This window comes from Hemitrygon akajei, chromosome 11 (genome assembly GCF_048418815.1).
Source record: "Hemitrygon akajei chromosome 11, sHemAka1.3, whole genome shotgun sequence".
Classification (NCBI taxonomy): Eukaryota; Metazoa; Chordata; class Chondrichthyes; order Myliobatiformes; family Dasyatidae; genus Hemitrygon; species Hemitrygon akajei.
The window spans coordinates 25732071-26661648 of NC_133134.1; the positions used below are offsets into that span (position 1 = coordinate 25732071).

General features: G+C 40.0%; 3 protein-coding genes across 7 annotated transcripts; 1 reads left to right on the top strand and 2 right to left on the bottom strand.

Moving 5' to 3' along the window:
• The first annotated feature begins 87777 nt into the window (after positions 1–87777).
• On the top strand, positions 87778–299829 carry cpped1 (calcineurin-like phosphoesterase domain containing 1). 2 transcript variants are annotated; one of them, XM_073060486.1, is made up of 4 exons: positions 87778–87985; positions 130943–131161; positions 221887–222309; positions 299248–299829. In XM_073060486.1, the coding sequence occupies exons 1-4, from the start codon at positions 87916–87918 to the stop codon at positions 299496–299498; spliced, it is 963 nt and encodes a 320-aa protein (XP_072916587.1). In that variant the 5' UTR covers positions 87778–87915; the 3' UTR covers positions 299499–299829. The 2 variants fall into 2 exon arrangements, with proteins under 2 accessions (XP_072916587.1, XP_072916588.1); XM_073060487.1 differs by lacking the exon at positions 87778–87985 and adding an exon at positions 88129–88239.
• Positions 299830–340085: 40256 nt separating this feature from the next.
• Positions 340086–882942, bottom strand: snx29 (sorting nexin 29). Of its 3 annotated transcripts, XM_073060488.1 has the most exons (21): positions 882598–882927; positions 858598–858659; positions 851199–851251; positions 845945–846069; positions 827144–827324; positions 825005–825075; positions 811762–812001; positions 802779–803181; positions 793410–793534; positions 787951–788044; positions 787669–787748; positions 750393–750456; positions 738200–738328; positions 729454–729539; positions 676828–676934; positions 572923–573039; positions 539007–539062; positions 532460–532541; positions 445550–445690; positions 408887–409026; positions 340086–340441 (listed from the first exon to the last, which is right to left on the bottom strand). In XM_073060488.1, the coding sequence occupies exons 1-21, from the start codon at positions 882602–882604 to the stop codon at positions 340315–340317; spliced, it is 2490 nt and encodes an 829-aa protein (XP_072916589.1). In that variant the 5' UTR covers positions 882605–882927; the 3' UTR covers positions 340086–340314. The 3 variants fall into 3 exon arrangements, with proteins under 3 accessions (XP_072916589.1, XP_072916590.1, XP_072916591.1); XM_073060489.1 differs by lacking the exon at positions 408887–409026 and having other exon boundaries at positions 340315–340441; positions 882598–882936; XM_073060490.1 differs by lacking the exons at positions 340086–340441; positions 408887–409026; positions 445550–445690; ... (1 more) ...; positions 539007–539062; positions 572923–573039 and adding an exon at positions 592559–592778 and having other exon boundaries at positions 882598–882942.
• A 529-nt stretch (positions 882943–883471) lies between these two features.
• LOC140735427 (tumor necrosis factor receptor superfamily member 17) lies at positions 883472–927307 on the bottom strand. Of its 2 annotated transcripts, XM_073060493.1 has the most exons (4): positions 926548–927307; positions 910372–910528; positions 888146–888301; positions 883472–885326 (listed from the first exon to the last, which is right to left on the bottom strand). In XM_073060493.1, exons 2-4 carry the CDS (start codon positions 910412–910414, stop codon positions 885049–885051), a joined length of 477 nt encoding a protein of 158 aa, XP_072916594.1. In that variant the 5' UTR covers positions 910415–910528; positions 926548–927307; the 3' UTR covers positions 883472–885048. The 2 variants fall into 2 exon arrangements, with proteins under 2 accessions (XP_072916594.1, XP_072916592.1); XM_073060491.1 differs by lacking the exons at positions 910372–910528; positions 926548–927307 and adding an exon at positions 896080–896296.
• Between the last annotated feature and the right edge of the window lie 2271 nt (positions 927308–929578).

A 929578-nucleotide genomic window follows, 5' to 3' on the forward strand; every position in this document is an offset into this window, starting at 1 on the left:
AAGCGCTTAACTAAACACTTAATAAATGTTGTGAGAGTTTCTACCTTCACCTACCCTCAGGAGTTCCAAATCATCAACTAATTTCAGGGTTAAAAAAAATCTTCCTCAGATATGCCCTAAACCTATCCCTTTACCCAAAACCTAAAGCTCACTACTCTAAAAGACGAAGAACTATTAGTCCTATGAAGAACCTCATATACAGGGAGAACATTATTTGAATTTGAAAAACATCAGTATTTGAATGCTGATTTGAATTTTATATTGCAAAAATATCACGTTTGATTTTTCTTTGTCATAACTTCAAAGCAATCAGTAGGTGCAAATAGGAACCAGCAATTCCAGTGAATTTCTGTTTCAATAAGGTAAGCAGAAAAATGCAATGTCTGAAATTAGACACAAGACTTTCCTCACAGATCTATGTTTTAATTAAGTTATTCTGTAGTTTAACTTCTTTGCTGTTTAACTTTCCCCACTGTTCATTTGAGTTCTAAAAACAAACTTTATTTTTACTCCAAAGTATAACACAAAGGGTTCAATGGTTAGAGACAACATGCTTCATACTATTTTTCTATTGGATTTATCAGCAGATTAAAATGCTCTTCCCAATTGCATACTGTTAACAGAATCACTGTACACTAGTTTATACCTTATCTCATGAGAAGGGAAGATTTGTGCATTTGCATGAGAGAAAGGTCTAGAACATCCTGCCAGGAACTGAAATGGTGACAGTATCTTTCAGAAGATAATATCTATAGTTGTAAAGGTAAAATGGTCCCTTTCTGTATTGGAAGATTATACAACTCATCTGTAATTGTAACATTCTACACTTATTGTGAAAATTATGTAGCTTGCTGACAAAAACAAGTATCATTGCTATAATTTTGTATCTCTCTCTCTCTCTCAGTTCTATGCTCACTGAGTATTGATGTCAAAAGTTGATCAAAGTATAAACTGGCAACGTCTCAGTCATTTTGAGTCACTAGAATCAGAGCATTACTTCATTGTACGTGTGCTGGGCATGATAGATAGATAGATAGATACTTTATTCATCCCCATGGGGAAATTCAACTTTTTTTCCAATGTCCCATACACTTGTTGTAGCAAAACTAATTACATACAATACTTAACTCAGTAAAAAATATGATATGCATCTAAATCACTATCTCAAAAAGCATTAATAATAGCTTTTAAAAAGTTCTTAAGTCCTGGCGGTAGAATTGTAAAGCCTAATGGCATTGGGGAGTATTGACCTCTTCATCCTGTCTGAGGAGCATTGCATCGATAGTAACCTGTCGCTGAAACTGCTTCTCTGTCTCTGGATGGTGCTATGTAGAGGATGTTCAGAGTTATCCATAATTGACCGTAGCCTACTCAGCGCCCTTCGCTCAGCTACCGATGTTAAACTCTCCAGTACTTTGCCCACGACAGAGCCCGCCTTCCTTACCAGCTTATTAAGACGTGAGGCGTCCCTCTTCTTAATGCTTCCTCCCCAACACGCCATCACAAAGAAGAGGGCGCTCTCCACAACTGACCTATAGAACATCTTCAGCATCTCACTACAGACATTAAATGACGCCAACCTTCTTAGGAAGTACAGTCGACTCTGTGCCTTCCTGCACAAGGCATCTGTGTTGACAGTCCAGTCTAGCTTCTCGTCTAACTGTACTCCCAGATACTTGTAGGTCTTAACCTGCTCCACACATTCTCCATTAATGATCACTGGCTCCATATGAGGCCTAGATCTCCTAAAGTCCACCACCATCTCCTTGGTCTTGGTGTTATTGAGACGCAGGTAGTTTGAGTTGCACCATATCACAAAGTCCTGTATCAGTTTCCTATACTCCTCCTCCTGTCCATTCCTGACACACCCCACTATGGCCGTGTCATCAGCGAACTTCTGCACATGGCAGGACTCCAAGTTATATTGGAAGTCTGATGTGTACAGGGTGAACAGGACCGGAGAGAGTACAGTTCCCTGCGGCGCCCCTGTGCTGCTGACCACCGTGTCAGACCTACAGTCTCCCGACCGCACATACTGAGGTCTATCTGTCAAGTAGTCCACTATCCAATCCACCATGTGAGAGTCTACTCCCATCTCCGTTAGTTTGTGCCTTAAGATCTTGGGCTGGATGGTGTTAAAGGCACTAGAGAAGTCAAGGAATGTAATCCTCACAGCACAACTGACCCCCTCTAGGTGAGAGGTGAGAATGATATCCAGTTAACCCTTGTCCCTTCCCCACAGCCCTCCACTCACTTCTTTATCAAGTATCTGTCCACTTCCTCTTCAAAGGTTCACGTGAATCTGTTTCCACTAGTTTTGCAGACTTTGCAATCCATGTCACCATAGCTCAATGTTTTGTTTTGCCCGTTTTGATTCCCGCTCTTTTGCAAATTATCTTAAATCTGTATCTGCTGCTCACTGGTTCCCCTGTCGCTGGAAACAAGCCTAAGTGCTCAATTACTGTACTTTCCAGGGAATGCCTGTGGTTCTGCATGTAATTGATACAATAGAAAATAGACAATAGGTGCAGGAGTAGGCCATTCGGCCCTTCAAGCCAGCACCACCATTCACTGTGATCATGGCTGATCATCCACAATCAGTACCCCGTTCCTGCCTTCTCCCCATATCTCTCGACTCTGCTATCTTTAAGAGCTCTATCTAACTCTTTCTTGAAAACATCCAAAGAATTGGCCTCCACTGCCTTCTGAGGCAGAGCATTCCACAGATCCACAACTCTCTGGGTGAAAGTTTTTCCTGAATTCCATTCTAAATGGCCTACCCCTTATTCTTAAACTGTGGCCTCTGGTTCTGGACTCCCCCAACATCAGGAACGTGTTTCCTGCCTCTAGCATGTCCAATCCCTTAATAATCTTATATGTTTCAATCAGATCCGCTCTAAATTCCAGTGTATACAAGCCCAGTCACTCCAATCTTTCAACATATGACAGTCCCGCCATCCCGGGAATCAACCTCGTGAACCTACACTGCACTCTCTCAATAGCAAGAATGTCCTTCCTCAAATTTGGAGACCAAAACTGAACACAATACTCCAGATGTGGTCTCACCAGGGCCCTTTTGGGAGTTCTGTACATAGATTCTTGTATGCAGCAGTACCACACTTGCCAATAGCTGTTCACTGGCATTTCTTAGACTGGGAAACAATGTTACTCCAATATCGGAGTATAGATCCATGCCAATTCTCCAGCACATGTGAGGTATCTAGCTGAACAAATCTGCATTCTGCTGGACCTGGTGCTGAATTCTTTCATTTCATCGGAGGGGAATGACTGTGATGAACTAAGGGAAGCGTTGGTAAGTCAAAAGTAAGACATGGCATAATTTAAATACTCAGGTGTTTTAATTCTTTTAAAACTTTTTAAAGTCTTATTAATCTTTACTAGTTTTGTAATGTTTTTGGAAGCATTCAAGTATTTGGCATATGTGAAAGCCAGCTGAACCAAAAAAAAAATGGCTTTACCATCTGTTCTTTTATTCAGTTACTGTGTGGAGTGAGGTTTGTTCTGGTCAGACCCTCACCCCCGTCCCCCACCTCCCGAGACAACTATTCATATCATTAGCTATTATTTTGGGGTGGAGATAGCTTTGATCTTGATATTATTGAGGGTGTATTTTTATCCCTGAATGCCTGCTTTTAAGGTTTTACTCAAAATGGGACATGAGGTGCTTAGTACAGAAGGTTAATAGAGAGACTTTACCTAAACCAGGCTGAGATAACAAATCCGAGATGGACAATAAGGAGGTTTCTATTGATTGTGCCAAGATTATTCAACAACCTCAACCTCTTCTTAAGGAGGATCTTCTTCATAGGAAAATGTCTTTAGGTGCAGGAACATTAAAAACAGAACCTGGCACCAATCTCTATTCGGAAATGTCAGGAAGAATGTCCAAACCCTTTGTCAAAAATTGGGATCTAAGGAGCATTTTCAAGCAAGAAGAGCCAGACAGCTGGGAAGATCAATGGAGTGTTGATCTTTGATCAATGGGCAGACTAATACATTTGCCAATTAAGTGACATAGTGCTGGAGAAGACCAGATAACACAAAAGAGCAAAACAGTCTTGGAATGTGTAAACGAGGAGAATTTTAAAATTAATGTTTGAATGAGATGCTGTGTGAGATAAAAGGTAGCTCCTTTATTTACAACATTTAAAAGGTATTTGGACAGTCACATGGCTAATAAAGTTTAGGAGGGATATGGACCAAATGCAGGCAAATGCGACAAACTCAGTTGCAACTTGGTTGGCACGGATAAGATAGGCTGAAGAATTTGTTTCTATGCTTTATAACTCTTTGACTCCATTCTGGATTGTGTCAGGTTAGAGAAATTTGCAGAAGATATACTGTTTACATATTATTTTAAAATTCTGATTATAAAATTAGAGTTATAAAACTCAAAGTTACCTTGAGTTGTAAAAGGCAATACCTCGAAGTCTCAACGGAATGAAGCACAGAAATGAAGCCTCTAATCTTGTTATTTGTTCAATAGCTTCTGGTGGGATATCTAGATGAATTTTCAGGAGGATTAAGGCTCATCTTTCCCTGTATCAGATCTGCGCTAACAGCTGCAATTATTTTGGACTGTTTCGCCTAAATTAATGCTTTGAAAGTTCCTTCCATGGTTCAGAAATAAGTATTATCTGATGGGCAGATCTCTGAAGAATTGCATATTGCCTATAACTCTCTCCATTCTGAGATCCAGCCAAAAAAGTCAGGTGTTACCAGCTCTGAATTAACTGGCAACATAATGTAACCACAGTCTATCTAGCATGAGTCATTATTAGTAACTTATTAATAAAAGTTCTTATTCTACCCATTTTGAGGGGGTTTGCCTAATTTCAGCCTTATCCTGCCAAGGTGTAACCTAATGGTCACCCATATTTTCCAAAATTACACTTGTAACTATTTTGTAATTTTTTTGATTATGTTACAATTATTAAATCATAATAATTTATCGTCTGGCCTCATTAAAAGACAACAAACAATTTTCAAGGATTCCATTAGTCTGTTAGCAACTGACATTCCTTTGTTTTTATGGAACAGCACCTTGCATCATTTTAGTTCCTGTGATGACTTGTTAAATGTTAATGTCTGGAGAGTTGGTGATAGAAGAAACAACAAGTATTTATATTATTATTCACAATTCCAGTCTTAAATTGCTTCACAGTGTACACGGTACTGACAAAAAGCAGTCATCATTGCAGTGTAGATGAATGTAACAACCAATATGGGCATAATGAAGACAATCAGCTACAAGATGATGACTATGTGTCTTGTTCTAATTATGCAGATTGAGAAATAGATGTTGAACATGTACTGAGGGACTCCATTAATACCACATGAAATAACAAGAAGACTAGGACATAAGGCCTCTTGATCACAATCCACTAATCAATAAGAACTTAACTACTACAAAGCTACGTTCCTGCTTATTCCTTTACTTCTTTATTTAAATAGTATCCAAAAATCTAAACTACTCTGTCCTGAGGAAGTGCATCAGCAGACCTCCATGGTAGAGAGTGCTCAGTATTCATGTTATACAATAAAAAAAACAGATGTCTCATCATTTCAGTCCTACACTGCTGGTCCCTTACCTTGCGATTATGGCCTCTTGTCAGGAGGAGCATTCTTTCAGCATCAATGCATTCAAGTCCTCAAATAATTTCATGCATTTCAATGATAGCACGTTTCCAGCACTTTAACTCCAGATACAATAGACTCACTCTACTCAGTCTTTCACATCGGCTAGGCTTTTCTACCATGCTCTTCTTCGAGCAGTTGTCATGGAGCCTCTTGTATACACAAGGGAAAAAAATGGGCCCTCATATAATGCTTCATCTGAAATGCGCTATCTTTAAGTATTGTAAGATTGCTTTCATCAGCATCAGCCTAGATGACATGGAGTCTCTGGAATTAGTCTGTAGTCCCAGAACCTTAAGATGCACAGGCAAGACAATTAATTACCAATCTGTGGAATAACACTTGAGACACTTTTCCAGGCAGCTGCTGAGATGTATTTATTTTTCATAAGATAACAACATTGGGAAGATAATTAGGCGATTGCCCACTTCAAGCTTATCAGTCGATAAGTTTGCAGCCAGTCATCCACCTCTACTTCATCTCCCTTTACTATGGCTCATATCCCTCCAATGTGGACCCAAAGCTTGAATATACTGTACCACTGAATGCCCAATATCCTTTACAAACCTCTGAGCGAAGACATCACTCCTTATCTCACCTCTGCAAGGGCAGCCTTTTGTCCTGACTCATAGAGAGGGGAAACATATTCCCAACCTCTAAAAGAATCACTAACATTCCAGTGGAATTAGTTCATTTCCATCATAGATTGAAACAAAGAGCTGCTGAGGGTTGTGGACTCAACCATCTCCACCGCGGGCACTAGCCCTTCCACTACCGAGGGCATATTCAAAAGGTGGTGCCTCGAAAAGGTGTTATCCATCATTAAGGGCCCTCACCATCCAGAACGTACCTTTTTCTCATTACTACCACCAGGAATGAGGTATGGGAGCCTCAAGACACACACTCAACATTTCAGGGACAGCTTCTTCCCCTCTGAACAGTATCCAAACATTACCTTACTATTTTGGTCCCTAATTGCACTACTTATTTAATTCTTATAAATGTCTGATTATAAACTATAGTAATTTTTATGCATCGCACTGATGCAAAACAACAAATTGCGTGACATATGTCAGTGATAATAAACATGATCCTGATTTTCTAATCTCCAGGATGAATGCACTTGAACCTCAAAGGATCCATTCACTCAGCATTTAGTCTAACAAGCTTTTGTTGCATGCACTCTAACATTGTTCTCACTAGGATAAGAGATGAAAACTAAAACATTGTGTCCTTTGTGTGTTCTCACCAGAGCCTTATTAAACTGGAGCAATATTTCGTTATTCTTATACTCTAATCCCTTTCTAATAAAGGCTAACGTACTATTTGCTTTCCTACTCTTCTGCTGCAACTGCAAGTTAACTTTCATTCTTCGTACTGTACAAGGTCATCCTAATCCCTCAGCACATTAACATTTCCAAGTATATTCACTCTTTAAAATATTCTGATTTTCCGCTTTGCCTAAGAAAATAAAACCAGATTTCTTCAAGTTATATTTCATCTAATTGTGTTTGCCCACATCATTGACCTTTGCAACTCGTTCCATTTTCTTTGCAGTCTGCTCTGGTCATCTTATTTTTTTTTGATCAGCAGCACGTTTGGCTAGGTTACATTTGTTCCTCTCATTTAGGCCGTCGATATAAATTATAGATAGGTGAAGCTCACAGATTATCTCACCAATTGCAAAATTTATTCTAACCCCTGTAGCCTACCCACAGAATGAATTTATTCACAAACAATATATTAGAAAAGCAAAAAAAAAAATGGCACTCTAAAGACAGAGCTAGGCAATCTCACATTAAATGGATCAGGTCAAAGCTCCGCAGTCTTAATACATCTAGCTATGAATGGTGGTGACGATTAAATAATAAATGGTAAAAGGAGACTCCAAAAATTCCAGTGATGGGAAGTCCAGCATATGAATGCTAAACAAAAGGATGGAGCATTTATAAATATGTTCATTCAGAAGTGCTGAAGGAGCAGTCTCCTGATATTCCCAGCGTCTCAGAAACCACTCTGCAGCCAAGTCAATTCACTACATATGATATCGAGAAACAGATAACAGCACTGGATATAGCTAAGGCCAAGGGATCAGGCAACATCTCGGTTGTATCACCGTCTGCTGTGGGGCGGGGGGGGGGGGCACTGCACAAGATCAGAAAATATACTGCAGAGATTTGTAAACTCAGCCAACTCTATTATGGGCACTTGCCTCCCCACCATCCAGGACAACCACAACAGGCAATGCCTCAAAAAGGTGGCATCTATCATTAAGAACCACATCCGCCCATTATACTTTTTATTACTACCATCAGGGGGAAGTACAGCCTGAAGACACACACTCAACATTTTAGGAATAGCTTCTTCCCCTCCGCCGTTAGATTTCTGAATAGACAATGAACCCATGAACACTACCTCACTATGGCTTTTTTTTTTTTTGCACTACTTATTTATTTATTTACATGTATCATATTGTAATTTACTGTATATTTTATGTTTTGTACTGTACTGCTACCTCAAAACAACAAATTTCATGATCTATTTCAGTGATTATAAACCTGATTCTGATTCTGAGCACTGAAGATCTGACAAGCTGTGCCTCCGTCTAAGCGACTCCTGTTACATCTACCAACATTGTGGAAAGCTGCCTAGGTATGCCCTGTTCCTATAAAGCAGGACAAATACAGTCCAGGTGTGTCTGCTCTTGATAAGCAACAATGAGATGGATGCTGTTGTCAATGGAATGATTTCAAGCAACAGTTACTCACCAATAAGCTGCTCACTGATGCCTAGTTCGAATTTTGCCGGGGCTACTTGGCATCAGACCTTATCTCAGTGCTGCTCTAAAAATGGTACAAACTGAGAAAGACTACCTTTGACATTAAGGCATCATTTCACTGAGTCAAGGTGACCCAGTAAAACTTAAGGCAATGGCCATCACAGAGAGAACTCTTCAATAGTCAGAGTCATACCTCACAAAAAATAAGAACGTCTGGTCATTGGAGTTCAATCCATCCAGCTGTAGGATATTACTCAGAGCTTCCTCAGGGCAGTGTCACAGGTCAAACTATCTTCAGCTGCTTCTTCAATGACATTCCTTCAGACACTGTTTAATCCTATGTGTAACTCCTCAGCTCATGCTGCAAAACCTAAACCACATTTAAACAAGAGCTGACAAGTGATCATTAACATGTGCACCACAAGCGTGAGACAATGCACACCACCAGTCAGGGAGCCAAACCATTTACCATTGACATTAAATGTATTACCATCACCAAGTGTTCCACCAGGGTCATCACTGGCCAGTAAGTCATTTACCTTCTCATCCTGAAGTAGAAAGGTCGAGTGTTTACTTTTTTCCATAGATGCTGCCTGGCCTGCTGAGTTCCTCCAACATTTTGTGTGTGCTGCTTTGGATCTCCAACATCTGCACATTTTCTGGTGTCTGTACCTTCTTATTCTGTCTTCTGCCCACTTTCTTTCCAATCCTGATGAAGGATCTCTGCCCTTCAACTGTATATTCCCCTCCATAGGTACTGCCTGACTTCCTGAGTTCCTCAAGCGTTTTGTATGTGTTACTCAAGATTTCCAACATCTGCAGAATCTCTTATGTTAATCAAAGAACTGTCACAGTTCACCTACTCATAGATAGAAATGCAATACTTTCTCCTGCTACACAAACTCAAGGGCAAAACCCAATAGCTATGTGTTTGATTTTAATGAAACCATCTTTGATAAATCCCTTCTTAAAAGTATTTTCTAGGTTTTTTTTTGGAATTATACTATAAGAAACCAATCATCTGGCACTACCATGTCACCATAATCCATGTGAGACACTGTATCCCAGGTCTTAACAGCAAAGACTTCCACAATGAATGCACTCACCCCTAGCCTGAACCTTCCCAATCTATATGAAGAGGGTCTTTCTGCCGGGTTCAAGTCCAGTGGAGACCTTTGATAGGTGGGGCTTGGTCCACACAATGAGAAACTCTAATATGGAATGCTTTCTCAGCTGGTAAAGCCCTGGTTACATTTAACAATTGTCTATGCTTTCAATGGTTCCAAACATGTCCTAAATTCTTGAAATTATTAATGACATAAAAAGTAATAAAAATGAATTGTTTCTAAAAACAAGGTCTATTGATAAACATTAAAAAGAATTATTGGTATTGTTATTGTCACATGGGCCAAGATACAATGAAAAGCTTGTCTTGGAAACAGATCAAATTATTCCATAGTGCATTGAGATAGATCAATGTAAAACAATAACATTGCAGAATAAAGTGAAACAGCTACGGAGAAACCTCTCACTCCACACCAGTAAGACTAAGGAAATGACTGTAGACTTCAGGAAAGGAAAATCAGAGGTCCATAAGCCTGTACTCATCAGAGGATCAGAGGTGGAGAGGGTCACTGACTTTAAATTCCTGGGTGTCACTATCTTGGAGGACCTATCCTGGACCCAACATATAAATATAATTCCAAAGAAAATACAACAGTACCCCTACTTTCTCACAAGTCTGCGGAGATTTGGCATGTCATCAAAAACCTTAGCAAACTTCAATAGGAATGTGGTGTAAGGTGTGCTGACTGACTGCATTATAGCCTGGTATGGGAATACTAATGCCTTTAAGTGAAAAATCCTACAAAAGGTAATGGATTCGGCCCAATGCATCACAGGTAGAGCCCTCTTAACTACTGAGTACATCTACATGAATCGTTGTCGTAGAAAAGCAGCATCTATCAACAAAGACCCTCACAAACCAGGCCATGTACTTTTCTCACTACTGCCATCAGGTAGAAGGTTCAAGTGCCTCAGGACTCACACCACCAGGTTCAAGAACAGTTACTACCCCTCAACCATCAGGTTCTTAAACAAAAGAGGGTAACTACACTCATTCTATTTCAGGTGTTTCCATCTGAGCACTCCATATCTTGTTTTTCATACTCATTATTTATTGCTATTTATTTATATTTACTTTTGCACAGTTTGTTGTTTATTGATCTGTTTACAGTTACTGTTCTATAGATTTGCTAAGTATGCCCGCAGAAAAAGGGATCTCAGGGTTGCATGTGGTGACGTGTTTGTACTCTGATATTAAATTTTAATTTGAACTTTTTAAACTTTCAACAATAAAGTGCAAGATCATAATTAGGTTGATTGTATTAAATATTGAGAATCATTAGGCAAGACAGAAATATTTTCAAAAAAAGGAACATGCATTTCTATCCTTCTTCTTTGTAGCTCTACAACCCAATAAAATCAATAGGCTTGCAAAATAGAAGAATTTCAGTGAGATTGATGCAGTTCCACCATTGGACAGGGATTTATTGGCAGAAATAATTGAATATACATTACATTTAGGTAGGAATTCAGGTCTTAACATATAATTACACATGTGTGGATGTCCAGAATGGATGTCATTTAAATAAGCAGATTGTGGCTGTTCCAATTGGAAACAACAAGATCTGTGTAATTGTTTCTACTGGATGAGCGTAGGTTACGACAGGTTGCAGTGAACTGCTTGGTTCATGAGGTGGAAATGAACAAAAACCATGTGTGGGAGAGGATAGATGATCACAGGAACAATTGTAATGGGAAAGTGGGAGCAGGAAGAGTGACCTCTAGCCGGCCTCAATGACCCAGTGACTGTGCTCAGCGGTCCCAGCTCTGTTCACCCTGACCCAGCCCCCCCAGTTGTTCTGGCTCGAGGAGGATGACTGGGAGAGAAAACAAACTGAAATGCCCTGTTCCCAACTAGTAGAAGATGATCACTAGCAAATCTACCCCACTACCCTCCTAAACTCTCATACGTATGTACTGAGGTCTTCATAAGTCACCTGGGGAGGGCCTCTACTATGGGGAGAGAGCAGATAATAAAATTATAATATATTACTGAACCACACTGGAGAGTCAAAATTAAAAGTCTGAACAATCCTAACAAATTAATAACAAGTGTGAATGAATAATGCTGCAAGTAAGATATTTAATTACAAAGGTCCATTGACTTGAAAATATTTCACGATGGAAGTGAATTTTAGTAAGGGTATTACCTAGGTAAAAATTCAGAACAATATGGCAATAAATGGAAATGTGTCGTCAAAGCAACTAAGAGACTAATATGATCATTATATATATCCATAGGATGGGGTAGGCACATGGGTAAAAACAAAAATATAAAACTTGGCCAAAAAACTCCTGAGTTCAGATAGAATTTATCTCCTTCAGAAAATTTGAGTTCTGATGTCTTTGATAAACAGTGGTGTTTAAACACTCCCAGAAGAAATCCTCCCTGCTCCTGAAGTTTCAGTCCTACAGATATAAAGCCCCAGTCTTCAATTGTCAAATAGCTTTGGAGATATTTTAAAGCTCTATTTCTTTTTAATCATGCCTCCTTTTACCCACCATTGTTCTTTCCCTTTATTTATTTTGTTCTCTGTACCAATCTGACATTTAATTCATAAAATACACCTTTACATTTCCAGTGATCAATCCTCAGTTCTTAACTCTGATCTCTCACACCCTTCTTCACGTCGGTGACACAGCAGTGGAAACTGTGAGTAGTTTCAAACTCCTGGGAGTGCACATCTTGCACATGGTCCCAAAAACCTTCCTACACCTTCAGGAAAACTCACCAGTGCCTCTGCTTTCTGAGGAGGCGGAAGGGAGATAGACTATGCACATCAATACTCACGTGCACCTATAGATACACTGTTCAAAGCATCCTAACATGTTGCATCACTGTGTGGACAGTGGACAGGGTGGTCCTACAATGGTTATTTATTTATTTATTTATTGAGATGGAATCAGCCTTTCTGGCCCTTCGAGCCACGCTGCCCAGCAACTCACCAATTTAACCTCAGCCTAATCGCGGGACAATTAACCTACCAACCAGTACGTCTTTGGACTATGGGAGGAAACCGGAGCACCCGGAGGAAACCACGCGGTCACGGGGAAAATGTACCCACTCCTTACGAGCAGCGTCAGGAATTGAACCTGGTGAGCCCGTACTGTAAAGCGTCATGCTAACCCCAACGCTACCGTGCGGCCCCAGTTAAAACTGTTCAACGCAACACTGGAATCAGCCTGCCCATCATTAAAGACATATATACAGAATGGTGCCAGAAGAAGGCCAGCAATATCATGAAGGATACCACCCACCCTGCTAATGGACTTTTTGTCCCTTCCCATCAGGGAAGAGGCTATGCAGCATTCACACCAGGACTACCAGACACAAAAACATCCCAAACCATCAGGCTGATCAGCACCTCCACCCATGAGCCCACCCCACCACTACTTTATCATTTCCTGCCAGAGTCACCTTATGTACAGATACTTCTTTATGTATGTAAATCCAGTCTATGTATCTAAGCTAATCTTCTGTATTAATATTTATTGGGTTTTTTTATACTGCATCGTATCTGTAGCAACAATCATTTCATTCTCCATTATGTTTGTGTACTGACTAATGACAATAAAAATCCCAAATCTTGGTTTAAGTACAGTCACAGTTATTGTTCTATTCACCTAGTCCTAGGTGTCCTACAAATAGAGCCAGATTGTTTTCACGCGCAACTTATTGCCAAAAAGCTCCATGATATTATTTTAAAAGGGGAGCAAGCAGAAAGCAGGAAAATATGGGCCAATTAGGGTAATATCAGTCATCGAGAAAATATAAAAAACTGTTATTAATGATGTTATAGCAGTTCTGTTAAAGAAATCCATGGCAATCAGACAACGTCAACATGATTTTGTGACAGGGAAATTTTGTTTGATCAAGTCTCGGTGTTTCTTTTTAAAGAACCTGTGGAGATGCTATACATAGATTTAGAGAAAGCATTGGAGAAGATGCCACATCAGAAATTATGGCAGAAAGTAAAAGCCCATGGTATAGAAGGTAACATCAGTACAGACGGAACACAGAACACAGAGCAGTGCAGCACACGAACAGGTCCTCTGACCTACAATTCCCGTGCTAGCCATAATGCCAAATCAACACTAAACCTATCTGCCCGCACAATACATATCCCTCCATTCCCGGCACGTTCTTCTGTTTGTCTAAGTGCATCTTAACTGTAACTATCGTATTTGCTTCCACCACCCTTTCTGGTAGTGTGGTCCAGGCACCTACCACTTTCTGTGTAGTAAAATCTTGCTTTGCACATCTCTTTTAAACCATCCCACTTTCCTCTTAAAGCTATGCCCTCGGTATTTGCTATTTGGGAAATAGACTCTGAGAGTCCACTCTATTATTACCTGTCATAATTTTATTAACTTCTAACAGGTCTCCTCCTAGCCTTTGACACTCCAAGAAAGCAATACAAGTTTTTCCAACCTCTCCTGATAGCTAACACTCTCTAACATCCGGTGAGCTCCTTCTGCACCCTCTCCTAAAGCGTCCAAATCCTTCCTGCAGTAAAATGACCAGAACTGCTCACGATACTTAATCCAAGCTTAACCAAAGGCTTTTATACTGCCGCACTGACCAATGACGGTAAGCAGGCTATGCATTTTCTGTGCCACCCTATCTACGCATTGCCTCTGTGGGGGAGCTATATATCCCAAGATCCCTCTGCACAACAACGCTCCTAAAGACCCTGCCATTTACTGTATAACTTTTCCCTTCCATTTTGAATCCTCCAAAGCAGCACCTCACACTTGTACATATTAAATTCTATTTGCCATTTCCCCCCCCCCAACCCCCAGAATCTCCAACTGATTTATGACCTGCCTTACCCCAATAGGAACTAAGCTAAATACGAAACAGGACAGTTAAAATAGAGATTGCATGGCAGTGTGCACTGTCCACAGTGCTCCATATCAATCAGTTGAACTCTTTCAAAGTTCTGCATGAATCAAAACCAGGCACACTTCACTGAATATAGGCAAAAAAAATCAGAACTCAAAAATCTGCTGATGACAATGTTCTTTGCCTTAATACTGTGCCTGGATTACTAAATTAAGCACTACTTTTATTTAAAGGATTATTATCTGTTATAATCCAGTAACCAACCAGTTTCAGCATTACTGAGGATCATGCATATGGATCACTGCTTACAGGCAATGCTTACCATATACAATTAATCTGAGTTCAACCCAATATTTCTTAAATTGCATGTTCGTCTTAGTTGCTCTGAATTACGTAAGATATTAAAGCTGGTAAGTAAGTGATGTGAGCCATATTGATAGAAAGACACGATTTCCATCAACATTTTTGACAATTTTTCCATGAATATGACTATGATGGGCACATTAGCACAAGGTTGCTACCAGCATGTCTGTTATACTAATAGGCTTCAAACATTAGATCAAGCCTCCAAGGCAGCCTGCTATAAATAGATGCATCCAACACCTCAATGCTAATTGTTCTGCCAGTAAAAGATATAGGAAATATAGACTAAAGAACCAGGCAATGTAATTTGATCTAAAATTAATTTGCATATAGAATTATTTGGGAAAGTAATAACAGAATTAATAGAAACTACAAAATCATAGTGGTGCTTTAAAAATAACTTCATAGACAGCCATTCCAAAATTGATAGCCAATGAACGTCAGAAAAGCAACCCAGCACATTGAATTCAGAACAAAGAGAAACATTTTAATAGAAAGAGTAACTATACTGCAGAAATCCAAAACCAGTAATATCTCTTGAAAGAAATGGATGAATTGAGAAAAGCGTATTATGCAAGCATAATGAAATGTTCTCCCCCCCCCACCCCCACACACACAGTAGTTTTCAAAGCTCTTAAGGAAGGTGTGTTGACTTAATATTTTTACTCATTTAATGAAGTCCAATAATCCCACATAACAAACTACCCTTTGGGGATTGTAGATCCATCCCAGTATAGGGGGCCATGCTGATGGAACCTGGTTATCTAACAATTCTGCTCTAAATGCAAGGTGATTGACAACAATAAGCTGATGAGGTTAACAAAACAGAGCACCATGCTTGAAGGAGCACATCTGAGAAATCATAGCACAGGGAATACAATATCTGCCTAATCATTCAAGTAAGCCAGGTAAATACCCCAGTCAAAAGAAAGTTTAGAAAATAACATCTGCTCTACATTTTGTGAGAAGAAAATCAGCAAAGAGTATACTTGTGATGTGTGGATGTTGTGCTGTTACTCAGCAAGCTGTACTTCAACTGCAAAGTGTTCTCCAATATTGAGAGAAAGGACAATATCTAATGCTTTCAGTTTTCACCCAGAGGGCAAGGGTTTTGCACAAACCTGCAAACTGGTCAGGTAAAATCCATTCTTAAAATGGTATTAAAGATTTAATCATTGATGGGCATCAAACAATCCGGCGTAAGTGCTGAACTAATGAGGGCCTTTCTCCAAATATGTCTGATTCAGACATTTCATTATGATAACATTGGGATTCTTTTTAGTCTTTATTGCTGATTTTTATTAAAAACCAGAATAATAAACGTGTGGTAATTTTAACATTAATACATATAATAAGAAATGATAAAGTGTAGTCTAGATAAATATTTCCAAATCAAATATTAGGCATGGGATAGTCATAAAATCATGACAGGATATACAGAGAAGGATCAACAAAAACATAGCACAAGTATTGAATGATCACCTCACCTCAACCATGGTTGAAGGGTCTAATGAAATAGCCACTTCACTAGGAGATTAGTTTGAAGAATAAATTGATTCCTTTGTTCATCTACACTGTACCCTTTCTAATTTGATGCATGTTTCCCTTGCCACATTACATCTATTCATGTCAATGTTTATATGTCACATAGCTAGAATTATGTTGGTGTTGTAAGGCATTCCTGAATGATGCTGAATTTACCCTCAATGTTACCTATAATCTCAAATTTAGTGTCATCTACCTAAATGGCAACATCACAACAACTACCAGTGTCTGCAGATTTCCTCGTGTTAACTACCAGCGTATGCTAGCTGAAAAAGATTATGGTTTTTACAACTTTAAATTGTTTTACAAAAATTCCCTAGAGATGGAAATATGAAAAATTACAAGAGTAACATAACTGAGACACTAAACTAATATTTGACCTGTCTACATTGTAAAATATGTACAGTGGGAAGTCAAGAGTTTAATGAGGAACTTGATATTAGTAAGGAAAAAAAACTAGAAAATATGAATTAGTGCACATAATGTGGGCATGAGATTGAGAGTGGTATACAGCATTAACATGGATAGAGGCATGTCACTGAATAGAATCAAGTTATAGACATAAAAGGATCATCTTCAGTTTAGCAAGCTGTTATTATTAATGATTTTTTTAAATTTTCAGATACTGGAAATATGAAATAGATATGGAAAATGCTACAAAATCTCTGAAAATTGGGCAGCATCTCTCCCCTGAAATGACTGATATCTCACATCAGCAATTCAATCTACAAAGTTTAGCGGCCTGTTGTTTGCTACGTTATTTTACCTTATTTCAGATATTCTCTTTGTTCTATTGATTGCCCTCCCCCACCTTCTCTGACATCTAAACTATTTATCCTCTTTCTCAGTTCTGAGGTCTGTAACCTGAAATGTCGACTTATTTTCTTTCCAGCTTGAGCTGCTGAGTTTTTCCAGCATTTTCTGATTTTATGCCAATACAACAGTCTGCACTGAATCCTGAACTAACTGCATTCTTTGTTAACAATGTAGATAAAAGGACCAAGCGTGATACATTCCAGTCTTCACTGCAGACACATCTCATAGATGGATGCTTAGTCCACTGTTCTACTCTCTCTACACTCATGGTTAGGCACAGCTGAAATGTCAATGACACCACTGTTGTTGGCAGAATCTCTGATGGCAATGAGGAGGCGTACATGAGTCAAGTAGATTGGCTGGTTGAGTGGTGTCACAACAACAATCTCACACTCATTGTTGGTAAGACCTAGGAATTGATTATGGGTTTCAGGAAGAGGAAGTCGGGAGAATATATGCCAGTCACCATTGAGGGGTCAGAGGTGGGAAGGATAAGCAGCTTCTAGTTCCTGGGCATCAGCATTTCAGAGGATATATCTTGGTCCTAGCTCAATAAAGCAAGCACAAAGAAGTCATGCCAGTGGCTCTTCTACATATCACCAGAGACTGGGTGCATCTCTGCTTGGTATGGAGGCTCCAAGGTACAAGATCACAAGAGGCTGCAGAGAGTTATAGATTTGGTCAGTTCCATCATGGGCACAAGACTCCCCACCATCAAGTGCATCTTCAAAAGGTGGAGCCTCAAGAAGGTGGCATCCTTCATTAAGGACCCTCAACATCCAGAACATTCCCTTTTCATATTACTGCCATTGGGGAGGAGGTACAGGAGGCTGCAGACCCACACTCAACATTTTAAGAATTGCTTCTTCCACTCCATCATCAGATTTCTGAAGTGTCCATGAACCCATGAACACTACAGCTCATTACTCAGCTTTAGCACCATATTTTTTGACATAGTATTTTTTTATCTGTAGCACTGTACTGCTGCTTTGGAACAACAAATTTCATTACATATGTCAGTGATAGTACACCAAATAAATGAATAAAAATAAACAGACATTGGTATGGAAAGTAAACTGTCAGAAGGACTTAAAGATTAAGTGGGTTATACAGAAGGGTCAGTTATCTAGGCAATATAAAGAAAGTAACTCAGAGAAATGTGAAGTTACAGCATTTAGTTTGGTTGGAAGAAAAGTAAAACAGGAAAACTTAATGTGTATTTTTGCTGCTTTTGGCAATATTTGGTTAAAAAGGATTTTTTGGAGTTGAAACAACTCTGGATGAAATTACACTGTTTTAAAAATTTTAGCACAAACTTCCAAATTAATTTTTAAAAGCACCTATTTCCCCATCAGTGGAGTATATCAAATAATGCTCTTCCATTTGGTATGCCGTAGGGAGGGAAGGCTCTGCAAGAGAGAGTAAGTAATGGTAACTATTGCATATTATCTCAAGGATTGCTGTAACTGGACACTCCCCAAATAGCTTTTAATAACCTCTGGATTTGATTCCATTCAAGTAAATTCCATCTCCTTTGCACCTTTTAAATCATTATGTTTCTAGACACTAGACACTAGAATACTACAGCACAGTACAGGCCCTTCAGCCCTCAATGTTGTGCTGACCCATATATTCCTTTAAAAAAAGTACTAAACCCACACTACCCCGTAACCCTCTATTTTTCTTTCAGCCGTGTGCCTGTCCAAGAGGCTCTTAAATGCCCCTAATGTTTTAGCCTCCACCACCATCCCTGACAAGTCATTCCAGGCCTCTGTGTAAAAAAAAACTTACCCTGAAGTCTCCCCTAAACTTCCCTCCCTTAACTTGGTACATATGCCCTCCGGTGTTTGCTATTCGTGCCCTCAGAAACAGGGATTGGCTATCCTCCCTATCTATGCCTCTCATAATCTTGTAGACCTCTATCAAGTCCCCTCTCATCCTCCTACGCTCCAAAGAGAAAAGTCCCAGCTCTGCCAACCTTGCCTCATAAGACATTTCACATTCATAAGAATTGGAATATTTAATAAAAAGAAAATAAAACAGCACCATACAGGCCCTTCAACACACAATGTTGTGTCGACCTTTTAGCCTACTCTAAGATCAAGCTAACGCTTCCCTCCTACATAGCCCTTCATTTTTCTTTCATCCATGTGCTTATCTAAGAGCTTCTTAAATGCTCCTAATGTATCTGCCTCTAGCACCACCCCTGACAGGGCATTCATTGCACCCACCACTTTCTGTGTAAGAAACTTACCTCTGACATCTGCACAATACTTTTCTCCAACTACCTTAAAATTATGCTCCCTCGTATTAGCCATTTCTGCCCTGGGAATCCACTCGATCTATACCTTTTATCATCTTGCAACAAATGGCTACAAGAACTCAGTGAGTCAGGCGGCATCTGTGGTCTAGAGGGATGGCTGACAGTTCAAGATGATGAGAAGGTGATGGATGCTTTGCCTCCACAGATGCTGCCTGACCTGCTGAGATCCTCCAGCAGTTTGCTGCTTGCTCCGGATTTCAGCATCTGCTGTCTTTTGTCTCTCCAGGATTTGATCATTCTTGTACAGGTTGACACTCACTTGCAAGTATGACAAGTGATGAGGAAAACAAATGGTATGTTGGCTTTTAAGGCAAGGAGACTGGAGCAGCAGTTTAGGAAATCTCACTGCATTTGTACATGAATTTGCATAAATTATATTGTAAATACTGTTTTTAGTTTTGATCTTCAAGGAGGATATATTTTCCAGTGAGTGACTACAGCAAAGACTCACTTAATTTATTCCTTTGATGAGGGGTTGTCCTCAGAGCAGACTGGGAAATTGGAAGAAGAATGACTTCATCAAAGGATATAAGATCCAAGTGACAGTGACAGAAGGCTTCTTTCACAAAAAGCTCTAAAACAGACTAATGTTAGGGCGAGAAATTGTAGAGTTAGGGCTGATACTGAAATTAGGAGAAATTTCTTTATCCTAAGTCTATCAATATCTCAGATTCTCAAAACTTTGAATGTGTAATCACCGAGTTTATAGAGAACTGAAATTAACAGATTTAAGAACTTGGTGGATTATGGATGGATTTTGGGCAAATCAACCTGATGAATTGAATCAGTGATCAAGTTATGGAATAATGGAGTAGATTTAAGAATCCCAACCACCCTGCCATCTCTTCTGGACTGGAGAGTTGATGGAGGAGGACCAGTGTTGTCATTAATGGAGGCATTAATGACAGAGCTAAGATGAGGAAGGAGGTTCTGCAGAAAGATTGAGCAGCTCAGGACAAAACTAAAAAGCAGAGCCACAAAGGTGATCATTTTCAACTTGATACCTGAGTCACATCCAAATTAGAAAAATTAAACAGGGTTAGTGAGGCAAATGCATGGCTCAAATTTTGGAGAGGGAAACATTGTCTCCAATTCAGGGACACTGACGTGGGGATAAAGAAATTTATCCTGTTAGGATGGGTTCCAACTGAATTGTGCCAGGACTAGTGCCCTCACAAATCACATAACTATGGTTGTGTGTAGGCACTTGAACTAAGTGGTGACGCAGAGGATGGTGGGATGGTTTAATAAATCAGAAGGACATGCTAGATCATGGGCACAGGATAATGAGGGGAAATTTGCAGTTATAATATGGTTGCCCAGGGCAGCAGATACAAATGTAGAGAGCATTCTAACTTGTTGCTTCACAGCCTGATTTGAAGGATGCAAGGCACAGGATCACAAGAAGCTGCAGAGGGTTTCAATCTTAGCCAGCTCAATCACAAGCACAATCCTCTCCACCATCAAAGACATCTTCAAGAGGTGGTGTCTCTAGAAGGCAGCATCCATTGTTAAGAACCCTCTCCATCTGGGCCATGCTCTCTTTTTGATACTACCATGGGGAGGAGCCTGAAGACCCCACTCAACAATTTAGGAAAAGCTTCTACATCTCTGTTATCAGATTTCTGAATATCCCATGAATCCCTGAACAGTTTCTCATTATTCCTTATTTTTGCACTAATTTTGTAATTTATAGTAATTTTATGCCTTTGCACTGTCCTGCTGTTGCAAAACAACATGTCAGTGATAATAAATCTGGTTCTGAAAATATGCAAATCAGGGGATATCCTGAATTATAAATAACTGTAAAAAAACTCCAAACCCTTTGCAACTACTCGTTGGACCTGCCTACTAGTTTTTTTTTTGTGTGATTCATACTCCAAGATACCTCTAGATCTCACTATCCTTCACTCACTTGACTTGGAAATGCTATGAACATTCAAATAAAAAACATTAAACAGTATCTTGGGTGTTTGTGGCCTCACTTGGAACACTGTGTACAGTTTAATCTCCTTAAAGAAGATATAATAATATTGGAAACAATACAAAGAAGATTCATCAAGTTAATTCACTAGCGATTAGACTGTATCTTTTAGGCCTGTATTCCTTAGGGTTTAGAAGAATAAGGGATAAACTCATTCAAACTCATAAGACCTTAAAGGAGTTTGACAGGGTAGACTTTTGGTATGCTTTCACTATGTGAGTCTCAAACGTAGGGACACAACTACAAGATGAGGGACCAGTCAATTAAAACTGAGCTACAAAGAATTTTTTTCTTGCGACGGTGGTGAATTACTGGAATTCTCTGCCCCAATGGGTGGTGGACACTAGATCATTGGAAGCTTTTTAAAGTGGAGGTAGGTAAAACATTTGACAAATTAAGGAATAGAGGAGTGTGGAGAAATGGCACAGAACAGAGGTCAAGGAGCTGAGGCAAGCACAGATCAACCATGATCTTATTAAATGGTGGGGCAGGCTTCGAGGGCCTGATGATTTACAGTTGCTTCTATTTTCTTGTGTTTGTGTGTTCCATTTACTTCTTTTGTTCTTATTGTCAATGTCAAATCATGAAGCCTGAACTTACTCAAGGGATAACCTACTATTCGTGTTTCCTTTAAACTTTCTTGAAGTAGGGTAGAAGGGTGAGGCAAAGTGGTCACAGAGGAGTTGAACAGAGAGTTGAAGTGGCAAACCACCAGATGCTCAAGCTTATTTATACATGTGAACTGAATTGGTCACGTGCAACCCAATTGCTGCTCATTCTTCCCAGTGCAGAGGAGTCCACAATATGAACATTGGCCATTTGGGGTGAAAGACTTGTTTTGTTCCATATTAATCTATTCCTCAATATGTAAATCGTGGTCTTTGAAAGCCATTGCAGTTCATTGGTGTATTGAAATAAAAAAAGATTAAAAACTTGACAGCAACTATAAAGTTTTGATCGGATCACCGCCAGGAATTCTCCTAGTGCCTAACCACAGGCTTTTCACTCTGTTCTTTTATTCTAAAAGGAAACTTAAAAAGAATAAAGTTGGATATTTTATGCAATTCAAGATAAAATAAATTAGATACCGAGAAAAAGCTTTAAACAACACAGCCAGAGCTTTATTTGCAATTCTCTCCATATTTGCAATTCTTCGTTATTGTCAAACAAATGAAATATTAAAACTAAATGAAATTTTTTTTTAAAAACAATTGTTTAAATCTGAAATTGGAAACATCCAGCAGATCAGGCCACATCTCTGAAAAGTGAAATGGAGTGAGCATTTCAGTTCCAAGAACCTCCATTGCAACTGAAGAAGGCTTTTGGTCTTGAACTCGAAATGTTAACCCAGTTTGTTCTTCTACAGCTCGCTCTGTTTGTATGTTAACTAAATGTGTTGGGTTGAAGCAACATTCGGTGGATTAGATCACAGTCAGCTCAATTGATTGCCAGTGCTCACTTTCCAGGATAATTCACAACTACTCATTTTATGGGCACAAGGCCCCAGTTCCACTATTGTCCCATCGAGAGATTAGGCCACAGGTAACAACAAGGCCCCTAAGCAGCACATTCTGAGAAGCATTTGCTGAAATTGATTCAGATAACAAAATACACAGAAAACTTCTTTCAAAAATTATAAATGTATTTACATTTATTTTGAATGTAAATTAATCAATTACATCAAAGAAGCTGGTTGTGGTTTACAGGAGCAATGGAGAACAGGTTGACCACTATTGACATCTATGGATCTGGGGTTGAGAGGGTAAACAGTTTTAAGTTCCTCGGCATCCACATCACTGAGGAACTCGCATGATCTGGACACACCGGCTGTGTGCCAAAAAAGGCACAACAACAACAACTCTTTCACCTCAGATGGTTGAGGATGTTTGGTATGGACCCCCAAATCCCAAGAACTTTCTACAGGGGCACAATTGAGAGCATCCTGACTGGCTGCATCACTCCCTGGTATGGGAACTGTACCTCCCTTAATCGCAGGATTCTGCAGAGAGTGGTGCGGACAGCCTAGTGCATCTGTAGTTGTGAACTTCCCATGATTCAGGACATTACAAAGACGGGTGTGTAAAAAGGGCCCGTAGGATCACTGGGGACCCGAGTCACCCCAACCACAAACTGTTCCAGCTACTACCATCTGGGAAACGGTACCACAGCATGAAAACCAGGATCAACAGGCTCTGAGACAGCTTCTTCCATCAGGCCACCAGACTGATTAACTCACACTGATTTAAGTGTATTCTATGTTACATCAACTGTTCTCTTTATTATAAATTACTATGATTGCACTTTGCACGTTTAGACGGAGACATAATGTACAGATTTTTACTCCTCATGTATGTGAAAGATGTAAGAAATAAGTCAATTTATTCAATTCAGTTCAACTGGACAGGGAATTAAAGAAAGCTAAACAAAAATATTTAGCCAAACTTAATCAACTTTTCAAATAAGGTCTACAAAACCATATAGATGAATGGGCATACAACAGATACAAAGCTGAGGAGCTAGGTGAATAAGGTACCCATTCCCTTGACTAAGCTTGGAATGTCTCTGAAGTCATGTGATGTATCTACGAGAGAAGCTTGAAATTAGAACACACTGGCATCTGACCTCCAATATGTTACTAGTACAGAAGTTTAGAACACAAATGTTCTTGTAAAAAGCAGCCTGCCATTTTCTGCAAAACTGCTGACTAACTCAGCACAATCCAGCCCAATATTTTCACATCTAACCTCCTCAATAAAATAAATTAACCAAAGCCCGCAGATTTATTGGAGAAACTCTGCAGGTTGGGCAGCATCTGTGGAAACGAACAGTCAACGTTTCAAGCCGAGACCCTTCGTCAGGGTCTCAGCCCAAAACGTTGACTGTTCATTTCCACAGATACTGCCCGACCTGCTGAGTTCCTCCAGTGTGTTGTGCATGTTGTTTTGACCCTAGCATCTGCAGAGCATTTTGTGCCTGCAGATTCATTAATACTTTGATTATGGGAATGTACTGTTTGGGCAAAGAAACGGAATTGTACAAATAGAAGATGAGAAAGAAGACTATATTCCTAGACAGCCTACATGGTGAATTACTTGATTAACACATTCCAAGATATAGACTCGATTAATGCATTCCAAAGGAATTTAATATCTGAAGCTCTTGGTGCAGTAGATTAATTTAATTAAACAAAGCCCATAAATTTGCATGACTTGAGCATGATGGTTTATGGAAGCCCATATTGTTGTGTGGCTACTTCACATTACCGTCTCTACAATTACCACAAAGTCACCCTGACCAGAAGTCCCTCCATTATTAAAAGTCATTCACATTGTAGACTGTCTAGGAATATATTTTTCTTTCTCATCCTCTATTTGTGCAGGTCTGTTTCTTCGCCCAAGCTGCACATTCCTGTAATTTATTAAACAATTGCAAGCAATTATCTATTAAAATCCATCAGCATCTGAACTTCACATTCACATACAGTGCTTAAATTATAGTAAATAGTTTCTCAATGCAATCTGTTGGTGTGGTTTTATTGCACTCTTTTAGTGTTCTGTCATACCCGAGATACTGAGACTATTTACACTTAAGAAGACTAAAGGGAGGATTTAATTAATGTTTGTAAATTTTGAAGGGATTTGATAATGGGAATGTGGAAGATTATTTACTCCAGTTGTGGAGCTGATTACAAGAGGATATCAATTTAAATCTGTCACCAAGAGTAAGGAGCAAGGTCAGGACATTTTTCTATTGCAGATTTGTTGAAGCGGGAAATGCTTTCTCCACAGAGAATAGTCAAGACAGATGGCTGTATTTTTTTAAGAGGTTAGAGGATAAATATCCGAGGCTGGGGAAAGTATTGAGGCATCATAAAAAGCAGAAAAGTGGGAGTAATTTTAGATAGTTCCAGCAAAGAACCGGCTGAGTGACACTGGGCTGACTGGCCCCTTTCTATGCCATATATACAGCATATATGATGCTGTTCTTATGAAGAGAGGATTTCAAAAGGAGTACAGAATTGGTGGCCACAACTGAAAGTAGACTCAGGGAGGCTTGGCTTCATAAATTGGAGCATTAAGCCAATGTTTTTAAACAAAATAAAGGCTCAACTCCTGCAGACAGTACCAAAATGATGATTTTCCCCACTGACCACTAGGATATAATGAGCTTGTGGGTTGGACCATTCTCAGTGTTAGTGGTTGTAAGATGTTAGTTCAAAGAGACCCGACAACAGTGATGCCATCCAACTGGCTGAATATCCAATCACACTGAAGGATCCTCACAGTCTCCAAATCAAGAAAGTTAAAAGTACAGATATGAAAGTTATGCATTTTAAAATACCTTACAGAATGTGATTCATAAGCAGCAATGCCTCTTTTGTTTTTAAAGCTTTGTGTTTACAATGAGGATAGCCTTTCAATAGCTTAAATCTTTGTCAGTTTACTGTTTTCTGGAGATTATGCTGGCAAAACAGCAAACTTTGTGGAGCAGCAAAGAATATCTAAGGGTAGCTCCTGGACATCTAAGCTTAACTGCATTTTGATAACAAATAATGATATTATTATAAATAAACTCTTCTTGGGCTTCCAGCCAGGTACAGGTATCGATTTTAACGAATGTTTCAATGACAAACTCTGCCATCTTCATTAGGGATGATGCCTGGGCAGGCCTAGTCCAGTGGTCTTTATACCCCCCTCCCCCCCAGTGTGTGTCCCTCCTGATTGGTTAGTCCTCATCCAATCAGGTTTCCGCTCTCCCACCTTGTTTACGAACAAATTCTAGCTCTTTGTTAAAATTATTTTTCTCTGGTTTTATTTCAATGGTTTCCTTCACCAGGCAGTCCCAAAAGCCACTGGTGTGGCACAGTAGTTTTGTGCCGTCGAAGTCAATCCTATAACCATTGCAAATGCAGTGTTCTGCTATGAACAATTTCTCGAGGTAACCCAAATGGATACACCTCCTTATAATATTACCAGACATAAGGCTGGGTCTGAGATCAAGTTCAATTTCATTGAACTGCACACAGCTAAATGAAACAACGTTCTTCAGGGACTAAGGTGCAAAACACAGTATATTTTTCACATTGTATTAACACAATAATATTAACAGATAATAAAGTATTCTGTAGATGTACAAGTTGACCTAAAGTGTATATATGGCTCAGAGTTAAATGTACAACACTATTACTGCTGCTAGCACTGTCATAAATAATGTGTAATGAGTGGTACCAGGGTGTCCTTACAAGGTTTGTACTTAATTGATTTTGTTAAATTGATTTTTAACAGCAGTGGAATCAAGCCAAAGGGTTTATGATTCTTGGTGGATGGAAAAAAATTACAGATGCGAAGGTTTACATATGAGTGGATATACTTACTTAAGTCCATCAGCTCATCTGGGGCATAGGCCACCAAAAGCAACTCACTACAGTCCTCTACTCTAGGCCAGCCCTGCAAGTTGTCCCCAGGCGCAGCCCGTTGCGGATTGGTCCTCTCCCAGGAAAGAGGTCTTTGGAGCTTTTATTGATATTTCTGTAAGCACTAGGTTTTTATGGGATGGGTTTGCCAGCTCCATACCCAACCCTCCTTGCTCAGCTGGGCTTGGTGGAGTATATGCAAATATGTTTTCCTATATTTTCTATTATAAGCAATTGTGTTGCAGAAAATATCATTGCTGTGCAAATCACATTATGTTAATATATATAGTGATTACTATAATTTTATCCTTTGTCTGTTTAGGTTAAATATAATTACACCATGTTGCCAATTATTTATCTTTATGTAACTCTATTCAAGCTAACCTTAATCAATTCTTTGATTCAATCTAAATATGCATATTTATAACTTCCAAAAATATGATGGAGGGAAATGAATGTCAACTCATTTCAATTTTGAAAAGGAGCAAAGTCAAATGACGTGTTCTGCAGTTTGCATGGTAGTGGTATAACATGTCATGCAACAAAATGGTTGTAAGGATTCACACCTGAGATTCTCCTGCAGTGAGTTTTTGATTTTGCCCAAACCAGCAAGGGACGGGGACACACAGTGGCTCTGCTCTATCACAGTGAGGGAAGCTCAAGGGCAGCATTAATAGAAGTCTTTGTACAGCTTGTCTGCCATTCTTTGAGCTTTGAAAATCTGTGGGAATGGCAGACAGAGAGAGAGGGGTGGGGGGCAAACTGCATAAACCAAAATAGCTCAGAGCCTCAGATTTTTTAAAAAGCATGTTTTCCCTAATATTTAAGATTGTTCATTCATTTTGAGAACAGTTCCAGTCATTTTGAGAGATTGAAAATCCATGTTTGCTGAGATGAACTCAAATCAAAGTCCACCTTTTTTTTTTAGAAAAGTATTCAGCAAATGTATTGATCAAATGATCCTTTGGTCGTCACCTCTTCTGGTAACAGTTGAACAGCGTGATCTCAGGGTACCTGATAACATGGAGGACTCATGGTGCCACACCTGATACACTTGCCTCTTGGTCAGGAAGCTGTGGTTTCTGATGCTGCTCCAGAAAGCTAGGCTAGCACCCCATACTGAAGGAGTGCTGTAGTCATATCCTTGAACTGCAGCCTTATCTACATTCTCAGTTGGACGTAAAAGAATCCATGATGTATTTCAAAGATGATAGAGTTATCATTGAGGTTGGGTGGAAGGGAAGGTTGTGGGAGCAATAATTATCCCAAAGCTAACAACACTAAAAACAAATTCCTGGTCATTATTACATTTCTATTTACGTACTTACTCAGTACAAGCTGGCTGCTACATTTTCTGCATTACAGAAGTGACTATATTTCAAAAACATTACATTGACTGTAAAACACTTACAGGTTGTGAAAGGAACTGTGGAGACTGATCTTCATTTTCTCCCTTTTTGTCAACACTCGCTGCCAGATGACAATATTCCAGAAAACACCTGCTTTCAATGACAAGATTCTTTCTCTCTCTACTGCTTGGAACAGCCTGAGTCTTAAGAAGCATTAATGAAAAGTTGCTTTTTTGGGTAGTTTGATGAACCTCCAGAAGTGTCAGCACTGTCTCATTTAATTTACCACACTGTAAGAGACACTCAAAGAAAACCCTCCCGGCAGTTCTAGAATGGAGCAGTTGATTTGGCATTTTGTACAGTAGTTTACTTTTATTATAAACTCTTCTCAACTCCTTGCTTCTAACAAGGTAAAATAAATTGAAGGAGGTCAATTATGGGTATAGATTTCCTACTCCATTTAGAGAAAAGGGTTACAAATAAATTGCATCTTGTAAGCTCAGTTCAAGTGATTGCCCTTTTATTGTTTTCATCATCCTGGTGGTCACAATTGGCTGCTCATGCATTATTTAGAATATAGTTGCATCTGAATCTCAACATGAACTTGGAATCCTGTCTACAGAAAGTTTAAAATAACAAGCTAAATTGAAGTTAGAACAGGTTAGATTATGAGGACAAGATGGGCTGGTACTCTTTTGAGCACGTGGAATGGTGGAGCAGTCAAATTAAAGTGATTAGAGAGGGGAGAAGTGGGGTAATTGCTTTCACTGTTAGGGAGACCAGGACAATACTAAGCCATTCTGAAGGGATACAGTGCATGAAATTCTTTGAAAAGTGACAGTAGAAATATGGTGCTTTCTCTACTAAAAAGGGTGTGGATGCTGAGCAAAGCCAACATTACATACAGATTAATGGATTTTTCACGAGGCAAGGATATTAATGGAGTCCGTGAATATTTGGAATCCTTGCCCCCAGATGACAGTGGATACAAAGTCACTGGAAATACTCAAAGCCTAACATCAACAGATTTTTAAATTCAAAGGGAATCAAGAATATAAAGAAAGGCATGAAAGTGAAGTTAATGTAGGAGTTCAGCCATGGGGTGTCGGGGAGTCACAAGGACATATCTTTCTGGGTGTTAAAACTTTGGAGAGAAATATAAGATTAGGATAAATAGAATGAATGGTAGGGTGTGAGGAGCTATCGAAGAATAAAAGGATGATGATGTAAATCCAAATATTCAAAAATTCTGATAATATGGCTTGGTCTCTCTGGTAGAGAGGTGAGACCAAACGCATTCTTGGTGACCCACTTTGCTGAGCACCTGCACTCTGCCTACAATAGCCTTCTGGGGCTCCCAGATGCAAACTCTATTAATTTGCCCTCTCCCTGCACACTTACCTGTCTGGCTGTCCTTGGCCTCCTTCACTGCCACAGTGAGGCCAGGTACAAACTAGAACAGCACCTAATATTCTGACTGAGTAGCCTACAACCTGAAGGCATAAGCACTGAAGTTTACAATTGTAGGTGATTTTCACCCCTTACTGTCCCTTTCTCTTACCTTCCAATCTACCCACGTTCTTTCACACAACCTCCCTCCTTTCTAACCCTGCCTCCTTAAATCCCAGTTTCTTATCCCACTCCAACTACTTCCATTGAGTTCCCTCCACCCACTGCACCAACGTACCTCCTATATTTCACCCCCACAATCTGCAACCCTTTGTTGCCTCCGTCACCTCCCAGTCTCTACAGCGATCTGCACCTTCCCTCCCCTACCTAAATCCACCTGCCAAATAGCTCCTCCTCAACAGAATACTCATATCGCTTGCCGGCTCTTGCCTAATCCTTCCCCCTTCACTGGCCATCTCCCCTCTGCTCTTTCGATCCAGCTGAAGGGTCTTGAGCTAAAACGTTGACTGTCCATTTCACTTCACAGATGCTGTCAGACCTGCTAATTTCCCCCAGCAGTTTGTTTTAGATTGCTAAAGCATGATAACAGGTTATAGACCAAATGATGGTAAATGGGATTAGTACTCGATGATTAGTACCGATATTGTGAGCTGAAGGGCCTGTCTCTGAGCTGTAAGGCACTACGAGAGTTCAGCCTAATCGTGCAATTACTGATCTTATATGACCATTTTCGTACGGAGCATGTCTTGAAGGACACAGAAAATCAACTTCACTACCCCCACATCCCCCTCACCTGGTTTCACCAATTACCTGCCAGTTTGCATTTTTTACCCCCCCCCACCTTCTTATTCTGTTTTCTTCCCCCTTCAAGTTCAAGTTTAGTGTCATTCAAATGTATAATATGTACCACCAAATGAAACAACATTCCTCCAGAACAAGGTGCACAACACAGTACATATAACTCACACACAGAACAAAGGTAGTACTACCACAAATAAATTTTAAAGAATAAGGTACATTTACAGGAGAAATCAAGAAGTAAACAGTATACAGCACTGACACTTCATTCATGGTGACACTTGTCGATGGCGGGGAGTACAGTAGTCTCACAGGCTGGGGGAAGAAGCTGTTCCTCATTCTAACTCCTTGTCCTAATGATAAGATACCTCCCTGCATGATAAAGGTGTTAAAAGAGATTGTCGGATGGCTCGGAGGGATCATTTACAATGTTAAGGGCCCTGCGTACACAGCGATCCTGATAAATACCTCTGGTGAGTGGAAGAGAGATTCTGACGATCCTCTCAGCAGTCCTCGGAATCCTTTGTCATCCTGAAGAAAGCTCTCAGCCCAATACTTCGACAGCTTATTCTTCTCCATAGCTGCTGCTTGTACTGCTGAGTTCCTCCAGCATTTTGTTTGCGATGCACAGAAAATCAAAATTGACCACATTTGGAGGAGAATATTGAACGCTTACATATCTTTAATATTTATATGTTCTTACTTGCTCACCATTTATGGACATCACTAGCAATGTTTATCCCTAATTGCCCTTGAAGAATATAGACAGTTAACAGTCAACCACATTGGGCAGACTTCTTTCTCTGACCAACATTAGTGAATTAGATGGATTTTATAGGCAATCTATTAGATAGATAGATAGATAGATAGATAGATAGATAGATAGATAGATAGATAGATAGATAGATAGATAGATAGATAGATAGATAGATAGATAGATAGATACTTTATTCATCCCCATGGGGAAATTCAACTTTTTTTCCAATGTCCCATACACTTGTTGTAGCATAACTAATTACATACAATACTTAACTCAGTAAAAAAATATTATATGCATCTAAATCACTATCTCAAAAAGCATTAATAATAGCTTTTAAAAAGTTCTTAAGTCCTGGCGGTAGAATTGTAAAGCCTAATGGCATTGGGGAGTATTGACCTCTTCATCCTGTCTGAGGAGCATTGCATCGATAGTAACCTGTCGCTGAAACTGCTTCTCTGTCTCTGGATGGTGCTATGTAGAGGATGTTCAGAGTTATCCATAATTGACCGTAGCCTACTCAGCGCCCTTCGCTCAGCTACCGATGTTAAACTCTCCAGTACTTTGCCCACGACAGAGCCTGCCTTCCTTACCAGCTTATTAAGACGTGAGGCGTCCCTCTTCTTAATGCTTCCTCCCCAACACTCCACCACAAAGAAGAGGGCGCTCTCCACAACTGACCTATAGAACATCTTCAGCATCTCACTACAGACATTGAATGACGCCAACCTTCTAAGGAAGTACAGTCGACTCTGTGCCTTCCTGCACAAGGCATCTGTGTTGGCAGTCCAGTCTAGCTTCTCGTCTAACTGTACTCCCAGATACTTGTAGGTCTTAACCTGCTCCACACATTCTCCATTAATGATCACTGGCTCCATATGAGGCCTAGATCTCCTAAAGTCCACCACCATCTCCTTGGTCTTGGTGATATTGAGACGCAGGTAGTTTGAGTTGCACCATATCACAAAGTCCTGTATCAGTTCCCTATACTCCTCCTCCTGTCCATTCCTGACACACCCCACTATGGCCGTGTCATCAGCGAACTTCTGCACTTAGCTTAAGTGCTAAGGTTATTGCAAACATCCTTTCCACTCCAGCAACAACAACAATCCCACCAACCTCCGCCCTAAATCCCAGATTTAATTATTTAAATTCAAATTGCAGGGATGCCTTGTTTCAATTTAAACTGGATCATGGATTCAAAGTACATTTATTATCAAAGTACCTATTCAGTATACAACCCTGAGATTCGTCTTCTTCACGGACAGCCACGAAACAAAGAAAAACCATGGAACCTGTTCAAAGAAAGACACCAACCTCTGCCCTGACATGCAAAAAGCAAATCATGCAAATTGCAAGGAGAACATCAAACCCCCACCCCCTCCACCCCACGCAGTGGTGCAAAACCTAGCTGCTGATCATTAATTATGCTACAGTACCTCCATTAATAATACTGTGAAAGACTGTGCCAACCTTAGCCCCTGCATGCAAGTGCCCTGACACCTACAGATGTGGTTGAGAAGTTCTCAACCAACATGTCCCTGGCATGCACTTGTCATATTTTGATTTATTACAGTTGAGGAGTATATTTAGTGACAAACTGAATACAGAATTTAGCTGTTAAACCATCAATCAAATATTCAATTAATTAAACATGAATAAATCAAAAGCAATCAGTTCGGTTGACAACTGTCAACAAAAGTATAGGATGATGATTATGGTAACATAGAGGTAGGCGGGATTCTAATTTAGAGGCAATCAGCCATAATTCCACAGATGGTAGCTATTGAGGCTTGGGATATTTGTCGGTACTAGAATAGTATCTTTTCATGACAGGTAGGAGTTTAAATTTACTAGTCCAGTAACTTAAATACTACAGTATCCTCTTACTAAGATTAACAGCATAGTGGCTGCGAATAACAAAGTTAAAATTGTAGGATAAATTCATGCTCGAAGGGAGAGCAGGTTGGATAAATGGATAAATGTTTCTGAGGAAGTCATTTGGCAATTGGATGAAGTAAAATAAACAGGGGGATTTAGTGAACAGCTGCTAGAATTTCATTTCACACTTTAACAGCAAGGATGTAACGCTGAGGCTTTATAAGGCACTGGCCAGACCACACTGGAGTAATGCGAGCACATTTCATCCGCATATCTAAGGAAGGATGTGCTGGCATTGGAAAGGGTCAAGTTCAAGTTCAAGTGTTATTCAACCATACATGAATCCTATGAGAACAGCCAAAATAAATAGTATTATTCTGCAAAACGCAGTACCAACAGTCACACACAGTATGAGGCACATATAAGATATTGGTAAGATAGAGTCACACAAAAAATATATAGTCTAAGACCCTGAGCCCATGAATGTTGTGGCAGTCTGCATTCGAACGCAATGCAGCTTGTCTTCTGCTGAGTGAACCAATGCTGACGCCTCTCTCCTGGGCAGCTGTAAACAGGCGAGAGGCCCAGTCTTTGCCACGACCCAAGGCCGCACTGCTCCCCTACACCCCCCCCCCCCCCACCCCCGCCAATAGATCAGCCGATCGGACTTGCAGCATTCCACATTAACAATATCCAACAGGGTCTTGTGGTCACAAGTCCAGCTCCCTCAGTTTCTCTGCCAATGAGTAACATGCTGATGGGGGAGACCTACAGTACTTAAGGTCTTAATGTTCAGCAGGGTCTTGCAAGCAATAAAAATGCATCTTAGAAGGACAATAACACCTTTGGTTGACCCCATAGAGGCTGCTGAGATTGAACAGTCTGCCATCTTACTGGATGGTTTATGAGGAGGTTTATGAGAATTATCCTGGGATTAAAGAGTTAATGTATGAGGAGTGTTTGATGGTCTGAGCCTTTACTCACTAGAGTTTAGAAGAATGAGAGGGTGGCTTATTGAAACCTACCAAATATTGAAAGGCCTAGATAAAGTGAAGAGGATGTTTCTATTAGTGGGAGAGTCTAGGACCAGAGGACAGAACCACAGAATAAAAGGATATTCCTTCAGACAGAGACGAGGAGGAATTTCTTTAGCCAGAGAGTGGTGAATCTGTGGAATTCATTGCCACAGATAGCTGTGGAGGCCAAGACATTTGGTATATTTAAAGCAGAGATTGATAGGTTGTTGATTAATAAGGGTGTCAAAGGTTAATGGAAAAGGCAGAAGAATGGGGTTGAGTGGGAATAATAAATCAACCATGATAGATTAATGGAGCAGACTTGATGGGACAAATGACCTAATTCTGCTCCAATGTCTTATGGTCTTAAAGCAGAATCCAATCGGCACACCATTGAGGTGTGAATCCTTAGTGGGAAACAGGGTCAGGGAATTTACTTTATATAAACATCTTTATCCTCCTTTGTTCTAGTTTTACACCATTGGGCTATGTAACAGAACTCAGAATGTTCCCAATGAGTATGTCAGTGCATAATGCAATGTATAAACAAGAAAGAATAGGGAAAACATTAATTATAATTATATTCTGAAGGTTATTTTGATAGTGAGCTGTCTGCATGAACATTATTTAACAGTTAGTCAGTTCAAAAATTTATGCTTGAAATTTCTCAGCCATTTCTTCACTTATGCAATAATAAAAATAAACTGTGTGTGGTTGTGTAAATGAATGAAATTAATTAGTTTTCTTTAGGGATCTGATATGCATGGCATTAAAAGTGATTAGTAATGGAATACTTTCAAGTTGCATGGTAAGTGTCACATATTTCTCTTCAGCTGAGTGACAGAAGGGTTACTGTCGCATGTTAAGTTACTAATTTATTCCGAGTTCTTTTTATGGGTTTTTAGGTTTGTGAAGGGCAGCTGAGTATGTGTCATACAGATGAGTGAAATTGATCTTTGGTAATGGTTCTTTATGAATAACTTCTGCATTTGCACAGAAGGTTCACAGACAGCTAAGTCTTAATTCCTTACATCAACATGAGCAAGCTTCTGTGCAAACTTGCTGGAAAATTGCCATAGGGTGTTATTTACAGCTTGTTGCAGGCGGGCACTATTCACAGTACTTGTACTGGGTCCTTGAAACAAATATACATTAACTAAAATAAAATGCTACAGATTTTGAAGGATCTTGCCCCAGGTTCCCAGAATTTGTTTCAGATTTATCTTCCTGGTAAACCATAAGGCCTTATTGGAAGTCGTGCCAACACTGAAGTGTCTCCATCAGGTTAGGACCAGATACGAATCAGCCATGACGTTAACCCTCACATTAAAAGAGGTAGTCTCATTGCGTGCGAGTTTCACTTTGGAGTAGTGAAAACACGGGAACCATTGAAAAGAGCAAGTCTTGTTGTGTGTGATTTTCATTTAGGCCAACAAGAAGAAGTGAAGTTTAAACAGAGGGGCCATTGTGACAGTGGCCATTATCAAAATGGACAGAGTCAGAGTGGGGAACTGAGGCTTTGGATCAAAAGGCAGAGGCCAAGGTTCTGGAGGCCATTATGGTTCAGCCATTGTGTGAGTGGGGCAGTGTAGGAATCTGAGGTCTAAGGCTTTGGCTTTGGGGATATGGGGAGATATGAGAGAATTCAGAGGGGCAAAGGGATTAGGCGTCCTCGTGCAGGTATCCCTCAGGATAACTTGCAGGTTGAGTCGGTAGTAAGGAACATTTGTGTTCATTTCGAGAGAACTAGAATATAAAAGCAAGGATGTAATACTAAGGCATTGTAAGGCATTGATCACACCAAATTTGGAGCATTGTGAGCAGGTTTGGTACCATATCTAAGGCAGAATGTGCTGCCATTGGAGAGAGTCCAGAAGAGGTTTACCAGACGATACTGATAATTAAAGGGTTAATATGTGAGGAGCATTTGATAGACAATAGGTGCAGGAGTAGGCCATTCGGCCCTTCGAGCCAGCACCGCCATTCAATGTGATCATGGCTGATCATCCACAATCAGTACCCCGTTCCTGGGCCTGTACTCACTATACTGCAGTTTAGAAGGATGAGGGGGAATTTCATTGAAATGTACTGAATACTGAAAGGCCTAGACAGAGTGGACATGGAGAGGATGTGTCCAGTACTGGGGCATTTTAAGGACAAGATGCACAGCCTCAGAATAGTAGCATGTCCTTTTAGAACAGAAATGCAGAGGAATTTCTTTAGCTAGAAGATGGTGAATCGTAGGAATTCATTGCACTGATTCACCATCCTCTGGCTAAAGAATTCACACAGCTGTGGAGGCCAAGTTATCAGGTATAGTTAAAGCGAAAGTTGATAAGTTCTTGATTAGCAAGGGTGTCAAAGGTTACAGGAAGAAAGAATGGTGTGGAGAGGAAAGTGAACCAGCCATGATCAGATGGTGGAGCCAAATGTCCTAATTCTGCTCCAGTGTCTTACAGTCTTATGGTGTTATTATATCATATCAAATACTCTTGGATATTGGCAATGTGTATACTTGAGACCCTGCAACGACCCAGATTGTTCACCAATTCTCAGAACCTCTAAATCGACAAGATCGAGCTCCTTTCCTTTTAGATCTGAAAACCAGGGACATAAATTTGCAAGTTTTAGAAGCCCACTGTGGATTGGGAGGGAATTATTAGCAATGAGCAATTATACTGGGTTGGTGGAGTTTCTGCTACTCATAAAAGACTAAGAGCACTTAATCAATAAGAAGATATTGGCTACATGGGTAATTATTGTCTAAGAGCTCACCAGGCTTCCACAGAAGAAAACAATGTAAATGGTGTGCAAAAATATAACTACTCCTGAAGGCACTCAAAACCATGATTCCTGTCCATTTTGTTGGGAAGGACTTTTGATGACCAAAAGTTTTTACATAAAAATTTGTTAAATGTCTAGCAATTAGTATTCAATGCAAGAAATCAAATATTTTTTGGGTTTTTGTTGTCGAAAGGAGCAGTGATAAAAAGCACAGCTAACCAATTCTAAACTTACCCAGAATGACACCTCCACATCTGATCTGAATGGATGAGAACACCCATGGCAACATCACAAAGGTGACATTAATACAGAAGTAATGTTAGTTTGGAAGCTTGGGAAAGACTCAGATAATGTTTAACTGATCAAGAAAATTATGGCTCATCATTTATTTTAATCAGGTGCAGCAAATTTGCTATACAGGTAGGATATTTTAATGAAGTTGGTAGTAAAGACGCCTTAGGATCTTTAAGTAAAGTTGTAACGCTAGACGATGCTTCAAAGAAACTTAGCCCAGCTAGCAAAAGTTAAAGTAAATTCAAAAAGATCAAAGAAATCCAATTAGCATGCTTTATTCATATTATCCTTAATATCCTTTGAGTTTATAAAGATATGGTATTCAGTTTCTGCAATAGAGTCTATTTTCTAATTAATATAATCTGATGAAGAAAATGAGATGTAATTAGCATAACTCAATGATATATTAATTCTAATAGCGCACTGATTTCTGGATTGTCAGATGCTGACCCAAATTCACTCCGGAGTTTTCATCAACAATGGAATGGCAAGTAGTTTTTTTATATTGCAAATAGAAAGTCTTCACCTCATAAAAATGTATTTGTAATAGCCACGGGCTGTAGATCTGTGGTAGCTTTGAATGAAGTATTGGGTGAGCAATATTCTAACAAGCACAACAATCATCACAAGTCTTGTGCACATGCTTGCACATAAAATGTGATTTGGTTCCAGAATCATGTGAAGTAATTCCTACCACAAAGGGAGCTCTTAACGAGGTGGAATGATTAGGCTGACTTTGGAATAGATTTGTCCTTAAGTGGAATAACGGTATTGGTACAGGCATCGAGTTTTTTTGACATCTACTGGTGCTGGGCACAAAGAATAGGAATTTTGACTTTGGATCTCTCCACAAATAAGAGGAATAATTTGAATAAAGCCAATTTAGGTCTTCCCATTAAACACAAAGTGAACTTATTTTTTTACTGCCAGAGTCCTTGGTAGCATTCCATGTAGAGGCGGACTTGTAACAAGAACAAGCTTTCACCTTCCAGGGAAGATCTGCCATTACCTGGGGTCACGCTGTTCGTGAAAATCAGAGTAGTCACGTGTCGCATGCCTATTGATGCCATTGTGCTTCCCCAATAGCCACATTGTCTCATGCGTATGGGGGACCATGCTACAATTTCCAGAAATTAATTTTACATTAAATTTCATCCTGCTAAATTTTAAAAATTTTGAATTTTGCAATGCAATTTCTAAACAACATTCCCTTTTTGTTTGTTTAGAGAGACTGACTCCCATCAGGAATGTGAGAAGACCTTTGGTCATCAACCAGTCATCTCTGGAGACCGTAATTCACCTTATTTTTTCTCAAGGATAGTGTGGTGCATGGCCAGGTGGTTAAGGCGTTGGACTAGCGAACTGAAAGTTGTGAGTTCGAGCCCCCGCCGAGGCAACGTGTTGTGTCCTTGAGCAAGGCACAAACCACAAATTACTCCAGTCCACCCAGCTGAAAATGGGTACCGGCAAAACGCTGGAGGTTAACCTCGAGATAGACTGGTGTCCTATCCGGGGGAGGGGGAAGTCTCGTGCTTTCAGTCGCTTCATGCCATGGAAACCGACATAAACACTGGCCTGATGAGCCTATAAGGCTCGGGACAGACTTTAACTAACTTTTCTCAAGGGTGACTAATATTTACATACTGCCGCACTTCTCCCATACAAGATGTCCCAAAACACTTTCGAAGAAGATGATTAATTCCTATTCAGGAAAGTCGACGGTAAGTAAAACTGTCAAGGTGACATTTGGAGATATAGGATATGAACCAAGAAGAGCGTTCTGAAGACAGGAATATTAGGCAAGATTTTGCAGATAAACACCAGCAGGTTTACATGTTTTAATATTGATTGTATTTTAATGGTTTATGATTCTAAAAAAATCACTTTCTAATTCTCCAGCATTTTCTTCACAAGCATCGAAAATGATGGGCAATATCCTCAGTAATGAAGTCAGCTGGCAAAACATTTCTCCATATCCCTTGATGCTTCTCACCTCACGATTCTGCTGACAAGCTGAAGCTTCTGCAACGTGCAGAGCCCTGCTGACCAGGATGAAGAAGACTTTACTTAAGTTTCCGCTGCTGAAGGTTAATTCAAGTATGGATTTAATAGACATGAGACCAGTGAGTACAGTCGTCAAATCATGGTTGGATATTCAAGGGCTTTGAAAGATGGAAAGGCGCAGGGAAGAAGTTCAAGAGGCTGCTATTAATGTGAGAGGGTGAGTTGAGAAGGAGACAAGTGAGCCAAATGTTAAGGAAGAGGGTGTCTGCAGTATAGTGTAGCTACAATTATGGTAGGATGGAAGCAAGATCTGAGCATTGGTTGCCTGATCATGATGAGCCACTAGATCTAGGAAAAGACTCCATGTGTAATGGATCTAAGAGAAAATTCTGAATACTCTAATGAGACAAGTAGAGAAGGAACTCAGTAGACTTTTGAAAACCAACCAGAGAAACTGGATCATGCCAGTAATGGTTGTGCCTCAGGGTGATAAAACAGTACAGCTGCTTGGATATTACAAGTCACAGTAAATCAAGATACATGTGTTCACCAATAGCCACTATGCACTCCATAAAACCATAAGACACAGAAGCAGAAATGGGTCATTTGTCCCATCAGTTCTGTTCCATTATTCTATCACCACTGATTTATTATCCCTCATTTATTAACCCCTTTTTCTTGCCTTCTCCCCATAACCTTCGACACCCTTAATAATTAAGAACCTATCAACCTCTACTTTAAATATGTCCAATGACTTGACCTTTACAGCATCTGTTGCTGTGAGTTCCACAGACTCACTGCACTCTGACAAAAGAAATTCTTTCTCATCTCTGTTTAAAAGCGATACCCCTCTATTCTGAGGCTGTGCCTCTCTGCAAGGCATGTACAGAGAATTAGCTGGATGAATGGAATTCACAAAATACACCTCCTTCATTCCTAAGCACAACTGCATCTGTGTTAGTAGCAGCAAGTAATTTATAATGATTCAGTTTACTCTTTCTATGGGTACAGACTGGCTTGCTGGGCATGTGCATTGCACTGCTATTAAGCAGCATTTAAGAGACAATGAAGCATAATCTAACTCTGACTGCCCTATTAACTTGTTTGGTCTCAACGCATCAGAGATGTTCCCTTTGTTCCACCCTTCCCTTTTCCACCCTCCCTGCTGCTGAGAAATAAATTGTTTTTATTGTTTCTCAATTCTGATGAAGAATCTTAATGTTAACTCTGTTTCTCTTTCCACGTATGTATCTCACCAGCTGATCTTTCCAACATTTTGTTTTATTTGAGATTTCCAGCACCTGCAGTTTTATTTTTGATTTTCAAAGATGGTATTGATGAGTTGAGGTCTTTCTTTCTTTTTAAATCTTTTTATTAGTTTTCAAACAAGCATAATCATACAGTACAGAGAGTTTGAGAGTACATAATTAATAAGGCTAGGATACAAATACAAACAGTTAATAACCCAAATATAATAACCTCCCAAACTCATGGTATGGTACAAAAAATGGAAAAATTGAAAAAAAACTAACCTAACCGACATGGGCTATTGTATCATATCAAATGTACACAGTAGTGTCAATAACTCCACACCTCGATCCAAATAATTAAAAATGATAAGGAAAAGGTTTGGGAAAGGTCAGTTTAACTCATATGAAAATGTTGAATAAATGGTCTCCAGGTTTCTTCAAATTTGACTGAGGGGTCAAAAATGACACTTCTGATTTTTTCTAAACTCAAACAAGAAATAGTTGGGAAACCATTGAAATGTAGTTGGGGGATTAATTTCTTTCCAGTTCAATAGAATAAATCTTCTAGCCATTAATGTGACAAATGCAATCATCCGCTAAGCTGAGGTGGATAAACGACTGTTATCCACCATTGGCAAGCGGAAAATTGCAGTAATAGGATGAGGTTGCAATTTAATGTTCAAAACTGTTGAAATATTGCCAAAAATATCTTTCCAGTAATTTTGCAAACAAGGGCAAGACCAAAACATGTGAGTCAATGAGGCAACTTGAGAGTGACATCTGTCACAGATTGGATTAACATGAGAATAAAATCGAGCAAATTTGTCCTTGGACATATGAGCCCTATGTACCACCTTGAATTGTATTAGGACATGTTTGGCACAAATAGAAGAGGAGTTAACTAACTGTAAGATTTTCTCCCATTTCTCTGTAGGTAAAGGACAATGAAGTTCTTTTTCCCATTCCTTCTTAATTTTATCTGACGTCCCTGGTTGTATTTTCATGATCATATTATAAATGACGGCTACTAAACCCTTCTGATAGGGATTCAAACCTAGAATATTTTCCATAATATCAATTGGGCATAAATTCAGAAAGGACTGTAACATATTATTCAAAAAATCTCTAATTTGTAAGCATCTAAAAAAATGGGTTCTAGACAAATTATATTTATTGGACAACTGTTCAAAAGACATAAAGCAATTATCCAGAAATAAATCACGAAAACATGTTATACCTCTCATTTTCCATAGCACAAAGGCTTGGTCCATAAAAGAGGGCTGAAAAAGAAAGTTAAATATAATAGGGCTTGATAAGATGAACTTATTCAAACCAAAAAATTTACTAAATTGAAACCATATTCGTAATGTATATTTAACTATAGGGTTAGTTATTTGTTTATTCATTTTAGATAAAACAAAGGGAAGCGGAGATCCTAAAATAGAGAACAATGAAAAGCCTTGTACAGATTTACACTCCAAATTTACCCATTGTGGGCTTTGTAATGTCGCCGATTCCTGTGTCCAGAATATTAAATATCAGATGTTAACTGCCCAGTAGTAAAATCTTAGGTTTGGCAAAGCCAAACCACCTTCCTTTTAGGCTTCTATAAGTATTTTTTACTTAACCTAGGATTTTTATTCTGCCACACATACGAGGATATTTTGGAATCAATAATATCAAAAAAAGATTTAGGAATAAAAATTGGTAGTGCTTGAAATAAATATAAAAATTTAGGTAAAACTATCATCTTAATAGCATTGATTCGACCAACCAATGACAAAGACAATGGGGATCATCCAGTAACAAATTGCTTGATTTGGTCAATTAAAGGTAAGAAGTTAACTTTAAATAAATCCTTATGTTTCTTGGTGATTTTAATACCCAAATAAGTAAAGTTGAGGTCTTTTAAAGCATGCCAAGGCTTACCTGATTTGAACTACTTCGTTCATAACCTTCATGAAACTTAATGCTATGAAACATTTTCTCATTCCTTAACAGCATATGAGTTCAAATGAAGGCACTCAAAGGTCAGAATAGTTAAGAAAGCTCTCAAGGAGCATATATTTCAGGAATGTTTAAATGTCAGCATAAGACATTGTTTAGCCGAATTTTTGCTGAAGTACAGAATTCTGTAAACTACTGCTTGTAAAATTCATGACGGTCAAAAATATACTGCAAATAGTCTAGCTTTGACCTCCAGAAGGCCAGAAAAACATAAATAGGCATTTTTTTGGACTCAATTGAAATCACAGATGTGTGCTGGACTGCTGTGGTAGGGCTTGCACGATATTACTCCCTACAAGGCGAGATCGATTAACATAAGTGGCAATGACCCATCACTGCTGGATAAGCTCAATGCCTTTTATGCACGCTAAGATACACCCACAGATGACCCTGTAACCTTATTCCCTGAGGATGATGCTTGGACATTCTTCAAGCGTGTGACCCCCAAAACAGGTCTGATTCAGACAGCTGCAGTGAATAGTAGACTCAAGACAATACCTTATAGGCACATCCCTTCCACCACTGGTAGTACATTAGGTGCTGCCTCAAGAAGGCAATACCTATCAATATCCTTACCCTTCAAGCCATGCCATCTTCTTGCAGCTACCATTGGTCAGGATCCCAAAGTCCCACACCACCAGGTTCAAGGACAGCTAATCTGCTTCAACCATCCGGTTCATGAACCAACATGTACGGCTATCATTATTATCTCAGTGTAGCAACACTATGACCACATTGAACTCACTGGAATTTGTTTTCTCATGCTCTTGCTTGTCAAAATTGTGTATAGTTTATGTCTAATTCATGTTCTACATGTGAATGTTGCGTATTCGTTGCCTGTGTTGCTGCTGCAAGTAAGTTTTACATTGAACCTGTGCGTGCATGGACTTGGGCATATGACAAAAACTCAACTTCGAATTTTACTTGCATTTTGCATCCACAGCTGAATAGAAACAGTTGATCAAAAATGTTGCAAAAACAATGCAGCTTCAACGAAAGCAGGAATTTTCACATACCCTAGTAGAGGTTCGCAGAAAAAGAAAGAGTATTTGGTTGAAATAGGTGATAAAGTCTAAATATAAAATGTTCTCCATTTGAGATGGATCATATCCAAGTTTGACCAACTGGTTATGAAGCTGTGTTCAAGTCAGATCCTGTGCTGGGAGTGAAGTACCAAATGCAGAAGAGTTTGACAAAGCAGAAGCTTTGATGAGTTCAAATCTCAAATCAGACAGTCTGAAATATAATTCTAATTCAAAATTCAAGGAGACCAAAAGTCCATAAAGGGTAATTAGATCAGATTTGTATATTGATAGGTTGCACATCTCACTGCTGCTTTAGAAGAGAAGTGCTGTGGTGTATCTTTAACCATGTGGTTCCTGCTATATCCTAGTGTGTTTATATTTCAGTTCTACTGGACAAGAGAGTCATGTCATTGGGATGATTTTTTTAATAATGTAACATTTTTGTTGACAGTTCTGAAGATTTAGATTGTCATTTTAGAATGTCAACACAAAAGATTTAAGCCAACTTTACGTAAATAAACATTGCCTCCTTAGAATAGGTCTTTGCAGTGCCTTTATACGTTTGTGAATTCATAATGAAGGGAAGACTTTTGTTACATCATTGATAATGCTCATTTATTTTATGAGCAACTTACAAAATCTTTGGCACGGGAACATTAGAGGTGTCAAGTAGTGGATGGACACTGATTGAAAATAGATTAGTAACTTTTCTTCAGAAAAACTCAAGATGCTCAAAACAATTCTGATCCAAAATGTTGGGACTCATACCGTGGCAGGCACGGCTAGTTACCTATAAAACAGCAAGCTACAGGGGTAATCCAATGCCTGATTGTAAGTGAGTCTGCCTAAATGTATCCAGACTAAATATAGGAAGACAGTGGCATAGGGAAGCTGGGAGGAGGTCAGCTGGTGGTGGGCTTAGTGATCTCTTCAAGTACTGCACATGAACCCATTGATATCAAGCAAGATAGGGGAAAGGATGCTGAAACAGGACTTCGGACTCTGATTAGTGTCCTATTTATATTAGCATGTATGTCACTGCAGAAACTTTTGATCCTAAGCCACTCTGATATGACCGAGACAAATGTGAACCCTATTCCACTATTTTGAATGTATTTAGAACATAGAACAGTACAGCAGAGTACAATATAGGCCCATAATGCTCTACTGACCTTTTAACCTAGTTCAAGATCATTCTAACCCCTCCCTCAAGTTCAAGTTCAAGTTTATTCTCATCTGACTGTACATATATACAACCAAATGAAACAATATTCCACCAGACCACAGTGCGCTCACAAAACATACATCACACACAATACATAAAACAAAATATTAACCACAAATAGTTAATAAAATATAATACAGAGTACATGTCATGCACAGCACAAATAAACAGTAAACAGCTCGCTGTCCTTGTGATGAGACCCACATAGCCTTCGATTTTTCTTTCATCCATGTGCTTATCTAAGAGTCCCTTAAATGTCCCTAATGTATCTGCCTCAGTCATATGCTTACCACTCTCTATAGAAAAAACGTACCTCTAACATTGCCTTCATACCTTCCTCCAATCAAATTAATCTCATGTCCTCCTCTAGTAACCATTCCTACTGTGGGAGAAAGGCTCTGCCCACTGTCTATGCCTCTTATCATCTTATACATCTCTATCAAGTTGTCTGTTCCTCTCCTTCACTCCAAAGAGAAAAATCCTAGCTTACCCATCCTTTCCTCATGAGGAGTTCTCCAATCCAGGCAAAATCCTAGTATACCTCTCTAAATTTTCCACATGCTTCCCATAATGACACAACTAGATCTGAACACAATGCTCCAAGTGAGGTCTAACTAGAGTTTTATAGAGGTACAACGTTACCTTGAGGGTCTTAAACTCAGCTCCCCCAACTAATGAAGGCCACACACCATTTGCTTTCTTAACAACCTTACCAACTTGTGCAGCAACTTTGAAGTATCTATGGACATGAACCCCAAAATCTCTCTGTAACCCTACATTGTTAAGAATCCTGACATTAACCCTGTACTTTGCCTTCAAGTTCACCCTTCCAAAATGTACCACTATCACTTCCCCATTTTTCAGGTTGAACTCCATTTGCTACTTCTCAACGCAGATTTACATCCCATCAATATCACATTGTAACTTGGGACAACCTTCTACACTAACTATAACACCACCAATCTTAGTTTCATCTGAAAACTTACCAATCCTCCCTTTCACTTCCTCGTCCAAGTAATTTATAAAGAACACAAAGAGCAGGCATTCCTGCGGACTGGTCACCGACCTCCAAGCAGAATATGTTCCACATGTTACCATACTCTACCTTCTGTTGGCAAGCCAATTCCAAAATCACGCCACCAAGTTTCCCTGAATCCCATGCCTCCTGACTTCCTGACCGAGCTTCCCTTTGAGAACCTTGCCGAATGCCTTACTAAAATCCATAAATGTCTACTGCTCTACCTTCATCTATCTGTTCTGACTCTTCCTCGAAAAGGTCAGGTTCAAGATGTATGACTTGCCCCTCACAAAGCCTATTCCTAATCAGACTGTGCTTCTTCAAATGCTTGTAAATCCTGACTCCATGAATCCTCTCCAAAAGTTTATCCACCTCTGATGCAGGACTCACTGATCTATAATCGCCAGGATTATATCTATACCTTTCTTGAACAAAGGAATATTATTTGCCATCCTCCAATCTTCTGACACTGCTGCTGAGGCCAGTGAGGATGCAAAGATCTTCATCAATGGTACAGCAATTTCTTCTCTCACTTCCCTTAGTAACCTAGGATATATCCCAACTGGCCCTGGGGAATGATCTATTCTAGTGTTTTTCAAAAGCACCAACACATCGTCTTTCTTAACCTCAACATGTTTCAGCTCATTAGCCTGTTCTATGCTGACCTCACATTCATCAAGGTCTCTCTCGCTGGTGATTACTGAAGCGAAGTATTCATTAAGCACCTTTCCTATCTCTTCCAACTCCGGGCACCTGTTTCATCTTTTATTCCTTTATTGATCTTACCCTCACTCTAGTTATCCTCCTGTTCTTCACATACATGTAGGATGTCTTGGGATTTTCCTTAATCCTATCTTCTAATGTCCCTTTCTAGTTTTCCTAAGTCCATTCTTCCTTGCTACCTCATAGATCACTGTCTGATCTTTACTTCCTAAATCTTAAGCATAACCTTCCTTCTTCCTCTTGACAAAATGCTCCACCTCTGTTGTCAACCATGCCTCAATGGGACAAACCTATCCAGATTCCATTAGAGTGCTCCCTAAACAACCTCTACATTTCCATTTCACATTTCCTTGAGAACATCTCTTCCCAATTTACGTTCCTAAGTTCCTCCCTAGTTGTATAATAATTTCCCTCTCCCCAATTAAATATTTTCCTGTACCATCTGCTCCTATCCCTGTCCAAGGCAATGCAAAAGGTCAGGGAGTTGTGGTCATTGTTTCTGAAATGTTTACCGATCATCACCTTATCATGTTCATGTACTAGATCTGGTATGGTCTCTCCTCCAGTCAGCCTGGACACACCTAACAAATTCTGTCCCATCTATACCTCTTGCTCTGAGGAGGTGCCAATTAATATTAGGGAAGTTGAAGTCACCAATGACAACTAACCTGTTAGTTTTGCACCTTCCCAACATTTACCTATCATTCTACTCTGTGGTATCCCTGTTGCTTTTACATGGAGGGGTGGCTATAAAATAAAATATTACCAATAAAGTGATTGCTCCCTTCCTATTTCTGACTTCTACCCACACTGTGGATGATTCCTTTCTCCATCTCCGTGTCTTCCTTCCTTCCTTTCTGCAGGTGTGATTCTAACCCTGTTTAACATTGCCACTCCCATACTTCCTTTCCGTCCTCTTTGCCCTTTCAAGACATCGAATCCATGGAGTATTCAACAGCCATTCCTACCCTTGTGACAGCCAAGGCTCTGTAGTAGCTACAATGTCTTATCTCCATTTATGGACCCATGCTGTTAAGTGCATCACCCTTGTTCCTGATACTTCTTGCATTAAAATATAAACACTTCAACCCATCTCATTGACTGCAGTTATGCCCTATCCAGTGCCTATCGATCCTCACAGCCTCTCTACATGCTGCATTTACCTTTCCACCAACTGTTCCATCATCTCTGTGTTTCTATCTGCCTCCCAACCCTCCCAAAAGCTCTAGCAAATCTGCCCACAAGGATATTGGTCCCCCTCCAATATCATACCTACAAGTCATACCTTCCCCAAAAGAGATCCCAAAACCCTGCACCCTGCATTAATTCTTCAGCCACACATTCATCTGCCATATCATACTACTTGTACTCTCTAGTGTGTGACACACGCTACAATCCAGTGATTTCTGTCCTTGAGTTCCTACTTTTTAGCTTCCTTCCTTGCTCCTTATATCCATTCTTCAGGACCTCATCCCTTTTCCTAGCCACGTCGTTGGTACCAAAATGATTTATAGCTTCAGGTTACTCACCCTCCCCCTTAGGAATGCTATGGACTTGAACTGAGTTGTCTCTGATTCTGGCATTTTGGAGGCAATGTACTTTCCAGGAGTCTGCCACATTCACAAAATCTCATGCCGGTTCCCCTAAGTATTGAATCCCAGATCACCACCGCTCTCCTCTTCTCCGCACTTCCCTTCTGATCCACAGAAGCTCATTGCGGCTTTCCCATGGTAGGTCACTAAACCCTCCCCTCCCCCCAACAGTATCATCAGTGGCGTACTTGCTATTGAGAGGAACAGCCACAAGTGTATGCTCTTCCCTTTCCCTCTCCCGACAGCTCCAGTTCCAGTTCCTTCACATGGTCTCAAAGATACACTTCTTGCAGGTGTTGTCATCAGGGACACTGGCGTTCACCCTGACTTCCCGCATTATACTAGAGGAGCACACCACTACTGTGTGTTCCTTTCTTGCTGCTCTATCCGTGTAATAATAAAGAATGAAATTGAAACTTACCAGAATCTCACCTCGGCCTCCGCCTCTTCTTGCCAAAGCCTTCATTCCCAGCTCCAGTCCTGTCCATCTCACAATGGCTACTCCACATTAACCTAATTTCTTTCTCTTGGCCCCATCAAATCGTCTAATTACCTAGTCAGATGGAAACTGAACATTAAGTCCTGACAGCCACCGCTCTTTAAATCTCTCGCTTCTCACGCTAAGTAATGGCTCCTGCTACTTGAAGCTGAACAGAAAGCCTTGAATGGGATTGGAAACCACTGAATGGGATGTGATGAAGTAATATTTTAATGCTTGTTTTAATGAAAATGTCCTGAAGAAAACAACACAAGTTTCCTGGTCCAACCAACACTAATGTACAATTATTATTTAGATCAACAAACAATCTTCTGTTAATATTTAATAATTATCAGTGTTCCTGTCTGAAAGGAGCTTTATAATGGAGCTAGGCTCTATCATTGTTTACTTCCAATGTACAAACATGATTTTTGCCCACATAATTTAGAATGTTTTTTGTTTATTTGGACAAAAAGTACACAGTGATCATATAACTAAAATTATTTATTTATAACTGGTGAGCAGCTTATAACTTCTAATTGAAAATTGGGCAAGTCATAACAAAATGGATTAGCTGAAGTTCTAGTGGTGCATCTGAGGTAATGGTACACAGATCAATTGATGTTTTTCCAGCTGATTTAAGGCTCTCACTCTCTCACACTGCTGAATTCAGCTGCATACCTGAGAAGGAAAAACCTGCAGAAATGTGGGAATAAAATAGCAGAAAGCGAATAATTGGATAGATCTTTCAAGAGCTGTCACTGCCACAGTGGGATGAACAATGCCCTATGTTGTAGGATGCTACAGACCAGAAATTTTCCCCCCATTTTATAAAATAGTATTAAAGCAAGATGGTAGTGGAGTGTGGCAACTCATTGCAAGCTGCTCTCTGAATATCCACTCATTTCTTTTATTATAATCATGTCACAGAACTGTGTCTACAAGAGCAGGTCAGAGAATTGGAATGAGCAACCCAAAGACTTTTGGCCAGCCACAAGCCATAAATCAGATGTGCAATGGAATATTCTCTATTTCTCCAAAATGTGTACTACACCAGAAACACTCAAAAAGCTCAGCATCATCCAGGATAACAGAGCCTAACTGATTGTGACCCTACCTAGCAGCTTATATTTTCACTGGTGCTCAGTGACTGTAGTGTGCACCATTTGCACAATGCACTGCAGTTAGTTACCTGAACAAATTTATCTGCATCTTCCCAGCACATGGCCACCATCGCCAAGCTCAAAGGCTTCAGGAAATATATTGCAACTTCTTCATCATCAGTGGATCTAATTCCAGGATCTCTCTTCAATAACATGATAGGAGCATCTTCACCTGAGTGGCAGCAGTTCAAGAATCACTATGAAGACCAATTAGGTATGAAGGCTGGCTTTACCTAGATCTCATAAGATGAATGAATTAAGGACCACTGTCTGTATCACTTGATCAGTGCATAGAAGAAGGCTTCTCCCTTACCCCTTCTCTTCTCCTCACCTACCCATCAGCTCCCTTTGGTTTTCCTCCTCCTTCCCTTTCTCCCATGGACCTCTCCTATCAGATTTCTTCATCCATCCTTTACCTCTTCCACCTATCATCTCCCAGCTCCGCACTTAATGCCTAGCCCTTCCCCGCCCACCTACCTTCACTCTTACCTGGTTTCGCCTATCACTTGTCGGATTGTACTGTTTCCCCTCTCCCCACGTTCTTATTCTGTCTTCTCCCTCCTTCCTTTCCAGTACCAATGAAGAGTCTCAACCAAAATGTTGACTGTTTATTCCTCTCTATAGATGCCGCCTGACCTGCCGAGTTCCTCCAGCATTTTGTATGTGTTGCATAGAAGAATGTTCTCTCATCTTTCTGTTAGAAGTCAACAGCTGAGTTGTAGCCTGCAGATTGCAAAGAAACTATCGCAGCAAAAGTGTCAGCAAAGCTAAAATGCAATGGTATTTATTTCACAGACTGTAGAGTAGCTTTGTTTTATCAGCTAAAACAGATCTGTCAGTGAAAACTGGTCATTTTAATACATGGAATTGAGGGCTACATTAATTGATTGAAGAGCAAAAATATCCTACTCTTTAATGTTGACCCCAATGGACTGATGAAACCTATATAACCAATGTATAACTTACAGTATGTAACCAGATTTATAACAATTAACCTGGTTGAGGATATGGTCTGATCACATAAAAGAAACACAAGAGACTGCGGATGGTGGAATCTAGAGCATAAAAGAAACTGCTGGAGGGACTCAGCAGGTGAAGCAGCAGTTATGGAGGCAAAGGACGCAAACCTAAAATGTTGATCATCTCTTTATCATCTTAAACCTGTTCCTTCCAGTTCTCTCTCCCTAATTTCCAATAACAAATATGAGGAATTCATGAACATCTCTATCGCTACAACGAGCATCACATGATCAGATACCTCCCTTATACATCCCATCAGGACCACCTTCTTCCAAGATCTACTCCAGATTATCTTGGGTTCCTTTTCTGCTCTTAGGCTCCCTCCTGCCCTTGCTTTGAATTTGCATCTTTCTCCAATCTTCAAGCTCAAGTTGTCAACAAAACTCTTCCCTTGCTCCCTCATCTTTGTTCCCATTTCACTGGCTGAATGGTTCTCTCACCTCAGTACTATGGTTTTTTTCTTCAAATCTTACATCATCACAACTTTCCTTAAAAAATCTAACCCTTGACTCCTCAGGGTTTGCAAACCATCACCCCATTCCCCTCACTTCCTCTTGTCTTCAACGTTTTTGAAAACATTGTAGATCTCAAATTTATAATCACATTTCCGGAATCTTTTTTTAATCGAATTCCTAAAAGGATCTTGCCCTTGCCCACTTTTGTACCAAGCAAATTCACAAAATTATCCTTTGTGATTGTGATTCTGAGTACAAAAGAATTGACACATTTTGGAATGCATTTTAAAAATCCTAAAGGTAATTTAATACCACCTTGTGCAACTGGACACTCTATTCCCTCACTTGCAGACTCCAGTCAATTCAGACTGGCAAAATCATCTCCTCAATCACCATCAGCACAGGTGCCCCACAAGGCTGTGTGCTTAGCCCTCATCTCTACTCACATTATACTTAAGACTGAAAGACTTAATACAGCTCCAATGTCTTATTCGAGTTTGCTGATAATACCGCTGTTGTGGGCTTAATCAAAGCTGGTGCTGAATTAACATTTGGGGGGAGATCGAAAATCTGATTGAACGGTGCCACAACAAACTCAATGTCAACAAAACCAAAGAACTAATTATTGACTACAGGAGCAGGAAACCGGTGATTCACATTCCGTCTTCATCAGGGGATCAGAGATGAAGAGGGTTAGTAACTTTGAATTCCTTAGCAATATCATTTCAGGTGATCTGCCCTATGTCCATTGCAAAGTAGGCACAGCAGTGACTCTGCTTTCTTAAAGGTTTGCACAGATTCGGCTTGCCATCTAAAACTCTGGCAAACTTCTATAGGTACACAGTGGCGAGTATCCTGACTGATTTCATCATGGAAACACCACAGCCCCGGGAATGGAAATGTCTACAAAAAGTAGAGGATACAGCGAGTCCATCACAGGAAAAGTCCTGCCACCATTGAGCACATCTACAAGGACATTGCCACATGAAAGCAGCATCTATCTTCAAGGACGCCCACCATTCAGACCACATGCTCTTCTCACTGCTGAACGAATGTCCCAAATCACAAGTTTCAGGAAAAGCTATTATTCATCAGGCTCCTGAACTACTACAGATAACTTCACTCACCTCAGTACTGAACTGATTCCACAACTTATGGACTCATTTTCAAGAACTCTATAAGTCATGTTCTCAATATTATTTATTATGCATTAATTTATTATTATTGTTATTTGTATTTGCATTATTTGTCTTTTCTTGCACATTGGTTGCTTGTCTTTTTGTGTAGATTTTCATAGATTAGATTGTGTTCCTTTGTTCTATTGTGCATACACACAAGACACCAAATCTCAGGGTAGTATATAGTGACATAAATATACCTGGAATAAATTTACTTTGAACTTTGAACAGGTTAAATAAATTCAATCCATTACCTGTTCTTGGCTCCTGTGTAACATTACTTGCAGTGACCTATGTGGGGTGAACTCTGCTGGGATCTTCGTCTCCCTTGTCATTCCGGCAAGGAGGACTATGTGCCGCGAATAAGAGCTCGAAGTAATAGAACCTGAGAGCACCCGTAACACTTTTCCAATTAATGTTTTCAACAGCACTAATAATGCTTCAAATGTATCTGAAAAATACTCAGTTTCAAGTATTTAAATACATTTTAAACATTCCGATTAATTAAAATTTTAAAAATATATTAGTTAAAATACAGAAACCACTGTAAATTTAAAAAAAGCCAGTAACCTAATGTGAAATAAAGAAAACTGAACAAAAAATGTTGATCTGTATCTACCTGTTAAATTAAGACTGGCAGCCCCTGACTAGCACAGATCTGAGGACCCTGTCCCTCCATTCAACATGATGTTGAATTGTCCCCAGAACAGCAAAGGTCACTGGCATTTGAACTCCCGTGCATGTCCAACCGATGCCAGGCATGGAATTGCCACAAAAGTCAAAGATGGACAGCGTCCATTCTCTATGCAGGAACTTAATCTGGCCAATTGTTTTCAGTTGTATCCTCAGAAACATGCCCTAAATCATTCACCTTCTCCCTCTTAGCAACAGCCTGAGGTTAGTCATAATCTTGGCTTTAGGGTAATCCTGAAAACGTCAGATTGCATTTCTGTGGCATGACTGAGAATGTCATTTTTCATCCTCTTTCAGCACCAGGCTCAGCTCATTAACCTCTGAAGTCCAGCCTTGGCTCCCTGCAAATAGAATCAATCTAGTTCTCACCTCGGTGTCCTTGTTCATTCTAATTTCATCCAAAATCCACCCATCACTTACGTGCATGAAGATCCAGACCAGCCTACAGTTAAGCAAAGCCTCAATTTAAAAATTCTCACCTTTGTTTTCCCTCTTCATGAGCACTGGTGTACAGATAGTATGCAGATGACACTTTTGTTTACACACAGTTGGAGACCAAGCTCCCTGCAATGATCAATTCACCAGTAAAGCTTTTGTGGGCACTTGACAAAGTCCTGCACAATAGGCTCATCCAAAAATTTAACAAACATGGGATCCAAGATGAACTGGATAGTTGGATCCAAAATTGGTTTGGTGATAGGAGGCAGAGATAGTGGTGGAAAGTTAGTTGTCTGATTGGTAGTCTTTGACTACAGGTGTATTACAGGGGTTGGTACTGGGAACTTTGCTGTTGATATATAACAATGACCTGGATCTGAATATAGGACTTATGATGAATACATTTAAAGATGACATGAAAATTGGTGTTGTTGTGGATAGTGACGAAGAGTGATAAAGAATGTTGATGACTGGAGAGAACTTGTGGCCCAAGTCTATAGTTTTCTGAAATTGTTTACACAGAACACAGCATATGACATGCAGGCTCTTGTTGGTGGGAAAACAAAATATAATAGCTGGCTTGTTTTGCTGCAACTGTGTGCAATTTTGTTCACGGAACTATAGGAAGGAAGTCTTTGTGCTGGAGAGAATACAGAGAAGATTCACGAGACTGGTGCTTGGATTAGTTATGGAGAGAGATTGGCCTGATTGGTCTTCTTTCTGATGGACAATCATGTAGAGGTATTCAAGATTATGAGAGGCATGAAAAGGATAGATAGATTCTTTTTCCCATGATCAGTAAGAACAAGAGGATTTGGACCAAAGTTAAGGGTTTTGAAAGGTACCTTGATGGATTTTACTTTCTTGACATAGGAAATGGTTGATATCTGCCAGAGGTGGTGGGGTAGGATCAGATATAATTGCCAGATTTAAGGAGGGATTTAGACAATTACATATATAGGGAAAAAAGTAATGGTCCTTATGCAGTCAAATGGGATTAGTGTAGATGGCAAAAAGGTTGGCACAGCATGGTAGGCAAAAGGGCCCAATTCTATGCTATACAACTCAATAACTCACAGCTCCTGTAACCCGAGCTCAATCCTGACCACCAGGGCTCTCTGTGCTGAGTTTGTGATTGTGTGAGTTTCCTCCAGGTTCTCTGGTCTCCTCCCATGTCCCAAAAGCATGCAGGTTGGCCAGTAATTATCCACCATACATTGCTCTAGCTTGTAAGTGAGTAATAGAGTCTGGGAGAATTCGTGGGAATATGGAGAAAATAAAACAAACGAGGATAGGAATGGTGTAAAAATAGATGCTCATGACTGGCGTGGACCAGGTGGGATGAAAGCCTGTTTCTGTGCATTATGAGATCAAGATTTAAGATTCGAGTGTATTTATCACGTGTACATCAAAACATACAGTGAAAGGCGAAGGGGTGCTGGGACAGGCTGCTAGTGTCACCACACATTCCATCACCAACATAGCATATGCAAACCGCTCAGACCACGACAAGCAACAAAACAACAACGGCAAAATAAGCCCCATTCCTCCCACCCACCCATGCACACACACACAGTCCAGTGCATTGATTTCAGCTCAGTGTTTAATATGATCATCCCTCAGAAGCTGGTGGGTAAACTATCCTCATTGGGTCTCAGTAACTCCCTCTGTAACTGGATCCTGAACTTAACAGAAAGGCCACAGTCAGTCCGCGTTGGCAGAGACATCTCTAGCACCATCATGATGAGCACCAGTTCTATTACACTGCAATGACAATTTGCATATCCTTTCTTCATAAATGTTGTATCGGATGAAACATTCTCCTTCAGCCTTTTGTTTTCTGAAGGAGAAAAGTAATGATCAAGAACTAAGAGGAAAAGAAATTAAATTTAAAGTGTAGCTCTCACTGGTAGGATATGCTCTGACCATTTTTCTGCTTATTTTCTTCCTTCGAATCCTGAAGGGATTGATTTCATTCACACTCTTCAGTAGCGTGCCCTTCCTTTATGTGTGAAGTCAGATAATGAGCACCAGGTACATCTGACTTTGCAACTCAGTCTCATTCCTATTCTCACCTAAACAAATGTAAGTTACTGCCACCATTGGGAAAGTAACTTTAATTAAGTAACACTGTGCTTGGTTCACAGGCAGACTTAGAAACCAAATTTTAACTCTCACTGCACAGGGTGTGGATTTTTCAGGGTAGCCATGTCATCTTTCCTATTACGGCTGACTCTAAGGTCCAGGCTATTTTGTGCCCTTGCTCCTGTTAGGTACAACCCCTAATTTATGAGTGCCATGGTAGCATCTCATAGATTAAAACTCCATTGATGAAAAATGTGTGGAAAATTACAGGTGAGGTCTGACTTGAACAGAATGACAGCATTGCACAATTGTATGACTGTCAGGAAAATATGCATTTCCCAGATTGTTTTGCAAGAGGTCACTATTGATCCCTTATAGAGGCCTGGCGGCTAGATTGGTTCATGCCCCTTATAAATGAGTAGGTTGTACATTGTCCCTGAGAACTGCAAGCAGCAGGTCTAAATGGTGGGGACTCCATTCTTCATATTTAAACAACCTTCACATTATTTTTTGACACTACTTTACCCACTCTTATAAAGCCATTGGGTACACTTTGGTAGCAGTACATTGGCAGAGAAGGTCTTCCCTCAATTTTGATTTATGAGCTGCAAATATTTCAAGTTTTGAGTTGTAAATTGCTTCCTGGATGACCAAAGGACCTCTTCCTACATTATGAATGGGAGCCTCAAGCAACCGCACATAATTTTCAGAAGGATCAACAACACTGGCTGATTATTTTTCTGCCAATCCTTAGGCGTAGTGACCTTAAACCTCATGCTTTTACACTTAATTTCCCTCCATTTGAAAACATACTACTTTCAAACTGCTCTCATCGCGAGCATATATTGGCAATGTTGCATTCATTCAAAATCCTGAGTATCTGGACCCACAGAAAGGACTAAAGCCCTAGCTGTTGGTACTGTGACACACCACTAGCACTAGAAGTGGGAAGTGGGTGTTGCATGACAGCAATAAATAAAGCTGAATAAATCATTCTCCTTGTCACTCCTGCTAATGCATTAATAGCCAATGAGTAAGTGGGCTGTTTGACACCTCTTACTAATCGCACTAACTGCCACGGTAGTAATAATCAAGATAGGAGGTCTAAGAATCCTCACAGAAGGAAGATAAACAAGGAGAGCTTCATTGAGAGGTCAAAATTGTTTGATTCCAGGTGGATGCATTGCAGAATGAGCAACTGAGATGGTCAGCAGATTTTATTTACTGACTCGGTCATTTTATTCATTGGACAAGATCATTGAGAGAATCAAGACTGGCACCTGAAACGTGGTATGATTAAGTGATTGAAATGGAACACAAATGTGCTCTACATATGTTTCATAATATTTGTTTTAAGGGCAGTCACAAGAACTAGAGAGATACATACACTTAGTGGTCACTTTACTCGCTACAGGAGTGAAACCCGACATGGTCTTCTGCTGCTGTAGCCCATCCATTTAAAGGTTCAGTATCTTGTGCATTCAGAGATGCTTTTCTGTACACCATTGTAACGCAGGGTTATTTGAGTTACTGTTGGCTTCTTGTCATCTTGAACCAGCCTGGCCATTCTCCTCTGACACGATCGACGTGAGTGTCTGTCCTGATGAAGGGTCTCGACCCAAAATGTCAACTCTTCACTATTTTCCATAGGTTCTCCCTGGCCTGCTGAGTTCCTCCAGCATTTTGTGTGTGTTGCTTGGATTTCTCTCATCTGCAGAGTTCCTCTTGTTTGCACTCCTCTGACCTCTCTCATTAACCAGAGGCTTTTGCCCACAGAATTGCTACTCCCTGAATGTCTTTTTTTTTTGTATTTTGCACCATGCTCTGTAAAGTCTAGAGACTATTGTGCATGAAAATCCCAGGAGGTCATCGATTTCTGAGATACCCTGTCTGGCACCATTATTCATTCCACGGTCAAAGCCACTTAGACCACATTTCTTCTCCATTCTGATGTTTGGTCTGAGCAACAACTGAACCTCTTGACCGTGTCTGCATGCTCTTATACATTGAGTTCCTGCCACATGATTGGCTGATTAGATATTTGCATTAGTAAGCAGGTGAACAGGAGCACCTAATAAATTGGTTGCTGAGTCTATATTCTCAGTTAAGGAGAAAATAAGATAATAAGTATAAAGGAAAGGAGCAGAATTCAGAATAAGGAGTGGGGGGAGGGGACGGAGTACAAGTTGGCAGATGATAAGCTGAGACCAGGTGAGGGGGAAGGTGGGAGGGTGGAGCAGAGGAATTGAAGTAGAAAGCTACGAGGGAATAGGTGAAAGAGGTGGACTATGAAAGAAAGGGAAGGAAGAAAGGAACTAGGTGGAAGTAATGAAAGGAAGGGGGCAGGTCAGAATAAGAAAATGGGAGGGGAGGGGAGGAGCCCTGATGGAAGGTCTCAGCCTGAAACATTGACTGTTTATTTCCCATCACAGATGCTGCAAGATGCTGACTTCCTCCAGCATTGTCTGTGTTGCTCAAGGATTCCAGCATCTGCAGAATCTCCTATGTTTATAATAAGATAATGAAGTCTCTTTATTGCTGTTTGTGGAGGATGGTTCACAATTATTAATGGATGAGCATATTCACCAAGAAAACCATTAATGTAGACTAATGATTGCTTGAATACTTGAAAGATTATGTAATTAGAAAGTTAGGGAAGGACAGTTATTCTTGAACTGACTGCATGGCTAATGATTTCTAATACATAAAATTGAACTGTTTCAGTTGTGGGATTAGGTTATCTGAATAGAAAGTATGAAATAAAATGTATGCAAGGTATAATCTGTTATCATAGCATTGATAGAACTTGCTTGCATTTAAAGGGTGCTTACACCTACTATCATCATTTCATGCAATGCAGATAGATCAAATCTTACACAATTATGTTTGATAATTCTCCACCTCAGCAACATAAAGTGTTCTTGCTGTCTTTCTGTTTGCTGTAGGTCATAACAGTGAACAATGCTAAGGAACAAGCAAGAGTGGGTGGTGACTGCTATAATGAAGGCCTGCTTTCTGAATTGATGCCTACCTGGATGTTTGTACCGAAATTTGCTTACTCACTGAGAATTCCATGTTTACCCAAGAAGATTATCTGCAAATGCACAGGAAAAAGCTCATGCATTATGCTCATGCTGATAAAGATGAACTGATGCTTTCTCTTAACTCCTATTTTCATGTTATTCTCCTATCTCTTTGAATCCCAATGTTTAAAAATTCTGAAATGAGGAAACATGTTTCAGATCTTTATTGCTATCAAATGGAAAAACATTTCAGAGAGTCTGGAGCCGTGAGCCAGATTAAGATGCTTCTAGTAACTATCTGGAAATGGGCTTTGAAAAAAAAAGTAATCCTGTTCTCTCTAATATAAAATTGGAATTTGGTGGAAGTATTGACCCAGGTCAGGTCGCACCTGTGAGAAGAAAACAGAGCTAATGATTCAGGTCAAAGACCTTTCAGAAAGGTGAATGCTACAATTAAGGTCTGTCTTCTCCTGGACCAAAGAGCAACTCAACTTCATCAATATGCCAATGATTTGGACGATTCAATTGATGGCTTCGTAGCCAAGTTTGCAGATGGTGATAGGTGGAGGGGCAGGTAGTGGTGAGTCTGCAGAAGGATGTAATGGGCAAAGGCAAATAGGAAACTGTGTAGAGAAGACTATGCTCATGCACTTTGGCAGAAAGAATAAAGGCATAAACAATTTTCTAAATGGGGAGAAAATTCAAAAATCAGAGGTGCAAAGGCACTTGAGAACCCTATAGATGCTGCCTGGCCTGCTGTGTTAAACGTCGACAGCGCTTCTCCCTATAGATGCTGCCTGGCCTGCTGTGTTAAACGTCGACAGCACTTCTCCCTATAGATGCTGCCTGGCCTGCTGTGTTAAACGTCGACAGCGCTTCTCCCTATAGATGCTGCCTGGCCTGCTGTGTTAAACGTCGACAGCGCTTCTCCCTGTAGATGCTGCCTGGCCTGCTGTGTTAAACGTCGACAGCGCTTCTCCCTATAGATGCTGCCTGGCCTGCTGTGTTAAACGTCGACAGCGCTTCTCCCTATAGATGCTGCCTGGCCTGCTGTGTTCCACCAGCATTTTGTGTGTGTTGTTGAGAATCCTTGTGCAGGATTCCCTAAAGGTTGACATACAGGTTGAGTTGGTAGTAAGGAAGGCAAATGCAATGTTTGCATTCATTTCGAGAGGACTGAATATAAAAGTGAAGATATATTGCTGAAGCCTTATAAGAGATTGGTCAGTCCATACTTGGAATATCGTGAGCAGTCTTGGGCTTCTTATCCAAGAAAAGGTGCTCTGGCATTAGGGAGGTCCAGGGGAGGTTCACGAGAATGATTTTGGAAAAGAAAAAGTTTACTATCAGGAGCGTTTGATAGCTCTGGGCCCGTACTTGCTGGAGTTTAGAAGATTGGTGGCTGGGGCGGGGGGGGGTGGAATCTCATTGAAACCTCTTGAATATTGAAAGGACTAGAAAGAGTGGATGTGGGGAGGATATTTCCAAAAGTATGAGGAGTCTAGGACCAGAGGACACAGAGTCAGAATAGAGGGACATATATTTAGAACAGAGATGAGGAGGATTTTTTTTGGCACATACAGTATTGCTGTGGAGGCTGAGTAAATGGGTATATTTAAAGCGGAGATTGTGGAGATTAATCAGTCAGGGATTCAAAGTTTATGGAGAGAAGGCAGGAGAATGGAGTTGAGAGGGATAATAAAACAGCCATGATGGAATGGCAGAGCAGACTCGATGGGCTGAATGGCCTCATTCTGCTCCTGTGTCTTATGGTCGACTATTTTCTCTCACCTCCTTGTGAACTCCATGCTGATTCTTTCACCCACAGCAATAGTAATTTTATAATAGCGACCTGCACATCTTGGAAATGTGGGAGGAAACTGGAGCACTTGAAGGAAACCCACACGTACATAGGGTGAATATGTGAACTGCATACAGATGGTGCTGGAGGTCAGGATCGAACTCAGACCACAAGATCTATAAAATAAAAGTACATTACATTTTTGCTGTTGCATTAAGTGATTCAAAACTTTCGTTTGTATAGGGGATTGAATTAAGACCTTTTGTACGTGAGGCAAACAAAATAATTACAATGTAAGAATCCTCTAAATTCCAGTGTGGGAATTGAAAACATGTCTCTGGATTTATAATCCAACAAGATAACCACTGCGCACATTCCTCATATGAAGTCAAACTTGATCCTTTATCAGCAGATGGAAACAAAGAGAGAATCCGCACTGTCAACAAGAGAGACAAGCACCATCGTGGCCCATGGAACAACGACCCTAAAGAGAGTTCTGTACGGAAGACACAAAACAAAGAGCATCAGTGAGATACAGATCGATATGAACAACAGAGCAGGAAAAGAGGACTGAATGGACAATCTTTGTTCCAGCTTTTTTCTCTTTTCTTTAACTGCCGATCAATATTAAGTGCCTATTTCAATCTCTCATTCTTAATTCCCAATACCTTAGTCTTACAGCCTCAAAGTTATTCACACATCCTGCTGTCTTGGCCTACATCTGTATATCCACCGCCCACCAAAGGGAAAACAAAACTCCTCATCTCAATAGGGGTGACATCATAGAAGTTTATAAGATCATGAGGGTATGGATAAAATGGATGGTCATTGTCTTTTCTTCTGGGTTGGTGAGTCCAAACCTAAGGTCACAGACATGAGACAAGAGAACTTTAAAAGAGAAGTGAGAGGTAACTCACTGAGAAGGGAGTGAGTATCTGGAATGAGCTACCAGAAGAAGTGTTCAAGGAGGGTACAAGTGCAACATTTAAGAGGCATTTGGATAGTTAGGTACACTGAGGCGGAGGGGTGAGAGAGTTACAGGCTAAACATGGTCAACTGGGACAAGCAGGGAGGATGCCATGGTCAGCATGGATCAGTTGGGCTGAAGGGCCTGTTTCCATTCTATAAGACACTAACTCAATATTAAAACGCAACCTATACTCTATATTTTGAAACTGTGATCCTTTGTTCTAGACTCCTCAACCAGGACAAAATACTTTCTGCACCCAGTCGGAGCCCCCTAAGAATTTTATGAAATTCAGTAGGTCTCCTTTCATTCTTTAAACTCTGGGAAATTCAGGCTACTCAGTATCTCTTCATCCGGCACATCTGTCATCCCTTAAATCACTCTAGTGAATCTTCATAGCACTTTCTCCAGAGCTGCGCATTGAGAGCCTAGGTAATATCAAGAAGACATCTTTATTCCTGTGTGACAATCCTTTCACAATATAGGCAAGCAAACCATTTGGCTTCTTAATTACTCAAATAGCTTCCCAATAATAAAAAGGGTGGGCTGGGGAAGCTGGAGCTGTTCTCTAGGGCACAAAGAAGGTTAGGACATTCGATGGAGATGTACAAGATTATAATGAGTTTAGATAGAGTAAATAGATGGAAGCTGTTCCCATTAGTGATGATTCAAATAACGAGAAACACAGGTTTACAGCAAAGATTGGAGATGATTTGCAATTCACTGCCTGTGAGAGTGGTGAAAAGAGTCAACCTGCACTTTCAAAAGAAAGCATATCATCATTCTGTTTGGGTTTACATGATCGCCACTTCTTCAATTTTCACTTCTCCCACAGGCTCTCTGAAATATATTACTATGGTGTTGATTGAACAGCCAGAGCAGCATGAGCTCGTTCAATCACATAAATTTCAGGAATTCAGTGTATTACTTTTGCATACCTTTAAACCACAAAAGGTGTGAGGCATATGCAGTAGATTGGGAAAATGAAGAGCAAAATTACAGAATGTGTCTGCTTGTAAAATGAAAGCAGACTTTCAGCGAGCTTACTGATATTTAAACACTTGCGAGGGGAACCAGTGGAGGGTAGAAATCTACACGCAGGGGCATGGATTTTTCTCCCTACTAATCACTATACATATTACAGATGCACGCCTTGTGTTCTTCCCACAGAACTCAGCTCACAATTCCTTCCAGATTTTAGTTTGTATTAATTATTGATATACAAAGGAAGGGAGCATCATTAAAAAGTTTGCAGATGAAATAAAATTGGCTATGAGGTTGATAATGAGAAAGTAAGCTGTAGTATGTAGGCTCGGTTTGTTTGGCACAAAATTAGCAAATGATGTTAAGTCCAGAGAAAAGAGTACAATGTATTTGGGAAGGTACAAATAGACAATACACAATAAATGTAAAGATGCTGAGAAAAATGAAGAGCAGAAGAACCTTGAGGTGTCTATGCACAGATTCTCAAAGACATCCAACCAGTTTAGTGAGGTGGTCAAAAAGGCAAATGAAAGACTTTCTTTATTAGGTAAGGCACAGAAATTAAAAGCAAGGAACTATATAAAGTCAAACATATACAATTTTAAACCACAGCTTGAGTGCTGCCTACAACTTTTCTCATCACATTTGGAGAAAGATATTAATACATTAGGGTAAACAAAGGACATTGTTAAAAATATTGCCAGGTTTGGAAAAATTTAGCTATAAGGAAAGATTGGAAAGTCTGCTGTTGTAATGTCAGAAGAGAGGAGGCTGTGGAGAGACATAACTGAGGTTAATAAAATCGTGAAAGCCCAAAATGAAGTAAATAGGATTGTCTTAGTTTCCTTAGCATTAGGGCCATTAACCAGGTGGCATAGATTTAAAGTAAATGATACAGGGTTTGAGAAGAGATGGGGAAAAATATTTTCACTGATACAGAAGCAGAGGTTTGCAAGTACAGTAGAAATAGAAACACTGAATATACTTAAAATGTGCTTGGGTGTGCATGTGAATCTGCAGAGTGAAAGATCTAGTGCCGGAAGGAGGAATTAAGCTGGTTAGATCTCTCTTGATGGACATGGTTACATCAAGCCAAAAGGTTTCTTTCTATGTTTTATATTCTCTATGATGCCACATATCTAAAACATACTTGTTTATTGTGCAGTTAAAAGTTCAATTCCTGCACATCACTGGAAAAGAAACCTTTACTCTAGAAATATTAATATAGTTTAACATTACTGTGATTATTACCAGGCAAAATGGTTAAGAACGATGGACAAGAGATAGATTCAAATATTACTTTGAAACCAGGGATATTTAAATTCTATTAACTAAATAAAAAATATAATTTAAAGCTCAGTACTGGTAACTGTGATCTTGAAAGTGACAGGCTGTTATAAAAACCTATCATTTTCATATCTCAAATAAAGGAAGATAGTAGCAGTTCTCAAATGCCAATCAATCCCATCACCAGGACATCACTGGTGCATATCCTTGGGACAGTGTCCCAGGTTCAACCTTCCTCAGCTGCTTTATCAATGAACTTCCTCCTACTGTAACATCAGAAGTGAGAATGTCTGATGATTGCATAACTTGAACTCCATTCGCAGTTCCTCGGCAATTGAAATAGCTCATGCCTGCATGCAATAAAACCTAGGGAACATTCTGGCATTAGTGCTAATCAACATTTCCAGCTAAAGAGAGTCCAACCAACTACTATGACCTTTAATGCATTAACATCACCTGGTACAGCAGCATCAATATGCATGTTGTCTCCACTGACTAGAGGCACAACTGAACCACCTACATAAATACTGTGGCTCTCTTGCCATGGAATCACAGCTTCACAGAGTAGTTCATCTCTTGACACCCAAAGCCTTCCCACCATTTATAAGGCACAAGTCAGTGCTGTGATACTTAACTCAGTGCGTGCAGTGTTAACAATATCAAGCATAAAGCATTTTTTTTAATGAAGAGCCCTCACCCTCTTCTTCTCTCTATTTTTTAGTTTTTTTCTTTGTTGTCTTTTTCCTGGTGCAATTGAAAGATCATATTTAGTCCTTTCTCACTGATTTGTTGAAGTTGTGAAATGATCTTATGTTGGCTACAAAGAACTGATGTAGTGAAAGTAGTTATATAAATGCAAGCAGATTTTCATTATACGTTTTATATCTCAATTATATCTCTACATATTTTGATACTTTTTATTATGAAAATTCAACAGTTTCCTTTGAGAAGGCATACGCAGCCTTTAGGGCTTTTTACTACTCTTAAATAAGGTTAAAGTTTTGTCAAGCAGTGATAATGCAGTTAACTATTAGGAAGAAAGGACAGAATTACCAATGTCCTACACAATCTACCTTGTTAAAAGTTGTGTTTGTCAGAGGAGGACAGAATAATACTTGGCTGTGATCACCACAGCATGCTGTTCACAGTTACTGTTCATAAACAATTACCTGAGTGAGATGTCAGAGTGCTGATGACACTTACATAACCGTATCACAGCATGAGTCATTGTCTTCAGGAGAGGAGCAGTATGAAAATTAGGGGAAAGAAAGCATAATGCTTCTATCAGACTATTGCAAAACAAAAAGAGAGAAAAAAATCAGCTCTTTGGATGCATCTGAGGCTTTAATTCCTTGTCAGCAGGAGACAAAGCAGTATCCTGGTAACCGATAGTATTTTGGAGAAAGGTGCATCCAACAAGAAGCTTATCATTCAAAAACCTTCTTCCTTGACCAAAATGAACAGGTTTTATGGAATTTTTAAAAAACTAACAGTGTTAAGAAAAGGACACCAGAGAAATGTTACTAGCAACCCTCTTTGAAAAGGTTTTTTCAACTCCATCTGGGAGAACTTTATAAAAATTATGAGCTGCCTTCCCTTTTGCTCCCTCCTCTGAACAAGTCATGGTACCTGTGCTATAGTTATTTCCTTTCAATTTACAGTGTCAGGATATCTTCTTTTAAAGCAGTGCCCAGGGTCAAGGATGATTTGACCCATTGCTGTTTTGTGGGTTTGGAGGCAGCCAGTGAGACTAAAATGGTATCCACAGATTCTTTCCACAGTTGGGGCAAGAGATAGCTGACTGAAAAATGAATGGGGAGCTTGTGAGGAATTAAGTGACATGGTCTTAAGGTTTTTTAATACCATTTCAAACGTTGCTTCTTCACTTGGACCAGTCATTGGCCAGAAGTTCCCTGGTGCAGGTTGGTAAGTTATATGACTTCAAGGAAGCTCTAAGTACATTTTGTGAATCTTATTCTCTATCTGCCTGGTCTTTGTCTTCCACAGCAGAGTCCAGAATTGAGTGTCAAGTTTCAGGAGTCTGGTGACAGACGTGCAAGTGATGTGCTCTGCCCAATGTAGCAAGCTGAGTAACCGGGACCTCAGGCCAGGAATGTTGGCTGGGAGCTGACCCCGAGCCTGGTTCATTTACTCATCCATTGAACTAGAAGAGTTTTACAGAGACATTGTTGTTGGTTTTTTTCCAGTGTCTTGAGATGCCTACTGTACATCTGTATCTCAGACACAAAGGAGCATGCATCACTTCTGCCCAGTAGACCATGCCAGGTCTAATGTTTTGATTTTCAAACTGTCTTGTAACTAGATAAAAATATTTATTTTGTAATGCAGCCAATTTTATATTAAAAACATATTAACAAGCATTAATAATAGTATTATTTTAACATTGACAATACATCCTCAAAGAATTTGCAGAGGAGATTTACAAGGATGTTACCTGGATTGGGGAGCATGCCTCATGAGAATAGGTTGAGTGAACTTGCCCTTTTCTCCTTGGAGCGCCAGAGGATGAGAGGTGACCTGATAGAGGTGTATAAGATGTTGAGAGGCATTGATTATGTGGATAGTCAGAGGCTTTTTCCCAGGGCTGAAGTGACTAACACGAGAGGGCACAGTTTTAAAGTGCTTGGAAGTAGGTACAGAGGAGATGACAGGGGTAAGTTTTTTTACGCAGAGAGTGGTGAGTACATGGAATGGACTGCTGGCAATGGTGGGGGAGGTGTATACGAGAGAGTCTTTTAAGAGACTCCTAGGTAGGTATGTGGAACTTAAAAAAATAGAGGGCTATGGCTAACCCTAGGTAATTTCTAAAGTAAGAACAGTATATGTTCGGCACAGCATCATGGGCTGAAGGGCCTGTATTGTGCTGTAGGTTTTCCATGTTTCTATGTTTCTAATCTGGAGAACAGATATGAGTTATTTAAGTATGCTTCCTTACCAATGATATTATGTTGTAAAAATAAGACTTTCTCTCATCTAGAGTCAAAGAAATATACAGAACAGAAACAGGCCCTTCAGCCTATCTAATCCATACTGAAACCATTTAAACTGCCTACTCCCATTGACCTGCGCTGGTGATGACTGTTCATCAATGGGACAAGGTTAGGAAATTCACTATGCAACTCATAACTAATCAAAGCTCGCACTTTATTGCCTCTGCACAAACAACAATGTAACTATGTTGACCCCAGGCCAACAGTTTAGAACATGGATTCTACTGTTCCCTCTGTACCGATACTCACTCAGACAACGTGTCCAATTTATAACAGCGAAATAGGGGATCTCCATTGGCCAGATAATCAATCCTTTCCTCTCCCAGCCCCTCGCATGGGGGATCTTCCTCGCAATGGTGATTCCCCGGAATTGGTGCTGATAGTGCACTTGAAGTGTCCACTTTTACACTCATTCCTCACCAATTCAGATATTGCATTCCAGTGTCATTGGCTGTAGGTCATCTGATTGACCTTTAACACCTTTTTATCGGCTCTGCTCCAGGGTATTGCCCTCTTCCCAGGAAGTGACAGTTAGTAATTTATGGCTCTTTGTTCTCTTCGGTCACCAGCTCGAATCACTGCAGCAGACACCAACTCCAACGTTCACAAACTTCCATGTCATGTCCAAGCAAAGAACATCTCATAAATAATTTCTTATTTGGAAATGATCTCCAGTCCAGCAGATGACCCGAAGCATCAATGTCTCTTCTTTAAAACACTGAAAACCAAGCAACTTCATCTAAAAAAATGGAGGATGTAAAACAGTTCCACAAAAATGGCAGCCTCCATCTCCAGGCACATGGCAGGAACAAAGACAATTGTTCTGTTTGCTTCCACTGTCCTTGAATCATTCGAGCCCAAAGTTTTCTTCCATATTTTAAATCGGTAATGGCCAACACTGGGACCATAGCCCTCCATACTTTTACCATCCATGTAGCTACCCAAACTTCTCTTAAACGTTGAAATTGTGCTTGCATGCACTTCTTATGCTGGCAACTTGTTTCACACTCTCATAATGCTCTGAGTGAAGAAGTTTTCCCTCATGTTCCCTTAAACTTATCACCTTTCACCCTTAACCCATGGCCTCTGGTTGTAGTCCCACCCAACCTCAATGGAAAAAGCCTGCTTGCATTTATCCAATCTATACACCTCATAATTTTGTGTACCTAATTTTGTATATCTAATTTTCTTTCTCTATACAGCTAAAAAATAATGGGGTCCAGAAGAGTGTGAGTAGCAGGAGAGTTAAGAATGGGGAGGATTACCAAATTCTGCAGTCATAAAATAGTGTTTGATATAACTAAATCCACAAAAGGTCAGGAAATTTCTTGGGACAACAGCATAACAGAAATGAAAAAAAATATATATTCTAATTTTAAATGAAGTAAGTGATGACTGTGTCAACTTAGTACAGGACAATATATATTTTACGGAATTTTAGACAGATATTCATAGGGATGGAGGAGAATATTCATAGGGATAGAACACCATGCTTCTCAGAGCATTTTTGTATGACAGTGATGATAGAACTTGTAAAGATATTAAGAGCAATATGGCTGAAGTAGCAAGATAACAGAAATAGCTGGAGGACGTCCAGGACAGAACTTTGTCCTATGCTTTATATACAAATGACCTGGCTGAAAATGTAGGTGGGTGGGTTTGTAAGCTTGCAGATACCAAGGTTAGTGGAGTTGTGGATGGTGTAAAAGACTGGCAAAAAATACAGCACGATATTGATCAGTTGCAGATATGGTTAAAACCCAGATAAATGTGAGGTGTTGCACCTTGGGGGGGCAAGTGCAAGGAGACAGTACACTATTAAGGGCAAGATCCTTAAGAGTGTCTCTGAGCAGAGACCTTGGGATCTAAGTTTATTGCTTCTTGAAAGTGGCTACACAGATCAATAAGGTGATTAAGAAGGCTTATGGAATGCTTGCTTTTATTAGTTGAGCCATTGAGTTCAAAAGTCAGGAGGTTATGTTGCAACTTGAGAAAACTCTGGTTAGGCCACATCTGGAGTATTGCGTACAGTTCTGGTCGCCCTGCTGTAGGAAGGATGTTGAAGTTTTGGAGGTTTACCAGGATGTTGCCTGGTTTAGAGGGCATGTGCTATCACACAGGGCTGGATAAACTTGGGTTGTTTTCTCTGGAGTCTCTGAGGCTGAGGGGAGATCTGATAGAGGTTTATATGACCATGAGAGGCAGAGATAGGGTGGACAGAGAGTATCTGTTTCCCAAGATTGAAATGTCCAATACCGGAGGGCCTGCAATGAAGGTGAGAAGGGGTATGTTCAAGGGGTAGCAAAAAAGTAGTGAGATAGTTTACATAGGTTATTTGTTCATTCAGAAATGTGATGGTGGACAGGAAGAAGTTGTTCCTGAAACATTGACTATGTGTCTTCTGGTTTTTATACCACCTTCTTGATGGTAGCAATGATGAAGGCGTGCTTGATGCAGAGGATCCTATTGCCCATGATACAGCAGAGTTTATAATTTTTTGAAACTTTTTACAATCCTGTGTTGTGGCTCCTCCATACCAGAGGGTAATGCGACCAGTTAAAATGCTCTCCATGGTACATCGGTAGAAATTTCCCCTTCCTTAAGTCATCAATCAATTCTTTGATCTTACTGACATTGCATGCAAAGTTGTTGTTGCAACACTATTCAAACAAATGAACTGTCTTGCTCTTGTATGCTCCTTGATACCATCTGAAATTCTGCCAACAATAGTTGTGGGATCGGCAAACATATAGATGGTGTTTGAGCTGTGCCAAACTACACAGTCATGGGTGTAGAGAGTAGAGCAGCGGGCTGAGCACTGATCCTTGAGATGCACCAGTGTTGATTGCCAGTGAAGAGGAGATGTTACTTCCAATTCCTTTTCAATCATCATCTTTCAACATTCTTCAATAATGTTATGACTCTGTCCTATAGTCTCCAACCAATATTTTCCATCCATTGGTTGAATATTTGTCAGTTATCTAAAGGTTTGGCTTTCCCCTGCTGCTTTAGAGAAGGTTGTGCACTAGAGTTTCGAGGGGTAGGACAGATGTTGATTCCTTCTTTGGCTGAAGAACTGAAGGAAGAAAATTGAAGTACATCTCACACATAGATCTAACAGCTGATAACTTCACAGGAAGAATTGGAGGAAGTCAGCATTTTTGATTATCAGAATTGGAGACCTCCAATGTACATCACACAATTAAATATTATCATCCACATGTCATTCAATGTTCAATCATATTGGCTTGTTTTGAACAGTGAGTGGATGAGATGCTGTGGTATGGTCACTTTGCCCGTAATAATTAATAATTGCATACAATCAGATCATTGTGCTGCAGTTCTTTGTGGTAGATGAATGCTAAAAGGGCCTGTTTTGTACCTAGAGTGCACCACAGGGCTCATGGTTACCAGGTACCCATGTATCAGCAGCAGCACTTAGACAGAGGGCTGGGCTTTCACCTGCTGACTCACATTTTGCAAGTGAAAGAGAACAGATGGTGGTGGCAGAGAACGCAGTGGGAAATCTGTATCGGAGGTCACAGGACTCTCCTGGTTCTGATCAGTTGGATCACAGATGTCATACCCCAGGGAAGGAGAAGAATTAAGGAGCACCAGGGAATATGATATACTCCCTCACCACTTAAGCATTTTAAAAAGGATGCTGGCCTTCATAGACCGTCACGGATCTGCAGTAATCCGCTTTCCATCATTGGCTCATGAGGAAAATGATGCAAAATGCAGGCATGCAAAGGAACTTCCGACCAAAGTGCTTTCACTTCTTACAATATTCCTCCCCCCATTCTTCAGGAATTACCCAAAACAACTAATCTCCTGACTGCCTCTAGGCCAGTCAATACCACTGCCCCTTGATTAGTGGTATTGGTCCATGGTATAAAAAGACTGGGAACCCTTGCAATTTAAGGCAGAATCCACATTATAGGCCAGGAGCAAGCCAGCGGTCAGAACAGAGATCTGATGGGTGGTCATCAAGAGATCCCATTTTTTGTGTCAGTTGGAGCAAAGGTGAATGGCAAAGCAGTCTCCCAATCTACAACGAGTCTCACCAGGCCACACCGGGAGCACCAGATACAATAGATTATCCCAAATGACTTGGCGGTGAAGTGTCACCTTACCTGGAAAGACTGTTTGAGGCCCTGAATGGTAGTGAGGGAGAAGGTGTAGGGGCAAGTGTGGCACTTGTTCCGCTTGCAAGAATAAGTACCAGGAGGGAGATCAGTGGGGAAAGACGAGTGGACAAGGGAGTCGCATAGGGAGTGATCCCTGTGGAAAGCAAAAAGTGGCAGGAAGAGAAAGATGTACTTGGTGGTGGGATCCTGTTGGAGATGGCAGAAGTTACAGAGAATTATGTGCTGGATGCAGAGGCTAGTGAGGACAAGAGAAACCCTGTCTCTGATGGGGTGGCAGGAGGATGGAGTGTTGGATGATGTGTGTGAAATGGAAAAGATGCAGGTGAGGGCACTGTTGACAATGGAGGAAGGGAAGCACCTTTCTTTGAAGAGGAGGACATCTCAGTTGTTCTGGAGTGAAAAGCCTCATCCTGAGAGCAGATGTGGTGGAGACGAAGGAACTGAGAGAAGGGGATGGCATTTTTACATGTGGCAGGGAGGGAAGAGGTTTAATCCAGAAAGCTGTGAGAGTCAATAGGTTTATAAAATATATCTGCAGATAGACTGTCTCCAGAGATGGAGACAGAGAGCTCAAGAAAGGGTGGTGTCAGAAATGGACCAACTTAATTTGAGGACGGGGTGGAAGCTGGAAGCAAAATTGATGAAGTCAATGAGCTCAGCATCAGTGCAGGATCAGCACCAATGCAATCATGGATGCAGCGTAGGATAACATAATTGATAGTTACTGTAGTTGATAGCTCTGATAATATAACACATTAGGCACCTGTCCTACTTATTTTGGAGCTTTGAATAGGATACTGTAGTAGGTTCCTTAAAGGAACCAGAGGCAAAGATGTGAGGACAATCAGTTTGATAGCCAGTGTTAAGACAGTGGCAACCAGACCCATGATACTGTAGATCTTCTGGAAGTCTGTAGGATTCTGTCACAGCATCACACAACAACCTGAACCTCCTGAACGTGCTCTGACACGCGAAGAAAACTCAACATCTGCCTATGTACACCACGACAGTGATACTGACTCCTGCATCCTGCAGGATCCTCCCTTCAATGTTAGTTTTTCTCTCTACTGGACCTCTCTGATTTCCAGCAGGTGTTTGGCCAGCTCTTCGCTGTTGTTGGCAGTGTTCTCATATTGCTCCCGTCCGTGGCTTGAATCAAGGCAGCCAATTTGCCATCAATCCTGTTCTGTTACTGGAAACCTGAAAATATAGAAAGTAAATTCTCGGCTAAAGCTTTTCCTATTAGGAGGTGAGAAAGCACTAAACATTTCCTGCAGTACTTATATGAGTTTTAATCACTGCCGTCTTCTCACCTCGTTTTCACTGTCGAGTTTCAGGAAGCTCTGAAAACCCACGGTTAATCTTAAAACTGTTGAATTCTCATTCCAATTGAGCAATTAACACTATTAAAGGGGTTGCCGGAATTTGCCAAATGTTGCCGAGTTACATACAGAATTCAGTGCATTTTAACAAACTTCCTGAGCTACTTTTACTGGTTTTACCCCATTCCCTGTACCTTGATCTCACATACAAAGTGGCAATTCTGGACCAACCAAATAAATGTAGCAGAGCTTGAATGCTGATACCTCCTAACAAAGTGAAAACAAGCAACTTAGATGACAACAAGGCTTTGCTCTCACATGAACTCAAGGCCTTTTATACTCACTTTAACCATCAAAATCTGGAGGCACCTTCACACACTCCCACAGCCCCTGATGACCCTGTGATTTCAGTCTCTAAGGCCAATGTGAGGGGATCCTTCAGGATGATGAATGTACTGAAAGCATCTGGCCCAGATGGGGTACCTGGCTGAGTACTAAAGACCTGAGCAGATCAATTGGGCTGGAGTGTTCACTGATCTCTTTAACCTCTCACTTCCAGCAGGCATCAATTATACCGGTGCCTAAGAAGAACATGGTAACCTGCCTCAATGACTATTGTCCAATGTGATGAAGAGCATTGAGAGGTTGGTGATGAAACATATCAACTCCTGCCTCAGAAGTGACTCGGATCCACTCCAATTTGCCTACTGTCACAATCAGTCAACAGCAGATGCCATTTCAATGGTTCTTCACTCAATCCTGGAAAATCTGGACAGCAAAAATGCATGCATCAGGGTAGTCTTCATTGACTACAGCTCGGCATTCAATACTATTGTCCCCTCAAAACTAATCAATAAGCTTCAAGACCTTGACCTCAATATATCCTTGTGCAACTGGATCCTTGATTTCCTCATTTGCAGGCCCCAGTCAGCTTGGATTGGCAACAATATCTCCCCCATAATCTCAAGTTCAAATTCAACCATATGTGAATACCCATGAGCACAGTCAGATGAAACAGCGTTACTCCTGGGCCAAGGTACGAAGTGCAGTACCAACAGTCATACACAGCACAAGACACCTATAGCACATAAAAGACAGCAGTAAAATAAAGACACACAAGAAAAATATAGTCCAAGTCCCTGAGTCCATGAATACTGCAGTGGTCTAGTTGAACACAATACAACTTGTCTTCTGCCGAATGAACCCTGAGGGGCAGCATCAGCTACAGCATGGTCACCACGCCACACTGCCTTCCATTGGGCGGCTGCAAACACATGACACCATGGCTTGAGGCCTAGTCCTCGCTATGCAGCGCCCCCGCCTTTGGCCAATAAACCAATGGATTGGACTTGCAGCAATTCCACACCATCAATTCCAACAGGCTCTTGCGTTCACAAGAAAAACAACTAAGGTGATGACTTGCTGTTAGATGGTATATTCCCTTTGTGTACTGACACCTGTCGTAGGTAGCATCAAGAGTCTTTCTGTTTCTCCACCAAGGAGCAATTGGCTGACTGAGTAGACCTGCAGCATTTTAAGGTCTTAATGCTAGCATTACCGGCTGGGGGCGTAGTGGCATCAGCACCGGACTTCGGAGCGAAGGCTCCCGAGTTCGAATCCAGCCGGCTCCAAAAACCTGGAGAGGGATGGGCTCTGCCAGGTTTCAGATGCCCAAGACACACCGTACGATGAGCAATCACCAAAAAGATCGGTGCAAAAAAGCTTGTCATGACAGTGCCCCGATGACTCCACCAGGAGTTAAGGGCACACACACACACACACACGCACACAATGCTAGCAGGGTCTTGCAATTCTAAAAATTGCATTAAAAAAAAAGTCAGTAACATCTTTGGTTGACCCCGTAGATGTCGCTGCATAAGAGTGCACACCGTCTTACAGGAAGGATAGTTGCACCACCCTCTGCTCTACTCGCTTTACATTTCAGAAAGAGTAGCTAGGCACAGCTCCAGCGCCAAATATAAGTTTGCTGATGGTACCGCTGGCGTAGGTCAAATCAAAGGTGGTGATGAATCAGCACAAAGGAGGGTGATTGAAAATCCGGCTTTGTGGTGCCACAACAACAACCTCTCACTCAATGTCAGCAAGATCAAGGAACTGATTATTGACTTCAGGAGGATGAAACCAGAGGTCCATGAGCCAGTCCTCATCGGGGGATCAGAGTTAGAGAGGGTCGCAACTTTAAACTCCTCAGTGTTATCATTTCAGAGGATCTGGCCTGGGCCCAGCACATAAGTCAATTACAAAGAACGATGGTAGCACCTCTACTTCCTTAGAAGTTTGCCATGATTTGGCGTGAGATCTAAAACTTTTAACAAACTTCTATAGATGTGTGGTGGAGAGTATATTGACTAGTTGCATCGTGGCCTGGTATGGAAACACCAATGCCCTTGAATGGAAAATCGTAACCAAAAAGAGTGGATATGGCCTAGTCCTCCATGGGTAAAATCTTCCCCTTCATTGAGCACATCTACACAAAGCACAGTTGCAGGAAAGCAGCATCCATTATCAAGGACCTCATCATCCAGGCAATGCCCTTTTCTCACTGCAGCCATCAGGAAGAAAGTACAGGAGCATCAGGGCCTAAACCACCAGGTTCAGGAACAATTATTACCCCTCAACCATCAGGCTCTTGAACCAGTGGGAATAACATCACTCAGCTCCACTTGCTCCATCACTGAACTATTATCACAACCTGTGGACTGACTTTCAAGGCATTTTCATCTCACGTTCTTGATATTTATTGCTCACTTATTATGAATATTATCATTGTTATCATTATTTTCCTTTTATTAGCACAGTTTGTTGCCTTTTGCACGTTGGTTGTTTGTCCATTCTGTTGGGTATGGCCTTTCATAGATTCTAGTTCATCTCTTATATTTACTGTGATTGCCTGCAAGAAAATGAATCTTAGGGTTGTATATGGTAACTTGTATGGGTACTTTCATAATAAATTTACTTTGAATTTTGAACTTTGAATTCAAATCCATGTCCTCAGTTGGGTTAAAGTTGCTGATCATTCAGCCTAGCTGGTTACTGTCTGCACTTTCCTCCCTCAGCCCCATCACAAATACTCCCATTCCTTTCTCCCTATTTGATGTCTTTATGTAACAAGTACTGCCAACTGCTTATGTGATAATTTTTTCACCATGAGCAAAACACTGGGAAACTGAGGTAAGAATGGGCTCTAATGAAAGGGCTTCAACCTTATATTTATGGCCTCTATTTCTGAGCACTAGAGGAAATGTTTTCTCTGTGTTTATCTTTTCAAACCCTCTTGTAATTTTAAAGATCATCTGTTCACAGCCTTTTTACAGATAAAAGACTTCCAGTCTGTTCAAATTTCCTTGATGAATATAACATAAAAGTTCTGCTACCATCCTTGGGAATTATTCTGTACATGCACTCCAACGTCTCTATGTCCTTTTATAAATGACTGACACTATACTAAGTGCCCCTGCTGTGGTCTGACTGAAGCGCCATACATGTTTATTACTATAATTTCTTTCTTTTTCAATTTCTTTCCAACAAGATAAGAATGCCGGCACGGCTTGTAATTTTTAAGGGCTTTACTGACCTACGATACATATTTTTAGTACTTTTTGCTTCTCTTAAGTGCCTACATCTGTATATTTTTAGAGATGAAGGGAATCAAGTAATATGTCATCGATGCAAGACAGTGAAACTACTGAATGGCAGAGCAGGCATGGTAGCTGAATGGCTTAATCAACCTTTTAATCCTTAAATTCCTACATTCTTCCAGATTCCTGGCTACGTAGAATCTTTTGTATATAAGCACCATGTGATATGCTTACTTTTTTCTGCAACTATTCTCTGTTTTTCACATTCCAGACTGAGTTGACATGCTCTTCTTAATAGATTGGACTTTACTTTCAAACAGCAAGTCTCTTCATCAAATGCCAATTAAGTTTGCCATGTAATCAATGGTAGTTGTCCTTAATTACCCCACTTGCTTCCACAGAGACAGAAAGGATGAAGGGTTCAGGTGCACCATCTGTACCGGAGGCACCTTCATAAACATGTAAGAAATCAATAAATCAAATCCTAATGTTTCGAAAAGCGCTGCAGAGTACAGAAGCAGATTTCCCAACAGTCTGGATTTCTGCCCAGTGAAGTGATAGTACTTCTCGACCAAAGTCACTCAAAAAGATCCAATAATTTCTGTTATGTGGGGATTAAATTTACTGATAGCACTTGCTACAAGACATTGCTTCCAAGAGATCTCTGGTTGCTAACAGTAATAATAACATCAAGCTGGCTGAGAGGCCGACCACATTGAGGAATTCTCATTGGCACCAACCAAAGCATTAAATAGCTACATTTCGAAACATTTTATGAAATGCCAAACACTGGAACACATTCAGAATTGTTAATATTAATTGTGCCAAAGTAAAAAGTAAAATATTTCCTTTATTGTTTTAAAATATAATGTTTTCAAATGTTTATCTAAGAGAATTATTTTTCACAACTATTGAAAACTTCAGGGATTGAGAGTTTGCAAAGCAACAATTCTAACTTTGCACATCATTAACAACTAACTTACACCTCATGCAGTAAAGTGTAATATTTTCAAAATTTGTTAGGGCAAGAATCCTCTGCAAATAACTTGTATCTTTGTCAGATCACTGATTTTCCCCAGTTATTTCAGAAAACGTTGCTAAACACTGTATGCTGGGAAGGAGCAGAGAATCACAAAACAGCAGGATTGGCATTTCAGGAACTAACTGTGCATGAGATCATTCCAGAAACTGTTGACACTTCCGCTCTGTAACACCGATGGATTTTGATAGTTTCACCATCATTACAGCCGCAGAGGAACAACAAGGTAGTTTAGACACAGGCATAATACTACTGCATCACCAGGGACAAGGGTTCGATTTCAGCACTGTCTGTAAGGATTTTGTACATTCTGCCCATGACCACATGGGCTTCCTCTGGGAGCTCTGGTGTCCTGCCACATACCAAATACGTACGTGTTGGTAGGTTAATTGGTCACTGGGGTGTAAGTAGACAGCGCAGGCTTCTTGGGCCATAAGGGCCTGTTACCTTGCTGTATTCGTTAATAAAATAAATAAATAAATAAATAAATGTAAGTCTGTGCCAATGTAAAATCGGTAAGTTTAACTGGTAAATTAGCACATTATTGACACATGTACAGTGGCACGGTGAAAACGTTGTCTTCCATATGGTCCATACAGAGCAATTCAACACAACAGTGTATTGAGATAGTGCAGGGTTAAACAACAACAGAATGCAGAGTAAAGTGTTTTAGGAAAATGTAGTGCAGATAGAAAGCAAGGTGCAAGGTCATAAGAAAGCAGATTGTGAGGTCAAGAGTACATACTATTGTACTATGAAACTGCTTTATAGCAGGACAGAAACTGGTCATGAGCTTGGTTCTACATGCTTTTGAATCTTCTGCCCGATGGGGGCGGAAGAAGAAAGAATATCTGGGGTGAGTGGGATCTTTACATAGTCATTGTCGTATCAATCTTGCATTGTAGTTTTATGACAAGATTAATGGCTCACTTGCTCCCTTTTCTTAATCTGTGTCTTTAATCTAGTATGACCTACTTTCAATATGGTTTGTGGGTACTAAGATGCCTAATGAAGCCAACATGGGAATAGTAGATTTCTCTACTGATGAGTCAGACGGAGGTTGATGGGAGGAGGGGTGTAGTTTGTGAGGTGGGACACTCCTTCCATTCTCACATCTGCATGGAGTCAAAATCACTATTTCTTCAGAGAGTTAGTGGAATGCCAGACTACCTCATTCTTGATGGTAAAGCTCACTGCATGAAGATCGTGCCTCCACAAGAAGACGTACCCACTTGTTCTTCAAACGAACCAGCTCTTGCTTGTCCTGCCTTAATCTGAGAGGTGATGTTGATGCCAAAGCATCTGAGTTCCTAAACCTTGACAGCAGAGCAGCTTTCAACTGTCCACTCACTCTCTGCTGCTGTTGGGATTGTCTACAAGGGTCTTGAACTTCACATTGTGCAGTGGAAGTTGTCTGGGACGGTATGTTTTAATGTAGGGTAGCAATTACAGACAGGCTATCATTAAGGTCTTCCCGTAGTGGCAAAGCTGACTGCTGACCGGGTTCTGTGTATATTAATACTTACCTATGGGTGAGCACATAAGGAGCCCTATATAGACAACTAAGCATTTTTGAAATGTTGTTCTGATGGAATGCAGTGAGGAAGGATGGAGGATGGGATTAAAGGATTGAGATCCTTCATAAGAATTTTCGTAAGGCATTTTATAAAATATGAAGAACTTCCAATCATCCAACGCTTTTCAAGTTTTCAGAACATTGGGGGTATTGTCAGTAGTGTGGAGGGCTGTCAGAGGTTAAAATGGGACATTGATAGGATGTAAAACTGGGCTGAGAAGTGGCAGATGGAGTTCAACCCAGATAAGTGTGAAGTAGTTCATTTTGGTAGGTTAAATATGATGGCAGAATATAGTATTAATGGTCAAACTCTTGGCAGTGTGGAGGATCAGAGGGATCTTGGGGTCCGAGTCCATAGGACACTCAAAGCAGCTGTGCAGGTTGACTCTGTGGTTAAGAAGACATACAGTGCATTGGCCTTCATCAACCAAGGGATTGAGTTTAAGAGCTGAGAAGTAATGTTCCAGCTATATAGGACCCTAATCAGACCCCACTTGGAGTACTGTTCTCAGTTCTGGTTGCCTCACTACAGGAAGAATGTGGAAGCCATAGAAAGGGTGCAGAGATTTACAAGGATGTTGCCTGGATTGGGGAGCACACCTTATGAAAATAAGTTGAGTGAACTCGGCCTTTTCTCCTTGGAGCGACAGAGGATGAGAGGTGACCTGATAGAGGTGTACAAGATAATGCAAGGCATTGATCATGTGGATAGTCAGAGGCTTTTTCCCAGGGCTGAAATGGCTAGCACGAGAGGGCATAGTTTTAAGGTGCTTGGAAGTAGGTACAGAGGAGATGTCAGGGGTAAGTTTTTTATGCAGAGAGCGGTGAGTGCATGGAATGGGCTGCCGGCGGCAGTGGTGGAGGTGGAAACAATAGGGTCTTTTCAGAGACTTCTGGATGACTACATGGAGCTTGGAAAAATAGAGGGCTATGGGTAAAGCCTAAGTAGTTCTAAGGTAGGGACATGTTTGGCACAGCATTGTGGGCCGAAGGGCCTGTAATGTGCTGTAGGTTTTCTATGTTTCTATCTCAGAAAAATTACAACCAAAGACACACTTTTTAGGCTTAGTCATTTTTGCACTGTATAGATTCTGCACAGACAATTTGTTCACAACAAGTTCCCATAATGAGATAAATGATCAAATAGCTTGTCTTTCTGACAGCATCTCCTGCAGAGTGGTTTTCCTATAGCAAAGCACTCAGGTGACAGACCAGATTCTTTGGGAACAGCCTTGAATGAACAACCTTTTGATAGAGAGGTGCGAATACTCCTGTTCATTCAAGGCAATGAAGGGACTGCACAAGATGTTCAGACAATATCTGCCTATCAGATGAAATATCTTAACTGGTGTTAAAGTTATGAAAAGTTTCGGTAAGGAAAATAATGAAAAAAAAATTCTGTAGTTCATTTGTTTCTAAGCATTAGAACTAACCAGGACAGACAGGAGGAGGCCATTTTGCTCAATATGTCTTTGCCAGCTCTTTGAAGAACTATCCATTTATCTCTCTCTTCCCCATTAACACTGCAACCATTTTTTTCCTTTTCAAATGTTTGTCTAATTCCCCTTTGAAAATTACTATTGAATCAGCTTCCACCATCCTTTCATAACTAATGATGTGTAAACAACAATTATTTTCCTCTTTCCTCTCCTATATTTGTCAATTACACCACTCTGGTGTCACAGAGTTATTGATCTAGCTGCTCCTTATTTACTCAGCTAGAACACATCAAAGGAAGGTTTCTTTTGGTTAAGATATAAAGCACCTCAGCAGAAATAGCAGTGAAAGCAAACATCATGATTGCTTTTTAGTAGTGATTAATTAATTTAAAATTAAGACTGGCATTTATCGTGCTTTTAGACCCCCAGAACACTTTATGACCAATTGAATATTTTTCAAAAATTAGTCACAGAAACACACTGACAACAATCATAGCTGTTCTAGGACCCAAGTCTGTTTATTTAATTTACACCATATCTTGAAATCTCGTTCTGAACCAAAGTCCATCTATGAAAAATTAAAAACTTGCTTTAGACTAATTTGGTTTCAGTCTTTAGCAGCTCCAATGAAGAGAGTAGACCTGAAATGTATTTCTCTTATCACAGACTGACCTGGTACATTTGTGCAGCATTTTCTGCTTTTGTTTCAAAATTCTATGCACATTCAATTTAGAATTAGCAATACTATGTGATATATCAATAAAATAATCATTTGCCATTTGTAAAAGAGAGTCCACAATTTCTTTTAATGAAAGATTATTGACCCCAATTTCCTTTTGTTTCTCTCGTTAGACAGAATCTGACAAGCTTAATATTTCCAATATTTTCTATTTTTATGCAATTTTCAGTATCTGCAGGTTTTTTTCCCTTTCAGTTCTGGTGCCATTCTGGAATGTTCTGAGTAAAACCAATGCAAAATAGCCAAGTTCCCAAAATTCCGTTTGTTGAAGCTATATTGGAGTGGCATCTTTTGACGTGAATCTCTTTCCCAAATTGCTCAAAGCCTTGCACAGAAAAGATCTACCAATATATTTGTCATGGACCAGTTACTGTATGCCACTGTTTCAAAACTACATTTCCAGAATCAGTTTTCCTTCAAGGTCTTCTTTCTTCACTACAGTTCCCAAAAGTTATTACACATTTAAAAAATAACTTTTATAAGTACGTTCAGAATTCAATATACAGTATATGGCACTGCCCGAGTTCAGGTTTGCTCTTCATAGTGTAGCAATATCCTTCATTGGCCATAGATGGCAGTGGACTAATTGACACTGTTCTGTAAACCAAAACATTTTTCAAGCAGCAAATATAATAACATTGACCTGCTCCAACATCCAATCAGATCGTGGTGATCTTTTACATTTGCATCACTTTTCTGCACAATCCTTTAATGCTCAACATTTTAAAAGCTCTCGCTGTGGAATATATTCAACAGCAAATCCTTTACACTTCTTCTCATAGAGAATTTCAAAGATTCATAGAACAGTTCACAACAGAAACAGGCCTTACAGCTCAAATGCCTATGCCAATCTAAATAAATCCCGTCTGCCTGCACGTTCCTTATCCCTCCATTCTCCACCTGTTCATGTGCTTGAATAAATGCATCTGTAGTACTGCTATCAGAATAAAATGTCTCTTAAGTGTTGCTACTCACTACACTATGTTAAGCAATTTCTTTTTATTGCGGTCTCTAATGGGTCATTTCTTATTATGTGATTGTGACCTCCATTTCTGCTTTCAGCTACTTGCAGGAAGGGAGGGGGATGTGGTAGTGAGGGAACGTTCTCCCTGCTGTAGGGGGAGGGGAACATTATCTCTTTCAAACACCATGTTTCATAAGTACTTAATTGATATCACGAGTCATTCATGAAAATTCTAGAAAGTACAGCACCAGTTTACGTATCCTCTCCTCAGAGGATGTCGTGGTTTTTTGTTTCTCAGAAACGACCAGGAGACGCAGAAGATTCTTCAAGAAGCTTTAAGCTTTAATTTGCAAACCAAAGCTGAGACAATCACTGAGCTAGTCACTGATGGCCTGCCGATCATTGTACATAGCATTCTTTATAGCAATCTTATCTTAGTTGCATTAACATATCCAATCATTCTATAGCTGCATATCATCTATACATTAACTAATCAATCGCTCTTGCCTAGCTCTCGATTCGCCACCAGTATTTCTTTTCAGTTCACATCTTGGACCTCATTCCTGGCCACGGTTGTTTCTCAGTCAGCCTCCCTTAGCCTCCCTCAACATTCCATTGCCTGTTCATATCATCCTGTCTGCCACCGTTATCTCTTCATAAGCCATTCTATTGTATAATATATAGAGTACATGTCAGCTAAGCACATTTCTGCTAATGATACACAGGTGTTCTTAAATGCTAAGTGTATTTCTGCTAATAATACAGATATTCTTAAATGCCATAGTATATACCTAAGAATACAATGTATCTAGTAAATGAATAAATGCATAGTAAATACTCAGTAGTCGTGGTTATATAGTGAATGCTGCTAATGCATAATATATTTTCCAATAAGGACAACCCCATTTTACCATCGAAGAAATCAATCTGGTGGGCCTTTTTTTGCACCAATATATGTATATGCAAATATATCATCACTTGGGTAGGGTGACCATGACCTATACACAATATACCAAATGTCCCTTACATTGTAATAAGTCATCTTTCCTCTTGTAATGAAGGCCAGCTAACTATTTGTCTTCTGCACGCACATAGTTATATTCAATGTTTCATGCACAGATGCCTCTGAACACTATGACCACATAAATTTTGCTTTTCTAGTTTTTTTTTCCACCGAAGTGGTGGGCAGGTGGAATTTACATTCACCACGTTATATATCACTGTCATGTTCTTGACCATTCAAAACCCCGAGGACTCTCTGCATTCTCGTCACATACTGACACCCAGCTTTGTATCATCAACAAGCTCAGATATATTACAGAGCAAACACGAGGAAATCTACAGATGCTGGAAATTCAAAGGTCTTCTTCCTATCATTTTGCATTTCCCCCTCCCCCCACTACTTTCAAATCTCTTACTATCTTTCCTTTCAGTTAGTCCTGACGAAGGGTCTCGGCCCGAAACGTCGACAGCGCTTCTCCCTGTAGATGCTGCCTGGCCTGCTGTGTTCCACCAGCATTTTGTGTGTGCTGTTGTCAGATATATTACAATTGGTTCCCTCATCCAAATCATTAACACAAGTTGTGAACTACTGATCTCTGTGGCAGCCCAGTAATAATATCCTACCAAATCAAAATAACAAAATTACTCCTACAGCCTGTTTTATATTAGTTAACCAATCTTCAAATCATACAGCATATTGTATTTAACTGCAATACCATGTGTTCTTAGATAGTACATTTTCCTAAGAGGAGGGGCATCATTTGTTACCTGTGATATTTATTCTAGCGTCTATAGAAATCTTAAGATGCAAGCCAGTGCATCCATAATATACAGAGTAACTCTTTTAAAGCTTTGGAATACAGGTCACCATTTCCTGTACATTTATCAGGTTTCCAAACTATTAGTTTCTCTAATGCTATTTTCAGACTAACACCTGTTTTTCAGCTTCTCCTTTAGACCGTTACTCTCCACTTTTTGATAAGTTTGTTTTCTGTGTTTTTGTCTACGAAAGCTGGCAGAAAATATTTAATTTCTTTGCATTTCCTTGTTCCCCAATATAATTATTCCTACCTCAGTATGTAAGTTACTAATATGTTATTCTTTCCACTACAAATATTTATTGAAGCTTTTATAATCTGTTCTTACGTTTCTGTTTTCAGTCGAATTTCTGTTATTTTGTCAGAATCAGGTTTATTGTCACTAACATATGTCCTGAAATTTGTTGTTTTTTCGGCTGCATCTGCAGTGTAAGACATAAAAAGACTATAAATTACAAAAAAAAAACATGCTGAAGAGGAATAAAGAGGGTTATAGGTTAATGGAACCTTCAGAATTTTTCTGGGCTTCAGACTGATGAAGTGTTCATACCAGTGAATATCATAAATCAAGTTGTCTGCACAGTTTTCTGGACAGCTATTTATTTTTTAAAGCAGTATTCAGTGTTTCAATTTCCCGTGGCCCACATCTTTTTCCCTCCTCAGCGGAGGAGACTTACATCGATGGGGAACCTGCTCTATTGACCTACCTGGGAAATGACCCGATTTTTAAAGTAAGTTATTGTGACAGGGATTCTGAATGAACTTTGGGTGCAGAATCCCTTTCGCTTCTCTTGGGCGCGAAAACCCGTGAGGCAGTGGCGTGACCTGCAGGGAGTGCACGAGCGCCAAACCCATGAAAACAGATGTTAAAACAACTTTTTATTACAAAGTCCCTATATTCATTTGGAGTTTATCCTCATAAACAGTCCGAATTTGTTGAAGGGATGGGCTGGTGCACTTCATCATTCAATTAGATAGATAGATAGATAGATAGATAGATAGATAGATAGATAGATAGATAGATAGATAGATAGATAGATAGATAGATAGATAGATAGATAGATACTTTATTCATCCCCATGGGGAAATTCAACTTTTTTTCCAATGTCCCATACACTTGTTGTAGCAAAACTAATTACATACAATACTTAACTCAGTAAAAAATATGATATGCATCTAAATCACTATCTCAAAAAGCATTAATAATAGCTTTTAAAAAGTTCTTAAGTCCTGGCGGTAGAATTGTAAAGCCTAATGGCATTGGGGAGTATTGACCTCTTCATCCTGTTCGAGGAGCATTGCATCGATAGTAACCTGTCGCTGAAACTGCTTCTCTGTCTCTGGATGGTGCTATGTAGAGGATGTTCAGAGTTATCCATAATTGACCGTAGCCTACTCAGCGCCCTTCGCTCAGCTACCGATGTTAAACTCTCGAGTACTTTGCCCACGAGAGCCCGCCTTCCTTACCAGCTTATTAAGACGTGAGGCGTCCCTCTTCTTAATGCTTCCTCCCCAACACGCCACCACAAAGAAGAGGGCGCTCTCCACAACTGACCTATAGAACATCTTCAGCATCTCACTACAGACATTGAATGACGCCAACCTTCTAAGGAAGTACAGTCGACTCTGTGCCTTCCTGCACAAGGCAAATGTGTTGGCAGTCCAGTCTAGCTTCTCGTCTAACTGTACTCCCAGATACTTGTAGGTCTTAACCTGCTCCACACATTCTCCATTAATGATCACTGGCTCCATATGAGGCCTAGATCTCCTAAAGTCCACCACCATCTCCTTGGTCTTGGTGATATTGAGACGCAGGTAGTTTGAGTTGCACCATATCACAAAGTCCTGTATCAGTTTCCTATACTCCTCCTCCTGTCCATTCCTGACACACCCCACTATGGCCGTGTCATCAGCGAACTTCTGCACATGGCAGGACTCCGAGTTATATTGGAAGTCTGACCAGTTCGATGTATTTTAATTATAAAGAGGCATTTGGCAAATGTTAGAACGTGAAAGCTGTGGCCTACATGGTATCTGGATGTTATTTTAAGGGTAAGCCACTTGAAATGGATGGTAGTACCATTTACTGTTAATAAGAAACCAGACAATGCCCATCAGTCGTCATTCCTTGAGGCCCATAAACACTGGAGAGTAGTAATGGAAGGTAGTTCCATAAAATCTACTTGCTAAATCCAAAACCAACTCTTATTAAAGGAGTTTTCATTAATACTTGTTGTGGTGATATCACATGTCACGTGTAAGAACGTGATTGGACAGAGTTCGGAGCATGCGCAGAAACGACAGAATGATCCAGAAGCATAGCAGTGTAAAACGTGGTTGCTGTTTGCTGTTAAATAGTTCTAGTTTAAATTCTTCCAGAATATGGTTTGTTCTTAGCGACCCACGGTACATATAAAGAACACAACACTTGCTGCAGTTATTTTTCCAGCATTAAAATATAAAATTCATTGTCCGCAATAATTGCAGATAAGAAATGCCACATAACACATTATAATTGACTAACACACACAAAATGATGGAGGAACTCAGCAAGTCAGGCAGCATCAATGGAGGGAAATAAACAGTCTCCATTTTGGGCTGAGACCCTTCAGTGTCTATATTATCTACATCACGGTCTTGGCCTGAAATGTCAACTGTTTATTCCCCTCCGTAGATGCTGATTGATTTGCTGAGTTCCTCCTGCATTTTGTGTTTGCTGCTGAAGGTTTCCAGCATCTGCAGAATCTCGTGTGTTTACATTATAGTTGATCCTTTATTCCCATGTCATCCATAGTTTATTCACAGAAGATTCCACCCTGTGGTATATTGCATTTTGACACTAACTGTAAGGGTAACTGGATTTAAGATGCTGGTCACTATCACCTAGAAGAATAACATTGCATGGGTTTATCACTGTAATATTGTTGATCTGTGCTTGTGGTTTCAGTAAGAGGAAGGGTACCCCAGTTAGAGATGTTTCCCCGTCCTCTTCGGCTGAGGGACTCGTATGATACAATTAGATACTAGAGAAACAAAATACACAACACTGAAATGAACACAAAATTTTCAAATTTCAAGATTCACTGCCCATGTGGTTCTTTAACAATGCCACCATTTACCACGGGTCTCCCTCCCTTTAGAACATCAGAATGTTTTTGAGAAGAACAGGCCATTCAGCACAACAAAGCTCACCAACTTCCTATTCACACGATTGAATTTGGATTTGAGAGTCTCCAAGGTACTACTCTCAACTACACAACTAGGTAGTTTGTTCCATATGTCCACAACTTGCTGTGTAAAGAAATGCTTCCTGATGTTCGTCTGAAATCTCCCTTTAACCAGTCTCCACCTATGGCCTTATGTCTTTGATGATCGATTCATTTTGAAGTAACAGCTGGCATCCACTTATACCCTTAATGACTTTGAACATTTCTATCATGTCTCCTCCAATTGTACATCTACCTAGGCTAAAAGGATTTAATTTTTTCAACCTTTCTTCATAGCTCATACCCTGCAGACCTGGAATGAGTCCGGTTGCCCTTCTCTGGACTCGCTCCAGTGCCTTCACATCCCTCAGGCAATATGGAAACCAAAACCGTACACAGTATTTAAGGTGTGGCCTCTCAAGTGCATTATGCAACTTAAGAACATCTCTTGACTTCAACTCCACTGAGTGCATTATATAGTCCAACATTCTATCAGCCTTCCTAATTGCTCCTGTACACTGTCTAGACGTCGAAAGCGGTAAGTCTACCAGGACCCCCCAAATCCTTCTCATAGAGTGCACTTTCTAACTCAAGAACCCCACTGTATATTTATGTCTAATATTTCTACTATATTTAATATTTTACATTTACTTTCATTAAATTTCACCTGCCATTTATCTGCCCACTTCTGGATTTTGTTTAGATCTAACTGCATTGATTCAGCCTGTCCTCCTAATTTTGTGTCATCAGCACACTTTACTAGTTTACTTCTTATGTGTAAATTAGAACCAGCAGCAGCTCCAAAACCAGTCCCTGTGGAACTCCACTCTTAACATCTTCTAGGTGTGAAAATGATCTGCTCGTTGTTTTCAGTTAGTTTGTGAGGCAGATCTGCTCCCATTCCCACACCTTACCCAGAAACCCTACCTCCTGTAATTTCATTGTTAACCTCTTGTGGGGTATCTTGTCAAAAGCCTTCAGTTAGTAATTTTAAATCTCGAATCGTTCCATAGCAGCACTAGTTTAGTTTTATACACATATATAAATGTACCTTACATGCAACAGTTAGGGCCCAAGATCTGTTTGTAATATATTATAATATAAATATATTTGATTTTATTAAATAAAGCAGTCTCAGTATAAATATATAAAACGTGATAATTATGGAAAACGTACTTTTTAAAAATATAAAGATGCGGGAGGGGTCATTATTTACAATCACGAAGACGTTCATTTTATGAATTTACATTCAATTATAAATGCATTTGAAAATTTCTAACTAGGCGTTTATCAGTAACTTGAAGCGTGTGAAATGTTTACTTTAAGTGCGCGCAATTCAATGAGGAAGAGTCATCCTCTGCAGAAACCTCGCGGTAAAGCAAGACAACCGAAATACGGGCTGCGCCCTCGCCCGCCCTCCGTAGGACCAACCCCGGTCCACGATGAGTATCGAAACCAGTTTCGCGTCGGGATCAGTTGGAGAATAGGTGACATGGCTTCAGGTCCCGAGCTGTCCACATTTCTTAAAGCCCAGCGCAGAGGCTACGAGGGATTTAGCGAAGGTATGCTGCGAAACGGTCCGAAGCCGCATTCCGGAATCCTGTAACTCATTTCCCCGCCGTCTCCGGGGTCGTTCTCCAGAATCCCGTGACGTCTGAGCCGGCTGGGCATTCCCGGGGCCGCGTTCTAGAACGGCGTGACGCCTCTTCCGGGGATTTCTCTGCCGCCGGAGTCTTTCTGGGCCGTGCCTTTGCGCGATCTCTCCTGGGACGTGGCCTCCACACTCTCACGTTGTGCGCCCGAATCACATGAATGGGTGAGGGAAGTAAGGGTCACCCGAAACTCTGGCAGTGGCCTCGAGCGGAAATAATGCAAGCTTAAGCCGGGCAGGGAGGTCGTGTTTATTTTCGGTTACGGGAGTTGTCTGTTTGCCACTGTTTTACTTCGGCGATTTGCAGAAAACTGGAACAATTTATCCCGAGTTATTTTCAGATAATTCAGTGGCAATTCTGCATATCCTTCCCGTTACACTGCGCAAAGTACGACTTCACTTGAGAAGATGTGCTGCACTTTACTGGAATTATTAATGGGACAAGAGTGTTTTATTTTGTTTGTTTTTTTATTGCCAGCAAAGTGAAGGCTTAAGCTTGCTTACAGTGCTTGGAAGTAGGGATGGAGGAATCTTTGGAGAGGGTAACCTTATGACACTAGGGGCGTGGGCTCGATGCTTTTGGGCGCTGATTGCATGCAGTATGTGTTTGTAGTAGACGAGTTTGAATTTTGACTACTAGGTAACTCCCTAGAGGGGCAGTGAGAGGGGGCACGCTTAAGATGAAAGGATCTGTGACTCTTTCTAAAGTCAGGAGCTTGTCTGAACTTGTACAACTAACTATTGTTATTAAAAGTTCAGCGAAGAAATGGTAGAGTCAAAGCGCTGAGGCTCTTTAGCCCACTATGCTGACCCGTCAATGATAGCTGACGCCAGGTTTTGTCCTTCCACAACTTGGCTTCTGAGGTCCCTCCTGTTCAGATGCTTGTTAAATGTTTTGATTATATTGCCTCCAACACCTCCCCGACGGTAGATTCCAGATAATCAATCACTCTCACTATGTGAAGACTAACATTCCCCTCTGTTCCCATCTAAATGAGCTTCCTCTCACCGTAAACCTTTGGAAATGAGGACTTTTTTCAATGCAGGCAGTTGTAATGGGAAACGCTCCATGAAAGGGCAGGAGACGCAACTGTAATGTTCAACAAGTGAATTTGTAAAGGATGGGGGGGGGGGGGGACTGAGTGAACAGCGCTTACAAAGTGCTGGCTTGAAGTATCTGTGATCACCTGGACTGTTTGCTGCAGACTTGCTAAGTGGGAATATTTTCTATAAGGGACTAGACAATAAAAATTTCAGCAGCATTTCTGGAAAGAATATACAGGATCATTTTCATTTCACACTTTCTTCAAAGAACTCTAGGACTTGCGGAGATCTGTTAGTTTTTAGGGTTTGCAAGTTCTTGTTTTCATGTGAGGGATGATTGATATCTTTCAACTACATCTATGGTTTTCTGTATTTTATGGCTACAGGAGAAGACAAATCTGAGAGTTGTATTCTGCATACAGGCTTTGATAATAAAATAAGCCTTTGAACCTTTATAAAATTGAAAGCAATAGAAAATGTGAATCCTATGTTTGAAATCAAGGGATCCCTAGAAGGTAGAAATAAGGGTTGCCAACACCAGCTAGCATCTTTGAAGATTGGATCAAAATCTTTGCTCGTGTTACCTATTACTTTTGGGATTGAGAGTGAATAAAGTGAGAGATAGAGACCTTGCCGTTTGAGAGAGGAAAATAGCAAAGAGTGGAGTAATAACTGCTCAGGAAGTAGCTGTGGTTGCAAAATGTCCCCAGCATTGAGCATCCACTGTCCCTATTCTCAAATGGAGGTGGACCCATTTTCTACCTTAGGCCATGAACTTGTCGATCAGCCCTGATGAGTTATTAACTTCAGACTTTCTGCATAATCACTCAAAGAGTTGAACTGCATGTGCATGTAATGAGAGCTGTATAACTCATCTCCTTCTACCTTAGACCACTGACTTATCAATCACCCATGCTGTGCACACGTTCTGGAGGTCCAAGATCCGTATGCTCCACGACTGCTGGACTAAGTGTGTAAATGTAGGAGGGGAATATGTTGAAAAATAAATGTGCTAGGTTTTCTAAAATTGACTCCTTCTACCTTAGGCCAAGAACTTATCAATCACCCCTCGTATAAGGAATGAGAATCTGGAAACTTGGTGATCTGTTTTAGCAAACTTGAAGAGGGATTGCTTTCTTAACGTTTAAAATAGTGATATTTTTCCCCTCAATGATATTTTTTCACACAAAATGCTGGAGGAATTCAGCAGCATCTATGGAAAAGAGTACAGTTGGTGTTTCAGGCCGAGACCTTTCATCATAACTGGAGGGAAAAAAAGATGAGTCAGAGTAAAAGGGTGTGGGGAGGGGAGGAAGTAACACAAGGTGCTAGGTGAGACTGGGGGAGGGGTGAAATAAAGAGCTCAGAAGTTGATTGGTGAAAGAGATACAGGGCTGGAGATGGAGGAATCTGATAGAAGAGGACAGAAGGCCAGAGAAGAAAGAAAAGGTGGAGGTGATGAGGTAACGAGATAAGGTGAGGGCGAGAAATGGGAAATGCTGAAGGGGGGGGGGGGGGGGGCGGCGGCATTCCTGTAAGTTCAAGAAATTGATGTTCATGCCTTCAGGTTGGAGGCTACCCAGAGAGAATATAAAGCCTCCAAGCTGAGTGTGACTGACATATCAGTCCATGGCCTCCTCCACTGTCGCGATGAGGCCACGCTCGCCCCTGTGGTTCAGTAGTTCAATGTCCTGTTAACTTCAGTATACCATAAGATGCTGGGGATGGTCAGGAGCTTAGGTAGCATTTCTTGTGGGAACAGGAATTAGTTGATTTTGGCGGTTGAACTGGTAGGTGGGAAGCTTATAGATAAAATGGTTTTTTTTAAAAAAAGGACCAGATGCAAGGAGAAATGGGGAAGAGATAGAAAAAAGAAAAGCACACAGTACTCCTGCACAGCTTTAGTGGCAATGAGGGTGTAAATGGCAGGGATAATGAGAAAATTCAAATAAATAAAATATCAGAAGTTAAAAGTGTACAAGAACTATATGGGAAGCCTATAACCCTGGACTATGCAGTAATAACCACAGTAACAATTTGGGATTTCTGTGCATGTGTAGTTAAATATGGAACAGTTTCTGCACCACATCCCTTAAATGGTCTTTCCTACTCTCCTTGTTCTGTTGATAATTATTGAGTCTGTTCATATGTTCACATTTTTTAAGTTTGATTATTCATGTTTGCACACGTAACCATTCTGCTAATTGTTGACTGCTCATGGTTGTTTGCACTATTGTCTTGTAAATTGGTGGTTGCTATTGTGCTGTCTGTTACGGTATTGTCCTGTGTTTTATGCTTGGCATCGAACCACAATCAATTCTGGTATGTTTCATCTACTGGCAGTAAAGTGATTCTGAAAAGCTTCTGTGACTTTTATCAGTGCAGCAGCACAGGGTGCTCTGTTTGTAGTCCTTGGATTGGGGAGAACCACGATATTTACAAGCAACTGAAAAATGCGAGCCTCTTGCACGTTTTATGATCATGTAATAAGTCAATATTGCTGCTTAGAAAGCTTTTCCATTTGGATTGTGATTTCTGTGAATAACTATTCAAAATAAGTACAGCTGATTTTAAAGCTTCAGTCTATTAATGGTATTTCAGCTCCTATTTTGTGTTACTATAATTTTCTTTATGATCTAACATGTTTGCATGTTCCTTCACATCAACTCGTCTGCTTTGCTGATTTCTAAGAAGGCTGTCATGTATTTGCCATTGAGCTAGCTGTGCAGCCTGTAAACTTTTGACCGTGGATATCATTTTAAACAATACACGATGTCAAGCGGTGTCGTTAAAGGGGAGCCCATGCCGTAGGTCAGTGTATCTTTATGGTATATCATTATATCTCCAAGGTCAGCAGAGAGTGCCATTATTTCACTGCTGGCAGCATCTGAAACAATGAATCCATGTTCTGTTGTCAAGAAAATGAAGATGGAGTGTGTCTGACCATATTCCCACTGCAAGAACAAAACCAACAAGTCTGAATTTCAGCAAATTCAACCTCCTCATGTTGCTAGCATTCCCTTTGGAAGAGGATGTATGATCTGTACTTGAGGCCTTGAGTTGTTGTGCAGGATCATCCAATCTCAAGTATGTAACTGCAGCATCAGCATGGACTACCTTATACTCCATTTGGGTGACTCAACTAGAACCAGGGGACATTGCCTCAAGATTCAGGGAGAAGATTTAGGACAGAGATGAGGAGAAACTGTTTTTGTCAGAGGGTGGTGAATCTGTGGAATTCTCTGCCCAGGGAAGCAGTTGAGGCTTCTTCACTAAATATATTTAAGATACAGTTAGATAGATTTTTACATAGTAGGGGAATTAAGGGTTATGGGGAAAAGGCAGGTAGATGGAGCTGAATTTACAGTCAGATCAGCCATGATCTTATTGAATGGTGGGGAGGGTCGATGGGCTGGATGGCCTACTCCTCCATTTCTTATGTTAAATATCAATTTCTCCTTGCAGTGAAAAAAATTCCCTTCCCTCTCCCCTCTTTTATTCCCCACTCTGGCCTTTTACCAATCACCACCCCCCTGGGTCCCATTCTCCTTCCCTTTCATTTATGGTCCACACTCTCCTCTATTATCAGATTCCATCATCTCCAGTCCTTTGCCTTTTCTTATCACCTGTCACTTGGCTTTACCTATCACCTTCTAGCTATCCTCCTTCCCCACCCCCACCCCCACCCCCAGCTTATGATGCTGTCATCTATCTCCTTTCTTTCCAGTCCTGAAGAATGGTCTCGGCCCACAACATCCATTGTTTATTCATTTTCATAGACGCTGCCTGTACTGCTGACTTCCTTCCATTTTATGTGTGTGTAGCTCAGACCGCCTAACCATGTTCTGTGATTGCATTCAGCAGGCTGGACCTGTGCTGGATTCTGTATTTGGTAGTTTTAAATGGAGGAGGGAGCTCCCTCATAGATGCTGATCGTATCAGCAGTGTAGCTAAACATCCCATTGTTGGCACTTCTGTGGACGCTTTCTCATCACTTAAAAATTGTGAATTTGCTTCTGCCTTTATCATACGCTGACCATACAAAGCCAACATATGTAAGATATTTATTTCTTGCTCCCCTGGACCACAATCCTTCCAGTTAAAAAGTGATCAATATTGAAGAAAAGTAGCTTTGCATGTCTGCTATTTTCCTTAATATCCTGTACCTTTAGTGCAGGGGTTCCCAACCATTTTCTGTGCCATGGACTAATACCATTAAGCAAGGGGTCGGTGGACCTCAGGTTGGGAAGCCCTGCTAGTGTGATAGTCTTAAAAAGTTTAATGGCTCTGGGCCTGTACTTATATGTATTTAGAAAAATGAGGTTGGGGGATACCATTGAAAATTACCGGATTTTGAAATCCCTTGATAGCGTGGTGTGCCGAGGATGTTTTCTGTAGTGGGAGAGTTTAGTACCAGAAAGCATTGCCTCAGAATACAAAGACATCCTGTTAGGACAGGGATGAGAAGAAATTTGTTAAGCCAGAATATGGTAAATCTGTGGAATCCATTGCTACAGAGAGAGCAATTCATTGGGTATATTTAAAGTGGAGTTTGGTAAGTTCTTGATTGGTAAGGGTGTCAAAGGTTATGGGGAGAGGCCTGGAAAATGGGGTTGAAAGGGATAGAAAATCAGCCATTTTGGAGTGGTGGTGCAGACTTGATGGGCCAAATGGCTTAATCCAGCTTCTTTGTCTCATTGCACAGAAATAGGCCCTACAGCCTAACCTGTCCATGCCAACCAAGATGCTTGTCTTAAGCTAAAATTGTTTTCCTCCATTTGCCCATATCCCTTAAAGGCTTGTCTATCTACGTATCTGTGCCAGTGCTTTTTAAATCCTGTTAATGTACCTGTCTCAGCTGCTTCCTCTGGCAGTACATTCCTGTATGGATCATCTGGGCGAAAAGGTTGCCCCTTGGGTTCATATTAAATCTTTTCCTTCTCACCTTAAATCCATGTCCTCGAGTTCTTGATACCCCAACCTGAGGAAAAAATCTCTGCATGTTTACCCTACATGATGTTATACACCTCTATGAGATAACCCCTCATTGCATTTTCATCTATTCCTTTAAGTATTAACCAGTGACCATTTCAAGCTAAACTTGTCTAGGAGTTTAATTTCCATTACAAATATGTCATTGTAGTCTTTCTACACTTCCTGCTCAGTATATACAAAATCTCGCTCAAGCTGCAGTGAATTTTATTTCTGACAGTATTGCATTAAGAAGGAGAACTCTTGCATCAAAATACACTGTTGTCCCATCTGTGCCCAGGTTGGAAATATGAAGCAATGAAACTGGATTCTGTTGGCAGGAAGCCAAGGATGAAGTTTACTTTAATCAGTGGTTCCCATTGGAACCGCCTGTGCTTATCCCAAAAGGTACTCCCCTGATTTTCAGGAAATTCCAGCATGTTGCTGACATTCCCTGTAGAAGAGAATGTGTGGGTTCTATTTCCAACCCAGATTCTTCTGACCCTCACAGCTGAGCTGCAGCAACAGCGTGCCATTTGACTGTTGTAATTGGAATTCAATACCACCATCAAAATGTTTTTCCTCCCATGCAAGAGCACCAAAATCCTGAAATTATGCAAAATTACAGAATTGGCATTGATGACCATTTCTTTACTCTGTTGATTAACTTCTGGCTGGAATTGAGGATTGTAACTTTTCCCATTATGAAGGTGTGGATCCAACTTGTAAATTCATTTTTAATGATGACAAAACCAAGATGTGTTTTTTAGAACGCATTGACCTCCATGGGTTCTCTCGTTTCTGCACTTCTATTCCAACCTCATTTCCATTTTGTGCTTGTCCTTGGATGAAAGTCTTCTTGAATTAATTTAAAGTCGAGTTTAGAATTTTTGAATTCCCAGTTTCCCGAGCTTTATCCATCCATTGCTCAGCATCAATTTCTACTCAACTTTGATACTGATTGCGGAAAATCTTTTTTCCTTCTCTAGCCTTAGAGAATAGAACAGTACCGCACAGAAACGGGCCTCTCAGCCCCCAATATTGTGTCAAATTAATTAATCTGATCCTTCCTGCCTGCACATGGTCCATACCTCTCTACTCTCATCAATGCATCCATGTTCCTTTCTATGAGCCTTTTTAAACACCTCTGTTGTATCTGTGTCCACCACATTCCAGGCACCCACCACTTTTTTTTTAATAAACCTGCCCTGTGTGCATCTGCTTTGAACTTTTCCCCTCCCCTTAAATGCATGTCCTCTAGTATTACACATTTCAACACTGGGGTAAAAGAGACCAGCTTTGTGGTGTTTCTATGCTTCTTGCAATCTTTATGAACTTCTGTCAGATCTTCCTTTGGCCTTCTCCGCTCTGCTCCAGAGTAAACAATCAGTTGTCCAGCTTCTCCATACCCTTCAGGCAGCATCTGATAAATCTCTCGTATTGTAGGCGCTGTCCATGGCCTCTGTATCCTTCCTATTGTAACACCCTGGGAAAGGTTTCACTGCTAATGTAACGGTTTTTCTGTAGCAGCAGTGTTTGGTTTATGGCTAGAGATAACGGGCACTCTGGAATGTGCGCGGTCCAATGAAGGGAGTGTTTTTCTCCTGTTGTGTGCCTGAGAATGAGGTGATCTGGGTCTTTTGTTCGGCGGAAGACAAATTGCCAGAAAGGAGAGGTTGTAGACACCAGAAAGGAGTGGACTTGGAATGGGGCCGGGAGTCGACGAAGCCTGGGAAAATCGATGGAGGACCAGCGGAAGGGAAACCGTCAGCTCCAACTTGTGCACATTAGGCTGTTCCATTAAAATGGGCCCTTTTTGTTTTACTTTACTAACTCTTTAGTCAAATTAAGAATTATAAAGCTAAATTATTTAATGGCATATGGTGTATTGTCTCTTATTTCGTGGTACTGATTTGTAACGGAGGAACAGATCACACAGCATCCACACAAACAGGAGGTTTTCACCTCAGATTTCACTCATTTGGTGGGGACAGAGACTGTCTTCCATCGACTAACGTCGCCGGCCGAACCTGAGGGTTACACTATAATGGGGTAACTATAACTGAATACTGTACTCTAGATGCAGCTTAATCATGGTTTTGTAAAGCCACATCATAACTTCCTGACTCTTCAATTCAATGTTGTTGTTGTTGTTGTTCCTTTCCGTGTTTCGTGGCACATGAGGTGCCATCCTTGCTGTTTCTTTAGCATTTGTCTTTTTTACGAGGCCGAGTTGCTAGCTCGACACTCAACCCAGCACAGATGGAAAGCGTGCAAGGGTCCAGCTGGATTTGAACCCGGGACCACTCGTCTCAAATTCCTGTGTGGATACCACTACACTGTTGGCTGGCTGTCAACTCATTAGCTTGACTAATAAGAGCAAGCATTTTGTATATTGTCTTTACCACCCTTATCTACTTGTGTCAGCACTTTCAGGCAGCTATGAATTTGAACCCCAAGTTCCCTCTGTACATATATATTCTCAGGGTCCTGCTGTTACTGTGTACTTTCTCTTTCTATTCGAATCTCCCAGAGTGCAACACTTTGCACTTGTCTGTGTTAAACTCCATCTGCCATTTCTCTGCCCATGTCAATAGCTGATGTGTATCAAACTTACCTGTATGTACTATCCCCAAATCCACCAATCTTTGTGCCATCTGGAAACTTATCCATGCAAATTAAAAGAGTGGTTAAGAAGATATATGGTGTGTTGACCTTTGTTAGTCAGGGGATTGAGTTCAAGAGCCACGAGGTAATGTTCCAGCTCTATGAAGACCGTACTTGGGGTTGTGTTCCTTTCTGGTTGTCTCGAAGGATGTTGAAACTTTAGATAATGTAAAGAGGTACCAGGATGTTGTCAGGGTTAATGAACATGTTTAATGAGGAAAGTTTGAGCGAACTAGGCCTTTTAGCTTTGGAGTAAAGGAGTATGAGAGGAGACATGATAGAAGTGTAGGAGATGATGAGCATAAATGCAGTGGACAGCCAGCATCTTTTTTTCTGAGTGAAAATGACTTTTAAGGTGATAGGAGCAAAGTATTTGGGGGGGGGGGATGTCAGAGGTATGATTTTTTTTTACACAGAAGTAAGTGCATGGAACACACTTCCCGGTGTGATGATAGAGGCAGCTACATTAGAGATATTTAAGTCTCTTAGATAGGCACGTGGATGAAAGAAAAATGGAGGCCTATGTAGGAGGGAAGAGTTAGAATAATCTTGAAGTATCTTACAAGGTCAGCATAGCATCCATCATAGGCTGAGGGGCTTGTACTGTTCTATGTAACCCACCCATCCACCTGTCCAGGCAAGTCATGTGTGGTATATAAAACAGCAGAATTCCCTGTGTTACTGATGGAGCTAGAGATTCCCGGTTCTTCCGGTTCCCTACTCAGTGCCGTGCGACACTCCATGACCATTCAAAATTCTCTTCAAAACCTGGTTGACTGGGGGTCCAGGATGTCAGCGGGTCCGACATTGCCAGAGACTCTTGCCAATCTGCCTGCCTTGTGATGAAATGAGGGTTGATGCAGGCAGTACTTACGTGACAATCCCATCTATTAAACTTAGATGCAGAGGATTACAAATCTCATCCATTTCTAGCAAAGCTTTCTTTCCTGCTTCGACCTGATTTAACAAACCCACTTGAGGCAATCCCTTCTCAGCCTTTGCCATTCACTTCCCAGTCCTCTAATTTTGTCGCTAAATAGAATGTGTACAGGTGTTCATTCAGAGCCCTGATGTTCTGATGTCCTTGCTGTATCCTTATCAGCTTGCAATTCTGGAAATGTACAGCACAGAAGATTTTTGATGAAGTGTTACCGCTCTGCCTTTTAAAGGAATGTTATCTGAAGTTGAAGCCAGTGTTCTGGAAGGGCTTTAGATTTCTTATCAATTCTGTTTTTCACACACACACACACTACACGTCATCTTAGCCAAAAGGCCGAGAAGCGATTCACAAGGCAATATTATCAGCAATATACGTTTGCAACAGGTAACTACTTCTGTTGTTGCCAATTAACTAGACTCTAATTTTATACTCGTTCCTCAATCACACTTTGTTTACTTGTGCACAAGGAAAGCAACTACCCCCTGTCTCCAAACTGCTCTGAAGTGTTCATTTTTATAGTTATTGATCCTCTTGGAATTCCTAATTCCATCACTTATATATATAATTACCAATCATAATACATATTCTGGGTGATGATAACCATTTAAATCTCGGTATTGAAGGCCAATAATACTTCAGAATGAGTAAAATAACTTCAAAAATAAGTGTAAACCAGGTTTACGTTGGTATCGGTATTTTGTTTAGTGGCCTTGGTTTTCAGTCTTTCAGTGCAGAGGAACAGAAGATGCTGGAAATCCGGAGTGACACACGTAATCTACACAGAGGAGCTCACAAAGAGGAATACAGAGCCGATGCTTCAGAGGAAGGGTTCGGTGCGAAATGTTGGCTACTTACTGTGCAAAGAGGAGCTAGGTTCTCAAGGTTTGAGTTTCGCATGGTGGCCACCTTCAGCCAGAGTGACTGTGCAATGTGTGTACACTGTCTCTGTCAGCAAACAATTTTAACCTTTGCCTTGCTGCAGCTTTCACACATAGTAAAGATTTGGTGCAAAGCTCTCCGTTTTTTTCGCATTATAGAAACGTTGCAGTTTTTATTATTGCACAGTTGCTTAAATTTCATTATACTTGGGGAATAGAAATGGAAAGATGTCAGCACTTGTGCACCTGAAACTCCCTCTACCTCACTTCATCCAACCCTAGAAACACAGTCTATACCTTTCTGTCTTGTGATTAACTAGTTCCAGTTTAAATGTGTCAGTTGCTTCAGTTATTTCCAGTGTTAAGGAGTGCCACATTCTAATTAATCTTTGAGTAAAGTTCTCCTGAATTTTTGCTGAATTGTTCACTTCTGTTCCTGTCTACCTTTTCAGGTTCCATCATTATCTATTTGTCACTCTCAATCTTTTTTTTTTAATTCAGTGTTCGTTCTTTCTTGATGTGTATCATAGCCCCATAAGACTCTGGAGTAATTTTGAAGGAGAGTTTGAAGTTCAAAGTAAATCACAGAGAAAGGCTGAACAAGTTAGGTCTTTATTCTTTGGAGCGTAGATGGTTGAGGGGGGACTTGATAGAGGTATTTAAAATTATGAGGGGGATAGATAGAGTTGAAGTGGATAGGATTTTTCCATTGAGAGTAGGGGAGATTCAAACAAGAGGACATGAATTGAGAGTTAAGGGGCAAAAATTTAGGGGTAACAGGAGGGTGAGCTTCTTTACTCAGAGAGTGGTAGCTGTGTGGAACGAGCTTCCAGTAGAAGTGGTAGAGGCAGGTTCAATATTGTCATTTTTTAAAAAAATGGATAGGTATATGGACAGGAAAGGAATGGAGGGTTATGGGCTGAGTACAGGTCGGTGAGACTAGGTGAGAGTAAGCGTTCGGCACGGACTAGAAGGGCCAAGATGGCCAGTTTCCGTGCTGTAGTTGTTAGATGGTTATATAAAATTTATTATCAGAGTACATACATGTCACCACATACAACCTGATTCTTTTCCTGCTGGGAGGGAGCTTATCTATTTTACTGGATTGTGGATTCTTTTAGGATCTTTTGCACAGGATAATGAACATGTTTCTGTGGATCCCTTTTATATATTGGAGAAAAGTCCTGTATTTTCACATTCATTTATCTTGTTATTGGCTGCCTTGTTTTTATCTTAGAAAAGAGATATTGAAGTATTGTGAGTAATATTGTTATTTGGGCACGAAGTGTGAATTAGGCACAAGAATAATCATGCTTCAGCTTTGTACTTTAGTTCACTTGTTACTTTTTCTTGAAACAGGGTAAATACTAATAACATCAGTCCTGATGAAGGATCTCGGCCCAAAATGCCAACTATTTCCTCTTTTCCGTTGACGCTGCCTGGCCTGTTGAGTTCCTTTCGTGTGTGTTGCTCTGGATTTCCATCATTTTCTCATGTTCATGGTATCAATCCTTTGCAAGTGTCAGACACCCAAATTTCACATGAAATCACTTGTGCAGCAAATAGGAGGAAAGGATGTCTCATGTTCATCGTATCAATCCTTTCAATCATCTTGTGTGTGTTGCTTGAATTTCCAGCATCCGCAGATTTTCTCTTGTTCTGCAGAATAATTATTTACACTGTATTGTGCTGCTAATTTGTCTTTTTATGCATTTTTTTAAAAATTAGTTGATTTGAGTCGGTGGGTGGAGTGGGGTTAAGAGAAGTGTATTTCTTCCTTGAATATAGAGCCCTCAAACAATATATTGTAAATGCACTTACATTAACTACCCATGCAGCCTTTTGGCAACTCTTTTTGTCATGCTGCTCTTTGCTGTTCAATTATCCAGAAGTGGTAAGAATATTAAGTTTTGCTAGTAATATTATTAAGCTTTTTCAGTGGTCTTGGCTTGAAAGGACAATTCCATTGTTGGTAACAGTAGTGCTATTCCAGAGAGTTAACCTTTATCATGTTTCACTTAAACTAGGGATCTGGTTAAAATATGTGGAAAGGGGAAGAGAGCAGTTAATTGGCCCGATACCCAAGATGGCTACGTATTGAACACATTGGTTTTATCACTCAGTTGCTTTAATTCATAAGCAATTTAAAAGTGGAAATGAAATGACAATGCTAGTTTGCCATCATTAGATTAGGATATATGTGCTTGTTTTATGGAGTTAAAGCTGAAAGGTATTTTGTCCATCTGTTGTCCCCTAATAAAGGGAAATGTTCACAAACACATTATTCATTCTTTGTCAGCTGGGCTCATTTGCTACAACTATTGACGGAAAGAGATGATTGTGGTTTCAAGTCTCCCAGGGTTCTTAAGCAAGTCATTTATGCAATTACTGTGTGCTATACTGATGGCTTTTTTAAAATTGGGCATTATACCCCCTCCCCATTTAAATTCATCTGAGGAGTCAACAAGTTGGAGGTTGACATGACATACTGGCATCCTCAGCCAACAGCTCTGATAACAGGTTACAAAGTTATTCATACCCTACTGCTGGATTGTGGAGACGGCAGCTGGATTTTCTGATGCAATAGCTGCCAAGCAAGTGTCTGACTTTTCTGAAGTAAATTAAATAAAATTCAGTATTTAGCCCATGTGGTCAAGTTACTGAACTTCAATCCAAAGACTTTTACTGCTGAACTGGGCCACACCCTCTTCTAGCTGCTACTGTCGGGCAGGAAGTAGAGGCCTGAAGTCCCATGCCATCAGGTTCAGGAACAGCTACCCCTATGATCAATAGGGTCTTGATCTGACCTGCACAGCCCTAGCTGTACCTCAGCGGTGGAACACCACAGACCTCCTCTTGCCCTGCTATGGATTGTCTTTTTTCATTTGCATCAATGGCTCGTTTTTGCAGTTTTTCCTCCTCTTCACTGTTTTGCATTATTTATGTGTAATTTATATTCTTTGTGCGATGCTCCTACAAGCAGGTTTTTGCACTGTATTTGTATCTGGCCATATTTGTGCACGTGACAGTAAACTTAAGAAATGTGATTCCGAATATCACAAGGCAAGGAAATCCCTAATATGTGGTGGAATCTGGTTAATTGGGACATATTGGGACCAGTGCATATTGGCCAAATTAAACAGCTGCCCAATTAGCTGAAGTTTCATGGAAATAGTTACAAAGGTATAAATAAAGCCAAACTGAGTACAAGCTATGTATTTAAATGAAACACCGATCAAATCAGAGCACCCCCAATGCCACTGACATACTATAAAACTGTGCGTTATTTCCTAATACCGGTAATTATCGACGGAGGAATTCATCCAGTGTACGTGATGAACAAAATCAGCGCGGACACAGAGTGCAGATAGTGGACTTGCTTCATAAAATGCTATCGAGATTGCATCCTGGAAGCTTTCATTGTCATTGTAGCATTCATTGTAGTTCGTAACTTGTTGAAATAGTGAAATCATTTCACTTTCACTCTCTGCCTGTATCTGGCATCTCCAAGCCCGAATGCTTGAAAACGCGATGAGCAAAAACATTTCGGAATTATCTTGCCAACAATCAGTGGAAAAAGGTCACTGCTTTTTTTGAACACAAACACACACGACTGAGTCTATTTAAAAACTGTTCGCTCTAAGCACGATGTAGCATCTAATGGCCATACAACTGATGTCTCCTATCCCCATTGAGTAGCACAGTGTCCCAAATAAACAAAGGGAATCGAGGCAATTTTCTTGATTGGTTTTCATTCTTTAGGAGTTGTCCCAAATAAACAGCCCTAAATAACTGATTGCTTAATTAACCAGAATCCACTGCATTGATACATGAAATTATTTTTTTCTGTTTTAAAACTCTGTGGATTCGCTTACATTTTCTCATGAACAAAATTGTCCAGCTTGATCTCGTCTGGCCAATATATGACTTCAGACCTTCAACAGTGTGGCTGAGTGGAAATTGGTATGGCTGAGCAAAATGCTCAGTGCAGGAGCTACTGCGGATATTATTACATACCGAATTGATCGTGGCAGCCACAGTATGTAAAAGGGTTAGTACAAATCCATGGACAACCCCTCAGGCATTTCATATAAACATTCTTGTTCCCTGGTTTCTTGCAGTAGTTGTGTAATTTTTCATTTAAATTAACAAATTATGATACTACTTTGCGATTCTGCGTTTCACGTTGTCACAGAATTGCATATTATGTCAATAACCTTATGTAGATTGCATATTTTTAAAATTTTACATTTTAATTGGAGGAAAAATTATGACAGAAATACTGAATAGCAGAAACATGAAAGAAATGGAAACTAAAAGGCCTAAACTCAGTAGCAGGTAATCTTTCAAAAATAATAATATGAGATAAATTTAATACTCAACAAATTTTTAAAAACTATATTGATAAAAGTATCTAATTTATGGGATGACTGTGATTTTTTTTTGGGAGTAAGGGCTCCCAACCTTTTTTATGCCATGGACCCCATTAACCAAGGGGTCTGTGGACTGCAGGTTGGGAACCCCTGCTTTGGAGAATTATTGATGAATATGGTATTTCTAGGCCACAGACGGCTTTAATTCTTTAGCAGCTTCATCCTGCTTTACCACCAGTATAATGTAGGTGTGGCTTCTGCGAAGATAGGTGAATGGAAGTGTGTATTTTATAAGAACGCTAGGGTAGAGATGTGCAATATATAATGCATCACAATGAATCTCCATTTCTAATATTTTTCTACAAAAAGAACTGGGCAATTGACAGTAACTATTTCTCAGAGATGGTATAAAAATGGATGATGACAGGACACTCATCTGCTCAGTACCCTACACAGTTTCCTTATCTGTTGACTTTGATCAGGTTCAATGAACAAAGAAGCGCTGTAAGTCATCTTACCTGCCATTTTGTTTTTCCTGAGTTCAGTATGAATATGTCTGGGTGTAGAAAATTAAATAAAGCTCACAAAACAGCACAACTTGGAATTCTTTTAAACAGTTAATAAACACCTTATTAAACACCTCAAATACAATAATATAAGCACTACAAATGATATTACATCTGATGATACACAAAAATTTCAGAAGTTATGGTATAAAATATTGCAACTATTAGTCTCCAGTAGGGCCTCCATGGTGTATCTTGCTTGTTTTAAGTGGCATTCCATTTGGGGCTTGGTACCCTTGTTAGTTTTCCCTTCCATATCTTGACCGTTAAGTAAAGCAGTAATAATTTCACTGCAGCTGTTCTGAGGAAGATAGTTCCCTGGCTCTGGGGCTGTTATCTCCAATTCTGTTTCTAATCAATTTGTTTTCTCAGCACCATTGCTGCAGCAAAAGTAATTTGATAAGTTCAAAGCAAATTTATTATCAAAGTATATACATGTTGCCATATACGACCCTGAGATTCGTTTTCTTGCCAGCATACTCAATAAATCCAGTAATCATAGTGAAATCAATGAAAGTGTGCACCTGACAGGGCAGGCAACCAGTGTGCAAAAGATGACAAACTGTATAAATACGAAAGAAATGACAATACATTTTTAAAAAGCAGTAAGTATTGAGAACATGTAGAGTTCTTGAAGAGTCCATAAGTTGTGCGAACAGTTCAGTGATAGGGAGAGTGAAGTTATCCCTTCTGGTTTAAGAGCCTGATGATTGAGGGGTAATACCTGTTCCTGAAACTGGTGGTCTGGGTCCTAAAGCTCCTGTACCTCCTTCATGATGTCACTTCTGATGATATTGTTTCTCCTCTTTTAACAGTGATTTGTCTTTGGATTATATGTGACTGGAGAAGCAACTAAAGTTATTTTGGAGATGTTTGCTAAAAATTTGCGAGAACAGCAAAACAAAAAACCTAGAAATGCAGTTCAGACTTGATGAATGAGACATGTTTGTTTGTCTCTTTTGTATTTTATTTAACAGAAATTATCAGCTTTGCTTCCACATGAAGAACTAAAAGTCAACAACAATAAACAAACATTTTTTGATCGGTGATCTTAAATCTGGCTAAATATGCTGCTGCTTCAATCAATATTGAGTTATAGGAGAGCAATTATAATATGAAATAGAAAGTATTAGCAGATGAGCGTAAAGTTCTGTCTGTTTCCTTAATGTCTTCTACCACCTGACATCTTTAGCATTATCCATGTGTAGAGCTTCTGAAATGGCCTGTAATTTAATACAAGTCATACCCCTAGGAAATACAACAGTTTGATAAATCCCGGATGATTTTAGAGAATCCGTATCTGTAACCTTCAGGCTTTCGATCAGAATTTGAGATGAAATAATTAGTATTCCTTTTTTTCCCCATTTAGATTATCTAGCATTTAAAAATGGGACATCTAAGGTGACACTAATCCAAGTATTTTAAAAAAATCTACTACTGAATATTTTGCATCTGTTATAACTTTCTGGTTTATAGCAGTGCGAGTCCTGTGCATCACATTAAGGTTGCTGATTTAAAGAACTAAGTCAGATGTCATTTTCAATCACGGGCATTCTGTGCACCTTAACTGCATTTTCAGGATCAAACTCTTCTGTTTTATTTTTCTGTGAAGGCTGTAAATCAGTGCCCTTGACTATTTTTGTTAGTTTTGATCCTTTCAACTAGGCAACTCTATTTTTTAACTTAACAAATTGTCTCAGCTCAGGATGTAGAGCGAACGTTGTGCTTGGAATGGACAATTCTGTCTGGTTTATAGCCAGGTTAGAGTGAGGGAGTTGTGAGGTTTAGAAGTATTGCAATTCATATACTAAGCAAAGGTGTTTAGGACATAATAAAATATCTTGCTCATTGGAACTTTGACAAAGTTCCACATGGAAGGTTAGTTAAGAAGGTTCAGTCGTTAGGTATTAATGCTGGAGTAATAAAATGGATTCAACAGTGGCTAGATGGGAGATGCCAGAGAGTAGTGGTGGATAATTGTTTATCGGGATGGAGGCAGGTGACTAGCGGGGTGCCTCAGGGATCTGTTTTGGGCCCAATGTTGTTTGTAATATACATAAATGATCTGGATGATGGGGTGGTAAATTGGATTAGTAAGTATGCTGATGATACTAAGGTAGGAGGTGTTGTGGATAATGAGGTGGGTTTTCAAAGTTTGCAGGGAGATTTATGCCAGTTAGAAGAATGGGCTGAACGTTGGCAGATGGAGTTTAATGCTGAGAAGTGTGAGGTTCTACATTTTGGCAGGAATAATCCAAATAGAACATACAGGGTAAATGGTAGGGCATTTAGGAATGCAGTGGAACAGAGAGATCTAGGAATAGATAGATAGATAGATACTTTATTCATCCCCATGGGGAAATTCAACTTTTTTCCAATGTCCCATACACTTGTTGTAGCAAAACTAATTACATACAATACTTAACTCAGTAAAAAAAAATATGATATGCATCTAAATCACCATCTCAAAAAGCATTAATAATAGCTTTAAAAAGTTCTTAAGTCCTGGCGGTAGAATTGTAAAGCCTAATGGCATTGGGGAGTATTGACCTCTTCATCCTGTCTGAGGAGCATTGCATTGGTAGTAACCTGTCGCTGAAACTGCTTCTCTGTCTCTGGATGGTGCTATGTAGAGGATGTTCAGAGTTATCCATAATTGACCGTAGCCTACTCAGCGCCCTTCGCTCAGCTACCGATGTTAAACTCTCCAGTACTTTGCCCACGACAGAGCCCGCCTTCCTTACCAGCTTATTAAGACGTGAGGCGTCCCTCTTCTTAATGCTTCCTCCCCAACACGCCACCACAAACAGTGCATAGTTCCCTGAAGGTGGAGTCTCATGTAGATAGGGTGGTGAAGAAGGCTTTTGGAATGCTGGCCTTTATAAATCAGAGCATTGAGTACAGAAGTTGGGATGTAATGTTAAAATTGTACAAGGCATTGGTAAGGCCAAATTTGGAATATTGTGTAGAGTTCTGGTCACCGAATTATAGGAAAGATATCAATAAATTAGAGAGAGTGCAGAGACGATTTACTAGGATGTTACCTGGGTTTCAGCACTTAAGTTACAGAGAAAGGTTGAACAAGTTAGGTCTCTATTCATTGGAGCGTAGAAGGTTGAGGGGGGATTTGATCGAGGTATTTAAAATGTTGAGAGGGATAGATAGAGTTGACGTGAATAGGCTGTTTCCATTGAGAGTAGGGGAGATTCAAACGAGAGGACATGATTTGAGAGTTAGGGAGCAAAAGTTTAAGGGAAACACGAAGGGGTATTTCTTTACTCAGAGAGTGATAGCTGTGTGGAATGAGCTTCCTGTAGAAGTAGTAGAGGCCAGTTCAGTTGTGTCATTTAAGGTAAAATTGGATAGGTATATGGACAGGAAAGGAGTGGAGGGTTATGGGCTGAATGCGGGTAGGTGGGACTAGGTGAGATTAAGAGTTCGGCACGGACTAGGAGGGCCGGAATGGCCTGTTTCCATGCTGTGATTGTATATGTATAAGTACATATATATGTATTGTATTTTTGCTTTTTCAACAAAAATCCAGTTTCCTTTTACTTGTGTTGTGCTAAAGATTTGCATATTTTTGAACTGAGAATTAAACTAGTTACCAGCACTTGCTTTTGATGAAATTGTCCACAATCTGCTTCCAGTTAGCCTCTTGTTGGAAGGAGATGCTTGCAGCATGATTAAACGTTGCATTGATAATCCTTGATATTTTAATTTTAAATAAATATGAAGAAATATTGTTGAATCTGACTACAGCAGGGCAGGTTGTTTTAGTTTTTAGTTATGAGACAGTTTGTAAAGTGAAAGTCAGTGTGATCATCACCATTCCTGGAACTTTACCAAGATCATCCACTAACAATGTTGTTTGATGGAGTGCATCCGGCAACTGTTCCTGCAGAGTTTGATGCACCTGTCCGGGACCAACATGGGTATCTATCTTCCCAGACTTGGTGTCCACAGCCAAGTTATTACCACAGTGCTCTTGCAGTAGCTGTGAAATCATGTGTTGCCTGAAACTTGGCTTTGAGTATTTTGGTCATTTTTAGTATCTAGGAAAATAAGCTTTGTGCAGCTCCGAACCTAACAGAAAAGGTCTCAGTGTGCTGAAACTGCAACTTGCTCGGTGGTCACCGAGTGCATCTAGACCATAGGATATAGGAGCAGAATTATGCCATTCGATCCATCGAATCTGCTCCACCATTTCATCGTGGCTGATCCATTATTCCTCTCAGCCCCAGCCTCCTGCCTTCATAAGACTGTATGTTTGTGGTCCTCTGCTGCCGTGGTCCATCCACTGCGAGGTTTGATGTTGTTTGTTCAGAGATCTGATCACCACTGTAGTAATGCATGGTTATTTGAGTTTATGTTGCCTTCCTGTCGACTTGAACCAGTCTGGCCATTCTCCCCCGACTTCTCATATTCGCCCACCGAACTGCCACTGACTGGATTTTTTTTTTGTTTATCGCACCATTCTCTGTAAAACTCTAAAGACTGTTCTGCTTAAGAAACCACTCCATCTGGCACCAACAATCATTCCACTGTCAAAGTCACTTAGATCCCATTTTTTTTCCCCCCCGTTCTGATGTTTGGTCCGACCAAGAACTGAACCTCTTGACCATGTCTGCGTGCTTTAATGCATTCAGTTGCTGTCACATGATCGGCTGATCAGATATGTGCATTAATGAACAGGTGACTAAAATAAAGTGTGTGTCTCTGTATATTCCCACCATCACAAGAACTGGTCTTCAATACTCGTCTCAGAGAATTTGAGGCCAAGATTAATTGGCCAGAAGACATGCCAGCCACTGAACTGTAAACTGCAGCTTCAACACTGGTTACACCTCCAGACAACCTGTCCCAACACAGTATTTACCACTCAATCAGTCTAACTGAAATCATCACCCAAGTGACGGAAGCACTCATTTTCCAATAACCTGCTGACTAATTTCCATTGCTCTGTATTTTACAATGCTTTTCTATAAACCAGAGGGAATCCATAAGTACGTATTGTTGATGAAGTGCTTTGTGCTTATTAACAATTAATTTTTAATTCATTACATGGATCAGTGCTTCAGGAAAGGGATTATTTTAAAGTGAGTATTTACAACCAGGAATTTGGACATTGATGGATTTAGTACTTGCAGTTTATTGCAGTTGGAATAGTGAAGCCTTTTAAAGTGGGATACATTCATTAGAAACCAGGATTACATCTGGATACAACATGATTAAAGGATCTTGAGGAAGAGGCTAAGCTCAATTTAAGTGCATGCACTTAAGTGTTTGTAAGTGCAGTATATGCCTATGAATTTAAATCTGGTAATTAAGGATGAATCCTTACAATAAAGCATGCACTACTTATTGATTACCGATTTAAACTCCAGAGGGAGGTGTATATGTGAATGTAATCTATAATAATAAAGTAGATAAAAATATATAATTGTAGCACTAATGCAGAACTGTGAAAAAGTATTAAGCGCATGTAAAAATTCCTGTAATACGCTGCTTTCAAAGATAACGTAATTAAACATTTCTAATTATCAAAATTTTTTTACTATAAACAGCAGAAAACAGTAAAAGCTAAATCAGGTATGTATTTGGTGTGACTACCCTTTGCCTTTGAATCTGCATCAATTCTCTTAGGTTTTTGCTGTTGTGCAGTTTTACAAGAAAAATCAGCTGGTGGGTTGTTCTGAGCATCTTGGAGAACTTGGCACAGTTCTTCAGCAGAGGTTGGCTGCCTCGCTTGCTTCTGTCTGGACTGCCTCAATAACGTTGAGATCAGGGCTCTCTGGAGGCCATGCCATCTGAAACCATATACTGTATTTTAAAAAAATACCAGGGTACCTAAGACTTATGCGCAGTACTGTATAATTTAGAAACGGCCCTGATCATTTCAAGGCTAACATTTTCCTGGTCCCACTGGTTCAGTGTGCTTAATTAGGAAATATTTCTCCTATTTCCTTGTGTATTAAGATAATAAAGTGCATGAAGACATTTAGGGTGATGCTGTCAAATATAATTGCATGATTTATTTCATCATTATTCCATAGAGTATTTGAACAGCTTTCTTTATACTTCTAACCTTCAGATGATTTCTTAATACTTCACTTTATAGAAGCTGTTGGTCAACACAAGTGCACAACCCAGATAAGTTGCATCAATTGCCAATGCTTCACTTTTAAATTCCGTTGTAAACTTGGAATCTTCCTCTGGTTTTCAGGTAGGATTCCATTGCATATGGAACTATCTCACCATTCTGTACAGCTATGTCTTTTTTTTTATAAGCAGGAGTCTAAAGGACTGATTTATTGGACAAAACTACAGCTTAGGTAGAGACAACCTCTCAATAAAGAAGCTTAACCACCCAGGGCATAGATTTAAGATAATAATTGGAAGGATTTGGAGAACTGAAGGAAGAAAAAAAAAACCTGTGTCATAGTGATCATCTGGATATTCCCTGAAAGGACGGTAGAGACAAAAATCTTTGTTGATTCGGAACAGGGGCATTTGATGTGGTAGCATCACATGGAAAGTGGATTAGGATCTAGTAGTCTTTTTATGGCATGACTGAGCACAGTGGACTGAGTGCCTTCCTCTTGTGCTTTTTTTTTAAAAAGGTCTTTTGTGTTGTGGTCAGTCTGATTATTTGACTGTTTCCTCATAGCATATACAAAGAAGGGTGGGATGTACAAGTGACAGTAGCACTGAAATGTTTGATGTTTGTCATGAGAGGGGTGGAAACAAACATGAGCATTTAACTAGAATTTATTTACTTGTTCTTTCACTGTTATATTTTAAAACATAAAAGGTTTATGTATTCAGAAATGTTAAGAGCTCCTCCCCTCCATTTCTGCATTTATGTGCAATTGGGTGTTTTATGTGTTTAGCTTTGCGAAAAAAAATTTTTATCGAGCACCTTCCTCTAGGCCTGTGTAATGATATCAGTCTTTTGAGAATACACCAGTTTGTCTGTTCTCTGTTGGGCTAAACGCATAACAAGCTCCATAAAAATCCAAACAAAAAAATCCAATGACAACATTTTATGAGAGACCCACCGCGATAACCCAAAAGGTACCAGGATTGAACACAAGTCTGACAAAGCATTTTAAAAACACAAAACAAACTATAAATAACAAAGACCGACAAACATCCAATGGGCACAAAAGGACAAGTTGTGCCTACCATAAACAAAAAAATATCATAGTGAGAACATGTAGAACGCTTGAAAGTGATTTAATAGGTCATGGGGTCAATTCATCATTGAAGTGAGTGAAGTTATTTACACTGGTTAGGGTAATAACTGTTTCTGAACGTGGTGGTGTTGAAACTAATGTTCCTGTACCACCTCTATTTCCCTGCTTTCTTACTTTCCCACTATAATCTCAATGATCAGTTGAGCTGTTGATGCTAACTGGTTTCATACGCTGACAACTTACTAGCTTTTGCTACAAGTCTGCTACCAGTTCATTGTTACCTGTGACCCGGCCACCTTCCTATCTCCGTTGTTCAGGGTCAACCATGGATGCTGCATCCTAGCTGTCTAGATACATAATCCAGAGCATTACAGAATGCTGTTGCCCATGTAGCAAGTTCCTCTTCTCCACACATCTGATGAACCCTAAGGAACGGCATAGATTGATTTAGTTCGGCACCAGCAGCATCACAGGAGTTGCCAGTCAGCGTTGAACTTGATGTAGGACTGCCTTAGAGACTCCAGCTCTGGATTTTTCCCTCAGGATTTACTCCCGAGGCCTTCCCCGTGAGTGGGTATGGCTGCAAGGTGGCGGAGGTTTGAGATCCGAGTTTTCCTTCGCCTAGATGAGATGTCAACCGCAGCTGATGAGCCCCATCTATCCTATGTACCCTAGGCTCTCTTTTTCAAAAATGTAAAAGAGATGATAGCTGGTCATTCAAACACATAGTAAAGGCCACTTGTCTGAAAACGTAACTGCTGCTTCCGTGGTACGTTTCAGTATAATACAGTTGATCATACTCGGGCACCTTGAACTTGTGCTGATAAATTGATTTATGTGGAATACAACAGCTGATTTGGAGTAATTTTTTGAAATACAATGCATAAAATATATTAGGTCAAGTGTGTGGCCTCCGTTGGTCGTGGTCGACCATGGGTACTGTGCCTCTGGTAGTCACTGGTTTGTTGAGCAGCGCCGCCTGTGGCTATTGAGGCCGATCCTGGAATGGCAGGCTCTGCCACTGTTGCTGCATGTGTAGGGCATAGTGGAATTGTTGTCCGTTGGTCAAGAGCCAATGATATTTTAGTTAATTATCAAGTATAATACAGCAGTTTTTCTATTATCTGAATATTGGTCCAAAGCATCGACTGTTTATTCCTCTCCATAGATGCTGCCTGAACCGCTGAGTTTCTCTAGCATTTTGGGTCTGTGATGCCCAACTCACTGTGCATGGTTACTGGACTTCAACCGGACAGACTTGGAATAAACTTTTGGAACTGATTAATGGACACAAAGGAGTTGGATATTAGGTTAAATTCATTTTGTGTAGCACAATTTGGAGGCTTTACACCAGCATCTCTTGTACTGTGTTGGTATTAAAATCACTCAGCATAGAAACAGGTGCTTCAGTTCATTATGTCCCCCACCCATCAGATTCTCACCTACATACGTTACTGTGTTTTCCACGTCTCCATCAATTCTTCCTCACAATTCTGTTATCAGCCTGTTATATATTTTAATGGGTTTCAGTAGGTACATTTAATGTCAGAGAAATGTATACAATATACATCCTGATATTCTTTTTCTTTGCAAACATCCACAAAAACAGAAGAGCGCCTCAAAGAGTGAATGACAGTTAAATGTTAGAACCCCAAAGCCCCCCCCACTCCCCCTCCCACACATAAGCAGCAGCGAGGCAGCGACCCCCCCACCGAGCACTCAGGCGTTCAGCACAGCATCTCAATAAAGACACAAACTTGCAGTACCCCAAAGATTACTCGTTCACCACAGGCTCTCTCTCCCTAAAAAGGGAAAAAGAGGTGTCCCTGTTTCACAGCGAGAGGGGAGACATAGCAAAACAACTTGCTAATTTATGGTGTTAAAAGTCTGTTATGTCGCTTTTTCCGAGCTCTGTGCCTAAAGAACTCGGGTCTCTGGGCTCACAGCCAGCTCGCTGCTTCCGATCTTCCACGTGCATCCACAACGCATCAGGCGGCTGCACCAGCCTTGAATCCGACCGCATCCTTGGCATGTCGAAAAGCGTCCGGTCGTGAGACCCTGAGGGCAGGTTCCCATTTCTGCAGGTACTCCCCTCCCCCTGTGAAAATCCTGCACCATTAGCCAGTCACCTTTCTCAACAGCCATTTTTGGGATCTTGCTATGTGAACGTTTGGTGCCAAACATGCATAAGTGACGTTGCTCAACTAGCTTGCAAAAAATTATTGGGTGGATCTTGCCTCTCTTTCCTGAAGTGGATTCTTGGGTCTGTTTTCCACCAGCTGCCAACTAGTTGGCGCAGTGTGATGCGTATAGGGTTGCTTATACTGGCTCTTGTTGGAATACAAAACGTTGGGGCAGCCATTTGTCATGAGTGCCTTAAAAAAAAAAGAGATATTGTCACAAGCTCTAAGTTCCTAAGGCAGCACCTTCCAGACCCACGACTACTACCACTTAGAAAGACGAGAACAGCAGATACCTGGGAACACCACCACTTGGAAATCCACCTCCAAGTCACTCGCCATCTTGATTTGGAAACATATCGCTATTCTGTCGTTGTCGCTGGGTCAAAATCATGGAGTTCCCTCTCTAACAGCACTGTGGGTGTAACTACACCTCAGGGACTGCAGCGGTTCAAGAAGGCAGCTCATCACCACCTTCTCAAGGGCAACTAGGGATGGGCAATAAAATGCTGGCTTAGCTGGTGATGCCCACATCCTGTAAACGCATAAAAAAAGTGATGAGGTTGATGAAGGGTTCGGTGCGTCAGCAGTGGACCAATCGATTTGAAGAAAGAGAGTTTCACACAGGTCCCGGAGAAAACGAGCATTTTGTGGGGATCGGTGCATCAGTGGTGGACCATTCAATTCATGATTCATTAGCAGGGTCAAAACAGAGTGGACATCGTGTGAGTGGACCAGTGTAGGAGTGGGAACTTGAGGCTATGGTGGGGAGGCCAGGGGAAATAGCAGGTAAGGGTTTTGTAGTGGTTGAATAAAAAGGTCACTAAATTATAGCTAATTAAATAAAGTAGGGATGGATGATGCAGGATCAGGTGATGTGCTGTAGCTGCATGATGTGGGAGTTGGTGGACCCCATTGTGGTTCCTGGTGACCACATCAGCAGCAGTTGTTGGCTGCTGGAGGAACTCTGGTTCAAAGTTGATAACCTGGAATTTGAGCTTTAAACTGCGGCACATCAGGGAGTGGGAGAGTTACTTGGATTCTCTGTTTCAGGAGGGAGTCGCGCCCTGTAGATTAGCTGCCTCAAATTCGGCCTGTTCGCAGGGACAAGAGGATGCGGCTGTGAGTGAGGAGAGTAGTGGGGATCCAGGAGACGGTGCTGGAGGAGCCTCAGCCCTTGAACTTGTCCAACAGGTTCGAGGTTCTTGCTCCCTGTGTGGATGAGAGTGGGAGCTGTAGGAAAGATAAGAAACCTGTAGTTCAGGGAGCCATTTGAGAGGGGGGAATGAAGAGAAATGTCGTGGTAATTGGAGATAGTATAGACAGGGTTCTCTGTTACGGGGGTAGAGCATCCCGAAGGCTGTGTTTCCTACCTGGTGCCCGGAATCAGACCATCTTATCTGACCTGTAGAGGAATTTGCAGTGGGAGGGGAAAGATCCAATTGTTGTGGTCCATGTGGGTACCAACGACACGGGTAGAACAAGGAAATAGGTTCTGCTGAGGGAATTTGAGCAGATTAGAGACTAAATTAAAAAGCAGAACCAAAAAGGTGATAATCTCTGCATTACTACCTGAGCCATGTGGAAACTGGCATAAGGTCAAGAAGATTAGAGAGTTAAATGAGTGGCTCAAGGATTGGTGTGGGAGAAGTGGATTTAAATTCATGGGAAGTTGGCACCAGTATTGGGGAAGGAGGGACTGTACCAATGGGACGGGTTCCACCTGAACCGGATGGGACCTGGATCCTGGCAAATTGCATAACTAGGGCCATGGGTAGGGCTTTAAACTAAATAGTAGCGGGGTGGGTTCGACAGATTGGAGAAGTATGGATAAAGTAAAAAAAAGTCTGAATAAAGATAAAGAAAAAGCAAAAGATAAAAAAGAGAAAAGTAAGAGTGGAGTGAAGAAAAGTCAAGTGCAAAAGAGTAAAAGATTAGAAGATTTTAAAAGTACAATGAGTGTAAGGGCACTTTATTTGCATACTTGTATTCGAAACAAGGTCAGTGGCACAAGTCAGTACAAAGAGTTATGATTTAGTGGCCATTACAGAGACGTGGTTGCACGGTGGAGAGGATTGGGAATTAAATATCCAAGGATATCAGGTAATATGGAAGGATAGGCGAGAAGGTAAGGGAGGTGGGGTAACGCTCTTAATTAAGGCTGAGATCAGGGGATAGTGAGAGATGATATAAGATCAAAGGAGCAGAATGCTGAATCCATCTGGGTAGAGATTAGGAATAGTGACAGGTAAAATTAGTGATCTTGTAGTTTGGGATCCTCTTGGAAAGAGTAATGACAGTATGATTGAATTTCTCATATAAATGGAGGGTGCAGTAGTTAAATCTTAAACCAGTGTGTTATGCCTAAACGATGGAGACTACAGTGGGATGAGGGAAGATTTGGCTAGTGTAGACTAGGAACACAGGCTATATAGTGAGATGGTTAAGGGACAGTGGAAGACTTTCAATGAGATTTTTCATGGTGCTCAACAGAAGTATATTCCAGTTAAAAGCAAGGGCAGTAAGCGTGGGGAGAGCCAACCTTGGATAACTAAGGAAATAGGAGAAGTATTCAAACTAAAAGCTTGTGCATACAAAGTCGTCAAGAGTAGTGGGAAACTGGAAGATTGGGAAATCTTTAAAAAGCAACAAGGTACCACTAAGCGAGCAATAAAGAAAGGGAAGTTAGATTATGAAAATAAACTAGCACAAAATATAAAAGTGGACAGTAAAAGTTTTTAGAATTATATAAAGTGGAAAAGGTTGGTAAAGTGAATGTAGGATCCATGGAGGACAAGAAAGGGGAATTGATATTCACTAATGAGGAAATGGTCGAGGCTTTGACTATTTTGTGTTGGTCTTCATGGTGGAGGACACATCTAACACGCCAAAGAGAGATGTTAATGGATGTGTTGGGAGGTGAGGACCTCGATACAATAGGTATCACTAAAGAGGTAGTGCTGAGCAAACTTGTGGGCCTGAGGATAGATCAGTCCCTTGTCCTCGATGGAATGCATCCCAGAGTTCTGAAAGAAATGGTAGAAGTTATAGTAGAGGCTCTGGTAATGATTTACCAAAATTCTCTGGACTGTAGACAGGTCCCCATGGATTGGAAGATTGCAAATATCATGCCAATGTTCAAAAAAGGATGTAGGCAAAAGGCAGGTAACTATGGGGCAGTTAGTTTAATATCTGTAGTTGGGGAAATGCTCGAAACTATCATTAAAGAAGAAACAGCGAGGCATCTGAAAAGAAATGGATCCATCACGCAGACGCAGCTTGGATTCTGCAAAGGCAGGTTCTGTTTGACAAACTTACTGGAGTTCTTTGGGGATATCAGAAGTGCAGTGGATAGAGGGGATCAGCTGGATGCTATTTATTTGGATTTCCAGAAGGCATTCGATAAGGTGTGACTTAAAAGACTTATCTGTAAGGTTGCGCAGAGTTTGGGGTGATGCATTAACATAGCTAGAGGATTGGCTAACTAAGAGAAAGCAGAGAGTTGGGATACATGGGTGTTACTCTGGTTGGCAATCAGTGGTGAGTGGTGTGCTACAGGGGTCAGTGCTGGGCCCGCAAACATTCACGATATACATTAGCAATTTGGAAGAGGGGACTGAGTGTAGTGTACCTAAGTTTGCTGATGACACTAAATTGAGTGGAAGGGCAAATTGTGCAGAAGATGCAGAGAGTCTGCAGAGAGATATAGATAGATTAAATGAGTGGGGAAGGGTCTCTCTACCCCCTCCCCTCTTTCCCCCTCCCCCTCCTTTTCCACATGGCTGTCCAAGCTTACCTGAAATGAAGCTGTGCTGTTTGCTTCAACCATTTCTTCTAGTACAGACATCCAACCAGCCAGCAGTCTCTGTGTTGAGTGGGCGGAAGAATAAAAAAAAGTCTGCAGCTGCAAGAACTCCAGGACTCCTGGATCTTTCACTTTTTACTTTTCTCTCCCCATCCTTTCATATCTGATTAAGTTTTCAGTGTTGCTTCTGTTCTTCCCCTCTCTGACTTTGAACAAGTGGTACTCAGCAGAGATATCTCCGTTGTCTCCCGCCTACATGCCCCTCATGAACCAGTTATCTGAGTGAGCACTTGAATTGCCAAAGGCCCATGCTGGTAAATGGGATTGGTATAGGTGCAGTAAGTGCTTGACGGCAGGCAAGGGGATGATGGGCCGAATATGCTGTATGTGTCTGAATTGTATTCAAAAACATTAAAAAGCCCTTGAGCACTGTTTCAGAGCATTTTTAATGTTTAATAAAAATGGATTACTATTTAGATCAATGAATGAAATCAGATAACTAAATTAGGCGTCTGAACTTCATGCTGCATTGTATTCGAAGTGTCACTGCTTAATTTGTTCTGTACCCTACAATATTTAATTTGTGCACTTTTCTTTGTTTATGTGTAATTCGTTTGTAGAATTTACCCTTACTTTCTGAAGTTATTGTTATATGTACTACTGTGTTTTACACCCTGGTCCAGAGAAATGTTAGAACAAGGAACAGTACAGCACAAGAACAGGCCCTTTGGCCCATCATTTCTGTGCCAACCACAATGCCAATCCAAACTAATCCTGCCTGCAAATGGTCTGTTGTCCTGTTTGACGGTATACATGTATGTAGTTAAATGACTATAAACTTGACTGGACTCGTGCTCGTCTCCCCTTATCTATTTCCACCCACTGAAATCAATGCCACTCTTTACTTCCTCCGGTGAAAATGGTGCCGGTTTAGAGATAGCTTTCCCACTTAAAAATTTGAGAGAGTGTACTAGCGCAGTGCAGCATCTCACAGCATTGGGAGTACAAGAGTTTCACTTGTGGGCAAAAGTTTAACGTCGTCTGACCGCACATGTGTCAACCAAATGAAACAACGTTCTTCCGGACCACGGTGCACCTACAGAAAATATATCTCACACTGCAAGTGAAACAAAATATTACCCCAAATAGCTTAATGCAGTATAATTCAAAGCTACTTGTGTAGCATGCAGCACAAGTAAACAGTATAATATAGTAAATGCTATCCTTGAGGGCAAGATCAGGGCCTGTATTGGTGCAGAGTTTATCCCGAATACATAAAACTCCCCATTCAGTGCAAGCTTCATCTTTAAACTTGATGATGTCCCTCAAGTAACCAAAGTAGTAACACCGATGTCAAAAAATTTGTCTTATATCACGTTAGGAAAGAGCAAATCTTCCCATTGCTAATTTGCATTTGGAGAGAATTGTTTTCGGTAATCTGACGATGGCAGCTGCTCACACACACATAGAATTAAATGCAAACACATGGCAGATTTAGCCAACAGGATAGAAAGATTTCCTGCTTGTAATCAAAACCGACTCTTTCAAAACTGAAGGACAAAAATGAAATAATCATGAGAAAGTGGGAGCATAATGCTTGAGAGGTGCCAGTTTGAAGGTTAATTTTCTGCTAAGAGATGATTATGGAGTTGAAATGAATTACCACTATTTTGTTTGATGAGGATTTTATCTCTTAACACAGAAAGAAAAATTTGTCATAAAAGCTGGTAATATTTTCATAAATTATTATTTTCAATACACTTAACCCAGTTGCTATTAGCTACACATGAAATAGTATTTTGTTTTCTTTAATTTTGCTGCTTTTTGTTCTATTTGCCTAATTTTAATTACATACTCAACAGAAAAGGCTTTTTGGCTGCTCAAAAGCATGCAAACAATTTATTTGGTACTCTGTTGACTAAGCAATAGAATGAATCTGAGCTACATCTTTTCAGAGTAACAGCACCACCTGTGGCACAGACATTGAAAGACTGTCTGGACAGTTGAACTTATAATATAGATTTGTGTTGTTTCATTGCAAATTCACACACAAACTGCTGGAGGAATTCAGCGGGTCAGACGAAACGTGGAGAGGAATAAACAGTCGCTGCTTCGAACCAAGCCCCTTCATCAGGACTGAAACTTCGATTGTTACTACTTCTCCATAGATGGCTGGCTGACCTGCTGAGTTCCTCCACCATTTTGTCTGTGTTATCCTGTATTTCCAGCACCTGCAGAATCTCTTGTGTTTATCGTTATCTCGCACATCCTTTTTGCAGTGGTGGCTTTTTGTTACTCAAATCATTTGAACATTCTTTTTACCTAATGTATCTTTTCAAAACCTCTCAGACGACAGCAGATAGAAATACTGGCTTGTAGTTTTAGCAGCCTGGGTTCAGTCCTGCTCTCCGGTTCTACCCATGTGGAGCTTGCATGTTCTCGGCTCGAAGCGTCGACTGTTCATTCATCTCCATAGATGCTGCCTGGCCTGCTGAGCTCCTCCAGCATTTTGTGAATGTTGCTGGATTTCCAGCACCTGCAGAATATCTTGTGTGTATGCTCACCCTGTGACAGCAGGCGTTTACCCTTGGTGCTCTGGTTTCTTAATTTGGCTGATGGCCGGTGTATCTCAAGGCAAAGCCATGTTTTCATGCTGTATCTCTCTGGTTCAGCTTTCATTCTCCGTTATTTCTCATCACTGATGTTGTAGAGTGCTTGTGCCCTTCTCAAACTAGGGGGCTCAGGAATGAACGCACTTCTCCAACTGAGATGAAGCTGTCATAAACACTGTTCTAGACTTTTGGGCTGAATGTCTGCTTCTAGCTTGCTTTTAATATTCAGCCCATTGAATACTTGCTGGCTCCCTGTGGAGTAATCCCACCCCCCCCCCCATTTCCCTCTAACCCTACAATTTATTCTCTCCCTTGACTGCCAGCTTACCTTGTTTTATTTTTGTCATTCACCTCCATTTAAAGTGGCTAATTCCTTATTAGTGCATCTTTGGGATTTGAGCACCTGATGGAAACCAAAACGGTAGCAGGGAGAATGTACCCCAGAGAGCAAGGTTGACCCTGGGTCAGGGAACCGTAAGGCAGCAGTAGTAAGGTAAATGGACACAGAAATTCTGTTCTCTAATACAAATCGTTCATATGCAGTGCATTCAGATTTTATCAGAAAATTGAAAGCTGCACACTACCTGAACAACGTCACATTCCTTTATGGCCTTCATACACATTAACGCACAGGTGCAGAAGTACAGAGACACACACGTGGTGAGATGCTCACCCAGCTTTTTCCACTGCACCCACGGTGTGGTGGAAACGTCTTTGTGCACTAATATGCCAAGAAACCATCTGAGAAAAGTAGGTTGCAACCATTTCCGGTTAGTCATGCATATCGTACACTTCCTATTGTGATTTGCTCCTGCTTGTGTCTCATTTCTTCATTTGTCCACGTGATGCTCAGTGTTTTTCTTAAATTAAGAGTAGAAATGGAATCAGAAAGTTGTGACCTTCAGCCTGTAGTTTTACTCCAGTAAGCAGGAATCAAGCTTCAGGAAAGGAAAGGCGAAGGAACAAAACACCGATCCTGATTGAGGGGCAGCGGTGGAGGGCTGAGCAGTTTCAAGTTCCTGGGTGTCAGCATCTCTGAAGATCCATGCTGGATCCAATATATTGACACAATTAGAAAGAAGGCACACCACCATCTATATTTCATTCAGATTTTAAGGAGATTTGGCATGTCACTAAAGACTACATATTCACACAGGCATACTGTATGGGGAGTACTTGGTTGCGTCGCCAGTTGATGTGGAGGGGCCACTGCACAGAACTGGAAAAAGCTGTAGAGGGTTGCAAACTCAGCCAGCTCCATCATGGACACTAGCCTTCCCAGCATTGAGGACATCTTCAAAAGATGATTCCTCAAAAAGGTGGCATCCACCATTAAGGATCCCCGTCACCAGGACATGTTCTGTTCTGATTACTACCATCAGAGAGGAGGTACAGGGGTCAGAAGACACACACTCAATGTTTTACGAAAAGCTTCTTCTCCTCTGCCATCAGATTTCTAATCAGACAATGAACCAGCTCATTAACACTATCTCACTATATTTTGCTCTCTTTTTGCACTTCTCATTTAATTAAAGAAAAGAATATATTTTTTAATGTTATTTATGCACCGTATTACTGCCACAAAGCAAGACATTTTGTGATTAATAATTTGATTGGCTCAGCATAATATTGTGATTAATGATTTGATTAGTTCAGCACAATACTGTGGGCCAAAAGGCCTGTTCTTGTGCTGTACTGTTCTGTGTTCTAACTCTCATTCAGGAACTAGGAAGGAGTGAGAAGGGACGCAGGTTAAGACAGTGAATTTAACATCAAAATTGGGTTCAGACAAAAAGACAAAAGAGGGAAAGGTTTGCATCATAAGAGGAAGAGGGAAAAAAGTCAAGGAACTCTTTAAAGTTAGGCAAACATGAGGAAATCTGCAGATGCTGGAAATTCAAGCAACACACACAAAATGCTGGTAGAATGCAACAGGCCAGGCAGCATCTATAGGGAGAAGCACTGTCAACGTTTCGGGCCGAGACCCTTCGTCAGGACTAACTGAAAGGAAAGACAGTAAGAGATTTGAAAGTAGGAGGGGGAGGGGAAATGCGAAATGATAGGAGAAGACTGGAGGGGGTGGGGTGAAGCTGAGAGCCAGAAAGGTGATTGGCAAAAGGGATACAGAGCTGGAGAAAGGAAAGGATCATGGGACGGGAGGCCTAGGGAGAAAGGAAGTGGGAGGGGAGCACCAGAGGAAGATGGAGAACAGGCAGAGTGATGGGAAGAGAGAAAAAAAAGGGAGGGGAAAAAAAACTAAATATATCAGGGATGGGTAAGAAGGGGAGGAGGGGCATTAACGGAAGTTAGAGAAGTCAATGTTCATGCCATCAGTTTGGAGGCTACCCAGACGGTATATAAGGTGTTGTTCCTCCAACCTGAGTGTGGCTTCATCTTGACAGTAGAGGAGGCCATGGATAGACATATCAGAATGGGAATGGGACGTGGAATTAGAATGTGTGGCCACTGGGAGATCCTGCTTTCTCTGGTGGACTGAGCGTAGGTGTTCAGCAAAACGGTCTCCCAGTCTGTGTCGGGTCTCGCCAATATATAAAGGGCCACATCGGGAGCACCGGACGCAGTATACCACACCAGCCGACTCACAGGTGAAGTGTCGCCTTACCTGGAAGGACTGTCTGGGGCCCTGAATGGTAGCGAGGGAGGAAGTGTAAGGGCAGGTGTAGCACTTGTTCCGTTTACAAGGATAAGTGCCAGGAGGGAGATCGGTGGGAAGGGATGGGGGGAACGAGCGGACAAGGGAGTCGCGTAGGGAGTGATCCCTGCAGAAAGGGGGGGAGGGAATGATGTGCTTGGTAGCAGGATCCCGTTGGAGGTGGCGGAAGTTACGGAGAATTATACGTTGGATCCGGAGGCTGGTGGGGTGGTAGGCGAGGACAAGGGGAACACTATCCCGAGTGGGGCGGCGGGCGGATGGGGTGAGGGCAGATGTGCGGGAAATAGGAGAGATGCGTTTGAGAGCAGAGTTGATGGTGGACGAAGGGAAGCCCCTTTGTTTAAAAAAGGAAGACATCTCCTTCGTCCTGGAATGAAAAGCCTCATCCTGAGAGCAGATGCGGCGGAGATGGAGGAATTGTGAGAAGGGGATAGCATTTTTGCAAGAGATGGGGTAGGAAGAGGAATAGTCCAGGTAGCTGTGAGAGTCTATAGGCTTATAGTAGATATCAGTAGATAAGCCGTCTCCAGAGATGGAGACAGAAAGATCAAGAAAGAGGAGGGAGGTGTCAGAAATGGACCAGGTAAATTTGAGGGCAGGGTGAAAGTTGGAGGCAAAGTTAATGAAGTCAACGAGCTCAGCATGCATGCAGGAGGCAGCGCCAATGCAGTCGTCGATGTAGCGAAGGAAAAGAGGAGGACGGATACCCGTATAGGCTTGGAACATGGACTGTTCAACAAAGCCAACAAAAAGGCAGGCATAACTGGGACCCATGCGGGTGTCCATGGCTTTTTGGATTCCAAACCTAACCAATTCCCCTCTACCACCACTCTCCTCCGTCTAGTGGAATTAGTTCTTACTCTCAATAATTTCTCCTTTGGCTCCTCCCACTTCCTCCAAACCAAAAGTGTAGCCATGGGCACCTGTATGGGTCCCAGTCTCCCTCTTGGTGCTTATCCTGTAAACAGAACAAGTGCTACACCTGCCCTTACACTTCCTCCCTCACCACTATTCAGGGCCCCAGACAGTCCTTCCAGGTGAGGCGACACTTCACCTGTGAGTCGGCTGGTGTGGTATACTGCGTCCGGTGCTCCCGATGTGGCCTTTTATATATTGGTGAGACTCGCCGCAGACTGGGAGACCGTTTCGCTGAAAACCTACGCTCAGTCCGCCAGAAAAAGCAGGATCTCCCAGTGGCCACACATTTTAATTCCACGTCCCATTCCCATTCTGATACAGTATGTCTATCCATGGCCTCCTCTACTGCCAAGATGAAGCCACACTCAGGTTGGAGGAACAACACCTTATACCGTCTGGGTAGCCTCCAAACTGATGGCATGAACATTGACTTCTCTAACTTCCGTTAATGCCCCTCCTCCCCTTCTTACCCCATCCCTGATATATTTAGTTTTTTTTCCCCTCCCCTTTTTTTCTCTCTTCCCATCACTCTGCCTGTTCTCCATCTCCCTCTGGTGCTCCCCTCCCACTTTCTTTCTCCCTAGGCCTCCCATCCCATGATCCTTTCCTTTTTTCAGCTCTGTATCCCTTTTGCCAATCACCTTTCTGGCTCCCAGCTTCACCCCACCCCCTTCGGTCTTCTCCTATCATTTTGCATTTTCCCCTCCCCCTACTACTTCCAAATCTCTTACTATCTTTCCTTTCAGTTAGTCCTGACGAAGGGTCTTGGCCTGAAACGTCGACAGTGTTTCTCTTTAAAGTTAGACTTGTTTTGAAATTGGACATTTAAAAAAAACCTTTATCAAACACAGAAGATGAGATTTCACATCTGGAACAGTTAATGTTCAGTTTTAGACCAGCTGCTTAGTTAGAATGTCTTCCTTCTGTGCCTTAAATTTCTTTGATATTATGATGAATGAGTATCATGTTGTTAAAAAGACACAGCAGCTTGTAGTGACAACGTTCTGAAGCAAGGTTAATGGGTGAATATATTAAGTTCATAGGTAGTGGGCTCTACGTGTGGGATAGTTCCAGCAGAGCAGTTTGATTTAATTCACACAGCAAATTGTGGACATTTAAACAAAACCTCAGACCTGCTCCCTGTCTGGGGCTGTATCACTTACTGATATCAGCAGCAGTGCCTTAGCTTTATTGTGCCTTTGACAGTAAATAAGGATAAGCCAATTCCTAATGAATTTAATCTTTTCCCAATCTACCAAATCTGAATTAAAAACAGAAAATGCTGGAATTATTCAGTTAGTGTTGAAAGAGAAATGAAGTTAACAGTTCAGATTGAATACCCTTCTTAACCACATCTGGTCTATGATCTGGCCAATTCCTGTCATATTATCGAACGGTTTGTCTTCTGCACATCCGTTGCTTGTCAGTCTTTGTGTATAGTTTTTTAGCTCTACTGTGATCACCTGCAAGAAAATGAATCTCAGGGTAGTATATGGTGAAATATATGTCTTTTGATAATAAATTTACTTTGAATTTTGGACTTTATTACCTATGGTGTTCCCTATTCTGACGAAATCCAGTCTACAATCAATTCTGTTTCACCAAGTGCACCTTTCCCATTTCAAATTCACTTTCCGATGCAATCTGTAAAACTCAAACTTGCGAAATTATAGATTTCCCACCTCCAGTAAAGTACAAACACAAGAAAATCTACAGACGCTAGAAATCCAAGCAACTCACACAAATGCTGGAGGAACTCAGCAGGCCAGTCAGCATCTATGGAAACAAGTAAACAGTTGACGTTTCGGGGCAAGACCCTTCATTAGGAATGGAAAAAAAAGATGAGACGTTAGAGTAGGAATGTGGGGGGAGGGGCAGATGAAGTACAAAGTGGCAGGTGATAGGTGAAACTGTGAGGGGGGAGGGGAGAAGTAAACAGCTGGGAACTTGATTGGTGAAAGAGGTCAAGGGCTGGAGAAGGGGGAATCTGATAGGAGAGGGTAGGAGACCATCAAAGAAAGGAAGGGAGAGGAGTCCCAGAGGGAGATGATGGGCAGGTAAGGAGATGGGGAAATGGGAATGGGGAATGCTGAAAGGTGGGGGGGATTACCGGAAGTTTGGAGAAATCGACGTTTGCTGATGGCATGAAGACCGTTCCTCCAGCATTTTGTGTGTGTTGTCTCCAGGAAAGTAGCTGCTTTACTGCAAGAAACCTCAAATACAAAGTAGCCGCACAAGGTAGACGATCTCGCAAGGAGATTCATGGGTGTGCTGAAATCAGATATCTGAACGAGACCAGGAAGTTCATTATCCAATACCAAGACCAGCAGTACACACTGCTTCATTTATTCTGCCTTGCTGCAGCTTGGTTAGAATCCATTGGGACAAGCTGTATCGGGATGTTCACTCTGTGCAAGTAAGGACTCAGCTGACTTCAGTAGGGAGAGGCTGTGCTGACCTTTAGTTTGGCAAGATCTGCTATGATGCTCATTTTCAGGTCAGACTCAGTATCCAACACCAGATCCAGTATTGCCCTTTCCCTTGTTAGACTATCTGCGTATTGATTTAAGAATACATAGATATTCTTCTGGATGCACTTAACAAATTCCCTGTCTAAGCTTATTGCATGAGGGAGGTTATGATCTATATTAGGGAAGTTGAAGTTGCCCACGACAAATCCCCTGTTCTTTTTACCCCTTTACGTAATCTGCCTGCATACCTGTTTCTCAGTGGACCAGTGACTGTTGTGCGGTCTGTAGTATAATCCCATCAAAGTGATTGCACCTTTCTTATTTCTGAGTTCCTCCATGTAGACTAAGTGGATAAATCCTCCATTCTGCCCCCTCTGAGTGCAGTTGGTATATTATCCCTGATTAATAGCTCAACCACCGCTCCCCCAACACACACGCACTCACTCTTTATCATCCTCCTGCATCATTTCGAAAATATCAACACTGCAGAGCATTATGTATCCATTCCTGTTCCTCTTTCAACCAAGACTCTGTTATGCCACAGCTACATAATTCCATGTACTGATCCATGGTTTAAGTTCATCACCCTTACCGATGATCCTCCCAGCATTATAACACACGCACATCACCCCATCTGTCCCATGGTGTCTACTACCTTGTTCCTGGCTGTTCTTACTGTTCAAGACATCCACCTTCCTCTCAATCCCTCTATTTTCTGACCTGGTGCTCTGGTTCCATCTCTCAGTCAACATAGCTTGAACCCTCCTGAGTAACCCTAGTGAACCTCAATGCCAGGATGTTGGTTTCCCCCCAGGTAAGACGCAATCTGTCCTTCTTGTACAGGTCACCCTGCACCAGTTCCTCAGCCACTCATTCATCTATTCTGTCTTTCTCTTCCTGCCCTGACTTGCACATGGCACCAGCGATCTCTAACTTCAAGGTCTTAACATGTTCTGGCCTCTTGTGTAACTCGGTAAACTCACAGTGCAGAGCCTCTTCCTCCCCTCTGCCTGTGCCATTGGTACTAATGTGCTTGTCCTACCCTTCGAGAATGTTCTGCGGTCAAACTGAGACATCCTCAACCCTAGTATCCGGGAGGCAACACGCCATTCTGATGTATGATGTCTCTTTTGCTGCCATCAAATTTCCTATCTGTCCCCCTAGTGAGTCTCCTGTCACTACTGCTCTCCCTGACTTTACCCTTTCCTTGCCAAGGCTCAGAGAAGCCACAGTGCCACTGACAGTGGCAGCTGCCAAAATGTCCTGATAGGTCATGCCTGCTCTCTCTCCCCCAGCGGGTATCCAGAGGAGTTGTTGAGGGGAATAGCCACAGGGAACCTTGCACTGCTTGTACGTCTGAACGGATATCCTGACTAGTGTCCCAGTTTCCCTGGCCGTGTGTGAGCAGCTGGCATTTGGTGGGTAAATGATTTGAGCTAAAACACAAATCACATGGATTGTGGATACTTTTGGAAGCCCTGCCACAGCAATTCCTGGCTCTGTAAAGGGCAGCCTTGCACATTCATGTTTTAGGCATTAAGGAATGTAATTACTGTTGAAATGAAAGTATTATTTTAAGATTTGGGATTTTTTTTAACCTTGTATCATTATGTGTGGCCACATGTAAAAATGTTTCACTTAAGGCTTAAGTGATTCAAGCTGCCACTTTAGATCAGACTTCTTAATTTCACTGAACTCCGGAGAACCTCATTTATATACCAAAAGTTGGTTTCCCACTGCTGGTTGTTAATCTTCAGACTTGCATTGCCACAGCGACAGGGGCAATTGAACTGACAGATGTAGAGCACTGTGTCAGTTTCACTGAACTTAGATTCATAGCAGTGCTGCAGATAAAGAGGAAGGTTTACTTTTTTTTAAGGGCTTGGTGGATTTGAACATGGCCCCAGTCAGGATTAAACAGCCATCTGACATCTCGCTGTACAGATCTGGTGTAAAAAGTAATTTAAAATTACTAAATTCCATAATTAATTGTTGCAGGTGCTCTGCACAGTTTGCCCATAATTTGACTCTTGAGATATATTTGTGTTCATATTTTTGTTTAAAATAAATATTTACAAATAGAGGAAAACATGGGTTGGAGGGACTGTGGGATATTACAGTCCACATCCACCAAGGCTGCTTTTATTGAGACAGGTGTTATTTTAAGTGACCAATTTGTCTATTTCAAAGTTCAAAGTAAATTTATTATCTAAGTATGTATATGTCACTATATACAACCCTGAGATTCATTTTCTTGTTGAACAATGAAACAACAATAGAATCAATGAAAAACTACACACAAGGACTGACTAACAGCCAATATGCAAAAAGAGACAGTCTGTGCTAATATAATAATAATAAATAATTCTGAGAACATGAATTGCGGAGTCCTTGAAAGTGTTTTATATTTGTACTATAACCTAGAGTTCTAACAGTTAAATCTTCTCGCAGTGCAGTGTCAACTAAATTTCTGTGTATTAACCACATAGGAGGTTTTATTTGATTTGTGAAATGCCTTGTGTTTCAGCACTCAAAGTATATAGAAGGCTGGGGTCAATGGGAAGCATTTGATGCGATCAATGTAATTTGAATGTCCAGACATTCGTTGTGAATTCTCTGGGAGTTGTTTTGGGTAGTTTACGAGCCTCTGCCCTTTGTTTGCACTCCTTGCAGGCCAACTTGGGTTTTTTCTCACCCTGTTCACCCTTTCAAAGTTCAAAGTATGTTCATTATCAAGGAACGTATGTGACACCAAATACTACCCTGAGGTTCATTTTCTTGCAGGCATTCACAGTAGAACAAAGAAATACAATATACTCAATGAGAAACTACACACAAATACTGACAAGCAGCCTTCTCTTCCCCATCCCCAGCCTGGTTCCACCGGTCCGCCATTGCCCTCCTCTGCTGTCATCGTCACGGTGTACTGCAGTATAGAAACAGGCCCTTCTGTCCAACTAGACCGTGCTGATCACACCATTCTCCCTGCTAGTCACAGTTTCCATCTCCAGCCAGTGGTCCTCCAACCTGTTCCCCTCCATGTATTCTGCTTCCTTCGATTTCAGTGCCTTTGATTTTTAAAGTGGAGGACTCTCATTACACATCACAGAAACCTCATAAATAATTGCAAATCAGGATTCCATTATTCATGTGTATCAGTGTCATTTTAACTGGGCTATGAGGGTGGTGTCCAGCAGTGGTTCCGCCTATCACCTACGAGCACCAATCCGCCTCTCCACACTTATTACTCCCCCCCCCCCCCCCCCCCACACTGCAGTCCTGATGCAAGATCTCAACCAGACACATTAAGACGTTCCTTTTGCCTCCACGGAGGCTGCGTGACACAGTGATTTCTTCTGCTCATTTGCTGTTTGCTCTGTTGTCAGCCTAATCGGAGTTCAAAGTAAATTTAGTATACGTATATGTCACCAAATACTACCCCGAGATCTGTTGTCTTGCAGGGACTCACAATAGAACAAAGAAATACAATAGAATCAATGAAAAACAGCACGACTAAACGCTGATAAGTAACCAATGTGCAGAAGATGATCTGTGCAAATGCCAAATTAAACAAACACACAAACGAATGAAAAAGTAAATAAGTAAATTTATGAATGAATGAAACAATGCTGAGGACATGGATCGTAAAGTCCTTGAAAGTGAGTCCATTGGCTGTGGCACCAACTCTCTATGGAACTTTTGTCTCCAATGCAATCTTTCTCAGACCCCTGGTGCTAATCTCTCAGGATCAGTTAATGCCACTAGATTCAGAAGCAGGTGAAGCAGGAACACCTCTTTTTTTCCCTCATTAGTGAGAGAGGGAGAACCTGTGGCATATCTAATTATCGGGTGAACCAGTAGTTTTTGGGGTATTACAAGTCTGTGTCTTTATTGATGGTTGCTGCACGCTCGAGTGCTCGGTGGAGGGTGCTCATGCGTTTTTTGTTGGTGGGGTGGGGGTTTGTTGCTTTGCTGCTGCTTGTGTGTTGGGGGAGCTGGGGGGAGGCTTTGGGGTTCTAACATTTAACTGTCACTCACTCTTTGGGACGCTCCTCTGTTTTCATGGATGGTTGCGAAGAGGAAGAATTTCAGGATGTATATTGTATACATTTCTCTGACATTGAATGTACATATTGAAACCTAATATCACTGGCGTAAGTCGTGAAATTTGTAAACTTAACAGCAGTAGTACAATGCAATACATGATGAGCTGAAGAAAAATAAATAAATAATGTATAAGTAAATTAATTACATTAAGTATATACGTATATTAAACAGCTAAATTAAAAGTAGTGCAAAAATAGAAATAATATAAAAACTGAAAAACGTGAGGTTGTATTCATTGATTCATTTAGGAATCAGATGACAGAGGGGAAGATGCTGTTCCTGAATCACTGAGTGCGAGGCTTCTGTACCACTTTCTTGGTGGTAACAATAAGAGAGCATGCCCTGGATGATGGGGGTTCCTATTAATGGATGCTCACCGCTGCTCGAAGATGTCTTGGAAGCTAGTACCCAAGATGGAACTGACTAATTTTACAACTTCCTGCAGCTTCTTTCGGTCCTTTGCAGTAGCCCCCTCCCCCCACCCCATACCAGACAATGATGAAGCCTGTCAAAATTCTTTCCAAGGTACATCTATAGAAGTTTTCGAGTGTTTTAGGTGACGAACCAAATATTCTCAAACTCCTAATATAGCCACTGTCTTGCCTTCTTTATAGCTGCATTGATAGACTGTGACCAGGTTCGACCCCAGAGTTCTTAACACTCAGGAACTTCAAATTGTTCACTCTCTCCACTTCTGATCCCTCTATGAAGATTGGTTTGTGTTCCCTCACTTTACCTTTCCTGAAGTCCACATTCAGCTCTTTGATCTAATTCTGTTTAATTCTACTGACCCAATTTAAAATTCTCCTGTGGTTTCCTTTGCCAACCGAAGGAAAGACACGTCTGTCACAGGTCATTCCTATGTGATACAACCATTAACAAGCAAAACTCATGGGATTGCGAGCATTGTCATTTTAACGTGACTTTTCAGGCACCTTAACTGCTAGTTTTAAATCTTTTATTAAAAAGGGGTGCCAAGGTAGTGTAGCAGTTAGCGCAACATTATTACAGCTCGGGGCATCAGAGTTCAATTCCAGTGTTCTGTGTAAGGAGTTTATACATCCTCCCTGTGGAGTTTGTGGGATTCTCTGGGTGTTCTGGTTTCCTACCACAGTCCAAAGGTGTTCTGGTTAGTCAGTTAATTTGTCACTCTAAATTGTTGCGTAATTAGGCTAGGGCTAAAATTGGGGGTTGTTGGCTCGAAGGACTGGAGGGGCCTAGTCTGTGCTGTATCTCTAAATAAATAAAATAAAGTTTAGTGTTGATACCAGATGCTTTTAAACTATTTTTCATTTATTAGGTATTAATAATAGAGTGATCATAACTTTTCTCTTTTGCTTGTATTAGCTACTTTCCTTCCTTTGTGCTCATCACTACATTCTTCAAACTTCGTTTAGGTAGGTAACCTCTCATTCTGCTTATGTTGTGCTTAAATGCAAATATGTTATTGCCTGTTTCCCCAGAGGCAGAAAGCAGTTGGAAGGGGCCTTTCTACTTCATTCAAGGAGCCGATCCACAGCTTGGCTTAATGAAAGCTTGGAAGGTCGGAGACTGTGATAATGGAGGAGATGAATGGCAGGAGGAGGTCCAGCTAACAGAACAAGCAGTAAAGGCCATCAACGCGCTGAAACCTAAACCCAAGTTCTTTGTACTCTGTGGAGATCTGATTCATGCAATGCCAGGTAATCACTATTAACAGAACATACTAATGAGCCTGGTGGGAGAACTCTTCATGTCGAATTTATTTGTTTTCTAAAGAACACAAATATTTGTCCTAAATAAAAGCAGAGGATGCTGAAAATACTCAGCAGGCCAGGCAACATTTGCGGGGAGAGAAAATGAGAGTTAATACCACAGGTTGATGACCTTTCATCAGAACTGGCTGATATGAAGTGAAATTATGTAAAATCTGTTGAATTTTGCATTGGGCCTTGAGGGCTGTAACATGACTAGCCAGAGGGCCAGGAAATGCTCTTTCTCCAGATTCCGTTCAGCTTAATCGGAACTGTGGCAGAAGCTGAAGATCAGGAAGTGTGAGTGGAATAGAGAATTGGAAGAGCAGGTCATTGGAAACTCGGTTAGTCTTGTGGACTGAATGGAGATGTTCTTCAAAACAGTGTGTGCTTCATTTCTGCCATGTCGTAGAGAGCACATTGTGATTATCAACTATGAAACACTGGATTAGAGAGGTACATGGCTCCCTCCATTACATGTGATCTGAGTTCATAAATCTGACAAGTTGTCCTGGATATTTTTCATGCTAGTAACAATAATAATAAAGTTATTTTAATGACTGGATACAGTATACTGTATATTCATGGGCAGTGTTAGGATTTATCTGGACCTGACTTGTACTACCTTACTTACCCTTTTCTATTTTTCTAATTATAATTTATAATTTAAATTTTTATTACATTTACTTCGATTTGTACTTAAGGGAGCACGAAGCGCAGAAACAAATATCACTGTGATGATTGTACGCTCTAGTATCAATTGTTTGGTGACAATAAAGTATAATGATAATTCATTGAAATGGAAGAATTGTAGCAAATGTATGTTGAGCAATATCATCTTGGTTACTGTAGACATTTCTGACTTGTGTAAAATTGGCTTGTGTTTACTGACAGTTCGCAGGAGTTCAACCCTTGAGTAATCCAGGGAGGGACAAGTGAATTGCTAGTTCATCTGGAAAAAATGGTGGGTCACTGGATAGTGGAAGGGGACAACAGCTGAGGGAACAATTCTTTCGGAATGCTGAAAGGGGAGCAGGAAAGATTGTTTCTGGTGCTGACATGTTTAAGGCAATAGAGGGGGATTTCTCCTCTTGATGTTTGCAGAATTCAGAGCTAGTGAAAAAAATATGCAAGACGAGGAGGTGGAATTTCTTAGGACTTCAACAGCTCCCCTGGTGTAATTTGGGTGGATGAACAATGTACACTTCAGAAAAACAGCATTCAGCATTTCTTTCTGGGGAATTGGAGGCTCTTGAACACTGTGGTAAACAAGTCCAGTGCCTCTGCTGCGGTTCATCCTCAGAAGTGTGTATCTGCCTCAAGTGTCTCCGAGTTTAATTTAATGGAAGAAGAGAGCTTAGACAACGAATGCCTGTACTGGGAAAAATAAGAAAGAAATTATGTTTGTCAGGGTTGCAGATGCTGTGGAAAATTAAAGGGATGACTGAGGCTAAAAAGAAACTTTCTTTTATCTGAGAAGTAACATTTTAACTTTGCTCTAGTCCTGGAAGCCACATTGGATCAGTATGCAATAGAATAATAGATAATAGATCAGTGGTTCTGTGTGGAGTGGCATAAAGCCATAGAGCTCTACAGCACAGGAGCAGGCCCTTCAGCCCATCTTGTTCATGTCAGGCTTTTATTTCGCCTGGTCTCAATCCATACCTGGTCTTCCATGCCTCACCCATCATATACTTATTCAAATTTTACTTCAATGTTGCAGTTGAACCAGCATCTACCACTTCCACTAGCGGCTTGTTCCACCCTCACACCACCATCTGAAGAAATTCCCACTCAGGTTCCCCTTAAATATTTCACCTTTCACCCTTAACCTCTAGTTCTACTCTTGCCCAACCTCAGTGGAAGAGGCCTGCCTGCATTTACCCTATCTGTGTCCCTCATAATGTTGTATTGAAGTGTTGAGGTTTGACGAACTGGGTAATTGAGAAAAGATGGCCATCCAGAACTCGTGTAATAGCCTAAGATGGAGACGACAGGAGTTGTAATGGACAGTGTTACAGAACTGATGGCATTTTTGGTGGTGGTTAGGAGACAGCCTAGAACATAATGAGTGGGCCACCTGCCCCCCCGCCCCACCACAAGAACTGTAGGTCAGGCATTATAATCATGGCTAATCTGTCGCAAGCCTCCATCACCCGTCCACATACCAAAGAAAATGATCTTCAGGGTTGTATATGGTGGCATGTATGTACTTTGATAATACATTTTGAACGCTGAGCTGTGCCTGTAGCCCATATCCCTCAATTCCTCAGTCTTCCAACCTCCGCTGCTTTAGCTTCTAATGATCAAGCCTAAAAGAGACCAATCACAAACAAGAGAAAATCTACGGATGCTGGAGATCCAAGCAACACACACAAGGGTCTCGGCCCAAAGCGTCATCTGTATTCTTTTCCATGGATGCCACCTGGACTGCTGAGTTCCTCCAGCATTTTGTGCGTGTTGCTCTGTGATAGAGAATTCCAGAGAGTAATTACTCTCTGAAAGTAGCCAAAATCGAGGTGCTACAAAGTTAAGAAATCTGAGGGTACGTATCTACAGGTTTTAATAGTCAGGAAGGGCATTTGCAATTTAAAAAAATACCTATGATTTCCTTTTGCTGAGTGCATCTTGATATTTTGCTCTGTTCTGAGGCTAGTAAGATGATGTGAGGCTATGGCTGGATTGCCTTAACCTAGAACCATAATCTCATATAAAAGGTGGGATATTGTGGACTTGATAAGATGAAAATGCTTAACGTTAAAAGTAGTAAATCTGTGGAATTCAGGATTTAAGATTCAAGATGACTTATCAGGTGTACATGGAAACATACGGTGAAATGCGTTATTTGTGCGAACAGCCAGTGCACCCGAGGGTGTGCCAGGGACAGCCCACTGGTGTGCCCACTCATTCTGGCGCAAGCATAGTATGTGCACTGTGCTGAGCAGAACAACACAGAACGCAGCAAGCAAGAAAACAAAACCGCAAAACAACCCCAAATTCTTCTTCCTACCCAGACGTATACACAGTCCTTTAAGCCAAGACAGGGTGTCTTCTGCAGCCTCCACTGGGTTTTGACCTCCCCAGCAGACTCGCAGATGCTTGCAGACACGGCTCCAGCCAACAGGCCACGACTTCCAGACTTCCGATTCGACTCTCGATCGTTAATCCTCACCATTGATCTCAGGCCACGCCGTTCACCGAATACTAGGCCTGAAACCCCACTCTCAATAATTCATAAACCCAGGGAGCTGTCAGAATTCATTCATCCTGCCCGCACAGAGCTACAACTCCAGAACCCACCAACAACTTGCTGGCCTGAGAAGGCCCTCATCCACTTTCCGCCAAAACGACATCTGCTCTTGGGTGTCCCATGTCCACATGGCTAGCTAGCCTTCCAAAACAAGATGGAGACTTGGACTCAATCCTGATCTCTAATACCTCCATATTCCTGTTCTTTAAACCCTAACCTAACCACTAATTCCCCTCTCTGTTCCCAAAACCATTCTTGCAAACCTCAAAAAAAACTAAATCCTCACCACGACTCAATGTATTCACATCAGAGAGTTATGGGTATTCAGTTATTTGGTATAGGCAAGGCCAAACCAGAATCTTGAATACTAAAGGAATTAGAGAATATAAGAATCAGGCTGGGAAAGTGGAATTGAGGAAAAGAAGCAGCCATAATCTTATCTAACAGAGAAGACTCCAGGGAATGTATGCCCTTTTGTTTTCTCTTGTGTTCCCAATTGACGGGAAATAATTGGCCTTATTGTCTGCACATATCCTGTGTTAATAAAATCAATCAGATTTAAGGTCTGCGCTCCCAACTAATCTATCTGTCACTGTTCTCTTTCAGCTAGTTGCCACTGACAGCTGAAGTAATTATTTGTTAGGAAGGGAAAAAGTATCCTCCTGAAGAGGCATTGTGAGCGGAGTGTTTTGCCTTGATTCGGTAGGAAAGGCTGATGCCATTTGGGCTATTTTGCTGCAGCTGCTGCTACTGCATTGCAGCCATGACTGTCAGAAGGGAAGCTAAATTACCAGTCTGTTGGCTCTTTAGAGAGCTGGCCTATTATCTCTCAACCTATCTTGTCACATTCTACATGACATGTAAAAGATGGTGCTGGTGGTTATTATTACCTGGGCTTGGGACATTGTTATTTTTCACCTGACGCTGGTTTGTGTTGCTGGCTTATAAGAAATCTTTTCCCAGCTGTTGCACGGGGGAGAGCTGCCTGCGCTCGTACTTTAGCAGTACTGATTAATTCATCTCCAACGTTGTGAGTGAGGCACCGTGGTGCAAGTGACAGAGGATGTTAATCTTCTCAATATCCACGGTGAGGAACACTCGTGTATTCTGCTCACTTTCCTCCAGAATTGGTGGGATCTGAATCCTCTGTGTATTCCACTCTTGTCTAAAATGATATAACTTTGTCTCATTCCAAGCTAATTATAAGCAGATAAATGTTATCTTTTTTGCTTAGTTGTCCCTATGCTGAATGAGAAAGGTAGTCGCTGTGGGTGCAGTGTTCTTGTGAAAAGAGACTGTGTTGTATGTTTCTTGTGGTTCTTTGTTGATAACACAAGTAACACAGCAACGGTTTCCACATGGGCTGGAGGGGAGGTTTGATAGTGCTGTAGGGGGAGGGGGTGCAGTTTAAACTCGAGTTGCAGGGGACCAGAGTGCCAGAACAGATCATGGAGTGGTTATGGATAACAATGTTGTTAAACCTGCATACAAAGTCAAGAATCAAAAGGTTGAGCATGGTGGAAAGTGTTCTGAGCCGCATATCTTTCATTGCAAGGAGTATTGTAGGAAAGGCAGATGAGCTTAGGGCAGGGATCAGCACGTGGAATTATGACATTAGCGAAAATTGGTTGCAAGAGGGGCAGGGCTGATAGAGTTTCAGGGTTCCGTTGTTTTAGATGTGTAGGGTAGGAGGGATTAAAGGGGGAGGGGTGGTATTACTAGTCAGAGAAAATGTCACAGCAGTGCTCAGCCAGGACAGACTGGAGAGCTCCTCTTTTGAGGCTTTATGGGTAGAGTGGAGGAATAAGAAAGGGACGATATTGCAGACCACCCAACCGTGGGACTTAGAGGAGCAAATTTGTAGAGAGATCACAGACTGTTCTAAGAAATATTAGGTTGTGATAGGGATTTTAACTTCCATTATGGACTGCCATACTGTTAAAGGGCTGGATGGGAAAGAGTTTGTCAAATGTGTTCAGGAAAGTTTCCTTAATCAGTACATAGAAGTCTCAACTAGAGAGAGTGCGATATTAAATTTGTTGTTAAGAAATGAGTCGGGGCAGGTGACAGAGGTTTGTGTCAGAGAACACCTTGCATCTCATAATCATAATATCATTAGTTTTAAGGTAATTATGGAAAAGGATAGGTCTGGTCCTTGAGCTGAGATTCTAAATTGGAGAAAGGCCAATTTTTGTTGGTATCAGAAAGGATCTGGCATGTGTATATTGGGATGGGTTGTTTTCTGGCAAAGGTGGACTTGGTAAGTGGGAGGCTTTTAAAAGTGAAATTTTGAGAGTACAGAGTTTGTATGTTCCTGTCAGATTAAAAGGTAGGATTACAGGTTTAGGGAACCTTTGCTTTCTAGAGATATTGAGGCCCTGGTTAAGAAAAAGAAGATGCACGCCAGGTATAAGCAGGTAGGAACAAGTGAGGTACTTGAGTATAAGAAATGCAAGAATATACTTAAGGATATCAGGAGGGCTAAAAGGAAGCATGAGGTTGTTCTAGCTGACAAGGTGAAGGAGAATCCTAAGGACTTCTACAGATGTATTAAGATCAAAAGGATAACAAGGAACAAAGTTAGTCCTGTGGAAGAACAGACTGGTAATCTGTGCATGGAGCTGAAAGAGATGGGAGAGATCTTAAATGAATTTTTTGCCTCTGTAGTGGCATTAGCACTGGACTTTGAGGCCAGTGGTCATGGGTTCGAATCCAGCCTGCTTCTTGCATGCTTTCCATCTGCACTGGGTTGAGTATCAAGCTAGCAACTCGGCCTTGTTTGGAAAAAAAAAACAGACAAATGCTAAGGAACTGGCAAAAAGAATACTGTCTGATGCGCCACAAGGTCGAAAAGGAACAACAGCAACAATTTACTTGGCGGACAGACACCGAGTTTATAGATGTGGAGCAAAGCAGCATGGACCATATACAGATTACAGAGGAGAATGACATGATGACTTCAGACCCAGTGGAAGGCTTCTGCAGACATTGCAGAGGCCCTAGCAGAGATATTTAAAATATCTTTAGCCATGGATAAGATCCTGTAGGATTAGATGAAAGCTAATGTTGTTCTGTTGTTTAAGAAAGATTCTAAGAATAAAACAGCAAAGCATAGGCTAGTGAGCCTGACATCAGTAGTGGGAAATTTATTGGAAGGAATTGGATATATAAGTACTTGGATAGAGAGGGACTGATTAGGGATAGTCATCAGGTTTTGTGTGTGGTAGGTTGTGTCAAACCAATCTTATAGAGCTTTTCGAGAAAGTTATTAGGAAAGTTGATGAAGGCAAGGTAGTGGAAGTTGTCTACATGGACTTCAGTAAGGTCTTTGACAAGGTTGGTTAAGATGATTCAGTTGCTTGGCATTCAAGCTGAGGTAGTAAATTGGATTAAACATTGGTTTTGTAGGAGAAGCCAAAGAATGGTAGTAGATAGTGGCTCTCTGACTTGAGGCCTGCGACTAGTGGTATGCTGCAGGGATTGGTGTTGGGTCCATTATTGTTTGCCATGTACGTCAACGATCTGGATGATAACGTAGTAAACTGGATCAGCAAGCTTGTAGGTGACACCAAAATGGTGGTGTAGCGGACAGCGAGGAAAGCTATCAGAACTGGCAGCGGGTTCTGGACCAGCTGGAAAAATTGGGCTAAAAAATGGCAGATAGAATTTAATGCAGACAAGTGTGAGATATTGCACTTTGGAAGGACCAAGCAGGGTAGGTCTTGCATGTTGAGTGGTAGGGCACTGTGGTGGAAAAGGGGATCTGACAATACAAATCCATAATTCCTTGAATGAGCAGCCAGTAAAAGTGCTTAGATGCAGGTTTGATTTAAACACAAGCAAAATTTGGATAGGTACATGGATGGGAGGGGTATGGAGGGCTATAAATGGGCTATATATAAGGGAGATAAATGGTTCAGTACAGACTAGGTGGACCGAAGGGCCTGTTTCTGTGCTGTAGTGTTCTATGATTATAACTATGAAACTGTGTGTGTGTGTGTGTGTGTGTGTGTGTGTGTGTGTGTGTGTGTGTGTGTGTGTGTGTGTGTGTGTGTGTGTGTGTGTGTGTGTGTGTGTGTGTGTGTGTGTGTGTGTGTGTGTGTGTGTGTGTGTGTGTGTGTGTGTGTGTGTGTGTGTGTGTGTGTGTATGTGAGAGAACGAATGTTCAAATGAACTAAAATGACTGTGGGTGGTTTTAGACTCTATAGGTAACTAATTCAACAACTTAAAAAGTCCTGATCACCAAATCAATCACACTGATCTCCATTCAATGAACGTAAGCAATCGTCACAACACCAACTGTATTTCATGTTCCCTCCACATCGCAGAGGATGGGAGAGGGAACCCCATCAATCTGCTCCTTCAGTACCTGCGCCGTAAGCTGTGCTCCCCCAATCCCCATCTGCTTATCCAACTTCTGAACCCAGCTACGTGTACCTTGTGCTATCTATTCCAACCCTTCTAGCAACTGCATATATGGTATTCCCACTGCTGGTCCCGTTAAAGTTGCACCACTGCTTTCAAGTGGGGAGCTGCTGTCATAACCAAATGCCCTACCATGGCAGGGATTAGTTCAAGATCCTCAGGCGGGCTATCAGTATCACTACATAAACCTGTAATTAGAGGCAACTAGTGAAGGGCTCTGGTTGCTTCACTCTGGCCGGGGCTTTAAATCCCACTCAAGGAGGGAAGGGTACCTGACGCATAAGGATTTATTATCCCGTGGGGAGTGAATGGCATCCTCAGGGTATTATTGACCGCATGTTGGGATGATAACCCCTCCTAGGGTGCGCATCTCTCTATTAGATAGGTTCTCTCTAGTATCCCATATCCTCAATAACCATGTGGCCAGAAGTTCTCCCGGATTCTGCTTTCAAGTTTCTCATCCACCTGCTGTCATGTGAGGGTCAGAGGGGACAAGGGCTGAAACTGCCCATGCTGGATATGGGACTGCATGGTCACTGGTCAAGCCTGTACTGTCTCTGGTGCATAGCAAGGAAGGTGGTTATTTTGAGGGAGAATCACCGGATTCTGCTGTACTATCTCTTCCACATTCCTTACTCACTTGTTGGGATCATCTCCTTGCAGCATCAAAGCTCGCTCCTTAACAGGATCCAGTTGCCAGTTAGCCCACTAGGCAGCTTCTGATTGTCGCACTTTCACTAGCTGACAGGCTATCTTTGTACCCTTGTCTTCTTGCTCTTTGGCCCAGGTCTGTGCTGACTGGGCAGCTTCTTCCCCCATGGTGGTACAGCACCTCCACCTCGTTCTTCACACTTACCATCTCCACTCTCCTTGTGTGATCATCTCATGCTGGTGCTTTCACAATGGCTGCCAGAAGCCAAAGGGCACCCCTTTGGTTCCCCGTCTTGTCTGGGAACCCTATCTCATTTAACACAGACACAATGTTGTGTCCAATCTTCTTCCCACGGGAGTCCAATTTGTCTGACCAGTCCACCGGTGTGCCATGGCCTGCCAGTAGGTTGGAGAGACTGTTGAACCCAGCACTGTTGTTGGTCCATCCCGGAACTCAGCACTCCTTACCCGAGGAATTCACTTGTTTACTCTTCCCTTCCCTTTGAACATTTGAAACTCCTGTTACACTCACCAAATCCTGTTGACTACGGCAGATGTGTCATTGAAGCCGATTCATGGATTTGGTAGGTGGAACAGAAGACGCTGTGCTCTTCAATGTGGTCACCGGTGTTTATTTGCTTTTGCCAGTGAAAGGCAGACCAAATTGTGAGCACCAGATCCAAAGCCCCAAATTAGAAATAGTGCATCTTTGCTCACAGGGACTGTTTGGGTCCCCAGTGATAGGAAAGATGGAGCTTAAAAAGGCTGTTGTTGCATCATTGAGGAAAATGAACTGAAAAGGGAAATAGCTAGTGGAGAGGGGGTGATCCCTTTGAATGCTTAAAGGGAGGGGAGGAGTTTCAGGTGGTTGAACGTGGAGGGTGGTGATGAAAGGAGCCCTGCCCTTGCTTTGGGTGGGAAGTAGGAGTGAGAGCAGGAAATAGAGGAGATGCTTCTGACAGCCCCATCATCCTTTAGCAAGGGAAGGCTGAATAGGGTTGGCACAGGGATTGTTCTACACATCCCACAAAGGGTGAGACATAGGTTGGAGCCATGCTTGTTCTCATTTGATGTGGAGGAAGTGAGTGGAGTTGAGGAAAAAGTTGTTCAGTGTGAAGGAAAAATGGCAAAGAACCAACTTTGTAGAGCCTCCTCTCTGCCACAGTGTAATTTCTGTACCAAGAAGTGATACAGCTTGTTAGGATGTTCTTTACAACGCATCTATAGAATAGCATGAATGTAGATATGGAAAGTCCAGCTCTCCTCAGCCTCCTTAGAAAGTAGAGGTGTTGATGAGCTTTCCTGATTCTGTAGAATGAGATGTTGTGCAAACTGTGCACTCCCACGAGTTTGAAACTGCTCACAGTTTCCACTGCTGTGCCGCCAATGTAAATAGAGGTGTGAGTGTTGCGAGTTCTTCTGAAACCATCTCCTTCGGCTTGTTGACACTGAGGAAAAGGTTACTTGCCTGACACCAGGCTTCGAGTGCTCCTACCTCCTTGCTGTAGGCCATCTCATTGTTAGTATTGAGCACCACCTCTGTCACGTCGGGGAATTTGATGATGTGATTACTCAGGTGTTTGGCTGTGCAGTCATGTGTCAGCGGAGTGTACAGCGTAGGCACAGTACTCGAGTATGGCCAAGCACCTATGCTCAATCTGTCAGAAAAAGCGGGATCTCCCAGTGGCCACCCATTTTAATTCCACTTCCCATTCCCATTCTGATATGTCTATCCATGACTCCCCTGTACTGTTGCGATGAGGCCACACTCACGTTGGAGGACCCACACCCTATATTCCGTTTGGGTAGCCTCCAACCTGATTGTATGAACATCGATTTCTCGAACTTCTGGTAATGTCCTCTCCTCTCCTTTACCATTCCCCATTCCCTTTACCCTCTCTAACCTATCTCCTTGCCTGCCCATCACCTCCCTCTGGTGCCCCTCCCGCTTTTCTTTCTATCATAGCCTTCTGACCTCTTTTATCAGACTCTCCCTTCTCCAGCCCTGTATCTCTTTCACCAATCAACCTCCCAGCTCTTTACTTCACCCCTCCCCCTCCCAGTTTCACCTGTAACCTTGTGTTTCTCTTTCCCCTCCCCCCGCCTTTTAACTTTACTCCTTATCTTTTTTTTCCAGTCCTGCTGAAGGGTCTCGGTCTGAAACATCAATTGTATTCTTTTCCATAGATGCTGCCTGGCCTGCTGAGTTCCTCCAGCATTTTGTGTTTGTTGCCCCTCCACCTGTTTTTGTATCGTCAGCAAATTTGGCCACAAAGCCATCAATTCCATCATCCAAGTCGTTAACATATAACATAAAAAGAAGCGGTCCCAGCTCGGACCCCTGTGGAACACCACTAGTCACCAGCAGCCAATTGGAAAAGGATCACTTTATTCCCTCTCTTTGCCTCCTGCCAATTAGCTAATCTCTATCCATGCTAGTATCTTTCCTGCAATACCCTGGGCTTTTATCTTCTTTAGCAGATTCATGTGTGGGACCTTGTCAATGGCCTTATGATTATTCAAGTACAGAATACCAACTGATTCTCCTTTGTCTATCCTGCTTGTTATTTCTTCAAAAATTTCCCACAGATTTGTCAGGCAAGGTTTTCCCTTCAGGAACTTTGCTGACTTTGGCCTGTTCTGTCATGTGCCTCCAAGTGCTTTGAAACCACATCCTTAACAATTGATCCCAACCACTGAGGTCGGGCTAACTGGCCTATAATTTCCTGTCTTCTGCCTCCCTCCCTTGAAGAATGGAGTGACATTTGCAATTTTTCAGTTCTCCGAAACCATACCAGAATTTATTGATTCCTGAAAAATCATTACGAATGCTTCCACAATCTCTTCAGCTACCTTTTTCAGAGCCCTGGGGTGTAGTCCATCAGGTCCAGATGCAAAATACTTATTTAGTTCTTCCACCATTTCCTTGTCCCCCATTACTGTGTCCCCAGTGTCATTTTCCAGTGGTCCAATATTGACTCTAGCCTCTCTTTTACTATTTATATATCCTAAAAAAGCTTTCAGTATCATTTGATATTATTAGCAAGTTTACCTTCATATTTCAACTTTTCCCCCTTATAGTTTTTTTAATTGCCTTCTGTGGGTTTAAAAAGATCTCAATTCATTAACTTCCCACTAATGTTTGCTTAATTATATGCCCTCTCTTTTGCTTTTATGTTGCCTTTGACTTCCCCTGTCAACCACAGTTGCATCACCCTGCGTTTAGAATACCTCCTCTTCTTCAGAATGTATCCATCATTTACCTTCTGAGTTTTTCCCAGAAACTCCATCCGTTGATGCTCTGCCATCATCCCTGCAAGTGTTCGTTTCCAATTAACTTTGGCCAGCTCCTCTCTCAATGGAGCATAGAGAATTACAGAGGCATGAGAGAGGAGCTGGCCAAGGTTGTGCTTCTCCCTCTCAAATTGCAGGGTGAATTCTATCATATTATGATCACTGTTTCCTAAGGATCTGTTACCGAAGCTCCCTAATCATATCCAGTTCATTACACAACACACAATCCGGAATTACTGATCCCTTAATGGATTCAACCCACATGCTGCTCCAAAAAGCCATCTCAGAGTCATTCCACATTCTGTAATGGGGTCAGTATCAACTTGATGTTCTTAATCTATCTGTATATTGAAATCCCCCTTGACTAATGTAACATTACATTTATGACATGCTTTTTCTACCTCCCGCCATAATTTGTAGAATCATAGAACTTTACAGCACAGAAACAGGCCTTTTGGCCCTTCTTGGCTGTGAACCATTTTTCTGCCTAGTCCCACTGACCTGCACCTGGCCCATATCTCTCCATACACCTCTCATCCATGTACCTGTCCAAGTTTTTCTCAAATGTTGAAAGTGAGCCCGCATTTACCACTTCATCTGGCAGCTCCTTCCACACTCCTACCACTCTCTGCGTGAAGAAGCCCCCCCCCAAAGTTCCCTTTAAACTTTTCCCCCTTCACCCTTAACCCATGTCCTCTTTTTTTGTTCTCCCCTCGCCTCAGTGGAAAAAGCCTGCTTGCATTCACTCTATCTATACCCATCATAATTTTATATACCTCTATCAAATTTCCCCTCATTCTTCTACACTCCAGGGAATAAAGTCCTAACCTATTCAACCTTTCTCTGTAACTCAGTTTCTCAAGTCCTGGCAACATCCCTGTAAACCTTCTCTGCACTCTTTCAACCTTATTAATATCCTTCCTGTAAATTGGTGACCAAAACTGTACAGAATACTCCAAATTTGGCCTCACCACTGCCTTATACAACCTCACTATAACATTCTAGCTCTTATACTCAATACTTTGACTTATAAAGGCCAATGTACCAAAAGCTCTCTTTATGACCCTACCTACCTGTGACATCACTTTTAGGGAATTTTGTATCTGTATTCCCAGATCCCTCTGTTCTACTGCACTCCTCAGTGCCCTACCATTTATCTTGTATGTTCTACCTTGGTTTGTGCTTCCAAAATGCAATACCTCACACTTGTCTGTATTAAACTCCCATCTGCCATTTTTCAGCCCATTTTTCCAGCTGGTCCAGATCCCTCTGCAAGCTTTGAAAACCTTCCTCACTGTCCACTACACATCCAGACTTTGTATCATCAGCAAATTTGCTGATCCAATTTACCACATTATCATCCAGATCATTGATATAGATGACAAATAACAATGGACCCAGCACTCATCCCTGTGGCACACCACTAGTCACAGGCCTCCACTCAGAGAAGCAATCCTCCACTACCAATCTCTGACTTCTCCCATTGAGCCAATGTCTAATCCAATTTACTACCTCACCATGTATACCTAGTGACTGAATCTTCCTAACTAATCTCCCATGTGTGACCTCGTCAAAGGCCTTACTGAAGTCCGTGTAGACAACATCCACTGCCTTCCCTTCATCCACTTTCCTGGTAACCTCCTCAAAAAACTCTAATAGATTTGTTAAACATGACCTACCACGCACAAAGCCATGTTGACTCTCCCTAGTAAGTCCTTGTCTATCCAAATACTTGTAGATCCTATCTCTTAGTACTTCTTCCGATAATTTACCTACTACCAACGTCAAACTTACCGGCCTATAATTTCCCAGATTACTTTTAAAGCCTTTTTTAAACAACGGAACAACATGAGCTATCCTCCAGTCCTCCGGCACCTCACTCGTAGATACCGACATTTTAAATATATCTGCTAGGGCCTTTGCAATTTCAACACCAGTCTCCTTCAAGGTCCAAGGGAATACCCTGTCAGGTTCTGGGGATTTATCTACTCTAATTTGCCTCAAGATAGCAAGCACCTCCTCCTCTTCAATCTGTATGGGTTCCATGACCTCACAACCTGTTTGCCTTATTTCCATTGACTCCATGCCAGTTTCCTTAGTAAATACAGACGCAAAAAACCCATTTAAGATCTTCCCCCATTTCTTTTGGTTCCATACATAGCCGACCACTCTGATCTTCAAGAGGACCAATTTTATCCCTTACTATCCTTTTGCTCTTAATATACCCGTAAAAGCCCTTTGGATTATCCTTCACGTTGACTGCCAAAGCAATGTCTTTTAGTCCTCCTCGATTTCTTTCTTAAGTTTTTTTTGCACTTTTTATACTCCTCAAGCACCTTATTTGCTCCCTGTTTCCTATACATGTCATACACCTCTCTTCTTCTTTATCAGAGTTCCAATATCCCTAGAGAACCAAGGTTCCATATTTTTCTTCAGACCACATCCTGACTACTGTTCAGAGGTGCGTAAATAATTCCCATCAGAGACTTCTTACCCTTGCCTGAAACATGGACAATACTTTTTTCCATAGATGGTGCCTGGCCTGCTGAGTTCCTGCAGCATTTTGGGTGTGTTGCGTGGATTTCCAACATCTGCAGATTTCCTCTTGTTCTGCAGAATAATTGTTTACACTGTGTCGTGCTGCTAATTAATGTCGTCTTATGCACTTTTAGAGATTAGTTGCCTTTCCCTCTCCTGACTGTCACCCATTCACCTGCTTCCTGCAGCCTTGGGGTGACTTGCTCTCTGTAGCTCCTATCTATCATCTCTCCTCAATTTCCCCCATGAGCCAAAAGTCATCGAGTTGCAGCTCCAGTTTTTTAGCACTTTCTCTGAGGAGCTGCAGTTTGGTGCACTTGGTGCAGATGTGGTTATCAATTCCCACATCTCACACAATGAGCAAAACATATCCCCTGGAGCCATTCTTACTGCCCCAACCATACACTTACAGATGAAGAATGAACAAGAAAAAGCTTACCAAAAGCTGCCCAAACCTATTGAACCAAGACCAAAAGTCGCCCCACTCTTACACTGCACCACTCCAACAATGGCCACTCCACGTGCCTCAACCTGGGTGAAAACACTGTTACTTTTCACCTCTGAACTCAGATTGGCCACTGTTCAAGTTTCCACTTCATTTGCTAATTTAATGTAATGAATTGTAGCTAATAATTCCTGTACGCAGATGATGTCAAACTTATTCTGCAGAGGTTAAATTTTGTCTATTCAACTGCAGCAGAGTAGAGTATATGGAAGGATACTGAGCTATGAGCGGATACAACATCTGCTACTTACATTAGCATCAAACATTAGTATTGGCGAGACAAACTTAAATACAAATGGTATGCCCAACAATTAAGGTTATTAAGATGCATTTCTAGACCAATTACATCCAGTCATAAAGAAATTAATGGTATATATTATATTTGATGATAATTTCTAAATTGATTACATCTTTGGTAAAACAATTTCAAATACTGTATATTTCAAAAACTTTTATTTAAATAAGGAAATAGAAATGAACCAGAGTTCCTACTGATCTAAAAATTATCTTGGATGTTTTTATGACAGAATCTCAAACACCATTGAATTTCCATTTAAAACAAACACCAATCATATTATTGTGCTTGAACTTGATGTATTATAATCAAGCACAGTTTCTGCTCTGAGGAAGATATCTCATGTTCTTTCTTTTGAGGCATCGTTGAAACAAAACGTACTGAATTTGAGAACTTTGCTAACTTTTTTTGTACTTAATATGAAGAAATAACTTCTCTCCAATAAGCTGTGGATTAGCAGGAGTGGCACGGTAGCATTGCAGTTAGAACAATCACTTTACAGTGCCAGCTGGGAGATCAGGGTTTGATTCCTGCCACTATCTGTAAGGAATTTGTACGTTCTCCCCATGACTGGGTTTCTTCTTGAGTGTTCCGCACTCCTCCTATAGTACAAAGACATACAGTCCAAGGTTAGTGAGCTGTGGACATGTCATGTTGGTGCCAGATGCGTGTTGCCACTTGAGGACTGCTCAGCAAAATCCTTTGTGATTTGACACCAATAGCCCATTTCACTGTGTGTTTTGATGTATGTGAGAAAGAAAGATGATCTTTATTTTGAAGTCTGTCACCCAATGGATGACATGCCTAGAGCTGTAGGATTTGGATGACATCATAATTATGGATATGATTGCCACCATTTTTGATTTCATATGAGAGGGTGTAAATATGGAGAAGTAGTAGCCATCGATCCTGGGGGATCTTAAGTTTGCGCCTCTGGTGGACTGTGTCCTCTTCAGGGCACAGGCCTGGGCTGGAAGGTTTGGAGAATTGGCTGTTGCCCATGCAGTGAGTTCCCCCTCTCCACATCACTGATGCAGTCCAAAGGAAGGGCAAGAGCTGATGCAGTTTGGCACCAGTGTCTTTGAGGAGGTTGTAAACAACATCAAACTGCCTTAGGGACCCCGGCTATGGATTTCTTCCTCGGCATTTACTCCTGAAACTTTTTCCATGGGTGGGTATGGCTGCAAGGCAGCAGAGATTTAAAATCAGAGTTTTTCTTCTCCTAGGCAGGCTGCCATCCAAGGCTGACAAGCACTAACTGTCTGAAGCAACTGGTTTTGAGGAGCCAGTGGTCCGACTATGCCCCCTTCTCTTGTCAGTGAAAACAGTTCTGCCAGGCTTTGTAATGAAGCCGCACGTGAAGGCCAAGCGTTGGGCTTGGTTGTCAGAAACTGTTAGAGATGCATGCCATTTGGAGCACTTTCTAGGTAGTGGGAGCTTATCCCCACTACCACCCCCAGCAATGACAACCTTAGGAATGGAGAAGTATTGGTGATTTTTCATTAAAAAAATAATAATAACCCTATGAAAGGGAAAATAAATTAAATTCTTAAACTTCTATATGCTTTTTATCTATATTTGTGAGTGTCATAGCCTGTCATCCATTCCAAAATGCCTCCCAGAGACTTGCTAGGCAATGACAGAGCACAGTTAATAGTCAACTTCAGTGAGTCAGTTGCCACATTAAAGGCAGACCATATGAGAATTACAACCGACATTCGTGAATCAGATGTTTCTTTTGAAGTGGTTTCATGGTCACCATTGTTAATGTCAACTTATAATTGCAGATTTATTTATTCTCCTGAATTTAAATCCCATAGGTACTCTATGGAATTTAAGCTTGTGCCCAAGTCTTTAGATGTAGATACAAATTTTCTGGTGCCAACACATTCTCTGGCCACACATTCTGGTGCCAACATAACATGCCCACCATGTTCAACACAACATCATGCACAAGACAAACAGAACAAAATGACAACAACAGCAAAACAAGTCATTTCCCTCCCACCCACGCCTCAAACACGGAGGCCCTAAACCTCAGGATAGGCTGCCTCTGGGCGTCCAGTCCTAAACCCGGGACTTTCAAGCTCTCATTAGTTCAGGAACTTGCTAGTTTACCTTGAAATTATCGCAAGCAACTGTTATACCTGACCAGATTGAAAACAGAGTTAGAAGCTGTGGGGCTTGTAATTACAGGATCTAAATGTTATGGCATACTAATAGGTTGGGTGCATTAACAGAAAGCTGCACAAATAACATGGAAAGGAAGTGCTTATTTTGGTATAATAGTTTTGAGGAAAGTGACGGGATTAATGTCTTAGCTTTAAAGCTAAAAAGAAACATGAATTCACAATCCATCTTTCTAAAACTCTACAACCAACCAGAAGCCAATAACTGACAGATCCGAAAGTGAGTGAATCAGTATGCAGATCATCACTTCTGCTGGCTTTGTTATGAAACAGTCCATCGAACTCCAAGCTATTGTAGATTATGAAAAATGTTCATCACATTAAGCCTATGTTGCTGTGCTGCTGGATTTGCTTATGTTTATTTGCTTGATAAAACTGAGCTTACTTAAATACTTATACTGAAATGCATCTACTTCATATTCCCTGAAGAGATCTCAAGGGCAAGCTGCAGAAAATACTCCATTGTTTGTGTGCCTGCAGTTAGGAGATCATGGCCTAGAAATTATTTCACATTGCATTCCATGTTCCAACATGACATGATTGAAAATGTACTCAATGAGGAAGTGAAAAATGTCAATGACCATTTCCTGATCATTTTTAGATACTCTGCTCCTATGAATGTGACTTGAATTTGTGCAATAAAGAGTCCTGGTGAAAGATCTCAGCCCAAAATGTCAACTGTTATTTCTCTGCATAGATGCTTCCTGACTTGCTGAGTTCTTCCAGTATTTTGTGTAAATTGCCTAGATTTCCCTGCATCTTGTGTTTGTGCACAAAAAAAAAACCAGTTTAAGTGGAGCCAGGGATTGGACATCAGTTCCTATAACTTATGTTCTGGTTAAAGTGAGAAACTTGTTCATTTCCTTCCATTGGTGCTGCCTGATCTGAGTTCCTCCATTATTTTGTGTTTGATGCTCCAGATTTCCAGCATCTACAAAATTTCTAGTATTGCTAAATAAGTTCCATGCTTGTATTCCTCACAGATCACCCAATCTTATCACAAGCAAGAGGAAGTGTGCAGATGCTGGAAATCTAAGCAAAACACACAAAATGCTGGAGGAACTCAGCAGGCCAGGCATCGTTTGGGGAAAAAAGTACACTCAACATTTCGGGCCGAAACTCTTAACCAGGACACTTGCACCCAATCAAAGCCAGTTGAATCCCCAAATCTTCACCTCCGTCAGTATAGTCTGAGGTCTGGATTGGATGTGTACCCTCTGGCTCTTTCTCACTTCTGTCACGAGCTCCACATTTTCTCTCATGTGAAAGTCTAACCCCCACTTTAATGCTGTAGTTCACAACATCAGGCTTGTAGCCAAGAGCCTTATGGTCTTATGAATAAGCGCAACGCAGCTACCTCAGAGCACACCATTGTGTACAATAGAATTTAACCCTATGAGTCTGCCTCTTCAAACCACTCACTTACATTGGTGTTTTATATCAATTGTTAGCTTGGTAAAGCTGATAGAATAATGTGTGGCAGACTGTGTTCTTGAATGCAAGAGATTCTGCAGATGCTGGAAATATTGAGCAACACACAACATGCTGGAGGAACTGAAATCAGACCAACATCTATGGAGGAGTATTAACAGTTAAGGACCTCGGCTCAAAGAATTAACTCTTTATGCCCTCCATAGATGCAGACTGTGTTCACTCCGTGATCTATAGTCAGCCAACATTATAAAGGATTCAGTTATGATGGCACCCACGGCTCAGAAAGCAAAACAGTTTGTAGTCAGAGCATCTCTTTGGTGTTTAGTGGGGTGGGGTTTGGTGCTGGCAGGAATGCAGGAAAGAAAAATGCAGACAATAATAACAATAAGATGTCTTGCGATTTTTAAAAGGGTAATGGAGCCACAAAGTTATTATAGTAAATCTGTGGAGCAAAAAGGATTTAATCCTGATCCAGGCTGTTAGCTCTGTGTATTCAAGAATTTGCACAAATCAGTTTGCTTGTCAGTGTGTAGTTTTTCATTGCTTTTATTGTATACTGTTTTTGCTTTGATAATAAATTTACTTTGAACTTTAATTTCTCTTGTAATTACTACTCCATGTTGAAAAGAAGACGAAAGCCCTTAACTCTGAGTGGAGTCATCGGGACACTGTCGTGACGGCATTTTTTTTTTAGCAGGTTTTCTTGTTTTTACGTTGCTCGCTCGACGCTCAACCCAGCGCAGATGGAAAGCCTGCAAGGGAGCCAGCTGGATTTGAACTTGGGACTTCGCTCTGAAGTCCTGCACTGATGCCACTATGCCATCAGCCAACACATGTTGAAAAACAACACACACAAAATGCTTTCAACTTTCAAGCTGTTGGCTTCATCCCTCCCCCTCCAGTCTTCTCCCATCATTGTGTATCTCCCCCTCCCCCTCCCACTTTCAAATCTCTTACTATCTTTTCTTTCAGTTAGCCCTGACGAAGGGTCCCGGCCCGAAACATCGACTGTACTTCTTCTTATAGATGTTGCCTGGCCTGCTGCGTTCCACCAGCATTTTGTGTGTGTTGCTTGAATTTCCAGCATCTGCAGATTTCCTCGTGTTTGCACACAAAATCCTGGAGGAACTCAGCAGGCCAAACTGCATCTATGGAAAAGAGTCAACTGTCGACGTTTCGGGCCGAGACCCTTCATCAGGACCTGAGAAAAAGGATGAGAAGTTAGAGCAAGAAGGTTGGGAAGGGGAGGAAGAAGTACAAGATTTTCTCGTCTTTGTGTTGAAAACGATATCCAATATGCAGAAACAAGGATTATGTGATGCTAGAGCTGTATATCATTACATTACAATGTGAATGTCCTAAACAGCAACCACATTGCATGAGAAGTTAACAGGTCGATACAGATCTATTACAAAACACTGTTCACATTTGCATAAACTGGTTGAGTGGCCACTAGGTGTATGTTTGTGGTCGTCTGCTGTTGCAGCCCATCCATTTCAAGATTTGATTTCCCGTTTGTTCAGAGATGTTCTTCTGCACACCATTGTTATAGCAAATGATTATTTGAGTTACTCTCACCTTCCTGTTAGCTTGAACCAGTCTGGCCATTCTCCTCTGACCTCTCATTTACAAAGCACTTTGGCCACAGAACCACCACTCACTGGGAGTTTTTTGTTTAGCGCACTGTTCTCTGAGATTTCTCACGGTTTGAGATACTCAGGCCATCCTGTCTGGCACCAACAGTAATTTCATGTGTTTTGGCCATTCTGATCATTGGTCGAAGCAACCACTGAATCTCTTGACCACGTCTGCATGCCTTTATTATTGAGTTGTGCAACATGATTGGCTGATTAGGTAATTACATTAACAAGCTGGTGTACAGGTATATTTAAGAAATGGCCACTGGGTGTATACCAAGGTTGTTTTTCTTAAGTCAAAATCAGTGATATGTTTGAAAAAATTAGAACAACAAGAGATGGCAAAGATGATATTTTGACCTGGGAGGTGACAACATATTCTGGAACTTCAGAGAAGAAAGGGAGATTGGAAACAGTGCCATAGGTTTAGAGTGGGATTTAGATGGGGTGCTGTATTCCTTTAGGAAGTTTAAGGCTTGGCAGATGCCTGTAAATTTCCATCTTCTTGCATTCTTTATGCTATGATGTGACTGCACACTAACCCATACAGTGGCTGTATATGAGAGGCATATTCTTTATTCAACACTGCAGATCTCCGTTTTTCCTCTACTGACAAAATAGTAGCAATGCTTTATGCTTTTTAAATGCAGAGTTAACAAAAACTATAGTTCCAGTGGCTGTAGTTACTCACTTCAACAATTTGAATATGGCCAGATAACATTTGCAGATTAGCATCTTTCCAATATCCCAAAAGACAGAACTCATTTGAATATTCAAATATTAGTGGTTCATCTGGGGTTCTGAGCACAAAACTCTAGCTGCCCAAATATATCTCTTTTTATTACAGTATTGAGGGTTGGCTCCCTGATTATATAAATCCTCCAAAAAGTAGTTGATATGGCCCAGATCATCATGGGTAAAGCCCCTCCCAAGCATTGAGCACATCTACATGAAATGCTGTCCCAGGAAAGTTGCACCCACCATCAGGGACCTCCACCTCCCAGAACATGCTGTTTTCCTGCTGCTGCCATCAGGAAGTTGGTACAAGAGCCTCAGGGACTCACACTACCAGGTTCAGGAACAGTTATTACCCCTCAATCATCAGGCTCTTGAACCAAGGGGGATAACTTCACTTGCTCCATCATTGAAATGTTCTGATATTTATTGCTTATTTATTTAGCTTTTATTTATTTGATAATTATTGCTTATCTATTTATTATTATTATTATTATTTCTTCTCTTTGTATTTGCACAGTTTGTTGTCTCCTGCACTCTGGTCGAACACCCTAGTTAGGTGGTCTTTCATTGATTCTGTTATGGTTATAATACTATAACAGAGTATGACCACAAGGAAATGGTGACATATATGTGCTTTGATAATAAAATTTTACTTTGAATTTTCAAATAGCCAGAAAATTAGTTGACAAGACAGTCATGTCTTGAACTGTGCATTAAATGGCAGAGAAATGCCTTTAGCAATGTATTAATACAGGAGATGACCGCTTAATGGCTTCCTTGATCTGCTCATGAAGGTTTCAATAAGTGTAAGTTAATGTAAGCATTTATCTATTGTCTTTCCTGGCATATTTAAAATGATACAGAGTCAGAATATCACACACCTGATGAGTGGTTTTAATAGCCCTAAAGTATAAACATTTTACAATTTAACTTTGGAGAATAACTCTCATTTTACTTAATACTTCCTATCCATATAATTTCATAACTCCAGAATAATCCTTAACACTAGATAAAGTTAATAAATTCTTAACATTACCTAATCACTTTGAAGTGAATGTTATTTAGTAACTCCGCTATGTACTGTATGTAGCCCTCAGCAGTTAAAGATCATGCTGTTCATTTTAAGTAACTTACTCCCCTGGACCAAGCAATTGTGCTTTTTGTCATGATGATGGTGAAATGTTGGGATGATGCATTTTAAATGCAATGAAGTTTTTATTCACACATTTGTGAATAAATGAATAAAAAATGTTGAAGCCTGCACATTGTGTGAAGCAAAATGGTTCAATGTGTGAAAGACAAAAAAATTCACTTAATAAAGATGTAGAAAGATGTCAAATTAATTGTACTAATTAATGACTGTTCATACTTATACTGAACCATCTCTGTTAATCTTTAAACATTAATTTAACACGCTGCTACAGCCTTTCTCAATTGTGATGCTCACAGTGGCTTTGTATAAATTTAAATTGGCCAGGTTGTTGAATGGCATCAGATTGCTAGGTACAACATCATTAAAAAATCTCCCATACTAAACCTCTTATTATTCAAATAAAATCTTAAAATACTATGTTTTATTTTCATACTTTTAAGATATAGAGACAGCCAAAAATTCAAGCTAATACTTATCAACAGGCTTAACAATGTCTGAAATATAAAATGTACTTCAACATTTTTACATGTTTGTCTTCATTTCTTTTCTCTGCTGTGAAATGATGAACATTCCCAGTGGTTACACTAAAGCTATTCCATAATCTGTCAATCCCAAATATACAGATTTAAACACAGGCTGCTTTCTTTCTGTCTCCCAGTCGTCTTTCTTCTGATTTGTACAAGGTCTGATGAGACACTTGGCAGCTTTTAAACAAACAAAACATTAAACCTTAGTGTAAGGTTTAACTTGCTCATGAACCAAGACTGGAATAGTGCAGATTATTGTCTCACTGAGGCAACAGCTGCCCTAAGTATTCCATTCCAAATGCATAAAATAGATTTATGACCAACAACTTGTCTTTGTTGGATCAGTCAGGTGACCGGTGAGCACTAGAGCTGCTCAGAGTTGGCTGAACAGTAGTGATCTTATTGATCGTCATCTAAAGCTGGTCAAGATGTTTTACCAAGGTTAGCACTTGGTTCACCTAAAGGAGTTCCAAATTTTCTGCCACACTTGTTCCTCAAGCATCATTTTAAGTATCCTAATCTCAGCAGTTAGTGCACCCTCCTTGACCATCACTATTCTGATCACCTCACTTTGTGAGTGAAACAAACTCCAAACGATCCACCCTTTTATGTGATGTTCTCATTGCCGTGCTTGCTAATACACAGATGTCCTCCGACCATTCTAGGGCACTAACTTAACTTCGTATTTGTCTGTGCAGGCCTCCTTAATCCTTGTTGGTAGTATAATAATAACAGTTCCTCTCTGCCCATGGGTGTAAACTTTGCTGCTGCTTTAGGATTCATCTGGTTTTTTTTAATGAGTCTTAGTTGCTAGCTCGGCACTCAGCCCAGCGTGGATGGAAAGTAGGCAAGGAGCCGGCTGGATTTGAACCCGGCACCACTCACCTTAAGGTCCAGTACAGACACTGCTACGTCACTGGCCAGCTTTGTTTGTAGTAAACTCATAGATAAATGCCTGGTTAGAACTTTGCTGGACTCCAAGTTACTGATTTGGTATTATTATGTTTAATTATCTCGTAATCTAATTCTGTCATTAAATTGGAGTGTTATAATTCTAACAATAGTTGGGACTCAATCCCAGGCTCACCTGTCCCATGTACTTATGTGATAATTTGTAAGGAAATTGTAGCATTGTTAAGAATCTTAGAAATAGATTTATTTCCCAGCATTTCTTTTATTATTTTGGTAAACAGATGTAACTGTGCTTTAAATAATTTATTTTAATAGGTTTCATTTTTTAAAATATTGCGTAATTGTGCTCATCATGAGGCTTCACCAGCATTGCATTGTTGAAAAATAAAAACTAATGATACTAGAATTCTGGAAAAAAAAACACAGAAACTGCTGGTAAACCATCTGTTACTTCACCTGTGAGGTTTTACAGAAATGCTTTACCTTTATCATATAATCAGTTTTTAAAAAAATGTTAGCTGAACCTATAATGTTTTATTCCTCAAGATTCACGGATTCTTACCAGAATTTTAGGCAATAGCTTTGAAAATTTAATATTTTTTCCAGTGTTATGCTATTATTATTATTATTATTGTTGGTTAGAGGAATGAGGTTTTTTTTTGGAGGCTCCGGATATGCAGCAATTGTGTAAAAAATTTTTGCTGTTGTTAGTAAGGAGTTTGTGTTTTCTCCCGTGACTGCAAGATTTTCCTTTAACTGCTTCAGTTTCGTCCCACTTTTCAAAGACTTGTGGGTTAGTAGGTCAGATGGGTATAGTCGAGTGGCGCACGCTTGTTGTGCCAGAAGGGCCTGGTTCCATGCTGTATCTCTAAAATAAGTAAATAAGCAGACAATTCAATCATCTTGGCCACTGCAGATCAAGGTTTAGCAGCACAAAAACTAGGTAGCTTTGGAGATAATTTCTTGGTTATGACACCATCAAGCAGAGTATGGTTATTTTTAAACATCTTAAGATGTTTCACAGGATTATAATCAGGCCAAAACCTAAAACCAGACCAGACTAGGAGATATTAGGAGAGGTGGCCACAGGTGTGGTTAAATTGGGAGGTTTTAATGAGGAAAATAGGATAGGGAGGTATGGGGGGGGGGGTGGAATCCTCAAGTTCGTGGTCTGAAGGCAGAACCACTCGTGATGAGGCAGGAAAAGTAGGCCAGAGTGGAGGATTACGCAGAATTCAAGGGGGATGTGGGTTTAGATGGGGTTGCTGATGGGGAAGGTTCTGGAATACGAACGATGATTTTAAATTCTGAGTTAATGGTAGATGCTGAATACACAGGCAAGGGATGGAATTGGTGGCTAGGGAATGGTGCTTCTACGAGGTGCAGAAGACTAGCTCTGCAGCTTTCTTTAAAAAAAGAGGCTGTCTTACTTAGACTGTAATGATCAGAACTATAGAATAGTCTGCAGTGATATAATTTGGCATCCATCATTGTAAAGTTTAGAAATAAGCCATGATAGTGTCTTCAAAAGGTGCAACAATCAGTAATAGAGGACGGGGACTTGAGGAATTCTACCCAACCTTGACCAAAACTTCAGTTCATGGCCCTCAGTCACTTACGGCACTGCAGTACAACATTTTAGGACAAATATCACTTCAGTTATCACGTGTATTCAGCCATTACCCTGCTTCACCTCAGCAATACACCTGATTCACAAATAACTCTGCCTTCGAACTGTATTAGTTAACATTGCTGTACCTGGACACTGTCAATGGGTCTATTCAAAATCCAAATCCGGTTTAATATCACCGGCATATGTTGTGAAATTTGCTGTTATGCGGCAGTCATACATTGCACTGCAGAATAAAAACTGAATTATAGTAAGAAGAGTACGAGGGGTGATTGATAAGTTCATGGCCTAAGGTAGAAGGAGTCAATTTTAGAAAACCTAGCACATTTATTTTTCAACATAGTCCCCTCCTACATTTACACACTTAGTCCAGCGGTCGTGGAGCATATGGATCTTGGACCTTCAGAAAGCATCTACAGCAGGGGTGATTGATAAGTTTGTGGCCTAAGGTAGAAAGAGATGAGCTCTCGTTACATGCACATGCAGGTCAACTCAGAGTGATTATGCAGAAAGTTTGAAATTAATAACTCATCTCCTTCTACCTTACGCCACAAACTTATCAATCACCCCGATGAGTTATTAACTTCAAACTTTCTGCATAATCACCCAAAGAGTTGACCTGCAGGTGCATGTAACGAGAGCTGTATAACTCATCTCCTTCTACCCTGGGCCATGAACTTATTAATCACCCCTGCTGTGGACGCTTTCTGGAGGTCCAAGATCCGTATGCTCCACGACTGCTGGACTAAGTATGTAAATGTAGGAGGGGACTATGTTGAAAAATAAATGTGCTAGGTTTTCTAAAATAGACTCCTTCTACCTTAGGCCATGAACTTATCAATCACCCCTCGTATATAAGTAGGTAGTGCAAAAAAAGTAGTGAGGTAGCATTCATAGGTTCAATGTCCATTCATGCATCAGATGGCAGAGGGGAAGAAGCTGTTCCTGAATCAGTGAGTGTGTGACTTCAGGCTCCTTTGACACCTTAATGGTAGCAATGAAAAGAGGAATGTGTTGGATGATGGGGGGGTCCTTAATGATGGATGCTTCCTTTTTGAGGCAATACTCCTTGAAGATGTCCTGGATGCTGGGGAGGCTGGTGCCCACGATGGAGCTGACTTGAGTCACAATTTTCTGTAGCTTGTTTTGATCCTATCCTCCTGATACTAGACGGCGATGCAACTGGTGAGAGCACTCTCCACGGTACATTTGTCGAAATTTGCCAATGTCTTTAGCGACATACCAGATCTCCTCAAACCCCTAATGAAATACAGCTGCTGTTGTGCCTCCTTTGGAACTGCATCAATACGTTGGGCCCAGGGTAGATTCACAGAGATGTTGACACCGAGGAACTTGAAATTGCTCACTCTTTCCACTTCTGATCCCTCTATGAGGACTGGTGTGTGTTCCCTCGTCTTACAAGTCCACAAGGTTGTTGCTGTGACACCAGTCAACCAGCTGATATACATCTCCTCATCACTTTCTGAAATTCTGCCGATGATAGTAATGTTGTCAGTAAATTTATAGATGGCATTTGAGTTGTGCCTAGCCACACAGTCATGGGTGTAGAGAGTAGATCAGTGGGCTATACACACATCCTTGAGGTGTGCCAGTGTTGATTATCAGCGAGGTGGAGATGTTATTTTTGACCTGCACAGACTGGTCTCCTGGTGAGGAAGTCGAGGATCCATTTGCAGATAGGGGTACAGAAGCCCAGGTTTTAAAGCTTTTGATCAGACCTGTTGGAATAGTTTTATTAAATGCCGAGCTGTAGTCAATAAACAGCAGCCTGCCATATATTAGTATTGTCCTGGCGATCCAAGGCCTCATGAAGAGCCAATGAGATAGCATTTATGTAGACCTATTGTGGCAATATGCAAATTGTAGTGGTCCAGGTCCTTACTGAGGCAGGAGGTGGTTCTAACCATTAAAAGCCTCTCAAAGCAGTTCATCACCATAAATGTGAGTGCGATATTCATTACAATCATTCAATCAAGCTGAACCATGCCATGTGAATTCTGTATCCTCTTCAGCCTTGAGCTGTCTTTACTCCACTGATGCTAAATTTCCTAATCAACCCTTGGCACCTCTGAATTTGGTCACTGTAATCCCTCCAAATAGCTTTTGTACTTCATTAGTCTGTTTTCCCACTTTTTTTTTTGCCTTTATTTAGAGGTAACAGGCCCTTCCAGCCCAATGAACCTGTGCCGTCCATTATATCTGTGTGATGAATTAACCTACTACCCTGTGCGCCTTTCAAATGTAGGAGGAATCCCACGTGGTCACAGGGAGAACATAAAACTCCTTACAGACAGCGGTGGGATTATCTAGGCTGTGGTTATACATTGTTCCACACGATTCCATCTCTGTTTGCTCTTTGATAATGCTGAGTCCCTCATTCCATCTTTAACTTGATTCTCTGCTCCTGCCTTTTTAACCAGATATTTTGCTACTTCTATCTTTCAACACTCGCCACCTCCTCTGTTCTCTCCATATCCCCTCTATCACTTTAATAATTAGACTTTTAATCATACTCAATTCATGTGCCTTTATGGTGTCCTTGTTTCTTTTATCTGTACTTTTTTCAACTTTTCTGCAAATCCCTCAGAATTTTACAGAATCAAAGATAATATCTAAATGCAAGCTTTTTGTAAGATATTCTGGCATGTTTTCTTTGTTCGTGCTGATCTTTCTGCAAGGTAATTTTCCCCCCCCCCCAATAACTTTAATCTGAATTGAACAGCAACCTAAGCCTAAATGTGGAGAAGACAAAGGAAATCATTGTGGACTTCAGGAAAGTGCAGATGAACCATCCCCCTGTGTGAATATATGACTCCCCTTTAGAGAGCTTTAGATGCATCGAGTTCCTGAGAGCTCACGTTGCAGATGACCTCAACTGTCACTTAATATCCTCTCCCTGATCAAGAAGGCACAGCAGTGCCTCCATTTTCTCAGAAGATTGAGTCAAGTAAGGCTCCCAGCCCCGTCTTAACTTTGTTTTACAGGAGCACCATTGAGAGCATCCTGACAAGATGCATCTCTACCTGGTATGGGAACAAACACTGGGCCAGGATTCCCTACACAGGACTGTGAACACAGCTGAGAGGATCATAGAGGTTTCCCTTAACATCCATCAGGGACATTTATCAGGAGCGCTGCATATGCAGGGCCCTCAGTATTATTAAGGATCCCACCCATCCATCCAGCATCCTCTTTGACTCTCTATCATTGGACAGGAGACTATGATGCATAAAATGAAGAATGGTCAGGATGAGAAACAGTTTCTTCCCCCAGGCCATTAGGCTTCTGAACTCCTGGCCATATCATATTCAAAGTGTCACTGGTTAATCTGTTCCGTGCCTTGCAATATTTAATATTAATGCACTTTAGCTTGTTATTTATGTGTGATTTTATCCCTACCTTCATAAGTCATGTGTTAAGTGTATCACTGTGCTTTACACCCTGGTTCAAAGAAACATTGTCTCATTTCTATATACATTCTGTGATTACATACATTATATATATGTATATAGTTAAATGACAATAAACTTGACTTGGACTGTATGATTTACTGACATGATTGATTGGGACGATGTAGACATTCTATTTCTCTTGCAGTGAGAGCTAATGCAGTAAAAGGGTGAATATTTAATCCTATGGTATGCTAACCCATTCATTTCATGCAGGGTGACCATAAGTTGTTTTTTGTGGGATGAATGTTAAGAGCAGTTTTAAATTGTAATTGATGGTTTCATGTTCATATTTCAATATTTTGGTTCATTAGCAGCGGAGTGGGATATCAATATTAATGTGCCTTTAAAGAGAAACTTGTAGAAATTTCACTTAACAAGATATTGCTCAGTCGAAATTACAGTGGTGACTTATGAAGATGTAAAGCAGATGGAAATTAGGATGACCAGCTTTGCTTATTCACTCAGAAATCACCCATAGTTCCCCTGCAACAGCGTTGAGACTTTAATCATTAAACCTTTGTCCTTCCTGCCTGAACAATCCAAGTTTGGAATTTAAGGTATCTAACACTATCAACTTGTGTCTTTTGTATTCAGTGATAAATATTTACTACAAAGTCAAGGAAATTGCCTCCTTCCTTTCCAGTCCTGATGAAGGGTCCCGACTCGAAACTTTGACTGTTTATTCCATAGACGCTGCCTGCCTGGCTGAGTTCCTCCAGCATTTTGTGTGTTACTGAAGACTTACACGGTGCAAATTATGTAAGTTATGAAAACAGCCTCTTGTCTCTGAGAATATTTTGTCTCAGGTTATTCTGCCAGTGGTGTAAAGAAGAAAGGAAATTAACATCCAGTTTTTTTCCAGTTCTGCTCCGTTGAGCAAGATTAAGGTTGTCTCTCACTGTCCCAGCAGCTCATGGAAATATTCTTCAGTCTTTCTGCAGAAAGTTACTGCAAACCCGGCGGTACGGTGGGGTAGTATTTCCTGCATTGCTTTATAGCGCCAGTGATCACTGATATGCAGCTGATCACGAGTTGAATTGATTAGATGTCCTACCTACGGAGGACTCTATTTTGGATGCAGGTTTTTGAGTGTGCGTGTCTTTCGACTCAGTGGATCCAGTTCGTAGCTCTCACACTGTAAGCTGCCCAGCGTGTATCGTTACTAACATGACTCAGTAAAAACGTTTGATCATACTACTCCGTCATCGTTTCTGCTCTGCACATGCATAACATTTTGGTGACGAGGATCACAAGAATGGCTGCTCTACTACAAGCACCCGATCCATTTTGGGCCACAGCTGTGGCAAAACCAGCCATTGGAATCTGGCTGCTGTGGAAGGCAACTTTCCTGGGTTACTTCGAACTCCAACCGATTTTCAAACCAGCAGCAAAGCCCACAGGAAGTAATGAAACTCAAGCTGTTTTGTACGCACTTGGTAGAACTTGGCAGAAATACCTCGATGCTGTGGACCTGCTGAATGAATCTGAACTAACAGAAGCATTTGAAATGTTGGACCGTGTTTGAGGGATGCAGGACAATGTCTATATGGCACACCTCAGGTTCTCACAGCTGCAACAGACCCCTGAGGAGAACGTAGATGACTTCATCACAAACCTGACCCCAGTGGTGCAGGAATGCAAGTACAAAGATAATCCCCACCCCCCCCCGCCCCCGAGCGAATTCGTAGAAGTGACATTTATCCAAGTGTTGATTGTTGGAGGAGGACACAGGAGAGCCTCCTGTTCGAAAAGCAGAAAACTCCACAGCTTGCCACTGAGAGGTGCTTAAGAGAGGCCTTGCGCAGATTCAGTCCGCTCCCGGAAATAGCAGTGTCTTCCAACACGCAGCCTACGGTCTCCATGGAGATCACATAAGTGATATCATTGCTGCTTTGGTAAGTCATGACCAATGGTCCAAATGCAAGTATCAAAAGACAGTCTGCCAGTTTTGTCAGGAGGTAGGACATCACAAGAAGGTGTGCTTTGCTAAGCAACGTGCTATGAGTGAATGGCAAAATTCAGCAATCAACTCCATGCAAGGAGACAGCCGGAGCAAAGCACGATTTTCCAAACCTGTGACTTGGGCCACCAAAAGCAGGCTCCTCACTTTGTTACACTCATGGTAGACACCCAGCCTGTGAAATTTGACATGGATTATCCTGACAACCGATCCCAAAATTATGACCGCCAACTCTGTGTTCTGCAGCTACACTGGAGACAGCAAGGACGTGTTGGTGTCTTTACTGCAGATGTGGTTCATCAGGGTGACCTGTTTCAATTATCCGTACACATGGTCATGGGAGTCCAGTGGCCTAATTTGCTGGGTGGAAATTGGATTAAGGAGAGGGGCTGCCCTGCATCAACCATACTGGGGGGACCCTGCATTGAATTCTCTATTTCAAAAGCACTAATGGGTTTTCCAAGTTGACACTTCAGGTCAGTACAGTGGCCAGGCAGCTAAGCTCAGGTTCAAGTTACAGCTGCTGAATGTATGGTGTTTGTACAACCGAATGGGTGTCCCCCAACTGCTCCAGTTTTCTCCCACTTTACACTGACATGAGTTGTGGGCATGCTGTGTTGGTGCTGGAGGCTTCATCAGTTTTCCTGTCTGACTCCTGTGGGCTGGCCGCCAGCACAATCCTCTGACTGTATTGGCTGATGACAGAAAGCGATGCAGTTCTCTTCATATTCCAATGTGACAAGTAGAGCTAATCTTTATCTTTTCTGAATGGTGTAAGAGAGTCAAATCATAAGACGATAAGAGTTGGAAGGGGCTAAGTGAAGGAGGCAGTGTGAAGAATTAGTGCCTCAATGATGGCAGGGTGAGGCGGGTATTCACTGAAGAAGAAGATGCAGAATTTGCTGCCTTGATGGGCTTGAATTGCCCAGGTCCATCACATGAGATGACCCACTGTTGTAGAAGCCAGTTGTTAGCCAATTTAGTTAAGATACTGCTGAGATAACTGGATATAGGAAAGGCTGTAGAAAAAGACTACATCCTGGCTATGAAGAGACTTAGTCTTCAAGTAGCTACATCTGCAGGCTAGCTAGTTTCTGTAGACCTTTAGAGTTGGCGGAAGGGTGTATTTTGGCATCTGTTAAAGGGATTCAAAGGAAAATCAAAATATCGCAGATGCTAGAAACCTGAAGCATGAGAAGAAAATGCTGGAAACACTCAGCAGGTCAGGCAGCATCTGTGGGGCTGAAGAGTTTTACCTTTAACTTCAGGGTTTCTGTATAGGCTTTTTTGTTTCCAAAAGTGTGTACTTTAAAACTCAATTGGAATATAGAAGAATGAGCAAAGCACAGGAAAAATGGAAGGTGAAGTGGAAACATGTAGAAGAAGAACTCTGGGCTAGAGACCTTGTTTTAATGGGGTGTTTACTATCTAAAAACCCTGTAAGGACAGGTAACTGTAGTTTAGCAAGAGGGTTCAGAAAGGAGTCACAACGGTGTCCTGATGAAGGGTCTCGGCCCAAAACGTCAACTGTTTATTCTTTTCCATAGATGCTGCCTGGCCTGCTGAGTTCCTCCGGCATTTTGTGTGTGTCACAAGGGTGTTACCTGGATTGGAGAGCTGGAGATGCAAAGTGAGATTGGATGGGCTGTTTTCCATACAGCGAGAAAGGTTGAGCGGTGAACTGTTGTTTCGCGTGGCAGGTGCTTTTCTCTTCACAGTTCAAATTGCTTTTTATGAAGCCACCCCTCCAGCTTGTGGCCACATCGATGGATCGTGGTGAAGCCGTCCTGGATCTTGGTGAGAGGTCATGTTTGGACCAGGTGGAGGATGTCCTGGGTTGGGGCACCACATGGGCAAGCTGGGGTTTGTCAGGTGCCCCATCGGTGTAGTGTTTGGGCTGTTTTGGCATGTTAACTTCTGAGTCTATTTCTTCCATCAGGCCATTAAGCTTCTGAACTCCCCGTTGTGTCATATTCAAAGTGTCACAGGTTAATCTGTTCTGTACCTTACAATATTTAATTTATACACTTCAGTTTGCTATTTATCTATAGATTTTATCCTTACTTTCATAAGTTATTGTGTGTTATGTGTATTATCATGATTTACACTCTGGTAGGAGAAATGTTGTCTCGTTCGATGGTTTACATGTATATAGTTAATTGACAATAAACTTGACTCTACTTGACCAGTACCCAGTTTAGATCCTACCAGGACAACTCAGCTGCAGCTTTATCACAGTCTTGGTCCAAACATAGACAAAAGAGCAGTATTCCAGATAAGAAATGAGAGACATTCTTCTATTCTCTCACCCTGAGCAGAAGTTCACTCAAAACTTTGTGCAAGCAACCTTTTACTCTGTTTGCTTCATCTGTTTCTGCTGACTTTCCATCAAAATCACATTAGGAGACTTGAAGAGCCCCAGGAAAATCCCATGCTTGGTGGTTTTATCAAGAACTGCAGGAAGACGACTCTACAATTTCTTGACTCCATTTTAGCAAAAAGTTGTCGAATTTGCCACACTCCTGTGTTCTTGGGCAGACTTTCTTTTCAAAATCTTTTAAAAAGTTTTGGCCTGGCAGACTCCTCTATTTCCGAGCTCCGTACAGGATTCTCAGATATACACCATTAGGTTCCTATAATTTCTCTTGCATTTGCTTAATTAACTTCTTTAGAGCTGTCTCACTATGAATACTAATTTCCACTTTATGTTCTGTAGGCATCCTGATCATTATCCACCTCTCCTGTGGGTGCCGAGCCATGTACTTGTTATCCCTTATCCTTGCTCTTTTCATTCCATCTTAGTTGTGCCATATGTTACAAATGCTGCCCCTGACCTCAAAACACAAGTAGAAAGACTTCAACTGGATTTTTATAAATGTTACAATGACCGGCATGGACTGAGCTTCAGTGGTCTGTCCTCTGCCTTTTGTATGTGTCGTTGTAGGTAAATGAACCGAAAGAATGCAATGAGATGAGACTGGATCCTGGTGAGATAAAGAAGAGGTAAACCCAAGCTAGGACATTATAAGCAAAAATGTGTGTCTCGAATTATGGGTGATGATCAGAGTAGGGTCACAACATCAGCTGATGATGTTGCGTTCATCCGGGCACATCCAGCCCTTGTGTTGCCTCGATGTCAGACCCACTGCTGGAAATGATAGCTTTCTCCCTGCCTTTTCAGCCGTCTGAATTCCCCATTGCTGCCCGGTGCCCCCCCTGCACACTTACTGCCTTGATAGAGTCCGAATCAGAGTGAAGCACGGCCTGCTCTGAAGATACTCACTGACTGCAGCAGTCTGTGCTTGTTTCAGGTGCTTGAGGTTTTGGAAAGCAAAGATCCTTGAGTGGGGCTTAGAGGAGGAGAGCAAGAGACAGATGGAAGGAAAAGAGGGAGGGAGGGAGATTAATGAAGGAAGAGGTGACTTATTGACATCTTGTGACAGATTGGATACCCATTGCTGAAAATTGTAATGTGTAGGCCCACTGCAATTTCCATGCCAGCAAACTGTGAAGTCAGCTAGATCGTGTGTTTGGAGTGATGCCGTTTTGAACATTATGTTCGAAAGTAGTGGGTTCAAAACACACTTCAGCAACGCAAACACGTACACATACACAGTAGAGAGGGAGTGCTGCACAGTCAGAGATGCTGTTTTAAACCAAAAACACAAGCGATTCTGCAGATGCTGGAAATCTCAAGGATGCAAATGACCCCAAACACTATTGAAATAATACTCAGCAGTTCTTTTTGGTGACCTGCCTAATATTTATCAGTCAATCAACATACTATAATCAATTACCTGGTTATTCAGAACCTTACCATGCATCAGTTATTATGTTGCCTGATTTCTCTTTGATTTTGTTGGCTACTGGATTGTGGGAAACTTCCAAGGCATAAGATGAGCTTCTGTTGGAAGGTTGTTTGTCATACCCTGATCTTGATCATTGCTATAGTTGAATGGAAATGAGAGTCTAGATCATTGATGTAGTTGTTGTCATGGTAGAATGAAAATGATCCTTGTTTATGTCTATTATTCTCTGGCAAAGACTATCTGAAGAGATAACAGTGCACTCTTGGGATGTTTGAGGCTGGACATTGCATGGGCATTCTCTTGATCTGAATATTTTAATGATACTTTAGAAAAGGCTGAAGACAGCAGAGCTGAAGCACACACAGTGTCCCCCAAGCAGTCAGTTACCCTTGACGATTGTGGTGAAATGCAGTGTTTTCCACGAAGATGCTCAGCCATATGTTACATCTAAGCTTGGCTGTCAGTCAGGCCCGCTGTGGGATTGTCATTGCTCCTGCCACTACACACAGAATGGATTGATGACATTGTTATCTTGGGTGAACAGCTGGCTTTACTGCCTCACTGTAAACAAATGCTGCTTCTTAAAAGTCAGTAAAATGCTAAAACCGATTCTAATTTGAAAATATCATATGTGGATTGCTCCATCTGCACTTGCTATAATGCTAAATTTGTTCAGAAATTTGATTTTAAATATTTATTACTCTGCTTGTGCTGAGTAAAGCATTTTAACTGGCAGGGGCAAACACAGCTCTGCTGATAACTACAGGCCAGTCTGCCCATGTGTGCCAGGGTTTTTCTTGCCGACCTTCTGCATGGATTGGACGTCTGACAAGATATAGTAAGGTTCCAGCAGTGCGTGGTCCTCAGGCAAATCACTTAAGCCTGCCCTGGTACTTCCAACAGGGACGTAACACCATTATGTCTATGTGTTATATTTACGTGAAAAATGGCAGGGCAGATCACTAAGGTGGTTAAAAACATATGGCATGGTTTAATTTATTAGCTAAGGTATAGAATATGCAATCAGCAAAGTTATGCTAGACTTGAATATAATAGATCACAGAGCAAGATGGAAGGCTGAGAGTGGAATTTTGTCTCCTGGCAAAACTATGGGGAATTTTTATTTATATTAAATTCGCCAGAAATAAATATTTTATAGCATTTAAAGTCATTTAAAGTAGACTAGCATTTTTATAAATCAGTAAAATAACAGTAAATATTTCCCTTTTATCCAGTCTGAGAATTCCCATTAAAATGAATGGGATCTCTGATCTTATAGCAGGCCTGGCTGTTTTAGGATCAGAGAGAAGGACTGCCTTCTATAATAGCAGCATACTCCAGCAGGACTGGACTTCTTGTGGAGTCCGGTGATGGAGTGAAGTGACTGAGGCTCCAGAACCCATTGCACTTCATTAATGGATCTTATTAATCTATCCATGTATCCCTCCCTCCCTACTCTCCCCCCTTCCGGCCCTTCAAGCCATGCTGCCCAGCAGCTCCTGATTTAACGCTAGCCTAATCATGGGACAGTTTACAATGGCCAATTAATCTACCAACCAGTACATCTTTAGACTGTGGGGGGAAACGGCAGCACCCAGAGGGAACTCACACAGTCACGGGGAGAACGTACAAACTCCTTAAGGACAGCAGCAGGAAGTGCACGTTCCATTGGGATGTTTGGTTGTTTATCCTGGTGTAATTCGTACAGTAGAACGCACTACTGTCTGGGCTCCCCACGTCCATTCACTGCCTTGTCCTATATGAGTTTATAGGTGTCACTGTATTGTCTTTGTTGGTTAGGCTTTGGACTTTTCTATGATAATACTACGCCATCCTAATTTTCCCCACTTTAGCATTTAGAATTAAATTCTCAATATTCCTGGCTAGGCCAGACATTTGCATCTGCAGGATTTTAGTGATTAGAAGATTCTAACTATTAAGCTAGACACTCTACATTTTTATAATGTAGATAATTAACAATTTGAGGTGTTTTGGTGAAAAGTAACAGGGCAGGTTACTAAGATGGTTTAAAAACATAGGACGTGCTTTTGTTTATTAGAATATACAAGCAGTAAAGTTGTGCTAGAATTGAATATAACACTAGGTAGATTACGGCTTGCGAACTTTGTACACCTTTGCCTGCCTTATTGCAGGGAAGTTATGATTGCATGAGAGAAGGTGCTGGGTAGATTTACAAGGATGTTGTCAAAATGGAGAGTTGTATTTTTGAGGAGGAACTGGATCGGTTGGGGTTAGTTTCTTAGCAACAGAAAAGACTGAATGAAGGTTCACATGAGGTTAATAAAAGTGCGAAGGCTCGAAGTTGAATAGGATGTATTTCCCTTAACAGGTGGTTAAACAAGGAGAGATTTAATGTAATTCTTTAAGCGATAGGAAGGAAGGGAAAGATGTATTTTTAATCTGGGGGAGGAAGGGTTTGGAGGAACTCATTGCAAAAAGGGATGTTAGACACAGAAACCTTCGTCACATTTGAAAAGCACTTAATGTGCGTAAGGACGGCCATTACCCACTAAGCTGTTGGAAGTTGGGCTGGCTGCATGATCTGATTCACCCACTGCTTCATAAATTTTTTCTGATTTTTATGATCTGGATTGTGCAGCATTTCTCTTGTTGAACCATCATTTATGTTAGTAGTTCGATCTGACTGTAAAATTGTATATGTAATCAAAGTTGCTTTTCGCATGAGTGAGCTGTATACGATTCACCCAGATCACTCTGAAATTTGTGCCCCGGAGGGATAATAGACGTACTGAGAGAGTGTTGTTCAGCTCTCTCTTCCAGTTCTGGTTGGAAATTGGTGCTGGACAAATGCTTGCGGCATTGGCGAGCAAATTATTTTCAGCGCTTGAAATACAGAGTTTGTTTCTGCCTGGCTCAAACAGTTCTTTTAAAAAGACAAAGGATGAGTTCTAATGAACTAATCCTGTGTATAGTAATGTTTTCCATAGAGAATATACACTCAATGGCTACTCCTGTATCCAATAAAATGGCTACTGGGTGAATGCTTGTGACCTGCTTCTGCTGTAGTCCATTCAAGGTTCAATGTGTTGTGCATTCAGAGATGCTCTTCTGCAAACCACTGTTGTAATGCATGCTTATTCGAGTTACTGTCACCTTCCTGTCAATTTGAACCAATCTGGCCATTCCTATCTGATCTCTCTCACTAACAAGGTGCTTTCGCCCACAGAACTGCCGCTCACTGGATATTTTTTTTGTTTCTTAGTAAACTCTAGCAATTGTTTGTGCATGAAAATCCAAAGAGATCAGTAATTTCTGAGATACTCAAACCACCTGGTCTGATACCAACAATCATTCCACAGTCAAAGTCACTTAGATCACATGTCTTCACCATTCTGATGTTTGGTCTGAACAACAACTTAGCCTCTTGACCATGTCAGCATGCTTTTTTGCATTAATTTGCTGCCGTATGACTGGCTGATTAAATATTTGCATTAACGAGCAGGTGTACCTAATAAAGTGTATAATTATTCATCAACGCATATGGAAAAAATTGTGATGCACTCCACAAACCTGCCTCTGCTGTACAACACTGTCTACCAAAGTTAAAGGTCTACAACAAGATCTAGCAAATAGCTGATTTCAGCAACCATCTTTCAATGAAGATAAATCTGCTATCATCTTCAATGGGCCAGAAAAACATATGGCTCTCTTGGGAAATAAGTGTTTGAAGATTGAGAAGATCAAGCTGGCAAAGACTTCATGGTCTGTCTCCTCCTCTACACATTTTTGAGACGTAGGATACAGTGAGCACCTCAGGTCAGTGGAGCAATTATTGAGGCCTCTGTCGTCAGGGTCGACCATGGAAGTTGTATCCTAGTTGTCTAGTTACACAAGCCAGGGCAGTACAATATGGAGAGCAAGCTGTTGCCCATGTAGCAAGCTCCCCTCTCCACGCTTCTAATGAACCCAAAGGAATGGCAGAGACCGATACAGTTTGGCAGCAGCGTCGCAGGAGTTGCCAGTCAGCACTGAACTCAATGTAGGAGCTCCAACTGCAGATTTTTTCCTTGGTGTTTACCCCTGAAGCCTTCCCCTCGAGTGGGTATCGCCGCAAGGAGTTTTGAGACAAGAGTCTTCCTTCTCCTAGATGAGCTGACAACCACAATTGCTGAGAACCATCTGCCCAAAGCAACTGGTTTTAAGGCACCAGTAGCCTGCCATTGCCCCTTCTGTCAGTAGAAACAATTTCGCCAAGCTTAATAGGTAAGCCATTCATGAAGGCCAGGAGCTGGACTTGGTTGTCAGAGACTTTTTGAGTCGCACGCCAAAGGGAGTATTTAATAGGTAGAGGGAGCTTATTCCCACTGCCAGTCCTGGCTATAACAACCTGGAGCAATACCATAATAAAATCTTACAAATCCACTAACAGGGTAAAGTGGTCAAAGCCATGTCCTCTTCTGGGCCAACATCTCCAGATCTAAGGCCCTAATTATGCTCAGTTGTGACTTGATGCCAAATGACCGTTCTGAGCTCTGTAATGGGAAGAGTTTGCCAAAGTTCAAAGTAATTTTGCTATCATAGTGCATATTTGTCACCATATACAACCCTGAGATACATTTTCCTGCGGACATATTCAAATCCAATAGTCACAATAGACTCAATGTAAGATGGCAGCAACCAGTGTGCAAAAGGTAACAAGCTGCAAATACAAAAGGAAAGAAACAGTAATAAATAAATAAGCAGTAAATATCAAGAACATGAGATGAAGAGTGCTTGAAAGTGAGTCCAGAGGTTGTGGGAACAGTTCAGTGATGGGCAAGTGAAGCTGAGTGAAGTTATTTCCTCTGGTTCAGGAACCTGATGCATGAGAGATAATAGCTGTTCCTGAACCTACTAGTGAGTCTTGAGGCTCGTGTACCTTCTCCCTGATGGCAGCAGTGAAAAGAAAGCGTGACCTTGGAGGTGGTGGTGATCCCTGATCATGGATGCCGCTTTCCTGTGACGACGCTCTGTGTAGATGTGCTCAATGGTGAGGAGGGTTTTACCCGTGATGGACTGGGCTGCATCCACTCTTTTTTGTAGGATTTTCTGTTCAAGGACATTGTTGTTTCCATACCAAGCTGGGATGCAGCTAGTCAATATACTCTCTGCCACACATCTACAGAAGTTTGTCGAAGTTTTAGATGTCATGCCGAATCTTTGCAAACTCTTAAAAAAAAAGTAGAAGCGTTGCTGAGTTTTCTGTGTAATTGCATTTACGGGCTGGGCCTGGGACAGTTCCTCTGACGTGTTAACACTGAGGAATTTAATGTTTCTGACCCTGTCGACCTCTGATGAGGACTGGCTCGTGGACCTCTGGTTTCCTCTTCCTGAAGTCATTAATCAGCTCTTGCTAACATTGGGTAAGAGGTAGTTGTTGTGTTGGCACCATTCAGCCAGACTTTCAATCTCCTTCCAATATGATGATTTTTCGCCACTTCGGATTCGGCCTGCGACAGTGGTGTTGTCAACAAACTGAAATACGGCATTGGAACTGTACTTAGCCTCACGAGTGTAAAGCGAGTAAAGCAGGGCGCTAAGCACTCGGCTGACTGTGAACTGGAGCAAATATTCAAGGATTTACTCAAAACATCTTTGAAAGAAGTAGTGTACTCACTAACAAACTGGGTAAAGCATTTAGAATGGCGTAGAGAGGTTTTAATTCCTGCTTCAGGAGTACACTGAAGATTTGCATAAATGATAGATGAAGCACATAGCATGCCAAATTACCACCCCATCAGCATCTTCTCCCTCATCCACTGCTAATTCTGCAGATCCCAGTTGGATTGAATCGGCCTTCTTGAAACACGCACAACTGGAGTGGAAGCAAATCGTACTCAACCCAAGGGACTGCCCAAGAAGAAGAAATAATTTGAATGTGTCAATTTGCTTCGTGTTAGTAAAAGGAACATTACATGAAAGTGTTTCTAGTAATACACAGGCTTTGTGTAATTTAAAGTAGATTATTGCCTTCATAGAAATTGCTATTAGCATAACATTTTCATAATCATTTTCATGACCAACATGTTGTAACATTTCACCATATGTAAAAATAGCAATGTTATGTGCTTGAATTTCTAGGTTGTGAAATTCGCTCCATTGTATTGAAAAACATACAGTTGTACAACTGGAGAATGTCAGTGATTCCAGAGGTTGTTTTTGATGTAGCGTGTACCCAATTATATCTACAAAAAGTAGTGCTGAGTGTTCTACGGGTTACCAGACGAAGATAGACAGCATTACTGACAACAGTGCATCCCTTCCCTGTGAATTTAATGCATCCTATGCATGTTTTGAACAGAAGGGATCTGGAATATCACCTCCCACCCGGCAGCCTACTGCACTTGTACCTGCAGTCACAGTTGCGGATGTAAGATCAGCCTTCTGAAGAGTGAACTCACGAAAAGCTCCTAACCTGGAGCCCCTTAGGGTCTGTGCAGATTAGCGAGCGCGGATATTTGCAGATATTTGTAAGCTCTCCCTGCTGAAGTCTGAGGTTTCCATTTGCTTTAGGAAGACTACTACCATCCCAGTAGCCAAGAAAAAACAAGTAACTTGACTTACATTAACAAGTAACACCCTACATTGAGGTGCCTGTGACATCCACCGTCAGGAAGTGCTTCGAGAGGCTGCTCATGGCACACCTTAACCCAGTCACTCAACCCACTGCAACTCCCCTACTGCTGAAACGAATCCAGAACAAATGCCATCACCCCGTCCCTACACTCATCTCTGGAGTATCTGGACAGTAAAGACACCCACTTTACACTACTGTTTATTAACTTCCAGCTCAGCCTTCTTCAATAAAATTCTGGGGCAAACCCCTAAACCTGGAACTCAACACCTCCCTTTGTAACTGGATCCTTGACTTCCTGACCAGTGGACTGTAGTTAGTAAGGAAATCCAGGAACACCTCTGCCTCAATCATGCTCAACTCTGGTGCCCCACAAGGCTGCGTCCTCAGCCCTGTACATCCATGACTGAGTACATGACCAGATTCTGCTGTAAATCCATCATGTCTGCCGATGATCCCATTGTAGTAGGGCCATATCTCAAATAACAATGAGTTACCGTACCTCTAGAGTGCCTTTAGATCGGAAAAGTGATGCACCATCAATAACTCTCCGAGACGTGAGGTGAGATATTGGCTTTTGTTGACTGGAAGAAAGAACAAGCAGCAATTGACCACCATACTACATCCTGGAGTCTGAGGGCCGGGCTCAGGCCTCAATCGCCTTTATACCGGGGTCTGTGGGAGGAGCCACAGGAGCAGTCAGCCGGGGGGGGGGGGGGGGGGGGGGCGTGTCCAGACAGGTATATGTAGTTCACCACAAAAAGTATCCACATTTTTTTTAAAAAGGTAAGTAAGGGAAACCAGGGATCCATACACCAGTTAGCCTAACATCTGTTGTTGGGAAATTATTAGCGCCTTTAATTAAAGGTGGTGATTGAACACCTTAAGCGTTTTTAGTTGATGAGATATTGTTAGCATGGGTTTGTAAAAGCGAGGTCATGTCTGAATATTTTCCACGGTATGATTACAATAGTGAGGATGGGAAGATCTCTGAATGCTATGGACATATGCTTTGTGATATGGTGCAACTCAAACTACCTGCGTCTCAATATCACCAAGACCAAGGAGATGGTGGTGGACTTTAGGAGATCTAGGCCTCATATGGAGCCAGTGATCATTAATGGAGAATGTGTGGAGCAGGTTAAGACCTACAAGTATCTGGGAGTACAGTTAGACGAGAAGCTAGACTGGATTGCCAACACAGATGCCTTGTGCAGGAAGGCACAGAGTTGACTGTACTTCCTTAGAAGGTTGGCGTCATTCAATGTCTGCAGTGAGATGCTGAAGATGTTCTATAGGTCAGTTGTGGAGAGCGCCCTCTTCTTTGTGGTGGCGTGTTGGGGAGGAAGCATTAAGAAGAGGGACACCTCACGTCTTAATAAGCTGGTAAGGAAGGCGGGCTCTGTCGTGGGCAAAGTACTGGAGAGTTTAACATCGGTAGCTGAGCGAAGGGCGCTGAGTAGGCTACGGTCAATTATGGAAAACTCTGAACATCCTCTACATAGCACCATCCAGAGACAGAGAAGCAGTTTCAGCGACAGGTTACTATCGATGCAATGCTCCTCAGATAGGATGAAGAGGTCAATACCCCCCAATGCCATTAGGCTTTACAATTCAACCGCCAGGACTTAAGAACTTTTTAAAAGCTATTATTAATGCTTTTTGAGATAGTGATTTAGATGCATATCATATTTTTTTTACTGAGTTAAGTATTGTATGTAATTAGTTTTGCTACAACAAGTGTATGGGACATTGGAAAAAAAAGTTGAATTTCCCCATGGGGATGAATAAAGTATCTATCTATCTATCTATAACAGAGAGCAGTTGACAACCTTCCTCATAAGAGGCTATTAGCATAAGTTGTACTTAAAAGAGAAAATGCAAGCAGAAAATTCACTGAGTGGCAGGAAGTGGGGAAAAGAGCAGGTGCTCTCGGTGGCAGGATTTGACTGTGTTGACACTGAAATTGCAAGTGGGCACCATATTCAACAACAGGATCATCGGACGTCAAGCCAGTTTCTGATTTTGGCACAAAGGCAAACCTCTGTGTGATTCGTGCAGTTGGAAATACAAAATACGAGGTGTGATTGATAAGTCCGTGGCCTAAGGTAGAAGGAGTCTATTTTAGAAAACCTAGCACATTTATTTTTCAACATAGTCCCCTCCTACATTTACACACATAGTCCAGCGGTCGTGGAGCACATGGATCTTGGACCTCCAGAAGGTGTCCACAGCATGGGTGGTTGACAAGTTGGTGGCCTAAGGTGGAAAGAGATGAGTTATACAGCTCTCGTTACATGCACATGCAGGTCAACTCTGAGTGATTATGCAGAAAATTTGAAGTTAATAACCCATCTCCTTCTACCCTAGGCCACAAACTTATCAATCACCCCTCATACATTAATAAAGATAGATAGATAGATAGATAGATACTTTATTCATCCCCATGGGGAAATTCAACATTTTTTCCAATGTCCCATACACATGTTGTACATACAATACTTAACTCAGTAATAATATGATATGCATCTAAATCACTAACTCAAAAAGCATTAATAATAGCTTAATTAATAATTAAATGATTGGGCAAGCGTGGGTATCTGTGACAGCAAATGGAAAGTCTTTCACTTTGGAATGAAACAGTAGCGAACAGTATATTTTTAACTGATGAGAAGCTAGAAGTTGGATATCCAAGGAGATTTGGAGCTTCGTAAGACCATAATGAATAGGAGCAGAATTAGGTCATTTGGCCCAAAGAGTCTGCAACACCATTTCATTGTGGCTGATCCAATTTCCCTCTCAGCCCCAATTTCCTACTTTCTCCCCGTATCCTGACCAGTCAAGAATCAATAAACCTCTGCCTTAAATATACATAAAGGCTTGGCTTCCACAGCTGCCTGTGGCAAAGAATCCCACAGATTCATCACTATCTGGCTGAAGAACTTCCTCCTCAACTCTGTTCTAAAAGGACGCCCCTCTATTCTGAGGCTGTCTTCTGGTCTTAGACTGTCCCACCATAGGAAACATCATCTCCACATCCACTCTATCAAGGCCTTTCACCATTCGATAGGTTCATGTACATGAATCATTGATAGGAACAGAAAGGCTATTGGAATGTGGGCTTTCTTAAGGACCAATTGCACAGGTAGAATTTTTGCTTCAGCTTAAAGCAGCTCTGGCTAGAACACACTTAGAATATTGTGAGCAGTTTTGGTGCAGGCTTATCTACCCGTGACCAAGACTTCAAGCGTTAGGTTATGCAAAGTAGAGTTGGTATTTAATGGGTTAAGGTGTGATTATGATCTAAGTTTATGATGTCATACAGTGGAAATAGTGGAAATCTAATAGTAGAACATTGCAGAAAGCTTCCTTTCAAATGTGGTTAAACAAGCACCACAAGTAAATAATGCAGAAATTTAGATTGGTTGTTGGTGTTTTCAGTTAATTCAAGTCAAAAACCGAGATTTTTTTTGTCTGAGAAATGTAAATAGCACAGGTACATGGAAAGTAATCTGAGATCAGGCATGATCTGTGAGTGACAGAACGTAGCTAAAGGACCTGAATAGCCTGCTGTTGTTGTCATGTTCCGCGGAGGCACAACACCAGACCACTGAGCAGTAAGAAGCATGAAGGGATTGCTTAAAAATTCTTGATGACATGAACAACATTGGACTGATAAATATCAAATGAAACATTGCCAGGTGGTCATGTTTTGTGAAGCAAAACAAGCAGAGGAGATATTAATGTTTTAACAGGATAGTGATACACAGAGACATTGAATTCAGAAATGTAGGCGCGTGAAAGTGTGAGGACACATTTGGATACCTTAAAGTATGTTACCAGGCTTTAAAATTCAGGACAAGAGAATGCAAAAACTATAAAAACAATTTAAATATTGTATCCTTTATGAGATGCACTTTGTTAAGTAGGACAGAAGGCTTCAGCAATGAGAAACTGGGGTTCTTGGAGCAAGGGATGTGAGGGTGATGTGATGTTTGTAAAGTATGCAAAGAGCTTTCATAATACAAGTCAAGGAAAACAATTTCCATTTTCAGTAGCTGGAGGTGTTAAATTTAAACAACAGAGAAGTAATAGAATTTTTATTTGAGAGACATTATTGGATGCAGAGTTACTTCAAAAGTACATAGATCACAATTTGAAGAAAACAGAAAGAAAGGGAGTAAGATCACTACATTGGCTTTTGACTGGGTTGATGCACTGAGGTTACAACAGCTGTTGTGTATTTTTTCTGCATTTGTGTAGGTGATTGGTAGACTCTAGTGAAAAAGAGATTAGGATTGGTGTGAATTAGATGTTTGGGAAACCTTGTTGGGCTGAAGGCCCTGTTTCTGTGCTGTATGTCTCTATGTAACTCCAGGCAGAGAGTTTAGGAATTAGCTTCTTTTAGTGAAGCACAGATCTACATCACTGCCATGTGTAAATCCTCACATTAGTCCGAATACATTTGAGAACAGTTCTAAAGATCTGATTAATAGCAATCAAGCAGCACACACAAAATGCTGGAGGAACTCAGCAGGCCAGGCAACATCTATGGGGGAAAGAAGTACAGTCAGCCCTCCTTATCCGCAGGGGATTGGTTCCGGGACCCCTCGCGGATACCAAAATTCGTGAATACTCAAGTCCCTTATTTAGCCTGTCTCAATGCAGTGGATCTTAGGACCCAGCGGAACCCCAGACCTTATATAACCTGTCTCGGTGCGGTGGACATTAGGACCCGGCACCAGAGCTCTGAATGTGCAGTGTTTCTGTTCACGAAAATAATCACGATCACGATTGAAAATAAAGTGGAAATAATAAAGCGATCGGAAAGAGGTGAAACGCCATCGGTCATTGGAAAAGTGTTAGGCTACGTCAGTCAACGATCGGAAAAATTTTAAAGGATAATGTGAGAAAGGCTCTGCCCCGATGAAAGCTACAATTATTACTAAGCAACGCAGTGGTTTAATTATTGGGTTTTGGGGTTTTGGGTTTTTGATCTGCCACATCAACCCGGCACAGTGGAGAGTGTGTTCAAAAGTGGTCTGTCTCTGGATCAAACTCGGAAAATTCCGTTCCCGAGCCCGGTGCTGAAATATACGTTCTTAAGTGTTTTATATGCATAGAAAGGTAAAATATATACTATATACTAAGACAAATGTTTGACTAACTGACACTAAATAATACCGGTTGTACCTGTTCCGACTTACTTAGTTAGAAAACTTTCGATTTTTTTGATCCTAATGCATGATAACCCACGCACATCCTCCCGTATATTTTAAATCATCTCTAGATTACTTGTAATACCTAATACAATGTAAATGCTATGTAAAATGGTTGTTATACTGCATTGTTTAGGGAATAACGACAAGAAAAAAAAGTCTGTACATGCTTGAACAAGAAGTGCTGGAAGAGCACTTCCGGGTTTTCGCGAGTCGCGGTTGGTTGAATTCGTGCATGCAGAATCCATGTATAAGGAGAGCCGACTGTACAATCGACATTTTGGGCTGAGACCTGGCCTCCTTCATCTCTTACTATCTTTCCTTTCGGTTAGTCCTGATGAAGGGTCTCGGCCCGAAACGTCGACAGCGCTTCTCCCTATAGATGCTGCCTGGCCTGCTGTGTTCTATAAACACACCTGTGTTTATAGTAATTTTGTGTGTGTTGTTGTTTGAATTTCCAGTATCTGCAGATTTCCTCGTGTTTGTTCCTTCATCTCTGCTGCATCTGTTCCCCGGATGAGATTTTCCTTTCCAGGACATCAGAGATGCCCTTTCATCAGGAGTCCTGATGAAGGGTTTCGGCCCAAAATGCGGACTATGTTCTTTTCCTTAGATGCTGCCTGGCCTACTAAGTACCTCCAGCATTTTAAGTGTGTTGCTTGGATTTCCAGCATCTGAAGATTTTTCCTTGTTTGTAATAGCAATCAATCCAACGACATAGTCTTTACCCATCAACATGAAAGCAAATACTAGTGGTAACAAGTCAACCATCCACTTACACCACACTTGATGCTTTCATCCACTGAAGACTATGCTTTCTTTGTTATAATCAAATGCCAACTTATGCCCAGAATTAATCAATGCCATTTCAACGGTTGCCCTGTCTCACCAGAAGGTTGTGGGTTCTGAGTCCCAGTCCCATTCCAGGACAACGTTACAGTGCACTACTGAGGGAGTGCAGTTGAAGGTACTGTTTTTCAGCTGAGATGTTAGCCTGAGGCTAGGTCAGCTGTTTGAACTGAGAGATTTATATGTCAAAGAGGAATTAGGATTCACTGGCCTACAGCAGTTTACCCATGGGCGAAGTTGTATGAAAGCAGCTAAACTCTTCAGAACTGCTGGTCACATAGCATAGCTTAGCTCGGAGTATCAGGAGCTGCATTTGAAACTCCCAACTCACTTGGAAGTGCTAAGTTACAATTGTGTTGGAAATACTTAAAATCAAGGGAGCAAGAAACGTAAATGTCATTCACAATTTTTATTGGTAATTTGATTTTAAAAAGCAGCCTGGATTTTGAAAGTTAATCTTTTAAATATTTCACACTAAAGCAGCAGGAGGTGAAAATTAATATGCAGGTTGTATTTAAGAGGTAGTTTCAGGAAGTAATTTTGATTTTGAGTTTCACCTCTTATGTTAATTGTAAAGAGATGGTGGAGATAAGATTGTAGGGTTATGTAATGGCTGACAGATGACACATATTGTTCATAATAGAAACTGTTCTACATAATTCACAAACACCGTCATTGAGCTATTGTGTTCACTTTAAGAGACAGCGTCTGAAGTAATGACGTCAGTGCAAGGTGACTGCCTTTGGCTTTGTTCATAATGCAAATAAAAGGCTGCAGCTTTTGTTAAGCATATAAAACGGCTTTTGCATGTTTTATTCACAAAATCCTACAGGATCGCAGGGTAAAGAATTACTGACACTGAATGATGCTATGAGGACTACCGTGTGTTGAATTTCATTTCTTCAATGTGGAACGCCAGTATTGCATAACAAAAACATACCTCACAGTCTTAGTCTGCATTAAATTCAATTGAATGGCAAAAGTGACCTGGCAAAGGCTTGTTTACAAGCCTAAAGAAAGTATGAATGAAAGAGGTGATTGGATTGCTGCATTTGTAAGAATTGAATTGAAGTAAGTTTATTTCTTACATCCTTCACATACACAAGGAGTAAAAATATTTACGTTACATCTCCGTCTGAATGTGCAATGCACAGTTTATAGTGATTTGTGATAAATGGTATGTGCAACAGGACAGTCAGTATAAAATAGTACAGTTGTGTCAGTGTGAATTAATTAGTCTGGTGGAAGAAGTTGTCCCGGAGCCTAGTGATCTGGCTTAATGCTGCAGTACCGTTTCCCGAATGGTAGCAGCTAGAACAGTTTGTGGTTGGGGTGACTCGGGTCCCCAGTGATCCTCCGGGCCCTTTTTACACACCTGTCACTGTTAAATGTCCTGAATAGAGGGAAGTTCATATCTACAGATGCGCTGGGCTGTCTGAACCGTCCCCACCCCCTCCACATCCTACTCACCCATGAGTAGGTGTCCTATTTTACGAATCTTTATCTGTGTGCTGCTTATTTCATTTAATTAAAAAGCAACCCTGAGGCCCAGTTGCTCTGCCATCCACCTGTTTAAATAACTGCAGCACCTGCACCAGAATGGCATCCTGCTACAGGAGCCTCTCCTTTCCTAGTGTGTCTCTCCGGTGAGATCAGCTGGACTTGCTGCAGCTCCACTTACGTTACACTTTGAGCATGAACGTTATTCCATTGCTCCTGTCCACATCTGCATTCGGATTTATCTCCACAATCTCTCAATGTGTTTAGAATGTTAATGACTGAATACGCTTCCTGTGTAAATGTTTGCATTATACTTCTCTTGATGTACACTTAACTGCAGCTATCTATAAAGTTGGCATCCTCTAATTATCCCTGGGCACCACTGATGCTGCTGTAAAGGTCCCAGTTCTATGTTTTATTTTGTTCTCACTGCCAGTGTTTGACACTCCATTCATATAACACTCTGTATGTAGCAAAGACACGATGGAATGGTGGACCATACAGAGTGACCCAATTCTACTCCTGGTCTTGTAGCCTAAGAGATTGCTGGAGGTTTTGCAATATTATTAATCAAAACAAAGCAATCATAGCATGGACAGAGGATTAGAAAGCAGAGAGTTGGGATACCTGGGTGTTACTCTGGTTAGCAGTCAGTGATGAGCGGGGTGCTGCAGGGGTTGATGCTGGGTCCGCAACTGTTTACGATATACATTAATGATCTGGAAGAGGGGACTGAGTGTAGTGTATCTAAGTTTGCTAAATTGAGTGGAAAAGCAAATAGTGCAGAAGATATGGAGAGTCTGCAGAGAGATATTGATAGGCTAAGTGAGTGGGCAAGGGTCTGGCAGATGGAGTACAATGTTGCTAAAAGTGAGATCATCCACTTTGGAAGGAAAAATTGAAGAGCAGTTTATCATTTAAATGGTAAAAAATTTCAGCATGCTGTTGTACAGAGGGTCTTGGGAGTGCTTGCGCATGAATCACAAAAGGTTGGTTTGGAGGTGCAGCAGCAGTTTATCAAGAAGGCGAATGGAATATTGGCCTTCATTGTTGGAGAGGTTGAATTTAAGAGCAGAGAGGCTATGCTGCAACTGTACAGGGTACTGGTGAGACCGCACTTGGAGTACTGTGCGCAGTTCTGGTCTCCTTACTTGCAGAAGGATATACTGGCTTTGGAGGCTGTGCAGAGAAGGTTCACCAGGTTGACTCTAGAGATGAGGGGGGTTAGACAATGAGGAGAGATTGAATCACCTGGGACTCTACTCACTGGAATTCAGAAGAATGAAAGGAGATCTTACAAAAACATATAAAATTATGAAAGGGACAGATAAGATAGAGGCAGGAAAGTTGGTTTGCTCTGGTAGGTGAGTCAAGAACTAAGGGACATAGCCTCAAAATTCTGGGGAGTAGATTTAGGACAGAGATGAGGAGGAACTGCTTTTCCCAGAGGGTGGTGAATCTGTGGAATTCTCTGCCCAATGGAACAGTGGAGGCTACCTCAGTAAATATATTTAAGACAAGGTTGGATAGATTTTTGCATAGTAGGGGAATTAAATTTTATGGGCAAAAGGCAGATGAGTCAATGGCCAGCTCAGCCATGATCTTATTGAATGGTGGAGCAGGCTTGACGGGCCAGATGGCCTTCTCCTGCTCCTAGTTCTTCTGTAATCAATGTTAAATCAAGTAAGGAAATATCAGTGTAAATGGTTAAAGATGTGGATTTTAAATCACTTCCTGGAAGGATGGCAGAAGTAAGACAGAGGAGGGTTTGGAGAAGATTCCGGGTCTTGGAGCTTTGGAAACTGAAGCCATGACCACCAATAACGGTGCTATTGAATTCAGAGCATCCCAGTGCCTGGAAGTGGATATATCTCGGAAGGTTATAGGCCCAAAATGATAATGCAGCTTTCCTACTTACTCAAATGTCTACATTTCAATATGAACATACACTCAGTGGCTATTTTATTAGGTGCCAGAGGTACTTAATAAAGTGGCCACTGAATGTATTTCTGCACGTTCATGGTCTTCAGCTGCTGTCGCTCATCCACTTCAAGGCTTGACATGTTGGGCACTCAGAGGTGCTGTCCTGCTCATTACTGATGTAACACCTGGTTATTTGAGTTACAGTCGCCTTCCTGTCAACTTGAACCAGTCTGGCCATTCTCCTCTGACCTCTTTCATTAACAAGGCGTTTTGTCCCACAGAACTGATGCACACTGGAGGTTTTTCTTTAAACACAAAGTACACTGCAGATGCTGTGTTCAAATCAACAGGCACAAACAAGCTGGAGGAACTCAGCAGGTCGGGCAGCATCCGGTGAAGCGAGCAGTCAGCGTTTCTCCAGCTTGTTTGTACATGGAGGTTTTTTCTTTGTTTTTCGCACCATTTTCTGTAAACGCTGTGGACTCTTGTGTGTGAAAATATCAGCAGTTTCTGCAATGCTCACATCTTGTCTGGCACCACTACGGTCAGAGTCAGATAGATCACATTTCTTCCCCATTCTGTTGTCTGGTCTGAACCTCTTGACCATGTCTGCATTCTCTTATGCATTGAGTTGCTGCCATATGATTGGCTGATATTTTCATTAATGAGCAGGTGTATGTAATAAAATGGCCAATGAGTGTGTAGGCCCAAGAACATTGCATAATCAATACAAAATATGTGTCATTAAAGTTGAGAATAGATCTAGTCCCAATTTGAGCAAAATGCTTGAAATCCACTTCACATGACAGAGTGTTGCACTGGGGTGCGTTGATGTTGACAGTGAAGACATTTCCTGGTACTTTTGCCATTGAATTTCAACAGAAGGTGATTGAATATTGGTATTGAAGGTGGCCCATTCCCAGCAGTTGCACAATAAATACAGAACTTACCATTTCTCTTAATCCGCAGTGCCATTCAGGATGTGCTGCTTACACCATCTGAAAAGTTCCAAGAGGGGCTGAGGCCAATATGCACGAGTAGTTTAAGCACTTTGCTTTAAGAGGAGAAGGAATGAAATGTTCAGAGCTTTTTTTTGCATTTTGCCATTTGTATATAGAGCAGGTGCTTGGGCATGAGGCAGTAACTGGGTCCACGGCAGGAGATGTTATTTACTGCAGCAGAGGATTGTGAGCCATAATGAACATAAAGACTGACTAGAAACAGCATGTTGAGAGCTCTTAAAAGGCATAAAAAGTTATTTTGAATCTAGCGGTGGTCTTGATTCAGTGTTATTACACTTAAGCTTTCGAGTTAAAGTTTAATATCTCTGTAGTTAGGTACAGTAGATGCTTTTGGAGTTGCACACCTAGGTTTGTACCTAGTATCAATGATGTTTGTGGCATCCATACCAGACTTCAGAGCGGGAGGTCCCAGGTTCGAATCCGGCAGGCTCCTTGCTTGGGTTCTACTGGTGTTGGGTTGAGCATCGTGCTAGCAACTTGGCCTCATAAAAATAGACAAAAGCTAAAGAAACAGCAAGGTTGCTGCCAGGTGCACCAAATTGGAGCAGGGAGGAACGAGTGTTAATGATCCCTGGAGTTGTGATTGTGTGCTGTAGCAGTTTAACAGTGAATGGGCGAAAGTCTGGACTGATGAAGAAAGAGTTTTCACCTGATTTAAACTGTTCATGATCTCAAGTTGCAATAATGGGCTAGAAGTGAATGTCAACTCTAGTTGCCATAAATGTGCCATAATTTCTGAACTTCAGATGGGGGACGGTTATTAATAGAAAACAATTATAAAGTCTCTGGTGTCATCTAGTGATCGGCTATTCTGCAAGGAGGGACGCGGTTTCATTTCACTGAATTCATGTGTATGGCTGAATGACAATTGAACTTGAACTTGAAGGTTAGGGCCAGGCCAGGTGAGAAATCAGCTGTTAATCACTCGGCTTTTCCAGCGATCTCTGGCCACCATTTCACAGAATGCAGGCAGTGCCCATTATTAAATGCCATGCCTCGTATACTTCGGATGGATGGTGAAGGCTGTTACTGGTGGCAGAGTAATATAATCACTATCTCCCTTGTCAACAATACCTTCTACAAAGCCAAGTTCAGCAGGCCTGCATTGTCTTAGGTTAGAGGCAACCCTAATCAAGAAATGCTTCATTGAAGGTTATGAGATAAATATTTTGCACTTTAGTGTCTGTGCCCCTTGGTAATGTTCTAGAAATCAGTATTGGCAGGTGGGGACTGCAATATGGCAGAGCAAGGGGGGTGTGTGGGGGAATTCCCCACAGTTGCTCCCTTCCGTTTCCACAGAAACACAGCAAAGACCTCTTCTCATTGACATGTTTGCACGTGATAGCCACAGCAGCCTCTGAACAATCTAGGACTCCCCTTCCTGCAAGATTTTATAGAAGGTCTGTTGGAACACTTCATTGCATACTAAATGTGGTAGATCTCCTGCATGTTGAAGGCAAACCCATGGATTGGTTAAAAACCCTGTTGATTAGTTCAGTGGTGGGTCCATAATATTGTGGAATCGATAAGTGCAAAGTAAAGTTATGATCAAAGTATGTATGCAGTATGTCACCATATACTACTTTGAGATTCATTTTGTTACAGGCATTCACAGTAGAACCAAGACATACAATAGTGTCAAATAAAAGACTATAAACCAATGTGCAAAAGAAGACACCATAGTAGCTTAACGGTTAGCACGATGCTATTGCAGCTGAGGGCGCCAGGTTTTGGTGTTCAAGTGCAACATTGTCTGTAGGAGTTTGTATGTTCCTCCCCGTGATTGCATGGATTTCCTCCGGGTGCTCTGGTTTCCTCCCACATTCCAAAGACGTACAGGTTAGTAGGTTAATTGGTCATTGTGAATTGTCCCGTGAGTAGACTAGTGTTAAATCAGTGGGGTGCTGTACAGTGCGGCTCATCGGGCTAGAAGTGCCTATTCCGTGCTGAATCAGTCAATCAATAAAGAAAGAAAGACAGAGTTTGCAAAATGAGCTTTATGCCCAGCAAGATGACACCACATCTGAATTTCACTCACTTCCCATGAATTTTAAAGCACACTGGATAAACAATTCATTTTTCAAATATGTATCAAGCGCGATTTTATTTAAATTAAACATTTCTTTCCACGATAATTTAGCTTAAAGCATTTTCTTTGCTCCGTGCCTGCACTCCAACTCCAGTTCTTCCAACTGTTGCAGTGTGTCAAACTGGATCTGAGAGAAGTCCAATTTTGTGCTTTTTTTTTTCCCTTGGTCTCATTCTTTCCTCTTGCTTTTACTGTTTTACTGTGAGTTGACTGAAATAAAAGAGACAACACTCTGCAGAAAACTTTTGTTCTCTACATAAATTACTCAATAATCCGGCTTTTAAACAATCTTTTCATGTTGTAAGCAAAATTATCATTCATGCAGCAGACCTTATCTCCTTAGAATGTCCCATTGGGCTTCAAAGCTAATTTCAGATTTTCTTTTGAAGTACAGGGTATTACTATGTGGAGAAACCTGGCCACGGTAAGATTCCACATACAACCGGGGGGGGGGGGGGGGGGAGCAGCCATTTAATAGCTGTCATTTTCAATTGGCGAATGAAAACTAGTTGGGCACCCTGAGAAATAACAGAATTAAATTTAATTATCTGATCTTCTATGCCCATTTAAATAAGGAGAAAGCAGCTTGATTAAATATCTCATCTGGGAAAAATGCCGCACTTTCAGACAGATAAGTTGTGGGTCAGCCGCGCAGTCACCAGTATGTGAAGTTACAGGGAATGTGGGAAGAGACTGCGAGGAAGGAAAATGTCACAGAAGCAGGAAGCTCAAAATGAAAGTAGAAGAGAGGCAGAGGATCATATCTGAATGGAAGGAATCTAATTAAGTAATTACATTTAAAAATAATTGTTTATTTTCAATTCAAAGCCAAACTGTGCAAGCAATTTCAACCCAGTCTACATAGCAACTGTCCACTGAAGATTGTAATTTTTCATCTCCATTGTAAATTGACTATTGTTCTTCATCACCTTTTCCAGAACGCAGCAACTGAGCTTTTCACATTCATGACAAAACAATCGCAGAAAAGGGCAGCAGAGTGATGTATCTAGTAGAGTTGACGGCTCACAGTGCTAGAGACTCAGTTTCAGTCCTGAATCCTGTGTGAAGTTTGTGCTGCCGTTGACCATGAGGATTCCTTCAGGTGCTGCTGTTTCCCTGCTGTGTGTCGCTGCTATCTAACTCTAGATACCTGGATAAACAGAATGCACAAAATGTGTTTGAAACAAGCAGATCCATCAATTGCATCACGCTACATTGGCAGCTGTGTCTTTCACTGCCGAGGCTCGGGAATTATCTCCCTCGGATTCCATATCTTTGCTCCACTTTCTTTCCTTGTTTACTGAAACTGCTTGCAGCTTTTGATCATCTCTCATAGTAGTGCTGCGTCAGTTTTGGTTTGATAACAGTCCCATGAAGCTCATTGGTACATTTCTATGCTATGTTGGAGGCACTGTATTGCTTTGCGATAGCAGTGAAGTTTTGCTGGAACTGAGTTTTGAGCCACTCACTGCAGGGTATCTGCATGTATTCTGATCCTGGGGCTACAGTATTTATGTGGCTGGAATGGAAAAAAAATAAACAGCAAATACTAAATACTGCAGTTCCTGCACTGTTAGTCGAAAAGCACAGATTTAATCTTTTGGGTCTAGTATCCTTCATCCAAACTGAAAAAGAGATAGCAAGTTAGTAGTAGAGAAACATGAAAGCAGGATCTCCCAGTGGCCACACATTTTAATTCCACGTCCCATTCCCATTCTGATATGTCTATCCATGGCCTCCTCTACTGTCAAGATGAAGCCACACTCAGGTTGGAGGAACAACACCTTATATACCAGCTGGGTAGCCTCCAACCTGATGGCATGAACATTGACTTCTCTAACTTCCATTAATGCCCCGCCTCCCCTTCTTACCCCACTCCTTATTTATTTATTATTATTTTATATTTTTTCACTCTCTCTGTCCCTCTCACAATCACTCCTTGCCTGTTCTCCATCTCCCTCTGGTGCTCCCCTCCCCCTTTCTTTCTCCCTAAGCCTCCCGTCCCATGATCCTGTCTCTTCTCCAGCTCTGTATCCCTTTTGCCAATCAACTTTCCAGCTCTTAGCTTTATCCCTCCCCCTCCTGCCTTCTCCTATCATTTCAGATGTCCCCCTCCCCCTCCCACTTTCAAATCTCTTACTATCTCTTTTTCCAGTTAGTCCTGACAAAGAGTCTTGGCCTGAAACGTCGACTGTACTTCTCACCATAGATGCTGCCTGGCCTGCTGCGTTCCACCAGCATTTTGTGTGTGTTGCTCGGATTTCCAGCGTCTGCAGATTTCCTCGTGTTTGTGGAAAAAGAATGGTCAGGGCAAAGGGTAGGTAGGATGAGACCAAATAAATTAGAATCAGAACCAGGTTTACGATCACTGGCATATGCCGTGAAATTTGTTGGTTATGCGGCAGCGTATATTGTAATAATAGAAAGTGTAAATTACAGTAAGAAGTTTGTGTATGTGTATATGTAAGAGAAAAAAAAGGAGTGATGTAGTGTTCATGGGTTCAATGTCCATTCAGAAATCTGGTGACAGAGGGGAAGAAGCTCGTGGATGACTTCCTTCATCGTGGAGTCTTTGCCTTCAGGCTCCTGTACCTCCTCCCTGATAGTACCAATGAAAAGAGAGCATGTCCTGGGTGATGGGGGATCCTTAATGATGGATGTCACCTTTTTAAGGCATCTCTCCTTAAAGGCGTCCTGGATGCTGGGAAGGCTAGGGCCCATGATGTGGAACTAACTGAGTTTACAATTTTCTGCAGCTGATTTCAATCCTATGCAGTGCCCACGCCTGCGTACTAGATAGTGATGCAGCCAGTCAGAATGCTGTCCATGATACGCCTGTAGTAATTTGCTAGTGCCTCTGGTGATATACCAAATTTCCTCAAACTCCCAATGAAATACAGGCACTGCTGTGTCTTCTTCATAACTGCGTCGATATGTTGGGCCCAGGATAGATCCTCAGGGACGTTGACACCCAGGAATTGCCCACCCTTTCTACCTCTGATCCCTCTATGAGGACTGATACGTGCTGCCTCATCTTACCGTTTCTGAAGTCCACAATCAATTCTTTGGTTTTACTGACGTTGAGTGCAAGGCTGTTGCTGCGACCCTGCTCAACTAGCTGATATATGCTGGGATGCCCATCTTCTGGTGCTTCTATCACTGAATGTAACTTGCTGTTTACCAGTTTATATCCAAATGTGTCCATAATGTGGAAGATGAAGATGAAGAAATGCATTGTTGTTGGTCTGTAGCAGATTATAGACACAGGGAGTGCTGAAGCCGTGTGGGAAACTGAAAAGTTTTTCCAAAAAAAAGGCACATTTGGAATCGAGGATACAGTGAAGGTGGAAGTAGGTAGTCGTTTTGCTGGCAGGGTTATGTTTATCTCAGGGTCCAATGTGACAACCAGACTGCCAACAGTCTGTTTCAGACACCAGGAAGAGCAATGGAAGTGACGACCATAATGGAAATGCATGCTCAGATAATGTTGACTGGTTGTGAGGCAGCAATTTGGAATGGTGATGGGATAGTGGAATTTTTTCTCCTTAAGGAAAACAACATTTCTCTGTAGAGAGACTCGGGATTGGGATCCAAATTTAGGTGCTTGGCTAGCTTTGAGGATAATGGTTCAGGAAAAGAATCTATTTCAAGTGTTTCTCCATCTATGACAGGACTGTTAAGTGGAACCAGCTAAGTATGGGCCTGTACAGCTGGCTGTCAATGGAGTTGTAAGCAAAAGGGAGAGTTGCCATCTCTTTGCTCCCCTTCAAATTAAACACTGTCTTGATTTGGGGAGTTCCTTCACTGTAATGGGGTTTAAGTCCTGCAAATCCAAACCAAACAGTGCTTTGAGAGTATCTTTACCAAAAGTACTGCAGTATTGTAAGAGAGAGGCTCACGCCACCTTCTTGAGTATAATTACTGGATGGTAAATGATGGTCGTGCCATTGATGCCCACATCCCTTATTTAAATATACAAAAAAGATTTTCTTCATAAATCTTAAAAATTTTATATCAGACTAAATCTAAGTTTATCATGAATAAAATTTCAAATTACTCAATGATAGAATAGTTATGATTGGAGCTGTTTATTTCTAATAAGTTCTATCATATACTTAGCAGCAATGTTAATGTCATCTAGTGTGACAAATGGTCGGAATGCAAATTAAAAAATGAGTTTTTTTATTCTGTTTGCATAAAGTCTGAAACCTGTTGTTAAAAATAAATAACAGCAGCAGGAAGCACCTACACTCCTTTTTGTTCGAGAGCAAGAATGGTTAGTACTAACAACAGCTGTAGCATATCATCAAGATGGATGGGATTTTGTGAAGAAAAGGTTTATAAAGGAATGCCATTCTTTAGTTTCTGTGAATGAGAACCTGTAAAAAATTACAGATAAGGTACTTTGTCAGACTTGTAGTGATAACCAGCAATCAGGTGCTGGGGAACTGCAGCTGCAAATGTAGATTCATCCATTCAACCACTGTTATATCAGACAGGAAGCAATGTGCAGTGACATAAATCTGATTAATAGGCAATATTATGGCATATCTAGCTGAGCTGTCCTACGTTTGGCATTGAATTAGCTTACTCAATTCAGAGTGAGAGGGCACTCTTGCAGGGGCTCATCATAACAGTCATCAGTCCCAGATTTGCATCACGAACAGTCATTCTGAAGTGGAGTCACTGTCACAGAGAGGTAGACGTTGACTCCGACCTTCTTAGCATCAGATTAAGCAAAGGCAGGGCAAACCCCACCTGATTACCAACCTCCTTCAGCAAAGGAAATGCTGTTCCTGCACTTTCAGCAATGCCTGGAAGATGCTTTGAGGCTAGAAAGCAGAATATAAAGTCGGGAACTTCAGTGTCCTTCAGCAAGAGCGGCTTGGTAGCACTGCAACTGACCAAGCAGGCCAAGTACAGAAGGACAAAGGTTAGATTGGCAGAGAGTGAGTGAGGTAAACACGATTTGACTTTGTCCTTGCCGATCAGTCAGTAGCTGATGCACCTGCCCAGGTGAAGAAATAATTATGGCAAAAAGCCTTGGGGAGACAAGTTGCATCGTTACACCAAAGGTGTTGGTCATTGTGTGGTGTAGCAGACTGAGTGGGGTAGACACAAAACCTATCTGGCAGCTTAAAACTGAGCATAAACAAGCTGATGTTGGCCATGAGCAGCAGTGGAAATGTTACACCACTACAATCTGAAATCTCGTGGCATAAAATGTCCCTCACTTTGTCATTAACAATGAGTCAGGGTATCAACTGTATTTCAGTAATGAATGCGAGTGGACTGAACGTACACCAGAACATGAGGTGTCATCCTGGTAAAGCTGCGACACAGGACTACGCACTAACCAAACAGCATTCGGTATACTAAGCTGTGTCCTCAGAACCAGCAGGTCAGGTCAAAGGCCTGCAGCCCTGTCAGAGCCGGGTACACATGGGCTGGAACATTAGAAAACAAGGAGGATTCTCTTAAGGATGTTTATATTTTCTACGATGACAGAGCTGAGCACGTGAATGTCAAAGATAAGGAAGAAACATTTGTAATCATGTTCAGCCAGAGGTGCCAGTTGAACAATCCATCTCCCCGTTTCCTCTTGAGATTTCCAGTATGACGGAAGCCAGTCTTCACCCAGTTGAATTCACTGTACGTGATATCCAGAAACACCTGAGAGCACTGAATGCAGCCTAAGCTATGGGACCAGCCTGCATCCCAGCTGTGGTGATGTCGAAGCAGCCAAGCAGCTTCAGTGCACTTCCAATACTGGCACCCACCTGACAATATGGAAAGTTGCCCGGATTTGTTCCGCACACACAAGCTGGAGAAGTTCAGGCTGGCTGATTGTTGCTGAATCAGTTTATGCTCAATCAGCAGCCAAGAGGTGGAAGATTTTGTTGATGGTGCTGTGAAGTGGCACTTACCCACACCCACCTGCTCACCAACAGCTGAATAAAGGCCGAGAACTGAAAATGCGAAGTGAATCACTAACCTAGATATCAAACTCCCACCATCCAGGCCATGCTCTCTTCTTGCTGTTGCTATTGAGTTAGGGGGAACAATAACCATTGGTCCCACACCAGGTTTAGGATCAGTTATTACCCTTCACCCATCAGACTCCTTGACAAATTCACTCACCTCAACTCTGAACAGATTTCACAACCATGGACACTTTCAAAGACTCTACAACTCATGTCCTCTGTATTATTTACTTCTTTACTTTTTTATTTGCACAGTTTGTTTTTTGCACATTGGTTGTTCGTCAGTATTTGTGTGTAGTTTTCAATGATTTTATTGCACTTCTCTGTTTTACTGTGAATACCTGTAAGAAGACAAATCTCAATTTAGTAAATAGTGACATATAAGTACTTTGACAATAAAGTTACTTTAAACTTCCAAACTAGCATTTGACCAATCCAGGAGCTCTGGCTAAACTGAAGTCAGTGGCATTAAGAGGAAGATATTCTAATTGTTGGCGTCATACTTCCTGAAAATAAAATTGCTCTGGAGTTTTGGTAGTCAATCATCCCAATCTCAGGATGGAATTGCAAGAGCTCTTTGGTCTTTGGAGCAATGTCCTAGGCCCAGCCATCTTCAGTAGTTTCATAAATGGCCTTCTTTCTATCATAGGATTAGAAGTGGGAATGTTCTCTCATATAACAGCATAAATGTTCAATTTTGTTTGCAACTTTGCACAAATGAACCTGTTTGTGTGCATGTGGAATAGGCTGATAAATGGCAAATAACATTCATAATACGAGAGGCCGGCCAATAGCCTGTCAAACATGAGAGAATTTAAACATCTGCACTTGACATTCAATGACATTACTATTGCCATGTTTTTCTCTACCTATAGTCTGGTGAATCCTTATCTCACCAAAAACTCAATCAAACCAGTACCCAAATACCATAGTGACAGGACTATTCGAAGCCTGTGTTCCTGGAATGAATGAGCAACTTACTTCCTTTCACCACAAAGCTATTCTACCATTTAAAAGTATGAAGGAATTCTGTGCAATCACAAGGGTGAATGCAGTTCCAACAACACTAAAGAACCTCAACACCATCAAGAACGAAGCAGGTCACTTGATTGGTACCTCAGCCACACGTACACATACAGTGTGTGCCATCTACAAAATGCACTGCTACTAATCACATAGGCTATTCTGTCAGCAGTTCCCAACCCCATCATCATGTTTACCAGGAAGGACAAAGATTTTAGGTACATGAAAATACAACCATTTGTAGATACAACTGCAGTCCTTGATACATCCTCATGCATTATCTGTTGCTAGGTCTAAGTACTAAAACTTGCTACCAAGCATCATCGTGGGAGTAACTTCACCAGAACATTAGCAGTAATTTTAAAAAGGCAACCTTCAATTAGGGGTGTGCAGTAAATGTATACATTTCCAATGATGCAGAGACCCAATAAATAAATTTATTAACATTTTTAACAACATTAAAAGAATGACATTGAATGATTCATAGATCCTATTTGTCTCTTTACATTGGGTTAGGTTTGCAATAATTGAAGACAAATCTTATTTATCTGAACTTTCTCAAAATGTTCTTGTTCTGATTATTTTGTGTTTTGTTATAAAAACTTGATGTTTTATTTGCTTTATTCAATGAAAAGGATTGTAAAGCTTCGAACCAATTTCAAGGTACATGAAAACAGATTGCCAAGTAAATGTAGGAACTTCATGAAGTAGAAATTTCTGTCTGCAATTCTCAAAAAAAATGTTATGCGTCTGACTTAACCTGGGGCTGGGCAATCTTACAATATTTCTGAATGTCTTAGCACCAATTAGAAAATTCATCTCCTGACTTTTTAATGAGATTTCCATGTGAGTGGGTATCCTCTTTTGTGTGTAAAACTCTCTCAAAAGATTTCAGCTCTGCTGATGGTCTGGAAGATGACAGTTCTCACTTGCTCATACTGCAGTCAGTTTTGTCCTCTGGAATCATGCCACTTACAGGTCCAACGATGAAACTCCCATCTTATCTTCACAGAGATTGGTGCTCAAATACAGCCTCGTGGCTTGAATACTTTACCTGTGAAGGTCAAATCCACTGTTACTCCCTGCTTCTTAACATCAGGATTAGTCCATCATGCGGCAGCTCATCTTGTCACTGTTCTACAAAATGATGCTTACTGTCGCAGTAGGAAGTTTCTCCAAACGCTGTACTCAGGGCGGGACTTCATTCACTTTTCTCTTGGTCCAAAGAAATACCCATGCTTCCCCGAAGATCAAATGATCAGATTCTCCCAGGCAACTTTCTGATTTTCCTCCTGAAAGGTTATGACGGCTCCCACTCACAAAGAGTATACCTCAGGCTGGCACTCTCCCTTATTCTCTTCTGAAGCTTCTGGCCCCTGGGAGCACATTCCCACCCCCTTCCTTCATTGCAACACCCATTCATTCACCAGGAACAACACACAAACACACAAAATGCTGCAGGAACTCTGTAAGTCAGGCCACATCTATGGAAAGGTATAACGAGTCGACGGTTTGGGCCGAGGCCTTTCATTGGGACTACTAAGGAAGGGGGAAGATGCCCGAGTAAGAAGGTGGAGGAGGGGGAGGAGTACAAGCTATAAAGTGATAGATGAGGTCAGGCGTGGGGGGAAAGGTAGGTGGGTGGGGGTGACAAGATTAGTCTGTACTGTAGTAGGTCCATTTAAAACAAGGGCTCCCAACCTTTTTTTGCCATAAAACCTTACCTTTAATGAGGGAACCATTTGCCCAGGCTGGGAACCCCTGATTTAAGAGTGCCTCGGAAGTTGACAATATTGCAATAATATGCAGTGACTGAAAGAGACACATTACAGTATCCTGTTTTGCTATTTTAACATCACTAAAGATCTATAAAGCAGCTTCTAATCTAATTTGTATTAAAACAATGCTCTTCTCAAGTTTACATGTATATTAAGTGTCGCTCTCACTAATAGAGAACAAAGCTCAATGTTTGGTTACATTTAAAGCTCAGGCATTGCCTCCACAAACATGGTTATCATCCTCTAAAATTCTCAGAAGAATGCAACTCAGAGACTCTCAGCAAAATCTGTGCCTGTCGTGTAAATTAGGCTTCTTCATACTTGCAGCAATTGTGCTCCCACCTTCCTGTGGTTCCCAGATGTGTTGCAGCTGGCCCTCCCTTCCTTGCTTCAAACTGCGAGGGGCAGTATGAAGTGTCTTCACAAATGAGCAAAAGTTGTCAACAAGAGAGTGCGTTAAAAATGAGACGCTGCTGTGAGAGCAGAGCAGAGACGAGAGGGGCTGACAATTAGTAAGGGATGCAACTGAACATGTTCAGCCTGGGGTCTCTTGACACATATCAGCACACAATAGTAATTTGCAAGCTCTACAGAAAGTAATTCATTGGAAAACTTGCTGAATTAAAACTGAACATAATACATTTCCGTTTTTTGGTGTTTCTTTTTCTCAAATGTAATCTTCTTGGTGCAAATGGAAGTAATGGAAGTGCTCAGGGAAATATTTGTAATTGTTGCTTTTGACAAGAAATGATTATTAAGAGTAAAGACAACCTTTCCAATGATTTTCCAGCTAGGCAAATTATTTTGTAGCATTTCACATACATCTTAATAGTAACACTGGTGGCCAGAAGCCTGGTTGTCACGTTACTGCCTGATGGGTTGAGATGATGCATAGTTGGGTCAGTGGTTAAAAATGTGTGACATTTTAAATTAGATTGCCACTGTTGTAGGGTGAACTGGGTTCTTTGCCCACAAAGTGGATAGCGTAGTGGAGAGAGAGAGTCTTGTCACGTGGAAGACTGTCAGGTGAAGGGTCTCAGCTCGAAAAGTCATCTCTTTATTCCTCTCCATCGAAGCCTCCTGAGCTATTGAATTAGATAGATAGATAGATAGATAGATACTTTATTCATCCCCATGGGGAAATTCAACTTTTTTTCCAATGTCCCATACACTTTTTTTCCTCCAGCATTTTGTGTGTGTCAGACTGTTAGATTCCACGCCAATCCCTGCCCCTGGCACTCCTTCTCTGCCAGCTGTCCCACACTCCTCCCCACCCTCGCCATTCCCAACATCCTTTGCTCCCACCAGATTTACAAACTCACTTCCCGCTCCACATTGACACCCTACATATATGTGCCTAAGACTTTGGCACAGTACTGTAATAAAATTTGGGAAACAAATGAATGGCAACAAATCTCATGCACTTTGCCAAGTTAAAAGGCACGTTGACCTCAAGGTCTGAATCGGCTGTTAGTTTTGCATTCAGATTCTAGGACTTGTACTTTGGAGGGAAGTGGGATGCAGGGATTTAACTTTATGTCAGTGTGGTTCAGTGAACAGCACTGTCATTTCTGTAAGTCATGGGGTTTTGTGCTCCTTGGCTTGAGCACAGAAATAACAAGACTGATGCTCCAGAGTTCTGTTGAGGGAATGCTATATGTATGGACGGCCCGTTAATCCAAAGACCTGTATGCTCACAGACGTGAACGATCCCAAGCCATCATTCAGAGCTGCAGGGTAGCCATCCGTGTGTCCTGGTCAATGTTTATCGCTGTAACATTGCTGTCAAAAGCATATTATCTGATTGCTACCGGATTGTTTGCTAGAGTTGCCTGTTACTTTCACTGCATTCTAAACACGCCCTCGGTTCAGAAGCACTTCAGCTGCCAGCTGCTTTAGTACACATTTATACTGTTCAGCAGCTCTGCAGGACATTTGTTTAAAATACCAATCTGAAGCTTGAGCAGAATTCCGTACCCTGAGCCGCAGAGGGTCTTGGTACATCAGGAGCTGTACATGTGGTGATTTTCCCCACTCCCAGAAAATCTCCAGGTGCAGGTGCCACACTTGCATACCAACATTCAATCTGTTTACGCTTGTTTTGGTCAGGGGAACAAGTGTTGTCTAGGATACCAGAGGTCCTCGGCTGTGAGAAATTGTCTTTCTATCTTGATGCAGATGGGATGTTGTGAAACTGCTCAATAGTGCCTCAAACCTCTGAAGTGTCCATTTAGACTATAAAGTAATGCCCATTTTAAAAAAAAACTCCACAATTCATTTTCGATTTCCCATGCACTAGGTCATGTGGAAATAATTACCTGGTGAAATCATGTTAATTGTGAAATGTGAACTTCTGGTCAATATTGACTTCATTGTCCTTTTCTCTGCATCAGATGCATGTCACTGATCATATAGTTCCCTTTTCCGCCCAGGTTGATAGAAATTGGACAGAAATCTCCGCACTACGTTTTGTTAACAAATAGTCTCACTGAACAAGAAGCACATTGGGCTGGTTGTTCTTGCTTTCCTTGTTATTTATGGGACACTCTGTTGACATCAGGAGGCTCGACGGGCATTTTCAGAAGTCCATAGACTATGGAACAATTAACTGAGCAGTTTCTCCAGAATTCCATGGGCACCTTAATTGTGACATCCCAAGCGACACTTCCATTATTTTAGCCATGACAGGATGAGCCAGGAATCTTGGCGCAAGAGACAAAGACCCTGCCTTCAGTGAAGCATTTGCTCCTACAGTCATCAGAAACACCGCATCCCACCAGAACCTCCCAGTTAGCTGTATTCACAGGCTCAGATTTTCCAAACCGTCATCCATTCTGCGAGAACATCCTTTAGCCACTTTCTCATATCCAGAGTGTTCTCCCCACGGAGATCAATTATAAGGTGATTCAAAGCTTAAGATTTACAAGGTCTTTCCACGTAACCAAAGGAGATAGTTGTTGTAGTTCCTGATGTGCTGCTCACCACTTCATTAGGTCATCCAAACCCTGTATTCAGAGAGGATTGCTTTCATCTGAGCAACACACACAAAATGCTGGAGGAATTCAGCACGCCAGGCAGCATCTAAGGAAAAGAGTACAGTCGATATTTTGGGCCGAGACGCTTCAGCAGGACTCATCTGTTTTGATTTCAGTGAACCACAGCAGTCAGAAACTTCACTTCTGTGCCCACATGGCTTCTTCGTAATCTGGTCTTTTTGTCTGAGCAAGAAAATGTTCCATTCCTTCATGTCATCAGTCCTGATGAAGGGTCTTGGCCCAAAATGTCAACTGTTCACTCTTTTTAAAAGATGCTGCCTGACCTACTGAGTTCCTCCAGCATTTTGTGTGTTGCTTGGATTTGCAGCATCTGCAGATTTTCTCGTTCGTCATTCCTTGACTGTTTCAATCGTATATGTCATGGGAACCTCAAGCTTTTGGGAAGCACACATGGCTACTGCAGATGTTCTGCACCAGTGGGAGGCTTGCATTCTTTGAGCAAGGGTTTCTACCCTCTATTTCCCTGTCACACTGCTGGTTTGCCAGAAGCTGAATACAGACACAAGAGCCATTGCACAACTAGGGTCAGAATACAAACATCGAAGGTTCCCAAAGGTGCCATTTTATTGTCTGCATCATTCTGGGCACCACGCAGTACAGACCAAGGATATGATGAGACGTGATCATCTGCTGAATAGCGAAAACCTGTGACCCGAAGAGGTAGAGCATGATGGAACTTGAGGGCCATGAGATGGAGCCTTTGACACTGTCTGGCCACCAGGAACAGGAGAAACAAGATGTACATCAGGGAGCTGTGCAGGCATTAGCTGCATGGAATATAATGGATTCTGAAACAGAGAGACCATTTTCATAAGGAGCCTTCAAAGTAAAATCCCTCAATGGCAAACCAAATCAACAATCATTCTTCGTGCACCATTAAAAGTCAAGAGAACCTAGATGATGCATAATATGCCCTCTCATTGTGTTTTTCAAGTCCACCTAGACTGTATAACTCTTCCATGATAAATTCTCTGAACTAATAACGTCAATTCTTTGATACAAATCCTCTGCGTTTTCTTGATTTGGAAACTTTTTAAAATTCCTGCCTCCTTGGACCAGCCCTGCCCAAAGTTGGCTTCTCAACATTATAGCTACAGCATTCAAGTATAATGTACAGAACAGGAAATTGCTCATACTGGCAAACTATGGGGAGGGAGATACATTAAATTGTTAACATTACAAGTTAATAAAACCCACAGACATTTAGCCTTGAGAAATCTCCTGTGAGGCTTCAGTTGAGGTTTATTTCACCAGTTGGCTATTTCTAAATTAGTGGTGCCCAAGTAATGAAGAGTAATGCAACAATTTGATCTGATCAATGCAGTGTCACCCTGTCCTGTGCAAACCATCATTTCTCACCAATGTTCTTTCACTGGAGCAAAAAGCAAAAAGGGCCACTTTTCAACATAATTGTATAAGGGCTAAGAGTGTTGTAAAAACAAGCCTGAAGGCTTTGTGTGTCAATGCGAGGAGCATTCGTAACAAGGTGGATGAATTGAATGTGCAGATAGTTATGAATGAATATGATATAGTTGGGATCACAAAGACATGGCTCCAGGGTGACCAAGGATGGGAGCTCAACATCCAGGGATATTCAATATTCAGGAGGGATAGACAGGAAAGAAAAGGAGGTGGGGTAGCATTGCTGGTTAGAGAGGAGATTAACGCAATAGAAAGGAAGGACATTAGCCTCGAGGATGTGGAATCGATATGGGTAGAGCTGCATAACACTAAGGGGCAGAAAACGCTGGTGGGAGTTGTGTACAGGGAGTCCTGCCATGTGCAGAAGTTCGCTGACGACACGGCCATAGTGGGGTGTGTCAGGAATGGACAGGAGGAGCAGTATAGGAAACTGATACAGGACTTTGTGATATGGTGCAACTCAAACTACCTGCATCTCAATATCACCAAGACCAAGGAGATGGTGGTGGACTTTAGGAGATCTAGGCCTCATATGGAGCCAGTGATCATTAATGGAGAATGTGTGGAGCAGGTTAAGACCTACAAGTATCTGGGAGTACAGTTAGACGAGAAGCTAGACTGGACTGCCAACACAGATGCCTTGTGCAGGAAGGCACAGAGTCGACTGTACTTCCTAAGAAGGTTGGCGTCATTCAATGTCTGTAGTGAGATGCTGAAGATGTTCTATAGGTCAGTTGTGGAGAGCGCCCTCTTCTTTGTGGTGGCGTGTTGGGGAGGAAGCATTAAGAAGAGGGACGCCTCACGTCTTAATAAGCTGGTAAGGAAGGTGGGCTCTGTCGTGGGCAAAGTGCTGGAGAGTTTAATATCAGTAGCTGAGCGAAGGGCGCTAAGTAGGCTACGGTCAATTATGGAAAACTCTGAACATCCTCTACATAGCATCATCCAGAGACAGAGAAGCAGTTTCAGCGACAGGTTACTATCGATGCAATGCTCCTCAGACAGGATGAAGAGGTCAATACTCCCCAATGCCATTAGGCTTTACAATTCAACCGCCAGGACTTAAGAACTTTTAAAAAGCTATTATTAATGCTTTTTGAGATAGTGATTTAGATGCATATCATATTTTTTACTGAGTTAAGTATTGTATGTAATTAGTTTTGCTACAACAAGTGTATGGGACATTGGAAAAAAGTTGAATTTCCCCATGGAGATGAATAAAGTATCTATCTATCTATCTATCTATCTATCAATCTATCTACCTACCTACCTAACAGTAGTAGTGAGGTTGGGGATGGCATTAAACAGGAAATTAGAAATGTGTGCAATAAAGGAACAGTAGTTATAATGGGTGACTTCAATCTACATATAGATTGGGTGATCCAAATTGGTAAGGGTGCTGAGGAAGAGAATTTCTTGGAATGTATGCGGGATGGTTTTCTGAACCAACACGTCGAGGAACCAACTAGAGAGCAGGCCATTCTAGATTGGGTATTGAGCAATGAGGAAGGGTTAGTTAGCAATCTTGTCATGCGAGGCCCCTTGGGTAAGAGTGACCATAATTTGGTGGAATTCTTCATTAAGATGGAGAGTGACATAGTTAATTCAGAAACAAAGGTTCTGAACTTAAAGAAGGGTAACTTTGAAGGTATGAGACGTGAATTAGCTAAGATAGACTGGCAAATGATATTTCAAGGGTTGACAGTGGATATGCAATGGCAAGCATTTAAAGATCGCATGGATGAACTACAACAATTGTTCATCGCAGTTTGGCAAAAGAATAAACCAGGGAAGGTAGTGCACCCGTGGCTGACAAGGGAAATCAGGGATAGTATCAAGTCCAAAGAAGAAACATATAAGTTAGCAAAACAAAGCAGCACACCTGAGGACTGGGAGAAATTCAGAGTGCAGCAGAGGAGGACAGAGGGCTTAATTAGGAAAGGGAAAAAAGATTATGAGAGAAAGCTGGCAGGGAACATAAAAACTGACTGTAAAAGCTTTTATAGATATGTAAAAAGAAAAAGATTGGTCAAAACAAATGTAGGTCCCTTACAGTCAGAAACAGGTGATTTGATCATAGGGAACAAAGACATGGCAGACCAATTGAATAACTACTTTGGTTCTGTCTTCACTAAGGAGGACATAAATAATCTTCCGGAAATAGTAAGGTACCAAGGGTCTAGTGAGATGGAGGAACTGAGGGAAATGCATGTTAGTAGGGAAGTGATGTTAGGTAAATTGAAGGGATTAAAGGCAGATAAATCCCCAGGGCCAGATGGTCTGCATCCCAGAGTGCTTAAGGAAGTCGCCCAAGAAATAGTAGATGCATTAGTGATAATTTTTCAAAACTCCTTAGATTCTGGATTAGTTCCTGAAGATTGGAGGGTGGCTAATGTAACCTCACTTTTTAAAAAAGGAGGGAGAGAAAAACCGGGGAATTATAGTCCGGTGAGTCTGACATCGGTGGTGGGGAAAATGCTAGAGTCGGTTATCAAAGATGTGATAACAGCACATTTGGAAAGAGGTGAAATCATCGGACAAAGTCAGCATGGATTTGTGAAAGGAAAATCATGTATGACGAATCTTATAGAATTTTTTGAAAATGTAACTAGTAGAGTGGATAGGGGAGAGCCAGTGGATGTGGTATATTTAGATTTTCAAAAGGCTTTTGACAAGGTCCCACACAGGAGATTAGTGTGCAAACTTAAAGCACACGGTATTGGGGGTATGGTATTGATGTGGATAGAGAATTGGTTGGCAGACAGGAAGCAAAGAGTGAGAGTAAACAGGACCTTTTCAGAATGGCAGGCAGTGACTAGCGGGGTACCGCAAGGCTCAGTGCTGGGACCCCAGTTGTTTACAATATATATTAATGATTTAGACAAGGGAATTAAATGCAGCATCTCCAAGTTTGCGGATGACACGAAGCTGGGCGGCGGTGTTAGCTGTGAGGAGGATACTAAGAGGATGCAGGGTGACTTGGATAGGTTAGGTGAGTGGGCAAATTCATGGCAGATGCAATTTAACGTGGAGAAATGTGAAGTTATCCACTTTGGTTGCAAGAACAGGAAAACAGATTATTATCTGAACGGTGGCCAATTAGGAAAAGGGAAGGTGCAACGAGACCTGGGTGTCATTGTGCACCAGTCATTGAAGGTGGGCATGCAGGTACAGCAGGCGGTGAAAAAGGCAAATGGTATGTTGGCATTCATAGCAAAAGGATTTGAGTACAGGAGCAGGGAGGTTCTACTGCAGTTGTACAAGGCCTTGGTGAGACCGCACCTAGAGTATTGTGTGCAGTTTTGGTCCCCTAATCTGAGGAAAGATATTCTTGCCATAGAGGGAGTATAAAGAAGGTTCATCAGATTGATTCCTGGGATGGCAGGACTTTCATATGAAGAAAGACTGGATTGACTAGGCTTATACTCACTAGAATTTAGAAGATTGAGGGGGGATCTTATTGAAACGTATAAAATTCTAATGGGATTGGACAGGCTAAATGCAGGAAGATTGTTTCCGATGTTGGGGAAGTCCAAAACGAGGGGTCACAGTTTAAGGATAAAGGAGAAGCCTTTTAGGACCGAGATGAGGGAAAACTTCTTCACACAGAGTGGTGAATCTGTGGAATTCTCTGCCACAGGAAACAGTTGAGGCCAGTTCATTGGCTATATTTAAGAGGAAGTTAGATATGGCCCTTGTGGCTAAAGGGATCAGGGCGTATGGAGAGAAAGCAGGTACAGGGTTTTGAATTGGACGATCAGCCATGATCATACTGAATGGTGGTGCAAGCTCGAAGGGCCGAATGGCCTACTCCTGCACCTATTTTCTATGTTTCTATGAATCCTGTTACTTTCAATCTCCTGCAAAGGAGGGGGCTCCTGGAGAAATGGAAGTGAAATCATATATTTCATGCTAGCAGGCAACCACCGTAGTATCTCTCAGCATTTTATAGGAGGCTCATCACATAACAACAGTTGTAGAAGCAAAGCAAACAGCACAAGTGACATGAGGGGAATCAACAGCACAGTGCGGTCATTATCCTAAATTGGAGTCATGACCTACGGTATATATTGAGTGAACATAGTAGAAGATTAGTAGAAGTGTGATGTAGGAGAGAATGAGTTGTGTGGGTGGGGTAATGGGGGTAATAACAATTTGTGTAATTTGTGTGTGTTATTGTTTTTATTTATTATTGTGTTGTTTATCTTACTCTTTTTTTGTGCTGCATTGGATCTGAAGTAACAATTATTTTCTTCTCCTTTACACTTGTGTACTGGAAATGACATTAAACAATCTTGAATCTTTTGTGTTTGTATGTGTGTGTCTATGTCCAGACAGATTTATCCATGTAAGAACGCAGTGTTGGCGGTGGTGTGCCAATTTTGTGCACCTTAACATACCTTATAAGATTATGAAACTTTCTGCAGCATTGTTCCACACTTTGAGGGTTTCAGTCTTTAGAAATGACCAGTCAAATGCCTCTAACCATGGCCCTGATTGGTCTTCTCCCATCCCCCACTGATACACAAGGCCATCCTCTTGGCATTCTGTCTTGCAACATTCTTCTGCTCTGTGGCCACATGATATTTGATGTTGCTGTGGAGAATTTGCATTTAAGGGCAACTATTCTTCTGTGATTGATATATACTAAAATATCAATGGATGCATTCATTTCTCTGTCAAGAAGTCATTCCCATTTTAGCATTTTGGGTGTGATCCACACTTGTCCTACAACTGACTTTTTTCCACCATTTTCAAATGAAGATTAGCACTAAACACTATCCATAGCCTTCTGACTCTGAGACAAGTAAAGTTAAGAAGATGCTTCAGTAAATGATGATTCAAAACAAACCGCGGTGCTCACGAAATAAGACTGGCCCTTTTGTATGGAGAGAAAGAATAACCATGTACCACATCATCTAGATGTGTCCTGGGACAACGAGAAGGTTTACCCCGTTCTTTTCACAGAGACTTGGGAGATACCTAATAAAGTGGCCACTCGGTTTACTTTCCTGTGGGGAGCCTTTCTAAACCCATCAAGAACTTGTACACCTTTGTTGAATTTTGTCATCATTTTCACTCCAATATCAACCTAGCTTTTCCAGTCTAACTTTATAACTGATGTTTCTCATCTGTAGAAGATGTACTGAAGCTTTGTCAGTTCTTCTCTGTCAATTTCATAGAATTATAATCCTTTTGAAGCAGCTGATAATCAAATCAGTGGGAGATGCGCAAGCACCCAGGAGGAAAGTCTCTCCTCGCCATCATTTTCCTTTCTTTGTGGGAAGACATCGGGTTACCTCCTTAGCATCTGTCTGGGTAATCTGAAAGAAACCAGTTTCTAAAAGTACAGGTCCTTCAGTACCTGATCTTATCATAGTTCTGTAAAAAAATCATCCCATCTTTTTTTTTACATTAGGTTTTAAATTGATGCTGATTTATTTCATAAACAATAAGCCGGTGTGTAATCTAACCAACAAATGCCTCTTTAGCTTATTCCTTTAGAGCCCAATTCTATGAAATAACCTAACATTTTAAACTAATTTTTCAATATAGTTTTCTTTCATCATCTCTTAGAATTATTTGACTGTGTCTTAAGTTTTTCAAACAGTATATTTGGTTCCAAGACCTTGAGATAACTGTCTCCCTCATGGATGTCTCTGGCTGCCAATTGTAAATTGTGTGGGCTGACACTGAAGCCTGTTACCAAATGGTTTATAGCCACAAACTGTACATTGTTTTATCAGCATAAGCTTAGTACAGAATTTTGGCTATAAATGACTGTTAAATTCCCAATTCACAAAGCCAGACTTTTAGAGGAAGCAGTTATGTAGTTAAGACTATGTAATTGGCTTTTCTGATCATTGACTGTGCCCATTGTCACCAGAAATGATGGAAAGTGACCAAGACTGCAGTATCTGAGGAAAGAAAGTGGTTGCATCCTGTTTCAGGGGTTTATGGTTCTGAGATGAGGCCCCTCTACAGAAGTCACGTTGAACAACTCAACCAGTTTTGTATCTACCCCTCCATTCGTCCAGGAGCACTCTCTGGCAGAGCAGGTTAACCAGCTTTGAACCATTGAGGAATTGCTGCTCCAGACACAACATATTCCTTTGCACCAAGCATTGGAATGGAAGGTTGCTGTCTCTCAAAAGAAATCTCGAATGTTCTGTGATCCAGGATTAACGATACAAGGGCTTCAAAGACAGCCTAAAATGCAGTCTGATATCAGTGCAGTGGGTCTGGGAATCCTCGATGCTGGGATTAGAGGATTGTGTACGTGCATGGGTGGGAGGGAGGAATGAGGCTTGCTTCACTTCTGCTGTTTTGTTGCTTGTGTCCTGATTTGTTTTGTTCTGTTCTGTGTTGATCTTTCCAGAAGTGTGGGCATGCAATGTTGGCGGCAGAAAGTGTGGTGAGACTTGAGGGCTGCCCCCCCAGCACGCTCCTGGGTGTGCTGATTGTTAACGCAAACAATGCATTTCACTGTACGTACTGAAGCACATGGTAAATTTGAATCTTGAGATCAGCTCACAGTAGTTCCAAACATGATCGATGAAACTGCCATCAGTCTGCAGGTGAAGGGCACTACAGAGCTGCGTCATCAAAGGTTACACTTAGAACTTACTTTGTCGTTGAGTGCATGCGTGATAGAAGCCCAGACTTGTGCTTGTGACCACAGACGAGAATCAAAGTGACATCTTTGCCACCAGTGGGTTATCAGGTCTAGTTGCTATTCTCTCTTCAGCACGGTGTAATAAGTGGAAGAAGATGAGTGCTTTAAAATTTAGAATATAAATGAATCTCAAGTGCTTCTGAAAGTTAATTTTTATTTTACTTCTGGGATAACTTAATTCACCTGTATGTGCCTTAAGTAAAGATGTCCAAGTTGCAAACAATAGTTTTAATCACATCAGTTCTCATCAGCAAGGGAATGCATGTTGAGGTTTAATAATCCTCGCACAGAAGCAAAAAGATGTCACTGCAGGGTATTATTTAATTATTTTGTTGTATATTGTATTCTCACCACGGATGACAGGATGAGTATGCGCCAGCAGCTACGCCTGCTGTGACCTCCCGCAGGGTTCCTTCAGCCCGTGGTGTAATAGGATATAGCCATAACAATTTTCAAATGAGATCATTCTTATCCCATAATCTTGAGTAATTAGGGAATCTGAATCTTATAATGAGCTTGATTTGTTGCTAGCCTGATAGTAAAACAACGAACAAGTAAATGATAACTCTTGTGTGAAGCTTTTTAATTTGTATGATATACCAGCCTGTTGTTGCCAAGGAAGCTTGCCAGTAAGGTACTAACTGTCGCCATTTTGTGACTGGAAGCAGATCATCCCAGCACCAACACAGATGTTCATTTGAAAATATAATTCTGGAAATTAGCGGAACAGTTGTCAGCTTTCAGGGTGCTGCAGTGTAGTTTGACTGTGCAGCAGAGTAACTGATAATTTTGGCTGCCACTTCTCATTGCCTCACGGTGTAAACTTTGATTTGCGCAGCACTTCCTGCAAGCATAATAATTTCTTAAGTCATACGATCAGATTTAATCTTCACGTTTACTAAAGTTTCTCCAGGTTACATGAACACAGCTGAATGTTTCAAGAATAACGGGTCTGTTGTCCCAATAGGATGAGATTCCACCAAGGAGGGATATATTTGGATTTCAATTTACAATAATTCTGGGAGTTGTCAGCTTTGTAGCCACGTGCTTGTGCTGGTTTCCCATTATTTTTGCTTCTGTACATTTGTTCCCATTGATTTAAATTGATTGATGATACTTTCCTCTGCCCAGTGGCTAGTGTTCTTGCAGGGGTTTCGGTGCAAGTTATCCCCAAAACTCCTAAATTTGGGGACTGCATACTGAGCAAAGCCAGCTTATATTAAATACCTACAGCAGCACCTTAAATCAAACAGATTCATAGAGCACGTTAGAGTGGAAGCAGTAGCAAAGACTTGTACACAACCTGCAACAGCAGCAGGTTGCTGTAAATAAAAGGACATCCATCTCTCCTTTAAAATAGCTGATTCTTGACATGGTCTGTTGTATTTAGAGGGCAGGATCAGGAACTGGCAAGAGCCAAGAGAAAGAAATTAATTCCAAATACATTCCCATTTAAATTATTCTGTCAGCTTCAACTCCCACACAAGCCCCTGCACTTGATGGGAACTTTGTCACCTAATCCAGCTACTTATAAAATTTGGGATGGTGAACAACCAAAGGAGATTTGATGCAAAGAGGTATATGCACACAATAGCAACTTGGTAGTATTGGAAACAAAACTTCAGGAAGAAGTCAATATGGTCTCAGAAAAAGGGGTGTCTTTTTAGAACGGAGATGAGAAACAATTTCTTCAGCCAGTGAATCTGTGGAATTCTTTGCCACAGGCAGCTGTGGAGGCCAAGTCTTTTCGTATATTTAGGACAGAGGTTGATAGATTCTTGATTGGTCAGGGCATGAAGGGATACGGGGAGAAAGCAGGAGATTGGGGCTGAGAGGAAAATTGGATCAGCCATGATGAAATGGTGGAGCAGACTCGACGGGCCAAATGGCCTGATTCTGCTCCTATATCTTATGGCCCTATGGTCTTATTTTAAATTTTGACTCATCAAAGGATTTCTCATTTTTAGATGAAGCTTTGCTTTTTGAAATGACCACCTTTAGAGGTTCTGAGTTGCTTTGTGCTCAAATACCCAAGGTATTAGGGTATTTCAAACTGCTCACAAATTGCTAAATGTGCCTTGGATGATTTGCAATAGCTCCACATTTTCTTTTACTATTTTGCTTTTATTCCTTCTTTATATTTTGTTATTACTTTAATTGTGCCAGAGTTGAGGAAGGGAATTTCTTAATAGGGCAATAAATACAAGTGTACCAGCGGGTGAGGTACTTCTCTGAGTGTTTACGGAGATCCTTGTGCATAACTGAATCTTCATTTCTACAAGAATAGGTTTGTTGTATGTTTTAGATGTGGTCAATTTACTTTCACCAACTCAGTATCTTCACTGAGGGAATCTCCTACTGTCAGTGGCCAGGGGAGGAGGGTGATGGTTGAGAGATTTTCCTGACTGTAGAGTGGTAAGCAAAATTTGGAATATTCCTGCTTACATGGCTCCACATAAATACTGCTAAGATTCCACAACTTTAACTCATTAGTCCACAAAAATGGGCTTGTGGTTCCTAGCTTGCTTTATATTCTGTATATTTATATTTGTAGGGATTCTGTTTGAATTAAGCTATTCAATTAAAGCAGAGGTGGAAGGAAGGTGTTAGGACAGGAAATCATTGCCAAGACTCAGATTTTAATGTCCATGTTGTCAGGTATTTGCAACCTAAAGGAAGTTAAATTCCACTGAAATAGTTTAATTGTTTTGACAATTAAATTATGATAGAAATTGACATTTCATTTCACTTTTTAATGTTATTTAAGTTTGTTTTTTGCCTTGGATGTGATTCTAGAACTGTTGGTGCCTATGATTTGCTGTGTGGAGATCATTTGGGTGTTCTGGTACTCTGCAGTCTCCGAGAGGATTCTGGGAGTTGGAGGCAGTGTGCCAGAACCTCATGGTGGGCAGGCTGCAAGCTGATGTTCGGATTCATTTCGTCGATAAAATCTTCCATTGTTCACTTGTGAAAGTGATGAGGGAGATTGAAACATCGAGGTGGATGCCAAAGCTTGGAGGTGGTTTGAGTGCTTCAGCACTCTGCAATCTCCGAGAGAGTTCCAGGAGACAGAGACAGCGTGCAGGATCCTCGTGGCGAGAAGCCTACGGGATAAGCCGTTGTTCGAATCCATTTCTCTGATTAAAGCTAAGAGGGAGATTGAAGCATCGAGTCAAGTGCGGAGGGTGAATACCAGCTTGCTTGCCGTCATCGCTGAGGATCTCTCTGCTACGCTACCGGAGAGGGGAGACCCTGCTGCTGGGCTAGGAGAGTGTTCCCCAGGTTTTCCACGTTTGTGATGTGGACTTGGACAATAGAATAATTTTCAATCGTATATTTTTTTTATATTCAGTGTTTTTCACTGATCCAGTGTTTTGTGCAGGGAGAAGGATTTTGGGATTGATATGCTTGTTCCGTTGTTGTTCATTTTTTTGTGTGGGGAGGGAGGATTTTTGGGGGTAGATGATGGCGCTACCTTTCTCTTTTTTCTCAGTTTCGTGGCTACCCGGAGCAGCCAAATTTCAAGTTGTGTACTTTGATAACAATGAACCTTTAAACCTTTTTTTGTTTTGTTCGTTCTTCACTGAAGTGCAAGCCAGCCACTATCTACTGAAACACCAAAGAAAAAAAGGGGAAAAAAAGAAAAAAATTTTGTATAAAAAAAGAAAAATAGTTGCAAAAAGAAGAGAAGGGATTTGAAAGGTCTAAGAAGCCTATCCCTTTCTTTCTCTCCCGTGCTCTCTCCACGTTGTCCCGAGTCTTTGCTGAAAAAAAATTGAACTTTCAATCATTTGGTTGTTCGTTTAATTATATTCCTGTTTGACTCTTGCTATGTTTTCCTGTTACTGACCACAGTTGACCACAGTCTGTTATTTTTTTCACCCACAAAGACTTGTTTGTTCATCTTCTCCATCATGTCAGAAGAATCACTAATCCGATGACTCCAGTTTTAAGTAAGACCCTGCATCACATCATTACAATGGTGCTATCTGTAAATCTTGCTATTTCTTACCATCAGCTTGGTTTTCTACTTGCCTGGAAGCTCTTTTGCAATTGCAGTTCTTTGTTGAATTTTATTAACTCAGCCTTCTGACAATAATTTGACTAACTTGGTCAACAACTCGGCAATTGCTCAGTTCCGATGTTGTTAACATTTTGGCTAATACCAGACAGTCATTTTTAATTGCTGTCAACATCTTGTATTTTTCAAAGCCTTCACTATTAAGATGCTAAATGTTTACATGCTCATGCTATACAGTATTGAGCGAAACACTGCACAACTGTGCTCTACTTAAGTAGTTGTCTTCGGGGACTCTGGTCTTCAAGCCATTAGTTCTTTCAGGATAAGAGGCACTAGGCAGTAAATATGACACAAATCACTCTAGCTGACATTTAAACTGTTACCGGATGGAAGTAACAAGGCAGTAAAGGAAAAAGTCTACTAAATCTGTCATTCTTATGCACGACACCCAGTCTTGGGAGTGTTTAGTAAAAGCTTGTGACCTTCTAATGTCTGGTATTCATATACAAAGTAATATCCTGAACCAGTTTCAGAATGCACAAATTTTCTTAAATGTTAAATTTGATTTAAGGGTGCAAAATGTCATTGTTACCATCCTCAAATACCTGCTCTTTCAAATCACAACATAATAAGTAATATCAGCAGGGATCCCATGGAAAGAAAATGCTAGTTTGTCACCACTTTTTGAAGTAATGCATTGCTAATTACAGTTGATCAGTGCATGTGTATTCAAAATTATACAGGCACACAGAGGCAAACCATTAATTCACTCATTCCTTTCTGTGGGCTGCTCTATTTTACCTTGTGCTTCCACATTGACGCCACTCTTTTGTATTGTTTTCACATGAAGTACAGACCTTATTCCCAGCCCAGCATTTATTGCACGTCATTAATCATCATTGAGGGGATAACGGTAACTTTAACTCATGAATTGCTGCAATCTGTCCGGTGAAGGTGTTCCCATAGTTTTGTTTGGATTGGGATTGACAAGGTTTTCCCTGGGCCACCATGAGGTGCAGTACTGTGCAAATGTCTTAGGCACATCCACACACACAATATATCACCAGGGTGCCTAAGACTTTTGCATAGTACTGTACTTGTCACTGTGGAGCGGAGAGAGAGTTTATAAATCTGCCGGGAGCAAAGGATGTTAAAAATGGCGAGGATGGAGCACCACATGAGGGATGAGGGATAGGTGGTCGAGAAGGATTGCCGGGGTGGGGGATGGTCGTGGAGGTGCAGGCTCACCCAGACCTGAGACACTAGACAAGGCCATTTGATTCCAAACAATTAACTTATTGCTGGTGCTTCCCGCTCCCTTCCCCTTTTCCCAATCATGATTCCCCTCTCCCTGCACCCTTCCCACTCTCAGTCCACAGCAGAGACCCATATCAGAATCAGGTTTATCATATTCATGTGTCATGAAATTTATTTTTGCAGCAGTAGCAGTACAATGAAATACATAAAATTACTGCAGTGCTGTGCAAATGTCTTAGACACCATAGCTATATATATGAGACTAAGACTTTTGCACAGTACAGTCGGCCCTCCTTATCCGCGAGTCCCGCATGCGCGAATTCAACCAACCGTGAATCGAGAAAACCCAGAAGTACTTTTCCAGCACTCGTTCTTTGAGCATGTACAGACTTTTTTTCTTGTCATTATTCCCTAAACAGTGCAGTATAACAACTATTTACATAGCATTTACATTGTATTAGGTATTATAAGTAATGTAGAGATGATTTAAAGTATACGGGAGGATGTGCGTAAGTTATCGTGGATCGGGATCGAAAAAATCGGAAGTTCTCTTACTAAGTAAGTCGGAACAGCTACATCCAGTATTACTTAACGTCAGTTAGTCAAACATTTGTCTTAGTATAGAGTATATATTTTACCTTACTATGCATATAAAACACTTAAGAAACGTATATATTTCAATAATTAAACCACTGCGTTGCTTAGTGATAATTGTAGCTTTCATCGGGGCAGGGCCTTCACATGCTCCATTATTCTCACTTTATCCTTTAAAGTTGTTCCAATTGTTGACCGACTGTAGCCTAACATTTTTCCAATGACCAATGGCATTTCACCTCTTTCCGATCGCTTTGTTATTTCCACTTTATTTTCAATTGTGATTATTTTCATGAACAGAAATGCTGCGGATTCAGAGCTCCGCTGGGTCCTAAAGACCACCGCCCTGAGACAGGTTAAATAAGGTCCGGGGTTCCACTGGGTCCTAAAGTACACCGCACTGAAACAGGTTAAATAAGGGACTTGAGCATCCGTGTTTTTTTGTATCTGCGAGGGGTCCCAGAACCAGTCCCTCGCGGATAAGGAAAGCCGACTGTACTTTATGTGCGAGTCTGAATGAATGACAGTGATTTGGGGTTGTTCCCCTGAGCACTGAATCATTTATGCTGCTAAGATACCCCAAGAGAATAGAGATTAGTTTGTACCTGAATTAAGTGAAGGGATTTAAATGAAAAGTTAATGACGTGGTACTCTGGTCTAACAGCCCCTGTGGATGTGTTGCACATAATCACATGTCGTTAACTTTCCATTTAAACCAACACGAAAATTGGCGGAGTTGTAGATCGCAAAGAAGGTTGTCCCAGGATACAAAGGAATGTAGATCAGTTGGACAGTTGTGAGATGGAATCTAATCTGGACAAGTGTGAGAGAATGTATTTTGAGAAATCAAATTGTGATAAGACATACTGGGACAATGGCAGGGTCCTTGAGAGCACTGATGTATAGAGAGTTATCGAGGTGCAAGTTCGTAGCCTCTTGAAATTCCTACTTTGGTCGATAGGATACTGAAATAGGCATTTGGTATGCTTGCCTTCAAAGACCAATGAATTGAGTTGTCTAGTCTCATTAGTTTCTCAAAACATTGTTGAGACTGCATTAAGAATATTGCGTACTGTTCTAGTTGCCACGCTACATAAAGGATGGGGTGGCAGTAGAGAGAGTGCAGAAGAAGTTAATCAGGATGTTGCCTTGGGTGGGGGTGGGGGCTGTAGTTATAAAGAGGAATTGGATAAGCAGAGTTTATTCTCATTGGATTATAGAAGCATATAATTATGAGAGGCGTAGATAAGATACATAAATACCCAGAATCATTTTCCCAGGACAAGGGGAGTCTAGAACTAGAGGGCTGAAGTTTAATGTGAGAGATGAGAAATTCAGGCCAGAAGATAGAAGAGCAGAATTAGGCCATTTTGGCTAATCAAGTCTGCTTCGCCATTTGATCATGGCTGATCATTTTCCCTCTCATCCCCAATTTCCTGCCTCCTTCCTATATCCGTTCATGCCCTGACTAATCAAGAATCTATCAACCTCTGCCTTAAGTATACCCAATGACTTGGCCTCCACAGCCACCCTGTGGCAATGAATTCCACAGATTCACCACTCTCTGGCTCAAAAAATTTCCCCTCATCTCCATTCTAAATGGACATCCCCCTGTTCTGAGGCTATGTCCTCAGGTCTTAGACTCCCCCACAACAGGAAACATCCTCTCCACATCCACTCTATTGAGGCCTTCCAAAATTCAATGTCTCAATGAGATCCTCCTTCCCTCTTCTGAATTTAAAGAGATCTGAATTTAGAAGAGATCTAATGAATAAGTTTTTCCACACAGAGGGTGGTGAACATCTGGAATGAGCTTCCAGAGGAAGTAATGGAGGCAGATAGAATTCCAATGTTTAAAATACCTTTGGACAGATTTTGAATAGGAAAAGTGCAGGACAATATGGGGCTTCACATGGACAGATGGGATTAGCGTAGAAGGCTATCGTGATTGGCAAGGATGAGGTGGGTTGAAAGTGCCTTTCTCTGTGCTGTGTGATTCTAATGGGGATTAGCAGCCGCTCGGCATCCATTGGACAGGAGCCTCGCTCATTAAGCATGAAAAAGCTGGACTCGTGGAAACCTTTCCATACCACCAGTCAGTCAGGACCACAAGGAAGGACTGACAGACTTTGCACTAACATGTTGTCTTTATAAAGATCTGCAACACACTGCTAGAGAAGGTGGTGGAATGAGATGCAATCACTATGTTTTCGAGACATTGAAACAGACACCTTGAAAGGTCAGGCATTGTGTAAGCAAATTTAATTAGGGATATGTGGGAGAAATGGTCAGCAAGCACGTGCTGGCCCATTTCTGTGCTTTACGACACCAAGTAAAAAAGCATCAAAAGCTGGCAACTATTAACCTTGTGCCTTAGACAACGTTTATTTACTTCCCTCAATCAGTTACCTGGTTATTGTCAAACTGCTGTTTTTTGGGGAGCTTGCTGTGCTGAAATTGCCACATTTCCAATATGAAATTAATGACTATACCTCTAAGTGATTTGAAAAATTAGTTGGTGGAAGTGAACACAATTATTTCGTGCAATGAAGCCTATCCTGAATTCTTCCATTCATAGTTTATATAAAAGACTTATTTAATATCTGTATTTCCTTCCACAGAATAGGCCTCATTACAAATTGAGCACCAGATGTAGAAAAACAAATTCCTAAACCCAAGTGACATCATCAACAGTTACCGTAGAAATCGCAAATTCTTGCCAAATTAGCTAATATTCTCTCCTCCACAGTTAGTTAAGGTATAATGTAGGTGGGGTCTTTAATGAGGTGGTGATCTTAATGCCTTAATATAATACAGTTCTCATTGTTGAAGACTGAGAAGGAACATGTTAAGATGGATGGATAAATGAACACTGGTGCAGAAGATGGGAGGAAGTCACACAGCTAGGTGAATACACTGAAGTAATTGGAACTAGTGAATTGCGTAATGTTACTGTGTATATTCCCTGCTGGTGCACACATGGGGAAGGACTGGAGTGGTCTCGTGGTGCTTATCCTTCTGAAAACAACATAGTACCTGAAAGCATTCTGTGCTTTTGGGAGTGGAAATGAATCCTTCTCCGTTTAAGTAAAAAAAATACTTGAAGTTTGGGCTGCATTCTGCATGGTGCTGGAATTATGAAGTGGCTTAAAAATACGGGGACGTATTGATAGCATCTGAAAATGGACTTGGTGATCACAACACACGATTGACCTGCGTTGCTCAATTGTAGTATAGCCAGGGTGTCAACATTATGATCTCCCTTGGCAAGATTGGGTTTGCAACTAGCACTAGTGGAAAGTGATCAGCTGGGGTTGGGAGCAGTGTCGTTGGTTAGTGCCATTTAAAGGTGAATCCTAGCTGGCACCTTGTAAGGAACACTTGAGGCAGACGTGACCTCCTACAGAGAGCCCCTTTCTCCTCCTCCTCCTCCCTCTTCCAACAGTTATGCTGCCTGTTTGTTCTTTGCTTGTTCTCCAAGTTTTAATGCATAGAAATTCTTTTATCTCCCTCATTACTCCTTGTGTTCTTTTGCAATTAGCAAGTTCCAAAGACAAAAATTATGATAATAGCAACTTGACTGTAAGTAGTTAAAATCCCTTAAAAAGGGCACATTATGTAGTGCCATTGGAATTCTTCTTGTTACTTGTGCCTGGCCTCCAAAATATCAGCAGTGGCATTAGTGAAAGCGCATCCATCCAATTAATGTCAAGACTCTCTTGCCCTAATACTTCCACTGCTTGTACATTTACCTAATGCTATCTGAAATGATTTTCCACTATAGATATATGAGTGCATCCAGGTCCATTTTATTAATACTCAGATTCCTCATAATACCCTAAAGGACAACTTGAGTCCAACTTCTCAGCAGTTATTTTGATGGAAGCAGCAGTAATTTTTTGATTATTTTTCTAACCTGTGTTCACTTTACTTAAATGAATGCTCCTTATTTAGGCAATAACCCCAGTATAACATGGTGGGAGATTTGTACCCTTAAATAATCTAGTTGACAGTTTCATAATCTTCTGCTTTGTATTTGGATGAAAATAATGGGTTTCCCAAAACAAGAAATCGAATTTGCAGCTGAGGCCACTCTCATCCATCGTTGTCTGTAGATCTTGCCCACACTTTCTGCTGGACACTGGGAGCTGAGGTGAACAATGACGAGCAAAAGAGCCACAATGAAGGGGAAATTAACAGCAACTTGATTGTTGTTACTTTTTAAGTATCTATGATTTTCGAGGCAGCATTTCCAGAGGGAATATTGGACAAGACAGTTCAACAAGGCTAAACCTACACTGTGTTCAAGAAAATAGGAATAGACTACTCAACGCTTCAGGCCTATTGTACTATTTAATATGGGCATGGCTGATCTATGGTAACCTCAGTTCCAACTCTGTTATTTCTCCATAACACTCAACTCCTCAATTAAAAAAATCTATTTCTATCTAATATATATATAAAGTGATCTGGCTCCCACCACCAGAGGGGTAGAGAATTTTAGAGCTTCACTGGTGTCTGAGAGAAGAATTCAAAATTCTTGGAATGTAGAAGTGCAAGACTAGTTTCATCTTTTCGCAGAGTGATCCTTTGTAGTTAAATAGGTCAACAGCACAATATCATTCTTGGATTTAAACTGTCAAACTGCTGGCATTTACAGCAGGCTGCAAGTATCAAGCAATTGAATACAATCTCAGAGTAATCTACATTTCACTTTAAGGTGACTAAATCAACAAGATATTTGATAACATCATTGGGCTATACACCGGCAGCATAATTTTTTTAAGCCCTTTCAAAGTTGGTGAAGTTGAAGAATGAGTTCCTGTGAAATGCAACCATATTGTATTCTTCACAGATGGTCGGATGGTCTAGTCTTCAATTTTTAAATTGATTAGGTTCTTTGCAAATATTATGCAACTTAAAATGAAAGATGTTAAGCAGTCCAGGGAGATTAATGACCAAAGGAAAAGCAGAGAACTAGTGTTTCTTACCACAAGCTTGAACTGCTGAAATCTTGTGCTTTAATTTTAGCTTTTGATTGTAGGTCATGATTCTATTGCAAATTTCATTGGGTTAATTGCAGTTTTTAGGCCTCATATTTTTCCTGGGCAGTCATCAGCCCAATGGTATATGCACTAAATTCTCCAATTTCAAGTACCTTTGTCTCTGGTAGTTTCCTCCCTTACTTTCTGATCTTACCCCCAGTTCTCCCAGTTTTGTATCATTTCTCATATCCCTGCTCTCCTGTTCTCATTCATCCATTTCCAACTCAATTACTCCTCTGGCTCACTGCCCTACCATCTGCCCTCTTCCCTTTCTAGTTCTGGGTTCACCTGCCCTTTACTCTCCCCCATTGGTTCGTGTTATTACTTTCCTTATCAGATTCCAGCACCGGTAGCCTTTGAGTTCCTGCTTATCACCTTCCTAGCTATCTCTACCTTCACCCTTACTTCTCCTAACCCACCCCCACCCCCAGTTTCCACCAAGCTCCATTGGACTTTTATTTTTGTCTGCTTCTATCTACCATCCACCTGTTTCTCTGTCCCAACTTAACCCATCCCCTCTCTAGCTCAACACTCTAACACATGAGCCGTTAGAAATATTTCCACTTTAAAAAAAGGAAATCACAGAGACAGAAAACATCATAATTGAATAGCTGCGACAGGGTACTGCGGGGTCAAATAGGTTGCTGTCTTGGAACATCTAGAAATAATTAAAATGTGTGACAATACTTCATGTACTGGTATTTAAAAAAAAGGTGATGCCCAGTGGATGGACCTACTCAACTTTTGTGGCAAATAGACCAACAGAATTAAGGAAAGAGTAATACTAAAGGATTGTCTGCCCTTCTCAAATCTTTGGATGGAAATTAAGTCCTTACACTGGGAGGGGAATAAAGTGTGTCGCAGGAGCCCTGGTTCAGCCCATACTTCCAGTGCTGCCTGTTGGAGATTGCATGTTCCTCCCATGATGACGTTGATTCCATATGACCTATGAGTCTGTTGAGGTCCTCTGCCATATCTTGTACTCCCAGTGTGGTCTCCTGTATATTATATAACCATATAACAATTACAGCACGGAAACAGGCCATCTCGGCCCTTCTAGTCCGTGCCGAACGCTTACTCACCTAGTCACACTCAGCCCATAACCCTCCATTCCTTTCCTGTCCATATACCTATCCAATTTTACTTTAAATAACAATACCGAACCTGCCTCTACCACTTCTACTGGAAGCTCGTTCCACACAGCTACCACTCTCTGAGTAAAGAAATTCCCCCTCGTATTACCCTTAAACTTTTGCCCCCTAACTTTCAACTCATGTCCTCTTGTTTGAATCTCCCCTACTCTCAATGGAAAACGTCAACTCTGTCTATCCCCCTCATAATTTTAAATACTTCTATCAAGTCCCCCCTCAACCTTCTACGCTCCAAAGAATAAAGACCTAACTTGTTCAATCTTTCCCTGTAACTTAGGTGCTGAAACCCAGGTAACGTTCTAGTAAATCTTCTCTGTACTCTCTCTATTTTGTTGACATCTTTCCTATAATTAGGTGACCAGAACTGTACACAATACTCCAAATTCGGCCTTACCAATGCCTTGTACAATTTTAACATTACATCCCAACTCCTATACTCAATGCTCTGATTTATAAAGGCCAGCATACCAAAAGCTTTCTTCACCACCCTATCCACATGAGATTCCACCTTCAGGGAACTATGCACCATTATTCCTAGATCACCCTGTTCTACTGCATTCTTCAATGCCCTACCGTTTACCATGTATGTCCTATTTGGATTATTCCTACCAAAATGTAGCACCGCACACTTAATCAGCATTAAACTCCATTTGCCATTGTTCAGCCCACTCTTCTAACTGGCCTAAATCTCTCAGCAAGCTTTGAAAACCTACTTCATTATCCACAACACCTCCTATCTTAGTATCATCTGCATACTTACTAATCCAATTTATCACCCCATCATCCAGATCATTAATGTATATGACAAACAACATTGGACCCAATACAGATCCCTGAGGCACACCACTAGTCACCGGCCTCCAACCTGACAAACAGTTATCTACCACTACTCTCTGGCATCTCCCATCCAGCCACTGTTGAATCCATTTTACTACTTCAATATTAATATCTAAAGATTGAACCTTCCTAACTAACCTTCCGTGTGGAACCTTGTCAAAGGCCTTACTGAAGTCCATATAGACAACATCCACTGCTTTACCCTCGTCAACTTTCCTCGTAACCTCTTCAAAAAATTCAATAAGATTTGTTAAACGTGACCTTCCACGCACAAATCCATGTTGACTGTTAATAATCAGACCCTGTCTATCCAGATAATTATATATACCATCTCTAAGAATACTTTCCATTAATTTACCCATCACTGATGTCAAACTAACAGGCCTATAATTGCTAGGTTTACTCTTAGAACCCTTTTTAAACAATGGAACCACATGAGCAATACACCAGTCCTCCAGCACCATCCCCGTTTCTAATGACATTTGAAATATTTCTGTCAGAGCCCCTGCTATTTCTACACTAACCTCCCTCAAGGTCCTAGGGAATATCCCGTCAGGATCTGGAGATTTATCCACTTTTATATTCCTTAAAAGTGCCAGTACTTCCTCTTCTTTAATCGTCATAGTTTCCATAACTTCCCTACTTGTTTCCCTTACCTTACACAATTCAATATCGTTCTCCTTAGTGAATACCAAAGAAAAGAAATTGTTCAAGATCTCCCCCATCTCTTTCGGCTCCACACATAGCTGTCCAGTCTGATTCTCTAAGGGACCAATTTTATCCCTCACTATCCTTTTGCTATTAATATAACTGTAGAAACCTTTCGGATTTATTTTCACCTTACTGGCCAAAGCAACCTCATATCTTTTAGCTTTTCTAATTTCTTTCTTAAGATTCTTCTTACGTTGGTGGGACCCAACGTAGACTGGGAGATCGCTTCGCCGAGATCGTGTATGCCATGTCCGTCTGAAAAACAAATGGAATATCCCAGAGGTCACCCATTTCAATTCTACTTCCCATACCCATTCTGACATGTCAGTCCATGGCCTCCTTTACTGCCGTGATGGGACAACACTCGGGTTGGAGGAGTAACACTTTATACTCTGTCTTGGTAGCTTCTGACCTGATGGCATCAACATCCATTTCTTGAAATTCCGATAGTTGCCTCCCTCTTCACCATTCCCCGATTCCCGTTTCCCTCTCTCACCTTGTTTCCGTACCAGCCTGTCACCTCCCTCTGGTGCTCTTCCCCCTTCCCTTTCTTCCATGGTCTTCTGCTGTCTCCTATCAGACTTGTTGCCTCTTCTCTTTATTTCACCCCTCCCTCCTCTCCTGGTTTCATCTATCACCTGCCACCTTGTGCTTCTTCCTCCCCTCCCCTAACCCCCACACCTTCCTGCTCTAACTTCTCATCTTTTTTCCCCAGTCCCAATGAAGGGTCATGGCCCAAAGTGTTGACTGTTTAGTCTTTTCCATAGATGAATTGCTGAGTTCCTCCAGCACTTTGTGTGTGTTGCAAAAATGTGGGTTTAATGGTCTGCCTGCATCATGATTCTATGACCTCCAGTTAACTGTGGCTTGTCGAAGGATCCAAACAATTGTAAAATTACTTTACCAGAACAAAAAAAAAAATGACTTGTTGCTTTGCATTTCCAAAATAAATTAAATATCAATATTTTCTTGGATTTTCTTTTGTTTTTACTATGGCTAAAAATTACGAGTGTCATTCATTGAGATTTAGATGAAACATTCAGATGACATGACATAAGCATTATGGACGGTAGCTAGCAAGTGTAATCAAGGCGGGGTGATGAAGAAATGAGCACTGCTAAGTGAGGCATTCTGCCAACTTTTAAATTCCTGCCTGTCAAAATGGTAATGATTTTGGACAAAGTCCAGAACATTGCTGGAGACTGGCTGGTAAAGGTTCATATGTTTTAATCATTTATTGATCATCACCTCTATTCCCACCTCCCCACTACCTCCTAAAAATTGATCCCTTGATCTCTTGTCTCCAGCCATTCAATACCTTTTCACTGGTCACCTGAATTGTCTATTCCCACTTGCCTTGCCAATAGACTCCTTGTAACTTGATTCTTCCTGGAGTATTTTTATAAAGAACATACTGAAATTCAGAACCACCTGTTTGACTTTGGGCTAACAGCCATATGGACTAAGTTGCCTACCTGAGCTAGTCCCAATTGACTACATTTGACCCAATATGTCTCTAAACTTTTCCCATTCATTCTAACCCTGACCTGCCCATATGCTCGAAACATTCTAATTAAACCCGCTTTCTGGCAGCTAGTTCCATATACCTACCACCCTCTTTGTTGTAGAAGTGTACTAAAGAGGATGTTAGAGTAGAGTCATAGAACAAACACTACAGCCCCAAAACAGGCCCTTCAGCCCATCTAGTCCATGCCAAACTATTAATATGCTTGGATCATGGCCCTCCATACCCCTCTCATCCATGTACCTATCCAAATTTCTCCTAAGGGTGAAATCAAACCTGCTCGCTCCACTTTCTCACCATCCTCTGAGTGAAGAAATTACCTGAAGGAACATCCACTTAAACATTCCAGCTTTCACCCTTAACTCATGACCTCTAGTTGTGGCCTCGCCCAACTTCAGTGGGAAAAAGCCTGTTTGGATTTACCCTGTCTATACTCCTCATAGAGATTCCATCAAATAACCTCGCACAGTGCCAGCATAAATTTGATACCCTTATTTTTCAATCTGGCCATTCCAAACAAAGAACATTTTCATGGAGATACTGGGGGGTGACATTCAGCTTCAGTGTTGGCATTGAGGGAGCATTCCATGCCTTTGAAAATGGTGCAGTAGATACAGAAAGGGCAGCTGATTTGTGAGCATGTCTCGCCAAAGGAGCATTTCACCATTGTTATCTCCTTTTATGCTGGTGCATAATTTTGATATGTTTATAGTGATTGCGTTACTGGTCTAGTACTACAGAGGCCTGAAGTAGTGATTTCAATTCCCACCTTCCGAGCTGGGTCATTTAAATTCAGTTAAATAAATATACTAATTAAATTAATCTGGAATGCAATGCTAGTATCAGTGACCATGAAACCACAGAATTCACTTAAAGACCCATCTGTTTCATTAGTATCTTTAGGGAAGAAAATCTGTCGTCCTTACCAGTTTTGGCCTATATAGTTATTGCTCCATATCCATAACAATGTGATTAACTCTTAAATGTCCTCTAAAATTGCCTAACAAGTCACTCAGTTGTACCCACCATCTCCCTAAATAGAATTAGAGATGGAATAAATGCTGGTTTATCTAATGACACACACACGGAGAAAAATGTTCTGCTATATTGAAATTAAAAGGTTTATAATGAAAATCAGCTATTATGAATATTATTTTTGCATTAGAGGATGTGGATGATGTCATTCAAACTCGTCAGTAAATATAAATCAAGTTTATCCTTTTTTTATACTTTAGATTTCTTTTCATTTATAATTTTTAAATGATCTCCAGTGGGAACATAAAATAGACTAATGCGCTTTATATCATATGAAATTTTAATAAATTTAAAAGTAATTGTTCCTGATTAAATACATATACTATTTCTGAGAAAATTATTGCTGTTCATGTGTATTTTAAGACTGAATATGAGTGGTTGCATTTTAAAGTCATAAAATGTTTTCTGTGCTCTGCTCCATCTTCCTCTGTATGGTTTTTGTTAGCACAGCTTTGGTTACTCAGCACATACAGATTATAAAGACCATTAAACAGAAGATTCTGTAAAGCAGTGGAATACCAAAGCATGTTGGTGCACACGACACAAGCAAAATAGCACCATTCTGCTTCTCCACTGAACAATTAGGTCAGGATGTTATCACACCATCAGCAGAATTGATGCAGTATACGTTACGTGTAATGAGACAGATCCTGACTATAAGCTGACTGATACAGTTCTTTTTACGCCCCTCACAAACTTGAGTTTTCACCGAAGCCAACGGAAGTTAACAAACAGGAATGTGCAATGAGAGAGCCAGCTTTAGACAAATGCACTAAGCTAAGATGTTGTCTGGTTTAAATTGTTGCAAGTCCCCATCTCCTGCTGTGAGATGGGGATCTTGCAACAATACAAAAAGTCAACATTCCACAATTTATAGACTCATAATGTTTAAGTAAAAGGGAGAAATGAATTCACATCAGTCATGATATTTCCTTAATTTTTCAGGTACTCCTTGGAGTGAGAGGCAAAAGGATGACCTCAAGAATGTTCTGAAATGTACCGACCCCAACATTCCTTTGGTTTTTGTCAGCGGCAACCACGACATAGGCAATTCCCCAACTCCAGACACTGTTTCAGAATATTGCAAGAACTGGGGTGATGATTACTTCAGCTTCTGGGTCGGCGGGGTACTGTTTCTCGTGCTGAACTCTCAGTTTCTTTGTGACGCCTCCGGTTGCCCTGAGTTAAAGCGAGCCCATGATGAGTGGCTAAATGAACAGCTTGCTGCAGCTCAGACCAAGAAAAGCAAACATGTGATTGTGTTCCAGCACATCCCTCTGTTCCTCCAGAGCCCTGATGAAGAAAACGGATATTTCAACCTGGAAAAGTCATTGCGGCTGGATCTTTTGCAGAAATTTCAGGAAGCAGGTAGTGTGCTTTTCCTTCCTTCTTTATTCATTGATCCTGTAAGACAATAGAAGAGGGAGCACTGGGTTCCTTCTTCAATATACCACATGTCTCTGAGGTAGTCTGTGCCCTGAAGAAGAAGGCATTGCTCATATTTCTGGTACTTGTCTTTTATTTTTGTGCATGTGCAGGTCACGGGCTTTCTAACCCTCCTGAAATCATGGAAACATAGAAAACCTACAGCACAATGTGGGCCCTTCAGCTCACAATGCTGTGCTGAGCATGTACTTACTTTAGGAATTACCTAGGGTGACCCATTGCCCTCTATTTTTCTAAGCTCTATGTACCTATTCAAGAGTCTCTTAGAAGACCCTATAGTATCTCCCTCCACCAACGTAACCAACAGCCCATTCCACACACTCATCACTCTCTGCGTAAAAAATTCACCCCTGACATCTCCTCTGTACCTACTCCCAAGCACCTTAAACTTGTGCCCTCTTGTGGCAGCCAATTCAGCCCTGGGAAAAAAACCTCTGACTATCCACACGATCAATGCCTCTCATCACCTTATACACCTCTATCAGATCACCTCTCATCCTCCATTGCACCAAGGAGAAAAGGCTAAATTCACTCAACCTATTCTTATAAGGCATGTTCCCCAGTCCAGGCAACATCCTTGTAAATCTCCTCTGCACCCTTCCTGTAGTGAGGTGACCAGAATTGAGCACTGTACTCCAAGTGGAGTCTGACCAGGGTCCTATATAGCTATAACATTACCTCTCAGCTTTTGAACTCAGTCCCACGTTTGATGAAGGCCAATACACCGTATACCTTCTTAATCACATAGTCAACCACCACAGCAGCTTTGAGTGGACTTAGATGCCAAGATCCCTCTGACACTGCCAAGAGTCTTACCATTAATACTATATTCTGCCATCATATTTGACCTACCAAAATGAACCACCTCACACTTATTTGGGTTGAACTCCATCTGCCATTTCTCAGCTCAGTTTTGCATCCTACCAATGTCTCACTGTAACCTCTGACAGCCCTCCACACTATCCACAACACCCCAACCTTTGTGTCATCAGCAAACTTACTAACCCATCCCTCCACTTCCTCATCCAGGTCATTTATAAAAATCACAAAGAGTAGGAATCCCAGAACAGATCCCTGAGGTACACCACTGGTCACCGACCTCCATGCAGAATATGACCCATCTACAACCACTCTACCTTCTGTGAGCAAGCCAATTCTGAATCCACAAAGCAAGGTCCCCTCAGATCCATGCCTCCTTACTTTCTCAATAAGCCTTGCATGGGGTATCTTATCAAATGCCTTGCTGAAATCCATGTACACTACATCTACTGCTCTACCTTCATCAACGTGTTTAGTCACATCCTCAAAAAATTCAATCAGGCTCGTAAGGCACGACCTGCCTTTGACAAAGCCATACTGATTATTCTTAATCATATTATGCCTCTCCAAATGTTCATAAATTCTGCCTCTCAGGATCTTCTCCAACAACTTACCAACCACTGAAGTAAGACTCACTGGTTTATAATTTCCAGGGCTATCTCTACTCCCTTTCTGAATAAAGGAACAACATTTGCAACCATCCAAACCTTTGGAACCTCTCCATCCCCATTGATGATGCAAAGATCATTGTCAGAGGCTCAGCAATCTTCTCCCTTGCCTCCCACAGTAGCCTGGGGTATATCTCGTCTGGTCCTGGTGACTTATCGAAAAGCTCCAGCCCATCCTCTTTCTTAATATCTATGTGCTCAAGCTTCTCAGTCTGCTCTAAGTCACCCTACAATCGCCAAGATCCTTTTCTGTAGTGAATACTGAAGCAAAGTATTCATAAAGTACCTCTGCTACCTCCTCCAGTTCCATACACATTTTTTCCACTGGCACACTTGCTTGGTCCTATTCTCTCATGTCTTATCCTTCCCCCAGGTAGGTCGTCCCACCCAACAGTACTCAAACAGGAGTACTTATTGTTAAGAGGGACAGCCACAGGGGTACTCTCTGGTATCTGACTCTTGCCCTTCCCTCTCCTGACTTTTACCCATTTATCTGTCTCCCAAGGTCCCGGTGTAACTACTTGCCTATAGCTCCTCTCTATCACCTCCTCGCTTTCCCTGACCAGATGAAGGTCATCGAGCCGCACCTCCGGTTCCCTAACCCAGTCCCTAAGGAGCTGCAGCTCGACACACCTGCAGATGTGGCCATATAGGAGGCTGGGAGTTTCTCGGACATCCCATATCTGACGCCTAGTACAGAACACCGGCCTTGCAGACATACTTCCTATTCCTCTTCTTCACAAGTAACTTACCTCGCCTGACGCATTACTGCTGAAGCCCCGTTAAGCCAAATCCCTCCTACTCTGACTCCCTCTACTCCAATGCCCACTCCATGCTGTCTTCTTTTAAAATTCTTCTTAACTCGCTGATGTCCACACGCCTGCGCAGTTGTGTGTCGATCAAACCGCTGAAGAAAAAAATGATGTCCTTTTAAATTCTTCCCACCAGTCTGACTCGCTGAAGTCCATACGTTCTCAACCAACCTTTCAGAGATTTGGAGATGGAATTGGGGACGTCTGCTGCTGTCAGTTACAAAGAAAGGGGCATGTTGCTCAGACATCTTAGCAAACCTCATTCAGCTGCCAGTCACTGAAGCCCATCATTTTATGGTGATTAGAGGGAAGTATGGGGAAGGGGTGTCAGAGGTAAGCTGTTTTACACAGTGGTGGATATGTGGAATGCCCTAGTTGGGGTGGTGGTAGAGACAGATTAGCGCTTATAAAAAAAACTCTTACGTGTATGATAGAAAAATGGAGGGGTACAGTATGTAGGACGGAAGGGTTAGATTGCTCTTAGAATAGGTTAAAAGGTCAGCACAGCATCATGCGCTGAACTGCACTGTACTGTAATGTTCCTGTCCTATGCTATAATGTTCTACGTTCTCTTGTATTCACATGCATGCTTTAGCAATTTTGCTGGTACCAACTTGGCTCAATCCTGACACATGCCTCCTGAGGAAATCTAATACGAGAAGGGAGCTAATTGGTTCTTCTCACCTACTGATACTATTTTTCTTTTGGTTCTTTTAAACATCCACATCATATGGCCAGAAAATGTTACAGGGAGACGCTTCCTGCTTCATCAATCAAGTGCAGCTGAGTTACCCAATATCACACAGTACAGTGTATAACAGAGTGTGAGTAGTTCTCCAACATTGCAGTTTGGTGCGCAGGCACCATGGTGAGTTGAGACAAGACAAATGATAATTTGTGCAAACTGTTGGAATTGTCTTTAGTTAAACGGTAGTACATCATCTGCTGCAGTCTCATTCAGAATCTCAAATGGATTCCATTTTGTCATCAAAAATGAACTTTTATTTCAGCTATGACTTTATTTCCCTCTGTAATCTGATCATTGGAATTGTTTAAATTCCTACTTCTAGCTAAAAGCTTCTGAACTTTTTCTCAGGATGAAATATGTCTTATATATTTTAAATATATCTGAAAGATGAGATTCTAAGTGAATGAGCAGATAGAAATTATATACAAGTGTCACATCGTTGAAACAAAATTAATTTGAAGGTAAATGGTGGCCTTTTTTGTACAGGAAAGAGTACTTTTGTAAGGAAATCTTCCTACATCTGTACAGAGCTTTGGCAAGACCACACCCATGATATAGTCACCTTATTTAAAGAAAGACATGATTTTGTGGATGTGGAAATGAGTACATGCGGGTTCTACTCTAAGGTGTTTAGTAGCATAGATACAATATTCTGAGTTTGGGGGGGCAGGCAGTAACCGCAGAATATTTCCCCTGGTGATAATGCCTAAAAATAGGAGACAATCTCTCAGGGTGGAGGGTCATTGATATAGGAATTGCAGTGCCTAGAAAAAGTATTCTCCCCCCCCCCCCAGAAGTTTCGTGATTTATTGTTTTACAATAATGAATCACGGGATTTAGATTGGCTTTTTTGACACTGATCAACTGAAAAGGCTTTAGTGAAAACAAATTTCTACAAATTGGGCTAAATTTATTACATTTATTAAATGCAAAATAATTGATTACATTATTACTCACCCCTTTCAAGTCAGTGTTTAGTAGATGCACCTTTGGCAGCAATTACAGCCTTGAGTCTGTGTGGATAGGTCTCTTTCAGCTTTGCACCTCTGGATACTGCAATTTTTCCCCATTCTTCTTTACAAAACTGCTCAAGATCCGTCAGATTGCTTGGGGAACAGCCCTTTTCCAGTCCAGCCACAAATTCTCAATTGGATTGAGGTCTAGACTCTGACTTGGCTGCTCCTGGACATTAACTGTGTTGTTTTGAAGCCATTCCCGTGTAGCTTTGGCTTTATGCTTAGGATCATTGTCTTGCTGGAAAACAAAAAGCTTCTCCCAGATTGCAGTTTTCCTCCAAGATTTCCCTGTACTTTGCAGCATTTATTTTACCCTCTGCCTTCACAAGCCTTCCTGGGCCTGCTGCAGTGAGGCATCTCCACAGCATGATGCAGCCACCACCATGCTTCCTGGTAGTCTTTTGGTTTCATCAGACCATAGAACCTTCTTCCAGCTGACTTCAGAGTCTCCCACATACTTTCTGGCAAACTCTAGCCAAGATTTCATGTGAGTATTTTTTCAACAGTGGCTTTCTCTTTGCCATTTTCCCATAAAGCTGCGACAGGTGAAGCACCCGGGCAACAGTTGTTGTATGCACAATCTCTTCCATCTCAGCCACTGAAGCTCGTAACTCTTTCAGAGTTGTCATAGGTCTCTTGGTGGCCTCCCTCACTTGTCCCCTTCTTGCACGGTCACTCAGTTTTTGAAGATGGCCTGCTCTAGGCAGATTTGCAGCTGTGCCCTGTTCTTTCCATTAGTGTTGGCGCATGGCCAAGTGGTTAAAGCTGAAGGTCGCTAGTTCGAGCCTTGGCTGAGGCTGCGTGTGTGTCCTTGGGCAAGGCACTCAACCACACTCTGTGACAACACCGGTGCCAAGCTGTATGGGTCCTAATGCCCTTCCCTTGGAGCGGGGAGACCTGCAAGGGCAACTGCCGGTCTTCCATAGAAAAAAACCTTGTCCAGGCTTCCACCATGGAAACTTTCCAAGGCACAAATCCATGGTCTATCGAGATTAATGGAGGCCTACTACATTCTTTCCATTTTTTGATGATTGACTTAACTGTACATCCAAGGGATATTCAGTAACTTCGAAACTTTCTTGTATCCATCTCCTGAACTTGTACTTTTCAGTAACCTTTTCCCGGAGTTGCCTGGAGTGTTCTTTTGTCTTCATGGTGTAGTTTTTGCCAAGATACTGACTCACCAACATTTGGACCTTCCAGATACAGATGTATATTTACTACAATCAATAGAAACACCTTGACTACACACAGGTTTATATATAGCTAGGACACCTTAACTAATTATGTGACTTCTAAAACCAGTTGGCTGCACCAGTGATGATCTGGTGTATCATATTAAAGGGGGTGAATATTATCAATTATTTTGTGTTTTATATTTGTGGAGATCTATTTTCACTATGACACGAAAGAATATTTTTCTGTTGATCAGTGTCAAAAAAGCCAAATTAATTCAATGTAGTAAAACAATAAAACATGAAAACTTCTGAGAGGGGGTGAATACTTTTTATAGGCACTGTATCTACAGGAGTGAGGTTCTTCATCTCTGACAGCTGTAGTAGATGCTAAATCATTAAGTATATATCAAGGTAGAGGTAAGGAAACACAGAAATGTGAGGATATAAAAGGTGTAAGAGTATTATAAGATAGCGTATGGATACATGAATAGGCGAGGTTTAGAAATTTATGGTCTAAACACTGGCAAATGGGGCTACCTTGGGTGAGCATCTTGTTTGGCATGGACTATTTTGTCTGAAGGGCCCATTTCTGTGCAGTATGACTCTCTGTGTATTTCCTGTGCTTGTTGTAACAAGGAGAGGAAAACAAGTGAGGGAGAATCCTGAAGTTTTACTGTGCAAGAGTGGAACAAAGTGATAGAGCATTTGAGGAAAGTGTAAACCAAGTAAACGGCAACCTGGAAGGTCGGTGGTTGAGACATTTTACGGATTCTGAATCCTATGAAGCAATGCATGGCACAAGTAAGCTGTAACCTCAGCATAATATACCTTGGGTAAACTGAGACTGGAAGAAAGGTTGAGACTTTCCTTGGGGCTACTCTGACATTACACACGAGGTGTCCTTCATCAGATGAAGTTCCGTGTAAATTCCCATTATCTTCTTTATAATTCTTCACTCAAGAACAGTGAACATAAAAGTAGAGGTGATATTTCAGCTGTTCAACATCCAGTCGCATGAGAACCAGGGCAACAAACGGATTATCTGCGCTGGATTCTTTGAGTTCTCAGGTTGTGAATGCATTAAGTCGCAGGGCATAGACTGAAATGGGGAGAATTAATTCCTGAGGATTCTTGGGGATTTATAAAAAGGCGCAAGCTTCAGTGCATTCTAGGAATACTTTGCGCTCCCCACAGAAACCATTTGAACTGGATGCAAGCCAAAGAAGCAAAGATGTGTTGGCATTTCAACTTTGAGTATGGGGCTTGGGTAGTATGCAGAACTGGGAACTTATTTTTGCAGTAATTTATGGAATACTGATCAATGAAAACAGCACAGTGTCAGACTGGAAACAAAGGAGGACTTCTTGAAGAATCAATTAATTGTACGTCATTAAAATGCACTCAGAATGGCTTTAACAAGGCTTCTACGTGAGAACAAAGTAAAAGTGGGCTTGTGGCGACCCACTTTCTGCGCAGGCGAACCGGCTCACAAATAGCCAGTCCGCAGGGGGAGACTTTGGTAATGCACCTCTGATGTCATTTCTGCCCGGAGAGGGCGGGCACTAGGGATTAAATGCCAGCGCCGCGAAGTTTGAATAAACTAGTCTCGAGACGACTTACCGACTGTGTGTCATTATTTCAGCGCTGTGTGTAGCACATCGCTACAGGCTTTTGACACTCTTATAAATGTAAAATTAAAGAAGGGAAAGAATAATCAGAATGAAAAGTCATGAATTATGAGTTGGTTCAATGCAGTTGGTTCCACTGGGAGCAGATTTAAAGCTAATGTAAATTTAATAGTCAATACCAAAACAGCATAGCATACACTGTAAAATCCAGGTGGTATCAATGGATGATATCAATACCTTTTTCTTAAAGAACAGTGGGGGAGGTCTCAGCTTATTATTAGTAATAAAGATTGCCCTCAACTGCAAAGTACATTGATTTTTGTAAACCCAACTGTTTTTGCTCGAATGCATTTTACCTGCAGCTTGCAGAATTTATTGTAGGTAGTATTTGATTATTGTTCCCTAGGTGATACTTTAATCTTGTACAGCATCCAGTAGCCCTGCTATCTACATTGATATATTCAGTTGTAAATCGAGCTGGATTCCACTAACTCTGTGGACTTTTGCAAATTCAGTAGAATGAAAATAACCAAAAACAATGCACACAGAATGGCTTGTAAACAAAACCGACTTGTCCAGCCACGTGTCAGCTTCACGAATTAGCATCTAGATCACAATTACCCTTTACCACTTATTAATGTTTAATAAGATTCATTCTTATTAATTAACTATTATTAATAGTTTTATAATAGTTTCAGAAACGTTCGACATCTTTGAAAGCCAGCTGAGCCAGTGAACATGGCTTTACCATCTGCCCTTTATTTAAGCCACTTACCCTCACCTTCCCCAGCCCCCCACCCATGAGGCACCCGTTCCACACACTGGAGGTGAGAATGGATTTTAATATCAAATGATTGGAACCTGGGTGGTGGTTGTCAGTTTGGGCCATGTTGTGCTTACTCAGAAGAAGGCCACACCAGCGGAGCAACCCAATGAATCCCAGTCCCTATCGCTATTTCTAAGATAATACTTTGGATAAAAACTGCAATTAGAATTGTCCACGTCAGAAGCAATGTTGTGGGTGGGATTATTTTGAGACCCCCCCCCCACCCCGGAAGCATTTATCAGCTGATCTATCTCATTCCTCTACGCCTCCTCATCACCCTCTGAAATTCTGCCAATAATGTGTCGTTGGTTGCACTTGAGTTGTGCCTAGCCACAGAGTCGTGGGTGTAGAGAGAGTAGGGTAGTTGGTTCAGTACACTTCCTCGAGGTGCACCAGTGTTGATTGTCCATGAGGAGGAGATGCTATTTGCAATCGACACTGATTGTGATCGCCTGGTGAGGACGCCAAGGTTGCAGTTGCAGTGGGAGGTATGTAGGCCCAGGCTTTTGGGCTTGTTGATTAGAACTGAAAGTATGATTGTGTTGAACGCTGAGCTGTAATCACTAAACAGCAGCCTGACGTAGGTATTGCTATTAGTCCAGGTGATCCAAGGCCAAGTGGAGATTGCACCTGCTGTAGACCTATTGTGACGATAGCAAATTGCATTGGGTGCAGGTCCTTGTTTAGGTAGGAGTTAATTCTAGCCATGACCAATCTCTCAAAGCACTTCATCACAGTAGATGTGAGAGCCACTGGGTGGTAATCATTGAGGCAACTCACCCTGCTCTTCTTGGGCACTGGTATGATTGTTGCCCTTTTGAAGCAGGTGGGAACCTTTGACTGCAAGTTAATTGAGGTACTTAGAAGTCAAAATGTAATAAAAAATAAAATAGGTAATTGTTTGACTAAAAGTGTTTCAAGTTGACAGCACATTTTAAAGAATCAATAAATTATACACAACTGTCAGTAAAGGCTGCTTTCTTTAAAAAAAATCAAAACTGTTGTAAGAATTCCAAAACACCAAGTTGTTTGTAAAGCATTTTATCCTGTGGAAGGCATGTACTCCCAGCTGACTGTCCAGCTTAGGGGTTCGCAAGCTTTTTTATGCCAGTAATGGAGAGGTTCGCGGATCCCAGGTTGGGAACCCCTGGTCTAGCTAACTGTGGACTTGCACTTGTTTTCCGGATTCTACACAAGCCCCAGAGCGATCTCTTTGGCAGTAATGGCACGTGGTGCCAGGGTAAAAGATCTCACTGAGCAAGCAGTAGGTAGTATCCTGAGGACACACACTCAGCATTTCAGGAACAGCCTCTTCTCCTTCACCATCGGATTTCAATATAGTCAGTAGACAATAGGTGCAGGAGTAGGCCATTCGGCCCTTCTAGCCAGCATCGCCATTCACTGTGATCATGGCTGATCATACACAATCAGTACCCCGTTCCTGCCCTCTCCCCATATCCCTTGACCCCACTATCTATAAGAGCTCTATCCAACTCTCTCTTGAATGCATCCAGAGACTTGGCCTCCACTGCCTTCTGAGGCAGAGCATTCCACATATCCAACACTGCCTTAGTATTTATTTTCCTCTTTTTGCATTACTTATTAATTTAATCTGTTTTATAGAAACGGTACTTATTATTGTAATTTATAGTTTTTAATATTATGTATTGCAGTGTACTGCTGCCGCAAAACAACAAATATCGTGACATTTGGCAGTGATATTAAATCTGATTCTGAACTTGGAATTGCTCCTGAACTATTAGGGATTAATTACAACTTTAGAAACAAACATAATCAAATCATTGCAACAAAAGTTGTCCCTTAACGAGCAAATCTGCCTCCCCAACATCGTGAGTGAATGTTCCCTCATCTATTAACTCCTATTAAGCAAACATGTTTTTGATTTTTACAGGGAATTAACTAATCCCTAACCAAACAATCACTTTTATTCTAAATTCCCATTAAACAGATGGCCATTAATAAGTATGCACATTTATAAGCAAATTTAGACTTATGTAGCCCTGATTACATTTTATAATAATTTCTCTGAACATAAAAACTTCAACAATGTTGTGAATATTGTCAGACATTCAGAAACTTAATTTCTCACACAACAAATAAAATGTCAGTAATCCTGAAATAGTGTGCACCATTTTACTTATAAAATCTCCATCTTTTGGCATTGGCAGCGGACTAATCGATTCATAGAGAGAGAGCTTCGCACAGGTTGGGGAGAAAAGTTTAAAAAAAGGAGCTTTTAAAGGGGCTGAGCGCATTAGCGACCGACCAATCGATTCGAAGAGAGAGAGAGCTTCGCACAGGTCATGGAGCAGAGTTTAATAAAGGAGTGTCTCGTGGGGCTCAGCACATTAGACTAGTGGATATGACTGCGAGGCCTGTTTTCTGTTCTGAGTGTCAGATGTGGGATCTCCCAGAGATTTCCTGTCTCCCGGACGGCCACATCTGCGCCAGGTGCATCGAGCTGCAGCTCCTTAGATACCGAGTTTTGGAACTGGAGCTGCAGCTCGATGACCTTCGGCTTGTTGGGGAGAGTGAGGAGACGATAGACAGAAGCTATAAGTAAGTAGTCATCCCTGGGGCCACAGAGACAGATAAGTGAGTGACCGTCAGGTTGTGGAGAGCATCCCTGTGGCTGTCCCCCTTAACAATAAGTACTGCATTTTAAGTGTTGATGGGGGGGGGGGGGAGGAATGGGGGAAGCAACGGTGGCTGTGGCTCTGGCTCAGAAGGGTAGAGAACGGAAGAGGAGAGCAGCAGTAATAGGGGACTCTATAGTTAAGGGTACAGATAGGCGATTCTGTGGATGTGAAAAAGAAGCTAGGGTGGTAGTTTGCGTCCCAGGTGCCAGGGTTGGTGATGTTTCTGAGCACGTACACGATATCCGTAAATGGGAAGGTGAGCATCCAGAGGGCGTGGTACATATTGGTACCAATGACATAGGTAGAAAAAGGGTGGGAGTCCTGAAAGCAGAATACAGGGAATTAGGAAGGAAGTTGAGAAGCAGGACCTCAAAGGTAGTAATCTTGGGATTGCTGTCTGTGCCACGCGACAGTGAGTATAGGAATAGAATGAGGTGGAGGTTAAATGCGTGGCTGAAGGGGGCAGGGATTCAGATTTTTGGATCATTTGGACCTTTTCTGGGGCAGGTGTGACCTGTGCAAATAGGACGGGTTGCACTTGAAACTGAAGGGGATCAATATCCTGGCAGGGAGGTTTGCTATTGCTATTGCTAGTTTTTGCAGGGGGGTGGGTACCGGAGTGAAGAGGCAGAGGATGGGGAGGTTGGAGCACAAGTAGAGATTAGGGAATTTGTGAGGATGCAAGGAGTATCATAAACAAAGTGGATGAACTTAGAGCGTGGATCAATACGTGGAACTATGATGTTGTGGCCATTACAGAGACTTGGTTGTCTCATGAGCAGGAATGGCTGCTATGTGTACCAAGCTTTAGATGTTTCAAAAAGGATAGAGAGGAAGGCAAAATAGTGGGTGGCGTGGCATTGCTAATTAGGTATAGTATCATGGCTGCAGAAAAGGACCAAGTCATGGAGGAATTGTCTACTGACTCAGTGTGGATGGAAGTCACAAACAGGAAAGGGGCAATAACTCTACCGGGTGTTTTTTATAGACACCCCAATAATAACAGGAATATTGAGGAGCAGATAAGGAGGCAGATTCTGGAATGGTGCTGTTGTGATGGGAGATTTTAACTTTCCTAATATTGATTGGCATCTTCTTAGTGCAAGGGGTTTAGATGGGGTGGAGTTTGTCAGGTGTATTCAGGAAGGCTTCCTGATGCAATATGTAGATAAGCCAACTGGAGGAGAGGCTGTACTTGATCTAGTCTTGGGAAATGAACCTGATCAGGTGTCAGATCTCTCAGTGGGAGAGCATTTTGGAGGTAGCGACCACAAATCTTACCTCCTTCACCATAGCACTGGAGAGGGATAGGAGCAGACAATTTGGAAAAAAACATTTAATTGGGGTAGGGGGAAATATAACACTATTAGGCAGGAACTTGGAAGCAGATGTTCTCAGGGAAATGCACAGCAGAAACGTGGCAAATAATCAGGGAACATTTGCATAGAGTTCTGCATATGTTCCATTGAGGCAGGGAAATGATGGTAGAGTTAAAGAACCATGGTGTACAAAGTATGTAGAAAATCTAGTTAAGAAGAAAAGAAAGGCTTATGAAAGGTACAGGAAATGAAATACTGTTAGAGCTCCAGAAAATTACAAGGTTGCTAGGAAGGGGCTTAAGAATGGAATTAGGAGAGCCAGAAGGGGCCATGAGAAGGCCTTGGTGAGCAGGATTAAGGAAAACCCCAAGGCATTCTACAAGTATGTGAAGAGTAAGAGGATAGCCAGAGGCTTATTTCCAGGTCTGAAATGGCTAACACGAAGGGGCATAGTTTTAAGGTGCTTGGAAATAAGTACCGATGGAATGTCAGGGGTAAGTTTTTCACACAGACTGGTGGGTGCGTGGAATGCTCTGCCGGCAGCAGTGGTGGAAGTGAGTACAATAGGGTCTTTTAAGAGCCTCTTAGCTAGGTTCATCGAGCTTAGAAAAATAGAGGGCTATGTGGTAAGGTAATTCTAGGCAGTTTTTAGAGTAAGTTACATGGTCAGCACATTGTGGGCAGAAGGGCCTGTAATGTGCTGTAAGTTCCTATGTTCTATGTTCTTTACAGAGATGAAAATGATTTATGCCACGATGGTAGTATAGCGGTTAGCGCAACACTATTACAGTTTGGGGTTTTGGAATTCGGAGTTATATCCCAGCGTCGTCAGTAAGAGTTTGCACGTTCTTCCTGTGACCGTTTATGTTTCCTCTGGGTTCTCTGGTTTCCTCCTATGGTCCAAAGGTGTACTGGTTAGTTGGTTAATTGGTCATTGTAAATTGTCCTGTGATTAGGCCAGTGTTAAAGAAGTGGATTTGCTTGGCGGCACAGTGCATTGGGTCAGAAGGACTTGTTCTGTGTTGCATCTCTAAATTAAAGAAGAGTATAGATATGACATGGTGGAATAAAATGACAATCTAAATCCTACTGAATTGAAATTTTCCTTCAATTTCATCATTGCTGGCTTGTGTGTGTGGAACAGATGGCAGCCCGTACCAGCAACTACCTTGAAATGAGCTGGCAGTTCAGTCCCATGGAGATCTGAGCAAATTTTGGAATTACTTTCGAGTAAGAGAGTTCCTCGGTGGAAGAAAAGTGCAGGCAAAACACTACTGTCTGTCAGCACTTCAGCTTTCATATTTGTGCTGGCTGTACAGATAACTGTTTATGCTCAATGGACATCGAGCTAAAAGCAGTGACTTAAGACTCAAATACCAACTTAGATTTTCCTACAGATTATTCCAAGGAGTCTCAATATTTTAGGTTGGAAATAATGAAATAAAAAGATGAACCCTTTCAAAACCTCACCTAAGTCCTTATTATTCATTGAGATCCAACATTGAACAGGCCCTTCCAGCCCTGCGTGTCGCATTCCCAGCAATCCCCCAATTTTTCCTAGTCTAATCACGGGACGATTTATAAAATCAATTGACCTACCAGCTGGAATGTCTTTGGACTGTGGGAGCAAACAGGAACACCCGGAGGAAATCCACGTGGTCACAGGGAGAATGTACAAATTCCTTACAGACAGTGACAGGATTTGAACCAAGGTCACCTGCACTATAAACCTACTAATCACTATGCTGTCATGCCACCCCAAGTTTGTTGGGCTGGCTTAATTTTTAATTGGCCTTTTAACCACATATGCCGAAATTGGTTTCTAACTGATATAAACAAAATACATTCCATAGAACAAAATAAATTTATAACATATTTAATGTTTTTTTTCTTGATTTGGATTAGAGCAGTTATTGAAGATACAGGGTTATTAAGATATGCTATTTGTTAAATTAAGATTAAGATATTTAACTTTCAGATTTATTTATCGCAGGTACATCGAAACATCCAGTGATATTCGCTGTTGGCGTTAACAAACGATGCACCTGAGGTGTGCTGAGGGGTAGCCCACAGGTGTCGCCACATATGCTTGCCGTTCAATATGTTCTGTTTTGTCGTGCTTTGTGTTGTTCTGCCAAGCATTGTGGGCACGCTGTGTTGGCGCCGGAATGTGTGGCAACGCTTGTGACCTGCCCCCAGCACACCCTCGTGCGTGTTGCCTGCTAACACTAACAACGAAACGCTGAGTGTTTCAATGTACATGTGATAAATACATCTAAATCTGAACCTGAACCCTTCAGTCTCCTCACTGGCATAAGCGAAGAAACAAACACTGACCTTTTGCTTTGGCCATCTCCAGTGATCCCTGATTGGGTCCCTGTTGATCTGGAATGTTTGAGGGAAGCTTAATTTGATCCTTGGAGCTTGGAGAAAGTTTGAGGATCCTAATTAATTAATTCCCGCTCCTGTATAAGATAAGCTCGCTTGCTTTCTCCCCCTCCCAAGATACTTTCCTTTCAGGTGTATCAAACCTATGACATGTGTGTCCAAGATGACACCTGCATAAGTTTTGCTGGCAAGTGGTTGGCAGTGCCACCCCTCAGTTCTTCAAACCCCATCCATAATAAAAAGTTAAGTAATGATCATCTTTACTGACAAATGAGGTAGCAAGTGATTTTTTTAAAGAACGCAGTGAGATGTCGTCACAGGAAATGTCTCACACTGGCCTGGCTTGTAATAACGCGTGATATTGCATGGTACGTTTTTAAATCTTCGCAGACCAGGTGTACACAACAGCATTTGGATAGTATACAGTTACAGTAATACCACTACTATTGAGAAATAATGTTATTTTTCTTTTGTCTTTTTAACAGATTAATATTAATAACCTTTTAACAGGTTTTCTGAAACACTTCATTTGCTTCATTCTTTCTCTGTTACACTTTTGGTGGCTGTCGTCATGTCCGATGATGGTAACCCATGCAGGAGAGTTTCTAACATGGAAAAGCCGTTGCAGTTCCATTCCCTTGACTTCAGAAGCCCAAGCCCACTGGTACAAACAAGCATCACAAACTGGGTCTTCCTCGGTTGCATTGGATGACCATGATGTTTTCTGTGCCCTTCGCTCTCCACGGAGCGTTGCAGTACTGCCTTCCTGACCATTGGATCTCACTGTAGATCTCATCTGTTCCATCCGCCAGAGATGACTTCGCATGCGGGGACAGGCATGTCCCTAACTCACGAGGCCACCAGCAACCCTCACCTGGTTTAGCCTGCCTGTGAAAGGGTATGGCCTCTGTTGCATGCAAACAGCTGTTTGGAGCCACAGGTGAGAACTGAGTGTCTGGTGGGAACCAAAGGTGCCCCAGAATAGACATGACAAGCCCCTTCACCAGAGGTGCCACCCCTTCCCTGGACCTCCCCATACACTCTAGTAACAGTAAAACAATGAATACACATAAGCAAAAGAACTGATCTTATTTCCTTAAAAAGTCACTAATTATTGTCACTAATTAATTAATCAATAATTATCTCTGCTTACAATTACCATGGCGCACAAAATAATTTTCTAGATGAGTAACCCCAATTTGGGCACAACCCTCAAAAGGTTTGCCACCCCTGGCCTAAATGGTTCACGAACACAGCAGTTCTGCTTGCTTAATCAACATTTCCTTAATGAGGTCTCATAGCTGGATCTGGGATGCCAAATGTCCATCTCAAACTTTCAACGGTAGGCAGCGCAGTCCTAGAGAAGAAAAGGCTCAAAATATATTCCCTCAATGTTGATTTTGTGATCAGAAATGCAGGCACAAATATATCCTTTTTCTTCCTTTAATTGCTTCCAAAAAGAAGAAAACTGGATTCAATATAATATGGAGAAAAGATCATGAAGCATCTGCCAAAGTCAATCTTCTTTCATAGATGTGAAAATGATTATTGATCCATCTTTATCTGATTTTCTGAGCTTTTATTTAATTGTCTGAGAAAACAAGATGTCTTCTAATCATCATGTCGCAGTTCTGATTCCACTGATTTAGTGTTGTGTACTGGTTTAATAGCTAAAGTCTAGATCTTCCTATCATTAACCCCGCAAGACAGAAGAAGGAACCGTTAGTCCTGACGAAGGGTCTCGGCCCGAAACGTCGACAGTGCTTCTCCTTATAGATGCTGCCTGGCCTGCTGTGTTCCACCAGCATTTTGGTGAAGGAGGAACCTCTACCTTGTATCCAGCATAAATTGTGCATAACACAATTGGTTGTACTTACACCTGCACATTCAGTTCCAGTGAGTAACTATGGGCTGTAAATGTTGCATGCATTAAACACTATCAACAAGGTCATATAAGACCGTAGAAGCAGAGGAGAATTAGCCCATCCATTCCTCACTGACATTCCATCATAGCTGATTTATTATTCCTCTCTACCCAATTCTCTTGCCTTCTCCCCATAACCTTTGATGCCCTGATTAATTAAGAATCTATCAACCTCCACTTTAAATAGACCCAATGACTTGGCCTCCACTGCTGTCTGTGACAATGAATTCCACAGATTAACCTCCATATGGCTCCTCATCTCTGTTCTAAAGGGACATCCTTCTATTTTGAGTCTCTGCTCTCTGGTCGTAGATGCCTCCACTATAGGAAACATCCTGTCTACGTCCACTCTATTTAAACCTTTCAATCTTCAATAGGTTTCAATGAGATCCTCCCCACCCCCATTCTTCGAAACTCTAGCGAGTATAAGCTCAGAATCCCCATAATTTGTAATAGCATGGAACCCTTATCATTACAGCATAAACAGGGATGAGAACAACAAAAATCCTTTACAATGTTACTTTGTAAAGTAGCTATGTCACATCTTTCTATTATACTCCCAATATCTAGAGCAGGCATTCAAAGCAGCCAGCAGTAAATTTGCTGCTAATCGGAAGAGATCTCAAAGGACCTTCCTACTGCTAAACTAATAACGACGTGACAGGCTGTTCTTGTTCCAACCTACTGTCATTAGGGCACCCTGCTGGAACTGCGGAAGCTCTGGTATCTCAAGCAATTGGTAAAAAAAAAACATAAATAATAAATTGTTAAGTTTTAATTGAATTTTCAAAGATACAGTGCCTTTTTTTGTGCTGAATAGATTAGTATCTGTCAGAATTAATTTCATATTTGTACTATTCTTCTTTGCTACTTTTTACTAATAATAGAAAATTCTAACCAGTGTAAAACTGCAAGGTAGTTTTCTCTTGTATTTATTAAACATCTTCCTATCACTGGGAAAAATTCACATTTCTAATGCAAGTACACAGAAGAGAATGAAGGATTTTGCTTTTGAAATAAAGAGAGCTATGAGGTTTATCCAATATTTAGCTCTTTTAAAGTTAGCACATTAGCACTAGGAAGGAATTGGGGCTGGAATTATCAGCCAATTAACATCCCATCTTCCCTGCCAAGTTAATAGTAACACTTGATAGTGTTTGTGCCCAGAAGTTCATCCTGGTACCACTGAACATGTTATACTACAACAAGTGTTTTATTCTTATTTACTTGCAGGGTGATGTCTATCCTTATGACCATCCTACCATATTCCAACAAAAACGTACTTAGCCCTTATCCACGACTCTTCCAATCAAATTGGCATACTAATGATCTAGAAACCAGAGATCATATCCTGTGGAATTTAACTTTAAGAAATCTGATCACCAGGAATGATGAGCAAGACCATTAGATTATCCACTAATCCCCACTGGGGAGGAAATCTGCCAAACTTAACCCAACTGCCTTATATGCCTCTCAGACTCGCTGATTTGTCCCAACAAGCCTCTCAGTTGTATCATCATCACTGCATTGGAACCTAGAAGGAATAAACCTAGAGGCAAGAACTTGGTCACTGAATCGTGGCACAGCAGAAATTGCTGCTGCCCCAGCTGACCTTTCAGTCTTTCTCTCAAATATCTGGTGTCCAGGCTGTGAAGCTGTCTCAGAGACTGTGGATGCAGGTTTGATTTCAACATTTAAGAGAAATTTGGTTAAGTGCACGGATGGGAGGGGAGTATGGAGGGCTATGGGCTGTGTGCAGGTTGATGGGACTAGGCAGAATAATGGTTCTGCAGACTGGCGTGTTTCTGTGCTATAGTGGTTCTATGACTCTACAACCTGTTAAGTTACTGTCAAAGCTGTGTCACAGAACTGGACCTTCCAGACAATGTGCTACATTCCCCAGGTGTTCCTGGTTTCACCAGCAGCTGGGAGAGGCATCAACCTTTCTCATGCACATCAGTGCCAACCTGGAGAAGGACAGGTAGCGTGGACAATGGATAGCAATAGACAGAGCATAACAGGAGAAACAAGCAATAAATCAGATGAAAACACAAAAATACAACTGCAGATGCTGTGGATCAAAGAATACGTACACAACGCTGGAAGAACTCAGCAGGTCAGGCAGCATCCGTGAGAAAAGAGTAGCCAACGTTTCGGGCCAAGACCCTGATGAAGGGTCTCGGCCCAAAACGTTGGCTACTCTTTTCTCATGGATGCTGCCTAAATCAGATGAAATCTCTGTAGTTCTGCCATATCTATCTGTAAAACGTGGTGGGCAGACAGCAGGAGAAGGTTCCAAGAACATCCCTAACACAGCATGCGACTGCTAAAAAATATTCACCACATTCAGTCAGCAGCACATTTCTACTTCCTCTGAGAATTGCACCATCACAGAAACCAATCTTCAGCAAATTCAATTCACTCCACATGATAACAAGAAATAGTTAAAAGAGTGGGTAAGATTAGAGAATCAGAAAGCATTCTTGCTGTAGTACTGAAAACCTGCACTCCAGAACTGGTCGTACCGCTAGTCAGGTTGTTCCAGTATTTACAACTCTCATACATACCGAACACTTGCTCAGGAACACCCTGTTCAGAACTATCTGGCTAATTAATGCCCAATCAGTTTACTTTCAGTCCTCAGCGAAGTGGCAGAAGATGTTATTGATAATACTATCATAAGCACTTACTCAGTGATTTAGGTTTTACAAGCTCCACTAAACTCAGAATGAATCACAAATTGTGTCGAAACATGGAATTCTGAAGGTGAGACAAGAGTAATTCCCCTTCACATCAAGGCAGCATTCAGTTCTGAGTGGGACTAAAGAAATCTGGAGACACCAAAGTCAATGGGCATCACATGAAAACACAATACCTTTGCACAAGGGAAGACAATTGTGGTTGTTGGAAACACTCTTGCCTCAGCACATCACTGCACGAGATCCCAAAGGCAGTATCATCGGCACCTCCATTTTAACTCACTTCATCTTATGTTGGAACGGAGATGATCGAAGTGCTGATAGAACAATGAATTTTAATACCTCGCGAAGTAAAGCGGTCAATGTCTGCTTTCCCCTTCCTCTCCAGTCCTGATACGTTGACTGTTTATTCCTATCCTAGAAACTAGGATACCACCTGCCTTCCAGATTCCTTGTTGAACCTGCAAAATAACTTTCAGTGACTCATGTACAAAGACATCCAGTTCTCTCTCAGCTTCATCACTCTTCAACCTCTCACCGTTAAAAAAACTCTGCCTTTGTGAGTTCCTCCAGCATTTTGTGTGTGTTCCACATCTGGACACAGTATGATCCAGACAACATACAGGTATGGCTAATAAAGAGAAAGTAGCTTTCATGAAAGTGCCTAAGATCTAGATGTCAGTGTGGGCTGTAAGGAGGATGTAGAGAAGCTTCAAAGAGCAGGTTAAGTGAATGGGAAAATTCATGGAAGGCAGAATATAATATGGAAAAATGTGAAGTCATTCCCTTTGATGGACAATGACACAAAGGCAGAGTAACACACACAAAATGCTGGGAAGGAAGGAGGCAGAATAAGAAGTAGTGTGGGGGAGGGGGGTTATTTTTTGACCCAGAGGTGACCCAGTAGGGATAGTCCGGGTAATTATAGACCAGTGAGCCTTGCGTCTGTGTTGGGAAAGCTGTTGGAAAAGATTCTTAGAGATAGGATCTATGGGCATTTAGAGAATCATGGTCTGATCAGGGTTAGTCAGTATGGCTTTGTGAAGGGCAGATCGTGTCTTAACAAGCCTGATAGAGTTCTTTGAGGAGGTGACCAGGCATATAGATGAAGGTAGTGCAGTGGATGTGATCTACATGGATTTTAGTAAGGCACTTGACAAGGTTCCACACGGTAGGCTTATTCAGAAAGTCAGAAGGCATGGGATCCAGGAAAGCTTGGCCAGGAGGATTCAGAATTGGCTTGCCTGCAGAAGGCAGAGGGTTGTGGTGGAGGGAGTACATTCAGATTGGAGGGTTGTGACTAGTGGTGTCCCACAAGGATCTGTTCTGGGACCTCTACTTTTCGTGATTTTTATTAACGACCTGGATGTGGGGGTAGAAGGGTGGGTTGGTAGGTTTGCAGACGACACAAAGGTTGGTGGTGTTGTAGGTAGTGTAGAGGATTGTCGAAGATTGCAGAGAGACATTGATAGGATGCAGAAGTGGGCTGAGAAGTGGCAGATGGAGTTCAACCCGGAGAAGTGTGAGGTGGTACACTTTGGAAGGACAAACTTCAAGGCAGAGTACAAAGTAAATGGCAGGATACTTGGTAGTGTGGAGGAGCAGAGGGATCTGGGGTTACATGTCCACAGATCCCTGAAAGTTGCCTCACAGGTAGATAGGGTAGTTAAGAAAGCTTATGGGGTGTTAGCTTTCATAAGTCGAGGGATAGAGTTTAAGAGACGCGATGTAATGATGCAGCTCTATAACACTCTGGTTAGGCCACACTTGGAGTGCTGTGTCCAGTTCTGGTCGCCTCACTATAAAAAGGATGTGGAAGCGTTGGAAAGGGTACAGAGGAGATTTACCAGGATGTTGCCTGGTTTAGAGAGTATGCATTATGATCAGAGATTAAGGGAGCTAGGGCTTTACTCTTTTGGAGAGAAGGAGGATGAGAGGAGACATGATAGGGGTGTACAAGATATTAAGAGGAATAGATAGGGTGGATAGCCAGCACCTCTTCCCCAGGGCACCACTGCTCAGTACAAGAGGACATGGCTTTAAGGTAAGGGGAGGGAAGTTCAAGGGGGATATTAGAGGAAGGTTTTTCACTCAGAGAGTGGTTGGTGCGTGGAATGCACTGCTTGAGTCAGTGGTGGAGGCAGATACACTAGAAAAGTTTAAGAGACTACTAGACAGGTATATGGAGGAATTTAAGGTGGGTGGTTATATGGGAGGCAGGGTTTGAGGGTCGGCACAACATTGTGGGCCAAAGGGCCTGTAATGTGCTGTACTATTCTATGTTCTATGCCTATAATATGACAGGGAAAGACATGTTCTCTCTTTCTCGCAGGGTATCCCTCAATTCTAGATGCACTGATCAGAGCTCTGATGTTTGGAAAGCTGCATTAGAAACAGATTTATTATTATTGTTACAGCAATACAGTGCAAAGACATAAAAACCTACAAATTACACAAATAAAGAAGTACAAACAGTAATGGATCATTCAGAAATCTGATGGCACAGGGGAAGAAGCTGTTCCTGAATCATTGAGTGTGTGTCTTCAGAATCCTGTACCTCCTCCCTGATGGTAGCAACAAGAAGAGAGCATGTCCTAGATGATGAAGGTCCTTAATAAAGGATGTCGACTTCTTGAGGGCCTGTGTCTTGAAGACGTTATTGATGGAGGGGAGAGAGACAGCAGAGTCCATAACTCTCTAAGCCTCAGGCAATCCTGTGTATTGAAGGTGTGATACAACTAGTCAGAATGTCTATGAAGGTTCTCGGTTATCCAGGTCATTGTATACCAAGCAGTAGTAAATCTATCAGCTATCTACAATGCAGTCCTAACATCTCTACTCCAGTGTCTCCACAACAGTTCACACCTCCATTAATGCAAAGATAAGACTAATGACCCTTTCATGACCTCTACGACCCTCATGTGATTGCTATACTTTTGAACAATTCACAGAGTTTATAAACCGGTAAACTGCACATACCATGGATTAGAACTGAAGAAGCCTCTTGGATGTGTGGCAAAGTATCTCCTAGTCAACACAGCAAGTCCAGTTGCCTTGATTTACTCCTGCTTGATAAGCTAGTCAAAATGTTCTCCACAGTATATTTATAGACATTTTTAGAAGTCTTTGGTGAAATACCAACCCTCAAACTCTTAATGAAGTAAGAGTTGCTGGTCTGCCTTCTTTGCTGTTGCATCCATGTGTTGGGCCCAGGATGGATCATCTGCGAAGCTGATGCTCAGGAACTTGGAGCTACTCACACTTTCCACTGCCAAGCCCTCCATGAGAACTGTTATGTGTTCCCCCAACTTTCACTTCCTGAAGTCCACAATCACTTCCTTGGTATATTGACAGGAGATCTGATAGAGATGTACAAAATTTTGAGGGGTATAAATATGGTAAATGCAAGCAGCCTTCTTCCTGTGGGGCCGGGTGGAACTACAACTGGAGGTTAAGGGTGAAAGGTGAAAAGTTTAAGGGGAACATGAGGGGAAACGTCTTCACTCAGAGGGCCACGAGAGTGTTGAACGAGCTGCCAGTGCAAGTGGGAGTAGGCAGATTAAGTGGTTTCGGAATGGACTAGATGGGCCGAAGGGCCTGTTTCTGCGCTGAATTTCTCTTAAGACTCTGTGGTCTTGTTAATGTTGATTTATTTATTGGGATACAGTGCAGAATAATCCCCACTGGCCCTTTGAGCCACACCACCCAGCAACCCCCGATCACTGGTACTGTAAAGTGCTGTGCTAACCACTACGCTATCGTGCCCTTCCGAAAGCCTCCTAATTGCTGTCTGAGATTTTACCAGCAGTGGTTTCATCATCATTTATAGATGGCACTTGAGAATCGTAGTACTTTCTGCAGCAATTTAATTCTTCCCTACCACCTGACTTCCAGATACACCATTTTAAATACATGTTGTCATTTTACAAGACAGCCTCATATTTTTGAATCAAAATAAAAGAGTGACAGACCGTTCAAACTAACACTTAGCAATTGAAATTCAGCCAGGTTTAACCAGAATTATTTCAAAGGTGAGGATATCAATACTGAAAACTGTATCAATACAAAATGGTCCACAGGAATTTGGCCATTATTCCACCCTTTCACCGTACTCTTTTCTTAACGTACCAGCATGAGCAAGCATTCACATTAACAATCCTCCACATCGTCTATACTGTATAAGGACAAGGATTGCTCACTCAGGGTTCAAAGGTTAGAGTAATTTTAACTCTGACAGTTTTATCGCCTTCTACTTGGTGGGGCAGCATTTGGAATGATCAGAAAACAAAATCCTAGATAAATTCTGCGGATCAGAAAAGGGAAATGGAAAGTTGGCACTTTGATGGAGACCCTTCACTTGGATTTGGAATGAATACGTAGATCTGAATGTGTACTTCTCTAGTTTAAATGGGGATACAGCAGGCCACTCTCACGCCTCACAAAAGAGATTCAGCTCGGCAGTCCCGTTGGAGGTCATAGAGATGGGTGAAAGGGATACAAAGGTCATTGTAGGGATCAGAGACAGGGTAGGGAGTGGTGAAGGACAAGACTGATGGAGAAGAGGCCTTTGGGGACTGGGCATGAAATATTTTACCCAGAGAGCTACCATGCCGAGATCTCCACAGTGCAGAGCCATTTCAGGCGGGGCTTCTTTAGGTAATGCCGAATCAGTGTTCACGAGTGATATAAAAACCTCTTCCTGCATGGGATAAGTATGATTAATATCCTGTTAAGGCATTATCAGCACACAGGAAACAAGATGAAAGTAACAAACCTCAGCAAATACCCTATCTGTATTACTTTCTTAGAAGATCCAGGAGGTTTGACTTGTCATCAAACACTGTAACAAACTTCTATAGATGTAGCGTTGAAAGTATTCTGATTGGTTGTATCATGGTCTGATTGAAGACCATGTTCTTACAGGAATGTAAGAAGCTGCAGAGAGCAGTATACTCTGCACAATAAATCACCACCAGCACTAGTACCTACAGGAGGCAACCTCTAAAGATCACCACCACCCAGGCCTTTTCACAGCTACCATCAGGCAGGAGGTACAGAAGATCAAGTTCCCATCATGTTCAAGAGCAGCTACTTCCCTTCAACCATTTGGTTTTTGAACCAACTGTCAAAACCCCAGCCACTACGGTTTAGCAACACTATAACCACTTTGCACTATAATTGACTTTTTTGTTTTAATTCTGTTTTCCTGCAAAATTTATATATAATTTATGTTTTTTTCTTGTGACTGCTGTTTAGTTTGATGCTATGTGATGCTGCAGGTTCAGTTTTTCATTGCACCTGTACCTGTGCACGCACTACAAATTATTTACAAATTACATCCTGCAGTGCATGTCACAACTGAGCTGAAAGATCATTGAGGTATCTAGTGCATAATTTTTTTTTAGCAATTTGTCTGGAGTTTTGGAATGAAACATCCATCCTTTGGAACACCACCACCTCTGTTCTTCAGGTATGACGGCCGCTAGTTCTCTGGCTCTAATCTACACCCAGCTTACTGCCTGTTATACCACAGGCATTCAGGGTAGCAGTGAAGGTCTTTTATCTCTGGCTGTGTTCAGTACTTCCTTCATTGTGCCAGTAGCTTCATCTCGGATTTTATTGCTCCCAGGTGGAGTTTCAGGAATACGTTGCAAGCAGATGTAGAAAGACTCTTCAATGCTGTTTCAGTAACAGTTTTATTTGTTTTGTTGTTAGCTGTCAGCTGAACCCCCAAACTTGAAAGACTAGTGGACCACTTTTAGTCTGGCCTCTACCCTTTGACCCGTTTGGCATGAGTGACCCTACCAAGATCCAAAGCATAAAGCCCTGAGTCCAGCTGACATAGCTCTCTGGGTCATTTAGGCACACAAGCTTCGAAGATTTTGGTCCTCTATAAGGAGTCTTCACTGTCCCCTCCTAATAACTGTGCTGGGTGAGCAGATGCAAACCTTCATGTACTTCTAAGAAATGCGATAGTACTGGGTTTGTTGACCACAAAATCCTAAACTCAAGCAAAAACCTTAAGCTCAATTCAAAATAAATACCCACCAGTCCCCTCAGTGAAGGAAGGTAATACTGTAACTACCCAGTCCTCAAAGACTGGTTCACTTCTCTTTTTATTCTCCACACAAGTTTATCTGCTAATGCCTGCGATTTGAGTGGTGGGTCCTCCCTCCCTACCAAGGAGAAGGTACTTCTAGCTAAGAGAGTAGATTAAAACACAGTTCAGTTTTTTCCCCAATGATACTTGTTTAAATCCAAACAACTTTCTTAAAACACATTTACAACTCACAGAGGATTTCTATCTAATAAAACATTTCCAAATTACACACCATTTCTAAAACACAAAGGATTTCCAAAACACAAGTACAATTCCTATGAGTTAAAAAGATATACCCCAAGTTGCAGATGAACCAACCATCCATTGCAGAAATGAAAAATAATGGACTCTAGTTCAGTCCATGTTTCTTTCGTGCTTCTTTATGTTCCTTATCCCATTTCTAATAAGCCTGAACTGCCTCTACTTTCATACAGTTTCCTTGCCACTTAGGTGAGTTCACACACGTGATAATCCTTCATATACCTTTTTAACACAAATGTTCTTAAAGCTTCTTGGAGATACAGTTCTCAGCAACCTACAATTAATGCTGTGAAGCTAGCTTCCCTGGGTGTACAAACTTCCCAACTTACTAATATGCCTACAGGATAGCCCACCAGAGAAACAGGTCAGCAGCAGGTGCCATTTCATTGGCTGTTCAGAACAACCCCGGAACATCTGGACAGTAAAGATGCATACATCAGGATGTCCTTTGTGAGCTTCAAGACCTTGGCCTCAGTACATCCTTGTGCAATACAATCCTCGATTTCCTCATGTGCAGACCCCAGTCATCTTGGATTGGCAGCATCTCCTCCATGATCTCCATCAGCACAGGTGCACTACAAGGTTGTGTGCTCAGCCCATTGCTCTGCTCGCTTTACACTACTGACTGTGTGGCATAGCACAACTCCAGTGTCATATTCAAGTTTGCTAATGACACCACTGTCGTAGACCGAATGAAAAGTGGTGACGTATCAGCATATTGGAGGGAGACTGAAAATCTGGCTGAGCAGTGCCACAACAACAGTATCAGCAAGACCAAGGAGCTACTTATTGACCTCAGGAGGGGGAAACCAGAGGTTCATGAGCCAGTCCGCATCGGAGGATCAGAGGTGGAGAGGGTCAGCAACTGTAAATTCATTGGTGTTATCATTTCGGAGGACTGTTGTAGGCCCAGCATGTAAGTACAATTACCTAGAAAGCATGGCAGCACCTCTACTTTCTCAGGAGTTTGTGGAGATTTGGCCTGGCATTTAAAACTTTGACAAACTTCTATAGATGTGTAGTGGAGAGTACGTTGATTGGCTCCACCACAGCCTGGTATGGAAACGCGAATGCCATACAAAAAGTAGTGGATACAGCCCAATCCATTATGTTTACTATTCTATTATGGATGTATTGAGTAAGCCCACAAGAAAATGAACCTTAGGGTTGTATATGGTGACCTACATGTACCTTGACGATAAATTTACTTTGAACTTTGTGATTGTCTCCTTCTAGTCTGCAAGCTTCCTTGAACAAGGAAACTTAGCCAACATTGTCAATTTTAAAACAAGCCCAATTAAGTAACCCATAGTCTTATACTGCACCCCCTTAGCTGTAAGACAGGTTCAGTGACCCAACATACTGCTATCTACAGACAGAGCTTGTTTGCAAAGCATTGTTTTTAACTTCAAACTACTACTTTCCATTTGATTACTACTTTACATTTACATTAAGAACTGAAGGCTGCTTCCTGTTGATGACCAGAAGCTAAACAATGAACATTATTTGGAAGTTTAACTTACAACTCTGCTTTACAAGTGGCAGCTGCTGTGTTTAGAAAGCTAAGCTTTGCGAAAAACCAGAGGACTCCTGGCCCAGGAAGCAAATACCCATCACAAAATAACAGGCCTGTAGTAACCCACCACCTGCAGGTTCCCTTCCAAGTCACACCCTTTTCACGTAAAAATGAGTCACTGTGCCTTCATTGTAACTTGACTTAACGTCTGGAACTTTCTACTCAACATTGTTGAGGGAGTATGTACACTAGAATATCAGCAATGGTTTATGAAAGCTACCCACTACCACTTTCTGAATGGACAATGAAGCCACGTATACTGCCTCAATTTTTTTCTTTTTGCACTGCTTATTTAATTTAAATTTTTAAAAATATTATTGTTATTTATGGTTTTTATTATTTTGTATCGCAATATACTGCTACTGCAAAATAACAGATTTCACAACATACACCAGTGATATTAAACTTGATACTAATTTTGTAATTAGAGATAGGCAATAAATTGCACTGTCAGCAATCCCATATCGATAGAACATTTTGATTTGTCTTTCAGATTCTGTTTCCTGGTTTTATACATTCTTCATTAATTCCTTAGAATAAATATAGTTCAGGTATTGTAACCTTGCTGTATTTTGAATTATCTGCGGCATTAAATAATTTGTAAATTTTAGGATCAGCTTGCTGAATTTTAATTGAGGATTTATTTTACTTGTCAAAATATACCATTAAAACTTCCAATTAGATTTATTGCCAATTATGTTATGCTATTCATTTCTTAGAAAAGGCGCAGTAGGATAGATGTACACCATAACTGAAAGTCAAATTTTTTCAATTTCATGAAATGAGATTTGATCATCTTGTTGTTTATTACTTCATACATTTCATATATTATAATATTTAGAAGTTACATTGTAATCACATGATAAATGGGTTTGAATACAGCTCCAGTGAAGCCACTTACTCCTCCATGCGTTTTAATCAAAGAACATTTTTTGGCATTATTCTGCATCCTCAGTATGACATAATGTTCCATTAATCATTGAACAAAAATCGTAAAAACTCAGAACTAAAATTCAGACTTCAATTTAAATTCCTATATTAAAATTGCATCTTAGGTAAAAGGGTAAAAGGAGTCAGTATTTTTCCCTACCAAATTAATTTTCCCTAAATGTGTTCTTTATATTAACGTCATTGTTTGACCCTGGAAAGTCCCATTGTCTTTCACTTAAAGCACTAGGACGCAATTCTTCATTATGATTCAAGATTTCTAAGTTAAGACTCAGCAAGATTGAAAGGGCAGGCTGAAGGCTGAAACATTTATTATATGGAACCAAATAAGGGATGAAGGATGGTCAGATGGGAACGGTGAGGGGATGAGACCTAGTGGGAGGAGGGTGTAGGTGATCCCATGTTCCACCTAACTTTCCTATTCTACCATCTGCAGCCTTTTTTTTTACCTCTATCACCTTCCAGCTTCTATTTTCAACCTTCATTTGTCCACCTGCCAATTAACTAACCCCACCCTAACTCCTGGATCCACTTACCACAAGCCTCAGCCCTTCACTTCACCTCTTTACATTGACCATCTCCCCTCTTTCAGTCTTGACCCAAAACATTGACTGTCCATTTCCCTCAATAGATGAGAACTGACGTACTGAGTTCCTCTCGCAGCTCCCAATTCCAGCATCTGCATTCTCTTGTGTTTCTATTTCAGTGCAAGCAGGTTGGAAGTATTTGGGTAATTTAAATTATGTACATTATTATAGAGGCCTGTACTGTATGAGTAGTGGTACAACAGTGGAACTTATTTGTTAATATGTTTCAACACAACTTAGATCTTTCAAGCTTCCATGTGAAAGTCAGAATGGGGCCTGCAGTTATCCTGGTCTCAAAATACACAGAATTACATAGAATGAAGAGGACAGAATCAGGCAATTTTGTCAAACCAATCTATGCAAGAAATTACAGTTGAAGTCAGAAGTTTACATATACCTTAGCCAAATACATTTAAACTCAGTTTTTCACAATTCCTGACATTTGATCCTAGAAAACATTCCCTGTCTTAGGTCAGTTAGGATCACTACTTTATTTTAAGAATGTGAAATATCAGAATAATAGTAGAGAAAATGATTTATTTCAGCTTTTATTTCTTTCATCACTTTCCCAGTGGGTCAGAAGTTTACATACACTTTGTTAGTATTTAGTAGCATTGCCTTTAAATTGTTTAACTTGGGTCAAACAAGCTTTCCACAAGCTTCTCACAGTAAGTTGCTGGAATTTTGTTCCATTCCTCCAGACAGAACTGGTGTAACTGAGTCTGGTTTGTAGGCCTCCTTGTTCGCACACGCTTTTTCAGTTCTGCCCATCAAATTTTCAGAAAACAAATGTTTTCTAGGATTAAATGTCAGGAATTGTGGAAAAACTGAGTTTAAATGTATTTGGCTAAGGTGTATGTAAACTTCTGACTTCAACTGTATGCTCTAGTTAAGCCTTCTTCCACTTTTCCTTCAACAGCGATGTCCACTATTCTTTCTTCATAACGCATTTACTGATATCACCGTAAATGGGCCCAGGCTTTATATCTAAACTACATGCGTCCAACATTTTCAGTACACTCTAGATGGAAAAAAAGATTGACAATCATCGTGGATAAATGGCCTCCAACTTTATTCTTCACCACAGGAAGCAACACTCTGTTTCTCTGTCAAAAACTTTACATCATATAAAACTTCTACTGGATGTCTTCTCAGATCTCCCCTTCCAAAGACCCAGAATATATAGATCCTCCTCCTGATGGATATACAGTGGCATGCAGAAGTTTGGGCACCCCTGATCAAAATTGCTGTTACTGTGGATAGTTACGTGAGTAAAAGATGAACTGATCTCCAAAAGTCATAAAGTTAAAAGATGAAACATTCTTTTCAACATTTTAAACAAGAATAGTGTATTATTTTTGTTTTGTACAATTTTAGAGTGAAAAAAAGGAAAGGAGCACCATGCAAAAGTTTGGGCACCCCAAGAGATTTGAGCTCTCAGATAACTTTTACCAAGGTCTCAGACCTTAATTAGCTTGTTAGGGCTATGGCTTGTTCACAGTCATCGTTAGGAAAGGCCAGGTGATGCAAATTTCAAAGCTTTATAAATATCCTGACTCCTCAAACCTTGTCCCAACAATCAGCAGCCATGGGCTCCTCTAAGCAGCTGCCTAGCACTCTGAAAATTAAAATAAATGATGCCCACAAAGCAGGAAAAGGCCATAAGAAGATAGCAAAGCGTTTTCAGGTAGCCGTTTCCTCAGTAGGTAATATAATTAAGAAATGGCAGTTAACAACAGGAATGGTGGAGGTCAAGTTGATGTCTGGAAGACCAAGAAAACTTTCCGAAAGAACTGCTCGTAGGATTGCTAAAAAGGCAAATCAAAACCCCCGTTTGACTGCAAAAGACCTTCAGGAAGATTTAGCAGACTCTGGAGTGGTGGTGCACTGTTCTACTGTGCAGTGACACCTGCACAAATATGACCTTCATGGAAGAGTCATCAGAAGAAAACCTTACCTGTCTCCTCACCACAAAATTCAGCGTCAGAAGTTCGCAAGGGAACATCTAAACAAGCCTGATGCATTTTGGAAACAAGTCCTGTGGACTGATGAAGTTATAATAGAACTTTTTGGCCACAATGAGCAAAAGTATGTTTGGAGAAAAAAGGGTGCAGAATTTCATGAAAAGAACACCTCTCCAACTGTTAAGCACGGGGGTGGATCGATCATGCTTTAGGCTTGTGTTGTAGCCAGTGACCCGGGGAACGTTTCACTGGTAGAGGGAAGAATGAATTCAATGAAATACCAGCAAATTCTGGAAGCAAGCATCACACCGTCTGTAAAAAAAAAGCTGAAGGTGAAAAGAGGATGGCTTCTACAACAGGATAATGATCCTAAACACACCTCAAAATCCACAATGGACTACCTCAAGAGGCACAAGCTGAAGGTTTTTCCATGGTCCTCACAGACCCTGACCTAAACATCATCGAAAATCTGTGGTTAAACCTCAAAAGAGCAGTGCGTGCAAGATAGCCCAAGAATCTCACAGAACTAGAAGCCTTTTGCAAGGAAAGCCTTTTGCAAGAAAATCCCCCAAACAAGAATTGAAAGATTCCTAGCTGACTACAGTAAGCGTTTACAAGCTGTGATACTTGCCAAAGGGGGTGTTACTAAATACTGACCATACAGGCTGCCCAAACTTTTGCTTCGGGCCCTCCTCCTTTTTTGTTATTTTGAAACTGTAAAAGATGGAAATAAAAAAAACTAATCTTGCTCAAAATATTAAAGAAATATGTCATCTTTAACTTTATGCCTTTTGGAAATCAGGTAATCTTTTGCTCGCTTAGCTATTCACAGTAACAGAATTTTTGACCAGGGGTGCCCAGACTTTTGCATGCCACTGTAACCTATCACATTTCTCATATATCCTATTCCAGTAATTCAATTTAATAAGGCAATCAGAGTACACTAAGTGAGGTCCAATCAAGATTCATTGCAAGTTTAATATTAATTTGTGGCACCTTTTAGTTCTACCTCTTGTTTTGCTTTCATTATGACCTTCTTAACCAGTATAGCTACATTTTGTGGTGTGCATTTGTACTGCGAGATCTGGTTTTTGTGATATGCAATAAAAATACAGCAGTGGGATCATTATCTCTCATTGGTATAACAGAGGGAAACTGACAGTGACTCCCAAAGTAGATATGTGCATTGTCCAATCTGAACATCCAAAAAATATTGCTCCTCCACCAGATACGTTGCTTTGTTAATTTTCAAAAATCAGTAAAGCAACAATTTTTGGTATTTAGGAGCAATTCTCACTGTGAAGAAAACCCTAAAAGTTTTTCCCCGTGTCCCACGAAATGTAAATGGGTTTTCATGGTGGACCAAGCCATAATTATTGTTTAACTAACTGCCCTCAGCTCTGGGGAAAAATATCATGTGTATAGATTGTCAAACCCTCAAATAATTCTTTATTAAATTTAGTGTTTTAAAAATAATAAAACATTTGCAGCTTTTAGAATTCTAATTGGACTTTTCTTGTGGTTTCTGCTTTGTTAATCCTATTCTCACCTACCCACACCACCTTAGAGTTCAGTCAGGATTCCAGTCCACATTATAAGGCAAAGACATTAAAAGCCCTGGACCTAATGTTGGGACCAAGCTTGCCAATTACTCTGTCTAAATAAAAAAAAATAAATTGGGACTTTAGGTGGTTCCAGACAAGTAGAACTCAACCAAGCATGAATGGTTTTCATTGGCTGGAAGAGAATTGCAGCTATTAGCTTCAACTGTTAGCTGGATTGTACTTCTGAGAACCACGCAAATCTTAAGGCCTGAAATTAAAAACCTGAAGGACATAATTAAAAATGTTCTCCTGCTATGAGCTAAATCAGAGTCGTTCCTTGCACAGTCCACTCTATGTTATAGAAAATCAGACATCTTGTTTAATAGGAAGCCTATTTTCAATCATCCACTTCAAAACTACTTATTAATTATCCCAAGATGTAATATCCTGCTATGATACAAAAGCCAGTAGGACACACAGTACTCCAGACCGAATCTAGGCAGGAGCTGATTTATCGCACAAGTACATTTTAAGTATTAGAAAAGGTTATAATGTATTAATTAACCTAAACATAAATAGTGAAATGAGTCTTGAATATAAAATTTAATGATCATGGAATTCACAGTAGAGACACACAGTATTTTAAACAATATTTTGTATTCATATAATTTCATATTTTACAATGTGCAATTTAGTTCACATATTCAGAGGAAGGAGGGTAATAGATTGCTTCATCTATTTACATAAAAAATCTACATAACTTCAGTGTATCGTTTTCTGAAGGCTTTGAGCTGTCATAATGAAAGGAGCCTAGACAAAGCGTGTTGCTGATCAAGAAAATTGATCTTCTGCGGCTGTGCTGTCTTAGATTCCTACACTCTCAGCTGTATATAAACTATCCCTAATCATGACTGTGCTAAATTTTATTTCACCCCAGCCACCAAAACAGAAGCAAAAATAATTGGAGGTACTGTGTCTGTTTTTCTTTCCAACCACCATAATTCTTTATTTGTGTAATTCTGAAAAGGCATGTGCAGGAAGAACAAGACTACCGGGACTGCAGCTGAAAATGTAAAGGCTCTGTTTCTATGGAAACAATCAACCCTGATCAGCTGATGAGCCTTTATTGAGCTATCTCACCAAAAAACATGGTCTTGGTAAAATTGGTCATTGTATTCATGCAAAATACAGTTTCCACACTTGGCATAAAGCGCTGAAGCCTAAAGGGGAATGTGATCTTTTAAATGCCTGCACAAATCTTTGTAGATGCCTCTTGCAACATAGGATGAAAGCTGCAGAATGCATTCAAATTTACTTCAGTTTAAGACTGTTAGATAAAACTGACACAATCTTAATCTGTATGCTTTGACTTGCAAAAAGGAACTGAAAATCAATGTCAAAGTAAATTTATTATCGAAGTGTATATGCCATCATATACAACCCTGAGATTTATTTTCTTGTGGGCATACAGTAAATCATAGAATAGTAACAATGACAGGATCAATTAAAGATGAACCGGAGTGCAGAAGACAACAAACTGTGCAAATGCAAATAGAAATAAATAACGAGAACATGAGATAAAGAGTCCTTAAAGTGAGATCCCTGGTTGTAGGAAACATCTCAATAATGGGCAAGTTAGTGTAGTTATCCACTTTTATTCAAGCTTGATGGTTGAGGGGTGGTAACAGTTCTTGAACCTGGTGGTGTGAATCCTGAGGCTCTTGTATCTTCTACCCCTTGGCAGCAGTGAGAGGAGAGCATGACCTGGGTGGTGGGATCTCTGCTGATGGATGCTGCTTTCCTATGACAACATTTCATGTAAGTGTGCTTAATGATGGTTAGGAGGGCTTTACCCAGGATGCCCTGGGCCGAATCCAGTACCTTTTGTAGGATTTTCTGCTCAAAGGCATCGGTGTTTTCATACCAGGCCATGATGCAGCCAGTCCATACACTCTCCATTACAAATCTGTAGAGGTTTGTCAAAGTTTTAGAGGTCATGCTGAATCTCTGCAGACTCCTAAGGAAGTAGGGGTGGCTGCTGTGTTTTCTTTGCAATTTCACTTCATGCTGGAAGAACAATGGATTTTACTTAAGAATAAATTACACTTCATTGCTACATTTTACTTGTAGCTAAAGTAGCAACACGTCTTTTCTGTGTGAGAGTTACTCATTCTGGCTGAGCGTAGCCGTCCTTGTACGCAGCTACCTGAAACTCTGAAGATTCTTGTTTCTAATTTGAGAGAGTGAGCATGGGGCCAGCTTGCAAACTTAGCTCCTCAGTTTTACATCAATAATAATTTGCTACAGATGTGAAGCCACTGGTAACTGTTTACTAGGTGGGCTGCAACTCAATAGTTAACTTCGGAGGCTCAAATCCATCTACAGATACTTGCACACGAATCTAGCTTTATACCCCAGTACCGACCGTACTGAATAGGTGATGGATTTTTGGAGCTGCCATTTTTTGAGGCCCTCATTATTTCAACAAAGACAAAAGGAGTCATAAATATAGAAACTGCTGGAAATAATCTTCAGGTCAGGTCACGTCACTGAACATTTCAGGGAGATTCTCTTTCTGATGACATTGGCATTGATTATAAATGTTATTTCTATTTCGTTCTGCACAGGTGCTTCTTAACCTGAAGATCACTTCCACATTTTGTTCTTCTTTTTCTGGCTTTCTGTATTGGTACTATTTACATCTATTCCATGTTAAATGAGCTTCCCCAACCATATTTAGTTGTAGTAGACAATGTGGTATGACTGTACTATGGAAAAACGCTGCTCTGAATTTCCCCATAATTTGAACATGCACAGCTGATTTAGGATGTTGAACATACAGACTAAACAGTTAATGAAACGATATCTGCACCAACAAAGGACAACAGCAGCCTTAGGACTTCAAGGTAGTTGCCTACCTTGGAGTTTGTGAAAAAATATCTGCCACCTGTATACACTGGAATTTTTTTTCCCCCATTTCAGATTCCCTGAGACACAAGAAATTACCTTGATCTGAGCATTTTTTATAAATACCATATTTTGGGGAGTAAATTACAGTACTGTGCGAAAGTCTTAGGCACGTATATATAGCTAGGGTGCCAAAGACTTTTGCACAGTACTGTAGTAATTTTATGTATTGCACTGTACTGCTGCTGCTGTAAAAATAAATTTCATGACACACGTGAATATGATAAGCCTGATTCTGATATGGGTCTCTACTGTGGACTGAGAGTGGGAAAAGTGCAGGGAGAGGGGAATCATGGTTGAGAAAAAGGGAAGGGAGTGGGAAGCACCAGTAAAAGACCAATTATTTGGAATCAAATTACCTTGCCTGCTGTCTCAAGGCTTGTTCTGCCTGCATGAATGCCATTCCCTGCCCCTGGCACTCTCTCTGCCACCTGTCCCACACCCTTCCCACTGCGCTCCACCCTCATCATTCCCAGCATCCTTTGCTCCTGCCTGATTAACAAACTTGCTATCCACTTCACATTGACAAACACAGTACTGTGCAACTGATTAAAGAATAGTGAAGAACCAATTAAAAGCTACAGTTTAAAAGTCATATATCTAAAATTTGTGATCTTTACCTGAAGGGAATGTGTAACACATATCCGTGAGCATGTGAATGACTGGAAGATGTAATCAGTCATAACGTTACAGTAAATGAAAATTAACCAAAACAATAGATATTGGAAACCTAAATAAAGGTATTAATTTGCTGATTTTCTTGCAAATTAAGCTAGACAAGTTGTGCCATTTAACTGTAATAGGCTAAAAGAAAATCCCAAAGTATAATTTTGTAGTGGCGTATTGATGTTCTCCCCATTTGCCCTGAATAATTGGGTCCATGATCCAACCATTCAAATAGATGACACAGTCACCATTTCATTACTATTTCTGAGACTCTAGTAAGACCACTCAACAGAAACCTATTTGCAGAGAGAGAAATAGAATTAATCTTTCCAATAACCTTTCTTCATAACAATCCCAATTCTTTTGTACTTATGAAACTTCCAGACTGCCACGAAAACCCATGTCAAAAACAACTCATTTCCATCAAGGACAGAAATCTGCGTCCTTTACTGGGCCTGGCATAAATATAACTCCAGCATCATAGTTGACTTTGAGCTGCCCTCCAGAGTGGTTTGGCAAGCCAATTAGTTGTCACTGTCACCTCCTCAAGTGAAATTAAGAATTAATATTAATTTGTGACCTTGTCAGTGACACACAACTTAGATGAGCTGCTTAAAAAAGGAAAATTCATATATTATCAGTGAGTACTCTTATTAATTGATGCTGTCCTTTAAGTTGGTATTATTCTCCTATCAATTGACATCAAGAATACAGATTTATCCAGTTATAAACTTCTTAATTCATTTTCGAGATCTGGGTGTCACTGGGAAGCTCAGCATTTAGTTCTCATCTGCTTTTTATGAGGGTACAAAATGTGCTGTTGGTAGAGTTCCAGGATGTACACTCAGTGACAGTGATGATATATCTCCAAGTCAGGATGGAATCCAATTTATAGGCAAAACTGTACACAATGGTGCCCTTGTCTTTCTTCATAGCAGAGATCAAATGTTAAATGTTCGGGAGGTACTAACAGAACAGTCTGGGTCCATAACTGCAGAGCATTTTGTCGATAGTATACAATGCAGCCACTGTCCAGCCAGTGGTGGAGAATATGAATGCTTGACTGGATGCCAGGCATACAGGCAGCTTCGTTCTGCAAGATGGCAAGCTTCTTGAGAGTTACTGGTGCTCAGCTGGTCCAGACGTTAAAACTATGAAAATAGCAGACTGCCACAGACAAACTGGCCAAAACAGTGTTCAGTAGGGACATCTCAATTGTAATTCTGATGTCAAAAATCCCTGGATTTTAAGTATTGATATCAGCATTGGGTTTATTAAGTGCACAACTAATTATTCCTTATAAACTGATGTAGGCATAAGTCACTTGAAATGTAACTGAAGAGAATTGCTTTCAGTTAGTAGAATTTTACAGGTAAAGAAAATGCTGACTTTTAGGTATGAGTTATTATCAGCAATTTCCAAAGAAACTGAAGAGATAGTTTGGAACATTTTGAAAACCTCTGCTGAGTACAGACTGAGTACTAATTAAATTATTTGATGTGGTGATGTGGTGATATGGTTAGGTTGAGTTGATCTCTGATCTTGGCAATTCACTTGTAAATGTTTTGTCACCATACAAGGAATCATCATCAGTACACTGTTAATTAACAGCACTGATGATGTCTCCTCATATGGTGATGAAACGTTTGCAAGTAAGTTACCTAGATGGGAGAACAACTGAGCCCAACCATCAACCACCCGGGCTACACATTTTCTGAATTATTTCCAACAAACACTGTATGCAAAACCATGAGCTGTGGTAAAACAGCAAATCAGCGACACCGAAGTCTGTGGTTAATTTACCTAGGCACAGATTTAGATTATTTGATGTGGTGATTCAATCAACCTTCAACAACTCGCGAGCTTTAAGAGGACCCACCTGCTAGAGAATGAAGGGATCTTCTGATTGGTGTAATTGGGTGGTAAAGTGGGATCAAGAAAGCGCACTGCCCATAAAAGGAATTGAATGCTCAGCCTAAGAATGTTCTGCCAAGGTCTGCAGGAGATTCACCAAGTGCTGCAGGCTGCAGTTCAATTATTCTACTCAGTATCGGTTGCCCTTCTCTAGAGAGGGTTCCAAGACCCTCGGTAAATGTGAAAGAGCTTTATTTAATTGACACTGAGGAGCCACAGAAAAGAGCACAAATTTTATTAGGTTATAGAACACAGAACAGCATAGCACAGGGACAGACCCTTCGGCCCTTAATGTGGTGTTGAACTAATTAAATTAGTAATCGCATTCTCAACTAATCTCTGCCTAAAGAATGCCCATCATATCTTTGCCTGCACATTCATGTGATTAACTGAGATCATCGTGTTTTGTGACAGAGGAATCCCTGACTGTAATTTGCAAAACGTAAATGAAGGAAAAATAGTTTTTATTGTTCTTTTATGCGCTTCAAAGTGTAAATTTAGCCAAAGGGATAAAGAGTTTAGGATTCCTCTGTGCAAGGAGTTATGAGGTCTGTTTTAGACTCAGAACCAATCACATTCAATGAGGAGATGGGTATCTACTTGGAATAGAAATTTTAAAGCAACATGAAGAATATGCAAATCAGTACCTGATGAGGGGCTCTTTCAGCATTCTGGGTTAATTTACCCACACTCTTAAAAAAAATGTAATGACTTACAGAAGCTTAATGGAGCAGAAAGCAGCCAGTTAATTCAGGCTTCAAATTAATTTCTCTCGTGGCCATCCAATTTCTTCTGTAAAACCACCGTCTGTTTCCATCCCGTTGGACGACACTGTAGCGTGGCAAGATTGTTTTACAGCATCAGTGATCACCAGTCGGGGTCTGATTGCTGCCGCCTTTTCTCACCAGTCTCACATTTTCCCCTTGACCGCTTGGGTTTTCTCTGGGAGCTCCAGTTTTGCCCCATATTCCAAAGATGTCTGGTTAGGGTTAGTGAGCTGTGGGCACTGAAAGTGTGGTAACACAATCCCCAGCACAATCCTCACTGATTTCATTCGACGCAAATGACACATTTCACTATATGTTTTGATGTACATGAGATAAAGGTAGTCATGATCCTACAGCAAGGATTCCCAAACTGGGGTCCATGGGCCCCTCGGTTAATGGCAAGGGGTGCATGGCATAAAAAACGGTTGGGAACTGCTGGCCTGCAGGCAGCGAGCTGCCAACATCACCTTTTCCTGAATAACAAAAAGTTAAAGCTGAAGTCCACCCCCCAATCCGTCCATCCCTCCCTGCCATCTACTACCCACCAGTTTGAATCTGACTTCAAATCATCCACAGAAGGGAAAAGCTTCTATCTGTTTACTCCAGCACCACCCATCTGCTCTCAAGCTTGTTCTTCATCAAGGAGAATCTTAACATCCAGTCTAATACACCCCAAATAACCTCATCCTTGCAACTATTCCAGTAAATCCTTTTGTCACCCTCTCCTTCCCTAAATATTTTGACCTGAATTGAATGCACTACTCACACGATGACCTAAGCAACGTATTGAACAAGTTCAACATAACCTTGCTGCTTTTATACTTGCTGTTGTGTACAACAAGTGCAGGACCTCACATGTCAAATGAAGAGCGTTTAATGGCTCGGGGCCTGTACTCACTGGAATTCATTAGAATGAGGGTGACCTCTGAATCCTATCCAATGTTGAAAGGCCGTGATAGAGTGGATATGGAGAGGATGTTTCCCATGGTGGGAGAGTCTTAAGACCAGAGAACACAGCCTCAGAATTGAGGGGATCCTTTTAGAACGGAGATGAGGAGGGATTTCTTTCGCCAGAGAGTGGTGAATCTGTGGAATTCTCTATCACAGGTGGCTGTGGAGGCCAAGTTATTGGGTATATTTAAGATAGAGGTTGATCAATTCTTGATTACATAGGGCATGAAGAGATACGGGGAGAAGGCAGGAGTTTGGGGCTGAGAGGAGGGAAAATTGATCAGCCACTATGAAATGGCGGAGGAGACTCAATGGGCCAAATGGCCTATATCTGCTCCTATGTCTTATGGTCTTGTGTTCCTAAGCACGTCCTGCCATTTCCACAGATTGCTTCTGTACATCTCTTACAACACTGTCATTCAGCCTACCTTATTTTTCCATGTTCTTTGTGCCATCATGCATCACTTCACACTTCTCTGTTTTAAATCTCACACCCTGCTTATCTCCTCAAGTCATTAACACACATCAAAGAACGGACACAAAAGAATATGAAATAATTTGATGGACAAGGTTTAATGACTTCTCCATTTCCTTGTAGATGCCATATTAAACTTTTAACGAGCTTCATTGCTGAAGTAGTGGTGTTTATTTAAGTGTTACAGTGCAAGCTTAAAAGTAATTCAGTGCAATAAGACCAGAATGCCCTGAGAGCAACTGTCAGTCAAAAGTTTTGAAACTGGGTATTGGGCCATTGAGATTTCATGGCTGTGCACCAGACTGTCCCCAAAGTGTCACTTTTTGATCTAAGAATTGCCTCAAGGACATTCATTTTTTGACATTAACACATAAATTGCGATTAATTCATTGTCAATGCATTCTACAATTCACTAACTACATAAAGAAGGAATGAATTGGCCGCTTATTAACAGAAGAAATTCTGCAGATGCTGGAAGTCCAGAACAACACACTCAACATGCTGGAGGAACTCAGCAGGCCAGGCAGTATCTATGGAAATGAATGAACAGTTGATGTTTCAGCCTGAGTCCCTTCATCAGGACTGGAAAGGAAGAGGGAGGTTGCCAGATTTAAAAGATGGGGAAAGGGGAAGAAGGTGATTGGTGAAGCCAAGTGGATGGGAAAGGTAAGAGGCTGGAGAAGAAGGAATCTGATGGGATAAAGGGAATAGAAGAAGAGGAAAGGAGGAAGGAAGAAGTTACCTGAAGGAGAAACCGATTCTCATGCCTTCAGGTTAGAGGCTAAACAGACAGAAGTTGAGGTATTGTTCATCCACCCTAAGAGTGGCCTCCTCGTGGGAAAAGAAGAGACCATGGGTGACGTACAGGAACTAGGAGAGGAATTTAATAGATTGCGCCCTGTAAATCCCGCTTTTGGCAGACAGAGTGGAGGTGCTCGACAAAGCGATTCCCCAGTTTACATCAGGGATCCTTGACGTAGAGAAGGCTGCATCAGGAGCACCGGACACTTTGGACGACCCCAGCAGATTCACAGGTGAAGTGTTGCCTCACCTGGAACAACTGTTTGGAGCTGTGAGTGGAGGTGAGGAACAGGGTTAATGGACAGGTATAGCACTTCTGTTGCTTGCAGGGATATGTGCCAGGAGAGAGATTAGTGGGGAGGGACAAATGGACAAGGAGGTGTGATCTCTGCGGAAAGCAGAGAGTGGGGGCAAACGTGATTGGTAATAGGATCCTGTTGAAGATGGCAGAAGTTGTGGAGAATGAAGTGTTGGATGCTGTGGTTCATGGGGTGGTAGATGAGGACAAGAGGAACTCTGTCACTGTAGATAGGATGAGCGCGGATGTCCGGGAAATGGAGGAGATGTGGGTGAGGACAGCATCAGTGTTGGAGGAAGACTTGTTCTTTGAGGAAGGAGGACATCTCTGTTGACAAACAAGAGAAAATCGGCAGATGCTGGAAATCCAAGCAATGCGCACAAAATGCTGGAGGAAGTCAGCAGGCCAGGCAGCATCTGTGAAAAAAAGTACAGTCGACGTTTTGGGCCGAAATCCTTCAGCAGGACTCCTGATGAAAGGGCATCTCTGATGTCCTGGAGAGGAATATCTCATCCTGGGAACAGATGAAGCAGAGATAAAGGAACTGAGAAAAGGGAATAGCATTTTTTTACAGGAGACAGGGTGAGAAGAGCTATAGTCAAGATAGTCATGGGAATCGATAAGTTTGTAAAGGATGTTGGCAAACAGTTTGTCTGCAGAGATGGAGCCAGAGAGATTGAGAAAGGGGAGAGAGGTGTCAGCAATGGACCAGGTGAATTTAAGGGCAGGATGGAAGTTGTAGGCAAAGTTGATGAAACTGACAAGCTCAGCATGGATGCTTGAAGCAGCTTCAATGTAGCCGTCGATGTAGTGCAGAAAGTCTGAGGGAGCATTAACAGGGAAGGTTTGGAACATAGACTGTACTACATAACCAGTGAAAAGACAGGCATACCTGTGGCCTATGGGAGTGCCCATGGCTACCCCTTAAGTTTGAAGAAAGTGGGAGGAGAGGAAGAGGAAATTGGTAAGGGTGGGGACCAGTTCTGCCAGATGGATGAGGGTGGTGGTGGTAGGAAATTGGTTGGGTCTTTCATTGAGAAAGAAGCAGAGAGTTGGCCACTTACCAGTTTTCAATAAGCTGAGCATTTGTAACATGCTTAACACACTTTTTTCAGCAAACCAAACTATATCACCAGTTATTATATGAGTGTTCATATAACTTCCAATCTGGCTATTAATGTTTCAAGATACAAATTAATTTGCCCCTTCAAATAAAACACCTTTACTTATACATGGCCATGCACCAGTTCCTACTTGCCAATAATCCAGCTTTGAAACACCTAAAGATCTGTTCTGATGAAGTACCAACAATTTAGCACAACTTAATTTCCAAATTATGTTGTAAAAATCAATGTTCTGACACTTGATCATTAATGTAAGTGATTTCAGGTACACATTCATGCAAACACTGGACAAGCAGTGAATCAAACTTGGCAAATGAATAAGAGTGAATGATCTACATTGTGAATTTAATGCTTCAGTAATATTTGAGTAATACTGTAAACATATTGTTTGATTAAGCATTCTTGTTTGTCTAAATAATTTATTATGGGTTATATGTAAAAGCACATGAATGGCATACGACATCAAGCCACCATGTCATACACGCGTGCCTTGCTTAAAGTAAAAACGAAACTAAGACATGTCATTCCTGGCTCCGTGTTTGCTCACCAGGGCACCAGTGAGTAAAATTTTAAAAAGCGGAAATAGCTGGCTGCATTGGAATAATATACTCATTCGATCACCCAAGAGATAAAAGGATATTGTATACTGAACAATTTGACCAGTATTTTAAAGCAAATGAAATAGCCAGTGAAAAGGGAGTGCAAATTTTGCTGAGTGCTTTGGGTGGAATAGCATAGAGTTTGCTTATAAGTTTGATTGCTCCAACCAAACCAGCTGAAGTTAGCTTTGTCCATATCATAAAAGTAATGCAGGAACATTTAGAACCAAACCATTGTTGATTACAGAATGCTTTGGGTTTCATAAGCAAAATCAAAAGGAAGGAGAGTCCATTTCAGCATAAGTGGCTAAAATAAAGGGGTGTCTGAACATGGGCTAATGATGTACTGAGAGACAGCTTGTGCAATCTTACAAGAAACCATTCAAAAATGGCTCCTAAATGAAAAGAACAGTTGAAATCACTATATCAATGGAAACTGCAGACAGAGATGCAATTGAGCTGCAGTAAGACATGAACAAAATTGCAATGTCTAAACAGAAACCTGCCTGGCTGAACAAGTTGTGCTACAATTTTACACACACCAGGCCCAATGCAGGTTTAAAGGTGAAACTTGCAGAAAATGCAACCAAGTAGGACGCATTCAAAGAGTGTGTCAGCAGACAAAAATAAATGGACTGCACAGAGAAGAGAAAAAGTCAATTTGCAAGTTACAAAAAACATGAATCTGCATGCTGTTGGTGACAAATCTGAGCTTGATGAGAGTGACAGGGCTGCATAGCCATGAGATTTACAATGTGAAAATTAACAATAGACAAACAACGTGACTTACACCAAAATGAACGGCAAATTAATTAAAATGGAATTGGCACTGATTTGGCTGTTTCATTCATTCTACAAATTGAGTTTGAACGGCATTTCAAAGATACTGAACTGAAGCCTGCAGTTATCCGACAAAGAACTTATACTGGAGAAAAGGTAAATTCTGTGGGAATGACATTCCTGTCTCCATGTTTTTGCTTTCAGTTAGTTTTATCTTTTGGAGTTACAAAACATCGCAATACAAGGCCCCTTGGAGTAATTAGTATCATGCAGTTTTGAGGTAGCAGCAATTCCAGCCGGACATATATCTAGGACTGTATTTCATAATAGTATATTGCATCTTCTACAATATCTAGAGGATGCAATATTCCTTCCTGTACTATTAGAATTAAAAAAGCCATCAAGTAGAGTTCTCAGTTCTCATCCAACCACTCATTTGCAGAATCCCTTCAGGCGTGACATTCTCCAGGGTTCCAGTCTGAAAAGCAGAGTCCCCGATGGAGAGTAGAATTTAGGTCAAAACCTGGCTCCGTGTGTGAAACTTCAGTCACGCGAGCATGAATGTCTTCTATCCCCGTTCCTGTAGCTGGGGAGCAAGTCTGGTAGCATTCAGAGACCACTTTGGGATTCTTCCTAGATGACAGCTAGTTTGCTTCAACAGAAGGCTACACAATCTCCAAGGGCATCAAAAGCTCATAAAAAAATCATGGCTGCCAAAAACCAAAAGCATATGTTGAGTATTCAATCTGTAACTGTTCCCAGCCCTCATACTGTAGTTGAGCAGTAGAGTGTTTTTCTGGCCTCTGCTTAAGGTGAGAGGGGGTGGTAGGTGGAACAAGTTGCCAGAGGAAGTGGTAGAGATGGGGACAGTTGGGACATTTTAATGACATTTAGAGAAGTAGATAGATGGGAAAGGCTTAAGGGAATAAGGCCAGGTAGGATGATCCTTGCTCAGCGCGGGCGAGTTAGGCCAAGTGGCCGGTTTCTGTACTGCTTAACTCCAGAAAGGGCAGGAAGGCTCTGGAGGGCCAGTAGAGGTGCTGCACATCTGGGTGAATTGTGTTAATCACTCCAGCCCCAGGCAGCCTGGACTCGGGATAGATCAGAGTTCTGGTGGGCTTTGAGTGGAACTTCAATAGCTTAAGGGCCCTTAACACCAAATTCATTGATAGTTGCTGCCAATCTTGCTGAATGAGAGCTACAGTGGTAAAGTTGTTCTTAGACAGTCATATATTTGAACATTTTTGCTAACTCTTGGAGCAATACCAAGTAATCAGGATATATGGATACAGGTAACTCCTACCCCCCCCCCCCCCCCACCACCACCATTTATGGCAGTCTGGGCAACAAAATTTCTCTCTTACGGAATGACTATCAAAAAATCTGGAATATGGAATTAAAATTCACTTTAATGAAATTTACATGAAAATATCTGAAAGTTTTTTCCAATCTCAGATCTTTGATGCTCATGCATATAATATGGCTTTGCGTTACAGAAAATCATAATACAGATATTTTACGAGGAATCCAGATCTCACCTCTGCCACTGTCCTCTGTAACGTGGGGGTCACCTGTGCATCCTGCTTTTAGACTAATAGATTCTGGCACCAAGTATAATCTTTAATAAAATGCTCACAAACTCACTTATACTGTCGAATATAGTATGATCACCTAGACAGAAACCACAGCTTTGATTACTATTAAGTAGGGTGTATATTTTTAAGACACTGTTAAACAAGTTTTAACAAGCTGAAGACAGTAATGTAAGACTAGAGTGCAATGCCAAATGTGGCTATTTACTATATGTACCAAGTAATTAACTGTAACTAGAGTGGTCACAAATTGTTTCTCAGAGAAGAAAGAGGAAATTGGGTTTGCTATGTGGAGCTACTACCGTAGATTCCGGACTACAGAGCGCACCTGATTAAAAGCCGCTGGCTCTAATTTTAGAAATAAAATCAATTTTTTACTTGTACAGGCCGCACCGGATTTTAGGCCGCACCGGATTTTCGGCCGCAGGTGTCCCACGTTGTAATATGAGATATTTACACAGAAAGATATTACACGTGAGGATTTTTTAACTTTTAATTAAATCCATATGGTAACATAAACAAATACATATTGCAAATGCTTTTTTTCGAACCGTGCCTGTAACGCGGCTACTTTTAAATATACGTTGCGTATACTTCTTTACTGAACAACATTCCAATATCTCCTAACGACTGGTAAAAAATATATATACTGCAGCCTACCAGGAAAAGTTATTGATCGCCTTTAACTTAAAAGCAGCATTTTCGCTCCGCCGCTCGCCCCCCTCCTTCCCGTTTATCGCAAACCGGTATCCCACAAGACGCGGCGAAACCGGGTGTGACGTCATAGCATCCCGCAATGTAGTACAGAAAACAAATATAGTTAAAACAGTTCTAACTTTAACTAACAAATGAATTACTAAGCGAAAATATTATAAACTAAATAACTGCCATAAAGGCAGCACAAAGCTTTTCTTCGAGTGTTTTCCATGTTGATGAGGGTGAGTACAAATGACTGATTTACAATAATTTAATTGTGAAAGTGCGCTTGATTTATCGTACAATTTCATTGGACCTCTGTGAACTACTCATCAATTTTATTGGTCTACTGTTATGAGGCAAAATGTTTTTGGCGGCATGAAAAAAAACCATGCATTAGCCGCTCCGTATTAAAGGCCGCAGAGTTCAAAGCTGTTCAAAATGTGGGAAAAAAGTAGCGGCTTAAAATCCGGAATCTACGGTACTAAATCTTCAAATTAACTGGTCAGAACTTGAGAAAGTTTCCAATCTATCCTTCATAATTTACTTTTCATTTTGTTGCTGTTAGTTTTTTGTTAAATATGTGTCTCATTCCACTGAACTTCCACCAAGTAGAGTAAATAGATTCTGTCTCCATCATTCAAAGGGTTTACTTTTTCTGTGGTTTGACTTCAGAAGTGTAGCCTTGGGTTCTTAACAGCCCAGCTTGAGTGAGCTACTCACCAAGTTTAATGTCGTATGTTATGTTATACCGCCTTCCTTGAAATTCGTATTTGTATCTGAAGATTTCAAAATAAAATTTAAATATCAAAAAATAATAATTAATATAAAAAAATAAAAACAAGATAAATTAAAATTAAAGTCTTAAAATAGTGATGAAGAAGAGATATTATAGCAACCTAAGGATATCATCACTTCTTTATGAACATTCTTCAATTCACCTCCAGGAGGACCACAACCTCGTAGGGTTTGGAGACTTGTGTGCTTCATTGACTTGGAGGGCTACGTTGTCTGGAGTCCGGGCCTTGCGGTTTGACTCTTGGTAGGGTCACCCTTGCCAAACAGGTCAAAGGGTAGTGGCCAGACTAAGAGTCGTCCACTGGTCCTCCAGGTTTGGGGGTTCAGCTCAGAGCTAACAACCCTGACTGGTCAAAAAGAAATAGTTACGGAAACAGCAATGAAGAACCCTTCTATATGGAGGACGTACATTATGGCCCGAAACGTCAGCGGCGTAATGGGCAGTAACTATTCTTCAATTCAAATAAAAAGGGACAAACACTAGCAACAAGAAGCAAGTCATTTTAATCTCTGGAATTAGCAACATCTGATATTTAAAAACAAATGAGGAATTCAAACTCTATTTACAGCTAATGAAGACCATTAATTGTGCATCTATAACAATTCATCACACTCAGTATACCATGTTGCTTCACTATCTAGTATGGGGTGGCCCATACACAGGATTGGAAAAAGCTGGAAAAACTCAGCCAACTCCTGGGCATTAGCCTCCCTAGCATCAAGGACATTGTCAAAAGGCGTCCATCCTAAGTGCTGGGGAATTTAATCTCCTTTAATGGTGCAATTGTGATAACTAGTGTAAGAAATGTCAGCGAACAGCAGCTGTCAGCAAGTGTGGGACAAATGTACAGAAATGCCAAACTTGCCATCATGTTTGCTGGAGAAATGCCAACAATCGCGGAACCGTGGACACTTCCTGCGAAGTCCAGTCCATTGATCACTCAGACTTGTTTCAGAGGCGACGTTGATGAGCAGCTGCAGATTTAAGGTGATTTGCAAAAGGGCTGGAGGCAACATAAGCAAAACAAAATAATGTGTGAATTAGATTACTAAGATGTGGAATGCAAGGTCTGAAACAGATTCACATTGAACCTGTGAAGAGAACGTAGCCACATACTTGATAAGAAAGGGAGTGCAGGGTTGTGGAAGGAGTGAGGGTTATCACCCCCGACAGCCAGCATATGCACACTGAAACAACGCTACAATTCCAGTGACACTAATCAATTTGGAATTTGCAACAGGTTATACTTGGTCATCTTTTGCCATCAGTAAGCACAGTGAGCAAAGAATCAGAGAGAGGTAACAAATAGCAATGATAGGTGTTTTGTCAACTAGTTACATCTTTTTCACATCAAGGGGATCATGTTACAATTGTGCTTTGCACTGCTGAGTCAAATCTTCCAATACAGAAAGGGCCCATGTTACCTTTGATATTATCTTCAGAAAGATACTGTCACTATTTCAATCCCCGGCAGAATGTTCAAGATCTTTCTGTCATACCAAATGAGGGTCAGAGAGATTTACCATGATACTGCCTGGATTTGAAAACATTCCTTAAGTGAGCAAGTTAGGGGTTTTCTCTGTGAAACAAAAGAGGATGACAGATAACTTGACAGAGGTGTGCAATTTAGAGGCAGATACATTAGGTGCATTTAAGAAAATCTTAGATAGGCACATGGATGATAGAAAAATGGAAGGAAGGAATAGAAAGCAGGGCAGTGCCTCTACTTCCTGAGGAGTCAGCAGCGTGACATCTAAAATCTTCACAAACTTCTATAGATGTGCGGTGGAGATTATATTGACTGGCTGCATCACAGCTTGGTATGGAAACACCAATGGTCTTGAATGGAAAATCCTACAAAAAGTAGTGGATATGGCCCGGTCCATCATAAGTAAAACCCTCCCAACCATTGAGCATATCTACATGAAATACTATCGCAGAAAAGCAGCATCCATCTTCAGGGACTCCCACCACCCAGAACATGCTGCCATCAGGAAGAAGGTACAGGAACCTCAGGACTCGCACCACCAGGTTCAGGAATAACTAGTACCCCTGAACTATCAGGCTCTTAATCCAAAGTTGATAACTTCACTCAATTTCACTTGCCTCTTCAGAGAAATGTTCCCACACCCAATGGACTTACTTTCAAGGACTCTTCATCTCATGTTCTCAATATTTATTGCTTGCTTGCTTACTTATTGATTTATTTATTATTGTTTCTTTTTCGCACAGTTTGTTGTCTTCTGCACTCTGAACGCACCAGTTGGGTGGTCTTTCATTGGTTCTGCCATAGTTATTATTCCATAGGTTTGTTGAATATGCCCACAAGAAAATGAATCTCAGGGTTGTATATGGTGACATATATGTACTTCAATAATAAAATTACTTAAAACTTTGAAGAATATTCAAATGCTCAAAGCCAATTCACACTTCCACAATCGAAGCTTCCCTTCCCATGAACTGAGGTGTTAACAAGTGTGAGTGGTTCTGTTAACTGTGTACAGGACAGGGGAACAGGAACTAATTTGCTGATAAACAGTGGAAAAATCAGCAGGGAGCACCTTGTCTCTGTAACCAGTGAGTCCTTAGTGTGATGCTTTGGAGTGAAAATGGAGTCTGTTTTTAAAATTGGAAGATTAACTTGAGTTCTTGAAACAAACTTGATCTGCACTCCAAAGCTTAAGATTATAGGTTCATCGGTTACGGAGACAAGATGCTTCAGATATCCATTGTCTTTCAATAAATAGATCACCTGAAGCACTTTAAAACATCTCCAAGTTACAATTGACTCTAAATCAAAGGGTGATGTTTGCACTAACATGTTGCCTGAATAGAACTTGAAATAAATGTAGTGGCAGGATGTAAGCCCGGTCTTACAAACTGCCACTGTAAAACTTGCACCTGATATCGATAGGCCTTGGAATTTGTAAATTAATGTACCAACTTTACAGAAAACATCTGAATCTCAGTCTAAGAGTTCCATTATTATCATTCAAATGTTGCAGAGAAGTTAATTGTGAATCTATTTTGAGTTGTGATGCACCATCAATAACTCTGAGATGTGGGTTAAGGTAGGCTTTTATTGGCTGGAAGAAAGCACAAGCAGCAAGTGACCACCACACAAGATCCTGGAGACTGAGGAAGGGTCTGTGGCTCCAATCGCCTTTATACCAGGGTCTGTGGGAGGAGCCACAGGAGCAGTCAGCGGGGGGGCGTGACCAGACAGGTATATGTAGTTCACCACAAGTTGCAACTTCACAGAGTACAAAATGTCTCGGATAAGGGCCACGACGTTCTAAAGAGGGAGGGTGATCAGCTGGAAAACATACATATTGGTGCCAACGATATAGGTAGGAAAAGGTAGGAGGTCCTGAAGGAATAATACAGGAAGTTCCGCAGAAATCTGATAAACGGGTTAGTAATCTTTGGTTTGCTACCTGGGCCATGTGTCAGTGAGGGTAAGAATAGGATGATTTGACAGGTGAATGCTTGACTGAGGAATTGGTGCAGGGGACAGGGCTTCAGATTTCTGGATCATTGGAATCTCTTCTGGGGAAGGTATGACCTGTAGAAACCTGAACCTGAGGGGGATCGATATCCTTTCGGGCAGGTTTGGTGGAGCTGTTGGAGGAGGGGGTGTGAAACTAATTTGGCAGGGCGATGGGAACCGCACTGATGGGGCTGAGGATGAGGCAGCTGGGGTACAAGTTGATGCCTTGTGTAGTGAGCCTGTGAGGAAGAACAGGCAGATGATGGGACAAAATTGCAGTCAAAGTGTAACAGGGCAACAAAATCAAAAAGATTGTTGAATACAGGACTGAGTCATTATATTTGAATGCACGCAGTATACGGAATAAGGAGCTGATCTGGTGCCGCATTTAAAGATTGGCAAGTATAATGTTGTGGGTATCACAGAGTCATGACTGAAAGAAGATCGCAGTTGGGAGCTTAATATCCAAGGATACACATGGCACCAAAAGGATGGACAGGTAGGCAGAGGGGGTAGTGCGGTTCCATTGGTAAAAAAAAATGAAATCATATTCTTTCAAAGGATTGGAAAGTAGACAATCCTTGTGGGTAGAGTTAAGAAACTACAAGGGTAAAATGACCCTGATGGGAGTTACACACAGGCCTCCGAACAGTAGCTAGAAATTACAATGGGAGATAGAAAAGGCATGGAAAAAGGGCAATGCAGTGATAATTATAGGGTATTTCAATATGCAGTTAGATTGGGAAAATCTAGTTGGATCTCAAGAGAGGGAATTTGTAGAATGATTTGTGATAACCCACAGGGGGAAATGGCAAATCTGGACTGGATGTTATGTATTGACCCAGATTTGATTGAAGGTTGATAGGAAGGGGACACCAGCAGGGATGATGACAGAACATCAAAGACTACTTTTTATGGGGAACTTCAGAAGGCGCAGGAAAGATACTTCTCAAAGATGGAGAAGGGGAAGGTGAGTCAGCCATGGCTGACAAGGAAAGTCAAAGCAAAAGTGTGGGAATATAGCAAAAATTAGTGGGAATGTAGAGGATTGGAAAGCTATTTAAAACCAAAAGAAGGTAACTAAAAAGCCATAAAGAGAGAAAGGATGAAATATGAAGATTAGCTAACCAATAATATAAAACAGAATACAAGTTTTTTTCCAATATTTAAAGAGTAAAGGAGAGACAAGAGTAGATGTCGGATCTTTGGAAAATGATGCTATAGAGGTAGTAATGGAGGACAAAGAAATTGCGGAGAAACTTAATAAATATTTTGCATCAGTCTTCACTGTGGAAGACACTAGCAGAATACCAGGAATGTGATAGAGTGTCAGGGGCAGAAGAGAGTGTCATTGCTATCACTAAGTAGAAGGAACTTGAGAGGCTAAAAGATCTGAAGGTAGATTAGCCACCTGGACCAGATGGACTACACCCCAGGATTCTGGAATGGTTTCTGAGGATTGGAAAATTGCAAATGTCACTCCACTCTTTAAGAAGGGAGGGTGGCAGAAGAAATGAAATTATAGGCTAGTTAGCCTGACTTCAGTGGTTGGAAAGATCTTTGAGTTTATTATTAAGGATGAGATTTCATGGTACTTGGAGACACATAATAAAATAGGTCAAAGTCAGCACAATTTTTCTAAAGGGGAAATCTTGCCTGAAAAAAATCTTTTGGAAATCTTTCGAGGAAATAACAGGCAGTATAGATAAAGGAGAGTCAGTGAATATTGTTTATTTTAATTTTCTGTAGGCCTTTGACAAGGTGTGGCATGAGGTTGAAAAACAAGATAAGAGCCCGTGGTATTACAGGAAAGGTATTACAGGCAAGCATAGAAGATTGGCTGACTGATAGGGGGCAAAGAGTGGGAATAAAGGGGGCCTTTTCTTGTTGGCTGCCTGTTACTGGTGGTGTTTGATGGTGTTGGTGTTGGGATCACTTCCTTTCACATAGTATGTTGATGATTTTGATTAAAAAAATGTCGGATTTCTTGCCAAGTTTGGGGAAGATAGGTGGGTGGATGGGTAGAGTTGAGGAAGCAGGTGTCTGCAGAAGGACTTAGACTGGGGGAATGGGCAGATGCAATATAATGTAGGTAAGTGCATGGTCATGCACTTCGGCAGAAGGAATAAAGACGTGGACTATTTTCTAAATTGGGGTGAAAGTTCAAGAATCAGAAGTGCAATAGGACTTGGGAATCCTCGTGCAGGATTCCCTAACAGTTAATTTGCAGGTAGAGTCAGTGGTAAGGAAGGCAGATTCAATGTGAGTAATCAGTTTGAGAGGACTAGGATACAAAAACAAGGATGTAGTGCTGAGGCTTTATAAGAGACTGGTCAGAGGACACCAGGACTATTGTGAGTAGCTCTGAGCCCCTTATATAAGAAAATATATACTGGGATTGGAGAAGGTCCAGAGGAGACATGAGAATGATCCCATGAATGTAAGGGTTAACATATGAGGTGCATTTGATAGCTATAGTGGGTGTCTAGGACAAGATGGTACAAGCGCAGAATTGAGGGACGTCCATTGAAAACAGATGAGGAAAATTTCTTCAGCTAGAGGATGGTAAATATATAGAATTCTTTGCTACAGATGGCTGTGCAAGCCAACTGATTAGATATATTTAAGGTGTAGATTGATAGGCTCTTAGTTAATCAGGGCATCGAAGATAACGGGGAGAAGGCAGGAGAATGGGGTTGAGAGGGATAATAAATCAGCTGCTATGATAGAATGGGGAAGCAGACTCAATGGGCAGAATGGCCTACTTCTGCTCATATGTCTTATGGTCTAAGATAAAACACCTCATCCATCCAAACACAACTAATATTATTTAATCATGTGGGGAGAAAAACTCAATTCAACAGAATTGGTTATTTTGAAATGCTGAAATTGGTTTTGAAATTTTGAAATTGGTTATTTTGAAATGTAGTTTAATGGCTTTTCTGCATCAGGATTCAGCTTTCAGTGGTAATAGTGAGAATCCTACATGTTGCAAGTTATCTGGGCATGTTAGCATTTACTTTGCACATCAGCGCAGATTTTCTCACAAAGCTTTAAGTTTAGAAACGCGTGAAATCAAAGAGTTTAAAATCTATTGTTTTTCACAAAATTCCCTGACGTAGTCAGTTATAAAACAAAATTCGCTGTGGCTGAAAATAACTTGGATGAAGCGTGGCTTGTCAAGAAAATCTTTAATATAGAAAGGTTTACAAAACATATTGGCCACAACTTGCTTCGTATTTTGGACTAAATCAAACTTCCAAAGGGCAGAGATGAGAAAATCTGCAGATGCTGGAAATCCAAGCAACACACACAAAATGCTGGAGGAACTAGCAGGCCGGGCAGCATCTATTGGAAAAGAGTGAACAGTTGATCTTTCAGTCCAGATGTAGAAGGATTCTTCATTGCTGTTTCCGTAACAATTTTGTTTGACCAGTCAGGGTCGTTAACCCTGAGCTGAACCCCCAAACCTGGAGGACTAGTCTGGCCACTTTTAGTCTGGCCTTTACCTTTTGATGTGTTTGGCATGGGTGACCCTACCAAGAGCTAAAACATAAGACCTTGACTCCAGCCAAAATAGGTCTCTGGGTCGCTGATGCACGGAAACCTCCAAACCTTAACAAAGTTGTGGTTCTCTTGGAGGCTTTTGAAGGGATGATGGTATTAAAAGCCAAGCTGTAGTCAACAAAAAGCATCCTGACATATGGATCTTTGCTGTTTCAGCATTGAGTGGAGAGCCAATGAGATGGCATCTGCTGTGGATTTGTTGCTCCGGTAGGTAAATTGGAGCAGATCCAAGTCGAGTTCTCAGGCAGGAGTTGATATGTTTCATCACCAACCTCTCAAAACACTTCATCACTGTGGACGTAAGTGCTACTGGATGATAGTCATTGAGACAGTTTACCAGTATAATTGAAGCCTGCTTGAAGCAGGTGGGTACCTCAAACTGCTAGAGCAGAAGGTTAAAGATCTCAGTGAAATCTCCAGCCAGTTGATCAGCAAATGTCCTCAGTTTTTGGCCAGGTACCCTATCTGGGCCAGATACTTTTCATGGGTTCACCCTCCCACAGGCTGGCTTCATGTTAGCCTCAGAGACTGAAATCACAGGATTATTGGGGGCTGTGGGAGTTTGTGATGGTTCCTCTATGTTTTGACGTTCAAAGCGAACATAGAAGGCATTGAGCTCCTCTGGAAGCGAAGTCGTACTGTCGCTTATGTCGTTAGATTTAACTTTATAAGAGGTGATAGTATTCAAGTCCTGCAACACCTGTTGTGCATCCTTCGTTGATTCAAGTTTAGTTTGGAAAAGCAACTTCACCCATGACGTGGCTTTCCAGAGGTAATACCTGGACCTCTTGTAACTTTAAAAATGCTTTCATTCTTTGTGCTATTTTGTTACACTAGTGAACTGTTAGACATGCTTCATCAGTTGAGACCACCTTTGAATTTGAGCCGATGCTGTTTTTTTTATCAGCACATCAGGTCCCAGAATCTTCTTTTGTAGCCCTTTATTTTTCCTTAAGAACTTGTTCCTTTTTAATCGCACAACTGAACTGCACCCTTTCAGGGAGTAAATTCCAGATCATGTATATAATTGGATGGAAAAGGTTTTCCTTGTTGTGTGTGTTTTTCTTAGCAAAGATTGCATGATGCTAGACGAGACTCGGTGCTTCAAAGATCCTACCATGGTCAGGGTCATCATCCAGTTCCGGATGCTTTCCACAGCTTCACTCGCTGGAGGACTGATCTTGTGTCGATCCTGTGGGTTCAGGTTCATTGGAGGCTTTTAGGATAGGTGGTGGCACTGTAATCCCTTCTGTTCAAACTGTGCAAACCCTCTTCTTTGTGGTGGCGTGTTGGGGAGGAAGCATTAAGAAGAGGGACGCCTCACGTCTTAATAAGCTGGTAAGGAAGGCGGGCTCTGTCGTGGGCAAAGTACTGGAGAGTTTAACATCGGCAGCTGAGCGAAGGGCGCTGAGTAGGCTACGGTCAATTATGGATAACTCTGAACATCCTCTACATAGCACCATCCAGAGACAGAGAAGCAGTTTCAGTGACAGGTTACTATCGATGCAATGCTCCTCAGACAGGATGAAGAGGTCAATACTCCCCAATGCCATTAGGCTTTACAATTCTACCGCCAGGACTTAAGAACTTTTTAAAAGCTATTATTATTGCTTTTTGAGACGGTGATTTAGATGCATATCATATTTTTTTTTACTGAGTTAAGTATTGTATGTAATTAGTTTTGCTACAACAAGTGTATGGGACATTGGAAAAAAAGTTGAATTTCCCCATGGGGATGAATAAAGTATCTATCTATCTATCTATCTATCTATTTAGTTTATCAGGAAGCGATATGCTGCTGTTGGTGATGCAGCCTCACTTTACTTTATAGCCTGTACGCTCTTCCTCAACTGACATCTGGTCTGGGTCTCTAATTTGATGTGGTATTGTCTTCTAGCATCATTGATAGCTTTACAGAGTTGATATCTCAATTTCCTGTCTTGGTCAGTCATCTGATTTGATCACAGTAGTCCAGGACTTCAGTCAGTAGTGGATCTCCTGGTTCATCCAGGGCTTCCAATTTGGGAACACTTACATTGACCTCTTACATTGACTACACACTGATAATGTCCTTGACGATGGAGACATACTCATTTAGGTTGGCTGCTGAGCCAACTCAAAGCAGTCACATAGAAGCTCATCTGTTTCCTCAGGTCAGCACTGTACTAAATCCTCCCATTTGTACGCAGGGAGAAGGGGCACAGGTGGGAAGGGGGGAGGGTGGCTTTGATGGTTGTGTAGCATTAGTCAAATGTGCATGGGCCCTTGTTGCGACAAGGAGACATGTTGGTCTCCCGTCCCACCAGGGGCTCTTTCCTTAACTTATCTCCTACCCTTTGCCCAAGTCCAAGCCTGCCCCCAGGTTATACCGCAGTGAGTCCATTCATTTGAATGGAGAAGATTGAAAGCGGAGGGCCTGGTGAAGTGTAAAGTCATTTGCATCATTGTAAATTAATTGGGTTTGGTTTAAGATTTTAATTGTTTGTATGTGTTTTGAAGCATCTTAATTTTTAAAAATATTTTAGTAAGTTAATTGTTTCATTAATTTTTAATAGTTTTTTGATGTTTCTGAATGTCAAGGACATTTGGAAGCATTTCAAGTTTGTCAGTACTTTTGTGTCATTGTAGCCTGTTTTGGTCCAAGGACATGGCATACAAAGTTGCAGAAAACCCTCTCCATTGTGAACCTGGGCAAGTTAACAGCAGATCAAGGAAAATAAAGAGGGAAATCTGGAAACACTCAGCAAGTCAGAACAGCATCTACCAAAATCAGTTCTGATGAAGGGTCTTAGACCAAAAAAAATTAACTTCTGTTTCTATTTCTACAGGTGCACCCCCCCCCCCCCCCAAACCTGCTGAATGTTTCCAGGATTTTCTGTTTTTCTTTCAGATTTCCAGCATTTCTCGATTTTGGCTTTTAACCAAATATGCAAAGGATCTCTCAAGGCAGAGCTTGTTTACTTCTTGTTTGTGGACTTCTCCCCTAAAGCTTTGCTGTTTTAATTTTGTGTTCATTTCTTCCTCTGAGGTAATTTGAAGGATTACACCCCTGAGCCAAAACCCACCCAGGTTTTCTCTGCCTTTATCTCCCGTGATGCCCTCTGTGAAACTAGCACAGATGAAATTGATGTATTTACAGAAAGTTAATTTGAATGACTAAGGTTCAAAATTAGAACTCAGTTCACAACTGAACTACTGTGAGATCAATTCAGTTCAACATTCAAACTTCCAGAAAATACAGTCAACAAGAAATTGGGGCTTTCCTTTGGGTTTCAAGTGCTCTTCAAATGTAAATGATTCCCACTGTGGAGCAGTGGAATAGATTGTGATGTAGACCCCTGGAGCAGAGACACAGTGAGCAATCGAGCGGCAGAACATGACATCAGTCTAATTGGACTCCATATGCCATTGCCTAGAAAATATCTTCTTTTAACATCTGATGGTGTCAGAATTATGAAGCATTCTGCGTTGATGCTGTTTTAAAGTGATCATTGGTTACATAAAGGTTAGGTGCTGATTGGTTTCATCTGGTTGTTAACCAATTCCACTATTTTGTAGCTTGCCGTAGATGTTCTGTTTATACTTTCTGTGGGGAGAGCTGCCACGTGTGCTGAAGGTTGCAGCAGGATAGGCTGCCAATGGGAAGAGGCAGTATAGAGTGGGTGTTGGGAATTGGGACTGTATGGAGGGCTAGGTGGAAAATTATCTGTGCCCAAATTGATAGGGCAGCAACCTACTAAGTTTCAACTTGTTAGGTGTCTGTAAATCAGTATATTGCATCCTCAGAGAAATCTTTTACCCACATCACAAGTGGCTGTAAGGCTGAATGTTGCAAAACCCTTCCGTGTGTCTGATTTCATTTGGGTTGCTGCTGTTGATATTTGCAAAATCTCACAGCTTGCTGCTAATTATCAGGTTAGTGAGGTCACTGGTACATAATGTGAGCCAATCGCGTTCTGTATTGCTGAAGGCGGCGTGAGCACGAGGACTTGGTCAGGTTGGAGTCTTTCTCACTGGTTGGGGAGTCAGTGGCTGCTTGTACATTGCTTTGATTGGGCCACATGGCAGCAATGACGCGAGTTCAAAGTGAAAGCAATCCTGTTCTATTCGTATCCAGCTAGTATGCGATCATAGGCACCAATCCTGTACACAGTAGTGATGCTTTCAATTCTGTGGCAGTCTGCTGTGCCAGCAGTGCCTGAGACACCATGAAACTTACTTTCCCCCTTTCTTTCCAATCGTGATCAGGAATCTTGGCCTGAAACGTTGACTTAATTCCCCTCCATTGATGCTGTCTGACCTGACGAGTTCCCTCCAGCATTTTGTATTGTGTTGCTTTGGATTTCCAGCATCTGCTGAGAATGTGACCCCGGGCTGTGCAACCCACACACAACTAGACAGCAAACCTAGAAGGGGGACCAAGCTCCGTGGAGTGAAGAAATTGTGCACTAAAGAAACATTTTCACGGGAGCCTTGCAATCGCAGGGGAGCAGGTCTGGAAATCTGCGACCGATTGCTGCATACTGCACAGTCGGGTATCATGATGAGGTGGGGCCTGCGTGGCTGAGGAGCAGGTAGATGGTGTGTAAACAAAGGTGGCAGAAAGGGTAAGGAGGAACAGAGGTGGTAGAATAGCTGTCTCTTGAATGTCTGGGTTCTACAGGAAGAAGTGATGCAAGTATAATAGCACCAAACACAACCACAGCACCTTGGCCCTGTTCACTAGCTGTTCCACAAAATACCTTCACCTTGTTCTGTTTGGCCATCTAAACCAAATTTAGAAATACATAGAAAATTTAAGATTTCCTGTGGATTCTGTCGGTGTCTACCTTCTAAGTGACCATCTTCCATCATCCACCTACAGGAACAATATCAATAAGATTGAAAGAGTGCTGAGGAAATTTACAAGGATGATGACAGGATTTAAGGACCTGAGTTACAGGGAAATAGGTTAGGGCTTTATTCCCTGGAGCATTGTAGAATGAGTGGAGATTTGATAAAAGTGTACAAAATTATCAGGGGTAAATTATAGGGTAAATGCAAGCAGGCTTTTTCCGTTGAGGTTGTGTGAGACTAGGACTAGAGGACGTGGGTTAAGGGTGAAATGTTTATGGAACAAGCTAAAAGTGGAAGTGGTGGATATGGGTTTGATTTCAACAATAAAGGGAAATTTGAAGAGGTACACTGTCATACCACCATCAAGAATACTTACCATGCCATCCCATGTCCACAATTCGGAAAGTCTAGTCACCTGGCTGTACTTCTATTCCCAACGTATAGGTAGAGCCTAAAGACTGCAGTACCAGTAGTGAGGGCCAAGGTAAGGGAAGGGAGGAGGAGGAGCGATTACAGGACTGGATAACATTCAGGGATCTACCTTTGAGTCTGAGTTAATACGCCACAGTTGTCACTGGCTTCACTGACACCCGTGTGGATGAGTATGTGCCTTCAAGAACATACAGGACGTACCCAAACCAAGAGCCGTGGCTGAACCAGGAAATTCATAGTCTGCTTAGGGCTACATCTGTGGCATTCAAAGGCTAAAGGAAGAAATATCCTGTTTAGTTCATTCTAACCTCACTTTGTGGTCAGATTTCCTTCTCTGGTTTAGCAAGGTAGTGGCCAGTGCCTTAAAAGCTTGAAGATGTATTGAAGAGGCTGAGCGGCGGTGCTGGGAAAATGCTAATTACCCTGAGGGAGGCTGGGGCTCCTTGGAGCTACTGGACTGTCCTACGGTCAAAGCAGATGCAGTCAGTCAGAGAACATATTGCTTCACTTCACTGCTCTGTCACTGCAAGCCCTTTTCAAACACTGATGCCCCCAGTCACAATAACAGCGCCCGAGCTTTACCTGCAGTTCAGAATTTGAGTGGAGCCTATTTGTTCTACACTGGACACTGAGTTATCTGCCACTGCATCACAGTGCCATGGCACATCTTGACATAAACACAATGTTTCTGGCAGACTTCCCACAGTACTAGGTATTTTGTGCTTGTCCTTCAGTCGCCTTGTGTAGGTTATTTCACTGAAATCCTCATCTGTGTCCTCCCCAGCAAAACCGTCCTTGTTTCCTGCCCTGGCTGCATGCCAACAGCACCCAGAGTCTCACCACATGCAGGTCCCACACACACTGCGTTCCTCTGAATTACAAGTAGTGTCAGGTGCCTGAGAGATTGATGGCAGTAAGTATGAAATCAGATACCACAGCTTCATCATCACTGCCTTCCTGGTCTTCCTCTACTGCCTGACTTTGCAGGACTACATGGGTACGGAAAGGACAGATCTACAAAGCAACACACACAAAATGCTGGAGGAACTCAGCAGGCCAGGCAGCATCTACGGAAATGAATAAACAGCCGATGTTTTGGGCCAAGACCTTATTCAGGACTGAAAAGGAAGGGGGAAGACAACGGAATAAAATGGTGGCGGGGAGGGGAAGGAGGCTAGCTGGAAGGTGATAGGTGAAGCCTGGTTGGTGGGAAAGGTAAAGGACTAGAGAGGAAGGAATCTGATAGGAGTGAAAAATGGAACAGAAGAGAAAGGGAAGGAGGAGGGAACCTAGGGGAAGTGATAGGCAGGTTAGAAGAGTTATAAGCCCAGAGCTTATATAGGAAATAGGAGAGGGGAGGCGAGTGAATTTTTTAAATCAATATTCACGCCATTAGGTTGGAGGCTACCCAGACGGAATATAATGGTGTTGCTCCTCCATCCTGAGGGTGGCCTCATCTTGGCACAAGACCAACATGTCGGAAGGGGAAGGGAAATTGGAATTAAAATGTTTGGTCACTGGGAAGTCCTGCTCTTGGTGGACAGTGCGGAGGTGTTCAACGAAGCGGTCACCCGATTTACAATGGGTCTCACTGCAGGAGGCAGCATCGGGAGCACTGGGCACAGTAACTGACCCCAGCGGATTGGTAGGTGAAGTGTTGCCTCACTTGGAGGGACTGTTTGGGGCCCTGGATGGAGGTGAGGAAGGAGGTGAATGGGCAGGTGTAGGATGCATGTTATGAGGACAATGGTTGTCATGAAGGGAGAGGGAAGTCGTAAGAAGTACTTCTCCGTCTTCTACAACTTGTAGATCGTGGGGGAAGGAGGGGGAAATGGGGAATCAAAGGAAGTTTAGATATCTCAAAGCCATTGGCATGAATGCTTTTAGCTCTGCCTCTCAGACAGAAGCTGAGCAGTTACAGTGCCAATATTACCAGCATTGTCTGATCCTTGGGCAGAACTTGAAGGTGCGCATCTTGCCCATGTTAGCTCCTGATGCCTTTGATAGTGTGCTTCCTTCCCTAACAGGTCGAGGGAATTGCATTACTGATTGTTTGTGATATGTTGAGATGATGTGATACTCATAGCTGAGAATCCAAGCTGTGAAGTCCTAAGGGCTGTAACATCTTTAAGTGTGAGAGCTGGGCAGATTAGACCTGAGACCTGTTTGATAGAAGCTGAGAGTTGAGATGTGGAGTCCAAATCAGTGTGCGCGGTGAGCAGTTGATGACAGATGGAATTTGAAAATGCAGCTGATTTTTCGTTTTATAAATGGCTGAACATTTTATGAACTAGATCCAGGCTTGTCTCCAGTCTTCAATTTTTGTGCCCATCTACGGGCCGTTTCTCCCACTTTCCCCCTCTCTCCCAAGACTTCCAAGTGCAAGCTCCCTCCAAAATTCAGTGTTGCTGCTTTCTCTCTTGGCTCATAGTCGGTTCATGTAGGACTCCCAGCAGTGGCGTCAGCCACCGAGTCCCTCCCCTTTAAGAGATTCAAGCAAGCTTTAAGTCACATGAGCAAGTGTCAGTTTTGAGCCCCTATGGTGGTGTGAGCCTCTGAAGCTCGTGGTTATCACCACCTGCATATAGACGTTATGTAAATAAGCAGGCAAGTATGCACAAAGCATCATTCTCCCTCACAATCCACACATCTATTTTTGGGGATTCTAGAAACTATTTTGTTTTCCCTGCCCCCCAACACTGATTCAGAGGAGGTAATGTCTGTTTCTGAAAGACTGAACCAGTTTCGAATGAAGGAACAGATATATTCTGATGTAACCACACTGCCAAAGTATCCAAGATGTGAGACTGAAGTATTTGGCTGGCTGCTCTCATAAGATTTATGCATTGTCTGTGTTTCACTGAGTGAAAACGCTGGTTCTCCCCATTGATTCTCTGCGTGATGCCGTTGGTATCTCAGCTGAGTCTCCAGGACACAGTGCACGAGCGATGAAGACAGATTCTGAGGACTGACAATTTTTCAGCCATTTTTAAAGTCACATCTCTCTTAAGTGGCCAAGACAAATCATCAAGGAGAAATGGTGACTTAACTCTGCAGTCAATTGAGTGACATATACAGAAACAGAAGGACAGAAAGCAACTATAATATTGAGAAATATTAATATTCATGTACTCAAAGCCATATGTGTTAGCATAATGATAATATTGTTCACTTTATGGACTAAGAATATACCCTGCCACCTTGAATTGAGTTTCAGATAAATTTATTTTCTAAAGTGGAACAGAAATTATTCTAATTGAGTTTGATTAGAAAGCAGAGATCTTTTGGCTGTTTATTGATTTATTAATTTTAAACTTTGATTTATTGACACAAATAGAAATCCAATCTCTCGCCATGCAAGCATTTGAAAAATTGATACTTTAACATAGAAGTGATGCAGAGTTGAACCAACATCAATTTGCTTCAGTGAAGAGGTATTCTAGAGCGATTACAACACATCCTCTGCATTCCTTTAGAAAAGCAACCCTATCTGACTTATGGGTCACAATGAATACACGGTAAGATTAATGACTTTGTGATTTGGTTTAGTTAGAACTTGCTTGCACAAACCTAATTTTTGCTGACTATATGAGGCTAAAACAGGGTAATTAAGGAGCTTTTAAAAGGAATAACATTTCCATGCATTGTGTTTTACAATAATCATCCATTTAATAACTATGGTCTATAAATGGCACAATAAGAAGCTGTCAGAGTTGAACTAGCAGAGATAACACTGTGCAGAATGTCAGAATGAGAAAGCCCAGTGGCTGGCTTGAATTTATATCATCCATGCGTTTCGGTATTTTAAATACCATTGTGTTCTGCATTGAAATTTATTTGTTGAAGTCCTGAATCCCAAAATGATATTGAATGGCCAATAATCTCACATGCGTCTATTGCAAAAAGAGCCCCTTTGTTTTAACTTTTGCTTTGTGTATCATTATCGTTAGCACAACACTTTACAGGACAGGCAACCCGGGTTCAATTCCCGCTGCTTGCCTGTAAGGAGTTTGTGTGTTCTCCCATGAACTACTTCCAGGGCGCTTAGGTGCGACTCGAGTAGCGGCCGTACTCTCAGTAGATATGATTAAATATTCCCGTTTCAGCCTAATGCAGCTGAAAAGCACAAATGCTTCCAAGGTCAGTACAGTCAACTAAAATGTCTTAATGCGTTTAAACAAACTGTCGCTGCTTAAAACCGACAGAAACAACGCCGATTGTGGTCGGAAGTGCCCACAGAGGATACCTCAGAGGAAATGCAGGTGTAGATAAGAGTTACAAGTGTGTTTAAGGAAACAGGATTCTAAACTCCCTATAACGACTATCTCGCCGGCGAACGTGCAGTCTCTGGTGAATAAAATCGACGATCTCAGAGCCAGGGTGCTGAATCAGAGGAACATTAGGACCGCGTGTGTCCTTTGTTAAACGGAATCCTGGTTAACCCCTTCCATACTGGATGCAGCGATCCAGATCAACGGGTTTACTGTACACCATCAGGATAGATCTGTAGAGTCTCTCAAAAGCAGAGGTGGAGGAGTATGCCTCATGATCAACTCTTCTTGGTGCACAAATATATCAGTGCTTTCCCAATGCTGCTCACCAGACCTGGAATATCTAGCAGTAAAGTGCCGTCCTTTTTACCTACCATGGGAGTTCTCTGGGGTCATTCTGGTAGCAGTTTACATTCCACCTCAGGCCAATGTCAAGCAGGCTTTAGATGATCTCAGTAATGGGATCAACACGCACGAAACAGTGAACTCTAAGGCCTTCATTGTTTTGGGAGAATTTTAACCAGACCAGTTTGAAAAAATCACTGAGCAACTACCATCAACAGATCACTTGCAATACCAGAGGAAACAACACACTGGACCATTGCTACACCACCATCAAGAATGCCTACCTTGCTATTCCACACCCTCACTTCGGGAAGTCTGATCACCTGACTGTACTACTACCCCCTGAGTATAGGCAGGGACTGAAGACTATAGCACCAGTAGTGAGGACCAAGAAGGTATGGACAAGGGAGGCACAGGAGTGCTTACAGGACTGCTTTGAATTCAGGGATTCATCTTCAAACCTGGATGAGTAGGCTGCAGTTGTACCAACTTCATTAAAACCTGTGTGGATGAGCGTATGCCCACAAAGACTTACTGTACATTCCCAAACCAAAAGCCATGGATGAACCAGGAGGTACGTCGTTTGCTGAAGGCTAGATCTGTGGCATTCAAATCTGGCAACCCAGGCCTGTACCAGAAAACCAGGTATGATTTGCGGAGGGCTATTTCAAGAGCGAAGAGACAATTTCAAACGAGGTTGGAGGTGACACCGGATGCACAGCAACTCTGGCAGGGTCTGATGGAGTACCTGGTAAGGCTCTGAAAACCTGTGCCAACCAACTAGCAGAAGTATTCAAAAACATTTTCAACCTCTCACTGCTACGGGCATAAGTTCACACTTGCTTCAAAAAGACAACAATTATACCAGTGCTTGAGAAGAATAATGTCGGCTGCCTTTAATAACTATCACCTGGTAGCACTCACGTCAACAGAGATGAAATGCTTTGAGAGGTTGGTCATGACTAGATTGAACTCCTGCCTCAGCAAGGACCTGGACCCACTGCAATTCGCCTAGCGCCACAATAGATCAATGGCAGACGCAATCTCAATGGCTCTCCACATGGCTTTAGACCACCTGGACAACATAAACACCTATGTCAGGATGCTGTTCATCGGCTATAGCTCAGCATTTAATATCATCATTCCCACAATCCTGATTGAGAAGTTGCAGAACCTGGGCCTCTGTACCTCCCTCTGCAATTGGATTCTCGACTTCCTAACCGGAAGACTACAGTCTGTGCAGATTGGTGATAACATATCCTTCTCGCTGACGATCAACACTGGCACACCTCGGGTGTGTGCTTAGCCCACTACTCTACTCTATATACACTTGACTGTGTGGCTAGGCATAGTTCAAGTACCATCAATAAATTTGCTGACGATACAACCATTGTTGGTTGAGTCTCAGGTGGTGACGAGAGGGCGTACTGGAGTGAGATATGCCAACTAGTGGAGTGGTGCGTAAGACTAAAGAGCTGATTGTGGACTTCAGGAAGGGTAAGATGAAGGAACACATACCAATCCTCATAGAGGGATCAGAAGCAGAGAGACTGAGCAGTTTCAAGTTCCTAGGTGTCATGATCTCTGAGGATCTAACCTAATCCCAACATATCTATGTAATTATAAAGAAGGCAAGACAGTTTATTACTTTATTACAAGTTTGAAGAGATAGAAGCATAGAAACATAGAAAATAGGTGCAGGAGTAGGCCATTCGGCCCTTCGAGCCTGCACCGTCATTCAGTATGATCATGGCTGATCATCCAACTCAGAACCCTGTACCTGCTTTCTCTCCATACCCCCGATCCCTTTAGCCACAAGGGCCATATCTAACTTCCTCTTAAATATAGCCAATGAACCGGCCTCAACTGTTTCCTGTGGCAGAGAATTCCACAGATTCACCACTCTCTGTGTGAAGAAGTTTTTCCTCATCTCGGTCCTAAAAAGCTTCCCCTTTATCCTTAAACTGTGACCCCTCGTTCTGGACTTCCCCAACATCGGAAACAATCTTCCTGCATCTAGCCTGTCCAATCCCTTTAGAATTTTATATGTTTCAATAAGATCCCCCCTCAATCTTCTAAATTCCAGTGAGTATAAGCCTAGTCGATCCAGTCTTTCTTCATATGAAAGTCCTGCCATCCCAGGAATCAATCTAGTGAACCTTCTCTGTACTCCCTCTATGGGAAGAATATCTTTCCTCAGATTAGGGGACCAAAACTGCACACAATACTCTAGGTGTGGTCTCACCAAGGCCTTGTACAACTGCAGTAGAACCTCCCTGCTCCTGTACTCAAATCCTTTTGCTATGAATGCCAACATACCCTGCCTTTTTATTTGGCATGTCAACAAATACACTCAAAATCTTTTATAGTTGTACTGTGGAGAGCATTCTGACAGGCTGCTTCACTGTCTCATATGGAGGGGCTACTGCACAGGACCAAAAGAAGCTGCAGAAGGTTGTAAACTAGTCAGCTCCATCTTGGGTACTAGCCTACAAAGTACCCAGGACATCTTTGGGGAGCGGTGTCTCAGAAAGGCAGTGTCCATTATTAAGGGCCTCCAGCACCCAGGGCATGCCTTTTTCTCACTGTTACCATCAGGTAGGAGGTACAGAAGCCTGAAGGCACACACTCAGCGATTCTGGAACAGCTTCTTCCCCTCTGCCATCCGATTCATGAATGGACATTGAATCTTTGGACACTACCTCACTTTTTTTAAATATACAGTATTTCTGTTTTTGCACTTTTTAAAATCTATTCAATATATGTAATCGATTGACTTACTTGCCTATTTATTATTATTGTTTAATTTTATTTAATATTATTATTTTTATTCTCTCTGCTGGATTATGTATTGCATTGAACTGCTGCTGCCAAGTTAACAAACTTCACGTCACATGCCGGTGATAATAAACCTGATTCTGCTTCTCACCATGTGGGTTTCCTCCAGGTGCTCCGGTTTCCTCCCTCAGCTCAAAGACATATTGGTTGGAGGGTTAATTGGTCATTGTAAATTGTGCCATGATTTGGCAAGGGTTAAATTGGAGGGTTGCTAGGCAGTGCAGCTTGAAGGGCAGGAATAGCCTACTCCATGCTGTACAGTATCTCAAATAAATAAAATTATTATCTCCCTTCAAGAACTCTTGCAATTATTTCTTTTACCATCTCTTTCCTAAGCCGAAAAATCCCTGTCTTAATATTTGCACTTTAGGCAAGTGTTTTAAATCTAGAGGTCAGGTGATTCATGAAGTATGACCAAGCATTAAGTCTAATAATTATATGATTTCTGGTTTCTCTTTACACTTGTGGGTAAATAAGATACCTAGTAATCATCCTTTCCTAAAATTCACACCGCTTTGGCACCAGATCTCATTCTCGGGTGTACAGGTGGCTCTTGGTGCCAAGGCTTGTGGTCTTTGCATTACGAAATGGTAATGGGTTTCTAGTGGTTAGTTAAACAAGCACTTAGCTTTAAATATTTGCAGATTGATTGGCTCCTGGTGCCACTCTTGAAATTCCTTTGTACATTCTTGCACCATGGGAAAAATGTTTTGTTTTAAATTGTAAATTTATGACATAGGAGGGGACCATAATTTTAAGGTGAGTGGAGGAAATACAAAGGGGGATGTCAGAGGTAAGTTTTTGACTTAGAGCGATGAGTGTGAGGAATTCCCTGCCAGGGCTTGTGGTAGGGACGCATACAAAAGAGAAATGAATGAAATATAAATTATAATTTGTCTTGTTAGGTAAACAAGGACAGGAAGTTTTCTCTTAAAGGGGAATTAACAACAAGGGGTCATTTTAAAAATAAGAGATCACTTGTTTAAGACAGAGCTACGACAAAGTTTAGTCTCTCAGTTGGCTATGTGTCCTGGGAACTCTCTTTCTTAAAGATCATTGGAAGCTGTGTCTGAGTTTTTTTAAGGCAAAGCTACAGTGAAACTTCACTAATCAGGTCCACTTGGCATTTTGGTGGTGCTGGGCTTGCAAATTTTGTAAACTGTTAGAAGTCCTATTAGTACAACAATACACTTTTATTTGAACCTTTGTTTAGATGTCACAGAGTGGTGCAGTATTTTTACCAATGAACCTGATGCGTTTAAGAGGGTCATCAACAGCACTAAGCATATACATTTATCTGTATCCAGAGGAGCAATCTGGAAAATGATGTTTTTTTGTAACTGGCACAGATTGTCTCAAACTTGCCATTGGGCCACTGCAGGTGTTATATTTAAAAATCATTATTATAACCCTTGTACATACTTCTGATATTTAATAATAAAGCTGGTACAGCCCTCGTTCCCATCACCAGCTATGGAAAAGCTACCAAGCTCAGCAATGTTCCAAAAACTTAGCATGTACTACAAACAGTTTTTTTGCCATGGGCTGCCTTATTCACTTAAATAATTTATTTAATATTATATGAGAATAAACATGAGATGGACAATCCAAGATACAAGTAAATTCTGCAGTAACTTGTCTCCTGCCTCTCTGGTGCATCTCCCACAGTACTCAAGGTCAGTAACAGCTTCTAATCCTGCTCTGTGTGATTACTGACCAACTCCTGACAGCATTTCCTGAACAGGGAGTTTATAAATAAATTGTTGCCTTGGTATAAAATGGTAGACTGATTATATGTTTTGCTAAGGTGGTATACATCTTATGCAAATTAAACTGTAACAAATAACTGGCTATGGAGCAATTAACAGACAGTATTTTGTTTAACAAAACAGTAGAATTACAATCCACCCCTACTCTATTGATGGGTTTTGACAGTCCGCATCAGAGTATTTGGGAAAGCACGTATGTTTTAAACTTAGTAAAAGGATGTTTTTTTGTGAGAAAGTAAACTATTTGTATACATGCACAATGTCTCCTTAGCAAATGTCCCAGCCGTAAGCAGGTTGAAAAGCTGAAATATTAAATACCAGAATTTCTGCAGACACACACACCCACGAGCCGATTAAGAGGAATAAATAAATGCAGGACTGGGAATGGTGGGGTTGCCCTGAGAGATGGCATAGATTTGATGTGCCGAAAGGCCTGTGCCTTGAAGCCATGAAAAATTCTCCATACGGTCTATTACCCGGCAACTGGTTCAAGAAAGTTACTTGGCAAAAAATGCTAGTTTTGAAAATGAGTATTTCAGCTGCTCAACACAAAATGCGGGAAGAACTCATCAGGTGAGGTAGCACATGTTGAGGGGAATAAACAGTTGAAATTTTGAGCCAAGACCTTTCATCAGGACTGGAAAGAAAGAGGACTGAAACCAGCATAAGAAATGGGAGGGAGGGGAAGGGAAGGAACACCCTCCACCCCCTTCCTTTCCAGTCCTGATGAAGCACGGCGACCTGAAACCTTGAATTTTGTTCCCCTCCTTAGACGCTGTCTGACCAGCTAAGTTTCTCCAGCATTCTGTGTTGAGCAGCTGAAATATTCATTTTCAAAACCAGCATTTTTACCAATTAACTTTCTTAATTCAATTGTCAGGTGTTAGAACATATGGAACATGTTTCATGGTTTCAAGGCACAGGCCGTTAGGCATGTCAAATCAATACCAGCTCTCAGGGAAATCCCATCATTCCAATTCCTGCATTTATTCCTTATAACTGGCTCTCTCGTGTTGAACTCCACACAGATTTGCCTGCCAATCACCTACACCTGGAGTAACCTGAGGAAGGATTAAAATTAGTTAGCGGTAACCTGAAGTACTTAATGACAAACTGCGATCTTGTGATTCATTACAATTACTGAATGATTTCTGATGGATTAGAATAATTGATATGCTGAATATTCATTTCATTAGGATTTGGTAGGAAACTCCAGCACATAGGGGAAACCCACACTCCTCCACCCATGCAACCCTTGAGCTCAGGATTAAATCCAGGTTGCTAGAGTTGAGATTCATCAACATCTTCTGTTACAAAAGGTGACTTTTGTGAAAGGAACATACAGGCTTGATGCTGGAACGGGAAAGGCCAATAAAAAGTGTTTACACTACAAGATGGAGTCAGGTCTTTTATTCTAATCCAGGGTTTTCTAGCTGTAAGGAACTACCTGTTAAATAGAAAGGCACATGGAGCAAAGTGCATTGTAAACTTGTGTGGAAAATCTGTGCAGAAACAACTTACTGTAAGTGGGTTAAATGGAGGAAAGTGGCAAAGTACTTTTGGATAATTATCCATTAAAAAGTTTGATGTGTTGTGCATTCAGAGCTGCTCTTCTGCACACCACTGTTGTAATGCTTGATTATTTGAGTTACTGTTGTCTTCCTTCAGCTTAACCCAGCCTGGCCATTCTCCTGTGACCTCTCTCACTAGCAAGGCATTTTTGCCCACAGAACTCTTACTCACTGGATGCTTTTTGTCTCTCAAACCATCCTCTGCAAACACCAGAGACTGTTTTGTGTGAAAATCCCAGGAGATCAGCAGTTTTTGAAATACTCAAATCACCCCGCCTAAACAACAAATGACTCTCTTGACCATGCCTGCATGCTTTTACACACTGAGGCTCTGACACATGTTTGGCTGATTAAATCTTTGCATTAACAAGTTGAACAGCTGTGTCCAGTAAAGTGGCCACAGAGTGTAGATTCCTTTAGCACCACATGATGGATATTTTTTACCATGCGGTTAAGAATTTGGCCCTGATGTAGAGTCTTAACCCAAGATCTTTCACAATTCCTCTCTCCCCTACAGTTGTTGCTCATCCCTCTGAGTTCCTCCAGCAAACAAGAGACAATCGGCAAATGCTGGAAATTCTACCAACACACAAAAAATGCTGGAGGAACTCAGCAGGCCAGGAAGTATCTATAGAAAAGAGTACAATTGACATCTTGGGTTGAAGCCCTTCGGCAGGACTGGAGAGAAAAGGCTGAGGAGTAGATTTGAAAGGTGGGGGGAGGAGAGAGAGAAAAACAACAGGCAATAAATGAAACTTGCAAGGGGAGGGGTGAAGCAAAGAGCTAGGAAGTTGGTGAAAGAGACAGAAGGCCATAGAAGAAAGAAAAAAGGGGGTGGGGAGGATGGAGCACCAGAGGGTGAACAAGGAGATAACATGAGAGAGGGAAAAGTAGATGGGAAATGGTGAAGGCATGATGGGACGTTTGAGAAATCAATGTTCATGCCATCAGGTTGGAGGATACCCAAGCGTTGCCCCTCCAACTTAAGTGTGGCCTTATCAGGACAGTGGAGGAGGTCATGGATGGACATATCGGAATGGGAATGGAAAGTGGAATTAAAATTGGCGACCACTGGGAGATCCCACTTGTTCTGGCAGATAGAGCGTAGGTGAATTCCCTCCTGGCACTAATCCTTGCAAGCAGAACAAGTGCTACCCCGGCCCCTATACTATGCTGTGTTCGGTGCTCACGATGTGGCCTCCTGTATATCAGCGATACCCAACGTAGATTAGGAGACCACTTCACCGAGCATCTACTTGTTTACCGTAGATGCTGCCTGGCCTGCTGAGTTCCTCCAGCGGTTTCTTTGTTTACTCCAGATTCCAGCAACTGCAAGCTCTTGTGTCTCCTGTCTCAATTTATTAAAAATAACCTGGGGAAGGCTTAAAGTAAGTTGGAGGCACATAGTGCACTTAGAAATTATATTCCTGTGATTCATTACAAATGCTGAATGATTTCTTATTGACAGAATGGGAAAGAATATTGGTGCTTTGAATTTCGTTAGAAAAATAATCCCAGTAATTACAACATTAAGTCACCTACACTGGTGCACTTTCACTTTATAAAATACAATAACTAGTATTTTTCTTGGCATTTTTATATTAGGAGGTAATAGGTATTAAGGGAAGATAATTTTCTTCATTAGCTGGTTCTTTATTTTCCAGAGCAATTTGCCTGCTTGTCACAGAAACCCACAGGCCCCTAATATTGGTCCATGGCAGAAAAAGGTTGGGAATGTCTGTTGTAGAGCTTGGCCAATGTATATCATGTTGATTCCAGATTACCAATCAAACAATGAATATCTATCTTGGAGAGTTTCATAGAATTATGAAAATTTATGGTACAGTCCTTGGCTTACTATTCTCATGCTGGATGTTAGAGGAATATAGAACAATAGCAGCCAGAATTGACAAAAGCTCAGTTTTACTCCCCATAGGGAGACAGGGAGTGACGAAGCAGGCGTGTGACGTGCCAGCCGTCATCACTCAGGGCAGTGAGTATAGGAGTGGCCTGAGTTACAGGGAGAGTGGGGCAGGCTTGTTATTTATTCTTTTGAGTGCAGGAGGCTCAGGGGTGACCTTATGAACAGAAATGGTGAATGCACACAGTCTTTTTCCTGGAAAAAGAGGGCATAGGCTTAAGGTGAGAGGGGAAAGAATTTAAAAGGGACCTGAGGAACACCGTCACATGGAGAGTGATGTGATGTGGAATTAGCTACCAGAGGAAGCGTTTGAGGCAGGTACAGTGGAAGACCTTTGAACTGGTGGGAGGGAAGGTAAATCACAGGTGACATATATGTAGTTTGATAATAAATTTACTTTAAATTTGAGGGGAAATAAACATGGACAAATAGACATCATGGTTAGTATGGATGAGTAGAACCAAAGGGCCTGTTTCTATGCTGTATTATTCTATGACTTACTCAAACGATCATCAGTTCCATACTTGGCTTATTAACATTAATGTGTTTTATAATTTTTTTGGGTTTTTTTAGGTAATTAGGTTTTTCTTACGAACTTTAGGTGCTTAAATCTTTCACAATCAATTGTTTGAATTATTAGATAGATAGATACTTTATTCATCCCCATGGGGAAATTCAACATTTTTTCCAATGTCCCATACACTTGTTGTAGCAAAAACTCATTACATACAATACTTAACTCAGTAATAATATGATATGCATCTAAATCACTAACTCAAAAAGCATTAATAATAGCTTTAAAAAAAGTTCTTAAGTCCTGGCAGTTGAATTGTAAAGCCTAATGGCATTGGGGAGTATTGACCTCTTCATCCTGTCTGAGGAGCATTGCATCGACAGTAACCTGTCGCTGAAACTGCTTCTCTGTCTCTGGATGGTGCTATGTAGAGGATGTTCAGGGTTTTCCATAATTGACCGTAGCCTACTCAGCGCCCTTCGCTCAGCTACCGATGTTAAACTCTCCAGTACTTTGCCCTCGACAGAGCCCGCCTTCCTTATCAGCTTATTAAGACGTGAGGCGTCCTTCTTCTTAATGCTTCCTCCCCAACACGCCACCACAAAGAAGAGGGCGCTCTTAACAACTGACCTATAGAACATCTTCAGCATCTCACTGCAGACATTGAATGACGCCAACCTTCTAAGGAAGTACAGTCGACTCTGTGCCTTCCTGCACAAGGCATCTGTGTTGGCAGTCCAGTCTAGCTTCTCGTCCAACTGTACTCCCAGATACTTGTAGGTCTTAACCTGCTCCACACATTCTCCATTAATGATCACTGGCTCCATATGAGGCCTAGATCTCCTAAAGTCCACCACCATCTCCTTGGTCTTGGTGACATTGAGACGCAGGTAGTTTGAGTTGCACCATATCACAAAGTCCTGTATCAGTTTCCTATACTCCTCCTCCTGTCCATTCCTGACACACCCCACTATGGCCGTGTCATCAGCGAACTTCTGCACATGGCAGGACTCCGAGTTATATTGGAAGTCAGATGTGTACAGGGTGAACAGGACCGGAGAGAGTACGGTTCCCTGTGGCGCTCCTGTGCTGCTGACCACTGTGTCAGACCTACAGTCTCCCAACCGCACATACTGAGGTCTATCTGTCAAGTAGACATTTAAAAACATAGACATTTATTTCACTGTTAATTTTGACAAGGGTTATGTTGTGCCTGAGCTCTACCTTACATTACGGAAACTCCTGAGAGTGGTGAGTCAGTGAGATTAACCCTTTAACAGCAGACCAGATGAGTGCAGGAGAACAGGCATGATAGGCAGATACCTTCAAAAATCTAGACTTGATTTCTTTACCCCCAGGCCTATATGCTATTTTATTTGGACACCTATTGAAATGCTCTGTGTCATTAATGATGTTTATGTCTTTCTTTGCTATCCTGGTCTGGATGTGGTTTCTTGCATCCTTCTGCATTGTCCGTGTGTTTAGGTTGCTGAAGTGTGCGGCTATTCACAATGTCAAATGATTGAATAAGGTGACCAGACCATAAAATGTGATCAAGCTGAATAAATTGAAATGTCAAGTAGTATTACCACAGAGCAGCCTTGAGTGACACTGAGTTGCAGAAGGTCTCAAGACTCACATTACCCAATGAAGCTCTTTTCAAAAAAAACATTCTAGATTGCTTTTGTATAATTCAGTTGTTCAAAAATTTTTTCATCAGTGACTTATTTTAAATTAAACTTTACAGAAATATTTTTTAAACATTAAAATGTTAGCCAGTTATGCAAATCTTTCAAAATATATTAGTAAAATTGTATGTCACTTAGTTCTCCAGAGAGAAAAGATATTCAGATCAATTATGAAATTGGAATAACCTGTATCAATTATTGAAGGAAAAGTATGTACTGAGGAAATCATCCTTCACTCTCTTGTGGCTGAAATGTTCATTTATATGAGGGAAATGGTTTCTTACATTTCTAAGATATTACTGTGGAGAATAAAATAATGAGAGGCGGTATGGAATAACAAATTAAGTCATTGTCAAACTGTCGCTGATGTTGGACTTCAGCACTGGCTAGAGTATTCATCGCTCTATTTACCTGCTTCCTCCCAACTCTGTCACTAATGACCATTTGAGTCATAGATACAGCACAAAAACAGACTCTGCAGCTCATCAACCACACATTTACATTAATTCTACATTAATCCTTGTATTTTATTTTCCACATATACTCCTCAATATACTCTCCCTACACGGATTTAACACTCACTCTCACACGGGGACAGATTTAACACTCACTCACTCGGGGACAGATTTAACACTCACTCTCACTCGGGGACAGATTTAACACTCACTCTCACATGGGGTCAGATTTACCACTCACTCTCACACGGGGACAGATTTAACACTCACTCACTCGGGGACAGATTTGACACTCACTCTCACTCGGGGACAGGTTTAACACTCACTCTCACGGGGACAGATTTACCACTCACTCTCACACGGGGACAGATTTAACACTCACTCTCACACGGGGACAGATTTAACACTCACTCTCACGGGGACAGATTTACCACTCACTCTCACACGGGGACAGATTTACCATTCACTCACGGGGACAGATTTACCACTCACTCTCACATGGGGTCAGATTTACCACTCACTCTCACACGGGGACAGATTTAACACTCAGACACTGGGACAGATTTAACACTCACTCACTCGGGGACAGATTTAACACTCACTCTCACTCGGGGACAGATTTAACACTCACTCACACGGGGACAGATTTACCACTCACTCTCACACGGGGACAGATTTACCACTCACTCTCACACGGGGTCAGATTTACCACTCACTCTCACACGGGGACAGATTTACCATTCACTCACACGGGGACAGATTTACCACTCACTCTCACACGAGGTCAGATTTACCACTCACTCTCACACGGGGACAGATTTACCATTCACTCACTCTCACACGGGGACAGATTTAACACTCACTCTCACGGGGACAGATTTACCACTCACTCACACGGGGACAGATTTACCACTCACTCACACGGGGACAGATTTAACACTCACTCACAAGTCTTCCAGATGTGGGAGGAAACCAGATATCAAGAGAACACTTATCTAATCACTGGGGTAACATGCAAACTCTGCACAGACAATATCCGAAAATGGGATCGGACCCAGGTCTCTGGCAGTGATTATTAGCTGCACAGCCTTGCTGGCCTTTTCTTTCAGTACTGTGTTATTATTTGGCTCAAAAGTTAAAACATCACTCCCCTGGTATTTTGAACAACACAAAATGCTGGAGGAACTAAGAAAGTTTGGCAGCATCTATGGAGGGGAATAAACAGTAGCATTTTGGGTTGAGACCATTCATCAGGACTGGAAAAGGAGACAGAAAGCCAGAATAACCAGGGAAAGGAACACAAGCTAGCAAGTGATAGGTGAGGGGTAGATAGGTGGATAGTAGGGGTCGGGGTGAGAAAGTATGGAACTGTGAGCAGATAGGTAGAAGAGGTAAAGTGTTCTCCTGGTATTTCTTTTCCATGTTATCTATAAAAATAAAGCTGCCTAGCCTGCTCTTCTTAAGTGTCAATGCAGGGGATGTGAAAAGCACATCTTCTCACAATGTCACTAAATCAGAGGTGTGACCCTGGCACAATGAGTGAGCATTCTCCTCTGCCATAGGCGTGGAAGTTGAACACCAACCTCTAATTCCAGACTAAGACAGAGGAAAGGTTTTCCAAGGCAACACTGCTCTTCTTTTGCACTTAAAAGCGGCAATACAAGAACTCAAGAATAATTTGACCAAATATTCCCTTTGAACTTGGATATAAATGAGATCACTTATTTGATATTAAACTTCTAGGGCTTTTTGTTATAATTTGTTTGTAACATCACGATATAACTCTGGCTTGTAGCAGCTGGCAGCAACAAACTTGGTCACATTGGGGAATTTCAGAAGCTTTCCCCAAGGTCCCAGCGCACTGACTTGTAAGCTCTGAGGCTTGCCGCACTCTTTTGAAAAGATCAAAGGAAAATAACGTGGTGGGAGAGAAAGCGCCAGCTCACCCTGCAAAGAGAGCTGTGTAAATCTGTGTAGATTTAGTGCTTATAAAAGCATTCTTCGCTGATTCCATTGGCTCTTTGGAACAGCATATCAGTTTCCATATTGCCTTCATTCAGTGGAATCCAGTAGGGTACAGTGGCAAGTAATCATGATTTCAGAGACTAGTTGCAAAATATATAAACACCCTTCAAAATTCCTTGCATGGCTGATATGCAAGCTGATCATTATGGAAACCTTTGACGTGAGGCTGCTTGCTAAAAGAAGCTAAAGAAAGAAGTGAAATGCATCTAAAGATAAAAGTAAATAAAGATTTGTCACACGTGCACTGAAACACACAGTGAAATGCTTTGTTTGAGTCAAATCAAATCAGTGAGGATTGTGCTGGGCAGCCCACAGTTGTCACTATGCTTTTGGTGCCTACACAGGACTGAAAGAGGCTGCAGAAGGTTGTAAATTTAGTCGGCTCTAATCTTGAGCACTAGCCTGCAAAGTACCCAGGACATCTTCAAGGAGCGGTGTCTCAAAAAGGCAGCGTCCAGCACCCAGGGCATGCCCTTTTCTCAGTTACCGTCAGGTAAGAGGTACAGAAGCCTGAAGGCACACACTCAGCGATTCAGGAACAGCTTCTTCCTCTCTGCCATCCGATTCCTAAATGGACATTAAATCTTTGGAGACTACCTCACTTTTTAAATATATAGTATATCTGGTTTTTTTGCACAATTTTAAATCTTTTCAATTTACGTATACTCCAATTGATTTTCTTATTTATCTATTATTAATTTTTTCCTTCTGTATTATGTACTGCATTGAACTGTTGTTGCTAAGTTAACAAATTTCATGACACATGCTGGTAATGATAAACTGGATTCTGATTCTGATTCAGAACACACTAACCCTAACCCATACATCTTCGGAATGTGGGAGGGAGCCAGAGTAAAGCCACATAATAACTGGGGAGAATGTACAGTCTGCTTACAGACAGTGGTGGGAATTGAACCCTGAACTTACAGCTGGCTGTTGTGAAGTGTTGTGCTAACCACTACACTACCACGGCAAACTCAAGCCCCAAGCTTCCCAACAATATTAATCTATCTTAATGCATGGATTTTTTTTTATCTGTTCCAGGTGTGAAGGCTGTCTTCTCTGGCCATTACCATCGGAACGCCGGTGGCAAATTTAATAACCTGGATATGGTGGTGACTTCGGCCATAGGCTGCCAGCTGGGACCGGACAAGCATGGCGTGCGGGTGGTGGCGGTGACAGAGAACCACATCCATCACAAATACGTCAGTCTGGATGAACTCAGTGATGTTACAGTGAATGAGGTTATCTCCCACCATAGTGAAGGGAATGTTCCAAACCTCCACCTTCACTGAATGAATAGTGGTGAGAAAGGGCTGTTGAGGACCATCAGTGGATAAGTTTAACCACTGCTGAAGTTTGTTGATTTACTTTAAGATGTTATAAAGTCAGAGCTTCCATAGTGCAAATCTACCAAATAGTTTTACTATATTTTTTAGACGGATGACTGTTATTTTAAGCAGATATGGGTATAATTTTCAGGCTCTTTGTGGCTCTATTTTTGCTAGTGACTGTGTCATCACTGTCAGCTGTCACCACTTGAATTCATGATGTATACTTGGCTCTCTATACAGTCTGTCACACTCTGAAGTGTCACAAATAATAAAAGAAATATAAGCAAGAAAAGCCAGAAATACAGCGTAATTAGTAAAAGTGGTAGTAAGGATTTGGTGTTTGTTGTTAGGTAATCAATTAAAAAAATTACAGCAATTTTCTTCTGACACAAGGCACGATTTCACATGTGATACAATTTAATGATCACTTCAGAGGCTTGCCATTGGACAGTCTCAGGCAGGCACTTGGGTATGTGACCAACCAGAGTGTTAATTGGATGTCGCTGTGGTAACAAGGCAGCTTGAGCCCATTGTTACTTTCATTTCAGACTGGCTATAAATGCAAAAAAAAAAACCAAAGTTTTTATACTCCCCCATAATTCGGAAAGCAGTTCCGCACATGGGAAATGTTTTGGGGTCAGTATCAGCCCAAAGTCAATGCTATTGTGTGCGGTCTGTTGTTTCCAGTGTAATCAGACTGGTGGGATTCTGGACACTGCAAAATTTGTTGCTGTGTCAATGAGCTGTGAGCACAACAATAGTGGTTATTACTCTAGTGCGGCATTGAGAGTGTGTCACATGATCCGAGAAGTCGTCTTCAAGACAACATGTCGATAAATACAGCACAAAAAAAAAGCATTGTCTGGTCATTATCAGATTTCTTTTTGAGGGCGTTTTTGCTTTGCAATTTCTATACAGTAGCTGCTTGTTTCCTGAACAACAACAGTGTGGACACTTACTGCGATCATGGAGGGATTAGATCAGAGTAAGCATGACATTTCTATAACTCTTCACAACAGTGATTCTGTCTTTAGTTCAGCTGAATTATACAAAATAGCAAAGCTTAAGTCAATTTCACAAGAAATAGAAAAAAACTGCTGGAGGAACGCTGGTTGCATCTGTGGAGGTAAAAGGATGGTGTTTCGGGCCAGGAGCCTGCACTGGACTCGGTATTTGGACCCACTGTCCTTTAGTACCCATATTTACTGCTTGAGACACTGAGGTGCTCCAGCCATTTGCAGATGCTGGAATCTGAAGCAAGAAACAGCCTCTCGTGTCTCCATTTAAATTTCCCAATGCACGATTAGCCCATTTGGCCCATCAGGTCTGCACCTGCATTTCATCACGGCTGGTCCATTTTCCCTCTCAGGCCCAATCTCTTTCCTGTCCCAGTATCCCTTCATAGATAGATAGATACTTTATTCATCCCCATGGGGAAATTCAACTTTTTTCCAATGTCCCATACACTTGTTGTAGCAAAACTAATTACATACAATACTTAACTCAGTAAAAAAAAATATGATATGCATCTAAATCACCATCTCAAAAAGCATTAATAATAGCTTTAAAAAGTTCTTAAGTCCTGGCGGTAGAATTGTAAAGCCTAATGGCATTGGGGAGTATTGACCTCTTCATCCTGTCTGAGGAGCATTGCATCGATAGTAATCTGTCGCTGAAACTGCTTCTCTGTCTTGATTGCCCTGATTAATCAGGAATCTTATCAACCTCTGCCTTAAATATACCCAATGACTTGGCCTCACAGCTGCCTGTGGCAAGGAATTCCACAGATTCACCACTTATCATGTAAATCTCCAGTGTATACTCCGAACTTCCATTACTTTAACTCCCAGCATAGATCATAGATGTGTAAGTAACATTGCTTGATCATTTGATCAGACAAGTGGAGTGGGTATCAGTATTGGAAGAATCCAAGTTTTCCGATACTTTAACATGGAAACTCTAGCTTTAACATTTCACTTTGCAATTTATGCCTGATAACATTTGAGAAATAATATTTAAAAAATCACAAGACTTTATTGAAGTTAATGTAGTGCAACAGCCCAAAACTAATTTGTGTATGCTTTCTTAAGCTTAGCATTAGCTGTCAGTAGAAATGGATTCAAGTTTTAAGCCAGCATATTATTTATAATACACGCTTGGAATTCCATTTACATGAGAAATAGAGCCTGAAATAGGCCATCTGGTCCTTTTAGACATGCTACACCTTTTATCAAGTACATGTCTGATTTTTTTTTAACCTTATCACTATCCTCATAACTCTCAATGTTAAAAAGTCTCAATTTCTGTTTTGAATGAGTTAATTGTCTAGATTTCTCAAAGTCTATTTTAAGATTCACTGCGACACACACAAAACGCTGGAGGAATGCTGCAGGTGAACCAGCATCTATGAAAGTGAACAAGGCATCGACATTTCGGGCCAAGGCCCTTCTTCAGGACTGGAAAGGATGGGGGAAGATGCCAGAATAAATAGGTTGGTGGAAGGAGGACTCTCCAGAAGGTGATAGGTAAAGCTAGATGGGTGGGAAAGGTGAGGGGCTGGAGAAGAAGGAATCTGATAGGAGAGGGATGTGGACCATGGGAGAAAGGGAAGGAGGAGAGACACCGAGGTCAGAGTGTGGAATAGAAGAAGAGGAAAGAGAGGAGAGGAAAAGATTATCAGAAGGAGAAATTGATGTTCAGGCCATCAAGTTGGAGGCTCCCTACTTGGAATATGAGGTTTACTCCTCCACTCTGAGAGTGGCCTCTTCATGGCAAGGCTGGAGGCCATGGAGCGACATGTTGGAATGGGATTGGGAATACAAATCAAAATGGTTGGCCACCGGAAAATTCCACTTCTGGCAGATGGAGTAGGAGTGCGTGACAAAGCATTCGTCCAGTTTGTTTTGGGTCTCACCAATTTGGGGGCGGCTGCCTTGGGAGCACTGGATACTTTAGACAACCCCAACAGGTTCGAAGGTGGAGTGTTGCCCCGCCTGGGAGGACTGTTTGGGGCCCTAAATGGAGGTAAGGGAGGATGCAAAGTAGTCCTTTTGCTTGCAGGGATACATGCCAGATGGGAAATTAATGGGGATGGATGAATGGACAAGGGAATCACAGAGGGTGTGATCCCTGTGGAAAGTGGGAGGGGGTCATGAGGAGATAAAGATGTGATTGATGGTATGATCCCGTTGAAGATGGCAGAAGCTGCAGAGAATAATTTGTTGGATGCAGATGCTCATGGGATGGTAGGTGAGGACAAGAGGAACTCTATCACTGTTAAGACGGCGGGAAGATGGGGTGAGCGCAGATGTCTGGGAAATGGAGGAGATTCAGGTGAGGAATCAATGGTGGAGGAAGGGAGACCCCGTTCTTTAAGGAAAGCCTCATCCTGGGAACAGATATGGCAGAGACAAAGGAACTGAGAAAAGGGAATAGCATTTTTCCAGGACACGAGGCAGGAAGAGCTATAGTCAAGATAACTGCGGGAATGGTAGGTTGATAAAAGATGTCGAAAGACAGTTTTTCTCCAGAATTGGAGGAAGAGAGTTCAAGAAAGGGGAGAAACAGACCAAGTGAATTTAAGGGCAGGATGGAATATGGAGGCAAAGTTGATGAAATTGATGAACTCAGCATGGGTGCATGAAGCAGCACCAATGCAGTCGTCAATGTAGCACAGGAAGAGTTGGGGAGCATTAGCAGGGAAGGCTTGAAACAATGACTGTTCTATGTAGCCAACGAAAAGACAGGCATAGCCGCAGCCCATCTAAGATTCACTGCCTTCAACTTGAAGAAATTTCTCTTCGGGTCAATCCTTTTATTTTGAGACTCTAGTCCCTAGCCCTGGAGTCCTCAGCCAGGGGAAAGGTGTACACTCAGTAAGCCCCCTACATAATAACATTGTGCTACCCTGTACTGAACTATCTTGTAATAGAGGCCAACAAGAGAAATCATTGATATAAATCATAAATAACTGCAAAATCACATCCACAAATCACTGTGGTACCATACTTGTCACAACCTGCCAGTCTGAGAAAGTCAGCCCACCAAGATTATGATGCCAGTTTAACTTCTCTCAGCTGCCTGCATGTGGTCTGTATCCCTCTATATCTGCCCATCTATTATTTCCTCTGGCCATCCTTTCCAGGCATCTACATCCCGTGTAAATAAGAACTTGCTTCACGTACCGCCTTTAAAATTTCCCCCTCTCACCTTCAAATGATGTCCTTAGTATTTGGCCACCTTCGCTGCCGATCCACTGTTGTTACAATATGGAGCTGCAGATGGAAGTAATTCAGTAGATGTGTAGCTCGGGTGGTTGATGGTTGCACAATCAACAATGCGCTGATGATGTCTCCTCACATGGTGGCAAAACATTTGCAAGTAAATTGCCAAGATCGTGGAGCTGTAGATTTCCACTCCAGGATCCTACAGCACGTTAATGCTCCTAGGAGTTTTGCCACTTACTGTATACCTACCTCTTGCATTTGATCTCCCAAATTGTCCAGATTAAATTCCACCCACCATTGCTCAGCCCAGATTTAAAATAATCTATATCTGTGAATCTCTTGACAACTTTCCTCACTAACCACAACTCCACCAATTTTCTATTTGTGTTTTGTAATATAACAAAAGTTTTCCCCTGAACCCAAGGGAGCACAGGAACCGGGCCCCTGCTGGGAAGTGCAGAAACCAGGGTGTCACTGTGTTGGAGGGTGCAAGGGAGTCAGCACGCAAGTGAGCCAGAGGCTGCACCATTGGGAATCCTAAGCAATCACATAATGGACATTGAATTTTACTGCAGTATCCTAATTTGCTCCTCTTTGCTTTGTTAAATAGTGGGGTCACTATTCTGCTGTCAGCCATTATAGTCCACTTTCAGGTAGGATCTATTTCGGAATTGCGAAGGAAGCGGTGGCGATGCTGTTTGGAAGGAGGGAACAGAATTCCAAATTTCAGAGAAGAAAAGTGGCTTTTATCTGGAGTTGAGGCTGGCTCAATGCACTGATAGTACACTGCTGAAAAATCCCCTCGTCTCTATGTGTCACAGAGCTCCTCTGTAATCAGGGTTTCAGCTAAATCTAAAAGATATAATTGGAATTAAAATCCTGCTGAATATTTTCTTTTGAATATTCCCAAACATTTTTTGTTCAATACTCTTTTCACATTATCTCTCAAATCTATTTATGACCATGCCCCTTTGATGCACCATCAATAACTCTCGGGAGACGTGAGGCGAGAGATAGGCTTTTATTAGCTGGAAGAAAGCACTGTCAGCAGCAAGAGACCATCACACAACATCCTGGAGACTGAGGGAAGAGCAGTGCCTCCAATTGCCTTTATACCGGGGTCTGTGGGAGGAGCCACAGGAGCAGTCAGCAGGGGGGCGTATCCAGACAGGTATATGTAGTTCACCACACCCTTGAACCTTGATCCCAACCCTGCTGAAAGTCAACGTGTTACAAATGGGAACTCAATGGTTTGGCCCAGGGCCCCTGACAATTTTGTAGTTGTAATATGCCACAACAAAGTATGTTCCAGTTGCAGCCAGGAGTTGTTCCTCTGTGGCATTGCTTCCTGTTAGTGACAATGTGGGAATATGGTCGTCGGTGTAATGCAGAGGGGTGTGCTGGAAGGGGGTGGGGGGTGAGCTTGAATGTGCTTTACTGGGCTTGTTCCCTGTACCCATCAATCACAAGGTTGAAGTGCAGAGTGGGAAAGATGCATTTGCATGCAGGTACATCAGGCAGTGAAGAAAGCTAATGGCATGTTGGTCTTCATAACGAGGGGAGTTGAGTATAGGAGCAAAGAGGTCCTTCTGCAATTGTACAGGGCACTGGTGAGACCACACCTGGAGTAGTGAGTTCAGTTTTGGTCTCCAAATTTGAGGAAGGACATTCTTGCTATTGAAGGAGTGCAGCGTAGGTTCACAAGGTTAATTCCCAGGATGGCGGGACTGTCATATGTTGAAAGATTGGTAGCACTGGGCTTGTATACACTGGAATTTAGAAGGATGAGAGGGGATCTGATTGAAACATATAAGATTATTAAGGGATTGGACACGCTAGAGGCAGGAAACATGTTCCCGATGTTGGGGGAGTCCAGAACCAGAGGCCACAGTTTAAGAATAAGGAGTAGGCCATTTAGAACGGAGTTCAGGAAAAACTTTTTCACCCAAAGAGTTGTGGATCTATGGAATGCTCTGCCTCAGAAGGCAGTGGAGGCCAGTTCTCTGGATGCTTTCAAGAAAGAGTTAGATAGAGCTCTTAAAGATAGCAGAGTCAAGGGATATGGGGAGAAGGCAGGAACAGGGTACTGATTGTGGATGATTAGCCATGATCACATTGAATGGTGGTGCTGGCTTGAAGGGCCGAATGGCCTACTCCTGCACCTATTGTCTATTGAGTGGTTGGGCTTTAGGAGCGAGGTTTATTGAAGTAGCTGATGTAATAAAGACAGTGCCACACCGAATCACTAAAAAGGAAGTCGCACTAGCACTGAATGCACCTCTATCTTTTGGAAATTTTGCACATTTAAATTTCACCTGCTCCATCCAGCCTTGACTTGTGCAGTATTTCAAATATATAGCTGCACATTTGACATGCACACATTCCACACTCAGAACACAAATGTGTATCACATATATATTACAGACATACTGTGTCCTAGCTAGCCTCTCTGTACTGTCCTGCCTTCGCACCTCCAGATGCAGCCCAGAATGATGGATGGATGAGAGTGCTCACTGCATTACTAAAGCTTAGAGGGGCATCAAGTTCTCAGCTAAGTCTAGGAGGTATTATTTGCAATCATAATCCTGATTTACATTTGACTGTCATAGTGTGCATGCCAAATTTGATAATCTTGTACAGTATTACATGGAAATCTCAAACTAAGAAAGTTAATCTGGAAGTTGTAAGACGGAGTGGCAGTGGCAGAAAGAAAAAAGCTGGTACAATTACCCTGCCCTAGCAACCACAGGATAGATGTAACTGAATTGCATGTCCATATGGTAGCATTAACCCAGAAAAACATCACAAGCCATTTCAGAGAGCAAGCAGAGAAAATAAATGATCCACTTCAACGTCAGCTTCACATATCATTGTTAATAGAGTGCATCAGTGACGAGGTCTTATTAATGAGATGACAACCATATAATTGGTGCTAACAATCCACATATAGACTGTTCTATATTTACCTAAAAATCAGAGTGAAAACAACACTTGGATAAAGAAAACATGACATCAACTCATACAAAAAACATGTGAATTCACAACCCAAAAATTGCTTTGGACCAGAATTACAGGCAATTATGTACAAATTTAGCTAAATGCAGCAATTTATCCAAATAAGGCTGCAGCAGAACATTAATCCTCCGTGTTTAATTTATTCACAGAATTTGATCAGCAGTGGCAAAGCCAACATTAATGTCAAACTAATCATAAAGTTGATTAGTGCCATGTTCCTCCACACACCGGGTGTCAGCAGAATAAATTGTACGGCTACTTAGTCTTTAATCAGGGTTAATAGGTAACAGTTGGTCAAGTTGAAGAGGAAGCGGGTAAAGGAATTTGAAGTGCTTGTCTTCCAACAATATCTTTTCCTGATCTCAAAAGCCCCAAGCCAATGTCGTACCTTTGGATGTGTAGTCACTGTTAAAATATAGGATCTGTGGCAGTCTTTAGTAAGGCAGAGCAAGCTATTGTAAACAGTGAGGGAATAAATGTTCAGTTTGCGATATTGATTAATGGATAATAGTTGGCCAGGAAACCAAGAAGAAACTCTTCTCAATGGTGCACCTGAGAAGCCAGAAGACTTGATTTAACATCTCACCTGTAAAGCAGCATCTTTGACATTGTAACAGTCCTTCAGTGGTAAACTAAAATTTATGTTCTCAAATTCCTGAAGTGGTACTTAAACTCAGAACCTCTCCACCTGGAAGCAAGAGTGCAATTACATTTATTAATAAATAGTATTCACGCCTTGAGAAATGGAAAAGGCATGTAATAAGGGCAATGTTCCAGAAGTCATGGGGACATTTCAGTTTGCATTTACATTAGGAAAATCATACTGATGCTAGATCCCAAGAGAGGGCCTTCGAGTTGACTTCTTAGAGCAGCTTGTGGTTGAGCCCACAAGGCAAAAGGCAATTCTGGATTAGTTGTTGAGCAATGAATTAGATTTGGTTAGGGAGCTTAAGGTAAAGGAACCCTTAAGAGTCAGTGATCGTAATATGATAGAATATTATATTACTCACCCTGCAGTTTGAGAGGGAGAAGATAAAGTCCGATCTATCAGTATTACAGTGAAGTAAAAGGAATTACCGAGGCATAAGAGAGGAGCTGGTCAGAGTTGATTGGAAGCAATGTTCCCACACATCTTTTGCTACTAGCGCACAAAGGAATGTAAACTCTACACAAAAGGCCACCTCTACCTCGTTGATGTTAAGTATATTTCATGATTGTACACAATCACATTTCCTTTTCTGGTTTCTGATGCAGATGGTGTTGACAACGTGGAGTTTGCGATGATTTGCAGATTTTAGAACTAGCTTATTTATACTGTTTTTATTGAAGAAATTATTCAGTGCACACATGTCACTGGGCAAAAAAATGTGCACAGCACAAGATTTTTACGCACATTAGTCATTGCAAATTAGAGGAAACATTGATTGGAAAGGGACACTAGCAAGCCCGATAGCAGAACAGCAATGGCTGGAGTTTCTGGGGGCAATTTGGATCAATACATTCCAAAGATGAAGAAGTATTCTAAAGGGAGGATGTGCCAACTGTGGCTGACAAGAGAAGTCAAAGACAGCATAAAAGCAAAAGAGGGACATTTAATATTGCAAAATCAGAGAGAAGTTGGAGAATTGGAAAGCTTTAAAAAACAGAGAAGGCATCTAAACAAAAGCATAAAGAGAGAAAAGATGAAATATGAATGTAAGGAGCAGGGGTAGGCAACCTTAAGCACAAATGATTTTCTAGCATGCATTATTCATTAATTTGAGGCAATACATAACTAGATGCATTTAAATGGATAGTTCCCATCATAAGTTTTTTTATGGAATTTATCTGGCCCACCGTCTGCTCATTAGTACATGATCCAGCCCACAGAGGCAAAAAGGTTGGTGACCCCTGGTAAGGATATACCAAAAGTTTTTTCAAATATATAAAGAGTGAAAAAAAAGTGTGGATATTAAAGTAACGCACACAAAATGCTGAAGGAACTCAGTAGGCCAGGCAGCAGCTATGGAAAAAAGTACAGTTGATATTTCGGGCTGAGAGCCTTCAGCAGTTAGTTGCAGGTGGAGACAAGTAAACCTTGATGAACAGCAAGCTGGACACTGGCCCATCCTATGCTTCCAGCCCCAATACCTTGACCTTTTCATTCTGACCCAGTGCTGAAGGTGGCCAAACATTGGTTCGTTTCTCGCTCTCAGAATTGGGCTCTGCCACTTCAATGTGCTCTGGGCCCAGGGCCCCACCGCCTCAATTAGGCCTGTATCTGACCCTTTCCAACTCACCCGACACTTAAATCAGTCAAACATTAGCTCGTACCTCATACTTGGGTCTGGGCCCTGCTGCCCCGGCTCTGTCTCCTCTCAGCTCATACCTCATCTCGGATCTGCCGCTTCAAACAGCTTCAAGTCCACTCCAGTAATGGCCAAACATTGGCCCATTTCTCGCTCTCAGGCCCCACTGCCTCAATTTGGCCCACACACATCACTTGCAACTGACCTGCACCTTCGAGACTTCAGTTCACACCACAGAAATGCCAGGTTGTACAGGCAGCTCAAACGTTCGACTCTGAAAAGGAAGTTACAAGGTATTGATCACAGTGACGAGCTCCAGAAAAAGTGTGATTAATAAGGTAGCATATTTGTTGCTAGCAAGGCATCGCTGTGTTTCATCAGTGCCATCCTTACTCTGGTATTGAAAACTGAATTATTAAAGTGGAGTCTCACTCCTTCAAATTTTAATTGCAGCAGATTTTTAAAAGAAATACTTTATTTTCCATTATATCTCTTATTTTTCTTTTTAAATCATGTTATTTGTTCCTCTTTCCCTGCCTGATTTTTGCTTGAACACATACACTCTAATTTACACTTCTCAGTCCTTGTATTGTTCACTTGCCATCCTTCAGTCAGGTTAATTAAGCAGAGCCACAGCTGCTTGTCCTGTTCGCTCAGGTCTCACGTTTCTGATTTACAGTTTCAGGAAGCTGCCTGCATTGAATGTGAAAACCTAAGTACGATTCAGCCTTGCTGGAATTTACAAGTCATCCTATTTAGGAATAATTTTTGTGATTTTTCTTTGCACCTTCTGTAATAATATTAACGTCCTATTTGTAAATGGATATGTTCAATCAACTGTAGAATGTCACTGTAACTATTAGGTTTAGTCTACCGTTCTGGATTTATAATTCCAATCATTATTCTTACTTTGTAAATGTTAATTTACATTGTCAAACTTATATGGAACTACCAGTGCAAGATTTCTTTTCAGAGTCTTCAGGCCAATTCTTGCCTTTCATTGAAAATCTATTTGGGTACTTGTTTGTTTCATATGACATCATTTGCATGTAATGAAATAAAATAGTTTTGTCCATTTGCATGTAGATCCAGATTTTTCTGTGGAGTATCAACTAGATCATTGATTTTAAATGTTGACTCTGTGTCACCACTACAAATGCTGCTGAGTGTTATCACCATCATTTTAAATTTGCATTTCCAGCAGTATTATCTCTTCATATTAAATCAATCTTGTCCCCCCCCCCCACTTCCTATTGTGTTGCAGTACTGGACACCTCAGTGCAGGAAAGATATCAATACGATTGAAGGAATACAGAGAAAATTTACAAGGATTTTGCTGGATCTTGAGGGCCTGAGTGAAAAAGAAAGGTTGAATAAGTTAGGACAACCCTGGAGTGTAGGACAATGATAGGAAATTTGATAGAGGTATAGAATGGTATTAGAAAGTTTGTTAACCCTGTATAATTTTCTCTGTTTCTGCATAAATGACCTAAAACGTGATCAGATCTTCACGTAAGTCCTAAAACTAGATACGGAGGACCCAATTAAATAAATAACACAAAAAACGTTACCTTGAGAAAAATGATCCAATATTACATGTTGGAAAGAGTATGTGAACCTTTGCTATCACCAACTGATGTGACCGCCTTGTACAGCAATAATTCAGCGAATTGTTTCCAGTAACTGTTGATCAGCCCAGCACATCAGCTTGAAAGAATTTTAGGCCATTCCTCCTCACAAAACTGCTTCAACTCTGGGATGTTGGCGGTGTTCCCTGCATGAACTGCTTGCTTCAGGTCCTTCCACAACACTTCTATAGGATTAAGGTCATTCCAAAACACAAAATTTTCTTCATTTGAAACCACTCTGTTGATGATCTACTCTTGTCTTTCAGATCATTGTCTTGTTGCATTATCCAACTTCTATTATGCTTCAGGTGACGGACTGCTACCCTGACATTCTCCTGTAAAATGTTTTAATACCATTTTGAATTCATTGTTCTCTCAATGATTGCAAGCTGTCCAGGCCCTGAGGCAGCAAAGCAGTCCCAAACCATGATGCTCCTCCCACCATGTTTCACAGTTGGGATGAAGTTTTGGTGTTGGTGTGTAGTGCCCAATTTCCTCCAAACATAGCAATGTGCATTTCTGCCAAAAGTTCAACTTTTGTGTCATCTTCACACAGAACCTTGTCCCAGAAGTCTTGTAGATCATCCAGGTGGATTTTTACATACTTGAAACGTGCAACAATGTTTTTTTTGGAGAGCAATGGTTTCCTCCGTGGCGCCTTTCCACAAACACCATTCTTTTCAGTGTTTTTCTTATTGTAGACACATGAACAGAGATTTTAGCAAGTTGTAGAAACTTATGCAGGTCTTTTGCTGTTGCCCTTGGGTTCTTTTTCACATCCTTCAGCATTGCACATTGTGCTCTTGATGTGAACTTTCCAGGACGCCTACTCCTGGAGAATAGCAACGGTACTGAATTGCTTAGCTTTATTGTCGCCAAACAATTGATACTAGAGCGTACAATCATCACAGTGATATTTGATTCTGCGCTTCGCGCTTCCTGGAATTTCCTCCTTTTGTAGACAATTTCTCTTACTTTGGACTGATGAATACTCAGCTCTTTAGAGATGCCTTTGTAGCCTTTTCCAGCTTGATGTATCCCTACAATGCTTCTTCTAAGGTCCTCTGAAAGTTGTTTTGATTGAGGCATGGTGCACATAAACAGATTTTTTCTTGAGAAGAGCAGGCTCTGTCAGTAACCTGACTTTGTCTTGTTTTAAAGTCAGACAGGGCACCTCTACAACCCACACCTCCAATCTCATCTCATTGATTGCAACACCTGACTCCAAACAGCTTTTGTAGAAGGCATTACCCCAGAGACTCACATACCTTTTCTAACAGATATACGTATAATTGGATCATTTTTCTCAATAAATAAATGAACAACTATAATTTTTTGTGTTATTTATTTCATTGGGTTCCCATTATCTAGTTTTAGGACTTACATGAAAACCTGATCACATTTCAGGTCATATTTATGCAAAAATCAAGAAAATTCTACAGGCTTCACAACCTTTCTAGCACCACTGAAGATAGGGCAAATGCAGGCAGGCTTTTCTCACTGAGGTAGGATGAGGCCAGAGGGACATAGGTTAAGGGTGAAAGGTGAAATATTTAAGGGGAACCTGAGGGGGAGCTTCTTAACTCAGAGGGTGGTGTGAGAATGGAATGAAATGCCAACAGAAGTGGTGGATGTGGGTTTGATTAAAACATTTAGGAGAAGTTTCAATAAGTACATGGATGGGAGGAGTATGATGGGCTACAGTCCAGATGCAGGTCGATGGGAATAGGCAGTTGGACACAGACCACGTGAGCCTAAGTTCTCTATGAATCCTATGACTCTCTGGTACTGGAAGTACTAATGTTAATAACATTGAACAAAGCAATAGACATTGTCCGAGGCCTTTAGTGCAATGTATAATGGAGGTATGCAAGCTAAAAAGATACCAAGTTTCATTTGGCTTACTGGTGCTCATCGCAGTTCAACCAGCAGAACAATGATAAAATTCTGGACAGAACACCAGATGAATGAAGTAGTAACTGTTGTTAATGGTGTTATTGGACCAGGACTGGGTTTTGCTGCAAATGCATTTAACAAACAGACAAGTATATGAATGAAGATGGGCTGGTGGGAAGCAGGATTCACAGCTGCTAGCAGTGGTAGACTGTCCACCTGATTTGTGGGGGAAAAAAATCAGTTTAATGGAGTGAAAAGAATTATCATCACAAATAGTATATTCTGTAATAAAACAGAAGGTATTGAGTGTTTCCAATCTGGCAGGCAGCATCGTGGGGAGAGAAATGGTCAATGATTTTCTCTCAAAACGTTACCTGTTTCTCTCTCCACAAAGGCTATCTGACCTGGTGAATGTTTCCACCTCCGTTTTATTTTGGATTTCCAGCCTCAGTAATTTATTGATTCTGTAATTAAACTTCAGCCTTCAGCTCTAAAAGGTAAGATTTACGGCATTTTGACGTAAAATCAACACAGATGGCTAAAACTAACCAGGACTTATGTTCCCAAATGTTCTTGCCAAATCTGTTGGAATTTATAAGTTCTCTCAATCAGATTTCTGACACTGAATCTATTTTTCTTCACATTTTTGTTTTTACAACCTGACTAACAGAACCAAAGCTATACATAGATGCTGACAATTCTGTAATGGAAATCTGCTTTTTTGATTGCTTTAAACAATTATTAAGACATTTTGGTGAAGAATACAGAAGTTACTTTGTTCTGTTTACTGAATTTTGTTGTGCAGAGACTGTTTGAATATGTAGATGGCAAACAGTTGTGTTTATAAAATTTTATGTACAACTGTCTGGCTGCACAGTAGTCTAATTGCATTGTAACTCAAACACATTAGTCACCGGCAACAACGTAATTGCATTGTTAATATTTCCTATGAAGACAACTAGGGAAAAGTTTTTCATCCATTTAGTTAAATTCCAGACAGCTCCTCAACATAAATGAACACGGTTTTATAACGTATTTTCAAAAATATGGCCACAGTGGAAATACCCCAAATGACAAACCAGCTCCTTTAAATCAATAATTTCTCATTAATATTTTCCTTGTTAGCAATAAGTAGCTATGTAATTAGGGCATTTTTGTAAATGAGACAAGAGCTTCCTACTGTGCAAGTCAGAGTAAATTATAACAGCGACACCACTGTGAGGTAAAGAGAACCGGAACACACAATAATCAAGCCATCTTATTCCAAACAAGCATTTCTCTTCACAGAACATTTCACAGTCTATCAAAATACTCATGAAAAGCACAGTCAATATCAAGGAAGAATGACAGGAATTAAACCTCTGTGGCATAACACGTGTCTACTGAAATACTTGAAGTTCATCGGTAACTTCTCAGAAGACAACACTAGAACATTTTCCAGTCACACTGCAGGAATAAAACCTTCCATGTAGTTTCCACCAAGTACCTGATGCTAACACTCCTACTGCTCCATTCTCCCAATGATCACCTTTACAGCCCCACCTTTAGGCCACCAATCTAACAGGTGTATCTCATACAAGGCCAGAAAAGGCTTAAAATACCCAGTAAGTGGCCACATCTGCAGGAAGAGAAACAGGGCCAACTGAACCTCCTCTAATTAGCTCTGTTACTCTTTCTGCAGATGCAGTCTGACCTTCTCGAGTATTTCCAGCATTCTCCGGTTTTATTTTGGATTCCCCTCGTGAGCAGATTTATTTTCACATGTTCCTTGTTTTCTAAAGTGACTCTGTTACTTAGACAGTCAGTGTTGTCACGTTGTGAGGCACGGTTTTTGGAGGGTGTGACTGGTGGGGCAGAACAGGAAGTTTTGTCTGTGCGGTATTTTTACAAGTACATGCCGTAGCAAGGTTTGTATTCAAAGGTGTTGCTTTCCACAGGTGCGGAAAAATTGACTGTTTTAGTTGTAGTAGTCCGATCACTCAAGTCAAGTATAATGTTCTCCTCAGAGGCTTGCCTATTGATGGGTCTTCAGGTGGCTGTGGAGGCCCAGCGGGGATCCACATAAGTGGACTACGCCCATGTTTGACTTTAACGTGGGGAAACTGATGCACAGGCAGCCACCACATAGTTCTTGACAGGGTCAGGGTCCAGTGGCGTGGAACGCAAGATGACTAGGGACCCTCCATGGCCATTGTGAGGTGTCAACAACTTCTGCCAGCTCCACCGTTGAAGTCTTGGAATGACTGCAATACTCGTGTGTGGAAAATGGCCCAGATACATAAAGAAGGGCTAAGCATGCTTGGGCGAAAGCTGAAAAAGAGCTGGTATTCAGTCAAGGTAAAATCTAACAGTAGGCCCAGAATTCCACATGCCATTTTCTCCCTGACATCTGCTGAGATCAATGAACCAGCTGATTTCCTGTAGGGAAAAAGGTATTTATTTGCAGGCAGCAAACAGGATGGGAGTCAGATGGACAGGGAGAGGAGGGTAAGACCGAGGGAGGTAAAGGATCAGACCAAAGAAGGTGAAGGATCAGACCTGGCAGAAAATCAGTTTGGTGTTCGGAGAGAGTCACTCCCCTGCCTATAGCTAGTAATGTGTAACACTTACTACAGGATTTACTTTGGCTGCCACATCAAGTAAGCATTTCAAATTGTTGCCAAAGTATTATTTTGCCAAACCCATCTCTCCAAGCAGGCAACTTGGACACCCTATCCTTCACCGTGATTTATGGTATTTTGCCGAGAGAGGCTGATGTGGGTAAAATAACTCATGATCTTCTGATAGAAAGTAAATGAAATATCACATAATATGATGCTGCAATATTAACTGATTGGACGGAGAGCAGGCTGGAGTCCCTGTCTCCTGTTCCCAAATGACATTGAACTCGGGCAGGTAGGTAGGTAGCTAGGATACGAAGGCTCTCAATGGAACATCTGAATGTTGCTGACCAAATTCTTCATGGTTCACAAGTCAGTGATGTGGAAAGGGCTCTATTAATACATTGTGCCTAGTTAACTGTTTTATGGCTGCCCTCAACTTGTCTAATGGACCGATGATATGTTTTGCCCTCATTTCCCAGCCACTCTGCTCCACAGTTCTCAGACCAGGAGGCTTCAACTCACTGGATCCATATTAGTCTCACTCTTTCAAACTGTCCCCATCTCTCTGCAAGTAGATTTCTTTTCTTGAAACCATTGATCATTTCCAATTCAAAAATCTCCTTTCAAGTGTTTTTTTTAACTCCAAGGCATACAACCCCAGTTTTTCCAGCCTTACTTTATAACTAAATTCCCTTATCCCTCAAAACCACTCTGGTAAATCTCCCCGGGAAAATAAATTTGTGGAGTTCAACCCCAGGTCCGGGGTCATCTAACTTGGTTGCTGTCACAAGGTCTAAGGTCACTGGAGGACTGGAATCATTCAAACAAACTAAAGCTGTCAGCACCAAGGTGCAAACACTTCATATTCCACACATGCTCTCAGAGCTACTGTTACTGCCAAGCCATACAGTAGAGTATAAAGCAATTTTCATTGTTTGGATTTCACAACTCAAGCATTATTGGGAACGGCCTGACAAAGATTGGACATTGCCCTTAAATTTGATGCCTTACCTGCATCAAAGGTCAAGACTGTTCAAACATAAATTTTACAGCTGGCAGAAGAATTAGCTTCTTTGATACAATTTCTCCACATAGTTAAAACAATGGTAAAACTGCCAAAATGGAGAACATTCTGCTGTTAGCTCATAGGAAAAGGCATTAAAATATAATTAAGGTTTAGTGAAATTTTCAGGTTCCACACTTCATTATGTTTTTCATTTAAATGATTAAATAGCATTTACTAAACCTCTGCTGTCAGAATCTTATTAAAAATGAATGAGTATAATCAAATATGTGTTACATAGCCACCAAGAACCATTTTGTACTATATTACGATCTCAGTCCCCACAGTCAACTGGCTAATGACCCCAATACGCTACTTCTTAATAAAATTGTTTGCAATAGTTCAGTTTGAGCTGTATGAGGTCTCTCATTTCCAAGTTGTAACTCATCACTGCCGCTGCTTCACCACGGGCAGTGCCCTGCTTACTTTGTTTTGTATTTCATCAAATAAGTTATACCCGTAGACCTTTCCAGACTGAACAGACTGCTGCTTACCACAGTCTTTGACTGCTGATCAATCTCAACTGCAGAGAGGTAAGTTCCTATATTAATTGCGAAGTTCTCTCCTTCAGTCACCTTGCAATTCATGCACAGCTTGTTCTGCACTGGCACATATTTCACAAGTTAACAGCTAATAAAGGGAAACCACAAGTCAGAAAGCAAACAGGGTCAACAGGAACATTGAAAGTAGATCATTCAAGGACATTCAATCTAACAGAAGACATTCAGGTGAATCATACTTTTGATTTTAATAAAACATCAATCATAGATGCGAATGTCTCACAATATAAATCATTTTTCTATTGCACCATTATGAATGAACTTCAATTGCTTCTTTGTGGCTCAGGATTGGTAAACCATAAATGCATTTTGTTGGTTTTTCCTTAAGCCTTATTGTCATTGGTTACAATAAAAACCATGGTTTTAGAAACATATAAATTTGCTGAAATAACACAGGGATGATAATATTGATTTTCTGTTTTGTCAGATGTACCAGCAGTAAACAATGTATTTTGGCAGTATATAAGGAGAGTCTTGAACTAAAACTGCTTGCTCTATCTACTACTCCAACCCCAATGGAAATATGGAGCAAACTCCACGAGAGGAGCGTTGGCTTACCTTGGTGCTTTGAAAGCAAATTGAATGAGAGATATTTATCAATAGACTTGAAGAACATCCATTTCCTTCCTGTTGATCCCCAATGCAGCACATCAGCAGATGGTGTAGGAGGGAAGGTTGTGTGATTCAATGCAATCATTGATGGACTGAATAGAGCAAAATTGATTGATTAGTGTAGTTTGACACTAATGTTCTCTGCAACTATTTTACATCACACAATGCTGGTGTTTTTTGAATGTGCTTTTTTCAAAGTTGGAAGTAAATTTATTACCAAAGTAGATTTATGTAACCATATACAACCCTGAGATGCATTTTCTTGCAGGCATATTCAATAAACCATAAAGGAATCAATGAAGGGCCACACCAACCAGTATGCAAAAGAACACAAACTGTAAGTGCAAAAAGGAAGAAATAATAATAAATAAATAAGCAACAAATAGCAAGAATATGAGATGAAGAGTCCTTGAAAGTGAGTGCAAAGATTGTGGAAATATTTCAATGATGCAGCAACTGAAGTTGAGTGAAGTTATCCCCTTTGGTTCAGGGGTAATAACTTCCTAAACCCGGTGATCTGAGTACTGTGTCATGATTGTCAAATCAGTGTCAGGTGTGCCTACTGCAGCAAAATCAAGTTTAGTAATCTGTCAGAGGACTGGAGGAATAACAATCTTAGAAATGAGGAATTAAGTTCTTATGAAAGATTAACGAACAAATTTTATGAGGAAAGGTTCAGTGAACTAGGAGCTCTTTGGAACAAAGGAGGATAAGAGGCAACTTGAGAGGTGTACAAGATGACAAGAGGCATAGATTGAGTGGATCGACGGCATCTTTAGTGTGCCAATGACTAATATGAGAGGACATATTTTTAAGGCCATTGGAAGAAGGTATGTCTATGTTTTTCCACATAGAGAGTGGTAAGTACATGGAACACACTGCTGGGCATGGTGGTGGAGGCAGATACATTAGGGATATTTAAAAGATTCTTGGACAGGCACATGGTGAAAGAAAAGTGGAGAGCTATGTGGTGGGGGAAGGGTTAGATTGATCTTGGAGAAGGTAAAAATTTGGCATGACATTATGAGCCAAAGGACCTGTACTTTTTCTAAGTATATCACAAACCATTATATAATTTAAAATCCCAGGCTAAATTGTTAGAAATACTAATAGCTACATTTCTATAATATTTTCTTAAACTTGATACTACTGGGTATTCAGTCTCAAAAATTTATGCTTGAGTTAAGTATTGGAGAGAACAATTTCCTTTGATTGGTAACAATTCAAGACTGCAGAAATCTGCTTTTTCATCTTGCCTCATTTATTTTACTAGTATTGATCTGCAATTGGGATTGGCTAGAAAATTGTAACCCTTAAGATATTGAAACCTGCAACAAATTGGATTATACCCGGTATTATAACCCCTTAATCCAAATAAGATCTGTAATCCAATAAAAATGTCCACTGAGCAGAATCCAGATAAAATGCTTACTAAAAGAAATCTGGACTCATCACGATTCAAATCCTTAAAAGAAGTTTTTAGTCAACCCTGGGAACACCATATTATGGAAGTTATCAGTTTCAACTGATTCATAATTAATGATGCTCATTGACCAGCACTGTTTCTTCAGCTTACATTTTATGAATAATCTTAAAATACAGATAAATCAGTGGAAATGGAGAATCACAATTAACGGAGTGAAAGTAGATTTCTTTCAAAAACTATTGCACTGATTCTAACCTGGATTTGTGTCAAGTTTAGGAAACTTAAAAGGTTGAAAGGAACTTGAAGGCACAACTGCATGACTACCTCAACTTAGTTTCCTCAGGGAACCCTAACATACAAAATACTCAAAATCAGAGCTATTTTCAGTTTGCTGATTTAGAAAAGAATCAGAATCAGATTTATTGTCACTGACATTAATCATGAAATGTATTGTTTAGTGATTGTAGGACAGTGCAAGCATAAATTACTCTAAGTAGTGCAAAAAGATCTGATAACCTCTATTAAATTACAAAATAACCGATGCAAAAATATCCACACCAGAACTCATTTTTGTAATTTCATGCGTCTACTATAGTCTGAACATTCCCCTCAAAATCTCATGTTATTTTCTGTGTTTCGGAGACTTGAACCCCCTTGGGATGTATGTGTAATAACATGAGGAACCTTGCAATGGAAAGCTCTATTATTCTACAAAATTTTAAAAATTAACCCTTTGCTTTCAAAAGAGGTCCCATCCATTCTCATATATGAAGTCAATTTTGTTGATGCCAACTTTTCATCGTAAGTGTGTTTTTAAAAAAATTTTGAACAGTGTTGTGGTTTCCTCTAACCTGTGCACCAGAGTGCTAGAAAATATGTATGAAGGACACCTGTGTACAGTCGAGATGAAGAGTCTCACCCGGAGCCATGTGCGGTGGCCGGGCATAGATAAACTGATTGAAGACTTGGCCAAAAGCTGTTTGGGATGCCAAAAAGTTCAAAGTGCACCCCTACAGGCACTGTTATACACATGGGAGTGGATGTCATCAGAGTACATATTGACTTTGCTGGGCCATTCATGGACTCCATGTTTCTAATTGCTGTGGATGCTCATTCGAAGTGGCCGAAGGTTAGACCAATGAAATCAACCACCTCAGCAAAGACTGTCTCCGGTCTGAGGACTATCTGCGCCAGAAGTAGCTTACCAGAACAAATTGTGAGTGACAACGGACCATGATACACATCAGAAGAATTCCAACTGTTCATGAAGAAAAATGGCATCAGACATTTCAAGTCAGCTCCTCGTCCCCACCAACAAATGGGTTAGCTGGAAGATTTATTCAAACCTTCAAGCAATCCATTAAAGCGATGGACAAGGAGAACATTTCTGTACAGTGTAAAGTGGGCAACTTCTTTTTTGCCATTACAGTCACTGGACTTACCTCTCAGTGATGATGTCACTGACAGCAACGTGACACAGAGAACGTTGACTTAGATAAGACACCTACCAAACCTGATGCCACTCCACAGGTCCGGAGGCTGAAAGGAACAGAGCACCACCCTAAAGACGGAACCTTTGGAACTGTGAAGTTAGTTATGGACTGTTATTGAGAAAACATGTTTATTTGAATATAGTTTGTGAAAGGGAAATTGAATGTTTTGTACATATACAGTTTAACGTTGCATTAATCTGAAGGGGGAGGAAGTGTAATGTATGGATCTATTTCTTTTAGAGCAGTGATGTATTGATCTGTTATCTGTGCATGCACTATTGTCTATACATGTCCATTGTTCTCTCTCTCTCTCTCACTGCAAAGTGAATACACCAGTTAAAGCCATCTCCCATGTGTGTACTTTTATTTAATCAATATGTAGTTGTGCACACACAACACAAACCTCTTTGTGGTGATCAGCTTTACGCTTTGCCCCAAGATTACCATGATCATTTTGCACTGTCACCCATGTTCGTGCACTTCTCTCAAGTGCTGAATTGCTCACCATCTCTAGTGCTCCCTTGCCACGTCTGTAATTTTTTCAGTCTTTGGTGCCCTGATGCTTCCGTCTACTTTGATGACCATAGTTGCCCTTTTAAGTAAATCCAAAGAAGTCAGGAGAGAGGGTTTAAATTTGAAAACTCGGAGCAGTGATTAGGAATCATTGAGGCATGCCTTATGCTGAACAAATATTTCACTGCACTCAAGCTTTTTCTTGAATGACCTACAGGAAATATAAATGCAAACTTGGAATTGCTACTTGGGGCTAATGGCTGTACATTGTTGAGTCAAAAATGACCTGTTGGTCTGTTAATGTTCGCTGTCCATTACTAAGTTGGAAGAGTGGATTTAGCTGTTTGTATGGGAATGGTGTGACAGCTGTTTGAAAGTTCATGTTTACAACTGTGGACCAAATAAAAGTCACTCAGTCCACATTTGGTCCGGCCTGCAGTTCTGTGCAAAAGTCTTTGGCACATGTAAAAAAAAAAATCTGTAAGCAAAGATGCTTTCAAAAATAATGAAAAGTTTTGAAATGTCAACAAATTTACTGTAAAGAAGAGTAAGCAGTAAAAATCTAAGTCAAATCAATATTTGGTGTGGCCACCTTTAAAACTGCATCAATGATCTTGGCTGCGTAAACTGTTAATGCAGTTTTATAAGAAAATCAGCTGGTAGGTTGTTCCAAGCATCTTGGAGAACCTGCCAAAGTTCTTTCAACAGACTTTGTTTGTCTCACTTGCTTCTGTCTCTTCAGGTAATCCCAGACAGTCTCAATGATGTTGAGTTTAGGGCTCCGTGAAAGCTATATAATCTGTTGCAGAACTTAGTTCTTTTTTTTGTTGAAGGTAGTTCTTTGTGACCTTGGCTGTGTGTTTGGGGTCATCGTTTTGCTGCAGAATGCAGCTGGGACCAATCAGACTCCTCCCTGATAGTACTGCATGATGGATGAGAATCTGCCTGTACTTTTCAGTATTGAGGATTTCGTTAATTCTGACCAGGTCACCACCTCCATTTGTGGAAATGCAGCCATGAAACTTCAGGGAATCACCACCGTGCTTTACTGTTGGCAGCAGACACCCATCGCATCTAACGTTCTCCAGCTCTTCTACAAAGAAACTGCCTCCTGTTTGATCCAGAAGTTTCAAATTTTGACTCATCAGTCCAGAGCACTTGCTGTCATTGTGTCTTTGTGTGTAGGTGAGTCTCTTGGCATTGTTTCTACTTTAGAGGAATGGCTTTTTGGCAGCAACTCTTCCATGAAGACCACTTCTGACAAGACGTCTCCAGACTGCAGAAGGGTGTATTTGGGTTCCAGCGGTTTCTGTGAGCTCAGAGCTGATAGCAGTGCTGGACTTTTGCTTTAGAAAGGATATCAGTTTGATGTATCCCTCATCTGCTGCACTCTGTTTCCATGGCTAACCTCTGCATTTCAAATTCTCAGCCTTGCCCGTTCCTTCATGCTTCTTCAGAACAGCTTTCACAGCACATCTGGAAACTGCTGTCCACCGCAAAATTTCTGCTTGGGAGAGAGCTTGCTGAAGCAGGATGATCACCTATTCACACGTTTCCGTTTCAGTTCATTCAACTCATTATGTCATTGAGTACAGGAGATGGGATGTTTTGTTTTAGTTGCATATACTAAATTGGAGTATTGTGTGCAGTTTTGGTCACCTACACAGAAGAAAGATTGAATAGGTTAGGACTTTATTCCTTGGAACTTAGAAGATTGAGAGGAGATTGGTTAGAGGTATTAAAAGTATAAGGGGTATAGATAGGGTAAATGCAAGCAGGTTTTTTCTACTGAGGTTGGGTGGGACTACAACAGGAGGTCATGGGTTAAGGGTGAAAGGTGAAAAGTTTAAGGGGAATATGAGGGGAAACTTCTTCACTCAGAGGGCCATGAGAGTGTGGAATGAGCTACCAGTGCAAGTGATGCATATGAGCTCGATTTCAATGTTCAAGAGAGGTTTAGATGGATACATGGATAATAGGGTTGTGGAGGTTGATTGTCCCTGAGCAGGTCGATGAGAGTAGGCAGTTTAAATTGTTTGGCACAGATAAAATGGGCCGATTGGCCTGTTTCTCGGCTGTATTTTTCTATGATTCTCTCATCAGCACCTGTTTGTTACCTTTGTTTAATCGTACACTGAGCTAAGTACCTTCAAATCTTTATTTGAAAAGTGGTCTGTTACTTAATATGGTTGGTTCAAATTGGCTCCATTTATTATCAGAGAATGTATACACTGTACAACCTGAAATACTTAGTTTTCACAGACATTCATGATTAACATTAGAACCCCAAAAGAATGAATGACAGAAAAATGTTAGAACCCCAAAGTTGCCTCTCCCCCCACCTCAAGCAGCAGCATAGCATCAACTCCCCCCCTCCAACCCCGACACATTCACTCCTGAGACATCAGGCAAGATCATCTGGTTTATTGATCATTATAGGATGTCTCTCTGGTGCTTCCCACTCCCTCCTCTCTCCCTTCCTCTTTTCCCAACCATGATTCCCCTCTCCCGCCCCCTCCCCACTCTCAGTCCACAATAGAGACTCCTATCAGAATCAGGTTCATCATCACTTGCTTGTCATGATTTTTTTTTGTGTGGCAGCAGTACAGTACAATACATAAAATTATTACAGTACTGTACAAAAGTCTTTGGCACTCTAACTATATACGTTACTAAGACTTTTGCACAGTATTGTGTGCTTACAAGACACATTATCAGCTGTGTATAATGTATACTGTACATTATAGAAAATTGAAATAAGCATAAATAAGTCATTGTTGCATTCAGAAAGAGTGGTATTCTGTGCAATAGGAACAAAGGAGATAATTGCTGGATTATGTACAGAAGAGTGCTGTGAAAGGCAAATGGTATTTCTGCTGATTAAGAGTGCCTTGGGAACCCTTTAAGCAGTGAAATATTTTGTTGAGCAGTCCTGTTAGTGGATTGTGGGAAATGGTGCTGAAGTGCAGACTATGAGGTGACAGCCTGAAAAATGATGATTGTTTGATGGTGGAGTCAAGGTCAACACGAAGTATGAGGTACTATCAGAAAATTACATCTGTGCATCCTGTTCCATTTCACAGTCCCTAACCACACTCATCTGGAAATTAAATATGGTCATTGGGTATACTTAATTCTGTGTAGGTTGATAGGTTCTGAATTAGAAAGGAAGTCAAAAGTTATGGGGAGAAAGCAGGAGAATAGGGTTGAAAGGGATAATAAATCAGCCATGATGGAATAGTGCAGCAGAGTCAAAGGGCCGAATGGTCTAATTCTGTTCCCATATCTTATGGTCTAAATTTTTCCTCAATGTGGCTGAAGTATGAACCTAGATAAGTGAATAAAATGTTATTTACAGATTTTCTAAATATCAGTTATACTATAAACTTGTCCATCATTTGCAAATGCTGCATCACTAGCTCTGCATAACAGTGATCAATTCACAAAGGTAGATTCCATTGTACAAAAGGACAGGGTAAAATTTCCAGTCATTGGGAGAAACACAGGGGGATGGGAATAATTGATTACTCTTTCAGAGATTATAGGGATGTGATGATCCAAGTGGCCTCTATGAATGCTGCCTCCATTGGGTTCAATGAGCAAACAACTTAAAAGGAGGCTCTAAGTGAATTTGTAGGTCCCAAGGTAATTCTTTGCCAGCTCTTACCTTACTTCAGTTAACAACTAAGCATGGCTTTGATTTCCATGTGCAGTTTAGGGACATAGCCAATTTTGTTTTGCACTCAAGGTGTGATTCATGATCATTCAGCTGGGAAAGGGCTGAACTGCTGGGATGACATTCCATTGATGTTCAAATGTGCACAATAAAAGAGTGTGTCTGAATGCCAAGTCTCAGCAAAATATTGTTGCAGCAAAGCTCCTGGAGAAACAGCAATGCAGAGAGTGACCTCCCAACCTTTAACTGTGCCAAGTGCCTGGACACGACCCTTTTTCCACAAAATATATGCTCTTGAGCTATGGTCATCATTCTAAATGCCCCAAAGGAGCATTAGAGAAATATCTAAATTCAAATAACATGTAAAATGGGACCTTATCAGATTTGGGTATTTCTTAGTATAACATTAAAGAGAAATTCCTAAAATAGTAATCGCTAAAATTATTTCCATGCATCAGTACAGTAATTAACCACCTTAATTAAAAAAACCTGTTTTTATGTAAGTTAAATTGCTCACAGGATTTATTTCGTCTGTACAATTTGCTGAGAAACATGTAATACTTTAAAACAAAAAGGTATAACCTTTCTTTCCCTCTAGGATATTAAATGTCTTCAGTAAAGTAGCTCCTGACACATACAATATTATGCCCAGTGGACCTGTTGACAGTTAAAACATCTACTTTAACTTGGCACTTACCTCCAGCATATTGAGCCTCTCTCTACTACATGAAGCGTGACGCCAGTAATTCACACATAGCAGCCCCATGGGAGGACTGCTCAGACCACACTCAATTTAAGACTGAAGGCATCATACAGCTCTAAGAACACTTTTTTGGGTGGATGATACATTTGCTACCAGGAAAGGAACTAATAGCATTCCTGCTCAGAAATTAAGAAGCAGACAGCATTGTTGGCCAGCTGATCTCACAGCCATAGTTACACAATATGCACAAGTACGCCATCATTTTGAGCACTTTGTTAAAAAAAATAACACTGCGTAAGAAATTTTTGCAACATTATCTACATTGTTGTTGTTTGTGTGTAATATAGATGAAAATACTGAGCACCAGCTCAGCTTTAAACAGAAGTGGAGCTGTTACCTTGCTCAGCTGAAAAGAGTGGGGCCCACTGTAAAGTAATGACTTATACGAGGGGTGATTGATAAGTTCATGGCCTAAGGTAGACGGAGTCAATTTTGGAAAACCTAGCACATTTATTTTTCAACATAGTCCCTTCCTACATTTACACACTTAGTCCAGCAGTCATGGAGCATACGGATCTTGGACCTCCAGAAAGTGTCCACAGCATGGGTGATTAATAAATTCATAGCCGAAGGTAGAAGAAATGAGTTATACAGCTCTCATTACATGCACATGTATTTCAGCTCTCTGAGTGATTATGCAGAAAGTTTGAAGTTAATAACTCATCGGGGTGATTGATAAGTTTGTGGCCCAGGGTAGAAGGAGATGAGATGAAGGAGGGGACTATGTTGAAAAATAAATGTGCTAGGTTTTCTAAAATTGACCCCTTCTACCTTAGGCCACGAATTTATCAATCACCCCTTATAAGTCTGTGACCTCAAATATTTAATTAGAACATTTCATGCACAACCATTTCACAACCTCCTTACAATGAGCTTAGATATGCTCAACTATTGTTAGTGCCATCTTGTTATTAACAATAAGAATAATAATAGTACTTTATTGATCCCAAGTGGGAAATTCTTTCATTACAGCAGCAACATTTAAAAACACACTTTGCAGTGTGCAGATTTAAGAAGGATGAATAAGATAGCAACATATTAGTGCAGCTACAAAGAAGGCATGACAGCGGCTTTATTTCATTTGGAGTTTGAGGAGATTTGGTAGACACTTGCATATTTCTACAGGTGTATTTTGGAGAGCATTCTCAATGGCTGCATCACCATCTGGTACTGGGAGTGTGGGGTGGTGCTACTGCACAGGGTTGAAAACTTAAGTGAGTTCCATCATGGGCACTAGCCTCCGTAGTATGCAAGACACCTTCAAGGAGCACAGGCTCAAAGAGTTGGCATCCATCATTAAGGACGCGCAGCACCCAGGTCATGCCTTATTCTCATTGCCACCATCAGGAAGGAGGTACAGAAGCTTGGAGACACACACTCAATGATTCAGGAATAGCTTCTTCCCCTTCGCTGTCCATTTTCTGAAAGGACATTGAACCCAGGAAACCTACCTCACTACTTTTTTATTTAACTATTTAATATGTATATACTTACAGTCCTGATGAAGGGTCTCAACCTGAAATGTCGACTGTACTCTTTTCCATAGGTGTTTCCTGGCCTGCTGAGTTCCTCCAGCATTACTTACTGTGTGGCTATATTTACTGTAATTCATGTTTTCCCATTATTACATATCGCATTGTACTGCTGCTGCAGAGACAACAAATTTCACAACATATACCAGTGAAATTAAACCTGATTCTGATTCTGAAGGAATCACCTTCCAGGACAGCATGAAACACATCAGAGTCCCAGTGAAGGTTATTTATCCAAACCATTGGAACGCAGATTCATTACTGTTGTGAAATGGAAATTGCCTTTGCTCCCCATTGAGCAAAAGTAAAGAAAATACATGCTTCACACAAACTTGAACTTGAAGTGAAAACTGTTTAGATTAAGTCATAAGTGAAAGATGATTTGTTAAAACCAACACGATTAGAAAAATTACAACAGCACAGAATGCTTTATACAATGAAATATATCACAGAAGTGCATAATAGATCCCCACATAACTGAAGATAATAGTAATACAGATGACAGTAATTTTACTTGGTTAGTATGACATGTTGAATACATTTTCTTAAAATACATGTCGTGATTGCATGTGATTATTAGATATCTGTACTGGAAAGCAATTAAATTGCATTTCAAGCCCAGGTTAATTTCACTAAGCACATTCACTTTCAGTTATTAAATTCTTCAAATCTGGAGATTAAAGATGTCATTGAATTCCTGAATTAGTTGCAGTGAAAGTTAAAATTGATTGGGCCCAAAATGAAACGTATTAAACTTCGTCAGACTTAAAGGAAAATAGAACAATGTAGCACAATGTAATTCCAGATAATAAAGTCTATTTAGTGTACATTTTCTCCAATAATTGGCAGCTGCAAAGGATTCTCATATCAATCTGGGGAAAAAATTACAATTGAGACAATGCTAAAATAACTCTCCCAGTGACCTTACACTTTCCTCATGAAAATATCAAAATCTGCAAGTTATTTCTTGCTTAATGGTTTTAACTCACTTTCTATAAAATGCCCTGATGGATTTAACTACAGGCTCTACAGCAAGGATGCCCAAACTGTGGTTCTCGGACCTCTTGGATAATGGTGAGGTCCATGGCATAAATAAAGGTTGGGAAACCCTGCTCTAGAGAGTCAGAATTTATTGGAGACATTTTGAAAAAGAACTTAGAACTGTGGCAATGATCCTTCAAGTGCTGGAAATACACCACTGCTCACAGTTGTAAAGAACATTGGAGCATACTTCTGTGATAAAAAGATACACACTAAAATTAATAAAGGCATGGTGGTAGATGTTGCTCATATGGACTCCAGTAAGGTCCAAGGTGCTGTGTGATCAGCTGGTCAGAAGTTTTAGGCACTTGGATCCAAGCCATGCTGGCTAACTGGATCCAAAATTGGCTTGGTGATAGGAAGCAGAGAGAAGTGATGAAAGAATGTTTTTTTCTGATTAGAGTCTGTGACTAGTAGTGTACCACAGGATTCGGTGCTGAGACACCTTTCTATTCGTATATATAAATGACTTGAATGTGAATATGTTTGTAGATAACACAAAGATTGCTTATGTGGATTGTGAGGAATGTTGCTTAAGGCTACAGGAAGTTGCAGATCAGATGGAAAGCATTGGCAGATGAAATTTAATCCGAACAAATGCACGGTGGAACATTTTCGTAAATAAGATTGAAGTAATGCATAAAGTGTAAATTGTAGTCTTAAGAGACATTTGGGCAGACAACTAAATAAGCAAGGCTTAGAAGAATGCAAAACTTAACTTGGGCAAATTGGATTGGTATTGAGAGACATAAAAGTTGGCATGGACAGATGGCTCAAAGGGCCCATTTCTTCGGTATATAACTCTTATTTGATGTGCTAACATTTCTTCCTTGTTACAGTCAATTTTTAAAGTGTAATATTGCCTTGCCTTCATTGGTCAGGGCACTGGGTACAAGAGTACGGAAGTCATGGTACAGAAATATCAAACCTAGCAATGGCTGCGCTTCATAGTATTATGTGCAGTTTTGGTCACCCCATTACAGGAAGAATGCAGAGGCTTTGGAAAGGGTGTAGACAAGGTTTACCAAGATTCTCCCTGGATTAGATGGTATAAGCAAAAATAAGAGGTGGATAAACTTGAATTGCTTTCTCTGAAGCATTGGAGACTGAAGGGAGATCTAAAGCAACACCCACAGAAGGCTGGAGGTCAGGCAACATCTATGGAAAACAGTAAACAGTCAACATTTCAGACAGAGACCCTTCTTCAGGACTGAGAAGGAATGGGGAAGATGCCAGAATAAAAAGGTAGGGGTAGAGGAAACAGTCCAGCTGGAAGGTGATAGATGAAGCCAGGTAGTTGGGAAAGGTCAAGTGCTGGAGAAGAAAAAATCTAACAGGGGAAGAGAGTGGACCTTAGGAGAAAGGAAAGAAGGAGGGGACCCATGGGGAAATAATAGGTAGGTGAGAAGAAAGTGAAAGAACAGAGTTGGGAATAGAAGAAAGGGGAGGGGAGAGAATTTGTTCATCGGAAGGAGAAATCAATATTCATGCTATCAGCTGGGAGATCTTACAGAAGTTTATAAAATTATGAGATCCATAGATAGGGTAGGCTAGGGGTTCTCATCCTGGGGGTCACAAACTCCTTGATTAATGATAGGAATCCATGGCATAAAAAAGGCTGGGAATCCCTGGAGTAGACAGAATCTTTCTCCCAGGTTTGAACATCAAGTATTAGAGGGCCTGAATTTAAAATGAGGGGGGGATGTTTAAAGGGGAAAAATTTTGAGATGATGTGCAGGACATGATTTTTTACTTCCATAGAATGTTAAGTGCCGGGAACGGGCTTCCAGGAGTAGTGATAAAAGCAGATAGATAATGTCATTTCAAGAGGTTGTTAGGTAGACACAAAGACATGCAGAGAATGGAAAGATATGGAACACATTCAGCCAGGAAATATTTCACTTCCTATCTACATAACAGCTACACTGCTAATTTAAAATACAAAGACTTTCAAAAATTGTTTCCTTTTAAATTTCTGGTATTATTTTACTTCATGAGGAGAAACTTAATATAATTCATCATAAATTTTCAATACCAGCAAAGACCAATTCCTCTTTCTGCCCACTCTCCCTTATAGTTGGGCTGCTCTCTCAAAGGGTCAGAACAGAAAACCTACAACACAATACAGCCCTTCGGCCCACAAAGTTGTGCCGAACATGTCCCTACCTTAGAAATTACAAGGCTTACCTATAGCCCTCAATTTTTCCAAGCTTCATGTACCTATCCAAAAGTCTCTTAAAAGACCCTATCGTATCCCCATCCACCACCATTGCCGGCAGCCCATTCCGCACACTCACCACTCTCTGAGTAAAAAACTTACCACTGACATCTCCTCTGTACCTGCTCCCCAGCACCTTAAACCTGTGTCCTCTTGTGGCAACCATTTCAGCCCTGGGAAAAAGCCTCTGACTATCCACACAATCAATGCCTCTCATCATCTTATATACCTCTATCAGGTCACCTCTCATCCTCTGACGCTCCAAGGAGAAAAGGCCAAGTTCACTCAACCTATTCTCATAAGGCATGCTCCCCAATCCAGACAGCATCCTTGTAAATCTCCTCTACACCCTTTCTATGGCTTCCACATCCTTCCTGTAGTGAGGCAACCAGAACTGAACACAGTACTCCAAGTGGGTTCTGATCAGGGTCCTATATAGCTGCAACATTACCTTTTGGCTCTTAAATTCAATTCCACGATTGATGAAGGCCAATACACCGTACGCCTTCTTAACCACAGAGTCAACCTGCGCAGCTGCTTTGAGCATCCAATGTTTCGGACCCCAAGATCTCTCTGATCCTCCACACTGCCAAGAGTCTTACCATTAATACTATATTCTGCCATCATATTTGACCTACCAAAATGAACCACTTCACACTTATCTGGGTTGAAATCCATCTGCCACTTCTCAGCCCAGTTTTGCATCTTATCAATGTCCCGCTGGAACCTCTGACAGCACTCCACACTACCCACAACACCTCCAACCTTTGTGTCATCAGCAAATTTACTAACCTATCCCTCCACTTCCTCATCTAGGTCATTTATAAAAATCACGAAGAGTAAGGGTCCCAAAACAGATCCCTGAGGCACTCTACTGGACCAACCTCCATGCAGAATATGACCCGTCTACAACCACTCTTTGCCTTCTGTGGGCAAGCCAGTTCTGGATCCACAAAGCAAGGCCCCCTTGGATCCCATGCCTCCTTACTTTCTCAATAAGCCTTGCATAGTGCACCTTGTCAAATGCCTTGCTGAAATCCATATACACTACATCTACTGCTCTACCTTCATCAATGTGTTTAGTCACATCCTCAAAAAATTCAATCAGGCTCATGAGGCAAGACCTGCCCTTGACAAAGCCATGCTGACTATTCCTAATCATATTACACCTCTCCAAATGTTATTAAATCCTGCCTCTCAGGATCTTCTCCATCAACTTACCAACCACTGAGATAAGACTCACTGGTCTATAATTTCCTGGGCTATCTCTACTCCCTTTCTTGAATAAAGGAGCAACATCCACAACCCTCCAATCTTCTGGAACCTCTCCCGCCCCCATTGATGATGCAAAGATCATCGCCAGAGGCTCAGCAATCTCCTCCCTTGCCTCCCACAGTAGCCTGGGATACATCTCATCTGGTCTTGGCAACTTATCCAACTTGATGCTTTCCAAAAGCTCTAGTGCATCCTCTTTCTTAATATCTGCATGCTCAAGCTTTTCAGTCTGCTGCAAATCATCACTACAATCACCAAGATCCTTTTCCATAGTGAATACTGAAGTAAAGTATTCATTAAGTACCCCTGCTATTTCCTTGAGTTCCATACACTTTCCCACTGGCACACTTGATAGGTCCTATTCTTTCACGTCTTATCCTCTTGCTCTTCACATACTTGTAGAATGCCTTGGGGTTTTCCTTAATCCTGCCTGCCAAGGTGTTCTCATGGCCCCTTCTGGCTCTCCTAATTTCCTTCTTAAGCTCCTTCCTATTAGCCTTATAATCTTCTAGATCTCTAACATTACCTAGCTCTCTGAACCTTTAGTAAGCTTTCCTTTTCTTCTTGACTAGATTTATTACAGCCTTTGTACACCACGGTTCCTGTACCCTACCATAACTTCCCTGTCTCATTGGAACGTACCTATGCAGAACTCCACACAAATACTTCCTGAACATTTGCCACATTTCTTCTGTACTTTTCCCTGAGAACATCTGTTCCCAATTTATGCTTCCAATTTCCTGCCTGATAGCCTCATAATGCCCCTTACTCCAATTAAATGCTTTTCTAACTTGTCTGTTCCTATCTCTCTCCAATGCTATTGTAAAGGAGATAGAATTATGATCACTATCTCCAAAATGCTCTCCCACTGAGAGATCTGACATCTGATCAGGTTCATTTCCCAATACCAAATCAAGTACAGCCCCTCCTCCTGTAGGCTTATTTACATATTGAGTCAAGAATCCTTCCTGAACACACCTAACAAACTCCACCCCGTCTAAACCCCTTGCTCTAGGGAGATGCCAATCGATATTTGGGAAATTAAAATCTCCCACCACAACAACTGCGCTATTATTACACCTTTCCAGGATCTGTTTCCCTATCTGCTCCTCAATATCCCTGTTACTATTAGGCGGCCTATAAAAGAGTTATTGACCCCTTCTTGTTCCTAACCTCCATCCACAGAGACTCCTTAGACAATCCCTCCATAACGTCCACCTTTTCTGCAGCCGTGACACTATCTCTGATCAACAGTGCCACGTCCCCACCTCTTTTGCCTCCCTCCCTGTCCTTTCTGAAACATCTAAAACCCGGCACTTGTCCCTGAGCCATCCAAGTCTCTGTAATGGCCACCACATCATATCTCCAAGTACCGATCCACACTCTAAGCTCATCCGCTTTGTTCACAACACTCGTGATAAAATAGACACCTTTCAAACCTTCGAAGGGAGCACATCCCTTCTCTATCACCTATCCTCTCTCTCACACCCTCTACAAGCTTTCTCTATTTGTGAGCCAACCTCCTCTTCCCCAGTCTCTTTAGTTCGGTTTCCACCCCCCAACAATTCTAGTTTAAACTCTCCCAGTAGTCTTAACAAACCTCCCTGCCAGGATATTGGTCCTACTGGGATTCAAGTGTAACCCGTCCTTTTTTGTATAGGTCACACCTGCCCAAAAGAGGTCCCAATGATCCAGAAATCTGAATCCCTGCCCCCTGCTCCAATCCCTCAGCCACGCATTTATCCTCCACCTCATTCGATTTCTATTCTGTCGCGTGGCACAGGCAGTAATCTCGAGATTACTACCTTTGCGGTCCCGCTTCTCAACTTCCTTCCTAACTCCCTGTAGTCTTTTTTCAGGACCTCATCCCTTTTCCTACCTATGTCATTGGTACCAATATGTACCATGGCCATCGGCTAATCTCCCTCCCACTGTAGGATATCTTGGACGCGATCTGAAACATCTCGGTACCTGGCACCTGGAAGGCAAACTACCATTCGAGTTTCTTTCCTGCGTTCACAGAATCGCCTGTCTGACCTCCTAACTATAGAGTCCTCTATCACTACTGCCTTCTATTAAAATAGAAAATAAAAACTAATGAAGGTTCAGGCACAGTAATTGAATTACAAATAATAATTTGCATACTACTTGACCCCTGGAGATTCATCCAAAGCATGTTTGTTTCATAATTAATAAATAAAATTAAACTCTATTATTACATTATGCCTAAGTAACAATTTAATTTTAGCATCATGACATCAGATTCAGAATAAATCTGCATAACTATAAACACAGCAGGTATCTGTTCATTTTCACCCTTGGACAAGAACAAATGTAAAACATTACAGCCTGTGACGCTGCAATCATTTGTATTTTGTTGAATTTATAGTCAAGTCAATCACTAACATGAGAAAGTAGAAAACAAAGCTCTTTCTATTTGTTAAATACCAGGTAAGAAATGTTAAAGGGAAATAAACTACACTGGATTAACAGAGTTGCTCAATTCCATACAGACAAATCTCCACATTTTGTTTGAAAGCAATTACGTTGAAAAGAAAATATTACCATACACTTCAATTAAGAGGATTGGACTTTCGTATTAATTTTGAGGGAGAATTTCAACTCTCTCTACCCATCAGGAAAGAGCAGATATAATGGTATGGCTCCACTGCCAGCTCTGTTCGTGCAAATTTTAATCCTAACTGGTGGATGCCAATGTTTATTATTAGAGTACATATATGGAACCACATACAACCCTGAGATTCTTTTTCTGCAGGCATACTGAGCAAATCTATAGAACAACAACTGTATACAGGATCTGTAGGTTGTAAACATCAGGAACTGTAAACTGTAAACAAACTGTGCAATTGTAGATAATCAATCAATCAATCAATCAATAAATAACTAGATAAATAGAACATGAAATAACAAGATAAAAGAGTCCTTAAATGAGTGTAGGTATTTCCGTATGTTCACAAGCTGATGGTTGCGGGGTAGTAACTGTTCTTGAACCTGGTGGTGTGAGTCCTGAGGCACCTGTACCTTCTACCCGATGGCAGCAGTGAGAAAAGAGCATGGCCTGGGTAGTGAGGATCTTTGCTGATGGATGCTGCTTTTCTCTGGTGATGTTTCATGTAGGTGTGCTCAATGGTTGGAAGGGTTTTATCCGTGATGTACTGGGCTGAATCCACAACCTTTTGTAAATTTTCTGCTCGAAGGTATTGGTGTTCCCAGACCAGGCTGTAATGTAGCCAGTCAGCACACTTTCCACCACACATCTATAGAAGTTTGCCAAGGCTTTTGACGACATGCAGACCCCTGAGGAAGTAGAGGTGCTGTCGTGCTTTCTTTGCAACTGTATTTAAATGATGTGTCCAGGTCCTCTGAATAGTGACACCCAGGAATTTAAGGTTACGGTCCCTCTCCACCTTTGCTCCTCCAACAATTACTGGGTCATGGACTTCTGGTTTCCCTATCCTTAAGCCTACTATCAGCCCCTTAGTCTTACTGAGCTTGTGTGAGAGGTTATTACACCACTCAGCCAAATTTCCAATCTCCCTCCAGTATACTGATCCATCACCACCTTTGATACAGCCCACAACAGTGGTGTCAACAGCAAATTTGTATATGGTGTTGGAACTGTACTTAGCTGCACAGTCATTGGTATACAGCAAGTAGAGCAGAGGGCTAAGCACACGTCCCTCTGTGCTCCTGTACTGATGGAGATTGTGGAGGAGATGTTTTTGCCAATCTAAATGGATTGGGGTCTACAAGTGAGGAAATCCAGGATCCAATTGCACAAGGTTGGAGTATTGAGACCTAGATCTTGGAGTTTACCGATTAGCTTAGAGGGGATGATGATGTTAAATGCCACGTTGTAATCAATAAAGAGCATCCTGATGTATGCTTCTTTGCTGTTCAGATATTCCAGAGTTGTGTGAAGAGCCAACAAGATAGCATCTGCCAGTTGTCCCCCTTCCCTCTCCACTCTCTCTTTTACCCCACCAAGCCCTGACTGGCCAGCTTTCCAAAGTGGTGACAGCATTCTTTTGGGATGGGCCAAGCTGCAGATAAAGACTTCAGCAAGGGACAAAGGCAACTCTCGAATACCTCAGCAGATCTTGGTAGATCGTCTACATTTAATATTAAAAAACTACTTTCTCATAATTAAACTCTTGGCACTTCAGATTAGTGTACCAATGAATACGTGCATTTAGCCACATAAAAACCACAGCAAATATTCTCTTAATTTATCAGAATTTCATTTCCTTTTAAAAAATTAAATGGCTTACCTTCCACATTATCAAGTATATTTACTGAAATTTATTCTAAAAATTAATAGGGTGTTATAAATAGCTTCAAAATGTTAAGCTGCTCAGTTTATGATACAATAACTTTCATTTCAGCAGGTATGTTAGTCACTTATTTCAAAACTGCAGGCAGCTCATTTGAATAAAATTTTACCTAGAATGCGGTTTTCTCTTTGATGAGAAATGCTCCACTTCTCAACTGGTATCGCCGTTGGTTTCCCAAATGCAAGGTAATTCTGCCAGTGTTTGAAATGTGCAATTGTAGGCAAACATTTGACTTATCTTGAACTAAGCACACATTGTGACAGTGGATATAAATCATTATCATTAGTAATTGGAAGCAGTGCATGGAAAAATAAATTTGCTTAAATGTTAGTGGTAAGAAAACCTTTATTCAAAGTGCACCCATTAATCTTTTTGCCTCCCCTTGTGATTTACCTGTACTTCAAAATGCATTAGCAATAACTACTTCAGACTATATCGCTAGACTTTGTTCTACCTCTTCAAAGTTCTATTTTAAACCGAACTTGATTATTAAGAGGTAATTCATTCTGTGGGGTTTCTTGTTTCATTGATATCTGTGGAGAGTATGAACTTCAGGTTTTATACTCTGATATTAAATGAACCTTGAACAATGCTTTACTTAAAGTCACCATTATATAAATAATATTCTAACTGATAGCATATTGAAGTGACTACACTGCATGAAATCAACTCCTGGCATCATTCCTTATACTTCAACAATTAATAGCGTTGGCTTTATAAGTAGCACACAACACCAATAACCAAAAGACTTCTCATTGTAGTAAATGAAAATTTTCAATAGATGCCAAACAATGACAAAAGCAACAGCAAGATAACTCATGAATTTAGTCACAAAATGTCAAACCTAGTGACATTATTTTGTCCCTTCAATAATATCTACTGTCACTTTCTTTGCAATCATCCATTCTAGCCAGTAATTTATGGCTTCTTTGGTATTTGATCTTGTATAGGTTAAGTCAGTTTCCTCAGCTTATCATAATGCAACATGGAACAAATAAACATTCCAATGTAAATGAAGCTCATAAATAAAATCTATTAATGGAGTCATTTCTGCTCAAAGTATTCAATTCAACATAGAATCCAGAACTTTAATCCGACTTGACCTCCAATCTTTAGTGAGCTAGCTGTAGGATACTTTCTGAATCATGGACCACCTACAGTAGGCACCTGAAAGCCCTGAACAGTACCACCAAGGAGCCTTACAAAAGATTCTGAAGGGCAGCTGGAAGAACAGACTCACTAACACCAGTGCACGGGAGGAAGCTAACATGAACAGCATCTCCACCATGATAAAGCGACACCAACTCCAATGTCATTTGGATGCTTAACTCATGTCTCCCCAAACAGGTGCTTCATTCCCAGCTGAACAAAGGTGGGCAAAGGAAATGCTTCAAAAATAACATAAAAATCAGCCTGAAGAAATTCAACATTCCATCTGAAAACTGGGAAGATATTGCACTCAAGAGATACACCTGGAGGAAATCTGTTCAAGAAGGACGTGCTACATGAGAACTCCACTGTGCTGCAGAGAATAAGCGGCAGCTACAGAAGGAGAGACTAAAGAACTAACCACTCCAGAATATGTGGATCCAGATTGGCTTCCATAACCACCTGAAGACCAACTAATAAACAACCCCTTAGAACAACATCTTACAGGATAAGTGATTGTACTACAACAGCTACTACTACCACTTTATATTTAAGTCTATTGGAGCATCTGGTCAGTGAACTGTATGTTTTCTAGTGATTTTGCATCTCAAGATCAGTTTCTATGATGATCTTTACCCTCTCCATAGAAAGTCCATGTCTGGGGTCCTTCTTGAAAATAAGCAGGGAAGATATCACAATACATACAACTCAAAATGACTTAAGTTGATTACCGTACTGTATACATCTTCTAAAAACGGGATTAAAGGGCCACTTGAACAAGGCCACTCAGATTTTTTCTTGCCCTTTGAAACATTTGCAGAGTTCACTTTTATATATAACTTCTACAGGTACCTTCAAAATACCAACCACTCAATATCCTCGATCAGTAACAGTATTGAAAAAACGGCACTTCCTAAAGATGAAATCCATAAATCTCAACAAAACAAACTCAACAGTTTGCATTTAATCATAGTCATGCATATTTATTGAAGTTTGCTTTCCATGTCCCCAAGGGAAAAAGAAACCCTCCTCACAGAATACTTTCATAGATTCCTGACACAACTGTTGGTTAATCCTGAACTGAGATTCCTGAAATATGTTACACTACTGTTAGGAATGCTGCATTCTTTTTCCTCCTGAAGCACATGTTGGTCCACTTAGCATTTGTTTCAATGAGAAATGTCCATAGTGAAAACAGCTGTAATGATTGATTTTTCCCTCAATGCATTTCTTATGACAAGTGAAATTTCAGCAGCAGCACTTAACATGAATTGAAAGCTACATTCTACCCATTGTTTTATATCATATCCAGCCTTCCTGATGTGCAAATGCTAACATTTGGCAGTCAATAGTTTCAACAACTTCCCGATCATTTAATCACCAGAAGATTTTCTAGAAAGCACTGGCATGCTCACTGTTAGCTTTTTCTACATCTCTTTCACAGATACTAAGCTTTTTTCACCAAGATTGCAATCAATTGAATGGGCAAATTCAAGGATTTTTTGGATGAGGAATGCAAAATATATTGTAAAAAGGTAGTCAGGTTTTAATGGAAGTAGATAATAGTAAGTAATTATAATGTAAGTCAGATGGATTAGTGGAATGGCACTGCTGCAGTGGGCTGTAGCAAGAGTGCTGCAGATTGATAGCACACAGAGCAGAAGAGAAAGGCTTACTGCTATGATAATAATGGAATTTTCAAACATAATGGATGAGGAAACTTGAAGAATTAGGGAGCAGGAGTAAGAGAACAAATGTAGGAAAGAAAGATTATTGTGATTTGATGTTTCGAGATAGGCAATTCTGAATATGTAATACTGGAAGCTATGTTCTTCAAGATGAACTGTGGATGTGTCTTGTTGATGGATTGCTTAAAAAAGCTCTGAAACAGAAATATATTTAGTATAAAAGCTGAAGATGAATTCAAGGGAAAATGCATTTACCCTTGTATAGTAAATCATATTATTCATATTTACAATGTAAACTTTCAGAGAAATTGTCACCACCAAGGTATGTTTAAGCAAGGTCCAAAATAGACCTTGGTGATAGTTGTAAAAGGGAAAGTTCCAATGAAATTTAAGTAAACAGGTTTTTTTTAAAGTGTAAGCCTCAAAATGAAGAAACTAATAAAAATAAGCAATTGTTTTCAGAAGACAGTTACTATTTAAGTATAATTTTAAAAGCGATATTGTCAACTTTACAGGTAATTGTTGAATAATTTTATTTGCTTTCTGTATTAATTTTAAGGCTAATATTTGTGAATGCATGCTCATATTAGAAAAAAAACCTACATATTGTTTTGGCTTTTATTAAAGTATATCAAGTTGTGGTGCTCAACCCATGCCTTCATGCACTTGTAACTGTGACTTGAGCACTGAGTGCCAATAATAGCTCAGAATAACAGATACTTACATGAGAGTGTTATGTTGCGATCTGACATCTATATGCTATATCCTGATGCTATTGGTTTACCATCCCCACACTGTAAAACAGTAAAGTCAATGTTACCTCACTAAAAATCTTACAAAAAGGATTAAGGTGTGAAGATTATTAAACTGTGCCTGGGTTATATATTATTTATGTGTAGAAACAGTTTCACTTATGTGCTCTTTACCAGGCTCTAAGTAGGGTCTGTCAATTGATAAGGCTCTTTCTGATGCTTTAAACAATTTGCCTATCTCAAGCTGTAGCTCTTTCACAGTCTATGACTTCATATGTCTACAATGGCAAATATAAACTGGCTTAAGGAATCAAATTTGGAAATTATACTGAAAAAAAAAAGAAAATCAAGATTGTACTTTACATAAATTGCTGTTCTTAAAATGGGTTTTCAATTCATATTCATTATTTATTATTAACAAAATCTCTCTTCATACTACAAAGACTGGGAAGAGGGGAAAACGGTGCCTAGCATCTCCCATTAAGAAAATTAATCTGACTTAATGCTCTTTCTGTTTGAGTCACAGGCATCCAGCAACACAAAAAGAGATAACATCATTTTTGTAAATTGGTACAGAAGTCTTTCTTTCTCCAGATGTATATAGGTAGGGAGTGTACTAGCAGGTGTATGAGTGAACACCAAGCTGATGTAGTTCTGGAGAAAGAGAAATCACATTTGGAACACATAGCAAAAAAATAGCAAGAGGCAAATCTTCTGACTGTACCATCAAAATAAATAATCAATACAGATCGTAAATATTTCAAACTATGCTAGTGTTGGGTATCTTAATTTATTTTGATGGTTCTTTAAAGCAATATTGAATTCAAAGTTACCAACAATGAAAGGTGCGTGAGAATGTGCCATTTTTTCCAGATCATTTCTCAAGAAATAACACTGAAGCATTATGTTCCTCCACATAAATCAACTGTCTATGGAAAGATTCTTTGATAGTTCAAATAAAGGGCAGCCGTCCAGTATGCTGGGATCTTCAGAAAAATGAACAGGTCATAAGTCGCCACTCTGTGGCTCCGGATTCCGTGTCTCTCTGTGGTGAGTCCTGCTCAATCTAGAAAACTTCGAGGCGACTTTTGACTTTGTCTTATTTGCAGGTTCTCCAGTTGGCTGTAAATCACTGTGGAGGTAAAAAAGAATTTTCTCAATTAGAGATACAGCATGGAACAGGGCCAACCAGCCCTTCGAGCCATACCGCTCAGCAACCCACCAGTTTAAGCCTAGCCTAATCACAGGACAATTTGCAATGGCCAATACGTCTTTAGACTGTGGGAAGAAATCAGAGCACCTGGAGGAAACCCATGCACACACGGGAAGAACGACAAAACTGCTTACAGAGGACATCAGAATTGAACTCCAAACTCAGACGCCCCAAGCTGTAATAGCATCGTGCTAACTGCTACACTGCTATAGCTTCCCACCACCCCCACCAAATTCTTTTTTAAAGGAATTGTTATCAAATTTGAATTCAGATCACTATTATTTTGATGGTACTGCCAATATTACTAAAAAGTTAAAGGAGCTATTAATTTAAAAGATCAAAGATTCCTGGAGTCTTGGCTGCAAACTACAAGATATACATATAGAACAAGTACACATTCACTTGACATGTTGCTCTGACGTGGAGCCTGAAATATAAGTGGTTTAAGGCAGTGTATATCAGTAGAATTTCATTTGTGAGAAATGGTGTGAAACTAGCTTAAGGGACTGATATTGCATTATTTTCGATCAGATGTTGTAGGACTCAAAATGATGAGAAAGAGCATTTCTAAACCTTAAGAACTTCAACTGAAAATATGCAGCACATGCCCAGGACATCTGTATTAACCATAATATCAATCCAAACTAATCCAATCTGCTAGCACGTAGATCATATCCCTCCATTCTCTGACTGTTCCTATGTCTATTTAAATGTCTTTTAAACATTGCTAATGTGCTTCCAGCACTTCCCCTGGCAGCACATTCTAGCACCAAACAATCTGTGCAAAAAAGAACTTGCCGTGGAAATTTCCTTTAACTTTTCCCTTTACCCTCTTAAAACCAGCAGTAGAGTCAGTGTGAGATAAAAATCGGGCCTTTAAACTCAATTCTACAGGAGACTGACTGAGACACGTGAGGATGTGGGTGGGATAGATCGAGATTCATTTATCACATGTACATCGAAACATTCAGCGAAATGTGTCATTTGCATTAACAACCAACATAACCTAAGCTAATGCCAGCAAGTGCCGCCACACATTCTGGTGCCAACATAACATGCCCACCACGTTCAGTAGAACAACACATGCAGCAATAGCAAAATAAGCCCTGTTCTTCCCTCCCACCCATCCACTCACACATAGAGTCCTCCAAGCTCAGGACAGGCCATATCCAGACATCAGTCCTCTGACTTCCCCATGGGCTCAGACTCAGACATCAGGCCTTGATTTTTAGACTAACATTGGACAGGAAGAAAGGAACTGTGGCCCCTAAATGTCTCCCCTTCTCCTGGCACCCCAAGGAAACCAGAAAGTGTCTATATTTGTTTTGGAGCTGGGTGCTCATCCCTCTATTTCATTACCAAATATTTTAACCAATATTTATTACCTTGAAATGATCCCCTTGTCTATCTTCCAAAGTTTAGCTGGCATATCCAAACTCAAAATGTCCCACTCATCCACTCCTGGTCTTTTTGAGCTACTTAAACAAAAAATCCCCCTAATATCTTCATTCCGAAAACTAGTACTTGTTTCCAAATCTGTAAACCCCCAGGATTTCTGCATTCTTCCAATTATAGCTAATGAAGTGCTTTTAAAGTGTAGTCAATGTTGCAATTTAAACAAAAGAAGCTCCCACAATCTTCTACTTGACAATGAAGTAATAACCTTTTTCACTAATTTTGATTGAAGGCCTGAACACTGGAGAAGACACTGTTTTGAAAATAATCCATGGGAAATTTTATATTAATTTAACACAGCAGATGAATCCTTGGTTTGGATAATTATCCAAAAGAAATCATCTCTGACAATAAAAATGAGAAATTCTGTAGATGTTGAAAATCTAAATCAACACACACAAAATCCCAGGGAAACTCAGCAGGTCAGGCAATATCTATGGAAATGAAAACAGTCAATGTTTCAGGCTGAGACCCTTCTTTAGGACTGGAAACTAGAATGTCACTAGAATATAAAGGTGGGTGGAGGGGAAGGAGGATAGGTAGGTGATAGCTGACAATGTAGCAATCTCTCTGAATTCCTCCAGATTATCAACCTGCTTTTTGTGATTAATTGACTAAGGTGGAATTGAAGCAACATTTCTGATTTTGAGAATCAACCAAAGTCATGGATTATTCTTATACTTCACAAGCATGCTCTCTTTCCAAACTGGAGGCTCAGGTTTTCCCAAGCATAAAATGTACACTGCTTCTTTTAAAATTCTGTTCATTATGAGGCAGGGGTTGTGAGGGAAACAAAGAAGAGATCTATGCATCTGCTGTGCTTTAATTCTTTCAAACATTCATTTAGCAACATTACCAATTCCAACATTTTAGCAATGGATGTTTGTATGGATAAATACTAAATTTCTGATATGATGTGAGCATACTTTTATTAATGAACTAGACATTTGGACCCAGTGGAACCCTGGACTTCATTTAACATGCTCAGTGCAGTGGACATTAGGACCTGGTGGTGCAGCTCTGAATCCACAGTGTTTCTGTTCACAAAAATAATCACGATCACGATTGAAAATAAGGTGGAAGTAATAAAGCGATCGGAAAGAGGTGAAACGCCATCGGTCATTGGAAACGTGTTAGTCTACAATCAGTCAACAATCGGAACAATTTTAATGGAGCATGTGAAAGGCCCTGCCCCGATGAAAGCTACTATTATTACTAAGCAACACAGTGGTTTAATTATTGAAATACGTATGTTTGTTAAGTGTTTTATATGCATAGAAAGTAAAATATGTACTATATACTAAGAAAAACGTTTGACTAACTGACGCTAAATAATACCGGATGTACCTGTTCCGACTTCAAATCCGACTTAAAGACAGACTCAGGAATGGAACTCATTCATAACCCAGGGACTGCTTGTACTGCTTGTCAGTTCTAGATTACTTATGATACCTAATACAATGTAAATGCTATGTAAATAGTTGATATACTGTATTGTTTAGGGAATAATGACAAGAAAAAATAGTCTGTACATGCTCAAACAACAATTGCTGGAGAGAGAACTTCCGGGTTTTCCCGATCCACGGTTGGCTGAATCCGCGGATAAGGAGAGCCGACTGTATTTATATTCTGGATGATAGCAGTTTTATTGGCCAGAATGACAGGTAACAAAGAGGTAGATTTTAAGGAACATCTTTATAGGAAAGGGGTGGAGAGGATATGGGTTGGAGGTCTGGATATTATATTCCAGAGCTTAGAACCCAAGTGATGCATTGATTAAAATGCAGAAAAGGGAATAAGAGAATTGAAAGGAAAAAATTGAATGTAGGGTAGAAACTGTGTTTCTGACTTACTTTTATCATGCTCAATAATAGCGGTAAATCATGATAATATAACTATTACTGAATTTTAAAATGCTACGATATGGAACTCACATTAGATATATCACTCAGGAAACATGATGTTGAATGTAAATAGTTTGGTCAATATTTTTACATATAATAATTTTTTTGCCATTTTGCTGATAAGCAACAAGTCTGTATCAACAAAACATGCACAAAGACATGCTTGGAAAACTCACTTGTTCAGCAAAGGGAATGGGCTTTGGACCCATCATAGACAAATCAACATAACAGACAAGTATGCATGCAAGCTAAATAAATATATCTCATATCACAGACCATTTAATGCACTGAGCCTTGAAGGATGCTTCAAGCTTGCACCTCATCATTATGTTGTTTTCCATTTTTTATCCATCACAGTAACATGTTTTATGTAAATTCATTGAGCCTTTGAAGTAGAGGATTTAGGATCATGACTGGTTCTTGAATTTGCAATGCTAATAAATTGGCAATCTGTGTTGATTAGTTCACTTGGCATCAACAGAAAACAATGAACTACAAGACCTAATGAGTAAATTTTAATTCTAGTTTATTCCTTCCAACGATAACTAGCAACAATGCTCTTACATACAGTTTCTCAGTAAATTTAACAAAGCTAAAATTCATTTCATATGATACTATATGTAAAATTAACAACTGACTTACTGTAAAATAAACATATTACTTCCCTCGTATGGAATATAAATTTAATGCTGCACCTATTGGTGGCTTTAAATAGATTCACAGTTCTACAATCTCACATCGCTTGTCTCTGTTAGTGAGATCACATTCCTGTTTTTATGAAAGTATATGAAAGGCTAACTCTACTGTAATTAGATTATGAAGGCGATTTTTAAAAACTCAGATCAGCTAATTGAAATGATAAAAAATTTCAAGTCAGGTTTATTGTCATTTAACTATATACATATATATATAACGTATATAACCATATAATGTATATAGAAATAAGACATTTCTCTGAACCAGGGTGTAAAGCACAGTAGTACACATAACGCACAAAACACACAGTAACTTACAAAGGTACGATAAAATTTACAGATGAATCATACATAAATAACAAACTAAAATGCATAAATTAACTACTGTAAGGTACGGAACAGATTAACCAGTGACACTTCAAATGTGATGCAGCAGGGAGTTCAGAAGCCAAATGGCCTGATGGAAGGAACTGTTCGCATCCTGACCATTGTTGTTTTAATGCATTGGAGTCTCCTGCCTGATGCAAAACTCTTTCACAGTTTCTTTAACAATTAAAAATGCTGCTGTATGTGGCTGTGTACTTTCATTTTCAAACAGAGTTCCTATGGTGAACTAACAAGTTGTCAGGCTTACACACATTCATACCCTTCTGCCCTTTGAACCGAAAACAAATAGAGCTCAGTCCCAGGCCAGTTTACATTAACCTGTAGGAACACCGAACAAGTACAAGTGCATTGATATTTTCATTACTTCAGCAGTCTTAAAGATTTCTTTTCCTGTTTCAACTCATCCCAGCTAACAGCAGTTTATGTTTAGAAATATCCCAAGACACTTCACATGGGTGTCTATCAAAACCACCTAAGGAGGTATTGGTTGAAGAGACAGGTTTTAATGGAAATCTTGAGGAAAGAGGTTTTCTAAGATCATGAAATACAGTCGGCCCTCCTTATCTGCAGGGGATTGGTTCCGGGACCCCTCGTGGATAACAAAATTTGCGGATGCTCAAGTCCCTTATTCAACCTGTCTCAATGCGGTGGACCTTAGGACCCAGCAGAACCCCAGACCTTATTTAACCTGTCTCATTGTGGTGGATATTAGGACCCGGCACCAGAGCTCTGAATGTGCAGTGTTTCTGTTCACGAAAATAATCACGATCACGATTGAAAATAAAGTGGAAATAATAAAGCGATCAGAAAGAGGTGAAACGCCATCGGTCATTGGAAAAGCGTGAGGCTACATTGGTCAACGATCGGAAAAATTTTGAAGGATAAAGTGAGAAAGGCCCCGATGAAAGCTACAATTATTATTAAGCAACTCAGTGGTTTAATTATTGGGTTTTGGGGTTTTGATCCCCCACATCAACGGTGGAGAGCGCACTAGGGAGTGATCTGTCCTGAGTGTCGAGAACTTCCGTTCCTGAGCCGGGCACTGAAACACACGTTCTTAAGTGTTTTATATGCATAGAAAGGAAAAATATATACTATATATTAAGACAAATGTTTGACTAACTGATGCTAAATAATACCGGATGTACCTGTTCCGACTTACTTAGTAAGAGAACTTCCGATGTTTTTTATCTTGATGCACGATAACCCAGGCATATCCTCCCGTATACTTTAAATCATCTCTAGATTACTTATAATACCTAATACAATGTAAATGCTATGTAAAATGGTTGTTATACTGCATTGCTTAGGGAATAATGACAGAAAAAAAAGTCTGTACATGCTCGAACAACAAGTGCTGGAAGAGCACTTCCGGGTTTTCACAATTCGCGGTTGGTTGAATTCACACATGCGGAATCCACGGATAAGGAGGGCCGACTGTATGTTACTCGGTAGAAAAATAAGATTCACTACTCAAATTGTCCCAAATTTAATTCTTTCATATTCTTTCCAAGTACCATTGCCAGAATGTAATGGTGAGCAAATGGCCTGCTATAACCTTCTGTGTAGGACATTTGCTGCCCAGATTTATAACTAAAGTCAAAACACACAGTTCGCTGGATAGATACAGAGGATGAAAAAGCTGGTGCTTGTTTTGGATATAGTCCTTACAGGCAGCCACAAGACACAGAAGAACCCCAAAACAAACCCCATATATATGAAAAAATAACACCCAAAATGCAGAGAATAAACAATGACCATAAGAAAATAAATTAAAATAACCCATAAAAAACATAACTCAATGAAGGAAATCAGGTTTTGTTAATTGATGAGTATCTTCCATTTTTGTCCACTGTACAGGATCAGAAAAAGCTGCAGAAAGTTGTAAATCCAGCCAGCTCCATCATGAGCACTAGCCTTCCCAACATCAAGAACACCTTCAAAAGGCGATCCTCCAAAAAGGCGACATCCCATCATTAAGGACCTAATCACCCAGTCACCCAGGTCTTGCCTTCTTCATATTGCTACCATCAGGGAGGTACAGAAGCCTGAAGACACACATTCGATGTTTCAGGAACAGCTTCTTCCCCTCTGCTAACAGATTTCTGAATGGACAACGAACCCCCATGTACAGTACCTCAGTATTTTTTCCCTTCTCCTTCTGCACTATATATATATATATATATATATATATATATATATATACACACACACCCCCACTTCTTATGTACTTTATAGATTTTATTATGTATTCTGCCACAAAACAACAAAATTTCACGACATATGTCAGTGATATTAAAGCTGATTCCTGATTCTGATCATTTTTACGGTGCTCTTGGGACAAGAATTGATACCAGAAAGGCCACATTTGTTACCAATTGCTCGTTGCACTGATAAAGAGCAAGTGAAAGCGCTTGAGCCACTTCTATCCTTCTGTTGGCAATGATTTTGCTTTCAGAAAGATAAGTCATTAACATTTTTTGTTGTGGGTGAGAGCATATCCATAAATTAAACTTCTTTCTGAAAGAAAAGAATTGACTATTTTCAAACTTTTCAAAGAAGGTAATAGAGAAATAGATTTTTCATTGTTATCTTTATTTTCTGTTCTACAATGTTATCAATTCATTCTTCCTTTAGGTACTGAGAAAGGTTTGTACTCCACAAAGTTAATGAGGAATCAAAGTACTCAAGAGGGAACCTGGATCTGTGCATTGAAGCCAGCAAGATAATTGTATGTAGCTGATGAACTAATAATTAAAGAGAGCCCTCAAAGTTTGAGAGAAGCACAATAAGTTTGTAGTAAAGACTCACACGGTATATATGTGTAACACGCTGTAAGGTAATGGCCTCTCTGTAACGTTTCACTGCTAATGTAATGGTTTCTCTGTAGCAGCAATGTTTGCCATCTTCAGAAGTTTTCTGATGACTCTGCCATAGTTGGATGCATCAGCAAGGGAGATGAGGCTGAGTACAGGGCGACGGTGGGAAACTTTGTCACATGGTGCGAGCAGAATCATCTGCAGCTTAATGTGAAAAAGACTAAGGAGCTGGTGGTGGACCTGAGGAGGGCTAAGGCACCGGTGACCCCTGTTTCCATCCAAGGGGTCAGTGTGGACATGGTGGAGGATTACAAATACCTGGGGATACAAATGGACAATAAACTGGACTGGTCAAAGTACACTGAGGCTGTCTACAAGAAGGGTCAGAGCCATCTCTATTTCCTGAGGAGACTGAGGTCCTTTAACATCCGCCGGATGATGCTGAGGATGTTTTACGAGGCTGTGGTGGCCAGTGCTATCATGTTTGCTGTTGTGTGCTAGGGCAGCAGGCTGAGTGTAGCAGACACCAACAGAATCAATAAACTTATTTGTAAGGCCAGTGATGTTGTGGAGGTGGAACTGGACTCCCTGACGGTGGTGTCTGAAAAGAGGATGCTGTCCAAGTTGCATGCCATCTTGGACAATGACTGCCATCCACTCCATAATGTACTGGTTAGGCACAGGAGTACATTCAGCCAGAGACTCACACCACCAAGATGTAACATTGAGCGTCATAGGAAGTCATTCCTACATGTGGCCATCAAACTTTACAACTCCTCCCTAGGTGTGCCAGACACCCTGAGCCAATAGGCTGGTCCTGGACTTATTTCCATTTGGCATGATTAACTTATTATTTAATTATTTATGATAGATAGATAGATAGATAGATAGATAGATAGATAGATAGATAGATAGATACTTTATTCATCCCCATGGGGAAATTCAACTTTTTTTCCAATGTCCCATACACTTGTTGTAGCAAAACTAATTACATACAATACTTAACTCAGTAAAAAAATATGATATGCATCTAAATCACCGTCTCAAAAAGCATTAATAATAGCTTTTAAAAAGTTCTTAAGTCCTGGCGGTAGAATTGTAAAGCCTAATGGCATTGGGGAGTATTGACCTCTTCATCCTGTCTGAGGAGCATTGCATCGATAGTAACCTGTCGCTGAAACTGCTTCTCTGTCTCTGGATGGTGCTATGTAGAGGATGTTCAGAGTTATCCATAATTGACCGTAGCCTACTCAGCGCCCTTCGCTCAGCTACCAATGTTAAACTCTCCAGTACTTTGCCCACGACAGAGCCCGCCTTCCTTACCAGCTTATTAAGATGTGAGGCGTCCCTCTTCGTAATGCTTCCTCCCCAACACGCCACCACAAAGAAGAGGGCGCTCTCCACAACTGACCTATAGAACATCTTCAGCATCTCACTACAGACATTGAATGACGCCAACCTTCTTAGGAAGTACATTTGACTCTGTGCCTTCCTGCACAAGGCATCTGTGTTGGCAGTCCAGTCAAGCTTCTCGTCTAACTGTACTCCCAGATACTTGTATCTTGCTATATATTGCTATATTTCTTCACTATTCTTGGTTGGTGTAGCTGTAACAAAACCCAATTTCCGTCAGGATCAATAAAGTATGCCTGTCTGTCTGCCTGTGTTATGACTAGAGATAACGGGGCTTTGGAATGTGGGGCCATCCAATGAGAGGGATATTGTTCTTTCTTGTGGGTCTGGAAGAGAGATTTATGTGATCTTTTGTCGTCGAGAGAAGAAGGAAGACGCGTGTGGAGAGAGCTGGTAGACCACCGGACGGGGTGGACGGGGAGTGAGGGTCTGAAGGTCGGTGACACTTGGAGGAGGTCGATGGTTGATGAATGGCCATATCAGTGAGCTCCAATGTGCACTTCTGACTTTTTCCTTAAAATGGGCACTTTTTCTTTTCTTTACTAAGCCTATATTCAGATTAAGATCTATAAAGTTTAATCATTCAATTGCCTACGATGTACTGCCTGATATTTTGCGGTGCGGATTTGTAACCGGGCAACACATCACGCAGCATCCACAGAAACGAGATTCCTCAGTTTGGCGGGACCAGAAGCTGTCTTCCTCTAGATGAACATGTGCTGGCCAAGCCTGAGGGTTACATATGTTTAAAATAGAAATGACATATGGAGCACAAAAGAGAACGTAAATACATAATAAAATTTACGGCTTCTGCTAACGGTTCCAATAATCTATCTCCTTTCCAAAAAGTAGTACATATTTTGTAACAGCATGGAATCTACTGTAAGTGTAAATGATTTCAAGGATTAAAATGGAACAAAGATAAAATAAGACAAAACATATACATTGTAAGATATAAAATAGTAATTTATACAGTGCCTATAAAATGTATTCATCCCCCCTTGAAATTTTTCATTTTTTTACTGTTTTATAACATCGAAACACAATGGATTTAATTTGGGGTTTTTTTTTACACTGATCAACAGAAAGACTCTTTTGTGTCAAAGTGAAATCAGATCTCTACGAAGTGATCTAATTTAATTACAAATATAAAACATAAAATAATTGATTGCATCAGTATTCAATCAAGTCAATATTTAGTAGATGCACCTTTGGCAGCAATTACAGACTTGACTGTGTGGATACGCCTCTATCAGCTTTGCACATCTGGATACTGCAATTTTTCACCATTCCTCTTTATAAAAATGCTCTAGCTGTCAGATTGCATGGGGATCATAAGTGAACAGCCCTTTTCAAGTCCAGCCACAAATTCTCAATTGGCCTCCTACCGCCCAGCTAATTGGGAATCTAGTTTGCCAAAGTCCCTTAGATCCCTTGTGCCTTAACTTTCTGCACCAGCCTACCATGTAGGACCTTGTCATAAACCCTACTAAAAACCTATTATCTTCTTTCTTATCAAAGGGAGAAAGGAAGAAGCCAATCCCATATATATATAAACTCAAACTCATCCTTTCAACCAGTCCCTCTACTATTAAGTTTATGTTCTTCCCACCCTTTAGTTGAAGAGTTTTGAATTACCATTGTACTTCCTGGTGACATATAGTCTTAAGCACATATATATAGCTAGGATGCCTCAGACCTTTGCACAGTACTATATAGTATGTCTTTCCAGTTACCAGAATCAGAATCAGGTTTATTATCACTGGCATGTGTCGTGAAATTTGTTAACTTAGTAGCAGCAGTTCAATGCAATTCATAACATAGAAGAAAAAAAGTAAAAATAATAAGAAAGTCAATTACAGTATATGTATATTGAATAGATTAAAAATAATGCAAATAGCACTTAATATTATTGTGTTACAACAAAGCTAACTACTCTTATTTCTGTTCCCCAACTACTTTCCTATTTTGACCAATATATAGTACTGTGCAAAAGTCTTAGGCTATATATATGTACCTAAGACATTTACACAGAATTGTATAGTTAAGCTTTTACTCACAACTATAAACAGTCTCTCTGCTTTGAGTATAACAAACCCTTATTAATTTTAAAGATGCCAATCACCCCTCAGCCTTTTCTCCCTCAAGTCTCTTCATCCATCCTGATGTGGATATGTTCATATATCTAATGCTCCCTTTCCAAATCCTCTCTATACCCTCTTCAGTGTCTCTACATCATTTTTATAAATATGGTGACCAGAACTGTATATAGTACCCCAAGTTCAAGGTTTAACACAGCCTCCATAGTTTTCATTTATATCCCTCCATGACTAAATAGTCCTGAATCTTTTTTTGAAATATTTCTATATTTGCTTTATTAAGAATTGAATCTGTTTCCACCATTCTACATCCACCCAGGGAGAGAACACAGGCGTGGCAGGTGCACTGCAATCTATGCTGGGTTGGGGGCTGACCCATGCAGGCCAGCTCTCCTGTCGGTGCCGCTCTCCAGTGTTCACTCCCTGGAAGACGAGCTGGATTGCCTTCGTCTGTGCCTGACCTGCTGTGAGCTAGTTCTTGCAGAAATGTGGTTCCAGGACAAAATCCCATGTACCACCAATCTTCAGTCCATGCCACTCAGGGATCTGTACTTATATTTTTATTATGACAGTATGTGCTGCATCGTAACTACATGCGCTGTGTGTGACTGTTTTTCACCTTAGCTCTGGAGGAACGATGTTTCATTTAGCTGTATACATGTGTATGGTTGAATGGCAATTAAACTTGAACAGTAGTGGGTCTGAAGTTAATTACTATCCAGACGAGGTAAGGGTAACATCATCTTCTCCAAATGGCATTAGTGAATCAAACAGCTTTCTAGGATAACATGGTAGTCTCATAATTATTGAGCCTAACTCCTTTTTTTCCGTTCATTCCTGCCTTAATTAATTTCTTGAATTTAAAATTCTCAGGTGTCATGGCAGTATTTAAACTCGTGCTTTTCATAGAATAGTCCAGCACAGTACAGGCCCTTCAGCCCACAATGGCCCAGTACAAGGAAATTCTCAACAATGCCCTCACCAATATTTGACCTTCAACCAAAAGCAGGACAGTTTAATTGGTCATTTAACTTCATTTCGAAAGGACTTTATTAATGGTTAAAATGCTTTGGGCCACACTTGGAGTATGAAAGACGCAAGCACAAACTCCTCTCTTTTGCCAATGTTCGTTTGATCTAAAATCAGTGACTGCTCAATGGGGTATACGTCTCCACATGGCAGGCACCCTCTGATAGCTCACTGTAATAACTGTTGGTGTACAAGTCCTAACAATGTATTCTAGCTATTTATGTTTACTAGTCTGTGACCTTGTTCAATGACCAAATAGTTTTCTCTCCATCTGGATGCACTGCAGCTTATCTTTTGATTAATTTGCCCCTTCAAAGTTTAAGGAGTATGACACAGCAGCACTCCTACCACCATCTTAGCTGAAAGCAGGGAAATCAGTTAAGGATTGCTTGCTTTACATTTTATACTGAATAAAACTGCTGTTCCAGTGGGGAACATCTCTGTACAATAACATGCCATCTTTAATTTCATGTGCAATGTGCAAATACTGCTCAAAAGCATAAATGACAAATAAATTCCTGTATTAGAAATAAATAAATTTAACATTACAATAATGATTACAGAATCATAGTTAACGTGATAAAGTTTCAATTCAGAAGATGCCTAGCAAGGCAGTTATGTATATGAGCAATACTTCTTTATGAAAATATATTCAAGAAATGCCAGAGATGTTATGCAAAAAGATCAAATACAAATGCCAGTAACCAGCTTACTAATGGCACAAGAGATTCCCAATCAAAAGCAAAATACTTTTAAAGCACAGAAAGACTTTGTAAAATGGAACACTATTTTGCTTTCGAAAGATACTAAGGGATTGTGTTTACTCGAGTTCAATTCCCCAGACATCATGTTCAATGGAATTTTGGCTCTCACTAAGCTGTACTATAAATATTAATAACTCAGAGAGTTTGATGCTGAGCAACGCCACACTATATATCTATGATGAATAATTGACACAAAAAATAATTTAATCTGTTTTAAGTAGTTGTCATCACTATATACTTAAGAACAATCCTCCTCAAGAACTCTTATTCTTTGTTATTTTCATATTTTACCAATTTCATAAAAACACAAAATTGACAAAATTCACAGATTGCATATATTTTTCCCAATCAAAGTTCATAAAGAATGAAATATTAATATGTAGTTGGTCAGAATGCATTTCTGCATTCAAAGTGTGGAATGCATTTTAAACATCTCAGGGTCTGAAGCCTATTTGGTAAATTAAAATTCCAAAAACTATGTAAAGATATTAAAGATTAATGATTAGCTTTATTTGTCACATGTACAGTACATTGAAACATCAAAACATACAGTGAAATACCGTAGATTCCGGACTACAGAGCGCACCTGATTAAAAGCCGCTGGCTCTAATTTTAGAAATAAAATCAATTTTTTAATTGTACAGGCCGCACCGGATTTTAGGCCGCACCGGATTTTCGGCCGCAGGTGTCCCACGTTGTAATATGAGATATTTACACAGAAAGATATTACACGTGAGGATTTTTTAACTTTTAATTAAATCCATATGGTAACAAAAACAAATGCATATTGCAAATGCTTTTTTTCAAACCGTGCCCGTAACGCGGCTACTTTTAAATATACGTTGCGTATACTTCTTTACTGAACAACATTCCAATATCTCCTAACGACTGGTAAAAAATATATATACTGCAGCCTACCAGGAAAAGTTATTGATCGCCTTTAACTTAAAAGCAGCGTTTCGCTCAGATCCAAAGCCGCTCGCGTAATGCGCTCCCTCCCTCCGTCCCGTTTTATCGCAAACTGGCATTTTTCCCACAAGACGCGGCGAAACCGGGTGTGACGTCATAGCATCCCGCGATGTAGTACAGAAAACAAATATAGTTAAAACTCTTCTAACTTTAACTAGAAAATGAATTACTAAGCGAAAATATTATAAACTAAATAACTGCCATAAAGGCAGCAAAATGCTTTTCTTCGAGTGTTTTCCATGTTGATGAGGGTGAGTACAAATGACTGATTTACAATAATTTAATTGTGAAAGTGCGCTTGATTTATCGTACAATTTCATTGGACCTCTGTGAACTACTCATCAATTTTATTGGTCTACTGTTATGAGGCAAAATGTTTACGAGGCGGCATGAAAAAAATCATGTATTAGCCGCTCCGTTTTAAAGGCCGCAAAGTTCAAAGCTGTTCAAAATGTGGGAAAAAAGTAGCGGCTTAAAATCCAGAATCTACGGTACATTGTTAGTGTCAAATCTAATTAGCAAAGATTGTGCAGGGGGCAGCCCGCAGGTGTCGCTATGCTTCCGGCACCAACAACTCACTAATCCTGACCGTACATGTATGGAATGTGGGAGGAAACTGGAGCATGCAGAGGAAACCCACACAGTCGTGAGAACATACAGACGACAGTGGGAGTCAAACCCCAATCAGTGATCGCTGGCGCTATAAAGCAATTACACTAACCACAATACTATATGTCTGTTTCACCCCATTTCTGGTATATTTTTACTAATATAAAAATGAGTACAATAATGTAAAGCAACAGGATTCAATAGAAAGTGGAGGAATGAAGGAGTTATTTTAACGAGATGCGTGTCCTATCCCAACTCTTATTCCTTATCTCTTATACAGCTTGACACAAAAAAGAAAGCTTAACTCTTAATAAAACTAAAGCTCTAAAATCTTGCAACATGTAACTCAAGGAGTCTTATCTATAATATATATAATTAGCTATATTAATTCCACCATAATATGGTGGAATTCTTCATTAAGATGGAGAGTGACATAGTTAATTCAGAAACAAAGGTTCTGAACTTAAAGAAGGGTAACTTTGAAGGTATGAGACGTGAATTAGCTAAGATAGACTGGCAAATGATACTGAAAGGGTTGACGGTGGATATGCAATGGCAAGCATTTAAAGATCGCATGGATGAACTAAAACAATTGTTCATCCCAGTTTGGCAAAAGAATAAACCAGGGAAGGTAGTGCACCCGTGGCTGACAAGGGAAATTAGGGATAGTATCAAGTCCAAAGAAAAAACATACAAATTAGCTAGAAAAAGCGGCACTCCTGAGGACAAACTCAGAGTCCAGCAGAGGAGGACAAAGGGCTTAATTAGGAAAGGGGAAAAAGATTATGAGAGAAAGCTGGCAGGGAACATAAAAACTGACTGTAAAAGCTTTTATAGATATGTGAAAAGAAAAAGATTGGTCAAGACAAATGTAGGTCCCTTACAGTCAGAAACAGGTGAATTGATCATGGGGAACAAGGACATGGCAGACCAATTGAATAACTACTTTGGTTCTGTCTTCACTAAGGAGGACATAAATAATCTTCCGGAAATAGTAGGGGACCGAGGGTCTAGTGAGATGGAGGAACTGAGGGAAATACATGTTAGTAGGGAAGTGGTGTTAGGTAAATTGAAGGGATTAAAGGCAGATAAATCCCCAGGGCCAGATGGTCTGCATCCCAGAGTGCTTAAGGAAGTAGCCCAAGAAATAGTGGATGCATTAGTGATAATTTTTCAAAACTCCTTAGATTCTGGATTAGTTCCTGAGGATTGAAGGGTGGCTAATGTAACCCCACTTTTTAAAAAAGGAGGGAGAGAGAAACCGAGGAATTATAGACCGGTTAGTCTGACATCGGTGGTGGGGAAAATGCTAGAGTCGGTTATCAAAGATGTGATAACAGCACATTTGGAAAGAGGTGAAATCATCGGACAAAGTCAGCATGGATTTGTGAAAGGAAAATCATGTATGACGAATCTTATAGAATTTTTTGAAGATGTAACTAGTAGAGTGGATAGGGGAGAGCCAGTGGATGTGGTATATTTAGATTTTCAAAAGGCTTTGACAAGTCCCACCCAGGAGATTAGTGTGCAAACTTAAAGCACACGGTATTGGGGGTATGGTATTGATGTGGATAGAGAATTGGTTGGCAGACAGGAAGCAAAGAGTGGGAGTAAACGGGAATGGCATGCAGTGACTAGTGGGGTACCGCAAGGCTCAGTGCTGGGACCCCAGTTGTTTACAATATATATTAATGATTTAGACGAGGGAATTAAATGCAGCATCTCCAAGTTTGCGGATGACACGAAGCTGGGCGGCGGTGTTAGCTGTGAGGAGGATGCTAAGAGGATGCAGGGTGACTTGGATAGGTTAGGTGAGTGGGCAAATTCATGGCAGATGCAATTTAATGTGGATAAATGTGAGGTTATCCACTTTGGTTGCAAGAACAGGAAAACAGATTATTATCTGAATGGTGGCTGATTAGGAAAAGGGGAGGTGCAACGAGACCTGGGTGTCATTGTACACCAGTCATTGAAGGTGGGCATGCAGGTACAGCAGGCGGTGAAAAAGACAAATGGTATGTTGGCATTCATAGCAAAAGGATTTGAGTACAGGAGCAGGGAGGGTCTACTGCACTTGTACAAGGCCTTGTTGAGACCGCACCTAGAGTATTGTGTGCAGTTTTGGTCCCCTAATCTGAGGAAAGACATTCTTGCCATAGAGGGAGTACAAAGAAGCTTCACCAGATTGATTCCTGGGATGGCAGGACTTTCATATGAAGAAAGACTGGATCGACTAGGCTTATACTCACTGGAATTTAGAAGACTGAGGGAGGATCTTATTGAAACGTATAAAATTCTAATGGGATTGGACAGGCTAGATGCAGGAAGATTGTTTCCAATGTTGGGGAAGTCCAGAACAAGGGGTCACAGTTTAAGGATAAAGGGGAAGCCTTTTAGGACCGAGATGAGGAAAAACTTCTTCACACACAGAGTGGTGAATCTGTGGAATTCTCTGCCACAGGAAACAGTTGAGTCCGGTTCATTGGCTATATTTAACAGGAAGTTAGATATGGCCCTTGTGGCTAAAGGGATCAGGGGGTATGGAAAGAAAGCAGGTACAGGGTTCTGAGTTGGATAATCAGCCATGATCATACTGAATGGCGGTGCAGGCTCGAAGGGCTGAATGGCCTACTCCTGCACCTATTTTCTATGTTTCTAACTACCTGATCATCCAAATAATTAAGTTGAATTTCATTTTGGGGCATAAATCAGGGCCCCAGAACTTTGGAGGGAGCATGGGAATTATCTCCTGTGACCTAAGTGACAAACCTTTGGGTATCACAAACTGGATAACAGATGGTCAGATTTCTCCTGCCACTGGAATTATTGTTAACCATAATAGATCTATTTCTGGATGATGGGATATAAGATGTAATATGCAATGTACCATAGGGATTGATGTTGGGACATTACTTTGTTTACAATTTATATAAATGTCTTGGATGAAGGGACTAAAGACAAGGTTTTCATTGTACTTGGACATATGATAATAAACTCAACTTTCACTTTAGATTTGCTGAAGACAAAAAAGAAAGCAAGAAAGCAAGACGCAGAAAGGACACTAACAACTATTTGGAGATACAGTTTGGTTATGCGAGAAGATGAAGTTTTTTGGCAAATGAAGAATGACGTGGGAAATTTGAAATTATTCATTTTGGCAGGGAAAATGGAAAGAAGGCACATTACCTAAATGATGAGAGACTGCGGAACTCTTGAGATACAGAGAATCTGGGTGATCTAGTGCAGGAATGAATACAAACTAGCATATGGGTATAGCAAGAAATTAGAACTATCTACAAACGTTTGTACTATGAGGAGTTTTTTTTTATCATTAGAGAAAAGAAATACCAGAGTAGAAAGACTAAGCCTTGTATATTTATTCCATTGTAAGACCACATCTGGAATACTTTGTACAGTCATGGTATCCTCATTTACAGAAAGATGTTAAGATGTTAGAAGCAGGTTCCCAAGTAGTTATAATGTTATCTGGAATGGATCGGCTGTTTCAGAGGATTGGATAAGGTTGGTTTTTATCCACTGGAATTTAAAAGAATGGCAAGGGACATTGAAACATACAAAACTTTCAAGGGTCTTCATAGGATGGGTGTGGAGATGTTTCTTCTTGCAGGAGAATCTTAGACTAAGGGTCACTCATCAACAAAAGAGACAAAGCTTGACAGCATGTACCACCAGGCTCATGGATAGTTTCTATTTATTGAATAGTCTCCTAAGATGGACTCAACTTCATAATTACCTTATTATGGTCTTACACCTTATTGTTTGCCTGCACTACACTTTCTCTGCTCCTTTAACACTTTATACAGCATGTTCTGCTTTCCCGTATACAAACTCAATTATTACTGTGATGAAATGATCTGTATGGAAGGCACACAAAACCAATTTTTCACTGTACCTCAGTACGTGACAATAATAAACCAATTTACATTTAAAAGCCAGAGGTCACCCATTTAAAGATGAAGATGAGGTGAACTTTTATTTCTCAGAGAATCTGGCAAGTATTTGGAACTCTCTTTTAGAATGGGAGCAAAATTTTTGAATATTTCTTAAGCAGTTGTGGATGGCTTTCGATAAGCAAGGGTTGAAATGTTACAGTGAGAGCTGAGATATCAATCAGATCAGCCATAATCTTATTCAACGGCAAAGCAGTTTCAAGGAAACAAGTGAGTGACTACTCCTGCTCTTCAGTTGTATATTTTTATGCTTTTCATTTGTCATGTTTAACTTTTCTAATATAGTAGTTTGCTTCTTAAACAAATGTTGAGTGGTTTTGATTATTTTTGAATCTGAAGGTCATTATTTGATAACAGTGATAGTTGTAAAAGCTATTGAAGCTGCTCTAAGAGTGCAGCTCACTGCTTACCCTAAGACAGATCCAATGTTGCAATGCACAATCCAAATCCTGGCTCCCAGTGGAAAACTATGCCTGAGACCACGATGGAAGAAACAGCTTGGGTTAAGGGAAGTAAGCTAACAATCCCAGGACAACAAAACATCTGCCCCATGAACATTTTAAATTAATAACATACAGTGAGTTAAAAATCACTTAAGAACAAAATTAGAATTAGAATCTTATGCAGGCACAAGCTGTCCACACTTCCATATGCTGTAAATTCAGAACTCTTTTCCTGGAATTGAAAGGTTAATAGCCAATAATGAGAAAAAATCTATATTTAGCAGTTTAAACAGAATCAAAGCCTGCTGTGCACCTTTTATGTGCAACTCTGTTTTAAGGAGCTCTACCTATAATTTCAAGCCTTCTTGCCTGCAGTTCACTGTGACACTGTGTAGAATGTATAATCGTGGTTTGTTTCTATCTTCTGATGTTAAAGTACCTTTATTTTAAGCACAAAAATAGTGGCTGAAATAATAGACTTTGGAAGTGGATTCCTTTATCTATGCTAAACACATCTGGGGTGATGATGGTCAGCATAAAGGAAATTCAGTGAGTTCAAGAAATCCATGGGTTATGAAGCCCTAGTATGTTAAAGGGACCACAGTAACTGGGCTCTATTGTGTTATAGGGAGTGTGGAAACCAGGCCCCAGTATGTTACACGAAGAGCAGAAACAGGTCTCAATGTGTTACAGGGAGCACAGGAACCAGAGACAGTGTGTTACAGGGAGTTAGCGAAGTAGATAATGGCGTTCTGAAAGGAGTGTTTGAATAAAAAGAAAGGTAAGCAAAAAATGAAGTGCAAAATAAAATGGTCAGAGTCAAAATTTTGGATGTAAAACGTTAAATGAAGATGTAATTCCATATGCTACCCTGCTAAATGGCTTTAAATACACATCAACACAAAATTTTCAGATAATCTGCCCATAAAAAAGTAGTTAGCACAGCAGAAGATGTAATTCATATACATCATTCCCTAAGAAGATCTCATCCCAGAAGCATTTTCAGTCCATTACACCTCAGAATATTCAAAATATTTTTTTTATTGCAGTTTTTTTAAATAAAGAGAAATCAGTTATTTGGAAGGCATTGTTCTACAGCGATTGAAAATATCTCATCGCAGCATGAAGAATTTATGTACCCTGTGTGTGAAATTAAACAACACACTTTAAAATAACTAAACAAGCCAGAGGCTGATCTGAAGCCCAAACAACAATTAGGCTCTGAACGGCCTTATCCAATGCATGCAGCATTTAGACTGCGTATAAAGGGACAGTGATTCATTTTTACAGCAGGAAAAATATTAACATTAAATCTCATCTGCTGGAGGAACTCTGGGAGGTCAAGCAGCAACTGTGGGAAGACTGAAACATCATGACATTCCAATGATGGTCCGTCAGAAAGTCTGTTCCATTGCTGGTCTTTCCATGGAATTCATTTATACAGCGGTGATTGACACTTTACTTTACAGTTCTCTCACCATTCAAATATGGCTAATTCGTTCAACCTGAGTGAGCTCATCCTGAGATTGGACAACCTCTGTTGAGGCAGCAGGGTCTAGGGTTGTGTCTACATTTCTATGGGTCCCTGACCCTGTTGGCGTTGTAGGAAATGAGGTGGCAGACATTCTAGCCAAGCAATCACTGAAAAATAGTAATATAAATGTAGTGATACCTTTGCATAAAGGAGAGGTGACAGCCATAATAAAAAGTCTGTTCCATCACTGTGGCAACAACGTTGGGATAAGGAAAAGAAAGGACGGCATTTATATAAAATTCAGAGGATGGTGGGAACCCAAATGGGAGATGGGTACAAAAGGAGGAAAGAAGTTACATTTACACATTTATATATTGTATACACTAGAATGAATAATTCCTTGTTCAGAATTAATATGCATGATATTAGCATTTGCAGGAAGTGCACTTGTCAAGAAATGGTGCAATATATATTATTTGAATGCAGTTCCTATGAGGTGCAAAGGAACGACCTAATTGCTAAATTGAAATGTTTGGGGCAGACACAGTTTAACATGGAAAGTTTGTTAGGATATCACTGTCATCGCAAGGTATATAAGTATGCATTTGACTTTCTGAAAAGCATTAGATTTTTGATATCATTTGAGTTTTTTTTGTCCGTGGAAGTTTAGTAGGTGTACAGGAAGTCTCTTTGTTCCACACTCCAACTCAGTGATGCTCCTTATGTTAGTCTACCAACCAGCATAAAACTTCACAAGAAGACAAAGAAGAACCTGAGTGAGGCTAATGAATGACAGCCTCATTCAAATGGGATTGGTAACCTTTGAAAAAAAACTATGGGTTTGTGGTAAACTATGTATACCTGTCTGGACATGCCCCTCTGCTGACTGCTCCTGTGGCTCCTCCCACAGACCCCTGTATAAAGGCGATTGGAGGCACTGCTCCCCCCTCAGTCTCCGAGATGCCGTGCTCCGTTTTGCTGCTAATAAAAGCCTATCGTTCACCTCCTGTCTCCCAGAGTTATTGATGGTGCATCAGGGTTGAGTGATTGAGTTGTTTTACCTTATTTTGTTATAATAGTGTTAGCGTTTTACTGTATTTTAATTGCCTTTGTATATTTTTAGAAAAATATAAAAAATATTCAAATATACATTTGATAAATGTTTAAAGACTGCTCACAGGCCTTTGACAGCAGTATATGCTGCCTGAGGCCTTCTTGCCATTTGCTGCCTCACAAGGTGTCCATGGCCGGGAAGGTATTTGGATCATTTGCTCTCTGCACCAAAAAGAAAGTGTTGATGTTCAAGGAACACAGGCAGCGAACAGGCTGGCCCAAAGTGATTCAATCCATTGGCTAAGCTAATATAAAGCCCATGATGGAGGCAGGGGAGAAGATTGGTCTCGAAACATAACAGGCTTGACTGTATGGATAGGAAAGTTCCTTTAAAGACCCCAGCTGAGGATTGTGTCAAACCTCTTGTTTGTTGGGGGAAAGGACCTGGGGGCTGTGCACGATGCTCAGGACATCAGTTGAGTCAAGAATGAATACGATAAATTCCAATCACAGGTGCTGATGGGCAGAGGGAGGGACTCAGCTTTGCATGTGTCATGGAGAGGGCTATCGAAATCCATAAGAGGGGTAGTTTTGTGGATTGAAGAGAAGCACTCCCCACTCCTTTCCCAGAAGCAAAAGTATTTAAACGGCACCTTTCTCAGTAACTAAGAAAACAATATAGTTGCACAAACAATAGCTAAAGCTCTGAGTACAGATATTGAATGTCTGCCTTTACTCTAGTGGGATTTTAAGGATATTGGTTACAATTAGATTGACCTACTTACATTCAGTTGATCTGTTTAAACAACTTAAGCACATATAATTAACGAGCTGTAGAACAATAATTAAACACCTGGATAAGAAGAGAAAAACACAAGCAAATCTAATTGGTGAAGTAACATTAGATGGTCCTTGTATTCAAGATTATTAGTTATAGGGACAATATGTCTGAGGCAACTACTGGCGGTGGAGAGGTGGGAATGGCAGCTAGAAACACAAAAGTTAATGTAGATAATTATGGTTGGAGGTTGTATCTGAGGGAGAGTGGGACAGTTTGAAGGTGAAAGCTTTTCAGAGACTTGTTAACTGAACCAGGACAAAGATGTGCAGGGAAGAATGGGATACATTGAGATGTAGTTTGTGTAAACTAGTGACTGATAAAGAAACAGATAAAACTTCAAATGATCTGATTGTAGGCACAACAATAAATGACATTGCTAAAGCAACCGGGAAGGGAAACTGAAATTGGATTATGAAATCAATACGGAGACTACTGGTGAGATAAGCCTGCTAGTTTAATGTGTGATGATAAAATATTCTGAGTTTAGTGAAGCCAATGCCAGTTGGAACTCAGGGAATGACCAATTGTTGCAGATTTAATTCTAGCAGGTTATTTCAACTCATGAGGTCAATGACTCACCTGTACAATGTGTTGCGATCTATGACTCAACCAAACCCGGGATATTATTAACCTGAGAGTCTAGCACTCCGATGTTCATGTGGATGATTGTTCTGGGAAGCAGATCAATGCTGACCTAGAACAGCTGAATGCTTGATATACATTCAATATATTTTTATTATATTGAAGAATAAAAGTGATTAACTATGACTCACTGGAAATATTCGAGAGTCTGGGTGGTAAGTTTTTTTTTAAATTTGAGGTATAGTAGAACAAGGATCCAGTTTCAGTTGGATGAGGAGAGCAGGAAGAAAGAATGGGACCTGGTGTTACTGGCAACTGAGATTTGGAAGATGTGATGGGAAGAGAACAAAGCAATGGTGTAGGGGATAGGGTATGGATGAGGATTTCAGCAGCCAAGGTGAGGCGAGAGTTCAGGAAGACAGTCTTTGAGAAAAGAGAAATACGGTCGGCCCTCCTTATCCGCGAGTCCCACATGCGCGAATTCAACCAACCATGAATCGAGAAAACCCAGAAGTGCTTTTCCAGCACTCGTTCTTCGAGCATGTACAGACTTTTTTTCTTGTCATTATTCCCTAAACAGTGCAGTATAACAACTATTTACATAGCATTTACATTGTACTAGGTATTATAAGTAATGTAGAGATAATTTAAAGTATACGAGAGGATGTGCGTAAGTTATTGTGGATCAGGATTGAAAAAAATCACAAGTTCTCTTACTAAGTAAGTTGGAACAGCTACATCCAGTATTATTTAGCTTCAGGTAGTCAAACGTTTGTCTTAGAAAATAGTATATATTTTACCTTTCTATGCATATAAAATACGTATGTATTTCAATACCCAAACCACTGCGTTGCTTAGTAATAATTGTAGCTTTCATCGGGGCAGGGCCTTTCTCACTTTATCCTTTAAAATTGTTCCGATCATTGACCGACTGTAGCCTAACACTTTTCCAATGACCGATGGCGTTTCACCTCTTTTCGAACCCTTTATTATTTCCACTTAATTTTTAATCGTGATCGTGATTACTTTCGTGAACAGAAACACTGCGGATTCAGAGCTCCGCCGGGTCCTAAAGACCACTGCTCTGAGACAGGTTAAATAAGGTCTAGGGTTCCGCTGGGTCCTAAAGTCCACTGCACTGAAACAGGTTAAATAAGGGACTTGAGAATCCGCGTGGGGTCCCGGAACCAATCCCTCGCGGGTAAGGAGGGCCGACTGTATTTGTTTCAATATTATATAACACACCAATGTTGTGAACACTAGGGTATAAACAAAGGAAATGGAAGGGTAAGTGGCTTTGGGTAGAACTTTAACTTGTATGTGGATGTTGAGCCCATGTCTACAGGTGAAGGTTTCTAATGGCAGTAAGTAGGTAAGGAACAAGACAGAGTCAAACAAAAAGATGATTGATCTCAGGCAGGAAGGAAACCCATTACTGCTATGCTCTCAAAATGCTGTAGGGAATGGTACATCAGTTACAATGAAAGAATGTTAATGTGCATTCAAGTCAACATTATGTGCAACTTACTGGGAAACTTTAAGATGAAAGTATTCTGATGATATTACTCAGATTTTGTTCTAGATGGTAGAGGTTGAAGGGATATGAGGTGTTCGTGCAGCCAGTTTGGTGAGTTGGTGCAATGCCTGTTACAGATAATACCACTGGACCAACTGCATAACACTTACAGAGTATGGATCTATGCTGCTTTCTGTGTGTTGTCAACCATTTAAGACAACATCACCTCTTTAACGCAAACTTTCTAAGTAGTAGGGAAAGTGAGACACATCACAGAACAACCAGTCTGCCTCTTAATTTTACCTACAAATTATTAGAAGGGTCAATGGTGACACCTTTGCTGTTGAAGTTATAAGGCAGTGCAACTGAAGGTAAAAGGAAGATAATAATAACCTGCCTTGGCTCGAAGTACAGCTAGTTCTGGAATGTATGTCTTCCACATTATAGCCTAGCATTTCCTGGTCCCATAGCTATTGCTCAATTTAACACTCTCAGCCAAATGATCTCAAACTGCCTGATGATGGGCTTCCATAATGCTGAGGATCTCAGGACAGTGCCATCAAAGCCCTACAGCAATGTCCTGGGTTTCAATGATTGGCATTCTAAACCGCATTAGATAAAAACTTAGTAAAGTAGGTTATCGCATGGTACAGATTTTATTTTTCGATCTTTAGTTCAAAGAAATTTTGCTTCATTACTTCCCAGCAACTTGATAATTGTTCCAAGGGAAACACAGCATCTGGGACATTAATTAATTGTATGTTTTTTCTCAGTTCTTAAACAGATGTGTCTGTTTAAGCACTGAGAAAGAAACAGACGATAAGAAGGCTGACTGGGAATTGAAGAATTCTCCAGATCAGGAAAAGAAAAAGAAAGAGGAAAGACAACAAACAAGTAAAGCATTTTTAAAAATGTTTACAAATCCCCACAGCAATTTACTACCCAGTTGAATAGGACTGCACAATTTTAATTGACCCCATTCAGGGCCAAAGATGGGCACTGTATTAAAAATGAAAACAGGTTACCTATATCTTTATATGGCAGCCACAACTTTCCATGCTGAGTTTAACAAATAAGCAATTATAATTCCAGCAGCGTTTTTTTTAAATCATGGAGATTTAAGGGCAGAATGTTGTTTATGTAAAGCAAACTGCCAAAGTAAAGCAAATTGATTTGTGTGTTCAGGAGGATTGCAATCCATGTTGTTATCAGTTAATTCCTTATATTTTCTGATTCATCTTTCCAGCAGCCTTTGTCAGATATGACTTCAGCCACTAGTACAGTGGATTCTGGTTCACTGGGACAGACCAGTACATTTTGGCGCAATTAAACAGCTGCCCCAATTCACCAACATTTATCTCTTTTATACCATGAAACTATCATTTAACTGAGTAACAAGTCATGTATTTACATGAAATACAGAACACGTTAGAACACTATCAATATCACAACAGTACCATAAAACTGTATTAGTTCTTAATAGTTATTGACAGATGAATTCATCCACTGCTGTGCCGTATTCTTTAGATAAATGAACAAAATCAGTGCAGACACCTAGTGCGGATAATGAACTGCCTTTAAACAATGTTTTTGAGGATTGCATCCTCCAAATCTTCATTTTCATTGTAACATTCAAGATGATTGTCAACACCTTCAAATCCTTCATAGTTCCTAACTTGCTGAATAATGAATCATTTTCACTCCCATCTGTTTCTGGCATCACCAAGCCTGAACGCTTGAAACTGCAGTGAGCAAAACAGATCTCAATTGTCTTACAGCTTATTTCTCACCAACTATCAGCAACAGACATCAATGCCTTTTTGAACACAAGCATACACAATTCATGCTATTTAAAAACTGATCGCTCTAAGTAGTGTAGTGCCAAATGGCCACAAAAGTGACTGACATTAGTTAGAAACTGTTTGGCCACAGCCTCCTGCCCCAAGTAAATGAAGGAAATCCTGGCTATTATCTCAATTAGTTTTTATAGGTTAAAAGTCATCCTAAATAAGTGGCTTCCCTGATTAACTGATGGCCCAATTAACCAGAATCCACTGTATTTGCTTTGTTCAGTCTGATGAACAACCATTTTTAAGGGGTCTTTGGACTTTACATGAAAACTGTATCTATTCTCATCTCTGTCTTGCAATGAGCAGTGTTATCTCCATTAGCACCTCAGCTGTATTGAAATGTAAACATTACTGGTTCTGGTCAAAATTAAAATGAATGGCTGCAGATGATTAGGCTTGGAAGGTAACATTCATTACCGTGTTGATAACTCAGAGGATAGCTGTGTGGTAATCTCAAGATTAATTTATGTTACATTTAGTGGTCAGATCAGACAGAACTGACGTTAAATAAAAAACACAAAATGCTGGCAGAACTCAGCAAGCCAGACAGCATCTATGGGAGGAGGTAGTGACGACATTTCCGGCCGTATAACCTATGTTGTACCTTTTCAAATAGCTGCCAGTATCATAGCTAAAATGGTGAGTAGAATAGATAGATTAGTGAAGAAAAAAATGTTTACAATGAACCTTCATACCTTGGAGCAATCCAGTATTTACTTTGAAATCCAGTCACTGTTGTGCAGCAAAAAAAAGCCTTAACAATATGTCAGCGGTGCAAGTTGTCGTATGTGCCAGTGACAATGAGCTATAGATTTGATTTTAGTAAACAGTTTTGATAGATAAAGTTTGATGGTGTGCAGGGAACAGCTCTTTTCTTCAACATTGTGCTATTAAATCTTTTATATCCACTTGGGAAAGCAATAGTTAAGCTAACACCCAAAGGACAGGGCTTTCAATAATGCAGCAATCACTCAATATTGCACTGGAGTGTCAGCCTGATTTATTTTTGTGTGTTTCTGTTCCTCAATCAGGACATGATAGCACAATGTTCTATCACAATGTTAAGGCAAAAGTTCTAATGAGGTCAAACTTGGTAAATATTGGGGTACATCATTTTATCATGACTAGAACTAGAATGTTGTCAAAGCTATAACTTGCAATTTGACCGTGCCTTGTGTCTTAGGGCTTGATGTGCCTACACCCACACCACCACCTCCCCCAGTATTCCTTCTCTGCCATCTGTCCCACACCCCTCCCACGGCACTCCACCCTCACCATTCCAAACATCCTTTGCTCCCACAGGATTTACAAACTTGCTATCCACTCCACGTTGACAAATACAGTACCGTGTTAAAGTCTAAGGCACCCGAGCTATATATTTAAGACTTTTGCACAGTACTGAACACACTTTACCTCTGGTTTGTAGAATTCTATGCATATCTGAAAACAACTTAAGCTTCTAACTTGCTCATCTTTGAGAAAAGTAAGCTGCAAAGAAAGTCACGACAAACAACAAATAACCCACAGGAGTCCACACCCTGGACTCTGGATCCTTTCTCTGCTGAGGTGCAATAAATCTTGTTAGCTGGTGGTGGTGTTGGTTTTGCACTCTGGTCCATGACCTATCTGTAATCTTTGAGCCAAAATCCCTCAAGCAAATAGATTGCTAATTAACAAAGACATGCTTCATCTATTAAAAGGAAATGAAAAAATAACTCTTGATGAAAACAAAAACAACAGGGTACTTGTAAGAATGAAGGCAAGCTGGGCGATGCAGAGACACTGTGTAAGGAGCACCAATAATTGGAGTGCTGGGATAGATTTCATTATGCGCTCTCCATGTGGGGAACTATAATTCCAGGAAGACTTTTGTGTGCCTCCTGGCAGGAAGTTTTCAGCACAAGTGTGGTTCTTCAATGTGTTAAGATAGAGAGCTCAAACATATGACACTGTGACTTAGAAAACTGCATGGCAAAAAGAATTTTTTTGAAATCACAATTTTAAATCAACATCATGGCAATTACTAGAGATCAGCTGTGTAGAGGATAGCTTTTTTCAGAGAAGTGTAAAAAGAACAAGAAAATTAGACATTCAGCTTTTGCATTTACAGAAAGTGTAAAGAATTAAATTTATTATAAGTTTAGCAATGCACTTTTTAATTTTCAGCAGTAAAATGAAAACATTTCAATGATATACATAGAGGATATCATTTTTAAGTTATAGCTAATTAGTGTGCAACAGTTTAACATAATTGGTGAAAATGCATTATAGTAGTAATAGGCTGCTGAATGACATGTAAAACAATATTTGCACAACCATTATATCTATTTGGCCCATTAGTGGAGATTAGAGAGCAGAAATTTCAGAGTGTAATGAAGCTGGGCAGCTTCTGTGCAATTTCTTGTGGCTGACTCAAGAGTGATTTGGTCAAGGGCTCAGAGTGCTGGGAAGTACATTTAGATTTTGGAGTGGTCACCCGTAGATTGCTTCTTCTTTGCTAGTTCAGCGTAATAAACTGAAACAGTCTTAATTCAGTTCCTGTTGCGCACAAACTAACAACATTAAAACTGAAAATGACACATTAGTTTAATAACGCAAACTAGCATTTATTTTGCACCTTTATCATAGTGAAATATCTAAACAGCTTCGCAGAAGCATATTCATTTGAAAACTGACAGCAAAAGAAAGAGATAATGGGAGCCTAAAACCTTAGCCAACAAGATCAGGATCAAAATCAGGTTCATTACCACCAGCATGTGTCATGCAATTTGTTAATTTAGCAGCAGCAGTTCAATGCAATACATAATATAGAAAGAAAAAATAAATTAGTAAATCAATTACAGTAAGTATATAATATACAAATTAAATAGTTAGATTAAAAATAGTGCAGAACAGAAATAACATTCAAAAAGTGAGGTGGTGTAAATGGGTTCAATGACCATTTAGGAATCAGACAGCTAATGGGAAGAAGCTGTTCCTGGATCACTGAGTATGTGCCTTCAGGGTTCTGTACCTGCTTCCTGGGGGTAACAATGAGAAAAGAGCATGTCCTGAATGATGAGGATCATTGTAGTGGATCCAGGTCATTTCTGAGGCAGAATCTCTTTCTAGCCATGGCCAACCTCTCAAAGCATTTCATCAGCACAGATGCTGGATGATAGTCATTAAGGCAGCTCACACTACTCTTCTTAGGCACTTATATAACTGTTGTCTTTTTGAACCAAGTGGGAACTTCTGACCGTAGCAGTGAGAAGTTAAAAATGTCCTTGAATACTCCTGCCAGTTGGTTGGCACATGTTTTCAGAGCCTTGCAACACACACAAAATGCTGGAGGAACTCAGCAGGCCAGGTAGCATCTATAGAAAAGAGTACAGTTGACTTTTTGGGCTGAGACTTCAGCAGTTCAAAGCGGACACAGAGGCAATGAGCTCATCTAGTAGTAAAGCGTCATTGCCATTCATGCTGTTGGGTTTTGTTTTGTAGGAAGTAAAGTCCTGCAAACCCTATCAGAGCTGACGTGCATCCAGCATCGCTTCCAACCTCACTTGGAATTGTTTCTTTGCTCTTGAAATAGCTCTCTGCAAGTCATAACTGGTTTTCTTGTATAAACCTGGGTCACCGGACTTAAATACCATGGGATCTAACCTGCAGCAGACAATGAACCTTCTGGTTCATCCATGGCTCATGGTTTGGTAACATACAGAAAGTTTTTGTAGGCACACACACGGCCACATAGGTTTTAATGAAGTCAGTAACAACTGCGGCATACTTACCCAGATCCGAAGATGAATCCCTGAATACGGTCCAGTCCATCTGCTCAAAGCAGTCCTGTAGGCGCTCCTGTGTTTTCCTTGTCCATACCTTCTTGGTCCTCACTACTGATGCTACAGCCTTCAGTCTCTGCCTATACTCAGGGAGTAGAAGTACAGCCAGGTGATCAAACTCTCGGAGGTGAGGGTGTGGAATAACATGGTAGGCATTCTTGATGGTGGTGTAACAGTGGTCCGATGTATTGTTTCTTCTGGTATTGCAAGTGATTTGTTGATGGTAATTATTTAGTGACACTTTTAAGCTGGCCTGGTTAAAATCCCCTAAAATGATGGTCAGGGTGTGCTGCTTCATGCACGTTGATCACACTGCTTAGATCATCTAGAGCCTGTTTGATATTGGCCTGAGGTGGAATGTACACCGCTACCAAAATAATCGCTGAAATCTTCCCGCGGCAGATAAAATAGAAGGCACTTAATTGCAAGATATTCCAGATTTAGTGAGCAGAATTGGGACAACACAGATACATCTGTGCAATAAAAGAAGTTGATCATGAGGCAGACACCTCCACCTCTGCTTTTGAGAGGCTCAACTGTCCTATCCTAACGGTGTATAGTGAAGCCGTCAATCTAATTTGTTCAGATCTCCTAAAATAGAACAATATAATTATGAGTGTAACTCTCAGGTTCGGCTAGTGGCTTAATCAAGGGGAAGACAGCCTCCGGCCCAGCCAAACTTGAGAAATCTTGTTTGGGTGGATGCTGCGTGATGTGTTCCCCGTTACAAATCAGTACCCCGAAATAACAAACAGTACACGGTATGTAATGAAACGATTACCGTAGATGTCGGATTATAAGCCGCTACTTTTTTCCCATGCTTTGAACAGCATTGAACACTGTGGCTTTTACTACGGTGCGGCTAATACATGGTTTTTTTCCATGCCGCCAAAAACATTTTGCCTCGTAACAGTAGACCAATAAAATTGATGAGTAGTTCACAGAGGTCCAATGAAATGGTACGATAAATCAAGCGCACTTTCACAAATTATTGTAAATCAGCCATTTGTACTCACCCTCATCAACATGGAAAACACTCGAAGAAAAGCATATGATGCAGCTTTTAAGTTAAAGGCAATCAATCTGGCGGTTGAAGAAGGAAATCGAGCTGCTGCACGTAATCTTGGCATAAATGAATCGATGGTGAGAAGGTGGAGATGCCAGCGCGAAGAACTGAATCAATGCAAAAAGACGACAAAAGCTTTCAGAGGTAATCATAGCAGATGGCCCGAACTTGAAAACTTTCTTGAAGACTGTGTTTCCACCGTGCAGATCAGACTGAAGGCTAAAGCAATCGCCACCAAAATGAAAATCGAAGATTTTAGAAGTGGGCCATCGTGGTGTTTTAGATTTATGAGACGAAAAGGCCTGTCCATCAGGGTACGCACGACTCTGTGTCAGCAGCTCCCTCCCGACCACGAGGAAAAACTTGCTAACTTCCGCACATTCACTCAAACAAAGATAGCAGAGAATTCCATCGGGCCAGATGAAATCATAAATATGGATGAAGTACCTTTGACGTTTGACCTGCCTCTCACTCGGACTGTTAATAAAAAAGGTGACTCGTCCATCATACTGAAAACAAGTGGCCATGACAGAACGCATTTTACTTGTGTTCTGAGCTGCACAGCATCCGGACTAAAGCTTCCACCGATGGTGATTTTTAAGCAGCTGACAATGCCAAAGGAAAAATTCCCAAAGGAAATCATGGTGAAAGTCAATAAGAAAGGTTGGATGATGGAGAGTCTAATGAAGGATTGGCTCAGAGAGTGCTACGCCAAGCGACCGGGGGGATTTTTTCACATAAAAAAAGCGTTGCTCGTTATGGACAGCATGAGGGCTCATATAACAGATTCAGTGAAAGCTGCCATCAAGAGTACAAACTCAATTCCAGCTGTGATTCCTGGGGGCACCACGAAGTATTTGCAGCCACTGGACATCAGCGTGAACCGGGCATTTAAAGTGGCACTGCGCGTTGAGTGGGAGACTTGGATGATGAGCGGCGAGAAATCCTTTACCAAAACAGGCCACATGCGAAGAGCATCTTTAACTCAAGTCTGCCAGTGGATCCTAAATGCTTGGAGCCATGTCACAACATCCACCATGACCAACGGGTTTCGAAAGGCTGGACTGCTGCGTGATGAAGAGGATCGCGTGCGCTCAAGTGAGAGCGACAACGAAGAGACTGAAGTGAGTGACGAGATCCTGAGGTTGTTCAATTCGGACACTGAAGAAGAGGACTTTGATGGTTTTAGTGCGCAGGAGGAAGATGAAGAAGGCGATCAATAACTTTTCCTGGTAGGCTGCAGTATATATATTTTTTTTACCAGTCGTTAGGAGATGTTGGAATGTTGTTCGTGCACTGTTCAGTAAAAAAGTATACGCAACGTAATTTGTGTGTTACCGATACGTATGTATTTTAAAAGTAGCCGTGTTACAGGCACGGTTCGAAAAAAAGCATTTGCAATATGTATTTGTTTATGTTACCATACGGATTTAATTAAAAGTTAAAAAATCCTCACATGTGTTAGGGTTAATTTGGGACTGCCACTTCAGGTCAGGAGTGGCTCGCGTGATATTAGGAGACAGCAGTACAAGGGAGGGAGGGAGCGAAACTGAGGATTCCGCTGCACCGAAACTGCTAGCGATTCAGTAAACAAAAAAACAGGACAACTCGTGAGTGAATGGCATCGGGCCAATAAGGACACAAGTGTCCGATGTTACCAAATAGGTATAACAAAGTTTAGCCTTACCAAATATGTGTAGCGAGGGTTTGGTTTGGGGGAAAAAGGGGTATAATAAGAGCAGAATGTAAAGGGAAGGCAGAACGCGTTCTGCAATAAAGCCACGCTTCACTATAATCTGGTGTTGGTTGTCTCTCTTCCAAAACGAACACAGGGCAGAATTTGAAGCCCAAGACGTGTAATATCTTTCTGTGTAAATATCTCATATTACAACGTGGGACACCTGCGGCCAAAAATCCGGTGCGGCTTGTACAAGTACAAAATTGATTTTCTTTCTAAAATTAGAGCCAGCGGCTTTTAATCAGGTGCGCTCTGTAGTGCGAAATCTACGGTAAGCTTTATACTTCTCAATTTGACTATAGGATTAGTAAAGAAACACAAATAGAAAAAGGGCCCATTCTTATGAAGCAGTCTAATACATAACGTTGGAGCTCACAGTTTTCCCGTCTGTTTGTTCTCCATTGATTTTCTCCCCAGGCATCAACTCCTGACCCCATTCCAAGTCCACTCTGTCCTGCAGTCTACGACTTCCCTGTTCTGGCATCTTCTCACTCCATCTTCCGCCAAACGAAAGACCGCAAAACTTTCGCTCAGGCACACAAGAAAGAAAACATCTCCCCTCACTGGCCAGCACACATTCCAAAGCCCCCGTTATCTCTAGTCATAACCTAAACACTGCACTACAGAGAACCAATTACATTAGCAGGGAAACCTTATCCAGGTCGTTACATGAGTATGAAGTTATTTTGGAGATTATTTAAATGAGTATGGAGATTAAGATACCTGATCATGTTTCACTCACTGTATCTCTACTTTACCATATTGAAATCACATGATCAATTACATAATGCATCTTATTTAATAATTGAAAGTATTTACTGATTGTAGTGACCAAGAAGAAATAGCTAGCCTTGTTGCAAGAAATCTAAGCGATTCTGTCAAGTTCAGCCAAAAGCGTAAACTTCAGACAGACTTATTTAACACGTGTACATCGAAACATATAGTAAAATGCATCGGTAACAGCCAACACACCCGAAGCTGTGCTAGGGGCAGCCCATAAGTGCTGCCACACATTCCAACACCAAACTTTTTAGATGCCCTGCCTTGGTCCTTAAAATCTAGGCCTAGAATTTCATTTAGAATCAAATACATTGATCCTATGGGAACTTCATGATGCATTGCTTTAGAAAGGTAGGAGAGGCACATCATTATTAACAAGCGAGAGTAAGTGAAACTGTGAGCACTCTGCTGCCCCATTAAGGTAATGAGCATTATGGAGTGTGATGGTTTCTCTGGTGACTAGCAGCTTTTTCTAAATTTCTCTATTTGCTCTCCAAGGCCAGAAAACTTAGCAGAAAATTAGTGACATCCTGTTGTTGTACTTTTGACACTGCAATGTGTGATGACTGTTGCTAGACGTTTATAATTGTAAAAAGGAGACCAGCCAAAGAGCTCATCTGTGCCAGCAAACACACATGGATATATGCATCTTAATAAGTACGTCAGAAGGAGCTGCATAAGTATGCAATTCTGAAAGAAATGACGGGTGGTGTGGATGGAGATGTGATCAAACGTTCCATAGGATGACTAGATCCAGTGCTACTTGGATGTATAAGCATCATCAATAGAGTATAACTTCCATTCCTATCTATCCAGAGAAATATCCAAAATGACTTCTCTCTGTTGCTCTGCACAATTCTCCCTGGTGTTCTCCACTTAACTATTACTCAGCTACACTAAGTGGCCACATTAGTAGTTGCAGGAGGCACCTAATAAGTGGCCACTGAGTGGATGTTCAACATGTTCTGCTGCTGTAGCCCATCCACTTTAAGGTTCAACATATCCTGCATTCAAAAATGCTTTTCTGCACAGCACTGCTGTAACGCATGGTTATTTGAGTTACTGCCACCTTCCTGTCATATGCCAGTGATAGTAAACCTGATTCTGATTCTGGTCATTCATCTCTGACCTCTCTCATTAGCAAGGTATTATCAGAACCACTAATCACTGGAATTTTTTTGCACCATTCTCTGTAAACTCTAGATCCTGTTGTGCGTGAAAATCCCAGGAGAAAAGCAATTTCTAAGATACTCAAATCACCCCATCTGGCACCAACATTCATTCCACAGTCAAAATCACTTAGATAACATTTCTACTCCACTCTGATGTTTGGTCTGCATGCTTTTGTGCATTGAATTGCTGCCACATGATTGGCTAATTAGATATTTGCATTAATGTGTAAAGGTCAAAAGTTCATTTATTATCAATGTAGTGTTTTCGCTAAGGTGTAAGAGAACTCTGAACTAAACACCGAGGTAAACCGTAGTCAATGAAGACAGGATCGCAGTAAGATTAACCGTTTACTGTTCACTCTTCCACATTAACGTATGGTGAAAACTGTTGATAAAACAATACAAAATATGTACAGTATTTGTTTCCTTCTTGATATCACATTTACATCGTAAATACTTGCAAAAGTAAAACTACAACAACTGCATTACATTAAAGTGCAACATACAGTCAGAATCTACCTGCGCCATTTGACTGCTTTAAATACACTTCAACACAAACTATCCGCAACTCTTTAAATAACAAAAACATAAACCTTATCAACCGTCATTACTTTTAACAGAATCAGCGTTAACATTTTTAATTCAACATATCAATTATCTCATGAACTTACGGCGTTGCTTCACTGATGTTTCTAGTGTGTAGAAAGAAAACTTTTCTTGCGCTGATCCTGCACATGTGAGCCCCCTCCTTCCCGTTTCTCCAAACCGGTATTTTCACACAAGACGAGGCGAAACCAGGTGTGACGTCATCGCATGCCGCGATATATCACAGACAACGAATTTACTTTAAACAATCTTAACTTTAACTAGAAAATGATAACAAACTAACTACTAAAGCGAAAATATTATAAACTAAACGAATGCCATAAAGGCAACACACTCCCCGCTTGACCTTCGTAGGGTCACAATGAACATAATACAAAACTTCAGTCTCTAAATCAGTCCTTAGGTAGAAGTAGAGTGACTTCTGTAACTGGCCTTTGGTAAATCTTCACATCACCTTGGTCGGTAGTTTTCAACTCAACCTTCCTGACATGTCCATCCCTACTAGGGAATGTGGCAGTGATTCTGGCCATTGGCCAGCTGTTGCGGGCGATTTACTTGTCCCTGAACAGGACTAAATCTCCAACTTGAAGATTCCTGCAGGGTTCTGTCCACTTTTGTCTGTGTTGCAACAAAGGTAGATATTGCTGTCTCCAATGAGACCAGAACCGATTTGCCAGAGCCTGGACCTGTCTCCATTGCTTTGTGTACAAATCCTTATCAGAGAAGTCCCCTGGTGGAGGAGGGGCTCCTGCCTTCTGTGTAAGAAGCATTGATGGCGAGAGTATGAAGGGGTTTTCCAGGTCAGAAGACACAGGTAGGAGTGGTCGTGCATTTATAATGGCTGTGACCTCTGCCATTAGTGTGCACAGTACCTCGTGGGTCAGTCGGGTGCGTTGCTGCAGAAACATTGTATCAAGAATTCTTCTGGCGATGCCAATCATCCGCTCCCATGAGCCTCCCATGTGAGAGGCGTGTGGTGTGTTGAACTCCCAGTTGCATCCCTGCTGACTGAGGTACTTTTGCACCGTTTTGTCCATCCCCAGCTCCTTTGATGCTCCAACAAAGTTCGTGCCGCAATCAGACCTTAACTGTCTTGCAGGGCCTCTTAGCGCAAAGAAGCGCCTGAGAGCGTTAATGCAGCTGGATGTATCCAAAGATTCGATGACCTCAATGTGTACCGCTCTTGAACTCATGCTGCTAAACATGATGGCCCACCGCTTGCTCTCTGCTTGTCCTCCTCTGGTGCGTCTCGTAATGATAGTCCAGGGACCAAATACATCGAGCCCCACATATGTAAAAGGAGGGCAGGCTTTGAGGCGTTCTGGTGGGAGGTCCGCCATACGTTGAGCTTCCAACTTGCCTTGCAGTTTCCTGCAGGTTACACATTTATGAAGTACTGAATTGATCAGTGTTTTACCTCCCAAGATCCACAGTCTCGCTGCCCTTATTGCTCCTTCCGTCAGGTGACGGCCCTGATGCTTTACCTGTTCATGGTGATGGCGAGTGAGCAGTAAGGACACATGGCTGTCTTTGGGCAGGATTACTGGACTCTTTTCTGCAGCTGGAAGTTGGGAGTGTATTAACCGGCCTCCAATGCAGATGATATCGTTCTTCAGGATCGGGCTGAATTTCCTCAAAGGGCTGTCCTTTGGTATTGGTTTATTAACTTGGAGAGCTGAAAACTCCCCTGCAAAAGCCGCTCTTTGAGTTGCTTTAAAGATGACGTCCTTTGCCTGGGCCAATTCGTCCACAGTGCGAGGTAAGTTACATTTGTGCCATCCCCTACATTTACTGTTTTGGGATGAACATTTGTGTGATCTGGCCATGTGAATGAGGAACGCAAGTCCTCTCACTAAAGAATGCAAAGTGGAGAACCGTTGAAGGCGTTCGTTAATACGTATTGATTCTTCGAGGTAGGTGGCTCCTGTTTGTATTTGCGGCCGAATTTCCGAGTCTCTTTCAGGTTCGATCAGCTCAAATGTCTCGCTCATTTGAGTTTTTTCCGTTGGTGGCTGATACAGAAAGGGGGGTCCGGTGAACCAGTACGTCTGAGCCAGGCGGGATGCAGGTAAGAATCTCGATGCATGGTCTGCAGGGTTATCCTCGGTACGTACATAATGCCATTGTTCGGGCTTTGATGACAGGCGGATATGTTGAACTCTATTATGAACGTACACGTAGAAGCATTTTGATTTGTTATAAATATAACCAAGTACTACTTTGCTATCCGTGTAGAACTTGATATCGTCCAACTCTAGGTCTAGCTCGTCCTGGATAAGATCTACCATTTCCACAGCCAGGACAGCTGCGCACAGTTCAAGCCTTGGAATTGTCGGCTCGGACTGAGGAGTGAGCTTCGCCTTACCAGTTACAAATCCTGCTTCGACTTGACCATCCTTCCTGACCACTTTCAAGTAATCCACAGCACCGATGGCATTGGTAGACGCATCCGAAAAAACACACAATTCTGTGTGCGCTGCCTCGGTGGGTGAGGTTGCAGTGTACCTACGTCGGATATGAAGCTGTTTTAGATCTTGAAGTGAATCTCTCCAAGCCTCCCACTTGCTTAGCTTGTAGTATCCCAGTCGGAGAGCTCAGAGGTAAGTTCTCTGAGAAGGACTCTTCCTTGGATCGTAACTGGCGCCAGCAGACCCAAGGGATCGAAAACACTGTTGACAGCGGAGAGAACTCCACGGCGGGTAAATGGCTTGATCACAGTCGGCACAGAGAATGTGAATGAGTCAGTCGTAATCTCCCAGAGGAGACCCAAGCTCCTTTGTGTGGGTATGGTTTCTCCATCCAGATCTAGGTCTTTGATTGCCGGAGCACAGTCATCGTGTGGAAAGGCCTCCATTACTGCCTGACAGTTTGATGCGAACTTATGCAAGCGGAGGTTTGACTTAGCGAGTGAGGCTTGTGTACGTCGGAGCAGATCGATTGCTTCGTCTTCTTTCTGTAGTGATATCAAGCCGTCATCGACACAGAAGTGCCTTTCTACAAACTTAACGGTGTCGTCGCCGTGCTCCTGTGCGCCCTCTCTGATGGCTCTTCGCAGCCCATAGATGGCCACGGCAGGTGATGAACTATTGCCGAAAACGTGGACTTTCATCCGGTACTCAATGACTTCCTTGTTAATGTCGTTGTCCTTGTACCATAAGAAACGGAGGAAATTGCGATAGTCCTCCTGTACTAAGAAGCAATGGAATATCTGCTGGATGTCCGCTAAGATTGCGACCTTCGCCTTCCGAAAGCGCAGCAGGACCCCGAGAAGGGTATTGTTAAGGTTGGGGCCTGTAAGGAGCATGTCATTAAGGGAGACACCAGCGCACTGAGCACTGGAGTCGAAGACCACCCTGATCTGATCGGGCTTTTGTGGGTGGTAAACCCCAAACGTTGGGAGGTACCAGCACTCCCCGCCTTCCCTCAGTGGCGGCGCTACTTCAGCATGTCCATTAGCGAAGATCTTCTCCATAAATGCTACGTATTGTTGCTGCATCTCAGGTTTCCTTTTCAGGGTTTTTTGCAAGGACGTGAACCGCTTGACTGCCTGCTCTTTGTTGTTTGGCAAGCGCTGGTGTGGTTCTCTGAAAGGTAGTGGGGCGACCCAATTATTTGCTTCATCTCTGAAGACCTTGGTGTCCATTATTTTTAAGAAAATGACGTCTTGAGCTGATGGAGCAAGTTTATTATCATGCTCAGTTTGAGCGAAGACTGACTGACCCAGCATCTTGTTGGTTACTTTACATTTGTTAAAGCCTTGTCGTGCTTCATTGATACACATGAAACTTGTGCAGGGTTGAAAAATTGAATGGCGGCCACTCTCTAGCACATTGGTCTTGAGTGTGTTAACTGTCGGTTTGTGTACGTTGCCAAGGCACACCTCTCCTATCACCACCCAGCCCAGATCCAGGTGTTGCGCAAAGGGGGCGTTGTGTGGTCCATTGACCTGCTGCCTAACCTTGTGTACCTGGAGAACATCTCTTCTTAATAGCAGGAGTATTTCTGCTTTTGGATCCAGTTCTGGGATGTGCTTGGCAATGTGGTGGAGATGTGGCTGGTGTAGCACTGCACTTGGCGTCGGGATCTCAGTGCGGTTATTCAAAATTTCATTGCACTCTAAGAGTGCAGGGAGACAGATAACAACTTTACCATCCAGGGACTCGAGCTGGAAGCCTTCTGCCTTCCTTCCATAAGTTTCCACGCTGCCTGAGCAAGTTCTAAGGTAGTACGGGAACTGATTACTCTCAATGTGGAACAAGTCACAGAACTCTGGTCTGACTAGTGAGCGATTGCTCTGATCGTCCAGAATCACATAGGCTTTGATGGCCTTGTCTTTGGCTCCCTTAGGGTACACCTTAGTGAGACAGATCTTTGCACAAGAACGGCTTGACTGAGCTTGACCGCAAACTTCTGTACAGCTCAAGCTGACAACAGTTGTCCTGGAGTGAGCCTCTCCCTCCCCACCGTCCTGTTTTGGGGGTGAAGGAGCTTTGTCGGTTTGCGGTAACGGGCCGGGATGCATGGCCCCATCGTGATTAGTGCTATTACATTCCGGGCACTTCACGGCGATCGTACACTCTCTAGCACAGTGAGAGGTAGAGGAACAGCACTTAAAACATTTTTTTCTCCTTGAGAAGGGCCATCCTCTCTTCAAGGGGTTTTTCCCTAAACGTTCTGCATTTTTTGAGGGGGTGGGGTTTGTTATGCAATGGACAATTCTTGCTAGGGTCATTGTTAGTTGTAAAGGCTTCAGTCTTCAGCACTGAGACAGGTTTATTAATGTTGAAATTATTCGAAGTGGATTTAACTGGCTTGGTGTAAATTGTACTGCTACCTGGACTCATGAGGCTAGGGTCGTTTCGCTTCTTCGCCTCCTTGCACACAAACCTAGTGAAATACTCAAAGGGAGGAAATCGACCATTGTTCTCTTCCTTGTACTCTGAGCCAACAGACACCCACCTTTCCTGCAGCCCAAATGGAAGTTTGTCCACGATTTGTCTAATCCCGTATGAAGTATCTAGGTATAATAGACCAGTTAAATAGCCAACTTCTTTGGCGCCTTGAATCTCCATGAGTAAATCTCCGAGCTCTCTTAACTTAGTGTGGTCCTTGGCTGACACCTTAGGAAAATTTTCCAGACGTCGGTGTAGTGCCACTTCAATAATTTCGGGAACCTCCCGAAGTCTCTCCCATGCTTTGCGTAAGGCTAGCTTGGGGTTGTTGATGTACACTGAACGTATGCGTCTCACCTGTTCGCATGATTCTTTTCCCAGCCATTTCGCCATAAGATCCAACTCTTGGGTTGCTCCGAGCTGGACTCCGTGGATAGCGTTGGTGAATGTGGAGTACCATGCACGGTAATTTTCAGGTTTATCGTCAAACTGGTATAGTCCTGAAGTGACGAGATCTCGTCGTGCTAAATACTGTGCCATGGGTTCAACTGCAAGTGGCATGCGGGCTGGGGGAATATGTCGGCGGGTATATGACTGAAGGCGTACATCTGTTATGGAATTTGCTGTTCTGAATTCAGCCTTTGCCTCTCTTCTCGCCAAATCTGGTAAGTTTGGTGTCGAGAAGTATTTGTCATCAGCCCTTTCATTCTTGAATTCATCGCGGAGTTGCAAGGGTAAATTGTCTTCCTCGGATGGATGTGATGCAATTGGGCCTCTCTGAGACTCCTCATGAAATGGGGCATTAGCGTATAAGTATGGAGAGGAAGAACGAATCTTCAAGTCTATTTGAGATTGGACATAGTCGCTTGTGCGTTCCAATCTGATCTTTTCTGAAGTAGATTTTACGTCAACCAGATCATGCATTTCTTCAGCATTTTCTATTAACTCTGCTTCCACCCTGGCAGCTTCTGCTTCTCGGTGTAGCGTCAGCACTTCTAACTCGGCTTCTCTGGCAGCCGCTTGCATTTTCAATTTTGCTTCTTGTTCGGCGTAGAACGCTCGCACCTTGGCGGCTTCTGCCTTAGTTCTTGCATGGGCAGCCTTACTTGATGATGCCCTACTGCCCCTGTCGCTGGATGGCAACGACTTGACGCTGGATCGTGATGCCATCGTAGCAGTTGAAACACCTGGTAATGCCGCCTTTTCACTGTAGTGTTCTCGCTCAGGTGTAAGAGAACTCTGAACTAAACACCGAGGTAAACCGTAGTCAATGAAGACAGGATCGCAGTAAGATTAACCGTTTACTGTTCACTCTTCCACATTAATGTATGGTGAAAACTGTTGATAAAACAATACAAAATATGTACAGTATTTGTTTCCTTCTTGATATCACATTTACATCGTAAATACTTGCAAAAGTAAAACTACAACAACTACATTACATTAAAGTGCAACAGTCAGAATCTACCCGCGCCATTGACTGCTTTAAATACACTTCAACACAAACTATTCGCAACTCTTTAAATAACAAAAACATAAACCTTATCAACCGTCATTACTTTTAACAGAATCAGCGTTAACATTTTTAATTCAACATATCGATTATCTCATGAACTTACGGTGTTGCTTCACTGATGTTTCTAGTGCGTAGAAAGAAAACTTTTCTTGCGCTGATCCTGCACATGTGAGTCCCCTCCTTCCCGTTTCTCCAAACCGGTATTTTCACACAAGACGCGGCTAAACCGGGTGTGACGTCATCGCATGCCGCGATATATCACAGACAACGAATTTACTTTAAACAATCTTAACTTTAACTAGAAAATGATAACAAACGAATTACTAAAGCGAAAATATTATAAACTAAACGCATGCCATAAAGGCAACACAATCAAAGTACACAATTTTTCTTCTTCTTCTCTGGGTAGCCACAAAACCAAGAAAGAAAAGAAAGACAGAAAGGCAGCATGATCATCAGCTCCAAATCCCTCCATCCCACACAAAAAAATGAACAAAAACAGAATAGGCACATTAACACCCCACTTCCCAAATCCCCATCCCCTGCACACACACAAAAATGAGAATCAGGTAAAAAACACAGAATACAAAAAAACCATAAGACTAAAACAAGTCCGCAGTCCAAGTCCACATCCAAAACAAAGAAAACTTGGGCAGCATTCTCCCTCTCCACATCAGAGCAATCTCACCAGTGGTCAAAGGTAGTCTCCCTCTCCAGCAGCAGAGTGATCTCACCAGTGATTAAAAAGGCAGTCTCCCCTCTCTGTATCGGAGCAATCTCACTAGCGATAAAAAGGCAGTCTCCCTTCTCTGCAGCAGAACAATCTCATCAGCGATAAGAGGACAATCTCCCCACTCTGTAGCAGAGTGCTCTCACCAGCGATTAAAAAGGTAGTCTCCCATCTCTGGAGCAGAGCAACCTCACCAGAGATTAAAAAAGGCAGACTTCCCTCTCCAGCAACAGAGCGATTCCTCAGTGATAAAAAGGCAGGCAGCCAGCATTTCAATCTCCCTCATCACTTTAATCGGCCAAATGGAGTCGAACATCAGCTTGCAGACTTCTCGCCAAGAGGTTCCTGCATGGCTGCTTCTGCCTCCTGGAATCTCCTCGGAGACTGAAGAGCACTGAAACACCCAAATGATCCCCAAACTGCAAATCACAGGCTCCAACAGTTCCAGAATCACATTCAGGATGTAAAAACAAATGTAAAAGACATAAAAGAAGTGAAGAATATGGTTCCATGATCTATCTAGAAGATGTCAACTGAAGAAGCATTGTGTGCAGGTGCCACCTTGACCAGAAGTGAGAGGTGAACCAAATGAAGTGGCCACTGAGTGTATGTACTGGGTTTCTGCAATGTAATTTAAAAACAGTCAGACAAGACTCACCACCAACTCTCAACCCCTCCACTTGCTCTCAATTGTTAGACTGCTTGTTTGCCATGTTACGTTGTATGGACAGAGAGCTGGGTTGCTGCCTTTAGTCCTTGTGACAAACTATTCCATGGCCACCATCTCAACTCCGGTCTGTGGCAAATGTCCAAGAATGAACTGTTTATTTTTTTAAAACCTGGATAGGTGCCTCTGTGTTATCACTAACACTGTCTATTTCTGCTGCACCTCTCTCTCTAGCTCTTCTGTTGTAATCCAACATCCACGCCTATTTAGTAAACCTCCAGCCACAACCAGCTTAACAACCACAACTAACCTCTTTCTAACTAAACATTTTCTAGCTTTTCTATCCATATCCTAATTCACACTAAGCCTCATTCACCCATCATCTAGTGCTCACTGTTAGTTAAACAACACACATTTTTAAAGCTGTCGTCCTCGTTTTCAAATCTCACCCTTCCAGATTTTTGTAATACCACCCACTGAATGGACAACTGTTCAAGAAATGCTTACTCCTTTCCTTCAATACAGCCCTCTTGATCATCCCTCCACCAGATCAGTCCTAAGATCCCAAATACTCTTCCAAAACATTTGTCTCTTTTTCTTTAAATCCCATTCCTTTTACGAGACTTCTCATAATTTTGTTGCAATATCTCATAAAACGAGATTCAATTTTTATCTAATTACACCTTCTGAAGCATCTTGGGACATCTTATAATGCTGAAATTCCGAAAGGTACAAGTTGTCTCTGTAATTGCCTGTGTATCGACAGTGTGGGCTTTAAACAAAAGCTGATAATTCATTGTTCAAACAATGAACTCTAGGGTAGGGAGAAAATTCTGGAAGTTATTTTCCACCCCAACATTAAAGTATCAGCTAGTAATGGTTCCATTTAAAATCAGAGAATGTATACCGTATACAACTTGAAAATCTTGATTTCTTGAGTAATGGATGTATTAAATAAGCTAGCTTAGTATATTGCTAAAAAATAAAGGTGTAATTTGTAATGTGGAACACATGTAGGTCGGCCATTTGATTGGTCAGCCTGATATAGTTACCTGAAGCCAGTAGTATTCTTATGGAGCGATAAGCACTTGTTGCTTTATCCAGAGACACAGGAGTTTGGTTGGGGGGTGGGTGGGATTGTGCAGGAAGAGCAATCTGATAAATTCCATGTCACTGACAGGGAATGTAAAATGTGAATGATCAAGTGACTGCAATTTCTGAACCATCAAGCAAATGGTATCATTCAGGCATTAAAGATGCAGTTGTAATGTAGTTCAGGATCAGCAAGGTGGAAAATTTAAACACAGGAGATCGTGCAGATGCTGGAAATTCAGAGTAACACATAAAATTTTGGAGGAACTCAGCAGGTTAGGTAGGATCTATGGAAAAGAATAAAATGTCATCATTTCAGGCCAAGACATTTCATCAGAACTCAGGTCCTCCAGCATTTTGTATGTGTTAAGACGGAAAATATTTTCCTTTTAAGTTGCCTGGTGACCAGAAAAATGAGTAGATAGCATTAGAGTGCAAGTAATACCAGTTCTACTGATCTGACTCAAAACTAATCAATAAGCTCCAAAAACTAGGCCTCAGTACCTCTTTGTGCAACTGGATCCTCAATTTCAACTCTTGCAGACCCCAGTCACTTTGAATTGGCAACAACATCTCCTCCACAATCACCATCAGCACAGGCACATCACAAGGATGTGTACTTACACTCCTATTGTACTTGTTTTATACTTACGACTGGGAGGCTAAGCATTGCTCTAATGCCATACTTCTGTTTGCTGATGTCACCACTGTCACTGGCTGAATCAAAGGTGCTAACAAATCAGCATATAGGAGGGAGTTTGAAAATCTGTCTGAGTGGTGCCACAACAACAACCTCTCACTCAATGTCAGCAAGACCAAGAAGCTGATTATTGACTTCAGGAGGAGGAGACTAGAGGTCCATGAGCCAGTCCTCATCGGGGAATCAGAGGTGGGGAGAGTCAGCAACTAAATTCCTTTGTGTTAGCATTTCAGAGGACCTGTTCTGGGTCCAGCACATAAATGCCATTACAAAGAAAAAACTACCATTATATAGCAACACCTCTACTTTTTTAGAAATTTGCCAAGATTTGGCATGCCATCTAAAATTTTGACAAACTTCTATAGATGTGCAGTGGAGAGTATATTGACTGGTTACAACATGGACTGGTATGGAAACACCAATGCCCTTGAACAGAAAATCTCTACAAAATGTAGTGGATACAGCTCAGCCCATCATGGGTAAAACCTTCCCCACCACTGAGTACATCTTTTGCATGTGGAGCAGCAGCATCCATCATCAGAGACCCTCACATTCCAGGCCATGCTCTCTTCTCGCTTCGCACACCAGGTTCCGGAACAGTTATTATCCCGCAACCATCAAGCTCCTGAACCAAAAGTATTAACTTTACTCAACTTCACTTTGTCCCATCACTAAACTGCTCCCACAGCCTATGGACTCAGCTTCAAGGACTCTTCATCTCATGTTTTTGATATTTATTGTTTATTTATTATTATCATTATGCTTGCTTTTTGTTGTTTCTTTGTATTTACTGTGAATGCCTACAAGAAAATTAATCTTTGGATTGTATATGGTGATATTTATGTACTTTGAACTGTGAACTGACTGGAGTGCTTGGAGGAACTCGGTGATGTTACTGCAACTGCCAAGGCTCAACTCCTTTGACACATTATTTTATTCTACCCACATCTACCCTTTTCCAAATATTTAAATGTTTCCCTCAAACTCTTTCTGCATTACTCCCCGAATCACCATGGGACAAATCAGTAGAATTCCCTCATATGCACTAATATTTGTGATATCTGTAGCTGGCTATTAGAACTAATACTCCTATCAATTCCCAAATCCCTTAAAATTGTCAGGCCCTACCTCTTTCCATTCCTACTGAGGATCTGGAATTACACTGAAAAGATATTACCATTACATGAAGAATCCCGAGCCCTTTACAAATCAACATTAATGGAGGCACTGGCCATTAACTGATAGTTGATGAAAGAATAGACTCCCATCTCTATTAACTCTTACTCAAGCACTAAGTGTGAGCATATTAATTAAGCAAGCATTCTCCTTTATGATATACCAGTTGCTTTTTAGCAATGTAATAATTTTTTTTTTAAAAATTGTGGATTACTCTGGCATTACTCTGTGGGTCAAGCCTCAGCTGTGGGACAGGAAGGGCTGTCGAGATTTTTGGTCAAAATCCAAATGTCAGCTGTTCCTCTTTCCACCCTCCATACTCTCTCGGCACGACCAGATATTTCTAGACTGGCTGAGCTCCTCAAGCAGGTTCTTTGTTGTTTCTGATTCCAGCATCTGCAATCTCTTGTATCTCTACAGCTCAAAAAGTATATTTTGAAATTTTTGAAAGCAGAAAATATCACAGATGAGAAGATATACTAATGTTGATCTGCAGTGGATAAAGCCTGCTCAACATTATAATTGATGGGAATTGAGTCATGTGCTTTTATGGAAGTTTATGATATTTGTTCTTTAAGAAAGCCATAACTTTCAAAGTTTTCACAAAATTAAATCTAGTCTTTTAACTACCTCATCCACAATGACTAGACCAGTAATTCCTAAAGTGGGCGATATAGCCTCTTGGAGGTGGTGGAAATTTCATAGATAAAGATAAAGGGGGCAGTTGAGGGATTACAGGCTTAATTTAAGAAATGAATTACTTCTTCTAAAGATTTGATCCTCAGTGCTTCATAATTGATTATAATGATCACAATCTTACTAACCTATTCTTGTCTTAGACTTTGCTCGAAGTGCATTATAGTTGCTGAAAAGCAATGTGACACTTCCGTATTTGGCGTATCATGAGAAATCTAGACTGAAGAAATTGTGTTATTTCCAGGCCTGGCCCGCTCTTTATTGTCGTTTACTACCATAGTACAATATTTGCTAGTATGATTCCCATACTCTAATCACACAGTGAAGGAATTCCTGTGAAATAGAGTATGCTGCTCAATGGAGTAAATTGCAAAAGGGCAGATTCTGAATAGTCTTGATAGCATTTATCTAGCTTATGACCCAACCGAGATATCGCTGCCCCACACTATGTACCTTCAGGCAGAGTAAGGTGTTGCCTAAATTATAACTTCCCCCTTATTAATTGCAGAGCTTGAGGTTTGAATTAAACATTATGCAACTGACAGTGTCATTAATCTACAATGAACATTGCAGACCAGAGACAGACCAAACAAAAATGGTGTGGAGTATCTGAAATATGGATTTATATCAGCACCAAGCCACCAACAGCAGCCAATGAGTCTGTGTAAAAAAAAGTTTTTTTTAAACGAGGCAATGAAACGGTCCAGGCTCCTTGAAGATTTGATGAGAATACACTCTGGCAAAGCAAACTTGGCTTATTTTCAGTCACTTCGTGAAAACTTTCAGAAAGGGATTACACTTCAAAACATATTTGCCAACACTGCACAAAAAACAGCGGTGGATGTGAGCCTCACAGAACATTTCATTGCTAAATCTGGAAAGCCCCAGACAATTGGAGAAGAACTGACTCTGCCAGCAGTAAGGGAAGTTCTGAGTATGGTTTTGCATTAGTTACCAGACCAAATAATTAAAGTGATTCTGTTCAGTGATGACTCTATACAAAGACTAATAGATAAAGTGTGTCTTCCATATTCTCAGACACTTTATCTGTGCAACATACTTAGGAAAACAGAAATTGCTCTGCAATTGGATGAGCCAACTTAGCTAGGCAACGTATCTTTGCTTCTTGGTTATGTTCTCTTCACAAAGGCTGAAAGCATGGCTCAAGAATTGTTGTTTGCAAGGGGACTAGAAATAGATACGAAGGGGGAGTCAGTATTTCAGGTTCTTCGGCAAATTTTCAAAGAGGACATCCCGCTCACCAACGTTCTTGCTAGTGCAACAGATGGGGCCCCATCAATGACAGGATGCCACCGTGGGGTTATTACTTTCTTGAAAAAAGCTGTACCAAACATATTTGCCATTCACTGTGTAACTTACAGACAACATCTTGTGGCAAAACATCTGAATGATCGGCTGCACAAATCATTAAATACCGTTTTCAAAGTGTGTGATGTAGAGGTTTTCTATGGGCTCCATGTCTCTAGGGGGAGAAAAAACTGGCTCCGCTGCAATAGCAGGTGCAAGTGTGTATTGAGTGCTCCCATATCATCAAAGTTCCAAAATGTGAAAATATATGGACAGCGAGGAAAAATAAAAACTATACACTATATATCTATCTTCAACCACACCTGGAGGATTCACTGAGGCCCATTTTATACCTTTTGTTTCACTCATTTGCATATACCATGTTGGCAAAAATCAATTAATACACAAGAGAATTATTATCTATGACATAATATATGTAGTACAGTACTATATGAGGTCATTCTTACCCTTGGCTATCAGGGTCTATAATGAGTCAACATATAGCTGGGGAAGTGATCTTGTAATCTTTTGACTTGTAAATCATGCACATCTTATTTTTAAGGTAACTTATTTTTAATCTTTCTTATTTCTCTTTTAATATTTGTATATCTGTGCACTGTTAATGTGAGTCCGATACTATAATTTCCTTTGCGATCAATAAAGTATCTCAATTTTCAACTTTTTGAGAGCTTTGTATTGCAAATGAACAGTTTGAACACTTCCTGTTGCACACAGAAGTAAGATGGCCCTCAAAAGGAAACTGCCTGAGACGCATTTATGCACTTTTTGAAACTGTGATAAATTTCTTTGAAGACTCGGGTGCTTCATTCAGTAACTCAAGAATATTAGGTGTGAAATTGCTTATTTGTCAGAATTATTCACAAAGTTTAATGAAATCAGTCTTCAATTGCAAGGAAATGATGTGAATCTTATCAAATCAGTCATCTCCATATTTCTGTCCAAGTTTATCCTATTTAAGTGCAACATTGGCTGTCGTGATCTTTTCCAATTTACAAGCCTCTCTGAATTGGAAGAGAAAGAAAGAATACCAGATGATGGCCTTCAAGTATACTGTACCCACCTGGGTGAGCTGCATTAATACTTATCTGAGAGATGCTAACTGCCCCACGAGACATCAACCGTATAGATTTTACCACTCCTTTCTCCAATTCCCACCTCACTTCTTCTGAACTGGACACCCTGCTCTGGATCTTTACATTGCTAACCGCCAACATGACAACAACTGTCTTGACTTCACCATGCCTCTCTCCAATTCCAACCTCACTCCTTATGAACGCACTGCTCTCAACTCCGTCTGCACCTCACCATCAAACCCACAGGGTGCTGTAGTAGTCTGGTGGAGTTACCTCTACTTTACTGAGGCCAGGAGACAACTGTCAGACAGCTCCTCCTTCTTGCCCCTCAAACAAGACCCCACTAAGCAGCATCAGGCCATTATCTCCCACACCATACTTTGACTCAGTTTTATCCCTCCTGGTTCAGTTCCTCCCTACCTACATCCATGACACTTTACATACTCTTAATTTTATCAATGTTTCCCCCGGCCCCAATCATCTTATTTTCACTATGGATATCCAATTCCTATACACCTCCGTTCCCCATCAGGAAGACCTCAAAGCTCCATTTCTTTCTGGACACCAGACCCAACCAGCTCCCCTCCACCACCACTCTCCTCTGTCTGGTCCTCACTCTCAATAATTTCTCCTTTGGGTCCTTCCACTTCCTTCAAACAAAAGGTGTGGCCATGGGCACTCGCATGGGTCCCAGCCATGCCTGCCTTTTTGTCGGCTACATGGAACAGTCTACGTTTTAAGCCTACACTGGCTTCACTCCCCAACTTTTCCTACATTACATCGATGACTGCATTGGTGCTGCTTCCCGTACCCAGGCAGGCCTCGTCAACTTCATTCATTTTTCCTCCAATTTCCACCTTGCCCTCAATCTTACCTGGTCCATTTCTGACACCTCCATCCTCTTTCTCAATCTCTCTGTCTCTATCTATGGAGACAGCTTATCTACCCACTTTTATAAACCCACTGATTCTCACACCTACCTGGACTCTACCTCTTCCCATCCTGCTACTTGAAAAATACCATCCACTTCTCTCAATTACTCCATCTTGCCACATCTGCTCTCAAGATGAGGCTTTTCACTCCAGAACTAAGGAGATGTCCTCCTTCTTCAAAGAAAAGAGCTTCCCTTTCTCCACCATTAACGCTGCCCTCACCCGCATCTCTTCCATTTCATGCACATCCTCCCGCCACCTCACCAGGGATAGAGTTCCTCTTGTCCTCACTTACCATAAATGAGGACAAACAACCTCCATAACTTTCACCATGGGGATGAATAAAGTATCTATCTATCTATCTATCATTTCCAATGGAATCCCACCACCAAGCACATTTTTCCCTCCACTCAACTTTCTTCAGCGATCACTCCCTACACGACTTCATTCACTCCTCCCCACTGATCTCCCTCCTGGCACTTACCCTTGCAATCAGAACAAGTGCTACACCTGCCCCTACACCTCCTCCCTCACTACCATTCAGGGTCCCAAACAGTCCTTCCAGGTGAGGCGACACTTCACCTGTGAGTCTCTTGGGGTCATCTACTGTATCTGGTGCTCCAGGTTTTGCCTGCTATATATCAGTGAGACCCAACGTAGATTGGCAGACCACTTTGCCAAGCACCTATGCTCCATCTGCCAGAAAAAATGGGAGATCTCAGTGGCCACCCATTTCAATTCTACTTCCATTCCCATTCCAACATCAGTCCATGGCTTCCTTTACTGTCGTGATGGGGCTAGGTGAGAGACGCAACACCTTATATTCCATCTGTGTAGCCTCCAACCTGATGGCATGAACATCGATTTCTCAATCTTCCAGTAATGGCACTCCTTTTCCTTCACCATTCCCCATTCCCTCTCTCACCTTATCTCCTTTCCTGCCCATCACCTCCCTCTTGTGCCCCTCCCCTTTCCCTTTCTTCCATGGCCTTCTGCCTTGTCCTATTGGATATCCCCTTCTCCAGCCCTTTATCTCTTTCACTAATTGACTTCCCACCAGATCCTTACTTTGCCCCGTCCCCTCTCCCAGTTTCACCAATCACCTTGTATTTCTTCCATCCCTCCCCCCACCTTCTTACTCTGACTTCTCATCTTTTTTTTTCTTCAGTCCCGATGAGGGTCTCAGCCCAAAACATTGACTGTTTACTCTTCTCCATAGATTCTGCCTGGCCTGCTGAGTTTCTTCAGCATTTTGTGTGTGTTGCCTTTCAAGATCTTCTCTTAACTTGAATTCCACAGTGGATAACAAATCTATTCCTGAACACTTGTAATGGGGAGTTAACAGGAAGGTAGAGGTAGAACTGATCTCACCACAAGATGACTTTGAGCTGAAGCAGAGATTCAAAGAAATCAAATCAAGACTTTTGGTTGCAAAAAGAAATCTCTGAACACTCTCCTGCACAGTGGAAAAAGGTCAAGATGTTCTTTATTACTTTTCCAGCATCTTATTTACAGGAATACGGCTTCAGTGCAGTCACCAACTTCTTTCAAATCAACTGCAAATTACTGATTGTGGAGATCTGGGACTCCAGAGTGACAATCAGCCTGATATTGAGAAGCAGATATCAGTGCTCCAACCCTATCCATCTCACTGAAAGTGAAGCATCAATGAAATAATGAATAGTTGAACTACTAATTTATGCTCTCAAATTGTTGATGAAAATTGTTTTTAACTATAACTAAATTTAAAAAATAATTTTATTTGTAGCTTTAAATAGATTTGAATAATTTTTACAATTATTTGTCAATGTTCCTATTTTCTTTCACTGTGCATCATTAATCAAAATTCTTTATAGCTTTTATGGAATGGCCAGAAAGTGAATGGGAGAAGTGGTCTGGAGACAAAGGGGCACTAATCACAGGTAGAGCACAGTCAGTTTAGATTTCCTTCATGATCGCCATCAAAACAGGTGCACCACAAGGCCCTGTGCTTAGCCCCCTGCTCTACTTGCTTCACACCTAAGACTGTGTGGCCACAGCACAGCTCTAATGGCATATTCAAGTTTGATGATAACACCACCATTGTGGACCAAATCAAAAGTGGTGATAAATCAGCATACAGGAGGGAGATGAAAACCTGACTGAGTGGTGTCGTAACAACAACCTCTCACTCAATATCAGCAAGATCAAAGAAGTGATTAGGAGAGGGAAACCCGAGATCCGTGAGTCAATAGTCATATGAGGATCAGAAGTGGAGAGGGTGAGCAACTTTAAATTCCTGGGTGTTACTATTTCAGCTGACCTGTCCTGGACCCTGCATGTAAATGTAATTATGAAGAAAGCACAGCAGTGTCTCTACTGCCTCTAATTCCTCACAAGTCCGTGGCGATTCAGCATGACAAACTTCTATAGATGTGTAGTGGAGAGTGTATTGACTGGCTGCTCCACAGCCTGGTATGGAAACATCAATGCTTCTGAATGGAAAATCCTGCAAAAGGTAGTGGATGCGGCCCAGTACACCACAGGTAAAGCCCTCCCACCACTGACCATAATCTACATGCAACACTGTCGTAGGGCAGCAGCATCCATCACTTGAGAAAACCACCACCCAGATAATGCTCTCTTCACACTACTGCCATCAGGAAGAAGGTACAAGAGACTCAGGACTTGCACAACCAGTTTCAAGAACAGTTAATACCCCTCAACCATCAGGCTCATGAATAAAAGGGGATAACTACACTCACTTGCCCTATCATTGAGATGTTCCCACAATGATCTTTATCTCATTATCTCATGTTCTTGTTATTCATGTATATTTGCATTTGCACAGCTTGTTGTCTTCTGCACTCTGATTGATCTTTCATTGATCTTGTTATAGTTAATATTCTATTGATTTGCTGAGTTTGCCCTCAAGAAATTAAGTCTCAGGGTTGTATATGGTAACATACATGTACTTTGATAATAACATTTACTTTGACCTTTGAATTCAAAAAAGTTTGGGAACCACTGGTCTAGACTAACTCCATTGACCAAGGCTGCAACATGTTGTGTCAATATTGTGAAAATACTGAATCGTGTAATGAAGATGAATGTGCTATGTTGTATTTAATAGATTATTATTTATGAACAAAGCAAATAGACTCAATAAATGGTGTAGTTTCTAGAATTTGCTCATTCTTTACTGAGCTCCCAGCTGTTCCACACAGATACCAGATGAGCATTAGAATTCTATAAACAAAACTGATGAAGGCAAATACAGTATATTTGCCAAATAGCTTAAAGAATCCCATAGAGCTGGTGTTTTAATGAAGCAGTCTTGTTTTCTTTTAACCTTCAGGCAAATTTTCCCAAAATTGACTACATTTTATTCAAAAGGTAGAGGTGGTACACTGGGGGGGCTAAGAAACTGAATCAAAAATCATAAACAAGGGAATATCCTAAGAATGAAAAAGTGCACAAATCCTACAGAGAAGTAACGAAGACAAATAATTTACTGAAGATAATCATATGCAAAGACCTAACATTATACATCAGCCAGTGCACATTATCTGCACACTCCTGTTTCACTGTTGATGATGGAACATTGCTTGGTTCAGTCTGGAGCATCTGAAGTGGTTTTTTTTTGTGATCAAAGAGTACAGGCCTATAAACTGCAGCCACTTGGAAGCTGGCTGAGCCGATTATCAAGGAGCAGAATAGTGACTGGTCGAGGACATGGCAACAAAGTGACCATGCTGTCTACTTGACAGATAGCAGCACATCATAAAGCCATAGAACACTACAGCACAGAAAGAGGTCAGTTAGCCCTAGCCAGACTCTTACTCTGCCTATTTGCATCAACCTGTACGGCAATGTACTTATCCAAACTTTTCTTAGATGTTGAAATCTACTTCCTCTGGCAGCTTGTTCCACACTCACACCACGCGCTCAGTGAAGAAGTTCTCCTTAAATATTTCACCTTTCTCCCTTAACCTATGACCTCTAGTTCTAGTCTCATCCAAACTCAGTGGAAAAGGCATGCTTGCATTAACCCTATCTATAGCCCATAATTTTGAATACTTAAATATCATTGTCAGACTACCCCTACCATCAGGTTGTGAAGATTTTATAATAATTGTAGCTCTTGGATCAATGTTCCCTCAAATCTGTATTGTGCTTTAGCAGAGATAACTAGTGAACTTGCTACCTGGCAAGTAAGTCTATCTGTACTTATTCTTACCTACTTAGTTGGGAATTCTGCATGCACTATCAGCACATATACTGAAGAGCAAATATTATGCTTAACCACAGCTCGTGATTACTAGTTAGTCCCAGCTGTAAATAACGCAATTGCACCATCCTCAAACTGAAGCAATTATACTGTAATCACAGCATATGAATAACAATTCCATTTTTATCTCAGTGTCAAATGAGGAGCCTACAATTGATTTTAATATGTCCAACAAATCACGTAACATAGATCATGTCATTAAACTGATTAAGATCAAGTATCTTCTTCCTGTGCCCAGCATCAATAACTTCTTGTCATGATGCACAGCTCAGTTCCACATAAGCCAACACTGGGGCAGGCTATATCAAGATTGCCATCAGAATCAAAATCAGGTTTATTATCACCAGCATGTGACGTGAAATTTGTTAACTTAGCAGCAGCAGTTCAATGCAATACATAAACTAGCAGAGAGAGAAAAAAATAATAAATAAAATAAAACATAATAATAAATAAACAAGTAAATCAATTATCACAACAATTTTGTCCATTTCTACCTTAGCGATATTCTTTGAAGTAAAAATGCTATCACCTCCCTTCCTTCATTCACCTAATTTCTATTGAACGTGACAGAAGCAATTCAGACAGAAACTAGATTAAAAACTACTGTTATTGAATTAAAATAAGAATATATATTGAAATTTTATGTCCTTAGAATGTCCATTAGAGCTTCACAGCCAATTAATTATCTCTGCAGCACAATCACTATTATTTTTGGGATGATAAAGTAATCAATTAATGTACATTGAGATCTCATAAACAGCAATAAAAAATTAACCAGTTAATTAGATTTAATGTTGCGGATAAGGGAAAATAATGGCTGGGACACCAGGGATCCTTCCTGACTTGAGTTAACATGGGTTCCCACCACAATCTGAATGTTGGTTGTTTGCCAGTCTTTGCTTCTGCATAGTTTTTTCATAAATTCCTTGTATTTGGTATCATGTACGTACTTAGACAATAAATTTTACTTTGACTTTGACTTATTACAAGCCACTATAAATGTCTTATAGAAATTTGGCTTAATGACTCAAATGTCTCCATTGGTGTCAAGATACCAGAGATATTTGATGTGTATAAGAAGCAAAATCCTGAAGAACCTAAGTCAAAAATGCAAACTCCTAGAAGTAAACTGAGTTGTCATCCTCTGCGTATTGTGTGTGGTTGTTTTCATTTCAGACTAAATGTACTCCATCACATTCTAAATTATAATTTTTGGTGTTCAACGTTAGTTTCACTGACGCTCATTGCAAGATCAAACATTAGGTGAAAGGTCTTTGACCCAAAACATTAATACTCTTTCTCTTTTTGTGGATGTTGCCTGAGTTGCTGAGGACTCCCAGTTATTTCCAATTCCATTCCAATTTCTAACATTTCATTTCCATTTAGAACTTTATTGTTAGATACATTACAACCCTTTGCTTTCAAATTATGAATTCCTTCATTTGAAACATTAGCTGCCATTTCTGTATGGACAGGGACTGCTAATAAGGTGATGAGCTCGACTGCATTTGGGAAGGTGGTAATGGAGCAGTTGACCTTTTGTAGGAAACCATTCTTAATATAAGCCCACCTACTGCTTCTTACGTGTTAATTTTACTATGTCAGTCTCACCTTGTTGCCTTTCTGACTTTAGTTCAAAGGAAATCTATTATCATAGTATGTATATGTCATCATATACTACTCTGAGATTCATTCTGTTGTAGGCATTCACAGTAGATACAAAGAAACAAAACAGAATCAATGAAGAGCTATATACAAATACGGTCAGTCAATGTACAATGTGCAAACCATGTTACTCCTCACCATTAACTCTCTCTCTCTCTCTCTCTATGTATATATACAAACCCCATTTCTAAAAAAGTTGGGATATTTTCCAAAATGCAATAAAAACAAAAATCTGTGATATGTTAATTCACGTGAACCCTTATTTAACTGACAAAAGTACAAAGAAAAGGCTTCCAATAGTTTTACTGACCAACTTAATTGTATTTTGTAAATATACACAAATTTAGAATTTGATGGCTGCAACACACTCAACAAAAGTTGGGACAGAGTTAAAATAAAGATTGAAAAGTGCACAGAATATTCAAGTAACACTGGTTTGGAAGACTCCACATTAAGCAGGCTAATTGGTAGCAGGTGAGGTATCATGACTGGGTATAAAAGTAGCGTCCATCAAAGGCTCAGTCTTTGTAAGCAAGGATGGGTCGTGGCTCACCCCTTTGTGCCAAAACTCATGAGAGAATTGTTAATCAGTTCAAAAGGAACATTTCCCAACGCAAGATTGCAGAGAATTTAGGTCTTTCAACATCTACAGTACATAATATTGTGAAAAGATTCAGAGAATTCAGAGACATCTCAGTGTGTAAAGGGCAAGGTCGGAAACCACTGTTGAATGCGCGTGATCTTCGAGCCCTCAGGCGGCACTGCCTAAGAAACCGTCATGCTACTGTGACAATTATAACCACCTGGGCTCGGGAGTACTTCGGAAAACCATTGTCACTTAACATAGTCCGTCGCTGCATCCAGAAATGCAACTTGAAACTGTATTACGCAAGGAGGAAGCCATACATCAACTGTATGCAGAAACGCCGGGGAGTTCTCTGGGCCCGAGCTCATCTCAGATGGACCGAAAGACTATGGAATCATGAGCTGTGGTCAGGTGAGTCCACATTTCAGCTAGTTTTCGGAAAGAACGGGCGTCGAGTTCTCCGTGCCAAAGATGAAAACGACCATCCTGATTATCAGCGAAAGGTGCAAAACCCAGCATCTGTGATCGTATGGGGGTGCATCAGTGCCCATGGCATGGGTGAGTTGCATGTATGTGAAGGTACCATTGACTCTGAGGCGTATATTAGGATTTTAGAGAGACATATGTTGCATCAAGGCGACGTCTCTTCCAGGGACTTCCATGCTTATTTCAGCAGGACAATGCCAGACCACATTCTGCACGGGCTACAATAGCGTGGCTTTGTAGACACAGAGTGTGTGTGCTTGACTGGCCTGCTGCCAGTCCAGATCTATCTCCTATTGAAAATGTATGGCGCATCATGAAGAGGGGAATCAGACAACGGAGACTGTTGAGCAGCTGAAGTCTTATATCAAGCAAGAATGGTCAAAATTTCCAATTGCAAATCTACTACAATTAGTATCCTCAGTTCCAAAACGATTAAAAAGTGTTATTAAAAGGAAAGGTGATGTAACACAATGATAAACATGCCTCTGTCCCAACTTTTGTTGAGTGTGTTGCAGCCATCAAATTCTAAATGTGTGTATATTTACAAAATACAATTAAGTTGGTCAGTAAAACTATTGAAAATCTTTTCTTTGTACTTTTGTCAGTTAAATAAAGGTTCACGTGAATTAACATATCACAGATTTTTTTTTTATTGCAGTTTGGAAAATATCCCAACTTTTCTGGAAATGGGGTTTGTAGATATATATAAAACGAGAGCTGTATAACTCATCTCCTTCTACCCTAGGCCACAAACTTATCAATCACCCCTGCTGTGGACAACTTCTACAAAGATCTGTATGCTCCATGACCGTTGGACTAAGTGTGTACAAGTAGGAGGGGACTATGTTGAGAAATAAATGTGCTAGGTTTTGTAAAATTGACTCCTTCTACCTTAGGCCATGAACGAAAGAGAAAGAGAGAGAGAGAGAGGGAGGGAGAGGGAGAGAGAGAGAGAGAGTGTGTGTGTGTGTGTGTGTGTGGTTTAGTGTGGTTGTATTTTATTTATATCTTGTATGTGCTTGCTATCTTGTATGTCCGAGGACTTGGCCTCAAGTCGTGGTTTTGCCTGCTTACAGCATCGGAGCCTGTGCGCTCCATCAGGGGTGGTATGGGGTGGCATCTGGGCTGGAGTCAGTGCTGCCCCCCCCAGTGTTAGCTTGGCAGAAGACGAACGGTAATGTGACTGACATCAGATATATGCAGCATTCATGGCAGGACTTTTTTTGTGTAGCTGCATCCTACTGATATGCTTACATGCTTGCTATCTTGTACATGTTATGTGTGCTTTGAGCTGTGTGTCTGTCGGTACTGTGTTTTGCACCTTGGCATTGGAGTAACGCTGTCTCGTTTGGCAGTATTCATGTATGGTTGAATGATAGTTAAACTTGAATTATTCACAAATTCTCAGTATCTTCTGTATATGCAATACACTACCTATTTTCTCCTACTAGCTCACATTAAAATCAGTCATTTAACCATCCCCAATATCATGCAGTTACTTTTACTTTTTTGTTCTTTCTTCATTTTGAAAAACTGATTTCCTTTATCCCTTTGTTTCCAATGAAAACTCAAAATGTTAATTTGTCTGTAAAATTCACAGCAGCTTATTTACAGCATCTCCTGCTTTTCTCCAAATATTTTAGCTTTGTGCCTCTTACATATAAATATCAGTTTAGATATGTCGTTGTGAGCTTGCACTGCCATGACAAGACCGGTATTGTAACTCTGCAGATGTACAACGAATGATGCAGAAGCAGCAACTATAAAGTGGACAACAATCTCAGCCTACATATTACTCCTTGGTGACTCGCCCACAGGACATATGTAAATGTCACTCAATTCTATTGCTTTACCATATTTCTAAACCCAATAATGAGCTCCCACTGTCAAGCGTCATAACCCAAAATTGCTGTGGATGTGTCAAACCTCTTTTCATCTGCACATCAAACCATCCTCTTTGGCCTCTACTCAAAACTGCATTCACTCATCACTGACTCCATTACAATCTTGGCTACTGACTCAGACAGAACCATGCTGTGCAATACCTTGGCATTCTGCTCAGGCAAGAGTCCAGCTTCACTCCCCACATCACTATCACCAAGAAGCAAGAAGCATCCATGGCTTTATCCTTAACTGATGTCTTTTTTCTTTCAAAGTTTTTTGTCATCTTTGAAATAAATTTGCTCAATGCCTTCTTCACTCAGTAGCAGGGTGTCTCCCTAAATTACTTTTATCCAGAATTCAGATATCTATGTACAATGTCCTGTGTATGTTACCCAAAATGGCTTCTTTGGTTTGTTACGAGTAGGAATGCTTCTTGGTCTGATAAATGTTTCTCTTGCCGTTGTTTCGCTTTAGAATGGCTGATATGGTAATTGTATTCATTTGTTAATCAATGGGGAATGTTATTGTGTTTTGTGAGGCTGGGAACTTGGGGGAGGGGTTGCGCGGGCTTGGAGTGTGAAGAGAGTCGGAAGGGAGACGCCGAGGAAGGTGGACGTGCGCTCGGAAGACCACCGGGGAGTCCGAGGTGGAAGACGTTGAAGTCGGAAGCAAGCGACGAGGGGTCGAATCGTTCGATGGTTGAGCTCCAACGAGTGCACTACCCTGACTGAACTTTGATAAGTTGGTGCCTTTTGTTTTTTTCCTTGTATATATATAGTATTGCCTAATACTCTTTTAATTTTAGTAAACTCTTTAAAGTGTATTTCATAACGGTATTTGTTGTGGGTTTGATACTGTGGGCGGGTGCGAGGCATAAACTCGATTCTCACAGCACCTGCGTGTACGGGAGGCGGGGTTGGTGTGTGGCTGGATCTCCTTTTTCCCTAGACATATACCAGCCTTTTTGGGTAAGTGTTACATTTGTGGGGGCTCGTCCGGGATTGGATTGTCAGGGGGTGTGGAATTGTGCAGGCAGCAGAGCGGAGATGGACAGAGATAAGATTGGTAGCTGGTACGAATTTGAAGGTGTACCAGTACAGTACGCATGCGTAGTGAGCGGAGTGGATTTTCGAGTTTCGGGAGACGCGGTAGTGCGGGGGTTAAGTTTGGTGAACGGTATGGGGCAGGTAGAATTGGTAGCTAGACAATGTGGTAAAGAGATGGAGTCTAGCCGGGTGTTGGTTAGTACGAGTGCTGACGTCAGGACGTTGGAACTGCCGGCGACGGTCAGTGTACCGGGGGAGGAGGGGCTGTGGGGGCTCCACCCCTTCTCCGAGGATGAGGCTGAGGAGACATCGGAGGAGGAGTTAGAGCTAGAGGAAAACCCCAGAGAGGTGGCCGGCACTAGCAAAGGGAGGAGGGAGGAGGGAGTCGTGACTAGGTCCCGCCCCCCCAGGTAGGGGGGAAGCCTTGGAGCTGGCAGCCGCACTTAACTCCCTGGTGGGAGTGGCCGAGAGGCCACGGCTGAAGCTGGGGGTGTTCTCTGGAGCCAAGCCTACTCCGGACGGGGAGGTGGACTATGAGACCTGGATTGAGCATACGCCCTTGATGTTAGAGGAGTGGCCAGGCTCGGAGGAGGAGAAGAGGCAGCGATTGGTGGGAAGTTTGAGGGGTTTAGCAGCCAAAATAGTCCGGGAGTTGAAAGCTGAAAAGCCTGGGGCCTCAGTGGAGGAATGTATAGAAGTTTTGGAGGGAGTGTTTGGGTTGTCAGGGGAACCCTTGCTGCTTTTAGCAGAGTTCCACCGCCTGGAACAATGGAGAGGGGAAAAGCTCTCCGAGTACATATTTAGGATGGAGGGGATGCTCTCGGGGCTGTGGCGCCGAGGGGTAGTGAAGGCGCCTGACGTGGCTAGCGTGAGGATGAGTCAGTTATTCAGTGGCTCTCTGGAGGAGGACAAGGTGGCGTGGACTATCCAGCAGGCTTATAGGAAAGGCCCCCCTCCATCGTTCGGGCAACTGATTAGAGAGGTGCGGGAGGAAGAGAGAGCGTTGGGGCGGAAAAGGGGTGTGGGCCTACAGGAGCGATCCTCAGCTATACAGGAAGTGGTGGCTGGGTGGAGGAATGACAACCCACCGAGGGGTAGAGAACCCCCTCTGGAGGGGACAGGGGAGGTACCCACTCTCAGGGGCGACCAGTACAGTGGGTTGGGAGCGGGAGTCGTCCTGGGAGAGGAGGGGTGGCAGGCAGCGTGTGCTTTAACTGTGGGAAAGAGGGGCATTTCAGGCGGGACTGTGGGCAGCCACGGGTGTGCTATAGCTGTGGAGAGAAGGGACACTTTAGGTGGGATTGTGAGAGACAAGGAGTTCTGCGGAGGACAAGCCCCCCTGCGACTAAGAAGGGGGAGGTGTCGGGAAACTTAGGAGAGGCTTAGTGAGGGAACGGACTGGAGCCTCTGGAGGAACACGTTCCCAGAGATCAGCCAGGGGACCACCGGGTGCCCATGCCTCTATTCCAGATGGGCTGGTAGGACCCCATCCCAGTGTGGGTCTACGGATAGAGGGAGTTTACGCAAAAGCCGTTCTGGATACGGGATCGCAGGTGACCTTATTGTACCGGTCTTTCTACAACCAATATCTAAAGCATTTGCCCGTAACCCCATTTGACGCCCTGCAAATTTGGGGTGTGAGCGAGGGTAACTACCCGTACGATGGGTACCTATCGGTGAGATTGGAGTTCTCGGAGGGCGATGTGGGAGTGTCCAAAGCTATTGAGACGTTGGTGTTGGTGTGTCCTGACCCAGTGAAAACCGGTGGTGCTGCCCTCCTGGTGGGGACTAATTCCCCCGTTGTGCGACGGCTCCTGGGAGCTTGTAAGGAGAAAGCGGGGGAAGACTTTCTGGAGACCCTCTCGGTGCATCCAGTGTTTCGAGCAGTGTTCAAAGAAGGGGTTGCTCCCTAGGACTGGACCCGGAGTGTAAACGAGGGATGGTGTGGTGTACGCAGGCGAGGCCCAAGGTGATCCGACCCGGGGAGGTAGCACTAGTGATGGGGACCCACAGATTCCCTGGAGTGCCAACGGGTGAAGCCCTGTTAGTAGACGCCCTGGACGATCTTGAAGGGGAGACACGATTTCCAGCGGGGGCGCTGGTGAGGCCCGAAGTGCAGAGACCAGGAGTGGTACATGCGAGGCGTATAGCTATAAGTGTCAGGAACACCACGGCAAGAGAAATCACCTTTAAGAGGGGAATGCCGCTGGCACATCTGTTCCCGGTGACGGTAATGTCTAGTGCACCAGTGAGGACCCCTAACGGGGAGGGATCGGAGCATCGAAGGGAGCTGACCGCTGAAGTCTTTAACTTCGGGGATTCCCCTGTGTCGCCGGAGTGGAAACACAGGCTAGTGGAGAAGATGCTGAAGATGGAAGCTGTTTTTTCTCGGGGCGAGTTTGATGTTGGCTGCTCCAAAAGCACTCGCCACACCATCCGGGTGACGGAGGACACCCCATTCCGAGAGAGATACCGGCGGCTGGCTCCGGCAGATGTTGAGGACGTGCGGCAGCACTTGTGCAAGTTGAAGGAGGCCGGAATCATAGTTGAGTCCCGAAGTCCTTATGCGTCCCCAATAGTGGTGGCATGGAAGAAGAATGGGCGAGTGCGCATGTGTGTTGACTACAGGACGTTGAATCGGCGAACTGTCCCTGATCAATATACTGTCCCAAGAGTCGAGGATGCGTTGGCCTGCCTGAGCGGTGTGAAGTGGTTCAGTGTGCTGGATTTAAGAAGTGGGTATTACCAGATCCTGATGAGTGCGGGCGATAAAGAGAAGACCGCTTTTATCTGCCCGCTGGGGTTCTTTCAGTTCAAACGAATGCCCCAAGGCATATCGGGAGCCCCAGCCACCTTCCAGAGGCTCATGGAGAGAACTGAGGGGGATATGAATCTGTTAGAGGTGCTGGTGTACTTGGACGATTTGATAGTGTTTGGATTGACTTTGGAGGAACATGAGGAGAGGCTGTTGAAGGTGTTGGGCTGGCTTAATGAAGAAGGGTTGAAGCTTTCCCTGGACAAATGCCAGTTCTGCAAGTCGTCGGTTAGCTACATTGGCCATATCATTTCGCGAGAGGGAGTGGCTACTGATCCAACCAAGATAGAGGCCGTGACCACCTGGCCGAGACCCCAGAAAGTGGGCGCTCTGCGCTCATTTTTGGGGTTCTGTGGGTATTTCCGGCGATTTGTGAAAGGATACGCCAAAATGTGTCACCCGTTGACTCAGCTGTTGTGTGGCTATCCCTCGGTGGGAAAGAAAAGGACGGGGGACTAGAGGCAGGACGCTGGAGGATACTGGAACCCGGCGGAACCTTTTGGCTCGAGATGGGATGATCAATGTGAAGAGGCATACCGATCTTTGAAAAGGGCACTGACCCAGGCCCCGGTGTTGGCTTTTGCCGATCCCCAGAAGCCATATGTGCTGCACACGGATGCCAGCCAAGAGGGTCTCGGGGCTGTTCAGTACCAGGAGCATGGCAAATCATTGAGGCCGGTACCCTTTGTCAGCCGAAGCTTGTCGCCATCAGAGAGAAACTATCCCACTCACAAGTTGGAGTTCCTGGCGCTGAAGTGGGCGGTGGTGGACAAGCTGGGCGATTACCTGTACGGAGCCAAGTTTGAGGTGAGAACAGATAACAATCCTCTCACTTATATTTTGACTTCGGCGAAGCTGGATGCCACAGGACATCGGTGGCTGGCGGCCTTGTCGGTATATGATTTCAGCCTGAGGTACCGCCCCGGAAGCAAGAATGTCGATGTGTATGCTTTGTCTCGTCGGGAGCCGGGGGAACAGGAGAAGGACGAGGAGTGGGAGAGTGTCCCTGCCCCTGGAGTGAAGGCGATGTGTCAGTTTGCTATCACCGTGAAGGCCGAGGGAAGAGGGAGGCTGGAACGAGCCGTGGACCATTTGGGGGTTTTTGACGACGCCATACCCCTAGCTTACTGTGACCTGACCGCACTGCGGACTAAACAGTTGCCAGAACTGAGTCCGGGGGAAGTGGCAGCTGCTCAACAAAATGACCCGGGCATTGGCACAGTGTGGAGAGCGGTCGAGAGGGGGGATGGGGCATTGGCTGAGAAGGCGAAACACCCATTCGTGCCTCTGTTGTTGAAGGAGTGGTCTCGGTTGAAGTTAAAGAACCCAATCTTGTACCGGGTAACGGCGCCTCCGGACCAACCCCACTGTTGGCAACTGGTCCTGCCGGAAGAGTATCGGCAGGCTGTACTCCAGGCCCTACATGATGATTCTGGACACTTGGGGGTGGAAAAGACCTATGGATTACTCAAAGACCGGTTCTACTGGCCCCAGATGAGGGGGGAAGTCGAAGAATACTGTAGGGGCTGCAGTCGTTGCATCCGGAGGAAGACCCTGCCCGCGTTGGCAGCTCCACTGTCGCACATGCAGAGTGCGGGACCTCTGGACCTGGTATGTATGGATTTTCTGTCGACTGAGCCTGACACCAGCAACACCGCAAATGTCTTAGTCATCACCGATCATTACACTTGCTATGCTCAGGCATTTCCTACTAAGGATCAGAAGGCGACGACAGTGGCGAAGGTGTTATGGGAGAAATATTTTGTTCATTACGGCCTTCCCAGGTGAATCCATAGCGATCAGGGGCGGGACTTTGAGAGCCGCCTTATCCATGAATTACTGACTATGCTTGGGGTTGAGAAATCCAGGACTACCCCTTATCACCCACAAGGAGATCTGCAGTCAGAGAGGTTCAACAGGACCCTGTTGGATATGCTCGGGACGCTGGAGATTGGGCAGAAAAGCAGGTGGAGTCGTCATATTGGACAATTGGTTCACTGTTACAATTGTACTCGCAATGATGCTACAGGATATTCGCCCTATTATCTGATGTTCGGGCGGGAAGCGAGGTTGCCCATTGACTTGTGTTTTGGGGTTGAAGTGGGTGAATTACCCAGGAAGTCCCATCTAAAGTATGGGTCCGACATGAAGAGGGAGTTACAGCGGGCGTACGAATTAGCCGAGGCGGCAGCTACCGAACAAAATCAGAGGAATAAGATGCGGTATGATCGAAAGGTGAAGTTTGTTTAATTATTGTCGGGCGACCGGGTCCTTTTACGGAATTTGGGACTCCCTGGTAAGCACAAGTTGGCAGATCAATGGGCGGCCAGCCCCTATGTAATAGAGAGCCAGATGCCGAACCTGCCAGTTTACCGGGTGAAACCTGAGGATGGGAAAGGGCCTATCAAGGTACTCCATCGGAATCACCTGCTGCCGCTGGGTCAAGTGGTGCAGGTGGATAAGGAGCCAGAGTGGGAGGTTACGCCTAGTACAAGGACTCTGCGAGGGCACGGAGAAAGGGAAGAGCCCGCTGCTGAAGAGCGGGGACGGGTCCCTCGCCCGGAAATGGCTACCGATTCAGAAGAGGACGACTCAGATGAGTGGCCCCTGTTCCCATTCGCTGGTGCTCCAGTACCAGGAGAGGAGGCTCCTGGCCCTTCCCATACTGAATTGGGTGAGAGGAGGGAAGGTCTTGAGGGTCAGATGGAGAGGCAGCCAACATTGGTGGGAGAGAGGGTGGAGCCCGAGCATGAGCCGGAGAGATCTCAGGTGAGGGAGGAACCCCGTGAGGAAGGGGGTGAGGGTCTGTCAGGTAGACCTGGGGTGTCCGAGACCGTGGGTTCGCAGGTGAAGAGGGAGCCCAGTGGGGCAGAAGGGGTATGGAGATCTCAGAGGATTAGGCGCCCCCCGGAGCGGTTGACATATGTGGTACCAGGTGAACAGAGTGTGATTTCTACTGCTCTGGGTAGTTATGTCACTGCTTTCTGCACCTGGGTTGGGTTTTGTGTGTTGCAAGAAGCTTTGGGGAACTCTAGTAATGCCATGAGGGGATGACATTTGCTGGTGGGGAGAGAATGTACAATGTCCTGTGTACGTTACTCAAAATGGCTTCTTTGGTTTGTTACGAGTAGGAATGCTTCTTGGTCTGATAAATGTTTCTCTCACCGTTGTTTCACTTTAGAATGGCTAATATGGTAATTGTATTCATTTGTTAATCAATGGGGAATGTTATTGTGTTTTGTGAGGCTGGGAACTTGGGGGAGGGGTTGCGCGGGCTTGGAGTGTGAAGAGAGTCGGGAGGGAGACGCCGAGGAAGGTGGACGTGCGCTCAGAAGACCACCGGGGAGTCCGAGGTGGAAGACGTTGAAGTCGGAAGCAAGCGACGAGGGGTCGAATCGTTCGATGGTTGAGCTCCAACGAGTGCACTACCCTGACTGAACTTTGCTATGTTGGAGCCTTTTGCTTTTTTCCTTGTATATATATATATATATATATATATATATATAGTATTGCCTAATACTCTTTTAATTTTAGTAAACTCTTTAAAGTGTATTTCATAACGGTATTTGTTGTGGGTTTGATACTGTGGGCGGGTGTGAGGCATAAACTCGATTCTCACAGCACCTGCGTGTACGGGAGGCGGGATTGGTGTGTGGCTGGATCTCCTTTTCCCCTAGACATATACCAGCCTTTTTGGGTAAGTGTTACATCTATATTCTGTCCAATATTTATCCTGAAACAAACTCCATAAAACTCAATCCCCAGTCCTGAGTTATGTAGCACTTACATCGACAGTGATGAGGTGCCTTGAGCGGTTGGTCATGAAGCGTATCAACTCCTGCCTGAGAAGCAAACTGGATCTTCTCCAACTTGGCAAGCCCAGCAGCATTTACGGTGGTGAATAAACAGCTGATGTTTTGGGTTGTGTCCTTTGCTGTTATAATCACATTTCTCAAGAAAACAACTAACAATTGCACTGTAAGTTAAGTGCAGCATTGCTGGGATATCCCGAAGTTGTAAAGGTGTCTGTATAAATACCAATGTTGCAAGCACATTTCAGAACAGTACGGCAACCAATTATACTGTAATAAAAAGTATAACTTTGTTGGGACATCCTTAAGTTGTAAAAGCATCTATATGGAACACCAATGCACTTGAATGGAAAAAAACTGGAAAAAGTAATGAATACTGCCCAGTCCATCATGGGTAAAGCTCTCACTACCACTGAGCACATTTAGAAGGAGTGCTGTTGCAGGAAAGCAGTATCTATCATTAAGGACCCCCACAACAATGATGCTGCCTTCCTGTATGCTACAGAAATGTGGGCTCTCAACAGCAGGCACTTCAAAACACCTCACAGTTACTGATAACACCACCTCTGTAAAATTCTTCAAATCCAGTGGCAGGTTAAAATCAACCAACATCAGTGTGGTCTAGCAGGTCAACATGGGCCAACTGCACTGTCAGCATACTTGAAATATGCTCTGTTACATAAAGAGATTTTGTGGAAAGCCTCATTGACTCATGAAAATCCATATATGTACTTTGATAATAAATTTATTTTGAACTTTGAACACTAAATTGTCTCAGCATTACTATTTTGCATAAAAAAAGATGTTTTGAAGGAACCGAATTTAAAGAATTCCTTTACAAATGTTTGATAAATATTGTTACGGTGTTTGACCAGAAAATAATAGGAGTATGATTAATTATTTATTTACTTTAGAAATTAGTTTTTAAATTAATTTATATTGTAAAAACAGAGCATCAAGCAAGCCTTCATGAAATGTATAAGCTGTATTGCCACTGGCTTATCAGTGTAAAATTTAAATGTTTACAATGGCGCAACAAACATATTGGATTTTATGGCAGAAATAAAACTTGGAAGCACAACAAAAAAGCAAAGCACATAACTTGTCAGAATGAGCCAATGGGCAGTACTTAAATGGTAAATGCCATATTCTCCAAAGATCATTATGTACTAAAAATGATGATGAATTTTTCAGAATACAGTTCTCTGCCTCATGCTTTAATCAGCATTCAGTTTTTTAATATCACAATAAATGCCATTTGTCATACATTATTAATACTGATTTAAGACATATGAGTTCAAGTTGCCAGCTATCCAAATGACTATTATTACTTCAGAATAAAATCGCACAATATATCCTGTAAAGTGGAACCACAGAAGGAGTAGACACTAATGGTAAAAACTTTAAATGAATTGTGGGTAATAAAATATAATAAATCAGAGGATGTCATGACCTACTGCAGGCGAGAATTACAGGAAAAATCAGCTATTTCGAAGTTGAAAATTCAGTTATGTATACATTATACAACCTTGAGGGTTGTCTCTTTATAGGCAGCCACAACAGAACACAAAGAAACCTCAAAAGGACCCATTAAAAAATAGACTGTCAAGCATGCAATGTACAGGGAGAGAGAAAAAATTGTGCAAATCAAAAAAGTAATTGCATTCAGAACTGAAGTTTTATGATGAATCAGACTAGAATTATGTGTAGTACTCTTCAAAAAGCTCTCTGAAACAGGCACTGAGGTAGGCTGTGGGAATAATTCTCAAATGCAATAACAGGATATTACTTTCTATGAATGAAAGATGTGAATTATTTGAAACAAAGCAGAACAATTGAAAATAAGCCTACATACAGTATGTATTCAAAATACCCCAAAAATGTACTCTGTGTAAAAGACATAAATGTATTCTCTTAAAAAAGCAGCTCAATACTTACACACAAAATGGAAGTAGACTTATAAGGGTATCCTTCTTAGGACTGGCTGTAAACTCTGGGAGTGTCTGTATAATTTTGTTCATTATGTTTCTCAGATACTCCTGGAGTTGTTTACGGCGTTCCTCGACAAACTTTGCATCCTTAGAAGAACATGAAAATGGAAATGCTGTAATTACAATGCCATCCTTTTCTCAACAAGGTATTCTACAAGGCCAGTATTAAACTTGTGCAGCCAATGATATCTGTTGTTTGTACACCTCTACAGCACAGACCAATAGCCATGATAAGTACTTTTGTTTTTTCCACAATAATAGTTGCCACAGTCCATGATATTTTTTACCGTGTTAACTGGAAAGTAAACAAGCATTTGCAAAATTATACAAGTCCTAGATTAACAGCAAGGGAGTCCACTCAGAAAGAGCTGAATGCATATGGGTTAACTGTTGAAATAGTGAAATGTGTGAATAAAGAAAGGTCCTGCTTTCTAAAACAAAGAATATTATGGATTCATGGCTCAAAATGCTAAAAATATCTAAGCTCCACTTAAGAAATGATACAGATGGAGCTCCAAGATGATCATTTATAGATGAAAAATAAGTGAATGTTAATGGCCGATGAACAATTTTTCTGCATTAAATAACATTTTAAAAACAATCTTATCCAATTGTACATTTTTTGTTTTAACACGATCAATGTTTCTAGAATAAAATACTATTATTCAAAAATTTATAATTTGAACAGAGAGATGCCATATCACGTTTACATTTTCCACAATTTAGAATGGACTTTTTACGTGTGTGCATGCAGAGCTAATGATACAGGATCACATCCAGTCAACAGAGGAAGTACCATAATTAGATTATTGTTCCCAATTCTGATCATCATAACTTAAGAGCGAGGATAAGTGATGTACAAGAATGGTTCCAAGGTTGAGAGATTTCAGCTTTCAAGTTTAGTTTGGAGTATCTGAGAATAATGGGGACTCATGCAAAAAACTTTTTAAAGAAATGGTGCCAGTCAGCAGGAAGGGTGGTAGAGGTAGAGCCATACATTAATTTGAAAGGAACTTCGATTAACTAAGGGAAACTTTTCACCCTGAGAATGCTGAGCACTTGGAACACACTGCCAAAGAGAAAGTAAAGTTGCTGCCAGCATTTAAGAAATGTCTAGACAAGCATTTATATGACCTAGGCACTACAGACTAGGGGCAAAGTACTGCAAGATGGGGCAAAACAGACATGGTGGGCTAATTGATCTGTCCCATACTATCTGGCTCTATGATTCAATTGGTTTCAAAATCTGTGGGAATAGTGTGAGGATAGGACCCATTGGATGCCTCTACAGGATTGCCACAGATTTACTAAGACAAATTACCTTCAGCTGTGTCGAAAGAGCTCTGTGATTCTTAAAAGCACTTTAAAAGCCCGGTTGGAAGATTAGCATTTTAGTTCCCTTGTCATTTCTGCCGACAGTTAAACCTCAGCTAACAAACCAAAATAGGTTAAATTGCTATCTTTCTGACTGCTCCTGCCTAAGGACTGTAAAATCACCATGTCAAATTTTAGCAACCAATTGGAGACATTACAAAGATACTAGTATCCCTGTGCCAACTTGGAGACGTGTTTGTTTTTATACAGGTAAACAGTAAACTCAAATGGATTGTGTAACTAAATCAATGTGTGCTAATCCTACTTTAAATAAGATGCAGAATTTAGTGTGGTTTTAGATACTACTGTGATGGGCAGCCTTGTTTATTCTTTAAAGCTAGATTTTCTGTGTTGTTAGTTGGGCCTCAAAAGGCGTGAGTTTAAATCTCACAGGACGCAGCCAGCTGATCACATTTCTACTTAAGCAATTAAGAAGTCAGCTGTAAATTGAGGAATCTGACAAAATGGCACTTAAAATTCTTGTAGAAAATAATGTCACTGGTCCAGCTTTATGATGATTTTTAATACTTGTTATTTGTATACATATTATTGTATATATACAAGAAAGCATGTTGCTGTCAACAGCATACTTAGCTATGCTAGACCTTATTTTAGAATTACATAAGTGTATGGCACATAAAGAAGGCATTTGAATCAGCACATCCACAACAGATCTTCAAGCAGGCTTTGCCTGTGGCTATGTATCAATGTCTGCTTCTAATATTTATCTTCTTCTCCATTAAAAAGGTGAAATAATCTCACAGTCTTAATTGCTTCCTATGGGCATGCTTTCCATTTTAAACAACACACTGTATAAAGAATTTCAAGCCTTCTTTATAAGGACAAAATTAAACTGTTGGTCCTTTGCCACTCACTTTCCAATCAATGGAAATTATCTTTTCCTATTCAACCCAACATAACACAAAATTTGAAATAATTCAGTCTCTAAGCATACTCTGTGCCAATGGAAGTAGTTTCAGTACATAAAGTCTCTTTTTATAATGATAATCTTTCAAATCTTGTTATCACTTTCTTGTATATGCTGTTTGGCTTTTTATCTAAAACTGCTCATGCTATTTCAACTGCAAGCTAACAATTGCCTTCTAAAGATTTAACAATACTATTTGCTCACTCATTATGCCCCTAGTTATAAATCCTAAAATAAAATTGAACTTTTAAAGTCTTTATGTTCAAGTTCCTTCAATTGAATTTGTACATCTATTTTCCTCAGAAGAACAATCCTTGCACAGAGGGATCCTAATCTCTGAATTCCTTTGCCTAAATTTATGCTTTGAAGCACATGAAAGAACATTTGCACTCGGAATATGGTGAGCAGAGTTGGGCCACTTATCTAAGGAAGAACGTGCTAACATGGGAAACGGTCCAGAAGAGGTTCACAAGAATGATCTTAGGAACGAAAGGGTTAACATATGAGGAGCATTTGATTCTCTGGGATTGTACCAGTGGAGTTTAGAAGTATGGGGGGATCTCACTGAAACCTATCATATATTGAAAGGCCTAGCTATTTTGATGTGCAGAGGATGTTTCCTATTGTTGGAGGAGTCTAGAACCAGAATACAAGGGTATCCCTTTAGAAAAGAGATGTGGTGGAATTTCCTTAGCAAGGATCTGAAGAATTCATTGTCAAGATGGCTGTGGAGGCCAAGTCATTGGGTATATTTAAAGTGGCGTTGATAGGTTCTATATTAGAAAGGGTGTCAAAGAATCAGGGAAAAGGCAGGTATATGGGGTTGAGAAGGACAATAAATCAGCCATGATGGACTTAATGGCCTAATTCTGCTCCTATGGTTCCTGTGCTGTGCTGTTCTCTGTTCTAGATTGCTTCATTTTAATGGATCTGCTTCCTATCTACCAGGTACTAATATGGGGCAGCAATCTGCTAGTTGCGGCCAAAGCCGTTCCTAGAAAAAGTGTATTACATAAATCTGATGATTACATGGGTTTCTACCATGAGCAGCAAACAGATGCTAACAATCAGAGATTCAGAAGAGCTCTCTGCATGCTGTCTAACCAGAACATCAGCTAATGAAATTACAGAGAGCTTCTCAAGGGCATCTTATGTTTGTGGCATATCTTTGATGATCAGTGTGAGGAAAAGAGAAGAAGCCAAGATCTTGGTATATCATCATCAGAATGTAGGGTTAAGCACTCTCAAATCTTTACCAACATCATGTCTTAAACTAGACATCACTAGTGCAACTGAACCAGTGTGAATTGCTTCATTTTCACTGATAAATACAAGAATAGTCCAATGGTGTTATTCTGAAATGAATTTCAATCCACAATGTCAGTGTCCCCTGGCTTGTGTGTATTTATTTAATATTTGCGTTACTCAAAACATTTAACAGTTTATGCATCAGCTATTGCTAAAAGAATGTAATTTCAATAAGAATTCTAGTAATTGATGTTTTTAGTAAAAAAAATTGATTATATTAGGTAGAAATAACCAACGTTTCTAGAATAAATTGCAAATGTCAGATAGACATAATTTCAACGTGAATGACTGCATACACAGCAGGCTCCTATCACATTTTAAGTTTAAGTGAAGTATAAATCCACAAATGTGAAAAGACACAAAATTCATAATTAGCATTTTGAAAAGCTCAGAGAATAATTTATATGCACTGCACTTCACTATATTTCAGATGCTCAAATTCTATTTTAATTGCAATATATAAAAGTTAACGCTTGATTGGATTGTGTTCTAAGCTCTGGATGAAACCTATTACCTTACAAATAGAAGACTGCAATTTAAATGTGGAAATGGTTCAGAGGTGACATATGTTAATTATCACACCAATGCCAGAATCCCTCAAGAAATTGCATATCACTGAGATATTATTGTAAAATTCTGAACTTTCCATTTAAGAGCATTAATTAAGCAAACAAATGAACTAAAACAAATTAAAACTGCAGAATTCTTTTTCATTCCAAGGAATAGAAATGTGATCTAAAACACAATGCAAGATTTTAGGTAAGTGGGAATACAGTTTTTAATTAGGGACCATTTTGCCTCTCTAGGAACTTTCTGAAACTTTTTTGAAAATTATTTTATTTAAACAAAAATGCATTAGATAGATAGATAGATAGATAGATAGATACTTTATTCATCCCCATGGGGAAATTCAACTTTTTTCCAATGTCCCATACATTTGTTGTAGCAAAACTAATTACATACAATACTTAACTCAGTAAAAAAAATATGATATGCATCTAAATCACCATCTTTACTTACCAATAACTAAAATAATTAGACTGAACAAAATAATTAAAATCCTACTTAATGCTTTGCCATTTAGTCTACGTACCTATAATTCCCATTAAAATTGAAGAATTCCCAGTATAGTATTAGATCCTGATCCAGGTCTGACCAGGGAAAGCATCTTAGTTCCAAATCCCTAGCATAATGTTTGGAACATGTGGCAAGATATTGCCCCACTGTTGGATTTCATGGGGTATCCAGGAATGGGGCTCAAAGATGAATTCCAATCTGGCAGGATGTCCCAAGCTCTTGGACGTGTAAGTGTTTGCTTTCTGTAAGAATGGCTGAATATCAGTGGTTTTGTTTGAAACTACCACCACAATCATCACAATCTGACTTATATGGTGCTGGAGGAAGGCTGCAGCACCTGCAGCTTTGTTGGAATTGCCACATGTTTGTTATTTTCTTTATCTTTAACTTGGAAGAAAAGGAACCCTGTCCACTCTTATATGCTGGTCAGCAGATGTTCTCTTAGTCAGACGCAGCTTAAAAAAAGTAACAAGTAAGCAATGCATCTTTACGATAAATTAACATACTTAAATTAATTTATAATATAAAATTAGACCACAAGACCATAACACATAGAAGCAGAATTAGGCCATTCAGCCCATCAAGACTGCTCTGCCATTCCATTAATGCCGATTTATTATTCGTCTCAACCTCAATTAGGGTTGTTAATATTTATTTGAATATAACATTGCATCCAGTAAGGCAACAAAGCAATTGCATACATTTAAAGAAGTGATTGTTCAAATCACATTTTCTGTGTATATGACAGATCCTGGAATTAAAACAGGAACAGTAGTCAGTTTGATCAGATATGTTTGCAGAAAAGTGATCCATGAATTAGTTCTTGCATTTCCATTCAAACTTCTAAATGCATTCACTAAATTTACACACAACAAAAATGAACACATTTTGTTAACTTTGAAAACACAAAAAACAACTATAGTTATTGGAAATCTAATACAAAATGAGAAAAATTCTGAAAATATCCATCAGATTAGGCAATATAGGGATTGAGGATTGTTGCCTCTATTATAGATGCTGCAGCATTTCCTCTTTTTGTTATTCATTTTGCAGGTATTTTTCATATTCTGTTGCAACAAAGGAGTCCATTCAACCTAGCAAATTTATGCCAGCCCTCAGAACAATCTCATTAATCCAATTTCCTCCTTTTCCTGTAACCTATTCTCACACAGATTCCTCATTCTCCCACCCTATTCACTAGGAATAAATTTTGGTCGCCAATTAACCTGCTGTACCAACCACCACATCTTTCCAATGTGAGAGGTACCAAAGCACCCAGAAAAAACATATGGGACACAGGGACGAGAATAGACAAAATTTGTTCAGGCAATACCGGAAGTCAGGATCAAATATGATTTGCTGGAGTATAATACAGTAGGGTTACCTGTGCCACTGTTTTTAATCGGATTGGACTGTATTAATAAAAAACTAATAACTTTAAAGACAATTCAATGACAATAATTAAAATAGGGCATCCATTGTAAGTAGCCCCGCCTGAGCAAGAAAATATTTATATAGCATTACAAGGTCCACTTAACCTGTGGTCATCCATTCCAGTATAACAATCCAGCCAACTGAATCTGACTGATTAGGGATGTCGAAGCTAGTCAACTTTGTTAAGTTTTTTATTGCATCTCATAAGCATTTTTTAAGCACAAGTCCAATGTGGGATGGATACAAAACAAAACTTGGCAGTGGAGTACAACAGTTCTGAATAAAGAGGCAATCCTCTTATGACTTATTTTTAATGCTATATTAGATAGATGCAAGGTCAACCAAAGTTACATTATCATTTCACCTTAAACACAAATGAGGCAATTTTAACACTGTGTGGTTGATTTTAATGATCACACAATAGAAGAAAAGCCTTTCCAAATCTGAAGTAAACACACCACTGCAGTTGAGAATTATTATAATATAACATTTGATAATCATGTGAAAATACTGTAAGATGTTTTAACAATGCCTCTAAAGTAAGAATGTGACCTGATATATTTTCCAACAGTACTGCAGTGTTTCTTTTGGGAATTAAACAATTTTCTCTGCAAAATCCCAAAGTCTGAAGCAGGACTCTGTAAGTCAATAGTGGCAATTTGTTACAAGCCACGCTGTGCAGTTGGCTGCACCTGCATTGTACTGCTGTTCCAGATTCCTCAGATTCAGAGTCAGGTTTATTATCACTGACATATGTCAAGAAAGTTGTTGTTTTGTGACAACTCATTGGCTGGGAAAACCACCCACTGAGAATACACGAGGTTAAACCTAGCCAAAGTACAAACTACAATGGGCCCCACTGGAGTCAAAAGAAAGTAGAGCCTGCCCATAGCAGATAAGCAAATAATGTTTTCCATTTAAATCTATCAGTTTAAATGTAGTACGTGAAACTGGAGACTGTAGATGTTGGAACCTGGAGCAACATGGATTGTTGATGTTCAGGTCAAGGCCCTGCATCTGGACTCTACAAATGTATTGTTTTGTATATTTGGGAGTTGTATTTTAGCATTTAAATAAGTGCAAATTTTGCTTTAGATTAGCTCTTTAGTCCTTCTGAATGGCAAAGTCATTCACAATATTCAATATCAGGCCAGATTGACACTTTGTGAGCCTGAGGAGCTTGGCTTTAGATCTAGTTCAAGTTTATCATCATTTCGACTGAATACACATATAACCGCAAAACAATATTCCTCCATATCAAGGTGCACAACACAGCATGAATAACTCATACACAACATATCAAGTAATATTACCACAAATAATAATGTGTATTTAACAACACAAGTTCAAAAGTAAACAGTATAACGCTACTGGCACTTCATAGGTGGTGAGGCCTGGGTGATGGCAGGGAGTTCAGCAAATTCATAGCCTGGGGGATCAAGCTGTTTCCCATCTTAACAGTCCTAATGCTGCAGCACCTCCTCCCTGATGGTAGAGTCAAGGAGATTGTAGGACGGATGGAAGCAATTACTGACAATGCTAAGGGGGGTGGGGGGGGGGGGGTTGGCCTGTGCACGTAATGTTCCAGGTAAGTATCTCAGATAGGTGGACCTCATGATCCTTTGTCTTTCATGTACCAGACAGTGATGTAGCTGATCAGGACATTCTCAATTGTGTTCTGTAAAAATTGGTTAGAATGGAAGGGTTGGAGGAGTGGGGAAGCCTCGCTCACCTCAATCTCCTTGAGAAGTGGAAACACTGCCATGCTTTTTTGACTAAAGAGGTGGTGTTGAGAGACCAGGAGAGATCGTCCATTGTGAGCACTCTCAGAAACTTGGTACTCCTAACATTTTCCATGGTCGAGACTTTTATGTACAGCAAGGAGTGATCAGCCTGCATCTTCCTAAACTCCACAATCATCTCTTTAGGCTTGTCCATAATGAGAATCAAATTGTTGTGCTCGCACCATTCTATAAGCCACTCTTACCTCCTCTCCGTACGTTGTTCCATCATCATGAACAAGCAGGCTGAGTACACAGCCCCGAGGGGCACTAGTACTCAGTATGATGGAGCTAGAGATGCTGTCACCAATGTGAACTGACTGATCTTTCTGTCAAGAAGTCCAAGATCCAATTACGTAGAAAGGTGTTAAGACCCAACGAGGACAGTTTACTCACCGACTTCTCAGGGCTGATCATACTAAACGCCAAGCTAAAGTCGATAAACAATGTCCTAGTGTATGAGACATCATTTTCCATGTGGGAAGGATGGAGTGGAGGGCAGAGGCTATGGCATCATCAGTGGACTAATTTTACTGACTGTCAAAATCATCCTGGGAATGTAGTCTCTCACGTACGCGAGGCTAAAGCAGGGTGTGGTAATATCCTGGAATCCAGCCACCGAGGGAAACTGTGCTGGGGAAACAGCTGGAGGAAACAGCTTAGTCCAGGGGCTGTATATCTTGTGGCAGTGGAAAATCTGGCTCATTATCTTACACCAATATGAATTATATATTCATAAATTAGAATAAGTCCTTTCCACTTTTGAGTTATGTATCAGCATCAGTCCCTCCAATATTAAGTCCATCAAGCAGTATCCTCACATACAGAAAACTCACTGGGTTAGGCACTGAGTAGATAATCTGTTATAATAAATCCAGGATGAATAATTAACCTCAGGATTACAGGACATTAGGAGAAGGATTAGAAATGAAATACATAGGAGATAGTTACTTCAAGATTGTTTTTTTTAAGACAGACATCAGCTATAGCATTTGAATCAGGAAGAAATACATTGTATTTTTAGCCCTTAAATATTCAGAACTTGAACAAAGCTGAGATTGCTCGTAATAAATTAGTGGCATTATGGATTACACTGAACATTTCTCATTTGGTATGCATCACTGACATTCTCAGTCATTTCAAGTCTGTTTAGTTCCTCAATAAAAATAACTGCAGTCTGACATTTAGATCTGACTAATTCCAAGGAATGACTGTGCTCTCATACATAGGCAATTAAATCACCTTGTGCTGGTTATATTTTTTCTATATAAATACATTTTTATGTTAAAATTCTTGCTTTGAAAAAAAGCAGAGTAACTAGTCCAACATACACATACCTGAATAGTTGTTTCAGCTGATAATGTTTGAACCTCAAATCACACTGAAAATATTAAGCTAAATTAATGCCATACGGCCATAAGATATTGGAACAAAGTTAGGCCATTTGGCCCATTGAAACTGCTCTGCCATTTCATCTGGCTGATCTAATGTTCCTCGCAGCCCCAATCTCCTGCCTTCTCCCCATATCCCTTCAAGCCCTGACCAATCAAAACTCTATCAAATATACATAAGGACTTGATTTCCACAGCTGCCTGTGGCAAAGAATTCTATAGATTCATCACTTTCTTGCAAAAGAAATCACCTCATCTTTATTCTAAAAGGATAGTCCTCTACTCTGAGGCTGTGCCCTCTACGTCTTAAACTCTCCCACCATAGGACACATCCTCTTCACATTCACTCTATCAAGGCTTATCACTATTCAATAGATTTCAATGAATTTCTTCTGAATTCCAGCGAATACAGGTCCAGAGCCACCAAACGCTCTTCATATGACAAGCCATTCAAACCTGGATTCATTTTTGTGACTCTCCTTTGAACCGTCTCTAGTTTCAGCATGTCCTTTCTAAAAGGGTTGAAAATTGCTCACAATACTCCAAGTGAGGCCTCACCAGTGCTTTATAAAGTCTCAACATTACATCCTTGCTTTTATGATCTAGCCTTCTTGAAATGAATGCTAACATTGCATTTGACTTCCTCACCACAGACTCAACCTGCAAATTGACCTAGGGAATCCCTCTTCTTCCAAAGTGCATATCCTTACACTTCTCAACACTGTATTCCATCTGCCATTTCTTTGCCAATTCTCCTAATCTGTCTAAGTCCTTCTGTAGCCTGATGAAAGGTCTGGGCCCAAAACATCAACTGTTTACTCTTTTCCATAGATGCTGCCTGGCCTGCTGAGTTCCTCCAGCATTTTATGCGTGTTCCTTCTATAGCTTCTATACTTCCTCAAAACCACCTACACCTCCACCTATCTTCATATTGTCTGCAAAATTTGCAACAAAGCCATCAATTCTATCAATCAAATCATTGACATACAACGTAAAAAAAATCGGTCCCAACACAGACCCCTGTGGAATACCACCAGTCAGTGGCAGCCAACCAGAAAAGGCTCCCTGTATTCCCACTCTTTGCCTTCTGCCAATCAGCCACTGCTTTATCCATGCTAGAATCTTTCCCGTAATACCACAGGCTCATAGCTTGTTAAGCAGCCTCATGTGTGGCACCTTCCCAATACCTAGCACACTAAATAATCCAGTGTTGAAACTGATTGTGCATAGTGAGCCAATACATTAATAACTGCTTTATGCTTCTGGTCATAAATATAATAAACTCCTTATCATTATAGAGAGCGTGCAGTAGGGAAATTCTAGGCAGTTTCGAGAGTAGGTTACATGGTCGGCACAACATTGTGGGTGGAAGGGCCTGTAATGTGCTGTAGATTTCTATATTTCTATGTTAATATCTTATGGTAGGATGTGCTGTACTGTGACCGAGTGTCACCACTAAGAGCTAATTGTGTTTACTCCAAACTTCAAGTGGAGACAGATGCTCCAGAAGGATATACAGATGCCAGATATTGAATCACATTTTACGGACAAGGGAAGATATGGTTCACTAGACTTTAATAAAAACAATATTATGTAAATTTATGGAGCAACACACACAAAATACTGGAGGATCTCAGCAGGTCAGGCAGCATCAATGGAGAGGAGTGTTTCAGGCTGGGTCCCTTCATCAGGGCTCCATAGATGCTGCCCGACCTGTTGCATTCCTCCATCATTTTGTATGTATTGTTCCAGACTTTCAGCATATGTAGAATCTCTTGTGTTTGTGAAAATTTATAGCAATCTGGAAAATTGAATGCATTCACATGGTCGTGCCTCTTTTCTTCCTCTTTCCTGGCAAACTCTTGTCAAGGAGGCATCACATTTCGCTGAGACTGTGACTTGACTCTTACCCAGCACACAAGGAAAGATGGATCAACTCAGAAACTCTCAGCTTCAGTTTCACTAAAACAACAATGTACATAACCTCTTCAATATTCCAATTATGCGCCATAGCACCATTATCAGACAAACCTGGCAGTGGACCTAATGCATTTGTTTGAAAAATTGTGAATCTTAAGAGACAGGAAGAGAGAAAGCGATCTAGCAGGCATATCCATCAACATTAATAAGCTAGAACTGAATGCATACATAGTTCAAAGTAAATTTAGTATCTAAGTACACATGTCACCATTTACAACCTTGAGGTTCATTTTCTAGCGTGCATACTTAGTAAGTCCAATAACCATAATAGGATCAATAAAAGACTGCAGCAACAGGGCGGACAACCAGTGTGAGGGAGGGAGGGAGGGAGGGAGGGAGGGAGGGAGGGAGGGAGGAAGGAAGGAAGGAAGGAAGGAAGGAAGGAAGGAAGGAAGGAAGGAAGGAAGGAAGGAAGGAAGGAAGGAAGGAAGGAAGGAAGGAAGGAAGGAAGGAAGGAAGGAAAGAAAGAAAGAAAGAAAGAAAGAAAGAAAGAAAGAAAGAAAGAAAGAAAGAAAGAAAATAAATAAATAAATAAATAAATAAATAAATAGATAAATAAATAAATGAGCAAGCAAGCAAGCAATCAATATATATCGAGAACATGAGATGAAGAGTCATTGAAAATGAGTCCAGAGTTTGTGGGAACAGTTCAGTGTTAGGGCAAATGAAGGTGAGTGAATTCCCGTTGAATTCCTGTCCTCCCTGCTTTCCCCTTACATTCCTTCTTCACCTTTCCTGCCTGTCCCTTCCCTGATCTCTAGATCTTTCCCCTTACTGGTTTTTCACCAGCCTTCTCCTTCTCACCCTCCCCCCCACCTTCTTTATAGGGTCCCTGCCCCCTCCCTCTTCACCCCTGACGAAGGGTCTCAACCCGAAACGTTAACTGTCTGTTTCCATGGATGCTGCCCGACCTGCTGAGTTCCTCCAGTGTGTTGTGTGTGAAGGTGAGAGAAGTTATCCACACTTGTTCAAGAGCCTGAAGAGCCAGAGGGAAAAGGAGCGAAGGAAGGCCATTGTGGACATGGCTGTGCTGAAAGAGGGTAAACAGAAAGGAAAAGGCAAAGGTACAACAACATCCAACATGAGGAATAGGGAATTGGGAGCCAACATTGTTCAGCAAAGACCATGTGTTTGTTGAGAATCTTGATGCAAAAAAAGGACATGGCCAACAGATTGTCCAATCAGCCCAAGCAAAAGAACAGTGGAGTGAGAAATGAGAGAAACACTGGCAAAGCTAACCCCACATTAACAAATCACCAATACGCTGAAGATCAATTAGTTTTGATGTAAAAGGGGATGAGGAGCATAACATAATACTTTTCTTGAAATACTGTACCGACCTTGAGATACTACAGAACTATTTCTCTACTTAGAATGCAACAGCAGCAGAGACAGAATCATGAACAGTAATTATTCCTCCTCTAGACAAAAATGCTGGAAATCTGAAAAAAGTACAATTAGTAAGTCAGGTATCAGCTGACAAAGGGTCCTGGAATCAAAACGTTAACAGTTACTCTTTGTACAGATACTGTTTGGGCTGCTGAGCATTTCTAGCATTTTCTGTTTAAAGTTCCTCACTTTGTTGGTGTTGAATTAACTGGCAATTGAAGACTGAGTTCCTTTGCCATACTTTATTCTGGGTATGTTCAATGTCCAGCATAAAATTTTTATAGATGCACTGTAGAAAGCATTCTTCTAGGGTACATCACAACCTGGTATGGAAGTTGTCATGTCCAAGACCGGAAGAAGCTGCAGAAGATCGTAAACATAGCCCAGCACATCACACAAACCAATCTTCCATCCTTGGACTCACTTTACACCTCACGCAGTGGGAGCAGTGCTGCCAGGATAATCAAGGACACGACCCACCCAGCCAACACACTTTTTGTCCCTCTTCCCTCCGGGAGAAGGTTCAGGAGCTTGAAGATTCGTACGGCCAGATTTGGGAAAGAGCTTCTTTCCAACTGTGATAAGACTGCTGAACAGATCCTGACCTGGATCTGGGCCGTACCTTCCAAATATCCGGACCTGACTTGCACTACCTTACTTTCCCTTTTCTATTTTCTAATTATGATTTATAATTTAAATTTTTATTATACTTACTTTGATTTGTACTTCAGGGAGCACGAAGCACAGTATCAAATATCACTGTGATGATTGTATGCTGTAGTGTCAATTGTTTGGTGACAATAAAGTAAAATACAATTGACTCTGCTGACATTTTCAGTCATAACTATTGAGTGTACAAAGCTTTTTTATCCATGATAATATCTTGGCTACACTGTTAAAGACAAGTGAACAGAATTATCCAGCTGCTCCTAAATGAGCTAAGTTTGTGCAACTTTGAGTCCTCCACCAGCAAAGTAGGAAAACACGTAGAATAAATGAAACTGACCATTAACAATCAAGCAAGCTTCTTCAAATCACAAGCAAAATTGATAGCATTTTCATAAAATCATAGAATCAGCTCAGATGAACCTAATGCACAGGAAGCAGACACTTGCTCCATCACATCTGTGCAGACTCCAAACCTCTTTTCTTACTATCCTATCCAAACATTGGCATAAAAGATGATTGCTAAAAGAAATGTTTGACATTAAAGCACCATAAGGAAGCCAAACCGCTCTGAGGTCATGATGAAAATTGTTCATCTGCTGGAGTCATACATGAGAGAAAGAAGTGGCTCAGAGTTGTTTTGGGACAACTATCCTTCTGATGGAGGAATTCCTCAGAGGAGTATTCCTAACCAAACCATTTCTAGCAACTTCTTCAACTGATTGCTTTGCAGATGAGAAAAGAAGGGCCTCTCGGCTGATCATTCTGTACTATAGTGCTCCGATTTTCGTAATGGGACTGCCCAGATTAACCAAGAGCTTCTGATAAATTACATGAAGGAACTAGCAGAGAAAGGGACCTGGTGCACGTTCCTAAGCTTTAGGCTGAATCCACTGAATGTGACACCTTAAAACTCACGTGTGACACATGAGAGGTGGAGAGGTACCTTACATAAAACCTGACATGGCTCTCACATCCTGCCACTTCAAAGTGTGGCTAGAGGTGCTGAAAAACCTCTATGTGTTGTACACTAAACAATTTTGATATTTTCAGATTATTTTGATTGACATAATAAGGTAATTTGCCAACAGCAAGAACAGCAATTTTCCAATTTGGAACCATGAACCCTCTTAGGACAGGAAAGCATTATTTTCCTTGTATCCAAATTTATTGAACTTTTGTCCTTCCCACAGAAATCTGGGTCAGAATAATCTCAGAAACCAACTTCATTAATTTTATGATACCCAAAGACCCTAAACAAAGTAAAACAAAATTTAATGCACAGAATGGAACAAATTTGACTGGCCTGGCTGCTGCACTTCTCAATGACATCTGGGCTCTGGGTTTAAATACAGCCCAAAGCAGTGGCATTAAAGTTTAATGTGAAATGAGTTAGTCAATTCTGCAGAAGAAATGCCTGAAGAATTACTCTCAAATGGAGTCTGTGCTCAGACAGAAAGCTATAAATGGAAAAAGCTAATACTAATTAAACTATGGAGGCTCATACAAACAAAACATTCCTTACCATGGATCAAAGAAAACCTGCAAACCCAGAGACACCTTGTTAAGAGGGACTTATCAATACCAGTGTGTGATCCATTTGTTAACAAAAATCTAATGAGGCAGGGAGTAAACAAGCAACCTGGCATGTCTAGGTTCCAGTATGTCAATGATTTGGAAGCTGGCAGGGGAATATAAAGGTATTCTCACTTCTTACTTGAGGTCTAGATCTTTTAATCATTTTTATAGGAATCCTTATGGTAAAAATGGAAGAGTTATTTGGCTATGTAGTAATACCAAAAGCACATCATAGAAAAATTGCAGGCAAATTGTATAACAATGTCAGGCAATTAAATCTTTCACCATGATCTTTGTGTTGTTTCCTATATCAATGGAGATGTCAGCAGAGCTATCGAGATGGAAGATGAAATTACTGAAGAACAAATATCCCAGAGGAACAGATAACCCCACAAATAATGCTGATTGCTATGGAGACTACCTACAGTCTCCCAAAGTAAGGTCAGGTAGCCAAATCATCAACATCTGAGAAGATATGGTCCAAGTTTTGGAAATATTGCTGCAAGCTTAATGAGCCAGACTTTGATGGACTCGGGCATCATTTGGCACATTCCATTAATTCAACTTCCTTTTGCACAATTAAGATATGATGTTTTTGCGAACAAAGTTGCTGGAAATGAAATATTATAAACACACATTATTATTACCAGTAGCGAGGACCAAGAAGAAATGGACAGGGGAAGCACAGGAGCACCTACAGGACTGCTTTGAATTGGTGGACTAGACTGTATTCAGGAATTCATCTTTGAACCTGGATGAGTATGCTGCAGTTGTTACCGACTTCATTAAAACCTGTGTGGATGAGTGTGTGCCTACAAAGATTTACTGTACATTCCCAAACCAAAAGCCATGGATGAATCAGGAGGTAAGTCATCTGCTGAAGGCTAGATATGTGGCATTCAAGTCTGGCAACCCAGGCCTGTACCAGAAAACCAGGTATAATTTGCGGGGGACTATTTCAAGGGCGAAGAGACAATTTCAAACGAGGTTGGAGGCAACATCAGATGTAGGACAATTCTGGCAGGGTTTGCAAGACATTACTTCCTACATATCGAACACAATAGCATGAATGGCAGCGATGCTTCACTACCAGATGAACTCAATGCCTTCTATGCCCACTTTGAAAGGGGGAATATAACTATAACTGTGAAGATCCCTGCTGCACCTGATGACCCTGTGATCTCTGTCTCAGAGGCCAATGTTAGGCTGTCTTTAAAGAGAGTGAACCCTTGCAAAGCGGAAGGTCCCGGTGGAGTACCTGGTAAGGCTCTGAAAACTTGTGCCAACCAACTGGCGGGAATATTCAAGGACATTTTCAACCTTCCACTGCTATGGGCAGAAGTTTCCACTTGCTTCCAAAAGGCAACAATTATAGCAGTGCCTAAGAAGAATAATGTGGGCTGCCTAAATGATTATCACCCAGTAGCATTCACATCGACAGTGATGAAATGCTTTGAGAGGTTGATCATGACTAGACTGAACTCCTGCCTCAGCAAGGACCTGGACCCATTCTAATTTGCCTATTACCACAATAGGTCAATGGCAGATGCAGTCTCAATGGCTCTTCACACAGCTTTAGACCACCTGGACAACACAAACACCTACATAGTAGATATGCCAACTAATGGAATGGTGTTGCAGCAACAACCTGGCACTCAGCATCAGTAAGACAAAAGAGCTGATTGTGGACTTCAGGAAGGGTAAGACGATGGAACACATACTGATCCTCATAGAGGGATCAGAAGTGGAGAGAGTGAGCAGTTTCAAGTTCCTGGGTGTCAAGATCTCTGAGAATCTAACCTGGTCCCAACATATCAATACAATTATAAAGAAGGCAAGACAGTGGCTTTACTTCATTTTAAGAGATTTGGTATGTCAACAAATATACTCAAAAACTTCTATAGATGTACCATGGAGAGCATTCTGACAAGCTGCATCACTGTCTGGTATGGAGAGGGGGTAATACACAGGACCGAAAGAAGCTACAGAGGGTTATAAATTTAGTCGGCTCCATCTTGGGTACTAGCCTACAAAGTACCCAGGACATCTTCAGAGAGTGGTGTCTCAGAAAGGCAGCATCCATTATTAAGGACCTCCAGCACCCAGGGCATGCCCTTTTCTCACTGTTACCATCAGGTAGGAGGTACAGAAGCCTGAAGGCACACACTCAGTGATTCAGGAACAGCTTCTTCCCCTCTGCCATCCAATTCCTAAATGGACATTGAACCCTTGGACACTAGCTTACTTTCTTAATATGTATTATGATTATTGCACAATATCTATTCAATATACATATGCTGTAAATCATTATTTATTTATTAATATTATTATTTGATTTTGTTTTTTTCTTCTAGATTATGTATTGCATTGAACTGCTGCTGCTAAGTTAACAAATTTCACGACACATGCTGGTGATAACTGACCTGATTCTGATTCTAATTAGTTAATTTACTTGTGGTAATATTGCTTTGTGTTATGTGTATGAATTGTGTACTGCAGTACTGCATAGTGCACCTTGGTCAGGAGGAGTGTTGTTTCATTTGGTGGTACACACGTGTATGGTTGAATGACAACAAACTGAACTTGAACTTGAGCAATACAGAAATGTGCAACAAGCATCTGGAACCCTGATGAACAACAGGACTAATGAGGCATCTCGTTAATTAATATGATTTAAGAACTACGGGGAAAATAATGAAAGGAAGTACAGAGTAGGCAGAAAATAAGAATCCATCAAATCAGAAAGAGGTGCACAGGAACAGAATGAAATATGAGATTTGTAACAAAGATAATTAATTTAAATAAGAAAATGTGGCAATTTCAAAGTAGAATCATAGAGCACAGAAAAATACCTTGCCCTTGTCTAAATTCAACTGAACTAAAATTTCCTGAGAGATCTCATAGCCTTAGGTTTGTGATACTATATTTTAAGCTGCCTATTTCTGGACAATAAAGGTTGATTATGTGTTATGTGTAACAACTCCAACATTTTTCCCTTCACCCATTACCCAGCTTCTTTCCCTCTCCTCTGGTTCTATCTGCCCACCATTCACACACTAAACCCAATGGGTCTTCTATTCCTCCATTCTCATCATCTACTCATCAACGCTTGCCGTATCTCATTCTATTTATCATCTTCCTTACCGCTCAGATACAGAATTTGCAACCTTGTTGTCTCCACTTCCAGCCTTCCCCAGCAGCTCCATCGCCTACACCCCTCCATACCCTCATCACCTGTTCCACCTATCGTACGCCAGCTGCTGTTTCACCCTTTCCCTCACCTCACCAGACTGCCTATCTCCCTCCTACATTCTTGTTCCTTTTACAGGGTCACGTCCAAATGTCAAACATCTCTCTGATTCCACAGATGCCGCTTTACCCTTGGAATTCCTCCAGCAGTTTGTCTTTTAGTCCCTGGAAAAGTTGGGCTACTTCCAATAGTTTGGGAATTACCTCTCAGCTTCAGGCAATCATCAAATGATGGAATTCGTCATTAGCTGTAGTGCACCAGCATTAAAGCAGCAAACAATGTGTGAATTCAAGAACTTCATGAAAAAAGCACCTAAAGTAAAAGCATACTAATCTGCCAACCCCAATATCCTCTTTGCAAAAATACAAAATCTAAAACATAAAATAAATGAGAGTGCAGTTGAGTATATTCATACAGCATGAAAGCAGATTAGGAAACTAGTTAATGTTCACAAATTACCTTTCTTTACTATTATTGCATTTGAGATCCAGTCATATAGTAAGGCAATCCCACGTCTCTTGAGATTGAAAGCATCTTAAAGCTCTCTGTATTTTAACATCACATGACTTTCCTTTCCATTTAGATTCTTGCAGGTGAAGGAGAAAGCACTGAAATAGGTTAAGCAGCTACCTTTTATTTGGATTAATCTGCATTAAAATGTTATACATTCTATGGACAATAAGAAGCAATAAATTACCCAGAAAATGGAAAGAATACACTGCAGTACATGTCCGATAACATGATCATCCTTCAGGGTGACTGATATCACACTGACAAAAGCATGCATCAGTTCTTTACCTTGTATCCTTCCGGCAAATTTCTAACATTAAAGCTATTATGTAAAATTTTATTATATAAAATGCCAATGAGGGACAGAATGCTCAAAGTATAACAAATATTCGTATGTCAATTGGAATCACTAATGGAATACTGTGGTGCAAGTGATTTTATGCAATGCTCCTCAGATTTACCTTTATCTTTAGAATCTAGCATTTTCAAAATAGATCATTATCTTTCTAATGAATTTGAAGATGTAGTAAAAGTTTTTCTGATAACATGCTGCTCACTGAAACTTGTCTGCTACGTGCAGCAGTTTGGTGGCTGTAGAAACTCTGTGCACCTTGTGAATGAATTGTATTTGTCCCTTCTCCACAGCCTGTAACAAGCAATTTCTTAAAATGTAATAAACCTTAGAGACCCACATTCCTACTGCTTTCACTTCTCCAGATTAACCCATCCTAGTGCATTTTTAAAAAAAAAACTCAATTGCAACCATACAACAACAATTTTGTTGCTGAAATTACTTTAGTCAGAATTTTACTTGTGGGCAGAAAAACAGCACTTGAACAAAACCAGTAAGACTTTGTTTGCCCAGTGTACAGCAGCCAATGATTTGAAGTCACATAGAACTTGAAGTTTTCCCAGTGAAATGCACTTGACCAGAAGTCACTAGTTCTGCAATGTCCAAAGGGTGCTCCATAAATAAAGTAGCAAAGTAAAATTTCTCTTCACCTGTTCTTTATGAAGTGGTTACCAAAGATTTAAATGAAAATCAGCACCATCCTTCAGCAATGCAGCAGGGACAATATGCAGCAGGGCAAATTTATCAACACACATTGAGAATACCAGTGTCCCATCTTTTTCATTCAGCATCTCTTTATCATTAATTTCCTTACAATATAAGCCTTGGTTTGTAGGTTTGTGGGACAATATAGGTTTGTAGCAGAGGGACTATTTTTTTGATTTGTGTAAACATCAAAACTATGCACAGCATTTGAACATAGAACATAGAAATCAACAGCACAATACAGGCTCTTCGGCCCACAACGTTGTTCTGACCATGTAGCCATGTAAACTACTCTACCACATAGCCCTCTGCTTTTCTAAACTCCATGTACGTATGCAAGAGTCTGTTAAAAGACCCTATTGTATCTGCCTCCACCACAGTCGCTGGCAGTGCATTCCATCCACCCACCACTCTCTGTGTGAAAAACTTAGCCCTGACGTCCCCTCGGTACCTACTTCCAAGCACCTCAAAACTATGCCCCCTCATGTTAGCCACTTCAGCCCGGGGAAAAAAGCCTCTGGCTATCCAGACAATCAATGCCTCTCATCATCTTATTCACCTCTATCAGGTAACCTCTCATCCTCTGTCGCTTCAAAGAGAAAAGGCCAAGTTCACTCAACCTAGTCTCTTAAGGCACACTCTCCAATCCAGGCAGCATCTTTGTAAATCTCCTCTGCACTCCCTCTCTATAGTATCCACATCCTTCATGTATTGAGGTGACCAGAACTGCACGGTACTCCAAGCAGGGTCTGCCAGCATCTTATACAGCTGTAACATTCCCTCACAGTTATGAACTCAGTCCCACAGCTGATGAATGCCAACACAACAAACATCTTCTTAACAGCACAGTCAACCTGCGCAGCAGCTTTAGGTGTCCTATGGACTCGGACCCCAAGATGTCTCTGATCTGCCACACTGCCAAGAGTCCTACCATTAATACTATATTCTGGCTTCAAATTTGGAGGTTAATATTCAGGATACAAATGGGCTCACTCAAGAACCTCCAATGCCGAATTCAGGACTGCTGTTGTGTCAGCTTTAAAAAAACACAACTAATGATGCAACAGGTGAAACAAGAAAGGAGTTCACTTGACAATTATCTATAATAAATCCATTCTTCCCTTCCGTCCATAAAATGGTTTACTATTAAAGCCAGTGGTAAAAGTGGATTTAACAGGTTCCATTACTTTAGTCACTCATTGCATTCACCTAAGTAATTTATGGTGATAAATCACCATTTCAAAAATAAAGCTTTAGGGAATGAAATTTGCTCATGTTGCACCAGTTTACTGGGCAAAAAATGGAGCTTAAAGGCCTAACATGCCTGACTTGTGAAACTGGTTACTGCCCTTTGGACCTGCTTCTTATGGTAATCAGGGGTACCAGATTCCTTCCCTTTTCTAATACAAGTAACCCAGCTACAGTTTTAACAACCATCTATACATTTTAATAATTATTTCCTGCTACCAGATCACAATGAACCTAACATACTGTAAACAGTTTCAGAATTTGCCATGGTGAGGTTCAAATTTATGATGTCTATATTATCAAATTCATTACCATTAAGAATGTTGAACACTACATGAAATATCAAATGTGATAGGTTTTAATTTCTTACACAACAGGCATTCTTGTAATAAAGATGTTTTAAACTGCATTAATGCTCCATTTGTACAGATTTCTGAAAGAGCAATAATTCAGTTCCTATGGGTCTGGAACAAGTGTTCCAATTTATTTTTTTAATGTACCGCATTGACGCTGATAACCATCAGTGGCAAGCTTTGCTTCAATACATTCTTCCCACAGAATTAAAACACAACATGAATTTTAAGTGGGTGTTTGTGAATATTACTTAGAATTTAGAATAAAGACTAAATATGCTGTGAGAATGTCAATCTAGAGGGGGGAAAAGGAATTAACTAAGCAAGGTGCGTAGCCATTGTGTTGAAAAGGAACTACCCAGTTCCACCTTCCAGCACTGGGAGTTTTTGTCTTTTAATTAGACATCCAAGCACTTAATAAACGTGATGGAGTTTCTGGCTCTACCACCCTTTTGTGCAGTGAGACCCGCCCATCTGCTGAATGATTATTTTTTGTCACATATTCTTCACCTTCCCAGCACTTACTGGGATCAGTTTAGTGTGAAAGATTTGGAGGGGATAGAATATGTATAGTACACCCAGGAGGGTCTTTTGAACTAGGGCTTTGATTGTCCTCATTGGAAAAGGGACAATACTGGATCTAATTGTTGAGCATATAGGCAGGCGAGCAGTGACCATGTCAGTAGAAGAGAATTTCAATGACTCTAATTCTTTGAGTTCCAGGGTTGTTACAGAGAAGGACAAGGATAGAATGGAAATTAAGGTCTCTTACTAAGGGAAGGCTATTTTCAATACGGTAAGACAGGACCAGGCAAAAGTGATTGGTAAGACTAACATCTAAAAAACTCTGGATAATATTTGCAGAAATTTTAAAAGTTAGCCTTTGGCATGTATTGAGAATTAAAAACAGGAGAGGCTCTCCTGGAGAATTGGAAGCATGAAAAGGGGGGAAAATGGCACAAGTGGCTGACATTATGGGAAATCCAAAAGCATTTTATTATACAGTGGATCTGGTTGACTGGGACACATTGGGAACAGTACATTTTGGCATATTTAAGCAGCTGCCCTAATTAGCTGAAGTTTCATGGAAATAGTTGAAAAAGTATAAAAATGACAAATTATTATTTAACTGAGAAAGAAACTATACATTTAAACAAAATACAGAACAAATTAGAACACTACCAATACTACCACAGTACTATAAACTTGTGTATTAGTTCCTAATAGTTATTGAAGGAGGAATTCATCCAGCGCGTATGCTGCTGTTTTCTGTTGATTGACTGTAAATGAACAGAATCAGGCAAACACCAAGTACCGGTACATGCAGATAATGGACTGCCTTCCAGCTTAAAGACAAAACAAAAAACAAAATGATCAAAATTCACTGCTTTTTGAATCGGTGTCTGTTGGCCCAAGTAGATAACATAAGCAGACACAACTGATCTTTTTCTATCCAGTTATGCTGAAGGGTCTCGCCCCAAAACGTCGACTGTACTCCTTTCCATAGATGCTGCCTGGCCTGCTGAATTCCTCCAGCATTTTGTGTGTGCTGTTCAGATGCAAATGACGCTGTTCTTTTGAATGACTGGAAATGAGTAAAGTCAGGCAGGCACCTAGTGTAGAGAATATCTTCCTGGATAAAATCAAAACTTTTAAAAAAACTAAATTATCAAAAATCATTACTTTTTGAATTGGCATTGGTTGGCCCAAATCAATAACATAACACAAGCACACGCAACTGACACTATTTAAAAACTGTTTGCTCCATTATGTCTAACACAAGTACATTTGACCTACGCTTGATAGAAACAGTTCGGCAACAGTCTCCTGTCCCAATTAAGCGAAGGGAATCCTGGATATTTTCTCAATTAGTTTTTGTTCTGTAAGAGTTGTCCAAGAATAAGTGTCTTCCCAGATTAACCCAATGAACCAGAATTTACTGTATTAAGAGCAAAAGGGAACCAGGAGAAGAGTAGGACACAATATGAACCAAAGGAGCAAAGTGAGCATGGAAGCAGAGTGCATGGGTGAGGTCTTAGATGAATACTTGCCTCCTATATCACTATGGAGTAAAAATGGCATTGGTTTTTAATTGTCACATGTACCGAGATACAGTGAAATTACATATTGCAATATATTGAGGTAAGATGAAAACAGTTTGCAGATTCTAGTCTTAGAGTTACAGAGAAAGTGCAGTGCAGGGAGACAAATAAAGTGCAAGGGTCATGATGGGTGATAATAGCAATACTATCCTTTAGCCTGACAGTATGTGCTCTCAAGCTTCTGTATCTTTTGACCTAAAAAAGAGCATAACCAAGGTGAGAGCGATCACTGTAGCTGGAGAATTTATGGAGGAAGGTGGTGGAACTCTAGATCAAATTAACATGGAAAAGGAGATATAAGTTATCAAGATGAATAAAATCCCAGGATCCTGTTATAGGCAAGGAAGGAGATTGCTCAGGCTTTGACAGAAACGTTTCAATCTTCACTGCCAGATGACTGAAGGTCAATAAATACAGCACATTTATTCAAGGGCCTTGGGGACAAGCCAGACAATTACAGACCAGTAAGGTCTAATGTCAAAGGCAGGGAAACTAATGGAAACAATTCTAAGGGATACAATTAATCTGCACTTAAAGAGGCAGGGATTGATTGGGGAAAGTCAACCTGACTTTGTTAAGTGAAAATTCTGTCCAACTGATTTGTTTGAATTGTTCAAGGAGGTGACAAAATGAGGGCAATGTCATTGATGTAATTGACAGGGATATCAATATGTTCTTTTAAGAAAGTCCCACATGAGAAACAGATCCAAATAACAGCACAGTGGGATCTTAAACACTTTGACAAATTTGCTCTGAAATTGGCTTGGTGAAAAGCAGAAGGTAATTGTTGAGGACTTTTTGCAATCAGTGGCAAATTGTAGAAATTATTCTGGGTCTCATGCTGTTTGTTGAACAATGATCTGGATATGAATGTAGGAGGTACTGTATGATTAGTAAGTTTATGGATGACATGAACATTGGGGATGCTGATGATAATGAGGATGGTAGTATTTGGTTACGGAATTAATGTTAATGATTTGTCATATGTCATGAGAAACAGCAGACTGAATTTAAACCCGAAAGTTATGATAGGACATATTTGAAAATGTGTAATAAGGCTAGTATCCAAAGTGAATGGTAGTACTCCCAGGAAGCACTCTGGAACACATGAGCTAGGCCTACATCTCCAAAGGTCCCTTAAAGCCGTGACACAGATAGATAAGGTGACTTACTGAGTAGATAAAAGGAGTACTTGCTATCATTAACCAAAACATAGAATATAGAGGAGGTTATTGTACAACTATATAAACATTTATAAAGTAATGGCTGAAAAATTACATGTATTTAAAGTTTCAAAGGTACATTCAATGTCAGAGAAATATATACAATAGACATCCTGAAATGCTTTTTCTTCACAACCATCCATGAAAACAAAGGAGTGCCCCAAAGAATGAATGACAGTTAAATGTTAGAACTCCAAAGCCCCCCCAGCTCCTCCCTCCCTCACATAAGCAGCAGCAAAGCAACGATCCTTCCTTCCCCCACCAAAAAAGCATCGGCACCCCCCACCGAGCACTCAAGCATGCAGCAAGACATCAATAAAGACACAAACTTGCAGTAACCCCGAAGACTACTCGTTCACCCAGTAATTCAGCATACCACAGGCTCTCTCTCTCCCTAATAAGAGAAAAAGAGGTATCTCCATTTCACAGCGAGAGGGGAGACATAACAAACAACTCATGGATTTACGACGTTAAAAGTCCATTACGGCGTTTTTTTCCGTGCTCTGTGCTCTAGTCACCAATTATAGAAAACTGCAACTGCACTGGAGTGTGGGAAGAGGAGATTCACTAGAACGTTGGTTGAGATGGGGTATTTCAGCTTTGAAAAGAGAGTGGATAGACCTTTTTGGTTTTTGAAGTAGAAAAGACTGAAGAGAATCCAACTGAAGTAAACAATATTATGAGGGTCAGAGATAAGATAGAAAGTGAGAAGTTTCCATTTAACAGAGCTGTCTCTAACCAGAGGACAAGGAATTTTTTCACTCAGTGGATGGTGGAAATCAGCATAATGGTGGGTGGTGAAGAGAAGTATCACCATACAAATTAGTATTTAGATGAGCATCTAAAATGCCATGGCACAGAAGAATATGGGCTAAGAATTGATAATGGGATTAGTGTGGAAAGATATCTGATAGCCAGCACTAACATGGTGGGCTAAAGGGCCTGTTCTGTGTGACATAACTCATCTCTGTTTCTACAAATTACTTTAAATCGATGCCCCTTGGTTTTTAACCCCTTTGTCAAATGAAATATGTTCCTCCTAGTTACTCGATCTAGGCCACTCATAACATTAATATCACAATTAAAACTTCCCTTCAGTCTACTCTGAACCAAAGAAAACCTTCCCACCTTCTCTAACAACTTCTCAGGGCAAAACTTTATCAGTTCTGACAAGATCCTTGTAAATTTGCTTTACACCTGCTCTAGTGCAAAATCACATCTTTCCTGTACTGCGATAACAAGAACTTTACACTAGCAAAACTGATAGCTTAAGTTCAAGTTTAATTGTCATTCAATGGTACACATGTATACAGATAAACCAAACATTGTTCCTCTGATGCCAGGATACAAAACACAGTACATACAGTCACACACAGCACACATAGTTACGAAAGCAAAAAATAATATTAGCAGAGATCCCTGAGTGACGTGGTGTGACCTGAATAGTGATGGTGCATGGGTACGATGTTGAACTGGAGCCATGTTTCTGCAAGAACTAATTCGCAGCAGTTCCTCACCTTGTGCACAGATATAGAATAGCTTTTATATTCTGTGCCTCAGTGCCCAAAGGTAAGCATTCCACATGCTTTCTTAACCACCTTATTGACCTATACTGCTACCTTCTAAGACGTGTGGATACATTCCAATATTGCTCATTTTCTCCACACAGTTTTGGTGCTACATGCAAACAATGATCACATTTCCACATTTAAAACTAAAATATAATATTTACTAGAAAGGAAAATAGGACCAGGAGGAGGCCATTAAGCCTTTTGAGCCTGCTTCAACAAAGCTGATCACATATTGCAACACCGTACCCTGCTCTCTCCTGGTGTCACTTGAAAACTTTTGCATAAAGAAATGTATTCAGAAACCTAATCTCTACAGTCATCCGTGATGGCAAATTTCACAGCTTCACTGCCCTCTATATCTTAATCCTAGTTCATTTGCTTATAACTCAAAACAGTGGCCCCTTCTTTAGATACTGCAGAAGAAACATCCTTCCCAAGGATAGTTTGTCTAACTCGGTCAGAATTTTGTAAATTTAAATTTAATCCTCTCTTATTCTCCTCAATTTAAGTGATTGCAAACCTTAGTTGACCTATCTCCTCATTTCACATATGGTATTTCCTCATATAACACAGTAGCGCCATTCCATGAAACATCATTGCACTCCTTGTATGTAAGGACATCCTTTCTTAGAAAAGGTTACAAGAAGATCATAATTTCCCAATCTTTCACTATTTAAGTATTGTATTGCTTTTAACTTTTACACATGGATAAAAGCAAGGGATTGTAATGGAAAAAGCAGCCATTGCTTTCTGACTCTGAGTTAATTTTAGATCCACTGTCCACTCTCCTTTGTCTCGAATGCCTTATTTTTATCTTACTGACCAGCCTGCCAAAAAACTCACGGATGACCTGATTGGAATAAGCAATCCACTTTTATTGACATGGGAGAATCAAAATAATTATCATTGATTCCTCTGTAATCCAGCGATTATTTCTCTCTCAGATATCATTAATGACTCGGGAAAGAGTATTCCAGAGATTCACAACCATCAAAAATAAATTCCTTCAATCCAGATTTTAAACATACCCTTAGGCAATTTTCCGGTCCTAAATTTCCCTCACAGCATTTACCTTGTCAAAACCCGCTGAATAATGAGCTGGATTATGTTGAATCCAGCCCCCTGCCTACGCATGCCATGTTGTAGTGCTCACCTACATTTATCTTTTACAGATACGGATGGCAGACCGAGGTGCTGTCTAGAGAGACATCCTGCAGATTGGAGTAGACCCTGATAAACAAAACAGCATCCCTCCAGGTCCAGATCCCTGAATACTCTGCCTGGTGCTACAAAGGGTTTTAAACTAGTGCAAATACTTTAAAAAAATGATTCAAATAGGTTTTAAAGTAAAAACTATTAAAAGTAGGCATATTATGATAGATGGACACATGGATATAGGAAAATTGGAGGGCTGTGTAGGAAGGAAGGGTTAGATTGATCTTAGATTAGGCTAAAAGGTTGGCACAACATTGTGGGCTGAAAGGCCTGCTCTGAGCTGCACCGTGTTATGTTCTAAAACAGTACAGAATTAAACTTAATTTTAAATACCATAACTTTGAAAAATAACAGCATTAAAATACAAATAATTCAAACAAGATTGCTTTTATTTATTTTACTCCAGAGCCAACTGCCCTATACAAACGAATTGAATTATCAATCGTGTTACATTTTGTAACTCCCAAAAATAATCAAATGGCCTGTTCCTGTGCGGTACTGTTCTATGTTCTATAACCCATACTGAACTATGTAAACAAGGAATGCTTAATCAAACAATATATTTACAATATTATTCAAATATTACTGAAATATTAAATACACTGCAATTCATATATCAGCCACCTCAAGCACAGAGAGGCTAAAAGTGTATTTGCCCCTCTCTACAAAAGTGCTCAACCACAATGATCAATGATGAATTCAGTCAGCTCAGAAAATAGCCACCCCTGAAATCATTCTATTTGAAGGATCAACAATCAAACTGCTTTCTTTCCTTTCACTATACATGCCCTTCTACAAAATTATTGTGCCTTTACTGCCATGGTCACTTTTCAGCTTCTTATCCTCAGGATAATTCCAGATTGTCTCAGCTGATGTCTACCATATCTCTCATTTTGCTGTCCTTTGCTGCATTTGAGAGGGAAGCTCAATTAGGCTCCTTACCTTTATGGCTTTATTGGTTGAATTATATCCAAGCCCTACAGCACAGCCTCTCTTTTAAATTTTACCTATGTTGCTAGCTCTTTGAGAAAATGGTTTATTTTGAATTAATAATAAGTCTCTTTAAATGGAAAATGGTTTTTTTAAAACTACTTTCTGTTAATGGACGTAAATGATTTCATTTATCTACATACATATATGCATGTAACCAGATGTACATTCTCCTACATGTACAAAAGCAAAAACAAAGCACTGCACAATTTTACCGTTGTCACTCCTGATGAATACATGTTGTTGGTCTTCAGCATGTACAAGAGCCTCTTAGTAGTTACCAGTTATCAAGTAGACATGGTTTATTGGAAAATGCGATAATATATTTGTAAGAACAGACATATTTTGTTATGCAAAGCACAGCCATTTCCAACTTGCTCTCCTAAATCTGCATCTTTTAAGTTGACAAGGTCCAATCAATACAAACACATGGATGAGATCATTTAAGATTAACTATCATTTAGGTTGAAGGTCAACATCTTGCCTTGCTTATGGGAAAGGTAATTAAGAGCTCAAGGCCTAGATATTGCTTCACACTGTTCTTTTGGTACTGAAAAAAATACATAATGGGTGATATTAGAACTGTGGAAGTAAAGTAAACAGAGAGAACTAATTCACAGAAGTGTTAGGTTGGGGTGTATCTATGTTGTGCAGAAACTGACATTGGTTCTCCAAAGATGTGTTGCATGTTGTATAGTGGTCACCATTTAACTCATCTGGTGTAGTCCCAATGTCAGATCTTAAAGTGTTTCACACAATGTGAACGCCACTCTTACAGTTATCAAGTGTTGCTACTGAGTGAATAGTTGCTGCATGGAGAGAAGGGCTTAGGAGAGTTTATTCATGGGATCGGTGTGATATGGAAAATGCTGATGATGAACAATCCTACAAGAGCCATATTTTTGGTGCAAAGGGGCCACACTTTCCTATGACACAGCTAGGTGCTCCTATCAGGAGGCTCTACGGGAACATGAGTGCAGCCTGTGAATGTCAGCCCTTTGGGAAAGCTCTAATACTTGCAAAATCTCCATGTCCTCTCTGCCTGCTTTTATGAACTGAGGGAAGAGTAGATGAAGTTTCCTCTCCTTGATGAGGGCATTTGGTGATCACCCTAATGCAAGCACCCAACTTGGCAACCTAGAATGTTTCTGATGCTAGGAAGATAAGAGTGACAAGGAGCTGACCTCCATGCTCAAACTCATGAGGCTGTCTTTGGAATGGTCTCAGATCTCAGAATGGACAAAGCAAGTAGTCAATGCATTAGTGCTTTAAACAGCACAAATGTACCATGGAGAACATTCTGACTTGCTGCATCACCGTCTGGTATGGGAAGGCTACCACACAAGATGAAGGTAAGTTGCGGAAACTTGTAAAATTAGTCAGCTCCATCATGGTTACTAGCCTCCGTAGTATTCAAGACATCTTCAAGGAGCAGTGCCTTATGAAGGCAATGTCCATTATTCAGAACCCCCTCCACCCAGGACGTTTCCCCTTCTCATTGTTACTGTCAGGAAGGAGGTATAGAAGCCTGAAAACATGCAGTCAGTGATTCAGGAACAGCTTCTTCCCATCTGCCATTCGATTTCTACATGGACATTAAACCCATGAACAGTACCTCACTACATTTTTATTTGTTTTTTTTTACACTACTTATTTATCATGAATTGCATTGTACTGCTGCTGTAAACTTAATGAATTTCACGACATATGCCGGTGATATTAAACCTAATTCTGATTCTGGTTCAATTTAATGGGAAATAAGGTTTGTAAAGTTCGGTTATGTTCTTTGCATGAACAAGAAATGTCATCATTCAGACCAGCAGATTAGTAAATTGCAGTACAAATAGATTTTGCATTTTACTATTGATGTAATTTTTGACTTGAGGTGAGGTGGGATAGTTTGTACACATGGTTGTTCTTGTCCAGATTAAATTAATCAGATTCTCAACTGCAGAGCTCTTATTATTTTGAAGTTGTGTGAACAAATATCTCATTCCAATCAGACTGAGAGTCTCCTTGCCTGTTATGGCCTGCTTCTATAAGCACACGGCCTTCCTGGATTACAGAAGACCCAATTTATGGAAATTCAGCTTAACACAAATTCTCCCATAAATTTTTTAAAGCATTTTTCAAGACAGTAAAGTTAATTATAGAAATGGAAATATCTTCAGTAATTATAAAATAGGATTAACAAAAAGTTAATTCACAGGACCATTAGTCTTCAAGAAAAAACTTTTTACCTATAATCTCCTTGCAGTAATTAAACTAATAAGGTTGAAAGTGTACAGAGAAAATTTACAAGGATGTTGCCAGGACTGAAGGACCTGAGTTATAAGGAAAGACTGAATAGGTTAGGGCTTTATTCCTCGGAATGTTTAAGGGGAGATTTGATAGAGGTGTACAAAATTATGAGGGGAATAGATAGGGTAAATGCAAGCAGGCTTTTTCCACTAAGTTTGGATGGGAATACAACTGGAGATCAGGGTTTGAGCATGAAAGGTGAAAAGTTCTTCATTCAGAGGGCGGTAAGAGTGCAGGACGGGCTGCCAGCTCAAGTGGTGCGTGCAAATTCGATTTGAATGTTTAAATGAAGTTGGGATAGGTACATGGATGGCAGTGGTATGGAGGGCAATGGTTGGGTGCAGGTAATTGGGACTAAACAGTTTAAAAGGTTTGGCATGGACTAGAGGGGTCAAAAGGCCTGTTTCTGTGCTGTGCTTTTCTATGACTCTATGATACATTGTCTTTAAGTACTTCAAAGATAAAGTTTAGCTTTAAATGCCATATCTCCATCGAAACATGCAATAGAAAAGCCGACAAAAAGGAAAATGAACCAGTCCATCACGGGTAAAGCCCTCCCAACCACTGAGTACATCTACACAGATCACTACCGCAGGAAAGCGGTATCCATCATCAAGGACCCCTACCATACAGACCATGCTCTCTCCTCACCACTGCTATAAGGAAAAAAGGTACAGGAGCCTCATGACTCACACCACCAGTTTCAGGATCAGTTATTAACTCTCAACCATCAGGCTCTTGAACCAAAGGGTTATCACTCAACTTCACTTGTTCCATTATGAAAATGCTCCCACAACCTATGGACTCACTTTCAAGGACTCTTCATCTCATGTTCTCATTATTTATTGCTTATTTGTTTATTATTATTATTATTTCATACTTTTTGTATTTACGCAGTTTATCGTCTTTTGCACAGTGGTTGTATGCCCAGTTAGTGCCATCTTTCATTAATTTTATTATGATTATTGGATTTATTGAGTATGTCTGCAAAAAAATTGAATCTCAGGGTTGTATATGGTGACATATATGTACTTCGATAATAAATTCACTTTGAACTTTGAAGTGCTCTTTAAAGTTATTATATTATTATAAATGTGATTCAGCACAAACAACCAAGATTAAAATTTCACCCAATGTAGTTTTTTTCAACGGAAATATAGGTGTGTATCTCCTTAATACTGCAAAGGAGAGTTAAAGCAAAGGGTAAAAAATCTTTTCAGGTTACAAATGATTAGCTTATTTTGGAAGTTTTAAAAAATTTTGATACAGAAATGTATTTTGGACATTGTATGGATTTACTCTAGATCTTGCATAAAGGTTTCTCACTAAACACTCTCCATTGCATTTTCCTAAATACAGTTATAAAGATTAACATGATTTATTTAAGTCTTAAATCAAGATTTCTACACTCATAACTTACGAGTTAATTCCAGACTTAATACTGTAATTCTTCATCCAGCTGCTTCTCAGTACCAAAATCTGTCTTCAATTTTATGTCTGGAATGCAGCCAAAACTGTATTCAGTTGACCCACCGTTGGCTGAATGAAAAATTAAATCATTGCTGATAGCACAGTTAAGAAGTTATTCTTCAGGTAATTACTCTGCTGTAAATACAGTCGATGTTTACAGTATTCCAAACAGCATTTGAGGTCAAGATGCCACAGGCTGCATTTTAAATCATCTGATGAATGACAGAAGATGAAACACAAAAGCTGGAGAAGTGTCACTGACCTGTCGTGACTCCAGTGTTGTTAACAGGTTGATGGGAAATGGTCTTGCTAAAAGAACGGCTGTATGACTGAGATTTTTATTTTTTATATTTAATTGCCAAGTTACATAAAAAGACATTTTTGAAAATGGAAATGTTTTCTTTGCAAAAAGGTTCAACACCCCAACCACCTTCAAGCACCATTACTCACTCCTACAATAATGAAGCTCTGTGTCTCGGCCTCTCAGCCATGAGAATAGGCCTGGTCCTTCAATTATAAATCTCTGCTAATATAATCATTGGATACCACTAAAACTTCTCAGCACTTTAGGTCTTCCTATTCAACATGTCTAGAAATAAAGCAAGTCCAGAATTAGAATTTTAGAGCATAATATGGAATCAATTGGTCATTCATATCTTTTGTGAATTGTCAAACAGGTTATCCTAATTGATCGCACTTCCTCACCTTCCCTTTGCCATATACAGTTTGTCATCCCACAGTGCGGTGTTATGCAATTAAGTACATACTATTAACTGTGCAGATGGTGAATATCTGTTTCATCTGATGTTTAACTTAATTGCAACAAGAAAAACATACAGAAAGCAGAGCCGTGGGAGTGAATTAAAACAACATCACATACTCTTCAGAAGATTCGCAAGTTGATTTATCAAAGATGTTTCTGTGTGAAAAAATAATTATCCAATTTGTTGCTGTCCACCTGTATTACTGTACTTACCACAGGAATAATTTCCTCATAATGCTATACTTTTTCATCTAACCAACAACATGACATTGTTTTGTCCTTTTTTAGCCTTGTTTTCTATTTGCACTTATGAATTCCCATTAATTTAGATTATTATCATGTTTACATTTCCTTCAAATATGATGGAAAAATTATCACATGGTCATTCCATCTGCATTAGGTAAACATCACAACATACCACTGATGTGAAATCACTTTGAAGAAACTGACCCTTTTTATCACACTCCATTACCTTCCTTTGTCCTTTAAAGTGGTGATAATCTGCTTTAAACTGTAATAACAATGACGTATAAAAAAAACTGAGATGACCTGAGGATCAACTAGTTTTTTGAAAACTTAAGACCATAAAACATAGGAGCAGAATTATGCCATTAGGACATCAAGTCTGCTCCACCATTCCATCATGGCTGATTTATTATCCTACTCAACCCAATCTTCTGCCTTCTCCTCGTAACCTTTAACGCGCTGATTAACCAAGAACCTATCAACCTCCGTCTGGAATATACCCAATGACTTGGCCTGCACAGCTGTCAGTATAAGACCATAAGACTTGATCACCTTCAATTAGATGCACCACAGGGAACCTTATAATAATCTCCACTTGCACTTCTGGGGACTTGAACTTTAACTGAAAAACGTGTTCTGTGGACTTAACGACTGATGTGGCAACCAGAGAACTGCATCTTGCAGCTGAAGATTTCGACTCTGCTAGGAACTAACTGGGTACATTCGAAAAGAAGCATAAACCCACCAGAGTGGTATACGGTTATAAGTAAATAGCCCTGGGAGTTCCCAACATTAACCTAGTGAGACAACTTGGGAGTCTGGATCAAACGTGGTCCAAGGAATCTGAGGGCAATTACCATTATCTCCAATGAATACAAGCCCCTTGACATTTGGAAGAAAACCTAATGATAGCTAGAAAGTAAAGTTCACCCTCACTATAGCTAAAACGATTAATCATGAAGTGGCTTGTTAATTTCATCACTGGTCTAGCAAGTCCTGAATGGCACAGCTGCCAAACGTGGGAACTGTAATAACAAACAAGGAATAACCTACTTGACCCCACCTTCTCCAAATTACCAACAATAGAATTGATTAGAACAACAACAGTCCAGTTCTTGATGAGTAGAAGGCCCATAAAACCATAAGACAGAACAACAGAATTATGCCATTCGGCCCATTGTGTCTGCATTGCCATTCCATCATGGCTGATTTATTTTCCCTCTCAACCCCATTCTCCAGCATCCTCCCTGTAACCTTTGATGCCTTTACCTCTCTTTCAGCCCTCTTGACACTGGATTTGACACTTTGGTGGATATATGCTATGCCACTGTCAAGGTATGATTCAAGCAGTCAGGAACACTTAGAACCATCATTCATGTTATGCTTTCAGCCACTGGCACCTTTAGATTTGGATTCTACGATGTAAGCTCCAATCCTCTTTTATTTCTTCAGATCAATGAATTAATGCATTTTTGGATTGCTTTGCTCATGATAATCATGGTAATTATAATTAGGTAATTATGGATTATTACATTCAAGACAGTATTACCAATATTTGTAACAATATTTCAATAAAATACTCGTATGTAAAAAGTTGTATATTGCTCAGGGAATGGTGCAGCAAGATAGATACTTAATTGTAGAAGTTCCAAGGTAGGCACCAAATGATATGAAAAGCAAAGGAACAGTAGGTAAAATAAGTATTTAACTTTCCTTTGGAAATATAGTGACACGAAGCTTCAAGATTTTAAGCTATTATCAAAATACGTGATAATTAAATTACTTTGCAGTCTGGGATTGAAGGAGTTTCATTGTTCAGAAGAAGTAGTACGACCGTAAAGATGTACAGTTCTTTCCTGTCACTAAGTAATTATCCCTGCATGGCTAAGCGAAAGGGTAAATAAATCCCAAGAAACAGAGTGGGAAGCAGGTAATAAGGAAATTAAGCTATATATGGAATATATTAGCAAGGCATAGAGGTTAAAAGATCACGGGACTGAGGTGGTAATGGACATCACAGGAGTTTGCTTAGACAGCTTATTAACAAGGAAACTTAGAGGAATTTGATAATATAAACTTGAATGCAAAATCAGCAGGTGTTTAGGCAAATTGATTGCAACTCGTTACTTAGACCAGTTTTGAATAGTCTCATATCTGTAGCTCTACTATTTTAAGATAAGAGAGAGATAGAACCTAAAGACATCTGCCTACTGCAAAAGGCATAAATAATTTCAGCCAACACCTACAATTCAGGACTGTTATGTCCTGAATCCAACAACACTCACAAAGTTTATACCTTCGAGGACCAAGTATCCACTTTATTGGTTTCCTGCCCTTGGAACTTATTCCCAAGCCTGCCATAAATGGTACATATCTAGAAAATAGATTACAGCAATTTGTCTTTTTTCAACATCAACTCCCAAATTTTGAGGCATCTGTAACACGGCAGGATAAGGGAGTCAATTGGAATAACACTGCCTGCAAGTACTACTCCAAACAGCACACCAACCAAAGTAGGACAAAGCTGAGTGAACAGCCAATGAAATTGCATCTGCTGTGGACCTGGAGCAGAGCCAGGTCCCTTCTTAGACAGGAATTGATATGTTTCATCACCAACCTCTCAAAGTATTTCATCACAGTGGACGTAATTGCTACTGGATGATAGTTATTGAGACAGGTTATCACGTTCTTCTTAGCAACCGGTATAACTGAAGCCTGCTTGAAGCAGGTGGGTACCTCAGACTGCCAAACACGAGGTTAAAGATCTCAGTGAACACTCCAGCCAGTTGATCAACACAGACCTTTGGTCCCCTTCCAGGTACCTCACCTGGGCCAGATGCTTTCCACTGGGTTCACCTTACTGAAACTTGCTCTTTGGCCTCTGCCTGTATACAGGCAAGAGAAGCACAGCCAAATGATCAGACTTCCCGAAATGGGGTCTAGGCATGGAATGGTAGGCACTCCTAATCATAGTATAGCAGCGGTCTAATATGCTAGAACCCCTGGTGCTGCAGGTTATATGCTGATGATGATAATTGGGCAGAGATTTCTTTAAGCAAGCTTGATTAAAGTCCCTGACTATGATTTGAAATGCATTACCGTGGACAGTTTCTTGGCAAAATGAAAATGAAAGTTTGAATGTGCAAGTCTTCAAGGAGCAGAAGAAGGTAATACACCAAGACAGCATTCAAAGATAATTTTTATAGCAAGCAATTATCTCTCTATTTCTATTTGGTCAGTTAGTCTCATTTCCATCTAAGATTGCTGCACCTTTGAGTTTAGGCTATATTGGAAAAGTTACGATCAGAGCAGATATACATTAATGATATTTCAAAAATTAGAAAATCAGCAATGTTCTTTTCATAATGGCAAAATGTGCACATTTCCACAAAATCTATTAAGTACCTTGTTTCCAATAGCTTTTTTCGGTGGGAAATGAAAAGTGTTCACTGTAGGGAATTTGGTCCGTAGTCTATTGTGAAGTGCTCTGAATTCAGTGTATCTCCTGTACACATTCCATTCATCATCTTTGATCCGGATGTAAACCTGCCATGACACAAAATCAAATGGTGAATAGTCATGTAGGTGCTGATAGAGATACTATTTTGTTACTCAATTACATGCTTCGTAAAAGCACCGAAACTGCGTCTTCAATCACAGAGAAGCTGTGCACAAGGGAACCAGATAATTTATCACTTTATAGCAGAAAAAACATGCTGTTATCGAGAACAACAGTCTGCACTTTGTAATGATCTACATTCTGCAATAGTATACCGTCATATTCAAGATAATGAAAATCAACATGCAGTGTTGAAGACAGTTTAAAGGTTTTGCATTATCTTCTCTCAACACAAAAATAATACAAATGGAAAGGACTAATGATTGTTTAACTTTGCATATTTTGTTTCACCAAATGGCTCTGCATCTCAATATCATCTCTGTTTTATGCAATTGAGCATTCTACCTAACAGCAACATGTTCAAATGAACAATATGAAATTAAAGTGATATCAAAGCTCTAAAATGGCCTGCTTTCATTTCAAAACACAGTGCTGGTCCCTCAAATGCACCAGAACAGGTATTACAGCTAGAGGCAGGAATTACACTGGGGAAATCTGGAAACAAGGGTTCCCTTAACGCTGATGTTTAACTAGTACATTCCCTGCCATGAACCCAGTTAAACTGAAAGGCTTGGTTGCCCATCGGCTGAGGAAGGATTTGGAACAGAAGCAGATGGGCTTACTGGGCATCATGAATAGAGTGACAACACAGAGAGAGGCAAGTCCTGGCATGTGGGCATTGTAGAGATGGTCAGATGAGATTGTAGAAGTGCAAGAGACCTACTTCTCGTGGTTCAAAGGGTATTTGTGTTTCTAATGCAGCCATTTTGTTCTATTATCTGCTGAGATCCCCAAAGCTCAGCCAACCCAGTCTAAAACTGGAAAACATATTAACATGAAGGCATGCAACCTCCCTCAAAAGATTTCAATTACCTACCCTCCCTTTTGAGTGCATGTTGGTCAACTGCTACTTGTTCACCTTCCGTTACAACCAAAGGTAGGTATGGTTTGAGACAACACGGGTCCTGTTTAAGAATTTAAGCATTTAAGTTCCTACCAAACCAAACCAACTAATTTTGAAGTTAAAATGACCTGCATAAAATCTGCCACATGATGAGTCACTGAAGAAATTGTTTAAATTGTTGTCTGTTACTGAATGTAGCATGTTACACAGGGTATTCCTCAATTTAGAAGACATTTGATTTATGAATACTTTGCTATTACGCCATAGATCCTTAAGGTTATAAATCCTCAATTGTAAATTCACACTATTAGGACAGAGACAGAGATATTAAGTCTAGCAGCCAAAAATAATACCTGGATGTTAGCTAAGCACCAAATGCCAATGTGTTTCTGTTGTGCATTATCTGTGTTATTTAATTTACCTCAATTGAATTTAGGAGCATAGTTATAAGACCACAAGTCATAGGAGCAGAATTGGGCCATTCAACTCGTCAAGTCTGCTCCTCTGTTCCATCATGGTTGATCCTGGATCCCATTCAGCCCCATATACCTGCCTTCTTACCATAACCTTTGATGCCCAGACCAATCAGGAAACTGTCAAATTTTGCTTTAAATATATCCACAGTGCTGGCCTCCACAGCTGTCTGTTCCAGAACATCCAACAGATTCACTACTCTCTGGCTAAAAAAATTCCTCCTTACCACTGTTCTAAAGAGTCAGCCCTCAATTTTCAGGCTGTGCCCTCTAGTTCTGGATACCCCCACCACAGGAAACATCCTCTCCACATCCACCTTATCCAGTCCTTTCAACATTTGGTAGGTTTCAATGACATCCCCCTGCCCCTGGATTCTTCTAAAATCCAATTAGTGTACAGACCCACAGGAGTCAAACACTCCTCATATGTTAATCCCTTCATTCCCAGAATCATCCTCATAAACTTCCTCTGGACTCATTCCAATGACACCTTTTCTGAGATACGGGGCCCAAAACTGTTGACAATACTCCAAGTGCGGCCTAACTAGTGTTTTATAAAGCCTCAGCATTATCTCCTTGTTTTTATATTCTATTCCCCTTAAAATGAATGCCAACATTGCATTTGCCTTCCTTACCACAGACTCAACCTGTAAATCAACATTCTGGGAATCTTGCATGAGGACTCCCAAGTCCCTTTGCAAGTTATAATTTTCTCCCCATTTAGATAATTGTCTGCCCTGTTGCTCCTTTTACCAAAATGCATTATCATACATTTCCCAACACTGTATTTATTCTACCACTTTTTTTGCCCATTCTTCTAATTTGTCTAAATCCTTCTGTAACCACATTGCTGCCTCAGCACTATCTACCCCTCCACCTATCTTCATACCATCTGTAAACTTTGTCACAAAGCCATCAATTCCATTATCTAAATTTCTGACAAACAACATGAAAAGTAGTGGTCCCAATTCTGACCCCTAAGGAACACCACTAGTCACTGGCAGCCAACCAAAAAAGTTCCCCTTTATTCTCATTTGCTGCCTCCTGCCTTTTAGCCATTCTTCTAATATTGAAAGTATCTTTCCTGTAGGGCCATGGGATTTTATATTGTTAAACAACCTCATGTGTGGCATGTTCTCAAATGCCTCTGAAAGTCCAGGTAAAGACATCCACTGCTTCTCCTCTATCCATTCTGCTTGTTACTTCCTCGAAGAAATCTGTCAGGCAAGATTTCCCTTTACAGAAATCTTGCTGACTTTGACTTACGTTATTATTAGTCTTCAATTTATTATTGTTATTAGCTGTCCTCGACTTCCTAACCGGAAATCCACAATCTGTGCGGATTGGTGATAACATATCCTCCTCGCTGATAATCAACACTGGCGCACCTCAGGGGTGTGTGCTTAGCCCACAGCTCTATTCTCTGTATACACATGTGGCTAGGCATAACCAAATACCATCTATAAATTTGCTGACGATACAACCATTGTTGGTAGAAACTCAGGTGGTGATGAGAGAGCATACAGGAGTGAGATAAGCCAACTAGTGGAATAGTGCCACAGCAACAACCTGGCACTCAACGTCAGTAAGACGAAAGAGCTGATTGTGGACTTCAGGAAGGGTAAGACAAAGGAACACATACCAATCCTCATAGAGGGATCAGAAGTGGAGAGAGAGTGCAGCTTCAAGTTCCTGGATGTCATGATGCCTGAGGATCTAACCTGGTTCCAACATATCGATATAGAACGCAAGACAGCAGCTACACATTATTAGGAGTTTGAAGAGATTTGGCATGTCAACAAATACACTCAAAAATTTCTATAGTTGTACCATGGAGAGCATTCTGACAGGCTAAATCACTATCTGGTATGGAGGGGTGACTGCACAGGACCGAAAAAAGCTGCAGAAGTTTGTAAACTTGGTCAACTCCACCTTGGGTACTAGCCTACGAGTACCCAGGATATCTTTAGGGAGCAGTGTCTCAGAAAGGCAGCATCCATTATTAAGGACCTCTAAGAGTGATCTTGGGGTCCGAGTCCATAAGGCACACAAAAGGTGCTACGCAGGTTGACTCTGTGGTTAAGAAGGCATATGGTGCATTGGCCTTCATCAATCGTGGGATTGAGTTTAGGAGCTGAGAGGTAATATTGCAGCTATATAGGACCCTGGTCAGAATCCACTTGGAGTACTGTGCTCAATTCTGGTTGCCTCACTACAGGAAGGACATGGAAACCATAGAGAGGGTGCAGAGGAGACTTACAAGGATGTTGCCTGGATCGAGGAGCAGGCATGAGAATAAGTTGAGTGAACTCAGCCTTTTCTCATTAGAGCAATGGAGGATGAGAGGTGGCTTGAGAGAGGTGTACAAGATGATGAAAGGCAATGATCATGTGGATAGTCAGAGGTTTTTTCCCAGGGCTGAAATGGCTAGCACGAGAGGGCATAGTTTTAAGGTGCTTGGAAGTAGGTACAGAGGAGACGTCAGGGGCAAGTTTTTTACTCAGAGAGTGGTGAGTGCATGGAATGGGCTGCCGGTGGAGGCGGACACTATATAGGGTCTTTTAAGAGACTCCTGGATAGGTACATGAAGCCTAGAAAAATAGAGGGCTATGGGTAAGCCTAGGCAGTTCTAAGGTAAGGACATGTTGGGCACAGTTTTGTGGGCTGAAGGGCCTGTATTGTGCTGTAGATTTTCTATGTTTTTATGTTTCTACCACCCAGGGCATGCCCTTTTCTCACTGTTACCATCAGGTAGGAGGTACAGAAGCCTGAAGGCACACACTCAGTGATTCAGGAACAGCTTTTCCCCTCTGCCATCCGATTCCTAAATGGACATTTAATCTTTGGACACTACCTCACTTTTTTAAAAATATACAATATTTCTGTTTTTGCACATTTAAAAAAATCTGTTAAATATACGTAATTTATTTACTTGTTTATTTATTATTATTTTCATTATTTTTTTTTTTTCCTCTGCTAGATTATGTGTTGCATTGAACTGCTGCTGCTAAGTTAACAAATTTCACGTCACATACCGGTGATTATAAACCTGATTCTGAAGTACCCCGACAGCTCATCCTTAATAATGGATGCAACCCTTTCCCAACCACTGAGGTTAGGCTAACTGGCCTATAATTTCCTTTCTTTTGCCTTCCTCCCTTCTAAAGAGTGGAGTGATATTTGCAATCTTTCAGTTCTCCAGAACCATGCCAGAATCAAGTGATTCTTGTAAGATCATAACCAATGCATCTGCTATCTCTTCAGCAACTCCTTTCAGAACTCTGGGACGTAGTCCATCTGGTCCAGATGACTTATCCACCTTAAGACTTTTGAGTTTGCCTAGCACTTTTTTCTTTGTAATAGCAATGGCATTCACTCCTGCTCCCTGACTCTCATGGACCTCTGGCACACAGTTAGTGTCTTCCACAGTGGAGAGTGATGCAAAGTACTTATTAACTTCATCTGCTATTTCTTTGTCCCCCATTACTACTTCACCAGCATCATTTTCCAGTGGTCCAATACCAACTCTCACCTCCCATTTACTCTTTATATAAACTGAAAAAAAACATTTAGTATCCTCTTTATATTGGCTAGTTTGCTTGCATATTTCATCCTTTCCCTTCTTATGACTTTTTTATTTACTTTTTGTTGGATTTTATAAACTTCCCAATCATCCAACTTCCCACTCACTTTTGTTACATTATATGCCCTTTCCTTGGCTTTTATGCAGTCCTTAAGCTTCCCTTGTCCGCCACGGTTGTCTACCCATCATCTACTTTATGCCCCATCATTGCCTGTGTAACTCCAGGCATCCAGGCATAGTGAGGAGAAACAAGCTGCTAACGTACATTGGATAGAAGCAGCCGGTCATATTTTTTGCACTGATAGAACAAATCCATGCTGAAGAAGCAGTCAATACAGAAGCAACCTCATGGCCTGCTCTATCACAGTTGCCTGCTTGTTTCCAGACTGGTACAACACAACCCTCTATTTTAGGACAATATGGTCACAAAGGGACCAGAGCAGGACTTTGGTAAGCCACTTGGTAAGTTCTAACTTGTTTCTGGACACAAGAGCCAACATGGTGACACGGATCATCTGATAATACCTGAGACACTCTCATTGATCCAATGTTAATGCAGCAACTACTGGCTGATGTCACTGTGTTCCAGCACAAACAGGAATCCTCCATCATCTGAACACTGTAGCTGAAATTCAGCCTGCTGTACTGCAAGGTCAGCTTGTGAACCATGCAAGTCACACAATGTCAACATTATTTCTGCAGTGGGCAGTTAGGAATACAGCAGGTAATAAATCAAAGATCTTGGATCAAGTTCATTTGTCATATAACATTTACATATACAGCAGATTCCGGTTTATTGGGTCACATTGGGACCAGAACATTTCGGCCCAGTTAAGCCACTGCCCAATTAGCCGTAGTTTCATGTTAATAGTTAAAGAGGTAAAAAACATACAAACTACCTTTTAAATGAGTAAGAAGTTATGCATTTAAATGAAATACAGAACAAGTTAGAACACCATCAATACTACTACAGTATGATAAAACTGTGTATTCTTTCCTAATTTTTATCAACAGAAGGATTCATTCAGTGGACCTGTATGCTACTACATTCCTTTTATTGTCTGCAAATGCACAAAATCAATGCAGACACTTAGTATATAGTGGACTGCTTCGTACAATGCTTTCAATGATTGCATCCTCCAAATCTTCATTTTCATTATAACATTCAAGATGCTTATGTTTTCATAGTTCCTAACTCGTTGAAGTAGTGAAATGTTACATTTTCAGTCTTGGTCCTTTCTGGCATCTCCAGGACTGAATGCTTGGAAACGCAATGAGTGAAGTGGTTCTAAATTGTCTTACTGCTTATTTCTCACCACGTATCAGGCTCACTGTATTTTGAACAGAAACACTCGCAACTAACGTTAGCTAAAAACTGTTTGCTCTAAGCTCAGTGAAGTGTCTCATGACCATGCAAATGACACTAGTTAGACCATAATAATAATATCCTCCTGCACCTTACTGGTGCATCAGGTGGCAACCTTGCTGAATCTTTAGCATTTGTCTGTTTTATGAGGCTAAGTTGCTAGCTTGACACTCAATCCAGCACAGATGGAAAGCATGCAAGGAGCCAGCCAGACTCGAACCCAGAACCACTCATCCTGAAGTCCAATGCCGATGTCACTACACCACCGGCTGGCATAGCTAGCCCATCAAGTCTGCTCTGCCATTTCATCATGGCTGATCCAATTTTCTTTGCAACCCCATTCTCCTGTTTTCTCCCTGTAACCTTCACACCCTGACTAATCAAGGTCCTATCCACCTTTGTCTTATATACACCCAATGACTTGGCCTCCAGAACCACCTGTGGCAATGAATACCATAGATTCACTACCTCCTGGCTTAAGAAATTCATCCTCATCTCCATTCTAAATGGATGTCCTTCTTTTGAGGTTGTGCCCTCTGGTTCTAGACTCTCCCATGTTGGGAAACATTCTCTCCACATCCTCCCTATCTATGTCTTTCAGCATTCAATAGGGTTCAATGAGATCTCCCTTATTCTTTTGAATTCCAGTGAGTACAAGTCCGGAGCTATCAAACACCCCTCATACTATAAATATTTTGCTCCTAGAATCTTTCTTGAAAACCTCCTCTGAACCTCTCCAATGTCAGCACATCCTTTTATAGATAAGAGGCCCAAACTGCTCATAATACTCCAAGTAAGGCTAGTGTCTTATAAAGCCTCACAATTACATCCTTACGTTTATGTTCTAATCCTTGCAAAATGAATGCTAACATTGCATTTACCTTCTTCGGCATGGACTCAATCTATAAGTTAACCTTTAGGGATTCCTGCACGAGGACTCCAAAGTTGCTTTACGCCTCAGAATTTTGAATTTTCTGTCTGTTTAGAAAATAGCATGTGCTTTTGTTCCTTCTACCAAGTGCATGACCATACACTTCCCAACACTATTCCATCTGCTACTTCTTTGCCCATTCTCTTCACCTACCTAAATCCTTCTGCAGCAGCCCTGCTTCCTCAACACTACCTACCCCTCCACCCATATTTAATTCATCCACAAGCTTGGTGACGAACCCATCAATTACATCATCCAAATCATTGACATAGAAGATCAAAAGAAACGGTCGCAACACCAACCTCTGCAGACACCATTAGTCACTGGCAGTCAACAAGGCCCCCTTTATTATCACTCTTTGCCTCCTGCCAATCAGCCAACATTCTATCCATGCAAGTATCTTTCCTGTAATACCACAGGCTTTTAACTTGTTAAGCAGCCTTATGTGTGGCACCTTGTCAAAGGCCTTCTGAATATCCAAGTACACAACATCCACTGATTCTCCTTTGCCTATCCTGCTTGTTATTTCCTCAAAGAATTTCAAAGGATTTGTTAGGCAAGATTTCCCCTTAAGGTAACCATGCTGACTTTGGCCTATTTTATCATGTGCTCCAAACACCCAGAGATCTCATCCTTAACAATCAACTCCAACATCTTCCCAACCACTGAAGTCAGGCTAACTGACCTACAATTTCCTTTCTCCTGCCTCCCTCCCTTTTAAAGAGTGGAGTGACATTTGCAATTTTCCAGTCCTCTAGAACCATGCCAGAATCTAGTCATTTATGAAATATCATAAGTAATGCCTCCAAAATCTCTTCGGCCACCTATTTCAGAACCCTGGGGGTAAGAAACTGTTTGGCAACAGTCTCCTGCCCTAATTAAGTGCATAGTGTCCCAAATAAACAAAAGGAATCTTGGCTATTTTCTTGATTAGTTTTTGTTCTTTTAAATTTGGCCCAAATAAGCAGCTGCCCTAATTAACTGATGGCCCGTGTTAGGAATGAGTTGACGAGAAATAAGAGAAAAAACTACCTTCAACATATAAAAAATAACATACAAGGAATAAGAAACACTTAAAAATAAAGTTAGAAGTACAGATATGGAATAATATATGCATAAGAACATAAATACCAGCATGTATTCACAATATAAAAGGTGCTTTTCAAGTGTTTACAGTGCAATGCAGTGACTGAAGTAGTAAGAGAAAGGGGGTCGGGGAGGCTAACTAGAATGGTTGATCAGGTGAACTGTCTGGGGGAAGAAATTTTTAAGCTGGCGTGAAATTTTTGCTTTAATAGCCCTATAACACTTCCTAGAAGGGAGCTTTTGGAGAGAGCTGTTTGTTGGGTGGGTTGTGGTTGAAATGCTGGCCTAGACAATGACTTCCACATCCAGTAGAGAAATAAATTATAAAAATCAATTTTAAGGCTTTCAGTTGCCTGCTTCCAAGAATTTAGTAGATTTTTTGGTCAGTCCTTGAATAATATATGCCTCTTTTACAGCTAACATCAACATCAAAAGCCTATTTGAAGATTTGTCAATTGGTTGATGAAATCATTTTTATCTTTTGGTTTTAAAGAAGCTGACAAATTTATTACTATTTACATTTTCCCTTAAATCCTGGCATTTTTATCTTTTTAGCACCCTCTCCCAGAACTTCAAAGTGGCATAAATTATAATCATTCTCCACTTTTTCCTCGAGATCCTTGTGTAGACTGGATTTTATATACAGTCATTTGTTTAAATAATAATCTACTCTGTGATGTTAACTGCAATTCTAATGAGAGGTCATCAACCAGAAATATTACCTTTGTTTCTCTTTCCACAGATATTGCCTGACAACCATCTTCTGCCTTGAGGGGTGTGGCATCTTATTCCTTCACATTTCAATTTGTGTTGAAGAGTTTATAAAGAAAGTAATTATTTTTCTTCCAGTCTTTTTCCTTCCAGATATTTTTTTCCTGGTTGTTCTCCAATTTGCACTTCTTTCATGGTCTTTGTGCTATTAATTTTACAATCCTTCAATCCAACTGATTGTGATGTTTCACAGCTACTTTCCCTGTGTAATCAGGTACACAGTGCATTATTTCCCTCTTGGTAATCTGCTTGTACTTTTGGTAATTTACCACACAAAACTATTCAAATCCTAAATGAGGAAGGACAAATCTAACTAACAGCAGGTATAGGTAGGCACCCTGCCATGTCAAATCATTGACCATTATCTCTGCTATTTACTTATCCTCCACCAGTAGCTTGTTTTCTTCATTTCTCAGCAGCTCTTAACCCCATCATTCCTATTCCTATTACAATTAACATGCCCCATCCTTATCCATTTTCTTTTTAATCACTTTAGGACTTCCTAGACTTTTTGCAACCAAACCAAATTCTTTCATGTGTTGTAACACTGATGTGTGCTGTGAGAAGGAATTTAATCCAAAAACCCAATTATCTATGCTGAGGTCATGAGGTTTCTGAAGTCCTGGTTTCATCAGTGCACGTTACCACATGCACATGATGTAAGAGGAGCATAAGTAAACCTCACAGCCTGTAAGTTTGGCTTGAGTAAAATATATTGCCCATCTCTATGTACTTTTGAGAAGGTGGTAAAAACATTTCCACAATCTTCTCAGATAGGGTTCCAGGATTTTGATACAGAGACATGAAGGAACAATAATACAATTCTAAGAAAGTGCACGCGCTACTTGGACAGAATGATGTTTCTATGCACCTGCTGTTCTGCCCTCCTGCAAGGAAAATTCAAAGATTTAAAGAGGTGCCATTGAAAAAAACATATTCCTTAAATTTCCAACACCTTAATAATACATGTATTTTCACAACAAGATATGCAAATTGCAGTTACAATCCCAAACAGTGACAATGCTGCATGGGAAAGTACACCTGATAAAATTGTCTCTAACCTGAGATATAAAAGGTCAGTGGGTGCAGCAGATTGGGCAACCATGCACCTGTATGATCTGTTGGAGAAAGAGAGTGATCCTGCTCTGTTGATTACTTTGCAAATATCTCATCTTTCCCTGATATACTTTGTGAAAGAGGAGTACTGTCCCAGCAGGGATTTTTTGAAATTCTCACAAAGTAGGTAGTTAAACGGAAAAAGAGAAAACAGAGGAACCAAAACTGATGTAAAATATGAAGTAAAATTCTGCATACCTGAATAAATAAATCGCAAATCAAAAAAAAACTGTAAAAGTCTAATATCACTTGCAAAGCACCAGAACATGCATTGTTGAGAAACTGAAAGTCATTTCTCTTAAATAATGTTCAGATGCCAAGATAACACATGGGTTAAGTGGTAGAAAACACAAAGAAATTTTTCATTACCGTTATCTAAGTTTTGAAGGTTAAATAGCACTCGTACATTGTCGCAATATAACGCCCCTGATTCTCACTGGTCCTTAGTCAAAAATTCCTGGACAAATGTACTTTGTGAATTCCCAATGGTCTAACCTGGGACTGATTTTCTATCCTTTCTCGTACCTGATGAACTGGTGACACTGATGAATGTGAGCAGAATATCTATTCTTACAAAATCAACCAGAAATAAATGGATTATTCCCTTTCTCCTCACAGTAAGTCAACAATTCACTGTATTCTGAGGCCAGAAGCATGGCACAATGCAATGCACAAATAGATTATTCCACTGCTTAAGCCAAATCCCTGTCATTTCAAGGCCATAGTTTATAAATTCAGGCAAGTGAATTCAGAGCATGGTTTGATAAAATTATATCACAGATTGCCAGGGGATATTAATTTCAACCTTGAAGTGAATGACATGCCTATCCTTTGCAATTATAACTAGTCAGTCATTGAAAGTGTGAAATCTGACCATAAGACATGGGAGCAGAATTAGGCCACTCATCCCATCAAATCTGCTCTGCCATTCTATCATGGCTGATTTATTATCCCTCTCTAAGACCATAAGATGTAGGTCTTATAGAATCTTACAAAGATCTGATGAATATTTAAAACTTTTGATGATACTTTTGTTAGCAAATGCAGAAACATATTACTTTGTGTGATATACTGCAGAATGTATTATCAGGATCACTGATTAACGGGCAACCTATATGCTAATATTCTTACTGCAATTAATGTATTTTTATTGTATTTTTGAATTTGTATCATAAAATACTTCCATATTTAATGCAGGTTATAAATTAATAGCTTTGATTATTTAGCATCTACCCAGATTATACCTACTTCCCTTTGTCTGTTTTGAAAATCTAAGAAATACAGGAAGTTAGCTTCAAATGTATTTGAGATTACAGTGGGTGAAACCATTTAATAACTCTGAGGACAATGAGAGGCATTGTTTTGAATGTATAGACTTGGCAAAGGGGTCCTAGGAAGCTGAAGAATTGGCATGTGTTCATGTGCTGTTTAGGGGCAGAGAGATGCTGATGTCTTGGTCTTTGTAAATATAAGACCTGTGACATAGTCAAATGTTTAGAAACTGGAAAAGTGGTTTTTCATTCATTGGGTGGATGGATCCCAGGTGTAACTGGCCAATGAGCAAGGGTGAGAAAGTACTGAGAATGGTATCACAGATATGTGGTAGAAACAAGTGGAAAAGATGGGATTTGGAAGCAATAAGTAGTGCATTATGACCCAGGAGTACAGGGTTTTCCAAATGTAAAAGTACAGTGTACACTGTACTTTCACATACAGTATTTCAGGAAACCGAGATTCACCTTTAAAGAATTCACAAATCAAATACCAAAGAATTTGATATGCACAATAAAAAATTGCTCTTACTGAACTTGTGTAAAATGTAAAAAGATTGAACTAGTTTACTAAGGACAACAATTGCATATTGCTGCGAACTACTTAAAGGGATTTAAGTAGTTCCCAAAAGTCAGGCTTTCTAAGTGGCCACCCATTTAAATTCTACTTTGTATTCCAAACTCTCCTCTACTGCCAAGAGGCCACTCTCAGGTTAGAGGAGCAACACCTCATATTCCGGCTGGGTAGCCTCCAACCTGACTCCAGCAACACCAATTTCTCTAAATTCTGCTACATTCTGCCCCTTCCTCCCTTCTCTCTTTACCATTCTCCATTTTGGCTTCCCTCTTATCTCTTCTTTTCTTCCGACCTGCCTATCAACTCCCTCTGGTGCCCTCCTACTTCCCCTTCTCCCATGGTCCACTCTGCTCTTCTATTAGCTTCCTTCTTCTTCAGCCCTTTACCTCTTCTACCTATCACCTCTCAGCTTCTCACTTCATCCTCCCTCCCCAACCCTGCCCACCTCCTTGTTTTGGCTTCTTTCCCATTCCTTTGCTGCCCAAATGAAACGTCAACTGTTTATTCCTCTCCATAGATGCTTCTTGACCTGCTGAGTTCCTCCAGCATTTTCTGTTTTTGTTAAAGGGATTTCTTCTATCAATGCAATTACACTTTTTGAAACATCCATTTCTACTCAATTAAAACAAAAAAACCTTTCTCTCCTACAATAACATCATAATTCCCTTGCCAAAAGACTATGTATATGCAGGGGCATCATTGTTGTGAGAAAATATTCTGTAGGAAATCACTGCCATTTATAATATAACATTCAACAGGGAAAAACAGCGCATTACGGAAAAATTTAATATGTGCAATTTTCTCAGAAAGCAGCCCCTCTGTAACTTGGGGGCACATTGCACTAAGAACAGATTACAAGCAAGAGTCTGGGAGCAGTATAGCTGCTATAATGCAAATACAGAAGGATTCAAAGGATCAACAGATTTTTGCCAGTGAAATTTTCAGATTCAACAATACTGAAAGAGAAAGGATTAAGGTCTGGAACTTTTAGGCAGAGGGCTTGACATTATTTGGATCAGGTGTGAGAGCACGTTTGGTAATAATTTGTAAGAGATTAATTGCTCTATCCTCTGTACTCTTACAAACTTTTAAAACCAGCTTTTTCACAATATGCTATGAACTGACATGGCTATTAATAATAAGTTTCATATTTAAATGATATATAGTAATGTTCTTCATGTTAAAAAAGTTAATTCAGTACACCTGGCCATTCAGCAGTGAGTCTGACCTTCAGAGCAGGGATAATTTTGAAATGAAGTAGCAACAGAGAAAGCAGAGGGAGTTCAGGCAGGTGAGAAGCTACAGGTGGCCGGTAATCTTGAAAACAATGTTCCCACAGCAGGAAGACACAAATCGACAGCTGGGGGAAACAGCATGGCAAAGATAAACTAATTAGAGGCAAACTTAAAAAATGTTAAAACGGGGAATCACAACCAGAACCAGAACTTTAGCAATAGAGTTATATAGCCGAGAAACAGGCCCTTCAGCCCATCACATTCATGTTAATCTTCCTGTCTACCTACACTAATCCATATTCCCACATTACGATCTTGCTACAAGCAACATGATTTGTTCCACTTCCTTAAGGTTGTTATGTCAAGGGGTGGTAATGGGGACAAGCTCCCACTACCTCTTAAATGCTCCCAATGGTGTGTGCCTCAAGTAGCCTCTGACAACCAAGTCCAACTCCTGGCCTTCACGTGTGGTTTAGCTACTAAGCCCAGCAGAACCAAAAGGCCAGTCACCTCAGGCAGATGGAGCTCACTAGCCTTAGTCAACAGCTCCCCTCGGAGAAGAAAATCTCCGATCTCAAACCTCTGCTGCCTTGCGGCTATACCCACTCATGGGGACGACTTTGTGAGTAAACATCGAGGGATAAATCTGGAGATGGATATCCAAACACAGTCCTACTTTGAGTTCAATGCTGACTGGCAACTCCTGCAACGCTGCTGGTGCCAAACTGTACCAGTCTTTGCTGTTCCTTTGGCTTCATCAGGTGCATGGAGAGGGGAAGCTTGCCACATGGGCAGCAGCTTGTTCTCCATATCGTACTGTCCAGGCTGGTGTATCTAAACAACTAGGACACAAAATCCACAGTCAACCCTGACCAACGGAAACCTCACTCACTCATGTGATACAATTTCTAAGTGAAATGTAGAGTAATGGATTGCAATTTGGATAATATCCACAATTTTCACTCAGATATTCCTTGTCACTGACATTTACAAACACAAATGAGTCAGGATGCAAGTATTCGTAACGTGTTAATCAGGAACTCCTGAGTTTTTATTGCAGGTATTCACAGCATTGCTGAGGTTTGCTTCATGACAATGAAAGGGAGACCTGTTCTGTGTTGGTCCCTGCCAATGGAGGCTGGTGCTGGGAATCTGACTCACAGAGAACTCTCTTAACTTACCCATTGTTTCCTTAGCAATTCACTTTCACCCACACCCCAACTGGGTAGTGACTTAGACTTGGCCCCCGTTCACAATCCTTGCCCAGTTGCCCCACTTATCATCCTGGTGACCTATATATATCTGATCCCTCTCCATATCAGCACCCATTCTCCCACATGTCAACAGACACGAACTCAACCCATCAACCCTTCCTTGTGGCTAACAGTCATTCCCCTTTTCCTTTCTTTTTCTCCACCTCTTCTAACCCTCAGCCCAGCATGTCTGCTTATCTCCAGATTACAGATCTGGCCATTATTCTTCTCATTTCTGATCAAGCTCTGGCTCCCATAACAAAGCAATCAACTTAGATTGTTTTAAATCCCCTGTCTAATGATCCCCTGCCAGCTGGCACCATTTACAATCCCTTCCACTTCTCCTTGAAGTAATAAAACAGCCATTCTCCACTACAACTCCTCAGACTTCATTAATTTCCTCTAAATCCTGTGTAAAAGTGCCTTTTCATTTCTTGCCAGGTGTATTTTGAGCAAGATGTCAGATTATGCTAAAAAGAAATCTTGTTTTCTTAGGCAATGCCTCAGAATCAAGATGACCCAAAGTTTATGGGTTCTGAAATGATCCATGAGACCAAGGTGGGAACTGCAAACTCTTCCACAGGTGAAATATTAAGCATTGCACATATTTTTAAAAAAGGAAAGTTCTTTTCACCAAAATCACTCGATCTTAGTGGGAACATTTTTGCTGCTAACTGTAAATACTGGTCCCTTATGTGACAAGGGATAAAATAACATCAACATTAATTAAATCTAAATAAGTTCCAGGCATAGAAACCTATTAATATATAGCAGTTTTATTTTAATGTGTATTTCCTTCAATGTCACACTTCCACTGTTATATTCGCTCTCTCACACTTCATTGACTGCTCAAAGTGAAACAACAGTAAATAAGCTGGAAAAAAATTGGAACCGTACACTGTACATCAAAAAAGAAATGCAGCTGAAACACATTTATGAACATCTATGGAAATGTATGAAAATAATCTTAAATTCCCAAAGACAAATATTAAAGAAAAATATAACCTAAGATAACACTACATTAATTTTGTGAAGTAAATTTCAAATCCTGTCCCTATGTCTGATGTGACAATGAGTTGAGCTTTGCACTATAGATCTGTGCTAACTCCAATATTTTACATATGCTGGGCTCTGCATCAGTCTCAGTTTAAAACTAGTGTAACCCTCCTCTGTTCCAATGCATTCCTGGCTGCCCTTATTTGCTCTACCCTCTGCAAACTTGAGACCAACCAAAAGATTGCTGCCTATGTCCCAAATCAAAGCAAGCCCTGTTCCCATATCACATGAGCTTCCTGACCCATAATAACTCTCAGGTAGGTAGCATCTCAATTTTAAAACTCTCACCCTTATGTTAAAAGTATCTCCATATCCTTCCTCTTATTGATTCTGTAATCTTCTTTACTTCCACATTCATTTGCAGATATTTTTTACAAAGCACATCCAGTATCCCTTCCTCCATCTCAAGTGCTTTCAGCTACAAAGACACTAAGTTTGAGAAGTTTGACACTAAGTTTGACACCTTAAAATTCTGGTCGCTACATAGATACTCTCCTTCAGGAAGATCTTCAAAGCCATTAATGATCAAAAATTTGGTCAATTTTTCTCTTTCTTTGCTACAAATCACGATGGGATGTTTTCTCTGTCGAATGCATAATACAAGTTGTTTTGTAGAGCTTTTTCAAACCTCTTAACACACAAGTTTTATTTCAAGTCCTTGTACTTTTTGAAGGGACTTAATGGTCATGTCAATTCCTCACTGCACACGTGGCCTCTACAGTACTAACCTAAGCAATAATAGCATTCCCAATGCTAACGAAGATGTAAATGTCATGTTTTATTCAAAGTACATGTGAACTAAATTAAGAGCTTGGCTTTATCTGAAACAATATGCATAATTAAGTCACAAACAGCTCCTCACCTATTTTGAACTGTTAACGTGAATCTGGCAGCTAGATGGACAACACCTGTGAGTCACTACACCTAAGGGTTGCTTCACTGTCATTAATTAGGCAAGATGAATATTAGTTAAATATTATCTAAATTCTCAGTGGGGGCAAACAAATCAAATCATAGTTTCTCAACCTGAGTTATCTAAAGCCTGCAGGAAGATGAAACAGATTTATTAGCAATCGTTTGAACTTAAAGCATATTCTTTGAAAGGGTATTTTCTTTTCTGAAAATGTCATAAAGCTTCTTAGGACTCTAAAGGGACATGGGAGAATATTCTCCACAGCCTGGCATGGCATGCAACTGGAAAATTTGCAGGTAGTTCGCCCAACAGAATGTTGAGTGAGATGACATTTAAAGAGTTCTAGAATTATACCTTGACCAAGTGAGGTGATAATTACATGAATAGAACATCAAATGTTTAAACCAAGAATATTTGAAGCATCGAGAGGTAGGGGAGATACTGATCTAGAATGGAACACAGAATATTTGCTGGGAGGAGAATGCTAACAGTTAAGGTTTCAATTAGATTGCTCTAAAACCTCTCTATGATTTTTAAGATTTATCATAAATCATAGACACAAAGTCCAAATCTAGAAATTCAAGAACCAGAGATTGTTCCCAATCCACAGTCACCTCATCCTAGGATGTTCCAGTATCTCCATATCCAACAAAATCTGTCAGAGTAGTCCTAGTTTAAGAGATCCCTTTACATACACATTGGATTATAACTAAGTCCAAATCATAGGATATTGGCAGTGCTGATCAACCAGTGTCCACTTACTGACCATGCCACAACACATTTTAAGAGAACACTTGATACATTTTATCATAATTTTCAAATCTATGCTCACTATCAAATGCTCAGTCATTTAATTTTGAATCGTTAATGAATGGCAGCAGATCACAATCTAGCAAGACTAAAACGTAATGATCTAAAATAATGGATACTGCCTTTCTGAGACACTGCTCCTCAAAGATGTCCTGGGTACATTGTAGGCTAGTACCCAAGATGGAGCTGACTAAATTTATAATCCTCTGCAGCTTCCTTCGGTCCTGTCAGTAGCCCCCACCGCCCACCTGTAAGAATGCTCTCCACGGTACAACCATAGAGGTTTTTGAGTGTATTTGTTGACATACCAAATCTCTTCAAACTTCTAATGAAGTATAGCCGCTGTCTTGCCTTCTTTATAACTGCATTGATATATTGGGACCAGGTTAGATCCTCAGAGATCTTGACACCTAGGAACTTGAAACTGCTCACTCTCTCCACTTCTGATCCTTTTATAAGGATTGGTATGCGTTCCTTCATTTTACCCTTCCTTAAGTCCACAATCAGCTCTTCCGTCTTACTGACGCTGAGTGCCAGGTTGTTGCTGCGACACCACTCCACTAGTTGGCATATCTCACTCCTGTATGCCCTCTCATCATGTAGAATACTGGGGCAGATCTTCCACTGGCCTCAGTCATGGCCATCTGTCCCTGCACATGGTTGACAGTGAGGAGGAGAGCAATAGACAGTAGGAAAAAACTAACCACCTGATATTTAAGAGAACGATGGCAAATGGAATTTAATCCAGAATATCAGAAATGGAAAAACTGGATATACTCAGGAGCTCAGTCACCATCCATGGAGAGAAACAAAGTTCATATCTCAAATAAATGACTTTGATTAGAATTGGTAAACTTAGAAAACAAAAATATTTCAAGTTACATAGGAGGTAAGGGTTAAGAAAATAAAGGGGACGTCAAAAGAGCATTCTCCTCTTTTGGAAGAGGACAGCGAGGCTGAGAAGAAGTGCGGCGGCGGCCATTTTCAAATTGCTTCTCAGATCGGAGTTCTGAGAGGCGGGACTGCGCAGGCGCGTGAAGGAGGCCTGGGAAGGAGGGAAGATATAAAAAGAACGCAGCCTTAAGCAGCGGGCAGCTTCGTTTGCGGGCAGCGGAGTGAGTCGGGAGCAGAGTGTAGGGCTTGGGCTCAGAGGGCTTAGGCGGAAGAGGGCACAGTAGGCTTATCTTTTAGTTCTTGTTATTTTCAGTTATTCGGGAGGTATGAGTGTGAGGGCAGCTTGTTGTTCTCGGTGTCGGATGTGGGAGATCCTGGAGTCTCCGAGCCTCCCGGACGTCCACATCTGCGCCAGGTGCGCCGAACTGCAGCTCCTGAGGGACCGAATTAGGGAACTGGAGCTGCAGCTCGATGACCTTCGCCTGGTCAGGGAGAGTGAGGAGGTGATAGAGAGGAGTTACAGGCAGGTGGTCACTCCGGGGCCACGGGAGGCAGATAGGTGGGTCACGATCAGGAAGGGGAAGGGGCAGGTACTAGAGAGTACCCCAGTGGCTGTACCCCTTGACAATAAGTACTCATGTTTGAGTACTGTTGGGGGGGACAGCCTACCTGGAGGAAGTGACAGTGGCCGGGCCTCCGGCACAGAGGACGGCCCTGTAGCTCAGAAGGGTAGGGATAGAAGAAAGAGGACCATAGTAATAGGGGACTCGATAGTCAGGGGTTCAGACAGGCGGTTCTGTGGAGGTGATCGGGAGTCCCGGATGGTAGTTTGCCTCCCTGGTGCCAGGGTCCGGGACGTTTCTGATCGCGTCCAAGATATCCTGAAGTGGGAGGGTGAGGAGCCAGAGGTCGTGGTACATGTAGGTACCAATGACATAGGTAGGAAAGGGGAAGAGGTCCTGAAACGAGAGTATAGGGAGTTAGGAAGGCAGTTAAGAAGAAGGACCGCAAAGGTAGTAATCTCGGGATTACTGCCTGTACCACGCGACAGTGAGAGTAGGAATGGAATTAGGTGGAGGATGAATGCGTGGTTGAGGGATTGGAGCAGGGGGCAGGGATTCAAGTTTCTGGATCATTGGGACCTCTTCTGGGGCAGGCGTGACCTGTTCAAGAAGGACGGGTTACACTTGAATCCTGGGGGGACCAATATCCTAGCGGGGAGGTTTGCTAGGGCTACGGGGCAGACTTTAAACTAGTAAGATGGGGGGGCGGAAATCAATTTGAGGAAACTAGGGGAGAGGAGGTTAGTTCACCAGTAGAGCAAGTAAGTAGACCGTGTGTGAGGGAGGACAGGCAGGTGATGGAGGAGGGATGCTCTCAGCCCGAAGTTGTAGGGGAGAAGAAAGAAAAGGATAATAAATTTGAATGCATTGCTAGGGATGAAAAGAGAGGAGGAGGTGGAGAGTATCTTAAATGTATCTATTTTAATGCTAGGAGCATTGTAAGAAAGGTGGATGAGCTTAAAGTGTGGATTGATACATGGAATTATGATGTTGTAGCTATTAGTGAAACATGGTTGCAGGAAGGGTGTGATTGGCAACTAAATATTCCTGGATTTAGTTGCTTCAGGTGTGATAGAGTAGGAGGGGCCAGAGGAGGAGGTGTTGCATTGCTTGTCCGAGAAAATCTTATGGCGGTGCTTTGGAAGGATAGATTACAGAGCTCCTCTAGGGAGGCTATTTGGGTGGAATTGAGGAATGGGAAAGGTGTAGTAACACTGATAGGAGTGTATTATAGGCCACCTAATGGGGAGCGTGAGTTGGAAGAGCAAATGTGTAAGGAGATAGCAGATATTTGTAGTAAACACAAGGTGGTGATTGTGGGAGATTTTAATTTTCCACACATAGATTGGGAAGCTCATTCTGTAAAAGGGCTGGATGGTTTAGAGTTTGTGAAATGTGTGCAGGATAGCTTTTTGCAACAATACATAGAAGTACCGACTAGAGATGGGGCAGTGTTGGATCTCCTGTTAGGGAATGCGATAGGTCAGCTGACAGATGTATGTGTTGGGGAGCACTTCGGGTCCAGTGATCACAATAGCATTAGCTTCAATATAATTATGGAGAAGGACAGGACTGGACCTAGAGTTGAGATTTTTGATTGGAGAAAGGCTAACTTTGAGGAGATGCGCAGGGATTTAGAGAGAGTGGAATGGGTCAAGTTGTTTTATGGGAAGGATGTAATAGAGAAATGGAGGTCATTTAAGGGTGAAATTATGAGGGTACAGAATCTTTATGTTCCTGTTCGGTTGAAAGGAAAGATTAAAGGTTTGAAAGCGCCATGGTTTTCAAGGGATATTAGAAACTTGGTTCGAAAAAAGAGGGATGTCTACAATAGATATAGGCAGCATGGAGTAAAGGAATTGCTCGAGGAATATAAAGAATGTAAAAGGAAACTTAAGAAAGAGATTAGAAAAGCTAAAAGAAGTTACGAGTTTGGTTTGGCAAATAAGGTGGAAGTAAATCCGAAAGGCTTCTACAGTTATATTAAAAGCAAGAGGATAGTGAGGGATAAAATTGGTCCCTTAGAGAATCAGGGTGGTCAGCTATGTGTGGAGCCGAGGGAGATGGGAGAGATTTTGAACGATTTCTTCTCTTCGGTATTCACTAAGGAGAAGGATATCGAATGGTGTAAGGTGTGGGAAACAAGTAAGGAAGTTATGGAACCTATGACAATTAAAGAGGTGGAAGTACTGGCGCTTTTAAGAAATTTAAAAGTGGATAAATCTCCGGGTCCTGACCGGATATTCCCCAGGACCTTGAGGGAAGTTTGTGTAGAGATAGCAGGAGCTCTGACGGAGATCTTTCAGATGTCATTAGAAACAGGGATTGTGCCGGAGGATTGGCGTATTGCTCATGTGGTTCCATTGTTTAAAAAGGGTTCTAGAAGTAAGCCTGGCAATTATAGACCTGTCAGTTTGACATCAGTGGTGGGTAAATTAATGGAAAGTATTCTTAGAGATAGTATTTATAATTATCTGGATAGACAGGATCTGATTAGGAGTAGCCAGCATGGATTTGTGCGTGGAAGGTCATGTTTGACAAACCTTATTGAATTTTTTGAAGTAGTTACGAGGAATGTTGACGAGGGTAAGGCAGTGGATGTAGTCTATATGGACTTCAGCAAGGCCTTTGACAAAGTTCCACATGGAAGGTTAGTTAAGAAGGTTCAGTCGTTAGGTATTAGTGCTGGAGTAATAAAATGGATTCAACAGTGGCTAGATGGGAGATGCCAGAGAGTAGTGGTGGATAATTGTTTATCGGGATGGAGGCCGGTGACTAGCGGGGTGCCTCAGGGATCTGTTTTGGGCCCAATGTTGTTTGTAATATACATAAATGATCTGGATGATGGGGTGGTAAATTGGATTAGTAAGTATGCTGATGATACTAAGGTAGGAGGTGTTGTGGATAATGAGGTGGGTTTTCAAAGCTTGCAGGGAGATTTATGCCGGTTAGAAGAATGGGCTGAACGTTGGCAGATGGAGTTTAATGCTGAGAAGTGTGAGGTTCTACATTTTGGCAGGAATAATCCAAATAGAACATACAGGGTAAATGGTAGGGCATTGAGGAATGCAGTGGAACAGAGAGATCTAGGAATAACAGTGCATAGTTCCCTGAAGGTGGAGTCTCATGTAGATAGGGTGGTGAAGAAGGCTTTTGGAACGCTGGCCTTTATAAATCAGAGCATTGAGTACAGAAGTTGGGATGTAATGTTAAAATTGTACAAGGCATTGGTAAGGCCAAATTTGGAATATTGTGTACAGTTCTGGTCACCGAATTATAGGAAAGATATCAATAAATTAGAGAGAGTGCAGAGACGATTTACTAGGATGTTACCAGGGTTTCAGCACTTAAGTTACAGAGAAAGGTTGAACAAGTTAGGTCTCTATTCATTGGAGCGTAGAAGGTTGAGGGGGGATTTGATCGAGGTATTTAAAATGTTGAGAGGGATAGATAGAGTTGACGTGAATAGGCTGTTTCCATTGAGAGTAGGGGAGATTCAAACGAGAGGACATGATTTGAGAGTTAGGGGGCAAAAGTTTAAGGGAAACACGAGGGGGTATTTCTTTACTCAGAGAGTGATAGCTGTGTGGAATGAGCTTCCTGTAGAAGTAGTAGAGGCCAGATCAGTTGTGTCATTTAAGGTAAAATTGGATAGGTATATGGATAGGAAAGGAGTGGAGGGTTATGGGCTGAGTGCGGGTAGGTGGGACTAGGTGAGATTAAGAGTTCGGCACGGACTAGGAGGGCCGGAATGGCCTGTTTCCGTGCTGTGATTGTTATATGGTTATATGGTTAATGTTTAGTTTTAATTGGTGAAAAAGCAAGAGCTGCGCCTCAATGACATCTACCCATATAATCACTTTCTGGAGTTGAAAGTATACTGGATTTCATCCCACAGGCTCTGTTACTTTCTCCCTCTGTTGTATTAATGGGAAATTGTTGGGAATGAAATCACCAGGAAGCAGTGGAATATACTTCATGCACTATAAATTTGTGAAAGGAACTTTTTCAGTATAGCATTTCAGAAGAAAATGCATTGACTGCAATTTTCAAAGGATAATTATAGTTACATGTAAAAAATGTATAGTTACACATCATGGAAATAGGCCCTTTTGCCCAACTCAACCATGCCATTCAGAATGTCTACCTAAGCTAGTCCCATTTGCCTGAGTTTGTTCCTCTAAATTAGGGATTCACAACCTTTTTTATGCCATGGACCAATACCATTAAGAAAAGGGTCCATGGACCCCAGGTTCAGAACTCCTGCTCTAAATCTTTCCTATCATGTACCTTCTAAATCTATTTTAAAGCAATGTAATTTTACTTGCCTCTATCACTTCCTCTGGCAGTTCATTCCATGTAGTCATGATCCCTGGAAATGTCTTTCTTCACATTTTAATTTGTTATAAATGCATACATTATTTTTTGCAAAAAAAAAAAAATTCTGTTTCTTTTTGTTGCATCCTCCACTAGATATCTATCAACAGCACCACTTCTATAACAAATGACTTGAAGTATACTATCCACAAACACAGAGTAACAGTACCATCCAGGTGGATCGTGCCGGAATTTGATTTTACTTGTATCACCCTTTTCTGATCTCTAAAAATTAATAATGTACACAATCTTATGGAACTCAAATAAACCAAAGATAAAACAAAAATATCAGAGTTTTTTTCCCTGTGGTTTCATTTTTAAGCAAGCATATAGGTTTATCAGATGGTCAAAAGTAATAAATAACTCCTTTTCTTTTTATTAAACACCTCAGTATGTGGCCTTGACACCTACGTGAGCACAGCCAATGCTTTGTGCGTGTTCATTTGTGACATATGCTGGCTTTTATGTAATTTAAAATGTGTATGCCTGGTGAGGGGGAAATGTAGGACAAATTGGTATTGTCAAAGGAAAAAGAACAAGAGGAGCTGGTGTGATGGGGAATGGACTTTGTAGTTTGTGCGTTGTACTGTGTGCTTAGTTCTTGTCATCAATATATAACTTTCATTACAAAAACTTTCCACTATTATAATGGCCAAATGTACGCCACAGTAAAAGGTGCATTTTTATGTTTCTCTGCTAACTTTAGAACAATAAATCAAGAGTAACAAAGTCAATTAAAAATTTCTTTTTGGCCAAATAGATTCTGCATAATGACACAGTGGTCTTTGACATAGTCATACTGAATGATAACATGTCTCTGCACCACAAGGTGAATACAATTAAAAATGTCCACATGCCTCCTAAAGGATTAGGATTAGGAGTCAAACCAAACACATGGTGTAACTAAACTACATTGTATCAAGAATTACGGATTTCCAGTGAATTATACAACTCTACTATTCCTAGCATCTATCACCAAACAGAACATGTTATTAATTTAAAATTCTGTGATTAAAACACTGTGCTTTCCAGAAGAGTCTGATATTATCTGAACCAAACAAAAATGAAGGAACTTGTTTTTTCTTTGGATTGATAAACAGACCATTCAGCAATTGAGGGAAAGCTGGTGCAATAACCTCAATAGAAGAGCTTTAAAATGTAGAATTAATATTGTTCTAATCTAAAATCAAATTTCAACCAGTCAGAGAAAAATATGAATTCATTAACTTATGATAATTTCTTTATATAAACAGGGGCAATAACTCTAAGCTTCATTGAATTCTTAATGCCTCAAACTTTTGTCAATGGAAATACCATTCCAATTCTTTGCAGACCTTTCAATTTATGAAGATTTAAGGCACTGTACTTTCTTTACTGAAACATAACTTTACTGGCATTGGAAGTAATGTTTTAAATTTTAATAGGCCTTTAACCTTTAAATGTATTTCAAATTAGATACATTCCTCCTGACAAAATGGGACAGTCAATACAGATAAACATAAGGTATTTCAGCCATAGGAGGACTTATGTCAAGATTTAAGATCGTTTATTGTCATTCTTCTGTACACGAGTATACGAGTATGATTGTGGAGGTTTGCGAAGTAAAAGAATTTCAGGATGTATATTGTAAATATTTCTCTGACATTAAATTGAAACTATTGAACGTGCTCAACCCAGCCTGCCATATTAAACTTTATTGCCAGCACAGATCCAAACGAACCTCAGCCTTTGCTGCTGTGTCCTTGAGCTGCTGATAGGCCTGAAGTGGCAGGACCTGGGCCTTTGTTCCCAGATCACCCTGTTGGCTTTTTCACAGCAAAGACCTTTTCAACTATTTCTAAACTTCTCTGACAATGATGTACATTTTAAAACAGTCAAAGTAGATATAATGTCTTAAATATTAAAATTAAATAATTAAAACAAAAAAATTCAAAAATGCACTGTTCTTATGTGAATCAGTTAAAAATTTGAACTGATAAAGGAAAACTAACAGCTGGTTTATCTTCACTTCTCTTTTATCAAAGCAGGCACGAAGCTAAGGGCCCATTTGCACAATCCATTTAGTCTCTCAGCTCAGGATTTTGCACAGCTGTCTGGACTTGGTGGTGGCTTGCACTCTAAGTAGCTTGTGCGCTCTGTGAGATTACTACCTAGCTGTCAGTTCCATCAGCCTTTGTCCAGGCAAACAGATGAATACCTATTTCTGCCTTTGCCACTTTGAAAAAGATCAGAACAGACTGAAAGATAATGCAAGTTCATGAGACTGGATGTGATTAATAAATGTGGGCAATGATATCACCACACTTAATAGAAGTATAGGTTAAAGATCTATTAAATATTTCCTGGTTTAAATATTCAAGGTATATTCATATTTACTGTTGTTTAAATGCCAATTCTGGATCAATGTAATGTTCCCTATTTCAGAACATATGTGAGCAGTTACTTGAAATCGAACCAAAACAGCTCAAAGACATCACGTGGGATTAACAAGGTCTGAGGCACTTCAAATAATGAAGTTCCAAAGTTCAAAAGAGAACATTCGATCCTTTATTAAGAAACCAGCAAAGACAAACAATCTTGCAGTGATATAAAACTATCGAAACTAATACTAGCGATATAACAAAATAAGCAGTCTAATAATGATATAATAGTGCTCTGGTGAAGCAAATAGAGGTTTTAGCATTCTAAGAGCGTTCAACAAAAAAATCACATCGTGGCTCACTCCCTGACTCTAACTCTTAACTAGACTAAACTGACCTAAAGACAAAGTGTGAATATGTAACTATACTCATTCGCTTCTACCATGCCCCAACCCACATGACAGATTATCCATTATAAATGTACGACACAGAATACAACACACAGAGGGAGATACATGCCTCTTTTGAGTCCTGTGTAATGGCCATTTGGGTAACAAAAAATCATCCTTACCGAATCCAAACGTCACTACCCAAAAATTTAAGATGCAGAACAAAATTTTCTCTTGTAGAACTTGCGTGGAAAAAAGTAAATAAATAATGCTTTTTCTAATTTCCATTTCTTAACACGTGTAGCAAAATTGCTATATAGGCAGCTCTTAAAAACCCACACCTCTCCACCCATTAGAATGACAAATACAATACAAAAACAAAGGGAGTCCCATCTTTAAATGTGTTTATCACTAATTTCCCCAATTCTATGAAAGGTAATTGACCTGAAAAACTAGTGTCCCACAAACCTTGGTGAATAAAATCTTAATCCTCGATCTAAATACACCACTGAGCATCTAGGTGTTAGACTTCCAGATGAACAGACCTCAGATAAACAGCATGCACAACCACTCCTCCTTCCCCATCATCTTCAACATGAGTGCATCCTAGCCTATTGCTGTAGACTCTGCTCACATCTGACTGCATGGCCAAACACCTAAGCAATCACATCATCACATTGTCAATGGTAGGGCTCATCACAAACAACGATGAGATGGCCTACAGAGAGGAGGAGGAAGAGCTCGAGGCCTGGTGCCAGGCAAATACCCACTTCTTTCATGTCAACAAGACAAAGGAGGTGGTTATCGACTTCAGGAGAACTTGCACCAGTCACATCCCTCTTTTCATTGGCAGTGCAGCAGTGAAAACTGCAAGCAATTTCAAACTCCTGGGAGTGCGCATCACACACAACTTGTCATGGTCCCAGAACACATCCTACACAGTCAAAAATCTCACCAACACCTTTGCTTTCTGAGGAGGCTGAAGAGTGATAGACAATGCGCATCCATACTCGCGTCATTCTACAGATGCACAGTAGAGAGTATCCTGACAAGCTGCACCACTGCTCGGTACGGAAGCTGCACTGTGGCAGTGAGGAAAGCTCTACAGTGGGTAGTGAAAACTGCCCAACACATCACTGGCACCAGCCATCAAGAACATATATACAGAAAGGTGCCAGAAAAGGGTCAGTAACATCATAAAGGTTCCCACACACCCTACTCATAGTCTTTTTGTCCCACTCCCATCAGGGAGGAGGTTATGTAGCAGCCACTCCAGGACCACCAGACTCAAATACAGTTACTTTCCCCAAGGAGTAAGACTGCTCAACACCTCCACCTTCTAACTTCACCACTACTTTATTACTTCCCATCAGTCACCTTATGTACAGCCCAGCATCACCTTATGGACATACTTTATAACCCATATACATATATATGCTATCTTATGTATTTGTATTTATTGTGTGTGTTTTAGTATTATTATTGTGGTCTTTACCGTTTGTGTTTTTTATTGTGCTGCACGGATCCGATGTACAATTATTTCATTCTCCTTACACTTGTGTAGAGGAAATTACATTAAACAATCTTGAATCTTGAGTTCTGTTCTCTCACTGAACACATTGCCTGAAGTGCAGAGTACTTACAAGACTCCATTTAAAAAATAATACTTCTTAATGCCCTTGGAATAGGAGAATGGAAGCCAATCTAATGAAATTTTCCTTTCAGAAACCTTAACTAACAAAGAAAGCTAGAGGTGATGCTGTAAAAAACAAAGCCATAGGAATTTTAATGCTAATTCTTGTAATCTTTCCTCAACTTCTAAGCAGAAATGATAAACTGTTGAATTCTAACATTCAGAGATAAGAGATTATTATCTATACTGAAGGGTCAGCTTGTGCCTCAAGGTATACAGGTGCACATGTATAGCCTTTACCCAGAATAAACCACTGCACTTCCTACCAATAAAGTAACAGTGAAGTTATGAGATCTACAAGAGTCAGTCAAGTGATAACAGATGATTTGGTTCAGGAAAAAAAATCACATCTTAAGAAATTAGAACAGAAATAGGCCAGTCAGTTCTGATGCTTTCCCGGTCATTCAGTAACATGCCTCCATATCATTTGCCTTTGTTAACATCCAAAAATCTATCAATCTGTTTCAAATACAGTAATCCTCTTCAGCAGATTAATGCAAACATTCACCATTGACTTGTGCTGAAGAACTTCTTATCATATCAACTTTAAAAGCCTGACATCACCAGTTCTAGACTCTCTAATCAATGGAAGCATCCTCTGCTGTGCATATTGACCATGTCAAACCTGCTTAGGACTTTGCACTTGTCAATGAGGTCAACTCCAAACTCTACAGAACAGAAGTCTAACCTACTCCTCATGCACAAGTTACCTATTCCATCTATGAGGGTAAACAAATCCACAACCAGGAGACATAGGTTTGAGAGGGGAAAGATTTAAAAGGGTCATGAGCGGCAAGTTTAATAAAAATTATTGAAGATGTAGTTTATATAAAACAAGCTGCTGAAGTAGAAAGGTAATTTCAACCTTTAAAAGACATTTGGACAGATTCATGGATTGGAGAGGTTTAGATACTGAGTGAATTCAGGTTAATGGCACTAGCCAGGAAAGCACCTTGGTCAGCATGGATGAGTTGAGCCAATGGGCTTATTTGTGTCCTTTACAACTCTATGACCATTTCCTTTTCTCAGGAAATAAAAAATGTGCACTATATTGCAGAAGGCACCTCACCAAGGTCACTTGTGTACAAAAGACAATTACTTTTCTACTCAAATAAAGAACAACTTACGATGTGCCTTTTTACATGCTAGTGGCATGATCTGGCATCCAACGGCTTTGTGAACATTCCAATCTCTCACCATTTTCAATTTATCTACACTGTACCGCACCTACTTGCTACTGTGCACTCACTTAGCTTGCTTATATTTCACTGAAGCCCCTTTGCATCCAATCACTATCCACATTCTCACTTTGATCTCTATCATTATCATTTCAGCATCATTATTTCAGTGTTCATTTAAGAGAAATTGAATAAATCGCAGAGGAAAACCACTGTACTCTATTTACTATTCCAATGCAATCATGGAGACTGACGAGTGTACAACTACTTAAAAAGGAAGAAGTCACCTATCACTTAAAGAAAGAACATCAGAGAGAGAGAAAACAAACATATAAACTCACAAACACATTTGAGATACAGACTGTATTTTAACTTGCCTAAGTTCTATCTGGAGTTGGCAGTGGTCCCATAGATTTAATGGATGGAAGATAATCACAAAGAAAATCCCTCATAGGAGTCTGATGGCAATCTGACTGTCCTTGATAAAGCTCATCTAAATATGAAAAGAAATTCTCTCCAGTTGAAATGGCTGAACAGCTGCAAAAATGTATCTTATTTGTCTCTACCATTGTTCTGATGAGAACTAAATATGAGGTCACAAACAGTTAACCCTAACAATTAGATGTGTCATGCTTTGCTAAATTATGAGGTTTAAGGCAAAGCAGAGTCGCAGAAACTCCTGGATACTAAGTTGTGTACAGTTCTGGTCAATGAAATTATAATTGTGTACAGTTCTGGTCACCAAATTATAGGAAAGATGTCAACAAAATAGAGAGAGTACAGAGGAGATTTACTAGAACGTTACTTGGGTTTCAGCACCTAAGTTACAGAGAAAGGTTGAACAAGTTAGGTCTTTATTCTTTGGAGTGTAGAAGGTTGAGGGGGGACTTGATAGAGGTATTTAAAATTATGAGGGGCATAGATAGAGTTGATGTGGATAGGCTTTTTCCATTGAGAGTAGGGGAGATTCAAACAAGAGGACATGAGTTGAGAGTTAAGGGGCAAAAGTTTAGGGGTAACACGAGGATGAACATCTTTACTCAGAGGGTGGTAGCTGTGTGGAACGAGCTTCCAGTAGAAGTGGTAGAGGCAGGTTTGATTTTGTCATTTAAAAAAAAATTGGATAGGTATATGGACAGGAAAGGAATAGAGGGTTATGGGCTGATTGCAGGTCAGTGGGACTAGGTGAGAGTAAGTGTTCGGCACAGACTAGAAGGACCAAGATAGCCTGTTTCCATGCTGTAATTGTTATATGGTTATATGTTATATAAATCTTCACAGGGAATGCTTCAATGAAACAAAGATTTAAGCAGATACAATGGATATATAATCCACCATTCAAAATTAACAATGATGTGATAACAAAAATATAATGAATCTACTCACTTTAGAGCCTGTGTCTGTTGTCTAAGAAAGTTTATAATTAGGAGTTAACAGCTTAGGGAAGTGGACAAGAATGTGAAGCTTGTAATATTACAAAAGATAATGTCCATTATACATGTTCAGAATGAGGGATATCAGGGAGTGCTGGTAAATTTGCCTCATTTTAATTTGATGATTGGTTATACTGGACATTTGCAAAACTGGAAAGAATTCACTATAATGTCAATTTGGATATAGTTGTACAGTACCTTTCTGGAATAAAAAGACAAGATTAAAAACGATATACAGCTACTCTACAACAATGTGAATCACTGAAATTAGATTTGTGACTCCCAAATGAATTAAAGGCTGATAATCAATTTCCAGGCTCTGGGAATAGGCAAATACTTGCATTATATTTCAAGAGATAAGGAAGCCAACTGGAGGCCTTGATCAGGCACATTTGGTTACAAGAGTCAATGATGTATCCAGTTTAGCACAGTTCTTGAGACTGCAAACTTGTGGATTTTCTAGCCTAAAAATGTGCTGAAGTGTAATGGTAAAATAAATGAAAGAGAAATTTAAAAGGATTTAGGCAAGTTGGATGAAATTTGGTAAATTTTTGAAAGCCTCAATAATGCTTATTTTGTTATTTTTTTCCAAACTACAGAACAAAAGCAAATGGGTTTGTGTGGAAGGATTCACCAAATAATTCATGAATCTCATACAAGAAAATACAGGTTTAGAAAAATCACATGCAAAATATTAAAAACTGAGGAAATTTGTTGAAGAAAATCTTGGAAGATAATGTGATTTGGTTTTTAAATTGTAATCAGTTTTATTCTAAATTAAATGGCAAACAAATAAAAGATAAATTAATATCAGTATTAGATTTATTTCCTTGGGGCCTAATTTGTGCAATTTCCATTTCCCATTTGTATCTGTAGAATGAACAAACAAATTATTTCATTACTTCATTGAATCACCCATCCATCATCACTTTCAACTGTCTGGAAAAAGGTGGCTAATTATAATTATAACCAAAAATAGGATTGATTATCTAGGGTAGAGGTTCCCAACCTTTTTTTTTAATTTTGTGGACCCCTACCATTAACTGAGAGATCCTTGGAACCCTGGTTGGGAACCCCTGATCTAGGGTATCCAATAACGTTGTTAAACCTTAATGTCAGATAATACAGCTATTAACAATACAAAACTGTAAATGAGTGAAAATGCTTCATTCCCACTTACACTCTGAAATTCATTGTTTTAAGTATTCTCATTTCAAAGTTCCAGGATGACTTCACTAGCCCTACAATTGTTAAGGAATCCCTCAATTTCTCAGCTTTTAGCTTCCTGCACATCCTCGATTTTCAATCCGTCATTTGCAGCCATATTTTGTCTTTAGCTTTCTGACTCCAAAGTCTACAATACCATACCCAAATCTCTCTTAAGTCCCCTCTTCTTTACTTCATCTATCTCTTACTTGCTGTGGCAAAATGTCAGATTCTTTCTGTGAAGCACTTGTGTCTGTTACTGATATTAATTAATCTTTTATTTGTTTGCCATTTTAGAATGAAACTGATTACAATTTAAAAATCACATCACATTATCTTCCAAGATTTTCTTTAACAAATTTCCTCATTTTTTATATTTGCATGTGATTTTTCTAAACTTGCATTTTCTTGCATAAGACTCATGAATGATTATATTGTCTTATTTGGTGCATCCTTCCACACAAACCCATTTGCTTTTGTTCTGTAATCTGAAAAATCATTATCTATAGACACAGCACAGATAAATTCTCAATGTATAAACGATAGGCTGTGCGAATGAAATCATGTATCTTCAGTGTTATGATTGCAACCTTCAAAGACATCTTTTCTTACTTTGTCACAGAACAATTTTATCTACTTTCATTGCTTAGATTTAAGATAATTTTGATACAATATATTGATTACAAACACTTGCTAATAATGCTAATAATAGTTTAAAAAAATGTCTAGAAATTTACGAGTGCACAACACTCAAAATTGTGTGCAGTGTCAAAAAGGCTTGACATAGTGAAATAGCTTTTCTTTCTGCATTTTACCAATGCAGCAATCAGGAGTGAGGTGGGATTGCCACCAGCTAACCAAGAATCAGTGGGAAGTGTGGTGAGTGGTCAAGAAAGCGGATCAGAAGTTCTGTCAGTGTAGAAAATTGGTGAGATGTCAGACAGCATGTGGTGGGTTTGGCTGTACAACCAGTCAGGGGATTGGTAGAAATCAAGTAAAGAGTGGGTCAGAAAGCAGTCAGGCAAAATATTGTTTAAGGATGGCAGGATGATTGACTGGGGATTAGACTGTTAACTCGAGGAGTTGAACATGCTAACAAGCAATCTGATGGCAAGTGGATGGATACTCTGGTAGTTGAGGATAGGGAGTTAGTCACACAAAAAATGTAGATTAGGAGAGGGTCAGGGAACCAAAAGGGAATGGAAGCATTTAACTTGAAAGAGACCTCCCTATGGGAAGTACAAAGCAAGACCTACACCATTGTCTGTGAAGTTACCCTGAAATCATGCCAAAGTAGACCTCATGGGCATTTGAAGAAATACATATGTGCAGGCAGTTCAAACTGTCTGCAGGCTGTGCACATGTGGGCTAAAACTGCAGAAGCAACATCCAGACATGTTGGAGACTACAAGACATTACTGCACATGTCCAAACTACCCCATGCATTAGGAGGAAAATTACATACTTTGCAACTCAGATGAAATCGCCAATTTCTGTCGGTGAATGATGCCTTAATTAAATAGAATCATTTAGCTTTCAAAAGTTGATGTTATGCAGAAGTGTTATCAAAGAAAGTTAGCAACTATTGGAGCAGTGACTAATGCTTGAATAAAACAATGGGTTTAAAAAAGTGCTTAAAGGATGAAGGTGAAGGGGAGGGAGAATAGTTGGGGGAAGCAGTTCCAGTGCTACAGCCTTTATCAGCACAACTGCTAATGCAATGAGATTAGAGTTGGCAGAGCTCAGTGGATCTTAGCTGCAGTAATAAAGATATTTTGAAAGGTTAAAAGACTGAAGACCAAACAGATGGGAAACCATGGAAGTGTATGAAATTAATGGTGAGGATTTTACATCTGGCTTGCTACTGAACGGGGGGACAATATAAGTCATGGGTAACGGGCAAATGGGATGCAGACAGCAGAGTTCTGAACAAGCATAAATGCTCTGTGAGACTACTGCTATTAAAAGAAGAATTATTAAATGCATGTTGTGGTTTACAATTAATGTTCCCCATTAGGTAGGTCAAATACACCAACTCTTTATTCTCAAACATAACTCAGGGACAATTGCTAGTTTCTTGACTGCTATTGCTTTATTAAAACTAGTGCCAACTGTTTTCAAATTAAACCAAAGAGGCAACCTTCTCCAATTAGCTGTTATTAAATATCTGGCTTCAGAAATTTTAGTTTTCTCAGCAAGTTACTCATTTTGCAAAAATTACATTGAATCCAGAGTAGGGAAGACAAATCTATGTTCTTCACACAGACAATAAGGGGAATTTATAGAATGGAAAATAAAAAAACAACAACAAAGCAATTAAACACAAGTGATTCTGCAGATGCTGGAAACCTTGAGCAACACACAACCATTGCAGAGTTCCTCCAGCATTTTATGCGTGTGTGCTCTTCAAGCTTTCCAGCATCTGCAGCATCTCTTGTGTTTATAATTTTCAGAGTATATTTGAGGTATGCCTAACCTGAAGTTTAAATCTTCTCTTCTTAGCTGAGCAATTAAATAAATACCCACGGGCAAGATGTAGCAACTGCTTAGGGTCACATGTAGCCATGGGAGCCAGGTGATGGATGGTCAAGTGAACAGCTGGTGCATATCACAAGTCCTGGTTATGTGACCACTGACGCCAGGCAGACAATCTCTGAAGAGTATAATGGCTGGGGTCACCCATCTCATAAAGACATTGCCCAGAAGAAAGCAATGGCAAAACAATTTGTAGAAATATTTGCCAAGAACAATCATGGTCATGGGACCATGATCGCCTACATCATTCAACACGGCACATGATGATGTTGAGAATATTACTTGAAGATTAAATTAGTTGAATTCACATTTAACAATTCACTTTAGTTAGATTCATATTTCACACTAATGTTAGATTATACTTGGTTCAATGTGGTTTTAATTTTACCAGCTCCGACCATACAATCATCTTATAAATGTGTCTGTGTCACTATTCTGAAGTTGCACTCACTTCATAATGTCTGCCTATAAGCAATGCTGGTATTTGACAAGGGTGAAGAAACACTTTCCAACAGACTGATCAATGAAACTCATTTTGTTACAAACAGAATTGCACAGTACTTCCACTTTGTGTTAAGGGATGTGGAAAGAATGAATCTCATCGATAGTCAGTGCCCATTGGAGGAACTGGGTTTCACTGTACCTACATGACAGCAAAAATGGTAGTCTAATTGAAACTATCGATTGTATCTTCAAAGGATCAACATACTCAAGCTTCATGAACATACTGGAAAATACATGTGTTGGTAAGGGGAATAGGCTAATCAGATTATATAAAAATGTAATTGATATTTAAGGACTGTTCATGACAATTACATTTTGGGTTAATGCACAAGACTTTTTTATGGAGAGCATTTTTCAACATTGATTTCTTGGCTACACAACACTTTTGGACATTTTGAAGGGATGTGACAACGTGTACTTTTTTAGTGGGAGAGGTCAGGATGTGAAAACTGTTCACATTCCAGAAGCAGCTTTAACTCAGCTAGAACTTTCAATAAATTTATATCATTTGCACCAATTTTAGGAAATGATTTGTTTTTCCCAATTAAGATATACAGAAGTTAATTCATCTTTTTTCACTGAGATATTCTATAATTTGAACCAACCAAGCCAAGAAATAATTACCAGAAAATGCCCAGAAAAAGCATAGTCTTTAATCAAGCTGCAATTTAAACAAATACGACATAGGTTGCATTTGAATAAAATGGCTCTGTTCCTTTCTAACAAAAGGTAAAGGGTTTAAAATTTTGTATTATTTGTATTAAAATTAGCTAGAGGATGTTTTCTTGTACAAAAGCTATTTAAAACCCATTATAGACCATGACACAAAGAAAGTGAAAGCCCATGGCAAACTTGAGACATATGCTTGTAAATTAAGCACCCACCTGCAGTGTTAAACACACTCTAGAGCAGTGTCTAATCCCAATGAATTTTGTATGAAGAATATAACATATTTAAGTTATTTTATGTCCTATTTGGCTCTTGGGATTACACATCAATCTCTCAGCAAAAATATTTAATTTTTATCTTTTTTTAATCACAGTATCTACATTAGAAACTAATGCAAGGAGAAAATGTAAAGGTTTCATCATGGAGAAAATTCTTGCTACTCTGCAAAACTATTGCACTTGGAACTTGGAATTCTGTACATTGCAACATAAGGTATAACTATCAATCTTATCATAAATATAACAGAAAATGTGACTGAGAAATATTTTGTCACATATGAGGAAGAGGCTTCTTGCATCCTCTGCCTTTGCAATTTGTCTCAGGACTGTGTCAAATCAATTTGTCATTGCCACTGAGAGTAAGAACCTACTAAGTCAATTGAAAAACTGTTTCCAAAAGCTTACGCCTCAAGCTAGTGAGACTTGAAATTGCACCAAAATATATTTTGAGTATGAATCCTTGATGTGTTCACCTAAACTTTTTCTTTCTGTAAGTTCAGCAGAAGTATTAGTTCATTCAAAATAAAGAGGTTGATACTTATACCAAAACAGCAATGCAGACTCTTTAGACAAATGAATCAATCCTTTGTTCCCATAAATTCCTCTGTATAATTTGAGGGAAATTCAAAGGTTCATTTTATTATCAAAGTATATACGTACGATAAAATTCTGAGATTTGCCTTCTCCAGATAGTCATGAATTACAGAAAAACCATGAAAGTCATTGAAAGATCAACCCCCCCCCCACATAAATAAGAAAAAGAAACAAAACTTGCAAACCACAAATTCCCCAACCCCTCCCTCGTACAAAAACAGATCACCCACCCAGACACGGCAGCTAAAACATCAAGCCCCAAAGCCCTCCCATGCAAAAGAGCAGTGACAACAACATCAAACCCCCGAACTCTCTCACACACAAGAATCTAATGTGTTGTTAAAATAATGAAAAGTACATTGGGAATTATTTTTCAAAAAAGGCTAATCATTACATTGGAAATCTGTGTAAAAATTAACATTTGAATCACCCCGCAGTTAGTTACAGCAAGAATTTGGGAAGAACAAAACGTGATAAAATGGTCTAAAGATACTCAGGTTCATCAATTGTTACAGTTTCTGTCCAATACTGAAACACTGCCCACACATAGGTTTTATTGTTATGTGGAATAAGAAAAATAATGGTTACATTCATGCATAAATTGCAGACTCTGCTGGCTTTTAGTGTAAAACCAAAGTAATGCAGCTGCTGAAAATGGAAACAGTAAAGATTCAATACGGCACTTAATATATGTAAGGGAGCAGATCATTTAACATTTCAGGTCAATGATATTCTATTTCATTTTAAATTGTTTATTTTTAAATTGTATCTAACTCCACAGATGCTGCTTAATCTCATCTATAATCTTTATTTTGTTTTATTCATTGGTGAGTTTATACCTTGTTTGGGTATGTCATTAAAAATGTTAGATATGTGGTATAAAATAATTTATGAATCTTACTTTTACTTCTAATATATTATTGTATATTTACTACAAAATAAACTTTAAGAAATTAAAAATGCACATTTCTTGAAGAACCGTAGAATCATAGAACATTACAGCACAGAAATAGGCCTTTTGGCCCTTCTTGGCTGTGCCGAACCATTTTTCTGCCTAGTCCCACTGACCTGCACCTGGCCCATATCCCTCCATACACCTCTCATCCATGTAACTGTCCAAGCATTTCTTAAACGTAAAAAGTGAGCCCGCATTTACAACTTCATCTGGCAGCTCATTCCACACTCCTACCACTCTCTGTGTGAAGAAGCCCCCCCCCCCCCAGTGTTCCCTTTAAACTTTTCCCCCTTCACCCTTAACCCATGTCCTCTGGTTCTTTTCTCCCCTAGCCTCAGTGGAAAAAGCCTGCTTACATTCACTCTATCTATACCCATCATAATTTTATATACTTCTATCGTCTCCCCTCATTCTTCTATGCTCCAGGGAATAAAGTCCTAACCTATTCAACCTTTCTCTGTAACTCAGTTTCTCAAGTCCTGTCAACATCCTTGTAAACCTTATCTGCACTCTTTCAACCTTATTAATATCCTTCCTGTAATTCAGTGACCAAAACTGTACACAATACTCCAAATTCGGCCTCACCAATGCCTTATACAACCTCACCATAACATTCCAACTCTTATACTCAATACTTTGATTTATAAAGGCCAATGTACCAAAAGCTCTCTTTACTACCCTATCTACCTGTGATGCCACTTTTAGGGAATTTTGTATCTGTATTCCTAGATCCCTCTGTTCTACTGAACTCCTCAGTGCCCTACCATTAACCTTGTATGTTCTACTTTGGTTTGTCCTTCCAAAGTGCAATACCTCACACTTGTCTGTATTAAACTCCATCTGCCATTTTTCAGCCCATTTTTCCAGCTGGTCCAGATCCCTCTGCAAGCTTTGAAAACCTTCCTCACTGTCCACGACACCTCCAATCTTTGTATCATCAGCAAATTTGCTGATCCAATTTACCACATTATCATCCAGATCATTGATATAGATGACAAATAACAATGGACCCAGCACTGATCCCTGTGGCACACCACTAGTCACAGGCCTCCACTCAGACTCCACTCCAATCCTCCACTACCACTCTCTGACTTCTCCCATTGAGCCAATGTCTAATCCAGTTTACTACCTCACCATGCATACCTAGCGAATGAATCTTCCTAACTAACCTCCCATTCGGGAGAAATGCATTTTATAGTGTGTTATTAATAAACAAAGGCACAAGATTTCAAACAAGGAGAGCACAATTCAACATAGTGATAACAAACTTGGACAATTGGATAGATGGAAATGCATTTTCTTTTGTTTATTCTCAATTTGTCAGTGGAGTGCCTTGAGAAAATCTATCATGTCCAATGGTAACATCAAAGGCATAAGAATGTTCTGAAAAACTGGTTGTACAAACTCAGGAGTTTTAAGAGGTGGGCAATATTATGCCATGTAATCTTTCCACCAGAGTGAAACCTTGTTATTCTATCAATGCGTTTTCAGTCCCAAAGGCATGGGAGATGCAGTATATCAAACTGTTAGACAATACAGCAAGATAATGACACCATTAGCCCTTAAGAAGCCTCCAGGTCTACAGATATGCATCAGCTCCAGAAGAGGCCTGAGGTATATCTTCCAGGAACCTTCCTTACAAATATAATTACCATGGAAATGCAGAGAAAGGAAATTGTAAACTTAAGATTATTTCTTAAATAGGAAACAAAGTAAGTATATAACATCAGGAATGGAAGATTCCAGTGAGTGTAATTATGTTAATCATATAACAAGAGAAGGGAGATTACAGGAAAGTATCTTAAGTAATTAAAAAGTTAATGAAGGATAAACACTAAACACAACAGATTCTGCAGATGATCAGAATCCAGAGCAACACACACAAAATGCTGGAGAAACTCAACAGGTCAGGCAGCATCTACTGAGAGGAATAAACGTTTAATATTTCAGGCCGAGACCCCTCATCAAGATAGATGAATTCATGTCTATCACCACCTTCCTTCCATTCCTGAATTTTGCAGGAAAATTTTGAAATCAAGACTTCCAATACTTCAAATCTACAACTGACCTTACAGGCTTGAAATATCATACACACATGCAGGTCCCATGTAAATGAGGGAAGTTGATGAAAAAGAACACAAGCAATAGCCAGACAATACAGAGCTGCAGGAAATGTCCAGCAAGTCCAGTTGTGATACTGAAGAGAGAAAAGCTGAGCAATATTTACAGATGGATAACCTACAGCTCTGACATAATAAGTGACCATGAGTTATCTGAAGTTGCTGAATTCATTATCAAGTTCTGAAAGCTGCAATGTCTCCACAGGGAAGATCAGGTGGTATCTCTCAAACTTATACTGTAGAGATTGTCTTTTCCTCTTTCTCAATTCTGCCAAAGTATCCTTATTTCAATCTCTCTTTCCATAGGTACTGCCTGACTTCTTGAATGCTTCCAGCATTTTATTGTTTTTTTAAAAATATTTTTATGTCAGATTTCTACTGTTTTTAAAATTTTTTATCTACTTCAGTTGCATTATTGGTTTAGTATACTGCTGAACTTATGGAGCTTGCTTTGATTTATTGAGTTCTAGTTTGACAATCCTCTGCTTTATCTAAAAACTAACTACTACAGCATATGTGTAATTTGCAGATTTACATCGTACACAATTCTGAATCTTTGCACTTTCTATTCAAACTTCAGAATACCACAACCATGAACTACAATAATTTTAATCACTTGAGACAAGGTCACTGAGAGCTGTAGGACACAGATAAGCATCCAAACATCTGCAGGAAATGGAGAACTAACTTTATTACCAAGCTCTGGCCTCTTAGTAAGGTCATAATTTTGCTTCAGATTCAGGACCATAAACAATTACATTGGAATAGAGAAGAGGCTGGTGGGTTGGGAGGGCTTTTTAGGCAAGTATTAAATAGAATAAAACCTCTAAAACAATAAATAACATCAATTTTCAATCATTTCACATATTTGTGAGTTTCCCACTGCAACCTGTAAAGTTATTAACGTAATGAATTGCAAATAAACATTTTTTGAGAATATACACTAATTATTTCCCTCATTTTGCTCTTTTATCATTTTAATCTTATCATAGCTGATTTATTGTTAATAAATCCTTATCCAGATAAAGTGGTAAAATATTGCATCTGATCAAGATATGTAACAAATCTTAAAAGAAATAGTTTATATTTTAGTCCTCTTTTCAGTGACTTTGGATTGAATTTCTAAATATAACAAAAATGGTTCTATCAATCAAACAAGGCTCGGTTCAGCTACTTTAAGTGCTGGCAAGTATTTGTGTTAGAAAGTGAGATGCAACTTTTAAATACATTATCCCTTCAGGCTGGAGCTCCCATCTGTTTCTAACTGATAACACTCTTAGTAAAATCGCTAAGGCTATATTTTTCCTTTGACCATTCCTATATTCAATGGGATTTACCTGAAAGTATTCTTAAATGAGATTGTGTCAAGTCAAGTCACTATTTGTTCAGAGAAGTCCTGTATATTTTTACCTTTAATAATTTCTGATGTGTGATCCAAATTTTTAATATATTGTAATCTATGACACAGCATCCGATTGTGAAACAGACAATCCATGACCATAGTCCTCTATACTGACAAGCAACACTATTCTGGTTGCAAACATTATCTCACTATAAAGCTTTTCAATGGTACAGCAAAGATTAAAATGTTTTTGCACAAGAGGGTAGGAAATGGAATAAGATGTATTATGCTGTGTACCCAAGTTATTTGTATATGGCTTCAAATACACACTTGCATTTTTCATGCAAAAGACTGAGAAAAGAGTTCAAATGAGATATTAATCACTGAAAAATACATAGATATCTAGCTTGTCATTTCCTGCATTAAATATAGTGATAGGGAAATCAATGAAGAAAATTCTTCGGGATAGAAGCATTTTACATCCTGAAAAGCATAGATTCATTAAGGATATTCGGCATGATTTTGTGTAAGGGTGGTCATGCCTTATAGACATATGAGCTTCTTTTGATGCAACAAGCGTGCAAGGCAGTGGATGTCACATACACGGGCTTCGGTAAAGTTTTTGACGAGGTTCTTTGTAATAGGTTGATCCAGAAGATTAAGGCACTCAGGATACATTGAGTCTTGGTAGAGAGGTATTATTTCTGACTGGAAGTCTACAACCAGTGGTGTTTCACTATCATCAGTGCTCAAGCCTCTGTCATTCCAATCCTCACCACTAAACTGATCATTGATCTAACTTCCTGAAAATCCAGAAGAAAGATTCAGTCCAGTTCAGATGAAGGGTCCTGACCTACAAAGTCAACAATACATTTTCCTCTACAGATGCAGCCTGACTTGCTGAGCTTCCTCAGCACTTTGTGTGTTGCTCCAGATTCCAGCATCTGTAGTTTATTGTGTCTCTCTCTCTAACAGCCCAACCTTGGGCCCAAGCCCTTTTTTGCCTGCACTCTTTCCTACCATATCCCTCAGCCTCACCTCAGGTGGCACTGTTATATAATCCATAAGCTGCATTCCCTTACACAGCAATAACGTTGGGTGCAAACCCATGACCAAAACAGTCACTTGAGCACCACTACAACAACAATAATGTATTCCCTTCATAATTTTCCATTTACTACATTACTGAAACTTTATTTTCCCTTTTTCATTTTGTACTTGTGAGAGTTCTAAGTAAGTGATGTCTATTAAATGTTTATTTACTTGAAATCTGCAATCGCTGGCTCTGAATTGATTCAAGCTGCAACATAATCTAGGATTTCACAGGATGTCAAAATGGAAGTGCTGAAGTTTATAAATTAAGTCACAGATCTAAGCAACAGTTTGACAACACATGGTTAAGAATAATTATTTCCTTTTTAAGCATGACATGTTTTTTTTGAAAATTGATGTTTATTTTATTTATTCTTTGGTTTTAGCTGCAAGATTATCTTCATGCCACAGCACTGAGATGTATTGATAGTCAGATATTGATAACATCGATAAAAGATACAATGTCGTTCATTGTATAAAATGGACAGGCTATTCACTGAGCATAAATAATCCAGATCATGAAACTGTTGCTTAAGCACACTGATGATCCTCCGAACAATATTTATTGTGGCAGAATAACTCTCACTTCATGACTTTTGTTCTTGTTGATTGGATCCCAGCCTGTTACTTGGCATCAGAGACAAAATTACCTTGGACTGGTATAAAATGAATGAACTACGATTACTATCACAAAATGAAGCACAGCATTTGCATAATGCCCTCCCTGAAGTTACTGCAGTGCGGAGTGAATTCCCTTTCTATAGAAATAAATGCCAGAATTACACATGATCTATGACAAAAGCCATCCTGGCGAAGCATTACTCAACACATCAGCGGTGTGTGAGGCTGCACTGGAGGTTATTGGGAACACTTCTGGACACTTTGTAGCTGCAACCTCTACCACCAGGAAATTTGTGCCCATTTGTGTCCAGCAAAATCAACATGAAAATCCTCTGCCTGGGTAATGCAAGCAATTCCCACAGATAGGCGCTGCTCTTGGCATCTTTTGGACGTGTTGGCATCCTGAACAGTGCATGGCAAGCTGCTCGACCTGCTGATCTATCGGACAAAGCTTCGCGTCAACACTTTCATTTTTACCATGCCTAGATAAACAGCATGTAGCTCCTCCAACACTTTACCTCTCAGCTGGGATGGTAAGCAACTTTCAATCCCCATGAGGCAGCCTCCATTAAAGGCAAGTGCATCCAGGTGCTGGTAAAAATGGGGAATCTGGAATTTCTGCTGCACATTCCAGCCATTTTGGGTTGCCATGTAGACATGAGACAGTGTGGAATCTTTCCTGGTTTCCTTTTTGGATCATCTCTGCCATAATAGGGTTGGCTTTCATAATTCAATGTATTGAGTACAGGAGATGGGATGTTATGTTGAAGTTGTATAAGACATTGCTGGGGTCTAACTTGGAGTATCGTGTGCAGTTTTGGTCACCTACCTACAGGAAAGATGTACAGTAAATAAGGTTGAAAGAGTACAGGAAAAATTTACAAGAATGTAGCTGGGTCTGGAGGACCTGAGTTATAAGGAAAAATTGAATAGGTTAGGACTTTATTCCTTAGAATGTAGAAGGTTGAGAGGAGATTTGACAGAAATATTCAAGATTATGAGGGGTATAGATAGGGTAAATGCAAGCAGGCTTTTTCCACCAAGGTTGAGTGTGACCACAACCAGAGATCATGGATTAAGGGTGAAAGGTGAAAAGTTTAAGGGGAACATGAGGAGAAATGTAACACCCCAATTTAACACGATGAGTCATTGGACTCCGTGTCCATCCATGCCCATGTCAATCTATACTCCCCCCTTCTCCAGCCTTGTATCCCTTTTGCTAATCAACTTCCCAGCTCTTGGCTTCATCCCTCCCCCTCCTGTCTTCTATCACTTCAGGTCTCTCCCTCCCCCTCCCACTTTCAAATCTCTTACTATCTCTTTTCTCCATTAGTCCTGATGAAGGGTCTCGATCAGATGCTGCCTGGCCTGCTGCGTTCTACAAGCATTTTGTGTGTCATTGGACCCTTTTTTTTTGCTCAAAATGGAACAAACTGCTAGAAAAAGAAAATCTTTTTCTGTGAAAGATAAGCTTCACGCACTTCATGGCTGGAAATCCCACGAAGAAAAGTTACGCGTGTCGCTTTGCAAAGTTGAAGAAGAAGGAGCAGGACTAAAAGCCAAACACCCGAAGACAGCCAAAGATGTCAGCCTCAATGACTCCCTATACGAGTGGTTCGTTCAAGCTCGCTCAGAAGGCCTTCCAATTTCTGGTTCTACTCTCAAAGCTCAAGCCGAGAAGTTTGACAAGCAGATCAATGGAGAAACCTCACAGTTCAAAGCTAGCACTGGATGGCTAGACCAGTTTAAACGCATCATGGGATTTCTCAAGTGTTAGTGTCAGGAGAAATTCGCTCAGCAGACAATGCTGCTGCCAGCAAATACCTGGCTGAACTAAAGACTCTCTTAGAAGAAGGTGGCTACGTTCAAGCAAGGAACACTCGACCACTTTTTAAGAAATAAACTGTAAATGATGATTGCTAATATTCTTGAATGTTTTTATTTGTCATTTTGTGTATTAAAAAGCTTTACTAAAAATTAATTTGTGTTTTAATTTCTACAGTAACAACAACGATTTATTCGCGGAATTCTTTAAATCAAAGGCAATTTACAAACCCCATTTCCAGAAAAGTTGGGATATTTTCCAAAATGCAATAAAAACAAAAATCTGTGATATGTTAATTCATGTGAACCTTTATTTAATTGACAAAAGTGCAAAAAGATTTTCAATAGTTTTACTGACCAACTTAATTGTATTTTGTAAATATACACAAATTTAGAATTTGATGGCTGCAACACACTCAACAAAAGTTGGGACAGAGTTAAAATAAGATTGAAAAGTGCACAGAATATTCAAGTAACACCGGTTTGGAAGACTCCACATTAAGCAGGCTAATTGGTAGCAGGTGAGGTATCATGACTGGGTATAAAAGTAGCGTCCATCAAAGGCTCAATCTTTGCAAGCAAGGATGGGTCGTGGCTCACCCCTTTGTGCTAAAATTCGTGAGAGAATTGTTAGTCAGTTCAAAAGGAACATTTCCAAATGCAAGATTGCAGCGAATTCAGGTCTTCCAACATCTACAGTACATAATATTGTGAAAAGATTCAGAGAATTCAGAGACCTCTCAGTGGGTAAAGGGCAAGGTCGGAAACCACTGTTGAATGCGCGTGATCTTCGAGCCCTCAGGCGGCACTGCCTAAGAAACCGTCATGCTACTGTGACAATTATAGCCACCTGGGCTCGGGAGTACTTCGGAAAACCATTGTCACTTAACAGTGTCCGTCGCTGCATCCAGAAATGCAACTTGAAACTGTATTATGCAAGGACGAAGCCATACATCAACTCTATGCAGAAACGCCGGCGAGTTCTCTGAGTCCGAGCTCATCTCAGATGGACCGAAAGACTATGGAACCATGTGCTGTGGTCAGATGAGTCCACATTTCAGCTACTTTTCGGAAAAAACGGGCGTCGAGTTCTCCGTGCCAAAGATGAAAACGACCATCCTGATTGTTATCAGCGAAAGGTGCAAAAGCCAGCATCTGTGATGGTATGGGGGTGCATCAATGCCCATGGCATGGGTGAGTTGCATGTATGTGAAGGTACCATTGACTCTGAGGCATATATTAGGATTTTAGAGAGACGTATGTTACCATCAAGGCGATGACTCTTCCCGGGACGTCCATGTTTATTTCAGCAGGACAATGCCAGACCACATTCTGCACGGGCTACAGCAGCGTGGCTTTGTAGACACAGAGTGTGTGTGCTTGACTGGCCTGCTACTAGTCCAGATCTATCTCCTATTGAAAATGTATGGCGCATCATGAAGAGGAGAATCAGACAACGGAGACCGCGGATTGTTGAGCAGCTGAAGTCTTATATCAAGCAAGAATGGACAAAATTTCCAATTGCAAATCTACTACAATTAGTATCCTCAGTTCCAAAACAATTAAAAAGTGTTATTAAAAGGAAAGGTGATGTAATACAATGGTAAACATGCCTCTGTCCCAACTTTTGTTGAGTGTGTTGCAGCCATCAAATTCTAAATTTGTGCATATTTACAAAATACAATTAGGTTGGTCAGTAAAACTATTGAAAATCTTTTCTTTGTACTTTTGTCAGTTAAATAAAGGTTCACGTGAATTAACATATCACAGATTTTTGTTTTTATTGCATTTTGGAAAATATCCCAACTTTTCTGGAAATGGGGTTTGTACTTGCCAGAAGGTAAACGTGCAAAAAACAGGTCAAATAGCGCGAAAATAGGGGTGTTTTCGGATGTTAGGTCAAAATTGGGTCAGTTTGAATGCTGATTTTTTTTTAACCCTGATTTAGCGCGACCCTACTTTTTTCTCAATGACATTTTATGGACCCAAATGATCGCGTTATAACGGGGTTTCACTGTATTTCTTTTTCCAAGGTTAAACGGAACAATCCATCAGCATTTCCATGACTAGTTGTCCTCTTGAGAATGATATTGTAATTGTGTTCTCTAAGAAACACAGCCCCAGGTCTGCATTCAAGCTGCCGTTGCTAGTAGAACGCTGTAATGCGGATTGAAACTGGACACCAGTGATTGATGATCAGTAATGAGGGTAAACTCTCTCCCATACAAGTACTGGTTGAAACATTTTACACCCCAAACCAAACTCAAGGCTCCTCTGTCAATCTGTGCGTAACTTTTTTCTGCAGTGGTAAGGGAATGTGATGCAAAGTCTATGGGCTTTCACTTGTATTACTCATAACATGTGACATGAGGCATCATATGTGACATCATAAGGCAATGTGACACAGGCAAGCTGCACTGAATGATGTTGACTATGTGTATGAGTACAGTGACTGACCATTTCCTTTGCCTTTGGAAAGCCACCTCACACTACTTTGTCCATTGCCATTTCTTCCCAATCTGTAGTAATGAGTTCAAGGGTGGGAGCACAGTAAACAGGTCTGGCAACCTGTTATAATAATTGACAAATCCTAAAAAGGACTGCAACTGTGACATGCCCTTTGGTCTTGGGGCATCCACCACTGCTTGAATTTTCTCGGCACACTTATGTAATCCTTGTGCATCCATGGTGTGACCACAGTAAGTGATGCTTGGTTTAAAGAACTCGCACTTATCGTGTTGTGCTCTGAGCCCATAGTCTTTTAATCTTTTATCACTGACTCGAGGTTTTTAAGATATGACTTATCATCCTCACAGATGTCATCCAGGCAACACGAAGTGCCTAGGCAGCCTTGCACCTGGTCCATAGCTATCTGCCAGAGCTTTCTTGTTGCCATGGTAGTGTTTTGTAACTCTAGAAACTAATCAAAAGAGAAACACAGCAGCCGGGATACTGGTCTATTTAGCTTTTTTCCTTTTCTTTTAAGTGAGTCATGGTGGTGTAATGACGCAAGTCATTCACATACTTCTTACATATAACCCTTAATGAATTATGTAAACAAATAAAAATGCTTAATCAAACAATGTATATCGACAATATTAATGAAATATTGATACACTACACCCAGCAATTAATCTCTATGGAGTGAGTGTATTGTTCAAATACCGGCACTCAGATTTGCAGAGCAAATTAATCGTATGGCAAATCGGTCTCTACTCTACACATCAAGCCCTTAAGTCATCACCATTCATTGTTAAAGAAAATCAATGGACCTCATGAGACCAGGTACACTGGCAAAATTAAACACCATCCAAATATTATGGTGTTTTCCCCTACTGATACACAATTGATCCTGATTTTAAATTTATTTTGAAGATCTTAAAAAAGTAAAGGATGATAGGCTTTAATTACAAAATGGCAGAAACTAATTAAAAATAGGATATGATTAGCTTTATCTAATAATTTTCTCAGATTATCTTTACTTGTCCTGTGTAACTTGTGTGCTTTTTTAAAAATTTCCATTCATTGAATGAAAACATTCAAAGAATGTAAAGCAAAATAATACAAACTTTCTGGAAATTAATAGCAGGTCTTGACTGCACAAGAAAACAATTATTGAACAATTCTTGATGGATCTTTATCAAGACTGGAAATCGATCACATTGAAAATATTAAGCTAGAGTTTGTGTGGAGAAGTTGGGATGGAGCTGAGTGCAGGGGCAGGCAATAATGCTTGTTTGACAGGAACACTTGATGGGTCAGTGGGAAACTGTTCTGCTCTTCAAGCATATAAGCAGTGTAAGGTGTTTGAAAAGCGCTTAAGTGATCACTTAAGAGATCATGATGCCATTAAGCTGCTTCACTTCCCACGTCCTGCTTTCTTTTCTGAGTTAACCATTTCAAAACAAATCTAACTTAATTTCTTACATTTCAAACCACAATACCAACACTTTTCAAGAGAAAAAATCTAAATTCACTGCTTAACAACAGTCAGCCTCAAAAATGAGTTAGTTTGCTTTTCAAATTCCACCTCTGATTATTTTCGTAACACCTACGTCTGGCCTAGATAATCCTACCTTAAAATTTCAACTGGGTTATTTGAGATGTATCATTTAGTGCGAAGAGCACAGTGTATACGTTAGTGCTGGTGGGGAGGTCATTGACACATGTGGAATTACAGCTATTCTCAGGAAAAGCACTGGCTGGTGCAGCTGCAAGTGTAACCTCTGTAAGCAGCTGTGGTTGAGAAATTGTATTTCAGACAACGTCAAGAAAATAATGCAGAGTCTGACACCCTGATTGTGGCTTTCCTGCCTGAAAGACAATCAGTCGTGATGGGACTACAAATTCAGCTCTGGGCACTGCGTTGCTGGCAAGCCTTTCTCCCCCAAAAATACACAATGGACTATGGCACTTAGTAACAGTGAGTTAGGTTCAGTTTTTTTCATTACCGACTGCAGAAAATGCACTTGTCAAAGATCTTTTTGTATAACCTTTTAAACCAATAAATGTACAATGTTCTACTACTGTTAATGCTGTAACAACTAGATTAACAAAAAATTAATACATATTTTTAGAATGCTTTTTCTATAATGTATTTCAAGAGATTCAAAAATTATACAATCTAAGTTTGAGGCATGACAGGAATGGAAGTATACTGGTAATCATTCATGAATGTTAAATTCAACTTACACTCAAAATCTTACTATTTTTCCATGCTTAACAATGGAAATTGCCTAATGTGTGCCCAGGAGGCATAGGCGTGAGTACTTCATTTGAAAAGGCTGAGACAATGAAGTCAACAGTGCTGTCAGATCTGCAGAGTGCACATTGCTATGTTTTAGCCACACTTTGCGAGCTGGATTTCAACACTGGTTTGGCCGGTTCCGTGTTAGCAGCAACATCAGAGGAGCACTGTGGCCTAGAGGAGGCAATCAAAATATTTCCAGAAAACCCCAAGTTCCTCCTGAAAGTCAATCTCAGAATGTGGTATATCATCGATAAAGGCTTGAATATACAAAGATAGAGATTTGAAAGAGGAGAAGCTACTTGTTCCTTTAAGCTTGCCCTTGCTATAAAAAAAGATCATGGCTAATTTGATCGCAGCTTCAATTTCATATCCTCATTTACCCATAATAACATTTCCACTTTGCTTATCGATAATCTATACACAACAAAAAAATATACAAAAACTCTGATTCCACCTCCAATAAATTAAAACCTTCTGAAAGAAAATAATCCATCTGAACTCTGCCTTCAAGGTATAAGAGTGACTTTTAAACTATGACTTCCAGCTCTAGATACTCCCACAATAGGATAGAGGCCATATTCTTCTACTACCATCGGCAAGGAGGCAAGGGCAGAGGTGCCTTTAGTCCCACACCACTAGATTCAGGAATAGTTATTACCCATCAACTACCAGGCTCCTAAACCAACGTGGATTAACTTCACTCACCTTCACACTGAACTGTTTCAACAACCTATGAACTCACCTTCAAGGGCTCTACAACTCACGTTCGCAGTATTTAAGTACTTTTTTTTGTATTTGCACAGTTTGTCTTCTTTTGTTCATTGGTTGGCTTTCATTCTTTGAATGTAGCTTTTCACTGATTCTATTGTTTTTTTTGTTCTACTGTGAATGTCTTGAGAAAATGAATGTCAGGGTAGTATATGTAAATTTGATAAAAAAGTATATTTTGAACTTAGAGCCTCTCTGAATCTGCTCAATCAAGACCTCTCAGGAACTTATATTTTTCAAACAAGTTCTCTCCCTTCTAAACACCTGTAGATCACAGAATGGCCTCTCCCAACCTTTCCTCACAAGTTCTGGGTAAACCTTTTACTGTAGTGCTTCAAAAAATTGACATCTTTCCTCAAATAAGCAGATAAATATTGCACACGGCATTCCAGATGTTATCACGCCAATTGAAGCAAATTTTTCTAATGGAACATTGCAAAATATAGCACAGGAAAAGATCCTTTGGCACCCAATATCTGTATCGAACATGACGCCAAATTAAACAAAGGCATTCTGCCTGTAGATGATCCACATCCCCCTTACATGCATATTCATGTGCTTATCTGAAATCCTCTTAAATGTCACTATTGCATTGGCTTCCAACATCAACCCTGGCAGTGTGTTTCAGGCATCTACCATTCTCTGTGCTCATCTCCTCTAAACTCTTAACTCAGTACTTCAACCAACGACGGCAAGCATGCCATGTTCCTTCTTTACCACTCTATCTACACGTGCTGAGATTTTCAGGAATCTATGGATGTGGACTCCTAGTCACCTTTGTACACTACAGTTGTTGAGGGTCCACTTCAATATGGAAATTCCCCGAGTACTCAAAAATAACATTCCATTAGCTTCATCATTATTTTCTACACTGTATTCTAACTTTGAGGACATCATTCATTAGGACACCCAGATTCTTGCAGTCTCTCACTATTAGATGATATGCCCTTTCCTTTACTTTTCCTACCAAAATGGACAATTTCACATTTTCCAAATTATTCTCCATATGCCAGATCTTTGTCCACTCACTTGACCTATCTATATCCTTTTGTAACCTTCTACCACATACTTTATATTGACAACATGTTCTCCACCTGTTTTTATGTATCAAACATTTTTGCAACAATACTTTTGCTCTTTTCATGCAAATTGTTAATTCCTTGTGGCAAACCGTTTATTACAACTTACCAACCAGAAAAAGACGCAATAATATCTACAGTCTGTTTTTGTATGTCAACCTGTCTTCTAACCACATCAAAATGCTACCTCCAGTACTGTAAGTTTTTAATCAAATGCCTTCTTAAACTTTAAGATTAGTATGATCACTAGTCCCCCTTTATCAACAGCTTATGTTTCAAATTAGTCAAACATTATTTGCCTTTCACAAAACCACATTATATTTGCCTGATAGTCTTGAATTTTTCCAAGTGCCCATCTGTACTGTATTTAATCATAGTTTCTTGCACATTCCAATTGATAGTTGTTAAAGTAACTGCCCTGAACTCTCATGCTTTCTGTTTCCCACTCTTTTTCAATAAAGAAGTCCTGATGAAGGGTCTTGGCTCGAAATATCAACTGTTCTACCTGACTTGTTGAGATCCTCCAGCACTTTGTGTGTGTTACTTTGGATTTCCAGCATCTGCATAATCTCATGTGTCAGGTGTTACATACATTATTTAAAAACCTACATGGCATCAGCCCAACACGTAGGGAATTTTTAAAAGTCAAAAGCATTGCATTGACGATTCCGCAAGCAAATTCTCTAATACTCTGAGATGTAGTCTATTAGGACCCAGAGATCTATTAGTCTATAGCTCCACTTGGTACGCTACCCTAGTGAGTGTAATTCATAGAACACAGAACATAGAATAGTACGGCACATTATATGCCCTTCGGCCCACAAGGTTTTGCCGACCCTGAAACCCTGCCTCCCATATAACCCCCACCTTAAATTCCTCCATACACCTGTCTAGTAGTCTCTTAAACTTCACTAGTGTATCTGCCTCCACCACTGACTCAGGCTGTGCATTCCATGCACCAACCACTCTCTGAGTAAAAAACCTTCCTCTAATATCCCCCTTGAACTTCCCTCCCCTTACCTTAAAGCCATGTCCTCTTGTACTGAACAGTGGTGCCCTGGGGAAGAGGTACTGGCTGTCCACTCCATCTATTCCTCTTAATATCTTGTAGACCTCTGTCATGTTTCCTCTCATCCTCCTTCTCTCCGAAGAGTAAAGCCCTAGCTCCCTTAATCTCTGATCATAATCCATACTCTCTAAAGCAGGCAGCATCCTGGTAAATCTCCTCTGTACCCTTTCCAATTCTTCCACATTCTTCCTATAGTGAGGGGACCAGAACTAGACACAGTACTCCAAGTGTGGCCTAACCAGAGTTTTATAGAGCTGCATCATTACATCGCGTCTCTTAAACTCTATCCCTCGACTTATGAAAGCTAACACCCCATAAGCTTTCTTAACTACCCTATCTACCTGTGAGGCAACTTTCAGGGATCTGTGGAAACGTAGCCTCCACACTACCAAGTATCCTGCCATTTACTTTGTACTTGCCTTGGAGTTTCTCCTTCCAAAGTGTACCACCTCACACTTCTCCGGATTGAACTCCATCTGCCACTTCTCGGCCCACTTCTGCATTCTATCAATATCTCTCTGCAATCTTCGACAAACCTCTACATTATCTACAACACCACCAACGTTTGTGTCATCTGAAAACTTGCCAACCCACCCTTCTATAACCCACCAGGTCGATACTAAAAATCACGAAAAGTAGAGGTCCCAGAACAGATCCTTGTGGGACACCACTAGTCACAACCCTCCAATCTGAATGTACTCCCTCCACCATGACCCTCTGCCTTCTGCAGGCAAGCCAATTCTGAATCCACCTGGCCAAACTTTCCTGGATCCCATGCCTTCTGACTTTCTGAATAAGCCTACCGTGTGGAACCTTGTCAAATGCCTTACTAAAATCCATGTAGATCATATCCACTACACTACCCTCATCTATATGGCTGGTCACCTCCTCAACGAACTCTATCAGGCTTGTTAGGCACGATCTGCCCTTCACAAAGCCATGCTGACTGTCCCTGATCAGACCATGATTCTCTAAATGCCCATGGATCCTGTCTCTAAGAATCTTTTCCAACAGCTTTCCCACCACAGACGTAAGGCTCACTGGTCTATAATTACCCAGACTATCCCTACTACCTTTTTTGAACAATTCCCTGAAGTCCTCCTTTTCTTGAAATTCTTGATACCCCTGGATCTTCCATTTGGAGACAGAAAGTTTGAATAGATTATAGGCAAAATAATGTCAAAAACTAAACCAATTTTATCTGCTGAAATTATTAAAATCTGAATTCTGCTAAGCCTAAAAATACTGTCAAAATCAGAATGACCATCTAGCCTCTAATCCAGCATCTCTCTTCCTTTAATTGCTTTATCCTTCAATGCAGGCAAAGTCTACATCTACCTTGTTTGATACAAATTCAGCAGACTGAGTTAGATTACCAGGTTAATGCAGGCCATTGCTGGAGATTATGCAGGGACTAATAAAAAGTCAAGTCTAATTGGCTGTATCATTAAGAATCACACGGGAATCCTGAAGAACACATCAAGTTATCCCACAAAATGTATTTAATTTGTTAAATGAAATGCTAATTTAGGAGTGGGTGGAGGAGAGCAGATCAACATTGTTATAACATTAAAGGTATTTTACAACACTCCATTTGGCTTTCACTCTAAATCACCAGTTTTTATGAAAAGCATCACATAAAAATAGTGCTATAACATACATTAAAATCTGTTTAAAGGAGCACAGATTTCACAGAAAGACTGTGTGATCACGGTGCATGACATTATATGGCACATTACTATTCACTTCTCTCTTCCCAAATGGATTTGCCAGGCACTTACAGGGGAAAAAAAACATGCGTGCTTTCAAAAATAGTCAGTACAGCCAGATGCAAAATTACCCTCATAATCAACTACTCAACATTTTGCCAAATTATGAAATAGAAGTAAAAATTGAAAGCCATGTCCTGATGTATGCTAACTGTAAGCTATAAGACTGGCAGCCCATCCATCATGCTAAATACTGATGCCCTTCTCCTGCGGCACATCAGAATTGCAGTATGTGTCATCTATAAAATGTATAGCAGTTGTTCACTGAGGCTATTCCAACAGCACTTAACAAACCCTGTGATCCCTATCGCTTACAAAGACAAGTGCATGGGAACACCGCCACCTGCAGATTCCCCTCCTCGTCACTTCCATCCACCTGGAAATATGTTACTGATTTTTAAATGCCGAGCCTAAACCCTGAAACTCCCACCCAATGCTGGATGAATCTTAAATCATATAAAGGAAATAAGCAAATTATTCAGCTCATTACATTTAAAAGGCAGTTTGAAGAGCCTTATCCCAGCTTCCAGCAATAGATCATAGCTCATCAACTGTCCGTTTCTGCTTCAATCACCCTTTCAGAAAGTGAACTCCAAACTCTTACCACCCTTTGGGTGATAATTTTTTTTGGTCAACTTCCTTCTAAGCCTTCTACCAAGTATTTGCCCACTGGATTTTGTCCTCTCAGCAGCAGGCAATAGCTCTATCCACATATATAATTTTGTATCCTTCAATACTGTCACCCTTCGGCATCCTACACTCCAAGATAAACAACCCTCCATTTTGAAGCTCCTACATTGAGCTGTCTGTACTCTCTCCTATTGTCTGTACTACCACTCATATTGACCAGATAATCTCAATTACACTTTATCCTCATGAACTTCATTGCTTTATCCTATAACACATACGGTATTTCCCCTACCCTCCCTGTTAGGCTTAAGAAGCTTCTGTTGCGTACTCTCTCATTCCGATAACCCAAAAAATGAAATCACTTTCTCTTCCTACAAATGCAACCTGACCTGCTGAGTATTTACAGCATTTTCTCTTTTTATTTTAGGTTCCCAGCAACCACAGTTCTTTTTTTTAATATTTCACTGGACAACAAAGATGTGGCTTCCTGAATACTTTTAGGTGTTGTTATGGATTTTGGGCTGCTGATTATGAAAATCACCATGAAATTTCCCTAGCACACACTTTTATTAAATCACCTGTATTTGTTATTTCAAATAATAATCAAGACAAGTAAAATGTTGCTCACAATATAAACTGAAAGATTTTCTTTCTTGCCCAGGCATGCCTGGGCATGCTTAGGCAGGGCAGATGCTACATAGGAGGACCAGGTTTAGAAAAACAGGATATGGAGTCTAGGGGAGGCAGACAAAGATGCCATAATACACGAGGCACAAAAAGAAAATGACATAATTACTGAAACAGATTTTGAACCCTTTATGTCGAATGAGCCCCATCTGATAACTCAATTGGAGTTAAATAACCTGGTTAGAGATTTGGGTTTGTCGAAGGCCAAAGCAGAATTACTAGGTTCAAGAGTGCAAGGATGAAATCTGCTATCCCCAGCACAGAAACCTCCATGAAGGATTTCAATATCTTAGACAAATGTTTCTCAAAATAACTAATGCCAAGATTAAGTAAGGCAGTTTTTTTTGGTCTGCAAATCAAACAGGTCATCAATGCCAAGCAATTCAAATAACTTCCAGTGGGACCAGAGAAAATCACATAGCGAGCATTCAAGGCTGTTGTTGAACATTTTCTTGGCATCTACAGAGCACCAAATTACATGCAGTTTGTTGACAACATACTTCAAGCATATAAAACCATGGCGTGCAACATATCACTAAAGATTAATTTTCTGTATTCCCATTTGGATTTCCTCCCTGCAAAGCTTGGTACTGTCAGTGACGAGCATGGCGAAAAGTTTCACCAGGATATTTTGGTCTTGGAGAAACAGTATCAGTGCAAGTGGAATCCATCAACGTTGGCTGAATATTGTTGGACACTTAAGCGCGAGGCCTCAGACACTGAGTACAAACGAAAATCATCAACAAAACATTTCTAGCTTAGTTGAACTATTGCCTCATTATGCAAATAAATGCATTATATTCAATAAAAGTTAAGTTCTTCTTTCTTGAAATTCCTATGTGATTCAAGTAGTCTAAAATTTTATTTGTGTTGAGCTTCAACGGTCTATCATAACCAAAAAAAAAGCAACACTTCCAAAAAATTTGTTGTTCAGTATTTTCATCCTGCATTCAAGTGACCGGAGTATTCAAGATGTAGTGTTGACTATGGTTCTAACATATATTGGGTGTTCAGAATCAGAATCAGGTTTAATATCACCTGTAAATGTTGTGAAATTTATTTACCTAGCAGAAGCAGTATAATTTTGAGCTAAATGTAGAGAAAAAAGTTAATTAATTACAGTAAGCATACATGTGTATATTAAACAGTTATATTGAAAATAGTGGTGCAAAAATAAAAATAATAAAGCTTCAAAGGTCAAATGTAATGTCAGAGAAATGTATACAATATACAAACCCCATTTTCAGAAAAGTTGGGATATTTTCCAAAATGCAATAAAAATAAAATTCTGTGATATGTTAATTCACGTGAACCCTTATTTAACTGACAAAAGTACAAAGAAAAGATTTTCAATAGTTTTACTGACCAACTTAATTGTATTTTGTAAATATACACAAATTTAGAATTTGATGGCTGCAACACACTCAACAAAAGTTGGGACAGAGTTAAAATAAGATTGAAAAGTGCACAGAATATTCAAGTAACACTGGTTTGGAAGACTCCACATTAAGCGAGCTAATTGGTAGCAGGTGAGGTATCACGACTGGGTATAAAAGTAGTGTCCATCAAAGGCTCAGTCTTTGCAAGCAAGGATGGGTCGTGGCTAACCCCTCTGTGCCAAAATTCGTGAGAGAATTGTTAGTCAGTTCAAAAGGAACATTTCCAAACGCAAGATTGCAGAGAATTCAGGTCTTCCAACATCTACAGTACATAATATTGTGAAAAGGTTCAGAGAATTCAGAGACATCTCAGTGCATAAAGGGCAAGGTCGGAAACCACTGTTGAATGCGGGTGATCTTCGAGCCCTCAGGCGGCACTGCCTAAGAAACCATCATGCTACTGTGACAATTATAGCCACCTGGGCTCGGGAGTACTTCGGAAAACCATTGTCACTTAACACAGTCCGTCGCTGCATCCAGAAATGCAACTTGAAACTGTATTACGCAAGGAGGAAGCCATACATCAACTCTATGCAGAAACGCCGGCGAGTTCTCTGGGCCCGAGCTCATCTCAGATGGACCGAAAGACTGTGGAACCGTGTGCTGTGGTCAGAGCAGCTGAAGTCTTATATCAAGCAAGAATGGACAAAATTTCCAACTGCAAATCTACTACAATTAGTATCTTCAGTTCCAAAACGATTAAAAAGTGTTATTAAAAGGAAAGGTGATGTAACACAATGGTAAACATGCCTCTGTCCCAACTTTTGTTGAGTGTGTTGCAGCCATCAAATTCTAAATTTGTGTATATTTACAAAATACAATTAAGTTGGTCAGTAAAACTATTGAAAATCTTTTCTTTGTACTTTTGTCAGTTAAATAAAGGTTCACGTGAATTAACAAATCACAGATTTTTGTTTTTATTGCATTTTGGAAAATATCCCAACTTTTCTGGAAATAGGGTTTGTACATCCTTAAGTGCTTTTTCTTCGCAAAAATCCACAAAAACAGCGAAGTCCCCCAAAGAATGAATGACAGTTAAACATGATAACTCCAAAGTACCCCCCCAGCTCCCCCCTCCTGCGCATAAGCGGCAGAGAGCAACAATTCCCCTCCCTCAATAGCAAAAAAAATGCACATCTATACCATCACCAAGCCTAAGCAATAGCAAAGACACAGACCAAAGTTACCCCAAAGGCTTCGCATTTCATCCGAAATTCAACAAACTACAGGTTCTCTCTCTCTCTCTCTCTCTCTGGCTAGGGAGAGGGAAATATCCCCCATTTTCACAGCGAGCAGGAGACATAACAACAACCCGCTGGTTTACCATGTTAAAAGCCCGTTTCATTAAGAAGTGAGTTGGTGTTCATTGGTTCAATGTGCATTTAGAAATTGTATGGCAGAAGGGAAGAAGCTGTTCCTGAATTGCTGGGAGACTGCCTTCAGGCTTCTGTACCTCATTCCTGATGGCAACAAAGAGAAGAGGGCATGGTCTGGGTGATGGGAATCTTTAATAATGGACGCTGCCTTTCTGAGGCACCGTTCCTTGAAGATGTCTAGGAGGCTAGTACCCATGATGAAGCTGACTAATTTTACAATTTTCTGTAGTTTCTTTCGATCCCGCACAATACCCTTCCCTCCCATACCATGCTGTGATGCAGTCAGTCAGAATGCTCACCACAGGACATCTACAGAAGCTTTCAAATGTTTTAGGCGAAAAGTCAAATCTCCTTAAATTCCTAATGAAATATAACTGCTGACTTGCCTTCTTTCTAGTCGCATCAATATGTTGGGACCAGGTTAGATCCTCAGAGATACTGACACCCAGGAACCTGAAATTGCTCAGTCTCTCCACTTCCGATCCCTCTATGGGGATCGGTATGTGTTCCATCGTCTTACCCTTCCTGAAGTCCACAATCAGCTTTTTTGTCTTACTGATGCTGAGTGCAAGGTTAGTGCTGCAACACCACTCAACAAGCTGGTATATCTTGCTCTGTATGCCCTTGTGTCTCCGTCTTTGGTTGTTTCAGCTAATAAAGGAAAACATCCTGTTGTGGCGACCCAATTACTAGCTCACTCGAACCGGCTGACAATTAGCCAGAGCCAGAGACAAAGGGAGATAGCCTCAAGGGGTTTCAGTTACGTGCCTCTCGAAGTATCGAGTGGGGGAGACAGGCTTTAAAGCAAGACTGTGTTTTTGAAATAAACTGATTCTGTGGCTGCAGTTTATTGACTCCGTGTCGTAATTTCAGCGCTGCGCATAGCACACCGCTACACTGTGATTCTTTTTAAGGTAAATTTTTCATGGTCTTTGATCCTCCACATCACTTAACAACTCCCCCTCCCCAATTTATTGACTAATCACTGACTTTGAAGTCATGCACAGCTCCAATCTGGTGATAAAATTGCAGATGACACAACATTGATAGGCCTTATTTCCAACAATGATGAGGCAGCCAAGAAAACAACCTCTCCCTCAATGTCGAAAAAACAAAGGAGTTGATCCTGGATTGCAGGAAGAACCAAGACAGGCTAGCCCCTACCGACATCAATGGAAATGTAGCTGTGAGGGTGAGTAGCTTCAGCTTCCTCAGTATACACCACCAAGGATCTCACCTGGACCGTGCGTACCGGCTGTGTGGTGAGCAAAGCACAACAGCACCTCTTTCACTTCAGACAACTGAGGAAGTTCAGCATGAGTCCCCAAATCCTCAGGGCACAATTGAGATCATCCTGACTGGCTGTGTCAACTGCAGGGCACTGCAGAGAGTGGTGTGGACAGCCTGGCACATCTGTGGATGTGAACTTTCCTCTATTCCACACTTACAGCTGTGGGTGCATAAAAGTGGCCCAGAGGATCATCAGGAGCTCCAGCCACCTCACCACAAATTGTTTCAGCTCCTACTATCTGGCAACGGTACTGCAGCATTAAGGCCAGAACCAACAGGCTCTGGGACGGCTTCTCTCACCGGGCCATCAGATTTATCAATACACTTTGATCTGATGGCATATCTCACTGTACATTGATCTGATTGTGTATCTGACTGTACATACATGCATGTAAAACAATTCTATATATAATCTTACTGTTTGGGCAATATCCTCCCACATTTCCCCTCTTTATTGCTTTCACAATGTGACAGAGACACAACATAAAGATTTTTACTCTCTTGGATGTAAGAAATCAATAAATACAAATACAGTCCTCTTCATAATTTTCTAGATTAAGCATCATTTGCCACTTTTCTCTCTAGATGACAGAATCTTCTATACTTTGCTCCAGCATACAGCTTTCTACCTCTGTAATCTGTAACTTCTTTATCATACTTTTATATATAGGATTTAAATCATTCCCTTTGAAGGTATTCAAGAAATCTGACTTCTTCAATTAAGCTATCAAATCAAATCAAGTTAAATTATCATTCGACCACACACAGATACAGTTGAACGAGACAGTGTTCCTCCAGGTGATCCTATAACCTATGGTTATCCAATAACTATTTAATTTGTCCTTTCCTCCCTTTTTAACAATGGTACAATTTCAGCAGTTCTCAAATCTTTCAGCACCACCATTGTAAATACATTTTTTACTGTGTTTATTCCAATACTCTCATCCCATCAGTTGGAAAGTTGTGATCACTCCCCTCTTTTTGAAGATGCACATATCCTCTTCCTGCAAACACATAGTATGTTCGTTTTTCTGTCTCTGTAGCTTTTCTTCTTAGTTATCCTCTTGCTCCATGCAAATGTAAAAACCCTTGGATATTCCTTGTTTTTAACTGCAGTAGAGTAAGTTGACAGCTTTTTGTCATCTTCACAAGATAAATTACGAATCACATTAAATACTGGTCTTATAACCTATGCCCATGTTCTGTAAGAGTAAAAACACTATTGTCAACAATAATTGTTCAATGCTAGCTAGAGTAACTAGAGTTCCAAGTTTAATATCCATAATAAAAGTTAATGTGGCTTTTAAAACATACACCACAGTGCTCAACTCTTCTGTTGGGTTACTTTCTAGGTAGGCATGGTTTTATAAAGAGCAGGGGCCTTCCTACAGAAACCTAGATAAGAAATTGTATTGCATTTTGTTTATGGTATACACCAACGCCACAAGTCATCACTGTTGGAGGAAATTTATATCTAATGAGATCAAAGAAATGCCAGTCAATTGCCCTGTACTGGATGTATGTGTGGAGCTTCTTCAATGTTGTTTGGCAGTGAGGAATACTCACTGAATACTACAAAGGATGTGGTTAGACATGGAAGCAGTTTCAGTTTTTTGTCCAATGCTTCAGGAAAACCTGCTGACAGCCTTGAATAAAGAAACAGTACTTTTTCCTTCAGGTTGTCTCAAAATCGGTGCCACATCTGTCACTTCAATATCTCCTTGACAGACAGCAGACATTAATAATCAGTTTCCTGCACTACACAGAGAGAACCAGAAGGCCCACTGCACCCACAAAGACTAATATGGAGCATGCTATTTGTCCTGCTTTTGGTGAACATGATGTACATGGACAGATGCTAACATTGTAACTGTAACAGAAAAGTCTAACTAGAGATGTAGCTAGCTCAGGAGCACAGGACCAGAGGCCAACATTCAGTCAGGTTATGCTTTTGTCATGAACAATGTATGCAAGTTAGAAAAGACAAGCATGAAGTTCACAGTAGTGATAAATGTGTGAGACTGTTGGTAGCAATTGAATGTTCATTCTGTGCCTACAGAAATATCTTTGAAAGTGTGTAAAATGATGGAGAGAGGTTACATGACGAATGCACCAGTGCCCATTACCAGTACTGCAGTGGCAAAGTTATAGCACCAGAAGCTGAATTCATGGAGCATGATCAGCAAATTTCTTACAGCACTGCCTTTCTTATGGTCTGTTTTTGGTAACAATCTCCAGCCACAGTGATGCAACAATTAGTGCTGTTGCCTTTCAACTCCAGGGACCTGCGTTCAATCCTGACCTCGATCGAGCCCTGACTGTGTAGAGTTTGTACATTCTTTCTAAGACCAAAAGGCTTTTCCCCTGCTGTATATATCTCTCTGACTGCTTGAGTTTTCTCCAAATGCTCCATTTCCTTCTACACTTCAAAGGTGTGTTGATAAATTAGTAGGATACTGCAAATTACCCCTTTGCTCAGATTAATTGAAAGAAGAAGAATCAAAAAGGAAGTTGTTGGGCATGTAAATGGCAGAATAAATTGCAGAGGTATATGGAACTTGCAGAGGTATAGTAGGAATGCACAAAGGGATTGTTTCCCTGGGAGCTGACATTGACCTGAGAGCCAAAGACCTCATCTGCATCAGTAAAAACCTATCATCTGCTTCCTCTCTCTTCTGAGTATAAGCCTATGGGCTTCTTGATCCCTAACACCAGGGACACCTACTGCAGCAAGAGTTCAAGTGTCGAGGAAACTTGGAGCTTTTCACTCTTTTGCTGTGCTGTTCCTCAGGATATCCTGTTTAGATCAAATACACAATGATAGCTGACATTTGCTCCAACTACCATGTTCCTCCACCTATAAGTGCAGCATCATTTAAAGCAAACAGTTTCAATAAATCAAACTAACCATTCATGATATTAGATGCCTTCTACTGAAAAATTCTATTGTTGCAATCATAGAACTGAACAGACAGCAGGTATATGAATGCAGTGTTTTCACTGTGTCCATCTCTAGGAGTGAACAATTACTCAATATTTCCTGTGTCTTTATGACCATTCTGAATCCTTACTTCATGCACCAGTTTTATTTTCTTCAGAGCAGTGGATGTTTTTTTAGACTTTTTATAATTAGTGGATCTATTTTATTTTTCCTGCATATCCTGTTGCAGCTTTATGCCTGATATTTTCTTGACATTAACCCCACATTTTTGTCTCTCACTCCTATTATTTTTATTTTCTCCCCCCCACCCCCATATATCCAAATGAACTTCTTGAGGATCTTTCCTAAAAACGAACTGTTTTCTATTAAGCATTCTGCAGATCATTTAACACATTTATTCACTGCTTGGTGTACTCTGCAGCTTTCTCCCACTTCTACTATTTTTTCCAAGTTTACTAAAATATCTGCTTCTCCCTGTCTTACTTTCTGATGATGGTATTACATACAAAGTGCCACAATATGTCTTTTCTCTTTATATCTACTGTCCAAATGGCTGTTATAGGGTTTTCCAGTTCTTATTGAAAATGTCCAAAATCTATAGCTTTTTTGTTTCATACAAGCAGAATATACTTTTCGCCAGAATCCATAAAACAGAATAAGTTATTGTTCCTTTTCACGCAATGGCAGGCATTTTTTGCCATTTCCATAACCACCTGACTGTTTTTTACGAGGCTGAGTCGTTAGCTCGCCGCTCAACCTAGCACAGATGGAAAGCGTGCAAGAAGCCGGCCAGGTTCGAACTCAAGACCATTTGCCTTGAAGTCTGGTGCTGATGCCAATACACCAGCAGCCTGTGCACATTAAGTAGTAAAACTAAGCAGGAATAAAGCATGAAGAATGTGTTAATTTTCAGTTAAACAATACTTGATTTCTCACCAGACCTAAACCTATTTCAAAATACTAACCATCAAAAATTTTTTACCCCACATAGGGAAAAGATTATGGTGAAAACAAATATTTGTTAGTCTGATTAACTGTGCTGTATCTTGAAATAAAGTAAAATTCAAAAAAATCTCTCCAAGCTTTTTTTTTGCTCTGAGGAATAATTTGAGGCAAATATCAAAAAATATCTTTCAAAAATTGGAAATACAATGGGAAAAGAATGTAGAGTAGATATTCAACAAAGTTAGAACTAATACATTAACAGACTCATGTATCAAAATACCTAGTAGCACTGGTTTGTTATCTAACTTACCATGTATAATGGAGGAACTCGTGACACCACAAGAAACAAGGAAGACAGAGGTTTAGAAATAACTGAATATGATATAGAGTTCAATCATGAAGAGTGTGAGATTTAGCAAGCAAGAGTTGCAGGGAAATGGGAACCAGAGTGGCAGAACAGACAATGGAGTAGTTGTGGAGCTCACATACAAAGTTAGAAATCAAAAGGTCAAGCATGGTGGCGCTAATGTTCTGAGCTGCATATATTTTAATGCAAGGAGTATTGTAGGAAATTTGAATGGGTACATGGATGGGAGGGGTATGGAGGACTGTGGGCCAAGTGCATGTTCATGGGACCATACAAATTAATGGTTTGGTACAACCTAGATGGGCCAAAGAGCCTGTTTCTGGGCTGTAGTGTTTTATGACTCTATGATCCACTTTGGAAGATTCAATGCGAAGGCTGAGCACATGGTTAATAGCAGGATTCTCATTACTGTGGCTGAACAGTGGGATCCTAGGGTTCATGTCCATTGATCCCGCAAAGCTGCTGCACAAGTTGGTAAGATGGTTTACAAAGTGGATCGTGTGTTGGCCTTCATTAGTCAGGAAACTGAGTTCAAGAATCATGAGGTAATGTTGCAGCAGTGACCATACATGAAATGTAGTCGGCAAAGCCTCACTGTATCAGCAAAAACAGCACATTTACTAAAATTATACTAAAACCTTAAAAATTGCTGTCTACTGTGCATCGATAAAATTAATCAATTGGTAAACAATAAAATCATGTAAAATCAAAATACATTACTTTTAATACAAACAACTTTAAGAAGATCAGATAGGTAACCCTCCGAATTTTTGATCTCACCACACTAACTTTCCTCTGCCTCGGGAAATCTTTGCATCCAAGCCTAAAAAGAAAGTCTGCTTCAGTGTTTTTGATGAGAACGAAACAGTTTTCTGATCAGTTACAGCAACTTCTTCTGTGAAAGGTAAATGATATCAAGTGTGTATCTCTGCACCCTTTGCTACACTTGGGCACTCAGAGCTCTTGCACAATATACAGTGGATTTTGGTTCTTTGGGACTCATCAGGACCATTATATTTTGGATTAAACGCCTGACCAATTAGCCAAAGTTTCATGGAAGCAGTTAAAATGTATAAAAAATACAACCTACCATTTAACTGAGAAACAAATTAGATATTTAAATAAAAAACAGAACAAATTAGAACACTACCAATTTCCACGAAGCTGTTATAAAACTGTGTATTAGTTCCTAATAATTATCAATAGAGGAATTGATTAGCATGTTCTTTTGATTGACTGCAAATGAAAAAAATCAGTGCAGATAATGGACTGCCTTCATACAATGCTTTAGACAATTGCATCGTCCAAATCTTCATTTTCATTGTAACATTCAAGATGATTGTCGATAACCATCATAATTCCTAAAGTGTTGAAGGAGTGAAATCATTTCATTTTCACTCTTGGCCATTTCTGGCATTTCCAAGCCTGAATGCACGAAAGCGGTGAGCAGAACAGTTCTGAATTGGCTTACTATTTATTTCTCACCAATTATCAGTGACAAACATCACTGCTTTTTGAGCACAAACATATGTAACTGATGCTATTTAAAAACTGATTGCTTTCAGCGGTGTTGTGTCAAATGGACACACAACTGCACATGATTGACGTTAATCAGAAACTTTTCAGAAATAATGTTCTTTCCCAATTAAGCAGCATGGTGTCCCAAATAAACAAAGGGAATCCCGGCTATTCTCGATTTAGTTTTTGTCCTTCAAGTGTTATCCCACATAAATGGCTGCTCCAATTAACCCATGGTCCAACTAACCAGAATCCACTGCACTTTCTTGAGCTTGTAACACCCTTTGGTAAGAGTGACATCTCAGGATAGATATTTCAAGCCCTATATTATATCTTGGAGTGCAAGATCCTGCAAGTGTAATTTAAGAATTTTACTCTAACTCACAACATGGCTTCTTTCACAACATCCTGTCAACAAAGTTTTTGATTATCAGTGACTTTCCTGTAAATAGGCTGTTAATTTTGATTCATATTCCAATCAGAGAGGTGAAAAAAGATTAAAAAAAAAACAATGTAAGCTATGCCTGTGTGTGGAAGAAAATTAAACTGTGAATTAAGTTTTGTAGTCAAGCTTGCCTAGTTAAGTATTGCTCAAGATTTGGGTCATGAGGGTGACAGGATAAGACAGGCTCTGTCTTGTTATGCTAGCTAACAATAAGTCATGTCACTAATGAGGTATTGCTGACCTTTGTCCAAGACTGTCTTAGGGGAAGAGAATGTGGATATGCAGTTATAATTTTCTGCACCGCGCAGAAACATTTGTAGACTGGCAGATACCTAACAAGTGTATCTTGAAATCGCTAAGTTGGTTTAGCTGTTGGCTATTGCCCAAAATTTACTGTATAAATTTAAGATGTAACCTGACATTGGCAGAAGTTATAAGGCAATGGCTCCCGTATTCACTATTTCTGTTTGATAACGGTAAATTCTCTTAGAGTAAAATATGGTAAAACAGGGTAGATTCTTCGACACTGTGTAAGGAACCTAAATGCAGATATATACTGAATGCCATTCACATTTTAATTTAAAACAGAGTTTCCAAACTGAACTCAAATCAAAGACAAACACAAGCCAATATGCTAGATAAGCTGAGTAAATGAGAACATGGAGGAGGGAATATAATGTAGAAAAATATGAAATCAAAGTGTCAAAAATATCAAGTCAAAATGTGAAGGAAAAGCAGAATTTAATTTTTCAAAACAGTGTCAGATTGTGAAAAGTTGATTTTCTAAGGGACCAAACTGTCCTTGTGAACAAGACACTGAAAGTGAACATGTTGGTGCAGCAGCAATTAGCAAGGTAAATTATATGTTGGCCTTTAACATGAGAGGCTTTGGGTTCAAAAGCAAGTTACTACAATTATGAGAATGCATCTGGAGTACTGAGTTTAGTTTTGGTCCCCTTACCTAAACAAAAGTACACTTACTTTTCTGGGAACACAATTCAGGTTTACTAGACTGGTTCAGGAAAAAGCAGGCTTGCCTTTTGTAAGAGATTGAGTTGGCTAGACCATTACTCTTCAAAGCATAGAAAAATGAGACGCAATCCCTTGAAAGGCACTATAGTTCACCCCAAGACATCCAAGATAGTATTCAAGATATCTTCAAGGAGCGGGGCCTCAAAAAGGCAGTGTCCATTTTTGAGGATGCCCATCACCCAGGGCAAGCCCTCTTGTCATTGCTACCATCAGAAAGGAAGTACAGAAGCCTTAAGACACACACTCAGCGTTTCAGGAACAGCTTCTTCCCCTCTGCCATCCAATTTCTAAATGGACTTTGAATCCATGACACTACCTCACTTTTTAAAAATTATTTCTGTTTTTGCACTACTATTGTTAGTTTAACTACAGTCGGCCCTCCTTATCCGCGGGTTCCGCATGCGCAGATTCAACCAACCGCAGATCGGGAAAACCCGGTAGTTCTCTCTCCAGCACTCATTGTTTGAGTATGTACAGACTATTTTTTCTTGTAATTATTCCCTAAATAATACAGTACACCAACTATTTACATAGCATTTACATTGTATTAGGTATAATAAGTAATCTGGAGATGATTTAAAAATACAGGCTGTCCCCGGGTTATGAAGGAGTCCCGTTCCTGAGTCCGTCTTTAAAATGGATTTGAAGTCGGAACAGGTACATCCAGTATTATTTAGCATCAGTTAGTCAAATGTTTGTCTTAATATATAGTATATATTTTACCTTTCTATGCATATAAAACACTTAAGAAATATATGTATTTCAATAATCAAACCACTACAATTAGTAATAATTGTAGCTTTCATCGGGGCAGGGCCTTTCACATTATCCATTAAAATTGTTCTGATCGTTGACCCGACTGTAGCCTAATGCTTTTCCAATGACCGATGGCGTTTCACCCCTTTCCGATCGGTTTATTACTTCCACTTTATTTTCAATTGTGATCGTGATTATTTTTGTGAACAGAAACATTGCAGATTCAGAGCTGCAACAGGTCCTAAAGACCACCGCACTGAGACAGATTAAATGAGGTCTGGGGTTCTGCTGGGTCCTAAGGTCCACCAAATTGAGACAGGTTGAATAAGGGACTTCAGCGTCCGTGTTTTTGGTATCCGCAGGGGGTCCCGGAACCAATCCACCCCAGATAAGGAGGGCCGACTGTACTTAATATACATTTTATAGTGCCTATAAAAAGTATTCACCCCCCACCTTGGAAGTTTTCATGTTTTATTGTTTTACAACATTGGATTTAATTTGGCCTTTTTGACACTCATCGACAGAAAAAGACCCTTTCATGTCAAAGTGAAAACAAATCTGTACAAAGTGATCTAAATTAATTACAAATATAAAACACAATATAATAGATTGCATAAGTATTCACCCCCCCCCCCTTTAATATGACACCAAATCATCACTGGTGCAGCCAATTAGTTTTAGAAGTCACATAATTAGTTAAATGGTGATCATCTGTGTGAAGTCAAGGTGTTTCAATTGATTGTAGTAAAAATACACCTGTTTCTGGAAAGTCCAACTGCTGGTGAGCCAGTACCCTGGCAAAAACTACACCATGAAGACAAAATAACACTCCAAGCAACTCCACAAAAAGGTTATTGAAAAGCACAAGTCAGAAGATGGATACAAGCTTTCTATGTTACTGAATATCCCTTGGGTTGCAGTTAAGTCAATCATCAAGAAATGGAAAGAATGTGGCACAGCTGTAAATCTGCCGAGAGCAGACTGTCCTCAAAAACTGAGTGACTGGGTAAGAAGGGGACTAGTGAGGGAGGCCACCAAGAGACCTATGACAACTCTGAAGGAGTTACAAGTTTCAGTAGTTGAAATGGGAGAGACTGCACATACAACAATTGTTGCCCGAGTGCTTCACCAGCCACAGCTTTATGGGAGAGTGGCAAAGCAAAAGCCATTGTTGGGGAAAAAACACCTCATGAAATCTTGGCTAGAGGTTGCCAGAAGGCATGTGGGAGACTCTGAAGTCAGCTGGAAGGTTATATGGTCAAATGAAACCATAATTGAGCTTTTTGGTCATCAGACTAGATGCTATGGTGGTGGCTGCATCACTGCAGCAGGCCCTGGAAGTCTGTTCAAGGCAGAGGGTAAAATGAAAGCAGCAAAATAGAGGGAAATCTTGATGCAGTCTGCAAGAGAACTGCAACTTGGGAGAAGGTCTGTTTTCCAGCAAAACAATGACCCTAAGCATAAAGCCAAAGCTACACAGGAATGGCTTAACAACAACAAAGTTAAAGTCCTGGAGTGACCAAATCAGAGTCCAGACCTTAATCCAATTGAGAATTTGTGGCTGGACTGGAAAAAGGCTGTTACCCACGCAATCTGACAGAGCTTGAGCAGTTTTGTAAAGAATGGGGAAAAGTTGCAGTGCCTAGATGTACAAAGCTGATAAGAGACCTACCCACACAGAGTCAAGACTGTAGTTGCTGCCAAATACTGACTTGAAGGGGGTGAATACTTAATGCAATCAACTATTTTGTGTTTTATATTGGTAATTAATTTAAATCAGTTTGTAGAGATCTGTTTTCACTTTGACCTGCTGATCAGTGTCAGGAAAAAGCCAAATTAAATCCTCTGTGATTCAATGTTATAAAACAATAAAACATGAAAACTTCTAAGGGGGAGGGGTTGACTATTTTTTATAGGCTCTGTATATACTTGCTATCATTCATTTATTTACTTTTTTCTGTATTTATCAATGTGTTGCATTGTACTTCTGCTGTTAAGTTAACAAATTTCATGACATTTGCAGTAATATTAAACCAGATTCTGATTCAAAAAGAGATTGATTAATTTCTGGATATTAAGGAAATCAACAGGGTTTTTTTTTACTTTTTTTAATTCAGAGATTCTGCACTCAACTCACAATTACAGCCCTGGGACCACTGAATTTGGAATTTAAGCTAAAAAAATATTTACATATATTAAAATAAATTAATAGTATGCAATGTAGCAGATAGTTCATTGACCAGGCTAAATAGACAACTGTCAAACAAAGCAGTTGATTTCAGTCTGTAAGTTCCTGCTGTAATTTACCTGAGCATAATAAATTAAAAAAATGGATGCTTTTCAAAATTCAGCACTGTGTCACCAAAGTTAACTGTCATTTGCAAATACTGCATTCAATTTACTGCGGTATAAAAACACTTTAGTTCAGCAATGGAAAATGGACTCTCGATGAAATCTTTTAAGTTATTGCCCAGTAACATTAAAATGTTATAAAATGCAAATGAACATGGTGGTTCTGCATATCATACATAGAACTGTTGGAGAGGCCACTGATTTTGAGTCACTGCCCTTGGAGGGGCTACTGGGTCCTTATGCTCTCAGAGATGTTACTGAAATTCTGAGATTTGTGGACTGGACTGTAGTTCACATTGACCTCTTTCAGTTCTATGTTTTTTTTTGTGTTCTCACCCATTCTTTTTGCCAATTGGCAGGGTGGGTTTGGGTGATCTGTTAGTTTTTGTGTGAGGGAGGGGTTGGAGTGTGTGAGTTTTTGTTTCTTTTTCTTTTCCTGTGAGGGGGATTGATGTCTTTTTTCAACTACTTACATGGTTTTCTGTACGTTATGACTAGCTGGAGAAGTTAACTTTCAGAGTTGTATTCTGCATACATAACTTTGATAACAAAATGAACCTATGAACCCTTTAAACCATTCATACTGGGGTAGCTCATTCACAACCATTGGATTTTGTCAGTACTAGAGCCTATCAGTTGGCAATGAGGTGGTAAATACGAGTTTAAATTGATTAGAATTACCACTGGTAAATTCAAATGTGCTTTACAAAGCTGATTAACTAAATTAATTAAACGTAAAAGTAATTGTTTTCCAAATCATTTATGAAATAGAGAGAAGTGATGCTACAGGAACAGAAAGTTATTTTCTCATTGTACAGATTAAATGATCGATTAGAAAGCCTTGGGGGTAACTGGTTAATTATAGAAGCTGATGTCAACCTTTGAAAAGATGCCTAACATCAATTCAGATTATTTCAATTTAACTGGTATTTCATCCACACCCTTTTTTAGCCTTATATGAATCAAACATTAAATTAGAAAGTTTCTACTGAACTTTACACTCAAAGTAGTTTTAAAAAGTGAGAAGTATGGATTTCGACTGTTCTCTGTATCAAAGTATATTTCTCAATTTCACTCTCAAAAGATACAACTTTTGAATTATGACTATCTAACAGACAGAATATCTATCATGCACCTATTTTATCAAACCACCATTTGGGTCACCCTTCCACTTTCTAAAATTAAAATACATACCAGGTTAATGCGTTAGATGTGATCAAATGTCCAAATCACTAAGGCAACACTACATTTCGTATGCAAAAAACAAACATAACAAATTGCTGGAGGAACTCAATGGATCGAGCAGAATCCGTGGGAGGAACACTCAACATTTTGGATCAATATACTGCATCAGACTAAGGCTACATCCACACTACACTGGATAAATCCATAACCAAAGCTTTTTCTCTTCGTATGTGCGGTTGGGAGACTGTAGGTCTGACACGGTGGTCAGCAGCACAGGAGCGCCGCAGGGGACCGTGCTCTCTCCGGTCCTGTTCACCCTGTACACATCAGACTTCCAATATAACTCGGAGTCCTGCCATGTGCAGAAGTTCGCTGATGACACGGCCATAGTGGGGTGTGTCAGGAATGGACAGGAGGAGGAGTATAGGAAACTGATACAGGACTTTGTGATATGGTGCAACTCAAACTACCTGCGTCTCAATATCACCAAGACCAAGGAGATGGTGGTGGACTTTAGGAGATCTAGGCCTCATATGGAGCCAGTGATCATTAATGGAGAATGTGTGGAGCAGGTTAAGACCTACAAGTATCTGGGAGTACAGTTAGACGAGAAGCTAGACTGGACTGCCAACACAGATGCCTTGTGCAGGAAGGCACAGAGTCGACTGTACTTCCTTAGAAGGTTGGCGTCATTCAATGTCTGTAGTGAGATGCTGAAGATGTTCTATAGGTCAGTTGTGGAGAGCGCCCTCTTCTTTGTGGTGGCGTGTTGGGGAGGAAGCATTAAGAAGAGGGACGCCTCACGTCTTAATAAGCTGGTAAGGAAGGCGGGCTCTGTCGTGGGCAAAGTACTGGAGAGTATAACATCGGTAGCTGAGCAAAGGGCGCTGAGTAGGCTACGGTCAATTATGGAAAACCCTGAACATCCTCTACATAGCACCATCCAGAGACAGAGAAGCAGTTTCAGCGACAGGTTACTATCGATGCAATGCTCCTCAGACAGGATGAAGAGATCAATACTCCCCAATGCCATTCGGCTTTACAATTCAACCGCCAGGAGTAAGATATGTTAAAGTGCCGGGGTTAGGACTCAATGTATTTAAGTAAACTACTTAAGAACTTTTTAAAAGCTATTATTAATGCTTTTTGAGAGAGTGATTTTAGATGCATATCATATTTTTACTGAGTTAAGTATTGTATGTAATTAGTTTTGCTACAATAAGTGTATGGGACATTGGAAAAAATGTTGAATTTCCCCATGGGGATGAATAAAGTATCTATCTATCTATCTATCCATCCACACTAAAACAGCGTTTTCGTCCCCCGAAACCGGAGCTTTTCAGAAACGCTTTCCAGGGTGGGTATTTTTGAAAATGCTGCTCGGGCAGATCAGTGCGGACGGGGTAACCAGAGACTTTTGAAAATGCTAACAGATGGCAGCGCGCTATTTCATTATTTTCTTGAACGCAACCTAACAATTTCAGAACAGATGGCAACGAGACTGAAGCCAGAAGAGTTAGAAATGTACTCACCAAATACTTTGACCCATAACTTACTGAATAAATAAGTATACTGTACTCACTTTGCCCTGTTTTCTGTCCTTGCTCGTATGAAGGTGGTTTACCTATTTATGCAAGTACTTCTCTGACAATAGATGTGTAACAGCCTAATGTAACATTGTATGGAAATACAAGATAACACTGCTGCAGACATGTTTTACACATATAACAAGGTGCTTTATTAATGCAACAGAGTTAGTCAGTTTTTCAATGTTCATCGTCAGCCGGGTCAATCTGTCCGTGAACTCCCTGTCGGTTGCCTCCGTACGCTCCAGTATTTGTTTGTTTTTTAGTTTTAAGTTCTCCTGCGCGACAGCCAACAGCTGTCTGTCGTTTTAAGTTTTTCTAGTCTGTAACTACACAAACGCGCACTTTTACAGCAAGATTCGACACCAAACATGTCGCTTGTTTTTGGTAGATGTGTCCTGCGCATGCACAGGAGGAGGAGATTCGCCGAAATCTCTGTTTCAGTGTGGATAGAGATATTTTCAAAAACGCATAGTGTGGACGCCTATCGTTTTTATGCGAAACCGGCGTTTTCAAAATTATCCGGTCTAGTATGGACGTAGCCTCAGGGTGGATAAGGAATTTAGCAAAAATAAAGAGAAGGGGATGGGTGAGACATGATCCAGTAGATGATAGATGGACTGATGGGTGGAAGGTGGGAAGATGGTGCTAAATGGAGATGGGGGGGAGGGTTTACAGTGGGAGGCTGAGGCAAGTAAGTGATAGATAAAAGCAGACTAGGGAAAAAAATGTGGCAGGCAGAGCCTGGTGAGGGAAAGAGGAGATGAAAGTTGTGACCGAATCTGAAGCGTGATAACGAGGGATAAAAGGTTACAAGTACTGGCATAAGTAAGGAAGGGGATAATGGGAACCATAAAGGGAGAGATGAAAGGCAGATGGAACCAAAAAAATTGTGAAAGATTAAGCCATTCAACCCTCTTATTTTGCCCCTACATTTAATACTATCATGGCTGATCCAATGTCTTGATGCCATATTCATCTCTCTGATGGCTCAATTGCCCAGAGACCCACCCATCTCATTTTAAAATATATTCAGTGACTATATATATTTAAAGCTCTTTGAATGTTGAGGACTTCTTTTATTTTTTGGTTTATCATTTATGGGTGAATCCTGCACAAACAGATACAAGGGCATAGATAACCCAATGAAGCATATGCCCTGGTTTTGTATTGTTGTTGGAACTTGTTTTAAAACTTACCACTTCTAACAATTTATTGTGGTCATTTCCTTTCCATTTCAAGTTTGCTTTATTGGGCCTTACATAAGACTACAAGACAGAGGAACAGAATTAAGCCATTTGGACCATCAAGTCAACTCTGCCATTCCAACATAGAATTTTTGATTTATTTTCCCTTTCAAGCCCTTTGCTGCCTTCTCCTTGTAACCTTTGATGCCCTCATAAATCAAGAGCCTATCAACTTCTGCTTTAAACAGGTATGACTTGGCCTGCACAGCCGTCTGTGGTAATGAATTCCACAGATTCACCACCCTCTAGTTAAATCATAAATACTGGTTATTATTCTCCCTTCTCCATCTCAAACTAAATCTAGTAAAACTTTACTACTTACCAGGCTCTAAAACACAATATCATCTCAAATACCTTTTCAAAAGTATAAACTATAATGTGCAGAATTAAAATAAATAATTTCAGCTACAAAACTATGAGCCTGATGTTATACACTGAGTATGCTTTAGGAGTAACTCTGTAATAAATTCATGATCTAATGGCAGGTTACAATAAAATTATTAATGGAAATTCCTCATCCACTCCCACTAAACTTAATAGCAATGATCTCTCTTACAACAGCAATCAGTGCTCCATGTACATTGAAAACGCATTAGGATGGGTGATTGTTACACGCCACTGGACTAATGTATTTCTCAGTCAAACATATTATCTGACAATATGCTCTAAGATAGGAGCTGTACCCAGAACATAAAGGGCTATTTCATTACAACTCATTCTTAATTATGAGTACGGTCATTACTTTGAAAAATGTGTATGATTTTTCAAAAATTTGCAACAGTCCCAGCTGACTAGAAGATCGGAAATGTTCAAGAATGGAGTGAATAATAAAATGTTGAGTAACAAATTAATCATCTGATACAAGATGTTGGGAAAATGGCACAATCCATTAATGAGACCTTGATAACAGGACACTGAGAAAATCATTACCATTAATCAGTTAGCATGATTTTAGTGATAGGTAATTTAAATTTCAAACTTAAATATATTTTCTGAGGATATGACAGGTAGAATAGATAAAGGGGAACTTGAGGATACAGCACAAATCTTGATGAATGGAATTATGCATAGGAGTTAATTCTTTGAGGGGAAAAAGATCCCTGGTTTCTACTGGTAAAACAGTCGATTTTTTTTTACAGAAGCCTAACCAAATACTATTGCCAGCTATTAAACGACAACTTGGCTGTTGAGCCTTTAAGATTTGGACTAAGTCTCTCAGAAGAAGATATAAATTTTTGAAACACACTACCAATAGGAGAGTTAAACAACAAAAAAATTCCTGATAAAGGGTCTCAACCTGAAACACTGACTGATCATTTCCCTCCATAAATGCTGCCTGACCTGCTGAGTGCTCAAGATTCCAGGCATTTGCAGAATCTCTGGATCTTGAAGAAAGTTTTTAAAAAACTGCTTTAATTCAATGGCCAGAAATGTCTCATCTTATTTTCCCTAAGAGTCCTGCCACCTAAATAATAGCCTTGGAGTCATGGTCGACATTTTTTTTGGTAAATATAATGTTCCTGAAATGCATATGGTATAAGCACAACAACTCTATTTGCATTCATCTTCATACTCATTAGCACTTGTGCACTGTCTATAAGCAGTCAGGTGCAATCACCTGAAATTGAGATGTGTTAGTCAGGCAAAGAATAAATGCTGATAAAGGAAAAGCACACAGTTTTCCTGAACCTGTCATCCCTATATTGTCATTAAACCTTTCTTCCCAGGCAGTTTAACAGTCAGCCAAGTTGGGAATCATGCATTTCCTTTTTCTTGATGCAGCGCTGATAGATGGAGAAGGGAATAATTTAAAGTCACATAAATGTAAATGACAGTGCTTTACTGAATTTCAGGGATTGGTTATTACAGTTTCAAAAGATTCTGTCCTGGGATAAAAGCCTGCTTCTGTTTGGTTTAAAGGGAAAGTAATTCCTATTGAAGACAGCAGGGAGTGCCCATCGTAGCTGCCTCAGGAGTCACATCACAATGAAGGCTGATATCAATGATTAAACTGAACAGAATGTTCAATGCACTGCACATCTTTAGCCAAGGAAACGACTGGTTGATGATCAAAACAGGCACAAAGCTCATGATTTACAGAGCAGCAATGATCCCTGCCTTCATGTACAGCTCTGAGTTACAAACTACCTACAGCAGGCATTTGAAACTATGAGAGATATCACAAGCACTGCCTCCACAGAATCTTCCAAATCCACTGACAGGATAAGTGAATCAACAGAGTCCTCTCGCTGACCAACATTCCTCACAGTGAGGCACAAATTACACTCCTAACACTGCCAACATGCTTGACATCTGATATCCTCTGTTCCAAAGCTCAGTCACAGGAAAAGCTTGCGAGTGGAAAAAGGAACACTTCAAAGATGTTTAAAATTTCTGCAGACACACACCTTCAACATAGAAATCCCTAATCCATTGTTAATGATTCAACATTCTTGTAGAGGCTGTGAGGTTTTGCAGCCTTTTCCACTATAAAGGAATGTACGGTAGTTACATTGACAAAACATGAAAATATCCAGAAATATGGTAAAAATATTCCATTAGATCTTAATGAGTTTTATTACAAAGTTATACTTACTACTCAGCAAAGTGTTTGGGCCTGAAAAAAACTAATCTATGAAATAAACTGCAGGTACCAGGCCTTGGTTACACCAACAGTACCTCCCAAAACTTCAATCCCCACCATCAAAGAGTCCAGCGTCACCTATATGTTCCCCTTCAAGTAACATCATCCCAACTTAGAAATAAATCAAAAATCTTCATCAAACATTCTGGAGTTCCTTTGCAAAAAGGGCTGCAATGATTCAAGGCAGTGGTCCCCCATTACTTCTCAAGTTTAATTAGGGGCAGACAATAAATGTTTACCAACAACATACATAAGAGGCATAGATCTAGTTGAGAGTGAAAGACTAATACGAGGGGGCATCACCTGGAAGAACTGTTTGGCACCCTGTAGTGAGGCAGGTGTGGCACTTGCAGGGATAAGTGCTGGGAGGGAGATCAGTGAGGAGGGACGAGTGGACAAGGGAGTCGTGTAGGGAGCAATCCCTGTGGAAAGTGGGGGGGGGGGGGGGGGGGGGTAGATGTGCTTGGTGATGGGATCCCGCTGGAGATGGCTGAAGTTCCAGAGAATTATGTGCTGGATGTGGAGGCTTGTGGGGTGGTAGGTGGGGACAATAGAAAGTCTATCCCTGGTGTAGCGGCAGAAGGAAGGGATTAGGGCAGATGTGTATGAAATGGAAGAGTTGTGGGTGAGGGTAATGTTGATGATGGAGGAAGGGAAGCTCCTTTCTTTGAAGGAGAAGGACATCTCAGGTGTTCTGGAATGAAAAACCCTAACTTGAGAACAGATTCGGTGGAGATGAAGTAACTGAGAAAAGGGAACGGCATTTTTACAAGTGACAGGATGGTAAGTGGTATAGTCAAGATAGCTGTGAGAGTCAGTAGGTTTGTAGAAGATATCAGCAGATAGACTGATAGTAAATTTGAGGACAGGGTCTATGTTGGAGACAATGTTGATGAAATTGACAAGCTCAGTGTGGATGTAGGAAGCAGCACTACTGCAGTCATCAATTTAGCATAGGAACAGTCAGGGAGCAATGCCAATGTAGACTTGGAATATGGACTGTTCTATGTAACCAACGAAAAGGTGGGCATAGCTGAGACCATTGCAAGTGCTCAGGACTACAACTTGTGTTTGAAGGAAGTGGAGGAGCTGAAGGAGAATGGAGGGCTATTTATGAGAGAAGGGCTAGGTTGATCTCAGAGTAGGTTAAATGTGGGCCAAAGGGTCTCTACAGTGCTGTGATGTTCTGTGTTTGATATACCAGAAGATGAATAAATAAATATATTTCCAAATACAATTGATTTTCCCTTCCTCCTTAATCTTATGTACATGTCACTAATATTAATTTGTGCTAGAATAAAGGCATAACATATGAGCTGAGAATTATGTTCTGTTCTTCCCTGTTTGCAGACTGTTTTTTAAAGTAAGAGCTCATCCAACTTGATGATGGATTCCCAGAAGCCTTGAACTGATGCCTGACAGGAACCATCACTGAAAAGGGGGAAATCACTTTACCTTTGTAAGCAGTTTTATTTGAAGTTAGTGGAAAGCACTGCCGCCTCAAATCCAGCCAAGTAATGTTTTATTCTAAATATAAGCTGAATTGTCAATCGAATAGGGCTTTAGCATATGTTTGAAACAAACACAATGTGTGTTTTCCTTTTTAATCAGCATTCCATTTACTTTTGCTCACAGCATTCTACCTCTGATCATGAATGATTAACAATACTCACTTCAAAGGGATTAATCAATGCTTTACAGGAAACAGCCAACACATTCTACATAGAATAGCTTTTTCAAATATCTCTTATTTATTCCATAAATATCTCTTATTTATCCATCCTTTTGTCTTCCCTGTCCCACTGTTTTTGGTGTACTGTGTAACGGATGTTGAGTAGATTGTTACTTTCCTCTTCCCAAGACCTCCCATCAACTATCTCTTCTAATGGTAATTTTTCTCCTTCATTCTTTCCAAGCTCATTTCATTTTCCGGGCCAACTGTATGATCTCTTCCTATTTAATTTTTAATCTACGTATCCCCTCATGTGCTTTGGCAATTTAAAGTTCATTCACACCTGTAGTATTTTTGGTCTCCTATTTTCCACCCTCCATAATCTCCAAGCAGACTTCCCTGCTGACTGCATGTTATTTCACACTAACTTTCAGTTGTCCATCATCACTATTCATTCATTGGACCCTCACTCCAACAAATTAAACTTAAAACTTTCAGCTTAAAGTTCCTCCATACACACATTCACTTCCAAGACTTTGCAAGCTCTACCCTTGTCCTGTAGACCTGAAAAAGAGAATTTAAATGGCTCTGATAATCATATACACGTAAAAACCACTGAAATCTGCAACAGTTTTGAGGCTCAGTTCTAGCTTTACCTTCTTTCAAAGCCCACCAGGAATAGGACTAGTGGTCGACACCACCTGAGCATAAAGCCAAATCACAGTTGAGACCTCACCATCTGACTAGTGATTACAGAATACTGGTAAAATTGGTTTTCTGCATCTGGACCAGGACGGTAAAGTCATAGAGTTATCAAGAGATACAGCATTTAGTCATCTGTGTCCAAACCAACCACCATTCCTTGGCATGAATAAGCAGGGCCAAAATGCCTGCCTTTATGCTATACACTTCTTTAACTCTATGATTCTGATTTACACTAACCCATTTGAGCAGCAATCCTAGTCCATGCTAATTCCAGCCCAATGAACTTCCAACAGATGAGATGAGGCCCTCCTTTGGTCCGGGTTAACCATGGCCTTTGCTCCTAGCTATTTGCGTCAAATGCAAGCCAGGGCAGTACCATATGGAGAGCCAGCTGTTGCCCATGTAGCAGGCTCCCCTTCTCCATGCAGCTGATTCAACTGTGGGGTCAATGTAAGTGATCCATTTAGTTTTTTTGTGTGAGAGGAGGGATTTGGGGATTGATGTGCCTGATCTGCTTTGTTCGATTTTTTGTGCAGGAGAAGGGATTAGGGGGTCGATGTGCCTGATCTGTTTTGTTTGTTTTTTAGTGCAAAAGGAGGAATTTGGGGGTCAATGTGGCTGATCTGTTTGTTCGATTTTTTGTGTGGGAGGAGGGATTTGGAGGTCGAGGTGCCTATTCCATCTTTGTTCATTTTTTTTGTGGGTAGTTGGGATTTGGGGGTTGTTGATCATGCTGCCTGTCTTTCCATTCTTGGTTTCATGGCTACACAGAGAACTTGAGAATTTCAAAGTTGTATACTTCAATTATAAATGAACTTTTAATTTTTGAATCAAAAGGAACGGCAGACACCGATATAGTTTGTCACCAGAGGCATCACAGGAATTGCCAATCAGCATTGAACTCAAGCTCCGGATTCTACCTTGGGTTTTACTCCCTAAGTCTTCCTCATGAATGGGTAGAGTGCAAGGCAGCGGAGGTTTGAAATCAGAGTTTTTCTTCTCCTAGAGGAGCTGCTAACAACAGCTGACAAGACCCATCTACCCAAAGTGACTGCTTTTAAGGTGCCAGTAACTCACCTTAGCCCCTTCTCCTGTCAGTAGAATTGGTTCTGCCAGGTTTAGTAGCTAAGCCACATGTGAAGGTCAGGAGCTGGACTTGGTTGTCAGAGGCTATTGGAAGCTTACTCTATCTCCACAAAATACCCACCTCTGGCTATGACGACCTGAAGGAACAACTTTCAATAGAACTATATCAATTACACCAGAACCACATATAATAAGAGTTACAATATATGTAGATCTTGAACTTCCAGATATTATTTGTGATAACAAAATTAAAATTTTCTATTTTAACCCGAGAACAGAGGCTTTAACTGAATCCACAGTTGAACGTTTACCCTGATCAACAGCTCATTCTTAATAGTTCTTCATCATTCAATACAGTCACTTAAACTAAACTTAATTCCACATATTTCCTCAAAAGTTAGTCTCAAGATATAAACTTGTTGTGTTTTCCAAAAAAGATTTCTTGCAGATATTGTTTGGTTATGATTGGTGCACATTCTAGTCAACAATGAGCAACAACTCAATGTAAGTATTCTGTAAAGTTCTAAGTATCAGAGGGTATTTTAAATAGCCTTCTAGATTTAAAACAGGAGTTCAACAAGTTCAGGTTGTAATTACTACTGAAAGTTATCAGGTGCGCTGGAAAATGATACCATTGTGTAACGTCTGAGTAAGACCCAACAGTCTGGATTGTCTGCCACCCTGTCACCACATAAGCTCTGGGTATATTGCTTTTACTGTATCACTATCCCCTTTGCTACTGAGTCTCTCCTATTACAGATCCTTCCTCAAGTTTTATTTCCTTTCTCTCTGCACTTGATCAAAACTGTCTTTTAAAAAAATCCTGTTCCAATGTTAACTACAGAAGATTATGAATAAATGTCTCACTTCTCAAACTGGAACTACAAAGATCCAGAAAAAGAGAGGTTAGGTTATTGGCCATTGGCCTGTCATCTCAGCTGCTCATCTCATCCTTGAATTCTCCAGGATCACGAAACCTGGTAGAATACAGGGCGTACCAAGACATGGTTGTACAAATTTTCAGAAGAGTGAACCAAACTTACATTGAAATTTGTTTTTAAAAGTACTGATAACAATGTTATTTAACACAAATACAAACAGCTAAGTATAGCTTTGGTGATGCAAGGTAACAGGCCATATCAGTCTTGACAGGAATATGAAAGTGATGGCCTTGTTATTTGGAGAAAGAGGATATACACCTTTCAAATGCTCAAATTTTCTTTTTATTAAACTTTGGTGTTTCAATAATATTTTCAACAAGTGAAGCTATTTGCTTGTGTTTATTGTTTGTCTGATTTTTTTCTGTCACTCTCTCTGCACATTGGATGTTTGACAGTCTTTTTTTAATGGGTTCTTTGGGGTTTCTTTGTTTTGTGGCTGCTTGTTAAGAGACAAATCTCAACGTTGTATAAGATATACAAACTTTGATAATAAATGTACTTTGAACTTTGAGCAAAGTGATATAAAAACTTAAGATAAAAATTTAAATAATACATTACAGGTTGCTAAATTAGCGAGCGATGAGATTGTCATTTGTTGTTTGATAATAAAGTTTGGAAAGATGCTATAGAAACAAGTTAACAGAAAATAAAATCAGGTGAAATGTAAAATAACTATACAGTTCAAGACCCACCCCGAAAAATAGCTTAAAAATTTCTAACCATCCTCAATGTGAAATATATAATGGTAATTAAGTAAAACAGTGAATAGACAATAGGTGCAGGAGTAGGCCATTCGGCCCTTCGAGCCAGCACCACCATTCAATGTGATCATGGCTGATCATCCACAATCAGTACCCCGTTCCTGCCTTCACCCCATATCCCTTGACTCCGCTATCTTTAAGAGCTCTATCTAACTCTTTCTTGAAAGCATCCAGAGAATTGGCCTCTACTGTCTTCTGAGGCAGAGCATTCCACAGATACACAACCCTCTGGGTGAAGAAGTTTTTCCTCAACTCCGATCTAAATGGCCTACCCCTTATTCTTTAACTGCGGCCTCTGGTTCTGGACTCCCCCAATATCGGGAGCATGTTTCCTGCCTCCAGCGTGTCCAATCCCTTAATAATCTTATATGTTTCAATCAGATCCCCTCTCATCCTTCTAAATTCCAGCATATACAAGCCCAGTCGCTCCAATCTTTCAACATATGACAGTCCCGCCATCCCTGGAATTAACCTCATGAAACTATACTGCACTCCCTGAATAGCAAGAATGTCTGTCCTCAAATTTGGAGACTAAAACTGCACACAATACTCCAGGTGTGGTCTCACCAGGGCCCTGTACAACTGCAGAAGGACCTCTTTGCTCCTATGCTCAACCCTCCTTGTTTTGAAGACCAACATGCCGTTAGCTTTCTTCACTGCCTGCTGTACCTGCATGCTTACTTTCAGTGACTGATGAACAAGGACACCTGAATCAACACTCTGTGTGCACCAATTGTTTAACAATTTATAAATGAGTAAACAAGCTTTATCTAAAAGGAGGAACAGAACAAGGCCATGCTAGAAATTAAGCAGGAACGGAACAGGCCATACTAAAAATTAAGCATTCAGCCAATTACACTGTCAACAAGGCTTTCCAATCAAATGTCAGCTTTTGAAATTGTCAAATGGAGAAAAGTAATCATGACCACACTCATTTAAAACAAATTAAATGCTCAATAAGGTAATGTTCAAGAGCAAGGATGGGGAACTGAATCCTGTACTGAATTGCTTGAAGATGACAGTAGAATGTACTCTAATCCCTCTCGTTAGATGGCAGCTGCTCTCCAGTTGACCATTCAAGCTTCAGAGTAAACAGGCTAAAGTTTACCCCATTCCCCCCCCCCAACCCCACCACAACCCCAGTTACACCAAGAGCACAAAGTTAATCACAGGCTTGAGCACAAAAAATATTGAAAATATTTAAGTGTGAAACAAAACTGATGACCACAATTTATATGTAACAAAGAGTTTCCCACACATACTAAAATAGTAAATCTCTTTCCAAATATCAAGCAATGCTTGCAATTTAACTTTAGTAAAGTTAGTCATAGAGTCATAGAACACTAGAGCAAAGAACGAGGCCCTTTGGTCCATCTAATCCATGCCAAACCAATAATTTTCCTAGTCCTATTGATCTGCATCTGGACCAAAGCCTTCCATACCCATCTTACTCATATACCAATCGAAATTTCTCTTAAATGTAGAAATCAAACACACTTCCACCACTGGTAGTTTGATCCTCACTTTTACCACCCCCTGAGGGAAGAGGTTCCTACTCATGCTCCCCGTAAACATTTCACCTTTCTCCCTTAACCCATGATTTCTAGTTCTAGTCTCACCCAACCTCAGTGGAAAAAGCCTGCTTGCATTTCAAAGTTCAAAGTAAATTTATTATCAAAGTGTATATATGACACCATATGCAAACCTGAGATTAATTTTTCTTATGGGCATATTCATCAAACCTATGAAATAATAATTACGGCAGAATCAATGTAAGACTGCCCAACTAGTGTGTTCGGCCAGAGTACATAAGACAACAAACTCTGTAAATACTAAAAGAAGAAATAATTATCATAAATAAATAAGCGATAAATATCAAGAACATGAGATGAAGAGTCCTTGAAAGTGAGTCCATTGGTTGTGGGAACATTTCAATGATGGGTCAAGTGAAATTGAGTGAAGTTATCCCCTTTGGTTCAAGAGCCTGATGGCTGAGGGCTAGTAACTGTTCCTGAACCTGGCTGTGTGAGTCCTAGGGCTTATGTATCTTCTTCCTGATGGCAGCAGTGTGAACATATCCTGGGTGGTAGAGGTCGCTGATGATGGATGCTGCTTTCCTGCAACAGCATTTTCATATAGATGTGCTCAGTGCTTGGGAGGGCCTTACCTGTGATGGACCAGGCCGTATCCACTACCTTTTTGTAGGATTTTCTGTTCAATGAGCAGTGGTGCTTCCAAAACAGGCTGTGGAGCAGCCAGTCAAAATACTCTTCATACATGTCGACCGAAGTTTGTCAAGATTTTAGATGTCATGCCAAATCTCTGCAAACTCCTAAGTAAGTAGAGGCGCTGGCATGCTTTCTTTGTAATTGCACTTACCTGCTGGGCTCATGTCAAATCCTCCAAAATAATAACACCCAGGAATTCAAAGTTGCTACCCTCTCCACCCTATATACATCCCTCATAATTGTGTATACCTCTATCAGCTATCCCCTCATTCTTCTATGCTCTAGGGAATTAAGTCCTAACTCAGTTCACCAGCATTTTCACCAGTTCTTTACTTTTTACACCTAGTAACAATACTGTTCTAAAATTCACCATGTGGGGATTATTTATTATTGTCCTACAAGCCAGGATGCAGTGAAGCACTGCTTGTATACCAGATAGACCATACCAAACATAAGTACATTGCGAGAGTATAGAGTGTCAAAAAATAACACAATGCAGAATATTGTGTTACAGTTACAGAGAAAATGCACTACAGTCCTTATTTTAAGCATTGTTAACCCGACTTTAGAGAAATAATCTTCCTTCAAAGACAGTGTCAGACTTGCCCACTGGGATTCTCTTGAGAAAAACAGTTATATGGTTTATGAACAGATTGAAAATGCTTTGTCTACAATTTTCAGTTCAACATCATGAATAACTGGAATATTTTATTTTTCACTAGCAAGGCCTTACTGATAACAAGGATACTGTAAGATACTGCCAGAAAATTTTGTGAAGATTTATTTTTGAACGGAACACACAAGGTTGGAGTATCAGGGCCATTGTTCTGACTTGAAAATAGTGAACAGGGTGTGCAGTAAGCATCATTGGATGATCCACAGCTTTCAATCAGTTGTCCATGAGCTGAACCTTTCCCTTCTACCTTATTAGACACTTGTTTAGATATCCATTTAATATGGGTAATCAAATGTTAATATTGTTTTTTCCAATGTTCACAATATTGAAATTGTGAAAGGATTTATGTTGAAAAATCCTTATCTATATATGGCAGTTATCAACGCATTTAATTAAATGCTACAGATTATAATTCAAATTAATTTCATTTTAATTTAAAATGCCAGCTTTCTACTTAATAATTGCAAGGCTGTATCTGGAATATTATAACAATACAGTACAGGAACAAGCCTTCAGCCCACAATGTCTGTGCTAACCACAATGGCCAATTTAGACTATTCACACTTGCTCAATATGGGCTTTATCCATCTATTCCCTGCTTGTTCTAATGTCTGTGTATATCGGTTTCCACCACTTCCCCTGGCAGTGACTTCCAGGTGCCTATCACAGTCTTCACAGAGTTGACACCTTGTGTGCCCAAAAATATAGAATTGCACGAAGACTATTTGTCTGAAATTATTCACTGATCCGGACCTTCATGGGAAACAGTAAGAATCATTGGCTCAGTAAGATATTTCTGTTTATCTCTGTGGGTATGAAGAGGAACTTAATCCTTTTAGGGTGCATGAATTTAAAATCATGAACATTAAGCTAAGTGTAACTGTTCTTCACTTTATCAATATCTCAGTAAATAAAGATTTATTTAGACATTGAGATCAATCAGCAGTCACTAGGATAATTCAGGAGTCTGAGCTCTAACTTGTAGCATAAGAACTCAGAGTTTCAAGCTTATTTCCAACTGAGACATGATAAGGGTGGATGAATACAGGTTCTAAATTAAGATTATTATATAAATTATAGAGCACGGTCATTAGTCAACCATATTGGTTTAAAATTAACCTATATGTCAGATTGGAGTTGGAGAAGCTTCATATAATCAACAGAACTGTAGACTAGTGGTCACCAACCTTTTTAAACTCCAGATCCCCTACCTCGACCTTAGTAAAAGGCAAGATCGACCCCACATCAATTAGTTACATGCATGCGCACCAGGGCAGAAAAGACCAGAAGTAAAACCCCACAACCCTGAAGTAGAAATAATGTATAAACACCGGGGGTACCACCCTTTTTTTGAACCGTGGACCAGTCTAATATTGATAATATTCTTGCGGACCAGCCGACGACGGGGGTGCGGGGGGGGGGGGGGGGGGGGAGTGTAAAACACAACCGGAATACAGCGATACTCAAAGCAGGTTCCTTATGTCCAGTCTATTCTAGTTTTCATGGCTCTCGGCTTCTGTCCCGCTTGCTCACGTTTTTTCCCCTGAGAAAATTCAGCAGGTTCGTCTTTAAGTACTGGGTGCTTGGACTCAGAGTACTGAAGCAGTTTTGAGACATTGCCTCATTAGACAGCCTCCGGGCCCGAACTCAGCCTCCCGCCCGCCCGCCACCAGACGCCTTGGCCACGTGCGGCTGGTTGTGGGTGGGGTGAGAGGACAAGGTCAGGGCCGGAGGTCCCCATACCGGGGCCGCGGCGGTCACAGTCCGGAGAGCGCAGCCGACCGAGCGGGGAGTGCGACAGAGCACCCGCCCACCCCCCTTGTAGGATCTATCAGCCGACAAATGTTTGTTTCAGTAGATCGCAGCACGGTAGCTGCTCTGATACTTACGAAACTCTGAGTCCGAATTAGGTCGTCTGCAAATATTTTAGCACCGGGTTCCCCACGAACATCCGGTGTGGTAAGCAGGTTCAGAGGCAGCGCTCCAGGCCAGTAGCGACGGCACTTCCCGCCGGCCGCGCGAGGCCAACCAGTGATCCCTGGCGCGAGGGTGTCACTGCGTTTAGTCGCCTGATGACTTTGCGTGGGTTCAAGTTCAACAGTGGGTGTGACAGGGAATGAGGAAAAGTGCAGCTGACTCATAGCGTTTCCTCGCGGCCTGGTGGTTGGGGACCGCTGAATTACACTGTGTAGTGCGGGAGAGCGATACGCATGCGCACTGGGCAGAAAGAACAGAACTAAAACCCTACAACCCGGAAACAATCTCTCAACAGTATTTGTGTATTTTTTTTTCCCTCGGGATCAACTGGGAAAGTCTCAAAGATCAACTAGTCGATCGCGATTGACGGGTTGGCGACCACTACTGTAGACAGTGGACAGCTCTATTTGAAGATGAACAAAGACTTGGCAACACAGTGGTTCTTGCGTTTCCAAATCGCGGATGGTCAGTGGAATCAAGGTTTGGAGAGATGTGAATATGAGGTAATTGCCCATTTTCTGACTGCACAAAGCAATTCAGAGTAATTTTTCTTTTAATCATTTAGTCCAGAGAGTAGATTGTGCAACCAGAGACTTAATGAAGCAAATGGCTTTTCTTTAATTCACTGTCATCAAACAAGATGCACTTCCAAAATCTAGGATTCAGATGGCTATTTTTAAGGAGAAAAAAGATATGAGGAGAATTCTTTCTGGAATTATAAAATGGAGGAATGTAGTGTAGATTTTAAAAGCTTGGAAATAACATATTAAATTTTTCTCAGTGCTATAATCTTTGACTCATACCTGATACACATGAAAAGCATTAGCAGCTCGTCCACGCAGAAACACTGTTGGAATCCAGACGTTTATCAGTGCACAGTGAGCCCTGGCAGACACAAAGTAATCAACAATGAATTTCAAGGGAGAGCATTAAATTCACAAAACAAGTTAGAGGCAAAGTAATCAAAGGATGCAGTTCATTTAGTACATTTTAAGAGAATCTCCAGAGGACAGAATAGGAATTTCTATATAAGGAAGCTGTCTAGGTAAGAAAGCCTCATCAACACTTTCCTCAATTCATTAATAAACTAATTCACGTGTAAAATTTCAAACATGGCACTTCCAGCAAGCTCTGAGAACGCTACACACTTTACAGAGCTGAAATTAAAACATTATGTGAAGGCAGACAAACAACAGAGACTCAAGATATCGCCATTAGTGTTCATACTGCTAAAAGAAGGATTGTCATTTTACTTAAATTTAAATGTTGAGATGTAATTAATGCAAGAACATCAAATAGAAGTAAATAAGAGAAAATCCAGAATTTTTAACCTCTCATGTGGACTATTTGGAATTCATCTGTAATAGATCAGCAAGTTTATAGGAGAAACTGATGTCATTTCTCATAACATTTCAATTTAATGCAGCCTTCAGATATTTTGCATTCATGATTTTAAAGTAGAATTATTGCCTGAACTGCCAGCACTACAATTTGTCAGCTCGCTGAAAGCATTTATTGTTTTAAAATATTTTCAACGCAGTACTCCAAGCAAGGAGAATGACTGAGACTGACAAAGCTGCTGTAATACTGGAGTCATCAATAACCTACCAAAATATTGGAAACTGTCCTTCAATCACACCACAGATAGAAATAGCTTTGAAAAGTAGTTACATTTTTCAGTATGGAGATTAATCAGCAACAAACAGACATTGCTAATGATCACATGAAGCATCACTATTAGTGAAAATACCTGCACTGAACGGACACTTTTCCTCAAATGCACCTGGATTGTAACTTTAATACAAATTTGGTGTTTTGTGCATGGCTGATTTAAAGTTCTGTGGTGATAGTTTGGAGAACTGCACTACTTACGACAACAAGTATAGAAAATTCAATAGGTATCCCATCAAAGACTTTTAGCTCTTGTTACCCATTTTTTAAAAAAGATTTTCGTTGAACAGAAGAAAATGATTACAATGTTAGGCAACAAGTAGGTGGAAATCAGAGATAGGATTATCCATTGGATTTTTTACACCACTGGTCCTAAACAATGCTGTTAAATTACTGCATTGCCCCAAAATGTGCTTCTGAAAGAGAAAAAAAACCTTTACAAAACAGCTGCAACTTGCGCCCTCGGCACTAGATACTACTGCACGTGGTTTGGGAATGTTTTACCTGCTTTTATACTGCAATCAGTAAACAGCTAGGAGAATTCAGAATGAAGGACAGAGAAAGAAAATTGGTGAATCTTATGTTCAATTTAAGAACGCAGTTGGTGGGGTGTCAGAGGTGCAATGGTAGCTGAAGCAGGCAGAAACTAAGTGAAGTATCAAAGTGGATGAAGCTGACACAACGTTTCAGAGTTAATGCAACAAAACCTATTACATCAAAATTAACAAAACACTTTTGGACAGAAACAACAGATTGTATTAAATGACAAGACATGAAAGCATTGAATAAGATTAGGAATGGAGGTGGGTGGACTGATGCCATTGTAACATCTGTGTAGTGCTTGTCCTGTGTGACAGGTCGCCACACTCCTTATGAGAAAATCAAATTACATAGTGCAACACTGAGTGCTAACAGGCCATCAGAAGCTATGGATATCGAAAGGAGGCAGTGAATAAAAAACACACACTTCTAGAGGTAAGTTTGTTTATATAAAAAAATAGCAATATATACAGAATATTTACATGAGTAACAACAATTCAAAATTCCAACCCCCTGCCTTAGGTTCCCAATCTCAGATACCAAACAAAAACCAAATTCCTTTTTAGTTAGAATCACTGAGATTCTTTTGAATAACCTTTATAACTCCAGGTTTTCTAACTAATCTAGATCTAATGTTCTTCCCTATTTAAAGGTTTACCAACTAACATTTGCCTTTTTATTTATCTTTAGTTAGTTAGAAACTAATTGAAATTCTGTTCTTAAGTAGTATGGTTAACTTAAGTTTCAGTTCAGGTCAGCATGTCTACAAATTCAACACCAAATATCAAATTCAGATCCTTCGAATTAAAAATAAACTTCTACATTCAACCGTATTAAATCACTCCATTCTGAACCCATTCCCGCGCTGGTTCTTCGATCTTAGGGGGCTCGCCCCTTGTTTCTTGGTTCATAGGTTGAAATAGTGCGTCATCCATGGAAATTCGATTCACAATACTTACACCAAAAAAAACCTGACCAAATCCCTTGGTATGATTTAACAGAACAAATTCCCGGTTACATGGTAGAGACCTTGGACGCTCATCTCTGCTGATATTGCCTTGCCATAGCTTCTGCTTGTTCTAGATGTAGCTTCAACAAACCTTTTATCGATATCATCTCTCTGCCAGGGGTTTTACCTTGAGGTTTTCAAGTAAGTAGGGTAGAGATACTCACTACCAATTCCACTTTTAATAGTTTTCATCTTTAGCTTCTATTAGTTTGCTGCATTTCTCTCGCTTGTCTGCATCTCCAACAGCCATGCCTCGTTCTAACATAGATTTTTGCCCAAGTTCTTCCTTTTGTTTTAAAATTTCGGGAAACCTCCTCCACAGGCAGAGCATTCTAACATTACGTCTTTGGGTTTAATTAACCTGGGTTGCACCATGAAATTTATGCACTGTACTAGAGTTGACAGCTCTTTTGAGAAGCAACCAGACACTGTTGGAATCCCATTTTAGAGGAGAGTACTGCACATAGCAAAACACTGAAATTTGCTGCAAATCCCTCACTGCATGCAGGCTGACAATGATGAAGATCACAAGTCACAAATCAACAAAGCAAATGTGAAATAAACAAAATAATCTAATAACATGTGATATTAAACAGCAGCAGAAGCAAGCCTGAACTGAGATGCCATACAATGGAACTCCAATCAAAGTTTCATAACTGAAGAGGTCATAAAGGAACTAGGATGCAAACAGCAGAGAGACTGATAATCAGATAACTACATAAAGATATCATCAAAATAAGAAAGGCATACTATAAAAGGCATTTGCACCCCATTTCATCTGAAAAGTATATCAAGAAAAAAATCTACCAATTACTAAATATTATACTTCAATCAATAAAGACAATATTGAAAATTAAAATTAATTTTTTGCTCAAAGGAACAAAAGCCATTTATTAATGAAAAAGTTGTTTTCCCCATCCTATTTGAAAGAAACCTCATGTTAAATTCTTATAGCAGTTCAGCAGAACTGACTTTCTTGCCTTTTCTTTGCAGCACAGTCAATGAACATATTCAAGTAGATTCTGTCATTACTGACTTCCCATTTTGCTGCTGGACACAGCACTGGGTCCAAGGAAGAAGCATAAACATACTGAGCTAAGGAGGCAAACACAATCGGTATCTTGACCCTTGGCTTCACACCAACCATGGCTTATGCAAAAAACATGGCCATATTCATTTGAATGAGCTTAAGCTGGTTGGAAAAATATGAATGAAGTAATTTTAACATTTAAACATTTAAATTCATAATAATGAAATTAAATTAATTTAAATGTAATTTAAGTTTAGATAGTTAAATGCCCTTTGAATAAGGTTGGTTTTAATTGTTTTACAACATTTTAAAAATCTTTTTGAGTATTTAAATGTGTTCCAATTGATTTTAAATATCTCAGTAACAACATATTAAAATATGATCAGGTCAGTTTAGACCTGATCAGCTAAGGTCAATATTTAGCCACAATTATTCAACATGAGATAATAAGAAGGTAAATGTGGAAAAACAAACAAGTATCAAAGATAATATATGCATAATAGAGAAACTGAAGCTGGAAGATTTGACCAAGCTGATAGACCATAAATAATTCAAGTTGAACATGACAAGTTAGAAAAAAAGTGCACCAAAGTGATTTCAAAGAAATCCAAAAGATTTAAATTAAAGCCAAAAGTTGAGGAATTTAACTTGACAAGCAAGAAAATTGGCATTAATTACTTAGAGTAACTGCAGTCAGGAAATAATGAGTGAAAACAACATCACAGACACATCAAATACTAAGCAGGAAAATACTGAAGAAAAGGTGTTGAACTGAAGGCACAACTTCATTCCAACTAGAAGATATAAAGAATATACCAGGAAATAGGGCAGCAATCCTGTACATGCTAATAAAATTTACTGTAACACTTAATGGTGCTTTTTTATTAAGGGAATTGTACGGTGCCATGTTGTGAACAAAAATTTAGCCATCTAAAATGCTCTTTGTGCAGAATTACTCTGAAGACATGTCTAAGTTATACTGTCAACACTACAAAAGATTCTGCCAGAGACTATCCTGCCAATCTTCACTCTCCTGCAAGGTATCATTTTCTAAAATGTTAGCTTTGAAACATTTTCTACATGACATGTAAAATAAGCTATTGACTCCTTGCTGAAATATAACAAATTAGGTAGCAATTACAGTGCACTAGTTTTTCTGACATAATTTCGTGCATCAGAATTTATGCTCAGGCTAAACAACCGCTCTCATATTCAAAATCAGTTTACACTTCACAATATAATGATGCTATTAGTTTAAAAGAACTTGGTTCTGATTGTAGAAAAATTTGCCAAAGATATTCTTCAAAATGGTACACTCAGTGCAATGACAATTTTCCACCAGCACCAAAAAGCAAGTGCATTTTTATGAATTTAATTTCCTAAGCATGATGACTGCTATTTATAAACATGGTTTGCTCTCTTCACGTGATTTATTTCATATAGCATTTCTGTATAATAAATGGATGATGAAAAAGAAATGTCCAAGAATAAAATAAAGTTAAATGTGTCCATTTAACATTGTATTCAAGAGCTCATCAAATTGAGAGGAACAGAAAACCCAAAATATTGTGCAATACTGACAAGATCTTGCAGTTGGATAGGTCCTTCCTTCGCCTACTTGCTAATGGAAATGGAACAACCCAATAATAGTGAGTGGGTTGCGGAGGAGTCAGCTGCAACAGTAAAGACGGAGGAAGAATAGATTAAATTAACCAATCTGTAGTTGGGAGTTGTGTGGTTGGGAATCAGGCTAAGAGTATCCGGTTAAAGATGGACAGCCTCGAAAGTTGGGCAGGAGGTGGGGTAGGGCAAGAGCAGTAAGGTGGGAATGATGAGAAAAGAGCCCAAGAGAGTTGGTCAAGAACAAGAGGCATCTACTGTGAGCACAATTCTCCACAGGCAAGGTTTGAAATATCCCCCAAATGGTGGTATAGAGAGTGCAGCACACCACAGCTGCCATGAATACAGCAGGGCTCTGGTATCATTAATATTTCAGGCACATGGAGGAATACAAATGAAAACAGTGAATTTTGTGTATTCCATTCTACAATTTTCTATTACATTTCACATGTTCTTGAACCGAATCAAACAGGCAACAAAACACTGCATTGGATGAAATAACTTGCAGGAAATATTGTAATTATCTGAGTTCAAAAGATGACTTTAGGTCTGTGCTCCACATAGCTGAACACAGGAAAAGAAATGGGGTACAGTTTTATAAAGAACTTTGATGATCAAAACTTTATTACCCAAACTACGAAGTAGAGGGAATCAATCAGATTCACTATCATCCCAGCTGATAAAAGCTATTGCTGCTCGGAGCCTTATCTATCCCATGATATATGAGAGTTTGGTATTGCTCAACCTTAGTCCATAACCTGAGGTGGCTGACTGAAATTTCACTGTCAAGTTACAGCAAGTTTTGAAGCTCAATCACTTGACTGAATTCTTCAAAAGCACTGCAGAGATCTTAATGGCTAACATTGGTGGACTTGCATTTTGTCTTGTAGTGGCAGAAGGTACAGGACTTCATTATGCACCCTCATAACTGGAAGTCCTGAACTTATTGACAGACACTAGCAATGGACTCCACAGAGTCTAGCAGTGGAAACAAGTTTTTCAAGCTACAACAGCAAGGCCATGTTCTTCAAGAACTTCCACATGTTTTTTCCCTTTCTCTCTAATTTCCTTCATGAATGCTCCATACACAAAGTGAACCCTCAGCAATCAAACATACTCCCTTTACCGTATCCATCCCTCGTTTTCTTTTCACAACTTGAAACAAACTCATCTTTCTAGTTCTGTTGCAAGGGTTTTCAACTTGAAACATTTTCTCTTTTCACACATGCTGCCTGACATGCTGAGTGTTTCTCAGCCTTCTTGCTTTTATTTGGAATATTTGTTGTTCAATTCAAGGCAGTACATTCTCCACTGGCAGGACACAAGAACGAACATTATAAATTATATTTCTATTGACATCCATAATGTTGATTGCTCTATAGTCAAAAAAGAATCTGAACATTTTGTTGAAAAAGAACATTTATAATTATTTCCAAGATTAAAAGAACATTAAAAAATTACATTGTAGGTCAAGACTTACGTTTCAAAATCTGACAAGCTTTGATCCTCAGAGGTTTGACTTAAATCACCAGGTACCTATGAATGAAAAAAGAATCATTTTCAACTTTACTGATGTATATGTCACTGAAATGGCCCGTTACGTAGAATCTCAGTGTTTGCTTTCTCATGCAAAAATAAATTGCTTTGAACATGATTGCATTAAAATATAATGGCAAGACATATTTAAGATTTTCTTTTGAATTGCATTACTTGCAAAGATAAAAGTCATTTATCCCTAATATACTAAAAAACAATTTACTGTCGCTGACTCAAATTTAATAGTAACTATAACATCCTCAAATAAGAGTCATTGACCTGATATGTGAACTCTGTTTCTGGTTCCCACAAATGCTGGTAGACATACTGCGTGTTTCAAGCATTTTCTGTTTTTAAGAAAGGTGGCTAAGATAATCCCAATGAAACAATATCAGGTAACCCAAATGGGTTCCAACCACAGAGTCTTTAATGCTGCATCTTACTGATTTCCTGGAGATTTTTAGACCGAAATACTTGTTGTAAGCCCTCTACAGATATTTATTTGACTAGAGAAAATTCATCTATGCTTGAATTAACTTCTGCAACTAATTAAAAGACAGCAGAGAGAGGGGAGGAAGACTGACTTGATTGTTGTTCTTTCTTCAGCTTTACCATTTCTCCAAAATCAAGTTGGCAAACTCAAAGTTGAAGTTGTCATACGCACAGGTGTCATGATGAACTTACATGCAACAACATCACAAGCACATTGCATCATAGCAGAATTGACAAGAATAACATAAATAAAACATTATACACATTTTTTTTTGCCAAAAAAGCAATTAGAATAAAGAGTTGATTTTAATGCAAGGCAATCAAAGTGGTCAAAGTGTTGCTAAACTGCAGTGATAAGGGTTTTGCTAGTTGGTTCAAGACCCAAAGGTTGAAGCTGCAAATACAATACCATAAAACCAAAAGACATAGGAGCAGAATTAGGCCATTTGGCCCATCGAGGCTGCTCTGTCATTTTATCATGATTGATCTATTTTCCCTCTCAGCCTCAGTTTCCTGCCTTCTCCCCGTATCGTTTCATGCCCTGACCAATCAAGAATCTATCAACTGCTGCCTTGAATTTACATGCAGACTCGGCCTCCACAGCTGCCTGTGGCAATGACTTCCACAGACTTGCCACTTTCTGGCTAAAGAAATTCCTCCTCATTTCTGTTCTAAAATGATGCCCCTCTAACCTTGAAACTGGTGGTGTGGGACTTCAGGCTTCTGTATCTCCTGCCCAATGGTAGCTGTAAAAAGATAAATGTCCCAGATGGTGGGGATATATGATAAAGGATGCTGACTTCTTGAGGTTGTACCTCCTGTAGATACTAAAAATGGCAGAGAGCGAAGACGTGGCCTCTTGTGTCTCCATGGAAACACCTGTGTAGATTAGCTGTGTATCCCACTGGGATGGTCAGTTCTCCCTAATGGAGGGCATTCCAACTGTCAAAGTCAAGGAAGCTTGGATATAATCTGGCAATGCCAAGCTAAGAATACCCATGTGCTTTTCCTCATTCCTCATGAAGTCTTTTTCCTCATTTTCCTGAAGTGGTAACTGCCAGCTGCTGCTCTGGCTGCAATCATAATATTCATCAGAATTCTGCCTTTCAGGATTATCAAGATCCAAACAGAGGATAATGGATACAATCGGTTAACAGTTTGGTGTCGGTGCAAGGTGCCATTGGATGGAGTGCACAGGGTGTTACTATAATGGAATAAGCATGCTTATGAACGGAGTGTACAGAATCCAGATTACTGAAATCTATCATGACATGAGAAAATAAACAGTACACAAGTCAGTACTAAGATTTTTAAACATTGAGAATCATAAGACAAGCACTTGTAGATTAGATTCTGCAACCTGAGTAAGACCGGAGATGAACTGGAAAATCTATGAAACTACCGTACAACATCTTAAAGAAGAAAATGAATTAGAATTGTCCTGAGGATGGTGGGGGGGCGGGGGGGGTGGTTGCAGTGGTTAGCAGGATTAACATCCAATAGTCCACATTATTTTCTAACCTGGCATCAACATGCTGATCGCAATGGAGTTTTACTATATTGAGAAGTTCCTTCCTAACAAGAACTATATTTCATTAAATGCCTCCAAACAAAACAGGAAATAATTAATGAATAAATGAACATACTGTAAGTGGGCATTAATAATCTTTGAATTGTTCCATCTGCAATGCTTAATCACACATTATCAGAATTGCTGTGAACAGAGCTACAGGAGCCCTGTTAATTTCAATGAAATACTGTTTTTAACAGGTATTCTGTGAGATAAAATAAAATGGGCAGCATTCAGAAATACAATCATTAATGAATAAATCCTACTTGATATCCCACTAAATTATTTGAAAAGTGCAATGAGATTTTAAGACACTAAAATTATAAAATTGCAAGATACCACTTTCATAAATGCACTTAAGATGTTCAAGTCAAAACATATCCTGTTTCTATCCTTTCTCCTTGTATCCAACTACAATTTTGTCAAATTGGTTTCTCTCAATTTTAATCAAATGTGGGATCAACAACAGAGTAATAGCTATTCCAGAAAGGTGATAAATTTATATACTTCAATATTAATGGTAACTGTTCGAGTAATAATGACACTGATACCCTGCATTCTCAGAAATTAGGCCAAATAATTCCAGGCAGGTCCCTGTGGCTGACTAACCCCATTATCCTACATCTTCTCACAGATTGAAACAAGTGCTACTTTAGAACTACTGCTTCCAGTTAAACAGATGCACATGAATAAACAGAAATGCACATCAGAACTCGCTGATTCTAGCAGTAACAATGATGGATTCCTGCCAGAAGAGAACCTATTCAAATATTTCCTGGGGCATGATGTATCATATGGTCTGACTGAGCAAAACCGCTGAGATTTGTTTAGCAGCTCTAGCCATCAGCTATTCTGAAATTTGCAGAAGAATGAACGTAAAATAGATTTAAATGTAGCTAAATATGCCTCGGTTGTATTTAAATCTACCTAAGTGTGCCCCTTATGTATTTAAATCCTCCTAAATAGGGATAAAACTATTGTAAAAGCTTTGACTTTTCATAAAATGAAGTAACAGTGCCTGCCCTCTGACTGCATGCCAATCAAAATGAAATTTTCACAAAGCTTCTAAAAGAGTAACCTCTTTGCACTCTCTGCATACAGTCCAATAAGTAACACAGTCATTTGGCTTGAGTTAAAAGTACTTGAACAGGATGTCAGAAATGATTCACAGTTAATTGTGCTCGACTTTGCCAGTGTTTTGACTGGATAAGATTGTGCTTGCTTTAAATAACTTTCACAATTCAACCTTCTTGAAGCAAAACTGGTTCTTGACAGATTTACCTTCCCTTCACACAATAACCCTCTCCAATTACGTGGAATAATTTGATTTCACTTTGGGGTTACAAACATTATCATACAGTATTGAATGTAGAACCTCAAATTTAACTGGGGAAATACAAATTTATGCTGTCACTATGAGAATGAATCAGCCTCTAAATATAACTGGTCTTTGAAGTGATAACAGTGTTCAAAGTTTTAAAATTACAACTAACTTACTGACAATCTTTGTGTTTTAAGGATTCTGCCCTCTAAAGTTAGAAACTTAAATTAGTGATTAACTCCTCACAGCATTTGCAATGCTTATACCTGTAAAAACAAATAGAAAAGTGATAGAAAAGTTTGAGGACTCAATAAAATTTGTGTATATACTAATAAAATTAAAGAGGGTTTCATAGCATAGTGGGCAATAAAATTATTTTGGTGTGTATTTTACTTACAGTGGTATGCAGAAGTCTGGGCATCCCTGGTCAAAATTTCTGTTACTGTGAATAGCTAAGCGAGTAAAAAATGAACTGATTTCCAAAAGGTGTAAAGTTAAAGATGACATATTTCTTTAATATTTTAATCGAGGTTATTTTTTTATTTCCATCTTTTACAGTTTCAAAATAACAAAAAAGGAAAAGGGCCCGAAGCAAAAGTTTGGGCACCCTGCATGATCAGTACTTAGTAACACCCCCTTTGGCAAGGATCACAGCTTGTAAATGCTTTTTGTAGCCAGCTAAGAGTCTTTCAATTCTTGTTTGGGGGATATTGGCCCATTCTTCCTTGCAAAAGGCTTCTAGTTCTGTGAGACTCTTGGGCCATTTTGAATGCATTGCTCTTTTGAGGTCTATCCACAGATTTTCGATGATGTTTAGGTTGAGGGACTGTGAGGGCCATGGCAAAATCTTCAGCTTGTGCTCTTGAGGATTTTGAGGTGTGTTTAGGATCATTATCCTGTTGTCGAAGCCATCCTCTTTTCATCTTCAGCTTTTCACAGATGGTGTGATGTTTGCTTCCAGAATTTGCTGGTATTTCATTGAATTCATTCTTCCCTCTACCAATGAAATGTTCCTTGTGCCACTGGCTGCAAAACAAGCCCAAAGCATGATCAATCCACCCCAGTGCTTAACAGTTGGAGATGTGTTCTTTTCATGAAATTCTGCACCCTTTTTTCTCCAAACATACCTTTGCTCATTGCAGCCAAAAAGTTCTATTTTAACTTCATCAGTCCACAGGACTTGTTTCCAAAATGCATCAGGCTTGTTTAGATGTTCCTTTGCAAACTTCTGACGCCAAATTTTGTGATGAGGACACAGGAACGGCTTTCTTCTGATGACTCTTCCGTGAAGGTCACATTTGTGTAGGTGTTGCTGCACAGTAGAACAGTGCACCGCCACACCAGAGCCTGCTAAATCTTCCCAAAGGTCTTTTGCAGTCAAACGGGGGTTTTGATTTGCCTTTCTAGCAATCCTACCGGCAGTTCTCTCAGAAAGTTTTCTTGGTCTTCCAGACCTCAACTTGAACACCACCATTCCTGTTAACTGCCATTTCTTAATTACACTACGAACTGAGGAAACGGCTACCTCGAAATCCTTTGCTACCTTCTTATAGCCTTCTATTTTGTGGGCATCATTTATTTTAATTTTCAGAGTGCTGGGCAGCTGCTTAGAGGAGCCCATGGCTGCTGATTGTTGGGACAAGGTTTGAGGAGTCAAGGTATTTATAAAGCTTTGAAATTTGCATCACCTGGCCTTTCCTAACGATGACTGTGAACAAGCCATAGCCCTAACAAGCTAATTAAGGTCTGAGACCTTGGTAAAAGTTATCTGAGAGCTCAAATCTCTTGGGGTGTCCAAACTTTTGCATGGTGCACTTTTCCTTTTTCTCACTCTAAAATTGTACAAAACAAAAATAATACACTAATCTTGCTTAAAATGTTGAGAAGAATGTTCCATCTTGAGAACCATAGAACACTACAGCACAGTACAGGCCCTTCAGCCCTCCATGTTATGCTGACCCATATAATCCTTTAAAAAAAAAGTACTAAACCCACACTACCCCATAACCCTCCATTTTTCTTTCATCCATGTGCCTGTCCAAGAGGTTCTTAAATAACCCTAATGTTTTACCCTCCACCACCATCCCTGGCAAGTCATTCCAGGCACTCGCAACCCTCTGTGTAAAAAAACTTATCCCTGATGTCTCCATTAAACTTCCCTCCCTTAATTCTGTACATATGCCCTCTGGTGTTTGCTGTTTGTGCCCTGGGAAACAGGTACTGACTATCCATCCTATCTATGCCTCTCATAATCTTGTAGACCTCTATCAAGTCCCTCTCATTCTTCTACGCTCCAAAGAGAAAAGTCCCAGCTCTGCTAACCTTGCTTCATATGACTTGTTCTCCAAACCAGGCAACATCCTGGTAAATCTCCTCTGCACCTTCTCCATAGCTTCCACATCCTTCCTATAATGAGGTGACCAGAATTGAACACAATAATCTAAGTGTGGTCTCACCAGAGATTTGTAGAGTTGCAACATGACCTCTCTACTCCTGAACTCAATCCCCCTGTTAATGAAGCCTAGCATCCCATAGGCCTTCTTAACTACCCTATCAACCTGTGCAGCGACCTTGAGGGATGGATGGATTTGAACCCCAAGGTCCCTTTGTTCATCCACACTCTTAAGGAACTGACGATTAATCCTGTACTCAGTCTTCTGGTTTGTCCTTCCAAAATGCATCACCTCACACTTGTCTGGATTGAACTCCATCTGCCATTTTTCTGCCCAACTGTGCAGCCTGTCTATATCCTCTTGTAACCTTCGACCACCCATAGCTCCATCCACAACTCCTCCAATCTTCGTGTCATCCGCAAACTTACTCACCCATCCTTCCACCTCTACATCCAGGTCATTTATAAAAATCAAAATAGCAGGGGTCCCAGGACAGATCCCTGCAGCACTCCACTAGTCACCGACCTCCAGGCAGAATACTTTCCTTCCACAACTACCCTCTGCTTTCTTCCTTTATGCCAATTTTTTATCCAAACAGCCAAGTTTCCACTTATCCCATGCCTCATGACTTTCTGGATGAGTCACTCATGAGGGACCTTTGTCAAATGCTTTGCTAAAGTCCATGTAGACCACATCCACTGCCCTACCCTCATCAATTTCTTTTGTTACCTCTTCAAAAAAACTCAATCAGGCTCGTGAGGCATGATCTTCCCTTCACAAAACCATGTTGACTATCCATGAGTAGACTGTACTTCTCCAAATGCTCACAGGTCCTATCCTTAAGAATCCTTTCCAGTAGTTTGCATACCACTGACGTAAGACTCCCTGGTCTATAGTTCCCAGGTTTCTCCCTATTACCTTTTTTAAACAAGGGAACTACATTTGCCATTTGCCATCCAGCACTTCCCCTGCAGCCAAAGAGGATTCAAAGATCATGGCTAATGCTCCTGCGATCTCTTCTCTCAATTCCCACAACAACCTTGGGTGTATCATATCCAGCCCTGGGGATTTATCAATCTTAATGTTTTTAAGAAGATCCAGCACTTCTTCTTCCCTAATCTCCACACTGTCCAGCACACAGGCCCGCTCTACTTTGACCTCATCCTGATCAAGATCCTTTTCACTTGTGAATACTGAAGCAAAGTATTCATTTAGGACCTCCCCAACCTCCTTCACTTCCAGGCATGTTACCCTCTTTATCCTTTAGCGGTCCCACCTTCGTTCTCGTCATCCTCCTATTATTCACATACGCATAGAATGCCTTGGGGTTCTCCTTAATGCTACATGCCAAGGCCTTCTCATGCCCCCTTCGAGCTCTCCTAAGTCCTTTCTTTAGCTCCTTCCTGGCTACCCTATATTTCTCGTAAGCCCCTCCTACTTCCTGCTTCTTATATCTAACATATGCTTCCTTTTTCCTCTTGACGAGTTGCTTCACATGTTTCATCAGCCACGGTTCCCTTTTCCTACCATTTTTTCCTTGCCTCAGTGGAACAAACCTATCCTGAACCCAGCTCAAGTGGTCCCTAAACTTCTCCCACATTACTTCTGTGCTTTCCCCTTTGAACATCTGTTTCCAATTTACTTTCGCTAGTTCCTGCCTCATCCCTTCAAAGTTAGCCCTTCCCCAGTTAGGCACTTCACCATTTCGTCTGATTTTATCCCTTTCCATAGCTATGCTGAAGCTAAGCGAGTTGTGGTAACTCTCACCAAAATGCTCCCCAACCAAAAGGTCTGTCACCTGACCAGGTTCATTACCCAGAACTAGATCCAGTATGGCCTCTGCTCGCGTCAGCCGGTCCTGATGGACATGCTCCACCTATCATCTGCCTCTCTGTTCATTGCTCAGTGTGTATCAGTGTGTCAGGAATCCTTCTTGAACACACCTGACAAATTCATCCCCATCTATCCCCCTTGCACTCAGGAGGTGCCAGTCAATATGAGGAAAGTTGATATCACTCATAACTACTACCCTGTATTTCCTGCTCCATTCTAAAATCTGCCTGCTTATCTGCTCCTCGGTGTCCCGAGGGCTATTTGGGGGCCTATAGACTACTCCCAGCACAGTGAATTATCCCTTCCTATTTCTGACTTCCACCCAGACTGACGCCGTGGACACTCCTTCTGCAGCGTCCTCCCTTTCTATAACCGTGATACTATCCCTGACCAGCAATGCCACTCCACCCCCTTTTCTACCTCCCATCCTATTCTTTTTAAAACACCTGAACCCCGGGACCTGCATCATCCAATCCTGCCCTTCCTCCAACCAAGTTTCAGTAACGGCCACAACATCGTAGTTCCACGTACTAATCCATGCTCTAAGTTCATCTTCCTTGTTCCTAATACTCCTAGCATTGAAATAGATACATAAAAAACCCCTTTAACTGGCTACAATTATGTTCTGTCCCCTGCCTGTCCTTCCTCATCAACTCCGAACTCTTAGCATCATACCCTTGTCCTTCTACCTTAATCCCTGCACTCACATTCTGATTCCCACCCCCCTACCAAACTAGTTTAACCCTCCCCAACAGCTCTATCAAACCTGCCCACCAGAATATTGGTCCCCCTGGGATTCAAGTGCAACCCGTCCTTTTTGTACAGGTCACACCCACCCCAAAAGAGGTCCCAATGGTCCAGAAATCTGAATCCCTGCCGTCTGCTCCAATCCCTCAGCCACACATTTATCCTCCACCTTTAACTTTATGACTTTTGGAGATCAGTTCATCTTCTACTCACTTAACTATTCACAGTAACAGAAATTTTGACCGGGGTGCCCAAACGTTTGCATGCCATTGTACATTCTTCATTAGTAAGAAAAGTTCTGTATAATTTAGGACACATTGAGAAATAATTCATCCTTAATTTGTAACTTAACTCCCTGTCAGTATCTCAAGTTGAACTTTGTCTTTTTGTGTGTTTCCCCCCCAGCTGTCAGTCTGTGGTTTTGTTTTACCATGTGCTCCTGTCCCGGCTCCTGCTTGACTCCGGCCCCTGTATTACTGAGCACTCTGTCTCTCACCTGTTTCTCATTATTACCTGTTTTGCTGCCACCTGTGTTTCCTTGTGCTCCACCTAGCACCTGCCTCTCTGTTTATTGCTCAGTGTATTTCAGTCCTATGTTTTCACCAGATTGTGCCAGCGAATTCTCCTGAGCTTTTCCAGCATTCATAGCTGCACTCTGTCTGTTTCCTGATTCTAATTTTTGGATTTCTCTGGATGTTTTGATCTCTGCCTGAACTTTGACGCTGACTTTGTTTGCACCTAGGGATTTGTTACTTAATTAATATCACTTGTGCGCACAGTACTAGGTGTGTGATTGGATCCCTGCTCCAGCGTCCTGACACTCTCCCGTGGATGGTCCCAAGCCTGGCTTCAAAAGGAGGAGAGTTGAGCATGAGACTAGCACAGTTCAAAGTTCAAATTATTTATTATTGAAGTATATAATATTATCATTATACAACCTTGAGGGTTGTCTCCTTACAGGGAGCCACAAAAGAAAGAAACTTCAGAAGAACCCTTTTAAAAAAGATCATCAGACAAACAATGTGCCAAGGGGGGGTGGGAAACAAATTGTGCAAACCACATCCCGTTTTAAAAACCCAGAACTAGAGAATTGCCAACAGAAGCTCCAAAGATCTCATCTCTGGGAGAGGAAGGATCTTCAAAGGGGCTATGCCTGGGGACCTGAAAGATTGGCCCAGGATAGAGGACTCTTTTATGAGCTGCTGTCAGTGGGCTAGTAGGGGTGATAGGCTCCAGAAGGTAAGTAAGCAACTTGTAACTTGATTTTTGTATGAAGTTATCATGACTTAGCATGTAACCACTGTTGCAACACAAATGGCAATTTTTATCATTTAATGGTTAAAAATAATTTCTGGCAAAATTTCCGAGTGGTCAAAATCTATATGCTAGTATAACCAGTCAATAACTGAGTCCGAGAGCAGCCATCTGTTTGTTATAGTGAGCTAGATAACAACGTTGGGCAGCATTATCAAGAACAGAGCAATCTTTCCCAAGGAGCTTAAGGCATTCTATGCACATTTCAAACAGAAGTGGAATAGAATGTCTCCACCCACCCTGATAGTCTTCAATGCACCTTGCGCACATCAGATCAGTCTACCAGAGAGCAAACCCGCAGAAAGCGTCAGGCAAGGATGGTGTCCCTGGCTGTGTCCTTGGATTCTGTGCAGATTAAGCTGGCAAGGATATATGCAGGCATTTTAAACCTCTTCTTACCTCAGTCTGACGTTCCCATCAATTTAAGAAGACCACTATCATCTTCATACCAAATTAAATTAAGGTAATGTGCTTTAACCACCATCTGGTAGCTCTGACATTCATCATTATGAAGTGCTTTGAGAAGCTGGTCATGAACTCCAGCCTCCCAGACAACTTTGACCCACTGCAATTCACTTACTGCCAAAATAGGTCCAAGGCGGACACCATCTCCCTGGTCCTATGCATGGAGTATTTGGACAGTAAAGATACCTACATCAGACTATTAACTACAGCACTACTTTCAAAACCATAATTTCAAGCGAAATCATCTTCAAACTTCGAGACTGGGGCTCAACACCTCCCATTGCAACTGAATTCTCAATTAACAGTCCACTATCAGTAAGAATTGATAGCAACACCTCCACTACGATTTTCCTCAACACTAGTACCCCACAAGGTTGTGTTCTCAACTCCCAACTTTACTCCATACACACTCTTAATGGTGTAGAAGTAATTGTTGTGGTGTGTGCTTAGCCCACTGCTCTACTCTCTCTATACCCATGACTGCATGGCTAGGCATAGTTCAAACACCATCTACAAGTTTGCTGATGATACGATCATTGTTGGTAGAACCTCAGATGGAGATGAGAGGGCATACAGGAATGAGATATGCCAGCTAGTGGAGTGGTGCCGCAGCAACAACCTGGCACTCAACATCAGTAAAACGAAAGAGCTGATTGTGGACTTGTGGACTTCCAGAAGGGTAAGTTGAAGGAACACATACCGATTCTCATACAGGGATCAGAAGTGAAGAGAGTCAGCAGTTTCTCGTTCCTGGATGTCAAGATCTCTGAGGATTTAACCTGGTTCCAACATATTGATGCAGTTATAAAGGTGGCAAGACAGCAGCTATACTTTATTAGGAGTTTGAAGAGATTTAGTATGTCAACAAAAACGCTCAAAAAACTTCTATAGACATAAGGTGCAGAGCATTCTGACAGGCTGCTTCACTGTCTGGTATGGGGGGGGGGGGGCGCTACTGAGCAGGACCAAAAAAAGCCGCAGCAGGTTGTAAATTTAGTTGCCTCCATCTTGGGTACAAAGAACCCAGGACACCTTCAAGGAGCACTACTGTGAATACGATCTCACTTTCTAATGTATATTATTTCTGTTTTTACATGATTTTTAATCTATTCAATATACATATACTGTTACTTATTTATTCATTCTGTATTATGTATTGCATTGAACTGCTGCAGGTAAGTTAACAAATTTCACAACACAGTGATAATAAACCTGATTCTGATTCAATAATAAGATAAAATAACTAAAATTACTGGGCCCAGAACATACACACTCTTGCGACTCAAGCAGTCCTTTTTTATACTGCACAAGAAGAACAGCATGGGTCCTGTCACCCACACTGTTCTGAAGTCTGAGCAGAAAAATACTATTTTTATTCAGAACTGGCGTATCAGTTATAGATATTGATTATTGTAAATTGTATATGTTAGAATTCCGTACTCGCAAGATCAAACACCATTCACTATAGAGGTGTTAAAGTCAGTTGAAAGTTCAAGCAGATAGCCAATGATAGTTTAATAATAAGTACTTTATTGATCCTGAGAGGGAAATTCATTTGTTACAGAAGCAATATTTAGAACCACACTTGGCAGTGTGCAGGCTTGACTAATAATAAAATACAGAATAATGTATACAACAATAATTTACCAATGTGCAATAATGTACAGAATAATAGACTATTGTACAATGATGTGTGTTCTCCTGTCACACAGAGATGAACTGTTGTATATGCTTATTGCATTTGGTAGGAAAGATTTTCTGTAGTGATCATCGTGACAGTGGAGCTGAATGAGTCTGTTGAAAAGGTGCTCAGCTGCTTATTCAGTAGGTTATGGAGAGGGTGTGCCAGATTGTCCATAATTGAGAACAGTTTGCTTAATGACCTCTTCTCCACCACTAACTCAAGAGTCCAGGTTGTAGCCAAGGACAGATATGGCCTTGAAGTTATTAAGGACAATAGAGGTGTTAAAGTCAATTGAAAGTTCAAGTGGACAGCCGATGATATTTTGAAGTTATTAAGGGCAATAGAACCTTAGTTGCTGGGTATGTTTCACATCCTTTTGTTATCTCGTCTGTCTCTGGCACCCCCCTATTATGTAAAGAGATGTTATGTTTTAGGAAGACCTTTCTGGAAAAGTCTCACTGCTGAGGCCTCACACGTTTGACTTGAGCACACTTTCTCCGCTGTAGGAAGCAGTGATATCTCTGGCAGTCTGACTACAAAGGCCTCGCTTGACTATAACTGCCCCAGGCTATCCTTGCCTTACCACAACTTCCACAATGGCTTAGCCAGATTCTGCTTAAGCCCATCTACAAGTTTAAAGATGACACTACTGTAGTGGGATGGATCTCAAACAACAATGAACTGGAGTACAGGAAGAAACAAGAGAGTCCAGTGGCATAATGTCAAGACAACAACCTCTCCCTTCATGTCAGCAAAATTAGAGCTGGTCATTGACTTCAGGAAGTGGGTGTACATGTTCTCATTTAAAGACACCGAGGTCAAGAAGGTTCAGAGTTTCAAGTTCCTAGCAGTGAAAAACACCAATGCCCTGCCCTGATCCAACCTCATTGCTGCCAAGGTCAAGGAAGTGCACCATGCCGCTACTTCCTCAGGAAGTGAAAGAAACTCGGCATGTCCCCATTGATCTTCACCAATTTATACAAATGCACTATAGAAAGCATTGTATTCGGATAAATCACAGCTTGGTATGGCAACCGTTCTGCCTGAGATGCAAGAAACTGCAGAGATTTGTGGATATAGCTCAGCCCTATTATAGTATAAGACTATTGAACAGTTCTCTTGTACAATCAGGTGGACTCTTGATCTTAAATGCATTGTTCATGACCTTGCACCTTACTGTCTTCTTGCTCTGTAACTGTAACACATTATTCTGCAATCTGTCATTGTTTTTCCCTTGTACTACCTTAACGTACTGATGTGATGAAATGACCTGTATGCAAAACAAAGGTTTTCACAGTATCTCAGTGCATGTGTCAATAATAAATTTACTAACTAACTTCTGGCTTCCATTCCCTTCCTTTCCAGTCATAATGAAGCGTTTCTACCCAAAATGTTGCCGATTTAATTCCCTGCATAGATGCTGCCGGACCTGCTGTGCTGCTTCAGCATTATGTGGGTGTTGCTCAAGATTCCCAGCACCTGCAGAATCTTGTTTTTATAATTTACCAACTTGGTTGTTTAACTGCACAAGCCCTCCATACTAAATAAAAGAAGGTTTCAGAAATTAGATGATCCTATATATCAACATGAAATATAATGTCCTGCCCTGTTGGAATTTATGTAAAGATCAAAATTAACCCAACATTAGTGAGCAATCATGATTCACCACTAGATATCTTTGTTAGCACAGTATGCACTTAAGATGTTTTATCTGATCACTCTGTTTGTTAATTATAGTCTTTGACAAGGAAAATAAAAAAGCAGAATACTGTATAATGAGATTCTATTATGTCTACCTATACTTATGTATTCCGGTCATCTCCACATTTTCAGCCTTTTGTATTCTAAACGTTAAATCCATGTGTAGCGACGGCCAGCTGTTTCCTTAATGCACAAATACATCAATTTGGTCAAGAGCACATTTTCCACTTTTATTTAAAAATGAATCAAACTTCTTGGCATGTAAAATGAGTTCATAGAAAGTGCTCTTCCAACTCATTGTAGTACTCTTAGGAACAAAGGATTTATAAATTTTAATCTGATGCTTTGGTATGAGATAAACATATTCATGATCGCCCTACAGAAATCTGAATCACAAGACTATTTTTCATTATATATGGTTTGAGCGGTAGAGCTTTACTTACCAGTTCAATTCAGCATAGTATTCAGTTCCTATTAAGCTCAATGCTGGATTTGTGTATCAGTGTCAAGGTTTACAATTAATTCACATCCCTGCAAGCTCTAGAAACAGTGGCTCATTGCCTGCTCAAGTGCCTGAAATCCTTGATAGCGCACCTAATACTTATGTCAGGCAGGGCGTTCTGCACTGAAGAACTGGCAATACATTTCCAAGTTTGATGGAGCTTGGCTTAGATGGGAATTAGAAGATTGTGTGTCCTACCTGAACTTGTTATTCTCGGTGCAGAGTTGTACATTTGAAGGTGCTGCCAATAAATCAATTGTGTGCTGGGGCAATGTGCAGCCATGAAGTTATCAAACATGTGTGAAAATCAAATGGTCTTTGTGGGTGCAACATCAGAAATGGTTACCTTAAAAGTGTTAACACACTGTTTGTGAAAAAAAAAAGCATAGCTTTTGTGTGATTTTTCTGAATGGCCTAGGCCGCCATACATAAGTTTTAATGGTTAAGTCTTTTCTTTCTTTCTTTTTTAAAAATTATTATTTATTTATTAAATTTTAGAAATTACAAATAATAAATGTGATGATAAAATAGTAAGAAAAATAATATTAACCCTCCCCCCTCCCCTTAACCCTCCCCCCCTTAACCCTTATCTAAAGAAAGAAAAAATGGAAAGAGAAAGATTGCCTGGATATCGGAGGATCCCCACATGCTCCATGAAGTTCAAAATAATTTTGATATTTATTTTTACTTTCCCCAATTACTTTATAATTTTATCTTCAAAGGACCTATGTATTTAATCCTATCTTTTGTAAGTATGGGAACCAAATTTTCAAAAATATACCATATTCATTTCTTAGATTATACGTAATTTTTTCAAGTGGAAGACAACTATGTATTTCATTATTCCAACGATCCATAGTTAAATATAAATCAGATTTCCAAGTAACTGCGATAACTTTTTTGCTACTGCCAATGCAATTTTTATAAATGTTTTCTGATACTTATTCAATTTAAGTTTTGGTATTGTCCCTTCAATGTCTCCTAATAAAAATAATAGTGGACTATGTGGGAGTTGTACTCCAGTAATTTGTTCCAATAAAAGTCTTAAATTTATCCAAAATGGTTGAATTTTAAAACAAGACCAAGTAGAATGTAAAAAAGTACCAATTTCTTGATTACATCGAAAACATTGGTCAGACATATTTGAATTTAATCTATTTATTTTCTGTGGTATTATATATAATTGATGTAAAAATTATATTGTATTAATCTAAGTCAAACATTTATTGTATTTCTCATACTATCAGAACATAATCTTGACCAATTTTTTCCATCAATTTTAACATTCAAATCAGATTCCCAATTTTGTCTTGATTTATGAATTCCTAATTTAATTGTCTGTTTTTGAATCAAATTATACATACAAGATGTAAATTTTTTAATTTTTCCTTTCTGAATTAATATTTCTGTTTCACTAGGTCAAACAATGTTGACACCAAAGTCTTTTCTTTCTTAAATCCACAAACATTTAATTATTTAATATTATTTTTCTTTCCTCAGTTAAAGGAAATGGTTTGTGGCATTGAGTTTATGCTATTCTCGGGAACTATGATGTATGATGAATCTTGTAGTCACCAAGCCACTAACATCACCTGCACATGCACACAGCGGAGACTTTTATTGTTATTTTCCACAATGTTACAGGATTCCTGGAAACTACACTTGGCCAGTTATCATCTTGATACCAAAATCGGTGAGTCACAACTCATGTCTAAAATTCAGCCCTTCTGTCCATTTTTTAAATCAAGAATACAATGTTTTGGAGACAAATGATAAAGCCATCATCCAAACTGAGTGTATACTTTGAGGACGACTACATGCCCCCTAATAAGACCTTCCATTACACAGTTTATGACTGAACAGACCTATGGGCCTGGTGGAATAAGTTTGGCCTGCTTTCTATATTACAGCCAGGATGGAATGCTAGATGAAGTACTAAGATTCTGGAGCACAAATCTTTACTTTAGATCCAATATAATGTTTCTTCTGACCATTTATTGTCTCCAATATAGTCTGCCTTTTCACTTGGAGTGAATCAAATTGGCTGGCTTCTATGATGCAGGAACCCTCAGCAGTTGGTCAAGAAGGATCATCTGCTTGGCTCTCCTTAGTGAAGATGCTTGCAATACTTCATTGATACAGAGCTGATATTGCTGTGGAATCTAGGATCAGAAGCCACAATTTCAAAATAAGAGGTCAGCTATTTAGGACAGAGACAAGAAAGAATCTCGACATTCACAGAGAAGCGAATCTTCTGAAATGTCAAACCATAGAAGCGAAGTAGATTCCAATACAAGCGTAAACAAATTTTTAGATTAAGGAAATCAAGGCATATAAGGTTATACAGGAAACTGTCATGATGGTATATGATTTTCAAAGTGATCTAAATAGCAGAATGACAGTTCAAAGTAAGTTTATAATCAAAGTACATATATGTTACCATATAGAACCCTGAGATTCATTTTTCTTGTGGGTGTATCTCAATAAATCCATAATAATATAATAACCATAATAGAATCAATGAAAGACCACTTGGGCACTGTTCAACTACAAAAAGAAATAATAATAATAATAAATAAGTAATAAATATCAAGAACACGAGATGAGGAGTCCTTGACAGTAAGTCCAAAGGTTATGGGAACATTTCAATGATGGGGCAAGTGAAGTTGAGTGAGGGTATCCTTCTGGTTCAAGGGCCAGATGGTTGAGGAATAATAACTGTTCCTGAATTTGGTGATGCAGGTCCTGAGGCTCCTGTACCTTCTTCCTGACGGCAGCAGCGAGGAGAGAGTAGTGAGGGTTCCTGATGATGGATGCTGCTTTCCTGTGACAACACTCCATGTAGATGGTTTCAGTGGTCTGAAGGGCTTTAGCTTGAATGAACTGGGCCATATCCACACTTTAGTAGGATTTCCTGTTCAAGGGCATTAATGTTTCCATACCAGGCTGTGATGTAGCAAGTCAAGATACACTCCCCTGCGCATTTATAGAAGTTTGTCAAAATTTCAAATGTCATGCCGAATCTTCACAAGCTCCTAAGGAAGTAGAGGTGCTGTCATGCTTTTTTCATAATTGCAGTTACGTGCTGAGTCCAGGACAGGTCCTCCAGAATGATAACACCAAGTTGCTGACACTTTCTACTTCTGATCCCCTGATGAGGACTGGCTTCTGGTTTCCTCCTCCTGAAGTCAATAATTAGCTCCTTAGTCTTGCTGACAATGAGTGAGAGGTTGTTGTTATAGAATCCCTCAGCCAGATTCTCCTATATGCTGATTTGTCACTATGTTTGATTCAGCCAATGACAGTGGTGACATCAGCAAACTTAAATATGGCATTGGAGCTGTACTAAGTGTAAAGCAAGTAGAGCAGGGGCCAAGCCAACAGCCTTGTGGTGCCGTGTGCTGATGAAAGGGCTAAATGGCCTAGTCCCAGAACTATTATGATTTTTTTTTACATTACATGTTTGTGTTGCACTCTATCACCAGTAAGCAATGAGATGTTAACGTAGATTCCTCCCACCTTAGCTATTGAATGGTCACCAATATTCACAAAAGCTTATTAACAGAACTCTGGAACTTTGATCTTACTGATAGTGAGACATTACACAAAAGAAAAAAAGTGAGTGCCTGTCGTATGCTGTTGTTCTAAAAGACAGCAGACATAGTTCACATAGCTGCAGTTTGTGATTTCAAAACCAATCACTGTTTGCTTCAATACATTCAATAGGAGTTATTTGAAGTCTGGATCTTGCTTTTATCAATGATCTGATTGCAATGACAATTAGCTTGTAATCAGTATTAGGTTGCCAGGGTGAACTATTTAGTTAAAGTAGGTCATCTGAACAAAATTTGAAGCAAATTGATCTACAGTTTGTTGCTTTTGCTGTTCACTTTGTACCTACTTGTGCTGTTGCTTCAAAGAGTCGACACGCCAACGTTGGATATGTCTAATGTCAGAATTGGTCCTCTTTCATCCTACTCACTGAACTAGGGTTGGTCCCTTGCCTTGAAGACTGTATTAATACCAGACCACATGGTTACTGATTGTGTTAGAATCACAAAGATAAATATATGCCCTCTTGTGAGTACCTATGTATGTTTAACTTCTACGTCTTGGAAGAACAGTGATGTTTCTTTCACAACATGACAGAAAATGTCCTCAGTGGGAGAGCAAAAAAAACATTTCTCTCCATAGCTGTTTAAGTGGAGGTAGTGTGATGGGAGAGAAGGGGGTCACTTTTGTCAGCCACATTATAAAAGTATCTTGATCAGTATACTAGAAAGGAGAAGGTCTGTCTTACTCCTCTCAAGTTTCAATGCCTGCCAGTGACAATTATCTCTGTCCTTAGGATTCAGAATTAGAAACAGAATCAGATTCAATATTGTGAAATTTGGTGTTTTGCAGCAGCAGTACAGTGCAATACATACAAAAAATACTATAAATTACAATAAAAAGTGAGTTCTGGTTAACTAGGACAAATTGGGATCAGGGCACTTTGGCCCAATTAAGCAGCTGCCCCAATCAGCCAAAGTTTCATAGAAATAATTATAAAGGTTTAAAAAAATACAAACTACCATTTAAGTGGGTAACAAACTATGTATTTAAATGAAATACAGAACAAATTATAACATTACTAAAACTACTACAGTACTATAAAACTGTGTATTAGCCCCTAATAGTTATTGACAGAGGAATTAATGTAGAGTACACTGCCGTGTTCTTTTGACTGGCTGTAAATGAATAAAGTCAGCACAGATATCAGTTTCAGATGGCGTTGGTGAAGCCCATCGACTACTTAATGGCAGCAAACAAAACAAAGAATCCAACTAATCAGAATCAGAATCAGACTTTAATCACCAAGTACCTATGCACATACAAGGAATTTACTTCCGGCAGATGTTGTCTCTCTGCTCATAACAATAATAATGATAAATATAAATGAAAATATAGATTATACATACAGGTAGTGCAATCCAAGTAATAGTTAGCCGACAGTTAACCGGCAGTTAACTGTTCAGCAAAGTGACCGCAGTAGGGAAAAAACTTCTCCAGTGCCTATTAGTCTTAGTCTGGAGGGATCTGAAGCACCTACCAGGCGGAAGCAGATCAAACAGTCCGTGCACAGGATGGGAGGAGTCCTTTATGATGTTCCCCGCCCTCTTCTTCAACCTGGAAGAGTACAGGTCCACAATAGAGGGCAGGGAGGCTCCAATAATGCGCTCGGCAGTCCTCACTGTGCGCTGTAGTCTGGTTCTATCCTGCTTGGTGGCGGCTCCAAACCACACAATGATGGAGGTGCACAGGACAGACTCAATGACTGCAGTGTAGAACTGCATTATTAATACATTATTAATAACACTTCTCCTGGTAAAACTTATGGTAACTGATCACTATAAACAATGGAAAGGTGGGCAGAGGCAAGAAAGAGTCAAGGGTGGAAGCGAGTGGGTGCGAGGCTTTGTCGAGGCAGATTTGAGGTGGAGGGAGGTAAGGCAAACTTGGGGAAAGTGGAGGCAAGGCAGAGTCAAGGCCCATACACTTAAACCAAGAACAAGGAAAGGCCTGAAGTTTGATTGATCTGAGTGGCAGACTGATTTGGAAATGGGAATGGGTCAAAACATGGCCGCAGGGTCCAAGCCCAGAGAGTATCAAAGTGACAGGGCCCAGGTCTTAAAGCAAGAAACGACTCGCTGTTTGGATGATTAAAATGCAGCACAGGATTGCAAAGGCTTTGACCAAAGGTGAGGATTGGGCCAGTTCTGCTCACTGTTCCACACCTTTACACAGCTCTGTGATGAACTGAGGCTGTGGCCTTCTCCAGGCTTCATGACTAAGGACTCACTTTCATTCTGAATGCTATTTGCTAGCCTTTATTGTTTTTTCTCTCTCTTTCTCCCTCTCTCTGTTTCTCTCTCTCCCTCTCTCCATTTCTCTCTCTCGCTACATACATACACATATATATATTATATATATATATATATATATATATATGACAGTTTTCAAACACTGCTTTTGATAATTGCATCTGACAAATCTTCATTTTCATTATAACACTCAAGATGATTGTTGACACTTTCAAGTTCTTCATAGTTCCTAACTTGTTGAAGTAATGAAATCATTTCACTTTCAATCCTGGCTGTTTCTCGCATTTCCAAATTGTTCTGAATTGTCTTATTACTTATTTCTCACCAACTATCAGTGACAAAAATTGCTGCTACTTAAACACATGCAACTGGCACCATTTAAAAACTGTTCGTATTAAGCACAGTGTAGTGCCTAATGGCTGCACGACATGCACATGATTGACGCTAGTTAGAAACTGTTTGGCAACAGACTCTTGTCCTAATTAAATGCAGAGTGTTCCAATTAAGTAGCATAATGTCCCAAATAAACAAAGAGAATCGCAGCTAATTTCTTAGTTTGTCTTTGTTCTTTAAGAGGTGTCTCAAATAAGCAGTTGCACTGATTAACCAATGGCCCGATCCATTGTGTATATATATTTTTATAAAATTAAGTAGGTAGTGCAAAGAGAGAGGAAAAATAGTGAGGTAGCCTTCATCAGCTGGTTCATTGTCTGTTTTGAAATCTAATGGTGGAGAGGAAGAGGCTTTTCATAAAATGTCAAGAGTGGGTCTTCAGGCTCCTGTACTTCATCTCTGATGGTAGCAATAAGAAGAGAGCATGTCCTTGGTGATGGGGATCCTTAATGATGGATGTCACTATTGGAGGCATTGCCTTTTGAAGATGTCCTCAATGCTGGGAGGCTAGTGCCCACAATGAGTTGAATGAGTTTGCAACCATCCGCAGCTTTCTTTGATCCTGTGCTGTGGCCCCTCCATATCTCTATTACTTTAAGAATTGACTGATTCAATCTTACGCCATGTTGCCTAACTATATTTAATAATTGGGATCTCAGAGTCCTTGCCCTCCTTGGTGTTTCTTCTGATGGCTATTTAACATCAAAGAATTTTCCTCTTATAGACAAGGCCCTTGGGACTGAGGATTACTTGCTTCCACTCCATTTTTCTGGTGACTGATGACGCAAATGTGGGAACCTCAGACTCTTCTTCAAATTGGTAAGGCGGTGCTTGGTCAGGATGGGTGAGTAGGTAGCTTCTGAGGAGGAATTTATGCAGGATTTCTCTGTGCTCCTGATGCACGGACTTAAGGTTCACAATACCATCCTTCTCCACATTGTATATGGTCATAGGATAGGGATTCCCAGGAATCAGTAAAATGTTGCATTTTTCAAGAAGGTTTTGAGTTCACCTTTGATTCTTTTTCCATCTACTTGGGAATGCCTTCCCATGATAGAGCTCACAATAGTAAATCAGAGCCAAGAACCTGATGTTGGGTATGCAAGCAACACAACCTGCCAATAATGACCACCTAACATAACCATTCAAACGGGCATTAACACAATGATGGACTTTGACGTTCATTCTCACATCTTTCTGATGAATTTGAAGGATTTTACAGAGACAGCACTGATGGTATCTTTCCAAAATTTCGATGTGGTTACTGTTTATAGACTCAAAAGCATAGTTGATTACTAATTCATTAGTTGAAGAAGGATAGAAGATGATAATCAGCATGAGGTTTCCTTGAATATGCTTAACCTCAACCTTTTGGAGAATTCCCAGGGCGGCTCTCTCCTAGCAGTGCACGAAAATTCTCTGAGACATAATTCCCCAATTTAAGCACCAGTCCCCAGATATTCATACAGAGGGCTCAGTTGTGTCAACTGAGCTGGGTGTACCTTTGTAATAATCTAACATCAGGTTTATGGCTGGTGTTATGTCCACTTTAATTACCATTGCCTTTTGAAATTTAGCACAATTGAGGGAGATGATGTAAGGTATTTTAGGGTTATCCATATTGCTATGGACCTGGAGTCACTTATTGGGTGAACTGCTTTCCCTAAAGAACATCAGTGAATCAGACTAATATTTATGACAACACAGAAATGTCATAACTATCATTAAGGCATATTGTGTAAATTTTGGTTTTTACTTAATTAACTCCATTTGAATTCTCCAGTTGCAGTGGTGAAATTTAATTTGTGTTTCTGTATCATTAATCCAATCAGCTGAACGATGTTATTGTTCCATGTTAATAATACCATGTGATGTACCAGAACATTAACAAACTCCTGATTTCTAGAACTAGTATCAAATATCAATTTTAATTTTTGACCTGGCAGAAAGTGTATGGGGTACAAGCCACTAAGTTAAAGGAGAAAAGTTTAAAGACAGTTCAGTCAGGCAAAATTGAAACGAGAAATGTAATTTCAATTTGAATATTCTATTAACGTTGTACACAGCAGCATGCTAAAAAAAAAGCCGCACAATAATATAGCACTTACTTTAAGACCTAATTTTTCCATAATCAACACTATAATCATTTTATCAGGTTCAAGCAAGTTCATGGTAAATAACTTCTCTGAACATAATACTGTATTAATCTGATTATAGCCTTCCAGGTCCGTTTACAAATCCATGTAAACTGAAATCATCGTAATTTTGGTCAAAGTCCAAAGTACATTATAAAGTATGTATTACTATATACAACTTTGAGATTTGTCTCCTTACAGGTAGCTACAAAACAAAGAAAACCAACAGAACCCATTAAAAGAAAGAATACCATCAAACACCCAATATACAGAAAGACAAATCTTGCAAAGAAAAAGTACGCAAATAACATTCAGAACTAAAGTCCACAAAAGGGAGTGCACTGCCACAAAACCAGTCCTCACTGCAACCAATTCAGGAACCCATTAGTTGCAAGCCACATCCTCAATTCAGCACAGAGATGAGTAAACTTTGAGGAGTAGCAAACTAAGCTGGCCTATCCCTCGCCTCTGGCCCCAACCCCTTGACCTTTCCAATTCGGCCCAGTGCTTGTCAATTAAACCTTGGGTTATTCCTTGTTTTCGGACCCAGGCCCTGCCGCTTTGATACGCTCTCAGGCACCTCAATTTGACTCACACACACCACATCACAATTATCCTGCACCTTTGAGTCTTTGGTTCACACCCACAAAAATGGAAGGTTGTACAGGTGGTCGAAGGCTCAGTTCCAAAAGGAAGGCTACAAGCTATTGATTGCAATAATCGTTTACAAGAAAAAGTGTGATTAATAAAGTAGCCAGTAGTTAGGTTTCTCTTCTTTACTACTAGTGAGTAGTCGCTGTGCCATCTTAAGCCTGATTTACCAATTTAAGCAAAATACACTAAATATTTTAAGGTACAATATAAATAAATGCAAATCCTTGTAAAATGACTGGAATCAGTCATCAGAACATTTGCTAAACCAAAATGTTTCAAAAAGAGGCTTCTTCATTAAATGCTCATCTATCCATCTACTCTGTTGCTATACCAGGATATGTACAGGATTACACATGAAAACACGTCCATTTTCCTCAATGATTTGGAAAGTTATCAATCCACATGAAGGAGCTATGAGCAAATATTTAAGGAGGTCTATCGTAACTGTTCAGGTTTACAACATATACTTTTTACCATATTAATGTTATATCTTTTCACCTTGGCCCAAAGAACTTTGTATGATAACACAACCTTTTCTACTCCAAAGTTTCAATAGTGGAAAAGAAATTTTCCATGTACTTACGGCTGATAATTTAAGTGCTAAAGCAGAGTCTGATGTAAACCTTGGACAATTAAGAAAAACATGTTTGAATATCTTATGAATGGTCTCAGCCCTACCCACCAACTTTGAGAGATATTGTGTCAATACATATGAAAAGCCACAAATTGTACATTCAATTTGAAACAAAAGGAACCAAGGTTACTAAAAAGCTGAAGAACATTTCCAAATTGCATTTTTAATATTGCTCAATATGATTCTTGCACTTTAAGCAAAGAACTCAATACTAACCAAATATAATAATTAAGTAGATTTATCAGAGTATCATAGGATAGAGCTAAGTGGAATGCAAAAGAGGTTCTGACTACAATCCAAAACAGTGAGATGTTATTAAAGCAATTTAAGATCCAATTACTTTTCATAAAATGTATTAGAAACAGCTCAAATTCACTTTTCATATTCGGATTTCACAGCAAAAGTTTTGACATCATAGTTATGCAGCATAGGAACAGATGTTTCAGCCTATAATACCTAAACCAACCATAATACCCATCTTGACTAATCCCACTTGCCTACATTAATTCTATTTTCCCCTGAGCCCTGCTCATTTAAGCATCTATCCAGATGTCTTTACAATCTGACTATCTTTCAGGCTTTTGTAGTTGATGTGTTATATTTACCATTTAAATATATTTGGAAAAAAGAGAGAGAGAGGTTTGAAGATCTTTTAAGGGCAAGAAGTACATCAGAATATGTACAAATATTAATATATTTGATTTAATTTTTGATCATTCAACACACATTTGAAATATGAACTTTCTACAAGAGAACTGAAATAAAATCAAACACTGAAGCTAATATTAAAATATAGCTAGTGCAATAAATCTTTAAATAAAATCAAATACGTATTAGCAATGGAAGAAATCTGAGTATAGTTAGCCTATGAATAAACACCTGAATAATAAAATCACAAAGGTCCCTTTATAATCTGTGTAAATGTCACTACTTAATTCTGCACTTTCTTCCCCTTTCTTCAGGCTGCTTTTCAGTGTTTACAAATTTAAGAGCAAGGGCAAAATAAGAGACAACGGTTGCAGTAGTTCAAATCCTTCAGGATATTAGCAAGAGGATTCAAAAGTAACAAATCAAACATAATACTAAGATGGAAAATAAAGAAATTGATTGCCATATTGTTGAAATAACATTACAGAGAGTGAATAAATAACTATATATTTTTGTCATGGAGTGAACATAAGAAAGTAGGTGGTGTAGGTCATCAAGCCTTTAAGCCTGTTCCGCCATACGTGGCTGATCTGAGTGAGGAGTGCCACACACTTATTGCTAGTTTGAAATGAATTAAATTTATAAACAAATTTATTTTTGGATATTGAAACAATAACTTATGTTAACAAGTTTAATGTGTCCAGGGATAAGTACTTTGATTTTTAGAACAATCTGTTTTTGAAAGAGGAGTAAGAAGGTTAGATAATGTTTTGGTGAAGCTTCTGCAGCAACAGGATGAATCAGACAGTACCTTTTTGTTATAAAAATGTGTGGGAATATTAGAAATAGCTGTCCAATTGTCTCCTTAATAATGACAAAAGCTAGCAAGCTCATTCGTACTCTTAGCACTAAATCTGGGCAATTTGCATCTCTGTTAAAATAACAATTACACAAAATGTCAAATGAATAAGTTTAGGCAATACTTGTGATCTAGGAAAAATGGAACTACATCATTTATATAGCTATTGTGAACCACTGCTGCACTCTGTGGCACAAAATTAGGACAGGCTTAATCACTTTAAAAAATTACAGTTTCTGGCCTTACCCACAAGGCCTGCATTTTATATCCATTGCTAAGCGGACTATGTTATTTCAGAAGTCTATTAAGTATCAACTACACAAGGGCTAGGTATGAACTAAATTGTTTTTTTATGACCATTATATTGCTTCATGATAACCAATATTTTTACAATAATTTTAATCCAAATTTATGTAATTACTTGAAGTTAAAATCATTAGTAATTCAGGAGTCGGCTAAAATCCAACCTCCAGGTCATCAGTTAAGCCGTGGACTGAACTGAAATCTCCAGATCATTTCTATTTCATGTTATCATGATGCATTTGAGAGGATTTCAAAAATGTTTCATGTTCTACAATAAGGGGAACACGAGTTTGTTTAATCCAGTGTTTGACAACACTTTTACATTTCTTTACCTAAACACAAAATAATAAAGCAAGTCATGTTTTACACTAAATGACAAAAATAACAATTCATCAGGTATCTTAATACTATATTTAAAATAAAATAAACCCCAATTAAATTGGCAATACTCTAAAAACTGTTTAAAATAACTTTAAATAATTCTTATTTGCAAAAGTGAACCATATACTGTAATTCATTGTGATTAAGTCTGTCCTAATTCCATATCAGAGTTAAGCAATGGTTCAGAATAGCTCCAAAACCATGAAGTTCCATTTTTGCTGATCACAAGTTTTGCCTTAATGTGTTCATCTGACTTTTTTTTTAACCCAATTCACATCATACCCATTCTCAATTTCTCATAATATTTAATCTGAAATTATATTCTCAAGTGTTCAACTTTACAAAATTACAGTAATTCTGTAACTTTCTTTCATTGTAGATATGGCCCAGTCCATCACGGGTAAAGCCCTCTCCTCCACTGAGCACATTTACACATACCAAAGCAGCATCCATCATCAGGGACCCCCACCATCCAGGTCATGCTCTCTTCTTACTGCCATCAAGAAGGTGGTACAGAAACCACAGGACTTACAATACTAGGTTCAGGGACAGTTATTATCCCTCAAACATCAGGCTCTTGAACCAGTAGGAATAACTTCATTCAACTTCACTCACCCCATCACTGAACTGTTCCCACAACCTATAGACTTACTTTCAAGGACACTTCATCTCATGTTCTCAATATTTTTTGTTTACTTATTTACTATTATTATTTAATCTTTTTTGTATTTGCACAGTTTGTTGGCTTGTGCATATTGGTTGTTTGTCCACCCTGCTGGGTGCAGTCTTTCTTTGCTTCTAATATGGTTCTTGGAGTTACTGAGTATGCCCGCAAGAAAATGAATCTCAGGGTTGTATATGGTGACATGTATATACTTCAATAATATATTTACTTTGAACTTTGAATTTTGAAATTCAGTTTCTTTATATTGAACTTTTACTTACTTCTCCCATGTCAATTTAGAATTGTGCAAAACCTACCACATATTAAAATAAAAATCACCTGGTAAATGAGCCTCCTCTCACTTTGACTACTTCTTACCATCCTTCATCTTTATCTTCTACCTCCCCACTTAAGTGTACATCAAGCCTCCTCTTAAGCAGATCACAGGTCAACCACTCCACATGATGAGTTCCATATTTACTCACACAAATGAATGCTACATCAAGTCTTGTTTGTGTTCAAAGCTTTACGATTACATGAGTGCATTCACTTCACATTCCCTTCAAAGACTAGGAAAAAAATCACCATATATGATATAAAGCAGCATGACAGTATGAAAGATTTAATGCATTGTAGATTAATTTTCAGTATCTGGGTTTAATGGATTACAGTGAATTTCAAGAGGTGATATTCAAAGAAGCTCATAATACTGCATTTCAAGTTAATTTGCATTGCACTGCAAAGTTCAAAAAAGCAATTGAAATGTTAAAAGGCATTGCACCTCAGTATATCCCAATGGATTGCTTGTCGAATGATAGAAGGAGATGAAACTAGAATAGTTATTCTTAAAATCATTTTATTTTACAAAATAAACCTGAGAAATTGGATGGCTGCCATTCTGCAATCATTTTTCATCAGTAGCAAAAATATGATGTTGAAGAAGTGGCAGCTCCCAACAGAATTCCCAATTATCATTTAGCAAATCCCGAAATGAATCATCATTAATCATTGCACATCATCTGTTGGTTTAATTCCAATAATCATGTACAAAAAAAGAAAAATATGACAAATGAGAAGAATATTCCACTGGATATGAGAAGGGGTCAAATTATTTGGACCATGAAAATGAAATCAAGGAGTCTAAAAGTTCACTGATACCAATGATGCAGCATAAATTAAAATTAAGTATTTTTAAAATTATGAATGTGAAGCACAAATGTTCAAGCTATCAGTGTTATCAATAATTTCTGAGAAACCAGGGAAAATGTATGCAGATGTTCCCAGAAATGGGATCCGATTACTATCTCCTGCACTGTCATAGATCTCATTAGGTCAGGAGTTATCTGCTCCACACACTCTGACCTGTTGATGCCTCAATCCCACACTTCCCACTTATATCTCTTCTCCAAGATCCACAAAAGGCACCGTCCTGGGAGGCCCATTGTTACTGCTTGTTCTCACCCCACCGAACCTATCTCCTCAAACTTCAACTCCATCCTCTCTCCCCTTCCCTTCCCACCTACATCCAGGACACCTCGTATGCCCTCCGTCACTTGGACAACTTGACTATCGATGTCCAGTTTTTATATACATCTATCCTTCATCAGGAAGGTTTCAAAGCCCTCTGCTACTACAAAGATCCAACTAAGTCTCTTCCACTAACACTCATCTGCCTGGCTGAATTTCTTCTTACCCTAATCAACATTACACAAGTCAAAAGTGTAGCCATGGACACCCTTATGGGCTCCAGCCTGTCTGTTTATTGGCTATATGCAACACCTTCTCTGGTACCACTCCCCAACCCTTTCTTCACTGTACTGATGCTCCTTTCTGCACCCATGCAGAAGTCATCAATTTGACCACCTTCCATGCTGCTCTCAAATACATTTGAGCCTTTGCTAAGTTCAACTCCCATCAAATAACTACTTATTTGTTTCTGATTCATTTTATATCACTGAATGAGAATAATTAGGCATGTGACAGCATGTGTCACACGTGATTTTTATGTTAGACACATATCAAAGAACATAAGAATCATAGAAAAATAATCACAGAAACAGGCTCACCTGCCCATTCAGTCCATGCTGAATCATTTAAACTGCCTTCTCCCATCAACCTGCACCTGGACTATTGCCCTCCATACCCCTACCATCCATGTATCTATCCAAACTTCTCTTAAACGTTGTAACGCCACTCCTCCCTCTTTAATCTGCCACTCTGCCACTCTATTTATTTGAGAACATTGCTGGAAAAGAAGCCTACATTGACTGAGTAGTGTCCATCAGTGGTCACTGCCAAGACAATGTTGGACTGACAGACAGACAGACATACTTTATTGATCCCGAGGGAAATTGGGTTTTGTTACAGTTACACCAACCAAGAATAGTGTAGAAATATAGCAATATAAAACCATAAATAATTAAATAATAATAGGTAAATTATGCCGTGGAAATAAGTCCAGGACCAGCCTATTGGCTCAGGGTGTCTGACACTCCGAGGGAGAAGTTGTAAAGTTTGATGGCCACAGGCAGGAATGACTTCCTATGACGCTCAGTGTTGCATCTTGGTGGAATGAATCTCTGGTTGAATGTACTCCTGTGCCTAACCAGTACATTATGGAGTGGATGGGAGACATTGTCCAAGATGGCATGCAACTTGGACAGCATCCTCTTTTCAGATACCACTGTCATAGAGTTCAGTTCCACCCCCACAACATCACTGGCCTTATGAATGAGTTTGTTGATTCTGTTGGTGTCTGCTACCCTCAGCCTGCTGCCCCAGCACACAACAGCTATCTGGAACCCTATCAAACCACCTCACCCTTGGTCTCTGGTTCTGACCCCTGACCAACACCCATCCCAATTCTCTCAGCTTCCACTCCCACCTCCTCCATCACACGGTGCTGTGCAGCTGAACCAGCCATGGTCCACATGAATTCCCATACCAAGGCTTGATTGTGCTCAGTGCACAGTTGCACCCCCACATGAGGACCCACTTCAAAATCAGCACCTCTCTCTTCTACGTCCAGGATTCACTTTTTCACATTGAGTGCAACACCTGTGGAGTGGCAGCTGGCTGACCACCAAAACAGTTACAGGCATGCCGTGCAACAACCACAGAACACACCTTTAACAGCACACTAAAGACTCCAGACCTCTCAGTATGTTACAGCATCTTGCAATATGGTCGAATTTATTAAAAGCCAACAGTAGCTGTTGTTGAAAGTCAATGGATAGAAGGGCTATGGTGCAGACCCAGATAAGAAAGCCAACATCTGACTGCCAACATGCTCCATAGCGATGTGCAGTTAACTGAAGTCTGGAACTAGTTACCTGTCAGCACACTGCACTCCTTAATTTCACACGGTTATTCTGTTACTTTTCCATAACCCTCAAGTTTTCAAACTAGCATTTTAAAATCAAAAGCAAGTCATAATCAGAACCTGAAAAATTAGTGTGTGAGGTAGTTGTCACAATCTCCTTCAAACTTAGTATACTTTGAACATTAACTCTAGTGCCACATAAAGCTAGGTTACAAGGTACTTAGAAGCCTAACTTGAACTTCATAAAATGTACCATTTGGATCCAGTCACTTTAGAAGCAAATGCTAAGCTCTTGAATGATTCAAAATGTGTTGTCTAAAAGCAACTCAGTGTACATAATTAAGATCAGATAATCTTTCCTATTAACACCATGCAGTTCCCATCCCATCCGACAGTACAACATATGCACTGAAAATTGTAAATTGCACTTGCTAGCTACTGGTTTCAAATTGGTCCATCATCAGCATTAATCAGCATAGCATTACTGGGAAATAACTCTCCTTTCTGACAATTACAGCTTGTTTAATTTTGCTTCCTGATAATATTAAGATAAAATTTCTTAATGGGCAAATTTTTCTCCACCATATTTCAAAATAAATGTTGTTTGCCCAGTGAATTATATTTAAAATCATCTGTGCCCAAGATCTTTAAGAAGCTAATTACATACAATTAGTAGAATGATCCCATATAAGGCACTGGTGAGGCCTCACCTTGAGTATTGTATACAGTTTTGGGCTCTTCATCTTAGAAGAGATGTGCTGGCATTGGAGAGGGTCCAGAGGAATTACAGGAATGAAAGGGTTATCATCCGAGGAATGTTTGATGGCTCTGGGTCTGTACTCACTGGAATTTAGAAGAATGAAGGGGGATCTCATTGAAACCTTTCAAATGTTGAAAGGCCTAGACAGAGTAGATATGGAAACGATATTTCCCATGGTGGGAGAGTCTAGGACAAGAGGGCACAGCCTCAGGATACAGCGGCGTCCATTCAAAACAGAGATGCAGAGGAATACCTTTAGCCAGAGGGTGGTGAATTTGTGGGTGGTGAATTTGTGGAATTTGTTGCCACATGCAGCTGTGGAGGCCGGGTCGTTGGGTGTATTTAAGGCAGAGATTGATAGGTTCTTCATTGGACATGGCATCAAAAGTTACGGGGAGAAGGACGACAAATGGGGTTGAGGAGGAGAAAAAAAAGGATCAGCCATGGTTGAATGGTGGAGCAGACTCAATGGGCCAAATGGCCTAATTCTGCTCCTATGTCTTATGGTCTTATGTATAGCTGTGCCACTGAAACCCAAGATAGGAAGCTCACATCTTCTGTGCTGATGCATCTGTCCATATATAGTTGGACCATGTTGGGTTAGATTGCAACAATGCAGTTCAATATCATGCCAATATTAAACAACCAGCTCATGCAAGATTTGCTGTTGGAACAGGGCAAACAACAAACATACTGGTGAGTTAATGCAATGCAAAAATAAATTACACAGGACCAGAAAAATCCAAGGCTGTGCCGTGAATCAGAGCTGGAACAGCTCATCCAAGCTGTCCTGTCCCAAGGACAAAGATGGGAGCAGAGACGCTCAAAAATGTAATTTGAAACCGAACAGTTTAATAAATTTAACAGTGTACTAACTCCTACTGAAAATTCAATAAAATCAAATCAAGTTTACATATTTAGCACTTCAAGAAACTTTTTGGGGATCCATACATACAAAATGCTGCATTGAGACTCGAGTTAGGATTAAGAACAAGTATACATCAAAGAAGCTTCATTGTTTAGTTGTACTTCAATTAAATCAAACCACACTTTCCTAGAAAACCTAAGAAACCTCTCCAGTGCTAATGATATTAGTGCAAAGTTTCTCTGCAATTTGAATGTGTTTCTTAAAATTAAACTATAATTCACTTTTCTTTGCTCCTTTGTGAATTTCTTTTTGCTAGTTCCTTTTACATTTTTAGCAACACACACAAAATACTGGAGGAACACAGCAGGCCAGGCAACATCTCTGGAGAAGAGTAAACAGTCGACAATGTGAGATAGGAGATGAGAAGTCAGAGCAAGAAGGAGGGAGGAGAGGAGGAAGAAATACAAGGTAGTGTGCAATAGGTGAAACCAAGAGAGGGACAGAGGTGAAGTCAGGAGCTGGGAAATCGATTGATGAAAGAGATAAAGGGTTGGAGAAGGGGGAATCTGATAGGAGAAGTCAGAACGCCATGGAAGAAAGGGAAGGAGGAGGAGCATCAGCGGGGCAGTTAAGGTGATAAGGTGAAAGAGGAAAATGGGATTGGGGAATGGTGAAGGGGGAACATCACTAGAAGTTCGAGAAACCAATGTTCATGCCATCTGGTTGGAGGCTACCCAGATGGAATATAAGGTGTTGGTCCTCCAACTTGAGTGTGGCCTCATCACAGCAGCAGAGGAGCCTAAGGACTGACATGTCGGCATGGGAATGGGAAATGGAATTAAAATGCGTGGCCACTGGGAGATCCCACTTTTTCTGGCAGATGTAGGTGCTTGGTGAAGTGGTCTCCCAACATACGTCAGGTCTCACTGATATACTGGGAGCACCAAATACAGTAGATGACCCCAACAGACTCATAGGTGAAGTCTCACCTCACCTCGAAGGACTGTTTGGGGCCCTGAACGGTAGTGAGGGTGGAGGTGTAGGGGCAGGTGTAGTATTTGTTCTGTTTGCAAGGATAAGTGCTAGGAGGGAGATCATTAGGGAGGGACAAGCAGACAAGGAAGTTGCATAGAGAGCGATCCCTTTGGAGAGCAGAAAGTGGGGCAAACGGAAAGATGTGCTTGGTGGTGGGATCCTGTTGGAGTTGTTTTAAGTATGGAGAATGTGTTAAGCTGGAAGGGTGGTAGGTGAGGACAAGAGGAACCCTATCCCTGGCCTTCCTCCCTCAACACCATTAAGGGCCCCAAACAGTCCTTCCAGATGAGGCAACATTTCACCAATAAGTTTGTTGGAGTTATCTACTATATCCTGTGCTCCTGTATATCGGGCATTACCGGAGACCCAATGGAGATTGGGAGACTGCTTTGCCGAGCACCTAGGCCCTGTCCACCAGAAAAAGCGGGATCTCCCAGTGGCCACGCATTTTAATTCCATGTCCAATTCCGACACATCAGTCCATGGCCTCCTCTACTGTCGTGATGAGGCCACACTCAGGTTGGAGGAGTAACACATTATATTCCGTCAGGGTAACCTCCAACCTGATGGCATGAACATCAATTTCTCGAACTTCTGGTAATGCCTGCCCCCTTCACCATTCCACATTCCCATTTCCCTATCTCATCTTATCTCGTTACCTGCCCATCACCACCCTCTGGTGCTCCTCCCCCTTCCCTTTCTTCCATGGCCTTCTGTTCTCTCCTATCAGATTCCCCGTCCTCCAGCCCTTTATCTCTTTCACCAATCGACTTCCCAGCTCCCTACTTCACCCCTCCCCCTCCTAATTTCACCTATCACCTTGTATTTCTTCCTCCCCTCCCTCCACCTTCTTATGCTGACTTCTCATCCTTTATCTTGCAACATCAACTGTTAACTCTTTTCCATAGATTCTGCCTGGCCTGTTGAGTTCCTCTAGCATTTTGTGCATGTTGTTGGGATTTCCAGCATTTGCAGATTTTCTCTTGTTTTACATTTTTAAATCCCTTTGCTAAGAAGGTGTCAATTTGATTTTTAAAAAAGCACTTCAAAGGACAGCTCTTTGCACTTGTTTCTCAGATTTTTAATTCTTCATTCAAAGATATAAGATTCTGAACTATTTCTTTCCAAATTTGTCTCGGCTACATTTATCCATTTTATGATATAGCTTGATATCCTTTTCTCTCAGTAGATTTTACCCACCTCATACATCATTAGAATATTTCTTTTTCAAATGGATGCTCATTTGATCCTTAGACCATCAATCACCCAGTGTCCACAATTATCACTATTGATGAGCAGGCAGTACAATGCTACTTACTGGTCCTCTTAAATCAATCAGCTCCTGCCTCATCTGTGAGATGAGGGCTTCCTTGGCCATCAGTGATCTGTGTAGCCTCTCATTAAATTCTATCAGTTCTCCATGCATTTCTGCTACCTAAAATACAAAAAAAGCAGAAAATTAGAGAGAAGGAAACAAAACCTATGGCATTACTCACTCAGTTGTTCAGATTCCAGCTATTAGCTATCCAGCTATTCCAGATTCGTTAGGTATTAATATTGAAGTAGTAAAGTGGATTCAACAGTGGCTGGATGGGAGATGCCAGAGAGTAGTGGTGGATAACTGCTTGTCAGGTTGGAAGCCGGTGACTAGTGGTGTGCCTCAGGGATCTGTACTGGGTCCAATGTTGTTTGTCATATACATTAATGATCTGGATGATGGGGTGGTAAATTGGATTAGTAAGTATGCAGATGATACTAAGATAGGTGGCGTTGTGGATAACAAAGTAGGTTTTCAAAGCTTGCGGAGAGATTTAGGCCAGTTAGAAGAGTGGGCTGAAAGTTAGTGTATGGAGTTTAATGTTGATCAGTGTGAGGTGCTACATTTTGGTAGGACTAATCAAAATAGGACATACATGGTAAATGGTAGGGCATTGAAGAATGCAGTAGAACAGAGTGATCTAGGAGTAATGGTGCATAGTTCCCTGAAGGTGGAATCTCATGTGGATAGGGTGGTGAAGAAAGCTTATGGTATGCTGGCCTTTATAAATCAGAGCATTGAGTATAGGAGCTGGGATGTAATGTTAAAATTGTACAAGGCATTGGTGAGGCCAAATCTGGAGTATTGTGTACAGTTCTGGTCGCCGAATTCTAGGAAAGATGTCAACAAAATAAAGAGAGTACAGAGGAGATTTACTAGAATGTTACCTGGGTTTCAGCACCTAAGTTACAGGGAAAGGTTGAACAAGTTAGATCTTTATTCTTTGGAGCGTAGAAGATTGAGGGGGGACTTGATAGAGGTATTTAAGATTATGAGGGGGATAGATAGAGTTGATGTGGATAGGCTTCTTCCATTGAGAGTAGGGGAGATTCAAACAAGAGGACATGAGTTGAGAGTTAAGGGGCAAAAGTTTAGGGGTAACACGAGGGGGAACTTCTTTACTCAGAGAGTGGTAGCTGTGTGGAACGAGCTTCCAGTAGAAGTGGTAGAGGCAGGTTCGATATTGTCATTTAAAAGAAAATTGGATAGGTATATGGACAGGAAAGGAATGGAGGGTTATGGGCTGAGTGCAGGTCGGTGGGAGTAGGTGAGAGTAAGCGTTCGGCACAGACTAGAAGGGCCGAGATGGCCTGTTTCCATGCTGTAATTGTTATATGGTTATATATGAGACCCATTAATAGACAAAAATGTAAACAATAAGCTTTCAATTAACTAATAACAGGTCCCAAAACCAAAACATTAACAGACTCTCTTTCCATAGATGCTGCCTGACCTGCTGAATTTTTCTTGCATTCCTTCTTCATTTTCTTATTTCCGGCATCGGTTATTGTTTTTTTAATTTTAAATAATGACAGGTCAGATTGAGCTCACCTCTGGCCACTGAAGTAAGGAAAATAAAAATGATGCTGCCCAGAATAAGGATTCTCAAACAATCAAAACTTCACTATTTCATAATAGAGTCCTGATGTGGATCACAACCCAAAACATCAACTATCCTTTTGCCTCCATAGATGCTGCCTGACCCACTGAGTTCCTTCAGCAGTTTGTTTCTTGCTCCAGATGAACAAATCTTGCATCTCTATAATTCATTTGGCAAATGGCTGATTTTCAAAACTACTTTTATTATTTTCCTGAGTATTACAATAATTAAGAAAAAAATATTCCAGTACAGCGTTTACTACAGTCCACTCCTAATCGCGCCCCAAATCCAGATTATTGACATATATAAAAAGCTGTGATCAGAGATGCTTGAGGATCACTCGTGTATATCTATCTCCAGCTGAGAAACAATCATTCACTCAGACACTCTCTGCCTCTAAACCAATTTCACACCACTGCTGCTTCTGCTCATTTTTATTTCATGGGATTCAATGCTGCTGTACATTTATTCTGTACCAATTGAGAAAAAAAAAACTTTTAAAAGACCTAAAGCACAACAGATGGCAAATCCTGAGATACCATTTCCCAGTTTGCTGTGATGGCCTTTCTGACAGCCTGCTGCTGTCAAAGTCCTTTGGATTTGATTATATATGAACAATCAGAGATATTTAACAACACCTCAAATAAGACAAATAATTACTAATAAATAATTAGTAATAATAATATTAATAATAATAAATAATTACTAATTAATAATAAATAATTTAAAAGGTACCAATGATATATAGTTGAAACCTCAAAATGTTTAGCATAAATTAAAATAATATAAAATTTGTAAATGACTTAGTATTTTACTCAAGGTCAATACAGATACCAGCTTTTCAATTCACAGAAAAAAGTCAGACAGCAAGGAGGTGACCAGCAGCTCCGCCCAAGAAAACACATGCCAAAGGTAAGCATAATTCAGTTTCTTGTTAACTATAGTACATTGCTCTTAAAAAACATAACCAAACACTGTTTATCTTTAACAAGTCTGTGCATACTTTTGTCAAATAAACTAGAATTCAAACTACAACTCATTTTGTCTCTGATTATTGCTTCAGATATTTCCCCTTCACCAAGAATAAAATGATTGGCTTGTTGTTGCTAGATTTACATACTTTCTTAAATATGGATTTAATATTTGCAGATTTCCAGTTCTCTTGCATTAATGTCAACGTCCAGGAAAACTGAAAGATTATAAGTAGTACCAATGTACTTTTGATATGTTCATCCAGATTTGCTCATTATTCCACTTAAGCACAGCCAGCCTCTCTGGTACCTGTTAACCCTTTTTTTTAAACCTTTCTTGTAATCCAACTGCAGGATCTTTAAACAATGAATTTGGTACCATTTTTCCCCATGCTAAACAGATGAAAAAAAAGCACATTTAGGCCTTGTACCTCACCATCTGACCCCATATATCTATCTTCTTTGCTTTCTGTGCTATTCTATGTCACTATACAATTCACGTTCAACAGAAAACACTTCTGGTAGAATTGAATGTAGAGGGTGTAATTGATCTTCAATTGGCACTGAGTGCTAAATCTGCAATTTTCTGGTTTAGTAGCCCAAGCAAATTCATATTTATGACATCAACGATTTCAACCATCATTTTTGTAATAAATCCGAATGATCCTTATACAGCACACCATTTAATACCTGCCTTTAGCTTTCGGTCAAAATAACAGAAGTTATTTATAAGGCTATTTATAGAGACATTTTTACAAATCATTGTAACTAAAATGTTCTGGAAACTTTATTCTGGCGAGCTCAGAGATGTTTGAAATCAGACATCTAACCAACATCAGTCAACAATTTTTCAGCCAGACATCTTTATTAATGGCATTTAATCTTGCGAGCATTAAAATACCCTTTACTTATGGTTTTGGTATTTAGAAGATAATTTTATAATCAATAGCTGCAGAAGCCATGTACTCTAACTAGTCACATTAGTGGCAGCGTGGTAAAAGTGAAGGGGATAAGTTACATATTCATACTTATTTCGTGGCAGTCTGTAGCTTGGGACCGCAGATGTCATACCTAACACTCAATAATGCTTAATTGTATGTTTGCGAATTGCTAATACAGGATCAAAATAGGGAATTTGACTCTTTGGAGAAATCATTGCAGCTGAGGGCGTGTCACAGAAGTATAACATCTCTGTGCATTCGCAGGCTGGCGGCAATTGTTTTGTTTTGATTTTGAATCAATTTTGCCACTACAATAGCATTTTTCCAAAAATTGGACAGCCTTCAACCATTCACGGAGAGCTGCATTCAGAACACTTCATAAAGCAATTATCGACAAAATTATGTGAGCATAGACTTGTGCAAATGACAATACTGATACTCTCTTAAATGGTAGCAGGTCTCAACAGATAGATGCTTAGCTTGTTAGCAAACTTAAGATTTTTGGTACAGTTTCTAATTAGCAGAAATCAACTGGAAATTGAATATATGACAATGCACACAAGAACAGGCCCTTTGGCCCATGTCAGTGATGATATATTGCAACAAAATGTAATTGGAAAGTACAGGAATTGCTTGTGTAGCTTAACTATGGAGTGCGACACAGGGTTAACATTGTAGATCAAGGATCATTTAGCAGAACAAGGAAAAGGTAGAAATCAAACATGTTGAAGGGAAAGACAAGGGGTAAAAGAAACATGCTTGATAGAGACTAAGAGACACAGAATGACACAACTGGTGGTGGTACCAGATGGGAGATGGAAATGAAGGCTTGTTAATTACAACTGATCTGTACGGGGATGTAAACAGCAGATAACTAATCAGCAAGTGAAAGAAAAAAGTGCTTGAACTATGATAAATAAAATACTGAAGATATTGGAAATCTACAATGAATAAATGCTGAAAATACCCAAATGGTAAATATTCAAGGAAGGAGAAAAATATTGCAGGGGAATAGAAACTGAGGATGCACAACAGACCAGACTAGAGCTGGAGAAATGCAGAATTCTAGCATCACTGAATACTGTACTTCTGCTCAATAGATCAATAAGAAACTGATAATCACTTATTCAAAATAAGGCCTCCATGTTCTCAATTAATTATGAGAAAAAGGTCATTCTTTATGATTCAGCAAATCACAACAAAAACACACTGGACATAAGTAATAGACAAAACCTCACAAGCACGGAGAATTTAAGGTGTGATACTGTGCAAAACTATCAATGCTTGGAAGACTAACAGGACAAGGAAAATGTGTTAACTTTAGGTAACACCCCAGATATTTAGATTAAGGAAAAATGTGGTTATCGTAAACATGAAAGAAAACACTAAACTCACACAGAGATTTTAGCAAGGAGTTGGTGCAGCAGATGCCATGTTATCAAAAAAAGTAATGAATGAAGAAAATTCCATATGCCAGATCACCAGGTCTTAAGCTGCACTGCTTGCACATTTTAATCATTACGATTAGGAGGGATGATGAGTTTGAAATGAAGAATCCCATGGCTTGAACAAAGAACGTACAATTAATTTGGAAACACCTTGACAGAGTTTAGCTGAAGGATCTTTAGACTCCTGATTGAACAAGCTGGAATTTAACATACCAATCATCCATTGTGTAATTCATACCATAGGTTATATCAGTACATCTTTAAATTTAGATTATGTACAAATTATTGTAAGGGATGAAGCTGAAACGTTCAAACCAAAAGCCATGGATGAACCAAGAGATTCATAGTTTGGTGAAGACGAGACCTGTGGCATTCAAGACAACTGATTCAGAACAATACTAGCAGTCCAGGTATGACCTATGAAAGGGCATTTTAACAATGAAAAAGCAGTCTGACTGAAGTTAGAAATGGAATCAGATGCACATCAGTTCTGGCAGACTTCGCAGGCCCTATAAGATGAAACCTAATAACATGAATGGCTGTACAGCATCATTCCCGGATGAGCTCAACACATTTTATGCATGCTTTTAAAGGAAGAATAAAACTACACCTATGCGAAACCCTGGTGACCCTGGGATCTCTGACCTGAAGGCCAACGTCAGAACATCTTTCATCAGAGTGAACCCACACAAAGCACCAGACCCTGGTGGTGTTCAAGGACATCCTTAATCTCTCACTGCTGCAGTTGGAGGTTCCCACTTGCTTCAAAAGGGTGACAATCATACCAGTGACCAAGAACAGTGTGTGCTGCCTCTGTGATGATGAGAGGTTGGCCATGGCCAGAATCAACACCTGCCTAAGCAAGGACTACAACTTGCCTATCTCCACAATAGGTCTATAGCGGATGCAATCTCACTGGATCTCCACTTGGCCTTGGATCACCTGGACAACTGCAGCACTTATGTCAGGCTGGTGTTTATTGATTACCACTCATACCCTCAGTATTAATCAATAAGCTCCAAAACCTGACCTTCCACAACTGGATCCTTGACTTCCTCATCGGGAGACAACAGTCAGTGTGGACCGGAAACAGCCTCTCCTCACTGACAATCAACACCAGCATACTCAAGAATGAGTGCTTGTCCCACTGTTCTACTCTCTCTACATCCACAAGAGTGTGGCTAAGTACAGCTCAAGCACCATCTATAAAGTTGCTATTGGAAAATGTTGCAGAAAATTGCAAACTTAGCCAGCTCCATCATGGGCACTAACCGTCCCAGCATCAAGGACATCTTCAAAAGGTGGTGCCTCAAAAAGGCAGTTTCGGTCATTAAGGACCCCCATCACCCAGGACCTGCCACCATCATTGCTACCATCAAGGAGGTGGCACAGGAGCCTGAAGACACACATTCAATGTTTTAGGAACAGCTTCTTCCGCTCTGCTATCAGATTTCTGAATTGAATATGAATCCTTATACACTAGCTCACTATTCTCTTTTGCACTACTTAATTTTCATTTTATACATAAGTATTTCTTATTGTAATTTATAGTTTTAAAAATTATGTATTGCAATGTACTGCTGCCACAAAACAATTTTCACAATATATACCAGTAATATTAAACTTGATTCTGATTCTGACAATGATTTCTGATAATTCATGTTTACTCTTTTGTATGATGAAGAATCCCTCATGATTGGTAGAAAGAAACAATAGGATGGTAACCATCACTACTTTGCAACAATTGGTGCTAGACATGGGGATGAGCAACATAATCAGAAATAGGGTGATGATGGAGAATGGCAGAACTTAGGAAAGTTTACTGTATTACCTCATTTGACAGTAGATATACAGTAGAACCTACCCTTGCAGGTTAGTTTGGCTATTTGTTCTCACCATTTCCTCAGAATTATTATTTCTTCCGACCCATCCCCTATTCCCAGGAGTCACCTGTGACAAACTGTATGAGGAACAGTGGCCTGTAATTTTTCAGATTTGTGAAGAGGAGATCTGTAGCCAGCCCTCCAACCACCCACACTCCTGCTTTTCAGTGAAGGACAGATTGAAGTTTTTAATTAATGGTCCAGGTAGTTCCTCTTTCATACTAATTTCAATGACAACACAAACCCCTTCATAAAGTCAATACTAACTGTGCCTACTACCAGACTTCGTCACTTGAATTACTTCAAGATTTTATTGTATCACTGTAAAGTAAATTTATTGTTCTTAGCTAGAGTGGTTCCAACGTAGATTTTTTTTTAATTATTTGGTTCAACGTCTAGATGATACCCAATGCTCCAGTAAAAATTGTTTGTCGCTATCAATTTCTTTATTAGGTAATCAATGATACCGACATCCCTGAGGTTCCTTGTTAAAAGGTGACATAACAGTGGCCAGACCAGTGATTTCATAAGTACTCACTTCTCTGATGACGGACAGTGGTTGTTAAGACAAGAAGCATAATAAAATAGACTCTTTATTTCAAATCTACTTTCTTATCATCTTGCACTTTATTGTTTATCTATACTACACTTTCTCTGTAGCTGTTGCTCTTCATTCTGTTATTGTTTTTCCTTGTTCTATTTCAATAAACTGTGTAATGCTTTGATCTGTATAAACAGTATGAAAGACAAGCTGTTCACTGTATCTCAGTACATGTGACAATAATAAACTCATTCCAGGGACTTTATCGTGAGGAAGATACTGCAGGAGTTGGCTTTCTTGACTTCTTTCACGTTGATTATACCTTGTCAGAGGATTAGGTCTTTCGCTATCCTAGTCATGAAGTCACCCAAATGGAGTTAATCAGAATCAGGTTTATTATCACTGACATATGTCATAAAATTTGCTCTTTAATGGCAGCAGTACAAAGCAAGATATAGATATTACCATATTTTTTTAAAAAAAATAATAAGTAGTATAAATAAGGAATAGTGAGGTTGTGTTCATTCTGATGGCAGAGGGGAAGACATTGTCCCTAAAAAGTTGAGTGTGGGCCTTCAGGCTCCTGTATCTCTTTCTTGATGGTAGTAAAGGGAAGAAAGCATGTCCCAGATGGTGAGAGTTGTAAATGATAGATGCCACCTTCTTTAGCTGTTGTCTTAAACTGCTGCAGCGTCTGAGGCAATGGCAACTCCACAGTTTTTGAATAGGGAATTTCAGGGCTTTAATCCAGTGACCACAGACTCTAGCAAATCTCCACAGATTTACCACAAAGAGGATTCTGACTGGCTGCATCACCGCTTGGCATGGAGTCTCCAATGCACAGCACCTTCTGAAGATGTCCTCGATTATGGTGAAAGTTGCGACCATGATGGGAATGGCTAAATCTACAACTCTCTTCAACCTCTTTCATCCTGGACATTCGAGACTCCATATCAAGTGGTGATGCAACTTGAAAATCTCTACAGATGTGAAGAGCACTTTGACTCGATTCTTTGGTCGCTGGGTCAAAGTCCTGAAACTCTCTACTCAAAAGCTGTGGAGTTGCCATTGCCCCATATTCCGCAGTAGGTTAAAGTTAAGTGCTCACATTAGCAAGTCTAGTAAGAGATAGCCAATAAATACAGGCCTCTTCATCAACAATTACACCTTGTGAAAGAACATAAAATTAATTAATGGAGAAATTTAGAAATACAAACCTTTTAAAGTATTAGTTTTTAAACACCTGAATATGGGTCATTACTATGAAACAAACAGGTCACTGCAGCACTACATATTTTCTAACATTCAGAAAGCAGACATCAGAATAAGCGACATCAGTTTTTTAAACTTTTAAGTACTATACAAATCAAAATAGTTCATAGCAACTTTTGAGATAGATTCAGTTGAAGACACACACGGGTATGTTTGCAAGTGACCATAAAACAAAATCTCTCAGGAATGCACTAAAATGTTTTAAAATGTTATTCCATACGTCATTAGTCTGATAAAATGGAAGATATTAACAGATTGTGAAGCACACAGAAATTGTTACTTATGTTCACTCAATAGTGCAAATCCTTCAAAAAGTAAGTTAGGATTCAGTATTAAGCTAAGGGTAAGTGGAAATCCAATGGAATGGGACAGCAATGAAGGAAAAGTGATGAGGTGGAATGAGAAGAGTGATAAAAACTTCCAATACATATTCAAGTTCCAATCAAAATATTTTATGCTTAATTTAAGAGCAAGTGTGATAAAGGAGAATTAATGAAGACCAATGCCAGGGAGACTATAATGGATAATAAGAAAATAGCAGACTTCTTTAAAATTAGCACTTAGTATCTGTTTTCACAGCAGAGGAAAAGGGCAAGATACCAGCAGTAAGAGCAAATTGAAAAATAAATCAAGTGAACAAACTTAAGGATTTAATATTAGTTGAAAATGCCAATGGAGAAATTATGCAACAGCTAACTGCTACCACCCAAGGGTATGAAAGGAGGTGGCTGAAGAAACAGAAAATGCTTTGGACATAATTTTCCAAAGGTTTAGGAATTGTGCTATTCAATTGAAAAATAGAAATTTTCACCACTTATGAGGAAAAAGAGCTGCAGCCCTTGCAATTTAAAGTCAATATGTCAAATCTATTCAATGTTATCTGATGTGCCAGCAACTGACTTCTAGCTCATCTGTGATCATTAAAATACAGTGCAGACACAGAACAGCCCCTTATCTAAGAAAGAATATGCTGCCGTTGGAAAGGGTCCAGAGGAGGTGCATGAACATGATCCCAGGACTGAAAGGGTTAATTTATGAGGAGCGTTTGATGGCTCTGGGCTTGTACCAGATTGAGTTTACAAGATGAGAGGGGAGATCTCACTGAAACCTATCGAATATTGAAAGGCTCAGATAGTGTACCTGGAGAGGATGTTCCCTATACTAAGGGAGTCTAGAACCAGAGACCACAGTCTCAGAACAGGAGGTTGTCCCTTTAGAACAGAGATGAGAAAGAATTTCTTCAGCTACAGGGTGGTGAATCTGTGGAATTTATTGCCACATACATCTGTGGAGGCCAAGTCACTGGGTATATTTAAAGCAAAGGTTAATAGGTTCTTGATTAGTAAGGGCATCAAAGGTTACAGGAAGAAGGCAAGAGTATGGGTTTGAGTGGGATAATAAATCAGCGATGATGAAATAGTGGAGTAGATGGCCCAAATGGTCTAATTCTGTTTCTATGTCTTATGGACTCCTCTCATCTTATTTCTTGCTTTCTCTTTCCCTACCTTATGCGATATCAGTGCTAAATCAGATTCTGTGTTTTTCTGATCTGCTGGGACACTTCCATAATCCAGGAATTCATGTACAAAATAAATCAAGTAAAGATGATGTAATGACACCCTTTATCAGAAAAGAAAATATTTTAGGACAGCGTGATGTACCGGTATTTAAGGAATAAAGATTTATAGATGGGGTATTGGCATAGATGGGCCATGACTTAATTAATATGACTTTGTTTTGAGCAGCTAAATGAGCTACTCCAGTTTTCTATTCAAAACTGCAAATCAATTTTAAAATTGAAAAGAAAATGCTTTAATTATTTATGACTTGGATAAAATATGAAAATTTAAATATTCACAGAACACACCAATATGATCTTAATTTCTGATCTAATATACCAGGTTTCTATATGGTCAACTGGAAACAGTGAGTTCATTTTCTCTAATAGTTTGAACCACTTCATTATTCAGCATTGCTACTCCCCTGTCAATCAAATGATCATCACTGACAACATGTGGTGAGTTATCTCATCCATGACAAGATGTCTTTAAGGAAAATATTGTAGCTGAATCATAATAAAATAAATGGGCAGGAAATAAGAGTGCTTTTGTGAAAGTAACCCTAGTTCAATCCTGACCTCCTCCAGTGGCCTTGCATGTAGATTGCAGATTCTCCACGTGCACTCCAAATTCATGCAGATTAGTAGGTTAGTGAATGGTAGAATATAGGGGAGTTAATGATAAAGTGGGGAAATAACATAGTTAAGGCATTTAATTATTCATAAGTGTTTTAGCTTGTTTTAGTTAACTCTGTGCATTTATCAAACTAATGATAGATAATGTTGTTTCCAATTTTCAAAATTATTTACTTTATATTTATTTTTAATTATTGAAAAAATCTTTGCACCAGAGGCAAAGAAAAAATATTTAACGATCTTTCAGCTTTTCTTGCCATCAAAGTTTTTCAGGAACAGTGCAATGTGGTGCTGTCACTTGACTCATGAGGCAGAGTGAAATAGCATCCAAATCAACTGTATGCAGACGTAGGGAGACCATGGACGGTGATATTGAGTGAGCAAACAAAGCCAGGAAAATCTGGCCTATTATCAGGCTGCTTGTGGGAGCTGGGAAAGTTCACAACATGCGAAGTGGCTGCCAGAGCAGGGCATCTCATTGACAACAGTACTTCCAAGTGTTTAAGTGCCTGGCCATGACATTAAAATATATTAAAACATTTTTCTTTTTTCTTTTCATCAGTAATTTTATAGAGATTAGACTCAAAATACTGAATTCTCATCAGAAGAGTTAAACTTGAATAATCGTTCGGTCTTCTAATCGACATTAACTGTGTCCAAAAGTTTGAGGTTAACAACATCCACCAATGTTTAAACTTCGCAGCCTCGGAATAAATAAATAATTACTTCCTGCCACTTTTAAGGAGGAGGATTATTTCATTACTGCAGTGATATTAAGGATAATTCAGTCATGAATCACAAATAGCCTCATGTTTCAATTAATAAACTTAAAATAATTATTCAGGTGTCTAAAGTCTTATTTTTTCCCTAAATTAGTCTGCATCTATATTTGTATCTACATTTATATCTATATCCTGTGTCAACAGTTTTCTTCCTGCTCTTGGTAGTAGAAACATTCAGTTCTACAAACTTTTAGTATAACCCTCTCCCCTTTAAAATCAATCACCACCACTCCTGCATATGCACTAAGGAGAAGACGGTCGGAGCAGGTGTTGGTGGTCAAAAGCTACACAACAAATTTAACTTCCTGTCCCCACTGATCATTACCACTCAATTTCTTCACAGTTGTGTGCAAGTAATTCCAGCCAAGAATATCCTAGTGCAATGGAAGTTCGTCTGCAAAGAAAAACTATTGTCATAAATAACAAATCAGATCGTTCTGGAAACACTCTGTAGAAGGAGAAATCTGATCAATGTTTCAGATGAAACAACTTTTGTCAGTTTCTGTTTTGATTCAGATTTTTGAAATATGCGGTGTTTAATTAGTTAACTGTTGCTATTTTAACAGCCAAACAAGTCAAAATCATTTTTATCACAAATATATGAAGCAAAGTGTGTGTGTGTGTGTGTGTGTGTGTGTGTGTGTGTGTGTGTGTGTGTGTGTGTGTGTGAGTGTGTGTGCGTGTGCGCACGCGGGAGGGGGGGAGGGGTGGTGGAGGAGGAAGAGGAGGAGGGGGGAATAATTTGGGGCTTTCAATGGAGAGGCATCAATCCGGTCACCTAATGTAAGGATCATTTTTGAGGAAAAGCCAGTTACCTTAAGATCCGAATGGATGGAAGAACAGATAAAAAAGTGTACTGACACTGAGCATAATAAAGCATGAACCATTTCATCTGTAGTAATCATTACTGAGGCAAATTTAAATTGCTCTTTTGGATGAGATCATATATCAACCAACAAGAAGATTTTAATACACAGCGTAGTTACTTAGATCCTGCTTTTATATTGCAGAAAGGAAGACAATAGAGATGTACGGCTACCTTGTATTTACACTTCACCAGTGTAGCTCCTCTCCCTGATAACAGGGGTGAAAAGTAATCTCAATATTTTGTTCATCCACAAACACAAAGTTCAGACCATTTGTATGCACAAAGAACAGTGACTTGGCACTTAAAAAATATAACATAATGCAGAATTTATCTAGTGTGTGTGATGCCACAATCCATGGAACTACACAGCAGCCAAGAAGACCCAGTAAAAGAATATTCTATTTAGCCTTATCTAAGCATGTTAGCTGTCAATGACATGCAAACAAACTCAAATCAGCTGCTGCAAGATGTTCTGATAAGGAAAGCTCTCAAGGCTCATTTAGATTTAAATGGTGCATCAGATTCACTTCAACTTCCAACATACTCAGGGCCTGCCAGCTGCAGAAACTGCTTGCTCGAACTTGAGATTTTTTGTGGGAGCCAACAGCTTGTGATATGACAGCTGGTGCCACTTGTACCAGTATTCAAGCCCGTAGGTGTCCTGGTGATGGGGTGGAGGGCTGTTCAGTCCAACTCTGACTGGCAGAATTTTAAGAAATTACCTCTTCCAGACAGTGGGCCAATGGAAATGTAAGAATTGGTAAATTGATCAGTCACTATCCAGAGTTTTCACTTGAGTATTCACTATCTTAAAAAAAATGTAATGCTCCAGAAATGTCTTAAAAAGCCAAAGGATTGCAGGACTCAGACAGAAAACATAGTATTATAATGATGTGCTGCTAATTGACATGACAGAGTAACATACAAGTCCATAAATTCACATAGGTTTCTGAGGCAAAAACTTTTATAAAATGATGTAGTAGGATTTCTCTTTTAAAATCGGGCAAACTAAGCCTTTAATCTCAAGAAAGGAAGGCACAGGGTTCTCCTAATAATCTGAAGGGTCTTGACAGAGGTGGCATAAGGGAATGTTTCCACTTGTGGGGAAGTCAGCAACTAAAGGCTATCATTATAAGGCAATAACCAAGACAGTCATTGGAGACTTCAGGAAAAGATCTTTTCCCAAAAAATAGAAAATTGCTTTATTTAATGTGTAGATGATAATATCTTGCTTTAAACCAAATTGGCAAAAGTACAAGTGAATTTTTACTCTACATGGAAGGACTATCTGGGCACAAGGTTGATGAGAAGAGGTTAAAGCACAGATGTTCAAACTAGAACTAGGGGACATTGCCTCAAGATTCAGGGGAGAAGATTTAGGACAGGGAAGAGGAGAAACTGTTTCTCCCAGACAGTGGTGAGTCTGTGGAATTCTCTGCTCAGGGAAGCAGTTGAGGCTTCTTCACTAAACATATTTAAGATACAGTTAGATAGGTTTTTACATAGTAGGGAAATTAAGGGTTATGGGGAAAAGGCTGGTAGATGGAGCTGAGTTTACAGACAGATCAGCCATAATCTAATAGAATGGTGGGGCAGGCTCAGTTGGCCGGATGGCCTACTCCTCCTATTTCTAATGTTCTTATGTTATGTAAGGGGTTCTTCTTTATGTTACTGCGTATGTTAATCAAAATGGCTTCTTTGTTATGTTAAAAGTAAGAATGCTTCTTTGTTATGGTAACTTGTGAGAGAGTGCTTTCACTCGCAGCTTGTTTGGGTTATAATTACTGATAACAAGAATTGTACTCATTTGTTAACCAATTGGGATAGATGTTATTCTTTCTTGTGAGTCTGTAAGCTAGTTATGCGCGGACTTTTGGGAAGTTGGAGGGAAGATCGCGAGGAAGGAGGACATGCTGGATGTGCTCTTGTCAACCACCGATGTTGATCCCAGGCGACGGGTCAAGGAGGTTGGAGAAGATCAAATAGTGGACCAAAGACTTCAATAGTTGAGCTCCAACAGTTGTGCACGAATTGACTGAACTCTGATAAGTTTTGAGCGCCTTTTCTTGCTTTTCTTTTCTTTCATACATATTGTATCACTATTAATTACCTAGTTCTAGTAAGATTTATAAAGTGTAATTTGTAAAATGTACATTGTGTGCTGGCTGATGATTGACGTTTGAGGCCATATCAGGCGGCATTGCACAGCAACCGACGCAATCGTGAGACAAGGTTGAGCAGGGGACGGGGTCTCCCCTAGATGCGTTCGAGCCAATATAGCTGAGCGTTATATGTTACATCTGCAATTACACAGGAAAGCACAACATGAATGGAGTTGTTGTTGAAGGAGAAGGAAGAGTGAACAGGGAGTCAAAAGTGAAAAGTCCCTTTGGAATGTTAAAAGGGGTGGGGAAAATATGGCTAGTGATGTAATCTCATTGAAGGTAAAGGGAGTTACAGATCATCATACTGGAAAACCTGTATACTTCTAAAACAGACACAACATGGCTGATTTTCCAATCTCCAATATCAGCAAATTTGTAGTTGGGGTGTGTCTGAGGCCCAAAGCTCTGGTTTGAGGACACTCTACATTTGGTGTCTAGGATCCACCAACATGGTAGACATTTACCACTCTGTCCATCAAGAAAGTGCAGCCTCTGATGACAATAATTGCTGAAGATTCTAAAACTTACCACAAAACTGCACCTCTTGCAACAAACTGAAGAACATAGAAACAAGCATATATAGTTATTGACAACATCTTTCTGATATGTCAACCTAACAATATACCCTTGACTCAATCATAAGTTTACATTACAAATGTCCTACAAAAGGTGCAAGATCTGTTGCATCCAAAAAAAACAAAACACATTGGTATAAACCACTGCACACATTCCATGTCTTTGAGGAACAATTGTATCAAATACTTGTATTGCATGGAAGGTTAAATTTATTTCTCAGCAAGATATACACTTGAAATAATGAGGATCATTTCACAAACACAAAGCATTTTCAATCTCAAAAACATTTAACTTTGGCCCACCCTAATTTTAGCAAAAGCTGTTCATTTTGAAATACTGAAAGTATTCAGTAAGTCAGTAACTCTACATCACAGATGATGCCTGACCTGCTGGGAATTACCAAGTCTTCTTTATTTCATGCTTTCAGGATGAGGCAGAAGAATATATGGAATGTAAGGTAATTGTGTTTTTCCTTTAAAATCTTTAAATCCTGAATTTTAAAAGATTAATTCTTCCACGCTTTGGCAGTAATAGATTTCCTTAAAATATGATAGTTATACCATTTTGTTGATCATTACATTAATCATTTGTATTTTCACAATTCTCATGGCCTTACCTAAAAAAGGCAATGTTTGGCAAATGAAGAGAGGAACACGGACTGACTTGCATTTGATTTCACACCTAACTTCAATAATGTATTTTCCTTTCTCTAATTTTTAAATGTATAAGCAGTCACCAAGTTTCATTTCCAACCTGATCAGCAGTGACAAAGCACAGCTAGACTTATGAAAATAAGTGTAAATTATGGCTTTATGTGTTTTCTTACACATGAAGTATTTTTTCATCAAATAAATGAAAAGATTCTTCATCTATAAAGACTAATGATGCTCAAAGTAAATAAAAAATGTCTAATATTTAAAATAATAAGGAAGTTCATGTTACACACGACACACACAAAATACTGGAGGAACTCAGCATTCACGGAAATGAACAGTCGATGTTTTGGGCCAAGACCCTTCTTCATGACTGGAAAGGAAGTGGGAAGGTGCCAGAATAAAACAGTTGGGGCGGGGGGGGGGGGGGGGGGGGAGGAAAGGGATAGCTAGAAGGTGATAGCTGAAGCCAGGTGAGTGGGAAAGGTAAATGGCTGGAGATGAAGAAATCTGATGGAAGAGGAAAGGATACCACAGGAGAAAGGGAAAGAGGGGGCCGGGGGTGGGGGGTGATGAGCAGGTTAGAAGAGGTGAGAAGCCAGAGTAGGGAATAGAAGAGGAGGGGAGGGTGAGGGAAAAATTAATTCCAATTCCTATTTCTAGTCTGACATGTCAGTCCATTGTCTGCTCTTGTGCCACAAAGAGGCCACCCTCAGGATGGGGGAGCAACACTCTATATTCCGTCTGGGTAGCCTCCAACCTGCTGGCATGAATATTGATTTCTCCTTCCAATTAAAAAAATGTTCTTCTGCCCGTCTTCGCTTATTGCCATCGTGCTATCATCCTTCCCCCTCCCCCAACTTTTTTTATTCTGCCATTTTCCCCTTCTTTTCAGTCCAGAAGAAGGGTCTCTGCATGAAACATCGACTGCTTGTTCATTTCCATGGATGCTGCCTGATATGCCGAGTTCCAACAGCATTTTATGTATGTTGCTTGGATTTCCAGCATCTGCAGAGTATTTTGTGTTTATGTAACATCCAATTTGTGTTCTGATGCTAAATATTGCCCTTCTAAATGCTGAGAAATGGAGAACATCCAGTTGACCAGGATATTCCCCATCTATGAAGAATAACAGCAATATGTACTTAACTGTAGATTGCTTATGAATCCTGGCTCCTCATTTTGGAGTGACAAAACAGAGGGAAAAGTAGATTGGCTGGCTTCTCCCAAATAGATATTTTTGTTTGAATCAAAGGACATTGCCCTTAATTATTACCTCTGTTTCTTATATTGCTGCCTGACTGACTGAAACATTAGTTACTTTATAAATATCAGATTTCCAACCACTATAATTTGCATTTAATATTTAGTGAGTTCATTGGTAGCTCCATACCTACTCTGTTAATTCTTTTTCTTGTTTGTAGACGGACTCAAGCATAGATTTCCTTTTTACAAATGTGATGCTTTAAAGTGTGATAGATGCACTAGATCCAAACATTTAGAAAGGTTGGTACGTGGTGAGTTAATCTTTGTTGGGAAGATGACAGCAAAAATATCAACAAAACATCCCATGTGTGACTACTTTTCAATGATCCTCACTAAGAAGAGTCTAGGTGCAAGATGAAGACAAGGTATAACCCAGCCATTCTGCACCATTACTCTAATTACTTGTTAGTGCTCAGTAGCAAGGCTAACTAAAGCATGACTACTTAAGGGAGTCACTGGAGTGTACCTTATGGAATCATACAGCAATATATGTTAATAATTTTAAATGCAGGAGAAAAACAACAAGGTGATTTGCAAACCGAAGGGGAAATATATTAAGCACCTGACAAGGTTGACAATGCAATTAATTGGAATGGGCAAATTGCCTTCTAAGGAAAAGCCTCACCTATATTCACTACAGTTTTGAATAGTGAGAGGGGAGCAGACTGAAATATATAAAATCTTGGGGAATATTGACAGGAGAGTATGTTTTCTTTTTAGAAATACTCTGAAACCTTTTTCTCTCTTGGAGGGTTATAATCTTTTGATAGTTTTTTCTCATAATGCAGTTAGAGCAGAGGCTTTAAATATTGTTGAAGCAGATAAATTCTTGATAAGAAGGTGAAAGGTCACCACTAGAGTAGGCAGCAATGCCAAGAGAGGTTACAGTCAGATCAGCCATGTTTTTACCAAATGGCAGAGAAGGTTTGAGAAGCTGAGTGGTTAAGGTGTGCTCTGTGGTTCTTGCACAGCATACCTGTAACTGTTTTGGTTATGGGCTGACTGCTACTCCACAGGTGTTGCACTCAATATGAAAAAGTGAACCCTGGAAGTAGAGAGGTGCTGCTTTTGAATTTGGTCCTAAAATGGGGTGTAACTGTGCACTGAGCACAATCAAGCCCTGGTCTGGGAATCCATGGGGCCATAGCTGGTTCAGCTATACAGCACCATGTGAGGGAGGAGGTGGAAGTGGAAGCTGAGAGAATTGGAGTGGTTTGGTATGTCAGGTGCAGTGTGGGGAGAACCCAGCAGGGTTTCAGTCCAACACTGTTTGGCAGTGACCACTGATGGACATTACTCAATCAATGTGAACTACCTTCCCAGCAATGTTCTCAAATAAATAGAGTTGAAGAGCGGGAGGGATTAAAGAGGGAAGGTGGTGTTCCAACATTTAAGAGAAGTTTGGATAGGTACATGGATGGTAGGGGTATGGAGGGCTATGGTCCAGCTGCAGGTCAACGGGAGTAGGTTCAGCATTGATAAGATGGGTGAAGAGCCTGCTTCTGAACTGTAATTTTCTTTGATGTGTGTCTGACATAAAAATCACATGTACGACTCAAGCTGTGAAATGGCTGGTCAATTCCTGCTCCCAATATATTTTTTCCTATTTTAAAAAGCATCCTGTATACTCACAACCATGAAACATTATTGCTATTCAATGATCACCAGCTCAAACCGAGTGATTCCAGGACTAAAAGTTCAGACCAGGGCAGGTCGTGTCAAGTAGCCTCCCATCACCTGCCAACTGATCTTACATTAGCAGAAGGTTCACATGGATCAGAGAGCACTAAGTACATGAAAACCTTGCACTAACAAACATAGCCCAGGAAAAAAAAACTCAGAAGAATGAACAAATTAGAAAAGAGAAATCAGAAAAACATGCTTTAACAGAACAAATGTTATCTGAAACCAACTGTCAAATTACTAACCCAGAGCATTTTCAAACGGTGATATGGACCACAGTTATAACATTAACTCTGTTCCTTACTTCAACAGATAGTAGATATTGATCTAGACATAGTCCCATCAGTATATTTTTGTTTCTTTAAAAAAATTCTCAGTTTTGAAAACTTTAAAATTGAATAATGTTCAATGAATCAAACAGCCATAAGGCAGTTCAACACAAAATATGAACAAGATTTTGAAGTATTAACAGATAAAGTACTTATACTCAACAAAAACAAATTAAAAATATTACTTTAAAAGACTTTCCAAAATAGCAAATGATTGTTTGAAAATAAACTACTTAAATACACAGTTTTCAAAACTAATAAGCTCTTCTGGGCAGAAGTTAAATTTGTCGGTTATATAACCATTATACGGTACATAACTGGTCAATTCGGTGCTGCAGTAACACTCTGGGGGAAGAGACATGTAATTGCAGTCAGATAACCCTATGTAGGCAGTTTCCAATATAAATGTGAATGTAGGAATTCATAATGAGAAACACTGACAGAAAGTGCTTGTAGAAATGGGATTTTTAATACATTACTAGTCAGTATCACAGCATTTTACTGACGGTTAGAGAATGCAGTCATAATCTGATAAAGCTTTGACGTTTTTGCATTGCTTGTTCATAGACCATTCTGCAGTTTCAGCCCCTTTCTTCTCATGCATATAATTGCCCTCAGTTCCTTTTGTTTTCCTTTTTGCCCTTTTAACAGGTAGATGACTGAGGCATAGAAGATGACTGCAACCTGCATTTGGAACAGGGTTGAAAAGAGAATATGACCCTAAGAATTATTTCATTTCGCTTTCCAATTTCCAATACATGGTTCATTCTCCATACATTCCCTTTCCCTTTACCTTTACAAGAACCATTCCTTAATCATTGCACATTTTTTCCACTCTTCTTGGAATTATGCATCAAGACCAATATCACCTTCTCTCCCTTGCTTGACATTATTCATAAACCTATAACTACTCCATCCGCATACCTCTCAAATGTGAAACCTTAAGAAACCCACACACTCTACCAGCTTGTTACCTTTCCTCAACCTTAACATCAGTTTACCTGAAATAAGGTTTAATTATTTCCCCAAAGGATTTTTGAATAATTTAGACAAAGATAAACAGGAATCATCGTGCCACAATCTTTCCTTACTAACATTAAGATAATAAGTTGGCTTTAAAATTAACTGATATGTTTGAAGACTCAAGCAACACGAAATTCAGATAGCGCAGATAGAAGTGAAATATTCATATTTGTCAGATCCAGTTAGGCATTCCCTTTCCAGATTCAGGAAGATCATTCTTTGCACTTAATGCATTGACATTTGATGCAGATGGCACATAGCAAACCCCATTCAATACTCATCTGGAGGTTTCCCACTGTTGAAACAGTGGACACCTTTAAAAGGAGATGAGGATTTCAGAGGAGCAAAATGCACAGCACCCCAGGTATTTGAGAATGTACTCAACCACTTGCAGTTTTGCTGGAGAATAAGCTGCAGATTATTTGAAACACTTCCACAGGTTACATGAATATTGATTCAAGATTCAAGTTTATCTATCACGTGTACATCAAAACATACAGTGAAACGCTTTGTTTGCATTAACAACCAACACATTCCAGGGTGTGCTGGGAGCAACCTGCAGGTGTCATCACACATTCGGCGTCAACATAGCATGCCCACAATGCTCAGCAAAATAACACAACACACCAAAACAACAGAAGAGAAGCAGCAGCAAAACAAACCCCATTCCAACCTCCCCCATCACCCCTCCCCCATGCAAATGCACAGTTCTTTAAACTAAGGCTATCTTCTTTGGCCTCCAATGGATTTGGACATGCAGACGCTCGACCTTTGCCTACCCCAGCAGACTTGCAGACAATCACAGAGCTAAGGCTCCAGCTTACAGGACTCAGTTTCTGGACTTCTGGTTCAAATATTGCAACAAGCATGCTCAGAAATTTTGGCAAGCATGAGAGCTGGAATATTTCCCATTTGGGACTGGTATTTCAGTGCTGGTCCAGTTGAGTCTGCAGAATAACCTGCAAAAAGATGAGAAGGCTGCCCCAAAGACAAGCCAACTGCCAGATGACCCTGTGAAGGGAACTGCTAACATACCACCTTCTTCAGGCAGCATTGCAGCTGGCCTGCTCTGCCCACACATGCAAAGGTTACTGTACAGAATCCTGTAACATCTTTCCACAGGATCACTCCAAGTGGCAGCAGGAAATCTATGGCCTACTTCCCAGTTTACAGGTCACCCAATGGGCACTACCCATTCCCATTTGATTGAGAAAATTCCAATTTACAAAGATGCCCCACAATGACAGAATTTGAGCAATATTTCCCACCTTGGACACTTTTGTCAGTGGTTTACCAGAAGATTTGGCATCAAGTTACAGAAGCCACTTGGTCTGCAGATTTTCTATTGTTTGGAGTGCAAAGAAACTTGCCACTGGAATTCTCAAGACCGAATAATAGCCTGGCCCCTTCTGGCGGGTGTTAGTATTCTCAACTAGTTCCCAAACCCATGATGTAATAGTGTCATTATCCATTATTTATTCAGTACTTGCATTAAATGTAATTTACTGCTTAATGCCACTAACTGTATATTTTTAAATCTTTCATATGAACCAAATAGAGAGGAACTATTTTAAATCTTAATTAAAGCATCCCAATCATTGAGACTGAAGGGTAACTAAAGGCAATATGCTTAATAAATCCCAGCCAAGCACAATGGAGGTTAAAGTTCGATACTTTCACCATCACATACCTGAAAAATCTCAAAATATAAAGTGAAACTGTTTTCAACAGTTAATCATTAAAGTTTAAAGGCAAAAAAAATATGTGGCCTTATGGAGGCCCATTTATCAGTCAATGCATTTTGTGCATGCCAGCAGTGATTTTGAGTACTGGCCCATCTATTAATTTCCTGAGGCCCGAGGCATTGGAAACAATTGAAACTTCTGAAGTAAGGTTAAGGATTTTCCTTAGTCCTGAGCTGTTGTCATCTGTTGCCATTTGTACTGTGATGATACAGGAGGGTGAAGGGGAGTGAAGGAAGACATGGACTTCCTGCTGGTGATTGACACTAGTGATAGTGGCAAGCAATATTCTGGTAGATAATAGTGAGAAAATATTGAGAGTTGACATTTGCTTAGTGTATGGGGTTCATAGTAACCACAAGTGAGCTGGCAGACTTCTGGGTAGTGCTGGGAGCTTGAGGGTGAGGATTGGAACAGTGCCATGTTAATGATGTTGCAATGGGATTTGCTGAATAAATCAAAGGGAAGCAACATGAGTCAGATTCTCAACATCTAACTGGGACCAGTTCATGGAGGCCTTCTTGGCTACTGCAAAGGTAAGAAATACTATTGAAGTCTAGATATAGTATGATGTCCAATACTGGTTGCACTTCAGGTCCATATGCTCATTGCCTTCCAATCACAATCCAAATGAACATTGCATGGATGATGTCATTTTCTGCACATCTGACACTGGTAAGGCTTTGAAAACTTGTGCCAACCAACAGGCGGGACATTTTCAACCTCACTGCTACAGCCATAAGTTCCCATCTGCTTCAAAAGGACAACAATTATACCAGTACCCAAGAAGAGCAGTGTGAGCTGCCTTAATGCCTATCGTCCAGTGGCACTCACATCTACAGTGATGAAATGCTTTGAGAGGTTGGTCATGGTTAGAATCAACTCCTGCCTCAGCAAGGACCTGGACCCACTGAAATTGGCCTATCGCCACAATAAGTCTATGGCAGATGCAATCTCAATGGCTTTTCACACAGCTTTAGATCATCTGGACAATACAAACACCTTTGTCAGGATGCTGTTCATTGACTATAACTCAGTGTTTAACACCATCATTCCCACAGCCCTGATCGATAAACTACAGGACTTGGGCCTCTGTATCTCCCTCTGCAACTGGCTTCTTAACTTCCTAACCAGAAGACCACAATCTATGCGGATTGGTAATAATATCTCCTCCTCGCTGATGATCAACGCTGGCACACCACAGGGATGTGGCCTTAGCCCACTCTCTGCTCTCTCTATCCCCATGACTGCGTGGCTAGATATAGCTCAAAAGCCATCTATAAATTCTACAAATTTGCTAATGATACAACCACTGTTTGTAGAATCTGAGATGGAGACAAGAGGGCATACAGGAGCAAGATATACCAGCTAGTTGAGTGGTGTCACAGCAACAACCTTGCACTCAGCGTCAGAGTTGATTGTGGACTTCAGAATGGGTAAGATGAGGGAATATGAACCAATTCTCACAGAGGGATGAGAAGTGGAGAGAGTGAGCAATTTCAAGTTCTTGGGTATCAAGATCTCTGATGATCTAACCTGGTCCCAACATATCGATGCAGCCATAAAGATGGCAGGACAGCACCTATATTTCATTAAGAGTTTGAGAATATTTGGTTTGTCGCCCAAGACATTTGAAAACTTCTACAGATTTACCAGAGAGCGCATTCTTACAGGCTGCATCACTGTCTGGTATGGTTGAGGGGAGGGGGTTGCTACTGCACAGGATCGAAACAAGCTACAGAAAGTTGTAAAATTAGTCAGTTCCATCTTGGGTACCAGCCTCTGTAGTATCCAAGACATTCTCAAGGAGTGCTGCCTCAGAAAGGTGGCGTCCATTATTAAGGATCCGGGCACGTCTCCTTCTCATTGTTACCATCAGGGAGAAGGTACAGAAGCCTGAAAGCACCCACTCAGTAATTCAGGAACAGCTTCTTCCCCTCTGCCATCCGATTCCTAAATGGACATTGAATCCATGAACACTACCACATTTTTTTAAATATTATTTGTTTTTGCACTATTTTTAATTTAACTATTTAATATACACATACATATACCTGCTGTAATTGATTTACATATTTTTTCTCTACATCATGTATTGCATTGTACTGCTGCTGCTGCTGCTAAATTAACAAATTTCACAAGATATGCTTTGTTTGCTTTTGGCAATTGCAAGTTTCAGTCCAAGTACATTTTTATTGTTTGCAATCCATGAAGATTAAAATTAAAATGAGTGAGATTTACAGCACAAAAACAGGCCATTCGGTCTGTGCCATTTTTTATGGCTTCAACAAATCATTTCAGTATAATTTCCTATCAGTATATCTTTCTCTTTCTTTAGCCTATAATCCAGTTAAACTATAACTATGCAATTTACCTCATTTGTTTCAGTTACTAGGTTCCGGATTTTAACCATTCTCTAAGTAGAGAGATAACTCCTGAATTCTTTATTGGATTCATTAATGATTATAATGTCCTTGTGACTTCCAATTTTGATTTCCCATGAAACAGAAAAAGTTTCAACCTTCTTAAACCCCTTCATGCTGTATAGGCCAATCCCCTATACAATGGATTATATGCACATTGATGAACTCCAACCATACCATTGACTTTAGACGATGGAGACGGGAGGTCACCAATGGTCTATGCTTCACTGGGAGCTAAGGGCCCAAGAAAAAGAAGAAGAAAACCCAACATAATTTTAAAGACTTCTTATAATAAGTTAGTCATAGCATTACTCTTCAAGAAAAGGAGAAAAAAACACTTCTTTCACAGTTATAAATCTTTGTTGTAATCTTCTTAAATATCCATATTTCCATTTTGCAAATGGAGACTGGAACACAGAGTACTCTGTGTAATGATTTTTAAAAAGTATGTGTTGATAGTTAAATTATATTCAGATCATAAATAGACTTATTAGTCAATTGGAATAAGAGACTTGTTAGTCATGCTAAACATCTTAAAACTATGAATGTTTATGTTTTGTATGCAGTTGTGTCTGGAAACACTCTGAATATGAGCTCAAAAGTGCTGCTGACCTGGCTGAGGGTATTTTATGTAGAATGAGATAATAATTTGAACAATTCAAAATCATATCCAAGCACATTTATCTTTGCTTACTGCATTTGATGTTCATTGAAAAATGTATTTGGGAAAAAAATAACTTTGCACTTTTTAGCTGCCCTGTAAAATGCTGACTTATACTGGTCAGAGAATAGAACTGTAATTATGAATCTATATTCTAACCATAATAACCTACAGATGAATGAAAATGGAATTGTGGTTTTCCATTTTAAGTGAATAATCATCAAAAAATTGTTGGTTTGCATCTTTCTGAGCTGCGCTAAAAGCTTTCAGGTTTGGATTCATTTCCTGTCTTGCTGTTCTGATCTCACACCATGGGAACAGCAACCATCTCATGTCAGATCTTAGGGAGAAGAACAGAAGCGAACGAATGGATCAGAACAAGAGCAAAATGAAAAGTGAAGGAAAAAGGGAATGAAACACAGAATTGCATGCAATAATAAAGTATGAAATAAGAGGGGGAAAAAAGAAATAAGGGACAAATGGAACATCTATGATATTGGGAATTGCTTCATATACATAGCCAACTTGCACCCGCTGTAAGCTCTGAGTCTGAGCTGAACAGCCACTGTTGAAGATAGTCATAAACCAGTGTCTAAAATAATCTAGCCATCTATTTTTGAGGAGTTAATGACATATAGGGTCATAAAGCAATACAGCACAGATACAGGTCTTTTGGCCCAATTAGTCCATGCTGTCTTTGGTCCCCACCCAGCTAGTCCCTTGAAGCCCTGCCCTCCAGGTACCTATTCAAGTTCTTCTTATATGATGCTATTGCACCAGCTTCTTCACTTCTTCTGGCAACTTGTTCCATATAATCTTTCCCCTCTTACACTAAATATATGCCCCTTAGTTGTATCTCCCATATTCTGGAAAAAAGCTGTTACAATCCATCATTTCTATGCCTCTCATAATTGTAAGCACTTCCATAAGGTCGGCCCTCATTCTTCTACACTCTTCACTAGCTTTTTTTTAAATCATTTTACATGTCTTTCCTCTGCTGTTTTGTTCCACAGAATAAAGACCTAACCTTGTCAATCTCGCCCTATCTCAGGCCCTCTACTCCTGGCAATATCCTTGTAAATCTATTCTGCACTCAGAAACAATGGAACAACATTGCCAACCTTCTAGTCTTCCAGAGCTTCACCAATGGCTAACTGAGAAACAGATATTTCTGAAAGGGCTTCCACAAATTCCTCTCTACCCTCCCACGAAGTCCAAGGGTGCGCTCTGTCAGAACCTGGGGATTTATTTACCTTAATGTGCTGTAAAGGTGTAAACACCTCCTTCCAAGATAGAGGAAAGACATCCAATACATTTCCACCTGTTTCCCATACATCTTATCAACAGTGATTTGTTCCCCAGTAAACAGGGGGGAGAAATATTGTTTCAAATTCTCAACCATCTCATGTAGCTCGAGACATTGACAGCCTTGTTAATCTCTCCTTAGCCACTGTTTACAACCTAATATAGCCATAGAACCTCTGGATTTTCCTTAACCTTACAGGACAGAGCCATCTCATACTCTCTCTTTGCCCTTCTGAATACTCTCTTAAGAGCATGCAATGAAATAGGAGAAGAATATCATGTCAGCAGATTAAGTTTTTATCTGATGACTATAATTTTCATCTTACATCAATGGGAATTAATTAATTGCATTTTGTTCCAATTGAGAGGCAATGAGATTTGGTATTATAATTTCCTTTGGGAAATAGGATAAAGGTCCAGTTATTGACCCAGTTACAGCTAAAACCATGCCAATGTATCATTTTCTTTACAAATTAAATAGAGCTTTGAAAACATGGAGCTTGAAACAATACTTGGGGTAAACAGAATCTGAATGCATAAAACATACTGGTCTGCAACTACCAGTTATTATTACAGGTGCACTGACCCACATAGTTTAAGAAGGTTAAACCACGAATAAAGCAAATGGCTTTATTACATTATAATAGTTTGTGACTTAAGTGAGTAATGAAGCATGGCATTATAAATATAAAAGTTACTCATTATAAAAATGAAGCTAAAAATGTTATTTACTTTGAAATAACTCAGAAATTGAGTAACCATGTATCCAAGTCTAGGCATTGGTCAGTCCAGTTACATCTTAAATCAAGGCATTTTAAAAATGAAAATCAAACTGTACAGCAAAGATCACCATGCACAATACTATGGTAATAGATTTTATATGCAGACAAACGTCCTGTTTGTTTACAGAGTATATAATTCAGAAAATAATTTTAAAAGTTGTGTAGGTGCTAATTACATTTAGAAATGTTTCCATTATACTGAGCAGTTCTTTGTCAGTTAAAGTTGCAAAGCTGTTCTCTTATCTGCAAGAAGGTTCCTATTTGAATTAAAAGAAAAACTACAAATTTTGGAAGCCGGAGAAAACTTGTAATGGATGAAGTCAATTACTGACCGCAGAATTGAACAAGTATACACTTTTTACTTCTTTAAGATAACTCCAAAATGAAATCTGGAATCAATGTGCTATGAGACACATCCAATCCCAAATAATTCAATCCAAAAGTTCTCGGACCGAATTTTAAGTAATAGAAGTGCATATTATATTTCAAGTTATAAAATATGATTCCATTCATACAACTCAACTGGAATGAATGCCCTACTGGCTGTTTTCCAAATAAAGGGGAATGTGCAAAATTAAATGGACTATTAGATCAGAAAAAAATTAAATGAATAATAGCCTGAACTTGACACAAGAAATATCAGTATTTACTTATAACACCTTGAACAACTGACCACAACTTCCACAATTCGGTATATCCATGTGCAAATCTGGAAATCCATGAACTGCTGTTTGCTGGTGAATGGAATGCTGTGCTCTGATGTTTTACATGTGAACTTGTCAAAGTGCCGTAAATTTAGGTTTCCTGTTCACTGAATAATCATGCACCAGTTGAACAAGAGATGTAATTGATTTATTCTTGGTTACATTGGAGGGACATCCACATGAGCATTCTATATCTATTAACATGTAAAACAGACCTCTAGATAAATTTTAAATAGTTCTAAATTAATTCTAATGTGAGAATATTTTAAATGCCATTTTTGAAGGTGTTGAACTATTTGGGTGGATGTGTTTTTAGTTTGTTTAAAATGTGTGCTTTTTTTAAAGTTTTTAAATGATTTTGACTTTGTCTCCGAAACAATCAATGTGCAGTAAGTAATTCAGAGTTCTTGTGCATTGCACCTAATCAGACCCTACCATAGCCAACTGTCAATCTTTTTTCATCAGTGGAGAGACAATGTTTTGGCATCTGCAATAAAGGGCAAGTTGCATGCCAAGCTAGTGTAGCACAATGCTACTACAACTTGGGGAGTTCCAGAGTTCGGGGTTCAATTCCGGTGCTGTTCTCTAAGGAGTAAGTTTTGTAAGGAATGTGAGGATTTTCCAGTTTCCTCCCACGATCCAAAAATGTACTGGGTAGGTTAATTAGTCATTGTAATTGCTCTGTGATTAGGTTAGGGATAATTGGCTTTGACAGGGGTTGCTAGGGTGGCGTGGCTCGAAGGGGCGGACGAGCCTCCACCATGATATATCGCCGCAACCAAATAAATAAATAAGTAGATGCCATTCAAGTCTCTTGCACTGTACTGAATGCTGCCACCAAAGATCCATCCTAGAATTTTCAGAAGTACCTACTGGAAAGATAACTAAGCCTTTACTTTATTTGTATGTGACATTGCGCACTACTGACAACAAATGTCCCAAAAACACGTGAAAATAGCCAAGATGGTGAAAAGCACAAAAAAACCTGAAATTAATAGAATAAATTATAAAGCCTGCTCCTGCCAAAAATTGATAAAAGCCATCCCAATGGTTTTTTTGTATCTTTTATAAATTTTTCTGCAGTTTATTTTATCGAGTAGAAGTAAATGGAGTTGTAACAGAAGCTCTTTAAAATGGAAATAAGCTCAGGCTACAATGGTGACTGGGGATTGTTTAAGTCACTGCTTGAGAAAGCATCAGCAGCCTGAAGATCATACATGTTCCACTCTACCGTGGAGACAGAAGACAGCATTGGTGACAACGTGACACTAAACCAAATTCTCTAAATGACAATTGAGTTCTCTGTCAATGGCCTTCTACATCGTTCCAATGAAGCCTGGAATTACCTCAAAGAACAGCACTGCATCAATTGACATGGCACTCTACAACCCTCAAGATTTAATATTGAATTTAATCATCCCAGAGCACCAGCCAGAACAGATTCTATCAGTTCATTAACCTGAAATGTTAGCTCTTGCTTTTCTCTGCAAATGCTACCTGATCTGCTAAGCATTTTCAGCATTCAATATTTTTATTACAGATTTTCACTTTCAGAATGCAGTATTTGCAAGTGTGCTTCATAGTGTCAGTATTGCTTTTGCTTCCTTTTCTTGAACTCTGTGTTCATTCATCTTCTTCGACATACGTCTTCCAAATAGACCACGTGTGACTGATGTGACTTCCATACCTTATGTCAGCTGTCATTTAGTCATTCTTGAACTTCATCTTATTACAGCCAAGTCCTTTGTTCTTTCCACCCCTCCCCTTCCACTTAAAACAAGATTTTTAAAAGTTATGAGAAAAAGTTTCTCTCTTGCTCTCTAATATATATACTTATGTGTGTGTTTGTGTGTCAGTTCACATTATATTCTGACATACGTTTTTGGAATAGTGCCTTCTTCTCCAGCCTTTTCCCATCCTCTGACTTCACCTATCACCTTTCAGCTAGTCTCCTTCTCCTTCCCTCACCTTTTTATTCCGGCATCATCCCCCTTCCATTTCAGTCCTGAAGAACGTTCTTGGCCTGAAACATCAACTGTTTATTTGTTTCCAAAGATGCTGCCTGACCTGCTGAGTTCTTCCAGCATTTTGTGTGTGTTACCCTTCCTAAAGAGCTTGCAGCTGAAAGTGAGAATATTTCAAGCAAAAAACACATTTTTAAAGATCATAATCTGTTGGATTGTGGGGGCTGATGATGGTGTAGCGCCAAGAATTACCCAAAGACATCTGTAGCAGTCATAGGTTTCTAACAATTCCATTGTGTTATTCTAAATACCATAATGAGATCTCCCAAAAATATTCTTATTTACCATGAAACTATTCTGGCAATGAGAGTGAGATTATGATTTACTTTAATGCCATAAGCAGCAACGAGAATGTCTTGCAAAATTAGTTATGGCACTGATATAATAAAATGAATAAATTGGGATTTGCTTGTTTGGAAGAAATTATATTTGAAAATTCCATCCTCAAAGATGTTGTGTAATCCACAGCCCAAGGCACCACACCAATTTACCGGTCAATACATGCTCTGATGGTGTTGGAAAAAGACATTGATCTGGATGAGCACTAATGAGGCTTTTATTGCACTCAGTTTTAATAAGACAGATGGTACAAAAGTAATTTGCTTTTGCTCGATATCAAAGCCAATATAAATGATGAAAAAATGCTCATTCTTTTGTTCTGTAACCTTATTTTCCAATACCATCATCACAGCAATTCAATCTAACTTGTGATCAGCATACAAATTAAAACAGATCACAAAATTGCAGGAAACATATTTAGAACTAAAAATAAATACTATTAAAGCTGTTTACTGTAGCTGGAGAAAATAACTAACTAGTAGAAATATACATTATGGAAAAAGTAGGTAGAAAAGGTTACATGAATTCCTTTACATAGGTATATTAGATTCTCTAGGAAGATTGCAAACAAAACATTAGCAATCTCTTAAAGATGCTAGTCTGTAGATTGTATAAATGTATTCCTAATATCGTTATAAGGTACACTGACTTGTCAGATTCTTTGAACTAAAATATTTAGTGCCTCTAGAAAGCTTACGTCTTTCATATTAACTTAAACTTGAAATAGTCATATTGGGATGAGGTACACCTGTAAGAATTCCAATGCTAAAATCTGATGCTATTATTTATTTTGAAAAGACACTTCAATGAATCATTCTGTAACTAGAGTTTTCTAGTCATTTTTCTCCATATCTTTCTGTTTCCAGTAAATTCTCCAAAAGATTATAAAGGTGAAACCACAGCTTTGTACAAAGATTGTATCCTCTATTGGAATGCATTATTCATAATTCCTTTTTCATTCAAAATGCTTCACACCCACTGCCCTTATCATTTGATGGATGAGCTTAAGTCACCTAATAATCCCATATGCGGTACGTTTTTTTGCAAGTAGCAAAAAGTGAACTGAAATGCTTTAAGATGGTTAAGCATAAAATGAGATGACAGAGAATTATATTAATAAGTATATCTTTCTCAGTTTTGAAACATCTTTCTCAAACAACAAATATCTAAATAAACAACAATGTTGTACTTACAACTGAGTAAGATAACAGTGTGGAGGTTAACTGGAGGCAGAGTGAGATCAGCTTTCAAACACACGAATGAACTGAAACTTGAGATAACTTCAACTTGATTAATAAATAAAAGTTGCATGGGTCTCATACTGCACTGTTATTTCAGTACTGACATTCAAAATTTTCATAAAAGTAGACAAATGAAATGTTCAATAAAGGCAAGTTATTAAAATGTAAAAAAAATGTCAATTTGTATTAAGGAAAATTTATGACAAAAGAATCACCACACATAGTCCAATTTCCACTGTATTACATTAGTCTTGCAAATAACATGACGTAGCTGTCAATTTGCCTTTGTGCCAAGAAACAAATTAAAACTGTTAAAAAAAGTGAGGGTTAGTATTTCATAGTGTAAAAATCCTGTTAACTTTGTAATTACGTTTCTGAGATAAAAATCAAACATGGAGGACCAGAGAGTAGGTATTAGAACAGTGGGATCACATTCTTGCAGCTTGCTTCTAAATACTTATCAATCTTAAAAATACTTGTTTTTTTTCTTCCCCTTTTGTAAAATGTACTTCTTTTTATATTCCTTGTTAGTTATCTAAAGTGACTCCAAAGCACACTTTTGCTGTTTCAACTTTTTTTTTCAGAACTAAAGAGCTAAAAATGTTAGTCTCATCATTTGCTAAGTTTCTAGCTGCCCAGCTCGTGGAATTAAGCTGGAAACAATGTTGAAAATATTCATTATTATGTTACTGGGAATGGAGGACTTGAATTATAAGGAGGGGCTGGATAGAGTGGAACTATTTTCCCTGGAGTGTAGAGACTGAGGAGAGACCATATACAAGTACAGTGGATTCTGGTTAATTGAAACATGTTGGAACCATACATTTTGGTCCAATTAAGTGGCTGCCCCAATTAACTGAAGTTTCATGGAAATAGTTTAAAAACTATAAAAAGACATTTAACTGAATAACAAATTATGTATTTAATGAAATACAAAAGTAATTAAAACAACATCAACACTACTACAGTACTATAAAATTGCATATTTGTTCCTTATAGTTATTGACAGAGGAATTCATCTAGTGTACACTGCTGTGTTCTTTTGACTGTTAATAAACAAAATCAACGCAGACAGCTAGTGCAGATAGTCTGCCTTTATACAATGCTTTTGACTGTCGATACCTTCAAATTCTTCATGGTTCCTAACTTATTGAATTAGTGAAAAAATTTCCTTTTCACCCCTGACCGTTTCTGGCATCTCTTAGCCTGAATGCTTAAAGCACAGTGAGCAACACTTCTGAATTGTCTTGCTGCTCATCTCTCACCAATTATCAGTGACAAAAATCACTGCCTTTTGAACACAGATACACACAACTGACTATTTTAAAACTGTTTGCTCTAAGCACACATAGTGTCTAATGTGCACACAAAACACAATAGTTAGAAACTGTTCGACATCAGTGTCATATACCAATTAAGCAGCATAGTACCCCAAATAAACAAAGGGAATCCCAGCTATTTTCTTGATTAGTTTTTGTTTTTTTTTAAAAGAGTTGCCCCAAATAGGTGGCCCAATTAACTGTAATCCACTGTATATACAATCATAAGAGACATAGATAAGGTGGATGGTTATTGTCTTTTTCATAGGATAGGGGACTCTAAAACCAGTGGTTATACACTGTATAGAGTGTGAGATTTCAAAGGGACCTCAGGGGCAACATTTTCTACACAGATTGGCAGGTATATAGAATGAGCTGCCGGAGAAAGCTGTGGAGGTGGGTTCAATTGAATGTTCAAAAACATCTGAACAGGTAAATAGATAGAAAAGTTTTAAAGGGATATAGGCCAAATGCAGGAAAATGGAACTATCTTGATCAACATGGACAAGTTGGGCTGAGCAGCCTGATTCCATACTGTACAACTCTGAGACTATGGGTGCCATGTTAATCTTTCCCCCATTATTATCAACTGGTACTTCCATCAATCTCTGATGCAGGTTTGTGGCACAATCGTATCAGTGAGTAACATCTTCAACCCTGAGCATTTGCAGCAGCAAACTCTGAAACATAACGACTGCACTAGTTTTCTCATTGTTTTTCGGGTTTCATTAAGATATTGCAAGTTATTTTTCTAAAGCTGAATTAAACATTGCATTACATTAATCAAAAAACAGTGTCTCCACTTCCACTCTACAGAAAGGAAGAGCAAAAAAAACCATGAGTTTCGGTATTAAAGCCTGAAATTTCTAGAGAAAAATGGCAAGGATATCAATCCTCACTGTTATAATGCAAGATAATCTGACAGTAAACTCTTACAAAGACATCCAGTTAACATGACAGCTCACAAATTAATTTCTGAGAGATCCTACTCCTCCACAGAGTGCTTTGTTGCTGTCTTATCTGGACTAATCAGACTAATCTCTTCACTTAATGGATAACTACCATGATAATAAAAAAGTTGACAGTGAATATTTTACATCTTGTTGAATGAACTTCATGTTTTCAAAAAGACCAAATTCTAAATTAATGCTTAATCTTTCTGGTACCAAAATAAAAACTAACTTTCTGGTGCTGAACACAAAGAAAACCTCATTGGAAAATGTAGTTGTATATGGCCTCTTGAGCTAGCTCTGCCATTCAATAAGATTACAGTTGATCTTCTGCCTAAAACCATTTTACTTCCCTATCTTAATTTCCTGATTCTGCCAATATCCAGCAAACTATCAATCTCTGTTTGGAATGTATTCCATGACCGAGCTGTCACAGCATTCTTGGATAGATGATTTCAAAAATTTCACCATCCGCTTCACTTCATTCCTAAATGGTTGAAGTTATCTTGATTCGCTTGGAATTAGGGGCCAACAAAGAGAAGTTCTATAGACTAGGACTTTATTCCCCGAAAAGTAGGGGATTTGGGGCTAACTGACAGATCATAAGGGACAAAGATTGGGTGAAAGCACATAGTCTTTCTTTCCCCAGGGTAGGGGTACTAAAAACAAGAGGGCATAGGTTTAAGAGCAGAGGCAAGAGGTTTAAAAAGGGTCATCAGAGGCAGTTTCTTCACACAAAGAGTGGTGCACGTTTAGAATGAGCTGCCACCAAATAGTGGTTGAGGTGGGCACATTAGCAACATTTAAAAGCCATCTAACTATGTACATAGATAGGAGAGTTTTAGAGGGCTATGGGCCAAATGTAGACTCGTTTGCTAGGTAACACAGTCGTCAGGGACAAGGTAGGCCAAAGAACCTGTTTCTATGCTGTGTGACTGATTCTGAAGTGCACATCAAGATGAGTAGTATTTGAATTTCCAGTGTCCTCCAGTAATTAAATTTGGCGATGGTTTCATTGTTGAGACACTGAGACTCCTGATTCATTTTGACCTAGCTACATTTCTAAGGGGGGAGAGATTCAATTTTAATTGTATATTAAATTATATAATTTTAAATGTTTATGATATTTCCCTATCTAATTTAATGTGTGTCTCCAAATAATTTATGCTTAAAAAAACAAATTACGATTTGAGGATTTCTTTCCTGGACTTGATTTGCTGTCATCAAATTCAACTGTATGCTCAGCATACTTATTCACATCAGTGTGCCTGTGTGCCAGAAATCTCCAAGGTTTGACATCTGACAGCTGATTTTGGGAAAAGGGAAATCCACACTGCAGGGATCACTTGACAAATTTGTCTCAGTTCATTACTGAGCAGTATTTCTTTGCTGCTAACTACAAAATTCAGGCTAAAGTTTCTTAGTCAATGGAAAATAATAAGGACTGCATCATTATGCCAAGGCAACAATCCCACCAAATGCTTCAGGATGTCCAAGGTGTCAAAACTAGAATGTTGTTAAGATCTAGAGACGTTCTGGAGGGTTTCACAGAGAACGGGAGGAGTGAAAAAATGGAAGGATTTTTAAACAAAGATGGACACATGAATACAGAGATAGAAACTGAAAATGCATATTTTTAAAAAACACAAGAGATTCTTCACATAATTTTAAGCAACACACACAAAATGCAGGAGGAACTCAGCAGGCAGATAGCATCTATAGATGGAATAAACAGTCAACATTTCGGGTGGAGAACCTTCATCAAAACTGGAAAGGAAGGAGAAGAAGTCAAATAAGGTGGTGTGGGACAAGGGAAGGTGTTCAAGTTGGCAAGTGATAGGAGAGACCAGGTGAGTGGGCAGGTGGGAAGGTGAGGTCGAGGGATTGGAGTCAGAAGCTGGGAGGAGTTAGGCAGAAGAGGTAAAGGGCTTAAGAAAGAGCCCTTTACACCTAACACCTCCCAGCTTCTTATGGCACTCCCTACCCCACTTTCCTTCTCTTTCCTCCCACCTTCTGCCCTCTTTCTTTTCAGTCCTGTTAAAGGATGTTGACCCGAAACTACGACTGTTTATTTCCCTCCAAAGATGATGCCTGACCTGCAGAGCTCCTCCAGCATTTTGAATGCATACTTTTGATCTTTTTTTCTGCAACAATTTCTCTTTCCTCAGGAGTTGAGGGAAAATCAGATTTGCTGCAATTTAGCAGAGTTTTGTGTGAACAACTTTGTGAAACGTGAAGAATAGGAGGCCTACAAAATGGGTGAAATGATCAAGTAAGGAAGCACCAGGGAAGTATAAAGGTTTCAATGGCAGGTGAACAGAGGAAGGGGTACAGTTAGGCCATGCTTTGGAGATTGAAGTGTTGGGGCTTAACCATATCAATAGAAACTCATCAAGGGACAGGATTCAATATCAAATTTGAAAGCAGATTCAGGACCAACAGCTATACAATATTGAACAAATTAATTGATTTTATCAGGACACGGCATAGGTTACATGGACAAACTTGGGATGTTTCCTCTCGAGCAAAGACAGACTGGAGACATGGTAGAAGTATATAAAATTATAAGAAACATAGGTAGACAGTTTTTTTCACCCCAAGGTTGAAATGTCTGATTCTAGAGGGCAAGCATTTAAAGTGAGAGGGGGGTAGATTTAAAGGAGACGTGCTGGAGCAAGTTGTTTTAATTTTACACACAGCAAGTGGTGGGTGCCTGGAACGTGCTTCCAAAGGTGACAATGGAAGCAAATGGACTGCAGAATTTATAGGCACATAAATGTGCAGAAAATTGAGGAATATAGACCTTGTATAGGCAGAAGGATTAGTTTAGTTAAGATTTTAATTACCAATTAAATTAGTTCAACACAACATTATGCGCTTAAAAGCCTGACCCTGTTTAGAAATCTATGTTTTAAGAATAGCTTGCCATGACGACCAAACCAATTTAAAATTCTCAAATTCTTTGACTTTGGTTTCTGCCTCCTTATCCAAACTTAACATTACATGTAGCAAATTATGTGGAATCATCCTTCTTAAAAGTCAAATAAAGTGTGCACATTTTACACAAAAACCATCTGAAGAAAACTTAATGTCAATCTGTCTGAGACTAAATACCCTTCATTAGTTCAGGGCCCCAAGCTACTGTCATCAAAATGTTTATCGAAGTACAAGGTACGATGCATAACATTAAACTTTTCAATGTCCTTCAATAGTTACTGATGCTGGTAACAGGTAAAGTGCTGGGACATAGTTACTTTTAATTCAGTTAAGCCCAGGGCTACATTGCTATAGAAATGCCAATCTCCTGCTGTTACTTTGTGCACTTAATGAAACCCAATATTAAATGAGACAATTATAAATTCATACATTAGTCAATAGAAATAGCATCCTGTTCAAATTTCAAATGAATATCACAAACAAAAATGTGTTTAATCTGTCAAATGGTTTCCACATACTAAATTGAATATTGAGTATTCGAAATTTCCTTAATTTTGGTTCAGCATATGTAGTGAGTGCATTTCCTGCATAATCTCACTCTACACCTATAATTTAGCAAATACTAAATTAATCTATCCACAAATGTCCTCCTCCACCTAACTGGACGTTTCCTATAACTAAACAATAACCTTGACTTCTCCCAGATACTTGATTTCTTTGGAATGCTAGGAATATTCGTTCATCATGTCCAACTTGGCTTAAATAAGAGGACTGTTTTTGTTCTGTATTTGGTGGCCAAATAAATTATTTGTTGCATGATCCATTTCAGTTATGAAACACAACAATCTCATATCCAACATGACTATGGTCTGAAGCTCCAAAGCTTTGGCTAGGCCATAGCTTAAGTACCGAGTATGGTCTGATTATCACATTATTGGAAGAATGTGAGAGGATGTGACTGAAGAGGATGTAGAGGAAATTCACTGGAATGCAGTATGGAATAGAATATTTAGGTTGAGATACAACTTAGCCTTGGTTTGTTTTCTTTGGCACAGAAGAGTCTGAGGGAAGACCAGAGAGAGTCAGACAAAATTATGAAGGGCGTAGAGAGGGTACATATCTTTCCTCCACAGCAAAATAGTTTAAAACTAAAGGGCTCTGGTTTAGGATAAGGGCTAATAAGTTAGAGAGTTCCGACTCACAACATTTTAATGCCTAGATGAGCACTTGAATTACCCTGGCACATAATGGTATTCTTCAAATGCTGATATATCAGATTAAGAAACATAGCTTCTTGATGATTAGAATGGAGCCGGCAGGGAAAAAGGCTTATTTCTGCATTTTACAACTTCATAACCAAAATGTGCTGGCATTTCACTCTCAAAAATTATTCTCATCACGATAATTTAACACATTAATATAAGATAAATCAGAAGATAGTAAACCAAAAGAGCATATTTAAAACTATTTAGAAACATCAATAAAACACAAAAAAAATTGAAAAATAGCTCAGAAACAATATTTTTTTTCAGTGCAGCATGAAGTGAGGTTACATGGTTTATCTGACAACTAGGGTAAAAACAGGTCTGGAGGAATGGAAATGTACAGGTTTCCTGCTGTGTGATGCAAACTCATTAGTAAGTAGACAGTGAATGAAAAAAGAATGCGGTTCAGCTCCATGAGCTGGAGCTTCATTCCACATCTACATATATTCAAGATATGAAAAAAAACTAATCTAAAACAGCTTTTAATTTGAAATCAAATTGTATTGTGAACTTAACTTTTAATATACTTATGCAAATATATTTTAAACTTTAACAGGTCAGGAGGAAGAAAGGAAGACTGAGGCAGACAGGCATATTGGGTCATAAGAAATTATTTATTGAAGACAGTTGAAATGATCTTCACAATAAGAAATCAATTTGATTTTTTTCCAGTTGGCCTCCAACCATTAGATCTCCTGTGGCACTATTTATGAACTGCTGCAGACCCATGAAGTATTTTCTATTATACCCAGTATATATTCCAAAATACAAGAAATACAGATTATTTACCGAAACACTGAATCACTCAAGCATATGAGCTTGGACCAAGCCAGGTCATTCGGCCTATCATTTAATAATATTATTTATTAACATTCTCACCCATCAGCAGTAACATTTCATCTTCTTTCTTACCAGACATCCATCTACCTTTGCCTAGAAACATTCAAAGAATGTGCTTCCATGGTTCTTTGAGCAAAAGAGTTCCAAAGACTCACAACACCTAGGGGTTCTCAACTCGGGGTCCACAGGCACCTTGCTATTTGGTATTAGTCCAAGGCATAAAAAAAGGTTGAGAAGAGACAAATCTCATCCTGCCTTAAATATGCAACAACTTATTTTTAAAGAGTAACTCCTAGCTCAAGATGCTTCCACAAGAGTAAACATCCTCTTCACTCCCTCCTCATTCATATCCAACAGGATCTTAACTGTTTCAATCATTCCCTCTGAATTTTCTAACGCCAGTGGTTGCAAACCTAGCCTGATCAACTTCCCCTCATAGTCAATCAGCTAGTTCCACCTAGTTCCAGCTAAACCTTCTCTGACTCCATTAACGATTGCCCTTAAGTAAGGAGACCAGCATTATAAATGTATTCTAGATATGGTCTCTCGGAAGCTTTAACATCTTCTATAGACAATTAGTTTGGCAATAAACAGTAACAGTGTGTGAACTTTCCCATTTACTTGTTCTACCTGCATGCTAACTTTTAGTAAAGCATATACTATCACACTCAGATCCTTTTGTATCTTGGAGCTCTACAGTCTTACACAATTTATTTTTCTTATCAAAACAAACAATATCACATTTTCTATATTACATTCTATTGTAAAGACCTTCACAACTTTCCTATCTATCTTTGTATCATCAGCAAATCTAACAACCAAATCTTTGGTGCGTTCATTAATTATAATCATAATGAAGACAACAACTGAACAAGAGAACACAACAAGGTTTGCAATTCTTCCACTTTGTCTCCTACAATAAAATTTGTAGTTTTTCCTTAAAACCCAAGCAGATTATTTATTTCACCATGCCCATTCTCCTCAGTTATATATGTCATTAAAGGATAAGATCACTGACTTCAGTGTCACTTCCCTGCACTAACCACTAATATCTAAAACATTGGTGGGACAAAGATTTAAAGAGTCTTACTTAGGGCAGCACTGTGCTACAACTAGTGGAGATTCTGGTGCTCACAGTACCAATGATTTGGGTTCAATGCTGACCTCAGGTGGTGTCTGTATAGAGCTTACACGTTCTCCCTTTGGATACACATCCCAAGGAAGTGAAGCTTGATAGGATAATTGGCTATTGCAAATAACCAGTTATATGCAGGTGAGTGGCAGAATCTTGAGGGAACTGACAGGATATAGAGAGAATAAAATGGAGTTGGTGCACAATTTGTCTACATGGGGGCTTGACATTCAGCGTGACTCTCTGGACTGAAGAAGCTGTTCCCATGTTGTGTACCTTTATGTTTGGCTGACCCTTCTTTTCAACAGATCAGCCTGTAAAAACATCCCCACATCTACTCTGTCACACCTTGTAGGAACGTTGCGTGTTTCAATTAAATCATATCTTTCTTTTTTCCCCACAATCCTACCCCTTCTGAAGGCATTACCAACACACCAAGCAGTGTGTTCTTACTTCACATTTCAGTGCTCTAAACACAAAAGAAACAGAAAGCAGATTCTGCTAGAACTTCAAAAAATGGTAATGATAGCACAGTAAGAGCAGAGTGAACATATTGCAAGCAGGAACTGATTGCACCAGCTTTCTGAGAAATTTGGACTAGAACCCATGTGAAAGAAGATCTGTAAGAAGGGTATTTGCCTTTCTGGCTAAATAGATTCTGAGAAATTTATTAGGGTGTTTAAAATTATGAACAGCCATAATAGAGTGAATAGAGATGTCTTATCTCACAATTAGCAGAAAAATTGAAGGAAGTTGGCAAATTTTTTATAGTACACATTGGGCAATAGGCCACTGGAACTCATTTGATTTGAAGCTCCATAACCTAAAATATCACAGATCAGAATCATTGATTGGACACTTTACTACTAATTCACTGCCTCCGCTGCCTCTCCCTCTGTATTGGAATATAACATCTGCTCTTCCCAAGAATGAATCCTGAAATTCAAACATTTCAGAATCGGAATCAGGCTTATTATCACTATCTTATATGAAGTGAAATTTGTTGCTTTGCAGCAAAAGTACAATGCTAAGACATAAAGTTACTATAAATTACAAAGTAAGTATACAGTGCATAAAAACAAAAATGTAAGCAAGCTCAAACCACAATTTACATGGATCAAAGATGACCTGAGATTCCGGTTGACTGATATTTACAGGATTCCCTGTGAATGCGACACAGTGTATATTGACCAGGCACAGTGGAAACCCGCATCAAGGAGAACAAGAAGTGTATCCATTTGGGTTACCAGGAGAAATTGGAAGTAGCAGAACATTGCATTCGCAGGATTGACTTTGATGGCACAAAATCACTTTGCCGTGCTAATGGCTTTTAGGACCACCTGGTAAAGGAAGCCATTGAAATAAAACTAGAGAAAAAGAATTTTAACAAAGATGAAGGTCTCCCTCTACGTAAAAACTGGAATTCAATTGTAAACAAGGTGGAAATCTAATTGGATGCAGACTAATCAATCAGAAGAGACAGACTACAGGGGTATAAATACCACTGGAGTAGATATGCCCAGGCATCATCCCTGATGAAGATGGCAGAGTTTGTCATCAAGTTGTCAGTTTTAATCAATACCTGTACTCAGCTGGAAGTCCGAGAAGAGTTTATTCATCATATACGCCGGGAAAGCACAAGATCCTTTCTCACATGAGGTAGTAATCATGGATCATTTAGAAATTTAATAATGGAGGGGAAGAAGCTGTTCCTGAATCACTGAGTGTGTTTCTTCAGGTTCCTATATTTCCTCCATGATGATATGAAAGAGAAGGGAGCATGTTCTGGATGGTGAGGGTACTTAATGATATCTGCTGCCCTTTTGAAACACCACCTATTGAAGGTGTTCTTGATGGTTGCGTTGGACCTGGCTGAGTCTACAACCCTCTGCAGCCTCTTACAATCCTGTGCATTTGTGCCTCCATAGCAGATGTTGAAACAATCAGTAAGAAGGCTCTCCTCCATTTATCTATACAATCTTTGGTGACACCAACTTTCCTCAAACTCCTAATGAAGTATAGCCTCTGATGTGCCTTGCCAATGATTACATCAATGTGTTGGGCCAAAGATAGATCTACTGAGATATTGATGTCTCCAGAAACTTAAAGCTGCTCACTCTTTCCACCACTAACCCCTCAATGAGATCTGGTGTATGTTTTCCTGACTTCCCCTTCTTGGAGTCGACAATAATTTTTTTTTGTCTTGTTGATACTGAGTATGATGTTATTGTTGCAACACCACTCAACCAGCTGATCAATCTCACTCCTGTACAATTCCTTGTTGCCATCTGAGATTTTACCAACATTGTCAGACCATGAATCATAGAAGCAGAACTAGCCCATTCAGCCATTGAGTCCACTCCACCATTTCATTATGGCTGATCCTGGATCCCATCCAACCCCATACACCTGCCCATTCACCATATCCCTTGATGCCCCGAACAATCAGGAATCCATATACCCATATACTCATGGACTTAGCCTCCACCGCAGTCTGTGGCAGAACATTCCACAAATTCACCACTCTCTGGCAAAAATGATTTCTCCTTACTCCTGTTCTAAAAGGTCACCCCTCACTTTTGAAGCTGTTTTGGATACCCCAACCAGATGAAACAACTTCTCCACATCTACCTTATCTAGTCATTTCAACATTTGCTAGGTTTTAATGAGATCCCTCCTACCCCCACGCATTCTTCTAAATTCTAGTGAGTCAAGGCCCAAAGCTGCCAAATGCTCTTCATAAGTTAACCCCTTTGTTCCCAGACTCATCTTGAGAACCTCCTCTGGGCTCTCTCCAATGACAACACATCCTTTCTGAGATAAGGGGGCCAGAGCTGTTGGCAATAGTCCAAGTGCAGCCTGACTAATGTTTTACAAAGCTTCAGCATTATCTCCTGCATTTTATATTCTACTTATATTTGTAAGAAGGTTAAATGATTTTATAACAAAACATAATATACTCTGTGAACAGCAATATGGTTTAAAAAAAAACAGAACCACGACAATAGCATTAATAGATTTTGTAGAAGAAATATCAAACGCTATAAAAAGAAATGAATACACAGTGGGAATATTCCTTGATCTAAAAAAGAGCATTTGACACCATTGACCATAAATTATTATTAACAAAATTAGAAAGATATGGTATTAAAGGGGTGGCACATGACTGTTTAAGTAGTTATTTGGAAGACAGGTATCAGCATGTACATAGAAATAACTCGAATTCAAAACTTTTGAGGGTAACTTGTGGGGTTCCACAAGATTCAGTGCTTGGTCCATTGCTGTTCATTTTGTATATATACAATATATGTATGGTTTCTCAGACATTAAAATGTATATTATTTGCTGATGATACAACTATATTTTGTAGTGGGGAACATCTGAAACAACTTTTGGATACAGTGGAGAAAGAACTAAAAATTATAAAGCAATGGTTTGATACCAACAAATTATCATTGAATCTAAGTAAAACTAAATTCATAATATTTGGAAACCGTGTACCAAGTTCATATACTAAACTTACAATAAATGATGTTGAAATTGATAAGGTTATCTGAAACAAAATTTTTAGGAGTGGTAATAGATAATAAATTAAGCTGGAAACCACATATAAATTATGTCAAAACAAAAATGTCAAAATCTATTGCAATACTGTACAAAACACAAGATTTCTTAAATCAGGAATCTTTGTATACATTATATTGTTCACTTATAGTCCCATACATGACTTACTGTGTAGAGGTATGGGGAAATACATACAAAACAAATACAAACTCAATTATTCTACTCCAAAAGAAAGCCATACAAATTGTAAATAAGACAAATTATTATGAGCCAACCAATCCACTATTTATTCAACGAAACACTTTAAAATTCAGAGATTTCGTAGATTTTAAAATAATTAAAATTATGTATAAAGTAAAAAATAGACAGCTACCACAAAGTATCCAAAGGTTGTTTAAAATGAGAGAAAGTCAACATGATTTGAGAGGAACATGTCAAAGACAAAGGATAAGAACAAATGTAAAAAATCATTGTATTTCAGTCAGAGGGTGAATCTATGGAACAGCTGTAGTGAGAATTTAAAAACATGCACCACACTTAACAAGTTTAAAAAATTATTTTAAAATAATTTAATGAAGAAATATAAAATACATGATTTAAAATGAATGGGAGTAATGTAAATAAATGATGCTTGGAATTGGATTTTGTGTTAAAAGATTATGAATTTTTTTGTTTTGATGTGATGATTGATGCCAAATATGTTTTTGTATAAGTAAGAGGGGTAGGCGTAATAATCTGTAGCTTCAAGCCTACACTCTTTCGGTCTATTTTAAAGAGTTTTATTATTTCATTTTGCCTTATGAAATCATCGCTATGAAATCATCATTGAAAATGATGCTTTTTGTTATGTTTGTACTGACTGAAAAATAAAATTTCATTCATTCATACATTCATTCATATTCTACTTCCCCCTGAAGGTATTGTAGTTGCCTTCTTTACCACAGACTCAACCTGTGACTTAACCTTCTGGGAATCTTGCACGAGGACTTCCAAGTCCCTTTGCACCACTGATGTTTAAATTTTCTCTCCATTTAAATAATAATCTACACTATTGTTCATTTTACTAAAGTGCATTATCATACATTTCTAACACTGTGTTCCATCTGCCACTTCTTGCCCATTCTTCAAATTTGTCTAAATCCTGCTGCAATCACATTACTTCCTCAGCACTTCATATCATCTGCAAACTTTGTCACAAAGCCATCAATTTCACTATCTAAATCACTGACAAACAATGTGAAAAGTAGTGGCCCCAATACGGACCCCTGAAGAACATCACAAGTCACTGGCAGCCAACTAGAAAAGCCCCCCGATTATTCCCACTCGTTGCTTCTGCCCGACAGCCAATATGTTTCCTATAATGCCATAGGATTTTATTTTGTTAGGCAGTCTCATGTGAGGCACTTTATCAAATGCCTTCTGAAAATCTAAGTAAACAAGATCCACTGTCTCTGCCTGTTACTTCCTTGAAGAATTCTACAGATCTGTCAGACAAGATTTCCTTTTACAGAAACCATGCTGACTTTGACTTGTTTTATCAACAGTCTCCAAGTACCCTGAAGCCTCATCCTTAATAATGGATTCCAACACTTCCCCAAACACTGAAGTTAGGATAACCAGCCTATAATTTCCTTTCTTTAGGCTTCCTCCCTTCTTAAAGAGTGGAGTGACATTTGCGTCTTCCAGCCCTCCAGGACCATGCCAGAATCAAGTGATTCTTGAAAGATCATGACCAATGCATCTGTTATCTCTTCAGCAACCTCACTCAGGACTCTGGGATATAGTCTATCTGGTGCAGGTGACTTATCCCACCTTAAGACTTTTCAGTTTGCCTAGCACTTTTTTCTTTATAATAGCAGTGACACTCACTGCTGCTCCCTGACACTCACAGATCTCTGGCATACAGCTGGTGTCTTCCACAGTAAAGACTGAAATAAAGGACTATAAAGTTCATCTACCATTTCTTTGTCGATCCCCCCCCCCCATTACTACCTCATCAGCATCATTCTCCAATGGTCCAGTATCAACTCTCACTTCCCTTGTATTCTTTATATAATTGAAAAAACTTTTAGTATCCTACTTTATATTATTGGCTAGCTTGTCCTCATATTTCATCTTTTCCCCTCTTATAGCTTTTTAGTTGCCTTTTGTTGGATTTTAAAAGCTTCCTAATCATCCAACTGCCCACTCACTTTTGCTACCTTATATGCCCTTTCCTTGGCTTTTATGCAGTCCTTAATTTCCCTTGTCAGCCACAGTTGCCTAGCCTTGCCACTTGAGAACAACTTCTTCTGTGGGACATGTCTATCCTGCGTCTTGTGAATGATTCCCAGAAACTTCAGCCACCTCTGTTCTGCCATCATCCCAGCCAGTATCCATCTCCATCTCAAATTGCGGTATGAATTCCTTTGAATTGAATTGACTTTATTACTTACATCCTTCATATACATGAGGAGTAAAAATCTTTTATGTTACATCTCTGTCTAAATGTGCAATTATAGGAATTTATAATATTATATATTATGTACAACAGGGTAGTCAATATAACATAGAGATACAGTTGAATCAGCATGAATTAAGTAAACTGATGGCCTAGTGGAAGAAGCTGACCCAGAGCCTGTTGGTCCTGGCTACTAGGCTGTGGTACCATTTCCCGGATGGTAGCAGTTGGAACAGTTTGTGGTTTGGGTGACTTGGGTCCCCAGTGATCATCTGGGCCCTTTTTACACACCTGTCTTTGTAAATGTCCTTAATAGTGGGAACTTGACATCTACAGATGCACTGGACTGTCCACACCACTCTCTGCAGAGTCCTGTGATTGAGGGAAGAACAGTTTCCATACCAGGCAGTGATGCAGCCAGTCAGGAACTGTCAATTATATTATGATCACTGCCTCCTAAGGATTCCTTTACATTAAGCTGACTTAATAAAATCTGTGATACTATACACTAATTTTTGTCATCCTTGAATTTCTAAATGGCATTTGAACTGTGATTAGCCACACAGTCATATGGGGATGGGGAGAGGGAAGCACGCATCCTTGAAGTTCACCTGTGTTGACACTCGGGGAAAGATATTATTATTGATCTGAGTTGACTATGGTCTTCCAATGATGAAGCAGAGTATCCAGTTGCAGAGGGAGGAACAAAGGTCTGGGTTTAAAAGCTTAGTAAATAAGATTGAGGGGATTATGGTATTGAACGCCGATAAACAGAGTCTGACATACATTTTGCTGTTTTTCACATTTGTAACAGAATATATTTTCTCTATTCACTTTTACAGTGATAAATATGAATCCATGACACTTAAACAGTTGCTCACCAGTGAGTGGGTACAAGTTGTTCCTTTCTTATTTTAATAAAACCCTTTCAAAGATTTTTAAAAATGTTTCTTTCTAGACTTCTGCTCAGATCTCAAAGTCCTCCTTCTCTGCTCTAGATTCCCATTTTGGAAATATCTGTGGAACTTAAAATATAACTTTAAATATTTTTCTCTTTCTGCTCTAAGACCATTAGCTATGTGACATCTCCGAATATTATATTCTAAACTCTAGGTTATTTCAATTTCAGGTGTGATTTTATTAGTGTCATTGGTCAAAAGGTTTGGAATAATTACACAGAATCTATAATGAATCAAAGAAAAAGAAAAAAACCATACTGTCACAATCTGGTATGGAAACACCAATGCCCTTGAATGAAAAAGCCTACAAAAAGTAGTGAATATGGCCCAGCCCTCACCACCATTGAGCATATCGACATGGAATGCTGTCACGGAAAAGTGGCATCCATCATCAAGGACCTCCACCATCTCGCCCATGCTCTCTTCTCACTGCTGCCATCACAAAGAAGGTACAAGAGCCTCAGGACCCACACCACCAGGTTCAGGAATAGTTATTAACCATCAGACTCTTGAACTAGAGGGGGATAACTTCATTCGTCCCATCACTGAACTGTTCCCATTACCTATAGACACACTTTTCAAGGAATATTACAGCTTAGGGCGTTCCAGAGTTCAGAGATCAACTCTGGTGCCATTCTATAAGGTGTCTCAGTATTTCCAACCCCGTGGAATGTATGGGTTTTTCCTGGGCCCTTCAGTTTCCTCCCGCAGTCCAAAGACATACCAGGAATATTAATTGGTCATTGTTAGTTGTCCCCTGATTAGGTTGCGGCTAATTGGGTTTATTGGGGGGTGGGGGGTTGCTGAGGCAGAGTGGCTCAAAGGGACAATAGGGCTTACTCCACACTGTCTACCTAAATAAATAAATATTGTTTATTTAGTATTGTGTATTTTTTCTTTTTGTATTTGCAGTTTGACATCCATTGCACATTGAATGCTTGTTCATCCTGCTGAGGGTGGTCTTTCATTAATTTGACTGTGTTTCTTTTATTTACTGTGATTGCCCACAAGAAAGTGAATCTAAAGTTTGTATATACTGACTTTGAACTTTGAAATTGATTTACCTAAACTCCATGTTCCCAACTTAAACTTCAATTGATTTTTGTCCAAACACCTAGTAATCTCAATCTCGAACATATTCTATGGCTGATCATCCACTGTGTTCTTGTTTCAAAATCCCAATGATTCATTATGTTGAGTGAAACAACTTCACTGTATTTCTCACAAACAAGAGAAAATCTGCAGATGCTGGAAATCTGAGCAACACACACAAAATGCAGGAGGAACTCAGCAAGCCAGACAGCATCAATGGCCTGCTGAGTTTCACCGACAGTTTGTGTGTGTTCATTGCATTTCTGTCCATTTGGCCAACCCTTATCTTGAGTCCACAATTCTATGCTTTCAACATTTTTCATCATTTCCCTATTTTATTATACAGGTGGCCCCCCGCTTTTTGAACGTTCGTTTTACGACAATTTGCTGTTATGAAAGACCTACGTTAGTACCTGTTTTTGCTAACCAAAGAGATTTTCGCTTTTACCAAAAAAACGACGCCCGCTTTATACATGTGTTTACCCTAAGAAAGACTACAATGACCAAGAAGCCTTGTGTGGGCAGTTGTTTGCACATGCGTGTACATGTGTATGCGCGTACATGCCGATTTTTTTTCTCCAAATCGATCTGGCTAGCTGTCTTCCCGAGTTTGATAAGTGAAACTACACTGTTCCTACAATATTTCTACTTGATATAGAGTGTATATTTATCATATCATTCCTGCTTTTACCATATATGTTAGTGTTATTTTAGGTTTTATGTGTTATTTGCTTTAATTTGGTAGGTTTTTTTTTAGGGTCTGGGATGCTCAAAAATTTTTCCTATATAAATTAATGGTAATTGCTTCTTCGATTTACGACATTTCGGTTTACAAACGGTTTCATAGGAACGCTCTACCTTCGGATGGCAGGGGAAACCTGTATTTCAATGATATCACTTCTCATTTTTCTCATCTCTGAAGAGTCAACTCAATCTTTCCTTATGGAAAACCCTCTCATCCCACTGCGAACACTCAAACACTTGTATTCATCAGACATATTTTAAAAATATATAGATTTATTCAGTAAACCTTTCATTCCTCTCAGTAGATAACCTGCATTTTGTATTTGTTTCTCTAGATTTCCAGCATCTTCAGAATCTCTTGTGTTTATAAATTTAATTACCTACATTTAAGTGCAAATCCAATATTAAAACATCATTCTCAGAAATTAACTTTTTTGGCAGGTTTTACTGCCTTGCCTTTAGAAGCACTGTTTGTCTTGTATGCAGTTCATTTTGTACAAATATCACTTCCTGCTCATAACCTTTGTTTTCACATCATGTCCTGCATGGGTTCATTTGGATTTCAACTTGAAGCATGCACAGTGGAAAGACATCCATCTCTATCCACTCTTAATTTGCTGTTGAAACAACAACATCTGTGAGTCTTGAGCTTCGTCATTTTGATAAATATTTTGTAGATGTAATTTGAAGGAAATATTATATTTATTTCAATTAAGCTATCGTCATGCCACAAGTTCACTCTAGTCTATGGCATAGCTATAGAATGTGGCATGGGTGTAGTACCTCTTTTAACGTTGATTGTGAGACTAACACTGGACAACAAAGATTTTGCTTCCTGAATACTTTTGAGCGTATTTATGGATTTTGGACTGCTGATCATGAAAATCACATGAAATTTCCCTATCATGCAAAATTGCCTATATTTGTTATTTCAATTCATAATTCAAGTCAATTAAAATGTTGCCCACTACGTAAACTGAGAAGTTTTCTAACTTGTCTAGTCATACACTGTTCTATGCGTGCGTTTACATGTATATCAGTTTGTGATTATGCTGATGTGCATGCTCTCTGTGCAGAGCGTATTATGTGTGCTCAATATAATAAAATAATTGCATTTTCAGGAGTATCTGTGATAGCAAATTGTCTCACCAATATGGCAACACCCACGATACTTTTTGTATATTTGTGATGAGTATATGACTAAATCTCAAGGCTAAAACATGGCTCCTCTTAATAAGGAAGCCTAAGCCTATGAACTCTACTTTGGGTGTAAAATTGGTGACCAAAACAAAACCTTGGCTCCTCACATTTGTTGCGCAACATGTGCTGTCAATCTTAGAGCTTGGCTCAGAGGTACTCAGAAGTCAATGCCACTGCTGTCCCAGTGATATGGCAAGAGCAGAAGGATCATGTGACAGACTGCTCTTTCTGTCTGACCAGTGTGTCTGGTTTCTCTGCTAAAAATGAGAAATCTGTTGAATACCCCAATCTTTCTTCAGCCATGAGACCTGTGCTGCATGTTGATAGCCTTCTAGTACCGAAGCCACCAGAGGCGTGGAGTCCAGAGAAGGCAGGCAAAGATGCCATGATGCACGAGCCAGGAATAGAAAATGACACGGACACTAATACAGATTTTGAACCCATTATGTCGAATGAGCTTCATCTGATAACTCAGTCTGAGTTAAATAACCTGTTCAGAGACTTGAGTTTGTCAAAGGCAAAAGCAGAATTGCTAGGTTCAAGACTGCAAGGATGCAATCTGCTGTCACCAGGTACAAAAATTTCAGTGAAGGACGTCAATATTTGAGACAGATGTTTCCCAAAGTAACTGATACCAAGATTAAGGAAGGCATTTTTGTTGGTCTACATATGAAACTGGTCATCAACGACAGGCAATTCAAAGAACTTCTAGTGGGACCGGAGAAAATCACATCGAGAGCATTCAAGGATGTTGTTGAACATTTTCTTGGCAATTAACGAGCACCAAATTACATGCAGCTGGTTGACAACATGCTTCAATGATATAAAACCATTAAGTGCAACACATCACCGAAATGTTCATTTTCTGCATTCCCATTTAAACGTCTTCCCTGCAAATCTTAGCACTATCAGTGACAAGCATTACGAAGGTTTTCACCAGAACATTACAGTGATGGAAAAATGGTATCAGGCAACAAAAAGCCATCAATGCTGGATGATTATTCTTGGCCACTTAAGAAGCCTCAGACACCGAGTACAAACGAAAAGCATCAAAACATTTTTAGCTTAGTTGAACTATTGCAAAGTGTCAGTCAGCATGGTCATGCAATTAAACACCTTAAATTCAATAAAACTTAATTTCTTATTTCTCTAAATTCCTACGCGATACAAGTAGTCTCAAATTATATTTGTGTTCAGCTTCAAGTAGTTGATCAGAATAACAAAAAACTCAGAGGAAGCAATACATTCAAAAAAACTTGCTGTCCAGTGTTACCTATACATTACAATTTGGAAGATAACTTTTTCCATGGCCACAGGATTTTAAACCATGGGACAGGGGTTATTTGACCTGGAGACATATCAACCTTCAATTATATTCATCAAATATTTTTATAAGTAATGATCATTAATTTGAGCTTCTCATTCACTCTGGGGCTGTTGTTCTCCATTATTTCTCTTGGGTTCCTCTGTATCCTCTACAGATTCAAATGCTTCTACAAATTCATTACCTTATGCTTAACTTTTTTTTTGCATGTCAACAGAAGTTTTTAATATTTTCTAGTGACTACTCATTTCAATCTCCACACAGATATGCCTGGCCATGGTCTCCTCTACTGCCACAATGAAGGCAGAGGCAGATTAGAGCACCAACACTTCATATTCCATCTTGGCAATCTACAAGCTGACAACATCAATTTCTATAACTTCCAGTAACCACTCCCCTCTGTTTTTCTTCCCTTCCACCTTTGTTTCCTCTCATTCCTGTGGCCCTCATCCCTTCCCCTCCCCTGCCCTCTCAACCTACCCATCACATCCTCCTTCCCTTTATTCATGGTCAACTGCCCTCTCCTATTACATTCCTTCTTCTTTATCCCTTTGTCTCTTCCACCTGTTATAGCTTCACACATCACTCCCTTTCATCTCTCCTACCACCTCACCTGGACTCACCTATTGCATGCCAACTTGTGCTTCTCTCCCTCCCCCTACCATTTTATTCTAGCTTTTGCCCTTTTCCTTTTTAGTTCTGATGAAGGGTCTCAACCCAAAACATTGACTGTTCATTTATTTTCCTTCACAGATGATGCCTGACCTACGGATTTCGTCCAGCATTTTGTGTGTGTCGCTCAATATTTATGCTTGTTTTCCAGTCAAGATGGCACCAGTAAACAAAAATCCCTCAGGCAACATCTTCCAGACAGCAAATCTCTCCAATATTTCACTTTGTCCAAGCTTTCTGTTTGGGTTTTTTTGTCTTGTGTTACAGAAACTGCTGGAGACTGTGACATACAGTTTGGAACTCGATCGAAGAATCCAGTGCTATGCTGTGTCCGGAGAGATACCTCATTGAGATCAGAGACAGGGGGCCTAAAAGGACCAAGAACACAAGCTGACTCATGGGAAAGACCAGAGATGAGGTGCGGGGTCAGAAACAGCTCCATTGCAAAGTGCCGAGGAAGAATGAAGCATAAAGGTGAATGCGGAGGGGGTCATCTAGACAGTCAACAGCAGGATCAGCACATTCAGCCCCGAATCAGCAGTCATTCTTTACAGAAGGACTGAGTTCGGGCGGCTGCTCTCTTTGTACGCAGGTGAAAAGACATTTGTCATATTCTGAGCTTTATGTGATTATTGGGCTGTATTTTTATATTGGTTTTCTTCAGTTTTTCAATGTTTTCTTTCTTGTGGACGACTTGCAGGTGGGTGATATGTCAATTTTTTGTGTGTGGGGTGGTTTGGGGGTTTGGTGCTACTGTTACTGTTCTTTGACAGTGGAGGAGGTCAGTGATTGCTATTGTGGCTGTTTTTTGCTGGGGAAGGGAGTGATTTTGGGGTCTGTGAGTTTTTCTTTTCTTTTTCGTACCGGGGGGGAAGGAATAATGCTTTTTCTTTCATCAACACGCATAGTCTTTCTGTATTTCATAGTTATTTAGAGTGGACCAATATCAGAGTTGTATTGTACATGCATACTTTGACAATAACATGAACCTTTGTTTTAGAATATTCCGCTATTTGACAATCCCTCTCCTTAATTGTTGGACCATATTTACTGATTTCACACTTTTGAAAAAATTTGCTGACCAGTGTAATCAATAACATTAGAATATGCAGGTGAGCAACAATTCTGTTTTGTATCTAATACGGGTTTTACTTAACTTTCTGTAGTTTCACAAAGTTTCCTCATTAAAAAACCCTGAAGAAAGCTTCCAGCTTGGGTGATTTTTGAGAAGGTGTTTAACTCCATGCCTAGCCTTGTATACAATGCACTGCAAGAGCAGTAGATTATGCTTGCAGGCTAGTTGTCATGGTATTTAATTACAAGACAGGAGTTTGGTCCTTTTACAGAGGTAAAGATTGTACATGCACTGCACATTTTGAGCACAGTTGACTCTTGCAATAAAGTATGATCGCTAATTGATCCCAAAGCTTAATCAAGTCATTGGACAACATGCATTTTAATCAATTGATAGAAGAAGAAACTTGTCTTCCTAAATTTCTACTTTCTGATAATACGGAACATTCATCCTTGCCTCCAGATTTGATGTACCCTCATTCCTACTTGACACCACTATATGACATAAAGCAGACCTTTCTTCTTCAGCATTTCAAGGAACAGTGTCAAGAAGAGCAATCATCTTAGGCCCTTCTGTGCTATAAAATCACCTTATTAGCAGAAAAAATGGACTACTTTGACACAACCAAGCAACCACATTCATCCTAATTAGCAGCAATATTTCCTGCCTAAGATATCTCAAACGACACCAGAGGCACTTAGAACTCTGGACTGTCCTTTCCAGGTGCATTTAATGTGCGAAAGGGATACTCAGAATTTACTACAGGAACCATAAGGAGTCAAAGTTGGAGCATTTTACAAATACATAGGTACTTTTATGATTTTATGGCCAATATATGAACCAGAATGAATCTTTAATAGTAACTACAATGACCACTGGATGCTCAACAGTGATAATTTGCAAAATTAATTCCTAATATAAATTAGGAAAATTGTACTAGCCAGTAGTTGCATTCAAGGTTAATACAATTTTAACATGAGCATGGTCTATTGTATAGACTAATAGGACTTGCATACTAAACAGGCATCTACTTGTGCACGAAAAACAAGTTGCAACAAATGGTTGAATTGCACTTACCATATAGTGCAGCTACAAAAGCAACCAAATGCAAAATGCTTAGATATAAAAAACAAAAATAGCAATAAAACCTCCAAAAAGATAACTATAAACCACAGGACCACAGAGTCAATTAAGAATATGAGAGTAAGAACATTCATGCCACCACTTTGTTGGAATTACACATTAAAATACTGATAGCATTCAGTATGGATCCACAATCATAAAAGTCTAATTAAATGAATACTTCAGGCAACTAGAAACTAAAATAAAATAAAATTTGAAAATAAGTAAATCGTTACTAAGTACTAATACACTTCTGGTTAGATTAAACATTTGTTGCCATTGCCCGGAGGTCTCCTTTAATGAAAGTTTTAGTACCAACAATTTTTAACTCAGTTGTCAGTGATACACATTAAAATCACTGGACGAGCAGACTGATGATTCCAATTGAAGCTTGAGATGTTTCTGCAAAATTTCTTTTGAATAAAGGTTAAGTGTAAAATGAATTTTTGTGACATATTTAGTAGCTTCGCTGATATGGTACTGTTCTTCATTCAGAATAATTATTACACAAAGTACCACTTGTTTTAATCTTTAAAATTTATTATTTCCTCATACCACATGAAAAGCTGAGAATGACTGTAAACTGTTGGAGTTCCCTGATCAGAGAGAGACAACTGGACAAATGGTATTTGTGGAATTGAGTGAATCTATGGAATTCTTTGCCACAGGCAGCTGTGCAGGCCAAGTCTTGATGTATATTTAAAGCAGAGGTTGATTGATAGATTCTTAATTGGTCAGAGCATGAAGGAATACAGGAGAAGGCAGGAGACTGGGACTGGAAGGCAAACTGGATCAACCATGATGAAATGGTGGAGCAGACTCGATGAGCCAAATGGTCTAATTCTGCTTCTATATCTAATGGTCTTATGGTAAGTAAAGAACAATACTTGAGACTGGCAGGAGATTTTTGTTTTGTCGCCACTATGAAATATTAAAGAAACAAAACGTTCCCACTAATTTATGCATACTTAATCTGAAAGAAAATATAAGGTCACCTAACCATTTGGAAAGAGACTTGTTAGTAGTGCAGCCACTATGAGTGGTGTTTGCAGGCCAAAATAGTGTCTACTGTGCACACTAATTCAGAGTGCATGCAGACCACAGCAGACACTGTATTGACCCCCAGCGGTTACAGCATTGAAACATCATGTGCCTGATCTCTTTGAATTTGAAGCTGCAATCATCTGAAACAACCTGGAATTTATCATGCACTATGTATATGAAACATCAAGTAGGTTCTCTGTAAAAAGAGAGATGAATGCATTGTTCTTTCCAGAGATAAACAGGCTGAGGGAACATGCAGCTTTATTATAACTACTGGCTTCCCCAAGACACAGAATGTTACTGATTGCTCATGAACCTTGTGGGTGCCGCACATTAATTCCATTATATATAGGAAATGAAAGGCACTCCCTCAACCTGTGATCAAATATAACAGATTGTGCAAGTCAGCACCTAGCAATCTGGCAGTAGCTATGATGCCTTCATTTTGCTCAAGACCAAAGCAATGTTAGCAATTGTATGGGACCAATGGTAGCCAAATCTTTGAACCAATGAACACTACCTCACTTTTTAATATATATTGTTTTTGCATGATTTTTAATCTGTTCAATATATGTATACTGTGATTGATTGATATTTTCCTTCTATATTATGTATTGCACTAAACTGCTGCTGCTAAGTTAACAAACTTCATGACACATTTCAGTGATAATAAACCTGATTCTGATTGGCTATCAGGTTGCAAAGGTATTCAGTGATGACAGACTTGATGACTCTGGTGCTCATCCCAGATGCCTGTTGTCAATGGGAAGAAAATGACAGCCAAGAGTGATCTGCTGCATGCTTCACAACTTTTGCCATTGTGACGAAACAGCTATGGTCAGTATTCTCTTGTGGTTATGGTCATCAGCCAACTGACAATGAAATTGAGGAAGAGTAGGAAGAAGTGCAGGAACAGGAGACAAAGGCCACAGAATCACAGAGCAATGAAAGCGCCCTTCAGCCCATCATGAGAATGCCAACAGTCAATTACCCATCTACACTAATTCCATTTCTTTGCACTGCTTCATAGCCTTCATTGCTTTAGCAATTCAAGTGCTCATCTAGATACATCTTAAAAGTGAGAGTACCTGCTTCCTTTACACCCCTCCAAGGCAGTGATACCAAGTATCCTCTGGATAAATAATTCCCAGATCCCCTGCGGACAACAGCTAGCAACAGGATAATACCTTTGTGGCTGAGTTACCCATGAATCATGACTGTTTCCCATTCATTGAACAGCTTTTACCATTTATTTACCCTCTGTCACAAATAAAATAATTAAATATTTCACTCAGTTGGCAATTTGTGCTCCAACTATCATTTTCATTAAACAATGCTAAGAATGATTTAGAGGATGGATTATGAAACTCCACAATTTTGATTGAGGGAGGTTATAGTAGACGTGTTGGTAATCATTTACCAAAACTCTCCAGACTTTGGGCAGGTCCCGGCGGATTGGAAGACAGAAAATGTCACACCACTTTTTTAAAAAGGATGTAGGCAAAAGACAGGCAACTATAGGCCAGTTAGCTTAACATCTGTAGTCAGGAAAATGCTTGAAGCTGTCATTAAGGAAGAGATAGCAAAAATATTCAGAAAGAAGTGGTTCCATTAGACAGACGCAGCATGGATTCAGAAAGGGCAGGTCCTGTTTGACAAACTAACTGGAGTTCTTTGAGGATATAATGAGTGCAGTGGATAGAGGGGAACAGGTGGATGTCGTATACTTGGATTTCCAGAAGGCATTCAATAAGGTGCCGCACAAGAGACTTATAAATAAGATAGGGATGCATGGAGTTGGAAGAAGTGTATTGGCATGGATAGTGGATTAGAAGGCAGAGAGTTGGTATAAATGGGTGTTTCTCTGGTTGGCAGTCAGTGGTGAGTGGGGTGCCCCAGGGGTCAGTGCTGTGCCCACAGCTGTTTACCATTTACATTGATGATTTGGAAAAAGGGACTAAATGTAGCATAGCAAAATTTGCTGATGACATTAAACTGAGTGGAAAAGCAAATTGTACAGAGGATGTGGAGAGTCTGCAGAGGGATATAGATAGGTTAAGTGAGTGGGCCAAGGAAGGAATAATAGAAGAGCAGATAATTATTTAAATGGTGAAAGATTGCAGCATGCTGTTGTGCAGAGGGACTTGGGAGTGCTTGTTCATGAATTGTAAAAAGTTGGCTTGCAGGTACAACAGGTTATTAAGAAGGCAAACGGAATGTTGGCCTTCATTGCTAGAGGGATTGAATTCAAGAGCAGGGAGTTCATGCTACAACTGTACAGGGTACTGTGGTACCTGGAGTTCTGTGTGAAGTTCTGGTCTCCATACTTGAAGAAGGATATACTGGCTTTGGAGGCAGTGCAGAGGAGGCTCACCAGGTTGATTTCAGAGATGAAGGGGTTAACCTGTGAGGACAGATTGAGTCACCTGGGACTATACTGTCTGAAATTCAGAAAAATGAGAGGGGATCTTAAAGAAACATACAAAATTTTGAAAGGGATAGATAAGATAGAAATAGGAAAGTTGTTTCCATTGAGAGCTGTGACTACAACCAGGGGACATTGCCTCAAGATTCAGGGGAGAAGATTTAGGACAGAGATGAGGCAAAACTGTTTTTCCTAGAGAGTGGTGAATCTGTGGAATTCTCTGCCCAGGGAAGCAATTGAGGTTTCTTCACTAGATATATTTAAAATACAGCTAGATAGATTTTTACATAGTAGGGGAATTAAGGGTTATGGGGAAAAGGCAGGTAGATGGAGCTGAGTTTATGGACGATCAGCCATGATCTTATTGAGTGGCGGGACAGGCTCGATGGGCCGGATGGCCTCCTCCTCCTCCTATTTCTTATGGTCTTATAATGGCAGCAGACTGAGCTTCCATAATGTTAGTCTAACAAGCAGCTCAACTTTCACTGCAGGATATGAAAGCTAGATGGCTACTTCTTGAGCTGAATTGAAAACTATGTAGCCAGTTACCATACACCAATAAGGTGAGTGAAAGGAATTGGGTATCACTTCCAAAAAAATCAAATCACAGCCTCGATGGCCAGACTGGGCTCTCAAGCTCTACATAAAGGCTTGTGCAGTGATGTTGCAAACAATCTGCAGGCAAGCACCAATCTTCTTCTGTATGCTTCTCCTTCAAATTCACCATCCAAGTGCTCTGTATGTTGTATGCAATCCCACCCTCTGGCAATCTGAAGCTTGCACTAAACCTCATCTTTCAGATGGAGGATACTGACTAAGATACTAAGAAGATACTGACACCCTCAATGGCCCAGCATTTCAGCTGGCCACAAGAATAACAGCAAGGAATCTCCTCCATGGAGTTTAGAACATACAGCCATGCCTTTCACCTTACTAGCTGTTCCTACAACTCTTCATTTGCACAGATTTTATTCTGAGACTGGAAAATGTGTCATTTTTGTTTGCTAAAATGAAGCGCTTGTCATAGTTGAAATAGCTGACAGTGTGCTCAAACTGTGCGGTACAAATATGTAGCCAACAGCAGTATATAAATTCTGCGAGGCTGCAGCGATGCACATGACAGTTAGCTACCTTGCTGTTTATTACCTGCAAACTGTATTAACAATTGAACCTAATAGAGTAGATTTCAATAAATTGAGACACCTCAGGACCAGTATATTTTGTCCCAGTTAAGTGGCTAATCCAATTAGCTAAAGTTTCAATGAAAATAGCTAAAAGGGAATAATAAAGACAAACTATTGTTGAACTGAGTAACAAATTATGTATTTAAGTGAAATACAGAACAAATCTGAACAACACCAATTCTACAATAGTACTATAAAACTGTATTATTTCCTAATAGTTATTGACAGAGGAATTCAGGTGTACACTGCTGTGTATATGGGGTGTCTAGGGTGGGGTAACAACTCTGGTGAAAGGGCTTGTTATGTCCATTCTGGGGCAGCTCACTCACCTTTGGTTTCCACTGACACTCAACTCTCACTTGTGACTCCAAGTAACTGTTTGCATGCGACACTTGCCACACCCCAGTAGACTGCTTTGACAGGTGGGCTAAGGTAGCCAGCAAGCCTCATACCCTGGTGAAAAAGGAGCATGCCTGCCCTAGCATATGAAGTCATGTCCGTCGGATGGGGCACGAGATCAAAAGTGAGATCTAATGGCGAAGAAGGTGACTCTGCAATGCCTTGTGGAGAGAGAAGGGCATGATAAGCCACAGAAGTCATGGTTATCTCTTGCATACAAGAAAGATCCTATCTCGTTTCATTTCATTTCATTTTAAAAATTAAAATGAATGAATGACCCTATCTCGTAATGACTACTCGTTCCACTGGACCTGGACATCCAAGGTTGAGAGAGTGGAACAGTCGCAGTGCAATGGATTTTCCACTTTAAAATCTCCCACACAAATTTCACCATCATCATCAGATATGACAGACAGCCAACATGCTGCCCTATTCTTTTGATTGACTGTAAATGAACAAAATCAGCACGGATATCTCATGCAGATAATGGACCGCCTTCATCCAATGCTTTTGAAAACTGAATCCTCAAACCTTCATTTTCATTGTAACATTCATGATAATTGTCTATACCTTTAAATTCTTCATAGCCCCTAACTTATTGAAGCAGTGAAATAGATTTATTTTCACTCCTGGGCTTTTCCAGTATCTCCAAGCCTGAATGCTTGTTCAATGACCATACCCACATCCTGTGGCACCACAGCACAGGGCTAAGCACCTGGCAATGAGCTCTGTGCTTATCCACTTCTACTTTCTAGGAGGCCTACTGACTCCTTAACATTAAAAGCATTCCACCCCCATCTGGTTTCCACTGCACTATCATAAAACACAGTAACCTGCTCTCACCCACACAGTGCCACGCTTTATCAATTCACAGGTCAGAGACACTTCATGCGACAGGCACCAACTCCTCCACTTTATAGGTGTGGGTTAGTTTTAATCAATGCCAGCTAGTTGAAATTGGTGCTTGCATATCCTGATACTGAGCCCCTGCTGATGCACTTAACATTGCTGTTAGCCACTGGCAGAATGCAGGAATTTAAAAAAATTGAAACCTGGTATGCTGTTGGCATTGAAATCAGTAGCAAAGGTTAATCATATATTTTAGGGAAAATTCCACATTTTTTCTTCTTGGGTGTTTCACACCAAGTGAAGCAGTAACTCCTGTTCAGCAGCTGCACAACAAGCTAAAACAACGAGCAGAAGGCCTGAACAAAGAGACTGGCTTCTGGTCCTTCCTGACAGGAAAAATAATTTGGAAATGTTTCATCAGTCAAGTATCACACCAGGCATTCACACTGAAAAAGGAACATTCCAGATCCTGCCGGAAACTTCCATTTTACTACATCTGCTGATTTACCCCTAGGTAAATCTCAGCATTAAAGCTCCTATCACAGTTTTTGCAATCCATCCAATGTGATAATCTGAATAACTTGAAAGTAACTGCAACACAAAGGTTGCATGGCAGAAGCCACAGCTTTCAGAAAAGATGAAAATATTGACATTTGAGTTTTTGCTTTGCAGGCACTCAGTAGGCTGCCAATGTTAAACTCAATATGGAATCTTTCACCTTATCCTGCTACATATGCAAAAAGTGATAGCTGCCTATCCAATGATCCTGCACCATTGAGAAAAAAAGTACTCTAAAGGCCAAGAGGGAGCCTTGGCCTATGATGCACCATCAATAACTCTCCGATACGTGAGGCAAGATATTGGCTTTTATTGACTGGAAGAAAGAACAAGCAGTAATTGACCACCATACTATATCCTGGAGATTGAGGACAGGGCTCATGCCTCAATCGCCTTTATACTGGGGTCTGTGGGAGGAGCCACAGGAGCAGTTAGCAGGGGGGCGTGTCCAGACAGGTATATGTAGTTCACCACAGCCAAATAGGGAAATAAATGCAACTACCCCCTCTGTAACTATTCCCTCTTCACACTTCTTTTTTTACCTATACAAAGTGCTACATCATTTTTCTGTGTGCTCAGTTCAGAACAAAGTGCCTATGTTTCTGTTCTTTTGCTGCTGAAATGTTTAATTACATTGACTTTAGCTAACTGAAGATCAAGTGATCAAACATGGCACAGTGATCCTAACCCACACTATGCTCTAAGATCTGAAGTACCTAGGTCAGTAGGCACTTCAAGGAACTGGAAAGATACCACCAATGCTGCTCTTGTGAAATCCTCCTAGTTCACTAGAAAAGCAAATCAATGCTAGTGCCCTCTCCCAGGCTAACACCTTCAGCTGTGCGGATAAATTTGGAAATGGTTTTGAGAACCTTAGTTTCCTTTGCTCAGTGTACAAAGATACCTGCAGTAAAGGAGGGTACCACCTTATAAACCAACCGCTTGCCTGCCCTGGCTCTGGGAAACATCAGCCATCCAAGAAACATCAAAATGGAGCTGAAAAAAATCATCCTCAGTCATGAGGTATTGCTTGGGAAGAATGCACAATACAGGAAATTATTGATATACCCAACTTCCGATATGTTTTTTATATGTTAGCCATGGTAATGCATGAATGCATTTTTTAAATTACATTATTGTCTGTCCTTTTCCAAAGCAGATTTTTTTTAAAAAATGAAACCATCAAGCATTAATATGAGGGGTATAGACAGGGTAAATGCAAGCAGGCATTTCCTGAGTTCGGGTGAGACTATAACTAGAGATCATAGGTAAGGGTGAAAGGTGAATATTTAAGGGGAACTTTCTTATTCAGATGATGGTGTAAGTGTGGAATGAGCTGCCAGCAGAAGTGGTGGATACAACGTCAATAGCGACATTAAGGGAAGTTTGGATAAGAACATCAGTGGGAGGGACATGGGCGGCTATGGTCCAGATCCAGGTAGATAGGACTAGGCAGAACAAGTTTGGTATGGACAAAATGGGCTGAAGGATCTAATTCTATGCCAAAGTGCTCTATGACTCTATCCTTTATTTTGTCAAAGGAAACAACAACCAGAACCAAAAATGGCAAAACCTGAAAAACTGAGTTGACTCTTCCAATACAGCACAGCTCACAAATATCTACAAACAAAAATTTAAAAGATTACAGGCAAATATTATCTTCATTTACAATAAAAATACATTGTTAGTTACCTCAGGGTGTTTTTGGCAAAGTCATTTATCCATACAGTATAGAATTAAGTGATCCATTCAGTATGTGCTGATTCACCTAATTTGAATTGGATCAGCAGTCGTGATTAGTTGAAACTAGTTATATTTTGTTTCCTGTGATCAGTAAAAATATGCTGGAAAGTACGTGAATGTGATATACAGTAAAGAAAGAACAAAGCTAAAGGCTCCAAAGCTTGTAGCAGAAGCAACAGTTAAGTTCAGGCTTTTAAAAAGTAATGCAAATAAGTCAAAAAAGCACAACATTAGTTCAAGCAGCAGAACAGTGTTTAAATTGTTTAACAAGTACCTTAAAGGCTTGAATTATTGGTCAGTCAGCACATGTTCTAGTTCCATTATGACAGCTGGGGAATTTAAACTCAAGTAAAAAAATACACTTGGAATAAAAAGCGGTATAATTAACAGTGGTAACAAAATTACTAGATCATTATAGTAACCTAATCTGGTGGTTTAATTCACTTTTGGTAAGGAAATCTGCCATCTTTCCCAAGTTTGGTTTGGATGTGATTTCTGGTACTAAAGGTTAACATCAACCCACAGAAATAGCCCAGACAAGGCACTGAATCCAGGAGCAGCTAGAGATTTTTAAAAAAACAATTGCCCCTATCACTGTCACCCACATCCTTTGAGTAACAACAAAAAGCTGCCACCTTCAAGAAAGGACTCAGAAAGAAAAATAAGGGTTTCTGAAATATTATTTTTAAAAAATCAGAAATATGGTGAATATTTCACAATAAAAATATTTAGTAAAACAACAAAAGCACAAAATAGTGCACAGCAGTACAAAAGGGATTCTTTACATCGTACAACTTGCAAGAATATAGTTGAAATCCATTGTGTATAATAAAACATCCATTCTGCTCAAACTGTATTATGCCATCAAATCAGTTGTGTGTTGTGTCATTTTCATCTTGCTGGAAGCATTTTCTCTCCACCAAGTGAAGCTGGTACACAGTGTTCATGATTCTTACCTCGCCAAAGGGCATACTCACTTGTCATTAATCTGCTGTGGCTCCCGCAGTGTTAGAATGCAAAAATAGTCAACTATAGATAGTAATACTACACATAATATCAGAAGAATTGTACTGCTATAGCACAGGGCTGGAGGTTTGGTGAGGAAATTGAAACAAATGACTCTGTGTTTATTAGGTACTGTGTAAGTAACTAGTTCACCAGTTTTAAAGGATATTAATATATACAATACTAAAATAAACTTTTTTGGAGTATGTACACTAGTGGGTACAATTCTACAAGGGGGAAAGGAATAAAGCAATCTGGGGGCAGAAGGGATGTTATGTGGATAGCTCATTGAAAGTGGCTAAGCTGGTTAAGAAAGTTTAAAGGTTCATGTGGGATATTAGGCTTCATAAGTAGAGGAATAGAAAGAAAGACCAAAGATGTCACGATAAAGCGCCAGTCCAGCCCCACATGGACGTTGCTCTCTCCCAACTCCCAACTTTCTCTTCCCTACCCCAAATTTCTTAGGCGATTGTAGATTATGATCTTTGTTGACAGCAAAAATTCCTCTTCACTTGATTGGGATTTCAATTCTTGTTTATTGCTAACATTAAGCAATACTTGTTAGAATGGAAAAGTTGTAAATCACGTACAGGAATCAAGATTCAATTGCGTTTTAGTAAAAACTGAAAATCAGACTTTATAAGTCGAGTGATACCCATTTTTAACTCAAATCTATGATTAATAGGGCAATCATAAGCAAACGCTTTGCAATACACATATCACTTAAAACAGCTTGAAATTTATCATCCTCAATTAAAATCTATTGCATAAGCAAAATAAAAGTACAAAACACTTCGCATTGGAAATGCATGTCAATTTATTCATTCAGATTTGCTCCAATAAAATTAGATATCCATACCACCACTTACTAAACTCACAAAAAATACTGCAGATAGCTACATTACTGTAAACTGTAACAACTAATATGAATAAAATATTTTTTAAATAAACTATTGCACTCAAGATAAAGTAAAATAATTGCCAAAGTACATCTTTCATGTTAAGTAGGCATTACTTCCTGACAGTTTTAAACCTTACTAACATGTTTATTTTATCCTAAGAGTAACAATCAAAGCTTTGATTTGCAGCCTTTCCTTGAATCAGCTAAAGGGATTTGCCATCAGTAAATGCTTTGGCCAATCTCACTGGAAATTTGAAAAGGCCATCAACAAGCATTAGCCCAGTGAAGATAGTATGATTCAGTGACTGGAAAAGGAAAACACATTTTATTTAATCAATCAGAACACAATGTCAACAGCTGATGGGTTTGTTGGTAACTATTCAAAACAATCAACAATGACATCTGCCATTTAGGACTTGCGGAAAGAAATATAATCTGCTTCATGAATGTAAACCAAACACCATACAAGCTCTAAAAATAAAAGTCTGCTGCAAGACCCTGAAAAACAATGATCACTTCCCACATTTAGGAAGCCTCAGAAAAATTAGTCATCACTGAAGAAAATCACCACTTTGTGAGAAGAAACTAGCAGCTGAACTGAGGAAAAAATTCAAGGATGTGCTCAAAGCCTCTCTGAAGCAGCATAACATCCCCATCGATGCCTGGGAATTCCTACGTCCTAGACTGCTCAAAGTAGAGAAAGATATCTGGAATGACACAGACAACCTTGAGTCTATGCATCACGAGCACTCAGAGACCCATTTTGTGTGGTGGAAGGAGCGGACAACCTCACAAACAATCACCCACTGCCCCATCAGTCACAACATGTCAATATGTTAAAATGTCATCAAATTTTTCAGCTTGGGGGTCCATCAAAATAGTTTTATTTTCTCACCCACTGCTTGCTAATGACAATGGTCAAGGGTCAGCAAGAAAACTAATTCCCTCTCCTCTCAGATTTGTTTCTCAGTTATCAGTTTTTCTACCTCAACTTCTTCCATTTCAGCTTCATTGCCCCACTTTGTTTACTTGATTTTCTCCAATTTCCTATAATGTTTTAATGGTAAGACTCTTGGCAGTGTGGAAGATCAGAGGGATCCTGGGGTCCGAGTCCATAGGACGCTCAAACAGCTGTGCAGGTTGACGCTGTGGTTAAGAAGGCATACGGTGTATTGGCCTTCATTACTCATGGAATTGAATTTAGGAGCCAAGAGGTAATGTTGCAGCTATATGGGACCCTGGTCAGATCCCACTTGGAGTACTGTACTCAGTTCTGGTCGCCTCACTACAGGAAGGATGTGGAAGCCATAGAAAGGGTGCAGAGGAGATTTACAAGGATGTTGCCTGGATTGTGGAGCATGCCGTATGAGAATAGGTTGAGTGAACTTCGCCTTTTCTCCTTGGAGCGACGTTGTATGAGAGGTGACCTGATAGAGGTGTATAAGATGATGAGAGGCATTGATCGTGTGGATAGTCAGATGCTTTTTCCCAGGGCTGAAATGGTTGCCACAAGAGGGCACGGGTTTAAGGTGCTGGGGAGTAGGTACAGAGGAGATGTCAGGGGCAAGTTTTTTTTACGCAGAGAGTGGTGTGTGCGTGGAATGGACTGCCAGCAACAATGATGGAGGCGATTACGATAGGGTCTTTTAAGAGACTTTTGGATAGGTACATGGAGCTTAGAAAAATAAAGGGCTTATGGGGAAGTCTAGTAATTTCTAAGATAGGGACATGTTCGGCACAACTTTGTGGGCCAAAGGGCCTGTATTGTGCTGTAGGTTTTCTATGTCTATTCTTTTGTCATCCATTTACTCCATTGTGACTCTAAGTCCCTTGTGACTCTGTTCCCTTCCTCCATATTTCTGCCTTCTTGACCATTTCCATTCTTTTTATTCCACCTGCTCCTTTTTCAGCTTCCTCATTCCAGTTCCCTCAGACTTCAGTCTCCTCCTCTCTGCTCTCAGTCAAATGCATCTCCTCCTTTTCACTTTTTCCATCTTTTATTTTTGTTTTTTTACCTTCTTATTTTCAGTTGCTCTCACTTATCTTTTATCTTTTCCCTTTACCTTGCATTCTATTTTTTATTCTACTGCTAGTTAAAAAAGGAAGAAAAGTGAGTGAGCAGGCCAGATCCCTAAATTCTTACTGCTATACAGTGTGAATGTGGCCAGTCTGCATTTCTTGTTGTAGAAAATTAGAGACAGTGAGAAAGAGATAAATAAATCTGAATATTTATTATCTTCTTTGTGCTTCTGCAGCATTTATTTGGGATCTTATTACTTTTGTTTCATAGACAAGGATTTTATGAGACATTTTGATGCTAGGCTCAGTCACTGAATAAACAGTGAGTCAAGCATATAGCCTTGAAGCCACAGTTAACAATTACAAATTCAGGTAATGGTCACTGCAAATTCAACAAAAGAATAACCTCAATAATGTCTATTCTAAGCTTAAATGAATATATAACTATGGTTTCCAGATATTTTTTAACTGAATTGATGGCGACGAGTCTTAATTTTCACACTCATTTTATCTATTGTACCTAATCCATTGCCCTGGTCAACCTCGCATGACAAACGATAATCAATTAGAACTGCCAACCTGCTTCTCTCCACTAAAATATTTCCAGCATTTACTTTTATTTCCCCATGGCATAATTCCACCATCTACCCACCCACCCCACCTCCCTCACGCCACAGGATCCGCCTTCATCCAACAGTTAATTCAGTGCAACCTGAGCAGAAAATAAACTGAACTGTATTTTTTAAACAAGAAAGGCTAACAAGAAACCTCGTCATATGATAACTGATTGGCTCTATCAAAATATCTCAATTTTTGCCTCTAATTAAGCTGTGAGCTGTGCAAGTAGTGCAGACAGAAAAAAAGGAGGAAAGAGGTTTAGGTGTAAACAATGAAAAAGACTGAATATATACACCGAGTTTTTAATGGGTTTAAAAATAGTTCTGTGCATGTTGTGTTCTAATGAATGAAAGAATTGTTTTAATACAACTGCTTTCCTGCATTTGTCCTCGATTCGTACTAACGAATGCAGCTTTGCTTATCCGTCAATTTCCAAAGAGCGACGGTTCAGAATGATGTAAACAATGACAGAAATAATGACATTTTGAAACACAATAAATTCTGTTCATGACTTTCAGCATTTTTAGTTACTTCAGATTTCAAGATGTGCACCGTTTGCTTTGCTACAAATTAAGAAATTTTCAATCATATGTATCTATCACATCATTTTTAAGGAAGCGATATTTTCCATAATTTGACAGAGCAGAAGTCATCCTTTTTTTTTCATTTTGTACACAGGATGTGACAAGAGACTGAAAAGATGATGAATATACTGTAAATAATATAGCAGCAGGCAAAGAATGGGATTTCATAATACCGGTAATCATTTTTTGTAAATCTGCATGAGGGCAATTTTCATTTTAAATTCTCTGAGAAACAAGAGATTAACTTGATCTAAATGGAAACTGAATTAAATTTTGGAGACCAGAATAAAGCTGACTGCAAACAATGTTTAAGCAGTCAACTGAAAGCAACAGATCATAAACCATAAATCAAAAGAAATAAGTTACAGGTTTTCCTGCTCAACGCATTTCAAAACCACGTTGATATCTTGATGTATCATGTAAATAGTGCTTGAGAAGGAATATTTTGCTTTTACACATGGAGTGAAAATTCCACCACATCATAAACAATAAATAATTTTAGATTTCTGCACTGTTCTGTTTTAGTCCACAAAGTGTCAATGGTGGGGAAAGAATTGGTAGGCAATGAATTTCTGACAGGATCAATCAGGTGCTCTATTCCCATTTCCCTGGGTCCATACTGGGAAACGCATGCAAAAATCTGGGTGCTAATATTTGCCATGTAATCACTTAGCCCAGATAGAGGACACTTAATTGAATTCTATCCCAGTAAGCCGGTAAATAAGGAGAGAAGGGAATAAAATTAAGGATTTTTGTTTATATGCCATTCTTCAGATATATTGAAAATAAGTTATAAATACAGTCAATGTATTTTGTTTCAATGCCAGACAGAATTCACAAACATTTATTTCAATTTTTATTAAGATTAAGCACAGCATACATAGCACAATATGAAAATTATACAGAAATTGCATCTCTCATCTTCAAATATTCAGGTCTACGACTATGTAATTCTCATGCTCGGTCACAATCTGATAGCAGAGCGTGAAGGTGGATCCTCCATCTTGTTGGCCCAATTGTAGTATGCTCTATGGTGTGACAACATTTTCACGTGCAACTCCACACAACAATGCAACATCAAAGACAGACAAAATGCTGGAGGAACTCAGCAGGCCAGGCAGCATCTGTGGAAAAGAGTAAACAGTTGATGTTTTGAGCCAAGACCCTTCAAGCAGGACTGGAAAGAAAGAAGTCTTCTCCTCTTCTTTCCAGTCCTGATGAAGGGTCACAGCCCAAAATGTTGACTATTTACTCTTTTCCATAGATGCTACCTGGCCTGCTGAGTTCCTCCAGCATTTTGTGTGTGTTGCTTTGTATTCCCAGAACCTGCAGATTTTCTCGTGTTTGTGCAACATCAAAGATGTTTTACAGAATGTGCAGGGGGACCATTGTCAGGCACTTGATGAAGCACCCAGAGTCCAGTTGTGTTTCAACTTGTCAACTCTTGTGTGTGAGGACTCAGAGGATATAATACTGCAAAGCTCATCCTATACATGACCATCTAAATCACAGACAAGCAATCTACACTAGGCATTATCATCTGGTACATGATGATGAAACAGCTGAAATGAGATCCCTGTAGACAGGATAACTGTAATGCTGTGATATTATATTTATTATATAACAGAAAAAATTACTTCCATGAATGTGCAATTGCTTTAAATAAGGTGTGCTATAAATGGCATTCTCAATCAAAATTAGGAAGAAAGACACTACAAAATGTGTACATGATCAACATGAAAAATAAATCTGAATTGCATGTAAAAGTTATACTCTATACATCACTATCCTGGCAGTTTTAATTTCTATTATAATATTGTTTTACTTTACAAATCGATAACTGAACTTGATGAGTTATCACTAATTTACATGCTGCCCCTTATCTTCTAAGTAGTAACATGTCATCCAAGAACCTATTCTAAGTTGCTGCCTTTCATTTTCTGCAACAGTAAGCAGAGGTGGACGAATTGTATACTGGGGAGTGCTGGATTAGGTGCTATTTTGTCCAGAAGCCATTAAGATTACATGATGTTGAAGAAGTTGCACTCATCAATCACACATTATTCAATCACACTCTTCAATTGTACCCGACGGCTGGTGCAAGATCTTAGAAAGTTAAGAAGCAAGGCATTTACTGAAGTACCCTGACATGGCTGGCTTAATTAAGTTACTCATAGACAGTCAGAATACCAAATCAAAATTACAGAAGAAAAATAAACAAGTCTGAAAACTACAAAGTCTTTCCTTTTTAAGTTTTGGTAGACAAAAAATTGACAAGTGGAAAAAGGGGGGAAGCTCAATTAAGAATGATAAGCAAAGGAAAAGGAAATGGAAAAAAATCAGTTGTAATTTACAAAATGTTAATTAAATTAGAGAAGCAACATGGTTGCAGGTCCTTCTAGCCTAACAAAACCATAGCACCTAATTACATCCATGTTCAAAGTTCAAATTAAATTAATTATCAAAGCACATATATGTCACCATATACAACTCTAAGACCCAGTTTCTTGTGATTATTCAGAGTAGATACAAGAAACATAATCGAATCAATGAAAGATCGCACCCAACAGGACAGACAAACAAACAATATGTAAAAAACAATAAACTGTGCAAATACAAGAAGAAAGAAAAATAAATAATAATAATAAATAAGTAAGCCATAAATATCAAGAACATGAGGTGAAGAGTTCTTGAAAGTGAGTCCATAGTTTGTGGGAACGGTTCAGTGATGGGGCAAGCAAAGTTATCCCCCTCTGGTTCAAAAGCCTGATGGTAAAAACTTCTCCTGAACCCAGAGGTGTGGGCCCTGAAGCTCATGTACCTTCTACCTGACTGCAGCAGTGAGACCAGAGCATGACCTGAATGGTGGGGGTCCTTGATGGTGGATGTTACTTTCTTGTGACAGTGCTTCATGTAGATGAACTCAACAGTGGGAAGAACTCTGTCCATGATGGACTGGCCTGTATCCACCACTTTTTATTGGCTTTTCCGTTCAAGGTCATTGGTGTTTTCATACCAGATGTGATGCACCCAGTCAATATACTCTCAGTAGAATGTTCTTGCCCTTAGGTCCTCAGTCTTGCTCTGCAGTACCCCGGAGTTTTAGCTTGGCTTGAAGTCCTCCCCTCCTCCCTCTCTTTCGGCCATGGAGATGGACCTTTGTCCGTTTAAAAGGTGCCGTACCTGCATGCTTGAGAGCTAAGTCTGCTGAGTCCTTCAGAAGGTTATTAAATCACTAGTTTGTTAAGACAATTCAAAAGTACGTTACTTAAAGGGAAATTACAGGCTGCAGATTGCAGTGAGAGTAGTTCAGAAGTACGTTTAGAAGTTGTGTAAGTTGCCCACAACATGTCGCCATGGTTCACCAGCGCCATCTAGCAGTATTAGGTAATATGATCAATTAACCTTCTCACCCATGGGATGAAACTAGAGCACTCAGGGGAAACCCATGTGGTCACAGGTTGAACATACAAACTCCTTATAGACAGTAGTGGAAAATGAACCCCAGTAACTGGTGCTGTAAAGCGAAGCACTAACCACTGTGCTACCATGCCATCTATTGTTTTGGTAGATTTGATTTAGTGAGACAAAGGAAAAAATATTTGAATCGGAAAAAAATGTTATTTCAGATGGATCTAAGTCAACCAGATTTGGACAGTTAACAAATTAATATCAATGCAGCTCATGAGAACAAACATAACTACATAAGCAAGAACAACAGTTATTTATATTTGGAGCACTTCACCAGAAAAACTGCCAGTTAATATCTTAATGTATTAAAATATATGACTGTAGCTTTTAAAAACTGTAATTATATTTATTTTAATATGCAAATTATTTTATGCAATAAACTATGGTTACTAATTCTTTTTTACCCTCTTAAACAACTTTGGAAGTCTGGGCTGAGGACTGCAGACACAGAAGCAGCCTGACCCGGGATTGGAGGCTTGTGTGTGTGTGAGGGGGTGGGAGGGTGGGGAAGGGGCTTGTTGTACTGTTGTTGTTTTATTCGGTTCTGCTGTTATCGCTATTGCTAGGAAATCCTTGGGTGTGTTGATTGGTAATGCCAATCAAGCTTTTCACCGTATGTTTCAATGAACAGGTGACAAGCAAATCTGAATCTGAACTAAGTTACAGATTTCATTCTGCGGCAAGATTATTAGCTTCCAACATTATATAAATTCTAATTGTATATCAATATCAACTTCTGGCTAATCATCGCAAGGTCCACACTGCCCAGTAAAGAATTTCCCTCTAATTTTCCTTTGCTCCCTGGTTAGAGGTTGTTACAGCTCATGTAAGAGACACAGATATTCCAATTCCAATAGTAAATGGCATTAAATGGTTAACTTCCAATGATACCCAATCCTAAATAAATAAAGAAAACAATAACTTCAAAGACCCAGTAAATTGAAGTAGGTACAATTAAAGAATATGCTTATCAAGGAAACACAAGTATAGAAGTACTTCATTCAATTCCCTCCAACAGTATAATCATTCCCATGGTTGAACTCATTCCGCTTGATCAGTTAAATGGCTCTGTAGTTACAAGATGTTCTGCCTTTTCATTCGAAATATTGTGAATAGATGGAGACCAAGCACTGCACTCTATTTCAACAACTGACCACAGTTTGCCTGCCTGGAAAATCCCAGTTTCTTCCTACAAACTGTTTTCTATCTATTAACTAATTCTCTGTCCATGCCAATATCCCAGGCTACTGCTAAGAGCCAGTGCCTGGAAGATAGCTCCCTTAGTGTCACTTATTTCTATATCCATCTCTCCTCAAGGTTCAGCCATCGCATGTACACTGATAGGGCCTCAGGTACCAGACCACCCTGACAACCACTGCTGCTAAAGGCCTTCTTAACTTCCCCGAAATGTCTCTGATGACTAGAACATTTGGAAACAGCTGAAAATGAACTTAGAATATTAAAGCTGATTTTTTTTCAGTGCGTTTGAAAATACGAGATTTTTATACAATAATTTTATGGTTAAAAGTACAGAGTGAGAGATGGAGTATATTCACACCCACAGTTCAGGGTGACTCCCAGCTTCAATGTTCCATGCTGAAATTCGCAAGCATGGAATTTTTGTATGCACCGTATATAACTAGTTGAAGGTTTAAATTGTCCCACCCAATGTGTCAACAATAACATTGTGAACCTTTTTATATTTTAAAAAAAATCAATGTTGTATATTACCAAATGCCATACAGAAATCCTGCTAGTCATTTCCTCAAAAGAAAATTCTAAGATTAGTCAAACAAATCTTTCTCTTCACAAACCATGCTGGCTCTACCAAATTATATTATGAATTTTAAGCTCTTTTATATTATGTCCTTCCAGTAATGATTTCAATATTTTGCCAATAACCAAAGTCAAGTCAACTGGACAATTTCTCTCTTGGATCTCTACCTCCATTCTTATACAGCAGCTTCAAATTTACAAGTCCCCACACTAATTTTATATCTTATCTCCTTGCAATCTAACTCTTGATGTTATATCTATAAAGCATTTTCTTCAGGGCCAATATATTCCTTTAAATGTGTGGTCCTCAGAACTGCTCTCAGAACTCTGGGTGTGCTCTAACTGATGCTATGTACAGCTATCGTAAACCTTCTGTCTTCTTGAGACACAAAGATTAAGATCATTGAAGGTTTGTGGATTATTTTCTCTACCTGCTCATGAAATGTTATTGATTTATGTACACTAATCTTCAAAACATTCACTGAATCTAGATTTACACTCATTTGCAAGGCAGGATTACAAAGAACTCCCATAACCTGTAGCAATTCCAATAAGTTATAGCAAACTAAGAGACACGAGATTGCAATGCTGGAACTTTAAACATACAAAATGCTGAGGAACTCAGTTACAGCAATTGGTATAATGCAAGTGAAATTTTCACCCCCCCCCCCCCCCAAGCACTCTGCATTGGGAGCATCCCCAATCAATATCCCAGTCATCCCTGGAGAAATCAAAAGTCAGAACATTGGCAGAAAATTGACTTGGTCATTATTCACCATTACTTTCTTAACATTCCCAACACCAACATCTACCACAGTGCTAGATTATGGGAAAAATCACTCGGATGTGTGCTGTAAGTTACCCAGATAATACCCAGAATATCCATCTACTGAGCACATGCTCACACATATTCCCACAGAGTGCAGAAGTAAGATGGAACTACATTTGAGGTCCTATTTATGACACCACACTGTCAAAATATAGGGAACAAGAATGAAAAAATGCTGATTGACTTATTTACCATTGCTGCCCTGGAACTTGAGTACCATAATTCAGCAATCTGCCCTCATCAACTACATGAGGGAATACAAATGGGGATTGAGCTGCCCTCTGATGTGATACAGTGAAAAATAACCACTAAGTCACCAGCACAAAAGATTTGCTCTATTGAAACTGGCATAGTTAACATCAATTGAAAGGAAGTAATGAAGAAATGGGTGGAACACTGCTTCAAGTTGTATCCTGTGGAAAATACCAGCAGTGAAGAGGATGTAACATCACTGAGAGTGCATATAATGGAAAAGATAGATATTGAACCTGCAATGCAGCTGCTTAATAAAGTTATCACCTTGCTTACTATGGGCAATGCTCTAGGCTGTAATGCCATTCAGTAGGGCATTCCATAGGTAGTGGTTAATGCAAACCTATTACAGCTCTGGGCGTTCCGGTCTTCAGAGTTCAATTCCGGTGCCGTTCCGCAAGGAGTCTCTGTATGCTCTCCCCGTGGAATCTGTGGGGGGAGGGGTTTATGGGTCCTCCAGTTTTCTCCCACAGTCCAAAGATATACCGGGTAGGTTGACTGGTCATTGTAAATTGTCCCGTAATTAGGCTAAAGTTAATTAGGTTTGTTGGGGATCACTGGGGCAACATGGCTTGAAGAGCCTAGTCCATACTGTATTGCTAATTTTTTCAAATGAATTAATCAACGCTGAGAAGCAAAGCCTCTTACAACATCTGCTTTAACTTCTTCTATCATTGTTAAAGGGAGGGGACTATGCCCAGGATATCGATGACACAATGGTCACATAGAACTGATTAGAAGGAGTCTTGTGTGGCATGTGCAGGCAAAACCCTATCAAGACAGGGAGATAGACATGGTATACATGAACCTTAGCAATTGGTTTGGTGAATGAAGGCAGAGGATAGTGGCCCTCTTACTTCAAGTCTATAGGAAGTGGGATCAGTGCTGAGGCCATTGTCATATATAGATGTGAACATAGGTGCTGGACTCCTGGTTCAAAGTCTCATATTTTATATGCTGTTTGCTCGCTTTTTGCCCTTTGTGCAATTTGTTCTTTACTCGTGCATTGCGTGTTTGATGTTTTCTTGAATGGGTTCCATAGTGTTACTTTGTTTCATGGCTGACTGTGGGACGACGAATCTCAGAGTTGTACTCTGTATACATACTTTGATAATAAATGTACTTTTAAACTTTGATTAGTAAGTTTGTTTACATCGCCAAAATTGGTGGATTTGTAAATGGTGAAAGGATATAGAGAGACAGGTCAAATGGAAGGTCGTACAGAGGTCTCAAGTGGAACTTAATCCAGAAAACTGTGAAAGAATGCATTCTCAGACCTCAAATACTAATTGGACATATGCAGTAAATGGCACAGATGCTAAGAGACAGTCCCAGACCAGCAATCAGTTACAGCAGGGCTTACACACTATGCTGAGCTTCAAAGCTAGGTCAGGCAGCATTGCGAACAACAGCACATCTCATACCGACCAACCCACTCCGGATATTCTCTTTTCTCCCCTCTTCCAAAATGCATGTACCACCCATCTCAAGAACAGCTTCTGCCTCACTATTATAAGACAATTAAGTGGCTCCCAGTACAATAAGGACTATTGACCTCACAATTTACCTTGTTATGCTCGTGTACCTTATTGTTTATCTAAACTGCACTTTCTCTATCACTGTTACAGTTTATTCTGCATTGTCATTTTAAAAAAACTGTTCTGTATCAATATGCTTTGTAAGGATTTGTTGTGTATGAACAGTATACAAAGAAGGCATGCCAGTGGCTGCGCTTCATTAAGATTTTGAGGGAATTTGGTACATCACCAAAGTGTCCAGCAAATTTCTACAGATGTACGGTGGAGAACATTCTGGCTGGCTGCATCACTGCCTGGCATGGAAGCCAGAATTGAAAGAAGCTGCAGAGGGTTTTAGACACAGTCGGCTCTATCACATGCACAAGCCTTTGCACCACTGAGGATATCTTCAAAAGATGGTGCCTCAAAGACGGCGACAGCCATCATTAAGGATCCTCACCATCCAGGACATGCCCCTTTCATGTTACTATCATCAGGGAGGAGATACAACAGCCATTTCAGGAACAGCTTCTCCTCCTCCTCCATCATCAGATTTCTGAATAATCCATGAAATCTACCTTGCTATTTTTGTTTTGCACCATTTATTTTGTGGTAACTTACAATAGTTTGTTGTTTAATGTTTTGTATCGATCGTACTGCTGCCATTATAAATCTGGTTCTAAACAGTATGTAAGACAAGTTTTTTTTCTCGAGATTGATACATGCGACTAATAAATCAATTTTAATTCCAGAGACCTGAATGAGTGCTTTGGGATAGAAGTTCATTGGTCCTTAAAAGTAGTGTCACAGGTGGATAGAGTAAAGAAGAAGATGGGTGGCATGATTCCATTCATAAGCTGAACCACTGGGTATAAGAGTTGGGATGTCATGTTGCAACTCTGCAAAACATCGGTCAGGCTGCACTTTTGAGTACTGTGCACAATTCTGGTCTCCATCCCACAGGAACTATATGATAGCAAGAGAAAGATTGCAGGAGATTCACCAAGATGTTGCCTGGCATGAAACGATTGAATAGCTGGGTTTATTTTCAAAAGAACATAGGATGCTGAGGGGTGACCTTTTAAAGGTTTAGTAAATTATGAGGGCCATAAATAGGGTTGATAGTCAGATTGTGTTTCCTCATGTAGAGGAATCTAAAATTAGAGGACATAGATTTTGATGAGAGGGAAGAAATTTAAAGGAGGTTTGAAAGTCAATTAAACTCTTCTCAGGCCTCCATCCAGGTATAGGTATCGATTTCAACCAACGTTTCGATGATAAGCTCTGCCACCTTCATCGGGGATGATGTTTGAGCATGGCTAGTCCAGTGGTATTTATACCTCACCGCCCATCCCTCCTGATTGGTTAGTCCTTGCCCAATTAGGTTTGTTCTCCCACCTTGTTTACAATAGAATTCCAGTTCTTAGAGCGAGACCTTCATCTTTATTAAAATTCTTATCTTCTAGTTTTTTTCCAATGGCTTCCTTCACCAGATGGTCCCAAAAGCCATTGGTGCAGCACAGTAGTTTTATGCCATTGAAGTCAATGTACAGCCATTGCAAGTGCCTGACCTGGGCTGTACTGTTCTAAGCTCTATGAATGAATTTATCCCAAAATCTAAATTTTATCATCAGGAGATCCACAATCAATACGATCTCTTCAGATTGGATCCCCAACAAAAATGCTATTGAACAAAGTAGACCATTATATTTCCTCACCACAGCATTTGATTATGTTAGCAGCATGAATTTATTCATTACGCAAAAGAAAATTGGGAGCCACTGAAACTACTCAGTGAGATCTGTTCTATTCAATGACAACAGTAAGTCTGGCTGTGTCGGCTAACCAATGCAACTCTTTGAGATCATCAGCAGCATCAAACAGGGTTGTACTCCTGTGCTGACACCCTTTGGCATGTTCCTGTCAATGCTGTCATGCCTTCATTCACAGAGGGTATCTTATTTATGTATCTAAACCAATAGTTGGCTGCTCGGTCTTATCCACTTGATAGCCAGGAAAAAAGGAAGTGCAACTGTCCTTATTAAGGATGAAGCTGTTTGTATGAGCATCCCAGAACCTTCAGCAGCTAATAGGCTATCTTTCACACACCCATAAAGAGTTCAGATTTGCCATGAGCATCACAAAAATGCATCTGTCAATTGATGCTGCAATCAACATGCACATTGTAACATCTGTACATGTCCACGCAAGGAACTTCAGACCAAACACACCCAAATGAAGACATCATGCTTGGAGTTACTGAGATGTCTACTTATATACTCTTCATTGGTGAGGTATGGACAACTGGGGTAAGGCATGCCAGAAGGTTTTTCAGTTTCCATGTTTACCATCTCAGATACACCCTTGGCGTCATGCTGTATAAGGGTCATCAACTCAGAGGACTTGGGACAAGTGATATTCATCAGCGTTCATTCACAACAGAGCCATTAACTCGGTGATGGAAAAGAAAGAGAATGCTGGAAGGATTCAGTAAATCAAGCAACATCTTCGGAGACAAAAGATAGCAGCTGATGTTTCAGGTTGTGATTCTGCGTCAGGTCTGAGAAAGAAGGCTACAGATTGTCAGATTTTTGCATTTCAAGTGGGGGATGAGACAGAAACTGGTAAATGATAGGTGGAACCAGATGGGAGGGAATGATGGGCAGGTGGAGCAAGGTGGGGGAGGGGTGTGGAAGTAGCTGATAGTTTATAAGGATGATAAGAAGATGGAACCATGCAGAGGAAAGGACAACTGGGGGAAGAGAACAAGGTGGACATACGTGGGCATGCATCTACTTTTGTGCTGCATTGTAATACACCTGTCTTTTTTGTGCGAGTGTGCATCTGTCTTTGTGGTGTCTGTATGTCCGTAAGTCCACCTGTCTGTGCATGAATGCAAGAGTGAGTGTGTGTCTGTTCATGTCTTTTGGGGGCTGGGGGTGGCATGTGCAGAACACCAGTGGTGTGGATTGCCTGGAATTCAAAACTCCTGTGCTCATACCATTAGGTTGTGAGCTATCCGAGCAGAATACGAGATGTAGTTCTTCCAATTTACTGCATTCATTCATATCACATACAGTGACTGATTCTGCCACATCAGGTATATTCAATTATACCTGATATGTCAATCTAATATTGAGAATTTGACAACAGACCTGGCCTTGTATTTTTGCATGAAGAGTCATGAGATAAATTTACAAGACATTAAGTGGGAGTCAGCATTGTCAAGTCATCACTTCACCATTTAGGGATAACCTTTTCTGAAGATTATTAAAATTACTTTACTGCAGCACTGTATCTTTGAAACATTCACCCATAATTATTAGGTAAAAGTTAATATAATTATAATGTAGTTGATGAGATTGAGAGTAGGTGAATGTCAATTTGTTTTTACAGGATAACAAGTTTCTCTGGGCGATAATGGTGTACAAGAAGTATGCACAAAGAATTCAAACAGAAACAATAAGCAAAATATCAGGCACAGACCACCAATTTTTATATATATATGCAGAACAAGCATGTTCATCTCTTTGTGACTTAGAAATGTTATTTGTGAAATAAGACCAGGGATGGGTAATCGATTTGGAATAACTCTGCAGCTTTCATTTACTATCAGAACTCAAGAGATCATCTTTAAAGTTTGTAGCTATTTTTATTCACTTGACAAAGTCAAGTATCACAAGATGCTCACAACTGTTCTATCACTCCTTGCAAGATTGCACAGGATGAGCATTACCTAAGCAGGTTATTGGGTATTGAAAACATTGTTCTATTGCAAACTGGCATAAAGCAATGGAATATTTATAGAAAATAGTCACATTACTGGATTTGCATTCAACTAACAGCGTCATTAATCTATACAAAAATATGAAATCTAGAACCAATATTTAAACCAACTGAAGCTTTCCAATAAAAACATGAACAAAGTGTTCAATGACAAAGTAGATACCGTCAGATTACAATTTAAATATGTCATGATAAAATATGTAAATTTTAGTCAATGCTACAAACCCTGTTAGGAAAACATGGCAACAATCTTTTTTGGAAAGAATATTAGAGCATAAGAAACATAAGAACCTTCGGGAAGGTGTTATGATTAACTCCTCTGGTTCATCTTGGCTTTCTTGTATCAGTAGGTTGCCCTAACATCATTAAGAATGGAGCCCTCAAATAATACATCAAATTTTCACTGATAGTTTCCTAGCCTCTTTCACTTTTTCAGCAAGTACATTTGTTGCCTAAATTCATGAACTCAGTATCTCAAATTTAAAAGATAGCAAGTGTGATGTTTATATGCAGTATGAGCTATCAGTTAAATTTTTAACTCTTATAGATTAGGTCCAAAGTTAGTTGCTTCCTTCAAACTTAAATGACAATCTCATAAAGACATTCAAAGAATCCTACAATAAAAATACAATTTGAAATAAGTTTGAAGACTTGAGACCAATGCAGATTTGTGAGTTGTGATTGCCAGCTACGTCCAAGTCTTTTTTTTGGAAATACCATTAATTTAACATTGAACAATTTATGCTACTTATACACAGAAGAGACTTGCGTTGCCAGGTGAGATGCTCCCATAATATCTATATAACATTGTTAAATACTAAACAAAATGAAAACCCAAACTTTCAAACTGGGGAAAAAAGTTAGCATAAATAATTGTGGCATAAAATTACCACATAAGTGTTAACAATATATTTATGCCAAATACTTCTGGGGTTAAGAATGATAAGTGAGGTGCTGTCATTTTTACTGTCATAATATCGACAAAAGGGAACAAGCTATTATAAGGCCAAAGGCCATCTTAAGGTCCATTCAATATCACACTCATCGACAATGCAGAGCAGGAAGTAAAAGAGGATCAATTTATTCAATGATATCATTGAGAACAAAATCCTAAAGTGTGTTTGAACAAAGTCCTTTCATGTCTGGACCTTTGAGGTACTACTCTACCTAATCGGATAAAAAGACTCCATTAAAAGCCCAAAATATAAACCTCGTGCACACCCTCAATTTAGTTCTTAGCAGATGTAAAGCCATATACTGACTGAACATAATCAGCTCAAGATAAAATCAGATAAAATAGCTAAAATGGGATCAAGCACGCTTTTGTTTTTGAATAGAGGAAGTCAGCAAGTTTAGTCCATTAAGGCTGCAAATAAATTGAGATGATTACTGGATTAGAATCCAAAGGCCTGCATGTGAATCCAGAAATCTAAGTTCAGTGGATGCAGGGATCTGATTTCAAATCCCAACAGAGCAGCTCCTGTATTTAAATTTTAATACACATACACAACTCTAAAAAGATCATTGTTGACCTTGAAAACTATCCAATTACTCTAAAAATCTATCATGTTCACTCATCTTCTTTAGTGAAGTAAATGTGCATTCTGGCCTACAGTAATGTAATTAACTCTTAGCTAACTTCTTAAGTAGCATATAAAACAATTCTGTTAATAAGAGAGTTTGGATGGATGGTAAATACAACAAAAATGTCTAAATGATTAATAAATGAATGCAGAAAGACAATAATGAGATTAGTGTAGGTTTAGCGTAAATAGGTACTTGATAGTCTGTGCAAGCTCATTGCACCAAAAGGCCTATTTTCATGCCTTATGATTCCACTGGCAACCAATCAAACAGAATTAAAAATTGTCAGTGTACAAATACAGTTAACTAAATTTGTACAGAAGTTCAACTTTGGGAAATACTGTACTTACTGATACTAGATACAAGTGCTATTGTGTCCGATTTCCTTGTAGAAAAATTTTTGTATTCTGGAAATCTTGCCATTGGCAAGAAAGCCTTGAAGATTCACAAGATGACCTTGGAATTCTAATCCAGTAACCATTTCAATTTAACCAAAGTCTTAATGAACTTTACTTGTTAATGTCCTCTATTCAAATAAAAAAGTTATGATATATTTTTCATATTACACTTTTTAAATGAAAAAAAATAGGAACAGAAATTAAGTGGCACAAATGGTTCAGATTCAAAAACGAGAAACAAAGCATTTTTATTTAGATGGCTGTTAGGCCAAGAATTAAAAGACTAAAAAACAAACTTTAACAAATGGCAACCTGAAATTATCTATGGAGTTTTTAACACTCTTTATGTCTCAGTGGTAATTCTAAAGTTTCTAAAAAATGTATGCTCAGTAATCAGCTAGACTGCAACAAACGTTTGAACCAGTAACCTTCCTGCAGGAATATTTCTAGGCTCTATGTTTTTACAACTTTGAAGTCAGTTACTGGAAAGAATACAACTGCCAAGCAACAATTTCAGCCCTTCACCTTAATGAAGAAAGGTTCCTGTCTGACTACAATTATTACTTCATAATCTTAATGGGTTAAAAACAAAGTTAATACTTAAAATTGGAAGTTAACAATATTCTCTATTGCATATGGCATTGAAACTCGGGCACTCAGTTAATATGGATCATAATTCTGATACCAATAAGCAAGCAAAGCTTATTGCACACAAGTATTATAACTCTCAATTTTCACAGTGATATCATTGAGGTAAACTTGAGAACAAATCTGATTTTCTCTGCATAAAGTTGAGAAAAGTCTGAGTTTTATATGTGAAAATTGGGGGAAAAAAGCCATTTGAACTTGTTGATTTGGAAATAATAACCTGAATTATTCAGTATTAACTAAAATAGATTTTTGAACTGAATTTGCATAATATTTTATAAACTTTGTTTCCATTTTCTTACAAACTCCTTTTCAAATATTGAGTACGAGTTGGAATGTCATGATGCAATTTAGACTGCATTTTAGTCAATGTGGACAGTTCTAGTCACCCCACTACAGGAAGGATATGGAAGCAGGAGAGATAGAAGAAATTTGCCAGGATGTTGCCTAGAATTGGAAGGTCATGAGTATCAGGAGAGACCAGAGAGCTTGGGTTTATTTCACTGGAATATAGGAGGCAGACAGATGACCTTACTGAGATTTATAAAGTTATTTGCAGCATAGGTAGCATAGAAAGTCAAGTGAAGTGTACAACAAGAGGACAACAGGCTTAAGTTGGGAAGAGGATCAGAGCAGCAAAATCTTCACATGAAGCATGATGATTGTCTGGAAAAAGTTGCCCAAAGAAATGGTAGAGGCAAATGCAATTACTTATCTGTATGATGGCAGGGGCAGGTGCTTGGGTGGAAAATGCATAGAAAAATATGTGTCTAATACAGGCAAATGGGGTAAGCATGGATGACATTAACAATGGGCATGGGCAAGGCAGGACAAAAAGGCTATTTCTGTGTTGTACAATTCAATATTAGTAAAGTCACTCAATAGCCCAAACCATTCCCAAATTAACTTTTTAACTTTATAAATTGTGAATGATAATGCTTATGAAAGATTTTTCTTCCCTTTTGGTAGCAAATTGTGGATAAAATTCAAAAATTATTGTTTTCCTTTAAGAGAGTAAAGGGAAATGAGATATTGTGTTACATTTTGGCAGATCACGGAAAATGGAAGTAAAGGGTTAATGTCTCATCGTAATTACTCCAGGTCATTATATCACCAGCATTCAAGGATGTGGGCAAAAGGCCTGTAACTATAGGCCAGTTACATTTAACATCTGTAGTTGGGAAAACGCTTGAAGCTATAATTAAAGAAGAAATAGTGAGGCATCTGGAAAGAAATGGATCCATCAGGCTGTTGCAGCATGGATTCAGCAAAAGCAGGCCCTGTTTGACAAACTTACTTGAGTTTTTTGAGCATATAGCAAGTGCAGTGGATAGAGGGGAACATAATGACAATATTTACTTTGATTTTCGGCTGGCGTTCGATAAGGTGCCGCATAAAAGGCTTGTGCTAGGCCCACATCTGTTAATGACATACATTAATGATCTAGAAGAGGGGACCGAGTATAGTGTATCCAAGTTTGTTCAAAACACTAAATTGAGTGGAAAAGCAAATTGTGCAGAAGATACGGAGCATCTGCAGAGAGATATAGATAGGTTAAGTAAGTGGACAAGGGTCTGGCAGATGGAATAGAGGGACTTGGGAGTGCTTGTGCATGAATCACAAAAGGTTGGTTTGCAGAAGCAGCAAGCTATCAAGAAGTCAAATGGAATGTTGGCCTTCATTGCTAGAGGGATTGAATTTAACAACAGAGAGGTTATGCTGCAACTGTGTAAGGTACTAGTGAGGCTGCACCTGGAATACTGCATGCAGTTCTGCTCTCCTTACTTGAGGAAGGATATACTGGTTTTGAAGGCAGTGCAGAGGAGGTTCTCCAGGTTGATTCCAGAGATGAGGGGGTTAGACTACAAGGAGAGATTGAGTCACCTGGGACTGTACTCGCTGGAATTCAGAAGAATGAGAGGAGATGTTATAGAAACATATAAAATTATGAAAGAGACAGATAAGATAGAGACAAGGAAGTTGTTTCCACTGCTAAGTGAGACTAGAACTAGGGGACATAGCCTCAAGATTCTGGGGAGTAGATTTAGGACAGAGATGAGAGGAACCGCTTTTCCCAGAGAGTGGAGAATCTGTGGAACTCCCTGCCCAATGAAGCATTGGAGGCTACCTCAGTAAATATAATTAAAACAAGGTTGGATAGATTTTTAAAGGCAACACGAGTGAATCTGCAGATGCTGGAAATAAATAAAAACACAAAATGCTGGCAGAACTCAGCAGGCCAGACAGCTTCTATGGGAGGAAGTAGTGATGACGTTTCGGGAGTGAAGTCCTTCACTCCTGATGAAAGGTTTCGGCCCGAAACGTCGTCACTACCTCCTCCCATAGATGCTGTCTGGCCTGCTGAGTTCTGCCAGCATTTTGTGTTTTTATTGGATAGATTTTTGCACAGTAGGGGAATTAAGGGTTATGGGGAAAAGGCAGGTAGGTGGAGGTGAGTCCATGGCCAGATCAGCCATAATCTTATTAAATGGTGGTGAAGGCTCGATGGGCCAGATAGCCTACTCCTGTTCCTACTTCTTCTGTTCTTATGTGACTTCAAATTGTCTGCAGACAGGAAACAATTAGCAAACAGACACATCAACATAGGTACAATAGGTGGAATGGTTAGTGAGGAGTTAGGGTAATAAAAACATACTGCTGGAAATATACAGCAGATCCAAGAAAATCTGCAGAGGAATATAATGAACCTTAGAACTTCAGTCAATTATCCTTCATCTGAACCAAGTCAGAAACAATGTTGATAAGAGTAAGATCTCTTCCCAGATTTGGGATTTGCCAAACGATAAGGGTGGGTAGAGATCAGGACATGCTGTCTATCTGTATCATGATCAGGCTAAATGAGGAAAATGGCACAGGAAAACTTCAAAACACCATTTGAGCAGTTCAATTGATTCAATGTGTTTTGGATCTTATAACAACCGCATTTCCACAGTTTATGGAGTAAAGAACATTTATTTCTTTGATGCAGGGAACATAATATCAGAAACAGATAAAAGTCCACATGGTATAGGTTTTTATTAAGCAGCCTTCCAATGGCATTGGTCAGAATCCAAGGAATACTTTAATGAGCCATGCCACTGAAAGGCTGCTAAAGTGATTAAATAATCTGATAATAAATGCTTTTATTTTGGAGGGCATTTTATTTGCATTGCCAACATAAAAATAGAATGTTGCACATTTATATAATTAAGATGTAACTGTTAATTATAATGCAGAAGTCAGTATGATGACATTAAAGTAAATCTCCTATTAATTCAATAATCTCTGTGCAATTAGTGATTTTATTTAATATAGACTTTGAAAAATGAATTTATCAAGATTATATATGTTGGATAAATACTACAAATTACTCAGTATGGTGGAGATATGGGTAGGTGGAAGATTGACATTGGTAAGAGAATATTTGAAAGTATATAATTTTGTAGTTATTGTATTATTTGGTGATGATTTGTTAATGGCAAAAAGTTCAGTCACGCAGTACAAAATTATGAGGCCGTAAAAAGAAAGTGACTTAGCAATGATAACAAAGTAAATCTGTGGAATGACTGTTGTCTCCACTGTTATTTTTATGATGCAGATTAACAGAATGCAAGTTGTGTTTAAATTTTTAGATAAATACTTTAATTCCTCATTCGATAGGTAATACAAAAATGATGACAGTGGACAACAATGCCAGAACTAGAATGAAATAATGTCCTAAAAGTACTAAAAATAATCTGTAATCTTAATACAGACAGCTGTAAACCTACATCCAGAAGAGTTTCCTCAATCCTCCATGAGTCTGCTCCATAAGCATGAAATTGTGATCACTGAAAATAATATATACCGTACCTGTGTACAGACACACTCATGCATATTTTCACTGATATATAAACAATATCTTTTTAAAAAATCATTCAGCAGAAGCCAACAGGAGCAATAATAAGCAATACAAATAGTAACCATTGAGTCAAAAGGGTCCACCTACATTCCCAATGCTTGAAGATTTGCTGAGCTACCATCTGAACAACTAGCCTACCTCTTGAGGCATATACCAAGCCTACTACAGTTCAGCTTTATAACTGATTTACAAGCAAATTAAAATTCTCTTCCCAACCAAACCCTTCTTGCCACGCCAATTATTTAATGTATTCATATAGTTGTGATACCAACTCTATGGGATCTAAGTCATGCCACAGTGCAAGACATTTGTGATGCATGAATTGAACAAAAACTTGCAATTGATACAAATTATATAAAACTTGGTCTACTTCATCTAGTCAGCCAGAATATGCTCAGTGGGGAGAAAGTTCTCCAAGACTTGCTCGACATGGTCACACAACAGCATGCAATTTGAATTCTGTTTTGCTCTCTTTTGTACCATCTTGCTGTCTAATATATGAAATGATCTGACTGGATGGTGTGCATACGAATGATTTTCACTGTATCTTCATGTGTATATGTGACAATAAACCATATCAGATCTCCAATCTTTTAAGCACCTCCTTTCTTGATTCCAAATCTCAATTCTGTTGCCATTTGCTTATAACTTAATCAAATGACTAAAGAATCAGTCTAATTGATTCTCATGAATATTTCTATTAATTGAATTTTAGCTTTGTACTTTTCTTCCCAGCTTTCTGAGTAATAGAAGTGAGAAATATCCTGCAGCCTTCCCACTCTACTTTAAAAAAATCACATAATGATTCAATATATGAAAGGATGCACACTATAACTGGATGAAACATCATGAAAAAATAAACTGTACAGAAAAGCATATATAAACATCACAGGACAGTATAGTATTTACATGAAGATAAGAAATCAGAGCAGGAGTAGGCCAACTGACCTATCAAGCATATAGATCATGGTTGATCTAGCTGTGGACTAAGTTCCACCTACCTGAATTAAGGTCCAATATCTAATTTATTTTACCACAATATGATAATGAATGTTTGTTTCATAAACTAATAAATCTTTAGATGATACTGTATACTGTACTAAGATCACTATTACATTGGCAGGGAATAATCTTAGATGGCAACTGCCTTAACTGAAACTTCATTTCTGATTTTGATTGACTTTGCTGACCTAAGTCTAGGCCTCCTCACCACACTCGTGCTCAAAGGTCAGCAACATGGATGTGTGACAAAGAACATCCATGGTATTGGTCTGGCCAGCAAGGACAGGGGCTTGTGGCCCACTGAGTCAGTGAGTCCCCCCAGGTTGGTGGGTCTGTGCTAGCAGGAGGAACAAGATTCCCAGGTGCAAAAGTTTGAGGCTTGGAGTTTGAGGTGTTTTCATCATCTAGTCCTCAGGTCATTACCAAAGATCAAAGTCCAAAGTTCATTCAGAGCCCTGAAAGTCAAAGCCCAAGGAGGTCTGGGTCAGCAAGTCTGAAGTCCACTGGAGAAGTCAGAGGACTGTTGTCTGTGAGTCTGCAAGTCAGGCCCAAAAGCCTTTTCTGGGGTTGGAGGTGCGTTGCTCTGTTGCTCGTTGTGTACCGTGTTGTTCTGCTGAGCATCATGGGCATGATATGTTGGTGCCGGAATGTGCAACAACACTTACAGGCTGCCCAAGCACACCCTTGTGTTGGTTGTTAATGCAGACGACATATTTCACTCTACGTTTCCACATTGATGTGATAAATAAAACAATCTGATTCCCCAAATTATCTGCTTAATCCAAACTGACTATCTCAGCATTGAATATAATCTATCATTTCAATCTCAAGGTAGTATATAGTACATTACAAATACTCTGATAATACATTTACTTTGAGATTTCATTCAATTTCCACAATTCTGTGATCTCAAGAACACCAAAGACACTGATTTCTTCCTCTCTCTCCGTTTTAAATGGGCCTCCCTTTGTTCTGAACACTACTGCACCACGAATCTCCAGTTCTAGACCTCGCCACAAGAAGAAGCATATTCATAACAAATAAAGGTAATTAATATAAATTAATGAGACTCGACTTTGATCCAAATAAAAATATATTAAGGGACCACAATGCAAATTTCTTCTCATTAAGCCTTTTACTTTGAATACCAATACATAAAAGTATGTAGAACAAAGGGCCAACAAAGCAGCTGCTCAAAATCAGAAATTACTAACTTTCAAATGTACTTAATTTTAGGTTCTTATCAAAACAGGCATGGAAATAAATCTTTTGGGTTAGCTCCTTTGCTTGCGACTCACCACTTGCTGCATTTATACACTTAATAACAAGATGCACACACCTTTCCACTCTCAAACACACTCTCTCTCCTTGGCTATTTTTGAAGTAAAAATGTCAAAGACTGGGCTTTTGAGGAATCCTGATGCCTTCAAGAAAAGAAATATCAAATGAAGACATTACAATACATAAAAGAAGATGGGTAAATTCAATAAGCAAACACGAGGAAATCTGCAGATGCTGGAAATTCAAGCAACACACACAAAATGCTGGTGGAACACTGCAGGCCAAGCAGCATCTATAGGAAGAAGCACTGTCAACGTTTCGGGACGAGACTTTTCTTTCGGTTAGTCCTGACGAAGGGTCTCAGCCCAAAACGTCGACAGTGCTTCTTCCTATAGATGCTGCCTGGCCTGCTGTGTTCCACCAGCACTTTGTGTGTGTTGGTTAAATTCAATAATGCTATAGTGACATGTGTATTTTTGGCAAATTTATTTCAACCTAAGCCATTGGATATTTCAACTAATCAGAAAATAAGGGCAAATAATTCAAAGATCACGTTGATTTATGGTAAAACAGTGGTCAGAGTGTATAATCAAACTCCTAGCTTATAACACTATGTTGTCTGTCTCAGAATGTAAAAGAGAATTGACAGAGTTTTAACATTAAAAATACTATCACAGCATCATCTGGTTGGAACTAGCAGAGAGCCAAGGACAACAATACTTTAACACCTATCACATTTAACATACAGTGGATTCCGGTTAACTAAGCCATCAGTTAATCAGGACAGCTGCTTATTTGGGCCAACTCTTAAAGAGACAAAAGCTAATTGAGAAAATAGCCAGGATTACTTTTGTTTACTGGGGACACTGTGGGACAAGAGACTTGAACAGTTTCTAATTAGCATCAGTTGCAAGTACTTGTGTGGCTACTAGACACTACATCATGTTTAGTGAGAATGGTTTTAAAATTGCATCAGTTGCATTTGCTTGTGTTAACTACTTCAATGAAACTTTAGCTAATTGGGGCAGCCACTAATTGGGCTAAAATGTACTGGTCCCAATGTATCCCAATTAACCAGAATCCACTAGATCTATTACGTAATTAAAACAATGAATTAGATTAAAATTTCTATACCAGTGTGTGGCAGTGTGAAAATGTTGAAGTACCAACACAAGCCTCTCACCCTGCTGTATCTGCAGATGGCTCCACCATTTCCACTGACATACTTTAAAACACTGCTGTATCAGTTACATCTCTATTTACAAAAACCATCAGAACTTTTCTTACAGATGCCTTGGGCCAATACTAACTGCACCTTCCGCAATATAATGAATGGAATGTTAAACATGAGACATACTGGCTAAAACAATGTTTTTGACCTGCCACAACCAGGTTTTTTTAGGACTAAATATTTCTTCTGTTGTCATTCCTCAACCAGTTACAATATCATGCCAGCAAACATTTCACAGGAAAAGCGGTGAATGTGCATACTGTGCAGGAATGTAGGAGAAAATACTAAGGATTACAGTTAGGGTGGGAATGGGTGGAAGAAAAGGACTACAGATGTGAACATGATTAATTTATAAACATCTTGATGGAATATTTACCCAAATCAAACCATGAATTTTATCAATAATGCAATACATAACCCCTACAATAAATAAATATTCCCTGCCACAAAAGACGCTGGATTGTGTTTCTCATCCTTTAAAGCTAATCACATTGTGAACAACTGCTATGAAAAGTTTACAACAGATAAGATGCTTCAGTGCAAATAAGAGAATTCAAGTCCTGATTTATAATGAAAAGCAAGCAAATGAGACTTGGAAATTACATGCAAATAATATTCTTCACATAAAAAGACAATCACCTGAATAGGGACAACGTTATGTTAAAAATGGAATGATAATTTTTGTATCAATGATAGGAGAATAGGGTTTAAGTTCTTTTAATCCACAAGACCTTAAAAGCTTGCTAGTCTGTATTCTCCATACTCCCAGATATCAATGTGTACAATTCGCAAGCATCATATGGTCTAGCCAAACAAAAACTTGTGGAAATTGTTGTGTCTGTGCACAACAACATATATATTAAATAAAAGCACACATATGGAAGATGGCTTTAATTGGTGTATTTACATTGCAGCAAGAGAGTGAACAAGAGCAGGCCCACACAACAGATTAAAACATAGTGCGAAGGTGGGGGGATCATTGCTCTAAAAGAGTTAGATCCATAATGCTTCCTCCCCCTTTAAACTAATGCAACATAAAACTGTAAATGTACAAAACATTCAATTTCCCTTTCACAAACCCACATTCCAAATAAACATACTTTCACAATAACAGTCCATAACTAATTTCACAGTTCTAAATGTTCAGTCTTTTGGGTGGCGCTCTGTTTCTTGTAGGATAGTGCCCCTGGACCTGTAGAGTGGAATCAGATTTGGCAGGTGTCTTGTGAAGTTAACATGCTCATCACAACCCTGGACCTGAGGAGTGGCATCTGATTTGGCAGATGTATTGTCTAATAAAACATCCTTGGTTTCCAGTGTCAAGTTGCTGCCAGTGACAATATCACTGAGAGGTAAATCGGGTGACTGTAATGAATCTGTCTTGTTGGATGCAATCAACTCAGGTGGGTTCTTCTGTTGAGCATCCAGTATCTTGTCCACATGCCGTCTCCATGTCTGATCTCCAACATCCATTGAGTACAACATTGTTCCAGTTCTTATAGCTATCCTACCAGGTGTCCACTGGTGTCTACCAGATATGCATGCACTAGGATTTGTTGTCTAACCTTGAAGCTCCTTTCTGCTTCACTTGGCAACCCGCTGAACGGTTTATTCTGCACTTCCCTCTGGAGGTCTGCGCAAGATCTCAGATTTCTGTTCATGATGTGTTGTCGCATGAACAGAATTGCAACACACAAAAAGGGAGTTGTCCATCTTGTGCTGTAAAGAAATTTCCTCCTTTCTATCACTTTAATAGAATTCTTGAAGATTTGGATAAACCTTTCAGCTAACCCATTCATTGCTGAGTGGTGAGGAGCTGACTTGAAATGTCTGTTTGCATTTTTCTTCATGAACAGTCAGAATTCTTCTGACGTGTATTGTGGTCCATTGTCACGCACAATTTGTTCTCGTCAGCTGCTTCTGGCAAAGATAGTCCTCAGAGCAGAGACGGTCTTTGCTGAGGTGGTTCACTTCATTGCTCTAACCTCTGGCCACTTCTAATTAGCTAAGATAGACTGGCAAATGGTACTTAAAGGGTTGACAGTGGATATGCAATGGCAAGCATTTAAAGATCGCATGGATGAACTACAATAACTGTTCATCCCAGTTTGGCAAAAGAATAAACCAGGAAAAGTAGTGCACCCGTGGCTGACAAGGAAAATTAGGGATAGTATCAAGTCCAAAGAAGAAACATATAAATTAGCAAAAAAAAACGGCACACCTGAGGACTGGGAGAAATTCAGAGACCAGCAGAGGAGGACAAAGGGCTTAATCAGGAAAGGGAAAAAAGATTATGAGAGAAAGCTGGCAGGGAACATAAAAACTGACTGTAAAAGCTTTTATAGATATGTGAAAAGAAAAAGATTGGTCAAGACAAATGTAGGTCCTTTACAGTCAGAAACAGGTGAATTGATCATAGGGAACAAAGACATGGCAGACCAATTGAATAACTACTTTGGTTCTGTCTTCACTAAGGAGGACATAAATAATCTTCCGGAAATTGTAAGGGACCGAGGGTCCAGTGAGATGGAGGAACTGAGGGAAATACATGTTAGTAGGGAAGTGGTGTTAGGTAAATTGAAGGGATTAAAGGCAGATAAATCCCCAGGGCCAGATGGTCTGCATCCCAGAGTGCTTAAGGAAGTAGCCCAAGAAATAGCAGATGCATTAGTGATAATTTTTCAAAACTCCTTAGATTCTGGATTAGTTCCTGAGGATTGGAGGGTGGCTAATGTAACCCCACTTTTTAAAAAAGGAGGGAGAGAAAAACCGGGGAATTATAGACCGGTTAGTCTGACATCAGTGGTGGGGAAAATGCTAGAGTCGGTTATCAAAGATGTGATAACAGCACATTTGGAAAGAGGTGAAATCATCGGACAAAGTCAGCATGGATTTGTGAAAGGAAAATCATGCCTGACGAATCTTATAGAATTTTTTGAAGATGTAACTAGTAGAGTGGATAGGGGAGAGCCAGTGGATGTGGTATATTTAGATTTTCAAAATGCTTTTGACAAGGTCCCACACAGGAGATTAGTGTGCAAACTTAAAGCACATAGTATTGGGGGTATGGTATTGATGTAGATAGAGAATTGGTTGGCAGACAGGAAGCAAAGAGTGGGAGTAAACGGGAATGGCAGGCAGTGACTAGTGGGGTACCGCAAGGCTCAGTGCTGGGACCCCAGTTGTTTACAATATATATTAATGATTTAGACGAGGGAATTAAATGCATCATCTCCAAGTTTGCGAATGACACGAAGCTGGGCGGCGGTGTTAGCTGTGAGGAGGATGCTAAGAGGATGCAGGGTGACTTGGATAGGTTAGGTGAGTGGGCAAATTCATGGCAGATGCAATTTAATGTGGATAAATGTGAGGTTATCCACTTTGGTTGCAAGAACAGGAAAACAGATTATTATCTGAACAGTGGCCGATTAGGAAAAGGGGAGATGCAACGAGACCTGGGTGTCATTGTACACCAGTCATTGAAGGTGGGCATGCAGGTACAGCAGGCAGTGAAAAAGGCAAATGGTGTGTTGGCATTCATAGCAAGAGGATTTGAGTACAGGAGCAGGGAGGTTCTACTGCAGTTGTACAAGGCCTTGGTGAGACTGCACCTAAAATATTGTGTGCAGTTTTGGTCCCCTAATCTGAGGAAAGACATTCTTGCCATAGAGGGAGTACAGAGAAGGTTCACCAGATTGATTCCTGGGATGGCAGGACTTTCATATGAAGAAAGACTGGATCGACTAGGCTTATACTCACTGGAATTTAGAAGATTGAGGGGGGATCTTATTGAAACCTATAAAATTGTAAAGGGATTGGACAGGCTAGATGCAGGAAGATTGTTTCCGATGTTGGGGAAGTCCAGAATGAGGGGTCACAGTTTAAGGATAAAGGGGAAGCCTTTTAGGACCGAGATGAGGAAAAACTTCTTCACACAGAGTGGTGAACCTGTGGAATTCTCTGCCACAGGAAACAGTTGAGGCCGGTTCATTGGCTATATTTAAGAGGAAGTTAGATATGGCCCTTGTGGCTAAAGGGATCAGGGGGTATGGAGAGAAAGCAGATACAGGGTTCTGAGTTGGATGATCAGCCATGATCATACTGAATGGCGGTGCAGGCTCAAAGGGCCGAATGGCCTACTCCTGCACCTATTTTCTATGTTTCTAAATGAGAATCCAGAGCAATCAGAAACATGAAGTCCATGAACGGCCCAGCTAAGTCAATATGTACTCTTTGCCATGGTGACAATGGCCACTCCCATGGGTGTAACTGTGCCTGTGGGGGTGCATTTTGAACTTTTTAGCATCCCGAACAGCTTTTGGCCAAGTCTTCAATCTATTCCCCTCTCAAACACCTTATGATTAGTATTAAGCAGCTATGACAGCTCTGGTTAGTGCTACCATTGGGCTGCAGTTGTCTGTTGATGCCACTCTGAGATCTTTGATTCAGTGTCAGTCTAGATGGCTTTTTCTCAACCATTCATATCCGAAAAGTGTTGGCCCTCGACTTTTCAATACATAAAGTTCTCACTGCTGTGTTTGGCCTCCATTCATCGCCTTCAGTTTCAGTTTGCCTTTGGGGAACAGATTTTCACCTGTGTAAGTGTTTAGCATCACTGAGGTCTCCTCTAATAGTGTCTTAGAAAACAGTCTGTTATAGTCAGCCTCTGGCATTAGACAAAGCTAACCCTGTATCCAGCTTCATTTTCAGTTTTACATCAGACACATCTACTGAAATTAATATAATATTGTGATCTGCTTCAGTAATTCTGCAGTTCTAGGCATGACAGTTCACCTTTGTCAGACTCTGTGTTGTCAGATTCTGTTTTACATTCAGTAACTTTATGCATTTGCCTAGTTTTGCGTTTGAGACTTTTCACTCAGTTCTGCTTTTTGTCTGCCTTGCACACTCTCTCTATGTGACCCTGTCTGTGACACTTTCTGCAGACCTTTTCTTTGAACCAACAGTCATTTGCATCATGGCAGGATTTGCCACATCAATAACATCTTTGGCTTTTTGCATCATTTGGGAAATTTTGTGCATTTCACATTCTAACCTTCTTTCCTATAGTTCTGTTGCATCCTTTGCTACAGTCTCTAACTATATTGCAATGGTCAATGCCTATTCTAAGGTTAGGTCTCCTGATAGTAGCCTCTTTTGAGTGCTTTTACAATGCATGGCACATACAAGTCTGTCCCTTAATGCATCAGAAAGTCCATCTCTAAAGTCACCTTACTGGAAAAATTTGTGCAGATTTGCAATGTACTCAGAAATGTATTCACATTTTGACTGGTTCTTTTGTACAATCTAAATGTCTCAGCTATCGCCAGTAGTTTAGCACTTAAGTGATCTTTTAAAATTGTATCATCAAACCTCTTGTTTGCTGGCTTTGTAAGGGTTTCTAAGTTGCATAAGAGACTGTACGTCCTTGCACTCATTAAGCTAAGAAGCAAAGCTTTATTTTACTCTTTCACATTGTTCATATTACAATACAATTCCACCCTCTCGTTATACACTCCCAGCCTTCATTAGCACTATCAAATTTGTCAACTTTCCCGACTGAAGCCATCACCACATTATTTTCACTTAAAATTCAGCACAACTTTCACTATTCTTGTGTCTTTCAATTTTCTTGTGCTCTTTAACTCTCACTGTTTAGTCCCGTAACTGTCAGTGCAGTTGGTGATATTCTCTGACATTCAGGTTCGTATTCGTTGCCAATTTGTTGTGTCTGTGCACAACTATATATCAATAAAATAAAAGCACAACCACAGAAGATGGCTTCAACTGGTGCATTCAAATTGCAGCAAGAGAGATAGAGAGCACAATGCACAAGCGGAGACAACAGGGCATATGCAGACAGGGATAAATAAATACATACTGCTCAGGGTGGGGAGGGGTGTCATTGCTCTAAAAGAAATAGATCCACACATTACAGTGTGGAATATAGTCTTTGAATGCATTTGAAGAATGCATTTCAGGGTTGCAAATACAAGTCATGTTGAAGGGTCTCGATCTGAAACATCAGCTGTTTATTCCTTTCCATAGCTGTCAACTGACCTGCTGAGTTCCTAAAGCACTTTGTGTGTGTTACAAAGAATGCACAGGACTGGGGAGACAGTCATTTTAAATCTAGATTCGTAAAATCAGACTATGTAATAATTATAACATGATAATATTTTACTTTGCATTTGTGACTGACTTATTTCAGTCGTCTATGGTTTTAAAAGCAACAAAGAAGGTGAATACAAGGAAAATAAAATTGTCTAAGGGAGAATAAAAATTAGTATTAGCAAAGAAAGAGAACAGGAAATTAATGGCATACAAACTAGAGAATCTCATAGAAATAATGACTTAGATCAAAAGCCTTAAAAGGTCATAGAAAAAAACAAATCTGTGGCTATTAAACTTTAAAATTAGCCAAACTCTTCGAATGATCAATGAAGCAACACTGAAGTGTGTAAAATTCAAAAGGAGAGAGACAATGAGAAATTGGCCTGAAAATTTTAAGAGAAAAAATTATAATTATTTTTATCAAGAACACGGTGATAGAGCACTTAGAAAATCAGAAAGTGACATTTAATCCGCTCTCCTCAACTCTGAAGCTGTGTCCTGCTCGGGCTGCTCTGGCTTAGTGTCTACACACTTCACGGGGATTTGCCCTGCTCTGGCTGCTATGGGCTTAGAGTCTGCGAGCTTCGCGGAGATTTGCCCCACTGTGTAACGAACTGAGGCCAAGGCTATGGGCCAGCTCCGTATCTCCAGGCTTCGGGTTTATGGAGTCAATTTCATTTTGAAATAATGAGAGATGTATGGTAATTTCACTTGTCACTTGTTTTATTATTTGCATAATTTTTTTTCTCTCTCTCCCTCTCAGCATTGGGTGTGGGTCTTTTTTGTTAAATGGGGTTCTTACATGTTTCTTGTTTTGTGGTTCTTGTAAGCAGCCAAATCTCAAGGTTGTATAATTTATACAAACTTTGATAAATAATGTACTTTAAAATTTTCTGCCCCAATGACAATGCTTGTACTGAAACATATCCTTGTTTCTCTAACATCTCTGTCCAACAATGACTATGCTTTAAACTGACAGTGGTACATCCTACCCTCCTGTTCCTATGTAGTGCCAATGGAATTTTCATGGAATGAATATGGATACTCAGTCTCCTGAGTATATTCATAGCAGACACAAAGGAAATCTAAGAATATGAGGAGGACTAAAAGATCAAAAGTTCAAGAACAGCTACTTCCCTTCAACCATTAGTTCTTGAAACAAATGGCAAAACCATAATTACTAGTTTAGCAACATGACTACTTTGCACTAAAATAGTTTTTCTTTTTCTAATTGTGTTTATTTGCAAAAACTGTGTTCAATTTATGCAACTTGTGTTTTTCTCGTAAACGCTGCTTGAATGATGCTATATGCCTGTGGTGCTGTTGGAAGTTTTTCAGTGCACTTGTGTACATGACAATAAACTTAACTTGGATTTTGATTTTGGATTATTTCTGTTTTACTTTTAAACTGTGAATTACATTTAAAATAGAGTTATAGAGCAATCCAGCAGGGACACAGGACCTTCAGCCCAGCAAGTTCATGCTAACCAGAGTGCCCATCCAGCTAATGCCAAGTTTCTGTGTCCGGCTCACAACCCTCCAAGCTCTGCCACTCCACGTACCTATCCATGTATTTCTTAATACAACTATTGTACCTACCTCAACCACTTCTTCTGGCAGATCTTTCCATACATTCACCACTCTCTGCATAAAAAATTGCCCCAGGTCCCTTTTAAATCTTTCCCCTAACCCCACGACCCCTAATTTTGGTCTCCCCTACTCTGAGGTATAAAGTATTACCATACACCTCTCATAATTTTAAATATTTTTAAAAGGTCACTGCCATTCTCCTACGTTCCAAGGTAAATGGGAATATTGGTAATATGATTATAGGAGAATGTCTGAAAGCCCAATGGAAGCAGAAACTTACAAAATATTTTTAATAATGACTAGACAAGCAACTGAAGAGTCCGCACCTCACTTGACTTTGAAGGTCGAGTTTGAGAACATAGTTCATAATCACACATCAGATGCAATGCACTTACCCATTTCTGATTCATAAGGTATGTTAAAAGCTAATAGATACATTACTTAACAGAAATAAAAACCCAAATTAGTTTGAAAATCACAATGATTAAAAAGGGATTGATTTCACCCAAATTATTCATGCTGTACAGGCCACTTGTATCTTTGAGTAGACACAAGATATTTTCAACTTATTTCATATCTACCATAAACAACAAGAGAAAATGAATCCCTGTAAACACAGCTTAACTGTACTATTTTCTGTTTGGAAAATGAATCTCAGAAATAATATCTTCCCTGGAGATTTTGCCACTTCAGTTGTTTGAAGGCAAAGCAAAAGTACCAGCTGTTTAAGGTATCAAATAAGTAGTTACAACATACCTCACTTAGTGCTCAGAATGAGAATGCTAATGGAGTCATTGCTGAGAGGGGTCATTACTAATAGTCCTGCTGTGTCAAGAATCTGACCTGAACCTATGCCACTCTCAGCACCTCTGCTGCTGCATTAGGCAACTAGTGCAAATCCAGCAGTATATCATTCAGTGTTCACTGTGAAGAGCTTGCTGTGAGGCAGCTGATGAATAGGCCCTCTGCAAACCTAAGAGCTGCAGAGAGCTATGGGAGCCAAACTAAGAGAAGTGGAAATAGAAACTGCCATCATGTCCAACAGAAAGTGATGAAAAACTCTGTGTGATCCATCAGCACATGGAGTAGCGGCTGCCAATCCCCAACAATGCCCAGGATCACTAAGCTAGCCAGAATCCAACAATGCTGTGCCCTGGTCTACCCAACACCAAGTACGCAATGCTATGGAACAATTTATTGCTGAGGTGGAACCAGCAGAGATTCATACCAGATTCTTGGCACAGCGGTGTGCAGTGTATGCAGATGTCTTTATTGAGGCAAAGTTGGGTACATACCTCTGAGTTTTCAGACTTCAGGACCAGGAGCAATGAAACAAATCTGTATTCTGTGGAGTAGTGCTAAGCAGGATACCAGTGCATGTTTTGGAGCATGTTAGTAATTATTACCAGTATTTCTGCAAATAATGCTGGCTTTGTTGCTGTTATCCACTTTGATGTGAAGCTCTTTGAGAAAATTAACTTCCAAGTATCTCCACTGTAATCTCAGAAATAGTATATTCAGTCCAATATGTTCAGTCCAATGTATGTTCCACTCAAGCCTCTTCCACTTTACTTCATCTCATCCCAAACAAAGATGCTTCTGTTTCAATCTCCCTCCCTTATGTCAATCACCAAATTCTTAATTATCCCACAAGGTACCAGCATTGTTTTAACAACTGAGTGATCATAAACTTTCTTTAAAGATATGAAGTAAATATGTGGAGATATGTTCATCTTTTCAATCTCCAACAATTTGGTTGAGGTGGACAAAGCCTCAGCTCATGCTCATACTTATTTGCATAAAAGAGCAATAACTAAGTAGCTTAGGCTAAGTATTCACATCACCTCAAACTAGTAATAATATTGCAAACTTCCAAATTACACTGGCAGCCTGTAAGTGCTGCTTTGTTTTTAGATTAGCATTTGCTCCAGAGATTTATGTTAGGTATTGCAACAGTTAATTACCAACATGGTCAAGCCTTGAGGATATAATTGATGAATACATTATCTATAACTGATTGCATAAGGAAATAGATCATAGCAAATTATTTAACTTGTGTAATATCTGTCTAACTCCTACCATATAGAAGAACCTTACTTCTATGTGATGCTGACCAGGTCCTGTTTCTATCTAGTTTCCATACTTGCGTACTCACTATCCATGCCCCCAATAAAGACCTACTACATATCGTGTACTCTGCTCCAGTTATCTAACTTCCATTGTCTTATCAAACTGTTAGATACATTGTTTATGACCAAAGAAAAAGAAATGGCTGGAGCTGCTTAGTACTTTTGTGCAAGGATGCTTGTTAGGTGTATCAAAAGTTAGCGAAAATAGAGAAAAGAAAAATGCCAATATTTACAAAATGATTGTCAAGTTGGATTTCTTCTTCTTCGAACATGTGCAGCTTCTCCACTTGAAAGAGATTGAATACATCTACTCGAAAGTTTTTTTAACCAGATTCCACTCAATGACCAAACAACTTTTCCTTTTTTCTCCTTTTATTTTTCGCAAGTGCGGCAGTTTAATAGTTCCATTCGTTACGTCAACCATTAGTCATTAGGTGAAAAGACCGGCTGCCTCTCCAGACTTTGTAGACGGATTCGACCTGCACAGTATCCGTTCTCTAATAGACAGTTACGTTTTCAAACCGGGCGAACCCTCCTGAAGGTTCCCGAGCTCTTCTTAAACCTCGTGCCATTTCCCAGAAGCGCCTGCATGCAATGATCCCCATGACGAAGCTAGTGCTAACCCAAACACAGTGACAGCAGTGCTCTTTTCCATGAAACAGTCTCTCAAGTTATTTAAGGTTCAGCATCTTACTGCAGATCCCAACGCTGCTCTCGGACTGCCACTGTGATGCTGCGGGGTCCCCCCAGTGTTCCGGACAGAAGCAGCACTTAGGCAGCGGGTTCCATCTGGTCTATTAGTGGATTCTTGTTATCACTTTTAAATTTTATTTTCTTTTGCCTCTAGGTCCTAATACTTTTTAGAAACTCTAGTTTGACTTGACAATGATATCTACCAGAAAACACAATAATAGCTTATTCCCGTCCAGTGTGAACTCCTGGCAGTCCCTATATCTCTTACTGAGGGCAAAGGGCTCCTTTTTTTCAGGCACTAGGACATACCATCTTTAATTACCAACAGAGTTAACTTAAGATTATACATAAATTTGACTATCAGAATCAGGTTTAATATCTCTAGCATATATCATGAAATTTGTTATTTTTACAGCAGCAGTACAATGAAATTCATGATAAACAAATATAGTGGATAAACAATTACAGTAAATATATACATGCCTATTAAATAGTTAAGTTAAATTGCATAGTACAAAAAAAATAGAAATAAAAAAGTAGTGAGGTAGTGTTCATGGGTTCAATGTTCGTTTAGAAATTAGATGGCAGAAGGAAAGAAGCTGTTTCTGAATCGCTAAGTGTGTGCATTTGGGTTTTATATCGCCTTACCAACAGTAACAATGAGAAGAGGGCACATACTGGGCAGTGGGGGTCCTTAATGATTGATATGCATTCATAAGGCACTGCTCCTTAAAGATGTCTTAGATGCTACAAAGGCTAGTACCCTCGATGGAGCTGACTGATTTTACAAGTTTCTGCAACTTACTTGGATCTTGTGCCCCCATACTAGACAGTGATACAGCCAGTCAGAATGCTCTCCATGGTACTTTTATAGAAGTTTGAGTGTTTTAGTTGACAAATCAAATCTCTTCAAACTCCAAATGAAATATAGCCACTGTCTTGCCTTCTTTATAGCTGCATCAAAATGTTGAATCCAAGTTTGGTCCTCAGAGATATTGACATCTGGGAACTTGAAATTGCTCACTCTCTCCATTTCTGATCCCTCTAAGAGGATTGGTTTGTGTTCCCCCATCTTACCCTTTCTGAAGTCCACAATCAGTTCTTTGGTCTTGCCGACATTCACTGCAAGGTTGTTGCTGTGACACCATTCAACTAACTGGTATACCTCAGTATGCCCTTTTGTCACCATCTGAAATTCTGCCAACAATGGTTGTATTATCAGAAAATTTATAGACAGCATTTGAGCTACACCTAGCCACACAGCCTTGATTGATGAAAAAGTGGACATGTTATTTCTAGTCTGCACAGATTGTGGTCTTCCAGTTAGGAAGTCAAGGATCCAGTTATACAGGAAGGTACAGAGGCCCAGGTTCTGTAGTTTTCCAATCAGGTCTGTAGGAATTATGGTGTTAATTCCTGAACTATAGTCAATAAACAGCATCCTGAATTAGCTATTTGCATTGTCCAGGTAATCTAAGGCCACGTGGATAGCCATTGAGATCATATCTGCTGTAGACCTATTGTGGGGATAAGCAAATTGCAGCCGGTCCAGGTCCTTCCGGAGACAGGTGCTGATTCTAGCCATATCCAACCTCTCAATCCTTCCTCACTGTAGATGTGAGTGCTACTGGATGATAGTTGTTAAGGCAACTCATGCTGCTCTTCTTGGGCACTGGTATAACTGTTGCCCTTTTGAAGGAGGTGGGAACTTCCAACTGTAGCAGTGAGTGATTGAAGATGTCTTTGAATACCTCGTCAGTTGGTTACGACAGGTTTTCAGAGCCTTACCAGGTACTCCACTGGGCCCTGCTGCCTTGCAAAGATTCACGCTCTTGAAAGATAGCCTGAAGTTGTCCTCCAAGACAGAGATCGTAGGGTCACAGGATTTTGCAGGTATCTCCATAGCTGTAGTTTTAGTCTCCCTTTCAAAGACAGCTTTCAATATGATGCACCCCACAATTACAATCACATTACAAAATAAACAATAGTATCCATCTTAAATACAGTGTACAAACAACATATATACATTCCCAATGCTAAAGATATAAAATATTCTGCCATGCATGGCGGGAAAGGCACCATAAAGCCAACCTGAGTGCATCAGCTCAGTTTAGGACCCAGAAGTGAAACAGCAGAATGTCCAACAGGTCAGTACAAATAAAGAATAAAATTGAACTAAACATTGGTTTCTGACTCTGAATGTATGTAGCAATGTGGAGGAAAAACAGTTGGCTAATATGAAAATACACTGGGGAAGACACTGAGGTGTGCAGACTCACCGCAATGACAGCAGAATGACAATGTAATGTTTGTGTGTGAATAAACGTGGATGTGTAAGGAGTGAGTTTACCGAGTGGTCTCCATCCCACAAACAGCTGAAGCAGTAACTGCAGATATAAAAGCAACAGTGGGAACTACTCCGCGCCCCAGTAACTCAAAGAGCACTGAAAGAAACTATTTTAGAATGAAACTGATTTAGGTCCAATATTGGCCAGAGACACAACACCTGAAATATAGGTTACGGTGGAGATCGCACTTGGCTAACATTCCATTTCAAAGGTTAGACAGAATAGAAAATGAGCAATAAAACACTGCTACTGCATTCAATACTGAGATATTAAAAATCACATTTCAAAGCATGTTCACTAGAATACAAGTCTGTGCTATATTTAGCATATAATCATAGAATAATCTCCATTAACAGGCATCAAATGGCATCTACAGCCTATGAGAAAATTTCTCACATATGCAAATGTCACAAATGCTAAGTGCATATCAAATGTGCACCTTGTGGCTTAATTATTGATTTCATAACAAAGGAACTCAGAATTATTAACTGAAATATGTCAATCACCTCAGCTAATTGTGAATGAAAAAGGCACAAACATGCAATTTGCAAACAAGAAACTTTTCAAATATATTCCAAAAAGCAACTGAGAAAAATCCAAAAAACTATCATAAATCAGAACACCAAGCAATAATTTTCTTATGTATGACTGTTCTTCACTGAGCAGCCTGAGGATGGAGTTCCATTTGCTTTCTGCTGCCTCCTGCTCAGCCTTCTCATCCTTCCCATTCCCTTAGAATTGTGTGGGTTACCACAGAAGAATAACTTACAATTCTACAGTTGCATATAACAATACAGATTCTATTTTACCTGGCAGATAATTCTGGAATGTTTCATGGAATTTATTTATTATTTATATTTTTGTTTACAATTTCTGACTATTTCATCAACTAGAAATAATTTGGAAAATATGTAGCTCAGGTGACTGATGGTTGGGTTGAGTTGTTCTCCAACCTTGGCAATTTACTTGCAAATGTTTTGTCACTGTATGAGGAGACATCATCAGTACGCTGTTAATTGTGGTCTTGGAAAACGTGTAGCTCAGATGGTCAAACATCTGCAAGTAAATTGCCAAGATCGGAGAAAACCCAGCCATTTCACTGACTTCCTAAAAGGTCAAGGCAAAATCCTTAATTTCTGAAGAGATTTCTAAGTGTGGATCAGCAATAGTGTAAACCATAGAGTTGTCCCTAAGAGAAAGATCTCAAGTACTTGAAAGAACCACCAGTAATCAATAGAACTTGACCAAGTTCATCTGTTATATTAAATGAGATGAGCTGTATAATTAACCACGTGAAACCTTCTGCGCTTTCACTATCTTCTACAATTCATTATTTCATGCAATACTGGTACTATTGTTTTGATTGATTCTTTGTTCTTGATGAAGAGAACAAAAAAACAGCTGCTTTACACAAATTTATGGTGGGAGAGGATAATATTCTTAGGAAGAAATATCTGATCACTTGTAACATGTATCATTTTTCTTGCAGTGGTATTAAAGTGGTTGACACAGTTGCACAATGTAAAGGTTTCCTACAATATAAACAATAAATCCTTTGAGAAGGAAAGCTGAACAGCACTTTGCTGCCACTATTAATAACACAAAATTGTACGATTTAATAGGTATCCGCTACAACTTCGCGTTCCCAATTTTACATGCATAACTGAGTGTATTTCACCCAGGAAAGAAGGGAAAAGTAACTGTCAATGCCAGACCATAAGGCATAGGAGCAGGATTAGATCATTCAGTCCATCGAGTCTGTTCCACCACTCCATCATGTCTGATCCATGATGCTCCATGGCTGCTCATGTTGCTCTCAACCACCCTCAATAAAAATGTCATCACTCACTACACAAGTGTTAAGGGCATGTCACATGTTGTCTTGTTTGCAGCAAGACCATTACATTCATCAAAATAAAGCTTACTCCAGAAGATAAATACCTAAATAAACCCCAAAGACACAAGACTATTTTACCTCAATTAGTTTCCGCTCATAGGTGTTCGCCAGCTCATCATTATCCACCACAGGTTTAGGTTCCGGGATCACAAGATCTGTATCACCACTCCGCAAGTTTGGACAAACTAAATGAAATTAGATTAAAAAATAAATATATTTTATGAAAAGAGGCTTATATATGAATCATTATAATTTCCAAGAATATTACACCTTTAACAATTACATTATTTTTAAACCTTTTGCTTAGCTTCTCTCCAGTAATATAACTATGCCAATAATTAAATATAATATTGGGGCATGAGTGTATTAAACATAAATCTGCTCCAGACATACCAATGATGTTTTGTTGTTTAAGAAGTAATTGTACACCTACTTTTTAAACCACAGCTTTGCTGACGATCTCTGCTGCTTCAAAAAATACACAAATCTGTTTCCTGCTTCAACTGAGCATATCAGTGCATTGAATCAGATCTAGATCCCCACTGCAACCAGCAAATACTTGCACAAAAATGGAAATCATTTTCATAGACAGCCATCAGCAGACAAGTTTACTTTCATTCCTAAATGTTGATGGCCATTACATTGATGTTATGAGCATTGGTCAGGGCTGATGGGACATATGGCCTTTAATGACAGCTACTTATGAATCAGTTGTCTCAAAGTGTACTAGGTTACACCTCAAAAAGCAAAAAATACCAAAAGTCATTGCAGAATTGACAGAATAAACTACTTTTCATGATAAATAACAGAACACTATGGAACATATAACACAAAAATATTGAGAAATGTCCAAAGACCAATGTCTGATTAGTGGATGCTTCCACATTTAATCATATTTCAATTTTATCCACTTCTTAATTTTTTTAATTCCGACTACATTTTGCAGTAATCATTCAAACCTAATGAATCCATAGGTGCTCTGCTTTTAAGGTCACTCACTGACATACTTGCAAGAATGTGATGTTGAGACATTACAAAGCACTGGTGAGTCCTCATTTTGAGTATTCTGAGCAGTTTTGGACCCTCATCTTAGAAAGGATGTGCTGAAATTAGAGAGGGTTCAAAGCAGGTTCATGAAAATGATTCCAGAATTAAATAGCTTGTCATTTGAAGAGTGTTTGATGGCTTTGGACCTGTATTCGCTAGAGTTCAGAAGAACGAGGGGTGACCTCTTTCAAACCTATTGAATGGTGAAAGGCCTTGATAGAGTGGTGTGGAGAGTTAAGACCAGAAGACACAGCCTCAGAATAGAGGGGTGTCCTTTTAGAATGGAGATAAGGAGGAATTTCTTTAGCTTGAGAGTGGTAAATATGTGAAATTTGTTGCCACAGGCAGCTGTGGAGGCCAAGTCTGTATATATATTTAAGGCAGAGGTTGATAAGATTGTTAATTGGTCAGGGAATGAAGGGATACAGGGAGAAGGCGGGGGATTGGGACTGAGAGGGAAAATGGATGAGGCATGATGAAATGACGGAGCAAACTTAATAGGCCAAATGGCCTAATTCTGCTCCTATGTCTTATGCTTGTGTCACAATTCATAAACACAAGAGATTCTGTAGGTGCTAGAAATCTAGAGTAACACACACAAAATGCTAGACGAACTCAGCGGGTCAGGCAGGAACTATGGAAAAGCATAAGGAGTCCATGATTCATGCCAAGACCATTCATCAGGATTCTTTACTCCTTTCCAGAAATGCTGCCTGATCTGCTGAGTTCCTTCAACATTTTGTGTGTGTGATGTCACAGTGACCATGTCTCTCCATCAGTCAGTTTTCCTGGTACATTTCAATAAGGCAGCAAACGAAGTACAACAGCCCTACAGAAAGATATTTGGAACAGCAAGGAGTCACAAATAACTAAAGGATCCTGATTTAACATAGCAATTAGACATGTTAAATTATAAAAGCTGGGATTATCATCATAAAGCAATATTTAACATTGCCTCTGTCAAATGATGTGCACATGATAACAAAAGTTTAAAGTAATAACTTAAAGATTAAACTCTCAAGTTTGTACTCACAATTAATAACTATCCTCAAATTTAATTTCATTATCTATGTATTCAGAAGTAAAATATGCAAATGTTTTTCTCAAAATAACACTCGACATTAAATAAGTGTGACAATGACTTCAGCTGGCAATCAGATGAGAAAGCTTTGATTAAAATAACATTTAATTTAATCTCAGAGGGTTACCTGAAGAACTGCTCCAATCTATTTGTGTAAATCAGTTGCTGCACTTACACCAAAAACAATTTTATGTAGAATTCAATCCAGGGTTGACTGGATTTTTCAGGAACTAATATATTCTGATCTAGAAATTCTGGCATATCCCAATGAGTAGAGCAGATTGCATTGCAGCAAAAGAGCCAATGACTGTATCAGTCAATAACATCACAAGCCTCAATCCCTTTGAAAACTTAGGGGGGGAGGGGTGTGTTTTGCAATGGTGGCTATGATGCAGAAATTCAAAGTTCAAAGTAAATTGGATATAATCGCCATATACTATCCTGAGATATGTTTTATTGCAGGTGATCACAGTAGAGAAAATTACAATAAAATCAATGGAAAACTACACACAAATGAAGACTAAAAGAAGACAAGCTATGCAAATGAAATAAACAGATGGATGATTAATTAATACAAAGAAGTGCATAGATTGTGCAATCAGTTCAGTGTTGAGGTGAGTGAAGTTTACTATGCTGGTTTAGAACAGAGGTTGTAGAAAACACCTAGACCAGGGGTTCCCAACCTGGGATCCACAGATCCCTCAGTTAATGATAGGGGGTACATGGTATAAAAATGGTTGGGAACCTCTGCTTTAGACTGTTGGAGCTGCACATTGCTGTTTGCTGGAGTGTGGCATTAGGGAAGAAAACGGATTCAAATCTGAATTATTTACTAAACAGAAGACAGACCACAAGTTCAAAACACAAAGGCACTTGGTTTCAAAGGCTGTGCCTTTTAAGCTTAAGTCAAAATCCTTGACTACCACTAAGAACTCCATAGTTTTGACTTTATAATTTTGCTTCACTGGCCAGGTAATGAAAAATTAATTTGAAAAAGACAAATTTATAAGCCATCAACTACTTTTCAAAGTATTAAGATTTGGTCACCTCTTTGAATTTATTGAAAGCATAAACAGGAAAGACCTACATAATGTGCATTTTTTACTCTCTGTGTAATCTTATGAGGCAGTTAAATCACATGGAAGATGGTAATGTCACATTTTTCTTCACCTTCAAATTGTCAGGAATAATATACAGAAACCCTTCCTCCTTTCTGAACATGAAACTTGCAACATTCATAGTTACTAACCAGGGAAAGAAAGAAATGGAGTTTAATGAAAAATCTCATAAATTGGGAATGTTACTGCAGGTCAATCACCATCCACAACAATGGAGTGAATCACATTGCTTATGGATGCTGGCTTCAATGGGAACTGTTGCTGCACAGTTTCTCCCAGAAGTGAGTTGCTTACTTAAGCCAACTCGGGTCACGTGAAGCAGCAGATGGTGGCACATTTGCCATTCTGAATATGTGGAGATTTTTTAAGGAGCACTTGTGTGGGGTTCTGGATTGGTTTGTCCCACTGGGGCAGGGAAAGGATGGCAGAGTGAGGGAACCATAGTTGACAAGAGACCTGGAACATCAAATTAAGAGGAAGAAAGAAGCATAATTAACATTTAGGAAGATATGACAGGGCTGAAGAGAGTTACATTTGTCATTAGGCGAGGGATTGAGTTCAAGACCCAAGAGGTAATGTTGCAGCTCTATAAAACAGTGGTTAATCCACACTTAGATTGTTGCATTCAACTCTGGAAGCTTTATAGAGGTTGCAGAGGAGATTTACCAGGATGCTCTCTGGATTAGAAAACATGTCTTTTGAGGATAGTTTGATCGAGCTAGGGCTTTTCTCTTCCGAGCGAAAGAGAATAAGAGAGGACTTGATAGAAGGGTACAAGATGATAAGAGGCACAGATAGAGTGGACAGCCAGAGAATTTGCCCAGGGTGGAAATGGCTAATATGTGGGGCCATAATATTAAGGTGATTGGAGAAAAGTATAGAGGGATGTTATAGGGTTTATTTTTGCACAGATAGTGGTAGCCACATGGAACATGCTTCAAGGGGTGATGGTGAGGTACATAAATTACAGACATTTCAAACTCTTAGACAGACACATGGATGAAAGAAAAATGAAGGGTTATGGAGAAGGGAAAGGTCAGATTGATCTTAGAGTTGGCTATAAAAGGTCAGCACAATATTGTGGGTGAAAGGCCTGTACACTCAATGATCTGTGTTCCATTTGTTGGTCTCCAGTTGCAAAGCCCTTCATTGGTGGAACTGCCTAACATTTCAAGAGGAAACAAAAACAGAAAAATGCTGGAAATGCTCAATGGGTCATATAGTAGCTGTGAAGAAATAAACAAAATTAATACTTAGGATTAATGACTTTCTGCCACTTTTCTAATACAACTTTATTGACCTTCTCTACATCCAATGATTCTATTTTGACCTGCTATGTATTACCAACATTTTCTGTTTTTCTTTTACATTTCCAGCAACTACAATTTTTGCTTTTTGATTACACTAGAGATTTGCTTCTCCAACCCTTATCCAATTACCATTTTTATAGGAACTACATTCCTATAACAAGATTTTCTGCCCCTCAATTGAGAAAATAGGTTTTCCTCTTTTTTTAAATTTTTAAGTAGTTCAGTTTTAACATGAATCACATGGTTTTAACAGCTTTTTAAAAATCACTTACATCTATTGTGATGGTTTTTAAATTGTTTCAAGTAACACACATTTACAAGCTTTCAAATATACATATATAAACATATATACATCCTTCATGAGGTAAGAAACTAAATCTAAACACTATTATACGTGTGGTCTCAGCAAAGCCCTATGAAATTCCATAAAGACATCCTTACTCCTGTACTCGAATCATTGTGCAATAAAAGCTAATGTAATTACATTTGCCTTCCTAATCACTGACTATAGCTGAATGTTAACAAGCAGTAATTCATGTACAGGGACACTCAAATCTCTCAGAACACCAATTCCTTTGATCTTCTCACCATTTAGAAGTATTCTGATTTTCCGCTTCTTCCTACCACAGTGAATGACTTCATACTTGTTTACATTGTATGATATCTGCCGTATTCTCATCTCGTAATCTGTCTCTGACACTGATGTCTTTCTGTGCCTTCTTCACAGCCCACACTGCCAGCCAACTTTGCATAATTTTCATCTTTGCTCTCTTGCACTTGACCCTTTCATCCAAATAGTTGACAAAGAGTGAGAACTACAGGACTGTAAACAACACAGTCCCAGTCTTCCTAAGTCTTCCAACCAGAAAGCAACATTTTACTTCTTACTCCAGTCTTCAATTAAACCATCCACAATCCTTTTATGTGACCCATTAGCAAAAAGCTTCCTAATACTCCAAAAGCAAAATTATTGGGTTTAAGACTACAAAGATGGAATCTGCTGTCAACAGATACAAAAACTTCGGTAAAGACAGACAGACAGACATACTTTATTGATCCCGAGGGAAAAAGGATTTAATATATGAGATAGATGTTTCCCAGATTAACGATGTCAAGATTAAAGAAGGCATTCTTGTTGGTCCACAATTCAAACAGATCATCAATGACAGGCAATTTGAAGAACTTCTAGTGGGACCAGAGAAATTGCATGGAAGCATTCAAGGATGTTGTTGAACAGTTTCTTGGCAACTACAGAGCACCAAACTACCTGCAGTTTCTGACAACATGCTTCAAGCATATAAAAACATGAACTGCAACATGTCACTAAGGATTCATTTTCGACATTCCCATAAGACTTGCTCCCTGCCAATCTTGGCACTGTTAGTGACGAGCATGGTGAAAGGTTTCACAGGACAATGCAGTCATGGTATCAGGGCAACTGAAATGCTGGCTGATTATTCTTGGACACGTAAACGAGAAGCCTCAGACACTGCGTACAAATGAAAATCATCAACAAAACATTTTTAATTTAGTTGAACTATTGCAAAGCATCAGCACTGTTATGCAATTAAACACATTATATTCAATAAAAAGTTAATTTCTTATTTCTCCAAATTCCTACGTGATACAAGCAGTCTCAAATTATATTTGTGTTCAGCTTCAAGCAGTCTATTATAAACACAAAAAAAATTCTGAAGAAGCAACACATTTGAAAAAAACAGTGTTATCTATATATCACACTTTGGAAGATAATAACTTTTTTCATGGGCACAGGATTTTAAACCATGGGACAGGGTTATTTGACCTGGGGATAAATCAACTTTCAGTTATATTCATCAATTATTTTTGAAATCAATGATCATTCTTTTGAGCTTCTCATTCACTCTAGGTCTGTTGTTCTCCATTATTTCCCTTGAGGTTCTCTGTATCCTCTTTGTGAAGACAAACATTAAGTTTTTAATTTATTTTCATTTCCTTATTTCAAATAATGCTTCTACAGATTCATTACCTTATGCTAAATCTTTTTCTTTTCAAATGTCACAGAAGTTTTTAATATTTTCTAGTGACCACTTATTTCAATCCCCACAGACATGCCTGCCACAATGAGGGCAGAGGCAGATTAGAGAAGCAGAACTTCATATTCCACCCTGGTAACCTCCATGCTGACAACATCAACATCATTTTTTATAACTTCCAGTAACCACTCCCCTCTGTTTTCCTTCCCTTCCACCTTTGTTTCCTCTCATTCCTGTGGCCCCCTCATCCCTTCCCCTCCCCTGCCCTCTCAACCTACCATCACATCTTCTCATTCCCCACATCCTACCCTTTATTCCATGGTTAATTGCTCTCTCCTCTTAGATTCCTTCTTCTTTAGTCCTTTGTCTCTTCCACCTGTTATAGCTTCACACATCATTCCCTTTCATCTCCCCCACCCCATCACTTGGACTCACCTATTGCATGCCAACTTGAGCTCCCCCCCCCTCCTTTTTGCCCTTTTCCTTTCTAGCTTTGATGAAGGATCTCAACCCAAAACATTGACTGTTCATTTATTTCCCTCCACAGATGGTGCCTGACCACTGGATTTCTGTGTGTGTGTGTGTGTGTGTGTGTGTGTGTGTGTGTGTGTGTGTGTGTGTGTGTGTGTGTGTGTGTGTGTGTGTGTGTGTGTGTGTGTGTGTGTGTGTGTGTGTGTGTGTGTGTGTGTGTGTGTGTGTGCGTGCGTGTGCGTGTGTGTGTGTGTGTGTGTGCATTTGCTTTTGCGTTTGTGGGTGCGGACATAATGTTTGCTTTTGTGTGTGTGGGTGCACGTGCATTTACCAAGCACTCTCCATCACATCCGCACTGTTGGGTGTAGTCTTTCACTGATTCTATTGGTTCCTGTACTTAATGCGACTGTATACAAGAAAAGGAATCTCAGGGTTGCATATGGTTACATATATGTACTTTGATCATAAATTTACTTTGAAGCTTGAAATCTGAGATATCCAAATAATTAAGCTTTATGTTCTTTTTGACAATATTATAAACCCTTTTATTTCATACCCAAATTATCTGCTAATTTTTTGAACCACAATATGCTTGATATCACCTTTATTGGTTGGGGAGTGGCTACAATTAATACCTCTTACTGCAACGTACTTCCAACCAATATTTTTCTTTGCTTTACTGTCTTTATACCATCTTTTATTAACAGGGCTACCATCTACCCAGCCATCCCAATGTCTCCTTCCCTTCTTTTCCATTTTGTCTATCTTTTCTAAGGTTAAGTACCCTGGAATATTTAATACACAATTTTAATCATTCTGCAACCATCTCTCACTAATGACTGAGATTGTACCCATTTATTTCAATTGTTGAAATCAAATCATCTCATTAGGCACGTCTTGTGCATATTGACGAAGATCCTTCAATCTTGTATGTTAACCAGTCTTGTATACTTGTGGTAAAGCCTCGGCCTTAACTGTCTGAAGATCTTCTGCACTAAGGCTTTTCTAGACACCTCTGATGCAGAGTATCTTTGTGATAGATTCATTACATACAACCCAGGCCAGCGAAGGGCTGTTCCTGAGGTTCTGTAATTCAGTCCCAGCTTGATTTGGACCAGTGGTATTGTTGCGATCATTAGCAAACTCAAGAGTGGTTATCACAAAGGCTTCAGCAATTAGAACAAAAATTTATTACATAAATTCACTGGAAAAACTAACAACTCAGGCAAACTGTACCGAATCTTGAAGAACTGAAATCACACACGATACACAGAAAAACTCAGTCAGAGTTTCACCAGGCAAGGATCCACAATCACTGAGCAAGAAGGGGCTGGCATGCTCCCCTGAAATACACCCTGGATGATGCAGGAATTCAGGAGCAATCAGACAGACCCAGTGTCCAGACGAAGCAATAATGCCCAAAGCCAACAACTACAATGCAAGACATTGAAAATCCTGCGCTAATTTAAATACCCTAAATTGAATAAAATTGATAAATACAAAGAGCGTTTAACCACCCCCCCCCCCCCCCCAAGATACCAAATGAGCCACCTGGAAAAATAAAGTAAAAACCAGAGTTAATCCAAAGACAAACAATTAGATGTAAAAGGTAAACAATCCAAGGAACACTGCATACCCACAAGGTTACACTGAGAAACTACAACCTCCCAACTGAAAAATAATCTTTCCTTGTATTTCCAAAAGAAATATGTCACTGGTTTAAAAACACTCACTTCTGTCCCTTGTCCTACCTAATTCAATCTCTAAAGTTCTCTACAACCAACCCATCTTGTGACTGGCTTGCTACATACAAATCACAGAAGTTCTCTTGAATGTAGTTCAATAATTCTGTACCTTCCTTACTCTTTACTCAGCTATTCTCTCAGTAGTAGAAGCCTCTAGCTGTTGCTGCCTTTTAGTTTGGGGATTCTCAGCAAAGTGTCCATTTAAATGTACTTCCACATCCTGCTGAATGTTTGGGAGGAGGGTGGCTATAAAACATTACCAACTATGTGAAAATCTTGTTCCATTTCTCAGATTAACACATCCAGTTTTATTCATTGATCTATATCTGGGGTTGAGATAGTGAACAGCTTTAAGTTCCTCAGCTACACATCACCAAGGATTTCAAAAAGGCACATCAGCACCTCTTTCACCTCAGACAGTTGAAGGGGTTTGGTATGGGCCCCCAAATCCTAAGATCTTTTTACAGGGGCACAATTGAGAGCATCCTGACTGGCTGCATCACTGCCCAGTCTGGGAACTGTACTTCCCTCAATCGCAGGACTCTGCAGAGAGTTGAGTGGACAGCCCAGCGCATCTGTAGATGTAAACTTCCCACTATTCATGACATTTACAAAGACGTGTGTAAAAAGAGCCCAAAGGATCATTGTGGACCCGAGTCATCCCAACCACGACTGTTCCAGCTGCTACCATCTGGGAAACGGTACCGCAGCATAAAAGCCAGGAACAACAGGTTCCAGGACAGCTTCTTCCACCAGGCCAGCAGACTGATTAATTCATGCTGACACAACTGCATTCCTAAGTTATATTGTGGCACATACTATTTATTATGAATTACTATAAATTGCACATTTAGACAGAGAAGTAACACGAACTTTTTTACTCCTCACATATATGAAGGATGTAAGTAATAAAGTCAATTCAATTCAATATCATGTCCCCTGATCCCCCGACAGCCACAAATGCTTCCCAAACCAACGCTCTTTCCTCCTTTTTTTGTTTTACTACTTTCCAGATATCATTTTAAGACCCTGCATTCAGGAATATTGTTCCCTACTTTAGAGCCATGTTTCAGTAACAACCACTTTAATATGGGTCCTTATTACTGCAAATTAATTTATTCAAGCTTTTAAAATTGCAAATTATTTCAACACTTTTTAATACTGAAAATATCTTCCACTGACAGATTTGTTTCAGGGATTACATACAACAGTCATTATCTATGCCAGCCTGTTCAGCAAGTATAATTTGAATGACAAGCATTTTATCTAAGACAGCAAATAATATAACATTTTTCTCTATGGAATTCTTAAACACTGTCTACCATTCAGATGAGCAATTAAAATCAAATTAATCATGAAAGGTGTTGTTATTTATTCATTTAATGAATAGTAGACTTTGATTAACAAAATGAGTCACAAATTATTTATTCTGGAGGTCAACAATATCAGAAAATTATCCAAACATTTCATAACATGATATATAGCTGTTGCAAATTGTGAGCTCTTTACTGAATTTTTCATATCACATTCAAAATCTCATAGCTCTGCCTTCTACTGCAATCAATGTTTATTGGACAGGAAAAAAATTACAATGGCTAACTTCTCTATACAAAGCTGTACTGGTTAAGTGTTGTCATCCACAATGTATTAACTCTTTACATCAGAATATTCCCAGATTCATTGAGGCACAAGAGACTGACAGGTCCTAAAGAGGCACCATGACCTGAGCAGCTAACTATTCCTATGCTGTTCTTGCAGTTTGTTTGTTTCCAGATTAATAATTGATCAGTATTGCCCTTGAGAACATTCAGATGTACATCGCAACACTGCCAAGAGTTATCCAAAATAACAATGTTTTAGTCCTGATGCAGGGTCTTAACCCAAAATGTCAAGTATCCCCCGTTGCCTCCACAGATGCTGCCTGGCACACAAAGCTTTCAAGAAGCTTGGTTCCTGCTCCAATTTCCACCAGTTTCAAACAATATGACATCAAAACTGTCAAGAATTCTTATCCTTCTGGAAATTGACAAACTATTATCTTGTATAGTTATGAGAACATTTCTAGATTAATCATAAATTTGGTATTAACCAAATTCCTACATTTCTAGATTAATCATAAATTTGGTATTAACCAAACATTCAAATGCAAGTCAAAAACCAAATGTGAATTCAACCAATTAGTTTCAGAGAAGTTCAGTAATATTGAACAACAATGCTTCAATGTGAAAAACAAGCACCTGCCATTTACAATACAATTTGCCTCTTGTCTATTTACCATTTTTGTTGAGGAAAGAAATTTAAGAAATCAAATCTACCCACATGTAAAACTCTCTTAAATATAGCCTTAAAAATGTCAACAAGAAATATTATATCAAAGATGCTAAGAGTGCATTTAGACTGCTAATTTCACCATGGATGTAATGTAATTTCATATGTTCATCAAGATAAACTGGCAACTTAATGTGGGGGTTCTGGTCTCATTTACATTTCCAAACAGCTTTAAAATCAACAAGAGATCAATTGTAGTTCCCATAGTAATTTGGTTTTGCTTTAAGTACAGTTTATGTCATCAGTAGAGAGCCAAGGAATACACAGACGGTCTTTAAAACCGGAAACTAAACTCTCAAACCAGAGCTCTCCTTCAGTATTACATTGGGCCAGCTCACAGACAACAACCATGCACAGATTGCAATGTATCTCTGTGCTACCAACTAAAATGTTCAGATTACCAGCAATAACTTAAGTGCAAATGATCACTTTCCTGACAAATTTTGTGGACTTGCCTGTTTGAAAGCAACAATTGATAATTCAAAAATAATACCGCATAGAGTTCACAAGTTATTACAAGCTAGTTATCACTGCAAACTTCCCAGTTTTGCAAAATGAAGCTGAAGATGCAAATGAAAGCTGAAAACTCTGTGAAACCTCTCTGAAACAAAGAACAGATATAACTATAAGTATATTATTTAAGCTTCAGAGTCACTTAAGAGACACCAGCAATCGTCAGCAACCTCCAAGAAAACTTCCCACAAAAGATCCACTAATTGTTTTGATGTGAATTTACAAAGAGATGAATGGACTAGATGAGCTATCAGTACACTTGTCGTGTCATAGTGAACATTACTATTCTATGCATGTCTCCAAACTTCTGATTAATAATCACAACGTTGCTGACCCCCACCAGCATTTTTCTTAATATTATTCATCCAGAATATCACTACTTTTAACATTTGCATTTAGCTTCATCATAAAAATATTTACGCTTAGTTATTAATTTCAATCCCAGTTTAATATTTTTGAGTAAACTCTTTTTAACATAATGCTCAAAATTCAAATACTGTACTGAGACCTATAGAAATTATACAAATACAGCAAAACTCAAGATTACAATCAATAACATATAATATAACACTTTAGACAAAATCTGCTTATATGCCTTATACCTCCACTAAATTACTGTTTGTTTTTATCTGTCAAAGCTAGAGTAATTGATCATCATATACAGCAATTGCAGCTAATACGCAATCTGTCTATTACAGTGGAATTAGATTTTTGTTCCGTGAGGAGTTAAATGGATTTGACCTGTGTTTTCTATTCATTTCCTGCATTTTATTCCCCAAAATTGCATATCATTCCCCAAAATAAACAACAGTCATAAAAAAATTAGAACACAGATTTTTTAATATTAATACAACACAGCAGCTGCGAAATACACTGTGATAAAGTTGTGAGTCATACACAATGTCCAGTCTCAACACGGAATTCAGATATCAATATGTTGGCTCTGATTTCATAGTCAATGGCAAAAGAACTTGACTTTGTATTTGGGCTTTCAATCGGCTACTTAGGTATCCTTTTCAGGTCAATGCATGCCGCATATATGAATAGGTAAAACAGAAGATGTCACTTAACTAACTAATCAGTCTGAAGAATTATCACAGAGGTAGAAATGGTCCGCAGTCATATGCAAAACACGTGTAATATAATAATGGGTGCATATTACATTCCATAGTTCCTTAGTAGTCCCACTAAAGTGTTTGCAACCAAATTTCAGAACACAAGTGACCCTGTTCTAAAACCAAGTACAAATTGATATACTTAAATCTATATTAATAATGTAGAGTAAGTAAACTACAAGATAAAGAATATGACATTAAGAAAATGAGGTATAGAATAAAAAGGTAGTAAAAGCAAAACCTCAACTTTTCCATTTTATAATCTTCAAAGGTGGGTGACAACATGCAGATGTGCCTCTACCAAAAGAGGTCTAAGGCACTCCTTCCCTCTGCTTGCCTGTGGGAGCCTAAGAAGATGTAGCACCTATTTAGCCCCAGATCAGGGTCACGTGAAGCCATGGGAGCAGGAGGTGGATAATCGTATGAGCAGCTGGTGCATATCACAAGTCCTGGTTATGCCACCATTGACACCATGCAGACAATCTCAATGATCAAGAAGATCAGAAGAATTCAAATTCCATATTTATAAAGGATTGGTTTTGGCACATATTTATATCCAAATGCATCTAACCAAACTTTTCTGGTGTCTTCAATCTGTAACTGATGAGGAAGTGCCACAACTTCACAGAATTTCCTGGTGAACATTATGATACAAGATGAGAAGGAATGGGCTCTGTAATTTTTTTTTAGCAGAAATATGGGTGAACTACCAACATGTGCACATACCATATGCCATGTACCAACATATGATATTTTATTTCAGATTGGGAAATTTCAGACTGAATTTTACCTGGAATTAGGTCTGGTAATAGAGGGAGAGCCAAAACTTAAATAGACTTCAATTTCATCTGTGAAATTAGCTATACTGCATTATTAATTTAGTTAATTTAATTTTTACTCATCTACTTCTTTCATGCCTTCTCGACACAGTTCATGCTCATTTAATTGCATCTCCCAGAGCAGCAGGAGCTTCGTTTGTCTTGAAGAATAATTTACCATTTAAATTCATCACCTTATTTTCATTTGGGTGGCAAAAATGGAAGAATGTAGCTTTCTACACAAACAATACCTCGATAATTGATTATGATACTTTCTTTATGTAGATACAGCACAGTAACAGGCCCTTCTGGCCCAATGAGCCCACACCACCCAATTACACCTATGCAACCAACCCACTAACCTGTATGTTTTTGGAACATGGGAGGAAACTGGAACACCCAGAAGAAAATGCAGTCATGAGAAGAACATACAAACTACTTACTGACAGTTGCGGGAATTGAACCCAGGTTGCTGGTGCTGTAAAGTGTTATGCTAACTGCTATGTTACTGTCCCATTCCCCAAATTTCTTCTCAAAGGATCATGATATTGATTAACCTTGAAATGTTGAAAGAGAGCTGATACTGATTAAGAACACATTACAAGTTTATACAGTTTTGATTGGCAATGTGGAACAAGACAATACTTCAATATTCACAAATGCCATAATGTGTGTGTGTACTTTGATTACAATCAAGCTTCTGAATTTTCATTATGCAGTTTATTTAAACAGTTTCCACATACGAATCAAATTTTACCATCTGGACTATAAGAAACAATTCAAACTTCTACGACAAGTCAGAACAAACTAACTAGAGGCAATGAATGATAATTTGACATTGCACTGCTTGTTCATATTTAGTGCTGCGGGTGGATTCAGCTCCTGGTGCGAAGAAATTGTCAGTTTCAACTAGCTCCTCATAAATACAGAAGATACAGTTAGGCAACAAATTGCTGCAAGAAAGAAAGCAGAAATGACAGGTGGAGAAGCCAAAGCCAAAAGACAGCAGTTACTTGATGCATAGCTCATTCATTATTTTATAATATTATGTGATGATATGTGAACTAAGTGAATCTGACCCAATGGTTTCGCTGTTTGGCTTTATTAATTGGAACTAGTAAATTTAACGATTTGTAGCCAGTTATTATCAAAGTACATATATGTCACCATATACAATCCTGAGGTTAATTTTCTGTTGGCATTCACAGTAAATACAAGAAACACAATAGAATCAGTGAAAAACTGCCTCCAACCAATGTGCAAAAGACAACAAACTGTACAAGAAAACTAAAATAAATAATAATAAATAAATAAATAAACAATAATTATTGAGAACATGAGATGAACAGTTCAGTGGTGAGTTGAGTGAAGTTAACCTGTCTAGTTCAAGAGACTGATGACTGAGGAGTAATAACTGTTGCTGAACCTGGTGGTATGGATCCTGAAGCCCCTGTACTTCCTTCCTGAGAAGAGAGCATGGTCTAAATGGTGGGGGTCCTTAATGATGGATGCTGCCTTCCTGCGACAGCTTTTTACGAAGAGGTGGGAAGGGCTTTACCAGTGATGGAGTGGACTGTATCCACTACTTTTTGTTGGTTCTTCCACTCCAAACCAAGCTGTGATGCAACCAGTCAGTACACTCTCCACCGCACATCTACAGAAGTTTGTCAAAGTTTTAGATGATATGCCAAGTCTTTGCAAAATTCTAAGTAGAGGAGCTGCTGTGCTTTCTTCATAATGACACTTACGTGTTGGACCCAGGACAGATCCTCTGAAATGATAACACTGAGGAATTTAAAGTTGCTGGCCTTCTTCACCTCTGATCCCCTGATGAGGACTGGCTCATGGACCTCTAGCTTCCTCCTTCTGAAGTCAATAATAAGCTCCTTGGTCTTGCTGACATTCAGTGAAAGGTTGCTGCTGCTGCTGTTGTGCCACCATTCAACATGATTTTCCACCTCCCTCCTATAAGCTGACTTGTCACCACTTTTGATTCAGCCAATGACGGTGGTGTTATCAGCAAACTTAAATATTGCATTGGAGCTGAGCTTATATACAGAGTCATAAGTGAAAAGTGAGTAGGGCAGGGGGATAAGCACACAGTCATGTGGTGCACCTGTGCTGCTGGAGATTGTGAAGGACTTGCTGTTGCCAATCCAAACTGATGCGTACTCATGAAAGATGTAATTAATATACCCAGATCACCAGAGGTGTTGGATTTGACTGCTTAATTCATAGATTAGACCATTTAATTGCTATTTTCTTTGCAGTTTAATAATCAATTATCTGCTTGTATTTTAAGTAGTTCTCACATGCAAATAACTGTTTAATTTGCCTCTAGGGGCTATACAAAGCATAGTTCTAGAAATCTCTGGAAGTTTCTTTGTTCGGCATTACTTAAATGAGTGTTTTCTCAATGGTTAAGTCAGTACTGCAGTATTCAATAAATACTTTCTAATTAGTTAATTATTATCTATACATTTGAATTGATTTTTTTATCTTTGTCCCTTTGTCTCTCTCCCTGCTTAGTAGACCTCTCACTGTCTACTCTTCAACTTCCCTTTGTTGCATCAACTCTTAATAAAATGATCATGAAGCAACAAGTTTTGTGCCTCTTTCTGACTTCTAAAAGAACCTTGGATTTAAACACCAGAATCCAACAGTGATACAAGACTCTTCTGTGCAATTTCTTATAGCGACCTCAAGTGCATTATCAGAACATCTTCGTATAACAGCCTTGCTTGTTTGGCCTTTTCTTAAAGGAGCAGAGTGGATTAACTTTTCATTGGCTTCCTACCACTACCCACAACCCCAAAGCACCTCCCTATCAAGAGATTCAAACTGACTTGAAGTAATCCAAGTCATTCACAATATCAGGGTCCCTGCTGTCGGAGATAACTGATGAACAGTGCATGTACTACTGCCTACAAGCAGCAATCAATTGACATAACATGCTGCTTGCATTGCAAAGAACAGATGTGGGTTAATCATGCAAGGGATTACCCATGCTCACTTTTGGACTGTCCAATTTAACCCACTTCCTCTACAACATTCTTAACTAATAAATGATAACCAATAAAAAAAATCCATGAAGTAGCCATACGTAATTGTATGAGGATGAGAGGTGACCTGATAGAGGTGTACAAGATGATGAGAAGCATTGATCGTGTGGATAGTCAGAGGCTTTTTCCCAGGGCTGAGATGGCTAGCACAAGAGGGCACAGTTTTAACGTGCTTGGAAGTAGGTACAGAGGAGATGTCAGGGCTAAGTTTTTTTTTTTAAAAACGCAGAGAGTGGCGAGTGCATGGAATGGGCTGCCGGTGACGGTGGTGGAGGCAGATACGATAGGGTCTTTTAAGAGACTTTTGGATAGATACATGGAGCTCAGAAAAATAGAGGGCTATGGATAACCCTAGGTAATTTCTAAAGGAAGGACATGTTTGGCACAGCTTTGTGGGCCGAAGGGCCTGTATTGTGCTGTAGGTTTTCTATGTTTCTATAATTATTAATCTTCTGCTGACAACTTGCTTACTTAAATTTACTTCATGATAACAAGATAGCAACTGATAGAGAAAAACTTAGTTGTCCATGTCATTTATGACTTCTATCATACAGCTTTGAAAAACATCCACTTGCCTTCTGAACACTGGACGTCACAATTTTAGTTGTGGATGCGTAAATTCTTAACTCTCGCAACCAAACAATGTCCAAAAGCATCACTGCATGAAAGGATTTTCTAATTAAAATAAACTATAGCATTCGGGGTGTCTGAAAAGCTTTTAGCTTCCCCGAAGTTTCATCAACAATAGGGATTTCTTTTTAGCTGGCAGTAAGTCATTCCAGCTAATGTGTATGCACAGTCCAGCTGTCCCGGCTGCCAGAAATCTGAATAATTCAATGTAGAAGATGATGCATTTTGGATGCTAAGCTCATATTTCATCTTCCTTTTATGCATAATAATAATAATACTTTCATAAAGTTTAATTTTAAAGCATCCCAAAAAAATAAGAATCTTTAAAAAGCACCACAAAAATCATCTTGGTAATGGACAGCCAAGTCAAAGTAGAGAAATGTGATTTGAAAATGCAATATTATATTTAACATGCCTGTTGAGAAATCGCTGTGGAATATCTAAAGTTGAACAGATGGCACATTAGGTCCTTACTGAATAATCAAGAAGTTATTGCGTGTGAACTCAGGTTTAGGTTGGGAATAATTTGACTGTTCAGAGATAGCACCATAAATTGGATACATAAAAACACTGGATCTAAAACTCTGAGAAGAAATATTGTACGGGTACTTGCATTTAAAAGTACCTTACCACATCATGAAACACTAAAATGCTTGAAACAATTAAGTACTTGAATGTTTAGTAACTGTAATGTGATTGTGACTGGTGTACAATATTTCAGTATCTAAAATGTGTAACAAATCAATACAGAAATCATCAAAAATGAAGGCAACAATATGAACACTAAGCTCAGACTCATACTGTGAGAGAAGAAATTATTTAACTCCTACATTAGATTTCAGGTTTTGGAGTGAACAAGAAATTATTAATTTCTCACAACACTGTATTCCTGCAGTGTAAAATCTGATATGGCATTGAAGATTTATGGCCTATTCCCTTTCTCATTTATTCTTATATTGAATGTCTTGCTTTTGGACCTTTGTCCCCCAATCTCTCACAGCAAAAGCAGCTCAGTGCGGAACCCAACTATGCATGCATGATTGGGCTGTACTTTACACAAGCCTCATCAGTCATCAAAACAAATCATTTCTAAAAATGTAGTGCATCATGTCACACTATGTACAGCATTCCTACTTTGAATATGCACCACGCATCACATATTCAATTTATCTTAATAGAATGCTCAACTATGTCCAAAGTTTTTGCTAAGTTCTAACTTAACTTTTAACACTGTTTAAATGTAATAAAATCTTTTTAGGCACAGACAGTATACCTTTGGTGCACAGAGCAGATGCAGCAGTATTTTGATCAAGATGTTATATATCTTGCAGTTGACTGTTCCATTATAAAGATTGCTTCAGTGGGTATCAAATAGTTCTTACAAACCATGAAAAGTTCTTTTGAATGGCCCTCATTATCATTTTAATAGATATTGATATATAAAAAAACTATACAGAATACTATCCTTAGCACTAAACAGAACAGAAATTGAAAAAAAATCTACCAAAGTTGGTAATTTGAAACAATCGAACACATTGGAATTGCTGGAACATTTCATTTATAGTTGGAACTTTAAAATTGCAATTTAAAGCTTTGGCATTTTAAACAACAGTTTTGGTAAAAAGCAACTTCAGGAAACAGGTCAGCAAAGCCTCGAGAAATTTCCATATGCAACTGAAGATTGATGATTTGAAAATCAAATAATCAATTTACACCAAATTACTTTCACAGTCAAATTACCTCCAACATAAACTTTAAGTTCCCAGGCAATAACTTTTTGATTACTCAGTAGGAAACTAATATGTCATCTAAAGACCAAAAAGAGACTCAGTTAAACAAATACACAAATTCTAAAGCACAAAATCCTCAAAGAAACTTACACTACCAAGCACACGCACATAGCAAAGCCTGCTCAGGAATCAAAATGACCAAATCCCATGAAATGAAGAAGTTCAAGTTTTTAAGCAGAATGTTTGGTAAGCAAAACATTATTGCTTATTATTGCTTACTATAGTGCTTGAAAACCCATCATGGAGACTATAAAGTCAAAATTTATATTAAATGGTATTTAATCTAACAATTTTAAGACAAGGATGGAAATTTATCCTGCTGTTCATACAAAACAGGTGCTAGACTATCAAGTGTTCATTGCACTTCCCTGTTGAAATGCAGTTCTGCTCCATTTGCCAAAAGCTCCCATGATCTCTGCCCCTTCCAAGAACTTACTAACATCTCTTCTTAACAACTTGCTGTGACACAGCACTTACTCCAAAACATTTGTTTTACAGGTAATCTGTAATTCTGTTAAGACCATAAGATATAGGAGCAGAAGTAGGCCAATCAGCCCGAGCCTGCTTTGCCATTCAATCATGGACTGATCCAATTCTTCCAATCAATCCCACTCTGCTGCCTTCTCCCCATACCCTTTGATGCACTGGCTAATTAAGAACCTATCTCTACCTTAAACGCACCCAAAGACTTGGCCTCCACAGCCACTTGTGGCAACAAATTCCACAATTTACCACCCTCTGACTAAAGTAATTTATCCGTATCTCTGTTGTAAAATTCAGGAAACAAAGAAAATTTTTAAACCAGCTTAAAACTTCACCTTACTTTTGCACAGAACATCAATACAATCTCCTATCTTCCTCAATCACATTTAAATAATCCATTAAAATAAGAAGGCAAGTAAAATAATGAGGAAAGGGGTAAAGAAACAAAAACAAAATAGAGTGGAGGCACTATAACAGCCAAATTGATTAATAAGCTGCAGACACTCTACATCTGAAATAAAACAGAAATGCTGGAAACACTTAGCAGGTTAGGTGGCATCTGATATAGGAGAAACACTGTCAATGTCTCAGATTAAAGACTATTCATCAGAATATGGGCAGATATCAACTGCTGTATTAGCAGAGGAAGCAATTTTATATAATTAATGTCATTGGGAAAGAGAATCAGAGAGACAAATTGGTCCTTCTGTCCACCAGCTAATTAGACTGACACTACATTAATCCCATTTCACATTCTTCCCAGTCTCGTTACCTCCTCTAAATGCTACCACTCACCTGCTAAGGGCAATTTAGAGTAACCAATTAAAATGCCTATCCATACATCATTACAGTATGGAAGGGAATCAGAACCCAAAGGCAACCCACGTAGTCAAAAGGAGAACATGCAAACTCCACACAGATAGAATCTGAGATCCAGGTGGCCACTGCTGAGGCAGCTGCTCTATTAGCTGTTGAACTGTGCAACCCAAAATTGCAAATTCTTCATTTGCATTAAGTGAAGTTCTTCACATTGTGACTACTAATTTAATAGACCATTAATAGATGTAATAACAGAGTGGCCTATGACATGTTAGAAGTACACTAAACAACTGCTGAGTGCCATTACAACAATCAATTTCAGTGGAAAGAGATAGTGTATGTGAGAATAGTCTTGTTGGGGAGGGCTAAATGTGGCCCGAGAAGAGCAATGAAGCTGCAAAGAATTGAACAGGGTCCTATTTGGATCAATGCCCAGTATTACCATAGGTCCTTTTCACAAAGGCTCCTTTCTGCCAAGCTTTAGGAAAGCAGGCTTGTTCCAGGAGTGGCATATCGCTGGTAGCTCCTTGGGAAAAAATGATCCATTTATGAGGTAATATGAACCCGTGTGGGACTGATGCAGAAATCACATGATTGGCACAAGAAGAATCCAAAGGTGCTCAGTCAAAATTTCCAAGTTGAATTCAGTCCTGAAATGGATGCAATTACTGATATTCAGATGGATACTAAAGAAAAACATTACATTCAAGAATGTATAAATCAAGATTTATATTTCCAAATAATCTGGTAAGGCTGAAAGTGTATAATTGCAGAACTCAATACAAGAATATCCAAACATTTACAAACCAGAAACTTCAAAGTAGTAATGAAAAAATAACCAGTTAAGAGAATGTAAGTTCAAAAGTTGTAAAGAGGGGTAGATGGAATGGAAAAAAATTGATAGTGAAGGAAGGCAGCAAAAGGTCTGATGGAATGTAAATGAGAAATGTGTAATTGTAGTGTGGGGGTGTGGCTTATTTTCCAGTCGAAAGCCATTTCTGTTGTGTTGATTGGTGAATGGTGTATTTAAAAACTGCAGCCACTCTTCCTATTGGTTGGCTTGCGCAACAAGGCACCTAGTGTCCAGTTTCAAATAACTCAGCGGTACAAAGAGTAACACGTGCAAGAGGTTTGCTCTCTCCTTTCGTATCCAGGGCATGGCTCACAGGACCATCGGCAAGGTATGTTCCACACACATTTTTAATTAAGTATTTATTTGTTGAGTATTTTGTTTTGTAGTTTGTGTAACCGGGGGGAACTTAAATGTTTGGTCCAATACTTTACTGTTTGTAAATAAAGGATTAATATGCTTATTCATAGTCAGTGTTTTTTATCTAACTCAACAAGCCCATGAACCTGCTTCAAAGTCACAATAATGTCAACTGAACTACCACAGATATATAAATCAATATTATAGGCATGATTTTACCATATTTAAAATTAAGTAGCAGTGTTTACACATAATCAGGTTGGACTACGCTCTGTTAGTTCTTGTATTCCATTCATATAAAACACCAAGACAAAAATTAAATTACGCAGAGGAGCGAACTGTTGCCTTACAAAGAAAAGATCAGTAGGGGATCTGAAAATGATGTTTACAGGGGCTTGACTGAAATTACCGATTTGCAGCTCTATTAAAACCAGCATTATAAAAGGTACTTGCACAAACAAGAGGTGGAGTTTAAAAGAGAACCCTGCAGTGTTTACAGAGTATATTTTAATGTAGAACAGCTGCAAATTCTAAATACAATCAAATTAGAATGACTACAGAAGACCAATGACATATAACTAATAGCAGGGATTCCAAGAAACAGGATGAAGCTAGTGTCTGCATGTTATATGAAGGACCATGATTATGGTGGTTACAACTGTACAGTGAAGATACCTATAATCTTTGCTTGCATTTTGCATTGCATAAAAAATTCAATAATACAGCAAGAAATCAGCAAGAAGTATGACTAACATTCTTAATTTAAACTTAACAAGCTTAAAAAATTGTACCTTTTTTTTAAAAAGTGAAGATAGAAATATGGAGAAAAATCTAACATCTACAATGCTGGAGAATCATATCTAGTAAAAAACCTTAAAAATTTATCATTGTTGATGTGCTTATGCAATGACAAAGAAATGACTTAGAATGAAGATTGTGTAAGATATCTCTAAAATTTTTTCATTCCCATTAACCTTTTTAAGCTTTAAATTTATCAATTCTTTTTTTAGCAAAATACTATATCTTTTGCTAAAAAACATTTAATCAGTAATCCCTTTATCACATATTCCAGTTTGAAGCTCATTTAATGATTTTCTGTAGTAGCTTCAAGTGAACAAATACAATCTCACATTGCAGCTGAGTGCGACCAGATTTTATTATCAACTTGCTGCTCTAGAAATGCTGTAAATAACGTCTAATTTTCATTCAAAAGTGAAGACTGATTGGGAGTTAACTGCATAAGAAGTTATGAAGCCAACCCGTCTGCCCATTCCACAGTACAGCTAATATGCAGTTAACCAGTCTCATCAGCCTTGATCCTGGTGATAAATTCCACTCTCAGCTACAGGCACACTGGCAGATGACATATTTTGCATGAGCTGGTTGTTATGCAAGTACCTAACATTCAATAATCCCTGCTTCATAGTGAGCTTCATGTATTCTACCTTTATCCCATAAATATTTCTTGCTAGATTGTTTTACATTCACCTGATCAGAGCTGCTGCTGCTTAACTAACACCATTTGGATTTTAACTGGGCTACAATTGCCTACAAATGCCACTACAAACAGACTTTCCTTATGTACAGCCTACGTGTAAGTATTGTTGGGTGTTCCATCATGCACAGAATCACAGTAAACACCCAAGCTTGTCTCCATCCTCAATCAAAGTCAGTGAACTCAGATTTGGCCAGTGGGAATCACTGTCCAACAATAAAGGATGAAAACTCTGGTTGAAATTTCAGGTTCCTCCCTCAGGTCTCACTGAACCAAAACACAACACTTTAGTTGCTGTGGAGACACAAGAGGTGGCGCATGAAGGAATCTGGAGCAAGAAACTAACTGCTGATGTAACTTAGCTGATCAGGCATTGTTTGTGAAGGGAAACGCAGAGTCAACATTTTGGGTTGAGATCCCTAATTTGAAGTTCAATTGCTGTCCTAGCTAGGAAAGCATTAGTCAACCATCAAGCCATTCTATAAATCTATGAGACACAAGGCCAAGAGCTATTAAAGGTCCTAAGCAGAGTTATTCAAATACTGGTAGTTATTTCAAACTGACCGGCAATATTATTTTGGCAGGGAAAATAAATCAGATTCCATTTTTGTCTGCAATTTATTAAACAGAAATTAAATGAAGATTCCTCAGATATGAATAGTAAATTATATTCAGTTACTTTATGCATATAATTCTTTGAAGAAAAACAATGACTCCATGTCCAATTCTCAGCTTTCTAATCAATTTACTCCTGGCAGAAAGAAGTCAATCAAAAAGGTTAAACCTAAGAACGTAAATACATTTATTTCTTCATCCATCCTTTTAAATATGAAATCAAGTAATTGGTTTCAACTACCGGGTAGATACTTAAAACTACATGAATCTTCTTCCATTCGTTGGAGCACTGCATCTCGAGTACAATTTCATCACCTATTTAACAAATGCTAACCAAACTTCTGGGCACTTTTATTAAATGCAATATTACACCACACTTTAGCAACCTTACACAAAATAATTATACAATTAAAATGAAGACCAGTTCCCAAATATTTACCCATGATTTTATTTCATTTATTGGATTTTGTTGAAACGTTTTTAAAGTTTTATTAGTTAAACCCTTGCTTTTTCCTTTAAAAGATCAGATGGGTTGCTAATTTAGTGCTATCAAAATCCATGAACCACATAATTGCCTTATGTCAAAGCCATTATATTTCTAATCTAACAAATAAAACAAATAAAACACCACAGAAGCTGGAGGACTTAAATTAAAAACTGAAGAATCTTGAAATATGCAGCAAATCAGATAGCTTCCATAGAAACCCAGTAGCATTCATCTGTTTGGGATACCAGCCCCAAAATCCCAGCATCATCACTCACCTTCCTATCACCACCCTCAGATATGGAATCGCCTGCAATCTATACTACAGATAAAAAAAGTTTCTTGTTTAAAAACTTAACTTTGTTCAGTGAGAAAGGGTCAACATAAATATGAAATTTTATTGAAGAAAAACACATCAACCATAAACTAATAGCTTCAATCTGGTCATATGCAGGACTTAACAGCTTCAAGAAGCAGCACCACAATCTTTATACTCTTGTAACTACTGACGGCCTCAACATGCGGCAGAAAAAAAAGGTCTTGGTAACAGTAAAATTAATCAATGAAAACGTGAGATAAGAAATGCAAAATTTCTGAAGAATATAACTGGTCCCAAATATTGTGTGTGTGAAAGCTAACAAGTCCATTACAATACCTTCAAACTGACACTTCTTCAATGACTTGGCTGCTCAGCCAGTTTGATGACATCACCCTTGCTAAATTGCTAGCTACCCTTAACAGATCAGCTTTCTTACAGCAAAAGCAATGTGGCAACTAGATTCATTTCATGGTATAAATTAAATCTCTTGCATTTCATCTTCCCCTATATTTCCCAAAACAAATCTGAGTCATCATACACATTTTCTAAATCCAATTTCATTTTTCACAAGAGTCAATTTAGAGTAAGGGTAATATTTTGGAACATGAAACTTAATCATTTTAAACCTTTTAAGTTGTTTTAACATAGGAAAACAGTGAAATTACTTTAACACAAAAACTCAAAGTACTGACAATAAGCTAATTGTTATTAAACCTGAAAAAAGGAAAGTTTAAGAAATGGTAAAGAAAAACTGCAGGACAAATGGTTCACCAGGAAGAACATCTTGAAATGGTCTGATGCAACTTCAGGTTTTTCCACAGAGAGCATTCATCTCTATCTGCCTTAATTCAACTTGACAGAGAAAATGGTTGATAACTAGAAATATGCTATCGGAGAAGATGGTGGAGTCATAAACACAAGAGTTTCTACAAAGCTAGTCATCATGAGAGACACACAAAATGCTGGAGGAACTCAGTAGGTCAGGGAGCATTTACAGAGTCGACATTTACAACCAAACAAAACAATGTTCCTCCAGATCATGGTGCACCCCTAAAACATATCACACATGGTACATAATATAAAATATTACCATAAATAAGTTAATAAAATATCACTCGAAGTACGCAGTACAGGTAAATAGTAAACAGCTCGCTGTTCTACTGACGAGATTTTGGTGGTGACAGGGTATTCATTTGTCTTACAGCCAGATGAAATCACTATTTTTTTGTAGTCATTTAGATAGCTACAAATAGGCAACCCATAGGTAGACACAGACTTTGGGCATGCAATGGATTAATACAGTTGGATGTAGTGGAATAAGTGCCCATTTCTGTGCTGAACAACTCTATGATTTATTTCAACATTCCTTAGGTGTTTCATGAATTTATTAACAGGTTTGATGCATTTCAATTCAATTCAGAACACTACACATGCCCATTTGATATTTTGTTTTGTACCTTTTGGTACCTTAGTTCCAATTCTATCTTTCTGAAATTTATCTCCAACGCCTATTCTACTTTGTATCTCTATCAAAATACTTGAGAATAATTTAGCACTCTGAGAATATATTTACAATAGTTGTACCCATTTTGCCTTCCACTCCAGATGCCCAAGATGCATATTAAAACCACTGAAAGCTAAATGAGCAGTGTATGAGAATAAAAAATGAGACTGTTTCTGACAAAGCTTTTCTTCCTGAAATAAAAGATGCCACTGATGCACAAATGATATCTGTTGAAAGTAAAGTAGAACTATGAATGAACTCAAACTGTAATACTCAAATATCTTAAATTTGTATTTCAATTTTCCTGGATGTCCACTAGTGGCCATCACCAGTAAATAAACTATAATGGCACCAATCTAAATCAGAAAATTAAAAGTGTAACTCTCAAAAGGTAATACTATTTCTGTGCAATACTTGTATTAGATCACAAATCAACACCAAATGCAGTTCTACTCATTCTGGACATTTCACAGAAACTCAGAATCAGCTTTATTATCACAAGTGATAAAAAAAAAATAGCGCCAATGAGGAAAAGCAAGATGTTGTTCATGGATTCATGAAGTCCTGATGAAGGGCCTCGGCCTAAAACATTGACAGCTTATTCATTTCCATAGATGCTGCATGATCTGCCAAGTTCCTCCAGCATTTTGTATGTTCCTCTGGATTTCCAGAGCATCTATACAATCTCTTGTGTTTAAAGAGTCTATCAGATATTTCCTTAGATAATCTTTATGCTTTTATTTATATCACAGTATTTGAACATTACTTTGGAGCCAAGGCTCACATCTACAATATGTCGCTTTGACCTATTATTGTTTTAAACAATGAGCCAGCTGAAGTGTGGAGGATATCTACACAGATATCTCAAGAAAAACTCCTTCTGTAGAGCTATATCACAAAAGTTAACAAGCAGAAAATCATCAGGTATGTTCCATCCACCAAAAACAGGACAAATCAATAAGACCAATTACTCTCCTGCCAGAAAAGTAATGAGTAAGTCTTCAAAAGTGCTATTAGTGGCACTTACCAACATCCCTGTTCAGTGAAGCTCAGTTTCACTTCTGTGAGTATCATTTGTCTCTAAACCTTACTTCAGCTTTGATCCAAACATCGATACAAAAACTGAATTGTACAGGTGGGCAGTAAGTGAATGCCCCAGACATCCAGACAACTTTCAATGAATAGGCTAAGGAGACCTATTAAAAGTGAAGTCAACTGGAAGTAAGCAAACTCTCCAGCAGCTGATCATACTAGCATTTAATATAGTTCTTTGAAGTCAATGGTTTCAGTCTCATAACATAATTACAGATGTTCTCCAGGGTACGGCTCAGGACCCGGCTCATCAGAATCAAATTTAATATCACCAGCATACGTCGTAAAATTTGTTAACTTTACAGCACCAGTACAATGAAATACATGATAAATATAGAGAAGAGAAACTCTGAGTTACATTACGTATATAAATGTCTATTAAATAGTTAAGTTAAAATAAGCAATGCACATCAGAGGTACTGGAGGAAATTGAAAGTACAGATGAACTAGCAACATTTGATATTCAAGGAGAAGAAACTTGCTTGAGCTACTCTCTGTGTCTTTGCTGGAATACCATGAATGCACAGTGTACTATGCACAACAACTCACTGTGTTTTCCCCCATCTGTCCCATTCAAGCCTACAGCAACTAGCACCAAGAACAAAAATTGCATGATAAAACCATTACCTCCAAGATCTCTGGACAAACACATAACATCCTGATAAGGATTTAGACTGGTCTTTCCTCACAATCAATCGACCAAAATCCCAGCATTACATTGCCAAAGCACCAACACAGCATGAGCTATTATATTTCCTGGGATGTTATACAGACATTAAAATTTCACTTCACAAAATTGCATCATATAAAAGGCTGGAAGATTTCAATCCACTCTGTTGCTTGTGCTCACCTGTCTTGCTTTTTATCCCACTGTTATTAGTTATCACTTACAACTTTGTGGTTCTAACTGACTTTGAAACCTCACAAGCTGTTGCTTGAACGAGGGACAGCCATGACTGAGTACATCATCTGGCAAATTTTAAGAATCTGCCCAGACGACGTGATGTGTCTGACAAAACATTAAACAAACAACATACTTAAAAATTGCTTCAATCACAAGTTAAAACATAATAGAAATAAAAGGTAAAGAAACCACAATCATTTTTAATTAAGGTCAGAAAGATCACTCAAATGAATAGGCTGGATTTCTTACACAGACATCCCAGGGGTAAAGCTGAGGGGCCAGATGTTAAGTGCATCTTCTTCATCAACTCAGTCCATTCAATCGTAGCTACTGTTCATATTCTCAATTAGGAGGGTCTCTGACGGCTAATGGCAAAAACATGACTAAAAAACAGCCCAGTAACAACCAATTTCTTCCTTAAAAGAAATAGGGAGTCGTTAATATACATCTCCACAAAAGCCTTTATAATGCCAAAAAAATTGTTTAAATTGTGTCCAAAAAATAAATAAATAGCATTTAATTATTCCGGCTAAACTAAATACCTTGACTATTCAGAGTAGCATGTTCAAATTCAGATGAGTTGATTGTGGGTAAATTATCTTCAGTGGTAAGTAAAAAAATGTTTTTGTTGGAAATGCGAACTAAGATGGAAAATGCTAGAGATGTCTAGTAGGTCCAGTAGTGGCAAAAAGGCCATCTAATCTTAAAAGTTGACTCTGTTTCTCTCCCCACAGATGCTGTTCTGCTGCTAGATATTTCCAGGTCTTTTTTTCCCCCTTTTAACTTAAAGTTAAATGGTGATCATTATATTAAAGAATAAAAATTATGAACAAAATTTCTCTATCTTGTCAAGGCTTGAAAGAAACAAAATGGGCCATACATCTAACCGTTGGTATAAGCATTAGTTTGTGATAACTGAAAACACCACCCTGCTACAATGCCAACTGAAGAGATAACAATGTTATACAAGGCTATTCTCTGCAGATTATCACAGTAAATAGCATGGGTGAAGGCACCCTTTAGGAAACAATGGCCATTACTATAGGAGAAGGCGCTGTGCTCTCAAGTAACTACAGGTGTTCTTCAACACTTGCTACATCATCCATCCTAGGTCCTGAATCTCAGAAGTCTTACTTACATGATGCTTCTCAAGCAAAGAAGCTAGGACTATAGAAATGTACAATTACCTTTGGAAACCTACATCACAAGGACTTGCCATTTTAAACATTATGTGGCCATTGTTGCTGTTCAGCTGCTATAGTTTTGAAAAGAACGCCAAAGCAACATTATATATCTGCCAAAACAAAATAGCAGCAGGGGTGTACAGACTAGCTCAAATAGCATGATCAGCTTAACTCAGCTTTCTCTTTGATTCTTTTATTCCAAACAAGTCCCTTCATAGCATTCACACATGAAAGGCCACTCCATAAAAAAAAATGACTCATTGTGGACATCTTAAATTCCACCTCCTTCAAACAGTCCACATGAAGTATTGGTTTCAAATGGATTTTCTGAGCAAACTGTGAAATAAATATGTAGCCCATAAATCCATAGTCTGGAAAGTGGAACGATGAGAGCCTTACTAAACTAATTGGCAATTCCAGGCCTGTTGAAAATGGTCTTCAAAACAACCACCCCAAACCAACATGCAAATCTAAATACAATCAAAAACAGAGAAATATCAAGTGGAATCAACTTATATTTAATTTCAGAACTGGAATGGTTTATACGTGCATGTTTCTGAGATCATACAAGCTCTGGGAACAGCAAAGCTATAGCAACTACAGAACCTGCTTCGCTGCCATTACGTAACAAATAAATATTTGTCACAACACAAAAGAGTCCAACATGAAAACAGGGATCAGTTTAATATTTTTAAATTGTTGTTCCTGTTCACGCATCAAGAAGCACTTTTGTCATTTCCATAGTATTTGATTTTTTTTTACGAGGCTGTGTTGCTAGCAGCCCAGATGCAAAGCATGCAAAGAGCTGGTCGGATTCGAACTTGGGAGCATTCACCTCAAAATCTAGTGCTGATACCACTACACCACCAGCCAGTGGAAACATTTTAAATAAAGGACAGGATTTAGATTTTCTCTCAAAACTTTGTATGTGTTAGATTATGAGGTTAAATCAATGAAGTGAAATTTAACTTCACAATCTGTTGACTCAAAGGAAAGAATTCTGACACAAAGGTAATATTACAGTCACAACACAGCTGTACCACTGAAACAGTTTTCTATTTCTGCTATGGTTATTGTTTCCATCAACAAGATTCAATTTATATCAAATAATGTACAGTTTTGTTCTGTTGACTTGGGTCACAAAGATCAGTAACTGTAAGATCACTTCAATTAGCACCTTAAAACCAGAGGAATATTTATTCACCATGAAAGGCCAACTGAACATTTGGTTAGCATCAGTAACATTAGTAGCAGCGGCAAGTTGTGAAATTTCATTCAATGAACTCAGTATTGCATGCAGGTGCCAAATAAAGTGAACATGGAACTCTCTGTCACTGAAATTGAAGTTGTTTATTTATGCTTTCCAGCGCATGGTTTCTATCAGTCCTTCGTGCCTGCCCTATAAATTCAAACTGGTCCATTCTTAACAGATAATTTTGTTGCAAAAAAAATTTTAAAGTTAAAGACAACCAACAATGAAAATCAAAATAAATTCCTGATACAGCAGCCATCAGGCAAAATCTTCAAATTTGATTGAATATCACTTGAATATAACTTCCAAATTATTGATTTCCAAGTTTTTTTTGCACACATTGCCTTCTTTTGCACATGGGTTGATTGTCAGTCTGTCTGTTTATGAATAGTTTGTCATAAATTTACTTTGTCCCTGCAAATACCCATAAGAAAATGAATCCCAGGATGGTGTTTGGTGACACCTACGTACTTTGAAAATAAATTTATGTTGAACTTTGAAGTTACTACTCATCATATTTGTGATCAGCCCAAAGCAATTAACAATAAATGTTTGGGTTTGATTTGTCAATTGGAACACAAGAATTACTAAATCACTGGGAAAAAAATCAGTTTATAACTCAAAATTGCATTCAGTACTGTAGTATATTTTTCAAAATGGAGAATTACACATCAGCAAAGTTTCCACTTCAGTTAATGCCTTCCCCTGCGTTCACTGATGAGGCCTTTCAAACTGCAGGTCACCCCCTTCAAATCCACTACTCTGAAATTAAGTGAAGTTTATTTCCGTAAACATTCTTCTCCTTCCCATGAGGCTACTCCTTTAACTTTATTTCACTTTATGTTTAAATGTTAGGGTCACTTATAGCGACCCATTCTGAGAACACTAAAATACGTACTTAAGAACCATGAAAAAATCTACACCAGTAACAGCTAGATCAGGGGTGTCAAACTCATTTTAGGTCACGGGCCGGATTGAGCAAAATGCAGCTTCATGCGGGCCGGATCAGTCGGACGCGTGCGAACGCAGCTTTCGTTGCCTCCATTTTTTCAGCCTGCTCTCATGTGTCTCAGTCTCCGCTATAACTACAAAGTGTTTCACTTTACAAATTCCGTTTCTTATGAAGAAGACTGCTGAGCAAGACTGCCGAATAAACACTAAAAACCCTGAAAACCTGGTACCTGAATAAACTCAGCATTAGCCATATCATACGCCATAGGCGCTTCGATTACTGGGGCCAGCTTTAATAGTAATTAGATATTATCTCGCGGCCCAAAGATAATTCCACCGTGGACCAGATTTGGCCCACGGGCCTTGAGTTTGCCATATATGAGCTAGATACTAGTTCTTGCTAGACACTCAAACTGAATGGAGTAGTTGTAAATTTAAGTTTACCTGGAGGAAGGCCATTAATTTGAAAATAGGAAAAAGTTGTATTCTGTTACAAGTTGAAAACATTTACTATAAAAGTAATAAAGTACATTGTACTTATTGTTGTAAAGTCCACAGCTCATGTTAAAGATATGGAAGCTTATAACACCCAGTTTACAAAAAAAAAATCAATGCCTTCAATCCACAGCATGAAAAGACTAATTGTTTCAATTTTGTTATATGTCTTCTTTAATAACTTCTTTGTTAATGTTGTGCATCATAAAAAGGTTATAATCTTTTGATTCAATTTGGGTGCCAATTACAAAACAAACAAATGCTGTCTAGAGTGCAAACAGGTTTCACCTTTTCTAAATGATATATGAACAATATTCCATTATAGATGGTAGGGCACAGGGTGACCAAATCATTTTCTTTCCCTATTTCAATTTATGCTTAACTTTTCCTTCCTTCAGCTTAAAATACACTGATTTTCAGTCCAAATAATTCATAAAGCTAGACTTGAAGCTATCAGACAGCTAGAAGGTAAATATAGTTGGCAAACTGCCTGAGCCCACTGGCAGAAAGCCCAAACACATATTTAAAGCAAGCCTCATTAACACATTTTTATATTTTTTTAAAAACCTCATGCACCTCTGGAACTCCAGTGCAACCACTGTCAGAACTCAGCAGGAAAACATAACATTAATAATTAATTACTTCTGTAGACTTTTCAGAAAGATTATGAAATATTATAAAAACAACTGGAACTCCGCTTTAAAATAATTACAGAACTCATTCCAAGAGTAAAGTTATAAATGACAAAGCAAAATCAATGAATCATATCTGAATACTTTGTAGAATTCTTTATCAATCAAATAGAACTATTTCTTGAACATTCTATAAAAGGGACACTACAAGAACTACAAGCAATTTTTCATTAGCAATAGCCACTGCTCTGCGTACCGTTCTTACACACCTGGAGAAGAAGTGTTTATGTGAGAATGCTGTTCTTGGACTACAGTTCAGCATTCAACACCCTCATTCCACCCAGGCTCGATAGGAAGCTCAGAGACCTCGGCCTTGACTCTGCCTTGTGCACCTGGATCCTGGACTTCCTGTCTGATCGCCGACAGTTGGTAAGAATGGGCTCCCTCACCTCCAACCCTCTGACTCTCAACACAGGAGCCCCTCAGGGCTGTGTACTGAGTCCCCTCCTTTATTCCCTGTATACCATGACTGTGTCACCACCCACAGCTCTAATCTGCTAATTAAATTTGCCGACACTACATTGATTGGCCTGATTTCAAACAACAACGAGGTGGCCTACAGGGGAGAAGTCACCTCTCTGACACAGTGGTTTCAAGAAACAAACCTCTCCCTCAATGTCGCAAAAACAAAGGAGCTGGTTTGGATTACAGGAAGAATGGAGAAGGGCTAATCCCTATTAACAATCAATGGATCTGGGGTTGAGAAGGTAAACAGCTTCAAGTTCCTTGGCATCCACATCACCGAGGACCTCACATGGTCTGTACACACCAGCTGTGCGATGAAAAAAGTACATCAGCACCTCCTTCACCTCAGACAGTGAAGAAATTTGGTATGGACTCCTAAATCCTAAAAACTTTCTACAGTGGCACAATGAAGAGCATCCTGACTGGCTGCATCACTGCCTGGTATGGGAACTGTACCTCCCTTAATCGCAGGATTCTGCAGAGAGTGGTGCAGACTGCCCAGCGCATCTGTGGTTGTGAACTTCCCATGATTCAGGACATTTACAAAGACAGGTGTGAAAAAAGGGCCTGAAGGATCATTGGGGACCCAAGTCACCCCAACCACAATCTATTCCAGCTGCTAGAAAAACCCAATTTCCCTCAGGATCAATAAAGTATGTCTGTCTGCCTGTACCATCCAGGAAACGGTACCGCAGCATTAAAGCCAGGACCAACAGGCTCCAGGACAGCTTCTTCCACCAGGCCATCAGACTGACGAACTCGTGCTGATTTGAGTGTACTGCTATGTTACATTGACTGTTCTATTTATTATAAATAAATATGATTGCATATTGCACATCTAGACGGAAAAGTAACGTAAAGATTTTTACTCTTCATGTCTATGAAGGATGTAAGAAATAAAGTCAATTAAAAAAAATAAGCACAAGAAAATCTGCAGATGCTGGAAATCAAGCAACACACAAACTGCTGGAGGAACTCAGCAGCATGTAAGGAAAAGAGTGAACAGTCAACATTTCAAGACAGGACCCTTCATCAGGACTGAAAGCAATTTTCCAGTTTCTGAGTAAATCACATTAATGACTACTCATTCTCACAAGAGAGTAAGTGGATAAAGCATTTACAGAAATTATCTTGAGCTTAAAAAGTATACCACAGCACCAGCATAAACAGCGATACAGAAGATTCAGTTCAACTGTTCGAGAAAAGAATGTTATTAAAATGGGAAACTACAAACAAAAATGGAAGAATGAGCAACTTCAGAAATTCTTTATGTTAAAAAAATTATGTTTTTGCTATTTATTCAACTACAATTAATCATTTAATGATGCAACACACTTTCTTCTGCTTGTAAATGAAGACACTCCAGATATATTAGCAAAACCTTACACCCACATTTAATGTTTTGTTTGGAGTTCCTTATTACCCTGTAATCTTTCTTGATTGCCTTTTCAAGTTCTTCAAGCTACACCAAGCTCCTCACTTCCTGAGATCATCTTACTCAGAATCAGAATCAGGTTTAAATATCACTGGCATATGTCATAAAATCTGTTATTTTGTGGCGGCAGTACATTGCAATATGTAATTATGTTAAAAGCTATAAATTACAAAAATAAATATATATAAATAATTAAGAAGTGCAAAAACAAAAGAGCAAAAAGAAATAGTGAGGTAGTGTTTATGGGTTCATCGTCCATCCAGAAATCCGATGGTCCAGGGAAAGAAGCTGTTCCTGAAGCACTGAGAGTGTGGCTTCAGACTCCTGTACCTCCTCCTTGATAGTAGCAATGAGAAGGGGGCATGTCCTGGGTGATGGGGGTCCTTAATGATGGATTCCGCTTTTTTGAGGCATCGCCTTATGAAGATGTCCTCAATGCTGAGGAGGTTAGTGCCCATGATGGAGCTGGATGAGTTTCCAACTTTCTGCAGCTTTATCCAATCCTGTGCAGTGGCCCTTCCTTACCAAACAGCGTGGAGTTAATTTCATTCATTCATTTCTTGATTTGAACTGTAAAATAATTTGGGCTGAAGAAGCTAGTTTTTTAACTTACTGTACACATCTCAATTAGACAATCACAAAGAATTCTGGGTGCTTGTATAATCTTGTAGGCTCAGATCCAGACCAAATGATTTAGAACTAATCATTTCTGATAGGCAGAAGCTTATATTTTCCTATGTTAAAAGGAACCATTTTTGCTATGAATAGGCCATGAACCAGTCTTTATCATAGCAGTAATATTAATGTAAGCTAAGATTGTAGCTATATTGATATCAGGTTTCAGTGTAATCCATTCAAAACTCCAGTCAAGAGAGATGGAATATTTAATAAAGAATGAAAATAAAACTAACTTTTTCATCCCTCTTTCAAAATACCCAAAAGAATTTTAAAGGTGAAGCTCTGCTTTAAAATAAGCCATTGCCACAATATGGGAAACAAAACAGCCAATTTGCACACATTCAGCCTCCACAAATAACAAGGGATTACAACATTTAGTATTCTAGTTTTGACTAAGGGATAAATACTGGGCAGGATCCTAGATTTATCTGGTTTGCTCTACTTTAGTGTATTGCCATGGGATCAGTTATATTCATCCATATATTGAGCTCAGTAATGTTTCATCCATGTGACAGCATCTTCCACAGTGTAGGACATCTGTAGTATTGCATGAATCATTATGGTTAACTGAGCACTGAAGTCGTACTTCAATTCACCATCTCTCACTCAGTAGAGAAAATCCAAAATACAAGCTACTGAACCATGCTGACACATTTGAGGCTCACAAAAAAATTACAGAAGCATTTCCATGTCAGGTACTTTTCATATTAATGTATTATTTGCTAAAATGTAATTTACTTGATGAATATCTTATTTTCTTTGTAGTATGCAAGTACATAAAAATGGAATAAAAAATCCTGCAGATGTTTTCTCATGTGATAACCAACACTATTTTCTATCAGCATTAATATAATCTACAGCAGGTGTGAAGATTGGTAACTGGCAGTTCCACATGGCTACAGGCCCCTAGTAGATTTGCCTCATTGTTTAAAAAAAAGAATCAAATCTATCAGCTTCAGCTTCCTCTTCCAGATCAACATCCCCAGCACTGAGGCCCTAAGTATCCTCGGTCAATTCCATGGGCAGGCACCTAGTCGATTTTTCAGATGTCAGATTCCTGAAACATATACTGTTCCAAGTTGCTTTGCAGAGAAAACATCAGGTAGACCGGACGTGAAGCTTCAAAGCTGTTCTCAAAACCTCTCAAAAAAAATACAAACTTCCCCAATCGCAAAGAAAGTTTTCAAGTTAAAGTTTGCTTCCAATATCAAACACAACACTAATCAATAAGTTCATTATACAAAGAAGACAATTTTAATTTCAAAGCAGTTTTTCAGTGGTGATAAAATGTAAAATTATGGGCCACTCTTGCAACATGCACCTTTAATGCTTTATCCTGCCCAGATCAATTTAAATGTGTTTTGACAATAATCCGATAGAAGTCCAGGCTTATAAAACACATGAAAGGAGGAAAGTAAATGGAAATTTTGTATTTGAATGGATAAACAATCAACTTGAGGAGGATAATTCTAGAGAGAACCACCAGCTGATAAAGCACAGATCAGTGTGTTCCTGAATTCCATGCCAGGACAGTACAGGTCTAAAGCATGTAATGTACTAGAGCTCAAATACTGGCATATATGACCTTCCCAAGAGTCTGAAGAGGGGCTTAATCATGCTGAACCAGTGGACCAGATACATTTCCCATTCAGCTCCTGTGAAAGTGGTTGCCAACCTTCATCGCAAAGGTAAGTGAAGATCAGAGGCTTGCTTTTTTCCCCCTAATTTGATTGATGTTGACTACTGCATTACAATGTGTATTTCAATTAATTTATCATCAGTTAAAGTACTTCAAATACACTAATTTTACAGGTATCACTTCATTTATTGCTTAAGTTATCTCTGGATAGCAAGTTAATGACCGTGGTGGCAGAACCTCCAGCAAATTAGACCTATAGAGCCATGACATGTTAGCAAAGCCACAGGGATTGAGCAAAAGATGCACACCAGGTCCAGCACAATCCAGACTACAGGAATGTACCAGGAACATTTGGAGAAATAAAGAGAAGAAAGATTTAATTAAACTGACAGCAGAAAAGAAACAAGTAGAAATTCAATTAAAATTGTGTTATCACAGAATTATTGTCCACATGTAGTAAGGAGAGTCAAAAATATATTTTTTTCCTTTCCACATCAGTGAAGTTGCTCAAATAATCAAAAAATTACCACTATATTTAAGAATACTTATGCTCTGAATCATCTGCCTAATTCCATACTGAGTTTAATAGACAAATAATGTTCAAATAGAACATTGAAAACCTACAGAACAATACAGACCCTTCTGCCCACAATGCTGTGCCAACATGTACCTACTTTAGAAATGACCTAGGTTTACCCACAGCCCTCTATTTTTCTAAGCCCCATGTACCTACCCAGGAGCCTCTTAAAAGACTCTATTGTATCCATCTCCACCATAGTCAACAGCAGCCCATTCCACACACTCACCACTCTCTGCATAAAAAACTTACCTCTGACATCTCCTCTGTACCTACTTCCAAGCACCCTAAAACTGTGCCCTCTCATGTTAGCCATTTCAGTTCTGGGGAAAACCCTTTGACTATCCACACAATCAATGCCTCTCATCATCTTATATACCTCTATCAGGTCACCTCTCATCCTCAGTCGCTCCAAGGAGAAAAGGCCAAGTTCACTCAACCTATTCTCGTAAGGAATGCTCCCCAATCCAGGAAACATCCTTGTAAATCTCCTCTGCATCCTTTCTATAGTTTCTGTAGTGAGGTGACCAGAACTGAGCACAGTTCTCCAAGTGGGGTCTGACCAGTGTCCTGTACAGCAGTAACATTACCTCTCTGCTCTTGAATGCAATCCCACGGTTGATGAAGGCCAATGCAACTTATGCCTCCTTAACTACATAGTCAACCTGCACAGCAGCTTTGAGTATCCTATGGACTCGGACCTCAAGATCCCTCTGATCCTCCGCACTGCCAAGAGTCTTACCATTAATACTATATTCTGCCATCATATTTGACCAACCAAAATGAACCACCTCACAATTATTTGGGTTTAACTCCATCTGCCACTTCCTCAGCCCAGTTCTGCATTCTATCCATGTCCCGCTGTAACTGACAGCCTTCCACACTATCCACAACACCCCCAACCTTTGTGTCATCAGCAAATTCAAGAACCCATCTCTTGCTTCCTCATCCAGGACATTTATAAAAATCACAAAGAGGAGGGGTCCCAGAACAGATCCCTGAGGCACACCACTGGTCACCAACCTCCATGCAGAATATAACCCGTCTACAACCACTCTTTGCCTTCTGTGGGCAAGCCAGTTCTGAATCCACAAAGCAATGTTCCTTTGGATCCCATACCTCCTTACTTTCTCAATAAACCTTGCATGGGGTATCTTATCAAATGCCTTGCTGAAATCCATATACACTAAGTCTACTGCTCTTCCTTCATCAATGTGTTTAGTCACATCCTCAAAAAATTCAATCACGCTCGTAAGGGACGACCTGCCTTTGACAAAGCCATGCTGACTATTCCTAATCATATTATGCCTCTCCAAATGTTCATAAATCCTGTCTCTCAGGATCTTCTCCATCAACTTACCAGCCACTGAAGTAAGACTCACTGGTCTATAACTTCCTGGATTATCTCTACTTCCATTCTTGAATAAAGGAACAACATCTGCAACCCTCCAATCCTCCGTAACATCTCTCATCCCCATTGATAATGCAAAGATTATTGCCAGAGGCTCAGCAATCTCCTCCCTCGCCTCCCACAGTAGCCTGGGGTATATCTCATCCGGTCCCAGTGATGTATCCAACTTGATGCTTTCCAAAAGCTCCAGCACGTCCTCTTTCTTAATGTCTATATGCTCAAGCTTTTCAGTCCGCTGTGTCATACCTACAATCGCCAAGATCCTTTTCCATAGTGAATACTGAAGCAAAGTATTCATTAAGTATCGCCACTATCTCCTCCAGTTCCATACACACTTTTCCACTGTCACACTTGATTGGTCCTATTCTGTCATGTCTTATCCTCTTACTCTTAATATACTTGTAGAATGCTTTGTGGTTTTCCTTAATCCTGCTCGCCAAGGCCTTCTCATGGACCCTTCTGGTTGCCCTATTTCATTCTTAAGCTCCTTCCTGCTGGCCTTATAATTTCCTAGATCTCTATCATTACCTAGTTTTTTGTACTTTTCGTGAGATTTTCTTTCCTTCTTGACAAGATTTTCAACTGCCTTTGTACACCACGGTTCCTGTACCCTACCATCCTTTCCCTGTCTCATTGGAACGTACCTATGCAGAACACCACGCAAGTATCTCCTGAACAATTGCCACATTTCTGCCGTACATTTCCCTGAGAACATCTGTTCCCAATTTATGCTTCCAAGTTCCTGCCTGATAGCTTCATATTTCCCCTTACTCCAATGAAACGCTTTTCTAACTTGTCTGTTCCTATCCCTTTCCAATGCTATGGTAAAGGAGATAGAATTGTGATCATTATCTCCAAAATGCTCACCCACTAAGAGATCTGACACCTGACCAGGTTCATTTCCCAATACCAGATCAAGTACAGCCTCTCCTCTTGTAGGCTTACCTACATATTGTGTCAGGGAACCTTCCTGAACACACCTAACAAACTCCACCCCATCTAAACCCCTCGCTCTAGAGAGATGCCAATCAGTATTAGGGAAAGAAAACTCTGCCAGCACAACAATCCTGCTATTATTGCATCTTTCCAGAATCTGCCTCCCTATCTGCTCCTAACTGCAACAAATTCCTAAATATGTGGTTTATGTGAACTCAACAATGCCAAGACACAAATTAAGCACATTTTGGAAATGCAAAGTATTTTTTAATCCTCTGAACCTGTGACCACATCAGCTTCCCCAGATGCTCTCGTGTCCTCTCACGTCCCAAAGGCATTTGGGTTTGTTGAATAATTAGCTACTGAAAATAACCCATGGTGTAAGTGGAAGGTAGGAGAATCGCAGCAAGTTTATACATCTGTCCAAGGAATAAAAGTAAGGGAATGGTTCTGATGAGAATGCCCTGAGATTGAACACAAAGTTCAAGTAAAAGTCATTATCAGAGTACATACATGTCATCACATACAACTCTGAAGTTATTTTTCTGCGGGCATACTCAGCAATCTATAGAACAGTAACTGTAAACTGTAAACCAGCAGGAACTGTTAACTGTAAACAAATTGTGGAAATGCAGATATAAATAATTAGCAATAAAAAATGAGCATGAAATAACAATATAACACAGTCCTTAAATGAGTATAGCTTCCCCCTTTTGTTCAAGAACCAGACAGAGGTAGAATCTGTTCTTGAACCTGGTGGTGTGAGTCCTGAGGCTCTTGTACCTTCTACCTGATGGCAGCAGCAAGAAAAGAGCATGGCCTGGGTGGTGGGGATCTTTGCTGATGGATGCACAGATTCAATAAACTTCCTCATACAGGTTTCCCATGCTATCCAAAGGTAGAGCATTCCTATGAAACTGTTTGTAAGCCAAAATGTCATAAAGCAAAGAAGCAATTACCATTAATTTAAATGGGAAAATTTTTTGAGCATTCCCAGACTCAAAAAATAACCTACCAAATCATACCAAATAACACATAAAACCTAAAATAACACAAACTTATAGTAAAAGCAGGAATTATGTGATAAATATACAACCTATATAAAGTAGAAATATTGTATGTATGGTGTAATTTCACTTATCAGAATAGGGAAGACAGCGAGCCAAAATCGATTTGGAGAAAGAAAATCGGCACGTACACGCATATGCACACAACTGCCCGCACAAGGCTTCATGGTCATGGTAGTCTTTCTCGCAGTAAACACACGTATAAAGCGGGCGTTTTTTTTTCGTAAAAGCAAAAATCCTCTTTGGTTAGCGAAAACAGGTACTAATGTAGGTCTTTCATAACAGCGAGCTATCGTAAAGCAAACGTTCGAAAAACAGGGACCACCTGTATGTCATTAGAAAATATTGGAAATACTGGCATCATTTCACTGTTTTACAATCAAATAGCATACATGTTTTAAAAGAATATAATCGGACACTATCGCTGGACCATCAAAATCAGGTTTAATATCACCAGCATATGTCATGAAATTTGTTGCTTTATGGCAGCAGTACATTGCAATACATCATTTTTTAAAAAATTATAAATTACTACAAATCCGTTTTTAAAAGTTAATTAAACAAGTAATGGAAAAAAAAGGGAAAAACACTGAGCAAGTGTTCATAGGCTTATTATCCATTCAGAAATCTGATGGCGGATCCTGAAACATTGAGTGTGTGTTTTCAGGCTCCTGTATCTCCATCCTTGATGGTAGCAATGGGAAGAGGGTATGTCCTGGGTGATGGGACTCCTTAATGACAGATGCCAACTTTTTGAGGCATCGCCTTTTGAAGTGGTCCTCGATACTAGTGCTCATGATGGAGCTGCCTGAGCTTACTACTTTCTGCAGCTTTTTCTGATCCTTTGCAGTGGATGGTGATGCAACCAGTTAGAATGCTCTTTATGGCACATAAAACATAGAAATCTACAGCACATTATGGTCCTTTGGTCCACAATGTTGTACTGACTATGTAACATCTGTAGAAATTTGCAAGTGTCTTTGATGACATACCAAGTTTCCTCAAACTACTAATGAAATATAGCCGCTATCATGCCTTCTTTGTAACTGCATCAACATGTTGAACACAGGACACTTTCTCAGAGATGCTGACACTCAGGAACTTGAAACTGTTCACCCTTTCCACTTCTGATCCCTAAAGGAAGACTCATGTACGTTCCTGGACTTATCCTTCCTGAAGTCCACAATCAATTCCTTAGTCTTACAGATGTTAAGTGGAGCTAATGACACCACTCAACCAGCTGACCTATCTGGCTCTTATACATTTCCTCTGAAATTCTATTAACAATTGTGGAGTCATCAGCAAATGTACAGATGGCACTTGATCTGTGTCTTGCCACAAAGTAGTGGGTATAGAAAGAGTAGAGCAGTGGGCAAAGCACGCACCCGAGGTGCACCGATCTTGACTGCCATCGAGGAGATGTTACTTCTTATCCACACAGACTGTGGTCTCCCAGTGACGAAATCAAGGATCCAGTTGAAGAGGGAAGTAGAGAGGCCCAGGTTTTGGAGCTTTTTGAATAGATCTGAGGGTATGATTGTGTTGAATGCTGAGCTGTAGTCAATAAACAGCTGAGCATGTAAGTATTACTATTGTCCAGGTGTTCCAAGGCCGTAGAGCCAGTGAAATTGCAACTGCTGAAGACATTTTGATGATAGGCAGATTGCAATGGGTCCAGGTCCTTGCTTAGACAGGAATTGATTCTAGCCACAACCAACCTCTCCAAACACTTCATCACGGCAGATGTGGATGCTACTGGGTGATAGTCGTTGAGGCATTTCACCTCATTCTTCTTCACCTGCCATTACAGCAGTGAGAGGTTAAAGACATCTTTGAACACTCCCACCAGCTGATTGGCACAGGGATCCCTAGCCCTATCAGGTACCCCATCAGGGCCTGGAACCTTGCGAGGGTTCACTCTCTTGAAAGATGTTCTGATGTTGGCTTGCAATACAAGGATCATAGGGTTACCAGAAGCTGCAGGAATTTACACAGGTGTAGTTTTATTCTCCATTTCAAAGTGTGCATAAAAGGCATTGAGCTTATCTGGGAGTGAAGCATCAAAGCCATTCGCAATGTTAGGTTTTGCCTTCTCAGAAGTAATGGCCTGTGAACCCTGACAGAGCTAATGTTCATCTGATTCTGTTCCTAAACTAAACTGGAATTGTTTTTTCACATTTAAGATAGCCTTCCATTGGTTGTACCTGGACTTCTTGCCTCAGAATTAGACCTCAGTAGGCTATGAATCTCCTGGTTTATCCACAGCTTTTGATTTGGGTAGGTCCAATATGTTCTCAAATGCACACACTCATCCACACATGTCTTGATGAAGTTGGTGAGAGCTGTGGACTATTCATTCACACTCCAAGATAAATCCCTGAATGCTGTCTAGTCCACCAACTCAAAGCAGTCTGTAAAAGTGCTTCTCCGCTTCCCTGACCGTAGCTTCTTAGTTCTTACCACTGGTACTGCAGGTTTTAGTCTCTTGCAAGACACGAAAATTATCATTTACAATGAATAAATAAATAATGCGAAAGAGGAATAGCAAGGTAGTGTTCATGGAACATTCAGAAATCTGATGGTGAAAGGGGAAGAAGCTGTTCCTAAAATGTTGAATTCAGTCTTCAGGCTCGTTCCTCCTCTCTGAGGGTCATGGTAAGAAGGCATAATATTGAAGACAGTCACTATTCATCAAAAATATCAGTAATTCAAGAAATTTCATCAACCATGTCATGCCATTAAGGCTTTAAAATGAAAAATGAAGTGATTCCCATCAGTGGAATAAAAAGAATCCCACATGTAATAAGCTTTTAATATATTTTTGTTAGTTGGAGCTTGAAATCCTCCAGGTCTACTAATACAGCAAATAGTTCAAACAAAAATAATATAAATAGTCTCATTGTATGGTGTTAGTTGCAGCAGTCCCTTAGTGCATCTGCTGAGCTTACATTTCTTAGACGCAGAGCTAAAATGGCTTTTGCTGCAAAATGACAATTGGAGCTTAACACTCATTCTTTGGTTATGTCTGAACTGTTCCTTAAAATAAACTTCACAGCACTGCTAAATATCAATTATTATTTTGTAAATTTGCAGCAACGTTTATACTTTCACACTGCATCAATTCATCCTGGAGCCACAAAATTACCAAACATAACATGGAGCAAATTACCTTACATCACTGGTGTGAAACCACTGCTGAGTAACCATTCGGCTCCAGTTGAACATCTGCTGACAACAATCTGAGAGAAACTATTTATGCAGGACACTGTAGGAGGTAATGTTAAATTGCTTCTTACAGAGTTTCAAACTTTAATATTTTGATGCAGTCTCAGAGATGGGGTTGGTTGAGGAGGGTCATTGTCACCACATCGACAGTCCTAATATTTTAAAAAAGCATTATATAACACTGGTCATAATTCCCTCAGGAACACAACACAAAAAATACACAAACTCATTCTCAACTATCTATATTATACATCCAGTTAGCCAATATATAAAATATCAAAACATATTCAAAGCACACCACCTTAGCTATTTGTGATTAATTTATTATTGTGATTTTATTGCTTAAAAATCTTTGAGAGTTTTTCTGTTTAAACTTTCAAGAATTTTAGAAGACTTCTCCATTACAATAGATGATAAACTACTGTTGTAAGTAAAATGTTATAACATTAAGATTTTGATCATCGATATATTGATGAATGAGCCACTATTGCTGTATCGTTGTAGCGTTTATGATATGTCAAATCTCTTCAGCAAGCAATCATCTTGGATTACTTCACTTCTAAACAGAATTATTTCAGAAACAGTTATGAGTTCAACAAAATGCAAGGAAAAGTTTTACAAGGCACAAAAGGCAATGTTGCTGCAATAAATGATAACTGAAATTAACACATTATCAATGCATGCAAACCAACACTTCTGCTCATTTCTGCATCAATAATATCACTAGACGCATGTATTTTACAGTAATGACTCAAACGAGGTTCAGTCAAGAGTAGGTGAATTATCTATCAAGTATTACCATTAAGCATATAGAAATGGAAAAGAATACTACTGGAGTTACAGAATGAATCACCTTTGACCAGTCAAACAGGAAAATGAATGTACAAAATATCATAATCTTGTATTGCAAGTGGAAATTGAATTATCAATAACCCCAAATAATTGTTATTTTAATATTTAATGAATTTTATATGTCATTCTGATGGAGTGGCATTCAACACTTGATCATTTGCTTTTTTTCTCCAGTTTCAAACATACTATTCAGCATCAACCATCATTTATTATCGTTAAAGAATTGTTAACCTACTTTAACAAGCTTCACAATTTTCAACATTTTCACTTTTGTTGCACTGATAGTAGTCTATTAAACAAAAGTCCATACCAAATATGCTAAGTTAAGTCTATTAGGACTATGTTTGAAATTCTGACTATGAAGGTCAGGGTACAAATTAATTCTGTGGTTTCATTTTGGAAACAGATGGATTACCAGTAGCAGACTAACTCTATAAAATCACAAGACGGTTACAATATATACCATTTGAGACAAGTACATTAAATCTACCAGGAACATGCTAATTAAGTATGAGAAACAAGATAAGAAAATTAAAGCAGAACACCAATTAAGAGATGGGGAAAGCAAAAGGTAGGGTTAAAACATTCAAAGGATTGGAACAAAAGAAACATCAGGCAGCATGCATGACAATTAGTATGAAAGTCTGAAGCAGGGTTAGGCAACCGACTGCCCGTGGGCCAGATCCAGCCTGTGAGCAAATATTGGGATACTATGCTTATCTGGCCCGCGAGCGATTTTTCCTTATTCTGAGTGTTTCACGTGACCACACTGATGGATATGCATGGCGTCTTGTTACACTGGCCCCAGCTTCCATTTTGTTCCAAACCAAACACTGGTATATACGAATGACAAGAAGGCAGACCACCTTATTAATATACAAACCCCATTTCCAGAAAAGTTGGGATATTTTCCAAAATGCAATAGAAACAAAAATCTGTGATATGTTAATTCACGTGAACCCTTATTTAACTGACAAAAGTACAAAGAAAAGATTTTCAGTAGTTTTACTGACCAACTTAATTGTATTTTGTAAATATACACAAATTTAGAATTTGATGGCTGCAACACACTCAACAAAAGTTGGGACAGAGTTAAAATAAGATTGAAAAGTGCACAGAATATTCAAGTAACACCGGTTTGGAAGACTCCACATTAAGCAGGCTAATTGGTAGCAGGTGAGGTATCATGACTGGGTATAAAAGTAGCATCCATCAAAGGCTCAGTCTTTGCAAGCAAGGATGGGTCGTGGCTCACCCCTTTGTGCCAAAATTCGAGCGAATTGTTAGTCAGTTCAAAAGGAACATTTCCCAATGCAAGATTGCAGAGAATTTAAGTCTTTCAACATCTACAGTACATAAAATTGTGAAAAGATTCAGAGAATTCAGAGACATCTCAGTGTGTAAAGGGCAAGGTCGGAAACCACTGTTGAATGCGCGTGATCTTCGAGCCCTCAGGCAGCACTGCCTAAGAAACCATCATGCTGTGACAATTATAGCCACCTGGGCTCGGGAGTACTTTGGAAAACCATTGTCACTTAACACAGTCCGTTGCTGCATCCAGAAATGCAACTTGAAACTGTATTACGCAAGGAGGAAGCCATACATCAACTCTATGCAGAAACGCCGGGCAGTTCTCTGGGCCCGAGTTCATCTCCGATGGACCGAAAGACTGTGGAACCGTGTGCTGTGGTCAGATGAGTCCACATTTCAGCTAGTTTTCAGAAAAAACGGGCGTCGAGTTCTCCGTGCCAAAGATGAAAACGACCATCCTGATTGTTATCAGCGAAAGGTGCAAAAGCCAGCATCTGTGATGGTATGGGGGTGCATCAGTGCTCACGGCATTGGTGAGTTGCATGTATGTGAAGGTACTATTGACTCTGAGGCGTATATTAGGATCTTAGAGAGACATATGTTGCCATCAAGGCGACGTCTCTTCCCGGGACGTCCATGCTTATTTCAGCAGGACAATGCCAGACCACATTCTGCACGGGCTATAACAGCGTGGCTTTGTAGACACAGAGTGCGTGTGCTTGACTGGCCTGCTGCCAGTCCAGATCTATCTCCTATTGAAAATGTATGGTGCATCATGAAGAGGAGAATCAGACAACGGAGACCACGGACTGTTGAGCAGCTGAAGTCTTATATCAAGCAAGAATGGACAAAATTTCCAATTGCAAATCTACTACAATTAGTATCCTCAGTTCCAAAACGGTTAAAAAGTGTTATTAAAAGGAAAGGTGATGTAACACAATGGTAAACATGTCTCTGTCCCAACTTTTGTTGAGTGTATTGCAGCCATCAAATTCTAAATTTGTGTATATTTACAAAATACAATTAAGTTGGTCAGTAAAACTATTGAGAATGTTTTCTTTGTACTTCTGTCAGTTAAATAAGGGTTCACGTGAATTAACATATCACAAATTTTTGTTTTTATTACATTTTGGAAAATATCCCAACTTTTCTGGAAATGGGGTTTGTATATTAGATACTCTCCATGCATGCGCAGGTTTTCAGATGGGATCATTCAAATTTGTAAAACAGCGTCACTGTGTTTTAATAAGAAATCCACGCTAAAAATGTAAAGCACAAGATCCAGGCATTTTTGTGAATATGGTCCAAGAATTGAGAAGAGAGTTTTCACCTTGCTTTGCTGATTTTCACTTGCATGCAAATAAGTTCAGGCTGTTTGCTACTCCATTTGATGTGGAAGTGGACACTGCATCAAAAATTTTTCAAATGGAATTGACTGAGATGCAGTGTGACGACACATTGAGATCGAAATTTCATTCTGAAGATGTGCTTGACGTCTATAGAAAATATATTCATCCAAGTGGGAAGTATTCTAACTTAGTGGACCATGCAAAAGAAGATGGCATCATTGTTTGGCAGCACTTATGTGTGTGAGCAATTATTTTAAAAAATGAAGCACACCAAGAACCATTTCAGAACAGGATTGACGGATGGCCATCTGGAAAATGTCTTGCACTTGGCATCAACAAGTCTAACACCCAATATTGAGAAGTTTTCAAACAACAAACAGTATCAAGTTTCACATTGATTTATCGACTGTTTGCATTAAAATTTTCTTTTTTATTAATACTTAATTTACCACCATTCAATGCATCATGTTCATACGTTTTATGTTTAAAGATTCTTTCTGTCCTTTTAATAGATTCAAAAGATCCCTTGATTGAAATCAATTGCAACTAAACTGAGTTCTTTGATTACTAATTGGCATTCTTGGTTAAGCACAAATGATTTTCTAGCATGCGTTATTCATTAATTTCAGGCAAAACATAAACTAGATGTATTTAAATGGATAATTCCCAAATTTAAAGTTTTTAATGGCATTTATCTGGCCCAACGTCCACTCATTATTATGCGATCCGGCCCACAGAGGCAAAAAGGTTGCCGACCCCTGGTCTAAAGGAATAGCTCAATCCCAGTAACAAATAAAACATAAAATGTATTACTGAAACACAAAGGCTAAGCAAACTGTTAGTGATGATATAAGATCCAAGGAGGAAAATCATCTGTACAGTGGCATGCAAAAGTTTGGGCACTCCTGGTCAAAATGTCTGTTACTGTGAATAGCTGAGTGAGTAAAAGATAAACTACCGGTAATTTCCAAAAGGCATAAAGTTAAAGATGACACATTTCTTTAATATTTTAAGCAAGATTACTTTTTTGTTTCCATCTTTTACAGTTTCAAAATAACAAAAAAGGAAAAGGGTCCAAAGCAAAAGTTTGGGCGCCCTGCATGGTCAGTACTTAGTAACGCCCCCTTTGGCAAGTATCACAGCTTGTAAACACTTTCTGTAGCCAGCTAAGAATCTTTCAGTTCTTGTTTGGGGGATTTTCGCCCATTCTTCCTTGCAAAAGGCTTCTAGTTCTGTGAGATTCTTGGGCCGTCATACATGCACTGCTCTTTTGAGGTCTCTCCACAGATTTTCAATGATGTTTAGGTCGGGGGACTCTGAGGGCCATGGCAAAACATTCAGCTTGCACCTCTTGAGGTAGTCCATTGTGGATTTTGAGGTTTGTTTAGGATCATTATCCTGTTGTAGAAGCCATCCCTTTTTCATCTTCAGCCTTTTTACAGATGGTGTGATGTTTGCTTCCAGAATTTGCAGGTATTTAATTGAATTCATTCTTTCCTCTACCAGTGAAATGTTCCCCATGCTACTGGCTGCAACACAAGCTCAAAGTATGATCAATCCACCCCCATGCTTAACAGTTAGAGAGGTGCTCTTTTCATGAAATTCTGCATCCTTTTTTCCTCCAAACATACCTTTGCGCATTGCGGCTAGAAAGTTTTACTTTAATTTCATCAGTCTACAGGGCTTGTTTCCAAAATGCAACAGGCTTGTTTAGATGTTCCTTTGCAAAATTCTGACACTGAATTTTGTGGTGAGGACACAGGAAAGGTTTTCTTCTGATGACTCTTCCATGAAGGTTATATTTGTGCAGGTGTCACTGCACAGTTGAACAGTGCACTACCACTCCAGAGTCTGCTAAATCTTCCTGAAGGTCTTTTGCAGTCAAACAGGGGTTTTTGATTTGCCTTTCTAGCAATCCTACAAGCAGTTCTCTCAGAAAGTTTTCTTGGTCTTCCAGACCTCAACTTGACCTCCACCTTTCCTGTTAACTGCCATCACTTAATTACACTACGAAATGAGGAAACGGCTACCTGAAAACGCTTTGCTACCTTCCTATAGCCTTCTCCTGCTTTGTGGGCATCACTTATTTTAATTTTCAGAGCAGCCCATGGCTGCTAATTGTTGGGACAAGGTTTGAGGAGTCAGGGTATTTATAAAGCTTTGAAATCTGCATCACCTGGCCTTTCCTAATAATGACTGTGAACAAGCCATAGCCCTAACAAGCTAATTAAGGTCTGAGACTTTGGTAAAAGTTATCTGAGAGCTCAAATCTCTTGGGTTGCACAAACTTTTGCATGGTGCTCCTTTCCTTTTTGTTTCCACTCTAAAATTGTACAAAACAAAAATATTACACTAATCTTGCTTAAAATGTTGAAAAGAATGTTTCATCTTTAACTTAATGACTTTTGGAGATCGGTTCATCTTCTACTCACTTAACTATTCACAGAAACAGAAATTTTGACCAGGGGTGCCCAAACTTTTGCATGCCACTTTATTTGAGAGTGAGGGTGAGAGAGAACCTACAACCAACAGGAGGAAAAGAGAGTATGCTGTGGTCACTCTGAGGGTTAGTCTTCAAGGTTGCTAAGTATACAGTGTAACTAACATTCCTATTGAGCATTGTTACTTTGTACCGAGTTAACTTATTTCATAGATTTGTTGCGCTTACAACAAGGAGAGTAACATGCGTATAATGAAAGTGAAGAAAAACTGCTACTGGTAGAAATGGGAAGTCTCAACAGGTAGATTCTGTAAAGGAGCAGCAAATCACTTGCACCGACTTCCAGATTTCCATGTTTAACAGAGATTTCTTAAATATCAAACGTCACTAGCATTTTTTACTATAATGTCAGTGGAGGCTAATGATTTCACTGTCATTGCAACTTCAAACTCTAGGTTATATTCTATTTGGACTGAAGATATCCCAAAAATTCTTTAACAGACACCAAATCCATTCCTTTTCAATTTTCTAAGTTTGCTGATGACACAAAGATTGGAGGTGTTGTGGATAGTGTGGAGGGCTGTCAGAGGTTCCAGCGGGACATTGATAGGATGCAAAACTGGGCTGAGAAGTGGCAGATGGAGTTCAACCTAGGTAAGTGTGAAGTGGTTCATTTTGGTAGGTCAAAAATGATGGCAGAATATAGTATTAACAGTAAGACTCTTGGCAGTGTGGAGGATCAGAGGAATCTTGGGGTCCGAGTCCAAAGGACACTCAAAGCAGTTGCGCAGGTTGACTGTGGTTAAGAAGGCATATGGTGTATTGGCCTTCATCAATCATGGAATTGAATTTAGGAGCCGAGAGGTAATGTTGCAGCTATATAGGACCCTGGTCAGACCCCACTTGGAGTACTGTGCTCAGTTCTGTTCACCTCACTACAGGAAGGATGTGGAAGCCATAGAAAGGGTGCAGAGGAGATTAACAAGGATGTTGCCTGGATTGGGGAGCATGCCTTATGAGAATAGGTTGAGTGAGCTCTGCCTTTTCTCCTTAGAGCGAAGGAGGATGACAGGTGACCTGATAGAGGTGTACAAGATGATGAGAGGCATTGATCATGTGGATAGTCAGAGGCTTTTTCCCGGGGCTGAAATGGTTGCCACAAGAGGACACAGGTTTAAGCTGCTGGGGAGTAGGTACAGAGGAGATGTCAGGGGTAAGTTTTTAACTCAAAGAGTGGTGAGTCCGCGGAACGGGCTGCCGGCAATGGTGGTGGACGCGGATACGATAGGGTCTTTTAAGAGGCTTTTAGATAGGTCCATGGAGCTTAGTAAAATAGAGGGCTATAGGTAAGCCCAGTAATTTCTGAGGTAGAGACATGTTCGGCACAACTTTGTGGGCCAAAGGGCCTGTATTGTGCTGTAGGTTTTCTATGTTTTTATGTTTTATCAGACATTCATGTGGAAATATATATGCACTCTTAAAATTTCAAGCGTGCATCAATTGTTCAATCCATGGCCTTTGGTTAAATGTCCTAAAATACCTATGAAAAGTTGACGAAGCAAACATATTCAGGAAAGCCCACTGCTGACACCTCTAGGTATATACTGTACATCGTTAAGTGCCATACATTATTCCTTTCCTACTATAAGAATGCTCAAGCTACATTAAATGCTCTGGTCATTTGATGTAATGAACTCAATACACTTTCTGGCAAATGAATTTCTCACTGAGCAAGAAGATTTACAAACAAGAAAAGTTGAATCATGCCAAAATGAATTTGTAACTCCATATATCCTCAACTGCACTAGAATGCTAACTTCCACATCATTAACCTCATTCTAGCTGCTTCTGAAACATTCAGGTGGTTTTGTCACACGCAGTGTCAAATTTCCTACACTTTCTTTGTTGATAGTCTACTTCTCCTCTCAAGTTCATCTAGAGCTGTGCTATCAAAATTCTACCTTGCACCTACTCTGCTTGAGAGCCCAATTTAACACTTGCATCCTGGACAGTGATTGCTATGTAGTACTATGTAACCCCTAAAAGTAGTATAATCCTCCCATACCCATTTCCAAATTCTCAGTACAGTATTTACCCATGATATGTCCACATTGTTTCAGTGATCTGAATTCAATTACTCTGGACCCCTCTTTAATCTCCTTTTCCTCTCCACTTCACTGTCTTTTCTTTAAGGACCTCCTTAAAATATAATATTAAGCCAATGATTGCCATTCCTTCCATCTCCTTCTCAGGTTTACTTCTGAATTGTTTTGAACATTTTTAGAAATGCATTCCATGCTACCTATATGTAATTGCAAAGAGAATTAGACATTTGTACCAAATATGAGATGAGTGACACAGAGATGCAATAGGATTTTTTAAATCCTTTCATTCCTCATGACTGGAGCTAATTTCCTGCACATTATCCCAGAAATTTTATAAATATTTGGAAAAATGATTATTTTTTCCAATGTCAAGTCTGTCAAATAAACCACATTTAAAAAGCTATTCCCTGTTGCTGAATGTACACAAATCTCATTGCATTCATTATCAACTTAATCAATAGTTAGTGCATCCAGTTTACAGGGGAAAAAAAACATTATATTTCATGTCAATTAAAGCACCTGAATTACTTTTTGGTATATCAATATGAAAGAAATTGCTCACTTATCTTTAAGCTTAGAGAGCTATTTTATACCTAGCTTTTAAACAAATCTTACTGCATAATACATTTATTACATTCAGACTCTCTCTGATGACTGATGCTATATGCTTACCATCATTCACTTGGCTTCCTTCGCGCTTTAACATTTGAACAGCTCCTACATACTTCTTCAGTTGCACCTTCAACACTTCATTTTCCCTACAGAATCAAAATAATGCATGAACTTAAGAAACGTTACTAGGTAGCAGAACAAAAATATGATGATGGAATATATTCCCAATCGTTCACCAAGTGGAAGATCAGGTGCTTCGAAGTTTATTTTGCAGCAATTTTACAATATAGCTTAAAATATTTGATTCTCAAATTAGCAAGGCAATTGTTATGATCACATTGTTTTACAACAATATAGTCAATTTGCATTAAACATTATGTTGCTGAAACGTAAAGATTCAGTACATTTATTATAGTTATCAGACAAGATGACACATCAAGTTCACCATTTTTTCTCTCTGAAGTAGACTTAATGACATCATTGATTAATGAAAAAGCAAGCGAAATTTTCTGGTATCCTTCAAAAACATATTGCTCAATCATCAGCAATAAATTCACTAGTCAATTAAACTCATTATGACTATCATACTGGACTGACTGAAGCCATGTCCTTGAAGAACAACTGCACTCTTAACTATTGTATTGGCTGTGAAGTGCTTCAATCAAAAAATAATTAAAACTATGAGATAAATGCAATTCTTGATTTTGCTCTGCCACATTTTGTTCCATACTATATTTAAATTAAAAATCAATTTTTTTTTTAAAAAGTCCAATTTTAGGAACACAACATGATACTGAAATCAGAATGAAATTCACAGGCATTCTCAGTGCATAATAAACTCACTACACTGTCCTCAGTGAATTATCACCAATTTATCACCAACAGAAATTAATTTCATACCTTAATGCCTCCCATGACATATGGTAGGTTTCATCATCACATAGTAAATTGCCAAGCTCATCTAATTCACTCTGCAATAATTACAGGGCTGTGGAATACTTTTTTTAAACAAGAGGTTCATCACACATACCTCATATTACCCATGTAAGTACAAAGTTCAAATGCTGTGAAATCCTTGCCTGCTTTTGTTAAATCAGGATTTGATAATTCGAGCGCTTTACTGACTAGCCTAAGATCACACATGCCAACATTATCTTCAGCTCAGGAAAGCTTTCCTATTTATTCATATTGCAACACAAAACTAATCTCTCTCACTCACTAACTATGTGCCTCCTGGCATCCATCTATGGATGAAAAATTCTTAAATCTTAAAATTCCCCTCATTTGCAAATTGTTCCCGAACCTCACACCCCCTCATCCCCGAAATCTTCATTAAGCCTACTTTGAAGTCTCTGCAGTCCTCCAATTATGTCTTTGTGCCTTTATGTTGAATTTTAATCATACCACCACAGTATCAGTCTTCCTTTCAGTTACCTTGGCCCCAAATTCACTGCCAAAATTTATGCTTCACAAAGACTCATACCAAAAGATGGCCATTAAAATCTCTTTCTGTGATCAATTTTATGGTCAGTCTTCCAAAATCTTTCTCTTGATTAGTAATAAACTTATTTGATATCAATCATGCAGTCATTAAGCATTTTACAACATTTTCGTAGCTCAGAAACAAACCTTTTGACCCATAATGTCTATGTCAACCATCAAATACAGATCTATAATAATCCCATTTACTAGCACTCATTTCATAACTTCCAATGCCATGGCAATTCAACTTCTCGTACAGCTGTTTCGAAAACATTGCGAGAGTATCTGCTTCCAGGATTTTGGGTGAAAAACCTCTACATCAAAGTACCTCTAAACCTGGGGTCCACAAACCCTTGCTTAATGGTATTGGTCCATGCGAGAAATAAGATTGGGAACCCCCGCACTTCCAAACCTATGCCCTCTGGCCTTGGGCACCTACCATGGAGAAATATTTCTTGCCGTTTACCCTATCTATGACTCTCATAACTTAGATACCTCATTCAGATCCTCCCTCACACTCATCTGCACTGAGGAATGCAAACCCAGTCTATCTAGTCACTCCTCATAACTTGAAATTTCTCAACCCAGTCAATACCCTGGTAAATGTTCTCTTCACTTTCCCCAGTATAATCACTTCCTTCCTATGGTTTGGTGACCAGAATTGCACACAACATTCAATCTGCCACCTCACCAATGCTTTCTAAAGTCATACCAAGACCTTCATACCTTTATGTGACCCTAACCCCCCACCTCAACATGCAACATCTCATACTTATCAGGATTAAATGTCAATTGCTAGCTCTTGACCAAATTGTCCAGTTTATCAGCATCATTCTGTTACCCAAGATACTCTTCCTCACCATCAATACCACTACCAACATTTGAGTCATCTGCAAACTTATTAATTATACTGCTGCACTTACATCTAAATTGTTAATGGATATAAGAAACAAAGGGGCCTAGCACCAATCCCAATTGTACATCACTGGTCACATGCTTCCAATCACAAAAGCAATTCTTCACCATAACACTCTTTTTAATCCAATTCCCAACGTGCCTTTGCTCCAGCCTTTTGAACCAGCCTTTTATATGGGACTTACTGAAATTCACATCAACTACTTCAACATATTTTGCAAGATCTTCAAAAACTGATTTAAATTAGTCAGAAAAGTAATCAACTGAACTCAGTGGCCTGAAAGACCTATTTTGGTGCTGTCTCTCTCTGCAATTCTTTTACCCACTCTGTTAAAAATGCAACGTTAAGTTTATTGATGCTATTTGAATCTTGACCAAAGGGGCCCCCACAATTTACCTAATGTTGCTACCACTGAGACTTATTTATCATCAAGAGAGAATTCTTACAATAATTTCTAATATCAGTCCCCGATGCTGCCTTTCCTTTGAGGTTTCACCCTAATGAAAAAAGCTTGGCAATAACATATCTTAAAAATGCAATACTTCCTTAAATCAGACTCTTACAGATTGTCTTCCAAAATAATGGCTCATCTTAAAATTTATATAAAAAATAACATTTTAGTCTTATTTGACCTCCCTTAATTCCCATAAAATTGTGTCATTCAAAGTAGAAATTATAAAAATTGCATAAAACAAGTTCAAATTAAATCAATTCCATTTAAGACAAATATTGCAAGGCTTTAGTCTTCAGAGTCCTTCTGCCCAGAAAGATAAGGATGCATAGAAGGTCAGGATCCCTTCTTGCTCAGAAACAGCAACAATAACCCAAATGCATAATGCATTACCTCTAGTGGCCAAAAATATATTAACTATTGAAGCCTACGCTTTGAAAGTAATTCAATTCATTTCAAGGCCACAAAGGCATAAGCTGGCACTGCAATCATAATTATTCAAGGCACATTATTTTTCCATATTTCTCTCTGCCAACTGAAGCAGTTTATAAACCATACATTCTAAACACAGCTGGACCACACTTTTGTTCCTGATATCACTGGCAAATCTGAAAACCATATTGATTACTGAACAATATTATAATACAAATCTGTTCAATAATTTCTCTTCATCCAGGTACTAAACAATTCCATAAATCAATAACATAAGCAGCTACACAACACTGGTTAATCTGTCTATTAATCTATGAAAGTAAAATAAAATTAAGATAGATGATGAATTCATTATAATAATATAAAATGTAGTTATAACTAATATTTGCACTAACAATTTAAAGAGATTGCCAATGTACTGTGTATGACTGAAATAAACCTTTGCAAAGTAGCATATTAAAAAACTACATCGATTTTTGAGCCCATCATATTAGAAAATGAAATAAGTTTTCCATTTTCAACACTAAATATGATAAGCAAGCACTCTCAAGCCACATTTAGCAGGTTCCAAGCAAATCTTTCCACTGTGACTTAATACGACTCAATTTCATTCTGGCTGTATCATCTGTTTTCAATTTTCGAAACGAAACACTCTTGTACCCAGTCTAAGTTATATTGCGAATTACTGCAAAATCATAATCACTTTTATGCTGTTCATTTTTAACAAAAAGGCAGTGGGTGCCATATGTCCATGACTGTTATTCTAATAGTTAGAAGATCAGAAGAAATGAACCATAATCTTCAGGGTGTAGAATTGTTATTTTTCTTTTATTTTTTTCACTGCAGTTTAACTTTACTTGCTTGTATTTTTATATTATAATCTATATATTTTTATATTAGCATCTCACATATATGTACATGTAATTGTTCGGTGAACTTTTCAGTAATTACGTTTGGGGAATGTATGACCTGTTCAAAAGGATGAGTTACACCTGAACCTAAGAGGGTCAAATATCCTTGTGAGCAGGTTTGCTAAAGCCATTGGGGAGGGTGTAGACTAATTTGGCAGGGGGACAGGAACTGGAGTGATAGGGCTGAAGATGGGGTAGTATACAAGTAGATGCAGTGTATAGTGAGATTGTAAGAAAGGCCAGGCAGATGATAAAATAAAATTGCAATCTGTGGGACGAACTGAAGTGGAACATGGGGGCAAAATCTTAAAGGGTGACAAATACAGGACTGAAGGTGTTATATTTGAATGTATGCAAAATACAGAATAAAGTAGATGATCTTGTCGTGCAGTTATAGTTATAGAGAATGGAAGGTACGACATGGAGGGCATCACTGAATCCTGGCTGAACGAAGATCACAGTCCTTGGATTAACATCCAAGGATAAACATTGTATTGAAAGGACAAGCAGGTTGGCTGAGAGGGCCAGGTGGCTCTATTGGTCAAAAACAAAATCATAAAGTGACTTGAATATTAAAATTGAAGAAAAAAATTGGTCAAGACTATGTCTTGAGAGCATGACAAATACAATAAATGTTCGATTAAGATTAGTGCAATACAATTTTTTACATCAATTATATATTACACCACAAAAAATAAATAAATTAAACCCAAATTTATCTGATCGGTGTTTCCGATGTAACCAAGAAATTAGATAGATAGATAGATAGATAGATACTTTATTCATCCCCATGGGGAAATTCAACATTTTTTCCAATGTCCCATACACTTGTTGTAGCAAAAACTCATTACATACAATACTTAACTCAGTAATAATATGATATGCATCTAAATCACTAACTCAAAAAGCATTAATAATAGCTTTAAAAAAAGTTCTTAAGTCCTGGCAGTTGAATTGTAAAGCCTAATGGCATTGGGGAGTATTGACCTCTTCATCCTGTCTGAGGAGCATTGCATCGACAGTAACCTGTCGCTGAAACTGCTTCTCTGTCTCTGGATGGTGCTATGTAGAGGATGTAAATTGGAAAAAAATTGGCACTTTTTTACATTCTACTTGTTCTAAAATTCAACCTTTTTGGACAAATTTAAGAGTTTTATTGGAACAAATTATTGGAATACAACTTCCACATAATCCAATATTACTTTTACTAGGTGATATTGAAGGGATAAAACCGATACCCAAATTGAATAAATATCAGAAAGAATTTATAAAAATTGCATTGGCAGTAGCCAAAAAGGCTATTGCAGTTACTTGGAAATCGGATACATATTTAAGTATAGATCGTTGGAAGAAAGAAATTTATGGCTGTATTCCACTTGAAAAAATTACTTATAATTTAAGAGATAAATATGAAACATTTTTGAAGATTTGACGCCCTTATTTACAAAAGATAGGATTAAATATATAGGTGCTCCGAAGATGAAATAATTGGTTATTTGGGGAAAGAAATAAATATATATACTAAAGTTATTACGAACTCCATGGAGCATGTGGGGATCTTCCAATATCCAGGCATTCTTTCTTTTTTTTTCTTTCTTCCTTTCTTTCTTCTTTTTTTTCTATAGGGATGTTAGGGGGGAGGGGCTGAGGGGAGGGGGGATGGGTAATATACATTTTTTTTCATACACTTTTATTCTGTAATTACTTGAAAACACAATAAAAAAAGTTTAATTTAAAAAAAAGTCTGTTGACAGTGGGATAGTAGCTGTGCTTGAGCCTTGGAGGTACATGCTCTCAGAGTATTGTATCTTCTGCTTGATGCAAAGTGAAAGGGAATAGAGGATTTGGTGGGGGTGGTCATTGATGCTGTCTGCTTGACTAAGTACAGGCAGAGTTCATGGAGGACAGACTGGTTTCCATGGTGCACTGAGCTGTCATGAGCAGAGCAGTTGCAATACCTAATTACAAACGTTTGTATTATCTATCTAGATAGACTACTTTTTATGGTGCATTAATAAAAATTGGTTGGTTTAAAAAAAAATCATATTCTTAGAAGAGGTGACACATGATTGGACAATGTAGAATTCTTGTGGGTATAATTTACTAAACTAAAAAGGCAAAAAGACCCTGATGGGAGTTATATACAAGCATCCAAACAGTAGCTATGATGTGGGCTACAAATTACAATGGAAGATTTTAAAAATGGCTTGTAAAAAGGGCAATATTACAATAGTCATGGGTGACTATTTTAATGTAAATATGCAAATCGATTGAGGAAAATCAAGTTGGTGCTGGATCCAAAAAAGGAATTTGTAGAATCCCTACGAGATGGCTTTTTAAAGCAGCTTGTGGTTGAGCCCACTAGGGGAAAGTCAATTCTGGATTGGGTGTTCTGCAATTATCCGGATTTGATAAGAAGCTTAAGGTAAAGGAACCCCTCGAAGACAGTGATCATAATTTGATAGAATTCACCCTGCAGTTTAAAAGGATGAAGCTAAAGTCACATGTATCAGTACTACAGTGGAGTAAAGTAGTACTACAGTAGGCCAGCATCAGCATGGTTTCCTTGAGGGAAAATCTTGCCTGACAAACCTGTTAGAATTCTTTGAAGAAAGAACAGACAGGACAGAGAAAGGAAAGTCAGTGGATGTTATGTTTACTTGGATTTTCACAAGGCGCTACACATGAGGCTGCTTAAGAAGTTAAGAGACCATGGTATTACAGGAAAGATACTAGCATGTATAGAAGATGGCTGACTGTCAGAAGAAAAAGGCTGGGAATAAAGGGGGCCTTTTCTGATTGGCTGCTGGTGACTACTAATTTCTGCAAGGGTCAGTGTTGGGATTGCTTCTTTTTATATATCAATGATTTGGATGACGGGATTGATGACTTTGTGGCCAGATGGCAGACAAAACTGAAGATAGGTGGAGGGGCAAGTAGTGTTTAGGAAGCAAGGAGTGTGCAGAAGGACTTAAGACAGATTGGGAGAATGGGCAAAGAAGTGGTAGTTTAGTTATAGTTTATAACTAGATATAATAATAGTTTAGTTAAGTGTATGGTCATGCACTTTGTTTGAAGGAATAAAGGCAAAGACTATTTTCTAAACAGGGAGAAAATACAAGAATCAGAGGTGCAAAGGGAGTTGGAAGTCCTTGTGCAGGGTTCCCTGAAAGCTAACTTGCAGGATGAGTTGGTGGTAAGGATGGTAAATGCAATGTTAGCATTCATTTCAAAAGGAGAAGGATATAAGAGCAAGGATGTAAGTAATCTGACTGGCCAACAGATTCCCACATTACTTTCAAAGTATTTAGAGTGGTCTTCCTCCATTGTTTTGTCCTTAAAATCATATTTAAACTTTAACAACCAACTTTTCTCCCGTATACACTTAATGTGTACATATTATATCTGTCCATAAACACAAGAGATTCTGCAGATGCTGGAAATCCAAAAGTAACACACACAAAATGCCAGAGAAACTCACAAGTCAGGAAACATTTATGGAGAGGAATAAATAGTCAATGTTTCAGGCTGGGACTCTTAATCAGGGCATCCTGTCTCTTGTACGTTGGATTACACAGCAATCTTAAGTAAACTTTCTGGGGGAAGCTGATTGGAGATGGTGCAGAAGAGTTTTGAGGCCAAATCTGATCACAAGAAAGCAATTAAAGTTGGTGATGCAGGTAAAAGCATCCCCACTCCCTCAGGATTTAAAACGGTGCTGTAGGGCACTTGCTTATTTCCCATGTTTGCACATTCAAAAATCAGAGACAGCAGTGGGAAATAGGCTGTTCCAGAATTGTTTAGTGTGTGCCTTCATGCTTCTGTACCTCCTTCCTGATGGCAACAATGAAAACAAGGCATGACCTGGGTGATGGGGTCCCTTAATGATGGATGCCGCCTTTTTTGAAGCATCACTCCTTGAAGATATCCTGGATACTACTGCCCATGATCAACCTATCTAATATTTGACTACAAAAATTAAATGTAACACACCCTGTCATTTTCATTGAAAATACTAAACAACACACCACTTGAGTAGTTTGACATGGTTAAAATCTTTTACAGTTCAGCTAACAAAACCCTCATCAGCTTTTAAAATTCAAATGCCTCCTTCTATTTCAAACTGATAATATAACATAGCTAAGGTAATTCATTTGTATTTTCTATGAACTTAAGTAGTTTGATTTACTTTCTGAACTTTACATAAGGCTAATGATTTAAATACCAACCACAACCACAGTAATCATGTTATCAGTACTTCAAATGGATAACTGAGAAATAAAAGTAATAAAAGTATGACAAACAGGAAAGTGCTCATTAGGCTTTTATAGCTATTTTGTAAACCAATATCAATTTTGGTAATATGACATACTTATTAAATTGTGTTTTAACACAATGACTCCAATAAGTATCATTTAACATAAAGCAAATATGTTTAAAGGAAATTTTGTTCTTCCCAGTTTCTGCATTTAATAAAAATTTCTCACATCCAAGCCACATTCTGGAAGTAAGAAATTTAGTATCAAAAATCCTTCCTTGCACAGATCCAAACAGCCCTCATGGAACAATGTGCTTCTCCACCCATTCTTTCAGTTTGATTCACCTTTCTCCTACCTTGCCAATGCCTGAATCTTGGCAGCATGTCGCTCTTCCTGCTCTGCCAGTTTCTTTTTCTGGTTGTCAATTTCTTGCCTGAGTGCTGCAGAATGTTCCATCTCACCATCAAGTAAGTTTCGCAGTGATCTGGAAAAAAGGATTTACCATCTGTTAAACCAGATCTTCAAAGCAATATGGTATAGAAAATGTAAAACTATAGAACTTTAAAATGCCTTTAAAATTTACACTAATCCTTGACTACTCATCCATAAATTACGCAATATTTTAAACCTCATATACAAAAGCAAGCTTTAAGGTATTTTATGTCTCATAAAGATATTTACCACAGATTGAATAACATATTTTGTTCTCTAGCCTAATTTTTTCTCAGTGTGAAGATAAGATTAAAATTATATAATTTATAGACTCAAACAAAACAGAAGTTACTAAAATATATAAAAGAATACATTAATTGCCTCAAAGGAAGTCCCTGTCAACCTACATTCCTAAACCTTCACTTAATTCTCTCCCAAATTTCATTCCAACTTTCATCTCTTAGCTTCTATAACAAGCAGCTAATTACACAATTTCAACACATCAGTTAAATTAAACCATTCTACTCTGAAGTCTTATTCCCACTACAAACACTTCCTCTGTATTTATGCCATCTCCTTTGGGTTTTCTGATCTTGTGGTTGTTGACAGAGGTTTCTCCAATATCCTTTTCCGGTGACATCCCTGGCCCTTCTTAAATCATGCTTCTTTCAGAAGTCCACTTATGGAAACATTTTTACTCCAACCCACTCACTTCCTCACACTGGTCTGTCTAAATTTTGGCCACTGTAGCTTTTATACCTTGTTAAACTGCTCAACAGTTTCCTTACATCTTCCTTTTTTTCTAATTTTCTACTCACAACCATTTGTTGTCTACCATCCCTATCATTCTCAAATTTGAGCAAGTTCAGCTGAAGTCTGATATACTGGCTTAGATATCTATTGCCAGATGTGCCTTGGCCTTCAAGTTCCCCTCTTCTGTAAATGTACTATATTCCTGGCTCATTCCATAGTAAGAAAGTGCAAAATGCCTTTATAAAAGTCATACTAGAACTCTTCCACTCCATGAACCACCAAGTGTGAATACCTCACAGACTTCTTTGTCACCAGTAAGATGATCTCTAGTATATCTGAGATCTCTTTCTAGCTTGCACTCCTTCCCCACCCCATTCCCCTTCTTATTCTAGCCTTTTCCCCTTTCTTTCTAGTCCTAATGAAGGGCGTGGCCCAAAACATTGGCACTTTATTCCCCTCCACAGATGCTGTCTGACCCACTGAGTTCCTCCAGCATTTTATGTGCGTTTCTCTAGTCCATTGTTTCTTTAATCAATTTTTCAGGATGCAGTATAGCTGGCAAGGACAGGTTTTTAACTACTCATTCCTAATTGCAGTTAAATATTAAATATTTAACTGTACCTTAAATATTCTTCTTGTTAAATATTCTTCTGAGAGTTAGACTATCTCTTTATCACACCTTTATTTCCATGGATGCTGCATGACCCATTGTGTCTTACTCTTCCAGCATTTTGTTTTAGTTTTTAACCAGTTTCTACTCATTTCTTCTCCACTATCCCAAAATACCCTCATACTCTCTCTCCCAAACTCAGTCCTACTTTGCCGTCTTTCATTCGTCTCCATGCTACTTCTGTCTTTAAACTATGCATCCACTCATTATGTTTTTCCCTGTTGCATTCAACCATTTCCATTGAACACACAAACTTCCAACCACTATTCTTGACAACACCACAGTAACAAGAAGTCTAAAGGTGCCATAATGAAGCACTTTTAATGCTGCAAACTATGTCAAGCTGTTCCTAAGGATTCTAAATCAAACAAGTTGAGACAAACATAAAGCAGAATTTGAATCAATGGCCAAATATTTGTTCAAATTAATAGTTCTGAACTACACTTCACATTGTTCATTTTATATCTCCTGAGTACAGGAGATAGGACATGTTGAAGTTGGACGTTATGAGGGTACAGAGAGGGTAAATGCATCAGACATTGGTAAGGCCTATACAGTATTGAAACATTGGGTGCAGTTTTGGTTGACTACCTACAGGAAAGATGTAAATAAGGCTGAAAACTACAGAGAAAATTTGTAAGGATGTTGCCAGGACTGGAAGACCTAATTTATAAGGAAAGATGGAATAGGTTAGAACCTTATTCCTTGGAACATAGAAAATTCAGGGGTGATTTGATAGAGGTATACAAAATTATGAAGGGTATAGAGATGGTAAATGCAAGCAAGCTTTTTCCACTGACGTTGGATGGGACTACAACCAGAGGTCATGGGTTAAAGATGAAAGGTGAAAATTTAAGGGGAACATGAGAGTAAACTTCTTCACTCAATGGGACACGAGAGTCCAAAACGAGCTACCAGCACATGTGGTGCATGCCAGCTCAATTTCAACATTTAAGAGAAGTTTGGATAAGCACATGGGTAGTAAAGAGTATGGAGGGCTATGGTTCCAGTGCAGGTCGATAACAGTAAGCAGTTTAAATGGTTCAGCATGGACTAAATGAACAGAAGGAAATGGAGGGACCTTCATAACTTCAGGCTGATAGAGCTGAAGACACAGCCATGAATGGCAGGGTGAAAGAAGGGTTGCACAAGAGACAACAACTACAAGAACAAGAACTTGAGTTTGGTAGTTTCAGAAACTATGGGTAAGGCCAATTTGGAACTGCATGTTCTTGCACCTGTGGGATAGGAGATATCTGGTGGGATGAGCAGGTTGACTGTTTATGCAGTTGTGCTGAGCCGCTATGTATTCTAGCTTCTGAAGCATGGGCTCTAGGTTCTCAGACCCATTCCAAGTATCCATTAAGCAGTAATGGACCAGAGAATTCTGAGAATTAGTAGGGATGCTGCATTTTATCAAGGATACCTTCAGTATGGCCTTGAATCATTTCCTATGTCTTTTGGCAAATGTAGAAATAAAGTATTTGTTTCAGAAGCCTGCTGTTGGATATGTGAACAAGGTAACAGGCTCAACAAAGCTCAATGAGAGCAATTAGTGTCTCAACATTGATACCTATAACCAAAGAGAGGATACTGACTTTGATTCACCTATTCTTCCACAGAATCTGGAGGATATTGATAGAACCTTTCCAATTAAATTTTCGGTATCTTGTGGTGTCTGCTGTGGATAGTCTCTATCACAGAAGAATACAAGAAGGTAGAGATCTTAGCTGATAGTTATTTTTTGCCAAGTTTGAGATCTTAATCTTCTAACAACCTTTTCTTCAGTTTGCCAAAGGTTGAGCTGACTCACTGAGGGCAGTGGTCTCATTCCATGATTGACGTATTTCTTCACAGAAAGAGAGCTCCCAAGTGATAGAAAACAATACTTATTTCCAGGGTCTTGCCATGAACTCTCCATCATAAGAAGGCAGTGTTATACAGTGAGGGCAAATTAACAGAGGATTTTGATCTTGTGAATGTAATGCTCATTCTCCCACAAGCTTCCATGAAGGATTCAACAATGACCTAGAGCACAGCACCTATTTGTTTGCAAATGAAAGAGGCATCGACTTCCGGTAAGATGGCGATTGCTTAGCTGCTCCGAACTTTTATTCCGTTATTGTCTCTATCTTTGCACTAAATGTCTCCATTTTTTAAACCTTAGTTAGGAACTTTTTCGGTTTCTTTTATTTGCCTGTGAACACATCTACCTTACAATGTCTAGCAAGAGTTCTAAATCCAGGAGAAAGGAAGCTCCGGCTCTCTCGGCTGAGACTCTAGCTGCACTCAAACAACTCCGAGACGATATTTTAAAAGAATTTAGAACCGCTTTCAAACAGTTGGAAGCCAAACTGGATCGGATCAACGATAGAGTGGACAAACATGCTGAACACTTATCTCGCATCGATTCGACTTCTGAAGATTTAGAAAGTCGTGTTCAATACTTGGAGACTCTCTGTTCCAGCTTAGAGGAAAAATGTAACAAACTCCTTTCCAAAATGGTGGATCTCGAAAATCGCAGCAGACGCTGCAATCTCCGAATTCTTGGGTTGCCAGAGGCCACCGAACAGGGATCAACCGTGAAGTTTTTTGCCGAGTTTCTCTGTGAGATATTTGGGAAAGATTTGCTTCTGAACCCGCCTGAGCTCGAAAGGGCACACAGGGTCTACGTTCCCCCCGGAATTCTGGGCTCCCGCCCACGACCGGTAATTTTGTGCTTTCACCAATACCAAGTAAAACACCATCTGATTATGGAGGCATGTCGCAGAGGTACTTTTTCTTTCCAAAATACAATCATTCGCTTTGTGGAAGATTTTGCACCCCAGACCTTAAAGATGCGCACTGAGTTTAAAGGCGCAATGAAAGTGCTTTTTGATCGTGGTTTTAAACCCTCTCTTCACACTCCTGCAGATCTACAAATCAAGCTTAATACTGGAAAATATAAGTGGTTTAAGTCAGTGAAGGAAGCTGAAGCATTTGTGGCAAGTCTTCCGGCTATCCAGTCATCTTCGGAACCCAATTGGACCTCCTAAAATGGTGGATAAGTACTTCTCGTAGTAAAATTACTTTTTCTGGACTCAGACTTTACTTGAATCACTCAGACATTATTCATTGAAACTCTAAGGGCTGTTGACAATCTCTCCCTGGATTTGGTGTGTCTTTTTTAAATAGACATTCTGTGCTTAATGTTTCCCTATAGACGTTTAAATAGTACTTGTGTAATCTATTTTATTCTTGTATAACTTTATCTATAGAGTTCTACAACTGACTCTAACTTGTTTTGGAGGTTTGAAGTCTTTAGTGAAGGCCTCCCTGTTTGTTGGTTCACAGGTTAATTGCTGATTTATTTTTTCTTTTTTTATATTTATTTTTTTTGTCTTTTCTTCACCCTTTTTTCTAATCTGATTTTTTTTTCTCCTCTCTGTAAATGGTTGATAAGCACTCTTCTTGAATTTATAATTTTCCCCTTCCTCCCCTTTTTTTTTCCCCTTTCACTTACTTTATTCTTCTATAATTTTTCCACGGGTAGGTTAGTTTTGGTTTTCCTCCGATTTTCTCTGTATTAAGTTTTATATTTCTGCAGAAGATGTTCCAATTTGTAGTTATGTTTTCTAGTGCATAAACTAGTTACTATTTGCTATAGTATTTATACGGAACTGCTGTTAATGACACAGATCTGGAAGTTGTATTTGGGTTAATTTTTTTGGTAGAGCTAGCTGCTTTTTTTGGTAGCCGTCTAGTTTTGGGTTGTGTGGGTGGGGTGGGTTTTCCAGTTCCAACATCACTCACTGTATTTATTGTTTTTCTTTATTGCTCAGGACATGTTTATGCTTTGATTTTACGAATCTATGTTTACATCTCTGCTCCCAGACTGCTATTGTACTGCTTGACTTTTTATATGCCTGCTGCCTTTTATGCATTAGTAATTGATAATGGCTAGTGCACTTAAATTCGTGAGCTGGAATGTAAAGGGATTGAATCACCCTGTTAAAAGGAGGAAGGTATTCTCACATATTAAACAACTCAAAGCTGACATTGCTTTCCTTCAAGAAACTCATAATCGTTGTTTTGATAACTCCCGGCTTCTGTCAAAGTGGGTGGGTCAGCATTTTCATTCATCCTTTGCCGCTAAAGCTAAGGGACTCTCCATTCTTATTAACTCAAATATTCCTTTTGAACTCCATAATAAAATATCTGATACAAATGGCCGTTTTATTATTGTTTCTGGTAAAATATATAACACTAAAGTTGCACTAGCAAACCTGTATGCCCCCAACTTTGATGATGTTAACTTTTTTGAACGTTTTTTTTCCCACACTACCAGACTTAAACTCATACTCTCTTATACTGGGTGGTGACTTCAACTGTTGGTTGGATCCTAATCTGGATTGATCGTCCTCTGTTACCAGATCACCTACTAAATCTGCCTTAGCTATCCAATCGTTTCTCTCTGATTTTCGTATCTGATATATGGCGTTTCCTTCATCCTACTGAGAGAGATTATTATTTTTTCTCACATGTTCACCATACCTTCAATAGAATTGACTATTTCTTAATCGATAACCAACTTATTCCATTTGCCCACTCTTGTGACTATCAGAGTATACTGATTTCTGACCATGCCCCAATTACTCTCTCTCTGAACTTTCCTGGTCTCCCTCAGAGGAATAAACACTGGCGGTTTGATTCAACTTTATTATCGGATGATGATTTTTAAAAATTTATTAAGGATCAGATAACCTTTTATTTTAACACTAATACATCACCTGAAGTGCCATCCCAGATTGTCTGGGATGCCATGAAAGCATATCTGAGGGGTCAAATAATCTCTTACACAGCAAATCTCAACAGAAGATCCTGTGCAGATCGATTAGACCTCATTAACCAGATTAAAGAATTGGATCAACTATATGCTCAAACTAAGAACCCTGAACTATACAAGAAGCGCGTTGAACTCCAAACTAAATTTAATCTTCTGTCTACTCAACCTGTTGAACGCCAACTTCTCGAAAGCAAGAGTCGCTTTTACATTCATGGGGATAAGTCTGGTAAATTCCTAGCCAATCAGCTGAGGCGTTCCAAAGCCAAACAACATATTACAAAGATCCGGAAGGAGAACGGAGACTTTACATCGGATCATTTAGAAATTAATGATGCATTTAAAAATTTTTATTCTCGGCTTTATTCCTCTGAATCTTTGAATGACAATATCTCTGTTGATCAATTTTTACAGAATCTGAATATCCCTTCACTTTCATCTGATTTTAAAACCAAACTCAATGCACCTATATCATCAGAAGAAATATCTTTTGCAATTTCTGCATTGTCCTCAGGGAAATCTCCTGGACCTGATGGGTTCCCTGTAGAATTTTATAAATCATTCTCTTCATTTCTTTCTCCTCAGTTACTTTCAGTATTATCTGACTCGTTTAATTACGGCAAATTGCCACCCTCTTTCAATGAGGCATCTATTATTCTTCTATTAAAAAAGGGCAAAGACCCAACAAAGTGTTCCTCGTATAGGCCGATTTCTTTGCTCAATGTTGATGTAAAGATCTTAGCTAAAGTTTTGGCTCATAGATTAGAAACCGTTATTCCCTCCATTATCTCTGATGACCAAACAGGTTTTATTAAAAACCGTCTCCCTTTTTTTAACATTTGGCGTTTATTTAATATCTTATACTCACCTCCAACTGGGATTCCTGAATGTGTTATTTCCCTCGATGCGGAGAAAGCATTTGACCGTATAGAGTGGAACTACCTTTTTGCAGTCTTAGAAAAATTTGACCTCGGCCAAAGTTTCATCTCTTGGATCCAATTGCTGTACCTGTGTCCTACTGCTTCTGTTTTAACTAATTTTCAGAAATCCCAAGTATTTAATCTCAAATGTGGCACCCGTCAGGGATGCTCCTTAAGTCCCTTTCTCTTTGATTTGGCTATAGAACCTTTGGCGATAGCATTTCGAAACTGTCCTGAATCGACCGGGATTTGGAGAGGGGGTGTTGAGCATAAAGTTTCTCTTTATGCTGATGACTTATTACTCTTTCTCTCAAATCCGTCTACATCCTTACCTCTAATGTTTTCACTTCTTGACCAGTTTAGCCAGATCTCTGGCTATAAACTTAATTTACATAAGAGTGAACTTTTCCCAATTAATAAAGAAGCACAAGAACTAACATTTCGTGATCTCCCTTTTAAAGTAGTCCATAATCAATTTACTTATCTTGGAATTACAGTCACAAGGAAGTTTAAAGATCTCTTTCGTGAAAACTTTGCCAATCTTTCATATACTATAAAACAGAGTCTGGTACAATGGTCACCTCTATCTGTCTTTGGTAGGTCGTATTAATGTTGTTAAAATGTATGTTCTCCCCAAATTTTTATACTTATTTCAATTTATCCCAATTTTTATTCCTAAATCTTTTTTTGATTCCTTAGACTCTATTATTTTGTCATATCTGTGGAAGAATAAGCGCTCTAGAATTAATAAAATCCATCTCCAAAAATCTAAAAAAAGAGGGTGGCATGGCTTTACCTAACTTTCGTTTATATTATTGGGCAGCTAATATACGTTGTGCTACCTTTCGGTCTTTCTTCCACGGCCACTTTGACACACTTTGCGTATATGGGCTCAGTTTAGGAAATGCTATGGTTTCCATAGGTTTTCCGTTTCCAGCCCTGTCGCACATAATCACCTTTTTTTACCTACTACGTACGATTCAGCATTCCATGTTTGGTATAGGAAGGGCATTAGACATTTTGAAGATCTTTTCATTGATAATCGCTTCGCTTCTTTTCAGCAGCTCTCTGTTAAGTTCAATCTGCCCAATGCTCATTTTTTTAGATATCTCCAAATCAGACACTTTATTGCTCCTCTAATTCCTAACTTTCCTGAAATGCCTGCAAAAAATGCTATGGACCTATTTCTTTCCATTAATCCAGTAGGTAAAGGTTTAATATCAATTATTAGAGATAAATTAGCAGCCTTACGACGGGCCCCTGTGGATAAAATTAAAATGGCCTGGGAGCAGGATTTAAATACCTCCTTATCCGATGAGAGCTGGGACTCGATTCTCAAATCGGTTAACTCAACCTCTCTTTGTGCTCGCCATTGCCTTTTACAGTTTAAGATTGTTCATAGAGCCCATATGTCTAAATCTAAAATATCTCGATTCTACCCTAACATTAGTCCGCTCTGTGATAAATGCAAGAGAAGCATGGCCTCTCTCATCCATATGTACTGGTTCTGTCCTAGCTTGGAGAAATTTTGGAAAGATGTCTTCACTACGTTATCGTGTATTCTGAATCAGCACCTAGAACCAAACCCCTTGATTGCTTTGTTCGGTTTTTGGGGCGAGACAGATTTACGTCTGGGTCCGACCAAATGCCGAATATTATCCTTTGCCTCTCTCCTGGCTAGACGCTTGATCCTCCTTAGATGGAGAGATGTTGCCCCGCCCACTCATGCGCAATGGATTAACGACATTATGGCCTGCTTGGACCTCGAAAAAATTCATTATTCAGTTCGTAATTCGGATCTAAAGTTCCATAAGGTCTGGGGACCTTTTATCGAGTACTTTCATAACCTTCCTCTTGACTAGGGTTTTTTTTTTCTTTTCGGTCCCTTGCTTTCAGCTCCCTTTTTTTTCTGGTAGTAGGCATTATTATCCTCTGTTGCTAAGTGTATTCACAGTCTGGGAGTTTGATTGTCCTGATTTATACTCTCTATATTGTGTTGTGGTTGATCTGGAGTTGTTGTTTTTTTTTGTGTTGTGGGGCTTGGGGAGGATACTAAGTTTACTTGTCTTCAATTTAGGTGTTTTTTTGTCAAATTCTCTTCCTTTGTAGCATATTGTTATTGTATGCTTAATTTTGCACTGTATTAATGTTCCTCATTGGGATTTGGGGTTTTTAATTTGTAAAATGTATAGAAAAACTAATTTTTAAAAAATGAAAGAGGCATCCATGCACTACACAGTTCAATTCTTGGTTCTGAAGTACGTATACATTCAACAGTTGAACAGTTCCACTGTAGTTTTGCAGATTAGTTCCACTCTAGTGAAAGGCTTATTGAATGTGATGTGGAGTACTGTGGCAAGTAAAATAAAAAATAAAAATCTCTTGGTAATGACGCAGCCTTACTTGAAAGTGAGCATCACTGAGATTGGCTCTGTTATGGGTTCAATGGTTAGGATCACGGCTTCAATGTCAGCATAAGATAGACATGAGATGGAAATGAATTTCTGTGGCCAGCTGCAGTAGAAGAAAATGCTCCAGGGTGCTTCTTGATCTCTCCAGTTCCTTTCATTTCTCTCTCAGCTGTAGAATGGTGAAGACCATATTTTTTATACCTTCAGATGGACAGAATCCATCTAAAGGCATTAAAAAAATGGTCTTCACCACACGATTTGAAAAACAGCTCTTCAGCCACTGGGAAGATGTGACTGATAAGGATCCTGGTGAGGATTTTCCTCAGAACCACCTTTAAATACGTTTAGGTTGTCCAAAGAGTGGTTTCTCCCAAGTCCATTGATGTCACCCTCCCCTTCTAAGACACAGATGACTGCATTGTGGATTTATTGCAATTGCTCCTCACTGCCAAGTTTCAAGACATCAATAGGGACACCACTTACTGCCAAAGTTCTGTTTTCTCTGAACAGGAATATAACCTTTTCAAGAATGCAGGCAGAGCTGAGGCAAACAGGGTGCTTTGAGATGAAATCAAGGGCAGTCATGTGAAGGTCAGAGTTAGGGTTGAAGGAAGGAGCTAAGTATCAGAGATATCTGAACCTGAAAATTTTACAGTCAAGGCAATTTTAGGCCCATACTGAGAGGACAGTGATCATAGTAGTCATGAGTGAAGGGTAACCAATTCTTGACAGAACATGGTATACAGAATTTTCAAAGAACTTTCATATATGTACGATTTTAAAATAAGCCCAGTTACAGTAACAATAGACTGGTAGAACATGAAAATAACTAGGAAATACAAGTTAATATTATAGTTTCACATACTAGTACAAAGCATGACAAATAAAACAAGGATTTTTATGGAGTTATGAAGCACAACTGCAAGATACTCAGTATGTGAAGAGTTAAACAAATGGCACAGCAAGGACTGCTCATTTGGATTTGACCTAATTAACTGTAAATCTATACTAAATCACAGTGCAATTTTGCAGTGCACCTTGATCTAGTTAGATTCCTGTTTCTTATTTGTTTGTCAAGCATAAGATTTCAATACACCTAATAACACTCTCCCTGTATAAATAAAAAACAATTTAAACATTCCACTCTGCCATGGTCTGCTGCAATTCCTTTGCATATTATGTTAAAGATACATAAAATTTCATGTGCTTCACTAAGTCTCCAATCTGCAACTGGCAGCCTATTGTCAGAGAACAGGCAACAAGCAAGTGTCACCTCTCGTTTCAAGTTATTGCTTAAATCTTTGAAACAAAGAGCTGAAAGTGTAATTGATCATACAGTGATTGTTTAGAAAGGATAATGATAACATTAAAAGTTGCACTCAAATTAAGAATACAAAAGATTTCCAAATGTTAAATAATCTACAAAAGAATTTGCAGATTATATAAATTATTCAATGAACAGTCAGGCCCACCTCTGATTAGGACAGGTTAAGTGTTTGTAACCTGAATAGTCTGCAAGCTGGAAATGGGGCTGCAGACCAAATTTCTACATGGCAGATGATGCCAGTTGCCCTGTAACAGCCTGCAAATCCATCCAGCCAGCCACCAAAATGCTCATTCGTATGCACCAGATGTACACAAGCCAGGCATTCAAAAACTGGGGAGGAACTGTAGTTGATTGCAAGATAATCCCAATTTTAAATAAAAGCAAAATAAAAGTATGAATTCTCCTCATATTAAAAGCAACTCCGACCATGTATGACCTTAAAAATCAAAGGTTAATTCTCTTATCAATGCTAAATTAGATAATTATCACAAATGGTAGTGGGTGGTTCAATTGCCCTCACTAGCTCTGGGATCAGAAGGCAAATAAAATTTATCAGCCAGAATCCTATTCTCATTTACTATTCAGTAAGCTCTAATAAAAACATCATACAGCATTATATTTGAACCTGCAGCATAGCTACAAGACAGTCATGCTAAATAGTCCATAATGCATGAGTGCTCAATGTGTGCAACTTCGTGACAAGATTTCATCAAACTAATCGAGAACATCCTTCTGTCCTTTCTCCCTTCTGTAGGTTCCATTGCTACAAATTTCTTCAACACACCCTTCTGTTTCTCATCTCTTTGAGTCATGATGTTTCTTCTGAATTCTCCCATGGATTCATTTGTAACTCTTCTTCATTTACGCCAGGATTAGGTCAGTATTAGAAAACCAGAAGATGAACTTTGCACCAAATATCCACCAGTATATACTAAATTTTAGCCAGCCAGTGGTGTAGTGACATCAGCATCAGACTTCGAGGCGAGTGGTCCCGAGGTCGAATCCGGCCAGCTCATTACACACTTTCTATCCGTGTTGAGTTGAGCATCAAACTAGCAACTCGGCCCCATAAAAAATAGAGAAAATGCTAAAGAAACAGCAAGGTTGCTGCCACAATGCACGGAGAAGAATAACAATCACTAAATTTACAAAAGACACTAATTATTACATTCATTTAGATCAAATATACACTTAACGTTGCAGGGAACAATACCTGTTTTGCTCATCCAGTTCATCTTTTCTGTTCATCATGGCTACAATAGCTTGTCGTAGTTCGTCTGAGGAAGCAAACCTTCGATTAACAACCATATTAACAATATAGCTGGTGCAAAAACAAACATTTCCTCTCTTAATTTTTTTTAAACGAGATATACTACATATTCAAAGGTGCTGATGTGCATAGAGACAAATTTATAGCCCATTTTCCAATGAATTAGAGCTATTTAATTTAATATTTTATGACTGGAAATTTTTAGAAACTTAAAATTACTCAACATCTGAATTCAGAATTTTTTTTTGAAAAACCTTTGAAAAGGTAACAAGCTAGAGAAAATCAGCCATATAAAATTTTGGGACAGTGTTGAAAAAGGGAAGAACCACCAGTTAACACAGGAAACATTTCTGAGGTTAAGGGCAGGTCTTCAGAATGTCTGGGAATGGGTTGTGGATCCTACAGAGTTTGTCCAGATGACACTTCCATCTATGGGGTACATCTGTGATTTGGATGTGGCTTGGAAAAATAGTAATTTGCAGAAAATAGTTAAAATGGAGATAGGTTAAGTAATTCTGGAAAGCAAATGAACCACCAAGAGAATGATCAAGGTGGTAGAATGGTAAAAAAAAAGGTTGTTTGCAAATGTAATTTAGTATCAGTTAACAAGGTCCTTCAAAAAGTGGAAAAATGAAAGCTGGACAATGTAAAAGAGCTAATAAAATTGGAAGCTACACACATAAAGAGTCTCAGCTTGAAATTTTGATTGTCCACTTCCCTGCATAGATGCAATCTGATCTGCTGAGCTTCTCCAGCATTGCTCCAGATTTCCAGGAACTGCAGTCTTTCTCGTGTTAATTGAATTGGATGGTCAAGTTATGAAAACAATTACAGGAGTAACACATGCAAAATGCTGAAGGAACTCAGCAGGTCAGGCAGCATCCGTGGAAAAAAATAAGCAGTCAGTGCTTTAGGCCAGACCCAGGTCTGCAAACGAAGGGGGAAGAAGCTAAAATAAGAAAGTGGGAAGAGGGACAAGCCAGAAAATGACAGTTGTAGCCACGTGGGTGGGAGAGGTAAACACAAAATACTCTGCAGATGCTGGGATCAAAGCAACACACACAACACGCCGGAGGAACTCAGCAGGTCGGGCAGCATCCATAGAAATGAACCGTCAACATTTCGGGCCGAGACCCTTTGTCAGGACTGAAGAGAGTGGGGATAAGGGCCCCATAAAGAAGGTGGGGGGAGGGTGGGAAGGAGAAGGCTGGTAGGTGTCAGGTGAAAAACCAGTAAGGGGAATGATCAAGGGGTGGGGGAGGGGAAGCAGGGAAGGGATAGGCAGGAAAGGTGAAGAAGGAATGTAAGAGGAAAGCACTATAGGTAGTAGAAGGAGGCGGAACCATGAGGAAGATGATAGGCAACTGGAGGAGGCAGAGTGAAACTGGGATGGGGGAAGGGAGGGGATGGAAATTACCAGAAGTTGGAGAATTCAATGTTCATGCCAAGGGGCTGAAGGCTACCCAGACAGTATAGGAGGTGTTGCTCCTCCAACCTGAGTTTGGCCTCATCATGGCAGTAGAGGAGGCCATGTATGGACATATCCGAATGGGAATGTGAAGCAGAGTTGAAGTGGGTGGCAACCCGGAGATCCTGTCTGTTGCAGCGGACGGAGCGGAGGTGCTCGACGAAGTGGTCCCCCAATCTACGTCGGGTCTCGCCAATGTAGAGGAGGCCGCACTGGGAGCACCAGATGCAATAGATGACCCCAACAGACTCACAAGTGAAGTGTTGCCTCAACTGGAAGGACTGTTTGGGGCCCTGAATGGTGGTAAGAGAGGAGGTGTAGGGACAGGTGTAGCACTTATGCTTGCAGGGGTAAGTGCCAAGTGGGAGATCCGTGGGGAGGGACTTATGGACCAGGGAGTCGTGGAGGGAACAATCCCTGCGGAAAACAGAGAGGGAAAGATGTGCTTAGTGGTGGGGTCCTGTTGAAGGTGGCAGAAGTTACGGAGGATAACATGCTGCATCCGGAGGCTGGTGGGTGGTAGGTGAGGACAAGGGGAACAAGGTCCCTGTTGTGGTGACGGGAGGATGGGGTAAGGGCCGAAGTGCGGAAAATGGAGGAGATGCGGGTGAGGGCATCATTGATGACGGCAGAAGGGAAACCACGATCCTTAAAGAAAGAGGACATTTGAGATGTCCTGGAATGGAAAGCCTCATCCTGGGAGCGGATGCAGCAGAGACGGAGGAACTGAGAATAGGGAATAGCATTTTTGCATGTGGCAGGGTGGGAAGAGATCCAGTTGAGGTAGTTATGAGAGTCAGTGGGTTTATAGATGTCAGTGGACGGTCTGTCTCCAGAGATGGAGACTGAGAGATCGAGAAATGGGTGAGAGGTGTCCAAGATGGACCAAGCGTATTTGGGGGCTGGGTGGAAGTTAGAGGCAAAGTCGATGAAATTGACGAGCTCAGCATGGGTGCAGGAAGCAGCACCAATGTAGTCATCAATGTAGCGAAGGAAAAGTTGGGAAGCAGTACCAGTATAGGTTTGGAGCATAGACTGTTCCACAAAACCAACGAAGAGGCAGGCATAGCTAGGGCCCATGCAAGTGCCCATAGCTACACCCTTGCTCTGAAGAAAGTAGGGAGAGCCAAAAGAGAAGTTATTAAGTGTGAGTACCAGTTCCGCCAACCGGAGGAGTGTGGTGGTGGTGGGGAACTGGTGAGGTCTATTGTCAAGAAAGTAGCGGAGGGCTTTGAGGCCTTCGTGATGGGGAATGGAAGTGTATAAGGATTGGACATCCATAGTGAAAATGAAGCAGTCATGACCAGGGAACTGGAAGTTATTGAAGAGGGTGGGGGAGGTGATAGGTGGAAAATGTAAAAAGCTGAAAAAGAAGGAATCTGATAAGAGAGGAGAGTGGAGGAAGGGGAGGAGGAGGGGCACCGGGAAGAGGTGACAGGCAGATGAGGAGAAGAGGCAAGAAGGAAGCTAGAGTGGGGAGTGGAAGAACAGGGAAGGGAAATGGAGAAAAAATTACCATAAGTTAGCAAAATCAATGTTTATACCATCGGGTTAGAGGCTACCCAAACAGAATACAAGGTGTTTTTCCTCCATCCTGAGAGTGGCCTCATTGTGGCAGTGGAGGAGGCCATGAACTGACATGTCAGAATGGGAGTGGAGATTGGAATTAAAATGGTTAGCTACCAGGAAGTTCTGCTTGTTGCAGATGGGATCAAAGCTGCAAAAGCCTACATCAGAAAACAGCTGGAATTGTGTGGAATTTTGGATAACATAGTAAAAAAAAAGGACTTTGGAGATCCATTGCCTGTTTGTCAGAATGTGAGCAAACACAAGTATCAAATAAACACAGGAATAGTTTAGGCTGCTTTGATAGGACCAGAGGAGATGATGTGATTTCACAGTGGCATATCTGAAGCAATAACATATAGTGGAAACTCTTTAGTATGAATCATTGAGAATACGAGGACCAGAGAATTTCAACATTACATTAAATTGATGTTCAGCATTGAGGCAGGAGAATTTCGTTTTTAAATGAGAACTGTGAAGATGTGAAATACATAACCAAATTTGGTAACAGAAGGAAACAGCACATTAAGAGTATATAAGTAGTTGTAGAAAAGAATAAATGGGCATGAGCCAGTGCAAGAGAATTAAATTAACTGAATATATATGGGGATAGATACCAATTTGGAAGGCAAGGACAAAATATATTTTAATATTGTAAATAGTAAGATATTTTGTTTTACATTAGGATTAAAATCTAAGCCTCTGCACTGAACATACACTTTAATTATAGCCACATCTATATTTAAATGGAGAACCACACGGGGGACCACAATTTTATGTGTATTTTCCTACAACCTCAGAGTGCTCCATCATTTCAGAACAATCTTCTATCTCAATAAAACAGCTTTAAAAAAAAAGCAAAATTTAACGTGGAAATAAAACAAAGGACTGTAATATGAAGTCTTGAATAATACTAAATAGGACTTAAATTTTAAATTGTACTTTTTCAACAAAAGGCTCTTATAATTTGCAAAATGTTGATTGGCTTAGAAGATCAGCAGAGATGGTAAACTGTCTCATCAAACTGGAATTATTGCTTTTTAATATATAATAACACCAAAAATTTAAAAATGCAACTGATTCAAACTGAAAAACAGAAGCAAATTTATTATAAATCCATAATATTTACTTTTGCTTGCTCTGGTTAATATAAGCAGAGACAGTTGTCTTCCTGATGTGTCCTATCATTTAACTACAGTAGATTTAGGTTATGCAGTGTTAAGCTATCAATCCCTGAGGAATCTTAGATGCACTATAGGACACAGATGTCACAGTAAACTTGAACTCTGTTTCTTCAAAGGAAGGCAGCTCCAATGCTTTTCCTCTGAATAATGCTGCCCTACCCAAACAATTGTAGATGTTCAAAATTGAAAACAAAAACAGAAAATACTGGAAGTCTGTCTCCTCATATGATATGCGTAACAGTCCTGGTTTCAGTACTATCCAAGGTCCATCTCTCCACTATTTTTTCCATTACACTGATGGCTGCAGTGGTACTTCCACCTGCAATCATTCAGAGCTTGAAAATTTCATTACCTTTCCTATTATTTTCCACCCTGCTCTCACATTTACATGGACCACATCTAAATCATTCCTTTTCTGACAGTTCTAAAGGTTAAAGTCTACTATAAATAACCAACTCCCAGTTACCCCAATGACACTACTTCCTGTAGGGACTCTATTCCAATACCTGTTTCATCATCTTGGTTACAGTTGGAATGATGATAACAATGAGACTTTTCCATACCAGTACCTTTACAGAGTCTTTTCACTAAACCATCCCATGGTTGACAGACTCTCAGGTCTCTTCTAAATCCTGCATTTCTGCTTCCATTGCTGCCCTCACAGTCAGACTAGGTTCAAGTTCCTTTGCCACCCAATGAGTCTTCACAATCAATAGATTATCCTCCATAACTTCTGACATAAAAAAGACACCATCAGCCACATCTTCTCCGCCCTCTCTTTTCAGAATTCAAATGGACCAGTTGCTGTGACTCCCTGGTCCATTCTCCCACCTCTCTTTCACACAGCATCTTTTGCCTCATCCCACTGCTGAGAAGTTCCAATTCATTCAGGTCTTCCAATTTAGTGCACTCCATTTAGTGGTCACAATATTGTCTCCTCTAGAAAGCAAAATCTATATATACAGACTGGGTGTCCACCTTGCAGAGCGATTTTAAGCTTCCAGTTGCTTGTCAGTTTAAATCTCCATCCCCTACTATCTCTGACTTCTTCATTTCTGACCTCTAAAATTGTACAAAGATGCTAATGTATGCTCAAGAAATAGCATCACGTGTCCCATTTCAGCTTTCTACAGTTCTCAATGCTCAACTTTGAGTGGCTACCCTTTCTCATTATTTCTTTCCCTCAGGTATGATTGCACCTTTCCGTTTTCATTTGTTTCTTTCTCTTCTGTCTCTAAATGCAATGGCTTTAAGTAATTTGTCCTAAGCACATTGTTCTGCACCCTATTAATAATATTCTGTCTGTTCTCTCTATACACTCCATTACACTTCTCTGACCCCACCCACATGGTATTTTGTAACTTAAAATATGCTTGTTTTCTCACTTTACCCATACTAAAGGGTCCTGGACCTAAAAAATTCATTAGAAACATAGAAAACCTACAACACAATACAGGCCCTTCGGCCCATTAAGTGCCGAACATGTCCCTACCTAGAAATTACTAGGGTCATCCATAGCCGTCTATTTTTCTCAGCTCCACGTACCTATACAAAGGTCTCTTAAAAGACTCTATCATATGCGCCTTCACCACCGCTGCCGGCAGCCCATTCCATGCACTTCTTGCTGTTTTTTTTCTACTCACACCTCAAATCTTTCACCATCTATTTGAGATGGCTTGAAATAAAGAAAATCACAAGTCACTGATAAAGGCCAATCCACTTTATCTTTATCAATACAGGAAAAAGTTTAATATTAGTCCAACGCAACACACACAAAATGCTGGAGGAACTCAGCAGGCTCGGCAGCATCTATGGAAAAGAGTAAACAGTCGAGGTTTTGGACCAAGACCCTTCATCAAGACAGGTCGCAGCCCAAAACATCAACAGTTTACTCTTTCCCATAGGTGCTGACTGGCCTGTGCAATTCCTCCAGCATTCTGTGTGTGTTGCTTTGGATTTCCAGCGTCTGCAAATGTTCTGGTTTTAGTAATATTAGTCCATCTATATTTTTGAGAAAGAGAGACTACTAAACAGGCTGAAGAACTAAAATGTTCATTTACTGCTCTGTGAAAACCATCAAGCATGATTTTTTTAAAAATAAATTAGAATAATTTGGTTCCATTTTCTTACTATGTAGCACACTTTTCCTGGCAATTTTTGACCTATTTCTTCTACTTGTTCTGCATCATTAGAAGTAAATTACAAAGCATAGAACACGTATCAAAAATCAAGTCTCTGGCTAATCACGGAGCAAAGTCCTTAACAGGACAGCTTTGCATTTTCTCAATAAAATAGGGCATTAATGCCGTCATCCGGCGAAAATCAAACACGTGCCAATTATTGGCACATCTGTACAATAACCAATGCTGTCAAAATAGCTTTTGTATATTCAGCAACTGCAGATTTTCTCTTGCTTGTATATTCACACTTCAGTCTGTGAGTCAATAAAAGTCACAAATCCAAAAACACATTTTTAAAAATGAAATACTATTTAAATGTGAAAATCTAATCCATTTTCAGATTACAAAACAAAAATGTTTGTTTTAATATATAAAAATAATCATCTGTTCTTTTTATTCCTAGTCTTTAGCAACTTAAATTAGTGGCTAATTGAGCAATCTCTAACATCTTTAGAAACAAATTCATGTTTAATAGAATGACAAATGAAAAGCTACAAGCAAATGTGCACTACGAATTAGTTCTACTTAGAAGTCTGAGTTTCTTGACACTATTTTCCAAAGCAATGCTTTCTTAGCATTTATTATCTTCTTTCTTACTCAATAGTCAGTTTTTGTAAATTTCACCTGTCAATCTGGATGCAATTTTCATGCATATGCACATTGCATCACACTATTCCCATTGCACAAGACAGCTTCAAGTGTTTGCCGTTTTCTCTAAATGGGCAATATAATCAACACTTCACAAAATTATAGAAAACAAAGTCCAGAAAATGACAGCCATAATTTGCAAACATACTGTGGAGAGATTCATTTTGACCATACAGCTAAAACATACTTTATAATGGTGAAAGACAGGCAGATCTTGGGCTGAGATTACTGTAAAAGAAAACTTTTGGAGTACAAGTAGCAATATTTCTGAACAGGAATAAACAAAATCTCAACCTTATTCTAACCAACCCCCTGTTAAAACCCACTATCACAAGCCTTTGATGACAATATCAGAGGATAAATTATGCAACAAAGTCTCTTATAAGAAAAGCAGTTCTTAACTAACTTAGACAAGAACACAAGAAAACAGGTACAGAAGTAGGCTGCCTGGATACTCACATCTGCCCCATCATTCAAAATTATCATGGCTTAATCGTAGGCTTCAAGACCTCCTGTGCCAGACCCTCAAACCCCAATAAAGGGTCACGGCCCAAAACTGTATATTCATTTCCATAGATGCTGCATGATCTGCTAAGTTCCTCCAGCATTTTGTATGTGTTACTCCTCAAAGCCCTTAAGTTCTTTACTTTTAAAAAATTATCTACCCTCAAATATCATTAGGGCAGAGAATTCTAAAGATTCTCTGCCTTCTGCAAAAAAGAAATTTCTATGAAACTAGCGTTTAGGCGCTATCCCCTTGCCATCCATTCAATCTCAACCCTCCCCATTCGTGAAAATATCACAACACCTACCCTGTCATCCCTTTTTGGGATGATCTATAGTTCAATAAGATAACCTCTCATTCTTTTATTTATTTATTGAGATACAGCACTGTAAAATCTCTTCTGGCCCTTCGAGCCATGCCACCCAGCAATTTCCTGATATAATCCGAGCTTAATCACAGGACAATTGACAACGATCAATTATCCTACCAACTGATATTATTGCGCCGCCAAGTGGGACATAGCACAAATACCACCTATAAATTTGCTGATGATACAATCATCGTTCGGAGAATCTCAGACAGAGATGTGAGGGTGCACAGGAGTGAGATATACCAGATTTAGTGGTGTCACAGCAACAAACTTGCACTCAACGTCAGTAAGATGAAAGAGCTGATTGTGGACTTCAGGAAGATTACGACAAGGGAACATGAACCAATCTTCATAGAGGGATCAGAAGTGGAGAGAGTGAGCAATTTTAAGTTCCTAGGTTTCAAGATCTTTAAGGATCTAATCTGGCGCTAACATATCGATGCAGCTAAAAAGGTAAAACAGTGGCTACATTTCATTAGGGTGGTTATATTTCATTCGGGGTTTAAAGAGATTTAGTTTGTCTAAAACATTCAAAAACTTCTCTAGATGTACTGTGGAGAGTATTCTGACAAGCTGCATTACTGCTTGGTATTGGGCAGGGTGAGAGAGGGAGGGCTACTGCACAGGACCAAAAGAAAGCTACAAAAATTTGTAAAGTTAGTCAGCTCCATCTTCAAGGAGCAGTGCCTCAGAAAGGTGACATCCACTATTAAGGACTCCCATCGCCCAAGACATTGTTACCATCAGGAAGGAAGTACAGAAGACTGAAAGCACATGTTCAGCGATTCAGGAACAGCTTCTTCCCCTCTGCCATCCGATTCCTAAACAGGCATTGAACCCATGAACACTATCTCATTTTTAAAAAAGATATATTACTTGTTTCTGCACTACACACACACACACACACACACACACACACACATATATAATAGATATATATATATATAGTTTTACTTACTTTTTTACCTTTCTATATTTCATGTATTGCATTGTACTGCTACTGCTAAGTTAACAAATTTCACGACACATACTAGTGATAATAAACCTAATTCTGATTCTACAGATGAAGAATTATATTCTGAATGCTTAATAGTTGAAATTATATAATGATGACTAAAGAATGCCCATTGAGTGCTTTTATTTAAAAGGATTTTACTTATTAGATATATTGCTGTAAATTCACTGTATTTTTGAAATTTATGTGCGCACTTAAAAAGGTGGGAATAGATCTTTCAAAATAATAACTCTTAGCCATTTTTAGAGTGGAAGAAGATGAACATTGGTGTTCTATAGTAACCTGTGTTGAAGCCATTTCTTTTTATTGATCTATATTGATTATCTAGCCTTGTGATGTGCAAGCCTCAATTCCTAATATTGCAAATGATACAAAACTTGACAAAACTGCAAAGAGAATAGTGATATATTGCAGCCAGATACAAGTAGAGTGATAAAATAGGCAAACACATGGCAGATATGAAGTTTAATGTGGAAAAGTATGAGATGGTGAATTTTTGAACACAGAACATTACAGCACAGTACAGGCCCTTCGGCCTACAATGTAGTGCTTACTTTTTAACCTGCCCTAAGATCAATCTAACCCTTCCCTCCTACATAACTCTCCAAGAGTTCCTTAAATGTCCCTAAATTTAACATACATATATATATTTACTGCAATTTATTTCTCTATTTCCATATTATCATGTATTGTATTATACTGCTGCTGCCAAGTTAACAAATTTTATGACACATGCCGGTGATAATAAACCTTATCCTGATTCTTTGTTCTGGGCAGTTTGGAGCTGGGATCTGCCAGATATCATACCTTTTATTAATCATTTAATTTACACTTAGCTTCATTTAATTACTTTGATTAATTCCACTTAAGTATGTTTAATGCATATTTTGCTATTTGCTAATAGATATCAAATACAGTTCTTCGACTTTTGTAACATTATTATTGGATTGATTGGAGGAAGTGTCACACAAGGATATTAATCCATGGGCACAGTCAGCAGCAGCATTGGTTTGATAGAATAGCCATTATATAAGGTAAATGGACATAAGTGGTTACAGTATGACCACTGATGTCCATAGGGTGCACAGTCTTAACATTTCAGCGCATTATCTTTTCCCCAGTTCTAACAAAGGACCTTTAACCTGAATCTGCCTGACCTAAGTGTTTGCATCATGTTTGTTTGACATAAACAAATAAGCTCAATGGCTCGGGCCATAAATACAAGAGATTCTACAGATGACAGAAAACCAAAGCAGCATATACACAAAATGCTAGAGGAACTCATCAGTTTAGGTAGCATCCATGGAGAGGAATAAACAGTATTCTGATGAAGGTCTTGGCCTGAAAGGTTGATGGCTTATTCCTCACTATTGATGCTGCCTGACCTGCTGGGACCCTTCAGCATTCTGTGCGTGCCACTTTATTATACCTGGTCATTTTGTACAAATACAATCATGAGGTTACTAACACTGTATGATTGTCCTCAACTTTCAATGGCTTATGCTCAGGACAAAACATTTCCACTTGAATTCTCAGCAAAGCAAACGGCTCAAACCAAGTAGTCTACTCTCCAACCACTAGGATACCCCACTGTGCTTCACTGCACCAATACCTGGGCACTTGTCCACTATGGACTGAATACCGCAGAAGGTATTCCAATATAATATCAAACTTAACTACAAAATTCTGCTGTAACATTAGTTCAACACAGACATATCAAAAGTTAAAACTATCAAGCAAAGACTAATGCTGCTACTGCTCTGGTCAAACCAAGATATATCATTGCACAGATACGATGTACTGCTTGAATAATTTTAACATGAATTCAGTCATATGTAAAAGTATTCAGCCCCAAACTCTCTGTTCACATAAATGAGAATTATAACAAGTGATTTTGATCAATTTAACTGAGAAATTTAATCTGTGAATCACGTCCTTTTTTCACAGTAGAGTCCCGAAACAGGGAAAATTATAAAGCATGAAAAACTAAAAGTTCAAAAACTGAAATGTTTTGAATGTTTTAAATGTTCAAAAATAATCACCCATTTTTGTTCAGTACTTAATTGAACCACCTCTCACAGCTATTACAACTAACAGTCTTTTTGGATCAGTCTCTTTTAGCTTTGCACAATGAGATGGAGCAAGATTTGCCTATTCCTCCTTGTAAAATTGCTCCAGCTCTGCCAGGTTAGTTGGGAAGCAACAGTGGACAGCAATCTTGAGGTCTTGCCAGAGCTGTTCAATTGGATTAAGGTCAGCACTCAGAATGGGCCACTCAAGGACATCAATCTTCTTCAGTTGGAGCCACTCCATGGTTGCTCTGGCAGTGTGCCTTGGGGCAAAGATTCAAAGTACATTTATTATCAAAGTATGTACACAAATACAACTCCAAGATTCATCCTCCTGCAGGCAGCCATGAAACCAAAAAATACAATTCAAGAGAACATCAGACACCCAATGCGCAAAAAAAAAGAACAAATTGTGCAAATGGCAAAAAGCAAGTGAACAGCACATAGAATATCAAACATCAAACCAGGAGTCTAATAGTATTCAATTTAATATCGCTAGCTCACTGCAGGCCACAAAGCCATTATTTGCCAACGCGCCCCTAGTCCTCATCAATCGTCCCAATCAAACCACTCAAAAACAGCAAAAAGAGTATCCAGAATCACATTCAATATGAACCTCAATTTCCCCCAAAACAAGTCTACAGCTATGTCGATCAGTCCTTGCTACATGGATCCCAAGATTCCAGCACTTACTTCTGACAGCAGCTAGCAAGAGGGAGACAAAGACCAGTCAAATGCAGGCAGACATGGTCCTCGTCAACACCAACCTTGCTCGATGCCTTAATTAGAAAGAAGCCATGGAGTTTATCATGGGTTCACACCCCGGCTCCAGGTTTCCATGCCACATACTCCGCTCCAAACCTCACTGAACTGCCTCGGAGACAGTAAAACGCCAGATCACTCATTTGGCCCAAAAACACACCATTAAAATGTAAGTAACAGATTCCAATCAGTGCAGCTCAATAGAAAAATCATAATTGAAAGAAGTAGTAGTAAAAGAGGCAAAAGAAGTTGTTTCATGAACTGTCTGCAGGACGTTGCCATTATTTGCATTGTTTGCTGGTGCCATCCTGAAGTTCTGGATCATGGTCCTGCTGAAAGACAAAATTCCACCCCAGTTTAAGCTTCCTGGCAGAGGCTAACATGATTTTATCCAGGATCTCTGTATTTTGTAGCATTCATCTTCCTCATCCCAGATGTCTAGTCCCTGCTGCTGAAAAGCATCCCATAGCATGATGCTACTTCCACAATTCTTTACAGTAGGAATGGTGTTACCTGGCAGATGCACAGTATTAGATTTACACCACAAGTACCACTAAATGTTGAGGTCAAAAGTTCCACTGAAGTCTCACACGACCATAAGACCTTCTTCCACACCTTTATAGTATCTTCTAAGTGACACTTTGCAAAGTCTTTATAGGCAAGGTAATGCGTTTTTAAGCCAGATCTTCTTCCTTGGCACTCTTCCATAAATACATTTTTTATGCAAGGCCTTGGAGATTGTGGAGCCATGAACTTCATCTCCAGTTGCAGCCACTGGCTTCTGCAGCTCACTCAGAGCAACTGCTGGCATCACAGTAGCTTCTCTTACAAGTGCCATTCTTCCCCGGCAGCTAAGTTTAGAAGGGCAGCCTAAACGAGGCAGTGCGGCTGTGATTTTATATTTATTCCACTTTTTCACGATGACCAACACTGAGCCCTGAGGTACGCTCAGTGGCTTTGAGATGGTTTCGTACCCTTCCCTAAATTTGTGCTTCTCTATTATCCTTGACTTGCCATGAATGCTCTTTTGTCTTCAGTTTGGGTTTAGTCTTTTGAAAATTTACCAAACTGTTAGACCTTAGAGAAAAAACGGATATTTTTTCAGATGATACTCCAATTTTCTACATCAACAAATTGGGTGAGTTGGTAAGGTAATATACAGTACTGCACCTGAGGAAAGTTGGCATAGTAATTACCAAAAGGAATAGATTTTCAGCCTCAGAAGTTTTAGTAAATTGTTAACAGGTTTTGGAATTTTGCTTCTTATTTGACACGATGGACAGTGTTTTGTAGATTAGCTCAAAAAGTCCTGCTTCAATATATTTTAAAATTGAGAAAATGTGACTGTAAAATGTGAAAATAGTTATGAGGGCTGAATACTTTTTCAAGGCACTGTAAGTTTTCTTACAATTATTTCTTTACTTACTAACGAACTAAAGTCAACTCTTTCAAGTCCTTTTATATACCGTAGATTTCGCACTACAGAGCGCACCTGATTAAAAGCCGCTGGCTCTAATTTTAGAAAGAAAATCAATTTTGTACTTGTACAAGCCGCACCGGATTTTAGGCCGCACCGGATTTTCGGCCGCAGGTGTCCCACATTGTAATATGAGATATTTACACAGAAAGATATTACACGTGAGGATTTTTTAACTTTTAATTAAATCCATATGGTAACATAAACAAATACATATTGCAAATGCTTTTTTTCAAACCGTGCCTGTAACGCGGCTACTTTTAAATATACATATGTATCGGTAACACAAATTACGTTGCGTATACTTTTTTACTGAACAACATTCCAATATCTCCTAACGACTGGTAAAAAATATATATACTGCAGCCTACCAGGAAAAGTTATTGATCGCCTTTAACTTAAAAGCAGCGTTTCGCTCAGATCTAATGCCGCTCGCCCCCCACCTTCCCGTTTATCGCAAACCGGTATTTCCCACAAGACGCGGCGAAACCGGGTGTGACGTCATAGCATCCCGGGATGTAGTACAGAAAACAAATATAGTTAAAACACTTCTAACTTTAACTAGAAATTGCTAACAAATGAATTACTAAGCGAAAATATTATAAACTAAATAACTGCCATAAAGGCAGCACAATGCTTTTCTTCGAGTGTTTTCCATGTTGATGAGGGTGAGTACAAATGACTGATTTACAATAATTTAATTGTGAAAGTGCGCTTGATTTATCGTACAATTTCATTGGACCTCTGTGAACTACTCATCAATTTTATTGGTCTACTGTTACGAGGCAAAATGTTTTTGGCGGCATGAAAAAAAATCATGCATTAGCCGCACCGTAGAAAAGGCCGCAGTGTTCAAAGCTGTTCAAAATGTGGGAAAAAAGTAGCGGCTTATAATCCGACATCTACGGTACTTTGTCCAAAAGCATTTGTCATTTAACAAAATGCATCATTTTACTTAGACAACATCAGACAGATGTATAAAGGTTTGTGTTTATGGCACAAGAAAATAATGTTACAAGTTGTCAATGTTGGGGACCTGAATCACCCAATGATTCAGTGACAAAAAGGCACAACACATGTTGTGGGAAGGCACATAATGCAAGAATGTCAACAAAAACAGAATGTCGGAAGTAAATACTTAAGGTAATATTTCAACTATATTATTCTAAAATCTTGTCATCTACTATCAAACAAAAAATCAAATCCAAAAATTGCAAACTCAGTTTGGTACAAAAGAAATTACTGCACTTGATTGTATTTTAAAATAAATTAAGCTCAATTAAATTTTAATTATTGCACAAAGGCAAAGTAGTATGCATTTAGCAAGAGGTCAGTTGTGAAATTGGAGGTCAGTCCCTCCATATAACTTGGAAACAGAAAGGGAGATCAGATAAGCCAGCATCAGACCTCCAGCACTCCCAACGAACACACAAATTGAAATTAAAGCAAGAAGTTGAATTATGCTGTGAACGAAGACTTGGAGGAATTGATTATTAACAAGTCATAATTAAAGCTTGAAGTTGAATTCCCTAATCTCTCACAGAAACATAAATGAAATTGGATTCTCAACTAAAAAGAAATGGCAATAAATAAACTCCTTCAAAAAGAGCTGTAAAATTTCTTAGTTGAATGGTCCAATATACTGCAAAGAAATAATGTTAATATGGTCTAAGTTAACTGAATACATACACTCATGGTCTTCTGATGTAACCCATCCACCTCAAGATTCTTTGTTATGCATTCAGAGGTGCTCTTCTCCACACCACTATTATAACACATGGTTACATGAATAACTGTCACTTTCCTGTCCCCTTGAACCAGTCTGACCATTCTTCTCTAATCTCGCTCATTAATAAGATGTTTTTGCCCACAGAACAGTTGCTCACTAGATGCTTTTTCTTTGTTTTTTTGCACCATTTTCCAGCAAATGCCATGCGTGAAAATCCCAGGAGATCAGCTGTTTCTGAGATACTCAAACCACCCCACCTGGCATGAACAATCATTCTACAGCCCAAGTCATTTTGATCACATTTCTTCCCCATTCCGATGCTTGGTCTGAACAACAACTGAACCTCTTGACCATGTCTGCATGCTTTTATGTATTGAGTTACCACCACATGATTGGTTGATTAGATATTTACATTAATGAATGGGTGTGTGGAAATAAATAGCCACTGAGTGTATTTACACAGAAAGTACTGGAAATGCTCAAGAGGTCATAACTCACAGAACTCAGAAGTATCAGACTGTAGGGTGAATGAAAAAAGGATGGATGAAACAAAGGGAATAGCTCCATAAAGGTGAGGCTGGGGTTGCCCTGGAAATGAGGTAAAAGATCTTCCAGCTGATGGGTTAATCAGAGGCAATTAAGGGAGAGAATATTATCTTTTGTTCATAAAAATAGATATGGAACAGAACACAGACAAAGAAATGTGTAAAGCTGGAATGCAGAACATGCAAAACATGCCTACTATGTCAGGCTGCGCTAAAGGACAGAAAAGAACTGAGCCATATCACTGGTCCACTTTGACACAGAGAAATTAAGTCACTATCAAGTCAGAGGATACAGCATGCCTTATTAGAAGATAAGGTGCTGTTCCTCAAGCTTACATTGAGTCTCGTTGCAAGAGGTAATTGAGACAGGACCCAGTGGGTGTGGCATTATAGAAGCAGTGCTTGGAAGCTCAGGGTCACTATTACAGACTGATCACCGGTGCAATGCAAAGCGGTAATCCAATCTGTGTTTGGTTTCTGTAAACTAGAGATCAAATTATGAACATAGAAAGCAGTACCCTAGACTTGAAGAAATCAAAGTGAATCATTGCTTCTAAACTGAGGAAGAACAGAGTTATCTTGGTCATCACCTCTCACTCCATCAGCTTCTGCATTTATCAGATCATTGTACACATTTTCTGCCATCTTCAATGACATCACCACATGACATCTTTCCCTCCCTTCTCCTTTCAGCTATACAAAGGTTCTACTGCCTTCTCAACTCACTTCCATCTCCCCAACCACTCTCCATCTTACAGCAATTTCCCATGCAAGTGCAGGAGATGCCGCGCCTATTCTTTTGCCTCTTCCTTTTCCACCACACGGGGACCAATAAATGTTCCACCCAAGAATGCTGTGGAAATTCAGTTCATAAGTATATACAAGACAGAAATTTTAAATAAAGGGAAATTTGAGGAGTATGGAGATCATGCAAGAAAATCACCCCAAGGTAAAAGGTTAGCCACAGTCTTACTGAATAACAGACATGCATGTGTCTCAATGGCCTGCTCCTATTTCTTTGCCTTGGTACAGGACAGAGAAATGAGCACAGCTGTACCATTCAATATTAATGTTTTGCCATTCCAATTCCTTCTTCAACAATATATCCAATCTAAATAAAACCTATTGAAATAGTGCTGTCTTTGATAATTATATTTGCTACACTGCTGGTTGCCTCTCTGCTAATTCTTACAAAATAATGGAAATAAATTATTGATTACAAAAGCCATAAATTAGTCTTGAATGTATGAAAAACTGACTTTATATTTCATAGAATTGTTGGCACAAACTTTCCTACTGCTCCATAATTTGTGCTAAATTACAAGAATCAAGACTCAAATATACTTTCTTGTCCAATCCTCAAGCAGTCATTGGAAGTGCACTCCTAGACTTTAGGAAACAAGGGGAACTCATCAAAAAAAACACTCAATGGAAAAGCAGCTGAGCGAGTAACAAGCATTGCTGTAACAAACACAAAATAAAACTGAGAGAAATAAAACCTAACTGCATGCTGGACTGCCTCAATACAAATCTACTAGTCTCTGGAACATAACTGATGTTTAATGATGACTATATGCTTCACCACAGGAATGACATCTGAAAAATCTATCCAAGGCAGACTGCTCCAAGGATACTCTTCTTCAGCTGCACCATAGCAGTAGCAAATGTTTATTGGAAGGTGACCTAACCAATTTACAAAGTTCAAGATCATACACTACAGAAATAGCAAACCAAACTTGGCATAGACTTCCTTCAAAGGACAGCCTACAATTACTTCATTTTCAAGGTAAGATGACAACACTCATTTCTGAAACAAAGAAATGAGAGAAGATGATTTTTAATGCAAGTCCATCCTTGGAAATGCCAACAAAATTATGATAAAGTTCATGTCACATCATCTTAGCATCCAGATGAATCAAACAAATTGTCAGTGGACTTTTAGATTTGAGGCAATACAATATAAATCAATTTTAGCTACATTTTTTATGTCAGCCAAATCTGAACAAGCAATAGTAACGTGGATCTAAGCATTAGATGCATGGGAGGTTGGTCAAGAAGGTTAAATTGCTTGTCATTCTTGATGAGGTAGTAAATTGGATTAGATATTGGTTTCACAGAAGAAGCCAGAGAGTGGTAGTAGATGGTTGCCTCTCCGACTGAAGGCCTATGACTAGTGGTGTGCCGCAGGGATTGGTGCTGGGTCCGCTATCTATATCGACGATCTGGATGATAATGTGGTAAACTGTTAACAAAAATTTGCAAATGGCACCAAGATTGGGTATGTGGCGGACAGCAAGGAAGACTATCAAAGCTTACAGTGGCATCTGGATCAGCTGAAAAAATGGCAGAAAGAATTTAATGCAAACCAGTGCGAGGAGTTACACTTTGGGTGAATGAACCAGAGTAGGACTTACACAATGAGCGGTAGGGAACTGAGGAGTAAGGGAGAACAGAGGGATCTAGGAATACAGATCCACAATTCCTTGAAAGTAGTGTCACAGGTAGATTGGGGTACAAAGAGAACTTCTGGCATATTGACCTTCATAAATCAAAGTATTGAGTACAGTAGTTGGGATGTTACATTGAAGTTGTATAAGACATTGGTGAGGCATAATTTGGAGAACTGTGTGCAGTTCTTTTCATTTACCTACAGGAAAGGGGAGGAAAATGGAATTAATGTAATTCCCCATCCATGAAATAACGAGATTGAGTATGGTTCTGCAGTAACATCGTGAATACTGGATTGATGCCCAAATAGGAGCAAACGCATTTAACTGGCCTTCTTCTAATATGTTGTCATGTCTCAGTACAAGTCCTTTGTTTATGCTGATGGTGAAGGCAAATGCCTGACATGTACCTAAAATGCAATCTCTGTGCTCGTGTTATCTGTTGTGTGTTGAAAGGGCAATATCATCAGATATTGATACCAGATTGATTCCTGGGATGGCAGGACTTTCATATGAAGACAGACTGGATCGACTAGGCTTATACTCACTGGAATTTAGAAGATTGAGGGGGGATCTTATTGAAACGTATAAAATTCTAAAGGAATTGGACAGGCTAGATGCAGGAAGATTGTTTCCAATGTTGGGGAAGTCCAGAACAAGGGGTCACAGTTTAAGGATAAAGGGGAAGCCTTTTAAGACCGAGATGAGGAAAAACTTCTTCACACAGAGAGTGGTGAATCTATGGAATTCTCTGCCACAGGAAAGTTGAGGCCGGTTCATTGGCTATATTTAAGAGGAAGTTAGATATGGCCCTTGTGGCTAAAGGGATCAGGAAGTATGGAGAGAAAGCAGGTACAGGGTTTTGAGTTGGATGATCAGCCATGATCATACTGAATGGCGGTGCAGGCTCGAAGGGCCAAATGGCCTACTCCTGCACCTATTTTCTATGTTTCTATCATCAAATACAAATTTCTTGATCAGCACTTTTTGCCCTCTTTAATCTTCACCTTAAGTCATTCAATCTTGCACATCAGTTCACTCTACTTTTCACAAGCATTTCGTGAGCATACAGACAACTGTAAAGAGTGTAGGAGTAAGAGTAAAAAGGTCTTTAAGCTGTCATGTTAAGAGAAGATGACTAAAAAAGGATCAGTAGACATCCTTTTTTTTCGATATGTAAATAAGCCAGTACTATTTACTGCATGCTCACTTTGGAATAGTTGCTATCACCTCCAAGACACCAGTGAAACCCAAAAAGTAAACCTGCACACCAAGCATTCTTTTAGATGCCAGACAAACATGGACAACTTTGGCAAACCAAGAAAAAAAGGTTAAACAACTTCCATCTATGCTTCTTGCATTCAATACAAACTACTGGAGGAACTCAGCAGGTCAGAGTACATTTATGGAGTGGAATAAATAGACAACACTTCAGGCAGAGACCCTGCCTCAGGACACTCATATGACTTGTGTCCTGGCCGGAAGCATCGACTGTTTATTCCTCTTCATAGATGCTGTTTAAACTGCTGAGTTCCTCCAGCATTGTGTGTGTTGCTCTGAATTTCCAGCATCTACAGAATCTCAGGTGTGTTTATTCTTGCATTCCACACCCAGTTTAAAATCACAGAGATTCTTCAAAGGATGAATTCACTGAGCATGATAGCCTAATCCAAAACTGAGGTAAGTGAAAGGTGATCACATTCCCAAGGACAAACTACAAGCAGAGCTACTGAAAGGGACAAAGAGAAGATGCCCCAAACTTTGTTATCGTTCCATATCAAGGCATGTGGTTTGAGCCTAGCCTGTATAAAACTCTGATAAATGATCAGAACAAGTGGTGAAATTGTCTCTATGAGAGCATCAAATTTCATAATAGTAATTGGTTTCAATAGCTTGAAGCTACAATAAGTATCAATCCAATTATGACCCATGCACTTTCGATCTCTGCTGTGGATCATACAAATCTAATACTGTATTACTTAATCACATGAGAGACTACAAGTCATTGGGGTCCTCCACTGCAATATCTACCAAAGGCAAAACTATACCAACAACAATGACTTTATTGTATCAAAGTTGTCTCACAATGCGCAGCCATCACAAATTATGCTTATTGCTCTCAAAAGCCAGGTCAGAAGCATTGTATTAATTTCTTTTGATGATTATTGCATGTCTTTTCTTTCTTCTTTTTCAATCTTTTTATTAATATCAACATGATAAGATTAGTACATAGATAATGGGATTACAAACTTACAAAATTAAAATGAACATAAAAGGATACACAAGCAATAAGTACAATACAGTTAAGTCTTCCCAAATCATGAATAATACAAATGTCATATAAATGAAACAAAAAAAAGTAATTCATGTTGAAAAAAAACAGAAAAGAGAAAAAGAAAAAAAAAATTAATACCCTAAGAAAAACTAAACTAACCACTATTAAGAAAAAAAAAAGGAAAGAAAAAAAAACACCAAAAAAATGGGCTGTTTATAGTATCTATAAAAAAAATTACAAAATCATCAGTGTCCCCAACTCCGATCCTCTCAAAATATATATATATATATATATATATATATATATATATATATATATATATATATAAAATCAAAACCGGAAAAACAAATAGGATTGGAACAGGGTCAAATTACATCATGTGAAAATGTTGAATAAATGACCTCCAAATCTTTTCAAATTTAATAGAAGGGTCATATATGACACTTCTAATTTTCTCCAAATTTAGACATAACATCGTTTGAGAAAACCAATGAAACACGGTAGGGGGATTAATTTCTTTCCAATTCAACAAAATAGATCTTCTAGCCATTAATGTAAGAAATGCAATCATCCGACAAGCAGAAGAAGATAAATGGATTGACTCCATCATTGGTAAACCAAAGATTGCAGTAATAGGATGAGGGTGTAAATCAATGTTCAATACCGTGGAAATAATATCGAAAATGTCTTTCCAATATTTTTACAAAAGCGGACATGACCAAAACATATGAGTTAAAGAAGCTATCTCAGAATGACATCGGTCACATATAGGATTTATATGGGAATAAAAACGAGCCAATTTATCCTTGGACATATGAGCCCTGTGCACAACTTTAAACTGTATCAATGAATGTTTAGCACATATAGAGGATAAATTAACTAATTGAAGAATTTTATCCCAATTCTCAATAGGGATAGTAAAATTAAGTTCTCTTTCCCAATCATTTTTAATCTTATAAAAGGCCTCTGAACGTATTTTCATAATTATATTGTAAACATTTGATATTACACCTTCCTGAAAAGGATTTAGTTCTAACAATTTCTCCAAAATACCCGAAGAATCAAGATTTGGAAAGGTAGGAAGTACAGTGTTTAAGAAATTCCTAATCTGTAAATATCTAAAAAAAAAGAGATCCGGGCAAATTATATTTATTAGATAATTGTTCGAAAGACATAAAACAATTGTCCAAAAATAAATCAGAAAATCATAGTATTCCTTTAGTCTTCCAAGCTGAATAAGCTTGGTCCATAATAGAAGCATGAAAAAAGAAATTGGATACAATAGGAATAGTTAAAACAAATTGATTCAACCCAAAAAATTTCCGAAATTGAAACCATATACGTAAAGTGTGTTTGACTATCGGATTGTCAATTCGTTTATGCAATTTAGAAAGAGCAAAGGGAAGAGAAGTCCCTAAAATAGAACCCAATGAAAATCCTTGTACAGATTTAGTTTCCAGATTTACCCAATGAGGGCTAGGAGATAAATCCCAATCCCTTAACCAACATTTTAAATATCGAATATTAACTGCCCAATAATAAAATCTAAAATTAGGCAATGCCAATCCACCTTCCTTCCTTGCCTTTTGTAAATATCTTTTACCTAATCTAGGATTTTTGTTCTGCCATATATATGAGGAAATTTTTGAATCAACATTGTCAAAAAAGGATTTCGGAATAAAAATTGGTACCACTTGAAATATATATAAGAACTTGGGTAAAATAATCATCTTAATAGCATTAATCTGACCTATCAGAGATAAAGACAATGGTGACCATTTAGTGAACAAACATTTAATTTGATCAATTAAGGGTAAAAAATTAACCTTGAATAACTCCTTATGATTTTTTGTAATTTTAATCCCTAAGTATATAAAAAAGTCATTAACTAATTTATAAGGTAAATTTCCATAAATTGGAACCTGTCTATTTAAGGGGAACAATTCACTCTTATTAAGATTCAATTTATACCCAGAAAAATTACTAAACTGAGCCAACAATGATATAACTGCAGGAATGGATTTCTCAGGATCAGAGATATATAATAACAAGTCATCTGCGTATAATGACAACTTATGTATATCCATCCCGCGAGTAATGCCAAAAATGTTAGGTGATTCTCTAACAGCAATTGCCAAAGGTTCTAAAGCAATATCAAATAATAATGGACTAAGAGGACAGCCTTGCCTGGTACCCCGAAATAAACAAAAAAAGGGAGATCTTTGATTGTTAGTAAAAACCGAAGCTACTAGAGTATGATATATCAATTTTATCCAGGATATAAATGTCAGACTAAAATTAAATTTCTCAAGCACAGTAAATAAATATGGCCATTCAACTCTATCAAATGCTTTCTCCACATCTAATGAAATGACACATTCTGAGGTGCTGCGTGAAGGAGTATAAACAATATTCAATAATCTCCTAATATTGAAAAAAGAATAGCGATTTTTAATAAAAACCAGCTTGATCCTCCGAGATAATCTGAGGTAATACCTTCTCCAGCCTGGTCACCAGTAACTTGGAAAAGATCTTGGAATCTACATTCAATAAGGATATTGGTTTATAGGATGCACAGTCAGTAGGGTCTTCATCTTTTTTCAATATTAAAGAAATGGAAGCTCTATAAAAAGATTGTGGCAATTTACCTAGTCTAATTGTTTCTTCAAAAACCTTGCATAACCAAGGAGAAAGAGTACAGGAAAAAACACTTTAAAAATTCCACTGTATACCCATCTGGACCTGGTGCTTTCCCATTCATAGAGGAAATAACACCTTTAATTTCTGCATCCATAATAGGAGTTTCTAATATTAAAAGTTCTTCTGATGATAATTTTGGAAAATTCAATTTCCCAAGAAAATCATGCATGGTATTATGATCATGAGGAAATTCAGAATGATACAGGGAGGTATAAAAATCTTGAAAAGATTTGTTTATCTCATCATGGTTAACTGTCAGTTCACCATTCTGTTGACGAATCTTAATAATTTGACGTTTAACCGAAGCATTTTTCAGTTGCCACAAAAGCCAGGTCAGAAGCATTGTATTAATTTCTTTTGATGATTATTGCATGTCTTTTGTCTCCTTTCTTCTTCATTACAGGCAATCCCGAGATAAATTTCTGCCACCACTATCCTGTGGCTCTGAAGTGCCTGAACAGATATATGCAAAAGCCACAGATTCAACCACGGATGAGCAGCTGATACTTGATGGTAAAGTCAGTGAGTTGTTCAGGATAGTGTGTGCTCTTTCTGCTGTTTGCACTTGGCCTTAACACGTTCTCGATGTGCTCATTGTCTTCCCAGATGCTATTCTCTTTTCTAAGTGGTCATTGGGCCAGAGGTTCCCATAAGTTTGTGAGAATCTCACTTTTCTCTCCAAGGAGACTGATAATATAAAGGAGGCATTTCTGCATCATCCAACAAAGTTCTTGACATGAAAGAATTTGGAACTGAGTTCATCTTTCTGAGTCAGCCCTGCAGACAGTGTGGTCTGCCCACTAGAAGTGGTTAGTCATTTCTGAAACCATAAGGTTGGGTATGCTGGAGAGGATGATGACAATTATTATCCATCTCCCACTCAAGGATTTGTTGAATTTCCCACGGACTGCATTATTGCAACTTCTCCATTTCTTTGAGATGCATGTTGTAGGTGATGCATGTCCCACAGTGGTTCCTTAAGATTGTCATAGCCGAGGGAAGTAGTGGAGATATGCACCCATTACCTATTAAATGCTCCCAATGATGTGCTTCTCAAATAGCCTCTGACAACCAAATCCAGCTCCTGGCTTTCACATGTGGCTTAGCTACTAAGCCTGGCGGAACCGTTTCTACTGAGAGGAGAAAGGCAGGTCACTAGTGCCTTAAAATCAGTCACTCTGGGCAGATGGGGCTCGTCAACCATGGCTGGCAGCTTATCTAAGAAGAATACTCTGATCTCAAGCCTCCGCTGCCTTGAGGCCACACCCATTCATGAAGAAGGCTTCAGGAGTAAACCCTAAGGAAAACTCCAGAGCTGGAATCCCTAAGGCAGTCCAAAGTTGAGTTCAGCGCTGACTGGCAATGCCTGTGACGCCACTGGTGCCAAAATGCATCGGTCTCTGCTGTTCTTTTGGATGCATCAGTTACATAGAAAGGGGGAACCTGCTGCAAGGGCAACAGCTTACTCTTCATATCATACTGCCTTAGCTTGGGCATCACATAGACAGCTACAATGAGGAAGGCTTCATGTCCTACAGTGTACAAGAGGGCAGGGGTTACTGCCACTTGATGGTATTGGAGATTAATGCCAGATCAGAGATTTTGGCTATTACGGCACCTCACCTCCAACAAACTTAACGAGTTTAAACAAGACACCATCCAAATTTATGTTGTCTCCATTTCAAAATGCTGATGACCTCACTGATTTATACATGCAGATAATATCTGCCTGTGTGCACATTCACAGGCCAAATTTCAAGCCATGCTTGACATCATCTTGGAAGTAAATGAGAGAAAGGGCTCACTGAAGCCAAGGGCCTTAAACCTACACTTAAGGCAAAGATCATCTGCTAAACAAACACTATTTTCTCTAGTTAACTGAAGACTCCAGAAGTACACTGGAGGGTGTGGTGAATTCCACCAGATGCCTGCCTTCGTTGCCAGGCAGTTCTCAAGACTGCAAAGGAAACCCAAATTTTCCAGTCTCTTCAGTAGCAGGGGCCAGGTTCACAGCCTTGGTTGATCCCAGTCTGGAGCGGGTCTGTCATTAGATAACGTTATGGTGTAGAAGAAGATATAGAAGTAGAAAAGGTCTAAAGATATTTAATTCTGTGAAGCAATCCCTCGAGAGGTTGAAAAGAATTATGCATGGTAACTGGCATTGCTCCCTACATTTTTATAAAAGTACAGCTCACATTCATTTTACCTCCTGGATTATGTCCACATTCCAACTCTGGAAGTAACTCTCCAGCAACAAGGAGAAGGCAAATGTGGAAGCTCCTTACCCTGTGACAGACAACAGAGAGAATTCTCTCCGTTAAATTGCAATTGAATTTGTCTCCTTTTCCATTCAGGGCTGTAACTGAGATATCTGCATGCTTTCCTTTTTCCAGAGGAGGACGATGAGGTCATGGATTGGTGCTCAAATAACTCCCTTTCTGAATACTCCAAAAAGGTTATCAGTTGAGTGAACCTTGTTTTTCAGCTGTTCTTCAGTGGCTTTTTTTTTCCAGCCTCTTGGCGAGATGGAGCAGCAATGTGACTACAGTGCACAATGAGCTATGGGATGGGGTTGCAGACACTAACCCTAAGAACAGAATCTGTATTGAAGATATCTTCAGTGTACTCATTTCAGCAATACCAACTGTCCTTCAGTCTATAATGAACTCTCTTCCATTTGTGGTTCTTGGTGAAATACATCCTTCAGTGTCAGCTCCTAGAGAGCCTTCACAGCATCTCATGGTTATTATCTAGATGCTAAATCTGAAAAATTTGCAAGCATTATTTATCTTTAGGTCTCAACATACATGTTGTATTTGAGCCTTCAGATGCCCAGAGATCTCTTTTTCTGTCTCTCTGAGGCACCATGATATTTCGGGTCCAAGAATGCTTTACTTTACAATTTGTTCCTGGGTACTATTCTCATCAAACCAGATTCAGTGTTTCCTTGTGGAGAAGCCAAAAGTCTCTGCACAGGTGCCAACAGAATAGGCACTGTGGATACTGTAACTCCTGTAGGTTGGAGACCTTCAAATAGCTTGTAAGATACCATCTTAATTATTTTTGCAAGGCCTTTTCAATTCTTCAGTGTTGATTTACCTGCAGCAATGTTTGGTCCCCTTCACTTCATTAACTGACATGACAAAACAAATTATGCAATAGACAATCCGATAGTCATTTACATCTGTCATGACGTGAATAATATGAACATCTTTATGGCTCCCTCTCAGATGACTGCAACTAGCAGGTGCTGATGATTGACTGAGAATACATCTAAATTGTGCTCACCAGTGATACAAGAGCCAAAACATTAAAAAACAAATAAAAACTCAAGTAAAGTCCTAAGTCACCAGCAATTACAGGTAGGAACTGGGTCAGGCACAATTGAACAACTTCCAGTATAATGGCTATGAATTCAAAAGTTCTAAGTATAATTTGTTATCAAAGTACGTATACTGTATGTCACTATTTGCTGCCCTGCAATGCCTCAAAAAAGTGGTGCCCATTATTAAGGACCCCTGTCACCCAGGATATACATTCTTCTCATTGCTACCATCAGGAAGGAGATACAGAAGCCTGAAGGTATACACTCAATGCTTCTTCCCCTCTGCTATCGACTTTTGAATGGACATTGAACTCATGAACACTACCTCACTATTTTATTTCTATTTTTGCACTACTTATTTAATTTAACAATTTAAAAGTTACTGTAATTCACATATTTTTCTATTATTATGTATTGCATTGTACTGCTGCTGCAAAGATAACAGATTCCATGACATATGCTGGTGATATTAAACCCAATTCTAATTCACAGTAAACCGAAGTAATACAACAGAATTGATGAAGACCTGCACACTATATCTGAACCTGGTAGTGCAGGACATAAGGCTACTGTACCTCCTTTACCAATGGCAGCAGCAAGAAGAGAGCATGGGGGTCCTTGTTGCTGCTTTTTCATGGCAGTGCTCCCTGTGAATGTTAATTAACTATTAACTTTACTGTACATGCAGTTGGAACTTGGTCTTATTCAACTTTTAGATGAAAGAATCAGAACAAAAAAAGGTCCCAATGAAATGTAACCTGCTAGCAGCCTTTCCAAATAAGTGTGAAATCACCGTGACCCTGCATTCATTTTCAATGAGCAATGAATCTACTAAAGGACTAGTATGATTGCAGTGCAACTGCTAAAACCCCAAACAAAATACAATTACTCCTCCTAGTGGATTTTTGGTACATATATCTGAACTTGATGCCAAGAATAACTTCATCTCAAAATTACCACCAGCCCCACATGAAAAGATAACAATTGTTAAAAAACTGATCAATATAATTCCACAAGCAGATTTAACACTTTGCACTAAATCTAATTTAATTAGCTCTTTTTTTTTACCTTGGGTGCAGTTATGTGCCAGCTAACAAAATATGTTTGTCTTTACAGGTTTGAGTCAAGATGCAAGTTTTCAAAATTCAATCATTTTTATTTTACACAATTCTCCCATGATTGATTTCCCAGGTATAAAGCTACTAGAATTGAATTATGTTCCATATATACAGCACTGTCAGCCTCAATGCAAAGACTAATTCAGGGTAAATCTTTCCATACTGCCCAGCAAAATGCTTCAAAATATCCCCACTACATCAGTGTGACATTTCAATTTCCCACAGTAGTCTTCCTTAATTACATGAGAAAAAACACTGACACATGAGAAATAGAGGAAAGGAGCATTTTTGTCGAGAACAACTTAACTTACAAAGTACAAAACAAAATCCACTGAAAATCAGGTGCCAAGTTAACATTTCAGGTAGATAGATTTTCATCAGAATCTGCAACTTTGACTTAATTTTCCTTTCTGTCACTGATGTCTGGCATGCCGATTATTTCCAGCATTTTGCATTATTCTTGGATTTTCAGCACCTGCAATTTTTACCCTCTGCTTACAGTATTTACATAATATTCACTGAGAGTCAATTGGGAGGGCTCATGCCTTTAAGCCAGTTGGTTTTTTTTTGTTTTAAAGAGCTTCAGCAACTTGACAATTGTATGCCAAACCTTAGCTCTCTTTCCAGCACAGTAGGAGTATTGTATTGCTGCAGGTACAGCCTGTACGATTAAATTTTAATTTGACATCTCTGAAGTCAAAATAGGAATCCCAGGACATTATTTTGGGGGAAAAAAACAGAAAACCAATTAAAAGTAACTAAGCAAATATTTATCCCAAAACAGCAAGACAGAAAAAAAATCCAACTAATTGCTTACTGCAAAGGCTTTTTGTGCATGACAATGTAGTAAAAGTACTAAAAGTCATTTGGAATGTCCTAAGCAGAAGGCAGAAAGCAACAGGAATGCATTTTTACTAGTTTTATTAGGCTCTCATAACCATAAATAAAAGCATTATTGACAACCGTTCTAACTCTCAGCAAAATTAAATTAACAAGTTATTGGAAAATTATAGGAAAAAATTTGAAGGATACACTTGTGAGAGGGATATGATCAAGGATAGCATGACTTTAAGTGGGGGGGATGAGTAAGAGGGTGTCCTTTCTGAATTTCTTGAACAGGGGTGCAGTAAGGATAATGCAACTGATGAAATTCAATAGGATCCCAAAAGACCAAAAGGTAAGAGCTCATGGGAACCAGGGCAACTTGGCAAAATGGATCTTAAGTTAACTTGACATTAAAACCAACGGCAGTCAACAACGACCGAGGATTATTCTGCAACTTACAATATATTGCAGAGATCAGCACTGTGGCCCTTACAGTTATGCACATCAGATATCTGGATGTGAATAAAGGAGGTATGATTCATAAGCTTGAATGATAGATGTGTGGTGATACTTTTTGGGAGGACTGATAAGGCTGGAATAGACACAAGGAATGTTATGATTCTAAAAAATATTGAGGAAAAGACAGATCTTTTGTACATTGCCAAGGAACTCTGAAGACAGAAGCCCTTGTAGATGAGGTGATTAAGATATATGAGATACTACTCCTCTGGTGCAAAGAAAACAAGTACAGGAAAATACAGTACTACTATACAAAACATCAGTTATACAGCAACTGCAATAATCTGTGCAGTTCTGACCACCACACTGCAGAAAGGATGTGATGATTGCACTGGAGAAGGCAGAGGCAATTCCCTCACTTTTCCTGTGAGGAGAAAATGGACAGCTTGTGTGTGTTTACTTTGAAGCTGGGAAGACAAAGGATAAACAAAATTATGAGGGGGCACAGATGAGGGAGATAGTGAGAAACAAATTCCAATGACAGAACTATTTGTAACCAAAGGACACAGATTTAAGGTAGCAGGAAGAAGACTTACAGGAAGAATTTTTTTTTTTTTACCCAGGGTGGCCGTTATCTGGAATGCACTGACTGGGAAGTAGGGGATAGAAGTACTCTCATACATTTAATCATCATTTAGGTAAGCATGGCTGGAGTTCCAGAAAATGACTTTAGTAATTATAGGTACATAATCATTACAAAGACAAAAAAAGAGCCAAAGGGCCTGTTCCTGTGCTGGATAATTCCATGCCTCACACCAATTCATTTTCTGCCTTTCCATAAATTTTGCATTTAACATAAGACTCATATGATTACCCTGTTTAATCAAATTTTTCAATTCCTTCATTTTTGAAATACATTTTAACAGATTACCTTCAATGTAACTCATTTGCTGAATTAAAATATCTAGCAGATAATTAATATTAAGGAGCACTGGAACATTTTTTTAAAATCAGTTCAGATAAGTTCATGAATCATTCCAGCCGAGATTTGGTGCTTAATAATTAATTCAGAGCCAGGTGCTAGATTACATTTGCATGATTGTTGCTTGGCATCTATTAGTAAAGCAGTCCACAAGTAAACCTCCTGTGAATATACTCAAGCATTCTTACATCACTGGTGAAATAAGCCCCATTAGACATTTTCCTCCATCCAACACATAACCTCCAAGCAATTATCTTTGTTGTCATATTTTCCCACATGCTTTAATGCCACACAATTGGTTAAAATAACCTCCCCCTCCACTGACTCTGTCTAAACTTCCTACTGTTTCAGGAAAGCAGCCAATATGATCAAAGACCACTCCCACCTCAGTCATTCTCTTCTCTTACTCCTTCCATTGGACAGAAGATATAAATACTTGAAAACACACACCGCTGGTCTCAAGGACAGCTTCTGTTCCACTATAAGACTGTTGACGAGACCTTTTGTCCAATAACAACGAATTCTTGATCTCTCAATCTACCTCACTTGCACCTTATTGTGTACTTATGCTGCACGTTATCTGGAAGTGTAAAATGATATCATGCAATTTGCTTTTGTTCTTCCCTTTGTACTACTTCAATGTAGTATGGCTTCAAGGTGCCCTAGCTAAGATGGGAGTCAATGGGAATTAGGAGGAAAACCCTCCGCTGGTTGGAATCATACCTCACAAAGGAAGATGGTTGAGGTGGTTGGAGGTCAATCAGCTCATCCTCAGGACATCACTGCAGGAGTTCCTCAGGGAAGTGTCCTAGGTCCAACCATCTTCAGCTGCTTCATCAATGACCTTCCTTCTGTCATAAGGTCAGAAGTGGGGATGTTCACAGATGACTGCACAATGTTCTTCACCATTCATGACTCCTCAGATAATGAAACAGCTCAAACACAAATGCAGCAGAACCTGGACAATATCCAGGCTTGAGCTGACAAGTGACGAGTAACATTCGAGCCACCTAAGTACCAGACAATGGCTATCTCCAACAAGAGAGGCTCTAATCATCATCCCTTGACAGTCAGTGGCATCATCATCACTGAATCTTCTACTATCACCATCCTGGGGTGTTACCATTGACAGGACTCTAAAATGGTTTAGTCATATAAACACTGTGGCTACCAGAGCAGGTCAAAGGCTAGGAATCCTGTGTATGTAAATCACCTCCTGACTCCCCAAGGCCTGTCCACCACCTACATAGTTCAGGTCAGGAGTGTAATGGAATACTCAACACTCACCTGGATGAGTGCAGCTCCATCAACATTCAAGAAACTTGACCCCATCCAGTACAAGGCAGCCCACTTGATTGGTACCGCTTCCACAAGCATCCAATCCCTCCACCATCGACAAACAGTTGCAGCAGAGTGTACTATCTACAAGATGCACTGCAACAAAACACCAAAGTTCCTAAGGCAGCATCTTCAAGACCCATGACAACTACCATCTAGAAGGACGAGAACAGCAGATACCTGAAAACACCACCACTTGGAAATCCCCCTCCAAGTCACTCGTCATCCTGACTTGGAAACATATACCCACCATTAACTTCATTGTCACTGGGTCAAAATCATGGAATTCCCTCCGTAACAGCATTGTGGGTGTCCCTACACCTCAGGGACTGCAGCAGTTCAAGAGGGCAGCTCATCACCATCTTCTCAAGGGCAACTACAGATGGGCAATAAATGCTGGTTTAGCTAGCAATACCCATATCCCATAAAAGAATAATTTTTTAAAAATTATGACAATAGGCTAATTACTACTTTTTTCTTCAGTAAGATATTTCACTGTTTTTGCAACACTTGTACAAAGCTAAAGCATCTTTATTCCTTTACTTACCCACCACTAGTTTCCCAAAAATATTTTTTCATTCATTACCCTTTCCTCATGACAGTCCAGTAATGTACCTTCATATTTCCCATCATTGCCTATCTATTACCCCTATTTAATGGGCTCAACAATGCCAAAGTAAGACATGTCAACCACTAAAACTATGTTTTGCATCTAGTATGTTGAATATTTACCTTCTTGCTTTCAAAATGAGCTCCTCTCCCAGTTTTGTTGGAGGAGAGTTGAAAAAGAATGAAAAAGTGTTATGGCAAAAGCGCAGCATTATTTGACATCAGTCAAATAACCTATTTGATTTAGGTTCTGTTGTAGATCCATTGGTTAATAGCATAGTTCGATACATTTAATGAACAAAACTAAGATGTAGGTGAATACCTTTGGATAGCTAAACTTCAAGAGAGTATTCCACAGTACTACCCAACTAATGGGTCAAAGGCCTTAGTTTGGTTGAAGAAGGCCATGCATATTGTCAAGTACTAATCCCTGTCCTGCATTTTTCTTGAAGTCATCACAGAGTGAATATATCACACTGTGCTGTTAGATGAATGGAATCCATAACATGATTGAAGGAGAAATCCTTTGGTAACTGGGAGAAGACAATGAAGGTGGATGTTGGTGATGACTTTCCATGGCAGAACACAGCAAATGATCAGCATTATCACTGAGGTTCCCTGGTATATCCCCCAGATGCGATTAATCTTGATCATCTTGTTTAGAGTGCCATACACAGATGAAGCTTGACAATAAAACTCTTCACTACCTTCAATGGGCCTGCTCAGCCTTGGATTGGTTCAGGAAACCTACCACAAAGTTTACTGTACACTGTTGACCCTTTTACACTTTCAAACATACTATGGGCAATGGAAAAACACCACTAATGCCAGCTCCACAAAGCCCTCCAAATTCACTGGAGTAAAAAGCCAACCAATGTTCTCTGTCAAATCAATATTTCTTGCACTGAGGTTCAATTATTATTCATTGTCTGTATTGGGTATGGTATAGCTGACTATATTTTTGGCTGTAGTTTGCTTACAATAAGACCACAACCATAAGATATATCAGCAGAATCAGGCCATTTGACCCATCAAGTCTGCTCCACTTCCCTCTCACCCCTACCTCCTTCCTTCTCCCCATATCCCTTCATGCACTGATTAATCAAGAATCTATCAAACTCTGCCTTAAATATACCCAAAGACCTGGCCTCCACAGCCACCTGTGGCAATGAATTCCACAGGTTCATCACTCTGTGGCTAAAGAACTCATTTCTATTGTAAATGAACGCCCCACCCCCATTCTGAGGCTGTCCCCTCTTGTTTTAAATTCCCCACCACAGGAAATATCCTCTCCGTATCCACTCTATCAAGACCTTTCAACATTCAATAGGTTTCAATAAGATTCCACCACCACCCCCCCCCCCATGTCACCACATCCTTTCTTAGATAAAGGGCCCTGAACTGCTCACAATACTTAGAATGAGGCCTCACCAGTGCCTTATGAAGCCTCAGCATAACATGCTTGCTTTTATATTCTAGTCCTCTCAAAATGTATGCTAATATTGCATTTGCCTTCTTCACCACCGACTCAGCCTGCAAATTAACCTTTAGGGAATCCTGCACGAGGACTCCCAAGACCTTTTGCACCTCAGATTTTTGAAATTTCTCTCCATTTATAAAGTAGTCTATGCTTTTATTTCTTCTACCAAAGTGCATGACCATTTACTTCCTCACACTGTATTCCATCTGCCACTTCCTCACTCCTTCTCCTAATCTAAGTTCTACTGTTTCTTCAAGATCTCCAGCCCCTCCACCTCTCTTCGTATCGTCCGCAAACATGGCCATAAAGCCATCAATTTTGTCATCCAAATAAATTCCATCATCTTACTAAAGTGGTAAATAAGCTAAGGCCTCTGCTCAATTCATTTAAGGTTTCATCACTAAGCAATAGGATATTCAACTTAATAATTTTCATTTGAGGGCCAGCTTTGGCATCATATAATGTAAGAACTAGATAAATAAAACTCTGTAGCTTACTCTTTGAATGTTCAGGCACCTGTCTATGAAGAAACAAAACTTATCAGAAATTATAAATTGCTCTTCTGTTTGACCACCTTGAAGATATCCCATTATTCAGCTAGCAAAGTGGAAGCCATGAGCACCAAATGTACATTCAACAGAAGCAATCTCACCCAAACAATGTCAGTGAGGCAAATCACATAGACACCCATTCCTGACTAAAACTCATGCATGACATTTTACTAAGGGCAATTGACCTCAAGGAGTCTTCAATATTAATGCATCAAATTTTCAGGATTTAGTTCGTTACATTTCTTCCACTTTTTTTTTGCAGAAAGCTATACTTGGTTGTCAAGTTGCACTTAACCAAAAAAATCTAAAATATAAATTAAAGTCATTATTGTTTGTGGAAATTCAAACAACCTAGTCTAAAAATTATCAAGTTGGCTGCAAACTTGAAAAATAATATAAATGCAAAATATACGTCAAACTACATGACTATCTTCTATCCATACATTATTAAATGACCGGTATCTGGCATGTTATTTTTGAAAGAAAGCTTATTTTCCAAGTCATGATACTGACTCATGATTTATGCATAGTTTAAGACTGAAATTGTTTGGCCATGCTTATGCTCTCAGGAAATTGAAGCTTCTATTTCTATTCTTCTTTATTCCGTTATAGAAATGTCAACATATGGGTGCAAAAATGCCAATTAATCACATCAATAATGATCTCAGCACCACAATATTTATTTTCTTCAGTCCAAAGTTTAGTGCACCAAAAGAAAAGCTTTTCTTGTGCAAGCTTTAATATCGAGAATATATTCCCTCTCCGGTCTTCCACGTGACTGCCTAAGGGCAAAGATACAGTTACAATTGTTCACTGTCCAAGTATAGTTCTGAATAAGAATGAACTTTCACAAGCTCAACTCTTACAAAAACCTCGGTAATAAATGCTAATTTTCAATCTGAGATAAGACCTATTTTGGATTGATCATGCATGACCCAGTCTCTTTGTTGTGCTCTTAAGATGGTTTGAATCTATGCTTTTTACTTTCTGGTTTAAACACATTTGAATTAACCAAACTGATGGCATTCCTGTTGCTGGAATACTAGACTTTCATACAGATTGTGAATTTTAAAACAGTAATTGAAAATAATATACTCTAGAAATCCAGGAGTGAGTTGGATGAAGATATAATGATCTAAAAGCAAAGATGGAAAGATGGAAGCTATGAGCAGAACTCAAGGCTGAAAGTGATCACAAATTTTAGAATCATTTACTTATAGCCATTACAAAAACAATGCTTTTCACAGATGAGGCAAAGAGTATTGAGGTTGATGTATTGAATTACAATGCTCAAAGAAATTAATGCCTGAATCATACAGAACTGCAGAAAAACACCAGCAGTTCCACAAAGAAGTGGTGGTTAACACCATGGCTCTGATTAGAGTGATCGCAAATTCTGTGCCTACACATTGCAACAAAGAAGAAAGAAATTACACTGGTACAACTGACTTCCCACTTTTCTGCCACGCTTAGCACTGACATCAGGAGCAGTGCTCAAGTAAACTAACCCACTCCTTTAAATGAAGTCACCAACCTGAATTGAAATGATTCACTTAATGATCACATGTACTTCACTTATTGTAGAATGTATTTAATTAATTTATAACACTGAAATGTCTTTTAGGCAAATTTATTATTTTTAAAGAATATTGATCATCAGAGACATTTAAAAGTTTAATAGTCTTTTACAGTACCATGGGTCATTAGGATAGTCTGAGGCAGGGACCACGGATCGCTGCCTGAGGCCTCATCATTACCCAAACCCATTGCCACTTCCTGCAGGCAGGCTGCATGCAATTGTTAGAGGTAGAACTCTCATTCCACTAACCCTCCCAGAGATGCAAATGATAAGTGTTAAGAAACATTGGTAACAGACAATTTAACGAGCAGCCTAGTATCTGTATTCTATTCTGCAAAAAGGACTAGAAAACAAAACACAATGAACTATGGCTTGGCTTAACTTAACTTACCGCCCATTGCTTCGCTGGTATTTAGGGCACCAGTGATGGCCCTCCAACTCTGTCCGTCTATACCATTGCACACAGATATAGGATTCCTCATTGCTGTTTCTAGCCCTGCTTCTAACCAACATAGCTCTCCAGGTCATTGTGACACACAAGCCTCCAAACCCTACGACAAGGTTGTGGTCCTCTAGGAGGTCCAGCCTGGCATGTGCTGGTAAATTCTGGAGATGACAAAGGGTTTTAGTTGCAAGGGGAAATAAAGTGGATGCAGAGTTTGCAGGCCAACTCAAACCATCAATGGGTTGAGAATGAAAATGTACAGAAACAGGAGGTGGGACAAAAGATTGAGGTTATTAGCAAGACTCCAAACAGAAAGGCTTTCATCCTGTTAGTGAAGAAAGAGAAAAAGTCCCATCTAGACAATGACTTATAGAGGTAGCCATACATCATTTCTATTATCTCAGAGCTACCATGCATATAAAACGGAAAGACTGTACCAAGATGATAAATAACCTAAACATTATAAGAATCAGCGTCCTTGTTTGAACATATTTTTGGATTACAAGTTCAGAAATGCTGTATTGACAGAATGTGGAGTTTGTATGTTCTCACTGTGACTGTATAAGTTACTTCTGGGTGCTACAGTTCTCTCCCACATCCCAAAAATGTGCAGGTTGAGAGGCTAATTGGACAATGTAAGTTGCCTCTGGTGTGCAAGTGAGCACGATAATCTGGTTCGGAATGTGGGGAGAATAAAATGGGTTGGTGTAAAATTCATGTGAAAAATGGGTATTTGAAGGTTTCAAGAGTACTCTGCGGGCATAGAGGCCTGTTTCCACTCTGCACCACACTATGGCTCTAATGTACAGAGGATATACAAAGTATTTTAAAAATATGTTAATGGCTTATATTCATAGATCAATAAAGCATAGAACAAGCCCTTCAGCCCACAATAATGTGGAGGTTGATAGGTTTTTGATTAGTCAGGGTGATAAAGTTTAAGTCGGGGAATAAGGCAAGACAACAGGGTTGAGAGGGATAATAAATCAGCCATGATAGAATGGCGGAGCAGAGTCAATGGGCCAAATGACTTAATTCTGCTCCTATGTCATGGTCGTAAGATCTATATTCCCTCCACTTATTGCATATGCATGTACCTATCTAAAAGCCTTCTGAACGCCGCTATTATATCTTCTTCCACTACCATCCCTGTGTAGAAAAAACTTGCCCAGACAATCCCTTTAGTCTTTCTTCTTCTCAATCTTTGTCCTGTTGTATTTGACTTAAAACTTTGCACTCTAGTATTCTATACTCTGCTCATGGACAAGTAATGCTCATGTAATGAATATCCGTGTTACTTGATAAAAGGTTTACCAGATAAATGGCTCACATCAACCTCAAAGGACAACCTCCCTTCTTTTTGGAGCTGGTAAACTATTTGAATCTGCAGTCAATATCCACCACAAAGAAGCCCTAAACCTTTAACTTTTAGTTGAAAGCTGGTAACTTTCTCATTGAACTCAGAAACACTCTATGTGGTTGGTCATTCATCAAAAAGAAACTGTCTTTTCATTTTCAAAAGAGTAACAAATTAAATGTAACCCCAAAATATTTTGTGCATTACTCACCCACAGTCATCGATTCTGGGACAGCAGCTGCGGGCAGGAGACCAGGAACGCTGGCCTGAAGAGGAGGACTGACTTCAGTACTGTGTGAGGCAAACAATACAGTACATCAGGAAACAACATTTACCTTAGCATCAAGAGTATTCAGTAAAAGAAGCCACTGTGGCCTCTGTGAAAATTTATTTCATACTGTATAGCTTGGCATGATGGATAGCAACTAGAATATTTCGGAAAAGGAAATCAACCACCAAAGCAACAGTCAATGAGAAATACAATAAATATTACCTGTACTGAAATTGGGATCCTTTCTGGGCAAGTTCAACAGCAAGTGTGGCATTTTCATGTTCATCACAGTATACCAAGTTATCAGAAGTGCCATCTGCAATAGAATATTGCTTAAATAATTTAGCTACACAAGTTAATTACGGTAGGTACAGAGAAAATACAAATAGCTCCACTCATGACAATCCATTTCCTTCAACGAAGTAATTTTCTCAATTTACACAGATCCACTTATTATGTACTGGCAGACTTTGAGAAAAAAAAACTTGCTGGGTACTTGTTATTATGCACAGCCTTTCAGTGTGAGCAATAATTTTAAAGATAGTTTAATCATGACAGTACACAAATCTTATAAATTCAGAACTGAAAATGTCATATGCATTTCATCATATCATTTTCAAAAAGCACTGACTACCAGCCATAACTCTGATCAAACCTGCTTAATTTGCAGTGCTAGCTACCATCTATAATCAGCTTCAGGGATTAGTTACACAAATATCATCGCACATTAACACAAAACTCAAATCCACTGTATTGAAATATTTTCACTTTGCTATTTTCAAGACAATTTACATGCTCAATTTCAGCATGAAATTACAATTTTGGCTGAAAAACAGATTAACTGCATTGGACCTAGATCTCACATTTATAAATAAAATGATGATTAAATATAAAATTGGAATTTGCTTATTATTGTCACATATAGGAAGGTAATGTGTGGCATTCAAGACTGGCAATCCAGAACCCTTCAGGTAATCGAGGTACAACCTACAGAAGGCCATCATGAGAACGAAAAAGCAGTTACATATGAAGCTAGGATACAATCAGATGCACAATGCCTTTGCTGGTGTTTACATGCCATTACCTTTTATAAAGCAAAACTTAACAGTATAAATCACAGTGATGCTTCATTCCCCGATGACCTCAACACCTTTTATGCATGTTGAAAAGAAGGATAAAACTACACCTGTGCAAACCTCTGGCAACTTCATGAACTCTGTCTTGGAGGTCTTCAAGATGGTGAACCCTCACAAGGCATCAAACGTTTATGCCATTCCTGGCAGGCTACGAAAACTTGTGCTGACTAATTGGCTGTGGTGGTCAAAGACATCTTCAAGCTCTCACTGCTACGGTCTGAGGTTACCACCAGCTTCAAAAGGACATTAATCATACTGTTACCCAAGAAGAAATGCCTCAATAACAGTCACCTGTTAGCACTCAGATCTACTGAGATGAGCAGCTTTGGGAGGTTGGCAGTAACTAGGATTAACTCTTGACTAAACAAGAACCTGGATCTGCTGCAATTTGCCTACCGCCACAACGTGTACAACAGATGCAATCCCAATGGCTCTCCACTCTGCTTTGGAACACCTGGACAACAGCAATATATATGTCAGACTCTGCAGTTAAAAGCTCAGTGTTCATGACCATCATCCCCTCACTTTCATTGAGGGGTCAGCAGTGGAAAGGGTAAGCAGCTTCAAGTTCCTTGGTACCAACATCTCAGATACTCTATCCTGGGGCCAACACATTGCTGCAATCACAAAGAAGGCATGGCAGAAGCTATACCATGAGAAGTTTGAGGAGATATGGTATGGCACCAGAGATTCTAGCAAATTTCCACAGATGTAGAATGGAGAGCATTCTGACATATTGCATCACAGCCTGGTTTGGAGGCTCCAGTGCAAAGGATCAAAAGAGTCTGCAGAGGGTGTAGACTCAGCCAGCTCCATCACAGACACAACCCACCCCACCATTACGGGCATCTACGAAAGGCGGTACATCATGAAGGCAGTAACCAACATTAAAGACCTCCACCATCCAGGACATGCCCTCTTCTCCTTCTCTTCCACTACCTTCCAAAAGGTGGTACAAGAGCCTGAAAACCTCTTCCCAACATTTTAGAAACAGCTTCTTTCCCTCCACCATCAGATTTCTGAACGTCCAGGGACCCAGAAACACTACCTCACTATTCCTCTTTTGCACTATTTATTTTTTGTAACTTCTAGCAATACCTTATGCCTAACATTGTACTGCTGTCACAAAATAATGAATTTCCCAACATGCCACTGATAATAAACCGGATTCTGAAAAGTGTAGCTTGCATGTTTTTCATACAGATCAATTCATTACAAAGAACATCAAGGTAGTACAAGGTAAGACAATAACAGATGCAGAATAAAGTGTAACAGGTACAAAGAAAATACAAAGTAGATGGACAATAAGGGGCAAAGTCCTAACTAACCAGGATATGAGGTCAAGTCTATCTTATTGTACTAGGGAAATATTCAAATGTCAATTAACAGCAGGGTAGAACCTGCCCTTGAGCATGCTAGTACATACAAACCCCATTTCCGGAAAAGTTGGGATATTTTCCAAAATGCAATAAAAACAAAAATCTGTGATATGTTAATTCACGTGAACCTTTATTTAACTGACAAAAGTACAAAGAAAAGATTTTCAATAGTTTTACTGACCAACTTATTTTGCACAAATTTATACACAAATTTAGAATTTGATGGCTGCAACACACTCAACAAAAGTTGGGACAGAGGCATGTTTACCATTGTGTTACATCACCTTTCCTTTTAATAACACTTTTTAATCGTTTTGGAACTGAGGATACTAATTGTAGTAGATTTGCAATTGGAAATTTTGTCCATTCTTGCTTGATTTAAGATTTCAGCTGCCCAACAGTCCGTGGTCTCCGTTGTCTGATTCTCCTCTTCATGATGCACCATACATTTTCAATAGGAGATAGATCTGGACTGGCAGCAGGCCAGTCAAGCACACACACTCTGTGTCTACAAAGCCACGCTGTTGTAGCCCATGCAGAATGTGGTCTGACATTGTCCTGCTGAAATAAGCATGGACGTCCCAGGAAGAGACGTCGCCTTGATGGCAACATATGTCTCTCTAAAATCCTAATATACGCCTCAGAGTCAATGGTACCTTCACATACATACAACTCACCCATGCGTGGGCACTGATGCACCCCCATACCATCACAGATGCTGGCTTTTGCACCTTTCGCTGATAACAATCAGGATGGTTGTTTTCATCTTTGGCACGGAGAACTCGACGCCCGTTTTTTTCAAAAACTAGCTGAAATGTGGACTCATCTGACCACAGCACACCGTTCCACAGTCTTTCGGTCCATCTGAGATGAGCTCGGGCCCAGAGAACTCATCAGCGTTTCTGCATAGAGTTGATGTATGGCTTCCTCCTTACGTAATACAGTTTCAAGTTGCATTTCTGGATGCAGTAACGGACTGTGTTAAGTGACAATGATTTTCCGAAGTACTCCCGAGCCCAGGTGACTATAATTGTCACAGTAGCATGATGGTTTCTTAGGCAGTGCCACCTGAGGGCTCGAAGATCACGCGCATTCAACAGTGGTTTCCGACCTTGCCCTTTACGCACTGAGATGTCTCTGAATTCTCTGAATCTTTTCACAATATTATGTACTGTAGATGTTGAAAGACTTAAATTCTCTGCAATCTTGCGTTGGGAAATGTTCCTTTTGAACTGACTAACAATTCTCTCATGAATTTTGGCACAAAGGGGTGAGCCACGACCCATCCTTGCTTACAAAGACTGAACCTTTGATGGACGCTACTTTTATACCCAGTCATGATACCTCACCTGCTACCAATTAGCCTGCTTAATGTGGAGTCTTCCAAACCAGTGTTACTTGAATATTCTGTGCACTTTTCAATCTTATTTTAACTCTGTCCCAACTTTTGTTGAGTGTGTTGCAGCCATCAAATTCTAAATTTGTGTATATTTACAAAATACAATTAAGTTGGTCAGTAAAACTATTGAAAATCTTTTCTTTGTACTTTTGTCAGGGCTCACGTGAATTAACATATCACAGATTTTTGTTTTTATTGCATTTTGGAAAATATCCCAACTTCTCTGGAAATGGGGTTTGTATTTTCAAGTCTTTGTATCTTCTGCCTAATGGCAGAGGGGAGGAGAGAGAATATCTCGGGTGGGTGAGATCTTTGATTATGCTGAGGCAGTGAGAAGTACAGACAGAGTTCATGGAAGGAGGCTGGATTACGTGACGTGCTGAGTTATGTCCACCATTCTCTGCAGTTTTTTGTGGTCATCAGCAGAACAGTTGGCACATCAAACAGTGATGCATTCGTATAGAATGCCTTTTATGCTGCTTTGATAAATTGGCAAGTGTTGGCAGAAGCATGCCAAATTTCTTTAGCCTCTTGACGATGTACAGGAGTTGGCGAGCTTTTTTGGCCATGGCATCTACGTGGTTGGACTGGGACAGGCCACTGGTGAAATTCACTTCTACAAGCTTAAAATGTTCTGAGAGTAGAAACTCTATCAAAGTTTGTTGATTATCACACAAGATCCTGTCAATAACTAGATTGAGATTTTAAAAGAATCAAAGAACGGACGCAATGAGTCAATCATGGTTCCAAAGTGAGCTATCAGTTTAGGTACTGGATCAGAAGATTTGCTGTAGGTCCATGATATATTGAGCAACAAATATTGTTGTATATCACTCTGCTGCATTGTTGGACACGACAGCATACTTTAGTCGTGCTGTGATTCGCCAGACTGACCTACTGAAGAACAGATTACACATTTAATTGAATGGGGTTTTCACACCTAGATATGAAATGGGGGAAAAATAATTTTCTACTTTAATTTTTACTTTAATACTATATTTCTGAACAGTAACAGCTTTTATCTACTGCGATTTTAATAGTCTTGAATACCTCATCAGGAAGCAAAGAAAAACTGAAACAAATTTCTGCTAACTTTGACAGGACAGCTCTACCCCAAATTCTCATATCTAGTCCAAGGTTCTTACAGTCAACCCACAGAAGTGCACTGCCATCATCTTACTCACCACTGACACCTCACTTTTCTCCACTGGACACTCAACTGGCCCCCCACTTCGGGCAATGGAGATTCCACTTACGAGCCAAACCAGCTCAATTCAAATCGCTGTTAATTTTCTTAATATTATTCTCTGATGAAATTTTAACAAGAAATTTATTCCGGCTTGAAAGTTCTGAACTTGCAGATTTTCACTCTATATAATAATTAAGCCTTTGTTAAGAAAACTATTCTTTATTTGACATTTTACATGTTAAAACACTTCAGTTCAAATTAATGAATGCTTTACCATTGAACTTGAATAAGGAGGAAAAAGAAAATCGTACTGTAATTTGCCCTGATCTAGCTTAGTTTCAGTTTATTTGATAAAGATATCCATAAAGAAGACTCTCAAAGCAGACAAAATAATGAGAATGAAAGGGAAACACGTGGAGAAAAAATCTGTTCTTCAAAAGAGGTCAATGATGCATTATAAAAAGAAAAATGGGATGCAATGCCCAATTTTGAATAGGTGATCATACTTTAATGAAGCACCAGAGGGAGCTAGCGGCTAATAAAGAATCATCATCAATCACTGTGTTTTCATCGCTTACCAGACTGAGAGCAGGAACCAACTGCAATGACTGGAAAAAGGATGTCAGAACTGTCATTGTCATTCAGAACTTGTAACGTATTCCAGCTGGACATTTGTGAAATGGAGATATTTTCCACAAGTGGTCTGAAGGATTGAAAAACATGACAAAATGTTATATGCAAATAAGCAAACAATATATTTTGAAAAATTGCAAATCATCTTCCACGGCATCAATCTTTCTCTCTTTCTCTCTCCTGCAATAGTTTGCTCACTTTTCACTCAAATTCTTTCACATGTGTATGCTTCAGCATTTATTTTGAATCTGATTCCTGACATTCAATGCGCAGGATACTTTTTAACTGAGAGAAACAGATCTATTACATAATCAAACAACTTCATTACTTTTACTACCTCAAGATGTTCTATTAATTAATTTTAAAGGATTACTGATTCACATAAATTAAAAAGTTACAAATTTCCAAGCAAGTTACAGAATAAAATTATAACAACATGGAAGACCAGAGAATTTTTTCCATATGTCTGAACATAAATATTCAAATTCTAAATCTCAGATTCAATCTCAGTCAGATTAGGAACTAAAATCTCAACAATTAAAATTCTGATCTAAAATGATACAACAGCACCAAAATATTTACATTTCATAACTTAAAGTTTGATAACTACTTTCATTCAGAAGGAATAAACATCTGGTGAAAGAACTCCACCAATTAAATAATTTGACCACTTTGTACTGTATCTTCCAATAATTTACTGAATGAAATTATTCGTTAATCTGCTGCTACTGGGATGTATTAGAATTATTTTACCACCTTAAAAATGCATGTTAAATTTTGTTTAAATCTAACCTGGAATATTTCCCACAACTCAATATATTTAAGGGCTCTAACAGATGACAAAACATGGGCAAAATATACATTAAATGTTATTTTATTTTAATGTTGAACCATAATACTTCCCATTTTTGCTATCATATGTAAAAATCCTTTCAAGGATGGTGAAAAAATGTAGAGTACCTATTGCTAGTAGCCATCATAGTTAAATTAAAAGAAAATCAATTTGAATACAAAGTCTGGCATTTTACTGCACAGAGCTTTAAGTTCTTTTCATTTAATCTTTCAAATTCTAGTCAGCAGGACAATAATGAATAAATGGCATAAACTTATTGATTTTAATGCCATTCACAATTATTAAAGAGAAAATATCAGCAAAATAAATTAAAAATATTACTTTTGTTTGTATTCATTCAGGTGAATGTGGTCATCACCAGGAGGTTTAATAAAACACAGGTCAGCACTGTAGCGTAGTGATTAGTGCAACATTTTACAATAGCCAGCTGTAAGATTGAGGTTTTATATACTGTTGTCTGTACATTCTCCCCATGACCACGTGGGTTTCCTCTGGGTATTCCGGTTTCCTCCCACATTCCAAAGATGTAAGGTTAGAGTTGGTGAGTAATTACCATAGTATGTCAGCCCCAAAAGTGTGGCAACCAACATAACCTTCTCTTATTTGATTTGATGCAAAACAATACATTTCACTGTGTTTCACTGATGTACATGTGACAAATAAAGCTAATCTAAAAACATCTATTTAATATTCATTGCCATTGCCTCTGATTCAAAGAGGCAGGGATAGGTGACTGTCATTGGTGCCTCTGGAGTTGCATACAAGACAGATCAGTAAAGGAAGGCAAATTTCCTCCCCTGGAGGTAATGAGTGAAACAGAATTTTTTTTTAACATCAATCCACTGCTTTCATTCATGCCACTGCCCTTTTTAATTCTAGATTAATTTAATTAAAATTTGACAGCAATCATGATCAATTTGAATTCATTCTTAGAATAATGGTCCACACTTATTGATACTGTTCCAGTGACTGGACTATTGCATTATGGTACCTCATAATACCCAACTGCTACAATACAACTGTATCTGAAATGATTTATGGATACCACGTGCTAAAATTGAACAAGCTGAGTTTTCTCTGAACAGTTATCTTACCATCAGCAATCTGACATTTCAAATGTGATTTGTGCAACAGAGAAGAGATAGACAAAATGTCTAGGCTATTAATGTGAAAGGTTAAACTTCTGATGATAGATACTTAGTCTTGGCTTTTAAAAAGTCAAATTTTTATCTATGTGTTTAACGTTTAGAATATTTGCATACTCACAATATTATGAAGTTAAAGAATTATAGGCTTATTATCAGGGCATGACAATGGGGTTTCAGTGAGATGTGAAATATAGATCTGCACCCAGAAGAAACAGCATCAGAATATGGAAATCCAGTGGGGTATCAGTTCTTCAAGCTTGTCCACCACTCAATCAGATCTAGTCGATATGAAGCTCTACATTTATCTGTTTTTACTTGATAAGCTTAATTAAATGTTTTCAAATGTTGCCCCTAAATACTAAAATAGTTTCTTTATTCCAAACTTTAAATTGTTTCTCTCCATTAATTATTTTAAATTGTTTATCTTAAACATCTCAATCGCATAACTCCTCAATTTTCCATAACAAAGAGATATAATGGAAATAATATTTATAATTCAACTCTTTAAAGTTTTGTACTATTCTATGGAATTTGCACTGGACCCAATATAGAAATACATTGTTTTTGATATGGCGTGCCAAGAATGAAAAACTCAACAAGCAAACTAACCACAGCTCCCTTCTACAAGACTTACTGTGCCGATCAGCTTAATTTTACTGATGACCTTGGATTTCTTCATCTTATTCAACAGTACCACTTAGCATTAAAATCAAACAACTGAGGCAAAAAAAAATCCTGCCAAATGCAATACATTTGATCTATCCACAATTTCCACTTTCCATACCCAACACAATTCCTGGTGCATGTTTAAATATTTATTTTACATTTTAAATGCAGGAAACTTTGGCATCACTTTGTCTGTACCTGACAGCCAACCCCATCTATGCCTTTCAATTTTTAAAAACCTCTATCAAGTCTCCCTTTATCCTCCACCACTCTAAGCATAACAACCCGAATTTGTCCCACCTGTCCTTATAACTCATACCCTTTAATCCAGTCAGTCACCTGCTAACCAGCCTCTGCGCCTTTTCCACAATCTCCACATTAAAGGCGGAGACGAATTGGCATACAAGAGGGAGATTGAAGATCTGCTTCAATGGTGCCACAACTACCATCTTTCACTGAACATCAGTAAAACCGAAGAGCAGATTACCAACTACAGGAGGACAAAACCAAAGCTCCATTAGCCACTGTTCATTAGGGAATTCGAGGTGTAGAGGGTCAATAACTTTAAATTATGTGGCATTTCTGCATCAGAGGATCTGTCCTAGGACCAGCACAAAGGCAGCACAAAGGCAGCACAATTCTACTTTCTAGAATTTTGCACAGATTCAGTATGTCATCTGAAACTTTTGACGAGCCTCTGTAGATGAACAGTGGAGAGCATCCTGACTGGTGTTTCTTTATAAAGCCATGATAAAACCAATGCCCAAAAATGAAAAATCCTACAAAGGTGGTGGATGCAGCCCAGTCCACCACAGGAAAAGTCTTCCTCACCATTGAGCACAGGAGAGATGCCACAAGAAAACAGATCTATCATCAAGGACCCCTACCATCCAGCTCATACTCTCTTCTCACTGCTGCTATCATGAAGGGGGTACAGGAGTCTTGGGTCACACACCACCAGATTCAGGAATAATTATATTTCAATTATCAGGCTCCTGAACGAGTGTGGAAAACTTTACTCATCTCAACTCTGAACTGATTTTCACAACTTATCTACTCACTTTCAAGGACACACAACTCATATTTTCAGTAATATAGGAAATCAGGTTTATGAATAGCCTGATTTAAACTTAAGACATTAGACAAAAGGAGATGGAACATACTTTAGTGACAAAGTTTGTGCCATGGACTAAGCAAGTTGGCTGATCTACCCTCTGATTAACTGACAGAAACTGTGACTTACCTAAGTTTGGATGTCAGACAATCCTACTGATATGACAAGAGGAAAAGTAATGTTAAGGCAGATAAACAGACACTGAACACAAAGTACACTGCAGATGCTGTGGTCAAAGCAACACGTACAACACGCTGGAGGAGCTCAGCAGGTCAGGCAGCATCCATGGAAACGAGCAGTCGACTTTTTGGGCTGAGACCCTTCGTCAGGACTGAAGGGGGAAGGGGCAGGGGCCCTATAAAGAAGGTGGGGGGGGTGGACTGATAGGTGCCAGGTGAAAAACCAATCAGAGGGAAGATCAAGGGGTGGGGGAGGGGAAGCAGGGAGCGGATAGGCAGGAAGGGTGAAGGAGGAATGTAAGGGGAAAGCACTGTGTAGTAGAAGGCGGCAGAATCATAAAAGAGGTGATAGGCAGCTGGAAGAGGAGGCAGAGTGAAACTGGAATGGGGGAAGGGAGAGGGAGGGAATTACTGGAAGTTGGAGAATTCGATGTTCATGCCAAGGGGCTGGAGACTACCCAGACGGTATAGGAGGTGTTCCTCCTCCAACCTGAGTTTGGCCTCATCATGGCAGTAGAGGAGGCCATGTATGGACATATCCGAATGGGAATGTGAAGCAGAGTTGAAGTGGATGGCAACCGGGAGGTCCTGTCTATTGTGACGGACGGAGCAGAGGTGCTCGACGAAGCGGTCCCCCAATCTGCATCGGGTCTCGCCGATGTAGAGGAGGCCGCACTGGGAGCACCAGATGCAATAGATGACCCCAGCAGACTCACAAGTGAAGTGTTGCCTCACCTGGAAGGACTGTTTGGGGCCCTGAATGGTGGTAAGAGAGGAGGTGTAGGGACAGGTGTAGCACTTATGCTTGCAGGGGTAAGTGCCAAGTGGGAGATCCGTGGGGAGGGACTTATGGACCAGGGAGTCGTGGAGGGAACAATCCCTGCGGAAAGCAGAGAGGGGTAGAGAGGGAAAGATGTGCTTAGTGGTGGGGTCCTGTTGAAGGTGGCAGAAGTTACGGAGGATAACATGCTGCATCCGGAGGCTGGTGGGTGGTAGGTGAGGACAAGGGGAACAAGGTCCCTGTTGTGGTGACGGGAGGATGGGGTAAGGGCCGAAGTGCAGAAAATGGAGGAGATGTGGGTGAGGGCATCATTGATGACGGCAGAAGGGAAACCACGATCCTTAAAGAAAGAGGACATTTGAGATGTCCTGGAACGGAAAGCCTCATCCTGGGAGCAGATGCGGCAGAGACGGAGGAACTGGGAATAGGGAATAGCATTTTTGCATTTGGCAGGGTGGGAAGAGGAAAAGTCGAGATAGTTATGAGAGTCAGTGGGTTTATAGAAGATGTCAGTTGACAGTCTGTCTCCAGAGATGGAGACCAAGAGATCGAGAAAGGGGAGAGAAGTGTCCGAGATGGACCAAGTGAATTTGAGGGCTGGGTGAAAGTAAACAGACACTGAAGATTTTCAATTTATATACAGTAGATATAAAAAGTATTCAGCCTCCTTGGAAGTTTTCATGTTTTATTGTTTTGCAACATTGAATCACAGTGGATTGAATTTCTTGGCACTGATCAACAGAAAAAGACTCTTCTCTGTCAAAGTGAAAACAGATCTCCACAAAGTGATCTAAATTAATTACAAATATAAAACACAATAATTGATTGCACAAGTATTCACCCCCCCCCCCCCCCCCACCATTCAATATGACACACCAACTCACTGGTGCAGCCAATTGGTTTTAGCGGTCACATAATTAGTTAAATGGAGATCTGTTTTTGGAGACCCGTGTGTAGTTTCAAGGCATTTCAATTGATTGTAGTAAAATACACCTGTAGCTAAAAGGTCCAACTGCTGGTGAGGCAGTATCCTGGCAAAAACTACACCATGAAGACAAAAGAACACTCCCAGCAACTCCGTGAAAAGGTTATTGAAAAGCACAGGTCAGGAATTGGATAAGAAAATTTCCAAGTTATTGAATATCCCTGACAGTACAGTTAAGTCAATCATCAAGAAATGGAAAGAATATGTCACAGCTGTAAATTTGCTTTGAGTAGGCCATCCTCAAAAACTGAGTGACTGCGTAAGAAGACTGAGCCAAACACTGCACATCATTGAAAATATACTATCCCCACCATGAAGCAATGAGGTAGCTGAATCATGCTGTGGGGATGCTTCACTGCAGCAGGCCCTGGAAAGTTTATGAAAGTAGGGGGTCAAATGAACGCAGCAAAATACAAGGAAATCCTGGAGGAAAACTTGATTCAGTCTGCAAGAGTACTGCGACTTGGGAGAAGATCAGTTTACCAGCAAGATAAAGCATAAAGCTAAAACTAAACAAGAATGGCTTAAAAACAACAAATTTAATGTCCTGGAGTGGCCAAGTCAGAGTCCAGGCCTCAATCCAATTGAGAATTTGTGGCTGGACTTGAAAAGAGCCGTTCACTCACGATCCCCGTGCGATCTGACACAGCTTGAACAGTTTTGTGAAGAATAGGGGAAAACTGTAGTCCCCAGATTAACAAAACTGATAGGGACCTATCCATACAGACTCAAGAGTGTAACTACTGCCAAAGGTGCATCTACTAAATACTGACTTGAAGGGGGTAAATATGCAGTAAGTTATTTTGTATTTTATATTTCTAATTAATTTAGTTCACTTTGTAGAGATCTGCTTTCACTTTGACACAAAAGAGTCTGTTTTTATTGATTAGTATCAAAAAAGCCAAATTAAATCCACTGTGATTCAATGTTGTCAGACAATAAAACATGAGAACTTCCAACTGGGTCAGTACCTACATCAATACATATACAATAATTTACCAAAATATACACATCTAAAAGATCACCCCCAGTTTCCTATGCTCCAAGGAATAAAATCCGAACATCAGTCCTGCTGAAGGGTTCAGCCTGAAATGTCAACTGTTCATTCCTCTCCATAGATACAGCTTAACCTGCTGAGTTCCTCAGGCACTTTGTGTATGTTACTCTGGATTTCAAGCATCTGCGGAATCTCTTGTGATTGATTAGGGCTTATCAGCATGGCTTTCTGTGTGGGAGATCATGATTAATGAACTTGATGATGTAACTAAGAAAGTCACTGAGGGCAGGGCAATAGGCATAGTTTATATGGACTTCAGCAAGTCCTCCATAGGCTGCTCTGGAAGGTTAAATTGTAAAAAAAATCCAGAGGAAGATAGCTAAATGTAAACACAGCAACACACAAAAAATGCTGCAGGAACTCAGGTCAGGCAGCATCCATGGAAATAAGCAAACAGTAGATGTTTCGGGCCAAGACCCTTCTTCAGGACTGGAAAGGAAGAGAAAGATTCCAGAATAAAAAGGTGGGGGGAGGGCAGGGAACTAGCTAATTGATAGGTGAAGCCAGGTGGGTAAGAAAGGCAAATGGCTGGAGAGGAAGGAATCTTTAAGGAGAGAAGAGTAGACCACAGGAGAAAGGAAAGGGCAGGCACTGGGGTGGGGGGTGACGGGAGTAATTGGCAGGTGAGAAGAGTTAAGAGGCCAGAGTAGGAAATAGAAAAGAGGGAAGAGGGAAAGGAATTTATTTTACTGGAAGGAAAAATAGATATTCATGCCATCAGGTTGGAAGGTAACCAGACAGAATATAAAGTGTTGTGCCTCCACCCTGAGGATGGTCTCATGGTGACACAAGAGGAAGCCATGGACTGATATATCAGAACAGGAATTGCAATTAAAATGTTTGGCCACCAGGAAGTTCCACTTTTGGCAGATGGAGCAGAGGTGCTCAACGAAGTGGTCCCCCAATTTACAACGGATCTCACCAATGTAGAGGAGGCCGCATTGGGAGCACCAAATACAATAGATTCACAGATGAAGTGTTGGATATACAATTGGTTTGTTGGTAGAAAGCAAAGCGTGATAGTGGAAGTTTTTTTTCCTCAGACTGGAGGCGTATAACTCATGGTGTGCCACAGGGATCAGTGTTCGACCAATTGTTGTTTAGCACCGATATCAATGATTAGGCTGCACTATACAAGACGTGATTAATAGATTTGTAAATGATACTGAAATTGGTGGTATAGTGATTAATGAAGGAGGTTATCAAAAATTAGAGGGTTCTTGATCAATTGAGTAAATGGATCCAGGAGTGGCAAATACAGATTAATTCAGATAAGTATGAGGGTAATTTCTATCAGAAATAATCATTTATTAACTTGTTATTTAGAAAGATTTCAAAAATAAATACCAGTCCAAATCTATACACTGGTACCCCACTTAGCACTTCCTCACAAAGAACTGATCAACCAGTGGGGGAGGGGAATCACAGAAGGAAATCAGTTAATTAAAATTGCCAACTTGACAAATACTTCTAGACTGCTTGGCCACTGAGAGCCCACTATATTAATGGTGCTAAACCAATGAACGCCCAGTACATGTTGACCCCTTTTAGAGCTGATTTTATGAGCATTCTTGTTCCCAAGTGCAAGTGAATATCAATGTATGACCAGAAAGATGCTGGAGACAGGGAATTGTAGACAAGATTAAAATGTCTATTGGAGGAATGAGGCAGGTACAAGTGTGAATGAATTACACAAAGGAGGTAATGGTAAAGAATGGCCAACTACCTAAGGCATTGACCTTCAAGGGCACGAAGATCACCTGTGACTTAAAAGGAATGTTGCATTTTAGATCATAATACCTTAAGAGAAAACCATTTATGTGGCTTTTAGAATGCAATTGAAGGTTACAGCCCAGCACACAAAATAAATGACCATTTGGGAAGACAGAAAAGAGAATGAAGACAACATCACCTGTGTCCATGGGGCTCCAGAGACCAAAGGTTTTGAACTGTTCATCAACTATTAGCTGTGGTCAAGTAGAGAATTTTGTACCAATGAACCATCGGCCATTTACCCAAACCGATGATTGCTGATGATTTTCCCTTGACCACAATCTGTCCAATTTCAGACTCTTAACAGGAATAACTTCATGTTGGAACCCAAAAAAATCTCACAAAACAAGCTCCACAAGTCTGAGAAATTAAAATAGTCTGAGAACAAATACCTGTATTGCAAACCTACAAACATGGATGAACCATACTGTGAAACCTAAAATATCCAAATACTAATCCATGTTTGTTTTATCCATGTCAGTATTAATTGACAGTTTTAATTGACAAAAATTTTGGGGCGGGGGGGAGAAAGAGAAAAAAAAACTTTTGTAAGTAATCTACAAATTCAAATACAAGATAGCTGGAAAATTGCTTGGCAGAGTGGGCCCCCAAATCTCAAACAATATTACTGAAAACAGCATAGAAGTACATCTTTAATCAAAGGTGACTTATGAATTAAGTTTTGAAAAAGAAGCAGAATCATTGCTGATTTGTGTGGATAACTGGTAAAAAAAAAAGCCATAATTTTAATTACTCACTGTTCAGAAAGAAGTCTGTCCTCCTCATTATCTTTACTTTGATACATGTGCTCCACATCCACATCTTCATCATCATCATCATCTTCGTCATCAATACTTTTCATATCCAGTTTCTTGTGACCAACATCACCATTTAGACACACATCTGCAATCTTCAGGATATTGTTGCTATATTCTTCTCCATTGCAATCTGCTTTTTTGTATACATCTGGAGTAAATCTATCTAAAATGACAGCTGAAGAAACTGATGAAGATTTTTCTGAATTTTCTTCAGAACTTTCTATTGTTACGTCTGAATGCTTCACCTGCTCAGAGCCAAGTTCAGCCTCTTCACTGTCACCATCAAAAGAAATTATATTTGGCACCATTTTCTTTTTCTTCTTTTCTCTTCTGCTTTTTCCATCTATCAGTGGAGAAAAATGAAATTAAGTCATTGTCACATTTTACTAGAGCATATTTGGTATGTTAGTTTAACAAAAATTGACATTTTTTTTTATTTGAAAAAACCAAGACTTAAGAAACTAATCTAAAAATGTAATAAATGCAAGGCACTTTGATACTGCACATCAACAAGTAACTGAAAAACCTGCAATGTAAGCCATGCTGTCCAGATTCCATAGCTCTACTCCCACAGATGCGAAGGAGTTATCTCACATTTGTGTCTGTCTGCACCCCAGAGTCCAGTTACATGGGCGGTTAAATGACTGGATCTCAAGTCATGTTGAAGGAATCTCAACTCCAAAATGACCCTGACAGCTGGTATAGCTGGGGATTCAACTCTGCTAGCTGTGAAAATTGTCAGTGTTTCTTGGTAGTTTTAAATTATCTGACATTGAAGCATGTGAAAATTATTCAAATTCAATCAGGTTATAAATTTTAAAAATTATTTCAAATTGTTAAGACACCTCCTGGAATAAGTAATTCAAAACATTAAACAAAAGCAATATATTTTTTTTAATACAGTAAATTAATTTAACCTTTTACCTCCTACAATCAGAGCTGAAATCTCTGGAGTTCTGAACCCTATGTCAGGTCTGATTTGGCACGTGATGAAAGAGGTGATGTTCCAGAATTAATCTGGATAATTCCAGAAAGACTGTCTCACACCACTGGATTCAATGGAGAATTCTGCAGTAAAGCCAACTGGCAAAGTCTTGCTATAAAATTTATCACAAAGTCACACACTTCTGTCTTTCACAGCATGCACTGAGATTTGGGACTCACTTCAGTTTTAATAATTGAACACATCACAGTTCCAACTTAAAACACAAACAAAAATCAGCACAATCTAACCCAATATGTTTAATATATTTTAAACAAGCATTTGATTCTTACAGCTCCTGTTCACTTTCAGAATTAGTGTACTATGCATTTCTTCCTCTAATTTCCTTTCTTTTTCAATCTTTTTACTGAATTTTTCAAAAACAGATACATAACAGTCATAATAGTACAAACGGAATGAGATTACATTGTTGGCAGTTAACACATGAATAAAAACTATAGATAACAACATATAATAGACCTCCCAAACCCAAGATATAAACAGGATACCAGAAAAAAATAAAAAGATAGAAAAAAACCCAAATTGTAAAAACAAAAAACAAAAACAAAATAAACTAAATACAACTAAACCTAAACTAAAAAAAAAATCAAACAACAACACACACAAAATGCTGGTAGAACACAGCAGGCCAGGCAGCATCTATAGGGAGAAGCGCTGTCCATTCCATTTACAAGGATAAGTGCCAGGAGGGAGATCGGTGGGAAGGGATGGGGGGGGGCGGAAGTTACGGAGAACTTTGTGGCTATTCCACAAAGCCAACAAAAAGGCAGGCATAACTGGGACCCATCTGCCCTCACCCCATCCACCTGCCACCCCACTCAGGATTGGGTTCCCCTTGTCCTTACCTACCACCCCACCAGCCTCCAGGTCCAACGTATAATTCTCCGTAACTTCTGCCACCTCCAACGGGATCCCACTACCAAACACATTTTTCCCTCCCCCCCCTTCTTTCTGCTTTTCGCAGGGATCGCTCCCTACGCGACTCCCTTGTCCACTCGTCCCCCCCCCATCCCTTCCCACCGATCTCCCTCCTGGCACTTATCCTTGTAAACGGAACAAGTGCTACACCTGCCCTTACACTTCCTCCCTCGCTACCATTCAGGGCCCCAGACAGTCCTTCCAGGTGAGGCGACACTTCACCTGTGAGTCGGCTGGTGTGGTATACTGCGTTCGGTGCTCCCGGTGTGGCCTTTTATATATTGGTGAGACCCGACGCAGACTGGGAGACCATTTCGCTGAACACCTACGCTCGGTCCGCCAGAAAAAGCAGGATCTCCCAGTGGCCACACATTTTAATTCCACGTCCCATTCCCATTCTGATATGTCTATCCATGGCCTCCTCTATTGTCAAAATGAATCCAAACTCAGGTTGGAGGAACAACACCTTATAATACCGGCTGGCAACCTGATGGCATGAACATTGACTTCTCTAACTTCCGTTAATGCCCCTCCTCCTACCCCATCCCTGACATATTTAGTTGTTTGCCTGTTCTCCATCTCTGGTGCTCCCCCCACCCCCTTCTTTCTCCCAAGGCCTCCCGTCCCATGATCCTTTCCCTTCTCCAGCTCTGTTTCGCCAATCATCTTTCCAGCTCTTAGCTTCATCCCACCCCCTCCGGTCGTCTCCTATCATTTTGCATTTCCCCTCCCCCCACTACTTTCAAATCTCTTACTATCTTTCCTTTCGGTTAGTCCTGACGAAGGGTCTCGGCCCGAAACGTCAACAGCGCTTCTCCCTATAGATGCTGCCTGGCCTGTTGTGTTCTACCAGCATTTTGTGTGTGTTGTTGTTTGAATTTCCAGCATCTACAGATTTCCTCGTGTTTGCACTAAAAAAATCAAGCTGGGCTATTCTATTACATCAAAAATATATATTATTAGTGTCATCAACTCCGCTCCTCCACTCAAATTAATGAATAATATAAAGGAATCGGAAAAGGACAAATTACATTCTGTGAAAGTAATGAATAAAAGGCCTCCAAGTTTCTTCAAATTTAACCGAGGAATCAAAGGTATCACTTCTAATTTTTTCTCACATATAAATCCGATTTGTGATCAATGTCACTCTGAGGTAGCCTCTCTGACTCATATGCTTTGGTCTTGCCCTCTTTTGGAAAAATTTTGGAAAGATATTTTTGATACATTCTCTACAGTTTTGCACATTGATTCACACTGATTTATAACCTCACCCTGTCACTGCAATTTTTGGCTTACCAATGATTGATCTGCCCTCTTCAGCTCGGCGGATGATTGCATTTGCTACTTTAATCGCTAGAAGATCTATTTTATTGAATTGGAAAGAAATAAATCCTCCAACTACATCTCAATGGTTTTCTCAAACCATATCCTGTTTAAATTTAGAAAAAATTCTTTCTCAATTTCCATGGTGGGCTTTTAGTTTTTCCTTATTTTTTTCTTGTCCCCTAATCATTGCCAATAGTCAGTCCATGGGCAGGTAATAATTTTCCTCAACCCAGATCAAATAGACTCCGATGTACCACAAACTCTTAAGACCAATACAAGGATTACAATGTGGATATTTTTGGTCAAAATAAACAACAGCTCCAATAGCAGTTTGTATCTTGGTGGAAGAATATATGCCCAAAGCAGCCTTATGAAACCAACTGACACTAAGCCATATACAAGGCAAATATCGTGAATGACGACTGTAAGCTTACTTTAAAAGCTAGGTTTTAAGAAAGATAGAAAGGTAGAGAACTAGACCAAAATATATTCATTTTTAAGACTACATACAAAATATCTCTGCATTCTTCCAACCCAAATTTCATTTATTTAAGATTCTGCCCAATTACATTTCTCCCAGAAATACATTAAACAGTTTAAGACTACCAAAAGGGAAGATGCATTTCTGAAGAAAACGTCGTTCTTCTCTTGTTCTACTCTTGTTTTAACAGTAACAACTCCTCAAATTTTCAAACTGTTGCATCTCTTTAGAAAACTAGGTTATATGTGAATTAGAAATCTATACACATGAAAATTATTTGAAAATGTGTTTTACATAAGCATTCTAGATTGATAAGATCAAGAGATAAAATTTACTCTACATACTTTAAGCTCCAGAAAACTCAAAAGCAAAATTTAAAAAAAAAAGTTTTCATCAAAAACAAAAGAGCATCAAACCACAAAAGCCAAAAATAGGCCCATTTTTTCTTTTTCTACAATTAAACAAGATTGTGACTGATCTTTTACTTTAGTTCTATTCTCTTACAATACTGCATTCTTTGTTTACCATACTATTTAAAAATCTCAAATTTCTGTATATACTCAGCAGCTGAGTTTCCACAGCCCTCTTCCAGAGAGAATTCCAAAGACTGATCAGTTTATGTGTGAAGAAATTTCTCACCTCTGCCCAAAATGGCCCATCACTTGTTTCAAAACAACATCTCGGAGAAGCAACACTCTTTATCTACACTGTCAAGTTCATTAAGTATTTTGTGATTCAATGGATATCAGCTCTCTTTCTTCTAAACTCCAGAGAGTAATGGCCCAGAAAGTTCAATCTATCATGATGTGACAAACCCCAGTCCCAGAAATCAAAAGTAAAGAAACATAATGTTGTAGCTGCTATATGACCGTGAACTGATAAAATTCCAGAAAGATATCTTCACTCATGTACTCAAACCCTCTTCCTGCAAGAGCCAACATATCATCACACTTTTGCCTTCCCACTTGCTTGAGGTACCTGCACTTCAACTTTCACAATTTCATGTAGGCGTGACTCAGTAAGAGCAAGAGCAAAGGAAAGCAAGATGGCGGCACAACGCAGTTTGCAGTGGCCTCTCCGGAGTTGATATTTATTATTTGTTAAGCGGGGTGCCGTGCACAATCCTAATCTGATGAAAAATGGACATGGGAGCACGGAGGAACATCTGGAAATCTCCAGGAAGGCCTTCTTCGTTGCTGCTGCTGTTGTGAGGTCTGGGTCTCTGCTGAGAAGAACAGGCTTCCAGTCCTCGGGGTCACGTTGCCGGTGGCCATTGGCGGGGGCGTCGTAGTGTGCTCGGCAGAGGATGGGGCTCAAGGAGGCTGTGCCAGAGGGGATGGTCGGAGGCTCAGAGATTCGATGGACTTGGAGTCTGATGCGGTCAGGGCACTTTCACCGTGTGCTGCGTCTGCGAGGCTGGGTCCGACGGAGCTTTTATCGTGTGCTGCATCTGCGAGGCTGAGTCCGGCGGCACCTTGGAAGTCCATAGTGGGGGTATTCCCTTCTGCCACCTGCGTGGGATGACGAGTCTATCAGGACCCTGAGGACTTGTGGAAACTGTATGGTGGTTTCTTTCAAACTTACAGTCTTTTAACATCTTTGGACTATTTTTACTGTGCCCATGGTCTGTTTTTTTTTATCAATTATGGTATTGTCTGCACTGTTGTAACTATATGTTACTATAACTACGTGGTTTTGTGTAGGTCTTGCAGCTTTAGTTTTTGGTTTGTTGGGTGGTAGAGATGGTCTCCTGACTTGGTGTGTTTGGATAGTCTTGTTTTGTCTGGTGGATTTAGAGCTCCTTTCCGGGTTACGCGCTAAGATGGTAGCACCATATCAATACGCAGCAGCCTCTCTTGACTCTGGATTTGGGGATTTCCAAACGTTATGTGGATTTTCTGGTGTAGTCTGTTTTGTCATGTGCTTTTGTGATATCATTCTGGAGGAATGTTATCTCATTTTTTAACTGCATTGCATTTGTGGTTTCTAAATGACAATAAACTGAAACTGAACTGCACTGAGTAGTGGGACTCTTGCCACTGAAATAGCTTCCCGCTTATTTCAAGTCTTTCTCCAAAACCTGAACAAGTAATCACACTTTGAAGTTGATTTATTACAGTGAAGGAGGTGGCACCTTTGGAACAACATGTTATAGTTTGGACCCATCAACCTTTCTCAAATGGTTTTGAAAGGTCTCATGATATACTCGGAATAGCAAAGTACTGCAAGCATGTTAGCCAACATTTATCCTTCACTACAAAAAAAATCAGACTAACTAGATACCTTTTGTTTATGTGTGGGTTCATGTCATGAGTAGATGCAATGCTCCAGAATCAGATTTATCATCACCGACCTATGCCATGAAATTTGCTGTTTTGCAGCAACAGTACATTGCAATACAGTTGCAACTGAGGCAGCCATTTATTTAAGACAACTCTTAAAGAACAAAAACTATATTAAGAAAATAGTTAGGGTTCCCTTTGTTTATTTAGGACACTATGTCGCTTAGTTTGGGCAGGAAACTGTTGCAGAACAGTTTCTAACTAGCATCAGTGCACTTGTGTGGCCATTAGACACTACACCGTGCTTAAAGCGATCAGTTTTTAAATACCGTATACTCCGGGGTATAAGCCGACCTCCCAATTTCAAGGTTAAAAAAGTGACTTTTTCATGTTACCTTTGTATAAGCCGACCCCTTTTGTAGAGGTTTTTGACTTAACCAGAAATGATCACAAGTTCTCACATGCCAGTGCTCAGCTTTGCCGAATCCGGACCCTGGAAATTTTGTGAACTAGTACCTGCTAAGAAAACAGGCCTACACATTGTAGAGCGTTATAGGCGAATTCTTAATAAATAAATCAGGGAGAGAAATTTTGGATCAGGTTTCCAATGGAAAAGAATCCTCTGAAGTGTAACCCCCGTGAAACCATTTAGCGCCCATCATAATCTCATTAAAACATAACACGGGGATCAGTACGTGTACTCAGTATTGAGTTTGCAACCACCATGTACAAAAGATTAAAACAAATGCAATACGATGTTGGCTTCAAGCTGAAGGTTGTTGATTTTGCTAAAGGAACGAATAATTCTGAAGCTGCTATGAAGTTTAGTGTAAACGAGAGAGAGTGAGAGAGTGGAGAAAGGCAGAGGACATGCTGAGAGAAATGGCAAAGACGAAATGTGCAAACTGCGGGAAAACATGCCAGTGGCCAGAACTGGAAGAAAATGTTTTAGAGTGGGTGAATCACCAGTGATCATCTGGATACATTGTTACCAGAGAAATGATTCAAGTTCAAGTGTTGAAATGGGACGAAAAACACCGTGAGGTCAGCGAAAATTTCAAAGCTACACAAAGTTGGTAGCTTTGTTATCACCCGATTTATGAATAGATGTGATCTTGTGTTGAGGCAAAAAACAAAGATTGCTCAGAAAATTCCCGCGGGGTGGGGTGTTGTTATGTTCAAAAACGCTGCTGGGTGGACGAAGCAGGTTGCTTGAAGTGGGTTAAAGAGGTGTGACGTCGATGTCCCTAAGGTGTCAGGAAAGAAAAGTCGCCACTAGTCTGGGACATGTTCAAAGCACACTTGTCAGGTGAGACAAAAGCAGCACTGAAAGCAGAAAATACGGACATTGCAGTCATCCCCGGTGGTTTGATGTCCGTGCTTCAGCCACAAGATGCGAGTTTAAATAAACCAAAGAATTCATGCATCGACAGTGGAACCAATTTGACTCAAAAACAGCCAATAAATACAACCTGTCTTCTGTGTATTCTTTTTTCCAAAGTTGATAACCTCTGTATAAGCCAACCCCCTAATTTTCAGACCAAAATTTAGGGCCAAATTCTCGGCTTATACTCCAGAATTTACGGTAGTATCAGTAACATTTGTTTGTGTTTTAAAAAGCAGTGATTTTTGTCACAGATAGCTGGTGGGAAATAAGCAATAAGACAATTCAGAAAACACAAAATAAAAAAGACAATTTTTAAGACAATTTTAAGACAATTAAACACAAAGACAATTCAGAACTGTTTTGCACACTACAGTTTCAAACATTCCGGCTTGGAGAAGCCTGAAACAGCCAGGTGTGAAAATGAAACAATTTCACCACTTCAACAACTTAGGAATTACGATAAAATTTGGAAGTAGCTTGAATGAAATTGAAAATTTGGAAGATGCTATCATCTGAACAGAAGTATTGCATGAAAACAGTCCATTATCTGCACTAGGTATTTCCACTAGTTTTGTTCATTTCAATCAAAAGAACAGCAGGTGAATCCCTCTGTCCATAAATATTAGGAACATACACAGTTTTATAGTACTGTAGAGGTATTGGTAGTGTTCTAATTTGTTCTGTATTTCATTTAAATAAATAAATTGTTACTCAGTTAAACAGTAGTGTCTTTTTTATACCTTTTAAATACTTCCATGAAACTTCAGTTAATTGGGACAGCCCTGATCCCAATCTGTCCAAATCAACCACAATCCATTATACATTTTTAAAATTACTATAAGTTGCAATAAGAAATTTATAAATAAATAAATAGACCAAAGCCACAGCAAAATAGTGAGTAGTGTTCATAAGTTCATGGACTGTTCAGGAATCTAATGACAGAGGAAAAGAAGAGGGCATATCTCAGATGGTGAGGGTCCTTCAAGAAAGATGCTCTCTTCTTGAGCCACCATCTTTTGAAGATGTCATCAATGGTGGGGAGGGACATGCCTGTAATGGAGCTGGCTGACTCTATAACACTCTGAAACCTTTTTTGAATCTGTGCATTGGTGCCCCAATATCAGACGGTAATGCAACCAGTCAAAATGCTCTCCACCATACGTCCATAGAAAATTGCTAGGCTTTGATGACAAACCAACTGATGGCAATGGTTCAATTACTAACAGTACATTAAGACTACTTAACATAATTTGTTGGCTGTGAATCACAGACTTCTTGAGAACATCTAAATCACTTAACAATTGCATCTCTTTTTGCTTTGCTTCTAAATCACAATTTCATTCTACTGAATGAAAATTTGGTCAAGTGATATTCTAAACGCTAAGACAACAACTATGTGCACATACACATATACATGATGGTTAAGATGTTTCCTTCTCTCAAGTAATAATTATCAACTAAACAGGATTCAATAATAAACATGATTCATGTCATAATTTATCTATTTTAATAATCATACTACTTACCTTGGTTTACAGTTTTAGACAGAACTGGCAGTCGCTCAGATTCCGGCTCAGGTCTCATGAAGCTTGGCACTGTTGAGATTTCTTTCAGAAGCGTACTAACCCCCTGGGTAGATTCCTTTAATAGGCATGTGACATTTTGTGTTGACTCCTTTAGCAAATTTGCAACTGCAGAGACAGGCTTGTTAGGTCCATTTAAATCCTGGTTGTCAATGTTGATTGCAAAGAGGATTGAGTTTAACCCTTTAAATAAAATAATAGGTTTACAAAAACAATTTACTTTTGAGTTTAAGGCTACATCCACACTAGACTGGATAATTTTGAAAATGCCGGTTTCGCGTCAAAATAATAGGCGTCCACACTATGCGTTTTTGAAAATATCTCTATCCACACTGAAACAGAGATTTCGGCGAATCTCTTCCTCCTGCGCATGCGCAGGACGCATCTACCGAAAACAAGCGACATGTTTGGTGTCGAATCTCGCCGTAAAAGTGCGCATTTGTGCTGTTACAGACTAGAAAAACTTAAAACGATGGACAGCTGTTGGCTCTCGCGCAGGAGAACTTAAAACTAAAAAAAACAAATACTGGAGCGTACGGCAGCAACCAACAGGGAGTTCACGGACAGATTGACCAGGCTGATGACGAACATTGAAAAACTGACTAACTCTGTTGCATTAATAAAGCACCTTGTTATATGTATAAAACATGGCTGCATCAGTGTTATCTTGTATTTCCATACAATGTTACATTAGGCTGTTACACATCTATTGTCAGAGAAGTACTTGCATAAATAGGTAAACCACCTTCATACGAACAAGGACAGAAAACAGGGCAAAGTGAGTACAGTATACTTATTTATTCAGTAAGTTATGGGTCAGAGTATTTGGTGAGTACATTTCTAACTCTTCTGGCTTCAGTCTCGTTGCCATCTGTTCTGAAATTGTTAGGTTGCATTCAAGAAAACAATGAAATAGCACGCTGCCATCTGACAGCGTTTTCAAAAGTCTCCGGTTACCCCGTCCACACTGATCTGCCCGAGCAGCGTTTTCAAAAATACCCACCCTGGAAAGTGTTTCTGAAAAGCTCTGGTTTCAGGGGACGAAAACGCCGTTTTAGTGTGGATGGAGGGTAAAAACGAAGAGAAAAAGCTTCGGTTACGGATTTATCCGGCATAGTGTGGATGTAGCCCAAGTCATACCCTTTGAAGAAAATAGCACTTTCACAGATCGTTAACTGATGGTAAACAACTTCCAGGTAAAGGCAATTATGTTTGATACATGAGAGCTTTAGTTCTTTTCATTCATTGAAGGAAATTGTTTCTCTGCTTAAAATACTAAACATGATGTACAGAACCTCTACCTTTTTACAACAAATTAGCTCTAACATTGGCACTGGTGGAAAACAGATTCAATCTAGAAAAACAGTAAACACAGGTAATCTTCTCTTGGAAAGGAAGTCTTTAAAACATTATTAACATTTTTTTCTTGAAATGCAAGTACCAGCAACAGGCCAATCTAATAGCATAAAACTATACCCATCTATATTCCCCTAAGTAAGTATCTTTTCAGTCTGAAAGAGGGGGCACATTGAAATTTTTGCAAAGCAACATTAGCAACCTTTTGAACATAATTCAAGTAGAAAAATAAGAACCTTCCTCTGCACTTGTTCTGACCATGAAGAGTAGGTGGCATATTCTAGATATGAGATTTCCATGAAAGATAACCTCTTGATGATACATCATTAATTGGAAGGTATTTTATTTCATGTAGTCTGCATTTCAAATGACATTTTATCACGAATTCCGTGACAAATTGAAAAGGACCAGCAGAAATGGAACACACCTGGAGTTTGGTTTACTATAAATTAAGACTATATTTATTACTACTACTAATTAATATCATTAAAACCGGATAATACGATACAGGTTATAAAGTGTGTAAGTGTGTGTGTGTCTGTGTCTGTGTGTGTGTCTGTGTGTGTGTGTGTGTGTGTCTCTCTCTCTCTCTCTCTCTCTCCATAAATCTATGTGTGGATACAAAAATAATAGTCTCGGAGGTAGATATCAGTCTTACGGTGTCAGGTAAGTTTAAGCAGTTCAGTTCACTTTGTGTTGCGTCGAGTCGAATTGATGGAGAGAGTGAGTTAATTGAATTGTTGTTTAAGTTGCCAGCTTTAGTTGTTCTTGCTTCCAAAGTCTTTAGAGTCACTTCGTGTGAACCCCACACAGACGGACAGAGCCCCTTCTAGGGAACGGTCTACTAACCCACGGCAAGGGTTCACCACCAGCAGACCCCCACAGGCAAGCTCTTACCCACACTGGTAATCACGGGTCGAAATTAATCAGTCCCTGGCCTCCATCCTCGTGGTGGTCTTAAACTTCACCAGTGGTTTCTCGGGTAGCTTCCGCAATTCTCCCGTGCCGTGTCTCCTCTGCCGTTATCAGACCAACGCCTCAACTTTTTATATTCCATCTGGAATTCCAACTATCCGTTAGCTCAACCGCTCTGAGCTGTTACCATGGTGACTTACCAGCTCATGTCTCAGCTGGCGCCGTACTCTCTCTCTCTCAAGGTTACAATTAAAAGTGTTATCAAAACCAAGTCAGAGTCCTCTCTCTCTTTTAATTGCCTCCTTGTTCATTAGACTGCTGAATTTTCTAGCAGTTTCTCACCTGCGTGACAATGGTCCCAAAACTGGTAGAGCTATTGCCTGAATTCCAGCAAACCCAAGTTCAACCTTGACTTTTGCTTCTGTCTGTGTGGAATTTACACATTTTCCTTGTGACCACAAGGATTTCCTCTTGGTACTGTGTCTTGCTTATATGCTCCTAATTATGAAAGTGTAAGTAGGTTAATTGGCCATTGTGAATCAGCACTAGTATGTCTGAGTGATAGAATCTGGGAGAAGAGGGAGGAAAAAAAGGATTAGGGTCAAATTAGTATAAAAGTGGATAGCTGATAGTTGGTAGCCACTAAAGGGTCTTTTTCCTTGATGCATCTCTCTATACACATGAGAATAACATCCAGAAACTAAACTAGAAAATAAAAAGCAGATAATTATATAAATCATGAAAATCAAAATAAGCATGAAAATTAACTGAATTATTCAGAAAATAAACAGTGGATATTTTTCATTTATCAGACACTACTCCTTGAATTAGTAGAAAATTAAAACCATGAGCGAACAAAACAAAAAAATAAGAAAATCGAATCTGGTATAGATTGCTCAGCCCCTCAAGTTTGCCATATCATTTAATATGATTGTGGCTGACCTACTCTAGGCCTCATCTCCTCTTCTGTGCCAGTTCCTCAATTCACTGACTTTTCAAAAATATTATCAACTAGTTTACATTGCAAATTGCAAAAAGATCATAAATTATTTTACATTGTATTGCGTAGCACAATCATTCAATCAAAACAGGAAATTCTAGTTCACAAAGGCTACTTTAAATTTGTACTAAAATTTGTCAAAATGAGAGTCTGTTCATTCTTTGTGGTTGGTAAAGTCACAACAGTAAAAAAAAGCACTCAACCCCGAGACAACAGAAGCATGTTTGATCAGCACCCTCCTCATGATTTTTGCCACTTGCTCATGTCAAAGTCCCGAACATAATGAATTATATATGCGACTTGTCAGAATTCTATGTAAATAGTGTGTGCTTTTAAGCTTCCAGTGACACATCCACTCTCACCAGCTTAAGTCAGTATAGAATCGGAGCTTCCTATTTTATTCAATGCCAATACATCCCAGTGGCTTTCAAAACAATATAGTCACGGGCGTTCAGCTGATTCCCCTGCTGAACTTCAAAGAAACATCTTAAAGTAGCAGAACTTCAAGTAATAATAACCAAGGTTATTAGCTTTTAGATGACAGGCCATCACATAACCGTTCTGTGCTATTAAAAAAAATCTATCAATACGCTTTCCATCATTTTAACAGCTTTCTCCACTACTAAATGCAATAAATGGCTTCACTTTCAACATCAAACATTGAAGGGTACTTCTCAGAATTTTGTTCGGTGCCTGGTATTAAAGGCAACAAATCAGCTTGAGTTTACGGAACACAGCAGGCCAGGCAGCATCTATAGGGAGAAGCGCTGTCGACGTTTCGGGCCGAGACCCTTCATCAGGACTAACCGAAAGGAAAGATAGTAAGAGATTTGAAAGTAGTGGGGGGAGGGGGAAATGCGAAATGATAGGAGAAGACCGGAGGGGGTGGGATGAAGCTAAGGAAGGAAAGGTGATTGGCAAAAGTGATACAGAGCTGGAGAAGGGAAAGGATCATGGGACAGGAGGCCTCAGGAGAAAGAAGGGGGGGCGGGGAGCACCAGAGGGAGATGGAGAACAGGCAAACAACTAAATATGTCAGGGATGGGGTAAGAAGGAGGGGCATTAACGGAAGTTAGAGAAGTCAATGTTCATGCCATCAGGTTGGAGGCTACCCAGCCGGTATATAAGGTGTTGTTCCTCCAACCTGAGTTTGGATTCATCTTGACAGTAGAGGAGGCCATGGATAGACATATCAGAATGGGAATGGGACGTGGAATTAAAATGTGTAGCCACTGGGAGATCCTGCTTTTTCTGACGGACCGAGCGTAGGTGTTCAGCAAAATGATCTCCCAGTCTGCATCGGGTCCCACCAATATATAAAAGGCCACACCGGGAGCACCGGATGCAGTATACCACACCAGCCGACTCACAGGTGAAGTGTCGCCTCACCTGGAAGGACTGTCTGGGGCCCTGAATGGTGGTGAGGGAGGAAGTGTAAGGGCAGGTGTAGCACTTGTTCTGTTTACAAGGATAAGTGCCAGGAGGGAGATCGGTGGGAAGGGATGGGGGGGATGAGTGGACAAGGGAGTCGCGTAGGGAGTGATCCCTGCGAAAAGCAGAAAGGGGGGGGGGGGGGGAGGGAAAAATGTGTTTGGTAGTGGGATCCCGTTGGAGGTGGCAGAAGTTACAGAGAATTATATGTTGGACCTGGAGGCTGGTGGGGTGGTAGGTAAGGACAAGGGGAACCCTATCCCGAGTGGGGTGGCGGGTGGATGGGGTGAGGGCAGAAGTGCGGGAAATGGGAGAGATGCGTTTGAGAGCAGAGTTGAGGGTGGACGAAGGAAAGCCCCTTTGTTTAAAAAAGGAAGACATCTCCTTCGTCCTGGAATGAAAAGCCTCATCCTGAGCGCAGATGCAGCGGAGACGGAGGAATTGTGAGAAGGGGATAGCCTTTTTGCAAGAGACAGGGTGGGAAAAGGAATAGTCCAGGTAGCTGTGAGAGTCTGTAGGCTTATAGTAGATATCAGTAGATAGACCGTCTCCAGAGATGGAGACAGAAAGATCAAGAAAGGGAAGGGAGATGTCAGGAATGGACCAGATAAATTTGAGGGCAGGGTGAAAGTTGGAGGCAAAGTTAATGAAGTCGACGAGCTCAGCACGCGTGCAAGAGGCAGCGCCAATGCAGTCGTCGATGTAGCGAAGGAAAAGGGGGATGGATACCGGTATAGACTTGGAACATGGACTGTTCCACAAAGCCAACAAAAAGGCAGGCATAACTGGGACCCATACGGGTGCCCATGGCTACACCCTTGGTTTGGAGGAAGTGGGAGGAGCCAAAGGAGAAATTATTGAGAGTAAGAACTACTGTAGATTCCGGACTACAGAGCGCACCTGATTAAAAGCCGCTGGCTCTAATTTTAGAAATAAAATCAATTTTTTAATTGTAAAGGCCGCACCGGATTTTAGGCCGCACCGGATTTTCGGCCGCAGGTGTCCCACGTTGTAATATGAGATATTTACACAGAAAGATATTACACGTGAGGATTTTTTCACTTTTAATTAAATCCATATGGTAACAAAAACAAATACATATTGCAAATGCTTTTTTTCAAACCGTGCCCGTAACGCGGCTACTTTTAAATATACGTTGCGTATACTTCTTTACTGAACAACATTCCAATATCTCCTAACGACTGGTAAAAAATATATATACTGCAGCCTACCAGGAAAAGTTATTGATCGCCTTTAACTTAAAAGCAGCGTTTTCGCTCCGCCGTCCCGTTTATCGCAAACGGCATTTTTCCCACAAGACACCGCGAAACCGGGTGTGATGTCATAGCATCCCGTGATATAGTACAGAAAACAAATATAGTTAAAACTCTTCTAACTTTAACTAGAAAATGAATTACTAAGCGAAAATATTATAAACTAAATAACTGCCATAAGGCAGCACAATGCTTCGAGTGTTTTCCATGTTGATGAGGGTGAGTACAAATGACTGATTTACAATAATTTAATTGTGAAAGTGCGCTTGATTTATCGTACAATTTCATTGGACCTCTGTGAACTACTCATCAATTTTATTGGTCTACTGTTATGAGGCAAAATGTTTACGAGGCGGCATGAAAAAAATCATGTATTAGCCGCTCCGTATTAAAGGCCGCAAAGTTCAAAGCTGTTCAAAATGTGGGAAAAAAGTAGCGGCTTAAAATCCGGAATCTACAGTAATTCCGCTGGACAGAGGAGAGTGGTGGTAGAGGGGAATTGGTTAGGTCTGGAATCAAAAAAAAAGCGAAGAGCTTCGAGACCATCTCGGTGGGGGATGGAGGTATATAGGGACTGGACGTCCATGGTGAAAATAAGGCAGTGGGGGCCAGGGAACTTAAAATCATTGAAAAAATTCAAAGCATGAGAAGTGTCACGAACATAGGTGGGAAGAGATTGAACAAGGGGGGGGATAAGACAGTGTCAAGGTATGCAGAAATGAGTTCAGTGGGGCAGGAGCAAGCTGAGACTATAGGTCTACCTGGACAGGCAGGTTTGTGAATCTTGGATAGGAGGTAGAAACGGGAAGTGCAGGGTGTGGGAACTATGAGGTTGGTGGCAGTGGATGGGAGATCCCCAGAGCTGATAAGGTTGGTGATGGTATAGGAGACAATGGCCTAGTGCTCCTTAGTGGGGTCATGATCAAGGGGTAAATAAGAGGAGGTATCAGAGAGTTGTCGCTGTGTCTCGGCCAGGTAGAGGTCAGTACGCCAGACAACAACAGCTCCCCCCTTATCAGCAGGTTTTATAGTGAGGTTGGGATTGGTGCGGAGGGAGCGGAGAGCAGAGCGTTCGGAAGGAGTGAGGTTGGAATTGGAACAGGGTGTGGTGAAGTCAAGACAGTTGATGTCCCGTCAGCAATTAGCAATAAAGAGATCCAGAGCGGGGTGTCCATGAAGAGGAGGAGGGTTGAAGACGGGAGAAGGGGTCATCGGTACGGGTAGGAGAGTCCTTGTCAAAGAAGTAAGCTCAGAGACGGAGCAGGCGGAAGAAGAGTTCAGCATCATGGCGTACGCAGAACTCACTGAGGTGTGGGCGAAGGGGGACAAAGGTGAGGCCCTTACTGAGGACAGAGCGCTCTGCCTCAGAGAGTTGAAGGTCGGAGGGAATGGTAAAGACCCGGCACGGATGAGAGATCGGATCAGAGGGGGGAGGGAGGCTGGTAGTGTCAGTGGAGAGGGAAGGGTTGGGATGAGAGGAAGATGGAGCCTCTGAGGGCCCAGGAGCTGACGATGGGATCTGAGGGAGAGGGGACTGCAGAGTGGTGGTGTGGGAAGGGGAGACGGGAATCACAATCGCAGCATGTGAAGACCCGGCCTGGAGTTCAAGGCTGGAGTCGCAGTCGGTGGTTGCGCAATCACTTTGAAGCTGTCCATGGTCATTGGAACCTGCGTTGATGGTGCTGGAGTCCAGATTTTCAAAATGCCCTGGGTCGCTAGGAAGCCGAGATCGACGGCCGGGGCCAATCCATGGCCGTTGGAACACGCGGTGATGGCGCTGGAGTCCGGGTTTTGAATATGCCCTGGGTCGCTGGGGCAGCCGAGATTGACTACCGGGGCCGGGGACACAATACGAAGACCATGCTCTGGGGTCTGCAGATGGAAGATCTTGCGATCCTTGCAGGACGTGATAAAGTCAAAGAAACGACGATTGCACGCATGGATCCGACGGAGGATGAAATAACAGACAGGTCCATTGCAAACGGAGAAAAAGGTGTCCCGGAGGCGTGGAAGGGATTGTGATAAGGACGCCAGGTACCTTCTCATGGCAGAGAGTGTCACCCTGGGAGACTGTTTCGCTGAACACCTACACTCGGTCCGCCAGAAAAAGCAGGATCTCCCAGTGGCCACACATTTTAATTCTACGTCCCATTCCCATTCTGATATGTCTATCCATGGCCTCTTCTATTGTCAAAATGAATCCAAACTCAGGTTGGAGGAACAACACCTTATATACCGGCCGGGTAGCCTCCAACCTGATGGCATGAACATTGACTTCTCTAACTTCCATTAATGCCCCTCCTCCCCTTCTTACCCCATCCCTGACATATTTAGTTGTTTGCCTGTTCTCCATCTCCCTCTGGTGCTTCCCCCCCCCCTTTCTTTCTCCTGAGGCCTCCCGTCCCATGATCCTTTCCCTTCTCCAGCTCTGTATCACTTTTGCCAATCACCTTTCCAGCTCTTAGCTTCATCCCACCCCCTCCGGCCTTCTCCTATCATTTCGCATTTCCCCCTCCCCCCCATTACTTTCAAATCTCTTACTATCTTTCCTTTCGGTTAGTCCTGACTAAGGGTCTCGACCCGAAACGTCGACAGCGCTTCTCCCTATAGATGCTGCCTGGCCTGCTGTGTTCCACCAGCATTTTGTGTGTGTTGTTGTTTGAATTTCCAGGATCTGCAGATTTCCTCGAGCTTGAGTTTATGTTATCTTTTGACAATATCACACAGTAAGTGTGAAAAACACTCGTGGAATGAGGAAGTTTTAGTGATTCCTTAAAGCTACCAGAATCAAAAAGAAATTAAATGAATATAAAATTAACTTCCAAATGTGTATAATCTCTTCAGTTGATGCAGGATTAGTTTTGGTTTCCAAACATCATGACAAAGTTTGTAAATTAGGGCTCTATCAAACTATTCCACAAACAGACTGACATGGAATAAAATGGAAACTAACAGTAACATTGTTGAGCACTGGAACATTTTTTTAATCATTTCAGTGCACCTTTTTCTTAAACAAATCATATTTAAATTAGTGATCTTTAGTACAGCTGAAATATCTGGTGCAATAGCACAGGTGAAGCATTTCATCCAAGCCCAGTCATACTCATGACAATTACAGGATATTACATGATGCCAATTTAATGGAAAAACTATGCCAAAGAGTAAAATATTATTTTTTGTAAAACCTAGGCAACTTCATGTGCCCCATCATTTAACTAGTCCCACAACCAATGGACACACTTTCAAGGGCTCTTCGTCTCATGTTCTCGATATTTATTGGTTATTTTTTTATTTATTACTATTTCTTCCTTTTTTGTACTTGCATAGTTTGTTGTCTTTTGCACACTGTCTGTCCACCTGTTGGATCCATCTATTATATTGGATTTATTGAGTATGTCCCCAAGAAAGTGAATGTCAGGGCTGTATATGGTGACAAATATGCACTTCAATAATAAATTTACTTTGAACTTTTGATAAATTCTCAACAAATCCTCAGATAAAAAACTCATTTTCAGTGCTCACCTCCCTTCATAAAAATTTTAGCTCCACCAATGAAAGATTATTAAAGCTAACTTTAATAGTTTAATAGTTACCCAACTTACATGCAGAATAAAGCAGAAATTAGGCTAAGGCACTTTTGCCCTAATTTAATAAAATTAAGTGCAAAATTTTAGAATTAGACCTATAATATATATAGGACTTTTCGGGAGAGCAGTGCTATGTGTTTTACTGAAACGTGGCTGCACGAGGACATACCCAACCAAACATTTCCATAGAGGGCTTCCAGACCGTTCAGGCCGATCGGAATTGCACTGAGAGCGGTAAGCGTAAAGGAGTGGGGCTTGCTGTTCTGGTTAACAACAGATGGTGCAATCCTGGTCATATTACGATCAAGGAACGTGTTTGTAGCCTGGATATTGAACTTTTTGCTGTTGGACTCCGGCCATATTATTTGCCAAGGGAAATCTCACATGCAATCGTGGTTGTTGTGTACGTCCCTCCCTCTGCCAACCCGACGTCGACATGTAACATCATTCACACCGTCATAGCCAGACTACAAACCCAGTACCTAAGTGCCCTCATTACCATCTCCGGTGACTTCAACCATGTTACCATGGCTAGAACAATGCCCAACTTCACACAGTATGTGAGCTGTACAACCAGAGGGGAGACGACCCTGGACTTGATGTATGCTAACGTTAAGGATGCATACAGCTCCTCTCCCCTCCCCCCACTGGGAAGGTCAGATCACAACCTGGTGCATCTCAAACCCTGCTACGTGCCTCTGGTGAAGAGTAAACCTGCAACCTCGAGGACAGTGAGGAAATGGTCAGGGGAGGTTTATGAGGCACTCCAGGGTTGTTTTGAGGTAACAGACTGACAGGCCCTCTGTGAGCCACATGGACAGGACATTGATGGGCTCACAGAGTGCATCACTGGTTACAGCAACATCTGTGTGGACTGCAATGTTCCTGCAAGAACTGTCCTTCATTATTCAAATAACAAGCCATGGGTAACAAAGGTCATTAAGGACATCCTGAATGCTAAAAAGAGGGCATTTAGAGATGGAAATATGGAGGAGCTGAGGACAATACAGAGGGACCTGAAAGCCAAGATCAGGGAGGCTAAAGACAGGTATAGGAGGAAGCTTGAGTGGAAACTCCAGCAGAATAACATGAGAGGGGTCTGGAGTGGGATGAGGACCATCACTGGGTTCTGGCAAAATAGCAACAGAGGAGCTGAAGGCAGTGTGGACAGGGCCAACAAACTTAACCTGTTCTTCAACAGATTTGACACTGTGGCCCCTGCCCATCCCCCACAATTCATCTGTTGTCAGCCCCCAACCAACACATACTCCACTCTCCCCTCCTACCCCTCCTCACAGCCCCCCACCCTGCTCTCATGACTACACCCCTCCCCCACCTGAAACCACCACGGTGGGCTTCACAGCTGAACAGGTGAGAAGACAGCTGAAACGTCTCCACCCAAGCAAGGCTGCAGGCCCGGATGGTGTCAGCCCCAGGGTGCTCAAAGCCTGTGCCCCCCAGCTATGTGGAGTACTACACCATGTCTTCAACCTGAGGCTGAGTCTCCAGAGGGTTCCTGTACTGTGGAAGACGTCCTGCCTCGTCCCTGTACGGAAGACGCCGCACCCCAGTGGCCCCAATGAACACAGACCGGTAGCACTGACCTCGCACATCACAAAGATCCTGGAGAGACTTGTTCTAGAGCAGCTCCGGCTTATGGTTAGGCCACACTTAGACCCCCTCCAGTTCACCTGCCAGCCTTGACTGGGAGTTGAGGTTGCCATCGTCTACCTGCTGAATCGTGTCTACGCCCACCTGGACAAGCCGGCGAGCACTGTGAGGGTCATGTTTTTTGACTTCTCTAGTGCGTTCAACACCATCTGCCCTGCTCTGCTGGGTGAGAAGCTGACAGTGATGCAGGTGGATGCTTCCCTGGTGTCATGGATTATTGATTACCTGACTGGCAGACCACAGTACGTGCGCTTGCAACACTGTGTGTCAGACAGAGTGGTCAGCAGCACTGGGGCTCCACAGGGGACTGTCCTGTCTCCCTTTCTCTTCACCATCTACACCTCGGACTTCAACTACTGCACAGAGTCTTGCCATCTTCAGAAGTTTTCTGATGACTGCCATAGTTGGATGCATCAGCAAGGGAGATGAGGCTGAGTACAGAGCTACGGTGGGAAACTTTGTCACATGGTGCGAGCAGAATCATCTGCAGCTTAATGTGAAAAAGACTAAGGAGCTGGTGGTGGACCTGAGGAGGGCTAAGGCACCGGTGACCCCTGTTTCCATCCAAGGGGTCAGTGTGGACATGGTGGAGGATTACAAATACCTGGGGATACGAATTGACAATAAACTGGACTGGTCAAAGAACACTTAGGCTGTCTACAAGAAGGGTCAGAGCCGTCTCTACTTCCTGAGGAGACTGAGGTCCTTTAATATCTGCCAGACGATGCTGAAGACGTTCTATGAGTCTGTGGTGGCCAGTGCTATCATGTTTGCTGTTGTGTGCTGGGGCAGCAGGATGAGGGTAGCAGACACCAACGGAATCAACAAACTCATTCGTAAGGCCAGTGATGTTGTGGGGGTGGAACTGGACTCTCTGACGCTGGTGTCTGAAAAGAGGATGCTGTCCAAGCTGCATGCTATCTTGGACAATGTCTCCCATCCACTCCATAATGTACTGGTTAGGCACAGGAGTACATTCAGCCAGAGACTCATTCTACCGAGATGCAACACTGAGCGTCATAGAAAGTCATTCCTGCCTGTGGCCATTAAACTTTACAACTCCTCCCTCAGAGTGTCAGACACCCTGAGCCAATAGGCTGGTCCTGGACTTATTTCCACTTGGAATAATTTACATATTATTATTTAATTATTTATGGTTTTATATTGCTATATTTCTACACTATTCTTGGTTGGTGCGATTGTAACTAAACCCAATTTCCCTCGGGATCAATAAACTATGTCTGTCTGTAACAAATACTGTAGAGAGAGTTACAACACGCTCACATCTCACGGAATTCTGTGAAAACATTTACTTCTACATCACACGTGCAATGGTCTTGGTTTTAACTAAAAATTAGGTCAAATTGCAAAACGAGAGAATAAACCCTTTAAAATAAATCCTTTAATATCATATATTGAAACAGAGTTCAGTTTACTCAAGTACCTCTGGCATTGTTCCATGGCCTAAGACGGGAAGTTTTATATCAACTAACAATTTTTTCTGAAACCACACTAATTTTTTCCACTTTGAAACATATAAACACTATGCTCTGCAAACGGACCTCTTGGAAACTGGAGCACAGTTCTATCTAACTAACTCCGACACCTAATCCTGGATACTTTTAAATAGGATTGATGGGTCATGATTATAGACTGAGAGGTAAACTGATTAGTTTTCAAATATTTATAATAGATATGATGGGAAGTGAATAAAAGCTGCATGAAGTAAATGCCCCTGTGAATAATCATTGCAATAAACCTTTATCAGTTTTTAAAAGTTTGTGTAAAAAATCTACAAAGGGGCCTGTTAGTATTTGCAGAGAAAGACTTTTAGGGAACCAATACAAAATCAGAATATAATTGTTATTTTCCTGCATATCATGACACTAACATTTTAAGCATAACTGTGAAAAGTGAAATCTGCTATTGAAATAGTAATTCTGCAACCTCACCTGCTGCCATGGTTGGAAGCATGCTTGCACGCTCTTCATCCCTCATAAATGACCAATCTTCATAGAAGACACTAAAAAGCAAATCACACAGTTGAAAACAGGAGTAATTTATGTTCATCAGACATGGTCAGTAAGAGTAAATTTTAACAATAACAAACCAATCACTTTTCAAGACTATTTGAAGTATTGACTCTCGTGATTACTTAGTATTTCAAAAACAAGTGAAAAATCTCCTTTAATTAATACAATATTTATGACTTTACATCAACTACAAAATGGCAACTATTTTTTGAAACAGATAAAATTCTTCGTGCAGCTAAAATTATCGTGATTTATCGCCTTATTCCATCCAATTGATATTTTAGATGTGCAAGATAGTGAATATCCTGGAAATAGATAATTAGAGGTTATCAGAATGAAAATCACTGAAATATGTTGTAAAATTTGATGTTTTGTGGCAGCAGTACAGTGCAAGACATGAAAAATAATTTTAAGTTACAAAAATAAACAAACATAGTGCAAAACATGAACATTGAGATAGTGTTCACGGACTGCTCAGAAATCTGACGGCCAAGGTGTCCTTAAAACGTTGAGTGTGGTTCTTCAAGCTCCTGTACCTCTTCTTGATGCTTGAAGCACAAACAGTGCATGACCCAGATGATGAAGATTTTTAAAGATAGATGTCACTTTCTTGAAGCAATGCATCTTGAACATTTCCTTGATGACATGGAGGGCTGCATATGTGGTTTTATTGGCTGAGTCTACAAGCCATACCAGGTTGTGCTACAACCAAACTGTTCTCCACTGTACACCTGCAGAAATTTGCAGGGGTCTTTGTGAAACAGCAAATCTCCACAAACTCCAAATGAAGTAGACCCATTGGTCTGCCTCCTTCATCATTACATCAATGAGTTGGGCCTTTTGTAAGGTATTCAGAAGGTTTTAAAAGATCATCCAGTAAATTTTTTAATCAGGACCTATAGGAAAAGTAGTTAATTGGAAACGTAAGAAATCTCTCATTTGAAGGTATCTGTAAAAATGGGTTTTTGGGAGTGCAAATTTTGTTGACAATTGGTCAAATGAAGCAAGAGATCCTGAGATAAACAGGTCCCAAAAACACTTAATACCTAGTTCATCCCAATCCTTAAAGACTTTGTCAGTCATGGAAGGGATTTAAAAAAATTAAGGAGAATGGGAGATGATAATGAAAAATTCGCTAAACCAAAAAATTTCCTAAATTGAGACCAAATCTTTAAAGTTCAGCAATTTAGCTCCCATTAATTCCTTAATTGTCAGTGACCAGAATTTGCTGCCCACACTTTTCACTCACTATATATAACCCGACCAAAATTGGAAGAGTTCATTAAGCTAACGCTCTGCATCAAGCCCCACCCTAACACTAATAAAGGGCCACCAGGCCTCAAGTATTACCAATGCTTTTATGGTTCTGTGCTGTCCAAGTCTTTCTGACTTGTATTGAGATAACTTTTGTCTTAAATAACTGGAATAAAATAAAATGTAATAGAAAGCAGAAGCACAAGTTTAATTAAAAATATAAATTATAAACTACTAACATTAAAATAAATTGAAATATTTTAACCAAACTCTTACACTTTGCTTAGATTTTCACTTAAATGAATAAGGTTGTTACCTGACACCTCAGTTCCGTGAATGCAATTTGTCTACTCATCCCTGAATGTTACCTATGCCTTGCTTTTCAGAGGCACAGACTGCTTTTTTTTCCCCTAGCGCAACAATAAGAGGAAATGAAAATAGTGCAATCTGCAAACTTTCAAACTGTCGATCCTATGATTGGAAACAGCTGAAGATAACTGGGCTCAGAACACATGAGTAATGCCAGACATGATGAGAATAATGTTGACAAGCCTATCAGTGCTTCACTGCTGAACTCAGTGACAAGACCACTGGAGAGCTGGAGGTCAGCAACACCAGTCCACAAGTAAAACATAAACTGCGGTGCTCGACTAAACCCCAATTAGAATACTATTTAAAACGTTTAAATCAGGATGGGAATAAAACTGAAAAACTACTTAAAGAGTGAGGATTTCTACATTTCAAAAAAGACTATGATTATCAAATTTAAGGAAAAATTATCAACAAAATTTCTCCACCCTTTACCTTAGCTGATTTCCATCACCAAGAAGCATAAGCATGTATCGCTCAAGTGAATGCTCATTCAATGCGGATCGGAGCCAAGCCCTGCCCCGACCAATATCCGTGGTGATATGCTTTAAAGAATAGTATCGTTGTAGCTCATGTTTGTTCAGATGCTCTCTCACATAATACCAGAAAACAGGCTCTGAAAAATAAAAGAATGTAACATTTATAGTAGTAGATTTTGATAAAAAATACATTTTTTCTGTATATCTTAACTGGTATTCACATTTGCTTAAAGAAATGAAAAAACTTAGCTCACAAAATGCATAAAACCAGTAGTGCACATCTCCAATAGTTTTAAAAGGAAAACAATTTTATTCCTTGGAAGCATCAGAATCAGGCTTATTATCACCAGCATGTGCCGTGAAATTTGTTCCTTGTATTGTCTGAATGCAGCTTTGATTTGCAGGTGGATTTGAATTTGAGAGACAAATCTTTAAATTATTTATTCCCACACAAATTTATAAGGTATAACTTAAACAATAATCTATCTTGTTTCAATCAAGCACTCAATCTGAAGAGACATGTACAGATAAGAAAAACTCCATGAATGACAGTAACAGCACAGAAACAGGCTCTGCTGCCCAACTGATCCGTGTCAAGCAAGATGCCCATCTAAACTCATCCCATTTGTTGATATGTGGCCCATTTCCCTCTCAACATTTCCTATCCATGTATGTACCCAAATGTCTTTTAAAAGTTGTTACTGCATCTGTCTCAACCACAATCCCTCATTCCGTACACCCATCACCTTTGCGCGCTCTTCAGTTTTATCTTGAATCTTTCCCACTCACTTTAAACCTATGGCCTCTAGTTTTAGATTCTATTTCACTGGGATAAAGATTGTTCACTTTATCAATGCCCTTCATGACTTTATGCTCCTCAATCACTGACACTCCAAGGAATAGAGTTCCTTGCCCACCTAACCTCTCTCTGTAGCTCAAGCCCTCAAGCACTGACAACAATTTTCAAACCTTCTTTGTGCTCTTTCCAGTTTAATGATGCCTTTCTTATCGCAGGGTAGCCAAAACAGAAAATAATACTCCATATGCACCTCACCTACACCCTGCACAACTGCAACATAATATCCTAACTCCTGTACTCAGTGACTCAGGTCAGCATATCAAAAGCCTACTTCACCATCCTGTCTACCTATGATGTTACTTGAACTCTTAGGTCCCTTAATTCTACAACACTCTCCGGGGCCCTACCATTCACTATCAAAGTTTAACTTCCCACTGATTTGAACACTATTTGTCAATCCTTAGCCCACATCAAGTTAATCAAGATCCTCCTTTAATTTTTGAGAACCTTACTCACTGTCTATGACACCATCTCCTTACTGTCATCTACAAACTTACTAGCCTTGCCTTGTACATGTTATCCAAGAGTTTATAAAAATGATAAACAAAGGTCCCATCACTGATCCCTGTAGAACACCAGAAGAACATAAGAAATAGGAGCAGGAGTAGGCCATTCAGCCCATCGAGCCTGCCCCGCCATTCAATACAATCATGGCTGATCTGTCCCTAAACTCAGCTCCATCTACTTGCCTTTTCCCCATAACCCTTAATTCCCCTATGTAAGAATCTATCTAACTGTATCTTATATATATATATATATATTTAGTGTAGAAGCCTCAACTGCTTCCCTGGGCAGAGAATTCCACAGATTCACCACTCTCTAGGAAAAACAGTTTCTCCTCATTTCTGTCCTAAATCTTCTCCCCTGAATCTTGAGGCAAATATCCCCTAGTTCTAGTCTCACCTAACAATGGAAACAACTTTTCTACTTTTATCTTAATCCCTTTCAAAATTTTGTATGTTTCTATAAGATCCCCTCTCATTCTTCTGAATTCCAGAGAGTAGGGTCCCAGGCGACTCAATCTCTCCTCTAAGGTTAACACCTTCATCTCTGGTATCAACCTGGTGAACCTCCTCTGCACTGCCTCCAAAGCCAGTATATCCTTCCTCAAGTATGGAGACCAGAACTGCACACAGTACTCCAGGTGCAGCCTCACCAGTAACCTGTATAGTTGCAGAATGACCTCCCTGCTCTTGAATTCAATCCCTCTATCAATTTGTTGCTCCAGCAATAAAGGCCAACATTCCATTTGCCTTCTTAATAATCTGTTCTACCTGCAAGCCAACTTTTTGCGATTCATGAACAAGTTTTAAATCCCACCCACCCCCCCCCCCCTTTGTAAATCTACTCATTTTTTCTTCCTCCAGTCCTGCCGAAGGATCTCTGCCTGGAATGTCGACTATGCTTTTTTCCCCAGATGCTGCCTGGTCTGCTGAGTTCCTCCAGTATTTTGTGTGTGTTGCAGAAGAAACAGGAATACAATCCAAATAAAAACTCTTCCAACATCACCTTCTGCTTCTAATCATTACCAATTATGCATCCAATTACCTAGCTCTCCCTGGATCCCATGTAATTTAACTTTGCAGATAATCTTATCATGTGAGACTTTGTCAAAGGGATTGCAAAAGCCAATGTAAAAAACGCCCTCTTAACTGCTCTCATTAATCGCCTGGTTACCTTCTTCAAAAAGAACATTATCCATCAGGAAATTTATGCTAGATTAAATAAACATTAAAGTTTATTCTGTAAATATGAAAAGTTACAGATTCAGCAGTCATCTTTTGGAATTTGTTTACTATTGTCACATGTACCAACATACTGTGAAAAACTTGTTTTGCATACTGTTTACAAACACAGGAGATGCTGCAGATGCTGAAAGTCCAGAGTAACACATACAAAATGATGGAGGAACTTGACAGGTTAGGTAGCATCTATGGGGGGAATAAATGAAGATTCGGGCCAAGACTGGAAAAAGGAAGAAGCCAGAATAAGGTGGGGGGGAGTGGAAGGAGTACAAGGTGGAAGGTAATAGGTGAAGCCAATGGATGGCGAGGGAGGGATGAAGAGAGAAGCTGGGCGGTGATAGCTAGAAAGGTACAGGGCTGAAGAAGGAATTTGATAGGAGAAGAGACTGGACCATGGGAGAAAAGTAAGGAAGAGGGGCATCAGAGAGAGGAGATAGGCAAGAGTCCGTGGAAGTTAGGCTGGCTTTAGAGATGTGCTGAGCTGTATCCATAACTCTCCACAGTTTCATGCAAAAATGGGCAGAGCATTTGCTATACCAATCTGTTATGCATCCAGATAGAATGCCTTCTATTGTGCATCAATAACAATTGGTAAAAATGCACAGGGACAATGCCAAATGTCTTTAGTTTCCTGAGGAAGTAGGTGCATTTGTGTGCTTTTTTAGCTATGGGGTCAATGTAGTTGGATCAAGATAGGCTATTGATCTCTTCCTCACCCACCACCCCATGATCCTCTGTATTAACACATCATTCTCTGCAACTTCAATGGAATCCTGCCACCAAACACATCTTTACTTCCACCACCCACTCTCTACTTTCTGCAGGGATCATTCCTTTTGTGATTCCTTTGTCTCTCTATTCATCTTTCCCCACTAACCTCCCTTCTGGCACAGATCCCTTCAAGCAACAAAAAAGCTACATCTGCCCATTCATCTCCTCCCTTAACATTCAGGGCCCCAAACAGTTCTTCCAGGTTAAGCAACACTTAGCCTGCAAATCTGTTGGGGTCATCTATTGTATCCAGTGTTCCCGATGTGGCCTCCTCTACACTGGTGACATCCAATGTATGTTGGGGGACCGCTTTGTCAAACACCTCCACTGTCTTAAAAGCTTTGCTCCATCTGCCAAAAGCAGAATTTCCTGGTGGCCAACCATTTTAATTCCTATCCCCATTCCCGATCCGACATGTTGGTCTATGCCCTCCTGTTTTGCCACATTGAAGACACTCTCAGGGTGGAGGAGCAACACCTCACACTCCATCTAGGCAGCCTCCAACCTGATGGCATAAACAATGATTTCTCCTTCTGGTAATTTTAACCCCTCTCCTTTCCCTCTTTTCCTATTCCCCACTCTGGCCTCTCCTCACCTACCTAACACCTCCCTCCCCAAGTGTCCCTCCTTCTTCCTTTCCTCCCATGGCCCACTCCACTCTCCTATAAGATTCCTTCTTCACAAACCCTTTACTTTTCCACCCACCTGGCTTCACCTATCAACTTTGAGCTAGTCATCCTATCCCTCCCCACACCCTTTTATTCTATTGCCTCCCACTTCCTTTCCAGTCTTGAGGAAGTGTCTCAGCCCAAAATGTCAACTGTTAATTCATTTCCATAGATGCTGCCTGACCTGCTGAATTCCTCCAGCATTTCATGCGCGTTGCACAGACTATTGGTGATGTTCACTCCAAGGAACTTGAAGCTCTCAACTGTCTCAGCCTCAACACGGTTAATGTATACAGGAGCATGTAAACCGCACTTCTTCTGAAATCAATGACCAGCCCTTTTATTTTGCTGACATAGAGGGAATGGTTGCTGTCTTGACAAAGAAATAGTAGGTAAATAGGGTAAGAACACAGTAATGGGACTCCTACTTCAAATGAGCTGTCAGGATGTAGTGAGCAAAATAACCTCATCCTTTCCTCAGCAATGACAGGTTTTTGTATCGAGGTTCCAGAAAGAAGGAACAACTAATTTGATTTAAAATTCTTTTAGATCTTCTTAAAATTATATTTAAATTTGATGGTCCATGTCAAAATGTGCCTTACTAATGGTGATTAGAAAGACTATGAACACGCAATTTACCACATCTGGGTTCGCAATTAGTTGCATGTGGCTGGTTGTTAACATTGTTGATAACCATGAGATAAGCAAAGGTTTGCTGCGATACTATTGCCCACATCTTCAAATTCATTAGGTGGGAAAAGTCTAAATGAAGTTAAGTGATGCAAAATGAGAAAAAATTGTATTCCCTCAAAGGAATACAATGAAGTGCAAAAATATAATTACTATAAATATAATATTATATCCTATAAAATATAATACACTATAAAATATAATTATTAATAATAATATTATTTGGGGGGGGGGACATGCTCTGTCCTGGAACACAAATAGTTCTGTTTAAAATGCTTGTTTGTTTTTTAAACTGCATGCAGATTAACCATTGTCCTGAGAATATTAGCACATTATGTCAGTCAACCCAGGCATGTACAGTTAAAGCATACCATCAATATCCATTACATTAAGTTCCCATGATTAGTTGAAAGAACATCATTTAATAATAACAACTTTGCTGAACATGTCAGCAACTTACAAAAAAGACACTGTGCCAAGTAGTTTTAAAAAAATAATTAAATAATGCTGAGCATTTCTTTGGCATTCTTTGAAACATAGAAAAACATAGAAACATAGAAAATAGGTGCAGGAGTAGGCCATTCAGCCCTTCGAGCCTGCACCGCCATTCAGTATGATCATGGCTGATCATCCAACTCAGAACCCTGTACCTGCTTTCTCTCCATACCCCAGAATCCCTTTAGCCACAAGGGCCATATCTAACTTCCTCTTAAATATAGCCAATGAACCAGCCTCAACTGTTTCCTGTGGCAGAGAATTCCACAGATTCACCACTCTGTGTGTGAAGAAGTTTTTCCTCATCTCGATCCTAAAAGGCTTCCCCTTTATCCTTAAACTGTGACCCCTCATTCTGGACTTACCCAACATCGGGAACAATCTTCCTGCATCTAGCCTGTCCAATCCCTTTAGAATTTTATACGTTTCAATAAGATCCCCCCTCAATCTTCTAAATTCCAGTGAGTATAAGCCTAGTCGATCCAGTCTTTCTTCATATGAAAGTCCTGCCATCCCAGGAATCAATCTGGTCAACCTTCTCTGTACTCCCTCTATGGCAAGAATGTCTTTCCTCAGATTAGGGGACCAAAACTGCACACAATATTTTAGGTACAGTCTCACCAAGGCCTTGTACAACTGCAGTAGAACCTCCCTGCTCCTGTACTCAAATCCTCTTGCTATGAATGCCAACACACCATTTCCCTTTTTCACCGCCTGCAGTACCTGCATGCCCACTTTCAATGACTGGTGTACAATGACACCCAGGTCTCGTTGCATCTCCCCTTTTCCTAATCGGCCACCGTTCAGATAATAATCTGTTTTCCTGTTCTTGCAACCAAAGTGGATAACCTCACATTTATCCACATTAAATTGCATCTGCCATGAATTTGCCCACTCACCTAACCTATCCAAGTCACCCTGCATCCTCTTAGCATCCTCCTCACAGCTAACACCACCGCCCAGCTTCGTGTCATCCGCAAACTTGGAGATGCTGCATTTAATTCCCTCGTCTAAGTCATTAATATATATTGTAAACAACTGGGGTCCCAGCACTGAGCCTTGCGGTACCCCACTAGTCACTGCCTGCCATTCTGAAAAGGTCCCGTTTACTCCCACTCTTTGCTTCCTGTCTGCCAACCAATTCTCTATCCACATCAATACCATACCCCCAATACCGTGTGCTTTAAGTTTGCACACTAATCTCCTGTGTGGGACCTTGTCAAAAGCCTTTTGAAAATCTAAATATACCACATCCACTGGCTCTCCCCTATCCACTCTACTAGTTACATCTTCAAAAAATTCTGTAAAATTCGTCAGACATGGTTTTCCTTTCACAAGTCCATGCTGACTTTGTCCGATGATTTCACCTCTTTCCAAATGTGCTGTTATCACATCTTTGATAATGGACTCTAGCATTTTCCCCACCACCGATGTCAGACTAACCAGTCTATAATTCCCCGGTTTTTCTCTCCCTCCTTTTTTAAAAAGTGGGGTTACATTAGCCACCCTCCAATCCTCAGGAACTAATCCAGAATCTAAGGAGTTTTGAAAAATTATCACTAATGCATCCATTATTTCTTGTGCTACTTCCTTAAGCACTCTGGGATGCAGACCATCTGGCCCTGGGGATTTATCTGCCTTTAATCCCTTCAATTTACCTAACACCACTTCCCTACTAACATGTATTTCCCTCAGTTCCTCCATCTCACTAGACCCTCGGTCCCTTACTATTTCCGGAAGATTATTTATCTCCTCTTTAGTGAAGGCAGAACCAAAGTAGTTATTCAATTGGTCTGCCATGTCTTTGTTCCCTATGATCAATTCACCTGTTTCTGACTGTAAAGGACCTACATTTGTCTTGACCAATCTTTTTCTTTTCACGTATCTATAAAAGCTTTTACAGTCAGTTTTTATGTTCCCTGCCAGCTTTCTCTCATAATCTTTTTTCCCTTTCCTAATTAAGCCCTTTGTCCTCCTCTGCTGGTCTCTGAATTTCTCCCAGTCCTCAGGTGTGCCGCTTTTTTTTGCTAATTTATATGTTTCTTCTTTGGACTTGATACTAACCCTAATTTCCCTTGTCAGCCACGGGTGCACTACCTTCCCTGGTTTATTCTTTTGCCAAACTGGGATGAATAATTGTTGTAGTTCATCCATGCAATCTTTAAATGCTTGCCATTGCATATCCACCGTCAACCCTTTGAGTATCATTTGCCAGTCTATCTTAGCTATTTCACGTCTTATACCTTCAAAGTTACCCTTCGTTAAGTACAGAACCTTTGGTTCTTAATTAACTATGTCACTCTCTTTGAGACAGTGTCACTCTCTTTGCTGGCATGTAATTAAATTGCCTCAGCTTTCCTACAACAGTGGTGTTACGAACTCAAGACAGCAGAGAATAGATATTTATTTTCGTCATTCAAATTTCTATTTTACATGCCTGACAAGATAACATTTGCACTAATTTCATACACTGTATACAGTATAAATCAGCTTCCTCATGACAAAGTGAAACTAAGCCATACGAATTAAAAAGTCCAAAAGATGCATAAATACACTCAGCACAAGCCTAGAATTTACTGAGATACAGTCCAACCTTTTCAGCTGTGCCGCCCAGCAATGCCTGCTTTGATCCTAGCCTAATCACAGGACAATTTACAATGACCAGTAAACCTACCAACCAGTAGGTCTTTGGGACGAAAGCCACATAGCCATGAGAAGAACATATAAACTCCTTAAAGATTGCAGTAGGAATTGAACCTAGGTCATTGATACTGTAAAGCATTGATACCACTGCCCTGTAGTGTTTTTTTTTCAAAAATCATAAATGATCCCTGCTCTTGAAGATTATTCCATAACCTGCATATGTATCCCAACTGATTATAGAGCTTTGCCCCATCATGAATGGAGGCCCTAACACAGACACATGAACAATAGCCAAGATTAACTGACACCTGAGAATAACAACCCAGGAGCCTAAACCAACAGGATACAAATGGAGACAAACAAGAGATTTAGCCAAGGAAAACAAGCGTATTGTTTAACTCATTCCCAGGCATTTAGTAGGTAAAAAAAAGTCAAGAATTTCTAAAATTTTAATTGCATAGTCGCGATATATCTATATCTATAGTCGCGATATACTACTACATTAACAAAGGTTTTCTTTGAAGCTACTGCATCTGTAACACTGGCTGTAAGTTATGACATTCCAAAATAGTCCAAACACTTTTTGTCCTGCTCTTCAGCGAACCTTACAAGAAAAGCAAAACAAAACAGGAAAGTTTTGCCTCTTATAAAGTAATTAAGCATCCTATAACTTGGATTCACACTGTTTTGATTGTCAATTCAATAGAATCAAAAAATTGCTGATAACCTAACAGCCATTACTCCAGATTTGCTTACTCAAAAAAAACCCTGTGGCTGACCTTTGTCAATGTGCTGAGCTAACAGAAAACTAGAGATGGTCAGAAAGCTTCCTGCTAAATGCAATTGAATTTTAAATGTAATTTCATGCTTACATTGATTCCAAGATATCTTATCTATCAAAGTCAATCGCTAATTTTAACACAAAAAAATTCAAATGAATGTGGCTTTTGAATTTATATTAACATTCAATTCAATGGGAGCACTCAAGTGTAATCCAAAAAGGAAATAGGCAAAGCAACACAACTTAAATTTCAAAAACAGAATAGCCAGTGATTGAATACAGTACTCCAATTTAGAGTTGTTCAATTGGAATGATCTTTGATTGGGTAACACAGATTGAACTGTTTTTGAATACCCACCAAACCACCATTCCAATGAGCTGAATAGTAGATTTTGATAGGAAGTTCTGAGTAGAGGACCAGGACACATGACAATTAATTTTCTGGCATCACACAATCAAATTATTTCAGGAAATTCTGGAAAAATTTCTCTCAAGCACAGAAAAGGAATCTTCTAGGTATGACTTGAATAAAAAGCTTTGAGTTATTATCATTTTTGCACGTGGTTAAATAAGGGAATGTAGGAAGAGAACAGATTACACAGAATAAAATTTTGCCAAAATTTTTTTTTTTAAAAAACAAGCATTGTAAATACTGTCATTTAAATTTATGGTTTTCAAAGAATCTTTAATTATTTTTGTGACCATCCTTTACATCAGCTATATTATTGAGGAGTGTTAAATAACTATATTGAAAATTACTTTTCCAGAATATCTACTGTAAAAATTCACCATACATTGAAGCATGCAAACTGATCTAAAGCAAAGATCATTACCAGCAATAATTTCCCTAGAGTGCTCGAGGTTTGGTAGAGTCTTAAATCACATCGGAAAAGCTGCCATAGCAATGAGAATCAGCAATTGATTTTTCAAAAGTTCATGAACAATTCTTAAAAATTAAAAATGGTCATTTGACAAAATCACCATGGGAGAGCAAATTAACAATCCTATCAGAAAGTTTCTATCTGCATTTCACAACCTAAAGTTCCAGTGGACCATTATTAATAAAAGCAGTTCTCTGCCCAAGTAAAGGGTGTATACTCCACACAATTCTACACAAAAGCAAAATCCCTCTTAGACGATATCTCAGCAATACAATTTTTGAAGTTTCCCTAAAAGGAATTTATAGCTCCCAAATTAAGAACTAAAAGACTTTCTGACAGGGGTAAAAACAGCACTGCATAAAGGAAAAATAAATTAGTCCAGGGAAGAAAGGTAACTTTGACATGACCTTACAACTCCTGGTCAAATTAGTTCTTCCCCCATGTTATCTTGACCAGGAAAATGTAATGAAATTGAGCAGACATAGAAAGTCACGACCAACTTAGTATCTCCCCACAACAGACCATTTCCCTCAACAAAAATAGATATTGCAGCACAGATTGCTTCAGTCCACCCAAAAATAGTTTGCAAAATCATAAAAGCCAACCATACATAGATAACCCTGAAATGACTGCAGATATTTTCAAATAACTAATATACTGTTACTCAGAAGCAGTGGATTTTCACATATGGGATCTGATTATCCTGTCTCAGAGGTTGACATCAGAACACCTTTCAAGAGGGTGAATCCTCGCAAGCCTTCAGGCCCTGATGGTGTACTTGGTAGGGCACTGAAAACCTGTGCCAAACAACAGACAGGAGTTTTCAAGGTTGTCTTCAATGCATGCAAGATGGCGCCGCATAGGGCAGCCGTGTTATGAGCTCCATTCCAAATCCACAGTATACTACTAATTTCTACAATTTTCTTGGCATTTTCTGTTCAAGTTGCTGATAGTCACATCAGATACAATAGACTGACCCTTCTGAACACTGGAAAGAAGGCATTTACCCACCATGTATCGCCTTTCATAAACTGGGATCCCCTGCTTGTGGGATTCATGGCAGACTCACCTTTTACACTGCACTACCTTGGAAGAAGCGCCGGAGGCGAGGGAGAAGGGCTGGCGGCCTGGTGAGGCTGAGACGACATGCAAATCAGCCACTGCTCCCTAGCACACTGCTGGCTAACGTTCAGTCCCTGGACAACAAGCTGTGCAAACTGAGAGCCAGAATCTCCTACCAGCGGGAAACAAAGGAATGTAACGTTTTATGCTTCGTAGAGACCTAGCTGATGGAGGAGATACCGGACCACGCTATCGAGCCCTCTGGGTTCTCCCTGCTCCAGGTGGACAGGTCAAAAAACCTCTCTGGGAAGAGTAAAGGAGGAGGGGTATGCTTCATGGTCAACAATGCTTGGTGCGACCCCCAGAACGTGCATGCCCTCAAATCCATTTGTTCCCCAGACCTGGAGTACTTGGTGCTGCTGTACGGACCTTACTGGCTGCCTAGGGAGTTCATGGCCGATATCATCACAGCAGTGTACATTCCAGTGCAGGCTGATACTGACCTGGCTCTCAAGGAATTGTACGATACCATCAACATGCTGGAGGCTACCTTCATTGTCGCTGGTTACTTTAATCGAGCGTCGATGACAGAAGTCTCTCCGAAGTTTCGCCAGCACATCCAGGTGAGCACTTGTGGAGATAATACACTTGACCACTGCTACACTCCATTCCACAATGCTTACAAAGCTCTCCTTCGCTCAGCTTTTGGAAAATCAGATCACTCTTCAATCCTGCTTTTGACAACATACAGGCAGAAGCTGATACAAGAGATGGCCATAGTTACAACCGTCCACTGCTTGGTCCAACCAATCAGCCTCCATGCTGCAGGCCTGCTTCGATGATATTGACTGGAATGTCTTTCATGATGAGGAGGTCTCCGAGTTCACAGATGGAGTCACATGCTTCATCAGGAAGTGCATCAGCAATGTTGTCCCCAGAAGTTGGTCAAGGTCTTCCTGAACCTGCAACCCCAGATCAATAGTTCTGTGCAAGCAACACCAACCACACGACATAGAGCTTACATTATCGGCAATCAGCAGGAGCTCCGGAGAAGCAGCTATGATCTGCGCAAAGCTATCAAGGCTGTGAAACAACAATACAGGGTCAAGATTGAGTCAAAATTCACAACAAATAGCACACGTGACTTGCATACCATCGCAGACTTCAAAGCCAAACGTCCTGGTGCCACCAACATTGCACCCTCTCTCCCAGATGAGCTCAATCACTTTTATACTCGGTTCGATGTCGCTAACTCTGAGCCTCTGAGGAAAGACACCGCTACAACCTGGTCATCTCTGAGGGTGAAGTACGCAGGTGTTTCCGAGTGGAGAATTGTAAAGCTGCGGGACTGGACGCATCCCAGGGCGAGTACTCAGGATGTGCTCAGCACAACTGGCAGGTGTGTTTACAGACATTTTTAATCTCTCCCTCTCCCAGTGTAGAGTGTCCTCCTGCTTCAAATTATCCACCATTGTCCCTGTACCAAAAAGACCAAGGTAACATGCCTGAACGACTGGCATCCTGTCGCACTCTCTTCAATAATAAGCAAATGCTGGTCAAATGAGAGGTTGGTCAAGGATTACATCTGCAGCTTGCTACCACCCAAACTGGACCCCCTACAATTCGCCTACTGACACAACTAATCGACAGACAACACAGTAGCCACTGCTCTACATACCATCCTTACACATTTGGAGAAGAAGGATGCTTACATGAGAATGCTGTTCTTGGACTATAGTTCAGCATTCAACACCATAATTCCATCCAAGCTCAACAGGAAGCTCAGAGACCTCTGCCTTGACCCTGCCTTGTGCAGCTGAATCCTGGACTTCCTGTCAGATTGCCAGCAGGTAGCAAGAATGGGCTTCCTCACCTCCACCCCTCTGACTCTCAACACTGGAGCCCCGAGGGCTGTGTACGAAGTCCCCTCCTTTATTCCCTGTATACCATGACTGTGTCGCAACCCACAGCTCTAATCTGCTAAATAAATTTGCCAATGACACTACACTGATTTGCCTCATCACAAACAATCATGAGGTGGCCTACAGGGAAGAAGTCACCTCTCTGACACAGTGGTGTCAAGAAAACAACCTCTCCCTCAATATCACAAAAACAAAAGAGCTGGTTATGGATTACAGGAGGAATGGAGACAGGCTAACTCCTATTGATATCAATGTATCTGGGGTTGAGAAGGTAAACAGCTTCAAGTTCCTTGGCATCCACATCACCGAGGACCTCATGTGGTCTGTACACACCAGCTGCGTGGTGAGAAAGGCACAACAGCACCTCTTTCACCTCAAACGGTTGAGGAAATTTGGTATGGACACCAAATCCTAAGAATTTTCTACAGGGGCACAATTGAGAGCATCCTGACTGGCTGCATCACTGCCTGGTATGGGAACTGTACCTCCCTTAATTGCAGGATTCTGCAGAGAGTGGTGTGGACAGCCCAGTGCATCTGTAGTTGTGAGCTTCCCATGATTCAGGACATACAAAGACAGGTGTGAAAAAAGGGAATGAAGGATCATTGGGGACCTAAGTCACCCTAACCACAATCTATTCCAGCTGCTACCATCTGGGAAACAGTACTGCAGCATTAAACCTAGGATCAACAGGCTCTGGGACAGCTTCTTCCACCAGGCCATCAGACTGATTAACTCACGCTGATTTGAGTGTATTTCTATGTTACACCGACTGTTCTATTTATTATAAATTACGATGATTGCACATTTAGATGGAGATGTAACGCAAAGATTTTTACTCCTCATGTATGTGAAGGATGTAAGAAATAAAGTCAATTCAGTTCTCTCACTGCTGCAGTTGGAAGTTCCCACCTGCTTTAAAAGGGCGACAATTATACCACAGCCCAAGAACAGGGTGAGCTACTTCAATGACTAACATCCAGTTGCACTTATATCTACTGTGATGAAGTACTTTGAGAAGTTGGTCATGGCCAGAATCAACTCCTGCCTAAGCAATGACCTGGACACACTACAATTTGCCTATCATTTCATCATTTTAGGTCTTCAGCGCATGCATTCTCACTGGCACTCCACTCGTCCTTAGAAAAACTAGACAATAGCAATACTTACCTCAGGCTATTGTTTATTGATTATAACTCAGCAGTCAACACCATCGTACCATCAGTACTAATCAACAAACTCCAAAACCTGAGCCTCTCTGTGCAACTGGATCCTTAACTTCCTCATCGAGTGAATACAGTCAGTGCAGACCATAAATAACATCTCCTCACTGTTAATCAACATTGGCATACCTCAAGGATGCGTGCTTAGCCCACTCTACTCTCTCTACACCCACAACCATATGGCATGGTACAGCTCAAATGCCATCTATAAAGTTGCTGATGACAACTATGGCAGGCAGGATTTCAGATGATGACAAGGAGGCATAGAAAAGTGAAATAGATCAGCTGGTTAAGTAGTATCACAACAACAACAACCTTGCACTCAATGTCAGTAAGACCAAGAAGTTGGTTGTGGACTCCGGTTCTCATTGACAGATCAGCAGTAGAAAGGGTGAGCAATTTCAAGCTCTTGGGGTGTCAACATCTCTGAAGATCTATCCTGGGACCGACATATTGACACAATTATGAAGAATGCACAACAGCAGCTATAATTCATTAGGAGTTTGAGACGACTTGGTATGTCACTTAAGACTCTCACGAATGTCTACAGACGTACCATGGAGAGCACTCTAATTGGTTGCATCACCGTCTGGTATGGAGAGGCTACTGCAGAGAATCAGAAAAGGCTGTGGAAAGTTGTGAACTCAGCCTGCTCCATCATGGGCACAAGCCTCCCTAGCATGGAAGAAACCTTCAAAGGGGGATGCCTCAAAAAACTGAATTGAATTTATTTCTTACATCCTTCACATATATGAGTAAAAATCTTTACATTTTGTATTTGCAATTTATAGTAATTTGTAATAAATTGTATGTACAACAGGACAGTCAATAAAGCACAGAAATACAACTGTATCAGCGTGAATTAATCAGTCTGATGGTCTGGTGGAAGAAGTTGTCCCGGAGCCTGTTTGTTCTGGCTTTAATGCTGTGGTACCATTTCCCAGATGGTAGCATCTATCATTAAGCTCTTTCAAATATTTTTTAAGAGAAACATTGGAATTTTCACTCTGCCTTTTCTTCTTAGACAGCTCTCAGCACAGAGGATAAATAGCTTCCAATACAGTTCTGAAACAACTGATGTGACCAAAGGGAGAGCTGCAGACTCTTCCAGTGAACAAGAAGGAAACACCAGGCAGGTCAGGCAGATGGATAGTTCGTAAGGTGCTGTATTTCTTCGCCCACAGAGGGCAACTCTGTACGCCTGATGGATAGGTTTGAGATGCCCAACATTATTCTAAATGCTGCTTCGCCACTTTGAACAGCCATGAAATTCCAAAGGGAATGATACATTTCTTTCAAGATGATTTTTAAAACATCCTTTATTTTTTTCTCATATACCTGCTAATCTCTTGTGACAGAGTTCAAAGGAGACAAATAATTTAATGCCTGTGGTCATTTATTCTGTATCCTGGCCTTAACAGTGCAATCAGAATATTTGGACAAGAAAACAACATTACCATTAAACAAACAGTTACAAACTTATTCCCAAGTGAGGACAGTGAATTACAATCTAATTATGCAACTCCAGAACAAATAACTAAACACAGCTTCTAAAACATCTATATACCTAAAGGCACACTATATTTCAAATACAAAGCATCAATGTATGACAAAGTTATTAATGTCATGCAAATTGAAGCCTATTTTGAAACCTATTCAGAAATAACATCTCAATTAAAAGCTATTAAAGTCAAATGACCCAAAAGCAGTCCTGAATTCGTTCACTCAATGAGATAAGACCGATATTTTGAGGCTGCAGCTGGTCTTCTTCAGCATATTAGAAAGCATTTACACCAATCATTTGGTGTGCAGACACACAGAAGCAATCAATACTTTCAATTATTCAGTCAGAAAAGACTTCCTCTTCAGATGGTTTTATCGTTATGCTGTGCTCATAGAGTCAATTCTAGCACAAGAAAATTTAAATCTTAGACTGTAGAAACTAATACTGTTGATCTTGGTTACTGCCACATCCACATAAAATGATACAATTTGTATCATATATAATACAGGGGCAACAATAAATTGTATTGAACAGTTCAATGCAGGAAAGTGTTTCCTGCTGATTGTGGGGCACACAAAACTACGAGGTTCTGTGGTAAACTGAAATGGGGAAGCAGTCAACGTAGACTTTCCTGGCCCATCAACTGCACAACAGAGATCAATGCACATTTTAAATTCAAATTCAGATAAACAGTTCATCATTTATCTTAACAATTACTCCAACAGTTGCTGTTCAGCCACATTCAGGAAATGAGTAAGCCATGAAAAATATGTTGCTAGATATTACGAGTTCACAAATGGTAAATTACGGCAATGCAGGTTACTTAGTAAATGCAAGCATGCCGTACACAGTTGTTTGAAACACCATCTCCATGAGAAACTGTCTGTTGTAACTTACTAATGTACAAACTGCTAGTTAGGTTTCTATGAAACAGTACCAATGTTCTAGACAGTTTCCGACAGATAGAAGGAAGTGAAAGAATGATGAGAAACTAATATTTGAGTTATTCTTGACTCTTTTTACATGTAAAAGGAAGTACTAAAAATACCCAGCAAGGTCAAGCAACATCTGTGGAAAGAGAACACAAGAGATTCTGCAGATGCTGGAAATCCAGAGCAACACACACAAAATAGTAGAAGAACTCAGCAGGTCAGGCAGTATATATGGAGGGAAATAAACAGTCGACATTTCAGGCCAAAACTCTTCATCGGGAATGGCTGACTAAGTGTTTTGGCCTGAAGCGTTGACTGTTTATTCCCTCCATTGATGCTGCCTGACCTGCTGAGTTCCTCAAGCATTTTGTTTGTGGAAAGAGAAGCAGAGGTAACTTTTTAGGGCAATGTCCTTCCATCAGGTTGTCTTCTGGGGTAAGATTAGATGTATTAAGAGTAACTGAATACAATGGAGTTCAGAGAAGTGAGGGGATACTTGACTGAAACGTTCTGAGAGGTCTTGATACAATGGATGCGGAGAGAATATTACCTTCAGTCGGAAATTCTCTAACAAGGGATGCTTGTTTAAAAATAAGGATAGCCCATTTAATGCAGCAATGAGGCAATCTCTCTTCCCCCACAGAGCATCATTAGTTTCTGGACAACTTTTCCTCAAGAGATGATGGAACTAAATATTTTTAAGGAATAGGTGAACAAAATCTCAATAAGTGGGTGAAAGTTTACATGGGGTGTTACGTACCCGTGACATGTGACAGTGATACCCTTGTCACGTGACTGGGGTTGAAGTTATACTGGACTTGAGGTAATGGTCTTGTGATGGTGGAGTGACGTCATTTTCCCGCCAGTAGAGATCATGTGACAGGTTTTTTTTTTATACAGGGTATAAAAGGAAGACCCCACCCTGTGGGGAGGGGCAGTTCGTGGCTGGATTTGCCAAGTTGACTTCATGCCACTGCGTGATTTAATGTGATGACGCAGTTTAGTTGAAAGATGAAGTTTTATCTAATGCCTAAAGTTTAAAAGGTCATTGCCAGCAGTTTCTTTACTGTGGAGAGTGAAGATAAAAGTTTGGAAGTTAAAGATCGAGGAGAATCGATTTTCGACGGTGGATTGGGTTCGACCTTGTGTGATCCTCATTCGGAAGGATTTCGTTGACTGTTCTCGTGTTAATCTCTGCTGGGATAGCAGGAGATTGAGAATAGTGTGGAAGCAAAGGTCAGTGCCTTTAAACCCGTTACGTTTCATAAAATTCTACGTGGGAAGAGTTCGACGCCGGGGATCGAAGGAAAACAACGTGGAAGAGAATTTAAATCGCCTTAAAAAGTCTCTCCTTTTAAATGGACTGAGCATTTTGAACTTTTGGCAATATCGCTTTAAACAACTGTTATTGCAACATCGCTTTAAGAATTGTGAAGCTGCCGCACAGCAGCTGTTTTCTGGTTACGTTAGTGTTTGTTTACTTTTGGGGGGTTTGTTTTCAGTGTTTAATAAACGTGTTATTTGTTATAAAAACCCTTGCCTAACTCACATATATTTATTGTTGCCTGAATACGTAACAGGGGACAAAATCAGCCATAATCATATTAAACGGTGGAGTTGGTTCAAGGAACAGAGTGGTCTATTCCTATTCCTGGTAGGTTTATGCATTCATTTGTACTTGATTGATTGAAAATTGGGTTGAAGAGATGAATTATAGTGATTTCTAGATGCAAGTCATGTTCCTTGGGGATGAAGAAGTTAAAGTGTTGATGTGTCGAAAGTATTTAAAATAATAAAGGAAGTTGAGATCATGAACTGAACTGGAACTATGCCACATGAAAGAAATCCATGATAGACACCTTCGAGCAATGAAACAAAAAAATTGCAAGCAAGATTTATCTAAAAGTCCATAAATCCAAAATAAATTGACACATTTGGAAGAACTGAGTATATTTCATGCAAGTAAGAATTACGCCTCTCAAATGCTGGCATGATTGTTCATGCAAAAAATGAGCAACATAACTACTTCTTTTATAATCACTTACTCACATTATAAATTATTTAAGTTTTTAACTCCATAATGAATCTTTTTTTAAACTATGTAGCACATCATAGACTGAAGATTCCATAAAGGGCTAACATATAAAGAATGCTTTAGTCATGTCTGAAACTTCAAAATTATTTATCAGCAATAATCTAACAAAGATATAATCGTTTTATCCCTTTCAACCATCACAATGACCTGGTGCCCCCAGCTCTATGCACCTGATGGTTTGCTGTTTCCCTTTAGGAATTCCTAAAATCCACTCGAGAATCCTGATTCACTAAAATAATGCTTCCCACCCACAAACTAGCAGATAGCAAGTGCAGCATTTATAATTGTATCTGCCCAAGAGACAAACTGAATGAAATGTACTGAAAAGGTCAAAGGAGAATATCAGTGCAATGGTTTATAACAGCTTCCTGGCATAATCTTTTATATTTAATATATAATCGATTATATTTGGACTACAGCACTGTTTCATTCTTAACAAAGAAACCTAATGTTGATAAACAACACAGTATAAATTTGTGTGGTTACCTGTTTCAGTTTTATTGGCAAATCCTGCTGCTTGTTTGATAGCAGCTGCAGTTAGTGCTAATCCTTTGCTTCTTCTTAAGCCATGTTGCAGCACAGTCTCAAACTGAGCACACAGACAGATCACCCTGTTAACAGAGCAAGTGAAATGTATGACAGAAGGATTGTTCGGAGCCAAGACTACAAATCTAATACTTGCTGAAACCTGAGATGGCAAAGCATTTCCTAAAAAGTTTCATTCTGCTAGGATTTGTGAACACCAATAAAATTGGACATGAGAACATTTGAACAAATATTCCAAACGTGAACAAGAACCCCATACGTAAATTACTGAAAAATCGGATACAAGTAACCATGTACAATGAAAAACAAATCATCTCTTAAAAGGACAAGAAACTCTGCAGATGCTGGAAGTTTTAAGTAATACACACAAAGTCTTTGAGGAACTCATCAAGTCAGGTAGCATCTATGGAGGGGAATAAACAGTTGATGTTTTAGACCGAGACCCTTCATCAGAAATGGAAAGGGGAAAGAATCATATTTTACAATTGTAGGTGACGTTAACCTTAACCCAATATGTTTAATTTCTCTAAAACAATTTATAATCTAACTTGCAATTATTTACATTGCCAAAGCTCAAGTCATTTTAATGTTGTTTTTTGATGTTATGCTTAGCAAGCACTACATTGATTTCAGTTACCTAAATATTTTCAATATATGTCAGAAAATTCTTTCCTGATGAAGCATAACAAGGAAGTGAAGTTTGAAAATAGAGTTCTGCACATCAGTAGAATATATTGTAATTCACAGTTTAAAATGAACATAAAACTGTACAGCACTGGCCCTTCAGCCCATGATATTCTGCCAAACTGAATAAACCTACTCAAGAATCAATCTAGCCTTACCCTTTTACACAGCCCACAACCCTCTATTTTTCTTACATCCATATTCCTTTCTAAGCACCTCTTCAATGTCCCTGTTGTTCCAGCCATACCACCACCATCAGCAGTGTGTTCCAGCACATAACACTCCGTGTAAAAAAAACTCCTACCTTTGACATCTTCCGTAAACTTTCCTCCACTCAACTGAAATGGATGTTTCCTAAAATCCCCACTCTATCTATGGCTCCTAGTATTATACACTACTATCAAGTCACCTTTCATCCTGCTTCACTCCAAAGAGAAAAACACCAGTTCACTCAACCTTCCTGCATAGGGCACGCTCTCTAATCCAAGCAGCATCCTGGTAAATCTCCTCTGTGCCCTCTCCAAAGCTTCCACATCATTTCTAAAATGAGGCAATCAGAATTGAACACAGGACTCGAAGTGTGGTCTGACCAGGCCTCCATAACAAAGATGTTAGAGTGTATTATCAAAACAACCTTTGCCAGTCTTCAGGTTTCTGTTCTAGAAAAAGCCAGAAGGCAAAAATACATCCTGTTCACCGTCTAAGTGCATTCAACTAAAACAGACACTAAGTCACTAGATAATATTAACTCTGTAATAACACTGTTCCCAGTTCAAATTCAATGAGAAGAAATGTGAAAGTTTAAATCCATTTCACCTCCAGAATAATGTAATCAAAATGTAGTCCTTTAAAGCAGACACAGAATGATGAGATAACCAAGCACACTGCACAAAATGTCACCAATTTAACAACAGTTTGTTCAAACTGCACTATCATCTGCTTTGAACAAATTTCATCAACATAAAATAACCAGAAACTAAACAAAATCTCATTATTGTTCCATTTCTGCAGAGAACCAATTGTCATACTTACCAAGGACGGGTGATTGATAAGTTTGTGGCCTACGGTAGAAGGAGTCAATTTTAGAAAACCTAGCACATTTATTTTTCAACATAGTCCCCTCCTACATTTACACACTTAGTCCAGCGGTCGTGAAGCATACGGATCTTGGACCTCCAGAAAGTGTCCACAGCAGGGGTGATTGATAAGTTTGTGGCCTAAGGTAGAAGGAGATGAGTTATATAGCTCTCGTTACATGCACATACAGTTCAACCCTTTGAGTGATTATGCAAAAAGGTTGAAATTAATAACATCTCCTTCTGCCTTAGGCCACAAACTTATCAATCACCCCGATGAGTTTTTAACTTCAAACTTTCTGCATAATCGCTCAAAGAGTTTAACTGCATGTGCATGTAATGAGAGCTCATCTCCTTCTACCTTAAGCCACGAACTTATCAATCACCCCTGCTGTGGACACTTTCTGGAGGTCCAAGATCCATATGCTCCATGACCGCTGGACTAAGTGTGTAAATGTAGGAGGGGACTATGTTGAAAAATAAATGTGCTAGGTTTTCTAAAATTGACTCCTTCTACTTAGGCCATGAACATATCAATTACCTCTCGTAGTATTTAGAAATACTGACCAGAAAGGATTAAACAGAATGGGTAGATGTCACCTCCCTAGGCAAACTAAATTAAAGAATTATCAACAAGAACACAGTGAAACGAGGGTGTGGGGTAGTCTTTTGGACAGGCCCACGTCGAGAATGGTTGCTTTGTACATTTATTTAATTTCCATTTGCAAGATGATCCAATTTATCTCTAAAGCATAGGCATGGTGTTTATGAAGTAATCAAACCTGCAAGATGAGTCTGCACCACAACTAAATAAACTAAAACGCCAAGTTAAATGAAGGCGAAATGGAAGGACAGACCTGACATGTATGCTCTATGCTCCCTGACAGCAAGACACTGAAAATGACTACAATGGAACATCAAAGTGCTATCACTGAAGTATCATAAGCAAATTTATCACTCCGTTTTCACACAATAAGCTTTTTCTTTCACAGCAATTTACTAAAGGTAGAATTCAGACTAAGAAATCAGTGCATGTTCAGTGCTTGGTGAAAGTGTCAAGAGTAGTTTGAAAAAGTGTTTTTTTTTTTTAAAGCTTCTTAAACAGAGGCAAATAATGCAATGTCAAAGCTACCCAGATCAGGTGATTCATCCACTAAATTCAGCAAGCCTTTCTCATACCTACTGTAGCGTATCAATCTCTGGACTTTTCAAAATTTCATTTTTCTTTGCTAAGAAACCAGCAGAATGTTGTTGTATGAAGACTGATGCTGCCTGACTTGCTGAGTTTCTCCAGCATTTTGTGTGTGTTGCTCTAGCTTTCTAGAATCTCATATTTTGACTGATGTACTTGTTTAGCACTCAAGCCACACTCTCTCCCTCCATGAGTAAATTTTGTATTTGGTCTCTGACCAGCTCACCTCACTGTTACAACTCTTTTTCCATTCAAATGGCTACCAAGTACTTTTGGATTTCTTTTTACGTTTGCCACCTATCTTCTCTCGTGCTTTCCCTGTGTTGCTCTGATTTCCTTCTGAATTCCCCACTGTACTTTCTGTAACCAACCTGATTCTCAGTGGGTTCTACTTTATTCCCTAGCCTTTTGTTTGCCCAAGAAGCTCTGGTTTTAATTTCCATGCCCCTCTCCCTCAGGGTATTGTCCCTGGACTAAAGATGAAACAGCTGAACCTTAAATTACAGTGCTGCCTGCAAAAGCCTTGAGTCTCTCAGTTCTGTTTCCAACCCCCAGCCAAATTAGTTCAAACCCTTTTCCACAGCATGAGTAAACCTTCCCACGAGAATACTGCCTTCAGTTCTGTTGAGATGCAATCTACAAGATTTACAGGCATCTAGTTCCCCTAGAATGACTACATCGAAGACTGCATTGTTGCTGTTTCCTGCACCCATGCTGAGCTCATCAACTTCATCAACATTGCCTCCAACTTCTGCCCTGCCCTCAAATTTACCTGTTCCATTTCCAACAACTCCCTCCCCTTTCTCGATCTCTCTGTCTCCATCTCTGGAGTCAGCTGATGTATTTTATAAACCCACTGACTCTCACAGCTACCTGGATCATACCTCTTCCCACCTTGTCACTTGTAAAATTGCCATTCCCTTCTCTCAATTCCTCCATCTCCGCGACATCTGCTCTCAGAATGAGGCTTTTCATTCAAGAACTAACAAGATGTCCTCCTTCTTCAAAGAAAGGGGCTTTCCTTTCTCCACTACCAACACTGCCCTCAACCGCATCTTTTCCATTTCATGTACTTCTGCCCTCACCCAACCACTGCCACCCCACCAGTGATAAGAACTCCTCTTGTCCTCACCTCCCACCCCGCCAGTTTCCAGGTCCAGCATTTAATTCTCTGAATCTTCTGCCATCTCCAACAGGATCACACCACCAAGCACATCTTCCCCTCTCCCCCCTCCACTTTTTGCTCTCTACAGAGATTGCTCCCTACGTGACGCCCATGTTCACTCATCCCTCACACTGATCTCCCTCCTGGCACTTATCCTTGCAAGCAGAACAAGTGCCACACTTGCCCCTATGCCTCCTCCCTCACTACCATTCAGGGCCCCAAACAGTCCTTTCAGGTGAGGCAACATTTCACCTGTGAGTCTGCTGGGGCCATCTACTGTATCCAGTGCTCCTGGTGAGGCCTCCTGTGTATAGGTGAGACCCAACACAGACTGGGAAACCACTTTGCCAAGCAACTATGCCAAAAAAAAGTGGGACCTCCCATTTGCCACCCATTTCAATTCTACTTCCCATTCCCATTCCTGCAGGCCAGTCCACGGCCTCCTCTACTGCCGCAATGTTGCCACACTCAAGTTGGAGGAGCAACACGTTCTACTCCTTTAATTCCTATAATAATATACTAGGATGGTACCTGGGTTTCAGCACTTAAGTTACAGAGAAAGGTTGAACAAGTTAGGTCTCTATTCATTGGAGCGTAGAAGGTTGAGGGGGGATTTGATCGAGGTATTTAAAATGTTGAGAGGGATAGATAGAGTTGACGTGAATAGGCTGTTTCCATTGAGAGTAGGGGAGATTCAAACGAGAGGACATGATTTGAGAGTTAGGGGGCAAAAGTTTAAGGGAAACACGAGGGGGTATTTCTTTACTCAGAGAGTGATAGCTGTGTGGAATGAGCTTCCTGTAGAAGTAGTAGAGGCCAGTTCAGTTGTGTCATTTAAGGTAAAATTGGATAGGTATATGGACAGGAAAGGAGTGGAGGGTTATGGGCTGAGTGCGGGTAGGTGGGACTAGGTGAGATTAAGAGTTCGGCACGGACTAGGAGGGCCGGAATGGCCTGTTTCCGTGCTGTGATTGTTATATGGTTATATGGTTATAGGAATCTGACTCAAAAGCAAACAATGCAATAAATGTATACTGTAAATTAATCACACTAAGAACAAATGAGAGTGTGTCTTACCTACTATCCGCATCTGATGCAATTTCCTTTCTTCCACCAAAGCGAATCTGGCACTATATTTGAAAAAGGGAGAGTTTTATCAGCAATGAAAACAGTAAAATGTACATAAAACTTATGAAACACTGGGGACTTGACAACCCTCTCAAGGCAAACTTTTTTTTTTAAAAAAAAGAGATACAGCACAGTAACAGGTCCTTCCGGCTCAACTACATCCATGTAACCAATAACCTACTAACCTTTTGGAATGTGTGAGGAAACTGGAGTACCTGGAGGAAACTCAACACAGTCAGAGTGAGAAAGTACAAACTCCTTACAGATAGTGGCAGAATTGAACCCAGGTCACTGACACTGTAATAGTGTTATACTAACCATTAAGCTACCATGTCACGCCAAATTAATACCCATCTTTCTCTATATATCAACAGAGATTAGACTGGGTTAAGTGTGGTAAGGGGTTAACATATGAGGAGTGTTTGGGAACTCTGGGCTTGTACTCACTGGAATTTAGAAGAATGCGGGGGGATCTCATTGAAACCTACCAAATGTTGAAAGGACTAAATAGATTGGATGTGGAGAGGATGTTTCCTATGGTGGGGGTATCCAGAACTAGGGAGCACAGTCTCAAAATTGAGGGGCGACCTTTTAGAACAGAGGTAAGGAGGATTTTTTTTTTAGCCAGAGAGTAGTGAATCTGTGGAATGCTCTGCCACAGACTGCAGTGGAGGCCAAGCCCATGGGTATATTTAAGGCTGAAGTTGATCATTTCCTAATCGATCAGGTCATCAAAAGATACAGCGAGAAGGCAAGTGTATGGGGTTGAGTGGCATCCGAGATCAATCATGATGGAATGGCAGAGCAGGCTCAATGGGCTGAATACAACACATACAAAATGCTAGAGAACTCAGCAGGCCTAGCATCATCTATGGAAAAATGTGGTCGACATTTCAAGTCGAAACCCTTCGGCAGGGTTTCAACTCAAAACGTTCTCTGTACTTTTTTTTCCCCATTGAGGCTGCCTGGCCTGCTGAGTTCCCCCAGCCTTTCGTGTGTGTTGCTCGGATTTCCAGATTCTGCTCCTGTGTCTTATGGTCTTATGGTCTATTCAGCCAAATAATTTCTGACAATACTTATATGCATCACATCTGCTTTTGCATGAACACACAAATGTCAAAGTCAAATTCCACTCCCACCTACCTCCAATGACAGAATAGCAAATAGCTTTTAATACTGTACATTTCATAAAACTTTTAATTTCAACATGTGCACTATCTAACAAGCTTCAAACAAGCTTTTCTCCCCACAAATGATTGAGACAACATACCATACCGACATCTAGGTATGGAAACAGAAGAATCGGAGTTGAAAAGATTCTTGAATAAAAACAGCTTTGATATTTCTCACAAAGTTTACAATGACAGTATTTTTTCCTGCAAAAAAGTCTGAAACTTGGATATTTTGTGGAATCACAAACATCACAGTAAAAGTAACAAGTTATTTGGAAAAAGAGAGGTTGAAGCAACTGACAATGATCAGTTTGCTTAACAATAATCCCGAAGCAAAAGCAGGTGAACTGTAAAGGGGCCTTCATACACTGTAAATCCCTGGTCAAAGTGGATGGTATCAAGCTTTTGCATCACATAAACACGGAAGTCCTACATAACTGGTAGAAAGAGCATAAAACCTCAAAATCTATCCATCTACAAGACAATCTACAGTTTCCACACTGTAGATTGTAGTATCAGTCAATTCAGAACCCAAAAAACTGAAGTGGAAGCAACTCTTCCTTAATCCTTAGCGAATGCTTAAGTAGAATTTGAATGAAAAGGAGAAAAGCTACCTTTCTACCTTTCATTTTAAAATGGAAACAACAGCAAAGAAAATGGACAACATTAAAAGTACAATGAGAAAAAATATGATCAGAAATATTACTTTATTCTGACATTTAATTAATTATATTTACCTTTCTCTGCTATGTACAAATTGTAAAATTCTTTTTACTACAGAATCAAATCAGTTAAACACATTTCTTTGGAAGCTTTCTTCAGCCTATATAGTTGAAAGATTTACTGAAATGAAACTGTTAAAACAGTTATGTCACAGTTTGTGGTTGCTTTTCATTTGGAAACTAAACTAACAATTTTATTGTTAAGGAGAGCAGTAGGTAGTTACATTTCCTGATCACTGTGGAGCTCTATGATGAGTCAATTTCTTCGGTTGCATTTCCAAAAAATTAGCTGTTGTCTTTTCACCTATGCTATTAAAATAGCCTGGACTATTTCCTTTGTGCAAGAACATGTGGATGAAAGAAGATGCATCAAATGGAAAGCAAAGAATTAGCATTTAGAATAACAGAGAAGCAATTAATGCTATAGAGGTTGGATGCAAATATTTTATGTCTCACAGCAAGGCTAATTAAAAGATTAGGTTTTGACCAATGAAGCAACAAAGAAAAAACATTTAACATTGAAAATGGAAAGTTTAAATGACATTCCACAATAAAATGGATATTAAAACATCAAGTCAAGTCACTTTTATTGTCATTTTGACCATAACTGCAGGAACAGTACATAGTAAAAATGAGACAATGTTTTTCAGGACCATGGTGTTACGTGACACAGTACAACACTAGAGAAAAAAAAACACACACACACAACAACTACACTAGACTACAGACCTACCCAGGACTGCATAAAGTGCACAAAATAGTGCAGGCATTACAATAAATAATAAACAGGACAATAGGGCAAGGTGTCAGTCCAGGCACTGGGTATTGAGGAGTCTGATAGCCTGGGGGAAGAAACTGTTACATTGTCTGGTCGTGAGAGCCCAAATGCTTCCCAGACTGCCTTTTCCCAGATGGCAGGAGGGAGAAGAGACTGTATGAGGGGTGCGTGGGGTCCTTCATAATGCTGTTTGCTTTGCAGATGCAGCGTGTAGTGTAAATGTTTATGATGGCAGGAAGAGAGACCCCGATGATCTTCTCAGCTGACCTCACTATCCGCTGAAGGGTCTTGCAATCTGAGATGGTGCAATTTCCAAACCAGGCAGTGATATAGCTGGTCAAGATTCTCTCAATACAACCCCTGTAGAATGTGATGAGGATGGGGGGTGGGAGATGGACTTTCCTCAGCCTTCGCAGAAAGTAGAGATGCCGCTGGGCTTTCTTTGCTATGGAGCTGGTGTTGAGGGACCAGGTGAGATTCTCCACCAGGTGAACACCAAGATATTTGGTGCTCTTAACGATCATATTCAGGATCTCAACTGTTTTATATTTGTATTGCCAATTATCATTCAACGTGAAACATATCAACACTTTTTTTTTTTACGCAGAGAGTGGTGAATGTGTGGAATGGGCTGTCGGCGACAGTGGTGCAGAGACTCCTGGATAGGTACATGGAGCTTAGAAAAATAGAGGGCAATGGGTAACCCTAGGTAATTTCTAAAATAAGTACATGTTCGGCACAGCATTGTGGGCCGAACAGCCTGTATTGTGCAGTAGGTTTTCTATGTTCTAGGCTCTACTTCAGTTTGCAATTAATTTAAAATAAAAACAAGCAATATCTATTGTCTGATGAAGCATTTCAGCTGGACCTGCTGAGTTCCTCCAACATTTTGTGTGTGTTACTCTGGATATAGAGCATCTACAGAAAGTCTAGTGTTAATATCTATTGTCTTCTTTCTTTTTCTCACAGTATATCTAAGGCTAGAGGAAATCTATTCATGGATTACAACTCACAGTATTTGATATATATTAGCATTAAAAGAAATTCAAATTAAAAGGCAAGCATCTTATGGGTTTATACTCTTTATTTCCAGATCCCATAGAAAGTAACATTCAAACCTATATTTTAAGTTCCTATCTCCCATTCAGATTTTACAGTGACACTTCAGCTTGAGTTATTTGGTTCATCAGAAGGGTCAAGAATGTACCATATTCTAAGATTCTCAACCAAGACCATTATGCACCATATTAACACTTTAAGTTCTGTTCATTTATACTCTTGCTGTCTTAAAGAATCTATTAGGTATTGTGTACACCAACTCGGAGTCATCAAATCTTCTTTGTGAACCACAGAGATACAAGTACCTTGAAACAGGCAATTTTCATATTAATTACTATTTTAAAATGCTATTATTCACCATAATGACATTTCAAAATCTGTTTTATTAGGTCTTAAACATTCATAACACAAAAGCACCAAAACTCATCCTTTTGAAAGTACATGCTTACACTGTAAATAAAATGTAGAATCCAGGAGCAGGTACTGGATGTTGAAAATGACCACCTCACTCACCAAATATTAAAAATTTACAGGTAAGAGGCCATAACAGACATTGCAACCAAAAAAAAGTTGCTTAGACTTATCTTAGTTGCACCTCTAAGCAGTACATTCATAGTCTAGGATATATCCAAGAAGGCATATGATGTCAACAATGAGCTGAAATATAGATCTTAAAGAACTCAACAAAGGTCAATAAAGAAGGACATGTATTGGTTTGTAGTTAATGGGTGAACTTCTGCATACTGAACAATTCTATTAAAAATTACTCCTATTATGTTTGTCTTACAGCAAGCAAACAGGCTCTTCAGTTCAACTGAACATGCTAAGTCCCACTTGCTCACAAGTGGCCCATGTCCCTCTACACTTTCATATTTTTCCAATAAAACTGTTATTCAAGTTTGCAGAATTATGCTACATATCCTCCATCTTATATGGAACTCCAGTGAAAAGAACGAACGATGAAAAATTTACATAAAGTATTCCAATTACTCGAATAGCATAACAAACTAGCTTTGAATTTTTCACGTCTCACCCTAAAAAGGAATACTTAAAAGCTTTTCCACCTTAAGGTACTTTTAAATTTAGCAACATTTGTGGAAAAAAGTTCTGTATCAAATTCAAAAGTGTTGCTTATGTATGAAATGCAAGCAAAAAACTAAAGTAGTAATTATTTGGGAAGATATTCAAATGCTTGATCAAAGTGATAGGTCAAAGGAGTACCTTCAAGGAGAGATTAGGAAAACAATTCCTAAGTGTTGGCTGGTTGCAGATGACTGTAGACAGACCTACAATTAGTCAAGTAAAGGAAAAGGAATACTCAAAAGATCAGATTCAGTCTGTTGTATTTGCTCACATTTCTGAAGATAATGAAGGAATAAATCATGAAGTCTATTATTTATAAATTGTCAATTTTAAAATGCAAGTAAGACTAGAACAAGGGAACATAGCCTAAAGATTCAGGGAATAGATTTAGGACAGAGATAAGAGATTTCCAGACAGGAGAAAATCAGTTCAATTCTCTACCAATGAAGCAGTAATGATTACCTCAAAAATAATACAGTCAGCCCTCCTTATCCACGGGTTCTGCATGCATGGATTCAACCATCTGCAGATCAGGAAAACCCGGAAGTTAAGCATTGTTCATCTTGCTCGTTCGCTACTTGTGTTGTGAACGAGAGGAAGGAGTTTAAGGCTAGTAAGGGATGGCTGGCTAGCTATGTAAAGTGCTACAGCTTCAAGAACTTAAAAGATCATGGGAGAATCGGGATCAGCTGATGCCGAGGCAACATCAGCATTCCCAGAAGAGCTATGATGGTTGTGTCTGTACTGAACATGTACAGACCTTTTTTTCTTGTCATTATTCCCTAAACAATACCATATAACAACTATTTACATTGTATTAGATATTATAAGTAATCTAGAGATGATTTAAAGTACAGGGGAGGATGTGCGTAGGTTATATGCAAATACTACGCCACTTCATATAAGGGACTTGAGCATCCACGTTTTTGGTATCCACGGGTGGGGTAGGGGTCCTGGAACCAATCCCCCGCGGATAAGGAGAGCCGACTGTACATGGTATTCCAGTTAATCTGGGTAGCCACTTATTTGGGGCAATTCTTGAAGAACAAAAATATTGGGGAAATAGTCTGGATTCCCTTTGCTAGTTTGGGACACTATGGTGCTTAAATGGGACAGAAAACTGTTGCTGAACAATTTCTAACTAACATCAGTCACGTGCACTTATGTGGCCGTAAGCAGTATGGAGCAAACAGTTTTCAAATAGCGTCAGTTGCATGTGCTTTGGTTGTTATCCATTTGAGCAGATGGACTCAGATTCAAAAACCAATGATTTTTGATAATGCTTTTTCTATTTTGATTTTATGCAGGAAAGCAATGAAGGCAATCCATTATCTGCACTAGGTGTCTGCTTTGATTTTGATCACTTATAATCAATGAAAAGAAAATGGCAGAGTACCTGCCAAATTAATTCTTCTGTCCATAACTATTAGGAACTAATACAGTTTTATCATACTGTAGTAGCACTGGTAGTATTCTAATTTGTTCTGTATTTCAGTTAAATACATAATTTGTTTCTCAGTTAAATGACAGCTTGTCTTTGTTAAACCTTTTAACTATTTCCATGTAATTGGTCCCAACGTGTCCCAATTAACCAGAATCCACTATATTTAAGACACAGGCAGATAGATTTTTGTACACAGAGGAATTAACGGTTAAGGGGAAAAGGCAGGTAGGTAGAGCTGAGTTCTTAGCCAAATCAGCCATAATCTTATTAGACGGCAGAGGATTGATGGGCCATTTGGGCGACTCATGCTCCTACTTCTTATGTTCATATCTAAGATACTGGAGAAGCTGAATCCAGTCAACAGAGGAATTAATGACTGGTGAAGGATGGAAGATGTCAGGCCAGTAAGGAGAGATTTGGTATAGACAGCTGGTAAAGGACAAGTAACTGTGGTCCTTTTGTAGATTAAACATACACAGACAGACAAACAAACAAACACACCATGTATGTACTGTGCACCATCTAAAAATGTACTGTATTTTCATAGAGCAAATTAATATATTAAGCATAATGGATATCCTTCTCCTGAGTGGAGAGTTACACTGTTTGCATCCGCAAAGCAAACAGCATTATGAAGGACCCCACACACCCTTCATACAAGCTCTTCTCCCTCCTGCCGTCTGGGAAAAGGCACCGAAGCATTCAGGCTCTCATGACCAGACAATGTAACAGTTTCTTCCCCCAAGCCATCAGACTCCTCAATACCCAGAGCCTGGACTGACACCTTGCCCTATTGTCTTGTATATTATTTATTGTAATGCCTGCACTGTTTTGTGCATTTTATGCAGTCCTGGGTAAGTCTGTAGTCCAGTGTAGTTTTTTTCTGTGTTGTTTTTCCCGTAGTTCAGTCTAGTTTTTGTACTGTTTCATGTAACACCATGGTCTTGAAAAACATTGTTTTACTGTGTACTGTACCAGCAGTTATGGTCGAAATGACAATAAAAAGTGACTTGACTTGAAGTTCAGCTTTAATTCCCCATGCAAATGATACTATAAGTTATACCTTATTTATAAAGTTAATGTTCTTTACCTGCTTAACAGCATCAAGAAGCCTTTCAAGCAAGGATTGCCTCTTCTCATTTTGCTGGGACACTGAAAGAGATTAAACATTCAAAATTCGATTATATGTACAATATATTCAGATTATAAATCTGACTCAAAATGCAATTACAGAATAAACTGCTAGGCACCACTTAAATGACCATCTTAGCTGTTAAAAGGGGTATTAATGGCCCATCAATACAGATGACAGACAAGTGCCCTTCTGCATCCAGATAATCTCTCCCTCATTCAGCATCAACAACATAAACACTAAGTGATCATACATCCCATTGTTCTTATGGGATTGTACCGTATGGCGTTAGGCTGCTATGGATCATAGTCTCTATTATTCAGGTATGCAAACAACAGATGGCATAGACGTTTTTAGTGGCATCCTATTTTATCAAGAATTTACTTTCAATACACAAAAGATTAAATTCTGCACATTGAGAATAGGAAAGTAAAAATTTGAAACTCACACTGACATTTCACACCAGAAGTTATTTTTGTCAGAACAGTCAGCCAGTTGAAGAAAGAAAAATTCCCATAATGGCAAGAGCTATCATAAACTGACTAAAATCATGAGTACTCACTGAAGTTGGAATTTTCAGGTATTTCATATTGTGCAGAAATAAGAAGCAACAAACTTCATTTTATTATCTTCCCCATCATTAACAGGTTCTTATAAATAAAAGGTGCTTACTGGAATTAATTTTCTAAGTAATAGATCCACAGTGACAAACTATTTCACAAGTGAAAAACAGAAGAATAAAATTCTTGAGAATTAGTAAAGAATACAAACAAAAGGGAAATGAACCTCAGTATTGTATTCTGCTATATAAAAAAACAAGGTCAATAAGTTCAGTAACTATTGTGTTCAACCAGGATACCACCATAAATACTATTGCTGAGAAACTAGTTTTACAGCACACCATTTTTGTTCAATAAACAATCTAGTTTCAAAGAAAAAAAAATTGAAACTTAATTTAGCTATACATTACAGAAAGACCTTAATCTGACTTCAGAATTGTCGGTGCACCAAAATCTCAAATTCATAGAGGAAATTGCAGCAACATTAAAACCATCTGGCCATTGATCTGCTGTTGACAATGTTCTTCAATAACTGATCTGCTGTCAACCATCTCAGACCCATCAATTCCTGGATTAACCCTGACCATAAATCATTCTTCCACCCAACTCCATCTGCTAACTGCTGGGAGCCAGTTCATACCCTGGTTACACCTGAAACTTGCCAGCCCAACCCCCATTGTCAATATCTGATCTAGATGCTTGGAAACTGTTCTTCATTCCAAAATCTTTCCTAGCCCAACCTCATCCTAGCTTCCATACATGCTGTCAACACAGTACCCCAAGCAATCTCTAGCCAATCATAGCCTTCAACCCCTGATTTAAATCATGCAGTGACATGTATATCTTCTGATTAACTGGTGTCACTTTACGAGTGCTTCAACATTCTTTCAAAAAAGAGCTCAAGGTACATCAGAATAGTTAAAGTTCCTCGCTACAACCGGTTTGAAGGAATGTAGCAGTAGTCAAAGGTAAGAAAGACACCTGAGCCATCTCACACTACATTTGGTGGCTCCAGAAGGTAAAGTAGACCCTCAATTATTGTAGAAGTACCACCAAAGGGGCAACTGTGCTACTAGCTTTAAGAAATGTAATAGAACACTACTTAATGCATTGTCTATGAATGCAAGAATTGTAAATAAATTATGAATAAAGTTTATATTGATATAAAAGTTATAGTTTTTGGACTCAGATCTATGAGCTGTTCCCAAAGACACAAACAGAGACAGAAATCAAGTATTGCTGGAACAGCATCAACTCAGTAAAAGACGCCCTTTGGTCTGCCCAAAACTTGTTAATCTCCCAGCACGTCGAGATGTCTGTAGAGGAATGCTGCCCCATTACAGATTATAGGAGTGTGTGCTGAAGGATACACTGAAGCTTGATACAATCAACACAAGGGCTTGGTGGAGGTGGGGGGGGGGGGGGGGGGGGAGGATCTCTGCCAAGGGATCTTCCATAGAAGGACAGGGAGGGGCAATGTCAGGTTAAAAAGGTCCCAAATATTCTACTACAGGAGTGGCAACTGTGCTATCTATCAGCCTGGAAAAGATTAACACTTTTGGGTGCATTGTCCAGGAATGAAAAGGGTTTGTACAATTTATTCTTGTATTGTGAATTGTCATTTTTGGTGACAAACAAAAAACATAAACAAGTTATAGCTTTTGCCAATGCAAAGGTTCTATAGGAAAGGACCACACCACCACCAGACATAGAGAGGTTGAGTTTTTATCTATTTATTTTATTCAAAAATCAAAGTTCAAAACAAATTTAATATGAAAGTACAGATACATCACCATTTACAATCCTGAGATCTGTTTTCTTGCAGGCATCCTCAATAAATCCAATAACCATAATAGAATGAATGAAAGATCGCACCCAACAGGGTGGACAACCAGTATGCAAGAGACAACAAATACAAAACAAAAATAATAATAATAATAAATAAATAAGCATTAAATATCAAAAACATGAGATGAAGAGCCCTTGAAAGTGAGTCCACAAATTGAGGGAATGTAATGGTTCAGTAATGGGGCAATTGAAGTTATTGCCTCTGGTTCAAGAGCTTGATGGTTGAAAGGTAATAATTGTTCCTGAACCTGCTGAACCTGGTGGTGTGAGACCTGTGACTCTTGTCCCTTCTTTCTATGGCAGCAGCAAGAAGAGACCATAACCTGGATGGTGGGGGTCCTTATGATGGATGTTGCTTTCTTCTGACAATACTGGGTGTAGATATGCTCAGTGGTGGGGAGGACTTTATCCCTGAAGGATTGAGCCAGTCAGTCCACTCTCCACCACACATCTATAGAAGTTTATCAAAGTTTTAGATGACATGACGAATCTTCACAAACTCCTAAGGAAGTAGATGTGCTGTCGTGCTTTCTTCATAATTACACTTATGTGCCGGGCCCAGGACATGTCCTCTGAAATGATGACACTGTGGAATTTAAAGTTGCTGACCCTCTCCACCTCTGAACACTCAATGAGGACTGGCTCATGGACCTCCGGTTTCCTCCTCTTTAACCTTATTGATTAGTTTATTGATTATTTAGTTAGAGATAAAGCACAGCACGGAACCGCCACTTCCAGCCCAACATGCCACACCACCCAGCAACCCACTTAGTCAGCCATAACCTAATCACAGAACAATTTACAATGACCGATTAACTGGCATGTCTTTGGACCATGGAAGGAAACTGGAGCTCCCAGAGGAAATCCACATGCACACGGGAAGGACATACAAACTCCTTACAGACAGTAACAGAATTGAGCCCCAAGCTCCAAAGCTACCATGGGGCCCAACAGATAGGTGGGGAAGGCCCTCAAACAATGAAAGTGTGTACACCCAGGGCGTGACATGACAGGCAATGGTTTTATGATTCTAAAAATTAAACATTAGTGAAAAGATTGACCAAATGACATGAACAATATAAATTGTATCACATTTTGTTTCTTTGAAATATAAAAAAATTCTATACTTTTTGCTTGATTTACACACTAAGCATGTTCTTAAAACAAGAACATTTGGGCACAGAGTGAGGAGTCAGACAGTACATGAAGTCCTTCAAAGTAAATGTGTCACAGGAATAAAGTACTGTGGTATATCAGATCTTGCTGAAGAAAATCTTTAACTTGCAAGAATGAATACTTCGACATAACCTTCAGGAAACTGAAGAGGTACCTTTAGCTGATCAGGATATTCAAAGCAGAAAAAGGAAAGGGAGCTTATTTATTGATCCTCTGAATAGTTTCTCTTCACCTCCCTATAACAGAACATGACATGTGCCCTTTTCCTGATATGCTGACATTCCTGAGATGATACATGGAAATTAAAAGCAATAAAAAAACATGTTCAGAATCTCGGACAGCAAAAGCGGCACTAATGTAAAGCCAAGAGCAGACAATAATGAATATACATTGCACCTGTCAATGGCAATGAATAGTGAATGTGCTGGAAACCAGGGGCAACCAAGGGTGCACCAAATCTATGGCCAACATAAAGCAGACTCCTATACAGCAGAGATGTGAAGGAAAGATAAGAAGGAAAAAGGACATTAGACTTAAAACCAAGCAGGTCTCTCCCTACTTTGTACCCCTCTTCCAACCTATCCTCATGCTCCTCCCTGCAGCAGGCTAAGTTGATCGGACCCTGTAGCGGTGTGCTACACGCAGCGCTAAAATAACGGCACGGAGTCGGTAAACTGCAGTCAAAGTTAATTTTATTCGGACTTCATAGCCTTGCTTTAAAGCCTCCCTCATCCCGCCCTCCCCGGGCGCGGATGCTCCAAGAGACACGTACTCACAAACCCCCGCAGGCTTTTCTCCCTTTGTTGCGGACCTGGCCTTTGTGCCTGCACGCTGGCTAATTGTGAGCCGGTTCGAGTGTGCTAGGAAGTGGGTCGCCACATAGCCCCCCCCCCCCCCCAGAACCGGCGATACACCCCCCCAATGTCCACAGTCTGAGCCGGACCCTGTTTGGGAGGTCGGCCTCTGCGCCGCGGTGCCGGAAACTCGACCGGTTGCGCCAGGTCCACATGGGCCGGTCTGAGTCAGTCCACCGTGAAAACCTCCTCTCTCCCCCCAATGTCCAGCACGAACGTGGACCCGTTGTTCCTGAGCACCGTAAACGGCCCCTCGTAGGGCCGTTGCAGCAGTGGCCGATGCCCGCCCCGTCGTACAAACACAAACTTACAGTTCTGCAGGTCTTTGGGTACGCAGGTCGGGTTCTGCCCATGCTGCAAAGTGGGTTTGGGGGCCAGGTTACCGAGCCTCTCGCGTAGTCTGCCCAGGAACGCTGCGGGTTCTTCCTCTTGCCCCCTTGGGGCTGGTATGAACTGCCTGGGGACGACCAGGGGTGCGCTGTACACCAACTCGGCCGACGAGGCATGCAGATCGTCTTTGGGCGCCGTGCGGATGCCGAGTAGGACCCAGGGAAGCTCATCCACCCAGTTAGCTCCTCGCAGTCGGGCCATGACAGCCGACTTTAGGTGACGGTGGAAACGCTCCACTAGTCCGTTCGACTGTGGGTGGTAGGCAGTGGTGTGGTGCAGCTGTGTCCCCAAAAGGCTGGCCATAGCAGACCACAGGCTGGAGGTGAACTGGGCGCCTCTGTCGGAGGTAATGTGGGCCAGTACACCAAAGCGGGACACCCAGGTGGCGATCAGTGCCCGGGCGCAAGATTCGGAGGTGGTGTCGGTGAGCGGGACCGCCTCTGGCCATCTTGTGAACCGGTCCACGATAGTCAGGAGGTGCCGCGCTCCACGCGACACTGGCAGGGGGCCCACGATATCCACATGAATGTGGTCGAAACGCCGGTGGGTGGGGTGGAACTGCTGCAGCAGAGCTTTGGTGTGCCGCTGCACCTTGGCCGCCTGGCAGTGCATGCACGTTCTGGCCGATACACTGACCTGCTTGCGGAGTCCGTGCCAAACAAACCTGTTGGAGACCATCTGGACAGTTGTCCGGATGGAGAGGTGCACCAAGTTATGAATGGAGTCGAAAACACGTCGTCGCCAAGGTGCCGGGACAACGGGACGGGGCTGGCCGGTGGCGACGTCACAGAGTAGGGTCTTCTCACCTGGGCCTACGGGGAGGTCCTGGAGCTGCAAACCGGAGACTGCGGTTCTGTAACTCAGGATCTCCTCATCTGCCTGCTGTGCCTCTGCCAGCGCCTCAAAGTCTACCCCTTGGGAAAGGGCGTGAATGTTAGGGCGAGAGAGCGCATCCGCCACGACTTTGTCCTTACCCGAGAGGTGCCGGACGTCCGTCGTGTATTCAGAGATGTAGGACAGATGGCGCTGCTGGCGGGACGACCAGGGATCGGACACCTTCGAGAACGTAAAGGTAAGCGGTTTGTGGTCCGTGAACGCGGTGCAGGGCCTACCTTCTAAGAAGTACCTGAAATGCCGGATTGCCAGGTATAGCGCCGACAGTTCCCAGTCCAAAGCACTGTATTTGAGCTCGGGTGGCCACAGGTGTTTGCTGAAAAACGCCAGGGGTTGCCAGCGGCCCGCGATGAGCTGCTCCAGTACCCCACCGACTGCCGTGTTAGATGCGTCCACTGTGAGGGCGGTAGGGACGTCCATTCTGGGGTGCACTAGCATCGCAGCGTTCGCCAAGGCTTCCTTCATTTGAATGAAAGCAGCGGCGGACTCCTCGTCCCAGGTAATGTCCTTGCCCGGACCGGACAGCAGGGCAAACAGGGGACGCATGATCCGGGCAGCTGAAGGGAGGAAGCGGTGGTAGAAATTGACCATACCTACGAATTCCTGAAGGCCTTTGATCGTGGTGGGTTGAGGGAAATGGCGGACCGCATCTACCTTAGCAGGCAGAGGGGTTGCCCCATCTGCAGCAATCCTGTGGCCCAGGAAGTCAATGGTGTCGAGCCCGAACTGGCATTTGGCCGGGTTGATTGTTAGACCGTACTCACTCAGTCAGGCGTAGAGTTGACGGAGGTGGGACAGATGCTCCTGACGACTGCTGCTGGCTATGAGGATGTCGTCCAAATAGATGAATGCGAAGTCCAGGTCGCATCCCACCACGTCCATTAACCGCTGGAACGTCTGTGCAGCATTCTTCAGGCGGAACGGCATGCAGAGGAACTCGAAAAGGCCGAACGGGGTGATGAGAGCTGTTTTGGGGACGTCGTCTGGATGCATCGGGATTTGATGGTACCCACGGACAAGGTCTACCTTGGAGAAGATCCGTGCGCCGTGCAGGTTTGCTGCAAAGTCCTGAATGTGCAGCACAGGATAGCAGTCCGGTGTGGTAGCCTCGTTCAGCCTGCGGTAGTCGCCGCATGGTCTCCAGGCCCCTGTCGCTTTGGGCACCACGTGCAGGGGGGAGGCCCATGGGCTGTCGGACCGCCGGATGATCCCCAATTCCTCCATCCTCTTGAACTCCTCCTTCGCCAGTCGGAGCTTGTCCAGGGGAAGCCGCCGAGCACGGGCGTGAAGGGGTGGTCCCTGGGTCGGGATGTGGTGTTGTACGCCGTGTCGGGGCATGGCTGCCACGAACTGCGGTGCCAGAACCGATGGGAAATCCGCCAGGGCCCTAGTGAAGTCGTTGTCGGACAGCGTGATGGAGCCGAGGTGAGGGGCTGGCAACTGGGCTGCACCCAGGGAGAACGTCTGAAAGGTCTCGGCGTGGACCAGTCTCTTCCTGGGCAGGTCGACCAGTAGGCTGTGAGACCGCAAAAAATCCGCACCCAGAAGCGGTTGGGCTATGGCGGCCAGTGTGAAGTCCCACGTGAACCGACTGGAGCCAAACTGTAGCTGCACCTGACGGGTGCCATAGGTCCTTACTGTGTTGCCGTTCACGGCCCTCGGGGGGGACCCGGTGTCGTAACTCGTCGGAGGTAAGACGCTGATCTCGGCACCGGTGTCGACCAAAAAACGGCGTCCCGACCACTGGTCCTACACATACAGGAGGCTATCCCGAAGGCCAGCCACCGTAGCCATCAGCGGCGGCTGGCCCTGGCGTTTCCCGGGAACTTGCAGGGCGGGCTACAGCGGCGGGCTTCTGCGCCCCACCGCTGGTGGTAGAAACACCATTGTTCGTTGGGCTCCCCACCCCTGCCTCTGGGGTTAGTGGGTTCTGCGGCCGGGCCTGGACTGGTTTACTGCTGGGAGCGTGGCCGGGTGATGGACGTCCCACTCACCTTCTTGGCGTTCCACAGCAAGTCCGCCCGGGCTGCCACCTTCCGGGGGTCGCTGAAATCCGCGTCGGACAGCAGCAGGCGTATGTCCTCGGGCAGCTGCTCTAGGAATGCCTGCTCAAACATGAGGCAGGGTGTGTGTCCATCAGCCAGAGACAACATCTCATTCATTAAAGCTGATGGAGGCCTGTCTCCCAAGCCATCCAGGTGCAGTAAACGGGCAGCTCGCTCGCGGCGTGAGAGTCCGAAAGTCCTTAGGAGCAGGGCTTTGAATTCCGTGTACTTGCTGTCCGCCGGGGGAGACTGTACGAACTCCGCAACCTGGGCCGCTGTGTCCTGATCGAGGGAGCTCACCACGTAGTAGTAACGGGTGTCCTCTGAGGTCAGCTGCCGAACGTGGAATTGGGCTTCTGCTTGCTGGAACCACAGGTGAGGTCGTAGCGTCCAGAAGCTTGGCAGTTTCAACGAAACCGCATGAACAGATGTGGCGTCGGTCATCTCCGGTCCAAAAATCGTTTGGACCGTCGGGGTCACCAATTGTAGCGGTGTGCTACACGCAGCGCTAAAATAATGGCACGGAGTCGGTAAACTGCAGTCAAAGTTAATTTTATTCAGACTTCACAGCCTTGCTTTAAAGCCTCCCTCATCCCGCCCTCCCCGGGCGCGGATGCTCCAAGAGACACGTACTCACAAACCCCCACAGGCTTTTCTCCCTTTGTTGCGGACCTATCCTTTGTGCCTGCACGCTGGCTAATTGTGAGCCGGTTCGAGTGTGCTAGGAAGTGGGTCGCCACAACCCAATTATTTAAAGAACACACACAAAATGCTAGAGGAACTCAGCAGGCCAGGCAACATCTATGCAAAAGAGTAAATATTCAATGTTTTGGGCCAAGACCCTTCTCAGGACTGGAAAAAAAAGATGAGAAATCAATGTAAGAAGCTGGTTAGAGGGGAGGAAGAAGTACAAGGTGGTAGGTGATAAGTGAAACTGGGAGGAAGGAGGTGTGAAGTAAAGAGCTGAGAGGTTGATTGGTGAAAGTGATAAAGGGCTGGAGAAGGGGGAATCTGATAAGAGAGGACAGAAGACCATTGAAGAAAGGGGAGGGAGAGCAGCACCAGAGGGAGGTGATGGGTAGGTAAGGAGATCAGGTAAGAGAGGGAAATGGGAATGGTAGAGTGGGGGAGGGGGAATTACCATAAGTTTCAAAAATTAATGTTCATGCCATCAGGTTGGAGTCTACCCAGATGGAAAATAAGGTGTTAATCTTCCAACCTTAGTGTAGCCTCATTGTGACAGTAAAGGAGGCCATGGATTGACATGTTGAAATGGAAATGGGAAGTAGAATTGAAATGAGTGGCCACCAGATTATGAGCGTCCTGGAGATGTGTTAGGAAGTATACAAGAACAACAAAGTCACTTAACCCTGGTTTATTTTCATAAAATAGATAGCACAAATAAACCACACAAAATACTACATAGCAAAGATTTCTGTCCTCACAATTCCTAGTCACCATTCAATTGTTGCTGGGGGAAGACCGACTTGTAAACCACCCCTTGGTCCCAAGCTCTGATTGTAATCCCGGTCTGGGTGAAATTCTAATAAAGTCTAGGAAGGCTATTGCATTTATACAACTTTTATTGGCTTTTCACTCTACCCAGGAACATCTGGACAACAAAGATGCATACATCAGGATGTTCTTTATCGACTACAGCTCGGGATCCAATATCATCAGCCCCTCAAAACTAATCAATAAGCTTCAAGACCTTAGCCTCAGTACCTCCTTGTGCAATTGGAGCGTTGATTTCAATCAGTTCAGATTGGCAACAACATCTCCTCCACAATCACCATAGGTGCATTACAAGGCAGCATCGGCTTTATAGTCATGTTACACTTGTGACTGTATGGCTAAATACAGCTCCAATGCCATATTCTAGTTTGCTGACAACACGACTGTTGTAGGCCAAATCAAAGGTGGTGACAAATCAGCATATAGGAAGGAGATTGCAATCTGGCTGACTGGTGCCACAACAACCTCTTAGTCAATGTCAACAAAACCAAGGAGCCAATTATTAACTTCAGGAGGAGGAAACCAGAGGTCCATGAGCCAATCCTCGTCATAGGATTAGGGGTAAAGAGGGTCAACAACTTTAAATTCCTCCGTGTTATAATTTTGGAGGGCCTGTCCTGGCCAGCACATAAGTGCAATTATGAAGAAAGCTCAGCAAAGTCTCTACTTCCTTAGGAGTTTGCGAAGATTCGGCATGACATCTAAAACTTGACAAACTTCTATAGGTGTGGCTGGGGGGTATACTAACTGACTGCATGACTGCCTGGCAAGGAGACACCAATGCCAATGAATGGAAAATCCTACAAAAGTAGTGAATACAGCCTAGTCCATCATGAGTAAAGCCCTCCCCACCATTGACAGCATCTACACAGAGCACTGTCAGGGGAAAGCAGCATCTATCATTAGGGACTCCTACCACCCAGGTCATGCTCTCTTCTCACTGCTGCCAATCAGAAGGTGGTACAGGAGTTTGAGGACACACACCACCAGGTTCAGGAACAATTATTACCTCTCAACCCTGAACCAAAGGGGATAACGTTACTCACCCCATCACTGAACTCTTCCTACAAACTATGGACTCACTATCAAGGACTCTTTATCTCATATTCTCGATATTTATTTATTATTATTATTATTCATTTTTGTATTTGTACAGCTTGTTGTCTTTTACACAGTGGCTGAATGCTAAAGTTGGTGTGATCTTTCATTTATTCTATTATGGTTATTATTCTGGAATGGATTTATTAAGTATGCCTGTAAGGAAATTAATCCCAGGGTTGTATATGTACAATGAAGTTTCACAAACACTGAGTCATCAACAGACAGCCAAAATCTTTGTTCATGTCACAGTATCAGTCTCTTTTCTTCCCATTTCATTCAAACAACACGTCTCCATTAACGCAGACTCATAAACCACTTAGACATTTTAATGGTCACTTGTCATTATCTTATCCCTTAATTTCACAATGTCTGTGACACACAACTTTCCTTGGGCTTACATTAAAGTCTACAGATAAGCAATAAGATCAAATTCTGGGGTAAAAAATATCTAACTATCACATCTCTAATAGACATTGAGACCTCACATACTAAAAGCTCAGAAAGAGTTAAAGTTGTCACCTGACCTGACAGATACTCAAATCATCACTCGACAAACTCCATACGCTACAGTCTCTCTTTTCCTCACTACTTATCAATAACTGCCATCATCCAATGTATCCATGCCAAGGGCACTCTGGAACTGAGTCATTGAGCGGTTGTAATGACTTTTTTCTTTATATTTACAATTGCTAGATTTCAAAACTGCACCCGTTAATGTGTAGCACCATTATAATCAATACACGCAACCTTAAGGTACCTTGCCATATCAAGACCATTACAGGCACATAATTCACCACACCAGAGGAACTACTGCAGCACTAATGATGGCAGTTCCACAGAACCAGAGATAACATTTGCCTTTCCTTAAGCATGGAAATTCTATCATAGAAAAACATTACCAAAGAATTTTGGTGGCTGACTCTCACAGTAGATGTCATGTGTGAACATGTTCTACTGTCACTTATCAAGTTGAAACACTCAATTTTGAAGAACTGTTAATCCCTTCCAGCAGCAACAATGTCCTGGCCAGTTATTCTTGAAGGATGATTTCAACTGCATCTTCTATGTAGCTGGATGATCAAGCACAGCCAGCAGTTATGTGGGTAGTCCGAGATCCCTAGTTGAACCAGAAAAAAATGCCAAGCTGTGCAGCACTTTTGTGCCAGTAGTCAGTCTGGGCAAGGAGAGACTTCATTTTGAGTCCCAGAGGCATGGTCTGATCCACTGACGTGATGCTAGTACTCTTCTCGCTTCACTGCTTCTTAATGGGTTACCATCACCAAGGGGAAGAGATGAGGAAGCTGAACAGAGTGTTGGTAACCCAAAAAAAAAGAGGAATTTGGAAGTGATGATGCAGACTGGAAAAGCATCAAATCCCTCTGATTACCCAATGCACACAAAAGAAACAATCAAAGCAAACAACACGATATTCTTCATTCTCAAAAGCATTCAGAAAGCCATAGAAAGGTAGAGGAAACCATAAGACCATAAGATATAGGAATAGAAGTAGGCCATTCAGCCCATTGAGTCCACTCCACCAACCAACACCATCTTCTATCAGCATTAGTATAATCTACAGCAGGAGTGAAGATTAGTAACTGGCAGTCCCTCATGGTGACAGGCCCCTCGTAGATTTGGCACATTGTTTTTTAAAAAAATCAAATCTATTGACAATATCAGATTCCTTTCCAGATCAACATCCTCAGCACTAAGGCCCTAAGTACACTCGGTCAATTCCATGGGCAGGCACCTAGTCGACTTGTCTGATGCCAGATTCCTGAAACACATACTGTTCCAAGTTGCCTTGTAGAGAGAACATCAGGCAGACCAGAAGTAATACTTCAAGGCTGTTCTCAAAACCACTCAAAAAAAAATAATACAACCTTCCGCAATCGCAGAGAAAGTTTTCAGGTAAAAGTTAACTTCTAATATCAACCACTTTACTGATCAATAAGTTCATTATACAAAAATGACAATTTTAATTTCAAAGCAGTTTTTCAGTGGTGATAAAATGTAAAATTATGGGCCACTCTTGCAGCATGCACCTTTAACGTTTGCCCATTTATTTCTTCCACCAAAGTGCATGACCATACATTTTCCAACATTGTATTTCAGTTGCCAGTTCTCTCTCCATTCCCATAAACTATACTAATTCTCTCTGCAGGCTCTCTATTTCCTCAACACTACTCCTTCACCAATCTTTGTATCATCGGCAAATTTAGCCACAAATTCATTAATACCATAGTCCAAATCATAGACATACATCATAAAAAGCAGCGGTCCCAACACCAACCCCTGTGGAACTCCACTGGTAACCGGCAGCCAGCCAGAATAGGGTCCCTTTATTCACACTCTGTTTTCTGCCGACCAGCCAATGTTCCACCCATGCTAGTAACTTCCTTGCAATTCCATGGGTTCTTATCTTGCTAAGCAGCCTTATGTGTGGCACCTTGTCAAAGGCCTTCTGAAAATTCAAGTACACCACATCTACTGCATCTCCTTTGTCTACCCTGCTTGTAATTTCCTCAAAGAACTGCAGTAGGTTAGTCAGGCAGGATTTTCCTTTCAGGAAACTGTGTTGGCTTTGGCCTATCTTGTTATGTGCCTCCAGGTACTCCATAATCTCATCCCTAATAATTGATTCCAACAACTTCCCAACCATTAATGTCAAGCTAACAGGTCTATAGTTTCCTTTTTGCTGCCTCCCACCTTTCTTAAATAGTGAAGTAACATTTGCAATTTTCCAGTCATCTAGTACAATGCCAGAATCTATCGATTCTTGAAAGATCATCGTTAATGTGTCCGCAATCTTTCCAGCTACTTCCTTCAGAACCTGAGGGTGCATTCCATCAGGTCCAGGAGATTTATCCACCCTCAGACTATTAAGCTTCCTGAACACCTTCTCAGCTGTAATTTTCACTGCCCAAACTTCACTTCCCTGACACTCTTGAATGTCCAGTATACTGCAGACATCTTACACTGTGAAGACTGATGCAAAATATGTATTCAGTTCCTCTGCCATCTCTGCATCTCTCATTACAATATCTCCAGCGTCATTTTGTATTGGTCCTATAATCTACCCTCGATGAACCATCTCGATGTAATGTACCATCTCCGTGATATATGCAGAACCTACTGGACATATTCTGTTTCTAGCTGGCAGCATATCACAACCCTATAAGCAGATGTCATCACCATCACGTGCAAGAACAAGTGGAAAGGGAATATATCAGATATTGGTGATCCATTCCTCCAAACAGTATCCAAGGTTATCAATCGCATCAACTCAAGGCTGGTGCTGGATTTCTTATCTGCTAATGCTCATGAAACCAATGTGAACAATAATCATTCAGCTTGAATGAAGAGGAGAGCTTAAACAGAATAGCACGCCCATATCTCAAGGATGAGCTGAAAAAATGGGATCAGAGGGAATGTGCAAATGAATATAACTAATGTACATTGTCATAATTTTAGCCAGCAGGTGGTGTAGCGGCATCTGCACCAGACTTTGAAGCAAGTGGTCTCGAGTCTGAATCTGGTCGGCTCCTTGCACACTTTCTATCCATGGGTTGAGCATTGAGCTAGCAACTCGGCCTCATAAAGAAACAGATAAATGCTAAAGAAATGGGTAGGTTGCCGCCCAGTGCACCAAAAGGCGTGGAGGCATTCAGGATGTGTATGATCGACATTCCTGTCTTCCGCTCAGATTTATCAGAGGTCCATTGATTGATAAACCTCTGCAACTAATCAAAAATAACCTAGAAGGCTAGAGCAAGTCTCAACAAAGGCAACACCACATTATTCAGATATATGCTAGAATCAGAATTATCGTGAAATATGGTGTTTTGTAGCAGCAGTACAGTGCAGGCATAACAAGTTACAATAGAAATAAATTAGTAATGCACAAGAGAAATAGTGAATTACTGTTTGTGGTTCCATGGATCACTCAGAAATCTAATGGCAGAGGAGAAGAAGTTGTTCCTAAAACACTGAGTATGGGCAGGCTCCTTATCTCCTTCCTGATGATTGTAATGAGAAAAGACCATGACTTATGTGGTGAGAGTCCTTAATGATGAATGCTACTAAGCAAAGCCAGTTTATTTAATTTTAGCTATTTTGAAATCTTTGTTTGTTCTGCCCTTTAAACAGTTGTGTTTTATTCTGCTTTGAACTTCTAGCTCTACTCGCCTTTCACATCTCTCTGCCGAGTTTGTTCAAACACTCCCCAACAGCACTACAAATCTTTTGTCTCCTTCACCTGACGCATCAAGAACTGAGTGGGATTGTGGGAATGGTACTTCCTCCAGATTGTAGAAGAAAACCTCATCATCAAATACTACATGCTCTCAAAGTTGTTCTAAGTTAGGCAAATGTGACCTATAACATACTTATGTCACTAGAGACATCTTCCACCTCTCTGGACATATAAATGATGTTTCCACACAATCCTTGTATACACCAAGTCATCAATATCCACTAATCTACTGTCTGTGACTTGGCATATTTGTGAGATCAGCCACAGTTTGACTGGAAGCATTGGTAAATATGGCACGTTCCACCAGAGCCATTGACTGTAATTGCTGGTATATTTATAAGTATATAAAGCTTTTATAAGTATATAAACACCAAGATTCACTGAATGCTGGCATTTTGTCATCTCCTGTGTTGCAAAAAAATAGATCTGACTACACTTACATGGAAAATATCAGCTATTAAAAAAAATGTTTGTACAATGTTTGTATCTTTGACTATAAGTCAATGGACAATAGGTGCAGGAGTGGGCCATTCGGCCCTTCGAGCCAGCACCACCATTCAATGAGATCATGGCTGATCATCCACCATCAGTACCCCGTTCCTGCCTTCTCCCCATATCCCTTGACTCCACTATCTTTAAGAGCTCTATCTAACTCTTTCTTGAAAGCATCCAGAGAATTGGCCTCCACTACCTTCTGAGGCAGAGCATTCCATAGATCCACAACTCTCTAGGTGAAAAAGTTTTTCCTGAACTCTGTTCCAAATGGCCTATCCCTTATTCTTAAGCTGTGGCCTCTGGTTCTGGACTCCCCCAACATGTTTCCTGCCTCTAGCGTGTCCAATCCCTTAATAATCTTATATGTTTCAATCAGATCCCTTCTCGTCCTTCTAAATTCCAGTGTATACAAGCCCAGTCGCTCCAATCTTTCAACATATGACAGTCCCGCCATCCCGGGAATTAACCTCGTGAACCTTGTAACCTCTAGTGCACTCCCTCAATAGCAAGAATGTCCTTCCTCAAATTTGGAGACCAAAACTGCACGCAATACTCCAGGTGTGGTCTCACCAGGGCCCTGTACAACTGCAGAAGGACCTCTTTGCTCCTATACTCAACTTCCCTTGTTATGAAGGCCAACATGCTATTAGCTTTCTTCACTGCCTGCTGTACCTGCAAGCTTACTGTCAGTGACTGATGTACAAGAACACTTAGATCTCATTATACTTCCCCTTTTCCTAACTTGACACCAATCACGCAGTGATCCACAACACTATGCTTGTGTCCTGTAGGAAAAGGAGATAGTGAATCTTGTCAGGTAGCTCTTCAAGCAGGATGTCAGTCATTACCACAAACACGAAGACTGTCCAAATGACAACAAAATGGACACTTCAATCAGATCCTGCATGCACAATCAGGCACTAATGACTCCACATGCTGCCCAGAGACAATTTCATTTGCACCATTGCCGTCATTCATCCATTTCAATAAAGTCAACTCACTGAAGTCTTAAAAGATAGTGGTTTTTCAGCAGTGTTATCATAAACTGGGGTGGAACACAGGACTCTCAACTCGATGGGCTGTCCCAGACAGCCAAGTGAGAAAAGCATCAACTGCGCTTGAAGATTGTCTGCTTGGTGAAAGTCACCCTCAGGTCTGCTCAAAACTTGCAGGCCATGGTCAACGTTGAAGACTAGCATATTCCAAGGCAAGAACTGGGTACTGAGACCCCGATGGAAATGACATAGAAAAAAAGCAAATATTATGCCAAAATAATCCTGTGCACAAAAAGAATATATGAATCAACTATCAGATTTTTGAGAAATGTACAGATAATGCAGATATTTTGTAAATATTTTATTTGTTGTAATATTGTGATTCTTATTGACTTGGTTAATGATCAATAACAATGAGTTGAGTGAACTTATTCAAAGACATTAAATTTGATTTTCGTATTAAGACATTAAGAACATCTGTAGTACGACTTTCCAATGGATGAACTCTAGAAATCAGAATATTAATTAATTTAATGTCAGCAACATGCTGGAGGAAAGTTATTCTGTATATTGATGTATGTTTGCATTTTATTATGTAAAAGACAATGAAAAAAATTGTGATCCAAATGCTTGCCAAGTGTGTCTTATTCATTCAATAATTATTTCATTATTTGCAGTTGATACATCATTTACTAAATGCCAAATGAATCAGGCTTCAGGAATATCAGATACATCTAGAATGTCAGTTTATAACAGCAATTATTTGTACTAAGCTTATAAGAAAGTTGAAGATCAACCTTCACATCAAGCCTAAGACATTAAGTTGCAACTTTTGGGATTTGCTGTTGTTTTTGGGAAGCATCTCTAAGAAAGCTGAGGGATTACTGTAAAAGAATACAAAGATGTCCTGGTTAGATCAGATGATGAGGAGCAGGAGATGCCCTTAGTGGGAGCAGGCTTTGATAAAGCATAACACCAACAATTTATTTGGGCTGAATGAGTGATTTCCAAGTTGTGCATTCAAGGTAATTTCATGATACCATGCCACATTCGGAGAGCTTAATCCTTTTCCACATTATACAGCACATATCATGTATTTACTCACCCTTAACCTGCCTAATCACTTTGAAGATCCTTCGTGCCCTTTTCGCAACCCCATGCTTTATGTTGTTCTCAAAATTAATGTATTGCATTTGGTTTCCCCAAATCATTGATATATATTGCAAATAGCTGGAGCCTCAAGTACCGATCCCTATTGTGGGGTCAGCAGTGGAAAGAGTAAGCTGATTCAAGTTCCTGGGCATCAACATCTCAGAGGATCTATCCAGAGCTCACCATATTGATGCAATTACGAAGAAGGCATGCAGTTGCTATCCTTCATTAGGAGTCTGAGGAGCTGTATGATGAAGAGCATTCTGACTGGTTGCATCACCATTTGCTATCAATGCATAGGATCGGAAGACACTTCAGAGGGCTGTAGAGTCAGCCAGCTCCACCAAGGCACAACCCTCCCCACCACTGAGGACACTGTCAAAAGAAGGTGCCACAAGAAGCTAGCATCTATCTTACAGAATCCTCACCATCCAGGAAATGCCCCAAATACGTGCTTGAACTTTTCTCTCTAAAACCTTTAAATTCAGTTCTTTAGTGGTCTTGGAGAAAAAGTGACCTACTTTACTTTACTTTACTTTACATTTCTTACTAATCCCGCTATATACGGCTGCCAAGGAGTACTGACTGAACAAGAGAACATGGATAAATGACAAACTAAATGTAAATCATTTTGATTTTAAACCATAGTCAATGCAAATCATTCTTATATGTAATCATCCACTTTGAAGTTAATTTCCAAACTATTGAATTGATACTGATTACAAATTCCAGTCACTAATCAATCTAGTTTTTACAAGGAATTGGCCTTCATTCAAAATCTCTCCAAAACATTCTGACCTTTGATTATGTGGGAAATCCCAGGCACATAATAATTGCCTGGTATTCAAAGAACATCAGCTGTCAATTAGAATCAGCTCACTTTAGGTCAAATACCTAACTGGGTTATTATGTAAACTTAAATAATTAAACAAGCTATGTTCACCTTTCCCAGGAACAGGATATGAAAAGTTAATTGATGCATTTTCCTCTCCTAGTGTAATTTCTAAAAGGAAAGGGTAAATCCAAGGTCCTTTCATACTATACTAAGAGTATCTTAAATCAACGAAAAGATCACAAATAGATCTCTGTTTAATATATATTAAGATGTGAACATTTTGAACACGAGAAAGTGACAGTGGCCGGGCCTCCGGCACAGAGGACGGCCCTGTAGCTCAGAAGGGTAGGGATAGAAGAAAGAGGACCATAGTAATAGGGGACTCGATAGTCAGGGGTTCAGACAGGCAGTTCTGTGGAGGTGATCGGGAGTCCTGGATGGTAGATTGCCTCCCTGGTGCCAGGGTCCGGGACGTTTCTGATCGCGTCCAAGATATTCTGAAGTGGGAGGGTGAGGAGCAAGAGGTCATGGTACATGTAGGTACCAATGGCATAGGTAGGAAAGGGGAAGAGGTCCTGAAACGAGAGTATAGGGAGTTAGGAAGGCAGTTAAGAAGAAGGACCGCAAAGGTAGTAATCTCGGGATTACTGCCTGTGCCACGCGACAGTGAGAGTAGGAATGGAATTAGGTGGAGGATGAATGCGTGGTTGAGGGATTGGAGCAGGGGGCAGGGATTCAAGTTTCTGGATCATTGGGACCTCTTCTGGGGCAGGCGTGACCTGTTCAAGAAGGACGGGTTACACTTGAATCCTGGGGGGACCAATATCCTAGCGGGGAGGTTTGCTAGGGCTACGGGGCAGACTTTAAACTAGTAAGATGGGGGGGGGCGGAAATCAATTTGAGGAAACTATGGGAGAGGAGGTTAGTTCACCAGTAGAGCAAGTAAGTAGACAGTGTGTGAGGGAGGAAAGGCAGGTGATGGAGAAGGGATGCGCTCAGCCCGAAGTTGTAGGGGAGAAGAAAGAAAAGGATAATAAATTTGAATGCATTGCTAGGGATGAAAAGAGAGGAGGAGGTGGAGAGTATCTTAAATGTATCTATTTTAATGCTAGGAGCATTGTAAGAAAGGTGGATGAGCTTAAAGTGTGGATTGATACCTGGAATTGTGATGTTGTAGCTATTAGTGAAACATGGTTGCAGGAAGGGTGTGATTGGCAACTAAATATTCCTGGATTTAGTTGCTTCAGGTGTGATAGAGTAGGAGGGGCCAGAGGAGGAGGTGTTGCATTGCTTGTCCGAGAAAATCTTATGGCGGTGCTTTGGAAGGATAGATTACAGAGCTCCTCTAGGGAGGCTATTTGGGTGGAATTGAGGAATGGGAAAGGTGTAGTAACACTGATAGGAGTGTATTATAGGCCACCTAATGGGGAGCGTGAGTTGGAAGAGCAAATGTGTAAGGAGATAGCAGATATTTGTAGTAAACACAAGGTGGTGATTGTGGGAGATTTTAATTTTCCACACATAGATTGGGAAGCTCATTCTGTAAAAGGGCTGGATGGTTTAGAGTTTGTGAAATGCGTGCAGGATAGCTTTTTGCAACAATACATAGAAGTACCGACTAGAGATGGGGCAGTGTTGGATCTCCTGTTAGGGAATGCGATAGGTCAGCTGACAGATGTATGTGTTGGGGAGCACTTCGGGTCCAGTGATCACAATAGCATTAGCTTCAATATAATTATGGAGAAGGACAGGACTGGACCTAGAGTTGAGATTTTTGATTGGAGAAAGGCTAACTTTGAGGAGATGCGCAGGGATTTAGAGAGAGTGGATTGGGTCAAGTTGTTTTATGGGAAGGATGTAATAGAGAAATGGAGGTCATTTAAGGGTGAAATTATGAGGGTACAGAATCTTTATGTTCCTGTTCGGTTGAAAGGAAAGGTTAAAGGTTTGAAAGCACCATGGTTTTCAAGGGATATTAGAAACTTGGTTCGAAAAAAGAGGGATGTCTACAATAGATATAGCATGGAGTAAAGGAATTGCTCGAGGAATATAAAGAATGTAAAAGGAAACTTAAGAAAGAGATTAGAAAAGCTAAAAGAAGTTACGAGTTTGGTTTGGCAAATAAGGTGGAAGTAAATCCGAAAGGCTTCTACAGTTATATTAAAAGCAAGAGGATAGTGAGGGATAAAATTGGTCCCTTAGAGAATCAGGGTGGTCAGCTATGTGTGGAGCCGAGGGAGATGGGAGAGATTTTGAACGATTTCTTCTCTTCGGTATTCACTAAGGAGAAGGATATTGAATGGTGTAAGGTGTGGGAAACAAGTAAGGAAGTTATGGAACCTATGACAATTAAAGAGGTGGAAGTACTGGCGCTTTTAAGAAATTTAAAAGTGGATAAATCTCCGGGTCCTGACCGGATATTCCCCAGGACCTTGAGGGAAGTTTGTGTAGAGATAGCAGGAGCTCTGACGGAGATCTTTCAGATGTCATTAGAAACGGGGATTGTGCCGGAGGATTGGCGTATTGCTCATGTGGTTCCATTGTTTAAAAAGGGTTCTAGAAGTAAGCCTGGCAATTATAGACCTGTCAGTTTGACATCAGTGGTGGGTAAATTAATGGAAAGTATTCTTAGAGATAGTATTTATAATTATCTGGATAGACAGGATCTGATTAGGAATAGCCAGCATGGATTTGTGCGTGGAAGGTCATGTTTGACAAACCTTATTGAATTTTTTGAAGTAGTTACGAGGAATGTTGACGAGGGTAAGGCAGTGGATGTAGTCTATATGGACTTCAGCAAGGCCTTTGACAAAGTTCCACATGGAAGGTTAGTTAAGAAGGTTCAGTCGTTAGGTATTAATGCTGGAGTAATAAAATGGATTCAACAGTGGCTAGATGGGAGATGCCAGAGAGTAGTGGTGGATAATTGTTTATCGGGATGGAGGCCGGTGACTAGCGGGGTGCCTCAGGGATCTGTTTTGGGCCCAATGTTGTTTGTAATATACATTAATGATCTGAATGATGAGGTGGTAAATTGGATTAGTAAGTATGCTGCTGATACTAAGGTAGGAGGTGTTGTGGATAATGAGGTGGGTTTTCAAAGCTTGCAGGGAGATTTATGCCGGTTAGAAGAATGGGCTGAACGTTGGCAGATGGAGTTTAATGCTGAGAAGTGTGAGGTTCTACATTTTGGCAGAAATAATCCAAATAGAACATACAGGGTAAATGGTAGGGCATTGAGGAATGCAGTGGAACAGAGAGATCTAGGAATAACAGTGCATAGTTCCCTGAAGGTGGAGTCTCATGTAGATAGGGTGGTGAAGAAGGCTTTTGGAACGCTGGCCTTTATAAATCAGAGCATTGAGTACAGAAGTTGGGATGTAATGTTAAAATTGTACAAGGCATTGGTAAGGCCAAATTTGGAATATTGTGTACAGTTCTGGTCACCGAATTATAGGAAAGATATCAATAAATTAGAGAGAGTGCAGAGACGATTTACTAGGATGTTACCTGGGTTTCAGCACTTAAGTTACAGAGAAAGGTTGAACAAGTTAGGTCTCTATTCATTGGAGCGTAGAAGGTTGAGGGGGGATTTGATCGAGGTATTTAAAATGTTGAGAGGGATAGATAGAGTTGACGTGAATAGGCTGTTTCCATTGAGAGTAGGGGAGATTCAAACGAGAGGACATGATTTGAGAGTTAGGGGGCAAAAGTTTAAGGGAAACACGAGGGGGTATTTCTTTACTCAGAGAGTGATAGCTATGTGGAATGAGTTTCCTGTAGAAGTAGTAGAGGCCAGTTCAGTTGTGTCATTTAAGGTAAAATTGGATAGGTATATGGACAGGAAAGGAGTGGAGGGTTATGGGCTGAGTGCGGGTAGGTGGGACTAGGTGAGATTAAGAGTTCGGCACGGACTAGGAGGGCCGGAATGGCCTGTTTCCGTGCTGTGATTGTTATATGGTTATATTATATGGAGAGCTGGGCAAACAAACAAAAAATCCAGATCTTTTAGGCCCATTCCTCGCCTCTAGAACAACTGCCAGCAATTTTCATTTACACCCACATCTCCGTGTATTTTCAATGTTGCTAGATGTCAGACCTAAAATTTCATTATCAGCAGAATTCCTGCTAATTGAAGATTGTGACAGAGCATACAATAGTGCAGCACAGCAACAGGACCTTTGGTCCACAACATTGTGCCAAACTAATGAGTAATTGCCTAACTAGACAAATATATTTGTCTACACAATGTCCATTCTCTATACATTCACATGCCTATCAATGAACCTTTAAAAATGCCACTATCACATTTGCCACTAACCCAGCAGCACATTCCAGACACCCACCAACTGTGTTCAAAAAAATCGTCCTACACTCTTCTTTGAGCTCATCCCTCTCATCTTAAATGCGCTCCAGTATTGGACATTTTACCGTGATACTGGCTGTCTACCCTAACTGTGCAATATCCTCAATCCTATAAGCATCTAACATATCCCCCCCTCAGCCTCTTGCACTCCAGAGAAAGCAACCAAAGTTTGTCCAGCCTCTCTCTGCAGCATTTTGCCTCTAACCAAGGCAGCATCCTAGTAAACCACTTCAGCATGCTCTCAAAAGGCTTCATATCTTTCCTATAATGGGGCAAATAATAATATGTAAAAGTATTAAAACTGCAACTGTATTTAATGTTGTAAATACTAAATAATTTTCCACCTTTCAAATATTGTTCCAGTATTTAGTCACGTATGCAAAATGAAAAGTTACTCACAGTGATTCCAAAGTATCACTTTAAAAATATTAGTCATGAGATACACTTAAAAACACTGTCATTCCAAATATCTATTTCAGAATAAGCAAAATGTAATTCAGAGAGGTTAGTTTTCCTCTGAACTATCTAAATACTGAAGTACATTGGACACACTCAGCAGTGAATGAATGTTACATAACAAAACAAACTTGGTAGAACAAGTTCATCTGTTGAAGAATTATTTTCTTGCAAAAACTTTCATTTTATTAAATTACATAATTTTCTCAGTGCAAGTCTAAGAAGAAGGAAACTGCAACTCCCAATTAACTGCAAAGTAATACTTCCTTATTTTATTTTACAGTACATTTCAACCAAAAATTCTCAGTAGTTATGTAATTTATCTAATAATTTTCATTAATCACATTAAAATCATAAAAATATTATCTGTGGAAGATTATGCACCTAACTTCTCAAATATATATGTATCAGGCATCGACAATTTTTAAACAATTTAAAGTTGAGAACAAGTTTAAAACTTATTCGCCCACAACTCCCAACGTATCTTCTTCCCACCTGACAAAACCCCCGCATGTTTTGGAACTGAACCGGTCCCACAGTTATTAGAATTTCATTGTTTTTTACGCTATAGTGTAACTAGATTTAGCAAGGTATGTGTTGGAGTTGCCAAGTCTTCAATTTCTTTCAATGAATGTGTTTTTAACCATAATCTCCAGTCGACAAAGACTTTCACTTCATGATTTCAACTTCCCAACAATATATGCAGATTCAGCCACAGTGATCTCACTCCCTTGTTGACTGGACCCCTGACCGGCCGAAGGTTAACAACAACAAAAATCACAACAAAGTAAAATATTGCTTTATTTAAAGTAACTTTAAATTTTTTTAAAAAGTTTAAAATGACACAGGATCAAACACAAACAAAGATCAATGCTTGTCACACCGCTGGCATGAAATTAATAACAAACAGCAGACCGACACGAGTCCCATCGCCTGTCACCAGCCCCGGCCCGCGGCACAGCCCGACCACCAGGCCAGGAGCACACACTAAAACATTTCCGTCAACAAGCTGCATATTTACCACTCATTGTCCCGCCGTTTGCCCCCAGACAGCGCACGTCAGGCGAGTGGCTGACACGTAAATACCATCTTCATGATGGCAATGATTCTACAACATTTTCCGGCACAGGCCTGGCAGTGCGCATGACATTGTTGTGACTTCCTGCACACGCGCACAAGGCCGAGCGCGGAGAGAGTCCCGCATGCTCGGAGTTCACGGGGAGAGCTCGGGGCGAGTGGTTGTTCATCCCACGTGTCGCCCTTTTGGTCAGTAGAAGTCGTGCTTGGGACTTACGTTGTCCACCTGTGTTTATGAAGTACCTGAAGATATTGCACGTGAAATCTGCAACTGTGACTGAGTTTGTTCCTTTTTCTGTGTTCTGACGGAAGGTGTGCAACAAATCAGAAACTTCACCTCGCTCTTGACACTGACAGGTTTCTGGTTTGATTTTTCACGTCAAAATTTGCACCAAGTAACGAATGCTACCCTAATATGTGTGGATTGCAGAATTACAGTTTTCACAATCCCTTCAGAGTGGATTTCAAATTTATTTTAAATACCTGAATGAAGGTGTTGTATGGATAAAGCCTATTCAATGTGTACTGTGCAAAGGGATGATTTCGCTAGAAATAATGACGGCTTGAGGGGGGGGGGGGGGATGACAACCATATGAATGGGGATTCCTCCAAGGAACTAGAAATTAAAGATGCTAGATCATCAGTTGATGATACAACAACCCCTCTCTCCTCAGCGCATTCAGTGTTTCATGAAAACGGAATCCATTGCAGTGTGTAAGTGAAACCAAGGCAATAGGTTTCAAGGTTGCCAACAGTTGGTTTGGTGAGGGGAGGAGATGTGTGTGTGTTTGTTTGTGTGTATACACACACACATCTGAGAATAAAAACTCTAAAACTGGAGGTGGGTATGTTTATTAATTACTTATTTAGAGATTACAGTGCAGAGTAGGCCCTTCCATCCCAATGAGCTGCTCTAACCAGCAACCCACCTATTTAACAGTAGCCTCATCAAGACAATTTTTACAATGACCAATCAACCTACCAACTAGTATGTCTTTGGACTGTAGGAGAAAACAAGAGCATATACAGTAACTCCCTAGATGGCACCAGAATTAAACTCCAAACTTCAGAACAACCCAAGATGTTGAACTACTCGCTAAGCTACTGTAGTGCCCCACTGACAGGGATGGACAAACTCAAGTCCGTTCAGAGATTTGGACATAGAATACCAAATAATGTGACAATTTATAAAAGCAAATTATTTATTTCACAGTTTTTCTACTTCATTTGCTTAACATTAAGATTCATAATTATCTTTGAATCATACTATCTTGTCTTTTTTTCTTTTCAAATAAATGTGCTTATATTTCTCATTATTTGCAGTAAATGTAAAGTTATGTAGCCTTTGCCTGGCTGCCATTGCCTACCTTCACGACAATTTCTCTGACACTTGCATTTGACCTTCAGCTTTGTTCAATGAAATAAAGCTGAGGAGCTTGAATAATGTTGCAAACCAAAATCTTAATCAGATGGGGGGGGGAGAAAAATCAAAAATGGGACACAACTGAGGAAGCACAAAAAAGTAGAATGCAAAAGTGGTTTGAAAAAATTGCTAGTTGTATGAAGAGCAAAGAAAATAAAACTAAGTTTAAATGTTGTCAAACTACACTAAAGCTACAAACTACAAACAAACAAACACAAACTACACTACACTGATACTGTCATTTTAAAAAATTGGATAGGTATATGGACAGGAAAGGAATGGAGGGTTATGGGCTGAGTGCAGGTTGGTGGTACTAGGTGAGGGTAAGCGTTCGGCACGGACTAGAAGGGCCGATATGGTCTGTTTCCGTGCTGTAATTGTTATATGGTTAAGGCAATAAATTATAAATATCACTATGGTAAAACACAGAACATTGAGGAAAACAGAATATAGCAATAAAGAACCCTTAGAAGAAAACACAACTGTTTGAACTGATTAGAAACTTTGAAATCGGTTAAGGGTCATGACAACAAGAAATTAAGCAAGAGAAACGGAAACATATTGAAGCCGCAACTTAGTTAAACTACAAAAACAAAAATATGGCAGTTGACAACAAAAATCCAAAAAAGTTATAAAATAAAGGAGATCCAACAGTTTTGGATCAGCAGAATCAGTTCAACCTTAAGGGTTAGCCCCTGTGAAGATCATTCTACAAAAAAAAAGCAAATGAAAGAAAAGCCTGACATTTTTATGGCACCTTGAGAGTTTTTGCAATCTTGAAATATCTCAAAATACTTTACAGCACAAGTATTTGTGAAGTGTAGTTGCCATCACATCATAGGCAAGGCAGTCAAATTGCACAGGGCAAGATTTTACAACAGCAACATGTCATCCGCAGGAATCATTCTGCAAATTTCTAAATATCAGCTCATCGTATTTCAAAAAGCATTCCTGACTGCTGAAATAATACACTTATCTACAGTCACAGCGCTCTGCAGTTTTGGTTGTGACAAGAGCTGTTGCTCCTTCTTCGGTAGCTGGTAGAGGAAATGAGGCATCATAGTCATAGTCTCCCTGACCACATGATATCAGTATCTTCATTTCACTTCCTTGGACTGTACAAATGGAAATGTCAGGTTCCATAAGGTGATCTGATTGCTGATTTCTTACACGAGAGAATTGATGTGTGTCTTCGGCAAGTGTGGTTTCCTTGAAACTTGAAATGACGACATTACTATTGGGTATCACATCTGAAATTATTAAGTAACATATTAAAATAATGACCAGGCAAGATTAATGGAAAAACAATAATTTTAACAGGAGATCTTTTTCGAATGCAGAGAATGATAAGCCTTTAAAATAAATGACCTGCTCGAATAAACTCTTCTCAGGCTTCCAGCCAGGTACAGATATCAATTATAACAAATGTTTCAATGACAAACTCTACCTTCTTCATCACAGATGATGCCTGGGCAACTCTAGTCCAGTGGTATTTATACCACCATGGTCCTTCCCTCCCAATCAGATTTCTGTTCTCCCTCATTTACAATCAAATTTTAGTTCTTACTTAGAGCAAGAGCTTCGTCTTTTTTAAAATTCTTTTCCTCGAGTTTTATTTCTACCACGTGGTCCTAAAAGCCATTGGCACAGCACAGTAATTTAGTGCCTTCGAAGTCATTCCTATGGCCATTGTGAATAAACAGATACAACAGCTGTGCTTCTTAATGCAGGTTTCCACCATGCATCCCGCTACTCTGCATTTACAGGGAAAATGCTGGAAGGTTGGTTTCTGGAAGGATCGTCAGAATCCTGAGGAAATACCAGATTAAAACCATCCATAAACACATAACAAAACTCAAATTACAGATTATGCAGGTCAAAGGTGACCTGGGACTCAGGTCAGCTGGCATTTAGAGGATTCCCTGATGAAGATGGCAGAAGTTGTCATCGAAACATTGGTTATAATCAATACCTGTACCCGGCTGGAAGCTCAAGAGTTTATTCATCTTATGTGCCAGTAAATCACCAGATTCTTTTTCAAATTACCAGCTCTTTCAGCAAGCACACATCACTTTAAAATTTTCAAAGAGGTGTGTAAAATATTCCTACAGGAGGCTGCTAATACATTTGCAAAAAGGGATAGGTGATATTAGGATAATTTCATGGTCAATCCTATCTTTATACAAACAATCCGTCTAATGAGGTCAAAAATTGTAACTAAACTTAAGAATCTTTATCATAACAAAATCAGTATTAGGTCTTTTACTTTATTTCTGTGCCCATTCACTCCAGATTTCATACAGGACTTTGAATAATCTGAAAATGAACCTGTTTCAGGACAACAACCTTGCAGGAGAACTGTGAAGGTAAGCACAGAAATTCTTTAATTATTTGGATAGAATAATCCTCACTGAGGCACTCAGTCCAAACCAGAATGTAGAAAGCAGGAAATGTGCTTTAAAGTTAATGTATCAATAGAATGCCAAATTAAGATTATGAAATAAAGTTGAAATTATGGAACATAATTAACAGAAATTATAAATAATGACTTACTGGGGGGGGTCACATGGGTTATTCTGCTCTACATCTTATTTTGCTAAAGACTGTCTCAATACAGAAAAATATGGAATTTTTGCTGATTTGATTAAAATATTTAAAATAAACAAGGCTTCATATCACATTCATGAAAATGTGTAAGCACAAAAGCAGATTTGGGGTCTTGCAGATTGTTTTTTGAATGCAGAGAATGGAAAACTTTTAAAATAAATTGCCAGCTCATGCAGCAAGCACATTTTGCTTGAAAACTTTGTCTATCTTCCATTAGATATTTGAGAGAAAATTCACACATTGATAGCTAACATACAATTATTTTTGTAGTGCTAACAGCTCGGTAATATATATTCAATCAAAACCATTTTGTTATTCATTTAAGAGGAAATTATCTTCCAATGTACAGTTCAGTGTTGTACAGTATATGTATTAGTTAGGGAATTATGGTCTTTTCCGTAAGGAAGTTAAGTTTATTTGACAAAATTTGGTTAGAAACAAAATATTAAGATTTTCAATGGTGCCTTCTTACAAAGCTAAAGTATTGGTATCTCAATGTTATAACACTACAATAATCTGGTCCAACTTTCATCATGTAACATCGTCCCACAGAAAAGCATGACAGTACCGTCGCCTCACAGCTCAGGAACCCACGTTCATTCAGTTGCCGTGGTGTTTACACATTTCCATGTGGCCACATGGGCCTATTTTGAATGCTCTGGTTTCCTCCCACATGCCAAGCAAGTGCTGGTAAGTTAATAAACTGCTGTAAAATACCTTTTATTGTGAGAAAGGGATGTTGATGGGCATACAGGAGGGAATGAGTTGCAAGGGTACAGGTAGAAAGGTAGAATGGGACGATGATTACTCTGCTGGGAGTCAACCAGGGCCTGTTGGACTGATGGCCTCCTGCTGCATCCACTTATGGGGATTTGTTATGTAGGCCCCTGTTAGTCTCGATAGACCATGGATTTGCGCCTTGGAAATTTTCCAGCAAGGTTTTTTTTAAAGCCAAGCTGCAAGTCTCCCCTCTCCACCCCCACCAATACTGTCCAAGTGAAGGGCATTAGGACCCATACAGCTAGACACCGGTGCCATCGCAGAGCAATGTGTGGTTAAGTGCCCTGCTCAAGGACACACACACAGCCTCAGCCAAGGCTCGAACTAACGACCTTCAGATCACGAGACGAACGCCTTAACCACTTGACCACGCTCCAACACTCCATAAGTACCTTAGAGCAGTTCATTTTAATCCCACTATCATAAACAATATTACATAAAACATAAAGTAATATCAATACATCTTTTTCATGCTTAGTCTCCAAACAAAGAAGGGGCTCTAATGAACGTTATCTTGTAAAAGGTTATATACTTAGGAATTCTCAAAATGGTAACCTTAGTTACAAATTAATGTTACCAGTTTTTCATTACTTTTTCTAATCAAGCTGGTGCTGTCGCTCATTTAATTTTAAAATGTATTCCCGATGACCATATAATAGAAAAATCAACATTTAAGCATCACCTGTAGATTTAAATGGTACATTTGCTTTCCGTTGATGCAATTTTCGAATGAAAAGAATAAATACTATAAATATTAATATTAAAAACTGAAGTAATCCAATGATAATCCATGTGAGTTTACTTGCATCAGGAATGGTCACTGTAGGCACGGGAGTACCTGCGGGTAAGAAACAAAAATATTTAAATGAGAGATATAATAGACTGTAGGATTATTTGTTCCATTGATTTCAAAGATCCATGGAATAATAACTTCACATTTAAGCTAATTAAATCTTCCAATTTTTAATAGAACTCATAAGGATAATTTACAATTATTCTTAAAATAACATTGTTAAAATAGTTCTTAATGGCTTCCAATGAAATATGTTAAACACATTTCTTTCCTTGGAGGAGATAGAAATATTGGAAACTCTTCTGATTACTTTGTGGAGCATAGTACACCAGTAAATTGTGGCATTGTCCTCCTTGTCTAAGATGCACAAACACACCAAGTCTGATGGGCATGCACAGGAACATTAATTGACGTAATTACCTAACTGGTTTTACAGTACTTTGACTACATATTTGTAGTTTATAAATGGCATGGACATCAACTGCTGATGAATAGACAGAAACTGCTGAAATGGAGAAGTTGCTTTTGACAAAATTCAGAAGAGAACAAAAGGAATGGATTATAAATGACATTTAAGCTGCAGGGTAATTACATATTCAATTTTAGCTAGGTCAATTTATATAAATGTGACCTTAAATAAAATAAAAAATGTAAATATGCCAGACAAAAACTTCAGTTTATCCAAGGATCTGCTACAGGTTCACAAACAAGAGAAAATCTGCAGATGCTGGAAATCATTTTGTGCGTATTGCTACAATTTCACACTTGGTTTTGCGCATCAGTCAACAAAATTGCTCTAATTTAATTATCATTTTGATGTTTAGATACCTTAATAACCCCAGAACATTAATTTATTTAGATTCTTCTCACACTTCAATTCCCATAAACTTAGGTATTTCTCAGGCTCAGGTTTCTTGGGTCTGTGGTCTCCATCTTACCCAAACTGCCTTCTTTGATTTTCTAATTTCTGTTGTTGATTTTTCTTTCAAAATCTTGTCATATCTTCACCTTATTTCAAATCCTCTTTAAAAGCAATCCCTTTTAACAACATTTAGGATCCCCTGCTTAAAGCTCACATCTTAGAACACAGAACGGCACAGCACAGGATATACTGTAGGTGCCAACCATGATGTCAAACTTATTTAACCCATACTTGATCAATATCCTTTCATTCCCTGCATGTTCTTGTTCCTAATCACCAGTATTGAATCTGCTTCCAGTATCACCCCTAGCAGTATGTTCCAGGCACCAACCCCTCTCTGTGTAAATAACTTAACCCACACATCTCCTTTAATCTCTCCCTCTCTCACCTTAAAACTATGTCCTCCAGTTTTTGACACTTCTGCTCTGGAGAAAAGACTATTTAGGTCTATCGAAATTTTATAAACCTCTATCAAGTCTCTCTCTCAGGCTCTAATGCTCCTGACTAAACAATCAGATTTGTTTGAACTTTCTCCCATTGTCTTGATATTTGTTTTGCATGAATACATCTTTTAAGCACGGTAGCGTAGTGGTTAGCATTACAGCCCAGGGCGGTGGTGTTTGGAGTTCAAACCCATCGTCCTCTGGAAAGAGTTTGTATGAACTCCCTGTGGAATGCATGGGTTTTCTCTGAGTGCTCCAGTTTCCTCCCACAGTCCAAAGACATACCAGTAGATGGTTAATTGGTTATTGTAACTTGTTAAATCTGGGTTGCTGGTGACACGGCTCAAAATATCTATTCCATGCTATATCTCTAAATAAATAAATAAATAAATAGGTAGACCAGGTATCATATAGAACCATAGACCATTACAGCACAGAAACAGGCCTTTTGGCCCTTCTTGGCTGTGCCAAACAATTTTTCTGCCTAATCCCATTGACCTGCACCTGGGCCATATCAGGAGTATTTATATCCAGATTTTATATATCTGGTAGTTATCTTTCTGAATGTCATAAAATACTTGGAAAATTATTTTTTCAATCAATTCATGAACAGAGGCATAAATTATGTGCAAAAGAAAATAAAATGGATATCATATTAAAGAAGTCACAGAGGGGAGCATGAAGACCAGGCAGTGATTAATATGTTATTAAACTCAAAATATACAATAAAATGGTTGCAATAACAATAGTTATGCGAGTATCATGTAACTTAGAAATAACTATGTCAGCCTTGGTTTGATGATAGCTTTCAGTATTATTTACAATCAGAGTCCATATGCTTTATTAACACTTGGAAATAACATTTATTTATATGCATATGTACAAAATTAAGGGAGGGAAGTTTAGGGAAGACATCAGGGGTAAGTTTTTCACACAGAGGGTTGTGAGTGCCTGGAATGACTTGCCAGGGATGGTGGTGGAGGCTAAAACATTAGGGGTATTTAAGAGCCTCTTAGACAGGCACATGGATGAAAGAAAAATGGAAGGTTATGGGGTAGTGTGGGTTTAGTACTTTTTTTTAAGGATTATATGGGTCGGCACAACATGGAGGGCTGAAGGGCCTGTACTGTGCTGTAGTGTTCTAAGGTTCTATGGTTTTATTACCTGATAAACATTAGAACAAACTATCAGAATGAATGCAAATGAATGGAGGATAATGAGCATATGTGAATGCACAACTCTCATTTAAAGCAATTTATATTTTAGTTATGAATCCGCTGATATAAATGGAAATTGATCCACACTAGCTAGGGATGCTACTATATCTGACTGCTAGACAACCAAGAAACTGGTTTCAATTGTGGCCTCTTCTAGTATGACTGGAGCTATGATGATTACGTTACATTTTTTTGCGTTATTCAAGCCCTCTGATACCATTAAATACTTAAGTTCTAACATAATATCAGCACATTGCACAGTCTGTCATATATTACACTAATATTGTGTTCTTAAAAAAGAGATCTCTGGACCTCTAATAACTTTATACTCTAAGGAGTATAAACTCAATGAAGTTTCACCCAGAGCTCATAAGGACAGAGGTAGATATGGCAAACAACTTAAAACAATTAAGAAAGCAATCAAAAGGTTTTGGGACAGAATTTCAGAGCTGAGAGGGTTGGGGTGGGTGTGGTAATGACTGTGATTAACAGAACAACATGTGCTAGAATTAAACAAAAGGATGGGCATCTGGGATTGTTTAAATGTTACTCAAGATAGAATTTAGCCAATAGTTTATGTTTGAATAATTGATTTTGAACATAACAAGGGCGCAGATGGTGGTTTTTGAAGAGGTACACTTGGACAATATTACTGTGGTCGAAAAGAGTGTTCTCAACAATGGTCCAGATATGGTCTGAAGCTCAAATTGGGGTTAAAAGTGACACAAAGGCAACTTACAAACTAGTTTAATATCATAGAAAACACAAGGAGAGAAATGGAATAAAAAGCCAAGGAATGCTATAACCCTAACACTTGTAGAAAATACATCAAATGCAAGTACTGTACATGTGTACCTAATACAGTTTAGCTCATCTGGTGGCAGTCAGTCTTACCATCATTCCTGACCGACAAGAAATCCTGAAATCCATATACCTCAAAATAGGACAACAGGACCTCAGGAGTAGATCATATTCCAATCTGCATTGTACATCTTTTGCCAAACCACAATCTCATTATCCACATCTGGAAAGAGGATTGTATTAGCAGGTTGTAGAGATTCTGTTTGCAAAGGGGAAGTCATTGTTGGGATCCTCCTTCCAGTAAATGAATAGCTGCTCCCCAAATGGCAATTACGTACATTGAAAAGCACAGATGGTCAAGATCTTCATTGCTCAACAGCTCCAAAGGCAACATCAGTACAACTTCAAAGAATAACATCAGCACTTAAACATAGTCTTTCTCAACCTCACTAATGCCAGGAGGTTTCAGGGAAAACACTCCTCAATTTTGTCTCTTTCAGAATGGCCTGCAAGTCTTTATCCTAACCTACAGGTCTACAAAGTACCAATCTCAGTGAATATTGCTGTTATACTAGGCTGTGCCATTGCCCATTTTCCCCTCATTATTCTTCCACCTACGCCTCCGGCTGGTGGCGTAATGGCATCAGCGCTGGACTTCGGGGCGAGAGGTCCCAAGTTCAAATCCAGCCGGCTCCCTTGCACGCTCTCCATCCGTGCCTGGGTTGAATGTCGAACTAGCAACTCGACCTTGAAAAAAAAAACCTGGAGAGGGATGGGCTCCACCAGGTTTCAGATGCCCAAGACATGCCGTATGATGAGCAATCGTCAAAAAGATTGGTGCAAGAAGCTTGTCATGATGGCGCCCCGATGACTCCACCAGGAGTTAAGGGCACACACATACACACACACATTCTTCCAGCAATGATGCACTTCACCTCCATCAACTAAATATCAGAAACGCATACCAGTCCTCATTCAGGGATGAGCAGTGGAAAAAGTGAACAGCTTCAAGTGCCTGGGTGTCAACATCTTTAAAGATCTATCCTGGGCCCAGCTTAGTGATGCAATTACAAAGAAGGCTCAACAGCAGCTATATTTCATTAGAGTTTGAGGATACTTGGTATGTCAACAAAGACTCATGCAAATATCTCCAGATACACTGCGGAGAGCAGCTGAACTGGTTGCATCACCATCTAGTATGGAGGGACCATGGCAAAGGATCGGAAAAGCTGAAGAAAGTTGTAAACGTAGCCTGCAATAGTCACCCCGGCATTAAGGATACATTCAAAATGCAATACCTCAAAAAGGCAGCACACATCATTAAGGATTTCCATTACTCGTGACATGACCTCTTCACATTGCTACCATCAAGTAGGCAGTACAGGAGCCTGAAGACACACACTCAATGTTTCAGGTATAGCTCCTTCACTTCCGCCACCAGATTTCTGAATGGATAATGAACCCATGTACACTACCACACTATTTTTCCTCTCTTTTTGCACTACATATTAAATTTATTTTATATATATATATTTCTTATTGTCATTTTATTTTTTATCCAAAATTCCAAAATCCAAAAATCTCCAAAATCCAAATTTATTTTGAGCACTGACATGACATCACAAATGGAAAATTCCACAAGGGACTGGGAAGGTTCGCAGGCTTTGCACAGGTCTCTGCACACCACACACAGTTCTGAGAAGTGATCTCACATATGTAATGAACAGCGTTTAATGAAAAATAGAAAATTACTGCATGAAGCAAAATAAAAATAAAGATCTTGATCATGTATTGAAAGAGTGAATTCATCAGTGTTGAGGTGAACATATGCCACTTAATGGTATGCTGATCATGAAACAAGCAAAGATCTATCACGACAAACTGAAAATCAAAGGTAATAGTTTAATGCACAAAATTATTGAAAATATTATATAAAACTAACCCCCACTCCTGTCATAGTTTCTGTGGAAAGGATGGCCTTTTGAAATCAATGGCAGATATGAAGTCAGTCATAGTGTTGGAACCCAGTAATAGATGTGGTTAAGGACAGTCATTCAATCCCACTACTCATAACATAACATAAGAACATAAGAGATAGGAGCAGGAGTAGGCCAATCGGCCCCTCAAGCCTGCTCCGCCATTCAACAAGATCATGGCTGATCCAATCTTAACTCTAGTTTTCACCGAATCCCACAAGGCAATAGTGCCAACCAACAGGGCACCATGCCGCCCATTTTATTTTATTATTCATCCCGCCCAAACCCATGTGATTACCCGGGGAAAAAAAACCGAGTTGCCAATTGAGGAGGAAAAATCTGGAAAATTCCTCTCCGACCCATCCAGGCTATCGAAAACTGGTCCAGGAGATCACATGGCTGATCTAAACCTAGCCTCATGTCCACTTACCTGCTCGCTCACCGTATCCCCTAATGCCATTTTTATCCAGGAAAATGTCTATCTCCGTTTTGAATTTATTGAGTGTAGTAGCTTCCACAGCTCTCTGGGGCAGTAAATTCCACAGCCCCACTACCCTCTGAGTGAAGAAATTTCTCTGCATCTCAGTCCTGGAACGGCATCCCCTTATTTTAAGATTATGCCCCCTAGTCCTAGTTTCACCCATCATTGGGAACACTCAGTGGAGAACCCAGCTCCATTATGTCAGACTGTTCCCTGGCTGTGGACCGTTCACTCTGTGAGCTTCACACCAGGTGTGCATGAGCTACATATGTAGCGTAAATTGATTTCATGTTTAGACTTGGGCTCCATCCCCTAGGTATCTCATTATATAGATATAAGTATTCCAAAATTCAAAAAAATCTGAAACCCAAAACACTTCTGGCCCCAAAAATTTCAAAATAGGGTTGCACAACCTGTATTGTGTATTGCAATGTACTGCTGCCACAAAACAACACATTTCATGACATATGCCGGTGATTTTAACCTGATTCTGATTCTGGGAACACACAGGATATTGTTCAGCCATCAATGACTAGGTCACCCAAACTTCTATACTTCAGCAACTGTATGCAAATAACACATGCATTTGGCAGCCACGCTGTAAACCAGTGTAATTTCATTCATGAGAGCAGAAGGTAGCATGGACTTTATGCTTAATATTTACTAGACAAGAATCCCATAACAATATAACATTGCTGTCTGACAATATAGGTTCATAAGGACCTAGAAAACATGGACCACTTCTCATATCTCAACAAAGGCAGTTATCAACAACTAAACTCACCATCTCCATTACACTAGCACCAAATTTAGACATTTGTGGAAAAATTCCTCACATCTGGCACAAAACCTCCCACTCTAATGGGTGGTTCCTGACCATCTACATGTTTCTGACTTCCAAGTTTTCTGCAGCAAAGCACAGGATATTGGAAATACAACACCAATACTGCTTCCAGGAACCTCCTTCCCCAATTTCACGGGACATGAGCTGAGGTCAGGGTTGCCAACCATCTTTTCTAGCATTGAGGCTTAATCAGTGGCTGTAAAGCAAGCCCCACACAGGACTCCTGAACAGACAAGCTCTTCCAGGTTCTGTCATGGGGAGAGATTACCAGGACAGAGGAAAAGATTTGAAGGGTACAGTCAAAGCCTCATTAAAAAATGCAGTATTCCCATTCACTTCTTGACTGCTCAATGTGGAAAAGTAGAACTGAGGATAGAATTGAGAATTTAAAGTTCTCAGATTGGAAGCGCACAGTTACTCTGCATGAACTGCCCAGGGAGCACACCACCTCACAACCTACCCACTCAGCCGTCGTGTCCCCTGCACAGGAGAGTGTGATTTCCACAAAGGGTTCTTCAGTCACCTCAGAATCAAAGGGATAGAAGCCAGCCATCTCAATCTGAGAGGCTGCTTAAGAACTAATGCTATTTTAATTAACCAAACTAAATTCATTAGCATAATAAAAAGCTCCTAAATATAGTAATCATTTTACTTAGCATGTTTCAGTTGAAGCATCTGCCCCAGACATCTGCTCAAGTCTTTGCACTTGCTGGACTCCACACTTGCGGTTGAATTGACTACACAGACAATTCGTTACTAGTTAAAATAAAATTGACATGAAAACGTTTCAGATTATAATTCGCTCTGCCATGCACTCAGCCCTCAAGGAAGCCTCAAAGAGTCATCGTGACTTGCAAAATTTTGGGTTGTAAAAAATGTATAGGCAGTTTCAGTAACATGCTAACTATTTTTCGCATGGGCTCCGCGATATTTAATCTATTCAATATACATATACTGTAATAGATTTACCTGTTTATTTATTACTATTTTTTCTATTATATTATGTACTGCAATGAATTGCTGCTGCTAAGTTAACACATTTCATGACACACTCCGGATTCTGATTCTGGTACAGAGTACTTTAGAGCACCGTCGCGCTTCGCACTGTGTCGCCAGCATCCACTCGCGCTCGTACTTACTGCCGCAGCTGTAGACCCGGCAGGCGGCAGGTCGCGTATTGGCATCGTTGCAGTGGAGCTCGCAAGATTTGCAGGCGGTTGTCAGCACGTCAAAGTAAAAAGACTTGGAGCACTCGCGAGCCATACAGGCAAAATAACCTGATCATGACACAAAAGCACACACTATTTCCCTGCTTCTGTTCCGAAGAAACGACGAGAGCAATTAATTGGGTTTCAATGGAAGTCGTAATCGAAAGAGCAGCGGGGTTTCCCCCTTGTTCTCCCCGTTTTTTAAAAAAATGTGGTATCATTCGTGCACATTCGTCATTGTGTCGAAGTCATCTGTCCTATTCATAAATAATATTTGAGGCGGACGCCCTAAATGCTTCAAACATTTCATTGTTTCAATTCGAAGACTGGACAGATATAAGCAACACACACACACACACACACACACACACACACACACACACACACACACACACACACACACACACACACACACACACACACACACACACACACACACACACACACACACACACACACACACACACACACAATGCTGGAAGAACTCAGCAAACCGGGCAGCATCTATGGAAAAGAGTAAACAGTCGGATTTCCAGCATCTGCAGCTTTTCTCTTGTTTATAAGCAACTCCAAACAGAATCCGTCCTCAAGAATACTTAAGTTCCAAGAACAAACACTTTTGTTATTACGATTAAAGGGTTATATTTCTCAAACAGAGCAAGTAATGGGTTATTAATTTAAATACTAAGATATTTGAAATTAGATGTTGCATACAGTCTTCACTAACAAGATCGCCATCTGGTGAAGGTTTTGTAAACAAACTTAGCATATACAGTAATGTGCCAAAAAGTCAGCGCCATCTGCCGGATGTACAGGAGATACTTCTTTTTCCTTTCTTGGACGGGCCATCGGGGCAAAGGATGAATTCGGTTTTGTGAGTCCCGCAGAAACCACAAATTCTCCTACTGATCAGGCAGTGTGGGGCCCGCAAGCTCCTCCGGCAATGGGACAGGAGGGAGCAGACAGGGCGGCAGGTGTGTGGTTAATGGATGAACACCTCATTTTCTACCTGGACACATTGCGTCCTCCAAAACCTCAAAGTCAAACTCTCTGCTGCTGTGAGGTATTTCACTTTTTTCCCTCTTCATCAATACAGGCCATTTTTACCTATTCCTCATCGTTTCGGCTCAGATTTTCTTTGTTCACATTCGTTCTGCCTGGTGGGCATGTTCCACCGTCTTACAATTGCAAAGAAGAAACATAATCCACCACTCAGCCGCCACATACATTCACTTATAGCTCATCCACCAGAGAAACTTCCCATTAATACACTCATCCTCCTTCTCATCTTCTTTTCCACTTAATAACAGAACAAAAATAAAATGAATCCTCAAGGTATTCAGCAGGTCTCCTGAATTGGGCACATGAAAATATTCATACAGTGAAATATCTCAATATACTGAAACAATTATTCTTACTCAACAATTGAAGAAAGGCTGTGAAGATCACACAGGGGACACCAGTGGTCACATCCTACAAAGCAATGACTTTCTGTTATCCTGCTTGTATGTTCATGCTTAGGTTGCAATCCCAGGAATCGGAGCTCAAATGGAATCAGTAATAAAATTCATTCAAGGGTTCATTTATTTTTGAAACATGTATCCATATACAACTCTGAAATTTGTCTTCTACAGATAACCATGAAACAATGAAAGAACATGAAAGTCGTTCAGAGAGAAACATCAAACAGCCCCCGCACAAAAAAGAACAGCATCCCAATCATCAACCCCCAAAAAGCCCCACACAAGTGGAACAAGAACCCCAAATAACCCCTCCCCCACACAATTAATTAACAGAACACAACAGAACATCAACCCCCAAATGCCCTCCCCTTGTACACAAAAATGGAAAATGAATGGGTGATTAAAAAAAACACAGAATATAAAAAAACAGAAGTTTGAAAAAGTCCACAGTCCATAGATGCAGTAGTCAAATCCATAAATGCAGAACCATGATTCCATTCTCCGATATCACTGATAACCATCGAAAGAGAGGGGTACCACACGATCATTAAATATAAAGAGATGTTACTGACAGGGCTGTCCTAGGAAACTAGAACAAACCTCTACTTCCCCCTGCTGTATACTACTTTGGGTCTGGAGGGGGATCCTTGTAGGTCACCATTAAACTCTGGTTTGGGGACAGTCCAGTAGCCAACCAAAGAGCAGGGAAAGACAGCAGCTTCCGTCACACCCAACACGAGGTCAAAATCAAAGTAAACTTATTGTCGAAGTATGTATAAGTACCTTCCAAATCATTTTTCTTTCAGACATTGCCAGTAAAATTTTTAAAAAAGAATAGAATTTGGGGAAACTACATGAAAGAGGGACCATTATATCACTGCATGAGAGTGGTTGCTACTTGTCCCTGGCAATGGTCTACACTCATCATAGTAGCCTTGAACCCTGCATCTCAGCATTGATTCAGCCTGTCAACTTTACCCCATACCACACAGTGGGGAGATCTGTTTCATTGCTGCAAGAGTGCCAGTGCAGTATGAAGGTTTGCAATGGGTTTCAAGCAGAGCTGCATACAGCCCAAGTGAATACCTTTTCTCTTGGAAGAACAGAATGTGCTAGGGGTATGTACTTGTAGGTGTTTGGTTTACCCTCAGCCATCAGCAAACTGATAGAAGGGACAATTGATTGTGCTATCAATGGAAGGAATAATTGGTTATGATATCAAACAGCCCTTGTTGAGCTACAACTTGCTTAATGGATTCCACCAAGCCAAAATATACTCAATCCTTTATTATAAAATAAACAAAGATGAATAATCTATAGCAATTGAAAACTAACAAACTAAATTAGCAATATACCAAAATAAAAGTAATTAGCATTCAAACTAGTGTAATTAAGTGGTCAACAAAAATATCATCCCAGCTCACTCTCAATTAAACTATACTCATTTACTTCTATTACACCCCAACCCATATGACAAATTACAATGCAGGCTGACAGAAAATAGATGTATGGCTCCTGCATCCCAGCCCCTAATTATTACACTATAATAATTACAACTGCATATTATAAGAAAGAGGAGACGTAACATTTTCAAGGATAAACATCTGAACATTTATGTGAATGTCATCTTTCTTCTTCCTTCTTCATGTCGTCATGTAAGTCATCTAGGACAGAGGTTACCAGCACTTAGCTCAGGATAAAGTGATCTTTACCACCACTTTCTGTCAAATCCGTGAGCCAAGTCAAAGTCATGAAACTTCTGGAGCTGTAGCTCCTCAAACCTTGGCCTTCTGTAGAAGACAGATCTTGGTTATAGGCCTGGCCTTGGTCCTGCTATGCACCTGCTGCACAAATCCTTTTCTGTCTGGAAAGGCTTGAATGACTCGTCCCATGATCCATGAGTTGAGGCAGTGTATCATCAGTGTCTCCTGGCAGGAAATTGCATTTTATACCTGACTATTTCTTATGTTCCTGTAATGATTATAACTATTCCTTGACCCACCATTTATAAACAAGTTTGACATGTATTGTCACTTCCTCCCTCACCACCATTCAGGGCCCCAGACAGTCCTTCCAGGTGAGGTGACACTTCACCTGTGAGTCTGCTGGAGTGATATACTGTGTCCGGTGCTCCCAGTGCAGCCTTCTAAATATTGGTGAGACACGATGCAGACTGGGAGACCATTTCACTGAACACCTACGCTCTGTCCACCAGAGAAAGCAGGATCTCCCAGTGGCCACACATTTTAATTCCATGTCCCATTCCCATATGTCATTCTATGGCCTCCTCTACTGTCGAGATGAAGCCACACTCAGGCTGGAGGAACAATACCTTATATTCTGTCTGGGTAGCCTCCAACCTGATGGCATGAACATTGATTTCTCTATCTTCTGGTAATGTCCCTTCTTACCCCATCCCTAATTTTTAATTTTTTTTTCTCTTTCCCTCTCACAATAACTTCTTGCCTGTTCTCCATTTTCCTCTGGTGCTCCCCTCCCCCTTTCTTTCTTACAAGGCCTTCCGTCCTATGATACTCCCCCTTCTCCAGCCTTGTATCCATTTTGCCAATCAACTTCCCAGCTCTTAGCTTCATCCCTCCCCCTCCCGTCTTCTCCTATCATTTCGGGTCTCCCCTCCCCTCCCACTTTCAAATCTCTTACTATCTCTTTTTTCTGTTAGTCCTGACGAAGAGTCTCGACCCGAAACGTCAACTGTGCTTTCTCCTATAGATGCTGCCTGGCCTGCTGCATTCCACCAGCATTTTGTGTCTATTGTTTGAATTTCCAGCATCTGCAGATTTTCTCATGTTGACATGTATTGAACCTGCATCCATCTACAACTAGCATAAATGTTTTCCTTTTGGAACTCCCCTGGTCGTAATGATAATGAGGTCTTCAGAATCAACAGATGATTGGGTGTTAGTGCTTCCAAATCATTGGGATTGGAGGGGGACTTATTAATTGGATGACCATTAATAATAGTCTCTACTTTGCAAAGGGCTGTGTGGAAACCCTCTTTGACAAGGTTCTGTACCTTCATGGTGGAATTGAGGACCTTTCGTGCAGACTTGATCAATCTCTCCCATGTTCCTCCATGATGTGAACCAGCCAGGGGCTTAAGAATCTGCTCAATTCCTTTCAAAAGAAGGGCATCACCGATGTGTGAATGATTCCACTTCTCAATGGTTTCTAGCAACTCACACTCAGCTCCAACAAAGTTTGTCACATTTTCCGAGCGCAGTTCACAAACCTGTCCTCGACTTGCTATAAAACATCAAAGTCCATTTACAAAGGAATTAGTGTCTACAGAAGATGCCATTTCAATGTGAACAGCTGGTATAGCTCGACAGGTAAATATGCCCCACACCTCTTCACTGTACTCCTTCTGATGTTCACCTCAAAAAGTTCAAAGTAATCCACTCTGACACAAGTAAATGGAGGTTCATCTGGAGAGACCCTGTCCAGAGGTAGATCTACCACGTGCTGGTATCTTGGAGTTGTCTGCAACCATCAACAAGCAACACATTTAGATTCTTCTTATAGATATACTAGCACTGGAAATCCAGTATTTTTGTCACAACCTGAATAACATGTGGTTATGGCCACCAAGGCCCACCACTTGATGTACATACCTCAGAATGATGTCTGAGATATGAAGATCTTTTGCCAGTATAACAGTATGTTTAGACTCTTTCAGGTATGTCTGCCAAACTAACTCTGAAGACACCATCTCCAAGTACTGGATTGTACTTGAAATATGGCTGTTCCCTTCCATATTTTCTCCCTTTTTCAAATGAGAATTCATCTGGAAATCTCCTTCTTTGGCAAAGAGATGATGATCTCCATTTCAACTTCTCTGAGCTCCCCCACCAAAAGACAGCCTCGGCCGATCTGATCTTTGGCTTTCTCAATCTGTCTCTCCAAAGAAAGTGATGCTCAATTGCTTTTTCTTCTGACAAAGAAACAAGAGCAGGCTCTAACCTCTAAGAACTGTCTTCCTCAAACAGGTCTGAGATAAGAAGTGATGGATTATATGTGTAACTGTGTCCACCTCCTCTTCAATGTAATACTCCTCTTGACTTCTGGATCATCTAGCAAGAGTTCACCAGAAAATTCAGGATTCACAGGCCATTACCTTTCAGACTGAAGAAGATACTGAGGCTCTGACACCCATGTCTCATTCTTCAGGAATGCTTTCATCTTCAACCCTCTGGAGGTCACATCTGCAGGGCTGCTTGAAGCCTGCATTCAGATGTCTGTGAGATCTTAAGAATTTCTGAAGCTCTGTTTTGCAATGACTGGAACCTGGAAGTATCATTCTTGATATATTTCAACACAGAAGTACCATCAGAATGAAAAAACTGAGTCATGAAGCTGCCTGTGCAACTCCTTCCTCCACAATATGTCCATAAGGCTTGCCATCATAGTACGAGGTATGGAACCTGACTTCAACAGAACGGCCCTAGATTTTTCCATGATAAAAGCACTGTGCACCTGACAGCACATGTTCCGCAACAGTAGGTAGGTCACTGCTCCATAGACATCTTCGCTTGCATCTGTAAAGTGGTGAACTATGCAGCAGTAACCTCTCCAAAATCCAGGGGCCTCAAATATCTAACAACCTTGAAGTCTTCCAACTGGCAGATTTCTTCCAGCTAATTTGTCCACTCATGAGAAACTGCTGTTGATATAGTGTTATCCCAGCTAAGTTCTTTCCTACAGAGATCTTGTAGGATCACTGGCAGATTTCTTCCAGCTAATTTGTCCACTCATGAGAAACTGCTGTTGATATAGTGTTATCCCAGCTAAGTTCTTTCCTACAGAGATCTTGTAGGATCTTCTTAGCAGATAGCACAACCAGACGCAAGACTCCTAAAGGATCATAGATGGAGTTGCCTGTTGAGAGGATCCCCCTTCTGGTGAGTGGTATACCTTGGATTGCGATCTTAATCTTGAAAGTATCAGACTGAATCCACCATTGCACACCCAGTATTCTCTCCATTGAAGGTATATCTTGATCCAAATCCAAATCTTTCGTGTCTTTTGCTCTGCTCTTCTGGTATCTCAGCTGGCACACTATATCTGTTTCTTATCCACTTTGTGAGTCAAAAGCCATCTTTAGCACAAATGGATACAGAGTCATGATAGAGAGACACCGCTTCTTCCTCACAGTCATCAACATAGAAGCAATGTAAAAGCTTATCCACTGTCTCACAGCTGCACTGTTCTTCATTGCCTTCTGCACATTTCTTAAGAGCAAAGTTTGCACAGCTTAGTGATGAAATTGCTCCAAAAAGATGTATCACCATGTCTTGACTGAGGTCACCATCTGGCCACCAGGGAAACCTCAGCAGATCTGTATCTCCTGCTGGTACTCAAACCTGGTGAAACATTGATTCAATAACCGTCATGATCACCACTGATTATTTTCTGGATCTGATTATGACTCCAATCAGTCAGCTCGTAAGATTTTGTCCCTGTAAAAGTTGAGCATTAAGTGATATTCCCTGAAAAGTTACTGTGGTCAAGCACAACACAAAGTTTCCCTTTTCTGGAGTGATAAACACCATGATGTGGAATATACCAGACATTCTCATCACTGCATTTCAGATCTTCTGCAGGAACTCTTTTGGCATAACCTTTGAAGATGACATCCTTCATGAAAGCTGTATAGTCAGTGGAAAATGACAAATCCTTCTTAAACTTACTTAGATTTAGAGCATGCTGTTCTGTAATATTCCTGTTATTTGGGATGTTAATCAAATCTGGTAGTTTGCCAGTTTTGCAGAATTCATAACCAGCTCAATGAACTTGCGGTCTTCTCTGGACAAACCAGGGAACTCTGCCTTGAAGTGCCACTACCAAAGCCCATCCAAGTTCAAAAGTGAGATCCTGTTAACTGTCAGCTCAGCTGTGCACAGTCTCTCCCATCACCATTGTCTCCTTTCAGTGGTCCATTCACAGTCCAACCCAACATTGTTCTGATTGCATAAGGTCCATTATTGACACTGCGAATCACTTGCAATGGCTCCAATACTTTCAGCACTCGCCACACTTGAAGTCCTTAGCACATTAACTTTAGCCAAATGTGCAGCAATTTCTTCCTGCAACTTAGGCTACTCCTTCCTTTTCTGTAGCTGCGCTGTTTGCTCTTCCATCGCATGTCTGTCCTTCCATAATTGTTGATGTGCAATTAATGCAGCTAAATCAGCTTCTGTTTTAGTGCGTGCAGAGGAGGTTTGAGATACAGAAGATTTTCTTTCTGCAGCGGAACTTCGAGCACTGGAATTTTACAAACTGTCATTCAGTTTCATGTCATCCTGTGGGTCATCCTCTAAATGAGAAGTCAAAACATGCCTTGGAATGTGAGAAACAAATTCACTTGTTGCGACAACATAACCTTCAACATATACAATGTTTTGGTAAACCATTGTTTCACATCCTCTATGAATGCACTGCTATAGCTATCTTTGAAAAAATATTCATTCTGTTCGTTTGTTCGTCCTTGGGAAGTATTGACAATAGTGTTTCATGTTGCTTAGTGACAGCTTCACAGAGATTGGTCAAGTCCTCAAAATGAGATTGCACTTGTAAGGTATTTTCTTTATTCTTCCTAATATCCTTAAATGGCGGCTCACAATTTTGTTTACATTTCTCATATACTCCTTTCAAAGACCTTCAATTTGAAAGCCTTAGCTTTCGCAGTAAGTTTAATTCCTCTTTTGCCAGCCCCATCTTCAGGGTTGCTGACATCATTTCCATGCTTCAATTCAGTTCTGGTCACCTTACTACAGGAAGGATGTGGAAACCATAGAAAGAGTGCAGAGGAGATTTACAAAAATGTTGTCTGGATTGGGGAGCATGCCTTATGAGAATAGGTTGAGTGAACTTGGCCTTTTCTCCTTGGAGCGACGGAGGATGAGAGGTGACCTAATAGAGGTGTATAAGGTGAGGCATTGATTGTGTGGATAGTCAGAAGCTTTTTTCCAGGGCTGAAATGGTTGCCACAAGAGAACACAGGTTTAAGGTGCTGGGGAGTAGGTACAGAGGAGATGTCAGGGGTAAGTTTTTTACTCAGAGAGTGGTGAGTGCGTGGAATGGGCTGCCGGCAATGGTGGTGGAGGCGGATATGATAGGGTCTTTTAAGAGACTTTTGGATAGGTACATGGGGCTTAGAAAAATAGAGGGCTATAGGTAAGCCTAGTAATTTCTAAGGTAGTGACATGTTCAGCACAACTTTGTGGGCCGAAGGGCCTGAATTTTGCTGTAGGTTTTCCATGTCTCTATGTTTCACTCATGTTTCTTTCTTCTTTTTGCGCAACTCACAACTATTTGTTCACCCGCAGCACATTCGCAAAACACACCAGCAATATTCTGTTCAATAAACATAGGCAACGAGCTGACTGTGCATCCATCCACAGCGCTTAAATGAGACCAAACAAACAGCATTTAATTCAAGTGTTGGTAACGTGGATGATATTTCAGCACTTCAATGAAAGAGAGTGAAGAACCCTCAGGAAACCACCATGCAATCAAGCAATGGTCCACAGTGAACAGGGAGCACCTACCATTCAAAGCTGTGTTCAAACCACAAATCATCAACCAAATGTCACGGATAATTCCAGAACAAGCTGCCCCAATTTCACCAACAGGTCTGAGGTGTTTGTTTGGTATAACTGGGTTTTTTTCTTGACAAAAATGTAGCGGTTACTTGAAAACAAACCAAACCTTCTGAGAGACTGAGTACAAGAATTGACTCTGTACGACAAGCTTCCATATAACTGAGTTCCAAGTTGAAAAAAATACTTGATCTTTTATTATGAAACTATCAAAGATGAACTTTCTATAGCAATAAAAAACTAACAAAACTAAATAAGTGATATAGCAAAATAAGAGTCGTTAACATTCAAATTAGTGCAATTAAACAGTCAACCAAAGAAAAAATCACCTCAGACTCACTCTGTCTCAACTAAACTAAGACAAAGCATGAATACGTAACTATATTTATTTGCTTCTACCATACACCAAACCATATGATAAATTACAAAACAGACAGAGAAAAAATAAATGCATGATCCCCCCCATCTTGAATGAAAAAAGAATGAAGGAATAGCTGGGAAAAGTTGTGCCAATTAAAGTCAAAACTACTGAAAAGTTAGAGAATGGATATTTGATCTAATGGTAATTGTGTCTGAGAATTCCTTATGAATTATATTCTTTTAACAAAAATATTTAAATATCCTTACTTATAAATTTATAACATCCAGGTGCCTTCAGTTTGCTTCGTCATGTGTACATACTCCCTCACAGCATCTAGATTTATTATTGCAGAGGCAGTGATCAAGAGGAGTACAACATATCTTCTGGCTATCTTCAAGCACAATGGATGCAAGACTGGATCAACTTCCCAGCTCTTAGTTTCATCCCTCCCGCTTCTGTCTTCTCCTATTATTTCGGGTCTCCCCCACCCCCTCCCACTTTCAAGTCTCTTACTATCTTTTCCTTCCGTTAGTCCTGACAAAGTGTCTCGACCCAAAACATCGACTGTACTTCCTATAGATGCTACCTGGCCTGCTGCGTTCCACCAGCATTTTGTGTGTGTTGCTTGAATCTCCAGCATCTGCAGATTTCCTCATGTTTACATACGTATTTGTCTGGTTATGTTTTTACTAATGTGCTTGTGTATGTGACGACTGGGCCTCAAAGCCATGGTGTCGCCTTGTGGGCCTTGGGGGCCAGTCAACAGATGGTGTCGGTGGGCTGGGGTGGAAGGGTCTATCTCGTTTGGCTGTCTTCATGAGTATTCCTATCTGGCTAAATGACAATTGAATTGAATACTATTGAGAAACTAGCCAATGTGAAGTTGATAAGAAAAGGTTCATTTTATTATCCAAGAATACAACTCTGAAATTCTTCAATTCTCTGGGTAGCCATGAAACCAAGAAAGAAAGAAAAGAAAGGCAGCACGATCATCAACCCCCAAATACCTTCTCCTGCACAAAAATACAAAATGGATCAGGCACATCGACCCCTAAATCTCCCTCCCCACACAAAAGAATAAACTGAGAAGATCGGGAGAAAAAGCACAAAATATAAAAACGATAAGACTGTAAAAAAGATTTTACATTCCAAGTCCACATCCAAAATGCAGAAAAAACCTGGCAACACTTTCTGCAGCGACAGGCTCTTCTCTCTCTGGTAGCATAGCAGAGCGATCAATAGACAGTGCTCACCCTCCGCACTTGCTTTGATACTTCAATCACCCTTGTTGCTTGAATTGGTGAACAATGCAAACTTTAATTGGCAAAATGGGGTCAAATATTGGCTTGCACCCTGTCCTGATCATATGAAAACTGATCATATCAGCTTTCTCTCTCTCGCTCTCTCTTTTTTAAATTTTTTAATTGAATTTTCAAATAGGTTACAGAAAGAAAAAAGAAAATTATCAACCCTTCCCCCTCCCCTTAACCCCTCCCCCCTAACATATCCCTATAGAAAAAAGAAGAAAAAAGAAAGAAAGAAAGAATGCCTGGATTTCGGAAGATCCCCACATGCTCCATGGAGTTCATAATAACTTTAATATGTATATTTATTTCTTTCCCCAGATAACCAATAATTTTACCTTCGGAGCACCTATATATTTAATCCTATTTTTTGTAAATAAGGGCGCTAAATTTTCAGAAATATTTCATATTTATCTCTTAAATTATAAGTAATTTTTTCAAATGGAATGCAACTAAAAATTTCATTCTTCCAACGATCTATACTTAAGTATGAATCCGATTTCCAAGTAACTGTAATAGCCTTTTTGGCTACTGCCAATGCAATTTTTATGAATTCTTTCTGATATTCATTCAATTTGGATTTTGATTTTATCCCTTCAATATCGCCTAGTAAAAATAATATTGGATTGTGTGGAAGTTGTATTCCAATAATTTGTTCCAGTAAAACTCTTAAAATTGTCCAAAAAGGTTGAATTTTAAAACAAGACCAAGTAGAGTGTAAAAAAGTACCAATTTCTTGATTACATCAAAAACATTGATCAGATAAATTTGAGTTTAATCTATTTATTTTTTGTGGTGTAATATATATCTGATGTAAAAAGTTATATTGTACTAATCTTAGTCGAACATTTATTGTATTTGTCATACTGTCAAGACATAATCTTGACCAACTTGTTTCATCAATTTTAATATTCAAATCAGTTTCCCATTTTTGTCTTGACTTATGAATTCCTTGTTTAATTGCCTGTTTTTGAATCAAATTATACATACCAGAAATATTTTTTTTAATTTTTCCTTTATGAATTAAAGTTTCTATTTCATTAGGTTTCGGCAATAACATTGTTTGACCCAGTTTATCTCTTCAATAAGCCCTTAATTGGAAATAACAGAAAAGAGTGTTATTTGATATTTTATATTTATTCTTTAACTGGTCAAATGACATTAATATACCTCCTTCAAAACAGTCTCATATATCTCTAATCCCTTTGTGAAACCAGTTATATAAAAGTTGATTATCCACTGTAAAAGGGATATGTTTATTTTGAATTAAAGGTCTCTTTGCTAATAAAGATTTCTTTATCTCATCATCAACATTTATCTTATTCCATAAATCAATCAAATGTTTTAGTATAGGAGATTCTTTCTTTTCCCATACCATTTAGATTCCCATTTATATATAATCTCTTCTGGTATATTTTCTCCTATTTTGTCTAATTCTATTTTAATCCATGCCGGTTTATCTTCATCAAAAAAAGATGCAATAAATCTAAGTTGATTTGCTTTGTAATAATTCTTAAAATTTGGTAATTGTACCCTTCCTAGGTCAAATTTCCATGTCAATTTTTCCAACGATATTCTTGACATCTTACCTTTCCAAAGGAATTTCCTCACACATTTATTTAACTCTTGAAAAAATTTCTGCGGTAATTGTATTGGTAATGTTTGGAATAAATATCGTAATCTAGGGAATATATATCTCTCTCTCTTTTGATCAACATTATGTTTTTCATCTAGTTCTCTGACAGAAAATACATACACAATCACAATTTTCTAAATTTTCTGTATTGAATGCTCAAACTAAATATTCATGAAATTTTACTTTTTAGGTGGATAAACTTGTGTTGTTAAGTTGCACACGGTGAATAACTTGGCAAATCAGAAACAGTGCTGATTTATAACAAGCAAGCTGGAGATATTGATTTCATTTTTTCTGAAGAAATTACATGGTTAAAGAGAATCCAGTGCCAATTATATTTACGGATTTTCAGAAGTTATTTTAAATCTTCTGCAAAAATGCTTTTTTTCAGACACAAAGAATGCACCATTTACTGAGGATGAAATGCTCAATAAAATAGAGGGGTCAACTTTGGGCTAAAGATAAGGAGTAATTCAGATAAGGCCTCCATTTTGTACTTAAACATCATTTGACAAAGGTACCCAAAGAATTAAGTTGTATTGAAGGCTGCAAATAATACTGCAGGGCAGAGCAGAGGTTGTTGGAGGACAGGGACTGAGAAATTTAAGAATGCAGATGTTGGTTATCCAACAATGCCAGGAAATTTATTTGGGAGAGTTGTTAAAGAAGAAAAGTCATTGCACTGGGGCAATTCCATTCTCTCAACCTCAGAAATCTGGGTCCAGTGGTATGAGTAGCCATCACAAGCTGGGATCTTCTTTTGTTGCAGTGGATAACCAGGACTTCTTCTCTGCTGTGTCATGCCCTTCGCTCTCCATGAAGCTTTGCAGAGCCACCTTCCTGGCCATTGGATCTCATTGTTGATCTCATCTTCCCAGTCCGCTAGAGCTGATTGCACATGTTAGGACAGGCATGTCCCTCTGTCACTGGGGTATGAGGCTTGCCAGCTACTCTCATCTGGTTTAGCCCGCCTGTCAAAGCAGCGTACCAGAGTATGGCCGCTGACGCATGCAAACAGCTACTCGGAGCCACAGGTGAGAGCTGAGTGTGCAGAGGGACCCAATTTTGAGTGAGCAGTATCAGTATGGATACGACAAACCCCTTCACCAGTGGTGCTACCCCTCCCTGGACACCCCATACACCTCTCCCAAGAATGCAAGAGCAGGTATAAAAGGACATTAAAAGGCAACCAAGATCTGAAGATATACATACGCAAGAGGTTCTCCATAAAATCAGTCAAGTTGGAACTGCATAAAATACAGTTAGATCAAAGATGGAAAAAATAAATTTTAAGGAAGGTATATCTCTGTACCCTGACACACATTAAGAAAAAACTAGACAAATCTATAATTTCACTCCTGTAATTCCTTCCTAAAGAATAGTACAATAGTTTATCTTCCAATGTAGAATGAGAAGCATCTACATGGTGATCAGGTAACATCAAGCTTAATTTAATTTAGCAGCCCTCAATTAGGTTGTCTCCTTTTGAGTAAGTGAAATTACTACCTTATCAAATTACCAAGGTGGAAGCCAAACCACAGCTTACATACTCAATCCTAGTTGAAGATCATAATTCAAAAGTAAAAGTAAGAAAATAAATGATAAATTAACATGGATAAATGAGTCAGGATAACCTAACTTTTGAGCTGCAAATCTTCAACAGACAGAATTACTCAACAAATTGACTAGCCATGAACAACAGCTGAGTATTAAAAACAGCGATTAACAGAGTCTGAGATCTTAATTTAGTATTTTTTTAAATCCTTGGACAGTTGACAGGTAATAGATAGTGTATGAAGTTGCCCCATAATAAATCTGATTATTTATATTCAAAACTTACCCAGGTGCAAGATTTGCCTCAGTTTTCTTTCAGGCACAGGCATTATCTTCTGGAGTCTTCAGTCAATTAATTCTTCTTGACAGGATTATGTATTTTATGTGCACCTTCCAATTAGGGTGAAATACTGGCACAAAAGCAAAATATCGTAGATGGAAATCTGAAGTAGAGCAGAAAGTGCTGGTCAGGCAGAAAGAACTAAGTTAGCATTTTTGGTCAATGATCTTACACAGTATCACAGCTGACTCTTCTGTGCCCTTTCTGCATCATGGATTATTTGAAATGAAATGACATCCCTACCCTTTCTGAAGCAGTTTAATACAATTGTTGCTCAGTTTTCAACTTTGTGTATATAGTCCCAAATGGTTCCTTGCAACTGCAGGTCATTCAGCATGGTGCACATGCTCCTGTCTACATCAACACTGTTGAGGTTGAGAACTTTGTCAATTTCAGGTTCCTAGGTCACATTTCAAAAATATAATTGAACATTGATTATAGTCTTTCTTGGTCCAACAATGTTGATGCCATGGCCAAAACAGTTTGCCAACACCTCTACTTCCTCAGGAGGTTAAAGGAATTTGTCATCAAAAATTGATAATTTTTATCAAAGCACCATAGAAAGCATTCTGTCTGGATGAATCAATCTATCATAATGCTATCAATGACTATTTTCCAGTAGCACTTACATCCACCATGAAGAAGTGCTTTGAGAGGCTGGTCATGAAGCACATCAACTCCTGCCTGAGGAATCACCTGGGTCTGCACCAAAGTGCCTACCGTCACAAAAAATCAATAGTGGATACCACTTCATTGCTCTTCACTCAGCTCTGGAACACCTGGATGCATCCATCAGGATGCTCTTCATTGACTACTGCTCAGCATTCAACACTGTCATCCCCTAGCTTCAAGACCGATGCCTCTATACCTCCCTGTGCAACTGGATCCTCAATTTCCTCACTTACATACCCCAGTCATTACAAATTGGCAACAGCTCTTCCACAATCACCATCACAGGTACCCCACAATACTCTGTGATTAGCTCACTTTATAGTTATGATTGTTTGGCTAAGTACAACTCCATTGCCATATACAAGTTTGCTGATGACACCACTGTTGTTAGCCAAATCAAAGGTGGTGATAAATTGGCATATACAGTAGAAGGGAGATTGAAAAATCTGGTTGAACTGTGCCAAAACAACAACTTCTCACTCAACATTAGCAAAAACAAAGAGCTGATTACAAACAAGAGAAAATCTGCAGATGCTGAAAATCCAAGCAACACACACAAAATGCTAGAGGAACTCAGCAGGCCAGGCAGCATCTATGGAAAAGAATACAGTCAATGTTTCAGGCTGAGACCCTTCATCAGGACTGAGCTAATTATTGACTAAGGAAAGTAGAAGCCAGAAGTCCATGAACCAGTCCTCATTAGGGGATCAGAGGTGCAGAATTTTAAATTCCTTGGCATCATCTTATCAAGAGGGTCTGTCCAGGGACCAGCACATCAATGCCATCACAAAAAAAAGCATGACAACGCCTCTACTTTCTTTGAAGTTTGGATATATCGCCAAAAGATTTGACAAACTTCTATAGATGCATAATGGTGAGTATCCCAATTGGTTGCATCATGACCTGGTATGGAAACACCAATGCCCAGGAATGGAAAGGGCTACAGAAAACAGTGGATACAGCCCAGTCCATCACAGCTAAAGGCCTTCCCACCAGTGAGCACATTTAAATGGCAGACTGCCACAAGAAAGCAGCATCCATCATCAAGAGCCCCTACCATCCAGACCATGCCCTCCTCTCACTATTACCTCCTAATGGGTAGGATGTACAGAAGCCTTGGATCTCACACCACCTGATTCAAAAACAATTATTACCCTACAATCATCAGGTTCTTGAACCAATATGGATAACTTCATTCTTAGCACAACTCTGATTTGTGATTCTGCAAACTGAAGGCTCATTTTCAAAGACACTACAATTCATGTTCTGAGTATTACTATTATTGTCTTATTTGCACATTTTCTTTTGCATATTGTTTGTCAGTCTTTTTTAAATGCAGCTTTTTGTATTCTATTTATTTTTTGTGTGTAAATGTCTGCAAGCAAATGAATGCCAAGGTAGTATGTAGAAATATATACATACTTTGATAATAAGTTTTACTTTGACAACCTTGACTTTGGCAAAATGATTTGGTAAAGGAACTGCTCTGCATGTGATCGCAAGAAACTGCAGAGAGTTGTGGACACAGCTCAGCACATCACAGAAACTGGGCTCCCTGTCTATGGACTGTGTATATATTGTACTTACTTCAGCTATATTTGCTATTCCCTCTCCCACTGGGCATTATATACAGAAGCCTGAAGGCACATAACATCAGGCTCAATGACAATTTTCATCCCACTGTTAGCAGACTCTTGAACGGATTTCTTGTATGAAAAGAAGGACTCTCGACTTCACAAGCTACCATGTTATGATCTTGCACTTTATTGTTTATCCGCACTGCACTTTCTCTTGTAGCTTTTACACATCATTCTGCATTGTTATTGTTTTAAATTTTTCTACCTCAATGCACTGTGTGTGAACAGTTTGCAAGACTGAATTTTTCAATGTGTTTTGGTATATGTGACAGCAATAAACCAACACAAATACATCATGCAAACATCCCAAAGTAGTTGTCCAAAATTTGACTCTCCAGCAAAGATTGTGTTTTTATTTGCAGCTTCCTTCACCAGATTCAAGGAAAATTCACTATATTTTCAAGAATATAATGGAAGTCATATATGTTTCCATTTTGAACAAAAAGTACTAATTCTGTAAGTTCTAAGTGCATTTATTATCAAAGTATGTATAAGACAAACAGCCACAAAACAAAACCCAATAAAAAAGACCATCAAACACCCAATGTGCCAAAAAACCCAAATGTGCAGAAAAACAAAACAGATCATGCAAACAATAAAAGTAAGTAAATAAACTCAGAACTGAATTTCATGAAAGTGAGTTACAACCACGAGCCAGTCATCATTGATGCTGATTCAGGAGCCTGTTAGCCGCAGGCCACAGCCTCAGTTCATCACAGAGACAAGTAAATGTCGCAGAACAGCAAGCTGAACTGGCCTGTCCCTCACCTCCATCCCCAGCCCCGACACCCCGACCTTTCCAATTGAGCCCAGTGCTTAAGGCAGTCAAACCTTGGGCCTTTCATCACTCTTGGGCCCAGGCCCCTCCAACTATAGTCTGCCTCACCTCAGTTCTACCTCATCAAATCACCCCCAAATCTGCTCCAGCAATGGCCACACATTGGCTCATTCCCTGCACTCGGGCCTGGGCCCCACTGCCTCAATTCAGCCCGTATGCTGTACACTGCAAAAGTCCTGCAGCTTCAAGACTTCAGTTTTGAAAATGCTAGGTCTTACAGGCGGTTCCAAAAGGGGAGTTAGAGGCTATTGATCGCAGTGATCGTATCTGAGTAAAAGTGTGATTAATACAGTAATTTATAGTTTTGCTTGATTTGTTTGCTACCAGCAAGTCATCACTAGGCTTCACCAGCACCATCTTAAACCAAAATATACTTCTATTTTAGATGTTTTTACCTTTATTGTCATCTCCATCAGGATCCCACCACCAACCACATCTTTCCCTCTCCCCCACCACTTTCTGCTTTCTGCAGGGATCACTCCCTATGCAACTCCCTTGTCCATTTGTCCCTTCCCCACTGATCCCCACCTGGCACTTATCTTTGCATACGGAACAAGTGCTACATCTGCCCCTACACCTCCTCCCTCACTACCATTGAGAGCCCTAAAAAGTCTGTCCAGGTGAGGCAACACTTCACCTGAGGGTCTATTGGGGTCATCTACTGTATCTGATGCTCCCAGTTTGGCCTCTTGTATATCGGTGAGACCCAATGTAGATTGAGACTGCTTCGCCAAGCACCTATACTCCGTCCACCAGAAAAAGCAGGATCTCCCAGTGGCCACCCATTTCAATTCTACTTCCCATTCCTATTCTGACATGAGAGTCCATGGCCTCCTCTACTGTCGTGATGAGGCCACATTCAGGTTGGAGGAGCAACACCTTATATTCCGTTGGGGTAGACTCCAACCTGATGGCACGAACATCAATTTCTTGAACTTTCAGAAATAACTCTTCCCTTCACCATTCCCCATCCACTTTTCCCTCTCTCACCTTATCTCCTTACCTGCTCATCACCTCCCTCTGGCACTCCTCACCCTTTTCTTTCTTCCATGGCATTCTGACCTCTCCTATTAGATCCCTCTTCTCCAACCCTGTATCTCTTTCACCTATCAACTTCTCATCTCTTTACTTCACTCTTACCCCCTCCCAGTTTCACCTATCACCTTGTGTTTCTCCCTTCCCTTCCCCCACCTTCTAACTCTGATTCCTCATCTCTTTTTCTCCAGTCCAGCTGAAGGGTCTCGGCCTGAAACGTCAACTGTTTACTCTTTTCCATAGATGCTGCCTGGCCTGCTGAGTTCCTCCAGCATTTTGTGTGTGTTGCTTGGATTTCCAGCATCTGCAGATTATCTCTTGTTTGAGATTGTTTTCTTGCTTGCTCTTATGGGATTATTTTGTGATTAACTGTTCAGCCAACTTAATTATGTCATGTTGTCTAGATGTCATGGTTACTAGATATCATGGGTCCACTGAAGATTGGAGATGGAGAAGTTCCTGGCACAGAGATTTTAGTGGGCATAATGTGACAGTGCAGAACACAAATTCTGGGAATAATATGTCTTACAGTATTTCAAAGAGTCTTACTTTGGAAGGCATACAGTAAGCCTTCAAAGTAAATATGTTAAATAGATTTGGAAAGTTATTTATGCTCAACATTACATGCAATTTTCAAGTCTTAGGACACTGCAAATACAAACCTCAAATAACTGTATATGTGTGGACCTGCACATATCAGCTGGTTGATACTTAGGTTACCAGACAGCTCTGTATAAGTTTGCAAATGCTGTTCAGAGAGTATGATCTCATGCTGATTTCTGCCAAAGACATAGCTGGAGATCTGTTAATTTTAATCAAAGATCAAGTAAGAAGCTTTTTGTAACAAATGCAATTCGTCACAGGCCAAGCAACTACTCACTAATGTGGTTTCCTCAGATGAAAGAGAACTAGTTATGGGTCCTTCTTATTAAAATAATTACTTTATCTTTGAATACCTCAGAATGTATATATCTTTCATAGGAACTTTCCATTGTCTTTTGGCAATGGAAGGTTACTACAAATGATACTTGCATCCCGTACATTTTGGCAATTTTGCAAAATTATGTCAATTTGTGTTTAATTATGCATTGGATTAGGCCTCTAATCTTCAAATTGAACAAGACACTACTGTCAGGAGTGGAGTTACGTCTCCAACAAAGGAAGTGTAAGGCACTTCTTTCCTCTGCTAGTCCTGCAGGTCACCCTTGGGCAAAGTGTAGCACCTGCTTAGCCACTCCCTCCACCCATCAGGGTCACATGAAGCCATGGGATCAGGATGTGGATGGTCATATGACCAGCTGGTGCATATCACAAGTCCCAGTTATGCAACTACTGATGCCAAGCAGACAATCTCTGAAGAGTATTGATAATGACTGGGGTCACCTGTCTTGTAAAGATACTGCACAAAAGGCAGCAATGGCAAACCACTTCTGTAGAAAAATTTGCCAAGAACAATTCCAGTCATTGACCATGATCGCCCACATCTAACGACATGGCACATGATGATGACAACTAGCTGAATAGTTGCTCACACTGGTTTGTCTTTAATAGTTATTCCCCTGCCATTAATGGAAATCAACCTGCATGAAGTAATGATAGAACAGCTTTGCGCACTGTTTCTCATGCCCAGAACATTAGTCTTCACATGCAGATATTTCACTACACAGTTAACTGTCTCTTGCAACAGTAAGGTTGTTCAAATGAGCACTGAATTAAGAAGAATAAGCAATTGCCTGTTGGAACCTTGCAGCATTTTTGCTGATTATAATTTTATCCCCAGAATATCATGTTTTAAATTCCCTACAATGATATCTTGTTGTCATGTATTGTTATGCAAAAAAAGTAAAGTTAGACCAGAGATTGTGTAGCAGTGTCCGTCCCCTCCCCCCCCCCCCCCCCCCACACTTTACATCAGCAGGAACAGCTTCAAACCTCTCATGGTCCCAGAAGATATCCTACACAATCAAGAAAGCTCAACGACTCCTCTATTTTCTGAGGAGGTTGAAGAGAACTGGACTTTGCCCATCCGTACTCACAGCATTCTACAGATGCACATTAGAGAACATCCCAGCATGCTGCATCACTGCAGGGTATGGGAATTGCACTGCGGCAGACAGGAAGGCTCTACAACGCATCATCAAAGTTGGCCAATGCATCACCAGCACCAGCCTATCCACCTGATAAAGGTGTACAAGATGATAAGAGGCATAGATAAAGCCAGAGGCTTCTTAACCAATGTGGAAATGAATAATACAAGGCAGCATAATTTTAAGGTGATTTGAGGAAAGTATAGGGGGAATGTCAAAGTTGTTTACACAAAGAGGGCTATGTAGGAGGGAAGATTTAGATTGATCTTAGAGTAGCTTAAAAGGTTAGCACAACATTGTGGGCCAAAGAGTTTGTACTGTGCTGTAATGTTCTATGTTATATGAATATGCTGATTTCAAAAATAATTTTCTCAGTTATAGCTTCATACAGTAAGTATTGATAGTGCAATTTAAATTAGTAAAAGAACTAATCAAAAAGCTCCAAAACCTGGGCCTCCGTACCTCCCTCTGAAATGGGATCCTTGACTTCCTCACTAGGAGACCACAGTCTGTGCAGATCAGAAATAACAACACCTCCTTAGTATTTCAAGATGATTTCTCAGTGGTTTTCTTTGTGGTACTATGTATGCACTGATAAATTATTGTTTTCAGAAACTATTTCATAATGGGTATCATGAAAGTCATCTGACAAGTTTTCCTCATGATTCCAAGAAGGAGCCTTTTACTATTTAGATACCATGGGGAAGGGAATAACTTGGGATATTTTTCACAAATCCTTTAGTTTGTGAGAGAAGTGATACATACATCTATAGTTTTTACATTAACAAAATAATTCTATACAGAATATGATACAGTAAAAACATGGATTCAGACAGAAATCTGATTTAAACAGATTTACCCAAACTTATCAAGATTACTAAATTAATTAATCTATGGGCACTCACTTTTTCTTCTTTGTAAGAACTTCTCACCAGATCTCCACTTGGCCTTGGATCACCTGGACAATAGTACTACTTACGTCAAGCTGCTGTTTATTGAATACAGTTCAGTGTTCAGTACAATCATATCCTCAGTTCTAATCAAAAAGCTCCAAAACCTGGGGCTCTGTACCTCCCTCTAAAACTAGATCCAGTCCCTCTAAAACACAACAGTGGCTATATTTCATGAGGGGTTTGAGGGGAATTGGTAAGTTACCTAATACATTTTCAAATTTCTACAGGTGTACCGTGGAGAGCATTCTAAGTGGTTGTATCACTGTCTGGTTCAAAGATAGATAGATAGATAGATAGATAGATAGATAGATAGATACTTTATTCATCCCCATGGGGAAATTCAACTTTTTTCCAATGTCCCATACACTTGTTGTAGCAAAACTAATTACATACAATACTTAACTCAGTAAAAAAAAATATGATATGCATCTAAATCACTATCTCAAAAAGCATTAATAATAGCTTTTAAAAAGTTCTTAAGTCCTGGCGGTAGAATTGTAAAGCCTAATGGCATTGGGGAGTATTGACCTCTTCATCCTGTCTGAGGAGCATTGCATCGATAGTAACCTGTCGCTGAAACTGCTTCTCTGTCTCTGGATGGTGCTATGTAGAGGATGTTCAGAGTTATCCATAATTGACCGTAGCCTACTCAGCGCCCTTCGCTCAGCTACCGATGTTAAACTCTCCAGTACTTTGCCCACGACAGAGCCCGCCTTCCTTACCAGCTTATTAAGACGTGAGGCGTCCCTCTTCTTAATGCTTCCTCCCCAACACGCCACCACAAAGAAGAGGGCGCTCTCCACAACTGACCTATAGAACATCTTCAGCATCTCACTACAGACATTGAATGACGCCAACCTTCTTAGGAAGTACAGTCGACTCTGTGCCTTCCTGCACAAGGCATCTGTGTTGGCAGTCCAGTCTAGCTTCTCATCTAACTGTACTCCCAGATACTTGTAGGTCTTAACCTGCTCCACACATTCTCCATTAATGATCACTGGCTCCATATGAGGCCTAGATCTCCTAAAGTCCACCACCATCTCCTTGGTCTTGGTGATATTGAGACGCAGGTAGTTTGAGTTGCACCATATCACAAAGTCCTGTATCAGTTTCCTATACTCCTCCTCCTGTCCATTCCTGACACACCCCACTATGGCCGTGTCATCAGCGAACTTCTGCACATGGCAGGACTCCGAGTTATATTGGAAGTCTGATGTGTACAGGGTGAACAGGACTGGAGAGAGTACGGTTCCCTGCGGCGCCCCTGTGCTGCTGACCACCGTGTCAGACCTTTAGTAATAAGTAAACTTATTATCAAAGCATATTTATGTCACCATACACAACTCTGAAATTTGTTTTCTTGTGGGTATTCATAGTAAGTCCAACAAAGCAAAACAAACTATGCAAATACAAATAAGAAAGCTTAATAAATAAATGATAAATCTCAAGAACATGAGATTACGTGTCCTTGAAAGTGAGTCCGTAGGCTGTGGGAACTGTTCAGTTGTGGGGCAAAAGAAGTTATCCCAACTGGTTCAAGAGACTAATGGCTGAGGAGTAATAACTGTTCTGGAACATGGTGGTGTGAGTCCCAAGGTTCCTGTACCTTCTTCCAGATGGCAGCAGCAAGAAGACAGCATGACATGGGTGGTGGGGGTCCCTGATAATGTATGCTGCTTTCTTGCCACAGCACTCCATGCAGATGTGCTCAATGGTAGGGAAGGCTTTACCTGTGACAGACTGGGCCATATCCACTACTTTTTGCAGGATTTTCCATTCAAGGGCATTACTGTTTCTATATCAGCCCATGATGCAGCCAGTCAATACACTCTCCACCACACATCTATAGAGGCTTGTCAAAATTTTAGGTATCATGCCAAATGAGATGATAGCACTGATGAATTTAAAGGTTCTCCACCTCATAGGTCATGGACCTCTGGTTTCCTCCTCCTGAAGTTAATAATCAGCTCCACAGTAACAGAGGGGCCATTGCACAGGACTGTAAAAAGCTGTAGGAAGTTGTACACTCAATCAGCTCATTGTGAGCACCAGCCTCCCCAACCTCAAAGACACCTTCAAAATGCGATGTTCAAAAAAGTGGCATCCATCTTTAAGGACCCCCATCATCCAGGACATGCTCTCTTCTCATTGCTACCATCAAGGAGGCAGTACAGAGCCTGAAGACACATACTCAATGTTTCAGCAACAGCTTCTTCCCCATATGCCATCAGATTTCTGAATGGACAAGGGCGCCTCCATGAACACTTATTCAGTATTTTTTGCATTTCTTCTTGTATTACTTATTTAATTGATTTTTTATATATCCTTCTTATTTTATTTATTATGTATTTCATTGTACTGCTGCCGCAAAACAACAAATTTCACAACATATGCCAGTGACATTAAACCTGATTCTGATTTCTTGGTTGCCTTGTTTTATACTTTAGAAAAATAAATACCCTCCTAAAATTATTGGTAATGAAGCTTTCTGGGACACTCTAAAAACGCTTGACTAATACAGGTCCTTTTCATTCTGAAATATAGCAGTCTGCAATTAATATATCATTCTGTTAGTTTATTTTTAGATAAACGGCAACACCTATCTCATTCTGTGAAACAAAACATGAAATGTTCATAATCAAAAAACACTGAACAATATTAAATTTGTTTCTTCAAGGATATGGAATTTTTTCACTTGTTTATTTGGGAAACTAGTGGGAAGTTTTGCACACCTGGCAATTGGGGAAGAATGGTGACCTGGACCCATTCATTCACCAGTAACACTCTGAGGTAACCAACTCAATTTTAAAAAAATGTTACTTTCCTTCTGTGAAAAGTACATTACAGTTAGGTTGAACTATTAAAAACAACATTCAGAACTTAGAATAATTCCAGAAATTACATTTTCATCTAAAAATAGATCTCAATTACAATTTTCTTCAGTTGAGCCAGTTTCTCTTGTTGAAGGAGTCGGCTCCTTGAAAGTGCTATTCTATGGGGAACCATTTACAGCATAACTTATGCAACTTATTATTCTCATACAAGTTTATAAATCATTGCAATAAATTTATTCATGGAAAGGTATCATGTCCAAGCGTGAAACTGTTCCCACACAAGTACTTCCCTCAGGAAATGAGGATGTTAGCCATTAGTTCAACCTCTTCCAATTCTTTCATGGATCTCTAAGGAATGATGTTATCCATAATTTTATACTTCCTTTTGTATTTTAGGTGAGATAAGTGATCTCTCTACAGAATGGAGTATATTTCCCTTAATTTGACTGCAAATTTGTTTTGTAAACAGTTTGCTTGCTATGGAAAATGGGGTGCAAGCCTATACCATTGACTAAATAGAACAGGTTGCAATGGGTCCAATTATCTTTTATGATGCTACTTTCATTCTTCCACTCATAATGGATCTTTTTCCTGTTATCCTTTTCTCTCGGGGCTAGATAGTCTCATGTTCAACAGAAGCATAGGTTTTTCATTCCACATCCTTATTTTCACATACCTGCATGGTCCCATCTTTGACTTCATTCTACATTTCAAAAGTTCAAACCTCAAAAGTTTGAAGTGATTTCATTATCAGAGTGCATATATGTCACTATATACCACCCTGAGATTTGATTTCTTATGGGCATACTCTATAAATCCAATAATCATCATAAAATAAATGAAAAACCACACACAACAGGGTGGACAACAATTTCTGCAAATACAAAAAAATTAATAATAATAATAAAATATCCAGACAAGTCTGTACCCAGATTGGGCGATGCTCTAGAAAGCATCTGTTCTCCATGTTAGGGGCAGCTGAACCTAAAACCTGGCTGTAGGTATTAAAAGCATTACCTTTTCACTTTAGAAATGGAGAGAAGTCTTTGGAATAGTGATACAGCCGCTGCCTGGAGCTAGCGCTGGGCATGACAATAAGTGAACTGCTTAGTGGTGCACTGCTGAATGGGCGGGCAGGCACGGGGAAACCCAGAAAAAGATACTGCCAGCACTCAGAGTAGCCCCCAACCCCACAGGCTACAACTGCTCCGAGTGTTTCTCAGGGGAGAAGTCCACTTACAACTGAGACCACTCAAGCAGTTAAGAGAAAAATGACACACATGAAATGGTCATTAGAAGTAAACACATTCAGAATGCATGTATACTACAGAATAATCGAACCTGAGACTGACATGAGACGATGCAGGGACAAACTTCATCAACAGTTACACAGTAATATCTATGCAGTTCTTCACGATACCAAACACCAATAGAATAGTCCAGAAGTTCTTGGCAATTGACAAATGAGCATGCTTGGCTATGCTCGTAGCTGAGGTTTAACCAGCTTGAGCTGAAAAAATAAATAAATAATAATGAAATTAATAAACAATAAATATTGAGAACATGTAGGTGAAGAATCCTTGAAAGTGAGTCCATAGGTTGTGGGAACAGTTTAGATATGGGGCAAGTGAAATTAAGTGAAGTTATGAAGTTATCCACTCTGATTCAAGAGATTGATGGTTGAAGGGTAATAACTGTTCCTGAATTGGGTGGTGTGACGTTTGAGGTTCCTGTACCTTTTCCTGATGGCAACACCAAGAAGAAAGCTTGACTTGGTTGGTGGTGGTAGTGATAGTGGTAGTTCCAGATGATGGATGCTGCTTTCCTGCAACAATGCTCTGTGTAGATGTGTTCAGTGGTGTGGGGAACTTTACCGCCGATGGACTGGGCAGTATCCACAACTTTTTGTAGGATTTTCCATTCAAGGGCATTAATGTTTCCATAACAGGCTGTAATGCAGCCAGTCAATATACTCTCCACCACATAACTATAAAAAATTTTCAAAGTTTTAGATGTCATGCCGAATTTTTGTAAACTTCTGTGGAAGTAGAAGCACTACCATGCTTTCCTTGTAATTGCACTTAAATGCTGGGCCCAGGACAGGTCCTCTGAAATGATAACACTGAGGAATTTAAAGTTGTTGTCCCTCTCCACCTCTGATCCTCTGATGAAGTACTCATGGACCTCTGGTTTCCTTGTCCCAAAGTCAATAACCAGCTCCTTTGTCTTGCTGACAGAGTGAGAGGTTGTTATTGTGGCACCATTCAGCCAGATTTTCAGTTTCCCTCTTACATACTGATTCGTCACCACCTTTGATTTGACCTATGACATTGGTGTCATCAACAAATATATATGGCATTGGAGCTGTGCTTAGCCACACAGTCATAAGTGTAAAACAAGTAGAGCAGGATACTAAGCACACAGCCTTGTGGTGCACCTGTGCTGATGGAAATTGCGGAGGAGATGTTGCCAATCCAAACTGACTGGGGTCTGCAAGTGAGGAAATCAAAGATCCAGTTGCACAAGGAGGTACTTGTGCTAAGGATTTGAAGCTCATTGATTAGTTTTAAAGGGATGATAGTATCAAATGCAAAGCTGTGGTCATTAAAGAGCATCCTGATTGTAGACTTCAGGAAAGAGAAACCAGAGGACCATGAGTCAGTCCTCATCAGAAGATCAGAGGTGGAGAGGGTCAACAACTTTAAATTCCTCAGTGTTATCATTTCAGAGGACCTGTCCCGAGCCCAGCATTTAAGTGCAATTGCTAAGAAAACACAGCAGTGTCTCTCTTCCTTAGGAGTCTGCAGAGGTTCGGCATAACATCTAAAACTTTGACAATGTTTTATAGATTTGTAGTAGAGAGTGTATTGACTGGCTACATCACAGTCTGGTATGGAAACACCAATGCTTTTGAATAGAAAATCCTACAAAAGGTATTGGATTTGGCCCAGTACATCACGGGTAAATTTTTAGCTCCGATGAGAACTATTACAGAATATCTTCTCACTTCTTGGCCCACATGATCTCTTGAGCTTACTTGTCCACAATTTCCATTTGCACATGGCCCCACTTCCAAACTTCTCATTTTCACACTTAGAAAACAGTTGAGATAAATCACAGTAAGAACTACAAGGCATAGCTGTTACCATGATCATCTCATCCAAGCACACGAGTTTCATGAAAGATTCAAATGGCAATGCTTGATTTGTGTTAAAGAAAATGCATTTTAGTTTTCACAGACAAAACACATTAAACTGTAGGTTTTAATAAATTTATTTACAGAATTCTGTCAATGGTTTTGCATACCTAACCAGTGAACATTACATCAAATACTTAGTTTTCTAACAAATTATGGGGGGGGGGGGGGGGCGACAGAAAAACCAGGAAACCTAACAACAAGGAGGATCCTGCCACTGCCACTTGTCTTCCCTATATTTCCACAGTTTCTGGAAGGATTGCCAGGAGCCTGAAGAAATATCAGATTAATACCACCCACAAACCTGGAAGGAAGCTCAAATCTCAGATTATGTGGGTCAAAGATGACCTAGGATTCAGGACGGCTAGCATTTACAGGATTCCTTGTGAATGCGGAGCAAAGCATAACGGCCATGTAGGAAAACTGTATCAAGGAGCATAGGAGGTGTATCCGTTTGAGTTACCCAGATAAACAGGTGTTAGAGGAACACTGCATATGCAGTAACCACAGGATTCACTTCAACGGTACAAAACTACAGTGCCACATCAATGGCTGTTGGGAGTGCCTAGTGAGGAAGTCCATTGAAATAAGACGAGAGAATAAGAATATTAAGAAAGACAAAGATCCCATTCTAAATAAGAACTGGAATACAATTTTTTTGCAAGGTGGGATAGTGGAAACCTGATTGGTTGAGGTCTAATCTATCAGGAAGAATGGACAATGGGAGTTGAGTATATACACCACTGGGCTAGACATGCCTTGGCATCATCCCTGACGAAGATGGTTGAGTTTGTCATCAAAACATCGGTTAAAATCAACACTTGTACCCAGCTGGAAGCCTGAGAACAGTTTATGCATCATATATGCCAGGAAAGAACTAAATCCTTTTTCTAGTAACTAGTTTGAAATTAAATCTGCTGTCCCTTGATGAACCATCACTGGAATCATTTCCCATGTGAATATGAAGGTAATATAAAAAGTCAAAAATTGCTTCAATTTGTAATTTACCAATTATCTTTCAATGAAGTTAGCGATTAAACCAATCCCCAGAGAATACCTTGATCTGATTTATACCTGTTTCCTTGTAGCCTTGGCTTAACTGTAGTTCAACTTTTGCCTTGGTTGAAATTATAGCTTGAATGTTGGTGACACCCAGGTTTAGTTCACATCAACCCTCAACTACCTCTAAATTGTTAGATTGTTTGCTATAGCACTGGATGGCCTACAATTTTCTCCATCATAACTTTGGAAAGAGCAAGGTCATTGTCTTCAATTTCCATCACAATTTCCGATCTCTAGCCTCTGATTCTATCATTCACTTTCATGTATGACTGAAACTAAACCAGACAAAACTTGATACTTGACTCTAAGGTGAGCTCCAGACCACATATCCATACTGCCACGAAAATCACTTATTCTACTTCCAAACTCCGCCCGATCCTTACTTCACCTCATTCTGAAACTCCCATGCTGCCTCTATTCCCTCTTGATTCTGACTGTTTCAAAGTCTTCTTGCCAACCTTCCTCATTCCACCCCCTAATCAAAACTTTGTGTGTTGATCTGAATGTCTTGTTCATGTGTCACTCCTGTGCTTGCTGACTTATACTGGGATACCATTTAAACATTACTTCAATTTTGATAAAGGACCATTGTCTATGTTCTCTGCTGGCTGGATTCAGAATTCAATGTAAGATTTACTTGGCAAAACAAAATTAATATGACACACATTATCTCATTCCACACATTACTGAAATATACTTTTACATGCTCATTCTGAAAATATGACCATTCACCTCAAATATAAGGTTTCTGTTTGGCATTTGATCAAAATAAATTAGTTCTAAATTGAAATGCGTGTTATATTATTAACAAATGAGAAAGTAAAACAGCCTGCATTTAACAGATAATGGACTGGAGTAACTAAGAAAACTGAAATATGGATCAATGCCGCTTTTTTGAGGCTACTGAGTAACAAAATAGATTAGTGCACTATCTATTCCCCTCTCAAAACTGGAACTTAATACAGCACGTAAGATTTTGTTCCCCTGTAATTTTGAAGGACCTAAATTAAATAAAGTTGTAATATGCAAGTTGAGTTTCCCATAAATATATAGCCATTAATCTCAAGTATAACATCATATTTGAGCCTAAAAGCAGTAGCTTTCTTAAAGGTTACAAACAATAATTTAATGCACATAATTTTAGATATATTTATGTGTAATCATAAATGGCATTGTTCATCTGTTTACCATAATTATTACATTACAGAGAACTGAAAAAGTGCTTTGCCTAACTATTCAAATATTGTAACCAAATTTAGTGGAACACTGAATAAAATACAATTATATCTAAATACTTCAGAATTTTGAAAATCAAGTCATTTATGTTAATCATGCCCAGAAAAAAACCTGTACTGATTTGGCAGTTTAAACTCTGTGAAATGTCCCAAAGCAATGAAATGAGGTTAAAGAAATATTAGAATTACTGATTGAAAGCTTAGACAAAGAGGATCTTTGAAGAAGAGAAAAACATTTATAGTCACCAAGGGTAGTATAATTTGAAACAGTAATGTGGATAAGGAAAAATTGAGCTGTGTAACACATTCTCTGAAAAAAATGTGATCTTATTTTCCCCATTGAGTACAGCCATGTTAACTTTTGTAATTTATCAACTAATTGTGAGTGAGGCAATATATCTACCCCACATAGGACAAGGGGATTATTCAAGACATATTGTTGCACCCATCGGTAGCAAACATAACAGATGTATTATTTAAAAATATTGTATCTTTAAATCTATTTGGATAGTGTAAATCAAGTAATATAATGACATCTTATCATACCTACATTAAAAGTATTATATACACTACCTGCAAGTATTGCAGTGCTTCACCACCGTCTCAGAGACAATTAAACTTTGGGTCAGCCTGTGAAGCCACATCCCTCGAATGAATAATAACAAATAATAAAAGAAATTATAATTTTGAATAATCTTGAAACAAATTCAAGGCAGGTCATACAAACTATGAATTAGTTAATTTTAACATAGAAAGTTCTTACATAACAGCAAAATGCAAACAATCTGCTTCAGTGATGTTGATCTTGAGACAGAGTTGTACAGCACAAAAAAGGCCCTTTGGCCCATATTTGTCTGTGCTGACCATGATGTATATTCAAGCTAATCCATTTACTCACTTGGCCCACCTCCCTCTGAACTCTTGTCATTGATACACTTGTCAACGTACTTCTTCAATAATCTATTGTTCCTGCCTTAACAACTCCCTCTGGCAGTTGGTTCCATATACAGTAACAAAAAGGCCTCTCTGGCTCCTGTTAACCCTGTCACCTCCAGCCTAAAAACCATGTCCTGTAGATTTTGATTCCCCAACCTTGGAAAATCTGCCCCGCATGATTTTATATATCTACATGAGATCATTGCTTTAACTTCTGAACTCTAATGAATAAAGGACTGTCTAACCTCTCCCTATAACCCAGTTGCTTAAATCCTGCTAACATCCTCATAAATCTTTACTCTAAATACTTGTTAGGATTCTGGAGATAAATATTCTGCTCATCATCAGAACAGTATAAAGATATTTTAATGTCCACTTCTAAGGGATTCAGGAGTTCAGTTTGACATCTCACCCAAATATTAGTTGTATTGTCAGCTTTGATTCAACTTTCAGTATCTGCAGTCTTCTGGTTTTCACTTACTGAAGCTGAATATCAGTGGTAGTGTTTTCTAGGCAGCTTGGCATGAAATTTAACATTCCAGTACTTCTTGAAATGAAAAGGGTAACTTCAAGGTATATGGCTCCTTTCACAGGAATTAATTCCAACAAGGGAATAGAGCTGATCGGGTTGTTAAGAAAGCATTTGATGTGTTGGCCTTCATTAATCAAAGATCTACAAGGTAATGTTGCAGCTCTATAGAACCCTGCTTGGAACACATTGGAATATTGTGTTCAGTTCTGGTCACCTTGTAGGAATTATGTAGAAGAATTAAACAGGGTGCAAAGGAAATTTACCAGGATACTGCCTTGATTAGTGAGTATGCCTTATGAGGATAGGTTAAGCCAGCTAGGGCCTTTTCCCTTTGGAGCGAAGAAGGATGAGAGGCGACTTGATAGAAGTGCACAAGATAATAAGAGGCGTAGCCAGAGATTTTTCCCAGATGGAAATGGCTAATATGAGGGGACATAAATTTAAGTTGATTGGAGGAAAGTAAAGGGTCAGAGGTAAGTGTTGTTTTACACAAAGAGTGCTGGGTGCCAGGGGTGTGGTGGAGACAGATATATTAGGGACATTTAGGAAACTCTTAGATAGACACATGGAAGATAGAAAAATGGAGGGCTACGTAGGTGGGAAGGGTTAGATTGAGCTTTGAATAGGCTAAAAGGTTGGCACAACATATGGGCCTGTACTGTGGCTGTATATTTCTATGTTCTTTGTTCTAAATTATCTCTGCAGGGATGGAAAAAAAGAATGGCAGCTTTGAGAGAAAGCATAATGAAGTCATTTTAATTTCAATATTTATTCAATTTAAAGAGAAATGTGAAGGATAAAAACTGCATACAGAACTAATAGCCTACTTTCAAGTTGTCTTTGAGCCTATGAATAGAATCAGAGGCACTGTAAAACTAATTAAATAGTCTGTGGCAAATCCGTAATATGCAAAAGTTCAAAAATATTTTGAATTAGATTCGGCTATGAGCTCCTCCTAATGGAATATTATATAAGCTAAAACACTCAAAAGGCATTTCTTAAGGTGCATTTAATTTGTTACATGTGGAGTCTTGTGAATATGAAACATTCGTAATACATGAGCATATACAGACCATAATTCTTTTCTGCTATTGTATTTGACATAAAATGTAATTTAAACTTGCAAAACTGTTTTTCCAATATCAAAAATTGATGAAATAAAATTTATTCTAGCTTAAAAAACTTGAGATCATCCAAAATTCTGATGATTTCCTAACTTATTCTGTTCACTTATCACTCCCATGCATTCTGACCTACACACAGGCTTTTGGTTAAATAATGCCACAATCTTAAAATCCCTGTCTTTACAAACTCTGTCACCCCTCCATTCTTTGACAATCAACAGCCAATAACTGGCCATACATTTAGCTGTCAGAATCAGAATTTCTGAAATACCTTTTAAAAAATTTGTCATTCTGCAAATATTAAAATCTATCATTTTAACCAAACTTCTTGTTGAAATATCTACTTTGGAGGCTTGTCCATTTTCTATTGGAAAAACCCTCCCAAGTATTTTGGAGCATTATTTATCAGAGCAAAGGCCTTTATAAATACAAGTTATTGATGTAATATCTCAGTAAGTGGATGAAGTACAGTAATTTCTATGTGAAATATCCACTGGATTCTTTATTAAAAGACTCTACATCAGGAAACAGAAAGTAACAGTCAACAGTGATTTATGAAAGAGACATCATTTCTGCCAATGAGAATGTATTAAGTGCAGTGGAATGGGCCAATGAGAATGTATTAAGTGCAGTGGGAATGAGTACATATGCTTTATATAAAATTTCAGAAGGCTTTCAATCAAACCTAATGTGAACGACTTATGAACAAAGTTAGAATATGTAAAATTGGAAAAATATGTTGGTGTGAATTTAGTGTTAGAAAACAAAGATTAGGAATAAATGTGTCCTTGTTAAATTGAAAAGCTGTGACTAGTGTGGGCTAAATGCAATATTTGTTGCATTGCTAAATGCAATGAAATGTAATGAGAATGTGACACATGATGAGGATATACTGACTTCAAGATTATATAGAAAAGCTGATGGGCGACAACATGGTAGGAGTACAAAGTGAAAAAGCACCAAGTTATCTATCCACTTGAATACAAAAGAAGTACAGGAACACTGAGTATTT

Bases quoted from the DNA above. Each gene is read 5' to 3' on its own strand.
- cpped1 (XM_073060486.1), top strand. From the start codon at position 87,916: ATGGCTTCAGGTCCCGAGCTGTCCACATTTCTTAAAGCCCAGCGCAGA. The intron at 87,986-130,942 runs GTATGCTGCGAA...CTGTTTCCCCAG, and splicing joins CTACGAGGGATTTAGCGAAG to AGGCAGAAAGCAGTTGGAAG. The intron at 131,162-221,886 runs GTAATCACTATT...TTAATTTTTCAG, and splicing joins TCTGATTCATGCAATGCCAG to GTACTCCTTGGAGTGAGAGG.
- snx29 (XM_073060488.1), bottom strand. The intron at 788,045-793,409 runs GTAAGCGATGAA...ATTCTATTGCAG, and splicing joins TGGTTCCTGCTCTCAGTCTG to ATGGCACTTCTGATAACTTG. The intron at 787,749-787,950 runs GTAATATTTATT...TGCCTCACACAG, and splicing joins GGATCCCAATTTCAGTACAG to TACTGAAGTCAGTCCTCCTC.
- LOC140735427 (XM_073060491.1), bottom strand. From the start codon at position 896,203: ATGGCTCGCGAGTGCTCCAAGTCTTTTTACTTTGACGTGCTGACAACC. The intron at 888,302-896,079 runs GTAAGTACGAGC...TCTTACCCGCAG, and splicing joins CCGGGTCTACAGCTGCGGCA to GTACTCCCGTGCCTACAGTG. The intron at 885,327-888,145 runs GTGATGCTTAAA...TAATAATTTCAG, and splicing joins TGTACCATTTAAATCTACAG to ATGTGATACCCAATAGTAAT.